The 1,024,671-nt window shown below is 36.1% G+C and overlaps 2 protein-coding genes, 2 non-coding genes and 4 pseudogenes across 5 annotated transcripts; 5 read left to right on the forward strand and 3 right to left on the reverse strand.

The window, feature by feature from the left end:
• Window positions 1-28,716: 28,716 nt before the first annotated feature.
• On the reverse strand, window positions 28,717-931,122 carry DACH2 (dachshund family transcription factor 2). The gene is made up of 13 exons (XM_028101436.2): window positions 930,617-931,122; window positions 683,101-683,139; window positions 517,545-517,657; window positions 279,853-279,984; window positions 181,943-182,101; window positions 160,966-161,138; window positions 139,484-139,619; window positions 136,289-136,372; window positions 41,637-41,785; window positions 41,364-41,511; window positions 35,663-35,809; window positions 33,057-33,122; window positions 28,717-28,835 (listed from the first exon to the last, which is right to left on the reverse strand). The coding sequence occupies exons 1-13, from the start codon at window positions 931,120-931,122 to the stop codon at window positions 28,717-28,719; spliced, it is 1,971 nt and encodes a 656-aa protein (XP_027957237.2).
• On the reverse strand, window positions 217,683-217,763 carry LOC114207591 (small nucleolar RNA SNORD55/SNORD39). Its single transcript, XR_003608888.1, has one exon. It is a non-coding gene; the product is annotated as a small nucleolar RNA SNORD55/SNORD39 (small nucleolar RNA).
• LOC114207588 (U6 spliceosomal RNA) lies at window positions 318,173-318,282 on the forward strand. Its single transcript, XR_003608886.2, has one exon. It is a non-coding gene; the product is annotated as a U6 spliceosomal RNA (small nuclear RNA).
• LOC114207480 (mitogen-activated protein kinase 6-like) lies at window positions 369,411-376,012 on the forward strand (annotated as a pseudogene).
• LOC114207428 (actin-related protein 2/3 complex subunit 2 pseudogene) lies at window positions 382,529-384,171 on the reverse strand (annotated as a pseudogene).
• Window positions 557,047-557,866, forward strand: LOC114207385 (large ribosomal subunit protein uL30 pseudogene; annotated as a pseudogene).
• LOC114207386 (small ribosomal subunit protein eS8 pseudogene) lies at window positions 599,767-600,374 on the forward strand (annotated as a pseudogene).
• Window positions 931,123-973,217: 42,095 nt separating the features above from the next.
• LOC114207393 (cytochrome c oxidase subunit FA4-like) lies at window positions 973,218-976,275 on the forward strand. Of its 2 annotated transcripts, XM_088028975.1 has the most exons (2): window positions 973,218-973,265; window positions 976,060-976,275. In XM_088028975.1, the coding sequence occupies exons 1-2, from the start codon at window positions 973,218-973,220 to the stop codon at window positions 976,273-976,275; spliced, it is 264 nt and encodes an 87-aa protein (XP_087885101.1). The 2 variants fall into 2 exon arrangements, with proteins under 2 accessions (XP_087885101.1, XP_087885102.1); XM_088028976.1 differs by lacking the exon at window positions 973,218-973,265 and having other exon boundaries at window positions 976,027-976,275.
• The last annotated feature ends 48,396 nt before the right edge of the window (window positions 976,276-1,024,671 follow it).

Genomic DNA, 1,024,671 nt, shown 5'->3' on the forward strand with positions numbered 1-1,024,671 from the left:
CCTACTGTATTGTAGTTCTTTTTTTTCTTCTTCTTTTGTTGTGTTGCTTTTGTGATTTGTTGATATTTTTGTAGTGGTATACTTTGGTTCCTTTCTCTTTTATCTTTTGTGTATCTATTAGAAGTTTTTTCTTTTCTTTGTGGTTACCATGAGGCTTACATAAAACATAATTATAACAGTCTATTTTATGGTGATAACAACTTATTTTTAATCCCATACAAAAATTCCACACTTTAACTTCTCCCTCCCCTACTTTTTATGTGATTGACATAAGAATTTCTCTTTTCAATGTGTATCCATTAATAATTTATTGTAGATGTAGTTATTTTTGATACTTTTGGTTTTTTTAAAAGATTTATTTATTTATTTTGAGAGAGAGAGAGAGAGAACACATGAGCAGGGAGGGGGCAGAGGGCAAAGGAGAAAGAGAGAAGCAGACTCCCTGCTGAGTGCAGAGCCCGATGCAGGGCTTGATCCCATGACCCTGAGATCATGACCCTAGCTGAAATCAAGAATTGGAAGGCTAACTGACTGAGCCACCCAGGCACCTTGATGCTTTTGATTTTTAAGTTTTATGCCAGAGTTAAGAGTGATTTACACTCCAGCATCACAGTAGTAGGGTATTCTGAATTTGGCTATGCACTTGGACCTTTACTGGTGATTTTTATGCTTTCATATGTTTTCATGTTGTTACTTAGCATCCGTTTATTTCAATTTGAAAAACTCCCTTTAGCTTCTTTTTAATAAGGCAAAAGTAGTAATTATAAAGTCTCTCAGCATTTTTTTTTCTGGTAATGTCTTGTTTCTCTTTGCTAGGTATAGTATTCTTAATTGGCAGGGTTGTTTTCTTTCTTTCTTTTTTAAAAAATATTTTATTTATTTAAGTGAGAGAATGAGAGAGAGCGCATGAGAAGGAGGAGGGTCAGAGGGAGAAGCAGACTCCCCGCCGTGCAGGGAGCCTGATGCAGGACTCGATCCCGGGACTCCAGGATCATGACCTGAGCTGAAGGCACTCGCTTAAACAACTGAGCCACCCAGGCGCCCTGTTTTCTTTCTTTCAAGACTTTGAATATATCATTCCACTCCATACTGGCTTGCAAGATTTCTGCTTAGAAAATTGCTGATAGCCATATGGGGGGTTCCCTTGTACAGCTCTTCCTTGCTGCTTTCCAACTTATCCCTTTATCTTTGAATTTTGACAATTTCATTATAATGTATCTTGGAGTGATCTTCTTTGAGTTGATCTTCTTTGGAGTTTTTTAAGCTCCATGAATCTGAGTATCCATATCTCTTCCAAGATTTATAAATTTTTCAGTCGTTATTTTTTTAATAAGCTTTCTGTCCCTTTCTATCTTATACTTCTGGGACACTCACATAGAATATATTAATTCATTTGGTTGTGTCCCATAGGCTATATGTTTTCTTCACATTTTCATTCTTTTTTCTTTTTGTTCCTCTAATTTCAAATAACTTCCTTTGAATTCACTGTTTCTTTCTTCTGAATGATTGAGTCTGTTGTTGATTTTTATTGAACTTTTAAGTCTCAGTCATTATATTTTTCAGTTCCAGGATTTCCGTTTGGTTCTTTTTTATGGTTTTCACTTCCTTATTAGGCTTCTTGTTTTGTCCATGCATTGTTTTTTTATTTCATTTAGTTGTCTATCTGTGCTTTTTTCTTTTTTTTCTTTTTTCGTACCTCATGGAGACTCTTTAAGATAATTATTTTGATTTTTTTGTCAAGTAATTTGTAGATCTCCACTTCCTTGGAGTCAATTACTGGAACTTTATTAGTTTTCTTTGGTGGTGATGTATTTGCCTGAATCTTCTTGATCCATGTAGCCTTGTGTTTGTGCATTTGAAACAGCAAATGCCCCTTCCCATATTTACCGACTGGTTTCAGCAGGTAAAGACTTCCTCCTGTCAGGTCCCTGGACTGATGGGCTTCCCTCCAGGTTCACAGTTAAGCAGGGCTTAAGTCAGGTCACTATGTCTGTTGTGGAATCTATAGTTTGTGCAACTGTTACTTGGAACTTAGGTGGTCTTGGATCCAATCCTGCCTCATTGATAGATGAACAGGACTGCCTCCAGGACCTTGGTCCATAGGGTTAGTGCTGTATATAAGTCTGCTTCAGGAAATTTGGGTCCACAGCTGGTGGGCTTGTTACCAAGTGGGTGTGGCTCTCATCAGATCCCTGGGAGTAACCCCACTAAGTCACTGGGCAAGATCTCTGGGTGACAGAACTGGACCCAGACCACAGGTGAGAAAGACTAGAAACAAATCACAGTGCAACATCAGGGTCAACACTTGGGACTGAAGCTTTCAGTCTTCTCTCCAGGGTTACAGAGAGACATGTCTTCTGTCAAGTTCCTGGGCAGGTAAAACTCTTCCTGGATTGTGTCTAAAATGGGCTGGAGCAAGGTCACAGGTCTGCTTCAGGATCAGCAGTAAGACCATGGTCAGCAGGCCTGCCTACTGGAGCATGGATGGGCATGTCTATTGCTGAGTCCCTGGATGGTCAGGACTGCTCCTAGACCACAGCTGAGTGAGGCTGGAGCCAAGACACAGGCCACTTCAGTGTCCATAGCCAGGACCAAATTCAGTTGGTCTGTTACCTGAAGCATGGGCAAGCGTGGCTCCTCCTAGGTCCCACGGCAGATTGTGCTGGTGGCAGGACCAAAACCAAATGGGGCTGTAACTAAGTACACAGGGTTTCTGGGTCTTTATCCAGGGTCACAAAAAAAATGTCCTGTGACCTGGACATGAACCTGCTTTCTAAAATAGCCTTGCTTGGTCTTGGGCTGGATCAGTGTTTCACAATCTCCTACATGGGTCTCAAAGCTCCCACAAAGGCACTTTATTCCATGAATAGATGTCAAATTACTGTTGTGGGGAGGTATGAATAAGGGACTTTCTATTCTGCCATCTTGCTCAAAATGTATTATTTTACACAACCTAAATGTCTAACAGTATGAGATAAGTGGAATTACTGTACCTCTGAATTGTGCAATAGAATGAAGTCATTAAAAAACATGTTGTAAAAAATGATGTCATGTATTGTTACATGAACAAAGCAAGTTCCAAAATAGTATGTACAAAGAGACTTCTGGGTTTTGGCCTGATGTGTTAAGAACTTACAAGTTGTCACTATTGTCCTCAGAACAAGAAGAAGGTGAATTGAAAATCAGCAACTTTTTTTATATTCATTAGAAAATTGAGGTCAGAAGGCAAACAATTGCCAGGAAAATTGGAGAAATTGATACTGAAAATTATAGCTTGGGCGCCTGGGTGGCTCAGTTGGTTGGGTGACTGCCTTCGGCTCAGGTCATGATCCTGGAGTCCCGGGGTCGAGTCCCGTGTCGGGCTCCCTGCTCAGCAGGGAGTCTGCCTCTCCCTCTGACCCTCTTCCCTCTCATGCTCTCTATCTCTCATTCTCTCTCTCAAATAAATAAATAAAATCTTTAAAAAAATAAAATTATAACTTACCAGTAGCAGAAGTCCACCACTAAAGCTAGTACTGGTTGGAACACTTAAACTCTAATTAATGAATTGCTGGAGGTTCAAGGTGGACTAACTTGAGAATTCAAAACTTGGCATGTTCAGGCTTAGTGGAGCTCTCAAAACTTTATAAATTTTATCTCCAGGAGCCTTACCAAGTCCACTGGATGAAGATTGGAGAAAAATCCTCTCATGCTTCTGGCACAGGGAGGGAAAAAATACCCGTTTTGAAAAACATATTCTCCCTAACCATGGCACATCCTCAAAAGAAACTATTCATTAGAGACTAACCCACTTATTTTTATTTTTTTTACCAGGGCCTAACTAACCTAGGGGAAAGGAAATACCCAACTTCAATCCCCTCTGGTAGTTCTGACTCACCTAAGGAATACAAAAATCTAAGAAGCACTTGTGAAAATCACAGTCCAGGGACATATGTTCCTACATGACTGAGGACTAGTCATAGGAGTATAGAATTCTTCTTTTCCCTCACACCATACCACCATATCAGTCTGGTTACTGTATGATAATAGTGGATTACAACTTAAAGAACTACAAGATTCAGACCATATTTAAAAAGGACTCTCTTAGGAAAATCCAAAGACAACAAAGTAAATAAAAACAAGTACACTAGAGAAAAATTTAGCCTCTTCTAACTGCAGCTATAGGAAACAGAAAACACAGACTATCTCTCAGCCCGAAAAACAAAACCTCTAACCAGTACATCAGGTCTGACTTTGAACAAAAAATTACAAGACATGTTAAAAGGCAAAAAGAAACACAGTTGAAAAGACAAACAAGTACCAAAATTAGACTAAGACATGACAGAAATTTTCAAATTATCACCTGGATTTAAAATAATTATGATAAATATACTAATGATTCCAATAGAAAAAGTAGACAACAAGGGAAAGCACACAGGTAATGTGAGCAGAGATAGACATGATAAAAAAGAATCAAAAGGATATGCTAGAAATCAACAATACTTTAAAAAGTAGCAAAGAATTTCAACGGGCTCCTCAGTAGAGTAAACATGGTTATGGAAAGAGCTTGAAAATATGTTCATAGATACTTCTAAAACATAAATGCAAAGATAAAAAGAATGATTTGACAATCTAAGATAGCTATTTATTCAAAATAATCATTGCAACAGTGTGTTCATTGATTATAGTTTATGGATAACTGAAATGAATAATAACAATATGATAAGAGATAGGAGGGAGGAATTTGGAATAATATGTTATGAAGTATTCACACTACCCATGAAGAAGTACAGTGTTATTTGAAAATTGATTTAGAGTAGTTGTAAATGTATACTGCAATCTCTAGGGCATCCACTTAGAATTTTTAAAAATAAATTTATTTGAAATGCTAAGCATGAAGACAAAAATTTAATCATAAAAAATGCTTAATTAAAGCCAAGGAAAGCAGAAAAAGAGTAGAAGACAAAATAACAAGAGAAAAAAATTAACATAACATAATAAAATAAAATTAAAAAAATAAAACAATGAATTGAACATAGATAAATATGTAGTAGATTAAACCAAATATATTAATAATAACATTAAATATGGTCTAAATACACTATTTAAAAGTCATAAATTGCCAGAGTGGATAACAAGAACCAAACATGTGCTGTATTCAAAATACGTACAATGTACAATAACAAAATGTACAACTCCAAATTTAAAACTTTAGATCCATATCCATATCTTTATTTTAATAACAAAAAAAAACAAGATGAAAAAGGTGTAACTCAAAAATTATTATAAAAGTGATTATATATTGGTAGTAAAATTGTAGGGAGAATTTATTTGATTTGTCTCTTTACATATTTTGAAAATCATCTACAATGAAATTATATTATTTTTGTAATGAGAAAAGAACAATAAATTTTATGAAAATAACAATGCAATTGGAAAAGTTTGTGCATTTTATAAATCAGTGTCTAACTTTTATAGAGAAAGTTAGGACCCAACCTGAATAATGAAATATGGCTGACCCTTGTTCTGGATTTTCTTAGTGCAATGCTTATTAATACATATTTTTATTTAAAAAATAAACACATATAATAATATTCCACATTCACTGTAGCACTGTTAAAAATTTTAGAAACAGAAAAAAATCAACTTTATATATAATAACACTTCCAACCTTACAGTGTAGCACTTACAGATTTATAGGTATGTCTGTGTGTTTCTGTGTGATTATGGTACCCATAGTTTTGTAGTTTGACTTTTTTTCCCACTTATTTATGAATTGTAAACTTTTTCTTAGGCCCATTATATATACAAAATATCCATGGATGCAGAGAAGTCCCCTCATAGAGGTACCATGATTTTTTTAACTAATACCTATTTCTGGACATTTAAAGTTTATTTCATTTTCTCTTGATAAAAAAAAGTGATAATGTGAATAGTCTTGTATATCTATTTTTATATAGTTGTGGCAAGGATTTTATAGAATAAATTTATAAAAATTAAATACTAAGTCAAAGATATGTGAATTTATGAAGCTTCTGAAACATATTGATAATTTTTCCTCCAAAAAGTTTAAAAGGAAACACTATCTATTGCAATGTATGAGTGAATTTTTCCACACAGATTCATTAACACTAAAAATAATTATTATGTTTCCTAAACATAATTATTATTTTCTGTTAATATTATATGTAAAAGAGGGTTTCTCATTTCAATTTGCATTTTATTACAAGTGAGGTTGAATATGCTTCAAGTTTGAATTTTTTAATTAATAAAGTGATTGATCTGTCCATTTTTCATTTGACCTTTTCTTATTAATTGGCAATAACTTTTTATATGATAAAAAGTTACTAACCTTTTGTCAGTCTGTATTGTAAATGTATTGCCTGTTTTCTTTTTTACTTTTACCTGTTGTATTCCTTAACTTCCATCTTATAGTATGTTTAATATGCAGATATGGTTGATTGCTAAGATTCAGATTCCTCAATCTTTTCCTTTATATGGTTTCTGTCTTAGGAGTTATGCTTAGAGAGGCCTTTATTTTTCACAACACAATATAGATATTAATCTATATTACCTTAATTACTTATATGGTTTCTTTCAAAAACTAGACTTTCAAATTTAGCAGTCATTACATGCAAATTCCATGTAGACATATTTAAATACATCTTGTAATAAGAGCAAATGATTTTCAATATTAAGAAGAATATTTACTAGTATATATTTTTAATATTCTATAACTACAAGCATAAGGTTTTGCATAGATACAGGTATGCATGTACATTTGTATATATTTGGGCAAATTAACACTTTTTTCTCTCCTTCTGAAGCATCTGTATTGTCTGTACAGGGATATGTGCACATACATGTTAATGATGGGGGTCTTTATCAGATAATTGATGCTTTAGCCATAATTTTTCACTATATTGTTATGGCTATATCTTAAAACATCTTACAGCAGAAATTTTTCAAAGCATTGCTGTATGTACAAATTCAGTATGACATTAATTCACTTGCATACATTTGAGGAATGTTGATGTAAAATCATAACATTTTTATATATAGTTATATTCCATGCAGTCAAACTAGACCATGTAATTTGAGGTACATTCTTACTAGTTGCCATACATCTTTTACACCATTTATCAACCAAAATTTCCTTTAGTAACTATTTTAGATAATGTAGCTCCAATAAGCCTATCCTGATGGTAATAATGCTGATGACTTTTAGCATTTTAGTTAGAGAAAACTAATATTAAGTAGATGCTTATGGCATACCTGGAGCTGTTTTAATTTTCAAAATGGAAACAGTACTGACTAAAGGTAATTTACTTTGCCTTTAGTTTTTCACTAGACATGTTCTGTGAAGATACTCCTTTTTTATAGAAAAATAAATCTAAATGCATTCAGGAACAACCCATTACTGCAATTTGTCATTAGGCATTGTGAGACAGACCATGTTACAAATAAATAGTTTAAATATTAAATTGCATAATAAGAAATTCTGTGCAGATGGCTATTGGAGTTATGCTTTAATAGCATGAATGTTGCTGTAGTGCTTTAGGTCCTCTACAAATGATATCTCTGGACCACAGTCATCCATATAGACTTCATTTTTTACACTTTACTTTATCACTGGGGGCTCCCTCAAGATATAGGGGGATATTCACGCTGAAAGTAAATCCCACTGAGAAACGTTACTATTATGGAGTTCTTTGTCATCCTTGAAATGGAAATATTATTCATCATGTTTTCTTGGCAGCCTGATTCACATGGTAGTTACACAAAGGCAATATATGTGTACTGATTAGTTAATTTGAATGGCATATTTAAGAACTAGCAGTTGCTCACTGATAATTCTAATTTGCTCATTATCAAAGCATAAAAAACTCAGCAAAACAGAGTATTAGTTACAAGCCATTTGATTAGGTAAGGCAGAGATATTTGTACTTCATATCCTGGCCTGTCAATATTTACCAGTAGTAAGAACTTAACAATAGTTTTCTTCTATAAAGCTTATTAATTCCCTAAATGTCATTTGACAGTAGTTTGATGTTTAAAATTCTTGGAAAGGTAAATTAGAAATCAATGACATACTTACCAACCTAATATCAGTGCAGTTTAGAGAAATTTAAGCGATTATTTGAGGAGAAGTAATAAGATTACAGTTATGGGATGTTAAAGAAGATGTAGGTAGTTGGTTCACAAAGTTCTCTATGAAATGTCTGCCATTAAATTTTACTTTTAATCCTTAGATTATGCTAGCATAAATTCACAGGGAGTTTAGTCATAAGAGAAAATGGTACTGCTCCTTTTACCAATCACCACTGTGAGAATTGATAGATTTAATGCCCAGAGGCTTTATGCAAACAGTTTACAGAGTTTAATGAAACAGATGGGCTTGAACTGACATTTTAGGCATGTTGAAAAAATGACTGCACTGTGACTGAACATTAGATATCATTCCATCAACATTTTCTTTTTTACTTGAGCATAACGGAGACACTGTCAACTTGAAATTCAGAAGGCTGATTTATACTTTCTATTCTTTTTTTTTTTTAATGCTGTTGAACTCTAAGCACTAGCCTCAAGAAGTAGAGAAAAACAAAGCCTTCCTTAGGGCATCTTGTGCTATGGTATTTAAAAAAAAATCTTGACCCAAGTCAGATATTCTTTTAAAATTTCACCATCCTCAGGGTCTGAGACAGGAATGATAGCAAACATTGGATAGAGAATCTTCTCAATAATGGGGTATAAAGGAAAATTTTTTACTCTAAAAACCTCCACCTACACCTCTTGCTTCTTAATTTTGGCTGCAACTGGGAACTCTGATTATAGCTAAATCTAAGAGGTAAATGAATAATTATTTTAATGAGTTCTGGAAAAATTGTTTTGAGCAGAAGGAGACTCATTTGGAGTTTACTGTGTATTTGTAGAAGTCAGTATCAGCTTAAACTGGAATGTATGTCAAGGTGGTTAAAACAATCATTCTTTCATAAGTAATACAGTAAACATTAAAAGAATGAGCATTGTGTGTCAGGCGCAGTGCTAAGTGCTCAAAAAAGCATGATTTCAGTGGCACCTGGGTAGCTTAGTCTGTTAAGTGTCTGCCTTCCACTCAGGTCATAATCCCAGGGTCTTGGGACCCTGCTTCTTCCTCTCCCTCTGGCTTTCCCCCCCTGCTCGTGCTCACTCTCACTCTCTCTTTCTCTCTCTCTCTCTTTCTCTCAAATAAATAAAATCTTAAAAACAAAGCATGAGTTCATTCATTCAGTTTTGAGTATGCTGAGAGCTATGGTAGATATTGGGGGAGTTAGAGAGTGTAGATAAACTCTAGTCTAGTGGGAAGATAAATATAACAAAAAAGAATGCTAGTATACTGTCACCTGCTAATAATGATAATAAAATCTACAATTTGTTGGTCACTTCCTCTGTGCTAGGCACTGTTCGATTTATTTAAATACTTTCAAGCCACATACCAATCCTATGAAGTGGGTACTATTATCTATATTTTAGACAAGGAAATTAAGGCTCAGCATGACTCTTTCTCTCTCTCTCTCTCTCTCTCTCTATATATATATATATATATATATATATATATATTCTGATGTCACAGAGATAGATTCATGATTCAAACCTGTTCCAAAATTTGTGTACATTGACAGAGAGAACTGCAAAGGTGTACATTGACAGAGAGAACTGCAAAAGGTTATGAAGCAAAGAAAAAAGTAGGTTTGGGAAGAATTCACAGAGAGGAAAATAATTGTTTTGAATTTCAAAGGATGAAGTAAAAGTCAACCAGGTAGAGAAAAAGGTACTGGCAAGGCTGGCTTTTGCATTTAAAATTAGTAACACACATAATAAAACTGAATAAAAATATATGCTAATAATTTTAATTTTTTCATAGAATAATATTAAACAGCAAATTAAAAAAATGTCAAGATAAGAGAGAGGCTATGGAATAAAGGAAAAGCCTTCATATGTACCTATATTGGCACTTCTTTTCTGCTTTTTGAACAAGAAGTCACACATTTTTATTTTTCACTTGGCCCCACAAATTATGTAGCTAAGCCGTAGGTGCTGATTGTTTTAGACAGAGAGAACATGAGCTATAAGGAAATGGAAGCATTAAATACTGTGTCTTCCTTAAGTTGTTGGGTGTATGTTTGGTATATGAGGGAATGTAGTAGGAATTGCGGAGGAAGAAGTAAGACTTTTGTATGCCATCCCCAATTGAAGAGGAACTGAAGGATTAAGGTTAATATTAGCATGGTCCAGATAAAATCCTGAAAATCTCTCTCTAGGTTTATGATGGAATGGATTGAGAAAGTCTAATACCTGAAAGACCAGTGAGGATCTGAAACACTCCAAATAGGAGACAGTAGGGGTCTGAACTAATATGATGGCAATTTGGTAAGGAAATGACTTTGAAAGGTATTTCTGAGATAGAACTGACTATATTTGGTGGCTGATTAAATGTTGGTAATAAAGAAAAGAAAGATTCAGGAGATCTCTGATGTTTCTAGTTTGAGAGACCCATGATGGTTATTTCTTTTTTTTTTTTAAAGATTTTATTTATTTATTTGACAGAGACAGACACAGCGAGAGAGGGGAGTGGGAGAGGGAGAAGCAGGCTTCCTGCAGAGCAGGGAGCCCGATGTGGGGCTCGATCCCAGGACCCTGGGATCAAGACCTGAGCCGAAGGCAGACGCTTAACGACAGAGCCACCATGATGGTTATTTCTTAACTTAAAAAAAAAACTTTTTTTTACTGAAAGGAGCATGTTTGAAAGTAAAGATCAAAATTTTTGTTTTGAATATATTTTATGCCCTGTATATGTTATAAACAAATGGATATGTCCAGAAGACACTGGGAAATGTAAGTCCAGAAATATTTGTGTTTCAGTAAGACAATATTTTGCTACTTCAGCAATAATTTTGAGTTATCTGGCTCTCTAATTTCTGGCCATTCATGTTCTTCAGAAGTAGCTTCTAATTCTAGAAATAAGTAAGGCAGTCTGAGAAACTAAATGATTATTCACAAAGTCCCTGGACTAAAATCATAGAATGTATTCTTCTAGCCTCTGACCCAAAACATTATTCTTATTAACACTTAACCAACTTCAGTATCCTTGAGACCCATGTCACCCATGAAACATCTATTAGAGAAGAGTTCTGGAAAGCATCAAGGATGTACAATGAAGAAAATACAATAAAGTATATTCCCTTAGAAACACGCTGAGTAATTAACATTAAGTGAAATGATGTATGCAAAGACAATCTGTCAAATGTCTACACAAATATCTACATGTTTTAATTACTCAAGATAAAACTGGTCATCTTTAATGACCAAGAGAATAAAAAACACTTTTTCTCTTCTCGTAGTTGCAAATGTCTTAAGAACTAAGGATGGGTGGCTTAACCTTGGTGAGATATCTGAGCCCATGAGGCACTGGGCGTTTTTAGGGGCTTCAAATACCCTCAAGCCCTATAGACTATGGAGTGAACACCTTGTATGTGGGGCCACTTCTAATTTTTAAGAAATAATGGATCACCAAAAAAGGAAAATCAAAGGAGTAAAAGAGATAAGAAAAAACTTTAGATTTATTTCTTCCTAGAGTACCAAGGTACTAAAGAAAAAGGATTTTAAGCGACAAAGGTAGGTTTTCCTTAAATAAATTGTATCTTTGCTTGAAGGTAGCTTTACCTCTGTTCCCCTAACTATCTATGCTCATCTTTCAAGTTGCAAGTGAGATGCCATTTTCTCCAGGAAGTCTTCCTTGACCCCCAGGTCTTAGTTAAGTTTTGTCCCTCTATGGTCCCACAAAAACTTTGATTTCCTCCATGATATCACACAAAATAATGCGATTATTTGTAAGGACCGTGAAGTCCCTGAAGACAGAATCTTTTTCTGTCATATCCATTACAATATCCCAACATATAGCATAGTGCTCAATAAATATTTGTTGCATGAAAGAATGAATAGATGAATGGAAGAAATGAATGCATAGATGATATATTTTGGAAGAATCTGAGTCTTTGCATGAAGACATTTTAGGCATGAAGGCATTTTCGAGAGATAGAGATCTGCATCAGATAATTCTGAATGCAGTAGGAGATTGCAAATAGCAAAGAAGTAGGTGGGAGAGAATGGACCTTATTAGAAGCAGTCACAAGGATGGAAGAAGTTACAGTTATCTGCTGGATATAAAAGGAGTTAAGAAGGCTGAAAAGCAGACCTCCCAGCATGTCCATAAGAAAACATTAAAATTATCATCCTGAATCATAAAGAAAATATAAATCAGGCTTCAGAAATTGTGAAAGTAGAGCATATATGGTATATATGTGGTTGATTTTTTTAAAGATTTTATTTATTTATTTGACAGAGAGAGACACAGTGAGAGAGGGAACACAAGCAGGGGGGAGTGGGAGAGGGAGAAGCAGGCTTCCCGCAGAGAAGGGAGCCTGATGCGGGGCTCGATCCCAGGATTTTGGGATCATGACCCAAGCCAAAAGCAGACGCTTAATGACTGAGCCACCCAGGTGACCCTATGTGATTGATTTTTACCTCAAATAGCCCCCTTCCAATATTTAAAAGTTTAAAATAATAATTTTAGTAATCAAAACAGTATTGGCATATAAACAGACACATCAATGAATGGAACAGAACAGATAGCCCAGAAATAAACCCATGCATATATGGTCAATTAATTTACAACAAAGAAGTCAGAATATATAATGGGGAAAGGATAGTTTCTTCAATAAATGGTGTGGGGAAAACTGGGCAGCCATACACAAAAGAATGAAATTGGACCATTATCTTACACCATGCACAAAATCCAACTTTAAATCAATTAAAGACTTGAACATAAGACTTGAAACCATAGGATTTTTAGAAGAAAACATACGGTCTTAGAAATTATTATTATTTTTTGTATTTCACACCAAAAGCAAAAATAAGCAAGTGAGACTACATCAAATTAAAAAGCTTTTGTATAGTAAAAGAAACCATCAACAAAATGAAAAGGAAACCTACAGAACAGGAGAGAATACTTGCAAAGCATATATCTGATAAGGGATTCATATCCAAAGTATAGAAAGAACCCACACAACTCAATAGCAGAAAAATAATCCAATTTAAAAATGGACAGAGGAACTGAATAGACATTTTTCCAAAGAAGGTATCTTAATGGCCAGCAGGTACACGAAAAGGTGCCCAACATCACTAATCATCAGGGAAATGCAAATCAAAATCATAATGAGCTATTGTCTCATATCTTGTAGGATAGCTATTATCAAAAAGATAAGAAATTACAAGTGTTGGGGAGGATGTGGAGAAAAGGGAACCCTTGTGCACTGTTGGTGGGAATGTAAATTAGTGCAGCCATTATGGAAACCAGAATGGAGGTTCCTCAAAAAATTAAAAGTATTTATCCAAAAGAAATGAAATCACTATCATGAAAAGATATCTGCATCCCCCTGTTTATGCAGCATTATTTACAATAGCCAAGACATGGAAGCAACCTAAGTGTCCATCAATGGATGAATGGGAAAATATATAAATTCATATATATATATGAATATTATTCAGAAATAAAAAAGAAGGAAATCTTATCATTTACAAAAATTTGGATGGTCCTTGAGAGCATTATGTTAAGTAATAAAAGTCAAACATAGAAAGAAAAATACTGTATAATCTCACTTAGATATGGAATCCTTAAAAACCTAAAATGATAGCTTCAGAGAACATATTGGTCATTGCCAGAGATGGGAGTAGGGGTGGACAAAATGGGTGAAGGAGGTCAAAAGGTAAAAACTTCCAGTTATAAATAAGTTCTAAGATATAATGTACAGTATGGTGATTATTAAATAAAAATATAATTTTAGTCATTAGGAAAATTTATGTACCTCACCTTCTTCCCTGTTACAATCTAATTATGTGCTATTACTGCTAGGCAACTTCTGATTTCCAACTGGAATGTGTTCAAGAGTTTCAATGATGATTCTGTTCTTCAGAATAAAAAATACATTTTAATATGTCTTGTCATTTGTAATGTTTACCTTCTTAAACCAACAAAAAATACAATAAACTACTAGAATAGCCGTTCTGTAAATAGAACCATCAGTGCTTTAAAACTCCCAGCTACTGGGCACCTGGGTGGTTCAGTCGGTTAAGCATCTGCCTTCGGCTCAGGTCATGATTTCAGGGTCCTGGGATCGAGTCCCACATCAGACTCCCTGCTCAGTGGGGAGTCTGCTTCTCTCTCTAACCGTCCCCCTGCTCCTGCTCTTTCTCTATCTCACTCTTTCTCTCTCTCAAGTAAATAAATAAAAAATTAAAAAATCTTAAAAAATAAATAAAACTCCCAACTACTGTGAGTTCTGTAATAAACCCAAAGGATATACCAACCAGGGTATCCTTAGTAGCAAGATGGAATTATTTCATCTCCATTTCAGTGTATTGAGTGATGAGAGCAAGGAGTTTCATGGCGCTGTGAATGTTGTAGAAGTTCTGACTCTGGGGTTAACCTGGACAAGGAAGTATAGGTGGCAGAGGGTGGGTGCCGGTTCAGTGGGAACATACCTTCTCAGATAGCAGAACAGCCTACACCTAAAAGCAGCAAAAGGAGTGAAACTAGAAGGTAAGAAAGAAGGTGAGGCGAAGTTGGAGCCACAGTTCATAAGTAAGGATGATTCTTTTTTATGCCATTTAGCATTCAAGGATTGTCTGTATTAGTAAAGGTGAAAGAATTAAGTAACTGAGGCTTCAGGTGAAATGTTTTATTTCAAATAAAACTTTCTATGGCAAATGATTTTACTGATGTTTGTAGAAGCTTGAATCTAAATATCAAACCTTGCTAAGAAGCTTTTCTTCATTTGATCAACCCCCAGAATAACTCACATTTTCATAATTAACTAAGATTTTAAACATCTATAAAATTGATAACAAGTGTGCCATCCCTAATTACAAGGAAAACTGCTTTTAAATTAGAAATATGTAGAGGAAAAAGTAAAAGTGTTATTTTATGACATGTAACTCTCTCTTCCTGTACAATACCCATTCAATCCATCCCACATTGCTCTCAGATTAATCTCCCAAATGGGTTCCTGTTATGTGTTTATTGCTACATATTGTATACTTTTTAGCATAAAATTAACTAAGAGTATGATGGGTTTAACTTGCTTCAAAAAAAGTCATCCAGGGATGCCTGGGTGGCTCAGTTCGTTAAGCGACTGCCTTCAGCTAGGGTCATGATCCTGGAGTCCCAGGATGGAATCCAGCATCGGGCTCCCTGCTCAGCAGGGAGTCTGCTTCTCCCTCTGACCCTCCCCCCTCTCATGCTCATTCTATCTCATTCTCTCTCTCAAATAAATAAATAAATAAATCTAAAAAAAAAAGTCATCCAAAGATGAAGAAATATTCCCCCTATCATAACATAATGAATTACCATGACACGGTCTGAAAAGTTCATTAGTTGAGTTTAACTGCATTTGTAATTATTGTAGTGCATCCTGGTCACCACAGTTCTCCGATTCAAATAGGTAAGGGAAGAGGCTCTTGGGTGGCTCATTTTATTGAGTGTTTGACTTAGACTCAGGTCATGATCTCAGGGTTCCCCGCTCAGTGGGGAATCTGCTTGTCCATCTCCCTCCCCTTTCCCTCCTTTTCCTCCTCTCCCTTTCCCCCTTATCTACCCACCCTCCTTCATGACTCTCCTGTGCACACTCTCTCTCAGATAAACAAATAAAATCTTTTAAAAAATTAAAAATGAAAAAAAAAACCCAAGTAGGTAAGGGAAATTGTTGATGGGGCATAAATCAATTCCAAAAATTTTAATAAATATGCCTGGATATCCTAGGCAACCTTACTATTACTAAATCAGTACATTTGCTTTCCTGAAATTTCTGTGTCCCATATTTCTAATGTATCAGGACTTAAAACATGGTCTTAGGTCTGTGTTCTCACTTCTATTATCATTTAGTTTAAAACTAGAAATTTTAGAGAAAGATTGCAATGTAACTGAGATAAGGCATAAAAGGGGAAATCTCACATGGTCAGTATGAGGTCAAGGGAAGGGACTTTGTTTAAAACATTAAAGAACTGAGCTTCAGAATTATCATCAACATCTAGGCATTTTATATATGAAATTACTTCCACCCTTTCCAATGATAGCTAACTACCTTTATATCTAACTTTCTTTTTATATCTTATAATTTAGCTGCTCATATTATTCAAGAGACAATTAAATCATGTGACATTTTAAAAATGTTCAGATTTTATTTCAATAACTCATCAAGAAAGAAAAGCAGATGTGTTGTGTTTTTTTTTAAAGATTTTATTTATTTATTTGACAGAGAGAGAGACAGCGAGAGAGGGAACACAAGCAGGGGGAGTAGGAGAGGGAGAAGCAGGCTTCCCGCTGAGCAGGGAGCCCGATGGGGGACTCGATCCCAGGACTCTGGGATCATGATCCGAGCCGAAGGCAGACACTTAACAATTGAGCCACCGAGGTGCCCACAGATGTGTTTTATATGTATATATTGTGTGTGTGCATACATGCATGAACATGAATGCAAACAGGAATGAAACCATTCTGACTCGTTTTGCATTACCTGCAACACCTGATGGATTTCTATAATTTTTAATGAGGAATCACTTATCTATGTGTATGATTGGGGGTAGTTTTTCTCTATCAAGTTCAAGTTGAAGTGGCAAAATTTTGGTTCACTATCAGTTTTCACCTTTTTAATAACTAAAAGCTGCCCAACAAAAGAAGTAGCTTCTTGGCATTATAATTGTTCAAATCCTAATTATGTGCCTACCTTTGAGATACCAGGCTATTGATGGTTTTCAAAGATCTTCCCACCCACCCCTTAATCTAAGATTCTATTATAAGTTATTTTTGGATCATCATCCACAGAGACACTTTTCCCTGAGTGAGAAGGCACAATGTTGGTATTTGTTGGTGGAAGAGGGACTTCATGACTAAATACCTTAGCATTAATTTATACATGTATCAGTTGGGAAGAGTGACAACAATTGGATCTCCAAAAATGTTAGGTCCTTTAAAAGATATGGAAGACCCTTATACTAAAATTATAATTATAGATGAAGGTCCTATGATTATGTCCAGAGATAGGAGCAGTTGTGTTCCCCCACCACTACTGCATAAACAGTGAACCTGAGGTCAGAGTCCCTGAAGTTTGCAAGCAGCTAATCCAGCTCCTCTCACCAGTCTCAGGATAAATGTAAATTATACAATCTCCAAAGAGAGGGGAATGACGTGACACTGATCCTCCCAACCCTAGAAGATAGCTTATACCTAAGAAAGAATTTATATACAATGAAACCACTGTCCTGCAATGAAGGAATTCCTGTCTTGCGCCAGCTCTTTTCTCAAGGCTAAGGTTCTCATGTTTTTGGAGGAGGGAAGTAGTGGTGAGGAGGAGGTTGTGGAAGAGTGGTCAAGGGTTTGCATTGAAATGGCAAGCAGTCTTATCCCAGGAAACATGAAGGTGCAGAGTAGGCTTCAATCCCGGTATTTTCCTCTCCCTTTCTCCCCAGATGGGTCAATGAGGTGAGCTTCAAATAATCAAAAGTTTCCTATAGTTGCTTCTACTTCCTAAGAAGTCCCAGCTATCCACCAGATTCAGAACCAAATTGCCCCAACAATGCTAAGCCAGTGTGGATAACTGCTATCAGATGAGATTAAGCCACAGACAGTATTGGGCACCTGGACCCCTGAGAATTGGGCAGCAAAGGGCCCAGGCTTCCTCTGGTCATTACACTAAGCTTTGAATAATACAACTCTGCATATCATGTGATTGATTATTTGGTACCCTTCTTATTGTGTTATGGTGGAAGAAAGTCATACTACCAGAGCAGGCCTGCTTAGTCAACAAAAACCCATAGGGATCTTTCTCCTCTAGAGCAGGGAAAGAACTTACAGTCTTCTCAGGACTCTTAAAACTTCCATAAATAAAGATGGTGAGGAGGTGATGGAGAGAGGAAACATTTGGAAATGAGCAACATGGTTCCAAATAGAAGACCCACAGACTGTGGTTAGCCAGCTGTGGAATACAAACACCTTTTATAAGACAGGGTGAGGAGTAGAAGTGGAAATGTGTAGGAATAACTTAGAGGTTCCTTGGTGAACCAGATTTTAGATGGACTCAAGGAATTTTAGTGGGAATGAACCAAAGAGAAAGTGGAGACATTTTAAATAAACTAGGGCAGGGCCACAGTTTGGGTTTTGGTTTTTCATTAGGCTTTTAAAAAAATCTGGCCTTGGTTTTTCATTAAGCTACAATGAATATTTGGATGTACAGACATTTCTTTGGGCCAGATAAACGCCCTTTCTATTTTCTTGTTCTCTACTGAAGGTATTTCTCAAGAAGAAACTTTTTAGAAATAACAGATGTTCAGAAATGATTTTCCAGTTTTTGATTCACCACAATCTTTCTGTTTCCCAGCACAACCCTTCTGCCTAAAAGCAAGTTCACTAAGTACACAAAGCCAGGAAAAGGCAATCTGGTGTGATTCAATAGAACAACTGAGGACAAGAATATTGGACTGTTTAAACAAGTGACCTGAAACAAGATGTATGTTCATATTTGTTTGGAAATAACCAAACCAGAGGAAGCTTTACAAATACTGACCTAGTTCCTGAATTTTGATTTGCGCTATGACTTTACTTCAATGACTGCAGTTGGCAATTTGAAAATAAAAACTCAGTGACAATTGACAAAGTCAAAATGTTTTTATTTATACTGAAATTTAGCAAGTACATTTTTAACAAAGAAGGTGCACTTTAACTTAATATATGTCAGAACAGAGAAACCATACATGTGTTTCGAGTCTCTAACACACTACTGCATTTTCTTCCTTAAAAGACAAAAAACCAAGCTGAAGGGAGTGTAGAAAAGCATCACATATGGTCAGGTTACTTTACCCATTAGGATTTAGCTCATATTCTTAAACTGATCAATCAAATGCAAGGACAAAGTTTACATCATTGCATTTAAGCTGTACACATGTTCCTATTTTAACGTAATATAGACTGAATAGATGCTTCAGTAAACAAAGCTTTGCTGATAAACACAATTGAAATTATTCCATGTTGAATAGTTTCAGAGATAAACTGGAATCACAAGCATCTTCATTTATGTAAAGCCAGCGGGGACCTTTCAGGCTGAATAAAACTGTTGTGCCATTGCTAAACAGTAATAGTTACCTCCTTTAAAAAAAAGAAAACAAGTTAGTTCTTCTGAGGAATAATTCTGATATGTGCTTAAAAATACTGAACTTCTACTTTCAGGAAACCAAATGATCTGATGTAATAGGCTTGATTTAGTATTGGTAAAATTTTAAATTTCTTAACATTTCTATAGTTATTGTGTCAGTTTTCAAAGGTCTTTCAAGTTTTTTGTTTTTTGTTTTGCTACAGCATCTGTTCTTCCCACAGCACTGAAGACCCTGAAGACTGATAAGACCCATTTCATAAGATGTGATGTCTATAGTTATCCACACTATTTTGCTTTTTGTACATAATGATATGTTCAAGATCCCTATAATTTACCACAACAAAGAAAAAAGAGTGTCTGGTTATCATCTAAGGTAATGATAGCTTTGTACATTTAGAATTTCCCCTCCCCAGATTAACCCTGACAGTGTATACTGCATGAAGGGAGACTAGTTCTGAGTATCAGTTTAACCATGTGTTTGGTCAAACTTAAATGTCGGCAATCTACTTAAATGTTGGCAATGAAAAGAATCCATACCATCCATATTTGTTTGTGTGGATAAAAATTATACTTGGAAACAATTTTCAAAATAAATTCTACTTCTTTTTGTCTAACCTTGCTTTTTTCCATAGCCAGGCTTATGACTTGAGTCTCTATCCAGCTACTTCATAAAATTTGCCTTTGGTCACAAAAGAAGAACCAGAAAAGAAAGTGTGGATGTACCAATCCATCACCTATGCTTAAGAAACAAAGTCTTTATTTGTAAGTCAAATGTATCAACTTCAAACATGAAGGAGAGTATATTATCATTGTTGAACTGATATGCCTAGTCTAAAATATTAATTCAGTCTGGTCAAAATTTAACATTGTCAAGAGGAAGATATACCCTTTTTAAGCTTTGTGTATAAAATCTTTAAATACTTTTTCTTTCTCTATAGATGTATTGTGGTGAGTTCAGTGGAATTTTCTGGATAATAATTCAGAAACAAAAATGAAGATATGGTAAGGTAATAGAAGAATAAAAGTCTATGTTAGTCAGATGACCTAGAGGGTCAAACTTAGAGGGCAATTTTTGCCAAAGATATTTTGCCAAAGAGCCTGTGTAATTAACTTGAACTTTACCTAAGACCAGAAGAAAACAAAGTTTGAATTTGGGGGAACTGTTTAGTAGTCTGTCACCCCAGTGAATTGCTCAGATTCCTTTGTGGCACCTAAGAATAGTCATTCTGATAAAATTCACCAGATAGTTGCTCAGTTTTCCAGTCTATCTCATCTTCTGTATACACAGCTTAAATGTCAATCGAAAGCTCTTCAGCATCAAATGGAAAACAAGATTGAATTTTATACAATGTAGCTAAAGCTTAAGTCATGCAATATAAATTGTGAACATCACAAACTTGAAAGCAATGGCAAAACAAAATAATATCTTCTAAAAAAGGTCCATAAGCACAGTAACAAATGCTAAAAAGCAATCACCATTTGCCCTTTAGAAAAATGGTTTCTGAAAAATTTCCCTTCTTTATTATGTTTAATTACTGCCTTAAAAAAAAAGGACAAACATATCTGTCCACACCCTTCATTAAATGTGCTGGTTTACAAGACCTATCAGGAGCTATTCCATAGCAGCTCAAAAATCCTAAGAAAAACTAGGCTAACAAGAAGACAGTATTAATATGAATCAATGTTTTCTACCCAGAATACAATAAATTGAAATTTCATAGTAGTAAACCTTTTTGTCCTAATTTAGAGGATAGTAGCAAAATAGACTCTCGTGCAACAAGCTGTATAATGTTGACACAGATTCTGTTACTGTTTTACGTATACCAATACAGAGTGATCATAAGGAAGGAGCCAATATTGACCTGGTAATTGACACTGATCCTTGGAGCAATCTCAATGTTTGCAACATTTCAATTTCAAAATACATTTCAGCTATGAGTGATTTATCATTTAGTAGTAGCTGTCAAGGTAAACTAGATAAAACAAAAACATCTGGAGCCATAAATAGAGGAGAACAGTAGCTGAATTTCAATCCAAACCCAGTGTGCTCACTTCATTAGGAATAAGAAACATCTAATTAGTAATTAAATGTTTCATGGTTTTAAGAGTGTTTGTACTTGAGTTCCAAAAGAGATGATGTAATATGCATTCTAGATATAAATAAGACTAAAGATCAGGAAGAGCCACCAACAAAACCTCTCTAGAAAAATGTTAGGGAGCTTGGGAATTTATAAGGAGCAATACACATTAACATTTGGGAAGAGCTGATGCAGTTTATTGCTTTAAGATTTACCAGATAAGTAAAAGGGTGGGGGGGTGATATACACAGATGTGACCATGTAAAAAATAAAAACGAAGGCCCATATAGTCCTTCTCTTAGCACAGTACTGCCTGATATAGGCATACACCATGGCACAGGAGTCTGGTGTGGCCCCCTTCATACAGGAGATGAGCCTCTGCTGATCAGTTGAGTAATCTTTAAAGAACCACACCTGGTTGTTCCAAACTCAAGAAAGTGTGAGACTTGCCTTCTGTGGCATAATCTGAAGCTTATGAAAGGAAAAAGCTAAAATCAGGTGCCACGAAAAAGGCAGATATGTGGGAAAAGACCATAAGAGAACATATGAGGATTGCTTATAGTTCAATCAAAATCAATTAAACATATCTATCTGTAAAAAGACACTAGTTTGTTTTTAAGTGATTTAGTTAATTTGAATATGCTTTCAATTTCCCCTATAGTTTAATACATGCTGTTTGACTATCAAATGAGACATTTCTGGATGCTATATTTTTAGTCACACCTCTTTGTTATTCAGTTCAGATGATATTAGTACAATTTTTAAAAATTGCATTTCTCTCAATCCATGATTTATTTCTTTTTTTATCCATGATTTATTTCTAATTTGACATTATTCACTGAATTAGGTTAAAGTCAGCACACCTACTCTACACAAGCAGAACTTCTACAGTCTGTCAAGAGCACAAGAAATCAAATTCTTGTGCCTTAGAAGAAATTCCTTCAGAGCATGGAATGACTGGAATGTCACATTGATATGAATTAATGTAACATTTTAAAATGTGTAAAGTAGGTGGCCATTACAGTCGAAATTGCATGTACTGTCAAAGGGAACTGATTATTGGAGAATCGATTAAAAACTTAGTTGGCCTTTTGTGTAAGATGAGTGGTGCTTTTGTCACATCAGCAATTAATTCTAGGGCAGATGTAAAAATAACGTAATAAATTAGATTTTGCTTGGTGTAAGGAGGGCACATTAGAATGAGACATTAAAAATTTTTGATCACTAGAGTGTCACTTAACACATTGGAATACTGCTCTATTAGATTTTCAGGAGGCATGAAAGTAATGATGACAGGTATTTCCCCCCAGCCTTTGGCCAGGCCTCCATTAAGTAAACAGTTAAAGATATCTGAGGCTATTTCCTGGACAATTCAAGCCAAATGACCCATTTGGTTCTAATTACTGGAACATCTTAGGCATCTGGTCATGTTTAGATCAGAGGGTGAACAATGGAAAATAACCATGACGTGACTGATCCATCATATCTGCCTCTCTTTCCTATGTCTATAGATTTTTCAGTCTGTTTAGTTGTTGATAGTTTAATAAAGAAGAAGTAGGATTGGAGATGGGAGGAGAGCAGAAAAGAATAAAAGGGGTATTTTTAGTAGCTTGGGTATGTGTTTTTATCATTGCCTTCTTTATAAATAAGGAATGTGCTAGTAGAAAGGGATTAAATAACTTGCTTTACCATCAACAGATCAAAGGGACAACTAGGTATGGCAAAATCTGCAAACTAGATCTGTCTGTAATTCCCTTAGAGAATACTACAGACATGTTTTTTGTTTGTTTTTGTTTTTTTGTTTTTTGTTTTTTAGAAAAGTGAGCTCCAAAGCAGTGATAATATTGGTCATTTGCACAAATGAGTTACTTCCTCACATATTTCCTGTTAAATCCTAGGTCAGGCAAATATAAAGCTATTTCACAGTAATCACAGCTTAAAGTGGGTGTGCCTACATTTAAGTTTCTGTCACACCATTTAGAAATAGCATTTTCTCTGTCTCAAAAATGCTTGCACCTACTTATCCCACTAGGATGCTGTGTGGATTCATGTGATAACATTTATGAAACACTATGAACTCCATGGAAGAAAGGGGTTATAGAAGTGTAAAGTATCATGTTCAATCATCATTATGATTATCTCCTAAAAATTGGTGAAGCCTATTCTCTAGCACATTTTCCCTGTACGTGCAAGGTTCTATTTATCAGTAATGAACAAATAGTAATCGAAGGTTCCATATTTTAAGAATTTGAGTATTAATTCTAAAGAATTACAGCACTAGATAAGCAGGTAACTGCTACAGCACTCTATTTGTGCCTATGATCAGTTGGAGTTCCGGCATCAGTGTTCAGGCTGCACAGAAAAAACAATAAGACCTGGTCAAAATTTCATTATGACAAAGAAAATCCAAAATCTACTCAATGAACTTCGCTGGAAACCACAAAATGGCTTAATAGTATTTTGCTGTGCTATATATGTTCAAGATTTGAATGAATCTCTGTGTAATAAATGTATTATTTTATTAGACTTATCCCTTTAACATATATTCATTGGTGTGAGTTTCAGTCTATTAAAAATGAAATTATACAAAGGTGAGCAAAACTGTAGATTTACAGTAGTTTAAAGCTTAATCTTATTCTCTCAGGGTGATATTGACAATATAAAAATAGTGTAAATGATATTTCCTAACTCTAAAATATGCTTATGAGCCCCTTGTGCATGTTCTACTGTTTTACAATCTGCAGTGAAATGCATGACTAGCTTAATAAGCAAGGCATTAAGAAAGGTTTCTCCCCCTTCATAATCTAAAACATGAATAAAGATCCACACCATTTTCCCTGAGTCAAAATCTTTGTTAATGATTGCAATTTCCCCTCTGGATGAGATTTCCTTCCCTCACAGAATGGTTATTTAAAAGTAACTTCTCACTGTGTATTTATATTTTTAATTTTTTGAGTAGTTGACACACAGTGTTACATTAGCTCCAGGTGTACAACATAGTAATTCAACATCCCTATATGTTATTTTATGCTCACCACAAGTGTAGCTACCATCTGTCACCAGACAAGGCTATTACAATATCATTGACTGTATTCTCTATGCTGTGCCTTTTATTCCTACAACTTGTTCATTCCATAACGGAAAGACTGTATTTAAAAAAAAAAAAGCTGCAAAGAAATTTGTCTATTATGTTTTTGAAGGTTCAATTTATGTTTAGAAAAAGTTATTTTTCCTACCCAGAGCTCATGTTTTCTTTCAAGTGTTTCCTCACCACTTATTCACTTATATAAACAATGGGATTAGAGAGTGCACTTGATATGATGAGCACTGGGTATTGTATGTAAGTGATGATTCACTGAATTCTACTCCTAAAACCAACATTGTACTGTATTTTAACCAACTATAATTTAAATAAAAATTTGGAAAAAAAAAAAGGAGTGCACTTGTTTTGATAAGCACCGGGTGTTGTATGTAAATGTTGAATCACTAAATTGTACACACGAAATTAATATTACACGGATGTTAACTAACTGGAATTTAAAATAAAAACTTTTAAAAAGACAATGAGATTTCCTTAAGAACTGATAGGCTTCATCATAGGCATATTTGAGGCTATCAAACCTTTCTTTTGCAGTAGCTACCTTATTCATGAACTAATGGCAATATTTTATAAACGATTTCTCCATCTAAGTAGTAAGTTTTATGTTTTCTTTAAGTTGCTTAACTAGTGATGTGTTTCTAATCTTCAAATGGGCACTGTATTATCTGGAACTAAATAAGATCATATCTGAAAGGCCATGTTTTCCTAACCTGAATAAGAGAGAGATAAAACAATGTGCTGGTTAATGCTCCTATTCAGTCTTAGGTTCAATCCAAATTAAATATTCAGTCAATTGTATGAGTTCTACTTCATTGTGGAAACATGTTCTGAATGTGCCATTCTCAAATCAAATAAGTGATAGTACAGTAGTATAAATATGGAGCTACTAATTTGAAAATAGGAAAAGTAGACTAATGCAAGAAAGGGGTAGATAATAAAATAGTATAGCTTTCGATTACTCTTCTAGAGAAAACATTGTTTTAGAGTCATTTTTTGACAGGGTCTGATGTGGCATCTTTTTTAAAAAATGGAAATTTCTTGAAAATAATAACCAGTTGACTTTATTAGACCCCAAATTTCTGATTTATATTTTAATCAAAACAAAGATCAGTACAGATTGCCTTTTCTTTGCAAATGGTATCACAATAGAACATCAATCTCTCTTGTCACTTTTAACTCACTTTGTTTTTGTGAAATAATTCTTTAATTTCCCCTTTTCCCCTTTATTTAATCTCTAGTCTTTGAAAGACTCACCCTAAACAGGTGGCATATACCCTTCTATTCTCATATGAGGATAAATTATAAAAAATATATTTGCCATAACTGTATACTGAAGAGAATATGTTTTTTTTTTCTGAAGAGAATATGTTTTAAAGGAAGTTTTATACATCAATTATATGCCAAATATTTCACTCCTACTAAAATCTACACATGGAAACACAAATGCTAACTTCATATGTATTTTATTGGAAATAGTAATAATGAAATCTTGTATTTGTCATACTTGTCAGAAAGTATGGCTCTAACTTATTGAAGAGGATGATTAGGCAAATATAATAATTACTATTTTACTAAAATTAAGGAAGATATAGGTTGAGTTACTTCTCAAGCTTAGTAACTGAGTTAGCCAGTTAGTGACTGAAAAATTCTGACTACTAGACCAGGGCTCTTCCTACATTGTGTCTCCCATAGACCACATTTATAAATGTCAATAAAAGTGCATGTGTCCCGTACGCAGACCTGCAATTTTTGAGCCACAATAAGGGCTCTAGATGTACTTGAATTCTACTTTCCTACAGAGAAAAGAAAGGAAAAGAAAGAAGAATAAATAAAAACTAGTATTTATGGAACACTGACTTTGTTAGGAGCCATACTAAGCCATTCTAAGCACTTGTGTCACATGTGGAATGTCATATTCTTTCACTACTTCTTATAGGTAATGCCATGGTGAAAAGTAGTAAGTTGCTTATGTCTTTCCTCTAAATATCTAAGGTTGTATTAGCCACCTTCCATAAGCATATATTTTAAAAATATTTTGTAAAGGTCAAATTTATTTGAGTTTTATTTAGGAAGCATATTGTAAATATTTTATGTAATATTTAAAAGTACAATTAAGTTATTTTTTACAACTTTTAGCTACTCTTTTTGTATGTTAAAATAATAGAAAAACACCATAATCCTACATTTCAAAGTAATTAAAATGTGTGATCAAAATATGGAGGAAAATGAAAATGAAAGTAATGGGAAAACATTAAATGTTTACTTGAACATTAAAAATGACCACATCCGATATTTTCCATGGAAGGTTGAAATGCAGTTACCAGGAGATTGTAGAATTTGAGTTGCAGGTTATGCCTCACCCATTGTAAATGGCTACTCACCAATGCTGAGATCAACATGATATTCATCTGTATTTTTTTAAAAGTAAATATAAGCACTTAAAAATTTATGGGGCAACAGGGAAATAGTGAAGAAATGTTTATAAAAATGCTGTTTTCTTTAAAGTTAAAAGAGGAATTGGTGAAATGTTGTCCAAATAACCATTTGCATTACTGAGATAAGTAGATTGCAGTTTAAGTAAGCAGATTATTACTAATGTTAATTTTCAAACATTAAACAAGTAAATTATAAAGTGTAGGGGTCAACAGATTAGGGGACTTCAAGTAGGTCTGTATAAAATCTAAAGAATGTTTTTCTTTAAATTCACTTTAATTTCCAAAATTGATTGTTACATGGTTATTATAAATGCGAAAGAAGTTCCCTATGGCAAACAAATAAGACTTTATGCTAACGAGGGACTTTTCATCAGAGAAAGTTTTCCTTTTGCATTTTCCTCAAGCTTATCTGGGTTTGGGGAGGGATAGAGTGAATTTTAAGCTTAAAAATGTATAAGTACAGAGGATGGAGCATAAAGTAACTGGTTAAGCAGTTATAGAGTTGAGTTAAACAACCCTTCCTAGGTAAGAGTCAGAAAGATCTTTTGATTAATGAATTAGTTCTATAGACTTCCAAAATGCTGAATAACAGAGCAACCTATTTTGGATTATAAGTCTCACTATCTTGCTATCACTACAATTACAATTTCATCTATTTTGTAAGTGAGATGTAACTGGAATTGTATGTCTTAGATCTGCAGATGGGACTTTATGTTATCATCATTAGTGTGACAGCATTTCAGTCATTGCAAATATTCTGTTAACAATATAGTGGTAGGTGGTGCAAACCACCCCTTGACAACCAAGCCCTAAATCATCAAGTAATGTAAGCTCTTTACATCCTCCTTAGAAAGAACTAAAAGCATAATGTGTGCTATAATCTGACAGGTATTTCACAGAAAAAGGTATGATATGGTCTGGGAAGTACCATCAATCAAGATAAAAATCCTGTGAAGGATGAAGAAAATGAGAGAGAAATACTTCCTGGGGGAGAAAATAAAAAGACTCGGACCATCTAATGAATCTTACAGGGAAAAAATACTGCTGCTTTAGAGGAAGATGCTAAAATCTTCTCTGTAGGGTGTGTGCTACAGTCTTTTTTCACTCTGTGATGGCAGTTGCAGTAAAGTTTCTCTGAGTAGTAAAAGGCTCCTACTCTTAAAGGAAGCATTTAAGAGGAAAGAAGACCCACTTCCCACAATCTTTCTAATCTCTGACACACTATACACTTTAGAAAAGAACATTTCCACTTTACAATGGGAATATTAAAGTGCTTATGTATACCTTCCAGCATAGTATGAGACATAAAAGGGGAGGACAATTAATGATTGTTGAGGATAGGGCAGGAAGTAGTCTGTGATACCCCAAGAGAAAGATGTAGAGCACAATGTGGTAGGAATTAGTAGAAAAGCTTACAGAGAAATTCTACCTGCTCTCCTTTTAGTTTTTCTTGTTAAATCACATACCTGGCAAGTAATCATATACGATTAGTTTTTCCAGTCTCCTTATTTGCTCCCACCAGCACTTTCATTGCTATTCTACCAGATTCTGCAATAATAATTTTAGCCCAAGGGTAATTGTTTCCAATAAATATTGGCATGCCATCTGAAGCTCATTGGAGGAATGTTATTCTGGGTAACAAGTGAGCAGCAAAGATGGAATAAAAGGAAGTTTCAAAGGTCAAGGAAGGCTAGATATTGTTCAAATTGATTTTGAGAGAGTAGATGAGAATATACATATTCATATATATTTCATAGTATAAATATAGATTAAAATTTCTATACTATAAACACATATATTAAATTATGTTGTAAAATATAAGTGTGTTTTTTAGCATAGAAGTGTTAAAATTGTGTCTGTTACTTTTAGAGTCAAATGACACTTTAGTCACCTTCTTTTAATTCTTCAGGGGCATCTTCACCAAGTGCTGCATAGATGAGATCATGTTTTTTATATTTTAGAATGGCTAGTCTATATTCTCTGAATAAGCTTTCACATTTTTCTGAACAAAAATGGCTCAGAAGAGAAAAATTTTTAGTAGGTTTATCTTTTGCATCAAATTTTGGTTTACTTTTAACATGTAGGTTAGATTTAATATCTATTTCCAGAGTGTTAGTAGCAAAAGGAAAGAAAATTATTTAAGATTCCACCATATTTATGGAAAAATATATTCTAGTGTTAAATCATTTTGTGTCATGGTCAAACATGTAGACAAAAAAAAAGCAAATGTAAAAATTATTCGCACAGATTGACATTCTTCTTGCAAAAACAGTTTCTAATTTGTTTGTTTTTTAAATTTTGTTTTGTTTCGTTTTCCCCAAACAAATACAGTGGCAAGAACAGGAGCAATGTGTCACTGTGCCCTTGCAATTTATGATGTTATCTCCCTTGAATTTTTTTTTTATTTTATTTCATTCCTAGAAAGTCAGTTCATGAAGGCTGTTGTGTGTTTTCTAAAACTTAAGAGTTTGGGCTTGTTTTATCTGTTATTATTAATATGATGAGGTCAATTTTCAAAAATTTAAGAACATGCACTGTCAACTGTACCAGTAACCCCTAACAATGAAATATAGTCTTACAAGAGTTAACTAAGGTATAAACATGCAAAAGAAGTCTCCCTGTGATCATAAAATGATGTTATTTTCTGTTCAGCAGTTCATGTTACTGCTGTCGTGCTAATTAATTAAAGGAGCTGTTGCTCTAACGTGCAAATAGGGAATCTAAGATACTGAGAGGGTTTTTAGGTCTCCAAGTGAAGTTAAGTCAATCTGGGCGCGGGCAATCAAATGTAATGAAATCACTTGTCAATGCTAAGCTTGCAAAAACTGAAGTTTGACTAGGGAGTAAAAGGATTATAATTAGATTTCCGATAGGATAATAACTAAATGGCAGAACACAGTAAAGAGAAAATATTACTTTGTTAGCTAATGGTACTGCTGTTCAGTTTTAGTTTTTATCAGTGCACTTGTAGCTGTGCTAATTTAATTTGCTTTTATCAGCAGAAATGCACTACACAAATGGTACTTGAACGTCATTTGCAGAAATCATTGATCTGAAGGTGCACTTATGACACCCAGTATGTTTATTTTATGTGAAACAGAGATTGGATGATAAGATGGTTAATGTGCTGTCTTGCAGGTCCTCAACTGAGTTCTGTGAATCTAGGTGGGACAATATTATTGTATATGCTCCACCGAATCCTTCACCTCCATCAATAGTGGACAGAGCCATTAGAATGAATATGTATTCATTGTTTGATCACCTTAAAATATTCAGAGGAAGCTGCTATAATAGACCGCTAAAATAAGGGTTACAAAAGGTGGCTTATGCATACCTTGTCTGTCAAACAACATTCGAAGCATAAAAGACATGAAATAACTAAGGTCAAGAGATTTAGAATACATATAAGAATCTTAGTAGCATGTGATAATTATCATAAATCTGTATATGACTTTATTACTTTTAAAGGGGGCCAAGCAACATTCTTCCAAGTCCTCTTTAAAACTTTTAAGGAGATATCCCATTGGAACTGATTTAATTTCAAAAGCGAGAACACTGGGTGATTCATAGATTTCTATCCAGCAGAGCTATTGACAATAGGAAGAGAAAACGCTTCACTGATGCTGGAATTGTTTGCTGTGATAAAGATGAGTTTTGGAAATGGCACTGGATTGGCATGCTTGAATTGACCCTCATAAACAATGCTAGCAAATACTTTTCCAAGATAAAAAATGGGTAATTGAGGGAAATGGAAAGATGAAGTCAGTATCAAAATAAGTCCCAAAAGATAAAAGCTATAACACACAAGAACAAAAGTATTAGGAAGAATGAAAAAATAATGGCTAAGTTTGCATTTTATGTTTTCCAGGCATTATACATTTTCTGAAGTTCATAAATGCATATAAAAGTAATTTTTCAATACTGAACATCTTAAATAATAAGTAATATTACTGGGATTTTCAGGTAATTATTTGAATTGATTGATTTTGTGAACTATATGCAAAATAGTTCTGATAATATTTTCAGGCACTTATCCTATGGGCTAATAAAATTTTTTTGCTCAAAAAATAAACTTATTTTAGATATTAAATTGTGATTCTACTGTCATATTAACACAAAGGATTAACTCTAGTTTTCCATAAATTGATGATGGGAACTTTATCATTTATAGTGCTTAAATGCTATGCTAAGAGAGATGAGAATGTGTACTTTTCCATTTTCATTACATTTATCAAGATTATTTAACATAACCTAAAAGGCAGATATTCAATAAGTAATTATTAACACACCATACTTTACCATGTATTGAGACTAACAAATATTAGACAATTCGATCTGTAATTTGAAAAAAGTAGTAAAAGTTAATTCCCTTGCTTCAAAATAAATTCTGTCTTGATCCTTTTAAAAGTGTACTAATTCCCTCATGTTTAGCCAGCAAAAAATAGAACTTATTAAAAGTATGCTCAATGAAAATATATATTAAATGTGTCCTACCCTGATCACAAATTAATATGCAAAAGCTATTCTTTGCAGGTTTTGTTAAAATAAGGAAATTTAAACCAAATAGAAGGCTTTTGATTTATATCTAACCTCCCATGAATAAGATATCTGTTTTTTGTTGCATGGAAATTAAATAACTTTAAGACAGTAAAAAAGCTTGTATTTATTTCAGAGTTGGAAAAGATGTTACTGCTGCAACTTAAAGTCACCATATACATTAAACAAAGAGCAATGAATTGAAAGTATAAGATTAAAGGATAATAAAGATACAACCCACTGATGGTGCGTTTGCTTTAACCTCTCCAGTTCCAAAGCTGACCTTATATCCCATCAAAGGAGGGGCACAATCAAACTCAATGTTCCATAAAAGACTGGGTCTATATTTGTGTGCCACAAATTAAGAAGTCATCAAAAGCTTCAGGCTTATTCAACCCTACCTTGGCCCACTATGTGATAGCAAACTCAACTAGTGGTAGCCCACAACTAGTAGGACTTTCCTCATAAATTTAACTGTGGTGAATTGATTGGACAAACACTGAGTCTCGTCCATATTGACTTTGGTCACATTGACAAAGCTTTTAAATTGAGGGAAGAAAGCAGGCAAGCAAAAGAGGGATAAGAAATATCAAAAGCTTCACTGAATGAACTAAACATACATGCTTTCACACTTCGCAAAATTAACGCATTAATTAGGTCTACTCAACTGCAGCAGAAACAGGCATTATCAGAAGATCTATGAGCTCTGCATTCCTTGTTTTGTAAAAATGATGGACAAATCTACATGAATGAGGGTTTCTAAATTTTCTGAAACTGACACATAAATGGTGACACACTAAAGAACCCAAATGGATCTTTCAGTCACATCTACTTTTGTTGCCTTCATGCAGATCCAGTCATCACACAATGGAAAGGCATTGATCAGTTAATCCTCTAGCAAGCAAGATATCCACGATTGTCTTGCTTTCTGAATTTAGGAGATCATTTTCTCATGGAGTTACTTTTTCTTTTTTATTAGAGTGAGACATTTTTTCATATTAAACAAAAAAATAAAGGTAATCTGCATACAAAGGGCTAGAAAACTGCATTAGAATCAGACTAGAAAAACTCCAGTGGTTAAATTCAATTTCTCTTTTCAGGTTGTTTTGCACTCCAGTGAAATTCTATATTGATTTGTTTCATCTATTCTCTTACTACTAAGTATTTTTAAATATTTTAAAGGATCTAAGCATTTATGGGAATCCTGAGAATCATGAATAAGTTGTGGTCTTATTTCCATATTTATATGGTTTCTCAAGTTATCTAAATTTGGCATTGGAATTTAGAAGTTGATAAAAAGTATTGTCTAAAACTCATCAAACATATTGATAAGTTATGATTATTCTACCTGTGCCTTTTACAAACATTAGTGAGATTTTTAAAAGTATATTATTGAAAAACTTTGGAAAGGTAAATTATATTCACATTTATGCATTTTTAGAATATGTCTAACACATAAATAACATCCTTTTAACAGCTAAACATACAAGAAATTTGCCCACATTGTATATGTAAAATTATTAGTCCCTATGTATATAATCTCAAAAAACATTGAAGACTTCTGCCTCTGCCATAAAGTAAGAAGAATTAAACTTATTTCTTTTATTTATATAAAGAATATCAACATAGGAGCTCATGCCCACCCCATATCCGACAGTTATAGAGAGGCGTATGCTGTTTACTGTACCTTGCATAGCAGTACTCTCATGAGGAGTCCCATTGTTGTCTATTTCAATGTCTGGAATTCCAGTATCTGAAAGAAGTGACATTCAAGATTAAGGTACAATTCTGGGCACCTGGGTGGCTCAGTTGGTTAAGCGACTGCCATCAGCTCAGGTCATGATCCCGGAGTCCTGGGATCGGGCTCCCGGCTCAGCGGGGAGCCTGCTTCTCCCTCTGACCCTCTCCCCTCTCATGCTGTCTCTCTCTCTCTCTCTCTCTCTCTCTCTCAAATAAATAAATAAAATCTTTAAAAAAAAAGATTAAGGGGGCGCCTGGGTGGCTCAGTTGGTTAAGCGACTGCCTTCGGCTCAGGTCATGATCCTGGAGTCCCTGGATCGAGTCCCGCATCGGGCTCCCTGCTCGCCAGGGAGTCTGCTTCTCCCTCTGACCCTCCCCCCATCTCATGTGCTTTCTCTCTCATTCTCTCTCTCTCTCAAATAAATAAATAAAAATCTTTAAAAAAAATAAAAAAAGATTAAGGTACAATTCTATTTTTTTTCCTGATTCTACTTAAAATGAAACCAGTAATTTGGTCCTATAGATAACACAAGACCTTGGATGGAATTTTTGTTTTTGTATATCTGTTTTTAATGGTAAGGGGGAGGATTATAAACTATAGCTGAATTCTACAATTTGGCATAGAGTTTCAAGTATATAGTAAATACTTATTTACTTCATTCTCTAGATATAATTCTCAGGAAAATAATCCCCTCAGACTATCAGGTAACATGACCTGACTGTAAAATAAGAAAATGATCGATACAATTGCATAAATGGAAGTTCCCCATTGTTATGCTATAATTTTCATTGTAAATGTAAATGTAAAATGTAAATGTAAAATTTTCATTGTAAATTGTAAAATGTGATAGATGATGAGGTTATCTCTATGCTAAGCACACTGAACACCAAAGCACAAGTTATGGTTTGTGGTCTTTATGCAGTACTGGCTATAAGGACAAAAAGATACACAAATTGTTTTTGAAAAAAATTTGAGAAAAAAGAAGTAGTTAGGTTTTTATTTTCAATTTTAAATATGAGATGTGATTATCTAAAAGCTATCCATATCCATGAAGCACAGCTTTATATGAGCATTTCTGTATATACACGTTCACTTGGACACTCTTGGGTAATGTGATAATAGATGCCAATGTATCACCCAATGCCATCAAAGATTAAGATAAGAAAACGATTTGAATACAAGCTACCCATCATGCTGTAGAAACAGCTGTTTTTCCTTCATGATAGAAAAGCTAGACCTAGATGGGGTTCAATTATGGGCGGATTTTAAATATGTAAAAAAAAAGTCAAACCACTTCAGAATGACAAGTTCAGGGCCTCAAATAACAATAATGAGTGCACAGAACATATGTCCCATTGCTACTCGAGAAATGTTATTTTTAAAACCTTTAATAAGCAAGGATGCTGGCTCCCACTAAGATGTCCCATTGTGTAAAATGTTAATGTATAATTACTTACTCTTTTTTATTCTGTGTCTCAACGAGGCATGGTTAGCATGAGCTAATAATCTAGCATTGTATTTCTATTGATTGTGAGCACAATGATCCAAGACAGTCACAGTAAAAAGGGAACTGAACTTTTGGAAAGAAAGAATATGACTCACATTTATAAAAAATTTTCTACTCATTCTTAGTATAGGACACTGCAGCACCCTCTTAGTTTTATGTGTATGGGGTATGTGTACGTGTGTGTAAAATTCTTAGGCTTATACTTGCTATACACACATATTAATATACATATGTATATTTAACATGTCAGTTAAAAATATAAGCTGTCAATGTGCTATGAAAGAAGAACCTGAATATTCTATGAGGGAAATGATGTTGTGCGGTTTCATAATCGAAAATGTAATAAGAAAAATTTGGAATTAAGATATTTCATGACAGAAGCATCTCTTCTCATAGAATCTCCAGGAATGTACTTAGAACAAATTTTTTTTTCATCCAGGCCCTCCTTAAACCCTCAACACTGATGCAATCTACATTAAAGAAACCAGCATCCTATAACTCATTAAAATAGAGTACACCAATCATCAGCATATTTTAATATGAATGGACATAAATTACTTACATTTTAGGTGCAAGGAGTTATCAGTATTACTGCTGCTACTGCAAAAGTCAGCAGGATTTCCTGTTATTCCTAGGCTTTTTGTATCTCCCAGAAGAGGGATTATTTTGATACATTTAATTAATAACTAAAGCACTTGGCCTCAAATTGATTTTTTATTCTTGAACAGAGCTTGCCCCTCCCTTCCTTCTTTCTATCTTTCTTTCTTTCTTTCTTTCTTTCTTTCTTTCTTTCTTTCTTTCTTTCTTTCTTTCTTTCTTTCTTTCTTTCTTTCTTTCTTTTTTCTTTCTCTTTCTTTCTTTCTTTCTTTCTTTCTTTCTTTCTTTCTTTCTTTCTTTCTCTCTCTCTCTTTCTTTCTTTTTCTTTTCTTTCTTTCTATTTTTCTTTCTTTTTTTCTTTTTTTTCTTTCTTCTCCCTCTCTCTCTTTTTTAAAACGGGTTTTTTTCTTTGTGTACCTTGAGTGTGAAAGTCCAAATCTGACATTACCTTTCAACATCCTCAGGCCACTGTCACTAGTAGTGGCTTGCCTAAGTGCTTGTTCCACTTGTTCCCGGCGCTTTGATTCAAATTCCAAGGCTTCCTGCAATTTTCTCTTGGCTTTTTTCTCCTTCTTCAAACGCTTTTGCATGGTAGCTAAAACATGAAAAGGTAAATGGTTGGCAAAACTTCGGCCAACAGTTGCCAGTTTTGGTAGATTATAAACCATAGATACAGATACAAAGAGACACAAATCATATCATTAGCTTCTTTGGGTTCCAGTTCTCATTAGATTCAGAGTGTTCAATCATACAATTTGCTTCTTTTTGCTTTCACCTTTCCAGTGCATATGCTTTATTATAAACATACATTTGTATGGCAGTGGTAGTAGTGGTAGAAAATTATTTTCTACTTTAACTACATGCTTGTAATGATAGCATTAAATATTTGATAATTTCTTAGATAGACTTATTGGACACCTTCAATATATTGGTTCATAGCAGGGTTTTAAGTACACCAATCTTCATAGTCTTTCTGAATCAGTTTTTAAAAATTGAAATATTTTCATTGTGACAATAGAAAAACATTCAAGAAACAGGTAAAATTAAAAATTTTATGACATTTTAAACATGTTAAAAGTGTTTACATATAATTAAAATATTTTATTGAACTACTTATGATGCTAATTTAAGTTTCATTTGTATTTATTTCACAGTTCAAGGTCTTTCACATAAATGACCTTCAGCAACTTGAAAAGAATAATTTACCCAGGTAAATTTATGTTTATGTGAAACAAAAATTAAGAAGTCTGAGGTAATAACAAAATTGGAAAACTTGAAAAAAAGACACTGAGAAAATATGGTTTCTGTTACTTTTTAAAATATTTATTTATTTTGAGAGGGGAGAGGGGCAGAGTGAGAGAATCTTCAGGAAGACTCCCCACTAAGTGTGGAGACCCAGTGCAGGATCTATCTCACAACCCACAAGATCATGACCTGAGCCAAAACCAGGAATCTGATGCTTAGCTGACTGAGCCATCCAGGTACTCTTGGGTTCTGTCATTTTTTGATGAAAGATTATTAAATGAGGTTCAACATAAAAATATTTTACTATTTTAATTATACCTAATTATCACCATTCATATAAAGCATTTAACAAATTATTTAAATCAGAAATCTATATTATTCAAATTAATGTATAACTTAATGTCCTTAATAATACAAAATTTTGCTTCCTGTAAAATCATTGGCTCAAAAATATTCTATATGTTGATTCCCTTGAAATTTATGATTACATATATTACAAACAATGTCACAGTGAGGAGAGAAGCAAAAAAATGTCTACCTTTAGTTCAAAAAACTGACTTAAGTAGCCTGCATTGTTTCAATAAGGATCACTTATGTGCTAATTGCTACATTCTTTTTTTTTTTAAAGAAGGAAGGAAGGAAATAAAATCTTAAAAAAATGGTAGGTACCTGGTTGGCTCAGTTGGTAGAACATGTGACTCCTGATCTCAAGGTTGTAAGTTCAAGCCATACATTGGCGCCCTAATTGCTACATTCTTAAAGGGCCTTATGACTGCCTGTAAACCTCGCTGATAGTTACCATGAACTGAATGATAAGCACCAGAGAAATATTGTGAAAGCAGTTTTATGAGTAGTTATTTGAAGAAGACATTTATGATGTAATACTCCCTGCACATCCCTCTCCTTTGAGCACTAAGCATATAACCACCAGCTTCATACAGCAAAAAGTACAGCTCTTTCTGCCCATGGGTCCTGTCGCCATGCTACTTAAATAAACTTACTAAGTTGCACTGTAAAACATCTCAAGAATTCTCTTTTGACTGTCGTGCTCAACAATCCCACAGCATCAACATATTACTTTAAATTATATAAATAAATAACTATCATTTATTTAGGACCTACTATGTACTGAGCATTTTTTCTGGGACTATATCTAGTTACTTTTTTAATTGGAAAAAAAATAATAGGAATTCTAAATATACATATATATACAAAACTATGTTTTTTATATAATATTTACATATATATAATTACTATTCTTTCTATATACTTGGAGAGTTGTTACTTTTAACCATAACATCAATTTCCCCCTCTTTCTTTTTCTTTTTTTAAATTTTATTATGTTATATTAATCACCATACATTACATCATTAGTTTTTGATATAGTGCTCCATGATTCATTGTTTGCATATAACACCCAGTGCTCCATGCAGAACGTGCCCTCTTTAATACCCATCACCAGGCTAACCCATCCCTCCAACCGCCTCCCTTCTAGAAACCTCAGTTTATTTCTCAGAGTCCATAGTCTCTCATGGTTGGTGTCCCCCTCCGATTTTCCCCCTTCATTCTTCCCCTCCTGCTATCTTATTCCTTTGTTTTTTTTTTAAACATATAATATATTATTTGTTTCAGAGGTACAGGTCTGTGATTCAACAGTCTTACACAATTCACAGCACTCACCATAGCACATACCCTCCCCAGTGTCTATCACTCAGCCACCCCATCCCTCTCACCCCACACCACTCCAGCAACCCTCAGTTTGTTTCCTGAGATTAAGAATTCCTCATATCAGTGAGATCATATGATACATGTCTTTCTCTGACTGACTTATTTTGCTCAGCATAATACCCTCTTGCAAATGGCAAGATTTCATTCCTTCTGATGGCTGCATAATATTCCATTGTATATATATATACCACATCTTCTTTATCCATTCATCTGTCAATGGACATCTTGGCTATTTCCATAGTTTGGCTATTGTGCACATTGCTGCTATAAACATCGGGGTGCACATACCCCTTCGGGTCCCTACATTTGTATCTTTGTCCCCCCTCTTTCTTTTCAATCATATGACTTCAGATAGAGTTCACCCTTTGTCATAAAAAGTTAGTTATACTGGATATGAGATATTTAGGGAACTAGAAAGAATTTTAAGTGATTATCCAGTTCAACTATTGGAATAGATGAGGATACTGAGGTTTATAGAGATGAAGTACATAATTTTTTTCTAACTCAATGAGGTTAACAGAGTAGGTTCCTATAATTATGCTAGTCATTGTATATAAATGTTAAAAACAGTGCTTAGCACATTAGCCAGTAGTAGTAGTACTAGTAGTAGTGGCAGTAATGATAGTAGTAGTGATGATGGGATATGTTATGGTAGTAGCAGTGGTATTATTATTAGATCATAATATGCTACATTTATTAAATACAAATACTTCAGAATAAGTTTGATAGTAGATAAAATACTGCATCTACCATGTCTAGGCCATTTTTATTTTTATTTTTCTTAAAGATTTTATTTATTTATTTGAGAGCATGAGAGGGGTTGTGGAAAGCATGAGGGGGGGAGAGCATGATCCATAAGCAAGGGAGAGGGTAAAAGCTTGAGATGGGGGGAGGAGCAGCGGGAGAGGGAGAAAGAGGTTGAAGCAGGCTCTCCACTGAGCAGGGAGTCCAACTCTGGGCTCGATCCCAGGACCCCAGGATCACAACCTGAGCCAATGGCAGATGCTCAACCAACTGAGCCACCCAGGCTCCCTACCATGTCTAGTCCTCTTTAAAAGACAATTGATGTCATAATAATTATAAAGATAGACCTGAAGAGTCTATGAGAAGTTAATAAACAGAAACCGGTATGAGCACAAAACTTAGAAGCCATTTTTATTCTATGTAGTAGATATGTAGAAGTCAATCAGAATGTTATTATATTTAACATATGATTATTAGGTTCTTTAGTATAAAAATTATCTTACTAAAAATATGTTTTTATGACTGCTAATCATAATAATCTATTTTGTATAACAAATCCCAGAAATAAATGATTTTTTTCTAAACTTTAAAAGACAAATTAGCTTTTGCTTAATAGTATTTAATGACTTTGGCAAGATAAGGAGAGGTTTAATTCTTTAGTTTTTAAGATTTTATTTATTTGTTTATTTATGTAAACTCTACAACCAATGTATGGCTTGAACTTACAACCTTGAGATCAGGAGTCACATGTTCTACCAACTGAGCCAACCAGGTACCCCCCATTTTTTTAAGATTTTATTTTTGAGTGTTATACGAAAACAATGAATCATGGATCACTACATCAAAAACTAATGATGTATTGTATGGTGACTAACATAACACAATAAAATTAAATTAAATTTAAAAAAGATTTTATTTTTTAAACAGGTTTAATTATTTTTAAATGCAATGACTGAATTTATATTTTGAACCAGACTAACAGTGGTTCCCAGGCCTTAAGGAAAATATACAGTAAGTTTTCAATTACTTGCCAAAATTTTTGGAATATAATATACTACTCTGAAATAATGAAAAGTTAGTGGATTTCACTCAACTGGAATTATTCTTCCTTGTTTAAGGAGACATTATCTACCTTGTGGATTTTCTCTCCCTTTCTTTGCCTCTCCTTCCCACTCTTTTAATTATTTTATTGAATTTTTACTTAGTGACCCTTCCATAGAAAAGTAAGCAGAGAAGAGAAGAGGTTGAAATTCACAATCATCACTTTCCTTGCTGTTTAGTAATTTATGGTAAATGTAATGAAAAGGTGGAAATTATTAGCTGAAGTGAAGTTTTAAATTTTCTCTGGTGTTGATATGAACTAGTCTCTTTATCCATATCTGTACATAATCTCATGTCTCCCCATGGTTGGAAAGTTATTCTATTTGTGAACATTAATTCTCCATTCTCTCTCTTTTGTCTCCATCCTTACTTATGGAATCTTAGTTCAGTCCTCACCCCCACTGCCAAGAGCAAACTCATTTTACATAATTTCCTTGTTTTTAGTCTTACTCCAAGCCCTCTTTAATCTATTCCCAATACCAAAGTGGTCTAATTTAAATCAGACCAGATCATCCCCCTGCTTATCTTTGACTACTTCCCATCACCTATAAGACAAAATCCAAGCTAATCTTCTACATGGTTAAAAATGTCTTTTACAGTTTAGCTTTTACCCTCATCTTTCTCCATCCTCTCTCACAGTTCACTTCATAAAATTCAGAGCCACAGTAATAACAAACTTTATAGTTGTCAATGTATGAGGCTTCTTGCCTTCATATTTATGCTCACTGAAACCTCTATCTAGAATGTCCAAATCACTCAGATACTCTCATGCCCTTTCTTAGCCTACTGATCTTCAGATTCAAGTATTAGCATCAGAAACCTTTTCTCAATCATTCACTCCCCCACCAAGCTGAACTAACTACCCATTCTCTATATAACCATAAATACTGTGCATCATTGTTCTTTCCACTTTGTCTTGAAATTAACTGGTTGATTGTGCTAGCCCTCTAAAATGTAAATCTCTCCAGGACAGGGACTGAGTTTTATTTATCTTAAATCCCCAGAATCTAGCACTGATCTGGGCAAAGATTAAGCATTTCATCTACAAGAAATTATTAGATTGTTTATATCCAGGGTATTTTATAAAATTGTGAGAAAACTAAGAATATTCATATTTTCCAAATCTGCAAGTGGCCTGAAGTCCAGATCTATTTCATTATCTTTTATAAGAGAAATAGTATAAATATCTTACTATGTGGATTACACACAGTATTTGATTCTTAGCTTGTCATTTTTTCAGTAGTTCCAAGCTATCCCTGAGAATATTTCTACTACTATTGAGAATATCTACAACAAAATATTTATTCTGTAATTGAACTTGTTAAACTTACTTCTGCTTTGAAGCTCAACTGCAAGCTGTCTTTCAAGGTTTTCTCTAATTTCTCTCTCTCTATAGAGCTCCATTCGCAGTTCCTTTTTTTCTTGTTGAATCTGCTTCTCCTGGATGTGAGCATTATCCAAAGCCACTTTCAGTAGGCCCTGTCAAAGTACAGCAAATGACATGCAGTTCATCTTATCTGTTTTAGTTTCTCAAATCTGAAATAATTAATGTAGATGCTAATGTCTTGTATTACATTTATTTTGTTTATAGAAATATTGTTGACCTGAATGTTGGTCAACAGAGTCTCCACGGAGGACAGACTATCAGCAAAAATGAACGGTCCAGGGAATCCAGGAGGCAATGCCTGCCCAGGAGTCAGTTGGATCTTGTCCAAGGGTGACTTCATCATTGGAATTTGAAATGATACTTCTTCTGGAAAAAACAAAATTAATATCAGAATGTTCACAATTAACAGGTCAAAATTTTCACTGTGTTTGCTTTACCTCTAATAACATCTATAAATATTTTGTTTGTAAAACTAGATGATGGAACAGTCTTAATTGGAAGTTATAGTTATTCCCCAGCTGCTTCTAGTTTCTTAAAATAAATGTATCAGTAAATAATCAGTGAAAAATGAAACAACATTTATTGCTAAAGAGGCATGAGACTTGGAGAAATACATTTATGATATGTTTATGAATACCTATAAATTAGTCAGATCCCCTCCTTGTAAAGCATACACTGTTTGTTTTCCTTTTCAAATCTGTCATTTATCATCAATTATCTATCTCTCTATCATCTATCTATCATCTATCACCTCCATTCTTTAATAGCTTTATCAAAATATAATTCATACACAATAAAATTCACCTATTTTAAGTGTACATTTCAATGTTTTTTAGTAAATTTACAGAGTTGTGCAACCATCATCGCAAATCTATCTTAGAACATCTTGATCACCCTCAAATTACCCCTCATGCCCATTTACAGTTAGTGTCCTTCTCCCACCCTCCAGTCCGTGGTAATAACTAATCTACTTTCTGCCTCTATAGGACTACCTTTTCTGGATATTTTACACAGATAGATACAATATGTGGTCTTTTATGTCTGGCTTCTTTTACTTAGCATAATGTTTTTGACTTTCATCCATGTGGTAGCATGTATCAGTGGTTTCTTCTTTTTATTGCTGAAAAGTATTCCATTACATGGATACATTGCTTTTTGTTTAATTATTCACTAGCTGACAGGCATTTAGATTATTTCCAATGTTAAATTTTATTTTGAAGAATACTACTTATGAAAAAATATTACCTGTGGTGTAAAAACACAAGTTGTATCATTTCTGCCCTTTTATTTTTATATTATCTTCTCCCACATTCTCATTACTTTAACAAGATTCTCTCTTAGTTTCAGATAAAGAGACACCAATAGAATTTTTGTTTAATAAGATGCTTTAAACAGATATATCTAATTACAAAATAATCATCTCTTACACTGAGAAGCTAACTACTTGACTGTGTACTTGAATTCTGACTGGACATTTTTTATGTTAGATGTATGAACCAGACAGCAAATTATTCCCTGCAATTATAAACTGGGACGTTTTTGACATAGGTAAAAATAAACTGCTACAAAGAAATAATATTGGAAGGTAGCAAAACAAATCCTGGTATTCTTTTTTTTTTTAATTCATCTATTTATTTGAAAAAGAGAGAGAATGGAGGGAAGGGGCAAAGAAAGAGTGACAGAGAGAATCTCAAGCATACTCCCAACTAGCACAGAGCCCAACAGAGGGCTCAATCCCACGACCTTGAGATCATGACCATAGCTGAATCAAGAGTTGGATACTTAACTGAGGTACCCAGGCACCCCCAAAACCTGGTAATTTTTTTAGTTTAACTTTAATTAGCCAACATTTCATTAGTTTCAGATGTAGTGTTCAACAAATCATCAGTTGTGTATAACACCCAGTGCTCATCACATCACATGCCCTCCTTAGTGCCCATCACCGAGTTACCTTATCCTCCCACCCACCTCCCTTTAGCAATTCTCAATTTCTTTCCCATAATTAGGAGTCTCTCATGGTTTGTCTCCCTCTCTGGTTTCTTCCCATTCAGTTTTCCCTCCCTTCCCTTAAGGTCCTCTGCACTGTTTCTTATATTCCACATATGAGTGAAACTATATGATAATTGTCATTCTCTTATTGACTTTTTCACTTAGCATAATAACCTCCAGTTCCATCCATGTCGATGTAAATGGTAAGTATTCATCCTTTCTGATGGTTGAGTAACATTCCATTGTATATATGTACCACTTCTTTATCCATTCATTTGTTGAAGGGCATCTCAGCTCCTTCCACAGTTTGGCTATTGTGGACATTGCTGCTATGAATGTTGGGGTGCAGGTGCCCCTTCATCTTACTATATCTTTATCTTTCAAACCCTGGTATTCTTAAATGGCTTCAACAGCAGTGCGTGATGGGGTGAAGCATAGCACCTCAAACAAAATTACTCTATTCACTAGAGTCTCTTCATTTCGGTAACTGGGCACAAGCAAAGTTTGAAAATATGCATCTCCTTAGTCAAAAAACTTTTCAGTGACCCTATATATTGTGAGAGTCATTCAAGAAAAAAACAAAAAAACCTAGGCTTGAATCTGGACCTAACTAATTTTCACAAAAATTTAGCTATTGGTTCTGGTTCCAGTAGGGATAGGAATATGGATTTATCATATAGTTAGAGCTAATTTTTCAATTACAAGCAGCCTATACATGTAGTATGCAGAGTCTTGAATCACACAGATTTCATAGTCATGGTTTGCTCCATAGCAAATGGTATGCTCCATTTACTGAATGGGAAGCTTTGGCATAGAATTGTGAGAACTTTCTGTGAGATTTTTAATGGGACAGCATAAAATGTTTTTAATAAAGATCACCATTTTCAATTTCTTTTTTTTACAAATTCCAATTCTCCAAAATCTATATGGATAAAAAATGCTGAACAATTATTTTATAGAATGAAGAGTTTCATATTATTTGAATCCAAAATGTTATAAAAAGCATTGTTTGTCTTAAAGAATTCAATAAAATGTATAAATTAATCTGTTAATTTTCTTTTAGCACAAGAAGCTATAATGAACGTATTCTTAGGAATTGTTTTTTTCATAAAACTTTAAAAACAATTTTTGAGGGGCGCCTGGGTGGCTCAGTCATTAAGCGTCTGCCTTTGGCTCAGGTCATGATCCCAAGGTCCTGGGATTGAGCCCCGCATCGGGCTCCCTGTTCGGCGGGAAGCCTGCTTCTCCATCTCCCACTCCCCCTACTTGTGTTCCTGCTCTCACTATCTCTCTCTCTCTCTCTCTCTCTGTCAAATAAATAAATAAATAAAATCTTTAAAAAAATTTAAAAAAAATTTTGAGTATAAATGCATGATGCATGTGTTTTGTACAATTCCCTTGTAAAATTAACCCTAAACTTTTTCCTTCCTTCCCTCCTTCCTTCTTTCCTTCCTTCCTTCCTTCCTTTCTTCTTTGCCAGTGGTATTTTTGGAAGAGGTGAAGTATTCCAGTGGGAATGAACACATTATCAGAAATTCTATGATCTATTTTAATTACGAAGTTGGAACATTTGAAATATGTCATTAAAAAACTAAATTCTAAAAAAACCCCTAAATTCTAAAATATTTTAGGCATCATCTCTAATGCTTATAATGCACATTTCTTAACACCTAACCAAGCAATATTATGTCCTATTTATATTGTTTGAAGTCTGTATTTAGCTAGTATTTTGTTTTCTGCACATGACAAATGTATAGAATACTGATTTATTGATAATAAGTGGGGAGGTTTTACACCTTTGTATTGATGTTTATAAATCTTAAAGTATGAATTTATGTAGCCTGGAAGATCTATTTTTACAAAATGAACTGCTACAAAGTTAGAACATTGACATCCTGCTGATTCAGAGGTAATATAATGTTTCCCCTGAATAAACATTTTGTATCAGGGCAGAGTTCTTAAAATTAATGGATTATTTGTTATATATCACTCTATACACAAGTAATCTCACTGGTAAGAATCTGAGGGGTATTCTACAAACAAGGTACCCAAAACGAAAGCAATATTTTCGGTGTGCATAAAACAAAATTAAAACTACATTAAAATTCCCAGAAGTCTTCTATTTGGAGATGAAGTAAATGCCATTGAATGGGCTGAAAGGAACATTACTATTGACTATGAAGACAGGTTGCATGGTCTATGGTTTGTAATGTTGCTGGACAGTAGATTGAAGTTTCAAAATAGCATTACTCTTCTTTAAAGAGATGGACACAGTTGAATTAGGTGTTGCTTGCCGCAGTGAGGATCAAATGCAAAAAGAATCATATTTCATCGGACCTAGTCAACACCAGGAAAATAAATAGAAATATAAGAGGTATGCAGGCTATGATTCATTTTGATAATCTGGCCCAAGAGAGATACATAGAGACAGCACACAGATCTAAGCTTCTACCAAAAGACAAATAGTACACAGAGGGTGGGAACTGGGATGACAGTGTAGCAGAGGTCACATCGATTTTCAGCAGCAGTTTTCACACAGATGAGATAACCCTGGACTCTATTTGGCCCATTGTTCATATCCTATCTGTCCCACAAGCAATAAATTTCCTAGACCTAGAAAAGGGCAGTAAAGAAGAAGGATTCTACTTATGACTTCTTATGATTAAGTTTCTGTGCTAACCAAACATGCTTTTTCAGACCAAGGTCACATTGTATGTTAAGGTCCATAATAGCCAAAAGCTAGTCGAAGCATATTATATTTTGGTGTACATGAGTGAAAAGTGTCAAACCGTTTGTCATTTTTTTTCTGATTTAAATCACATGCTATGAAAAATGTATAATAAATGCATTAGAAATCTATTTCAATCTTGTAATAGGTCTTCACATCTGAATGACATCGACATTTTGCTCAGAGTTTAAAGACATTCACTGTTATGTAGGAATTTATTCAGGAGGCTTGAGAAATCCTAATTGGCAGTGAAATTAAATATGGACAAGTACTAGAACCATAGACTGTCGGTTAAATTCATCTCTTTGTAAACCAGGAAGAAAGGGTTTTGACTGAGCACTTTGATTTAAAAGGCTGGTGTTCAAAATGTGTATATTAAAATCTTTATCAACACACAAAATGCAATGGTATAAGCTAAAAGATAAAGATAGGACAAATGCTAAATCTAGCTGAGGATATGAGCAACCTCTTCATTTATTGTAGAGAAGTGGAGACTGCTTTTATTGAGCCTGTTTGTTAAACTTGCTATACTTGGTAAGTATAGTTGCTATACTTGGAAATCCATTTGCAGAACAAGCTCTTAATTTTGATTTCTTCTTTAGGGCCCAGATGAATAGATGGAAAGGTTGACAATAACTTTAGTTGTATAAAAAAGATAAACATATGGAAATGCTCAGAATGAAAAAGTCCCCCAAAAATGAAAATCAAGACTGCTAGAGACTTTCTATATGAACGCAGTGCTTATTTTCCCACTTTTTCATGGAGTTCAGTGTTTCCTCTTTCCTCTGGGCTTTGAGGATTGTAATACAGGATTGGAAAATGAACACCACTGACTCATTTAGCAGTAGGAAAGTGCAGCCACTTGCCATCAGTCATCAGTTTTTATTCTTTACAAATAAATCATATTTCACTATTTGATTTGAATGCTTTCCCCTATGTACTGCTGCTCAAGAGACTTTCTTTTGTTGGTGCTGTCAATATTACATTTGGCACAAGCAAGACACCTGCTTCCCTCTTCCAAACTGAGGAATAATAACAACAAAATGACCAACTACTGTGTAATGATGTGACTTTCATGAATATAAGGAAGCGTTCATGGTCTGAGTTAACAACGACTCAAATGTTGCCCTTACCAAATGTGGAAAAGAAAACTTGATCCCCAAATTGTTACATTTCTTTAGGGAGATGTAAAAAGAAATAGTGCTGACAAATGAAAACCAAAAACTAGTAGCAAAAGGGTGAAGGGTCACCAGCCTGAGAAAGTGAGATACAATACTACTAAAACTAGTATGGCCCTGTTTTGCTCTGGATCCTTAGATTAGCAATTTGGCATAACAGGTTCCTTTATAAATTATGAATTAGAAATAAGTCATCTTTCAGAAAAAAATATTATGCTGATAACAAATATTATATCCAGTGAAGGTTTGGAAGAAGCATGATACCCAGTCTTTGCTGTTAAGGAGCTGACACATCTTGAATAAAAGTCAACAAGTTATAGAAGTGGACAATTAAGTGTGAAATCATGTGACATATGTTATTAAGTGCCTCTCAAAGGAGAGATCACTGCAGTCTGGAGTAAGCATTTAAACTAATCCATTCACTCTAGCTGAAAAGTGTTCCCACTATCATTAAAATAAACCCCATGGATTTTCCCAAGATATTAGGTATACCAATAAGGTGCCTTGATCAAAATAGCATTGAAAAAACTGGGTTAAACAACGATAAACAGTTTTAATTAAAGCAAGGGTTAGCAGATAAATTACAGAGTGTTTAGTGAATTTGAATTTCTGATAAACAGCAAATGACTTTTCAATGTAAGTGTGTCCAAAATACTCCATGGGACATCGTTATACTAAATGAATAATTTGTTGGGGCGCCTGGGTGGCTCAGTCATTAAGCGTCTGCCTTCGGTTCAGGTCATGATCCCAGGGTCCTGGGATCGAGCCCCACATCGGGCTCCCTGCTCGGCGAGAAGCCTGCTTCTCCCTCTCCCACTCCCCCTGCTTGTGTTCCTTCTCTCACTGTGTGTCTCTCTGTCAAATAAATAAATAAATAAATAAATCTTTAAAAAAATAAAAAAATAATTTGTTGTTGGGGTGCCTGGGTGGCTCAGTCAATTTCAGCTCAGGTCATGATCTCAGGGTCATGAGACACAGCCCCATGTCAGGTTCCTCACTCAGCGGGGAATCTGCTTTAGACTCTCTTTCTCCCTCTCCCTCTGCCCCTACACCCCTGTGCATGCACATGCTCTCTCTCCCTCAAACAAATAAATAAATCTTTAATGATAATAATAATTTCTTGTTTATTTGATTCAAATATCACTGGGGATTATGTTTTCTTTTTTTTATTTGCTAAATCTATTAAAGCAGAACAACTCAGAGCCTTTAAAAAGCTAGTGCTAAATATAAGCATATGTTACATATTAATTTAGACAGCTGAGAGCATAGTAATGAAGATCAAAAGATGCCAAAGCCTGATTGTGTAGGTTGGAAACTCTGCTCTGTGATTTGCTAGCCCTGGGAAAGTTACTTAATTTTTCTCTGCCTCAATTTCCTTATCTGTAAATTTCAGATAATAATAATACCTATCTCATAAGGTTGTTATAAAGACTAATAAGCTACTATTTGTAAAGTTTGTACAACAATGCCTGACCCAAAGGAAATGCAAAATAATTGTATGTTAAATAAATTAAATGGCAATTGAACATTCCCAGGAGTGGGAGAGGAGCCTATAGTAAAATATTTGGCCACCTAAGCATCCATTAACACCTCATAAAACATGTGGCAAGATTCTTTTTTAGGTAGTAATGGGATAAGCCTGGCTTCACCCTCAATTAAGCCAATATTAGTTTTTCAGTTATCAAAGGTCTGAGGAGACTTCATAAGTCAAGGTCAGTGTTTCTCAACTGGGGGTAACTTTGCAGTCCAAAGGACATTTTGTAATGGCTAGAGACATTTTTGACTGTCAGAATTGAGGGGGTGGGAGTGTGTGCTACTGGCATCTTTCTGCACTGAACTTCTAATAAAGAATTTAATAAGCTTGTGATTTAGAACTAACACAATAATTTACAATGTTTGTTTTATAGTTCTCATGCATTTAATTTTGGGTCCCCAAATTTAGTTCTTTGCTCAAATGGCACCTTATTATTGAAATTTATACTGAACATCCTATTTAACTTTCTTTAGTTTTGTATTTCTTTTTTTTATTATTAATATATAATGTATTATTTGTTTCAGTGGTAGGGGTCTGTGATTCATCAGTCTTAACACAATACACAGTGCTCACCACAACATCCTACTTAATATTGCAACATGTACCCTTATTTTTACTCACTTAACATGTTTTCTTTTTTCCTAGAAAATTTATCACCAATAATACATAATGTAACTTATTTGTTTACTATTTTTGTTATGTATTTTATCTCACTACAATATACTCTTCTTGAAAGTGGGAACTTTGTCTTTTCAAAATTTTTCTTACTAGTGTCCTCTCAGTATCTACAATTGTAACTATCCTGGGTTTACAACACTTATAATGACTTTGGATATGCATACTGGTAACCTTAAAACTTGAGGTAAGATTTCCAGTCATCAGATTGATTCCATTCTTTCTATTCAAAAAGACAAGATTGTACATGAATATGTAATTTAAAAATATTTTTATAAGTATATGGTCAGAGGAAGGAAGAAAGGGGTAGAGGTACAGAGTTTCTGGTCAAATCTTAGCCTTTTCAATAAAATCAATGATTACTATACAGATAATGGGACAAACTAGAATTTTGCAATTTTGAAAAATAGTTGATATAGTTGTCATAACATGCCTATTGTATATTTATTGAACTTGTCTACATATCATAGTCCTTTGAACAAAAAAATAGTAAAATATAACTCTTTCTGACTCACACACATACTTTCCCATCATCTTTGAGATGATGTATTACTGCATCAAAGATAAAGCAAAATTGACTGATTTTTTTTAAAGTAGATCTATATTTAGAGCCTAGAAATTTAGAAAAAAAAATAAAAAGGTAAGGATCCAGAATGGAAAGAAATTTTATACATAGACCAAAATTTGCCCTGAACACTGCAAGACAGACAAAGATTTCTAATATAAAAAACTAAACAGTACCAGAGGCATGTACAAATCCCTTCTCCAGAAAACCACCTTGGCTACTTCTGTGAAAAAGGCTGCAGAGATAACATTAACTGAATGGGGAATAATAATGTAACACTCTGCATCAGAAATTGACAAACAAGAAGCAAAAGTGGGCATAGAAGTAAAGTGGGAGGGAAGCTGATGTTTTTTGTTTTGTTTTGTTTTCTTTTCTTTTAGGAAGCTGATGTTTTAAAGAGATGTGTTTAGGAAAGATTGTGGGGAGGGCACACATTTCCATCAATTAGCTGACTTTTCCAGGTGATAATGTTTAATTATGTTGACTTAACTTTAAAATGGCCTCAGGGTTTCAATATAATCCTACTTTTACCCTTACTAAGGGTTCAGTCATCTGGCTGATTGCAGAGGCTGTAAAGCAGATTTCTCATTTTGTTTCTCTGCCAGGAAATGTGCAAGCCTTTCAATCAACTAGAGAAGAAACCTCTCTTCTTAATCTGGCACAAATAAGGAAGAGAAATTTATTGTTCTGACCTGGAAATTCAGGTGCTAACTTTAAAATCACTGCTGCTGTTGTTTTGTTTTGTTTTGTTTTGACTTAGCATATCTGACTAGAGTGGTTTGGTGGAAGGCCCAAGGGAACAAGATACTAGTATCTAGCACTATAACAGCAATAGTTCTTAAACCTTATCATGTATCAGAATGTCCTGAAGATGTTTTTTAAAAACTTCCCAATTCCTAAAGTTTCTGATTCAGTAGGCCTAGGGTAGGACCTGGCTACTAGAACTTCTAAGTGCCCAATTGATAGTTGATGTTGCTGGTTTGGGGACCACAGCTTGAGAAACCACTGGACTATATAAAGGTCAAATTTTGCTATATTTAAAGATGATTAATATTGCCTCCTATCACAATATCTTTTTAAACTAGCCTGTACAATTTTAATAAATCACTTCAAAATTATAACTAAATTTAAGTATATATCTTCACAGCTTTAAGAACTGTATTAAGGAGGGCACGTATTGCAATGAGCACTGGGTGTTATATGCAAATAATGAATCATAGAACATTACATCAAAAAATAAATAAAAAAAGAATTGCATGAAATTAAAGACACATCAACTAGCCTCTTCTATAGATCTAGGGATTCTAAATATCAATTTACATTTCACTGAAAAGAAGTGTATAATGGGACCTATTTGTAAACATAGAATCAGGAAACTATAGTTAAAAATGTGAGTCTACACAGATAAAAACAAAATTCTTTTCCAAGTACGATTTAACATAAGCAATTGTTTAATAAGGAAAATCACAGTTCTATGCATCAATCCTTAGATATTATTTCCCTGTATTCAAAAAAGGTGGAAAGTGGGTATTCTGGCAGCAATGTCCACAATAGCCAAACTGTGGAAAGAGCCAAGATGTCCATCGACAGATGAATGGATAAAGAAGATGTGGTGTATATATATATACAATAGAATATTTTGCAGCCATCAAAAGGAATGAAATCTTGCCATTTGCAACAACGTGGATGGAACTGGAGGGTATTATGCTGAGAGAAATAAGTCAATCAGAGAAAGACATGTATCATATGATCTCACTGATATGAGGAATTCTTAATCTCAGGAAACAAACTGAGGGTTGCTGGAGTGATAGGGGGTGGGAGGGATGGGGTGGCTGGGTGATAGACATTGGGGTGGGTATGTGCTATGGTGAGTGCTGTGAATTGTGTAAGACTGTTGAATCACAGACCTGTATCTCTGAAACAAATAATACATTATATGTAATGTAATGTAATGAAAAATGAAGGGGGGATATCAGAGGGGGAGACTAACCATGAGAGACTATGGACTCTGAGAAAAAAACTGAGGGTTCTAGAGGGGAGGGGGTTGGGGGGATGGGTTAGCCTGGTGATGGGTATTAAAGAGGGCACGTACTGCATGGAGCACTGGGTGTTATACGCAAACAATGAATCATGGAACACTACATCAAAAACTAATGATGTAATGTATGGTGATTTACATAGCATAATAATAATTTTTTTAAATAAGGAAAAAAAGATTAAAAAATAAAGATGATTCAAAATCAGAATGACACTGTAATGGAAAACCTGACAAGAATAATCTATACAGCAGTATATAATTTGTCACCTCTTATAAACTAATAAGAAATTAATAGATATAGAGATGTGACATATATATAGATATCCTCACTAATAACTGCAATTATACCTATTTATAATCTGTGCATAGTCATATATATATATTTTTTTATTTTACCACCATACCAATGAAGAAAATTCAAAACATTCTTTTATTGGGGCACCTGGGTGGCTCAGTAGGTTAAGCGTCTGCCTTTGGCTCAGGTCATGATCCCAGGGTCCTGAGATCGAGCCCCGCATCGGGCTCCTTGCTCAGTAGGGAGCCTGCTTCTCCCTCTTCCTCTGCTATTCTCCCTGCTTGTGCTCTCTCTCTCTTTCTGTGAAATAACTAAATAAAATCTTTTTATTTTAGAAAAAAGAACATTCTTTTGTCATTAGTTATCTCTCTCTCCTCTGTCTCACAGACACACAAACATGCACATGCATGCATGAATTCCCACACACAAACATTGATGAGACTATATGCTGATTTTTTTGTTTTAGCTAAGAAATACAAAATTGAGACACTAAGGGACCATATTTTTATGATAAAAATTATGAAGTGATTTCCTAATAGATGAGCAACACTGTTGTAAACCTAGTTAGTTCAAATTGATACAAATAATTTAATATTTTACAAAGCTGAATTTTTAAAATAAATTTTAATTATTAGGGCAAAACACTGCAATTTTCACATTTTTCTTTCTCGTGTATTGGAGGCATTAAGACACCAAAACGATTGCTTTTCCTCTGAAAATCTCAAAAGTTTTATCAATGAGGTAGGCATCTATCAGTAATGTTCCATTCAACAACTTTCACCAAATGAACAATCCTACTTTTAGATGTTGTCTATTGCCATGAAAACTTACATTGTCCATTGAACAAGCTTTTTCCTTAAAATGATAATAATTTATAGGATACAGCTGGGGGGCGGGAGGAATAAACATCATTAATAGAACATATTAATGTGCCATTTTATTTCATGTTTTAACATTGCTCTTCCTCATCTTCATTTCTAGTTAGTTTGGAGGGCTTCTTTCAAGTTTACTCTCTTCTATTTCAATATTCATATCTAAATGACTTTTTCTTATTCTTGAAACTATTTTATTTGACAGTATATCATGGAAATACTTTTGTTGTAAACATACATTCATAGTACACAGTATTCTTTTTAGTGATTTCATTGTATTCAATCCTACAATGTAACCCATAAATTCTTAATCCATTTGTCTTAATCTCTGAACATTCAAAGCACATTTTGGGTACTCTTTTATGGCATTTTCTACTTATTATTATGTATTACTATGTATTTGGCTGTGTCTTTATTTCCCTATTCTGCTGTAAGTTGCTATAGGGTAAGAACTGTGTATCACTAATGATTTACTATATGTTGGCTGCTTGAATTTAAATTAAAAAACGGAACTGTGTTTCAATTTCTCATTTGTCTCCATAATTGCTTCTAAAGCCACAGGAGTGCTTTGGTAAAAATAGATATTATTTTTGCTAGCCAGAGCAAAGAATACCAACCAGACTAGTTATAATCCTGCTTCAAATTACTGAGTTTCTAAATGCAATAACTTAGTAACTTCTAAGATTTTATTTATTCATTTGAGAGAGAGAGAGACAGAGAGAGCACACAAGCAGAGGGAGAGGCAGAGGGAGAGGGAGAAGCAGGCTCCCCGTTGAGCCAGCCAAGAGCCTGATGTGGGGCTCAGTCTGAGGACCCAGAGATCATGACCTGAGCCAAAGGTAGATGCCTAACTATCTGAGCCACCTAGGCACCCCTAACTCAATGACTTTTATCAGAAACATTTAGTGAGTACCTGGTGTGCATGGTGTTGTGCTGTAAATTAAAATGAGTTCACAAACTTGTAAATTGAAAAGTGTGGTAGTGATTTCTTCTAATAACTACAGTAGACAATTATAGGTTGCCTGTACGACAAAGAGAAATAATTCCAAAAATCTTAATCAATTAAAAAGTTTTCACAAATGTATCATTCAGTTTAACTTCAATGGTTATTCAAAGGTCAATCACCAAATAACCCCACTATCTTGTTTTAAATCTTCTTTCCCCTAAAATGTATGACTCTGCTATTCTACTCATAATGCAATGACTATGACTGGATCTCTCTTTATCTTGGCATGTTACATCTATAAACTTCAATGTCCCTATTTTAGAATAGGAAGAACCACCTCAGAGTGTTTGTGGGAGGTTTAAATGAGAAAACTAAAGTGGAAGTACCTAGTATTGTACTTAGCATATAGTAGATCCTCAGTAAAAATTCGCTGGATCTGAAGCTATGCTAGCCTTCTAGATATGGAATGTTTAAGGGGAGAAAAACTGCATCGAGTATAAACTGATTCCAAGATTTGCCCATGAAATTTACTTTTCTTTAATTTCTTCTAGTAAATTGATTAAAGAACTTAGTTAATGTAAGAATCATTCATTGAGGTTTTATAGTATTTTGTCTTCCTAATAATCAGACAAAAACAAACATGAAATTTTGTAACTAAAATTCCTCAGATTAGTTCCAAGGTAGTTGGAAGACTTCAGGTTCACATTATTTTTTTAAAAGATTTTATTTATTTATTCATGAGAGACAGAGAGAGAGAGAGAGAAGCAGAGGGAGAAGCAGGCTCCTAAGGAGCAGGGAGCCCGATGCGGGACTCGATCCCAGGATCCTGGGATCATGACCTGAGCCAAAGGCAGACGCTTAACCATCTGAGCCACCCAGGTGCCCAGGTTCACATTATTTAAGTCACATTTTTTCCCTTAAATTTAATTTATGCTACATTTTTATCCACATGGGGAAATGCAAATTTAAGGAGAGTATACCTTCTACTGAAAAAAAAAAAAAAAACAGGAAAAATGTATCTTAAATTTTCCTGGTAAATTCAGCCTTATTTTATTAATGTTGAAATTCCTTTATCCATTATTTGTTACAAGTATTTATGGATCCATATGGAATGGCAGGTGTTGAAGCAAAAACACTGCAGATATTTTTCTCTTTTGCTAATAATACTAGTACTTGAGGATTTTATTTTCATCTTCTATCATAAGGGTCTTAGTTTGAAAGAAGAAAATAAAATGTTTAATGAATATAAAATTTAGATTTATTATAAGATTATGTCTTTACTGAGTGTGGGTCTATGTAAACAAAATAGAGTTTGATGTTTTTATTAGCTTGCAAGCAGATATATATTTATGTATTTCAAAGCTTGAAATATAAAGGGAAAAATTATTTCGGTAATCCAAATTACCCTAAAACTGCACAAACTGATCAGAACTGCATGGGTAATTTCTCCACTCTCACCTTCCAGTGAGAATTCAGGTCACTCTGATTTTCTCCTCTTTTCTTTCCCTATCTGATCCTATCCCATACATACTCATAGTCAATTATATTTCTTTAGAGGAAAAATTATTTTTAAGATTCACTTTGCACAAAGCCCAACAAAAATCAACAATTAATATTAAATGCAGTTATTTAAAATTTTCTAATTGTATGAATGTTTAAATATTGCAAACTCAGCCAGAGGACACTTGTAATGTGAAGGAATGGAAATAAAGAGGAAATTAAGAACTAATATCTAATATCTTATAATACTAATATCTTGTAAACAGACTTGAACAAATCATTCAAACTTGCTTTCCCAGGTTCCAATTTTATGAAATTGTTCTATTTTAATAATTCAGTTATTTGAATAAGTGCTTTAAGGATCAATATTATAACATTTGATTCCAGTGCAGTTATATTCAGTTTATTACCATATGTTATTCATTTCTGTATTTGACCTGTACTTGTCTTCATGTTCACTTTGGATGAGGATATGGAACACGCCTCCACCCCCTGAGCAGCTATATCTATCCAGTTCCCTTAGAGATTGTCATTTTCCTAATCTGAATTGATCACTAGGGAAAATCACTTTGCTTACTGCCTCTGTGTCCACTGTCACCTCCCAACCATTATTTGGTTCCTATTTGGCATTTTTCCAGTGTGAAAATACCATGTTTTTTACACATTGAAATTACCTCCTGTTCTTGGTTACTGACAATGGATTCTGTCTTACTTTCAGTTAAAATACCTGTATAACAGATAGTGAAACGTGCCATAGTTTCTCAAGTACAATCTTATCACAGAATCTTGAGAGAATTTACTAATAACCTAAGAAACCATACAACTTTACCTAACACTGTCTCTGAGACAGTCTGATGTTTTAAGAAAAACAGAGTGTAAAAGCAATGAAATAATGCTATTTAAGTTTGGATAATGGTGTATATTGCTTTATTGCCTCAGCTACAATTTCTCAGAGGATACTTTCTTATCTGGATACCTATAATACATGTTATATTCCCCCATTTGCTTAAAATGTGGGTTCTGGGATTAGCAAAATTCTATTATTAAACACACTTCATAGCTCTTAAACTTTGTCAGCTCTTCCAACATTTAAAATATACAGGAGCTGCTTTTTAGGTGCCAGATAATTATTTTTAATTTACTTTCCAATGGAATAAAACATATTGTAAAGGACAATTATGCTATTATGTCTTCCCCTGCATAAACTTCAGAAATATTATATTCCCTGCCACCCACTGAAGCCAAAAGTATAGACACAACAGTAGTATTTTCACATATGTAAAATAATCTTAATAAAATAGAGATATAAAATAGGAACAAATTACTCAGGTCCACTTTAATAAAAGAGTAGCATTTAAACTGTATTACTCTTATGATATTGACATTCCCATTTGTACTTTGTGCATACCGTTTCAAAGCTATATACCCTGTTCAAATGGCATGGTGTGTTTTGCAATACTGCTTGTGTCCAAGCAGATGCAAGGTTTGTAAAAAATGCATCTAGGGAGCCATAAAACTGGTGGAAAACATATTTCTCCACAGTATTTTAGTACTATGAAAAATTCAATCACAGGGAAAAATGTTTTGCTATAAACACCTTAAAAGCCTTATAAAGGCAATGGCTTCCCACAAAACTTGTTTAAAAATTTTAAGAGCTAGAATAGAGTAGGTCTTATATAACAAAGCTCAAATTCTTTCAATTTCCTTGATTTTTCACAGGCTTTGTTCTTGAAATTTAAAAAGATTTTAGGGGCAATGTAATCTGTATGCAAGTATGATAATTAATAATCTGAACAAAATTTGCAATGTTACAGTGGTTACCAAAATGAAACCAGCAAATGCATTTTCCCTTCAACATAGGTTTTACTCTTATGTACAAGATATTGTTTGATGACTAGCTTAGTAAAGAAAAATGACATTATACATACTTAACATGCTGTATGTGTTTAAGTAAGTTCCAAATAACCCAGAGTAGGGAAAAATGCCCTATGTGTTCCTCATGGTAAAGTAGATTAGAATTTAAATTAGAAGCAAAGACAGTCAAATCCTAAATTCAGGATTACTGGAGTTGAAATTTGGGGATATTTGATTCAGTTTTTATGTTTTTTTATTTATTTTATTTATTTATTAATTGGTACTTCAAAATCCTTTTTTGCATGTCTTCTTTAGAGAAGTGTCTGTTCATGTCTCCTGCCCACAGTGAATATCATTCTCAATGGAGGAAAAACTCAGTTTTTCCCTCAAGGTCAGGAACATGACACGGATGCCCACTCTCACCACTTTTGTTCAACATAGTACTAGAAGTACTAGCCTCAGCAATCAGACAACAAAAAGAAATAAAAGGCTTTCAAATTGGCAAAGAAGTCAAACTCTCTCTCTTCTCAGATGACAAGATATTTTATGGGGAAAACCCAAAAGACTCCAACCCAAATTATTAGAACTCATACAGCACTTCAGCAACGTGGCAGGATACAAAATCAATGCACAGAAATCAGTTGCTTTTCTATACACTAACAATGAGGAAGACACAAAGAGATGTAAAAACATTCCATGCTTATGGATTGGAATAATAAACATAATGAAAATGTCTATGCTGCCCAGAGCAATCTATACTTTCAATGCAATCCCTATCAAAATACCACTGACATTTTCCCACAGAACTGGAATAAACAATCCTAAAGTTTGTATGGAACCAAAAAAGACCCCAAATGGCCAGAAGATTGTGAAAAAGACAACCAGGGCTGGGGGCATCACAATAACTGACTTCAAGCTATATTAAAAAGCTGTGATAATCAAGACAAGATGGTATTGGCACAAAAACAGACACATAGACCAATGGAACAGAATAGAGAACCCAGAAATGGACCCTCAACTCTATGGTCAAATAATCTTCGACAAAGAGGGAAAGAATATCCAATGGAAAAAGGAGTCTCTTCAATAAATGGTGCTGGGAAAATTGGACATCCACATGCAGAAGAATGAAACTGGACCATTCTCTCACACCATACACAAAGATAAACTCAAAATGGATGAAAGACCTCAATGTGAGACAGGAATCCATCACAATTATAGAGGAGAACACAGGCAGTAACCTCTTTGACATTGGCCACAGCAACTTATTTCAAGACACGTCTCCAAAAGCAAGGAAAACAAAAGCGAAAATGAACTTTTGGGACTTCATCCAGATAAAAAGCTTCTGCACAGCAAAGGAAACAGTCAACAAAACAAAGAGGCAACCCACAGAATGGGAGAAGATATTTGCAAATGACATTACATATAAAGGGCTGGTATCCAAGATCTATAAAGAACTTCTCAAACTCAACACCCAAAAATCAAGTCATCTAGTCAAATTTTTTTTATTTTTTAGAAAATCTTAGGAATTACATCATTAGTTTTTGATGTAGTGTTCCATGATTCATTGTTTGTGCATAACAACCAGTGCTCCATGCAGAATGTGCCCTCTTTAATACCCATCACCAGGCTAACCCATCCCCCTACCCTCCTCCCCTCTAGAACCCTCAGTTTGTTTTTCAGAGTCCATCGTCTCTCATGGTTCGTCTCCCCCTCTGACTTACTCCCCTTCATTCTTCCCCTCCTGCTATCTTCTTCTTTTTCTTTTTTCTTAACATATGTTGCATTATTTGTTTCAGAAGTACAGATCTGTGATTCAACAGTCTTGCACAATTCACAGCACTCACCATAGCACATACCCACCCCAATGTCTATCACCCAGCCACCCCATCCCTCCCACCCCCCACCACTCCAGCAACACTCAGTTTGTTTCCTGAGATTAAGAATTCCTCATATCAGTGAGGTCATATGATACATGTCTTTCTCTCATTGACTTATTTCACTCAGCATGACACCCTCCAGTTCCAACCACGTTGTTGCAAATGGCAAGATCTCATTCCTTTTGATGGCTGCATAATATTGCATTGTGTATATATACCACCTCTTCTTTATCCATTCATCTGTCGATGGACATCTTGGCTCTTTCCACAGTTTGGCTATTGTGGACATTGCTGCTATAAGCATTGGGGTGCACATACCCCTTCGGATCCCTACATTTGTATCTTTGGGGTAAATACCCGGTAGTGCAATTGCTGGATCGTATGGTAGCTCTATTTTCAACTGTTTGAGGAACCTCCATACTGTTTTCCAGAGGGGTTGCACCAGCTTGCATTCCCACCAACAGTGTAGGAGGGTTCCCCTTTCTCCACATCCCCGCCAACATCTGTTGTTTCCTGACTTGTTAATTTTAGCCATTCTGACTGGTGTGAGGTGGTATCTCATTGAGGTTTTGATTTGGATTTCCCTGATGCCAAGTGATGTTGAGCACTTTTTCATGTGTCTGTTGGCCATTTGGATGTCTTCTTTGGAAAAATGTCTGTTCATGTCTTCTGCCCATTTCTTGACTGGATTATTTGTTCTTTGGGTGTTGAGTTTGATAAGTTCTTTATAGATTTTGGATACTAGCCCTTTATCTGATATGTCATTTGCAAATATTTTCTCCCATTCTGTCAGTTGTCTTTTGGTTTTCTTGACTGTTTCTTTTCCTGTGCGAAAGCTTTTTATCTTAATGAAATCCCAATAGTTCATTTTTGCCCTTGCTTTCCTTGCCTTTGGTGATGTTTCTAGGAAGAAGTTGCTGCGGCTGAGGTCGAAGAGGTTGCTACCTGTGTTCTCCTTTAGGATTTAATAGACACCTGTTTCACGTTTAGGTCTTTCAACCATGATGTAATATATGGTGATTAACATAACAATAAAAAATTTTAAAAAATCACATGACTCCTAAATTGTACTAGTAATGAAATAATCTATTCTATCCTAAAAAATAGAAATGATAATAAAATATACATGGAAGAAAAAATTTTACTTTTTTCTCCTAAAACACCATTCTGTGATTTATTAAAATTCATGCTATTGTAGGTCAGTGTCTATAAGTGTTGGTGCATTTTTCTGAGAGTAGAAAGGAGTTTTGGGTGCCTGAGTGGCTCAATTGGTTAAGCGACTGCATTTGGCTCAGGTCATGATCTTGGAGTCCCGGAATCGAGTCCCGCATCAGGCTCCCTACTTAGCAGAGAGTCTGCTTCTCCTTCTGACCTTACCCCCTCTTGTGCTCTCTCTCAAATAAATAAATAAAATCTTAAAAAAGAAAATCTTAGGAATTTATTAAAAATGAAGTTCCTCACTATTGTATATTGTGTTCTACTCATTCCTCATAAATTTCATTTCCATATTTGTGAATGGGAACTGTGTGTGTGTGTGTTTGTGTGTGAGTAAAAGGGTACTTTCCACTTCCTTGTTTTATACCAAAGAGTTTATTCTCTTATATACATTTCAATAACCAATTTTATTAACTGACACCTTTCATCAAAATTTACTAGTGGTTCCCAATTTTTCTCCCAAATGAATGCTGATATAATGATGAAATGTAATATCTCCACCAATTACTTTTGTATCCAGCTATCTTTTTTTTCAATTACGTTATGTCTGACAAAATATTGAAGCATCTCAAACATCTTGTAAACAATCATTCCCCCTGCCTCTTAAAGATGTCCCCACTGCTGAAGAAAGAAAAGGTATAGTACCATTTTTTGTTTTTCTTTGAATGGGAAGGAATAACTAGAATCTATTCCAATTTGTGTTTTTAGCAATTACTTTTACTCTTAGCTCCAGTTTTTCACTTTCTTCTTTCCACTGGACACTTTCACCAAGATATTTTATCATGACATATAACTACTTAGAAAGCAAACCCATCACTTTATTAAGATTACTTATCATCCAACAACAAGCCTCAACTAAATATGACTTCACAACATGATTCTTAGTCATTTTCACCATCTCTTGCCATGGTTGGAATCCTCCTAATCACTTAGACTCTTCTCTCTCTTTTGCCTATCTCATCATATCTAATCTGTAAACAGGCCTTCTTAATACTACCTTTAAAATAACTCCTATTCCAACTACCTCACACCTGGATAGTTAGCTGGAGTCCATAGCGTTGGTTTTTCCCTATTCCATGCCATTTTGGACACTAACACTAGATTAAAATGCCCAAGATAAATTTTCTTGTCTTGAACAAACCAATAGTCCCTTAAGGACCTCCATAATTTTACCCTACTTTTTGTACTTCATCCACAAATACTCCCCTACAAAAATTTCAGTTGTAATCAACCTGTTTGACATCTTGTTGCTTACTACTCACAAAGTTTTCTCATTTCTATAATTTTTCTTCAATACACATATCTAGAATATTAGCCCATACCCTCCACATTTCTAAATATTATCTGTCATTTAAGATCTTAAATTAATGTCTTCCATTGAACCTTTTCCTATCTCAACCCATAATAACCTTCCACTTCTCTTAAATCCTATAATTAATTTTCTGAACCACACATATAGAAACATATTATCTACAAAAATATGTCTCTCACAGTGTTATTTACAACTTTTATTAGTAATTAAATATTTATATGTTAATGCCTAAGTTCCCTAATTAGACATTTAGACATTAAATAATTTGAGAGTAGAGAATATTGTCTACTTATTGTTCTCTTTTTCTTCTCCACAGACTACTACTTTGCTATACACACTGTTCATTTAATATGTATTTGTAGTTTGATTTCTAAATTACATAGGATGGGAAAAAACAAGAATGTTTTAAAGAGCTTAGGGATATTTACAGAGCACACATGAAGACTTAGAACACAGAAGCATAAAAGTAAATAGATCCCTAGACTCTGAATCTTTGGAAACTTCCCATTATCCCCAATTTAAGGAAAGAGCACTCAAGAGGATAACATCTATTTTGTGGGTGGAATGAGATTTTTACAGCTTGTGGACATGTCTAGTGGTCAGAAAGTCATTAATGAGGATAAGATTTTGAGGAATCAATTCAATCCTGAACAAATCTCAATTTCCTAAGTCCAAACTGAAAAGGTTTTTGTAGGTGGAAAAGTAAATGTATGATTTTCCTAGCATCACTTAATATTTCTTTAAGCAACATTCTATGCTTGATAGGAACTAGGTTCTTGTTCTCTGACAGTTGACTACATAAGTGTTTTTCACCTTTAATAACAACATGCTATTTACAATTTAGACTACAGTTATTCTTTAACTTCTAACAATTTGAAAAAGTGAAATTTCAGTTTGTGGTTTCTAAGCTTTTGTGTACTTGTTCTTTATTATATACAAAATACAATTTAATCTTGAATACTTTTAAAAGAGACGAACCATAGTAGTATGCAACTTAAGCTGTGTCTACACATACAACTATTTTGATCCTTTTCACTGAACCAATTTATTATAAAACATTTAGTAAATTGAGAGAAAAGGAAACCAATTAATTATCTTACAGAGTTGACTTATTTTCAGATTGATATGTCCAATTCAATTTCAGTGACCCAACTGTGTGGGTGATACAATCAAGTGCATATAAAACTTAAAGCCATCTTCTTGATTTCTACCTAGAAATAAGGTAGATGTGTGAAATATTCTTTCTACACAAATAAAACAATTTCTGTAGCACTTAATATTATTCTAAACTGAACTACCATTGAGAAATTAATTCAATTATTATTTTCCTTCAGTTGATTTCACCCCTCTATTTTTGTCAAATTGTACATCATTTGTGAAATTTGTGACATCTATTTCTAATACCTTAAGAAAAAAGTAGGTTTATAAATCCTTTTGGCATTGTATCTTATATGCAGAAGAAAATATTAATTCTATGCTGCAGTATCTCTGTATACAAACAAAGCATTTACACATAAACGTATAATATTTTACTGCCTTTTGTCTCTCATCTCCATTCAGTGTTGTGCATATAGCAAGCAATATCTTAAACCTGTTCAAATTCTTTTAGAAGAACCAGGAAAAATAGAGCTGTACACTGTTATTTGAGGTTTAATAGGTATTAGACTGTTTTTTTATATTTTTGGAATAAACACAATATTTTTAAAAATTGTAATTGAATACTCAAACAATGAATCATGGAACACTACCTCAAAAACTAATGATGTAATGAATGTATGGTGATTGACATAACATAAATAAAATTTAAAAAAAGAAAAATTGTAATTGAAGATAATTTAAAAACAGGGATATGTTTTCCAAATTGTACATAGCATTTGAAATTGGCTCCATTGTTTTTCAATTAAAAAAATTATTAATACCAGACATAAGCTTTTGGGCTTCTGTACTTTTCAAAATGTTGTTACTACCTAAAAGTTAGGGGAAATGTGCCTGTGTTAACCATGCAAACAAGACAAAATCAAAATTGTCAAATACCCTTTAAAGACCTAACCTACCATGCAGTACTTGAAGATGGAAAGCCTCACAAAAATATCCATCAGAGATAAGGGTCTCCTTTCATGAGGAAGATAAAATTGCCTCACGGGAGCCACTGTTCTTTTCTATTATTCAAACCACAAAGAAAACTCTAAAATTTAACAATTTGTAATAAATAACAATAACAACTTTGTTCTTGTTTTGTGAAACATTAATAATGGTTACACACATTTTTGCATGCATGATAAAAATGAATTTGCAAATGACACTATAGATGAAGGGCTAGTATCCAAGATTTATAAAGAATTTCTCAAACTCAACACCCAAAAAACAAATAATCAAGTCAAAACATGGGCAGAAGACATGAACAGACACTTCTCTAAATAAGACATACAAATGGCTAACAGACACATGAAAAAATGTTCATCATCATTAGCCATCAGGGAAATTCAAATCAAAACCACACTGAGATACCACCTTACACTAGTTAGAATGGCAAAAATTGACAAGGCAAGAAACAACAATTGTTGGAGAGGTTGTGGAGAAAGGGGAACCCTCTTACACTCTTGGTGGGAATACAAGTTGTTAGAGCCACTTTGGAAAACAGTGTGGAGGTTCCTTAAAAATTTAAAAATAGGGGTACCCTATGACCCAGCAATTGCACTCCTGAGTATTTCCCCAAAGGCACAGATGTAGTGAAAAGAAAGGCCATATGCACCCCAATGTTCATAGCAGCGTTTTTCTCAACAGCCAAACTGTGGAAAGAGCCGAGATGCCTTTCAACAGATGAATGGATGAAGAAGATGTGGTCCATATATACAATGGAATATGACTCAGCCCTCAGAAAGGATGAATATCCAAATTTTACATCAACATGGATGGGACTGGAAGAGATTATGCTAAGTGAAACAAGTCAAGCAGAGAAAGTCAATTATCATATGGTTTCACTTATTTGTGGAACATAAGGAATAGCATGGAGAACATTAGGAGAAGGAAGGGAAAGATGAAGGGGGGGAATCAGAGGGATAGATGAACTTTGGAGGACTATGGAATCTGAGAAACAAACAGAGGGTTTTGGAGGGGAAGAGGGTAGGGGGATAGGTTAGCCTGGTGATGGGTGTTAAAGAGGGCATGTACTACATGGAGCACTGGGTGTTATACGAAAACAATGAATCATGGATCACTACATCAAAAACTAATGATGTATTGTATGGTGACTAACATAACATAATAAAATAAAATAAAAAAAAATAAAAATAAAATATCTAGAGTTATATAAATTGAGAATAAAGATTTGGCCTAGAAAAAAAAAAAGTAAATATAAACCCTCAAATGTAGATACATGGAATCTTTTTAAGAAGACATCTTGAAATTCTCACAAGTTGGAAAGCTAGCCCCACATGAAAGGACAAATCAGAGAGGGGAAAGTGTAATTAGATGTACCTTAGAGTAGAGCCAGCCTATGTTAAAAAATGAGTAACTCTTACATATTCTTGAATATTATTCAACTTTAATTAAGTAGGTGCTTTATCAAGAAGAAAAAAAAAAGGAAAAACTTAAAGTGATTCTCCAGTGACTTAAAGGTGCCTTCTGTGTGATACAAATATAAATAAATTTCCTTTTACTCTCTGATTGTTTCTGAGCTATTTTTCTCCCCTTTCCTCTGTAATACAGGCCTTGGTCAAAGAGGGAAATCTCCCTTAAGTAAAAGAGAAATCCCCATTAGCTTGATGTGTGGACATTATTAATTAAAACAAAGAAATCATCATGGAGAAAATGGAAATGGGAAAGTGGTGTAATTTAAAAATTTGCATATCATTGTAGTTCAACAATTGTGCCAAGGCATATGACATGTAAAATTAAATTCAATTCCGTTGAGTGGGGTCTCAAATAATATGTTCCATAACAGCTACATGCTTGAAAAACAACAACAAAACCCCCTAAATACTGTTCATTATGTATCATATCCTAGCCAGTGTATCTCTATTTATTTTATTTTGTAAAATAAACTCTAACTCCTTTTCTAGCCTTAGCAGAACAAAATAAAACTTTTAATTTTCATTCAAAAGTGTCAAAGCACAAAATTATTTTTTTTCCATTTAAATCTCTAAAGAGATGTTTCTATGTTGGCAGGAGATTTTAGTGGTATTGTTTGAAGATTTATTTTTCAATCCCTCATTAAAGGCAATGATGATGAAAGAAAATTATTTCTGCAGGAAAATATTGTTTACTACATTAGTATTAAATTTGTTCCAGTTCCTGTTCATTAAATAAAAAAGGTTTCCAAATCCAATAGCAACAATGTTGTGTCAGAATTGGCACATGAAATACTAATACAAAAATGTTACAGGTATTTATATAAGTAGTTTATAAACAATTAACCAAGACTACTATGAACATCTGAGATGCCATCTTTTTATCACATAATCAGTAAGAATTTTCATCACACTAATTTGGACATGCTGTTTCCATCCGTATCCTCATCCATCACTTAGAGTAATTAGTTTGGCTTCCTCCTTATCACAATGATAACTATGACACCAACACTAACTGTTCCTGGCTTGGTCCCTGAAGGTTGCTGATGTATCAGCTGTGGTATTATCATTACCAAGCACTCAAAACCTAATGGGCAGCAACTTGCTCTTTAGGTCCATATGTGCTTGTGCATCTCCATTCTCCTACTTACCACTCCAGAAACTTCTGGTACTGCTCTCTGCTCTAGTTTGAAGGGAGAGGAAAGAGCCAAGATGCATATTTTGTTTATTTCAAATCTGTCACCCCACTTCCAAGTGATTATTTATCTGCCTCTCTTCCTTTCTGCCTCTTCTCTCCTATGCTTCCCCAAAACCCATGACCTAAGTGTATGTGGCAGTCTGGCAGTACGGAGTAGTTAATGGTCTATTTTGGTTATAGAAAGGAGGGGAGTTCAAACTTCTATCCATGACTCCTCCTATATATTCCTATAAAGGTATGCTTCTTATGACACCACTTATCTTCTTACTTTTATAGAAAAAAAAATTACTGAAAGAGTTGTCTATGTTTGTGGTAGCCAATTCTCTTGTAAACTTACTTCAATTAAGCTTTTGTACCCACTTGTCCCAGACACTACTCTTATAAAAGTGGCCATTTATTTACATTGCTAGATCCAGGGGTCAATTATTAGCCCCAATCTTACTTGACTTAGCAGCTACTGACACAGTTAACCATGCCATTTAAGTATGTACAGTATTTGAATTCTGAGATAGCCTTCTACGAATTTTCTTCCTACTTCATTCACTGTTCCTTCTGAGTTTCCTCCACAAATTCCTCATAACTCCAAGACCTACTTTGAGTGCCTGAAGGCTCAGTCCTTAGGCCTCCTCTCTTTAATCACTCTTTTACATTCCTAGAGCACCTAGAACACTGCTTTGCAGACATTGTAGATTCACAATGATTACTTGTTGATTATGTTTTATTCCATTCTGTTTTGCATAAGGTAATAATATAATAAGGTTGATTTCTCTAAATTTCATATAAAAAACCTGTCTCATGTGTTTATAATCATCATGTGTACATAAATACATCTAATTTGTGGGCATATAAGCATGCACATAAACACTTATAAATAATAGTGTCATGAATATAATTTCTTTTTTCAATGAATTTCCTTAGAATAGATCTCACATAATGACTCCCACTTACCATTTCTGTTGAAATTACAATTTGTAGCTTGTTAGTGGGAAAACACTAAGTAAAGGATTCAAACCACTGTGTTCAGAAATGTCACTGATTGTCTCTATTACTGGAATAACAAGCCCCCCAAAATATAATAGCATGCAGTATGAACATTGCCTTTGGCAGCACCATTAAACTGGTCAGTGAACTACTTCAAATAGCTGTGAGTGTTAAACATTAGTTCAGCCTTAAGTAGGTCGATTTTAATAGCCAAATGTTCACTGCAGTCTATCTGAATACTCAAAGCACCTTTCAAACTTAATTTTATAGAAATGTTAATGACCAGAACAAACTATTGAAGACAAAAGAAGAGTAATTATTTCAACAGATGAAAGGAAACAGTAAATGAAGGCTCATGTTTTAAAAGTGTGGCAGTAACTTATTTCTTTTTAAGGAACTATCCTAAGCTCAAAGCACCATGGAGGTAATTAAAGTGTTATTTATATAGGAATTATTTTCATTTGCAAATACAATTCTCAGGGAAGAATTAATAGCTTTTCTAAGCTTGAGTTATTAATTGAAATAACATAGGAATATTTATTTTCCAAGTAGAACTTAACTAGTTTATAAATGCCAAATTTAGACATTGTCCTCAATGATGAAAAATAGGAATAAATCACAAAAAGATAAATGAACATGATCAGAAAGGAAACAGAAAATTACAAAAGCTGATGTTAAAAGGCTCTCATATGTGGTGGTGGCATGATGGTAAAGATGCTGACAGTGAGATAAGTCTAATGAGTTTCATTGCCTCTTCCCAGTGACACCAATAGGTGACTCTGAGAATGTGTTGAAATAGTAAACAAATAGACAAGAACATAAATATTGAAAAAATACCATAGTCTTGGAATTGTTCTCATTATTGCTATGATGATATTTACAAGGAGATAGTTCAAGCTGTAAATTTCAATCATGAAAGTGTCAAAATAGTGAAATCATGATATTGAAAATTACTTAAAAAAATGATCAATTATTTGTTAATAAAATATACTGATCTAAAATCAGATTTGTGGTAAACCAAGCCTAAAGCATATTCATTATATACAAAACAAAATAATTTTCAGCACTTCATTCTATCAGAGTTTTCCTTCAGGAAAAATGCAATTTTGTTGTACTAAAACGAATATTTAAATCTTACTCAGATAATTCCATAAAGAATGCAAACAATGATAATTAAGTTAATGACCTACATGTTCTTGTATCCCAGATATTCATATTTCTAGTCAAGATTCTTAAACATTATAATAAACTTTTTCAGGTCCTACAGAGTTAGAATAAAAACTGGCACCCTGGGGCGTCTGGGTGGCTCAGTTGGTTAAGTGGCTGTTTTCAGCTCATGATCCCAGGGTCCTGAGATTGAACCCTGCACTGGGTTCCCTGTTCAGTGGGACTTCTGCTTCTCCCTCTCCCTGTGCCGCTCTCCCTGCTTGTGCTCTCTCTCTCTGTCAAACAAAATCTTAAAAAAAAAAGGAACCCTTCTCAGAGCATTAAAATGGTTCTTGAGGCTTAAAAAAATAAACATGAGGTGAGCTGGTTACCCCTATAAATTGGTCTTTTGGATTAGAAAGAATCATTACCATATTTGAAATATTTTAAGATTAGATTTGTGACAGAAATGTTAATATTCTAATATTTTAAGATCTTTCCTGGACAGTAGGAGATACCCTTGTGTAGTTCTTGTATTTCCATAGAAGCACCTGATCAAATGTTCAATGTGTGTGGGCTTATATGATGATTTCCTTAAGACAACAATATGAGAAATATGACTGTTCCACATAGCAGGGAAGAAAATCTGTCCTTAGGAATTCTATAAATGTCTTTTACTGATGGTGATGTGACTCCCTTAAGGTAATTCCGCCCAGAATTTTATCTCACAATGTGTATTGAGTGAAGCCATATCAGAACACTAGTTCTATGCAATAGGAGTAGAAAAACAACCTGGTATATTTCTAGCAATTAAAAAAGGATCTGGAACTCTGGCAATGTCTCTTCCTCTATATCTCCTACCCTTTCCAAATATAATATTCTATCACCAGTATTCCCAGATGAAGAGAAAAACAAAGCACCCAGTCCTCATTTTTATAATAATTTCACAATTCCACTTTAGATTTACAGTCTGCTTGTATAGCATGAATACTTCTATAAGGTTGAAATTAGGATCAACAAAATAAAAACTAGGTTTGTAAACCCAGAAGAGATAACTGAAACTGATTTCCAGTCAGTCTTGTTAGCAGGACAACTAAATACTCTAAGATGAACAGTTGTGCTACTAACTCAATCATCAAGCATTCTTGGTTGTTTAGGTGAGCACAATATCATACTAAGCACTATGATATTCATAATTATTATACAAGTGCCAAGTACTATCCTAAACAATTTATATTCATTATCTCATTTATTCCTCTTAACAACAGCATAAGATTGGTACTATTATTTCCTCATTTTCTAGCTGAAGAAATAGACTTTGAGAGATTGAAAACACTTGCCCAAACTACACAGCAAAGCTCAGAAGTAAATTCAGTTCTGTTTGATCTAGATTCTGAGCTCTTAAAAACTGTCTTTTAACTACACAGCATAATGCCTGGCTTGTTGTACACTGCACTAATATATCAACATTTTACAAACCCATAAAGTCATATTGTGAAAAAGAACAGACACTCTGACAATAAGATTTCTGAATTACCTTACAACAAAGATTCCCAGTCATGATGGCTAATAGGGATATACCTAAACTACATGTTTAAGTAGGTGAATGGGATCCAGGAAGCCAACATACAAAAAACATCACATTTAACAGTATCTAGCAGCATTCACATTAAGAAAAAAAAGTAAAAGGCAGTCTCCACAAAAGAAGAAATGTCGTGAAAAAACTTGGCTTACAAGTTTTGTAAATGTTGCATTTTCAATATTGTAGTGTCAGTCTTCATTCACTCTATGACAAGGTTGTCAATCCAATGGCAGTCTGGTTTTATTGGACTTTAAACAAATATCAAAGCAATGATACTGCTGAGTTAACATTATCCTCCCACTTAAACACTTTCATGCTATGGCATCATTATTAACTTCAAAATTTCTTTCAAAGCAAACGTAATGGCACTAGTTTGTCCACAGAAAGCATAATTTCTAGAGCTGCTTCAGATATTTGTGAAATATTTGCTTGAATTTATATTTTTAAGAAATTGTAATGTAGAAAGGCTTTTAAGTGTTTACCTTTAATTTTTTGTATATTTTGTTTAGCAATAAAAGGTAATGCAGTTAAACATGAAATATTATTTTCATTCTCACTTTAGATCAATCACAAATGAAAGGTATCCAAAAATCAATTTAATAAGCAAATCAATTCAGCAAACAAGAGCAGTGTAAGTACATTAGCAGCCTCAGCATCAAGTTGACTTGTAAACAAAACTGAACTCAAGTGCTAGATAATATGTCACTACAAGCCTCAGTTTTAAGCAAGCCACATAACATTTCTATAATGTTCATATAAAAAGACCATGACAATTTTTGTTTTGTTTTTCAAAAGTGTTACCTAGTAAATGTCACTATAAACACAAAAATAAAATAGCTAATATATGGGATGTAAACCTGCACCAATGCTATATATTAAGGTTTCAATGCTTGAGGGCAATAGCCTTTTCCAAGGAATTATGCACTGAACACTTTACAAAGTTCTCTATATTGGTGAGTACAATCAGGGGATATGACTGTATCAGGCACTAACACTTCAACAGAAAATAAGAACATAATCTTCATGGACTGTTTTGTATTTTATTTGCTTTTAATTATTAGGGCCCAAGAACATCTCAGAACTTAAAAAAAATACTCTATCAATTATTTGGATATAATTAAATTATGCATCAAAATATGCTATTTTCCTCTGAAAAGTAAGGTGTTTGGCCACATTGGATAGTTTGACCTTGTCACCTGACCTAGTGATAGAAACTGTCAGGTGAGATACACTCTCTGGCCAAAAAGGAATTAATGGATTTATAAATGTACTATTCATCTTTATTTACCATTTGAGGGTGAGAGTTGGACAGGGAGAAAAGGAAGAATTTTGTTTTATGTTTGCAATTGACTGGGAAAAATAGGCTAATCTGATTGGGGAAAGCCAGAGGCAATTCAAGTGAATTACTTACAAGTACCTCAAGTCAAAAAAAGCCGAGTTCATGTTTCTTCAAAAGATGTTCTAAAACTAAGGGACGAGCATTGGAGAATTCTTGGACACCTTGAACTTAGGATTCTTCTTTTAGGGTTCCACAGTTTCCATAGAGCCAAGAATGACTCACCATAATTTTGCTGTGAAAATGTAGCCATTCACATGAATATACGGGCATATTAGTGCTTGACTGGAAACAATAAGTGAATTCTAATATATAATTACTGGTGAGTGTATGTTTGTATGTGCTTGTTGTATTTACATGTGCTTTAAGATTCCAGGTGATTTCACTGAGCATTCCCCATATAAAATGAAAGCAGACTAAAGGGCATTTTAACTGCAGTTTTCCACTATTAGAATACCTGGGGAATCTCACAGAGCTTCTGGTATCATTTTAGGTATCAAAATCAATAATAGCATCTTGTCATTAAAATAATAATTATGACCCTTAAAATGAAATGACTATCTCAATCTACTCTGATACTGCCAAGAATATGAGAAAAAAAATAAAGTAATATTATAACACTCCAAGTTATCTCAAATGAGTTAGTAATATACATATCCTCAAATTTTTCTAAAAATTACTTGGAAAATATTACAAATAATCTTATCGTAAGATGTTTGATTTATTATTTAATTCCATTTTATCATAAGTCTATGAAACTTCTGCAAGATTATTTTGAAATAATTGCAAGCAAATTCTAGATTCTACTGAAATTTGCTTCCACACAGGAAGAGACAGTTAGAAAAACATGGACTATAAGCACAACTGACAATTTTCAGTGTTTTACCTAGAATGATTTTGAAAAATCTGTGTCTTTAAATAGGAAAGGTAAATATATAACTTTTTGGAAACTGTCATTACTAATCATGAAATTCTGCCTAACACAATATCTTTCTCTTTGCTGTTTATATTGATAATTTATTGGTGTTACAAAAAAATTCATTAATTATTTTAGAAATATCAAACATGATGAGAGATTTCATGTTTAAGTTTGACTTAAAGTTTTGAATGATCTGTCATGTAGAAATACTATTCCATATACTATCCTACAGGGAAAATATTTGTTACATGTTATAGTAATAACAGAGTCAATTCTTAATTATTCATAAAAGGAGAAGGAAAATCCAATACAGGGAATAATCCAAAGTAGCTCCTTCTTTTGATTGTGAAATATATTATAAGATCTTAAGAAAATTTTCCTTTCTAATTGTTTGCTTAAACTATAGCATGCTCCCAAACCTCAATTTTCTGAGCAAACATGGGTTTAGTTTTTCCCCCTTATAATCCATCCTGCAAATGACCAATAGACTTACCACTCAAAAACAGTGTTTTGATCACATTACCCTAAGACCTGTAAAATAAAATATTAACCCTTTACCCTGAAAATCCTGACACTCAACAACTGGATCCCACTGACTTTTCCTGCCAATTCATCTACAAGTCTCTAAAGGATAAACCCTTTTTCATTGGGAAAAAAGGTAGGGTCATTGCCCTAAAGATATCTTATAGACCAGAAGTACGCTATAGGGCAATCACATCCCTGAGTTCAAATTCTGGTGTAATCCTTATCACCTGTGTCAAAGTGTCCAAATTGCCTAATCTTTCTGTTCACCAATATTCTTAACTAGTTCTTTAAACAAAACCCATCTATTAAATGTTTTGTGTGTATTTGTTGATTATTTAATTCATTCAGTATAGATACATATTATTCACTAACTAACTTGCTTACATCATCCCCTGCTCCCTCCAGCTGGGTCTGACTCAGTCCCAGCATTAAAGGTACTCTCCACCAGAAGACTGGTGCAAAACTAGCCAACAATGTATCTCCCAACTGCCTGCTTTGCTGGGCCTTGGTCCTAGCAGCAGCAGCTGGTCACCTCCGAGCGAGGACTTGTGCACCTTGTTAAAACTACACACCATGCCAACATGTGCTTTCTGGAGTGTCCTGGCCAACCCGGGTGTCTGTAGTGGAGGTGTATCCCCTGTGGAAGAGGACTTGCATGCACAATTTATGGGCACCACACCCCTGCCCACACCTATGTTATGGAGCAACCATAGCGAGCCCTGGTCTGGACAGCTATGTGTCCTATGGAAAAGGACCACCACCATCTTGTTAAAAGTGCATACCCTGACTACGTCTTTCAAGACCAAGAGATATCGGTGACTTTCCTAACACAGAGAAACAGACATACAGAGTTAGGTAAAATGAGGAGACAGAGGAATATGTCATAAATGAAAGAAAAGGACAAAATCATAGCAAGAAACCTAAGCAGAATGGAGATAAGTAATGTGCCTGATAGAGAATTTAAAGTAATCATCATAAAGATACTCACTGGATGTGTGAAAAAAAGTAGAGGACATCAGTGAGACACTTAATACAGAAAAAAAAAAAAAGAACCAGTCAGAGAAGAATATAATAACTGAAATTAGAAATACACTAGATGGAATAAATAGCAGGTTAGACTACACAGGAGAATGAATCAGTGACCTGAGGGAACAGACTGATGAAAAGTAATCAAGCTGAGCAGGTGAGAGAAAAAAATACGCAAAAGGAGAATACACTTAGGGAACTCCTCAGTGACACCATCAAGCGTAACAACATATGCACTGTGGGGATCCAAAAGAAGAAGAGAGAAAAGGGGGAGGCAGAAAATTTATTTGAAGAAATAATAACATAAAACTTCCTAAACTTGGGTGAGGAAACAGATATTCAGACTGAGGAAGCACAGAGATCCCCCAACAAAATCAATCCAAGGAGGCACACAAAAAGATGCATAGCGATTAAAATGGCAAAAAGCAGTAATAAAGAATTCTAAAAGCAGCAAGAGAAAAGAAGACAGTTACATACAAAAGAAACCCCATGAGGTTATGAGCGTAGTTTTCAACAGAAACATTAGAGGCCAGAAGAGAATGGCATGATATATTCCAAGTGCAGAAAGGAAAAAAATCTGCAGCCAAGAATACTCTATCCAGCAAGGGTATCCTTCAGAATAGAAGGACATTTAAAGAGTTTCCCAGACAAAGGCTAAAGGAGTTCATGAATACTAAAGCAGCCTACAAGAAATGTTAAAGGGGAATCCGTGAATGGAAAGGAAAGAACATAAGTAAGATTAAGAAAAGTAGGAGGACAAAGCTTTAAAATAAGTATATCTTTAAAAATCAGTCAAGGGACTCACAAAATAAAAGGAAATAAGTATGACACCACATAACCTAAAATGTGAGGAGGAAAGGAGGAAAGAATGGGTTCAAACTTAAACAACCATCAACTTAAAGTAAACTACCATATGCAGAAGATGTATACAAACCTAATGGCACCCCAAATCAAAAGCCAATAATAGATATGCAAAGAATAAAGAGAAAGAAATTGAAGTATATCACTAAAGAAAGTCAACTTATAGCGAAAGAAAAAAAGTAAGGGAAGAATGGAACAGAAAAGTTTAACAAAAAACAAACACAAAACAAATAACAAAATGTCAATGAATACATACTTATTAACAATTACTTTGAATGTAAATGGACTAAATGCTCACATCAAAAGACATAGGGTGATGGAATGAACAATAATAATAATAATAAAAAGATCCAGCTCTATGCTGCCTACAAGAGTCTCACTTCAGACATAAACACACATGCAGATTGAAAGTGAGGAGATGGGGAAACGTTTATAATGTAAATACATGTGAAAAGAAAGCCAGGGTAGCAATACTTATATCAGACAAAATTTACTTTAAAACAAAGACTATAACAACAGATAAAGAAGAACACTATATGATCATTAACAGGGCAATCCAACAAGAAGACATAACATTGTAAATATTTATGAACCCAACATGGAAGAACCAAAATGTGTAGAACAGTTAATAACAAATATAAAGGAACTAATCCACAGTAACACAATAATAGTAGGGGATTTTAACACTCCTCTTACATCAATGGACAAATAAACCAAACAGAAAATCAACAAAGAGTGTACTTGTGATGAGACTTGAGTTATGTATGGAATTGTTGAATCCCTCTATTGTACAACTGAAACTAATGTAAAACTGTATGTTAACTATATTGGAATTCAAATGAAAAAAAAAAAGAAAAGAAAATCAAGAAGAAAACAGTGGCTTTCATGACACACTGGACCAGATTGATTTCACAGATCTATTCAGAACATTCCATCCTAAATAGCAGAATATACATTCCTTCCAAGTGCACAAGGATCATTCTCCAAAATAGATGACATATTAGGTCACAAAACAATGAATGGGTTAATCAAGAAATCAAAGAAAAAAATACATGAAAACAAATGAAAATGAAAATATAAGGATCTAAAATCTTTGGGATACAGCAAAAGCATTTCTAACAGAAAAGTTTATAGCAGCTTGGAGTTAAGATGGTGGAGTAGTAGGGGGACTCAATGCTTACCTCAAACACAGCTAGATAATATAATAAATATAAATATAATATATATATTTATGATAAATATAAAATATAAAAATAAAATAAAATATTATATATATTTATAATAAATATAAAATCATTCTGAACACCTAAGAAATCAATCTGAAGACTAAAAGAACAAACTGCACATCTAAGGAGAGAAAAACAGCCACGTTGTGGAAGGTAGAAGCTGTGGAGAGTTGATTAAGGGGAGAAAAGAACTTTGGGTGCTGTGAAGTGGAGGGAACAATGATCATGGAGAGAGGAAAGAAGGAATGAGAGATAAAGAGAGAAAGTAGCACACAGGGGATTGCACAAGAAAAACTCTTCCCCAAAACCACTGACTGGGAAAAGGAAAAGAGCTGATTATTGCAAGTTTTTACAAGAGGGGAGCTCAAAGACTGAAGTTATAAAGTCTGTGCCATTGATGTATTGTGCCTGGTGGGATTAGCAGTGCTCCTGTGGAGAAAGAGGACATAAGCCTGGGAGCAGACAGCATGGTCTAAGGATTGCCTAGGTCACACTTGGAGAAACAGTTCCCCTTCTAAGAGTGCATTTGGGAAAGGTGTCACTGCCTCTCAGGGGACAAAAGAGAAGGTGGACACCATTGAGCAGGCCCATTAATTAGCCTAACAGCAGAAGCAACTACTGAAGGCAGCTAACTTGGAAGCCAGATTTTGCTTACTCTTTACTATAAATTCCCAGGTACTGCGCAGTCATGCAACTACTTTTCTGGGACAAACAGGCAACAGCCACGGTAGGGGAAGACCCTCCTGCAGAGGACCAGCACAGGTCTGTGCTGCACTGAGTCCCTAAAATTTGGAGTTTTTGATACCCAGCTGCATGCCTGAAATAAAACACAAGAGTACCGAGCCATTAGGCAGGCACATGGCTTGGACACAGACAGGGTGAAAGCAGGGTTCTGCAGGAAGCCTGAGACAAAAGAAGGGAGATTGTTTGCTCCTCTGTGATGGCTTTCTGAATAGTGGCAGGTGCAAACTCTACTTTCTAGGGACAAGAGAGCATGATGATGCCATTTTTCTCCCCTGCCAATCAGCAGGGACAGACTTCAATGAGAAACACAGCACACCCTAGTGGAGGCCGGAGCCACTTACACCAACCCCCACCCCACTGTGCCCTACAGGTATATATTTACTGGGGGAAGTCAGCCTTAGTACCAGCACAGGAGGCACCTCCCCCAGAAGACAAGCACACACTAAGTCTACTGATCACAGAGTACTGCAAAGCTTCAACTCTAGTGCAAATAGGATTAGGTTTATTTTAACAAGTATACCAAAGGACACCTAGTTAAAATGCCACACACTGGACAAAGTCCAAAGTTTCCCATGGCAGGCAAGGAGAAACTCTGCAGAAGACAGACCAGAGGAAAAGAACAACCAAAATACAACAGCAAAGTACACACTCTGAAACACTTTCTGAAGCATCAGCTCCTGGACATTATATGACCTCTTCTTAATATAGCTATTACTCTCAGGAGCAGAAAATTTAACATGCTCTCCTAAGACACACATCCATACACTTCAGAGTCATAGTCGGGCATACTTCATCTAGAGCACAAATTCCTAGAAACATACAAAATACCAAAACTGAACAGGAAGAAATAGAAAATATGAACAGATTCATAACTAGCAAAAAATTGAATCAATAATCAAAAATCTTCCGACAAACAAAAGTCCAGGGCTAAATGGATTCCCAGTGGAATTCTATCAGACATCTAAAGAGTTAGTACATATTTTCCTCAAACTGTTCTAAGAAATAGAAATGGAAGGAAAACTTTCAAACTCATTCTAATAGGCCAGCATTACCTTGATTCATAAACCAGACAAAGACCTCTCTATAAAGGAGAATTATAGGCCAATACCCCTGATGAGCATGGATGCAAAAATTCTCAACAAGATACTAACATTGAATTCAATAGTACATTAAAAGAATCATTCACCACAATCAAGTGGGATTTATTCCTGGGCTGCCGGGGTGGTTCAATATTCATAAATCAATCAATGTGATAAACCACATTAATAAGTGAAAGGTTAAAAATCATATGAGCCTCTCAATAGATACAGAAAAAAGCATTTAACAAAATACAATATCCCTTCTTGACAAAAACCCTCAACAAAGTAGGGATAGATGAAACAAACCTCAACATCATAAAGGCCATATACAAGAGACCCACAGCTAATATCATCAACAGGCAAAAATGGAGAGCTTTTCCTCCAAGGTCAAGAACAAGACAGATATGTCCACTCTCACTATTGTTATTTAATATAATACTAGAAGTCCTAGCCTCAGCAATAAGACAACAAAAAGAAATGAAAGGCATACAAATCAGCAAGGAAAAAGCCAAACATTCACTATATGCAGACTACATGATACTCTATGTAGAAAGCCCACAAGACTGCACCAAAAAAATTACTGAAAGTGATATACGAATTCAGCAAAGTCACGGGATATAAAATCAATGTACAGAAATATGTTGCATTTCTATACACCAATAATGAAATAGCAGAAAGAGAACTCAAGGAATCAATCCCATTTACAATTGTACCAAAAACATGAGATACCTTGGCATAAACATAATCAAATAGGTAAAATATTTGTACTTTGAAAACTCTAGAAAAGAAAGGACACAAAGAAATGGAAAAATATTCCATGCTCATGAATTGGAAGAACAAATATTGTTAAAATATCCATACTACCTAAAGCAATCTACACATTTAATGCAATCCCTATGAAAATACCAACAGCATTTTTCATAGAGCTACAATAAACAATCCTAAAATTTGTATGGAACCACAAAAGATCCTGAATAGCCAAAGCAATCTTGAAAAAGAAAAGCATAGCTGGAGGCATCACAATTCCTGACTTCAAGTTATATTACAAAATTGTAGTAATCAAATGAGTAGAGTACTGACACAGAAATAGACACATATGTCTGCAGAACAGAATAAAGAGCCCAGAAATAAACCCATAATGTTATGGTTAATATTCAACAAAGGAGCAAGAATATGCAATGTGAAAAAGTCTCTTTAACAAATGGTGTGGGGAATATTGATCAGCTACATGCAAAAGAACGAAACTGAACCACCTTTTTACATCAATCACAAAAATAAACTCAAAATGGATTAAAGATTTAAATGTGATACTTGAAACCATAAAAATCCTAGAAAAGAGCATAGGCAGTAATTTCTCTTACGTCAACCCTTGCAACATCTTTCTAAATATGTCTCCTCGACATGGAAAGCAAAATAAAAATAAACTATTTGGACCACATGAAAATAAGTAAAGGAAACAATCAACAAAATGAAAACAAGATCTAGTGAATGGGAGAAAATATTTGCAAATGACCTATCTGATAAAGTTATTATGCCAAATATATAAAAAACTTATATAACTCAACACCAAAAAAAATTCAATTAAAAATAGCAGAAGACATGAACAGACATCTTTCCAAGAAGACATATAGATGGTCAACAGACACATGAAAGGATGCTCAACATCACTCAGCATCAGGGAAATGCAAATCAAAACCACAAAGAGGTATCACCTCACACCTGTCGAAATGGTTAAAATCAACAACACAAGAAGCAACAGGTGTTGGTGAGGATGTTGAGGAAGGGGAACCCTCTTGGTCTGTTGGTCAGAATGCAAACTGGTGCAACAAGTTGGTACAGCCAATTTGGAAAACAACATGGAACTTCCTCAAAAGGTTAAAAATAAAACTACTCTATGATCCAGCAATTGCACTACTGGGTATTTATCCAAAAAACACAAAAACACTAATTCAAAGGAATACATGCACCCTTATGTTTATTACAGTGTTATTTATAATAGCCAAATTATGGAAGCAACATAAGTATCTATTGGTAGATGAATGGATAAACAATATGTAGTGTGCATATAACTATATATATGTATAGATATACATATGTATATGTAATATATGGATACTATTCAGCCATAAAAAATAACAAAATCTTTCCATTCCATTGACATGGATGGATCTAAAGAGTATAATATTAAGTAAAGTTAGCCAATCAGAGAAAGACAAATACCATATGATCTCACTCATATGTGGAATTTAAGAAAGAAAACAAATGATCAAAAGAAAAAAAGGAGGCAAACCAAAAAATAGACTCTTAAATATAGAGAACAAAGAGAAGGTTATCAGAGGAGAGGTGGGTGGGACCGTGTGTGAAATAGGTGAAGGGGTTTAAAAGTAGAGTTAGCTTTATGAGTAGTCAGTAATATATGGAATTTTTGAATCACTATATTATACACCTGAAATGAATATAACACTGTATGGTAAATACACTGGAATGAAAAAAAAAAAAAAGATACATATGGCCTAGATCACCTGAGTGGTCTCAGATTTAAATTTGCCAAAGAGAATTCACAGAGTGGCAAATAACAGAAAAGGTTAAATTAAGATTTAACATCAGTGTGCTACCCTATATTTCAATTAATAATACCTGAGGGGAAAACTCTCTAAAAGCCTGTACTCTAATTATTTATACAAATAGATTCTCAGAGTATGCACTCACCCACATTTCTGGCAGGTGACTTCCTCCTCTGATGCCTTCTAGGGAAAATACAAATATCATTTGAATACTTAAGGGACATTCCTTTCTTTGTGGTATTTTGCTTAAGCTAGGGAGGGGGAGAGAAATATACGTTTAAACAATGCCACAGGTAAACTACAAATTAGTGTCACTATAGGATAAAAATATTGCTTGTGAGGTTCTAGCCAATTAATTAACTCCTGTTCACATCTTATGTAGCCCAAAATTAGATAAAGCACAGGAGTTCGGTGGTATTAATTTTCCCACAATAATGACGTTCTGTGGTCAATTAAATCCCTAATGTTAAGTTAATATTTAAAGACAATTGTCTACAGCAATGATTCATTGGATATAGGTCAAGTCTTTACAAGATTAAACTGTTTTTTGGGGGAATGGGTGATATATTTCAGGAAGCTTGTTTCTGCTACTTAACAAAGAGAGCTTAAATGTACCACTAGAATACATTAAATCATATTGACCAGTTGTGATTTAGAGATTGATCTGCCCATCACCAATTAATTTATTTCAAGTGTAGGTATTAAGTGCAACCAAGACACTGGGACAAAGAACTACTGGGAGGAAGAACAAATCCCTGGACTCAAGGTATTTAGAATCTTGGTGGTTAAAACAAAGATACGGAGGTTTGCAATTAGTAAACACAACTCACAGAAGAATATAATATAGAGTAAGTTCATGTGAATACCAGCAAAATCTTCAAAGAATTGGGCCTAGAAAAGCTTATTAACATTTCAATAGATAAAGGTGAAGTGTGAGGTTTTTCCAAATTTAGTCAATGGCATGAACAAAATAATAATGTATAAGTCATACAGGTAGAAATGTGTGGTGCACATTCAGCAAATATTTTTTTAATCTAATTTGGTGCAAAAAGACAAGGCTGGAGATAGAATTTGAAGACAGGTGGCAAAGGCAGTCATATACTAGAACTGGCCTCATAACCAGCTTCTGAAGGTGACTATTAACATCTCTTATCATGTCTGTATTCAGTGACATCATGTTGTTAGCTTGAAATTGGCCACAGTAGGAGAATTTACACCATTTTGTCAAATACTGCAAATCAGGGCTATTTGCTGATTGATTCGTTGATAACCACTTTTCAAGATACTACTGTATTTAAGAATTTGAATGCTAGGGTCAGGAAAATATTTATCTTAGAAGACCTGTGTGAGATACTGAAGAATTTTAGTAGAGAAATGATATGTTTTGAGAGTCGTTTCCCTAGAGCTGTAAGTTAAAACCACAGACATGGACAGGATTTCCAAGAGAGTGTTTAGAGAAAGAAGGATTCTGAGGAAAGAATGTTTGGAAATACCTAAATTAAAGGAGGAAAAGGAGCTTACCAATGAAATACATAAAAAATGTAGCCAGAAATTAAACAGGAAGATAAAAATAAAGCCAATTCATAAAAGAAGTGTTTCAAGAATAAAAAGACATTAACTTGTAAAAGATACTAACTTTCAAGCATCCTTAAGATTTAAAAAAGGCATTGGGGAAAAGAAAATAAGCAAAATGACATGCTAAGGGTCACATAGACTATTACTGTACATTTACGACATAACAGATAGTTATACGAGTATATTACATCATATGAAATAAAAGATCACTATGGATCAAGTGTAAAAGGTGTTTTCCTAGAATGTGATTAAGATCTAGAATAATCTTATTTTTTTTGAAGATCTTGTTTATTTATTTGAGAGAAAGAGAGAGAGAGCACGAAGAGGGGGGTAGGGTCAGAGGGAGAAGCAGGCTTCCCACTGAGCAGGGAGCCCAATGTAGGACCTGATCCTGGGACTCCAGGATCATGACCTGAGCCGAAGGCAGTCCCTTAACCAACTGAGCCACCCAGGCGCCCTAGAATAATCTTTTTTTAAAATAGCAATTCATATATAAAAGAAACAGGAGAGAGTAAAAATTTCAAGATTCAGTGCCATCATGTTAAATACTATGCATTAAATATGGTGTTGCTGTGGTTTTACCCTGGAATAGTTCTTACTATCACATGTTCTATTACTGACAATGATCCCTCACCAACCTTTTTAAAGACTTAAAATTGATATCTAACATGTGTATAGTACAAAGCACTTTCATGTACATTATTTCATTTAACCTTCCTAACACAATGAATTAAGTATAACTCCCATTTTACCTATGATGTAACCAAGGCTGAGAAAAACTAAGTGATTTATCCAACATCAAACATCTGACAAGGAAGAGTGTGGAACCATAACCCATGCCTTCTCTTCCTTCCTTCCTTCTTTCCTCCCTTTCTTTTCTTTCTTTCTTTTTTTTCTTTTTTGAGAGAGAACATGAATGGGGGGTTGGGAGAGGTAGACGGAGAGGGAGAGGGAGAATCTTAAGCAGGCTCCAAACCCAGTGTGGACCCTGAGATCATGACCTACGCCAAAATCAAGAGTTGGATGCTGAACCTACTGAGCTACCAGGCACCGCCCAGGCCTTCTCATTCCAACCCCAGAAAAATTTTTCCTGCAATATGTTGTGTTACATCTTCTCTTTGTCTTAGTACTTGTTTAACTGCAAGGCCATGCTCTTTAATGTAATTAAACATAAAATTAATGACTTGGTACACTTTCTTAATATGTGAAGAGTGACTGAGACTGACTAGATAAGAACATCTCTTGTGATCTGGGGATAAAACCTACTCCTTTATTTTATTTTATTTTATTTTTTTATTATGTTCAATTAACCAACATATAATACATCATTAGTTTTTGATGTAGTGTTCAATGATTCATTAGTTGAGTATAAACTCCAGTGCTCATCACATGTTTCTTTCTTTAATTTAAAATTTTTTTTTACTTTAAATTTTTTTATTGTTATGTTAATCACCATACATTACATCATTAGTTTTTGATGTAGTGTTCCATGATTCATTGTTTGTGCATAACACCCAGTGTTCCACGCAGAATTTGCCCTCTTTAATACCCATCACCAGGCTAACCAATCCCCCCACCCGCCTCCCCTCTAGAACCCTCAGTTTGTTTTTCAGAGTCTATCGTCTCTCATGGTTTGTCTCCTCCTCCGATTTACTCCCCTTCATTCTTCCCCTCCTGCTATCTTCTTCTTCTTCTTTATTTTTTTCTTAACATATATTGCATTATTTGTTTCAGAGGTACAGATCTGTGATTCAACAGTCTTGCACAATTCACAGCGCTCACCATAGCACATACCCTCCCCAATGTCTGTCACCCAGCCACCCCATCCCTCCCACCCCCCATCACCGCAGCAAACCTCAGTTTATTTCCTGAGATTAAGAATTCCTCATATCAGTGAGGTCATATGATACATGTCTTTCTTTGATAGACTTATTTCACTCAGCATAACACCTTCCAGTTCCATCCATTTCGTTGCAAATGGCAAGATCTCATTTTTTTTGATGGCTGCATAATATTCCATTGTGTAAATTTTTTTTTAAATTTTATTTTTAATTTTTGTTACATTATCTTCAGGTATACAACATAGTGATTAATATCTCTGAGTTATGCTATGGTCACCACAAATGTAGCTACCATCTGTTATCATACAACACTGATATCATAGCATACCATTGACTATATTCCCTATGCTGTACTTTTTATCCAAATGATTTATTCACTCCATAACTGAGACTTTGTATCTCCAACTCCCCTTCACCCATTTTGCATATTCCCCCATAGCCCTATCCTCTGACAGTCATCAGTTTATTCTTTGTATTTATGGGTCTATTTCTGATTTTTGTTTGTGTTTTAGATTCCACATATAAATGAAATCAAATGGTATTTGTCTTTCTCTGACTTATTTCACATAGCATAATATTCTCTAGGTCCACCCATGTTATCTCAAATGGCAAGATCTCATTCATTTTTATGGCTGGGTAATATTCCCTTGTATGTATATACCCCTTCTTCTTTATCCATTCATCTATTTATGGACACTTGGGTTACTTCCATATCTCAGCTATTGTAAATAATGATTCAATAAACATAGGGGTGCATATATCATTTCAAAGTGGCGTTTTCATTTTCTTTGGGTAAATACCCAAAAGTGGAATTACTGGATCATAATGATACTTTTTAATTTTCTGAAGAACCTCCATACTGTTTACCTTTTTCTACACATCCTAACACTTGTTAATCTTTCTCTTTTTGATTCTAGCCTTTCTGAATGCTGTGAGGTGATATCTCATTGTGGTTTCATTTGCATTTCCCTGATGATTAGTGATGTTGAGCATCTTGTCCTGTGTCTGTTGGCTATCTGTATGTCTTATTTGAAAAGATGTCTCTTCAGGTCTTTGGTCCATCTTTTAACTGGATTATTTTGGGTTTTGTGGTGTTGATTGTGCAAATTCTTTATATGTATTGAATATCAATGCCTTACTAGATATATCATTTGCAAATATCTTCTTCCATTCAGTAGGTTTCCTTTTTGTTTTGTTGATGGTTTCCTTCACTGTGAGAAATCTTTTTATTTTGGTGTAGTTCCAATAATTTATTTTTGCTTTCATTTCCCTTTTCTGAGGAGACATATCCAGAAATGTGTCTCTAAGGCTAATGTCAAAGAGATTACTGCCTATGTTTTCTTCCAAGAATTTTATGGTTTAAGGTCTCACATTTAGGTTTTTAATTTATTTTAAGTTTAGTTTTGTGTATGGTGTAAGTGGTCCAGTTTCATTATTTTGCATATAGCTGTCCAGTTTTCCAGCACCATGTATTAAAGAGACTGTCTTTTCTATATTGTATATTTTAGCTTCCTTTGTCACAGATTAATTTACCATATAACCATGGGTTTATTTCTAGGCTTTCTATTCTGTCTTATTGATCTATGAGTCTATTTTTGTGCCAGTAACATACTACAGCTTAGTAGTATATCTTTTGAAATCTGGAATTGTGATACCTCCTGCTTTGTCTCTCTTTCTCAAGAATGCTTTGGCTATTTAGAGTATTTTGTGGTTCTATACAAATTTTGGCATAATTTTTCTGTTAAATGATCATGGTTCTGTTAAAAATGGTGCTGGTATTTTGACAAGGATTGCATTGATCCGTAGATTGCTTTGGGTATATGAACATTTTAACAATATTAATTCTTCCAAACAATGAGGATGGAATATCTTTCCATTTGTTTGTGTTGTTTCCAATTTCTTTCATCAAAGTTTAGTCATTTACAGAGTACAGTTCTTTCACTTCTTTGGTTAGGTTTATTCCTAGATATTTTATTACTTTTGGTGCAATTTATAAATGTGATAGTCTTCTTAATTTCTCTTTCTCCTACTTTGGTATTAGTGTACACAAATACAACTGATTTCTGTATATTAATTTTGTATCCCAAAGCTTTTACAGTTTATTTATTATTTCTAACACTTTTTTGGTAAAGTTTCAGGATACAAAATTAATATACAGAAATCTATTTAGGGTTTTCTCTATTTAGGGTTTTCTCTATATACTAACATGTTATCTGCAAATAGTGACAGTTTAATGTCTTCTTAACCAATTTGGACGCCTTTTATTTCTTTTTCTTGTCTGATTGCTGTGGCTAGGACTTCCAATACTATGTTGAATAAAAGTGATGAGAGTGGACAATGTTGTCTTTTACCTGATCTTAGAGAAAAAGTTCTCAGGTTTTCACCATTGAAGATGGTGTTGGCTATGGGTTTTTCATACATAGACTTTATTATGTTCAGGCACGTACACTCTAAACCCATTTCGTTGAGAGTTTTTATTATGAATGGATATTGAATATTGTCAGATGACTTTTCTGCATCTATTTAGATGATCCTATGATTTTTATCCTTCATTTTGATAACATGGTGTGTCATGTTGATGGATTTGTGAATATTGCACCATCCTTGTATCCATGGAATAAATCCTACTTGATCATGGTGAATGATCTTTTCAATATATTGTTGAATACAGTTTGCTAATATTTTGTTGAAGAATTTTGCATGTACGTTCATCACTGATATTGGCCTGTAGTTTTCTTTTTTTGTGTGTGGTGTCTTTGTCTCAGTTTTATATCAGGGTCATGCTAGCCTTGTAGAATGTATTTGGGAGCTTTCTTTCCTCTTCTATTTTTTGGAATAGTTTGAGTAGAATAGGTATTAAATTTTCTCTAAATGTTAGGTAGAATTCATCTGTGAAGCTATCTGGTCCTGGATTTTTATTTGTTGAGGGTTTTTTTTTTCTTTTTGATTACCAATTCAATCTCATTACTAGTTATTTTTTATTCAGATTTTTTATTTCTTCCTTACTCAGTTTTGGAAGATTTAAAGTTTCTAGATATTTATCTAGTTCTTCTAGGTTGTCCAAGTTGTTGGCATATAACTTTTTATAGTAGTCTCATAATCCTTTGTATTTCTGTGGTGTTGGTTGTTAATTGTCTTTCATTTATGATTTTGTTTTTGTGGTCCTTTATCTTTTTTATTTGAGTATGGTGAAGAGTTTATCAATTTTGTTGATTTTATCAAAGAGTCAGCTCTTAGTTTCATTGATCTTTGTCTTCCTTTTCCAAATTTTTTATTTATATACTAGTTAGTTAACATATGGTGTAATATTAGTTTCAGGAGTAGAATTTAGTGATTCATCACTTACATGTAACACCCAGTACTCATCATAACAAGTGCCCTCCATAATATTCATCATTCATTTACCCCATCCCCCACCCACCTCCTTCCATCAACCCTCAGTTTATTCTCCATATTTAAGAATCTCTTATGGTTTGCTTCCCTCTCTCTTTTTTTTCTCCTTCCCATATGTTCCTCTGTTTTGTTTCCTAAATTCCACATGAGTGAAATCATATGGTATTTGCCTTTCTCTGACTTACTTATTTCGCTTAGCGTAGTATACTCCATTTATCCATGTTGTTGCAAATGGCAAGATTCCATTCTTTTTGATGGTTGAGTAATATTCCATATATATATAATGCTGCTATAAACATCAGGGTGGATTTGCCCTTTCAAGTCTCTATTTTTCTATCCTTTGGTTAAATACCTAGTACCTAGTAGTGTAGTTGCTGGTTTTTTTCTTCTTTTTTAGTTCCTTCAGGTGTAATTCTAGACTGTTTATTTGAGATATTTTATATTTTTAAGCAGGCCTGTATTGCTATAAATTACCTTTTATAAGTCATTTCACTGCATAACAAAGATTTTTGATTGTTCTCTTTTCAGTTTCATTTGTCTCCATGTATTTTTTATTTCCCTTTTGATTGCTTCTTTGACCAATTGGTTGTTTAGTATCATGTTGTTTAGCCTCCAGGTGTTTGTGTTTCTAGAGTTTTCTGTGTGTGTGTGTGTGTGTGTGTGTGTGTGTGTGTGTGTGTTTGATTTCTAGTTCCCTAGAGTTGTCAGAAATTATGCATGGCATGAATTCAATCTTCTTAAATTTGTTGAGGCTTGTTTTGTGTTCAAACATGTGATCTATCTTGGATAATGTTCTATGTGTACTTGAAAGAATTCATATTCTGCTGTTTTTAGATGGAATTTTCTGTACATATTAAGTCCATCTGATCTAATGTTTTGTTCAAATACTCTTATTTCCTTATTGATTTTTCTGCCTGAATGATATATTCATTGATGTAAGTTGGGTGTTAAAGTCCCCAACTATTAATGTGTTACCATCAATTTCTCTCTTTATGTATGTTAATATTTATTTATTTATTTAAAGATTGTATTTATTTATTTGACAGAGAGAGACATAGAGAGAGAGGGAACACAAGCAGAGGGACTGGTAGAGGGAGAAGCAGGCTTCCCACAGAGCAGGGAGCCCAATGTGGGGCTGGATCCCAGGACCCTGGGATCATGACCTGAGCCTAAAGCAGACGCTTAATAACTGAGCCACCCAGGCACCCCAATATTTATGTATTTAAATGTTCCAAAGTTGGGTGCATAGATATTTATAATTGTTATATTCTCCTATTGGATTGCTCCCTTTTTCATTCTATAATGCCCTTCTTTGTCACTTGTTACAGTCTTTGTTTTAAAGTCTATTTTGTCTGTTGCAAGTATTTTTCCTCTGGCTTCTTTTGTGCTTCTATTTGAATGGAATATCTCTTTCCATCCTTTCACCTTCAGTGTGTATGTCTTTAGGTCTGAAGTGAGTCATATAAATGGGTCTTATTTTTAAAGATTTTATTTATTTATTTGACAGAGAGATAGAGAGAGAGCACAAATAGGCAGAGTGGCAGGCAGAGGGAGAGGGAGAAGCAGGCTGTCCACTGAGCAGGGAGCTAGACGTGGGGCTTAATCCCAGGGCCCCAGGATCATGACCTGATCCAAAGGCAGCTGCTTAACTGACTGAGCCACCCAGGCACCCCGGGTCTTTTTTTACCCATTTCACCACCCTATGTCTTTTGATTGAAGCAGTTATACCATTTACATTTAAGCTACTTATAAGTATGTACTTATTGCCATTTTGTTAACTGTTTTCTGGTTGTTTTTGTAGTTTTTCTGTTCCTTTCATTTTCTATTGCCCTCTTTCTTTGTGATTGGTGACTTTCTTTACTGTTATGCTTGGATTTCTTTCTCTTTATTTTTTTGTGTATCTTTATAGGTCTTGGATTTGTGGTTACCATGAGATTCATATATAATATCTTAAGTATATAGCACTCTATATTAAATTCATGGTCATTTAAGTTCAAACACATTCTAAAAGAACTTCTTTATTCTCCCCTTCCATGATTTTGTATACATTTTCATGTTACATCTCTTTATTCTGAATTTTCTTGCTTCTAAATATGACCTTTATTTTTTCACTTTAAGAAGTCCCTTTAGGAGCACCTTGGTGGCTTAGTAGGTTAAGTGCCTGACTCTTGATTTTGGCTCAGGTAATGATCTAAGGGTCCTGGGAGAGAGCCTCAGGTCAAGCTCCATGCTTGGCATAGGATCCGCTTAAGATTCTCTCTCCCTCTCCTTGTGCCCCTCCCCTTACTCATGCTCTCTCTCTCTCTCTCAAATGAATGAATAAATAAATAAATAAATAATTTTTTTTTTAAAGAAGTCCCTTTAACAGTTCTTATAAGACTGGCTTAGTGGTAATGAACTCCTTTAACTTTTGTTTGTCTGGAACCTCTTTATCTGTCCTTCAAATCTTAGTAATAACTTTGCCAGGTAAAGTATTTTTGGTTGTAAGTTTTTTTTTTTTAATTTCAGTACTTTGAATATATCATGGCACCTTTTTCTGGTATGCAAAGTTTCTGCTAAAAATTCAGCTGATAGCCTAATAGGCTTTCCCTTGTAGTTACCTTTTTGCTTTCCTTTTGTTGCTTTTAAAATTCTCTCTTTATCTTTAACTTCACATTTTAATTATTATGTGCTATTATTATGTTATGTTATAATGACCTCTTTGGGTGCATCTTGTTTAGAACTGTCTGTGGTACTTGAACCCAGATGTCTCTTTCCTTCCCCAGATTAAGGAAGTTTTTAGCTATTATTTCTTCAAGTAACTTTCTGCCCCTTTCTCTCTTTTTTCTCCTTGTGGGACCCTTATAATGCAAATTTTTGGTTGCTTGATTTTGTGCAAGAGATCCCTTAACCTATCCCAATTTTTTAAAAATTATTTTTTTTTCTTTTTGCTCTCCAGCTTGGGTGCTTTTCATTATCCTGTCTTCCAGATTGTTGATCAATTCTTTTGTGTCTGCTAATCTACTGTTGATTTCCTCTAGTGTACTTTTCACTTCACTTTTTGTATTCTTCAGCTGTGGTTCCTTTTTATATTTTCTATCTCTTTGGTGAAGTTCTCACTATGTTCTTTCACTCTTCTGTCCATCCTGCTAAGCATCTTTATGACCATTACTTTAAAGTCTTTATAAGCATATTGTTTACCACCCTTTCACTTAGTTCTTTTTCAAAAGTTTTGTCTTTTTCTTGTGTTTGGAGCATATTCTTCTATCTTCTCAGTTTGCTTGACTTTCTGTGTTTGTTTCTATGAATTAGTTGGAACAGTTACTTCTAAACCTGAAGGAATGATCTTCTGTATGGTAATCCCCTGTGTAGACTGTCTGTTTACCTTACCTGGCTGTCTGGGGCTGTGTCTGGTGTGGGCTGGGTGTCTCCAGGCACTCCATGCTGGGGTTGCTGTGGTTGGATGTGTGGAGATTAAGTGGGCATGGGCTGGGGAGTTCATGGGACTTTCTGTGCCGAGTGCCCTGGCAGAACAACTGAAGGTGAAGTGGGTGCAAACTGGAGAGTGGGGGGGTCCCAGGGCTTTCTGTTCAGATGGCATCTTAGCAAGTTAGCTGATGCTGAAGTGGATGCAAGCTAGAGGGTCTTAGAGCTTCACACAGAGGACACACTAGCAGGAGAGTTACACCTGAAGTGGGCACAGGCTGAGGCATTCCCTAAGCTCATTGCACAGACAGTGCCATAGCAGGATACCTGAAGCTGAAATGGGTGCAAGCTGTGATGTCTTGGGGTGCTCAGCACAAAGGGTGTTCTAGTGGGGCAGCAGGAGCCAAAGCAGGTGTGAGCCAGGTGGTCTTAGAGCTCTCTGTACATGGGGTACCCTAGCAAGTCAGCTGCAGTTGGAGTGGTGTGGACCTGAAATATTCTGCGGTGCTTTGCACCTGTGTCTCCTTGGCAAGATATCTGGAGCTGTAGTGAGCACTGACCAAGGGTGTTGCAGTATGCATTACATTGGGGTCACTTTATTAGGGTGCCCAAATCCTGCTCCTGTCCATGCTATCAAGGTGGAGGGGGTACATAAATTGTGGAGCTTGCCAGCCCCTCCAACATAGAGTTCTAGCAGCACCCCCAGTATTTGGTAGGGTTCTAAAGCTGTTTCCTTTCTATTCTAGCTGCTTTTTTCAACTGCAGCTTTTATTTTTCTGTGCTCCAGGGCAGACAAATCTGCTCATTGTCCCTCAGTTCTATCCTTCCCTACTGCAGTTCACAGCGTTGGGTGTGAAGGTTCCCTTTGTTACTGTATCTCCCTCCCTTTTGCCTTTCTTTATGTGGTCTCTCTATATTTTGTTGTGCAGAAGCTGTTCAGTCAGCTCGCAGCTCTTCTTCAAGAGGAATTGCTCTATAAATAGGTATAGATTTGATGTGTCCATGGAGGAGCTGAGTTCAGGGTCTTCTTACACTGTCATCTTAGACTAGAAGATCCCTAGTTCTTCTTGTGTATGACTTTGAGCAAGAAATTTTACCTCTCTAGGCCTCAGTTTTTTCATATGTAAATGAGAAATTTAATGTGAGGATTTAATGAGATAATCCATGCAAAGCACTTAGAACAATGCATGGGACATAGTAAGTTCTTAATAAATACTACCTACTTTGACTATCACACTGTGGAAAGAAAAGGCCATTTACTGATACTCAACAGTTTTAAGTGTGTTTGTAGTGCAGGGCTGAGATCTTTCTGGATTGATGATACTTTGATAAATAAGTGCTAGAATTTACTAAAACTGTTCCATGTAAGGTGGATCAGTATGTTTTACGAATAAATCAGTGATCTGCACTCATTATACAGAGTTTGACTAACTAAATGTAAATAGCCCCTCCTTACAAAGACTTATCATTTAAAAAGTAGTATTCACAAGTTTTTGAAATAACTATTAAAGTCAAAATTACAATTAGAATTCATAATGACAGGAAATAAAATTTCAAATAAAATTAAGAGGTTTTTTTTTTCTGTGTGTGTGTGTGGATGCCTGTACTTTAGAATGATTTAAAATCTGTTTTACAGGGACACCTGGGTGGCTTACTCGGTTAAGCATCCGCCTTTGGCTCAGGTCATGATCTCAGGGTCCAGGGATTGAGCCCCACATTGGGCTCCCTGCTCAGTGGGGAGCCTGCTTCCCCCTCTCCTGCTCCTCCTGTTGTGCTCTCTCTCTCTCTCTCAAATAAATAAATAAATCTTTCGGGGTGCCTGGGTGGCTCAGTCATTAAGCGTCTGCCTTTGGCTCAGGTCACAATCCCAGAGTCCTGGGATCGAGCACCGCATTGGGCTCCCTGCTCTGCGGGAAGCCTGCTTCTCCCTCTCCCACTCCCCCTGCTTGTGTTCCTGCTCTTGCTGTCTCTCTCTCTGTCAAATAAATAAATAAAATCTTTAAAAAAATAAAATAAACAAATAAATAAACAAATAAATCTTAAAAAAACTATTTTACAAATGCAAGCAGAGTTCTTTTTACATGCACATAATACATTTTCAATAAATTGAATCTAGCCATTGTAAGAAACCAAAAAATGATACTTTTTTAAAATTATTTTTAGTGATGGGCAGAGCAAGATGGCGGAGGAGTAGGAGACCTGGATTTAGTCCGGTCTCAGGAATTCAGCTCAATAGGGATCAAACCATTCTGAACACCTATGAAATCAAGAGGAGATCAAAGAAAAGAATAGCAACAACTCTCTGAACAGAAAAGCAACCACTTATTGGAAGGTAGGACGTGCAGAGAAGTGAATCCGAGGTGATATTCGGAGGATAGATGGCGGGGGAGGGGGCCTCCGTCAGCCGATTCTGGCAAGCGATAGAGCCGCGGAGCACAAACTCAGAACTTTTAGAAGTCGGCTCCGCTGAGGGACATTGCTCCAGTGGCTAAGCGGGGTGTGGAACCCTCGCGGGACAGTGTGGTCAGGACCCTCGGGGTCACAGGAAGACCGGGGGTGCCTGAGTGTGGCAGAGCTCCCAGGTATCAGAGCGGGGAAGCCGGCTGCAGAGACGGAGCCGAGGTGCGGGCTCTCAGCTCGGGGTGGCCATAAACTGTGATCCACGGCCCAGTCGGACCACTGCTCCTGCAGCAGGGACCCAACAAGTGGCAGAGCCGGGGAGACTCCCCTTCCTCCCCTGGAAGGAGCGGCGCGGGAGCGCACCGCAGGGATCTGCTGGGTTTGTTGACTCCACATGGGGTCGGGTGCCAGAGATAGAAACACTCGGTCACAGGCCGGGTGAGCACGGGGTGCGGCCAGAGACTGGGGACACAGGAGTGACTGCTTTTCTCTGGGGGCGCTCTGCGGAGCAGGGCCCCAATTACTCAGCTCCTCTGGGCAGAGAATGGGAAGCCACCATTTTCACTCTCATCCTCCAAAGCTGCGCCGAGAGCTTGCAGGGAACAAAGGCTCCTGAGAGCAAACCCGAGCACATTGCTTAGCCCGGAACGACAAGGGTGGGGTAATTCCACCTCTGGCAAAGACATTTGGGAACCACGGCAACAGGGCCCTCCCCCAAAAGATCAGCATGAACAGCCAGCAAGCCAAGACCAAGTTTACCGATCAAGGAGAATGGGAGAACTCCAGCGCTAGGGGATTACTGCACATAGAATTCATGGCTTTTTTACCATGATTCATTAGTTTTTCAAAGTTAATTATTTTTAACTTTTTTTTGAATTTTTCTTTTTCCCTTTTTCAACCAACATCTTATCAGTCCCTTTTAAAAAAAAAACATTTTTTATTTTTCATTTTTAGAATCATATTTTATACCTTCCTAGTAGTTACCCTTATTTTTGGCATATATATATAAGTGGTTCTCTCTTTAAAATTTTGAGATACAGTTTCTTCTAACAGATCAAAATATACCTTAAATCACTTGTGTAAGGCTTTGTTCTAGTCTCCTGCCTGATCACATTCTCTCCCGTTTTTTTTTTCTTTTTCTTTTTCTTTTTTTTTAAATCTTCTTTCTTTTTTCAAACAACTTCTTATCAATTCCTTTTATAAAATCTTTTATAATTTTCATCTTTACAGTCATCTTCCATCCCTTCATTGTATCAACCCTTATTTTGTACATATATAAGTCTTTCTTCCTTTAAAATTTTATGAGGCATTTTCTTCTAACAGACCAAAATACGCCCAAAATCTAGTGTGTGGCACTGATCTATGCACTAGCTTGATCATATCTGATCATATTCTGTTGTTTTTTTTGTTTTGTTTTCTTTTGTTCTGTTTTTGTTTGTTTTTATCTTTTTCCTTTTTTTTTCTTTCTCTTTCTTTTTCCTTTCTTTCCCTTTCTTTTTCCCTGGTTTCAGGTCTTTTCTGATTTGTATAGAGTATATTTGCTGGGGACGTTGTTAACCTGTTAGCATTTTTTTCTCTCATTCATCTATTGTCCTCTGGACAAAATGAAAAGACGAAAGAAATCACCTCAGCAAAAAGAACAAGAGGTAGTACCGTCTGCCAGGGACTTACTCAATACGGACATTAGTACGATATCGGACCTAGAGTTCAGAATCATGACTTTAAAGTTATTAGCTGGGCTTGAAAAAAGCGTGGAAGTTATTAGAGAAACCCTTTCTGGAGAAATAAAAGAACTAAAATCTAACCAAGTCAAAATCAAAAAGGCTATTAATGAGGTGCAATAAAAAATGGGGGTACTAACTGCTAGGATAAATGAGGCAGAAGAGAGAATCAGCGATAGAGAAGACCAAATGATGGAAAATAAAGAGGCTGAGAAAAAGAGAGATAAACAACTACAGGATCACGAGGGCAGAATTCGAGAGATAAGTGATAAGATAAGACAAAACAACATTAGAATAATTGGGTTCCCAGAAGAAGAAGAAAGAGAGAGTGGGGCAGAAGGTATATTGGAGCCAATTATAGCAGAGAACTTCCCTAATGTGGAGAAGGAAACAAGCATCAAAATCCAGGAGGCACAGAGAACCCCTCTCAAAATCAATAAAAATAGGTCAACACCCCGACATCTAATAGTAAAACTTACAAATCTCAGAGACAAAGAGAAAATCCTGAAAGCATCTCGGGAGAAGAGATATGTAACCTAAAATGGGAGAAACATTAGATTGGCAACAGACCTATCCACAGAGACCTGGCAGGCCAGAAAGGACTGGCATGATATATTCACAGCACTAAATGAGAAGAATATGCAGCCAAGAATACTATACCCAGCTAGGCTGTCATTGAAAATAGAAGGAGAGATAAAAAGCTTCCAGGACAAACAAAAACTAAAGGAATTTGCAAACACGAAACCAGCCCTACAAGAAATATTGAAAGTGGGTCCTCTAAGCAAAGAGAGAGCCTAAAAGCAGTGTAGACCAGAAAGGAACACAGACAATATACAGTAACAGTCACCTTACAGGTGATACAATTGCACTGAATTCATATCTTTCAAAAGTTACCCTGAATGTAAATGGGCTAAATGCCCCAATCAAAAGACACAGGCTATCAGATTGGATTAAAAAAGAAGACCAATCATTACCCTGTGTGCAAGAGACTCATTTTAGACCCAAAGACACCCCCACATTGAAAGTGAGGGGGTGGAAAACCATTTACCATGGTAATGGACACCAAAAGAAAGCTGGGGTGGCAATCCTTATATCAGACAAATTAGATTTTAAAACAAAGACTGTAATAAGAGATGAAGAAGGACACTATATCCTACTTAAAGGGTCTATCCAACAAGAAGATCTAACAATTGTAAATATCTATGCCCCTAACATAGGAGCAGCCAATTATATAAGCCAATTAATAACAAAAGCAAAGAAACACATTGACAACAATACAATAATAGTGGGGGACTTTAACACCTCCCTCACTGAAATGGACAGATCATCTAAGCAAAAGATCAACAAGGAAATAAAGACTTTAAATGACACATTGGACCAAATGGACCTCACAGACATATTCAGAACAGTCCATCCCAAAGCAGCAGAATACACATTCTTCTCTAGTGCCATTGGAACATTCTCCAGAATTGATCACATCCTAGGTCACAAATCAGGTCTCAACCGGTACCAAAAGATTGAGATTATTCCCTGCATATTTTCAGACCACAATGCTTTGAAACGAGAACTCAATCACAAGAGGAAAGTCGGAAAGAACTCAAATACATGGAGGCTAAAGAGCATCCTACTAAAGAATGAACGGGTCAACCAGGAAATTAAAGACGAATTAAAACAATTCATGGAAACCAATGAAAATGAAAACACAACTGTTCAAAATCTTTGGGATACAGCAAAGGAAGTCCTAAGAGGAAAGTATATAGCAATACAAGCCTTTTTCAAGAAACAAGAAAGGTCTCAAATACACAACCTAACCCTACACCTAAAGGAGCTGGAGAAAGAACGGCAAATAAAGTCTAAACCCAGCAGGAGAAGAGAAATGATAAAGACCAGAGCAGAAATCAATGAAATAGAAACCAAAAGAACTGTAGAACAGATCAACGAAACTAGGAGCTGGGTCTTTGAAAGAATTAAGAAGATTGATAAATCCCTGGCCAGACTTATCAAAAAGAAAAGAGAAATGACCCAAATCAACAAAATCATTATTGAAAGAAGAGAGATCACAACCAACACCAAAGAAATACAAACAATTATAAGAACATATTATGAGCAACTTCATGCCAGCAAATTAGATAACCTGGAAGAAATGGGTGCATTCCTAGAGATGTATCAACTACCAAAATTAAACCAGGATGAAATAGAAAACCTGAACAGACCTATAACCACTAAGGAAATTGAAGCAGTCATCAAAAATCTCCCAACAAACAAAAGCCCAGGGCCAGATGGCTTCCCAGGGGAATTCTACCAAACATTTAAAGAATTAATACCTATTTTCCTGAAACTGTTCCAAAAAATAGAAATGGAAGGAAAATTTCCAAACGTATTTTATGAGGCCACCATTACCTTGATCCCCAAACCAGACAAAGAGCCCATCAAAAAGGAGACTTACAGACCAATATCCTTGATGAACATGGATGCAAAAATTCTCACCAAAATACTAGCCAATAGGATCCAACAGTTCATTAAAAGGTTTATTCACCACGACCAAGTGGGATTTATCCCTGGGCTGCAAGGTTGGTTCAACATCCGCAATTCAATCAATGTGATACAATACATTAACAAAAGAAAGAACAAGAATCATATGATCCTCTCAATAGATGCAGAAAAAGCATTTGACAAAGTACAGTATCCTTTCTTGATCAAAACTCTTCAGAGTATATGGATAGAGGGTACATACCTCAATATGATAAATGCCATCTATGAAAAACCTACAGCGAATATCATTCTCAATGGGGAAAAGCTGAGAATTTTTCCGCTAAGTTCAGGAAAGCGACAGGGATGTCCACTATCACCACTGCTATTCAACATAGTATTAGAAGTCCTAGCCACAGCAATCAGACAACAAAAAGAAATCAAAGGCATCCAAATCGGCAAAGAGGAAGTCAAACTCTCACTCTTTGCAGATGATATGATACTGTATGTGGAAAACCCAAAAGACTCCACCCCAAAACTGCTGGAACTCATACAGGAATTCAGTAAAGTAGCAGGATATAAAATCAATGCACAGAAATCAGTGGCATTCCTATACACCAACAACAAGACAGAAGAGAAACAAATCAAGGAGTCAATCCCATTTACAATTGCACCCAAAACCATAAGATACCTAGGAATAAATTTAACCAAAGAGGCAAAGGATCTGTACTGAGAAAACTATAAAATACTCATGAAAGAAATTGAAGAAGACACAAAGAAATGGAAAAACGTTCCATGCTCATGGATTGGAAGAATCAACATTGTGAAGATGTCAATGCTACCTAGAGCAATCTACACATTCAATGCAATCCCCATCAAAATACCATCCACTTTTTTCAAAGAAATGGAACAAATAATCCTAAAATTTGTATGGAACCAGAAGAGACCCCGAATAGCCAGAGGAATATTGAAAAAGAAAAGCAAAGCTAGCGGCATCACAATTCCGGACTTCCAGCTCTATTACAAAGCTGTCATCATCAAGACAGTATGGTACTGGCACAAAAACAGACACATAGATCAATGGAACAGAATCGAGAGCCCAGAAATGGACCCTCAACTCTATGGTCAACTCATCTTTGACAAAGCAGGAAAGATTCTCCAGTGGAAAAAAAGACAGTCTCTTCAACAAATTGTATTGGGAAAATTGGACAGCCACATGCAGAAGAATGAAACTGGACCATTTCCTTACACCACACACAAAAATAGACTCCAAATGGTTGAAAGACCTAAACGTGAGAGAGGAGTCCATCAAAACCCTAAAGGAGAACACAGGTAGTAACCTCTTCGACCTCAGCCGCAGCAACTTCTTCCTAGAAACATCGCCAAAGGCAAGGGAAGTAAGGGCAAAAATGAACTATTGGGATTTCATCAAGATAAAAAGCTTTTGCACAGCAAAAGAAATAGTCCACAAAACCAAAAGACAACCAACAGAATGGGAGAAAATATTTGCAAATGACATATCAGAGAAAGGGCTAGTATCCAAAATCTATAAAGAACTTATCAAACTCAACACCCAAAGAACAAATAATCCAATCAAGAAATGGGCAGAAGACATGAACAGACATTTTTCCAAAGAAGACATCCAAATGGCCAACAGACACATGAAAAAGTGCTCAACATCGCTCGGCCTCAGGGAAATCCAAATCAAAACCTCAATGAGATACCACCTCACACCAGTCAGAATGGCTAAAATTAACAAGTCAGGAAACGACAGATGTTGGCAGGGATGCGGAGAAAGGGGAACCCTCCTACACTGTTGGTGGGAATACAAGCTGTTGCAACCCCTCTGGAAAACAGTATGGAGGTTCCTGAAACAGTTGAAAATTGAGCTACCATACGATCCAGCAATTGCACTACTGGGTATATACCACAAAGATACAAATGTAGGGATCCGAAGGGGTACGTGCACCCCAATGTTTATAGCAGCAACGTCCACAATAGCCAAACTGTGGAAAGAGCCAAGATGTCCATCGACAGATGAAAGGATAAAGATGTGCTACAATGCAATATTATGCAGCCATCAAAATGAATGAGATCTTCCCATTTGCAACGACATGGATGGAACTGGAGGATGTTATGCTGAGTGAAATAAGTCAATCAGGGAAAGACATGTATCATTTGCTGCATCTTCATTTAATATAACCCAATCCAGCTAGGCTATTAATAAGATGTGGGATTTCTTTTCTACCCAGGATTTGGGTTCCATAAACATTTACTGGGCACATTTACATTAGCTAGATGATTTGATAAATGATTTCTTCAGAGTGGCTTCTAACCTTCAGTCAAGAAACAATGAATCATGTATCACTACATCAAAAACTAATGATGTATTGCATCGTGACTGACATAACATAATAAAATAAAATTAAATTAAATTAAAAAAACACATGAGGAGCAATTTTGGATAAACTCTAGTTTCTTGCTTATTAATTTAATCTCACTTTTCCTTTCTTTAGGGAGTTCATATAAAGTATAAGATAACTATATCTGAAGTCTTTAGGATCTAAATCTATGGTTTGTTGTTTCTCTGACTCTATTATGGTGGTTTGATTCTTTGGGAATTTGAAAGCTATTTTTCTTGTGAGCTCATATCTGGTTAAATTTAAACTGTGAGAATTTCAAGGGCCTAAAATGAAGATGCTTTTCTTCAGAGAATAACTATGTTTGTTTATGTTAGAAGTTAGTGGTGCTACTGATATGGGCATCCTGGCTTAATGTAGAAGTCTCCAGCTCAGCATCCTCACCTTACTTTATCTTGATGGCGACCCAGCTATCCTTTAAATCTATTACTGTTTAGAGCAACTTTCTTGAACTCTTGGTTTCAATTCCATGTATATTTTCTTATTTCCTTTCATCATTCTTTTCTCCCTTCTTCTCTTTTCTCTGTCTTTTTCTCTCCCTTTTTTCTGGTTCACTAGGAATTACCCCTTGAGAGTCTAACAATGCATTAAAAATTATGTTCTTTTAATGAAGATTTAATTATATTGTAGCTCTTCAGTGTATCTAACTTGATATTGTTGAAAGCTGAACTCTCAATATATGTTTACAATAAATGAATTAATGTGTGTCACTGTGTGTTTAAGCTCCCTTCATATTATAACACATTTATGCAAATGTTACTTGGGAATACACCTACCAATCTGCTAGAAGAAGTTTTAAATATTCTGAAAAAATAATATTAAATATATCTATTAAAAATATTCATGTAAATGTAGAGACTTTTATGCTAAATAAGCTCACAGAAAACAACCTTTATTTAAAGAATATTTCACTTATTTCTATAGAATTATAAGAATACCTGTGAATTACTACAGGACAAGAATATCCTTCGTCATAACATTTCCAACAGCTGAATTAATGTGAATCACAAAAAACAATTACAAAAATAATTGAAATCATGGTAAGGACCCAAATTAGAACCCTGAGAAACGTATGCATGTGTACTGCTTTTCTTATTCTGTCATTGCCATATCAAATGTTAATGAGATTTCTAAAATATTCAGTATTATAATACTTAACAAGATCAGCTCTGATCTTTTGTCACCATTGAAATCATCAAGATTTTTCTTTTTATGAAAATCTACACAGTAACTAATGTACCTAACTACACTTTCATTCATAAAAATAAAATAAAAAACAAAAACCTTTTAAATACTTAAAAAAATTTACCGGGAGACCTGTAAAATATGATCATGCAAACAAATGCACCCATAATAAGTAAATGAAAACCTTGACTAAATATTTATTATTAGGAGATTAAACCTAAAAATTGACATTTTTAGTTTTAAAAATACACATGATCATTCTATAAAGATAGTATTTAACATATGGTGCTCTTATCTCAACAAATAAATTCTTGTTTAAATGACAAGAATAACTAAATTAGAATAAACAAAAATACGTTACTATGACTACTTGATTTGTCACTGAAATTATAAATAAATTGTTTGGGATCAGAATATACCAGTTTTACAAATATTAAAAGCAGATATTATCCTTGCATAACATATATTGCTAGAACAATAGGTAATTATGGAAGCCTTTTACTTTTAAGATTTTATTTATTTATTTGAGAGAGAGAGAGAGCATGAGTGGTGGGGAGGGGCTGGGGGAGAGGGAGAAGCAGACTTCCTGCTGACCAGGGAGCCCAACGTGGGGCTTGATCCTAGGACCTTGAGATCATGAAGTGAGCCAAAGTCAGACACTTAACCGACTAAGCCACCCAGGTACCCTTAGAATGATAGCTAACTATGGAAGTCTTGAAAAAAGAAAAGAGACTAAAATGTACTTAGAAGCGTTATATTTTATAATAGGGAAGAATCAAGTAAACTGATCTATTTCTTTTTTACTTTTGTACTCAAATGACTACATTTTTAATTAGTTTAAACTTGAATAAAGACATGTAACTTAATAATACAACTCTAATAATACCATAGGAAGTCTCTTAGGCCAGAGCTTTATGAATATGAGTATGAGACTATTAATGTAAAATTAGTAATAACAAGTAAGTTTATATTATTTGAGCTCACATATTTTATTTTATTTTTTTATTATGTTCAGTTAGGTAGTACATTAGTTTTTGATGTAGTGTTCAATGATTCATTAGTTGCATATAACACCCAGTGCTCATCACAACACATGCTCTCCTTAATACCAATCACCCAGCAACCGCATGCCCCCACCCCTTCCCCTCTGACACCCTCAGATTGTTTCCCAGAGTCCATAGTCTCTCATGGTTCATCTCCCACTCTGATTTCTCCCCCTTCAGTTTTCCCACCCTTTCCCTATGGTCCTCTGTGCTATTCCTTATGTTCCACATATGAGTGAAACCATATGATAATTGTCTTTCTCTGATTGACTTATTTCACTTAGCATAATCCCCTCCAGTTCCATCCATGTCCATGAAAATGGTGGGTATTCATCCTTTCTGATGGCTGAGTAACATTCCATTGTATATATGGACCACATCTTTATCTATTCATCTGTTGAAGGGCATCTTGGCTCCTTCCACAGTTTGGCTATTGTGAACACTGCTGCTATGAACATTGGGGTGCATGTGCCCCTTCTTTTCACTACATCTGTATCTTTGGGGTAAATACCTAGTAGTGCAATTGCTGGGTCATAGTGTAGCTCTCTTTTTAACATCTTGAAGAAGCTCTAATATTTTAATGCAATACAATCTCAAATATTGCTTTTAGAATTTAGCTTCCATAAAAAGACATGCATGCATGTGTGTGCACGCACACACATGCTCACACACACACACACACACACACACACACACACACACACACTCCATGGCTTATTCATCATTTAAGAAAGGCTCTAGGTTAAAGAGAACAGAAATACACTGATTATGTCCAGTTTGTTTTGTGTGTTATTACTGGTTTTTAAGCTGATGGTTTAAATAAGTATGCTTTGAGAACTATAACAAATCTGTATATCAGGTATAAATAAATTTTTTTTAAGATTTTATTTATTTATTTGAGAGAGAGAGAGAGAGAGAATGAGAGATAGAGAGCACGAGAGGGAAGAGGGTCAGAGGGAGAAGCAGACTCCCCACTGAGCGGGGAGCCCGATGTGGGACTTGATCCCGGGACTCCAGGATCATGACCTGAGCTGAAGGCAGTCGCTTAACCAATTGAGCCACCCAGGCGCCCAGGTATAAATAAATTTTTAAAAGTTAAATCCTGTCATATTTCTCAAAACAGGTCAGATAGTGTCAAAAGTGTTGCAGCTGACCCTGATAGACCTTGATACAAAGGAAGAAAGACACAAAAGGGGATTTCTAAAAGGTAAAAACTACTAGCTTGATCTGCCTTGTTTGAGATTGTCAAATTATTCCCAGAAGTGGCCTTCATGGTAACCACATCCTTATAAATAGCATTAGACTCTGTTCTAATGTGATTTTCAGATATGGGTAATATGAATTGAGATAAAGTTAGTTTACTTCAAAACTCCTTGTCATTTTAATCTTCAATGTTAAATTATTAACGTTAAAGGCTTTGTTTGCCATGATCTTACAAAATGTGGAAGAGGAGTAGCTGATCTTTAATCTGGAGATTTGATTATAGTAGAAATAGATATAAAGACATATATTCACCCTCAAAAACAACCTTGAGGGCAAATATAAAATCATGTCTTGAACTATTTACCTCAAAAATAGCATGAAAATAGTCTCCAGCTCATGGGTCACAGCTTAAATTTAATGTATACGTTGGTTTCTCAGCTCATTGTTTGTACCTTGTTCACCCTATCTGGATGCTTTCAGTTTAATCCTTAAAAAAAAGCTTCTGGAATATTAATGTTCATATCGCACTTGCCTATTGATATTTCGGGTGTTGTGTACCTGTTTTATCTATCCTACTTTCATCACTGTAAAAAAATTAATTATTTTTTTCAAACAAGTACCTCAAATTGTACAATATATTTTTCCACTAAGAAATCTGTGAGGTTAAAATAAAGGTAGAGAACATTCCCAACTCATTATATAAGACTAGTTTTCCAACTCATTCCATGAGGCAGTAATTCCCTGATACTAAAACCAGACAAAGACATCACAAGAAAAAAAAAGCTGTAGACAAAACCAGTTGTGAATATTAGTGCAAAAAATGCTCAACAAAGTATGAGCAATTGAAATTGAGCAGCATGTAAGGATGATTATACGCCATAGCCAAGAATGTTTTATCTAAAGACAAAAAGTTCAACATACAAAAAATAGTAAAACTATCTCTTTTTGCAGATGACATGATCTGATATGTAGAAAATCCTAAAAACTCCACAAAACCCTGTGAGAACTAATAAACAAATTCATTAAGTTTGTAAGATAAAAAAATCAATGTACAAAAATCCACTGTGTTTCTATATACTAATAAAGAACTATCACACAGAGAAATTAAGAAAAAATCTTAATTACAGTTGCATCGAAAAGAATAACATATCTAGGAATAAATTTAATCAAGATGGTTAAGTAAACATTGTACACTGAAAACTACACAATGTTGTTGAAAGAAATTAAAAAAGACACAAATAAATGGAAAGACAACTCATGTTCGTGAATTGGACATGTGACATTGTTAGAATGTTCATATTTCCCAAAGTAATCTATAAATTCAATGCAGTCTCTATTAAAGCCCCAATGACAGTTTTTTACAGAAATAGAAAAAAAATTCTAAAATTCATATGGAACCACAAAGGATCCCAAATGTCTACAGCAATCTAGATAAAAATAAGTAAATAAAAAGAACAAAGCTTGAAGCATACTTCTTGGCTTAAAATTATATTACAAAGCTACAGTAATCAAAAGAGTATGGTACTGGCATAAAAACAGACACACAAATGAGTGGAACAGAATAGAAGGCCCGAAATAAATCCACTCATGTATGGTCGAATGATCTTTGACAAAGGTGCCAAGAATACATAATGGACAAAGGATAATCTCTTCAACAAATGGTGCTGTGAAAACTGGATATCCACATGAAAAATAATGAAATTAGACCCTTATCTTACATCTTACATAAACTCCAAATGGATTAAACACTTAAACATAAAACCTGAGATTGTAAAACTCTTAGATGAAAACATAGGGGAAAAGCTTCATGACAACAATCTAGGCAATAATTTCTTGGATATACCACCAGAAGCACAAGCAACAAAAGCAAAAAAGACAAGTGTGAACACATCAAACTAAAAAGCTTGCATGCCGTAAAAGGAAAACAACATAGTAAAACAGCAACCCACACAACTGAAGAAAATATTTGCAAACTATACATCTGATAAAGTTGATATTCAAAATATATAAGGAACTCCTACAACTCAATAAAAAAGTAAAACAAATAACTTGTTTGTTTAAGTAAAAGTTATTTAAATAGACATTTCTCCAAAAAAGACATACAATTGGCTAACAGGTATATAATAATACAGTCAACATCACTAATCAAGAAAATTCAAATCAAAACCACAATGAGATTTAACCTTACACCTGTTAGGATTGTTATTTAAAAACATAACAAGTGTTTATCTGATAAAGTGTTAGTATCCAAAATATATAAAGAACCTATAAACCTCAACGCTTCCCCAAAATAATCTAATTAAAAATGGGCAGAAGACATTAATAAACATTTTTCCAAAGAAGACATGGATGACCAACAGAAATATGAAAAGATGCTCAACATCACTCATCATCATGGAAGTGAAAATCAAAACTACAATGAGCTATCACCTCACACCTGTCAGAATTGCTAAAATTAACAACACAGGAACCAAAGATGTTGGCAAGCATGCAGGAAAAGGGGAACCCTCTTGCGCGGTTTATAGGAATGCAAACTGGTGCAACCATGCTGTAAAACAGTATGGAGTTTCCTCAAAATGTTAAAAATAGAACTACCCTATGATCCAGCAACTTCACTACTAGGTATTTACACAAAGAATACAAAAATACTAATTGAAAGGGATACATGCATCCCGATGTTTATAGCAGCATTATCTACAATAGCCAAATTATGGAAACAGCCCAAATGTCCATTGACTGATAAATGGATAAAGAAGTGATACACACACACACACACACACACATACACACAGTGGAATATTCCTCAGCCATAAAAAAGAATGAAATCTTGCCATTTGCAACAAGATGGATGGAGCTAGAGAGTATTATACTAAATGAAATAATTCAGGCAGAAAAAGACAAATACCATATGATTTCACTTATATGTAGAATTTAAGAAAAACAAATGAGCAAAGGGGGAAAAAAGGATAGTGAGGCAAACCAAGAAACAGACTCTTAACTATAGAGAACAAACTGATGGTTACCAGAGGGGAGGTGGATGGGGGATAGATTAAATAAGTGATGGGGATTAAGGAGTGTACTTATTGTGATGAGCACGGGGTGTTGTATGGAAGTGTTGAATCACTATATTGTACACTGGAAAATAACATCACATTGTCTGTTAACTAACTGGAATTTAAATAAAAACTTAAAAAGAAAAGATAACAAGTGTTTGTGTGGATATGGAGAAATTAGAACCTTTCTACACTATTGGTGGGAACATAAAATTGAGCAGTCACTATGGAAAACAGTATGGAGGTTCCTTAAAAAATGTAAAATATAAGTACCATATAATGCAGAAATCCCATGTCTGGGTATATATCCAAAATTGAAATCAGGAATTTGAAGTGATATCTGTACTCCCAAATTCATTGCAGCATTATTCACGATAGCATAGATATGGAAACAACATAAATCTCCATCAGTGGATGAATGGATAAAGAAAATGTAGTATATATCCATGATAGAATATTATTCAGCCTTAAAAACAAGAAAATCCTGACATATGCAACATGGATGAAACTAAAGGACGTTATGCTAAGTGAAATAAACCAGTCAGAAACATAAAGGCTGTATGATTCCACAATGTGAAGTATCCAGAATAGTCAAACTCATAGAAACAAAGAGAAGAATCATGGTTGTGTGGGACTGGAGAGGGGGGAATGGAAAGTTGTTCAATGGATACAAAGTTTCAGTTATGCAAGATAAATAAATTCTGAAGAGATGGTGTACAACATTGTGCGTATAGTGTTATAGTGAAAAATAATGTATTGTGCACTTAGATTTTATTGAGGATAGATGTCATGTTAAATGTTCTTATCATGATAAAATGATAAAATTATTTTTTATTCTTATAAGTAAAATTTTCTTTAAAAATAAAAAACCACAATATAATACATTTATTAATAGAATAAAAGGCAAAAACCACATGATCATCTCAATAAAAGCAGAAAAATAACAACTCTAACAAATTTTCATGCAACAAAACTAGGCCTAGAAGGAAACTTCCTCAACCAGATAAAAGGCATCTATGAAAAACTCACTACTAACATCATATTTACTGATGAAAGACTGAATTCTTTCCCCCTTAATTTCAGGAATAAGACAAGAATTTCCACTCTCACCACTATTGTTCAACATTATACTAAAGGCTGTAACCAGAGGAATTAGATAGGAAAAAGAAACACATACAGATTGGAAAAGAAGTAAAACTACATTTTTAGAAGTCATGATTTTATATGCAGAAAACCTTAAGGAATCTACAGAAAAAAGATATTATAACTAATAACCAAGATCAACAAGGTTGAAGAATACAAAATCAATATAGGAAAATCAATTGCATTTCTATACAAAATTGAAATTAAGAAAACAATCCCATTTACAATTGAATAAAAATATTGAAAAATAAAATACCTGGGAATAAACTTAAAAAATAAGTGTAAAACATATCCTCTGAAAAATACAAAATATTATTGTGAGAAATTAAAGAGAACCTAAATAAATGGAAAGATATTTCATGTTCATGGATCAAAATACTTGGTACTGTTAAATGGCAATATTGCCCAAATTTGATCAATAGATTCAGTATAATTTCTAATGGAATTCCAGTTGCCTTTTTAGCATAAATTGATTCTGAAGTTCTTATGGAAATGTAAAGGACTCAGAATTTCCAAAATAATCTTGAAAAAAAAATAAAAGAACAAGATTAGAGGACTCATATTCTGAAATTTCAAAGGAAAATCTGTGCCTGAAGATGGCCAACCAAGCCAGCGAGAGTCCCAGTCCCTGCCCTGGGGCTTTTCCAGGTTCTTCTCCCTGCCCCACTTTGCACACATGCCAAAAGTGCCAAGTATGTGGAAGTAGAAGTGTATAAATTGCCCCCTTTTTTTGTGCTCGGAGCTCAGACTTTTGACGATCACTCTCCTCTGAGCCCACCTGCATTAAATAAACCTCCTATCCTCCAAGATCTCCAGGTGCCACTTGGTTCTTCTGTCAGGCGATCCAGTCCAGGTTCTGTAACATTTGGTTCCCTGGCTGGGAAACCCAACTGTGCTGGCCCATTGTTGTCACCAGTTTGGGGGCAATGGCAGGGCGGTGACAGAATGAGAGAACGTAACGGAGAAGGCACGTCCTGCTTAATTTTCAGCACTCTCCCATTCCGGTCACCTTGGGCCAGCCCTGCTCCACTGTTCCCGCCAGACTCGAGGAGACTTGGCAGGTGAGGACCTGGTCCCAACGTCAGATTACGGTAAGGCCTGGGGCCCCAGGATGCAGATAAGCCCACCCATTGGGGTGAAAGAGGAGCCTGATCACTTCCCAGAAACCTCTTAGAGGTCTCACAGGTAGGGATTCCCAGGGAGGGAATGTAATAACCTCTGGAGTGTGAATGTGTGAGTGAATGTGCAGTCCGACCTGGCTTGCTCAAGTGGACAGATTCTGTGACTCCACGGGCAGGCACCCTTAAGGTCCCCAGAAGCCTACAGAGTCTGGGTGGGCCCATCTGTGATTCCGTGGTGAACGGCATACAGTCTGTGGTGGCATCGGAATAGTCTCCAATCATAAGTCACAACACTGAGACTGATGCAGCTAAGCCTCACCTAAGCTCCTTTGGGACATGGCCAGACAGGCATCTGATTGGTCTCCTCACCTCAGGAGGCACCCCCCTTTGTCTGTCTCTGTGCCACTGCACACGGGGACATCACCATGGGGTCAGGGTAGAGTAAAACTACGGTTTTAGAGACCATGATCAAAAATTTCAAAAAGGGGTTTTCAGGAGACTCTGGAGTCAGGATGAACCCTGGCAAGTTGATAACCCTATGTGAATTGGAATGGCCCACCTTTGATGTCAGGTGGCCTTCAGAAGGGACATTGGATGTCCCAACAATTCATCGAGTATGGCAAGTCATAACAGGAGAACCAGGACTCCCTGACCAGTTTCTGTACATTGACCCCTGGCTAGGAATTGCTCAGACCCTTCCCCCCTGGGTGCGATTCGCTTGCAATAGGCAGGGACAGGCCAGGGTCTTAATTGCCTCATCCAAGCGACCTAAAGAAAATCAGCAAAAGCCCCAGTCTCCAGAAATCCTAGCCGGAGATCCCAAGGATGAACTGACCCTGCTCTCACCATACGTATCCCCAAGACCGTCTACACCTAGCCCTTCAGCTCCAGACACTCCACCACCATCAGTTTCACTGGTGCCCCCAGGCCCAGAGGATCCACCGGCATCCCCAGGCCCAAAAGATCCACTTTCTCTAGGACCAGCAGCCAGGCTGTGCCCCAGGCCAGGCACAAGCATCCTCCAAATGCCAGTATGAGAAACACGGGAACACAAGAGGCATGATAAAGACAGGACAGTCCAACACAACCATTCCATGATATATTATCAGCCCTTCTCCACTACCAACCTCCTCAACTGGAAACATAATACCCCAGCCTACTCTGAGAAACCACAGGCTTTGGTAGACCTCATAGAATCCCTCTTCCAGACTCATTGGCCAACCTGGGAAGACTGCCAACAGTTACTCCATACCCTGTTTAACACAGGGAAAGGAGAAGAATAATGAAAGATGCACGGCAGTACCTGGAAGAGCATGCACCAGTGGGAGTCATCAACCCTGCTGCCTGGGCTAATACGGCCGCACCCAAAGAGCACTTAGCATGGGACTTCACCACAACCTAGGGACAGGCCCACATACACCAGTACCAGGAAGCCCTCCTCCAGGGAATCCAGGCAGGAGCTAAAAACCCATGAACATGACTAAGGTATCCTCGGTCACTCAACAACCAGGAATGTCCCCTGGGGACTACTATGAAAGACTATGTAAAGCCTACAGGATATACACTCCATTTGACCCGAGGCACAGGAAAGCCAACAGATGGTAAACACCTCCTTTGTGGCTCAGGCTGCCCCAGACATCAGAGAAAAACTTCAGAAACTAGAGGGTTTCACTAGGATGAACATCACCCAACTAATAGAGATTGCCAGTAAGGTCTACATGAAAAAGGAGGTCACAGCGAAACAGGAAGCTGATGAAAAGATGAAAAAGAAAGTCAGCCTCCACACCACGACCCTGAAAGAAAAGGACAACACAAAGAAGGGGAGACCCAAACCACCAAAAAGGGGGAAACCCAGAACCCCCTTGGCAAGTGATCAATGTGCCTACTGTAAAGAGAAAGGGCATTGGGAAAACGAATATCCCAACTGGGGCAAGACTCAAAAGCCCAGCTGCTACAAGGAAAAACCCCAAGAGGAGGACCTCATAGGTCTTGCGGGAATGGACTCAGACTGAGAGGGACTAGGATCTTTCCTCCTTGGCCCTCATGAGCCCATGGTCAAAATGAAGGTAGGGGGCCAACCAGTGACTTTTATGGTTGATACTGGGGCCAAGCACTCTGTTGTCACCTCCCCAGTGGCACTTTTCAGCAAAAGGCCTGCAACCATCCTTGGGGCCACCAGGACACAAATGATACTACAGCCCTTTTGCCAGGCTCACCAGTGCAAACTCGGGTGCCACAAGGTCCGACATGAATTCCTTTATCTGCCTGATTGACCCATCCCTCTCCTGGGCCAAGACATACTCTCCAAGCTTAGGGTTCAGATAACCTTTGAGCCCACTGGACACACTAGCTTCCAAGTATACCCAAGGCAAGAGGAGATGGGGTCTCTAATACTAGCAATTACCATGCCAAGGGAAGAAGAATGGAGGCTATTCTGTGCCCAGGCCCAACGGAGAAACCTGCCGGAGTTCAGACTCACCTTCCCTTCAGTATGGGCTGAAAACAACCCACCTGGACTAGCCCATAATCGGGCCCCTGTCATTGTTGAACTGATCCCAGGAGCCCAACCTCAGAGGCAAAGGCAATACCCCCTTCCACAAGAAGCTAAGATCGGCATCCAAGAACATCTGACCAAACTCTAAGAAGCAGGTATTCTAGTCGAGTGCCAGTCGTCCTGGATACCACACTGCTGCCAGTCAAGAAGCCAGGAAGGGGATACTGACCAGTTCAAGACCTGCGGGCCATCAACAAGGTGACCATCTCTCTGCACACAGTGGTCGCGAATCGATACACCCTCCTTGGCCAAATCCCGGGGTCGGCCAGATGGTTCACTTGCCTAGATTTGAAGGATGCCTTCTTCTTCCTCCGCTTAGCTCCCCAGAGCCAGCCACTATTTGCCTTTGAATGGTCTGAACCTGATATAGGATGCCAGATGCGATTGACTTGGACGCACCTCCCACAGGGGTTTAAAACTCACCAACCCTCTTTGGGGAAGGTCTGGCTGTTGACCTCTCCATCCTCCCAAGAGGGGCCACATGATGCACCCTCCTCCAGTATGTGGATGACCTCCTCCTCACCAGTGACACAGAAAAAGACTGCACAAAAGACACAAAGGCCCTCCTATAGTTCCTGTCAGACTCAGGATACCGAGACTCATGGAAGAAAGCACAAATCTGCCAACAACAGGTCTGATACCTTGGTTTCAGCCAAGGGAAAAGAGAACTAGGGCCAGAGAGGAAAAGGGTCATCATCTTCTTACCACAGCCCCAGACAAAAAGGGGCCTACAAGAATTCCTGGGGGCTGAAGGATTCTGCCACATCTGGATCCCTGGGTTCTTGGCAATAGCAAGACCCCTTTATGATCTCTTAGGGGACCAGATCGAGAGCCCCCTGCCTGGACTGAGGAAGCAGAAGCTGCTTTCACAGAGATAAAGACCACCCTGGGGCGGGCTCCAGCCCTGGGCCTACCAGATGTAGAAAAACCCTTCAATCTCTTTGTGCATGAAAAGGAAAAAATTACGCTCAGGGTACTCACCCAGACTGTTGGACCCTGGCAACAGCCAGTTGCTTACTTGTCAAAGAAGCTGGACCCCATGGCAATGGGATGGCCACCTTGCCTCAGGGCGCTGGCAGCCACAGTCCTACTCATCAAGGAGGCAGAAAAACTTACCCTGGGGCAAGAACTTAACATCAACTTCCCTCATGCAGTTGTGTCCCTCAGGAACGCACAGGGACACAGCTTCCTTTCCAACTCTTGGCTAGCACAATACCAAGGGCTCCTTTGTGAAAACCCACGGGTCACCCACGAAACAGTAAAGACATTAAATCCAGCAACCTTTCTCCCCACGGAAGAGGGGGAATCAGACAATGACTGCTCCGAGGTGACTGATGAAGTCTACGCAAGCCGTCCAGATCTGCGGGATCAAACCATAAAGAATCCAGAGCTCATGCTGTTCAGCGATTGCAGCAGTTACCTACAAGAGGGTGCCCAGAAAGCAGGTTATTCAGTAACCACAACCACTGAAGTCCTAGAAGCTTAGTCATTACCAGCTGGATGGTCAGCTCAACGGGCTGAATTATATGCCTTAGTCTGAACCCTCACCCTCAGTGAAGGCAAACAAGTCAACATCTATACTGACTCTTGGTACACCTTTGCTACTGTATATATACATGGAGCCATCTACAAGGAAAACTGCCTCCTCACTGCCACAGGAAAAGCTATCAAGAACAAGGAGGAGATACTGAGACTCCTCGAAGCCATCTGGTTTCCAAAGGAAGTAGCAATCCTGCACTGTAAGACACCAGAAAGGAGACAACCCCATAGCTTGGGGAAATCGTCTGGCAGATGAGGCAGCCAAGACCTAGCCAGTGAGGACATGGACAGAGCCCCCTCCCTCACCATGGCCCTAACACCCCTGGAAGAAGTCCTTCCATCCAGTTACACTAAAAAGGAAAAGGAATGGGCCATGCTGAGGGAGCCACCCTGACTGAAAAGGGATGGTGGATGATGCCAGATGGGCACATCTTTGTTCCAACAGCAACCAGAGGGCATCTAGTCAAGGAATACCACCAACTCATTCATCAGGAAAAACTGCATTAGAGGCCTTTCTCAAGAAGCATTACTACATCAGTCAGCTGCCAGCACTATGCCGAGCAACAAGTGAACGATACATAACATGTGCTAAAAATAATGCTTGGTCTGCACCACAGCCCCTGCCAGGTGTCCAGAGGATGGGAGCAACCCCCTTCGAAGATCTAGAGGTAGAATTCACAGATATGCAGCCAAGCAGATGGTTCAGATATCTCCTAGTAATAGTATGCACATACTCTGGGTGGGTCAAAGCCTTCCCGACTAGGAGAGAACAAAGCCGAGAAGTAACTAAAGTCCTCTTGCAGGAGATTGTGCTCCGGTTTGGCCTGCCATTAACAATCCATAGTGACAATGGACCTGTATTTGTGGCAGATATTGTACAGGTCTTGACCAAATCTCTCAACATCACCTGGAGACTCTACACCGCTTACCAACTCCAAAGTTCAGGGAAAGTAGAGCAAATGAATCTCACCCTCAAGGGAACCTCAGAAAAATTTTGTCAGGAGACTAACCTCCCATGGCTGGATCTGCTACCCCTAGCTATCCTGCCTGCCAGCTGCACGCCTGGGACATCAGGTTTCTCCCCATTCGAATTAATATATGGACGGCCTCCCCTGTGCTTGCAAAGCCTTCCAGGAACCTTGCATCAAGTTGGAGATAAAGGGATACAGGAGCAGCTTCAGGCCCTGGGGGCCACCCTAAATAAATTACAAAAGTACACCATCAAGAGGGCCCCAATCTCCTTAGGGTCTCAGGTATACTCCTTCCAGACAGTGGACTCAGTTTGGATCAAAGATTGGAAGAAAGTCCCCCTCAAACCACAGTGGACAGGGCCCCACACTGTTGTTCTAACCACCCCTACTGCCCTCAAGGTCTCAGGTGTTACCCCATGGGTCCACCACTCCAGAGTGAAGAAAGCTCATCATTTGAATGAGGAGCCATGCCAATGGAGAGTCCAGCCAGATTTCACGAACCCACTCCAGCTTCACCTTCGACAAGACCCCACTGACTGATGGACACCTGCTCACTGTGGCCCCTGGCTCTCATTGGTGTGATTTCCCTCATCTTGGGAATTGGACTCTACCCTGTTGCCCCTCCTGACTGGACTTTCCCCCAGAGGCTTACTATTGTCATTGCTTATTAGGTGTCCCTAAGGTGTATTACTGCACTTCCTTGTCCACAGCTTTCATCTGCTGACGGGTTAGCCATGATGGCTCCCTCTACCTAAGGTCATAGATCCCACTTTTATTGGCCCTCTGCTGTCTACTCCTTAGTGCATTTCACCATGTTTTCCTGGCCCCAGTCAGTCCCAGTTTTCTGCTATCTGGTGTGCTATTCCTCCTCACTGCCTCTAGCTTGCCCAACTAGGCAAGGGGGACAAACTCTCGTATCACTGTTACTGGCAAATGAACTTTCCAGCTTATCCCCCTCAATCTTGCACCAGTGCCCCCACTGACTTCTTCCACCTGGGATGGACACACACCAAAGGTTAACCTCCATTTTGATGGATGCCAGCCTCTTGATACCTCCTGGGAACCTCATAGACAGTGTTCCTACCATGGCCCTCACTCTGGTTACTGGCTGGTAGATATCTACATCTGTGGGGGCCCTACGCCTCAACAGCCAAACACCTGCTCTCAGTTCTGCTCGTGAGTCTGGGGATGTGAGTCATGGGTGGTGACTTGGCTGGGAATGGAAAGATGGTCCACCAGGTGGCACCTCAAACAGCACAGTGACATCCGGATTTCCTTGTCATGCAATGCCACCCCATCCTCTTGCCCTAATAATCCCTGTATACTGTTCATCCTTTCAGTCTTAGAACCCAATGCCACATCATGGGCTACAGGAATCATTCTCCTATTGGGCCAATATCACCCTATGGGGACTGACCCCATGGCCAAATTTATGATTAAGTCCATGTTCACTCCAAACCTTACAGTCAGCCCCCAAAGCCAGACAGAAAATAACTCGCCCTGGCATATTACTGGGTCCCCCATCCACACACAGCAAGCATCTATAGCACAACTGTTAGGTATGATTAACACCTCCCACCAAGTGCTTAACTACTCAAATCCACCCCTAGCATCTGACTGCTGGATCTGTATGAAGCCCGGTCCAGTCCAATACCTAGGTGTCATCCTCAACCAATCTACCGTGTCACCTCCCACCTTGGCACCGGGGACCTCAGATTATCCCTTTCTGGCTCTGGTACAGCTGTATGGCAACTCTTCCTCTCCCATCATGGGCCACAGTCAGGTCTGTGTGCCTAACAACACTCTTCTGACCTGTGATCAAGGTGTATACATCTGCATCACCCCGCGTGATCAATCATGCCACTTGTCAGTCTCTTACCTGATCTTTCAGCCCTCCCCAGGAGCGATGCCCCACTCATATGGAGATTTCCTAGCTGCCCTCGATGCATCCCCACAGCCATCCCTCTTTTCGTGAGCCTGCTGGCCGCATCAGGTGTTGCCCTCAGTGCCACTGGGGTCAGGATATCTCAGGTTCAGTACCAGGGGTTAACTCAACAACTCAGGGAGGATTTTTCCACCCTCACTCAGTTGGCCCTGGCCCTGCAGTACCAACTTGATTCACTGGCCTCAGTGGTGTTCCAGAACAGGTCCAGGTTTGACTTGTTCACAGCCGTGCAAGGGGGGGCTCTGCCTCTTTTTACAGGAGGAATGTTGTTTCTATGCTAATGAGTCGGGGGTGGTCCAAGAAACTCTGACCCAATTACAGGAATGAGTACATCACTGGTGGGAAACACTCTAGTGGACCACTTGGTGGGATACCCTCTCACAATGGATCCCTTGGTTCACCCCCCTCTTTGGCCCCCTCCTATTGCTTCTCCTCATAGTAGCATTTGGTCCTTGTGTTCTTTTTTTTAATTTTTTTTATTATGTTATGTTAATCATCAAACATTACATCATTAGTTTTTGATGTAGTGTTCCATGATTCATTGTTTGTGTATAACACCCAGTGCTCCATTCAATACGTGCCCTCTTTAATACCCATCACCAGGCTAATCCATCCCCCCACCCCCTCCCCTCTAGAACCCTCAGTTTATTTCTCAGAGTCCATAGTCTCTCATGGTTCATCTCCCCCTCCGATTCCCCCCCGTTCATTTTTCCCTTTTTACTATCTTCTGGTCCTTGTATTCTTAATGCCCTTACTAGGTTTATCACTACTCAAATTGCTAAAAGCAGACTCCAGTTGCTCTTTACTCACTATCACCCCTTAGAAGATGAAAATGATGCCCTCTAAACTAGGTGTTCAAAGGGGGGAATGATAAGGAAAATATGTCCCCTAAGATGGCCGACCAAGCCAGCGAGAGAGTCCCAGTCCTTGTCCCAGAGCTCTTCTGGGTTCTTCTCCCTGCTCTGCTTCCTGCATGCACCAATCTGGGTTCTTCTCCCTGCCCCGCTTCGCCCACATGCCAAAAGTGCCAAGTATATGGAAGTAGAAGTGTATAAATTGCCCCCTTTGTTTGTGCTTGGGGCTCAGACCTTTGGAGATCACTGTCCTCTGAGCCCGCTGGCATTAAATAAACCTCCTATCCTCCAAGATCTCTGAGTGAAGCTTGGTTCTTCCATTGGGCGATCTAGTCCAGGTTCCATAACATTACTATAAGCTTATAGTAATCCAGCCATTGCATTACTGGCATAAGGATAGACATATAGATAATAGAATATAATTGAGAGTCCAGAAATAAACCCTTACTTTTATAGTTATGTGATTTTTGACAAGGGCACCAACATAATCCATTGAGGAAATGAGTGTTTTCAATAAATTGTGCTGGTACAATTGGATATCCACATGCAAAAGAATGAAATTGGTTCCCTATATAATACCAAACACACTCAAAAGTGTTCATAGATTTAAGTATAAGAGTTAAAATTATAACACTCTTAGATCAAAGACTAAGAGTATATCTTCAGGCAGTGTGTTTTTTTCTTCAAGAATCAAAGAACAGGACTGTATCTTCAAGGAGTACCCTTTGGTTTTTGCAAAGGATTCATAGATATGACAACAAAAACATATGTGGTAAAAGAAAAAAATAAACTGAACATCAAAACCTTTTGTTCCTTGACAAATACTGTGAAGAAAGTGAAAAGACAATCCATAGAATGGGACAAAATATTTGCAAATCATGTGTCTGAAAAGTGCCTTATATATCTCCAGAATATATAAAGAATTTTTAAAAGTTGGAAACAAAAAAGGCAAACATTTCAATTTAAAAATAGAAAAAGGACTTAAATAGATATTTCTCCAGAAAAGATATGCAAATGGATAATAAATTCCTCAAAGGATGCCCCAAGTCATTATTCATCAGGGAATGAAAATGAAAACCACAAGTTAACAGTTCATATCCACTAGAATGGCTATAACCAAAAAGGAAAATAATAAATATTGGAAAGGATGGGGAGAAACTGGAACCCCTACATTGCTGGTAGGAATATAAAATTCTGTATCCACTTCAGAAAACAGTGTGGCAGCTCCTGAAGTGGTTAAATGTAAGATTACCATATGACCCACGAATTCTACTCTTAGATATATACACAAGAGAAATAAAAATATAAATATATACAAAAATATACAAACATTTATAGTAGTATTATATATAATAGCCAAAATGTGGAAACATTCCAAATGTCCATCTACTGATGAATGGATAAACAAAATGTAGTATATCCACAGAATACAATAATATTAAGACAAAAAGTAATGATTCATTCTACATCATGGATGAAGCTTGAAATCATATAAGTGAAAGAAACAAGACACAAAAGGATATATTTTGTATCATTCCATTTTAAATATCCAGATTAGGCTAATCCATAGAGATAAAATCAGATTAGTGGTTTCCAGAGACTGAGGGAAGGGGAATGGGTAGTAACAATTAACAGGTACAGGATTGGTTTGTTCGTTTGTTTGTTTTGGTTTATGAATATGTTCTTGAGTTAGATAGTAGGGATGTTTGCACAACCTTGATAATATAATTAAAAACACTAAATTTCACACTTTAAGTGGGTGAGTTTTGTTATATATGGAATGCATCTCAATTTTGTTTTTAAAAAAATGAAGGCAATGAAGAGAGATTTCTGCCTGCAAAAGATTGAGTAGATATATACATTTTTCCTATTCCTCCCTTTAAGTACCACTAAAACCTCTGGGCATTTTCTATATAAAACATAAGGATACTCTGAAAATGTCCAGAGAAAGGAAGATCAGTTAGTGACTTCACAACCTAGAGAATAACATGGAAGTGATGTCCCTGGCCTTTCCTTTTGTCTCATATATCCCTGAATAATAGAAAATATAGCAATTCAGAAACACTGATTGGCATTCACGTGTGCATGTACACACACACACACACACACACACACACACACACACAATCCCCAAGAAAAGCAAGCTCTCTCTAGCCAAAATATCAGGAACAGGTAGTTTAGCAATACTAAAAATTTTAGACAACTACTCTACTTCAAACAAATATCCCAGAAAAATCTACAGTCCCACTCCCACCGTACCAGCAAAGGCCAAGTGGAAAACCTAATCTTCACCCTTGCCAGGCTGTAATGAGATGTGCCAATGCCTATCAAACTCTCTCCCCCCTTCACCCAGCAAGGATGGTGTTAGAGAAGAAGGCTCAGTGGAGATTCAGGCATGATTAGCAGTAATGAGACCACCCAGCCCCCACAAACACACAGTGTCAGTGGAGACGACATGGAAAGCTTAGACTTCCATCTTCTAACTAGTAACTTTCACCTTCCTACCTGGGGTGGTATCAGACAAAAGACACTGGAAAGTCAAGACTGTCACCCACTGCTAAGTGGGAATGAGGCTATCTGCTCCAGCAGTCTGAGGCAAGGCCATATGTGAGAGTGGTAACCCCTTCCAGACAGAGTGGTATCAGCAGAATTAAGAGCCTGAACTCCTACTCCCACCCAACACTAGCTTAGTACCACTTCACCCCAGAATATCAATGGAAACAGAGTGGAGAATCTAGACTCCCATCCACACTTGGTAAAAATTAAGTGGTCTTGCCTCCATTACTTCACTGGATCTATGTCACCAGAGGTCAAAGAAAATGCAAGATTTAAATAAGATCCATAGTCTCATAATACTTACATTTTCCAGGTGACAATTAAAAAAAATAACTTAAACCACGAAACCCAGAATATCTCAACTTTAATGACAAAAGACAATGAACAACCATTAACACTAAGATTTCACAGATATTATATCTTTCTGAAAAGGATTTAATATTTATTTATTTATTAAAGATTTTATTTATTTATTTGAGAGAGAGAATGAGAGAGAGAGAGCATGAGAGGGGGTAGGGTCAGAGGGAGAAGCAGACTCTCCGCTGAGCAGGGAGCCCAATGCGGGACTCGATCCCGGGACTCCAGGATCATGACCTGAGCCGAAGGCAGTCGCTTAACCAACTGAGCCACCCAGGCGCCCTGAAAAGGATTTTAAAACAGTCACTATAAAAATGCTTCAATAAACAATTACAAAGATACATGCAACAAATGGAAGAATAGAAAATATCAGTAAAGAAATGGAAAATTACAGGGAAAAAATTAAATAAAATTTTCAAGAGGCAGCAAATGACTATTTCACTACTAAAATCACAATAACCAGAATTTCAAAACTCAATGGGTAGGCTCAATGGAAAGAAAGGAGAGGTTAGAGGAAAGAATCAGTGAATTTCAAGACAGAAAAATACAAATTACCTAATCTGGAAAAGAGAAAAAAATGCACTTAAAAAAAAAAAAACAAAACAGCGAGAGAACAAGCTACAGAAGTATGTGGACTATATCAAGGATCCAACATTTGTGTCACTGGGGTCTCAGGAAAGAAGAAAGAAGGCAAGGCCAAAAAGCTACTCAAAGAAATAAGGTCTGAAAACTTCCCAAATTTCTCAAAAGATAAACCAACAGATTCAAGACTCTGAGTAAATTCCAAAAAGGATATATCCAAAGAAATCTTCACCAGACACATCATAGTCAAATTTTAAAATTAACGACAAAGAAAATCTTGAGAGTAGCCAGAGGATAACAACCCATTACTTATTGGAGGGAAAGCAATTTATTTATTTATTTAAATGTTTCAAGTTTTTATTTAAATTTTAGTTAACGTGTAGTGTAATATTAGTTTCAGGAGAATTTAGTGGTTCATCACTTACATATAACAACTAGTGATCATCACATGTACCCTCCTTAATACCCATCATCAATTTAGCCCATCCTCCACTTACTTTCCTCTAGCAACTGGTTTGCCTCTCTCTCTCTCTCTTTTAATTTCCTTATATTCATCTGTTTTGTTTCTTAAATTCCACATATGAGTGAAATAAAATGGTATTTGTCTTTCCCTGACTGACTTATTTCACTTAGCATGATACATCCTAATCTCCATCAATGTCATTGCACATGGCAAGATCCCATTCCTTTTTATGGCTGAGTAATAAACCATTATATGTGTGTGTGTGTGTGTGTGTGTGTAATATATATATATTTACACACACACATATTGTGTATATGTATACAATACACCAAGGTGCATATGTATTTTTGTGTGTGTAATATATATATATATATATCCATACACACACATATTGTGTATATGTATACAATACACCAGGGTGCATATGTATTTTTGTATCCTTTGGGTAAATACATAGTAGAGCAATTGTTGGGTCTTAGGGTAGTTCTATTTTTAACTTTTTAAGGAACCTCCATATTGTTTCCCAGAGTGGATGCACTAGCTTCCATTCCCAACAACAGTGTAAGAGGGTTCCCCTTTCTCTGCATCCTCACCAACGTCTGTTGTTTCCTGTGTGGTTAGTTTTAGTCATTCTGACAGATGTGAAGTGGTATCTCATTGTGTTTTTCTTTTAAGATTTTATTTATTTATTTGAGAGAGTGAGAGTGAGAGAGAGAGAGAGAGCGCAGGCATAGAGGGAGAGGGAGAGGGAGAAGCAGACTCCCTGCTGAACAGGAAGCCTGATGCAGGGCTCTGTCCCAAGACCCTGAGATCATGACCTGAGCCGAAGCCAGGCATTTAACCAAGTGAGTCACCCAAGCGCCCTTCATCATGGTTTTGATTTCATTTCCTTGATGATGAGTGATATTGAGCATCTTTATATGTGTCTGTTTGCTGTTTGTATGTCTTCTTTAGAAAAATATCTATTCATGTCCTCTGCCATTTCTTAACTGGATTATTTGTTTTTTGGGTGTTGAGTTTGATAAGTTCTTTATGGATTTTGAATACTAACCCTTTACCAGATATGCCATTTGCAAATATTGTCTCCAATTCTGTAGGCTGCCTTTTAGTTTTGTTGATTGTTTCCTTCACTTCTGCAGAAGCTTTTTATCTTGAAAAAGTCCCAATAGTTCATTTTTGCTTTTGTTTCCCTTGCCACAGGGGACTTATCTAGAAAAAAAAATGCTTCAGTAGATGTCAGAGAAGTTATTGCCTGTAGTCTTTTCTAGAATTTTATAATTTAGGCCTCACATCTAGGTCTTTCATCCTTATTGAATTTATTTTTGTGTGTGGTGTAACAAAGTGGTCTGGTTTCATTCTTCTGCATGTTGCTGTCCAGTTTTCCCAACACCATTTGTTGAAGAGACTTTTTTCCATTGGATACTCTTCCCTGATTTGTCAAAGATTAGTTGACCATATAGCTGTGAGTGCATTACTGGGTTTTCTATTCTGTTCCATTGATCTATGTATCTGTTTTTGTGTCAGTACCATACTGCAGCTGATGACTTACAGCTTTGTAATATAGTTTGAAGTCCAGAATTCTGATGCCTCCAGCTTTGCTTTTCTTTTTCAAGACTGCTTTGGCTATCCAAGAAATTTTATGGTCCCATAAAAAATTTAGGATTATTTGTTCTAGCTCTGTGAAAAATGTTGGTGGTACTTTGACAGGGATTGCATTAAATGGATTGCTTTGGGTAGTATAGACATTTTAACAATACTTGTTCTTCCAATCCATAAGCATGGAATATTTTTTTTTCCATTTCTTTGTGTCATGTCCAATTTCTTTCATAAGTTTGTATAGTTTTCAGAATACAGATCTTTTACCTCTTTGGTTCAGTTTATTCCTAGGTATCGTATAGTCTTGGTGCAATTGTAAATGGGATTGATTCATCAATTTCTCTTTCTGGTGCTTCATTATTGGTGTATAAAATGCAACAGTTTTCTGTACATTGATTTTGTATCCTGTGACTTTTCTGAATCTGTATATCATTTGCAGCAACTTTTTGGTGGAGTCTTTTGTGTTTTCTATGTAGAGTATCAAGCCATCTATGAATAGTGAATGTTTGACTTCTTCCTTGCTGATTTGGATACTTTTTATTTCTTTTTGTTGTCTGATTACTGAGGCTAGGACTTCCAGTACTATGTTTAATAACTGTGATGAGAGTGGACATCCATAGAGGAAAAGCTCTCAGTTTTTCCCTGTTGAGGATGATATTACATGTGTGTTTTTTGTATATGCCCTTTATGAGGTTGAATTATGTTCCCTGTATCCTTACTTTCTTGAAGGTTTTATTTCTTTTTCTTTTTCTTTTAATTTTTTATTGTTATGTTAATCACCATATATTACATCATTAGTTTTTGGTGCAGTGTTCCATGATTCATTGTTTGTTCATAACACCCAGTGCTACTTTCTTGAAGGTTTTAATCAAGCATGGATGCTGTACTTTGTCAAATGCTTTTTCTGCATCCAACAAGAGGATCATATGGTTCTTATCTTTTTTTATTTATGTGTTTCACATTGATTGATTTGTGAATATTGAACCACCCTCACTGCCCAAGAATAAATCCCACTTGGTTGCTGTGAATAATTCTTTTAATGTATGGTTGGATTTAATGCCCTAGTATCTTGTTGAGAATTTTTGCTTCCACGTTCATTCAGGGATACTGGCCTGTAATTCCCCTTTTTAGTGAGGTCTTTGTCTGGTTTTGGAATCAATCTAATGCTGGCCTCATAGAATGACTTTGGAGGTTTTCCTTCCCTTTCTATTTTTTTTGGAATTGTTTGAGAAGAATATGTATTAATCTTTTTAAATGTTTGGAAGAATTCTATTGGGAAGCCATCTGGCCCTGGACTTTTGTTTGCTGGCAGATTTTTGATTACTGTTTCAATTTCTTTGCTGGTTATGGGTCTGTTCAGGTTTTGTATTTCTTCCTGTTTAAGCTTTTGTAGTTTATATGTTTCTAGGAACTTATCCATTTCTTCCCAGTTGTTCAATTTGTTAGCATCTAATTTTTCACAATATTCCTTTATAATTGTTTGTATTTCTGTGCTGTTGGTTGTGATCTCTCCTCTCTCATTTGTGATTTTATTTATTTGGATCCTTTCTCTTTTCCTTTTGGTAAGTCTGGCCAGGGGCTTATCAATTTTGTTATTTTTTTCAGAAAACCAGCTCCTAGTTTCACTGATCTGTTTTGCTGGAGTTTTTTCATAATGTTTATTTCTGCTCTAATATTTATTATTTACCTTCTTCTGCTGGCTTTAGGCTTCATTTGCTTTCCTTTTCTAGCTTCTTTAGGTGAAAGGTTGTGTGTTTGAAATATTTTTTGCTTCCCGAGGTAAACATGTATTGCTATATACTTCCATCTTTGGACCACTTTTGCTGCATCCCCAATGTTTCGGACCATCATATTTTTATTTTCATTTGTTTCCATGTACTTTTTTATTTTTTCTTTAACATCCTGGTAAACCAATTTATTCTTTAGTAGAACGTTCCTTACCCTGCATATATTTATGGTCTTTCCAATTTTTTTCTTGTGGTTGACTTCAAGTTTCATAGCACTGTGGCCCCAAAATAAGCATAGTATGACTTCAATCTTTTTGTATTTGTTAAGGCCTGATTTGTGACTCTGTGTGTGATCTATTCTGGAGAATACCCATGTGCACTCAAAAATAATGTGTATTCTGCTGTTTTAAGATGAAATATTCTGAATATATCTGTTAAGGTGATCTGTTCCAGTGGGTCATTCAAAGTCATTTTTCCTTGTTGATTTTCTGCTTAATCTGTCCATTGCTGTAAGTGGGGTGTTAAAATCCCCTACTATTATTGTATTATTATCAATGAGTTCCTTTATATTTGTTATTAATTGATTTATGTATTTGGGTGCTCCCAAGTTGGGGGCATAATTATTTACAATTTTTAGATCTTCTCATTGGATAGACCCCTTTATTATGACATAGTGCCCTTCTTCAACTCTTGTTACAGTCTTCGGTTTAAAATCTAGTTTCCCTGATATAAATGTTGATAATCTGAGTTTCTTTTGATGTCCATTAGCATGATAAATGGTTCTCCATCCCCTCACTTTCATTCTGGAGGTGTCTTTAGGTCTAAAATGAATCTTTTGTAAGCAGTATATAGATGGGTCTTTTTTAAAAATTCATTCTGATACCCTATGTCTTTTGATTGGTTCATTTAGTCCATTTACATTCAGAGTGATTGTTGATAGATATGAATTTAGTGTTACTGTATTACCTGTAAAGTCAGTGTTTCTGGAGATTTTCTCTGATTCTTTCTAGTCTTTGTTGTTTTTGTCTTTCTTTACCACTCAAAGATTTACCTTTAACGGTTCTTACAGGGCTGGTTTAGTGATCATGAACTCTTTTATTTTATCTTGTTTTTTGTTTGTCTGGGAAACTATCTCTGCTTGTATTCTGAGGGACAGCCTTGCTGGATAGTATTCTTGGCTGCAGATTTTTCCCATTCAGCACATTGAATATACAATGCAACTGTGTTCTGGCCTATAAGTTTCTGTGGAGATATCTGCTGCTAATCTTATTTGTCTTCCCTTATAATTTAGGGATTTCTTTTCCCTTTCTGCTTTCATTAGTTTTTCCTTATCTCTGTATTTTGCATATTTTACTACAATATATTTTGGTGTTGGCCTGTTTTCTTGATTTTGATGGGAGTTATCTTTGCCTACTGGACTTGTATCTAGAATATGTTAGAACTCTCAAATTTCAAGATGTCCATAGACAGATGAATGGATAAAGAAGATGTGATATATATATATATATATATATATATATATATATATATATATATAATAGAATATTATGCAGCTATCCAAAGGAATGAAATCTTGCCATTTGCAATGACGTAGATGTAACTGGAGGGTATTATGCTGAGCAAAATAAGTAAATCAGAGACAAACATGTATCATATGATCTCACTGATATGAGGAATTCTTAATCTCAGGAAACAAATTGAGGGTTGCTGGAGTGGGGGGGTGGGAGGGATCAGGTGGCTGGGTGATAGACATTGGGGAGGGTATGTGCTATGGTGAGTGCTGTGAATTGTGTAAGACTGTTGAATCACAGACCTGTACTTCTGAAACAAATAATACATTATATGTTAAAAAAAAAAAGATAGCAGGAAGGGAAAAATAAACGGGGGGAAATTGGAGGGGGAGACAAACCATGAGAGACTATGGACTCTGAGAAACAAACTGAAGGTTCTAGAGGGGAGGGGGGTGAGGGGGATGGGGGGATGGGTTAGCCTTAAAGAAGGCACGTACTGAATGGAGCATTGGGTGTTATACACAAACAATGAATCATGGAACAGTACATCAAAAACTTGTGATGTGATACAGGGTGATTAACATAACATAAAAAAAATATGTAAGAAAAAAAAGAACTCTCAAATTTCAGCAATATGAAAACAAGAAACCCAGTTAGAAAATGGGGATAAGACATGACGAGATGTTTCAACAAAAAGGATATACAGACAAAGGGGCTCAATATCACTAGTCATTAGAGAAATGCAAATTAAAATCACAATGATATCAATACACACACCTATGAGAACAGCTAACTTTAAAAAACAAAAAAAGGACAACACAAAATGCTGGCAAGGATGTGGAAAACTTGGAACACTCATATATTGCTGTTGGGAGTATAAATATGGCCCAGCTACTCTGAATGACAATTTGGCAGTTTGTTGTAATCTATATACACTTACTATGTGACCCAGCAATTGCACTTTTGGGCATTTGTCCCAGAGAAATGAAAGTTATATTACAAAAACACTTATACATAAATGTTCATAGGAGCCTTATTAATAACATGGAAAAATTGGAAACAAGATATCCTACAATGGATGAATGGTTACACAACTACTCAGCAACAAAATGGAAAAATTATTGACACGTGCAACACATTGGATGAATATTAAGAGAATTATGCTGAGTGAAATACAAGCTAATCTCAAAAAGTCATATAATGTATGATTCCATTTTTAGAACATTTTAGAATGATGGAATTATAGAGACAGAAAACAGATTAGTGGTTCTCAGAAGTTAAGGATCATGGGGTAGGGATAGACAATAAGGGAATAGCAGGAGAGAACTCTGTGGTGATGGAACATGTATAGATTTGTGGTGGTGGTTACACAAATCTATACATGTGGTATAATTCCATAGAAAGATACACACACAGACATACACACCAATGATTGTAGGTAAAACTGGTGAAATATGAATAAAGTATGTGGTTATAGCAATGTAAATTTTCTGACTTTCATGTTATAATTATGTAAGATATTGCTATTGGGAGAAATATTTGAAGGAAACACAAGATCTTTCTGTATTCTTTTTGAAACTTATTGTCAATCTACAATTGTTTCTAAATAAAAAAAATTAAATGAAGTTAATTCAAAGAAAATTTCCAAACTTTGTGTAGTGCAAGTATCATAGCCAATGAGGTTTAACCAAGGCAAAATTCTTGCTAAGAAAATTTCCAGTGAGATAAGTCCTTTTATCCTCTCATTTCTATTTAGAATCACTGAAAAAAATCACATAAAATGCGTGAAACTATATATTCCACCTTCCTTTATGTATTTTAGCTTCATCACAAAGTTTATTTGTAATGATGTTTGTATTTTAGTTGGCTCAATACATTTGTCTCTCTTATTCAAGATAATATGATATTCAGAAAATATATTTTCTATTTTAGAAAGAGTCAATATTCATTTCTCAACACCTAAATAGTGCCACTTGGTCTGAAAGTTTTAGTGTAGTATCTAACATTGTCTCAGTAATGAAAAGAGAAAAACATTTGATTGAATAGAGAACATTTAAAATATTATAGTGTCAATATTTAGCCCAAATCCTGCTCTAAACTGAAATTAGTCCATTTGCATAAAAACAAACATGCTAATACTTTTATCCTAGATGAAATATACTTTAGATTCTTATGATCAAAGGAAGTTAAAATTATTAGCTTCTAATCTATAGCCTGTGGACTGATTTTAAAATGTAATGATCCAGTGGACTCAGATCTTGAGCTAGATGATAAATTTATTTTTCCACTGTTTCTATAGAATTCTAGACTTGATCATCAGTACTTCTTGCACATGTGAAGTTATCAATAAATAAATTCAATACAAAATGCAAAATATCAAAAACCTCCATTCCTGCTAGTGGCTTGGGCTGCCATGGGAACATGATCTTGCTTTGTGCTTTTGCTTCCACATGGTTTAAACTACAGTGAATAGTCACAACTGCTCTAAAGAATTCCAGAACTGACTGTTAAAAGCCGTGTAACAGAATGTTATAACATACACTTGATTTGCTCAATTTGTTTGACAAAGTCTGTGAAAAAAATAAAATTAAAGGTTTTTCTTAACTGATCAGTCAGTTTAGTCAAAATACTTGAGTCAAAACTAAAATACCAATTTTGGTAAGTCATTTTGGACACACTCTAAATGGACATCATTTCCAGGAAAGCCCAGACTATACAGAGATGGAAATGTCTACATATGAAAATTCAAGGGGAAATGTAAATTATAGAGACATGTATTGCACTGTCACCCAGTTTTACAAGGTACAGCAAGAGGTGGGTTACATGAAGCTTTCTCTAATGGTATTTCTTCATTTTTCTGAAATTTCCACATAATAGCAAAGTGGTATTTTAGAATTTCCAGAATTATAAATCATTTTTTAAATCATGATGATATTACTCAAAGCAGATGTGAAAACATATGTTTGCCACAGTTGTATAAACTGCTTTCTTGTCAAATTTAATAATGTTGAGACTTCTACTTTAACTTCATTTTCTTTTAATAACTCAAATCTTTTGAAGAAAATATATTTTATCTTAGTATCACATATATAACCGGTAGAGTTTGACACCAAAAATCTCATTTATTTATTTATTTATTTTTAAAGATTTTATTTATTTATTTGAGAGAGAGAGAATGAGAGATAGAGAGCACGAGAGGGAAGAGGGTCAGAGGGAAGAGGATCAGAAGGAGAAACAGACCCCTGCTGAGCAGGGAGCCCGATGTGGGACTCGATCCCGGGACTCCAGGATCATGACCTGAGCTGAAGGCAGTCGCTTAATCAACTGAGCCACCCAGGCGCCCCAAAAATCTCATTTAAAAGAAAGCTTTCCACTATAACCTGGATGCAGTTTAATATGCCACTCCTAACTATTAATGTCCTTATCAGAATGTCTGACCAACGTATTTGATTGTAATGAGTAAAACTGCCATTCCACAGCAAATGATTCAGAAATTCCTGTACATACTACTGTGTATTTTATGAAAATAAGTTACTGTACATCTGTACTAGCGCTCGAGTTTATTTTTCATAAGACACAGTAGTGTGCACTTGAGCACTGTAGCACACAGGCCAGCCCTAAATGCCATTTTAACTAATGGGTTTTGCATTTCTGATAGAATCACATGTACCATGTACAGCTTGAGATTTTCCTAGAAAAGTTATTTTACTACCACACTGTCCTCCAAATAATCATGACTTGGTGGTAAAGAGGTCTCAGGAACAAATTGTTGCTGGGTTAAGAATGAAATTGCATCTTTAACTAGAATTCCATTACCTGTATAAGAGCTTGGGTATTCTAATATACTAAAACTGGATTCTTCCATTCTGGCAAGTATTCTGAAATCAATCATTTACATCTTGAAGCCCCAGAGGGCATAGCCTTTCAGCATTTGGATAAGAAATGACTAAACATATGGCAAGGAAACCAACCATGGATCAATGAAATTAAAATCATACATTATTCCACATTCTAACTAAAATGCTCATCTATGTAATTAAGAAGCAAGTTCAGTCTAGAGAAGAAAAATAAATTTCTCCATTAACTCTTCAGTTCCTGGAGTCTTTTTTCTATATATTATGTGTAACTTTAATAGAGATAGAAAAATACACCTTATACTGAAGTGCAAACAAACCATTTGGTGAACTGATAAATTATGTGTTAGCTTATGCTCTTTAGCTTAAAGTTACTGTTTAATTCACAATGACAGACATAATATATAGCTTATAGTATATGCCAATATGTTTTCTTTTTCTCTTACTTTTAGCTTTTTAAACAAAATTGTACTCAGTTTTCATATCAAGATAGCATGACTTTGAAGAAGAAAAGATGGCAGATGAGTAGGGGACCCTATTCCAACCAGTCCCTGGAACTGAGCTGGATATCCACCAGACCACTCTGAACACCCATGAAATCAGCCTGATATGTAAGAAGATAGATCTGGATCTCTACAAACAGAATATCGCAGGCAGTTGGTTTCGAAGTATGAAGTGAGGAGATGTAATTCCAAGGGCACATAACTTAAGATAAAAGGAAGAGTGAGGGAGCCCAGCCATTGGAATCCTGCACTGCTGGTGAGCGATGGCCTCCCGAGATGGGGACAGGGCACAGACTTGCGGACCAGTACCAGTGGGGAAAGACCTTTAGGGCAACCCCCCTGGACTGAAACCTGGAGCAGGGGGGCCGCCCATGTGAACAGGGGGTGGCTGGTGGTTTTAGGAGAACAAAGGGCAAAGACATCCCCTCACCTGGAAGTGAAGATTGGGAGTACTGCTGAGGGGTGCACAACCCAGGACACTGCAGTTTTTAGCAGCATAGACAGAAATAGAGATAGTGTGGCTTGGAGAGTTCACTGAAGAACAGACTGTGATCTCTCTGTTCTGAGGCAGAGGGTTGGAAATGATCTCCTCTACTCTGACACTAGGAAGAGACGTGGAAAGCCACCAGAGAAAAAAAGCCCCCATAACCAGTTTTCACTGATCCCATCCTGCCCCCACAGGGGGCAGGGCAACTCTGCCCAAACAGGGTTGCCTGAGTAACAGTGCAGCAGGCCACTTTCCCAGAAGACAGGCTGGGAGAACAAGAGGCCAGCAACCCTAAGGTCCCTATAAAACAGGTGCACCTTGCTTGGGTTATGGTCAATAATTTGGACTCTGTACATTCCCTCAAACACCCCTTAACAGAATGACTGGGAGGAGGAACCCCCAAAATAGGAAAGAATCAGAGACTGTGACATCTGCCAGATTTACAAATGGATACAGATATAACCAAGAGGTCGGAAATGGAATTCAGGGTAGCAGTTGTGAAGACAATAGCTAGAAAGGAGAAATTGATTAATGGCACTATAGAGTTTCTAAGGACAGAAATGAAAGTTGAACTGGCAGAATTTAAAAATTCTATCAATGAAATCCAATCTAATCTAGATAATCTAACAGCTGGGGTAAACGAGGCAGAATGAACTAGTGATCTAGAAGACCAACTGATAGAAAAGAAGGATAAAGAGGAGGCCAGAAGAAACAACTTAAAATCCATGAAAAGAAAATCAGAGAAATAAGTGACACCATGAAACATTCCAACGTCAAAATATTGGGATCCCTGAGTGGGTGAAGAGAGAGAGAGGACTAGAAGATATATTTGAGCAAATCATAGCTGAGAACTTCCCTAATCTGGGGAAAGAAAGAAACATTCGTGTCTTAGAGGCAGAGGACCCCCTCCCAAGATCAAGGAAAACACGCCAATGCCCCAGCATGTAATGATAAAACTCACAAATCTTAGAAGCAAGGAAACCATCTTAAGGGAAGTTAGGGGGAAGAGATTCCTTATGTAAAGAGGGAAGAACATCACAATAACGTCAGACCTATCTGTAGAGACCTGGCAAGCCAGAAAGGCCTGGGAAGACATATTCAGGGTACTAAACGAGAAGAATATGCAGCCAAGAATACTTTATCTAGCAAGGCTGTCATGTAGAATGGATGGAGAGATACAGAGCTTCCAAGACCAGCACAAAATGAAAAAATATGTGACCACTAAGCCGGCCCTGAAACAAATGTTAAGGGGGATTCTATAAAAGGAGAAAGACCCCAAGAGTGATATAGAACAGAAATTTAGAGAGACAATCTATAAAAACAAGGACTTCACAGGCAACAAGATGACAATAAGTTCATATCTCTCAATAATCACTCTCAACATGAATGGCCTAAATGCTCCCATAAAATGGCACAGGGTGGCAGATTGGATAAAAAGATAAGACCCAACCATATGCTGTCTAAAAGAGAATCATTTTGAACCTAAAGATACATGCAGACTGAAAGTGAAGTGATGGAGGTCCATCTTCCATGCCAAGGGACATCAAAAGAAAGCTGAGGTAACAATTCTTATATCATACAAATTAGATTTTAAGCTAAATACTGTAGTTAGAAACACAGAAGGACACTATATCATTCTTAGGGGTCTATCCAAAAAGAAGATCTAACAATTGTAAATATCTATGCCCCCAACATGGGAGCAGCCATCTACATAAGCCAACTGTTAACCAAAATAAAGAGTCATATTGATAAAAATAAGTTAAGTGTAGGAGACCTCAATATTCCACTCTCAGCAATAGACAGATCATCTAAGCAGAAAATCAACAAAGAAACAAGAACTTTGAATGACACACTGGTCCAAATGGACCTCATAGATATATACAGAACATTACACCTTAAAACAACAGAATACTCATTCTTCTCGAGTGCACATGGAACTTTCTCCAGAATAGACCACATACTGGGTCACAAATCAGGTCTCAACTGATACCAAAAGATTGAGATTATTACCTGCATACTCTCAGACCACAATGCTTTAAAACTGGAACTCAATCATAAGAAAAACTTTGGCAGAAATTCAAACACTTGGAAGCTAAAGACCACTCTGCTCAAGAATGTTTGGGTCAACCAGGAAATCAAAGAAGAACTTAAACAATTCACGGACACCAATGAGAATGAAAACACATCAGTCCAAAATCTATGGGATACCGCAAAGGCAGTCCTAAGGGGGAAACACATAGCTATCCAAGCCTCACCAAAAAAAAAAAAGAAAAGAAAAGAAAAGAAAAATCCTGAATTCACCAACTAACTTTACACCTTAAAGAACTAGAGAAAAAGCAACAAATGATGCCTAAGCCATGCTTTAGAAGAGAAATAATTAAGATTAGAGTAGAGACCAATGAATTAGAAACCAGAAACACAGTAGATCAGATCAACAAACTAGAATTTGGTTCTTTGGAAGCATTAATAAGATCAATAAACCACTGGCCAGACTTATCCAAAAAAAAAAAAGAAAGGACCCAAATCGATAAAATTATGAATGAATGGGGAGAGATCACAACTAACACCAAGGAAATAGAAACAATTATTAGAAATTATTATTAACAACTCTATGCCAATAAATTAAGCAACATGGAAGAAATGGATGCTTTCTGGGAAACCTATAAACTGCCAAGACTGAAACAGGAAGAAACCAACAACTTGAATAGGCCAATAACCAGTAACGACATTGAAGCAGTGATCCAAAACCTCCCAAAAAACAAGAGTCCACGGCCTGATGGATTCCCTGGGGAACTCTACCAAACATTCAAAGAAGAAATGATATTTATTTTCCTGAAGCTGTTTCAAAATATAGAGATGGAAGGAAAGCTTCCAGACTCATTCTATGAGGCCAGCATGACCTTGATCCCTAAACCAGGCAAAGAGCCAATCAAAAAGGATAATTTCAGACTGATATCCCTGATGAATATGGATTCCAAAATGCTCAACAAAATCCTAGCTAATAGGATCCAACAATACATTAAAAGAATCATCCACAACAACCAAGTGGGATTTATCCCTGGGATGCAAGGGTGGTTCAACATTCACAAATCAATCAATGTGAGAGAACACATTAATAAGAGGAGAGAGAAGAACCATATGGTCCTCTCAATTGATGCAGAAATAGCATTTGACAACATACAACATCCTTTCCTGATTAAAACTCTTCAGAGTATAGAGTTAGAGGGAACATTCCTCAAGTTCATAAAACCCATCTGTGAAAAACCCACAGTGAATAGCGTCCTCAATGGGGAAAAGATGAGAGCTTTTCCCTTAAGATCAGGAAAATGTCAAGGATGCCCACTCTCACCACTATTGTTCAACATAGTACTAGAAGTCTTAGCCACAGCAGTCAGACAACAGAAAGAAATAAAGTATTCAAATTGGTAAGGAGGAAGTCACTCTCTCTCTTCGCAGAAGACAGGATACTTTATGTAGAAAACCCAAAGACTCCACCCCCAAATTACTAGAACTCATACAGCAATTCAGTAATGTGACAGGATACAAAAATCAATGCACAGAAATCAGTTGCTTTCTTATACACTAACAACGCAACTGTAGAAAGAGAAATTAGAGAATTGATTCCATTTACAATAGCACCCAAAAACATAAGATACCTCACAATAAACCTAACCAAAGAGGTAAAGGATCTATACTCTAGGAACTACAGAGCACTCATGAAAGAAATTGTAGAAGACACAAAAAGATGGAAAAACATTCCATGCTCATGGATTAGAAGAATAAACATTGTTAGAATGTCTATGCTACCCAGAGAAATCTATACCTTCAAGGCTATCCTGATCAAAATTCCAGTGACATTTTTCAAAGTGCTGGAACAAGCAATCCAAAAACTTGTATGGAATCAGAAAAGACCCCAAATCGCCAAGGAAATGTTGAAAAGGAAAAACAAAGCTGGGGGCATCATGTTGCCTGATTTCAAGCAATAATCCAAAGCAATGATCACCAAGACAGCATGGTACTGGCACAAAAAGAGACATATAGACCAATGGAACAGAATAGAGAGCCCAGATATGGACCCTCAACTCTATGGTCACATAATCTTCAACAAAGCAGGAAAAAATATGCAATGGAAAAAAGACAGTCTCTTCAATAAATGCTGCTGGAAACATTGGACAGCTATATACAAAAGAATGAAACTCGAACATTCTCTAACACCATACACAAAGATAAACTCAAAGTGGATGAAAGACCTCAATGTGAGACAGGAATCCATCAAAATCCTAGAGGAGAACATAGGCAGTAACCTCTTCGACATCAGCTATGGTAAATTCTTCAAGATATAACTCCAAAGGCTAGTGAAGCAAAAGCAAAATTGAACTTTTGGGACTTCATCAAGATTAAAAGCTTCTGCACAGCAAAGGAAACAGTCAACAAAACAAACAGGCAACCCACAGAATGGGAGAAGATATTTGCAAATGACACTACAGACAAAGTGCTGATTTCCAAGATTTATGAAAAACTTCTCAAACTCAACACCCAAAAACTAAATAATCAGATCAAAAAAATGCTCAGAAGACATGAACAGACACTTCTCCAAAGAAGACATACAAATTACTAACAAACATGAAAAAATGCTCATCATCATTAGCCATCTGGGAAATTCAAATCAAAACCACAATGAGATACCACCTCATACCAGTTAGAATGGTAAAAATGGACAAGACAAGAAACAACAAATGTTGGAGAGTTTGCAGAGAAAGGGGAACCCTCTTCCACTGTTGGTGGGAATGCAAGTTGGTACAGCCACTTTTGAAAACAGTGTGGAAGTTCCTCAAAAAATTAAAAATAGAGCTACCCTATGACCCAGCAATTGCACTCCTGGGTATTTACCTCAAAGACACAGATGTAGTGAAAAGAAGGGCCATATGCACCCCAATGTTCATAGCAGCAATGTCTGCAATAGCCACACTGTGGAAAGAGCTGGGATGCCCTTCAATAGACGAATGGATAAAGAAGATGTGGTTCATATGTACAATGGAATACTACTCAGCCATCAGAAAGAATGAATACCCAACTTTTACATCAACATGGGTGGGATTGGAGGAGATTATGCTAAGTGAAATAAGTAAGCAGAGAAAGTCAATTATTATATGGTTTCACTTGTTTGTGGAACATAAGGAATAGCATGGTGGACATTAGGAGGAGGAAGGGAAAAATGAAGGGGGGAGGGAATCGGAGGGAGAGATGAACCATGAGAGACTATGGACTCCATGAAACAAACTATGAGTTTTATAGGGAGGGGGGTGGGGTGATGGGTTAGCCCGGTGATGGGTATTAAGAAGGGCACATACTGCATGGAGCCCTGGGTGTTATACGAAAACAGTGAATCATGGATCACTACATCAAAAACTAATGATGTATTGTATGGTGACTAACATAACATAATAAAATTAAATTAAATTAAAAAAAGATAGCATGACTTTGAAATTCTTACTCTCCTTACCTTTAAACTGATATCCTAAGAAACAAAACTATATACTGGGCAGAGATGATACATGTACCTCAGTGGATCAAAATCTAGATTTACATCATAGCTATCAATATTCTAGGTAAATACTTGGTTGGAGTAACTTCCTAAGCTTTCATTTGAAATGCCCAAATAAGCATATATTTTAAAAATCTCTTTTGATTGTTGGGGTAATATCTTTTCTCCATTACAGCAACTCAGTTTTTCAAATGTAACTATCAAATGGTGAGTCATTTAAACATAGTTAACAAAGTGCATATATATGTCAGATGTTTCTGATCAGGCATAATGAAAGAGCATAAAGTGAAGTTTCCAACCACAAGCACAGAAAAACTTCAGGCTGATATGTAATTTATTAACATTAAATAAACAAGCTTCAGGTAAGTGTATTTTTTTTTTACTACTAAAATAATTTATCTGAAGCCAGTATAAATCTATTCTGTTTAGGAAATGTGGTTGCAAGATACAGCACTGGCATGTTAATTCAGTTACTATCTAATATTTATATGTGCAACAAATAAGCAAAAATCATTTTACCTTTATTATCCCTTTGGAATTTTTTGATGTTTGGTCCATTATCCTGATCAACAGTAAGTTCCTCTCTATTGTTGGGCATCATAGCTATAAATAAAAGAAAAAAATGAGTAATTTTCTTGCAAAACACCCAAAAGAAAGGTAGAAAAGTATTATATAAATAACTATTTTACTCCAATAACAACTAACAAGAATTGCATATATCTCTATCTGAAACAGTGGAATCATTTGTGTTGGTTTGATGATTATGTAATTTAAAAATCAATAAACTGCTCAGTCATGTGAATTTTTAAAGTGGAATTAATATATAGTGCATATAAAATTGCCCACATATTTTTAAATCATTTTAAATGTTTGCTCTTTTAAATTCATATGCAAATTCACTATTTACCTGCATAATTAATAATATAGTTCCCAAAATGTTTCTAGAAAGAATTTATCACTTAATTTCATGAGTTTAAAATCATTACCGATAACTCACTTTATTGAGTTTTTTTTTACAAATACATATATCAAAATTAATAGGTAAAGTATAACTTTCTGGTAATTATTATAGATGCTTCTTCACAAACCATTTATATTGAAAAAGGAAAAGCATGCCAATTTTCATAGTTTATCATTTAATTCTCATTTGTTATATTTTTTTAAATCATTATATTGCTAGGGGCTCCTGGGTGGCTCAGTCAGTTAAGTGTCTGCCTTTGGCTCAGGTCATGATCCCAGGGTCCTGGGGCCGAGCCCCACATCGAGCTCCCTACTCAGTGGGGAGCCTGCTTTCCCTCTCCTCCCTGCTCATGCTCTCTCTTGCTATCTCTGTCTCTCTCTCTCAAATAAATTAATAAAATCTTTTTAAAAACATTATATTCACAGACCTGTATCTCTGAAACAAATAATACATTATATGTTTTTTAAAAAAAAAGAAGATAGTAGGAGGGGAAGAATGAAGGGGGGAAATCGGAGGGGGAGATGAACCATGAGAGACTATGGACTCTGAGAAACAAACTGAGGGTTCTCTAGGGGAGGGGGGTGGGTGGATGGGTTAGTCTGATGGGTGTTAAAGAGGGCACGTTCTGTATGGAGCACTGGGTGTTATATGCAAACAATGAATCATGGAACACTATATCAAAAACTAATGATGTAATGTATGGTGATTAACATAACATAATAATAAAAAAATAAAATAAAATAACAAAAACATTTTATTGCTCTATAAATAAAATATGGTCACTTTAAACCAAAAATCCTCAAACTTTTTTTTCTTTTTTTGTTTATAGACAATCTCACAATCATGCTTGGACACCTGGGAATGTGCATAGACAGCCTAATTACTGCCAGTGGAATTAGAAATGTTTTATGTGGTTAATATATTTTTTAGAATATTATATTGTTTTAGAAATATTTGATTTTATTTCTAAGTGTAAGATACTATTCCCTTACAATATATCTATCACATAGTATATTTCCCTATGTGTTTTGCTCTTAGCCAGCCCTCAAATAATTCTCTCTCTCCCTTTTCCCTCTCCCCCACCCCTCATTAATACAAAGATTATCCTGACAGAATAATGTGTGTTTTGGTTTCTTGATTCGTTAATGGTATCTGGCTCTATCTGCTTTTCTTGCTCAGACTCCCTTAAATCAGTTGCACACAGTTGTAACAACCAGGTAGTCTGTGTCCCAAAAGCTGTGATAAAGTAAAGCTAGAAGACCCATCACCTTTTCCAGGAATTTAACTTACTCCCTTAGGGCCACTAACCTCACGTTCTAGCTCAGTGGTTCTTAACTCTGGTTGCACATTAGAATATCATGAGGAGACACTGAAAATCAAAACAAAGCAGTGCTGCCAGGCTCTATTCCAGACGAGGTAAATCAGACTCTGATGATGTAACCTGGGCATTCAGATCTGTAAATGTTCCATGATTGATTATAATGGGGTACCAGATTTGAGACTCATTGCGCTTACTATGAGCCACAAACAATATATAATATTGACAGGCTAAATGAGACTTGGATGAATTTCCAGAAGGGAGAAATAATCTTCATCCTTCCTCAGCACAAATTCAGAAATTAACACCTCTGCTAATCCCTCAAATTCCTCTCCTACCCACAAAAAAAAAAAAAAACAAAAAACATTATTTTGGAGAGGCTTAAAGCAATCACTATTATGGTGTATAAAAACTTAGAGTTCATATAAAGAACATCTTTATAGAGTAAGACTAAAAGAGGAACAGAAATCATTTTTCCTAAAGGAACTGTATATTTAAGAAATTGGATTGTATAGATACAAAAGATTAATAAAGATTTTACCTATTTCATTTAGTTCATAATTATTATATACTAAATGAGAATTTGTTACGACTGAATGCACTTGGTAACATCTGTGTACCTAAGTAAAATCAGACAGCAAGGGATGATAAACAATCAAGGTAAAGCCACACAGAAAATAAGAGTGCTTATCCCTCACATTTCCTTAGCACTTTAAACTTCTGAAGTGTTTTTCCACATATTATTTCATTTGACCTCACAAAAATCCAGTGCATTAGGCATGGCAGTAATTATTTCCATATATTAGGTAAAGAAACTCATGATGTTTAAGTGACATACCCAAGGTCTCATAGCTATTCAGTGCCAGAACTATGGCTAGATTCAAGTCTCCAATATGCCACATCACTGACAATACCATTATAGTATTTCTGGAATAGTGTCTATGATGTAAGGCTTCTGAGATAATAAAAAATAAACAAAGGGAAAAATATGTTAAATATTTTTGATCCAAATTATTGAGATTGTAGCAAATTATATCTTGATTCACTTTTTAATCACTCTTAAAAGATCAACTGTTTAAAAGATATTTTATCTTTCATTATTCAAAGATGCTGTGAATGTAACAAGTGTATTGTATCATGTGATCTGTTAAATATCAATATGTTGAACCAACATAATAGTCTACAAAAATCCCATCATATTGTTCCCATGGAATCCAGTGACACAGTAAATGAAGGCCCTTTCAGAGAGGAAATTTCTAACACTTTAAGTTTCATTTTGTTGTTCATATTGCTTCAACACTAAAGAAATGACCACTTCAAAAAGTTATTTTTATTAAGGAGGCATCAACCCCCCCAGCTCTCCCCTTTCTATTGACTAATGAAGAAATTCCCAAAAGGATATCTTTTAATTTTTTGTTTTAGATGAGATACTTACCCATCCTCTCTGAATGGTGATCCATCTGAGAGGGAGAGCTGGACACACTGCTGCTGGGGTGGGAGGAAGTCTGACTCCCAGGATGATGATTCTCTTCCAGAGAGGGAACAGGAGAAGGACTCTCTGGGATCCTTTCCTGACACAAGGAAACACAACAGGAAATGCCATCTGTTCACCAAGTTTTTCATGTTGGTTGAGTCCATAATATTTGAAATGTTGACCTCTCAGTTATCCCAAAAGCATGCATGTTCATGATACTTTATCTTAAACGTGTATCTTTAGACAAATACATATTTTTTGTTCTTGTAAAATTAATGGGATATTATGAGGGCTAAATAAGAGAACGTGAAAGGGCTCAGTGCCATGCTGGATATATGTTAGAGGTTCAAGAAAGGTTAGTTTCCATTTACTTTCCTAGAAAATTCATGAAGAATTATGAACATAGGTATGCAGTGAAGATTACTATTATTGTAAACTCTTAAATTTATATAAAGTATATGCCAAAGCCTGGAGGGTGATCCTACTCTCTAAGAAGATCTTCCAAAAGTAAAAACTTAAGAACCTAGGAATAAAACTCACAAATAGTGGCATCTGGTACATATTGAGTCTTTTGGCACAAATAAAAATTATGGAAACTACGGAAACAATATACATGCACTCTATCAGAACTTAAGAATTTATGTTGAATTCTGCCAGCAAAATGGTTTGGTAGTCACAGGACACAATGATAGGTTTTCCAAACTAACACTAAAACCTGTCAATATCAATTGCTTAGTATTATTTAGATTTTTATAGTTTTAAATAATGAATTTGAATAAAAATAAAACATTTATTTTACATACCTCTACAGTAACTGTTATAGTTCTCAAGACTTTTGTGATTATGAATATTGCTATAAAACTCTGAAATTATTCACTATGTTTATACATCACAACTTGATGAATAAATCTGACAATCATTCAATTAATTCAATCACTAGAAGAACCAAATTGCTATGTTTATGCATATATGCAATAAATGTGACAAGGTAATAGACATGCTGGGACAGAGAATGTTTGTTCTATAAAGTATTTAGTTCATCCATAATAAATTTCTTAAATGTTATAATTATCTGTAATTACATCAGTATTCTAATCATCATAACATTAAGAATTTGTTTTTCAAATAAGTACTTGTACACTTTCACATTGATTTTGCATGAGAGACCTAAAATTTATAAATTCCCTAAAGAAAACTGTTGTTTGTTTAAATACAAAAGTAATAGCACGAGAGTTAAAGCTTATTATTTCATTAGCAGAATTTAACATTTTGCAATGTCTATCATTGTAGCAGGCAGAATAGTAGCAGGCAGAATAGTGGCCCCCAAAATGGCCACTCCACATCCTAATGACTGAGACCTATAAATATGTTGCATCACATGTGAATATGTTACATCACATGGTAAATGGATTTTTCAGATGTGATTGAGAATATTGAGATAGATAAATTACACTTAGAGGCAGAAAGGGAAGGTCAGAGGAAGATATTATGGAAGAATAATGAGAGAAATGTAACCTTTCTGGCTTTGAAGATGGATGAAGGGAACCAGGAGGCAAGAAATGTGGGTGGCTTCTAGAAGGTGGAAAAGCAAGGAAATGGATTCATTGCTGGAAGCTACAGAAAGAAATGCAGCCCTGCCAACACCTTGATTTTAGCTCAGTGGCGTCTATGTTAGACATCCGACTTACAGAACCATAAGAAAATAAATGTGCATTGTTACAAGCCACTAAATTTGTCATATTTTGTTATAGCAGAAATAAAACACTAATACAATCATCAATGTAGTTTTGTTTTTAAATGGTGTTTTATATTATTGTTTAGCATATAATTAACATCTGATATTTTTAATAAAATGAATAGTAGACTTTGAGTATATTAGCTGCAATATTATATCCTAATTAAATACTGATAATTATAATAAATTTATGTTACACTTTAAAGGCTCTATAACTGTTGTCATACCTCAAAAACAAATGTTTTAAGACATAGAAATATACATTTCATTTATATTTACTATACAGATAAATATCTAGTTGTAACACTACACGTACAGCACAAAATAAAAAGAAACATATAAGCAAAGCAGAAGAAAAGAATCAAGATTTTATTTTCTAAATAATTACACTTGTATTCCAGAGTGATGGAATGGGGATAGACAGCAAGATATATATATATCCTTTGTACTACGTTCTTTTACTTTCTGAGAAGACTAGTAGTTCATTGATTGTGAAATTCAACTTAAACTGTCATGGTCAAAAATATGTTCTTTAAATAGTATATGAACACAAACACACACCAATGCAAGGATTTTTATATATAAGGTCAAAATTGTTTTGTTTTTGTTTTTTGTTTTTTTGGCTTTCACTGTCCTCAACGATTCTATGCCAAAATACATATATAAAGTGTAGAACATTCAGTATTTGTCTTTGAGTTGTAACATTGAAAATTTGTTGAAAAAATATGTAATTCAATGAACTACATTTAAGTTTCATGGGCATCTGAATAAATGGACAGGGACAAAGTACAGCAGTTACTAGACAAAAATAGAACTGAGCAAACAAAATCACTGTATGGTGACAAACAGGAGTCATACACACAGCAATATATGCCACCATAATAAAAATGGAAAATTTTTAAGTTGTTTCATAAAATTGATTGTTTGGAAAAACAAGAGAATCCAACTGACAATGATACTTGCTCTTGGCCACTCTGCCTAATAAAAAATGAAAGCTCATTTTGAATTTTTTTAAAAGTTGAAAGGACATCTACACAAATAGAAAAATGCTATGAAAATGAGAAAAAATACAATACTATAAAGGAAGATCCCCCCAAATGCTTAAAATTAGTAAAAGATCAAATAATATTAACTCAAATAACTTACTCTTCAACTCTGTCTTTGACATTTTCAACACCATATTAGGTGAAACAATAAACTAACTTTGAAAAAATGATTTATAATGAAGTACTGTATGGTGACTAACAACATAATTTAAAAAAACATGATTTAGAGTGACAGTAACATTTTGCATAAAGTAATATATCTGCTTTAAGATTTCATTGCCTGCACTTTCCAAATTCAATCAAGGTTCAGTACATTGTTATTGTTTTCCTATGGCATCACAGAGGTCAGACTTTTTTCACCATGTAAACTGTATTATATAAGCTCAGTGCCTTATATTGATTAAGACTTAGGTGGGTTTAAAAATATATATATATATCTGTGTAGAGCTGGAAATGTTTAATTTCTCTTAAATAATTAATAGTTCTATGAACAATTTCTTCTTTGCAAGTAAACAGATCCATTTTTCATCCCTATAATCAGTATGCATCTATTTAGCTACTTAACTGAAATGTGCTTTGGTTCATTAGGTGGCTACTGTTGTGTCTCAGCCTAGTTAAAATTTCACAGCAAGTTAATCTGTTTTATTACAAATGAGAACACAAGTGATAATGTACTCATCATTTGCCAAATACAGGGTTAACAGTATTTGCAACAAATCAATAGGGGTATTTAAAAACGAAAATTGCAACTCTAAAACCCCAATCATTTTTAGTCATTGATGACTTAATTTTATTTGGCATTTATGATTTTACAACCTTGTTACACTTCATGTATTTCATTTGGGCCCATTGACAACAGCTGTAGCTCTTCTGAAACACTACAGGTCTTCTCCAGATTCAAAGTAGCAAAGGGGAAACATTTCCAAAATTGATACATCCTTACCCAATCAAATCCCCATTTCCCCTGCAATTAGTAAAATTATCTGTAATAACAACTCAGATTTTAGCATATATGTATAGTTCAAGGCTTACGCCTAAAATGAAAGAAACATTACAGAAAATGTTATTAATTAGTACATGCTATCCCCTCTTTTATCATACTTTTCCCCTTTTGGGAGGTATATATCACAAATGGTCAAAGGAGACATTCATCATATTAAATCATTTGAAAGTACACTTGAACCTTAATAAAAAATAGGGTCAACGCTTAGAAAATTCAGTTTTATACAAGGTTTAACACAGTCAGTTTGGTTTAGGATTTAGTTTATTGGCAGTAAAGTATCAAATCTGCCCATTTTCATGCAGATCCTTTATTTCATCTCAATATATTCCTTTATGTCCTTGGAAATATGGTGGTATACATGGAATGTATGAAGTACTAATAAATGCATATTAAACATGTATTTATATGTATGTGTACATGTGTGTAGTTGCCCTTTACTAACAACTGTATCAATCAATGTTAAATTGTTACCTCTGACATTTTATTATATTATTATCAAGTATTCAGTGTGATTATGTATTATATAATTTGTCTTTTTATTTTTAATTGGAATTCAACTCTCACTGTAATTATACTTCCAAATGTTAATCTATTAATGAGTTCCTAAAGGATTTAATGGCAGTTCACTACTGAGGAGTGGCTTTTGGAAGTTTGTCTGAGTGCTAAATATTTTATCCAGGCATTTGTCTTGATATTTTATATTAAATTGATGTGCTTCTTCTGTACTGTCGCCAGAGTTCCTGCAGAAACAGAACAGATTGTAACTTGACAGATTTTAATAATAAAATCAGGGACAGGGAAATGAAAAGTTTATTCATTGTTGCTGCTAATTTGGGTTACTACTATTCCTGAGGAAGAATACGAGGCCCAAATTTGGTTTCTGAATAATATTGGAAACATGACAACTTATGGATCATTACAAATCAGTTTAAGAATTAGTCTGTGGGGGTGCCTGGGTGGCTCAGACAGTTAAGTGGCCAACTCTTGGTTTTGGCTCAGATCATGATCTTGGGGTCCTGGGATCAAGCCCGACATTAGGCTCCGTGCTTAGCAGGGAAACTGTGGATTCTCTCTCCCTCTCCTTCTGGCCCTACCCCTGCTCATGCTCTCTCTCTCTAAACTGAATAAACAAATAAATCCTTATTATAAAAAAAAGAATTAGTCTGTGTTCCACAATCACCAATTTACAATTTTATTAAAGTTAACATAAGTGAATATGGCAGGTTTTCCTTGAATTAAAAAAAAATAGGCAGATTGGGGATGCATCTGGAACATGTAACCATGAAACAGTCCAAAATCATAGGCATACCCTACATGTGATCTATGTTATATAAGGGCAAAGGACCCTTTCACATCTTCAATGAGATCAACTTGTTCTGGAAGAGGCTGACAGCTTAAGAGAATCAGTCATAATATCTGTTCATAGCTTGCAAATGCCCTCGATTGGGAAAATGGGTAGTTCAGTGGGAAAATACAAGGCTTCCAAATTATGTTTTGGGCTTGGACCTCTGCCACCCACCCAAACACACACACACACACACACACACACACACACACACACACACACACACACACACCTCAGTTCTCACTCAATGCATCTTCACCTTATGTTCTAAAAGACAGTAATTGCTTTGTCTTTCCATAGAGCATTGTTTTTCTTTTTCAAGTTTTATTTAAATTCTAGTTAGTTAAAATAAAGTGGAATATTAGTTTCAAGTATAGAATTTAAAATAAAGACACAAATAGTGATTTTTTTCAGTGAATTTAAATTATCATAAAAACCCTCTCTGTGTTGATTAACTTTAATACCAGATGTTCACATGTTAATGCCACTGCCTTGTGACCATTTCCTATCAATTCATTAATTGCCAGCTGCTCGGCCAAACAAAAAGCAGAGCTAATCAGATGGTACTGGTAAACAGCCAAATAACAGCTTCCTACTTAAATTTCTCAAATTTGTTATCAGAAAAAACTATGGCACACTCATATTACAAAGTATCCTATGATGTATGGAATTGTTGAATCACTATACTGAACACCTGAAATTAATATAACACTGTATGTTAATTAACTGGAATTAAAATAAAAACTTAAAAAAAAGCTTCCCACAAAAAAATAAGGTACTTAACTGTCAAATAGGAAATAGATTTTCATACCAGTCAGGTATTTTACCTCTTTTGGTCTCAGGATTTTGCCACACTCAGTAATATAACTGAAGGATGAATAGCCTTGCAAGCGTAATGATCATAATGCAATTTCCAGTTCCTGCTATACCTATATTAGTTATTAGATACAAATGCTACTAGCTGAGGGCACCTGGGTGGCTCAGTTGGTTAGTCGACTGCCTTCGGCTCAGGTCATGATCCTGGAGTCCCGGGATCGAGTCCTGCATCGGCTCCCTGCTCAGCAGGGAGTCTGCTTCTCCCTATGACCCTCCCCCCTCTCACGTGCTCTCTCTCTCTCATTCTTTCTCTCAAATAAATAAATAAAATCTTTTAAAAAAATGCTTCTAGCTGAGCCAATAGTAAAGGAATCTGGGATGGAACTAAAGAATACGTGCTTGGAGTAACAATATTCCCAAACTAATTTTTGACTAAACAAAAACAAAAACAAAACAAAACAAAACAAAACAAAAGCCCCCCAAAAACAAAACAAAACAACAACAAAACATTTGTTTGCAACCTGTAATGTCTTTTCCAGTTTTGGAATCAAACTCTGTATCACTAATGATCATTTATGTTAGAAATACTCCCCAAAGTTTAATATCCAATGAATCATTATTTTTTTAACTCAATGCAACAAACATTTTTTAGTGTCTAATGTACCTATTGGGGATGGAAAGGTCTATCAGTATTTTCACATGGGATGTAAATATTCATAGTTCAAACTAAAGACTAAATAATCCACACATAAACATTCAAAGATGATTTAAAATAAAATACAAATCAGATCAATTTTGGTATTAGAATAGACACCCCTCTCCAGTCCCCACCAGATTCCTGACTCTTTTTTTTTTCTGCATGGAGATCAAATCAGCCATGACAGGTGAACAAATGCTCTGTAGAGGGAGGGCTCAATACCTGTATATGCATCTAATGGTGGGGGAACCCTTGGTTCTGGTACTGATAAGAGTTATACAGAAGAATGTATATAAGGGAAGTTACTTCTTTCTCAGGCTAACTCTTGGCCGTAATATTGGTTTCTACTTATTAGTATCTCTATATGGATCCTTGAGTATAAAACATAATAAAATAGAATAATATTTGCTAATATATACTGACTACTAAATGCTAAACAGTGCTCTAAGTGTGTTGACAAGCTTTGTCTCATTTAGTCTCATGTTAACACTATGAGGTAGATATAAGTACTCTCACCAATTCACTGGAAGATGAGGCTAACTGAGATACAGGTAGATTAATTTGCCTAAAGTCACATAACAAGGAATAGTGGAACCAGAACTTAAATACAGGAAGGCAGTCTGACTTCAGAGCCCATGCTCCTACCCATTAGGCCATACTGCCTCCAACGAATCTGCTTCTTTTTTTTTCTTTTTTTGACATGCTTCGTCTTTTATTAATACTGTGTAATTGAATATAAAATATATACAAAAAAGTACACAAAACACTAATGTACAAACTTTCACAAAGTGAACTCACCCATATAACACTATCCAGATTAAGAAACTTAAATACTACCAGCACTCCAGAAGGCTCCCACATGCTAACTTCCAGTCGCTAGCCCCTTTCCTCTCCAACCATAATCACTTATTCTGACTTCTAACATCATAGACTAGTTTTCTATTTGAACTTTTATATGTGTTATGCACTCTTATGTGCCAGGACTTGCTATTTTATACATTATGTTGCATATAACAGTAGTTCCTTCATTTTCTTTAATGTGAAGTATTCCACTGCATGAATAGATCATGATTGATTTATTCATTCCAATAGACATTGGGTTGTTAGTAGTTTTTGTCCACTATGCATAATGCTGCTGTGAACATTTTTGTACATATTTTCTGGTATACAAATGCATGCGTTTTTGTAATGTCATACCTAGAAATGAAGTTGTTGAGTTATAGGGTACGCCTTTTGTTCAGTTTTAGTAGATAGCACGTGTGGTAGGCAGTTTCCAAGATGATGCTCAGTGGTCACTGCCTGCTAGTACTCCTGCCTTTGTGTAATCCTTTCCCCTTGAGTGTGGGCTTGGCTTACTGAATTGTTTCTAAGAAAATGAATATGGCAGAAACAATGGCATATTCTTTTTGAGATTAAGTTATAAAATAGTGATTTCTGTCTTGTGTGTTCTCCCTTACTATCTCTTGGATTGTTCATTCTGGGAGAAGCTGGCTACCATCTAGAGAGGATGCCCTATCAAGAGATCTTTAAAAGTCAATCTTTGAGGCCAGCAACAGCCATGTGAGTGAAGTGGATTCTTCCCAATTTGAGCCTTGAGATGACTGTAGCTTCAGATAACACATAACATCTTTTTTTAAAATTATGTTATGTTAATAACCATACAGTACTTCATTATTTTTTGATGTAGTGTTCCATGATTCATTGCTTGCATATAATACCCAGTGCTCATTGCAATATGTGCCCTCCTTAATACCCATCATCAAGTTAACCCGTCCTCCACCCCCTTCCCCTCTGAAATCCTCAGTTTGTTTCTTGAAGTCCATAGTCTCTAATGGTTCGTCTCCCCCTCCAATTCCCCCCTTCATTTTCCCACCCTTCTCCTAATGTCCTCCATGCTATTCCTTATGTTCCACATATAAGTGAAACCATAGGGATGCCTGGGTAGCTCAGATGGTTGAGCATCTGCCTTTGGCTCATTTCATGATCCCAGGGTCTTGGGATCGAGCCCCACATTGGGCTCCTGGCTCAGCGGGGAGCCTGCTTCTCCCTCTCCCCTTGCTCATGTTCTCTCTCTGTATCTCTGTGTCTCAAGTGAATAAATAAAATCTTTAGAAAAAAAAAGAAACCATATGATAATCGAAGACATACAAATGGCTAACAGACACATAAAAAAATGTTCATCATCATTAGCCATCAGGAAAATTCAAATCAAAACCACATTGAGATACCACCTTACACCAGTTAGAATGGCAAAAATTAACAAGGCAGGAAACAACAAATGTTGGAGAGGATATGGAGAAAGGGGAACCATCTTACACTATTGGTGGGAAAGCAAGTTGGTACAGCCACTTTGGAAAACAGTATGGAGGTTCCTCAAAAAGTTAAAAATAGAGCTACTCTATGCCCCAGCAATTGCCCTACTGGGTATTTACTCCAAAGATACAGATGTAGTGAAAAAAAGAGGCACATGAACGCCAATGTTCATAGCAGCAATGGCCACAATAGCCAAATTGTGAAAGGACCTGAAATGCCCTTCAATGGATGGATTGGATAAAGAAGATGTGGTGCATATATACAATGGAATATTACTCAGCCATCAGAAAGGATGAATACTCACCATTTGCATCAACACGGATAGAACTGGAGGGGATTTTGCTAAATGAGTCAAGCAGTGAAATCTGCTTCTTAATTCATTTAACTTCACTAACAAACTATGATGGTTCTAGCCAGAAACAGTATATAATTCTATAACATTTTTGGTGGTGGATCTTATGTCTGTTTCACTTTTGTGTTTTTGACAAAGCAATGTGACACAGTCCTTTGCACATACCAAATCTTGTGAAATCAGTGAATTCTGTGTTCTTGCCCTTTTTCCAACAAAAAATGATGACAATAATAACTTAATAAGCCAATATTCGGCAATAACTATCTTTTTTGGCTAATTGCAAGGCTAATTGCAATATACTTACTGATTTTTTAGTCTGTATTACCTTTTTTTCCCAAAGATTACCAGTGATTCATGACTTTTTGTCCACCCTACTTAATGCTCTAAAACAGTGTTATCCAAAAAATTTTCTGCAATAATGCAATGTTCTATACTTGTAGTAGCCACAAGTGATATGTGACTATTGAGCACTTGAAATGTGGTTAGTTGCAACAGAACAACTGAAGTTTTCATTTCTTCAATTCATTTAAATTGAAATAGCCACATGTGGCTGGTGGTTACTGTAGTGAACAGTGTTGTTATAGTAAATATATTCTATGCATCTAAAACTCATGGTTCGGGTGCCTGGGTGGCTCAGTCTACTAAATGTCTGCCCCCAGCTCAGGTCATGATCCTGGGGGTCCTGGGATCAAGCCATGCTTGGGCTCCCTGCTCAGCAGTGAGTCTGTTTCTCCCTCTCCTTCTTCCCCTCCCCCCACTCATGCTTGCTCTCTCACACTCTCTCAAATAAGTAAATAAAATCTTAAAAAATAAAACTCATTGTTAATTACAATGGTTACATAGTTTACATCCATGGAGATAGGGAAATTTACTAAACTATAAGCTATATATATATATATATATATATATATAAATATACATACATACATATATATATATATATATATATAGCTTATAGTTTAGTATAATATATATATATACTATCACTTCTCAGATCCCTAAAAAGCTATGGTTTTCTCTCCTACCTGTGAAAAGAAAATTTAAAAAAGATGACAGCTGTGGTGAATAGACAGCCATGTCTATTCTTCTTTGTGTTAGTTTTCACTATTTGAGGGCATTTGCAGGAATCCACACCTCGATTACCAAACATTTCTCACACTGAGGTAGAAATATTTATACATTGGTAGAAGAAAAAGGCCCAAATGAAATCATGTTCCTTTCAATTTGACATCAGTCTATGTTAAGGTGGTATAATTTCCATTGAGAAACAAACTACTTATTCATTAATTTTTATAGAGTTTTCTCAAACTTTTTGTTAACATATTATGTTATTCTGAAGGGGCACCTGGTTCTGGGTGGCCCAGTTGGTTAAGTGTCTGCTTTCTGCTTAGGTCGTGGTCCCAGGGCCATGGGATTGAGCCCAGCATCAGGCTCCCTGCTCAGCTGGGAGTCTGCTTCTCCCTCTCCCTTTGCTGCTCCCCCTGCTTGTGCTCTCTTGCACTCTCTCTCAAATAAATAAATAAATAAAACTTAAAAAGAAGAAATAGAAATTAGTGGTAAACTAGTTTGAAAATTTCTGTTTTGTTTAATGGTTATGAAGGGAGATTGGCATGAAGTGTTTGATTTGATAAACATTTCATATTTCATATAATGCTTTAAAAGGAAAGTGTTATTTTGGGGCCTGTTCAAACTAGGGCCAATTGCTAAATATTCAGTAATTTTGTGAGCCAGGTGTTAAAATGATGGTAACTTGAAATCAGCCATGATGGAAATATTTACAACACAGAAATTGGAAAATGGTATAAGTCAGAGTTTTTCTTTTATTTTGCCTTGTTTTGGATTTTTTTTTTTTTTTTTTTTTTGGAGATCTGGTTTACAAGCACACCATTGGATTCTGGCCCAAATAAAAAACATTGAATGTTTAAGTCTATTATAGGAATTTGAGGTTTTTATTTCTTTCTAATGTTCAACATTATCTGACAAGGCAAATATTAAGTATATGAATAAGTACACTAAATGCTATATTTATTTGAGTTTATGAGCATTCAAAGAAACACAAGTAGAGTGCTGTATGATAAAAATACATATTAGGTAAAATACACTCAATTACTGTTGTCTGCATCCCACATAGTTCTTCTAAAGAACCTAAAATTAGAAACAAACATATTGCAGTAACAAAACATCTACTATTAAAATATTAAACAGAGAATGTAGGAAAATTCAAATCATTATATATAGTTTCCATTCTTCCTATGACTCAGGAGCCCGGGTCATACAGAGTATAAAACAAAATCTGCAAAACCATGTTTTCAAAATAGTACATGAGTTCATTTTATCTATTTAAGTGCTTAATAAAAATTATAAAACTATTAATTCTGTTTATTGTTTGTCTCTTCCCATTAGATTATAAACCTTAAAAACCACCTGATGCATAATAGGGACTCAATCATTGGAAAACAAAAAATACGGATGGACCCACAAACTTTTTAAACTAAGTATCAGTGGCTTATTCTGATTCAATTAGTTAACAAATGGGCTTGTTAACAAATGACAATTGAGTCTACCTGAATTAAAATGAGGAGCTAACATGACTTATACATTAACATAAACTGTTTTCTGATATAGACTCAATCAGAAGAAATGTAAACACCGAAACAAGTGTAAAGAGAGATCTATAGTACAGGGAGGAAAATTGAAGTGCAGAAATATTAAAATAGTTGCTTCCCGACCTTTAACCAGAAATGTTAAGTGCTAGAAATTAAATGCAATTTGTAGGCCAGTCAATTCACTAACTTGATAACCTCTATCGTATAGTCCTAATATTTAAATCACATGCTGTAAGACCAGCTTCCAAAGGAAATTTGGATCACAGTCTCATGATCATCAGTGGCAAAGCATAGGCATCAGCTTAACACAGACTATGCTGAAGAAGAGGAGGAGGTGTTTAGAAGGATATGAAAACTTCTTTTAATATCACAGCATGTTGTTGTTTTTTTTTCCAGGGACATTTTTAAATGATATGGAAAAAAGGTAAAGTTTTACTTGAAAGTAAAAAAAAAAAAAAAGATATGTAATTAAGAATAATTTAAACATATGAATAAATTTGGTAGCTCTTTTTGTGAACTTTCATAAATTTTAATATAACTAAACATGTATTTTGGACTTTTGGTGTAATGTGTCCTAATCTTTTTCTGTACATGTTTCTGATACAAATTATTTTTGTGCAGTCAAGGTTTAAAATGCTGAACATAGGAGTACCTGGGTGGCTCAGATGGTTAAAAATCTGCCTTCAGCTCCGCTCATGCTCTCTGGGTCCTGGGATCGAGCCCCACCTTTTTGGGCTCCCGGCTCAGCAGAGTCTGCTTCTCCTGCACCCTCTGCCTCTCCCCACTGCTCCTGCTCTCTCTCTCTCTCTCTCCAATCAATGAATAAAATATTTTTAAAAATGCTGAAAATAAAGATATAATGGAAATACCAGCAGATCATTAATTGTAGAGAAGCTAGCAAAGGTGACACTATAATCACATTAGATTGTATATTCTGTGGACTGAATATCTCCCCTAAATTCATATGTTGAAACTCTATCCTTAATGTGAAAGTATTTGGAAATGGGACTTTTTTGGAGGGAATGAAGTTGGGGGAGCTCTCATGATGGGATTAATGCCCTTTTAAGAAGAGATATGAGAAAGTTTGCTTCCTGTCTATCTTTGCCATGTGAGAACACAGTGAGAAGGTGATCATCTGCAAACCAGAAAGAAAGCTCTCACCAGGAATCAGAAGGCACTTTGATCTTGGAGTTTCCAGTCTCTAGAACTATGATAAATAAATTTACTACGTTTAAGCTACCTGGTCTATACTATTTTGTTACAGCAAACCACTGAGTTAAGACAATATAATACACAGCAAAGATGGTGAACCAGGTTATTGTGGCTTTCCTAATTCACAGTGGATTTGCCAGAAAGAAATCAAATTTCATAATTATGACATTTCTTTCAAAATGTTCAGTGTTATATTTTCTGATAATACTTTGGAAGGTCAACTGACTCTAAATGGTCAATATCATATAAAAGGTATGGTGACCTCAATTCAAATATTTTGCAAAACAATGAGCAATACTAATTAAAATTTCAGTTTTTTGTGCCAAAAAGCTGGGATTAAAAACAAATCTGTAAGGGCGCCTGGGTGGCTCAGTTGGTTAAGCGACTGCCTTCGGCTCAGGTCATGATCCTGGAGTCCCGGGATCAAGTCCCACATTGGACTCCCTGCTCAGCGGGGAGTCTGCTTCTCCCTCTGACCCTCCCCCCTCTCATGCTCTCTCTCTCTCTCTCTCTCTCTCATTCTCTCTCTCAAATAAATAAATAAAATCTTTAAAAAAAAACAATTCTGTAAATGGGAGAGGGAGGAAGATGGTGGTGGAATAAGTGAACCCTAGGCGCCTTTCATTCCATGAACACAACTAGATAATTATCAAATCATACTAAATACCTCAGAAATTGACATTAAGACTAACAGAACAAATTCCACAACTAAAGGTAGAGAAGTGGACACGTCAAAAAAGTAAGGTGCAGAGATGTGGTTTAGGGGAGAAATGGATCCTGGGTGTTACAGAGGGGAGGGAGCTGTGATCACAAGAAAGGACCATGAAAGAAGACCAACAGGGGAATGCACAACAAGAACATTTCCCCATAGCCACTGGTTTGGAAAATGAGGTGGGCTGAATTCAGTGAGTTCTTGAAACTAGCAGGGCTTAAAGCCAGGAGTTTTAAAGGTCAGTGGGCTTAGCTGGGGTAGAGTCCTGAGGGCACTGCCCTTTTCCTGGAGAGAAGGCAGGCAAAGAATCCAGGGGCAGATGTCATGGAAAGAGTGATCTGAAGAATGCCTGGGAGCACAGTGGGAGATTATTTGCTCTTATTGGAGCATGTCCAGAGAGTCAACATTCACAGACAAGCCTCTTTTGGAACAATGGAGATGGCTGGTGCCATCTCCCTCCCCTGCACCTCAGCATAAACACAAAGCTACCAGCAGGAAGTAGCCCAGAACCAACCCTGGGTTCCTAATTTGCTTAGACCAAGCCCTACTCCCCTGCTTTGGCAAGGTCTTCCCTTCTCAGTCAAGCTTGCCTCAGTTTCAGCACAGAGTGCCCCTCCCAAAAAAGATGAGTGTGAACACCCACCCACATCAAGTCTCTTGACCTGAGAATTCTGCGGGGCCTCAGCTCTGGTGGAAGTGGTGTCAGGTCTCATTTAACAAGCAGACCAGGGCTCACCTTGTTAAAACTTGACACATTCAGGCCAGGGACGAAACACTGTCAACAGCAGGCAAGTAAAGACTGTACAGACAACTGGTCTGAAGGAAAGAGCAGCCAAAACACAATAGCAGAGCACACATAGCACACACAGGAGACACTCCCTGAAGCACTAGGCTGGGCACTACATGACCTCTTCTTCATAAGGCCATTACTTTCAGGAGCAGAAGACATAACTGCCTTTTCTAACACAGAATAACACAGAAACTTAGATAAAATGTGAAGATGGGGGAACTTATCCAGAATGAAAGAACAAGATAAGGCCATGGTGAGAGATATAAGCAAAAAAGTAAGAGTGACAAGTCTGATTGAGAATTTATTTTTTTCAAAGTTTTTATTTATTTATTTATTTATTTATTTATTTATTTATTTATTTAACAGAGAGAGAGAGAGAGAATGAGCAGGGGGAGGAGCAAGGGAAGAGGGAGAAGCAGGCTCCCCATTGGGCAGGGAACCCCATATGGGACTTGATCCCAGGGGTCATGACCTGAGCCAAAGGCAGATGCTTAGCCAAATGAGCCACCCAGGTGCCCCTGATTGAGAATTTAAAGTAACAATCATAAGGATACTCACTGGTCTTGAGAAAAAAGTAGAAGGCATCACTGATACCCTTACCACAGAGATAAAAGAGTTAAAAATGAATCAATCAGAGATGAAGAATGCAGTAAACGTTAGAAACAAGCTTGATACAATGAACAGGAACCTGGAAGAAGCAGAATGAATTAGTGATCTAGAAGAGAAAATAATGGAGCACAATGATGCTGAACAAGAGAGAGAAAGAATTATGAAACATGAGAATAGACTTAGAGAATTCAGTGACTCCATCAAACGTAAAAACATTTGTATTATAGGAGTTCCGTAAGAAGAACAGAAAGTAAAGGGGACATAAAAATTTTTAAAGAAATACTAACTGAACACTTCCCTAATCTGGGGAATAAAAGAGATACCCAGATCCAGGAGGCACAGAGAGCTCCCATCAAAATCAACAAAAGTAGACCCACACCAACACATATTTTAGTTAAATTTGCAAATTGATAAACAGTGATAAATAACCTTAATGATAAATAATCTTAAAACCAGCAGGGCAAAAGAAGTCTTTTACATGCAAAGGAAGACCCAGAAGCCTAGCTGGAGATTTCTCAACAGAAGCTTGGCAAGCCAGAAGGGAGTGGCATAATATATTCAAAGTGCTAAATGGGAAAAATCTGCAGCCAAGAATGCTGTATTTAAGAAAACTATCATTCAGAATAGAAGGAGAGATAAAGTTACCCAGACAAGCAATAACTAAAGATCTAACAATTGTAAATATTTATGCCCTCAACTTGAAAGGATGCAATTATATAAAACAATAACAAACAAAAAGGAATGCATTGATAATAATACAATAATAGTAGGGGACTTTAACACCCCACTTACATCAATGCACAGATCATCTAAACAGAAAATTAACAAGGAAACAATGGCTTTGCATGACATTGGAACAGATGGACTGAACAGATATTTTCAGAACATCCACTCCTAAAACACAAAGTACATATTCTTTTCAAGTGCACATGGGATATTCTCCAGAATAGATCATTGAATCTGACAATACATTAAAAAAATCTTTCATCATGATCAAGTGGAATTTATTCCTGGGTTGCAAGTGTGGTTCAATATTCACAAATCAATCAATGTAATATATCACATCAATAGTAGAAAGGATAAGAACCATATTATCATTTCAATAGATGAAAAAAATTGACAAAGCACAACATCTATTCATGATAAAAAATTAAACTAAAAAAATATAGGTTTAAAAGGAATAAACCTTGAGGCACCTGGATGGCTTAGTTGACTGTGTCTGACTCTTGCTTTTGGCTCAGGTCATGATCTCACTGGTCCTGAGATCAAGCCCTGAGTCGGGCTCTGCACTCAACGGGAAGTCTGCTTGAGGATTCTGATTCTTCCCCCATTCTCATGCTCTCTCTCTCCCTCTCTCTTAAAGAAATGAATATTTAAAAGAAAAAAAAGAACATACCTTAACATAATAAAGGCCATATATGAAAACCCACAGATATTATCATCCTCAATGGGGTGAAACTGATAGATTTTCCTCTATGGTCAGTAGAAAGACTGGGATGTCACTATTACCACTGTTATTTAACACAGTACTGGAAGTCCTAGCCACAGCAATTGGAAAACAAAAAGAAATAAAAGGTATCTAACTTGGCAAAGGAGAGGTAAAACTTACACTATTTGCAGATGACATGATACTATGTGTAGAAAACTGAAAAGGCTCCACAAAAAAGAAAAGAAAAGAAAAGAAAAATCCTGCTAGAAGTGATAAACAAATTCAGTACAGTCACAGGATACAAAATCAATGTACAGAAATCTCTTGCATTTCTATACAACAAAAAAGAAGTAGCAGAAAGAGAAATTAAGGAATCAATCCCAATTATAATTGCACCAAAATCCATAAGGTACTTACGAACAAACCTACCCAAAATATGTAAGACTTGTACTGTGAAAACAATAAAACATTGATGAAGATGACACGTAGAAATGGAAAGATATTCCATGCTCATAGATTAGAAGAATAAATATTGTTAAAATGTCTATACTACCCAAAGCAAGCTACACATTTAATGCAATCCCTATCAACATACCAACAGCGATTTTCACAGAGCTAGAACAAACAATACTAAAATTTGTATGGAACCCCAAAAGACCCTGAATAGCCAAAGCAATCTTGAAAAAGAAAAGCAAAGGTGGAGGCATCGCAATTCCAGACTTCAAGTGATATTACAAAGCTGTAGTGATCAAAGCAGGATGGTACTGGCACAAAAACAAGTACATAGATCAAAGGAACAGAAGACAAATCACAAAAATGAAGCTACAATAATATGGTCAATTAATCTCTGATAAAGAGGGAAAAATACATAATGGGAAAAAGGCAGTCTCTTCAACAAATGGTGTTGGGAAAACTGGACAACAACTTGGGAAAGAATGAAACTGGACCACTTTCTTAGACCAAACATAAAATAAATTCTGAATGAATTAAAGACCTAAATGTGAGACATAAAACCTTTAAAATCTTAGAGGCAAACACTGGCAGTAACCTCTTTGACATTGGTTTTCTAGGTTTGCTCCTGAGGCAGGGGAAACAAAAGTAAAAATAAACTATTGGGACTAAATCAAAATAAAAAATACTTCTACACAGTGAAGGAAACAATGAATAGAACTAAAAGGAAACCTAAGGAATTGGAGAAGATATATGCAATTGACATATCTGATAAAAGATTAGTATCCAAAATATATAAAGAGCTTATAAAACTCAACACCACCAAAAGGAATAATCCAATTAAATATAGAAAGAAGACATGAATAGATATTTTTCCAAAGAAGACATACAAATTGCTAACAGAAAAATGAAAAACTGCTCAACATCAATCACCAGGGAAATGCAAATCAAAAGTACAATGAGATACCTCCTCAAACCTGTCAGCAAGGCTAAAATCAACAACACAAGAAACAACAGGTGTTGGTGAGCATGTGGAGGAAGAAGAACACTCTTGTGCTGTTGGTAGGAATGCAAACTGGTACAGTCACTCTGGAAAACAGTATGGAGTTTCCTCAAAAAGTTAAAAATAGAACCATCCTACAATCCAGCAATTGCACTACCAAGTATTTACCCAAGGAATACAAAAATACTAATTCAAAGGGATACCTGTACCCAGGTGTTTATAGAAGCATTATCTACAATAGCCAAATTATGGAAAGAGCCCAAGTGTCCATCAACTGATGAATGGATAATTAAGTGGCATATATGTATAGAGTGGTATATTATTCCGCTATAAAAAAGATGATATCTTGTCATTTGCAATGACACGGATGAGCAGAGAGTATTATGCTTAGTGAAATGTCATTTGGAGAAAGACAAAAAACATATGATTTCACTCATATATGGAATTTATGAAACAATACAAATAAGCATATTGGAAAAAGAGAGCAAGGCAAACCAAGAAACAGACTCTTAACTATAGAAAACACTTATGGTTACCAGATGGGAGAGTGGTGGAGGGATGAATTAAATAGGTGGTAGGGATTAAGGAGTGCACTTGCTGTGATAAGCACTGGGTGTCGTATGGAAGTGTTGAATCTCAATGTTATAGATTTGGAAACTAATATTATATTGTCTATTAACTAACTGAAAGTCAAATAAAAACTTAAAAATCTGTAAATGTAAATAGAGAAAACGTTTTGTTTAAATAGTCCCCATAGCCTCCAAATAGTAGTATATGAAAAGGTCTCAATTACATAGGTTTGCCCACTGCCAGTAGGATTATAATAGATTGAACTTGAAAGTGTTCTTCACCAAGAAGCATATTGAAAACATATTTCTATTAAAATATACATCAACTGAAGTGTGAAATTTCTGTCCTTATAGCTTAGTATCATATTGATAACTATTCTTGAAAGGAGTGCTAAAAATTTCAATATATTAACACCCATTTGACAATTAATTAGAAAGTTTTTATTATGCTATTTCCTGTGAATTATTTTTAAAACTAATAGTTACAATTATATAATAATATCTTTGCAAAAAATAAACACAACGTGGAAACAATGTCAAAAGCTTCTCACTATTCACGGAAATCAACTCTTTAAAAACAAAACAAAATAAAACTTTATTTTCTTCATTTCCCTACCATCCTCTGATGGAAATCTACTTCTATAGATCTGTAGAAAAATTTTATCAAAGAGCATTCAAAATAAATGTATTGTTTTCAACTGACTTTGGTCAAAACAATTATATGAAAGTAGATCTAATTTTCATATTTGTTAAGACTTAAATAAGCATGTTATCTAATATCAACTTTTAAAAAGCAATATCCAATTTTATGTCTGTAAAAGTTCTGACTTTTTCTAAAGTTGCATATGAAATAAATCAGCAGTAGAAAATATAGTTTTATTGCTTTACTATGTTAACAATATTTGGATTATTTAAGGAGAAGATAATTATTCTTTCCATTTCCATCATCATCACCACCAATAACCAAATGCTAGTCATGAACTCCTCCCCAAATGCCTCTTCACTCCAAATAATGGTGAAGCTACCAAATGTCCCAAGCATTCAACCAAAATGTAGCTGATTCAGTTTGAATAATCATCAATAAGAAAACTAAATAAATGTATTTTTGAAAAGCCATAAACATACCTCTACTGAAAGTGGTTTTCCATCATTTCAAAGCAAGTACTTTAAAACATGCTTTCTTTCTTAATAGTTTTCTAATTTTGTGTGAGGTCATTTACTTAGTAGGTCACCCAATTTCAAAATCATGGGAAACTTATTCCATCTTTTAAATATGTTCATGGATGAGTTTTTTCTCAAAGATAATTCTGTTTCCTAGTTTAACCTCTGATCAAATATTCAAACAACAAAGTTTTGATTAGTTACGATAGACTGATCTATTGTGGGCTACAATCTTTGTGGGAAGCATACTTCTACCTGGCTATATAAATATATATGGAGCTTAATAAAAATTATCAATTTTTCTTGTCCTTTCTTACAAAGTTTAGGTCACAGATTTTCCTCATTATTTTAAAAATCCCCAAAGCTGGAAGCTAATTTAAAATGAAAAAATATCCAGAATTTCACATTTCCTCTTTCTTTTACATTCCCCCATGTACATCTATTACAATCATATCAATATTGCCAAGGTCCAGGTCAAATCCAACAACTGCAATGCTTTTTGTGATCTTTTCCCCCTCTTTTTGCCAAGCTAGGTATAATAAGTCCCTCCTCTAATTCCCGTAACACGTGATGATATTCTATGCCATTCATCACAGTCTGTCTTGTTATTGCAAGCTAAATGGGTACTTGTTGTTTCTATCACATTTAGTTTGTGAGTACTAGAAGTCAGGGATTATGTATTCTTTACCTATATCCCATATTGCCCAATACAATATGTAAACATCAAGAGTATAATATTTGTGGAAGAAATAAAAGAACAAAGGGACAAGTTAATGGGTTGCTCTTATTAACTATACTCTTTTGATCCTATGTACCCTTATATCACCTCCTTGCCAAAAGAAAAAAATATTAAAAACCAAGTTTACATCATACTTGGAGAGAAGGCAGAGAGGCACCATGCCAAACTAAAAGAAGACATCAGGACAGATTATAAAATATTATTTGTGTTTCATTACCCAATGGTCATGAAGTTTTGAAAAAAATAGCATTCTAATTATGATAATGCTATTAATGTTTCACAGTTTTTAACCTATGTTTTACTCACATTATCTCTGGACAGCCAATGAAGTAAGTGGGATAGATCATTACTATAACATTTAGTTAACAGTTGAGGAAACAAGTTCATGCAGGTTAAATGTCATATCCAAGGTTATTGAGCTAAAGTGGCAGGATCAGAATCAAAACGTAGTTCTTTCTGACTACAAGTCCTGCATGGTATATACTACCCCAGAACTGCCTCCCAAACACCAAAAAGAACACAGTGCTTACTTTATTTCACCCTAGCAGTGGTAATGATTTCTGTACACTATTCTGTGTCATTAGTCTTGCTATGCCTCCCACACACTGTGTTCTGTTCATGATTACAAGACATGAAGCTAGAATTAAAGGTGAGATCTGTGGTAATGGAATAAAAACAAACAAACAACAGCAAAACACTTTAGCAGGCCTAGTCAGGAATAAAATCAATACTATATGCTAATCAACTGAGTCAATGAGCTGTGTGTTTATACTGAAGATTCAGTGGTATTGCTAATATTTTCTCAAAATTTACATGTAATTAAAACCTGTGTCCTCTTCCAAATCATGGTTCTTACCTTTATAACAGAGGCCCCAGCTCTGGAGAGTGGACTGTGAATCTGGGCTGCAGCAGCCATGTTGGCAATAGTATTAAGATGGTTCATCTGATTCATTGCCATGGCAACTGATGCAGGAGGTAAGCTGACTGGAAGTAGGGGATGAGGCATCATCATAAATGGCAGATCCAGTCCTAAAAGAGACAGTGCATGTTAAATTGCTACATCTGGAAAAGGAAAATCACATCAAAATTGATGCTATGAAATAGTAAAAAAAAAATTATCTGAATTCTTTCTTGTTGGCTTTTTTTTTAAATCAAGTTTTATTATATCCTAGTATCTCTTTGGGCAATTAATGGTACCTAGGATTTAGTATTGCTTTATACTTTTTAAAATATTCCTATATCCATAAACTTTATCTATTCCTTGTTCTTGCTCTCACTCTCAAAATATTTATAAGATGCAATTTGTTTTACCCATAAAAATAAATAAAAATCTTTATGCAAAACATCATTTTGTTTAATAAGTAACTTTCTTTTTAATCATTATAATATACTGATGTGTTAGTAGCATCTAACTTAACAGTGGTCCTGTTAAGACGGGATGTACATTCACTAAGCTTCAGAATTATTAAAGAAAATAAGACTTGGAAAAAAAAGAAAAAGAAAATAAGACTTGGAATATGTTCTTTAAAAAAAATATTTAATTTATTTATTTATTTTAGAGAGAGAGTGTGCGAGTGAGGGCAGAAGCAGAGGGAGAGAGAATCTGAAGCAGACTCTGCACTGAATGCGGAGCCCAATGCAGGGCTCAATCTCATATTCTCGAGATCACTACCTGAACCAAAACCAAGAGTCTGATGCTTAACCAACTAAGCCACCCAGGTGCCCCTTGGAATATATTCTACCCTTTTAGTTATAATCTCTAAGATGAATGCTGTGGCTCTAATTTGAATTCTTTATCAATAAGGAGTAACTCCCCTATCAAAATATTCAAACTATTTTCAGTTTAATAACAAATATCAACATCATTGAGTAGTATCTAGAATTCTGTTTGTTTTCTTATGTAAGGTGAAATAGTTTTCACACATTTTAAATTTCTTAATTAATATCTTTCAAGTATTATCCACATTACACTTGTGGTAGCCGCAGATATGTCATCATGAAAAATGTAACAAATTAAAATTGTTGTCTACTTACCCCTTATGAGGTTGGGATTTGTTAGTGAACATCTTTGAGCAGAGGCTGGGAGGGGTTAGCCTAATATTACAGATATTAACATCACTACGATAAGTAAACCATAGTACTTTACAATGTATTTTAAACTATTGCCTCAACAGTAATCTTGCCTTCATTTGGACAGAAGCCCAGAAACCAGTAATATTTAACAGATGTTCTGAAACACCCTTGCCTATAATTTTCCTAAATTATTACATATTATAGAAATCTACAATGGATAGTGTTTATGTTGATCCCACATACAATTATCCACTATTAATAATATCCTTTTATCTTCTTTGCCATCCCCTCATTTTTTCTTGCTTCAAAGATCACAACAGCTAGTGGACAACAATGAATCAATTGGAAATATATTCAGAGTCCCCCTAAATCTTATTCCTTAAAACAACAGTAACAGTAATACAAACTTTCAAAACACATACTTTTAGTGCAAAAAGCAGGCTAGAAAAAAATGCTATTAGTTGACTTAAGATCTGTCACCTGGGCTCAACAATGATAGTTGAATTAAAGCCATTAACAACAACAACAACAACAACAAAAAAAAAAACACACCAAAATTGTGTGATATAATAAAACACACTTAACAGGTCTCATGCAACACTAAAGTGGTCATCTCAATTGAAGGAGCTCCTATATAAATAACACAACAGTCACCAATATTCATGATAAAAGCAACCATAAAATGTACTGTTAATAGAATTACACAAGGGTTTATTTTTTTTAAGATTTTATTTATTTATTTGAGATAGAGAGCACGAGAGGGAAGAGGGTCAGAAGGAGAAGCAGACTCCATGCTGAGCAGGGAGCCCGATGTGGGACTCGATCCCGGGACTCCAGGATCATGACCGGAGCCGAAGGCAGTCGCTCAACCAACTGAGCCAGCCAGGCGCCCTACACAAGGGTTTAAAAAATGTTAGAAACTTAAATTCTGCATGGAAACCAAGAAGGAGAATATAGTCTACTTCCTATGACTGCAGATCCCCATAGAATATTAAAAAAATATTTTAAACTTTCCCCCTATCAATTTACTTATGGCTCACTACCTCTAAATCCTTTCAAGGAGCAATTTGTCAAACCCAACTTTTCAGTTATGAAATTTCCTTCTGTGATTATTAATTTATTAGAGAAGCCTCAATACAGAGTAAACACTGAATTAAAAAATGGCCTCTGGGGCGCCTGGGTGGCTCAGTTGGTTAAGCGACTGCCTTCGGCTCAGGTCATGATCCCAGGGTCCTGGGATCAAGTCCCATATCAGGCTCCCTGCTCAGCAGGGAGTCTGCTTCTCCCTCTGACCCTCTTCCCTCTCATGCTCTCTATCTCTCATTCTCTCTCTCTCAAATAAACAAAATCATAAAAAAAAATGGCCTCTGCATCCCCTTTTAAACTACAAGTTTTTCAGTTAGCCTTCCAAAATTACTTTGATGTATATGCATTTTTATACTATACTCATCATATGACTTTGCTATAATGATATTACATAACACATATTAAATTAATTGCTGTTTATCTTTTCCCTAAACCTTCACTTTATGCTCAACATAATAGTAACCATCAATGATGTAAATAGGTTTCTATATAAGGCTCTCATTTACCCAAGATAATTATAGATCTCAATTCATCTTTGCATACTCAGAGTTTTAGTAGAAAAATTGGTCAAACTGCAGATGAAAAGTAGCCATCAGTGTCTCCCTTTACCACACAAATGCTTAAATACGCCTTTGTTCAATTTACATTTCCCTTAATAGTGTAATAATCTGTCCTCATTCTCCAAAGATTTTCAGCATCATTCAGACACCAACTGGCCATATCAAGTCATATGCCTACTTAAAGTCCAATTGATGTGCAAATTAAACACAGATTACAAACAGAATTTAACAGCCTATTGACAGTTTTTAAAATACAATTCATCAAACATTTCAAAAGACCCTGAAGGACTTAAAAATTACACTTTCAGATCATGACATGCAATAACTGTCAATTGACTATAATACCCTAGACTCTAAGCTAATATTTACATCACTGGCTAGTTTAACAGTGACCCCATATGAGCTGCACATGCAAAGCATATGCAGATATTGAATTATGTAAGTCAACCTTTTACCAGAGTTGAAAACCTTAAATTAAGAGCCATCAAAACTATACCACGCTCTAACAATCTGGCTCATTTAGTAATATGCCTGAAATGTATAGACTTTTAATAGTATGGTAATTAAATTATTTTTTAAAATCACTAAAATGAGTCTCTCCTTCCTGTTAACCCCAAGGTCATCATGCTAGCTACTGTAAGCATTATTTCTAAAGCATCTTGGTATGCCAGCAACTCTTATAACTTTTATGTAAGTGAATGGCACAACCTCTTCCTAACTATTAAGGCTACAAACTTCAGTAATACTCTAACTCTCCTAAAATCCCATACTCATTTGATTACCAAGTCATGTTGACCTCTGTAACATCTTGCCATTTCTAGTCAGGTACCAATCCTATTATACTTGTTTGGTACCCTGTCTTCTGATTGGTTCTCCTATGCCATTTCATTTGCTTTTCCACTCCAATTTTAGGACTTTAGTGGCTACTTAATGTCTCCAAAATAAAATATAAGCTCTTTGGTTCCATGTGAAGTTACTTTTCTAGCTTTGTTATCTCAGAATATTCCTCTATGTATGCTCTACTCTAGTTCTCTAGTTGCAGCATTCTACAATTTGAATTCACCTTAGCTTACTCTTATTCATGCCTCTATCTGGAATCTACCTCTTTAACCCTATTTATTTGGGTATGGTAAAAGTCCTTCCTTTTTAAATCAATAGACTTCACTTTTAGAAAAGTTTTAGGTTTACTGAAAAAAATGAGCAGAAATTACTCAGAATTTCCATATATCTCCTCTCCACCAGCAGGTTCTCTGCTTATTAGTATCGTTGTATTAGTGTGGTATGTTTGCTATGACTAATGAATCAATATTGATACATGCTTACTAACTACAGTACATAGTTTGTATTAGTGTTCATTCTTTGTGTTGCACATTGTATGGATTTTCACAAATGCAAAATATCATGTATCAATCTTTTAGGTATCATACAGATCAGTTCCACTGCCCTGAAAATCCCTTGCATTCTACAGATTTATCCTTTCATTATTACCCTTGGATTTTACTGTCTCTATAGATATGTCTTTCCCTCAATGCCATAGGTGGAATCATACACTATTTTTTTTTCAGACTGGCTTTGTTTCACTTAGAAATATGCACTTACAGTTCTTCCAAGACTTATTTTTGAAATTTTTTTTCTATTCAAGTGTAGTTGACAATCAATGAATATTAGTTTCAGGTGTGCAAGACAGTGATTTCATGAGTATATACATTATGTTATGCTCACCACAAGTATAGCTACCATCTGTCACCATACAACACTATTACAATATCATTGACTACATTCCTTATGCTGTACCTTTTATTCCTGTGATGTATTCATTCCATAACTGGAGGGCTATATCTCCCAGCACCCTCACCCATTTTGCCCATCCCCCCACCGGCAACCACCGACTTGTTCTCTAACAAGAATGATTCTGTTTTTCATTTGTTTATTTCATTTTTTTTAAGATTCCACAAATGAGTAAAATCATATGGTATTTATCTTTGTCTGATTTTTTCACTTAGCATAATACATTTTAGGTCCCTCCCTGCTTTGCAAATGGTAAGATCTCATCCATTTTTATGACTGAATAAGATGACTAAGATGACTGAATATATATATATTCATAATATATGTATATATATTATCAATAGACTCAGATTGCTTCCATATCTTGGCTACTGTAAATAACACAACATTAAAAACTAATGATGTACTGTATGGTGACTAACATAACTAAAAAATTATAAAAAATAATTGCAATAAATGTAGGGATGAATATATCTTTTGACTTAATGTTTTCATTTTTGGGGATAAATACTGAGTAGTGGAATTATTGGATATAATATTATATTTTTAATTTTTTGAAGAACGTCTATACTGTTTTCCAAATTGGTGCACAAATTTACATTCCCACCAACAGTGCACAGGGGTTCCTTTTTCTCCATATCATCACCCAACTTATTTCTTGTCTTTTGATACTGGCCATTCTGACTGGTGTAAGGTTATAGTTTTGATCTGCATTTCTCTGATGATTAGTGATGTTGAGTATCTTTTCATGTTTATATTGACCACTGTATGTGTCTTTGGAAAAATACCTAATCAGTATCTCTGCCCATTTTTTTTAATTTGTTTTTTAGATTTTATTTATTTATTTGAGAGAGAGAGACAGGGATAGTGAGAGAGAGCACAAGTTGGGAAGAGAGGGAGAAGCAGGCTCCCCACAGAACAAGGAGCCTGATGCGGGACTCGATCCCAGGACCCCGGGATCATGACCTGAGCCAAAGGCAGACGCTCAACCAACTGAGCCACACAGGCACCCTCTGCCCATTTTTTAATAAGATTGTTTGCTTGTTTGTGTTTTGGTGTTGAGTAGTATAACTTTTTTTTAGTTTTTATTTAAATTCCAGTTAATTAACATACAGGGTAATATTAGTTTCAGATGTACAATAAAGTGCTTCAGCACTTCCATACATCACCTGGTATTCATCACAATTACTGTACTCCTTAATCCCCATCACCCACTGAACCCATCCCACCACCAAACTCCCTTCTGGCAATAATCAATTTGTTCTGTATAGTTAAGAATCTGTTTCTTGGTTTGCCTCTCTCTTTTTTCCCCTTTGTTTTGTTTCTTAAATTCCACATATGAGTGAAATCACATGGTATTTGTCATTCTCTGACTGATTTCACTTAGCATAATACTGTCTACCTCCACCCATGTTGTTGCAAAATGGAAAGATTTCATTCTTTTTACGATTAATATTCCATTATATATATATATATATATATGTATATATATATATATAATCACATCTTCTTTATCCATTCTTCTGTCATGGATACCGGGCTGTTTCCATAATTTGGCTATTGTAGATAATGCTGCTTTACATAACAGGGTGCATGTATCCCTTTGAAGTAGTAATTTTGTATTCTTTGGGTAAATACCTAGTAGTGCAATTGCTGGATCCTACAGAAATTCTATTTTTAATCTTTTGAGGAACTTCCATACTGTTATCCAGAGTGGCTGCACGAGTTTACAATTCCCACCAACAGTACAAGAGGGTTCCCCTTTCTTGACATCTTTGCCAACAACTGTTGTTTCTTGTGTTGTTGATTTTAGCTATTCTGACCAGTGTGAGGTGATATCTCATGGTAGTTTCTATTTGCATTTCCCTGTTGATAAATGATGATGAGCATCTTTTCATATATCTGTTAGCCTTCAAAATGTCTTCTTTGAAAAAATGTCTATTCATGTCTTCTGCTCATTTTTTCATTTTATTATTAGTTTTTTCAGTTTTGAGTTTTATAATTTCTTTACATATTTTGGATACTAACACATTATCAGATATGTTATTTGCAAATATCCTTTCCCATTCCATATGTTGTCTTTTAGTGATTGTTTCCTTTGCTGTGCAGAAGCTTTTTATTATGATGAAGTCCCAATACTTTATTTTTTCCCTTGCCTCAGGAGACATACTTAGAAATAAGTTGCTAAGGTCAATGTCAAAGAAGTTACTGCCTGTGTTCTGTTCTAGGATTTTTGTGGTTTCAGGTTTCACATTTAGACCTTTAATATATTTTGAATTTACTTTTGGGTATGGTATAAGAAAGTATTCACATTTCTTTCTTTTGCATGTGGCTGTCCAGTTTTCCTAAAACCATTTGTTAAAAAGAGTTTTCCCAGTGGATATTCTTTCTTGCTTTGTCAAAGATTAATTGACTATATATTTGTGGGTTCATTTCATCGTTTTCTTTTCTGATCTATTGATCTCTATGTCTATTTTTGTGGCAATACCATACCATTTTGATTACTACACCTTTGTAGTAGTAATATAACTTGTAATATAATTTGATGTCCAGAACTGTAATGCCTCAAGCTATGCTTTTCTTCTTCAAGATTGCTTTGGCTATCTGGAGTCTTTTGTAGTTCCATATAAATTTTAGGATTATTTGTCTGAGCTCTGTGAGAAGTGCTGGTGATATTTTGATAGAGATTGTTTTAAATGTGTAGATTGCTTTGGGTAATATAGACATTTTAACAATACTTGTCTTTCCAATCCATGAGCATGGAATATATTTCCATTTCTTTGTGTCCTCTTCAATTTTTTTCATAAATGTTTTATACTTTTCAGAATACAGGTTTTTCACCACCTTACGTTGGTAAGGTATATATCTAGGTCTCTTACTATTTTTGGTGCTATTATAAATGGAATAATTACTTAATTTATCTTTCTGCTGCATCATTATTGGTGTATAGAAATGCAGCAGATTTCTGTATGTTGATTTTTTTATCCTGAGACCTTACTAAATTTGATTATCACTTCTAGCAGATTTTTAGTGGAGCTTTTTAGGTTTTCTATATATAGTTCATGTCCTCTGAAAATAGTGGAAATTTTACTTCTTCTTTGTCAAATTGGATGTCTTTTATTTGTTGTTGTTGTTGTTGTTTTCTGATTGCTGTGACTAGACATTCCAGTACTATGTTAAATAACAGTGATGAGAATGGACCTTCTTTCTTTCTTCCTGACCATAGAGGAAAAGCCCTCAGTTTCTCCTCATTAAGGATGATGCTAGGGTGTCTCTATCTGGTTTTGTATTAGGGTAATGCTGGCCTCAAAGAATGAATTTGGAATTTTTCCTGCCTTTTCTATTTTTTGGAATAGTGTGAGAAGAATAGGTATTCAATTCTTCTTTATTTTTTATTATGTTATGTTAATAAACATATATTACATCATTAGTTTTTGATGTAGTGTTCCATGATTCATTATTTAAGAATAACACCCAGTGCTCCATTCAATACATGCCCTCTTTAATACCCATCATCAGGCTAACCCATCCCCCCAACCCCCTCCCCTCTAGAACCCTCAGTTTGTTTCTCAGAGTCCATAGTCTCTCATAGTTCATCTCCCCCTTAGATTTCTCCCCCTTCATTTTTCCCTTACTACTATCTTCTTCTTCTTTTTTTTAACATATAATGTATTATTTTTTTCAGAGGTACAGGTCTGTGATTCAACAGTCTTACAAAATTCACAGCACTCAATATAGCACATACTCTCCCCAATGTCTATCACGCAGCCACCCCATCCCTCCCACCCCCACCACTCCAGCAAACCTCAGTTTGTTTCCTGAGATTAAGAATTCCTCATATCACTGAAGTCATATGATACAGGTCTTTCTCTGATTGACTTATGTCGCTCAGCATAATACCCTCCAGTTCCATCCATGTCATTGCAAATGGCAAGATTTCATTCCTTTTGATGGCTGCATAATATTCCATTATATATATATACCACTTCTTCTTTATCCATTCATCTGTCGATGGACAGCTTGACTCTTTCCATAGTTTGGCTATTGTGGACATTGCTGCTATAAACATCGTGGTGCACATACCCCTTCAGATCACTACATTTGTATCATTGGGGTAAATACCCAGTAGTTCAATTGCTGGGTTGTATGGTAGCTCTATTTTCAACTTTTTCAGGAACCTCCATACTGTTTTCCAGAGTGGCTGCCCCACCTTGCATTCCAACCAAAAGTGTCAGAGGGTTCCCCTTTCTCTGCATCCCTGCCAACATCTGTCATTTCCTGACTTGTTAACTTTAACCATTCTGACTGTTGTGAGGTGGTACCTCATTGAGGTTTTGATTTGGAGTTCCCTGATGCCAAGTGATTTTGAGCAATTTTTCATGTGTCTGTTAGCCATTTGGATGTCTTCTTTCATGACTTCTGCCCATTTCTTGATTGGATTATTTGTTCTTTGGGTGTTGAATTGGATAAGTTCTTTATAGATTTTGGATACTAGCCATTTATCTGATATGTCATTTGCAAATATCTTCTCCCATTCTGTCAGTTGTCTTTTGGTTTTGTTGAATGTTTCTTTTGCTGTGCAAAAGGTTTTTATCTTGATAAAGTCTCAGTAGTCCATTTTTGCCCTTGTTTCCCTTGCCTTTGGTGATGTTTCTAGGACGAGGTTGCTGCGGCTAAGGTCGAAGAGGTTGCTGCCTGTGTTCTCCTTCAGGATGTGGATGGACTCTTGTCTCACATTTAGGTCTTTCAACCATTTTGAGTCTATTTTTGTGTGTGGTGTAAGGAAATGGTCCAGTTTCATTCTTCTGCATGTAGCTGTCCAATTTTCCCAGCACCATTTGTTGAAGAGATTCTCTTTTTTCCAGTGGACATTCTTTCTTGCTTTGTCGAAAATTAGGTGACCATAGAGTTGAGGGTCCATTTCTGGGCTCTCGATTCTGTTTCATTGATCTATGTCTGTTTTTGTGCCAGTACCAGACTGTTTTGATGATGACAGCTTTGTAATAGAGCTTGAAGTCCAGAATTGTGGTGCCACAAGCCTTGCTTTTCTTTTTCAACATTCCCTTGGCTATTCTGGGTCTTTTCTGGTTCCATACAAATTTTAGGATTATTTGTTCCATTTCTCTGAAAAAAGTGGATGGTATTTTGATAAGGATTGCATTAAATGTGTAGATTGCTCTAGGTAACATTGAAATCTTCACAATATTTGTTCTTCCAATCCATGAGCATGGAACGCTTTTCCATTTCTTTGTGTCTACTACAATTTCTTTCATGAGCATTTTATACTTTTCTGAGTATAGATTCCTTGCCTCTTTGGTTAGATTTATTCCTAGGTATCTTATGGTTTTGGGTGCAATTATAAATGGGATCCACTCCTTAATTTCCCTTTCTTCTGTCTTGCTGTTGGTGTATACGAATGCCACTGATTTCTGTGCATTGATTTTATATCCTGCCACTTTACTGAATTCCTGTATGCGTTCTAGCAGTTTTGGGGTGGAGTCTTTTGGGTTTTCCACATAAAGTCTCATATCATCTGCAAAGAGTGAGACTTTGACTTCTTCTCTGGCGATTCGGATGCATTTTATTTCTTTTTGTTGTCTGATTGCTGTGGTTAGGACTTCTAGTAATATGTTGAATAGCAGTGGTGATAGTGGACATCCCTGCCGCATTCTTGACCTTAGGGGGAAAGCTCCCAGTTTTTCCCCATTAAGAATGATATTTGCTGTGGGTTTTTCACAAATAGTTTTTATTATATTTAGGTATGTACACTCTATCCCCATACTCTGAAGAGTTTTGTTCAAGAAAGGATGCTGTATGGGGCGCCTGGGTGGCTCAGTCATTAAGCATCTGCCTTCGGCTCGGGTCATGATCCCAGGGTCCTGGGATCGAGCCCCACATCGGGCTCCCTGCTCAGCGGGAAGCCTGCTTCTCCCTCTGCCCCTCCCCCTGCTTGTGTTCCTTCTCTCACTGTGTCTCTCTCTGTCAAATAAATAAATAAAATCTTTAAAAAAAAAGGATGCTGTAATTTGTCAAATGATTTTTGTGCATCTATTGAGAGGATCATATAGTTCTTGTTCTTTCTTTTATTAATGTATTGTATAACATTGATTGATTTGTGAATGTTGAACCAACCTTGCAGCCCAGGGATAAATCCCACCTGGTCGTGGTGAATAATATTTTTAATGTACTGTTGGATCCTACTGGCTAGTATTTTGGTGAGAAGTTTTGCATCCATATTCATCAAGGATATTGGTCTGTAATTCTCCTTTTGTTGGGGTCTTTGTCTGGTTTGGGGATCAAGGTAATGCTGGCCTCATAAAACAAGTTTGGAAATTTTCCTTCCATTTCTATTTTTTGGAACAGTTTCAGAAGAATAGGTATTAATTTTTCTTTAAATGTTTGGTAGAATTCCCCTGGGAAGCCATCTGGCCCTGGGCTTTTGTTTGTTGGGAGATTTTTGAAGACTGCTTCAATTTCCTTAGTGGTTGTAGGTCTGTTCAGGTTTTCTATTTCTTCCTGGTTCAGTTTTGGTAGTTGATACATCTTTAGGAATGCATCCATTTCTTCCAGATTCTCTAATTTGCTGGCATACAGTTGCTCATAATGTTCTTATAATTGTTTGTATTTCTTTGGTGTTGGCCTATATTGCTATATACTTTCCTCTTAGGACTGCCTTTGCTGCATCCCAAAGATTTTCAACAGTTGTGCTTTCATTTTCATTTGTTTCCATGAATTTTTAAAATTCTTCTTTAATTTCCTGGTTGACCCATTCATTCTTTAGTAGGATGCTATTTAGCCTCCATGTATTTGAGTTCTTTCCAATTTTCCTCTTGTGATTGAGTTCCAGTTTCAAAGCATTCTGGTCTGAAAATATGCAGGGAATGGTCCCAATCTTTTGGTACCAGTTGAGACCTGATTTGTGACCTAGGATGTGATGTATTCTGGAGAATGTTCCATGGGCACTAGAGAAGAATGTCTATTCTGTTGCTTTGGGATGGAATGTTTTGAATATATCTGTGAAGTCCATTTGGTCCAGTGTGTCATTTAAAGTCTTTATTTCCTTGTTGATTTTTTGCTCAGATGATCTGTCCATATTAGTGAGGAGGGTATTAAAGTCCACTACTATTATTTTATTGTTGTCAATGTGTTTCTTTGCTTTTGTTATTAATTGGCTCCCATAATTGGCTGTTCCCATGTTAGGGGCATAGATATTTACAATTGTTAGACCTTCTTGTTGGATAGACCCTTTAAGTATGATATAGTGTCCTTCCTCATCTCTTATTATAGTCTTTGGTTTAAAATCTAATTTGTCTGATATAAGGATCGCCACCCCAACTTTCTTTTGGTGTCCATTAGCATGGTAAATTGTTTGCCACCCCTCACTTTCAATCTGGAGGTGTCTTTTGGGTCTAAAATGGGTCTCTTGCAGACAGCATATTGATGGGCCTTGTTTTTTTGTCCAATCTGATACCCTGTGTCTTTTGATTGGGCATTTAGCCCATTTACATTCAGGGTAACTATGGAAATATATGAATTTAGTGCCATTGTATTGCCTGTAAGATGATTGTTACTGTATATTTGCTCTTTTCCTTTCTGATTTCTGTTACTTTTAAGCTCTCTCACTTAAAGGACCCCATTCAATATTTCTTGTAGGGCTGGTTTCATGTTTGCAAATTCCTTTAGTTTTTGTTTGTCCTGGAAGATTTTTATCTCTCCTTCTGTTTTCAGTGACTGCCTAGCGGGATATAGTATTCTTGGCTGAATATTTTTCTCATTTAGTGCTCTGAATATATCATGCCAATCCTTTCTGGCCTGCCAGGTCTCTGTGGATAGGTCTGTTTCCAATCGAATGTTTCTTTTTTTTTTAAGATTTTATTTGTTTGACAGAGAAAGACACAGTGAGAGAAGGAACACAAGCGGGGGCAGTAGGAGAGGGAGAAGCAGGCTTCCCGCCGAGCTAAGAGCCCAATGTGGGGCTCGATCCCAGGACCCTGGGACTGTGACTTGAGCCGAAGACAGACTCTTAACGACTGAGCCAGCCAGGTTCCCCGTCCAATCTAATGTTTCTACCATTGTTGGTTACTGATCTCTTGTCCCGAGCTGCTTTCAGGATTTTCTCTTTGTCTCTGAGACACATAGGTTTTACTATTAGGTGTCAGGTGTTGACCTATTTTTAATGATTTTGAGGGGGCTTCTCTGTGCTCGTAGATTTTGATGTCTGTTTCCTTCCCCAAATTAGGGAAGTTCTCTGCTATAATTTGCTCCAATATGCCTTCTGCCCCTTTCTCTCTTTCTTCTTCTTCTGGGATCCCAATTATTCTAATATTGTTTTGTCTTATGGTATCACTTGTATCTCAAATTCTGCCCTCGTGGTCCAGTAGTTGTTTATCTCTTCTTCTCAACTTCTTTATTTTACATCATTTGGTCTTCTATGTCACTAATTCTCTCTTCTGCTTCATTTATTCTAGCAGTTAGAGCCTCCACTTTGATTGCACCTCATTAATAGCCTTTTCGATTTCAACTTTGTTAGATTTTAGTTCTTTTATTTCTCCGGAAAGGGTTCCTCTAATGTTTCCATCCTTTTTTTAAGCCTAGCTAGTATCTTTAGAATCGTCATTATGAAGTCTAGTTCCGACATCTTACTAAGGTCTGTATTGATTTGGTCCCTGGCAGTCGGTACTCACTCTTGTTCTTTTTTTTAGGTGATATTTTCCATCTTGACATTTTGTTCAGAGGAGAATAGATGAATGAAAGAACAAAATGTGAGCAGGGTAACAATGACTCCAGATAAATATACACTTAACAAATCAGAAGAGACCTGCAGGTTTTCAATTTCTTCTTGTGTTCCCTCTTCATGTGTAAAATAGCAGCTTGGTGTTCTTTTGGAAGGTCAATCTAGCAATAGGTATCATTGTGATTGAGAGAGCAGACTCTAGATCTAGAAAGCCTGGGCTGAATTCTTGCTCTGCCACTCAGAAGCAGTGGGACCTGGGTCAAATTTTTTCACCTTCTGTGTCTTTGTTTCCTGATCTGGCAGCCAAGGAATTCAGAAAGTCTCTCTCTCTCTTTATATATATATATATATATATATATATATATATATATATATATATATATTTTTTTTTTTTTTTTTTTTTTTTTTTTTTTTTACTTAGATCTTTGGCTGTGGCTTTATCTTGTTCTTTCATTCCTCTGTCTTGGCATTTCATTTAAATCTCTGCCTTCTTCTGTGTTAGAAAATGAAGTTACGTTTCCCTCTCCTGAACTTAATGGCCTTATGAAGAAGAGGTCATGTAGTATGATGGGCCTGGTATAATAAGGAGTGACTCTGGTCTGTGCTGCATGTGCTCTGCTGTTGTGTTTTGGCTGCTCTTTCTTTCAGGCCATTCATCTGCAGAGGCTTTCCTTGCCTGCTATGGGCAGTGTTTTGTTCCTGACTTGAATATGGTCAGTTTTAACTAGGTGTGTTCTGGTTAGCTTTGAAATGAGACCTAACAGTACCCCCACCAGAACTGAGCCCCTGTAAACTCTCTTGTAGGGTACAGGTGGTATGGGCTGTGGTTTGTTCTGGTCTTTGGGGGAAGGAGCCCTCTGGGCTTGAATGAGTTAAGTGTGACTTGGTAGGGCAGATCCACCAGAGCACAGGGGATGGGACTTTGTGTAAGCAAGTTAGGTAGCCAGTGTTATCACTATACTGCTTCCTACAGGTGGCTCTGTGTTTATGCTGAGAGACTTGGGGGGGGGAAATGGTGCCAGCCAGTTCCTTTGTTCCCAGACACATATCTTAATGAATGATGCCAATCAGGGAACTGCTCAGAGAACAGTGAATAATCTCTCTAGGGTGTGCCCCAGGTGCTCTTCAGGTCACTGTTTCCATGCTGTCTGGCCCTGGGTCATTTGCCAGTCTTCTCTCTAGGAGCAGAGGAGTGCCCTCCAGGCTCTATCCCAGGCACAGCCCCTGACCTTTCAAACTCCAGGCTTTAAGCTCGGCTGGTTGCAAGAACTCACAAAATTCAGTCCCTCTTTCTTTCCCATGCCAATAGCATGCTTCCCTTGTGTTGTTTCCCTGTATGCTCCACTGTCTTGTGCCTTTCTACAGGACCATGGCTCCCTCACCTCTGCAGCAGCTGTGAGCTCTTTCTCTCCTAACCCTCAGCTCTGCACTTCTTACCTTCTTTGATGTGCCCTCTTCCTTTTTGTTATGTAGTTTGTTTTGTCAGTTTTCAGGTGATTTCTGGGGTATTTAAGATGATTTGATAGTTATACAGTTGTGTTTGTGGGATGAGGTGAAACTAAGGTTTTGTCATCATCTTCTAAGCTCTATGTAAGTTCTTTATATTTTTGGATATTTACGCCTTATTGGGCATATCATTTCCAAATATATTCTTCCATTCAGTAGGTTGCCTTTTGTCTTGTTGATGTTTTTGTTGTGCAAAAGCTTTTTATTTTGATATAGTCCCAGTCATTTATTTATTTTTTCCCTTGCCTTAGGAGACACACATAGAAAAATGTTACAACTTATGGCAGAGAAATTGCTACTTGTGTTCTCTTCAAAGATTTGTATAGTTTCAGGTCTCACATTTAGTTCTTTAATCCATTTTGAGTTTACTTTTATGCATGGTGTTAGAAAGTGGTCCAGTTTCATTCTTTACATGTAGCTGTCCAGTTTTCCCAACACCATTTATTGAAGAGGTTGTCTTCCCCATTGCACATTCTTGCCTTCTTTGTCATAGATTAATTGACCAGATAATCAGGGATTTATTTCTAGTTTTTCTATTCTGGTCCTTTGATCTACATATCTATTTTTGTTCCAGTGCCATTCTATTTTGATTACTACAGCTTTGTAGTGTATCTTGAAACCTGGAATTGTGGTACCTCCAGCTTTGTTTTCTTTGTCTCATGATTGCTTTGAGTATTTGGTGTCTTCTGTGGTGCCACAAAGATTTTTGTATTATTTGTCCTAGATTTGTGAAAAGTGCTGTTGGTATTTTGATAGAGATTTCATTGAATCTCTAGATTGCTTTGTGTAGCATGGACATTTTAACAGCATTGGTTCTTCTAATCCATGAGCATGGAAGGTCTTTCCAGTTGTTTATGTCATCTTCAATTTCTTTCCTCAGTGTTTTGTGGTTTTCAAAGTACAGGCCCTTTACCTCTTTGGTTAAGTTTATTCCTAGGTATTTTATTCTACTTGGTGCAATTGTAAATGGAATTTTCATAAAATTTCTTTCTGCTTCTTTGTTATTTGTATAAGGAAATGCTATCAATTTCTGGGCTTTATTTTTGTAACCTGCAAATTTACTGAATTAATTTATTACTTCTAGTAGTTTTTTGGTGGAGTCTTTAGGGTTTCCTATGCATAGTATCATGTCATCTGCAAATAATGAAAGTTTTACTTCTTCCTTACATATTTGGATATTTATTTTTCTTGTCTGATTATTGTGGCTAGGATTTCCAGTACTAAGTTGATAAAAGTGATAAGATTAGACATTCTTTTTTTGTTCCTAATCTTAGAGGAAAAGCTCTCAGCTTTTCTTCATTAAGAAGTTACCTGTGGGTTTTTCATATATGGCTTTTAGTATTTTGAGCTATGTTCCCTCTACAATACCACTTTTACTGAGAATTTTTATAATGAACAGATGTTAAATTTTTTCAAAATTTTTCTGGTGTATTGAAATGATCATATGATTTTTATCCTTAGTTTTGTTGATGTGGTGTATGACGTGGATTGATTTGTGAATATTGAACCATCCTTGCATCGCCAGAATAAATCCTACTTGATTGTGCTGAATAATCCTTTTAATGTATTGTTGAATGTAGTTTGCTAGTATTTTGTTGATGATTTTTGCATGTATGCTCACCAAGAATATCTACCTGTAGTTTTCTTTTTTTAATGGTGTCTGCCTGGTTTTGGTATCAGGGTAATGCTGACCTTGTATAATGTATTTGAAAATTTTCCTTCCTTTTCTATTTTTTGGACTAATTTGAGGAGAATAAGTATTAACTCTTCTTTAAATATTTGGTAGAGTTCACCTCTGAAGCAATCTGGTCCAGGACTTTTTTTTTTTTTTATTTTGGGGAGTGTTTTCGTTACTGATTTAATTTCATTACTTGTTATCAGTCTGTTCAGATTTCTGTTTCTTCATGGTTCAGTTTTGAAAGATTGTATGTCCTTCTGTTGTTGGATAAAATGTAAAAGTCCATTAGATCCAGTTGATTGATGGTGCTTTTCAGTTCAATTATGATCTTCCTGAATTTCTGTCAATTTAATATATCCATTTCTGAGAGAAGAGTATTGAGGTCTCCAATTATAATAGTGGATTCATCTATTTTCTCTGGCAGTTCTACCAGTTTTTACCTCACATATTTTGACACTCTGTTAATAGGAGCAAACACATTAAGGTTTATTAATGTCTCCTTGGAGAATTGGCCTCTTTATCATTATGTAATACCCCTCTTATTCTTGACAATTTTTCTTGCTCTGAAATCTGCTTTGTCTGAAATTAATATAGCTATTCCTACTTTTGATTAGTGTTAGCATAGTAAATATTTCTCCATTCCTTTACTTTGAATTATGTCTTTAAATTTAAAGTGAGTTTCTTATAGACACCAAATAGTTTGATATTCTTTTGTTATCTGCTCTGACAGTCTTCATTCTTTTATTGCTGTTGTTTCATTTTGGTTATTTTGCTTGATACATGATTACATAAGAGGTATATTGCAAGTAATGGCCAAGACATCAACATTCTTAGTCACTAGAGTACATGGGGCAATCTATGTCTGTAATTGGTGTATTTAGACCAATCATATTTAAAGTGATTATTAATAATTGGATAATTACTTATAATATTTATAAGTGTTATCTATTCATTGACCTTTTTTAAAAAATCTCTTCCACTCTTGTATTCTCTGGTATTAACTGACTATTTTATATGATTCTCTTTCCCCTCTTCTCTTAGTATATTAATTTTATTTATTTAAAAAATTTACGTGGTTGTCCTGGAGTTTGCAATATGCATTTACAACTTATAAATTCACTTGCAAATAAGTCTATACCATTTCATGTGTAGTGCAAGTATCTTTCAGCAGAATATTTTCAATTCCTCCCTCTTATCCCTTATAACATTATTGCCATTTATATTATTTACCAATACATTGTTATTATTATTTTGAATAGAGTATTATTTGTAAGACTGATTAAGAATAAGAAAAAAATACATTTACCTTAATGTATTCCTTCCCTAACGTATATCCAAGTTTCTGACCTAAATTATTTTCCTTCTCTCTATAGACCTTCTTTTAACATTTTGTATAATGCAGATCTCTGGTATGATAACAAATTCCCTCAACTTTTGTTTGAGAAAGTCTTTATTTCCCTCTTCACTACTAAAAGGAAATTTCACTGGATTCAGAATTCTAAGTTGGTGTTTTTTGTTTTTGTTTTTCTTTCAACACTGTAACTATTTCACACCACTTTATTCTTGCTTGCGTGGTTTCTGAAGAGAAGTTCAGTGTAATTCTTATCTTTGTTCCTGTATGGGTGAGGAGGATTTATTTCTCTCTGATTTTTTATTTTTTTAAAGATTTATTTATTTGAGAGAGAGACAGCGAGAGAGCATGAGACGGGGGAGGGTCAGAGGGAGAAGCAAAATCCCCGCTGAGCAGGGAACCTGATGTGGGACTTCATCCCAGGACTCCAAGGTCATGATCTGAGCCGAAGGCAGTCGCTTAACAAACTGAGCCACCCAGGTGCCCCACTCTCTGATTTTTTAAAAAGATTTTCTCTTTGTTTTTGATTTTGCAGCTTTAGTATAATATGCATAAGTGTAGTATTTTTTAAATACTTATTCTTCTTAGTAATCTCTGAACTTCCTGAATCTTTTGTTTGATGTCTCTCAATTTGGGAAAATTTTCAGTCATTGTTACTTTAAATATTTCTTCTGTTCCTTTTCCTTGTTCTTGTTATTTTGGTATTCCCATTACATTTATTCTACATCTTTTGTAATTGTTACACAATTCTTCAATATTCTGTTCTTGTTTTTTTTTTTAATCTTTTTTTTTTCACTTTTCTTCCATTCTGGGAAGTTTCTATTGATATGCTTCAATATGTGACTCATGAAAGTGCAAAAGTGATAGGAAAGAGCAGCCTGGAGCCCTGGTGATGCCCCCTCTTCAAGAGTGAGTGTGGGAGGGGGCGGGGGCTGGAGTGTTGAGGGGGCAGCTTTAGGACACCTCCGCTTAGTCAGCATGGTTAAAGATGAAGAGGGTCTCGTTGGCTGCAGCCCTGGCCTGACTACATGGGGTGTACTTTGATTGGCAGACGAAGCTGTTGACCAGGGCTCACTTGATGTGCTCCTCCTGGGCAGCCTTCAGGTTCTCTTTCCTTCCATCATAGGCCTTCAGGGCAGAAGCTTGCAGGGCTCAGCCACAGGAGAAGGTCAGGGCCCACGGCTTCAGCAGGGGGCACTTGTTGATGGTATTGAGGTTGATGGATGCTTCCTCCTCCTGGGAAGGTGATCCAGTGACTTAGTTGACTTTGTCTGGACTACTGGTGAGCCCATCAAAGCTATTCATTTTGTTGAAGTGTTTTTGATTTTTAGCATTTACTTTTGCTTCTTAAAATTTTCATCTCTCTGCTTATATTTCCCATGTATTTTTTATTCAAGTATAATTAACATACAGTGTTAATATTCCCATGTATTCTTGTACGTTTTCCATTTTCTTAGTATACAAATTATAGTTATTTTAAATTCCCGTCTGATAATTCTAAAATATATGTTATATCTAATTCTGGTTGTGATGCTTGCTTTATATCTTTGGACTGAGTTTTTTGCCTTTTTCATGCCTTGTAATTTTTGTTTTGAAGCCAGACATTATGCATTGGCTAAAAGGAACTCAGGTAAACAGGCTTTTAGTAAGAAGCTTTACTTTTATCTTACCGGGAGTTAGGTTATATTTACTGTTTGCTGTAGCTGTTGTATTAGTGCTGGTAATTTCTTGTCCCCCTATTATCTGTGTATCCTAAAGAATCCAAATTCAATTGGGTCTGAGGACTTCAGTTTTCTCAGTTGTAGTCCACTATTCTGATACAGAGTCTTATTGTGGTGGTGGTAAAATATGTAAGGAGGAGAAATATATTATTGGATTTCAGTGTCTTAGTGAGCCTGTGTCCTTGGGCTGTGACTTTCACAAGTGATTTTTAGCTTTTTTCCCTCTTACATGAGAGAGGAAGGCTAGAGGGAGCTAGAGTTGAGTATTTCTCTTTCCCCACAGGAAATGTTAAAGAGGCTGGGGAAGTGTGTTTCCCTTACTTCACAGCAATGATTACAGGGTGCTGGATTTTAATATATACTTTCCCACACATCAGTTAGGCTCTGGTAAAACAAAGTAGTTTAACTCTGGTAAAGTAGTTTCCTTCGAGGGTAGGCTTTTGTTAAGGAAAACAGAACACTCTGGGCATATATTGAAATGGGTAATTTTCTTGTCCCAGAAACATGAAGGGAATTTTCTCAGGTCTTCATCCTGAGAACCTAAAAGTGCTCCTGGAGTTGACTCATGAATGTGCAGAGACGTACTAAGAATTGGCCTCTAGGGGTTTTTTTTCCATGAATAATTAAGAATTTATTTAAATTATTATAAAATATTCATTATTATTTTTTGCATTTTTATTATGTTATGTTAATCAGCACACATTACATCATTAGTTTTTGATGTAGTGTTCCATGATTCATTGTTTGTGTATAACACCCAGTGCTCCATTCAATACGTGCCCTCTTTAATACCCATCACCAGGCTAAACCATCCCCCCACTCCCTTCCCTTCTAGAACCCTCAGTTTGTTTCTCAGAGTCATAGTCTTTCATGGTTCATCTCCCCCATCAATTTCCCCCCTTCATTTTTCCCTTCCTACTCTCTTCTTTTTTTTTAACATATAATGTATTATTTGTTTCAGAGGTACAAAGGTACAGATTCAACAGTCTTACACTATGGTGAGCACTGTGAATTGTGTAAGGCCTCTAGGGGTTTTTATCTCTCAAGCTGGGTCCACACTGAGTCTCCAGTAATTTAAATGTTTCTACCAGACTCTAGCTGTGGCTTCTGCTCCCTATAAGCTCTGACTCTCTATCTGCCTATCACTCTTCTCAATCTATCTTTACTCTCTAAAACCTACACTCTTAAATGAATCCCTCTCAATCTACCCTTATGACTTCAAATTGTTAAACCTTATGGAAGAAAAATACACTAGCCCTGCTCGCCCACGGCATCCAGTGGGTCTTGTGTAGTATTTTTCTCAACACACCAAGATTTGAAAGGGCAGTATACATACTATTGGTCAGTAAATGGTTCTGCTGCAGTGGATTGAGGGTAGGAGCACCCCCAAGACTTGGCTGGCTAGCAAGGGTTGCATGAGCAAGTCCATGTTGGGGTCCAGGAGCAGCAAGAGAAGATTGCATCTTATCCTTATCCCAGGAGGATTCACTTCCACCTGAAAAACATTCGTATGAACAGATTGCAATTTGGCAAGTTTCCATGAGAAAGCTTTTTGAAAATTCTCTTTCAGGGGTGAAATTATTAAGCTTACATCTTAGAAAATTATTATTAAACATAAGTAACTCATTTTACAATGGTTTCAAAAACTTTCAATAGCCTTGGATTTAAGTTGCTTCTGAGAAAACTAAACAACTCTAATGATATAGTTACAAGTAGTCTAAACAAATCAGGAATCATAACGAATAGTTTTTGAAAGCACTAACTTGTTGAGAACATTAAATGACTACTACTGCCTCCCATTCTGGCAGCACCAATGTGCTGCCCTGTTCGCTAGCAAAAGAACAAAGACACTGGCTGAGGGCAGCAAACCTTGGTGCTGGCTTTTTGCTGTGATTTACCATAAACTCCGAACGACTGCATGGTCATGCAGCTGCTTTCCTGGGACAAACCAGCAAATGGCAAAAGGGCAATGACCCTCCCCTAGAGGATCACTGCAGGTCTGCACCATGTGTGTCCCTAAACTTTGGAGTTTTGAAACCCAGTTGCATGCGTGAGATAAAACACAAGAGTACTATGCCACCTGGCAGGCAGACAACTCAGACATAGATAAGCTGAAGACAAGGATCTGATGGAAGCTAGGGACACAAGAGGGGTGATTATTCACTCTCCTGTGAGGGCTTCCTGAAGAGTGATGGGTTCAAACTCCCCGCTTCAGGGAGGAGAGAGGGGAACAAAGCCATTCCCCTCCCCTGCACCGCAGCACAGACCAACTTTGGTGAACAACACAGTGCCCTGTAGTGGAGACTGGAGCTGCTTACTTTAAGCCCTGCCCCCCATGCCCTACAAGTATATGTCTACCAGGACAGATTGGCATGAAAATCAACCCAACAGGCCCCTTCCCCAGAAGACCAGCACAAACTTCTCACACACATCAAGTCTACTGATCATAGAGTGATGCAAGCTTCAGTTTTGGGGAAATAGAATCCAGCTTCTTCTTTTGACAAGTGGACCAAACACATCTAGTTAAAACTTGCCACACAGTGGACAAGGTAACACCTCCCATTACAGGCAAGGGGAAACTCTATAGAGGACTTACCTGAGGATAGGAGCAACCAAAACACAACTGCAGAGTTCATATAAGACCTCCACCCTATTTTTTGGACCTCTTCTTAATATAGCCATTACTCTCAGGAGCAGGAAAACAACAGGCTTTTCTAACAATCACACACACACACACACACACACACACACACACACACACACAAAACCGTGACCTAGACAAAATAAGAAGATGTAGGAATTCACCCTTAAAGAAAGTACAGGAAGAAGTAATGGCCAAGAATTTAATCAATACAGATATTAAATATATGAAACAAATGTTAAAACAATTATAAGGATAGTAGCTGGGCATGAAAAAAAAGCATAGAGAACACTAAAGAATCCTTTACTGCAGAGATTAAAAAGAAAACCCTAAAAACTAGTCAGGCCAAAGTTAAAAATTCTATAACTGAGATGCAAACCCAACTGGATGCCAGGACAATAAGGATGGAGGAAGCAGAGAAATGAATCACTGATTTAGAAGATAAAATTATGGAAAATAATGAAGCTTAAAAGAAGAGGGAAGGAAAGGTATTGGATCACAAATGTAGATTTAGGAAACTCAGCAACTTCTTAATGCATAATAACATTCATATCATAGGAGTTCCAGAAGAAGAGAAAGAAAAAGGGGAAGAAGTTTTATTTGAGCAAATTATAGATGAAATTTTGCCTAATATGGGGAAGGAATCACAGCAAAATCCAAGAAGCACAGAGAACTCCCATTAAATTCAACAGAAGCCAACCATCACCAAGACATGTCATAGTCAAATACACAAAATACACAGAAAAGGAAAGAATCCTGAAAGCAACAAGGGAAGAAAAGTCCTTAACATACAAGGAAGACAGATCAGTTTTGCAACAGATCTGTCCACAGAAACCTGGCAGTCTGTAAGAGAAATGCATAATATATTTAATGTACTGAATGGGAAGATATGCAGCCAAGAATACTTTATCCAGCAATCCTGTCATTCAGAATAGAAGGAGTGATAAAGGGTTTCCCAGACAAACAAAAAGTAAAGGAGTTTATGAGCACTAAACGAGCCCTTCAAGAAACATTGAAGGGGTCTCATTGAGTGGGGAAAAAAGACCAAAAGCAACAAAGAATAGAAAGAACAGAAAACATCACCAAAATCACCAGCTATACAGGTAACACAATGGCACTAAATTCATATCAACAATCACTCTGAATGTAGATGGACTCAATGCTACAATCAAAAGACACAGGGCATCAAAATGGATTAAAAAAAAACAGAACCATCTATATGCTGTTTATAAAAGACTCATTTTAGACCTAAAGACACCTGCAGAGTGAAGGTTAGGGAATGGAGAGTTCAGATAGGAGAGGGAAGTAAGATGGCAGAGGAGTAGGGAGACCCTGGGCTTGCCTCTTCCCACAAATACAGGTAGATCAACATCAAATTATTTTGAACAACTAGGATATCAATCTGAGGATTCAGAAAACATTTTGCACAAATGGAGGGAGAGAGAGAATGTGGCAGATGCACGGTTCAGAGACATGAATTGGGGGAGGGGAAAAACCATGGTGCTGTGGAGGGGACAGAGCCCTTTTTGGGGGAGAGAAGTCAGGAAGAGAGGGAGAGAGTGGGAGAAAGAGCAGGGCATAGGGCTCATGAAAGACACTGTGGTGTGGGGATCCCCTCGGTCACAGTGAAAGAGAATATTCCCTTTCCTGAATTACATTTGGAAGAGGGTATATTGCTTCTCCAAGGACAAAAGACCCATCCAGTGCCATCGAGCAAGTGTTCAACAGCAGGGGACAAAGGCATACTCAAAGGGCAGATAACCTAGTTGCAGCATTTCACTATGGTTCACAATAGACTCCAGGGACCTGCACAGCCATGCAATTGCTTTTCTGGGACCGAATGGTGTCAAGTGCATGTTGTGAGCCTCTCACAGGGGAGGGGAGTGGGTCTGCACCTTGCCAAGTCTTTATGATTTGGAATTTTGAATCCCAGCCACCAAACAGAGATAAAACACAAAACTGTGACACTGGGCAAGCTGATGACCCAGGCACAGACAGGTTGAGGGCAGGGATCTGACAAAAGCCTGGGGCATAGGAGGGAAGATTGCTTGCTGTCTTTAAGGGCCTCCTGAACAGTGGTGGCCCCAAGTTCCCCTCCCTGGAGGTGAGTGCAGGTTGACAAGATTTTTCACCCCCACCCCCTCAATCAGGCCAAAAGTGTGGTCAGACTTCAGATAAAAAAAAAAACAGCACCCCCAGTGGAAACTGTAGTCACATACACCAAACCACGCCCCCCGTGCCTGGCAGGGGTATCTTTACTAGGGCAGGTCTAACTGTAAGCCAGGGCAGCAAGCCTCTCCCCCAGAAGACAAATCCAGGGCACCCACATATACCAAGTCTACTGATCAGAGAGTGCTCCAAAGCATCAGTTTCAGTTATGGTAGACATAGGACCAGACTTTTTATTTTTAATTCTTTTTAATTCATTTTTTAATTTTTAAATTTTTTTAATTTATTTTTTTCTTTTTTCTTTTTTCTTTTTAGAATCAGGCTTATAGGTTGTTTGTTCATTTCTTGGTTTGTTTGTTTAAACCTCTCTTTTTGGAATAAGATTCTTTTTCTTCCCTCTTCTTCTGTCTTTGTTTTTCTTTGGAATCAGGCTTATAGTTTTTTGTTTGCTTGTTTTTTTCCCCCTCCCTTTTCACTTTTCTTGGATCAGGCTTTTTTTTAAGGCTTATATTAACAAACAAACAAATCAAAGCACCCCTAGTTAAAAGTCCAAACACTTCCCACTGCAAGCAAGGAGGAATTCTGCAGAGGACTGAACCTGTAGGAAAGACCAGCCAAAACACAAAAGCAGAGTACACACAGCATGCACCAGAAACACTTCCTGAAGTGCCAGGACTGGACAGTGTATGACCCCTTATTAATATAGTATTACTCTCAGGAGCACGAAACATAACAAGCTTTCATAATACACAAAAGACAGAAACCTAGACATGATGACAAAATGGAGGAATTCTCCCCAGAAGAAAGATCAACAAGAAATCACAACCAGGGACTTGCTCAAAACAGTTATAAGCAATATACCTGAACAAGAATTTAGAACAACAGTCAAAACAATAATAGCTGGGCTTGAAAACAGCATAGAGGTACAAGAGAACCCCAGGATTCAGGGATTAAAAAACCTGAAATCTAGTCAGAGCTGAAATAAAATGCTATAAGTGAGATGGAAAACCATCTAGATGTAATCACAATTAAGATGGAATAAAGAGGAATGAATAGGTGATATGGAAGATAAAATTACGGAAAATAATGAATCTGAAAAGAAGATGGAAAGAAAACAATTAGATCACAAATATACTTAGGGAACTCAGCGATCCCACAAAGCACAAGAATATCCATATCATAGGAGTCCTAGAAGCAGAAGAGCAGGGAAAAGGTGCAGAAGGTTTATTTGAACAAATTATAGCATATAGCATAGAATTTCCCTAATCTGGTGAAGGAAACAGGCATTTAAGTCCAAAAGGCACAGAGAACTCCCCTCAAAATAAACAAAAATAGATGAACACCAAGAGATAACATAGTGAAATTAGCAAAATAAATAGATAAAAAAAGAATTCGGAAAGCAGCTAGGGACAAAAGGTCCTTAACCTACAAAGGTAGATACAAAAGGTTAGCAGCAGACCTGTCCATAGAAAATTGGCAGGCCAGAAAAAAAGTAGCATGAGATATTCTACATGCTAAATGGGAAAAATATGTGGCCAAGAATACTATATCCAGCAAGACTGTCATTCAGAATATAAGAAGAGATAAAAAGTTTCCCAGAGAAGCAAAACCTAAATGAGTTCATGAAGACTAAACCAGCTCTGCATATATTAAAGGGGACCCTCTGAGCAGGAAAGAGACACCAAAAACAACAAAGACTAGAAAGGAACACAGACAATCTACAGGAACAGTGACTTTATATGTAATACAATGGTACTAAATTCATATCCATCAGTAATTACTCTGAATGTAAGTGGACTAAATGCTCCAAACAAAAGACATAGGATAACAGAAAGGATATAAAAGAAAAAAAAAAAAAAAAAAAAAAACAAGCCCCATCGATATGTTGCTTACAAGACTCTCATTTTAAACCCAAGGTCACTTCCAGATTGAGAGTGAGAGGGTGGAGAACCATACATTATGATAATGGACATCAAAAGAAAGCTGAAGTAGCCATACTTATAGCAGACAAAATAGATTTTAAACCAAAGACTGTAACAAGACATGAAGAAGGGCCATCATAATAAAGCATCCAACAGGAAGATCTAAAACATGTAAATATTTATGCCCCCAACTTGGGAGCAATTAATAACAAATAAAGGAACTCACTGATAATAATACAATAGTAGTAGAGGAAATTAACACCCCCCTCACAAGAATGGAAAGATCATCTAAGCAGAAGATCAACAAGGAAAAAGTGGCTTTGAATGACACACTGGACAATATGGACTTAACAGATTCAGAAAATTTGATTCTAAAGCAGCAGAATACACATTCTTTTACAGTGCACATGGAACATTCTCCAGATCACATACTGGGTCACAAATCAGGCCTCAACAAGTACAAAAAGATTGAGATCACACCATGCATATTTTCAGACCACAGTGCTACAAAACTGGAAGTCAACCACAAGAAAAAATTTGGAAAGACCATAAACACCTGGACACTAAAGTACATCTTACTAAAGAATGAGTGGGTTAACCAGAAAATTAAAGAAGAAATTTTAAAAATACATGGCAACAAAAGAAAATGAAAATACAAGAGTCCAAAACATTTGGGACTCAGCAAAGGCAGTCATAAGATGGAAGTACATAGCACTACAGGCCATCTTCAAGAAGCAAGAAAAAATCTCAAATATGCAAATTAACCTCACATTGAAAGAAGCTGGGAAAAGACAACAAATAAAGCCTAAACCCAGCAGAAGAAGGGAAATACTTAAGATTAGAACAGAAATTAATGATACAGAAATAATAATTAAAAAAATACAGTAGAACAGATCAATGAAACTAGGGGCTGTTTGTTTAAAAGAATTAACAAAATTGATTTAACCCTAGGCAGACTTACCAAAAATAAAGGAGAAATGACCCAAATAAATAAAATCAGGAATTAAAGAGAGGAGATCACTAGCAACACAACAGAAATACAAACAATAATAAGAAAATATGAAAACGATATGCCAACAATCTGGGCAATCTGGAAGAAATGGATACATTCCTATAAACATATAAACTACCAAAACTGAAACAGGAAGAGAAAATTTGAACAGACCCATAAAAAGCAAAGAAATCAATAATCAAAGATCTCTGAACAAACAGGAGTCCAGGGACATATGGCTTCCCAGGGGAATTTTACCAGACATTTAAAGAAGAGTTAATACCTTTTCTTCTCAAACTGTTTCAAAAAATAGAAATGGAAGGAAAACTTCCATATTCATTCTATGAGGTCAGCACTACCTTGATTCCAAAACCAAATGAAGACCCCACTAAAAAGAAGTACAGGCCAATATCCCTCATGAACATAGATTCAAAAATTCTCAACAGGTTACTAGATAATCGAATCCAACAGTACATCAAAAGGATTATGCACCATGATCAGGTAGGATTTATTCCTGGGCTACAGGAGTGGTTCAATACTAGCAAATCAATCAACGTGATATACCACATTAATAAGAGAAATGATAAGAACCATATGAACCTCTCAAAAGATGAAGAAAATGATTTGATAAAATACAGCAACTTTTTTTGATAAAAACCATAGAAGAAATATACCTCAACATAATAAAGACCATATACAAAAACATCCACAGCTAATATCATCCTCAATGGGGAAAAACTGAAAGCTTTTCCTCTACGATCAGGGACATGACAAGGATATCTACTCTCACCACTGTTGTTCAGCACAATACTGGAAGCCCTAGCCTTAGCAATCAGACAACAAAAAGAAATAAAATGCTTCCAAGTTGGCAAGGAAGAAGTCATATGTTCACTATATACAGATGACATGATACCCTTGGTAGAAAACCCTAAAGACCCCACAAAACTGTAACAAGAGCTGAAGGAAAACATTGTATCATTATTAAAGGATCTATCTATCAAGAAGATCTAACATTTGTAAATGTTTATGCCCCCAAATTGGGATTACCCAAAATATAAATCAATTAATAACAAACATAAAGGAACTCATTGATAATAATACAATTGGAATAAAGAAATTTAACACCCCACTTACAGCAATGGAAAGATCATCTAAGCAGAAAATCATCAAGGAAACAATGGCTTTGAATGTCACACTGGATCAGATGGTCTTAACAGGTATATTCAGAGCATTTCATCCTAATGCAGCAGAATACACATTCTTTTTGAGTGCACATGGGACATTCTCCAAAATAGATCACATACTGGATCACAAGTCAGGCCTCAACCAGTGCAAAATGATTGAGATAATACCATGTGTATTTTCAGCCCACAGTACTATGGACATTAAGTCAACCACAAGAAAAAATTTGGAAGGACCACAAATACATGGAGGTTAAAGAACATCCTTCTAAAGAATGAATAGGTTAACTAGGAAATTAAATAAGAAATAAAAAATACATGAAAACAAATGAAAGTGAAAACATGACAGTCCAAAACATTTGGGAGCAGGAAAGTAGGTCCAAACAGGGAAATATATAACAAAAAGGCCCACTTCAATAAATAAGAAAAGTCTCAGATAAAGAACAAAACCTTATACCTAGAGGAACTAGAAAAGGAACAGCATATAAAGCCTAAAGTGAGCAAGAATGGAAATATTAAAGATTAGAGCAGAAAGAAACAATATAGAAACAAAACAGTATAACAGATCAACAAAACTAAGAGCTGGGTCTTCAAAAAAATTAATAAAATTGATAATCTCCTAGCCAGACATCAAAAAAGAAAAGAGAAAGGAAACAAATAAATCATTAAGGAAAGAGATCACAACCAACACCAAAAAATACAAATAATTATAAAAGAATATTAAAATATATATATATATATGCCAAAAAAACTAGGCAGTCAGGAAGAAATGAACAAATTCCTAGAAACATACAACGTACCAAAACTGAAATAGGAAGAAATAGAAAATTTAAACAGATCCTTAACAAGCAAAGAAATTGAATCAATAATCAAAAATCTCCCACCAAACAAAAGTCCAGGGCCAGATGGCTTCCCAGGGGAATTCTACTAAACTTTTAAAGAAGAGTTAATACCTTTTCTTCTCAAACAGTTCCAAAAAAAATAAAAATGGAAGGAAAACTTCCAAACTCATTCAAGGAGGCCAGAAATACCTTGATTCTAAAACCAGACAAAGATCCCACTAAAAAGAAAAAATTACTGGCCAATATCCCTGATGAACATGGTTGCAAAAATTCTCAACAACACCCTAGCAAATCAAATCCAACAGTACATTAAAAGAATTATTCAAAAGGATTAAGGGGGATTTATTCCTGGGCTGCAGGGTGGTTCAATATTCATGAACCAATCAATGTGATACACCACATTAATAAAGGAAAGGATAAGAATCATATGATATTCTCGGCGCCTGAGTGGCTCAGCTGGTTAAGCATCTGCCTTCAGCTCAGTTCATGACCCCGGGGTCCTGGGATCGAACCCCACATCAAGCTCCCTGCTCAGGGGGGAGTCTCCTCCTCCCTCTCCCTCTGCCCCTCCACCCCACTCATATTTTCTCTCTCTCTCTCAAATTAATTAATTAATTAATTAATTAAAAAATTTAAAAAAGAGTTAAAAAATAATCATATGATCCTCTTAATAGATGCAGAAAAAATTTAACAAATACAATATTCATTCTTGATAAAAACCCTCAAAAATGTAGGTTTAGATAGAAAAATACTTCAACATCATAAAAGCCATGTACAAGGAACACACAGAAAATATAATCTGCAATGGTGAAAACTGAGAGCTTTTCCTCTTTGGTCAGGAACAAAAGAGGATGTCCACTCTCATCATTGCTATTTAACATAATACTTGAAATCTTAGCCTCAGCAATCAGACAACAAGAGAAATAAAAGGCATCCAAATCTGCAAGGAAGAAGTTAAACTTTTACTATTTGCAGACGACATGATACTCTCTGTAGAAAACCCAAAAGACTCCACCAATAAATTTCTAGAATCGATACATGAATTCAGCAAAGTTGTAGTATATAAAATCAATTCATAGAAATCTGTTGCATATCTACACACCAATAATGAAGTACCAGAAAAAGAAACCAAGGAATCAATCCCATTTAAAACTGCACCAAAAGAATAAACCTATCTAAATAGTTAAAGTATCTGTACCCTGAAGACAATAGAACACCAATGAAATAAGTTGAAGAAGACACAAGGAATTGGGAAAATTTCCATGCTCATGGATTAAAGGAACAAATATTGTTGAAATCTCTATACTACCCAAAGCAATCAACACATTGAACGCAATCCCTATGAAAATAACACCAACATTTTTCAGAGCTAGAAAAAACAATCCTAAAATTTGTATGGAACCACAAAAATCCCCGAATAGCCAAAGCAATCCTGAAAAAGAACAGCAAACCTGGAGGCATCTTATTCTGGATTTCAAGCTATATTACAAAGCTGTAGTTATGAAGACACTATGGTACTGGCACAAAAGCAGACACATAGATCAATGGAACAGAATGGAGAACCCAGAAATTGGCCCACACCTATATGGTCAACTCATTTTGACAAAGCAGGAACGAATATACAAAGGGAAAATGACAGTCTCTTCAACAAATGGTCTTGGGAAGACTGGAGACCCTCATGCAAAAGAATGAAATTGGACCACTTTCTTACACCATACACAAAAAAAACCCAATATGGATGAAAGACTTAAATGTGAGACAGGAATCTATCAAAATTCTAGAGAACATAGGCAGCAACCTGTTTGACATGGGCTATAGCAACCTCTTACTAGACACATCACAGAACACAAGGGAAACAAAAGTAAAAATGAACTATTGGGACTTATCAAAATAAATACCTTTGGACAGCAAAGGAAACAATCAACAAAACTAAAAGGCAATCTACAAAATGGGAGAAGATATTTGTAAATGACACATCTGATAAAGGGCTAGAATCCAAAATCTATAAATAATTTATCAATGTCAATACCCCCAAAATAAATAATCCAGTTAAGAAATGGGCAGAAAGCATGAATAGATATTTCTCCGTAGAAGACATACGGAAGGCTAATAGACACATGAAAAAATGCTCAACCTCACTCATCATCAGGGAAATAGAAATCAAAACCATGATGAGTTACCACCTCACAGTGTCAGAATGGCTAAAATCAACAACACAAGAAACAACAGGTGCTGGCAAGGATGTGGAGAAAGGGGAACTCTCTTGTACTGTTGGTGGGAATCCAAACTGGTGCAGCCACTCTGGAAAACAGTAGGGAGGTTCCTCAAAATGTTAAAAATAGAACCACCCTATGACCCAGCAATTGCACTACTAGGTATTTATCCAAGGGATACAAAAATAATAATTCAAAGGGGCGCCTGCACCCCAATGTTTATAGTAGCACGATCAACAATAGCAAAATTATGGGAAGAGCCCAAATGTCCATTGTCTGATGAATGGATAAAGTAGATGTGGGATATATATACTATGGAATATTACTCAGCCATCAAAAAGAATGAAGTCTTGCCATTTGCAATGACATGAATGAACTAGAGTATATTATCCTAAGCAAATAAGTCAGTCAGAGAAGGACAAATACCATAAGATTCCATTCATATGTGGAATTTAAGAAAGAAATTATATGAACATATGGGAAGAGGGGAAAAAAGAGAGGGAAACAAACCATTTAGAATCAGAGACTCTTAATGATAGAGAACGAACTGAGGGTTGATGGAATATGGTGGGTGGGTGTTGGGTTAAATAGGTGATGGGAATAAAGGAGGGCACATGTGATAAGCTGGGTGTTATATGTAATTGATGAATCAGTAAATTTTACTCCTGAAACCAATATTATACTATATTTTAACAGATTAGAATTTAAATAAAATTTGAAAAAAAAAAAGAAAAGAAAATGGCTGTGTGGTCTGCCCCATCTATTTGCTTGATGTGGTCCATTCATTCATTCAGCGGTCAGTGATCTTGCTCCCATTCCCTTTCTGGAAATGTGATATTACCATCTCCACCTGGATTACTCTATCTCATATGTTGCCTAAAACACTGACTCTATTTTGTGAAGGGGTATGGGTCTGGGAATCTTGGACACTCTGTAAAATATGTGCATTTACTCATTTATAAAAAAGATAGAAATCACATGCTCATATTCTTAACATTCAACATCATAAACATTTTCACATCTTTGAGATTTTTCTGGTGCTTTGCTTATATGGATACCAATTTTTACTTCTGAAACACTCTGCCATGTTGCTTCAGGTATCACATTTTCAAAGTAAATATGTAATGGCTAAATGTAAAGGCTATATAGCAGTCTACTGAGTTATTGCTCTATAATTTATTAAAGATCGGATTTTGAATTTGCTGTAAATTTGTCACTATTCTGAATTACACAGTAACAACAGCATTCATTTGAACTTTTTCCTTAGAAACAATTAATTCCCTGGAGTGGAATTTCTGGGCCAAAGGGGTTGAATATTTTCTTTATACTTTTGCTTTCATGCACCACATTTGCAAAAGCTATTTGTAGAGTTGTAGACATTTTACAGAAATGTTTTCAGGGTCAATTGGCATTCTCTCTGAAGATTTAAAAATTTATTTAAGCAAACTGTCTGCTAGAATCTCTGAGAGGTTTCTTTTTTTAAAAGACTATTTATTTATTTGACAGAGAGAGAGTACAAGCAGGGGGAGTAGCAGAGAGAGAGGGAGAAGTAGGCTCTCTGCTGAGCAGGGAGCCTGGTGTGGGGCTTGATCCCAGGATCCCGGGATCATGACCTGAGCTGAAGGCAAATGTTTAACTGACTGAACCACACAGGCACCCCATCTTTTTTAACCTTTCTATGCATTCATCTACTCTTACCCCAACTCTGGGAATCTATCTCCTCCTCAGGACTCAAACCCCCTTGTGGCTGAAGTCAATCTTTAATCCTAAGGTGAGAGGCTTGGCCAATTTCCAACTAGAGGAGTTCTAGACCAAAATAATGCAAAACAAAACAAACAACAGCAACACACACACACACACACACACACACACACACACACACACACACACACACACACCAAAACAAAACAAAACAAAACAAAACAACAACCAACTAACCAACAAAAAAACAAAAAACGCCAGATTCTTTAGCAGTGTATATAAAGCCTGAGGGGTACCCGGCCTTGCCTATATGAACAAAGCTTTTCCAATCAAATGGGGAAGAAATATGTAGCTAAATTTTTCTGTTTTTTATATAAACCATTCAGTTTACATGCATGGAAGCTTAGAAGGTAGGAAATTAGGTTGAATATCATAGACTGGCTTAATGGACCAGAAAATATTCTCTTGACCACATTGAAGCTTGGTATATTCATTGAAAACCACACTATTCTGATTGCACCAATCTTTCTCTCTTTTCGTCCAAATACTGGCTGTTGTATAGTTCCTGCCTAGGAGCAGGGAGGTAATTTATGTTGATGCATTGACATAATTTTGCATTAAGAAATTTGAAATTACAATTAAAATCAATAAGAAATTATAATGCTGTAATGAACAGGAATGATGAGGTGAAGGGAGAAATTTTAATAACTGAAGAAACCACATTGCAACACTGTCAATTCTTTATAATAACATTGGGCCAATAAACATGATTAATACTAGAAAGTGGAAAAATCTGAAAGACCAATTGCTGAGCAAAGACAGAACTTCTCTATATTTTTAACACTATGGCCAAGATATGAATTACCTTACCATTCCAGAACTGTACATTATAAAATGATGAGCAAAACATTGACCAAGAAAGGTACATATAGAAGGCACTATATTATATCATTGATATTAATATGGTATTGTACAATCACAGCAGCAACAGCACACAGCAATGTTAGAGCTAACATTATGTCAATATTTTATAAACTAAAAATCTTTAATCCACATTTAATATTAAATAGTATGTTACAACTCAATACCTAAAAATCAAATTATGCAAATAATGCAATTAAAAAATAGGCAAAAGACATGAATAGACATTCCTCCAAAGAAGACATTCATCTGGCCAATAAACACATGAAAAGTTGCTCACCATCACTCATCATCAGGGAAATGTAAATCAAAACCACAATGAGATTTCACTATGTACCTGTCAGAATGGCTGAAATAAAAATCACAGGAAACTATAAGTGTTGGTGAGGATGTGGATAAAAATGAATTCTCTTGCACTGTTTGTAGGACTGCAAATTGGGGCAGTCACTGTGGAAAACAATATGAAGTGTCCTCAAAAAATTAAAAATAGAACTACCCTATAATCTAGAAAAGACACTATGGGGTATTTACCCCAAAGAATACAAACACTATTTCAAAGTGATACATGTACCTGATGTTTATAGCAGCATTATCTACAATAGCCAAATTATAAAAACAGCTCAACTGTCATTGATGAATGGATAAAGAAGATGAGGTACACACACACACACACACACACACACACACACACACACACACAGAATGAAATATTATTCAGCCATCAAAAGGAATGAAATCTTGCCATTTGTCATGATGGGAATGGAGCTAGAGAGTATAATGTTAAGCAAAATGAGTCAGAGAAAGACAGATACCATATGATTTCACTCATATATGGAATTTAAGAAACAAAACAAGTGAGCAATGGGGAAAAAAAAAGAGAGAGAGAGAGACAGACAGACAGACCAAGAAAGAGACTCTTATTTATAGACAACAAATTGGTGGTTACCAGAAGGGAGAGGGGTGGAAGCATAGGTAAAATAAGTGATGGGGATTAAGGAGTGCTCTTGTGATGAGCACATATTTCAAATAAACTTGAATAGGAATATTTTTTAAAATCTTACTAAAGGATTCCAAGGTGTTTTATGTATGCTTTGTTGAGAGTTTTAGATGAATATTTTCCAACAGCTCTCTTCTTTTTAACTGCTGTGTTAAAAATGATAAAAGGAGGGTAGTTACCAGCTATTCCCATCTTCACTGAATATAGGCATAAGAAATTACCCAGCACCCTGAAGGCAACTGTAGATGAAGGGAGTGACCAAGGAGTGTAGGGCACCTTGATAATTTGAAATATGTAATGTATAAAACTTTAGGATAATACCTAATATACCATTTAATTATTTTATTTTATTTTCATTTTATTTCATTTTCATCATGGTAAGTGTATTCTGTAATCCCTATCCCCTATTTCCCCCTTTCTCCTACCCATCTCCCTTCTGGTAATGATCAGTTTGGTCTCTATAACTGAGAGTCTGTTTCTTGCTTTTTCTCTCCTCTCCCTCCCTACCTCTCTCTCTTCCCCTTTGCTTATTTAGTACATCTGATTTTAACATCCACTGCCCTTAAAGCAAAAAAATTATTTTTATCAATCTAATCTAGGGCCAAACTTTTTTTTTTTTTTACCATTGTGTGGAGGGCTTGGATATCCACTTGCCTTTTTCTATCTATCTATCTATCTATCTATCTATCTATCTATCATCTATCTATCTATCTCTAAATATATTAGTGTACTAGGGGTATCATAAAAAATATGATATATTATAGACAGAATGCTGTGTTCCCCAGAATTCATTAGTTAGATCTTTTCTTTCTTTTTTTTTAAGAGAGAGAGAGAGCATGCATGAGCATTGGAGAGGGGCAGAGGGAGATAGAAAGAGAGAATCTTAAGCAGACTTCATGTCCAACATGGAGCCCAATGTGGGGCTCCATCTCATGACCCTGAGATCATGACCTGAGCCAAAACTAAGAGTCAGACACTTAACCAACTGAGCCACCCAGGTGCTCCTCATATGTTAAATCTTAATCTCCAATGTAATAGTATTTGTAAGTCAGGCCTTTAAGAGGTCATGAACGGGATAAATGCCTTCATAAAATAGACCCCAAAGAACTCCTGAGATCCCTTATGTCATGGGAGGACACAGGGAGAATTTAGCTATCTATGAACCAGAAAGTGGGTCCTCAACATACACTGAATCTACCAGTCTATGATATTTTTATTATGTTGTTTTTGCTATGGCAGCCTAAAAGACAATACAGAATGATCAGTTAAATAACACAAATTTATAGTCACACAGTTTTGAAGGCAGAAGTCCAAAATCAAAATGTCAGCAGGTGTGGATTCTCCTGAGGCCTCTCTTCTTGGCTTGCAAGTAGCCACCCTTCTCCTTGTGTCATTATATGGTCTTTCAACTGTGTGCACATATCTCTGGTACCTCTTTGTATGTTAAAATTTCTTCTAAAAAGAACACCAGTCAGATTGGATTAGGGCCCACTCTAATGGCCTCATTTTGACTTAAACACATTTTTAAAGATGATATCTCCCAACACAGTCACATTCTGAGGTACTGAGAGTTAGTACTTCAACATATGAATGTTGGAGAAACACAATTCAACCCATAATACTAGAGTATGCACCCTTTACTGAACCAGATCATACTAGCTTTGTGAGGTAATTGCTCTGGTAAAGAGGAGAAAAATTGGATAGCATTTCAACAAAGCATGTCTAAGAAACCAAGTAGGCCATGGCGTAGGAAAGGGAAGTCTCATCAAAGCCTTCACCCTTACTTCAAGAAGGTTTGTGTTAATTATAAACCCAAACCAACACAGTCTTAAGTAGAGAAAGATAACGCAGGAAATGCAGCAAATCTGATGTGATAGTGGGAAGATGGCAAAGGAGGAAAATCCTGAGCTAACCCAGTCTCATGTTTACAACTAGGTATCATCCATATCCAAGTCAATAACCAGAGAGTGATTCAAAGACTGATAGAACAAACTGCACAACTAAATACAGAGAAGAAGCTGCATCTGAAAGTTTAGGACAGTCAGAAAGGTAGAGGAAGGTTGCCGGCAAAAGGGAGGGAGCTGCTTACAGGGAGAAGGCAGGGAAATGGGCCTTCATACCAGGTAACTCACATGGGGAAGATTAACCCCCATAAAGTTTGGCTTTGAAAACCAGAAGGGCTGAATTCCATGAGTTTGTATAACCACTGGGACTTGGACCCTGGAGCTTTAAAAGTCAGCTGACTGAGCATTGGGCTACCTGGGAGGGTGAGTGATAGCAGGGTTACCAACCTTAAAGACACAGCAGCTTGCACAAAAAGGCAACATAAAAAGAGAAGTTACACATCATTGGGGGCAAATGGGAGACAGACTTGTTCATACTGGTTTTGGAGTGTGTTGGGGGACTTCTTTGAAAATGAGGGAGCTGGCAGGCACCATTCACTTCACCTGTCCCCTAGTATAAACAAAGGGCCACCTGTGGGTGGCTGAGCAACATAGACACTTTCTACCTAACACACTAGCAGTGCACCATGCCCACAAATTCTCTTGAGGACTCACCCAGTCCAAGCCTGCTAACTTCAGCTCTAGGCTCACAGAAATTTTTGTTAAGCTGCACATGCATCACATGCAGCTGCTAGGTACACAGCTGCCACAATGTGATATGCCAAACAACTTGCAGCACCAACCCACATCACTGCACCATGTCCAGGTGCATCCAACCATTGCCAAGTTCATTGCCCAGCCTCATACCCACAGCCACACTGGTGTGCAGACCCCAGCAGTCACAGTGCTTGGGATATCAGCATAGGACTAATAGCTCAGCACAATTTTTTTTCTAATAATGCTGCCTCAATCCCAAGTCCCCCAGTAGGCATGCCCTCTCAAAGTTGGGCTCCCTGGGTCCCACTAACATACAGACAGAAAGCACAGCCCTACAATAGGCAAAGAGTCAGTGCAGATGATTGCACTGGAAAGAAAACTGATTCAGACACAAGAGCAGTACATAAGCCATATGCATATGATACTCTTCTGAAGTGTCACATTCTGGTGAACAGGGGACACTGCACTGCAGGGCATCCCAAGACCTCTTCTTCATAAAGTCTCTAATTTCAAGAGCAGCAGACATAATTGCCTTTCTTCAAAAAAAAAGATTTTATTTATTTATTTGATAGAGAGACACAGTGAGAGAGAGAACACAAGCAGGGGGAGTGGGAGAAGGATAAGCAGGCCTTCCATGGAGCAGGGAGCCCAACATGGGGCCCAATACCTGGACCCCGGGATCATGACTTCAGCCAAAGGCAGATGCTTAATGACTGAGCCAACCAAGCACCTCCATAATTGCCTTTCTTAACACAGAGAAACAGAGAAACAAACTAAATGAGGAGACAGAGAAATTTATCCCAAATGAAAGAACAAGATAGGGCGCCTGGGTGGCTCAGTTGGTTAAGCGACTGCCTTCGGCTCAGGTCATGATCCTGGAGTCCCTGGATTGAGTCCCGCATCGGGCTCCCTGCTCAGCAGGGAGTCTGCTTTTCCCTCTGGCCCTCTTCCCTCTCGTGCTCTCTGTCTCTCATTCCTCTCTTTCTCAAATAAATAAAATCTTTTAAAAAAAGAAGAAAAAAAGAAAGAACAAGATAAGGCATGGCCAGATATCTAAGTGAAACAGATTTAAATAACATGTCTGAGAATTTAAAGCAATGATAATAAGAATACTCACTGAACTTGAGAAAAGTGTGGAAAACATGAGTGAGACCTTAGCACAGAGATCAGGAATAACATAGCAGAGATAAAGGTCTCAATAAACAAAATGAAAAACATATTTCTTGGAGTGAATGGCAGGCTGGACAAAGGAGAGGAATGGATTAATGACATACAGACAGAGCAATGGAAAGTAACCAACTGAACAAAAGAAACAAAAAAAGCATTATACAAAATGAGAACAGATTTAAGGAACTCAGTGACTCCATCAAATATAATAACATTCATATAATAGGAATACCAGAAGAAGAGAGAGTAAAGGGGGCAGAAAATTTATTTGAAGAAACAATAGCTGAAAATTCCCTAATCTGGGGAAGGAAACAGACATCCAGATCCAGGAAGCAGAGACCTCCCAACAAAATAAACAAAAGCAGACCCCACACCAAGACATTGTAATTAAATTCTAAAAATATAGTGATAAAGAAAAAAAATTTAAAAACAGCAAGACAAATGAAGACAGTAACTTACTAGGGAAAGCCCATAAGGCTAGCAGGAGATTTTTCAGTAGAAACTTGGCAAGACAGAAGGGAGTGGCATGATATAGTCAGCGTGCTGAATGGGAAAAATCTGCAGCCAAGAATACTCGATCCAGCAAGGTTATCATTCAGAATAGAAAATGATAGTTTCCCAAACAAAAACTCAAGGAATTCATGAGCACTAAACCAGACCTGCAAGAAATATTAAAGCTGACTGAGTGGAAAGGAAAGACCAAAAGTGACAGTGTAAAGCTAGGAAACACAAAAGTAGTAAAAATGAATATTTATGTAAAAAATCAGTTAAGGAACTCACAAAATATAAAATATATAAAATATAACAACATACACCTAAAACATGGGGAGGAGAGGGTAAAGAATGGATTTTAACTTGAATGACCATCAACTTAAAATAGACTCCTATATGTAGAAGAGGTTAAATACAAACCTAATGGTAACCATATATCAAAAACCACTAATAATATGCAAAGAATAAAGAGAAAGAAATGTAAATATATTACTAAGGAAAATCAGCTAACCACATAACAGAGAAAGAAGAAAGGATCAGAGAAAATCTTCAGAAAAATGACAAAACAAATATTAAAATGACATAAACATGTATCTATCAATAATTACTTTGAATAGAAATGGGATAAATGCTCCAATAAAAAGGCATAAGATGTCATAATGGATTAAAAAAGCAAGAGGATATATGTGCTGCCCTCAAGAGACTCATTTCAGATGTAAAAACAAAACCTATAACATGAGATAAAGGAAGACACTATATAGTAAAAAAGGAACAATCCAACAAGAAAATCTAACAATTGTAAATATTTATGCACCCACATAGTAGCAACCCATGCATAAAAGAGTTAATAACAAACATAAGGAACTAATCAATAATAATACAATAATAATATGGGACTTTAACAGCCCACTCATATCAAGGGATAGATCATCCCAACAGAAAATTAACAAAGAAAAAATGTCACTGGACAGATGGATTGAACAGATATATTCAGAGCATTCCATCCTAAAACGGCAGAATACACATTTTTTCAAGTGCCTATGAACATTCTCCAGAATAGAACACATATTAGGCCACAAAACAATCCTCAACACATTCAAGATGATTGAAATCATACCATATGTCTTTTCTGACCACAACGCTATAAAACTATAAGTCAACCACAAGAAAAAATCTGGAGGGGAGGAGCAAGATGGCAGAGGAGCAGGAGACCTAAATTTCCTCTGGTCCCAGGAATTCAGCTAGATAGGGATCAAACCATTCTGAACACCTAAAAACTCAACAGGAGATCAAAGAAAAGAATAGCAGCAACTCCCTGAATGGAAAAGCAACCACTTTCTGGAAGGTAGGACATATGGAGAAGTGAATCTGGGGTGATATTTGGGAAGATAGACGGCGGGGGAGGGGGCCTCCGTCAGCCGCTACCGGCAAGTGATAGAGCAGCGGAGCACAAATCGGAAATTTTAGAAGTTGGTCCTGCTGAGGGACAAAGCTCCAGTGGCTAAGTGGGGGGATGGAATCCTTACTGGGACAGTGTGGTCTCAGGACCCTCAGGGTCACAGAAAGACCAGGGGTACCTGAGTGCAGCAGAGCTCCCAGGTATCAGAGCAGGGAAGCCGGCTGCAAAGACAGAGCTGAGGAGTGGGCTCTCAGCTCAGGTTTGCCATAAACTGTGATCCGTGGCACAGTCAGGCCACTTTTCTTCCAGCAGGAACCCAACAAGCGACAGATCTGGGGAGATTCCCCTTCCTCCCCGGGGAGGAGCGGCGCAGGAGCACACCACAAGAATCTGCTGGGTTTGGAGACTCTAAACAGGGTCAGGTGCCAGAGGTAAAAACACTCGGTCACAGGCCGGGTGAACACGGAGTGCGGCCAGAGACTGGGGAGCAAAGAGTGATTGATTACTTTTCTCTGGGGGCTCACAGAGGAGTGGGGCCCCAAGTTCTCAGTTCCTCTGGGGTGGAGATTGGGAGGCCACCATTTTATTTTTTTATTTTTATTTTTTAGAAAGATTTTATTTATTATTTGACAGAGAGAGAGAGAGACAGTGAGAGAAGGAACAGAAGCAGAGGGAGTGGAAGAGGAAGAAGCAAGCTTCCCATGGAGCAGGGAGCCTGATGCGGGGCTCGATCCCAGGACCCTGGGATGATGACCTGAGCTGAAGGCAGAGAGTTAACTGACTGAGCCACCCAAGCGCCCCGGGATGCCACCATTTTAACTCTTGTCCTCCAAAGCTGTACAGAAAGCTTACAGGGAACAAAAGCTCCCAAGAGCAAACCCGAGCAGATTACTTAGCCCGGCCGCGGACAAAGGCAGGGCAATTCCACCTCCAGCAAAGACATTTGAGAAGCACTGCAACAGGCTTCTCCCTCAGAAGATCAGTAAGAACAGCCAGCCAAGACCAAGTTTAACGATCAATGAGAATGGCAAAACTCCAGAACTTGGGGAATACCGCACATAGAATTCATGGTTTTTCCCCCATAATTCTTCAGTACTTCAAAGTTAATTTTTTTATATTTTTTATTGTTTCTTTTCTTTTAATTTTTCTTTTTCCCTTTTTCAACCAACATCTTATCAATCCCTTTAAATTTTTTTTTTATTTTTCATTTTTAGAGTCATATTCTATCCCTTTGTAGTAGTTAACCTTATATATATATATGGTTCTCTCTTTAAAATTTTGGGATACAGTTTCTTCTAACAGACCAAAATATATCCTAAATCTCTAGTGTATGGCTTTGTTCTAGTCTCCTGACTTTCACATTTTTCCCTTTTTTTAATCCTTTTCTTTCTTTTTTCAACTAACTTATTATCTTATCAATTCCTTTTATAAAATCTTTTATAATTTTCAGCTTTACAATCATATTCCATCCCTTCATTGTATTTACCCTTACTTTTGTACATATATAAGCTTTTTTTTCTTTAAAATTTTGGGAGGCACTTTCTTCTAACAGACCAAAATACGCCCAAAATCTAGTGTGTGGCACTGATCTATGCACCAGCCTGATCATATATGATCATATTCTGTATTTGTTTTTTTGTTTTTATTTTATCTTTTTCTTTTTTTTCCTTCTTCTTTCTCTCCCTTCCTTTTCCCCCGGTTTCAGGTTTCTTCTGATTTGTTTAGTATATATTTTTCTGGGGTTGTTGTTACCCTGTTAGGATTTTGTTCTCTCATTCATCTATTCTCCTCTGGACAAAATGACAAGACAGAAAAAATCACCTCAAAAAAAAGAACAAGAGGCAGTACCGACTACCAGGGACCTAATCAATATGGACATTAGTAAGATGTCGGAACTAGAGATGAATGATGATTTTAAAAATACTAGCTGGACTTGAAAAAAGCATGGAAGATAGTAGAGAAATCCTTTCTGGAGAAATAAAAGAACTAAAATCTGAACAACTCAAAATCAAAAAGGCTATTAATGAGATGCAATAAAAAATGGAGACTCTAACTGCTAGGATAAATGAGGCAGAAGAGAGAATTAGTGATATAGAAGACCAAATGATGGAAAATAAAGGAGGTGAGAAAAAGAGAGATAAACAACTACTGGCTCACGAAGGCATAGTTCAAGAGATAAGTGATGCCATAAGACGAAACTGTATTAGAAAAATTGGGATCCCAGAAGAAGAAGAAAGAGAGAGAGGGGCAGAAGGTATATTGAAGCAATTATAGCAGAGAACTTCCCTAATTTAGGGAAGGAAACAGGCATCAAAATCCAGGAGGCACAGAGAGCCCCCATCAAAATCAATAAAAAGAGGTCAACATGCCGACATCTATTAGTAAAACTTATGAGTCTCAGAGACAAAGCAAAATCCTGAAAGCAGCCCAGGAGAAGAGATCTGTAACCTACAATGGTAGAAACATTAGACTGGCAACAGACCTATCCACAGAGACCTGGCAGGCCAGAAAGGACTGGCATGATATATTCAGAGCACTAAATGAGAAAAATATGCAGCCAAGAATACTATATCCAGCTAGGCTGTCCTTGAAAATAGAAGGAGAGAGAAGAAGCTTCCAGGACAAACAAAAACTAAAGGAATTTGCAAACATGAAACAAGCCCTTCAAGAAAGGTTGAAAGGGATCCTCTAAGCAAAGAGAGAGCCTAAAAGTAACAGAGACCAGAAAGGAACACAGATAATATACTGTAACATTAACCTTATAGGCAATACAATGGCATTAAATTAATAACTTTCAATAGTTACCCTGAATGTAAATGGGCTAAATGCCCCAATCAAAAGACACAGGGTATCAGACTGGATAAAAAAAAACAAGATCCATCGATATGCAGTCTGCAAGAGACTCATTTTAGACCCAAAGACAGATTGAAAGTGAAGGGGTGGAAAACCACTTCCCATGTTAATGGACACCAAAAGAAAGATGGGGTAGCAATCCTTATATCAGACAAATTAGATTTTAAACCAAAGACTATAATAAGAAATGAGGAAGGACACCAAAATCTACTTAAAGTGTCTATCCAACAAGAAGATCTAACAAATGTAAATTTCTATGCTTTAACATGGGAGCAGCCAATTATATGAGCCAATTAATAACAAAAGCAAAGAAACAGAGCGACAATAATACAATAGTAGTGGGGGACTTTAACACACCCCTCACTGAAATGGACAGATCATCTAAGAAAAAGATCAACAAGGAATTAAAGACTTTAAATGACACACTGGACCAAATGGACTTCACAGATACATTCAGAAAATTCCATCCCAAAGCAACAGAATACACATTCTTCTCTAGTGTCCATGGAACATTCTCCAGAATACATCACATCCTAGGTCATAAATCAGGTCTCAACCGGTACCAAAAGATTGGGATCATTCCCTACATATTTTCAGACCACAGTGCTTTGAAACTAGAACTCAATTACAAGAGGAAAGTTGGAAAGAACTCAAATAAATGGAGGCTAAAGAGCATCCTACTAAAGAATGAATGTGTCAACCAGGAAATTAAAGAAGAATTTAAAAAATTCAAGGAAACAAATGAAAATGAAAACACAACTGTTGAAAATCTTTGGTATAAAACAAAGGCAGTCCCAAGAGGAAAATATATACCAATACAAGCCTTTCTCAAGAAACAAGAAAGGTCTCAAATACACAACCTAAAACTACGTCTAAAGGAGTTGAAGAAAGAACAGCAAATAAAGCCTAAACCCAGCAGGAGAAGAGAAATAATAAAGATCAGAGCAGAAATCAATGAAATAGAAACCAAAGAACAGTAGAACACATCAACAAAACTCGAAGCTGGATCTTTGAAAGAATTAACAAGATTGATAAACCCCTGGCCAGACTTATCAAAAAGAAAACAGAAATGACCCAAATAAATAAAATCATGAATGGAAGAGGAGAGATCACAATCAACACCAAAGAAATACAAACAATTATAAGAACATATTATGAGCAGTTATATGCCAGCAAATTAGATAATCTGGAAGAAATGGATGCATTCCTAGAGATGTATCAACTACCAAAACTGAACCAGGAAGAAATAGAAAACCTGAACAGACCTATAACCACTAAGGAAATTGAAACAGTAATCAAAAATCTCCCAAAAAACAAGAGCCCAGGGCCAGATGGCTTCCCAGGGGAATTCTACCAAACATTTAAAGAAGAATTAATACCTATTCTATTGAAATTGTTCCAAAAAATACAAATGCAAGGAAAACTTCCAAATTCATTTTATGAGGCCAGCATTACCTTGATCCCAAAACCAGACAAAGACCCCAGCGAAAGGAGAATTACAGACCAATATCCTTGACGAACATGGATGCAAAACTTCTCACCAAAATACTAGTCATTTGGATCTAACAGTACATTAAAAGGATTATTCACCACGACCATGTGGGATTTATCCCTGGGCTGCAAGGTTGGTTCAACATCCACAAATCAATCAATGTGATACAATACATTAATAAAAGAAAGAACAAGTACCATATGATCCTCTCAATAGATGCAGAAAAAGCATTTGACAAAGTACAGTATCCTTTCTTGATCAAAACTCTTCAGAGTATAGGGATAGAGAGTACATACCTCAATATCATGAAAGCCATCTATAAAACACCCACAGCAAATATCATTCTCAATGGGGAAAAACTGAGAGCCTTCCCCCTAAGGTCAGGAACATGACAGGGATTTCCACTATCATCACTGCTATTCAACATAGTAGTAGAAGTCCTAGCCACAGCAATCAGAAAACAAAAAGAAATAAAAGGCATCCGAATTGTCAAATAAGAAGTCCAATTCTCACTCTTTGCAGATGATATGATACTGTATCTGGAAAACCCAAAAGACTCCACCCCAAAACTGCTAGAACTCATACAGGAATTCAGTAAAGTGGCAGGATATAAAATCAATGCACAGAAATCAGTGGCATTCCTATACACCAACAACAAGACAGAAGAAAGAGAAATTAAGGAGTGGATCCCATTTACAATTGCACACAAAACCGTAAGATACCCAGGAATAAATCTAACCAAAGAGGCAAAGAATCTGTACTCAGAAAACTATACAATACTCATGAAAGAAATTGAGGAAGACACAAAGAAATGGAAAACCTTTCCATGCTCATGGACTGGAAGGACAAATACTGTGAAGATGTCAGTGCCACCTAGAGCAATCTATACAGTTAATGCAATCCCTATCAAAATACCATCCACTTTTTTCAAAGTAATGGAACAAATAATCCTAAAATTTGTATGGAACAAGAAAAGACCCTGGATAGCCAGAGGAATGTTGAAAAAGAAAAGCAAGGCTGGTGGCATCACAGTTCCGGACTTCAAGCTCTACTACAAAGCTGTAATCATCAAGACAGTATGGTACTGGCACAAATACAGACACATAGATCATGGAACAGAATAGAGAGCCCAGAAATGGACCCTCAACTCTATGGTCAGCTAGTCTTCGACAAAGCAGGACAGACTGTCCAATGGAAAAAAGAGAATCTCTTCAACAAATGGTGCTGGGAAAATTGGACAGCCACATGCAGAAGAATGAAACTGGATCATTTCCTTACACCACACACAAAAATAGACTCAAAATGGTTGAAAGACCTAAATGTGAGACAGGATTCCATCAAAATCCTAAATGAGAACACAGGCAGCAACCTCTTTGACCTCAGCCGCAGCAACTTCTTCCTAGAAACATTGCCGAAGGCAAGGGAAGCAAGGGCAAAAATGAACTATTGGGACCTCATCAAGATAAAAAGTTTTTGCACAGCAAAAGAAACAGTCAACAAAACCAAAAGACAACCAACAGAATGGGAGAAGATATTTTCAAATGATATATCAGATAAAGGGCTAGTGTCAAAAATCTTTAAAGAACTTATCAAACTCAACACCCAAAGAACAAATGATCCAATTAAGATATGTGCAGAAGACATGAACAGACATTTATCCAAAGAAAACATCTACATGGCCAATAGACACATGAAAAAAAGCTCAACATCACTCAGCATCAGGGAAATCCAAATCCAATGAGATACCACCTCACACCAGTCAGATTGGCTAAAATTAACAAGTCAGGAAATGACAGATGTTGGCCAGGATGCAGAGAATGCAGAACCCTCCTACACTGTTGGTGGGAATGCAAGCTGGTGCAGCCACTCTAGAAAACAGTATGGAGGTTCCTCAAAATTTGAAAATAGAGCTACCATACAACCCAGCATTTGCACTACTGGTTGTCTACCCAAAAGATACAAATGTAGTGATCTGAAGGGTATGTGCACCCTGATGTTTATAGCAGCAATGTCCACAACAGCCAAACTATGGAAAGAGCCAAGATGTCCATCGACAGATGAATGGATAAAGAAGAAGTAGTATATATATTCAATGGAATATTATGCAGCCATCAAAAGGAATGAAATCTTGCCATTTGCAACAACGTGGATGGAATTGGAAGGTATTATGCTGAGCGAAATAAGTCAATCAGAGAAAGACATGTATCATATGATCTTACTGATATGACAAATTCTTAATCTCAGGAACCAAACTGAATGTTGTTGCTGTGGTGGGGGGTGGGAGGGATGGGGGGGCTGGGTGATAGACATTGGGGAGGGTATGTGCTATGGTGAGCACTGTAAATAGTGTAAGACTGTTGAATCACAGACCTGTACCTCTGAAACAAATAATACATTATATATTTAAAAAAAAAGGAAGATGATATTAGGAAGGGAAAAATGAAGGGGGGGAATTGGAGGGGGAGACGAACCGTGAGAGACTACGGACTCTCAGAAACAAACTGAGAGTTTTAGACGTAGGGGGTTGGGGGGATGGGTTAGCCCGGTGATGGGTATTAAAGAGGGCACGTACTGAATGGAGCACTGGGTGTTATATGCAAACAATGAATCATAGAACACTACATCAAAAACTAATGAAGTAATGTATGATGATTAATATAACATAATAAAAAAATAGCATAGAATATTGCTTGTTGTGGGAAGTTTCATTCAGATCTAATATATCTTTGATATTTGTAATTTAAGTCCTATTTATGAGCATTTAGATTAATCAAACTGGAAAAGCTTATGCTCTACCTTTTGCTTAGTCTTAATTGTTTACTTATAAGTTTAGTAAGGGAAAAAAATCTCTATGGTTTACCTAACAACAGAAACACAATTATTTTTAAGACAAGTTTATTATGAATAATCTTAAATAGTATTTATAAGAACAAGAATTTTGAATGGAAAAAAGAACTTGGGTAGTTATTTTATAATGTTTCAGGCTTGTTACATCTACCTGAATCCCTTTACAAATTAGAATGTGATATAATAACCTATCACTTGAAATTTTATGTAAGTGTCCTTAGGGAATGATGATCCTAGTTCTCACTCTTTTGAGTAGAACAACCTTAACTTTTCCCTATAACAATTACATTTATTATAAATTCACTGAAAATATTTCCACAAAGATTTTTTACTCCGCAGATTCTCAATACAAGAAATATATACAAAAAAAACCCAGAATTAAAATAGAATAACCCATAGAAGGCCTAATGCCACAGTTGAAAAGAATCATTCAGTTGGATAAGGCAGCATTACTGCATCCAATATAGCTGTTAAAACACTTGTTTCATCTTCAGAAAAAGATGTTAAAATCCATGAGCTTAAAGTTATGAAAATATTTCTAATTCAAAATACAATAAAAATACTTTAAGTAAAGAGAACTATATAGATAGTGCTATAGATTTTTAAAAAAATCCTTTTCATAGCTGCATTTTTTTGATATTATACATTTACCATATCATAAAGAAACAAATTCATGAAAATCATATAAAGCATGAATGGAATGGAGTCAGACATACATACAGATTTGAGTGTGAAACATATGATCTCAACTGTCTATGAACTGAGTCCTAGATAAAGAAATATCCTGTTTTAAAACCAAGAGAAATGAATCACTATGAATTAAATAATTAATATAAATTTACTTGGGAAAACCACTAAGGTTTTTAAAAGAAAATGAGGAATATAGCTAAGATATCCACTAATTTTTTAAGTGATCAAGGAGAAAGACTTTTTATTTGCTCTCCAAATGGCCATTCGATGAACCATAAGCAGGATAGTAAAAAAAAAAAAAAAAGTGTCTGATAGTTGGACTCCAAATTATTCTTTTGAATGCATTTCTCAAAGAAAAATAAAATATTGTGTAAAAAATACTTAATGTTAATCATTTAGCCACAATTTTTTACTATATATACATATATATAGTAATATATATATCAGGCAAATGTTTCTTTTTTTTGAGACAATGTACTATTTTTTTAAAGATTTTATTTATTTATTTGAGATAGAGAGCATGAGAGGGAAGAGGGTCAGAGGGAGAAGCAGACTCCCTGCTGAGCAGGGAGCCCGATGTGGGACTCGATCCCAGGACTCCAGGATCATGACCTGAGCCGAAGGCAGTCGCTTAACCAACTGAGCCACCCAGGCGCCCGACAATGTACCATTTTATTCCTTATAAAATATATTTCATATTGTTGCTGTAAAAATATTACATTTCACATTTTTAAAAGTTTTCTTAACAGTAAAAATAATACTTGGAAGACAGCTTGGGGAAAAGGCACCAATAAGACAAATTCACAGATGGGATTTATCTCCCTCTTCTCTTTTTTTTTTTTTTTTTTTTTTTGGCCCCTGGTAAGGTCAGAACCTGGGAGGACCAGAAAGTAACAGGACAGATTTCTTTTCCACATCCAAATTAATAATATCCTCCAAGGAGTCAAGCTATAGTCTTACTACCACAACATGGATATCATGCAAGACACTCTCTGAAACTACAAAATTGCTTTCACAACCATCGTAAAAGCCACATAATTCAATCCAAGCTATTTTCCTTGCTAGTCAGTCCATGAACTTTGCCCCTGTGATCTCACTTGACCAAGATTATATATTCTGCAATAAGAGCTAGATGATCCTTAGCTATCTTTAATAAGTTTTATTTTATCAGGAGCAGTGCCATAGTTAAAAAAAGTTTTAGAAACTTTTAGTTATGTTTCAATATTCATTTTCAAAATTCAGCAATATATGGAAGTACAAAATTGATCTTAAAAATAATACAGTTTAATGTATGGAATTTTTAATTAAAATTGATTTTTTACCTTATTTAATTATTCGAATTGGTCTCTTCATAGCATGTATGGTATGCTCAGAAAAGAGGAATAGAATTTAAACAAATGAGTCCATTTTGCCTGTTCAGTTGCATAATTCAATTTATATTTACAGTGGGATTCTCTACTTATTTTTCTCAGCCTACTAAATCCCAACACATAACCACCATTAAGCTCAGACTCATTCCTGTAAGGATGAAAGGTTAAATATGCACTGACACAACACACAGCTCAGTTTTTTAGGGCTGGCAGTGCAGCCTTTAAAGGCAGCAAAAGATGTCTGGTACTTTTGGCCAATTTACAAACTTTTGTTTCCAAGTTGACAATCTGGCATAATGAATACATATAGAAAAAAATATCACTTATGCCTCACACTGAAAGCAAAGTATTTATGTTACATTTTAATAGTAACTTTTCAAAGTTTTATAAAATAATAGTAGCTCCAGAGTTATTGACATTGTAATACTATAGACATCTTAAATGTTTGGATTTGTCTATAATATTTTTTTTGCTTTAAGCTGTCAACAGTAATAATATGTTTTTTTCCCAGCTTGTAGAACAGAAAACAGTACAAATCCGAACTCTAAAAGTGGGAAGAACTGTTGATACATCAGTGTGGGGACAATTTATGCTATGCTTTCACACACATTTCCTAAACTGGCCCAACATAATGGTGCACAATACAAAGTAGACTCAGAATATGGGGTTCAAATTAAGGAGCCTCAAGAGTATGTTTGGGAAGAAAAAGCTAGATATTATTTTCCAAGCTCAATTGATTAATTCAATTCATAAATGTTTACTTCATGCAGTCTAGATACATTTTAAAAAGTAAATATGCAAAATTTAACCTATTGAAGAAACTGAGATGAGAAGGAATATTTCTGGGATGTGATTTGGTTAGGACAGTGTAGGAGATAGATTATGATATAAGATACAGTTACCCAGGAGTAGCCTAAGAAGAGAAAGATAAAAGGACATAGAGATCTGGAACCTTGGATTGCCATGGAAGCAGGCAGCTTCATAGTTTTGTCCACTTTTTGCCTTCTCTGTCACTGACTAAAGGGATCAAATTTGTGGTCATTCCATTGAATTCAGCATCTAATGTGTATATGGCAGAGATACCCACCCCCTAAGCAGGGCTGTGTCATAGAAAAAGTCAAAGATAAATCCACTAGCTCTTGTTAAAATATCTTTGGCTTGATAATAAGATACACTAAAGTGGCCTATTTTATTATTTTGTATTTCACTTAAAGGTGGTTATTTATGTTTTGTTTATTTCACCCATTGCATCTTTGTAATAATATCTATAGATCATATGGTTCTGAAGTTTAAATTCATAAAAATATACCTGTTATGTAATTATTTTGGCAAATCAAATTTGTTGATCAAATGAAAATAATTTTTTTAGATTTCTATTACTGATATTTTGTAAATAATGCAAAAATGGCTTTTATTCAGTCTTATTTTTCCAAATAAAGAATTTAAATGTTTTAAAACACTGTTTCCTCATTGACTTTTTTTTTTTACGTTCACTTTGTTTTCCAATTTTAAAGCATATTTTCAATTTGGATATAGACACAATAAATATTGCACAGTCTGTTATTTGACAGGAAAGAAAAATAAATGATATTATATCTTTGAATACAGAATGTGTGTCCCTTGCTTCAAATGAAAATAGGACATTTATTATCATAAAATATCATGGCATGAAAGGATTTCCTGGCTACAGTGCTCAGTGGGAATATACTATCTAAAAATGTATTAATCTTTTGAGATGTGAACACCTGCACTTTTGTATTTTTTCTTTAAAATATGCATTACACTTTTACTATGTACCACCTTGATTATCTTTAAAAAAATATTAACAGCTTGCATCCACATACCAATGCCCAGTTACAAATTCCAAATGTTTTGTCACATTTCTTGTGAACAGTGCCATCTGCCAGAGGTGGCATTTCATGGCTATTTACTCTGACTCCCTCCAAGAATTCATCTGCCACTATCTAATGCTGCCTGAATAAAGGGGATTAAGACTCTGATACAACAGAGACTATTGATAATTTGGTATAATTGGGAAGAAATGAAGATAAATGAGGTTGAGGATGGAGAGGCAATTAGTTGAGCCATCTGTACAGCTGTGTTCTCAGCCTATCTCCCCTGGCCTTTTCTTCAGTGAGGTATGTGCAAATTAACCATAATGACAAATACACACTTCCCAAAGCTCTTGTACTTTCTAAAACTTGAGAATTCAGTTTTCACTTCTGATAACTGAGTTAGTTGTTTGGTAAAGTTGTTTTAACATGGTCTTTTAATGTCCACATCACACAGGACTACTGAACATGCTATACTTTAGGAATAATCCACCCTACACCCTCCCTATTTCCTTGTTTTCAGTTGATATCAGGCTACTGTTTACAATGTCAGTTACACTGAGGATTTAAAGCCTATTTTTCCTTAATTGTGGTCCAGTGTTTAGGACAGAATGGCAATGTTTTCTTTTTTACATGATTAGAAGCCAAGAATCAAAGAAAAGAAACTTCTCTTTTAATTTTAGGAATATAGTCTGCAAATAGCATTTGTTTTGAGAGTTTTCAATGAAAAGGTAGGGTCTGCTTTACAAACCAGCTCTAATGGATCTTTAGAGACTGGCAAAACCTATATTTTCACGGATGAAATTTACATATTCATATTAAGGTCATTATTATTATGCTTCCTAAAAGAAAATGACAACTCTGTAAAAAATTAACCACAAAAATGTTTAGGCACTGATTAACTTAATTCTAAGATCCCTTTTCCTAAGCACAGAAATGGCTATACCAGGTATTTAGTTAAGACGCTATCATAGGAAATAAATATTTTTATGTCTGGTATTTTGATTGATAGTTTTTCCTCTATTTTGTCATTGAAATTATTCTTATTATTTCTTGTGTTTAATAAAAATTCATATCACTGTGTGCCTCTCTATTGTTAGTCCTTGTGAGAAAACAATAAATCTGTACTAATAGATTAAAAAAAAAGATTTAGAATATGTAACTGTACTAATAGAGTGTAGAGTGATGGATTTCTCCCCATATTACAAAAAAGGATGTATCAAGAAAATAAACACTTCCTCAATTTTGATTTGTTTCACTCACATAAGAAACTAGCCTAAAATTATTTATGTCAAAACAGTATACAAATTATAAATGCTTATCAACTCAGGCACACGTGTTTAGTAGGATAACTCTTTACAGTTATGTCCTTATTTCTTGAATATTACCAAATTAACCTTTTGATGGTTTCTAGCCATTAGCCAAATGTTGTTATTTAAATAAATAAAATTAATAATTAAATTCCTCAATCACACTAGCCACATTTCAAGTGTTATATTATTCACATGTGAATAGTGGTTATCATATTGGACAGCATGGAAAATCATTTTCATCATTACAGAAAGTTCTGTTGGTCACTGCTGGTCTATATTTCAGACTTACTATCTCCCCATTAACACAAGTTAGTGAGATTGAACTGTGGGCAAAACTATGAATTCAAGAATAAATAAATCAAATACTGAATCTTCAATTTACAAAAGAGTTAAGAGGCTCAGTTGGTTTAGCATCTGATTCTTGGTTTTGGCTCAGGTCATGACCTCATGGTCATGGGATTGGGCCCTGTGATGGGCTCCACACTAGGCATAAAGTCTGCTTGTTCCTCTCCCTCTTCTCCTCCCCCCCTCAAATAAATAAATAAAATCTTTAAAAAAAGAGTTCAGAATTCCTTTAATTTCCCCAGTAGGAGAGTAAGATGCTCCATTTTAAATAGCCTCAGTTGATAAACAATTAGAAACACATTATGGTGTGTTTACAAAGCACAAATGTCTTTTTAAGACTTTAGAAAATTTTAGCAAAGGTTATTGTTTTTTTCCTTATGCTGTGCCTTTTATTACCATGATTTATTTATTCCATTACTAGAAGCCTTTCTCTTTCTCCTTCACACATTTTGCCCATCCTTCCCACAATCATTAGTTTGTTATTTTTATAGGTCTGATTCTGCTTTTTGTTTATTTGTTTATTCATTTGTTTTTTTGGTTTTTTAGATTCTACATATGAGTGAAATCATATGGTATTTGTTTTTCTCAGTATGACTTATTTCACTTAACATAATACCCTCTAGGTTCATCCATGTTGCCACAAATGGCAAGATCTCATTCTTTTTATGATTGTGTTATATTCCATTGTAATATTCCTTAGCTAAATCACTGCCATTTTATCCACAATTCCCCTCAAATGAATCCATTAACCAACATATGCAGTGTGACAATGACAAGCCATCAGAAAGAAGTCTTAGGTTATAAATTCTGTAAGGCGATGACTGTGATATCAAAAGAATAATATGCTACAATTTCTAAGGACTGTTTTAGAAATTAATAATCTGCCTAGCAGCTCTGAAAATATTAAATGTATTAGTACACGAGTTCATCATACTATTTAATGTATGCAGTAATATAATTCTAAAGAAAATCAGAGCAGATTACTATTTTCATCAGAATTTTTTTAATTGAGATGTATCTTTTAAAAGAATTTACTGCACATTTTAAGTTTTTAATGGGCTTGATGTTCTGGGTTTATAATAGAATTCAGAGACTAAGATACAATATATATAATGTTGATTTATAGGCAGTTTTTCTATAAATATGTTATTACATAATTTTTATATAAGTTGTTTCTAAAAATAAATATTTCTTTTCAAATAAGCAGTGTGAAAAGGCAAGAAGTTAAACGCAAAATCTGGGGGAGTATTTACCTTTGGTGGGGAAGCAGAAGTATAGGGAAATGGACAGGCACATAAATAGATGCAAGTTTTTGATAATGTTTTAGTTCTTGAGTTGCATGGTGGGTTCACTGACAATTATATTATTATAATTTATAATTTACATATATATTACATATTTTTTATAGTTGAAATAATTTAAAAATAAAATAAGGGGAAAAATGCACACAATAACCTTTGGATACCCCATTTGTTTCTAAGAAGCAAATTATTTAACAGTAGGTTGTGTTACATGGGTGGGTAGGGCGAGACTTCATTTAAGCCAATACTGATGATATAGGAGTAAATGATGTGTCCAGATTCCCAGAGTGTACAAAAGTAGTTTGGAACTGTTATTTCTTTATGAGATAGAAATCTTGTATTTTCAAATAAAACAAACCAAAATCCAGAAAAGTAGCTGATTTGTAATTTGTGCAATGTCGTTCCTAAGCCAGAAAAGATAAACACTGGATACCCAAAATATTTCTATCCACAATGATGTTATTTATCCTTAATAAGCTCAAATCAAGACTGAGCAGTCTTGATTTATATTGACCATCACTATAGTCTTGATTTATACTGAACATCATTCTAGTCTGCTCTTTTGGCCATTCAGCTATAAAAGATGTAAACAACCATACAGGGGCACCTGGGTGGCTCACTCTGTTAAGTACTGGGCTTTGGCTCAGGTCATGATCTATGGATTGTGGGACTGAGGCCCACAACTGGCTCCATGCTCAGGGAGGAGTCTGCTTGAAAATACTCTCCATCTGCCCCTTTCTCCACTCACACACACTCTCACTCAAATAAATAATTAAATCTTAAAAAAAAAAAAAACAACAACCATATATATACACCAGTAAAAATCAGTTCAAGATGGAATAAGCTCAATGGTGAAGCCTTTACAACCTTCTTTTCTGGTAGAACACTTGGACATTTACAGTGAACTGTGACTTTCAAAGTAGTCAGATGAGAGATTGTGGCTAGGTAGGGACAAGTGATTTCTTTTTTGAGAGTCTGTAAAGTTGACTTTCAAACAACAGTAATAAATGATGCCCTCTGAATGCACATGTAAAGATGAACGTATGATGAATTTTGGCTGTCCCTGAGAGTGCAAAGAAAAGAGAAGGTTGCAAGATGCCTTTACACTTCTGGGAAATTATGCAAGGAAAAAATTATCCAAAGATTCTTCCTCTATAACACTTTTGGTGTCAATGTTAAATAAGCTAAAACTAGTTAAATTGATATTACTAAGTTAATGCATTTTTATCTAGTACAATGCATGGATTTTAACAAACATGCTAATGTGGAATATAGCTGATCTTAATTGAATTAGAAGCTATCACATATATACAATTAAGATCACTGAGAATTGTAGTGCTAGAAAAGAATTACATTTATTTCTAGCTTTATCCAGTCCATTATATACTCATATAGCATATATGAGATAGTTTTTTGTCACTGTACTAAATAAAATTTAATTATGTGACTAAAAATTAAACATTCAATGCAAGTGAATATCTATTAAGCATTTGGATTGTGAGGCTGTTACTATTGACATCTTTAATATATATATTTTTGAAAACACCTTATTCCTATTTATTTCTGTTACCAGTAATTCTGTCTGCACCAAATGGCTGGCTAGATAGCACTCACTCCACAGAAAAGAGAACTTAGCCACAATAAGAGGTGCATGAAAATATGCTGGTTAGTTTGGTCATCATAACAATGTCCATACCCTACTCCTTCATGTCATAGATAAGAAGAGAAGCAAATTCTAATTTGTACTTATAGTAGCAGTATATTTTAGCTGAAAATTCTTAAATTATCTTTTTTCCCCTACATGCTCAGCTCTCCAAGGTTGGCTTCCCCCATTGCACACTCAGGAGTTTACAGCATTACCGAGGTGTTATCATCAACTAAATGATCATTTTTAATTATTTTTTGTTTTTTTGTCTTTTTTTCTTGTTTTCTTTTTTATTTAAATTCAATTAGTCAACATATAGTACATCATTAGTTTCAGATGTAGTGTTCAATAATTCATCAGTTGCGTATAACAACCTGTGCTCATCACAGCATGTTAAATGATCATTTTTTAGATGGACAAAACTGATATTCACACAGATGAGAATGAATGTCATGCTCTCACTTAGTGGCTGAACTGCTAAAACCTGTTTCTATTCTTCAGTCAAAAAAATAGGTAGAGATTTGTGTCCACACTAGGGCACAGGGCCAGGATAGGGATCAAACTCCAATTGGAAACTAGGGTAGATTTTACAGGGTATATGAAGGAGACACCTCTCCTCTGAGAGAAAAACAATCTCCATTCTTAAAATAAGTAAATAATCACCCTTCACATTTGATTTTCACAGCATGAAATCATGAGATAAGGATATAAAACTGCTTTGAAACAAAAATTTCCATATAATCTGTATAAATATATTATTGCAATTATACAGAAAATCTTGCTAACCCCTTTTCCTCCCACACATATTTTGCTGAATTAACTTAAAAATTAAGAAAAAGATGGTCACAAGGCCTAATTCACTCAAATGAATTATCTGTATACATTATTCAAGCTTATTAAATAATCATCACACATACTGGGAGCTTACAATAAAAATGCCTAAATGCCTAACATTTGTAAAGCACTTTTAACTTTTGAAAGCACTTTTGAACCATTATTTCATTTTATCTTCACAACAGTTCTATGAGTATCTCCAGGGAAAAGACTGTATCTTATTGTCCTTAATATCAGTACCACAGAGTAGGCAATCAATAAATGTTTATTGAATGAATATATGAATTAAAGGAAAGAAGAATAGATGGATTGGGTGGATCTATACATGAGTAAAAATAACAATTCTGTTATTATCTTTAGGGTATTTTTGGCAATATATCTATAATGTCTTTCAAAATCTATATTTGTACTGCTGTCTTAGGTGACTAAAAATATAATCTCACACTTATGCTTCCTCGGTATTAGAGTTTTAAGGTTTTTTTCTTTCTGACTTACATTGCATTCTTATCTTTAGGAATTTCCTAATTCAGTATAGTTTGTATAACTAATTCAACTAAGCATGATGAGATTCCCTGAGTATTTCCACAATTAGGTGGAAAAAATGTAGATATGTTTAAGCTTATTCTTGTATATTTTTTAATTGCTTATTTTACTGACCATTCTAATCTGGCATTTCTGGATTTTATTTTATTTGAGCCTCTTTTCTATTTGCTATCATGACTTTTTACAGATTTCCAATGACTCCATTCCAACCATTACTTGACTTTTGCTTTTGGGATATCTAGGCCCCCACTGATTTAGTTTATGTTTTCCAATTTCTTTTAGCTTTATATCTACTAACCAACACCCACCACTGCCCTCTTTCATTTATCCTGACACATGTTATCAAAATGATTAGCAAAATATCAAAATATCTTATACTCAAAAGGGAGAGTTAAGATGGCAGAGTAGGAGGAGGACCCTATCCTTTGCCTCATCCCTTGAACACAGCTAGGTAAATATTAAGTCACTCTGAACATCCAATAAATCGATCTGAGGACTGACAGAATGAACTGCACAACTAGAGGGAGAGAAGAGATCACATCGTGGAAGATAGTAGGTGTGGAGACATGATTTGGGGGAGAAAAGGATCTCAGGTGCTGCAGAGGGGAGGAAGTCCTGGTCACAGAAAGAGACAAGAGATAAAAAGAGACAGAGAAAGGGAGAGAGACAGTAGTACACAGGGGATCGCACAGGGAAAACATTTCACCAAAACCATTGACTGGGAAAACGGGAGGGGCTGATTATCGTGAGTTTTTAAAACCAGTGGACCACAAAAACTGCAGTTTTAGAAGTCTGCACCATGGCTGGTAGTGAGCCTGATGGGCACTGCAATGATGCTCCTGTGGAGGATAGCAGAGTCCCAGGAGCAGATGGTGCCATTAGAGACTCCCCTGGGATGCACTGGGAAAGATAGTCCCCTCTTCTTGGAGTGCATCTGGGAAAGGTGGTATTGCTTCTCAGAGGACAAAAGAGCTGGTGGGTGCCTTTGTGCTACCACACCCCTTTAGTTTAAGGGTAGAGACACCTGCCGAGGGCAGATAACCTGGACTCAGGCCTTTTGCTGTGCTTTACTCTAAACTCACCTCCTGCACATTGGTGCAACTGCCCTTCTGGGACAAACTGGCTCCAGCCCCAGTGTGGCAAGTCCCTCCCCTAGAAGGCTAGCATGGATCCTCACTGCACCAGGTCCTTAAAGTTTGGCATTTTGGAACTCAGCCTGTGTTTATGAGATACAGCATAGGTGCACAGTGATGCCAGGTGTACAGATGGCCTGGACATAGAAAGGGTGAAGGCAGGGATCTGAGGGACACCTGGGACACATGAAGAAAGATTATTTGATCTTCTGTGAGGGCTTTCTGGACAGTGGACAGAAGCAAAAGACAAAGGAGAGGGCTGGTGCCATTTTTCTCCCCCACCCATCAGCATGGACTGACTTCAGTGAGCAGAACAGAGCCAACAGTGGAGGTCTGAGCCATTTACACCAAGCTATGCCCCACCTGTGCACTGCAGGTGCTTCTTTACTAGGGTAAGTGTGCCTGAGAACCAGAGCAGCAGGCCCCTCCCCCAGAAGAACAGCACAAACACCCTGTGCACACAAAGTAAACTGACCATAGAGCACTGCAAAGCTTCAGTTCTAATGGAAATAGGATCAGGCCTCTTTTAACAAGCAGACCAGAACACACCTATTTAAAACTTACCACACTCTGGACAAGGTCCAAACACTCTCCATGGTAGGTAAGGAGGAACCATATAGAGAAATGACCTGAAAGAAAGGGAAGTCAAAACACAGCAGCAGAGGGCACACAGCATACATCAGAGAAACTTCTTGAAGCACTGGACAGTATATGATCTCTTCTTAATAAAGCCATTACTCTCAGGAGCACAAAACATGACAGGCTTTCCTAACACACAAAAGAAGATGGAGACCTAGACAAAATGCCAAGATGGAGGAATCATACTAAAAGAAGGACCAAGAAAAGTTCATGACCAGGGATCTAATCAAAACAGATATAAGAAATATTCCTGACCCAGAATTTAAAGCAGCAATCTTAAGGTTACTAGCTGGGCTTGAGAAAAGCATAGAAGACACCAGGGAGCCCCATACTATATAAATAAAAGACCTAAAAATTAGTCAGGATGAAATAAAAAGTGCTATAACTGAAATGTGAAACTGACTGGATGTAATGACCACAAGGATGGAAGAAGCAGAGAAATGAATAACTGATATAGAAGATAAAATTATAGAAAATAATGAAACTGAAAAAAAGAGGGAAAGCAAAGTATTGGATTATGAATGTAGACTTGGGGAACTCAGGGATTCCAGAAAGCTTAAAAAAATTTAGACCATAGGAATCCCAGAAGTAGAAGAGAGGGAAAAAGAAGTAGAAGGCTTAGTTGAGCAAATTATAGCAAAAGATTTTCCTAATCTGGGGAAGGAAACAGACATCCAAATCCTGGAGGCAGAGAGAACTCCCATCAAAACTCCCATCAGAATTCACATCAAAGTCTAGAAAAGCAGGACAACACCAAGAATATCATAGTAAAATTTGCAAAATACAGAGATAAGGAAAAACTCTTAAAAGCAGCAAAAGAAAAGAAATCCCTAAATTATAAGGGAATGCAATTAAGTTACCAGTAGATCTCTCCACAGAAACTTGGCAGGCAAGAAGAAAGTGGCATGATATATTCAACACGCTGAATGGGAAAATATGCAGACAAGAATATTATATCCAAAAAGACTGCCATTCATAATAAAAGAAGAGATAAATGTTGGGGTTAATGTAGAGCATGAAATCAGCCATAATACCTGGCTTGCTAAAATGTAGCATGGAGGCTGCTGAGGGCAAGGTTTTGGAGAAAGGCATAGGCCTTTGGAATGCTGAGGCCGAGGCTTGTGCAACCACTCTATCCTTGGAATGCTGCGGGGAGTTGCCTTCCCGGAAGCTTTCTTAGCTCAAATAGCCGCCCTATGATCTAAGAGATATATGCATTGTCCCTTAGGCTATGTTTAGCAGAACTCATAGAACATGCACATTAGCATATCATATCTTTCCTGTAAACAGATCCTCCCAGTTCCAGTAAAACCCATTGTCATACATCAGGTGTTTGAGAAACAGTGATAAGGATTTGTGATTATCCTGAAGGACCAATAAAAGCGGGAACAAAGTAAAGCAAAGGGTCTTGTCTCTGAGCATTGACCCTCTTGCCTTCTCTCTTTCACAGTAAAGTTTGGAGTAATCTTTCATCCATTGGTACAGGGATTGCTGTCCATTCCTGGCAGATAAAGAGTTTCATAGACAAACAAAATCTAAATGAGTTTGTGACTACTAAACTAGCCCTGCAAGAAATATTAAAGGTAGCTCTTTGAGTGGTAAAGAAAGACCAAAAGCAACAAAAACAAGAAAGGAACAGAGAAAATCTTCAGAAACACTGACTTTACAGGTAATACAGTGGCAATAAATTCATATCTATCAATAATCACTCCAAGAGTAAATGGACTAAATGCTCCAATCAAAAGACATAGGGAATTGAACATAATAATAAAAAAGAGTATAAAAAATACTAGCAACCATATTTTCCCTTATTAATTTTTGACTGACATATCAGTCAGTTAAATTGCAATAAAAGAAGCAACTTTAGCTATTTTAAACAAGAAAAAAAAGACATAGGGTATCAGAATGGAAAACAAAACAAAACAAAACAAAACAAGAATAATCTATATGCTACAAGAGATTCATATTAAACCCAAAGATACCTACAGAATGAAAGTGAGGGAATGGAGAACAATTTATCATGTAAATGGACCTCAAAAGAAACATAAAGTACCAATACTTATATCAGACGAACTAGATTTTAAACCAAAGACTAACAAGAGATGGAGAAGGGCACTATATCAAAATAAAGGGGTCTATCCAACAAGATCTAACAATTGTAAGTGTTTATGTCCCCAACTTGGAGCACCCAAATATATAAAATAATTAATAACAAACATAAAGAAACTAATTGATAATAATACAATAATAGTAGGGGACTTTAACACCCCACTTACTTCAATGGACAGATCATCTAAAGAGAAAATCAATAAGGAAACAAAGGTTTGGAATCACATGCTTGACCAGATGGACTTAACAGCTCTATTAAGAATCCTATCCTAAAACAGCAGAATACACATTATTTTAGAGTACACATGAAACATTATCCAGAATAAATCACATACTGTGTCACAAATCAGGCCTCAACATATACAAAAGGATTAAGATCATGCCATACATATTTCCAACCACAATGCTATGAATATGAAGTCAGCCACAAGAAAAAAATTGGAAATAACCAAATACATGGAAGGTAGGGAACATCCTCCTAAAGAATGAATGGGTTGACTAGGAATTAAAGAAGAAATTTAAGAAAGACATAGAAACAAATTAAAATGAAAATACGATGGTACAAAGCCTTTGGGATGCAGCAAAAGTGGCCCTAAGAGGAAGGATATAGCAATACAGGCCTACCTCAAGAAGCAAGAAAAGTCCCAAAAATACAGCCTTACACTTAAAGGAGTTAGAAAAAGAACAACAAATGAAGCCTAAAGCCAGCAGAAGGAGGGAAACAATAAAGATTAGAGCAGAAATAAATGATATAGAAAACAAAAAACAACAGTAGAACAGATCAATGAAACTAGGAGCTGGCATTTTGAAAGAATTAATAAAATTTATTAACCCATAACCAGACTTGTCAAAAAGAACAGAGAAAGGACACAAATAAAATCACACATGAGAGAGGAGACATCACAACCAACACCACAGAAATACAAACAACTATAAGAAAATATTATGAAAAAGTATATGCCATCAAATGGGGCAATCTGGAAGAAATGGACAAATTCCTATAAATATACAAGCTACCAAATCTGAAGCAGGAACAAATAGAAAAATTGAACAGACCCATAACCAGCAAAGAAATTGAATCAGTAATCACAAATCTCCCAACAAAGTCCAGGAACAGATGGCTTCCCAGGGGAATTCTACCAAACATTTCAAGAAAAGTTAATACATATTATTCTCAAACAATTCCAAAAATAGAAATGGAAGGAAAACTTCCAAACTCATTCTACATGGCCAGCATTACTGTTATTCCAAAATCAGAAAAGACCCCACTAAAAAGGAGAAGTAGAGACCAATATCTTGGATGAACTTGAATGCAAATTTCTCAACAAAATACTAGCAAATCGAATCCAACAGTACATTAAAAGAATCATTCACCATGACCAAGTGGGATTTATTCTTGGGCTGCAAGGGTGGTTCAATATTTGCAAATCAATCAATATGATATACCACATTAATAAAAGATAGGATAAAAACCATATGATCTTCTCAATAGATGCAGAAGAAGCATTTGAAAACATACAACATCCATTCTTAATGAAAGCCCCCAAACAAGTAGGGATAGAGGGAACATATGCAACACCATAAAGACCATATACAAAAGACCCACAGCTAATATCCTTAATGGGGAAACACTGAGAGCTTCTCCTCTATGGTCAGGAACAAGACAGTCATGTCCACTCTCACCACTGTTATTTAACAAAGTACAGGAAGTCCTAGCCTCAGCAATCAGATAACAAAAAGAAGTAAAAGGCATCCAAATCAGCAAGGAAGAAGTCAAAGTTTTTCTTTCTTTCTTTCTTTCTTTCTTTCTTTCTTTCTTTCTTTCTTTCTTTCTTTCTTTCTATATAATTTCCTTCTTCCTTTCTTTCTTTCTTTTCCTTCTTTCCTCCCTTCCTTCCTTCCTTCCTTATTTATTTATTTTAGAGAGAGAGAGCACACGCAGGAGAGGATGAGGGAGAGGGAGAGAGAAACCCAAGTAGTGCTTGAGTTCCCTACTGAGTGCAGAGCCTGATGCAAGGCTCAATCTCACTACCCTGAGATCATGGCCTAAGCTGAAATCAAGAGTTGGTCACTTAACTGACTTAGCCATCCATGAGCCCTTCAAACTTAATTAATTTCAGACAACATGGTACTGTACCAAGAAATTGCTATAACTGATACATGAATTCAGCAAAGTCACAGGATACAAAATCAGTGTACAAGAATCTATTGCACTTTATACACCTATAATGAAGCAGCAGAAAGAGAGTTCAAGGAATCCATCCCATGTACAATTGCACCAAAATACATAAGATACTTGGGAATAAGCCTAACCAAAGAGGTAAAAGATCTGTACTCTAAAAACTATAGAACACTTATGAAAGAAACTGGAAAAGACCCAAAGAAAGGGAAAAACATCCCATGCTCATGGAGTGGAGGAATATTGTTAAAAAGTCTATAATACCCAGAATATTGAGAGGAAAGATGGCAGAGGAGTAGGGGATACTATTTCAACTGGTCCCTGGAATTGAGTGGGATATCTACCAGACCACTCTGAGCACCCACAAAACCAGCCTGAAATGTAAGAAGATCTGGATCTCTACAAACAGAATATCGCAGGTGGTGGGTTTTGAGGTACGAAGTGGGGAGCCCTGATTCTGCAAGCAGATATCAGAGGATAAACGGCACCAGGAGCGAGCCTGTCTGTGGGGATCCTACACCGCCGCTGAGTGACAACTTCGCACGCTGGGGACGGGGCACAGACTCGCAGAACAGTGGCGGCAGAGAAAGGACTTTAGGGCAGCCCCCAGGGCAGAAACCGGGAGCTGCAGGGTAGCACACATGACCTGGGAGCGCCTGGCGGTTTTAGAAGCACAAAAGGCAAAGATGTGCTCCGACCTGGAGGCAGGAGTGGGGGCACTGTGGAGGGGCGCACAACACAGGACGCTGCAGTTTATAACCGCACGGACAGAAACGGAGATGGTGTGGCCTGGAGAGCTCACTGAAGAACAGACTGCGGTCTCTCTGCTCTGAGGCAAAAGGTTGGAAATGGTCACTTCTGCTTGGATTTGCAGAGGAGATGTGGAAAGCCACCAGGGAAAGCCACCAGAGAACAAAAGCCCCCAAAACTGAATCCCACTGAGGGCATCCCCCACCACAGGGGGGCAGGGCAACTCCAACAAACAGGGTTGCCTGAGTAACAGTGCGGCAAGCCACTCCCACAGAAGACAGGCTGGGAAAACGAGAGGCCAGCAACTCTAAGGTCCCAAGAAAACAGGTGCATCTTGCTTAGGTTCTGGTCAATAATTTGGACTCTATACATTCCCTCAAACACCCTTCAACAGAATGACTAAGAGAAGGAACCCCCAAAAGAGAAAAGACTCAGAGATCATGACTTATGCTGCAGATTGCCAAATGGATGCAGATATAACCACGATGTCGGAGATGGAATTCAGGATAGCAATTGTGAAGACAATGGCTAGAATGGAGAAATCAATTAATGGCAACATAGAGTCTCTAAGTGCAGAAATGAAAGCTGAATTGGCAGAACTTCAAAAAGATATCAATGAGATTCAATCCAATCTAGTAATCTAACAGCTAGGGTAACTGAGGCAGAAGAACGAATAAGTGACCTGGAACACAATATAATAGATAAAAAGGGAAAAGAGGAGGCCAGGGAAAAACAACTCAGAATCCGTGAAAATAGAATCAGAGAAATAAGTGACACCATGAAGAGTTCCAATATCAGAGTAATTGGAATCCCGGAGGGAATGGAGAGAGAGAGAGAGAGAGAGAGAGGACTAGAAGATGTATTTGAGGAAATCGTAGCTGAGAAATTCCCTAACCTGGGGAATGAAACAAAACATTCACATCCTAGAGGCAGAGAGGACCCCTCCCAAGATCAAGGAAAACAGGCCAACACCCCGGCATGTATTAGTAAAACTTGCAAATCTTAGAACCAAGGAAACAATCTTAAGGGCAGTTAGGGGGAAGAGATTCCTTATATACAAAGGGAAGAACATCAGAATAACGTCAGACCTATCCACAGAGATCTGGCAAGCCAGAAAGGCCTGGCAAGGCATATTCAGGGTACTAAATGAGAAGAACATGCAGCCAAGAATACTTTATCTGGCAAGGCTTCATTTCGAATGGATGGAGAGATGCAGAGCTTCCATGACTGACAGAAATTGAAAGAATATGTGACCACTAAGCTGGCCCTGCAAGAAATATAAAGGGAGGTTCTATAAAAGGAGAAAGACCCCAAGAGTGAAATACAACAGAAATTTACAGGGACAATCTATAAAACAACGTCTTCACAGGCAACATGATGACAATTAATTCATATCATTCAATAATCACTCTCAACGTGAATGGCCTAAATGCTCCCATAAAACTACACAGGGTTGCAGATTGGATAAAAAGAGAGGCCAATCCACATGCTCCCTACAAGAGACTCATTTTGAACCTAAAGATAAATCCAGACTGAAAGTGAAGGGATGGAGATCCATCTTCCATGCCAGCGGCCCTCAAAAGAAAGCTGGGGTAGCAATTGTTATATCAGACAAATTAGATTTTAAACTAAAGTCTGTAATTAGAGACACAGAAGGTCACTATATCATTCTTAAAGGGTCTATCCAACAAGAAGATCTAACAATTGTAAATATCTATGCCCCCAACATGGGAGCAGCTATCTACATAAACCAACTGTTCACCAAAATAGTCATATTCATAACAATATGTTAATTGTAGGAGACCTCAATACTCCACTCTCAGCAATGGACAGATCATCTAAGCAGAAAATCAACAAGGAAACAAGAGTTTTGAATGATACACTGGACCAGATGGACCTGTAAGATATTTACAAAACATTCCACCCTAAAACAACAGAATACTCATTCTGCTCAAGTGCACATGGAACTTTCTCAAGAATAGACCAAATACTGGGTCACAAATCAGGTCTCAACCGATTTCAAAAGATTGAGATTATTCCCTGCATATTCTCAGACCACAATGCTTTAAAACTGGAACTCAATCACAAGAAAAAAATTGGCAGAATTTCAAAAACTTGGAAGCTAAAGACCACTCTGCTCAAGAATGTTTGGGTCAACCAGGAAATCAAAGAAGAACTTAAACAATTCATGGAAATCAATGAGAACGAAAACACATCAGTCCAAAACCTATGGGATACTGCAAAGGCGGTCCTAAAGGGGAAGTACATAGCCATTCAAGGCTCACTCAAAAAAAAAAGAAAAATTCTGAATTCACCAACTAACTCTACACTTTAAAAAACTATAGAAAAAGCAACAAACGATGCATAAGCCTTGCATTAGAAGAGAAATAATTAAAATTAGAGCAGAAATCAATGAATTAGAAAACAGAAACACAGTAGATCAGATCAACAAAACTAGAAGTTGGTTCTTTGAAAGACCTAATAAGATCGATAAACCACTGGACAGACTTATCCAAAAGCAAAGAGAAATGACCCAAATTAATAAAATTATGAATGAAAGGGGGAGATCACGACTAACACCAAGGAAATGGAAACAATTATTAGAAATTATTATCAACAACTATATGCCAATAAACTGAGCAATCTGGATGAAACAGAGGCCTTCCTGGAAACCTATAAGCTGTCAAGACTGAAACAGGAAGAAATTGACAACCTGAATAGGCCAATAACCAGTAACAAGATTGAAGCAGTGATCAAAAACCTCCCAAAAAACAAGAGTCCAGGACCTGATGGATTCCCTGGGGAATTCTACCAAACATTCAAAGAAGAAATAATACCTATTCTCCTGAAGCTGTTTCAAAAAATAGAAACAGAAGGAAAACCTCCAATCTCATTCTATGAGGCCAGCATTACCTTAATCCCGAAACCAGGAAAAGACCCCATCACAAAGGAGAATTTCAGACCGATATCCCTGACGAATATGGATCCCAGAAGCCTCAACAAAATCCTAGCTAATTGGATCCAACAATACATTAAAAGATCATCCACCGTGACCAAATGGGATTTATCCCCGGGATGCAAGGGTGGTTCAACATTCACAAATCAATCAATGCCATAGAACACATTAATAAGAGGAGGGAGAAGAACCATATGGTCCTCTCAGTTGATGCAGAAAAAGCATTTGACAAAATACAACATCCTTTTCTGATTAAAACTCTTCATAGTATAGGGATAGAGAGAATCCTCAAGTTCATAAAATCCATCTATGAAAAACCCACAGCAAATATCATCCTCAATGGGGAATAGCTGAGAGCCTTTCCCTTAAATCAGGAACATGTCAAAGATGTGCACTCTCACCACTATTGTTCAACATAGTACTAGATGGCGCCTGGGTGGCTCAGTCTTTGGGTGTCTGCCTTCAGCTCAGGTAATGATCCCGGGGTCCTGGGAATGAGTCCTGCATCAGGCTGCCTGCACGGCGGGAAGCCTGCTTCTCACTCTGACCCTCTCCCCTGCTTGTGTTCCTGCTCTTGCTGTCTCTCTCTCTGTCAAATAAATAAATAAATAAATAAATCTTTAAAAAAAATAAAAAACATAGTACTAGAAGTCCTAGCAACAGCAATCAGACAACAACAAAAAATAAAAGTTATTCAAATTTGCAAAGAAGTCAAACTCTCTTTTTGCAGACGACATGATACTTCATGTGGAAAACTCAAAAGACTCCACCCCAAATTACTAGAACTCATACAACAATTGAGTAATGTGGCAGGATACAAAATCAATGCACAGAAATCAGTTGCTTTCTTATACACTAAAAACGCAACTGAAGAAAGAGAAATTAGAGAATTGATTCCATTTACAATAGCATAAGATACCATAAGATACCTTGGAATAAACCTAACGAAAGAGGTAATGGATCTATACTCTAGGAATTACAGAACCCTCATGAAAGAAATTGAAGAAGACACAAAAAGATGGAAAAACTTTCGATGCTCATGGGTCAGAAGAATAAACATTGTTAAAATGTCTATGGTATCCAGAACAATCTATACCTTCAACACCATCCCAATCAAAATTACAATGACATTTTTCAAAGTGCTGGAACAAACAATCCTAAAATTTGTATGGAATCAGAAAAGACCCCGAATTGCCATGGAAATTTTGAAAAAGAAAAACAAAGCTGGGAGCATCACGTTGCCCGATTTCAATCTATATTACAAAGCTTTGATCCCCAAGAAAGCATGGTGCTGTTTTGTGCTACTGGCACAAAAACAGACATATAGACCATACAAACCAATGAAACAGAATAGAGAGCCCAGATATAGACCTTCAACTCTATGGTCAAATAATCTTTGACAAAGCAGGAAAAAACATGCAATGGACAAAAGACAGTCTCTTCAATAAATAGTGTTGGGAAAATTGGACAGCCACATGCAGAAGAATGAAACTCAACCATTCTCTAACACCATTCACAAAGATAAACTCAAAATGGATGAAAGACCCCAATGTGAGACAGGAATCCATCCAAATCCTAGAGGAGAACATAAGCAGTAACCTCTTTGACATCACCCATAGCAACTTCTTTCAAGATACATCTCCAAAACCTAGTGAAACAAAAGCAAATTGAACTTTTTGGACTTCATCAAGATAAAAAGTTTCTGCACAGCAAAGTAAACAGTCAACAAAACAAAGAGGCAACCCACAGAATGGGAGAAGGTATTTGCAAATGACACTACAGATAAAGGGCTGGTATTCAAGATCTATAAAGAACTTCTCAAACTTAACACCCAAAAAACAAATAACCAAGTCAAAAAATGGGCAGAAGACATGAACAGACACTTCTCTGAAGAAGACATACAAATGGCTAACAGACACATGGAAAAATGTTCATCATTATTAGACATCAGGGAAATTCAACTCAAAACCACATTCAGATACCACCTTACACCAGTTAGAATGGCAAAAATGGACAGGGAAAGAAACAACAAATGTTGGAGAGGGTGTGGAGAAAGGGGAACCCTCTTACACTGTTGGGAATGCAAGTTGGTACAGCCACTTTCGACAACAGTGTGGAAGTTCCTCAAAAATTTAAAAATAGAGCTACCCTATGACCCAGCAATTGCACTCCTAGGTATTTACCCCAAAGACACAGATGTAGTGAAAAGAAGGGCCATATGCACCCCAATGTTCATAGCAGCAATGTCCACAATAGCCGAACTGTGGAATGAGCCGAGATGCCCTTCAACAGATGAATGGAAAAAGAAGATGTGGTCCATATATACAATGGAATATTACTCAGCCATCAGAAAGGATGAATACCCAACTTTTACATCAACATGGATGGGACTGGAGGAGATTATGCTAAGTGAAATAAGTCAAGCAGAGAAAGTCAATTACCATATGGTTTCACTTATTTGTGGAACATAAAGAATAGCATGGAGGACATTGGGAGAGGGAAGGGAAAAATTAGGTGGGAGAAATTGGAGGAAGAGATGAATCATGAGAGACTATGGACTCTGAGAAACAAACAGAGTTTTAGAAGGGAGGGGAGAAGGGGCATTGGTTAGTCCAGTGATGGGTATTATGGAGGGCACCTACTTTATGGAGCACTGGGTGTTATATGAAAACAATGGATCATGGATCACCACATCAAAAACTAATGATGTATTGTATGGTGACTAGCATAATGTAATAAAATTTAAAAAAAATTAAATGGAATTTAAATAAACAATTTTAAAGAAAAAAATATAAAAAATGTGTGTAATACCCAAAGCAATGTACACATTTAATGTAATCCCTATCAGAATACTACCAGCATTTTTCACAGAGCTATAACAAATAATCCTAAAATTTGTATAGAACCACAAAAGACCCCAAACAGCCAAAGCAATCTTGAAAAAAAGAAACAATCTGGAGGCAGCACAAGTTATATTACAAAGCTGTAGTCATCAAGACACTATAGTACTGGCACAAAAAACAAACAAACAAACAAAAAACAAAAACACAGATCAATGGAAAGAATAGAAAATCCAGAAATTGACCACGAGCTGTATGGTAAACGAATCTTTGACAAACCAGGAAATAATATCCAATGGAAAAAGTCTCTTTAACAAATGGTGTTTGGAAAACTGGGCAGCCACATGCAGAAGAATGAAACTGAACCACTTTCTTTCACAATACACAAAAATAAATTCAATATGGATGAAAGCTAAACATGAGAAGGAATCTATCAAAATCCTTGAGGCAGCAACCAGTTTGACATGGACTGTGGCAATGTGTTACTAGACACATCACAGAAGGTAAGGAAAACAAAAGCAAAAATGAACTATTGGAAGTTCATCAAAATAAATAGCTTTTGCACAGCAAAGGAAACAATAAAGAAAACTAAAAGTAACCTAATGAATTAGAGAAAATAATTGCAAATGACATATTTTATAAAGAGTTAGTATCCAAAATATATGAAGTACTTATAAAATTCAACACCCATACAACAAATAATCCAATAAAAAATGGGCAGAAGCCATGAATACATATTTTCAAAGAAGACATCCAGATGGCCAACTGACACATGAAAAGTTTATCAACATCACTCATTATCAGTGAATCAGAAGTCAAAACTATAATGATATTTCACCTCACACCCGTTAGAATAGCTAAAATCAACAACACAAGAAACAGGAGGTGCTGGTGAGGATGTGGAGAAAAGGAAACCCTCTTGTATTGTTGGTGGGAATGCAAACTGGTGCAGCCACTCTGGAAAACAGTATGGAGATTCCTCAAAATTTAAAAATAGAACTACCCCATGACCCAGCAATTGTACTGGTAGGTATTTACCCAAAGGATACAAAAATACTGATTTGAAGGGGCACATGCACCCTGATGTTAATATGTTAATAGCATTATTAACAATAGTCAGATTATGAAAAGAGCCCAAGTGCCCATTTATTGATAAATGAATGGATAAAGAAGAAGTGGTATATATATATACAATGGATTACTGCTCAGCCATCAAAAAGAATGAAGTCTTGCCATTTGCAGTGACATGGATGGAGCTAGAGTGTATTATGCTAAGTGAAATAAGTCAGTCAGAGAAAGACAAATATCATCTGATTTCACTTATATGTGGAATTTAAGAAACAAACAGATGAACATAAGGGAAAGGGAAAAAAAGAGAGGGAGGCAAACCATAAAAGAGTCTCTTGAGTGTAGAAAACAAACTGAGGGTTGCTGGTGGGGAGGTGGGCGGGAGGGGGGTGGGCTAAATGTGTGATCAGTATTAAGGAGGGTAGTTGTGATGAGCACTGGATGTTTTATGTAAGTAAAGAATCACTAAATTCTACTCCTTAAACTGATATCACACTGTTAACTATGAATTTAAATATAAACATGAAAAAAAGTTTAGATCTTATAATCTAGTACTTTCAGTTCTTTAAATTTTCTCCAAATTCTCTATGATCACTCTTTTATATTACTTGCCATGCCTAATACCTAAATTTCCCTGTACTAATGCTCCCATCCTAAGACAAAGCCTATCTTTCAAATTGGAAGTTATCCAAAATAACCCATTGTTAAGAAACTACTGTAATAGACAGATTGACTTTTCTTGCAGTAGTAAATCACAGCAACAAATTCAATCTTTTACTTTGAAGTTTCTAAATCAAAACTTATTACAGAATTGTTCATTTTAGCTGTTTTATCTTTAAGCATACTTTCCTGTAGGCTGTTTAGAAGACAAAACAATGTTGTTATAAAATTTCCATTTATGTATTTATTTTGTACGTTGCAGGGGAATGTGGTTCTTTGTTTCTAATTGGCAAAAGAATTTTTGTCAATAATGAAGACAGAGCTAGAATTACAGTATGTCCTACAGTATATTAATCCATAGGACTTTTAATATTATATATATCATGAAATGGCATACTACATAATCAGCACCCAGTAAGTATTTATTTGGCTACCAAGCGTGTTCCAGAAACATCTACCAAAGTTGATACAATTGATCTATCCTTTACATATTTATCATACCAAATTTATGTATGAGACTGCTCTAGGCTAATGAATATAAACAGGAAAACTGAACGATTATCACATTGCTGCATAAGTATAAGGAACTTTCTAGTATTTCATAATTAAGCAGCTAGAATCCCTAGAGTTAATTTGTACATTTGAACTCAGGTTATTTCATTAGCACTTATAGCTAACATATGCATGCCAATAACAAAGACATTATTTTTAAGAAGTAAAAAAAGAAAATCTAATGATAACCTCCAATATATACATGTTGGTGTTTGCAATATATTGCGAGAAGGGAAGTAAACTGCACATCCCTTGTTTTTAATCTTAAGAAACAAGGATTTTATAATTTTTGCTTTTTCACTGATGTGACCTTTGATTTCTTTTACATGGAAAGAGCAGGGAACCCAGTGATGGTCTAAAATTTCATGAAAAAATGCTAGTCATCATAGCAAATAAAGATTATGTTCACCATCATCAAACTGAAATCTACTCCATTGTTTTGCAATGCGGGCAGAGTCATGAACCCACTGTTTGGGGAAATTTCCTTTCTAATTACATTGTATTCCTACCCATTATGAAGTCACCAGAATCTATTAACCTGTATATTGATGAAACCATATGTGTTCTCGCTTTAATTTCTTCACCATGAGTTATTTTGCCATGGAAGAATGGTGGCTTTGGAATTTAAAGTAATGTATTTGACTATATACTATCTATTTGAACTTAGCCAAATTGCTGAGCCTCTTCGAGCTTTGGTTTCTTCAACTACCAAAAAGATAATAATACCTGTTCTACTTACTTTACAGAATTTTCGTGATAATCAAAGGAAATGAATAAGTGTGAAACTGCTTTGTGAGCTAAATTGCTGACCAAATTTGAGCTTCCAAGGAAGTGCCTCACAATATTTTTTTCTCTTTTGCCAAGTCTTGGATCTACTAAGAAGAGTCTAACACATGAATTAGAAAGCAAAGGAATGCAGTAATAACTAAACTGATCATCATATACTATTAAGTATGCACTAATCAAAATTTCCAAGAAAGTGTCCAAGCATTCTTATTACTATAAATATCTGAAGGGAAGATGAAACTTATCTATAATATGTTTCTTTCTAAGGCTTTTTGTGGCTCCTGGAGTCCATTAGCATTAAATGGAAAAAGATCTAAGACCTACAAACATTGCTAAATCTTTAGTGACCAGAATTATTTGTGACGGTAGCATTTACTGACAATGAAGAACATGATGTACAGAATAGCTGTTGCACTCAGTCTGTCCAGTCTTTACATTCTTTATTTGAAGATAAAATTGTTCTTTAAAAGAAGGTATTATTGTGTGATCATACTAACATAAAACACATGCTTCAGTAGTATGGTCTCTGGCACTTAATTAAACTTCTCTATTTAGTCTTTGCAATAACATTCAAAGATTATTATCAGGAACAAAGCAACAAATCTAAAACCCTTGTTTCCTAAAATTAAACACAAGGTGCATGCCTTTTCCTGCTCCCACTACAGTCAGTATATTAAAAGTAACACTAAAATATTTGGATTAGAAGTTTTTATTAGAACTTATTTTCTTCCTTTTTAAAATCAATTTCTTTGTTCTAGCACACATCTCCTGTCAATAAAATGAAAAATGATATAGATTTAGGAAAATAGCGGTCTCAGTGTAGCATCTCTCATATTATTATTCCAGTATCATCTGTTACAAAGTAAGACCAATTCCCACATCTAATTACAAACAGGATTTCAGAGTCATTAAACAAAATACATTTCCATTAGTGCTGCTGTAAGATGATAGAGAAAAAATGAAGATTAGTTTATGTTCCACCTCTGTTTTTCAAGCTTTGAATATTTAGACCTCTGTACTCTAAATTTGTGGAAGATCAACAAGGTGATAGACATGTAAAAATGCTTCATTCTAAACAATTTAACTGTGCTACTTGCATTTTGTCATTAGATTTTGTTCCACTGCATTTAATTCTTATAGTAAAAATAACAAGAAACTGAAAGGTTCCTTCCCTATGACTTGGCAGGTGCCTGGAGGTATGTCCTTGTACTCTACAAAGACATGTTCTACATACTTCAAAGTAAATTTGGTACAACAAAGCTTACATATGAAAATGGATTACTTGCAAGTAGGTAATTTTGATTCAATGAGACAAAGATTTTTTTCTGCTATTAGAATGCAAGAAAGGTTATAGACTAGATAAATCAAGTAAAGTAGATCATACAATATGCCTAAATGGCTGAAATACACACTAAGAGGTATATATTTCCTTTCAATGAATGTATGCCATGCCCATTAACATTAATGCTTCCAGGGAGGATTATACCCTGAAGTATTGCTGAATGACTGAAGTACACAATCGATAGCATTTTATTTAGTTACAGCTTTTTTTATGGAAAGTCTGTTTAGATAGTCCAATGAGACCTTTAATGTTTTCTTATTCATTGTATGTTAAGCCATATAGTTCATGGAGATCAGAGCTTTTCTAAACTGAAGGAAGATAAATATAATTGATCTGGTTCTATAAGTAAAGGAGAGAGAAAGCTTCTCATTTCAGTTTTAACTCTTTCAAGAACAATGATAAGCCCAATTCTTCTTCCATCATATATTAATGATTTTACCCTTTTATTGTAGGGATAGGAGGCTTCGGACCAGGGCTTTTTTTTTTTTTTTTTTTTTTGCCATGTGTTATTGAGATACATTACATAGCAATTCAGCATTATTTAATGTGTATTAAGAAGATGTATTCTAGTTATACTAGAATTCTAGAAAAGAAACAGAAGGCTGACAGCAAACCATATCTGGATTATTAGTTTTCTAAGATTTATTTATAGGCAGTCTCTAAACTAAATGGCCACCCTTACATACGTATAGAACAATTCCCTTGCTCCCTTCTGAAATTAGAGTGCCAGAATAACCAGTTATCCTATACCCAAAGGTAGAATTACCATAGCTGTTATTGACCTTAAATGTTATCTATTTCCACTTCTTATTTTTATATATCAAACACACACACACACACACACACATACACACACACACACGCACAAAGCAAAAAACAAAAAACAGAGGGTCAGCTACAAGAAGAGAATTGTTTCTTGGCAGACATGGTTCTAGAACCCAGATCTCCCAACAGCCAATAATCATTTGGCTTCCTCTGCAAACTTGCAACTTAGTTTCAGATGCGTCCTCTTATTTTTCCTCATTTCCAAACCATCTTGACAGTTATTGTTTCTTGCTTGAAGGCAGGAATTCAGCCTGATCAAATGTAATCTACAATTTATGTAGATTGTAAATGTATCTACAATCCACACAAATACTCTATAAAGTGAAGTATGTACCAAATGCATTTTTATAAATAACTATAACAGGTATTGATAAATCCAAAATGGGAAATAATCAGAAATATTCAGGAAGGACGCCTGGGTGGCTCAGTTGGTTAAGCAACTGCCTTCAGCTCAGGTCATGATCCTGGAGTCCTGGGATCGAGTCCCACATCGGACTCCCTGCTCAGCAGGGAGTCTGCTTCTCCCTCTGACCCTCTTCCCTCTTGTGCTCTCTATCTCTCATTCTCTCTCTCACAAATAAATAAATAAAATCTTTATAAAAAAAAGAAATCGTCAGGAAGATTTTGCCTAGGAGGGACATGTCTCTCTTCTTTTTCTCTTTCCTTTCTCTTCTCTGTCCCACATACTTCCAGAAACATTATTGCAGTATATGAAATGTTATTAATATATCCAGCAGTTAATTCCAAAAGTAGACACAGCTCAGAAATGTAGTAAAAAGAGGATGGTGAAGAGAAAAAGGAGAGGATAGACTTGGAAACAACATTAAGAAACACAAGAGCTAGGTACAAGTGATGATTTAGGCTTCAGACCATTCCACAGGTAGACTGAAAATATCAGCTGAGCACCCTGAGTGTTTCATTTGCTGTGATTTTGTCAGTAGAACTTGCAGATAATGGTGACAATTATGAGTTTTCTGAAAATAAAAAAAGTGTAAATCGATACTCCTACCAAAGAAGTCCTTTATGGAACACAAAACCCATAAGAGCTTACAAATAAAAGTTTAACCATCAATATTCTAAAGTATGCACATGTCTCTCCATAGAAAGGCTAAAGACCCAGAAATCAGGGGATAACATGTGTTCTATAAATTACTCCTAGAGGCACCTGGGTGGCTCGGTCAGTTAAACACCCAACTCTTGGTTTCAGCTCAGGTCATAGTCTCAGGGTCATGAGATCAAACCCCATGTTCCACATTCAGTGCAGAGTCTGCTTGAGATTCTCTCTCTCTCCCTCTCTCTTTGCCCCCCAAAATAAATAAATAGATAAAATCTTTTAAAAAATTACTGTTATGCATTATTTCCAATAGTAATATAAAAAAGTTTATAATTTTCTACCAAAGTAAGGTGCAATTTTAAACTAGACCACCATCATTAGGAATTCAACTTTTACAACCTGTCTTGAGATAGTTCCAAAATATAGTGACACCAAAAATCTTATTTTCCAATTTTATGCCATTATTCCTGGTTAGCTAGTTATGTTTTTTTTCTTTCATTGACTATAAATTAGCAGCTAACATGAAATAGAAACTATTTTTATTAAAATAGAAGATTTTATTAAGCTAATATGGAATAGAAGATTTTTATTACATGTTCTGATGTAGAGACAATAAAACTTATAAATGCACAGTGACTTACAGTGAAAAGTCAGGGTATAACCATAGCATAGAAAACACTGGAATCACTAGACTGAAAGCATAAAAGTCATGTTTCTATTACCAGTAATTTTCTCCTATTATTTAACTGTGTAACTTTAAGGGAGGCACTGGATTTGTTTGTGCTTTTCTTTTCTATGATAACAGGAAGAGTACTGACTTTTTACTTGCCTCACAGGAGTAACATAAGGTCATGAGGAGGTCAATAATTATATTTTGGCAATATGTATTTAAAAATAATTAAAATGCTGATGTGTATATATCATATTTATATTAGTAGAGAATAAAACCTTTCATGTTTATAAATGATGTGCTAGTGTGGTTAAAGCACTAAAACAAAGTGTTTTCTCCTGTTTCTTGTAAAGAAAATAATTAAGAAAATACTTTGTTCATGCGATAAATATGTAAAAATAATACATACTTTAACAACCCCAAAACACTCCTGGGAAATCTGCACAGCACTCACAAAGATGAAAAACAGTCTTTCTTTGGTCTTGTCATCTTTAACATTAAAATAACAGCCTAGACATTTTGCTTTTCTAGAATAAAAGACCTACCTCTTTTGCCTTTTGAAGACCTTGAAAATTTAACAGAAAAAAACTAAAAAATGCTGACCACATAATAGCTGACTATTCATGGTGGGTGTAGAACATGAAAGGTTACAATATGGATCTGTACCTATGCATTTCTTTTCAACTTGAGCAGCATCCTCCTGCTTCTGCTAACTTGGCAATCATACAGCTGACAGATTTCTGAGTTTTCTAAATAATGCATGGGCTTTTCTTCTAACATGTCAGTGCAAAAGTATCAATTCTGCCCCAGTGTCATTCATGATGCTGATTTGACTTGACAGCATTCCATTAAACCAATGAGTTTCTTTCCCCTTCTTCATGGTTCCTTAAATATCCCACTGGGTGATGTATTTGTGATTTTTTAAACAGATTATGAAGGAATTGCATTTATAAGAAAAACTCCATGGCAAATACAGTTGGAAAAAAAAAGTTACAAAACAATAAAACTTTATAACAGGATATTTTTCCCGATTCTCTTGATTCCTCAAATGTCACCCTTCTTACATCCCCTTCCAAGATAAAAGGTCTACACTCAAAACTTGAACTTCTAAGAAAATACCACTGAAATATGTAATACTACTTGGTATCTCTTTTGGGAAAGCAAAAACACATTCATTAAATCATGCATGTTAACTGCAGAGCCTACACAAGGAAAATAAATGCTTTGTTCCTTACTCAGTCCTTTATGAAAGCAGGACTTTATGAAAGTTCTTTATGAAACCAGGACAATGCACCGATGCTCCTCCGTTGATTATGTCCCAGCAGTATAAAATAGTCTAAAGTCAGAAAGTCTGAAGAGAAGAGCAATTTGTGCTCTATTTTTAGAATAAGGTATATATTTTTCAGAGAAACTGTTGCCCCATAGAATGTAAACCTTGAGCATCTGGAGAAAAGAACTTTTGTCTCATGGTTAAAAATGATTTAGATGTAAATACATCCTAGGGGGTTCTAAAGGTTTCTTTGCAAATTTCTGCAAGCCATTTAAGATACATATTTGGATCTTATAATGATCTCCTAGAGGAGGAAATTGTAACTATTCATGACCCAACTAGAGAGGCTTGACAATCTGATTCAAATCAAAAAAGAAACCTGGTCTGGGAATGCGTCAGGTAAAGCAGACATGGATTCAATTTGCACATGGAGAATAATCCTTGTGAAGTGACTTTCATTTTGCTGGCAAGAAAGAGAGGTCAAGCATCTTCAATAAAATTTAAAAATACCTTTCCTTAGAAAATGTTCTGGGTTCAAAAAAGAGGTAAAATGTGAAACAGGCAGTTAATTATTTGGGCCCCCAAACCTCCTCTTTTCTCCTAGTTATACACAGTCTCTGTCCATTAGGCTTTCCCCAGGGAACTCCCTCCTTTCATCAGCACCAACTCTCATACTTTCATTCACACTAATATGTAAACAACTGATAAATGTGAAAATTATAATACCTAGGGAAATTTAAAATGAACTTTGTACTTTGCATTAGACAAGTACTAAGAGAGTTGGAAATGCCAGAAACATTGTGATTTCCCAGAGACCATGAAATCATCTTACTTACAGAAAAAAACAGCTCTGCTGAAGTCTTATATTACTTGATTAATTAAATCTGATTTTGCTAAAGGAAAAAATATTCTTTGAGAATCTATGCCCAATCAACTTCCCTCAGTAAGTCAGAAACCAAAACTCTCACACATTAGTGAAATAAATATTTCCTACAGTGAGTACCTACATTAAGTTTCTATATTGAGTTTCTACACTAAGAGTCAGTGGCCTTAATTGAGATTTCTAGAAAGTTTCTCCAACTTTATTTTTTTATTCCTGGAGAGTGACTGATTTTCATTCGGTGTACTCAGGTGTTTTTTGTTTTTGTTTTTGTTTTTATTTTTTCATTTTTCTTCCATATGTATTTACTGCTTATTTATTAATAAAATTTAAGCAGAAATATAGTCAGAGTATTTTGACGAGATCGGGTATGTTCAGGGTGGTATGGCCACAGACTAGTCAGAGTATTTTGATAAATAATTACCTATGGTTAAGTATTATCCTTTTATCATTAACATAATATATATGTTTATATGTATATGTGTATAACACATATTTATAAATGTGTGTGTGTGCCCTCTAGCTGCCATCTTGTGTCCCTGTGTGTGTGCACCTCATCTCAACTGGTCCTCCTGAGACCCCCTGAGTACCAATCCTAGTGCCCACATGGTCCCATTTTCACTCCAACAAGATGAAAGGAACTATCATGAACCAGGAGAAACTTGCCAAACTGCAAGCACAAATGTGCATTGGTGGGAATGGAACTGCTCGCCAAAAGAAGGTGGTTCATAGAATGACTACAGCAGATGATTAGAAAAAAAAAAAAAAAAAAAAAACTTCAGTCCTTCTTAAGCAAGTTAGGGGTAAACAATATCTCTGGTGTTGAAGTGAATATGTTCACAAACCAAGGAACAGTGATCCACTTTAACAACCCTACAGTTCAGGCATCCCTGGCAGTGAACACTTCCACTGTTACAGGCCATGCTGAGACAAAGCAGCTGACAGAAATGCTACCCAGTATCTTAAGCCAATGTGGTACAGACAGTCCGACTAGTTTAAGAAGACTGGCTGAAGCTCTGCCCAAATAATTTGCAGATGGAAAAGCACCACCTGCTACCAGAGAGGAGGATGATGATGAAGTTCTAGATCTTGTGGAGAATTTTGATGAAGCTTCCAAGAATGAAGTAAACTGAATTGAGTCAACTTTGGAACAAAAAAAACTTGAAAAAGTTACTGGGAGCTGCTATTTTATGACTGCTTTTTAAAATCTTGTTCATGGATCTGATAAAATCTAGATCTCTAATATTTTTTAAGCCCAAGCCCCTTGGACACTGCTGGTCTCTTCAGTTTTTTACTTGTGCACAATTCATTCTTTGCAGCTAATCAAGCTGAAGAAGCCTGGGAATAAAGTTTGAAACAAGATTAATAAAGTCTTTTTCCTAGTAAAAAAAAAAAAAATGTGTGTGTGTAATTTTGGGTGTGATAATTTCCTTGAAAGGGTTCTTATTTAACTATTTTAAGGTTTAAGATTGAGGCTTTTGTCGTTCCATATTGTAAGCCAGGAGAGAATGGAAAAGTCCTAAGAGGATAATAATTCCCTTAAGGACATGCCTGAATCCATAAACAATGTATCTTAAGATAGTTCAGCCACTGACAAACTTCCCAATATGTAACTTCTTCTCATCTTGTGCCCATGTTCATGTTATTTCAGCAGGAAAATCTTGTGAAACCCTCCCCCAACTCCTGGAGTCAAATAGCCATGTGTTTATCCTTGGTAGTAATACTCTTTGCACTCTTCTTGGGCTAATCTTTTGTTCCTTAAACAATCTTACCTCCACCTGTGACCAGTAGGCAAGGGTTGGAATGCTAGGCTAATTCTAGAAAGATTGTACAAAAGCATTGGTTTTGATGAAATGCTGCTAGAATGATCCCTTTGTGGTATGATTTATTTCTCTGTTGCATATTGATATACTATAAACTTTAAAAAAAGTCAGAGGTCAGTTCCTCTCTCCATATCAACTAAACTATCATATATCACTTCTTAAAAACTCTTTAAGTCACAATCTTTGCTATTCTCCACATTCTTGGGGACACTGGAGTTTCTGCTATCCAGCAGGATCAGCTTTCCATAAAAAGGGGAATTATAATGTTGGAATATCATGAAATCTGGACAACAAAGTACAAAGTACAGAGTATCCAGTAAATGTATGATAAATTACAATCTAATTTTTGAAACCAATCTGTGGATATATAATCCACAAATTTCACTTTGGGAATATAAAATGTTGCAGCCACTTCAAAAAATTGTTTGGCATTTCTTCAAAATAGTAAACATAGAGTTACTATTTGACCCAGTAATTCCACTTCTAGTTATATACCCAAGAGACATGAAAATTTATGTCCACCTAAAACCTTGCGCATGAACTTTGATAGCAGCATTATTTATAATAGGCAAAAAGTAGAAACAATTTAAATGTCCAGCAACAGATGAATGATGAAACAAAATATACTTCTTTTATATGATGGAATATTATTCAGGCATTAGAAGCAGAGAAGTACTGATAAATGCTACAATATGGGTGAAGCTTGAAAACATGTCAAGTTACAGGCCAATATCCCTGATAAACATAGATGCAAAAATCCTCAACAAAATACTAGCATATGAAATCTAGTATACAGAATTCAACAATACATTTAAAAAAAATCATTCACCACAACCAAGTGGGGTTTATTCCTGGGTTACAAGTGTGGTTCAATATTCACAAATCCATCAATGTGATACATCACATCAATAAGAGAAGTGATAAGAACTATATGATCATTTCAATAGATACAGAAAAGGCATTTGACAAAGTAAAATATTTATTCATGATAAAAAAATAAACAACAAAGTAGGTTTAGAGGAAAATATCTCAACATCATAAAGGCCATATATGAAAAACCCACAGCTAACATTATCCTGTATGGGGAAAACCTGAGAGCTTTTCCCCTAAAGTCAGGAACAAGACAAGGATGTCCATTCTCACAATTTTTATTCAACATAGTACTGGAAGCCCCTGTCACAGCAATTAGACTACAAAAAGAAATAAAAGACATCTAAATTGGTAAAGAAGAAATAAAACCTTCACTATTTGCAGATGCCATGATACTATATATAGAAAACTTGAAGGACTCCACCAAAAACCTGCTAGAACTGATGAATGAATTCAGTAAAGTCCCAGGACACAAAATCAATGTATAGAAATCTATTGCATTTCCATATACCAATAATGAAGCAGCAGAAGGACAAATTAAGAAAACCCATTTACAATGGCACCAAAAATAATAGGATACTAGGAATAATCTTAATCAAAGAGGTAAAAGATCTGTACTCTGAAAACTAATAAACACTGATGAAAGAAATTGAAGACAACACAAAGAAATGGAAAACCATTTGAAGAATAAATATTGTTAAAATATCTATATTACCCAAAGCAGTCTACACATTTAATCCAATTCCTATGAAAACACCAACAGCATTTTTCACAGAACTAGAACAAACAATTCAAAATTCTAAAATTTTTATGGAACTTTAAAAGACCCCAGTGAGCCAGAGAAATTTTGAAAAAGAAATCCAAAGCTGGAGACATCACAATTCTAGACTTCAAGTTATATTACAAAACTGTACTAATCAAAACACGATGTTAGTGGCACAAAAATAGATACACAGATTAGTGGAACAGAATAGAAAACCCAGAAATGAACCCACAACTATATGGTCATTAATCTTTGACAAAGCAGGAAAAATATCCAATGGGAAAAAAGAATGCCTTTTCAACAAATGGAGTTGGGAAAAATGGACAGCGACATGCAAAAGAAAGTAACAACCACTTTCTTACACCATACACAAAAACAAATTAAAAATGGATGAAAAAGCTAAATGTAAGACCTGAAACCGTAGAAATCCTAGAACACAGACAGGTATTAAATTCTTTGACATTGGCCATAGCAACTTCTATCTAGATATGTCTTCTGGGGCAAGGGAAACAAAAGTAAAAAACTATTGGGAGTAAAACAAAAACAACAACAACAACAACAACAACAACAACAAAAACTTCTGCATCGTGAAGGAAACAATCAACAAAACTAAAAGGCAACCTAGGAAAGGGAGAAGATAGTTGCAAATGACTTATATAATAAAAAGTTAGTATTCAAAATATACAAAGAACTTATAAAATTCAACACCCAAAATCAAATAATCTAATTAAGAAATGGACAGAAGGCATAGGGGTGCCTGGGTGGCTCAGATGGTTAAGCGTCTGCCTTTGGCTCAGGTCATGATCCCAGGGTCCTGGGATCGAGCCCCATATCGGGCTCCCTGTTCGGTGGGGACCCTGCTTCTCCCTCTCCTCCTGCTCCCCCTGCTTGTGCTCTCTCATTCTCTCTGTCAAATAAATAAATAAAATCTAAAAAAAAAAAAAAAGAAATGGGCAGAAGGCATAGACACCTTTTCCAAAGAAGATATCCAGATGGTCAACAAACACAGGAAAAGATATTCATCTTCACTTACCATCTGGTATTTGTCTTTCTCTGATTGAGTTATTTCCCTTAGCATAATAGCGTATGATTTCACTCATATATGGGATTTAAGAAACAAAATGGATCAACATTCAGGAGGGGGAAAAAGAAAGAGAAGGAAACAAATCATGAAAGACCCTTAACTATAAAGAACAAACTGCAAGTTGATGGAGGGACAAGGGTGGGGGATGGGATAGATGGGTGATGGGTATTAAGGAGGACACTTGTTATGATGAGCACTGGGTTTTATATGTAAATGATGAACCACTGAACTCTACTCCTGAACCAATATTGAAATGTATGTCAACTAACTAGAATTTAAATTTACATATATATATATGTATATGTAAATTTACATCACTTACCATCAAGGAAATGCAAATCAAAACTACAATGAAATATCACCTCACCCCTGTCACAATGATTAAAATCAACAACCAGTAACACAATAAACAAGGTGTTGACAAGGATGTGGAGTAAGGGGAATCCTCTTGCACTGTTGGTGGTAATATAAACTGGTGCAGCCACTCTGGATAACAGTATGGAGGTTCCTCAAAATGTTAAAAATAGAACCAACCACCTATGATCCAGCAATCGCATTACTGGATATTAACCCAAAGAATTCAAAAACACTAATTCAAAGGGATACATGAACCCCTATGTTTATAGCAGGATTATTTACACTAGCCAAGATATGGAAGCAGCCTAAGTGTCCATTGATTGATGAATGGATAAGGAAGATGTGATATATATATCATGTATATTTACAATGCAATATTATTCAGCTACAAAAAAGCATGAAATCTTGCCATTTGCAACAACATGGTTGGAGCTGTACAGTATAATGTTAAGAGAAAGAAGTCAGTCAGAAAAAGACAAATACCATATGATTTCACTCATATGTGAATTTAAGAAACAAGATAAACAAGCAAAGGGGGGAAAAAAGAGAGAGAGGCAAACGAAGAAACAGATTCCTAATTATAAAGAACTGATGGTTACCAGAGGGGACAGCAATGTGGGATGGGTTAAATAGGTGATGGGATTTAAAGAGTGCTCTTGTGATGAGCACCAGGTGATGTATGGAATTGTTGAATCACTATATTGCACACCTGAAACTAATATACCACTGTGTGTTAACTGACTGGAATTAAAATATAAATTTACAAAACCAAAAGGAAAGAAAAGAAAAGAAAACATTATGTCAAGTTAAAGAAGCCAGACCTAAGAGGTCACATACTATATATGGTGGGGGAGTTGGAGGAGAATTAGGGAGTGACTCCTAATGGTTACAGGGTTTCTTTTGAAGGTAATGAAAAATGTCTGGAATTAGATAATGGTGATAATTACACAAGTCTATGAATATAGTAAAACCACCGAGCTGTACACTTTAAAAGGGTAAATTTTGTTACATGTGAATTATACTTCATTAAAACCCTAATACAAAATTCACTTTGTGGGGCACCTGGGTGGCTCAGTCATTAAGTGGCTGCCTTCAGCTCAGGTCATGATCCCAGCGTTCTGGGATCGAGCCCCACATTGGGCTCCCTGCTCAGCCGGGAGCCTGCTTCTCCCTCTCCCACTCCCCCTGCTTGTGTTCCCTTTCTTGCTGTGTCTCTCTCTGTCAAATAAATAAACAAAATCTTAAAAAAATTCACTTTGTGACAACATGGATGGACTTTGATGGCATTATGCTAAGTGAAATAAATCAGATAGAGAAAGACAAATACTGTGTGATTTCACTTCATGTGGAATCTGAAAAACAAAACAATTAAGCTCATAGATAGAAAAAACAGATTGGTGTTTGCCAGAGGCAGGGTTTGTGTGATGTGAAAAATGGGTGAAGGGGTACAAAAGGTACAAATTTCCAGTTATAAAATAAGTCATGGTGATGTAATGTACAACGTGTTGCCTATAGCTGATAATAATATATTGCATATTTGAAAGTTGCTAGGTGAGTAAATCTTAAATGTTCTCATCTCAAGAAAAAAAATTGTAACTATGTATGATAACAGGTGTTAACTAGATTTATTGTGGTGATCTCACAACATATACAAATGTCAAATCATTACGCTCTGTAGTTAAAACTAATATAATGTTATATGTCAATTATATTTCAACAAAGAAATGTTATATAATTGTTTTCTAGTTCCAATATACGGAAGAATATTTGCAGTTGATAGACTAACATTAATCTGAAACACAAAATAATAAACATTCTGAACAATTACTTTCCAAGCTTTTTGTATAATAAAAGCTGATTTTTCAAGACAAAAAAACCCTCACTTTGGATGGTTAAAAACTTTTTAACTTTCCATTAAAGACACAAGTATTTATTGAACTTGAGTTAAATGCATGCAATAGGTCATCACATACACTGGTCATATTCATACTGCAGTAATAACGATATCTAAGTATCATAGAACAATAGATAATTACAATGTAGAAAAAAATAGTGATTATTTCCATGTCCCTTACACTAATATGTACACTAAACGTGAACATTCATTAAATGTGGAATCCTATTTAATGTTCTCAACTCTAAAACTTTATGCATATTAAACTGTCCTTTAAAAAGGAAATAGAAATAAAAAATGACATTGTATGATGACTATTATTTTAATTTTTTACACACACATATACTCTTAAGCGGTAGATATCTGCTGTAAATCAGCTTCTGAAATCTGGCACGGTAATAAACTAAGCAAATTAACTATTGAAATATTTTTCAAGTTTTAATTCATTTACAAAGTTTTACTTTTTATTTTTTTAAAGATTTGTTTATTTATTCATTTGACAGAGAGAGATACAGCGAGAGAGGGAACACAAGCTGGGGGAGTGGGAGAGGGAGAAGCAGGCTTCCCGTTGAGCAGGGAGCCCAACGTGGGGCTCAATCCCAGGACCCTGGGATCATGACCTGAGCCAAAGGCAAGTGGCTCAGTCAGTTAAGCATCTGCCTTCGGCTCAGGTCATGATCCCAGGGTCCTGAGATCAAGATCTGCATCAGGCTTCTTGCTTGGCAAAGAGCCTACTTCTCCCTCTGCCTCTGCCTGTTGCTCCCCCTGCTTGTGCTCTTTCTCTCTCTCTCTCTGACAAATAAATAAATAAAATCTTTTTTAAAAAAGAAATAAAATAAAATATACCATTAGTCAGCTATTTTAAACCCCATTTATGAACACAATCTCCCAAGTAATATATACATGACAACTCATTTACAGCAATTTCTCCAAAGATTTTAAAGAAAGGAATTAAAATTCTATTTTTCTTGGTCTAGTTTAAGAGCTATTGCTTATATTTTCATTTTCTGTTGTTTGTCACCTGTTTGTGTTTAGTCTGTAAGGAAAATATGTGTTTTCTAGACGAAAGTGCAAATCGATTTGCAAGTACCTTGAAGAGAACAGTGTGGTGGGTAACACCCAGCATAACTTCCTAAAGATCAAGACTTGTCAGATGAATCTAATTTCCTTCTGTGACAGAATGACAGCCTGAGGATAGGGGGGGAAGCAATAGATGTAATTTATTTTGACTTTATCAAGCTTTTGAGACCAGTCTAAACAATTGGCTCAACAATAAAGTGTGAAAATCCAGGCAAGTCACATGGCTAAAGAGAGTTCCCAGAAGGCAGGAAAGGAGCACTCAAAGAGTGGTCACTCCGGAATTAATATCAATCTGGTGTGATGATACAAAATATCTCCTAGATCCCAAGGGTAGTCAAACATTTGTATCAGTGTCTTAAACACAAACATAGAACATTCTGATCAGGTGACACTAGACTAAACTTTTTGACAATGGGTTCAGAATGTGAAGTGACATTGCTAAATGGAAGACACAATAAGAAATAAATGGTATGGAGTTTCAGAGCACTAGATTCAGGAGAGTACCCATTAAATAAAAACAACACAAACAGATAATGGGGACAGAAAGATGTTCATGTATCATAGAAATAAGGATTAGAATTCAAAAACAATAATGATTATCACAAAATCCTTCACTTTAATTAACGCACAAAAATAGAAGGGGATTTGTTCAAATCACAAACAGAGCAAAACTGTAGTAGAAATACATATTTAGAATTAATGTACAAAAACACAAAAATGCTTAAAAAGCATAACATGTAGGAATCAAGACAGTAGATCCAACACTGGCTAGATTCTTCCTCAGAAGTGGAGTTCTGCCCTTTGCTCTAATTAATGGTCTAGCTGGGGGAAGGAGGAAAGAGAAGTATTAAGAATAAGGACAAAGAATGATTATAGTCTGACAAATAAGATCAATAAGGAAAGATCACATTGTTTCCAATTATTCATTGTAAAAAACAGATAATGCTTAGGCTTAACTTGGAGGTGTTTTTATACAAAGTGCCTTAATAACACCGACAGAACAAGTTCTTAATCCACTACATGAGTAATTAAGAGTAGACATAATAAATAATTCTCCATTAGTCAGAGCTGTTTATGCCTAGAATGAGTTTTAGAAGGGTCTTTAAAAACATGATGGGTTCTGGGGGTGCCTGGCTGCCTCATTCGGTAAAGCAAGCAACGCTTAATCTTAGGGATTGTGAGTCTGGGCCTCACATTGGGTGTAGAGATTCTTAACTATAGGAAATAAACTGAGGGTTGCTGGAGAGGAGATGGATGGGGGGATGGGGTAATTGGGTAATGGGCATTAAGGAGGGCACATGATGTGATTAACACTGGATGTTATACACAACTGATGAATTATTGAGCACTACATCTGAAACTAATGATGTACTATATGTTGGCTAATTGAATTTAAATAAAAAATGGAAAACAAGTAAACAAACAAACAAAACAAAACAATGGGTTCTTCTGGTTACATTCATTCTTAAGGGGTCATGGCATGAAAGTAAGATGGATAAAGTCCCCTAAGTTCACAATTCTATGAGAAAAGGCATCTAGTGCATGGAGCATTGGGTGTTATATGCAAACAATGAATCATGGAACACTACATCAAAAACTAATGATGTACTGTATAGTGATTAACATAACATAATAAAAAATACATAATTTAAAAATAAATAAATAAAATAAAATAAAACCGGTTCTTGATATCAGGATCCAGTAAAAACAAGCATGCTTCACTTGATTCTCTAGAACCATCTTGCTCCATATCTAATAAGGTGTTTGGATAACATAAAGAATGAAGGTAAATTTGGGATTTTTTATTTCAACTTTGCAAGTTAATCAAGCATATATAATTTGATTCTTTCCACTATAAACTATATTGTCTAAAAGGTAAAATATTCAACATCTGCTCAGAAGTTAAACCAACACAAAATTCAGAACAAGCAGGGACTCAGAGGATAAAGAATTACATGATTATCATATTGGATTCTCTATAGGAAGACACAGTGCACAGTTCTTACTGAAGAAAGCAATGTAGTTGAAAAATACTCTGCGAGTAGTTTCTGGAGGGAAGGAAAGATGGATGAGGAGTAGGGGAACCTATTTCAACTGGACCACAGGATTGAGCTGGATATCTACCAGACCACTCTGAGCACCCACGAAATCAGCCTGAGATATAAGATCTGGATCTCTACAAATAGAATATCGCAGGTGGTTGGTTTTCAGGTACGGAGCAGGGAGCCCTGATTCCGCAGGCAGATATCAGAGGATACAAGGCAGCAGGCGGGAGCCTGTCCGTGGGAATCCTACACCGCTTGTGAGCAACAGCCTCAAACGCTGGGGACGGGCACAGACTCGCAGACCAGTGGCTGCAGGGAAAGGACTTTAGGGCAGCCCCTGGGGCAGAAACCCAGAGCGGTGGGGTCGCGCGTGTGAACTGGGAGCAGCTGGCGGTTTTAGAAGCACAAAGGGCAGAGACTTGCTCTGACCTGGAGGCAGGACTGGGGGTGCTGCGGAGGGGCGCACAAACCAGGACGCTGCAGTTTATAGTGGCACAGACAGAAACGGAGATGCTGTAGCCTGGAGAGCTCACTGAAGAACAGACTGTGGTCTCTCCACTCTGAGGTAGAGGGTTGGAAACGGTCTCTTCTTCTCTGACTCGGGGAAGAGACATGGAAAGCCACCAGGGAAAGCCACCAGAGAACAAAAGCCCCAAAACTGATTCCAGCTGAGCCCATCGCCCGCCACAGGGAGGCAGGGCAACTCCGACAAACAGGGTTGCCTGAGTAACAGCGCAGCAGGCCCCTCCCACAGAAGACAGGCTGGGAAAACAAGAGTCCAGCAACCCTAAGGTCCCAAGAAAACAGGTGCATTTTGCTTGGGTTCTGGTCAATAATTTGGACTCTATACATTCCCTCAAACACCCATCAACAGAATGACTAGGAGGAAGAACCCTAAAAGAGAAAAGACTCAGGGATCAAGACTTATGCTGCAGATTTCCACATGGATGCAGATATAACAAAGATGTCAGAGATGGAATTCAGGTTAGCAAATGTAAAGACAATGGCTAGAACGGGGAAATCAATTAATGGCAACATAGAGTCTCTAAGGGCAGAAATGAAAATTGAATTGGCAGAACTTAAAAACGCTATGAGTGAGATCCAATCCAATCTAGATAATTTAACAGCTATGGTAACTGAGGCAGAAGAATGAATAAGCGACCTGGAAGACAATATAATAGATAAAAAGGGAAAAGAGGAGGCCAGGGAAAAATAACTCAGAATCCAAGAAAATAGAATCAGAGAAATAAGTGACACCATGAAGCATTCCAATGTCAGAATAATTGGTATCCCAGAGGGAGTGGAGAGAGAGGAATAGAAGATGTATTTGAGCAAATCGTAGCTGAGAACTTCCCTAATATGGGGAATGAAACAAACATTCGCATCCTAGAGGCAGAGAGGACCCCTCCCAAGATCAAGGAAAACAGGCCAACACCCCGACATGTAATAGTAAAACTTGCAAATCTTGGGACCAAAGAAACCATCTTAAGGGCAGTTAGGGGGAAGAGATTCGTTACATACAAAGGGAGGAACATCAGAGTAACATCAGATTTATCCACAGAGACCTGGCAAGCCAGAAAGGCCTGGCAAGACATATTGAGGGTATTAAATGTGAAGAACGTGCAGCCAAGAATACTTTATCTGGCAAGGCTGTCATTTAGAATGGATGGAGAGATGCAGAGCTTCCAAGACCAGCAGAAACTGAAAGAATATGTGACCACTAAGCCAGCCCTGCAAGAAATATGAAGGGGGGTTCTATAAAAGGAGAAAGACCCCAAGAGTGATATACAACAGAAATTTACAGGGAATATCTATTAAAAAATAGTCTTCACAAGCAACACGATGACAATTAATTCATATCTTTAAATAATCACTCTCAATTTGAATGGCCTAAATGCTTCCATAAAACCACACAGAGTTGCAGATTGGATAAAAAGACAGGACCCATCCACATGCTGCCTACCAGAGACTCATCTTGAACCTAAAGATAAATCCAGACTGAAAGTGAAAAGATGGAGATCCATCTTCCATGCCAGCAGACCTCAAAAAAAAACCTGGGATAGCAATTCTTATATCAGACAAATTAGATTTTAAACTAAACTCTGTAATTAGAGACACAAAAGGACACTATATCATTCTTAAAGGGTCTATCCAACAAGAAGATCTAACAATTGAAAATATCTATGCCCCCAACATGGGAGCTGTGATCTACATAAGCCAACTGTTAAACAAAATAGTCATATTGATAACAATACATTAATTGTAGGAGGCCTCAATACTCCACTCTCATCAATGGACAGGTCATCTAAGCAGAAAATCAACAAGGAAACCAGAGCTTTGAATGATACACTGGACAAGATGGACCTCATAGATATTTACAGAACATTCCACCATAAACAAAAGAATACTCATTCTTTCTGAGCGCACATGGAACTTTCTCCAGAATAGACGACATACTGGGTCACAAATCAGGTCTCAACCGATATCAAAAGATTGAGATTATTCCCTGCATATTCTCAGACCACAATGCTTTAAAACTGGAAATCAATCACAAGAAAAAAATTGGCAGAAATTCAAACACTTGGAAGCTAAAGACCACTCTGCTCAAGAATGTTTGGGTCAAACAGGAAATCAAAGAAGAACTTAAACGATTCATGGAACTCAATGAGAATGAAAACACATTGGCCAAAAACTATGGGATACTGCAAAGGCGGTCCTAAGGGGGAAATACATAGCCATCCAAGCCTCACTCAAAAAAATAGAAAAATCCCGAATTCACCAACTAACTCTACACCTTAAAGAACTAGAGAAAAAGCAACAAAAGATGCCTAAGCCACGCATTAGAAGAGAAATAATTAAAATTAGAGCAGAGATCAATGAATTAGAAACCAGAAACACAGTAGATCAGATCAACAAAACTAGAAGTTGGTTCTTTGAAAGAATTCATGAGATCGGTAAACCAGTGGTCAGACTTATCCAAAAGAAAGGAGAAAGGACCTAAATTAATAAAATTATAAATGAAAGGGGAGAGATCAAAATTAACACCAAGGAAATGGAAACAATTATTAGAAAATATTATCAACAATTATATGCCAATAAACTGAGCAATATGGATGAAATGGAGGCCTTCCTGGAAACCTATAAGCTGCCAAGACTGAAACAGGAAGAAATTGACAACCTGAATAGGCCAATAACCAGTAACGAGATTGAAGCAGTGATCGAAAACCTCCCAAAAAACAAGAGTCCAGGACCTGGTGGATTCCTTGGGGAATTCTACCAGATATTCAAAGAAGAAATAATACCTATTCTACTGAAACTGTTTCAAAAAATAGAAACAGAAGGAAAACTTCCAAACTCATTCTGAGGCCAGCATTACCTTAATCCCCAAGCCAGGAAAAGACCCCATCAAAAAGGAGAATTTCAGACCGATATCCCTGATGAATATAGATCCCAGAATCCTAGCTAATAGGATCCAACACTACATTAAAAGATCATCCACCACGAACGAGTGGGATTTATCCCCGGGATGCAAGGGTGGTTCAACATTCGCAAATCAATCAACGTGACAAAACACATTAATAAGAGGAGGGAGAAGAACCATATGGTCCTCCCTTTGATGCAGAAAAAGCATTTGACAAAATACAACATCTTTTCCTGATTAAAACTCTTCAGAGTATAGGGATAGAGGGAACATTCCTCAAGTTCATAAAATCCATCTATGAAAAACCCACAGCAAATATCATCCTCAATGGGGAAAAGCTGAGAGCCTTTCCCTTAAATCAGGAACACGTCAAGGATGCCCACTCTCGCCACTATTGTTCAACATAGTACTAGAAGTCCTAACAACAGCAATCAGACAGCAAAAAGAAATAAAAGGTATTCAAATTGGCAAAGAAGAAGTCAAACTCTCTCTTTTCTCAGACGACATGATACTTTATGTGGAAAACCCAAAAGACTCAACACCCAATTACTAGAACTCATACAGCAATTCAGTAATGTGGCAGGATACAAAATCAATGCGCAGAAATCAGTTGCTTTCTTATACACTAACAACGCAACTGTAGAAACAGAAATTATAGAAACAATTCCATTTACAATAGCACCAAAAACCGTAAGATGCCTTGGAATAAACCTAACCAAAGAGGTAAAGGATCTATACTCTAGGAACTACAGAACACTCTTGAAAGAAATTGAAGAAGACACAAAAAGATGGAAAAATATTCCATGCTCATGGATCCGAAGAATAAACATTGTTAAAATATCTATGCTACCCAGAGCATTCTATACCTTCAATGCTATCCCGATCAAAATACCAATGACACTTTTCAAAGTGCTGGAACAAACAATCCTAAATTTTGTATGGAATCAAAAAAGACCCTGAATTGCCAAGGAAATGTTGAGGAAGAAAAACAAAGCTGGTAGCATCATGTTGCCCGATTTCAAGCTATATTACAAAGTTATGATCCCCAAGACAGCATGGTACTGGCACAAAAAGAGACATATAGACCAATGGAACAGAATAGAGAGCCCAGATATAGACCCTCAACTCTAAGGTCAAATAATCTTTGACAAAGCGGGAAAAAACATGCAACGGACAGAAGACTGTCTCTTCAATAATTGGTGCTGGGAAAATTGGACAGCCACATGCAGAAGAATGAAACTCGACCATTCTCTAACACCATTCACAAAGATAAACTCAAAGTGGAAGAAAGACCTCAAGGTGAGACAGGAATCCATCCAAATCCTAGAGGACAACATAGGCAGTAACCTCTTTGACATCAACCACAGCAACTTCTTTCGAGATACATCTCCAAAAGCTAGTGAAACAAAAGCAAAAATGAACTTTTGGGACTTCATCACCATAAAAAGCTTCTGCACAGCAAAGTAAACAGTCAACAAAACAAAGACGCAACCCATAGAATGGGAGAAGATATTTCCAAATGACACTACAGATAAAGTGCTGGTATCCAAGATCTATAAAGAGCTTCTCAAACTCAACACCCAAAAAAACAAATAATCAAGTCAAAAAGTGGGCAGAAGATATGAAAAGACACTTCTCCGAAGAAGACATACAAATGGCTAACAGACACATGAAAAAATGTTCATCATCATTAGCCATCAGGGAGATTCAAATCAAAACCACATTGGGATACCACCTTACACCAGTTAGAATGGCAAAAAGGGACAGGGAAAGAAACAACAAATGTTGGAGAGGGTGTGGAGAAAGGGGAACCCTCTTACACTGTTGGTGGGAATGCAAGTTGGTACAGCCACTTTGGACAACAGTGTGGAGGTTCCTCAAAATTTTAAAAATAGAGCTACCCTATGACCCAGGAATTGCACTTCTGTTTATTTACTCCAAAGACACAGATGTAGTGAAAAGAAGGGTCACAAGCACCCCAATGTTCATAGCAGCAATGTTCGCAATAGCCAAACTGTGGAAAGAGCCGAGATGCCCTTCAACAGATGAATGGATAAAGAAGATGTGGTCCATATATATAATGGAATATGACTCAGCCATCAGAAAGGATGAATACCCAACTTTTATATCAACATGGATGGGACTGGAGGAGATTATGCTAAGTGAAATAAGTCAAGCAGAGAAAGTCAATTATCATATGGTTTCACTTTTTTGTAGAACATAAGAATAGCATGGAGGACATTAGGAGAAGGAAGGGAAAAATGAGGTGGGGGAGATATGGAGGGAGTGGTGAACCATGAGAGACTATGGACTCTGAGAGACAAACAGGGTTTTAGAGGGGAGGGGGGAGGGGGAATTGGTTAGCCTGGTGTTGGGTACTAAGGAGGGCACGAAGTGCACGGAGCACTGGGTGTTATATGAAAACAATGGATCATGGATCACCACATCAAAAACTAATGATGTATTGTATGGTGACTAATGTAATATAATAAAATTTTAAAAAATTAAAAATAAAATTAAAAAAGGAAAAATACCCTGCTTATTTATACTTGCATTTATTTCTAAATGGGCAACCCTTGAAGTCTTTGTTATAGTAAAAAAAAAAAAAAAAAAAAGGACCTGCTGCTGTATAACTATATTTCTGATTTGACAGCTACAATCATAATCATTCAGGCATCTATTTCCCACAAACTCTCCACAGCCATAACCTTTAGTGATTAATTATAAAGCTCCAGGAGCAATAATATACAAACTAATTTCCTAAAGCAATAAAAGACAGAATTTCTCATTTGGAGCTAAATGAAACACAAATAGGTTGTTATTCATGCTGAAATCTTGATGCAGAGTCATGGTGCATCCATTATAGAAGCTATTAAACAAAATCTCAAATCAAAGAAACCATAGGTCTGTCTTCAAAAGAGAAAATACTATATTTTGCCTAAGAACTTTCTAACATCTATGCTTGCTTTTCCTTTTTAAGTCTCATGTTATTAATTCTTTCCTGTTTCTCTTCTTACTAAATCATCTAAAAATATCAATTTTAACCAAACAGGAGGAGATATAAGAATTAACAGAAGGAAAATTCCTATTCACTCACATTCAAACACCTCAACTAAATACAGGCTTCCTGTCCTGCTTATTTCAAGATATGTAGATTTGGAAATTACCTTGGGTCATGGAATATGTGCTCTATGACTACTTTAGTTTTGTTTTGAAGAGCATAATGTGCAGTGGCTGATCTCATATCCACTAGGAAAATGTTACATTTCTGCACATTTTACTGTTGAGTATAAGTATGAATAGGATAATATTTTGCTCAAAATATAACATTTTGATAAAACCTACTACAAATAAATGAAAGCCAAGAATTCCTCAATTAAACAGCACAAGTCAAGCAGGCAATGGGAGGATTAGAGTAACAAGTTATGAGAAATGTGCAAAGAAAATAAATTGTGATTTTTTTAAAATGACAAGATAGATAAACATATTAGCATCAACAAAAAATTTTAACTGAATATTTGATATACTTTTACAGCTGCCATACTTTGCCCTCTGGGGATTTAGCAACTAAGAACAATGATAAAATTGAATAGCATGCTTGCCACAATATGGCATTTAAAAAAGAGCATGCTCCTTCTGAAATTAAAAAAAAAAAACTCCTCTTTTTGAGTATTCTGGTAATGTAGATCACTGTGAAAATGGTTCCTAAGTGCCAAAATCCTTTTTCTAAGATAAAATGTTCACATGACCACAGATAAATGGGAAGAAGAGAGATTATTAATTTCTGTTTAAAATTTTACCTTATAATAACAAATGCTGCCCATTAGAGAAAAATAAACATTCAGTCAGATTGATTTGAGAGCTGAGATCTAAGTCATTGAGCTTATACTTAAAAAATGATAGAAAGTTCTAAATCATTTTCCATCATTTGCAATATTTGAAGGTCTAGCATATTTTAAGGTTTGGTTAATTGGACCCAGTTTCAGAACTACAAACATTTCTTTTCTATAATACACTTAATGTAGGAGAAAGAAGATACTGTCAAGAAAGAAAATCCATCAGAGATATAGTCAAAATAGTAATGACCACAGTAGATCCTGAGGTCAGGTCAAGTTTGACCTGAGATCTAGTATTTTAAATAGAACTTTGGGCAGGCCAAATTAAGGACAGAATCCCTTTATTAGCTGCATCTCTATCTCTGGGATTATTGATTGACACGCAACATTAATGAAAGAAATTCTATTATATATCTTAGACTATACTGTAAAATCAATTCAAACATTAGAGCATAATGTTATAACAGAAAGATGAGTGTCAACTCTTTTGTTATCTAGCTATGTGACCAAAAATAAGCCAATTTCTCCTCCAAGCATCATCTGTAGTATGAAGGCCTGACACTTAATTATTTCAAACCACTTAGTACTCTAAAATTTAATTTAAAAAAATACTTGTCAGTAAGATTGTAAATAACATGTGCTTTATAGTTAATTTAAGAATGCAATTAATCAAAACTTTCCAGTTATTAAACATAATGTTTCCTCAAGCCAAATCCTCAACTCTTACCCAAATCCTAGAGACAGGCTGAGAGTTCTGAGAACCGCTATTTGAAAATGACTGCCCTGGGGAATTCATTTTACAATCTCCTTACATCATTCAAGCCATCCATTTTCTCATTTTCACTTTCCAACCCTTCAAAGACCACTTATAATGTCACACCCTACACTTGAATTTCTTTCTGATTCTCTTATTCATAGAAATTTCCTCTTTCTCTATGTTCACACAGTACTTTGTTCCTCTCATTGCTTTTAATTCAGTCCATTTCAGAATATAGTCATTCATATATTAATTTCTTTTTATATTTCTTCTCCTAGATCATAAGCATTTGAAAGCCAGTTATTTTTGTCTTTTCTCCCAACTGTATCAGCCTATTATCTTTTTTATTATTGAAATATCATACATTGTGGATGAAAACTGAATTTAGTAAAGAATCATATTCAAGAATTAGTCTAAACTCTTCTAGACTGTCTTATTAATGGTCATTATCCACACTGTTCATTTCACTCACATACTGGACCTTTATGAAATGTCTATCACTTGTTAGTCACTTCAATTACATCACTGGAATTATGTGCAACCAAAGCTGAAAATAACCAACATAGATCATAATCTAATGCTCAGCATCTAGGTTACCACACAAGTCAATTAAAACATTCAATATGTTTTCCTCATATAATACTTCACAACCCACTTGACTGAATATTATTACGGCATTGACTGATTTTCCTTGACCTAAGTGGATCTAGTACTTATCTTGTAAGTAGAGCTTTAGTGATTCTCCAATACCTAGTTTACCTTTGGTTTGACTGTCTTGACTTCCCATTTCTACTTGAACCACAAACGTTCAGGAGACCATGCCCATTAATTGTAATCAGACCCTAAATGCTGTTAATTGATATCTCCCTTGTCAATATCTACCTGCTTCTTTCCCTTATTGGAAAGCACTAAAGTAAATCAATAGTTTATAACCATGCTTTCCATGTGTATGTTGACTATCTGGGTGCCTCCTTTGGAAAAATATCTGTTCATGTCTTCTTCCCATTATTTTATTTTTTAAAATATTTTTATTATTCATTTTAGAGAGAGAGACAGAAAGGGCACACATGAGTGGGGGAAAGGGCAGAAGGAGAGAATCTTCAAGCAGACTCCCCTCTAAGTATAGAACTCCTCATGGGGCTCGATCCCATGATCCATGAGATAATGACCTGAGCCAAAACCAACAGTCAGATGCCCAGCCAACTGATCCACCCAGGCGCCCCCTGCCCATTTTTAAATTGGATTTTTTGTTTTCCTTTTGTTGAGTTATACACGTTCTTTATATAATTTTGATACTAATCCTTATCAGATATGTTATTTGCAAATAACTTCTCCCATTCTGTAGGTTGACTTTTAGTTTTGTTGATTGTTTATTTCACTGTACAGAAGCTTTTTCTTTTGATACAGTCCCAATAATTTATTATTTTTTTTCGGTTTCCCTTGCCTCAGGAGAATTCTCTAGAAAGATGTTGTTACACCTGATGTCAGAGAAATTATTGCCTGTGTTCTGTTAAAGGATTTTTATGGTTTCAGGTCTCACATTTAGGTCTTTAATCCATTTTGAGTTTACTTTCATGTATGGTGTAAAAAAGTGGTCTAGTTTCATTCTTTTGCATTTTGCTGTCCAGTTTTCCCAAGACCATTTGTTGAAGAGACAGTCTTTTTCCCATTGGATATTCTTGACTCTTTTGTCAAAGATTAATTGACCATATAATCATGGGTTTGTTTCTAGGTTTTCTATTATGTTCCTTTGATGTAGGTGTCTATTTTTGTGCCTCTACCTTACTGTTTTGATTACTACAGCTTTGTAATATAACTTAAAGTCTGGAATTGTGGTACCTCCAGCTTTGCTTTTCTTTTTCAAATTTGTTTTGGCTCTTCAGAGTCTTTTGTGGTTCCATACAAATTTTAGAATTGTTTGTTCTACTTTTGTGAAAAATGCTGTTGGAATCATGGTAAAGATTGTATTAAATCTATAAATTGCTTTGGGTAATATAAACACTTTAAAATATTTGTTCTTCCAATACATGATCATAGAATGTCTCACCATTTCTTTGTGTCATCTTCAATTACTTTCATCAATGTTTTATATATTTCAGAGTACAGGTATTTCTCCTCTTTGTTTATGTTTATTCCTAGACATTTTGTTATTTTTGGTGCAATTGTACATGAGATTTTCTTAATTTCTCTTTTTCCTGCTTCATTATTGATGTATAGGAATGCAACAGATTTCTGTACATTGATTCTGTATCCTGTGACTTGACCGAATTCATTTATCAGTTCTAGCAGTTTTTCAGTAGAGTCTTTCAGGTTTTCTATATAAAGTATCATGTCATCTACAAATAGCAAAAGTTCTACTTCTTTCTTACCAATTCGGATGTCCTTTATTTTTTTGTTGTCTAATTGCAGTGGTTAGGACTTCTGATAGTATGTTGAACAAAATTAGTGAAAGGGAACATCCTTGCCCTTTTCCTGACTATGAGGAAAACCTCTTAGTTTTTCACCATTGTGTGTGTTAGCTGTGGGTTTGTTGTTCTTTTTTTTTTTTATGTTCAGTTAGCCACTCTATAGTACATCATTAGTTTTTTGATGTAGTGTTCAATGATTCATTAGTTTTGTGTAACAGCCAGTGCACATCACAACACATGCCCTCCTTAATAACCATCACCTTGTTACTCCCCACTGAAATCCTCAGTTTCTGTCCCAGGGTCCATAGTCTCTTGTGGTTCAACTCCCTCTCTGATTTCTCCCCCTTCAGATTTCCCTCCCTTCTGCTATGGTTCTCCATGCTATTGCTTATGTTCCACATGTGAAACCATATAATTGTCTTTCTCTGCCTGAATTACTTCACTTAGAATTATCTCCTCCAGTTCCATCCATGTTGATGCAAATGGTGGATATTCATCCTTTCTGATGGCTGAATAATATTCCATTGTACATATGTATGACATCTTCTTTATCCATTCATCTGTTGAAGGGTATCTCAGGTTCTTCTACTAAATGTCTATCCTGCCCAGAGCAATTAACACTTTCAATGCCATCCCTATTAAAATACCATTGGCATTTTTCAAAGAGCTGGAACAAACAATCCTAAAATTTGTATGGAACCAGAAAAGACCCCGAATCACCAAGGGAATGATGAAAAAGAAAAACAAAGCTGGAGGCATCATGTTGCTTGACTTAAAACTATATTACAAAGCTATGGTCAATAAGACAGCATGGTATTGGCCTAAAAACAGACACATACACCAATGGAACAGAGTAGAGACTCCAGAAATGGACCCTTAACTCTATGGTCAACTAATCTTTGACAAAGCAGGAAAAAATATTCAATGGAAAAAAGACAGTCTCTTCAATAAATGGTGCTGGGAAAATTGGACAGCCACATGCAGAAGAATGAAACTCGACCATTCTCTAACACCATTCAAAAAGATAAACTCAAAGTGGATGAAAGCCCTCAATGTGAGACAGGAATCCATCAAAATCCTGGAGGACAACATAGGCAGTAACCTCTTTGACATAGCCCACAGCAACTTCTTTCAAGATACATCTCCAAAAGCTAGTGAAACAAAAGCAGAAATGAACTTTTGGGACTTCATCAAGATAAAAAGCTTCTGCACAGCAAAGGAAACAGTCAACAAAACAAAGAGGCAGCCCACAGAATGGGAGAATATTTTTGCAAATGACATTACAGATAAAAGGCTGATATCCAAGATCTATAAAGAACTTCTCAAACTCAACACTCAAAAACAAACAAACAAACAAACAAACAAATAAATAACCCAGTAAAAAAATGGGCAGAAGACATGAACAGACACTTTTCCAAAGAAGACGTACAAATGTCTAACAGACACATGAAAAAATGCTGTGGGTTTTTCATATAAGACCTTTATTACTCTGAGATATGCTCTTTCTAGACCTACTTTGTTGATGGTTATCATGAATGGATGTTGTACTTTGTCAAATGTTTTTCTGCATCTATTGAAATAACCATATGGTTTTTATCCTTTCTCTTATTGGTGGAATGTATCATGTCAATTGATTTGTGAATACTGAACCACCCTTGCAGCCCAGGAATAAATCTCACTTGGTCATGACAAACGATTTTTTTAATGTTTTGTTGGATTCAGTGTGCTAGTATTTTGGTGAGGATATTTGCATCTATGTTCATTAGAGGTATTGGCCTGAGTGCTCTTTTTATTGTGATATCTTTACCTGATTTTGGTATGAGGGTAATACTGGCTTCATAGAATGAATGTGGCAGTTTTCTTTCCTCTTTTATTTTTTGGAAAAAAATTTGAGAAAAATAAATATTAACTCTTCTTTAAATGTTTAGTAGAATTGACCTGTGAAGTCATCTGGTCCTGAGTTTTTGTTTGTTGGAATTTTTGGATTATTGATCCAATTTCATTGTTGGTTATTGGTCTGTTAACTTTTCTATTTCTTCCTGCTTTAGTTTTGGTAGTTTATATATTTCTAGGAATTTATCCATTTGTTCTAGGTTATCCAGTTTACAGGCATATAATTTTTCATAATATTCTCTTACCATCCTGTTTTTCTGTGACGCCAGTTTATTTCTACTCTTTTGTTGCTGATTTTGTTTATTTGAGTCTTTATTTTTATGAGTCTGCTAGAGGTTTATCAATTTTCTGGATCTTTTCAAAGAACTAGGTGCTTGTTTCATTGATAGGTTTTATTGTTATTTTAGTTCCTATATCATTTATTTCTGCCCTAATTATTGTTTTCTTCCTTCTGCTGGTTTTGGGTATGTTTGTTTTTCTTTTACTTGTTCCCTTAGGTGTAAGTTTATTTGTTTCTTTGAGAGTTTTCTGGTTCCTTGTGGTAGGCCTGTATTGCTATAAACTTCCCTCTTCTTGTTGTATCCCAAAGATTTTGGACCTTTGTGTTTTCATTTTCATTTATCTCCATTTTTCAAAATTTATTCTTGATTACATGATTGACCCATTCATTGCTTAGTACCATGTTATTTAACCTTCATGTATTTATGCTCTTTCTAGATTTTTTTCTGGTGGTGATTATTACCTTCATAAAGTTAAGGTTAGGAAAGATGCATGGTATAACTTTGATGTTTTTAATTTTCGAGACTTCTTTTGTGGCCTAATATGTGATCTATTCTGGAGAATGTTCTGTGTGCACTTGAAAAGAATGTGCATTCTGCTGTTTTAATATGGAATGTTCTGACCTTCTGGTCTAGTGTGTTATTCAAAGCCACTGTTTCTTGGTTTTCTGTTTGGATGATCTATCCATTGATGTAGGTAGGGTGGTAAAGTCCCCTACTATGATAAAGTTACTACTGAATTAGTTAATTACTTTATATTTGTTATTAACTGTTTTATGTATTTGGGTGCTCCCATGTTGGGTGCATAAGTACTTACAATTGTTATATCTTCTTGTTGGATTGTTCCTTTTATTATTATACTGTGCCCTCTGTCTGCAAGTGTCTTTAGATCTGAAATGAGGCTCTTCTAAGCCATATAGATGGGTCCTATTTTTTTTATCCATTCCATCTCTCTTTGTGTTTTTTTTTAAAGATTTTATTATTCGACAGAGAGAGCACAAGCAGAGGGAGAGAGAAGGAGAAGCAGGCTCCCTGCTGAGCAAGGAGCCGGATGTGGGACTCGATCCCAGGACCCTGGGATCATGACCCAGGCCGAAGGCAGCTGCTTAACTAACTGAGCCACCCAGGCGTCCCTCTCTTTGTGTTTTGATAGGAGCATTTAATCAGTTACATTCAAAGAAATTATAAGTATGTATTTATTTCAATTTTTAAATTTGTTTTGTGGTTGTCATAGAACTTCCCTGTTCCTTTCTTCCCTTGTTCTTTCCTCTCACTATAAGTTGGCTTTCTTTAGTGATATACTTGGATTCCTTTCTCTTTATTTTTACAATATCTATTACTGGTTTTTAATTTGGGGTTACCATTAGGTTTGTATATAGCATGTGCATATAGCTGTCTATATTATGCTGATGGTCACTTAAATTTGAAACTTTTTTTTTTTTAGCTTTCTTCTCCCTACCTTTTAGGTATATGGTGTCATACCTTATCATTTTATTATATGAGTCCATTGACTGATTTTAAGAGATATATTTATTTTTACTGTTTTTGTGCTTCTTGCTTTCTTTACTCTTATTTATGGTCTTTCCACTGAAAGTCTTCTTTAATATTTCTTGCAGGGTTGGTTTAGTGATCATGTACTCCTTTTTGTTTGTTTGTTTGTCTGGAACATTCTTTATCTCTCTTTTTATTCTGAATGATGGCCTTGCTGGAGCATTCTTTTGACTGCAGATTTTTTTTTTTAATTTGGCACCTTGAATATATCACGCCACTGCCTTCTGATCTGCAAAGTATATGTTGAAAAATCCCCTGAAAGCCTTATGGTGTTTCCCTTTTCTGTAACTCTTCTGCTGCTGCTTTTAAAATCCTCTCTTTATCACTACATTTTCCATTTTAATTACTATGTGTCATGGTGTGGAACTCCTTGGGTTGATTTCTTGGGAGATCTCTGTGCCTCCTGGAACCTGATTTCTTTTTCTTTCACCAGATTAGGGAAGTTTTCAGCTTCTATCTTTTTGAATAAATTTTCTGCCCCATGTTTTATATTCTTCTTTTGGAAACCTATAATGTGAATATTATTACACTTAATAAAGTTGATGAGTTCCCAAAATCTATTCTCATATTGCATAATTGTTTTCCTCTCACCTACTCAACTTGATTACATTCCATTACTCTGTTCTTCAGGTTGCTAATTCATTCCTCTGTTTCCTCTACCCTGTTATTTATTCCAAATAGTATATTTTTATTTTTATTTATTGTGTTCTCCATTTCTGGTTTGTTCTACTATACGTTTTCTATCCCTTTGTTAAGGGATTCATTTATGTCCTCCACTTTTATCTTAAGTCCAGTGGGTATTCTTATAATCATTACATTTATTTTTTTATTATGTTATGTTAATCACCATACATTCCATCATTAGTTTTTGAATCATTACTTTCTTTTTTTTATTTATTAAGATTCCAGTTAGTTAACATACAGTGTAATATTAGTTTCATACATAAAATTTAACAATTGAATTATAGAACACCTGGTGATCATCATAACAAGGCCTCCTTAATTCCCAACACATATTTAACACATCTCCCATGGGTGACCCCATTTGGGAACCATCAATTTGTTCTCAATAGTGAAGAGCTTTTTTCTTGGTTTGCATCTCTCTCTTCTTTTCCATATGCTCGTTTTTTTCTGTGTCTTACATTCCACATATGAGTGATATCATACTGTATTTGTCTTTCTCTTACTGACTTACTTTGTTTAGCATAATACTCTCTAGCTCCATCTATGTCATTGCAAATGACAAAATATCATCTTTTGTGGCTGAGTAATATTCCATTGTCTATATATACCATTTCCTCTTTATTCATTCATTAGTCGATGGACACTTGAGCTGTTTCCAGATTTTGGCTACTGTAAACAATGCTGCTATAAACATCATGGTTCATCTCTTCCTTCAATTTTGTATTTTTGTATTCTTTGGATAAATACCTAGCAGTGCAATTGCTGGATCATAGGGTAGTTCTATATTTAACTTTTTGAGCAAGATCCATACTGCTTTCCAGAATGGCTGCACCAGTTTCATTTCCCACCAACAGTGCAATGGGTTCCCCTTTCTCCACATCTCCACTAGTACATATTGTTTCTTGTGTTCCTGAATGTTGATTTTAGCCATTGTGACAGGGGTGAAGTAATATCTCATTGTAGTTTTGATGTGCATTTCCCTTATGATGAATGATGTTGAACATGTTTTCATGTATCTGGTGGCCATCTGTATGCCTTCTTTTGAAAAATATCTACTGATGTCTTCTGCCTATTTTTATTTTATTTTATTTATTTATTTTTAATTTGGAAATATATTTTTTAATGTTCAATGATTCATTAGTTGTGTATAACACCCAGTGCACATGTCCTCTTTAATGCCCATTACCCAGTTGCCCCATCCACCAACCCACCCACGTCCCTTTCTGCAACCCTCTGTTTCTCAGAGTCAAGAATCTCTCATTGTCTCCTTCCCTTTCCCTATGATCCTCTGTGCTATTCCTTATATTCCACATATAAGTGAAACCATATGATAATTGTCTTTCTCTGATTGACTTACTTCACTTAGCATAAACCCCCCCAGTTCCATCCATTTTGATGTAAATGGAAGGTATTCATCCTTTCTGATGGCTGAGTAATATTCCATTGTATATATGAACCATATCTTCTTTGTCCATTCATCTGTTGAAGGACATCTCAGCTCCTTCCACAGTTTGGCTATTGTAGACATTGCTGCTATGAATATTGGGGTGCATATGTCCCTTCTTTTCACTATATCTGTATCTTTGTGGTAAATACACAATAAGTGCAAATTCTGGGTCATAAGGCAGATCTATTTTTAATTTTTTAAGGAATCTCCACACTGTTTTCCATAATGGCTGTACCAGCTTGCTTTCCCATGAACAGTGTAAGAGGGTTCCCATTTATCCACATCCTTGCCAACATTTTTTGTTTCCTGTCTTCTTCATTTTAGCCCTTCTAACTGGTGTAAGGTGGTATCTCATTGTCTTCTGCCTATTTTTAATTGGATTATTTGTATTTTAGGTGTTGAGATTTATAATTTCTTTATATGATTAAGATAAGAGCCCTTTACCAGGTATGTCATTTGCAAATATCTTCTCCCATTCCATAAGTTGCCTTTTAGTTTTGTTGACTGTTTCCTTTGCTGTGCAGAAGCTCTTTATTTCAATGAAGCCCAATAGTTCATTTTGCTTTTGTTTCCCTTGCCTCAGGAGACATATCAAGAAATAAGTTGCTACAATCAATGTCAAAGACGTTATTGCCTGTGTTCTCTTCTAAGATCTTAATGGTTTCCTATTTCAAGTTTAGGTCTTTCATCCATTTTCAATTTATTTTTATGTATGGTGTAAGAAGGTGGTCCAGTTTCATTCTTTTGCATATAACTGTCCAGTTTTCCCAACACCATTTGTTGAAGAGACTTTTTCCCACTGGATCTTCTTTCCTGCCCTCTTGAATATTAATTGAACATATAGTTGTGTGTTCATTTATGGGTTTTCTATTCTCTTCCATTAACCTACATGTCTATTTTTCTGTCAGTACCATACTGTCTTGGTCACTACAGCTTTGTAATATCACTTGAAGTCTGGAATTGTGATGCCTCCACATTTGCTTTTCTTTTTCAAGGTTGCTTTGGCTATTCAGGGTCTTTTGTGGATCCATACAAATTTTAGGATTGTTTGTTCTAGCTCTGTGAAAAATTCTGTTGGTCTTTTGATAGGGATTGCATTAAATGTGTAGATTTATTTGGATAATATAGACATTTTAACAACATTCTTTCTTCCAATCCATAAGCAAGGAATATTTTTCCATTTCTTTGTGTCATCTTCAATTTTTTTCATCAGTGTTTTAAAATTTCAGAGTACAAGTCTTTTACCTCTTTGGTAAGGTTTATACCTAAGTATCTTTTTGTTTTGATGCAATTGCAAATGGGATCGATTCCTTGATTTCATACTAATAATGAGGTATCTTAGTACATAGAAATGCAACATATTTCTGTAAATCATTTTTTATCCTACAACATGACTGAATTCATGTATCAGTTCTAGCAATTTTTTGGTGGAGTCTTTTGGGGTTTCTATATAGAGTATCAGGTCACCTCCAAATAGTAAAAATTTTCCTTCTTCCTTGTCAATTTGAATGCCTTTTATTTCTTTTTGTTGTGGGATTGCTGTGGCTAGGACTTCCACTACTATGTAAATAACAGTGGTGAGAGTAGACATCCCTTTCTTGTTCCTGACCATAGAGGAAAAACTCTCAGTTTTTCCCCATTGAGGATGATATGAGCTGTGTTTTTGTTGTTGTTGTTGTTGTTTATGGCCTTTATAATTTTAAGATATGTTCACTCTAACCCTACTTTGTTGAGGGTCTTTATCATGAATGATGTTGTACTTTGTCAAATGCTTTTTCTGCATTTATTGAAAGGATCATATGGTTCTTATCCTTTCTTTTCTTAATATGATGTATCACACTGATTGATTTGTAAATATTGAACCACAATTGCAGCCCAGGAATAAATCCCACTTGATTGTGGTGTGTGATTATTTCAATTTAATATGGGACTCAGTTTGCTTGTATGTTATTGAGAATTTTTGCATCTATGTTCATCAGGGATATTGGCCTGTAGTTCTCTTTTTAGTGGAGTCTTTATTGGATTTTGTATTACAGTAATGCTAGTTTCATGGAAGGAATTTGGAAGTTTCCTTCCTTTCCTGATTTTTTTTTGAACAGTTTGAGAAATAGGTATTAAGTCTGCCTTAAATGTTTGGTAGAATTAACCCTTGAAGCCATCTGGCCCTGGACTTAATTTTTTGGGAGTTTTTGATTACTGATTCAATTTCGTTGCTGGTTATAGGTCTGTTCAAGTTTTCTATTTCTTCCTATTTCAGGTTTGGTAGTTTGTATGTTTCTAGGAGTTTATCTGTTTCTTCCAGGTTGTCCAATTTGTTGGCATATAGTTTTTCATAATATTCTCTTATAATTGTATTTTTGTGGTATTGGTTGTTATTTCTACTCTCCCATTAGTGATTTTATTTTTTGGGTCCTTTCTCTACTCTTTTTCACAAGTCTGGCAAGGGATTTTTTTTTTAAGATTTTATTTATTTATTTGAGAGAGAGAGAGAGAGAGTGAGAGAGAGAGAGCACATGAGAGGGGAGAGGGTCAGAGGGAGAAGCAGACTCCCCACTGAGCAGGGAGCCCGACGCGGGACTCGATCCAGGGACTCCAGGATCATGACCTGAGCCGAAGGCAGTCGCTTAAGCAACTGAGCCACCCAGGCACCCTGGCAAGGGATTTATCATCTCTTTTTTTACTTTTTACAAGGAACTAGCTCCTCTTTTCATTGATCTTTTTTATTTTTTGTTTCTAGAGGATTTATTTATGCTCTAAATTTTATTATTTCTTCCCTCTGATGGCTTTAAGCTTCATTTGTTTTTCTTTTTCTAGCTCCTTTAGGTGAAAGGTAAAATATTTGAGATTTTTCTTGCTTTATACATATGCCTGTATTGCTATATATGTCTTTCTTATGACCACTTTTGCTGCATCCCAAAGGTGTCTGCATTTTCGTTTGTTTCTATGTTTTCTTTTGTTTTATTTTTGTCTCTCATTTCCTGGTTGACACATTCATTGTTTAATAGCATGCTATTTAACCTCCATATATTTGTGGTCTTTCCAGTTTTTTTTGTAGTTAACCTCAAGTACATAGCTTTGTGAACAAAAAATATACCTGGTATGATTTCAATCTTTTTGTACTTTTTGTGGCTTGATTTGTGACCTAGTATGTGATCTATTCTGGAGAATGTCCTATATGCACTGAAAAAGAATCTGTATTCTGCTACTTTAGGATGGAATGCTCTGAATATATCTGTTAAGTCCATCTGGTCCAGTGTGTTATTCAAAACCATTGTTTCCTTGTTGATTTTCTCTTTAGGCGATCTGTCTATCAAAGTAAGTGTGGTGTTAATGTCCCCTACTATTTTTGTATTATTATCAATGAATTCCTTTATGTTTGTTATTACTTAATTTATATATTTGGATGCTCCCAAGTTTGGTGCATAAATATTTATAATTGTTAAATTTTCTTGTTGGATAGTCCCCTTTATTATAATATAGTACTCTTCTTCATCTCTTTTTATGTCTTTGGTTAAAAGTCTAGTTTCTCTAATATAATTATGGCTACTGTAACTTTCTTTTGATGTCCATTTTCATGATAAATGTTTCTCCATTACTTCACTTTCTATCTTCAAGTGTCTTTAGATCTAAAATGAGTCTTTTGTAGGCAGCATATAGATGGTTCTTTTTTTCATTAATCCATTCTGATACCTTATATCTTTTGATTGGAACACTAATTCCATTAATATTCAAAGTAGTTTTTTTTAAGAAAGAGAATGTGATTTGGGGAGGGGCAGAGGGAGATGGAGAGAGCATCTTAAGCAGCTCCACACTCAGCACAGAGCCCAACATGGGGCTCAGTCCCATGACCCTGAGATCATAACTTGAGCAGAAATCAAGAGTTGGACACTTAAAAAACTGAACAACCCAGGGGTCCCAACATTCAAAGTAAGTATTTATAGATATGTATTTAGTGTCCTTTTACTTGTTTTGTCATTGTTTTTGGAGATTTTCTCTGTTCCTTTCTTGTCTTTGTCACTTTTGGTCTTTCTTTTCCACTCAAAGTGTCCTTTTAATATTTCCTGCAGGGCTGGTTTAGTGGGCATGGACTCCTTTAGTTTTCGTGTTTAGTTTTCTGGGAAACTCTTGATCTCTCCTTTTATTATAAATTATAACCTTGCTGAATAGAGCATTCTTGCCTGCAGATTTTCCCATTCAGTGCTTTGAATATATTATGCCCCTCCCATTTGGCTTTCCAAGTTTCTGTTGAGAAATCTCCAGCTAACCTTATGTGTCTTCCCTTGTAAGTTAAGGACTTCTTTGCCTTGTAGCTTTTAAGATTTTTTTCTTTATCAATATATTTTGCAAATTTAATTACCATATGTCTTGTTTTGGGTCTGCTTTTGTGGATTTTGATGGGAGTTTTCTGTGCCACCTGGATTTGGATGTGTGTTTCTTTCCCCAGATTAAGAAGTTTTCAGGTATTTTTTCCTCAAATAAATTTCGTGTCCCATTGTCTCTCTCTTCTTCCACTGGGACTCCTATAATATGAATGTTACTACGTTTGATGAAGTCACTGAGTTCCCTAAGGCTATTCTTGTATTCCATATTTCTTCTTTCTCTCTATTGTTCAGCTTTATTATCCTCTATTATTTTATCTTCTATATCACTTTTTATTCCTCTGCTTCTACCAGCCTTGTGTCCTTTGCATCAAGACTGTTTCCAAACTCATTTATCACATTTATCATTTCTGAATATTTATTTTTTAACACTTTTTATCTCTGTGGTAAAGACCTCCCTGAAGTCTCCATTCTTTTATCAATCCCGGTGAGTATCCTTATGATTGTTGCTTTAAATTCTCCATCAGGCATGTTACTTATATCTCTTTCACTTAGATCTCTTGTGTCATTTGGGATGAATTCCTCCATCTTGGCATTTGGTCTAAGTTTCTGTCTTCTTCTGTGTGTTAGAAAAACCCATTAAGTGTCTTTTTTGTGAGAGTAATATCTTTATGAAAAAGAGGTCATATAGTTTCCAGGGCCTGGTGTTTCAGGAATTGTCTTTGTTATGTGTTGCATGTACACTGTTGTTGTGTTTTGGCTGTTCTATCCTTCAAGACAGTTGTTTGCAGAGTTTCTCATTTACTGAAGTAGGCAGTGTTTGATCCTTGGCTATAATGTGGAGACTTTTAATTAAGTATGCTCTTGTCTGCTTGTGGAATGAGAACTGATACTACTTTCACTAGAACTGAAGTCCTGCAGGACTCTCCGGTCAGGAGACATGGTGTAGGCAGGGGTTTCTGCTGGACTTTTGGTAACAGGACCTACTGCACTGGGAATGAAGCAGTCTTGACTGAGAAAGGCAGTCCAGCCAGAGCACAGGGGTGTGGTACTTACGCAAGTTAGGCAACCATTGAGGGTGCTACATTGGTTCTGTAGGTGGCTCCTGCTTTATGCTGAGGGGCAGGGGAGGGAAATGATACTGGCCAGCTCCTTTGTCCCTAGAGAGACTTCTAGAATACTTCCTCTCAGGGATGCACTCAAACAGAGAGAATAGTCTCCCCAGTATGTGCCCCAGGCATACTTCTGATAACTGTTTCCATGGCTTCTACAACCAGGTTATTTGTCTGCTTTCTTTCCAGGAGTAGGGCAATACCCTCAGGGCTCTATCCCAGATATGCCCTCTGACGTTTAAAACTCCAGTATTTAAGCCCTGCGGGTTGCAAGAACTCAAAAAATCAACCGCTCTTGTTTTCCCAGCCAATGGCTTTGGGAAAATGTTCTCCTTGTGTGTTCTCCTGTGTGCTCCTCTATCTCTCACCCTTCTCTGTGACCATGGCTCCCACCCCTCCTCAGCACCTGCTATCTGTTTCCTCCCTAAACTATGTCTCTGCACCTCCTACTTTCTTCAGTGTGTCTTCTTCTCTCCCTTTAGATTTTGAGTTTATTCTGTCAGTCTTCAGGTTAATTTCTGGGGTATTTAGAATGATTTTATAGTTATCTTATTGTGTTCATGGGAAAAGATGAGCTTAGGTTCCCCTTACACCTGCACTATCTTCTCTCTTCCCTCCTCTTATGATCATTACTTTAAATTCTCTGTCAGACATATTACTTATCTCAATTTCACTTAGGGATCTTGCTGTGGTTTTGTCCTGTTCTTTCATTTGGGAAATATTCCTCTGTCTCCTCATTTTATCTATTTCTCTGTGTGTCTGTTTCTCTGAGTTAGGAAAATTCAGCTATATCTTCTGCTCTTGAAAGTAGTGGATAGGATTTACACTTTTAATAAGGTGGTGCTGGTCCTTTGTCAGAAAAGGTATATCTTTGGTGTGGATACCAGGGCCAGCCCGGTCTGCTCTGCAAAGTGTACACAGATGGAACTCACTGTGTCAGCTAGTTTTGTGCACTGGTCCTCTTCCACAGGGTACTCACAGCTGCTGTGTATGTACACTGGGGCCAGCTGGGGCCACTCAGGCAGGGCACATAGTGTCCACACATTTTGTGCACCTGTAATCTTCCATAAAGAATGCACAACTGCTGCAGAGCCTGGGGCAGCTGAAGGATGCTCTGTAAATTGAGTGTGGATGGGCTGCACAATGCCTGTAAGTTTTGCACACCAGTCTTGTTCCACAGTGATCATGCCACCACTGTTAAGCCCTGGGTTAACTGGGGTCTGATTCACAAAATTCATGAGTGGGGCTCACAATTTTAACAAGTTGTGGCATCATCAGCAGACGGTGACTGGCCACTGCTGGGGGCCTGAGGCCCCACAAAGCATGCAGTTTGGAGATGTGGTGTTGGAAATGTTTGCACAGGTCTTCTGGGGGAGGGGCCCATAGCACTGGTACTGAGGCCCTAGTAGGGGGTGTGGTGAAGTGTAACTAAATTACAATGTGAATGCTTATGCAGTGCTAGTTCTCACAGGTAGAAGTGTGTATATGTTGGGGGTAGGGGAGGGAAATGGAGCCTGCCAACTCCTTTGTTCCTGCAAGAGTCTCCCAATGCAAACTGGCAATTTAGGACCATGCTCTGATATTAGTAAATATCTGTCCTATATATTCTAGGTGTTTTTCAAACTACTACTTCTATGCTGTATCTCACACGCAGTTTTTTGTGCTGTCTCTTTAGAGGCAGGAACTCAATTTCCTCTGGCTCTCCCAGAGCCGAGCCTGTTAATTTTTAATATTCCAGGCTTTAATTCCTGCTGCCATAGGAACTCATGAAATTCAGCCCCCCTGGTTTTTAGAGCCAATGCTATGGGGATTTTCCTCCCTGTGTGAGCTCCCTAGTGTGAGGGTCTGTTTCTCTCCCTTCTCTGAATCCATGGCTCCTTCCCAGAAATGGCCCACAAGTTCATTTAGCTCCAACTGTGTCTCCACTCTTTCTACCCTCTTTGATGTGATCTCTTCTCTCCATTTGGTTGTAGAGTTTGTTCTGTCAGTCTTCATGTTGTTCTCTGGGTTATTTACACTGATCTGGGTGTTGTCTAGTTGTATTCATGGGACAAGGTGAACTTAGGGTCCTCCTTCTCCACCATTTTCCCCAGAAGTCTATATGTTCTACTTCTGTCAAAAATGTTGTTGGCATTTAGATAGGGTTTGCAGTAAATGTGTAGATTGCCTTGGGTAGTATGGACATTTTAACAGTATTGGTTCTTGCTATCCATGAACATGAAATATCTTTCCATTTGCTTGTGTTATCTTCAATATCTTTCATTAATGTTTTCTAGTTTTTGGAGTACAGATCTTTCACCTAAGAAGGTTGTTTATCCCCAGATACTTTATTATTTTTGGTGCAACTTTATATGAGATTATTTCTTAATTTATCTCTTTACTATTTCATTATTAATGTATGGAAATGCAACAGAATTCTATTATTGTGTATTACAACTTTACTAAATTCATTTTTATGTTCTAGTAGATTTTTTTGTTGTTGTTAAGTGGTATCTTTAGGGTTTTCTATATATGGTGTCATGTTATCTGCAAAAAATCATGTTATCTGTCATGTGAAAGTTTTATTTATTCCTTACCAATTTGGATGCCTTTTATTTCTTTTTCTTGTTGCTGTGGCTAAGACTTACAGTACTATAATGAATAAAAATGGAGAGTGGACATCCTTGTCTTGTTCCTGATCTTAAAGGAAAAGCTCTGTTTTTCACCATTGAGTAAAGTGTTAGCTGTGGGTTTTCATATATGGCCTTTATTATGTAGAGATGTGTTCCTTCTAAACCTATTTTGTTGAGGATCTATACAATGAATGGATATTGTACTCTGCCAAATGCTTTTTGTGCATCTATTGAAATGGTCATATGGTTTTTATCTTTTCTTTTGTTAATGTGATGTATCACACTGGTTGATTTGTTTATATTGAACCACCCTTGCATCCCTAGAATAAATTCCCATGTGACGGGATTTTTTTTTAATCCTTTAAGCCACTTGGTGCATTTTAATTGGTTAGTTTAATCCATTTACATTTAAGTAATTAATAACTAATGACATATTCTTGCCATTTTGTTAATACTTTTTTGGTTTAAACTTGCTTTGTCATTCTTTGCTATTGATGCCTTCCTTTGTTATTTGTCGAGTTGTTTTGATAGTGATTGCTTTGATTCTTTTCTCTTTATCTTTTTTATATCTATTATAGCTTTCTACTTTCTGCTTAACTTGGACTTGTATACAATATGGACTTAAAATTTTTATTTTATTTTTATTTCATTTATTTTATTTTTAGAGAGAAGCAGACTCCCTGATGAGCAGGGAGCCTGATGCAAGACCCTCTGATCATGACCTGAGCTGAAGGCAGGTCCTTAACTGACTGAGCCACCCAGAAGGCCCCTGCAATGATGCTGTTTCTAAACAAGTTCACATTCTGAGGTGCTGGGGGTTAGGATTTCAACATATCTTTTTAAGGGACACAATTCAATTCATAAGAAAAAGTGAGTTAAAAACAAATCATAGATGCTGAATGCTGGACCCAGACTCAGTTGGTCCCTTCCTTCCTGAGTTGTTCTCTCACTACCTGGGTTGATTGTCTCACATTACTTACAGAGCTCTCTAGTGTTTAGCAACTACTCAATCGCCTTGCACTTCAATAAAATTTTTATTTTAACTAGATAACAATTTAACTTCTTTTTTCATGTTCAGTTAGCCAGCATATAGTACATTTTTGATGTAGCATTCAACTAATGAATTGTTGAACAATTTAACTTCTATTGCATACAGAAACTCTGCATTTTTACTTGCCCACACACCCTTTTTGTTTTTGTAGTCAGAAATTGATTCCTTTTATATTGTGTATTCATTTAACAAATTTTTATCTTTTAATTTTTATATTAGAGTTAAAAATTATTTATGCACCATCACAGTGTTACATTAATCTGTATTTATCTGTACATTTACCTTTACCAGTGATATTTATGCATCCCTATGATTTAACACTGCTGTTTTTATTGTGTTTTCATTTTATTTAAAGAACCCCCTTAAGCATGTCTTGTAAGGGAATTCTAATGGTGATGAACTCCTTCAGCTTTTGTTTATCTGGGGAAAACTTTATTTCTTCTTTTATATTTTTGAAATACATATTTTCCAGTTATTGTATTTTTGGTGTGAAGTTTGTTTCTTTTAGTACTTTAAATATATCATCCCATTCTCTTCTGGCCTGAAAAATTTCTGCTAAGAAATCTGCTTATAGTCTTATGGTAATTTCTTCATATGTAACAGATTGATTTTTCCCTTGATACTTTCAAATTATCTCTCTGTCCTTGATCTCTGACAATTTGATTATAATATGTCTCAGTGTAGTCTTCTTTGGATTGATCATATTTGAAGATTATTGAGTTTCATTAACCTGGATGTGAATTTCCCTCCCTAGATTTGGAAAATTTTCAGTAATTATTTCTTTAAATAAGCTCATTTTTCCCCTTTCTCTCTTTTTTCTCCCCATGGAACTCCCATAATGCATGTATCAGTGCAAGAGAAACAATACATCCTGATATTCTGTAAATCCTGTAGGCTTACTTTCCTTTATTTCATTTTTTTCGTTTCTCCTCTGACTGGAAATTTTCAAATGACCTATCTTCAAGTTCGCAGTTTCTTCTCCTGATTGATTGTGTCTGATACTGAAGTTTCTACTGTATTTTCTGTTTCTTTTATTGTATTCTTCAACTCCAGAATTTGTGCCACATTCTCTTATTGACTTCTCTTTGTTGAATTCATATTGTTTTCCTGATTTCCTTGAGTTACTTAATTGTGTTCTCTTATAATTCATTCAGCTTTCTTAAAACAATTGTTATAGAATTATATAATTATTATTTGAATTCTCCATTTCTTTGGGGTCAGTTTATTAAAAAAATATTTTGTTCCTTTTGGGTGGTGTTTTATTGATTGTTCATGTTCTATATGACTTTTCATTGTTGTCTGCACATTTGAAGCAGTAGGTACCTCTTTCAGACTTTATGGACTCAATTCAGTAGGGAAAGACCACGTGCAGGTGGGTTCAAAAATATTGGCTGTGTAGGGTGTGGCAGCTCTGGTTCTAGGAGAGTGCAATGGCAGCTCCAGATCTAGGAATGGGGAGGGCACAGGAGTGTTGACTTTGTACAATTCCATCAGCTGAGATCACCATTGGCAAAGACTGTGAGGTTCTTTGACAGACAAATCTGTGGTTGTCTGTGGTGACAGTGGAAGCTGCTGGACTCCTCAGTGGAAAAGACTGCTGAAGTCTACCTGTTCTCCAATACCCCATGAGAGGAAGTTATGGCTGAGGGGATCACTCCCAATAACACAATCTAGTTTGCATATACACACATGGCAGCAGTGCTCATTTATAGACTTTGAAAATCTCAGAGACTTCATATAAATATGTATTATTATCATCATCTTTATAATTATTTTTTATAACTGCTTACCTTAATTACATCAAGATAAGGATAGATTGCAATCTGCAAGGTCAAACACTGTGACTACTCTAATTTCATTTCTATAGCACCAAGTATAACATTATACACAAATGTAACCTAATACTTTATTTTATCACAATGATGGATAGATGGAGTTATGACAGATTATATTTAGCCAGGAAAATTAACTACTACTAAGTTAGAAATTACATCATCAGTGCATCTCTCAAAATGTCTTTATTGTCTTGTTATAAAGTAACAATTTAGAAATTTTGTACAGTTTTTTCATAAACTGGTATATCTAAGAAAAACATGACAGAAATTGCTGCTTGAACTCCTATTAATTGTTATTGGTACAAAATATTTTGGTATACAAGAAGCTTCCTGTCAAATGATGGTCACTTCTAAGACACTCTAAGATTTGAAAGCCAGTATGAGGTAAGAGTTGTTAGGACTAGGAAACTGATCATCAGTTTATCAGTGTATTCTCATCATAAAAACAACTTTTATTTGAAGGGTTTGATAAAATAAAATTTCTACTACAAAAGAGCATTAAAGAGGAGAAAGAATGTGAATAAAACAGACTTTGGACTTAACCAGACATGGGATTGAAACATACCTCTGCCATTTACTAGCTTTGGGACTATGAGCAAAGCTGAACCACACTATGCCGCTGTTTCCTTATCTGCAAAATGAAGTATTGAAAATGCCTTTTTTTCTGGAAATTTGGTAAGAATTAAATGGGTTAACAAAGGAGATAGATGAATAAATGCTGCACAACATTGAGATTATAGTTAACAATATTGTATTATACACTTGAAAGTTGTTAAGAGACTAGATCTTACAGGTTCTCACCACAAAAAATAATAATGTGATGTGATGGTCGTGTTATTTAACACTATGGTGGTATCATATTGCAATAGATAAGTGTAACAAATCAACACATTATACACTTTAAACTTACACAATGTTATATGTCAATTATATCTAAATAAACAAATGTTTGAAACTAAAGAACAAACATGGGAACTTAGTACATAATAACTGGTAATTGCTTATTGTTGTTATTTTTGCTTAGTATTAATTTTAGTATTATCTATGTGTTGCTTACAGTTGCTACAAATTCAATAAACGAATGCATTTTTCCATTGATTTGCTGCTGTGAGCACTGGTTGAAGCCCAAATCTTACTCTATAATTCACTGTGAACATTTCAGCTTTAGATGAGGAGAGCTATACTGTATTAAAGTCAGAGTATTTTATAATGCTGATCTGAGTCAGTTATTTCCCTCTTTAATTACCCCCCATTTTTTTCCTCTAAAATAAGGTCCCACCATGTTTGAACTTCTAGGAGCCTAAAAGAAGAGAGATAAGACTGCTACCAATCTGCCTATCTCATTATATTAAATTCAGCTGCAGAATTAGATCAGAAACTTACAGCTCCTAAGACTGTCTTTGGTTACCCTTTCTTATTTCCCAATAAAATTAAACCATATTTATTTATTTATTTATACATCCATTAATGTATGTTGATATGTATAATCCAAGTTACTTCCAAAAGAGATCTGAGGAGTGGTCTTATGATCAAAACTAAAGTAAAATTATCAGAGGTAAAGGAGAAAAAACAAGTAGCAAGAAGGTAGGGGATATTCCACTCCACAGGCATCTTTCTCTTCTCTTCCTTTATTCTGTCTTTTTTTTTCCTTTGCTTTCTCCTTGTTCTACCTCTTTTTGTTTGCCCCTGCCAATGACCTGAGTATGCTAGCACCTTATTTAGCTAAAGAGATGGTAGTCCACCTAAAGTGACTGCAGAGGAGCCAAGGTGGATTTTCAGAACTGCCTCTCAGTTGAAGAAAGAGGGGGTGAAACTGAAGGGGACAACATTTTACAGACAGAAGGTAAAATAGCTAACACTATAAAAATTAGTAATTAATTCCATTACAAAAAATAATGGAGATAAACTGATTGTTTCCTGAAATGTAATTCTGACTTGTAATGGTTTTCTAGTTTCACCATACTAGTTAGAAGTAAGGTTAAGCATCCTTCTGCAATACCTGCTCAAAATCAAAGTATACAAATTATTCTCTCCCCTCCCCCTCATCCCTCCTCTCTCCAATCTCAGAGTACATTAGTAAGAGTCACTGCCTTATAGTCCTGAAGACACTCACCAGTATTAGAATTAAGATCATCAGGCTCCGATTCGGTCCCATTTTGGTTTCCTTTTCCCGAAAGAGTGTTCATTGCCATAAGTTTCATCTTCTGCAGTTTCATTGCCTCAGCCATTGCTGCAGCTGTTATACCTAAAACCAGAACCATCCCTTTTAAAAGGGGGGCGATTTCTTAATGTAATTGAAAGCTGGATATATTTCTTTAACAGATCTATGCTGCATAGAACAAGCCAAAAGAAACCTATGTCTAATTTATGTATAATATTCTTTAACAAAGTAATTTTCAACTCCTGTTTTTTACTTCATCTTACAATGGACAGTTTAAAAATCTGAAAACTCATTAAATGGTTGTCAAATTCCATCGAAAATAACATTTTCAGAGAAAACACTGTGAAATACTTGAAGCAATTACATTCTAGTGAATGTATTGTTGGGATTTTGCTAAAGGATGAGCTGTCTTCCCTGTCAGAATTACCTTGGAAAGAAGGGGAAGAGAGGAGGGAAAAAATTATTTCAAATTGTCTTTCTATATTTTACCTTTCTCATGCTTATACATTGAGGGACCAAATAAATGAAAACAGGGCATGTAACCCCTGAAAATATGCCAACTCCTATAGTATAATTACTTTTTTTGTATTAATATAAAATAATGCACCCCAGTGTTTATAGCAGCAATGTCCACAATAGCCAAAATATGGAAACAGTCCATATTTCCATCAACAGATGAATGGATAAAGAAGATGTGGTATATATATACAATAGAATATTACTCAGCCATCAGAAAGAATGAGATCTTGTCATTTACAACAATGTGGATAGAAATAGAGGATATTATGCTAAGTGAAATAAATCAGAGAAAGACAAATACCATATAATTTCACCCATATGTGGAATTTAAGAAAAAAAAAGTGATGAACGTAGGGGAAGGGAAAGAAAAATAAATTAAGATAAAAAGAGAGAGAGAGGCAAACCATAAGAGATTCTTAACTATAGGAAACAAACTGAGGGTTGTTGGAGCGGAGGTGGGTGGGGGGATGAGGTATTGGGTGATAGGTATTAAGGAGGGCATTTGATGTAATGAGCATTGGATGTTATATGCAACTGATGAATCACTAACTTCTACCCCTGAAACCAACAATACACTATATGTTAACTAAATTGAGTTTAAATAAAATATTTAAAGAATATATAAGGCAATTACTTTTTAAAAGTCTGTATAATGGTACAAAGAGGTAGAACTAAAAAACTCAAAGAAAAAATGTGAGTGCTTAAGTTTAAAATTATTTCTCTTAAGAAGTCTATATCAGGCAGTACCATAAAGATATATAAGGAAATGGATACTAAAAATAGAACACAAACCATATTCCAACAATTCTTTCCAAAATGTCTAGTGAATTCACCTTGATTATTTTTATATAATGTCTAAATTCATAGTCATATATTGGTGCAGTGATGCCATGGACAAAAAGGGGGGGAAAACTGGCAGATTTAAAACACAGCGTTTTAAAATTCAGTGAAATCTATCCTTCCATGCAAATGCAAATCAAGGAAAACAAGGCATATATTGGTTGTGGCAAACAGAAAATTTAAGTGCCATTATTAGAAGAATCTGATTCTAAGAGGTAAGGTGAATTCTTTATTAAAGGTGTAAGGGGAAGTGCAGCCTAGAACATGTAATTGTGTACGTTTGAGAGAATAACTAAGGTTCTATTTTGCCACTCTATACTCTTTACAAAGCATGTAAAACTCCAAGTGAAGTAAATTTTCACCACATTAGCTTGTCTATTAATCATGGCAAAAAAATAATCTGAAAGAAATTGCTTTAGTCTCAGAATTGATGATATACATTTTTACATTATATAATATAGATGATCCCAGAAATTTTCTTGCTACATTTAGCTTTACAGAATTCCAGTCCCCCAGTGACCTGTCCAACATCAAACAGTAACTCTGGGCAGAAAATATGATGGCAGTGATTTAAACCAATCAAAGGACCCTAATTAGGACTGCCAGGTCTGAGTGCCTCATAACAAAAAATGTATCAGGAAAAGTTTCAAGAATTTACATAAGCTATTCTGATCAGCAATCCAGAACTGGATCCTGACTATGATAATTACTGAACTGGTAGTTGTTTAATTACTGGAAGTGTAGTAGTGGATTTTGTAATAATATATGGATTTGTCCTCTGTGAAAAACAAAAGTCAACAAAATATCTTATAGACAGGGAATTCCAGAAAAAAAGTGTCTCATACAATGACACTAAGGCAATTAGTGAGCAAGAGTACCCTCATATTTTTAATTCATAGAAAAAATAGAAAGTTCCAATATTTATGCATTTTTTTCAACCAGATGCTATCTGTACAATATCATTGAAGAAAAAAAATCAGTGAGCAAATTCAGAAAGCAATATTAAGGTAGTAAAGAATCAAAATATGAAGCACTACAAAGATATTTAGGAGCTACCTAGTTCAATCTCTTCTTTTTGAAAATGAAGAAATAGTCTCAGAGCAAACTGTCATAGGTCAGATATTTAGAGGAAGATATGAAAAAAATCCGAGTTTTGTGATGGGATCTGGATGTATTTGTTAAAGTACTGAACTAGTTTAAGTAAGAGTTAATGAGGAGAGAGCAGTGTGGAAAGATGGCAGAGTAAGAGGACATTGAGCTCACCCCATCCCACATTTACAACTAGATATCATCCATTTCCATGTCAATAAATTGGAGAGCAATCCAGAGATTAGCAGGAAACAAACAAACAAAAACCCTCCACAACCAAATATATAAAAGATGCTGCATCTTAAAGGTTAAGAAGGTCAGAAAGATGGAGGGAGACTGCCCACAAAAGAAAGTGAGCTACACGCAGAAAAGTTAGAGAAATAGGCCCTTGCACCAGAGAGCTGATATGGGGAAGACTAATCCTCATAACATTTAGCAGTAAAAACCAGAGACTGAATTCTGTGAGTTTGTAAAACCAGTGGGACTTGGAGCCTGGAGCTTTAAAAAGTCAGTGCCTCAGCACTAGATGACAGCTGGGCTGCTGCCCATAAAGGGACAGTAGCCTTTGTGGAAAGGCAACATGAAAATGCAGTTTACAAAATGCTGGGGGAAAACAGGAGACAGATCTGTTCATACTGATTTTGTAGCATATTGGGTGACTTTTTTGAAAATGAGAGAGCTGGGGAGGACGCAAGATGGTGGAAGAGTAGGGGACCTCATTTCATCTGGTCCCTTGAATTTAGCTAGATAACTATCAAACCATTCTGCACACCCATGAATTCAGCCTGAGATGTAAGAAAAAAATATTTGGAACTCTACAAGTAGAAAAGTGACTGCATTTTGCAAGGTAGGAGGGCTGGAAAAGTGAAACTGAGGGGAGATATCAGAAAATAAATGGAGAGGGGAGGAAGCCTCCATAAGCCGGCTACCAGAAAACAATAGAGCCCCAGAGGACAAAATCAGAACTCTTAGAAATCTGCTCCAGTGAGAGACATCCCTGTTTGAAAGGGGCTTATGGAATGAAAGGGGCAGAATTCTAGGTGGATCAATGTGGTGTCAGCATCCCAGGGGTCACAGAACTAATGGGGGTGCCTGAGCCAGTAAAGTGTCCAGGAAGTGGAGTGGGGAAACTGGTTACTGTCAGTGAAGCAGGGGGGCGGGTATAAGGGCTCTCAGCTCAGTCACCATAAACTGTGAGCCGGGCCCGATTGGGTGAACACTCTCTGCATGGGCACCAAGCAGCAGAATGGAACACAGGGACCATCCCCTGGGAGTGGCAGAGCAGGTATGTGCACCATCCCCTGGGAGTGGCAGAGCAGGTATGTGCACCATCCCACGAAAGGTCTCAGCACCAGGGCCCTACAAAGGGCAGTGATGCGAGACTTTCAGACTCCCTATGGGAAGGTTGCTGTGGGCACGCACTGCAGGAGTGTGCAGAGTTTGGCATAAACAAAAGTGAAGACTGTCCCAGAGTGTTTACTAAAGAGGGGGGACTGCGATCTTTTGGGTCTGGGGTTGGATATCACGGCATGGCCATTTTAATTTTGATCCTCTAAAGAGGCATAGAAAGCCTAAAAGGAAAAAAAGCCACACAGAGGACCAGCATACACTGAGCTCAACCCCCTGGCAAGGGGTGGTGCAACTCTGCCCAGACAAGACACCTGAGAAACAGCACAGCAGTCCCCTCCCCCAGAACAGGTGCACAAGTTTACAGATCCGACAATACTGTAAAACTCTGGCGCTGGGGGAAAGTAGTATATAGAACTTGAGGATTTTTCGCATGATTCATTTATTTTTCAGTCTAAAATTTTCCATTTCTTTTTTCTTTTTATTTCCCCCTTTCAACTAGTTTCTTATTTTATCAACACTGTTTTTAAGTCACTATTTAACTTTTATTTTTACATCTACATTTCATAGACATATTCTTCATTTATTGATCTTTTCATTCTATTCAATTTTAGTTTTGTATATATACAAGGTTTGCTTTCTTTGCAATTTTGGGATTTAGTGTCTTCTAACACAGAGATCAAAAGTCACTCAGGAACAAGTGGATCAGGATTCGTCCACCCTATGAAATTATATTCTCTCTCCTCTGCCTTTTCTTTTTTTTTTGCTTGCTTTTCTGTTTTGGTTTCTGATCTCTTTGGATTTGTCTAGTGTGTATTTTGTTTGGGTTGTGGTTGATAATTTTGATTCTGCTCAATGGCTCACCCATTCTTCTCTGGGCAAAATGACTAGAAGGAAGAATTCACAACAAAAAGAAGAACCAGAGGTAATATTCTCTGCACAGATCTAATTGATAAGGATATAAGTTAGATGTCAGAGATGGAAACCAGGATAACAATTATAAAGTTAATAGCTGGGTTTGAAAAAAAAAACAACAAAAAAACTAGAGAATCTCTTAGTGCATAAATGACATCTAGTCAGGCCAAATTTAAGAATGTTATAATGGAGATACAGTCTAATTTGGATGCTCTAACAATGAGGGTGAATGAGGCAGAAGAGAGAGTAAGTGATCTAGAAGATAGGCTGGTGGAAGGAAGTTGAGGCAAAAAGAGAAAAACAACTAATAGCCCATGAACAAAGGCTTTGAGAAATTACTGATGTCATGAAACGTACCAATGTCAGAATTATTTGGGGACCTGAGGGTGAAGGGGGGGTCAGAAGTTATACTTGAGTAAATCATAGCTAAGAACTTCCTTAATCTGGGGAAGAAAACAAGCATTCATGTCCACGAGGCAGAGGGAACCACTCCCAAAAAGAATAAAAATACATCAACACCCCGACATATAATACTGAAGCTTACAAATTTTAGAGAAAGAGAATCCTGAAAGAAGCTCAAAACAAGAGGCTCCTTACTTACAGAGGGAAGAGCACCAGAACGACAACAGACCTATAAACAGAAACCTGGCAGACAAGAAAGGGCTGGAATAATATATTCAGGGTACTTAATGAGAAGAATATGAGGCCAAGAATATTTTATCAAGCAAGGCTGTCATTCAGAATGGAAGGAGAGATAAAGGACTTCCAGGACAGACAGAAAATGAAAGAATATGTGACCATTAAGTGAGTCCTGCAAAAAATATTAAGGGGGAATCCTATAAATGAGGAGAGAGCCAAAAGTAACATAGACCAGAAAGAAAGAGAAAATCTACAGAAACAGGAACTTTAAGGCAATACAATGGCATTAATTCATATCTTTTGGGATAGTTACTCTGAATGTAAATGGGCTAAATGCTTCAATCAAAAGACACAGGGTAGCAGATTGGATAGAAAAAGCAAGACCCATCCATATGCTGTCTATAAGAGACTTATCATAGACCTAAAGACACCTCCAAACTGAAAGTGAGGGGATGGAGAATTATTTACCATGATAATACACCTCAAAGACAGCTGGGGTTGCAATACTCATATCATAGAAATTAGATATTAAACCAAAGACTGTAGTAAGAAATGAAGAGGGACACTATACTTAAAGGGTCTATCCAACAAGATCTAACAATTGTAAATATGTATGTCCCCAACATTGGAGAAGCCAATTATATAAACCAATTAATAAACAAAGTAAAGAAACACATTGATAATAATACATTAATGGTAGGGGACTTCAACATCCCACTCACATCAATGGACAGATCATCTAACTAGAAAATCAACGAAGAAACAAGGGCTTTGAATAACACAATGGACCAGATGGACTTCACAGATATATACAGAACATTCCATCCTAAAAGAACAGAATGCTCATTCTTCCCAAGAACACATGGAACTTTCTCCAAAATAGATCACATACTGGGTCCAAATCAGGTCTCAACTGATACCAAAAGATTGTGATTATTCCCTGCATATTTTCAGACCATAATGCATTAAAACTTGAACTCAGACACAAGAGGAAATTTGGAAGATTCTCAAACACTTGGGGTTAAATAGCATCCTATGGAAGAATAAAAGGGTCAACCAGGAAATTAAAGAAGAATTTTAAAAATTCATGGAAACTAATGAGAATGAAAATACATTTGTTCAAAACTTTTGGGATACAGCAAAGGTGGTCCTGAGAAAGAAGTACACTGTAATAAGAGCATATCCCAAAAAATTAGAAAGATTTCAAATACACAAGCTAAACTTACACCTAAAGGAGCTGGAGAAAGAACAACAAATAAAGCTTAAATGAAGCAGAAGAGAAATAATAAAGATTAGAGCAGAAATCAATAAAATTGAAAAAAGAAAAACAGTAGAATGGATCAATAAAACTAGAAGTTTGTTCTTTGAAAGAATTAGTAACATTGATAAACTTCTAGCCAGACTTATTCAAAAGAAAAGAGAAAGGACCAAAATTAATAAATCATGAATGAAAGAGGAGAGATCGTGACCAACACCAAGGACACACAGACAATTTTAAGAACATATTATGAGCAACTATATAGCCACAAATTAGGCAATCTGGAGAAAAGGATGAACTCCTGGAAACTTATAAGCTACCAAAACTGAAATAAGAAGAAATAGAAAATCTGAATAAGCCAATAAACAGCAAAGAAATTGAAGCAATAATATAAAACCTCCCAAAAATCTAGAGTCCAGGACCAGATGGTTTCCCAGGAGAATTCTACCAAACATTTAAAGAAGAAATAATACCTATTCTACTGAAGCTGTTTCAAAAAATAGAAATGGAAGGAAAACTTCCAAATTCATTCTATGAGGCCAGCATTACCCTGATCCCCAAACCAGACAAAAACCCCATCAAAAAGGAGAATTACAGACTAATATCCCTGATGAAGATGGATGCCAAAGTACTCACCAAGATACAAACTAATAGGATCCAATTGTACATTAAAAGGATTATTCACCACGACTAAGTGGGATTTATTCCTGAGATGCAAGGGTGGTTCAACATTCACAAATTGATCAATGGGATAGATCACATTAATAAAAGAAAAGACAAGAATCACCTGATCCTCTCAATTGATGCAGAAAAAAACATTTGAAAAAATACAGCATCCTTTCTTGATTAAAACTCAGTAAAGTATAGGGATAGGGGGAACATACCTCAAAACCATAAAAGCCATCTACGAAGATCCCACAGCAAATATCATTCTCAATAGTGAAAAACTGAGAGCATTTCCCCTAAGGTCACAAACATGACAGGGATGCCCACTCTCACCAGTGTTGTTCAACATATCATTAGACGTCCTAGCTTCAGCAATCAGACAACAAAAAGAAATAAAAGGCATTCAAATTGACAAGGAAGAAATCAAAGTCTCTCTCTTCACTGATGACATGATTCTTTATGTGGCAAATCCAGAAGACTCCACCCCAAAATTGCTAGAACTCATACAACAATTCAGCAATGTGGCAGGGTATAAAATCAATGATATAAATCATTGCATTTCTATACACAATGTGACTGAAGAAAGATAAATTAAGGAATCAATCCCATTTATAATAGCACCAAAAACCATAAGATACCTAGGAATAAACCTAACCAAAGAGGTAAAGGATCAGTACTCTAAAAACTACAGAACACTTATGAAAGAAATTGAGGAAGACACAAGGAGTTGGAAAAGCATTCCATGTTCTTGGACTGGAAGAATAAATATTGTTAAAATGTCTAAGCTACCCAAAGCAATCTGCACATTCAATCAATCCCTATCAAAATACCGTTGACATTTTTCACAGAGCTGGAACAAACAATCCTAAAATGTGCATGGAACCAGAAAAGACTCCGAATAGCCAGAGGAATGTTGAAAATGAAAACCAAAGCTGGGGGCATCATAATGCCTGACTCAAGCTATATTACAAAGCTGTGATCATCAAGACATCATGGTATTGGCACAAAAACAGAAACAAAGATCAATGAAACAGAATGGAAAACCCAGAAATGGACCTTAAACTCTATGGTCAACTAATCTTTGACAAAGCAGGGAAGACTATGCAATGGAAATAAGACAGTCTTCAAAAAATTTTGCTGGGAAACTTGGACAGCCACATGCAGAAGAATGAAACTGGATCATTATCTTACACCATACACAAAGATAAACTCAAAATGGATGAAAGACCTAAATGTGAGACAGGACTCCATCAAAATCCTAGAGGAGAAAACAGGTAGCAACCCTTTCAACCTTGGCTGCAACAACTTCTTTCAAGACACGTCTCTAAAGGCAAAGGAAACAAAAGCAAAAATGAACTATAGGGACTTCTTCAAGATTAAAAGGTTTTGCACAGCAAAGGAAAGAATCAACAAAACTAAAAGGCAACCTATGGAATGGGAGAAGATATTTTCAAACGACATATCAGATAAAAAAAAGGAGAAGATATTTTCAAACGACATATCAGATAAGTAAGGAACTTATCAAATTCAACACCCAAAAACACACAATCCAGTAAAGAAATGGGCAGAAGATATGAACAGATATTTCTCCAAAGAAGACATCCAAATGACCAACAGACATCTGAAAGAAATGCTCAATATCACTCGGCATCAGTGAAATACAAATTAAAACCACAATGAGATATCACCTCACACCAGTCAGAATTGCTAAGATTAACAAGACACGGAACAACAAATGTTGGAGAGGATGTGGAGAAAGGGGAACACTCCTACACTGTTCGTGGGAATGCAAGCTGGTTTAGCCACTCTGGAAAATAGTATGGAGGTTCTTCAAGAAGTTAACAATAGATTTGCCCTAAGACCCAGCAATTGCACTCCTAGGTATTTACCCCAATGATACAGATGTAGTGAAAAGAAGGGATACATGCAACCCAATTTTCTCAGCAGCAATGTCCAAATAGTCAAACTGGAAGGAGCCAAGATATCTTTCAACAGATGAATGGATAAAGAAGAGGTGGTTCATATATACAATGGAATATTACTCAGCCATCAGAAAGGATGAATACCTACCATTTACATCGACGCAAATAGAACTGGAGGGTATATGCTAAATAAAATAAGTCAATCAGAGAAAGACAATTATATGGTTTCACTCATATGTGGAATATAAGAAATAGCACAGAGGATCATAGGGGATGCAACAGAAAATTGCATGGGAAGAAATCAGAGAGGGAGACAAACCATGAAAGATTCTTGACACTGGGAAACAAACTGAGGGTTGCTGGACGGGAGATGAGTGGGTGGATGGAGAAACTGGGTGATGGGCATTAAAGAGGGCATGTGATGTGATGAGCACTCAGTGTTATACACAACTGATGAATTATTGAACATTATATCTGAAACTAATGATGTACTATATGTGGGTATTTGAATCTAAATTTAGAAAAAGAGAAAATGAGAGAGGTGGCAGGTGACTTTTCTCACCACCACCCACATGATAAACACAGACTCACCTGTGAATGGAAGGGCTTTAGAGAAAGATTTACACTCAATTCAGGGCTCAGGGAAAACTTTTGTTATGGCTGTACATCTGGCCTGTGCACCCTAGGTGCAATGCCCAGCCTCACACCTCTGGCCACCATTGTGTCTCCACCTTAGCTGTGCCAAGACAATGCCCTGCCCCTCCTTCTACTCCCAGCTGCCCCAGGACTCAGCCTTCAGCCATCAGAGCACTTATGGGGATCTGGCATAAGACCTTGCCCAACACAAATTTTGCTAACACCCATTCTGCTCCCAAGTTCCCCAGTGGGCACACTCACTAAGAGCTAGCAAGCTTAGTTCCCACTGACACCACAGAGAGCAAGCTTATCCTACAAAAAGCAGAGAATTAGTGTGGATGATTGTACTAGTAAAAGTAAAAGTGACTCAGATTCAACAGGGCATAAGCAACACCCATACTATACTCTCCCAAAGTGCCAGGTTCTGGTGAACAGGGGGCACTGTATTGAAAGAGAATCCAGGATCTCCTCTTCATGTAGTCACTACCTTAAAGAGAAGAAGACATAGCTGACTTTCTTGACACACAGGGATCAATACAGAGAGGGAGACAAACTCAGGAGACAGAGAAAATTATCCCAAATAAAAGAACAGGACAAGGCCATGGCCAGAGATCTAGGGAAAACAGATATAAGTAACATGCCTGATGGAGAATTTAAAGCAATGATCATAAGTATACTCACTAGACTTGACAAAAGAGTGGAATACATAAGTGAGAGCATTAACACAGAGATAAGGAATAACATAGCAGAGATAAACAGCTCAGTAAACAAAAAGAGAAACACATTTGATGAATAGCAGGAGTGAATAGTAGGATGGAAGAAGCAGAGGAATGAACTAATGATCTAGAAGTCAGAGTAATGGAAAGTAAATTACGCTGAACAAGAGAGAGAAAAGAAAAATTACACAGTGTGAGAATAAAAATATGGAACTCAGTGACTCCATCAAATGTAATAACATTAGCTTTATAGGAGTCCCAAAAGAAGAGAGAGAGGGGGGGCAGAAAATTTTTTCAAATAATTAATAGCTGAAAACTTCCCTAAACTGGAAAAGGAAACAGACATCCAGATCCAGAAGGCACAGATAACTCCCACCAAAATCAACAAAATCAGGCCAACACCAAGATATATTGTAGTTAAATTTGCAAAATAGAGAGATAAAGAAAAAAAAATCTTAAAAGCACCATGACAAAAGTAGTCCTTAACCTACAAGAGAAAAGCCATAAGGGTAGCTGGTGACTTCTCAACATAAACTTGGCAAGCCAGAGGAGAGTGGCATGACACATTCAAAGTGCTCAATGGGAAAAATTTGCAGCCAAGAATGTTCTATCCAGAAAGACTATCATTCATAGTAGGAGAGGTAAAGAATTTCCCAGACAAACAAAAACTAAAGTGGTTTGTAGCCACTAAGCCAGCCCTGCAAGAAATATTAAAGGGGACTCTGAGTGGAAAGGAGAGAAAAAAATGAGAGCATAAAAAGGTAAGAAAGGAGCAAAACTTAAAATTTCTGTAAAAAATTCCATCAAGGTATTCACATAAAAAAATAGACAGAAAATATAATATATACCTACAAAATGGGGAGAAGAGAAAACCATGCATTCATATATAAACAACCATGAACTTAATATGGACTGCTATTTGAAAAAGAGATATACAAACATGATGGTAACCATATATCAAAACCCACTTATAAATATGCACTGAATAAAGAGAAAGAAATCTAAATATATCACTAAAGAAAATCAGCAAAATGAGAGAAAAACAATAAAAGATCAGAGAAAATCTTCAGAAACAATAAATGCTCTAATAAAAAGACAGAGTGTGACAGAATGGATAAAATAAAACAACAAGATCAATCCATATACAAAGACTCATTTTACCTAAAGACATCAGCAGATTGAAAGTGAGTAGAAGGAGAAATATCTATCATCCAAATGGATGACAAAAGAAAGTCAGAGTAGCAATACTTAACATCAGACAAAATAGACGTTAAAACGAAGACAGTAACAAGAACCAAAGAAGGACACTATATGATAATAAAAGGGAAAATCCAATAAGAGGATATAACAACTGTAAATATTTATCCACCCAGCATAGGAGAACTCATATATATAAAAGAGTAAATAGCAAACAAAAGAAATCATTTGATAATAACACAATAATAATAGGGGATTTTAAGACCTCAATTAGATCAATGGACATATCACCTATGCAGAAAATCAACAAGGAAACAATGGCTTTGAATGGCAAACTGGATGAGAAGGATTAACAGATACATTCAGAACATTCCGTCCTAAAAAAAAACAGAATACACCTTCTTTTCAAGTGCACATGAAACATTCTTTCCAGAAGACAGCTGATATTTGGCCACAAAACCAGCCTCAACAAATTCAAGAAGATCATAGTTTATACCATCCATCTTTTCTGACTACACCACTATGAAACTACAAGTCATCCATAAGAAAAAATCTGGAAAGACCGCAAACATATGGAGGTTATGTAACATGCTACTAAACAATGAATGGGTCAATGAGGAAATCAAAGGAGAAAAAAAAAGTGCATAGAAACAAATGAAAATGAAACCATGATGGTCTTAAACCTCTGGGATGTAGCAAAAGTGTTTATAAGAGGGGAGTTTATAGGGACATCTGGGTGGCTCAGTTAGTTAAGCGTCTGCCTTCGGCTTAGGTCATCATCCCAGAGTCCCAGGATTGAGCCCCACATTGGGCTGCCTGCTCAGCAGGGAGTCTTCTTCTCTCTCTGCCCCTCATCCGCTCGTGTTCTCTCTCTCACTCTCTGTCTCATTCTCAAATAAATAAATAAAATCTTTAAAAAAAGGAAGGGAGTTTATATTAATACAAACCTACCTCAGGAAGCAAGAAAAATCTCAAATGAACAAACTAATCTTGCATCTAAAGGAGTTAGAAAAAGAAAAAAAAACAATTAAAACATAAAACCTGCAGAAGGAAGGAAATAATAAAATTACAGCAGAAATAACTGATACAGAAACAAACAAACAAACAAAAAACAGAAGAGATCAATGAAATAAGGAGCTCGTTTTATGAATAAGCCATTAAAATTGATAAATATCCAGCCAGATTTTTCGAGAGAGAGAGCTCAAATACTTAAAATCACAACCGAGAAAGGAGAAATAACAAACAATACCACAGAAATACAAACAATCATAAGAGAATATTATGAAAAAATATATACCCACAAATTGGACAACCTGGAAGAAATGGATGAATTCCTAGAAACATATAAACTACCAAACTGAAACAGAAAGAATGAGGAAATTTGAAAAGATGAATAACCAGCAAGGAAATTGTACCAATAATCAAAAACCTCCCAACAAACAAAAGTTCAGGACCAGATGGATTCAAAGGCAAATTCTACCAAACATTTAAAGAAGACATATTACCTATACTTTTCAAACTATTCCAAAAAATAAAAAAGGAAGGAAAAATTCCAAATTCATTCTATGAGACCAGCATTACCCTGATACCAAAACAAGATAAAGACTCCACTAAAAAAGAGGACAGGCTAATATCCCTGACGAACATAGATGCAAAAAATTCTCAGTAAAACAATAGCAAACCAAAGTCAACAATACATTAAAAGAATCAATCACCACAAGTGGGATTTATTACTGGCTTGCAAGTGTGGTTCAATATTTGTAAATAAATCCATGTGATACATCACATAAATAACAGAAAGAGTAAGAACTATATGATCATTTCAATAGACCCAGAAAAATCATTTGACAAAGTAGATCAATTCGTGATAAAAACTCTTAACAAATTATATTTAAAGGGAATGTACCTCAACATAAAAAAGACCATATATGAATAACCCACAGCTAGTATCATCCTAAATGGAGAAAAACTGTTTTTCTTCTAATGTCAGGGACAAGAAAAGAATGTCCACAATCATGACTTTTATTCAACATAATACTAGTAGTCCTAAGCACAGCAATAAGACAACAAGAAGAAATAAAAGGCTCCAACTCAGCAAAGAAAAGTAAAACTTTTGCTATTTGCAGATGACATGATACTATATATAGAAAACCCGAAAGATTCCACCAAAAACCTACTAGAACTAATAAATGAATTTAGGAAGGTTGCAGGATACAAAGTCAATGTAGACAAATCCATTGCATTTCTATACGCTAATAATGAAGCAACAGAAATAAATTTAAGAAAGTAATTCCATCTGCAATGCCACCAAAAAGAATTAAATAGCTAGGAATAAACACAACCAGAGACAAAAATGTATTCCAAAAAATGTAAAACTGATGAAAGAAACTAAAGATGACAAACAAATGAAAAACATTCCATGTTCATGGATTGGGAGAACCCAGACTGTTAAAATGTCCATATTACCCAAATGATCCAAAGAATTAAGGCAATCCTTTTCAAAATACCAACAGCACTTCTGATACAACAAAAACAAACAATACTAAAATGTGTATGAAACCACAAAAAATTCTGAATACCCAAAGCAAGCTTAAGAAAAATAAACAAACAAACAAAAAAAGAAAAACAAAGCTGGAGGTATCACAATTCCAGACTTCAAATTATATTATAAAGCTGTGATAATCAAAACAGTATTGTACTGGCACAAATACAAACATATAGATCAATAGAAAAAAACAGAAATCCCAAAAAGAAGCCCATGTTTCTATGGTCAATTAATCTTCAACAGAAACAATAATATGAAATGGAAAAAAGACAGCCTGTTCTACAAATGGTATTGGGAAAACTGGACAGCTACATACAAAAGAAAGAAACTGGATCACTTTCTTACACCATACACAGAAATAAATTCATAAAGGATTAAAGACCTAAATGTGAGACCTGAAATGATAAATATCCTAGAAGAGAACACTAGCAGTAATTTCTCTGACATTGGCCATAGCGACATTTTTTGATATGTCTCTTTTGGTAAATGAAAGAAAAGCAAAAATAAAATATTAAGAATATATCAAAATAAAAAGCTTCTGCACAACAAAGGAAACAGTCAACATAACTAAAAGACAAACTGCAGAATGGGATAAGATATTTGCATATGACATAGCTGATAAAAGGCTACCATGCAAAATATATTAAAAACTTATAGAATTCAACACCAAAAAATAATTGAATTAAAAATTGGGCAGAAGAGATGAGCAGACATTTTTCCAAAGAGGACATCCAGATGACCAAAACCACATGAAAAAAATGTTCAAATCATTCATTGTCAAGGAAATACAAATCAAAATTACAATGAGATATCACCTCACACATGTCAAAATGGCAAAATCAAAAGCACAAGAATCAACAACTGATGGTGAGAATGTGGAGAAAAAGCAACCCTCATGCACTGTTTTTGGGAATGCAAACTGGTACAGCCACTCTGGAAAAGAGTATGGAAGATCCTCAAAAAGATAAAAAATGAAATAACATTGTATTGTTGATTTTAGCTATTCTCATGTGTGTTTGGTGATGACTGTAGTTTTGATTTGTATTTCCTGGATTATAAGTGATGTTGAACATCTCTTCATGGGCCTGTTGCCATCTGTGTGTCTTCTTTGGGAAAATGTCTATTCATGTCTTCTCCCCATTTTTTAACTGGATTATTCATTTTTTCATTGTAGAGCTTTATAAGTTCTTTATATTTTTTGGATACAAACATTTTATCAGATATGTCATTTGCAAATATACTCTCCCATTCCATAGGTTGCCTTTTAGTTTGGTGATTGTTTCCTTTGCTGTGCAGAAGTGTTTATTTTGATGTAGTCCAAATATTTATTTTTGCTTTTCTATCACTTGCCTCAGAGACAGTCACTACAGCTGTGTCAAAGAGGTTACTGCCTGAGTTCTCCTCTAGGATTTTATGGTTTATTTTCTCACATTTAGGTCTTTAATCCATTTTGAATTTATTTTTGTGTATAGTGTAAGAAAGTGGTCCAGTTTCATTCTTTTGCATGTTGCTGTTCAGTTTTCCCTACACCATTTTTTGAAAAGACTATCTCTTTCACCTTGGATATTCTTTCCTGCTTTGTCAAAGATTGACCATATAGCTGTGGGTTCATTACTGGGTTTTCTATTCTGTACCATTGATCTATGTATCTATTTTTAGACCAGTACCATACTGTTTTGATCAATACAGCTTTGTAATGTAACTTGAAGTCTAGAACTGTGATGCTTCCATCTTTGCTTTACTTTTCCAGGGTTGCTTTGACTATTTAGGGTTTTTTTTGTGATTCCTTACATATTTTAGGATTGTTTGCTCTAGCACTATGAAAAATACTGGTGGTAGTTTGATAGGGTTTGGATTAAATGTGTTGACTCCTTTGAGTAGTATAGACAATTTAACAATATTTGTTCTTTCAATCCATGAGCATGGAGTGACTTTCCATTGGTTTGTATCATCTTCAATTTCTTTAATTGGTGTTTTATACTTTTCAGAATACAGATTTTTCACCTCTTTGGTTAAGTTTATTCCTAGGTATCTTATGGTTTTTGGTGTAATTGTAAATGGGATTGATTTCTTCATTTCTCTTTCTGCTATTTCATTATTGGTGTATAGAAATGCAACATATATCTGTACATTGATTTTGTATCCTGCAAATTACTAAATATATCAGTTCTAGCAGTTTCTTGTCAGAATGACTAAAACCAGCAACAGAAGAAACAACAGGTGTTGGCAAGGATGTTGAGGACGGGAAGACCTCTTTCACTTTTAGTGGCAGTGCAAACTGGTGCAGCTACTCTGGAAAACAGTCTGGAAGTTCTTCAAAAAGTTAAAAATAGAACTACCCAGTGATCCAGCAATTGCACTACTAGGTATTTACACAAATACAAAAATACTAATTTAAAGGGTGCATGCACACTAATGTTTATAGCAGCATAATCAACCATAGCCCAATTATGGGGGACAAAAACATGTGTGCATTGACTGCTAAATGGATAAAGGCGATGTGGTATATATATGCAATGGAATAGTACTCAGCCACAAAAAGATTATATCTTGTCATTTGCAACGACATGGATGGAGATAAAGAGTAGGCTAAGTGAAATAAGTCATTTGGAGAAAGACAAGCACCATATGTTTTCACTTGTATGTGGAATTTAAGAAACAAAACAAATGATCATAGGGAGAAAAGAAGAGAGGCAAACCAAGAAACAGACTTAATTATAGAGAACAAACTGATGGCTACCAGAGAGGAGTTGAGTGGGTGAATGGGTTAAATAGGTGATGGGGATTAAGGAGTTCACTTGTGATGAGCACCAGGTGTTGTGTGGAATTGTTGAATCACCATATTGTACGCCTGAAACTATTATAGTATATGTTAACTGACTGAATTATACCCTCTATTTTAAAAAATCAAACTAACCTGCAATTCAGTAATTGTGCTTCTGTATTTACCCAAAGAATATGAAAATGCTAATTCAAAAGTATATATTTGCCCCTATGTTTATAGCAGCATTATTCCAATAGCCAAGTCATGGAAGTTCCATAAGTGTCCATCAACAGATGAATGGATAAAGAAGTATATATATATACAATGGAATATCATTCAGCCACAAACAAGAATGAAATCTTGCTATTTGCAACAACATGGGTAAAGTTAGAGAGTATGATGTTAAGCAAAATCAGTAAGTCAGAGAATGACAAATATGATTTCACTCATACATGGAATTTAAGAAATAAAACAAATGTACAAAGAAAAGCAAAAGAGAGAGGCAAACCAAGAAACAGACACTTAAATATAGAGAACAGATTGATGGTTACCAGAAAGGAGGCAGGTGTGGGAATGGGCTAAATAAGGGATAGGTATTGAAGAGTAGACTTATCATGAAGAGGACTGAGCAATGTATAGAATTGTTGAATCACTATACTGTATACCTGAAACTAATAGAACACTGTATGTCAACTATATTGGAATTAAAATTTAAAAAAATCTTTAAAAAATCATTTAAATGATTCATAAAATAAAAGGATATAAATAAGATATATACATAAAACATGGAAGGGGAGTAAAAAACTTTGTGCTTTTAGAATAAGTTCAAATTTATATCCCCATCAAACTGATACAGACTGCTGTGTGCAGAGAATCTTATAAAAGAATATAAATTCTTTTTTCCCAAGTTTTTATTTAAATTCCAACTAGTTAACATACAGTGTAATATTAGTTTCAGGTGTAGAATTTAGTGAATCAACACTTTCATATTTATCACAAGTGCCCTTCTTAAAAAAGATTTAAAAATTAAAAAAATAAATGATAACCACAAATCAAAAGCTTTTAATAGATATGTCAAAATAAAGAGAAAGGAAGCCAAATATATCACTAAATAAAGCCATCAATTCACAAGGGAAGAAAGGAGAAGAAAAAAGGAAGAGAGAAGAATAACAAAAGTACAGTAAAACAAATAACAAAATGGCAATAAGTACATAACAATCAAAAATTACTTTGAATGTAAATGGACTAAGTACTGCAATAAAAAGTTATAGGGCACTGAATGGATGAAAAAGCAAGACCCATCTGCATACAAAAGATTCATTTCAGACCTAAAGTCGCATACAGATTAAAAGTAAAAACATGGAAAAATATTTATTAAAATGGAAGCAAAAAGAAAGCTGAAGTAGCAATACTTATATTGGAGAAAATAGACTTTAAAACAGAGACTGTAGCAAGATACAAAGGACACTAATGACAAAGGGAACAATCCAAGAAGAAGAAATAATGGTTCTAAATATTTATGGACCCAATATAGGAGCACTCAAATTCATAATACAACTATTAGCAGACATGAAAGAGGAAAACAATAGTCATACAATTATAGTAGAGGACTTGAACACGCAACTTATATTAATGGATAAATGATCCAGACAGAAAATCAACAAGGAAAGAGTGGCTTTGTATGACACACTGGACCAGATGGAACTAACACATATATTTAGAACATTCCACCCAAAAATAGCAGAATAAACATTCTCTTCAAGTTCACATGGAACATTCTTCTTAGGAGATTACATGTTTGCCTACAAAAAAGACTCAACAAATTCAAAAAGATTAAAATCATATCATGCGTCTTCTCTTCATACAAAGGTATGAAACTAGAAATCAATCACAAGAAAAAATCTGGAAAGAACAAAAATGCATGGAGGTTGAATAAGATGTTACTAAGCAATGAGGAGGTAAACCAAAAAAATCAAAGAAGAAATAAAAAATTATATGGAGGCAAAAGTTAAAACACAATGGTCAGAATTTTGGCATGCAACAAAAGCTGTTCTAAGAAAGAAGATTATAGCAACAAAAGTCTATCTCAAGAAGCAAGAGAAATCTCAAATAAACAACCTAATTTTACACCTAAAGTAGCTAGAAAAAAAGAACAAAGAAAGCCCAAAACCCATAAAAGGAAAGGAATAATAAATATCAGAGAAAAATAAATGAAATAGAAACTAAAGAACAACGCATCAGTAAAACTAGGAGATGTTTTTTGAAAATATCAAAAAATTTATAAACCTTTAGCCAGACTCATCATAAAATAAAAGAAGAGTGGACTCAAATAAATAAAATAAAAAATGAAAGAGGACAAATAACAACCAACACCACAGAAATACAAAGGATTTTAAGAGAATATCATGAAAAATGATCTTAGAAATATATAACCTTCCAAAACTGAATCAAAAAGAAATGGAAAATTTGAACAAACCAATTACCAGCAATGAAATTGAATTAGTAATCAAAAAACTCACAAGAAACAAAATTCCAGGATCAGAACATATCAGCAGGATATTCTACCAACATTTAAAGAAGAGGTAATAGCTATTCTTCCCAAACTATTCTAAGAAACAGAAGAGGAAGGAAAGCTTTAAAATTCATTATCAGAGTCCAATATTACATTGATAACAAAACCAGTTAATGACACACACACACACACAAAAAGGAAAGAAAACTGCAAGCCAATATCTCCGAGGAACATAGATGCAAAAGTCATCAACTAACTATTAACAAACTGAATTCAACAATGCATTACAAAATCATTAACCACAGTCAAATGGGATTTATTCCTGGTATGCAAGGTGGTTCAATACTCACAAATCAAACAATATGATACAACATATCAACAAGAGAACAGATTTTAAAAATATATATGGTCATTTTATTTTATTTTTTTATTTTTTAAATTTTTCTTTAAATCCCAGGAAGTTATCCTACAGTGTAATATTAGTTTTAGGTGTACTATTTAGTGATTCATCACTTACATACAACACAAGTTGCTCATCACAAAAAGCACACTGCTTAATCTCCATCACATATTTACCCATCCCCACCCACCTCCCCTCTAGTAACCATCAGTTTGTTCTCTATAGTTAAGAATCTGTTTCTTGGTTTCCCTCTCTTTTTTTCTCCCTATGATCATTTGTTTTGTTTCTTAAATTCCACATACGAGTGAAAACATATGGTATTTGTCTTTCTCCAAATGACTTATTTCACTTAGCATAATACTCTAGCTCCATCTATGTCATTGCAAATGACAAGATATAATCTTTTTTTGTGGCTGAGTACTTTTCCATTGCATATATATACCAAATCTTCTTTATCCACTTATCTGACAATCCACACGTGGGTTTTTTTTTCCATAATTTGACTATGGTTGATAATGCTGCTATAAACATTAGGGTGCATGCACTCTTTGAATTAGTATTTTTGTATTCTTTCAGTAAATACTTAGCGCAACTGCCTGATCATAAGGTAGTTCTATTTTTAACTTTTTGAGACACCTCCATACAGTTCTCTTGAGTGGCTGCACCAGTTTGCATCCCCACCAACAGTGTAAGAGGGTTCCCCATCTCTGCATCATCACCAACACCTGCTGTTTCTGGTGTTGTTGAGTTTAGCATTCTGATAAGAGTGAGGTGATGTATCATTGTTTTGATTTATATTTCCCTGATGATAAGTGATGTTAAACATCTTTTCATGTCTCTGTTGACCATGTGTATGTCTTCATGGAAAAATATCTATTCATGTCCTCTGCCCAATTTTAATTGGATTGTTGGTTTTTTGTGTGTTGAGTTTTATAAGTTCTTTATAAATATAAATTTTGCATGTGAATCTTTTAACAGATATTTTTTTGCAAGTATCTTCATCCATTCCATAGGTTGCTTTTTAGTTTGGTTGATTATTACCTTTGCTATGCAGAAGGTTTTTATTGAGATAAAGTCCCAATAATTTATTTTTGCCTTTTTTCCTTGCCTCAGGAGACATATGTAGTAAGAAATTGCTATGCCCAATGGCAAATGGGTTACTGTCTGTGTTCTCTAGGATTTTAATGGTTTCCTGTCTCATATTTAGGTCCTTGACCCATTTTGAATTTATGTTTGTGTATGGTGAAAGAAAGTTGTCCACTTTAATTCCTTTTCATGTTGCTGTCTAATTTTCTCAACACCATTTGCTGAAAAGATTCTTTTTCCCCTTGGATATTCTTTCCTGCTTTGTCAATGATTAATTGACCATATAGTTGTGGGTTCACTTCTGGGTTTTCTATTCTGTTCCATTGATCTATTTATCAATTTTTGGACCAGTACCATAATGTCTTGGTTACTACAGCTTTATAATATAACTTGAAGTCCAGAATTGTGATGCCTCCACATTTGCTTTCCTTTTTCAAAGTTGCTTTAGCTATTCAAGGTCTTTTATGGTTCCATATGTATTTTAGGATTGCTTGTTGTATGTCTGTGAAAAATGCTGGTCATATTTTCATAAGGATTGCATTAAATGTATAGATTGCTTTGGGCAGTAGAAACATTTTAACAATATTTGTTCTTCCAAAATGGGAGCATGGAGTGTTTTTCCATTTCTTTGTGTCATCTTCAATTTCTTTTAACAGTGTTTTATACTTTCAGGGTATAAGTCTTTCACCTCTTTGGTTAGATTTGTTCTTTGGTATCTTATGGTTTGGGGTGTAATTTTGAATGGGATAGATTCCTTGGTTTCTCTTTCTGCTGCTTCATTATAATGCAACAGATTTCTCTATGTTGACTTTGTATCCTGCGACATTACTGAATTAATGAATCTAGTCCTAGCAATTTCTTGTTGGACTATTTTGGGGTTTCTATATAGATTATCATGTCTTCTACAAATAGTGAACATTTTACTTCCTCTTGCTGTTTTGGATGCTGTTTATTTTTGTTGTTTTTGTTGTCTAATTGCTGTGGCTAGGACTTCCAGCACTGTTAAATAGCAATGGTGAGAGTGGAGAACTCTGTCTTGATCCGGGCCATAGAGGAAAAACTCTCAAGTTTTTTTTTTTTTTTTCCATTGAGGAAGATATTAGTTGTGGGTTTTTTGTATATGGCATTTATTGTGATGAGATATGTTACCCCTAACCCTACTTTGTTGAGGGTTTTTTTTTTTATCATGAATGGATGTTGTACTTTATCAAATGCTTCCTCTGCATCTAGTAAAAGGATTGTATGGTTCTTAACCTTTCTTTGTTAATGTAGTGTATCAAGTTGATTTGTGAATATTAAACCACCTTTGCAGCCCAGGAATAAATCCCATTTAATCGTAATGAATGATTCTTTTCATGCACTGTTGGATTAAATTTGCTAGTATTTTATTGAGAACTTTTCCATCCACATACATCAGGGATATTGACCTCTCGTTCCCTTTTTCAGTAGAATATCTATCTGATTTTGGTATCAGGGTAATTCTGGCCTCAAGAATGAACTTGGAAATTTCCTTCCCTTCCTAATTTTGGAACAGTTTAAGAAGAATAGGTATTAAATTTTTTTAAATGTTTGGTAGAAATCACCTTTGAATCCATTTGGCCATGGAGTTTTATTTATTGGGAATTTTTTGATTACTGACTTAATCTCTTTATTGGTTATCAGTCTGTTCAAATTTTCTATTTCTTCCTGTTTCAGCTTTGGTAGTTTTTATGTTTCTAGGAACTTATTTGTTTCTTTCAGGCTGTCCAATTTGTTGACATACAGTTTTTCATAACACTCTCTTAAAATTGTATTTCTGTGGTGTTGCTTGTTATTTCACCTTTCTCACTTGTGATTTTATTTATTTCAGTCCTTTTTCTTTTCTTTCTGATATGTCTAAATAAAGGTTTTCACTTATATTATTTTTTTCAAAGAACCAGTTCCTGGTTTCACTTATCTGTTCTATTATTTTTTTGTTTTTGTTTTTATTAGTACTTTTATTATTATGTTATGAGCATCCTACTAAAGAATGAATGGGTCAACCAGGAAATTAAAGAAGAATTTAAATTAAATTAAAGAAGAATTTAAAAAATTAAGAAATTTTAAATTTAATTTTTTTAATTTAATTTAAGAATTAAAAAAATCAGTGAAAACACAACTGTTCAACATCTTTGGGATGCAGCAAAGGCAGTCCTAAGAGGAAAGTATATGCCAATACAAGCTTTCTCAAGAAACAATAAATGTCTCAAATACACAACCTAAACCTACACCTAAGGGAGCTGGAGAAAGAACAGCAAATAAAGCCTAAACCCAGCAGGAGAAGAGAAATAATAAAGATCAGAGCAGACATCAATGAAATAGAAACCAAAAGAACAGTAGAACAGATCAACAAAACTAGGAGTTGATTCTTTGAAAGAATTAACAAGATTGATAAACTCCTGGGCAGACATATCAAAAAGAAAAGAGAAAGGACCCAAATAAATAAAATCATGAATGAAAGAGGAGAGATCACAACCAACACTGAAGAAATACAAACAATTATAAGGACATATTATGAGCAACTATATGCCAACAAATTAGAGGATCTGGAAGAAATGGATGCATTCCTAGAGATGTATAAACTCCCAAAACTGAATCAGGAAGGAATAGAAAACCTGAACAGGTCCATAAACAGCAAGGAAATTGAAGCAGTAATCAAACATCTCCCAAGAAACAAGAGCCCAGGGCCAGATGGCTTCCGAGGGGAATTCTACCAAGCATTTAAAGAAGAATTAATACCTATTCTTCTGAAACTGTTCCAAAAAATAGAAATGGAAGGAAAACTTCCAACTCGTTTTATGAGGCCACCATTACCTTGATCCCCAAACCAGAGAAATACCACATCAAAAAGGAGAATTACAGACCAATATCCTTGATGAACATGGATGCAAAAATTCTCACCAAAATACTAGCCAATAGGATCCAACACTACATTAAAAGGATTATTCACCACAGCCAGGTGGGATTTATCCCTGGGCTGCAAGGTTGGTTCAACAACCGCAAATCAATCAATGTGATACAATACATTAATAAAAGAAAGAACAAGAAGCATATGATCCTCTAAATAGATAGAGAAAAAGCATTTGACAAAGTACAGCACCCTTCCTTGATCAAAACTCTTCAGTGTATAGCGATAGAGGGTACATACCTCAATATCATAAAAGCCATCTATGAAAAACCCACAGTGAATATCATTCTCAATGGGGAAAACCTGAGAGCTTTCCCCCTAAGGTTAGGAACACGGCAGGGATGTCCACTATCACCACTGCTATTCAACATAGCACTAGAAGTCCTAGCCACAGTAAGACAACAAAAAGAAATAAAAAGCAACCAAATCTACTTTTTTTAGCTTCTCTTTTATTTCTACTGTAATCTTTATTATTTTCTTCCTTCTGCTGGTTTTGTTTTGATTGTTTTTCTTTTTCTAGCTCATTTAGGTGCAAGGTTAGTTGTTTTTTTTTTCTGAGATTTTTTTCTTCTTTTTCAGGTAGGTTTGTATTACTGTATACTTTCTTCGTAGGACTGTTTTTGTTGATCCCAAAAGGTTGGACCATTGTATTTGCATTTTCATTTGTTTCCAAGTATTTTTTTTAATCTGTTCTTTGACTTCCTGGTTCACCCATTCATTGTTTAGTAACATGTTGTTTAACCACCATGTATTTGTGCTCTCTCCATTTTTTTTTTCTTCTTATTGGCTTCAAGTTTCATGGTGTCAGAAAATATGCATGGTATGATCTCAATCTTTTTGTATTTGTTGAGGCCTGATTTGTGATCCATTATGTGATATATTCTGGAAAATGTCCCATTTGCACTCAAAAGAATGTGTATTCTGCTGTTTTGGGATGGAATGTTCTGAATATATCTGTTAGGTCGATATGGTCCACTGTGTCATTCCAAGCCCTTGTTTCCTTATTGATTTTCTCTTTAGATGATATGTCTATCAATGTAAGTGGGGTGTAAAAGTCCTCTATTATTATATTATTATCAATGAGTCCTTTTATGTTTGATATTAATTGTTTTATGTATTTGGATGTTCCATGTTTGGTGCATAAATATTTACAATGGTTAGATCTTCTTTTTGGATATTACCCTTTGTTATGATATAGTGCCTTTCTTCAATTCTTGTTATAGGCTTTCATTTAAAGTAGAGTTTGTCGGATGTAAGTATTGCCACTCTGGCTTTCTTTTGACATCCATTTGAATGATAAATGTTTCTCCATCCTCTCAATTTCAATCTGCAGGTGTTTTTAGGTCTAAAATAAATCCCTTACTCTTAATCATAGGATACTGAGGGTTGCTGGAAGGTGAGTGGGGGGATAGGGTAAATGGGTGATGGCCATTAAGGAGGGCATGTGCTATAATGAGCACTGGGTGTTATATAAGACCAATGAATCACTGAAACTTACCTCTAAAACTAATAATATGCTAAATGTTAATTGAATTTAAATAAATTAAAAAAAACTACAAGATGTGATAGGTTTTCATAAGTTTTCTTTTTTTATTATGTTATGTTAATCACCATACATTACATCATTTGTTTTTGATGTAGTGTTCTATGATTCATTGTTTGCGTATAACACCCAGTGCTCCACGCAGTATGTGCCCTCTTTAATACCCACCACGAGGCTAAACCATCCCCTACTCCCTTCTCCTCTAGAACCCTCAGTTTGTTTCTCAGAGTCCATAGTCTCTCATGGTTCATCTCCCCCTCCGATTTCCCCCCTTCATTCTTCCCTTCCTGCTATCTTCTTCTTCTTCTTCTTCTTTTTAACATGTAATATATTATTTTTTCAAAGGCACAGATCTGTGATTCAACAATCTTACGCAATTCAGAGCACTCACCATAGCACATAACCTCCCCAATGTCTATCACTCAGCCAACTCATCCCTCCCAATCCCCCTCCATTCCAGCAACCTTCAGTTTGTTTCCTGAGATTAAGAATTCCTCATATCAGTGAGGTCATATAATACATGTCTTTCTCTGATTGACTTATTTTGCTCAGCATAATACCCTCCAGTTCCATCCATGTCATTGCAAATGGCAAGATCTCATTCCTTTTGATGGCTGCATAATATTCCATTGTGTATATATAACACATCTTCTTTATCCATTCATCTGTCGATGGACATCTTGGCTCTTTCCACAGTTTGGCTATTGTGGATATTGCTGCTATAAATATCAGAGTAAACGTACCCCTTTGGGTCCCTAGAGTTCTATCTTTGCAGTAAATACCCAGTAGTACAATTGCTATATCTTATGGTATCTCTATTTTCAATTTTTTGATGAACCTCCATACAGTTTTCCAGAGTAGCTGCACCAGCTTGCATTCCCACCAAGAGTGTAGGAGGGTTCCCCTTTCTCCACATCCCTGCCAAAATCTGTCGTTTCCTGGCTTTTTAATTTTAGCCACTCTGACAGGTGTGAGGTGGTATCTCATTGAGGTTTTGATTTGGATTTCCCTGATGCCAAGCGATGTTGAACATTTTTTCTTGTGTCTATTGGCCATGTACATGTCCTCTTTGGAAAAATGTATGTTCATGTCTTCTGCCCATTTCTTGATTGGATTATTTTTCTTTGGGTCTTGAGTTTAATAAGTTTTTATAGATTTTGCATACTAGCCCTTTATCTGATATGTCATTTGCAAATATCTTCTCCCATTCTGTCGGTTGTCTTTTGGTTTTGTTGACTGTTTCTTCTGCTGTGCAAAAGCTTTTTATCTTGATGAAGTCCCAATGGTTCATTGTGCCCTTGCTTCTCTTGCCTTTGGCGATGTTCTAGGAAGAAGTTAGTGGAGCTGAGGTCAAAGAGGTTGCTGCCTGTGTTCTCCTTTAGGATGTGGATGGACTCCTCTCCCACATTTAGGTCGTTCAACCATTTTGAGTCTATTTTTGTGTGTGGTATAAGGAAATGGTCCAGTTTCATTCTTCTGCATGTGGCTGTCCAAATTTCCCAACAAAATTTGTTGAAGAGACTGTCTTTTTGCCATTGGACTTTCTTTCCTGCTTTGTCGAAGATTAGTTGACCATAGATTTGAGGGTCCATTTCTGGGCTCTCTATTCTGTTCCATTGATCTATGTGTCTGTTTTTGGGCCAGAATCATACTGTCTTGATGATTAAAGCATTGTAGCAGAGCTTGAAGTCCGGAATTGTGATGCCACCAGCTTTGCTTTGCTTTCTCAACATTCCTCTGGCTAGTTCCAGTCAAGTTTTCGGATTATTTGTTCCATTACTTTGAAAAAAAGTAGATGGTATTTTGATAGGGATTGCATTGAATGTGTAGATTGCTCTAGGTAGCATTGACATCTTCACAATATTTTTCTTCCAATCCATGAGCATGGAACGTTTTTCCATTTCTTTTGTGTCTTCCTCATTTTTTTTTCATGAGTATTTTATAGTTTTCTGAGTACAGATTATTTGCCTCTTTGGTTAGATTTGTTTCTAGGTATCTTAGGGTTTTGGGTGCAATTGTAAATGGTATCGACTCCTTAATTTCTCTTTCTTCTGACTTCCTGTTGGTGTATAGGAATGCCACTGATTTCTATGCATTGATTTTATATGCTGCCACTTTACTGAATTCCTGTATGAGTTCTAGCAGATTTGGGGTGGAGTCTTATTGGTTTTCCTCATAAAGTATCCTATCATCTGCAAAGAGTGAGAGTTTGACTTCCTCTTTGCCGATTTGGATGCTTTTTATTTCTTTTTGTTGTCTGATTGCTGAGGCTAGGACTTCTAGTACTATGTTGAATAGCAGTGGTGATAGTGGACATCCCTGTCGCCTTCCTGACCTTAGGGGGAAAGCTCTCAGTTTTTCCCCATTGAGAATGATATTCGCCGTGGGTTTTTCATAGATGGTTTTTATGATATTGAGGTATGTACCCTCTATCACTATACACTGAAGAGTTTTGATCAAGAAAGGGTGCTGTACTTTGTCAAATGCTTTTTCTGCATCTATTTAGAGGATCATATGCTTCTTGTTTCTTTTATTAATGTATTGTATCACATTAATTGATTTGCGGATGTTGAACCAAACTTGCAGCCCAGAGATAAATCCCACCTGGCCGTGGTGAATAATCTTTTTAATGTAGTGTTGGATCCTATTGGCTAGTATTTTGGTGAGAATTTTTGCATCCATGTTCATCAAGGATATTGGTCTGTAATTCTCCTTTTTGATGTGGTATTTCTCTGGTTTGGGGATCAAGGTAATGGTGGCCTCATAAAACGAGTTGGAAGTTTTCCTTCCATTTCTATTTTTTGGAACAGTTTCAGAAGAATAGGTATTAATTCTTCTTTAAATGCTTGGTAGAATTCCCCTAGGAAGCCATCTGGCCCTGGGCTATTGTTTATTGGGAGATTTTTGATTACTGATTCAATTACCATAGTGGTTATAGGTCTGTTCAGGTTTTCTATTCCTTCCTGGTTCAGTTTTGGTAGTTGATACTCTCTAGAAATGCATCCATTTCTTCCAGATTATCTAATTTCCTGGCATGTAGCTGCTCATAATATGTCCTTATAATTGTTTGTATGTCTTTGGTGTTGGTTTGGATCTCTCCTCTTTCATTCATGATTTTATTTATTTGGGTCCTTTCTCTTTTCTTTTTGAAAAGTCTGGCCAGGGGTTTATCAATCTTACTATTTCTTTCAAAGAACTAGCTCCTACTTTCGTTGATCTGTTCTACTGTTCTTTGGTTTCTATTTCATTGATTTCTGTTCTGATCTTTATTATTTCTCTTCTCCTGCTGGGTTTAGGCTTTATTTGCTGTTCTTTCTCCAGCTCCTTTAGGTGTAGAGTTAGGTTGTGTATTTGAGACCTTTCTTGTTTCTTGAGAAAGGCTTGTGTTGCTATATACTTTGCTCTTAGGACTGCCTTTGCTGCATCCCAAAGACATTGAACAGTTGTGTTTTCATTTTCATTTTTTTCCATGAATATTTTTAAATCTTTTTTAAATTTCCTGGTTAATCCATTCATTCTTCAATAGGATGCTCTTTAGCCTCCAGGTATTTGAGTTCTTTCCGACTTTCCTCTTGTGATTGATTTCTAGTTTCAAAGCACTGTGGTCTTAAAATATGCAGGGAATGATCTCAAACTTTTGGTACTGCTTGAGACCTGATTTGTGACCTAGGATGTGATCTATCCTGGAGAATGTTCCAATGGCACTAGAGAAGAATATGTATTCTGTTCCTTTGGGATGGAATGTTCTGAATATATCTGTGAAGTCCATTTGTTCCAGTGTGTCACTGAAAGTCTTTATTTCCTCATTAATCTTTTGCTAAGATGATCTGTCCATTTCAGTGAAGGGGGTGTTAAAGTCCCTCACTATTATTGTATGGTTGTTGCTGTGTTTCCTTGCTTTTGTTATTAATTGGCTTATATAACTGGCTACTCCCATTTTAGGGGCATAGATATTTACAATTGTTAGAACTTCTTGCTGGATAGACCCTTTAAGTAAGATATAGTGTTCTTCCTCATTTCTTGTTATAGACTTTGGTTTAAAATGTAAGTTGTCTGATATAAGGATTTCCACACCAGCTTTTTTTTTTTTTTTTGGTGTCCATTAGCATAGTAAATGGTTTTTCACCCTCTCACTTTCAATCTGGGGGTGTCTTTGGGTCTAAATTGAGTCTCTTGCAGACAGCATATCAATGGGTCTCGTTTTTTTTTATCCAATCTGATACCGTTTGTCTTTTGATTGGGCATTTAGCCCATTTACATTCAAGGTAACTATGGAAAGATATGAATTTAGTGCCATTATATTGCCTGTAAGGTGACTTTTACTGTATATTGTCTGTGTTCCTTTCTGGTCTCTGTTACTTTTAGGCTCTTTCTTTGCTTAGAGGACCCCATTCAATATTTCTTGTAGGGCTGGTTTTGTGTTTGCAAATTCTTTAGTTTTTGTTTGTCCTGGAACCTTTTTATCTCTCCTTCTATTTTCAATGACAGCTTAGCTGGATATGGTATTCTTGGCTGCATATTTTTCTCCTTTAGTGCTCTGAATATATCATGCCAGTCCTTTTATTTCTCCAGAAAGGGTTCCTCTAATATCTTCCATGCTTTTTTCAAGCCCAGTTAGTATCTTTAGAATCGTCATTCTTAACTCTAGTCCTGACATCTTACTTATGTCTATATTGATTAGGTTCCTGGCAGTCTGTACTGCCTCTTGTTCTTTTTTTGAATTGATTTTTTCCATCTTGTCATTTTGTCCAGAGAATAGATGAATGAGAGAACAAAATGCTAACAGGGTAACAACATCCCCAGAAAAATATACACTAAACAAATCAGAAGAGTCCTGAAACCAGGGGAAAAGAAAGGGAAAGAAAGAGAAAAGAAAGAAAAAAGACAAAAGAAAAAGATAAAAACAAACAAAAAATAAAACAAACAAAAAACAGAATATGATCAAATATTATCAAGCTGGTGCATAGATCAGTGCCACACACTAAATTTTTGGTGCATTTTGGTCTGTTAGAAGAAAGGCATCCCAAAATATTAAGGAAAGAAAAACTTATATATGTACAAAAACAAGGGTTAATACAATGAAGGGATGGAATATGACTGTAAAGATGAATATTATGAAGATTTTATGAAAGGAATTTATAAGAAGTTGGTTGAAAAAGAAAGAAGAGTTTTTTAAAAAAAAGAAAAGGAGAGAATGTGATCAGGCATGAGACTAGAACAAAGCCACACACTAGATATTTAGGGTATATTTTGGGCTGTTAGAAGAAACTGTATCCCAAAATTTTAAAGAGAGAACTTACATATATATATATAAAGTTAACTACTATGAAGGGATAGAATATGACTCTCATAATGAAAAATAAAAAGTTTTTTTTTAAAAAGGGATTGATAAGATGTTGTTTGAAAAAGGAAAAAAGAAAAATTCAAAAAAAAAGAAAGAATAAGTTAAAAAAATTAACCTTGAAAGGGTGAAGAATCATGGGGAAAAAGCCATGAATTCTATGTGCAGTATTTCCCTAGTGCTGGAGTTCTGCCTTTCTCATTGATCGGTAAACTTGGTCTTGGCTGGGTGTTATTGCTGATCTTCTGGGGGAGAGGCCTGTTGCTGTGGTTCTCAAATGTCTTTGTCAGAGGCAGAATTGCCCCGCCCTTGCCGGTCTGGGCTAAGTAATCTGCTGGGGTTTGCTCCCGGGAGCTTTTGTTCCCTGCAAGCTTTCTGTACAGCTTTGGAGGATGAGAGTGAAAATGGTCGCCTCCCAGTCTCCACCCCAGAGGAGCTGAGAATTTGGGACTCCACTCCTCAGTGAGCCCCCAGAGAAAAGCAGTCTCTGTCTCCGGGCACACTCCGTGCTCATGTGGCCTGTGATCAAATGTTTCTATCTCTAGCACACAACCCCATGCGGAGTCTCCAAACCCAACAGATTCTTGTGGTGCACACCCACCCTGCTCCTCCTGGGAAGAAAGGGGAGTCTCCCTGGATCTGCCTCTTGTTAGGTCCCTGCTGGAAGAGCAGTGGCCTGACTGTGCCGCAAATCATGGTTTATGGCAAACCTGAGCTGAGAGCCCACTTCTTGGCTCCCTCTCTGCAATGGGCTTCCCCGCTCTGACACCGGGAAGCTCTGCCACACTCAGGCACCCCAGGTCTTTCTGTGAACCCAAGGTTCCTGAGACCACACTGTCCCAGCGACGGTTCCACCCCCACTTAGGCACTGGAGCAACATCCCTCAGCAAAGCCAACTTCTAAAAGTTCTGATTTTGTGCTCCTGTGCTTTATCACTTGCCAGTAGTGGCTGACGGAGGCCCCCTCCCCCGCTGTTTATCTTCCCGAATATCACCTCTGATTCACTTCTCCACATGTCCTACCTTCCAGAAAGTGGTCGCTTTTCTGTTCAGAGAGTTGCTGCTATTCTTTTCTTCGATCTCTTGTTGAGTTCGTAGGTGTTCAGTATGGTTTGATCCCTATCTACCTGAATTCCTGGGACCAGACAAAATTTAGGTCTCCTACTCCTCCGCCATCTTGCCCTTGGGTCTCAATAAATGTTTTCTTATCAGAAAAAAAGTTAGTAAATATAAAAAGTAAAATGTGTCTTTTCTCAGTAGCATATAGATGTATGTTGTTGTTGTTGTTTTTATCCATTCTGACACACTATGTCTTTGGTTTGGAGCATTTACTTCGTTCACATTCAGAGTTTTTATCAATAGATATGTATTTATTCCCATTTTATTACTTGTTTTGTCATTGTTTCTGGAGATTTTTCTCTGTTCTTTTCCTTTCTTTCTCACTTTTGTTCTCTCCTTTCCATTCAGAGTTCCCTTTAATATTTCCTGCAGGGCTGGTTTAGTGGTCATGAACTCCTTTAGTTTTTATGTGTCTGGGGCCCTCTTTGTCTCTCCTTCTCTTCTGAATTACTACCTTCCAGGATAAAGTATTCTTGGCTGCTTATTTTTTCCATTCAGCACTTTGAATATATCATGCCACTCTCTCCTGCCTTGCCAAATTTCTGTTGAGAAATCTGCAGCCAGCCTTATGGGTCTTCCCTTGTAAGTTAAGGACTTCTTTTTTCTTCTTGTTTTTAAGAATTTTTCCTTTATAACTATATTTTGCAAATTTAATTACAGTATGTCTTGGTGTTGGCCAGTTTTTGTTTATTTTGATGGGAGTTTTTTTTGTGTGCCTCCTGGATTGGATATTTTTTTCCTTCCCCTATTAGGGACGTTTTCAGGTATTATTCCTCAAATAAGTTTTCTGCCCCTTTTTTCTCACTTTCTCCTCTGGTACTCCTATATTACAAATGTTATTAGATTTGATGGAGTAACTGATTTCCTTAAATTTATTTTCATATTCCATAATTCTTTCTCTCCTTTGTTCAGCTTCATTATTTTCTATTATTTTATCTTCTACATCACATATTCATTCTTCTGCTTCTTCCAACCTTGTGTTCATTGCATGGAGCTTGTTGACTATCTCTGTTATTGCATTTGTCATTTCTGACTTATTATTTTTAACACTTTTATCTCTGTAGTAAGGGCCTCTCTGAAGTCTACCATTCTTTTCTCAATCCCAGTGAGTTTCCTTATGATTGTTGCTTTAATTTCTCCATCAAGCATGTTACTTATATCTGTTTAACTTAGATCTTGGGTTTAAAGATCGTTTCCTGTTCTTTCATTTGGAATGACTGCTTGGCATTTTGTCTAAGTGTCTGCCTTCTTTGTGTTAGAAAAACCCATTATGTTTCCCATTCCTGAGAGTAATGGCTTTATGAAGAAGAGATTTCATAATGTCCAGGGCCTCCAGCTTCAGTGTGTCTCTGTTGTGTGTTGTGTGTGCTCTGCTGTTGTTTTTTGGCTGTTCTATTCTTCAGGCCAGTTATCTGCAGAGGCTCTCCTTGCCTGCAGTGTGCAGTGTTTGGTCCTTGGCCAGAATGTGGTTAGTTTCAACTAGGTGAGCTCTAGTCAAGTTGTGAAATAAGAACTAAAACTACTTTCACTAGAACTGAATCCCTACAGAAATATCTGGTCAGGAGATGTGGTGTGGACAGCAGTTTCTGTGTAGAGGTCCACTGCACTGGTACTGAGGCAAGTTTGACTGAGAAAAGCAGTCCAGCCAGAGCACAGGAGTGTGGGACTTGGTGTAAGCAAGTAAGGCAACCAGTGTGGGTGCTGTGTTGGTTCTGGAAGATGGTTCTTTGTTTATGCTGATGGTTGGGGAAGGGAAGTGGCACCAGCCAGCTCCCCCAGAGAAGCATCTCCCTGCATGCTGCCTCTCAAGTTGCACTCTGAGAAGAGTGAATAATCTCCTCCCTGTGTGTCCCAGTTATCTTTCAGATCTCTGTTTCTACACTATATGTCTCTGTGTTGTTTGACTGCCCCCTTGCCAGGAGTAGCACAGTGCCCTCTGTCTTCTATTCCAGACAAGACTGCTGACTTTTAAAACTCCAGGCTTTACAGACATAGTGTGGGTGGAGGCTTGTTCTGGTCTTCTGGAGGAGGGGACTACTGTGCTGGGGTTGATGCAAGCTTGACCAAGAAGGGTAATTACACCAGAGCACAGAAGGGTGGGACTTGCTGTAAGCAGGTTAGGCAGCCAGTGTCAGTGCTGAGCTGCTTCCAGCAGGTGGCTCTTGTTTACGCTGAGGATGGGGGAGGGAAATGGCAGGAGTCATCTCCTTTGTCCCCAGAGAAGCTCCTCTCAGGGAATCACCAGGGAAGCACTCAAAGAAGAGCAAATAATGTGTGCCCCAGGCATTCTTCAGATCTCTGTTTCCATGCTGTCTGCCCCTGGGTTGTGTGTCTGCTTTGTCTCCAGGAGTAAGGCAGTGCCCTCAGGGCTCTATCTCAGCCAAGCCAACTATTTTGTTGTGGTTGCAAGAACTCAAAATATCAGTCCCTCTCATTTCCCCAGCCAATGGCTTCGAGGAAATATTCTCCTTGTGTGTTCCCCTGTGTGCTCCTTTATCGCTCACCCTTCTCTGCAACCATGGCTTCTGCCACACTGTAGCACCTGTGATCTGTTTATCCCTTAAACCACATTACCACACTTCTTAACTTATTTGATGTGGCTTCTTCTCTCCTTTTTGTTGTGGAGTTTGTTCTGTCAGTCTTCAGGTTGATTTCTGTGATATTTAGAATGATTTGATAGTTATTTAGTTGTGCTCCAAGGATGAAATGAACCTAGGGTCCTCCTAATCTGTCTTCATCTTAATTCCCCCATGATCATTTTAACTGATGAAGAAAAAGCATAAGTACAACATCCATTCATGATAAAAACCTTCACCAAAGTAGGCTTAGAGGGAACATTCCTCAACATAATAAAGGCCATATATGAAAAACTCGTAGCTAACATCATACTCGATAGTGAAAAACTGAGAGCTTTTCCCCCAAGATCAGGAAAGATGTCCACTCTCACCACTATTGTTCAACAGTTACTGGAAGTACTAGCCACAGGAATTAGACAAGAAAAATAAATAAAAGGCATTCAACTTAGTAAGAAAAAAACTATATTGTCACTATTTGTAGATAACATGATACTTATTGTATGTTGTAAACCCAAAAGCCTCCATCAAAATACCATAGAAGTGATAAATGAATTCAATTAACTCACTAGATATAAAATCAATGTACAGAAATCTGTTTCATTTCTTACAATAATAATGAAGCAGCAGAAAGAGAAAGTAAGAAAACAATTCTATTTACAATTGCACCAAAAAGATTATAATACCTAGGAAAAACTTACCAAGGGAAGTGAAAGAGCTATATCTGAAAAATATAAAACTTTGTTGGAAGAAATTGAAGATGACACAAAGAAATGAAAGAAATTCCACGTTCATCAATTGGGAGAACCAAGACTTAAAATATCCTTACTATCTAAAGTGATCCAAAGGGGAAAAAAAAAAGTGATCCAAAGATTTAATGCATTCTTTATCAAAATCCAACAACATTTCTGAGAGAACAAGAGCAAACAATCCTAAAATTTGTATGAAACCACAAAAGGCCCCAAATAGCCAAAGCAATCTTGAAAAAGAAAATGAAACTTGAGGTATCACAATTCCAGATCTTAAGATACGCTACAAAGCTGTTGTCATCAAATATTATGGTCCTAGCACAAAAATACACATATAGATCAATGGAACAGAACAGAGACCTCAGAAATAAATTCATGCTTATACTGTCAATCTATGAAAAAAGAAATAAGAATATGCAAAAGAAAAATGACAGTCTCTTCAACAAACTGTGTTGGGAAAACAGGACAGCCACATGCAAAAGAATGAAACTGGACCATTTTCTTATACCGTATACAAAAATCAACTCAAAATTGATTAAAGATATAAATGTGAGACACGAAACCATGAAATTCTTAGTAGAAAACCTCACCAGTAATCTCTTTGACATCAGCCATAGACACATTTTCCCTAGAATATATCTACTTTGGCAAATGAAAGAAAAGCAAAAAGAAGTTACTGGGATATACCAAAAAGAAAAAAAAAATGTACAGCAAAGGAAACAATCAATAAAACAAAAAGACAACCCTCCAATTGGGAGAAGACACTTGCAAATGACATATCCAATAAGAGGTTAAGATCCAAAATATATAATGAACTTATAACACTGAACACCAACAAACCACAAACAATCCAATTAAAAATTGGGCATTATACATGAGTAGACATTTTTCATAGAGGACATACAGATGGCCAACAGACACATGAAAAGATGCTTGACATCACTCATCACCAGGGAAATACAGATCAAAACCACAATGAGGTATCACATCATATCTGTCAGAATGGCTAAAATCAAAAATACAAGAAATAACACCAGGTGTTATATGGAAGTGTTGAATCACTATATTGTACACCTGAAACTAATATTACACTGTATGCTAACTAACTAGAATTTAAATAAAAACTTAAATAAATAAATAAAAAGAAATAACAAGTGTTTTCAAGCCTGTAGAGAAAAAGACACCCTCATGCACTGTTTGTGGGAATGCAGGATGATGCAGCCACACTGGAAAACAGTGTAGACATTCCTCAAAACACTAAAAAGAGAATTAACATGTGATCCAGTGATTCCACTACTGGGTATTTACCTAAATAATATGTAAACACTAATTTGAAAAGATATATGCACCCTTATGTTTATTGTAGCATCATTTACAATAGCCAAGATATGGAAGAACCCAAGTGTCCATCCATATATGAATGAATAAAAAAAATGGTGTATATATATATAACAGAATACTAATAAGCCATAAAAAATGAAATCTTGCCATTTGCAACAACATGGATGGATCTAGAGGATACAATGTTAAGCCAAATAAGTCAGTCAGAGAAAGAAAAATACCATATGATTTAATTTATATGTACAATTTAAGAAACAAAATAACTGAACAAAGAAACAAACAAAAACCCCAGACTGTTAAAAATAGAAAAGAAACTGGTAGTTGCTAGAGGGGAGGTGGGGGGGATGGGTGGGTGAAATACGTGAAGTGATTAAGAGTACACTTATGATGAGGACTGACTAATGCATAGAACGGTTGAATCATTATACTGTGCACCTGAAATTAATATAACACAGTATATAATTATACTGGAATTAGAATTTTTAAAAAAGTAACAAATACAGAAGACATGAACAGACATTTTTCCAAAGAAGACATCCAAATGGCCAACAGACACATGAAAAAGTGCTCCACATCGCTCGGCATCAGGGAAATCCAAATGAAAACCTCAATGAGATATCACCTCACACCCATCAGAATGGCTAAAATTAACAAGTCAGGAAACAACAGATGTTGGCAGGGATGCGGAAAAAAGAGAACCCTCCTACACTGTTGGTGGGAATGCAAGCTGGTGTGGTCAATCTGGAAAACAGTATGGAGGTTCTTCAAAAAGTTGAAAATAGAGCTACCATAAGATCCAGCAATTGTACTACAGGGTATTTACACCAAAGATACAAATGTAGGGATCTGGAGGGGTACGTGCACCCCAATGTTTATAGTAGCAATGTCCACAATAGCCAAATTGTGGAAAGAGCCAAGATGTCCATCAACAGATGAATGAATAAAGAAGTTGTGGTATATATATATATATATATATATATATATATATATATATATATACACAATGGAATATTAGGCAGCCATCAAAAGGAATGAAATCTTGCCATTTGCAACAACGTGGATGGAACTGGAGAGTGTTATGCTGAGCGAAATAAGTCAATCAGAGAAAGACATGTAACATATGACTTCACGTGAGGAATTCTTAATCTCAGGAAACAAACTGAAAGTTGCTGGAGTGGGAGGGATGGGGTGCCTGGGTGATAGACATTGGGGAGGGTATGTGCTATGGTGAGCGCTGTGAATTGTGCAAGACTGTTGGATCACAGATCTGTACCTCTGAAACAAATAATACATGATAATGTTAAGAAAAGAAGAAGAAGAAGATAGCAGGAGGGCAAGAATGAAGGGGGGGAAATTGGAGGGGGAGATGAACCATGAGAGACTATGGACTCTGAAAAACAAACTGAGGGTTCTAGACGGGAGGGGTGTGGGAGGCTGGGTTAGCCTGGTGATGGGTATTAAAGAGGGCACGTTCTGCATGGAGCACTGGGTATTATATGCAAATAATGAATCATGGAACACTACATTAAAAACGAATGATGTAATGTATGGTAATTAACATAACATAATCATAATAAAAAAAGAGACAATTTAGCCAAAAAAAGTAACAAATACATGTATATACATATATGGATTTTTGCTTCATTAACACATACGCTAAAATTAAAACAATACAGAGAAAATTACCATGACCCCTGGATAAGGATAAAAATGCAAATTTGTAAAGCATTCCATATTTTAGGTGATGATTGCATGATGATGTGAATGTACCTAATACTACTGAACTGTATACTAAAATGGTCTAAAATGGTAAATTTTATGCTATGTATATTTTGTTACCACAAAAAAGAACATATTTGTTCAAGTCACTAATCTCCTACGATCAAAAACTGATAACAAAGTTATAAAAAAGAAGAGACTATTAGTTTCTAGTATACTACCAAATTTGTGCCTATTTTTCTTCCATAGTTGCTTAAATAAAGTATTTAAGTTTCAGTTCAAACATGTTAAGCAAAGTTAATTTACATATTTTTAACCACACAAATGAAGTATATAATTTAAAATGATACAACAGTGATGGAAGGGAAGAAACAGGATGCTCCCTGAGAACATGATGGGAAACACACATTGAATTAGGGGGACCTCTGAGACAGAGAGAGGGAGAGTCAAGAAAAGTGACCCAGGGGGGCCTGACTTATGAAGGCTCTCAGGCAGGAAGCGCTCACTGGAGGGGCGTGTGCAGCCTGTAGGCCAGGCTGAGGACCAGGTCAGTTTGGCTCTGAGCTCGGAGGGAAAGCTTGGATGGGCTTCAAGCATGGGAGGGGCGGAATCAGATGTGTGCTGGTGGGGAGAATGGAGGGGAAGCTGGTGGAGACACAGCATTTGGGCCTCTACAATTTTTCAGTGTGGTGAGGCCTCCTCTCTCAGATTTCCCTGCAGTTCATCTCTCTGACTTGGCCCCTCACATTTTGAAATGTGTTTGACTATAACAACAGAGTCAACAAGGACATATGCAATAAGATACATAACATCTTCACTGTAAGTTTAATTTATAAAAACAGTCACAGAAGAGAGTTACATTCACAAAAGAAAGTTGAAAAGAATACTCATACGTTGTCAATTCACTTTTGATTTGCAAATCAACAATAACAGTAATTGACAGAAGTGCAGCCTAATTTTGGACAATTTGGTTTGGCTCTGCAGCAGTTAATACCAAAACATAGAAAAGAGAGGAATAGAGTAAATTAACATTAACAGCATTGATAGAAAAACCTGGCCAAGTTCAAATATATAACAAAAACCAAGTTTACCTTAAGATAGTTTCCAGATTGATAAGGAAATTCAAATCACTAAATGTATTTTGAAATATGCATTTGAGAAAATCAGAAGATGTTTAGGAAGATATACTTTAAGCATTTTCACTTAGGATATTAATTTTATTTTTTATTTTTTAAGATTTTATTTATTTAACAGAGAGAGACACAGCGAGAGAGGGAACACAAGCAGGGGGCGTGGGAGAGAGAGAAGCAGGCTTCCCGCTGAGCAGAGAGCCTTATGTGGGACTTGATCCCAGGACCTTGGGATCATGACCTGAGCCGAAGGCAGACATTTAACGACTGAGCCACCCAGGTGCCCCTAGGATATTAATTTTAAAAAGTGGTTATTTCTATGGAGGTTCATTCTCTCTACATGGTTTGTTTGGCCACTGTAGCTATAAGACTTGTATCCTTGCTGCTGTTTGGAAAGTTGTTTCTCCCTGTGTGGAAAACCAGCAACACACTTCAAAATTAGAGCAAATGAATACATTTTTTTTTTTAGATGGAAAATTCAGGAGGGGAACTTCCTATTCATTTTTCTTTAGAAATAGAATAAATGGGAAATTAGCCTCAAATTAAAATCTATTTTGGCCTAAATTTAATCTCTAGTGCTAACTTCTTTGTAGCAGCTAATGAAAATTCAAATGTATTCTGTGTTTGTTCAAAATGTATCAAACTGCCATTCGAAGAATATTAAACTTCAATAACAAATCACGTTCCTAAAACATAATTGACTTCCTGAAGATCACTGCCATTTGTGACTTTTAAGTACCTGGTCTTCCCTCAGATATGCCATATAAATGCCAGAGAATGACGTGTACAATCAATTCTCCACTCTTCTGAATAGTAGTTATACAATACTGCTATGCTACATTGCCACAGAAAGCTACTACAATGATCCTGTGATTTTTTTTCAACATTATGACATTTTGCATTCTAAACACTTAGATATGACTTAAAGACTGAAAAATCCAGCAAAACATATAGAAATGTTGGTTGTTAAAAAAATCTGCATTTTTAAGATGATTAGTATATTTATGATAATCAAAAGTGTAAATTATAACATCAAGAAAGACCTGAGAAAACTGCAAGGATAGTGCTTGTCTAGCCCAAATAATGATGTAAAGAATACTGTATGAGATCAGAAAGGCTAGATATTAAAACTGGGTTTACCTATAGCTGGTTATAAGCCTATCTGAGTCACTTGACCTCTCGGAATCAATTTTCTTGTCTTTAAAATGAGTTTTAAGGAAGCAAACAAGATGTCCTTTGTAGGTGAATAGATAAGTAAAATATGGTATATGTAAACAATAGAATATTATTCAGTGCTAAAAATAAATGAGCCAGCATGTCATGAAAAGACATGAAGAAACCTTAAATGCATATTACAAAGTGAAAGAAGCCAATCTGAGAAAGCTATATACAGTATGATTCCAATTAAATGGCATTTTGGAAATCATAAAGCAATGGAAAAAATAAAATGATCAATGGTTGCCAGGGATGGGTGTGTGTGGGGAGATAAATAGAGCACAGCATTTTGGAGGCAATGAAAACACTCTGTATGTATTATAATGATGGATATATGTCATTATGTATTTGCCAAACTCATAAAATATACAAAACCAAGAGTGAACCCAAAAGTAAACTATGGACTTTGGGTGATAATGATGTATCAATGTAGTTCATCATTGGTAATAAATATACCATTCTGTTAAATGATATTGATAATAAGAAAGGCTATGCATATGGATAAGTATGAGATATAAAGGAAATCTATTCACTTTCATCTTAATTTTATTGTAAAGCTAAATCTACACTAAAAATATTGTCTTTAAAAAATGACGTTCAGGGAACTCTACCAAACATTTAAAGAAGAAATAATACCCATTCTTCTAAAGCTGTTTCAAAAAATATAAATGGAAAGAAAACTTTCAAACTCATTATACGAGGCTAACACTACCTTGATACCAAAGCCAGACAAAGATGCCACAAAAAGGAGAATTGCAGACCAATATCTATGATGAACATGGATGTCAAAATTGTCACCAAGACACTAGCAAATAGGCTCCAACTGTACAAAAAAAGGATTATTCACCATGACCACGTGGGATTTATTCCTGGGCTACAAGGGTGGTTCAACATCCACAAATCAATCAATGTGATATATCATATTAATAAAAGAAAGGACAAGAACCATATGATCTTCTCAATAGATGCAGAAAAAGCATTTGACAAAATACAGCATCCTTTCTTGATTAAAACTCTTCAAAGAGTAGGGAGAGGGGGAACATAAATCAAAATCATAAAAGCTATCTATAAAGAGTCCACAGTGAATATCATTCTCAATAGGGAAAAACTGAGAGCTTTTCCCCTAAGGTCAGGAACACAAGGATGTCTACTCACACCACTGTTGGTCAGCATAGTATTGGAAGTCCTAGCCTCAGCAATCGGACAATAAAAAGAAATAAAAGGCATCCAAATTGGCAAAGAAGAAGTCAAACTCTTACTCTTAGCAGATGGCATGATACTCTATGTGGAAAACCCAAAAATTGCTAGATCTCATAAAGGAATTCAGCAAAGTTGCAGGATATAAAACCAATGCATATAAATCTGTTGCATTTCTATACACTAACAATGAGAAGGAAGAAAAAAATTAAGGAATCAATCCCATTTACAATTGCACCAAAACCATAAGTTACCTAGAATAAATCTAAGTAAAGAGGTAAAGTATCTGTAGTATGAAAACTATAGAACACTTACAAAAGAAATTGAGGAAGACATAAAGAAATGAAAACACATTCCATGTTCACGGATTGAAAGAACAAATATTGCTAAAATGTCTATGCTACCCAGAGCAATCTACACTTTCAATGTAATCCCTGTCAAAATACCATCAACATTTTTCACAGAGAGAATAAATAATCCTAAAATTTATATGGAACCAGACAAGACCTCAAATAGCCAGAGGAATGTTGAAAAAGAAAACCAAAGCTGGTGGCATCATAATTCTGTACTTCAAGCTATATTACAAAGCTGTAATCATCAAGACAGTATAGTACTGGCACAGAAACAGACACATAGATCACTGGAACCGAATAGAAAACCCAGAAATGGACCCTCAACTCTACGGTCAACTAATCTTCGACAAAGCAAGGAAGAATATCCAATGGAAAGAAGACAGTCTCTTCAACAAACGGTGTTGGGAAAATTGGACCGCCATATGCAGAAGAATGAAACTGGACCATTCACTTACACCATACACAAAGATAAACTCAAAATGGGTGAAAGACCTAAATGTGAGACAGGACTCCATCCAAATCCACAGGCAGGAACTTATTTAACCTTAGCCACAGCAACTTCTTCCTAGACACTTCTTCATAGGCAACAAAAACAAAAGCAAAAATGAACTATTGGGACTTAATCAAGATAAAAAGGTTTTGCACAGCAAAGGAAACAGTCAACCAAACCAAAAGACAAACTACAGAACGGGAGAAGATATTTGCCAATGTCTTATCAGATAAAGGGCTAGTATCCAAAATCTATAAAGAACTTATCAAACTCAACACCCAAAAAACAAAAAATCCAAACAAGAAATGGGCAGAAAACATGAATGGACATTTCTCCAAGGAAGACATATAAATAGCCAACAGACACATGAAAAAAACACTCTGCATCACTTAGCATCAGGGAAATACAACTCACAACCACAATGAGATACCACCACACACCACTCAGAATGGCTAAAATTAACAAGTCAGAAAACAACAAATGTTAGCAAAGAGATGGGGAAAGGGGAACCCTCTTACACTGTTTGTGGGAATGCAAGCTGGTACAGCCACTCTGGAAAACAGTATGGACGTTCCTCAAAAAATTAAAATAGAGCTACCCTATGACCCAGGAATTGCACTACTGGGTACCCAGAGGACACAAATGTAGTGATCCAAAGTGACACCTGCACCCCAATGTTTATAGCAGCAATGTCCACAATAGCCAAACTGTGGAAAGAGCCCAGATGTCCAACAGATGAATGGATAAAGAAGATGTGGTATATATGTATATACCATATGGCTAAGAATTCTTCTACATCATATGCAATTTTTCTTTTTCTTTCTTTCTTTCCTTCTTTCTTTCTTTCTTTCTTTCTTTCTTTTTCTTTCTTTCTTCTTTCTTTTCTTTCTTTCTTTTGTAGAAAAAATTTTATTACAGTCATATACAATCAACAAAAATGGGAAATAACTCAAATATTTAATACAAAGTTATGCTACATTCATATGATGAAATATTGTGTAGCTATTAAAATAATCTTCTTAAAGAACCTTAATGGATGGTACATTTTGACAAGGTTATTATTTAATTTAATTTAATTTTATTTTATTTTTCTTTCAAGTTTTTATTTAAATTCCAGTTAGTTAACATATAGTGTAATATTAGTTTCAGGAATAGAATTTAGTCATTCACCATTTACATTATATACATATAATGGAATATTACGCAGCCATCCAAAAAAGAAATCTTACCATTTGCAATGACATGGATAGAAATAGAGGGTATTATGCTAAATGAAATTAGTCAGCCAGAAAAAGACAATTATCATATTATTTCACTCATAAGTGGAATATAAGAAACAATGCAGAGGATCATAGGGGAAGTGAGGGAAAAATAAAGTAAGACAAAATCATAAAGGGAGAAAAACCATAAGAGACTCTTTTTTTTTTTTTTTAGATTTTTTAATTTATTTATTTATTTGACAGAGAGAGAGAGAGAGAGAGCACAAGTAGGCAGGCAGGCAGGCAGGCAGAGGCAGAGGGAGAAGCAGGCTCCCCGCCGAGCAGGGAGCCTGATGTGGGGCTCGATCCCAGGACCCTGGGATCATGACCTGAGCCGAAGGCAGACGCTTAACCGACTGAGCCACCCAGGCGCCCCAAGAGACTCTTAACTATAGGAAACAAACTGAGGGTTGCTGGAGGGAAGATGGGTGGGGCGATGGGGTAAGTGGGTGATGGGCATTAAGGAGGACAAGTAATGTAATGGGCACTGGGTGTTACATGCAACTAACAAAACTGAACCCTACCACTGAAACTAATGATACATTATATGTTAACTAATAGCATTTAAGTAAAATAAAAAATTTAAAAATGAGGTTCAATCCAATGTTAATTTTCAATGAGTCTATGTGGAATACATTACTTCCAAGATAACAATTTATTGACTTGTCATTTATCAATTTTATATGTAAATCCTGTCTCCTTTACCTAGTCTGCAAGCTCCATACTAGGAGAAAATGAATTATTCTTACCTTCGCATTTCTTGATGCCAGACACTGTATTGGGTTCATGGTGGTGTCCAGTGAATGACTGGAGAATAACCAAATGGGTGTTGTGAAGGGACATGACCAGGAGGAAGAAAAAGGGCTACTTGCCCAACAGTAACAATTGTGTGTGATTCTCTAGTAATAGGTATATTCTTCAGTCTCTCCAAAATCACGTTCTGCCTGACCTTCCTCCAAGATGTAATAACAAATGTGAGTAGTGAGCAAAGACAGAGATGGTTGTCAAACACTGAAAGTGGCAATAACTCTGCCTTTATTTTACTCATTCACTGTCTGATGATGCCATTCTTTATGATCAGCTTATGCTTGTGCCTACTGAAGCACTATATGTCAAATATCTGTTCTAGAAAACAAAGCAATGTGTTACATTGAACATAATTTTAGAACAATTTTGTGACAGAACTTGTCTTATTCTAAATTTAAAGAACACATGAGAGCAGGGGGAAAAGATGGTGGGGGAGTAGGGGACCCTATTCCAACCAGTCCCCGGAATTGAGGTAGATATCTACCAGACCACTCTGAACACCCACAAAATCAGCCTGAGATGTAAGAAGATAGATCTGGATCTCTACAAACAGAAGAGCGCAGGTGGTTGGCTTTGAGGTATGAAACGGGGAGCCCTGATTCCAAGAGCAGATATTGGAGGATAAATGGCAGCAGGAGGGAGCCTGGCCATGGGGATCCTACACCACCAGTGAGCGATAGCCTCCCACGCTGGAGACGGTAGCACGGGGGAAAGGACTTTAGATGGAAACTGGAGTGGCGGGGCCACGCATGCAAACTGTAGGTGGCTGGCGGTTTTACAAGCACAAAGGGCAGAGACATGCCCCTGACATGAAGGCAAGGACTGTGAGCACTGCTGAGGGGTGCACAACCCAGGACGCTGCAGTTTATAGCAGCACAGACAGAAACGGAGATAGTGTGGCCTGGAGAGTTCACTGAAGAAAAGACTGCGATCTCTCTGCTCTGAGGCAGAGGATTGGAAAGGGTCTCTTCTGCTCTGACTCTCAGAAGAGATGAGAAAGTCCACCAGGGAAAGCCACCAGACAACAAAAGCCCCCAAAAACTGATTTTTTAAAATTTTTTATTGTTATGTTAATCACCATATATTACATCATTAGTTTTTTGGTGCAGTGTTCCATGATTCATTGTTTGTTCATAACACCCAGTGCTCCATGCAGAACGTGCCCTCCTCAATACCCATCACCAGGCTAACCCATCCCCCTACCCCCCTCGCCTCTAGAACCCTCAGTTTGTTTTTCAGAGTCCATCATCTCTCATGGTTCGTCTCCCCCTCTGACATACTCCCCTTTACTTCCTCTCCTGTTATCTTCTTCTTTTTTTTTTCTTAAAATATGTTCCGTTATTTGCTTCAGAAGTACAGATCTGTGATTCAACAGTCTTGCACAATTCACAGCGCTCACCGTAGCACATACCCTCCCCAATGTCTATCACCCAGCCACCCCATCCCTCCCACCCCCAACCACTCCAGTAACACTCAGTTTGTTTCCTGAGATTAAGAATTCCTCATATCAGTGAGGTCATGTGATACATGTCTTTCTCTGATTGACTTATTTCACTCAGCATAACACCCTCCAGTTCCATCCACGTCGTTGCAAATGGCAAGATCTCATTCCTTTTGATGGCTGCATAATATTCCATTGTGTATATATACCACTTCTTCTTTATCCATTCATCTGTCGATGGGCATCTTGGCTCTTTCCACACTTTGGCTATTGTGGACATTGCTGCTATAAACATTGGGGTACACGTATCCCTTCGGGTCCCTACATTTGTATCTTTGTGGTAAATACCCAGTAGTGCAATTGCTGGATCGAACGGTAGCTCTAATTTCAACTGTTTGAGGAACCTCCATACTGTTTTCCAGAGTGGTTGCACCAGCTTGCATTCCCACCAACAGTGTAGGAGGGTTCCCCTTTCTCCACATCCCCGCCAACATCTGTCGTTCCCTGACTTGTTAATTTTAGCCATTCTGACGGGTGTGAGGTGGTATCTCATTGAGGTTTTGATTTGGATTTCCCTGATGCCAAGCGATGTTGAGCACTTTTTCATGTGCCTGTTGGCCATTTGGATGTCTTCTTTGGAGAAATGTCTGTTCATGTCTTCTGCCCATTTCTTGATTGGATTATTTGTTCTTTGGGTGTTGAGTTTGATAAGTTCTTTATAGATTTTGGATACTAGCCCTTTATCTGATATGTCGTTTGCAAATATTTTCTCCCATTCTGTCAGTTGTCTTTTGGTTTTGTGGACTGTTTCTTTTGCTGTGCAAAAGCTTTTTATCTTGATGAAATCCCAATAGTTCATTTTTGCCCTGGCTTCCCGTGCCTTTGGCGATGTTTCTAGGAAGAAGTTGCTGCGGCTAAGGTTGAAAAGGTTGCTACCTGTGTTCTCCTTTAGGATTTGGATGGACTCCTGTCTCACGTTTAGGTCTTTCAACCATTTGGAGTCTATTTTTGTGTGTGGTGTAAGGAAATGGTCCAGTTTCATTCTTCTGCATGTGGCTGTCCAATTTTCCCAACACCATTTGTTGAAGAGACTTTTTGCCATTGGACATTCTTTCCTGCTTTGTCAAAAATAAGTTGACCATAGAGTTGAGGGTCCATTTCTGGGCTCTCGATTCTGTTCCATTGATCTATGTGTCTGTTTTTGTGCCAGTACCATACTGTCTTGATGATGACAGCTTTGTAATAGAGCTGGAAGTCCGGAATTGTGATGCCGCCAGCTTTGCTTTTCTTTTTCAGTATTCCTCTGGCTATTCTGGGTCTCTTCTGGTTCCATACAAATTTTAGGATTATTTGTTCCATTTCTTTGAAAAAAGTGGATGGTATTTTGATGGGGATTGCATTGAATGTGTAGATTGCTCTAGGTAGCATTGACATCTTCACAATGTTGATTCTCCCAATCCATGAGCATGGAACGTTTTTCCATTTCTTTGTGTCTTCTTCAATTTCTTTCATGAGTATTTTATAGTTTTCTGAGTACAGATCCTTTGCCTCTTTGGTTAGATTTATTCCTAGGTATCTAATGGTTTTGGGTGCAATTGTAAATGGGATAGACTCCTTGATTTGTCTCTCTTCTGTCTTGTTGTTGGTGTATAGGAATGCCACTGATTTCTGTGCATTGATTTTATTTCCTGCTGCTTTACTGAATTCCTGTATGAGTTCTAGCAGTTTTGGGGTGGAGTCTTTTGGGTTTTCCAGATACAGTATCATATCATCTGCAAAGAGTGAGAGTTTGACTTCCTCTTTGCTGATTTGGATGCCTTTGATTTCTTTTTGTTGTCTGATTGCTGTGGCTAGGACTTCTAATACTATGTTGAATAGCAGTGGTGAGAGTGGACATCCCTGCCGCGTTCCTGACCTTAGGGGAAAAGCTCTCAGCCTTTCCCCATTGAGAATGATATTCGCTGTAGGTTTTTCATAGATGGCTTTTATGATATTGAGGTATGTACCCTCTATCCGTATACTCTGAAGAGTTTTGATCAAGAAAGGATGTTGTACTTTGTCAAATGCTTTTTCTGCATCTATTGAGAGGATCATATGATTCTTGCTCTTTCTTTTGTTAATGTATTGTATCACGTTGATTGATTTGCAGATGTTGAACCAGCCTTGCAGCCCAGGAATAAATCCCACTTGGTCATGGTGAATAATCCTTTTAATGTACTGTTGGATCCTATTGGCTAGTATTTTGGTGAGAATTTTTGCATCCATGTTCATCAAGGATATTGGTCTGTAATTCTCCTTTTTGATGGGGTCTTTGTCTGGTTTTGGGATCAAGGTAATGCTGGCCTCATAAAATGAGTTTGGAAGTTTCCCTTCCATTTCTATTTTTTGGAACAGTTTCAGAAGAATAGGTATTAATTCTTCTTGGAATGTCTGATAGAATTCCCCTGGGAAGCCATCTGGCCCTGGGTTTTTGTTTCTTGGGAGATTTTTGATGACTGTTTCAATTTCCTTAGTGGTTATAGGTCTGTTCAGGTTTTCTATTTCTTCCTGGTTCAATTTTGGTAGTTGATACATCTCTAGGAATGCACCCATTTCTTCCAGGTTATCTAATTTGCTGGCATATAGTTGCTCATAATATGTTCTTATAATTGTTTGGATTTCTTTGGTGTTGGTTGTGATCTCTCTTCTTTCAATAATGATTTTGTTGATTTGGGTCATTTCTCTTTTCTTTTTGATCAGTCTGGCCAGGGGTTTATCAATCTTGTTAATTCTTTCAAAGAACCAGCTCCTAGTTTTGTTGATCTGTTCTACTGTTCTCCCAAAAAACTGATTTTCACTGAGACCATCCCCCACCACAGGGGGCAGGGCAACTCTGCCCAAACAGGGTTGCTTGAGTAACAGGATGGCAGAACCCTCCCCCAGAAGGCAGGCTGGGAAAAAAAGAAGCCAGCAACCCGAAGGTCCCTATAATACAGGTGTATCTTGCTAGGGTCGTTGTCAATAATCTGGACTCTATACATTCCCTCAAACCCCATGAACAGAATGACTAGGAAGAGGAACCGCCAAAATAGGAAAGACTCAGAGATTATGACTTATGCCACAGATTCAGATATAACCGAAGATGTCAGAGATGGAATTCAGGCTAGCAATTGTGAAGACAATGGCTAGAATGGAGAAATCAATTAATGGCAACATAGTCTCTAAGGGCAGAAATGAAAACTGAATTGGCAGAATTTAAAAATGTTATCAATGAGATGCAACCTAATCTAGATAATCTAACAGCTAGGGTAAGTGAGGCAGAATGAATTAGAAACCAGAAACATAGTAGATCAGATTAACGAAACTGGAAGCTGGTTCTTTGAAAGAATTAATAAGATAGACAAACCACTCCTCAGACTTATCCAAAAGAAAAGAGAAAGACCCAAATTAACAAAATTATGAATGAAAGGGGAGAGATAACGACTAACACCAAGGAAATAGAAACGATTATTAGAAATGATTATCAAAAACTATATGCCAATAAACTGAGCAATCTGGATGAAATGGAGGCCTTCCTGGAAACCTATAAACTGCCAAGACTGAAACAGGAAGAAATTGACAACCGGAATAGGCCAATAACCAGTAACGAGATTGAAGCAGTGATCAAAAACCTCCCAAAATACAAGAGTCCGGGGCCTGATGGATTCCCTGGGGAATTCTACCAAACATTCAAAGAAGAAATAATACCTATTCTCCTGAAACTGTTTCAAAAATTAGAAGCAAAGAAAACTTCCAGACTCATTCTATGAGGCCAGCATTACCTTAATCCCCAAACCAGGCCAAGAAACAAAAAGCATTTGACAAAATACAACATCCTTTCCTGATTAAAACTGTTCGAGTATAGGGATAAAGGAACCTTCCTCAAGTTCATTAAATCCATCTATGAAAAGCCCACAGTGAATATCATCCTCAATGGGGAAAAGCTGAGAGCGTTTCCCTTAAGATCAGGAACATGTCAAAGATGCCCACTCTCACCGCTATTGTTCAACATAGTACTAGAATTCCTAGCAACCACAATCAAACAACAAAAAGAAATAAAAGGTATTCAGATTGGCAAAGAAGAAGTCAAAATCTGTCTTTTCGCAGATGACATGGTACTTTATGTGGAAAACCCAAAACATTCTAACCCAAATTACTAGAACTCATACAGCAATTCAGTAATGTGGCAGGATACAAAATCAGTGCACAGAAATCAGTTGCTTTTTTATACACTAACAACACAACTGTAGAAAGAGAAATCGGAGAAAGGATTCCATTTACAATAGCACCCAAAACAATAAGATACCTCGGAATAAACCTAACCAAAGAGGTAAAGGATCTATACTCTAGGAACTACAGAACACTCATGAAAGAAATTGAAGAAGAAACAAAAAGATGGAAAAATATTCTATGCTCATGGATCAGAGGAATAAACACTGTTAAAATGTCTATTCCACCCAGAGCAATCTATACCTTCAATGCCATCCCGATCAAAATTCCAATGATATTTTTCAAATTGGTGGAACAAACAATCCTAAAATTTGTATGGAACCAGAAAAGGTTGCGAATCACCAAGGAAATGTTGAAGAAGAAAAACAAAGCTGGGGCATCACGTTGCCCAATTTCAAGCTATATTTCAAAGCAGTGATCACAAAGTCAGCATGGTACTGGCACAAAAACAGACATATAGACCAATGGACCCTCAACTCTATGGTCAACTAATCCTTGACAAAGCAGGAAAAAACATGCAATGGAAAAAAGACAGTCTCTTCACTAAATGGTGCGGGGAAAATTGGACAGCCACATGCAGAAGAATGAAATTCGAGCATTCTCTAACACCTTTCACAAAGATAAACTCAAAATGGATGAAAGACCTCAATGTGAGACAGATATCCATCAAAGTCTTAGAGGAGAACATAGGCAGTAACCTCTTTGACATCGCCCACAACAACTTCTTTCAAAATACATCTCCAAAGGTTAGTGAAACAAAAGCAAAAATGAACTTTTGGGACTTCATCAAGATAAAAAAGCTTCTGCACAGCAAAGGAAACAGTCAATAAAACAAAGAGGCAACCCACAGAATGGGAGAAGATATTTGCAAATGACACTACAGATAAAGGGCTGGTATCCAAGATCTATAAAGAACTTCTCAAACTCAACACCCCCTAAAAAGTAATTGAGTCAAAAAGTGGGCAGAAGATATAAAAAGACACTTCTCTGAAGAAGACATACAAATGGCTAACAGACACATGAAAAAATGTTCATCATCATTAGCCATCTGGGGAATTCAAATTAAAACTACATTGAGATACCACCTTACACCAGTTAGAATGGCAAAAATGGACAGGGAAAAAACAACAAATGTTGGTGAGGATGTGGAGAAAGAGGGACATTCCTACACTGTTGGTGGGAATGCAAGTTGTTACAGCCAGTTTTGAAAACAGTGTGGAGGTTCCTCAAAAATTTAAAAATAGAGCTACCCTATTACCCAGCAATTGCACTCTTGGGTATTTACCCCAAAAACACAGATGTAGTGAAAAGAAGGGCCATATGCACCCTAATGTTCATAGCAGCAATATCCACAAAAGCCAAACTGTGGAAAGAGCTGAGATGCCCTTCAACAGATGAATGGATAAAGAAGATGTGGTCTATATATACAATGGAATATGACTCAGCCATCAGAAAGGATGAATACCCAACTTTTGCATCAACATGGATGGGACTGGAGGAGATGATGCTAAGTGAAATAAGTCAAGCAGAGAAAGTCAATTATCATATGGTTTCACTTATTTGTGGAACATAATAGCATGGAGGACATTAAGAGAAGGAAGGGAAAAATGGGGGAGGATTGGAGCGAGAGGTGAAACATGAGAGACTATGGACTCTGATAAACAAACAGGGTTTCAGAGGGGAGGGGGCAGGGGGATTGGTTAGCTCGGGAATGGGTATTAAGGAGGGCATGTACTGCATGGAGCACTGGGTGTTTCATGAAAACAATGGATCGTGGATCACCACATCAAAAACTAATGATGTATATATAGTATGGTGACTAACATAACATAATTAAATTAAAAAAAGTGACAAAAGTGTTGAGTTACTGCACTGCCTTTTATGAGGCACAGTAACATAAGCTTTAAAGAATAATCTTGCCAGATACCTTGTGTCCATTGAAGATCCAAGAATAAGAGCCAGTTTCTCATGATACCTATTTACTTTCCCTTGTAACTCATATAACAAATGTTCATGTTGTTGGTTTTGTCAGGTAGCTTCAAATAACTGTAAATTCAGATAACTAATAGAGATATAGTTATCAATATTTATGTCTAAGTACACAGCAACACATACAAATAATTACATATGATGATTATTATAGTGTGCATAATTTAGACTTTTTTTATATCTTTATCTTTGGAGAGTTAGAACTAATTACTTAGATTTAAAAGAATTAGCTTCACATTTCCTTAAATATTATACAAATGAAAGCCCCCGAGACGTGCCCACAAATTTATTCATGCATTTATATCCACACACATATGGTTAATTTCATGTGTTCTTTATTTTTTATTTATTTTTAATTTTATTATGTTAGTCATCATACAATACATAATTAGCATATGACCATATAGTTGAGGGTCCATATCTGGGTTCTCTATTCTGTTCCATTGGTCTATATGTCTGTTTTTGTGCCAGTACCATGCTGTCTTGGGGATCACAGCTTTTTAATATAGCTTGAAAGTGGGCAACGTGATGCCCCCAGGTTTGTTTTTCTTTTTCAACATTTCCGTGGTGATTCGGGGTCTTTTCTGATTCCATACAAATTTTAGGATTGTCCGTTCGAGCACTTTGAAAAATGTCATTGGAATTTTGATCGGGATGGCATTGAAGGTATAGATTGCTCTGGGTAGCATAGACATTTTAACAATATTTATTCTTCCGATCCAAGAGCATGGAATATTTTTCCATCTTTTTGTGTGTTCTTCAATTTCTTTCATGAGTGTTCTGAAGTTCCTAGAGTATAGATCCTTTACCTCTTTGGTTAGGTTTGCTCTGAGGTATCTTATGGTTTTTGGTGCTATTGTAAATGGAATCGTTTCTCTAATTTCTCTTTCTACAGTTGCGTTGTTAGTGTATAAGAAAGCAACTGATTTGGGGCATTGATTTTGTATCCTGCCACATTACTGAATTCCTGCATGAGTTCTAGTAATTTGGCAGTGGAGTCTTTGGGGTTTCCCACATAAAGTATCATGTCATTTGTGAAAAGAGAGAGTTTGACTTCTTTGCCAATTTGAATAACTTTTATTTCTTTTTGTTGTCTGATTGCTGTTGCTAGGACTTCTAGTACTATGTTGAACAATAGTAGCGAGAGTGGACATCCTTGACGTGTTCCTGATTTAAGGGAAAGGCTCTCAGCTTTTCCCCATTGAGGATGATATTCGCTGTGGGTTTTTCATAGATGGATTTTATGAACTTGAGGAATGTTCCCTCTAACCCAATACTCTGAAGAGTTTTAATCAGGAAAGGATGTTCTATTTTGTCAAATGCTTTTTTTTCATCAATTGAGAGGACCATATGTTTCTTCTCCCTCCTCTTATGAATGTTTTCTATCACATTGATTGATTTATGAATGTTGAACCATCCTTGCATCCTGGGGATAAATCCCACTTGGTCATAGTGGATGATCCTTTTAATGTATAGTTGGATCCTATTAGCTAGGATTTTGTTGAGGATTTTGGAATCCATATTCATCAGGGATATTGGTCTGAAATTCTCCTTTTTCATGGGGTCTTTGCCTGGTTTGGGGATCAAGGCAATGCTGGCCTCATAGAATGAGTTTGGAAGTTTTCATTCTGTTTCTATTGTTTTGAAACAGCTTCAGGAGAATAGGTATTATTTCTTCTTTGAATGTTTGGTAGAATTCCCCAGGGAATCCATCAGGCCCCGGACTCTTGTTTTTTGGGAGGTTTTGGATCACTGCTTCAATCTCGTTACTGGTTATTGGTCTATTCAGGTTGTCAATTTCTTCCTGTTTCAGTCTTGGAAGCTTATAGGTTTCCAGGAAGGCCTCCATTTCATCCAGATTGCTCAGTTTATTGGCATATAGTTTTTGATAATCATTTCTAATAATTGTTTCTATTTCCTTGGTGTCAGTCGTGATCTCTCCCCTTTCATTCATAATTTTATTAATTTGGGTCATTTCTCTTTTCTTTTGGATAAGTCTGTCCAGTGGTTTATCGATCTTATTAATTCTTTCAAAGAACCAACTTCTACTTTTGTTGATCTGATCTACTGTGTTTCTGGTTTCTAATTCATTGATTTTTGCACTAATTTTAATTATTTCTCTTCTAATGTGTTGCTTAGGCATTGTTTGTTGATTTTTCTCTAGTTCTTTGAGGTGTAGAGTTAGTTGGTGAATTCGGGATTTTTCTATTTTTTTTGAGTGAGGCTTGGATGGCTATGTATTTCCCCCTTAGGACCGCCTTTGCAGTATCCAATAGGTTTTGGACCGATGTGTTTTCGTTCTCATTGGCTTCCATGAATTGTTTAAGTTCTTCTTTGATTTCCTGGTTGACCCAAGCATTCCTGAGCAGAGGGGTTTTTAGCTTCCAAGTGTTTGAAATTCTGCCAAATTTTTTCTTGTGATTGAGTTCCAGTTTTAAAGCACTGTGGTCTGAGAATATGCAGGGAATAATCTCAATCTTTTGATATCGGTTGAGACCTGATTTGTGACCCAGTATGTCGTCTATTCTGGAGAAAGTTCCATGTGTGCTCGAGAAGAATGAGTATTAAAAAAAAAGAGAGAGAGAGAGAGAGAAGAATGAGTATTTTGTTGTTTTAGGGTGAAATGTTCTTTAAATATCTATGAGGTCCATCTGGTCCAGTGTATCATTCAAAGCTCTTGTTTCCTTGTTGATTTTCTGCTGAGATGATTTGTCCATTGCTGAGAGTGGAGTATTGAAGTCTCCTACAATTAACATATTGTTATCAATATGATTCTTTATTTTGGTTAACAGTTGGCTTATATAGATGGCTGCTCCTATGTTGGGGGCATAGATATTTACATTTGTTATACCTTCTTGTTGCATAGACCCTTTAAGAATGATAAAGCGTCCTTCTGTGTCTCTAATTACAGACTTTAGTTTAAAATCTAATTTGTCTCATATAAGAATTGCTACCCCAGCTTTCTTTTGAGGTCCCCTGACATGGAAGATGGATCTCTATCCCTTCACTTTCAGTCTGGATGTATCTTTAGGTTCAAAATGAGTCTCTTGTAGGCAGCATGTGGATGGGTTCTTTTTATCCAATCTGCAACCCTGTGCCATTCTATGGGAGCATTTCGGCCATTCACGTGGAGAGTGGGGTTATTGAGACATATGAATTATTTGTCATCACGTTGCCTGTGAAGGCGTTGTTTTTATAGATTGTCCCTGTAAATTTCTGCTGTATATCACTCTTGGGGTCTTTCTCCTTTTATAGAACCCCCTTATTATTTCTTGCAGGGCTAGGTTAGTGGTCACATATTCTTTCAGTTTCTACCAGTCGTGGAAGCTCTCCATCTCTCCACCCATTCTAAATGACAGCCTTGCCGGAGAAAGTATTCTTGGCTGCATGTTCTTCTCATTTAGTACCCTGAATATGTCTTGCCAGGCCTTTCTGGCTTGCCAGGTCTCTGTGGATAGGTCTGATGTTATTCTGATGTTCCTTTCTCTGTACGTAAGGAATCTCTTCCCCCTAACTGCCCTTAGGATGGTTTCCTTGGTTCTAAGATTTGCAAGTTTTACTGATACATGCTGGGGGGTTGGCCTGTTTTCCTTGATCTTGCGAGGGTTCCTCTCTACCTCTAGGATGTGAATGTTTGTTTCATTCCCCAGATTAGGGAAGTTCTCAGCTACAATTTGCTCAAATACATCTTCTAATCCTCTCTCTCCACTCCCTCTGGGATGCTAATTATTCTGACATTAGAATGCTTCATGGTGTCACTTATTTCTCTGATTCTATTTTCATGGATTCTGAATTGTTTTTCCCTGGCCTCCTCTTTTCCCTTTTTATCTATTATATTGTTTTCCAGGTCGCTTATTCGCTCTTCTGCCTCAGTTACCCTAGCTGTTAGATTATTTAGATTGGATTGGATCTCATTGATAGCTTTTCTAATTCTGCCAATTCAGCTTTCATTTCTGCCCTTAGAGACTCTATGTTGCCATTAATTGATTTCTCCATTCTAGCCATTGTTTTCACAATTGCTAGCCTGAATTCCATCTCCGACATCTTGGTTATATCTGCATCCATTTGGAAATCTGCAGCATAAGTCATAATCTCAGTCTTTCCTATTTGGGGGGTTCCTCCTCCTAGTCATTCTGTTGATGGGTGTTTGAGGGAATTTATAAAGTCCAAATTATTGACCAGAACCCAAGCAAAATGCACCTGTTTTTTTGGGACCTTAGGGTTGCTGGACTCTTGTTTTCCCAGTCTGTCTTCTGGGGAAGGGGCCTGCCGTGCTATTACTCAGGCAACCTTGTTTGGGCGGAGTTGCCCTGCCCCCCTGTGGCGGGGGATGGGCTGAGAGGGAATCAGTTTTTGGAGCTTTGGTCCTCTGGCGGCTTTCCCTGGTGGCTTTCCATGTCTCTTCTGTGAGTCAGAGCAGAAGATACTGTTTCCAACCCTCTGCTTCAGAGCAGAGAGACCACAGTCTGTTCTTCAGTGAGCTCTCCAGGCCACACTCTCTCCGTTTCTGTCCGTGCTGCTATAAACTGCAGTGTCCTGGGTTGTGTGCCCCTCCACAGTGCTCCCAGTCCTGACTCCAGGTTGGGGCACGTCTCTGCCCTTTGTGCTTCTAAAACCACCAGCCACTCTTAGTTCACCCACGCGACCCTGCTGCTCTGGTTTTCCACCCCGGGGGCTACCCAAAGTCCCCTCCCCTCCCTGCTATCGGTCTGCATGTCTGTGCCCGTCCCCAGTGAGCGAGGCTGTCACTCACCGGCGGTGTAGGATCCCCATGGCCAGGCACCCTCCTGTTGCTGTTTATCCTCTGATATCTGCCTACAGAATCAGGGCTCCCCTCTTCATACCTCAAAACCAACCGCCTGCGATATTCTGTTTGTAGAGATCCAAATCTTCTTACATCTCAGGCTGGTTTTGTGAGTGCTCAGAGTGGTCTGGTAGATATCCAGCTCAATTCCGGGGACCAGTTGAAATAGGGTCACCTGGGCGCCTGGGTGGCTCAGTTGGTTAAGCGACTGCCTTCGGCTCAGGTCATGATCCTGGAGTCCTGGGATCGAGTCCCACATCGGGCTCCCTGCTCAGCGGGGAGTCTGCTTCTCCCTCTGACCCTCTTCCCTCTCGTGCTTTCTATCTCTCATTCTCTCTCTCAAATAAATAAATAAAATCTTTAAAAAAAAAAAAAGAAAGAAATAGGGTCACCTACTCTTCTGCCATCTTTCCTTCTCCACCTTTGTCACTTTTGAAACTCACCAGTCTATTGCATTTTAAATAATGGAATATAGTGCAAATTTTTTGGTGTTGTTATTTCCATATTAAAAGTAAACTACCTAAATTTCTAAGACAAGAAAAACCTGGCTGCCATAGTGGTATGGCTAAAAATTCTTCTACATCAAATATGCAGTTTTACTTATTTATGTATTTATTTGTTTAGTAGAAAATATTTTATTACAGTCATATAGAATCAACAAAAATTGGAAATAACTCAAATATTTAATTCAAAATTATGGCATATTCATAGGATGAAATATTGTGTAGCAATTAAAATAATCTTCTTAAAGAACCTTAATGGGGAGTGCAATTTTCGCAAAGTTATTTTATTTATTTTATTTTTTTTGTTTCAAGTTTTTATTCAAATTCCAGTTAGTTAACATATACTGTAATATTAGTTTCAGGAATAGAATTTAGTGATTCACCAATTACATAAACCCAGCACTCATCACACAAAGTGCTCTCCTTAATAACCATCGCCCATTTAACCCAGAAGGGAACCTTCAGTTTTTTTCTCTATAGTTAAGCATCTATTTTATGGTTTGCTTCTCTTTCCCCCCATGTTCATCTGTTTCTTTCTTTCTTTTTTTAATCTGTTTCTTTCTTAATTCCACATATGAGTGAAATCATATAGTATTTGTCTTTCTCTGACTGACTTATTTAGCTTAGCATGGTATACTCTAGCTCCACCCACGTGGATGCAAATGGCAGGATTCCATTCTTTTTTATGGCTGAGTAATAGTCTATTATATATACCATTATTGGTTGATGAACATTTGGGCTTTTTCCATAATCTGGTTATTGTTGACAATGCTACTATAAACACTGGGGAACCTGTGTCCCTTCAAATCAGTATTTTTGTATCCTTTGGATAAATACCTAGTAGTGCAATTGCTGGCTAGTAGGTAGTTCTATTTTTACCTTTTTAAGAAACCTACATATTGTTTTTCAGAGTGGCTGCACCAGTTTACAAAGTCCACCAACAGTGCAAGAGCGTTCCCCTTTTTCTTCATCCTTGCCAACACTTGTTGTTTCATGTGTTGTCAATTATAGCCATTCTGACAGGTGTGAGTTGATATCTCATTGTAGTGTTGATATGTATTTCCCTGATGATGAGTGATGTTGAGCATCTTTTCATAGCAGTTTTACTTTAAATAGAGCCGCCATTCTTCTGACAGTAATATCATTTCCAGGATGGGCAAGGTTTAGGAAATTATGTACTCATGCCTTCTAACACTGAAAAGTATCTAATGAACATTATTTTCTTCTAAACTTGCTGTAGAGAATGTTATCCTGTTAAGACACTAAGATGTTTGAACTACAGACATCCACTATTTCATTATGGCCCAGTAGAATAGATGGTGCAAAGGAGTGTTATGACTCCTGTTCATCCCTGCTGAAAAATGCTTTTATCTTGAGGGGCACCTGGGTGGCTCAGTCAGATAAGCAGGTGCCTTCCTCTCAGGTCATGATCCCAGGGTCATGGGATCAAGCCCCACATCAGGCTCCCTGCTTGGTGGGGAGCCTGCTTCTCCCCCTCCTCTGCTTGTGATCTCTCTCTCTGTGTCTCTCTCTCAGATAAATAATAAATAAATAAATAAATAAATAAATAAATAAAAATAAAATCTTTAAAAGAATGCTACTACCTCATATATATGAGTTAGTGTTTGTGTAACAGAAAAATAATTCTAAATTAAATAATTAGGCCAGATCATTAATAGAGAAGAGATACATACACACATACACACATGCCTACATGCATACACATTAAAAAAGATTCTACATGGAGCTGAGGGCTTATGGATGATTTATAAGATAGCACATTCTTTCCGGTTTCCTCTATTGTGTCAGTCCCATTAACAATAAATTTAGAAAGAGGCAAAAACCATTTTTTTCTACTTGCAACCAATAGCTTCAGCTTGCTAAAGTGGCATACTACCTCAAATGGATCAAATGAAACAGATGCCATAAAGAAATTTATCTCTCTTCTAACCTTTTATTTCAGTCAAAATTCCAAACATCTTAGTAATAATATGTCTGACTTCAAAACTGCTTATAGCTAGAGATAAACTAACATACACAGCTGGGCAGTAGATGAGGATGGAATGGCCCAGCACAATGTTAGGAATGCTACACCATCTTGATGATAAGACAAGGAATTTCACCTTTTGTGGTTTTGTCAATTTCCATGGCTGTGGTTCCTGGAAATAAGATAGTATGTCCGGAAACAATAAAACAAGGACAAACATCATTCCAGTTTCCAGTTCACTAAACTATGTTCTGTTTATATTCCCTTTCATTTCAATTGATTTGTTATTTTTACTTTGTTATCCTCCTAGGTCTCTGATATTTTTGGAAGGCTGTATTTCCATAAAGACTGTAGTAATTTGTACAAATCGATTGGCATAAATCATGGGCTTTCCTGAGTCAAAAAGTGCAATTTCAAGGTGATCTATATCACCATTCCTCCTGTTGGTGATCTTAGTAATGAAGCACTTAAACTCTATCAAATGAAACTCTGTCAGCCTACTAACAAAGGATCTTAGTTTATTTTTTTAAGATTTTATTTATTTGACAGAGAGAGACACAGTGAGAGAGGGAACACAAACAGGGGGAGTGGGAGAGGGAGAAGCAGGCTTCCCACGGAGCAGGGAGCCCAATGCGGGATCAATCCCAGGGCTCTGGGATCATGACCCGAGCGGAAGGCACACACTTAACGTCTGAGCCACACAAACGCCCCTCACAGGATCTTAGATTAGTTATATGTGCTATTTTTTTTAATAATTGCCATGAATGTCAAGTATGATTGACACATTTAAAAAAAAAAGATATTTGCTCTGGCTTGTTGCAATTGATTTGGGAGCCTGGGAACTTTAGAAAGTTCCACATGAAATAATCAGATTGTATAGATAAAGTGCATCTTCCTTTTTTAGTTTGAATTCCTGCTGCTAGTAATTTCAAACACAACATTAATTTTGCAAAACAAATTTTAAATAGTATTACTTCAAACTCATACATTATGAAAGTAAAATTGAAATCTTGACTCTAAAATGAACTAAAAATTCCATAATCCATTTTAATAGGTTGACATTCCTTCTCAGCTAGACTAACTGAAGAACTTTCTAAGTGATCTCCCTGCCTCTCATTCTTCCCTCCTCCAGTCTATCTCATACTCTTAGTGATAATTTAATAAGCAACAGTACTTTCATATTCCTCACCTTCACAAAAATATTTAGTTGTTCACCACTGCCTATAGAATCAAATCCAGAATTCTTAATTTGGTATTTATAACCTCCCACATCTGGCCCCACCCATCTTTATAGACAAAGCTTCAACTCTTTTTTTTTAGCATACAACAACTACTCTAACCAGACTAAACACTCTGTCACCCAGACAAATCCACTACTATCTCATCTTCACATCTTTACAGATTGTCTCTTCTGCCGGAATGTTTTTGTCACTGTCTTGCTAACCACAGCCTAACCAATCTTTAAAACAAAATTTAAATACCATTAATCCAAAAAGCCTTCTTTAATTCTCACAACTGGAAATAATTCTTTTCTTAGAACTTTCCTATATTACTTTACATACACATATTTATGTTAACATATTTATCACTTTCTGCTTTTTATGATGATTATGCCTACAAGTAGGCCTCCCTTCCCCACCTAAAATGAAGGCTGTGAAGGCTGCTATAGGACACTGACATGTCTTACTCGGTTTTGCACTCATAGCAGGATTTAGAATTATGTCTTGCAATTAGGCAGTACGTGATGAATGTGTGTCTAATGAACTTACTGTTCTAGAGAATAAAGGTTTAAAAAAGGTTATAAAGACCTTGAATACTTAAAATATAATCATACATATGGGTAAACAATAGCCACATGCACATACATACACTGACATCAAACATACCGTGTTTGTTATTTCTCTTGGGTCTTTAATATATCATGAAAATTCCTCTATAGTTTACTTAATAGATGAAAAGAAGAATGAAAAATATATAATTCTTCCTAGTGGTTTTAAGATATTTTTCAAACAAAGATTTATCGATTTATCTTTTTAAGTATCTATGGAGGAAAAAGTGATTTCCCTGATTAATCATGGAGTAGCTATGATGGGTGAAAATAAAATTACATTACAAATGAGCAGCTACCTGTTACCAAATTGCAAGGCATTTTCATCAAAGTACTCCAAAAAAGCAGCAGACTTACCGGTTAGAGTATTTCCACTGACCTGGAGGGATTTTTTTTTTTCCAATTAATAGCTTCAGAAAAATGTTTTCTTTTGATTCTTTTCTCGACACAAAAATGATTGTCCCATTTAACCCGTCTTCTTTCACATATATCAGAGAATCCTACTTACTCACACACTATTGGAATATTAACACACAATAGAATGATTGTCTTTAGAAGAAAAATTTAAAAATTAAATTTTTTTTACCCCAAAAGGGGGTTGAGATCAAAAGCTAACTTTAATAGATGTTTGACTAATGTCATACTCTTAGGAAATGTAACGTTAAAGATAAAAGAAAAGAAATGGTTTTTGGCTTTTGACCTCAGCCAAATCCATTTGGCATTGTTTAGCTATTATACAATACTTCAGTTTTAGGTGATATCATAACTAAAATGAATTGGTTTTCTTCTTGAGGCTTTAATAGCTCTTTATTACTTTAGCATTCAGCAAACTTTAGTAAAACAGATTCCTACTTTGCTAGCTAATGTTGAAATACTAGGTGTAAACAGGTTTTCTTCATTTATAACTACCACTTTCATATGATATCGATGATATATTTTCAAATAATATAAAAAGACTCCACACCCAAACTACTAGAACTCATACAGCAATTCAGTAATGTGGCAGGATACAAAATCAATGCACAGAAATCAAGAACTCATACAGCAATTCAGTAATGTGGCAGGATACAAAATCAATGCACAGAAATCAGTTGCTTTCCTATACACTAACAACATAACTGTAGAAAGATAAATTAAGGAATTGATCCCATTTACAACAGCACCAAAAACCATAAAATACCTTGGAATAAACCTAACCAAAGAGGTAAAGAATCTATACTCTAGAAACAACAGAACACTTATGAAGGAAATTGAAGAAGACACAAAAAGATGGAAAAACATTCCATGCTCATGGATCAGAAGAATCAACATTGTTAAAATGTTTATGCTGCCCAGAGAAATCTATGCTTTCAATGCCATCCTGATCAAAATACCAATGGCATTTTTCAAAGTGCTGGAACAAACAATCCTAAAATTTGTATGGAACCAGAAAAGACTCTGAATCACCAAGGAAATACTGGAAGAAAAAAAAAAGCTGGGGGCATCTCATTGCCTGATTTCAATCTATTTACAAAACCCGTGATCACCAAGACAGCATGGTACTGGCACAAAAACAGACACATAGAACAATGGAACAGAAGAGAAAGCCCAGATACAGACCTTCAACTCTGTGGTCAACTAATCTTCGACAAACAGGAAAAAATATGTAATGGAAAAAACTCTCTTCAATAAATGGTGCTGGGAAAATTGGACAGCTATATACAGATGAGTGAAACTTAACCATTCTCTTACACCATACACAAAGATAAACTCTAAATGGATGAAAGACCTCAATGTGAGACAGGAATCCATCAAAATCCTAGAGGAGAAGATAGACAGTAACCTCTTTGACACTGGCCACAGCAACTTCTTTCAAAACATTCTCCAAAGCCAAGGGAAACAAAAGCAAAAATGAACTTTTGAGAATTCCTCCCGATAAAAATTCCTGCACAACAAAGGAAATAGTCAACAAAACAAAGAGGCAACCCACAAAATGGGAGAAGATATTTGCAAATGACACTACAGATAAAGGGCTGGTATCCAAGATCTATAAAGAACTTCTCAAACTCAACACCCAAAAAACAAATAATCGAGTCAAAAAATGGGCAGAAGGCATGAACAGACATTTCTCCAAAGAAGACATACATGTGACTCACAAACACATGAAAAAATGTTCATCATCATTAGCCATCAGGGAAATTCAAATCAAAACCACACTGAGATACCACCTTACACCAGTTAGAATGGCAAAAATTGACAAGGCAAGAAACAACAAATGTTGGAGAGGTTGTGGAGATAGGGGAACCCTCTTACACTGTTGGTGGGAATGCAAGTTGGTACAGCCGCTGTGGAAAACAGTGTGGAGGTGCCTGCCTCAAAAAATTAAAAATAGAGTTACCTTATGACCCAGCAATTGCACTACTGGGTGAGTATTTACCCTAAAGATACAGATGTAGTGAAAAGAAGGGTCACATGCACCCCAATGTTCATAGCAGCAATTTCCACAATAGCCAAACTGTGGAAAGAGCCGAGATGCCCTTCAACAGATGAACGGTAAGGAAGATGTGGTCCATATAAACAATGGAATATTACTCAGCAATCAGAAAGGATGAATACCCACCATTTGCATCAACATGGATGGAACTGGAGGAGAATATGCTAAGTGAAATAAGTCAAGCAGAGAAAGATAATTATCATATGGTTTCACTTATATGTGAAACATAAGGAATAGCATGAAGGACAGTAAGAGAAGGAAAGGAAAAATGAAGGGGGGGGATCAGAGGCGAAGAAGAACCATGAAAGACTAGAGGGGAGGGGTTTGGGGGGATGAGTTAGTCCAGTGATGGGTATTAAGGAGGGCATGTATTTCATGGAGCACTGGGTGTTATAGGCAAACGATCAATCATAGAACACTACATCAAAAACTAATGATGTAGTGTATGGTGAATAACATAACATAGTAAAAAAGAGAGAGAGAGAGACTATGGACTACAGGAAACAAACTGAGGGTTTCAGAGGGGAGGGAAGTAAGGGAATGAGTTAGCCAGGTGATGGGTATTAAGGAGGGCAAGTATTGCTTGGAGCACTGGGTGTTACATGCAAACAATGAATCATGGAACACTACATAAAAACTAACGATATACTGTATGGTGAATAGCATAACATAATAAATGAATAAATAACACATAAAAATTTTTAAAAAATAAAGAGCTCAAAAATAAAATTTTCCTATGAAATGCTCTTCAAAGAAAATCATCATTGAAGTGACTACAAATTTATAAGTACAAAGGGCCTTCTTAATTTTAAATTATATTATTTTCAATTTACATTTTCCATGTACTAGAACAGTTTGCTTCCTTGTAGCTCAGCATTGGATAGACCAAATATAAGAGCAAAAAAAAAATAAAAAGACTATTATTGAATACCCACAACTATAGGTCAAGCACCATTTAGGACTGTTATATACACTATCTCATTTAATCTTCAAAACAACTCTAAAAAATGCAAGGACTATTATGCCAGTGATACAGATGAGGAAAGAGAGAGTGGAAGAGACTGATTAGCTTGGGCAAGATCACACGGTGAATAAATAATAAGGCAGAGCTTTGAACAAAGTTTCATCTAATTCCAAAGTTCTATTCTTTTCATGCTGCCTTTTGATTATTAGAATAGTACAAAAAAGTTCCATTTTTTTTAGTTTCATGAATTAAGTGACTCTCAAAACTTTAGCAATTGTATGATATATACATATATATATATATGATCTGGGGGAAAAGTTATACTATTTAATTTATCAAGCACTTGTCTAGATAATTCATGCCTCCCCAAATTAACTTTTATCAAATGTTTACAGATTATCACTGTGAAAGTTTAGTGTATTGTGTTTTATTTCTTGAATTATCTTAAAAATTATTTGAATGTGCCACTTCTCTTAGGAGGTACAGGCTGTCTATAAGTATCTACATCTTGTAATGCTTTAAAAAAAATAGAACAAGAGCTTTCTAGTTTGCTTAAAAAATATAAAGCTTTCTAGGTTACAGTTTCCCATCATCTATCAAAAGACTTTACCCAATGGAATTTTTAAGAAAATGAGCACCACAAAGATTAGTGACTGTAATGAGAAAGTTAAGTTTCCAAATTAATAGATTAGCAAATAATTTTAGAAGAGAAGAAAAGGGTCAAAGGAAACATAAAATGTAACAGCCTCTTAACAGACCTTAAACATTTCAACTGTATTAAAAGACAAACCCATAGTAATTATGCCACACTAGCTTCTAAAAAGAGTGAATATCAATCAAAAAGATTAACGACTCTCTGTACTAAAAACTGACAGCTGCCCAGAATTGGAGATCCCCTCAAATCTACTTGTCTTTGAAAAACATGGAGTAGATTAAGATATCCTCTTTCTCTCTTTTCTTTTATTTTCTTTGCTTGTGAAAAGATTATCCAGGGTCATTTTTTTCCCTCTTTCACTGCTCACACTCCTCGGTCCTCCACCCTAGACCTTTCACAGCCTGTCTCAATTGTAAACAGAAGGCACAGTGGAGAAGATAGTAAAAAATACTTTGTAAATGTTCTCTGGAACAAATCAAAATTTAAACATCCTGAGGATAGAAGGTTCAGATTAAAACATTTTTGAGACAGAGGATTTACAATATGTTTGGCAGTCCAGTTTCAAAGGAAAACAGGCCAATATGTCAGGGGAACATTGAGGATTTTTTTTCTCCATACAAGTTGAGACTTGCATTTTTTTATTATCTTATGTTAATTACCATACATTACATCATTAGATTTGATGTAGTGTTCCATGATTCATTGTTTGTGTAACATTGAGGATTTTTTTCCCCATCCCTTAAGGTAAAAAAGCTCTAGTAAGGCAAATATGTAAAATACAGAAAGCATACCTTTAATATGTAGTAGTTTTGTTCTCTGATGTTTTTTTTTTTTTTCCCATAAGAATGACAGTGAGAAAGCTAGGCAAGGCTGTTGTCCATGTTGTCCATGGAGAAATAAGAATTCTCCAAATTACAAAGCAACCAGCCAACTGCAATCCTAAAAATGGCAAGAACCAAGCACAACTGACAGTCTCAGTGGTTATCTGATTAAAGATGCCATCTTACTTCATGTCCTTGGACTATGTACAAACTTAAAGGTAACCAGCTTTTCCTTTTTAGAAGTTATGACCATAAAGGATTACTTAACTTTTGACAGAAATCATTTTACCTTTATTACCAAAGGGTGAAAGTGGGGGAAGGGGCAAAAGAACATTTCAATCACTGAAGGCCAAAATAAAGTGAAATTGAACCAATTTAATTAATTCTATGGATATTTGCAATAGAATAAATTTGAAAAATTATCCTTCAGTCATGTGTGTTTCACCTACCTATTAGAGTTAAAGTTCACACACTATGTAAAGAAGTCAGTGAACAAAAAGAAACATGTTAAAATTTTGTCATAATTTTTTCTAATAAAAACTAGTCTTTAGAAAACTCAGTAGCTACATATATCAAAGACTGAAATAAGTTCATTTTAGTTTAAAACTTTTCTTAATATTAAAATTGTGATTAAAAATTTTGCATTTAAATGTTTTTAAAAAATTATATTTTTAATCTTTGTCAATTGGAATATTAAATATATTAATACCTATTAAATATGTATTACATATTTAAAATATTAAAATGATATTTAATAAATTTACTTAATAAACTTAAATATTTAAAATATTTCTTAATATTAAAATTGTGATTAAAAAGTATTTTTTCAATCTTTTTGACTGACACTTGGGATATTTTATATTTCAGCTGTTAGAGCTTTAACAAATAGGACACTATTTCTCTTCATATCTACCTTTCAACTGCATTGTAACTTCTTTGTTTATAGTGAGTTGGTATTATAAGTATTTAATACATGTCTACATTAGCAGAACTCTAATAATTTTCATTTTTAAAATATGATTAAACTTTTAGAGTAATTGTAATGCAACTTTTCATGGTACAATGACTAAGGCAAAGTATTGTATTACCAGCCCAAGCACAACTGATACTGTATCTTCCTGCTAATGCAGCCATTCACTTGCACAGTTTATGTGGGTAAAAGATAATAGTTGGGTATTATACAGCATCTCAAATCCTAAGGACTATGGTTTATTTGGACTATGTTTTGTTTTGTTTTTTGTTTTAATAGCAGTATCAGTCAGGATCTATGGCTTGAAGAAAATTCAGAAGTTTATTATTAATGCCACAGGGAGCATAGGATGATTTTCAAAATAGTTTCTTCTTTATAGGTAAATAATCTTGTAGCAAATAGGATGATGTATTTTACAGGTATTAAGGACACCATGCTAAAACTATTTTTCCCTGACCTTGCCATTTATGACATGAATGGACTTAGAGGGTATTATTATGCTAAGTGAAACAAGTCAGACAGGGAAAAACAAATACCATATGATTTCACTTATATGTGAAATCTAAAAAGCAAAACAAACAAAACAGAAATGGGCCAATAAACACAGGGAACAAATTGATGGTTGCCAGAAGGGAGGGAGATGGGCAAAATGGGTGAAGAGGATGGGAGATACAGCCTTCCAGTTATGGGATGAATAAGTCAAGGGTATGGAAATTATGGCATAGTAAATATAGTCAATGATACTGTAATAGCATGGTATGGTGACAGATGATAGCTACATTTATGGTGAGTATAGCATAATGTATAGAGTTGTTGAGTTACTAGGTTGTACATCTGAAACTAATGTAACATTGTGTGCCAACTATACATCAATTAAAAAAATTCTTTCATATCTTCTCATCCCTTCTGACTCCAGTAAAAATAAATTCATACAGAATATTTACCTGAGAATGTTGTCCTGGTTTTCAGGAATATTTGGTTAAATGTATAGAAGACAGAATATTACATAGGTCAGTTACCAAAGTCTAAACAATAGATATTCAAATACAATGGATGTGGCATCTTCAAAAGACATTTTTACATCAAATTACTCCATGCCTTCATGTGATAGGGTTCCTAAAAGATCTATTCAACAGGTAAATATTTCATCTTCTCTTCCTTATTTTACAAAAATATTTTTAAGATCTTGGTTATATTTGATGACCAAGTTTCTTTCTTAGCATTGACAAAACATTTCCAATTGAAAGAAATTCATCTTAGACTATCATGCATATTTTCACAGAAAATCACAAATCAATATGAATAGTTGAACTATATGGGAGAAAATACATGATAGAAAGTGTGAGATTTTAAAAGCTGAAACTGTGCAGCCACTATGGAAAAGGGTATGGAGGTTCCTCAAAAAGTGAGCACTGGATATTGTATGTAAGTGATGAATCACTAAATTCTTCACCTGAAATAATATGACAGTGTATTCTAACTAGAATTCCAATAAAAACTTGAAAAAAGAAAAAAATATATAACTGCACTTCAGTAGTGATGAATCTTCATCTATTCATCTAAGTCATATAGTTATTTGGTCAAGAGCTTTGAAAAAAAAGCAATTACCCATTTTTTTCTTCAACAGATTCTCATTTGAAAAAATTAGGAGATTTTTTTAAAATGTTACTATACGGTAGTTTGTCTTTGAGTAAAATGCTGATTTGTTAATACAGTTAGCTCATTTTTAATATTTGTATATGTACACAATAATAAGTTTATCAGAACACTCAACATTAACGTATACCAAAAAGTATATTCTGCACTTTTCCTCTATGAAGTATATGAGAATTATGTAGAAATAGGCTGAATAATGTTTTATGAAATAAGTCTTAAGTATGAAAATTAGAAGGACCTGCCCCATCTGCTGGAATAGACCATGTGACTAATTTATGTCATGAGACCTGAAATATTGATGCATATGCTTATTTATTATATAGTATAAGAGTTATCAAGGGATCACACCATCTGGTAAGAAAACATCAATGATAATATCTTATTCTTGGTAAAAACTAGAATCCAGATAACTCAATAATTAAACCATTTTTTTTAATATGAGATTCTGCCAAGGTAGGCAAAACTAAAAAGGAGATGGGCGCCTGGGTGGCTCAGTTGGTTAAGCGACTGCCTTCGGCTCAGGTCATGATCCTGGAGTCCCGGGATCGAGTCCCACATCGGGCTCCCTGCTCAGCAGGGAGTCTGCTTCTCCCTCTGACCCTCTTCCCTCTCGTGCTCTCTATCTCTCAGTCTCTCTCAAATAAATAAATAAAATCTTTAAAAAAAAAACTAAAAAGGAGATAATTTGTATCACCTTTCCAAAGAAGTTACCCACTGAGCAATTTATAGCATACCCCCCCGGGAAGTCACTGGCCATGGATTATAACAAACAAGACAACATTTTATTCTTTTTTTAAAAGATTTTATTATTTATTTATTTATGAGAGACGGGGGGGGGGGGCAGAGGGAGAAGCAGGCTGAGATCACACCCCAAGCCAAAGTCAGACGTTCAACTGACTAAGCCACCCAGGTGCCTGACAACATTTTATTCTTAAGTGAAAAAAATAATAATGGATTTTATAGTTAATGGTAACAGGATAGTGGTTTAGAGGAATATTGTATAAAGATGAAGGTTTTGGGAAGGGAACTAAGATGGCAGAGTAGTAAGAGGACTCTAGGCTTGCCTCGTCCCTTGAACACAGCTAGATAAATATCAAATCATTCTGAATATCCAATGAGGATCCCCTGGGACACACTGATAGAGACAGTTCCCCCTTCTTGGAGCACATCTGGGAAAGCTGACATTGCCTCTCAGGGGCAAAAGAGCTGGTGGGTGCCATTTCTCTCCCCTGCCCCTCAGCATAGTGCAGAGACACCTGCCAAGGGTGGCTAACCTGGACACTGGCTCTTTCTTGTGCTTTACCCCAAACCCTGTGTCTTTGTGCTTTTGTGCAATTGCCCTTCTGGGAAAACCTGCATCAGTCCCAGCATGATGAGACTCTCATCCAGAGGACCAGAATTACTCCCCACCATGCCAGATCCCTAAAATTTGGAGTTTGAAAACTCAGCTTGCCTTCCTGGGATACACCCCAAGGAATACTGTGCTGCTGGGTGGGCAGATGATCTGAACACAGACAGGAATGAGGCAGCATCTGAAGGATGTTGGGGACACATGAGGGGAAATTGTTTGCTCTTCTGGGAGGGCTTCCCAGACAACAGTAGGTGTGAACTTTCTTCCCAAGTGACTAGGGAACTGGCTGGTGCCATTTTCCTCTGCCATTTCCTCTGTCTAGAAAAAATTAACTTCAATAAGCAGCACAGTGCTATCAGTAGTGACCTAAACCTCTTAAACGAGGCCCTGTAGCCTTACACTCTGCAGGTGTTGCTTTTCTCAGGCAAGTGTGCCTGACAACCACAGCAGCAGACCCCTACCCCAAAAGACCAGCACAAATCCCTGCATGCACCAAATCTACTGACCATAATATTCTGCAAAGCTTCAGCTTGAGTGCAAATAGTATCAGATCTCTTTCAACAAGCAGACCAGAGGGCACCTAGTCGAAACTTGCCACACTCTGGACAAGGTCCAAATATCCTCACTGCAGGCAAGGAGAAATTCTGCAGAGGACTGACCTGAGGGAAAGAGCAGCCAGAACACAGCAGCAGAGTGCACACAGCATACACCAGAGACACTTCATGAAGTGTCAGGCCCTAAACAGTAGATGACCTCTTCATAAAGCCATTACTCTCAGAAGCAGAAAATATAACAGGCTTTCCTAAGACACAGGAGAATACCGAGACCTAGAAAACTGACAAGACAGAGGAATTCATGGGTACCTGGATGGCTCAGTCTTTGGGCGTCTGCCTTCAGCTTAGGTCATGATCTGAGGGTCCTGGGATCAAGCCCCGCATTGGGCTCCCTGCTCGGCAGGGAGCTTGCTTCTCCTTCTCCCACTCCCCCTGCTGGTGTTCCCTCTCTCACTGTGTCTCTCTCTGTCAAATACATAAAATCTTAAAAAAAAAAAAGACAGGAATTCATTATAAAAGAAAGAACAAGAAAAGGTCACAGCCAGGGATCTAAGAAAACAGATAGAAGTAATATGTCTGATCCATAATTTAAAGCAAAAATCATAAGGATACTAACTGAGCTTGAGAAAAGCATATAAAGCACTATGGTGTCACTTACCACAGACATAAGAGAGCTAAAAACTAGTCAAAATAAAAATTATATAACCAAGGTGCAAAACCTACTAGATATAATGCAAAAGGATGGAAGAAGCAGAGGAATGAATAAGTGATATAGAAGATGAAATTATGGAAAATAAAGAAACTGAAAAAAACAGGGAAAGGAAAATATTGGATCATGAATGTAGACTTAGGGAACTCAGTGACTCCATAAAGCATAGTAATATTCATATCATAGGAGTCTCAGAAGAAGAGAGGGGAAATGGGCCAGAAGACTTACTTGAGGAAATTACAGCTGGCAATATCCTTACTCTGGGAAAAAAAGAGATATCCAAATCCAGGAGACACAGAAAACTCCCATCAAAATCAACAAAAGCAGGCCAACACCAAAACATATCTTATTTAAATTCGCAAAATAGGTTAAAAAAATCCTAAAAGCAGGGAGAACAGATGAAGTCCCTAACTTACGAGAAAAAACAAATAAGGTTAGCAGCACATCTATCCACAGAAACTTGGCAGGCCAGAAGACAGTGGCATGATAATTTCAACGTGTTGAATGGGAAAAATTTGCAGCCAAGAATCCTCTATCCAGCAAGGCGGTCATTCAGAAAAGAAGGAGAAATAAAGAGCTTCCCAGACAAACACAAGCTAAAGGAGTTTGTGACCACTACACCAGCCCTGCAAGAAATATTAGAGGGAACTCTTTGAGTGGGAAAGAAGGACCAAATGCAAGATTAGAAACAGAGAAAATCTCCAGAAACAATGACAAAACAAGTAATAAAATGGTATTAAATTAGTATCTATCAATAATTATTCTGAATATAAATGGACTAAATGTTCTAATCAAAAGACACAGGGTGTCAGAATGAACAAAAAACCAAGACCCATCTATATGCTGCCTACAAGAGACTCCGTTTAGACCTAAAATCACCTGTAGATTGAAAGTGAAGGGCTGGAGAACAATTTATCATACAAAAGAACATCAAATGAGAGCCCCAGTAGCAATACTTATATCAGACAAACTAGATTTTAAACCAAAAACTGTAATAAGAGATGAAAACGCTGCTATATCATAATAATGGGGTCTATCCAACAAAAAGATTTAACAAATATAAAAACTTATACATCCAACTTGGGAGCACCCAAATATATAAAACAATATCAAATGTAAAGAAACTCACTGTTACTAATACAATAATCCTAGGGGACTTTAAGACCTGACTTACAGCAATAGACAGATCACCTAAGCAGAAAATCAACAAGGAAACAATAGCTTGGAATGACATATTAGACTAGATGGACTTAACAAGCATATTCAGAACATTTCATCATGAAGCAGCAGAATATACATTCTTTTTGAGTAAACATGGAATATTCTCCAGAATAGATCACATACTGTGTCACAAATCAGGCCTCACCAAATACGAAAAGATTAATATCATACCAGGCATATTTTCTGACCACAATTCTATGAAACTTGAAGTTAACAACAAAAGAAAATTTGGAAAGACCATAAATAACTGGAGGTAAAAGAACATCCTACTAAAGAATGAATAGGTCAAGGAGGTAATTAAAGAAAATATTTAAAAATACATGGAAACAAATGAAAGTAAAAACAAGATGGTCCAAAATCTTTGGGATGCAGAAAGTGGTCCTAAGAGGGAAGTAGATAGCAATACAGGGCTACCTCAAGAAGCAAGAAAATTTTGAATTCTCAACCTAACCTTACACCTAAGGGAGGTAGAAAAAGAACAGCAAATGAAGCCTAAAGCCAGCAGAAAGAAAGAAATAGTGAAGACTAGAACAAAAATAAATGATATAGAAACAACAACAATAAAAAGAGAGTAGAACGGATCAATGAAACCAGGACCTGGTTCCTTGAAGAATTGATAAAATGATAAACTTCTAGTCATATTTTTCAAAAAGAAAAGAGATAGGACCCAAATAAATAAAATCACGAATGAAAGAGGAGAGATAACAACCAACACCACAGAAGTACAAACAATTATAAGAGAACATTATGAAAAATTATATGCCAAAAAACTGGGTAATCAGGAAGAAATGGATAAACTACTAAAAAACATATCAAATATCAAAAATGGAACAGGAATGGGGTGCTTGGGTGGCTCAGTTGGTTAAGCATCTGATTTTTGGCTCAGATTATGATCCCAGAGTCCTGGGATCAAGCCAAATATCGGGCTCCCTGCTTTGTGGGGAGCCTGCTTCTCCTTCTCCCTCTCCTGCTCTCCCTGCTTGTGCTTTATCTCTCTTTCTCTATCAAATAAATAAATAAATAATTTTTAAAAAATGGAACAAGAAGAAATAGAAAACTTGAACCTACTGATAACCAGCAAAGATTCATTCAGTAATCAAAACTCTCCCAAAAAAAGGGTCGAGGGCCAGATCGATTCCCAGGGGAATTCTACCAAACATTTAAAGATTGTATTTATTTGTTTATTTGTTTATTTATTTATTTATTTATTACAATTTTATTTATTTATTTATTTGAGAGAGAGAATCAGAGAGAAAGAGAGAGAGAAGGCATAAGAGAGGGGAGGGTCAGAGGGAGAAGCAGACACCCCACTGAGCAGGGAGCCCTACTTGGGACTTAATCCTGGGACTCCAGGATCATGACCTGAGCCAAAGGCAGTTGTCCAACCAACTGAGCTACCCAGGTGCCCCTCATTTATTCACTCATGCATTCATTCATTCATTCATTTGAAAGAGAAAGCAGGGGCAAGGGCAGAGGAGGAAGGAGAAGGAGAATCTCAAGCCAACTCCCTGCTGAGCACAAAGCCCAACACTGAGATCTGACCGGAGCTGAAAGCAAGAGTCAGACACTAAACCAACTGAGCCATCCAGGTGCCCAAGTTCTGCTGAACATTTAAAGGAGAGTTAATACTTATTCTTCTCAAACTGTTAGAAAAATAGAAATGGAAGGAGAACTTTCAAACTCATTCTACAGGGTCAGCATTACCTTGATGTCAGAACAAGACAGACCCCACTAAAAAAAAGAATAACAGGCCAATATCCTTCATCAACATGGATGCAAAAATTCTCTACAAAATACTAACAAACTGAATCCACAGTACATTAAAAGAATCATTCACCACAATCAAGTGGGATTTTTCATGGGCTGCAAAGGTGGTTTAATATTCACAAATCAACATGATACACCACATTAATAAAAGAAAGGATAAGAATCATATGATCCTCTCAGTAGATGCAGAAAAAGCATTTGACAAAGTACAGCATCCATTCTTGATAAAAACCTTCAATGATGAGATAGAGGGAACATACTTCATCATAAAGGCCATATATGAAAAACCCACAGATAATATCATCCTCAATGAAAAATCAGCTTTTCCTCTATAGTCAGGAGCAATACAGGGATGTCCATTCTCACCACTGTTATTTAACATAGTATTGTAAGTCCTAGCCTCAGCAATCAGACAACTAATATAAATAAAGGGCAGACAAAGCAGCTAGAAGAAGTCAAACTTTCACTATTTGCAGAAAACATGATACTCTATGTAGAAAACCTGAAAGACACCACCAAAAATGATTCCTAGAAGTGATACATAAATTCAGTAAGATTTCAGGAAACAAAATCAGAAAGAAATGTGTTGCATTTCTATACAGCAATAATGAAGCAGGAGAAAGAGAAATCAAGGAGTTGATCCCATTTGCAATTGTATCAAAAACCGTAAGACACCTAGGAATAAACTTAATCAAATTGTTAAATATCTGTACTCTGAAAACTATAGAACACTTATAAAAGAAATTGAAGATGACACAATAAAATGGAAAAACATTCCATGCTCATGGATTGGAAGAACAATATTGTTAAAATGCCTCTACTGACCAAAGCAATCTACATATTTAATCAATCTTTATCAAAATATGACCACTTATGAAAGAAATTGAAGATAACACAATAAAAAAGAAAAACTTTCTATGCTCATGGATTAGAAGAACAAATATTGTTAAAATGCTTCTACTGACCAAAGCAATCTACACATTTAATCAATCCTTATCAAAATATGACCAGTTTTATTTCCACAGACCTACAACAAACAATCCTAAAATTTGTATGTAACCAGAAAAGATCCTGAATAGCCAGAGGAATGTTGAAAAAGAAAACCAAAGCTGGTGGCATCATAATGCCAGACTTCAAGCTATATTACAATGCTGTAGTCATCAAGAAAGTATGGTACTGGCAAAATATAGACACATAGATCAATGGAACAGAATAGAGAACTCAGAAATGGACCCTCAAGTCTATGGTCAACTCAGCTTTGAAAAAGCAAGAAAGAATATCCAATGGAAAAAACACAGTCTCTTCAAAAAATGCTGTTTGGGAAATTGCACTACCACACGCAGAAGAATGAAACTGGACCATTTTCTTACACCATACCCAAAAATAAGCTCAAAATGGATGAAAGACCTAAATGTGAGGCAAGAATCCTTAAAAATCCTAGAAGTGAACACAGGCAGCAACCTCTGTGACCTCGGCCACAGCAAATTTTTCTAGACACATCTCCGAAGGCAAGAGAAACAAAGGCAAAAATGAACTATTGGGACTTCATCAAGATAAAAATCCTTTGCACAGCAAAGGAAAGAGTTGACAAAACCAAAAGACAACCAACAGAATGCGAGAAGATATTTGCAAATGTCTTGTCAAATAAAGGGCTAGTGGGGCACCTGGCTGGCTCAGTTGGTTAAGCGACAGCCTTCGGCTCAGGTCATGATCCTGGAGTCCCAGGATCAAGTCCCGCATCGGGCTCCCTGCTCAGTGGGGAGTCTGTTTCTCCCTCTGACCCTCTTCCCTCTCGTGCTCTCTCTCTCTCATTCTCTCTCTCTCTCAAATAAATAAATAAAATCTTTGAAAAAAAAGGGCTAGTACCCAAAATCTATAAAGACCTTGTCAAACTCAAGACCAGCTCCCCCGCAAAAAAAAAAAAATCCAGTAAAGAAATGGGCAAAAGACATGAACAGACATTTCTCCAAGGAAGACCTACAAATGGCCAATAGACACACAAAAAAATGTTCCACACCACTTGGCATCAGGGAAATACAAATCAAAACCACAATGAGATACCACCTCACACTTCAGCATTGGCCATAGCAACTTCTTATTAGTGTGTCTCATGAGGCAAGGAAAACAAAAGCAAAAATGAACTATGGGACTTCATCAAGATAAGAAGCTTCTGCACAGCAAAGGAAACAATCAACAAAAGGGTAGCCTATGGAACAGGAGAAGATATTTGCCAATGACAAATCTAATGAAGGGTTAGTATTCAAAATCTATAACTTGTCAAACTCAATGCCCAAAAAACAAATAATCCACTTAAGAAATGGGTAGAAGACATGAAAAGGCATTTTTCAAAGAAGGCATACAGATGGCTAACAGACACATGAAAAAATGCTAAACATTACTCATCATCAGGAAATGCAAATCAAAACTACAATGAGGTATCACCTCACACCTGTCAGAATGGCTAAAATTAACAACACAGGGAACAACAGATGTTGGCAAAGATGTGGAGAAAGGGGAATCCTCTTACACTGTTGGTGGGAATGCAAACTGGTGCAGCCACTCTGGGAAAGAGTATGGAGGTTCCTCAAAAAGTTAGAAATAGAACTAACATAGGATCTAGCAATTGTACTACTAGGTATTTACCCAAAGAATAAAAAAATACTGATTCAAAGGGATGTATGCACCCCAATGTTTATTGTAGTATTATCAACAATGGCCTAATTATGGAAAGAGCTCAGATTTCTATCAACTGATGAATGATAAAGAAGATGTGGTATATATATTTGATGGAATATTACACAACCATAAAAAGGAAATCTTGACATTTGCTACAACATGGATCAAGCAAGAGAGTATTATGCTAAGCGAAAAAGTCAGTCAGAAAAAGACAGATACCATATGATTTCACTCATATGTGGAATTTAAGAAAGAAACAGATGAACATTGTGGGAAAAAAAGAGAGAGGCAAGCCATAAAATAGATTCTTAACTATAGAAAAGAAACTGAGGGTTGCTGGAGGGGAGGTGGGTAGAGGGATGGGCTAAATGGATGATGGGTATTAAGGAGGGCACTTGTTGAAATAAGCACTGTGTGTTACGTGTAAATTATGAATCTCTGAATTGTACTCCTGAAACTAATATTACACTTATGCTAACTTACTGGAATTTAAATAAAAACTTGAAGCTGCAAAGTAAAAAAAGTTGAAACTTTTATACACACACACACACACACACACACACACACACACACACACACACCACATTCAAAAACTGAAATATAAAAGTGACAGAAGTAATAGTCAGTCATTGCCAAATAGAAATAAGAGATAAGCAGATCAAACAGAAATAGAAAGGTCAGAGTTAAATAATGCCACACCTGACAAGGAAGTAGTAGAAAAGACCCTGAAGGCCTTCCATCTAAGGGATACAGACTTTTTTTTTTACTAGAAATAAATTAAGATTATTCTAAGGAAACTTACTGAAGGACAATGTTTATAATTTAGCTGATAAATGAGCACAAAATATCTATATTAAGAGTTAAAAGGCTTTTGTAATATTTCATTATATATACATAGTACATCTTCCTTACCCATTCATCTATCAGTGGACATGGGTTGCTTCTACATCCTGACTATTATAAATAATGCTGCAATAAACATAGAGGTGCATATACCTTCTTGAATTAGTGTTTTCATTTTCTTTGGGTAAATGTTAGATCATATGTATTTCTATTTTTATTTTTTGAGAAACATCCATATTGATTTCCACAGTGACTATACCAACTTACATTCCTACCAATATTGCATGAGGATTCCTTTTTCACCACATTCTCTCCCACACTTGTTACTTCTTGTGCTTTTTTATTTTAGCCATTCTGACAAGTGTAAGGTGATATCTCATTGTGGTTTTGATTTGTATTTCCTTGATGATCAGGCATGTTGAACATCTTTTCATGCCAACACCTTGATTTTTTTATTTCTAGCCTCCAGAACTGTGAGATAATAAATTTTTGTTGTTTAAGCTTCTTAATCTGTAGTACTTTGTTATGGCAGCTATAACAAACTAACATAGACTTTGGTACCAGGTCATGGGGCTCTGCTGTAACAAATATACAAAAATGTGGAAGTGGCTTTGGAATTAGGTAATTAGTAGAGGCTGAAAGAATTTTAAAGCACATACTAGAAAAAGCCTGGGTTGTGATGAAGGGACTGTTGGTTGAAATTTGGTTGTTAAAGGCGATTCAGGTAAGAGCTCAAAAAGAAAAGAGGATAGCTATAAAGAAATATCCTACCATATTTGAGAGTACAGTTTGTCATACAGAATATTGTTAGGAATATGGGTGTTAAAGGTGCTTCTGGTAAGGTCACAGATGAATATGAGGAAAATGTTATTGGAAATGGGAGGAATTGTGATCCTTGTTATAGAGTGACAGAGAAATTGTGTGAATTGAGGTCTATTGGATGGAAAGTAGAACTTTGTTAAGCAATGAACTTGGGTATTTAGTTGAGATTTCTAAACAGAAGTGCTACGATGGCAGCCTGGTTTCTCCTTGCTGCTTATAGAAAAATGAGAGATGGCAGAGGTAACTAAAGGTGGAATTATTGAGTAAATAGGAACCAAAACTTGAAGATCTGGAAAATTCTCAGCCTATCCAGATAGTATGCTCTGGAAACAAGGCCAATGGTACTAATGGACAACTGTTTGCTAAAGAGAAAAGCTATGAGTCATGGATACAATACACCATCTTAGCATAGGAAGGAATAGAGATTTGGTTATACAGAAAAGATGTGGAGGACCATTTTGCTTGATGGCTTGAAGTCATGAATTGTAAGAGTAGCTAACAAAGTTTTTGAGAATGTTATACCATAATAAACAAAGCCAGCCTGAATTGAAGAAAACAGAGATGGAACAAAATGAAGGAAGAATGACTCTGAGGACAGAGTCATAGATGCAGAGTCTGGTGAGGCTGCCAATGCCACCTGATTCCAGGGGGGTACAGGCTGAGGGGGTGAAGCCACTATCCAGGAACAAGGGGCGGGCTTGCCACCAAGTGGGCCCAGAAGACAGAGCTTGGAGCAAAAAAAGGATTATTTTTAAGCCTTAAAATCTAATTAAATTTCTCCCATTAAGTTTCTGACTTGCTTAAAACCCCATTGACCCTTTTCTTCCTTCTGATATCTCCCTTTTAGAATGGGGATATTTACCCTGTTCCACCATTATATTACAGCAACAGATAACGTCTGGTTTCACAGGGTCATAGATGAATAGGAATTTTGCCTTAGGATGAATCATTCCCAGATCTCACCCTTAAGCCAGTTTAGATGGGGTTTAGATAAGTATTAGAGTTACAGTTGATGCTGAAATGTGTTAAGGCTCTGGGGGCGGTTGGGATGGGGTAAATGCACTTTCCATGTGAGAAGGATATGAATTTAGGAGGGCAGAAGGTGGAGCGCTATGGGTTGAATTGTGCCCACCCTCAAATTCATATGTTGAAGTCCTAATCTTCAGTACTTTAAAATATGACCTCATTTGGAGATGTGGTCTTTATAGATGTAATCAAGTTTAAATGAGGTCAATTAGGGTGTGTTCTAACACAATATGACTGGTATCCTTACAAAAGGGGAAAATTTGGCCACAGGGGAATGCATAAAGGTAAGAAAATGTGAAGAGACATATAGAGAAGATTGTCTATAAGCCAAGAAGACAGGCATGGAAAAAAATCATTTCCTCATAGCCTTCAAAAGGAAAGAACTGTGCTGACACCTGGATTTTAGACTTCCAGCCACCAGAACTGTGAACAAATTAATTTCTGTTGTTAAACCCAAGTAGTTTGTGGTACTTTGTTGTAACCACCCTAGCCAATTAATACGGTTAGTTGATCCTTGAACAACATGGGTTTGGACTGTGTGGGTTCACTTACACATGGATTTCTTTAGATAAATACAGTACAGTACCATACTTCCTTCCTTAATAATATTTTCTTTTCTCTAGCTTTCTTTATTGTAAAAATATAGTATACAACACTTATACAAAATGTGTTAATCAACTGTTTATTGGTAGGCTTCTCATCAATAGTACACTATTAATAGTTAAGTTTTGGGGGAGTCAAATCTTGTGACTTTGGATAAAGTGAAGATTTCTTAGATAAAGTGAAAAAAACATAATTAAAAATTTATAGGTTGGGTTTCACCAAAATTTAAAACTTTGGTTCTTATAAAGCACCATTAAAATATGAAAAGATAATTCAAAAACTGAAAGAAAACATTTGAAAATGACATATCTGATAAAGGAATTATATAAAGAACACATAAACTGAATAATGAGAAAAAAATAACCCAATAAGAAATGACAAAAGCTCTAGAAGAGAGTTCACCAAAGACATAAAGATGGCAAATAAGCACATAAAAAAGATGCTCAGCATTCTTAGTCATTCAGAAAATGCAAATTAACAACTAGAAAACAAATCACACTCATTGGAATGCCCAAAATAATTATTTTTTAAAAAACTAACAGTATCAAATTCTGTCAAGGATATGAATCAAGTGGAGCTCTCACTCATTGTTAATGGGGATTTAAAATGATACAACTACTAATGAAAACAGTTTGGCATTGTCTAATAAAATTAAATATCCATTCACCATTTAATTCAGAATCTTACTGATGGGTGTTTTTCTAAATTGTACAAGGATAATCACACAAAAACTTGTACAAAGATGTTTATAGAAAATTTATTCATAGTTTGCAAAAACTAGAAACAACAGATATCCTTCAGTTTGTGAGTAGATATAAGTGCCATGTCCATAAAATGGAATACTACACAGCAATAAAAAAGAAACAACTACTGATAAAGACAACATTGATGAATGTAAAGAAGCCACAAATTAGCTACATATAACATATATTTCTGTTTATATAACATTCCTGAATGGGTAAAACCATAGGTACAGAAGAACAGATCAGTAATTGCTAAGAGTGAGTGGAGCGATTGTTCACAAAGGGGCAAGAATGAACTTTATGAGTGATGGAAATTTTCTACATGTTCATTTTGGTGATGATGGCTACATAACTGCATACATGTTAAAATTTGTAGAACTGTATACTCTAAATGGTGAATTTACTATATGTAAACTATACTTCAATAATCCTGACTTAAAAAAATATATATAGTGCAGGCTCCAAAATAGGCTCTCAAATAATACATACCTGGGTATGAAGCCAACTTTTGGCATTCAACAAGTGTGTGACTTTGGAAAACTTACTTTAGTTTAACCATGGTTTCTTCCACCATAAACAATATAATAAGGAGGTTGGAATGAATATGAGTAATGAGATAAATATAAAATTTTAATACAATGCAATATACAATAAACACTAACTTATTGACAGTTACATTTGTGTTTGCAACAATGTCTACAACTGTACTGTATGATGTAGTTTCTAATTAGTTTCTCAGTTGTTTTGCCACATTTCAAGTGCTCAATAGCCACACACGACTAGTGGTTATTGGCCAGCACATATATAGAACATCTCCATCAACAACAACAACAAAAAAAAGCTCCAGTGTAAAATGCTGGGCTGGAATAATATTTGACAATAATAAGTATGCTTGTTGAACAGTGTAAAAGTTGAAATCAAAGCAACATTTTTCTTTCTTGTAACCAACTGTACACTTTTTTAACAACATACCACAGAATTCTGGATAAATTTTAGTATATGTTTTGTTAGGTGTTTTCAGATTTCTTAAGCCAATATTTGTCTCAATAGAAAGCCAGGAAACATTTCTCTAATATCTAAAAATTTCCTCAAATTTTAGGAATAAAAAGTATGTTTTGGGTGTATTATATTCTTTGATAAGACTTTCAAAACTATATAGAGAATACCATCTTTGCATTTTCTCATAATGGTATACTTTTATTTTTCCATCTATCTATAAATCACCTTTTTACAAATATGATTCAAAGCAGATACTTATATTCATATTTTTTCCAGATGCAGACAGCTTTAATTCCATGTTTAGGAAAACAGCAAGCTTAAGATTGCAGAAAATAAATTTATTTTAAAATAAAGATATAAATAAATAAATAAATAATCAAGAAAAATTAACTTTTAAAATACACAAATATATATGCTATATATACAATTTTATATATAGAGAGACACATATATGGACATATATATGTATACATATATTTTATATATACACACAAATATATAGTTATATATAATACAATATACATATATTATATATGTATTGTATATATACAATTTTATTAACTGTGTATATACTTTAACTGTGTATATAAATAATACATGTACACATATATAAATATTCTAAGTTCCTTTTAATGTCATTATCAAAAGTGTTACTGAACAAAAGAAACACATGGAAGAAGAGGTTATAGAATAAATAAAGAGGAGGAAAAAATGGAAAAAATAGCAAGACAAAGGGTGACCAGGGATGTTCATAACAGTAAGACAGCAGGGTCCTATAATTTTATTGATACAAAAGAACCATCACCGAACTCAAAGGAAGCAAGGGTAAAAATGAACTATTGGGACTTCATCAATATAAAATGCTTCTGCACAGCAAAGTAACAGTCAACAAAACCAAAAGACAACCGACAGAATGGGAGAAGATATTTGCAAATGACATATCAGATAAAGGGCTAGTATCCAAAATCTATAAAGAACTTACCAAACTCAACACCCAAAGAACAAATGATCCAATCAAGAAATGTGTGCAGAAGACATGAACAGACATTTCTGCAAAGAAGACATCCAAATGGCCAACAGACACGTGAAAAAGTGTTCAACATCACTCAGCATCAGGGAAATCCAAATCTAAACTTCAGTAAGATATCACCTCACACTGGTCAGAATGGCTAAAATTAACAAGTCAGGAAACGACAGATGCTGGTAAGGATGTGGAGAAAGGGGAACCCTCCTATACTGTTGGTGGAATGCAAGATGGTGCAGCCACTCTGGAAAACAGTAGGGAGGTTCCTCAAAAAGTTGAAAATAGAGCTACCCTACAACCCAGCAATTGCACTACTGGGTATTTACCTCAAAGATACAAAGGTAGTGATCCCAAGGGGCACATGCACCCCAATGTTTATAGCAACAATGTCCACAATAGCCAAACTATGGCAAGAGCCTAGATGTCCATCAACAGATGAATGGATAAAGAAGATGTGGCATATATATACAATGGAATATTATGCAGCAATCAAAAAATTGAAATCTTACCATTTGCAATGATGTGGATGGAACTAGAGGGTATTATGCTAAGCGTAATAAGTCAATCAGCAAAAGACAAATATATGATCTCACTGATATGAGGAATTTGAGAAACAAGACAGAAGATTATAGGGGAAGGGAGGGAAAAATGAAACAAGATGAAACCAGAGAGGGAGACAAACCATGAGGGACTCTTAATCTCAGGAAACAAACTGAGGGTTGCTGGAGTGGAGGGGTGTGTGGAAGGGATAGGGTGGCTAGGGGATAGACAATGGGGAGGGTATGTGCTATGGTGAGAACTGTGAATTGTGTAAGACTGATGAATCACAGATCTGTACCCCTGAAACAAATAATACATTATATGTTAATAAAAAAATTAAAAAAGAATACTTAGAAAATAGTAATGATGAGAACATCATGTTTTACAATCTTAAGTATGAAATCAATGTAATCAGAAGCATATTTGTAACATTAAATGCATTTTTAAAGAAAAAAAAAGAACCAGGGCACATTTTATTCCACCCATTCATTTTGAAATAAGCATTGGGTCTCTAGATGTTAATATTTCTCTTGCTTCAATTTGTCCTCTATATTAAGTGCTTGTTCAAAAGACAAAAAAAAAAAAATTCTATCCTTGAGCTTGAAAAACAGGAACATCAGTAACAAAAACAGTACACTGTCTTAAGGAAATAAGCTATCTTTCGCATTTGAAAGAACTTAATATGATGATCTTCAATAATAAAAGGAAACTGTATTGTATTTTGCAGTAAAAATAACAAAACTAGAGGTGCCTGGGTGGTGCAGTCAGTTAAACGTTTGACTCTTGGTTTGGCTCAGGTCATGATCTCAGGGTCATGAGATTGAACCCTGTGTCAGGCTCTGCACTGAGCATGGAGTCAGTTTGAGATTCTCTCTCCCTCTCTGCCCCTCCCAATCATGTCCTCTCTCTCTCTCTTTCTCTCTCTCTCTCTCTCAAATAAATCAATAAGTCTTTTTAAAAAATAACTAATCTATTATGAAGAGCTCCGGCCAGAAATCATGGAACCTAGACAATTACTATCTGCTCTTGTTTTTTGTTTGTTTGTTTGTTTGTTTTGTCAGGATTTTTTTAATTGAGGAGAGAAGTCTGTATCATAACTTCCAATGGTATTCATTCACAGATGACTACATTTTGCCCTGCATTCCTGTATTTTCTATTTTGTCAATATAAATAGAAGGCAAAAATGTCTGCTATCACTTGACACACTACTATTCATTACACTGAAAAGTAAATGAGAAATATTTCATCTTCAGAGCATTATTATATGACATTAAGATTTAATAACAATATTAAAGTCACATTACAGGTCTTTAATGTAGAAAAGCCCTGTAATGGAAGTAATGTAGAAATAATATATTGTGTGCTTTACTTTAATGCAGTAATAATGGTGTCTAGTTAAATAAAAATATGCTTTAAAATAAACATTTGAGCTATAAAATTTTAAGAGTTTGCAAACATTATTAGAAGCAAATTAAATAAATTTTAAAACCTTAAACTGTAAAGCATATGGTTGTGAATTTACTTGTGCTTCATAGTAATATCTTAGTATGTATTTCCTTTCTCCCTTAGGACTACTATAAGAAATCAGTAGGTTGATGGGTAATCCTAATCAAAGTTCATCAAAACTCAGGGCCTTTGTTACAAGGATAGAAAGAACTATTTACATCTTATAGTATGATTTACCTGTGTGATTAGTGGTATAGAAGTGGTGTACCTAAGAATACAGGGAAAGGCCAAGATACTTACTGTAACAAAATTGATTGTGGTTCCACATAAAACATTGTAAATACATGCCACACTTTCTCTCTCACACAGCACAATGATACCTGGACAGAATGTATGATGTAAATATTTGAGAATTTTAAAAAGTATGTCAGCAGGAAGATAGAGAAAGAAGATTACAATGCAAACTCACTACTGATCCAGTAGTAATTTCGAATAATTTTCCCTCCAGCATTTCCCCAGTGGAACTCAACATAACCTGAAACATATAAATGGGCATTGGTGCATCAGAGAGCAAAATAGAAGCCCTCTACTTCTGGATCAAGGAGCAAGAAAGGGAACTCTTACTGTTCAAAGATTATAGAAACACTTGAATTTTTGCTTTTGTGTTTTGTTTATTTTCCTTTCTCCATCCCTCACATCCTAGCTATCACACAATTTGCAGTTTGAAAACAACAGCAAAAAATTTCCCTCCACTTGAACTTAAACACAGGCATGGGAATGGAAATACCCAATATAGTGGAATGACTGTTTCAAGTATCTGTACAAATTACTGAAGAGATGCAAAAACTGGAAATCACAGGAGAGATTAGGAAGAGAGATGAAATCAAGACATTGAGCCTATAAGTTCCTTATGAAACCCCAGTATTAATTCTGAACTATGCATGCATGGAGATCTGGTCTTCATCTGCACACCAAAGACTTTGAGATCTAAACTAAACCACTGCTAAGCAACAGAAAATCCCACCAACACAACTTCATCCTACCAACACAACTAGATAACTATCAAGTCATCCTATATGCCCCAGAAATTGACCTAAAGACTGACATAACAAACTCCACAACCAAAGGGAGAGAAGAGGCCACATAAAAGAAGGCAAGAAGTATGGAGACATGATTTAGGGGAGAGATGGACTGCAGCTGATCTGTAAGGGAGGGAGCTGTGGTCACAAAAATGGCATGAGAGAGAGGAACACACACGAGATTGCAGGAAGAGACTGTTTCCCCAAAGCCATTGATGTGGAAAATGAGAGGGACTGAATTTTGTGAGTTCTTGCAACAATTGGGGATTAAAGCCTAGAATTTTAAAGGTCAGTGGTCTTGGCTGGGATAGAGCCCAGAAGGCACTGTACTGCTCCTTGAGAGAAGTCTGGCAAAAAACCTAGGGACAGCATGGAAACAGTGATCTAAAGAGTGTGGGGAACGCAAAGGGGGAAGATTATTTGCTCCTCAGAGCACATCTCTGAGAGGTAGCATTCACAGAGACACCTCTCCAGGAACAAAGGAGTAGGTGGGGCTCATATCCATCCCCCACCCCTCAGCAGAAACAGAACCACCTATGGGAAGTGGCACAGCATGGACACTGGCTGCTTAACTTAATCACACGAAGCCCCACCCCCTTGTGCTCCTGTGGGACAGCCCTTTTCAAGCATGCTTGCCTCAGCCCCAGTATGGGGGGGTTCCTCTCCCAGAAGATCAGCACAAACCCCTGCTCACTCCATATTTCCAAACCAGAGAGTTTTACAGGGCCTCAGTTCCATTGGAGGTGGTGTCAAGTCTCATTTCACAAGCAGGCCAGAGAACACCTAGTTAAAACTTGCCACATTCAGGCCAGGAACTAAACACTGCACACAGCAGGAAAGGAGAGCTTCTGCAGATGACTGGCCTGAAGGAAAGAGCAGCCAGAACACAACAGGAGAGCATATGCAGCGCACACCAGAGATACTTCCTGAAGTGCCAGGTCCTGAGCAAGATATTACCTCTTTTTCATAAGGCCATTATTTCAGGAGCAGGAGATATAACTGGCTTTTCTAACACAGAGAAGAAGGCAGAGACATAGACAAATGGGAAGACAAAGGATTTGATCCCAAATGAAAGAAAAAGATAAAGCCATAACCAGAGATCTCAGTGAAGCAGATATATGTAACAGGCCTGAAGGAGAATTTAAAAGAGTTGTCATAAGGATACTCACTGGAATTGAGAAAAGAATAGACTTTAAAACAAATATTTAACCAGAGACAAAGAAGGCCACTGTATACTAATAAAGGAGACAATCCAACAAGAAGTTATAACAGTTGTAAATATTTATGTAACCAACCTGGAACACCCAAATATATAAAACAATAACAAACATAAAGGAATTAATGGATGATAACACAATAGTAGTAGGGGACTTTAACACCCCACTTACATCAATCACAGATCATCTAAACAGAAAATAAACAACAAAACAATGGCTTTGAATGACTCACTGGACCAGATGGTCTTAACAGATACATTCAGAACATTCTACCCTAAAACAGCAAAATACACATTCTTTTTGAGTACACATGGAACAATCTCCTGAAGAGATCACATAAGAGGTCACAAAACAGGCCTCAACAAATATAAAAAGATTGAATTCATACCATGTACCTCTTCTGACCACCATGTTATGAAACTTGAAGTCAACCACGAGAAAAAATCCGGAAAGACCACAAATACATGGAGACTAAACAACATGTTACTAAACAATGAATGGCTCAACCAGGAAATCAAAGAAGAAATTAAAAAAAAAATACATGGAAACAAATGTAAATGAAAACACAATGGTCCAAAAGCTTGGGGTGCAGTAAAATGGTCCTAAGAGGGACATATAGCAATACAGATCTACCTCAAGAGGCAAAAAAAATTTCAAAACACAAACTAAACTTATACATAAAGGAACTAGAAAATGAACAACAAATGAAGTCTAAAGCCAGCAGAAGGAAGGAAACAATAAAGATTTGAGCAGAAATAAATTATATAGAAACTAAAAAAAACAATAGAACAGATTAATGAAACCAAGAGCTGGTTCTTTGAAAAAAAAATCAATAAAATTGATAAACCTCTAGCCAGACTTATCAAAAAGAAAAGGTGAAGAACCCAAACAAATAAAATAAAAAATAAGAGGAAAATAACAACCAAAACCTCAAAAATACAAATAATTTTAAGAGGATATTATGGGCCCTCTCTCTTAGGTTGGGGTTACATGGTGGTGATTGCAAAATGAGCTTCAGAGAGGCTGCTACAGGCAGAACAGCCAGAGACCTGTGGGCTGTCTGCAAGCCTTGCACTCCCTCAATGAGCTGGAGAAACCCTGTTGTATCAGAATAAGATGGACGGTAGCTTTGATTGTGATTGTTGTGATTGTGTTGAGCTGGAGCCACCTGATCACTAACAGAAGACATCTTGTGTTAACCATCAGCCACCAGAGCTTTTTGTTGAAATATATAACAACAAAGAAAGAAAAGTTGCAAAACAGAAATAGTGCTTACAGAACCTTATAATGATGCTGCTCAGGACAAGTCCAACATTAAATGTATCAGCACTGTGAGGAGAATGTTCATTGAAGACTGTTATGTGCATATTTATTCACATTTTTGTGGAATGTTAAATCATTTAGCACAGCAAATCTGAATGCATAACATGCCATTTCATTCTGTTTGAATTTCTTGAGTGTTTTCTTTAAATGTCTGCAGAGTTGCTGTCCCTTTCTTGATCTATGAGTACAGCAATCTTTTTAACTCTCAATATGAGGAGAGCTTTGTGAGCTTTAAATCTAAGGGGAACCCAATGGGCCTGGTGGCATATGCAATGAACATCAAGAAATCATCATGCTGTGGAAGCAAAATTATTTTTCTTTTACTTTTTTGAAAGATCTTTCCTTTTCATGTCAGTTTTATTCCTTGTTTACACAAGCTCAATTAAAAAAGAAAAGGCAATAGTAAAGTTTCCAAAATGGCAGATAAATTTGAAAGTCTCATAAATATTCATGGTTTTGATCTGGGCTCTAGGTATATGGACTTAAAACCACTGGGTTGTGGAGGCAATGGATTTTGTGTGTGTGTGTGCTATCGACAATTACATTGACAAAAAAGTAGCCATCAAGCCTTCCAGGACAGACAGAAACTAAAAGAATGTGATCACCAAACCAAACCTACAAGAAATATTGAAAGGGGTCCTCTAAGCAAAGAGAGAGCCTAAAAGTAACATAGACCAGAAAGGAATAGAGACAACATAGAGTAACAGTCACCTTACAGGCAATACAATGGCACTACATTCTTATCTTTCAATAGTTATCATACTTAAAGCGTCTATCCAACAAGAAGATCTAACAATTGTAAATATTTATTCCCCTAACATGGGAGCAACCAATTACCAAAACCAATTAATAACAAAGTTAAAGAAACTCACTGGTAATGATAATAATAGTAGGGAACTTTAGGAGACTTTTTTTTTTAAAGATTTTATTTACTTGAGAGAGAGAGAGAGAATGAGAGATAGAGAGCACGAGAGGGAAGATAGTCAGAGGGAGAAGCAGACTCCCTGCTGAGCAGGGAGCCCGATATGGGACTCGATCCTGGGACTCCAGGACCATGACCTGAGCCGAAGGCAGTCGCTTAACCAACTGAGCCACCCAGGCGCCCCCAATAGTAGGGAACTTTAACACCCACTCTCACTGAAATGGACAGATCACCTAAGCAAAAAATCAACAAGGAAATAGAGACTTTAAATGACACACTGAACAAAATGGACTTCACAGATATATTCAGAACATTCCATCCCATAGCAACAGAATACACATTCTTCTCTAGTGCCCATGGAGCATTCTCCAGAATAGATCACACCATAGGTCACAAATCAGGTCTCAACCAGTACCAAAAGATTGGGATCATTCCCTGCATATTTTTGGACCACAATGCTTTGAAACTGGAATTCAATCACAAGAGGAAATTTGGAAAGAACTCAAGTACATGGAGGCTAAAAAACATCCTACTAAAGAATGAATGGGTCAACCAGGAAATTAAAGAAGAATTTAAAAAAATCATGGAAAAAAATGAAAATGAGAATGCCACTGTTGAAAATCCTTGGGATGCAGCAAAGTCAGTCTTAAGAAGAAAGTATATAACAATACAAGCCTTTCTCAAGAAACAAGAAAGTTCTCAAATACACAACCTAACCCTACTCCTAAAGGAGCTGGAGAAAGAACAACAAAAAAAAAGCCTAAACGCAGCAGGAAAAGAGAAAAAATAAAAAACACAACAGAAATCAATGAAATAGAAACCAAAAGAACTGTAGAACAGATCAATGAAACTAGGAGCTAGTTCTTGGAAAGAATTAGTAAAATTGATAAACCCTTGTCCATACTTATCAAAAAAGAGAGAGAGAGAGAGAGAGAGAGAGAGAGAAAGGACCCAAATAAATAAAATCATGAATGAAAGAGGAGAGATCACAACCAACACTGAAGAAATACAAACAATTATAAGGACATATTATAAGCAACTATATGCCAACAAATTAGATGATCTGGAAGAAATGGATGCATTCCTAGAGATGTATAAACTCCCAAAACTGAATCAGGAAGAAATAGAAAACCTGAACAGGTCCATAAACTGCAAGGAAATTGAAGCAGTAATCAAACATCTCCCAAGAAACAAGAGCCCGGGGCCAGATGGCTTCCCAGGGGAATTTTACCAAACATTTAAAGAAGAATTAATACCTATTCTTCTGAAACTGTTCCAAAAAAAAAAAAGAAAAAGAAAAAGAAATGGAAGGAAAACTTCCAAACTCATTTTATGAAGCCAGCATTAGCTTGTTCCCCAAACCAGGCAAAGACCCCAACAAAAAGAATTACAGACCAATATCCATGATGAAAATGGATGCAAAAATTCTCACCAAAATACTAGCCAATAAGATCCAACAGTACATTAAAAGGATTATTCACCACGACCACGTGAGAGTCATTCCTGTCCTGCAAGGGTGGTTCAACATTTGCAAGTGAATCAACACATTACATCACATTAATAAAAGAAAGGACAAGAACCATATGATCCTATCAATAGATGCAGAAAAAGCATTTGACAAAGTACAGCATCCTTTCTTGATTAAAATTCTTCACAGGGTAGGGATAGAGGGTACATACCTCAATATCATGAAAGTCATCTATGAAAAACCCATAGCGAATATCATTCTCAATGGGGAAAAACTGAGAGCTTTCCCCCTAAGTCAGGAACATGGCAGGGATGTCTACTATCATCACTGCTGTTTAACATAGTACTAGAACTCCTAGCCTCAGCAATCAGACAACAAAAAGAAATAAAAGGCATCCAAATTGGCAAAGAAGAAGTCAAACTCTCACTCTTTGCAGATGATATGATACTTTATGTGGAAAACCCAAAACACTCCACCCCAAAACTGTTACAACTCATACAGGAACTCAGTAAAGTGCAGGATATAAAATCAGTGCTCAGAAGTCAATTGCATTTCTATACACCAACAACGACACAGAAGAAAGAGAAATTAAGGAGTTGATCCCATTTACAGTTTCACCCAAAACTATAAGATACCTGGGAATAAATCTAACCAAAGAGGCAAAGAACCTGTACTCAGAAAACTATAGAACTATCATGAACGAAATTAAGGAAGACACAAAGAAATGGAAAAAACATTCCATGCTCATGGATTGGAAGTACAAATATTGTTAAAATATCTATGCTACCTAGAGCAATCTACACATTTAATGCAATCCTTATCGAAATACCATTAACTTTTTTCACAGAAATGGAACAAATAATCCTAAAATTTGTATGGAAGCAGAAAAGACCCAGAATAGACACAGCAATGTTGAAAAAGAAAAGCAAAGCTGGTGGCATCACAATTCCAGACTTTAAGCTCTATTACAAAGCTGTAATCATCAAGACAGTATGGTAGTGGCACAAAAACAGACAGGTAGAACAACGGAACAGAATAGAGAAACCAGAAATGGACCCTCAACTCTATGGTCAACTAATCTTTGACAGAGCACAAAAGATTATCCAGTGGAAAAAAGGACAGTCTTTTCAACAAATGGCGTTGGAAAAATTGGACAGCCACATGCAGAAGAATGAAACTGGACCATTTCCATACACCACACACAAAAATAGGTTCAAAATGGATGAAAGATCTAAATGTGAGACAGGAATCCATCAAAGTCCTTGAGGAAAACACAGGCAGCAACCTCTTTGACCTCAGCCGCAGCAACTTCTCCCTAGACACTTTGCCAAAGTCAAGGGAAGCAAGGGTAAAAATGAACTATTGGGATTTCATCAAGATAAAAATCTTTTGCACAGCAAAGGAAACAGTCAACAAAACCAAAAGACAGGGCGCCTGGGTGGTTCAGATGGTTAAGCTTCTGCCTTTGGCTCAGGTCATGATCCCAGGGTCCTGGGATCGAGTCCCACATCAGGCTCCCTGCAGGAAGCCTACTTCTCCCTCTGCCTCTTTGTCTCTGTCTCTGTCTCTCATGAATAAATAAAATCTTAAAAAAAAAGACAACTGATAGAATGGGAGAAGATATTTGCAAAGGACATATCAGATAAAGGGTTAGTATCCAAAATCTATAAAGAACTTATCAATCTCAACACCCAAGGAACAAATAATCCAATCAAGAAATGCGCAGAAGACATGAACAGACATTTCTTCAAAGAAAATACCCAAATGGCCAAGAGACACATGAAAATGTGCGCAACATCTTTAGGCATCAGAGAAATACAAATCAAAACCACAATGAGATACCACCTCACACTAGTCAGAATGGCTAAAATTAACATTTCAGGAAACAACAGATGTTGATGAGGATGTGAAGAAAGGGGAACACTCCTACACTTATGGTGGAAATGCGAACTGGTGCAGCCACTCTGGAAAACATTATGGAGGTTCCTCAGAAAGTTGAAAATAGAGCTACCCTATAACCCAGCAATTGCACTACTGGGTATTTACCCCAAAGATACAAATGTAGGGATCCGAAGGGGCACATGTACCCCAATGTTTATAGCAGCAATGTCCACAATAGCCACAATATGGAAAGAGCCCAGATGTCCATCGACAGACTAATGGATAAAGAAGAGGTGGTATATATACATAATGGAATATTATGCAGCCATCAAAAATTGAAATCTTGCCATTTGCAACGGTGTGGATGGAACTAGTGGGTATTATGCTAAGTAAAAGAAGTCAATCAGAGAAAGACAATTATCATCTGATCTCACTGATATGTGGAATTTGAGAAACAAGGCAGAAGATTATAGGGGAAGAGAGGAAAAAATGAAACAAGATGAAATCACAGAGGGAAACAAACCATGAGAGACTCTTAATCTCAGGAAACAAACTGAGGGTTGCTGGAGTGGATTGGGGAAAAGGGATGGATTGGCTGGGTAATGGACACTGAGGAGGGTATGTGCTATGGTAAGCACTGTGAATTGCGTAAGACTGATGAATCACACATCTGTACCCCTGAAACAAAGAATACATTATATGTTAATGAAAAAGAAAAAAGAAAAAAGAAGAAAATCGTCCTACTGATCCCCAGATTGCCTAACATGCTCTATGTGAAATCAAAATTATTAGAAGACTTAACCATAATAACATTATGTGTTTGAAATTCTTGGGCCCAGTGGAAGCCAGTTAACAGATGATGCAGGTTTTCCTACCGAACTGAATAGTGTTTATGTTGTTCAGGAGTATATTGAAACAGATTTGTCTAATGTGCTGGAGCAGGGCCCTTTACTGGAAGAGCATGCCAGACTTTTCATGTATCAGCTGTTATGTGGTCTCAGTTATATTCATTCTGCAAATGTACAGCACAGAGATCTCAAACCAGCTAAACTTATTGTTAATAGTGAAGACTTGGTACTGAAGATAGGTGACTTTGGTCTTGAATGGACCATGGATCTCTATTATTCCTATAAGGGTCATCTTTCTGAAGGGCTGATTACCCAAAAGCATAGGTCTCCAAATCTATTACTTTCTCCTAATAATTGTATTAAAGCTATCAATATGTGGGCTGCAGGCTCCATCTTTGCTGAAATGCTGACTGTTAAAACCCTCTTTGCAGGTGAACATGAACAGATGCAGCTGATTTTAGAATCTATTCCTGTTGTATGTGAGGTAGATAGATAATCAGGAGATTCTCAGTGTAATTCTAGTTCACATTAGAAATGATGTGACTAAGCCACACAAACCTTTAACTCAAGGTCAAGAAGCACTGGATTTCCTGGAACAAATTTGTCAAGAAATTAGTCAAGAAGCACTGGATTTCCTGGAACAAATTTTGACATTTAGCCCCATAGATCAGTTGACAGGGGAAGCACTTTCTCATCCTTACATGAGCCTATTTTCTTTTCCAATGGATGAGCCAATTTCAAGTCATCCTTTTCATATTAAAGATGAAGTCAATGATATTTTGCTTATGGATGAAACTCATGGTCATATTTATAACTGGGAAATGTACCATGATTGTCAATTTTCAGAATACGATTGGCCTATACATAACAGCTTAGATATTGATGAAGTTCAGCTTGACCCAAGAGCTCTGTCTGATGTCACTGATAAAGAAGTACAAGTCAATCCTCAAAAATATTTGGAGGGAGATCATGAAAAGTATTTGACAGATCCTGCTTTTGATACCAATTACTCTACTGAGCCTTGTTGGCAGTACCCAGATCGTCATGAAAACAAATATTGTGATCTGGAGTGTAGCCATATTTGTAACCACAAAACAAGGTCATTATCATATTTAGATAACAGTTTTCAGAGATACTGAAATTAACGATTATTATGAACCCAAACTTAGGTATCTTTCCAATCGGAAATAACAAAGCAAAGAAAAATCTGATAAGTAAAGCAAGACAAAATGTGAAAGGAATGGATTGGTTAGAGTCAAGATAGCTGCAAAGGAAGCATCACAGCAAATGGCTGAAAAAGAAAGGGAGAAAGAATCAGGGATTTGACTTTGATTCTTTTATTGCAGGAACTATTCAACTTAATTCACAACATGACCCCACTGATGCTGTTGATAAATTAAAAGACTTGAATAACTCAGTGTCCCAATTAGAATTGAAAGTTTGATATCAAAGTCAGAAAGCTGAGAAAAACAGGAATGCCAAATTTATCTAATTAGAAGCCTTCTACCAATGTTCTTGAGATTTATGGGTGGAGGGGAGGACTGCTTTCTCATAAATCAGTTTTGTTGTGAGGTAAGGAAGAATGCACAGATTGAGAAGGAAAATACTTACACCAATTACATGGAAAAGTTATTTAGTGGGAGAAAAGATGCTGAAATTCTGGAAACTAAGTCAGTAGAGAAGGAGAAGCTTCAAGGGAGAGGAAATGAGGAAGGATGTCTGAACAGTGGGGAGTTCCTTTTTAAAAAGCAGCTTGAATCCATAGGCATCCCACAGTTTCACAGTCCAGTTGGGTCCCCACTTAAGTCAATACAGACCACCTTAACACCTTCTGCTATGAAAACTTCCCTTCAGATTCCTCATGAGACATACATCAGCATTCTGAAACATGTTAACTAAAACACTCAGCAGATAGTACTCTTTGTACTCTTCATGAAATGTGTTTTGTCTTTTTTATTACTACTGGTTAAGTCATTTTTTTACTTGAATCAGATGATGTCATTTAGAAAGGATTTTATTAGTTTTTGGGTTTTAAAATCCAGACTTCTTTTCTACATGTGAGATGGTTTTCATTTTAACTGGCATGTCATTTACAAACAAAAATAAAGAATAGAGCAAAATAATGCAATGCAAGAGGAGACAAAACAAATTTACTAGGATAACATTCTCTTATAGAACAATGATCTGTTTTACAGGAAACAAAAATTTTGCCTTCAAATGTACATAGTGAAACAATATAATTGCATGAAAACATTTATTTTTTTCCTAAAACATTTTTCATTCATGAGTATTTTTAAGTTTTGAATACTGTACATATTTTTCAAAACACACGATAACAGCAGCAACCGAAAATGAATGCTCAATTTGGTAGACATGTGTTAAGCACCTCAAGATAACAAAAGTAAGTGGCAAAACGTATACCACATATAAAGCTTCACATACACACTTTTATTTAACCAGGGTTATTGTAGTACACTATCCTTAATAAGATTCATATGCTGTTTATAAATGCTCTGGTATGCATTTTGTAGACTGAAGTGTTACTACATCGCATTTTATTTATCATAGCAAATCAGTGTATTTTCTATATTTAATTATAAAAGTTAGGTTAGTTTTTGAAAATTATTTGCAAGGACACTTTTCCCATTTGACATTATGCCTTGTTGCCCACTTAGCTGAATATATAATATCAGCTCATCCAAAGGCTGTCCACGTACTTAATTTACTTAAGTATTCATTTTAAGTAAAACTATCACTGTGTATAGGAATTTGTATTTTGGAGGTGACTGATCAATCTATAAAGAAACATTAGGAATTATTTTATTATAAAATGCACCTAGAAGACTTACCTGTGTTTATATTTTTAAAAATATGGTAATATTAGACTTGTGTGCATGAAGGTAAATAAGGTAAAAATTTGTAGTTTAAAAGTTGTACATGATAAGATACATTTTTAATTTACTGTATGTTTTTTAATTTTATTTAAAAACAATTAATTAACATGCAGTGTATTATTAGTTTCAGAGGTAGAGTTTGGTGACTCATCAGTTACATATAACAACCAGGGCTCATTCATCAAGTGTCTTCCTTAATACCTATCACCCAGTTACCCCATCCCCCACCCACTTCCATTCTAGCAATCCTCAGTTTGTTTCCTATACTTAAGAGTCTCTTATGGTTTGTCTCCCTCTTTGATTTCATATTATTTTGTTTTTCCCTCCTTTCCCATATGTTCATCTGTTTTGTTTCTCAAATTCCACATATGAGTGAAATCACAAGATAATTGTCCTTCTCTGACTGTCTTATTTCACTTAGCATAACACCCTCTAGTTGTGCCCACATCATTGCGAATAGTAAGAATTATTTTTTTGATGGGTGAGTAATATCCCATTGTATATATAAACCACATCTTCTTTATCCATTCATCTGTCGATGGATATCTGGGCTCTTTCCATATTGTGGCTATTGTGGACATTGCTGCTATAAACATTGGGGTGCAGGTGTCCCTTTGATTCACTATGTTTTTATCCTTTGGATAAATACCTAGTAGTGCAATTGCTGGATCATAGGGTAGCTCTATTTTTAACTTTTTGAGAAATTTCCATACTGTTTTCCAGAGCATCTGTCCCAGTTTGCATTCCCACCAAGAGTGAAAAAGGATTCCCCTTTCTCCACATCGTTGCTGACATCTGTTATTTCCTGACTTGTTAATTTTAGCCATTCTGATCGGTGTGAGGTGGTATCTCATCGTGTTTTTTTATTTTTATTTCCCTGATTCTGAGTGATGTTGACCATTTATTCATGCATCTGTTGGCCATTTTGTGTCTTCTTTGGAGAAATGTCTGTTCATGTTTTCTGCCCATTTATTCACTGGATTATTTGGTTTTGGGGTGTTGAGTTTGATAAGTTTTTATTTATTGTGGTATTTTTATTTTTATCATTGCTTTATTTTTTTAATTTTTTTATTATTATGTTCAGTTAGCCACTGTATAGTACATCATTAGTTTTTGATGTAGTGTTCAATGATTCATACAGTTTGATAAGTTCTTTATAGATCTTGGATACAAGCCATTTATCTGATAAGATATTGGCAAATATCTTCTCCCATTCTGTAGGTTATGTTTTGGTTTGGTTGACTGTTTCCTTTGCTGTGCAAAAGCCTTATATCTTGATGAAGTCCCAATAGTTTCACTTTTGTTTCCATTGTCTTTGGAGACATGTGTAACAAGAAGTGGTTGCAGCTGAGGTCACAGAGGTTGCTGCCTGTATTCTCTAGGAATTTGATGAATTTCTTTTTCACATTTAGGTCCTTTAACCATTTTGAGTTTACTTTTGTGTATGGTATAAGAAAATGGCCCAGTTTCATTCTTCTACATGTGGCTGTCCAATTTTCCCAACACCATTTGTTGAAGAGACTGTCATTTTTCCCTTGGATATTCTTTGTGCTCTGTAGAAAATTAGTTGAACATAGAATTGAGGGTCCTTTCCTGGATTCTCTATTCTGTTCCAATAATCTATGTCTGTTTTTGTGCCAGTACCATGCTGTCTTGATGATCACAGCTTTGTAATAGAGCTTGAAGTACAGAATTATGATGCCACTACTTTTGGTTTCCTTTTTCAATATTCCTTTGGCTATTCAGGGTCTTTTCTGGTTCCATAGAAATTTTAGGATCATTTATTTCAGTTCTGTGAAAAATGCTGATGGTATTTTGAATAAGGATTGCATTGAATGTGCAGATTCTTTTGGGCAGCATAGACATTTTAACAATATTTATTCTTCCAATCCATGAGCAGGGAATGTTTTTGCCATTTTCTTGTGTCTTCCTCAATTTCTTTCATAAGTGTTCTATTTTCAGACTACAAGTCCTTTACTTCTTTGGTTAGGTTTATCCCTAGGTATTTTCTGGGTTTTGGTGCAATTGTAAATGGGATGGATTCCTTAATTTCTCTTTCTTCTGTTGCACCGTTAGTGTATAGAAATGCAACTGACTTCTGTGCATTAATTTCATATCCTGTAACTTTCCTGAATTCCTGTATGAGTTCTAGCAATCTATGGGTGGGTTTCTTTGGGATTTCCACATAGAGTATCATGTCATCTGCGCAGAATGAAAGTTTGACTTCTTCGCTGATTTGGATGCCTTTTATTTCTTTTTGTTGTCTGATTGCTGAGGCTAGGACTTCCAATACTATGCTGACCAACAGTGGTGAGAGTCGACATCCCTGTTGTGTTCCTGACCTTAGGGGAAAAGCTCTTAGTTTTTCTTGATTGTGGATGATATTTGCTGTGGGGTTTTCATATATGTCTTTTATTACATTGAGGTTTGTTCCCTCCGTCCCTACACTGCAGAGAGTATTAATCAAGAAAGGATCCTATATTTTGTCAAATGTTTGTTCTGCATCAATTAAGAGAATCATACAATTCTTGTCCTATCTTTTATTATATGGTGTATCACATTCATTGATTTGTAGATGTTGAACCACACTTGCATCCCAGGAATAAATCCCACTTGGTCCTGGTGAATAATCCTTTTAATGTACTGTTGAATCCTATTGGCTAGTGTCTTCATGAGAATTTTTGCATCCATAGACATCAGGGATATTAGTCTGTAATTCTCCTTTTTGGTGGATTCAAAGTAATGCCAGCTTCATAGAATGAATTTGGAAGTTTCTCTTCCATTTTTATTTTTTGAAAAAAAAAAAAACCCACAAAAATAGGTATTAATTCTTCTTTAAATATTTGGTAGGATTCTGCTGGGAATCTTACCCAATTTCCTACCAAAAATCCTGGTAGGATTTCTGCTGGGAAACCATCTAGTCCTGGACTCTTGTCTGTTGTGAGATTTTTGATTACTGATTCGATTTCTTTGCTGGTTATGGGTCTATTCAGGTTTTCTACTTCTTGCTGTTTCAGTTTTTGGTAGTTTCTTTGTTTCTAGGAATTCATCTATTTCTTCCAGATTGCTTAATTTGGTGGCATATAGTTGCTAATATGCTCTTACAATTGCTTATATTTCTACAGTTTTAGTTGTGATCTTGTCCCTTTCATTTATGATTTTATTTATTTGGGTCCTTTCTCTTTTCTTTTTGATAAATCTGGGTGGGGGTTATTGATCTTATTAATTTTTTCAAAGAACAATCTCCTAGTTTTGTTGATCTGTTCTATTGTTCTTTTTATTTCTATTTCATCGATTTCTGCTCTCATCTTTATCATTTCTCTTCTCCTGCTGGATTTAGGCTTTATTTACTATTCTTTTTCCAACTCCTTTAGGTTCAAGGTTAGGTTGTGTATTTGAGACTTTTCGTGTTTCTTGAGAAGGGCCTGTATTGCTTTGTACTTCCCTCTTAGGACCATTTTGCTGCATTCCAAAGATTCTGAGCTGTTGTGTTTTCATTTTGATTTTTTGAAAAAAATATGAATCAATGAATTTTTATAATTCATCTTTAATTGACCCATTTATTGTTCAGTAGGTTGCTCTTAACCATCATGTATTTGTGTTCCTTCCAAATTTTTTGTGATTGAGTTCACGTTTTAGAGCATCGTGGTCAGAAAATGTGCAAGGAATAATCCCACTCTTTTCCTGTTTGAGATCTGATTTGTGACCCAGTATGTGATCTATTCTGGAGAATGTTCCATGTGCACTCGAGAAGAATGTGTATTCTTTTGCTTTAGGATAAAATGCTCTGAATATATCTGTGAAGTCCATCATGTCCAGTGTATCATTCAAAGCTTTTGTTTCCTTGTTGATCTTCTGCTTAGATGATCTGTCCATTGCTGTGAGTAGGGTTTTAAAGTCCCCTACTATTAATGTATTTTTAGCAATGTGTTTCTTTAATTTGGTTATTAGTTGATTTATATATTTAGCTGATCCCAAGTTAGGAGCACAAATATTACAATTGTTAGATCTTCTTATTAGATAGACCATTTTATTATGATAGAGTGCCCTTCCTCATCTCTTATTACAGTGATTGGTTTAAAATCTAATTTGTCTAATGATTGCTACTCCATTTTTCTTTTGATGTCCTTTAGCATGATAAATGGTACTCCACCTCCTCATGTTCAACCTGGAGGTGACTTTGGGTCTAAAATGAGTCTCTTGGAGACAGAGTATGGATGGGTCTTATTTTTTTGTCCAATCTGATACACTATGTAGTTTGATTAGAGCATTGAATCCATTTACATTCAGTGTAGTTATTGAAAGATCTGCATGTAGTGCCATTATAGTACCTGTAGAGTTTGTTTTTGTAGATTGTCTCCATTCCATTCCCATCCTTGTTACTTTTATGCTCTATTCTTGCTCAAAGGATCCCCTTAATATTTCTTGCAGGGCTGGCTTAGTGATCACAATTCTTTTAGTTTCTATTTTTCCTGGAAACTCTATCTCTCCTATTCTGAATGACAGCCTTGCTGGATAACGTATTATTGGCTACATATTTTTCTCATTTAGCACCCTGAATATATCATGTCACTCCTTTATGGCCTACCAGGTCTCTGTGGACAGGTCTGCTGCCAGTCTTTGTGTCTACCTTTGTCAGTTAAGGACCTCTTGTCCTAAGCTCTTTCAGGATTTTCTCTTTATCTCTGAAATTTGCAAGCTTCACTATCATGTGTCAAGATGTTCACCTATTTTTACTGATTTTGAGGGCGGATTTTTGTGCCCCCTGGACTTGAATGCCTGTTTCCTTCCCCAGATTAAGGAAGTTCTCAGCTATTTATTTGTTCAAATAAAGTTTGAAGTTCTCAGCTTCAGTTTATTTATTCAAATAAACCTGCCCATCTCTCTATCCTTTTCCTCTAGGACCACTATTATTCTAATATTATTTCAGTTTATGGTATTGCTGATCTCTCGAATCCTCCCTTTGTGGTCCAGTAGTTGTTTTTCTCTTTTTCTCAGCTTGCTTATTCTCCATCATTTTTTTTTCTTCTATATCATTCACTCTCCCTTCTGCCCCATTTATCTTAACAGTCAAAGCCTCCATTTTTTAAGATAGAAAGATTTTTCTTTATTAATGATCCCAAGGATATTTCTTTGATACAGGAATTTGAACTCAAATATTTAGAAGAAAACAAGTTAAGATTGCATTATCCTGCAAGTCATTACCAGTAACATACTGCAAAGTGTAACAGCTCGGAAAAGGGGGAGGAAGGCAAGGGGAGTTAGGGAGTGAAGGTAAAGAAAAGGAATTAAGTTGATCAAGTGGAATTCTTTTTTTTTCTTTTTCTAATTCTTGAGAATTATGAAGTCCTTGTAAGCAAAGCTTCTTTCTGCAGATTATTTTTCAAACGTGTACAAAATGGAACCAAAATGGAGAATCCCTTAAGTACCTGAAGAGGTGCAACATTAAAAGCTACAATTATCCAGTAGCAAATGTTCCAGCCTTCAGCTGCCACCCACTTCCTCTTCCTGTTCCTAAGAGTTAGTGGGATGGAAATGTCTTCCTTGTGATTATTTTCATTTCTTTCTTCTTAGCATCTGGACATACACGATACAGAACCTTGAGGAAGTCAGATGATTTTGCCCACAGTAGGGTGTGAATATAGGCCTTAGAACATTTGATGTGGTAGTGCAGATAGTCCCAGAACATGTGGATCGGGTTGATGGTGTCTGGAGCACTGGCATTGGTGTGGCAAGGAAACAGCATGAAGGTAATGTAGCCCATGTTGTCACCCATGGCAGCATTGGTGTCTTCCAGTTCCAGAGGAGGTTCCTTGTGGCTAAAGAGGACCTGTAGGGTTGTGTGACTGGTTCTACAGCCTTCTTTGAACTCCTGCATTAATACTTTTCCAATGACCACATCATCATGATTCTTAAACACTGTGCTGAAGACTATTGTGACTCTGTCTTTTTTAGATTCAACATATATGGTCTCATCATCCCTATAATGGATAACTGCCCTGTTCTCTCCTTCCTTGCCTTCTTCTTGGAACTCAAAATATTTCTCAAAGACCGAAGTAAAGCAATTTCGTTTCAACATGGCAGCCTGATGCACAAAAGAATCTTTGGATGCCGGCAGATTTTTAAGGTCATATAGCAAAAAGCCATTGCAACCTGATTCAAGATTTACCAAGAAACTCCCGTACACCTTCTTTAATAACTCATCAGCACCATGTACTTGAAGTTACTTGTAGAATTTCAAAGAAATACTGACCATAATTCTGTTTTGTCTCCATTAAGATTTGACAAGGCAAGAAACAACAAATGTTGGAGAGGTTGTGGAGAAAAGGGAACCCTTTTACACTGTTGGTGGGAATGCAAGTTGGTACAGCCACTTTGGAAAACAGTGTGGAGGTTCCTCAAAAAATTAAAAATAGAGCTACCCTATGACCCAGGAATTGCACTACTGGGTATTTACCCCAGAGACACAGATGTAGTGAAAAGAAGGGCCATATGCACCCCAATATTCATAGCAGCAATAACCACAATAGCCAAACTGTGGAAAGAGCCGAGATGCCCTTCAACAGATGAATGGATAAAGAAGATGTGGTCCATATATACAATGGAATGTGGCTCAGCCATCAGAAAGGATGAATACCCAACTTTTACATCAACATGGATGGGACTGGAGATTATGCTAAGTGAAATAAATCAAGCAGAGAAAGTTAATTATCATACGGTTTTACTTATTTGTGGAACATAAGGAATAGCATGGAGGCCATTAGGAGAAGGAAGGGAAAAATGAAGGTGGGGGAATCGGAGGGAGAGATGAACCATGAGAAACTATGGACTCTGAGAAACAAACTGAGGATTTTAGAGGGGAGGGGGTTGGGGGATGGGTTAGCTTGGTGATGGGTATTAAAGAGGGCACTTACTGCATGGAGCACTAGGTGTTATACAAAAACAATGAAGTGTGGATCACTACATCAAAAAATAATGATGTATGGTGACTAAAATTACATAATAAAATAAAATTTAAAAATGATTTGAAATATGATAAAGGATTCCTTCAAAATCTGCAAATGTGACTTCTACTTCTTCTGATTTGTTATTGGCAGCCACGTTCTTGAATTTGAAAGTGAACCTCTCCTCAATGACGCAGTTGTTCACCTTTAGCAGGATCATGGTGGTGGCTGCCCCAGGAAGGGGAAAGAGAAACAAGTAGAGCCTTCATTTTTTACTGCATCTCAGCAATAGCCTTTTTTATTTTTTTTTATTTTGACCTGATTAAATTTTAGTTCTTTCATTTCTCCAGTAAGGGATTCTCTAGTGTCTTCTATGCTTTTTTTCAAGCCCAGCTAGTATCTTTATAATCATCTTTATAATCATCATTTTGAATTCTAGTTCTGATATCTTCTTATTTCTATATTGATTAAATCCCTGGCAGTGAGTACTGCCTCTTGTTCTTTCTTTTGAGGTGAGCATCTCCACCTTGTCATTATGTCTAAAAAAGAATATCTTACTTCAAACAAGAAGTAAAGCAGAACACAACAATAAACTATATCCTGGGTGTATTTTGGTTGTTTGTTAAAAGCAACTAGATTCCAAAATAAGAAAGAAAGAAAAACACACACACACACACACACACATATATATATATAATTGAATACAATGAAAGGAAACCACAAATGAAATATAAATATACATAATATAAAAATAACTATAAAAGACTTTAAAAAGAATTGATAAAATAGGTGAAAAGGAAAAGAAATAAATAAAAATTAAAAATAAAACTGAAAGACTAAAGAATAATAATAATTTAAAAACCCCACTAATGCTATATAATGTTTTCCCCAAGAACTGACGTTTTGCAGTTCTCTATGATCAGTAAACTTGGTATTAGCTGGATGTTCCTCCTGGTCTTCTGGGGGAGGGGCCTGTTGCTCTGATTCTCAGGTGTCTTTTTTTTTTTAAAGATTTTATTTATTTATTTGAGAGAGAGTGAGAGAGAGCACGAGAGGGAAGAGGATCAGAGGGAGAAGCAGACCGATGTGGGACTCGAACCCGGGACTCCAGGATCATGACCTGAGCCGAAGGCAGTCGCTTAACCAACTGAGCCACCCAGGCGCCCCTGATTCTCAGGTGTCTTTGACTGGGTGGAATTGCATCCCCCTTGACGGGGTTGGGCTCAGTGTAAGTAGTTACAGATTGCACTAAGTGGCCCTGTTTTGCTCCCTAAAGGCTTTCAGCACTGATGGGGGGGATGAAAATGGTGATGCCCCGATCTGTAGCCCCAGAGCTAAAAGTTCATGCCCCCATTCTTCAGTGAGCCTTCACAGAAAAGCAGTCTATCACTCTTATCTCCTTGGTTTTCATCTGAACTCTCTATTCACCCAGCCTGTGACCAAGGATTTTTAAGGCATGTGACCCCCCTTTCAAGTCTCCAAACTTTACAGACTCCTGCAGTGTGGATCCGCACCCTTCCTCCTGGGGGAGGGAGGGGATCTCACTATTCTGTCTTTTGCTGTGCCCCTGCTCAAAGAGTGGCCGCCCAACCATGCAGTATTTCCTGGTTCATGGCAACACCAAGCAGAAAGCTGGTGCCTAGATTCGCTGTTTATAGCCTGTTTCCCTGCTCCAATGCTTGAGAACTCTGCCCCACTCAGGCATCCCCATTCTTTTTGTGACCCTGGGGATCCTGAGACTATGCTCTTCCACCTGTGATTCTGCCCCACCTTGCCACCTGAGCACCTTTCATGCAGGAGCTTCCCCCACTGGAGCAGACTTCTAAAAATTCCAATTTTGTACTCCACTGCTTTGAGCTCCCTACCCCCGTGGTTTATCTTACCATATATCAACTTGGATTCCCATCTCTGCACTGCCTACCTTGCAAAGAGTGGTCAATTTTTCTATTTGTAAAATTGCAGCCGTTCTTTTTCTCAGAACTCTGGTTGATTTCATAGGTGTTCAGAATGATTTGATAACAACCTAGCTGAATTCCATGGACCATATAAAATTAGGGTCCCCTAGTCTTCCATTATCTTAACTCCTTTCTTCCTACTGTATGTTTTTACTGAATGACCTATTTCCTACCCCAAAGCAAGCAGGAATAAAATTAGTTTAAAAGTAAAACAAAAAAAGATAGAATATTATGAAAAACTATATGCCAACAAATCCTGAAGGAAAATGATAAATTCCTAGAAATATAAATTACCAAGACTGAAACAAGAATAGAAAGCTTGAACAGATTAATAACCAGCAAAGAAATTGAATTAGTAATAAAAAATCTCCCAATAAACAAAAGTCCAGGACCAGACGGCTTAACAGGACAATTCTACAAAATATTTAAAAATGAGTTATCACCTGTTTTTCTCAAACAATTCCAAAAAAATAGAAAAAGAAGGAAAGCTTCCAAATTAATTTTATGAAGCCAGCATTACCCTCATCCCAAAACCAGATAAAGACACCACTAAAAAAGAGAACTACAGGCTAATATTCCTGATGAACACAGATGCAAAAATTCTTAGTAAGATTGTATAAAACCAAATCCAACCACACATTTAAAAAAAATCATCGGGACATTGTGAGCAAGATGGCGGAGGAGTAGGAGACCTCGATTTTGTCTGGTCTCAGGAATTCAGCTGAATAGGGATCAAACCGTTCTGAACACCTACAAACTCAACAGGAGATCGAAGAGGAGAGTAGCAACAACTCTCTGAACAGAGAAGCGACCACTTACTGGAAGGTAGGACGTGCGGAGAAGTGAATCCGAGGCGATACTTGGGAGGATAGATGGCGGGGGAGGGGGCCTCCGTCAGCTGCTTCTGGCAAGTGATAGAGCCACGGAACACAAAATCAGAACTTCTAGAAGTCGGCTCTGCGGAGGGACGTCGCTCCAGTGGCTAAGCGGGAGGTGGAACCCTCGCGGGACAGTGTGGTCTCAGGACCCTCGGGGTCACAGAAAGACCGGGGGTGCCTGAGTGCAGCAGAGCTCCCAGGTATTGGAGCGGAGAAGCCGGCTGCAGAGACGGAGCAGAGGCGTGGGCTCTCAGCTCGGGGTTGCCATAAACTGTGATCTGCGGCCCAGGTGGGCCACTGCTCCTCCAGCAGGGACCCAAAAAGCAGCAGATCCGGGGAAACACCCCTTCCTCCCCCGGGAGGAGTGGCACGGGAGCGCACCGAGGGGATCTGCTGGGTTTGGAGACTCCACACGGGGTCAGGTGCCAGACAGAAATGCTGGGTCACAGGCCGGGTGAGCACGGAGTGCAGCCGGAGACCAGGGACACGGGAGTGACTGGCTGCTTTTCTCTGGGGGCCCACTGAGGAGCAGAACCCCGAGTTCTTGCCTCCTCTGGGGCGGAGATTGGGAGGCCGCCATTTTCACTGTCGTCCTCCAAAGCCATACGGAAAGCTTGCAGGGAACAAAAGCTCTGAGAGCAAACCCGAACAGCTTGCTTAGCTGGGACCGACAAGAGTGGGGCAATTCCGCCTCCGGCAAAGATATTTGGGAACCATGGCAACAGGCCCCTCCCCCAGAAGATCAGCATGAACAGCCAGCAAGCCAAGACCAAGTTTACCGATCAAGGAGAACAGGAGAACTCCAGCGCTAGGGGAATACTGCACATAGAATTCATGGCTTTTTTTTACCAGGACTCATTAGTTTTTCAAAGTTAATTTTTTTAACTGTTTTTTTAATTTCTCTTTTTCCCTTTTTCAACCAACATCTTATCAATCCCTTTTTTTAAAAAAAAACATTTTTTATTTTTCATTCTTAGAGTCATATTTTATCCCTTCATAGTAGTTACCCTTATTTGTGGCATATATATATAAGTTGTCCTCTTTTTAAAATTTGGAGATACAGTTTCTTCTGACAGATCACAATATACCCTAAATCACTAGTGTATGGCTTTGTTCTAGTCTCCTGCCTGATCACATTCTCTCCCTTTTTTTTTTTAAATCTTCTTCTTTCTTTTTTCAAACAACTTCTTATCGTATCAATTCCTTTTATAAAATCTTTTATAATTTTCATCTTTACAGTCATCTTCCATCCCTTCATTGTATCAACCCTTATTTTGTACGTATATAAGTCTTTCTTCCTTTAAAATTTTAGGAGGCACTTTTTCCTAACAGACCAAAATACGCCCAAAATCTAGTGTGTGGCACTGATCTATGCATCAGCCTGATCATATTTGATCATATTCGTTTTTTTTGTATTGTTCTGTTTTTGTTTTTAATCTTTTTCTTTTTTTTTCCTTTCTTTGTTTTCTCTTTCTTTTTTCTTTCTTTCCCTTTCTTTCCCCCTGGTTTCAGGTCTTTTCTGAATTGTATAGAGTATATTTGCTGGGGACGTTGTTAACCTGTTAGCATTTTGTTCTCTCATTCATCTATTCTCCTCTGGACAAAATGACAAGACGAAAAAAATCACCTCAGCAAAAAGAACAAGAGAAAGTACCGTCAGCCATGGACCTACTCAATACGGATATTAGTACGATGTCGGACCTAGAGTTCAGAATCATTACTTTAAAGATACTAGCCGGGCTTGAAAAAAGCGTGGAAGTTATTAGAGAAAACCTTTCTGGAGAAATAAAAGAACTAAAATCTAACCAAGTTGAAATCAAAAAGGCTATTAATGAGGTGCAATAAAAAATGGGAGCACTAACTGCTAGGATAAATGAGGCAGAAGAGAGAATCAGCGATAGAGAAGACCAAATGATGGAAAATAAAGAGGCTGAGAAAAAGAGAGAGAAACAACTACAGGATCACGAGGGCAGAATTCGAGAGATAAGCGATATGATAAGACAAAACAACATTAGAATAATTGGGATCCCAGAAGAAGAAGAAAGAGAGAGTGGGGCAGAAGGTATACTGGAGCAAATAATAGCAGAGAACTTCCCTAATGTGAGGAAGGAAAAAGGCATCAAAATCCAAGAGGCACAGAGAACCCTCACAAAATCAATAAAAATAGGTCAACACACCAAAATGTAATAGTAAAACTTACGAGTCTCAGACACAAAGAGAAAATCCTGAAAGCAACTCGGGAGAAGAGATATGTAACCTACAATGGTAAAAATATTAGATTGGCAACAGACCTATCCACAGAGACCTGGCAGGCCAGAAAGGACTGGCATGATATCTTCAGAGCACAAAACGAGAAAAATAAGCAGCCAAGAATATTATATCCAGCTAGGCTCTCATTGAAAATTGAAGGAGAGATAAAAAGCTTCCAGGACAAAGAAAAACTAAAGGAATTTGCAAACGCGAAACCAGGCCTCCAAGAAATATTGAAAGGGGTCCTCTAAGCAAAGAGAGAGACAAAAAGCAGCACAGTTCAGAAAGGAACAGAGACAATATACAGTAACAGTCACTTTACAGGCAATATAATGGCACTAAATTCATACCTTTCAATAGTTACCCTGAATGTAAATGGGCTAAATGCCCCAATCAAAAGACAGAGGCTATCAGATAGGATTAAAAAACAAGACCCATCAATATGCTGTCTGCAAGAGACTCATTTTAGACCCAAAAACACCCCCAGATTGAAAGTGAGGGGGTGGAAAACTATTTACCATGCTAATGGACACGAAAAGAAAGCTGGGGTGGCAATCCTTATATCAGACAAATTAGATTTTAAACCAAAGACTGTAATAAGAGATGAGGAAGGACACTATATCCTACTTAAAGGGTCTATCCAACAAGAAGATCTAACAATTGTAAATATCTATGCCCTGAACATGGGAGCAGCCAATTATATAAGGCAATTAATAACAAAAGCGAAGAAACACATTGACAGCAATACAATAATAGTGGGGGACTTTAACACCCCCCTGACTGAAATGGACAGATCATCTAAACAAAAGATCAACAAGGAAATAAAGACTTTAAATGACACACTGGACCAAATGGACTTCACAGACATATTCAGAACATTCCATCACAAAGCAACAGAATACACATTCTTCTCTAGTGCCCATGGAACATTCTCCAGAATTGATCACATCCTAGGTCACAAATCAGGTCTCAACTGGTACCAAAAGATTGGGATTATTCCCTGCATATTTTCAGACCACAATGCTTTGAAACTAGAACTCAATCACAGGAGGAAAGTTGGAAAGAACTCAAATACATGGAGGCTAAAGAGCATCCTACTAAGGAATGAAGGGGTCAACCAGGAAATTAAAGAAGAATTAAAAAAAAAATTCATGGAAACCAATGAAAATGAAAACACAACTGTTCAAAATCTTTGGGATTCAGCAAGAGCAGTCCTGAGAGGAAAGTATATAGCAATACAAGCCTTTCTCAAGAAACAAGAAAGATCTCAAGTACACAACCTAACCCTACACCTAAAGGAGCTGGAGAAAGAACAGCAAATAAAGCCTAAACCCAGCAGGAGAATAGAAATAATAAAGATCAGAGAAGAAATCAATGAAATAGAAACCAAAAGAACAGTAGAACAGATCAACGAAACTAGGAGCTGGTTCTTTGAAAGAATTAACATGACTGATAAACCCCTGGCCAGACTTATCAAAAAGAAAAGAGAAATGACCTAAATCAACAAAATCATGAATGAAAGAGGAGAGATCACAACCAACACCAAAGAAATACAAACAATTATAAGAACATTATGAGCAACTCTATGCCAGCAAATTAGAAAACCTGGAAGAAATGGGTGCATTCCTAGAGATGTATCAACTACAAAATTGAACCAGGAAGAAATAGAAAACCTGAACAAGACCTATAACCACTAAGGAAATTGAAACAGTCATCAAAAATCTCCCAAGAAACAAAAGCCCAGGGCCAGATAGCTTCCCAGGGGAATTCTATCACACATTAAAAGAAGAATTAATACTTATTCACCCGAAACTGTTCCAAAAAATAGAAATGGAAGGAAAACTTCCAAACTCGTTTTATGAGGCCACCATTACCTTGATCCCAAAACCAGACAAAGACCCCATCAAAAAGGAGAACTACAGACCAATATCCTTGATGAACATGGATGCAAAAATTCTCACCAACATACTAGCCAATAGGGTCCAACAGTACAGTAAAAGGATTATTCACCATGACCAAGTGGGATTTATCCCTGGGCTGCAAGGTTGGTTCAACATCCGCAAATCTATCAACGTGATAAAATACATTAACAAAAGAAAGAACAAGAATCATATGATCCTCTCAATAGATGCAGAAAAAGCATTTGACAAAGTACAGCATCCTTTCTTGATCAAAACTCTTCAGAGTATAGGGATAGAGGGTACACACCTCAATATCATAAATGCCATCTATGAAAAACCTACAGCCAATATCATTCTCAATGGGGAAAACCTGAGAGCTTTTCCCCTAAGGTCAGGAACATGGCAGGGATGTCCACTATCACCACTGCTATTCAACATAGTATTAAAAGTCCTAGCCACAGCAATCAGAAAACAAAAAATCAAAGGCATCCAAATCGGCAAAGAGGAAGTCAAACTCTCACTCTTTGCAGATGATATGATACTGTATGTGGAAAACCCAAAAGACTCCACCCCAAAACTGCTAGAACTCATACAGGAATTCAGTCAAGTTGCAGGATATAAAATCAATGCACAGAAATCAGTGGCATTCCTATACACCAACAACAAGACAGAAGAGAGAGAAATTAAGGAGTCGATCTCATTTACAATTGCACCCAAAACCGTAAGATACCTAGGAATAAATTTAACCAAAGAGGCAAAGATCTGTACTCAGAAAACTAAAAAATACTCATGAAGGAAATTGAAGAAGACACAAAGAAATGGAAAAACATTCCATGCTCATGGATTGGAAGAAAAATCTTTGTGAAGATGTCAATGCTACCTAGAGCAATCTACACATTCAATGCAATCCCCATCAAAATACCATCCACTTTTTTTCAAAGAAATGGAACAAATAATCCTAAAATTTGTATGGAACCAGAAGAGACCCCAAATAGCCAGAGGAATATTGAAAAAGAAAAGCAAAGCTGGGGGCATCACAATTCTGGACTTCCAGCTCTATTACAAAGCTGTCATCATCAAGAGAGTATGGTACTGGCACAAAAACAGACACATAGATCAATGGAACAGAATCGAGAGCCCAGAAATGGACCCTCAACTCTATGGTCAACTAATCTTTGACAAAGCATGAAAGAATGTCCAATGGAAAAAAAAGTCTCTTCAACAAATTGTGTTGGGAAAATTGGGCAGCCACATGCAGAAGAATGAAACTGGACAATTTCCTTACACCACACACAAAAATAAACTTCAAATGGTTGAAAGACCTAAACGTGAGACAGGAGTCCATCAAAATCCTAAAGGAGAACACAGGTAGCAACCTCTTCGATCTCAGCCGCAGCAACTTCTTCCTAGAAACATCGCCAAAGGCAAGGGAAGCAAGGGCAAAAATGAACTTTTGGGATTTCATTAAGATAAAAAGCTTTTGCACAGCAAAAGAGACAGTCCACAAAACCAAAAGACAACCGACAGAATGGGAGAAAATATTTGCAAATGACACATCAGATAAAGGGCTAGTATCCAAAATCTATAAAGAACTTATCAAACTCAACACCCAAAGAACAAATAATCCAATCAAAAAATGGGCAGAACACATGAACAGACATTTTTCCAAAGAAGACATCCAAATGGCCAAAAGACACATGAAAAAGTGCTCAACATCGCTCGGCATCAGGGAAATCCAAATCAAAACCTCAATGAGATACCACCTCACACCAGTCAGAATGACTAAAATTAACAAGTCAGGAAACGACAGATGTTGGCGGGGATGTGGAGAAAGGGGAACCCTCCTACACTCTTGGTGGGAATGCAAGCTGGTGCAGCCACTCCAGAAAACAGTATGGAGGTTCCTCAAACAGTTGAAAATAGAGCTACCATACAATCCAGCAATTGCACTACTGGGTATTTACCCCAAAGATACAAATGTAGGGATCCGAAGGGGTACGTGCACCCCAATGTTTATCACAGCACTGTCCAGAATAGCCAAAGTGTGGAAAGAGCCAAGATGTCCATCGACAGATGAATGGATAAAGAAGGGGTGGTATATATACACAATGGAATATTATGCAGCCTTCAAAAGAATGAGATCTTGCCATTTGCAATGACGTGGATACAACTGGAGGGTGTTATGCTGAGTGAAATAAGTCAATCAGAGAAAGACATGTATCATATGACCTCACTGATATGAGGAATTCTTAATCTCAGGAATCAAACTGAGGGTTGCTGGAGTGGTGGGGGTTGGGAGGGATGGGGTGGCTGGGTGATAGACATTGGGTAGGGTATGTGCTATGGTGAGCGCTGTGAATTGTGCAAGACTGTTGAATCACAGATCTGTACTTCTGAAACAAATAATGCAAGATATGTTAAGAAAAAAGAAAAAGAAGAAGATAGCAGGAGGGGAAGAATGAAGGGGAGTAAGTCGGAGGGGGAGAGAAACCATGAGAGACGATGGACTCTGAAACACAAACTGAGGGTTCTAGAGGGGAGGGGGGTGGGGGGATGGGTTAGCCTGGTGATGAGTATTAAGGAGGGTATGTTCTGCATGGAGCACTGGGTGTTATGCACAAACAATGAATCATGGAACACTATATCAAGAACAAATGATATAATGTATGGTGATTAACATAACAATAAAAAATTAAAAATAAATATACAAAATAAAAAAATCATCCATCACAAATAAGTGGGATTTATTACTGGGTTGCAAGTGTGGTTTTATAATCACAAATCAATCAATGTGATACATCACTTTAATAAAAGAATGGATCAGAACCATATGATCATTTCAATAGATGCAGAAAAAACAATTGACATAGTACAACATCCATTCATGATAAAACTCTCAACAAAGTAAGGTTATAGGGAAAATATCTCATCATAATAAAGGCCATATTAAGAAAAACACAGCTAATATCATCCTCAATGGGGAAAAATTGAGAGCTTTTTCTCTACATTCAGAAACAAGACAGAAGTGTCCACTCTCACTACTGTTATTTAACATAGTATTGGAAGTCCTAGCCACAGAAATCAGAAAACAAAAGAAATAAAATTCATCAACTCGTCAAAAAAGAAGTCAAACTTTCACTATATGCAGATGACATGATTCTTTATATAGAAAACCCAAAAAACACCACCAAAAAACTGCTAGAACAGATACATAAACCCAGTAAAGTCACAGGATACAAAATCAATGTACATAAATCTGTTTCATTTATATACACCAATAATGAGGCAGTAGAAATAGAAATCAAGGAAACAATCCCATCTACAATTGCACCAAAACCAATAAGATATATAAGAATAAACCTAACCAAAGAGGTGAAAGTCATGTATTCTGAAAACTATAAAACCCTGATGAAAGAACTGAAGAACTGAAGATGACACAAAGGAATGGAAAGACATTCCATGCTCATGAATTTGAAGAACAAATATTGTTAAAATGTCTATACTTCCCAAGCAATCTACACATTCTCCACAATAAACCATGTGCTGGGCAATAAAACAAATGTCAATAATTTTTTTATAAACTGAAATTATGCAAAGTGCATTTTCTGACCACAATATAATTAAGTTAGCAATTAATAAAATAGAAAAAAATTGAGAAATTCATAAATATGATTAAACTAAAAAAAATTTTAAAACATGCTCCTAAATTACCAATGGTGAAAGACAAGATCATAATGGAAATTAGAAAGTCATTTGGTATGACTGAAAATGAAGACACAACATGCCAAATATTTTTAATACATCTAAAGAAGTGATTAAATGGAAACTTATAGTTGTAAATAACTATATTAAATATGAAGATGGAACCACATCCTGTGTTCATGAATTCAAGACTTAATATTGTTAAGACAGCAATACCCTCGAAAGCAATCTACAGATTCAATACAACTCCTACCAATATGACACAGCCTTTTCTGTGGAAATGAAGAATACAATTCTAAAATTTATATGGATTTGCAAGAGGCCCCAAATAGGCAAAACAATCTTGGAAAAGAATAAAAAATATGAAAGTCTCAAACTTACTACAGTGCTGTAGTAATCATAACATCTTGGTACTTCAAAGAGGATAGATATTTACATCAATGGAATAGAAATGAAGCCCAGATATAACCCATACAACTGTGGTGAGTTGATTTTCGATAAGGGTGTCAAGACTATTCAGTGGGGAAACAAAGATTTTGTCCAATTAATAAAGCTGGGAAAATAGAAGCTATCTATAAAACTTTTAGAAGAAATTATAAGGGTAAATAAACCTTGATGGTCTTAGATTTAGCAATGGTTTCATGGACATAACATTGAAAGCACAGCAATGAAAGTAAAAAATAGATAAATTTGAAATAATTATATTGAACAATTTTGTGCATCAAACAACACTATCAAGAGAATGAAAAGACTACATGGAACAGGAGAAAATATTTACAAATCACAAAATTGATGTGAGTCTAGTATCCAGAATATGTAAACTTTTACAATGGAAAAACAAGCAAATAATGGACAAAGGAGTTGGGTAGATATTTCTCAAAAAACGATATGCAAATAGCCATTAAGCACATAAAATATGCTCAATGTCATTAGGCATTAGTGAAAATTTAACCAAATCCCCAATGAAATATCACTTCACACCCACAAGGATGGCCACATGAAGAGAAAAATGTGTTAGCAAGGATGTCAAGAAGTTAGAACTTGTATACATTGCTAGTAGGACTGTAAAATGATGCAATTAATATATTTAAATGTCCACGCCACTCAAAGCAATCCACAGATTCAATGCAATCTCTACCAAAATACCAATAGGATTTTTCACAGAAGTAGAACAAATAATCATAAAATATTTATGGAAGCACAAAAGACCCAAAGTAGTCAAAATAATCTTGAAAAAGAAGAACAAAATTGGAGATACAACAATCTCAGATTTTAAGATATACTACAAAGCTGTAATAATCAAAACAGTATGGAACTCACACAACAATAGACCCATAGATCAATGGAAGAGAACAGAAAACCCGTAAATAAACCCATGCTTATATGGTCAATTAATCTGTGATAAAGGAGACAAAAATGTACAATGAGGAAAAGATAGTCTCTTCAATAAATGGCGCTAGGAAAACTGGACAGCTAAATGCAAAAGAATGAAACTGGACCATTTTCTTACACCATACATAAAAAATGAATTCAAAATGGATTAAAGACCTAAATGTGAGACATGAAACCATAAAATTCTTAGAAGAAAATATAGGCAGTAATTTCCTCAACATCGGCTTTAGGAACATTTTTCTAGATCTGTCTCCTAAGGCAAGAGAAACAAAAGCAAAAATAAACTATTGGGACTACATCAAAATAAAAACTTTAGCACAGAGAAGGGAACTATCAAGAAAACAAAAAAGCAACTTACTGAATGGGAGAAGATATTTGTAAATGATATATCTGATATGGGTTAATATTCAAAATACATGAAAGAACTTACACAGTGCAACACCCAAAAAACAAATAATCCAATTGAAAAATGAGGCAGAGGGCCTGAATATACATTTTTCCAAGGAAGACATACAGATGGCCATTTGACACCTGAAAAGATGCTCAACATCACTAAACATCACAGAAATGCAAATCAAAACCACAATGAGGTATTACCTTACACCTGTCAGAATTGCTGGTATTAAAAAAGACTAGAAACAACAAATGTTGGCAAAGATGTGGAGAAAAAGAAAACCACGCACACTGTTGGTGGAAGTGTAAATTGGTGCAGTTGTTATGGAAATCAGTGTGGAGATTCCTCAAAAAATTAAAAATAGAAATATCATAGGATCCCCAAATTCCACTAAGGGGTATTTATCCCCCCAAAAAATGAAAACACTAATTCAAAAAGACATGCATCCTATGTTTATTGAAACATTATTTACAATAGCTAAGATATGGAAGCAACCCAAGTGCCCATCAATAGATGAATGGATAAAGAAGATGTGGTACAAACACACACACACACACACACACACACACACACACACACACACACAGAATGGAACATTACACAACCATTAAAAGGATGAGATCTTGTCACTTGAGACAGCATGGATAGACCTAGAGGGTATTATGCTAAGTGCAATAAGACAAAGAAATATAAATACCATATGACTTCAGTTATGTGTGAAATCTAAAAAAAAGAACAAATGAATAAACAAACAGAAAGCAGAGTCAGACCTATAAATACAGAATACAAACTGATGGTTGCCAGAAAGGAGGGGTTGGGGGGCTGGGCAAAATGGGTGAAGGTGAGTGTGAGATACAGGTTTCCAGTTATGGAATGAATAAATCACAGGAATAAAAGATACAACAGAGAAAATGTTGTCAAAGGTATTGTAATAACATTGCATGACAATAGGTAGTAGCTACCTACACCTGTGGGTGAGGTTAGCATAACATGAAATAAACATCCTACAAAGAAAAGTGCAGAACAAGATAGCTTCCCTGAAGAATTCTGCCAAGATTTAAAAGATGAACTAACACCAATTCTACACAAACTCATTCCGAAATTAGAAGAGGGAACATATTCCTGCTCATTCTAAGAAGGTATTATTCTGATACTAAAATCAAACAAATACATCATAAGAAAATTACAAAAAATATATCTTCTAAATCTAGATGCAAAAATCCTCAACAAAATACTAGCAAACCAAATCCAGAAACATAAAAAATATTATACACCATGACCAATTAAAATTTATCTCAGGAATGCAAGAATGGCTTACCATAGAAAATGACTTAATATAACATAACATATTAATAGATTAATAGACCAAAACCACATTATCATATCAATAGAAAAAAAAGGATTTGACAAATTACAACACCATTTCTTACCAAAAAAAACTCCACAGCTAGAAATACAGGGAACTTAACATGAAAAAGGGCATATTTGAAATCTTACAGAACAACATAATTAATGGTGAAAAAGTAAATGCTTTCCCTGGGAGATCAGGAAAAAGAAAAGGATGTTTGCTATTGCCACCTCTGTTCAAAAATGTACTGGAAAGTCTAGCTATAGGAATTAGTCAAGTAAATGAAATAAAATGCAATGAGGTTGGAAATAAATACATAAAACTATCTCTATCTGGATAGCTGTGGATGACATACTCTTGTATTTAGAAAATCCTAAAGAATTCAATTAAAAACATCTATTGAATAAAGTAGATTGACAAGGTTGTAGAATAAAAAATCAATACATAAAATAATTGCATTTCTGGTGTGCCTGAGTGTGCATCTGACTCTTAATTTCAGCTCAGGTCATGATCTCAGGGTTGTGAGATCAATCTCTGCACTGGACTCATGCGCTGGGCATGGGGCCTTCTTAAGATTCTCTCACTACCTCTCCTTCTGCCTCTCTAAATAAATAAGTAAATAAGTAAATAAATAAATAAATAAAATAATTGTATTTCTATAAACACTTAAATAGAACAACTCATGAAATTGAAAGAATATTTCATTTACAATAGTAACAAAAGAAATACAATACTTAGGAATAAATTTAATAAAAGAAATGAAAATTGTGTACTCTAAAAATTACAGCTGTTGCAGCTCAATAAATTAAAATACAAATAGCTCAATTAAAACATTAACAAAGAGGGGTTGCCTGGGTGGCTCTGTCAGTTAAGCATCTGGTTCTTGGTTTCGGCTTGGGTCATGATTTAAGTGTCCTGGGACTGAGCCCCGTGTCAGGCTCTGTGTTTTATATGGAATCTGCTTGTCCCTGTCCCTGTGTTCCCCCCTTCTCTCTCTCTTTTAAATAAATTAAATAAATAAAATATTTTAAAAATTAAACAAAGGATTTGAATAGACCATTCTCCAATGACATATAAATATGGCCAGTAAACACATGAAAACATGTTTAACATCATTATTCATCAGGGAAATGCAATTCAATCCCACAATTACAGTTTTCTGGAAGTCGTCACTCCTATCTTCACAATAGGAAAAACCAAACTCAACAAAGTGAAAATCAAGATTTTTCTTAAGTCCATCAGAGAATTGAGGTCCCAGGGTGAAACTTTGCCCTCAAAATTGTAAAGAAAAATGAATACACAGAATGACATCTTATGAGACCAGAAATCTAGGAAAATAATCTACCATTAGAGACAATAACCATGGTAGAAAGCTTAAACTGCAATTGACAAATTGCCAAAGGCTCAGTAAGACAACCTTGGGAATTAAACATCAATGACAGCCAATCTTAGAGGGGGCTTACACTTTCCTGGGTTTTACCTCCAGGAGACCTACAAGGTTCCCATAGTGAAAATCAGAGAAAAATACCCTAGCACTTTAGGCAGGCAGAGGAGAAAAGTACCCATTCTGAAATATGTCCAGGGTATTTCATTCTTTTAATAAAAAATGCCTTCAGGGAAACTATATTACCAAAGCCTAACTGACTGAGCTTTTACAAGAAACTAACTGACCTGGGGAAGGGAAATACCCACCTCTAGTTACCCTTGAAAAAAAATTCCATGTCTAGATATATTTAAGAAGTAGTGTCTAGGGGCACCTGGCTGGCTCAGTCCTTTAAGCATCTGTCTTTGACTCAGGTCATGATCCTGGGTCCTGGGATGGAGCCCTTCATCAGGCTCCCTGGGGAGCCTGATTCTCCTGCTCCCTCTGCCTGATGCTCCCCCTGCTTGTACTCTCTCTCTCTCTCAAATAAATTAATAAAAACTTTTTAAAAAAGTAGTATCCAAAAATACCCAAGTTCCACAAGGGAGAAAAAAGAAAATAGAGACAATTTTAGATTCTGACACCTACAGCAATAGCAAACATTATGCACAGTCTACCACCAGCCAGATAAAAATAAAGCCTCATGCTAAAAGGTCTATTTACCTAAGTTCCTTTATCAAGTACATCTTGTTCAACTTAAACAAAAAGCTACAAAGCACACTAGAAGACAAAAACAAAAGATAAACAAAACAAAACAAAAAAGCCCACCGTTTTAAGACAGTGCAAAAGCTTTTTATTTTGGTGTAGTTCTAATAGTTTGTTTTTGCTTTTGTTTCCTTTGCCTTTGGAAACAGGTATAGAAAAATGTTCCTACAGAAATTACTGGTATATTCTCTTGTAAGAATTTTATGGTTTTAGGTCTCAGATTAGGTCTTTAATTTATTTTGAGTTTATTTTTATGTATGGTACTAGAAAATCATCAAGTTTCATTCTTTTAGATGTAGCTGTCCAGTTTTCCCAGCACCATTTATTAAAGACTGTATTTTCCCCACTGAACATTCTTGTCTCCTTTATCATAAATTAATTGACCATATAAGCATGGATTTATTTCTAGGGACTCTTCTGTTTCAGACGATCTACTTTTGTGCGAATACCATACTGTTTTTGATTACTACAGCTTTGTAGTGTATCTTGAAATCTGGACTTGTGAAACCAATTTTGTTCTTCTTTTTCAAGATTGTTTGGCTATTTCAGGTCTTTTGTGATTCCATAAAACTTTTACAATTATTCTAGTTCTCTCAAAATTGTTAATTGGTATTTTTATAGGCATTGCACTGAATCTGTAGATTGCTTTTGGAAATATGGACATTTTAACAGTATTTATTCTTACAATCCATGAACATGGAATATCTTTCCATTTGTTTGTGTCATCTTCAATTTCTTTCATTAATATTTTATAGTTTTTGGACTACATGTCTTTCACCACTTTGGCTAAGTTTATTCTTATTTATTTTTGGTGAAATTCTAAATGTTTTTTTTTAATTTCTCTTCCTCCTACTTCATTATTAGTGTATAGAAATGTACCTGATTTCTGGGCATTAATTTTGTGTCCTGCATTTTACTGATTTTTTTCTTATTTCTAGTAGGTTTTTGGGGGAATCTTTAGGGCTTTCTATGTATAGTATCTTGTCTCCAAGGAGTGACAGTTCTACTTCATCTTTACCAATTTAGATGACTTTCATTTATTTTTCTTGTCTGATTGCTGTGGCTAAGACTCCCAGTACTATGTTGAATAAAAGTGGCAAGACTGTACATTCTTCTCTTTTTCCTATTATTAGAGGAAAGGCTCTCAGTTTTTCAGCATTGAGTATTATGTTAGCTGTAGGTTTTTAATATATAACCTTTAGTATGGTGAGGTATGTTCTTTCTAACCACACTTTGTTGATTTTTTTAATCATGAATGGATGTTGAATCTTGTCAAATGCTTATGCAACTTTTGAGATAATCGTATGATTTATATTCTTAGTTTTGTTGATGTAGTGTGTAATGTTGATTGATTTGCAAATATTGAGCCATTTTTGCATCCCAGGGATAAATCCAATGTGATTTTGGTGAATGATCTTTTAAACATATTGTTGAATGCAATTCTGTGCCATTTGAGACAACATGGATGGACCTAGAGGGTGTCATGCTAAGTGAAGTAAGTCAGACTGAGAAAGACAAATACCATATGATTCCACTCATAAGTGAAATCTAAAAAAAAAAATGAATAAACAAACAAAAATCAGAATCAGATCTATAAATACTGAAAACAAACTGATGGTTGCCAGAGGGGAAGGGTGTAAGGTTGAGCAAAATGGCTGAAAGGGTGAGGGAGATACAGGTTTCTAGTTATATAATGAATAAGTCACAGGAATAAAAGTCACAACATAAGGAATAGAGTCAATGGTATTGTAAGAGTGATATAATGGGACAGATGGTAGCTATGCTTGTGGTGAACATAGCAAAATGTATAAACTTGTCAAATCACTAAATTGTACATCTGAAACTAATGTAACATTGTGTGTCAACTATACTCAAATAAAAATTTTATTTTTTTTAAATAAAGACACAGAGCAAGCATCAAAACCAGACTCAGATAAGACAGAGATTTTGGAATTATCAGACTGAGAATCAAAAATAGCTATGATTAATATGTTAAGGGTACTAACAAAAAGTAGATAAAATGCAAGGAAAGGTAAATAATATAAGCAGAGAAACAGAAATCTTAAGAAATTTGCAAATTAAATGCTACAAATATTGTTTAAAAGCTGTAGAAAAATAATGAAAGCCTTTGATATGATCATCTATAGACTGGACAAGAACAAAGAATGAGTAAGTATGAAGAGAGGTCATTATGAACTTTGCAAACTTAAAATAAAGAGAAAAAAATAATGAAAATATATTTAAGACCTGTGGGAAAACTGAAAGAAGCAACATATGTGTAATGGGGATATTAAAAGAAGAAAGAAAGGAAGAGAAGAAATATTTGAGGTACTAATGAAATTATTGCAGACACCAAATTACAGATTCAGGAAATTCAGAAAACAATAAGTATGATATATTTATATCTGTTGACTATATATAGTCAACCAGGCACAGCAGAGTCAAAATCCAGAAAATCAAAAACAAAGAGAAAAGCATAAAAGAAGCAAGGAAACAAGAGGGGTGGGGGTAAAATACCTATAGTGTAGCCAGGTCAAGATTTACATAAGTCTTTCTTCAAAAACCATGCAAGATAGAAGAGAGTGAAGTACAATATTTTTGTGTGGAAAGAAGAAAAAAAACACCAATCTATAATTCTTTGTACAGTGACATTATTCTTCAAAAGTAAATGAAAACTAAAGATTTTGTCATACAAACACAAATTGAGGGATTTTTTTTTTTAACAGAAGCCTAGTCATGCAAAAAAAAAAAAAAAATGTTAGCTCCAAAATCTGGATCTACATAAAGAAATAAAGAGTATTAGACAAGGAATAAATGAAAGTGAAATGGAATCTTGTATTTTCCTTATTCTTAATTGATTTAGCCCTTAACAGTATTTTCAAAGTAATAATAGCAACAATGAATTTGGCGACTTATGAGGATAAGCATATTGAATGGCAGGAATATTATGAGGCGAGAGAGGAATTGGGAATACTCTGTTATAAGGTAACTGCACTAACTGTAAATGATTGAATATAGTATTAGAAAATGGACTTAGATTAGTCATAATATTGCAAACCCTAAAGTAACCACAAAAATAGCAAAATAAGAGTTATAACTGGAGTGTAAAAGAGAAGATAAAATGGAATCATATACAATGCTCAGTTAAAACCAGAGAGGCAGAAAATGAATGGGAGTCAAAAGTTTGGAGTCAAAAAATAAGGGCAATGGATAGAAAACAGTTACAAATATGATAGATATTAACCCAACTATATCAATAATAACTTTTCAATATTGATGATCTAAATAAACCAATTAAAAGAGACTATCAAAATGAATTTAAAAAGTACATCCAATTATATCTTAATTACTAGAAAACACTTTAAATGTAAAAACACAGAGAGATTAAAAAGGGATAGAAGAAGACATACCATGCTAAAACCAGTCAAAAGAAAGCTGGAGTCATTTCATTAATTTCAGACAAACCAGACTTCAGAACAAGGAAAATTATCAGTTATAAAGAAGGGCATTACATAATGGTAAAGGGGACAATTCCCCAAGAATACATAATAATACTTAAGGAGAATGTGCCTAACAACAAAGCATCAACATATGTAAGGCAAAAACTGGAAGAACTTCACATGGAAAAAAACAAATCCAAATCTTGAAGTCTTGAGACTTCACGATCCATGTATCAGTAATTGACAGATCAATCCAGCAGACAGAAAATCAGCAAGGGTAGAGTTGAACTGAATATCAGCATCAATCAACTGGATCTAATTAACATTTACAAATTCTTCACCCAACAACAATGTAATACACACCTTTCTTTTTTAAGATTTATTTATTTATTTTAGAGGGAGAGAGAGAGAAGAGCACATGCCAGCAGAGGTAGAGGCAGTGGGAGAGGGAGAATCTTAAGCAAGCTCCAAGCCCAGCATGGACCCCAACACAGGGCTTGACCTCAAGACCCTGAGATCATGACCTGGGCCAAAATCAAGAATTGAACACTTAACTGACTGAGGCACCTAGTCACCCCATATCTTCTTAAACTATTTTGAGCATTTTCCAAAACAGACCACATTCTGAGCCATAAAACATGCCTTAACAAATCTAAAAGAATAGCCATCATATAAAGTATGTTCTCTGGTCCCAATGAAATTGAACAGGAAATCAGTAACAGAAAGATACCTGTAACACCCCAATACATATAATTTAAATAGCAAACTTCTCAATCACACATGGATCAAAGTAGTTCAAGATAAATTTAAAATTTTTATTTTAAACAAAAAAATGAAAATACAATTTATCAAAATTTGTAGAATATGATGAATACAGTAAGGAAGGCTTAGAGGGAAATCCGTAGAATTATATGAATATATTACAGAGAAGAAAGAGATAAAATGAATTATCCAAACTTCTACCGTTGGAAAGTAAAGAAGATGAAATGAAATCCAAAGAAAGCAGAAGAAAAGTAATAACAAAATTAGAACAGGAATCAATAAAATTGAAAACAGAAAATCAATGAAACCAAATTTGATTACTTGATAAGTAAATAAAATTTGTAAACTTCTAACCAGGCTAAGAAAAAAAAAGACAAGACACGAATTACTAACATCAGAAATGAAAGAGAGGCCATCACTACTAAGCTTATAAACATTAAAAAAATAAATGAATATTAAAAATAACTATACTCACAACTTTGATAACATAGGTGAAATAGAAAAACTCCTAGAAAGACAGAAATTGTTACAAGTCACACAAGAAAAAATAATCTAAATAGGCCCATATCTATTAAAAACATCGAATCAATAATTAATAACCTCCTAAAACAGAAAGCAGCAGGACCAGATGGGTCCACTTGTGAATTCAACCAAACATTTAAGGAAGAAATTGTACCATTCTCTATAATCTCTTACAGAAAATAAAAGCAGAAGGAATATTTTTCTAATTCATTCTATGAGGCCAGCATTGCACTAATACCAAAACCAGACAAAAACATTAAAAGAAATAAAAACTGTAGATGAATACCTCTCATAAACATGGATGCAAAAGTCATGAACAAAATATTAGCAAGTTGAGTGCAACAATGTATAAAAAATTATACACCAACATCAAGTGAGAGTTATTTCAGATATGCAAGTTTGACTTAACATAGGAAAATCAGTTAATGTAATCCATCACATCTTAAGGATAAAGAAGAAAAATTGTATGATCATATAAATAAATGCAGAAAAAGTATTTGATGAAATTCAATACATTGATAATAGAAACTCTCAATAAGGTACGAATAGATGGGGGACTTTCTCAAATTGATAAAGAACATCCACAAAAATCCTACAGCTAACATTATAATTAATGGTAACAAACTAAATGTTTTTCTGTTGAAATCAAGAATAAGGAAGTAACGTCCCCTATCACCACTCTTCTTCAACATCATCCTGAAGTCTTAGAAAAAGCAGTAAGAAAAGAAAATGCAAGGTACACAGATTAGGAAGAAGAAATAAAACTCTTTGTTTGTAAATGACATGCTTGTCTATGCAGAAAATCTCAAATAATAAAAGCAGTCAGTGAACTAATAAGTGATTATAGCAAGGTTGAAAAACACAAAGTTAATATACAAAAGTCAATTGCTTCCCTACATACTAGCAAAGAACAATTGAAATTTGAAATTAAAAACAAAACTTCATTTATATTAGCACCAAAAAAATAAAATACTTAGGTATAAATCTAACAGCATAAGTGTAAGAAATATAGGAGGGAAACTAGAAAACTTTGATGGTAGAAATCAAAGTAGGTTTAAATAAATGAAGAAATATTGCACATTGATGGATCTAAAACTCAATAATATTAAAACGTTGGTTCTTCCCAGCTTGATCTATAAAATCAACACAATCCCTGTGAAACTCCCAGGAAATTATTTATGGAATCAACAAACACATTCTAAGGATTATATGGAAATGAAAAAACCCTAGAATATGCAATACAATATCAAAAATTATAACAAAGTCAAAGGACTGACACTACCCAACTCTACAACTTACTGTAAATCTACAGTAATTAAGATAGTCTTGTATTGGTGAAAGAATAGACAAGCAGATCAATGGAACAGAGTAGAGTGCCCAAAAATAAACTCACACATATATAGTCAACTGATCTGGTTTTCAACCATGGTACTGGAACAGCTGGACATGCACATGCAAAAAAAAAATTAATTGAGACCCAAATCTTGCACTGTTCACAAAAATTTCACTAAAAGTAGATCATAATCCTAAATGGAAGACATAAAATTATAAAACTCCTAGAAGATCACATAGGAGAAAATCTAAATTACATTAGGTTTGGTGATGACATTTTAGACACAGTATTAAAAACACAACCTGTGAAAGAAAAAATTGATAATTTGGACTTCATTTAAAATTAAAAACTTCTTGTTTGCAACAAAGGCTTTTAAAAAGGCAAATTTGGGGATTTTTTCCAGATTTGGGGAGGAAATATTGCAAAGGGCTTGTTCCAAAATATACAAAGTATTTCTAGAACTCAACGATAAGAAAATAAACAACCCAAATAAAAATTTGGTAAAGGACCTGGACAACTAATCAAAGATATACAGACGGTAAATAAGCATAGGAAAACATGTTTGATATCATACATTATTCAGGACCTGCAAATTAAAACAATAATGACATACACTTCACATCTATTAGAGTGACCAACATCCAAAATATTGACAACACCAAACAGTGGCAAGGATGTGAGGTAAGAGGAACTCACCTTCACTACTGGTAGGAATGCAAAATGGTACAGGGACTCTGGAAGACAGATTGGTACTTTCTTACAAAATTAAACATACTCTTACCATATGATCCAAAAATTGTGCTCTTTGGTGTTTACCCAAATGAGTTAAAAATTAATGCCCACACATAAACTTGCATGAGAATATTTATAGCAGCTTAATTATTAATTGCTGAAACGTGAAAGCTACCAAGATGTCCTTCAATAGGTATGGATAAACAATCCACAGTACATCCATATAATGGAATATTATTCACCAATAAAAAGAAATGAACTATCAAACTATGAAGAGCCACAAAGTCATTTTAAGTGCATACAGCTAGGTAAAATAATTCGGGTTTAAATCACTGGGTATAATTCCAGCTATATAACATTCTGAAAAATGCAAAACTATGGAGATGATGTGAAGATCAGTGGTTGTCAGAATTTGGAGAAAGTAAACTAGGGATGAATAGGTGGACCATAGAGGACTTTTAGGATAGTGAACTGTTCTGCACGATAGTGTAATGATGGATACATGATATTATACATTTGCAGAAAATCATAGAATTCTACAACACAAGGAGTGAATCTTATTGTAAACTATGAACTGTACTTAATAATAAATAAATAATAATAAATAAATATTGTTTTGTCAATTATAACAAGTGCACCATACTAATGTAAGAAGTTAATAATAGGGGAAACTATGGGTGAGGATAGAGGGGTATAAAGGAACTCTCTATATTCAACTCTCTTTATTCAACATTTCTGTAAACCTAAAACTGGCCTAAAACAAAATAGCTTATTGATTTAAAAAAAAAAAAGCAAAACAGTGAGATATAACCACTAGGATGGATATAATCAAAGCAATGTTTAACAAATTTGTACATGAAAGTCCATGGAATCTTTATTCATAATAGCAAAAAAGTGGACTAAAACCCTAATTTCTGTCAACTAATGTATGGAAAACAAAATAAGTTATATCCACGCAGTGGAATATTATTTGGCAATAAAAAAGAATTAAAGTAATTATATATGCTATAACATGAAAAAGTTTTGTGAAAATATTATGCTAAGTGAAAGGAACAATTCACAAAAACCACATATTACATTATTCCATTTATATGGAATATACAGAACTGGCTAATCTATAGTGACAGAAAGTATATTAATATTTGCTTAGCACAATGGGGGAAGTGAAGGAATGGGGAATGACTCTTAATGGACACAGGATTCTTTTTGGAATAATAAAATTTCCTAAAGTGAGATTGTATTGAGGGATGTACAACTCTGTGAATATACTAAAAGTCATTGAATTGTATAGTTTGCAAGGCTGAGTTGTATGGTAGTTGTATTATATTTCAATAAAGCTCTTAAAACTACAATAATCAACAGACACAAATGCTGAGATCACAGAGTTCTTGGGATTCTTTAAGATGTTAAAGCAGCTATTATAAAATCCCTCCAACAAAATTATCATAAATACTCTTGAAACAACTCAAAAATAAAAACATTAGGAAAGAGATAAAAGATGTATATAAAAACAAAATGGACATTTTTAGAATTTAAAAATATAATCACAAAAGTTTTAAACTCATTGGCTAGCCTTAATAAGAGAATGGAGATTACAGAGAAATGAGTTGGAGAATTCCAAGCTAGATAATAGAAATTATCCAATCTGAACTACTGAGAAAGAAGTTGAAAAAAATTGAGTAGAACCCAAGAGACCCACAGAATAATAACAAAAAGGTGCAATATTCAAATTATTTGAGTCCCAGAGAAAAGAATGTGAGCAGTGCTGAAGAAATAATGCTGAAAACTTCCTGAGTTTGTCAAAATACATAAACCTCCTGATTAAAGAAGCTTAGTAAACCTCAAACAGGATAAACCCAAAGAAATTCATGCCAGATACATAATCAAACTACTGAAAAGGAAAGACCATGAGAAATCTTAAAAGCAGGTAAACAAAAACTATGCATTACCTAAATGAGAATAACTATTTGAATGACCATGGATTTCTTATCAGAAACTGTTGAAAACTTAATGCAATGGTACATTTATAAGCACTGAAAGAAGGAAAAAAAAAAAGCTTCTCAACCCGTAGTTCTATATCCACTGAAAATATTCTTCACTAAAGGTGAAATAAATATGTTTTCAGATGAAGAAAAATTAAGTAAAATATTGCCAGTAGACCTGTTCCAAAAAATTGCTGAAGGAAATTTTTCAGAGTAATTTTAACAGAAGGAAACTTAGAATATCAAAAATGAAGAAAAATAACAAATGCTAAATATCTGGGTAAATATAATAGACAATTATTCTTGTGTTGAGTCTTTTTAAGTAGGTTTGACAAATGAACAAAAACTGTAGCATTGTCTCATGGGCTTTTCTGTGTATGTAGATGCAGTGTGCGTGTGTGTGTGTGTGTGTGTGTGAAGGGGAAAGATAAAGGAAACCATGTGGTGAAAAAGTTTCTCTATTTCAAGACTTCAATAATCCTCTCTCAATAATTAATAGAACAAGAAGAAAGAAATTGTCAAGGATACAGAAAAACTAAACAATGCCATCAACCTATTGGATCTGATTGATATTCATAGAACTCCCACTCTGCAACAGCAGAAAATACATACTTTTAAGGTGCAATGGAGTGTTTGCCATTATAGAACATATTCTGGGTCATATAACAAACAACAAATTTAAAAAGATTAAATCATACAAATATGGGCCACAATTATGGAATCAAACTAGGAATAAATAAGAGAGAATTCATAGGAAAATCTCCAATCACTTGTAAATTAAACAGCACATTTTAAACAATCTATAAATCAAAGATGAAATATCAAGAAAAAATGTAAAATATTTTGAACTAAACAAAAATGAAAATACAAGACACCAAAATTTGTGGGACTCTGTTAAAACAATGCTGAGAGGGAAATCATTGCAATAATGCTTATATTAGAAAAGAAAAAAGTTTCCAAATTAATAATTAAGCTTTCACCTTAAGAATCTAGGAAAAGAAGAGGAAAAGGAAGCAAAAGGAAGGATCTTTCTTTTTTTTAAGATTTTATTTATTTATTTGACAGAGATACAGCAAGAGAGAGAGCACAAGCAGGGGGAGCAGGAGAGGGAGAAGCAGACTCCCCACTGAGCAGGGAGCCCGATGCAGAGCTCGATCCCAGGACCCTGGGATCATGACCTGAGCCGAAGGCAGATGCTTAACCACTGGGCCACCCAGGCGCCCAGAAGGAAGGATCAAATAAAAATAAAAGTAGAAACAGAAAAGTAGAAAAAAAATCAATGAAAACAAAAGCTTTTTTTAAAGGATGAATAAAATGGAAAAATATCAAACAATGAAAAAAACTGAGAGAAGACACAAATATTAGGATTGAAAAGAATATTGTACACACTTGAAGACTTCAAAAAATAATAATGGAATAATGTGACTAACTCTATGCACATAAATTCAACAATTCATAATAAACTGACCAATATTTTGAAAACCACAAACCTCCCAAATTTACCCAAATTGATACAGATAGCTTGTAGATAGTATACCCCTCTAAACTTTGAAGATAATTTCCCCAAAACGAAATTTCCAGGCCCATATGAGTTCAATGGAGAATTTTATCAAGCGTTTATAGAAGAAATAACAGAAATTTTACATAGTTATTATAGAAGAGAAGGGAACATTTCGGTTTCATTCTGAAAGGCAAACATTAACCTAATACCAAAACAAAGATTTTACCAAAAAAATATCCTAATGAATATCTCTCATCAATACAGACATATTAACCCTTGACAAAATATTGGCAAATAAAAAAAATGGCAAGTAGAATTCAGCCACATAAAAAAAAAAAATTATACACCCAAGTGGAGTTTATTCCAGGGATACAAAGTTGGTTCAAAATTTGAAAATCTATCAATGTACTCCATTATATCAGCAGTCTAAAGAAGAAAAACCACATGATCTCACTAATTGCTGCAAGAATTTGACAAAACCAATATTCAAACATGGTAAAATTCTCAGCCAAATAGGAATAGAAGGTAATTTCCTCTGTCTAATAAGGAGCACTACAAAAATCTTACAATTAACATCACACCTGGCAGCAAAAGAATGAATACTTCCCCTAACAAGAACAATGCAGAGGCCCACACTCACTACTCCCATTCAACATAGTATTGGAGATGCTAGCCAGTTAAATAAGTCAAGAAAGATAAATAAAGGCCATCAATACCCTGATAACAAAGGCAGAAAAGACACTACAAGAAAAAAAGAAAAAAAAACCTACAGGCTAAAATTGTTGATGAATATAGATGCAAAAATTCTCAAGAAAATACTAGCAAACCAAATTGAGCAACACATTAAAAGTGTCATTCACCATGATCAAGTCGGATTTATCCCTGGATAGGATAGTTCAACACATGCAAACCAATAAATAAGATATACCATAAAATAGAATAAAAAAATTCATATGATCATCTCATTAGACACAGAAAAAACATTTGACAAAATTCAGCATCTGTTCATGATAAAAACTCAACAAGTAACAGATGAAAAGATAATCAGTATCATTAGCAATTAGAGAAATGCAAATTAGACATAATAAATCTATGATGAGACTCCAGTATATATATTGAAAAACTAAAATGTTTAATAATATATATTTTGACAATACCAACTGCTGGCAAAGCTGAAGAGCAGCTGGAAGTCCCTAACGTTGGTGCAAATGCAGAATGATACATCTACTTTGAAGACAGTATGGCAATTTCTTATAAGGCTAAACATACCATACAACCTAGTAATCATGTTCCTTGGTACTTACCCAAGTGAAGTGAAAACTTATTTACCAAAAAACAAAAACAAAAACAAAAAAAAACCCGAAAAACTGCACATTAGTGTTTATAGAAACTTTATTCATAATTACCAAAAATTGAAAGCAACCAAGATGTCCTTCAATAGGTGACTTGATAAACTGTGGTACATCCATACAATGGAATACTATTTGGAAATTAAAAGGAATAAGCTGCCAATCCACACAACAAAATAGATAAATCTTAAATGCATATAGTTAACTAAAAGAAGCTGGTTTGAACAGACTAGACACTATGATTCCAATTATATGACATTCTGAAATGGTAAGACAAAGTAAATCTGAATTAAAACAGAATTAAAATATGAATAAAGGATGGATTTTAGTTATAATATGTATCAATATTCATTCAAAAATTTTTGATAAGTATACTATAGTGATATAAATTGTTAATAATAGGAAAAACTGGGTATGAGTATAAAGAACACTTACCATCTTTGCAGCATTTCTGTAAATCTAAAGATATATTTTTTAATCCTATATTTTGGGGTGCCTGGGTGGCTCAGTCAGTTAAGCATCTGCCTTTGGCTCAGGTCATGATCCCAGGGTCCTGGGATTGAGCCCTGCATCAGGCTTCATGTTCAGTGGGGAGTCTACTTCTCCCTCTGCTCTTCCCCCACTGCTTGTGTGCTCTCTCTCTCTCAAATAAATAAGTAAATAAATCTTTTAAAAAATCCCATATTTAAAATATCCCTAAAATTACTATACCAAAAAAGTTAATTTTGCCATATTATTTATAAATAAGATTTTAATTAAAAATGATTAAGGAACATTGAGATTCTAAATAATAGAGATTTTGCTATAAAAAAGCTATAAAATTCAATTAACTACAGTAGCCTATTAAAAAATCTGACAGACATCTATTCCATTCCTACTTCTTTTCACCTTGACTAACCACTTTCCTGCTCTAAAACATATAAATGAACACTCAGAAATAAACACATGCAAACCTCAAAAATCTTTAGAAAACAAAGACTCACAACTGCCACTCATTTGGTGCATTATATCACCTAAATTTGATGTTGCATCCATTACTGTACATGACATATAGTATATAACTAGCATAATAATAACTAAAGTAAATGTCTAGCATTTGATAGAAGTTTCAAATTTACTTTTGAAAAATAATTTTAAAATGTTGTTTTGAGATCACAGACCTATTATGCAGATAAGGGAAAATAATATCTAGATTAGAAATAATCAATTGAAGTAAAAATTTCTTAACCCAAAACCATTCTATATATTTTACTTTGTATTCTATATTACACATGAAGTTAGGAAAAACTTTATTTTAACAAATACCAATAAAAAATGTATGTTTAAAAAAGATCCCTTTGTAAAGTTAGGGTAAAATCTTAATGCATATTAAGCAAAATCAGATACCATTTTCTTAAATCTAGTTTTATCAAATCTCCTTTATAATGCATGTCCTGATCTCACAAAAATATATCACTTTTCTTTGCCTCATTCTTATAGTGTTAATGTTCAATATTGATTATTTGTGAATGACCTTAGACCTCTAAAAATTTTAGCTTCTTTAAGGACAAACACTCTCTTCTTTATCATTTAATGCTCTGTGTTTAATATTTTGCTTGGTCCATAAAAGGCATGAAATATTTCTTGAATAACTAAAAGGATAAATGAATAAATAAATAATTACAAATTAATGTTATCATATTTATTTTGAACATTAGACTTCAAAAAATAACACCATTCAGGTTCATTGTGTTTCTATAAGGGCTTCTGTACAAGTAGTAGGTCATTTTCAACACTACTGGAGAGATTTTAATTGTTTCATCTATAGTTTATATAGCCCATTTTTCTGTGATCAGTACCACATAGTTGCAAAATAGCTAGTTGAGGGGGGCTGCAGTCTATGGAACTAACTGCCACAGAGGTTGTCCAACCTGTGCCTTATTTGTATGTATAATACCTAGCTGAACTGAACAGCCATTCCTTAATATCAAAAGTGCACTGGAGCTTCTTTTTAATATTTCAGTTCAATCAAGAATTACTTATTGTGAAATTGCTTATGTGAGCAGCCTTGTATTTCTAATATGTTCTAATGTTTTTTCTTTTATTATTTCAATAATTACCCACCCCCTCCTAAGCATAAAAGAAACTCAGTATTTAGTGAATTCTGCTCTGATGAAAAATTATGTTATAGTGGAGTTCCAGGGAATTTAAGAAAAGGCTTAAGAGAACCACATAAAAGTCACTTGCAAATTAGGTAGAATATTCTTCGGGGTTAAATCTCCTCCTTAGGCCTCTTCTGTTAAATGGCAAATACAATTCAACTAAAATGCTGTACTAATCACTTCCAATTTTTATGGAAATCATAGTCATTTTTTGTGTTTTTTTAAACACCCTCCAAATTGCAGCTGAACATAATTCACAATTTGTTCTAATTCACTGTAACACAAGAGCAAGCCAGATAAATTTTTTGGTCATTAAAATTTGTGAAGAAAAAAATTATTCTCAAGTGCCAAATCTATTATAGAAAGAGTTTAAAGTTGACATTACTCTTCATCGATTATTTTTTTAACTCACTAAAATGATGTTTATAATGGAAACACCATTCCCTACTAACAAGTAGCCAACATGGCACATCAGTAAAACAATGATCCATATTCAGATAAAGACGATTAATTCCCCTCTATTAAACAAATGTATTTTTCACTTATTTCTCATATTGACATAAGAATAACTATAAAACAATCACAAAATAATTACTAGGGAAAAAATATTTATGTGCTGTTTTTGTTAAAAATCGTGAGAGTTTAACTTATTTATTCTTCCATCAGCTACTAAAAAAAGATATTTTAAAAAAGAAAGAATAAAAAACTGAGTTTATCAGAAGGCTTCTGCTCAGCCTCCCCTGCCTCCTTGATTATCTCTCTTAATTGTCACCTTCCATTCCTTCATATTTTGAAGTACAGGACAGTTTTGGAAATTGTGATATTTAATTTAGGTTATCAAACCCTTGTTTGATAGTTTCATTAAGAAAAGAAGAAATATTTATTAGGTCCTGAGAAACTATGTAAAATGACAAAGGAAAAGCAAAATGTTCAAATATCTGATCATAATTTTACCCTTCAAACTTTTATACCTTCAGGGTCTTCCACAATTAAGTGAGCAAATTTTAAAATTAAATAACATTTCCCCTGCCTGTATCACCCACAAATCATTTACTTACATAAGGTAACTGTGGCATAGGAAACTAAGCTATGATTTTCATCCACTTTTGCAGATGACCAACAGTTTGCACTAGATCATTGTATAACAGATCTTTATTGTGTGCTCTGTCCTAGGAAGCTTCATTGTGCACACTTCCTCATCAATATTTGATTTCTTCCTGATAAGAAAAAGTTTAGGTTTGAGGGATTGAACCTAAAATCTTCTGACATTCTGTATTGGAACATTGTTGTGGCATAAGAGCATGGTAAAATAGATTTTCTAAAATGATTGGATATACATATTAAATAAATAATGCATATGTAACTTCTATATGTAATATCACATTCTTTTACTTTAATATTTAAATACCTATTTCTTTTTTTTTTAAGATTTTATTTATTTATTTGAGAGAGAGAATGAGAGAGAGAGAGCATGAGAGGGGAGAGGGTCAGAGAGAGAAGCAGACTCCCCGCCGAGCAGGGAGCCCGCGCGGGACCCGATCCCGGGACTCCAGGATCATGACCTGAGCCAAAGGCAGTTGCTTAACCAACTGAGCCACCCAGGCGCCCTAAATACCTATTTCAAGTTTAGACGGTACAGTATGTATGTGTATAGCTTAGCTCTCAATGCCTGCCCATGCATATATAGAGGGGCATGAAAAAAGAACGCATATATAGAAAAATCTCAAAAATGACAATAAGTGTATCTGGATACTTGGGCACATGCCATTATTTTTTAAGATTTTATTTATTTATTTGAGAGAGAGAGAGCACATGAGAGGGGGGAGGGTAAGAGGGAGAAGCAGACTCCCTGCTGAGCAGGGAGCCTAATGTGGGACTCGATCCTGGAACTCCAGGATCATGACCTGAGCTGAAGGCAGTCGCTTAACCAACTGAGCCACCCAGGCGCCTGGGCACATGCCATTATTAATATGAGGGATAATCTTTTCTTATTTTATTAAGGTTTTTATTTTAATTCCAGTATAGTTAACATACAGTGTTATGTTAGTGTCAGGTATACAAAATAGTGATTCAACAATTTTACACATTGCTCAGTGCTCATTAGGATAAGTGTGTTCTTTAACCCTTATCACCTATTTCACCCATCCACACACCCATCTCTCCTGTGGTAACCATCAGTTTGTTCTCTATAGTTAAGAGTCTGTTGTGGTTTCTGTGTGTGTGTGTCTCTTTTTTCCTTTGTTCGTTTGTTTTATTTCTTAAATTCGACTTATGAATGAAATCATATGGCATCATCTTTCTCTGACTGACTTTTTGCTTAGCATTATACAGTCTAGCTCCACCCATGTTGTAGCAAATGGCAAGATTTCATTCTTTTTATGGCTGTGTAATATTCCATGGTATATACATTCCACATCTTCTTTACCCATTCATCTATTATGAAAGATATTTTTAGGTGTATCTCTTCAGATGGAAACTATAAAGATCAATGGGTTATGGTAATAATGGTAATGGCATAGGCAGGCCTCACCAATTAAATGTCATGACACTCAGCAATAGCAATGCATATACTTAAATTGGCTGCTAAAAATTAAGGTAACTGGGAGAGATTGTGTAGCTACTAAAAATCTGTTTTGGACACAGCTGCTTGAAAGCTGCTTTTATAGGTTTAGATTACTAGAGGCTATTAGGGGTAATGTAAATTATGTGTATATCCCAATTTGACTATTGGATCATTCTACTGTAATCTTTGGAATGAACTCAATCACATCGTGGCAGAATACAGGATTGTGTCCTAATTAAAAACATGGCATTAGAATAGGCACCAAGTCACACTTCCTAGACATATGGGTTATATGAACATATACAGCATAAGAGCAAACAGAAAATAAGGCTTTTCAATAATACTTTTTCTGCTTTGCTTAGAATACAATGAATTTTGTTCTTTGATGAGGAGAAGAAGAAGAGATATTACTAACATTTCCTTTAAGGAGGAGAGTGGGGGAAGATGGTGGCAGGTTAGGAGGACCCTGGCCTCACCTCATCCCATGACTACAACTAGATAACTATCAAATCATCCTAAATACCTCAGAAATTGACCTGAAGATTGGCAGAACAATCTCCACAACTAAAGGTACAAAAGAGACCAAAATGAAGAAGATTGGAAGTATGGAGACATGGTTTGGGAGAGAAACAGATCTTGGCCCTGTCGAAGGGAGGGAGTTGTGATCAAGGAGAAGGTTGAGAGACAGACTAGTACATGGGAAAACACATAGGGAAGATGATTCCTCATTTCAATTGGCTTGGAAAATGAGAAGGGCTGAATTTTGTGAGTTCCTGCAGCCAGTGGGGTTTAAAGTCTGGAGTTCTAAGTGTCAGCAGGCTTGGCTCAGATAGAGCTCAGAGGTATTGGGACTGCTCTTGGAGAGAAAGCAGAGAAAATAGCCCACAGACATATATCATGAAAGCACCCATCTGAAGAGCACCTGAGGCACATAATGGCAACGTTACTTACCATCTTAGAGGATGTCCCAGGGAGGCAGAATTCACAGAGAGACCCCTCCAGGAACAAAGGAATTGGCAAGCACTACTTCCATCCCCCACCACTTGCATGAAGCAGCACACTGCCTACACTGGCTACCTAACTTGTTCACAACAAATCCTGCATCCTTGTGCTCCAGTGGAACCGCCTTTCCCACTCATGTTTTCCTCAGTCCCAGTACAGTGGGTGCCCTCCTACAAAACCAGTCCAAACCACTGCCCACACAGTGTCTCCTGACCCCAAAATTCTGCAGGGCCTTGGTTCTGGGGGCATTGGTGGCCGGTACCATTTCATGAACAGACCAGAAAACACATAGTAAAAATTTGCCACATTCAGGCCAGGGACAAAACACTGCCCACAGCAAGCAAACCTCTGAAGATGACTGGTCCAAAGGATAAAGTGGCCAGGACACATTAGAACACACACTGGAGAGACTCCCTGAAGCACCAGGCCCTGGGGAACAGAGAACACTACACTGTATGGCACTACAAGATCACTTCTTCAAAGGCCATCATGCTCAAGAACAGGAAAGTAGCCAATTTTCCTAACAAAAGTAGGCACAGAGACTTGACAAAATGAGAATACAGAGGAATTAGACCCAAAAGAAAGAACAGGACAAGTCCATGGCCAGATATAAGTGAAGCAGATATAAGTAACATGCCTGATAGAGAATTTAAAGTAATGATCATAAAGATACTCACTGGACTTGAGAAAATGGTGTAAGACATCAGTGAGACCTTTAACACAAAGATAAGGAATAACATACCAGAGTTAAAAGACTCAATAAAAAAAAATGAGAAACATGCTTGATGGAATGAACAAGCTAGAAGAAGCAGAGGAATGAATTAAGGACCTAGAAGACAAAGTAATTGAAAGCAATGAATCCAAACATAGGAGAGAAAGAATAATTATGGAACACAAGAAGAGACTCAGGGAACTCAATGACTCCATCAAAAACATAACACTCATATTATAGGAGTCACAGGAGAAGAGAGAGAAGAGGGGGCAGACAATTTATTTGAGGAAATAATAGCTGAAAACTTCTCTAATCTGGGGAAGGAAACAGACATCTAGATCCAGGAGGCACAAAGAACTCCCATCAAAATCAACAAAAGCAGACCCACACCAAGGCATGTTGTAATTAAATTTGCAAATAGAGTGATAAAGAAATAATCTTAAAATCAGCAAGACAAAAGAAGTCCCTAAATTACAAGGGAAGGCCCATAAGGCTAGCTGGAGACTCTCAAAAGAAACTTGGTAAGCCAGAAAGGAGTGGCATGGTATATTCAAAGTGCTGAATGGGAAAATCTTCAGCAAGAATATTCTTTTATTTATTTATTTATTATTTTTTTATTATGTTATGTTAATCACCATACATTACATCATTAATTTTTGATGTTTCAGCAAGAATATTCTATCCAGCAAAGCTATCATAAAGAATAAAAGGAGAGATCAAGAGTTTCCCAATCAAAAACTAAAGGAATTCATGGCCACTAAACCAACTCTGCAAGAAATATTAAAGTTCACTCTTTGACTAGAAAGGAGAGAACAAAAGTGACAAAGAAAGGATCAGAGCAAATCTCCAGAAACCAAGCCTCACCAAATACAAAAAAATTGAAGTCACACCATGCTCATTTTTTGACCACAATTCTATGAAACTAGAAGTCAACCACAAGAAAAAATCTGGAGAGACCACAAATACATGGAGGTTAAACAACATGGTACTAAACAATGAATATGTCAACCAGGAAATCAAAGAAGAAATTAAAAATACATGGAAACAAGTGAAAATGAAAACACAATTGTCCAAAACGTTTGAGATGCAGCAAAATTGGTCCAAAGAAGGAAATATAGAGCAATACAGGCTTACCTTGAGAAACAAAAACAATATCAAAGCAAACTAACCATACATCTAAAGGAGCTAGGAAAGGAACAACAAAGAAAGTCTAAAGCCAGCAGAATGAAGGAAATTATAGATTAGAGCAGAAATAAATGATATACAAAAATAAAAAAAATAAAACAGATCAATGAAAAGAGGAACTAGTTCTTTCAAAAAATTAATAAAATGGATAAATCCACAGCCAGACCTATCAAAAAGAAAAGAGAAGGACCCAAATAAAATGACAAGTGAGAGAGGAGAAATCATGACCAACACCACAGAAATACAAGCAAATATAAGAGAATATTATGAAAAATTATATGCCAACAAATTAGACAACCAGAAGAAATGGATAAATACCTAGAAACACATAAGCTACCAAACTGAAATAGGAAGAAATAGAAAACTTCAATAGACTGATAACCAGCAAATAAATTGAATCAGTAAATAAAAACTTGCAAAAATCAAAAGTCCAGGACCAGGTGGCTTCACAGATCAATTCTATAAAATATTTAAAGAAGAGTTAATACCTATTCTCAAACTATTCAAAAAAAAATGGAAAGGAAGGTAAATTTCCATATTCATTCTATGAGGCTGGTATTACCATGATACCAAAAACAGATAAAGACATTAAGAAAAAGAGGCCAACATCCCGGATGAATAAGAAAAAATTCTCAAAAAAAAAAAAAATACTAGCAAACTGAATCCAATAGTACATTGAACAAAAATGATTGACCATGATCAAGTGAGAATTCTTCCTATGTTAAAAGGGTGGTTCAGTATTTGCAAATCAGTCAACGTGATATATGACATTAATAAAAGAAAGATAAAAACCAAATGATCATTTCAATGGATGCAGAAAAGCATTTGACAAGGTGCCTGGGTGGCTCAGTTGGTTAAGCATCTGACTTGGTTTCAGCTCAGATCACGATCTCAGGGTTGTCAGATTGAACCCTGGGTTGGACTCATTGCTCAGCATAAAGTCTGCTTGGGATTCTCTCCCTTTCTCTCCCTCCCCCTCTGCCCCTCTCTTCATATGCACTCTCTCTTAAATAAATAAATAAATATTTTTTAAAAAGGAAAAGAAAAAGCATTTGACAATGTACAATATTCATTCATGATAAAAACCCTTAACAAAGTAGGTTTAGAGGGAACAAACCTCAACATAATAAAGGCCGTATATGAAAAGCTCTCCACACTATTCCTTATGTTCTACATTTGAGTGAAACCATATGATAATTGTCTTGAGGACCACAGTGGAAAGGAGGGAAAACTGAATGGAAAGAAATCAGAGAGGGAGACAAACCATGAGAGACTCTGGGCTCTGGGAACAAAAATGAGGGTTACAGAAGGGAGGGGGGTAGGGGGATAGGATAACTGGGTGATGGGTATTAAGGAGGGCAAGTGTGGTGATGAGTGCTGGGTGTTATACACAGCTAATGAATCATTGAACACTACTTAAAAAACTAACGATGTACTATATGCTGGCTAATTGAACATAATAATAAAAAATAATAATTAAAAAAAAAGAAAAGTAAAGCCCACAGATAATATCTTCCTCAATGGGGAAAACCTGAAAGCTCTTCCTCTACAATCAGGAACAAGACAGGGATGTCCACTCCCACCACTGATATTTTACATAGTACTGGAAGTCCTAGCTATAGCAATCAGACAAAAAAAGAAATAAAGCACATCTACATCAACAAGGAAGAATTAAAACTGTCACTATTTGCAGACAACATGATACTATATATAGAATACCCAAAAGACACCACCAAAAAAAAACTGCTAGAACTGATAAATTCAATAAATTTGCAAGATACAAAAATCAATGTACAGAATTCTATTGCTTTTCTCTACACCAATAATGAAGCAGCAGGAAGAGAAATTAAAGAATCAATCCCATTCATAATTGCACCAAAAACAATAAGATACCTAGGAATAAGCCTAACTAAAGAAGTAAAAGATATGTACTCTAAAAAGTATAAAATACTGATGAAAGAAATTGAAGATAACACAAAGAAATGGAAAGACATTCCATGCTTATAGATAAGAAAAACAATTATGGTTAAAATGTCTATATTATCCAATGCAATCTACACATTTAATGCAATCCCTATCAAAATACCACCAGCATTTTCACAGAACTACATCAAACAATCCTAAAACTTATACATAACCACAAAAGACCCTGAATAGCCAAAACAATCATGAAAAAGAAAGGCAAAGCTGGAGACATCACAATTCCAGACTTTTAAGTTATATTACAAACTGTAGCAATAAAAACAGAATGGTACTGGAACAAAAACAGACAAATAAATCAATGGAACAGAGTAGAAAACACAAATATAAACCCACAATTATATGGACAATTAATCTTTGACAAAACAGAAAATAATATCCAATGGGAAAAAAAAGACAGTCTCTAACAAATGGTGTTGGGTAAACTGGACAGCTACACGCAAAAGAATGAAACTGGACCAATTTCTTATACCACACAAAAATAAATTCAAAATGGATGAGAGACCCAAATGTGAGACCTGAAACCATAAAAATCTTAGAAAAGGACACACGCAGTAAGTTCTTTGACATTGACCATAGCAAATTCTTACTAAATATGTCTCCTGAGACAAGGGAAACAATATAAAAAATAAACTATTAGGACTACATCAAAATAAAAAGCTTTTACACAGCAAAGGAAACAGTCAACAAAACTAAAAGGCAATCTATGGAATGGAAGAAGATATTTGCAAATGACATCTGATAAAAGGTTAGTATCCAGGGGCGCCTGGGTGGCTCAGTCAGTTAAGCATCTGCCTTCAAATCAGGTCATGATCTCAGTATCCTGGGATCGAGCCCCGCATTGGGCTCCCTGCTCAGCAGGAAGCCTGTTTCTCCCTCTCCCACTCCCCCTGCTTGTGTTCCCTCTCTTGCTGTCTCTCTCTCTCTGTCAAATAAATAAATAAAATCTTAAAAAAAAAGGTTAGTATCCAAAATATATGAAGAACTTATAAAACTCAATACCCCATAAACAAATTATCCAATTAAAAAATGAGCAGAAGACATGAACATACATTTCTCTAAAGAACACAAACAGATGACCAACAGACAAATGAAAAGATGTTCATCATCAATTACTATCAGGAAAATGCAAATCAAAACTACAATGAGATATTCCATCACACCTGTTAGAATGGCTAAAATCAACAACACAAGAAACAACAGGTGTTGGCAAGGATGTGGAAAAAAAAGAAACCCTCATTCGCTATTGGCCAGAATACAAACTGTTACAGCCACTCTGGAAAACAGTATGGAAGTTCCTCAAAAAGTTAAAAATACTCTTTCTGCCATTTTTCTATGCTGCCATAATGGTGTGCATGTCATTTTAGATGCTCTCAAGAGCATTAACAACACTGAAGAGAGGCAAATACAAAATTCTTATTAGACCATGCTGCAAAGTCATCATTTGGTTTCTAACTGTGATGATGAAATATGGTTACACTGGTGAATTCAAAATCATTGATGATCACTAAGCTGGGGAAATTGTGAACCTCACGGACTGGTTAAACAAATGTGTAGTGATCAGTCCCTGATCTGGTGTACAACTCAAAGATCTGGAGAGATGGCAGAATAATCTGTCCCTGTTCCACCAGTTTAGATTCATGTAGTGACAACCTCAGCTGGCATCATGGACCATGAAGAAGGAAGATGAAAACACACAGGAGGGAAAATCCTGGAAGTTTTTTTCTAGGAATGAATATATACATGCAAATAAAATGCCTCAATGGGAAAAAAAAGTGAAAAATAGAACTACCCCATGATCCAGCAATTGCACTACTGGGTGCTTACCCAAAGAATACAAAAACACTAATTCGAAGGGATACATGCAACCCAGTGTTTATAGCAGCATTATTTACAGTAGCCAAGATATAGGAGTAGCTCAGGTGCCCAACCATTGATGAATGGATAAAGAAGATGTGGTATATATATACAATGGAATATTATTTAGCCATAAAAAAGAATGAAATCTTGCAATTTACAACAACATTGTTGGAGCTAGACAGTATAAGGCTAAGCAAAATAAGTCAGTCACAGAAAGACAAATACAATATATTTTCACTTATATGTGGAATTTAAGAAACAAAACAAATGAGCCAAGGGGGGGGAATGAGAGAGGGAGTCGAGCCAAGAAACAGACTCTTAACTAGAGAATAAACTGATAGTTATCAGAGGAAAGGGGGTGGGAGGATGCTTTAAATAGATGATAGGGATTAAGGAGTGCACTTGTCATGATGAGTACAGGGTGATGTATGGAAGTGTTGAATTACTTTAGTGTACACCTGAAACTAATATTACACTCTATGTTAACTAACTGGAATTAAAATAAAAACTAAACTAAGTAAAAAAATATAAAACAAATATAAAATAAAATAAAAATCTCCTTTAAGGATAACGTGATATTTAAAGCATGTACTTATTGTATAACTGTACTGAGAAGTGATAAAATTTTTGCAACCCGAGTAAGGGTAATAGGGTATAAAGTAGAGCAAAATGAGAGAAATTACTAAAAATCCTTTAAGGAGAGCATGATGTTTAAAGCATGAATTGCATTACTGTACTGTGAAGTGATAAAAGTATTTGCAATCTGAGTAGTAGTAATATTGTATAAAAAAGAAAGAGTGATGGCATAAAATAAAGCTGAACAGGAGCACATTGAATAGTGGCATGGAGCTTGGTATATAGTAGGCATATATTTCCTGTATATCTACAGATAATGTTTATATTTTTCTTCTGGCAGTATGGTTATTCTTGAGAACAATGAAACCTGTGAGGGAAAGACCTTCAGGGCCCTTACTATAACCACACAGGTAGATACTGGCCATTTTATAGAGTCTATCATTATAGGAATTGGCAATACACACCTAGACTGAATGTCATAACCTGGTTCTAGGCCAAGCAATTAACTTTATAGCTTCTAGAGGTTGTAACACTCCTATCCAACAAGCTGTGCTCCTGGATTCCTTCACACGAATTCTATTTCTAAATATTCATAATGCATAAGAGTGTCCTGGAGGATTAATGATGATGGCAGATGTTTTCAAAGACTTAGTTTTCTGATTTCTGATATGAGTGTTGGAAGTGAATCAGATCCAGGCCAATTTTAGGAACAAATGCTTTCCTGCTCTCTTGTCTCCAGTTAAAATTAACAATGGTGATCTCTTCTGAAAATATCTTTATCTCTCTCCTTCCCTTCTTTTCTCTTTCTCCCCCTCCCTTGTTTCCTTCCTTCCTTCCTTCCTCATGTCTTCCTTTCTTTCTGATTGTTGAACATATTCTTTGTGCTTCACACAAAAAATACAGAGATAAAACTCAAGGTCCCTGACCTCAGTCATAAGAAAATTGTAGTAAGAGAAGAAGGAAAAGACAGTGACCATACATAAGAAAGGCTACACTTGTGGTATACACATGGTAATCAGGAAGTTCAAAGGAAGAACAATTATGACAGCTCACAGTGGGAATGGAGAGGTACGTGGGAAAAGAAAACACCAAGTGAAATCACTGAAGCTTTCCCTGGAAAAGGGAGCTTCCTGAGATGAGCACCAAAAAAATTATAATTAGTTATATGAAGCTCAGGACATAACATTACAAACAAACAGATCAAAGAATTTGTGTAAAGGTGGTTTAAAGCAGTATGGCATGTTCAGGAGAACTACAAACTTATATATATAACAACTAAAGCATAGAACTGTGAGGAAGGAGTAGTGTGATGAATGAGATGAAGAGTCATGCAGAAGTCAGATCAAGAAGCATCTTATAATTACCAAAACTAATCTAAGAAGAAGGAGAAAACATGAATAGCTCTATAGTAAATAAATTAAATCTTAATTTAAAACTTTACCAATATCATAATGCCAAGCATAAATAGCTTCACTGGTGAATTTAATTAAACATTTAAAAAAAGAAATAATCCAGTAGAGCAAATGGAACTCCTATGTTGTTGGTGGAAATGCAAATTAGTTGAGCCACTTAATCAATTTGGCACTTTTCTTCTAAAGTTACATATGCTTACCGTATAACCCAGCAATCTTATTCCTAGTTTTTACTAAAGAGAAATGAAAATATATATCCAAAGGCTTGTAAGTATAACACCATAAACTCAGCACCATTCTTCATATTAGCAAACAAGGCAATCATCATCAACTAGTGAATGCATAATCAAATTTTGGTATACTCGTGCAACAAAACTTAATGAATTATTGATGCAGGTGATGTCATGGATAAATCTCAAAAAGACTATGCTGAGTGAAAGAAGCTATAAACAAAAGACTACAAAATGTATAATTCTAAAATAAGACTTTAGTAATGGAGAGCAAATCAGTGGATGACCAAGGCTGAGATTAGGGGAAGGAACTGTGTACAAGAAGTAAGAAATCTATATCTTGATTGTGGTTTTATTGCCACATACAATTGCCAAAACTCATCACATGGTACATAAAAAAATTGGCAAGATTTACTGTTTGTAAATTATAACCCAATAGAGATGGAGGTATCTTATATAAAGGGCAATTAAAATCCACCAAAGAGGCTTCAGTTGTTGACAGTGAAAATAATGAAGAGCATTTTTAGGGTATTGGCAGTGAGAACAGAAATAGATATAACAGGGTTAAAAGATAAAATCTGTAGGATAAGTTGATTGTTTATGTGACAAGTTAATGATGATGTCCAGATTGCTAGTTTGATCAGTCAGGGTTGTAACATTTTCTCTGAGAAAGAGAACACAGGGAGAAGGATAAAATATTGAGGATGAAGACAGTGGACTTGATTTTATATGCGTTGAGTTTAAGTAGCTTTTTGGACATCTAGGTACCCAGTAAGGGTGTGAATATATAGTCTGAAGCTCAGGTGAGAGACTTGGGCTGGTATTCAGTCACTTCTTCCTACTTGTTTAGGGATGATTAATTTTTACTTTATTTTGGTTTCATTAGTTTGTTTTGGGTAGTACAATTGATTGAGAACTTGAAGGGTAAGCATGGTGAAAGTACTCCAATTACACTTTTGTCACAAACCATAGGTGATCATATGATTTCAAAGCCTATTAGATCTGTACAACATAAAAGTGAGTTGCTAAGAATTTCCATAGAACAATTGTGGAGCTCATCAAGGATGAGGCTTACCTGCCTTAGCAAACTGTCATCATAAACCAAAACTAATCTACTGTCAAAAAGTGTGCCTGGTGGAATGAATATCAACAAAAGTATAGTCTGCCTGATCAAAGTTTTTTTTAATATTTTTATTTTTTTAAAGATTTTTTATTTATTTACTTGAGAGAGAGAGAGAATGAGAGATAGAGAGCACGAGAGGGAAGAGAGTCAGAGGGAGAAGCAGACTCCCTGCTGCGCAGGGAGCCCAATGTGGGACTCGATCCCAGGACTCCAGGACCATGACCTGAGCCGAAGGCAGTCGCTTAACCAACTGAGCCACCCAGGCGCCCCTGATCAAAGTTTTTAAAGACCAACTCATAGTACCATTTGGTAGTAATGCATCCAAAGACTGAGCTAAATCCTCTCTGTCACATTGGACTTAAAAACATATGCATTTATTTAAAATCTTATAAGCTTTAAATCTGTTCAGATATATGAGAGCTTCTTTACTGAAGATAGAAACAAAGGTAGTAACTCATTGGAAGAAAAGATCCACAAGGTGAAATTAGGAGTGATCATGACTGACATAATTAAATACTTCTCAAATCCATGTCTCAATACCTTTGGATTTTTTATATTTTATTTATCTAGTTGTTTTCCTGCCCACATATCAACTTTTGTTAAAGACAGAATTATTATATTTGTTAAGTAGTAATCAAACAGTATCTAGAGTATAGATACACAGAGTAGCATTCCGTCATCAGGAATTTAGTGCAAAGGCATCAAATATGTATGAAACATGAGCCCCATGCAAAATGTGACATTTTATACATCACATATTTATCTATGTAAATTATGAAAAAACTAGAAAGGCTTAATATTATTTTTCTAGAAACAAATTACACACTCAGTGTAACATTCTACTCTAACTTTCTTGTCACTTGATTCATATATTAACTAAAACTAACCACTGAAATTTTCAATAATAAACGAAATTAAAAAAAAACTCAACCACAAAGTCCAAACCTAAAGTTATACAAACAAATGTCATTGGAACCTCATCTATTTTAACACCATGAACATTTCATATGGCTGATCAGTTAATATTTTTCCAGCACCCACAATAAGCAAAGCACTTTATTGACCAAGTTCTGTAGGAGATCTATAGAAATCTTTTAAACTGCACATGAGGAAAGGGAAGATGGCGGTGGAGTAGGAGGGACCCTAGGCTCCTCTCCTCCCATGAGCACAACTAGATAGCTACAAAATCATCTTAGATACCCCAGAAATAGGCCTGAAAGCTGACAGAACACACCTAAAGGGAGAGAAAAGGCGACGTCAAAAAAGGTAGGAAGTGATGACACATGATTTTGGAGAGAAATGGATCACGGGTGCTGTAGAAGTGTGGGAGCCATGGTGATAAAGAAGGGCATGAGAGATAGGAGCACACAGGAGAATGCACAAGGAGCAAGGTTCCCCAAAGCCACTGGCTTGGAAAACGAGTGTAGCTGAATTTCATGAATTCTTGCAACCACAGTAGCGCTTAAACCCTAGAGTTTTTTTTAAGATTTTATTTACTTACTTGGGAGAGAGTGAGAGAGAAAGAACAAGGGGAGGGGCAGAGGGAGAGGGAGAAGCAGACTCCCCGCTGAGCAGGAAGCCCCATGTGTGGCTCGATCCCAGGACTCTGAGATCATGACCTGAGCTGAAGGCAGACGCTTAACCAACTGAGCCACCCAGGTGCCCTAAAGTTACCCAGGTGCCCCAAAGCCCAGGCACCCTAGAGGTCAGTGGGCTAGACTGGGATAGAGCCTAAAGGGCACTGCCCTGCTTCTGAAGAGAAGGCAAGCAAACAACCCAGGTGCAGACAGCATGGAAACAGCCCTCTGAAGAATGCTTGTGGCACAAAGTGGGGAGATTATTCACTCTTCTTGGAGCTTGTCCCTGAGGGGCAACATTCACAGAGATGCTTCTCTTGGAACAAATTGCTGGCTGGCACCATTTCCTTCCCCAGCATAAACACAGAGCCACCAGCAGGAAGTAGCACAGTGTGGACACTGGCTGCCTAACTTCCTTACACCAAGGAGATCTGCAGGAATGCTATTCTTAGTCAAGTTTGCCTCAGTCCCATGGAGGTGGGCACCTCCACCAGAAGACCAGCACAAACCTCTGCCCACACCGCTTTTCCCAACCAGAGTTCTGCAGATTGTCAGTGCTGGTAGAAATGGCATCATGTCTCATTTCACAAGCAGACCAGAGCACACATAGTTAAAACTCACCACATTCAGATCAGGCACTACCAGAGAAGGCAAGGAGAACCTCTACAGATGACAGGCATGAAGGATAAAGCAGGCAAAACTCAAAAGCAATGCATATACAGCACACAATGGAGACACTCCCTGAAGCAGCAGGCACTGGGCAATGCATGACCTCTTCTTCATAAGGCCATTACATTCAGGAGCAGGAGACATAATTGGCTTTTCTAACACAGAGAAGAAGGCAGAGACTCAGACAAAATGTGTTGACAGATGAATATGTCCCAAATGATAGAATAAGATAAGGCTATGGCCAGAGATCTAAATGAAACAGATATTAGTAACATGAGCAATAATCATAAGTATACTCACCAAACTTGAGAAAAGGGTAAGATATGGGTGAAACTTTTAACAGACAGATAAGGAGTAACATACCATAGTTAAAAAAAAAAAATGAAAAACACATTTGATGGAAGGAACAGCAAGGAAGAAGCAGAGGAATGAACTAATGTCCTAGAAGACAAAGTAATAGAAAGCAATGAAGCTGAACAAAAGAAAGAAATACACAACATGAGAATAGACTTAGGGAACTCAGGGACTCCATCAAAAGTAATGAAATTCATATTATAGGAGTCTCAGAAAAAAAAGAGAGAGAGATGAGGGGGCAGACAATTTATGTGAAGAAATAACAGCTGAAAACTTCCCTAATCTGGAGATGGAAACAGACATCCAGATCCAGGAGGCACAGAGAACTCCGATCAAAATTAACAAATGCAGGCCAAAACCAAGACATATTGTAATTAAATTTGCAAAATACAGTAATAAAGAATCTTAAAACCAGCAAGACAAAATAAGTTTTAATGTATAAGGGAAGACCCAGAAGGCTAGCCAGAGACTTCTCAACAGAATCATGGCAAACCAGAAAGGAGTAGCATGATGTATTCAAAGGGCTGAATGGGAAAATCTTCAGTCAAGAATATTCTATTCAACAAGGCTATGACTCAGAATAGAAGGAGGGATAAATAATTTCCCAGACGAACAAAAACTAAAGGAGTTCATGACCACTAAACCAGCCCTGTAAGAAATATTCAAGGAGACTTGTTGAGTGGAAAGGAGAAACCAAGAAAGGATCAGAGAAAATCTCCAAGAAACAATGACAAATCAAGTAATACAATGGCACTAAATACATATCTAGAATAATTACTTTGAATGTAAATGGACTAGACACCACCAACCAAAGACCTAGGGTGAGAGAATGAATAAAAAAAAAAAAAAGACTCATCTATATGCTACCTACAAGAGACAAATTTCAGACCTAAAAACATCTGCACATTGAAAGTGAGGGATGGAGTAAAACTTATCATGCAAATGGAAATCAAAAGTTATCCAGAATAGTGATACTTATATTAGGCAAAAACTGTGGAACAAGAGAGAAAGAAGCACTATATCATAATAAAGGGAACTATCTAACCAGGAGATATAACAATTGTAAATGTTGGGGCACCTGGATGCTCAGTTGGTTAAGCAGCTGACTCTTGATCTCAGCTCAGGTCTTGATCTCAGGGTTGCGAGTTCAAGCCCATGTTGAGAACCATGCTGGGTGTGGAGCCAATGAAAAACAAAAACAGGGGCACCTGGGTAGCTCAGTTGGTTAAGCAGCTGCCTTCAGCTCAGGTCATCATCTTGAGGTCCTGGGATTGAGTCCCACATCAGGTTCCCTGCTCAGCAGGGAGTCTGCTTCTCCCTCTCCCTCTGCACCTCCCCCTACACTCGTGTGCACTCTCTCTCACATAAATAAATAAAATATTTTAATAAAATAAAATAAAACAAGAAAAACAATTATCAATGTTTATGCACACAAAATGGAAGCACCCAAATACATAAAACAATTAAAAACAAACATAAAGGAACTCATTGATAATAATACAAATAGTAGGGGACTTTAACACCCTGCCTACATCAATGGACACATCATCTAAACAGAAAATCAACAAGGAAACAAGGGCTTTAAATGACACACTGGAACAAATAGACTTAACAGATATATTCAGAACATTCCATCCCAAAACAGCAGAATGTATATTCTTTTCAAGTGCACATGGGACATTCTCCAGAGTAGATCACATACTAGGTCACAAATCAGCTCTCAACAAATACAAAAAGATTGAAAACATACCTTGCATATTTTCTGACCAAAATACTATGAAACTAGAAATCAGCCACAAGAAAAAAAATGGAAAGACCTCAGATACATGGAGATTAAACAACATGTTACTAAACAACAAATGGGTCAACCAAAAAATTAAAACAAAGTACATGGAAACAAAGGAAAATGTAAACACAATGGTCTATAACCTTTGGGATGCAGCAAAAGCAGTCCTAAGAGGGAAATATATTGCAATACAGGGCTACCTCAAGAAGCAAGAAAAATCTCAAATAAATAATCTAACCTTATACCTAAAGCAGCTAGAAAAAGAACAACAAATGAAGTGTAAAGCCAACAAAAGGAAGGCAGTAATAAAGATTACAGCAGAAATGAATGATATAGAAACTAAATAAACAATAGAAAGATCAATGAAACCAGGAGCTGGTTCTTTGAAAAAATTAATAAAATTGATAAACCTCAAGCTAGAAGTAGCAAAAAGAAAAGAGAAAGGACTCAAATAAATAAAATCACAAATGAGAGGAAAAATAACAACCAAAATCACAGAAATACAATTATAAAAGATTATGGAAAACTATATTCCAGCAAATTTGACAACCTGGAATAAACGGATTAATTCCTAGCAACGTATAAACTTCCAAAACTAAAACAAGAATAAATAGAAAATTTGAATAGACTTATAGCCAGTAAAGAAATTGAATTAGCAATAGAGAATCTCCCGACAAACAAATATCCAGGGCTAAATGGATTCCCAAGGGAATTCTACCAAAGATTTAAAGAAGGATTCATGCCTATTCTTCTAAAAACTGTTCCAAAAAATAAAAAAAAGGAAAACTTCCTAATTCATCCTATAAGGCCAGCATTACCTGATACCAAAACCAGATAAAGACTCCACTAAAAAAGAGAACTACAGGCCAAAATCTCTGGTGAAGATAGAGGCAAAAATTCTCAATAAAATACTAGGAAACTGAATTAAACAGTACATTAAAAGAGTCATTCACCACCATTAAGTTGGATTTATTCCTGAACCGCGAGTGGTTCAGTATTCACCAATCAATCAATGTGACACACCACATTAATAAAAATAAAATAAAAATAAAATATCACCCTTCCAATAGATGCAGGAAAAGCATTTGGCAAAGTAAAACATCCATTTATGATACAAACCCTCAACAACTAGGGTTAGAGTAAACATACCTTAACAACATAAAGGCCATATATGAAAAACTCACAGCTAATATAATCTTCAATGGAGAAACACTGAGAGGTTTTCCTCTATGATCAAGAACAAGACAAGGATAGTCACTCTCACCACTGTTATTTACCATAGTACTGGAATCTTAGCCACTGCAGTCCCACAACAAAAGGAAATAAAAGGCATCCAAATCATCAAGGAAGAACTTTTATTATATGCAGATGACATGCTACTATATAGAGAGAACCCTAAGACCTCCATAAAAAAAAAATTGCTAGAACAGATAAATGAATTCAGAAAAGTCGCAGGATACAAAATTAACATACAAAATCTGTTGCATTTCCATACACCAATAATGAAGCATCAGAAAGAGAAATCAAGGAAGCAATTCAATTTACAGTTGCACCAAAAAAACTGTAAGATACCTAGGAATAAATTCAACCGAAGAGGACAAAGAGTTATACTCTGAAAACTATAAAATTCTAATGAAAGAAATTGAAGATGACACAGTCAAATGGAAAGACTTTCTATGCAGGGCACCTGGGTGGCTCAGTCGGTTAAGCATCTGCATTTGGCTCAGGTCATGATGGCAGGGTCCTGGAATCAAGCCCTGCATCGGGATCCATGCTCAGCGGGGAGCCTGCTTCTCCCTCTCCCTCTGCCTGCCTGTCTGCCTACTTGTGATCTCTCTCTCTCTCTCTTTCTTTAAAATCAAAAAAAAAAAGACATTCCATGCTCATGTATTAGAAGAAACAATATTATTAAAATGTCTATATTACCCAAAGCAATCTACACATTGAATGCAATCCCCATCAAAACACCACCATCATTTTTTCATAGAGGTGGAACAAACCAATCCTCAAATTTGTATGGAAACACCAAAGACTTCGAATAGCCAAAACAACCTTGAAAAAGCAAAGCAAAGCTGGAGGCATTGCAATTCCAGACTTCAAGTTACATTACAAAGCTCTATTGATCAAAACAGTATGTTGTTGGCACAAAAATAGACACATAGTTCAATGGAGTAGAACAGAAAACCCAGAAAGGAACCCACAATTATATGGTCAATTAATCTTTGACAGAGCAAGAAAGAATATCCAATGGGAAAAAGTCTCTTCAACAAAAGTTGGGAAAACTGGACAGCAACATGCAAAAGAATCAAACTGGACCCCTTTCTTAAACCATACCCCAAAATAAATTCAAAATGGATTAAAGACCTAAATGTGGGACTTGAAAGCATAAAAATCCTATAAGAGAACACAGGCAGTACCCTCTTTGACATTGATTATAGCAACTTCTTTCTAGCTATATCTCCTGATGTAAGGGAAACAAAAACAAAAATAAACTATTAGGACTTCATCAAAATAAAAAAAAAACACACAGCAAATGAAAAAATCAACCATATTAAAAAGGCAACCTACAAAATTGGATAAAATAATTGCAAGTGACAAATTTGATAATGGGTTAGTATCCAAAATATATAAAGAACTTATAAAACTCAACACCCCAAAAAGGAATAATCCAATTTAAAAAATGGACAGAGGACATGAATTGACATTTTTCCAAAGACATCCAGATGGCCAACAGACACATGAAAAGATACTCAGCATTGCTCAATGTCAGGGAAATACAAAACAAAACTACTCAGATATTATCTCACACCTTCAGAATGGCTAAAATAAATAACACAGGAAACAATAGGTGTTGGTGAGCATGTGGAGAAAGGGAGCTCTCTTGCACTGTTGGTGGGAATACAAACTGGTGCAGCCACTCTGGAGAGTAATATGGAGATCCCTCAAAAAGTTAAAAATAGAACTACCCTCTGATTCAGCAATTGTACTACTAGGTATTTAATGAAAGAATTCAAAAATACTAATTCAAAGGAATATATGTACCCTGATGTTTATAGCAGCCTTATCTATAGTGGCCACATTATGGAAACAGCCCAAGTGTCCAACTACTGATTAATAGATAAAGAAGTGATACATACATATGTATATATATATATATACACACACACAATGGAATATTACTCAGCCAAGGAAAGAATGAACTCTTGCTATTTGCAATGGCATAGATCAAGCTAGAGAGTATTATGCAAAGTGAAATACGTCATTCAGAGAAAGACAAATACCACGTGATTTCACTCATGTGGAATTTAAGAAACAAAATAAATGAGCAAAGGGGAGGAAAAAGAGAGAGGCAAATCAAAAAAAGACTTTAACTGCAGAGAACAAACTGATGGTTACCAGAGGGGAAGTAGGTGGGGGGATGGGTTAAATAGGTGATGGGGATTAAGGAGGGCACTTGTCATGAGCACCATGTGTTGGATGGACGTGCTGAATCACTATATTTTATACCTGAATCTAATATTGCACTGCATGTTCACTAACTGGGGTTTAAAAAAAATTAAAAATACCTGCACAAAGTGATTAGCAAGGATTTTATAAATAAGGGAGAGAGTCAGCACATTCCAATTATGTACAGATGAGGAACTCATATATCACTCTTTTCTATTGTCAATGTCAATAGAAAAGCTAGAATGTCAGCTTAGCCCTTACATCCTCAAACTGAGCTTATTACAACCTCTAACTAGAATCAAAATTCTAGACACTTTTTACACTTCCTTCTCTCCTCCAGTATAACTGCCTATAGCTGCCAAATAAATCTGTTTAAAATTATTTCAGCATCCTCCATTCAAAAGAGATTCACTGGCTTCCTACAGAGTAAAGTTCAAACTCCACTTTGGAATAGGATACTTATTACAACCAATTCCAATCTATATTTCCAGTCTCATCTCCCACTCTTCTCCAAAGTGAATTATTCATTAATTATTCATTCTTCAATATGCCTTGGCTTAAACCACATCTGTTTTTATTATGTTATCACTCCAACCTAGATTTTTTTGCCTTTTATTTACCAACTATCCAAATGCTACCCATCCTTTAGGACACTGGAATGCGTTATTTCCAAATATACCCAAGCATAGTGTCTGAAGGACAGAAGTCAGTACATGTTTGGTAAATGTGATTGAATCTGTACAAGTGTGGGAGAAGTATAATAAAGTGGAAGCATATGGCTTCCAGGCAACCTGTGTTCTAAATCTATTTTGAAATCATTTCAGTTACCTAGGTCTTGGTTTCTTCATCTGTAAAATAAGAATAATATCTGTCAACTGTATTAATTATATTGAAAGTTTAACTATATTAACTTTTTGAGAATATCAGTAACATACAAAAAATACTTCTGTGGGAAGTGCACAGAAGAATGAACATATTGACAATTTATGATCTTTGACTTTTTCATTATTTCATTATTTAATTTTTGTTATTTAAAATAAAGAATCTACTCGCTTTGGGAAACATGGATTTTGAATTTTAGTTAGATAAAGGGGAAACATGGAAGTTACTTGCATTTCCATAGCTTCTCAAAGTTTTGCCATTTTTGCATACCATTTATTTCATCTTCCTGTAACTCATTCTTGGAAAATGTACTTTTTAGTACTATGTGCTATAATACGTCATGTGAAGATTTAAAAATTTAATAAGCTTTTACCTAGATGCTCACAATCTAAATAATTCTAAGTTTGCCATCCATCAGAATCATGTTAGAGGCTCGTTAAAACAGAGTGCCAGGCCCCACCCATGGAGTTTCTGATTCAGTAGTTCTGGGATGATGCCTGAAAATTTGCATTTCTAATAAGTTCCCTGGTGATGTGGAAACTGCTAGTCCAGGGACCCCACTTTGAAAACTGCTGGTCTAATAGATAGAGATAATCATATTAACAGAAATAAAAGGCAATTCAATTGATAGAATGATAGAGGAATCTGAAGTGTTGTAACAGAATAGAAAAAAAGGAGTGACTAAATTTTCATGGGAAGTGTCAAAGAAAACTTCACAGAAGAGGTAGTAGATAAGCAAGGAAAGTTGGATAAACCAGGAAAAGTTACTACAGGCAGCAAAATTTGTCTTCTTTTATTTTCCAGGTTGATAAACAAGGTTTCAATGATAGATTAGGACCAGAACATGAAAGGAATTTTACATCATGCTAGAGAGTTCCAACTTTATTCTCTGAGTAATAGGTAGTAAATGAAGGTTTATATCCAAGAAAGTTACAGGATGTATGCAGGTGGCTATGCAGAGGATGGATTGGAGTGGGGAATGGGGACAGCAATACTACATAGATTTGTGCTATAGTCCAAATAGAAAGATGACAGCTATGCTAAGTCAGTGGTAGAAGGGATGGAAAGAATTAGATGAATTCATTACCTATTTCCTTGTGCTTCCCTATATATGAAGCCAATAAACTGCTTACTTTTTACATGGCACACTAGTTTCCTAGAACTGGGTGGAGCAACTAAATGTAGTTGAAATCTAAATGACAACCCCTGCTTATGTGGCAATATACATGGTTGCTGCTGTTGGAAGATTTCATATTACATCTTTAATTGTGGGCATTTAGCAGAGAGCTTCTTATTATTAAGATATTGCTGACTTTTATTGTCATTGTGGCCACAGGACAAAACTAATAGTTACCAGCACCAGAAGCAGCTTGTGGTTTTATATTACATTGAGGTAAATTACACTGGAATTAGAGTGGATTACTTTTATCAAATGGGGAATAAGCTGTTAATTAACTCCCTGCTGTAGCAATCTTTTTTTTTTTTTTTTGAGTTTGCAACTGTTATTAGGTCTGGATTAAACTGTTGAATTAATTTCCCACTTACTTACTATTTCAAGAGTTTTTAATTTACCTGGCAGCAGTTTTAATGAGAAATTGTATTAGTGAGCATAAATTGTTTTTGGAAAGGGTAAACAGTTTGTGATAATGTTTATTAAGTCATTTTGTTTGAGCAAAAATATAATTGCAGTTTTAATTAGTACATGGTTGTTGAAGTATTAGGTTTGAGATTACACTATGGCTTTCTGAGAAAACAATCACTCAGGTAATCCCAGCATTTATAACTGATAACAAATAGGAAAGCTATGTCAATGTGACAATGACTTGGATTTTGTACCATATTTCAGGAAAGAAAAATGGGAAATTATCTAAGTGTTCTTCCTTCAATTATCTTAAGGTTTATTGGCTGCTCCTGAATATCACTGTCTGCTGTGACAGTTATAGATGACATAATAATACACATGAAGGGCTAACTGAGAAAATTTAAAACTTAAGGGGTGCATATTCCTTTAAGGTAAAACAAATGGAAATAAGAAAATGTATTTATATAATCAATATAATTTTTGATATTGGTTATGATGCTGGCAACACTATTTGTCTTATAACACCAATAATAATCATGTGTTATGTTTGTATTGTGTGTTACAGAAGTGGACCAATAGATAATGAACTTAGGCAGGAATTGGGACATAACAGGGCATGCTGAAAACTGAGATCTAAAGAGAATAAAAGACTTGCCTGAGAACACAGAGCTAGTGACTGAAATAAGACAAAACATAGGGCTGTATACACAACTACATATGGACTCTTGGTTCAACATTTATATTCTATTTCTTTCTCAAATGAATGTTGGCTCTCTTTGCAATTAACAAACATTTTATTGTATGTGAAATTTTATATACCAAGGAAGTCTGAAATATTTTCCTCTGATACTTTTAACTTTCAAATTAATATGACACCTGTTTGCAATCACAAACTTGACTGATTCATACACAACTGTTATTTTGTATCTAAACTTTATAATAATTAGAACTTTAAAGATGACAATATACACACTTAAGTGGTCAAGACTATAAAATTAATAAAATATTTTTCCTTTAATATTTATTTTTTTTAAATTTTTATGAGTATATGTGACACAGTGTTACATTTGTTTCAGGTGTACAACATAGTGATTTTTTGTAAAGACTTTATTTATTTGAGAGAGAGAGAGAGCACACGAGAGGGGGGAGGGTCAGAGGGAGAAGCAGACTCCCCGCTGAGCAGGGAGCCCGACGCGGGACTCGATCCAGGGACTCCAGGATCACGGCCTGAGCCTAAGGCAGTTGCTCAACCAACTGAGCCACCCAGGCGCCCCAACATAGTGATTTGACAACACTATAACTTATGGTATGCTCTCCACAAGGTAGCTACCATCTGTCACATACAGTCATATTACAATATTATTGACTGTATTCCCTATGTTGTAACTTTTATTCCTATGACATTCATTCCATAACTGGAAGTAGGTATCTCCCATTCCACTTCACCCATTTTACCTGTCCCCCTCCTTCCCCTCTGGCAATCAGTTTGTTTTCTGTATTTATAGATCCGATTCTGCTTTTTATTTGTCTGTTCTGTTATTTTAGATTCCGCATATGTGTGAAATCATATGGTATTTATTTTTAATCCAGAAATAATTGTGGTGATATTTCTAAATTGGTGCAGTAAGCAGACATGAAACAATCAAATTTGCCTAAAATTAGGTCAGCAGCTTTGGCTGCATAAAAGCCACCTACTATTTTGCAAAAATCTACTGAATAGTCTTTCCTAAGTACCCATATAATACATTATAAAATTCTATCTACTCCAGAAAGATAATCCTCCTACATAAGACTAACATGGAACAAATCTAGATTTTCCTTACTCCTCTCTTTCAGAAACCCAGATGAATCTAAAACCTTATGCAACAAAATATAGTCATAATGTCCAAATCATCTGTATAAGCCTTTCAAGTTATTATTTAGCCATTTATAATTTCTATCTTTAACATTAAGAGAAATAGGAATGCAATCCATGCTCACCCAGCCTGTGACTGAGCGTTTCTATCTCTGGCACATGATCCCACTTGAAGTCACTAAACCCAGCAGATTCCTGGGGGGTGGGAGGGATGGGGTGGCTGGGTGATAGACACTGGAGAGGGTATGTGCTATGGTGAGCACTGTGAATTGTGTAGGACTGTTGAATCACAGACCTGTACCTCTGAAACAAATAATACATTATATGTTAAAAAAAAAAGAAGAAGATAGTAGGAAGGGAAAAATGAAGGGGGGGAATCGAAGGGGGAGACGAACCATGAGAGACTATGAACTCTGATAAACAAACTGAGGGTTCTAGAGGGGAAGTGGGTAAGGGATGGGTTAGCCTGGTGATGGGTATTAAAGAGGGCATGTACTGAATGGAGCACTGGGTGTTATACGCAAACAATGAATCATGGAACACTACATCAAAAACTAATGATGTAATGTATGGTGATTAACATAACATAATAAAAAAATAAATAAAATAAAATGGGCAAGTTTGTATGCAAATAAAAGAAGAGAAATAGGAATGCAAACATACTTTTTCTTATTGAATTCTTTTCATCTACTTACTTTCCAATAAATGTTAAATTTTGATAAGGAAATTTAAAATGAGAAAAATGCACTAATATTGAAATACAGTTATGATGTCCCCAATAAATCCTGTAGTCATTGAAAATAACTTTCAAAAGAAATGTTCCAGGGCACCTGGGTGGCTCAGTTGGTTAAGTGACTGCCTTCGGCTCAGGTCATGATCCCGTTTAGACCCTGGAGTCCTAGGATCGAGTCCTGCATTGGGCTCCCTGCTCAGCAGGGAGTCTGCTTCTCCCTCTGACCCTCCCCCCTCTCATATGCTCTCTCTCTCTCTCTCACTCTCTCTCTCAAATAAATACATAAAATCTTTATAAAAAAAGAAATATTTTGGGGGAGGAGTTAAGATGATTTGAGGAGTAGGTGTACCCTAAAGTGTGTCTCTCCCTCAAACACAGCTATATAGTTAAACCATTCTGAACACCCATGAAATCAATCAGAGGTCTGAGAGAACAAAAACTTCAAGTCTAAAAGTAGAAAAGGGACCACCTTTTGGAATATAGGAGGTGTGGAGAGTTGACTTGGGAAAGATATAGCTATGGGTTCAGCGGCAGGGAGGGAGCCTGCTTATGGAGGCTACTGCAAAGTATTATAAACAATGGGTGCAAAATCTGAAATTGTAAGAAGTCTACTACCCTGGTGGATGTGCCTGGCTTAAAGGTGCTCAGGTGGCAAAGCAGGGCAGAATCCCAGGAGTGATGATGTGGCCTGAGGATCCCCTTGGTCACAAGAGGAATGGGTGGTACCAAAGTGCTTCACTGTTCCCTGGTATAGGAGCAGGAAGCCAACTGAGAACAGCAGGTCTTGGTGCTGGCTTTCTGCTCTGTTTTGCCATAAACTGTGAACCACTGCATGGTTGTGCAACTGCTCTCTTGAAACTGGCTGGAAAAGGCAAAAGCATGGTAAGACACTCCCCCAAAGGAACAGCACAGATCCGTGCTGTGTGAATCCCTAAAATTTGCAGTTTTGAAACTCAGGTATGCACCTGAGATAAAAAAGATTGGACATAGGCAGGGCTAATGCAGGGCTCAGATGGAAACCAGGGACATAAAAGGGTGACTGATTGCTCTTAGGGCTCACTGAAAAATGGAGGTTGCAAACTTTTAGCTCTAGGGCTAGAGAGCAGGGCACTACCATATTCAGCCCACCCATCAGTGATGAATGCCTTTAGGGAGCAAAAGAGTGCCACCAAGTTAAGGCCAGTGCCACATAAACTATACCTCACCCCCCTGCACCCTAGAGGTGTATTTCCACAGAAATAAGTCACCTGACAATTAGCACAGAAGGCCTCTCCTCTGGAAGACCAGCACAAACAATTCATTTGCACCAAGTATACTGATCACAGAGTGCTGAAAACCTTCAGCTCTAAAGGAAATAGGATCTAGCTTCCTTTTTACTTTCATTCTTTATTTTTATTACTTTTTCATTTATTTTCTTATTTTTTAATTCCTTTTTTATTTATTTATATCTTTTAGAGATTTATTTATTTATTAGAGAGAGAGAGAGAGACTGTGCGAGCGGGGGAAGATGAAGAAGGGGGGAGGAAGAAAGAAAGAATCTCCTAAGGACTCCCCATGGAATGCAAAACCCAACACAGGGTTCTATCTCCCAACCCTGAGATCATGACCTAAGCAGAAACCAAGAGTTAGACGCCCAACCAACTGAGCCACCCAGGCGCTGCCTTTAAAAAAAAATTTATTATTAATTTTAAAAAATTTTAATAATCATATATGTATTTTTTTAATTTTTTTGGTTACTTTCATTTATTTTCATTTTGGGATCTAGATTCTTTTAACAAACAGACCAAAGCACACCAGGATCTAGTTTTTTATCTGGTTTTAAATTCACTCTAAGAGAAAGAATAAGAAGTAGAACTCACAGCCAGGGATTTAATCAATACAGATATACATAAGATGTCTGAAATAGAATTTAAAACACTGATTATAAGGTTATTAGCTAAGCTTGAAAAAAGGATAGAAGACACTAAAGAGTCCCTTACTGCAGAGATAAAAGAACTAAAATCTAGTCAGATCAAAATTAAAAATGTCACAAAAGAAATGAAAACTGAAATGGAGGCCATAAAAATGAAGATGGACAAAGCAGAGGAGGAATTAGTGATATAGAAAACAAAATTATGGAAAATAATGAAGGTGAAAAGAACAGGGAAAGTAAGGTAATGGACCAAAAAGGTAGATTTAGGGAACTCGGTGACTTATTAAAATGTAATATTTGTATGATAGGAGTCCCAGAAAATGAGAGAGGAAAAGGGGCAAAGGTTAATTCAAACAAATTAGAGCTGAAAATTTCCCAAATCTGGGGAAGGGCATAGACATCAAAATCTAAGAAGCACAGAGAACTCCCATTAAATTCAACAAAAGTTGACCATTGCCAAAGGCATATCACAGCCAAATTCACAAAATAAACAGAAAAGGAAAGAATCTTGAAAGCAGCAAGTGAAAAATAGTCCTTAACCTACACGGGAAGACAGATCAGATTCACAGCAGATCTACCCACAGAAATCTGGCAGGCAAGAAGTGAGTGGCATGATATAGTCAACACGCTGCATGGGAAAAATACGCAGCAAAGAATTCTTTATCCAGCAAGGCTGCCATTCAGAACAAAAGGAGAGAAAAGGGCTTCCAAGACAAACAAAAACTAAAGGAGTTTGTGACCATTAAACCAGCCCTGAAAGAAATTGTAATGGGGGACTCTTTGAGTGGAACAAAAAAAGACCACAAGCAACAAAGAATAGAAAGGAACAGACAAAATCTCCAGAAACAACTACTTAACAAGTATTACAATGGCACTAAATTCATATCTATCAACAATCACTCTGAATATAAATGGACCAAATGCTCCAATCAAAAGACATAGGATATCAGAATGGATAAAATGACAAGACCAATCTATATGTTGCCTACAATATATTCACTTTAGACCTAAAGACACCTGCTGATTGAAAGTGAGGAAATGGAGAACAATCTATCATTTTAATGGACATCAAAAGAAAGTCAGAATAGCCATACTTATATCAGACAAAGTAGATTTTTAACCAAAGACTGTAAAAAGAGATGAAGAAGGGCAATATATCATAATTAAGGAATCTATCCATGAAGAAGATCTAACAATTGTAAATATTTATGCCCCCAACTTGGGAGCACCCATATCAAACAATCAATTAGAAATAAACATAAAGAAATTCATTGATAATAATACAATAGTAGTAGGGGACTTTAACACTCCACTTACAGCAGTGAACAGATCACCTGAGCAAAAAATTAATAAAGAAATGATGGCTTTGAATAACATACTGTACCAGAAGGACTTAACAGATATATTCAGAACACTTCATCCAAAAGCAGCACAATACACATTCTTTTTGAGTGTATATGGAACATTCTCCAGAATAGATCACATACTGTGTCAGAAAACAGCCCTCAACAAATACAAAAAGATCGAGATAATACCATACATAATTTCAGACCACAATGCTATGAAATTTGAAAAAAACAAGAAAAATTTCAGAAAGACCACAAATACATGGAGGTTAAAGAAGATCCTACTAAAGAATGAAAGGGTTAACCAGGGAATTAAAGAATAAATTTTAAAAAAATACATGGAAGGAAATGAAAATGAAAACACCCAGTCCAGAACCTTTGGGATGAAGCAAAGGCAGCCCTAAGAGGGAAGAATTTTGTAATACAGGCCTACCTCAAGAAGCAAAAAAGTCTCAAATAAACAACTTAATTTTACACCTGAAGGAGCTAGAGAAGGAACAACAAATAAGTCCGAAAGCCAGCAAAAGAAAGGAAATAATAAGATAAGAGCTGAAATAAATGATATAGAAACAAAACAAACAAACATAAAACAACAATAGAATGGATTAAAAAAACTAAGAGGTGGTTCTTTGAAAGTATTAATAAATTTGATAAACTCCTAGCCAGACTTATCAAAAAGAAAGAGAAATGATCCAAAGAGATAAAATCACAAATGAAATGAGAGATAAAAACCAACACCACATAAATATAAATAATCATAAGAGAATAGTATGAAAAATTATATGCCAATAAATTGGGCAGGCAACCTGGAAGAAATGGACAAATTTTTAGAAACTAACAAACTACCAAAACTGAAACAGGAAGAAATAGAAAAGATGAACACACCCATAATGAGCAAAGAAATTGAATCATTAATCAAAAATCTCCCAGCAAACAAAATTCAGGGCCAGATGGCTTCCCAGGGGAATTCTACCAGATATTTAAAGAAGAGTTAAAATCTACTCTTCTCAACCTGTTCCACAAAACAGAAATGGAAGGAAAACTTCCAAACTTATTCTAAGAAGCCAGCATTACTTTGATTCCAAAAGCACACAAAGACCCCAGTAAAAAGGAAAATTACCATCCAATATCCCTGAAGAACATGGATGCAAAAATTCTCAATAAAATACTAGCAAATCAAATTCAACAGTACATTGAAAGAATTATTCACCAGGATCGAGTGGGGTTTATTCCTGAGCTGCAGGGGTGGTTCATTATTCACAAATAGATCAACATTATATACCACATTAATAAAAGAAAGGATAAGAACCATATGATCATCTCAGTAGATACAGAAAAAGCATTGGACAAAATACAGCATCTGGAACATACTTCAACATCATAGGCCATATATGAAAAACCTACAATTAATATCATCCTCAATGGGGAAAAATAGAGTCTTTCCCTTATGGTGAATAAGACAAGGATGTTCACTCTTACCAATACTATTTAACATAGTACTGGAAGTCTTAGCCTCAGCAGTCAGACCATGAAATGAAATAAAATGTATCTAGATTGGCAAGGAGGAAGTCAAATTTCAAAATTTGCAAATACCATATAAAAACCTGAAAGAATCCATGAAAAAACTGCTAGAACTAATACATGAATTCAACAAAGTTGCAGGACATAAAATCAATGTGCACAAATCTGTTGCATGTCTATACACCAATAATGAAGCAGCAGAAAAAGAAATGAAGGAATCAACCCCATTTGCAATTGCACCAAAACCAATAAGATACCTAGGAAAAACCAAACTAAAGAGGTAAAATATCTGTACACTGAAAACTATAGAATGCTTATGAAAGAAAATGAAGAGGACAAAAAAATGGAAAAATATTCCATGCTCATGGACTGGAAGAAAAAAATATTGTTAATGTGTCTATACCACCCAAAGCAATCTACACAGTTAATGCAATCCCTATCAAAATACCACCAGCATTTTTCACAGAGCTAGAGCAAACTATCCTAAAATTTGTATAGAACCACAAAAGGCCCCGAATAGCCAAAGGAATTCTGAAAAAGAAAAAGAAAACTGGAGGCATCATGATTCCAGATTTCATGCTGTATTACAAAGCTTTAGTCATCAAGACGTATGGTACTGGCACAAAAACAGACACATAGATTAATGGAACAGAGTAGAAAACCTAAAAATGGACCCACAACTATTTGGTAAACTAATCTTCGACAAAGCAGGAAAGAATATCCAATAGGAAAAAGACAGTCTCTTCAACAAATGGTGTTGGGAAAACTGGACACCAACATGCAGAAGAATAAAACTGGACCCCTTTCTTACACCATACCCATAAATAAATTCAAAATGGATGAAAGACCTAAATATGATACAGGAAGCCATCAAAGTCCTAGAGGAGAACACAGGTAGAAACCTCTTTTGACCTCGGCCCCAGCAACTTCTCACTAGACATGTCTCTGGAGTCAAGGGAAACAAAAGCAAAAATGAACCATTAGGGCTTCATCAAAATAAAAAGCTCCTGCAAAGTGAAGGAAATAATCAACAAAATTAAAAGGCAACCTTCAGCATGGGAAAAGATATCTGCAAAGGACATATTTGATAAAGGTTATTATCCAAAATCTATAAAGAACATATCAAACTAAACAACAAAAAAAAAACAAATAATTTAGTTAAGAAATGGGCAAAGGAAATGAACAGACACTTTTCCAAAGATATCCAGATGGCCTAACAGACATGAAAAGATGCTCAACATCACTGACCATCAGGGAAATACAAATCAAAACCACAATGAAATACCACCTCACACCTGTCAGAGTGGCTAAAATTAACAACACAAAAATAACAGGTGTTGGTGAGAGTGTGGGGAAAGGGGAACCCTTTTGCATTGTTGGTTGGAACGGAAACTGGTACACGCACTCTGGAAAACATTGTGGAGTTTCCTCAAAAAGTTAAAAGTAGAACTACCCTATGACCTAGCAGTTGAAGTACTAGGTTATACACAACTAATGAATCATTGAACATTACATCAAAAACTAATGATGTACTGTACAGTGGTTAACTGAACATAATAAAAATAAATAAATAAATAAAACGTTACCTTAAAAAATGAAATACTAGGTATTTACCCAAAAGATTTAAAAATATAGATTCGAAGGCGTACATGCATGCTGATGTTAGTAGCAGCATTATCAATAATAGCCAAACTATGGAGAGAGCCCAAATGTCTATTGACTGATGAATGGATAAATAAAATGTGATCTTTCTCTCTATATATATATGTATATATGTCTCTCTCTATATATATACATAAAGAGAGACATATATATATAGAGACATAGAAAACTATTTTATTGATTTGACTTTTTAATTTATTAATAATTTATTTTCTGATTTTTAATCTAAAAGAGTTTAAGTATATCTATATATACATATAAGCCTATTTTATTAATTTGGTGTGGATGTGTGTGTATTATATATGTATATAATTTTACATAAATTTAATAGGTAACTTAAATATGAGATATAGGCCATTTATGTTAAGAGGACTCAAAACTATTAATATAATTAGATATAGCACCTGGTTATAAGGAAAAAAGGTAGAACTCTTTGCTGCTACAATCTTCTTAACACTTTCTTTTAAAGATTTTATTTATTTATTTGAAAGAGAGAGAGAGAGCACAAGCAGAGGGAATGGCAGGCAAAGGGAGATGGAGAAGCAGGCTCCTGCTGAGCAGGGAGCCTGATGCGGGGCTCGATCCCAGGACCCTGGGATCATGACCTGAGTGGAAGGCAGGTGCTTAACTGACTGAGCCACCCAGGTGCCCCCTTCTTAACCCTTTTTTTAAAGCCATGCACCATTCATAAGAACCACATCATATGGAAAGCACCCTAAATTGTTTCAAACAAAGTGAGATTGTATCATCTCTTCATAGTGAAACAGACAATCCAACAGACACTGTTACAGATAAATTGAGAGTGAACAAAAAGACAATAACCAAAACAAATCTTACAGGCAAAGAAATGTTTTCTTGAAAACTGAAACTTCCAGTCAGGCAGTAATATAATCATTACTACTACTACCTGGCCACTCCCATGAACAGAAAATATGGAAAGTATGTGTTAGTGGAAATATTTGCCTTCTGAATATAAATTCATTTATATAACATCTTCAAAATATTTTTTGGAAGCCCATTAATATCTCTCACAATTTCATTCTCCCAATGACCTATATACAGACAATCATCCCCACTTGATAAATGAGGAAATGAGGCACAATGAAGTTAAACAATTTGTCCCAGTTTCAAAATTTGGCTATAGGCACAGCAGGGACTAGAAAGAGTCCATGCTCTTTCTGCTATTTCAATATTCCACAGTGACTAGTAGATACCACGTCTTGGACTTAGAACTTGAGAAAAGTAATCTGGTCCAGTAGTTAAGAGCATGGTCTTGGAAATGCCAAATAGACTTGGCATTGATTCACCAGAAGTGTGACTTCTCTAAATCTTTATTTCCTCATCTATAAAACAAAGATAATCAATGCCTACCTCATAAAATTCTTGTGGAGGTTAAATAAGATAATGAATGTAAGGCACCCAGCACAGTCCAGCACATAGTAAGCACTTGAAAAACAGTTTCTATTATTGTTACATGACTGCTATGGACTGAATGTGTCCACCTCAAATTCCCTGAAACCCTAAAGTGATGGTATTTGGAGATGCAGGTTTCTTTTGGTAATTAGGTCATGAGGGTGGAGCCCATGAAGGGATTAATGCCCTTGTAAGAAGAGGAAAAGATCCCTCTCTCTGTCTCTCTCTCTCTCTGTCTCTTTTTCTCTCTCACTCTCCTCTCCTTTGTCCATTTGAGGATACAATGAGAAGGTAGCTGTGTACAAGTCAGGAACAGAGCCCTCACAAAGAACCTGATCTGCTGAAACCTTGGTCTTGGACTTCCCATAATCCAGAAATGTAAGAAGTTAGCTGTTTGTTGTTTAAGCCACCCAATCTATATAGTATTTTTTACAGCAGCCTAAAATAACTAAGAGAATGACTATGCTAATATATTTTTGAAAATTAAAAAGAACTGCTTATTTCTGACTCCAGAGCAGGCAACAATTTTCTTTCAGGCTATTAATGACGGCCTTCTCCCCCACCATTACCTGCCCATGTTGAGTGGCTTACTTGTGTAAAAAATTTAGGAGTCTTCCCTGTTGTGGGCTTCCATCACCCCATATTCCATTACTGGAATTTTGCATTGTGTACCACATGAGTGATTGCAAATTCTTGATTTCTAGGATTCTGTAAAAGTTCTATTGTCAAAATGAATAAAGACACCCTAAGCACATAGAAACGATGCCTTTAAATTGGCAAATGCCTCACTCATTCATTAACACTTAAGGTATTTTGAGAGCCTGTGGGATGAAAGAACTACTGCAAAAATCATAGTTTCTGTATTGGTTGGGAAATCATGCTAGTCAGATAAGATTTAGATATCATAGATGCTGGAATTAAAATTGCATTAACTTAGTAAACATGTTGGCTTTAAAAACTGAAAATAAGTCGTGCTTCACCCTACATCAGCATTATTTTCCCTTGCACTGCATTAAATTTTGAGAAGGGAGGTGGACACATTAGCCACTGTCACTAGCTCTGAAGAGTTTACAATGCACGTTTAAAAATGCATACAGACAATGAATCATGGAATACTACATCGAAAACCAATGATGTAATGTATGGTGATTAACATAACAAAAAAAATGCGTACAGAAAGATAAAAACATTCAATTGGAGTTTATTCAATTAATTTTGTTTTCTAATTTATAATTTTCTTACTATTTAAGCAAAGGAAAAGGAGAATTAGAATTTGTTTGAAGACACAATGTGCTGACACCCAGCACAATTTTATAGCCTTTTTAATACTAAAGTAATTTTAAAAATAATAGGTTTAAAATAGTAAAAAAAAAAAAAAAGAAAGAAAAGGATAAAACCTAAAACTAATAGTTTTGCTAAATCGCACTTTTATTGCATGGTTTCAGTGATCGTTTTCTCCTCTAAAAGATACAAATTATGCTTTAATTTTTACTGGAGTAAATTATAGGATGATAGAAATCAGAAGACTTTTTCCAAATGGTAGCTGAGTGCCCAACTGAGAGTACACATACCACTTATGGTTTCCAGAATGATTTGATCTTGTAAATATTGAAAATATTAACTCCTGAGAGCATATGTGAGCTTCAAAACATATTTCTCACATATGGAAAAGCATATCTTTCTATAAAACTCATTTATTTTATACTTAATATAGACAAACCCCAAAATTACAAATACTAAAATGTTTTCAGCAAGAATGGTATTTTTGGATAGCTTTGAAGTTATTAGAAACACGTTTTGAGGGGCACCTGGGTGGCTCAGTTGGTTAAGTGACTGCCTTTGGCTCAGGTCATGATCCTGGAGTCCCGGGATTGAGTCCCGCATCCGGCTCCCTGCTCAGCAGGGAGTCTGCTTCTCCCTCTGACCCTCTTCCCTCTCGTGCTCTCTGTCTCTCATTCTCAATCTCTCTCTCTCTCAAATAAATAAATAAAATATTAAAAAAAGAAACACGTTTTGGTATTAAGATATTATGCTATTGCATGAGGAACCTGTTACATGGCAGGTGTGTAGAAGATTTATTCCATGTGTTATTAGCCATCTGGGTTAAAAACACTAGATGAACAAGACATTTTTGGTGGTAATGTAATAAATATATATATATATTTTAAAGATTTTATTTTATTTGAGAGAGAGAGAATGAGATAGAGAGAGAGCATGAGAGGAGGAGGGTCAGCGGGAGAAGCAGACTTCCTGCTGAGCAGGGAGCCCAATGCAGGACTCGATCCCCAGACTCCAGGACCATGACCTGAGCTGAAGGCAGCCGCTGAACCAACTGAGCCTCCCAGGCGCCCCGGTAATGTAATATATTTAATAGGTCAGAAAAAAAAACATTCAGCTCATGAGTTTCTAATATCCACAAAGTCAAAATATTTTCCCTCACATTACAAGGAATCTATGCCTTAGTTCTATAACATAACATAAATTAATATCAAAACATTGACCAAAATGTAAAGAAAACCAAAGTACAATAAGAATAGTACTTCATACAGTATTTTGCATCATTCAAAGCACTTTCACATACAATTCATGCATTAATTTGCACCTCATAGTAACCTAACAGATGAACAGGGCAAGCATGACATCTTTCAGATGAGAAAAATATTCCTTGGAGAAAATAAATATGATTTACCAGAAGTGACACTTAATTGGTCATTATCTAGGACCCAATCCAGGCTCATTCTATAGCATCATGCCGCCATAACCATGTCAAGAGAAAAGAAATATCACGATACTAAGTTATAAGTATACTATATAAGTTATATAGTTATATATTTATAACTACTTCCTCTTGCCCAGCTGTACCCCTGTCTATAATTCATAAGTAAAATAATATATGCCATCATTTCTATCATAAAAGAGATATTACTATATGCTAACAATGCCCTTCTAAAAATCTGTTCAGAAGTAGAACTTTCAATGTGATATAGTGTTTGAATATGTACATGGCAAAAATTTTAATAATAAAATGAATTGACTGTTTAAAATCCTGAATAAAGCGGAAAATACAATTCTAATAAGAAGATGGATATACTTTGTATAATATATTATTATTATTAATTATTATATACAGAATGCCTCTGGGTGATACTGTCACACCATTCCACTTACACTTATGAAAACAATAACAAATGCAACTAAAGCATCAAAACAATTATATTAACTTCTTGTTTATAAAACCTCTATGTAATATAAAATATATCAATCATTAAATGTTTCTAAATTAGATGCATTACAGAAATCAAATATATCACACACACACTCACACATACACACACACACACACACAATCAGGAAACCTGTTTCAATCTCAAATCACATTGTCAAATGAAAAAATTGTCCTGAGTAGTCACTGAATGTGGTACTCTGACCTCAGTACTCAGACATGTGTGGTTTCTCTTTATTGTTATTCATGAATAATTTATGCTTGGCAATTATGGTTAAAGAGTATTTTTTAACTGATGGTCAGGAAAGGCTGTTGTCACCAGAGAAATCTAAGCAACCTGAAAATAAAAATCAGTTGTTCATTCATCACATTGGCCTTTACAGTTGACTGTGTGAAACAAACCATATTCACTTGACTTCCAAACTTACCTACATACCTACTAAACTTTCCTACCTACTAACTTTTCCTACCTATCTACTAAATGTCTACTTATCTACCATTTCTATGTAAATTAATTTTTTTCTCTCTTTAAGATAAATTCTGTTCCATAAATGTGTCTGTTGCTCCCTGATTATATACCATATAGTGTAAGATTTTATGTATATTTAGTTATTAAGATGTATTACATAAATAACAATAAACATCATTCTGTTGGGAACATTTTCATTTTCCTATGGGATTTTCAATGCTGTCAAACTGCTACTATGTATTGAATATAGAAGCCAGAAAATTTTATTATAAAACAACAACAACAACAACATTGGATTACATTAGATACACATTAGCTTTACACACTAGCTTTAGATTCTGTGTGTAACAAATCCTGCCTTAAATTTAATGAAGGCATTTCTCAATCAATAATAGCACATTTTACTTCATTTGAAGGCATAGTCGAGCACACCATGCATTTTCATACCATGGATTACATTGTTACTTGTAAATTCTTAAAATGTTCAAAATTTCTGATTAAAGCAATTCAAAGTTAGTTTGCATTTTAATCTTTCCTAAGAAAAGACCCATCCTAGCTCCCTCATTAGTTGTGCTGCCTGGTGTGTTTTGCAATAAAGCTAGTGCCTAATACAATGAATAGAAACATATCATTAAATATGTCTTAACACTTCACATTATGATAATATAGAGAAAAATTTGGGTACTTAAAGTGCTAGTTTACAGCTAGGTTGGGTCTGAAAAGGGTGAAGATCAATGGTGGGTACAACAATTTTAAAATTTTTAGACCCAATTTGGCATTCCAATTGTCTCCATATAAAAGTACCTGAAATGAGGTGGCCTGCTATGTATAATATGCCTCTTTATTCTCTTACAGTCAAAAAAAATGTTAATTTTTCCAAGTTTCAGAAACTTGAAGCTTTTGACTTTTGCAGGCCTGGTTCCAAGTGCTTCCTGATTCCTTTTCAGTTTGCCCAATGATCTAAAATATAACTCTGTAAGTAGCTCAGGAAACTGATTATAAATCATGGTTATAAAGGGAAGAGAACCAATAATGTTAGAATTCATTTCTATGCATGTTGAGCTCCTAAAGACACTAAGATAAATTTATTCACATAAAGATTAGATGGTTTAATAACCAAGGTAACTATAATTTATCTTTCAAACAAGAGCACTTTGGAAAGTGATGAAACACTAAATGGGGCAGGCATAGACCAAGAATACCCCAGGAAAACGACTCACCCTAGTTTTAACACATAGTTAAACTGAAAAGGAATCAGGAAGCACTTGGAACCAGGCCTGCAAAAGTCAAAAGCTTCAAGTTTCTGAAACCTGGAAAAAGCATGCTCAGATCCCATTTTCTACTAAGCATTCATCTAAGCCATTTTCACAAGATAAAAAATAATATACAGATTGGATTTAGGTCATCAGGAAAAAAAAAACCCAAAGCTCATATATCCAGGCAAGGAGGAAATATCAACACAAAACACAAGTTAACCGATTTGCTGAAACCAGCCCCCACCAAAAAAAAAAAAAAAAAGTGCTAGAGAAAGCATGTATTTAGAATTGCCTGTAGAAGAGACTTGGCATCTAATAGCATGCCTTTCTAACGTAACTCATAAGAGAAAAAGGAAGTCTTAACATAGTTAGATAGACAGTATTGACAAAAATTCTCCCTGGTGACATTTAGCAATGCTAGAAATCCTCAAGGCACAGAGCCATCATTCTTATGCCTGGTGGTAAAATTGTTTATCAACTCAATTGATGATTTATAATCAGTTTCCTAAGCTACTTACAGAGTTATGTTTTAGATCATTGGGCAAAAAACTGTGAACATAACTCAGAATCAAAAATAATCTGTATGAGTCAGGTATGCCATAACATTTCAATGATGCTTTTAAGTTTTTATGGTTTCAAGCTGCTCCAAATTCCTGTAGCAATCAAAAATATTCTGTCATGGGACCAAGGGCTATGAACATCATGTTATAGTCATTCTGCTATTAGATTTATTGGAGGGTAGAGCATGTCATTTATGCGTCAAGTCCCAGGAGAAAAAAGCAATCCCTATGAAGTTAATCTAATAATAGACTGGAAAGCAATGATTACCATTTAATGTACACTAGCTATTTGTAGCAGTGGTTGGTCTATTTCTGCAGGCCTTGTTTGTCAGAGCTTTGGGATTAACAAGTGTTCAGCACAAAATCTACTGGGAAACACCAAGAAATGGTTTAATGAGGAAAAAATCTTTCATTTGTTACCCCTCAGGATACTGAAACCATACTTCCACTTCCCAATTCACCCCTTCACTTTTTAAAAACTTGGTGCAAAAGAAATAATTCCCATGTAAAACCTCTAAGAATTAATTTTAGCAGATACACAATAACTGGATCATTTTTCCCACATAATTTTCCAATAGTTTTCGTGAAAATGGTCTAAGTTTTAGCCAGTCTTTTAGTGGCAAACACTTAATGAGGGAATTCACCACTGACCTTTTCATGAAGTATTTTCCTCTTGGAATTCTGATAAACTGAAAACAGACAGCATTAATCATAGCAAACTTTTTATCCATAAAAATCTTTGGATCCAGGAATTCGTTTTCCCTCCAGGAAGGAAAACATCATCAGGTTGTTGATACCTGAGAATGGCACAAGGATATCAAAATATGGCCCTGGTTGAAGAAGAAAAATACAGGACTTTTTTTTTTTTTTGCATTTGCACTTAATCAGGGTTTTCACTGATAAGTTACACTGTGAAAAAATTATCAATTATTCTACAGAATATTTCATTTCATCTATCTAATAGTTTACTCCTAGAAGCGTTGACTTCTACATTTAGGTTATACAAACATTTCTACCACCTGTTATGAAGGAAAAAAAACAGATTCATTTTCCATAGATTAAAATCAATTTTCTTTCATCAGATATTGAAAAATTCCAAAATTTTAAAATCAAATCAATGAAAATTACCCTCTCTGTATTGCCTTGAATGCTTTTCAGTAGTCCTCAAATGTTTTATTTAAAAAGATCCAAATAGATATTTCAATATGACTTTTTCAGTATCCCTAAGAAATGTGCAACATTCAAGTTCTAATATCACCAAGGTATACAATTTTGCATTCAAAGGTGACCTCCATTAGATTCCAAAGACTCCAATATTCAATACAAATATTATGGTAATTATTTTCATTGAGCCATGAAAATAAAGCTTAGCTTTTGTTGAAAAATAATAGTTTTCAAAGAAACTAATGATAGAAGACTATTTACAATATCAGTATAAATCTAGTCACTTATTAAAAGTAAGTGCTGATAGATTAATAACTATTTTTAATTAATGTATTTCTTTACTCCAAAAATTACACATGGAAATTAAGTTACAAAGTGAAAATTTAAATTAAAAATCTTTTTTAAAAAGATTTTATTTATCTGACAGAGAGAGAGCACAAGCAGGGGGAGCAGCAGAGGGAGAGGTAGAAGAAGCAAGCTCTGCTGAGCAGAGAGCCCAATGCGGGGCTCAATCCCAGGACCCTGGAATCATGACCTGAGCTGAAGGCAGATGCTTAACCAACTGAGCCACCCAGGCACCCCTAAACATCCTAATATGCAAGTACATTTTACTCTAATTAACTCTTCTTAAGAATATACCAGTAATGTCAAATGTAGACTTAATAAAACATAGGTGTTAGTTCTGATTACACATAGTTAAAAAAAAGCCTTCATAACTCAAAAAATATGAAGAAAAGCTGTGTTTTTAACTTACACCTGAAAGAATATAAAAGAGAAAAAAGCTTTTACTCCTGACTCATCTTTTTTACATATATTTTTAAATTTTATTTTATTATGTTATGTTAGTCACCTATACATCATTAGCTTTTTTAAATTATGTTATGTTAATCACCATACATTAAATCATTAGTTTTTGATGTGGTGATCCATGATTCATTGTTTTCGTATAACACTCAGTGCTCCATGCAGTACTGCCCTCCTTAATACCCATCACCAGGCTGACCCATCCCCCCATCCCCCTCCCATCTAAAACCCTCAGTTTGTTTCTCAGAGTCCATAGTCTCTCATGGTTCATCTCTCCCTCCAACTTCCCCGCCATCATTTTTCCCTTCCTTCTCCTAATGTCCTCCATGCTATTCCTTATGTTTCACAAATAAGTGAAATCATATGATAATTGACTTTCTCTTCCTGACTTATTTCACTTAGCATAATCTCCTCCAGTCCCATCCATGTTGATGGAAAAGTTGGGTATTCAACATTTCTGATGGCTGAGTCATATTCCATTGTATATATGGACCACATCTTCTTTATCCATTTATCTGTTGAAGGGCAACTCGGCTCTTTCCACAGTTTGGCTATTGCAGACATTGTGCTATGAACATTAGGGTGCATATGGCCCTTCTTTTCACTACATCTGTGTCTTTGGGGTAAATACCCAGGAGTGCAATTGCTGGGGTAATACCCAGCAGTACAATTGCTCTATTTCTAATTTTCTGAGGCACCTCCACACTGTTTTCCAAAGTGGCTGTACCAATTTGCATTCCCACCAACAGTGTAAGAGGGTTCCCTTTTCTCCACAACCTCTCCAACAATTGCTGTTTCTTGCCTTGTCAATTTTTGCCATTCTAACTGATGTAAGATAGAATTTTAATGTGGTTTTGATTTGGATTTTCCTGATGGCTAATGATGATGAACATTTTTTCATGTGTCTGTTAGCCATTTGTATGTCTTCTTCAGAGAAGTGTCTGTTCAAGTCTTCCACCCATTTTTTGACTTGATTATTTGTTTTTTGGTTGTTGAGTTTGAGAAGTTCTTTATAGATCTTGGATACCAGCCCTTTATCTGTAGTGTCATTTGCAAATATCTTCTCCCATTCTGTGGGTTGCCTCTTTGTTTTGTGGACTGTTTCTTTTGCTGTGCAGAAGCTTTTTATCTTGATGAAGTCCCAAAAGTTCATTTTTGCTTTTGTTTCACTAGTCTTTGGAGATGTACTTTGAAAGAAGTTGCTGTGGTTGATGTCAAAGAGGTTACTGCCTATGTTCTCCTCTAGGATTTTGATGGAATCCTGTCTCACACTGAAATCGTTCATCCATTTTGAGTTTATCTTTGTGTATGGTGTTAGAGGATGGCCAAGTTTCATTCTTCTGCCTGTGGCTGTCCAATTTCCCAGCACCATTTATTGAAGAGACTGAGTCATGAAAGAAATTGAAGAAAACACAAAAAGATGGAAAAATATTCTGTGCTCATGGATCAGAAGAATAAACATTGTTAAAATGTCTATGCTACCCAGAGCAATCTATACCTTCAGTGCCATCCCAATCAAAATTCCAGTGACATTTTTCAAAGTGCTGGCACAAACAATCCTGAAATTTTTATGGAATCAGAAAAGACCCCGATTCACCAAGGAAATGTTGGAAAAGGAAAACAAACCTGGGGGCATCACGTTGCCCAATTTCAAGCTATATTACAAAGCAGTGATCACCAAGACATCATGGTACTGGCACAAAACCAGACATATAGACCAATGGAACAGAATAGAGACCCCAGAAATGGACCCTCAACTCTATGGTCAAATAATCTTTGACAAAGCAGGAAAAAACATGCAATGGAAAAATACATATATTTTTTAACTCATTCACTGTATACTTAGCAGAATTCAATAAAAATTTTAAATGGTTATTAAATCACACCCTGCTACACCCTGTAGGCAGCCTCAGCCAGGATCCATACCACCCTCAAAGTGACTCCCACCATGGGGTGTGGGGAGGAACAGCCCTACCCACCAGTGTGCCTGTGACAGTCACAACTAGGTCTCAAAATCAGACACACTGGGGGCTAGCAGTGCCTACCAGCACACCCACAGCAATCAACCCAGCCAAAAGAGGAGGTTGCAAGCAGTCCACAAAAAGGACATCCCTGAATGCCTGGTCCTGGTAACTAAGCAGTGATGCACTTCTGGGCTCTACAGGACACCTCCTACTCAAGGCTACTCCTTTAGCACTCAGAGATGTAGTTGATAATATATAGAAACACAGAGAATGAGGCAAAATGAGGAAAGGAATATGCTTGCTCCAAATGAAAGAACAAGACACTACCTCAGAAAAAAACAAATAAACAAACAATAACAACAACAAAACTAAATGAAATGGAGATAACAATCTCCCTGAAAAAGAGTTCAAAATAATGGTCATAACAAAGCTCACTAAACTGCTGATCAGAATGGATGAACACATGGAACTTTAACAAAGAGATAGAAAATAACCAATCAAAGTTTTTTAAAGATTTTATTTATTATTTGACACAGAGTGAGAGACAGCGAGAGCAGGAACACAAGCAGGGGTATTGGGAGAGGGAGAAGCAGGCCTCTCACTGAGCAGGGAGCCTGATGCAGGGCTTGATCCTAGGACCCTGGGATCGTGACCTGAGCTGAAGACAGACGTTTAATGACTGAGCCACCAGGGTGCCCCAATAACCAATCGAAGTTGAAGAATAGAAAAATTGAAATGAAAAATGCACTAGAGGGAATTAGCAACAGATTAGCTGATGCAGAACAAACCATCAGTCTGGAAGACAAGGTAAGGGAAATCCCCCAAGCAGTCAGCAAAAAGGAAAAAAAAAATTTAAAAATGAGAATAGTTTCAAAGAATATGGGACAATATCAAGTGTACTAACATTTGCATTATAGGGGTCCCAGAAGGAGAAGAGAGAGAAGGGGGCAGAAAACTTATTTGAAGAAGTAATAGCTGAAAGATTTTCCTCTAAGATCAGGAACAAGACAAGAATACCCACTGTTTTTTAAAGATTTTATTTATTTACTTGAGAGAGAAAGAGAGTGGTATAGACAGGGAGAGAGAATCTGAAGCCGACTCTGCTCTGAGCACAGAGCCCAATACAGGGCTCAGTTCCATGACCATGAGATCATGACCTGAGCCAAAATTAAGAGTTGGGCACTCAATCAACTGATCCACCCAGGTGCTCCAAGGATGCCCACTTTTGCTACTTCTATTCCACATAGTACTGGAAGTCTTACCCACAACAATCAGACAAGAAAAAGAAATAAAATCATCCAAATGGGTAAAGAAGAAGCAAAACCGTCACTTTTTGAAGATGATATGACTCTATATATAGAAATCCCTAAATATTCCACATAAAAATTATTACAACTAATAAATGAATTAAGTAAAATTACATGATACAAAATTAATATACAGAAATTTGTTGCATTTCTATAAACTAATAAACTATCAAAAAGAAATATTTTTTAAACATCTCATTTATAATTACATCAAAACAATAAAATTACTAAAATTAAACTTAAGGAAATGAGAGGCCTATACTCTGGAAACAATAAAAAATGGATGAAAGAAATTGAAGACGACATAAAGAAATGGAAATATTTACCTTGTTCATGGACTAGGAGAATTAATATTATTAAAATGTCCATACTACCCAAAGCAATCTACAGATTCAGTACAATTCCTATCAAAATACCAATCACATTATTCATAAAACTAGAACAAATAATATTAAAATTTGTGAGGAACCATAAAAGACCCCAAATAACCAAAGCAGTCTTAATAAAGAATAACAATAAGCCATCAGGGAAATTCAAATTAAAACCACATTGAGATACCACCTTACACCAGTTAGAATGGCAAAAATTGACAGGGTAAGAAACAACAAATGTTGGAGAAGTTGTGGAAAAAGGGGAACCCTCTTACACTCTTGGTGGAAATGCAAGTTAGTACAGCCACTTTGGAAAACAGTGTGGAGGTGCCTCAAAAAATTAAAAATAGAGCTACCCTATGACCCAGCAATTGCACTCCTGGGTATTTACCCCAAAGACACAGATGTAGTGAAAAGAAGAGCCACATGCACCCCAATGTTCATAGCAGCAATGTCCGCAATAGCCAAACTGTGGAAAGAGCCGAGTTGCCCTTCAACAGATGAATGGATAGAGAAGATGTGGTCCCTTTATACAATGGAATATGACTCAGCCATCAGAAAGGATGAATACCCAACTTTTACATCAACATGGATGGGACTGGAGGAGATTATGCTAAGTGAAATAAGTCAAGAAGAGAAAGTCAGTTATCATATGGTTTCACTTATTTGTGAAACATAAGGAATAGCATGGAGGACATTAGGAGAAGGAAGGGAAAAATGATGGGGGGGAAATCGGAGGGAGAGATGAACTATGAGAGACTATGGACTCTGAGAAACAAACTGAGGGTTTTAGATGGGAGGGGGTTGGGGGGATGGGTTAGCCTGGTGATGGGTATTAAGGAAGGCACGTACTGCATGGAGCACTGGGTGTTATATGAAAACAATGAATCGTGGATCACCACATGAAAAACTAATGATGTATTGTATGGTGACTAACAACATAATAAAATAAAATTTAAAAAAAGAAAAAATAAAGAAATGAAAATAAATGTAAACAGGAAGCTAAAAGACAAAGAAAAAGAATAACAAAGCTGGAGGTATCACACGCCCAAATTTCAAAGTACACTACAAACTATACTACATTATACTACAAAGCTATAGTAATCAAAACTGTATAGTACTGGCACATCGATCAGTGAAACAGAATAGAGAGCCCAGAAATAAACTACACTTCTCTGATCAATTAATTTACCAAAAAAAGAAGCAAGAATATATGACAGGAAAAAGGTAATCTCTTCAATAAGTTGTGTTGGGAATACTGAACAGCTATATGAGAAAGAGAGACACTGGAGCATACACCATATACAAGAAAACACTCAAAATGGAATAGACTTAAATGTAAGACCTGAAACCATAAAACCCATAAAAGAAAATATAGTAAGTAAACTATGGGCATTCTTCTTAGCAATATTTTTTTTCGATCTGTCTCCTCAAGCAAGGGCAACAAAAACAAAAATAAATAATTGGGACCACCACAAATTAGAAAGTTTTACACAGAGAAGGACATCATCAACAATGAAATGGCAGCTTACTGGATGAGAAGATGTTTGCAAATGATAGATCTAACAAAGGGTTAATATCCAAAATAGATAAAGAACTCATACAACTCAACACCAAACAATCCAATTAAAACATGGGCAGCAGACCTGAATAAACATTTTTCCAAAGAAGACATACAGATAGACAACAGACACATGGAAAGATGTTTAACATCACTAATCATCAGGAAAATGCAAATCAAAACTGCAATGAAATATCATCTCACACCTGTTGGAATGGCTAGTATCAAGAAGACAAGAAATAAGTTCTGACAAGAATATGGCAAAAGGAAAACACTTGTGCACTGTTGGTAAGAATGTAAATTGGTGTAGACACTGTGGAGAACTGTATAAAGGTTCCTCAAACAATTAAAAATATAAATACCATAAGTCCAGCAATTCCACTTATGGGTATATATTGTGATGCCTTCCTTCTTCAAGATTGCTTTGGCTATTTGGAGTCTTTTATGATTCCATATAAGCTTTAGGATAGTTTTTCCTGGTTCTGTGAAAAATGCTGTTGGTATTTTGATAAAGACTGCATTAAACCTGTAGATTACTTTGGGTAGTATAGACATTTTAACAATATTTGTCCTAATCCATGAGCACGGAATGTCTTTCCACTTTTTTGTGTCATCTTCAATTTCTTTCATCAGTGTTTTGTACTGATCTTTCACTTCTTTGATTAGGCTTATACCTACGAATCTTATTGTTTTTGATGCAATTGTAAATGGCATTGATTCCTTAATTTCTCTTTCTGCTGCTTCATTATTGGTGTATAGAAATGTAACAGATTTCTGTATGTTGATTTTCTATCCTGAGAGTTTTCTGAATTTATCAGTTGTAGCAGTTTTTTGGTGGAGTCTTTCAGGTTGTCTACATAGATTATCATGCCACCTGCAAATAGTGAAAGTTTGACTTCTTCCTTGCTGATTTAGATGTCCTTTATTTCTTTTTGTTGTGGGATTGTCGTGGCTAAGTTTTCTAGTACTACGTTAACTAACAATGATGAGAGTGGACAACTTTGTCCTATTCCTAACTGGAGAGGAAAACCTCTCAGTGTTTCCCCATTGAGAATATTAGCTGTGGGTTTTTGTATATGGCTTTTATGATGGTGAAGCATGTTCCTTCTAAACCTACTTTGTTGAGTGTTTTTATCATGAATAGATGTTGTACTTTGTCAAATAATTTCTCTGCATCTATTGAAAAGATCTTACGGTTTTTATCCTTTCTTTTATTAAGGTGATGTATCATGTTGACTGATTTGCAAATATAGAAACACACTTGCAAACCAGGAATAAATCCCATTTGATCATGGTGAATGATTTTTTTAATGTATTGTTGGATTCAGTTTCCTAGTATTTTATTGATAATTTTTGCATCCATTTTCATCAGAGATATCAACCTGTGGTTCTTTTTTCTCACGGAGTCTTTTTCTGGTTTTGATATCAAGTAATGCTGGCCTCATAAAATAAATTTGGGTTTTCTTTCTTTTTCTATTTTTTTGGAATAGTTCAAGAAGAATAGGTATTAATTCTTCTTTAAATGCTTGGTAGAATTGACCTGTAAAGCCATCTGGCCCTGGACTTTTGTTTTTTGGGAGGTTTTTTGTTTTTTTGTTTGTTTGTTTTTTTGTGGGGTTTTTTTTGGTTACTAATTCATTTTCTTTGCTGGTTGTCAGTCTGTTCAAGTTTTTTATTTCTTCCTATTTCACTTTTGATAGTTTATATGTGTCTAAGAATTTGTCCATTTCTTCCTGGTTGTCCATTTATTTGCTGTATAGTTTTTCATAATATTCTCTTATAACTGTTTATATTTCTGTATTTTTGGTTATTTCTCTTCTCTAGTTTGTGATTTTATTTATTTGGGTGCTTTCTCTTTTCTTTGTGTTAAGTCTGGCTAGAGGTATACCAATTTTATGAATTTTTTTCAAAGAACCAGCTCCTGGTTTTATTTATCTGTTCTATTGTTTTGTTTTGTTTTAGTTTCTATACCATTTATTTCTCCTCTAATCTTTATTGTTTCCTTTTTTTTCTGGCTTTTGCCTTCATTTTCTGTTCTTTTCCAAGCTGCTTTAGGTGTAAGATTAGGTTGTGTATTTGAGATTTTTCTTGCTTCTTGAGATAGACCTATATTGTATATAATTCCTTCTTAAACAGCTTCTGCTGCATCCAAAAGGTTTTGAACTGTTGTGTTTTCATTTTCATGTTTCCATGTATTTTTTATTTCATCTTTGATTTCCTGGTTGACCCATTCAGTGTTTAGTAGCATGTTGTTTAGCCTCATTTGTGGTCTTTCCAAACTTTTTCATGTGGTTGACTTCCAGTTTTATAGTGTTGTCATCAGAAAAGTTCATAGGGTGATTTCAATCTTTTTATATTTGTTGAGGCCTGATTTGTGACCTACTATGTGATCTACTCTGGAGAGTTTTTATGCATCTAGGAAAGAATGTGTATTCTTTTGTTTTAGGATGGAATATTCTGAGTATATGTTAAGCCCATCTGGTCCAGTGTGTCATTCAAAGCTATTGTTTTCTTGTTTATGTTCCATTTAGATGATCTGTCCATTGATGTAAGTGGGTTATTGAAGTTCCCTATTATTATTGTGTTATTATCCATTTGTTCCTTTATGTTTATTATTAATTGTTTTATATATTTGGGTGCTCCCATGTGGGGTGCGTAAATATTTACAGTTGTTAGATCTTCTTGTTGGTTGTCTACTTTAATATGATATACTACCCTTCTTCATCTCTTATTACAGACTTTATTTTAAAGATTAGTTTTGTTGATGTAAGTATTGCTACTCCGGCTTTCTTTTGACATCCATTGGCATGATAAACATTTCTCCACACTGTCACTTTCAAAGTGCAGGTGTCTTTAGGTCTAAAATGAGTCTTTTGTGGGCAGTATATAAATGGGTTTTGTTTTTTCATCCATTTTGACACCCTATGTCTTTTGATTGGAACATTTAGTACATTCACATTCAAAGTAATTTTTGATAAATATGATTTAGTCTCATTTTATTATTTGTGTTATCATAGTTTCTGGAGATTTTCTCTGATCCTTTCTTATCTTTGTCACTTTTGATTTCTCCTTTGCATTCAGAAAGTCCCCTTTAATATTCCTTACAGGGCTGGTTTAGTGGTCATGAACTCCTTTAGTTTTTGTGTGTCTGGGAAACTCTTTATCTCTCCTTCTATTCTGAAATACAGTTTTCCTGGATAGAGTAATCACAGCTGCAGATTTTTTTCCATTCAGCACTTTGAATATATCATTCTGCTCCCTTCTGGCTTGCCAAGTTTCTGTTGAAAAATCTCCAGCTAGCCTATGGATTTTCCCTTGTAAGTTAAGGACTTCTTTTTCTTGCTGCTTTTTATAATTTTCCCTTTATCACTATATTTTGTAAATTCAATTACAATATGTTTTGGTGTTGGCCTGCTTTTGTTGATTTTGATGGGAGTTCTCTATGCCTCCTGGATCTGGATGTCTGTTTCCTTCCCTATATTAGGGAAATTTTCTGTTATTTCTTGAAATAAATTTTCTGCCCCTTTTTCTCTCTCTTCTTTTGGGACTCTTATAATACAAATGTTCTTACATTTGATAGAGTCACTGAGTTCCCTAAGTCTATTCTAGTGTTCCAATATTCTTCTATCTTTCGTTCAGCTTCATTATTTTCCATTATTTTGTGTTATGTCACTAATTCAGTTATCTACTCCTTCCAGCCTGCTCTTCATTGCATCAAACCTGTTTCAAATCTCATTTATTGTATTCTTTATTTCTGATTGATTCTTCTTTAACTCTTTTATATCTGTGTAAGTGTCTCTCTGATGTCTTCTATTCTTTTCCCAAGCTGAGTGAATATCCTTACGATTGCTGCTTTCAATTCTACATCAGGCATACTAATTATATCTGTTTCAATTAGACCTCTGACTGTGGCCTTATCTTGTCATTTCATTTTGGATAAATTCCTCTGTCTTTGCATTTTGTCTAAGACTCTGCCTTCTTCTCTGTGTTGGAAAAGAAAGTTATGTCTCCTGCTTCTCAAAGTAATGGCTTTATGAAAATGAAGTCATGTAATGCCCAGGGCCTGGTGTTTTACAGAGTGCCTCCAGTGTGTGTTGCATGCACTCTGTTATTGCTATTGTTTTGTGGCTATTCTATCCTTCATGCCAGTCATCTGCAGAGGGTCTCCTTAGCTGCTGTGGGTAGTGTTTAGTTCCTGGCCTGAAAGTAGAAAGTTTTAACTAGGTGACCTCTGGTGTGCTTGTGAAATGAGACCTGACACCATCCCCACTGGAACTGAGGCCCTACAAAACTCTGGTTCAGAGACATGGACTGGGCAAGGATTTGTGCTTGTCTTCTGGGGGAATGCCTTGTCACTGGGAATGAGGCAAGCTTAACTGAGAAGGGCAGTCCCCCACACACACAGCACAGTGTGGGTGCAGCTTACTGTAAGCAAGTTAGGCAGACAGTGTAGGTGCTATGCTGCTTCCCTCAGGTGGCTCTGGGTGTATGCTGAGGGGCAGGGGAGGAAAATGATGCCCGCCAACTCCTTTGTTCCTTGAGAGACATTTCTGTGAATACTGCCTCTCCAGGAAGTGCTCTTAGAAAAGTGAATAATCTTCGATCCTGTGTGTTCCAGGCATTTTTCAGACTGCTGTTTATATGCTGTCTCTGGGTTTATTTCTGTTTTCTTTCCAGGAGCAACATAGTGGCTTCTGGGCTCTATCCTACCCAAACTTGCAGATCTTTAAAACTCCAGTCTTTAGAGATGGTGTGGACAGAGGCTTGTGCTGGTTTTTTTGGGGAAGGACCAAACATGTTGGGAGTGAGGCAAACTTGACTGAAAAGGGAAGTCCCGCCAGAGCACAAGGGCACAGGATTTAGTATAAACTAGTTAGGCAGCCAGTGTCAGTGCTGAGTTGCTTCCTGCCTGTGGCTATGTTTATGCTGAGGGGTAGGGGAGGAAAATGGAACTGGCTCCTTTGTTACCTTTGAGGCAACTCCCTGAACACTCCTTTTCAGGGAAGTGCTCCAAGAATAGTGAATAACCTCCAGTGTGTGCCCCAACTGTTTTTCAGATTGTTCTTTCTATGCTTTCAGTCCCCAGGATTGTTTGCCTGCCTTCTTTCTAGGAGAAGTGCAGTGGCCTCCATGCTCTATCCCAGTCAAGCCAGCTGACCTTTAAAACTCTAGGCTTTAAGCCCTGCTATTTGCACAAGTCATGAAATTCAGCCCTTCTCATTTTCCAGGCCAATGGCTTTGAGGAAATATTCTCCTTGTGCACTCCCCTGAGTGCTCTACTTTCTCTTGCCCTTCTCCATGACTAGGGCTCCTTCCCCTCAACAGCACCCACCATCTGTTTCTCCCCTAAACCATGTCCCCACACTTCCTACCCTCTTTGATGTGGACTCTTCTATATCTTTAATTTTGCAGTTTGTTCTGTTGGCTTTAGGCTGACTTATTGGGTATTTAGGATGATTTGATAGTTACCTAGTTGTTTTTATGGAATTAGATGAGCTTAGGGCCCTCATATTCTGTTGCCATCTTTCTCTCCTCTATTCATACATTTTAAGTAAGGTTTCAAATATTTCTTTTACATGTTATCAAAATTCCATAAAACTACACTTCAAAATTGTGGAAAACATGAAACATGTCTAAGACTATTTCCTAGTAACTGCCTTACAGAAATTAAAAACATTTCTACCAGGAACATTACATATATTATGGATTTAAACTTTGCTATCTTGAGGGAAAAGATTAATGTGATTATTACAAATATATCACATATAATTTGGATATATTGTTCCAAGAGAAAAAGACTCATACCTGCATATCACAAAGTACTCAAATGCCTCTTGAGATGTCTAACAGAATATGTAGAACATGAGATTTTGATTTCCAACTATCAACATAAAGAAATGGAAGTGTGTGACATCTGATATCTGACATCTAACATCTTACACCATAGCTCATCCACTTCTGTAGGTACAATCTAATCTCATTAAATGAATGTGTGTAGGCAAACAATTCTCAACAATTCAACTGCCATTTCCTAACAAAATTTAAGGGACATTCTGTAATAGGAGAACAACTCTTGAAGGAGCCTACCAATTCACTAAAAAGATGCCCCCAATCACAGTAATATATGCAAATATTAGTTATTTTTTTAAATGTCAGTCTTAATTTCAGGTTTTGATTGCTGCACAAATACATAAATTCTTTGTTAAATATTTTAAGATGGTAAAATATTTTGTCCCATTCAAATGACAAATAGAAGTCAATGTGCATATAAAGATTCTATTGTGCACATTCACTGTCCATATATATGCACAATGATAACAATGATTCTGTTAATTCTAGTTAAATCTGATTCAGAAATTCAAAAGTATGTAAGGAACTGCATGGAGATTTGTTTCAGAGATGGACAGAGGAACAATTTGTTTAAACAAAAGTGAATTATCTCTCATTTAAGAATCTTCATTTAACCAAAAATATGTCCCACTTATAAAGCTTTAGTGTTTGTACTTCTATTAGGAAAGATTTAATAGGAGTAAAATTTCATTAAAGCTGATCTTATTTAATCTTTCTTCATTTGTGTCTCATTTTTTAAATCATAATCATTGTTTTGTACCTGCTAAGTACATGGATCATAATGTATTTTGTATGTTTCCTAAATGGATTGCAACTTTAAAGTATTTGAGAACTCCAGAACCACTAGATCTAGAGGTTGCAAATCTAAACCCACCCAAGCACACTTGCTGATTCACATTCACTAAATGTATTAGCTGAAATAAGCATAATAAATGAAAGAGAATAAAATAAAAAACAATTTCACACTAAGTGATGGCTTGACTTATAGGAAGTGGCAGCTCTGATGGCCCACGGCATAGAATTAGTTTTGCCACTTGATAATTTGACTGATTCACTTGCATGGCCAGAAGAGGACATTTTCTGCCTGATTTCAGTGTAATCAAGTCACCTGCTCAGCCATTGCTAGGGCCAAGTCAATTTCATTCCACTAAGCACTGAGAGTGTGCAGGGAGTAAAAAGAAGAACAGCTTTCTACATATATGTGCAGAACTATTGAGCGTTAATGATAGCAGCAATTAACTCTTCCTAATGCATTATTGTGCTTTCTTTTCTGTATAATATGTAAAGTGAAAAGGAGTTAGCCATCTTACTTCCTCAAGAAACCACCCATTCCAATCAGTGCTAATGGTAGGTTTGCTTCCTTCACTAATAGATTTTAAATTTACATTTAAAAAATAAAATAATAAAAATAAAATCAACCAGAAAAAGCTCAAAGGAAAACACTGTAACACCATATATCTTTCAAAATTAACTCATGTCAATAATGTACTTACCTCTAAGCAGCTATGGTGTGTGTGTGTGCACACTGTGGCACTTTAGGTTTCATTTATTCTAAAAGTTGACTAAACTGGTACCATCCCAATATAATGCAAGACAATACATCAAATCACAAGATTGAAATGATCTTAGAAACAATAAAACAATAATGACTTAAAAATACAAACTTTAACTCATAAATGATGACCTTTGCAAAATGTATTTCCATTTGTTACCAATGAATAATAAACATTCCCATTGATCAATAAAATTACAAGTACCATTTAAGGAAACTCTCTTGGTTTATTTTAATTTTCATGCACTTAGTAAGCTGCATTTAAATAAAGTTTCATTGAATGCATATATATTTGTTTCCACGAGTTGACATTTTTTGTTTGTTTGTTTGTTTGTTTGTCTTTACATACTGGAGATTCTCTCTGGAATGTCAAATGAGCATCAAACAAAACTACTAGATTGGAGTATTGGAGAAATCTACATTGCTTTCATTCTATTAAAAACAGGTACATCTAATCTACAGGCACATGGCCCAGATTTTTCAATCTTGAGGGAAAAGATAGCTTTATAGGTCCAGTGTCCAGGTAAAGTGGCTTGAGGAGTGAGGTTCACACAAAAAGGACAAGGGAGAAGAGGGTCGAGTCCTACATTGCTAATATTAACACAAAGTAAAAGCGGAGACAGTTCAACTGGTTTATAACCTACCAAAAAGTAGATAAATAGAGGTAACAGAGAGAGGTAACATGGCAGACGAGTAGGAGCATTCTAGACTTGCCTCATCCCTTAAACACAACTAGATAAATATCAAATCATTTTGAATATTTAATAAATAATAAAAAGACTGACAGAAAAAAATGCACAACTAGACAGAGAGAAGAGACCACCTCGTGCAGAAATGTGATTTGGAGGAGAAAAGAATCCTGGGTGCTGTAGAGAGGAAGGATCCCTGGTCACAGAGAGAGATGAGAGAGAGAGGAGCACACGGGATCAGACAAGGAAAACATTTCCCCAAAGACATTGACTGGGAAAAACAGAGGGGTTGATTTGCATGAGTCTTTGCAGCCGGTGGGGTTCAAAGACTGGAGTTTGAGAGGTCCACAGCATGAATGGTGTGGAGTCTGACAGCACTGCAGTGTTCCTGTGGACAAGGAGGGCAGATAGTGCAGTAGCACACAATATGATCTGAAGATCCCCTGAAATGCAAAGGGAGAGACAGTTCCCCCTAGCTACAGCACATGTGGGAGAGGCGGCATTGCCTCTTAGGGGACAAAAGCGCAGTCAGGAGCCATTGCATTCCCTGCCCCTTAAGCACAGGGGCAGAAATACTTGTTGAGGTCGACTAACCTGGAGTCAGGCTTTTTGCTGCACGTTACACTGAACTCCAAGCTCCTGCATGTTGATGCAACTGCCCTTCTGGGAAGGCAGCACCAGCCCAGGCAGAGTGAGACAATCCCCCAGAAAACCAGCATGGGTTTGCAATGTGCCAGGTCCCTAAAGTTTGGAGTTTTGAAACTCAGCCAGCATGCCTGAGGTAAAACACAGGGGCCTGAGATAAAACACAACACTACACTGCAGAGCAGACAGATGGCCCAGACACAAACAGGGTGAAGGCAAGGATCTGATAGACATCTGGGACACATGAGGGGAGATTGTTGGTTGTTCTGTTGTTCTGTGAGGGCTTCCTGTACAGTGGCAGGTGCAAACACCCTTCTCCAGAGATGAGCAAGAGGGTTGGTGCTATTTCCCTCCACTACCCCTCAGCATAATCTAACTTTAGTTAACAGCACAGCACCAACAATAGCAGCCCAAACCACTTACACCAGGACCCGCCCACTGGCACTCTAGGTGCTGATTTACTGGGGCAAATGTGTGTGAGAACCAGAGCATCAGGCCCTTCCCCCAGAAAAAAAGCACAGACCACCTGCACATACCATGTCTACTGACCATAGAGTGCTGCAAAGCTTCAGCTCTAGTGGAAATAATATCAAGTCTTTTTTAACAAGAAGACAAGAGCACACCTAGTTAAAATTTGCCACACTCACCAAGGGCCAAACACTCCCTACTACAGGCAAAAAGAAACTTTGCAGAGGACTGACCTGAGGGAAAGAGCAGTCAAAACACAGCAAAAGAGTGCACATAGCATACATCAGAAACAATTCCTGAAGCACCAGACCCTGGACAGTATATGAACCCTTCCTCATAAAGCCAATACAGTCAGGAACAGGAAACATAACAGGCTTTCCTAACACACAGAGGAACACAGACACATAGATAAATGCCAAGACCGAGGAATTCATCCAAGAAGAAAGAACAAGAAAAGGTGGTGGCCAGGGATATAACTGAAACATATATAAGTAATAAGCCTGATCCAGAATTTAAAACAATAATCATAAGGATACTAGCTGGGCTTGAGCAAAGCATAGAAGACACCAGGAACTCCCTCACTTCAGAGACAAAAGACTTAAAAACAAGTAAGATCAAAATAAAAAATGCTATCACCAAGATGTGAAACTGACTGGATATAATGACTACAAAAATGGAAGAAGCAGAGGAATGAATAACTGATATAGAAGATAAAATTATGGAAAAGAATGAAGCTTAAAAGAAGACAGAAAGAAAAATATTGGATCACAAATATAGACTTAGGGAACTGAGTGATTCCATAACGTGTGATAACATTTGTATCATAGGAGTCCCAGAGGAAGAGAGAGAAAAAGGGGCAGGAGGTTTATTGAGGAAATTATACCTGAAAACTTCACTTCCCCAATATGGGTAAGGAAATAGACATCCAAATTCAGGAGGCACAACAGGCCAACACAAGACATATCATAGTGAAATTTACAAAATATATAGATAAGGAAAAAAAATCCTAAAAGAAGAGAAAAGAAACCCTTACTTACAAGGAAAGACATCAGCTTAGCAGCAGATCTTGCCACAGAAACATAACAGGCCAAAAGAAAGTGGCATGATATATTCAACGTGCTGAATGGGAAAAATATGCAGCCAAGAATACTTATCTAACAAGGCTGCTATTCAAAAGAGAAGACAAGATAAAAAGTTGCCAAAACAAACAAAAACTAAAGGAGTTCATGACCACTAAACCAGCTCTCCTAGAAAAAGTAAAGGTGACGCTTTGAGTGAGAGAGAAAGACCAAAAGAAATGAAGAATAGAAAGGAACAGAAAAAACTACTTAACAAGTAATACAATGGCACTAAATTCATATCTATCAATATGAATGTAAATGGACTAAATGCTCCAATCAAAAGACATAAGGTATTAGAATGGATAAAAAATATATAAGACCCATCTATATGCTGCCTACAAGAGACTCATTTTAAACCTAAAGACACCTGCAGATTGAAAGTGAGAAGATGGAGAGAAATTTTTCATGCTAATGGACATCACAAGAAACCAAGACTAGGCATATTTATATCAGACAAACTAGGTTTAAAACACAGATTGTAACAAGAGATGAAGAAGGTAAGTATATGACAACAAAGGAATATATCCAACAAGAAGAAGTAACAATTGTAAATACTTATGTCCCCAACTTGGGAGCACATATATATATAAAACAACTAACAAAAAATATAAATAAAATCATTGATAATAATATAATAATATTAGCTGACATTAAAACCCCACTTATGACAATAGACAGATGGCCAAACACAAAATCAACAAAGAAACAATGGCTTTTTTAAAAAGATTTATTTATTTACTTGAGAGAACAAGAATGAGAGAGAGAGAGAGACAGAGAGTACATGAGAAGGGGGAGGGTCAGAGGGAGAAGCAGACTCCCCACTGAGCGGGGACCCTGATGCGGGATTTGATCCCGGGACTCCAGGATCATGACCTGAGCCGAAGGCAGTAGCTTAACCAACTGAGCCACCCAGGCGCCCCAGAAACAATAGCTTTTAATGACACACTGAAATGTGAACTTAAAAGATATATTCAGGACATTTCATTCCGAAGTGGCAAAATACACATTCTTTTCAAGTGTACATGGGGCATTCTCCAGAATAGATTGCATAGTGGGTCACAAGTCATGCCTCAACAAGTACAAAAAGATTGAGATCATACCATGTATATATTCAGATCACAACACTGTGAAACTTGAAGTCAACAAAAAGAAAAATTTAGAAAGGCCACAAATACATCAGGTTAAAGAATATCCTAGTGAAGAATGAATGGGTCAACAAGGAAATTAAAGAAGAAATAAAAAACTACAGGGAAACAAATGAAAATGAAAACAGGATGGTCCAAAACATTTGGGTTGCAGCAAAAGTGATCATAAGAGGGAAGTATATAGCAATACAGGCCTACCACAAGAAGCAAGAAGGGTCTCAAATACACAAACTATCCTTATACCTAAAGCAGCTAGAAAAAGAAGTACAAATGAAACCTAAAACAGCAGAAGAAAGGAAATAATAAAGATAAGAGCAGAAATAAATGATACAGAAACAAACAAAAAAAACAACAACAGTAGAACAGATTAATGAAATCAGGAGCTGGTTCATTGAAATAATTAATATAATTGATAAATAGCTAGCCAGACTTATGAAAAAGAGAAAGGACCCAAATAATTAAAATCATGAATAAGAGAGGAGAGATCACAACAAACACCACAGAAATAGAAACAATTAAAAGAGAAAATTATGAAAAATTATATGACAACAAATTGGGCAGTCTGGAAGAAATGGTTAAATTACTAAAAACATAAACTACCAAAACTGAAACAGGAATAAATAGGAAATTTGAACAGACCATAAACAACAAAGAAAGTGAATTGTTAATCAAAAATCTCCCAACAAAAAAAAATGTCCAGGGCCAGATGTTTTCCCAGGGGAATTCTACAAGACATTTAAAGAAGAGTTCATGCCTATTCTTTTCAAACTGTTCCCCCCAAAAAATGGAAATGAAAGGAAAAGTTCCAAATTCATTATATGGGACCAGCATTACCTTCATGCCAGAACCAGACACCAACTCCACTAAAAAAGAGAATTAAAGGCCAATATCCCTCATGAACATGGATGCAAACATTTTCAATACAATACTAAGAAATTGAATCCAACAGTACATTAAAAGAATCATTCCCTTAAATCAAGTGGGATTTATCCTTGGTTTGCAAGTGTGGTTCAATATTCAGAAATGAACCAATGTAATACACCACATTAATAAAAAAAGGATAGGAACCATATGATCCTCTCAATACATGTACAAAAAGCATTTGACAAAATACAGCATCCATTCTTGATTAAAACCCTCAAAAAAGTATGTTTAGAGGGAACATACCTCAACATCATAAAGGCTGTATATGAAAGACTCACAGCTAATATAATCCACAATGGGGAAAAACTGAGAGCTTTTCCTCTAAAGTCAGGAAAAAGGGATGGCTACTCTCACCATTGTTATGTAACATAGTACTGGAAGTCCTAATCTCAGCAATCAGACAACAAAAAGAAATAAAAGGCAGTGAAACTGGCTAGAAGTCAACCTTTCAGTATTCACAGATGACATGATACTCTGTGTAGAAAACCCGAAAGACTCCACCAAAAAATTTCTAGAACTAATACACAAATTCAGTAATGTTGCAGGAGAAAAAAAAAAATCAATGTACAGATTTGTTGCATTTCTATACAGCAATAATGAGACAGCAGAAAGAGAAATCAAGGAATTGATCACATTTACAATTGTACCAAATATCATAAGATACTGAGGAATAAACCTAACCAAAGGAGTAATAATCTGTACTCTGAAAACTATAGAACACTGATGAAAGAAATTGAAAATGATACAAAGAAATGGAAAACATTCCATGCTCATGAATCGAAAGAACAAATATTGTTAAAATGTCTATATTACATCGGGGCACTTGGGTGACTCATTTGGTTAAGTGTCTGACTCTTGGTTTTGCCTCACGTCATGATCTCTGGATCAGGAGATTGAGCCGCACATGGGGCTCTATGCTTAGCATGGAGTCTGCTTCAGATTCTCTCTAACTCTCCCTCCTGCTCGCTCTCAGTCTCTCTCTCTCTTTCTCAAATAAATAAATAAATATTTTTTAAAAAAATGTCTATATCACCCAAAGTTATCTACACATTTAATGAAATCCCTATCAAAATGCTATCAGCATTTTTTATAGAACTAGAACAAACAATCCTAAAATTTGTACAGAGCCACGAAAGACACTGAATAGCCAAAACAATTATGAAAAAGAAAAACAAACCTGGAGACATCAGAATTCTGAACTTCAAAATATTACAAAGCTGTTGTGATGAAGAAAATATGGTATTGGCACATAAACAAACACATAAATCCATGAAACAGAATAAAAATCCCAGATTAAGATCCACAATTATATGGTCAACTAATCTTCGACAAAGTAGGAAAGAATATCCAATGGAAAAAGACCATCTCTTCAACAAATGTTGTTAGGAATTTTGGACTGCGACATGCAAAAGGAAGAAACTGGACTTATACCATACACACCAAAAAAGTTCAAAATGGATGAAAGATGTAAATGTGAGACAGGAAACCATAAAAATCCTAGAGAACACAGGCAGCAACCAGTTTGACATCTGCCATAGTAACTTTTCACTATATACATCTCTGGAGGCAAGATAAACAGAAGCAAAAATTAGCTATTGGGACTTTAAAAATATAAAATTTTCTGCACGGCAAAGGAAACAATTAACAAAACTAAAAGGCAACCTTCGGAATGGGAGAAGATATTTGCAAATGACATATCTGATAAAGGGTTAGTATCAAAAATACATAAAAACTTAACACCCAAAAAACAAATAATCCAGTTAAGAAATGGGCAGAAGACAGGGGGCCTGGGTTGTTCAGTCAGTTGAGTGTCTGACTCTTGATTTCACCGCAGGTCATGATCTCAGGGTTGTGGGATTTAGCCCCACATCAAGCTCCATGCTCAGTGGGAAGTCTACTTGGCATTTTCTCTCTCCCTCTCCCTCTGTCCCTCCCCACCTGCCTATAATAATAAATAAACCTTAAAAAAAAAGAAATGGACAGAAGACATGAATAGACATTTCTCCAAAGAAGACATCCATATGGCCAACAGACACATTAGAGATGCTCAACATCATTCATCATCAGGGAAATACAAATCAGAACAAGGAGATATTGACTCAAACATGTCAGAATGGCTAAAATTAACAATGAAGGAAAAAAATAATTGCTGGCGAGGATGGGGAGAAAGGGAAGCCCTCTTGCACTGTTGGTGGGAATGCAAACTGGTGTAGCCACCCTGGAAAACGGTATGGATGTTCCTCAAAAAGTTAAAAATAGAAATACCCTACAATCCAGCAATTGCACTACTAGGTGTTTACATAAAAGATACAAAAATACTGATTTGAAGGGATGCATGTTTATAGCAGCATTATCAACAATGGTCAAATTATGGAAAAAGCCCAGGTATCCATTGATTGGTGAATGGATAAGGAAGCTATATATATATATATATATATATATATATATATATATATATATATATATATATATATATATATATACTGAATATTGAATATGAAAATTCCTGAATATTATGAATAGTACTCAGTCATAAAAAAGAATGTAATCTTGCCAAATGCAAAAACTTGGATGGAACTAGAGTTTATTATACTAAGTGGAATATTTTAGTCAGAGAAAAACAAAGACAATGTGATTTCACGCATATGTGGAATTTAAGAAATGAAACAGATGCACATGGGGGGAAGAGAAGAAAATCATAAAACAGACTCTTAACTATAGAGAACAAACTGAGGGCTGCTATAGGGGAGGTAGGCAAGTAGATGGGTTAAATGTATGATGGGTATTAAAGAGGGTATTGGTGATGAGCACTGCTTGTTGTATGTAAGTAATAAATTACTAAATTCCACTCCTGAAATTAATATTATATGTCAACTAACTAGAATTAAAATAAAAACTTGTAAAAAAAAAAGAGAGAGAGAAAGAGAAAAAGAAAATAAAGGGTAAATAAGTAGATATTGGCAAAGAATAGCTCAGAGGCATATTCTCCCATCATCTACAGTTTGAATGGGAGATGGTAAAGAGGTTTCAGATGCAAGAGGATCAGTTCACCAAGCTAGACACTGAATATTGACTGTCTTAGGTGAATACACCTACTGGAGGAATTCTGGAAAAAGTGCATTTGAAAGGCATAGCAAATCAATCTGCATATGATTTATTCCCACATTAATTGAGCCATTCAAGGGGGAAAAAAACAAAAATAATTGAAAGATATCACATACTATTAAATTCCACCTAGATTACTACTATTTTAGCCCATGTTTTATTTCATATTCCGTGATATGATTTATCCTTTTTTTCCCTAGGAATTAAGTACATAATCTTACAAACCATCTCTTTAGTAAAATGAAATGGTGATCTTACCTAATGTAATTAGACAGTGTAGAAATACTCTTTCAATATGATAAGACTTATAAAAGATTATATCTTTCATTTATTGAGGTTACTCTTTCCTTTTAGGGTTCGCTTTTCAATCTGCTCACACTTCTCAGTTACAAAAAAAAAGTTATGCAATATGATCTGCTTTTAATAAAATTTATTTTTCCTAATAAGTGTCTCATTTCTAATTTAAATCATAGATGTACAAAATAACAAACATTATGAATCTAACTTACTAGAACAGACTGAGATTTGAAAGAGAATATTGATATTTACCAAAAAAAAGAAAAATTGGCTCTAAATCATGTGAAATCTTTGTCCTTAGTTATGTTTTTAAGATTGGAGGGATTATATTAAATTCTAAATTATCTGTGTTGAGTGGAAGGGTTATTGAAATGCCAAGATAAATCTGATACCTTATTCTTGCTCCAGGGAATTTGGCTTTCTTTTTCTTTTTACATGTCTGATATAGAAGCAAACAAGCAGAGAAAGAGACAAAAAACAGACAAATAAGAGTAAAGGTAGAGTGACAGAGTGTCCTACATCTTTATATCACTGTCTCTGCAAACAAATTTTTCAAAGTGAAATAATGAAGCAAGTATTGGCTGGAGATGAGGATTTTATTCTAACATATAAATACTTCCAGAATAGGAGTTAAGATAACAGAGTAATAAGAGGTCCTTATTTTTGCCTTGTCCCTCCAACACAGACAGATAAATATCAAATCATTCTGAACACCAAGGAAATTGATCTGAAGACTGAGAGAACAAACAGCACAATTAAAGGTAGAAAAAAGGCCAAATCCTGGAAGCACAAATGGAATTTAGCAAGCAGGACAGCATCCTCACTAGAGGCTTGAACAGCTTAAACTAAGCAACCCCCCCACCCCCGTGATCTGCATGGGCTTTTATTAGAAGTGCAAGTGTGCTAGACAGCCAGAGCAGCAGTAGGATCCTTTGCCAAGAAGACCAGAACAAACACCCCACATGCACCAGTTCTATTGATCAGAGAGTGGTACAAAACTCTCGGGGAAATAGGACCAGGCCCAGGCTTTTCTAACACAAAAAGACAGGGACCTAGGCAAAATGCCAATATGGAAGAATTCACCCCAAAAGAAAGAACAAGAGGTCACAGCCAGGGAGCTAATAAAAAACAGATATAAGTAATATGCCTGAACCAGATGTTAAAAGAACAACCATTAAGGATACTAGCTGGACTTAAGAAAAGCACAGAAGAAACCAGGAGTCTCTTACCACTGAAATAAAACACCTAAAATATATTCAGGCTGAACTAAAACAATTAGCAAAGATGCAAAACCGACTGATTGTAATGAACACAAGGATGGAAGAAGCACAGGAATGAATAAGTGATACTGAAGATAAACTTATGGAAATAATGAAGCCGAAAAGAATAGGGAAAGAAAAATTCTGGATCATGACTGTAGACTTAGGGAACTGAGCAATTCCATAAAGTGTAATAACGTTCACATCATAGGAGTCCCAGAAGAAGAAAAGAGGGGGAAAAGGGAAGAAAGTTTATTTGAACAAATTATAGCTGAAAATTTCCCTAATTTGGGGAAGGAAACAGACATCCAAATCCAGGAGGCACAGAGAACTCTCACCAAAATCAATAAAAGCCGGCCAACACCAAAATATATTGTAGTAAAATTTGCAAAATACAGAGAATGGAAAAGAATTATAAAAGCAGCAAGGGAAAAGAAATCCTAACCTAAAAGGGAAGACAAATCAGGTTGCCAGCAGAGCTATCGCCAGAAACAAGGCAGGCCAGAAGGGACTGGCATGATATATACAACATACTGAATGCAAAAAGAATATGCAGGCAAGGATATTTTAATCAGCAAAGCTGTTATTCAGAGTAGGAGATATAAACAGTTTCCCAGACAAAGATTAAAGGAATTAGTGATCACTAAACAAACCCTGCCAGAAATATAAAAGGGGACTCTGAGTGGGAAGGAAAGACCAAAAGCATCAAAGATTAAGAAGGAATGGACAAAATCTCCAGAAACACTGACTTTACAGGTAATACAATGGCAGTAAATTCATATCTATCAAAAATCATTCTGAATGTAAATGGACTCAATGCTCCAATCAAAAGACATAGGGTAACAGAATGGAAAAAAAATATCTATATGATGCCTACAAGAGACTCGTTTTATACCTAGAGACACCTCCATATTGAAAGGGAGAGGATGGAGAACCATCTATCAAGCAAATGGATGTCAACAGAAAGCCAGAGTAGCCATACTTATATCAGACAAACTAAATTTTAAAACAAAGAATGTAGCAAGTGATGAAGAATGACATTATATCATAATAAAGGGGTCTACCCAATAAGAAGATCATCTAACAATTGAAAGTATTTATTCCCCTAAATTGGGAGCAGCCAAATATATAAATCAATTAATAACAGACATAAAGGAACTCATTGATAACAATACAATAATAGTAGGGGACTTTAACACCCTACTTAGACCAATGGGCAGATAATCTAAGCAGAAAATCAACAAGGAGACAAAGTCTTTGAATGACACACTGGACCAGAAGAGCTTAACAGAGACATTCAGAACAATTCATCCTAAAGCAGGAGAATACACATTCTTTTTCAGTGCACATGGAATATTCTCCAGAATAGATCACATACTGAATCACAAAACAGGACCCTTAACAAGTACAAAAAGAATTGAGATCATACCAAGCATATTTTCAGACCACAATGCTATGAAACTTGAAGAAAGAAACCCAGGATGCTGCAGTTTATAGCAGCACGGACAGAAACCAAGACACCTGTGGCCTGGAGACCTCACTGAACAGACTGCAAACTCTCTGCTCTGAGGCAGAGGGTTGGAAACAGCCTCTTCTGCTCTGAATCACGGAAGAGACACGAAAAGCCACCAAGGAAAGATGCCAGACAACAAAAGCCCCCAAAACTGATTTCCACTGAGTCCATCCCCTGCCAAAGAGGGGCAGGGTAACTCCGTCCAAACAAGGTAGCCTGAGTAACAGCACGGAAGGGCCCTCCCCTAGAAGACAGGCTGGGAAAAAAGAGTCCAGCAACCCTAAGGTCCCTAGAAAACAGGTGCATTTTGATTGGGTTCTGGTCAATAATTTGGAATCTATACATTCCCTCACCACCGCTCAACAGAATGACTAGGAGGAGGAACCCCCAAAATAGAAAAGACTCAGAGATCATGACCTACGCTGCAGATTTCCAAATGGATGCAGCTATAACCAAGATGTCAGAGATGTATTCAGGTTAACAATTGTGAAGACAATAGCTAGAAGGGAGAAATCAACTAATGGCAACATAGAGTCTCTAAGGGCAGAAATGAAATCTGAATTGGCAGAACTCAAAAATGCTATCAATGAGATCCAATCCAATCTAGATAATCTAATAGCTAGGGTAAATGAGGCAGAAGAACGAAAAAGTGACCTGAAAGACAATATAATAGATAAAAAGGGAAAAGAGGAAGACAGGGAAAAACAACTCAGAATCCACGAAAATAGAAACAGAGAAATAAGTGACACCATGAAGGATTCCAGTGTCAGAATAATTGGAATCCCGGAGGGAGGAGAGAGAGAGAGAGAGAGAGAGAGAGAGAGAGAGAGGACTAGAAGATGTATTTGAGCAAATCATAGCTGAGAACTTCCTTAATCTGGGGAATGAAAAAAACATTCGTGTCCTAGAGGTAGAGAGGACCCCTCCCAAGATCAAGGAAAACAGGCCAACACCGCAGCAGGTAATAGTTAACTTCCAAATCTTAGAACCAAGGAAACCATCCTAAGGGCAGTTAGGGGGGAGAGATTCCTTACGTACAGAGGGAGGAATATCAGAATAACGTCACACCTATCCACAGAGATCTGGCAAGCCAGAAACGCCTGGCAGACATATTCAGGGTACTAAATGAGAAGAACATGCAGCCAAGAATATTTTATCTGGCAAGGATATCATTTAGAATGGATGGAGAGATAGAGACCTTCCACGACAAGCAGAAAATGAAAGAATATGTGACCACTACGCTGGTCCTGCAAGAAATATTGAGGGGTGTTCTATAAAAGGAGAAAGACCAAAAGAGTGATATAAAACAGAAATTTACAGGGACAATCTATAAAAACAATGTCTACACAGGCAACATGATGACAATTAATTCATATTTTTCAATAATCACTCTCAATGTGAATGGCTTAAAGCTCCCATAAAATGGCACAAGGCTGCAGATTGGATAAAAAGACAGGACCCATCCATATGTTGCCTACAAGAGACTCATTTTGAATCTAAACATACATCCAGACTGAAAGTGAAGGGATGGAGATCCATCTTCCATGCCAGTGGACCTCAAAAGATAGCTGGGGTAGCAATTCTTATATCAGACAAATTAGATTTTAAACCAAACTCTGTAATTAGAGACAGAGAAGGACACTATATCATTCTTAAAGGTCTATCCAACAAGAAGATCTAACAGTTGTAAATATCTATGCCCCCAACATGGGAGAAGCCATCTACATAAGCCAACTGTTAACAAAAATAGTCATAATGATAACAATATGTTAATTGTAGAAGACCTCAATTCTCCACTCTCAGCAATAGACAGATCATCTAAGCAGAAAATCAACAAGGAAACAAGAGCTTTGAATGACACACTGGACCAGATGGACCTCATAGTTATATACAGAACATTCCACCTTAAAACAATAGAATACACATTCTTCTCGAGCGCACATGGAACTTTCTCCAGAATAGATCACATACTGGTTCACAAATCAGGTCTCAACCAATACCAAAAGATTGAGATTATTCCCTGTATATTCTCAGACCACAATGCTTTAAAACGGGAACTCAATCATAAGAAAAAAAGAGGCAGAAATTCAAACACTTGGAAGCTAAAGACCACTCTGCTCAAGAATGTTTGGGTCAACCAGGAAATCAAAGAAGAACTTAAACAATTCATGGAAGCCAATGAGAACGAAAACACATCGGTCCAAAACCTATGGGATACTGCAAAGGCAGTCTTAAGGGGGAAATACTTAGCCAACCAAGCATCACTGAAAAAAAAAATTGAAAAATTCTGAATTCACCAACTAACTCTACACCTTAAAGAACTAGAAAAAAAGCAACAAACGATGCCTAAGCCACGCATTAGGAGAGAAATAATTAAGATTAGAGCAGAGATCAATGATATTAGAAACCAGAAACACAGTAGATCAGATCAACAAAAGTAGAAGTTGGTTCTTTGAAAGAATTAATAAGATCGATAAACATGGGCCAGACTTATCCAAAAGAAATGAGAAAGGACCCAAATTAATAAAATTATGAATGAAAGGGGAGAGGTCACGACTAACACCAAGGAAATAGAAACAATTTTTAGATATTATTGTCAACAAATATATGCCAATAAACAGAGCAATCTGGAGGAAATGGAGTCCTTCCTGGAAACCTATAAGCTGCCAAGACTGCAACAGGAAGAAATGGACAACCTGAAGAGTCCAATAACCAGTAACGGGATTGAAGCAGTGATCAAAAACCTCCCCCCCAAAAAAGAGCTCAGGGCCTGATGGATTCCCAGGGGAATTCTACCAATCATTCAAAGAAAAAATAATACCTATTCTCCTGAAGCTGTTTCAAAAAATAGAAACAGAAGGAAAACTTCCAAGCTCATTCTATGAGGCCAGCATTACCTTAATCCCCAAATCAGGCAAAGACCCCATCAAAAAGGAGAATTTCAGATGAATATCCCTGATGAATATGGATTCCAAAATCCTTGACAAAATCCTACCTAATAGGATCCAACAATACATTAAAAGGATCATCCACCACGATGAAGTGGGATTTATCCCCAGGATGCAAGGATGGTTCAACATTCGCAAATCAATCAGTGTGATAGAACACATTAATAGGAGGAGGGAGAAGAACCATTTGGTCCCCTCAATTGATGCAGAAAATGCATTTGACACAACATCTTTTCCTGATTAAAACTCTTCAGAGTATAGGGATAGAGGGAACATTCCTCAAGTTCATAAAATCCATCTATGAAAAACCCACAGTGAATATCATCCTCAATGGGGAAAAGCTGAAAGCCTTTCCCTTAAGATCAGGAACACATCAAGGATGCCCACTCTCGCCACTATTGTTCAACACAGTACTAGAAGTCCTAGGAACAGCAATCAGAAAACAAAAAGAAATAAAAGGTATTCAAATTGGCAAAGAAGAAGTCAAACTCTCTCTTTTCACAGATGATATGATACTTTATGTCTGACATGATACTTTTGGGAAAACCCAAAAGACTCCACCCCCAAATTACTAGAACTCATGCAGGAATTCAGTAATGTGGCAGGATACAAAATCAATGCACAGAAATCAGTTGCTTTCTTATACACTAATAATGCAACTGTAGAAAGAGAAATTAGAGAAACGATTCCATTTACAATAGCACCAAAAACCATAAGATACCTCAGAATAAACCTAACCAAAGAGGTAAAGTATCTATACTCCAGGAACTACAGAACACTCATGAAAGAAATTGAAGAAGACACAAAAGATGGAAAAAGATTCCATGCTCATGGATCAGAAGAATAAACATTGTTAAAATGTCTATGGTGCCCAGAGCAATCTATATCTTCAATGCCATCCCGATCAAAATACCAATGACATTTTTCAAGGTGCTGGAACAAACAATCTTAAAATTTGTATGGAATCAGAAAAGACCACGAAATGCCAAGGAAATGTTGAAAAAGAAAAACAAAGCTGGGGGCATCGCGTTTCCCAATTTCAAGCTATTTTACAAAGCTGTGATCACCAAGACAGCATGGTCCTGGGACAAAAATAGACATATAGACCAATGGAACAGAATAGAGAACCGAGATATGGACCCTCAACTCTATGGTCAAATAATCTTTGACAAAGCAGGAAAAAACATGCAATGGATAAAAGAAAATCTCTTCAATAAATGGTGCTGGGAAAATTGGACAGTCACATGTAGAAGAATGAAGCTCGACCATTCTCTAACACCATACACAACAATAAACTCAAAATGGATGAAAGATCTCAATGTGAGACAGGAATCCATCCAAATCCTAGAGGAGAACATAGGCAGTAACCACTTTGACATCGGCCACAGCAACTTCTTTCAAGATACATCTCCAAAAGCTAGTGAAACAAAAGCAAAAATGAACTTTTGGGACTTCATCAAGATAAAAAGCTTCTGTACAGCAAAGGAAATAGTCAACGAAACAAAGAGGCAACCCACAGATTGGGAGAAGATATTTGCAAATGACACTACAAATAAAGGGCTGGTATCCAAGATCTATAAAGAACTTCCCAAAATCAACACCCCAAAAACAAATAATCAAGTCAAAAAATGGTCAGAAGACTTGAACAGACACTTCTCCCAAGAAGACAACCAAATGGCTGACAGACACATGAACAAATGTTCATCATCATTAGCCATCAGGGAAATTCAAATCAAAACCACACTGAGATACCACCTTACACCAGTTAGAATGGCAAAAATGAACAGGGAAAGAAACAATTGTTGGAGAGGTTGTGGAGAAAGGGAACCCTTTTACAATGTTGGTGGGAAAGCAAGTTGGTACAGCCACTTTGGAAAACAGTGTGGAGGTTCCTCAAAAAATTCAAAATAGAGCTACCATATGACCCAGCAATTGCACTTCTGGGTATTTACCCCAAAGACACAGATGTAGTGAAAAAAAGGGCCATATACACCCCAATGTTCATAGCCGCAATGTCCACAATAGCGAAACTGTAGAATGTGCTGAGATGCCCTTCTAGAGACGAACGCATAAAGAAGATGTGGTTCATATATACAATGGAATATGACTCAGCCATCAGAAAGGATGAATACCCAACTTTTACATCAACATGGATGGGACTGGAGGAGATTATGCTAAGTGAAATAAGTCAAGCAGAGAAAGTCAATTATCATATGGTTTCACTTATTTGTGGAACAGACGGAATAGCATGGAGGACATTAGGAGAAGGAAGGGAAAAATGAAGGGAGGGGAATCGGAGGGAGAGATGAACCATGAGAGACTATGGACTCTGAGAAACAAATAGGGTTTTAGAGGGGAGGGGTTTTGGGGGATGGGTTAACCCTGTGATGGTTATTAAGGAGGGCACATATTGTATGGAGCACTGGGTTTCATACGAAAGCAATGGATCGCGGATCACTACATCATAAACTAATGATGTATTGTATGGTTACTAACATAACATAATAAAAAATAAAAGAATTGGGCAGAAGACATGGATAGACATTTTTTCCAAAGAAGACATCCAGAATGCCAATAGACACATGAGGAGATGCTCAACATCACTCAGCATCAGGGAAATCCAAATCAAAAGTACAATGAGATAGCACCACACACCTGTTAGAACAACAAAATTAACCACCCAGCAAACAATAGATGTTGGCAAGGATGCCAAGAAAGGAGAATCCTCTCACACTATTGTTGGGAATGCCAACTGTTGCAGGCAGTCTGGAAAACATTTTGGAGGTTCCTTAAAAAGTTAAAAATAGAACTACCTTATGACCCAGCAATTGCACTACTAGGTATTTACCCAAAGGCTGGAAAAATACAGATTCGAAAGGACACATGCACCCAGATTATTATAGTAGCATTATCAACAATAGCCAAGATATGGCAAGAGCCCAAACGTCCATTGACTGATGAATGAATGAAGAAGACATTATGTATTATGTATATATAGAATATGATACACACACACACAATGGCATATTACCCAGCCACCAAAAAGAATGAAATCTTGCAGTTTGTGGTGACATAGATAGAGCTAGAGTATATTATGCTAAGTGAAATAAGTCAGTCAGAGGAAGACAAATACCATATGATTGCACTCATATGTGGAATTTAAGAAACAAAACAGATGAACATAGGGGAAGGGAAAAATGGAGAAGAAGAAAACAATAGAGACTCTTAACTATAGAGAACAAACTGAAGTTTGATGGAGTGGAGGTGGGCAGGGGATGGGCTATATGGGTGATGGCATTTGTTATGTTGAGCACTGGGTGTTATATGATGTTAAGTGATGAATCATTCAATTCCACTCCTGAAATCAATATTACACTATATGTAATCTAATTTGAATTTAAATAAACATTTGAAAATAAAATAAAAATTAAAAACACTTCCAAATTCTTCAGATATTGATTAATCATCCCCTAACCCTGAAAAAAAATAAGCTCTTTTTTTTTTTTCAACCTCTCTGGGGTTAAGAGTACAAGCTCTGGATTCAGAACTCCTGAGCTGAAATCTGATGGCCAACATTTATGGTAGATTGATTCTTGAAAATGTCACATTACCTTCTAAGTCCTGTGGCACAATTCATTTATTTTTAACATTAGAATATTAAGAGTACCTATCTCCATAAATGGTGTCCATTAAATTTCAGCTCGGGAGTCCTGATTCCAGAGCTTGTACTCTTAACCTGTGTGTGGTTTAAAAAAAAGAGTAAATGAAATAATGTATGTACAGCACATTATCAGGCATACAGAATATTCAGTAAATTTAGTCTATTAATTTTTTCTTCTAAATATAATTGCAAATAAATTTAGTATTATTGGTATCATCTTTGATTTATTTTTAAAAATAATTTTAGACCACAATGACTTTTCTCTTTTGCCATTTTCCAAACTAAGGTGAACAAATTTTAACCCAGCAAGACCTGGACTCTTTCTATCAATGACAAGGAATTAATAAGTGACCAAGTTTACCTCTTTTGTTTTGAGTCTAGCCTATTTAATAACATATTTTATATGCATATTTCAATTTAACAAACACATACTCAGAATCTATTAAAGGCAATACACTGTTAGAGGCTGTGAAGAGGAGCAGGAGGGACTCTGACTATAATGAGAGTATAAACTGTGGTGGTAGGAAAGCAACTATTATTCAGAATAGATGTTAAGAAGCACTATCACAGAAGACAAAACTGCATGGTATGGAGCACAAAATCTAATACCATCAAGTAACAATTACATATTCTCATGCATTTTGCAAATTCAGTACAATAGGAATGAGAACATGATATGTCTTTAGTCAAAATTTTATTTTAAAGCAAGAAAAGTGCAATTGTAAATGAAATTGATTCCTTAATTTCTCTTTCTGCTGTTTCATTATCATCATGTATAGAAATGAGTTAGTATAAAAAATCTATAAAAACTTACCAAACTCAACACCCAAAAACTGAATAATCCAATTAAAAAATGGGCAAAAGCCATGAATAGACATTTTTCCAAAGATCTAGATGGCCAGCAGTAATATGTAATGATGATGCTCAACATTACTCATTATTAGGGAAATACATATCAAAACTATAATGAGATACTACCTCACACCTGTCACACAATGGCTGAAATCAACAATACAAGAAACAACAGGTGTTGGTGAGGTTGTGGAACAAAAGAAACTCTCTTGAACTGTTGGTGGGAATGCAAGCTGGTACAGACACTCTGGAAAACAGTATGGAGGTTCCTCAAATATTTATTTTTTCACTTGAAAGTGGAATTCTTTAAACCTCCATCATGCTTATTTAATTTTGAAAATTTTGAATACATTTTATTTTTTTTAATTTTTTTTATTTTATTATGTTATGTTAATCACCATACATTACATCATTAGTTTTTGATGTAGTGTTCCATGATTCATTGTTTGCATATAACACCCAGTGCTCCATTCAGTACATGCCCTCTTTAATACCCATTACCAGGCTAACCCATCCTCCCACCCCCCTCCCCTCTAGAACCCTCAGTTTGTTTCTCAGAGTCCATAGTCTCTCATGGCTTTTCTCCCCCTCCGATTTCTCCCCCTTCATTTTTCCCTTCCAGCTATCATCTTTTTTTTTTTTACCTATAATGTATTATTTGTTTCAGAGATACAGGTCTGCAGTTCAACAGTCTCACACAATTCACAAATAGAAGTACCATACCATCCATCAATCACACTACTGGGTAATTACCAAAGGAATAAAAAAATACTAATTCAAAGGGATACATGCACCTCGATGTTTATAGCAGCATTATGTACAATAGCCAAATTATAGAAACAGCCTAAATGACCATCAACTGATGAATGGATAAAGAAGATATAGATAGATAGATAGATAGATGATAGATAGATAGATAGATAGATAGATAGATAAAGGTATAGATATAGACAGATATAGATATATATCTATATCTATCTATCTATATATGATGGAATATTACTCAGCCATCAAAAAGAATGAAATCTTGCCATTTGCAACAACATTGATGGAGCTAGACAGTATTATGATAAGCAAAATAAGTCATTCAGAGAAAGACAAATACCATATGATTCCACACATATGTGGAATTTAAGAAACAAAACAAATGAGCAAAGGGGGAAAAAAGAGAGAGGGAAGCAAACCAAGAAACAGACTCTTAACTATAGATAACAAACTGATTGTTACCAGAAGGGAAGTGGGTGGGGAAATGGGTTAAATATGTGATGGGGATTAAGAAGTGAATTTATAATGAGCACTGGGTGTTGAATCACTATATTATACACCTGAAACAAATATTACACTATATGCTACCTAACTGGAATTTAAATAACAACTTAAAAAAAATAAAGCAAGAAAAGAAGCTCGCTTTGCCCATCATTAGGTTTAACCAAACACTGTAAACATTTTTGCAATACATGTCTTGTTCATAGGTAAGCATTTGGTCATGAATATTTCAGTGCCTTGGCTCAAAGAAAAAAAGTGAGAGATGATATTCATTGTTGGATGGAATCTTTGTTTAGTCTTAACATTCCTGGATGTCAACCAGGCATCCCATTAGCATTCATAAATATATGGACTATTACTTCTCTATCAGAGTAGTTACCATTAATTTGTTGTATTTTTATGTATTGAAGACTCACATCTTTTCCACAACCTGTCAGAATAACAACAAATTATAGCAATCATAACACTAAAAATTACAACATAAAGCAAATATTTATCTAGTTTGGAGTTTGTAAATTTGAGACCAAGTGAATCAGCTTTATGCTACATTAAATAAACTAACAAACTCTTGCCATGTTCCACTAAGGAGCAGCTATCCATCCAGCAACTTAATTTCCAGATCAGCAGGAATAATTTGGATATTCACCAAAAGATGTGACTCTACTAAATGTGACAGCAGAAGAGATAAAGGCACATGTCGTTGTTCTTCATATTTGACAATGATTCTGCCGATTGGGCTGTTTTTTATACATACAAATGTGGTTACAAAAATGGGTCTGAAGCCAATACTGGCTCTCACACAGGTTAGGTGATGCATATTTTTTTTTACATCAATGTTACAGCATTTGTTATCAGAATCTTTCACATTTAACATCCTGTTTCTCAGTTTGTGATCTTCCTGGCATTTTATCTGTTAGTAGGTCCAGTGTAGACTGCTAAATGATTTACATGTACTGCCTGCTCCTAATTTTCTTCAAATTAAAAAGAGGTCAATTGAGAGGCATTTAGAATTATCTGAAAACTGGCAGGTAGCAACTACCCAGTCACAGAAAAATGATTAATCAAACACATTCTCTAAAACACCAGACAAAAAAATCAAATAATATTATGTTCAAATATAGATTTTTAAAGATGTATTGGGTTTATAACAGCTAACTATAACATTTTTCATAACTTTTTTTAGGTTGAGAAAAATTGGGCTGCTTTATGACCATAATTTTGCAATCATTCACTTTTTTAATAAGTTATTTTTGCTGATTTTTAAACTTCCCAAATCAAGTTGTGCTCTGAAAGACCTTTTTTCAGATGGTTCAACTCTAATATAGTATATGTATGTCATGGCTTCATGATTTTAAATTAGGTTTCCAAAATAAAAATATAGTAATAGCTGACCATTATTGAATGCTTATTATGCCAGACACAATGCTAAGTTATTTACATGCATAATGTCACTTAACTCTTACAACACACTTATAAGGTCAACACAATTATCTGCATTTTACAAATGAAGAAAGTCAGGCACAGAATAGAAAGTGTAATATGCTCAGAGTTGTAGAACTAAAATTATATGACATATTTGTATGCCTCATATTTAAATGTATTAACTCAGTTCTCAATCTAGCAGTTTTGATATCTTTTTGCCATTATGAGAGCACTAAATATGGAGCAGAAAAAAATCACATTCTCATTTCTATTTTGACTCTACTGCTATTAATTGTGTATTCTTGAGCAAATCATTTAACTTTTGATGCCCAATCTCCTCATCAGGAAAATGTTAAGATAAACACTCCACTCTGTCCACCTTGAGACTTTAATGTGGTAATAGTCACCAAAGTTCTGAAAATCTCTAAAGTACTATGAACACTTAAATAATCATCATCAATAACAAAATGAACAGTTTCAAGGTATTATAAAATGAAAGTGGAAGGTGAGACCCTCAAGACATTCATTCTGGAACTCTCCTCAAAAGGACACTTCCCTATGATGAATATTGATTTTATTTTAGAACTTAGTTTTTTTTTATTTTATTATGTTATGTTAGTCACTATACAATACATCATTAGTTTTTGATGTGGTGATCGACGATCCATTATTTTTGTATAACACCCACTGCTCCATGAGGTACGTGCCCTCCTTAATACCCATCACTGGGCTATCCAATCCCCCATCCCCCTCACTCAAAACCCTGTTTGTTTCTCAGACTCCATAGTCTCTCATGGTTCAACTCTCCCTCCGATTCACCCCTGCTTCATTTTTCCCTTCCTTCTCCTAATGGCCTTCATGCTATTCCTTATGTTCCACAAATAAGTGAAACCATACGATAATTGACTTTCTCTGCTTGACTTATTTCACTTAGCATAATCTCCTCCAGTCCCATCCATGTTGGTGTAAAAGTTGGGTATTTATCTTTCTGATGACTGAGTCATATTCCATGGTATATATGGACTACATTTTCTTTATCCATTCATCTGTAGAAGGGCATCTCGGCTCTTTCCACAGTTTGGCTATCGTGGACATTGCTGCTATGATCATTGGGGTGCATATGGCCCTTCTTTTCACTACATCTGTGTCTTTGGGGTAAATATTGAGGAATGCAATTGCTGCGTCATAGGGTAGCTCTATTTTTAATTTTCTGAGGAACCTCCACAATGTTTTCCAAAGTGGTGTACCAACTTGCATTCCCACCAACATTGTAAGAGGGTTCCCTTTCTCCACAACCTCTCCGACAATTGTTGTTTCTTTCCCTGTCCATTTTTGCCATTCTAACTGGTGTAAGGTGGTATCTCAGTGTGGTTTTGATTTGAATTTCCCTGATGGCTAATGATGATAAACATTTGTTCATGTGTCTGTCAGCCATTTGGATGTCTTCTTGGGAGAAGTGTCTGTTCAAGACTTCTGACTATTTATTGACTTGATTATTTGTTTTTTGGGTGTTGAGTTTGAGAAGTTCTTTATAGATCTTGGATACCAGCCCTTTATCTGTAGTGTCATTTGCAAATATCTTCTCCCATTTTGTGGGTTGACTCTTTGTTTTGATGACCGTTTCCTTTGCTGTGCTGAGGCTTTTTATCTTGATAATGTCCCAAAAGTTCATTTTTGCTTTTGGAGACGTATCTTAAAAGAAATTGCTGTGGCCTATGTCAAAGAGGTTACTGCCTATGTTCTCCTCTAGGATTTGAATGGATTCCTGTCTCACATTGAGGTCTTTCATCCATTTTGAGTTTATCGTTGTGTATGGTGTTAGAGAATGCTCGAGTTTCATTCTTCCACATGTGGCTGTCCAATTTTCCCAGCACCATTATTTGAAGAGATTGTCTTTTATCCATTACATGTTTTCTCCTGCTTTGTCGAAGATTATTTGAACATAGAGTTGAGGGTCCATATCTGGGTTTTCTATTCTGTTCCACTGGTCTATATGTCCGTTTTTGTGCCAGTACTATGCTGTCTTGGTGATCACAGGTTTTTAATATTGAAATCAGGAAATGTAATGCCCCCAGCTTTGTTTTTCTTTTTCACACATTTCCTTGGTCTTTCAGGGTCTTTTCTGATTCGTTATAAATTTTAGGATTGTTTGTTTCAGCACTTTGAAAAATGTCATTGGAATTTTGATCGGGATGGCTTTGAAGATATAGATTGCTCTGGACACCATAGACATTTTAACAACGTTTATTCTTCTGATCCATGAGCATGGAATATTTTTCCATCTTTTTCTGTCTTCTTCAATTTCTTTCATCAGTGTTTTGTGGTTCCTAGAGTTAGATACTTTACCTCTTTGGTTAGGTTTATTCCGAGGTATCTTATGGTTATTGGTGCTATTGTAAATGGAATCATTTCTCTAACTTCTCTTTCTACAGTTGCATTGTTAGTGTATAAGAAAGCAACTGATTTCTGTGCATTGATTTTGTATCCTACCTCATTACTGAATTGCTGCATGAGTTCTAGTAATTTGGGGCTAGGGTCTTTTGGGTTTTCTGCATAAAGTATCATGTTATCTGCGAAAAGAGAGAGTTTGACTTCTTCTTTGCCAATTTGAATACCTTTTATTTCTTTTTGTTGTCTGATTGTTGTTGCTAGGACTTCTAGTACTATGTTGAACAATAGTGGGGAGAGTGGACATCCTTGACGTGTTCCTGATCTTAAGGGAAAGGCTTTCAGGTTTTCCCCATTGACGATGATATTCGCTGTGGGTTTTTCATAGATGGATTTTATGAACTTGAAGAATGTTCCCTCCATCCCTATACTCTGAAGAGTTTTCATCAGGAAAGGATGTTGTATTTTGTCAAATGCATTTTCTGCATCAATTGAGAGGACCATATGGTTTCTCCCTCCTCTTATTAAAGATTTCTATTACTTTCATTGATTTGCAAATGTTGAACCACACTTGCATCCCAGGGATAAAACCTACTTGGTCGTGGTGGATGATCTTTTTAATGTATTGTTGGATCCTATTACCTAGGATTTTGTTGAAGATTTTGGAATCCATATTCATCAGGAATATTTGTCTGTAATTCTCCTTTTTCATGGGGTCTTTGCCTGATTTGGGGATTAAGGTAATTCTGGCCTCATAGAATGAGTTTGGAAGTTTTCATTCTGTTTCTATTTTTTGAAACAGCTTCAGGAGAATAGGTATTATTTTTTCTTTGAATGTTTGGTAGAATTCCCCAGGGAATCCATCAGGCCCTGGACTCTTGTTTTTTGGAAGTTTTTGATCACTGCTTCAATCTTGTTACTGGTTATTGGCCTATTCAGGCTGTCAATTTCTTCCTGTTGCAGTCTTGGCAGCTTATAGGTTTCCAGGAAGGCCTCCATTTCATCCAGATTGCTCAGTTTATTGGCATATAGCTGTTGATAATAATTTCTAATAATTCTTTCTATTCCCTTGGTGTTAGTCGTGATCTCTCCCCTTTCATTCATAATTTTATTAATTTGTGTCCTTTCTCTTTTCTTTTGGATAAGTCTGGCCAGTGGTTTATCATTCTTATTAATTCTTTCAGAGAACCAACTTCTACTTTTGTTGATCTGATCTACTGTGTTTCTGGTTTCTAATATCATTGATCTCTGCTCTAATCTTAATTATTTCTCTCCTAATGCATGGCTTAGGCATCGTTTTTGCTTTTTCTCTAGTTCTTTAAGGTGTAGAGTTAGTTGGTGAATTCGGAATTTTTCTATTTTTTTGAGTGAGTCTTGGATGGCTATGTGTTTCCCCCTTAGGACCACCTTTGCAGTATTCCATAGGTTTTGGACTGATGTGTTTTCGCTCTCATTGGTTTCCATGAATTGTTTAAGTTCTTCTTTGATTTCCTGGTTGACCCAAACATTCTTGAGCAGAGTGGTCTTTAGCCTCCAAGTGTTTGAATTTCTGCCAAATTTTTTCTTGTGATTTAGTTCCAGTTTTAAAGCATTGTGGTCTAAGAATATGCAGGGAATAGTCTCAGTCATTTGGTATCAGTTGAGAACTGATTTGTGACCCAGTATGTGGTCTATTCTGGAGAAAGTTCCATGTGTGCTTGAGAAGAATGAGTATTCTGTTGTTTTAGGGTGGAATGTTCTGTATATATCTCTGAAGTCTATCTGGTCCAATATATCACTCAAAGCTCTTGTTTCTTTATTGATTTTCTGCTTAGATGATCTGTCTATTGCTGAGAGTGGAGAATTGAGTTCTCCTACAATTATCATATTGTTATCAATATGACCCCTTATTTTGGTTAACAGCTGGCTTATGTAGATGGCTGCTCCCATGTTGGAGGCATAGATATTTACAATTGTTAGATCTTCTTGTTGGATAGACCCTTTAAGAATGATATAGTGTCCTTCTGTGCCTCTAACTATGGACTTTAGTTTAAAATCTAATTTGTCCGATATAAGAATCGCTACCCAAGCTATCTTTTGAGGTCCACTGGCATGGAAGATGGATCTTCATCCCTTCGCTTTCAGTCTGGATCTATCTTTAGGTTGAAAATGAGTCTCTTGTAGGCAGCATATGGATGGGTCCTGTCTTTTTATCCAGTCTGCAACCTTGTGCCATTTTATGGGAGCATTTAGGCCGTTCACATGGAGAGTGATTATTGAAAGATATGAATTAATTGTCATCATGTTGCCTGTGAAGACCTTGTTTTTATAGATTGTCCCTGTAAATATCTTTTCTATATCACTCTTGTGGTCTTTCTCCTTTTATATAACCCCCCTTAATATTTCTTTCAGGGCCAGCTTAGTGGTCACATGTTCTTTCAGTTTCTGCCAGTCTTGGAAGCTCTGCATCTCTCCCCCCATTCTAAATGACAGCCTTGCCGGATAAATTTTTCTTGGCTGCATGTTCTTCTCATTTAGTACCCTGAATATGTCTTGCCGGGCCTTTCTGGCTTACCAGGTCTCTGTGGATAGGTCTGACGTTATTCTGATGTTCCTCCCTCTGTACATAAGGAATCTCTTCCCCCTAACTGCCCTTAAGTTGGTTTCCTTGGTTCTAAGATTTGCGTGTTTTACTATTACATGCCGGGGTGTTGGCCTGTTTTCCTTGATTTGGGGGGGGGTCCTCTCTGCCTCTAGGACATGAATGTTTGTTTCATTCCCCAGATTAAGGAAGTTCTCAGCTACGATTTGCTCAAATATATCTTCTAGTCCCCTCTCTCTCTCCAATCCCTCTGGGATGCCAATAATTCTGACATTGGAACACTTCATGCTGTTACTTATTTCTCTGATTCTATTTTCATGGATTCTGAGTTGTTTTCCCTGGCCTCCTCTTTTCCCTTTTATCTATTAAGTTGTCTTCCACGTTACTTATTTGTTCTTCTGCCTCACTTACCCTAGCTGTTAAATTATCTAGATTAGATTGGATCTCACTGATAGCATTTTTAAGTTCTGCCAATTCAGCTTTCATTTCTGCCCTTAGAGACTCTATGTTGCCATTAATTGATTTTTCCATTCTAGCTATTGTCTTCACAATTACTAGCCTGAATTCCATCTCTGACATCTTGGTTATATCTGCATCCATTTGTAAATCTGCTGCATGAATCATAATCTCTGAGTCTTTTCTATTTTGGGGGTTCCTCCTCCTAGTCATTCCGTTGAGGAGTGGTTGAGGGAATGTATAGAGTCCTAATTATTGACCAGAACCCAAGCAAGATGCACCTTTTTTCTAGGGAAGTTAGGATTGCTGGCCTCTTATTTTCCCAGCCTGTCTTCTGGGAGAGGGGTCTGCCGTGTTGTTACTCAGGCAACCATTTTTGGGCAGAGTTCCCCTGCCCTGTGTGGTGGGAGATGGGCTCAATGGAAACCAGTTTTGGGGGGCTTTTGTTCCCTGGCAGCTTTCTGTGTCTCTTCTGTGAGTCAGAGCAGAAGAGACCGTTTCCAACCCTCTGCCTCAGAGCGGAGAGATCGCAGTCTGTTCTTCAGTTAGCTCTCCAGCCATAGCCTCTTCGTTTCTCTCTTTGCTGCTATAAACTGCAGGGTCCTAGGTTGTGCACCCCTCCATAGTGCTCCCAGTCCTGCCTCCAGGTCAGAGCACGTCTCTGCCCTTTGGGCTTCTAAAACCGCCAGCCACTCCCTGTTCACAGGCACGACCCTGCCGCTCTGGGTTTCTGTCCCTGGGGCTGCCCTAAAGTCCTTTCCCCATCACTACCAGTCTGCGAGCCTGTGCCCGGTCCCCAGCGGGCAAAGCTGTCGCTCACCGGTGGTGTAGGATCCCCACGGCGAGGTTCCCTCCCGCTGCCGTTTATCCTCTGAAACCTGCCCATGTAATCACAGCTCCCTGCTTCGTACCTCGAAACCAACCACCTGTGATATTCTGTTTGTAGAGATCTGGATCTATTTTCTTACATCTCAGGCTGATTTCGTGGGTGCTCAGAATGGTCTGGTAGATATCCAGCTCAAGACCAGGGACCAGTTGGTATAGGGTCCCCACTCCTCTGCCATATTTTCTCTCCTCCTCTTTTAGAAGATATGTTATCACTCTTTCCATTTTGCACTCATTATACTCAAAGAAATATGCTCCACTTTATTGTTAATGGTACGCTCCTTTGTCTCTCTACACATTCAAAAATAATTACCACATAATTATTTCTTTTGTCTGAAACATTCTCAGCCTCTCTCTTTCTTGGAGTCCTGTTTTACATATGCACAGTGATAAATAAAGTTATAACTGCTTACCTATTGGGACAATCTCCCAATCTGAAGGATGAGTTCTTTGGAGGATAGGGTCATATCATATCAAATTTTGAATCCTCATTTCTAGGCACATAACAGATGCTCACTGAATACTTAATAAATGAGTTGAATGAACAAGACATTACACAAATAAATGTACTACTTCATCCTTAAAAAAACATAAAAATTAAAACAACATTTTCAAAAGAGAACTATGAATAACTTTTAATTATGCATTGTTTGGGATATCATAATTAATTGAGAAATATCTACATATTGGCTGTCCTTTCCATCTCTTTGTGTATACTAAGGAAATTTGAATGTGGTGGGAAGACTATAAACATGCTCAATGTAATCACATAATTGGATTTCTTTGTTTTATTTTAGTTGAGGATCAATGTAAATTTGATAAGACAAATTAAAAATGTAAGACTAAGTGTTTTGAAAAAAGACAAATTCCATTTAAACTAACAAGTAATTATCAAGTTGCTTGAAATAACATTTAAAAGGTACAAAATGAAGTAAAAAGAAAATGGGACATATTAGGAGAAAAATTAGGAAAAGTATACAATCATAAAGCCAAAAGCACACAAGGTTTTCAAGAAGAAAGGCATGACTACTGAAGATCCATAAAGGAAAATAAATACTTAATTTAAAAAGAGAAAGAATTTTGATAAAGTTATGGGGCTATATGAAATACAGTTTTAGGTCATTCTTGGATGGATCAACCATAGAAAGGAAAGGGAGTACTTCTGAGTCTGGAAAGAAGGATAAGTGTAATCTAATGTATGATTTAGCTCAGGTAAGATATGGTCTGAGCATTATGGCAAGATGGCAAACCGTTGACCAGTACAGTCCTCAATGCATATAGGCTTTTAATTTTTTTTGTTTCATTGTTATAGAAGAATATTAATGAAAGAGAAGATACACTGTCCCTTTCAAAATATTGTTAATTCCTTACCTATTCATTTATTGTCTTTCTATACCCAATACAGGTGATAAAATTCAGAAATAATTTTTCAATTTTCTATCCTGTGAACAGAAACACTGCATACAATACACTTTTCCTAACTATACAAATATGAATGGCCAATTAACTTTTTTCCTCCCTCCCAAAACTCCATACACTGTAGCCTTACTGTGATGAAACTTAACCTTGGGGTACTTTTCTTTCCACCATCTTTGATTTCTACTTGTTTTCCAATAACTCCCCTACTCCTTCATGAGAAACTGCAAACAAGTGACTGAGACTTCAAATTAATAAATTAAAAATTAAAAATAATCAGGCTATAGTGAATCTACTAACAGATGGAACACTATACTAGAGTAATTTTAACAGGCTCAAGTTGACAGTCCATTTTTCTGGGTAGCAAGAATTCATGTAATAATTCCTAGGAGTCCACAAAGGATGGCAGTGGCTTTTTCAAGCAATCAAATTGATAGAGATGTCATCATAGAAGTTCTTGTTTTTGTGTACATTTGACATGCCAGAGATATCATTTGCTTTATCTGACATCCTTGACCCTGCCATTCTGAAATCAAAAACCCTAAAATGGCATAGAATTAGTAACACCAAGGAGTTTGTAAGATTCAAAGTGTAATTGGTGCTCAATAATTATTCATTAAATAATTGTTGAAAGAACTTGATACTCATAGCAAATTGACAGACATACTCATACTATTCAAGTATTTTATTTTTATTTTAAAGAGAATATAATAATTATATATAATTAATATTCTGCTATACTAATTCAGAAGTTCCCATGTCAAAAGAGATTCTGTATTTATAATAAGTTTTTGCTCATCTTCATAAGTAGAGCAAACCAGAGGGAAGAGCATACACAAAGTCATGGATGTATGAAGGAGCATGGGGTATCTGATGAATAGAGAGAAGTTTAATGAAGTTATACAGTGCATGGTATTTGAGGAAGGACTTGTGGGAGGTGATGAGAGAAAGTTATGCTGAAGCAGGTCAGAAAGTCTTTCCATTTTAAGGAATTTGAACTTTATTTTGCTGTCAGTGAAAAGGCATAGAAGAGTTTCAGGCAAGGGATAATAACAGATCTGTATTTTTGGAAGATCAGAACAGTGTTAGAAGAAGTCTGGTCTGTTGACTACAAGCAGGAATAATGCTGAAGTAATGTCCTTTTTGGATTTTAAACAAGGATGCAATTATGGAAATTGTGTTTTCTCTTCAGCTAATTTTTATGTTTAATTTTTGGAAAACCACAATATATCAGTAAAAGTTATATAAAATTTCAGTTAATGTTGATTGCAAATTACTAATATAAAATTAAAGTAAATTCGAATAATGCAAGTTATTAAAGGACTGTTCATTGCTGGTCAAATGAACAAAACTAATATATAGGGAAACACATGGTTTTAGTTGGAATTCCTCAAAAAACATACAAAAAAAGAGAATTTTATTTTACATACCCCTTTAGAAATGAACAATGTAAGCAATGTCATGTGAAGATAGACCTTTTTGTTGTTGTTGTTCTATCTCTAAAAGAACACCCAAGAATGACTTGTGGGAGACTGTGATCACTAACTCCAATAGATGTCACCTTCAAAAAAAAATGGGCCTATCATGAACACCCCTATGGTTTCTTAATCACTCCTTATGAATTTATCTCAATAAGTTCTAACAAGAGTTGAACTAGACTATAATTGGGACAAATAAATATTTAAACCAAAAAGCAATTTCTCTCTCTTCCTTTCAGCCCAAATTTTCAAGGATTACTCCTATTTTATCCCTTAATCTTCAAGATATTTATTTCATAGTCTATAAACAAATGGACAGGTCTTCAATTAGTGCATGTCTTGAATGGTTTAATATACTTAGATTATATTCCCTTTTAAATTTTATCTATCTTGCTTGAAGAGTGCTATTCATTTTTAACTTGCTTCATATGCAAGACTCTCCAGGCCCTTGGTCATTTTAATTATCTTTCTCAAAACACCCAACAGATATTCTGGTCCTAAAATATAATAAAATGTACATATAACAAACATCAGGCTGTGACACATTTTTTTTAAAAGGGAATAAGCATAGAAGTTATGAAAATGAAAAGTCCACTTCCACAAATCATACATTCTTCACTAAAATGCACACCAGAACTGTTTAAATTGAAACTTCAGTTTTTACTTTGATAGTGTGATGGAATACCATGCATTTCTCAGAGTTTAAGGACAATATTCTTTGTCATTTATTAATCTATTTATCTAATTATTTTAATTAAGCTTTTAATCCAACTCACACTTTCACAATAAGGTGTAATATCTTATGAAATTTTCCTGGAAAAGTAGATTAGGTCTTTTATCCATTGTGACCAATGTATCTAAGCCCAAGGGGGTATGTTCTTTTCATAAAGCCCTTCCCATAAATGAATTCAAAGAAAACCATTGAAGTTGCTTTCTTTCCCCAGAAAAAAATCTACTTCAGCTTTCAAGTGTGATCTTTTTTTAAAGATTTTACTTATTCATTTAAGACAGAGAGATACAGAGAGAGAGCATGAGCAGGGGGAGAAGCAGAGGGAGAGGGAGAAGAAGGCTCCCCACTGAGCCAGGAGCCTGATGCAGGGCTCACTCTCAGGGCCCTGGGATCATGACCTGAGCCAAAGGCAGACGCTCAGCCATCTGAGCCACCCCTCAAGTGTGATCCTTGATCAAAAAGCCAACTGTGTAAAACAACAAAATCATAAAAAGTACAGTTCCAACTTTCAGCTTGCAAATATTTATCTATTTCTACCTTAGGCTGACCGTAGAAAAAATTGTGAACTAGGAATTCATTTGGATCACTTTTCTACCTTCTTTATTATTGGTTGTCTCCTCTGCCCCTTTCGTTCCTCTTTACAATGTCAAGGTCCACAATGCTGCACAGAAACAAACCTTTAATCACCCCCAAAGGATGTGTCCTTCACCCTGGTGCTCAGTCTCCATTCCTCATTGACTATAAACATACACTTATGTAGAAATGGATACCCATTTATATTAAGGTCACATGATTAAGCAAAGTATGACTTATTTTAATTCAAAGATTAACCTTTAAAGAGGGAACAGTATTTGGTGCAAATGCTTGAATTCAGGATTCAGGGATAGATTGTTAAATAATGCATTTCTTTACATTCTAAGACCAACCACATCAAGTGATAGCAATGATATGGAACACCTGGAAATCTTATATACTATTGATGGGAATGTAAAAGGATAAAACAACTTTGTATAACAGTTTCAAAGTTTCTTATAAACTTAAACATACAGTTACAATACAACCAAGTAATCCCACTCCTATAGTTATTCTAGAAAAATGAAAATATATCTGCAGGAAAAAATATGTATAAATGAAGGCTTAAAGCAGTGTTATTCATTATAGCCAAAAACTTGGAAACATATCAAATGTTTACAAGAGAGAAATATATGAATAAATTATGGTATATTTATACCATGGAATACTACTCAGCAATAAAAATGAAAGAAGTATTAATGCACACAATTCGGATTCTCAAAATAATTACACCAAGTAAAATAAATCAGACAAAAAATAATGCATATCCTAAGATTCTCTTCATATAAAACTTTAGAAAATACAAACTATAGTGACAGAAAGCAGATCAGTGGTTGCCTGGGAAGCAGACAGGGAAGGAAAGATCAGGTTCTAGGAAAGTTTAAGGAAATTAATATGCTCACTATCTTGATTGTGGTGACGGTTTTGTGGCTATGCACATGTGTCAAAACATCAAATTGTACATTTAAATATATAAGTTTATTCTATGCCAGTTATGCCACAAGAGATTTTTTTTAATGTACCTTTAGCAAGAGACTTTCTCAGTCTTTTTCAAATATGATACACAGACAGCAATCCATAGTTGCATATGATGACCCTCTATCCATCACCTGATTATTACCAATTGCCCTTTTTCATCCAACGTTAGTCCTATATGATAAACTCCCCCTTCTTTCTTACTCTAACTTCAATTTATTAATATTCACTGCTATCCTGTATGGCCCATTTAATTTAATTTAATTTAATTTAAATTTTTTAAAGATTTTATTTATTTATTTGACAGAGAGAGACACAGAGAGAGAGGGAACACAAGCAGGGGGAGTAGAAGAGGAAGAAGCAGGCTTCCGGCAGAGCAGGGAGCCCGATGCGGGGCTCGATCCCAGGAACCTGGGATCTTGACCTAAGCCAAAGGCAGATGCCCAAAGACTGAGCCACCCAGGTGCCCCTATATTTAATTTTATTACAGTGATTTAAGCAATTTCATTTATCTTCACATAAGGTGCAAGGGAGAAAGGGTCTTTTATATAATTAAAAAGAGTTTTTCTCTATTGGTCTTTGGGTTATACAAGTAACACTATTAAAAAAGAAAACATCATTACTTTTAATGATTCAGAGAAAAGAGAAAATTGAGTTAATGTAACTTACTGACCCCTTTTATGTTGTCATTTGAATTCAGAATGCTAATTTTTATTTCTAGTGATTATGTAAGAAGTACATTATATTATTTTCTAACCCACATTTATTTTACAGAAAGATTTTTTAAAAATTCTTACCTGGCACTTTCATGTGTACATTAAAAATGACTCAGTGAGAGAACCCAAAAGAGGAAAAGCATACACTAATAACATTTTTAAGCTCAATATTTTGGCACTGTCTACATTGACTCAGACATGTGTACAAATGTAGAGTAAAATTTTTGACATTTTGAGAATTCTCAAGATTTTGCCTATATTGAATATAAACAAAATGATTTGAAACCACGATCCAAAGTTTATACATTGCAAGAAGGGAAAGAAAGAGGTCACACAAAACATTTTCACCACCACCAGCACTACAGTAACCAATCCCTACCTCCAGCTTTTGGTTGTTATTAAAGGCAGGATATCTTATGAACTATAGATTTTTTTTAACATTGAGGACTAGTTATCAAGGCTATGTTTTGTTACTCAGTTCTAGTCACAGATGAAGGTGATGCCTGTAGATTCTAAATCTTATTACCCTTTATTGCTTTAATAGAAAATGATAGGAAATTTATTTTTGTTTTGTAAGATTCCTTGAATGATTGATACTTAGTGTGTTTTCCTAACTATATGCTTTAGTTTAATGGGTTATTTCAATGCAGCCATCCACTGCCTCCAATAAAATAAAGTAGTGAGAAGGCAGCTTATCATCTGTCAGGTATGTTGTACATTGGAAAAATTTATTGTGCTATTAAAATGTACATTTTCTCCCCTGGGAAAAGCAAGTCAGCATAAAGGGCAGACACTTGAAGGAGTAACAAATGAAGTAGGTGAAGAGTTGTGTATTTCATTTCATGTAAGTTCTGTGTGATGGGAAAAATGAGGTTGGGGGATGAGCTCTGGAGATGCAAATGTGTCTTTCTACAATCCACTAGATTTGGCTTGTGACTATATGAATCTTATAAGATTTCTTATTTGGGGATAGTTTAAGGATTGGCCAGTTGGAAAGCAGGGCACTGTGGAATATATCACTTATCACAATAACAGTGTGTAGTCATCAGTGATCCTCTCAACACAGAGGGAAGTTAGAACTGTAAATGTGAAGCAACACTGCAGCCAGACTAGTGGTCTTTGGCAATATTTCTATTTCTCATTAACTTAATCATATTAATTCAATCCATATATATCAAAATAATTTACTAAAGAATCGTCACAAGGAACATTTTTTTTTTACCTTTCTCTATAGGAAAAGTAGGTTGCAACCATTCAGAAGATTGCTTTTATGCTCCATGGAAAGAAAAATTATAGCCACATCTAATTATACTAGCTACTCTACACTGTAAAGTACTGTAAGAACAAAAAAAAAAAGGAAAGGAACACTTTAAAGTTTTATTTTATTGAAGTTATGTAGTCACCAACAGTTAATTACATGGATTGTTCTAGGATTTCCTACTTCTGAAACAACAAACATCTTATCTCTCATACTTTTTTTAAATAATTTTTATTGTTATGTTAATCACCATACATTACATCATTAGTTTTTGATGTAGTGTTCCATGATTCATTGTTTGTGCATAACACCCAGTGCTCCACGCAGAATGTGCCCTCTTTAATACCCATCACCAGGCTAACCCATCCCCCCACCCATTATCTCTCATACTTAAGTAGTTCTGATATAACCCTGAAGATTTCTAGCTTAAAATTTCAATACCAAGCTTTTTCATGAAAGATATAGTTCAGGGTGTTTGTAAAATTATGGTATTAATGGTCCAGAGACCTGGGTTTTGAAATTAATGGTTAAGACTCTTAACTATAGAGAACAGACTGATGGTTACCAGAGGGGAGGTGGGTGGGTTACCAGAGGGGAGGTGGATATAAATAAGTGATGGGTTGGGTTGGGTTAAATAGGTGATGAGGAGTGAGGAGTGCCCTTGTGATGAGCATGGGATATCATATGAAAGTGTTGTATACTATACACTATATTGTACACCTGAAACTAATATTACACTGTATATTAACTAACTAGAATTTAAATTAAAACTTAAAAAATAAAATAAATATTGAAAAGGGAAAAAAAGAAATTAATGGTCAAGAAACCTGGCTCCACACTTCACTGTCTCTGAGATTTGGGCCAAGTCTGTTAACTTACTGAAAACTCATTTTCTTCATCCATTAGTCAGAAATATTAATGCTAAGCTTACAGGATTGTTGAAAGGATCAAATAAAAAAATTGGAAAATCGTTCTTTTTAAACTTAAAGTCTAGCAACATGCATACACATAGAGACACCTTAAAGATGTAGAAGTACTTTATAAAAGCACTATATAGATTATCATCACCATCATCATCATTCTCATCACCATCACCATCATACCACCACTATCATCCTGTAAAGTTTGCTTAAATTCCAAGTTTTCTCCTTTACCTACATTGGAAATTTCAATGGGTTCTGCTCTATGAGAGACTCATGCAGTACAAAAGTAATTGACAGGAGTCTAAAAACGTTGGGTACAATTTATGTTAAAATATTTATAACACATACAGAAAAAAAAACAACCTTAACACAGAAATTGAGAGTTGGGAAAACAGATTCAGCTAAGAGAATGAATGGGGTTCTTATTAACAAACTGATGTAGTTAAGTTTTTCATTTAGTAGAGAAACTAAAATTGCATATTAAGTCTAAATTCCACACTATGTTAGAAAATAGCAGTAATTCAACTTCTGGCTCTTATTAGGACAATGGTCTTCCTGACCGCACAAGAAATAATGAAAATGTAATGACATAAAAGCAGTTACCATTTGTGTGATATGAAGTATGCTTTACAATATTGCTCATTCAAAAACCCAAAGACAGTCATAGAAACAGACATGTTTTAAGTCAACCATCAAAAAGGCTTGTTTTTTTCCTAGGTTAATCTTTCCTGTTTATACTTACAAAAGAACAACCTAAGACCTCTCTGTCCTCCTTAAGACCACTTCTTAGCATCTAAACTGAGTGAGAATATGAAATGCATCATGAAAAAGAAGGGACGCTGATTCCAGCAATGTGATCAGACTAATTGGCGTTATTATCATATCATGAAGTTGACATCACACTGCCAAGACTTGGCATGATTCTACTTATGGTTCTGCCAATTTTGAGTTTAGTATTGTAGCCACAGTTATGGCATTGTATCTTCACTGGTTCATGGACTGGTATCTTCACCAGGGATTTGGAGGATGGATGAAATTCCTAAATATTCCTAAAAATATTTTGCCACAATAGAGCTAGAATAATAATAATAAAAAAACAGCTGAAGAATCTGCTACCTTTTAAGAAATGAACACCACATGAATTTCATCTGAAGCATTATATCGCTTCCTTGTAAGCTGTCAGTTTAAATCTCTCTCAAGCCAAATTCTACATCTGTCTATTTGAAATGCTTCATAAGCTAAAGAAAGGGGAGCCATCATCTTTTGGGAAATCCAAAGGCACATAAAGCTAATCCATCCCTTCAGTGTGATCAGGAATTGTAGCACTTCCACAGAGCTGCAGAGAAAGATGGGGATAATATTTCCTCTTTTTTTTTTCTCCTTACAGGCCAAAAGATTTTACAAAACAATACCAGAAAATGGGATTATTATGTATAAATATGCTATCAGTAATTAAGATATGAATTGAACAATAGGAACAGAGACAGACACGAAATGTTCAAAATATCAAGTAGTTCAATATATGAAGGCAAAATGCAGCCAAACTTCGTCATTTTGTAAGAACTAAGGAGAAGGCTGGATGAAATTTGGGAAAAATCTGACTCACAAAATGAATTTTATGTATTTTAAGGTGTAATGTTCTCTCATATTGTTTGGTGCAGAATAAATTCTTAATAAATATATGTTAAATGAAAAGAAAGAATATATATATTCTTTCTATATATATATCATATGATATATATATATATACACACTATATCAGTAGAGATAGAGATATCAGTAGAGATAAAGATAGATACTATATCTATCTATAGTTACATAGGTGTAATATCTAAATGGATATCAGGCAATATTTTGAAGAATAGATCCTATGGGTCTTATTTTAGTGAATAAAGACCTATCATCAATAATTAGTATCTTGATTATTTGTATAGAATCAGATCTTGCTAAAGTACTTTTTAGGTACCTAAGTAAATTTAAACCTCTCCAGTATTTTAACCCTACACCAATACACACAGTCATACCCATGTACATTTCTTTCTTGTTTATAGTTTTGCTTTGCTAAGGAAGATATTTTTATTAATATTAGAGACTTTAGCATAGCCACTGTCTGAATTATTTCAAATTCTGAATTAGTGGAGTTTGAATGAATCAGGTTCTGTTATATAAAGATATACATGTCAAGCAATATGAATAATTTAAGAACTCTTCTTAAATAAATTAAAGGATAATGATGTAACCATTTCTAATCCTTTTCACTTGCATTTTTTGCTTGGAACTGCTGGGGGAAAATCAACTTAAATACAAAAATATTGTGCCAAAACATCACAATATCTGAAAAGAGACACCCTGGTCATTTTATTGTTTACCTTTAGACCCCATTTTTAAGTTATAAATGGAAAGAAATAATACAAACAAATGTAGAGAAGAGGCAAGATGGCAGAAGAGTAGGGGACCTCGTTTTATCTGGTCCCTTGAATTTACCTAGAAAATTATTAAATCATTCTGAATACCCAGGAATTCAACCTGAGATGTAAGAAAAGAATATCTGGAACTCTACACATAGAAAAGTGACCACTTTCTGCAAGGTAGGAGGTGTGGAGAAGTGAATCTGAGAGGATATATCAGAAGATAAATTATTGGGGGAGGGAACCTCAGTATGCCGGCTACTGGAAAGTGATATAGCCCCAGAGGGCAAAATCTGAACCCTTAGAAATCTGCTCCAGTGAGAGACATCCCTGCCTGAAAGGAGCTCAAGGAGTGAAAAGGGGCAATAATCTAGATGGGACACTGTGGTCTCATGATCCCTGGAGTCACAGAAATAACAGGGGTGCCTGAGCCGGTAGAGTTCCCAAGCATTGGAGCGCTTCTACTGGTTACCTTCAGTGAGCCTGGGAGGGGGCGCTAAGCTTAGTTTGCCATAAACCAGGAGCCACGGCTCTATTGGGTGAGTGCTTTCCCATGGAGACCAGGCAAAGACAGGAACTCGGGGTCCCTTCACTTTCCCTGGGAGGGGTGGAGCAGGTGCATGCATGACCTGGCAACAGCTCGCAGGACAGGAATCCTGTAAAGGATGGTAGGGGGTGAACCTCCACCTCCCCCTGGGAGGGACAGAGTGGGTGCATGCATGATTCAGTGACTTCTTTCCATGCCAAAACCCTACAAATTGCAGTAACATGGGACCCTCTGCCTTCCCTCAGAAGGATCGATATGGATGCAGAGTTTGGCACACACAAAAGTGATAATAAGATAATAGAGCCTTAAAATCCTGTGGAGCAATAACAAAAGATTCAATATTGTATCACTGAAGTCCTATAATAAGTGGAGACAGAGAATAGGGCTTAAAGAATATTCAAAGAAATAATGGCAAAAGCATCCCAAGTTTGGGGAAAAATTTAACATAAACCTACAGATTCAAGAAACTGAGTGAATTACAAGCAAGACTGATGCAAAGAAATCCACACCTAGGCATATCAAAATTAAACTTCTGAAGACTAAAGACAATGCAAAAAATCTTGAATGCTGCCAGAGAGAAATGATGCATTACGTATGGGAGAATACCAATTCAAATGACAGTGGATTTCTTATCTGAAACCTTGGAGACCAGAAGGCCAATATTTTTCACATATTGAAGAAGATAACTTTCAACCAATAATTCTATGTTTGGCAAAACTATCCTTCAGGGAATGAAGGAACAAACAGACATTTTCAGAAGAAAAAGAATTAAAATAATTTGTTGGTAGCTTGCCTACTCTAAAACAATGACTAAAGGAAGTTCTTCACACAAAAGGAAAATGATAGAAGAGGAAATTTGAGGGCAGTAGGGAGGAAGAAATAACAACAGAAAATGCAGAAATATGCCTGTCTTGCTCCTCATGAATTTTCTATATTATATTTGATGATTGAAACAAAAGTAATAGTACCATCTGTCTGATACTTAAGACAATGGTACTTAAAACCGGGGAAGGTAAAGGCACATAAGCAGAAGGTTTCCGCACTTCATTAAAGGGGTAAGTTACTGATACCAGTACACTATGACAAGTCACATTATGTGTATTTGATAGCCAGAACGATCACTTCAAAAACTATATAAAAAATAATACACTAAAAAACACCTAAAATAAATCAAAATAGAAACCTAGAAATGTTCAGGTCACACAGGAAGAAAAGAAAAAAAAAAGAAACACAAGAATGCAAAACAGAAGAAATTGAAAATAATAAAATGACAGACATAAGCCCTAATATAGCAATAATTATCTTAGGTATAAGTATACCAAGTAAAATTTAGATATATTGGCAGGATGGGTAAAAGAAACACAGCCCAATTTTATGCTGTTTATAACATCTCACTTCAAATTCAGTAGCATAGGTAGACTGAAATGCAAAAGATAGGGAAAAATATACCATGCAAACGTTAATCATAAAATCCAAGAGTGAACAGCTGTGTTAACATCAGATAAAATACTGGGCGCCTGGGTGGCTCAGTCGTTAAGCGTCTGCCTTCAGCTCAGGTCATGATCCCAGGGTCCTGGGATCAAGCCCCGCATCAGGCTCCCTGCTCAGCTGGAAGCCTGCTTCACCCTCTCCCATTCCTCCTGCTTATGTTCCCTCTCTCGCTGTCTCTCTCGCTGTCTCTCTCTCTGTCAAATAAATAAATAAAATCTTTAAAAAAATCAGATAAAATAGACTATTTTTTCTGTCCAAATGTTTATTTACACTACTGAAACAAAATCAGACTGTTAAACTACTAGTTACTCATTACTTCTAAATACTGAAATGCTAGATCTTCTTGTTGGATAGACCTTTTAAGTGTGATATAGTGTCCCTCTACATCTCTTACTACAGTCTTTGGTTTAAAATCTAATTTGTCTGATAGGAGGAATGCTACCCCAGCTATTTTTGAGGTCAATAAGCATGGTAAATTTTTCTCCATCTCCTCACTTTCAATCTGGAAGTGTCTTTAGGTTCAGAATGAGTCTCTTGTAGACTCTTGTGGACCCTGCTTTTTTATACAATCTGATACCGTGTCTTTTTATTGGAACATTCAGCCCATTTACATATCCTGAAACTAACACTACACTATATGTTAACTAACTAGAATTTAAATAAAATCTTGATAGAAACTTAAAACACACACACACAGGGCGCCTGGGTGGCTCAGTTGGTTAAGCGACTGCCTTCAGCTCAGGTCATGATCCTGGAGCCCCAGGATCGAGTCCCACATCGGGCTCCCTGCTCAGCAGAGAGTCTGCTTCTCCCTCTGACCCTCTTCCCTCTCGTGCTATCTCTCATTCTCTCTCTCTCAAATAAATAAATAAAATCTTTAAAACACACACACACACACACACACACACACACACACACAAACACACACACCCCAACACTTAGGTCTTGGTATATAATACAAACTTAATATATATTACAGATTTTCCTCAATAGATAAAGTACTAAAGTTTACTCAAGAGTACATTAACTTCAAAGCAGTCTTTAAATCCTTTTCTTCTTTCATCTACACATTCCCTCAAAATCAGAACTAATTATTTACATGGTACTATTTCTAGGCCCTACCAATGTATTTTGTAAGTTAAGAAATGGATTATCAGGGGGAGGAGCAAGACGGCAGAGGAGTAGGAGACCTAAATTTCTTCTGGTCCCAGGAATTCAGCTAGATAAGGATCAAACCATTCTGAACAACACGAACTGAACAGGAGATCAAAGAAATGAATAGCAGCAACTCTCTGAACAGAAAAGCGACCACTTTCTGGAAGGTAGGACGTGCGGAGAAGTGAATCATGAGGCGATATTCGACAAGATAGGTGGTGGGGGAGGGGGCCACCGTCAGCCCCTACTTGCAAGTGATAGAGCAGCAGAGCACAAAATCAAAACTTTTAAAAAAAGTTGGTTCTGCTGAGGAACGTCATTCCAGTGGCTAAGTGGGGGGTGGAAACCTCGCTGGGGCAGTGTGGTCTCAGGACCCTCAGGGTCACAGAAAGACCAGGGGTGCCTGACTGTGGCAGAGCTCCCAAGTATCAGAGCAGGGAAGCCGGCAGCAGAGACGGAGCCGAGCAGTGGGCTCTCACCTCGGGGTTGCCATAAACCGTGATCCATAGCACAGTCGGGCCACTGCTCTACCAGCAGGGACTCAACAAGCAGCAGATCCGGGGAGTCTCCCCTTCCTCCCCTGGAGGAGTGGTGGGGGAGTGCACTGCAGAAATCTGCTGAGTTTGAAGACTCCACACAGGGTCATGTGCAGAGATAGAAACACTCGGTCACAGGCCGGGTGAGCATGGAGTGCGGCCAGAGACTGGGGACATGGGAGTGATTGACTGCTTTTCTCCGGGGGCTCACTGAGCAGTGGGGCCCCAAGTTCTTGGCTCCGCTGGGGTGGAGATTGAGAAGCTGCCATTTTCACTCCCATCCTCCAAAGCTGTACAGAAAGCTTGCAGGGAACAAAAGCTCCCAAGAGCAAACCAGAGCAGATTACTTAGCTCAGCCCTGGCAAGGGTGGGGCAATTCCGCGTCTGGCAAAGACATTTGAGAACCATGGCAACAGGCCCCTCCCTGAGAATATTAGCAAGAACAAGCAGCCAAGACCAAGTTGACCGATCAATGAGAACGGCAGAACACCAGCACTAGGGGAACACAGCACATAGAATTCATGGCTTTTTTTCCCCAATAGTCTTTAGTCTTTCAAGGTTAATTTTTTTAATTTTCTTTTTTCTTTTTTTTTTAATTTTTCTTTTTCCCATTTTCAACTAACATCTTATCAATCCCTTTTTTAAAAAATCTTTTTTATTATTCATTTTTAGAGTCATATTATATCTCTTCATAGTAGTTAACTTTATTTTTGGTATATTTATATATAAGTTGTTCTTTCTTTAAAATTTTGGGTCACAGTTTCTTCTAACAGACCAAAATATACCCTAAATCTCTCGTGTATGGCTTTGCTCTAGTCTTCTGCCTGATCACATTCTCACCTTTAAAAAAAAAAAAATCCCCTTCTTTCTTTTTTTACCAACTTCTTATCTTATCAATTCCTTTTATAAAACCCTTTACAATTTTCATCTTTACACTCATATTCCATCCCTTCATCGTATTTACCGTTATTTTTGTACATATATAAGCTTTTCTTTCTTTAAAAATTTGGGAGGCACTTTTTTTTAAAGAACAAAATACGCCCAAAACCTAGTGTGTGGTACTGATCTATGCAGCAGCCTGATCATATTTGATCATATTCTGTCTTTTGTTTGTTTTTTATCTTTTTCGTTTTCTTTTTCTTTCTTTCCCTTTCTTTTCCCCTGGCTTCAGGTCTCTTCTGATTGGTTTAGTGTGTATTTTTCTGTGGTCGTTGATACCCTGTTACCATTTTGTTCACTCATTCATCTATTCTCCTCTAGACAAAATGACAAGATGGAAAAAATCAATTCCAAAAAAAGGAACAAGAGGCAATACCGACTGCCAGAGACCTAATCAAATACGGACATTAGTAAGATGTCAGAACTAGAGTTCAGAATGACGATTTTAAAGATACTAGCTGGGATGGAAAAAAGCATGGAAGATATTAGAGAAAATCTGGAGAAATAAAAGAACTAAAATCTAACTCTGTCAAAATCAAAAAGACTATTAATGAGTTGCAATCAAAAATGGAGGCTCAAACTGCTAGGATAAATGAGGCAGAAGAGAGAATTAGTGATATAGAAGACCAAATGATGGAAAATAAAGAAGCTGAGAAAAAGAGAGGTAAACAACTACTGGATCATGAGGGCAGAATTCAAGAGATAAGAGATACCATAAGATGAAACAACATTAGAATAATTGGGATCCCAGAAGAAGAAAGAGAGAGAGGGGCAGGAGGCATACCGGAGCAAATTATAGCAGAGAACTTCCTTAATTTCAGGAAGGAAACAGGCATCAAAATCCAGGAGGTGCAGAGACCAACCTCAAGATCAATAAGAAACAGGTCAACACCCCAACATCTAGTAGTAAAACTTACGAGTCTCAGAGACAAAGAGAAAATCCTGAAAACAGCTCCAGATAAGAGATCTGTAACCCAAAATGGTAGAAACATCCAAAGAGACCTGGCAGGCCAGAAAGGACTGTCATGATATATTCAGAGAACTAAATGAGAAAAATATACAGCCAAGAATACTATATCAAGTTAGACTGTCATTGAAAATAGAGGGAGAGAGAAAAAGCTTCCAGGACAAATAAAAAATAAAAGGAATTTGCAAACACGAAACCAGTCCTACAAGAAATATTGAAAGGGGTCCTCTGGGCAAAGAGAGAGCCTAAAAGTAACATAGACCAGAAAGGAACACAGACAATACACAGTAACATTAAACTTACAGGCAATACAATGGCACTAAATTCATAACTTTCCATAGTTACCCTGAATGTAAGGGGCAAAATGCCCCAATCAAAAGACACAGGCTATCAGATTGGATAAAAAAACAAGACCCATCGGGCACCTGGGTGGCTCAGTTGGTTAAGCGACTGCCTTCGGCTCAGGTCATGATCCTGGAGTCCCGGGATCGAGTACCACATTGGGCTCCCTGCTCAGCAGGGAGTCTACTTCTCCCTCTGACCCTCCCCCCTCTCATGCTCTCTATCTCTCATTCTCTCTCTCTCGAATAAATAAATAAAATCTTAAAAAAAAACAAGACCCATCGATATGTTGTCTGCAAGAGACACATTTTAGACCCAAAGACACCCCCAGATTGAAAGTGAAGGGGCGGAAAACAATTTACCATGCTAATGGACACCAAAATAAAGCTAGAGTGGCAATCCTTATAACAGACAAATTAGATTTTAAAACAAAGGCTATAGTAAGAGTTGAGGAAGGACATCAAATCACACTAAAAGGGTCTATCCAAAAAGAAGATCTAACAATTGTAAATATCTATGCCCCTAATATGGGAGCAGCCAATTATATAAGCCAATTAATAACAAAAGCAAAGAAACACATCAACAATAATACAATAATAGTGGGGGACATTAACGCCCTCCTCACTGAAACGGACAGATCATCTAAGCAAAAAATCAACAAGGAAATAAAGACTTTAAATGACACAATGGACCAAATGGACTTCACGGATATATTCGGAATATTCCTTTCAAAAGCAACAGAATACACATTCTTCTCTAGTGCACATGGAACATTCTCCAGAATAGATGACATCCTAGATCACAAATCAGGTCTCAACTGGTACCAAAAGACTGGGATCATTCCCTGCATATTTTCAGACCACAATGTTTGAAACTGGAACTCAATCACAAGACGAAAGTCGAAAAGAACTCAAAGACATGGAGGCTAAAGAACATCCTACTAAAGAATGAATGGGTCAACAAGGAAATTAAAGAAGAATTAAAAAAATTCATGGAAAAAAATGAAAATTAAAACACAACTCTTCACATTCTTTGGGATGGAGCAAAGGCAGTCCTAAGAGGAAAGATTATAGTAATACAAGCCTTTCTCAAGAAACAAGAAAGGTCTCAAATACACAACCTAACCCTACACCTAAAGGAGCTGGAGAAAGAAGAGCAAATAAAGCCTAAACCCAGCAGCGGAATAGAAATAATAAAGAACAGAGCAGAAATCAATGAAATAGAAGCCAAAAGAACAGTAGAACAGATCAACGAAAGTAGGAGCTGGTTCTTTGAAAGAATTAACAAGATTGATAAACCCCTGGCCAGACTTACCAAAAAGAAAAGAGAGAGGACCCAAATAAAGAAAATCATGAATGAAAGAGGAGAGATCACAACCAACACCAAAGAATTATGAGCAAATATATGCCAGCAAATTAGATAATCTGGAAGAAATGGATGCATTCCTAGAGATGTATAAACTACCAAAACTGAAGCAGGAAGAAATAGAAAACCTGAGCAGACCTATAACCACTAAGGAAATTGAAGCAGTCATCAAAAATCTCCCAACAAAAAAGAGCCCAGGGCCAGATGGTTTCTGAGGGGAATTCTACCAAACATCTAAGAAGAATTAATACCCATTCTTCTGAAACTGTTCCAAAAAATAGAAATGGAAGGATAACTTCCAAACTCATTTTATGAGGCCAGCATTACCTTGATCCCAAAACCAGAGAAAGACCCCATCAAAAAGGAGAATTACAGTCCAATATATTTTTTTTTAGGATTTTATTTATTTATTTGACAGAGACACAGCGAAAGAGGGAACACATGCAGGGGGAGTGGGAGAGGGAGAAGCAGCCTCCCCGCAGAGCAGGGAGCCCAATGCGTGGCTCGATCCCAGGACCCTGGGATCATGACCTGAACCAAATGCAGATGCTTAACGACTGAGCCACTCAGGCGACCCTACAGATCAATATCCTTGATGAACATGGATGCAAAAATTATCACCAAAATACTAGCCAATAGGATCCAACAGTACATTAAAAGATTATTCACCACGACCATGTGGGATTTATCCCTGGGCTGCAAGTTGGTTCAACATCCACAAATCAATCAATGTGATACAATACGTTAATAAAAGAAAGAACAAGAACCATATGATCCTCTCAATAGATGCAGAAAAAGCATTTGACAAAGTACAGCATCCTTTCTTGATCAAAATTCTTCAGAGTACAGAGATAGAGGGTACATACCTCAATATCATAAAAACCATCTATGAAATACCCACAGCGAATATCATTCTCAATTGGGAAAAACTGAGAGCTTTCCCCCTAACATCAGGAACACGGCAGGGATGTCCACTATCACCATGCTATTCAACATAGTATTAGAAGACCTAGCCACCACAATCAGACAACAGAAAGAAATAAAAGTCATACAAATCAGCAAAGAAGTCAAATTCTCACTCTTTGCAGATGATATGATACTTTATGTGGAAAACCCAAAAGACTCCACCCCCAAACTGCTCGAACTCATACAGGAATTCAGTAAGTGTCAGGATATAAAATCAATGCACAGAAATCAGTGGCATTCATATACACCAACAACAAGACAGAAGGAAGAGAAATTAAGAATCAATCCCATTTACAATTGCACCCAAAACCATAAGATACCTAGGAATAAATCTAACCAAAAAGGCAAAGAATCTCTACTCAGAAAACTATAAAATTCTCATGAAAGTAATTGAGGAAGACACAAAGAAATGGAAAAATGTTTCATGCTCATGGATTGGAAGAACAAATATTGTGAAGATGTCAATGCTACCTAGAGCAATCTACACATTCAAAGCAATCCTTATCAAAATACCCTCCACTTTTTTCAAAGAAATGGAACAAATAATTTTAAAATTTGTATGGAACCAGAAAAGACCCCGAATAGCCAGAGGAATGTTGAAAAAGAAAAGCAAAGCTGGGGGCATCACAATTCCAGACTTTAAGCTCTATTACAAAGCTGTCATCATCAAGACAGTATGGTACTGGCACAAAAACAGACACATAGATCAATGGAACAGAATAGAGAGCCCAGAAATGGACCCTCAACTCTATGGTCAACTAATCTTTGACAAAGCAGGAAAGAATGTCCAATGGAAAAAAGACAGTCTCTTCAACAAATGGTATTGGGAAAATTGGGCAGCCACATGCAGAAGAATGAAACTGGACCATTTCCTTACACCACACACAAAAATAGACTCAAAATGGTTGAAAGACTTAATGTGAGACAAGATTCCATTAAAATCCTCAAGGAGAACACAGGCAGCAACCTCTTCGACCTCAGTCGCAGCAAATTTTCCTAGAAACATCGCCAAAGGCAAGGGAAGCTAGGCCAAAAATGAACTATTGGGACTTCATCAAGATAAAAAGCTTTTGCACAGCAAAAGAAACAGTCAACAAAACCAAGACAAACAACAGAATGGGAGAAGATATTTACAAGTGACATATCAGATAAAGGGCTAGTGTCCAAAATCTATAAAGAACTTATCAAACTCAACACCCAAAGAAAAAATGATCCAGTCAAGAAATGGGCAGAAGGCATGAACAGACATTTTTCCAGTGAAGACCTCCAAATGCCCAACAAACACATGAAAAAGTCTCAACAACGCTCGGCATCAGGGAAATCCAAAGAAAACCTCAATGAGATACCACCTCACACCAGTCAGAATGGCTAAAATTAGCAAGTCAGGAAATGACAGATGTTGGCAGGGATGCGGAGAAAGAGGAACCCTCCTATATTATTGGTGGGAATGCAAGCTGGTGCAGCCACTCTGGAAAACAATATGGAGGGTCCTCAAAAAGTTAAAAATAGAACTACCGTATGACCCAGCAATTGCACTACTGGGTATTTACCCCAAAGATACAAATGTAGGGATCCAAAGGCATATGTGCACTCCAATGTTTATAGCAGCAATGTCCACAATAGCCAAACTATGGAAAGAGCCAAGATGTCCATCGACAGATGAATGGATAAAGAAGTTGTGGTATATATATATACAATGAAATATTATGCATCCATTAAAAGGAATGATATCTTGCCTTTTGCAATGATGTGGATGGAACTGGAGGGTATTATGCTGAGCAAAATAAGTCAATCAGAGAAAGACATGTATCATATGATCTCACTGATATGAGGAATTCTTAATCTCAGGAAAGAATCTGAGGGTTGCTGGAGTGGTGGGGGGTGAGAAGGATGGGGTGGTTTGGATGATATACATTGGGGAGGGTGGGTGCTATGGTGAACGCTGTGAATTGTGTAAGACTGTTGAATCACAGACCTGTATCTCTGAAACAATTAGTACCTCATATGTTAAAAAAAAAACAAAAAGAAGAACATAGCAGGAAGGGAAAAATGAAGGGGGGAATCAGAGGAGGAGGCGAACCATGAAAAACTACGGACTCTGAGAAACAAACTGAGCATTCTAGAGGGGAGAGTGATGAGGGGATGGGTTAGTCTGGTGATGAGTATTAAAGAGGGCACACACTGAATGGAGCACTGGGTGTTATATGCAAATAATGAATCATGGAACCCTACATCAAAAAAAAAAAGAAATAGATTATCATCTATTGAGTACGAAGATATTTTTCCAGCACTATTATCCCCTCAATATTCTTTTATATGTACAGGACTAATTTATTCTTGTATCAGAATTTGCTTATAGATACTTAGTCTAAAAAATCATTTTTCCAACCCCCAGAGCCTTAACAGTGGTTCTTTTTACCTACAGCAGGGTTTTTTATTTTTATTTTTTAAAGATTCTTGTATTTATTTGTTTGAAATAGTGAAAAAGAGAAAGAGAGAGAGAGCATAAACAGGTGGAGGGCCAGAGGGAGAGGGAGAAGCACACTCCCTGATGTGGGGCTTAATCCCAGGACCCCAAGATCATGACATGAGCGGAAGGCAGATCCTTAACTGACTGAGCCACCCAGGCACCCGATACAGCATTTTTTTAAAAATTTAAACATGTGAACTAGGATATATAAAATTCTGAAGCAAAATGAGGAATCTGGAAATACTTCCCCAATTCCATGTCAGGAGGTAAGGAAAGTCCTTGAAAGACACTTTGTAAACCACTGTTCTATAGGGGAAATCCCAAGTTTTGAAACTTGATAAAAAACTAGCTTCACAGGTTGGTTTTCCCCACCCTTTCTATACTAAACCTATTGCCTATGAGTCTCCCACCTCAAACATCTGCTCTAGGTCTTCAACTTAATTGGTATTCCCCCTAACACACTAGGCTCTTTCTCATTAGTGTTTATCTTTCTGTAGTCCTCTCTGCCTAGAATGTTTTTCACTGATTCTCCTCCTGTCTGACATTCAGTCTACAAAACATAGCTCCAAAGTTTCCATCTTTCTGTGTATTACCCAACTTACCAAATTGACTTAGTTGCTCCCATCTCTGTGATCTTATAGCACCTGGTATGTACTTTTATTATAGTCTGTATCACACTTTTGTGCAATTATTAGTTTGCATGTCCTTCTCTCTAGTTCTACTGTTGACAAGGACTGCTACTCATATAATTTTTCATTACCTTAGACAAAATACCCCAATACAGCAGGTGCTTTATAAAATTTTATATGACTAAAGCTATAAAAATCTCACTGTCATTAAATTCATTTTCATTTTCTACCATATAATAACTTTAATAATTTTTAAAGTTTCAGTTAGAGAAATATTAAGCTTATTTTTAAGTGTTTCATGCACTTTTAAGTTCTTTTATAGTGAATAAAAAGTTCAATGCTAAAGTATGAAACTGGTATTTTTAAGGGAGCACTGCTTATCATGGTGTTGATAAACACTGAATTATTTAAGACAATGACCATTTGGATGTTCTTCTTTTGTAATCATAAGGCTTCTCTACCGAGGATACATCTTCTTTCTACTTTTTAACCTAGATTAAAACTGGACAAGATACACAGATGCTCAAAACCCTTAAAAACAAAGAAAACTATATATTATTGAGACATATAAGTGAGCAGATGTGCTGCATTCTACAGAAGGCTTTGAGACAAGGCTGGTTTGGCTAGTGCCCCTCATCACTGCCCCCAGCACACAAAAAAATACATACAATAAGGCCTTGAAAGGAATTTCCTACGAGGAAATGACAATTTTTTTTAAAGAGTCAGGTCCATTTTATTTGAGTCACTAGAATAACAAAACTGTTTTCTTGAATACTTTAAAAATTCAATAATGTAACCTCTAGTACAGCTTGAAAAGCTCTGAAGGACAAGACAGTTAGATCAATATTAGTTTATTTCTAATTCTGGGCAGCATGAACAGACAAGGCTGATCATCAGATGGATTTTATTACCTGTTGGAGTGATAAGTCCTGGTGATAAAAGGCCGGGGACTGAATGGGGCAGAAGGTGAGCATTGTCCTGCAACACTCCCAAAGAACGCTTAGGAGGCCTGCCAGGCCTGGAACTGTTAAAAAACAGACAAAAACAAAGATCAGGTTAAAAAATATGTACTCTTTTTGGAAATACCATCACTTGCTATATTTGTCTCCTCAATCTTTTTTAATTACCAAGAGTGATAGAATTTTATTTTAAAGACTATTTTCATTGATTACCAAAAGACCAATACTTTTCTTTCTACTCAATTTCCCAACATAGTTATGGCAAAAATTAAAACTATAAAAGACTAATTTTTAGTTTAGATTACATTTTCAAGCCAGCATTTTGAAATACAGCTTACTTGTTGTGAGAAACCCAAAGTTACCTCCTGTTTAAAGCTACATTTGATCCGAAGTATTATTAGTACATGCTACTGAGATAGTGACTCACAGAATTCAGATTGTATAGAATGTGAAGTGATTAAGTCTCTGCACAGAGAGATAAAGGGGTAAAGAGCTAAGAGATGGGGAATATGATGTGATTTTCTTTTTAGCATTTCCACAGATGCCAGGAGACCACCAGGAACAAAGGACCCTCACTCTCAGTAGATTTTTTAAATCTACCTATTATTTAAACCAGGCTATATAACCAGTAGTGCACTCTCTTGGAGTGGCTGTACTAACAAAACCTGCCACTTTTGCTATCTAGGCTGTCTTTTCTCACAGATATATTAGTGTTTTTAAGTGATGAGTTGAGGCTAAATTCATAGCATTAACCTGATCTATTCCATTTGCACATTCTTCACCTTAGTGTGAGCAGTTCAGGAATTGCAGTTGCAAATGTTAATCCATAAAGTAATAAAATAGAAAGTCAGTATCTGGCTTCCATAACTCTAATACAGTCAGTGTACTGATTACATCATTTGGAAGCTGTCACAAAATGAAGAGATTTTTAGGGCGCCTGGGTGGCTCAGTCAGTTGAGCGGCTGTCTTCGGCTCAGGTCATGATCCCAGGGTCCTGGGATTGAGCCCCGCATAGGGGTCCCTGCTCAGCGGAGAGCCTGCTTCTCCCTCTCCCTCTGTCTGCCGCTCTGCCTACTTGTGCTCTCTCTCTCACTGTTAAATAAATAAATAAATAAAAATCTTTAATAATAAAATGAAGAGATTTTTAAGCCATTGAACATTAGGATCAAGTTATTCTCAAGTCATCCAATATATCCCAAATATTAGTTTCTAATGTTGCCTAAGATATTTCTATTGGTTTTCAGTAAAAATGCAGTTTAAAAGCTGAATAATAGGGCTTTTGACAAAATACTGAAACTATATTAAATAGCCCAAGCCACAAAAATGTATGAGGTTCAGATAGAAAACATTTCCAAAAATGACTTTTCGTTCACAAAAAAAAGTTTAAGTTAAACCTTATTCTATCAATTTTGCAGTAGCAAAGTGCTCCATCAATGTAAGACAAACTCAGCTTTTTAAATGAAGACAACTCCTAGCAACCTCACACAGGGGTACCATTGCCCATTTTATTTTTCATACACTGTGCTGGTGTTATTTACTTTCATTGTACATCAATATTGTATATCAATTTAGCATGAGAGATTCTGCTTTTCTCATTAAATGTTTCAATTTTATAAACTGACTCTCCCCTCCTTTCTACTCGATTCTGAGCCATAACTTATTTTATTTAATTCAGTATTGTTATCCTGTTTGCCTTTACCTTGTTTTATGGCTTCCTCTTTTAAGGAAGTGATAAGAGAAGAGCTATATACTTCAAATGTCAAGGGTCCCAAGATCACTGAACAATGTTCATCACTGTGTATCCAGTCATTAGAAGTTGAATAAGCTTCACCAAATCTGTACATTCTAAGTGCTTCTTTGTCTTTTCATTAGTCAGAATACAAGGCTACTAACTTTATTCAAGTCTACCCTATTACTTTGTACTTTTCCAATGTAAACATTTCAGTGTTGTCTTCATGCTCACCATCACTTTCAGACTGCCCCCAGAATTAAGCAGTCTGATGTTCCTTCTATTTCCATATAATGAGCCAGTGCACTTTGAAACCTTTAAGGTTTAACTAGATTTGTTCCAAATTTCTTGATCAATCTCACAATTTGAAGTAGCTCTTTTCCAATGAGCTGACTCACATTTGAGAGTCATTAGAGGTTTCTCAGGTGGTTCTACCTTAAATTCCAAGATTTGAAAAAAAATTGGTAAAATTTCCCACCATCATATCTATATTGGGGAATTCATGGCTTATGTTATAAATGGCTTGGTAGTATTTACTACATATGTTATAAACCAAGAGGACCATATTCTCAATCCTAACATTTTTTTCAGTTGGTTGGTTGAAATCATACATTGGTATGTTTGAGTCTCCCCAATAAGAATGTACACTCTATGAAGGCTGTATATATCTCTGATATTGTCACTGCATCCTGAGCAATTCTCATGGTATCTACACACAGTAGGGTCCAGTAAACTGTTAATTAACTCAGTTAATTGTAAATATTTCAGTGTTGCTAGAGTTTCCAAATATTCCTTAAATCACTCTATTCTCCTTGACTACATGAATAGCAAGTTGGTTGCAACATTTAATCATCAGATAATCATTCTTAAATCTTGAAATCCACAATAATTATAGGAGCTTCAAGATATGATCCACTTGAATATGAATATGTACAAAGCTAAAGAAGGTTAGATGCAACTGTGCACAAGGTTAAAGATGGGTGGATGCCACTTATCTTATGCCACTTCAAGAACCACTCAAGGACTAAAGGTTCCTGGAGTTACGCATCTGCAGTGACAATATCACTTATTCAATCATTCAGTAAACACTTCATCATCCAGTAAACAAACATGATCTAAGTGCCCAACCAGTATGTGTCTGGCATGGTACTATTTATAAGAATTATAGAGGTTAAAATTGAAGCTTAACAAAGGAAATGGTTTTGGTCTCTTTGTTTATTGATATAATATGAATACCTAGAACAGCTTCTATCTTTGAAGAGCTTATGGTCTAGTGATAGAGATGTGTGTCTGACCTATTGTTTAAAGTTTTGATTAACTCTTTAGTTGGTATAATTGTATGATATCCAAACTTGTTTAAATTTTTCAGTGAGCAAAAATCATATTCAGATGCCTTTGTTTCTATTTTTGGAAAGAATACTTGGACCCCTAGAATAAATTAATTAGAATCAAATTTCTAAAAGTGCATTATACTCAATAAAGTTCCATACTAATAGAAGATAGCTTTATTTTTACCTTTAGACTAAATGACCCTCTCTAGTAAGGCACTCCTAGCACTAAAGTTCCTGCATTTTTTTTAAATTCAATTAGCTAACATATAGTACATCACTAGTTTCAGATGTAGTGCTCAGTAATTCATCAGTTGCATATGACACCCAGTACTCATCACATCTCATGCTCTCCTTAATGCCTGCATTTCTTTTCAAAGAACACAAACCTAACAACATGATGCAAGACTATGGAGGACACTGTAGAAATTTGGAAAAGATCATTAACAGATGATGCAGCTTCTTATCTTTAAGAGCTTTATTAACATCAGGCAGATATTTACATATTAATCAAGACAAAAAAACATGTGGTGATTTAACTAGAAAACTGTTATTTGGATGACAATTTAATCAGCATAGGTTGAAAGGTCCATCATTGCATCATCCTATCTCTGCTGAAATATTGATTGTGTTACTTATTTCAGTAATGCTTTATTTTACAGGGAACAAATAACCATGTAATTACTCTTTAATTGAATGATAATTGCTTGTTGGCAATTATTTGTTTTCTGCTTAATTACAAAGTTATTTGAACTCTGTAAAATAAAACAGCTTTAAAAAAAAATTCCCACCCAAATGACTCAGTGGATGTATCATCCATGAACACCATACAAAAGTTGTTAAGGTACAAGACAAACAACCTAAGTAATAGAAAAACTTTTATTAAATAACTCAGCTAAATCTTTAAGAGCTTCAGCTTATAGAATCAACATTAGTTGGTTACACCTAATTAATGGGTGGTTTGTAGGGAAATTATACCAAAAAATCAAGATTTTCTCTGGGTCCAGGTCATTCTTTAACATAATTTATCCTAATATATATTTCCTCCTTCATTCTGTAAACTTCTTTAGAAGAAATAAAATAATTCAGCTTCCTGAGGTAAAAGAATAAACCATATTTATAGTATATATATATATTATATATATACTATAGATATAGTATTACATATTACATATACATATTACATTACATTACATATTACATATACTATATATATATGTGTAGTATATACTACACATATATATATAGTATATGATATTTCTGCAGTTGAAGTGGATTACCATCAGAGCATTACCTCAGTTTATAAACTTTATAGAGTTTGTGGTTCCCTCTTAGGGAATTCAGTAGGTCTTCTGGTATCAATAAGATATGACACATTCTATGATATAGCTATTCCATGTTGTAATAGATAAAGTAGCTAATACTTTGTTCATTAAGATTATGAAATTTCACTGTTAGAGTTATTTTTACCTCATGTTAGCATCCGTTTGTACATGAATCAAGGAATAATCAACTGAGTAAGATGAGTGATTTTGTTTTTCAAAGAATAAAAGTCTTGTTAATAAATTAGTTAGTGATGACATGAGCCTTCAGGATATTTAATATGAATCATATAGTCAGTACATGATTTAGTGAGGAATCACAAGTCATGTTATCCTCTTCAATGAAAGCTTGGTTTACTACTTTTAAAGAAATACTTGTAACAATCTGGGACAAACTGAGTAAATTGCTGAAGATATAGTGGCAGTTAGGGTGGCATTAGCAGCCACTTGTAAGACCACTGCAATTGGATTCCCGAAGTGGGACCTGTTAGCAATGACCTGGGATTCACTTTTCAGAGCTATCATTGTTATTTAAAATCCCTTGGGATAATCTCTGAATGCATCATGATCTCACTCATATTAGAAGCCAAGAATGACATTAATATTGAAGGTGTTGTTTACCTGACTATGGGAGTACTGCTCTGACTTTCAATGTGCTTTTTAAATTAGATAAGAATCTTCTTGTCAGAACAGTAAAACTTTTAATTGCATCATGGATTAATAATAATCTCTTAGGCCTGACATTTATTACATTTCAGGGATGCCAGTGGTAGTTAAACTCTACCTGACCTATCAGTATTTATGAAGAGAAACAAAATCTGACCTCACAGCAACCTGAATCCATCTTCTCTCAGTGTTGACAAACTGATAATTTGTCTAACTATTGCACTGGATTATATTCCCAACCAGATCAAAGGCAGCAGCAACCAATTCAGCAACTGGGAGAAAGTCATCCATGAAAAATGGGCAATTAACTTTAATCATATATGAAATTTTTCAAGCTGATAACTAGAACCTGGTAACTATGGTAACTCTTATAAAAAGGTGCTTATGTTAAGCTGGGCATCAATCGGTCCTTGGTTCGTTCACGGGAACTTAAAGTGTCGCTCATCATGTCTCTAGGAGCTATCAATATAAAGAACAACAACTCAAAAAACAACAACAACAACAACAAAAAAAAAACCACCAGAAGCAAGACCATTTATATTCCATTACCATTTACTCTTTTGTCAGGTTTTTTTGTTTTGTTTTTTAGTATAGTTGATACATAGTAGTTTCAGGTATACCTTTTCCAGTTCTTATAGGCAATCCAAAACTCAAATTTGGATATGTTAAAATCATCAACACCAGCATTCCATTCGAGTTAGGGAAGTTAAGGAAATTATCTTTAACATAAGGATGCTCAAGGGATGAAGAAAACCTCCACTTGTTAATGGATCACACATTACAATATCAAGGATCATGTAGAGCAATTTGTTTATGCATTAATCTTATAATTGTGATAAATTGAATTATTTATATCTATTATCTTAAATTATAATGTTAATTCCCTTGTTAATGCTGAGTTTCTGTTTTTCCTTCAATTAAAAAAAAAAGAAATCTGATGTAATAGACAATTTAAGGGTTGACTACCCACTTGATAGAAAGTATAACTGTGAAGCTATTTTATACTTCATTTACTTGACTCTGCTCCTTTTTTAAATTAAATGTGCTCCAGGCCTGGTTGTTAGCACCTATAAACAAGTTTACTTTTTGTCATAAATTGACTGAATTCTAATAAAGGTTTTAATATAATTAACAAAGATCATATAACAAAAATGCTGGCATATGACTTGAATTCTTAGTGGCCTCTTTTTATTCTGCTTGTGTAATTAGTATTAACTTCAGTGGAATCAATGCACCTTGGTAAATCTTAGAGTAAATCAAATTAAATAAACATTTCCCCTTCTAAAGTGTATCATATCACTGTCAGATACAATGTCTTTTTTTTTTAAGGCATTATTGAATTCAGAGTATATCACTATGCAAAACTTCTGATATTAAGAGAATGGATAAGAAGTTAACATTCACTTTTGGATACATTCTATTAGCATTTCAAATTCAACATATGCCTCCAAATCCCAATCTCCAATCCTCCCTTCTCTTGTTTTGTCATCAGTACAGGCATGCTCTCCTCTTGATTTCCAAAACTATAAACTTGAGGGCAATTTTGATTCTCCCTCTTCCTCTCCTTTCGTTTTCAGTCTCCAATATTTTTGCTCCATTGTAATATGGGTTGCAGATTTCCATCTCCATCTATTGCTAACACCCTAATTCAGGCCCTTATCACTTCAAGCCCAGGCTATTTTTAACAATTTGCTTCATTGTTCCAATTCATTCTATGTAAACTGTTCTGTGAATTTTGGTGAAACTTCCCTTTCATTATGTTATCTTTTGCTCTAGAACCTTCAATACTTCCTGACTGCATACAAAACAAAGTCTAAATGTCTTAGTCTGGCAATCTCCCCCAATAATATATTTCTTCCCTTTCTCCAATTACTTCTTAAATGAGTCTTCTATTCCAGCTGGAAAAATTGATTCACTGTCTGCTAAGCATAGTATTTGACCCTAGAACACTTTCATTGTGAAACATTTTCAAGGTATCAGAGTCCTTAGAGACATGCTTTCTTAAGCTCCACTGCCTTGGGAAGGTTTCAGTATAACCTGCTGTAACTGCTGCTGCTTCTCTGAAAGGCCACTGACTTTTATTTGCACCATCATTTATAGGTTTTCTTAAATGTTTATCAAAAAGGGCACTTTAGGGCCTGAGGAGCAAGATGGAGGAGGAGTAGGAGACCTAAATTTCATCAGGCCACAGGAATTCAGCTACATAGAGATCAAAATATTCTGAACACCTACGAACTCAACAAGAGATCGAAGAAAAGAATAGCAGCAAATCTCTGAACAGAAAAGAGACCACTTTCTGGAAGGTCTCTTCTGATTTGTTTAGTGTATATTTTTCTGTGGTCGTTGTTCCCTTGTTAGCATTTTGTTCTCTCATTCATTCATTCTCCTCTAGACAAAATGACAAGATGGAAAATATCACCTCAAAAAAAAGAACAAGAGGCAATACCGACTGCCAGGGACTTAATCAATACGGACATTAGTAAGATATCAGAATTAGAGTTCAGAATGACGATTCTAAAGATACTAGCTGGGATTGAAAAAAGCATGGAAGATAGTAGAGAAACTCTTTCTGGAGAAATAAAAGAACTAAAATCTAACCAAGTTGAAAACAAAAAGCTATTAATGAGGTGCAATCAAAAATGAGGCTCTAACTGCTAGAATAAATGAGGCAGAAGAAAGAATTAGTGATACAGAAGACCAAATGATGGAAAATAAGGAAGCTGAGAAAAAGAGAGATGAAAACTACTGGATCACAAGGGCAGAATTCGAGAGATAAGTGATACAATAAAACAAAACAATATTAGAATAATTGGGATCCCAGAAGAAGAAAGAGAGAGAGGAGCAGGAGGTATATTGGAGCAAATTATAGCAGAGAACTTCCTTAATTTCAGGAAGGAAACAGTCATCAAAATCGAGGAGGCACAGAGAATGCCCCTCAAAATCAATAAAAATAGGTCAACACCGTGATATCTAATAGTAAAACCTACGAGTCTCAGAGACAAAGAGAAAATCCTGAAAGCAGCTTGGGATAAGATATCTGTAACCTACAATTGGAGAAACATTAGATTGGCAACAGACCGAACCACAGAGACCTGGCAAGACAGAAAGGACTGGCATGATATATTCAGAGCACTAAATGAGAAAAATATGCAGCCAAGAATACTATATCCAGCTAGGCTGTCATTGAAAATAAAAGGAGACAGAAAAAGCTTCCAGGACAAACAAAAATTAAGGAATTTACAAACACGAAAGCAGCCATACAAGAAATATTGAAAGGGGTTGTCTAAGCAAAGAGAGAGCCTAAAAGTAGCATAGACCAGAAAGGAACGCAGACAATACACAGTAACAGTAAACTTACAGGCAATACAATGGCACTAAATTCATAACTTTCCATAGATACCTTGAATGTAAATGGGCTAAATGTCCCAATCAAAAGACACAGGCTATCAGATTGGATAAAAAAACAATACCCGTTGATATGCTGTCGGCAAGAGACTCATTTTAGACCCAAAGACAGCCCCAGATTGAAAGTGAGGGGGTGGAAAACAATTTACCATGTTAATGGACACCAAAAGAAAGCTGGGGTGGCAATCCTTATATCAGACAAATTAGATTTTAAACCAGAGACAATAATAAGAAATGAAGAAGGACACCAAATCATACTTCAAATCATACTTAAAGGGTCTATCCAACAAGAAGATCTAACAATTGTAAATATCTATTCCCCTAATATGGGAGCAGCCAATTATATAAGCCAATTAATAACAAAAGCAAAGAAACACATTGACAACAAAACAACAATAGTGGGAGACTTTAACACCCCCCTCACTGAAATGGACAAATCAACTAAATAAAAAATCAACAAGGAAATAAAGACTTTAAAAGACACACTGGGCCAAATGGACTTCACAGATATATTCAGAGGATTCTATCCCAAAGCAACAGAATACACATTCTTCTCTAGTGCCCATGGAACATTCTCTAGAATAGATCACATCCTAGGTCAAAAACCAGTTCTCAACTGGTACCAAAAGACTGGGACCATTCCCTGCATATTTTCAGACCACAATGCTTTGAAACTAGAACTCAATCACAAGAGGAAAGTTGGAAAGAACTCAAATACATGGAGGCTAAAGAGCATCCTACTAAAGAATGAATGGGTCAACAAGGAAATTGAAGAAGAATTTAAAAAATTCATGGAAACAAATGAAAATAAAAACACAACTGTTCAAAATCTTTGGGATGCAGCAAAGGCAGTCCTAAGAGGAAAACATATAGCAATACAAGCCTTTCTCAAGAAACAAGAAAGGTCTCAAATACACAACCAAACCCTACACTTAAAGGAGCTGGAGAAAGAAGAGCAAATAAAGCCTAAACCGAGCAGGAGAAGAGAAATAATAAAGAACAGAACAGAAATCAATGAAATAGAAACCAAACAGATCAACAAAAGTAGGAGCTGGTTCTTTGAAAGAATTAAGAAGATTGATAAACCCCTGGCCAGACTTATCAAAAAGAAAAGAGAAAGGACAAATAAATAAAATCATGAATGAAAGAGGAGAGATCACAACCAACACCAAAGAATTATGAGCAAATATATGCCAGCAAATTAGATAATCTGGAAGAAATGGATGCATTCCTAGAGATGTATAAACTACCAAAACTGAAGCAGGAAGAAATAGAAAACCTGAGCAGACCTATAACCACTAAGGAAATTGAAGCAGTCATCAAAAATCTCCCAACAAACAAAAGCCCAGGGCCAGATGGCTTCCCAGGGGAATTCTACCAAACATTTAAAGAAGAATTAAACCTATTCTTCTGAAACTGTTCCAAAAAATAGAAATGGAAGGAAAACTTACAAAGTCGTATTATGAGGCCACCATTTCCTTGATCCCAAAACCAGACAAAGACCCCACCAAAAGGAGAATTACAGGCTAATATCCTCGATGAACATGGATGCAAAAATTCTCATCAAAATACTAGCCAATAGGATCCAACAATACATTAAAAGGATTATTCACCACGACCAGGTGGGATTTATCCCTGGGCTGCAAGTTTGGTTCAACATCTGCAAATCAATGTGATACAATACATTAATAAAAGAAAGAACAAGAACCATATGAACCTCTCAATAGATGCAGAAAAAGCATTTGACAAAGTACAGCATCCTTTCTTGATCAAAACTCTTCAGAGTATAGGGATAGAGGGTAAATACCTCAATATCAAGAGTATAGAGATAGAGGGTACATACCTCAAGATCATAAAAGCCATCTATGAAAAACCCACAGCAAATATCATTCTCAGTGGGGAAAAACTGAGACCTTTCCCCCTAAGGTCAGGAACATGACAGGGATGTCCACTATCACCACTGCTATTCAACATAGTATTAGAAGTCCTAGCCAAGGCAATCAGACAACAAAAAGAAATGAAAGGCATCCAAATCGGCAAAGAAGAAGTGAAACTCTCACTCTTTGCAGATGATAGGATACTTTATGTGGAAAACCCAAAAGACTCCACTCCAGAACTGCTAGAACTCATACAGGAATTCAGTAAAGTGGCCGGATATAAAATCAATGCACAGAAATCAGTGGCCAACAACACCAACAACAAGACTGAAGAAAGAGAAATTAAGGAATCGATCCCATTTACAACTGCATCCAAAACCATAAGATACCTAGGAATAAATCTAACCAAAGAGGCAAAGAACCTCTACTCAGAAAACTATAAAATACTCATGAAAGTAATTGAGGAAGACACAAAGAAATGGAAAAATGTTCCATGTTCATGGATTGGAAGAACAAATATTGTGAAGATGTCAATATTACCTAGAGCAATGTACACATTCAATGCAATCCCTATCAAAATACCATCCACTTTTTTCAAAGAAATGGAGCAAATAATTTTAAAATTTGTATGGAACCAGAAAAGACCCCGAATAGCCAGGGGAATGTTGAAAATGAAAAGCAAGACTGGTGGCATCACAATTTCAGACTTCAAGCTCTATTACAAAGTTGTAATCAAGACAGTATGGTACTGGCACAAAAACAGACACATAGATCAATGGAACAGAATAGAGAGCCCAGAAATGGACCCTCAACTCTATGGTCAACTAATCTTCGACAAAGCAGGAAAGAATGTCCAATGGAAAAAAGACAGTCTCTTCAACAAATGGTGTTGGGAAAATTGGACAGCCACATGCAGAAGAATGAAACTGGACCACTTCCTTACACCACACACAAAATAGACTCAAAATGGTTGAAAGACCTAATATGAGACAGGATTCCATCAAAATCCTAAAGGAGAACACAGGCAGCAACCTCTTTGACCTCAGCCGCAGCAACTTCTTCCTAGAAACATCACCAAAGGCAAGGGAAGCTAGGGCAAAAATGAAGTATTGGGACTTCATCAAGATAAAAAGCTTTTGCACAGCAAAAGAAACAGTCAACAAAACCAAAAGACAACCAACAGAATGGGAGAAGATATTTGCAAGTGACATATCAGATAAAGGGCTAGTGTCCAAAATATATAAAGAACTTATCAAACTCAGCACCCAAAGAATAGGGGCGCCTGGGTGGCTCAGTCATTAAGCATCTGCCTTTGGCTTGGGTCATGATCCCAGGGTCCTGGGATCGAGCCCTGCATCAGGCTCCCTGCTCCGCGGGAAGCCTGCTTCTCCCTCTCCAATTCCCCTTGCTTGTGTTCCCTCTCTCGCTGTCTCTCTATCTGTCAGAAAAATAAAATATTAAAAAAAAAAACACCCAAAGAACAAATGATCCAATCAAGAAATGGGCAGAAGACATGAACAGACATTTTTCCAAAGAAGACATCCAAAGGGTCAACAGACACATGAAAAAGTGTTCAACATTGCTGAGCATCAGGGAAATGCAAATCAAAACCTCAATGAAATATCACCTCACACCAGTCAGAATGGCTAAAATTAACAAGTCAGGAAACCACAGATTTTGGCGGGGATGTGGAGAAAGGGGAACCCTTTTACAGTGTTGGTGGGAATGCAAGCTGTTGCAGCCACTCTAGAAAACAGTATGGAAGTTCCTCAAAAAGTTAAAAATAGAGCTATCATACGACCCAGCAATTGCACTACTGGGTATTTACACCAAAGATACAAATGTAGGGATCCAAAGGGGTATGTGCACCACGATGTTTTTAGCAGCAATGTGCACAATAGCCAGACTATGGAAAGCGCCATGATGTCCAGTGACAGATGAATGGATAAAGAAGATGTGGTATATATATACAATGGAATATTATGCATCCATCAAAAGGAATGAAATCTTGCCATTTGCAATGACGTGGATGGAACTGGAGGGTATTATGCTGAGTGAAATAAGTCAATCAGAGAAAGACATGTATCATGTGATCTCACTGATATGAGGAATTCTTAATCTCAGGAAAGTAACTGAGGATTGCTGGAGTGGTGGGGGTGGGATGGATGGGGTGGCTGGGTGATAGACATTGGGGAGGGTATGTGCTAAGGTGAGTACTCTGAATTGTGTAAGACTGTTGAATCACAGACCTGCACCTCTGAAACAAATAATACAGTGATATGTTAAAAAAAAAAAAGAGGAAGATAGCAGGAAGGGAAAAAAGAATGGAGGGGTAATCAGAGGGGTAGATGAACCATGAGAGACTATGGACTCTGAGAAACAAACTGAGTGTTCTAGAGGGGTGGGGGGTGGGGTACGGGTTAGCCTGGTGATGGGTATTAAAGAGGGCATGTATTGAATAGAACACTGGGTGTTATACCCAACAATGAATCATGGAACACTACATTAAAAACTAATGATGTAATGTATGGTGAATAACATAACATAATATATATATATTTTTTTAAAGTGCACTTCAATACCATCATTAGGGAACCTGTTCCAAATAGCCAAAATATTGTTTTTCATGTCTGGCAAATGAGGTCCCATTGGTTATTGTCACAGTGTGTGTATAATCCTATGATGATCTCAATAGTTAACATTTCATATTTGAATGTCAATCAGAAAATACAGGAGCATGACCTTAATATCACAATTCAGAAGAGCTTAGGAAGTTGAGCAAGACCTTTAGGAATGCAATCACTATTAACCTGACTGCATTAGTCTCTGTGGTTAGGGATATAGCCTGAAAGCACACATTCAACTGATAAACACAAGTGGGTGTTTCCTTGCTGATTCAATTTTTTCTTAATTTTGCATGGATAAATATTAGCAACTCATACTAAAATAAAAATAATTTAAACAATCTTAGATATTCAGTGTGGTGCAGTGGAAAGCTCTAGAAGTTAAATCTTGAGTTCTAACTCCAGTTGTGGTAGGCAGAATTCTAAAATTCTCCTCCATCCCAAGATTTCTAGCTGTAATCACTAGAACTGTGAATAATTACACCTGAGGTCATTACAATTACATGGCAAAAGGGATTTTGCTCATGTGATTAAGTGAACTAACCAGCTTACTTTGAGTTAATCAAAGAGGAGATTATTTTGATGGATCCAATCCAATCACATAAACCCTTTATTTTTTTTCTTCTTTTAAATTTTATTATGTTATGTTAATCACCATACAATACATCATTAGTTTTTGATGTAGTGATCCACGATTCATTGTTTTCATATAACACCCAGTGCTCCATGCAGTATGTGCCCTCCTTAATACCCATCACTGGGCTAAACCATCCCCCCAACCCCTCCCCTCTAAAACCCTCAGTTTGTTTCTCAGATTCCATAGTCTCTCATGGTTCATCTCTCCCTCCAATGTCCCTCCTTTCATTTTTCCCTTCCTTCTCCTAATGTCACATAATGGACATTGGGGAGGGTATGTGCTATGGTGAGCGCTGTGAATTGTGCAAGACTGTTAAATCACAGATCTGTACCTCTGAAACAAATAATACATTATATCTTAAAAAAAAAAAAGAAGATAGCAGAAGGGGAAGAATGAAGGGGGAAATCAGAGGGGGAGACGAACCATGAGAGACAATGGACTCTGAAAAACAAACTGAGGGTTCTAGAGGGGAGGGGGGTGGGAGGATGGGTTAGCCTTGTGATTGGTGTTAAAGAGGGCACGCTCTGCATGGAGCACTGGCTGTTATACACAAACAATGAATCGTGGAACACTACATCAAAAACTAATGATGTAATGTATGGTGATTAACATAACAATAAAAAATTTAAAAAAATAAAAACAGAAAGGAAATCAGAGAACTTACCACTGCTGGTTTGAAGATAGAAAAAGCCATGTATAAAGGAATGTGTATGTAGCCTCTAGAAACCAAGTGCAATCCTGGGCTGACAACCAGCAAGGAAATAGGTATCCAAATCCTACAACTGAACTAGATTCTGCCAAAAACTTCAATGAGCTTGTCAGTAGATTCTTCCCAAAATCTTCCAGATTAAGAGCCCAGCCTGTCAGCACCTTGATTTCAGCCTTCCAAAACTCTGAGAACCCACTCAAGCCTCTCCCGACTTCTGATACATAGAACTGTGAGAAAATAAATGGGTGTTTTTCTGAGTTGCTAAATCTGAGGCAATTGGTTACACAACAGGAAACTAGTACACCAGTTCTGCCATTATTGAGACATGTGACCTCAGGTAAATTACATGACTATTCTAGATGTACTTTGTCATTTTAAAATTAGAGATGTAAGCTAAATAATCTATGAATCTGATCATTAGAACCATGTTACATTTCTGGTCTAGTTCAGATAATTCATTAACTCCAAAGTATGCATAATTTTGCACTTTCTCATCTATCTATTTTAGCTTATATTTTAAGTTACATTAAGTTTCTGGATTGATTCTATGGAAAATGACCCAAAAAAGAACAAAATGTGTGCATAATGCCATAGTATTATCCTCACCTGATGGTTGTGTGTAATTAGTCAATATATATGAACACTGGTTTGAAAAGTTATAAGTGCTCTACAACTTAAAAGGAAGAAAATTCTGACAGACATGCAACATGAATGAACCTTGAGGACATATGCTATGAGAAATAAGGCAGTCACAAAAAATATTGTATAATTCTACTTATATGAGGTATATATAGTAGTAAACTTATAGAAATAGAAAGTAGAAATGTGTTTTCCTGGGGCCAGGATAAGGGTGGGAGCGGGGCATGGGGAGTTCAATAGGTATAGAGTTTCAGTTTTGCAAGATGAAAAAGTTCTATAAATCTTTTGACAACAATGTGAATATAGTTAACACTATTGCACTGTACACTTAAAAATGGTTAAGATGGTACTAAAATGTATTTTACCAAAATTTTTTAAAGTGCTATGCAAATATAAGGGAGTATTGTTACTATGCTTGCAGTTATTTATAGTTAAAATTTCCATGGAAATCATTTTGAATGCCAAAAATTTCTATACAAAGAATACACCCTGCAGTTCACATATTAGAAAAGTAGTATTCTCATCTGAATGCTAGTACTAAAAGAATTACCAACTCTCCCAATCATCTCCTACCACATATTTAAGTTACATCCCAAGAAGTCCTTAGTTCTAAGGCAGAATTCAAGAGTTCAAGCTTTACATTTTAATTTCACAATTCTAATTTTTCTTAAAGCAACTGTAATACATGTTTACACATAGATGTTTTTCTCATTATTTTTCCTTCAAATGCAACAAGTAAGTCTTGAGACACAGCTGCCTGTTTACAGATTAACACACTTTTCCAAAAAGTCATTTTTCTCCCTAAATCATGGTTTCCACAAGGCAACACAATTTGATAAGCCAACAATGTCTGTGAATTCAGTTTGTGACTCTAAGAAGCTCAACCTCTCTATGCTTCAGTTTCATCATCTGCTAAATGGGTACCAAAATGATTTGATTGAAGGAATTATGAGAAATTATAAATTCTTTTCTCTAAAATCCTCCATAATTAAGTAATGTGCAAGAAGGGAAAAGAAGCAGCCAATGCGTGAGCTTCTTTGAGTAGAATTTTCCAAAATAAATAGATTCTCATTTTATATAGTAGTGGTGTGTTGCATCATACAATTACTTTGATAATGTTTTTATACGGGTATCCCTGAAGCTGTTGCATCCTTTTTTTAGTTGTTCTAAGTCAAAAACATTATCATTTTCATTATTTAATTCCTCAAAAATATCCTTTTACCTCACTGTCTTCAAGTAAACAAAATTGCCAAATCCCACCACTGGCAAAGATTATTTTCCTGTTTCCCTCTAGCTTCCCCTCTTCCCTGTAAGAAAGAACCTTTTCCTAAAAACATGGTATTTTCCCCTATACCTAAAACTTATGTGCTAGAAAAAATTAAAATCGATGTAATTTGCATAATTGGCAGTATGCTTTTTAATATTCTCTCATGAGTACATTTGATTCCCACTATAATGTTTTACCACTTTCTGAGGAAAATGAAATTAATAGCACCTACAACTAATGTCAGTCTCAATTTCAGGTGAGAATCTCTTTGATACTACTGATGACGAGTTGATCCTATAGTTCCTACTAGCAACAAGTCAAGGTTGGAAAAAGGGTAATCCTTTTTTTTCTTGATGTAGATCATTTTTATTATAATATAATTCAACTGTCAATACCCTAACGGTCATTTTCTTCTTTTCTCTCCCTAATAGGACTTCACAACAACCTAAACCCTAATCACAGTCCTAGACTGAGTATTGAAACTTAGTCGTGAACTGAACATCCTGCCAATCCTGATCATAGACTGAGCCCCCTATTCTGGCCATAGATGGCCACTCTCCCAACTTTAGTCATGAACAGAACCCTAAGTCAGGCCACAGACAGCCCTGTGTGTGGCCAGAGAGTGACCTCTATTAAGGACAACTAGTTATCTCATAATGACCCCAGCAGGTTGCAGAGGAAAGGAGAGGTGGGAGGTCAACCCAGGCCTGTTCCACACGGGGCCTCAACTCATTGTGCATGTCTTTTCAAGGATGGGTAGGAGGCATTTTTATTATGAAATATGATACATTCATTTCAGTTTCCTAGCAACAGGGTGCCAATCAGCAGACTGTGATTCAAGGATTCATCTTCTTTGTTATAAAGGAGTTGGGAGCAGTGGGAGGCAGGAGGACTTCCCAGCAAGAGGTAGAATTGACAGTGTGGTTTGTGGATGAGGAAACCAAGCCTGCAGAAGGATGAACCTCAGAAAGTCGGCCTTTCTTCTTACATTTTCTTTGAAGCAGGGATTTGTCCTACTGCTACAGCTGCTGGTTTTTTTCTTCTTCATTAATTCCTAGTGTCAGTGGGAAAAAATTCAAAGCATATGGTATGTTCTTGAATCACAAACAAAGCTTGTTCCATGAGCAAAACATTGACAGTAGAAAATTAATCAGGACAGAAACAAGCTTACCCATATGTTATCTTTAGATTCAAATACTGTACAAGCCTTTAAGAATAGGATATGCTGTTATGGACACACTTCTGATGGCTAAACCCACAGCACAGCTCAACGTTAGAAAATGTCCTGATACAGCTCAATGTGGAAAACCATAGTTTTACTGTGAGAAAGAAAACATATACTCACTCTAATATTCACTGTTTAATACTTGATATCACAAAATGTATCCCAAAATATAGGGATGGAAAGGGAGTAAGAAACTTTAGAAACCTTTTCAAAGTTTAGATGTGGGAATTGTATTTATAAATGAGAAATAAGTGTATGCATTTATTCTGTGTTTTTGCTTTTTCTTTGTATCATGCCTTTATCTAGTCCATTACTCTTCTACTTATATTATTATAATTATTTGACTAGAAAATACTTTGTGTGAAAGAATTTAACAGTGTATGTATTCATTGTCTTTGGACTTTCTGGGTGTTATTTATTCTATGCTTTGAGGAAATGCTATTTTCTGGCTTAGCAGGGTAAACAATAACAAATATGCTGTTGAATAACACCCTCTCAAGGCAGGAGAACATAGAAATAGACCTTTGTACCCTAAAATTAAAAGTTTTTCATCACTGATAACTTTTTCTAAGATAAATTCAACTAACATGATCCCATTATATAATTGCTAAATACAATTTAAAGACTGTCTTAAGCAGTAAAAGCCTGCTGATTATTTCTCCTTTTTGAGAAAAAAAAATTATCAAGGTCAAAACCATGTAAGATTAAAGTTCTTAAACACTTTTGGAAATTTAATGAGGCATACTGAGAGCGCTGTAACATCCACCTCCTGAAAGAGCTAGTGATGACCCTCACTCTAACACCCCTTCCATGATCAGAGTAGCAAGACACTTCCTGCATGTGTACAGCAATTTCATCCTTTTAGGTACTGCAGGAATGTAAATTGAATTCATCGTGGCACCATAGTTAAGTGAGCAGTTTGTCCCACTCTGCCTGTTGTAAAAACTTAGAAGTAAATAGACTGTAGCTACTTATCTAGATTCTAAATTTCTTATTGATGGAGACTGTATCTTATTGTATAGGTATCGCATGTTTGTGCCTAACATAGTTCTTGGTACAAAGTAAACATCAACTAGGAGGGAAGGAAGGAAGAAAGGAAGGAAGGATGAAGGGAGGGATGGAAGAAGGGATAAGAGAATTGTTTTTAATAATTTACCAGAATACTTTGTACGGTGCCATGTAAGCACTTTGTGAGTTTCCTTTGAAACTTTGGAAGTAGAAATAAGATCCAAATACATTGATTTTCTCCTGAACTCTCCCAGAACTGGTTTAAAATATCAAAATTAACAGGTGGCAGGGTCACTAATTAGTGCAACAAGAGAGCTGCACACTGAATATTTTTGCAATTGAAATTTAGAAAGGAAATTTTTTTCAAAATTGGCAGAACAAAAACTGAAAAATGTTTTTCCTTAGTTTCCTATTTTGATGAAAAGATTGATTCTGCTTCAAATGTACTTGGTTATAAAAGCCATCCACAAGTTTAGCTTAAAAACTGGGGAAGCAAGTTCAGCAAGGTAACACGGTCTCTATTTAATTCTCAATTTACATTAGCCACAGGAAAATTAATCATTCCAAATAAGCATCAAAGTAATAGTAAAAAAGGCAGAGGTTTTGAATTTCCCTAAACCCCTGCTGAGAGGCTATTGTATTCTTTATCTTCCTGCCTTCCAGAAAGTTAGTGGTTGTGTTTAAACTATTCATTAACCCTTCAGATATAAAATATTATGAGATGATTTTCAGTGAATATTAGCCACTAAAGAGTACAAAATCTCTGGCAGCTTCTTTTAAATTCCTGCAGGTACATGAGCATTTCACAAACCTATCTTTACAACTGCACACGTTATAATTTACACATTAAATACAACAGGGTTTCACCTTAAGCCTGTTGCCAAGAATAATCATTATAAATCTTTTTATCCTTTTGTAAAAGGATAATTATAAATGTGAAAGTGACAGCAAAAGAAAGGTGTTAAGAAAGCACTTAAAATACTCTCCATTTGAATACAAGAAGGCCAATGAAGAAGAGAATTTGGTGAAGGTGGTGAATCAATTTTTGGGTTGAAAGGTAACACATCAAGTGCAAAGCATGGCATATTAAACTGAAGGTGTAATAATCTTACCGTCCCAAGCACAACCAGCCTGCCTTTGTGCTGAAAGAACAGGAAAATGCACAAACATTCCTCATTGGAATTTATTGGTAAAAAGCCAGCAATGAAATACACATGCAAAAGGTTACTTACTGCTTGTACTTCCCATGAGTTGGAGCTATCTAACAACTCAGCAACTATATTTTCCCTGAAGATAAATTAGTATGCTCTTTTAATTTGTCCTTTGTTACAACCTGAATGTGTATAGTCTAATCTTGGAGTGGCTTCCTCCACACTACAGGTGTTTCCCTTTTGCTAATTACACATTAACCGCAATTGTTGGTGCTCTAAAACTGGTAGTTAATCACCTCTAAGAGTACTACAGAAAATCTAAGTAAATTGTGTTCCAGATAAATTGCAATGAATCCAAGATGTTTCCATTCTCTGTTGAAACATTACACTGGAATTATGGTTTATTTTTCAAGATTTCTATTTTAAACAGATTTATTTTTACAATTTCATTCCTTGAAGGAGTGAGCTGGAGTGTGGGATATGAATAAAGGATGTTCCTAAAGGAAGTATGTCATATTATTTAGGACCTCAAGTCAAAATCAAAGTCATTGGGATTTTGCCCAAGTCTTGCTGCTTGTATTGTTGGGAAATTCCTTTTCTTTTGTTGTTGTTTTTCTCCTCCTGAAAGGCACTGATAAATGTTAAGGTTTACATCCTCCTATAAATAAGTATCTGTAACTCAAAACAATACTTTGAATATATGGAGAGATAGTATCTATTACCAAAGCAATGAATATTGGGTTTAAAGGGAATACAGATAAAAACATGAAATCCAGGAGTCTTGACTGTATGTATGCCTATATATGTACATAAACTGAAAATAAGGACCTAAATGAGATAAAAAGATCCTGAATTAGGTCCCCAGTCTGTCATGTGCTCTGAAAGCAGAAATGTGCTTAAGCAAACATGTACTAGCTTGCAAGCATCAAATGTGTGTGTTACTTCCTAATTTCTCATTGAGGATCTCATGTTGGTAGCTTGAAATAGGCCACCAATAGGTGGAAATCAGCAAAAACTACAAATCAGGGCTCTACTCCCATGCTAACCTCCAGCCAGGTGTTAAACATTTACCAGCACACAACTATCCGAAAGGAAAGCATTGTGGTCATGTTTTCTAAATCAAACAATTTATTTGAACTTTCTGTTTTCGTTTTTTATATAATTGAAGATAAAACCACTATATCTGCAATGAAAAATCATGAAGACATTTTAAAGTACCTTAAGTATGGGAAACATATATAATGTACCAAAACATATGGAAAGCTGTTTTCCTCAACATTTGGTAGCCATGAAAATGAGCATAGAGGCAGGAAAGCATTACATCAGACTTGGAACTGCCATTATTATCTCTCCAATCTTGGGCAAATCACCTAAAGCCCTGGGCTCTATATTTGTAAGCTGAAGATGACAGTTGAAATGAATCCCATTCCTTATGTTTAATATTATAGGATCTTTGTGATAATAACATAGAACTTTCACTTGCCTCCATACAGATATAGTTCTCCTGTATTTTATGGGAGAAGATACCACTCAGGATGGCTTATGGTGAATTCAATAGCAACTCCCACCCATTTGGAGTCTTGATTTTTTTCTTTTGATCATCTTACATTATCAAGAATTCTTTTCTGTACATTAACTACCCATAAGAGTAAATGGAGTAAATGTTCAGCATACAGAACAAATTGCATTCTGAGCAACAATGTCCTTAATTTCAGTTAAGATTAGCTATTTCAAATTAAAATTATTTTTTTATAATCTGGGTAGGATATCTCAAAAGAAATAAGCTGTGGGGCACCTGGGTGGTTCAGTCAGTTAAGTGTCTGACTCTTGATTTCAGCTCAGGTCATGATCTCGGGGTCCTGGGATTAAACCCCGTGTTGGGCTCTGTGCTCAGCAGGGAGTCTGCTTGGGTTTCTCTCCCCGCCTTCCTCTGCCCCTCCCCCTACTCATGTGCCCTCTCTTTCGCCCCTCTATAAAAAATAAATCTATTTAAAAAAACAAAAAAAAAAAAAGAAAGAAGCTGCCTATGCATATCCTGATCGTTAATACAGTGTTACTAAATAAGATTTTTTATATGATGCAAACATTTAAAATGCTATTCAATTTTTCTTTTTTTATATTTATTTTTTATTATGTTCAATTAGCCAGTGTATAGTACATCATTAATTTTTAGGTAGCGTTCAATGATTCATTAGTTGCATATAACACCCAGTGCTCATCACCACACGTGTCCTCCTTAATACCCATAATCAGATTACCCCATTCCCCCACCTCCCTCCCTTCTGTAACCCTCAGTTTGGTTCCTGGAGTTCAGTGCCTCTCGTGGTTTTCTCCCTCTGATTTCTTCCCACTAAGATTTCCTTCCCTTCCCCTGTGGTCCTCCACACTATCCCTTATGTTCCATATATCAGTGAAACCATATGACAATTGTCTTTCTCTGCTTGACTTATTTCACATAGTATAACCCCCTCTACTTCCATCCATGTCAATGCAAATGGTGAGTATTCACCTTTCTGATGGCTGAATAATATTCCATTGTATATATGGACCACATCTTCTTTATCCATTCATCTGTTGAAGGGCATCTCAGCTCCTTCTACAGTTTGGCTATCATGGACATTGCTGCTGTGAACATTGGGGTGCATGTGCCCCTTCTTTTCCCTATATCTGTATCTTTGGGGTAAATACCTAGTAGTGCAATTTCTAGGTTGTATAGTAGCTCTTTTTTTAACATTCTCAGGAACCTCCATACTGTTTTCCAGAGTGGCTGTACCAGCTTGTATTCCCACCAACAGTGTAAGGGGATTCCCCTTTCTCCACATCCTCTCCAACATTTGTTGTTTCCTGTTGTATTAATTTTTGCAATTCTAACTGGTATAAGGTGGTATCTCATTGTGGTTTTGATTTGGATTTCCCTGATGGCTAGTGATGTTGAACATTTTTTCATGTGTCTGTTAGCCATTTGTATGTCTTCTTTGCAGAAATGTCTGTTCATGTCTTCTGCCCTTTTTTGACTTGATTATTTGTTTTTTGGGTGTTGAGTTTGAGAAGTTCTTTATAGATCTTGGATATCAGCTTTTTATCTATAGTGTCATTTGCAAATATCTTCTTCCGTTCTGAGGGTTGCCTCTTTGTTTTGTTGACTGTTTCCTTTGCTGAGCAGAAGCTTTTTATCTTGATGAAGTCCCAGATGTTCATTTGTGCTTTTATTTCCCTTGCCTTAGAGACATGTCTTGAAAGAGGTCATTGTGGCGAGTGTTGAAGAGATAACTGCCTATGTTCTCTTCTAGGATTTTGATGGATTCATGTCTCACTTTGAGGTCTTTCATCCATTTTGAGTCTATTTTTGTGTATGGTGTAAGAAAATGGTCCAGTTTCACTCTTCATGTCACTGTCCAATTTTTCCAGCACCATTTATTGAAGAGACTGTCTTTTTCTCCATTGGATATTCTTTCTTATTTTGTCGAAGATTAGTTGAACATACAGTTGAGGATCCATTCCTGGACTCTCTATTCGGCTCCACTGATCTATGTGTCTGTTTCTGTGCCAATACCATGCTGTCCTGATGATTACAGCTTTGTAATAGAGATTGAAGTCAGGCATTGTGATACCCCCAGCTTTGGTTTTCTTTTTCAACAATCCCGTGGTGATTCAGGGTCTTTTCTGGTTCCATACAAATTTTAGGATTGTTTGTTCCAGCTCTGTGAAAATGTTGATGGTATTTTGATAGGGATTTCATTGAAAGTGTAGATTGCTCTGGGCAGCATAGACATTTTCACAGTGTTTACTCTTCCAAACCATGAGCGTGGAATGTTTTTCTGTCTCTTTGTGTCTTCCTCAATTTCTTTCATAAGTGTTCTGTAGTTTCTAAAGTATAGCTCCTTTACCTCTTTGGTTAGGTTTATTCCTAGGTATCTTATGGTTTTTGGTGCTATTGTAAGTGGAATTGATTCCTTAATTTCTCTTTCTTCAGTCACATCCAAAAGAAAAAGGGAAAGGACCCAAATCAATAAAATCATAAATGAAAGGGAAGAGATCATGACTAACACCAAGGAAATAGAAACAATTTTTAAAAATTATTACCAGCAGCTATATGCCAACAAATTAAGCAAACTGAAAGAAATGGAAGCCTTCCTAGAAACTTATAAACTACCAAGACTGAAACAGGAAGAAATAGATAATCTGAACAGACCAATAACCAAAAAGGAAATTGAAGCAGTAATCCAAAAACAAGAGTCCAGGGTCAGATGGCTTCCCAGAGGAATTCTACCAAACATTTAAAGAAGAAATTATACTTATTCTACTGAAGCTGTTCCAAAAAATACAAACAGAAGGAAAACATTCAAACTCATTTTATGAGGCCAGCGTTACACTGATCCCAAAAACAAAGACTCCATCAAAAAGAAGACTTACAGATCAATATCCCTGATGAACAAGGATGCCAAAATACTCAACAAGATCCTAGCCAATAGGATTCAACAGTACATTAAAAGGACTATTCACCATGACCAGGCGGGATTTATTCCTGGGATGCAAGGGTGGTTCAACATTCGCAAATCAATCAACGTCATACATCACATTAACAAAAGAAGAGACAAGAACCATATGATCCTCTCAATTGATGCAGAAAAAGCATTTGACAAAACACAGCGTCATTTCTGACTAAAACTCTTCAAAATATAGGGATAGAAGGAACATACTTCAATATCGTAAAAGCCATCTATGAAAAGCCCACAGCGAATATCATTCTCAATGGGGAAAACCAGAGCTTTTCCCCTAAGGTCAGGAACATGACAACGATGCCCACTCTCACTACTTTTATTCAACATAGTACTAAAAGTTTTAGCCTCAGCAATCACACAACAACAACAACAACAAAAATACAAAGCATTCAAATTGGCAAAGAAGTCAAACTCTCTCTCTTTGCAGATGATACGATACTATGTGGAAAACCCAAAACACCACACCCCCAAATTACTAGAACTCATACACCAATTCAGCAATGTGGCAGGATACAAAATCAATGCATGGAAATCAGTTGCATTTCTATATGCTATTCAATTTTTAAAGCTGATTATGTATCACCAAAGAAATACAAGGAAAGTTATCAGCCTCTAGAACCAGAAACAAATATTTATAAGCAATATATAAATCAGAACTGTCTGCATTTGGAGTGACAAAAGCAAGAATTAAAATTTTTAAAGATTTTATTTACTTGACAGAGAGAGAGAAAGCACAAGTATGCAGAGCAGCAGGCAGAGGGACAGGGAGAAGCAGACTCCCCGCTTAACAGGGAGCCTGATTAGGAGCTCAATCCCAGGACTCTGGGATCATGACCTGAGGAGAAGGCAGATGCTCAATTGACTGAACCACCCAGGTGCCCCCAAAATTAGTTGATCTAAATATTTCAGAATCTGAGATCATACACTTGAGAGAAATGTTATTTGACACAGGCAAAAATTAAACATTCAAATAATAAAGAGAAAATATTCATACATGAATAAAATGGTTTAGGCCATCTTTATAATTTGCTATAACTCATGAAAATTTATGACAATTCATAACTATAAAATAGGTGTGATTCTTAAATTAAAAAAAAAAAAAACAAAGGAAGGAGGAAGGAGCAAGATGGGGGAGGAATAGACCTAAATTTCATCTGGTCCCAGAAATTCGGTTAGATAGGTATTAAACCATTCTGAACACCTACAAATGCAACAGGAGATCGAAGAAAAGAATATCAGCCTCTCTATGAACTAAAAAGCGACCACCTGCGGAGAAGTGAATTGGAGGGGAAAATACGGGAAGATAGACCACCGGGGGAGGGAGCCTCTGTCAGCTGGCTACTGGCAAGTGATAGAGCAGCGGAGTACAAAATCGGAACTTTTAAGAAGTCAGCTCCACTGAGGGACGTCACTCCAATGGCGAAGGGGGGGGTGTAACTGTCGCTGGGAGAGTGTGGTCTCAGGACCCTCAGGGTCACAGAAAGACTGGGGGTGTCTGAGTGTGGCAGAGCTCCCAGGAATCGGAGCAGAGAAGCTGGCTGCAAAGATGGAGCCGAGGAGTGGACCCTCAGCTTGGGGTTGCCATAAACCATGATCCAGGGCAGAGTGGGGAAACTCCCCTTCCTCCCCTGGGAAGAGCTGCACAGGAGGCTGCCACAGGAATCTGCTGGGTTTGGAGACTCCAAACAGGGTCATGAGACAGAGATAGAAACGTTCAGTCACAGGACGGGTGAGCATGGAGTGCGGCCGGAGTGCAGCCGGAGACCAGGGAGACAGGAGTGATTGATTGCTTTTCTCGGGGGGCTCACTGAGGAGTGGGGCCCCAAGTTCTCAGATACTCGAGGGCACAGATTGGGAGGCTGCTATTTTCATTCTCATCCTCCAAAGCTGTACAGAAAGCTTTTAGGGAACAAAAGCTACAGAGAGCAAGCCCAAGCAGATTACTTAACTGGCCCCTGACAAGGACCATGCAATTCTGCCTCAGGCAAGGACATTTGAGAATCCCTGCAACAGGCCCCACCCCAAGAAGATCAGCAAGAAGAGCCAGCCAAGACCAAGTTTACCAATCAAGGAGAAGGGCAAAACTCCAGCACTAGGGGAATACAGCACATAGAATTCATGGATTTTTTTCCCCATGACTCTTTAGTCTTTCAAAGTTATTTTTTTTTAATTTGTTTTTTCTTTTTCTATTTTTTTTTGAATTTTTCTTTTTCCCTTTTTCAACCACCATCTTATCAATTCCTTTTTTAAAATCATTTTTAATTTTCATTGTTAGAGTCATATTCTATCCCTTCATTGTAGTTAACCTTATTTTTTTGTATATATAGGTTTTTCTCTCTTTAAAATTTTGGGATATAAATTCTTCTAACAGACCAAAATATACCCTAAATTTCTGGTGTATGGCTTTGTTCTAGTCTCCTGCCTGATCATATTCTCTACCCCACCGCTTTTTAAAAAATTTTTCTTCTTTCCTTTTGCAAGAAACTTCTTACCTTATCAATTCCTTTTATAAAATCTTTTATATTTCCATATTTACAGTCATATTCGATCCTTTCATAGTATTTACCCATATTTTTGTACATATATAAGTTTTCCTTTCTTTAAAATTTTGGGAGGCAGTTTCTTCTAAAAGACCAAAATATTCACAAGTTCTAGGATGTGGTACTGATCTATTCACCAACCTGATCATATTCTTTTTTTTCTTTCCATTTCTTCCCCACGACCCCCCGCCCACGGTATCAGGTCTCTACTGATTTGTTTAGTGTACATTTTTCTGGAGATGTTGTTATCCTGTTAGCATTTGGTTCTCTCATTCATCTATTCACCCCAGCATATAATAGTAAAACTCGCAAATCTTAGAACCAAAGAAACCATCTTTTTTTTTAAAGATTTCATTAATTTATTTGAGAGAGAGAATGAGAGACAGAGAGCATGAGAGGGAGGAGGGCAAGAAGGAGAAGCAGACTCTCTGCCGAGCGGGGAGCCCAATGTGGGACTTGATCCCGGGACTCCAGGATCATGACCTGAGCCGAAGGCAGTTGCTTAACCAACTGAGCCACCCAGGCGCCCCCCCAAAGAAAACATCTTAAAGGAAGTTAGGGGGAAGAGATTACTTACATACAGAAGGAGGAACATCAGAATAATATCAGACCTATCCACAGAGACCTGGCAAGCCAGAAAAGGCTGGCAAGACATATTCAGGGTACTAGACAAGAAGAATATGCAGCCAAGAATACTTTATCTGGCAAGGCTGTCATTTAGAATGGATGCAGAGATGCAGAGCTTCCACAACTGGCAGAAAATGAAAGAATATGTGACCCCTAAGCCAGCCCTGCAAGAAATATTAAGGGAGGTTCTATAAAAGGAGAAAGACCCCAAGAGTGATATAAAACAGAAATTTATAGGAACAATCTATAAAATCAAGGTCTTCACAGGCAACATGAACAATAAATTCATATATTTCAATAATCACTCTCAACGTGAACTGCCTAAATGCGCCCATAAAATGGCACAGGATGGCAACCTGGATAAAAAGACAGGACCCATCCATATGCTGTCTACAAGAGACTCGTTTTGAAACTAAAGATACATCCAGACTGAAAGTGAAGGGATGGAGATCCATCTTCCATGACAGTGGACCTCAAAAGAAAGCTGGGATACCAATTCTTATATCACACAAATTAGATTTTAAACTAAAGACTGTAGTTAGAGACACAGACCACACTATATCATTCTTAAAGTGTCTATCCAAAAAGAAGATCTAACAATTGTAAATATCTATGCCCCCAACATGGGAGCAGCCATCTACATTAGCCAACTGTTACCAAAATAAAGACTCACATTGATAACAATACGTTGATTGTAGGAGACCTCATTACTCCACTCTCAGCAATGCACAGATTATCTAAGCAGAAAATCAACAAAGAAACAAGAGCTTTGAATTATACAATGGACCAGATGGACCTCAAAAATATATATAGAACATTCCACCCTAAAACAACAGAACACTCATTCTTCTCAAGGACACACAGAAATTTCACCAGAATAGACCACACACTGGGTCACAAATCAAGTCTCCACTGATACCAAAAGATTGAGATTATTCACTGCATATTCTCAGACCATAATGCTTTAAAACTGGAACTCAATCACAGGAAAAAATTTGGAGGATATTCAAACACTTGGAAGCTAAAGACCACACTGCTCAAGAATGTTTGGGTCAACCAGGAAATCAAAGAAGAACTGAAACAATTCATGGAAATCAATGAGAATAAAAACACTTGGTCGAAAACCTATGGGATACTGCAAAGGCAGGCCTAAGAGGGAAATACATAGCCATCAAACCTCACTGAAAAAATAGAAAAAGCACAGAATCACCAACTAACTATACACCTCAAAGAACCAGAGAAAAAGCAACAAGTGATGCTTAAGCCATGAATTAGAAGAGAAATAATTAAGATTAGAGCAAAGATCAATGAATTAGAAACCAGAAACACAGTAAATCAGATCAACGAAACTAGAAGCTGGTTCTTTGAAAGAATTAATAAGATCAAAAAGCCACTGGCCAGACTTATCCAAAGAAAAGAGAAAGAACCAAAATTAATAAAATTATGAATGAAAGGGAAGAGATCATGATTAACACCAAGGAAATAGAAACAACTATTAGAAATTATTATTAACAACTATACACTAATAAACTGAGCAATCTGGATGAAATGGATGCCTTCCAGGAAACCTATAGGCTGCCAAGACTGAAACAGGAAGGAATTGACAACTTGAATAGGGCAATACCCAGTAATGAGATTGAAGCAGTGATCAAAACCCTCCCAAAAAACAAGAGTCCAGGGTCTGATGGATTCCCTGGGGAATTCTACCAAACATTCAAAGAAGAAATAATACCTATTCTCCTGAAGCTGTTCCAAAATATAGAAAGAGAAGGAAAGCATCCAGACTCATTCTATGGTGCCAGAATTACCTTAATCCTCAAAGCAGGCAAAGACCCCATTAAAAAGGAGAGTTTCAGACCAATATCCCTGATGAATATGGATTCCAAAATCTTCAACAAAATCCTAGCTAATAGGATCCAACAATACATTAAAAGTATCGTCCACTATGACCAAGTGAGATTAATCCCTGGAATGCAAGGGTGGTTCACATTTGCAAATCAATCAATGTGATAGAACACACTAATAAGAGGAGAGAGAAGAACCATATGGTACTCTCAATTGATGCAGAAAAAGGATTTGACAAAATACAGCATCCTTACCTGATTAAAACTCTTCAGAGTATAGGGATAGAGGGAACATTCCTCAAGTTCATAAAATCCATCTATGAAAAACCCACAGCGAATATCATCTTCAATGGGGGAAACGTTGAGAGCCTTCCCCTTAAGATCAGGAACACGTCAAGGATGCTCACTCTTGCCACTATTGTTCCATATATTAATAGAAGTCCTAGCAACAGCAATCGGACAACAAAAACAAATAAAATGTATTCAGATTGGCAAAGAAGAAATCAAATTCTCTCTTTTCACAGATGACATGATACTTTATGTGGAAAACCCAAAAAACTCCACTGCCAAATTACTAGAACTCATACAGCAATTCAGTAATGTGGCAGGATACAAAATCAATGCACAGAAAACAGTTGCTTTCTTATAAACTAACAATGCAACTGTAGAAAGAGAAATTAGAGAAATGATTTCATTTACAATGGCACCAAATACCATAAGATATCTCGAAATAAACCTAACCAAAGAGGTAAAGGATCTATACTCTAGGAACTACAGAACACTCATGAAGGAAATTGAAGAACACACAAAAAGATGGAAAAACATTCTATGCTCATAGATCAGAAGAATAAACATAAAATGTCTATGCTACCCAGAGCAATCTATAGTTTCATTGCTATCCGGATTAAAATTGCAATGATATTTTTCAAAGTGGTGGAACAAACAATCCTAAAATTTGTATGGAATCAGAAAAGATCCCAAATTGCCAAGGAAATGTTGAAAAACAAAAACAAAGTTGGGGGCATCACGTTGCCTGATTTCAAGCTATATTACAAAGTAATGATCACCAAGACAGCATGGTAATGGCACAAAAACTGATATATAGAACAATGGAACAGAATAAAGAGCTCAGATATGGACCCTCAACTCTATGGTCATATAATCTTCGACAAAGCAGGAAAAATATGTAATGGTAAAAAGACAGTCTCTTCAATAAATAGTACTGGGAAAATTGGACAGCCAAAGGCAGAAGAATGAAACTCGACTATTCTCTAACACCATACACAAAGATAAACTCAAATTGGATGAAAGACCTCAATGTGAGACACAATTCCATCAAAATCCTAGAGAAAAACATAGGCAATAACCTCTTTGACATCGGCCACAGCAACTTCATTCAAGTATATCTCCAAAAGCTAGTGAAACAAAAGGAAAAATGAACTTTTGGGACTTCATCAAGTTAAAAAGCTTCTGCACAGAAAAGGAAACAGTCAACAAAACAAAGAGGCAACCCTCAGAATGGGAGAAGATATTTGGAAATGACATTAGAGATAAAAGGCTGATTTCCAAGATTTATAAAGAACTTCTCAAACTCAACACCCAAAAAACAAATAATCAAGTGAAAAAATGGGCAGAAGATATGAATAGACAATTCTCTGAAGAAGACATACAAATGGCTACCAGACTCATGAAAAAATGTTCATCATCATTAGCCATCAGGGAAATTCAAATCAAAACCACATTGAGATACCACCTTATACCAGTTAGAATGGAAAAATTGACAGGGTAAAAAATAACAAATGTTGGAACGATTGTGGAGCAAGGGGAACCCTCTTACAATGTTGGTGGGAATGCAAGTTGGTACAACCACTTTGGAAAACAGTCTGGAGGTGCCCCCCCAAAAATATATATATACATACATATATATATATATATATATATATATAGAGAGAGAGAGAGAGAGAGAGAGCTACCCTATGACTCAACAATTGCACTACTGGGATTTACCCCAAAGACACAGATGTAGTGAAAAGAAGGGCCATATGCACCCCAATATTCATAGCAGCAATATCTGCCATAGCCTAAGTGTGGAAAGAGACGAGATGCCCTTCAACAGATGAATGGATAAAGATGTGGTCGATATATACAATGGAATATTAACCATCAGAATGGATGAATACCCAAATTTACAGCAACATGGATGGGACTGGAGGAGATTATGCTAAGAGATATAAGTCAAGAGGAGAAAGTCAATTACCATATGGTTTCACTTATTTGTGGAACATAAGGAATAGCATGGAGGACATTGGGAGAAGGAAGGACAAAGGAATGGGGGGAAATCAGGAGAGTTGAAACATGAGAGACTATGCTCTTTCAGAAACAATCGGAGGGTTTTAGAGCAGAGGGGGTAGGGGGATTGTTTAGCACAGTGATGGGTATTAAGGAGGGCAAGTACTACACGGAGCACTGGGTGTGATACGAAAACAATGAATCAAGGATCACCACATCAAAAACTAATTATGTATTGTATCGTGTCTAACATAACATAATAATCTAAAATTTAAAAAAATGAGGGGCAATCGATAGTTTAGGCTCTAACTGCTTGGATAAATAAGGCAGAAGAGAGAATTGGTGATATAGAAGACCAAATGATGAGGAATAAAGAAGCTGAGAAAAAGAGAGATAAACTACTGGATCTCGAGGGCAGAATTCGAGAGATAAGTGATGGCATAAGGCAAAACAATATTAGAATAATTGGGATCCCAGAAGAAGAATAAAGAGGGGGAGACAGGAGGCATATTGGAGGAAATTATAGCAGAGTACTTCCCTAATTTGGGGAAGGAAACAGGCATCAAAATCCAGGAGGCACAGAGAACTCCCTTCAAAATCAATAAAAGAGGTCAACACCCCAATATCTAATAGTAAAACTTACAAGTCTCATAAACATGAGAAAATCCTGAAAGCAACTCGGGACAAAAGGTCTGTAACCTAAAACAATAGAAACATTAGGTTGACAGCAGACCTATCCACAGAGACCTGGCAGGCCAGAAAGGACTGGCATGATATCTTCAAAGCACTAAATGAGAAAAATAGGGAGAAAAGAATACTATACCCCACTAGGATCTCATTGAAAATAGAAAGAGAGATAAAAAGCTTCTGGGACAAAAAATAATTAAAAGAATTTGCAAAACCAAACCAGCCATACAAGAAATATTGCAAGGCCTCCTCTAAGCAGTGAGAGAGCCTAAAAATTACAGACCAGAAAGGAATAGAGACAATACACAGTAATAGTCACCTTACAAGTGACTATTACCTTACAAGCAATACAATGGCATCAAATTCATATCTTTCAATAGTTACCCTGAATGTAAATGGGCTAAATGCCCCAAACAATAGACACAGGTTATCAGATTGGATAAAAAAAAAAAGCCCCATTGATATGCTGCCTCCAAGAGACTCATTTTACACCCAAAGATACTTCCAGATTGAAAGTGAGGGGTAGAAAAACATTTACCATGCTATTGGACACCAGAAGAAAGCTGGGGTGGCAATCCTTACACCAGAGAAATTAGATTTTAAACCAAAGACTATGGTAAGAGATGAGGAAGGACACAATATCCTACTTAAAGATTCTATCCATCAAGAAGGTCTAAAATTTCAAATATCTATTCCCCTAATATGGGAGCAGCCAATTATATAAGCTAATTAATAACAAAAGCAAAGAAACACATCGACAACAATACAATAATAGTGGGAGACTTTAACACCCCCCTCACCGAAATGGACAGATCATCTCAGCAAAAGATCAACAAGGAAAGAAAGGCTTAAATGACACACTGGACCAAATGGACTTCACAGATATATTCAGAAAGTCCATCAGAAAGCAACAGAATACACATTCTTCTCTAGTGTCCATGGAACATTCTCTAGAATGGATCACATCCTAGGTCACATGTCAGGTCTCAACCAGTACCAAAAGACTGGGATCATTCCCTTCATATTTTCAGACCACAATGCTTTGAAACTAGAACTCAATCACAAGAGGAAAGTTGGAAAGAACTCAAATACATGGAAGCTAAAGAGCATCCTACTAAAGAATGAATGGGTCAATAAGGAAATTAAAGAAGAATTTAAAAAAATCATGGAAACAAATGAAAATGAAAACACAACTGTTCAAAATCGTTGGGATGCAGCAAAGGCAGTCTTAAGAGGAAAGTATATAGCAATACAAGCCTTTCTCAAGAAACAAGAAATGTCTCACATGCACAACCTATCCCTACACCTAAAGGAGCTGGAGAAAGAACAGCAAATAAAGCCTAAACCCAGCAGAAGAGAAACAGTAAAGATCAGAGCAGAAATCAATGAAATAGAAACCAAAAGACGGTAGAAGAGATCAAAAAAACTAGGAGCTGATTCTGTGAAAGAATTAATAAGATTGATAAAACCCTGGCCAGACTTATCAAAAAGAAAAAAGAAACCAAATAAATAAAATCATGAATGAAAGAGGAGGGATCACAACCAACACCAAAACAAAACAAACAATTATAAGAACATACTATGAACAACTGTATGCCAGCAAATCTGGAATAAATGGATGCATTCCTAGAGAAGTATAAATACCAAAACTGAACCAGGAAGAAACAGAAAACCTGAACAGACCCATAACTACCAAGGAAATGGAAGCAGTAATCAAAAATCTCCCAAAAAACAAAAGCCCAAGGCCAGATAGCTTCCCAGGGGAATTCTACCAAACATTTAAAGAAGAATTAATACCTGTTCTTCTGAAACTGTTCCAAAAAAATAGAAAGGGAAGTAAAACTTCAAAACTCATTTTATGAGGCCAGCATTACCTTGATCCCAAAACCAGACAAAGATCCCATCATAAGGAAGAATTACAGACCAATATCCCAATAAACATGGATGAAAAGTTCTCACCAAAATACTAGCCAATAGGATCCAACAGTACATTAAAAGGATTATTCACCACGACCAAGTGGGATTAATTCCTGGGTTTCAAGGTTTGTTCACCATCTGCAAATCAATCAATGTGATAACAGTACATTAATTAAAGAAAGAACAAGAACCATCCGATCCTCTCAATAGATGCAGAAAAAGCATTTGACAAAGTGTAACATCCTTTCGATTGAAACTCTTCAAAATATAGGGATATAGGGAACATACTTCAATATAATAAAAGCCATCTATGAAAAACCCACAGCGAATATCATATGCAATGGGGAAAAACTGAGAGCTTTTCCTCTAAGTTCAGGAACACGGCAGGGATGTCCACTATCATCACTGATATTCAACATAGTACTAGAAGTCCTAGCCTCAGCAATCAGACAACAAAAAGCTATAAAAAGCATCCGAATTGGCAAAGAAGTGAAACTCTCACTCTTTGCAGATGATATGATACTTTATGTGGAAAACCCAAAAGACTCCACCCCACAACTGCTAGAACTCATACAGGAATTTAGTAAAGTGGCAGGATATAAAATCAATGCACAGAAATCAGTTGCATTTATATACATCAACAACAAGACAGAAAAAAAAGAGAAATTAAGGAGTCAATCCCATTTATAATTGCACCCAAAACCATTAGATAACTAGGAATAAATTTAACCAAAGAGGCAAAGAATCTGTACTCAGAAAACTATAAAATACTCATGAAAGAAATTGAGGAAGACACAAAGAAATGGAAAAACATTCCATGCTCATGGATTGGAAGAACAAATATTGTGAAAATATTTATGCTACCTAGAGCAATCTACACATTTAATGCAATCCCTATCAAAATACCATCCACTTTTTTCAAAGAAATGGAACAAATAAACCTAAAATTTGTATGGAACCAGAAAAGACCCCGAATAACCTGAGGAAGGTTGAAAAAGAAAAGCAAGCTGGTGGCATCACAATTTCGGACTTCAAGCTCTATTACAAAGCTGTAATCATTAAGACAGTATGGTACTGGCACAAAAACAGACACATAGATCAATGGAACAGAACAGAGAGCCCAGAAATAGACCCGCAACTCTGTGGTCAGCTAATCTTCGACAAAGCAGGAAAGAATGTCCAATGGAAAAAAGACAGTCTCTTCAATGAATGGTGTTGGGAAAATTGGGCAGCCACATGCAGAAGAATGAAACTGGACCATTTCCTTACACCACACACAAAAATAGACTCAAAATGGATGAAAGACCTAAATGTGAGACAGGAGTCCCTTAATATCCTTGAGGAGAACACAGGCAGCAAACTCTTTGACCTCAGGCACAGCAACATCTTCCTGGAAACATCATCAAAAGCAAGGGAAGCAAGGGCAAAAATGAACTATCGGGACTTCATCACGATAAAATCTTTTGCACAAGAAAGGAAACAGTCAACAAAACCAAAAGACAACTGACAGAATGGGAAATATTTGCAAATGACATATCAGATATAGGGCTAGTATCCAAAATCTATAAAGAACTTATCAAACTCAACACCCAAAAGACAAATGATCCAATCAAGAAATGGACAAAAGACATGAACAGACATTTCTGCAAAGACAACCAAATGCCCAACAGACACATGAAAAAGTGCTCAACATTGATCGGCATCAGGGAAATCCAAAGCAAAACCTCAGTGAGATACCACCTCACACCAGCCAGAATGGCTAAAATTTACAAGTCAGGAAACCACAGATGTTGGCGAGGATGAGGAGAAAGGGGAACCCTCCCACACTGTTGGTGGGAATGCAAACTGGTGTAGCCACTCTGGAAAACAATATGGAAGTTCCTCAAAAAGTTGGAAATAGAGCTACCTTATGACCCAGCAATTGCTCTACTGGGTATTTACCCCAAAGATACAAATGTAGTGATCCAAAGCAGCAGGTGCACCTCAATATTTTTAGCAGCAATGTCCACAATAGCTAAACTATGGAAAGAGCCAAGATATCCATCAACAGATGAATGCATAAAGAAGATGTGGTATATATACATACAATGGAATATTATGCGGCCATCAAAAAAGAAACCCAAAATCTTGCCATTTGCAATGACGTGTATGGAATTAGAGCATATTATGTTAAGCAAAATAAGTCACTCAGAGAAAGACAAGTATCATATTATCTCACTGATATGAAGACAGAGGATCATAGGGGAAGGGAGTAAAAAATGAAACAAGATGAAACCGAAGAGGGAGATAAACCCTAAGAGACTCTTAATCTCAGGAAACCAACTGAAGGTTGCTGGAGTGCAGGGGGGTGGGAAGGATGGGGGACTGTGTGATGGACATTGGTGAAGGTATGTGATATGGTGAGCGTTGTGAATTGTGTAAGACTGATTAATCACAGACCTGTACCTCTGAAACAAATAATGCATTATATGTCTAAAAACAAAAAAAGATAGTAGAAAGGGAAAAATGAAGGGGGGAATTGGAGAGGGAGACAAACCATGAGAGACTATGGACTCTGAGAAACAAACTGAGGATTTTATAGGGGAGGGTGGTGGGGGGATGGGTTAGCCTGGTGATGGGTATTAAGGAGGGCACATATTGCATGGAGCACTGGGTGTTATATGCAAACAATGAGTCATGAAACACTACATCAAAAACTAATGATGTAATGTATGGTGACTAACATAACATAATAAAATAAAATTTCAAAAAGAAAACAAAGTAAAAACATAGGGTTAAGATGACTGCTAAGTAACTGCCAGTTTCCCAGGCGGGATTAATTCTGAGGAATGTTTACAGCATGTTATATTCCCATGTTATAAAGTACAGATGATGTGGTGTGCAGAAATAAAAAGCATTTTGAAAACATGAACATGATAATACTATGTCTATACCATGTACTTAGGCATCTATGTTATTGTAAATCATCTACCTGTGATGCAAATATATTTTCAATGTCATTGTTCAGTCATATGTTAGAACTGTGGTCACTGGCTTTTGCTTGTTTAATAAAGATGGATGTAGGTATTAAAGAAATAGTTTATCATAGTTCTAACATTTTTAAGAATTCCATTCCTTTTATTTAAATTGTACTTTTATTATAATAGTTATAACTAAAATATAGAAGTCTATACATCAAAATATGCCTTATTTTATAATATTATGTAGTATACAACAGTGACAATAATCAAAAATCATTTCTAACACTGAAAACATATTTGCCAAGCACTGTTTGAATCTTTATACAAATTCACTTCATTTATCCCCAATTTTATGAGGTAGGTACTATTATTGCCCCATTTTCCAAAAAAGAAACATGAAGCAAAGATGGGTTAAATATCTTACATGAGGTCACACAGCTTGAATTCTATTTGCCTATGTAAGTCTAGAGCTGTGCAGCGAAGTAAGGTAACCCCCAGCCTCACGTGGCTGTTGAGCACTTGAAATGTGGTGAGTCCAAACTGAGATATTGGGTAAATAAAATACACACTGGATTTTGAAAATTTGATACAAAAATAATACTGCCAATATATCATTAATATTTTATGTTATATATTGCAATATTACTTTGGATATATTGGGGTCAATAAAACATATTACTAAAATTATTTCACCTACTTCTTTTTCTTTTTAAAAGTTGCCACTGGAAAACTTAAAATTAGGTACACTTGGGTGGCTCAGTGAGCTTCAGACCTTGGATTTGGTTGGGGTCATGATCTCGGTGGTCATGGGATCCGGCCCTGCATCAGGCTCCATGCTCAGTGTGGAGTCCCTCTCTTTCTCCCCACTTGTGCATGCACACACTCTCTCTCTCGCTCGCTTGCTCACTCTCACTCTAAAATAAAATATTTAAAAAAAAAGAAAACCGAAAATTACACATGGGGGTCACATTTGTGGCTCACATATTTCCATTGGACTATACTGGTCTAGAATATATATTCTTACATCTGTAAATATTGGTGTATCAAATGATGCTCTTGTTTTCTAAATCTCATTTCACTGACATAAAATGAAAGAAGAGTTACCAAAAAAGATGAGATAAAATGAATAGAGATAAAGGTATCACTGATGAGTCAGATGTAGAAAAGAAATATGCATAATGGTTTATACCAGAAAAAAAGATACAATTAAACATACTGATTAGAAGATATCAAGTTAGGTGCCAGTCACAGCACTATTACAACACTTTCTACATTCCACTCATCTTCATTGTGACATTTCTTATATCCTAGTCTGATGTTCTCAAGTAGCTCTCCAATTTAAAATTTATTTAATGTTTTATTTTCTTAACTGCCTGCATCTTTATACTTACTTACATATATCACTAATGCTTTAAAAAAGTGTTGGGCTTTTAGTAGGCATTCATTAACTATTTGCGAGTTGATCCAGAGAGGAAAACATCTACTTTAAGAGCAATCACAAACAAACAAATAAAAAAAATTCTACTCCCTGATACCTTTCCTTATTTGCTAAAGCCTTTTTTCATGTATTCAAAATGTCACAGCAATGTCTTCCTGTAATGTTGTTATACTATGTGCTCACTTGCACCCATATGGGTTTCACTGCCATTCAGAACTGTGCATGGTCAGGCTAGAGCAGGGCCAGCACTCTCTCTGTTTAAGTCACACTAATGGACTTAAAGTATCTTATATCTTTCTAAGTCAAATGACACAAAATAGACCTCCAAGAATTATAACCAGAGTTTGACTTTGGGGCCTTGCTTTAGACAGATCATTTGTCAAGGCAAGATGGCTTCTATCTTACTCTCACTCTAAAGTCCAAGTGAAAAGGTCTCTAGGAACTGATGAAATTGTCCAGCTTATACTCTTCACCTATCTTTTGTATTAATATTATAAAGGCTGTTATTCGCTGTAATTGTGTGATAAAGAAACACAGAAGTTTTAAATTCTTTTAATATCAGATAGACCAGGTTTGAGCCTGTTACCAGCTATACCTAGGCAAGTCACTTGATAATAGGCAAGTCATGTAACTTCTATACATCTCAGATTCTTAATCAACAAATTGGAAGTAACACCTTACTTACCTTTTAACACCTACCTCTAGAGTTGTCGTAAAGATACACATATCCTAGCACACACAAGAGGAACAAAATATGCCTGCAGAGTAATGCTTAGCATGTAGTCTTTAATGATAGTGCTTAATAATTTGGCAGATATTATTAGCAGTAGTGGTATAATGAAGAATCTTAGAATTGTTTAATTGGTATAGCTTATTTAATTGGTACAATATTTTTCTTTCAATGTAATATAATATGGAATGAATATCATATTTTGCTTCTTTTGAATTTCTTATCCATAATGTTTAAGTAAAACTCCTCAGAACTCCATAAGCAGTCTAAAGTTTTAAACCACAAATGACAGTAAGGGGTAAAAAACACTACTCATGGACTTCCTCTTTTCCGGCTGGAACCATGGAGGGTGCAGAAGAGAAGAAAAAGAAGGTTCCTGCTGTTCCAGAAACCCTTAAGAAGAAGCGAAGGAATTTCGCAGAGTTGAAGATCAAGCGTCTGAGGAAGAAGTTTGCTCAGAAGATGCTTCGAAAGGCAAGAAAGAAGCTTATCTATGAAAAAGCTAAGCATTACCACAAGGAATATAGGCAGATGTACAGAACTGAGATTCGAATGGCAAGGATGGCAAGAAAAGCTGGCAACTTATACGTACCTGCGGAACCCAAATTGGCATTTGTCATCAGGATCAGAGGTATCAATGGTGTGAGCCCAAAGGTTCGAAAGGTGTTGCAGCTTCTTCGCCTTCGCCAGATCTTCAATGGCACCTTTGTTAAGCTCAACAAGGCTTCAGTTAACATGCTAAGGATTGTGGAACCTTATATAGCATGGGGGTACCCAAATCTGAAGTCGGTGAATGAATTGATCTACAAGCGTGGTTATGGCAAAATCAACAAGAAGTGAATTGCCCTGACAGATAACACATTGATTGCCCGATCTCTTGGTAAATATGGCATCATCTGCATGGAGGATCTGATTCACGAGATCTATACTGTTGGAAAACGTTTCAAAGAAGCAAACAACTTTTTATGGCCCTTCAAATTATCTGCTCCACGAGGGGGAATGAAGAAAAAGACCACCTATTTTGTAGAAGGTGGAGATGCTGGTAACAGGGAAGACCAGATCAATAGGCTTATTAGAAGGATGAACTAAGGTATCTGCCATGATTATTTTTGTAATCTGGCCAGTTAATAAATGACTACTCTCATGGAAAAAAAAACAAAAAACAAAACAAAACAAAAAAACACTACTCATGGTTCACTTAATGTTTATATTCACTTTTTCCCTCATTATCAAACTTAACTCAAGATAAATACAAATATTTTTATTTGCAGAGTCTGTGAAACTGAGGCAAAGAAGAAAATTATTTAAACTGGTTTTATAGATGATTGTGTTGTAGCAGAAGAAATTTGAATACATCCATAGCTGCTAGGGGATACAATGCACATACTTGGCAATATTTAATTCAGGTTAAAATACTGATTGTTTTAATTGTTTCTTTTATTTATTTACATAAAACACAAAGGTAGGAGAATTTGCCATTAGAAAAATAATATGATATGGGTCATCATTTTGATGTTTGAAGACACATATATTCAATATATATTTTACTGAAATGCAAAATGTAGATTATATGGCATTTAGTAAAACTTTCTCATCTTGTTGATTAATAAACTGAAAGCCAAGAGATGAGATGATCAGTTAAAGGTCACTCAACAAGTAAGCTATAGAGTCAAAGCTAAAATCTATTTCTATTATTTCTAGTGTTCTTTCAGTTGCATCATACTGTCATTTTTGATTAATCCTTTTTAAACTTTGAGGGCATCGTTTTAACATTTATAAAGACAATATTTTCAAAGTGTTTTCACTGTTTTCAAGGTCAAAACACATTCTCAAAATATTTCCATAGGGTGATCAGTGAGAAGGAGAGACACTCAGTGAAAATAAAGGGTGGAAATATTTTGAAAGTGCTGTGAAAACATTTGACTGCCTTAACAGCCTTAAAGAAAACATTTATTTTGGCCATAGTGACTGAAACATTTGCTTCCTTTGGAAATGCTTGCTGCCAAAATAAAAGTTTCTTTTTTCATATAGAAGCAAATATTTTGTTGAATAAAATGTTTTGTATTTTTGTATAAATTACTTGAATATTGATTATGACCACTCTTAGTGACATCACTGTATACAGAGATTGTTTTGTAAATAAATTAGGGATCCTTGTACTCTAAAACTTCCCTTCCTATACAGATTTAATGTTCTGAAGTAGCAACTATATTGGAAAAAAAATACATGAGTAATGAGAAACTCAGTCACCCTGTTAAGGAGCTTGTCCTGTAAAATGGTTATGTCCACACAAGCGAAACATCTGGAGTAAAAGGCATTGTACACACCAAATAGCCAGAAGATAGACTGGCTGACTGACCTTTTCACATTTTAGGTTACAATTTTCTTTTCTTTTCTTTTTTCTTAATTTTATTATGTTATGTTAGTCACCACACAGCACATCATTAGTTTTTGATGTGGTGATCCATGATCCACTGTTTTCATATAACACTCAGTGCTCCATGCAGTACTTGCCCTCCTTAATATCCATCACTTGGCTAACCAAACCCCCTCCCCCCCTAAAACCCTGCTTGTTTCTCAGAGTCCATAGTCTCTCACAGTTCATCTCTACCTCCTATTTCCCCCCCTTCATTTTTCCCTTCCTTCTCCTAATGTCTTCCATGATATTCCTTATGTTCCACAAATAAGTGAAACCATATGATAGTTGACTTTCTCTGCTTGACTTATTTCACTTAGCATCATCTCCTCCAGTCCCTTCCATGTTGATGTAAAAGTTGGGTATTTTCTTGTGGAATTATTCTAAAGATTTCTATCAAATGAGTGCCTAAGACATATTAAGAAACTCAGTTTGCTTCTACATGGAGTTTATTTCTGATATCTAGGCTGATTTTAATGTATTTTTTTTAAGATTTTATTTATTTGAGAGAGAGAGAAAGTGAGAGAGAGCATGAGAGGGGAGAGGGTCAGAGGGAGAAGCACCCTCCCCACTGAGCAGGGAGCCCGACGTGGGACTCGATCCCGGGACTCCAGGATCATGACCTGAGCCGAAGGCAGTCGCTTAACCAACTGAGCCACCCAGGCGCCCTGATTTTAATGTATTTTATGTAACCATTTTGGCTGACAGACTTAATTCTAATCCTCCAAATCCAGTCACATGTAATTATGTTAATGAATCCACACATGCATTGATTGAAAAAACCTGCCTATGTCTACAAAAGATGGGCTACAACTTTCTATTTCAAAAGTCCACTGAGGAGTTAAGATGGTAGAGTAGTAGGAAGACCCTAGGCTTGCCTTGTCTCTAGACACAGCTAGATAATTATCAAATCATTGTGAATACCCAAGAAATCGATCTAAGGACTGACAGAACAAACTGCACAACTAGAGGGAGAAAGGAAGCCACATCGTGGAAGGTAGGAATGCAGAGATGTGCTTTGGGGAAGAAAGGGATCATAGGTGCTGTTGTGGGAAGGGGTCCCTGATCACAGAGAGAAGCAAAAGAAAGAAAGAAATGCACAGGGGATCACACAAGGAAAACACATCCTCAAAGCCATTGACTGGGAAAAAGAGGAGGGCTGATTTTTATCTTTGCAACAATCAGGGCTCAAAAACTAGAGTTTTAGATGTCCATAGCATGGCTGGTATAAAGCCCTACGGGCATTGCAGTGTTCCTGTAGAGAAGGCAAACAGGTAATCTGGGGGCAGAGGGTGCAATCTGTGGATAACCAGAGATGCACTGGGAGAGATGATTTTCCCTTCATGGAGTGCATCTGAGAGAGGTGGCATTGCCTCCCCAGGGACAAAGTAGCTGGAGGATGCCATTTCCCTCCCTCACCCCTTACCCTTCAGCATAGGTGGAGAGACATCTGCTGAGGGTGGCTAACCTGGACACTGGCTCTTTAGTGTGCTTTGCTCCAAACCCCACATTCCTGCCTTCCAGTGCAACCACCCTATTGGGTCAAACCTGCATCAACTGCAGTGCAGCGAGACCCTGTCCCAGAAGACCAATACAGATCCCCACCACACCAGGTCCCTAAAGTTTTGAGTTTTAAAACTCAGTAGGCCTGGCTGGGATTGAACATAAATTGCACTGTGCTGGTTCAAGCAAGCAAGCAACCTAGACACATACAGTGTAAAAACAGTGATCAGAAAAACACATAAAACACAGAAGGGAAATTATTTGCTCTTCTGGGAGGGCCTTCCTGACAGCAGGGAACACAAACTCGCCTCTCTAGGGACAAAAGAACTGTCTGGTGCCATTTCTCTCCCCTCATATTTAGCATAAACTAACTTCAGTAAGCAGCACAGAGCCAACACTAGCTGCTTAAATTGCTTTCATCAAGACCCACCCCCCTGCACCATGCTGGTACTGCTTTTATTGGGCAAATGTGCCTGAGAGCCAGTGCAGTGGGCCCCACCCCCTGAAGACCAGCAAAAATGACAACAAGCACCAGGTCTGCTGACTATAGAGTTCTGCAAAACTTCACTTCTACTGGAAAAAGCATCAGGTCACTTTATTTTTATTTTAAGATTTTATTTATTTATTTGAGAGAGAGTGAGAGAGAGCACGAGAGGGAAGAGGGTCAGAGGGAGAAGCAGACTCCCCGCCGAGCAGGGAGTCCGATGTGGGACTCGATCCCGGGACTCCAGGATCATGACCTGAGCCGAAGGCAGTCGCTCAACCAACTGAGCCACCCAGGCGCCCACATCAGGTCACTTTAAACAAGCAGCTCAGAGAACACAATTAAAACATGCCACACTCTCTCCAAGGTCCAAACACTCCCCACTCCACGTAAGGAGAAACCCTGCAGAGGATTGACCTCAGGAATAGAGCAGCCATAACACAGCAGTAGAGTGCCTGCAGCATACACCAGAGAAACTTCCTAAAACACCAGGCCTGGACATTATACGACTGATTCTTCATAAAACCATTACTCTCAGGAGCAGGAAACGTAACTGGCTTTCTTAAAACACAGAAGAAGACATAGACCAAGAAAAAAAAAAAAAGACAAGAAAGAAGAATTCATCTCAAAAGAAAGAACAAGAAAAGATCACATACAGAGATCTAATCAAAACAGATATAAGCAATATGCCTGACTCAGAATTTAAAGCAACAATCATAAGGATACTAGCTGGGTGTGAGAAAAGCATAGAAGACACCAGGGAGTCCCTGACCACAGAGATCAAAGAGCTAAAAACCGATCAGCTTGAAATGAAAAATGCAATAACTGAGATTCAAAACCAACTGGATGTACTACCACAAGGATGGAAGAAGCAGAGAAACAAATAAGTGATATAGAAGATAAAATTATGAAAAATATGAAGCTGAATAAAATAGAGAAAGAAGAATGGTAGATCACAAAAGTAGACTTAGGGAATACAATGATTCCATGAAACATAATAACATTTGTATCATAGGAGTCCCAGAAGAAGAAGATAGAGGAAAGGGGACAGAAGGATTATTTCAGGAAATTATAGCTGAAAAATTCCCTACTGTGAGGGAGAAAACAGATTTCCAAATCTAGGAAGCACAGAGAACTCCCATCCAAATCAACAAAAGCCAGTCAACATCAAGACATATCATAGTTAAATTTGCAAAATATACAGGTAAAGAAAACATCCTAAAGGCAGCAAGACAAAAAGTCCCTCACTTATAAGACAAAGTTAGCAGCATATCTCTCCAAAGAACCTTGGCCAGAAGAAAGTGACAACAGATATTCAACATGCTGAATGGGAAAAATATGCAGCCAAGAATATTTTACCCAGCAAGGCTATCATTCAGAACAGAAGAAGAGATAAAGAATTTTGCAGACAAACAGAAACTAAACAAACCCTGCAAGAAATATTAAAAAGGACTCTTTGAGTGGAAAAAAGCCTGGAAATGAACAGAAAATCTCAGTAACAATGACAAAACAAGCAATAAAGTGGCACTAAATTAATCTTTATCAATAATTACTCTGAATGTGAATGCTCCAATCAAAAGACATAGGGTGTCAGAATGGATAAAAAGAACTAAATCCACCTATATGCTAAGAACAAAAAACTCATTTTAGATCTAAAAACACCTGCAGATTGAAAGTGAGGGGGTGGGGAACAATTTATCATGCAAATGGACATTAAAAGAAAGCCTGAGTATCCATATTTATTTCAGACACACTAGATTTTAAACCAAAGACTGTAACAAGAGATGAAGAAGGGTACTATATCATAATAACGGTGTTAACTTGAGAGCACCCAAATATATAAAACAATTAATAATAAACATAAAGGGTTTCATTGATAATAATACAATAACAGTGGGGGACTTCAACACCCCACTTGCAGCAAATGGACAGATCATCTAAGCAGAAAACCAACAAGGAAACAATGTCTTCGAATGACATACTGGACCAGATGGACTTAACAGATATAATCAGAGCATTTCATCCTAAAGAAGGAGAATACACATTCTTTTAGGGTGCACATGGAATGTTGTCCATAACAGATCACACACTGGGTCACAAATCAGGACTCAATAAATACAAAAAGATTGAGATCATACCATGCATATTTTCTGACCCCAATGCTATAAAACTTGAAGTATACCACAAAAAAATTTGGAAAGACCACAAATACATGGAAGTTAAAGAACATCCTAGCAAAGATGAATGGGTTAACCAGGAAATTAAAGAAGAAAAAAATACATGGAAAAATGATAATGAAAATATGACATTGCAAAACCTTTGGGATGCAGCAAAAGCAGCCATAAGAGGAAAATATATGGCAATACAGGCTTACCTCAAAAAGCAAGAAAAGTCTCAAATAGACAACCTAACCCTATACCTAAAGGAGCTAGAAAAAGAACAACAAATGAGAATAAAGTGAAGAAAGGAAATAATAAAGATTAGAGCAGAAATAAAAGACAAACAAAAAACAAGTAGAACATAACAAAGAGCTGGTTCTTTGAAAGAATTAATAAAGTTAATAAACCCATGGCCAGGTTTATCAAAATAAAAAAAGACAAAGGACCCAAATAAATAAACTCATCACTGAGAGAGGAGACATCATGACCAACACCAGAAAAATATAAACAATTATAAGAGAATATTATGAAAATTATATGCCAACAAATTGGGCAATCTGGAAAAAATGGATAAATTTATGGAAACATACAAACTACCAAAACTGGAACAGGGAGAAATAGAAAACCCGAACAGACTGATAACAAGTAAAGAAACTGAATTAGTAATCAAAAATCTCCCAACAAACAAAAGTCCAGGGGCAGATGACTACCCAGGGGAATTCTACCAAACAGTTAAAGAATTAATAAAGATTCTCCCCAAACTGTTCCAAAAAATAGAAATGGAAGGAAAACTTCCAAATGCATTTTACAAGACCAGCATTACCTTGGTGCCAAAACCAGACAAAGACCCCACTAGAAAAGATAATTGCAAGCCAAACAGGGATGCAAATATTTCTCAACAAAATACTAACCAGTTGAATCTAACAGTACATTAAAAGAATCATTCATTTCAATCAAGTGGGATTTATCATGTGCTACAAGAGTGATTCAATATTTGGAAATCAATCAACTTTATACACCACATTAATAAAAGAAAGGATAAAAACCATATTATCTTCTCAATAGAGGCAGAAAAAGCATTTGACAAACTACAGCATCCATTCTTGATAAAGACCCTCAACAAAATAGGGATAGAGGGAACATAACTCAACATCATAAAGACCATATACCAAAGACCCACAGCTAATATAATCCTCAATGGGGAAAAACTTAGAGCTTTCCCTCCATAGTCAGGAACAAGACAGGGACGTCCACTCTCATCGCGATTATTTAACATACTGTTGGAAATCGTAGCCTTAACAATCAGACAACAAAAAGAAATAAAAGACAACCAAATCTGTAAAGAAGAATTAAATCTTTCAGTATTTGCAGATAACATGAAACTCTATATAGAAAACCCAAAAGACCACCCCAAAACTGCTAGAACAGATACATGAACTCAGTAAAGTTGCAGTATACAAAATCAACATACAGAAATCTGTTGCATTTCTATACACCAATAATGAAGCAGCAGAAAGAAAAGTTATAACAATTCCATTTACAATTGCACCAAAAACAATAAAATACCTAGGTATGAACCCAACCAAATAGGTCAAAGACCTATACTCTGAAAAGTATAAAAACACCGATGAAAGAAATTGAAGGGGCACAAAGAAATGGAAAGACATTCCATGCTCATAGATTGATAGAACAAATATTGTAAAAATGTCAATACTACGCAAGAAAAAGCTACACAGTTAATGCAATCCCTATGAAAACACCACCAGCATCTTTCACAGAAGTAGAACAATCTTAAAATTTATATGGAGCCACTAAAGACCCTGAAGAGCCAAAGCAACCTTGAAGAAGAAAAGCAAAGCAGGAGGCCTTGGAATTCCAGATATCAAGTTATATTACAAAGCTGTAGTGATCCAAACATTATGGTACTGGCACAAAAATAGACACATAGATCAATAGTACAAAGTAGAAAAAACAGAAATGAACTCACAACTATATGGCCAATTAATATTCAACAAAGCAGGAAAGAATATGCAATGGGAAAAAGAGCCTCATGAACAATAGTGTTGGGAAAACTGCAAAGCAATATGTGAAAGAATAAAATCAGACCACTTTTTGACACCAAACACAAAAATAAATTAAAAATGGATTAAAGACCTAACTATGATTCCTGAAACCATTAAAATCCTAGAGGAGAACACAGGCAGTAACCTCTTTGACATTGGCCATAGCAACTTCCTTCTTGATATGTCTCCTGACACAAGGGAAACAAAAGCTAAAATAAACTGTTGGAACTTCACCAAAATAAAAAGGATTTGCACAGTAAAGGAAATAATCAACAAAAGTAAAAGACAACCTATGGAATGGGAGAAGATATTTACAAATAACATATCTGATAGAGGGTTAATGTCCAAAATATATAAAGAACTTATAAAACTCAACACCAAGAAAACAAATAATGAAATTAAAAATGGGCAGAAAGCATGAATAGACATTTTTCCAAAGAAGAAATACAGACAGCCAACAGACCTTGAAAAGATGCTCAACATCACTCATCATCAGGGAAATACAAATGAAAACTACAATGAGATATCACCTCACTTCTGTCAGAATGGCCAAATTCAATAACACGAGAAACAACAGGTGCCAATGAGAATGTGGAAAAAGGGGAACCCTCTAGCACTGTCGGTGGGAATGCAAACTGGTACAGTCACTCGGGCAAATAGTTATGGAAGTTCCTCAGAAAGTTAAAAATAGAACTACCTTATGATCCAACAATTGCAATTATAGGTATTTACCCAGAGAATACAGAAGTACTAATTCAAAGGGATACCTGCACTTTGATGCTTATACCAGCATTATCTACAATAGATAAATTATGGAAAGAGCCCAAACGTCCACCAACTGAAGAATGGATAAAGAAGTAGTGGTGTGTGTATATATATATATATATATATATATATATATATATATATATATATATATAATGGAATATTACTCAGCCATAAAAAAGAATGAAATCTTGCCATTTGTAATGACATAGATGGAGCTAGAGAGTATTATGCTAAGTGAAATAAGTCAGAGAAACAAGTACAATGTGATTTCACTCATATGTGGAATTTAAGAAACGAAGCAAACAAGCAAAGGAAGAAAAATAAGAGAGAGAAAACAACAAACAGACTCTTAATTATAGCAAACAATCTGATGTTTACTAGATGAGAGGTGGGTGGGAGAATGGCTTAAATAAGTGATGGGGATTAAAAAATACACTTGTGATGAGGACCAGGTGTTGTATTGAAGGGTTTTATCACTATATTATATACCTGAAACCAATATTACACTATATGTTAATAAACAGGAAGTTAAATAAAAACTAACCCAAAAAAGGAACATGGAAGCCACCCAAATGTCCATCAATAGATGATGGAGGAAGAAGAATTATATATATATATATATATATAATGGAATATTGCTCAGCCATGAAAAAGAATGAAATCTTACCATTTATCACAACATGGATGGACCTAGAGGATATAAAACTAAGTAAAATAAGTAAACCAGAGACAAATACCATATGGTTTCACTCATATGTATCAAGAATCAAAACAAATGTTATAAACAAGGAAAAAGAGAGACAAACAAACAAACAAAATACCAGACTTTTAAATATAGAGAACAAGCTGGTGGTTGCTAGAGGGGAGGTAGGGGAGGATGGCTTAAGTAGATAAAGGGGATTAAGATTATACTTATCTTGATGAGCACTGGGAAATATATATAATTGTTGAATCATTATATTGTATACCTGAAACTAATGTAACATTGTATGTTAATTATACTTCAATTTTTAAAAGTAAACATTAAAATTTGGTATCCATACATTCTGGTCCCTACAGAAAAGAAATTAGAAAATTTAGTCCCACACTTCTCCAGGACAAACTCTTCACTATTCCTTTCATTTCAGATCTCAGTTAAGGAAGAGCTTTATTCCATTGTATGGAATTGTATGAGTTTTGTTACTGTTGTTGGATGATTAAAAGGAAGAAATAATACGGACAAATTAACACCTACTATGTGTCAAGCATTATGCTAGGGTTTACATCAACTGCATTTAATTCTCTAAATAATTCCATAACTATTATCTTATTTTAAGATGAGAAATTAAGCCTTAGAAAGGATTGTTTGCTGAAGGCCAGCCAGCAGATCCATACAGTAGCCCTCATCTGTCTGACTCTAAATCCACTTTATAGTAGGCATATATTTCTCAACCTAGTTTAAGACAAATGACTTTTCCTTCCTTAATTTCTTTTTTTTAAAGATTTTATTTATTTATTTATTTGACAGAGAGAAACACAGCGAGAGAGGGAACACCAGAGGGAGTAGGAGAGGGAGAAGCAGGCTCCTCACTGAGAAGGGAGCCCGATGCGGGGCTCAATCCCAGGACCCTGGGATCATGACCTGAGGCGAAGGCAGATGCTTAACGACTGAGCCACCCAGGCACCCCCTTCCTTAATTTCTATAAATAGAAGAACACCACCTCAGAGTTGAATAAATAAACTCAACCATAACAGAACAAAATAAGCAAGGGACTAAAGGGGGAATTGTTCATGGTCATCTCATTTGGGGCTTGAACATTTTGTATCTCCATGATTTACCAAACTTCGATAAAGGCAAATCAGACAAAGGGATCTAGGACTTCACACTAGGAGTAATTTTTAAGTTACATGAAAGATACCAAATAAGTGGACTATAATTTCACAACTATAAGCTTAGCACAAATGAAAGGAAAGAGGAAATGATTAAACAGCAAAGGCTATAATAGAAGAAAACTAAGGAAAAGTGGAACTGGTTTAGAGGGAGTCATTGAAGGCTTTATGGAGGAAAGGAGCCCTTAGCCAGGTCTCAGACTGGGTGGGACCCAGGCAAGAAAGTACATGATAGACACATTTCAGATTAAATCGTGGAGATGGAAATGAAGCTGTCTTGGGATCAGAGAAGAGATAAATCTGTCTGTTAAAAATGAGGTTATAATGGGAACAGTGGAAATAAATAATAACAATAAGTTGCATAGGGCTTACAAGTGCCAGGCACACTTCTAAGTGCTTTATATTAAGTCATCTCATTCTGGCAAAAATCCTGAAGCTAAGGCAGAGTTAAATAATCGACCCAAAGTCACACAACAGGTAGTGACAGAGCTGGGATTTAGAACCTATGAAGTATGATTCCAGAGTTTATGCAATTAAACACTACAATGATACATTAGAAGATACATAAAAGATACATTAGGGGAAATATATATTCAAGTGAAGAGATATAGGTAGTTGTTTTTTATGTAGTCAAAAATTGAGCTTTTCAATATAAATTATGAGGAAGCAAATATATAGGAAATACAAGTAATACTAGGCAAAGCCCATAAATGGTCAAAATTTTTATATATTTATAACTTATGGGCAATGTGATCTACTGTAAATTATAAATAATGTGAAATATATTTTAAAAGAATTAACAGTATTTACATCACACTTTAAGTAGATCTATTAAATTTTTGTTTTTAATTTATAATCTGATCACATAGAAAGATCAAGTAGAAAAAGTGCTCATAAATTTCAAAGACTTTTAATTAGCCTCTTTTTATCCTAATTGGCATATTACATAAGGTTCAAAATACTATTATCAAACAGAGGTTATAACTATATACATACACAGCTACATCTATACACACTACATATTTAAGAGCAAAGGGGGGTTGCTCTATCTCCATCAACTCTTTATTTTAGCTATTTTGAAGGTAATAATATGTAGAATGTCATATACAATATTAATGTCTCAACAACACGCACTAAGAAATGTGATCCACAGTTACCATTGTTCAACCTGGCATACTAAAATATATGGTAGTATCTGAAATATGTTTAAGAATTATGCTTGAAGTTTAAGACATTAATTTTCAAACCACATATATTTTTCTCTATCATATATGACAAACTGCAGACATTGTAATATAACAGCAGTATTTTTATAATTAAAGATAAATGCCTTTCTTCTTTAAATATGTTGATTTTTCTATTAAACAATGAACACTTCTTAGAAAAATGTGAATAATCTGCATAAAATTATGATTTAAACCTTCCCCCACTTCTTTCTAAAGATAGCAGCCAAAAACTGGAAAAAGTCAGGGTGCCTTTGAGGATATTTAATTAAAATCTAATCCCACATTCTTAAAAGCTCACATAAATTAAGCTGTCATTCAGGAGATTTATGCATTCACATTTGCATATTACATACAATTCATCAATTACTCATGTTTGAAAGCAATGCCTTTCCCAGGGTGCTGAACTGCCAACAGTGCCAACAGGCACATGCACCCACAAAACCATACCAACTGGTACCTTGGAGAAAGCCATTTCCATATGGCCTTTCATTTGCACATCCACAGAGTTCCAAGCATGCTTAAAAAACTATGACTACAATTTGATGGATTCTACTGAGCTAAATTTGTTTGAAAGAGACAATCATTTTACTTAATCTTGGTGCAACTGCATGGTGATAGCAATTCAACAGCCTTCTTGCATTCATGGCAAGTTTTGCTTTCTTTTGTTTTTTGTTTGTTTTCTTTTTTAATTTTTTTATTATGTTATGTTAATCACCATACATTACATCATTAGTTTTTGATGTAGTGTTCCATGATTCATTGTTTGCATATAACATCCAGTGCTCCATTCAATATGTACCCTCTTTTAAAATCAGTATTTTTAATGGAAACAACTTGACCAAAAATCTGTTACAGGATTTTGAGATGCATTAAAACAAAAGTTTAATGAGAAAAAAATGCTTTTGGAGCACAAAAGAGAACTATTCAACCTTAAGAGATCAAAGGAAGTGGCATTTGATCTGGTCTTTAAAGATGAGTAGGATAAATATGAAGACTGTTTTATAAATGTACATCCTTGTAGAGGGGCCATGCAAATCTTTCTCTGCAATTTCAGTATGTTTCACTCCAATTTCAGTATGTGTGTTGCTGGAAAAACACAAAATCAAAACTAGCTTGAGAATCTCCTAATGTTCAAAGCAGAAAAAAGACCAATAAGAATATGTGAGATAAACATTGTATTTCTACTTATCTATTATATTCTATGGTATACAGATCAGATAGTTTAGTATAAACTGCACATATATATATATAATATTGACTATTAGCCAATCTTAAAGTCTATTGAGTATTAGTTTGTTGCTGAACATTAGCTAGAATATTAAGATAGCAATAAGTGGATTTATTCTATAAGAAAATAGTATTTGCCTTTTATTGCAACTTGCAAAATCCTGCTTTCCTCCTAACAGATAATACTAATAGATGTATATTACATTTGTCATATAAATTTAATGCAAAACCTTATAAGAGGCAGAATTTTTACTATCTGGAATGGGAGAAAATAGTATTATAGGACAAAATATTAAGTGTGCATGTATAATGTTATTCTCTTGACTATAATTTAACCCTGAGAAAAAATATTAGAGCTTGGTTCTGAACAAAAGATTCTCTCACAGGTTATCAGTTTCAATTAACAATGTGTCCAATATTCCAGCATTCAGTGTTAAGTTCTTCAAGTCTTCCTCAAATCTTCCACTTCTATACCCTATTAAACCTATGTGTTTTAATTATGATTGAGAAGCTAACTGTAGTTGTATTATAGTCAGAAAAAAAGTATACAGACACATTTTCAGAATAATTATTCATTATAACAATTAAACTGATCAAATAATATCTAAAATATTTTATTCTAAATAATGCAGTGTAATAGGGACACATACGATTTAAGGTTACTATACCTGAACAGCTAGTGACCATTTACCACTATAATGCTTTTGCCTTACACAATACAGGTCTTAAATCATAATTGCTATTTACAACTAAAAATTGTCTTATGATATCTTTCCCTAAGTGAAGAGTAATGTATTATACCTGCCAAATGTCTCTCTTCAAAAAAAACATATTTCTCCCTTCTTTCAGGAAAAAAAAAGTTAAATGCTATACCCCCCGATAACTTTGTTGTTGTTTTTTATGTTTCAGAGGCACACAGTCCTAATATTGAATAATGTTTTATTGAATGATTATTGAATGATTATAAAAGAGTTTTTAATTTCTTATGCTTACTGTTGTAAATTCTTAATTTCTTAAAGAAAGGAAAATGTTTCCTTGGTGAAAAACCACAGCAGAATTCAAACCAAAGGGAATTCAAATTCTGTTAATAAATAAAACCGTCATAATCCAAATAACAAGACTGACATTTTACCAGATGTAGATCAATCTATTCTAAGTTATTCATTATTCTAAACATTAATTAAAAACATCAAAATCCTAGAGGGGAACACAGGCAGTAACTTCTTTGACATCAGCTGTAGCAACTTCTTACTAGATATGTCTTCTGAGGCAAAGGAAGCAAAAGCAAAAATAAACTATTAGATTTCAGCAAGATGAAAAGCTGCACAACAAAGAAAACAATCAACAAAACTAAAAGAGAACCTTTGGAATAGGATAAGATATTTGCAAATGATGTATCTGATAAAGGGTTATTATCCAAAATATATAAAGAATTTATAAAACTCAACATCCAAAAACAAATATTCCAGTCAAATGGACAGAAGACATAAATAGACACTTTTCCCAAAAAGACGTACAGATAGCCAATGACATGTGAAAAGAAGCTCAATATCACTCATCATCAGGGAAATACAAATGAAAACTACAATGAGCTATCACTTCACACTTGTCAGAATGGCTAAAATTAACAACACAGGAAACAACAGATGTTGGTGAGGATATGGAGAAAGGAGAAACCTCTTGCACTCTTTGTGAGAATGCAAACTGGAGTAGAAATTCTAGAAAAACAGTATGGAGGTTACTCAAAAAGTTAAAAATAGAACAACACTATGACCCAGCAATTGCACTTCTAGGTATTTACCCAAAGGATACAAAATACTGAATTGAAGGGACACATGCACCCCAATGTTTATAGCAGCATTATCAACAATAGCCAAATTATGGAAAGAGCCCAAATGTCACCAACTGATGAATGGATAAAGAATCTGAATCTGTGATTCAGTCATATTTATTCAGCCATAAAAAAGAATGAAATCTTGCCATTTGCAACAATGTGGATGGAGCTAGATAGTATTATACTAAGTGAAATAAGTCATTCACAGAAAGACAAATACTGTATGATTTCACTTGTGTGTGGAATTTAAGAAACAAAACAGATGACCATAGTGGGAAAAAGAGAGGCAAACCATAAAACAGACTCAGATATAGAGAACAAACTGTTGTTCCTGCTGAGCAGGAAGCCTGACTTGGGCATGATTCCGGGACCCTGGGATCATGACCCGAGCTGAAGGCACGTCTGAGCCACCCAGGTGCCCCTATTTTTAAACATATCTTAAGGATGGAGATAGTGCAAAATATTTTATGCTGAGAATGTATGAACTGAATGAGATATCTGCTCAGTTTAGAGAATATTTTATATATTAGTTTTGTTCCAGTTCAATAGATATAGAAAAAATCTATACATTCAATTCCAGTTCTAACCACATCATTGGATTAAAAAAAAAACTAGCTCAGCTTGTGGTTTAGTAAAAATAATAATGATAATAATATGGGGGATTGGATTCTACAAATTAGTAAGGCTTACTAAGTTTTTACATAATTATTTGGCTTAGTTCAAATCCTTATTTTAGATAATAACAAAAGGTTAGACTAATGACAAAATTATAGCACTGTGCAAAAATATCTTGTCTTTTGATATATAACATGCACTTTAAGCAGAACATCCTTCCACACTGTATTTTCATTTTATTTCCTCTCTATATTTTATATCTAGCAAAAGTGCCCTAAAATTAACTTATGCAATAAATATGCTGTATAATATTTATCTTCCAGAATATGATGACATTATATGATATATCACTAGCTGTAAAACTTCTGTGTTGGAAAAGACATCACCTAACAAGAAAGATAAATGCTCTATCCATGGTGCAACTCTATCATATGTTGTTTGGGCAAGAAGATAATTGAAAATGACAAAAAAGTATGTCAATCAAAATATAGAGATATTAAAATTGCTCAAATACATCTACTGATAATCCACACTGTGCTAAAAGAAGCACAATAATCAAAGTATTTTTCTAAATTATAACTTTAAGGAAGGCCATAATTCTTGCTCCAGGCACAACTAAATATGAAGCTTTTTTACCACTTTTATGGCAACAGTCTCACCATAAGCACCTATCAATTTTGCTGTCCACAACCCTGTTTCAATCAAAATAAGAGCAAGAGTTACATCAGAATATCTATTAATCTCTAACTTACTGAGAGCATCTGTCAGGATAGAAAGAGACAAAAATTAGGTAGGAAACAGATATTGTTAAATTCCCATTGTCAAAAGTGGAAGATAAGACAGTAAAAATCTCAATTTATTTATTTGATATGGCAAATATTTACTGAATTATTAATATTTGCTGTTGATTAGCACTCAGTATAGATATAGTAGAATTTGAAAACTGTATGCACACACAAATAATATGTATATATACACATTTCCACATCATCAGAGCCTAGTAGAATGCATGGCACATGGTAAACAAATGAACATAGAAGAAGGGAAGGAAAAATAAAATAAGATAAAAGCAGAAAGGGAGACAAACCATAAAAGACTCTTAACTATAGAGAAAACTGAGGGTTGCTGGAGGGGAGGTGGGTAGGGTAATTGCATGATGGGCAATAAGGAAGGCACTTGATGTAATGAGCACTGGGTGGTATATGCAACTGATGAATCACTAAATTCTACCCTGAAATTAATAATACACCATATGTTAACTAACTTGAATTTAAATAAAACCAAAAAAATGGAAAAAAGACAAATGGTATATGGTATGCCAAGAAATAATAACAAGAAAATAACAAGATAAATAAAATGAGGAATATTTTACAAAGTCTCAAATATAGCCAAATTAAAAGGAGAGTGCCCTACATATTTAAGTATATAGAACATTACTGTAGTCAGCAATACTCCACACCAAAATTTAAATTAGTGACTTTATGTATTCCCTAGTATTTTGCCTATACTCTATTGTATATCTTTATCCAAGCACTGATAAACTTGACCCATAACCTTTCAACAGGTACTGTACATTTTTAGGTTAAAGCTACTGTCCAAACAAGAATGCAGTAACCAAGCATTGCTCTGTTAATTCTTTCACATTTTTCTTTTTTTTTCCTTTGAGTATAATTTACATACAATGTTACATTCATTTCAGGGGTACAACTTAGCGGTTTGACAAGTTTATACGTTATACTATGTTTAACACAAGGGTAGCTACCATCTGTCCTGTTACATCACTATTAAATATCATTGACTGTATTCCTTATGCTGTGTTTCTTATTCCTGTGACTTATTCATTCCATAACTGAAAGCCTGTACCTCCCTCACCCCTTCATCCATTCTGTCCAACACTTACCCCCAACCATCAGTTTGTTCTCTGTACTTATAGGTCTGATTCTGCTTTTCCTTTCTTCATTATTTTTTTTTTAGATTTCACATATGAGTGCAATCATATGGTGTTTGTACTTCTCAGTCTGATATATTTCACTTGGCATAACACCCCAGGTCCATTCATGTTGTCCCAATGGCACAATCTCATCTTCTCTATGGCTACATAATATTCCATTGTATATATATTACACATTTTCTTTATCCACTTACCTACTGATGGACAGAGGTTGCATCCATATATTGGCTATTGTAAATAATGTTGCAATAAGCATAGGAGTGCATATATATTTTTGAATTAGGGTTTTCATTTTCTATGGGTAAATACCCAGTAGTGGAATTATTGGATCATATGGTGTTTCTATTTTTAATTTTCTGAGGAACCTCCATACTGTTTTCCACAGTGGCTATACCAATTTACATTCCTATTAACAGTGCACAAGTGTTCCTTTTTCTCCACATCATTACCAAAACTTGTTATTTCTTGTCATTTCGATTTTAGTCATTCTAACTGGTGTAAGGCTATATCCCTTTGTGGTTTTCATTTGCATTTTCCTGATTAGTGATGTTGAGCAGTTTTTCATGTGTTTGTTGGTCATCTCTCAATCTTTGGGAAACTGTCTATTCAGGTCCTCTGCTCATTTTTTAATTGGATTGTTTCTTGGTGTTAAGTTGTATAAGTTCTTTATATAATTTGGATATGAACCCCTTATCAGTTACATAATTTGCAAATATCTTCTCCCATTCAGTATGTTGCCTTATAGTTTTGTTGGTGGTTTGCTTCACTGTGTGAAAGCTTTTTTTAAAATTTAAATTCAATTAATCAAGATAGCATCATTAGTTTTTGATATTGAATACTCCTAATAGTTTATTTTTTTAATTTTATTTTCTTGCTGTAGGAGACAGATCTAGAAAAATATTGCCATGGCCAAAGTCAGAGAAATTACTACCTGTGCTGCCTTACAGGATTTTGGGTTCATGTCTCATGTGTAGGTCTTTAATCCATGTTGACTTTATTTTTGCGTATAGTGTTAGAAAGTGGCCCAGTTTCATTCTTGAACATATAGCTGTCCAGTTTTCTCAGCACCATTTATTGAAGAGACTGCTTTTTTCCCATTGCATATTCTTTCCTCCTTTGTCATAGATCAATTGACCGTATAATCATAGGTTTATTTATGGGCTCTCCTGTTCCATTGAATGTGTACATTTTTGTGCCAATACCATGCTGTTTTGATTACTACAGATTTGTAGCATATCTTGAAATCTGGTATTGTGATACCTCCAGCTTTGTTCTTCTGTCTCAGAATTGCTTTGGCTATTTGGGGTCTTCTGTGGTTATATACAAATTTTACTATTATTCTAGTTTTGTGAAAAATGCTGTGGCATTTTGATAGGGATTACATTGAATCTTTGGAAATCAATCAACATCTTACACCACATCAACAAAATGAAGGGTACAAATCATATGATTATTTCAATAGATGCAGAGAAAACATTTGACAAGAATCAACAACCATTTATGATAAAAAAATTTTAACAAAGTGGGGTTAGAAGGAACAAACCTCAACATAATAAAAACTATATATGAAAAACCCACAGCTAACATAATACCCAATGCTGAAAAACTAAGCATTCCCTCTAAGGTCAGGAACAAAAGAGGAATGTCCATTCTCACCACTTTCATTCAACATTGTACTAGAAGTCCTAGCCACAGCACTAAGACAAGAAAAAGAAATGAGAGGCATCCATATTGGTAAAGAAGAAGTTAAACTGTCACTACTTTCAGATGACATGATACTATACACAGAAAATCCTAAAGAGTCCATCAGAAAACTACTAGAAATAATAAACAAGTTCAGTAAAGTGGCAGAATACAAAATTAATAACCAGAAATTACTGACATTTATATACACTAATAACAAAGTAGCAGAAAGAGAAATTTAAAAAACATCATTTACAATTGAACCAAAAGGAATAAAATACCTAAGAATAAACTTAATCAAAGAGGTGAAAGACCACTATCTGTAGTCCAAAAATCATAAAATACTGATGAAAGAAATTGAAGATGACACAAACAAGTAAAGATATTTTATGCTCATGGATTGGAAGAATTAATATTATTAAAATGTCATATTACCCAAAACAATCCACATTTTTCATTCTTAAGCAGATTTGGAATTTTATAATCACTTCTGGTTGCTGATAACAAGAAACAATATTAGGTATCTGATGCCAGTTTCCCCAACATGTAAAAAGTAACATGACAACAGCTGTATGACCTTGAAGAAGGTTCATTAACTATAATCTATCATTGTAAAGTACCTACCCCACTTCTACCATCCAACAATTCACTCATGTACTTTTGTCTGCAATGTTAGCTTTGCATTTAGGTTGCACAGCTATGTGGAACCACACAGCACAGTCTTCAACCTCTCCAAACCTCTTCCCCTAAATTAGCAAAATGAAATGTATTTCTCAAGGTCTTCATGGTTACCTTCAAGGATCACTATATAGGAAATCAATGACATATAGGCAAAACAAATATATTATCCCATATTTGTATTCAACTATACAGACAGCCCCAATTGCAAGCTCTTTAGGTCGTCTGTCCTGAAAAAACACTGAAAAGGAATATATTAAAGCAAACCTTCTATTCAAATTAAAAATGGAAATCTCTTTCTGAAGTAATAAATATTCTAAACCATCTCTTAAAAGACAAAAGGATTTTGGAGCGCCTGTGTGGCTCAGTTGTTAAGCAGCTGCCTTCAGCTAAGGTCATGATCCCAGGGTCCTGGGATCGAGCCCCACATCGGGCTATCTGCTCTGCAGGGAAGCCTGCTTCTCCCTCTCCCACGCCCCCTGCTTGTGTTCCTTCTCTCGCTGTCTCAGTCTCTGTCAGATAAATAAATAAAATCTTAAAAAAAAAAGACAAAAGGATTTTATTTATTTGGGTCCTTTCTCTTTTCCTTTTGGTACGTCTGGCCAGGGGATTATCAATCTTATTAATCTTATTCAAAGAACCAACTCCTAGTTCCGTTGACCTGTTCTACTGTTCTTTTGGTTTCTAGTTCATTGATTTCTGCTCTGATCTTTATTATTTCTCTCCTCCTGCTGGACTTAGGTTTTATTTGCTGTTCCTTTTCCAACTCCTTTAGTTGTAGGGTTTGCTTGTGTATTTGAGACCTTTCTTGTTTCTTGAGAAAGACTTGTACTGCTATATACTTTCCTCTTAGGACCCTCTTTGCTGCATCCCAAAGATTTTGAACAGTTGTGTTTTCATTTTCATTTGCTTCATTGATTTTTTTTTTAATTCTTTAATTTCCTGGTTGACCCATTCATTCTTTAGTAGCATGCTCTTTAGCCTCCATGTATCTGAAGTTCTTTCCAACTTTCCTCTTGTGATTGAGTTCTGGTTTCAAAGCACTGTGGTCCAAAAATATGCAGGGAATGATCCCAAACTTTTGGTACTGGTTGAGACTTGATTTGTGACCCAGGACTTGATCTGTTCTAGAGAATGTTCCATGTGCACTAGAGAAGAATGTGTATTCTGCTGTTTTGGGATGGAATGTTCTGATTATATCTATGAAATCCATCTGGTCCAGTGTGTCATTTAAAGCCCTTATTTCCTTGTTGAACTTTTACTTAGATGATCTGTCCATTTCAGGACCCAAATAAATAAAATCATGAATAAAAGAAGAGAGATCACAATTAACACCAAAGAAATACAAACAATTATAAAAACATATTATGAGCAACTATATGCCAGCAAATTAGATAATCTGGAAGAAATGGATGCATTCCTAGGGACATATAAACTACCAAAACTGAACCAGGAAGAAATAGAAAACCCGAACAGACACATAACTAGTAAGGAAATTGAAGCAGTCATCAAAAATCTCCCAACAAACAAGAGCCCAGGGCTAGATGGCTTCCCAGAGGAATTTTACCAAACATTTAAAGAATTAATACCAATTCTTCTGAAACTGTGCCAAAAAATAGAAATGGAAGGAAAACTTCCAAACTCATTTTATGAGGCCAGCATTACCTTGATCCCAAAACCAGACAAAGACCCCACCAAAAAAGAGAACTACAGACCAATATCCCCGATGAACATGAATGCAAAAATTCTCACCAAAATAGTAGCCAGTAGGATACAACAGTACATTAAAAGGACTATTCACCACAACCAAGTGGGATTTATTCCTGGGCTGCAAGGTTGGTTCAACATCTGCAAATCAATCAATGTGAAACAATACATTAATAAAAGAAAGAACAAGAACCATATGATCCTCTCAATACATGCAGAAAAAGCATTTGACAAAGTAGAGCATTTTTCTTGATTAAAACTCTTCACAGTGTAGGGATAGAGGGTACATATCTCAATATCATAAAAAGCCATCTATGAAAAGCCCATAGAGAATATTCTCCATGAGGAAAAATTGAGAGCTTTTCCCCTAAGGTCAGGAACAGGGCAGGGATGTCCACTAACACCAATGCTATTCAACATAATACTAGAAGTCTTAGCTTCAGCAATCAGACAACAAAAAGAAATAAAAGGCATCCGAATTGGCAAAGAAGAAGTCAAACTCTCACTCTTTGCAGATGGTATGATACTTTATGTGGAAAACCCAAAAGACTCCACCCCACAACTGCTACAACTCATACAGGAACTCAGTAAAGTGCAGGATATAAAATCAATGCACAGAAATCAGTTGCATTTCTATACGTCAACAACAAAACAGAAGAAAGAGAAATTAAGGAGTCGATCCCATTTACAATTGCACCCAAAACCATAAGATACCTAGGAATAAATCTAACCAAAGAAGCAAACAATCTGTACTCAGAAAACTATAGAATACTCACGAAAGAAATTGAGGAAGACACAAAGAAATGGAAAAACATTCCATGCTCATGGATTGGAAGAACAAATATTGTGAAAATGTTTATGCTACCTACAGCACTCTACACATTTAATGCAATCTTTATCAAAATACCACCAACTTTTCTCACAGAAATGGAACAAACAATCCTAAAATTTGTATGGAACCAGAAAAGACCCCGAATTGCCAAGGAAATGTTGAAAAAGAAAAACAAAGCTGGGGGCATCACGTTGCCTGATTTCAAGCTATATTACAAAGCTGTAATCATCAAGACAGTATGGTACTAGCACAAAAACCAACACATAGATCAATGGAACAGAATAGAGAGCCCAGAATGGACCCTCAACTCTATGGTCAACTCATCTTTGACAAAGCAAGAAAGAATGTCCATTGGAAAAAAGACAGTCTCTTCAACAAATGGTGTTGGGAATATTGGACAGCCACATGCAGAAGAATGAAACTGGACAATTTCCTTACACCACACACAAAAATAAACTCAAAATGGATGAAAGACCTAAAGGTGAGACAGGAGTCCCTTAAAATCCTTGAGGAGAACACAGGCAGCAACCTCTTTGACCTCAGCCACAGCAACATCTTCCTAGAAACATCATCAAAGGCAAGGGAAGCCAGGGCAGAAATGAACTATTGGGACTCCATCAAGATAAAAAGCTTTTACACAGCACAAGAAACAGTCATCAAAACCAAGAGACAACCAACAGAATGGGAGAAGATATTTTCAAATGACATATCAGATAAAGGGCTAGTATCCAAAATCTATAAAGAACTTATCAAACTCAACATCCAAAGAACAAATAATACAATCAAGAAATGGGCAGAAGACATGAGCAGACATTTTTCCAAAGAAGACATCCAAATGGCCATCAGACACATGAAAAAGTGCTCAACATCACTCAGCATCAGGGAAATCCAAACCAAAACCTCAATGAAATACCACCTCACACCTGTCAGAATGACTAAAATTAACAAGTCAGGAAATGACAGATGTTGGTGAGGACGTGGAGAAAGGGGAACCCCCCTACACTTTTGGTGGGAATGCAAGCTGGTGCAGCCTCTCTGGAAAACAGTACGGGGGTTCCTCAAAACGTTGAAAATAGAGCTACCCTATGACCCAGCAATTGCACTGGGTATTTACTCCAATGATACAAATGTCATGATCCAAAGGGGTATGTGCACTCCAGTGTTTATAGCAGCAATGTCCACAATAGCCCAACTGTGGAAAGAGCCAAGATGTCCATCAACAGATGAATGGATAAAGAAGATGTGGTATATATCTATATCTATATATCTATATCATCTATCTATCTATATACACACACACATACACACACACACACAATGGAATATTATGCAGCCATCAAAAAATGAAATCTTGCCATTTACAATGACGTGGATGGAACTGGAGGGTATTATGCTAAGTGCAATAAGTCAATCAGAGAAAGACAAGTATCATATGATCTCACTGATATGAGGAAGTTGAGAAACAAGACAGAGGATCATAGGGGAAGGGAGGGAAAAATGAAACAAGATGAAACCAGAGAGCAAGCAAACCATAAGAGACTCTTAATCTCAGGAAACAAACCGAGGGTTGCTGGAGTGGAAGGGCGTGGGAGGGATGGGGTGGCTGGTGATAGACATTGGGGAGGGTATGTGCTACTGTGAGCACTGTGAATTGTGTAAGACTGATGAATCTCTAACCCTGAAACAAATAATACATTATATGTTAATTAAAAAAAAAAACAGAAGGAATCAAGTCAGGGCAGGGAAGGCTTAAGACATCAACTTGATATCCTACAATATTATATATATAGCTCTTCTATGTTGTCAAAATTATGGCCAATTTCATTGGATCTGGTGCCTCTTACTTCAAGGAGCCTATAGGTATCTGTCATAATCTATGGTATCTGAATGTGGACTACTTAGGAATGCCACAAGTTCAAAGCCATTGTGTTGGGTGCTCCAAACATCTAAAAATGACAAGATGGACACCCCAGCCTCCCTTCAAAGCTGAGCTGCTAGGAACACGAAAGTATCCCTGTGAGTATCAGGACAGAGGGTTCACAAAGGAGGCAGATGTAGCTACTCTCTGTTTTGGACATGGATATGCATGCAAATCTCTGTCCCTACTTCTTTCCTTGAAAGGATAGAAGAATTCCAAGTATACTCACACTCCCCATTTGTGGTTTCTAATTTAGTGGAATTTTATGACATTATCAAATATTTTGCTATTTGTCTGTCTATGTGAACTTAAAACTGTGCTATATTTCAAGTTTTATATTTTCACTAGAGTAAAAATCAAGTACTGTCATAAAAATCCCTGAAAAAAAACTATCCATATTATTTCTTACACAGAAAAACAACAATATAAATTTATAAAAACTATTTAGTTTTGAATTATGATTGGTAGATACTTAGGAAAATATCAGCTCTGTTTTTAATAGTATATATTTCTGGGGCACCTGGGTAGCTCAGTTGGTTAAGTGGCTGCCTTTGGCCTCAAGTCATGATCCCAGGGTTCTGGGAGGGAGCCTCGCATTGGGCTCCTTGCTCTGTGAGGAATCTGCTTCTCCCTCTCCTTCTGCCCCTCCCCCCACTTGTGTGCTCTCTCTCTCTCAAATAAATAAAACCTTTTAAAAATAGCATATATTTCTTTTTGTAAAAGAGACTTGGACTTTCAGTCATTTTAATTCATTGTAGGTCTTCCTATTCTTAACAGCCAAAAGCTATTCGTCCCTCTATGACCTCTCTGCTGCTATCCCCAATCTTTATCTATACCTCTCTTAAGGCATTTGCACTTCTTCCTTTTTATTTAAGTAATAAATAAATAAAATCATGTGTTATTTCTCCCACTAGATTCATCAAGAGGCAAGGAGGAACTGATTCTGTGCCTACATATATTCCTACAATGCCCAGTATAGTTCTTTGAATATTATATACATGAAAATATAATTATAGATATATAATGGGGTGAAAGATAGTTAGCATGTTTCTCAAAGTACAATAATTAACAGGATGGTTCAAGGAATAGGACATTATTGTTAGTGTCTGTAATTGAGCTTTACCATCAGAATCTGCTCAAAAGTGACAATTTAAATAGTTCTTAAAGTCCTGTATTTTAATATCCTTCCAAAATATGTTTGAACAATTTCTTAGTTTTGTAAATACAAGCTTATAACAAAATAGGATTTTTCTCAGATGAGCAGAAGTCTTGCTATAGCTTACAGTCATTACTCTGGACATAATTAACCATTGTGCCATACTAGAGATGCAGAGAGCAAATAAAATTGAAATGAAATGAGTACTGATTTCAAGGTATTTCTTAAATTATATTATCATGCCATGTCCTCCTTAAAGATAAATAGAATTTCACAGAGAAATATGTTTAATTGAGGATTTAAAGTAGTTATTTTTCAGTTAATAATGGCTTTGTTGCACCATTACCAAACATTTCCTGCCAGCTCCATAAATGAACAAGGCATCCAAATACCATTTAAAAATATATACTATGTAAATATACATATGTGTGTATATATACATAAACATATATGTGTGTGTATATATAACCATTGTGATAATAAACAGTTTGCAATGATACATAGGCATTCTACAATTCTTCATGGAAATTGCAGACTTCTGTATTTATTTGCAAAAAAGAATAAAGAATGTATTAATTAGGTGAACAATATGTGTGCAAATCCCCTCTTGCAAAAATATGCTCATTGCAATGAAAATCATATGATGCCAACTGACTTTCTAATTTCAGTTTTGTATTCTGTGTCCATCATCTGCACTGATTTCACCATATGCATTCTTCTTTTGTGTCAATGTAATGCAAAAATATGACAACCAAAACATTACTCTCAAGGAAAGAATGTGCTCTGTTCTAAGGAAAATATTTGTTTTATACAAAAATACATCAAACAGAAATGTAAAAAACTATTCAAATTCTCAGAGCGGTGCCAGGAAGATGGCAGAGTAAGAGGACCCTAAGTTCATCCCATCCTATATTTACAACTAGATATCACTCATATCCAAGTCAATAAACCAGACAGCAATCCAAAGACTAGCAAAACAAACTCCACAACTAAATGTAGACAAGAAGCTACAACAGAGAGATTAGGAAGGACAGAAATGGTGGTCGGTAGCTGCCTGCAGGAAGGAGGGAACTACTGTCCCAGAGAGGGAGAAGCACCAGGGAGCCCACCCAGGAAACACAAATCCCCTTAACATCTAGCCTTGAAAACCAGAGGAGCTGAATTCTGTGAGTTTTTATAAACAGTGGAACTTAGAGGCTGGAGCTTTAAAAGTCAGTGGAATCAACACCGGAGGAGCCATGAGGACAAGTGTTAGCCAGGTCTCCGTCATTAAAAAGACAACAGCTCAAGAAGAGACAACATAGAAGGGACAGCTTGCACAATGGGAGGGAGATCTGTTTATACAGATTTCAATGCATGTTGGGGGAACTTCTCTGGGAACAAAGGAGCTGGCAGTCAGTCACCATTTTTATCCCCCAACCCACAGCAAAATCACAAAGCCACCTGCAGATGCAGCACTGCAGAGACACTTGCTACCCAAACTGCTGGCAGAGTGCCATGCCCACAAGTTCTATTGAGGGCTCCTCCTGGACTCGGTCCTAGGCTCAGCATAATTTTTGTTAATACTGCACATCTCACCCAGCTGCTGCACACAGATGTGGATTTCCTCAACCACTGCACTCTATGCCCAACCACCACGCACACAGACGCCACATGGCACAACCTGCCACCAGGTGCAGACACTGGGCCCAGCCACTGTGCACAAAAGGCTATGGGCCCCTGGCCTACTGTGAACCATGCCCCCAGCTGCTGTGCTCAGGGAATCACCTAGGACTAGCAGCTCATTGCAAATTTTCCTAACACTGTCACCCCAACCCCAAGCCCTTCTGCTGTCATGCCCCAACAAAGCCAGCGTGCCTGGATCTCACTAACATCACAGAGAGCAAACACAACTCATAACAGGCAAAGTCAGTGCAGACATCTGGACTGAAAGGAAAAGTGACTCAGACACAATAGCACAACACAAGCAACATACATGGCAAACTCATGAAGTGGCAGGTTCTAGTGAACAGGAATACTGCACTGCAGGGCACTACAGGAACTCTTCATAAAGCCAATACTTTCAAGAGCAGAAGACAAAGCTAACTTCTTTAACACAAGGAAACACACAGAGAGAAGTAAACAGAATGAGGAGACAGAGGAATATTTTCCAAATGAAAGAACACAAAAAATCACAGCAGAAGATATAGCCAAAGAGAAATAAGTAATATGCTTCATGCAGAATTTAAAGTAATCATCATAAAGGTACTCACTGGGACATTGGAGGAAGAAGGCAGCAAAATAGGAGAACTCTAGCATCCTCTGGGCCCATGAACACTAGATAACTATCAAACCATCCTAAATACCCCAGAAATCAACCTGAAGACTCACAGAACAAACTCCACAATAAAAGGGAGAGAAGAGGCACATTGAAGAGGTTAGGAAGTGCAGAGACATGGTTTAGGGGAGAAAGGAATCTTGGGTGCTGCAGAGGGGAGGAAGCCATAGTCACCGAGAAGGGTGGGGGGATGTAGCACAGAGGAAAACACACAAAGGGAACATGCCTTCAAAGCCATTGGCTTGGAAAGTGAGTAGGAATGAATTTTGTGAGTTCCTACAACCAGTAGGGCTTAAAGTCTAGAATTATAAAGGTCAGCAGGCTTGACTGAGATACACCTGGAGCGTACTGTCCTGCTTCTAGAGAGAAAGCAGGAAAACAGCTCAGAAGCAGACAGTGTGGAAACAACAATTTGAAGAACAACAGGGGCACACAAGGGGGAGATAATTCTCTCTTCCTGGACATGTCCCTGAGAGGTAGCATTTATGGAGATGCCTCTCCAGCCAAAGCTGCTGGCTGGCACAATTTAACTCCCTTCCTCCTCAACATAAACACAGAGCCACCTGCAAGAAGCAACCCAGCACAAACACTGGCTGCCTACTTGTTTAGACCAAGCCCTACCTTCCTGAGCTCAAGCTGAACTACCCTTCTCAGTCAAGCTTGCCTCAGTCCCAGCCCAGAGGAACCCTCCCCCAGAAGACAAGCAAAAACTCTTGTCCACACCACCACAGCCAACCAGAGAGGTCTGAAGGCTTTAGTTCTTGTAGAAGAGGTGATAATGAGACTAAACAAGTAGACCAAAGCTCACCTATTTAAAACACACCACATTCATGCAAGGGATCAGAAATCATTGACAGCTAGCAATAAGGACCTCTGCAGACAACTGGCCTAAAGGATAGAGCAGCCAAATCACAACATCACAGTGCATGCAACACACACTAGAGGCACTCCCTGAAGTGCCAGATCCCGGGCACTACAGGAACTCATCTTCCTAAGGTCATTACTTTCCAGAGCAGCAGACATAACTGGCTTTTTTAACACAGAGAAGAAGGCAGAGACTTAGATAAATGCAAAGACAGAAGAATTTATCCCAAATGAAAACAAAGTAAAGTCATGGCCAGAGTTCTAGGTGAAACAGATATAAATTACAAGAAAGATGGAGAATTTAAAGCAATAATCAGAAGGATACTAACTGGACTTGAAAAAAGAGTACAATACATGAAATAGACCCTTACCACAGAGAAAAAAGAGTTTAAAAAGAATCAATCAGAAATGAAGAATGCAATAAGTGAGATTAGAAACAAGTTTGATGCAATTAACAGGAGGCTGGAAGAAGCAGGGGGAAAATTGTGACATAAAAGACAAAATAATGGGAAATAATGAAACTAAACAAAAGAGAAAATTATGCAACATGAGAATACACTTAGGGAAATCAGTAACTACATCAAATGTAATAACATTTGTATTGTAGGAGTCCAAAATGAAGAAGACAGAGAAAGGGGATAGAAAATATATTTGATGAAAAAATAGCTGAAAACATCCCTAATCTGGGGAACAAAAAGTTATGCAGAGTCAAGAGGAACAACGAACTCCCATCAAAATCAACGAAAGCAGGCCAACATCAAGACGTATTGTAATTAAACTTACAAAATACAATGATAAACAAACAAAAAAAAAATAAAAGAAGCAAAAAAAAAAAAAAAAAGAGGTCGTTAACTTACAAGGAAAAGCCCATAAGGCTGCCTGGAAATATCTCAACAGAAACTTGGAAAAAGAGAAGAAAAAGGCACGATATAGTCAAAGTACTGAAAGGGAAAAATATGCAGCCAACAATACCCTATCCAGCAACACTATCATTCAGGAAAGAAGGTGAGATAAAAAGTTTCCCAGACAAATAAGAACTAAAGGAATTCATGACCACTACAACAGCCCTGCAAAAAATATTAAAGGGGACTCTGAGTGAAAAGGAGAGACCAAAGTAGACAAAGACAAGAGAGGATCAGAGAAAATTTCCAGAAACAATGACAAAACAAGTAATAAAATGGCACTAAATACATATTTATCAATAATTACTTTGAATACAAGTGAACTAAATGTTCCAATCAAGACATAGGGTGTCAGAATGGATTAAAAAACAAAAAAAAACAAGACCTATCTATATTCTGCTGATAAGAGATTCATTTCAGACCTACATACACCTGCAGATAGAAAGTGAAGAGATGAAGAAATTTTTATCACACAATTGAATGTCGAAAGAAAGCCAGAGTAAAAAACAAAAAAAAAAAAAAAAAAAAAGAAAAGAAAAAGAAAGCCAGAGTAACAATACTTATGTGGGACAAACTAGACTTTAAAACAAAGACTGTAAGAAGAGATAAAGGAGGGCACTATATCATAATAAAGGGAACAATCAAGCAAGGAGATTTAACAATTGTAAATATTTATGCCTCCAATATTGGAGCACCCAAATATATAAAACAATAATGAACATTAGGGAACTAATTGAGAATAACACAATAATAGTAGGAGAGTTTAACACCCAGTTACATCAATGGACACATCATCTAAACAGAAAATCAGAAAGGAAACCATGGCTTTGACTGACACACTGGATCAGATGGACTTAACAGATATATTCAGAACGCTCCAGCCTAAAACAGCAGAATACACATTCTTTTCAAGTGTGCATGGGACGTTCTCCAGAATAGATCAAATGTGAGGTCACAAATCAGGACTCAACAAACACAAAAAGACGAAATACATACCGTGCAACTTTTCTAACCACAACATGACGAAACTATAAGTCAACCACAAGAAAAAAATTAGAAAGATCACAAATACATAGAGGTTAAACAACATGCTATTCAACAATGAATAGCTCAAACAGGAAATCAAAGATGAAATTTAAAAATACATGGACAGAAATGAAAATAAAAACACAATGATACAAAACCTTTGGGATACAGCAAAAGCAGTCCTCTGAGGGAAGTATAGAGCAATAAAGGCCTACCTCAAGAAACAAGAAATATCTCAAATAAACATTCTCACATTGTATCTAAAGGAACTACAAAAAGAAACACAAAACCAGAGGAAGGAAGGAAATAATAAAGTTCAGAGCAAAAATAAATGATATAGAAACTAATAAATAAATAAATAAATAAAACAGATCAATAAAACCAGGAGCTGGTTCTTTGAAAAAAATTAATAAAATTGATACATAAAAGCACAAATGAGAGGGGAGAAATAAAAACCAACACTAGAGAAATATGATTATAAGGAAACATTATGAAAAACCATATGCCAACAAATTGGACAACAAGGAACAAATGGATAAATTCCTAGAAACATAAAAACTACCAAAGCTGAAAGAGGAAGAAATAGAAAATTTGAACAGACTGATAACCAACAAAGAAATTGAGTCAATAATCAAAAAACTCCCAAAAAACAAAAGTCAAAGTCCAGATGGCTTCAAAGGAGAATTCTACAAATCATTAAAAGAAAATTAATACCTGTTCTTCTCAAAATGATCCAAAAGATAGAAATGGAAGTAAAATTTCCAAACTCATCTTATGATGTAAGCATTACCCTGATACCAAAGCCAGATAAAGAGCCCATCAAGAGGAGGAGCAAGATGGTGGAGGAGTAGGAGACCTAAATTTCCTCTGGTCCCAGGAATTCACCTAGATAGGGATCAAACCATTCTGAACACCTACAAACTCAACAGGAGATCGAAGAAAAGAATAGAAGCAACTCTCTGAACAGAAGGTAGGACGGGCGGAGAAGTGAATCCTAGGCGATATTCGGGAAGGTAGGCGGCGGGGGAGGGGTCCTCCATCAACCAGCTCCCGGCAAGTAATAGAGCTGAGGAACACAAAATTGGAAATTTTAGAAGTCGGCTCTGCTGAGGGACGTTGCTCCAGTGGCTAAATGGGGGGTGGAACCCTCACTGGGACAGTGTGGTCTCAAACCCTCAGGGTCACAGAAAGTCTGGAGGTGACTGAGTGTGGCAGAGCACCCAGGTATCAGAGCAGGGAAGCTGGCTGCAGAGACGGGGCTGAGGAGTGGGGTCTCAGCTCAGGGTTGCCATAAACTGTGATCTGCTGCACAGTCAGGCCACTGCTCTTCCAGCAGGGACACAACAAGTGGCAGAACGGGGGACACTCCCCTTCCTCCCCCTAGGAGGAGCAGTGCAGGAGCACACCACAGGAATCAGCTGGGTTAGGAGACTCCACCAGTGCCAGAGATAGAAACGATCTGTCACAGGCTGGGTGAGCACGGAGTGCGGCCGGAGACCAGGGACACGAGAGTGATTGATTGCTTTTCTCTGGGGGCTCACTGAGCAGTGGGGCCCAAAGTTCTCGCTCCTCTGGGGTGGATATTGGGAGGCTGCCATTTTCACTCTCATCCTCCAAAGCTGTACAGAAAGCTTGCAGGGAACAAAAGCTCCCAAGAGCAAACCAGAGCAGATTACTTAGCCCGGCCCTGGCAAGGGCAGGGCAATTTGGCGACCAGCAGACATTTGAGAACCATGGCAACAGTCCCCTCCCTGAGAATATCAGCAAGAACAGCCAGCCAAGACCAAATTTACCAATCAATGAGAACAGCAGAAAACCAGCACTAGGGGAATACAGCACATAGAATTCATGACTTTTTTCACCTGATTCTTTAGTCTTTCACAGTTAATTTTTTTAATTTCTTTTTTTTTATTTTTCTTTTCCCCTTTTTCAACCAACAACTTACAATCCCTTTTTTAAGAAATCTTTTCCATTTTTCATTTTTAGAATCATATTCTATCCCTTCATAGTAGTTAACCTTAGTTTTAGTATATATAAGTTGTTTTCTCTTTAAAATTTGGAATACAGTTTTTTCTAACAGACTAAAATATACCCTAAATCTCTAGTGTATGGCTTTGTTCTACTCTCCTGCCTGATCACATTCTCTCCCTTTTTTTAAAATCCTCTTTTTCTTTTTTCAACCAACTTCTTATTGATTCCTTTTATAAAATATTTTATTATTTTCATCTTCAGAGTCATATTCCATCCCATCATCGTATTTACCCTTATTTTTGTACATATATAAGCTTTTTTTTCTTTAAAATTTTGGGAGGCACTTTCTTCTAACAGACCAAAATACACCCAAAATCTAGTGTGTGGCACTGATCTATGCACCAGCCTGATCATATTTGATCATATTCTGTTTTTGTTTGTTTGTTTGTTTTTTATCATTTTATTATTTTTTTCTTTCTTCTTTCTTTCCCTTTCTTTTGCCCCGGTTTCAGGTCTCTTCTGATTTGTTTAGTGTATATTTTTCTGGGGTCATTGTTACCCTGTTAGCATTATGTTCTCTCATTCATTTATTCTCCTCTGGACAAAATGACAAGACAGAAAAAATCATCTCAAAAAAAAAAGAACAAGAAGCAGTACCGACTGCCAGGGACCTAATCAACAGGGACATAAGATGTTGGAACTAGAGTTCAGAATGATGATTCTAAAGATACTAGCTGGGCTTGAAAAAAGCATGGAAGATATTAGAGAAACAATTTCTGGAGAAATAAAAGAACTAAAATCTAACCAAGTCGAAATCAAAAAGGCTATTAATGAGGTGCGATTAAAAATGGAGGCTCTAACTACTAGGATAAATGAGGCAGAAGAGAGAATTAGTGATATAGAAGACAAAATGACAGAAAATAAAGAAGCGGAGAAAAAGAGAGATAAACAACTACTGATCACGAGGGCAGAATTGGAGAGATAAGTGATACCATGAGATGAAACAACATTAGAATAATTGGGATTCCAGAAGAAGAAAGAGAGAGGGGGGCAGAAGGTATATTGGAGCAAATTATAGCAGAGAACTTCCCTAATTTGGGCAAGGAAACAAGCATCAAAATCCAGGAGAGACAGAGTACCCCCCTCAAAATCATTAAAAATAGGTCAACACCCTGACATCTAACAGTAAAACTTACGAGTCTCAGAGACAAAGAGAAAATCCTGAAAGCACCTAGGGAGAAGAGATCTGTAATCTACAATGGTAGAAACATTAGATTGGCAGCACACCTATCCATGGAGACCTGGCAGGCTAGAAAGGACTGGCATGATATATTCAGAGCACTAAATGAGAAAAATATGCAGGCAAGAATAGTATATCCAGCTAGGCTGTCACTGAAAATAGAAGGAGAGATAAAAAGCTTCCAAAACAAAAAATAATTAAAAGAATTTGCAAAACCAAACGAGCCATAAAAGAAATAGTGAAAGGGGTCCTCTAAGCAAAGAGAGAGCCTAAAAGTAACATAAACCAGAAAGGAACACAGAAAATATACAGTAACAGTCACCTTACAGGCAATAAAATGGCACTAAATTCATACCTTTCCATAGTGAACCTGGATGTAAATGGGCTAAATGCCCCAATCAAAAGACACAGCCTATCAGAATGGATAAAAAAACAAGACCCATTGCAAAAGACTCAATTTAGACCCAAAGACACCACCAGATTGAAAGTGAGGGGGTGGAAAAATACTTACCATGCTAATGGACACCAAAAGAAAGCTGGGGTGGCAATCCTTATATCAGACAAATTAGATTTTAAACCAAAGACTATAATAAGAGATGAAGAAGGACACTATATCCTACTTGGGGTCTATCCAACAAGAAGATTTAACACTTGTAAATATCTCTGCCCCTAACATGGGAGCAGCCAGTTATATAAGCCAATTAATAACAAAAGCAAAGAAACACAATGACAACAATACAATAATAGTGGGGGACATTAACACCCCCCTTACTGAAATGGACAGATCATCTAAGCAAAAGATCAACAAGTAAATAAAGATTATAAATGACATAGTGGATCAAATGGACTTTACAGCAATATTCAGAACATTCCATCCCAAAGCAACAGAATACATATTCTTCTCTAGGGCACATGGAACATTCTCTAGAATAGATCACATCCTAGGTCACAAATCAGGTCTCAACCAGTACCAAAAGACTGGGATCATTCCCTGCATATTTTTAGACCACAATGCTTTGAAACTAGAACTCGATCACAAGAGGAAAGTCGGAAAGAACTCAAATACATGGAGGCTAAATAGCATCCTAACAAAGAATGAATTGGTCAACAAGGAAATTGAAGAAGAATTTTAAAAATTCATGGAAACAAATGAAAATGAAAACACAACTGTTCAACATCTTTGGCATGCAGCAAAGGCAGTCCTAAGAGGAAAGATTATAGCAATACAAGGCTTTCTCAAGAAACAAGAAAGGTCTCAAATACACAAACAAACCCTACACCTAAAAGAGCTGGAGAAAGAACAGCAAATAAAGCTTAAACCGAGCAGGAGAAGAGAAATAATAAAGATCAGATGAGAAATCAATGAAATAGAACCAAAACAACAGTAGAACAGATCAACAAAACTAGGAGCTGGTTCTTTGAAAGAATTAACAACACTGATAAAGCCCTGGCCAGACTTATCAAAAAGAAAAGAGAAAGGACCCAAATAAATAAAATCATGAATGAAAGAGAAGAGATCACAAAGAACACCAAAGAAATACAAACAATTATAAGAACATATTCTGAGGAGCTATATGCCAGCAAATTGGATAATCTGGAAGAAATAAATGCATTCTTAGAGATGTATCAACTACCCAAACTGAACCAGGAAGAAATAGAAAACCTGAGCAAACCTATAACCACTAAGGAAATTGAAGCAGTCATCAAAAATCTCCCAAGAATCAAGAGCTCAGGGCCAGATGGCTTCAGGGGAATTCTACCAAACATTTAAAGAAAAATTAATACCTATTCTTCTGAAATTGTTCCAAAAAATAGAAATGGAAGGGAAACTTCCAAACTCGTTTTATGAGGCCAGCATTACCTTGATCCCAAAACCAGACAAAGACACCATCAAAAAATAGAATTACAGGTCAATATCCTCGATGAACATGGATGCAAAAATTCTCACCAAAATACCAGCCAATAGGATCCAACAGTACATTAAAAAGATTTTTCACCAAGACCAAGTGAGATTTATCCCTGGGCTGCAAGGTTGGTTCAACATCTGCAAATCAATCAATGTGATACAATACATTAACAAAAGAAAGAACAAGAACCATATGATCCTCTCAATAGATGCAGAAAAAGCATTTGACAAAGTATAGCATCCTTTCTTGATCAAAACTCTTCAAAGTATAGGGATAGAGGATAAATACTTCAATACCAAGAGTATATGGATAAAGGCTACATACCTCAATATCATAAAAGCCATCTATGAAAAACCCACAGCAAATATCATTCTCAATGGGGAAAAACAGAGAGCTTTCCCCCTAAGGTCAGGAACACGGCAGGGACGTCCACTATCACCACTGCTATTCAACATAGTATTAGAAGTCCTAGCCACAGCAATCAGACAACAAAAATAAATAAAAGACATCTGAATCAGCAAAGAAGTGAAACTCTCACTCTTTGCAGATGATATGATACTTTATGTGGAAAACCCAAAGTATTCCACCCCAAAACTTCTAGAACCCGTACAGGAATTCAGTAAACTGACAAGATATAAAATCAATGCCCAGAAATCAGTGCATTCCTATACACCAACAAGACAGAAGAAAGAGAAATTAAGGAGTCAATCCCATTTACAGTTGCACCCAAAACATAAGATGCCTAGGAATAAATCTAACCAAAGAGGCAAAGAATCTGTACTCAGAAAACTATAGAATACTCATGAAAGAAATTGAGGAAGACACAAAGAAATGGAAAAACGTTCCATGTTCATGGATTGGAAGAACAAATATTGTGAAGATGTCAATGCTACCTAGAGCAATCTACACATTTAATGCAATCCCTACCAAAATACCATCCACTTTTTTCAAAGAAATGGAACAAATAATCCTAAAATTGGTATGGAACCAGAAAAGACCCCGAATAGCCAGAGAAATGTGGAAAAAGAAAAACAAAGCTGGTGACATCACAATTCCAGACTTCGAGCTCTATTACAAAGCTGTCATCATCAATACAGTATGGTACTGGCACCTAAACAGACACATAGATCAATGAAACAGAATAGAGAGCCCAGAAATGGACCCTCAACTCTATGGTCAACTAATCTTCGACAAAGCAGGAAAGAATGTCCAATGAAAAAAAGACAGTCTCTTCAACAAATGGTGTTGGGAAAATTGGACAGCCACATGCTGAAGAATGAAACTGGACCATTTCCTTACACCACACACAAAAATAGACTCAAAATGGTGAAAAACCTAAATGTGAGAGAGGAGTCCATCAAAATCCTAAGGAACACAGGCAGCAACCTCTTCGACCTCAGCTGCAGCAAAATCTTCATAGAAACATCACCAAAGGCAAGGGAAGCAAGGGCAAAAATGAACTATTGGGACCTCATCAAGATAAAAAGCTTTTGCACAGTAAAAGAAACAGTCAAGGAAACCAAAAGACAACCAACAGAATGGGAGAAGATATTTGCAAATGACATAACAAATAAAGGGCTAGTATCCAAAATCTATAAAGAACTTATTAAACTCAACACCAAAAGAACAAATGATCCAAACAAGAAATGGGCAGAAGACATGAATAGACATTTTTCCAAAGAAGACATCCAAATGGCCAAAAGACACATGAAAAAGCGTTCAACGTCGCTTGGTATCAGGGAAATCCAAATCAAAACCTCAATGAGATACCACCTCACACCAGTCAGAATGGCTAAAATTAACAAGTCAGGGAACGACAGATGTTGGCGGGGATGTGGAGAAAGGGGAACCCTCCTACATTTTTGGTGGGAATGCAAGCTGGTGCAGCCACTCTCGAAAACAGTATGGAGGTTCCTCAAAAAGTTGAAAATAGAGTGTCCGTACAACCCAGCAATTGCACTACTGGGTATTTACCCCAAGGATAGAAATGTGGGGATCCAAAGGAGTACATGCACCCCGATGTTTATAGCAGCAATGTCCACAATAGCCAAACTATGTAAAGAGCCAAGATGTCCATCAACAGATGAATGGATAAAGATGAAGTGGTATATATATACACAATGGAATTTTATGCATCCATCAAAAGAAATGAAATCTTTCCATTTGTAGGGACGTGGATGGAACTGGAGGGTATTATGCTGAGCAAAATAAGTCAATCAGAGAAAGACATATATCATATGATCTCACTGATATGAGGAATTTTTAACCTCAGGAAACAAATTGAGGGTTGCTGGAGTGGTGGGGGTGGAAGGGATGGGGTGGTTGGGTGATTGACATTGGGGTGGGTATGTCCTGTGGTGAGTGCTGTGAATTGTGTAAGAATGTTGAATCACAGACATGTACCTCTGAAACAAATAATACATTGTATGTTAAAATAAAAAAAAAATAAAGAAGAATATAGCAGGAAGGGAAAAAGCAAGGAGGAGAAATTAGAGGGGGAGACGATCCATGAGAGACTATGGACTCTGAGAAACAAACTGAGGGTTCTAGAAGGGAGGGCCGTGGGTGGATGGGTTAGCCTGGTGATGGGTATTAAAGAGGGCATGTAGTGAATGGAGCACTGGGTGTTATATGCAAACAATGAATCATGGAACACTTCATCAAAAACTAATGATGTAATATATGGTGATTAACATAACAATAAAAATAAAAATAAAAAAACTAATGATGAAATGTATGGTGATTAACATAACATAATTAAAAAAAAAGAATCTATCAAAAAAGAGAACTACCAGCCAATATTCCTGATGAGTATGGATGCAAAAATTCTCAATAAAATACTAGCAAACTGAAGCCTACAGTAAATTAAAAAACGTTCACTGTGATCAAGTGCGATGCATTCCTGGGCTCCAAGTGTAGTTCAGTATTTGCAAGTCAATCAATTTATGTTAATAAAAGAAAGGTAAGGGGCGCCCGGGTGGCTCAGTCGTTAAGCGTCTGCCTTCGGCTCAGGTCATGATCCCAGGGTCCTAGGATTGAGCCCCGCATTGGGCTCCTTGTTCAGTGGGAAGCCTGCTTCTCCCTCTCCCACTGTCCCTGCTTGTGATCCCTCTCTTGCTATGTCTCTCTGTCAAATAAATAAATAAAATCTTTAAAAAAATAAATAAGTAAAAGAAAGGTAAGAAACTTATGATTCTTTTGATAGAAGCAGAAAAAACATTTGACAATGTACAACATCCATTCATGATAAAAACCCTCATACAAAATAGGGTTAGAGGGAACATATCTCAATATCATAAAAGCCATTTGTGAAAAACCCACGGCTAATATCATCTTCAGTGGGGAAAATCTGAGAGTTTTACTTCCAAGGTCAGGAACAAGACAAGGATGTTCACTGTCACCACTATTGTTCAACATAATACTGGAAGTCCTAGCCACAGCAATCAGACGACAAAAAGAAATAAAAGCCTTCGAAATCTACAGCAAAAGTAAAGCCTTCACTATTTGCAGATCACATGATATTCTATATAGAAAACACAAAAGACACCATGAGAAACTGCTAGAAATGATGAATGAATTCAGTAAACTCACAGGATATATATAAGTGAATCAGAGAAAGATAAGTATCATATGATCTCACTGATATAATTTGAGAAACAAGACAGAGGATCGTAGGGGCAGGGAAGGAAAAATGAAACAAGATGAATCCAAAGAGGGAGACAAACCATAAGAGACTCTTAATCTCAGGAAACAAACTGACAGTTGCTGGAATGGAGGGTAGTGGGAGGGATGGAGTGGCTGGGTGATGGACTTTGGGGAGGGTATATACTGTGGTGAGTGTTGTGAATTGTGTAAGACTGATGAATCACAGATTTGTACCTCTGAAACAAATAGTTCATTATATGTTAATAAAGAAAAAGATTAAGTAAAAAAAAAATCAATGTACAGAAATCTGTTGCATTTCTATATACCAATAATGAAACAGCAGAAGGAAAATTAAGGAATCAATCCCATTTACAATTGCACCAAAAACAATAAGATACCTAGGAATAGGAATAAACCTAACTAAAGAGGTGAAAGAACTGTACTCTGACAACTATAAAACGCTAATGAAAGAAATTGAAAATGAAACAAAGAAATGGGAAAATATTCCATTCTCATGGATTGGAAAAAGCAATATTGGTAAAATATCTGTACTACTCAAAGCAATATACACATTTAATGCAATCCTTATCAAAATACCACCAACATTTTTCACAAAGCTAGAACAAACAGTCTTAAAATTTACATGGAACTACAAAATACCCCAAATCAGCCAAAGCAGGCTTGAAAAAGAAAAGTGAAGTTGGAGGCATTGCAATCCGAACTTCAAGTTATATTAAAAAGCTGTAATGATCAAAACAGTATGGCACTGGCATAAAAATAGACACATTTCAGTGGAAGAGAATAGAAAACCCAGAAATAAACCTATAACTATATAGTAAATTAATCTTTAACAAAACAAGAAAGAATATCCAATGAGAAAAAGAGTCTTTTCAACAAATGCTGTTGGGAAAACTGGACAGCAATATGCAAAGAATGAAACTGGGCCACTTTGTTACATGATTCATAAAAATAAATTCTAAATGGATGAATGACCTAAATGTGAGACCTAAAACCTTAAAAACCCAAGAGAAGAACACTGGCTGTAACCGTTTTTCATACGCCAAAATAACTTCTTTCTAGATATGTCTCTGGAGGAAGGGAAAAAAAGGCAAAAATAAATTATTGGGATTTCATCAAAATAACAAGATTCTGCACAATGAAGGGAAAAATATCAACCAAACTCTAAGGCACCCTGTAAATGGGAGAAGATATTTGCAAACGGCAGATCTTATAAAGGGTTATTATCCAAAATATAAAAAGAACTTATAAAACTCAACACCCTAAAAATGAATAATTCAATGAAAAATGGACATAAGACATGAATAGACATTTTTTCCAAACAAGATACCCAGATGGCCAACTGACACATGAAAAAATGCTCAACCTCACTCATCATCAAGGAAATAGAAGTCAAAACTATAATGAGACATTACCTGTCAGAATGTCTAAAATCAACAACACAAGAAACAACAGGTGCCAGAGAGGATGGGGAGAAAGGGAAACCCTCTTGCCTTGTTAATGAGAATGTAAACTGTTGCAGGCACTCTGGAAAATAGTATGCAACTTCCTCAAAAAGTTAAAAATACAACTACCCTATGGTCCAGTGATTGCACTACCAGGTATCTACCCAAAGATTTAAAAACACTGATTCAAAGGGACTCATGCACCCTAATGTTTATAGCATCATTATCAACAATAACCAAATTATAGAAAGAGCCCAAATGTGCACCCATGATGAATGGATAAAGAGGAAGTGGTATATATAATGGAATATTAGCCATAAAAAGAATGAAATCTTGCCACTTGCAATGACATGGGTAGAGACAGAATAATATGCTAAGTGATAAAAATCAATCAGAGAAAGACAAATACCATATGTTAATACCATATGATTTCATTCATATGTGGAATTTCAGGAACAAGACAAATAAGCATAAGGGGAAAATAAAGAGAAGGAGGCAAGACAACAAACAGATTCTTAAGTATAGAGAGCAAAGTGATGGTTGCCAAAGGGGAGGGGGGCAGAGAGACAGGTTAAATAGGTGATGGGGATTAAGAAGCGCACTTGTTGTGATGAGCACTGGGTGTTTTATGGAAGGGTTAATCACTATATTGTAAGCCTAAAACTAATATTTCACTGTATGTTAACTAACTGGAATTTAAATTATAAGAAAACATGGAAAAATAGATACTCACTGGACTTCAGTAAAGGGTGGAGGACATCAGTGAGACCCTTGACAAAGAGATAAAAAATAACATATCAGAGATGAGGAACTCAATAAGTGAAATTAAAAATATAATAGATGGAATAAATAATATGCAACAGGAAACCGAGGAACATAACAATGATCTGGAAGACAGAGTAATTGAAAATAATGAAGCTGAGCATGTGAGAGATAAACAAATACTTCATAATGAGAATAAACTTTAAGAAATGGTTCCTCCATCAAGCATAGCAATATTCACATTATAAGGATCCCAGGAGGAGAGAGGAAGGTGGGCAGAAAACATATTTGAAGAAACAATACCTGAAAATTTCCCAAATCTGGGGAGGGAAACAGATCCAGATTCAGGAGGCACAGAGATCATTTTAAAGATTGTAAGAGAAAACACATTTACATACAGAAGAAACCCCATAATTATTTCAGGTGTTTCAGCAGATTTGCAGGCCAGAAGTGAGTGGCATGATGTATTTGAAGTACTGAAAAGAAAAATCTGCAGCCAAAAATACTCTATTCAACAAGGATGTCATTCAGAATAGAAGGAGAGATAAAGAGTTTCCCAGGTAAACAGACTTAAAAGAATTCATGACCACTAAAACAGCCCTGCAAGAAATGTTAGGTGGGATTCTGTGAGTGGAAAACAAAAAACAATAAGTAAGAGTAAGAAAAATTGGAAGCACAAAGTAAAAGGATGTAAAATATGATACCAAATATCTAAACCATGGAGGGGAAAAGAGTAAAGAGTGAGTTCAAAAATAAGCAACTGTCTAGTTAATATAGACTGCTATATGCAGGAGATGTTATATGTAAGGTGAATGGTAACCACAAATCAAAAAACAGTAATACTTCTTTTACAACTAGTGCCAAGTGATGGGAATCTCTCAGGACAACTGGCACAAGCACCACAATATTGGGGGCAAGAGAAAGTCCTACCATAAAAAGCAGAAGTATGAGCAAGGATGCCCCACTCTCAACACTAAGATTGGCCCCTGCCACATTCATACAGTCCACATGTGGGGAGCCAACAAGAAGAACCATGCTTTGAGGCTGGATGTGGGGAACTTTGTCTGGGGCTCTGATTGTTGTATGTGTAAAACAAGGATTAAAGTGTTGTCTACAATGCATCCAACAAGGAACTAGTCCACACAAAGATCCTGGTGAAGAACTGTATCATGCTCATTGACAACCCACAGTGGTATGAGTCCTGCTATGCACTGCCCCTTGGCCACAAGAAGGGGGGCAAGCTGACACCAAGGGAGAAAGAAATTAAAAAAAAACCCAGAAAATTCAAAATAAATATAATGAAAGAAAAAAATGCCAAAATCAGCAGTTTTCCAGAGGAGCAGTGCCAGCAGGGCAAGCTTCTTGCATGCCTCATTTCAAAAACAGGCCAATGTGGCCAAGAAGATGGCTATATGCTAGAGGACAAGGAGGTAAACTTCCATCCGAGGAAAAGAAAATCTCAGAAAGGCAAATAAATCTTCTTACTTTCTATCTTTGAACATGTAATAAAGGTGTTTATTGTTCTAAACAAAAGCACTAATAGGTATGAAAAAATAAAGAGTAAGATACCAAAATATATCACTAAAAATCCCCAGCAAACCATGAGAGACAGAAAAACTACAAAAACAACAACAAATCAGGTAGCAAAATGGCAATAAATACACACCCATCAATAATTATTTGGGGGGCACCTGAGTGGCTCAGTCAGTTAAGTGAACACCTTGTGATTTCAGCTCAGGTCATGATCTCAGGGTTATGAAATCGAGCCACATTTTGGGCTCTGTGCTCAGTAGAGAGTCTGCTTATCTTTCTTCATCTGCTCCTTCCCCTGCACTCTTGCTCTCTCTCACTCTCTCTCAAATAAATAAATATAATATTTTAAAAAATTACTTTGAATGTAAATGGGATAAAAGTTTCAATCAAAAGAAATAGGGTGACAGAACAGATTAAAAAAAAACAAGACTCATCTATATTATTCCTACACATCTTAGACCTAAAGATACCTGCAGATTGAAAGTGAGGGGATGGAGAAATATTTATCATATGAATGGAAAGAAAGCTATAGTATCAATACTTATATCACACAAAATAGACTTTAAAACAAAGTCTGTAACAAGAGACAAAGAAAGACACTATATATTAATACAGGAGACAATCCAACAAGAAGATATGACAATTTTAATATTTATGCAGTGCTCAAATACATAAAACAGTTAATAACAAACATAAAGGAACTAATCAATACTAATACAACAATACTAGGGCCTCTAACACCCCACTTGCTTTGGTGAACAGAACATCTGAACAGAAAATAAACAAGGAAACAGTGGCTTTGAATGATACATTGGAACAGATGAATTTAACAGATATATGCAGATCATTCTATCCTAAAACAGCAGAATACACATTCTTTACAAGTGCACATGGAACATTTTCCAGAATATATCACATATTAGGTGACAAATTAGGCCTCAACAAGTACAAAAAGACTGAGATCATACCATGCATATTTTTGACCACAACACTATGAAACTTGAAGTCAACCACAAGAAAAAATTGGGGAATACCACAAATAACATGGAGGTAAAGCAACATACTATTAACAATGAATGGGTCAAACATGAAATCAAAGAAGAAATTTAAAAAATACATAGGAACAAATGAAAATGAAACCAATACCTTTGGGATACAACAAACACGGTCCTAAGAGGGAAATATAAAGCAGCAGAGGCCTATCTTAAGAAGCAAGAAAGATCTCAAATAAAACAACCTGACCTTACACCTAAAGGAACTAGGAAAGGAAAAACAAATGAAGCCTAAAGCCAGTAGAGGAAGGAAATAATAAAGATTAGAACAGAAATAAATGACATAGAAATTAAAAACAAACAAAAACAACAACAGAGAACAGATCAATGAAACCAGGATCTGGTTCTCTGAAAGGACCTACAAAATGGATAATCCTCTAGCCAAACTCATCAAAAAGAAAAAAAAAGAAAAGAAAAAAGAAAGGAACCATCTAAACAAAATCACACATGAGAGAGGAGAAATAACAACCAACACCACAGAAATATGAACAAATGTAAGAGAATATTAAAAACTATATGCCAACAAATTGGACAAACAAGAAGAAATGGATAAATTCCTGGGAACATATAAATTACCAAAATTGAGGGGCACCTGGGTGGCTCAGTCGTTAAGCGTCTGCCTTCGGCTCAGGTCATGATCCCAGGGTCCTGGGATCGAGCCCCGCATCAGGCTCCCTGCTCGGCGGGAAGCCTGCTTCTCCCTCTCCCACTCCCCCTGCTTGTGTTCCCTCTCTCGCTGTGTCTCTCTCTCTCAAATAAATAAAATCTTCAAAAAAATTACCAAAATTGAAACAAAAAAAAATAGAAAACTTAAACAGACCAATAATCAGGAAAGAAATTGAGTCAGTAATCAAAAAATTCCCCACAAACAAAATTCCAGGACCAGATTGTTTCACAGGCGAATTATACCAAATATTTAAAGAAGAGTTAATACCTCTTCTTCTCAAACTATTCCAAAAAATAGAAAAGGAAAGAAAACTTCCAAAATCATTCTATGAAGCAAGTATCACACTGATACCAAAACTAGGTAAAGACACCACAAAAAAAAGGAGAACTACAGACCAATATCCCTGATGAATATAGATGCAAAAATCCTCAACAAAATACTAGCAAACAGAAACCAACAATATATTTAAAAAAAATCATTCACCTTCCCAGTTGAATCATCCCATTCAAGCAGGATTTAGTCCAAGGATGCAAGAATGATATCCACAAATCATTCACTGTGATAACATCACATCAATAAGAGAAAGGATACAAACCATATGATCATCTAAATAGATGTAGAAAAATGATTTGACAAAATACAACATCCATTTAGAATAAAAACCCTAAACAAAGTAGGGTTTATGTTTACCTCAACATAATAAAGGCCATATATGAAAACCCACAGTAAGTATCATACTAAACGCTGATAAACTGAGAACTTTCCCCCCAAGGTCAGGAAGTAGTCAAGGGTGTCCACTCTCACCACTTTTATTCAACATAATTCTGGAAATACTAGCCACAACAATCAAACAACAAAAAGAAATAAAAAGCATCTAAATTGGTAAGGAAGAAGTAAAATTTTCACTATTTGCAGATGCCAAGATACTATATACAGAAAACCCTAAAGAGTCCAACAAAAAGCTACTAGAACTGATAAATGAATTCAGAAAAGTTGCAAGATACAAATTAATGTGAAGAATTCTGTTACAGGGGCGCCTGGGTGGCTCAGTTGTTAAGCACCGGCCTTCGGCTCAGGTCATGATCCCAGGGTCCTGGGATTGAGCCCCGCATCTGGCTCCCTGCTCAGCGGGAAGCCTGCTTCTCCCTCTCCCACTCCCCCTGCTTGTGTTCCCTCTCTCACTGTCTTTCTCTTTAGCAAATAAATAAATAAAATCTTAAAAAAAAAGAATTCTGTTACAATTCTGTATACCAATAATGAGGTACTGGAAACAGAAAATAAGAAAACAATCCCATTTAAAATTGCACCAAAAACAATAAGATACTTAAGAGTGAACCTAACCAAAGAGATCAAAGACCTGTACTCTGAAATCTATAAACAAGAATGAAAGAAATTGAAGATGACATAAAGAAATGGATAGATACCCCATGCTCATGGATTGGTGGAACAAATATTATTAAAATATCTATACTACCTAAAGCAATCTACACATTTAATGCAAACCCTATCAAAATACCACCAACATTTTTCACAGAACTAGAACAATCTTAAAATTTATATGGAACCACAAAAGACCCTGAAGAGACAAATCAACTTTGGTAAAGAAAGCAAAGCTGGAGTCATCACAATTCCATACTTCAAATTGTATTACAAAGCTGTAATAATCAAAACAGTATGGTACAGGCATAAAAATAGACACATAGATCAATGGACAGAACAGAAAACCCAGAAATAAACCCACAATTATATGGCTAATTAGTCTTTGACAAAACAGGAAAAATATCCAATAGGAAAAAGATAGTCTCTTCAAAAATGATGTTGGGAAAACTGGACAGCTACATACAAAAGAGTGAAACTGGACTACTTTCTTTCTCCATAGACAAAAACAAAATTAAAATGGATTAAAGACCTAAATGTGAGACCTGAAACCATAGAAATCACCTGGGTGGCTCAGTTGGTTAAGCAATTGCCTTTGGCTCAGGTCATGATTCCAGGGTCCTGGGATCAAGCCCCACATCAGGCTCCCCCTGCTCTGTGGGCAGCCCAATTCTCTCTCTCCCTCTGCCTGCCACTCCCCCTGCTTGTCCTCTCTCTCTTTCTCTCTCTCTCTGTCAAATAAATAAATAAAATATTTTTTTAAAAAAAAGAGCAGAGGCAGTAAGTTTTCTGACATTGGCCATAGCAACATTTTTCTAGATATGTCTCCTGAGGCAAAAAAATAAATAAAAGCAAAAATAAACTATTGGGATTACATCAAAGCAAAAAGCTTCTGCACAACTAAAAGAAAACCTATGGAATTGGAGAAGATATTTGCAAATGACACATCCAGTGATGGGTTAGTATCCAAAATACATAAAGAGCTTATAAAACTCAACACCCAAAAAATGAATAATTCAATTAAAAAATGGGCAGAAGACATGAACAGACATATCTCCAAAGAAGACACCTAAATGGCCAATAGGCACATAAAAAGATGCTCAATATCACTCATCGTCAGAAAAGTGCAAATCAAAACTACAATGTCATATCACCTCAAACCTGTCAGAATTGCTAACATCAACAAAACAAGAAAAACAAGTGTTGTTGAGGATGTAGAGAAAAAGGAACCCTTGTGCACTGTTGGTTAGAATGCAAACTGGTGTATCGACTGTGGAAACCTGTATAGAGGTTCCTCAAAAAGTTAAAAATAGAACTACCCTATGATCTAGTAATCATACTACTGTGTATTTACCCAAAAAATACAAAAATTCTAATTATAGGTATACATGCAACCTTATGTTTATTGCAGCATTATTTGCAATAAAATTATAGAAGTAGTCCATGTGTCCATCGACTGATGAATGGATAAAGAAGATGTGGTATAGATACACATTTTTTAAATATTTATATTTTTTAGAGAGAAAGTGATTGGGGAGAGGAGCAGAGTGAGATAGAGAGAGAGAATCTCATGCAGACTCCCCATTGAGCATGGAGCCCAACATGGGGCTCGAACTCATGAAACTGAGATCATGACCTGAGCAGAAATCAAGAGTCGGGTGCTTAGCCAATCCAGCCACCCAGGCACCCCTACACAATTTAATATTATTCAGACATAAAAATGAATCAAATCTTGCCATTTGCAAAGACATGTATGGAGATAGACAGTATAATATTAAGTGAAGTAAGTCAGTCAGAGAAAGACAAATATCATATGATTTCACTTATATGTAGAAGTTAAGAAACAAACAAACAAACAAACAAAAAAACCGCGGTGGGGAAGAGAGTCAAACCAAGAAACAGACTCTTAAGTGTAGAAAAGAAGCTAATGGTTAACAGAGGGGAGGTGGGTGGGGGGATGGGTAAAATAGGTGAAGGGGATTAAGGAGTGTACTTGTCATGTTGAGTACTGGTTGTGTATGAATTTGTTGAAACACTGTATTGTATACCTGAAACTAAAATAACACTGTATTTTAACTATAGTGGAATTTAAAAGAAAAAAAGAAACTATTTCATTTAGAGTGAGCTACTGGTGTACTCTCCTTATATATTTATAGCTTAATCTGTTATTTTTTCCTTCTTTTTTATTCTCTATCTTATTATATTTGTTTTTATATCAGTATTTTATTCAGTTAAATGGGAAACCAACAATGTTTTTTTCTTTATGTGAGTAAACAAGAACTCTTTGGTGACAATGCAAGTTGATAGCCTCCTATAATTTCTACAGAAAGTTTTTGGTCAAGGTTCTGCCCATACTTTCCAAACTTATTATCATTTTGCTAAGAAATTTTGACTCTATTATTTTTCCATAGATGATAGAGGAAACGTATCCAGTGAATAAGAGACCAAGGCTTTGAAAGGGTGAATGTCAAAAGTAAATTAGACCTTTGATGACATGAACTCCAAGGAAAATCAAATGGAAATTTCTTCTATGAATTTGTAATTGCATACCAGAAAGCAAAGAATAAGATAAACATTTTTCTGTTTGTTTTTCACTTTCATGGAAACTCCATCCTTATATGCTTATAGATGGTCACATTTTGCTGACATTTACAAACATTTCATGTTGATCTTACATGAGTCACATCAATCACCTATACAGTTTCAATGACACTTTGTTAAATTGTCATGAAATATTTATAGAGAATTTGAGAAAAGTAAAGAAGTTGTAGTTAAGCTTTTAAAGATGCATTGCTCCTTTTCTGAGGTGCAATATCACTTCTAAAACACCATTAAGCTTTTTCTAGCAATAAAAAAAATTTTCTTTCACAATTTTATTTGCATAATCTTCTTCTTCCAAACACTGGAGGTGGGAGTAGGAAGGATAACCTTACCCTCAATTTAATACTCCTTAGATGTAATGGTTGTCCATTGATCCCATGTTAAGAAACACTATGTGTAAGTTAACAGTATTTGGAATTTATTCACTAAAGAACAATTGAATAAATGAATCTTTAATCCATTCATGCAAACAATGTTTCCCTCAAACACTTGAGTCATTGTTTTCTGAATTGGGATATATATGGATGACAAAGATGACACAAGTCATTCCTCACACATTATCAAGGTATTCAAGTGGAAGAGTGTTACTAAGAAGTTATGCTGGAATTCATAGATTTTTTTTAATAAGTATAATTACAATTCAAGACCATTTAATTCAATTTTAAGCTAGCAGCTGCATTAAACATTTGGGCAGTTTTTTTGTTTGTTTTTTTCATTAAATTAAAAATCAGTATTCATTTGAACTAGATTTATAAGGAGTCACTAAAACTAGCAATTTGTGCAAGGAAAGAAATAATAATGTTATACTGCAATTATGTTTGCAATTATATATCTCATTGTGATGGGAGAATAGGTAATAAAAATTTTGTAACATCATGGATCTCTTTTTTTTTCATTTTACATGTGAATTTGGTGAAAAGTGTTAATTTAGAATATAATTCCATATTGAAGCACTGTTCTAGTCCCCCTTGTAAGTTTCCTTGCTTAATGCTCTACTTACTGACAGATAAGCATTATTTCCCTTGTTATCAGTTCTCAGGAAAAATTTAAAACTTTTTAGATCATTGAGTTTTGTTGTCTGTAAAAGAAGGGTACATTCTAGTAATGAATAATTAATAATTTTAAAATTTTAGATCCTCATGTTTAAAAGAGCAACTTATATATGCTAAAACCCCAAAATGTAAGTGCTTAGTAGAGTATCTTGCATGTGTTAAGTGCATACTACTTATTCAGCATTAAGGTATGCATTGGTTATGTTTCTAAAGGTGAGATTTGATCTGTAGTATAATCAAATATGTGCTTTAAAAAATAAGCTCTATATAACAGAATTCAACTTTACAAATGGTTAGAGTACACAAACCATTCTTCAATGAAAGAAAGCCCAGAGCAAACTTACACTTTAAACATAACATTCATAATTTATTGACACATAAGAGTTTGAAATTTAGTAATTTTATAGCAATAAAAATAATATTCCTATATAGAGTTAACATGTACAGTCCTTTCCTATTTCAAAAGCAAAATTTCTCCCTTGATAATATTTATTAAATTGCTGTTACACTTATTAATATGAAAAATTTTTTTAGTTTCTTTCTTTAAGAAAACACAGTGATCCCTATAATGCTTTATTCCAGTGATAGCAGGTTGAGGTTTTTAGCTTTTCATTCTTTTATTTTTAAGTAACAAATTCTTCACTTATTATGAAATCAAAAAAGAAGTTTCTGAGTTATTAAGATTTAAGGGGAGCAAACCTGATTTTCAAATTAAGGTTAAACTAGCAATTCAATTGTAGAAACACATTTTGAGAATCACTGGACAATTTTATACTAGTTAAACAGTAAATAATGAAGAAATCAATAATATAATACAAAGACAACTTCTTATTATAGGCTTATTAAAAAATTTCAAGATCCTGTTAATGGTATTTTCATTTTATCAAAGAGAATTTGAGTAAAGAAATTTAACTTTAGGAATAGAAATTCTAAGCACTCTACTTAATAGCACCAGGTCTGCACATTTACTATCACATCAGAGCTGTTTTCATTACAAAACAATTGCCATTCTAATCATTAGATTTGGTAAACTGAAATTTAAAGGCCTCTCATTCACTAAGTGAAACTAAACATTATCTCAAAAAGGTGAGACGACAAAGAACGAACTAGGACCTTTAAATTATCTTTAATATTTACAAGTTAAGTTTGCTAAGTTAAAGGTCAGAAAAATATATTTGCATTCTACATTACTTTGTCACACAAACTTAGAGGTTATTAAAATACAATTGAATCCTCATGAATTCAAATGAGCAAACATATAAAGCTTACAGCATGGTGCCAGGTACATAGTGGGGGTTCAAAGAATTTTTTTAAATAACTGAAAGAACTTTCTCAGAAAGCATTCTAAAGTCAGGGTTAAAGTTCTTGCAAAACTATAATTAACCCTTAAAATTTTTTTTGAGTGGCATCTAGATGTCTTCTAATAGTTAATAGTTCAATACAGCTTCTATAAATATTTTATTCTGATCTACACATAAACTTCATATGAAAATCAGTTTTACATGGGTAAACTTGTTATAAAAGAAGAACAAAAGAACATGTTATTTTTATGTTTGAAGTGAAAAAATTATTTTTGGAATGCTTTCATGATTTGAAACCAATTACTTATGATTAAAAATACCCCTAAAAGAAGGCACTTATGATGAGCACTGGGTGTGGTATATAAGTGGTAAGTCACTAAATTCTAGACCTGAAATTAATATTATACTGTATGTTAACGAACTGGAATGTAAATAAAAACTTGAAAAAATAAAAATAAAAAATAAAAACATATTTCTTATTGCTTTTATTTAAAAATATTTTCTATTGTTAAAATGTCAATACTATCCAAAACAATCTACAGATTTAATGCAATCTCTATCAAAATACCAAAAGCATGTTTCACAGAACTAGAAAAAATAATCCTAAAATTTTTATGGAACCATAAAAGACCCCAAAGAGCCAAAATAATCTTGAAAAAGAAAAATAAAGCTGAAAGTATCACAATCTGACATTTCAAGATATACTAAAAAGCGAGTATAGGAGGCAAGATGGCAGAGGAGTAGGGCATCCTATTTCAACCAGTCCCCTGAATTTAGCTGGATATCTAGCAAACCATTCTGAACACCCACGAAATCAGCCTGAGATGTAAAAATATATATCTGGAATTCTACAAGCAGAATATCTCCCATGGTTAGGAGGTACGAAGGGCGGAGCCATGATTCTGCAGGCAGATATAGGAAAATAAACAGAAGGGGGAGGGAGCCACCATATGCTGACACCAGGAAGGTGATATAACACCAGAGCGCAAAAGCGCCCTGTGCTGGGGACCAGGCACAGACTCGCACACCAGTGGCGGTGGAGAAAAGGACTTTATTCCAGCCCCAAGACAGGATCCAGGAGCCGGGGGTGTGTGCTCGCGAACCAGGGGCTGCTCGTGGTTTTACAAGCACAAAGGTGGAGATGTGCCTGGCCCTGGGATGGATCTCTGAGAAAGTTGCTGGCGCACAACAGGGAAGGTTGCAGTTTTTAGCAACACAGACACAAATGGAGACTGTGTGTTCTGGAGACCTCAGTGAAGAGCAGACTGTGATTTCTCTGTTCTGGGACAGAGGTTTCAGGGCGGTCACTTCTGCTCTGACATTTGGAAGAGATGCAGAAACCTGCCAGGGAAAGCCAACAGAGAACAAAAGCTCAAAAAAAAAAAAAAAACAGTTTTCACTGAGCCCACCCCCCCCTCCGACAGGGGGCAGAGCAACTCTGCCCAAACAGGGTTGCCTGAATAACAGCACAGCAGGCCGCTTCCCCAGAAGAGCGCCTGGAAGAACAAGAAGACAACAAACCTAAGGTCCCTATAAGACAGATGCATCTTGCTTCAATGGTGGTTAATACTTTGGACTCTGTACATTCCCTCAACCACCCCTCAACAGAATGACTAAGAGGAGGACCCCCCAACAAAGAAAAGAATGAGAGACTAAGGCCTCTCCCACAGACCTAATGGATATGGATATAAGCAAGATGTCAGAGATAGACTTCAGGGTAGCAATTATGAAGTCAATATCTAGGCTTGAGAAAAATATTAGCAACAATATAGAATCTCTAAGGGCAGATTTAAGATCTAATGAGGCCAAAATTAAAAATGCTATGAATGAGATGCAGCCTACACTGGATACTCTGACAGCCAGGGTAAATGAGGCTGAAGAATGAATTAGTGAGGTAGAAGATAAGATGATAGAAAAGAAGGAAGCTGAGGAGGCCTGGGATAAACTATTTAAAGCCCAGGAGATCAGACTGAAAGAGATTAATGACACCATGAAACGTTCCAATATCAGAATTATTGGGATCCTTGAGGGGGTGGAGAGAGAGAGGACTAGAAGATGTATTTGAGCAAATCGTAGCTGAGAACTTCCCTAATCTAAGGAAGGAAACAAGCATTCATGTCCAAGAGGCAGAGAGGACCCCTCCCAAGATCAATGAGAATAGATCAACACCTCGACCTATAACAGCAAACCTTGCAAATCTTAGAAACAAGGAAACAATCCTGAAAGCAGCTAGGGGAAAGAGATTTCTTACGTACTGAGGGAAGAATGTCAGAATAATATCAGACCTGTCCACAGAGACCTGGCAAGCCAGAAAGGGCTGGCAAGATATATGCAGGGTACTAAAAGAAAAGAACATGCAGCCAAGGATACTTGATCCAGCAAGGCCGTCAATCAGAATGGATGGAGAGACAAGGAGTTTCCAGGACCTGCAGAAAATGAAAGAATATGTGACCACCAAGCTGGCCCTGCAAGAAACATTAAGGGGGGTCTATAAAAGGAGAAAGACCCTAAGAGTAGTATAGACCAGAAATTTACAAAGACAATCTGTAGAAACAGGGACTTCGCAGGCAACAGGATGGCACTGAAATCATATCTTTCAATGTCACTCTCAATGTGAACAGCCTAAATGCTCCCATGAAATGGCACAGGGTTGCAGATTGGATAAAAAGACATGACCCATCCATAGGCTGTCTACAAGAGACTCATTTTGAAACTAAAGATACATCCAGACTGAAAGTGAGGGGATGGAGAATAATTTTTCATGCCAACAGAACTCAAAGGAAAGCTGGGGTAGCAATTCTGATATCAGAAATATTAGATTTTAAGCTAAAGATAGTAGTAAGAGGTACAGAAGGACACTATATCATTTTTTTAAAAGATTTTATTTATTTATTTGACAGAGAGAGCGACAGAGCACAAGCAGGGGTAGCAGTAGAAGGAGAGGGAGAAGCAAGCTTCCCGCCGAGCAAGGAGCCTGATGCGGGGCTCAATCCCAGGACCCTAGGATCATGACCTGAGCCGAAGGCAGACACTTAACCATCTGAGCCACCCAGGCGCCCAGGACACTATATCATTCTTAAAGTGTCTATCCAACAAGAGGATCTAATAATTGTAAATATCTGTGCCCCCAACATGGGAGCAGCCAACTACATAAGCCAACTGTCAACCAATATAAAGAATCATATTGAAAATAACACCTTAATAGTAGGAGACCTCAACACTCCACTCTGAGCAATAGACAGATGATCTAAGCAGAAGATCAACAAAGAAACAAGAGCTTTGAATGTCACATTGGACCAGATGGACTTCAGAGATATACAGAACATTCCACCCTAAAAACAACAGAATACTCATTCTTCTCGAATGCACACAGAACTTTTTCCAGAATAGACCACATACTGGGTTACAAATCAGGTCTCAACCAATACCAAAAGATTGAAGTTATCCCCTGCATATTTTCAGACGACAATTCTTTGAAACTGGAACTCAATCACAAGAAAAAATTTAGAAGGAATTCAAACACTTGGAAGCTAAAGACCACTCTGCTCAAGAATGTTTAGGTCAACCAGGAAATTAAAGAACTTAAACAATTCATGGAAACCAATGAGAATGAAAACACATTGGTCCAAAACCTATGAAATACTGCAAAGGTGGTCCTAAGGGGGAAAAACATAGCCATCCAAGCCTCACTCAAAAAAGTAGAAAAATCCCAAATGCACAACCTAACCTTATGCCTAAAGGAACTGGAGAAAAAACAGCAAATAAAACCTAACGAAGCAGGAGAAGAGAAATAATAAAGATTAGAGCAGAGATCAATGAAATAGAAACCAGAAAAACAGTAAAGCAGATCAACAAAACTAGAACCTGGTTCTTTGAAAGAATTAATAAGATAGATAAACCTCTGGCCGGACTTATCCAAAAGACAAGAGAAAGAACCCACATTAATAAAATTATGAATGAAAGGGGAGAGATCACGACTAACACCAAGTAAATAGAAACAGTTATTAGAAATTATTATCAACGACTATACGCCAATAAACTGAACAACCTGGAAGAAATGGATGCTTTCCTGGAAACTTATAAACTACCAAGACTGAAACAGGAAGAAATTGACAATCTGAATAGACCGATAACCAGTAACGAAGTTGAAGCAGTAATCAAAAAACTCCCAAAAAACAAGAGTCCAGGGGCAGATGGATTTCCAGGGGAATTCTACCAAACATTTAAAGAAGAAATAATACTTATTCTTCTGAAGCTGTTTCAAAAAATAGAAATGGAAGGAAAACTTCCAAACTAGTTCTATGAGGCCAGGATTACCTTGATCCCAAAACCAGGCAAAGACCCCGTCGTAAAGGAGAATTACAGACCAATATCCCTGATGAATATGGATGCCAAGATATTCAACAGGATCATAGCCAATAGGATCCAACAGTACATTAAAAAGATTATCTATCACGACCAGGTGGGTTTTATTCCTGGGATGCCAGGGTGGTTCAATATTCGCAAATCAATCAATGTGATAAAACACATTAATGAAAGAAAAGACAAGAACCATGTGAACCTCTCAATTGATGCAGAAAAAACATTTGATGAAATACAGCATCCTTTCCTGATTAAAACTCCTCAGAGTGTAGGGATAGAAGGAACATTCCTCAATATCATAAAACCATCTATGAAAAGCCCACAGCAAATATCATTCTTAATGGGGAAAAGGTGAGAGCTTTTCTCTTAAGATCAGGAACATGACAGGGATGCCCACTCTCTCCACTATTGTTCAACATAGTACTAGAAGTCTTAGCCTCAGCAATCAGACAACAAAAAGAAATAAACAGTATTCAAATTGGCAAAGTCAAACTCTCTCTCTTCACAGATGACATGATACTTTATGTGGAAAACCCAAAAGACTCTACCCCCGAATTCCTAGAACTCATACAGCAATTCAGTAGTGTGGTAGGATACAAAATCAATGCACAGAAATCAGTTGCCTTTCTATACACTAACAATGTTACTGAGAAAGAGAAATTAAGGAATCGATTCCAATTACAATAGCACCAAAAACCATAAGACACCTAGGAATAAACCTAACCAAAGAGGTAAAGGATCTATACTCTAGAGACTACAGAACTCTTATGCAAGAAATTGAGGAAGACACAAAGAGATAGAAAAACATTCCATGTTCATGGATTAGGAGAATAAACATTGTTAAAATGTCTATGCTGCCCGGAGCAATCTACACTTTCCATGCCATCCCTATTAAAATACCATTGGCATTTCTCAAAGAGCTGAAACAAATAATCCTAAAATTTGTATGGAACCATAAAATACCCTGAATCACCAGAGGAATGTTGAAAAAGAAAACCAAAGCTGAGGGCATCACGTTGCCTGATTTCATGCTACATTAAAAAGCTGTGATCACCAAGACAGCATGGTATTGCTACAAAAACAGACACATAGATAAATGGAACAGAATAGAGACCCCAGAAATGGACCCTCAACTCTATGGTCAACTAATCTTTGACAAAGCAGGAAAGAGTGTCTAATGGAAAAAAGACAGTCTCTTCAATAAATGGTACTGGGAAAATTGGACAGCCACATGCAGAATAATGAAACTCGACCATTCTCTAACACCATTCACAAAGATAAACTCAAAATGGATGAAAGACCTCAAAGTGAGACAGGAATCCATCAAAATCCTAGAGGAAAACATAGGAAGTTACCTCTTCGACATTGGCCACTGCAACTTCTCTCATGACATGTCTCCAAAGGTAAGGGAAACAAAAGCAAAAATGAACTATTGGGACTTCATCAAGATAAAAAGCTTCTGCACAGCAAAGGAAAGAGTCAACAAAACTAAGAGGCAACCCACGGAATGGGAAAAGATATTTGCAAATGACACTATAGACAAAGTGCTGACTTCCAAGATCTATAAAGAACTTCTCAAACTCAACACACAAAAAACAAATAATCAAGTCAAAAAATGGGCAGAAGACATGAACAGACACTTCTCCAAAGATGATATACAAATGGCTAACAAACACATGAAAAAATATTCAACATCCTTAGCCATTAGGGAAATTCAAATCAAAACCACATTGAGATACCACCTTACACCAGTTAGAATGGTAAAAATTAACAAAGCAGTAAAAAACAAATGTTGGCGAGGATGTGGAGAAAGAGGAACTCTCTTACACTTTTGGTGGGAATGCAAGTTGGTACAGCCAGTCTTGAAAACAGTATGGAGGTTCCTCAAGATGTGAACGATAGAGCTACCCTATGACCCAGCAATTGCACTACTAGTTGTTTACCCCAAAGATCCAAATGTAGTGGAAAAAAGGGTTATATGCACCCCAATGTTCGTAGCAACAATGTCTTCAATAGCCAAACTGTGGAAGGAGATGAGATGTCCTTCAGCAGATGAATGGATAAAGAAGATGTGGTCCATATATACAATGGAATATTACTCAGCCATCAGAAAGGATGAATGCCCACCATTTGCATCAACATGGATGGAACTGGAGGGGATTATGCTAAGTGAAACACGTCAAGCAAAGAGAGACAATTATCATACGGTTTCACTCATTTGTGAAACATAAAGAATAGCACAGAGGACATTAGGGGAAGGAAGGGAAAACTGAAGGGAGGGAAATCAGAAGGGGAGATGAGCCATGAGACTATGGTCTCCGGGAAACAATCTGAGGGTTTCAGATGGGAGCGGGTGGGGAGATGGGGTAGCCCAGTGTCGGGTATTAAGGAGGGCATGTTTTGCAATGAGCACCAGGTGTTATACACAAATAATTAATCATTTAATACTACATCAAAAACTAATGATGTATTGTATGATGACTAACATAATAAAAATAAAATAAATAAATAAAACAGGGATAATCATAATACCTTCCTAATAGGGTCGTTTGGGTGATTACGTGTATTACTACATGGTAAGCATTTGGACTACATGGCACACAGTAAGCATTATTATTCAAAATTATATTTTCTACACCTGTACCTGAATTGATGTGAATAAAATATGTCATCCTATGCAAATCCTACGTCCCAGGTTTGATTATGTCATCTCAATAAAGAACCTCATCAGTTGAAAAAAGAAAGGATATATACTAAAATGTTGTACTAATCAAAACTGTATGGTTCTAGCATAAAAATAGACACACATATCAATGGAACAGAATAGAGAGCCCAGAAATACACCCATGATTATATGGTCAATTAATCTTAGACAAAGGAGACAAGAATATGCAATGGGAAAATCCCTCTTCAACAAATGATGCTGGGAGAACAGGTTGGCTACATGCAAAAGAATGAAACTGGACCACTTTCTTTCACCATACACAAAAATAATCTCAGAATGGATTAAGGACCTAAATGGGAGACCTGAAACTATAAAAATCCTAGAAGAGAGCTCAGGCAGTAATTTCTTTGACATCAGCTGTAGCAACATCTTTATAGATATGTCTCCTTAGGCAAGGAAACAAAAGCAAAAATCAACTATTGGGACTACATCAAAATAAAAACATTCCACATAGCAAAGGAAACTAAAAGAACTAAAGACCACTTACTAAATAAGAGAAAATATTTGCAAACTGCATATCTGATAAAGGTTTAGTATCCAAAATATATAAAGAACTTACACAATTCAACTCCAAAAAAACAAATAACCCAATTCAAAAAATGGGCAGAAGACATGAATTGACATTTTTCCAAAGAAGACATCCAGATAGCTAACAGGTACATAAAAAGATGCTCAACATCATGCATTATCAGGGAAATGCAAATCAAATCCACAGTGAGATATCACCCCTACCTGTCAGAATGGTTAAAATCAAAAACACAAGAAACAAGTGTTGACAAGGATGTGGAGAAAAAGGAACCTTTTTGCAATGTTGGTGGGAGTGCAAACCAGTGCAGCTACTGTGGAAAACAGTTTAGAAGTTCATCAAAAAAATAAAAATAGAATTACCATATGATCCAGTAATTCCACTACTGGGCATTTATCCAAAGAATATGAGAACACTAATTTGAAATGATATATGCATCCTTATGTCTATTGCAGTATTATTTATTTGCAATAGCCAACTTATGGAAGCATCTCAAGGGTCCATTGATAGATGAAAGGATAAAGAAGATCTATTATACATAGACAATGAAATATTACTCAGCCATAAAAAAGAATGAAATCTTGCCATTTGTGACAACATGAATGGATGTAGAAGGTAAAATGCTAAAAGAAATAAACCACTCAGAGAAAGAAAAATACTATATAATTTCAATCATATGTGGGATTTAAGAAACAAACAAACAAGAAAAAAAGAGACAAACCAAAAAACCAGACTCTTAACTATAGAGAACATATTGATGGTTACCAGAGGAGATGTAGGTGGGGGATGCGTGAAATAAGTGAAGGGGATTAAGAGTACACTCATCTTGATGAGCACTGAGTAATATATAGAATTGTTCAATTACTACAGTAATTGATTGTAACTGATTATTGTACACTTGAAACTGATATAACACTGTATATTAACTATACTAGAATTAAAATTACATGTATTTATATATAAAGTAAATATGTAAATATATTTTTAAAATATATACAAATGCATAAGTGATAAATAAATAATAATATATAATTATTATCATTAATGTCAAATTGAAGAATTCTTTTTGACTTGGAGCTCTTCCCAATGTTTAGCTTTTTTATGAAAATTTAATTATGTAAAATATAATACAAAAATAGCATAAACTATAAAAGATCTTTAAAAGTAAGAGGAGGAGATTGGATGTTTCATTTAAAAACTTAGACTCTGAGATGGTAAAAAGAGCAATGTGTAAGAGGATTTAAAGAGCAAAATTTGCCTTTCATGTAATTTGCCAATCAAATTTCCCAGAACAATTGACTAAATATAGTTACTAAATGAAGGGAGGTGTTTTATTCAAACTCAACCACTGTGTTATGTCATATTTCATGGATGTATTGGTAAGTATTGCCAGGGACAATCCACTTTTGAATCTGCCATCCTCCAAACAAATACCAATGGATAAAAAAGTTTCACCCTTCTCTCACCAGACTAGGCCTTAAAATGTTAGCTTCAGAGCCTTTGAACCTTCTGCTCTCTCTGCCCAAAAATTTCCTGCCCAATATGTAGGTTGCATGGTCACTCATTTTATTCAGGCTCAAATGCCTCCTTATTAGAAAAACCTTTCCTGACAATCCTAATTGAAAGAACACCCCAAATCATTCTCATTTTGTTTTCTCTGCTTTATTTTTCCTCGTAACACTTACTTCCTATGACTTGCAATTTATTCTTTACTTGTCGATCATCTATCTGCCTCAACTGTAACAGAGGTGTCATTATGTTTTGTTCATTATTACATTTTTGTGCCTAGAACAAAACCCAGCAAATGTGTTCAATAAATATTTTTAATCAATCAATCAATAAATTTCAATTTAATAAATTAATAAACTTGTATTTAGGTACACAATACATATATATTTACACAACAGTGTAAGTTAAATTGATTGATGAGATTCTTTCATGTGGGTGACTTTGCCCCTGAATGCCTAGCTGCTCTCAACCAGTCATAAACACAGTTAATACATATAAAAGGCCATGCCTCATGATCCTTTTTCTCTGTCTGGCTGATATAAAAAGCATGTAGTACTCTGGCCCCTACAATTGTTGTTACTCACAGAACTGCTATCTGTCTTCACGAATGAGAATTCCTTGAGTACCACAAGACATCAGTATTACAACTATATTTAAGTATGTCTAGCCATATCATATTCAAACTGCAGAAAATTAAAGATAAAGAAAAAATCCTGATAGAAGTCAGATTCAAAAACACCTTCCCTATAGAAGAGCAAAGATTAGAGCTAAATTTGACTTCTCAGAAACCATGCAAGCAAGAAGAGAGTGTGTTGAGAGAAAAAAACAAAACAAAACACCAATCTAGAATTCTGTATTCTGTGAAATTATCCTTCAAAAGTTAAGAGGAAATAGACTTTCTCAGACAAGAAGAAAGAAAGAAAGAAAAAAAGAAAGAAAGAAAGAAAGAAAGAAAGAATCTGTTGCCAGTAGATCTTCCTTGCAAAAAAATGTCAAAATAAGTTATTCAGAGAGAAAGAAAAAGAAATATGTCAGAAATTCAGTCCACATAAAGCATGAGAATTAGAGAAAGAATAAGTGAAGGTAAAATAAATACTTTAACTTTTGTTTTTCTTAATTTACCTAACAAATGACAGTTTGTTCAAAATAATTACAATGTATTCAATGATTATAGCTTATATATAAGTGAAATTGAATGATAGCAATGGTACAAAGTACAAGAGGGAAGAATTAGAAATATTTTGCTATTATAAGGTAGTTGCCCTAATTGGGAAGTAGTATAATGTTATTTGAAATTACATTTGGGTTCGTTTTAAATGCATATTGTATACATTAGGGCAATCACTAAAAAAAGTAGAAAAAAAAAGAACAAGTATAATTAATATACTAAGAAATAAGAGAAAATGGAATGATATAAAATGCTCATTTAAAATGAGAGAGGGCAGAAGAAGGGTAGAAGACAAAAATAGAAACAAATAACAAGGACAACAAATAGGAAAAAGTAATAAATATGATAGATATTAATCCAACTATGTAAGTTATCATTTTTAATGTGAATGGTCTAAAATGTACCAATAAAAAGATGGAGATTATCAGAATGGATCAAAAAACAAGATCTGAATATATGTGTCTACAGGCAAGCCACTTTAAATATAAAGACACATGTAGATTAAAAGTAAACGAATGGAGAAAGATATACCATGCTAACACTAATAAAAAAAAAAACTTGATTAGCTATATTAACTTCAGACAGAGCAGACATCAGAACAAGGAAAATTATTAGGGTTAAAGAGGGCCATTACATAAAGATAAAAGGGTCAATTATCCAAGAAGACACAACACTTGTTAATGAGTATGATCCAAACAACAGAGCATCAAAATATGTAAGGCTAAAACTGATAGAACTGCAAGGAGAAATAAATGAATCTACAATTATAGTCTTAGACTTCAACGGATCCAACAGGCAGAAAATCAGTAAGGACATAGTTGAACTCAACAGTATCATCAACCAACTGGATATAATTGGCATATACAGACTGCTCTAAAAAAACAGCAAAATATGTATTTTTTTCTCAAGCCAACATGTAGCATTCACCAAGATAGACCACATTCAGGACGATAAAATACACCTCAACAAATTTAAAATAAGAGAAATTGTACAATGTCAGCTCTCAGACCATAATGGATTTAAAGTAGAAATCGATAACAAAGCCAGAAAATCCCAAATACCTGAAGACTAAAGAGCACACTTCCAAAAAACACATGTAGCAACAAAACAAACTCTCTAAAAATTTTTTAAAATATTTTAAAAATATTTCAAACTAAATGAAAATGAAAATATAACTTTTCAAAAGTTGTGGGATGCATTGAATGCAGTATTCAGAGGGAAATGTAGAGCACTGAATGCGTATATTTTAAAACAGTAAATATCTGAAATCAGTAATCTAAGCTTCCATTTTATGACCAGAAAAAGGAGCAAATTAAATCCAAAGTAAGCAGAACATAAGAGATAGTAAGTGAAATCGAAATTAATGAAAATGAAAACAGGAGGGCGCCTGGGTGGCTCAGTTGGTTAAGCAACTGCCTTCGGCTCAGGTCATGATCCTGGAGTCTCGGGATCGAGTCCCACATCGGGCTTCCTGCTCAGCAGGGAGTCTGCTTCTCCCTCTGACCCTCTTCCCTCTCGTGCTTTCTATCTCTCATTCTCTCTCTCTCTCAAATAAATAAATAAAAAATAAAATCTTTAAAAAAAAAAAGAAAATGAAAACAGGAAATCAATAGAAAAAAAATCAACAAAAGCAAAAGTTGATTCTTTGAAAAGTTCAATAAAATCAGTAATACTCTAACCATGCAAACTATGAAAAAATAGAGAAGACACAAATGTTGCTAACATCAGAAATGAAAGAGGAACATCACTACAGATCTCATGGATATTAAAGGATAGTAATAAAATATTATGAACAACTCTATGCCCACAATTTTATAACTTTTATGAAATGGACCAATTCTTTAAAAACACAACCAGCCAAAGGAGGTTAAAATGGTGGAGGACACTATGCTTGCCTCATCCCTTGAACACAGCAAGATAAATATCAAATCATTCTGAACAGCCAGGAAATCAATCTGAGGACTGAGAATAAACTGCACAACCAGAGGGATAGAAGAGGTCACATTGTAGAAGGTAGGAGGGGCAGAGACATGATTTGGAGGAGAAAAGAATGGTGGATGTTTCAGAGGGGAGGGAGCACTGATCACAGAGAAGAGGGGGGGAAACACTGCACAGAGGATCACATGAAAAACACTTGCCCAAAACCATTGACTGGAAAAACAAGAGGGGCTGATTATCATGAGTTTTTACAATCATCAGAGCTCCAAAACTGGAGTTTTAGAAGTCTGTACCATGGTCAATGTGGACCCTGGTGAGTACGGCATTGCTCCTGTGGAAAAGAACAGAGGCCCAGAAGTGTATTGCACTATCTATCTATCTCAAGATCCCCTGGGATGCACTGGGAGAGATATTTCCCTCTTCTTGGAGTGAATCTGGGGGAGGCGGCATTACTTATCAGGGGTCAAAAAAACCAGCAGGCAACATTGAGCTTCTCATTTCTTAGCATAGGTGCAGAGACACCTGTTAAGGGCAGGTAACCTGGACAACTGGCTTTTTGCTGTGCTTTACTGTACGTTCCAATCTCCTGTGCATTAGTGTGATTGCCCTTCTGTGACAAACATGCATCAGTCCCAGCACTGTGACACATTCCCAGAGGACCAGTGTGGGTACGTGCCATGCCAAGTATCTACAGTTTGGAGTTTTGAAGCTCAGATAGCCTGTCTGAGATAAAACACATGTGTACTGCATTGCCAGGTGAGCAGATGGCCTGGACCCAGACAGGGTGAAGGCAGAGATCTGAGGAATGGCTGGGACACATGAGGGGAGGTTGTTCATTCATTCTCAGGTCTTCCTGGAGAGTGGTGGGCATACCCTCCCCCCTCCAGGGATGAGGAAGAGGGCATGTGCTATTTTCCTCCCACCTATCAGCACAGATCTACTTCAGTGAGGAGAACAACACCAACAGTGGAGCGAGCCCTCAGACACTTAAACCAAACCCCACCCACCTGCTCTCTGCAGGTGCTTCTTTACTAGGGTAAGTGTGGCTGAGAACCAGAGCAGGAGGTCCTTCCCCAAGACCAGAAAAATACCCAGCACACACCAAGTTTACTGACCATAGAGTGCTGCAAAGCTTCAACTCTAGTGGAAATTGGATCTGGCCTCTTTTAACAAACATTCCCAAGCACATCTAGTTAAAATTCAACACACACTGTGGGAGGGATGGGGTGGCTGGGTGATAGACATTGGGTAGGGTATGTGCTATGGTGAGCGCTGTGAATTGTGCAAGACTGTTGAGTCACAGATCTGTACTTCTGAAACAAATAATGCAACATATGTTAGGAAAAAAGAAAAAGAGGAAGATAGCAGGAGGGGAAGAATGAAGGGGAGTAAGTCGGAGGGGGAGACGAACCATGAGAGACGATGGACTCTGAAAAGCAAACTGAGGGTTCTAGAGGGGATGAGGTTGGGGCAATGGGTTAGCCTGGTGATGGGTATTAAAGAGGGCACATTCTGCGTGGAGCACTGGGTGTTATGCACAAACAATGAATCATGGAACACTACATCAAAAACTAATGATGTAATGTATGGTGATTAACATAACAATAAAAAATTTAAAAAAAGAAATACTGACAAAGGAAAAAGAAATTCAACACACACTGACCAAGGTCTGAACACTCCCCACTGCAGGCAAGGAGAAACTCTGCAGAGGACTGTCCTGAGGGAAAGAGCAGCCAAAATGCAGCAGCAGAGTGCACACAGCATACACCAGAAACACTTCCTGAAGCCCCAGGCCATTTTTAATATAGCCATTACTCTCAGGAGCAGGAAACATAACAGGCTTTCCTATCACAGAGAATAAAACAGAGAACTAAACAAAATGCCACAGTGCAGGAATTCATCCCAAGAGAAAGAAAAAGAATAGGTCATGGCTGGGTATCTAATCAAAACAGATGTAAGTAATATGCTTGATCCAGAATTTAAAGCAACATTCATAAGGATACTAGCTGGGTGTGAGAAAAGCATAGAAGACAACGGGGAGTCCCTGACCACAGAGATAAAAGACCTAAAAACTAGTCAGCCTGAAACAAAAAATGCTATAGCCAAGATACAAAACTGACTGGATGTACTTGCCACAAGAATGTAAAAAGAAGAAGAACTAATAAGTGATATAAAATACAAAATTATGGAAAACAACGAGGCTGAAAAGAAGAGGGAAAGAAAAATATTGGATATGAATGTGGACCTACAGAATGCAATGACCTCATAAAGTGTAATAACATTCGTACCATAGGAATACCAGAAGAAGAGAGGGGAAAAGGGCCAGAAGGTTTATTTGAGCAAATTATAGCTGAAAACTTCCCTAATCTGCAGAAGGAAACAGATATCCACATCCAGGAGGCATACAGAACTTCTATCAAAATCAACAAAAGCAGGCCAACACCAAAACCTAACATAGTAAAATTTGCAAAATATAGAGATAAGGGGAAAAAAAAAACCCTAAAAGCAGCAAGGGAAAAGAAACCCATAACATTCAAGAGAATACAAATAAGGTTAGTAACAGACCTATCCACAGAAACATGACAGGCCAGAAAAAAAAGTGGCATGATATACACAATGTGCTCAATGGGAAAAATATGTGGCCAAGAACACTTAATCCAGCAAGACTGTCATTCAGAATAGAAAGAGAGATAGTTTCCCAGACCAAAAAAACTAAAGGCGTTCATGACCACTAAATCAGCCCTGCAAGAAATATTAAAAGGGACTCTTTGAGTGGGAAAGAAAGACCAAAAGTGACAAAGACTAGAAAGGAACAGAGAAAATCTCCAAAAACGACTTTACACGTAACACTATGGCACTAAATTCATATCTATCAATAATTACTCTGAATATAAATGGACTAAAAGCTCCAATCAGAAGACATAGGGTGTCAGAATGGATGAAAAAAAACAAGACCCATCTATATGCTGCCTGCAAGAGGCTCATTTCAGACCTAAAGACATCTGCAGATGGAAAATGAGGGATGGAGAACTATCTATCATGCAAATGGACACCAAAAGAAAGCTGGAGTAGCCATACTTACATCAGATAAACTAGAGTTTAAACCAAAGACATGAAGAAGGGCACTATATCATAATAAAGGGATCTATCCAACAAGAAGATCTGATCATTGTAAATATTTATGCCGCCAAATTGAAAGCACTGAAATATATAAAACAATAACAAAAATAAATAAACTCGCTGATAATAATACAATAATATTAAGGGACTTTAATACCCACTTACAACAATGGACAGATTCTCTAAGCAGAAAATCAACAAGGGAACAATGGCTTTGAATGCATATTGGACCAGATGGACTAATAGATATATTCAGAACATTTATTCTAAAGCAGCAGGATACATATCTTTTTGAGTGCACATGGAACCTTCTCCAGAATAGATCACATACTGAGTCACAAATCCATCCTCAACAAATACAAAAGTATTGAAGCCATACCATACATACTTTCTGACCACAGCACTATGAAATTTGAAGTACACCAGAAGAAAAAAATTGGAAAGAGCATGATACATGGAAATAAAGTAACATCCTACTAAGGAGTTAATGGGTTAACAAGGAAATTAAAGAAGAAATAAAAAATACATGGAAACAAATAAAAATGAAAACATGACAGTCCAAAACCTTTGGGATGCAGCAAAAGTTGTCATAAGAGGGAAGTATATAGCAATACAAGCCTACCTCAGAAAGAAAAATCTCAAATTCACGACCTAACCTATACCTCAAGGAAGTAGAAAACAACAGCAAATGAAGCCTAAATCGAACAAAAAAGGAAAATAATAAAGATTAGATCAGAAATAAATGATATACAAACAAACAAAAACAATAGAACAGATCAATGAAACTAGGAGCTGGTTCTTTAAAAGAATTAATAAGATTGATGAATCCCTAGCCAGATTTATCAAAAAGAAAAGAGAAAGGACCCAAATAAATAAAGTCATGAATGAGAGAGGATAGATCACAACCAACACCACAGAAATACAATCAATTATGAGAGAATATTATGAAAAATTAAATGCCAACAAATTAAGCAATCTGGAAGAAATGGATAAATTCCTAGAAACATGAAAACTACAAAAGTGAAAGAGGAAGAAATAGAAAATATGAACAGACCCATATACAGCAAAAAAAAAAAAAAAAAAAAAAAATAGATCAGTAATCAAAAATCTCCCAGCAACAAAAGTCCAGAGTCAGATGGCTTCCCAGGGAATTCTACCAGATATTTAAAGAAGAGTTAATGCTTATTCTTCTCAAACTGTTCCAAAAAAAAAAAAAAAATAGAAATGGAAGGAAAATTTCAAAACTCATTCTACAAGGCCAGCATTACCTTGGTTCAAAGAAGTACAGGCTAATATCCCTGATGAAAATGGATGCAAAGATTCTCAACAAGATACTAGCAAATCAAATCCAACAATACATGGAAAGAATAATTCACCACAACTAAGTGGAATTTATTCCTGGGCTGGAATAACCCCCAGCAAATATAACCTGATTGTGGAAAAAGTGAGAGCTTTTACTCTCCAGTCAGGAACAAAACAGGGATGTTCACTCTCACCACTGTTATTTAACATAGTATTGGAAATCCTAGCCTCAACAATCAGACAACAAAAAAAATTAAAGGCATCCAAATTAGCAAGAAGTCAAACTTTTACTATTTGCAGATGACAAGATAATAGAAAACTTGACTCTACCAAAAAATTGCTAAAACTGATATATGAATTCAGTAAAGTCACACGATACAAAATCAATATATAGAAATCTGCCACATTTCTGTACACCAATAATGAAGCAGCAGAAAGAAATTAAGGAATTCATCCCACCGACAATTGTACCAAAACCCATAAAATACCTAGGAATAAACCTAACCAAAGTGGTGAAACATCTGTATTCTGAAAACTATAGAACAGTTATGAAAGAAATTAAAGAGGACAGAAAGAAATGGGAAGACATTCACTCCATGCTCATGAGTTGGAATAACAAAACTCATTAAACTGTCTATACTACCCAAAGCAATCTACTCAATGAATGCAATCCTTATCAAAATACACCAGCATTTTTCACAGAGGCATAACAAATACTCCAAAATTTCTATGGGGCCATAAATGACCCCAAATAGCCAAAGCAAACTTGAAAAAAAAAAAAAAAGCAAAGCTGGAGGCATCACAATTCTGGACTGCAAGATGTATTACAAAGCTGTAGTCATCAAGACAGCATGGCACTGGCACAAAAACAGACACATAGATCAATGGAACAGAACAGAAAACACAGAAATTGACCCACAACTGTATGGTCAACTAATCTTCAGCAAAGTAGGAAAGAATATCTAATGGAAAAAAGAGTCTCTTCAAAAAATGGTTTTGGGAAATCTGCACAGCAACATGCAGAAGTGTGAAACTGGACCACTTTCTTACACCATACACAAAAATAAATTCAAAATGGATGAAAGACCTATATGTGAGACAGCAAACCATCAAAATCCTAGAGGAGAACACAGGCAGCAACCTCTTTGATCTTGGCCATAGTAACTTCTTACTAGATATGTCTCTGGAGGCAAGGGAAACAAAAACAAAACTGAACTATTGGGACTTCATCAAGAAAAAAACTTCTGCCCAGTGAAGGAAACAATCAACAAAACTAAAAGGCAGCCTATAGAATGAGAGAAGATATTTGCAAATGACATGCCTGATAAAAGGTTAGTATCTAAAGTGTATAAAGAATTTATCAATCTCAAGGTCACCTGGGTGGCTCAGTTGGTTAAGAATCTGACTTTGGCTCAGGTCATGATTTCATGGTCCTAGGATCAAGTCCTGGGTCAGGCTCCCCAGTCAGTGGGGGGCTAGGGGAGTCTGCTTGTCCCGCTCCCTCTGCCCCTCCCCCTGCTCATGCTCGCTCTCTCTCCCTCTTAAATTAATAATTAAAACCTTAAAAAAAAATAACTGATCAAACTCAACACCAAAAAATAAATAATGCGGTTAAGAAATGTACCCCAGAAGATGGGGTGCCTGGGTGGTGCAGTCGGTTAAGTGTCCAACTCTTGGTTTTGGCTCAGGTCGTAATCTCGGGGTTATGAGATCAAGCCACGTGTTGGGCTCTGCACTCAGAGTGGAGTCTGCTTAAAACTCTCCAGTTAGAATGGCAAAGATTGACAAGGCAAGAAACAATAAATATTGGAGAGGTTGTGGAGAAAGGGGAACCTTCTTACACTGTTGGTGGGAATGCAAGTTGATACAGCTACTTTGGAAAACAGTGTGGAGGCTCCTCAAGACATTAAAAATAGAGCTACCCTATGACCCAGCAATTGCATTCCTGGGTATTTACTCCAAAGACACAGATGTAGTGAAAAGAAGGGCCATATGCACCCCAATGTTCATAGCAGCAATGTCCGCAATAGCCAAACTGTGGGAAAAGTGGAGATACCCTTCAACAGACGAATGGATAAAGATGTGGTCCATATATACAATGGAATATGACTCAGCCATCAGAAAGGATGAATACCCACCATTTGCACTGACATGGATGGGACTGGAGGAGACTATGCTAAGTGAAATAAGTCAAGCAGAGAAAGTAAATTATCATTTGGTTTCCCTTATTTATGGAACATAAGGAATAGCATGGAGGACATTAGAAGGAAGGGAAATATGAAGGGGGTAAATCGAAGCAGGAGACAAACCATGAGAGATTATGGACTCCAAGAAACAAACTGAGGGTTTTAGAGGGGAGGAGGGTGGGGAGATGGGTTAGCCCAGTGATGGGTACTAAGGAGGGTACATACTGCATGGAGCACTGGGTGTTATATGCAAATAATGAATCATGGAACGCTACATCAAAAACTAATGATGTACTGTATGGTAACTGTATAACATAATAAAAAAAGACTCTCTCTCCCTATCCCTCTGTCCCTCTCCCCTGCTCTCTCTCAAATAAACAAATATTTTTTAAAAATATGCAGAAGACATGAATAGACATTTTTCCAAAGAAGACATACAGATGGGCAACAGACACATGAAAAGATGCTTAGCATCACTCATCATAAAGGAAATACAAATCAAAACCATGATGAGATACCACCTGACATCTGTCAGAGTGGCTAAAGTTAACAACATAGAAAACAATTGATACTGTCCAGGATGCAGAGAAAGGGTAACCCTCTTACATTCTTGGTGGGAATGCAAACTGGTGCAGTCACTCTGGAAAACAGTATGGAGGTTCCTCAAAAAGTTGAAAATAGAATACCCTACAATGCAAAAATTGCACTACTATGTATTTATCCAAAGGGTATAAATGTGACTCAAAGGGGCACATGAACCCCAATTTTTATAGCAGCAATATCTACAATATCCAAAATATGGAAAGAGCCCAGATGTCCATTGACAAATGAATGGATAAAGAACAGGTAGTGTACACACACACACACACACACACACACACACACACACACACACACACACACACGAATATTACTCAGCCATCAAAAAGAATGAAATTTTGCCACTTGCAATGATGTGGATGGAACTAGAGGGTATTATGCTAAGCAAAATAAGTCAGTTAGAGAAAGACAAGTATCATGATTTCACTTGTATGTGGAATTTAAGAAACAAAACAGATGAACATAGAGGAAGAAAAAAAATAGAGGAAAACCATAAAAGAGACTCTTAACAAAAGAGAACAAACTAAGGGTTGATGGAGGGGAGTTGGGCTGGTGGATGGGCTAAATAGATGATGGGTTTTAAGGAGGGCATTGTTGTAATGAGTGCTGGGTGTTATATGTAAGTGGTGAATCACTAAATTCTACTCCTGAAAGGAATATTACACTATATGTTAACTAACTAGAATTTAGATTAAAATTCAAAACATTAAAAAATAAAATGATATAAAAATAAAAATAATAAATAATAAATAAAAATATAAGAAAAGCATAATCAGCCAATGCTCTTATAAGAAGAAATAGCCAATCTGAAAATATATATCTATTAAAGAAATTGATCAATAATTATTAAACTTTGAAAATAGCACCAGGCCTGAGGTGGGTTTACTGGTGGATCCAACAAAACCATTAAGAAGTTATATCATTTCTCTAGTATATCTTTCAGAGGGTAGAAGCAAAGGAAATACTTCCTAACTTATTCTCAGAGACCAAAATTACCCTAACATCAAAACACAAAAACTTGGGGCACCTGGGTGGCTCAGTTGTTAAGCGTCTGCCTTCGGCTCTGGTGATGATCCCAGGGTCCTGGGATCGAGCCCTGCATTGGGCTCCCTGCTCAGTGGGGAGCCTGCTTCTCCCTCTCCCACTCCCCCTGCTTGTGTTCCCTCTCTCGCTGTGTCTCTCTCTGTCAAATAAATAAAATCTAAAAAAAAAAAAAACTAGACAAAAATTTTACGAGAGAACTACAGACTAAATCTCTCATGATACCTCAGCAAAATATTAGCAAATCAAATTCAACAATGTACAATAAGAATTTTACACCAAGACCAACTGTGTTTTATTCCAGGTATGGTTCAACTTTTGAAAATTAATGTACTCCATCATATCAACAAGCTAAAAAAGAAAACTACATGTGTTGTATTTGTGCTTATGTTTTCTCTATTTAAAAAGTTAGGCAGAGGAAAATGCAACTGGTCTCAGGTCCATTTTGCCACAGGAATTTATTCTTGAGCAAGATGAAAACAAGAGTTAGCTGTTTTTTAGAAAAAGTTGAACACTACTGAAGGGTTGCATTTATATCCTTAATTTAAATTAGTAGTTGATAAAAGTTTTCTTATGAATATAACTTCTGAACTTTTAATATTACATTAACAGAAATTTTAGAATTATGGTATAGTCCTATGGAAAATCTATAATTCAAAGGACTGCTCAAATTTCATAATACATCATAAACTAATTAAGTGTTGATTAGTGAACCAGAGATCTCCCTTGGGGCAATTACAGAAGATATCATATCAAGGTATTCTGAAATATATTTACTAGTATACAAAATTCATTTAAAAATCAGTCAATACTCATAAATTATGGAATAAAAAATTCATAAATGCAAAATGCTACAAATTTAGTGGAGACAGATTTCACTTCTTTGGGTCACTAATCCCTTGTTAAAACACAGGCATAACCCACTTCATGCTATTTTGTACATTCATAGTTTCATTTATTTGCAAAAAAGGTAGCTAAGCCACTTTCAGAATGACCACACAATTTTGTTCTGACATTTTTGGCCAGTTTTCTGTAAGAAGAGTATAGAAACTGACATTCTACTAAATGCAAACACATTTATGTATACTGAGACAGGGTCATAGGCCTTTAGAAATAACGTAAATTCAACCTTCTATCTAAATCTGCGATTGCATATTCCTTTCATAATTAATCCAAAATAGTCCCTACTGGGGTATGCCAAACCAAAAAGAAAAAAAAAGCTATTGGGAAATTTCTTTGAAATCACACTTCACAGGTTTTTGAGAACTTAATATTGAATATTAGTCACGTTTGCTCTGATTCAAGTCAAATTTAAGTTTTAATATTTTATTATTTAAGTTTCTGCTAATAGACAAACCGAATTTAAAAGTTCAAATTAAGCTTGGAAATACACAAGTTTTCAATATAAGCTGCTGATAATTTCTGAAAGACTCATATTTAATCACAATTTGAAAACTTTTAATTAGGGTAAAGCTCTCATCTAGTCATGTAAGTGTAAAATTTTGTAAATCTAAAAATAAAATTCCAGAGGAAAGTAATTTCATAGATAAGTTTCTTTAGATGTTTACAATAATAAACCCATAGGCTGGAGAAAAACAAGTCTGCCTAATACAAAATCTCATTCTGTAAATGAGATGCAACATTTTGAGTCTCCAATATTCACTGTTACATGTAAGTCATACACAACTAAAATGTCTGTAATCAAGATATTTCCCTGAGAAAAAAGATATTTGCCTGTATTGTGCTAAGTGAAATAAGTCAGACAGAGAAAGACAAATACTGTATGGTCTCAGTTATATGTGGAATCTAAAAATAAATTCATTGAAATAAAGGATAGAGTGGTGGTTACCAGAGGCTGAGGGATTGGAGATATGGAGAAATGGTCAAAAGGTGCAAACTTTCAGTTATAAGATGAATAAGTTCTAGGGATGCAACATATAGCAACATATAGTGACTATAGTTAACAATACTGTATTATGTAGTTGGAAAATGGTGAGAATAAAGCTTTAATGTTCTCACCATAACAAATAACAAGATAGTAATTATGTGAGTTGAAGGATGTGTTAATTAATCTTACTGTGGTAAACATTTCCCAATACCTATGTGTATTAAATCATCATATTTCACACCTTAAATTTACACAGTGTTATATGTCAGTTATATCGCAATAAAGATGGAAAGAATAGACATTTACCTGGGACATCTGGAACACCTAAGTGTTCTTCCAAGTTTCACATGAATGACATTTCTTTTCAGTCTGATATTCTGATCCTTCTTATTTTTCTCAATATACATTACAGCTATAGAGGGAACTACATATCAGCTTTTAATAATGGCAGAAACCCTCTTTTTTGAGAGAGGATTACTGTCACTCAGTACCAGGGGAAACAGAACCCTGAGCTCATTTGGTGGTTTTTTTATTTAATATTCTACTCTAATTTGTTCAAAACTGTAGCAGTAAAAAAGGTCATGGTAAGATGTAAATACTCACTGAATTCTTTTTTGTACCTACAAACAAAATAGAAAACAAAACCCTTTCATTTCTTGTCACTCAAACTTTTCCAAGTTATTCTGTTATTCAACATTTCAGCTGACTTTAGGGACTTTGTGGACCTCCCTGATAGAGCATGTTTCAGTGGCAGCCAACAGGGTACCCTCAGCATGCTTGTCAATCCAAATAAAACTGGAAGATAGATTTCTTTTTTGTTAAAATGAGTTTTCTCTGGACCTTAAAACTTTTTACTACAGACTTGACAATCCAGAAAGAACAAACTTTTTTTCACCAAGACCATAAAAACTCAAACTAAATATGGAAAATTCTTTGTTATAATTCAAAACCTTTTTTAAAAAGTTTTTACTTTAATTCCAGTTAGTTAATATACAGCATTATATTAGTTTCAGGTGTACAATATAGTGATTCAACACTTCCATACATCACTCTGTGCTCATCACAAGTGCACTCCTTAATTCCTATCAAATATTTTACCCACCCCCCCACCCACCTCCCATCTGCTAACCATCAGTTTGTTCTCTATACTTAGGAGTCTTTCTTGGTTTGACTCTCTCTCTTTTTTTTTCCCTTTGCTAATTTTTTTATTTCTTAAATTCCACATATGAGTGAAATCGTGTTATTTGTTTTTCTCTGACTGACTTATTTCCCTTAGCATACTACACTCTAGCCCCATCCACATCGTTGCAAATGGCAAGAGTTCATTTTTATGGCTGAGTAATATTCCATTGTGTATATATATACCACTTCTTATCTATTCATCATTCGGTGGACACCTACGCTGTTTCCATCATTTAGCTATTGTAGATAATGCTTCTATAAACATTGGGGTACATATATCCATTTGAATTAGTATTATTGTATCCTTTGGGTAAAACCCATTAGTGCAATTGATCTATTTTTAGATTTTTGAGGAATCTCCATACTATTTTCCAGAATGGCTGCACCAGTTTGCATTCCCACCAACAGTGCATGAGTGTTCCCTTTGTTTCACAGCCTTGCAACACCTGTTGTTTCTTGTATTGTTGATTTTAGCCATTGTGAAAGATGTGAGGCTATATCTCATCGTCGTTTTTGATTTATATTTCCCTGATGATGAGTAATGTTGAATATCATTTCTGTGTCTGTTGGCCATTTGGATGTCTTCTTTGGAAAAAAATGTTTATTCATGTCTTCTGTCCATTTTAAATTGGATTATTCCTTTTTTGGGTTGTTGAATTTTATATGTTCTTTATGTATTTTGAATACTAACCCCTTATAAAATATGTCATTTGTAAATACGTTCTCCCATTCTGTAGGTTGCTTTTTAGTTTTGTTAATTGTTTCCTTTGCTGTGTAGAAGCTTTTTATTTTGATGAAGCTCTGATAACTTTTTTACTTTTGTTTTCCCTGCCTCAGGAGACATATCTAGAAAGACGTTGCTATGGCCAATGTCAAAAATATTACTTGCTTGTGTTCTCCTCTCAGATTTTTGTCATTTCATGTCTCACATTTAGGTCTTTAACCATTTTTAATTTATTTTTGTATATGATGTAAGAAAGTGATCCAGTTATATCGCAATAAAGATGGAAAGAATAGACATTTACCTGGGACATCTGGAACACCTAAGTGTTCTTCCAAGTTTTACATGAATGACATTTCATCCAAATGTCACGTCATTCAATGACATCCAAAACATTCTTTTGCATGTTTTCCCAATGTCATCTTAGGTTTATCACAAAGAGAATAATAAATGGTATCTTTACAAGTTCAACTTTATGAGTTGTTTAAAAAAGTATAAGTCAAATGTATGACTTCTGCAAAATTCAAAACAGCCCCTGTTCAGGCACCTGTGCAGCTCTGTCAGTTAAATGTCAGACTCTTGATTTCAGCTCAGGTCATGATCACAGGGTCCTGGAATCAAGCCCCTCTTTGGGCTCTGCACTCAGCAGGGAATCTGCTTGTCTTCCTCTCCTTCTGCACCTACTCCTGCTCACTCTTTCTCTCTTGATTTCTCTCTCTCAAATATTTTTTTAAATGTTCAAAACAGCCACTGTCTACTTATGGTACTAATTATACAACTAGTCTTAAGCAAATAATCTAATCAAGAATCTTAAATTTTAAGAGACTGTAGAAATGACTGCTGGTATTATTCTCATTATACTGCTCTTATGTTGTTTTTAATATATTTGTTATGATTTTATGGTGATATAATGATTTTATAACAGAGTTTCTGAGTCACTCTGTGTAGGGCATTCAGACTCATGCATTTAAATAATTCTATCATTTCATTCACTACACTACCTATGACAATCATCACATTCACATTTTCTGTCTGATCTTTCATCTTCTCAGTTGGATACAAGTCTTCAAAACCTCACATTATTCTTCCTTGTAACTGATGACTATATATTATGAAAAATTTTGTGGTATTTAAATCCATTTGAACACAACATTCTAAATGAGACACTATTTGCCTCATTTTTCTTTTTTGCCTCTTTTCCTCAATTTGTTTTAAAAATTATTCTGGTTATGTATACTATATAACCCATTATTTCATCCTTAAATAATTCAATAATACAAATTTGGCTAAATAATAATGACCCCAATTTTCTCAGGTGCACAAATTTATGTAAGTCTGGCTATACACTTTTTAAAAAAACCATCATGGGAGGAATGTAATTTTGCCTTCTGCAGCTTCTGGTCTTCCCTTGGAGAAGCTAACAACCCATTAAAAAGTTACTATATATGATTGCTATGCCTAAATTATTCACTCCCAAGCCTAAAGAACAGAGGAAATTTACTCAATGAAATCAATAGTTAAAATCTAGACAACTTCAAGACATCAAGCTGTAGAGTTTAGTTCCTCACAACAGAATGAATGTTTATACAGAAGGGGGCATGCACAGCGGCTGCAACTTTGAATAGGATAATAAGCTAAGTTTTCTAGGTAACAAAAAGTAGACCATATTTTCAACAATTTTATAAGATTTCAACATCACCTAAATTGACTTTTAGTATGTCTCTTATTATTGGTTGGAATAGATGAATAGCTTTTAAGTTACATGGGTACATTTTCTATTCTCTGTGGGAATGGGGTTGAAAGATCAGAAACAGCAAGAGAATGTTTTTCTGGTCCTTGGCCTTCCATGCTTCATTTTTAGAGAAGGTGAATCAGGACAAGACAATCTTTCAATCAAATATGACCAGTAAAATAATAAGCATTTTCATTTCTCAGGCTCCAGGAAATGCACTAAAGACTTAGACACTTTATGTTCAGTTCTCTTCTAGGTAGCAAGTCCCTAACTACCACACACAGAATAATTGCCAGATTTAGATATAATTGAATTAAAACAGTTTGGACAAGCACTGTTAGATAAAAAGAAATACAATGTGAGTTACATATGTAATCTTAAATTTTCTAATAGCCACATTTTTAAAAAGAAAGAAATCAGTGAAATTAATTTTAATATTTTAGTTAACCCAGTATAAAGTCCACCATATAATCAATACTAAAAATTATTAATGACATATTTATATTCTTTTTTTTCACATTAAGTCTTCAAAACCTAGTGTGTACTTCACACTTACAGCACATCTCAATTTGGACTAGCCACACTTTAAGTGCTGAAGAGCCACATGAAGTTAGTTACTACCTAGCATATAGGACAGAGCAGGTTTAGAGCCACACAATATAAAACTATCACACAAACTATAAAATGCATTACACAAAATATAATGTAAACTATAAACAAAGTTTAGTAATACCAGATAAGTTAGCCTACACTTCCTCAAACCTTGCCACAATATTGCATAAATTGAAAGGAATCTGTCACAAGAGTTCATTGAAATCAGATGAATTCTATAGAAACCTGTTTGAAAATATTCTGCATTTTGTTGCAGTACTGACAAAAAGAAAATTCTCATTTTCATCTCCAAAGGTTATTTTATTGCTTTGTCTCATTTATCTTTATGAAATTCTAAAAGTTATATGTTTCAGAAAAGAAACAGCATCAATTTAGAAATCCACTTCAAAAGTCATTTTATTAACAATGAAGGCATTAAGAAGCCTTGTCTTTTTTTCTTTGAATTATATTTTTAAAGATTAGAACTTCATCCTCCAAAACATCTGTAGATTACATTTGAAGTCCTTTATTTCATGGGATGCCTGGGCTAAGCATCTGCCCTCTGCCCAGGGTCCTGGGATGGAGTCCCACATCGGGCTCCTTGCTCAGCAGGGAGAATGCTTCTCCCTCTGCCTGCTCTGCCTGCCGCTCCCCCTGCTTGTGCTCTCTCTCTCTCTCTGACAAAGAAATAAATAAAAATCTTTTTAAAAAAATTAAAAGAAATCATTGTTTATTTCAATACCCCAAATGTTTTTCTTTTCCCAAATCCAAATAAGATTTTGCTTACCTGGAATCTTAGTGGACACAATTTATAGGAAGTATGGGGGAAATACAATGGGTAAAAGAAAAAAAATAATAGGGCCAAGTGAAAGTCAATTCACAGAGATTCTTCACACTATTTATATAGTTTTGTTAATATCCCAATTTTAGTGTTCATCAGAAAAAAGTATAAAAGTTTCATCTGCATTTTTCCAAGTTCATAAAATCTAAAATTTTATAGAGGACAAATTGAGAGACAATCTAACCTGGCCTTTATTTATATATTCAACAAGCTGTATATGCAATGCACCATGCCAGGTGGTAAGGATACAATGAAAAGCAAGTAGATCAGGCCTCCAACCTACCCTTCATTTATATAAAAGGGGAGAATTACCAATTAATATTACCTTCAAATTATAAAATACATTAATAAAAATAACAAGTTTAGGGACTAGCTCCAATAATATTGATACATGAATTTCTAGACAAGTCCAGATTTTTCCAAAAAAGTAAATAATGAACTTAAGAATATAAATTTAAAGAATATACTATATATTCTTCTCTGACACAAAAATTCTATATCAATATTTTTTAATGTTAAAAAACATTTGTTAAATAACTAAAGAAGAAACTGATAAGATATCTTTTCACTCTAGGCCACTCATTTGACTGTTTCCCAGTTCTAATAATAGACACTCTCAGTTGGCTGCAGGAATTGTATTTGCAGAATTAGAACAGCCCATAAACTCATAACATCATCAATAATAATTAGTCACCCATTGCAAGCAGGCCAGCAATCAAAAAGGCATTAGCAGTGGTGGCTTTTGTAAAAATAAAAACAAAACAAAACAGCACTTTAACACATGAATTCAGTTGCATATTGTGAAAATATGCAACTATAAATTATCATAAACTTAATAATCTGTATTATGTCCATTGTTTATTTGAATTTTTGTAATGACATTTCTTGAAGAGAATAAGCATGATATCCACTTCAGTGGCTATTATTTAATCTTAAATTTTCTAGTTTAATTTGGGATTTTATTCAGTATGTTTACATTATATTTAAGCTATTGTCTTTTTAATTTTTAAATTGTATAATATGGGAACTAAGAGTTTTATTTCATCTCTCTTGCTAAATTGTTTATATCTTCTGAATTTAACAGTTTCACTGTAGTTTTGAAATAAACAAGTAGTCTTCTAACTTCTAAATAATGTACAAACTTCTGTTTAGGTGAATTGGGATTTGAAGAACCCTCTAAATTTTTTCATCGCTTAACCTGAAAAGATTTCAACATCCATTTCTGAAATTAAAGAAATACTGACACAACCTTAATCTTTTGTCTTCTAAAATAAACTTCCAACTATTATCTTTCCTGAAATAGAACAAGGAAACTTAAGTCCAAACATGTACATAAAAGTTTCCCTTATATTGTCAATTAGGCCATTTGATTCAGATTTTTCTAGCCTTGGTTGTTTTTAATTTCCATTTCTTGAACCAAGTTAGTAAATATTTAATGGTATTTCTTTTTACAGATTATATATTTAAGACTTTTAATTTATATTTGAAAGATTTATCATTATTTCATGACAAACATGGTTAGAATAACACTTCTTTTTATAAACAAATTGTTCTTAGGGATCTAAAGTCAACTTTAGTTTCAGCAAAGAAAAGTCTAAAATTTAGAGCATTTCCAAGTAACAAGCCAGCCATGGTCTCTGAACTTGTGGAAATATTTCCAAGACACTATGAACAACTGCTGTTCCTAACAGTTATAGTCCCAGAATGGACTTTTTTCCACAGACAATCCATCACATACTGAAACCAAATTTATTTCACAGAAATAAATCACTGATAAAAAGAAGTAGCAAAACTCTCCCTAGAGTCGAAGAACTAATCCTCAACAATTTTCTATTGATCCTGAATTTATAAAAGATTTTACCCAATTCCCAGCCTTATTTCTAGAAAAAAATCTAAAACCTACATCTCTCCCTCAAACATAAAACAGTACTTTGTAAACCAACTAAGAGGTATGATCCATGTCCAATATACAACCAACCCTAGACTTCAATCTACAGCATAACCTGTCTTTAAAGATAAAGATAAAGGACAGACTCATTAAGGTAAGAGTAAATTGCTCTTGCAAGTTATTAAATGTAACAAAGAGTTCCTATCATCTGGATTGAATTCTTTTGAATGATATAAGTGGAATCATCAGGCAAAAGAAATAACAAAAGAAACCTCACAAAAAGGGATGTAGTCTAAATATTTTACTACTGCTTCTGCATTTTGCTGATAGGCACTCTCTAAATGAAATCTATAGAAAAAGCAAATACAGTATCAGCTCTTCTAGAGGGTCTAAACTGGATTTAATTTATTCTTATTAAATGTTTTTCTAGTTTCTTATTTACATATTTCTGCTTTGTTTTCATTTATTTTTATCCTGTTTTGTAAATAAAAGCAAATGAAAATATTCAGAATGCATAAATACCTTGGGGAGATCCTGTACCTTGTCTTTTTGGGGTTAGACTGAGGAATGACAGTTAGACTGATAATACTAGTTCTACAAGCCAGCATTCTGATAAGCATAATGAATTAAAATATTTTAACCATGATGACAAGAAATTATCTTCTCTCTGAAAGAGAAAGCTGGAGGCAGACAGAGAAATATAGGCAAAATCTTTAAAATTCTACAATTAAGCATCTAGAAATGGGGGAGGGATTATATAACTGTATAAATTTAGCAAAGTTGTTCAGGGTTAGGAATACATTACATTACAAAGTTATCTCATAAATCTTCTACAAAAGGCTTTTCTGTAGTAATTATAGCTTCTAAAAAAATTCCTTCTGATGATTAAAAAAAGTTTGTAGAGAAACACCCTAGACAATATAGCCAAATCAACCCTCAGAACTGGTGTGACTTGTTCTTAAGTAGAGAGAGAAAGCAAATTAGAGTTTAAGGAAATAACTATAGTTATCAAACAAGGGAGAAAAAGAGCACACATGGAGTGGGAAAAAAACTGCTAGGTGCATGTGCATACACACACACCACATACATACACATGTAAGTAATGTCACCCCATCAACAGATGGAATTGCAGCAGTACCATCAAATTTAGTACTGTGATAAATATGATTTTGCCTAGCTAAATTTATGCACATACCAAGCCATATAGGGAAGATGAAATATTAGCTCAACACTCATCATTCAATTTCATGACTAAAGTATTTGCTATTTTAAAATCACGGCACTATTACATGATTGTTCCAATATACAAGTCTCCTAAGCATGCAGTTTCAAAAATATTATCATTCCTTTGTATGAATTTATTTTTTTATCTTAAACCAGTCCACCACCTGCTCATCCCAGTTCTTATAATCTCCAACTTGTTCTTTCACCTTTTAGCACGCTAAGCATAGTTATTTGCCACTGTCAGGAAAGCTGTCATCCTAGCCCATTATCTGGGTCACACTGTACCTTAAACCTTAACTAACCTTAATTTATCACTTCATTTAATAATGTGTGCTTCATAGTTCTTCATCAGAACTCTTTAGACTAAAGCTGATCTTTTAACCCTGCACCCTTAAATATAACTTGGGTTGAGTATGGCAAATTCCTTTCCTCTCCTTCAAGGGCTTCACTCAAATTGCACAAGAAAAGCTATTGCTAGGATTCCAAAAATTGCCAAATCATTTCATCACTATTCCTACTAATAATTCCCAAATATCTTTCCCTTCTTGAAACTTTCTAGAAAGATCAAAGGAGAGATCATTTTCTTATATCCAGATGTAATCAACATAAATTCTCAAAATTAATTGTACCTTTTTCTACTCCCAAAAAGAATTTATCTACTATCTTCATACCTAAAATACATTTATCCCTCCCAAGTATGTAACGTAAACATTTTACCTATCTGTGTACTTCTTCAATGTTTTATCCTTTCACATATCCTTTAGGTGTTGACATACATCAGACTTGTCTTCAATTTCAAAATCCTTCAGGAAGACATCACTGTATTCAGATCATCTACACAAATTCTAGCTAGCATGGAAATATGGCAAATACATGCCTACTGGATGGCATTTGATATGATAAAGATGATGAACCTAATCATTATAATTATTTTCTATTATATATCATTCTTAACAGTATGACATTATTTTTGAGGGTTGCATGAACTCTTTGAGGCCAGTAGGGCAGTATAATAAGTAACTACTCAAGTCTAATAATGGTTGGATGATGATTTGAAAAAAAGTTATTTGCAATTTAGCATTTGACTTATCATGAATATAGACTGTTTTTTTAGAATACTGGGTTAGGCCAAAGCAAAGGATTTTTGTTTTGTTTTGTTTAAGATTTTATTTATTTATTTATTTAACAGAGAGAGAGAGAGAGAGAGAGAGAGAGAGAGAGCACAAGCAGGCTCCCTGCTGAGCAAGGACCCTGGAATCATGACCTGAGCCAAAAGCAGACATTTAACCAACTGAGCCAGCCAGGTGCCCGAAAGCAAAGGTTTTGATCACTGTATAGGCCAGCAATTGCAGATTGTTTCCTAACACCAGTCAGGTTTCTGCAAAGGCACACCATTGGGGGAAAAAATGAAGGGGAGAAGATGAGATAATATAGCCTGAGTTAAGCAAAACAAAATAATTTTTAAAAAACATTAAAAGCATGACTCAAAAGGGTGATTTTAATGTATGAGGGACAATCAATTACAGGGTAGCCATTCCCTGTAAGTATCACAAAAGTTTCCAAATATGGCAATGCTATTCTATCAACCTCCTCAAGAAGAGGAAGGAAAACTATAGGCAAAGAAGGTAAATAATGGAATCAAAATATAAAACAAACCAAGGGGAAATAGTCTTTTAAAACTATCCTGTCAGTTGATTCAGGGAAAAGACAAAGAAAATGATTAAATAGAAATTGTGTAAGACTGTTGAATCACAGACCTGTACCTCTACAACAAATAATACATTATATGTTAAAAAGAAAATAAAAGAAGATAGTAGGAATGGAAAAATGAAGGGGAGGAAATTGGAGGGGGAGACAAACCATGAGAGACTATGGACTCTGAGAAACAAACTGAGGGTTCTAGAGGGGAGGGGGGTGGGGGAATGGGTTAGCCTGGTTATGGGTATTAAAGAGGGCACGTACTGAATGGAGCACTGGGTGTTATATGCAAACAATGAATCATGGAACACTACATCAAAAACTAATGATGTAATGTATGGTGATTAACATAATAAAATTTTTTAAAAATGTAAAATAAAAAAAAGAAACTTGGATCTGTAACTTTTTTCCCCATAGACTATTTACTTGACTCATTCTACCATTTATGCTATCTGTGTCAGTTCCCTTCTGTTCTGCACTAACTTAACATAAAGTCTCTTAATTTTAAGGATGTCATATTATTAAATACTAACAAATAATGAACTATATTTACACAGTGAGAGTTTTTTCCTCTAATTTTCAATGTAGTTCCTACATGCACATTATTGTCATAAATTTAAGTTTTTCAGCTTTATTCTGGCCCATTGCCTCAACCCTCCTCCCCAGGAGGTTTACCTCATTTTGTGTTTTCCATTAAACCATGAAGCCATTTACATAGCTATAATGTCAATGGGGTAAGAATTTAAGTATTATAAATGTTATCCTATATGACTAAGCAGGTCTTGTTTTCAGTACCTCCAGATGGAATAAACAAAGTATAAGCAATTCTTTCACATGTCTAAGAATTTTCCCCTTCCAGCTAAAAGCTAAATAGCTTTCAAAAATAGAATTATTTTATAATATAAATTGATTTGACAAAAGAAGGTGATACCAATACATTTACACTACAAATGATTTTTTAAAACTAATTTAGAAATTAGCTATATAAATTAATACTTTATGAAAAAACTTCCACTAACTAACCCTCATTTCCAAATAATAAATTTTTGTGTTGGGAATTTGGGTTTATCCTTAAAGAGGTTAGCAAGGCAAAGAAAATTCTTTTACCAGGTCCTCACTCAAAAACTTTTAACCTGTTTCTCTTTCTAGACAAACAGAATTGGTCTTCATTCTTTTTTTTAAAGATTTTATTTATTTATTTGACAGAGAGAGACACAGTGAGAGCAGGAACACAAGCAGGGGGAGTGGGAGAGGGACAAGCAGGTTTCCCGCTGAGCAGGGAGCCCGATGTGGGACTTGATAACAAGATCCTGGGATCATGACCTGAGCTGAAGGCAGAGGCTTCTCTGAGCCTCTGAGCCACCAGGTGCCCCAGAATTGGTCTTCATTTCTCAGACACATCCTATGCTTCCTCATCACTTCACTCTTGTGCAATTCCCTCCATCTGGAATATCCTTAATTTTAATCTCCACCCAATTCAAATCAATCACCCTTCAAGGTAATGCTCAAATACTATGTTTTAAATCTTCCCTCAGCCATTAATAACCCTGGCATCCTTGATCTGTCACTCTAAAAGGACTCTACTGAGCACCACCTAATTCCTGGGCCTGCTTTAAAGATCTATGAGATAACACGTGTTAAACCACTTACTAAATTATGAAGCACTATACAATTGTAAACTATAGTTGCAAGCATTCTAAAAATACTTGCTGGATACATGAATGAAAGCATCTGCTTATAACCATGAAATATTTTCTTAATCTTCAAGCTCTATGAGGAGATGCCATAAAGTTTATATTCATAATTTACAGTTTACTTGCATTGGAAGTCTGGGTCCAAGTGTACATTATGAAGTACTGTGTGCTTTGGCACATGATAAATTATGAGAAAGGGAAACTCTAGAAAAGAAACATACATTTTATGCTTGTATAATTGGATGAAAATTAGTTTCCACCATCGGTTCCTAAAAACTCCTACATAATATATAATTATTTATATTTTTCCTTGGGTTTGATTCATTATATAAAAAGTCATTTGAAAAAATTTAAGGGCAGCATACAATATACTAAACTTCTTTAAAACTGTTCAAGATATTTTATTATTAAAAACAATAAAATATGATCAAGATTATTTAAATCTAAGAATTCATAGGCTCAAAACTTTCATTAATGTATGTTTTAATGAAGCAAATGACTAAACATTTACAATTTCCTATGTTCTTTCAATTTTACATAAATGTAAAAGGAATATTATTACTAACTTCGATATGAAAGAATATACTTTAGGTGCATGTGAATATGATTGCGGGTTAGACAGAGGGTAAATTTTCTGTAATGCAGTTGTAGCATAAAATAAGTGGCTGGGAAAATGGCAAGTTCTGTTTTTTGTTTATGTAAAGGTGTCCTATTACAAAAAGAAAATGCTTGGGCACAAATACATGTACAGTACTTGTGATTTTATTGGGCAAGTCAAAAACCGTACAAAATATTTTAAGGAAGCCTTCTCTAAAAATGCTAATTTATATTTCCATAAGGAAAAGAAAGTGTGCATGTCTATGTCTATTACAAAAATCGGGGCACCTGGGTCGCTCAGTCGGTTAAGCAGCTGACTCTTGATTACAGCTCAGGTCATGATCTCAGGGTCATGGGATAGAGCCCCACATTGGGCTCCATGCTCAGGGTGGAGTCTGCTTGTATCTCTCCCACTGCTCTTCCCTCTGCTCATGCACATACTCTCTCTCTCAAATAAATAAAATAAATAAAATCTTTAAAAAACATTTATTAACAGGGTCTCCTGGGTGGCTCAGTCGGTTAAGCATCTGCCTTCAGCTCAGGTTATGATCTCAGGGTCCTGGGATGGAGCCCCCCCACATTGGACTTCCTCCTCAGTGGGGAGCCTGCTTCTCCCTCTCCCTCTGTTGCTCCCCCTGCTTGTGCTCTCTATCTCTCTCTCTCAAATAAATAAATAAAATCTAAAAAAAAATTTATTAACAGTCTTCCTCCTCATTTATGCATCACAAGACAATAAAGTCATCAGTGATGTTTATTTCTGGTCAAAAGAAAAGTATCTTATTCAGACACCTAGAGCGTAATAAAATATAGACACAAAAATTGTTGTTGCTTATTTAACTGGTATATGGTACTGGTACCATGCATTTACTGGCATGCCTTCCTCTAACTGAGATAAATATGAATGACTAGCCACTTTGCTTTATTCCTTAAATGTTTTTGTCCTCTATCAGGAACTGGAGCCAGTAGGAAAACTGTATAACTAAGATGTTCATTGCAGGTGAAACTGCATTTATTGAGCACTGATGTATGTCAGGTCCCACTTAATCTCCACACAAGTACAGTTCAAGATACATACTATTTTAATTTTGCAGCTGAGGACACTGAGCTCAGAGAGTTTAGGAAACTTGCCCCAAGTCACAATAGCTAGAAGATATAGTGCAAGGATTTTTTTTAAGATTTTTATTTATTTATTTGTCAGAGAAAGAGAGCACAAGCAGGGAGAGCAGTAGAGGAAGAGGGAGAAGCAGGCTCCTCACTGAGCTAGGAGCCTGATGAGGGACTCGATCCCAGGATCCTGGGATCACAACCCGAGACGAAGGCAGATGCTTAACGACTGAGCCACCCAGGCGTCCCTAGTGCAAGGATTTAAACCAAGATTTCTCTGATGCCAAAGTCTGTGCCCTTTGTACAGACCATGTACAGACCATATTATCTCCTGAAGCTGAGTATTGCCTGCATGCTTTTATGGTTGCCTCCCTTCAATCTAAGAATCAGGAGATTACCTACAAAAACAACTATGTATTTAGTGATGTTACCATCTCACATGATTTTCTGAAACCCCCAACAACTACACTTTCATGAAATTCCCATTCCACATTGCACAAGGGCATTGCTGCCTTTTTAAACAATTAAGTAAATCTAGAGCTCTTTATTCCCACATTCCTGATGAACAGATATTTGTGCATCTTTTTGCCACTATCATAACTAGAAATGCAACTTGAAGGGACGCAAGTTTCGGTCAAGTAACAGAAAGCTCATTTATAATAAATGGACACACACACCCCTCAGACAGTCTCTTTTTTTAAAAAAATATCATATATAAACTGCAGCAAGAAACACATAGTACATATATATTTGATATATAATAAGCATATAAATGAATAAACAAATATAAATAAATATGTTTATAATAAATTCAATTAAGGCATTGAAGATGCCTTAAATGAAGATGCCTTAAAATCAGAGGATAAATGACTTGAATCCATTCACTGTTAAAGTCAATTGTCTGAGCTGTACTCCTCTCACCCTACCTAGTCAATCTACCCAGTCAATCTCAAGAACTTAAACTGACCACTCATTTCTTTAAATAAGTTCAAAGACACATTTATCTTCATCCCTCTGCGGAATTTCATTTCTGAGACAAAAAGAGTTTTCTGTACATACAATCTTGTTAAATTCCTAAATCTTTGTCTTTCACTCTCCCACGTTTTGATTGATTTTTCTCTGTTTCCCGGTTATGACTCCCATTTTGGTCCATCAGCTTCTCAATAAGGGCCAGCAAACATGTTTGACTACAAACAAAGGATATAAGCAAAAACAGACTGAGAAACTTTAAAAGAGGAATGAAACTAATGAGTTTATCTTCTTCCTTCTCCTGGTAGTTTCTAGAGGCAGTAATACCCTCTTATATATATCAAACATTTTGGTAAAGTTTCTCAGTGCATCAGGTGGATAACTCTCCCAAACAACCTCTAATAATTTCCTCCTGGTAGAGAATATATTATAAATTCCCCTTGCTGGAAAATATAACTAGAACCAATGCACAATGGCAGCCACACATTTTCTCCAGATAAAATTTTGTGCTGAGTACAAATCACTCTGGTGACATTTTATTTTTTATAAATTTGAGGGAAATCTTCTTATAAGTATTTTCATATAACACATAAAATTGAATGTCAGTACCAAGAATGAAGGGGAAGGGAGACAGTGAATGAGGAAGGAATTTAAGAACAAACTACATCAAGCCAAACTCAAAAGCAAAATGATCCCCTGAACTAAAATTAAAAATTCATGATGTCCTGTTATCTAAAGTTACGATGTTATTAAAATAGAATATAAATATAATGGGAAAACATAGTTCACTTTTTCTTATCACAGGAAAAATCAAAGAAAAGATAATTTAGAATTACACCAAATGAAAACAAATATGAACTGATTGTTTCCAAAAGGGTTCTGTTCTCCAGTGACAGATGCACATCATAGAGAGCAATGAGGAAACTATATAAACTTGACTAAATATTTCTAACCAGGTTCTCCATAAATGAGCTCTGAGTTGAAAAAAAAAGAAGATAAAAATCCCAGCTATGATAATCTCAATCTGCTTTGCCTCATCTTTTCCACCAATGCTAATCTATTTAATAAGACACATGTGTTTAATACATATTGGCAATTAATCTAAACAAGGAGAACATTGTTTTCTTATAAACTAACACTTAATAAACTTACCAAGGCTATATAGCTCATGAAACCATTCTCGTGTCCTAAGCACAACTTTAACAATAAACTGTATGATTAATATAAATGGACAGACCCAGCAAGTGTGGCGGAAAGATGGGTTGAACCATCAGTTAAAGGTTCTCAGAGACAGGACAAAACAAGGACACTGTGGAGGTCAGAATAGCAAAGATGATGTAAGGGAAAATAGGGTAAATTAGAACATTCTTTGGGAAAGGAAAAGGTGAAAAAAATAAGCATAATCATGATCTGCATCCCAGTTCCAAACTCATTTGGTTTGGGGTTTGAGGCAATAAATTTCAAATTGATATCAGGAATTAATCTAATATCAATAGGAAGAAATCCATCAAGCTAAAAATCCTAACTTTTGGAAAACTGTACTAGAAGATTATTTTTCTAATTCCCAGACACAGTAGGATGAAATCGATTTAGTTTCCCATGTTTTTCTAGAGGTTTGTGTAATTCCCACTATATCCACACAGTAGAAAACTATTAGAAAAGCAAGTAGTCAGTTCCAACTAGGAACAGCTGTTATTATTCAATTAAAATTCACAAGACCAAAATATTAATTTATTAGGCAACAATGTTTAATTTAGGCAACCAAAACAACATTTTCTAACAAAGCATTATTTTTAAAAGGAGGCTCTCGTGATTATTTGGCATAAATAATTTAATGTAACAGAACAGTTTACTGTTGATATGCAAACAACTTCATCCCATATTGAGAAATAGCTATTTAATATGAATCCAAGTATAAAGGATTGTTCCTTAGTAAAAACTGAACTTCATTGACAGCTTCCCAAATATTTCATTTAGTAAAGTACTGCTGTACTAGACAGTGGGAAGATTATCTTTGGCTATCAAAGAAGCAAGTTAATAAAGTGACAATAACAAAGTGATGTATCTGTCAAAGTTTATAGATAAGAATGTCAAGCTGTAGGTTATCAGCCTACAGCACTGACACTGTTCATATATCATAGCTCCCCAACACACTCTGTCAGCCTTGTTCATTTTCAGTCAGGGGTTAAATAATGACCATGTACCAAGAATGCCTTGGGGAACTACCTGTTTACTTCAGAGAAAGTTTTCAGTTTCTTTTGTTTAGTTTTTTGTTTGGACAGAGGGTATTCATCAAATTGAAACAAGCTTTAGATCAACTATATGAAAAATATTAGTTTTACTCCCTTTCCTATATTTTCTATATTACTCTTAGTATATCCATATGAAGTGCCACTCTGTCCAGTTACTACTCCAAATGCTTCAGTCATCAGTGGTCACTTAATCATGAATAATCTTTTAATCAGCTGCATCACACATTATACCTATGTAATCTGAGATGGGTGATAAAATATGTAATGGTCTGTAAAAATAATTAAAATTATTCAGCCTTGTATGAGTAACTTGATGAATCCTCAGCAAGGAAAAGTGATGTTCAGTTCTCTCTATTCAACAGATAATTAGCCAAACATTCCTCTCCCTTACTAATGTCAAAAATTAAACTACTCCCCTGGAGCATCCTGGAAGGATAAAAGAAGGTAGGCTCTTGAAGGACCTGTAAAGACTCAATATACTTCTATTTAATTTAATATCACCTTCTGCCTTAGTTCAACCATTTCTTTTGTTCAATTCTTATTTATTTAATCATTCATTTATTTTAGTTATTTATTAGGCATCTACTAATATGCACAATATTGGATCTAGAGTATCAAAACAAATTTCTTGACACTTGTCCTCCAGCAGTTTACAATATAGTGAGGAAAACAAAACATATATGGTGTTTATGACTAATCGCAGTTCAAAGGCTGTCTTGTGTCCAGGTCCTATTAGGAATAGCTAGAAAGTCCACATCCCAGGAGAGCTCCTTCCAGATATATTCTTTCTATTCCACTTCAATTAGACTCCTATTTCTCAAGTCCCAAGATCCTCACACAAATGCAGCTGGTTTACTTGTGAGGTTATCATAACTAATTTTTAATTGAAGCACCTATCACAATCCCAGTGAAATGATTTAATATGCTACTTTTAGTAAAAAAAACATTTATATAAGAATAATACTTTTAGAGAATTTGTTTCCTCATCTGAAAAAAAAAGAGAAAAATAATATCTATTATTGCCCTTTTCACATGGATGGCCTGAGAAATAAATGGATTGGGAATATCAGAAAGCTGTATAAAATTAAAAAAAAATGCAAGTCAAAGAAGAAGCATCATTGTCAATTGCTCAACCAGTGCTCAAGAACTGTTTAAATCTGGATGTGCAAAACCCACATCCATCCTTGAGATGGAATATTCTGCCTATCCTTTTCATATGTAATACCCCTGTTCTTAAACCTTTGGAATTCAAGGCCCTAGAAAAAACTGCCTCAATTGACTTATCACACTTGTCTCCCTTCCTTTCTCTGCATCTTTGGGTATGGTATACCCTCATCTAGAAGCTCTTCCCCATTCATTAGCAATTGAATACAGTTCAACATTCAACAAAAGCTCAATGCCATTTTCTTATCCATGGTTTTACAGAGGGTTATAGGTCACAACGATCTCTCTTGCCTCAAAACTTTTGTCTGTACTAATTATGTCAAATTTGTAATCCCAGACAATAAATTGAAATTTATAGATTTTGTGTTATAATAATAAGAAAAACCACCCCTCAGGGGCTTGGGTGGCTCAGTCAGTTAAGCTTCCTACTCTTGGTTTCAGCTTAGGTCATGATCTCACGGGTGTTGGAATGAAGACCTGCATGGGGCTCCATGCTCAGTGGAGAGTCTGTTTGAGATTCTCTCTCTCTCCCTCTGCCCATCCCCCCACTCCCCATTCACTTTCTCCCTCTCTCCCTTTCTCTCTAAAATAAATAAATCTTTTTTGAAAAAAGAAGAAAAAAAGAAAAATCACCCTTGGTTGATTGAGTACTGAGGGATAGGCACTTTGCATGCATTATATCTTCTCACAACAAGGCAATAATTTAGAGAATAATTATTATCCTTTTCTATAAATAAGAAAATTGAGGCTCATCAAGATTATGTAAGTGGCAAAAGATCACAAAGCAAGTGATCCAGACCTATCATGCTCATTCAAGTTTGCTATGTTGTTTTCCCAGCTAGATTTCCAAACTTCCAAACTTTATTCCCTGCACCTAGCACAGCATTATCAGTTCTCAATACTGTTGATGAATGAATGGATAAATGCACTTATTTGATTATCACATTAGTATATTAACTAAAACTTTTCAAGCTAAATCATGTTAGTTCAAGTTTCTGTGCTCAAGTAGTTTTACTTTAGGTGGCGAGAAAAGAAGAAAAAAGTTAATTCAGTCTGACACTAATTCTAAAGTTTATGTCTCATGAGTTGATTCACATGCATTTTTTTCCCTCTATAGTTTCTTTCTGGGTCTTTGAAATTCTTTGGAAGAATTTCAAGTTGGGAAGTTTTCATTAAAAAAAGAAAATCTAGAGTAAATGATTTTAATAAGATTTTTAAAATTAGGATCTAACACTCTTCTTTTGCCCATGGTCCAGATATACATGCTATTCTCTGCAGAAATGGAAAATAGGGATATAGATCTGTTTCTGGTGTTAGAACATGAGTAAAAATCTGGAACATATTTTCCCCAGCACTTGACCAAAGTTTATAATAAGGAGTGGTCATTCTCTCATATATTCTGGACATATCTTAATATTTCTGAACTAACATAAATTATGTCTATGTCTTAAGTCATGTTGATGTAAACTAAAACCATGCCAGTTTCATGAGCAGTACATCTAACGAACTTCTTAATTAAATTTACAGTCTTGTCAGTACCATATTTTACTGTTATTTTTAGTAATGAAAGTTCTAGGAACATCTTTTATTCCTATAATTCTATTATTTTCCTTTGCTATAAAAACCCAAAGTGTTCTTTGGATAAAGCATTTTCCTATTTAAGAAGAAATGATAAACCCTACATTTAACATATGTCTTACTACTTAAACTTGTTAAAAACTCATATTGCCTTCAGTAACATAAGATATTTTTACATTTATTTTTAATTGTTTGAATAACTCACAGCAAAACTATTCCTTTTATTACCAACCTCAACTTGTCCTATACTCATAGGTTGTCAAAATAGAGTTAAGTGTAATACTTTTGAGTATTTTCATTATGTCATTTAGTGCACTGGGTGAAAGAACTGCTTTTTCAGGGTTTTAGGGTTCATTCTGTTATAATAGAATTGTTTTCTTTTTTTTTTGCAACCTATACTACTAAAACTTTTTAAAAGCAACCTTGCTTCTCTGAAGAATAAACCAGGGATGATATGAATCATCATTTTTTTAAAGATTTATTTATTTATTTGAGATAGAGAGAGAGAGAGAGAATGTGGGGGAGGGGCAGAGGAAGAGGATGAGAGAAACTTAAGCAGACTCCATGCTGAGAAGAACCTGATGCAGGGTTTGATCTCATGACCCTGAGATCACGACCTGAACCAAAACCAAGAGTCCACCACTTAACCAAGTATGCCACCCAGGCACCCCTGATTCGTCATTTTAAAAGGTGACTATTTGTGAAGTTTTTCTTCCTATACAAAGAACTTCTGCACATTGACCTTACCCTTGCCCCAGGAACTTACAAATACAATGAGGCAAGTACATACAAAACCTGAAGAGCTATGCAACCCCACACTCTCATTCAATCTTATTTATAGGACTTGCTACTTGAATGAATAAAACCACAGTTAAAGGCATTATTACATGGTTAAAATATATCAGCCTACTCAAGTGTTATCTGTTTACTCCCCCACACCCCTCATACTACTAGACTAGAGGCTAAGTAGATGTTTTCCTTGCTCCTCATTATTCATTCCAGATCATTTTCACTTTCTCCATAAAATAGTCAGCTTTGAATCCCACATTATCAAAATATATCCTCAAACAGTCCTCCTTTTTAGAAGTCATCTACTGATTTACAGGTGATTCCTTCTAATTCTTTGAAATTTTGCCACCTGGATCATTCTCTGATTTTAGAACTATTCCTATTTTAATCCTTGATTTATTTTTTAAAGATTTATTTATTTGAGAGGGGAGGGCAGATGGAGAGGGAGAGAGAGATGGAGAGATGAAGAGAATCTGCCTGACTCCCCACTGAGTATGAAACCTAGTGCTGGGCTCAACACAGGGCTCCATCTCATGGGGCTTGATCTCACAACCCTGAGATCATGACCTGAGCCAAAATCAAGTCAGACCCTTAACCACCTGGGCCACCCAGGATCCCCTATAATCCTTGTTTAAATATCCTACTAGATGAGGTCCTTCTACAATATAATTCTGTTAAAACGAAGTAACATCATATCACTCTTTTCAAAACCTTTCAATGGCTTCTCATTTCTTTAAAAGTAAAAGCAAGAGTCTATATGTTCTGGCCCCTTGTCACCTCTTTTGTGTAATCTTCTACCACTGGATCCCTTATTCACTTTGCTCCAGTCACACTGCCCTTCTAGCTGTTCTTTGAAGAAGTCTGTCAAAACTCCTACCTGAGGATATTTGTGCTTATTATTCCCTGTGCCTGGAGGGTTTTCTCCTAGATGTCCTCATGGCTGGTTCCCTCCCAACTTTCAGATCTTTCCTTAAAAGTCACCTCAGTAAAGTCTTCCCTAATCACCTTATCCAAAGCTTCAATTCATTCCCTTTCTCAAATTTCAAATCTGCCTTTCCACCTTTATTTTTCTCTTTAGCACTTATTACTATATAATATAATGTATATTTTACTAGTTTATCTTGTCTGTTGTCTGTCTCCACCCACTAGAACATAAGTTCCTTGTGTACAGGGATTTTCTTCTGTCTGCTTTATTCATACTGTTTGTTGGTTACCTACACCAGCACTTGGCATGTATAGGTACTCAGATTTTTTTAAATAAATTTAAAGAAAGAATAAATATGAGTGATGCACGACAAAGAGTGTAAGAAGAATTCAAAAAAGAGAGAATATTTTCTGGTGTTCCCTTCCTTTCAAGGAAGGGTCCATGGAGGAAGTGACTCTAGGCCTCAAAACATGGGGGAAGCATAGAATATAGATAATTATAATAAAAGGCATTTTCCCCTTTATATTTCAAGAAATTGAATTTAACTGTGTTTAAATACCAAGTTGTTTAAATAAATGGTTCAATAATAAGATGTTTTCTTTTCTATGATGTTTTTATATGTTTATGAAATTACATCTATTTTTAGCCTTTGTCCCTTACGTGTTCTGAGAAAGTCAACCAAATATTGATATTTATGGAATACTACTGCCTTACTAGTTTATCTTTTTTGGTTGCTTTTAGCAAGCCAAATGTCACTGCTTGTTGATGCATGTTCATGAATAAATATTGATATTTTCTCATATTATTTTTCCCTCTTTATGCAACAGCCAGGTAACTCTGCCCCTTCTCTTCTTTAAAGCAACTATCGGGGTGCCTGAGTGGCTCAGTCAGTTAAGTGTCTGCCTTCAGCTCAGATCATGATGCCAGAATCCTGGGATTGAGCCCTGCATTGGGCACCCTGCTCAGTGGGGAGTCTGCTTCTCCCTCCACCTCTGACCGTCCCCCCTGCTCATGCTCTAGCTCTCTCTCTCTCTCATATGAATAAATAAAAAATCTTTCCAAAAATTAAGCAATTCTCAACTTCATGTGAAAAATGTTCACATGCTTAATAACTAATCACATTAAAAAATTATCTCAAATGTCAAAAAATAACTTGATTAATTATGTATACCTTAACTAAGGCTGCTGAACACTTGGAAAAGCTATGCATTTAGAAGATTAAAGTGAGGGGTGCCTGGGTGGCTCAGACAGTCCTGCTGCTCCCCCTACTTGTACTCTCTCTCTCTCTCTGTGTCAAAATAAGTAAAATCTCTTATTTTTTTAAATATTTTATTTATTTGACAGAGAGAGACAGCAAGAGAGGGAACACAAGCAGGGGGAGTGGGAGAGGGAGAAGCAGGCCTCCCACCGAGCAGGGAGCCCGATGTGAGGCTCGATCCCAGGACCCTGGGATCATGACCTGAGCCAAAGGCAGACACTTAAGGACTGAGCCACCCAGGCACCCATAAGTAAAATCTTAAAAAAAAAAAAAAGATTAGAGTGAAATTGCTTAGAAAGAAATACTGTAATATATTCAAGTTATTTCTTCCAAATGGAGATTCGCCTAGTCCTTTGATGCTATATGTTAGAGGTAGTCATTATAAATCATACTGCTGGGGAAAAAGATGGTGGAGGATTAGGGGACCTTATTTCAACTGGTCCCCGGAATTGAGCTGGATATCTACCAGACCACTTTGAGCACTCATGAAATCAGCCTGAGATGTAAGAAAATAGATCTGGATTTCTACAAACAGAATATCGTGGGCAGTTGGTTTCAAGGTTCAAAATGGGGAGCCATGATTCCGCAGGCAGATATCAGAGGATAAATGGCAACAGGAGGGAGCCTGGCTGTAGGTGTAGGAGGGCAGCCCTCGGGACGGAAACCCAGAGCGGGGGGTTCATGCGGGCGAACTAGGAGCTGCTGGCAGTTTTAGAAGCACAAAGGGCAGAGATGTGCCCCAACCTGGAGGCAGGACTGGGAGTGCTGCAGAGGGGCGCACAACCCAGGACACTGCAGTTTGTAGCAGCACAGACAGAAATGGAGACAGTGTGACCTGGAGAGATCACTGAAGAACAGACTGCGATCTCTCTACTCTGAGGCAGAGGTTGGAAATTGTGTCTTCTGCTCTGACTCTTGGAAGAAATGCGGAAAGCCACCAGGGAAAGCCAGCAGAGAATGAAAGCCCCAATAAACTGACTCTCACTGAGCCCATCCCCCACCACAGGGGGCAGGGCAACTCTACCCAAACACGGTTCCCTGAGTAACAGCACATGAGGGCCCTCCCCCAGAAGACAGGCTGGGAGAACAAGAGGCCAGCAACCCTAAGGTCCCTAGAAAAGAGGTGCATCTTGATTGGGTTCTGGTCAATAATTTGGAATCTATACAATCCCTCAACCACCCCTCAACAGAATGACTAGGAGGAAGAACACACAAATTAGAAAAGACTCAGAGATTATGACTTATGCTGCAGATTTACAAGTGGATACAGATATAACCAAGATGAATTCAGGCTAGCAGTTGTGAAGACAATAGCTAGAATGGAGAAATCAATTAATGACAACATAGAGTCTCTAAGGGCAGAAATGAAAGCTGAATTGGCAGAACTTAAAAATGCTATCAATGAGATCCAATCTAATCTAGATAATTTAACAGCTAGGGTAAGTGAAGCAGAAGAATGAATAAGTGACCTGGAAGACAATTTAATAGATAAAAAGGGAAAAAAGGAGGCCAGGGAAAAACAACTCAGAATCAATGAAAACAGAATCAGAGAAATAAGTGACACCATGAAGCTTCCAATGTCAAAATAATTGGAATCCTAGAGGGAGTGGAGAGAGAGAGAGGACTAGAGGATGTATTTGAGCAAATCATATCTGGGAACTTCCTTAATCTGGGGAAGGAAACAAACATTTGTGTCCTAGAGACAGAGAGGACCCCTTCCAATCAAGGAAAACAGGCCAACACCCCAGCATGTAATAGTAAAACTCGCAAATCTTAGAACCAAAGAAACCATCAGTTAGGCAGTTAGGGGGAAGAGATTCCTTAAGTACAGAGGGAGGAACATCAGAATAATGTCAGAACTATCCACAGAGACCTGGCGAGCCAGAAAAGCCTGGCAAGACATATTCAGTGTACTAAACGAGAACATGCAGCCAAAAATACTTTATCCAGCAAGACTGTCATTTAGAATGGATGGAGATGCAGAGCTTCCCAGACTGGCAGAAATTGAAAGAATATGTGACCACTAAGCAGGCCCTGCAAGAAATATGAAGGGAGGTTCTATAAAAGGAGAAAACCGCAAGAGTGATATATAACAGAAATTTACAGGGACAATCTATAAAAACAAGGAAACATGATGACAATTAATTCATATCTTTCAATAATCACTCTCAACGTGAATGGCCTGAATGCTCCCACAACCGCACAGGGTTGCAGATTGGATAAAAAGACAGGACCCATCCATATGCTGCCTACAAGAGACTCATTTTGAACCTAAAGATGCATCCAGACTGAAAGTAAAGGGATGGAGATCCATCTTCCATGCCAGCGGACCTAAAAAGAAAACTGGGGTAGCAATACTTATATCAGACAAATTAGATTTTAAACCGAAGTCTGCAGTTAGAGACATAAAAGGACACTATATCATTCTTAAAGGGTCTATCCAACAAGAAGATCTAACAATTGTAAATATCTATGCCCCCAACATGGGAGCAGCCATCTATATAAGCCAACTGTTAACCAAAATAAAGGATCATATTAATAACAATATGTTATTTGTAGGAGACCTCAATACTCCACTCTCAGCAATGGACAGATCATCTAAGCAGAAAATCAACAAGGAAGCAAGAGTTTTGAATGACATTCCAGACCAGATTGACCTCATAGATATTTACAGAACATTCCACCCTAAAACAAAAGAATACTCCTTCTTCTCGAGCACACATGGAACTTTCTCCAGAATAGACCACATACTGGGTCACAAATCAGGTCTCAACTGATACTAAAAGAGTGAGATTATTCCCTGCATATTCTCAGACTACAATGCTTTAAAACTGGAACTCAATCACAAGAAAAACTTTGGTAGAAATTCAAACACTTGGAAGCTAAAGATCACTCTGCTCAAGAATGTTTGGGTCAACCAGGAAATCAAAGAACTGAAGCAATTCATGGAAATCAATGAGAACGAAAACACATCAGTCCAAAACCTATGGGATACTGCAAAGAGAGTCCTAAGGGGGAAATACATAGCCATCCAAGCCTCACTCCAAAAAATAGAAAAATTCCGAATTCACCAACTAACTCTACACCTTAAAGAACTAGAGGAAAAGCAACAAACGATGCCTAAGCCATGCATTAGAAGAGAAATAATTAAGATTAGAGCAGAGATCAATGAATTAGAAACCAGAAACCTAGTAGATCAAATCAACGAAACTAGAAGTTGGTTCCTTGAAAGAATTAATAAGACCGAAAACCACTGGCCAGACCTATCCGAAAGAAAAGAGAAAGGACCCAAAATAATAAAATTATGAATGAAAGGGGAGAGATCACGACTAACACCAAGGAAATAGAAACAATTAGTAGAAATTATTATCAACAACTATATGCCAATAAACTGAGCAATCTGGATGAAATGGAGGCCTTCCTGGAAACATATAAGGTGCCAAGACAGAAACAGGAAGGAATTGACAAACTGAATAAGCCAAAAACCAGGAACGAGACTGAAGCAGTGATCAAAAACCTGCCAAAAAACAAGAGTCCAGGGCCTGATGGATTCCCTGGGGAAATCTACCAAACATTCAAAGAAGAAATAATACCTATTCTCCAGGAGCTGTTTCAAAAAATAGAAACAGAAGGAAAACTTCCAAACTCATTCTATGAGGCCAGCATTATCTTGTTCCCCAAACCAGGCAAAGACCCCATCAAAGAGGAGAATTTCAGACCAATATCCCTGATGAATATGGATTCCAAAATCCTCAACAAAATCCTAGCTAATAGGATCCAACAATACATTAAAAGGATCATCCTCCACAACGAACTGGGATTTATCCCTGGGATGCAAGGGTGGTTCAACATTTGAAAATCAATCAATGTGAGAGAACACATTAATAAGAGGGAGAAGAACCATATGGTCCTCTCAATTGATGGAGAAAAAGCATTTGACAAAATACAACATCCTTTCCTGTTTAAAACTCTACAGAGTATAGGGATAGAGGGAACATTCTTCAAGTTCATAAAATCCATCTATGAAAAACCCACAGCAAATATCATCCTCAAAGGGGAAAAGCTGAAAGCCTTTCCCTTAAGATCAGGAACACGTCAAGAATGCCCACTCTTGCCACTATTGTTCAACATAGTACTAGAAGTCCTAGCAACAGCAATCAGAAAACAAAAAGAAATAAAAGGTATTCAAATTGGCAAAGAAGAAGTCAAACTCTCTCTTTTTGCAGATGACAGGATACTCTATGTGGAAAACCCAAAAGACTCCACACCAAAATTCCTAGAACTCATACAGCAATTCAGTAATGTGGTAGGATACAAAATCAATGCGCAGACATCTGTTGCTTTCTTATACACTAACAATGCAACTGTAGAAAGAGAAGTTAGAGAAACGATTCCATTTACAATAGCACCAAAAACCGTAAGATACCTCTGAATAAACCTATCCAAAGAGGTAAAGGATCTATACTCTAGGAACTACAGAACACTCATGAACAAAATTGAAGAAGACACAAAAAGATGGGAAAATATTCCATGCTCATGGATTGGAAGAATAAACATTGTTAAAATGTCTATGCTACCCAGAGCAATCTACACCTTCAATGTCATCTCGATCAAAATTCCAATGACATTTTTCAAAGTGCTGGGACAAACAATCCTAAAATTTGTATGGAATCAGAAAAGACCCCGAATCACCAAGGAAATGTTGAAAAAGAAAAACAAGGCTGGGGGCATCACGTTGCCTGATTTCAAGCTATATTACAAAGCTCTATCTCCAAGACAGCATGGTACTGGCACAAAAACAGACATATAGACCAATGGAAGAGAATAGAGAACCCAGATATGGACCCTCACTTCTATAGTCAAATAATCTTCAACCAAGCAGGAAAAAACATGCAATGAAAAAAAGACAGTCTCTTCAATAAATGGTGCTGGAAAAATTGGACAGCCGCATGCAGAAGAATGAAACTCGATCATTCTCTAACACCATACACAAAGATAAACTCAAAACGGATGAAAGACCTCAATGTGAGACAGGAATCCATCAAAATCCTAGAGGAGAACATAGGCAGTAACATCTTTGACATCACCCACAGCAACTTGGTTCAAAACACATCTCCAAAAGCTAGTGAAACAAAAGCAAAAATGAACTTTTGGGACTTCATCAAGATAAAAGGCTTCTGCACATCTAAGGAAACAATCAACCAAACAAAGAAGCAAGGGACAGAATGGGAGAAGATATTTGCAAATGACACTGCAAATAGTGCTGATTTCCAAGATCAATAAAGAACTTCTCAAACTCAACATCCAAAAGACAAATAATCAAGTCAAAAAATGGGCAGAAGATATGAAAGACACTACTCTGAAGAAGACATACAGATGGCTAACAGACACATGAACAAATATTCATCATCATTAGCCATCAGGGAAATTCAAATCAAAACCACATTGAGATACCACCTTACACCAGTTAGAATGGCAAATTGGACAGGGAAAGAAACAACAAACGTTGGAGAGGTTGTGGAGAATGGGGAACCTTCTTACACTGTTGGTGGGAATGCAAGTTGGTACAGCCACTTTGGAAAACAGTGTGGAGGTTCCTCAAAAAATTAAAAATAAAGCTACCCCATGACCCAGCAATTATACTCCTGGGTATTTACCCCAAAGACACAGATGTAGTGAAAAGTAGGGCAATATGCACCCCAATGTTCATAGCAACAATGTCTGCAATAGCCAAACTGTGGAAAGAGCCGAGATATCCTTCAACAGATGAATGGATAAAGAAGATGTGGTCCGTGGGCGCCTGGGTGGCTCAGTTGGTTAAGCGACTGCCTTCGGCTCAGGTCATGATCCTGGAGTCCCGGGATCGAGTCCGGCATCGGGCTCCCTGCTCAGCAGGGAGTCTGCTTCTCCCTCTGACCCTCTTCCCTCTCATGCTCTGTATCTCTCATTCTCTCTCTCTCAAATAAATAAATAATATCTTAAAAAAAAAGATGTGGTCCATATATACAATGGAATATTATTCAGCCATCAGAAAGGATGAATACCCAACTTTTACATCAACATGGATGGGACTGGAGGAGGTTATGCTAAGTGAAATAAGTCAAGCAGAGAAAGGCAATTATCATATGGTTTCACTAATTTGTGGAACATAAGGAATAGCATGGAGGACATTAGGAGAAGGAAAGGGAAAAATGAAGGGGGGAAATGGGAGGGAGCGATGGACCATGATAGACTATGGACTCTGAGAAACAAACAAGGTCTTAGAGGGGAGAGGGGAGCGGGGATGGGTTAGCCTGGTGATGGGTATTAAGGAGGGCACATACTGCATGGAACACTGGGTGTTATACGAAAACAATGGATCGTGGATCACCCCATCAAAAACTAATGATGTATTGTATGGTGACTAACATAACATAATAATATTTAAATAAATAAATAGATAGATAGATAAATAAATAAATCATACTGCCTTCCTTACACATGTAGACCAAAGCCAAATTATGTCTTTAAGATGTGCATTTGAAGTCCCAATTGAATTCAATAGTAGCTGCACTCACATCTATAGTAAAATAAGGCTAGTCCAAGCAGAGATCATGCCCACATATAATAAATAAATGACAAATATAAAACACTTTCCTAAAACAAAGCAGTTTATTGAATCACTGAATCAAAGTAGAAGTTCATGCTGTTGTTCTTAAGTCATATAATGCAACTACAAACCTTTCCAAACATTCTTGGGCTATATTTTCTGAACTTAATTGTGAACACTTAACTACATGATATTTTATATCTTACATCTCAAGGGAAGCCACAAGGAATATGCATTCTTGAAATTCATGGATGTTGGTTATTTTATTTTTTAAAAACATCTTTTATGAGATGTTTTACTGCATATGTTTCTTTAAAGGTTTGGAATTAAAAGAAAATATTCTTTCATATATTATAAAGAACAGACTTTTCACTGTTACTTAATAGCTTGAAAATACCTAATTATTCAAAACACATCCTTTAATCAAGTATACTTTTCTATAATAATGAAATCTGACTAGCATCAATTAAATACATTTTTCACTTAAATTCAACCTTTATTTTGAGATACCTATAAATTCTCATGCAATTATTGGAAATAATACAGGGACACCCAGTCTAACTTTTACACAGTTTCCCCCAATGGCTTGCAAAACTAGAGAAAAATATCACAAGCAGGATACAGATACTAATACGGTCAAGATACAGAACAATTCCATCACCACAAGGATACATTCTTGGTACCCAATTATAGCCAGATTTACCTCCCTTCAATCTCTATCCTTAATCTCTAGGAACCTCTAATCTGTTCTCTATTTCTATAATTTTGGCATTTCAATCACAGTATGTAACCTTGTGGAATTGGCTTTTTTTCTTTCTTCAAGTTTTTATTTAAATTCTAGTTATTTAATATACATGGTAAAATTGGAATAGCTATAGAATTTAGTGATTCATCACTTACATATAAAACACAGTGCTCATCAAAACAAGTGCCCTCCTTAATTCTCAACACCCATTTACGCATACCTCACCCAACTCCCTCCATCACCCCTCAGTTTGCTCTCTATAGTTAAGAGTCTCTTATGGTTTGCTTCCCTCTCTTTCTTCCTTCCCATATATTCATCTGTTTTGTTTCTTAAATTCTACATATGTCTGAAAGCATATGGTCTGTGTCTTTCTCTGATTGGCTTATTTCACAGCCTACTACATTCTAGCTCTGACATCATTGCAAATGGCAAGATTTCATTCTTTTTGATGGCTGAGTAATATTGTATATATATAACACATCTTCTTTATCCTTTCATCAGTTGATAGATATTTGGACTCTTTCCATAAATTGGCTATTATTGATAATGCTGCTATAAATATTGGGTGCATGTACCCCTTCGAAACAGTATTTTTGTATCCTTGGGAAAATATCTAATGATGCAATTGCTGGATCTAGGGTAGCTCTATTTTTAATGTTTTGAGGAACCTCCATACATATTCCTGCAGCATAGGAATAAATCCAACTTGACCATGGTGAGTAATTATTTTAATGTACAGTTGGATTCAATTTGCTAGTATCTAGGTGGGAATTTTTGCATCCATATTCATTAGGGATATTGGCCTATAATTGTCCTTTATTGTGGGGTCTTTGTCTGATTTGGGAATCATGGTAATGCTGACCTCATAGAATGAGTTTGGAAGTTTTCCTTCCATCTCTATTTTTTGGAACAGTTTGAGAAGAATAAGTATTAACTATTCTTTAAATATCTGGTAGAATTCCTGTGGAAACCATTTGGCCCTGGACTTTTTTTTGTTGGGAAATTTTTTATTACAGATTCAATTTCTTTGCTGGTTATGGGTCTGTTCAAATTTTCTATTTCTTCCTATTTCAGTTTTGGTAGTTGGTATGTTTCCAGGAATTTGTCCACTTCTTCCAGATTGCCCTGTTTTTGGCATATAATTTTTCATAATATTCTCTTATAATTGTTTGCATTTCTGTGATGTTGGTTGTGATCTCTCCTTTTTCATTCATGATTTTATTTGGGTCCTTCCTCCTTTCTTTTTGATGAGTCTGGCTAGGAGTTTATCAATTTTATTAATTCTTTCAAAGAACCAGCTCTGGGTTTCATTGATCTATTCTACTGGGTTGTTGTTGGTTTTTTTTAATATATCATTTATTTCTGCTCTCATCTTTATTATTCCTCTTCTGCTGGATTTAGGCTTTATTTGCCATTCTTTTTCCAGCTCCTTTAGGTGTAAGGTAGGTTGTGTATTTGAGACTTTTCTTGCTTTTTGCTGTAGGCCTGTACTGCTATATACTTCCCTCTTATGACTGCCTTTACACAACCTAGAGGTTTTGGATGGTCATTTTTCCATTTTCATTTATTTCCATGTATTTTTTTTATTTCTTCTTTAATTTCCTGGTTAACCCATTCATTCTTTAGTAGGATGTTCTTTACCTTCCATGTAGTTGTGGTCTTTCCAATTTTTTCTTGTGGTTGACTTCAAGTTTCATGGCATTGGGGTCAGAAAATATGCATGGTATGATCTCAACCTTTTTGTATTTGTTGAGGCCTGATTTGTAACCCAGTATGCAATCTATTCTGGAGAAGGTTCTATGTGACTTCTAAAATAATGTATATTCTGTTGCTTTAGGATGAAATGTTCTGAATATATCTGTTAAGTCCATCTGGCCCAGTGTGTCATTCAAAGCCATTATTTCCTTGTGTGATTTTCTGCTTAGATGATCTGTCCATTGCTTTAAGTGGGGTGTTAACGTCCCCTACTATTATTGTATTATTATCAACAAGTTTATGTTTGTTATTAATTGATTTATATATTTGGTGCTTCTAATTTGGGAGCATAACTATTTATAATTGTTAGATCTTCTTGTTGGATGAACCCCTTTATGATGATATAATGCCCTTCTTCATCTCTTGTTACAATCTTTGGTTTAAAATCTAGTTTGTCTGATAAAAGTATGGCTATTCCAACTTTCATCTTACATCCATTAGTATGATAGATGGTTCTCCTTCCCTCACTTTCATTCTGGATATGTCTTTAGGTCTAAAATGAGTCTCTTGTAAGCTGCATATAGATGGGTCTTGTTTTTATCCATTCTGATATCCTATATCTTTAACTAAAGCATTTAGTTCATTTACATTAGAGTAATTATTGATAAATAAGAATCTAGTGCCATTGTATTACCTCTAAATTCGGTGTTTCTGGAAATATTCTCTGTTCCTTTCTAGTCTTTGTTACTTTTTGTCTTTCTTTACCACTTATAGGATCCCCTTTAATATTTCTTGCAGGGCTAGGATAGTGGTCATGAACTCCTTTAATTTTTGTTTGTTTTGGAAGCTCTTTATCTCTCCTTCTATACTGAATGACAGCCTTGCTGGATAAAGTATTCTTGGCTGCATATTTTTCCCCTTGAGTATGTTGAATAAATCATGCCACTTTCTTCTGGCCTGCCACATTTTTGTAGAGAGATCTAATGCTAACTTTATTTATCTTCCTTTGTTAGTTAGGGATTTCTTTTCCCTTGCTGCTTTCAGTATTCTTTCATTTTCTCTGTATTTTGCAAATTGTACTACAGTATGTCTTGGTGTTGGCCAACTTTTTTTGAATTTGATAGGAGTTCTCTGTGCTTCCTGGATTTGGATAATGCTTTCCCAGATTAGGTAAGTTTTCAGCTATAATTTCCTCAAGTAAACCTTCTTCCCCCTTTTCCCCCTCTCTTCTTCTGGAACTCCTATGATATGAATGTTATTAAGCTTTATGGAGTCACTGAGTTCCCTAAGTCTACATTCATGATCCAATACTTTTCTTTCCCTCTTCTTTTAAGCCTCATTTTTTTCCACAATGCTATCTTCTATCACTGATTCGTTCCTCTAATTCAGCCATCCTCATTGTCATTTCATCCACTCAGTTTTGCATCTCGGTTATAGCATTTTTTTTTTACTTCAGCCTGACTACTTTTTAATTCTTTCATCTCTGCAGAAAGGAATTCTCTAGTGTCTTCTATGCTTTTCTCAAGCCCTGCTAGTATCCTTATAATTGTTGCTTTCAATTCTGTTCATACATATTACTTATATCTGTTCTGATTAGATCCCTGGCTGTGACTTCTTCCAGTTCTTTTTTTTTGGGGGGGGGGATTCATTGTCTCCAGATCTTGGCATTTTGCCTAGACCTCTGTCTGCTGTGTGTTAGGAAAACCTGTTCCATTTCCTGCCCTGAGAGTAATGGCTATACTAATAAGAGGTCATATACTGTCCTAGGCCTAGCACTTCAGGAAGTTTTTGTGTTGTATGTTGTGTGCACTCTGCTCTTGTGTTTTGGCTGCTCTTTCCCTCATATCAGTCCTCTGCAGAATTTCTCCTTGCCTGCAGTGTGGAGTGTTTGGACCTGGGCCAGTGTGTGGCAAGTTTTAACTAAGTGTGTTTTTGTCTGCTTGTTAAAAAAAGCTAGATCCTATTTCTCCTAGAGCAGAAGATTTGCAGCACTCTATGATCAATAGCCTTGGTGCATGTAGGGCATCTGTGCTAGTCTTCTGGAGGAGCAGCCTGCGGTGCTGTTTCCTGGGCCAACTTGCTCTTGTAAAGATACACCTGCAGGGCTCATTGGGGTGGAGCTTGGTTTAAGCTGCTCCATCTTCCACTGGAGGCATTATGTTTCTCACTGAAAGCTGTCCGTGCTGATGGTAGGGGGAAAATGGCATTACCCCACTATCTCATCCCCAGAGAGGAGAGTTCATGCCCACCACTGTTCAGGAAGCCCTCACAGAAGAGTGAACAATCTTCCCTTTTGTATCCCAGGCTTTCATCTATGTCCAAGCCATCCATCTACCTGGCAGCACAGTATCCCTTTGTTTTATCTCAGGAATGTGGCTGGGATTCAAAGCTCCAAATTTTAGGAAACCAGCATGGTGCAGACCCATGCTTATCCTCTGGTGGAAGGTCTCACTGCACTGTGGCTAGTGCTAGTTTGTCCCAGAAAAGTAGTTGCATGACTGCACAGGCCTAAGAGTTTATGGTAAAGCACAGCCAAAAGCTGGTTTCCAGGTTAGCTGCCTTCAGTTGGTGCTTCTGCTGCTATGCTATTTAATGGGGCTGTTCAATGGTGCCCACCTTCTATTTTGTCCCCTGAGAGGCAGTGTCACTTCTGCCAAATGCACTCCAAGAAGGGGAACTATTTCTCCCCATGGGATCCAGGGGATCCTCAGACCATGTTGTCCACTCCTGGGCCTCTGCTTTCTTTTCTCACAGAACACCGCTAAGCCCTCCAGGCATGACCCTGGTGATGGTATGGACTTCTAAAACTTCAGACTTTGAGCTCTGCTGCTTATAAAATCTTGTGATAGTCAACCCCATTCCCTTTCCCAGTCAGTGATTTGGGGGAAGTGTTTTTCTTGTTCAATCCCCTGCACACTGCTCTCTCTCTCTCTCTCTCTCCTCTCTGTCCATAATCAGGGCTCCCTCCCCTCTGCAGCACCTGTAATTCTGTTCTCCCCCACATCAACTCTCTGCAGCTCCTACCTTCCACATGTGGCCATTTTTCTCCCTCTAGATGTGCCATTTGTTCTCTCAGTCCTCAGATTGATTTCTTGGGTGTTCAGAATGATTCAATATTTATACGGCTGTGCTGGAGGGACAAGGATAGCATATTGTCCCCCTACTACTCCACTATCTTAACTCCTCCTTCAAACATATTTTAAATTATTCAAACTATTTAGCACTTACTCAGTTTAAAATGATGCTCTGTTCCATTTCATAAAACATAACTGATATTCTTTGAAAACATTAAAAGCATTAATACTGAATATAGGTGGGAGAACACATTAATTCTGAGTCAATTACCACACCTCTATTGATGTCATAGACCTACCCTCAAGGAACTTACAACGTAAATACATATGCAGTTATGGTAGTATGTGAGAAATGCCAAAAAGTGGATAAACTAAAATGCTATAAGGTTTAGAGGAGGAAGGTGATCATTTTTCCCTGGAATCATCATAAAAGTCTTCATGGAAAAGGTGGTAGATGTATCACAGGTTTCATTTCAAAAGCCAAGGAATGAAAGGACACTCATAGCAGTGGAAATTAATAATAATAATAATAGCTGAATTTATTAAGTGTTAACTATATGTCAAACATTGAGATAAGTGCTTAACATGTATAAACTCATTTATCCTTACAACCACCCACTCAGGCAGATACTCCTATTTTTCCCATTTTACAGATAAATTGAGGTTAAATGATCACAGAATTAATACATTCATCCAGACTGAAGTCTATTTCCAGCTGCTTATAGGCATTACTAAGTCAATGAATATAGGTTCTCATGCTCTGACTCAAGATTAAGCTTCCTTCCTAACTCCATCATTTCTGTCCCCATTCCCTCAGTCTACCTGGCTTGCAGAAATTATCTTCTATCACAATCCACATCAAATAATTTACCTATCCATCAGAATTTTCCCTTTGCAGTCACCTTCAAATATACTTCTTCCTCTTCATTCCCATAGCTATTATAATCACCCAGATCCTTACCATCTTTGCTTAGCTAAGTATCCAAACCCTCCTCTAGTCTATGTATTTCTTTAACAAGCATTTATTGCATCTCAAGTAACATACTGAGCAATAAGGATACAAAGATGAATAAAACATACTTCTTAAACTCAAAGAGTCTAAGTGATAGGCATATATAGAAGAGTAAGCAGGTGTAGCAGAATTAAGGTCAAAAGTATGGTGAAAAGGGGAACAGAGTGTGTTCCAGGTAGAGAGAACAGTGTTTATGAAAATCTGAAAGTGAGAAAGAAAATGAAATCTTCAGTGGCACCAAAGTAATTGAATTGATATTAAGGGAACAAGTAACAGAGATGAGATTAAAAAGTAGGCAGTGGTTAGATCCATAAAGTGTAGCATTTCTCATTTCTCCACCTCAACACTATTGATGTTCCAGGCTGGGTAATTCTTTGTTTTTGGGGAACTTCCCTGGACATTACAGGATTTAGCAGCATTCCTGGCTTCTACCCACTAGATGGCAGTAGCACCTCCACCCACCCACCCCCAGTATGACAAACAAAAATGTGTCCAAACATTGTCAAATGTTTTGTAGAAGCAAAATCATCTCCAGATGATAACCACTGATATAAGGTCTTTAAAATCATATTTAAGATATTTGGACTTTATTCCAAGATCAAGAGGCGTAGTGGTGTGCCACAGTGTAGAGGAGGGACTAATTCTCACCATCAGTTAAGAATGGAGATAAAGATGCAAATAAGGAGACTATTCAATATCTAAATGTTATTCTTATTATTCCCCAGTGTTATCACTTCAATGTAAGTGAAGCAGAGTTCTACAGTGTTCCCATCATAGGCTGTAATTATTTGTATCTGTGTGCCTTTTTTCATGTGGGCTCTCGAAACCTAGAATAATGCACTTTTTTGACAATTCAAATTTCCTAAATTAATTTAAGGTCTGAGTTGGAATATTCTTACCTCCTGACTTATTGTCCTCTATGCAACCATTTCAAAAAATTTACCTTATCATAAATAGCTTTGATTCTTATGCCTGAAGTCTATATATAATGCCATATCATACTTTATTTCTTCCAAGTTTTTATTTAAATTTAAGTTAGTTAACATATAGTGTAGTATTGGTTTTGGGAGTTAATGATTCATCACTTGCACACTTTCTTAATTTAATATTTTGGGTTTATTCTCAGTTGACTCATGTTTATAGTTAGTCAACTGGATTATAAACTCCTAGAAAATAGAGACAATGTGTTCTCCATCTTATATCTATTCCAGATCATTGAGCAGAATCTTGAGCCAAAAGCAAGTGTCATTTTAATTGAATTAAGAATCATGTTCTCTTGTGTGATTTCTCCACCACCTAGAAGAAGATTCAGAATCAAAATTAGCTAATTTTTTATATTAATTGAGGTAAATCATTATGACATTGAATAGTAGACTTTATTTTCTTAGCTATTAATTGAGATCAAAATTATAAACTCTGAGCATAGTCAGAGTTAATTAAGGATTTTGTATCCCTTCAGAAAATGTATAAATAAAAAGTATTAATGCATAAATACCAGAGATCCTACTTTATACAATTGGATTATCCTGGAAATGAGTATTATGGATTTTTATCCTCACAAAGACTAAAATTTGATAAGAAATAAGTGCTTGGAAAATTCCTTACATCCATATTTTTTAAAACCTCATGTATAAAAGCTAGGTTAATTTTGATGTTCATGTTTATGTTATATTCGTGTCATTTAAGTTGGATAGTTTCAGTATTCTACATTCAATACCTCCAATTGTTAATGTTTCTACAAGTCCTTATAAATCATGGACCAATTCCACCAGAAAGGACCTCAGAATGATCATCTGATCTAACCCTTTGTTTCAATCAAGTAGGTGGTTGAATAATCCAGGATACTTTGTAGACGTCCAAATATCAAAAATTTTCATTTTTGATAAATTGACAATAAAACCAAGGAAGGAAGTTCATTGTATTTCCAATATTTTAAATAATTTACAGATTGTTTAACAGAAAAACTGATAGAGGATCTCCTGTAAGTAATACTAACATGTTACTCCTCAGCCTACCAAACACATGAAAGTCATTTTATAACATCCAATTACATATTTATTCCACTTTTATAAAGACCTCAACATTAAAATCAAATTTTAAAAATCATCTTTCTTCTGAGCTTAAAGCTAGTCAATGTATAGTGCCTCCCTTTCTCCTTCTCTCACCTTCCTATATAAGGGTATTATAAGACACAGTAACTTTAAACAACCTAACAGCTTGCACTCAAACTTAAGAGCATTACAGATTTTCTTTGAAGGCTTAAGTGACAGAAACAAATCTGTCCATTTTCAGCTACTGAACATGCTTACTAGTTTAACAGAGTTTTTTTTACCAAAGACTTTGCTAGCTTTCACTTTGTCAGATGATTTTAAAATCTCTACACTTCTACCCTGCATCAAATAAGATCTAATTGATTAAGATATGAGTAGACTTTCTTGTATGTCATGTTGGAAACTTTTCATAGGAACCCACAAGCCCCTGATATGAAAGTAACCAAGGGGTGCCAATGATGAAAGACTTTGTTGCCTTGGTGTCATCTCATAAATCATCAATTATTGTCTGTTATTATGAGTGTGACAACCACATACTGTCATAAAAGGATTTGCATTTTCATCTAGTTTGAATTTTTTCCAGACATCATTTGCTTTGTAAAAGAAATGTCATGACAACCATAGAACACTTAAGCTTGTTATGAAGTGTTCAAGCATTCTTTTGGACTCAGTCAGTTTGGCATATTGGCATCCCAACCTCTTTTGCATTATTGAGTTGTTTATCTTTATAGTTCATAAATATATTTCTAAACATGGGTATATAGCATAATAGGCTAAATCCAACAGAAGCAGTGCAACTCTTTGGTTGCTATGACAACATAAACTGATCAATTTCCTGTCACTGTTTTAAAAGAGGCACTCTTCTGTGGCCATAAATACTAATTACAAATGCAAGCCATTTGCTATCATGTTCAGTTTGCAGATTAAAGCAGTCCATGCCCAATTTATCATTTAAAATGTCCTCCCACATTTGTAGTGTGGTACAGAATAAATAATAACTTCCCTTGTTTACAAAATTTTCAACTTAATTTCACTAATTATTTTTGCAGTTGCTGGAACTTAGCTGTGCTGCTGCTACAAATTCAGTAAACTCAGTGGATTTTCAAAGTGCAAGTAAAGATTTCTAAAATTAAAGTTGAAATGTTTGCTTAAAACTCCTTCCTGTAAATGCCTATTTTAAAGAAGGTGGTTATACTGGATTTATGAAAGTTACAAAATTTTGAAGAGCACATGAGTGTCTTGTCCCACAATCTATTCATTTCAGTTAAATGAAGAGCTAATATATTTGGCTAAAACCTACAATGAATAGTTTTATGAAGGTACTAGTTGATACTCTGAATGGGAAATCTCACTTTTAAAAAGAAAGTAGTAGGTTCAGGGGAAAAAGGAAAAATCCATCAGGCAAATGCATAGTACCATATAATCTTTTTTTTTTTCTTTGAGAGAGAGAGCACATGTACAAGCATGAGTGGTAGGGGAGCGGCAGAGAGAGAGAGAGAAAGAATCACAAGCAGGCTCCATGCTCAGCACAGAGCCCCACATGGGGCTTGACCTCACAACCTTGATCATGACCTAAGCTAAAATCAAGAGTTGGATGCTTAACAAACTGAGCCACCGAGGTGCCCCCATAGCACTATATAATCTAATATGAAGTCCCCCCTTCTCCACCTACACACTTATTTTATACAAGCCTTAAATTAAAATTTATACTTCATCTTTTGAAAGGGAAGGAGACTTGGTGGGGGGGAGAGAATTTCTAACCATCTCAGTATGTGAATAAGAGCAGTGCTACAAATTGTTAAAGTATCTTTGGAGAATTTCTACCTCTGACCAACACCTGTAAAAATTTAGGATACCATTATCCTATATAGCATTTTGAAAGTAAAGCACTTCTATTTTTCAGTATCCATGAATTTCATGACAGACAAATCTTTGCTATATGTATCATGATTTATATATTAAGAGAAGAAAGACTTCTAAACTAATCTTTTCTATTTTCTCACTAACTCACAAGCCTAGAATTTGATTTAAATATTTTTACAATTTCCAAAGCTGAATGGGTTCTTTCTGGACTTCAAATAATCACCTAGCATTTCTAGGAAGGCTGGCAATTTCTCAAAATCAGCATGCTCCAATTGATTCTCTGAAAAGAGAAGCTGATACCTAAAAAGTTTACCTCTGGAAACACCTACAGAATGCATTGTTTTGTGGGGGATTAGGCAAAATGAATGATATGAGATCCCTGTTCCTGTTACTATCTGTACACTACTATCCTCACCAAAATATATTTCTTAACAGGGCCTGCCCTACCAACCTCACTGCAGCTCTACCCAATAACTACTGTTAATCAACACAAATTATACATCCAAAGAAAGTAAAAATTCTTTAGTTGGTCTCCTGTGGTTGCAAAGGAATGACAAAGCACTTCCAATTGCTTCTAAACCAAGCAGCTGTAGCCTCAAACTCTAGGGCTCTGAGGGCCTTCTGACAGCCTGTGCTCACAGGCACTTCTCTTCTTCTAGCACCAGCTCAGTGACTCTGCAGCAGGAATTTCACATCACCACAGTGTTGAGGTGAAAGCTCCAGTGTTCTTATTAAAAAAAAAAAAAAATCTGGTCAGCTTGAAGCAATGAAAACTAATCTGAATGCAGCCAGTCATTGGCTGTGAGCACATGCTCAGCAAAACAAAGGCTGGCATCACAAGGATTTTTTGCATATACATAGCCACTTCAACTGTACGTTTCTACCTGCATTTTGTTACATGGACTCCTAATTTCAAAAAAGAAAAACACTTTATAAAATATCATAAGCTGCTATGCAGCACTTGGAAACAGAAAATAATGTAAGAAATAGTAATACCATTTAATTGCTCAATAAATATTTATTTAATATTGAAGACTAAATGTCAGGAAAATATGCTAGATACTGGATATAAAAGTGGTCAGCAAAACAAAGGCATGGTTCCTACCTTCATGGTGCTTATTACATTTCCACAGCATTTCAGCATTTCCAAAACATTCTGACATATGTTTGCTCATTTTTTGCTCTTCACAATAATCTTGTGAGGGACATTCATAGATCCATTTTATAGACAAGAAAACAGAGACTTATAGATGTTAAATGATTTGCCTGTGATAATAGAGCTAGTTGTTGGTATAGAAAGGATTAAACACAAGATGTATGACTACAAATTCAGGTGTCTTACCATTATAGTGCATTTCTGAAAGTGTGTTTCATAGAATGCTGGTTCTCTGGATAAAAAGTTTCCTTTAATCAAAAAAGACTGAGAAGTCTTGCATATTATATCTTCTCTTATAGGTTCATTGAGCAAATTAACGAACTGTAGGCTCTGAGAAGACCTGTGATAAATTTTTATTTGTATTTAACCCCATATTTTCCAAACTTGTTTGACTACAAAACCTCTCTGAGGGAAAAAAAAATGAATCCATGGTGACTCGGGAACTGATGATAAACTACTATATTGGATGCAGAGTAGGCGCAGGTTGCAGAAAGGACATGTATGTTGGAGAGTTTCTAAATCTATACTTGACCATGAATGTTTGTGACTACTGAAGACTACAAGGTTTTTTATTCTCTCCTTATTAAATATTATGAAAGAAAGGGCAGATGTGTGTGGTGAAACAATGAAGCTTATATGCATTATCAAAATGATAGAAAATATAGGGTACCAGCAAGAAAATGGAACTGAGAGAGTTCCCCTAACCTTCTTTCTTAGCCACCTCCAGTAATTGCTCAGAATTGGAAAGATCAAATTGTCCCTTAACCAAAACTTCCTGTAATGGCTGAATCTAGGACTAGGGCAAAAAATATACAAGATGAGCCTGAAGCATTACGTAGTGGTAGAAAGTAAGAAAGTGCTTAAAAAAAAATACACAATGATTGGAGCATGTAAAAAGTACATATGGGCAACTAGAAGAGCTCTTACTGGCCAAACCTGGAAAAATTTAAGCAATAAAATAAATATCATAGTATTGGATTATATCCAAAGTATAAAATAAATACCTAAGTCCATACTGAAATAAATGATTAAATAAATAATTAAATAAATAGATAATAAATTACAAATAAATAATGGAGAAGGAACAACTCTCCCATGCAGAATTCCAAATAAATTATATTGATACTCTGTGCTTAAGAAAGTGAAGCAGGGGCGCCTGAGTAGCTCAGTCAGTTGAGCCTCTGACTTCTGGTTTCGGCTCAGGTCATGATCTCACAGTGGTGGGACTGAGCCCCAGGTTGGGCTCCTCACTCAGCATGGAGTCGGCTTGAGATTCTCTCTCACCCTCTGCCCCTCCCACACTCGTGCTCTTTCTCTCTCTCTCAAATAAATAAATAAATCTTTAAAAGAACAAAAGTGAAGTAAAACTCCCCATCCCTTAACTGTGGGCTGCACATAGTGATTTCCTTCCAAAAACTTCCAGAGCAATAGAAAGAGGGAGAGGGAGAAAAGTAACTTCACAGTAGAGAAACCTGACAAACACTACATGAGCCGGGTGATCAAGGTCAACTGCCACAGTAATAAGTTATAATGATAGTGTGTACCCTTGATATGATGTGATGAAAATGCCACTTTACCTCTGTGGTCTTCTTCCCTCAAACACAATTTTACAATGAGAAAAACACCAGACACACCCCAATTGAAGGGCATTCTACAAATACCCGACCTGTACTCCTCAAAACTGTCAAAGGCATCCAAAACTAGGAAAGTCTGAGAAACTGTCATAACCAAGAGGCATCTAAGGAGACATGATGACTAAATGTAAGGTGGTACCCTACTTCCTGGAACAGAAAAGCGACATTAAGAAAACACTGAGGAAGTCTGAACAAAGTCTGAACTTTAGTTAATAATGGTGTATCAGTAGTGCTTCATTAATTGTGACAAATTGATTCATTAATTATAAGATGTTAACAATAGGATAACTGAGTTCAGAGTGAATGGAAAGTTTCTGTACTATTTTTGCAATTTTTGTATAAATTTAAAGCTGTTCTAAAATAAAAATTTCATTAAAAGAAAAAAAAACACTGCCTCTAACCACCTTGTTTGTGCCAAGCCCAACTTTATTAAAAATTCCTTTATCTCTATACAAATCGTAGTTTAACTTAACTCCAAAAACACAAGCAGTGATTTTTGAAGCAGGAAAACTGGACAAATACAAATTAAGGAAAGCATAATTTGTTTTTAATGCAACCAAAAGTAAAATATGTATATACTATTTTTTAATGGGCTGCCTCAAATAGATGTCCCAAATCTTTTCATATAATGTTCAGTAGGTGCTTTACTGCCAAATGTAAATCATGATCAAAAAATAAAAACCACTTTATACTTAATATGTTAGATATATCAATATGTGATTTAATGGGTATTTGTAAAACTCTTACAGCATAAAGAATATAAAATCACTATTTTTGTTATTTAGGCTAATTTCACCTTAAAGCAACATAACTGTACAGATCTGCTAACCAATTGTATTACAGTAATATATTATTTGGCTAGAACTAGCCATTTAAAATGAAAATGTCTGGGGCGCCTGGGTGGCTCAGTCGCTTAAGGGTTCAACTCTTGGTTTTGCCTCAGGTCATGATCTCAGCGTCCTGAGATGGAGCCCCACTTCAGGCTCTGCATTCAGTGTGGAGTTTGCTTGTCCCTCTCCCTCTGATCCTCCCCCAGCTCTCTCTCTCTTTCTAGTATAAGTAAATAAAATCTTATTAATTAATTAACTGAAAATGCCCAAATCATTTGATTTTCATCAATAAAAATCAAATAATTTTATTTTAATACTTAAATAAAAATATTGTCTGTGGGGAGAATATTTTATAATGATGTATCAGTTCAAAATGCTTTAAATTCTCCTACTTGTAACAAATCAAAACATGGCTGCTGTTATTAACAGCCTTCAGTATTTTATATGTTTTAAACAGCTTTCATGTATTTTTTTAAAAATCTAGAACACTGTATATATCAGATGATCTAGCACTTTGTATTGTGGATTATGAATAATATATCATTTACATAAATCAGTTGATTGAGTTACATATTTTTTACATCTCAGTTTTCTAATGGATTTATTTAAAAACAATGTTTTATGTTTTATGGCTAAATCATTTTATACTTGCCCCCTCTTAACATTAGGATTAGTTAAAAAACAAAAATTCCAGATGATCATCTAAAGTAACAGCAGATCTTTGGAGTCCAAATATGCTGTAAGGAGAACTCTTGCAGCAAATGTATTTTTTGTATTGAAAACATAGTGTTATCAAAAACACTAAGCACGACTAGTCTTCAGGGTACTTCACATTATCTATCTGCAGGACTGTAGAGCACATTGCCATGGAACATAATTCCTTCAAGGACTACAAACCAAAGAACGGCCATTTTGGCATAGTAGTCCCATTTCTTAACATTATTTTGTAGCATTCATCAAGATGTATTACAAACCCTACCAATTTAGGAACAATGCATTGCCTTTTTAAATACATTCATACTGGGTCTTAGAATCAACTCTGTTTCAGCAACTAGTTGGTTACACTGACAAATTTAAGATTAGGGCTATACAATTTTAGAAAATGTCACCACTATCTTTGTAAAATAATGATATGCTCCTCATTGCATAATAATAGGTGGTTATCAGCCTTTCCTTTTTATCCTGTCTCAGTCATTTAGTTAAATCTACCCTGCCCCTCCAGAGAAATTCATGGTCTGTCACCTACCCACTGGTGTCTAGACTTAGGGATATTTTAGCAGTCCCTTCATTTTCACATCACTAGGCAACTCTTCTAAGTTAAAAAAAAAAAAAAGACAGACTTCACCTGAACATTCAGACAAGCATCCTACTACAAAGTACATTTTCCTTCTATAATTCCACTTTCCTTTCATTTATATTAAAGCAACACACAGTCTGAGACCTAATATATTGTACCTTCACATTATTAAATGTAACATGCAGAACATTACACATTATTATTCTACACATGACCAAGAAATTTTAGTATTCACAGGATTATGGTAATTAAGTCTTCCTTCACTTTGGGTGATGTGACACTTGCTTGACTATAATGTCAATCCACTTAAAGTCTGTGTAAACAACATTATCTTAGTCACTCTGCATTATATTTCCAACTGTGAGCAAACTTACAAGGTCAGAGTGGACAAGAATGTAGGTAATCCCAAGGAAACTTCATGTAAATGACTTGCTCAAGGTTCAAACTGGGTTTTCAATAATAGCAAAAAGGAGTATTTACCATACTATATTATAGTATTATTATTTAGATACCATCCATGGCAAAACACATGGGAATTCTTGGAGACAGAGGTAAAAATAAAAATGTCCATTGTTTTAATGTTTTGTAGACAAAAAATAAATGTTGTTTGCCAAGGCTTTGTTTAGGCTAACAAATATGTAGTACTCCATTAAAAAAGGAATATTACATATTCCTTATTATTTTGTAAAGATCCATTAACATCTCAAATATAAAGAGCACTTTTTAGAAACACAGATGATAAAGGCAATACAACAATACTTGTATTTCCACCTTTCCTGTTTTTTTTTTTTAAGATTTTATTTATTTATTTGGGAGAGATAAAGGTGAACTCAAGAGCATGAGCAAGGGGAGGGGCAGAGAAAGAAACTGAGCAGGGAGCATGATGAGGGTTTCAATCCCAGAACCATGGGATCATGACCTGAGCTAAAGGCAGACGCTTAACTGACTGAGCCACCCAGGCGCCTCGCCCCCGCTTTTTTATTTTAACAGTAGCCATAATATTTATTTTCTTAAAGTAATGATTTTTCAATAGTTTTGTCAGCCACTTAGTGTATTATGTCCAAGAAGTGCTGTTGTGAAAATGCTCTGACTTATAAAACTAGCTTAAAGGTTTTGCAATATCTTGTGTTTTAAGTGATTTATGTAGTGCTTATTGAAAAAGTTAGATAACCTAATTAAATCTCCTTGTAGGATAGGTAGGATCTAGGCAAAATTAATCTAGATTAATTTGGCACAAGTTCCTCTGAACTTGTGGAAGTAACAGAGAAAGGCAAATAGTGGTTATCAGAATCTGCTTAAACTATAAAATGGGGTGCCAATTAGCAAAAATAGCAATGGAATTTCTTAAATAGGAGTCCCACAGTCAGTTCACAAATAGGCGAGTAGGTACAAACCCTCAAAAACAAGTTACATGGGATTCTCCAGGCTTATTGTCACATTTGAACAATGAGGTATACATATTTGAATTGTATGAACCTGGAGATCATCTGAACAAAGTGTATGAACCACATTTTTCTTGTAATATCTGATTTGAAACACTGTAGGAACTCAGTTCACTCCCCAGGAATGCCATTATCAAAAATTTTTCCCAGGACTACTTATAGAGAAGTCCCTAAAAATGTCATCATCACAGGAGAGTAACTGATTTAGATTTTGTTTGCCAGAATTGCCATCTTCCATAAGTAGAAATTTCACTAAAAACATAACTCTATTCATGTTTTCAAAGATTTTTTTAAAGTAATTGAAAATAATAGGTATTCTATGATAGAGATAGGATATATTTGTGTGTGTAAATGTGTGATGATATGTGAGTGTGTGGTAGGCTGATAATTCTTGGAGTTTAAGTAAAATCAGTTTCAACTAACTACCTTTTATTTTATTTAAAGATTGTATTTATTTGTCATAGGAAGAGAGAGAGAGCACAAGCAGGGGGAGCCGCAGGCAGAGGGAGAAGCAGGCTCCCCACTGAGCAGAGAGCCCGATGCTGGGCTCGATCCCAGGACCCTGGGATCATGACCTGAGCCAAAGGCAGACGCTTAACCTACTGAACCACCCAGGAGTGCCCCAACTGAATACCTTTTATAATTTAATCTCTTACAATATTAGACAGTTTTCTAACTGGACATTCTTACCAGTACACATGGAATCTAAGAAACCCCAAAAGCTCTTTGTTAAACTCTAGGGTACAGATCCAGCTCATTCCAATCAAAAATCTCCCCAAACACAAAATTCAATTAGTTACCCCCCCATCCAAAAAGAAAATATGACAGAATAGTCAATCTGAGTCCTCCCTCTACTTTAAGTAGCTATGTGCAGCACAATAAAAGCATTATTGGAATCAAATCTTAAATGAGTTGAAAATATTAAAGACCTCTTCTCTGAATCTGAAACATATTTAAAAAGAACTTGAGGAGAAACGCAAAACCATAATAAATTGTAGTTGGACTTTCATTATATTTCAGCATTTGTAATGTGATGATTCAGAATGGGAAACATTGAATATTAATTCAAGATGGTGTGTGGCTACTGTCTAGTCATAATGCTGAGATTCTGCTCCAATCTTCTATCCCACTCCCACCCCAACTGTCCTTAAATTAAGAGAAACACAAAGATAAATAGGATAAATAAGATAAACATGATCTTAACTATGCCAGAGAGTGTTATAACACTTTTCACAAATTGATAAAATTCAATTTTGTCTTTATGTTTTATGCACAATAAGTAAATTATAGCTTCAGGGAAAAGGGAACATATGCATTATAGATCAAAGGTTATATAATATGTCTCTAAGAGACTGTTTAGTCCAACATCCTAATTTTACAGATATGGCAACTGAGGTCCCAAGCCACAGAGTTATTTTCAGTGTTGTTTTAAGTCCATGGACTTCTGACTCTTTCCAAAGCTCTTCCTGCTATACCACACTCTCATCAAATGAGGCTTTATGGGAAAGTGCTTTGTAACCTGGAAAATACTTTACAAATTTTAAATAGTATTTTTATTCATATCCGAACTACATATGTTTTAAAATGAAGAATAATGACACAAATAGTTTCAGTAAGCATTGTTATGTGCCCTAAGTGATCAGAATCAGTGTTTAATCTCTGGGTATAATCATGAAAGAGAATCAATAAAAATAATTATTTTTTTCTTCAAAGGAATTGTTTGTTAAAAATATCTACCACAGGGGCACCTGGGTGGCTCAGTCAGTTAAGCATCTGCCTTTGGCTCAATCATAATTTTTGGGGTCTTGTGATCGAGCCCTGAATCAGGCTCCCTGCTCAGTGGGGAGTCTGCTTCTCTCTCTCTCTCTCTCTCTCTCTCTCTCCCCCCCTGCCCTCCCCCACACTCATTCTCTCCCTCTCTCTCACTCTCTCTCTCTTTCTCAAATAAATAAAATCTCTAAAAACACTCTACTACATTGGTAAAATTTGGGAAAATAGGAATTATTGTATAACACTAGTGGGAATGTAAGTCAGAACGATTTTGGAGAGCAATTCAACAATAACTATTAAACTTGAAGATGTGCATAGTCCACAACTCAATGATTTCACTTCTAGGTTTATACCCCAGAAAAATTCTCCCACAAAGGCACAAGAAAACATGATGTCCATTTACAGCACTCTATGTAATAACAAAAAATTGAAAACAATCTAAATGTCCATCAATATAGTAAAGAATAATCAAACTGTGGTGTACTCATGCAATTAGATAGTAGAATGGACAATTAAAAAATAAATGAATGAACTAGATCAGCATGTATCAACTTAGATAAATCTCAAAAACATAATGTAAAAACAATGATTACAAAAGAATAGTATAGTACCAAACCATTTAGGTACATTTTAAAAACACAAAAACTAATACTGCATATTGTTTGTGCATAAATACACATATGATAAAAAAAAACACCAAGCAATAATTCACACAAATTTTAAAACGGTGGTTAACTCTAATGAAGGGTGGAGGAGAAAGGAGATTAGCATTAGTTATATCAATAATGCTTTACAGATACCTTTTTTTAAAAAATGAGCTTTGAATCAAATGTAACAAAATGTAGACTTGGTTATTGGTCCACAACTGTCTCTCATTATCTCTTGATTTATTTGAGCTATTTTATAATCAATCTTGCTAATTTATTACACAATCGAAATGATGCTACCAAAATTGATTTCAGAAATATATATATATGTATATATATATATATATATATATATATATATATAATGAAATGAGGTGTTTTGGTAATTAGTCTGATTCCAGTTGTCAGGTTATAAAATATATTGATCCAAAGTATATGAACTTTGTAATCAGACTGCCTTGATTTAAATGCTGGCTCTGATATTTGTAGGCTGTGTGGTCTCAGATAAGTCATTTAACCTTCTCTGTGCCTCAGTACCATCATCTGTAAAACAAGGATCACAATAATATCACCTACCTTGTAGGGTTGTTATGAAGATTAAATGAACTAAAATAACCTGGGATATCATGTCTGAAAAATGTTAGATATTATGTTCTGGCAAAAATAAGAGTAGCAGTTGTTCATCAAATTTTTTCCTGAATTACCTTATTTATATGTCTACACTGGTTAAATGTATCAAATACTCACTCATTTCTTATATTCTCTACCTCTGAGGACTAACCAATTAACTAAGAATTTCCAGTTGTTAGAGTTTTTAGAGAACAATTATAATTAATTAGTATATTTAAGCATTGTTCAACCTATCACACAACAGATTACTTGTGGTCAAAACTATTTGATGAGCTACAAAGGGAAGCACTGTCTACAAAAATTCTATTTAGTTAAACATCACCTATTTTGCACATCATATATATTGACAAGTTGTCCAACAATTTCTCATCTTTCATATATGTCTGTGTTAAATCTGCAACTAGAATAATTTGTTGACAAATGGGAGGCTTTTTTAAGTTAATTTAGAATTTGAGACTGTGCATTCCTTTCTTTCTCTAATTTCACTTTTCTCTTTTTTTAGTCCTCTGATAAGTTTCTCATCAGAAATGATAATGTTAACTGATCACCCTTTTTAAAAATATTTTATTTATTTATTTGACTGAGAGAGCACAAGCAGGGGGGAGCAGCAGGCAGAGGGAGAGGAAGAAGCAGGTTCCCTGTTGAGCAGGGAGTCCGACGTGGGGCTTGATCTCAGAAGCCGGGATCATGACCTGAGCCGAAGACAGATGCTTAACTGACTGAATCACCCAGGTGCCCCTTAACTGACCACCCTGACTAAGGATTTATAGTGCACATCATAGGAGCCATTAAAACAATGAAGTTTGTTTTTTTTTTCCTTTCTTTTTTTCTAGAAAGATTGGAATTAACTGTTTCCTTTTTAGACAAATACACTTTTGGATTGCCAGTGATAAAAGGGGCATACAAATGTTAAAAGCATTGTGGCACAGTGGGATTATGTGCTAAGGTCCATGGCAAGACAGACAAACAAGTGGAGTTTCAGATCAATCAGTTACCTCAAACAAAAATTTCAGATGACCAACTTTTGTTTTATCTTTGCCAATGCCAATGAAAAGTTCAGATGAAGTTTTATTGTGTTAACTACTTACATTTCTTTTATTTCTTTAACCATTTGTAAAAATAAAGGAATTTTGCTAGAAGAAATTGGAAATTTGTTGAAAGGCAAGTCAATTTAAAATTAAAAGAACACATACTATATATAGTTTTCTTCCTATTAAAGCACCATGAATTAGGTTTTAAATAGAAGCCATAATTATGTTATGTGACAGAACCTATATTTAAATGTTCTCTTTGGAGGTGGCACTAATGATCTTTCATACTGCATTTCATTGATAAATATGAAAGCAAAAAAAATCATAATTTTATCTTAATTTTCAAACCAAATTAAGGGAAAACTATCTTGGTTATTTCCATATAGTAAGGAAAAAATCACGACGTGCATAACCACCACTTTGAGTCCCAGGAGAATTATTTACAAGCACTCCACTTATTTTTAATTCACTTTACATGAATTTTCCATGATCAAGATCTTCGGGTGTATTTATAACATACTGTGATTTTTTTTTTTAAACTGCAGTACCTAGAGGATTTACAATTTAAAATAGGTCGCAAGCTGACAGCCCATGGGCTAGATACAGACCATAGATGATTTTCTTCAGCCTACATAGTTATTCTTTCTTTTCCTTTCTTTATTTTTTTGGTTTTGTTTTTGCTTTTATTGAGTTGGTTACCAACATTTAAGAATTAGGGAATTTCATATAAAAATCTGCATTCCTGGCTTCTCTTAAAAACTCAGAGTTTAATAATATTTGGCCTACATTCCCACATGGTGGCAATCAGCTACACTGAGTAATAGCTGACACCTTTGGAAAGAATATATACTCTCTAGGTCACCCTAGTCCCCACCACTTCCTATTGCTTATGGCCTTTCATTTACATTACCAGCCTTGCATCAGTAAGCATTAGAGTTTGCGACTCTCCTATTTCTCTGTAGTTTATGTAAGTGAATCAGTGCATATACTTTTAAGAACATTTCATGGTTTTTCTCAGATTACAGCAAATGTAAAAACTCATTACATACATATGTATATATGTAATGTGTGCTCTGATTAATCTAAAATAAATCTATACAGTTATAAACTACTGATATAATTAATTTAATGAAGAGAACATTATATTAATTTGCATGTCATTTTACCAGGAAAATTAAAATAAAATGAAAGTCAATTTCAGTGTCTGAATTCAATTGCATTCATTTAAAATACAAAAACATTTACTTTCAATATCCCAAACCTAAACTCAAAACTCAAACTATGTAAAGTTTTTCAGTTAAAATCATTCATTAATGAAATCTAGTGGGTTCTAGTCTCCCCCAACACGAAAGTTACAGTCTAATAGAAAGTTTGGCACTTAAGGAGGCACATCCACTGCTTCAGGTCACTTGGGTATTATTTAGTGTGCATGATATTTAAAAGTAATATTTAGAAAGGAAATGTCCCAGATATTACAAACATCACCATAGTGGTTTTCATTTTCTACATTGAAAACCCACACGGCATGGTCCCCATCTCCCCCATAACCCTATGGCATTTTTGTTGTAGAAAAAAATATGGATAAAACATATTATCAAGGGCAGCCCTGAAGAAATTGGGGAAAAGTCACCAAAGGGTGATTTAACCTGAGAAAGGTATATGGAAGAGAAGAGGGGGCACAATTGTCAGGCAATATCAAAATGTACTTTTGTACTTTATTACCATGGGTTGCCCTCTTTTTCCCTTGCTTCTTTGAGTTACTGTCCATTATTCTCCACATTACAACCTAAAAGGTATAAAGTCTAGAGCAATATGGTATCTCTCATTGCAATTCAACTGAAATTGCCATAGATAATTTTAAGAAGTTTCAAACATAAATCTTCTTAGACTTCCAATTTTTTTTAAAAAAATGTATTTTTAGAAAAAAATAATTTCAAATATTTTAGAACTACTAGCATGCTTACAGAATATATCCATGCCTAATGCTTAGAACAGCTCCACAAGATTAGATGGCTTATTTTTTTTCCTTTATTGCTTTACCAGCACACTTAATAACCTGTGCTGCCCTGCAAAAGTGAATGTACCTTCCTAAGCATTCCAGAGTCATGGGATGAGTGAATTACCTTCTCGTTATTTTACACAGGTGTCATGGTTTTTGTGTCAATGACCCTCACTCAACCCACATCAACTTTGCAGCCTTTTCCTAGCTTCTGCTTTAGTTCCCAGGAAAGGAGTTGTTCCCTGTGACTGGAAGTCATCTCCCCACTGCATGGTCCTAGGATCCATTCCCAGTTAATACATATGAATGATTACTGCCAATAATGAAAGTGTGAAGACCCAATTAACTAGTACCCTCAAATGGATAGACAGGGTCTAATTAGCTATTTGGATTTCATATTTCTTATTATTAACTAAGGATTAAGAAAGATTCAGCATTTGCTCTGAAAATTTTAAATGGCTCTACTTTCCTACCTTAATAATTACAGTACAGGGAACAAAATTATTGAAGTTGGGCTGAATCTATACCGGCTCCAGGACATTCCCAGGAAGTTGATTTTTAAAAAATAAATACATAAATACCTGTTAACAGCTTGTTTTCTTGTCATTTGCCTCTTCCTTCTAAAAGGAGAGTATAGCAAAAAATAAATAAATAAAACTGGTTAATTGAGAGTTCTGGTTAGTTTGCTTCCAATTAGTCAAGGCTTTATTATATTTCACAAAAAAAAAAATCTTGTTCAATTCTTCAGGAACTTTAGATAGATTACACACAATGAAACACCAGAAGGGAAGAGCACAAAGAAGGTAAGAAAGCCTGAATTGTTATTGTTAAGATAATGTTTTAAATATATGGACAATGCTATTGTAGTTCTGGTCTAATCCCCACTGAGTAAAGAATAATGTGAAATGTCATCTTGTTTAGGGCTTTTCCATATATGAAGGCAAGGAAAAAAGGTTATAGATTTCTGTTGAAAAAAAAAATGGCCTCGGGTCGTAACAATTCCTAAGAAAGTTTCTGCAATATTGTGTCTTCTTCCTTTCTCTCAAGAGTCTTCTTCCCATCCCAATGGGTATTCCAATATATTTAGGAGGAAAAAAATCTCTTTCTAGGGTTTTGCCCCCCATTTTCATTTGGCCAACAGGATGATGAAAGTGAACCAATATCAATGTTATGCCTTAATTTTCTAAACATGGAGCTATTAATCACACAGCTCACTATACACTTATTTCTGGAGCAATAATAAACTATCTTACATCCTTCCGAAAAGGGTTACACACACATACACACACACACACACACAAAGTCATACACACACCCATACAAAATAAACACATACAAAAGAGATTAATAAAAAACCCACAAAATTAGCTTAATTAACAAAACAAACATTCTTTCTAATAGTATAGTATTTCCTAGTGTTTCCAAACTCTTTAGTGAGGAACTATAAAATCTAAAACAACATGCTGCTTCTGGGGAAGATGGCAGAGTAGGAGGATCCCTGTACCCTACTTGTCACCTCATCTTGTGGTTACACCTAAATAATATCCACATCAGAGTAAATAAACCAGAAAATAACCAAAGACTGGCAGAACAGACTCTCCATAGCTAAATGTAGAGAAGCCACATCAAAAAGTGTAGAGAGGGCAGAGATATGGTCAGGAGCCAAACTCACCCATAGGACTGTCCATGGGAGGGAGGGACATCTTGGGCTAGGAAAAGAGAGGAGCAGACCCTATACCAGACACCAAAGGCATTAGGGACCCATACTGGGAAGATGAATTCCCATAATATTTGGCTTTGAAAACCAAGAGAACCTGTTTTGTGAGTTCTTACAATCAGTGAGTCTTAACACCTGGAACTTTAAAATTCAGCAGCTCCACTCTGGGAAAGCCAGAGAGTGATTGGAACCTGAGTCCCTGCCCTTAAACAGCACAATAAACAGCCCCACTGAAACGCAGCATAGAAGCAACGGTTTGAACAATGCCTAGGGTATACAGGAAGGAGATTTATTTACTAATCTCAGAATATGTGCTGGGGGAGGGATCTTTGGAAGACTCCTAGAATGAAAGAGCTTGTTGGTGCAATTTCCCTCCACTTCCCTACAGCCTACCTACCCAGACAACTGTGGGAACCAGTGCAGGATGAGCACTCTCCACAAAGCTTGCCTGACCCCTGTGCTCTTTTACAGACCATCCCCTCCATCCCAGACTGGGCAGTTTTCCCAGGGTGGCTGGGGGTCTCCTTCTGCAGTGGAATAGCCTAGATCTTCCTGGCACTGTGTGCCCCACCCCACATTCTCCTGTGGACATGCCCCTTCCAACATGCCCTTGGCAGGAGATCATCCAAAGGAGTGCCACAAGCCTGATAGAGTGAAGCAAACCTGATAGAGGTCAGAAGTACTCCAAAGTGACTCCTGCCCCAGGAAAAGAAGAAGATAACCACAAACACCATTCCGACTGCAAACCCAGCAGTGGGCTGGGAGCACACATCTGGTCTGACTGAAGGACCCACCCACCAATGACAGCTTCTCAGGGGACAAAACAAGGAGAGCACCCTGCATTTTGGTGCTGCCACAGCTCTGGCAAATGCATGGTCTGATTCAAATCAATCTTAAAGTGGCCGCAGATTTGCCTCCTAACAACACAGGGATCAAACCCCGACCACGAGGCAAAGAGAGCCACTGCAGACAACTATACTGAATGCAAAAGCAGGGTACATGCAACAAACATAGAAGACACCCCAGAAGTGCCAGGTTATGGTGAACCAGGGACATTGCATTGCAGAGCACCACAGGGCATCTTCATACGGCCACTACTTTCAAGAGAAGGAGACATAACTGACTTTCCTAACACAAAGAAACAGACACAGAGAGTTAGACAAAATGAGGAGACAAAGGAATGTGACATGAAAAAAGGGACAAAATCACAGCAAGAGAGCTAAATGAAACAAAGATAAGTAACATGACCAATAGAGAATTTAAAGTAATGACCATAAAGATATTCACTGGACTTGGAAAAACAGTGGAAAGCCTCAGAGTGACCCTTAACAAAAAGATAGAAAACATAAAAAAGAACCAATCAGAAATGAAGAACTCTGCTGCTCCCCATGCTTGTGTTCGCTCTCTGTTAATAAATAAATAAATTAATTAATTAATAATAAATAAAATCTTTAAAAAAAGAAATGAAGAACTCAATAACTGAAATTTAAAATGCACTAGAGGAAATAAAAACTAGACTAGAGGAAGCAGAACAGACGAGTGACATGGTGGACAGAGGAAAGGAAAGCAATCAAGCAGAATGTGAAAGAGCAAAAATAAAAATAATAAATGAAAATAGACTTAGGGAACTCAATGACACCATAAGGCATAAAAATGTTATCATTATAGGGATCCCAGAAAGATAAGAGAGAGAAAAGGGGGCAGAAAATGTATTTGAAGAAATAACAGCTGAAAATTTCCAGAATATGGGAAGGAAACAGAAATCCAAATCCAGGAGACACAGAGAGCCCCCAATAAAATCAACCCAAGGAGGTCAACACCAGGACACACACTTATTAAAATGGCAAAATGTGGTGATAAGAGGGAATTTTAAAAGCAGAAGGAGAAAAGAAAACATTACATACAAGGGAAACTCTGTAAGGCTATCAGCTGTTTTTTCAGCCGAAAGTGTGCAGGCTTAAAAAGAGTGGCATGATATATTCAAGTGCTGAAAGAAAACAAAACCTGCAACCAAGAATATTCTATCCAGCAAGGCTATCATTCAGAATAGAGGAAGAGACAAAGAGTTTCTCAGACAAACAAAAGTTAAAGGTATTCAACACCACTAAACCAGCCTTCAGGAAATGTTAAAGACGACACTGAGTGGAAAGGAAACCTCTGTGTAGGCCGGAGTGGAAAGCAGGAGTAATAAAAGTAGGAAGCACAAAAGCACTAAAATTAATTATAGCTATAAAAATCAGTCAAAGGATTCACAAAATAAAAGGATATAGAGTACAATACCATATATCTAAAATGCTTGGGGAAGAGGAGTAAAAATGTTGTGCTTTTAGAATGGGTTCAAACTTAAGCAACCATCAACTCAATACAGACTGCTATATGCATGAGATGTTATATATACAAGCCTAATGGTAATAATCACAAATCAAAAACTGGTGATAGGCAAAAAAAAGAGAAAGGAATCCATGTATATCACCAAAAAACAAAAACAAAAACAAAAAAAAAAACAGCAAATCATGAGAGAAGAGAGCAAGAGAAGGAAGAGAGAAAAACCACAAAAACAAGTAACAAAATCGCAATAAATATATACCTATCCATAATGACTTTGAAGGTTAATTGACTATATGCACCATTCAAAAGATATACGGTAAAAAAAAAAAATGGATAAAAGAGCAACACCCATATATATGCTGCCAACAAGAGATTCATTTCAGACTTAAAGACACATGCAGTCTGCAAGTGAAGGGATGGAAAAACATTTACCATGCAAATGAAAGTGAAAATAAAGTGAGAGTAGTAATGCTTATATCAGACAAAATAGACTTTATAAAAAGACTTTAACAAGATAAAGAAGGACACTACATCATCATAAAGAGAAGAATTCAACAGGAAGATATAACAGTTGTAAATATTTATGATCCAACATGGGAGCACCCAAATACATAAAGCAGCTGATAATAAACATAAAGGGAGTAATTGATAGTAATACAATAAAAAGGTATTTTAATGCCCCAATTACATCAATGGACAGATTATCCAAGAAAATCAACAAGGGAACAGTGGCTTTGAATGATCCATTAAATCAAATGGATCTAACAGATATATTCAGAACATTCCATCCCAAAACAGCAGAATACATATCCTTTTCAAGTGCACATGGGACATTTTCCAAAACAGATCACAAAACAAGTCTCAACAAATTAAAAACGATCAAAGTCATACTATGCATCTTTTCCAATGACAATGCTATGAAACTAGAAATCAACCATGAGAAAAAACCTGGAAAGAACACAAATACATGGAGGTTAAATAACATGCTACCGCACAATGAATGGGTCAACAAGAAATCAAAGAAAAATAAAAAAATACATGGAAAGAAATGAAAATGAAAACACGATGGTCAGAACAATTCTAGATGCGGCAAAAATGGTTCTAAGAGGGAAGTTTATACCAATAGAAGCCTACGTCAAGAAGCAAGAAAAATCTCAAAGAATCTAACCTTACACCTAAAGAAGCTAGAAAAAGAACAAACAACACCGCAAAAGAGTAGAAAGAAAGAAAAATTAAAGAGTAGAACAGAAATGAAAGAAATAGAAACCAAAAAAAAAAAACAAATAGAACAGATCATTGAAACCAGGAGCTGGGTTTTTGAGAAGATCAACAAAGTGGATAAACCTTTAGCCAGATTCATCAGAAACAAAAAAAAAAAAAAAAGGAAGGGACTCAAATAAAACCAGAAATGAAAGAGGAAAAATAAATAACAACCAACACCACAGAGACACAAAGGATCATAAGATTTTGAAAAATTATATGCTGACAAATTGGACAACCTAAAGGAAACAAATAAATTCCTAAAAACATATGACCTCCTAAAACTGAACCAGGAAAAAATAGAAAATTTGAACACACAGTTATTAGTAATGAAATTGAGTCAGTAATCAAAAAACTCTCAACAAGTAAAAGTCCAGAACCAGATGGCTTCACAGATGAATTCTACCAAACATATAAAGAAGAGTTAATACCTAGTCTTCTCTCATTATTCCAAAACATAGAAAAGGAAATACACTTCCAAATTCATTCTATGAAGTCACCTTTACTCTGATACCAAAACCAGATAAGGAAAACTATAGGCCAGTATCTCCAATGAACATAGATAAAAAAAATCCTAAGAAAAATATTACCAAACCAAGTCCAATAATACATTTAAAAAATCATTTAACTCGATCAAGTAGGATTTGTTCCTGGGATGCAAAGGTGGTTCAATATTCACAAATCAATCAATATGATGTGTCACATCAATAAAAGTAAAGATAAAAACCACTCTGATATTTCCATAAATGCAGAAAAAGCATTTCACATCCATTCATGATAAAAATATTCAACAAAATATGTTTGGAGAGAACATACCTCAATGTAATAAAGGCCTTATATGAAAAAACCACAGCCAACGTCATACACAATGGTGAAAAACTGAGACCTTTTCCTCTAAGGTCAGGAACAAGACAAGGATGTCCACACTCATCATATTTATTCAACATAGTACTGGAAGTCCTAGCCACATCAATCAGACAACAAAAAGAAATAAAAGGTATTGAAATCAGCAAGGAAGAAGTAAAACTTTCACTATTGCAGATGTCATGATACTATATATAGAAAACCCTAAAGACTCCACCCAAGAAACTACTAGAACTGATAAAAATTCAGTAAGGTCGCAAGATACAAAATGAATATACAGAAATACGTTGCATTTCTGTACACTAATAATGAAGTAACAGAAAGAGAAATTAAGAAAACAATCCTATTTACATTTGCACCAAAAAGAATAAAAAAGCAAGAATTAAACTTAACCAAGGAGGTGAAAAACCTGTATCTGAAAACTATAAAACGCTGATGATAGAAATTGAAGATAACAAAAATGGAAAGATATTCCATGAGCATGAATTGGGAGAACAAATATTATTAAAATGCCTATAATATCCAATCAAGCTACAGATTTAATGCAACCCCTATCAAAATACCAACAACATTTTCCACAGAACTAGAACAATCCTAAAATTGTATGGGACCAAAAAAGACCCTGAATAGCCAAAGCAATTTGAAAAAGAAGAACAAGACTGGAAATATCACAATCCCAGATTTCAAGATATACTACAAATCTGTAGTAATCGAAATAGTATGGTACTGGCACAAAAATAGACATATATCAATAGAACAGAATAGAGAGCTCAGAAATAAACCCACGATTATGTGGTTGATTAATCATTGAGAAAGGAGGCAAGAATATGCAATGGAAAAAGGCAAATGGTGTTGGGAAAACTGGACTGCAACATGCAAAAGAATGTAACTGAATCACTTTCCTACACCATACACAAAAATAAACTCAAAATGGATGAAAGACCTCAGTGGGAGACCTGAAACCATAAAACTCCTAGAAGAGAGCACAGGTTATAAATTCCCTGACACTGGTCATAAAAACATTTTTCTAGATATGTCTCCTGAGGCGAGGGAACCAAAAGCAAAAATAAACTATTGAGACTACATCAAAATAAAAAGCTTCTGCACAGCAAAAGAAACATTCAACAAAACTGAAAGGCAACCTACAAAATGGAAGAAAATATATGCCAATGACATATCCAATAAAGGGTTGTATCCAAAATATATAAAGAACTTATAAAACTCAACACCCCAAAACAAACAATCCAAATAAAAAATGGACAGAAGACATGAAAGACATTTTTCCAAAGAAGGCATCCAGATGGCCAACAGACACATAAAAAGATGCTCAAAATCACTCATCATCAGGGAAATGCAAATCAAAACCACCATGACATATCATCTCATACCTGTCAGAATGACTAAAATCAAAAACACACACAAAAAAACAGGTGTTGGTAAAGAGAAATAGGAACACTCATGTTGTTGGGAATGCAAACTGGTGCAGCCACTGTGGAAAACAGTATGGAGGTTCCTCAAAAAATTAAAAATAGAGGGACATCTGGGTGGCTCAGTCCGTTAAGCATCTGCCTTCAGCTCAGGTCATGATCCCAGGACCCTGGGATCGAGTCCTGAATTGGGCTCCTTGCTCAAGGGGAGCCAGCTTCTCCCTCTGCCTGCTGTTACCCCTGCTTGTGGGCCCTCTTTCTCTCTCTCTCTCTCCCTCTCTCTGATAAATAAATAAATAAAATATTTTTTAAAAATAGAATTGCCATATGATCCAGTAATTCCACTGCTTGGCATTTACCCAAGAATACAAAAACACTAATTCAAAAACATATATGCACCCCTATGTATACTGCAGCATTATTTACAACAGCCAAATTATGGAAGCAACCCAGTGTCCATTCACAGATAAATGGATAAAGAAGATAAGGTATATATATAGATATTGGAATAGTACTCAGTCATAAAAGATAATAAATTCTTGGATTTGCAACAACATGGATGGATCTAGAGGATAGAAGGCTAAGTGAAATATGTCAGTCAGAGAAAGACAGATACCATATGATTTCATTCATATGTGGAATTTTAGAAACAAACGAACAAAGAAAAAAAGAGAAACAAAAAAACTAAACTCTTAACTATAGAGAACAAACTGATGGCTACCAGAGGGGAGTTGGGTGGGGAATGGGTGGAATAGGTGAAGAGGTTTAAGAATATATTTATCCTGATGAGCCCTGAATAATGTATAGAATGGATGGATCCTATATTGCACCCCTGAATCTAATATAACACTGTATGTTAAGTGTACGGGAATTAAAATCAAAAATGAAAAAATAAGTACATAAAAATAAAACAACATGCTAACATCTATAAGGACTTTAATTTGGCTCTTTTGAGCTTTAGTGCACTTTTTAGTGGTACAGAAACAGGAACCTCCCTATAATGCCCACAACAAATACATATGGTTTGTTCATTACCCCTCTGTAATCTCTTGCAATAGCATTTTTGTTAAGTCTCCTTTTAGTAAGTCAGTCAGGGAAAGACCAATACCATATGATTTCACTCACATGTGGAATTTAAGAAACAGAACAAATGAACAAACAAAAAAAGAGACAAAGAGACAGACTCTTAACTAAGAGAACAAACAGATGGTTACCAGAGGGCAGGTGGGTTGGAGAATGGTTGAAATAGGTGAAGGGGATTAAGAGTACACTTATCTTAATGAGCACTGAGCATAGAATTGTTGAATCACTATATTGTACACCTGAAATTAATATAACCCTGTATGTTAATTTTATTGGAGTTAAAAAAATTAAATTGGAAAACATCTCTCTTTTTGTTGTTTGCTTGTTTGTTTTGAAAGACAACTGCTTTTCTGCTTAAAGGTCTCTAGAAAGATTTCTAAATAAACCATAAATGCAAACATGTACCTGGGGTTGCTAGGGAAAGGGAGGCAGGAGTGGAGGAAGGTGAAATTTTTTTTTAAGATTTTATTTATTTATTTGACAGAGAGAGACACAGCGAGAGAGGGAACACAAGCAGGGGGAGTGGGAGAAGGAGAAGCAGGCTTCCCGCTGAGCAGGGAGCCTGATGCGGGGCTCGATCACAGGACCCTGGGATCATGACCTGAGCCGAAGGCAGACGCTTAACGACTGAGCCACCCAGGCGAAACTTTTTTTCACCTATTCTTGTGTTCTGCAGCTTGACTGTCAGAACTACTTGATTTTGCTTTCTAGTTCACTCACCCAAACTGTTTTGAAATGACACTTTCTCTTTTTTTATTTTTGAGAGAGAGAGAAAGGCAGGGGGGGAGGGAGGGGTAGAGGGAGAGGGAGAGAGAGAAAATCCCAAGCAGATGGAGGCTGTCATGGGGCTCCACCTCATGACCCTGAGATCATGACCTGAGCTGAAATCAAGAGTTGGATGCTTAACCAACTGAGCCACCTAGGCACTCCAAAATGACACTTTCTTAAGGTAAAATATACTTACTCATGCATACCAAATCAATGATAATGTGTACTTTCTTAATTCAATGAGCTGTATATTATTGGATTGGAGGACTTATTTTTCCTTTTACCAGAGATTCCCCCTCTCTTCTATATGTAGAAAACTTCCTGAACTCAAAAGAACTTTTTCAGCTATTACTATATATATATATGTATATATATATATAATTATACTAAGTCCCCCAAAAAATCATTTAAATCTTCTGTGACCTGAGATTCATAGATTATTTAAGTTTAGACTTTAAATTGCCAAATACTAAAACTTTCTTGTTAGAATTATCCAATAAATATATAAATGTCCATGAATTAACTGTTCTTTTATTAAGGATTTAAAACCTTCTTAGAAATTAGGAGTTTACTTGACTTTAAAAATTGTTTCGTTTGCCTTGTCAAGTGTGAGAATGTATTTTACAATACTGCCTAACACTAGCTATGGCTCTAGGACTTTAGGGAGTACAAGTTAAATTCGTATACTTTATTTTTGACATTCAAAATAAAATGTGACTTCTATACTTCTGAATTTGTTCATTCTGTGTGTCACTTAATTTATTTTAGATTTCCTTATACTTTGCCAAGTAATCAGCATTTTGGAAAATTTTACTGAACAAGCAGATGATGCTAAAAATATTATCAGATCAGTATAAAACAGCTCTCATCTGCATTTCCTGGAGTTGACCTAGAATGTTTCATATCCCCCTCTAATATCTCTTATTCTCCTGAAATTACCTTTCTGCAGCCTCTCCCCACTTCTAATCTGGCTGTAAAATGTAAACCACGAATAAAGGGCCTGAAATTCACTAGAACTTATCTTTGTGGCTGAAATATACATATGACCACATTCTTACGAAAATACTGACAAAATGGTGTTACACATGTTCAAGAACACTGGACCAGATACTATAATCAATATATCACTACCACCAACAGAATTATTACCAACCAAGGTCCTACAACATATGGTGATAAGTAGTAAGGGTCTCTACACAGCTTACCAGCTCCAATCATCATCATTGCTGCACAGCATCAGAACACCAATTTTCCCAACTCTAGATAGACTGTCCCCCACATACAAGTTATGACTAGAAGTTGAGTCTGCACTGGCTTAGACCCAAGAATTAAATAAATGAGAGAAGGCTGTGTTTTGAATTTGTCAGGATCATTTTTACCCTGAACTGCTGATAAATACATGTTCATACTTTGATTCTTCTAACTTGCAGTGTGTGGATACAAGGCAACAAAGTTAATGACAATGATTGCTACCCAGTACCCTTCTCTGATTGGAGTCAGTTTAGTAGAAGAATCAGAGATATGGAATCCTTACTTTTGAAACCTAAACTTAGACCACAGAATCACATTTAACAATTGAAAAACAGCATACAAAACACATGACAAGAGGCAACAAAATATCATAAAGTGAGAAGACCAGTTAAGAACTCAGAGAATCATTGGATTTAGGTTTTTTAGTCCTTTTGAAGATAAATTGAAAATTCACTATCAAATATCACATAGTAAGTCCTACCTCTGATGTGAGGGTAACTAAATAAAGTGCTACATTCACTAATTATTCTAATAGGGAAAGTTACTTAAAACAGAGCATTTTATAGATATGGACATCCTTTGAGATGATCTTCTCCAGTGAATTTGAAACTGGACTCTAAAGAAAATTTAAAGTGCTGGTGGTTAGTAGAAGGAAAGATAAGAGGGAGTCATTCCTTTTCATCTCTTCAATTAGTAGTGAAGCCCTTCTTTCCTCTACATGATATATTGTGAGTCTGAACTGCTCTACTTTACTACCCACCACCACCACCACCACCATTTGACAGATGAAAAAATTAGCCCCTGAGATGTTCAATGTTTTGGCCAATGTTACATAGAAAATTAGTGTCAGAAGTCGTCTGACTCCTAATTCAAGATACTGCCCCTGACCTGAATTCATCACCCTGCTTCCTCTACTATATATTAAGGAAGCACTTTTTGAACTCTCCCCCAAAGATTATCATATCTGTTTTATTCTCATGGGAACATAATAAAGTCGACAGATGTGCTATACATTTAGACAAGATCTGTGTCTCCCTTGATCTCTAAGCAAGTGCTTTTTCTACACCACACTACTTTTAAAGCAAAGGTTGCAAACTGGAAAACCAAGGCTGCCAAACATATTTTGTTTGGTCTGCCCAGAGCTATGAAAATCTGAGAATTTTATATAAGATCTGAATTTCCAATAGATTCTCTAAAAAAAAAAAAAAATCTTCCAAAAGCTCTGGTCCCACATATTTACTGGCTCAGCACAACTAGATGAAGTAGAGAAGCAATGGCTATCCATAGACGGAGCATGCACTCTTCTGTCCCCTACAGAATTGTGGATCCACAATGTCCTATGACCTTATATGTGGCCCTCTAAATTAATATATGTCATCTCCCTGGTTCCAGTAGGGATTTGAGTTTTATGGCCACTATTTTAAAGTTTGTGGATATAATTTACCTCAAACATTAGTCAATTTCTTCATAGAAAATATGAGATAACTGGAAACTTCCATATATGTGTACACTATTGATTGAGGGTACACTAAAAGTGCTAGATTGTTATCTAACTAAAGGGTCATATGCACTTTCTTTAATAAGGAAACGCAAGCCTTCAACCCTTGAAGTAGAACCATTTTACTATTTTTTCACATACAAAAAAAAAAAAACAACAAACCTAAAGCAAGTTGTGTTAAATGAAAATAGATTCAATAAGAAACTCTGATTATACTGAGTCACCTTATCTTTCAGAGTAGTAGCTATATTTAAAATTCTAACAAATCAATAACACGTTTCCTATGTTTCAATATATGTATACATTGTGAAATGGTTGTATACCTTAAATATAATTTTTGTCAATTATACCTCAATAAAGCTAGAAAAAATGTTTCTTATGTTTTGAAATAGGAGTCACCTGTTAACCTGGCATGTATTGCCATATTTTAGGGACTACCAAATTAGGCTTTACCAGTTCCTTACACATACAAGAACTTTTAGTCATGTTACTTCTTTTTCTGGCCCAATATGATAAACAAAATATTGATTGGGAAAAAATGTAACAAATAAATAGGACATAAGTCAAGCAATGCTCTGTCCCTCCCCCAATTTCATCTGTAGAGTACAAATGGCCAGTAAATATGCATTGATAAAACATTTTTAGGTTCTCTTTGAAGATGTGATTAAATCATATTAGCTGTTGCATTTCCACTGTTGGAGCTTTTAGGGAGTTTTTCTCACTCTCTTAGCTAATAACTTTATTCATTTTATATGTCAACTCTTGCTCCCTAGTGGCAGTTATAAAGCTATTTAATCTCTTTGGGAATCCCAGAATTTGTTTTATAAGTATGTAGGTTAAAAAAAGGGACTGAAAATATCTTTTAATACAAAAGTATAAAAATAAAGGCCTGGATATGTTAAGCTTACTTAAGTTTCCAGAAGATATCCAAACAAACTTTGCATCACTTAATTCTACAAAGACACATTCTTCTGACTCAACCAACCATTTTCGTAAGTTCAGGAATTTATTTTTCCTACAACTATTTGGGAATAACAAAACCCTTGGTCATATTAAATATCTGCTTCTTCTGAAAGACTTTGGTGCATAAATTTCACTCTTTTAAAAGTCAGTGAGATTTAAAATCAGAGTCCAGAGAAAAAAGAGAAAAGAAAAATTTAATATGGGATGGGGTAATAGTAAAATAAATAAGCCTATGGCATTTTTAAAATTTGTACAAAAGGAAGCTTCAGGATATATATTGTATTAACAAAGGCTAACAATATAATTTAAAGACTGCAAGGCTCTATGCCAATTGTGTTTCACAGATGATCTTTTACACAAACAGAATTTTGTCAATCCAGTCTGTAGAGTCTCAGTAGGTTCAGTGATATTTCTCATATGTCCTACAATAATAAAGAATCTCAGAAATAGAATTATAGTTCAGAACATCAAATGTGTTTTTCATAGCAATGATCATAAAAAATAACATGTTCTTTTCCCAATACAGTAATAATTATATTCAGTATGCACAATATGAGTATATGTCCCATCAAGGAGAACAGTTAAATATCTTTAGTGGTACTATTAATGCATCTCAAATAGGTTTTTCAATAATATATTTCACATATTCAAACTCAAAAATATCAGTCACACAAATGAACTGATTATTAAATAGCTTACCTGAAATCATTTATATTGTATAAAACTATAAACATCCCTCAGAATCTTCATACATTTTAAATCTCTTATTGCTGTGACATCTTTGTCCTCAATAATTCTGTTGTAAATTTTTTTCCTTATAGTCTTGCTATCCATGTTTGTAGGTTTGGCTAAAGACACAAAGAGTGACACTTTGAATCTTGTCCTTTGATCTATGGGGGTTCTAGCCAGCCTTTTATAAAAGCATTTTAAAACACTGAATACTAGTTATATTTCATGTCTTCTAGTTGAGGATCATGTCTTGTTATTTTATGTTCAGAATGACTCACAGAAAGCACTAAGGAAATGTTCTGGAAGCCAAAAAAAAAAATTTATGGTAGATATATATTAAAACCCTTGAGGGATGCCTGGGTGGCTCAGTCAGTTAAGCGTCTGCCTTCGGCTCAGGTCATGATCCCAGGGTCCTGGGATCGAATCCCACATCGGGCTCCTTGCTCAGCAAGGAGCCTGCTTCTCCCTCTGCCTGCCTCTGTCTCTCTCTCTCTCTGATAAATAAATAAAATCTTTAAAATAAATAAATAAATAAATAAAACCCTTGAGGCATTGAACACAATTACTTCTTTACTAGCCTCTAGTTAGCTTTAGGTTTGATGGTTTGATATCGCACTGAGATAATAGTAAGTTGACCCACTTTCTAAATAATATGCTGCCTATGTAGAGAAATTAGTAGCAGCCTCCAATACTGAATTGCTAAAATGGTGTTTCCTTCATAGCATTTATAACAATGTGTAAATATTTTATCTATTTAGTTGTTTTAGATCTATCTTCCCTATGAACATGCAATCTCCATGTAAGAATGAGTTTAGGTTTCTTGTCCACTGTTTCACTCCAAAACCTAACAAAGATGTTGGCACAGAATGGGCATCCAGTAAATATTTGCCGAATAAACTGAGGATGGCTATGTGAAGGGATACTTTACTCATTCAAATTTATCACTGTAGAGTCTTCAAACTCATTTTCACAAAACATCTTTTAAGAACCTATTTCTACTATGCAGCATAGTTTAATCATTGATGATGATGCTTAATTTATATAAGGATAGCCATGGTGCTTTAGAATCTGAGTAAACTTTCACTGAGCACCTAAAGTTGATCAGAAACATCATGAGCCCAAACTTAGTTGATGACAACAAATATGCTGAATTATTGAAGAATAAAAAATATAGATTCATTATAAAGTTATTCAGAGAGAAAAAAATTCTAAAATTTTATTTTAATTATACCTTAACTTTTTTTTTAACATTTGTCTTGTTTAGTGAAGCTTAAATTGGATGTAAAATGCTGACAGTTCTGTAAGTATAACTCAGCTAAGCTGTTTCTAAGAAAATGAGTTTATTTGCCAATTGATCATTCTTGGTAATCCTATCTGGTTAGTCTAGCGCAGATGAAGACAATCAAGCAGGGTTAAAGCAAAGGAATCTTGGCCTAGACATACTCTCAATGTATTACTAAAAGGCAGGAGTGGGAATGAAGAGGATTACTTACTTTAAAGTCTATTAAATCCCTTAATATTCATCCCCCTTAATGTAATCCCTGACAAGGGCGACTCTACTATCTAAAATTAAATAATTAGGGGCACCTGGGTGGCTCAGATAGTTGTGTCTGCCTTCGGCTCAGGTCATGATCCCAGGGTCATGGAATCGAGCCCCACATCGACCTCCTGGCTCAGCAAGGAGCCTGCATCTCCCTCTGCCTCTCTCCCTGCTCATGCTTTCTCTCTCTGTATCTCTGTGTCTCAAATGAATAAATAAAATATTTTTAAAAAATTAAATTAAATTAAATTAAATTAAATAGCATGTTCTTCACAAATTATGATACCAGAAGCAGTTACTTAAAATTAAAAATGATTATCTTTTGAAAAACTAGATCTAGCTCTTTTTTGTGTCTAAAATCATATGTTAAACAATAACATCTTACTGTTACATAGTTTTAAAGTTAATGGAGCATTTATTCTTTATTAACTAATGGAGTAAACTCTTCTGTTGTAAAGTGGATTTGAAACATTTTCTCACTTTTAAATATCTAGAAGCTGAAACGGAAGTGTTTTATGTATGATTCCATGCCTTCTACTTTTTCTTGTTGACAATATTTATCTATCAGAATATGACTGAAATACTGTTTTGATACTATTATTTTTGATCATCTTGTCACTTTCATGATATGTAAAGAACCAACTTCTTTAAGAGTTAAAGGAAGTTCATCAAACATGCTTATAATTGATATCTAACAATTTTTTTTACTGATCCCATGGAGGCCACATTTATCTCTTCATACTATGAATATCAGCCTCTTAGTTCAGTATTTATTCTACAAATACTTACTAATCATCAACCATGTACAGAAGGCTCTTTGCTATGGGCTATGTAGAATACAAGGATTTTCAAGCATGGTTCCTAATATCAAGAATATTACAATATAAAAAAGTGATAAATCATAGTCCCAAATTGTTACATTGAAAGTCTGTGAATGATAAACCACACAATTTCCTGGCATAGAGTAGGCACTCAAGAAAATCTGATGAACAAATGTTGAATGCGTGGGTGATATAAACTAAGCATTATAAGAATTTAAATGAAGGCATCTCTTTTACCTGAAGTGGTAATCATTATAGAAGAGATGAAATTTGATTTGAGTCTTGAAGATAGGTTTTGAAAACCAAAGACAAAAAGAGGACAAAAACACTTTAGGAGATTGCAACTGAAAGGATGGGCAGAATGAATTGTTACAAAAGAGTTTGGAGGTGAGACCAAATAGGAGGTTACTGCAGGGTTCTCAACATAAAATGACCAAGTTTTGACAGATATGAGAATCAAAAAGAAGGGACATGTGCAACAAAAAGTCTAAAGCTAGCATTAATATGATTGGAAGCCTAAATTTACATGGAAACAGTGTATAGAATAGAGCAAAGGAGAACTCTAAGTTTATGACTTTGTTTCCATGAAAAGTTATTTTCCAACTTGCATGAAACCAAGTTATAAATGAATTTTCAAATAACCACCTTCTGGAAGAATAGTGTTAACAGAAAGAACACTGAACAAGGCATAAAGAGAGTTGGGTATTAGTCTCAACTATGCAACTAACAGCTGTGTAACAATGAACAAATGACTTCCCTTCTTTACATCCCAGTATCCTAATTTGTAAAGCCAGGGTTAGACAAATTGACCACAGTGGCCCATCATAGCTCAAATACCCTATGGTTCTCTGATTCTTAAATTGCTGACTATCTTGCTAAAATACAGGTAGATTAAAATGAATTTCCTCTAAGAAGTTAGTGGCAATTGCAGCTTAGTTCCCACTCCTAAGATATACTATTTTTCCTTTGATTTATAAACAGTTATCAGAATGACTGTTAGTGGTATTCAGTTAAGGGCATCTTCTTTCTATGTTGCAGAGAAACATTGACTGAAAATTCTTCAGACATTTTACTTCATAGAAGAAATCAGTAGAACATTATTCTACTAACATGCTACAGAAAGATGGACTTAAAAACCTGAGGAGTACGGATGTTTGTTTTAGAAATTTTCACTTCTACTAAAATTTATACATCTCTTTTACAATAATCTGTGTTGTAATAACAAACAGAGTTGACATTATCTATCTATATGTATATTGAAGTGAGTTTATTTTCAATTAAATCTTCTTCAACCTTTGCTCTTTAAAGGTTGCAGAAACTCAGGATTCTGTCTTGTCTTCACAGCTCGTGCCTTGCAGCCCTAAGGTCAATCTAATTCCCCTTTTCAAATGCTACATCTTTTTTTTTTTTAAATATGGTAACCAGAACTAAACATAGTATTTTAAGTGTGGTTGTAAGAATGCTGTAATCTCATCCTATATCCTTTAAATTTTTAGATCTTTCTTATAACCATGTATGCAGGTAAAAATAAGCTGTCATTCATCAAGAAAGCCAAAGTTATTTTCAGTTCTCCTTTGGGTAGTTAGTTTTATCTTGGACTTTCTGACTGGAAATTCTTATAAAGAGAATAAATTACCTAGTTTGGCTAACAGTTGCAATATTAAAACACAGCACTCTTACTGACTTTGTCTACCATCCTTTTCATCCTCCTCAGATAAAAGTAAAAGGACATATGTACATTTTCATTTATTTATTGATATGTTCACATCACCCAACCCCATGGGTGTCTGTTGATTTTATCACTTAAAATTCAAACAACTAAAAGCAAGAACCATAATTAATGGATATCTCCCTGTAATGTCTAGCAAAAGATCATGCAGACAAAAGCACCTAATTACAAAGTGATTATAATGAACATTTAAAAGGACTGTGAAACTTTCTGACCCTTACATCTACTGTGAATAAGTTACTATATTCCTTTCTATTAGTAAAATCAGGTCAAATACTATATGCTAATATTAACATTATCCCTGGTGGACTCATTTTTGTCATTTTTAAAGTACATAAACTGAACTATGGCTCCTTCCTCTCTGCTCACATAGCACTTTGTGCATGCTTTTGTTAATAGCATTCAGTCATTATGCGTCTCCCTCAGTAGGTTGTGAGAGCAACAAAAACTAACTACTAAACACCCCCTTAATCAGCTCCAACATTATAAAACATTATTAAAGTCTTTAGAAGACACATGTTTAATAAAAAGTATTTGAGATGATGGTATTTATTTCAAATGTGAATGTCAAGATAAAGTTTATTTTTTTCAGGCCTTATATCAAATCTTTGATGCAATGAAATATTGCTATTTTTACCCACATTCATTTTTAATTGACAAGCAAAATAAGACAGGTATGCGGAAACTTATTTTATGTTCACTTCAGTTGCTGCCAGGTAACTGGAGGGTTTAAGCGGGGGCAAGCGGGGTGCCTGGATGGCTCAGTCGTTAAGTATCTGCCTTTGGCTCAGGTCATGATCTTAGAGTCCTGGGATCAGCCCAACATCAGGCTCTCTGCTCAGCGGGAAGCCTGCTTCTCCCTCTCCCACTCCCCCTGCTTGGGTTCCCTCTCTCGCTGTGTCCCTCTCTGTCAAATCAATCAATCAATCAATCAATCAATCAATCTTTAAAAAAAGGGGGGGAGGAGAAGAAACATGGGATAAATACTAGGAAGTGTGCGTAAGTACCACTGTGGTTTTCTTGGTCCTTTTTCTACACTTTTCTTTTCTTTTTTAGGGTGTTAACATTTATATAAAAAATCTTGATGATGGTATTAATAATAAACATCTGCAGAGAGTTTTCTCCAGTTGGTACAATCACTAGTGCAAAGGTAAAGCATATGATATATATATATTTTTTTATTTATTTTAAGATTTGGAGAAATCCATGCACATAGATATACATATATAAATTTCATTGGAGTGTTTTTCTTTTTTTAAAAAAAAGATTTTTATTTATTTATTTGACAGAGATAAACACAGCAAGAGAGGAAATACAAGCAGGGGGAGTGGGAGAGGGAGAAGCAGGCTTCCCACGGAGCAAGGAGCCCAATGCGGGGCTGGATCCCAGGACCCTGGGATCATGACCTGAGCCGAAGGCAGACGCTTAATGACTGAGCCACCCAGGCACCCCATTGGAGTGTTTTCCTTGTTTTGTAAATAAATAATCAAGTGGGTTTCTTTCTTCCAAAAAAATCAATTTCATTTTTCTGGAAATCAAATTTTTGCTTCATTGCTTCAAAAACATATTCAAATTTGAAGTGGATATTGTAGCTTAATGGTTTATTATATTGCCTTTTAATGGAAATTTAAAATTAATCTTTATTTCTTTATGTTTATTAGTCCTCAGATTTTAATGAATACTATTAAAATCTTTATAAACAGAGAGTTTGAATTTTTGTCATTCTCTGATTTTCATACTTGTTACGATGCCATAAATTTTGAATTACACAAAGTTTTCTACAACTGAAATTTCCTTCCCCGAGGATTATTGTATTCCTTCCACACCTTTTATAGTTTTCTCTTGCCTCATAAGTGTTCAATATCATCTCACTCCATTTTTATGCATATTTTTTGCCTTTATCTCTTGATCCCAAACAAAGAAAAGAATAATTTGCCCTTGGTGAAAATCAATATACTGACACTATCTTCTATTTTAGGCACCAATTTTAACATTTTGGCAAAATCAAACGGGTCCACCAAGTCTCTAAATAAAATTTCCAATATATGGGTATCTAGTCAGCTTATTCAAATATGACTCTTGTACCTAAGTTCACATCAAGGGATGTGATTAGCACTAAATGAGTGCCTATGAAAGCTATTAGCTATTCCACTCCCTAATATTTTCTTTTGGTCATTATGTTTGTTTAAGTGACCAGTGTTTTTTTTTTCTCTTTCTCAGATTATTTCTTTTGTATATTTTCAGATTATTCCTTTTGTAAATTGACTTTATCAATTACTAGAGGTTACTCATATAAACTATCTCCTCAAATAATGCATAATCATTTTCTTTATTCAAACATAGCTCTCTCTCTCATATATATATATATTCCACCTATTAGAAGATATTCCCCCTTAAGTCTAAAACTTCACCAGGCATGCATTTTTCCTAGTTTCATCAGCAAACTTGCCACAGGGTTTTGGAGAAAACTCTTCCAATCATTTTGTCTCTTGATTCAAACAAATTTTAAAAGAATAAAAAAATGAAAGACAGTGAAAGAATAAAAGAAAGAAAAGAACTCCACTCTCCTCTTAGTTATGTGAATATGAACCACTGCTAATGGAAATGATTCAATACTACCCTGCATGCATTTGGGGTTCTTCCCACCATCACATCATGCTTCTCCTTATGTCTCTAAGTTACCTCTCATTTAGGACTCCTTAGCATTACATTCTTTCTATTCCACAATGTAGAAAGTATAGCAGTCCTCACATTGAAAATCAAGGATTTCAGACTGTATCTTCATCTCTCCAGGGCAACTAGGTTTCTTTTTTTCCCTTGTATTCATTGTAGCAATCCCATATGAGATCTTTAAGCTTTTACTCTACTTACTTGTAAGGTTCTTGGTCTTATACTTATCAAATCTTGAAGAATGTCTTTATATCTGTGAATGCTTCCCCCTAAATGTCACATCAAGTGGCAAAGACCACCCAGTTATTTCTGAAGGTGCATTCATAGTAGGAAACAATACATGCTCATGAAAAACATGTCCTTATTCCCTGATACTGACCATTTATCCATTACAAACTGCAACAAATGGAAATAAAAAAAAATAATAGCAATGTCACACAAAATAGGCAAAGAGGTCTTAAATTATTCACACACAAATTATAGAGCATTAGTGGATGGGGAAAAACTCAAAGGTGCTGAAAGTCTTGACTTTCTATTAAAAGCATTATTTCTGGGGTGGAGAAAAATGGCAGAGGAATAGGGGACCCTATTCCAACTGGTCCCCGGAATTGAGCTGGATATCTACCAGACCATTCTGAGCACCCACAAAATCAGCCTGAGATGTAAGAAGATCTGGATCTCTACAAACAGAATATCGCAGACGGTTGGTTTTGAGGTATGAAGCGGGGAGCCGTGATTCCACAGGCAGATATCAGAGGATAAATGGCAGTGGGAGGGAGCCTGGCCATGGGGATCCTACACTGATGGTGAGTGATAGCCTCCTGCACTGGGGACCGGCTACAGACTCACAGACTGGTACCGGCAGGGGAAGGACTTTATGGCACCCCCGGGAAGGAAACCTGGAGTAGTGGGGTCATCCGTGCAAACTAGGAGTGGCTGGTGGTTTTAGAAACACAAAGGGCAAGACGTGCCCAAACCTGGAGGCAGGACTGGGGGTGCTGCAGAGGGGCGCACAACCCAGGACGCTGCAGTTTATAGCAGCACAGACAGAAACGGAGACAGTGTGGCCTCCAGAGCTCACTGAAGAACTGGCTGCGAACTCTCTGCTCTGAGGCAGAGGGTTGGAAAAGGTCTCTTCTGCTCTGACTCTTGGAAGGGACGGGGAATTCCACCAGGGACAACCGCAAGAGAAAAAAAGCCTCCAAAACTGGTTCCCACTGAGTCTTTCCCACTCCACAGGGGGCAGGGCAACTCTGCCCAAACAGGGTTGCCTGAATAACAGCAGAGAAAGCCAGCCCCCCAAAACACAGGCTGGAGGAACAAGAAGCCAGCAACCCTAAGGTCCCTAGAAAATAGGTGCAACTTGCTTGGGGTCTGGTCAATAATTTGGACTCTATACATTCCCTCAACCACCCCTCAACAGAATGACTAGGAGGAGGAACCCCTAAAATAAGAAAGACTCAGAGATTATGACTGCAGATTTACAAATGGATGCAGATATAATCAAGATGTCAGAGATGGAATTCAGGCTAACAATTGTGAAGACAAAGCTAGAATGGAGAAATCAATTAATGGCAACATAGAGTCTCTAAGGAAAGAAATGAAAGCTGAATTGGCAGAACTTAAAAATGCTATCAATGAGATCCCATTTAATCTAGATAATCTAACAGCTAGGGTAAGGGAGGCAGAAGAACGAATTAGTGACCTGGAAGACAATATAATAGATAAAAAGGGAAAAGAAGAGGCCTGGGAAAAACAAATCAGAATCCATGAAAATAGAATCAGAGAAATAAGTGACATCATGAAGCGTTCCAATGTCAGAATTATTGGAAACCCGGAGGGATTGGAGAGAGAGAGAGGACTAAAAGATATATTTGAGCAAATCATAGCTGAGAACTTCCGTAACTGGGGGATGAAACAATCATTTCTGTCCTAGAGGCAGAGAGGAACCTTCCCAAGATCAAGGAAAATAGCCCAACACCCCGGCATGTAGTATTAAAACTCAAAATCTTAGAACCAAGGAAACCACCTTAAAGGCAGTTAGAGGGAAAGAGATTCCTTATGTAGAGAGGAAGGAACATCAGAAAACATCAGACCTATCCACTGAGACCTGGCAAGCCAGAAAGGCCTGGCAAGACATATTGAGGGTACTAAACGAGAAGAACATGTAGCCAAGAATACCTTATCTGGCAAGGCTGTGATTCACAATGGATAGAGAGATGCAGAGCTTCCAAGACCAGCAGAAAATGAAAGAATACGTGACCACTAAGCCGGCCCTGCAAGAAATATTAAGGGGGGTTCTATAAAAGAAGAAAGACCCCAAGAGTGATATACAACAGAAATTTACAGGGACAATCTATAAAAACAACATCTTCACAGGAAAAATGATGACAATTAATTCATATCTTTCGATAATCACTTTCAATGTGAAAGGCCTAAATGCTCCCATAAAAACACACAGGGTTGCAGATTGGATAAAAAGACAGGACCCATCCATATGCTGTCTACAAGAGACTCATTTTGAACCTAAAGATACATCCAGACTGAAAGTGAAGGGATGGAGATCCATCTTCCATGCCAGTGGACCTCAAAACAAAGTTGGGGTAGCAATTCTTATATCAGACAAATTAGACTTTAAACTAAAGACTGTAGTTAGAGACACAGAAGGACACTATATAGTCCTTAAAGGGTCTATCCAATGAGCAGATCTAACAATTGTAAATACATATGCCCTGAACATGGGAGCAACAATCTACATAAGCCAACAGTTAACCAAAATAAAGAGTCATATTGATAACAATACGTTAATTATAGGAGACCGCAATACTCCACTCTCAGCAATGGACAGATGATTTAAGCAGAAAATCAACAAGGAAACAAGAGTTTTGAATGATAAACTGGACCAGATGGACCTCATAGATATTTAGAGAACATTCCAATCTAAAACAACAGAATACACATTCTTCTCGAGTACACATGGAACTTTCTCCAGAATAGACCACATACTGGGTCACAAATCAGGTCTCAACCGATAACAAAAGATTGAGATTATTCCCTGCATATTCTCAGACCACAATGCTTTAAAACTGGAACTCAATCACAGGGAAAAATTTGGCAGAAATTCAAACACTTGGGAGCTAAAAACCATTCTGATCAAGAATGTTTGGGTCAACCAGGAAATCAAAGAAGAACTTAAACAACTGATGGAAAACAATGAGAATGGAAACACATCGGTCCAAAACCTATGGGATACTGCAAAGGTGGTCCTAAGGGGGAAAAACATAGCCATTCAAGCCTCACTCCAAAAAATAGAAAAATCCCGAATTCACCAACTAAATCTACACCTTAAAGAACTAGAGAAAAGCAAACGATGCCTAAGCCACGCATTAGAAGAGAAATAATTAACATTAGAGCAGAGATCAATGAATTAGAAACCAGAAACACAGTAAATCAGATCAACGAAACTAGAAGTTGGTTCTTTGAAAGAATTAATAAGATCGATAAACCACTGGCCAGACTTACCCAAAAGAAAAGAGAAAGGACACAAATTAATAATATTATGAATGAAAGGGGAGAGATCACGACTAACACCAAGGAAATAGAAACAATTATTAGAAATGATTATCAACAACTATATGCCAATAAACTGAGCAATCTGGATGAAATGGAGGCCTTCCTGGAAACCTAGGAGCTGCCAAGACTGAAGCAGGAAGAAATTGACAAACTGAATAGGCCAAAAACCAGGAACGAGATTGAAACAGTGATCAAAAACCTCCCAAAAAACAAGAGTCCAGGACCTGATGGATTCCCTGGGGAATTCTACCAAACATTCAAAGAAGAAATAATACCTATTCTACTGAAGCTGTTTCAAAAAATAGAAACAGAAGGAAAACTTCAAAACACATTCTATGAGGCCAGCATTACCTTGATCCCCAAACCAGGCAAAGACCCCATCAAAAAGGAGAATTTCAGACCAATATCCCTGATGAATATGGACTCCAAAAACCTCAACAAAATCCTAAGTAATAGGATCTAACAGTACATTAAAAGGATCATCCTCCACGATGAAGTGGGATTTATCCAACCAGGATGCAAGGTGGTTCAACATTCGCAAATCAATCAATGTGATAGAACACATTAATACGAGGAGGGAAAAAAACCATATGGTCCTCTCAATTGATGCACAAAAGCATTTGACAAAATACAGCATCCTTTCCTGATTAAAACTATTCAGAGTATAGGGATAGAGGGAACAATCTTCCACTTCATAAAATCCATTGATGAAAAACCCACAGTGAATATCATACTCAAGGGGGAAAAGCTGAAAGCCTTTCCCTTAAGATCAGGAACACGTCAAGGATGAACATTCTCGCCATTTTTGCTCAACATAGTAATAGAAGTCTTAGCAACAGCAATCAGACAACAAAAAGAAATAAAAGGTACTCAAATTGGCAAAGAAGAAGTCAAACTCTCTCTATTTGCAGATGACATGATACTTTATGTGGAAAACCCAAAAGACTCCACCCCCAAATGACTAGAACTCATACAGCAACTCAGTAATGTGGCAGGATACAAAATCAATGCAGAGAAATCAGTTGCTTTCTTATACACTAACAACACAAATATAGAAAGAGAAATTAGAGAAACGATTCCCTTTACAATATAACCAAAAACCATAAGATACCTCAGAATAAACCTAACCAAAGAGGTAAAGGATCTATACCCTGGGAACTGCAGAACACTCATGAAAGAAATTGAAGAAGACACAAAATGATGGAAAAATATTCCATGCTCATGGATCAGAAGAATAAATATTTTTAAAATGTCTATGCTACCCAGAGCAATCTATATCTTCAATGCCATCCCGATCAAAATTCCAATGACATTTTTCAAAGTGCTGGAAAAAATAATCCTAAAATTTGTATGGAATTCGAAAAGACCCTGAATCGCCAAGGAAATGTTGAAAAAGAAAAACAAAGCTGGGGGCATCACGTTGCCCGATTTCAAGCTACATTACATAGCTGTGATCACCAAGACAGCATGGTACTGGCACAAAAACAGACATATCGACCAAGGGAACAGAATAGAGAACCCAGATATGGACGCTCAACTCTATGGTCAAATAATCTTCAACAAAGCAGGAAAAAAAACATGCAATGGAAAAGAGACAGTCTCTTCAAAAATGGTGCTGGGAAAATTGGACAGCCACATGAGGAAGAATGAAATTCGACCATTCTCTAACACCATACACAAAGATAAACTCAAAATGGATGAAAGACCTCAATGTGAGACAGGAATCCATCAAAATCCTAGAGGAGAACATAGGCAGTAACATCTTTGACATCACCCACAGCAACTTTTTCTTTTATTTTTTTAAAGATTTTATTTATTTATTTGAGAGAGAGAGAGAATGAGAGATAGCACAAGAGGGAAGAGGGTCAGAGGGAGAAGCAGACTCCCTGCTGAGCAGGGAGCCCGATGTGGGACTCGATCCCAGGACTCCAGGATCATGACCTGGGCCGAAGGCAGTCGGTTAACCAACTGAGCCACCCAGGCGCCCCGACCCACAGCAACTTTTTCAAGATACATCTCCAAAACTAGTGAAACAAAAGCAAAAATGAACTTTTGGGACTTCATCAAAATAAAGAGCTTCTGCACAGCAAAGGAAAGAGTCAACAAAACAAAGAGGCAACCCACAGAGTGCGAAAAGATATTTGCAAATGACACTACAGATAAAGTGCTGGTATCCAAGATCTATAAAGAACATCTCAAATTCAACACCCAAAAAATAAATAATCAAGTCAAAAAATGGGGAGAATATATGAGAAGACACTTCTCTGAAGAAGACATACAAATGGCTAACAGACACGTAAACAAATGTTCATCATCATTAGCCATTAGGGAAATTCAAATCAAAACCACATTGAGATATCACCTTACACCAGTTAGAGTGGCAAAAATGGACAGGGAAAGAAACAACAAATGTTGGAGAGGTTGTGGAGAAAGGGGAACCCTCTTACACTGCTGTTGGGAAAGCAAGTTGGTACAGCCACTTTGGAGAACAGTGTGGAGGTTCCTCCAAAATTTTAAAATAGAGATACCCTATGACCCAGCAATTGCACTCCTGGGTGTTTACCCCAAAGACACAGATGTAGTGAAAAGAAGGGCCATATGCACCCCAATGTTCATAGCAGCAATGTCTGCAATTGCCAAATTTTGGAAAGACCCGAGATGCCCTTCAACAGATGAATGGATAAAGAAGATGTGGTCCATATATACAATGGAATATGACTCAGCCATCAGAAAGGATGAATACCCAAATTTACATCAACATGGATGGGCCTGGAGGAGGTTATGCTAAGTGAGATAAGTTACGGAGAGAAAGGCAATTATCATATGGTTTCACTTATTTGTGGAACATAAGGAATAGCATGGAGGACATTAGGAGAAGGAAGGGAAAAATGAGGGGGAGGAAATTGGAGGGAGAGATGTACCATGAGAGACTATGGACTCTGGGAAACACACAGAGTTTTAGAGGGGAGGGGGGTGGGGGGATGGGCTAGCCTGGTGGTGGGTATTAAGGAGGGCACGTACTGCATGGAGCACTGGGTGTTATATGAAAACAATGGATCATGGATCACCACTTCAAAAACTGATGATATATTGTATGGTGACTAACATAACATGATAAAATTTAAAAAATTAAAAAAAGGTCTATTTCTTTAAAGGCCCTAGTAGGAAGGAAACTAATGTCCTATTTTAATAATCTTGGGTATTAAAATAAAATAGAAACAATGTGCAATGCAAGAATAAATGTTTTTTAATTGTAGGAAAAAAATTCATTTGTAAGTTACAAAAAGCCTGCAAATCAAATAGCTTTTTCATATCATTCAAATAGTACTGTGGTCCAAACATTTTATCTGCTAAACATATGTGTGTATAATTCAAACTTACATATATATATATATATGTATATACACACATATATGTGTGTGTGTGTGTGTGTGTGTTCCATCCAGAGAAACAAAATCTTAATACCAGACCACATGAATTTTCCAAACTATTTTTCATGGAAAAAATATAATTTTATAATTAACTGTCATTATTACAATTTAAATTTTGATGTCTTCTTAAAAAGGAAAAAAAAGACTAGTGAAAGCAATCATATGTATATGCAATTAAATAAAAGCAAGCTGTCTTCATAGAAAACTTTTGAAAATCAGTTATAAGAATATTAAACGGTGGTTATGCAAGCCACATTGTCACCACATATGGAAATTTACTTCACCACCTTGTCATATGACATTATCAACAAGATCATTTATATGATCAAAATATTTTAAAGCTAACCATATCACATTCTAGTGAAAAATTTTAAACGATATGGAGCTGTCAGAAGGATCTTGAGACAGAAAATTTTCTTTGGAATATATTCAAAGCACCAAGAACTCCTTCAAAAAGAAAAAAATGAGGCTTGATGTCAATTTCTTCTTTTCTAATTACTACCTTTCCAAAAAACATGTCATTAAGAAAATCTGATTCTGAATAAAGCACTTAAATTTGATGTTGAAGCCCTAGATTATATGATAGACTTCAAATATAATCTAAACACACTTGTCTAGTTGGAAAATTTTTATGAAGGAAATATGCAATGAAATAGGAATAAATTCTAAAAAACTAAATTTCTTGACAAATAATTTTTCTCTGGAACCCATTTTCTTTTGGGTTGAAAATTGATCAATATTATATTTATATACTAGATTCTGGGCTTATTTTCCTATATTTGAAGTAGCCAAAGAGCCAGAAAAAAATTGAAGCACCAACTGTCAAGCCTATGCCATCTCACCAAAGGATTTTTGCTAAATACTGATGGACTGCTCTCAACTAAACTATTATTATGATTTTTAGAATACAAATATTATCACAATTAAAAATAAGTCCAACTGTAAAATATAGAATATACTATGGAAAAATCACCAAAGGATTTTTGCTAAATACTGATGGACTGCCCTCAACTAAGCTATTGTTGTGATTTTTAGAATACAAATATTATCACAATTTAAAATAAACCCAACTGTAAAATATAGAATATACTGCTGAAAATCATCTATTTAGTAACTGGCAAATATACAGTATTTTAGAGTCATTGTCCTTTCAGAGTTCAGCAACTTCATGACATGTTAGAGTGATAAGCAATTCTGTTTGTACCGGCTCTAGAAAAGGGAGAGATTACATGTCTTAGAAAACATGGAAGTATACGTTTTCCTTTCACTTAAGAAAATTATTAGAATGAAGTGGGGAAATGTCAGGGAATTAAGACTTTTCTGTCCTTTGCAAACAAATTCCCTCAAATTATCCATATGTTTTAACTGTGCATCTCTTATGAATGTTTTTTCAAAACAATCCTCTTATTTGAACTTCTTTATTTTATTTAATATGTCATCTTAAATTTATTTTAATTTCTTTTAAAGGTTTTAGTTAAAATTCATCACTTTTACACTTTATTTTTTTTCCAGTATGGTTGATTGAAATTTCTTTTTGCTAACATTTTTTTTTAATTTTAAGTTCAGTATTGTTTTTTTTAAAAGATTTTATTTATTTATTTGAGAGAGAGAGAATGAGAGATAGAGAGCACGAGAGGGAAGAAGGTCAGAGGGAGAAGCAGACTCCCCGCCGAGCAGGGAGCCCGATGCGGAACTCGATCCCGGGACTCCATGATCATGACCCAAGCTGAAGGCAGCCGCTCAAACAACTGAGCCACCCAGGCGCCCCTAAGTTCAGTATTGTTAACATACAGTGTTATATTAGTTTCTGTTGTACAATATAGTGATTGAACAATTCTATACATTACTCAGTGTCCATCAGGGTAAGTGTAGTCTTAAATCCCTTCACTATTTCACTCATTACCCCACCCACTTCCCCTCTGGTAACCATCAATTTGTTCTCTATAGTTAAGAATTTGTTTCTTGGTTTGTCTCTCTTGCCTTTTTTTCCCTTTGTTCATTTGTTTTTCTTAGAATTCCACGTATGGGTGAAATTATATAGTATTTGTCTTTCTCTGACTGTCTTACTTTGCTTAACATTATACTCACTAGCTCTACCCATTTCATTGCAAATGACAAGATTTAATTCTTTAATTATGGTTTAATTTAATTCTTTAATTCTTTTTGAATAATATTCCATGGTATACATATATATATATACCACATCTTCCCTATCCATTCATCTATCAATGGACACTTGAGTTGCTTCCATAATTTGTAAATACTTGTAAAAATGCTACAGTAAACATAGAAGTGCATGTATCCCTTTGAGGTAGTGTTTTGTAGTTTTTAGGTAAATACCCAGTAGTGAGATTACTGAATCTTAGGGTAGTTCCATTTTTAACTTTTTGAGGAACTTCCATAATGTTTTCCACAGTGGCTACACCAATTTGCACTCCTACCAAAAGTGTACAAGCGTTCCTATTTTTCCACATCCTCACCCACATTGTTGTTTCTTGTGTTGTTGATTTTAGCCATTCTTACAGGTGTGAGGTGATATCTCATTGTAGTTTTGGTTTGTATTTCCCTGCTGATGAATAATGTTGAGCATCTTTTCAAGTGTCTGTTGGCCATGTAGATGTCTTCTTTGAAGAAATGTCTGTTCATGTCTTATCTTTATTTTTTAAATGGATAATTTATTTTTCGGGTGTTGAGTTTTATAAGTTCTTTATATATTTTAAATAGTAACCCTTTATCAGAAATGCCCTTTGCAAATATCTTCTCCCATTCCAGAGGTTGTCTTTTCCTTTTGTTGATTGTTTCCTTTCCTGTGCAGAAGCTATTTATTTTGATGTAGTACCAATAGTTTATTTTTGCTTTTGTTTCCCTTGCCTCAGGAGACATATCTAGAAAAAGGTTGCTATGTCCAATGTCAGAAAAATTACTGCCTCTGCTCTCTTCTAGGATTTTTGTAGTTTCAGGTCTCACATTGAGGTACTTAACCTATTTTGAGTTTATTTTTGTGTATGGTGTAAGAAAGTGGTCCAGTTTCATTCTTTTGCGTGTAGCCATCCAGTTTTCCCAGCATCATTTGTTGAAAAGGCTGTGTTTTTCCCATTGCATATCCTTTCCTACTTGTCAAAAATTAATTGACCATATAAACGTGGGTATATTTCAGGATGCCTGGGTGGCTTAGTTGGTTAAGCATCTGCTTTTGGCTCAGGTCATGATTCCAGGGTCCTGGGATCAAGCCCCAAGTCAGGCTCTCTGCTCAGCTCAGTCATTTATTTATTTATAAATAAGTAAAATCTTTTGTTTTAAAGTGGGTTTATTTCTGGCTTTCTATTCTGTTCCATTGAACTATGTGCTTATTATTGTGCCAGTACGACACTGCTTTGATGACTACAGCTTTGTAGTATAACTTAAAATCTGGAATTGTGATACCTTCAGCTTTATTTTGCTTTTGCTTTTTTTAAAGATTTTACTTATTTGACAGGGAGAGAGAAAGAGATCACAAGCAGGGGGGAGCAGCAGAGGGAAAGGGAGAAACAGGCTCTACACTGAGCAGGGAGCTCAAATCGGGGTTTGATCCAAGGACCCTGGGATCACGATCTGAGCTGAAGGCAGATGCTTAACTGAATTGAGCTACCTAGTTGCCCCAGTTTTTCTTTTTCAAGATTGTATGGCCGTTCAGGATCTTCTGTGGTTTCATACAAATTTTCAGATTCTTTGTTCTAGTTCTGTGGAAAATGTTGGTATTTTGATATGGATTGCATTAATTGTGTAGATTGTTTTTGGTAGTATAGACATTTTAACAATATTTGTTCTTCCAATTCATGAGCATGGCATATCCTTCTCCTTTTTAAAAATATTTGTTTATTTAGGGCGCCTGGGTGGCTCAGTTGGTTAAGCAACTGCCTTTGGCTCAGGTCATGATCCTGAAGTCCCGGGATCAAGTCCCACATCAGGCTCCCTGCTCAGCAGGGAGTCTGCTTCTCCCTCTGACCCTCTTCCCTCTCGTGCTCTCTATCTCTCATTCTCTCTCTCTCAAATAAATAAATAAAATCTTTAAAAAAATAAAAATAAAATAAAAATAAAAATATTTTTTATTTATTTATTTGAGAGAGAGATAGAGAGAGTGGGAAGGGGCAGAGGGAATCTTCAAGTGGACTCCTCACTGAGTGCAGAGCCCGACTTGGGGCTAGATCCCATGACCCATGAGATCATGACCTGAGCCAAAACCAAGAGTTGGACACTTCACTGACTGAGCCACCCAGGCACCCCTCCGTCTACTTGTTTGTGTCATCTTCAATATCTTTCATCAGTGTTTTCAGAGTACAGGTCTTTCATCTTCTTAGTTAAGTTTATTCCTAGGTATTTTATTATCTTTGGTGTAATTGTAAACGGAATTGCTTTCTCAATTTCTCTTTTTGTAGCTTCATTATTTGTATATAAAAATGCTACAAATTTATGTACATTGATTTTGTATCCTACAACCTTACTGAATTCATTCATCAGTTTTAGTAGTTTCTTTGGAGAAGTCTTTAGGGTTTTCTATATATAGTATCATGTCATCTGCAAATAGTTAAAGTTTTACCTCGTCCTTGCCAAGTTAGGTGCCTTTTATTTCTTTTTCCAATTGCTGTGGCTAGGACTTCCAGTACTGTGTTAAATAACAGTGGTGAGAGTGGACATCTCAGTCTTGTTCCTGACCTTAGGGGAAATGCTCTGTTTTTCACCATTGAGTATGATCACTTTTACACTTTACACTTTAGCCAGTTTTTTAGTTTATTTCTTGCCTGTCTACATTTTTATGTCAATTCTGTACATATATTTATAATTTAATAATTTCAGTTATTAAAATTAATGCCATAAAGATGTTCTCTTTCTATCTCTGAATTTATACCTCACAGTATAGCTAAAATCCTGAACTCTAAATTCTACATTAATCTTTTTGGGGCCATAATGACTTCTTTGTAAGATTCCCAACAGGACTCTTATTTGAATATTTAGGTTTAAAGAGTAACTAGCATTGTTCTAAAAAGTAGCACATCTTAAACACAATAGATATTTGCTGAGTGAAAAGCAAGAGTAACCCAAGGATTTTTATGACATAATCTCAGTATGTTTTGCTATAAGTACAATCATTTGTAGGGAAGGAGATTTACTAATATGGACAAGATGTTTATTTACTCTTTCATAATTATTACAATTGTAACCATCACAATAATATCTCATAAGTTAATTTGTTTATTTTTGAATTTAAAATGAGGTCTTTTTCTAAATTCTGCAAAATAAATTCTTTTGTGTCTGCCATATTTAACTTAATACCTAAAGGAGAAAAATGGATATAATTTATTCCGTATTCTTCTGTTCAACTGAATTTTCATTTTAAACTATTAATCATTCTGTCAAATGATATGTTAAGCACTGTGTTTAGAACATTTTACAAAAAGGAACAGTTTATTAAATTTATGTATTTTCATAATACATAATATGCTTGTATCTGATGAATAAAAAATTTATAAGGCCTTAGTACACCAGTTAAGTTCACTGCATTTCAACATCTTACAAATAAAGCCCTTAAACACTGTACTTAATTATGAAATTATCTTCTTTTATAGAAAGGAAGTGTTAACAACATGAATAATAATTTTGCTATGGTTATACATACTGAAACACCATTAAATCTCTTGAAGGGTGATCCTGTCATAAAATATCAAGAAAACTATTGGAGTTCTCCTTTTGAAACATTGAAAACAAATAATGAAATTAAAATTTCAAAAACAAAAGTTCATATGTAAACTAAAAAATGTGTCATTATTCCAGTATGCACCACCCTTAGATATTAATCACATTTTTAAAAATGAATATTAAGTAATATTCACAATTTGTCTGTGGGAACCTTAAATACTCCAATTAAGACAGTAACAAAAAAAAGATAAGCAGTGGGACTACACAGAAAATAATAAAATTATGTACCATTTTATAAAATATATATTGTTACTCAAAAATGTTTAAAAAGCAGGTACATTTTATAAAAAAGACTTATTTATTTATTTATTTATTTATTTGAGGGGTGTAGGGACAGAAGGAGAGGGAGAGAGTCTTAAGTAGACTCGCTGGCACCTGTTGTTTCTTGAGTTGTTGCTTTTAGCCACTCTGACAGGTGTCAGGTGGTATCTCATTGTGGTTTTGATTTGTGTTTCCTTTATGAGGACTGATGTTAAACATATTTTCATGTGTCTGTTGACCATCTGGATGTCTTACTTGGGAAAATATCTATTCATGTCTTCTGCCTATTTTTTTAAAGATTTATTTATTTATTTGAGAGAAAGTGAGAGAGCAGGGGGAGGGGCAGACCTATTAACAAGAGCATGGGAGTTAGCATTTTGTTAATACTATACAATGTAAAGATGTGCTTTTACCTTATAGGTTTTTTCAAGTTTTTATTTATTTATTTTAGAGAGAGGGGGAAATTAAAGTGGGGAGGGGTAGAGGAAGAGAGAGAAACTCTTAAGCAGACTCCACACTGAGCAGAGAGCCCAATTTGGCCTTGATCTCACAAACCTGAGGTCATGACCTGAGTCGAAACCGAGAGTTGGACACTTAACCGACTAAGTCACCCAGGTGTCCCTCCTTATAGGTTTTGAAACACTGAAAATTTTGTTGATCTTATATTCTTGGGGAAAAGAAGAAAACCATGTTGGTAAGAAGTGTCCATTTTAATCCATGTGCGTGTGTGTGTGTGTGTGTGTGTGTGTGTGTGTATTTCCCCCTTATATTCCATCTATCATTCCTTCATTGTTTTATAGAAAGATGTCAACAGAATGGAAGTGTGCAGCACAGGGGGACCATCCTTGGGAAAGAGATCATTCTGAAGGGTGACAGTGATCATGATACTGAAACATCTGATTGAACATTATTATCCTATAAATGTTTATAGTGTCTAAAGGAACAGAAGACATAAAGATATATAACACATTAGATGCCATTATATGGATGTTATATAAACAATGAATATTTAATTAGAGGAAAAAATCTTAAAGAAACCACAAATCAAAAATGAACAGAAGAATCGAATGTATTCACTAGGCTGGCAGAAGTAATCATTCTGGTCAGCTAAAACCGGAATTTAACACTTTCTTACCTTCTTCTTAGTTTCAATGTGACCATACAAGTTTATGCTTTCTTTCCCTGATCTGAGGATATCAGAAAACTTTGTGTTCTAGGATAATACAAAATGTCACAGATTACAGAAGGTGGATGTTTTTAATGTATAGTATTGGAATGTAGCTCAGCTCACAGGTGACATTTCCATATGAAACTAGTAATTGCAATAGATTCCATCTTCACTTTTATTTCAGCTTTGCCAATTCTTTAAGTACCACTTAAACCCCCATGTGGGGCTTGAACTCAAGACCACAAGATCAAGAGTCACAAGTTCTACTGACTAACCCAACAGGGAGCCCTGCATTTATATTTTTAAGTTGATAATAACATTTAGTTTTTCTAGAGAGAAGACAGCAGAATAGGGAACCCGTGTTTCAACTGGCCCCTTGAATTTAGCTAGTTATCTGTCAGATCATTCTGAACACCTGTGAATTCAACCTGAAATCTAAGAAAAGAATTCTTGCAATTCTACAAATAGAAAAGTGACCACTTTTTGCAAGGTAGGAGGTGTGGAGACATGAATCTAAGGGGATATATTGGAAGATAAACTGTGAGGAGAGGGAGCCTCCATAAGCTTGCTACTGGAAAGTGATATAGTGGCAGAGCAGAACTTTTAGAAGTCTGCTCCTGTGAGGGACATTCTTGCCTGAAAGGTGCTCAGGTGGCAAAGCAGGGCAGAATCCTAGGTGGGACAGTGTGGTCTCAGGATCCTCAGGGTCACAGAAAGAGTGGGGGTGCCTGAGTGTGGCAGAGTTCCCAAGTATTGGCGTGGAGTTATCTGGCTACAATTAGTGAGCCCTGAGGTGGCTTCTCGACTAGGTATTGCCATAAACTCTGAACTCCCACAGGCAGGCAATCAATCTCTAAGCAGAGGCCCATCAAGCCACAAACACTGGGAGACCCTGTTTCTTTCCCTGCGAGGAGCAGCAGAGGTGCACACACAATCAGGCAACTGCTCCCCAAGCAGGGGCCCAGTGAGCCATGGGGTGCAGTGAAACCCCCCTCCCCTCTGGGAGGATTGGTGCAGGTGTGCACTGCAGGAGTCTACAGAGTTTGGCACACAGAAAAGGGACTGATTGCCTTTCCCAGCACTAAAGAGTGGGATCAGTGATTGCACTAAAGAGTGGAGGCAGCGATCATTCAGCTCCTGGGCTGGAGATTGGGGCGCTGTCTTTTTTACCTTTTGTTCATCCTCTAAAGTGACATGAAAAGACTTCAGGGAAAAAAAAAACACATAGAGGAACCCAAAGCAGTGTATACTAAACCTGGCCCTCTGGCAAAGGGTGGTGCAACTCCACCCAGGCAAAGACACCTGAGAATCAGTGCAGCAGGCCCCTATCCCAGAATACAAGCAGGAACATCAGTTGACTACCAAGTTTATGGATTACTCAGAACTGAAAAACTCTTGTGCTAGGGAAAAATAGCATATTGATTTCGAGGATTTTTCTCATGAGGCTTTAGTCTTTCATATTAAAATTTTCTTTTTCTTTTTCCCTTTTTTCCTTTTCAACTAGTTTCATATTTTATCAACTCTTTGATTTTAAGTCCGTTTTTTAAAAGATTTTATTTATTTATTTGGCAGGGAGATAGAGAGAGCCATAGAGCACAAGCAGAGGGAATAGCAGAGAGAGAGGAAGAAGCAGGCTCTCCACTGAGCAGGAAACCCAATGCAGGGCTTGATCCCAGGCCCCTGGGATCATGATCTGAGCCAAAGGCCAACACTTAACCACCTGAGCCACCCAGTTGCTCTTTTAAGTCTGTTTTCAATTTTCATTTTTACATTTACATTTTATAGGTATATTCTTCATTTTGGGCTTCCTTTCACTGTATTTAATTCCACATACATATATATAATATATAAAGTTTTTCTATCCCTACAAATTTGGGATTTAGTGTCTTCTAACACACATACCAAAATATAACCAGGACCAAGTGGATCACCCTATTTTGTCCACTTGTGAGATTATACTGGTTTTTTTCCCATTTTTTCTTTTATTTTTTGATTTCTGACTCTTCAGATTTCTCTAGTGTGCATTTCACTGCAGTTGTGGTTGATATTTCTGTTTTTGTTTTCTGGTTCATCTATTCTTCTCTGGACAAAATGACTAGGAGGAGAAATTCACAGCAAAGGAAAGAACCAGAGATAATATAGCCATCTGCCATAGATCTAATCAATAAGGATGTGTCAAAAATGGAATTCAGAATAATGATTATAAAATTATTAGCTGGATTTTTAAAAAGTATAAAAGACACTATAGAATCTCTTAGTGCAGAAATATAATCTAATCAGGCCAAATTTAAAAATCCTTTAACTGAGATGCAGTCTAAAATGTATGCTCTAACAGCTAGGGTAAATGAAGCAGATGAGAGAGTCAGTGACATAGAAGACAAGATGATGGAAAGGAAGGAAGCTGAGAAAAAGGGAGAAAAGCAGCTAATGGACCATGACGGGAGGCTTTGAGAAATCAGTGATACCATAAAGCAAAACAATATTAGAATTTTGGCGGTCCCAGAGGGAGAAGAAAGAGAGAGGGAGAGAGGGTATATTTGAGCAAATCATACCTGAGAACTTCCCTAATCTGGGGAAGGAAACAGGCATTCAAGTCCAGGAGCTACAGAGAACCCCCCTCAAAATCAATAAAAACAGATCAACACTCTGACATATAATAGTGAACCTTCCCAATTTCAGAGATAAAGAGAAAATACTGAAAGCAGCTCAAGAGAAGAGTGCCTTAACCTAACAATGTAGAAATATTAGACAGGCATCAGACTTATCCAGAGAGACTTGGCAGGCCAGAAAGGGCTGGCATGATGTATTCAGGATACTAAATGAGAAAAACATGCAGCAGAGAATACTTTATCCAGCAAGGTTGTCATACAAAATAGGAGAGATAAAAAGCTTCTGGGACAATCAGAAACTAAAAGAATTTGTGATGACTAAATGAGCCCTCCAAGAAATATTAAAGGGATCCTATAAACGAAGAGAGAGCCCCAAAATAACATAAACCAGAAAGAGAGACAATCTACAGAAATAGGGACTTTACAAGGAATAAAGGGCACTAAATTAACTTTCAATGGTTACTCTGAATGTAAATAGGCTAAATGCTCCGATCAAAAGACACAGGGTATCAGATTGGATAACAAAGTAAGACCCATCCATATGTTGTCTACAAGAGACTCATTTTAGACCCAAGACACCTCCAGATTGAAAGTGAGGAGGTGGAGAACAATCTATCATGTTAATGGACATTAAAAGAAAGCTGGGGAGACAATTCTTATATAAAACAGATTTAAAACCAAAGACTGCAGTAAAGGATGAAGAGGGACACTATATCATAATTAAAGGGTCTATTCAACAAGAAGATCTAACGATTATAAATATTTATGCTCCTAAAATGGGATCAGCCAATTATATAAACCAATTAATAACAAACTTAAAGAAACATATTGATAATACAATAATAGTAGGGGACTTCAACACCCCACAAACAGCAACAGACAGATCATCTAAGCAGAAGATCAACAAGGAAACAATTGCTTTGAATTACATGTTGGACCAGATGGACTTCACAGATATACACAGAGCATTTCATTCTAATGCAACAGAATACACATTTTTCTTGAGTGCACATGGAACATTCACTTACTGGGTATAAATCACTTACTGGGTAACAATCACTTACTGGGTAACAAATCAGGTCTCATAGATACCAAAGATTGGGATTATTCCCTGCATATTTTCAGGCCACAATGATATGAAACTTGAACTCTATCACAAGAGGAAATTTAGAAGGGACTCAAACATATGGAGGTTAAAGAGCGTCCTGTTAAGAATAAATGGGCCAACAAGGAAATTAAGGAAGAATTTAAATAATTCATGGAAACAAATGAAAAAGAAAACACAACTGTTCAAAACCTTTTGGATGCAGCAAAGGCGGCCCTAAGAGGAAAGTACATAGTAGTACAAGATTTTCTCAAAAAATTAGAAAGATTTCAAATACACACGCTAAACTTACAACTAACAGAACCAGAGAAAGAATATCAAATAAATCCTAAACCAAGCAAGAGAAGAGAAATAATAAAGATTGGAGTAGAAAGCAATTAAATAGAAACCAGAAAAACAGTAGAACAAATCACTGAGACTAGAAGCTGGTCCTTTGAAAGAATTAATAAGATTGATAAACCCCTAGCCAGACTTATCAAAAAGAAAAGAGAAAGGATCCGAATTAATAAACTCATGAAAGAAAGAGGAGAGATCATGACCAACACCAAGGAAATACAATTTTAAGAACATATTATGAGCAACTATATGCCAACAAGTCAGGCATTCTGGAAGAAATGGATGCATTCTTGAAACTTATAAACTACCAAAACTGAAACAGGAAGAAATGGAAAACCTGAACAGACACATAACCAGTAAGGAAATTGAAGCAGTAATCAAAAATCTCCCAACAAACAAGACTCCAGGACCGGATGGCTTCCCAGGGGAATTCAACCAAACATTTAAAGAACAAATACCTTTTCTTCTGAAGCTGTTTCAAAAACATAAAAATGGAAGGAAAACTTCCAAACTCATTCTATGAGACCAGCATTACCTTGATCCCAAAACCAGGCAAAGACCCCACCAAAAAAGAGAATTATAGACCAATATCCCTGATGAACATGGATGCCAAAATTTGCACCAAGATCCTAGCCAATAAGATCCAACAGTACATTAAAAATATTATTCACCACAACCAACTGGGATTTATTCCTGGGCTACAAGGGTGGTTCAACATTCACAGCTCGATCAATGTGATATTTCACATTAACAAAAGAAAAGACAAAACCATATGATCCTCTCAATTGATGTAGAAAACGCATTTGACAAAATACAACACCCTTTTGGATTAAAACGCTTCAAAGTGTAGGGATAGAGGGAACATATCTCAATATCATAAAAGCCATCTATGAAAAGCCCAAAGCGAATGTCATTCTCAATGGGAAAAAACAGAGATCTTTTCCCCTAAGGTCAGGAACATGACAGGGATGCGCATTCTCACCATTGTCATTCAATACTAGAAGTCCTAACTTCAACAATCAGAGAACAAAAAGAAATAAAAAGCATTCAAAATGACAAAGAAGAAATCAAATTCTTACTTTTCACAAATGACATGATACTTTATGGGAAAATCCAAAAGCCTCCATCCAAAAATGCAAAAACACATACAAGAATTCAGCAACATGGCAGGATATAAAATCAATGCACAGAAATCAATGGCATTTCTACACACTAACAATGAGACAGGAGAAAGAAAAATTAAGGAATCTATCCCAATTATAATTGCACCAAAAATCATAAGATACTTAGGAATAAACCTAACCAATAGAGTTAAAGGATCTCTACTCTAAAAATTAGAGAACACTTATGAAAGAAATTGAGGAAGACACAAAGATATGGAGAAGGACAAATATTGTGAAAATGTCTATGCTACCCAGAGCAATCTACAGATTCAATGTAATCTCTATGAAAATACCATCGACATTTTCACAGAGCTGGACCAAATAATCATAAAATTTGGATGGAACCAGAAAAGACCCTGAATAGCCAGAGGAATGCTGAAAAAGAAGAAGCAAATCTGGTGGCATCACAATTCTGAACTTCAAGCTATATTACAAAGCTGTAATCATCATGACAGAATGGTACTGGCACAAAAACAGACAAACAGATCAATGGAACAGAATAGAGAACCCAGAAATGGACCCGCAACTCTATGGTCAACTAATCTTTGACAAAGCAGGGAAAAATATCCAATGGAAAAAGGACAGTCTCTTCAACAAATGGTGTTGGGAAAATTGGACAGCCACCTGAAGAAGAATGGAACTGGACCATTTTCTTACACCATACCCAATAATAAACTCAAAATGGATGAAAGACATAAATGTGAGACAGGAGTCCCTTAAAATCCTTGAGGAGAACACAGGCAGCAACTTCTTTGACCTTGGCCACATCAACTTATGGTAGACACATGTCCAAAGGTAAGGGAAACAAAACAACAAATGAACTATTAGGACTCCATCAAGATAAAAAGCTTCTGCACAGCAAAGGAAACAGTCAACAATACTAAAAGGCAACCTAAAGAAGGGGAAAAATATTTGCAAATGACATATTAGATAAAGGGCTAGTATCCAAGATCTATAAATAACTTATCACACTCAACACCCAGAAAACAAATAATCCAGTCAAAAAAAATGGGCAGAAGGCATGAACAGATATTCCTCCAATGAAGACATCCAAATGGTCAACAGACACATGAAAAAATGCTCTTCATCACTTGGCATCAGGGAAATAGAAATCAAAACCACATTGAGATACCAACTCACTCCAGTCAGAATGGCTAAAATTAAGATGTGAGGAAACAATAAATTGTGGTGAGGATGCAGAGAAAGGGGATCCCTCTTACACTGTTGGTGGGAATGCAAGCTGGTACAGCCACTCTGGAAAACAGCATGGAGGTTCTTCAAGAAGTTAAAAATAGAGCTACCCTATGACCCAGCAATCGCACTACTAGGTATTTACCCCAAAGATACAGGTGTAGTGAAAAGAAGAGGCACCTGCACCCCAGTGTTCATGGCAGCAATGTCCACAATAACCAAACTGTGGAAAGAGCTGAGATGTCCATCAACAAATGAATGAATAAAGAAGATGTGGTACATATATACAATGGAATATTATTCAGCCATCAGAAAGGATGAATACCCACCATTTGCACTGATGTGGATGGAACTGGAGGGTATTATGCTGAGTGAAATAAGTCAATCAGAGAATGACAGTCATATGGTTTCATTCATATGTGGAATATAAGAAACAGTACAGAGGATCACAGGGGAAGGGAGGGAAAACTGAATGGGAAGTCATCAGAGAGGGAGAAAAAACATTAGAGACTCAACTATGGAAACAGAATGAGAGTTGCTTATGGTTGGGGGATGGGGTAATTGGGTGATGGGCATTAAGGAGGGCACAGGATATGATGAGCACTGGGTATTATATGCAACTGATGAATTATAGAACTCTACAGCTGAAACTAATGATGTACTATATGTTGGCTAATTGAATTTAAATTTAAAAAGTTATAGCATTTATTTTCAGCATCAGAATCAACATAGATTAATCTTACTTATAATTAAATTACCTGTAAGAAACTAAAAGTATGCTTTTTAGTTAAACATACATAAGACAAAATATAATGGTCCTACTTTTCTCCCTTTTTCTGATGGCACGTTCTTGAGCAATAGATAACATACATTAACATGTCTCACTTCCCACTGGCTATGAAACCTGGTTCTGTGACACTAGCTCATCATTTTTAAATCTGATCTGAATGTTTTAAAAATGAAAACTTCAATGATATTCTGCAGACCTAGACTCTTATCAAAGGAACTCAAGTTTCCATCCAACCTCCATTTATCAGATTGTTACTAGCATATGCCAGCAAAAACTGGACTTACACAAATTGCATTAAATTTCAATTTTAACAGAATGTTTGTAGAATCCCATCACCAGTCATTTGCAAAACTGAGACTATATATGTTTTCTTTTTATGATCAAGAATAATCAAAGATGAGCCGAGAGGAAGAAAGAGCTCCTAAGAGGGGTTTTTCCCTATTCACTTTTGCTACCATGCTGCTGGGTACTCTTTCTGACTGAGATTCTCATGATGAGTCTGTTCAGCAGCATTTGCAGGTAGCCAAATGATAATAGGGCATAAAGAAGGGGATTATCAGTTAACAGCAGGGTAGGAGGCACCTTGTCACAACTCCATAATTGCTACTCAGATTTGGTGTGTGTGTGTGTGTGTGTGTGTGTGTGTAGGCTCAGAGGGTTAATTTGGAAAACACATTTCTGTCTCAACTAAATCTATTCTGACTAGTACTGTAAATAAGCCCATTTAACAAATGGAGAAAGTGATTAGAAGAAACACACATACTCAGAGAACGTTAGCTAGTAATAAAGATCTTCTAAAGTGAATGTTTTCTATCTCTTACAATTTGACTAAAAGATAGAATTATTTCTAATGATATGTTTTATATAGAGAAATATTGGTGTTAAGCCAATTTTAAATAATAGACTATACTCGAACTCAACAAAATCCTGCAGGGGAAAGACGGGGGAGTAGGGTGGAAGGAAAAGAGATAGGGAAGATGAAGAAATATAAAATAGGGTGTGTGAAGGGGAAAGCAATCCATAAATCTAGTCTCCTCACTACCTGTAATTCCCATCACCCCACCCACAAACACCTTCTGTCCAGAAAACTCTTAATCATCCTTAAAAACTCAGGTCAAGTGTTACCTCCTCTGTCCCTACAGGACTGACCTAAGCCCTTGTTTTGGACTGAAGGAGAGAAGATTGCTGTCAATACTTTTGCATGATGGGTATGCAGAAAAAAAATGGAAATTCATAAACAAGATCTCTATTGCTATCATTCAATCAGTTCATTCCATTTAATCAAGAATACATAGCTCTAGAAATTCAATTTCATCCACTGGTTTACAGGCAAAAATAAGAATGAGCTTAAAAACAAAGATGTAATACTAAAGCATTACCTCAGTAAGGCTATGTGTTTGGAAAAGCCATGAAAAAGTTTGGTAAAAATGGTATTGCTTCATTGTAATTTATCTAAATATATGAAGAATGTCACATAATAAAATTTTACTCAAAAAACAGGAACATTACTTTTTGGACCTGATCCTGTAAGTTATACTGGCTATTATAAGAGGAACACTTACCTATATGCTTCCTTATAGAGACTTCAGGTTGCTTCCCATGTGTAAAATATTGAGTGCCCAGACAATTTAAATCTCTAAAAGGAAGGAAGAACTTTTCTTTTTACTCTATCCTAAAACTAAAGCACAGAACCAAGTGCCAAATGATTTGTAATACTGTTTGTACATAAAAAAATAGTAAATGCAGAGGTTTCATAAATACAGATTTATTTATTAAACATAATAAAGACAAGTTAATATAGCTAAGAAAAGGCACTGAGAAAATCAACTCAGAGGGCTACCATTCAGCTTAGCTTCCATGGTTCATTAGTTCTTGGTTACATTTATAAAAATGATTGTGGGGTATGAGATGCAAAAGAACCATAATGAGAAGATTCACAGAAAAACAAAGATTACTGTAAAAAAAGTAGCTTCCCATTCAAACTTTAACACCTTAATCTGAATGAGATCAATTTGATGTGTACGAATATTTAACCAAATTCTTGGAATTTTGTTCTTTTCCATTTTGAAAATTAATAGGGACCAGAATTCAAAGCTGAGTAGAATAGAGCTATGTTTATAATAATAAAAATGTTAAAGATGGGAATGCTTTTTTGAAATAGTCCAAATTCTCAGGTTCACAGGAGCTAATATAAGTTATGTTCACCTTAGTAAGCAAATCCTTTATTCCATTTTTAAAAACCTGTTTTGTTAGATTTTACAAAAAGAAAATGTTACATCCACCTAAAAAAATCTAAAATATACTACAATTTCCCTCATAACCCATTTAGCAAACATGGATTTTGCAGCCATGATGCACAAATGATTTTGTAAAAAACAGAATTAAATTCACTTATAAGAGTATATAAGTGGCATAAAAAATGAAATACCCCTTTTTACCCTTGTAAGACTGTAATTTTACTGGCAGTTCCAAGGTACACTGAAAACAAAGGGTAAACACTTTTATAAACAATGGTTTTCAAAGGAACATTTTAAGCAATGAAAAATCATTGGAATGTTTAGGTCTAATGAGAGCCTTAAAGAAGAGTTCAAACTGGGGTTGCAGCCATCTTACATCTGAATTAAACTCTGGTGATACCATTCACAATAATGGTTTGATGTCTCATGCCTATTACCCAACAAATGCACTTCTAATACTCAAGGTTAAAAACCTAAACATCCTGAGTCAATATCACAAAGTGTAGATCTATCATGCTAAGTAAAGAAAAATAAGAAATACATTACTCATAAGCCTAATGGCAAAGCATGTCAATTTTATCAACATTCCAAGATGAAAAGGTCTGAGTAGTTTTACTCCCAGATTCTGTCTATAAATGAGATAACCTTCAACTAAGATAAAGACAAATAATGGCACACTGACACGAAAACTGTGCTTCCACATTAGATGCCATGAGCATAATTCTCTCTGGAAATATATCTGCATTCATTATAATGAATGGTCTTATGAGTGTATCTGCCTGGAGTGCCTTCCTGAATATGTGCTCAGAAACTGTGTATTTATAAAAATTAGACTTCAAAAGGCTTAAGAATCAATGCTTTATACTTGGAAGCAAAAGGTGAGGAGGAAAATAAGATCTCGAACAGAAAGCTTAAATTGTAAATATTAAGGAACTTTTCTCTATAGCATAAACTGGTGGGGGAGAAGGGGAAACAGGCAGTATTCAAAGTGTTTGCTTCATAGAATGAAACCTGTCTGGGTGTTTAAATAAATAATGTTGATGTCTCAGCTGCAATAGGAATATTTATGTTTCTTTGAAAGATGATGGTGAGTCTTTAGTTATTGTACCAATCATATTTAGCAGATGGTCAAAGAAAAGTACCTTCAAAAAGTTGCCCAGAGGGTTATATAAACCAACAAGCCAAAACAGCTGGCAGCTGGTGCATGAAATCAATAATGAGAAAATGAATTCTACTGTATCTTTGTATTCATTGTCTAGTTGAAGACAGTGAAGACAAGAGAAAGCGAGAGGGAACTTATGAACTTCACAAATGGGCTGAATGCACTGTGTGTATCTAATTAGAAAGAAACAAACCTCCTGGAGTGAGTCCGTAAAACTAAAGAAATTGTGTGTGTGTGCAAATGTACTCATGTGCTGAGTGGAAAGAAGTATGGAGATATAACTGTCCTTTATAGCTACTTCAGCTATAGTGCTGTGGGTGATTCAATGCTTATTTTATGGTCTCAGGAAATCCAAATTACACTTAATCAGAGGAAAATATTCAAAAGATGGAATAAGCAATACTAATGGGATGATGATGATTTGGATATTGATGGTTTTCCCTCACTTGTTAGTCTTCTAATTTCAAAAGCATTTCTTAAATTAAAAAATTCCCACTGTACATCACAGAATCCTTCTGAAACTAGTTAGTAACTACTTCTACCAGAAGTATCACTATCAAAAAGTTTCTCTTATTCTTTTCACACTGATAATCCTTAAATATTTAAGGGAAATGGCAAATGGAGCTGTGTGTTTTAAATTACAAACAAGTTCTCCCTGAAAACCTTATGTCTGAAGAGCACTAAACAATTAGGACATGACATTAAGATAGGAAAATAAATAAAAGTATATTCATGTTTATAACTCTGCATTATACTGAAAAACTAGTATAATTATTTGTGAAGTCACAGAGAATATCCTGAACTCTAACATGAAATAGTCTATGTTCCCACTGATTGTGTGCAGTCAAATTTCTCCCACAAGGTCTCAGGGCATAAAACTACCACCAAAAAAAAAAAAAAAAAAAAAAAACCTCAATAGGGAATCTAAATTTTAATTTATATTTACCAAAGAAAAATGTTATTTGAATGGGGAAAAGGGAAAAACAATGTAAAACTTTTCAAACTGATGTTTCAGATATATAGACAGAAAATAAGAAAGACCTTTGTAGTATAAAGATAGCACAGCCTGTTCCAGTCAGCATTTTATCTCATTGGGTTTTACCTTAAGATGAAAGTAGTACATACCACTTCAACCTACACTAAATATTTTATTTTATAGGAGTTTGTCTTCAGAAACTAATGATGCTCACTGTTCTACCTTACTTCATTTTTATGACAAATAATGGATAGTTCTCTTGTGCACACAGAGACTCTGAGTTTGTCCTGAGATATGGAAGTGACACTTCCTGTGGGAATCAAGGATAGGACAATGGAATTCATGTTAAATTATTTGGTTTTGGCCAAGGAATGTTTTCTATAGTAAATAAAACTTTGGCATTCAGCCCACACAAAAAAAGAGATGGAAACAAGATGAATTTATACCTAACTAGGGGTTGGGTACATTATTGTGCACTGTATATTACTACTCAGGCAAACATGTTTTACCATAATAGCAATTCTGACATAGATTAGATTAAAAGAGGGATATCTTTTTTGATGTTACTTGTACTTGAGTTTCAAAATCATCACTGTCTGGTTTACATTTAAAAATATACGTAAACAAGGTTTTTACAGCACCCCAGTTTAAATTCTGTTATTCACAGAGATTCTACATAAATAAAGCACAACTATCATTATTTCTAGGTTTTTATTTAAATTCCAGTTAGTTATGATACAGTGTAATATAAGTTTCAAGTATACAATATAGTGATTACACTTCCGAACTACACCCAGTGCTCATCACAACAAGTACACTCCATCATCCAAATAACATATTTAACCCATACCGATTCCACAGTGGCTGCACAATTTTGCATTCCCACCAACAGTGCAAGAGAGTTTCCCTTCCTCCACAATCTCGCCAACACCTGATGTTTCTTGTGTTGTTCATTTTAGCCATTCTGACAGGTGTGAGGTGATATCTCATTGTAGTTTTTTTGTTAATGTTTTTAATTTTATTATGTTATGTTAGTCACCATACAATACATCATTAGTTTTTAATATGGAGATCCAGGATCCATTGTTTTCGTATAATACTCAGTGCTCCATGCAGTACTTGCCCTCCTTAATATCCATCACTTGGCTAAACAATCCCCCCTCCCCGTTCCCCTCTAAAACCCTGTTTGTTTCTCAGAGTCCATAGTCTCTCCTGGTTCATCTCTACCTCGTATTTCCCCCTTAATTTTTCCCTTCCTTCTCCTAATGTCCTCCATGCTATTCCTTATGTTCCACAAATAAGTGAAACCATATGATAATTGACATTCTCTGCTTGACTTTTTTCACTTAGCATAATCTCCTCCAGTCCCATCCATGTTGATGTAAAAGTTGGGTATTCATCCTTTCTGATGGCTGAGTAATATTCCATTGTATATATGGACCACATCTTCTTTATCCATTCATCTGTTGAAGGGCATCTTGGCTCTTTCCACAGTTTGGTTATTGCGGACATTGCGGCTATGAACATTGGGGTGCATATGGCCTTTGTTTTCACTACATTTGTATCTTTAGGGTAAATACTCTCCAAGTAGTGCAATGGCTGGGTCAAAAGGTAGCTCTATTTTTAAATTTTTGAGGAACCTCCACACTGTTTTCCAAAGTGGCTGTACCAACTTGCATTCCCACCAACAGTGTAAGAGGGTTCCCCTTTCTCGACATCCTCTCCAACATTTGTTGTTTTTTCCCTGTCCATTTTTGCCATTCTAACTGGTGTAAGGTGGTGTCTCAATGCGGTTTTTGATTTGAATTTCCCTGATGGCTAATGATGATGAACATTTGTTCATGAGTCTGTTAGCCATTTGTATGTCTTCTTCAGAGAAGTGTCTTTTCATGTCTTCTGCCCATTTTTTGACTTATTTGTTTTTTGGGTGCTGAGTTTGAGAAGTTCTTTATAGATCTTGGGTACCAGCCCTTTATCTGTAGTGTCATTTGCAAATATCTTCTCCCATTTTGTGGGTTGACTCTGTTTTGTTGACTGTTTCCTTTGCTGTGCAGAAGCTTTTTATACTAATGAAGGCCCAGAAGTTCATTTTGCTTTAGTTTCACTAGCTTTTGGAGAAGTATCTTGAAAGAAGTTGCTGTGGCTGATGTCAAAGGCGTTACTGCCTATGTTCTCCTCTAGCATTTTGATGGATTCCTGTCTCACATTGAGGTCTTTCAAACATTTTGAGTTTATCTTTGTGTATGCTGTTAGAGAATGGTCAAGTTTCATTCTTCTCCATGTGGTTGTCCAATTTTCCCTGCACCATTTATGAAGAGACTATCTTTTTTTCCATTGCATGTTTGATTTATATTTCCCCAATGATCAGTCATGTTGAGCATCTTTTCATGTGTCTGTAGGCCAAGTGTATGTCTTCTTGGAAAAATGTCTATTCATATATTCTGCCCATTTTTAATTCAGTTATTCCTTTTTTGGGTGTTGAGTTCTTTAAACATTTTGGATACATACCCTTTATCAAATATGTCATTTGCAGACACTTTCTCCCATTCCACACATTGTGTTTTGGTTTGTTGATTGTTTACTTCACTGTGCAGAAGTTTTTTTTTATGTTATGTTAATCACCATACATTACATCATTAGTTTTTGATGTAGTGTTCCATGATTCATTCTTTGAGTATAACACCCAGTGCTCCTTGCAAACCATGCCCTCTTTAATACCCATCACCAGGGTAACACATACCCCCACCCCCTCCCCTCTAAAACCCTCAGTTTGTTTCTCAGAGTCCATAGTCTCTCATGGTTTGTCTCCCCCTCCGATTTCCCCCCCTTAATTCTTCCCCTCCTGCTATCTTCTTTATTTTTTAAAGATATAATGTATTATTTGTTTCAGAGGTACAGGTCTGTGATTCAACAGTCTCTACACAATTCACAGGGCTCACCATAGCACATACACTCCCCAATGTCTATCACTCAGCCACCCCATCCCTCCCACCCCCCACGACTCCAGCAACCCTCAGTTTGTTTCCTGAGATTAAGAATTCCTCATATCACTGAGGTCATATGATACATGTCTTCTCTGATTGACTTATTTTGCTCAACATAACACACTCCAGTGCCATCCACGTCATTGCCAATGGCACGATTTCATTCCTTTTGATGGCTGCATAATATTCCATTGTATATATACACCATGTCATCTTTATCCATTCATCTCTTGATGGACATCTTGGCTCTATCCACAGTTTGGTTCTTGTGGACATAGCTGCTATAAACATCAGGGTGCACATACCCCTTCCAATCCCTACATTTGTATCTTTGGGGTAAATACCCAGTAGTGGAATTGCTGGATCGTATGGTAGCTCTAATTTCAACTTTTTGAGGAACCTCCATACTGTTTTCCAGAGTGGCTGCACCAGCTTGCATTCCCACCAACAGTGTAAGAGTGTTCCCCTTTCTCTACATCCCCGTCAACATCTGATGTTTCCTGACTTGTTAATTTTAGCCATTCTGACTGGTGTGAGGTGGTATCTCATTGAAGTTTTGCTTTGGATTTCCCTGATGCTGAGCGATTTTGAGCACTTTTTCATGTGTCTGTTGGCCATTTGGATGTCTTCGTTGGAAAAAAAGTCTGTTCATGTCTTCTGCCCATTTCTTGATTGGATCATTTGTTCTTTGGGTGTTGAGTTTAAGAAGTTCTTTATAGATTTTTGGACACTAGCCCTTTATCTGATATGTCATTTGCAAATATCTTCTCCATTCTGCAGGTTGTCCTTTGGTTTTGTTGACCTTTTCCTTTGCTGTGCAAAAGCTTTTTATCTTGATGAAGTCCCCATAGTTCATTTTTGCCCTTGCTTCCCTTGCTTTTCGTGATGTTTCTAGGAAGAAGTTGCTGCGGCTGAGGTTGAAGAGGTTGCTGCCTGTGTTCTCCTTTAGGATTTTGATGGACGCCTGTCTCACATTTAGGTCATTCAACCATTTTGAGTCTATTTTTATGTGTGCAGTAAAGAAATGGTCCAGTTTCATTCTTCAGCATCTGGCTGTCCAATTTTCCCAGCACCACTGTTGAAGAGACTGTCTTTTTCCACTGGACATTCTTTCCTGCTTTGTCAAAGATTAGTTGACTGTAGAGTTGAGGGTCCATTTCTGAGCTCTCTATTCTGTTCCATTGACCTATGCGTCTGTTTTTCTGCCAGTACCATACTGTATTGATGATGACAGTTTGTAATAGAGATTGAAATCCAGAATTGTGATGTTGCCAGCTTTGCTTTGCTTTTACAACATTCCTCTGGCTATTCAGGGTCTTTTCTGGTTCCATACGAATTTTAGGAATATTTGTTCCATTTCTTTGAAAAAAGTGGATGGTATTTTGATAGGGATTGTATTGAAGGTGTAGATTTTTCTAGATAGAGTTGACATCTTCCCAATATTTGTTCCTCCAATCTATGAGCATGGAAAGTTTTTCCATTTCTTTGTGTCTTCCTCAAATTCTTTCATGAGTATTTTATACTTTTCTGAGTACAGATACTTTGCCTCCTTGGTTAGATTTATTCCTAGGTATCTTATGGTTTTGGGTGCAATTGTAAATGGGATTGACTCCTTAATTTCTCTTTCTCCTGTCTTGTTGTTGGTGTATAGGAATGCCACTGATTTCTGTGCATTGATATTATATCCGGCCACATTAAGGAATTCCTGTATGAGTTCGAGCAGGTTTGGGGTGGAGTCTTTTGGGTTTTCCACATAAAGTATCATATCATCTGCAAAGAGTGAGAGTTTGACTTCTTCTTTGCTGATTTGGATGCCTTTTATTTCTATTTGTTGTCTGATTGCTGTGGCTAGGACTTCTAATTCTATGTTGAATAGCAGTGGTGATAGTGGACATCCCTGCCATGTTCCTGACCTTAGGGGGAAAGCTCTCTGTATTTCCCCATTGAAAATGATATTCGCTGTGGGGTTTTCATAGATGGCTTTTATGATATTGAGGTATGTACCCTCTATCCCTATACTCTGAAGAGTTTTGATCAAGAAAGGATGCTGTACTTTGTCAAATGCTTTTTCTGTATCTATTGAGAGGATCATACGGTTCTTGTTCTTTCTTTTATTAATGAATTGTATCACACTGATTGACTTGTGGATGTTGAACCAACCTTGCAGTTCAGGGATAAATCCCCCTTGGTCGTGGTGAATAAAACTTTTAATATACTGTTGGATCCTATTGGCTAGCATTTTGGTGAGAATTTTTGCATCCATGTTCATCAAGGATATTGGACTGTAATTCTCCTTTTTGATGGGGCCTTTGTGTGGTTTGGGGATCAAAGTAATGGTGGCCTCATAAAACGAGTTTGGAAGTTTTCCTTCCATTTCTATTTTTTGGAACAGTTTCAGAAGAATAGGTATTAGTTCTTCTTTAAATGTTTGGTAGAATTCCCCTGGGAAGTCATCTGACCCTGGACTTTTGTTTTTTGGGAGATTTTTGATGACTGCTTCAATTTCCTTAGCAGTTATGGGTCTGTTCAGGTTTTTTCTTTCCTCCTGGTTCAGTTTTAGTAGTTGATACATCCGTAGGAATGCATCCATTTCTTCCAGATTATCTAATTTGCTGGCATATAGTTGCTCGTAATATGTTCTTATAATTGTTTGTATTTCTTTGGTGTTGGTTGTAATCTCTCCTATTTCATTCATGATTTTATTTATTTGGGTCATTTCTCTTTTCTTTTTGATAATTCTGGCCAGGGGTTTATCAATCTTGTTAATTCTTTCAAAGAACCAGCTCCTTGTTTCGTTGATGTGTTCTACTGTTCTTTTGGTTTCTATTTCATTGATTTCTGCTCTGATCTTTATTATTTCTCTTCTTCTCCTGGGTTTAGGCTTTATTTGCTGTTCTTTCACCAGTTCCTTTAGGTGTAGCGTTAGGCTGTGTATTTGAGACCTTTCTTGTTCCTTGAGAAAGGCTTGTATTGGTATATACTTTCTCATAGGACTGCCTTTGCTGTATCCCAAAGATTTTGAACAGTTGTGTTTATATTTTCATTTGTTTTCATGAATTATTTTAATTCTTCTTTAATTTCCTGGTTGACCCATTCATTCTTTAGTAGGATGCTCTTTAGCCTCCATGTATTTGAGTACTTTCTGACATTCCTCTTGTGACTGAGTTCTAGTTTCAAAGTATTGTGGTCTGAATATGCAGGGAATGATCCCAATATTTTGGTACCAGTTGAGACTTGATTTGTGACCTAGGATGTGATCTATTGTGGAGAATATTCCATGGGCACTAGAGAAGAATGTGTATTCAGTTGCTTTGAGTTGGAATGTTCTGAATATATCTGTGAAGTCCATTTGGTTCAGTGTTTCATTTAAAGTCTTTATTTCCTTGTTGATCTTTTGCTTAGATGACCTGTCCATTTCAGTGAGGTGGGTGTTAAAGTCCCCCACTATTATTATATTCTTGTCAATGTGTTTCTTTGCTTTTGATATTAATTGGCTTATATAATTGGCTGCTCCCATGTTAGGGACATAGATATTTACAATTGTTAGACCTTCTTGTTGGATAGACCCTTTAAGTAAGATATAGTGTCCTTCCTCATCTGTTATTTCACTCTTTTATTTAAAATCTAATTTGTCTGATATAAGGATTGCCACCCCAGCTTTCTTTTGATGTCCCTTAGCATGGTAAATGGTTTTCCACCCTCTCACCTTCAATCTGGGGTTGTCTTTAAATGAATCTCTTGCAGACAGCATATCAATGGGTCTTGTTTTTTATCCAATCTGATAGCCTGAGTCTTTTCATTGGGGCATTTACCCCATTTACATTCAGGGTAACTATGGAAAGATATGAATTTAGTGCCATTGTATTGCCTGCAAGGTGACTGTTATTGTGTATTGTCTGTGTTCCTTTATGGTCTATGTTACTTTTATGCTCTCTCTTTGCTTAGAGGACCCCTTTCAATATTTCTTGTAGGGCTGTTTTGTGTTTGCAAATTCCTTTAGTTTTTGTTTGTCCTGGAAGCTTTTTATCTCTCCTTCTATTTTCAAGGACAGCCTAGCTGGATATAGTATTCTTGGCTGCATATTTTTCTCATTTAGTGCTCTGAATATATTATGCGAGTCTTTCCTGGCCTGCCAGGTCTCCGTGGATAGGTCTGCTGCCAATCTAATGTTTCTACCATTTTAGGTTACTGATCTCTTCTCCCGAGCTGCTTTCAGGATTTACTCTTTGTCTCTGAGACTCATAAGTTTTACTATTAGAAGTCTGGGTGTTGACCTATTTTTAATGATTTTGAGAGAGGTTCTCTGTGCTTCCTGGATTTTGATGTCTGTTTCCTTCCCCACATTAGGGACGTTCTCTGCTATAATTTGCTCCAATATACCTTCTGCCCCCCTCTCTCTTTCTTCTTCTTCTGGGATCCCAGTTATTCTAATGTTGTTTCATCTTATGGTATCACTTATCTCTGGAATTCTGCCCTCGTGATCCTGTAGTTGTTTATCTCTCTGTTTCTCAGCTTCTTTATTTTCCATCTTTTGGTCTTCTATATCACTAATTCTCCCTTCTGCCTCATTTATCTTAGCAGTTAGAGCCTCCATTTTTTATTGCACCTGATTAATAGCCTTTTTGATTTCGACTCGGTTAGATTTTAGTTCTTTTATTTCTCCAGAAAGGGTTTCTCTAATAACTACCATGCTTTTTTCAAGCCCAGCTAGTATCTTTAAAATCATCATTCTGAACTCTAGTTCCGACATCTTACTAATGTCCATATTGATTAGGTCCCTGGCAGTTGGTACTGCTTCTTGTTCTTTTTTTTGAGGTGATTTTTTCCATCTTGTCATTTTGTCCAGAGGAGAATAGATGAACGAAAGAATAAAATGCTAACAGGGTAAAAACGTCCCCAGAAAATATACACTAAACAAGTCAGAAGAGACCTGAAACCGGGGGAAAAGAAAGGGTAAGAAAGAAAAAAGAAAAAAGAAAAGAAAAAGAAAAAGAAGAAGATAAAAACAAACAAAAACAAAACAACAGAATATAATCAAATATGGTCAGGCTGGTGCATAGATCAGTGCCACACACTAGATTTTGGGCATAGTTTGGTCTGTTAGAAGAAAGTGCCTCTCAAAACTTTAAAGAAAGAAAAACTTATATGTGTACAAAAATAAGGGTTAATATGATGAAGGGATGGAATATGACTGTAAAGATGAAAATTATAAAAGATTTTATAAAAGGAATTGATAAGAAGTTGCTTGAAAAAGGAAGAAGCTGATTTAAAAAAAATGGGAGAGAATGTGATAGGGCAGGAGACTAGAAAAAAGCCATACATTAGAGATTTAGGGTATATTTTGATCTGTTAGAAGAAACTGTATCCCAAAATTTTAAAGCGAGAACAACATATATATACCAAATAAAGTTAACTACTATGAAGGTATAGAATATGACTCTAAAAATGAAAAGTAAAAAAGATTTTTTAAAAAAGGGATTGATAAGATGGTCTTTGAAAAAAGGAAAAAGAAAATTTCAAAAAAAAAGAAAGGTAAATAAAATTAACTTTGAAAGACTAAAGAATCATGGGAAAAAAGCCATGAATTCTATGTGCAGTATTCCCCTAGTGCTGCAGTTCTGCCGTTGTCATTGATCAGTAAACTTGGTCTTGGCTGGCTGTTCTTACTGATCTTCTGGGGGAGGGGCCTGTTGCCATGGTTCATAAATGTCTTTGCTGGAGGTGGAATTGCCCCGCCCTTGCCGGGTCTGGGCTAAGTAATCCGCTCGGGTTTGCTCTCGGGAGATTTTGTTCCCTGCAAAATTTCCGTCAGCTTTGGAGGAGAGTGAAAATGGCGGTCTCCCAATCTCCACCCTGGAGGAGCTGAGAACCCGGGGCCCCACTCTTCAGTGCGTCCCCAGAGAAAAGCAGTCAGTCACTCCCGTCTCCCCAGTCTCTGGCTGCACTCCGTCCTCACCCGGCCTGTGACCGAGTGTTTCTATCTCTGGCACCCGACCCCATGTGGAGTCTCCAAACCCAGCAGATCCCTGCAGTGCACTCCTGAACCACTCCCCCCAGGGAAGGAAGGGGAGTCTCCCCAGATCTGCCGCTTTTTGGGTCCCTGCTGGAAGAACAGTGGCCCGACTGTGCTGCAGATCACGGTTTATGGCAACCCCGAGCTGAGAGCCCATGCCTCGGCTCCGTTTCTGCAGCCAGATTCCCCGCTCTGATACCTTGGAACTCTGCTGCACTCAGGTACCCCCGGTCTTTCTGTGACCCCAAGGGTCCTGAGACCACACTGTCCCAGCGAGGTTTCCATCCCCCCACCCCAATCCCCACCCCCCGCTTAGCTACTGGAGAGACGTCCCTTAGCGGAACCAACTTCTAAAAGTTCCGATTTTGTGCTCAGCTGGTCTATCACTTGCCAGAAGCGGGCGATGGAGGCCCTGTTCCCCCCCGTCTATCTTCCTGAATATTGCCTTAGATTCACTTCTCCGCATGTCCTGCCTTCCAGAAAGTGGTCGTTTTTCTGTTCAGAGAGTAGTTGCTGTTCTTTTCTTCGATCTCCTGTTGAGTTTGTAGGTGTTTAGATTGGTTTTATCCCTACCCAGCTGAATTCCTGGGACTAGATGAAATCCAGATCTCCTACTCCTCTGCTATCTTGCCCCTCCCTCCTGTGCAGAAGTTTTTTATTTTGATGTAGTCGTAATAGTTTATTTTGGTTTTTTGTGTCCCTTCCCTCAGGAGACATATCAAGAAAGTAGGTACTACGGCTGATGTCAAAGAAGTGACTTCCTCTGTTCTCTTCTAGGATTTGTGTGGTTTCAGTTCTCCCATTGAGGTATTTAACCCATTTTGAGTTTATTTTTGTGTGTGCTTAAAAGAAAGTGTTTCAGTTTCATTCTTTTGCATGTTGCTTCCCAGTTTTCCCAACACCATTTGTTGAGATCTTTTTCGCATTGGATATTCTTTCCTCCTTTGTGGAAAATTAATTGGACTATAGTTGTGGGTTCATTTCTATGCTTTCTATTCTCCTCCATTCAACTAGGTGTCTATTTTTGTGCCAGGACGATACTGTTTTTGATTACAACAGCTTTGTAATATAACTTGAAGTGTGGAATTGTGATGCCCCTAGGATTTCTTTTCTTTTTCAAGGTTGCTATGGCCATTCAGGATCCTCTGTGATTCCATACAAATTTTCAGATTATTTGTTCTATTTCTGTGAAAAATGATGGTGATATTTTGATAAGGATTGCTTTAAATGTGTAGATTGCTTTGGGTAGTATAGGCATTGTAACAGTATTTGTTCTTACAATCCATGAGAATGGAATATCTTCCCATTTCTGTGTTGTTTTGAATGTCTTTCATCAATGTTTTATGGTTTTCAGAAGACAGGACTTTCACTTCCTTGATAAGATTTATTCTTAGGTATCTTATTGTTTTTGGTGCAAGTGTAAATGGGATTGATTCCTTAAATTCTCATTCTGCTGTTTCATTATCAGTGTGTAAAATTGCAACACATTTCTTTTTGTTGACTTTCTACGCTATGAATTTCCTGAATTTGTGTATCAGTTCTAGCAATTTTTGGTGGTGTCTTTCAGGTTTTCTACATAGAGTATTATGTCATCTGTGAAGAGTGAACATTTTCCTTCTTCTTTGCTTATTTGGATACCTTTTATTTCTTTTTGTTGTCTGACTGCTGTAGGTAGGACTTCCAGTACTATGTTGAATAAAAGTGGTGAGAGTGGACATCCATGACTTATTCCCGACCATAGAAGAAAAACTGAGTTTTTCCTTATTTAGGATGATATTTACTGTGGGTTTTTCCACATATGGCCTTTATTATGTTAACATACGTTTTCTCTAAACCCACTTTGTTTTTTGGGTGTTGAGTTTGAGAAGTTCTTTATAAATCTTGGATACCAGTCCTTTGTCTGTAATGTCATTTGCAAATATCTTCTCCATTCCGTGGGTTGCCTCTTTGTTTTGTTGACTGTATTCTTTGCTGTACAGAGGTTTTTATCTTGGTGAAGTCCCAAAAGTTCGTTTTTGCTTTTGTTTCCCTCGCCTTTGGAGATGTGTCTTGAAAGAAGTCACTGTGGCCAATGTTGAAGAGGTTACTGCCTATGTTCTCCTCTAAGATTTTGATGGATTCCTGTCTCACATTGAGGTCTTTCATCCATTTTATCTTTGTGTATTGTGTAAGAGAATGATCCAGTTTCATTCTTCTGCATGTGGCTGTCCAAATTTCCCAGCACCATTTACTGAAGAATCTGTCTTATTTTTCCATTGGATATTTTTTCCTGCTTCGTCGAAGACTAGTTGACCATAGAGTTGAGGGTCCATTTCTGGAGTCTTTATTCTGTCCCATTGATCTGTGTGTCTGTTTTTGTGCCAATGCCATGGTGTCTTGATGATCACAGCTTTGTAATATAGCTTGAAATCAGGCATTGTGATGCCCCCAGGTTTGATTTTCTTTTTCAACATTTCCCTGGTGATTCAGGGTCTTTCTGGTTCCATACAAGTTTTAGGATTATTTGTTCCAGCTCTGTGAATAATGTCAATGGTATTTTGATAGGGATAACATTGAAAGTGTAGATTGCTCTGGGCACCATAGACATTTTCACAATGTTTATTGTTCCAATCCATGAGCATGGAATATTTTTCCATCTCTTTGTGTCTTCCTCAATTTCTTTCATAAGTGTTCTGTAGTTTCTAGAATATAGATCCTTTATCTCTTTGGTTAGGTTTATTCCTAGGTATGTTATGGGTTTTGGTGCTATTGTAAATCCAGTCCAAAAAAAAGGGCAGAAGACATGAACAGACACTTCTCCAAAGAAGACATCCAGATGGCCAACAGACACATGAAAAAATGTTCAACATCACTAATCATCAGGGAAATACAAATCAAAACCACAATGAGATACCACCTTACACCAGTTAGAATGGCAAAAATTAACAAGGCAGGAAACAACAAATGTTGGTAAGGATGTGGAGAAGGGGGAACTCTCTTACACTGTTGGTGGGAACAAGCTGGTACAGCCACTCTGGAAAACAGTATGAAGGTTCCTCAAGATGTTAAAAATAGAGCTACCCTATGACCCAGCAATTGCATTACTAGGTATTTACCCTAAAGATACAGGTGCAGTGAAACGAAGGGGCACATGCATCCCAACACTCATAGCAGCAATATCCACAATAGCCAAACTGTGGGAGGAGCCAAGATGCCCTTCAACAGATGAATGGGTAAAGAGGATGTGGTTCATATATACAATGGAATTTTACTCAGCTATCAGAAAGGATGAATACCCACCATTTGCATCGAAATGGATGGAACTGGGGGGGATTATGCTAAGTGAAATAAGTCAAGCAGAGAAAGACAACTATCATATGGTTTCACTCATATGAGGAACATATGGAATAGCATGGAAGACCATAGGAGAGGGAAGGAAAAACTAAATGGTAAGAAATCAGAGATGGAGACAAATCATGAGAGACTCTGGATTTTGGGAAATAAATTGAGGGTTACAGAAGGGAGGGGTTGGGGGGATGGGGTAGACTGGTGATGGGTATTAAGGAGGGCATGTGTTGTGATGAGCACTGGGTGTTATACACAACTGATGAATTGTTGAACTAATTATGATGGCTAACTGAACATAATTAAAAATTGCAAAAATTAAAGAATTAAAAAATAAACCTACTTTGTTGAGGGTTTTTATCATGAATGCATGATGTACTCTGTCAAATGTTTTTTCTGCATCTATTGAAATGATCATATGTTTCTTATCCTTTCTCTTATTGATGTGATGTATCACTAGACTAATGTAAGAATATTGAACCACTCTTGCAACTCAGGAATAAATCCCACTTGGAGGGGCGCCTGGGTGGCTCAGTTGTTAAGCATCTGCCTTCGGCTCTGGTCATGATCCCAGAGTCCTGGGATCGAGCCCTGCATCGGAATCTCTGCTCTGTGGGAAGTCTGCTTCTCCCTCTCCCACTCCCCCTTCTTGTGTTCCCTCTCTCGCTGTGTGTCTCTGTCAAATAAATAAAATCTTTAAAAGAAAAAAATAAATCCCACTTGGTTATGGTGAATTTTTTAGTGTATTATTGGATTTGGTTTACTAGTATTTTGTTGAGGATTTTTGCATTTATGTTCATAATGGATATTGTCCTGTAGTCCTCTTTTGTAGGAGTCTTTATCTGGTTTTGGTATCAGGGTGATGCCGATCTCATAGAATGAATTTGGAAATTTTCCTTCCTTTTCTATTTTTGAATAGTTTGTGAAGAATAGGTATCAACTCTTTAAATGTTTGGTAAAGGGGCACCTCCTTGGCTCAATCATTTAAGTTTCTGCCTTCAGCTCAGGTCATGATCCTGGGGTCCTGGGATGGAGCACTGCATCAGGCTCCCTGCTCAGCAGGGAGCCTGCTTGTCCCTCTCCCTTCCTTCCAACTCATGCTCTCTCTCTCATTCTCACTTTCAAATAAATAAATAAAATCTTTTAAAAAATAAGCTAAAAAATAAATGTTTGGTAAAATTTGCCTGTGAAGCCATTTGTCCTGGACATTTTTGGGGGAGTTTTTTACTACTGATACAATTTCTTTTCTGGTTATTGGTCTCTTCAAGTTTTCTATTTCTTCCTGTTTCAGTTCTGGTAATGTACATGTTTCTAGGAATTCATTTCTTCCAAGTTGTCCAATTTGCTGGCATATACTTTTTCATAATATTCTTTTATACTTGTTTGTATTTTTGTGGTACTGGTTGTTATTTCTCCTTTCTCCTATTTATTATATATCTCCTTTTTCCTGTTATTTCTCCATAAAATCATTTATGATTTTATTTATTTTGGTTCTTCCTTTTTTTTCTTGATAAGTCTGGCTATAGGTTTATTAAATTTCTTTATTTCTTCAAAGAACTGTTTTCATTACACTGTTCTATTGTTTTTTAGTTTTTGTATCATTTATTTCTGTCTTATTGTTATTATCTCCTTCCCTCTGCTGGCTTTAGGCATTGTTGTTCTTTTTCTAGCTCCTTTAGGTGAAAGCTAGGTTGAGCATTTGAGATTTTTCTTGGTTCTTGTATTGCTATATACTTCCCTCTTAGGACTGCTTTTGCTGCATCCAAAAGATTTTGAACCATTGTGTTTTCATTTTCTTTTGTTTCAATTTATCTTTTATTTCTTATTTGATTTCCTGGTTGAGCCATTCATTGTTTATTAGCATGTTTTTTAGCCTCCATATATTTGTAGTCTTTCCAATTTTTTTTATTGTGGTTGACTTCAAGTTTCATAGCATTGTGGTCAGAAAGGTGCATAGTATGATTTCAATCTTTTTGTATTTGTTGAGGCCTGATTTGTGACCTACTATGTGATTTATTCTGGAGATTGTTCCATGTGCACTCAAAAAGAATGTGTATTCTGCTGTTTTAGGATGGAATATTCTGAATATGTCTGTTAAGTCTATCTGGTCCAGTGTGATGATATTTCAATTTCTGTAAGTGGGGTGTTGAAGTTCCCTACAACTATTGTATTATTATCAATTTGTTCCTTTATGTTTGTTATTAATTGTTTTATATATTTGGGTGCTCCCATGTTGGGTTCATAAATATTTACAATTGTTACATCTTTTTGTTGGACTGTTCCCTTTACTAATATATAGTATCCTTCTTTGTCTCTTGTTAGAGTCTTTGTTTTAAAGTCAGTTTGTCTGAAGTAAGTATGGCTACTCCACCTTTCTTTTGACATCTATTTGCATAATAGATATTTCTCCATCCCTTCACTTGCAATCTACAGGTGACTTTAGGTCTAAATTGAGTCTGTTGTAAGCAGCATATAATGGGTCTTGTTTTTTTATACATTGTATCACCCTATATCTTTTGATGGAGGATTTAATCCATTTACACTCAAAGTAATTATTGAAAGATATGTTTAATGCCATTTTTCTAATTGTTTTGTCATTGTTTCTATAGATTTTTTTCTGATCTTGTTTTTCTCACTTTTGGTCACTCCTTTCCACTCAAAGAGTCCCCTTTAATATTTCCTGCCAGGCTGGTTTAGTGACCATGAACTCTTTTAGTTTTTGTTTCTCAACAAAACTCTACAGTTCCTTCTGTTCTGAATGATAGCGTTCCTGGGTAAAGTCTTCTTGGATGCAGATTTTTTCCCCATTCAGCACTTTGAATTTATCATGCCATTCCGTACTGGCTTCCCAAGGTTCTGTTAAGAAATATCCAGCTAGACTTATGGGTTTTCCCTTATAATTTAAGGATTTCTTTTGTCTTTCTGTTTTTAAAATTTCTTTATCACTATATGTTGCAAATTTATTTACAATATGTCTTGCTGTTGATCAGCTTTTGTTTATTTTGAATGGAGTTTTCTTTTGTGCTTCCTGGATTGGATATTTGTTTCCTTCCCCATATCAGGGAAGTTTTCAGCTGTTATTTCTTCAAATAAACTGTTCCTTTTTTCTATCTCTTCTTCTGTGACTCTTATAATATGAATGTTATTATGTTTGATGGAGTCACTAAGTTCCCTAAGTCTCTTCTCATGTTCGTACTCTCTTTTGTTCACGTTCCTTACTTTCCATTACTTTATCTTCTAGGTCATTAATTTATTCCTCTGCTTCTCCATCCTGCTTCTCATTGTATCGAGCGTATTTATAATCTCATTTATTGCATTCTTCATCTGTGATTGATTCGTTTTTAACTCTTTCATCTCTGTGGTAAGGGTCTCCCTGATGTCTTCTATTCCTTTCTCAAGCCCAGTGAGTATTTTTATGATTACTGCTTTAAATTCTTCATCAGGCATGTTACTTATATATGCTTCCCTTAGATCTCTAGCCATGGCCTTATCTTGTTCTTTCATTATGGATGAATTCCTCTGTCTTGGCATTCTGTTGAATTCTCTGCCTTCTTCTGTGTGCTAAAAAGGCCAATTATGTCACCTGCTCCTGAAACTAATGACCTTATGAAGAAAAGGTTAATGTAGTGACTAGGGCCTGGTGCTTCAAAAGTGTCTCTGGTGTATGTTGCATGCCTTCTGCTGTTGTGTTTTGACTGCTTTATCCATCAGTCCAATTGTCTGCACAGGCTTTCCTTCCCTGCAGTGGGTAGTGTTTGGTCCCTAACTTGAATGTGCCCAAGTTTAACTAGGTGTGGTCTTGTCTACATGTAAATTGAGACCCATCACCACTTCCACCAGAAGTGAGGCCCTGCAGAAATCTCTGGTCAGAAGATGTCATGTGGGCAGGGGTTTCTGCTGGTCTTCTGGGGGAGGGACCCACCACACTGGGTTTGAGGCAAGCTTGACAGAGAAGGGAAGTCCCATCAGAGTGCAGGAGGGTGGGTCTTGGTGTATGTAAGTTAGGCAGCCAATGCTGGCACTTCACTTTTTTCAGCAGGTGGTTCTGTGTTTATGACGAGGGGTGGGGAAGGGAAATGGCACTGCCGTCTTCTTTGTTACTGGAGAGGTGTCTCCAAAACACTGCCTTTCAGGTATGTGCTCTGAGAAGAGTGAATAATTTCCTCACTGTGTGTCCCAGGTATTCTTCAGATAACTGTTTCCACACTGTCTGCCCCTGGATTGTTTGTCTGTCTTCTCTCCAGGAGCAGTGCAGTGTCGTCCAGGCTCTAGCCCAGCCAAGCCCATTCACCTTTAAAATTCTAGGCTTTAAGCCCCACTGGTGGCAAGAACTCACGTAATTTAGCCCCTCTCGTTTTCTATGTCAATGGCTCAGGGTAAATGTCCTTGTGAATTACCCTGTGTGCTCCAGTCTCTCTCATCCTTCTCTGTGTCCATGGCCCCCTCCCTTCTGCAGCACCCATGATCCATTTCTCCCCTAAACCATGTCTCCACACTTCCTACCTTCTTTGATGTGTCCTCTTCTTTTCCTTCAGTTGTGGAGTTTGTTCTGTCAGTCTTCAGATTTATTTCTGTGGTATTTAGGATGATTTGATAGTTATCTAGTTGTGTTAATGGTAGTAGGCAAGCCTAGGGTCTTCCTACTCTGCCACCATCTTCCTCACAACTATCAATATTTTTTTCCTGTTCAGCAATACTTTCAATCATGCAATACATGAAATGTAGATTACCAGCACTGAGCATTATTCTTTCCAGTTCATGTATTTAGAAATCTTGAAATATGCTTCTGAAACAGTTTACAAGAAACTCATAAACTAAAATGCACCAGACTAATAAAGACAAAGATGCCTCATTTCATAAGGGAAATGTCTGCATTCCTGGGTAAACAGGAGACTTGCATAAATCCAGCTTTGTCTTGTCAGGCAGTTAGTGTGAGTTGAGGCTGCATAGTCCATTATGCTTCCTAATAAACAAGGCTAATTCCTTGAATCATACTGAAGAATTATTTTTACCTCTAGAAAGTTGCAATTTTGATTAAATAATGTATTCCTTTTTTCTGTTACTAAGTGACTGTTTTATTTATTTTCTTCCTTATTTCCTTCACTCCTTGCTCCCTCCTTTCCTCTATCTTTTCTTTTTCTTCTTTCCTTTCTTTCCCTTCCCTTCCTTCCATTTTTCTTTCTGCAGTAAGTTGAAAAACACAACCTAATCCTTGTCAGGAAATCTATTTGTCATGTGTGAAATAGTGAACTCACAGAGCTATTAAAATATTATTGGCAATGGAATAAGTGTGACACAACCACAACACTTCTAGTTTCCTGAGCCCAAAAGAGTAAAGAAACCACAGCTGATGGATCAACTTCATCAGGATACAGACATCAATACCCACTAATTCTGGTTGGACACTTGAAGTACAATTCAGCCTCTGAATTACCTCCTTTTGACAGAAAGAGGAGCGAAACTTTAGAGCAAAAGAAACAGCTTGAAAAGCGTAATGATGTCAGATGAAAGGAATAGTAATATCATTGTAATACTGCTCACTCATGTGGGTCTCTAGGATTCCTAATCATAACTACACTAAGTCTCCAAAAGACAGCATCAGTAACATAAAATACTTTTTAATTAAGTCAATATCAATAAAAGCTTGATTTTTGCTGCTTCTTTCCACTGTGTTCTTCCAATTCTAGAATTTTAAAAAAATAGTGATCTGAGTTTTCACTATCTGCCCTCTGTATAATATATTGAAGAATTTTTTTAAATTATAGCTTCCAAGAACATCAATATAATGAATTTATTTCACAAATTTCACTTGCTAATCCCTGTGATGAACTTTTAATCTACAGCTAAATCTTTAAAGACTTACCAGTTTTCTTGAAGTCTCTAAGTCCAAACTCTAATGCCTAGGGCATTATTAATGCTCAGGGTAATATTCAATTTAGTTGTTATTCTTGACCTTTACTATTTGGACTACATTCTCTCTTTTCCTCTAGACAATCAGCAACTGCAGCAGAATGCTGTCTTTTAAAAAAAGGATACTTCTTTCACTGAATATGATTACAAGCCTCTATGATTGTAGTTTACTAGGATTTGAATCATTCTACAGTCCTGAACACAGATGATACAAATTGGAATTGAGACTAAAAACATACTCAGACCAGTTGATAGGACCAAGTCTCCAATTTCCTAAACAAGAACTGTTGTTGGAAGCTTGGTATATAAATTACATGAAGGGATGTCACACAACTCCCTTCACAATCACTCCCCCACACACAACCACTTTTAGTTACTTGTAAACTAAATAACTCTCCAACAGAAGTAGATTCTTTTTCCATTCAGCAATGGATACTTGAGGAGTTAAAATGGTGGAATAGTAGGAGGATCCTATGCTTGCTTCATCCCTCAAACACTGTTAGATAAATACCAGATCATTCTGAACACCCAAGAAATTGATCTGAGGACTGAGAGAACAAACTGCACAACTACAGGGAGAAAAGTGGCCACATGGTGGAAGGTAGGAGATGCAGAGATATGATGTGAGAGACAAGATATGCCAGTGCTGCAGAGGAGAGGGAGCCCTGATCAGGAAGAGAGGAGAGAAAGAGTGAATGGAACACAGGGCATTGCACAAGAAAAACACATCCCCAAACCATTGATAGGGAAAAAGAGGGGCTGATTATTTAAGATTTTACAAGCAGCAGAGCTCAAAGACTAAAGTTTTAGAAGTCCACACCATTGCTGTGTGGAGCCTGGAGGGTGTAGAGTTGTTCCTATGGAGAAGGAGGGCAGAGGCCCCAATGCCCTGGGTCACACTGGGAGAAAATTCCCTTTCCTGGAGTGCATTTAGGAGAGGTTGCGCTTCCTCTCCAGGGACAAAAGAGCAGGCAGGCACCATTGAGCTGTCTCATTCATTAGCATATGAGCAGAGATGACTGCTGAGTAAAGCTAACCTAGACTCCAGCACCTTGCTGTACTTTACCATAAAGTCCAAGCCCATGTGCCTTCATGTGATTGCCTTTCTTGAACAAAATGGCACCAGCCCCAGGACAGCAAGACCCTCCCCCAGAGTATTGGCAAGGGCCTGTGCCACACCATGTCCCTAAAACGTGGAGTTTTGAAACTCAGCCAGCATGCCAGAGATAAAATGCAGGAGTACTGCCCTGTCCTGTGGGCAGATACCTCAGACACAGACAGGGTGAAGGCAGGGATCTGAGGGATGTCTGGGACAAATGAGGGGAAATTGTTCACTCTTCTATGAAAGACTCCTGAATAAAAACAGGTGCAAACTCCCCTCTCTGGAGACAGTAGAGTTGGCTGACACCATTTCCCCCCAACAAATCAGCACAGAGAGACTTCAGTGAGCAGCACATCACCCCACAATGGAGGCTTGAGCTGCTTTCACCAAGCCCCATCCCCATGTGCTGGTGGTTCTGAACTAGGGCAAGTGTGCTTGAGAGTCAAAGAAGCAGGAGGCCCATCCCCTAGAAGACCAGCACAACCCCTACCCCCCACACACACACACAACCGGTCTACTGATCATAGAGTGCTGCAAAACTTCAGTTCTCGGGGAAATAGTACCTAGCCTCTTATAACAAGCAGACCGAAGCACACCTAGTTAAAACTTGCTACACACTGGACAAGGTCCAAATACTTCCCACTGCAGGCAAGGAGAAACTGTGCAGAGGACTGATCTGAGGGAAAAAGGAACAAAAACACAACAGCACAGTGCACACAGCATACATTAAAAACAGTTCCTGAGGTTCCAAGCACTGGACAGTAAAAGACTTCTTCTTAATATAGCCATCACTCTCAAGGATCAGGAAACATACAGGCTTTAGTAACAAACAGAAGACAGACCGCCTAAACAAAATGAAAAGATGGGATAATTCACCCCAAAAGAACAAGTAGAGATCATAGCCGGGAGCTAATCAAAACGGATATAAGTAATATGCCTGAACCAGAAACTGAAACAAACAATCATAAGAATACTATCTGGGTTTCAGAAAAGCATAAAAGACTCCAAGGATTCCCTTAGGGCAAAGATGAAAGACCTAAAAACTAGTCAGCCTGAAATTTAAAAAAATGCTATAACCGAGATGCCAAACCAATTGGATGTAATGACCACAACGATGGAAGAAGCAGTGGAATGAATAGGCAATATTGGAAACTATGGAAAAGAATGAAGCTGAAAAGAAGAGGGAAAAATATTAGATCACCAGGGTAGACTTAGGGAATGCAGCTATTCTATAAAGTATAATAACATTTATATCATAGGAGTCACAGAAGATGAAAAGAGGGAAAGGGGGGCAGAAGGTTTACTTGAGCTAAGTTTAGCTGAAAATTTCCCTAATTCAGGGAAGGACACAGACACCAAAATCCAGGATACAGAGAACTCCCATCAAAATAAACAAAAGCAGGGCAACACCAAGATATATCATAGTAAAACTGCACAATAGAGAGATAAGAAAAGAATCCTGAAAACAGAAAGGGAAAAGAAAATCCTAATAAGGGAAGACCAATCAGTTTAGTAGCAGATCTATCCATAGAAATTTTGGAGGACAGTGGTATGATATATTCAAGGTGCTGAATGGGAAAAGTATGCAGCCAAGAATACTTTATCCAGCAAGGCTCTCATTCAGAATAGGAGAGATAAAGAGCTTCCCAGACAAACAAAAACTAAAGGAGTTATTGAGCACTAAACCAGTTCTGCAAGAAACAATAAAAGGGACTCTTTGAGTGGAAAAGAAAGAACAAAAGCAACAAAGAGTAGAAAGGAAGAGAGAAAATTTCCAGAAATACTGACTTTATGGGTAATAAAATGGCACTAACTTCATATCTATTAATAAGCATTCTGAATGTAAATGGACTAAATGCTCCAAAGAAAAGACAGAGGGATAAAAGCAAAATGGATAAAAAAAAAAGACCCATCTATATGTTGCCTACAAGAGACTCATTTTAGACCTAAAGACACCTGCAGATTGAAAGTGAGGGAATGGAAAAACACTATCATGCAAATGGACATCAACAGCCAAAGTAGCAATTGTTACATCAGACAAACAAGATTTCAAGCAAAACACTGTAAGAAGAAATGAAGAAGGGCATTATATCATAATAAATGGGTCTATCCAACAGAAAGGTCTAACAATTGTAAATAGTTATTCACACAACTTGGGAGTGCCCAAATATGTAAATCAATTAATAACAAATAAAGAAACTCATTAATAATAATACAATAATAGTAGGGGACTTTAACACCCCACTTACAGCAATGGACAAATCATCTAAGCAGAAAATCAACAAGGAAACAATGGCTTTGAATGACACATTGGACCAGTTTTTGTACTTAACAGATGTATTCAGAACCTTCCATCCTAAAGCAACAAATTACAAATTTTTTTCAAGAGCACATGGACCAATCTACAGAATAGATAACATACTGGTTCACATATTAAGCCTCAACGAGTACAAAAGATTGAGATCACACCATGCATATTTTCAGACCATAATGCTATGAAACTCAAAGTCAACCACAAGAAAAAAAATTTGTAAAGACCACAAATACATGGAGGTTAAAGAGCGTCCTACTAAAGAATGAATTGGTCAACCAAAAAGTTAAAGAAGAAATAAAAGAATACATGGAAGCAAATGAAAATGAAAACATGACAGTCTAAAATCTCTGGGATGCAGCAAAAGCCATCCTAATATGGAACTACATAGCAATACAGGTGTACCTCAAGAAGCAAGAAAAGTCTCAAATGCACAACTTAACCTTACACCTAAAGGAGTTAGAAAAGGAACAACAAATAAAGCCTAAGGACAGCAGAAGGAAAATAATAAATATTAGAGCAGAAATAAATGATATAGAAACAAACAAAAAAAACCCAAAAAACAGTAGAACAAATCAATGAAACTAGGAGCTTGTTTTTTGAAAGAATTAATAAAATTGATAACCCCCTAGCCAGACGTATCAAAAAGAAAAGGATCCAAATAAATAAAATAATCAATGAAAGAGGAGATATCACAAACAACACCAAAGAAATGCAAACAATTAAAAGGGAGTATTATGAAAAATTATATGCCAACAAACAGGGCAATCTGAAAAAAAATGGATAAATTCCTAGAAACATGTAAACTACCAAAACTGAAACAGAAAGAAATAAAAAATTGGAACTGACCCATAATCAGCAAGAAAATTGAATCAATAATCAGAAATCAACAAACAAAAGTACAGGGTCCGATGACTTCCCAGGGGAATTCTAGCAAACATTTAAAGAGTTAATACTTATTCTTCTCAAAATGTTCCAAAAAATAGAAATGAAAGGAAAATTTCCAAACTCATTTTACAAAACCAGCATCACCTTGATGCCAAAACCAGATAAAGACCTCACTAAAAAAAGAGAATTACAGGCCAATATCCCTCATAAACAGGGATGTAAAAATTCTCAACAAGATGCTAACAAATAGAACCCATAGTATATTAAAAGAATTACTCACCATGATCAAATGGGATTTATTCCTGGGCTGCAAGGGTGGTTGAATACTCACAAATCAATCAATGTGATACAACACATTAATAAAAGAAAGGATAAGGACCATATGATCCTCTCAATACATGCAGAAAAAATCATTTGGCAAAGTAAAGCATCCATTCTTGATAAAAACCTTAAACAAAGTAAGGATAGAGGGAACATACCTCAATATCATAAAGACCATATAGGAAATACCCACAGCCAGTATCATCCTCAATGGGGAAAAACTGAGAGCTTTTCTTCTAAGGTCAGGAATAAGACAGGGATGTCCACTCTCACCATTTTTATTTAACATAGTACTGGAATCAAAATAACACCAACATTTTCCACAGAGCTAGAATAAACAATCTTAAAATTTGCATGGAACCAAAAAGAACCCCAAATGGCCATAACGATCTTGAAAAAGAAAAAGCAAAGCTGGTGACATCACAATTCCAAACTTCAAGCTCTATTACAAAGCTGTAATCATCAAGACAGTATGGTACTGGCAAAAAAACAGACACATAGTTCAATGGAACAGAATAGAAAACTAAGAAATGGACTGACAAATATATAGCCAAGTAATCTTTTACAAACCAGGAAAGAATATCCAATGGAAAAAAAGACAGTCTCTTCAATTAATGGTGTTGGGAAAAGTGGACAGCAACATGCAGAAGAATGACACTGGACCACGTTCTTACACCATACACAAAAACAAATTCAAAATGGATGAAAGACCTAAATTTGAGTCAGGAAAGCATTAAAATCCTAGAGGCAGTCACAGGTAGCAACCTCTTTGACCTTGGCCCTAGCAATGTCTTACTAGACCCATCTCTGGACGCAAGGGAAACAAAAGTAAAAATGAACTACTGGGACCTCAAGATAAAAAGCCCACGGAATTGGAGAAGACATTGCAAATGACATATCTGATAAATGGTTAGTATCCAAATTCTATAAAGAACTTATCAAACTCACCACCCAAAAAAACAAATAATCCAGTTAAGAAATGGGCAGAAGATATGAATAGACATTAGACATTTTTCCTAAGAAGACATCAAGATGGTCAACAGACACATGAAAAGATATTCAGCATCACTCATCAGCAGGGAAATACAAATAAAAACCATGATGAGATACCACCTCATATCTGTCAGGATAGCTAAAATTAACAGCAGAGGAAACAACATATGCTGGTGAGGATGTGGAGAGGGGTACTGTTGGTGGGAAAGCAAAGTGGTGCAGTCACTCTGGAAAACAGTATGGAGGTTCCTCAAAAAGTTAAAAATAAGACTTCCTTATGATCCAGCAACTGCACTACTAAATATTTACCCAAAAGATACAAAAATACAGATTCAAAGGGGCACATGATATTTACAGCAGCATTATCTACAATAGTCAAATTATAGAAAGAGCCCAAATGTCTATTGACTAATGAATGGATAAAGATGTGGTATGTGTGTATATGTATATACACATATATATAAACACACATATATATACACACATATACAATGGAATATTACACAGTCATAATAAAGAATGAAATCTTGCCATTTGCAATGACACGGATGGAGCTAGAGAGTATTTTGCTAAGCTAAATGTGTCAGTCAGAGAAAGACAAATACCATATGATTTCACTCATATGCGCAATTTAAGAAACAAACAGATGAACACAGAGTAAGGAAAAAAAACAGAAAAAGAGGCAAACCATAAAAGACTTAACTATAGAGATCAAACTGAGGGTGGCTAGGAAGGGAGGGGGTAGGGGTAGGGACTAAATGGGTAATGGATAATTAAGGAGGGCACTTGTTGTGGTGAACACTGCATGTTATATGTAAGTGGTGAACCACTCAATTCTACTCCTGAAACCAATATTACACTATATGTTAACTAACTAGAATTTAAATAGAAACTTTTTTTTAAGATTTTATTTATTTATTTGACAGAGAGAGAGATAGCAAGAGCAGGAACACAAGCAGAGGGAGTGCAGGAGAGGGAGAAACAGGCTCTCCAATGAGCAGGGAGCCCGATGTGGGGCTCGATCCCAGGACTCTGGGATCATGACCTGAGCCAAGGCAGACGCTTAATGACTGAGCCACCCAGGTGCCCCTAAATAGAAACTTTAAAAATAATAATGGATACCTGACATTTACCTTCCTGGATAAAGAATGAACCAGTACCCAAATCCAGCAGTTTAAAGCATCCTAAAAAAAAAAAATCACCTAAGCCAAAAACATTTGCTGGATAGAAGTTAAACAATGTTTTTACTGATTTTTATTAACTGTTCAGGTGACAAGATGATAAAAACATTTCAAGAACATTTTTAAAGGATTTCTATGAAGACTAGGGATTATGTAAAGATAATATACAATGTTTATTAAAACACTTTATGCTGCCAACAAGTTCTTGATATAACATGAAGAAATCCCTGTGGGGGAAAGAATTTAATGTTGTGGTATCAGGGTATTTCATTTACTATTTTCTAGAGTTTCATTTAACCTCATGAAGGAAAGAAAAACAGGTACACATAGTGAATCTGCATCATATTGGCATTTTTTTATAAAAAATTTCAGAGAGAATTTTTTTTAAATTATTGCAGATCTTCAAACTCTTTCCTTCTTTTTTCTGATTTCCTGGCAAACCTGCACCAAACCTATGAGGCAGTGTGGTGCAGGTATAAAGGGCATGGACTATGAAGCCAGAATTGGAAACTTCATTCAGGAAATTCCATTACTTATTAACCATGTAACTTTGAGTACATAATTGTACCTTCTTATGCCTCAGATTTCTCATCTGTAAAATATGAATAATAATAGCATTTATTTCATAGGCCTGTTGCCTATATTCCATGAGTTCAAAATTTATTAAAGTGCTCAGGTTAATGTCTGGCAAATAGTAAGGAATATAAGCATCTGCTAAAATGATTATTCTCATAAACCAAGTACCATTACAATAACATTAAAGGGAATTTGTTTCATTTGCTTTTGGGGGATAAAAAGTCTGTAAAATCGACTTTACTTACTAAATGAAACTTCAAAATTTAAAAGTTTGAACCGGTTAGTTCCCTTGCTCTGATTTCTTTCGAAACAATGTAATAAGGAATAAGTTCTTGCTCCATCAGGTTCTTAATTGCTCTGAAAGATAGTACCAGATTTAAAGATACTTCCAGTTTCATATTGTGCCAGCTAATGAAATTCATATTTATGCTTGTTTCAAATTAATTTCAAAATACTTCTCAAAGGGCTAACATTTGATCAAGATTAAGTTTACAGAATTTTTTTCTCATTTTCTCCCAAATACCTATTGTTCTTTGATATGTATTGGTAAAAGAGTGGTACATAAAGGAGTGTCAGGCTTTTGATTTAAGTCATCCAGGGTACTGTTGCCTATGTTTAAACTTGTCTGCTTGTTATGGATTCTCATTGTTAGCTTTCAGGCTCTCTTCATGGCCCCCTTGCTTCCAATTCAGACTAAATGATCACACTTGCTACTGTTAAGAGTGTGAGAAGGTCAGCAAGGTCATTCCTTCCCATAGACTCACTAGAGATTTCACACAAAGAAATAAAGCCTCTATTGCATTTTCCCTTCAATAAAATGCACTCTTTCGATGACACAGCCTTTTGAAATTATCCAGCAAGCTTACCTTCTTTTTTAAGTGTGCATAACTTTTACAAATGTAACTACTTCATCTTTTAAGTTTTACTTCATTTGAGATTCAGGGAATGAGATTAAATTATTATTTGCTAAATATAAAACTTCAAAAATTAGAGATCAACAGAATGAAAGAAGAGAAAGTGAAAATATAAGGAGTCTACATCTGGAGATATTAAATCATACAGTGGTTTATTTCTGGATCTTGAATATTTTAAATTACAAAGTACTTTCTGTATGATGTTTTCTTTTTATTGTAAGAGTTACTATAATATCAATTTATAAACTTATTAGTCAGCAACAGATCAATGAAAAACTAATAAGCATAAATTACTAAAAGGTTGTTTAAAATTGTAGCATTAAGCAAAATATAACACATGCACAAACACAAACATGTTTTTCTTATTCTCTATGTATTTTTTCCTGTGATATAATCATATAAATTTGATAGGATGAAACGAATAGGTTATGGTATGTTGTATTGATAGAATTCTCAGATAGAAATTTTCATTATGCAATCTTCTCTTAGCCAAACACAAAAGACAAAGAAATATTCAGAATTTAAATCTGTCTTTTAAAAAAAATGTTCAGTTCATCATAATCACTACTATCATAGTTAATCCTCTAATGATAACAGTACCGTAGTTTCTCAGGTCCCTGCATTTTAGAGATGTTAGTGTTATGTGTCTATTCATAACATTTCTTTAGAGAACTAACAATGACTTTCAATATATTATCTTAGTAGACATATATATACAAAAATAATAGCAAACACAGATGCTATAATCATTAATTTGCAGATCAACTAACTCTCACTCAGAAGTTGTGTTCAGTAGTTAAGGTGGAACAACAATCAAAATTGTCTCATTTTACTCTTTAGGTATTAAAATACTTATTGAAATACACTGCTAAGTATTAGACTGATCATACACAAATAGAACGAATAGCTGGTAGTATGAGACCACACCAACAATTATGATCCTTAGATAAAATTTAGTATCCTGGAAAGTAGTATTATTAAGTGGACACTACTGATCTTGAAGAATCAAGGCATTTTCAAAATAAAATCGTATTATTTATTATAAAAATAATGGTGAGAAATGAATCGTCCAGAGCACTAAGGCACATATACCAATAGGTCATAAAAATTTTACCTATTATTTGCATAGTTTTTTTTAGATATCACACTCAGTGACTATGGAGACATAAATTTAAAACAATTCATCAACATTTTACAAGGAAATCTTAGCTACCATATTCTTTAAACAAATGTGAGCTTTTACTTAAGGTTAATTTTCAGGTAAACTGGGCATTGAACAGAAAGTCTATGTTAATGAAAATCTTCTTAAATGGACTCTTAAAAGCTCGGAATAGGAATGTATTTCCTCTTTTTCCCTGATGGTTCAGACCACCAAGGGCCTCAGAGTGCTCACTCTGCACATATATCATTACTAAGATAAGAACCTGCAGGTTTGAGAAGGGTTAGATCCTGGAATTGGATCAAACTTCTACTCCTCCACCTCCTCTAAACCACACCAACTACATGCACAGGAAATTATAAGTTTGACACCTGTAATAGTATATTTTTCATATTATTCTATGATTTTTCAGTTGTGAGGGAAAGTAGACATTTGATAGGAAAAAGTCACATACAATCAATAGAAGTGTTGATGATTTCCATAATAAATCCCTAATATGAACATTTTCCTGCCATTTACCCCTTATGTAAAAGTAGAGTGCAGATAAAATTCCCTATATGATAGCAAAGTCAACCTGGAGGAGAGGCACTAGTCACAACAATTAGGCTGCACATAATAATTAATAAATAAATAAATAGTAAATAAATAAAATGTGAATAACTAAAAAAAACTGTCTGCAGACTTTTGTTTTTTTCTTCAGACGTCTATTGTAATTTAGAGTATTTAATATTCTAAAGATAGAGGTAATATCAATGTTCTATCTAGAAAAGGGCTCTTGTCAGGAATGTTATACAAGTGACCTTATTGTTATTTTAAGCAGCTGTCAGGGAGCTGTATAATTGACCATATTTGGTTAGTTTTTGTTGTTGGAACCTACATTGACCAATACCACCAGCCTCTCCGTTGTAACTGTCCCAAGAGTAGTAATTTGCTAAACCTTTCATCCAATGATGTATGACAGAAAAACATGTTTGCTTTGACATGTGCAAACCCATGGTGAACAGAAAGGCTTTTAAAGTAGCTTTACAAGTTCAAATACAAGGCTAGTGTTTTATTTCTTATAGTACAATCAGTTTGTTTCATAATTCTGTAGTGAAAAATGCACTCTCCCTTTCCCATTCTCAGAGTGACAGTGAGATTCTGGTTTTCAAGTAAAAATATATGTGTAAATAGTATATTAAGTTCAGATGGTCTCTGTACATTTGAAATTATGTTTCCATAAATGTTGAAATCATGAACTAGGGACTAAATCCACATGGTCATGGTTTAACTATTCTAAATGATACACTTCCAGTCACTAAATTAAACTTCCACTTCAAGGGAAGGGTGCATTCCACTTGGGTATTTCTTAATACTCTTCCATACACTGTCGTCCAAAGACCCAAATTAAATACCTTGATTATCTAAAACTCAATTTGCTAAACAACACCATTTTTAAAATTTATACTATTAAGAGAAAAAAAATTTTAAACATGAAGTGTTATTTAAAAATTATGATTGGTAAGACAGGAAACCATCAAAGTCCTAGAGGAGAAAACAGACAACAACATCTTTGACCTTGGCTGCAGTAACTTCTTACTAGACACATCTCCAGAGGCAAGGGAAACAAAAGCAAAAATGAACTATTGGGACCTCATTAAGATAAAAAAAACTTCTGCAGAGCAAAGGAAACAATCAACAAAACTAAAAGGCAACTGACAGAATGGAAGAAGATATTTGCAAATGACATATATGATAAAGGGCTAGTATCCAGAATCTATAAAAAACTCATCAAAATCAACACCCAAAAAATAAATAATCCAGATAAGAAATGGGCAGAAGACATGAACAGACAGCTTTCCAAAGAAGACATACAAATGGCTAACGGACACATGAAAAAATGCTCAACATCACTCATCATCAAGGAAATACAAATAAAAGCCACAAAGAAATACCACCTTACACTTGTCAAAATGGCTAAAATTAACAACTCAGGAAACAACAGATGTTGGCAAGGATGTGGAGAAAGAGAAGCCCTTTTGCATTGTTAGTGGGAATGCAAACTGCTGCAGCCACTCTGGAAAACAGCATGAAATTTCCTCAAAAAGTTAAAATAGAACTACCCTATGACCCAGCAATTGCACCACTGGATATATACCCAAAGGATACAAAAATATTGATTTGAAGGGACACATACCCCTGATGTTTATGGCAGCATTATCAACAATAGCCAAATTATGTAAAGAACCCAAACATCCAACGACTGATGGGTGGATGGGGGGATGTGGTACATTTACACAATGGGATATTACTCAGCCATCAAAAAGAATTAAATCTTGCCATTTGTAACAATGTGGATGGAACTACAGTGTATTATGTCAAGCAAAATAAGGCAGTCAGAGAAAGACAAATATCATATAATTTCACTCATATGTGGCATTTAAGAAACAAAACAAATGAACATAGAGGAAGGGAAGGAAAAATAAAATAAGATAAAAACAGAGAGATAAGAGACCCTTAACTATAGAGAACAAACTGAGAGTTGTTGGAGGGGAGGTGGGTGGGGGGATGGGCTAAATGAGTGATGGGTATTAAGGAGGGCATTTGTTGGGATGAGCACTGGGTATTATATGTAAGTGATGAATCACTAAATTCTACTCCTGAAACCAATACTACACTATATGTTAACTAACTTGAATTTAAATTAAAAAAATAATAATAAAAATAAAAATTATGATTGTCTTGTGAAGCATCACTAAATACCAATTATATTCCAAGACACAGTAAGACCAAACTTCTATATGGATAGCTCTATAGCTTCTATAGCTATATCACTATACAATCAAAATTGGTGAGTAGAATGATGTTTCTGAGGCCCCAAGAATTCAATGACCCAAATAAAGTTGCATTTATGTTAACTCTACTATGCTAGCTAAGGAAGGCAATAAAATGGACCAATATTATTAAAAATATTTTCAACAAGGATTGACAACACAAACATATAATTAACTTCAATTAGCTGGAACCCCCTTAACTGATCTTTCTAGTCCATCAAGATTTTTAATGTAAGCAAGTCCACATTCCACAAAATAAATACTATTTGGAACAAATAAGAGTTTGATGATCTAAAACCAGTTGTATACTCTATCTTCCAGGAGCTTGGGCAGATGGCGGAGTAGGAGGACCCTGAGTTCACCTCACGGAATGTTTAAAGCTACATATCAACTATATCCAAGTCAATAAACAAGAGTGATCTGAAGACTAGCAGAAAAAATTCCACAACTAAATATAGAGAAGAAGCTGCATCTGAAAGGTAAGGAAAGTCAAAAAAGTGGAGAGAGGCTGCCAACAGAAGGGAGGGAGCTGCATGTATGGAGAGGGCAGAGAAAAGAACCATCACACCAGGTAGCCCACACAGGGAAGTCTAATCCCCATAATGTTTGGTTTTAAAAACCAAAAGGACTAAGTTCCATGAGTTTATAAAACCACTGGGCCCTGGAGCCCAGAGTTTTAATAGTCAGCTGACTAAGAACTGGATGAGCCAGGAGGGCCAGTGGGGAGAGAGAGTGGTAACTGGAAGGCTCTCTTAAAGAGATGGCAGCTTGTGTGGAGAGGCAACATAAAAACAGCAGTTTACAAAATGCTAAGGGCAAAGAGGAGACAAACCTATTCATAATAATTTTGGAGCACTTTGAGGTACTTTTCCGGAAATGAGGAAGCTGGCAGACACCATTTCCCTCCAACATGAACACAGAGCCACCTAAAGGAGTCAGGGCTGCACAGACACTTGTACTCTTGTCCAGGGCTCAGGGCAAATTTGTTAAAGCTGTGTGACTGTCCTGCCTAGCAACCCAATGCACAGCTGCCACCATGCACCACACTCAGCTGCACACCCCCAGCCACTATCACACATGGGGCCCAGTCACACCCAGCCATTGTCACATGCCACACCCAACCTCATTCCCCCGGCCACCCTGCCATAACGTCACTACTTTCAAAAGCAGAAGATACAACTGAGTTTTTTAACACAGAAACAGACACAGAAAGGCAGGAAAAAATGATGAGACAAAGAAATGTATCACAAATAAAGAACAAGACAAGGCCACAGCCAGATATTAAAGCAAAAAAATATATATAAGTAACATGCCTGATAGATAATTTAAATTAATGATCAAAAGAATACTCACTGGACTTGAGAAAAGACTGGAACACAAGAGAGAGACCCCTAACAAATAAATAAGGAATAACATATAAATAAAAGTCTCAATAAATGAAATGAGAAAAACACTTGGAATGAATAACAAAATGGAAGACGCAGAGGAATGAATTAGTGACCTAGAATACAGAGTAATGGAAGGTGATCAAACTGAAAAAAGGAGGGAAAAAAATTACACAAAATGAGAATAGTTTAGGGAACTCACTGACTCCATGAAACATAATAACATTCATATTACAGGAGTCCCAGAATAAGAGAGAGAGAAAAGGGGGCAGCAAATTTATCTGAAGAAATAATACTGAAAACTTCCCTAAGCTGGGGAAGGAAACAAATATCCAGATTCAAGAGGCACAGATAACTCAAAACAAAAATTTTAAAAAGCAGACCTAGGGCGCCTGGGTGGCTCAGTTGGTTAAGCGACTGCCTTCGGCTCAGGTCATGATCCTGGAGTCCCGGGATCGAGTCCCACATCGGGCTCCCTGCTCAGCAGGGAGTCTGCTTCTCCCTCTGACCCTCTTCCCTCTCGTGGTCTCTATCTCTCATTGTCTCTCTCTCGAATAAATAAATAAAATCTTTAAAAAAAAAAAAGCAGACCTAAACCAAGACATATATTAATTAAATTGGCAAAATATAGGAAAAAAGAAAAAATCTGAAAGCAACAAGGCAAAAGAAGTCAGTAAATTACAAGGAAAAATCTGTAAGTCTAGCTAGAGATTTTTCAACAGAAACTTTGCAAGCCACAAGGGAGTGACATGATACATCCAAAGTGCTGAATGGGAAGAATCTGCACCCAAAAACATTCTATCCAACAAGGCTGTTATTTAGAATCCGAGAGATTAAAAAAAATAATAATAAGTTTCCCAGACAAGCAAAAATTAAAGGACTTTGTGACCACTAAACCAACCTTGTAAGAAATATTAAATAGGTCACTTTGAGTACAAAACAAAATAAACTAAACTAACAGGGCAACAGCTCTCAGGGTGCTGTGGCCACAAAAGGACACTGGGGCAGCACCCAGCGTGACCTGAGACCTGTGGAAGAGAATGCACATTGGAGCCCAAGGCTGCTAGCAATTGCAGTCACAAAACGCAGAGACACTCACCAGTCCCCATAACTCCCCCTAGAGAGGTGCACAGGCATGACCAGCTCATATTAAGCCCATCCCTCTGACAAAGGAGGGGGCAACTCCACCCAGTCAAAGACACCTGAGAAGCTGAGGAGCAGGCCCCTCCCCCAAAAGACAGAATGGAAGAACAGGTGACTGATAAGCTTATTTCCCACAGGACTAAAATTCCAGCACCAGGGGAAAATAATATAGGGAGCTCCAGGTATTTCTTCACGACTCTTTTATACCTCAGGCTAAAATTTTACATTTCTTTTTTGTATATTTCCTTATTCTTTCTTTTTTTTTTACCCTGTTCCCATTTCAAATACATTCTTATTTCCCAATTTATCTTTTTAAGACACTTTTTAACTTTTTTTTCACATTTACGTTTTATAGATTTATGCCCCCTACTAGCCTGTTTTTCACTTTATTCAATTTTATCGTGAAATATATATATAAGTTCTGATTTCTTTGCAATTTTGAGATATAGTGTCTTCTAACACACAGACCAAAAATCAATCAGGAACAGGCAGATCACCCTGCTTTGTCCACACTGAGAGATTATAATCTCTCTCCCCACCCCCCTTTTTTAATTGTTTTGGATCATCTTGGCTTGGGTAGCATATCTGTGGTACCTTTTGACCACTTCAGAATTTTTCTAGGGTGCTTTTGTTTGATATTTTGGACTCTGTTCATTCACTCAACCATCCCTCAGCAGAATAACTAGGAAGAGGAACTCTCAACAAAGAAAAGAACCAGAGACAATGTCCTCTGCCACAGATCTAAAGGATATGGATATAAGCAAGATCAGAGATAGCAATCATGAAACCAATAGCTAGGCTTGAAAAAAGCATTCGTGACACTATAGAATATCTAAAGACAGAAATGAGATCTAATCATGCTGAACTTAAAAATGCTATGAAGGAGATGCAGTCTAAACAGAGTACCCTAATAGCCAGGGTAAATGAGGCAGAAAAGCGAAATCACTGATCAAGAAGATAAGCTGATAGAATAGAAGGAAGGTGAGGAAGATAGGGATAGACAGCTAGTAGCCCATGAAAATAGAGTTAAAGGGATCAATGATGTCATGCAACATTCCAATATCAGAATTATTGGGATCCCCCAGGGGGTGGAGAGAGAGAACTAGAAGGTATATTTGAGCAAATTATAGCTGAGAACTTCCCTAATCTGGGGAAAGAAAAAAAATTCATGTCCAAGAGACAGAGAGGACCACTCCCAAAATCAATAAAAATAGATCAACACCCTAATGTATAATAGTGAAGCTTGCAAAATCTTAGAGCCAAGGAAGCTACCTTGAGAGCAGCTAGGGGGAAGAGATTTTGTACGTATGGAGGAAGGAACATCAGAATAACATCAGACCTATCCACAGAGACCTGGCAAGTCAAAAAGTGCTGGTAAAACATTCAGGGTAATAAATGAGAAGAACATGCAGCCAAGAATACTTTGTCCTTCAGGGTTGTCATTCAGAATGGATGGAGAGATAAAGAGCTTCCATGACAGGCAGAAACTGAAAGAATATGTGACCACCAAGCCAGCCCTGCAAGAAATATTAAGGGGAATTCTATAAACGAAGTAAGACCCAAAGAGTAATATAGACAAGAAATTAACAGAGACAATCTATAGAAACAGGGACTTTACAGGAAATACAATGGCACTAAATTCACATCTTTTAATAGTTACTCTCAATGTGAATGGGCTGAATGCTCCCATCAAAAGACACAGGATTTCATATTGGATAACAAAGCAAGAACCATCCATTTGCTGTCTACAAGAGACTCATTCTGAACCTAAAGACACCTCCAGATTGAAAGTGAGGGGATGGAGAACAATTTACCACACCAGTGGACCTCAAAAGAAAGTGGGGGTAGCAATCCTCATATCAGACAAATTAGATTTTAAGCCAAAGACTCTAGTAAGAGATATAGGACACTATATAATACTTAAAGTGTCCATCCAACAAGAAAATGTAACAGTTGAAAATATCTATGCCCCCAACATGGGAGGATCCAATTACATAAACCAACTAATAACCAAAATAGAAACATATTGATAATACTACATTAATAGTAGTAGACATCAACACTCCACTCACAGCAATAGATCATCTAAGCAGAAGATCAAGAAAGAAACAAGAGCTTTGAAGGACACATTGGACCAGATGGACTTCAAAGATATATACAGAACATTCCATCCTAAAACAACAGAAAACTCATTATTTTCGAGTTCACATGGAATAGACGACATTCTGGATCACAAATCAGGTCTCAACTGATACCAAAAGATTAAGATTATTCCCTGCATATTTTCAGACCACAGTGCTTTAAAACTGGAAGGAAAAATTTGGAACGAATGCAAACACTTGCAGGTTGAAGAGCATCCTGCTAAAGAAGGAATGGGTCAACCAGGAAATTAAAGAAGAAATTAAACAATTCATGCAAACCAATGAGAATGAAAACACATTGGTTCAAAACCTATGGGATACTGCAAACGCAGTCCTTACAAGGAAGTACATAGCCATCCAAGCTTCTCTCAAAAAATTAGAAAAATCCCAAATGCACACTTAAAGGAGCAGGAGAAAGAACAGCAAATAAAGCCTGAACCAAGAAGGAGAAGAGAAATAAAGATTAGAGCAGAAATCAATGAAATGGAAACCAAAAGAAGAGTAGAATAGATCAATGAAACTAGAAGCTGGTTCTTTGAAAGAATTAGTAAGATCAATAAACCTCTGGCCAGACTTACCCAGAAGAAAATAGAAAAGAACCAAATTAATAAAATCATGAATGAAAGGGGAGAAATTATGACCAATACCAAGGAAATAGAGACGATTATTAGAATTTATTACCAGCAGCTATATGCCAACAAACTAGGCAATCTGGAAGAAATGGATGCATTCCAGATACTTATAAACTACCCAGACTGAAACAGGAAGAAACAGACAATCTGAACAGACCAATAACCAGCAAAGGAATTGAAAGAGTAATCAAAAACCTCCCAGTAAACAAAAGTCTAGGGCCAGATGGCTTCCCAGGGGAATTTTACCAAACATTTAAAGCCTAATAATACCTATAATAACTATTCTACTGAAGGTGTTCCAAAAGATAGAAATGGAAGGAAAACTATTGGGGCCAACATTACCCTGATCCCAAAAGCAGATAAAGACCCCATCAAAAAGGAGAATTACAGACAATATCCCTTATGAACATGGATGCCAAAATACTCAACAAGATCCTAGCCAATAAGATCCAACAGTACATTAAGAGGATTATTCACCATGACCAGGTGGTATTTATCCCTGGGGTGCAAGGGTGGTTTAACATTTGAAAATCAATCAATGTGATACATCACATTAACAAAAAAGAAACAAGAACCATATGATCTTCTGAATTGATGCAGAAAAAGCATTTGACAAAATACAACATCCTTTCCTGATTAAAACTCTTCACAATATAGGGATAGAGGGAACATACCTCAATATCATAAAAGCCATCTATGAAAAGCCCACAGCGAATATCATTCTCAATGAAGAAAAACTGAGAGCTTTTCCCTTAAGGTCAGGAACACGACAAGGATGACCACTCTCACCACTTTTGTTCAACATAGTACTAGAAGTCTTAGCCTCAGCAATCAGGCAACAAAAAGAAATAAAAGGCATTCAAATTGGCAAAAAAGAAGTCAAACTCTCTCTTTTCGCAGATTTTATGATACATTATGTGGAAAACCCAAATAACTCCACCCCCAAATTACTAGAACTCACAGAGCAATTCAGTAATGTGGGAGGATACAAAATCAATGCACAGAAATCAGTTGCATTTCTATACACTAACAGTGTGACTGAAGAAAGAGCAATTATGGAATTGATTCCATTTACAATAGCACCAAAAACCATAAGACACCTAGGAATAAACCTAACCAAAGAAGTAAAGGACCTATAGTCTAGAAATTACAGAACACTTATGAAAGAAATTGAGGAAGACACAAAGAGTTGGAAAAACTTTCCATTCTCACAGATTGGAACAATAAACATTGTGAAAATGTCTATGCTGCCAAGAGCAATCTACACTTTCAATGTCATTCCTATCAAAATAGCATCAACATTTTTCACAAAGCTGGAACAAACAATCCTGAAATTTGTATGGAACCAGAAAAGACTCCAAATCACCAGGGGAATGTTGAAAAAGAAAACCAATGCTGGGGCCATCACGTTGCCTGACTTCAAGCTATATTACAAAGCTGTGATCATCACAACAGCAGGACAGCATTGTATTGGCACAAAAACAGACACATAGATAAATGGAACAGAATAGAGACCCCAGAAATGGTCCCTCAACTCTGTGGTCAACTAATCTTCAACAAAGCAGGAAAGAATATTGAATGGAAACAGTCTCTTCAAAAAATGGTGCTGGGGAAATTGGACAGCCACATGCAGAAGAATGAAGCTGGACCATTCTCTTATTACACCGTACAAAAAGATAAACTTAAAGTGGAGGAAAGACCTCAATGTGAGACAGGAATCCATCAAAATCCTAGAGAACATAGGAAGTAACCCCTTCGACATTGGCCACAGTGACTTCTTTCAAGACACGTCTCTAAAGGCAAGGGAAACAAAAAGCAAAAATGAACATTTGGGACTTCATCAAGATAAAAAGCTTTTGCACAGCAAAGTTTTGTTGACAAAACTAAGAGGCAACCCACGGAATGGGAGAAGATATTTGCAAATGACATTTCAGATAAAGGTCTAGTATCCAAGATCTATAAAGAACTTCTTAAACTCAACACCCAAAAAACAAATAATCCAGTCAAGAAATGGGCAGAAGACATGAACAGACACTTCTCAAAAGAAGACATACAAATGGCTAACAGACTCATGAACAAATGTTCATCATCATTAGCCATCAGGGAAATTCAAATCAAAACTACAATGAAGTACCACCTTACACCAGTTAGAATGACAAAAATTTGTACTGCATGGAACACTGTGTGTTATACAAACACAATGAATTGTGGATCTCCACGTGAAAAACTAATGATATATTGTATGGTGACTAACATAACATAATAAAATTAAATTAAAAAAAAAAGAATGCCAAAAATTAACAAGACAGGAAACAACAAATGTTGGTGAGGATGTGGAGAAAGGGGAACTCTCTTACACTGTTGGTGGGAATGCAAGCTGGTACAGCCACTCTGGAAAACAGTATGGAGGTTCCTCAAGATGTTAAAAATAGAGCTACCCTATGACCCAGCAATTGCACTACTGGCTATTTACCCCAAAGATACAGGTGTAGTGAAAAGAAGGAGCGCGTGCACCCCAATGTTCATAACAGCAATGTCCTCAATAGCCAAACTGTGGAAGGAGCTGAGATGTCCTTCAAAAGATGAACAGATAAAGAAGATGTGGTTCATATATACAATAGAATATTACTCAACCATCAGAAAGGATGAATACCCACCATTTGCATCGACATGGATTGAACTGGAGGGGATTATGCTGAGTGAAATAAGTGAAGCAGAGAAAGACAATTATCATATGGTTTCACTCATATGTGGAACATAAGGAACAGTGTGGAGGACCACAGGGGAAGGGAACAAAAACTGGGAAGAAATCAGAGAGGGATACAAACAATGAGAGACTCTGGACCCCGGTAAACAGACTGAGGGTTACAGAAGGGAGGGAGATGGGGGAATAGGGTAACCATGTGATGGGTATTGAGGAGCAGGTGTTGTGACGAGCACTCAGTGTTATATGCAACTAATGAATCGATGAACACTACATCAAAAACTAATTATTATATGTTGGTTAATTAAACATAATAATACAACATTTTTAAAAGGTTAAAAAGTAGGAAACACAAAAGCAGTGAAAATAAACATTTGTGTAAAAAAAGTCAAGGAACTCATAAGAAAAGATATAAAATATAATAATATATACTAAAAAGTGGGGAATAGAGGAGAAAAGAATGGGTTCAAACTTAAGTGGCCATCAACTTAATATAGACTGCTATATGCACAGAAGTTTATATACACACCTAACCATAACCATATAAGAAAAAACACTAATGAGCATGTAAGAAATGAAGAGAAAGAAATCCAAATATATTACTTAAAACACGAAAGAGAGAAAGGCAAGAAAGGATCACAGAAAATCTTACAAAACAACCACAAAACAATAAAATGGCAATAAATACACATCTATCGATAATTTCTTTGAATGTAAATGGACTATTCCACTGTTGGTGAGAATGCAAACTGGTTCAGCCACTCTGGAAAACAGTATGGAGGTTCCTCAAAATTTAAAAATATAGGGGGCCCCTGGGTGGCTCAATTGGTTCAGCACTGGACTCTTGGTTTCAGCTCAGGACATGATCTCAGGGTTGTGAGATTGAGCCCTGTGTCAGGCTCCACAATCTGCATGGAGTCTGCTTAAGATTCTCTTTCCCTCTCTCTACCCCTACCACTTGTGCTCTCTCTCTCTAAAATAAACTAATAAATCTTTAAAAAGAAACAAAGTTAAAAATAGAACTACCTTATGATCCAATAATTCCACTACTAGCTATTTGCCCAAAGAATACAAAAACACTAATTCAAAGAGATACATGCACCCCAATGTCTATATCAGCATTATTTACAATAACCAAGATATGGAAGTAGCCCCAGTGTCCACTGGTTGACAAATGGATAAAGAAGATGTGGTATATATATACTGTGGAATATTATTCAGCCATAAAAAGCAATGGAATCTTGCCATTTACAACAACAAGGATGCTAAGGGAAATAAGTCAGTGAGAGAGAAATACCATATGATTTCACTCATATGTGGAATTTAAGAAAAAAAACAAATAAGCAAAGTGAAAAAAGAGAGAGAGAGTGACAAACCAAGAAACAGACTCTTAATTGTAGAGAAGAAACTGATGGTTACCAGAGGGGAGGTCAGTGGGGGGATTGGTTAAATAGGTGATGGGGATTAAGGAGTGCACTTGTGATGAGCACAGGGTGATATATGAAAGTGTTGAATTACTTTATTGTACACCTGAAACTAATATAACACTGTATGTTAATTAACTGGAATTAAAATAAAATAAAATAAAAATATAAATTGTACACTCTGCTAAATCAATTCCTGTGAGGGAAGAACTACTTCATTGTATCATATTTGTTCTCTTTCTTAAAATAAGGATTAATAACAAGAAGTTTCTCACCCGAACCAAATAATCTGCTTAATACAATGGCAGGTGCCTGCTCAGGGATGTTCTATTTTTCTTGCTCTTATCTGAGTCACCAGTGATCACTATTCTAGTTGTTCTCTCACAAAACATACAATTTTCTTGATTTTCCAAGAAAATCACTTCCAATCAGCTTTCAAACACTAGACCAAAATAAAGCCATCCCAAGAATGTTCCTGAACATAGGAATCCCACACCAACTACAATGCTATAAATATCTTCTAAACACGCAGATCAATGTTAATGGTAGTTTGCAATAAATGAGTCCTAGTGAATTCTAATGTAGCTCCAAATCCCACTGGCTGTTGACAGGTTATCATCAAATAAAAATCCCTTAACGTGATCCAAAATAAGGTTATAGTTCTCTATTGTCCTTGAAGACAGCCTTCTCTTTGGTTATTTTTCTGTAAACAGAATGCTCACACAGACTTGCACAGTCCTCTATTCCACCACAATCAAATCCAAAGTTCACTAATACTCATAAAGAGCAAGGTCAGAATTTTTTTTAAGAAAAAAATTATTTGATTAATGCTGAGAGCTGCACTACATTTAGACAGGGTCATGGCCCCAGGCAACCATTTAATCAAATTTCTTTGCTGCCTGTCCCAGTGGAGCCATCACAACAAGAAACTCTCTCAATGAAAAAGGGTGGGGATAAGGGGGAAAAGCATACTTTACATCTCACATTGTTTACACAATGTTAAGTAATTATTTCACTCGTCCACCACCACTGGCCATGGACAGACAAGTTACCTCCTTGGAGACTGAAACGTCTATTCAGCTGTATATAGCTCATTTTGTTTTTTTTTTCCCTTCATAGTGAAGCTAACTGCCTAGTTTAGAGACTTCTTTGTGAATACTAAAGTACACTTTGTCCATGCTAATGATTTCACTAATTATATTTATCATATAGACATACTCAGTTTCTCGTTATTAATACCACTGTTTCTCAACTATACTAGAGCAATACTTTCTGTATAATTTCTCCAGCCCTATCACACCACTTCAATACTTAAAGATGAATAACCTTCCCCATCCACACATACACTCTGTTTTTCCAAGGAATTGTGTCATTGTTTGAGTGGCCAAATTATTATTTTTCAGGAGTTTTCAATAACACTATGATCTTTAATGAAGCTCTTCTCCTGCAGAACTGTGGCAGACAGATAATAAAAAATAACAGTTTGCTTTTATTTAATAGCTCTATCAGTCAGAGTAGTAGAGATGGATAAAATAGTAACCAATCATCCAATCCGTCCTAATTGCTGCCCTAAAAAGCAAGAAGAGAAATAAGGGTGAGAAAAAAAGTTTACATCTAATTGCAGTTCAAAAATTAAAGGCAGGGACCCCTGGGTGGCTCAGTCAGTTAAGCGGCTGGCTTCAGCTCAGGTCATGATCAAGCCCCACATCGGGGTCCTTGCTCAACAGGGAGCCTACTTCTCCCTCTGCCTGCCTCTCCCCTTGCTTGTACTCTCACGTGCTCTCTCGCTCTCTCTCTGGCAAATAAATAAGTAAATAAAATCTTTAAAAAAATTAAAGGCAAATGATTTGAAATTTAAGTATAAGCATAATCTTCTAAAATCCAAATGGAAACAAACCAAAAAACATGCTGTTTAGTGACTGAAGAGAAAGCTGAGAAGTGTTTTCCCCCATTTTACAGAAGTAAACATACTCATACCACTTTGTTCATGCTTGGAGATAGAGAGAAAAAGTTAAAAGATTTTTCCAATTAAAAACAAAGCTACAAGGGAATTAATTTAATAAATTTCCTAGAATTTTTGCTTCAGAATTCAATTTTAAGTGAGCACTTTTCTCCTTATTTTATCTCCAATTTTCATTTGTTGGTTAATGGTCACCTACAAAAATAAAGATTCAAGTGAATATTTCTCCCAACGAGATTCTCATATATCATATTAGATAATTATAGTCTCACAAGTAAAATACATCCTTCTCTTAGTCTAAAACTAGACCAGGATATCTACGCTTTCAGTCTGGTACAACATCCATTACCAAAAGGAAAAGAGTACCCTACTTTATGCACAGAGGCAGATTAAAACTACAAAGTTAACATAGCTAGGTGTGAATGCAATTATTTTTGTGTTTTTGTATGTGGCTACAGTAAATATTTCCAATGAGGAAGGAAAAAAATAAGGAAGAAAGCCCGATAAAGTCATGAAGGAGGAAGAAAAAAACAAGTATTGTAAGAACGGTGAGCGCTGTGAATTGTGCAAGACTGTTGAATCACAGATCTGTACCTCTGTAACAAATAATACAATATATGTTTAAAAAAAAGAAAAGAAGAAGATAGCAGGAGGGGAAGAATGAAGGGGGGGGAAATCGGAGGGGGAGACGAACCATGAGAGTTAATGGACTCTGAAAAACAAACTGAGGGTTCTAGAGGGGAGGGGGGTGGGAGGATGGGTTAGCCTGGTGATGGGTATTAAAGCGGGCACGCTCTGCATGGAGCACTGGGTGTTATACACAAACAATGAATCATGGAACACTACATCAAAAACTAATAATGTAATGTATGGTGATTAACATAACAATAATTTTTTTTAAAAAGAAAGAATAGGAAAAGGCAGAATTTATAAGGAAAACTGGAAACTATACAAATGTAGAAAGTAAAAATCCTGAAATCTTGATTTAATGTGATTTTGAAAAGAAATATTTGTTCCAGTTACCCTTACAGTCATGAAGATAAATGAAATAATAAAGGAAAACTGAGAATAACCTTGATACACCAGAAAGTACAGTAGGACAAACCTCAGAAACTAGGTTCCAATGGCTATTGCCAAATATCTGAGCTACCAAAGGCAAGTCACTTCATTTTTCTAGAATTTGTTTCCTCATCTACAAAATGAAAAGTTAAACTAAATGATCTCTGATGTCCCTTCTGTCCCTTAAACAGTGAAAATTCTGAGATAACTGAAGCCACTGAAAAGCTTTAATATTTTCATTACTGATTTTTTACTCTTTCCTTCTTACACTCATGATAGCTTCATTCTGTAACAGGAGCAGAGGAAAAATAATCCATTCTTAACAACTTCACTATTTGATATTGTCACTTAGCAAAGAACATTGATTCATCAAGAATTACTAATCAGTGGGAAATTAATAGGAATCTCAATGTAACATTTCCTTTTCTCTCAAAGTGTAGGGTAAAAGAGTGGCTTGAGAATAATATACATGTTGGAGGAAGGGAAGGCCAGAGGTAGGGAAATCACAAAAATATGTAAGTGATTAGAAAGAGGGTATTTATATTTAACATTTCCTTTAAGTTTCACCATCCGTTTTTAAAATACCCAATATTTCATAGTGACAAGTGGAGGAATATTGGGCAGATGTCTAGAGCTAAGGGGAAGTACAAAGAATACCAGGTCTCTTATCTAGTTTGTATCTAATAATAGAGAGTCCTTATTTTAAAAAGGCAATTGTGTTATTTTATCCCTCAGGGTGTTTGCTTATTCAAGTTCCAACACATATTTCATTTTCACCCCCTTACACAAATTTGAGTGGCTATGATGGCGCCTGGCACAGAGCCCACTCTTGAAAAATATCTGTTAAATGAATGAATGGATGAATGGACTGGTAAATGGATATATGGATGGACTGATCATTATTTCCATTACTTCGTTCCTTGACTACTCACAAAAGATTAGAATTTTTCTGAACACTTCCAACCTGAAATTTATCCCTTTGTTATACAGAAAAAAAAAGTCCTTTAAGAAATAAATTTTTTAAATGTAAACAAGGGCCAAAGATTGTACAACTTAGAGGGAGTGTCATTCACACTGTCTTTTGTGTAAACAATGATCTTAAAGAAGTTCAAGGGAGCAGCCTGACAAGGTGGGGAAATTAAATTCCTCAGAAATAGTCATTCATGTACTTACACTCAATAGATATTTTATGTGAATTATTTAATGCAGTCCTCCAACTCTAAGTATTAGATTCACATCTATCTACTCCAAAGTTTCCATTTTTCTACTGTACTGTAATAGTCTCTATATTAAGGTAAACAAACAAACAAAAAACTCTGCTCACCTTGTTTTAATTAAAGAATTTAACTAACACAACAACATTCTTTTTCTTTAAGCCTAGGACTTCCATGACCAGTTCAAATTAATGGTACTTCTTCTCAAGTTGGAAATGCCATGTGAAAGATTTTACTTCTCATGCCCAGTTGCAAATGACAAAATATTGAAAAGTAGTAATTGGCCATATTAAAATGGCACCAAGTTGATTATATAACATCCTTACTATAGCAAATGGCAATAAAGAAAGTTTAATGAAAATAATAAAAATCAACATTTATAAAAAGATGATTTCATTAAAAATACATTCAAAATTATTGTTCATGTGACTAAAACTTAGTTCAATCTTCAATAAAAGCTAAGCCTCCAATATTAAATCACAATTCAGTAAAAGCATTTCCAAGGACAATCAGATAATACATTATGGGACACTTTTGAGTCATCTAACTTGATATAAAAATGGTATTGAAAGAATCTAGTTATTACATCTTTTCTCTCTCACTCTCACTGTTGCTCTCTCTTCATTTCACTCATTTTTATTGAGATTTTGGTGGAAGCTGTAGAGTACACAATTGAGCATGAGGTCTCTGGCCAATGTTTAAAGTGCAGACAGCTAGTGTATATTGACATGATAACCATATCCTTTAGATACCAGATATTCACACAGCAATACTGACATTATATGAGCTTTAAAGACACCATCAATCTTCGACCATATTTTTTAAGTCAACATTGAATCATATTAGGCAGACAAACTCTCCTTTGTTGTTTTGCCCACTTTTCAGTTGCTGTGTATTCAATAAACTTCTCTCTTTTGTTCTTCCTTGTGTGAATTCTTTCACCGCCCCTGCACTGGCCTCCACCCAATTAGGTTATCCCCATATTCTGTTGCCGGTATGGGGCCCTCTTGGCTCAGAACTCTCCCCAGATTCTCCATAAATTTCTTGGGACTTTCCCTCAGTGTACTGACTCTAGTACTCCTTATGGAACTGACAATGTCCACCGAGGTTACTCCTTGACGAAGATCCAAAGCCCCAGGGGAAGTCCTCTGGGCAGCCCTTGCCTAAAAGGGTGAGGGATTTCCACTCTTGCCCTTCAGATGGATCCTTCCCTCCCTCTCCTTTATCTTTTCAGCCCTTCAGTGGTCTATCCCTAGTACTCTTCAGACAACAGAAGATCGCTGTCCAGTGTGGCTCCCTGGTGTGGTCTGAAGGAAAACAATTCAGACTGCCTGTCCCTGTGAAGGTAAAGGACCCCTTTCTTCTCCTCTCTCACTTTGTCTCCTCTGAGGTTTCTATTCCCTATATGCTTCTTTTGGTACTGCCCCAACTTTCCTTACTCCCAGCATCCAGCTGCCATCTTGATCTACAGGCAAAACATGTTCCTATGATCTGAGTGGTGAGTTCTCCCCCTCCTTTTTCTGACCCAGTTTGGCTAACCAGTGTCCAGCTTTCCTTGTCGCAAGGGATGTCCCAGAAGGGATTGCTATTGTCATTTGCCATGACTCTCTCCTTGGTGGGATGCCCCGGTAGAGTCAGTCGCCCTGTATAAGGTCCATTCTTTTCAGCTCAGTGGGACACCTGGATTGAAATTGTGACCACAAGTCAGAGCACCATTCCCTTTGGTGGGACACCCCTTTGGGAACTGGCAGCAGACCTTTCCCGCTACAGGACAAATCCCTTCTATTCCTTTGGACTCATGCTTGGGCTGTATTTTTTTTTTTTTTATTTATTTGAGAGAGAGAGAATGAGAGAGAGAGCACATGAGAGGGGGGAGGGTCAGAGAGAGAAGCAGACTCCCTGCCGAGCAGGGAGCCCGATGCGGGACTCCATCCAGGGACTCCAGGATCATGACCTGAGCTGAAGGCAGTCGCTTAACCAACTGAGCCACCCAGGCGCCCTGGGCTGTATTTTTAAAAACTGGAACTAATTTGACCCCCCAAAGCCTAAGGAAATACATGTCATATTTTAATACAATATTTCCTGGCCTCAGTACAAACTCTAAGATCGGGAGTTATGGCCCCTCCATGGAACCCTTTTTTATAATACACTTTTCCAGCTTGACTTCTTTTGCTGGAACTCCTCCAAATGGTCAGAAGTCCCATATATGCAAGCCTTCATGACATTGTTCCAAAAATCCCAACCTCCAAAAAACTGTAGAATGTGTCTTGCTTGGTTCCATGGCCCATCTGACCCTGTGAATAGCTATCAAACCTGAAACTTGGAAATTTTGCTAAGTTAAATGAAAAATTGTGTCTAATTCATTGAGTACCTAAGTCTACTCCAAATAAGATAAAATACTGAAGCATTGATTACTAAACAGAAAGTTTATCTGCTTTTGACTTCTTACTGCAGAGAAATTAAAGATACTTGGGTCTGTTGGAAAACATGCTTTCTGCCTTATTAAAAAATTGTACTATGAAAAAATGTATGTTCCTAGAAATTATGAATTATATTCATAAATTTACCAATCTAAAGAATCCTAATGTAATAGACAGCTCACAATTGGTTACTACTTAATTTTTACTGGAGACTAAGGTTTCTAAGAGTTAACGTTCTGCTAAATGTAATTAAGACTGATGGAAATGATAAGGAAAGCAAATCTGTATGTAGGAAAGTAGGAGATGTGTAAGAAAGGTATAAGAATACAAATGTAGGGATCTGAAGGGATATGTGCACCCCGATGTTTATAGTAGCAATGTCCACAACAGCCAAACTATGGAAAGAGCCAAGATGTTCATTAACAGATGAATGGATAAAGAAGATGTGGTATATATATACAATGGAATATCATGCAGCCATCAAAAGGAATGAAATCTTGCCATTTGGAATGACGTGGATGGAACTGGAGGGTATTATGCTGAGCGAAATAAGTCAGGGAAAGACAAGTATCATCTGATCTCAATGATAAGAGGAATTCTAAATCTCAGGAAACAAACTGAGGGTTGCTGGAGTGGTGGTGGGTAGGAGGGATGGGGTGGCTGGGTGATAGACATTGAGGAGGTTATGTGCTATGGTGAGCACTGTGAATTGTGTAAGACTGTTGAATCATAGACCTGTACCTCTGAAACAAATAATACATTATGTGTTAAAAAAAGAAGAAGAAGAAGATAACAGGAAGGGAAAAATGAAGGGAGGGAATCGGAGGGGGAGACAAACCACGAGAGACTATGGACTTTGAGAAACAAACTGGGGGTTCTAGAGAGGAGGGGTGTGGGGGAATGGGTTAGCCTGGTGATGGGTATTAAAAAGGGCATGTACTGAATGGAGCATTGGGTGTTATACGCAATGAATCATGGAACACTACATCAAAAACTAATGATGATTAACATAACATAATAAAATAAAATAAAATAAAAACCTAGAAAAAATTTCTCTCTCTCTGAAATAAACAAATAAATCTTAAAAAAAAAGAAAGGTATAAGAAATGAGAATATATTTGTTGAGGGAAAAGGAAAGTAATTTTGTCCTAAAATATTTAGACTGGTTATTTGGAGAAAAAAGGCTTGGGACAAAATCTGAATGTAAAAGAAAGTTGTTTGAAGGTTTGTGAAGGGATGGTCTTAGAAAATAATTTTATGTGGTCAGAATGGACTAAGATTGAAATGAATGGATTTTAAAAGTACACTGGTATGAAATTAAAATTCTGCTTTACTCTCTGTTAGAAACACAAAGTTTTCTTGGATTGTTGGTCTGCTATTAATAAGAAAATGTACCAAAAGTTTTTTTTCTTTATCTGTCCAGAAAACCAAAGTTTCTATGTTTTGTCTTTATCAGATCTTTGATTTCTTAAGTTAAAACCTCTCAATATTAAAGAAGCTAAGTTTTGTTAACAACTATATAACTTCCTGTATAATCTCTTATTGCCACCTTGGTTAACTATTATAGAAATTATATGAAATTCCTGAAGTTTTAATATGTTCTGGTATAAGATCACTACTTAAATTATTGAAATATTACATGTCACAGAAATAACTGGATTTCCTTGTCAGCTATATTATAATGAACGCTCATATCAGATCTTTAACTTTGTCCATTTCTGAGGGTTTCTTTTTTTGTCATTTAGAGTTATTGTTCTGATGCTCTTGCAAAGTGAGATTTGTCTTCAAGGAGATTCATGAAAAGGATTTTTTTTTTTTTTTTTTTTTTTACAAATACAGGTATTTGATATCTTTAAGAACATAAAACTGAACGGGGTAAGAATATCCAGAACTAATGAAAGAGCTGCATCCAAACAACTACAATTGGTAATACGGGACTAAATTAACTGAGAAAGATGATTATACATTTTGTGAACTCTTGTTTGAAACATTGCTGGTTCTCTAATGTTTTGCTCCTCCAGATTAAGGAAACTTTCTTTTTTTTTAAAGATTTTTATTTATTTAACAGAGATGAGAGAGAGAACAAGTAGGCAGAGTGGCAGACAGAGGGAGAGGGAGAAGCAGGCTCTCTGCCGAGCAGGGACCTCAATGCAGGGCTTGATCCCAGGAACCTGGGATCATGACCTGAGCCGAAGGCAGCCTCTTAACCCACTGAGCCACCCAGATGCCCAAGGAAACTTTCTCTTAAGATATCTAGGATATACAGAAATGTGATAAAGTATTCCTTCGTGAACAAATTGGAACATTTAACGTTTCTCCCTACCTGAACCCTCCAAAATTCAGAAACTCTCAATGAGTATTCTTTCTTCCATGGCAATTGGAATTGTTTATATAAGTTCAATAAGAAACTGTTTTCCTTGTAACAAGACACCATTGGAAACTGGTTATATTACCAACGCTATGACTGGAATGTCATATTTGAGAAGCACACATAGACTCAGATATGATTACACAGCTCTAAGGAATTAAGGATGACTTTATAGAGCCAATAAAGCCCCTTGGAAACATTGGCCTGATACCTTGATTACAGGGTTGCCAGCAGCTTTATCAGGGGTGTAAAGAATGTCACTTCCTGGGGTGCTTGGTTGGCTCAGTCAGTTAAGCATCAGACTTTGGCTCACATCATAATCTCAGGGTCATGGGATCAAGCCCTGTGTGGGGCTCCCCACTCAGTGGGGTGTCTGCTTATCCCTCTACCCCTGCTCATGTTCTCTTTCTCTCCCTCTCAAATAATAATTCTTTTTTTTTTTAGTTTTTGATGTGGTGATCCACGATCCATTGCTTTTGTATAACACCCAGTGTTCCATGCAGTACATGCCCTCCTTATACCCATCACCGGGCTAATACATTCCCCCACACCCATCCCCTCTAAAACTCTGTTTGTTTCTCAGAGTTCCACAGCCTCTCATGGTTCATCTCTCCCTCTGATTTTTACCTTTCTACTCCTAATGTCCTCCATGCTATTCCTTATGTTCCACAGATAAGTTAAACCATATGGTAATTGACTTTCTCTGCTTGATTTGTTTCACTTAGCATAATCTCCTCCAGTCCCATCAATGTTGATGAAAAAGTTGGGTATTCATCCTTTCTGATGGCTGAATAATACTCCATTGTATATATGGACCACATCTTCTTTATCCATTCGTCTGTTGAAGGACATCTCACTCTTTCCATAGTTTGGCTATTATGGACATTACTGCTATGAACATTGGGGTGCATATGGCCCTTCTTTTCACTACATCTGTGTCTTTGGTGTAAATACCCAGAAGTGCAATTGCTGGGTCATAGGGTAACTCCATATTTAATTTTTTGAGGAACCTCCACACTGTTTTCAAAGTATCTGTACCAACTTGCATTCCCACCAAAAGTGTAAGAGGGTTCCCCTTTCTTCACAACCTCTCCAACATTTGTTGTTTCTTTCCCTGATCATTTTTGCCATTCTAACTGGTGTAAGGTAGTATCTCAATGTGGTTTTGATTTGAATTTCCCTGATGGCTAATGATGAAAATTTGTTCATGTGTCTGTTAGCCCCTTGTAAGTCTTCTTCAGAGAAGTGTCTTCTGATATCTTCTGCCCATTTTTTGACTTGATTATTTGTTTTATGGGTGTTGAGGTTGAGAAGTTCTTTGTAGATCTTGGATACCAGCCCTTGATCTGTAGTGTCATTTGCAAATATCTTCTCCCATTTTGTGGGTTGACTGTTTGTTTTGTTGACTGTTTCCTTTGCTGTGCAGAAGCCTTTTATCTTGATGAAGTCCCAAAAGTTCATTTTTGCTTTTGTTTCACTAGCTTTTGGAGATGTATCTTGAAAGAAGTTGCTGTGGTTGATGTCAAAGAGGTTACTGCCTATGTTCCCCACTAGGATTTTGATGGATTCCTGTCTCACATTGAGGTCTTTCATCCATTTTGAGTTTATTGTTGTGTATGGTGTTAGAGAATGGTCGAGTTTCATTCTTCTGCATGTGGCTGTCCAATTTTCCCAGCACCATTAATTGAAGAGACTGTCTTTTTCCACTGGATATTTTTTCCTGCTTTGTTAAAGATTATTTGACCATAGAGTTGAGTGTCCATATCTGGCCTCTCTATTGTGTTCCATTGGTCTATATGTCTGTTTTTGTGCCAGTACCATTCTGTCTTGGTGATGACTGCTTTTTAATAGAGCTTGAAATCGGGCAATGAGATGCTCCCAGCTTTGGTTTTCTTTTTCAAAATTTCCTTGGCGATTCTGGGTCTTTTCTGATTCCATACAAATTTTAGGATTGTTTCTTCCAGCACTTTGAAAAATGTCATTGGAATTTGGTCGGGATGGCATTGAAGGTATAGATTGCTCTGGGTAGCATAGACATTTCAACAATGTTTATTCTTCTGATCCATGAGCATGGAAAGTTTTTCCATCTTTTTCTGTCTTCTTCAATTACTTTCATGAGTGTTCTGTAGTTCCTAGAGTATAGATCCTTTACCTCTTTGGTTAGGTTTATTACGAGGTATCTTATAGTTTTTGGTGCTATTGTAAATGGAATCATTTCTCTATTTTCTCTTTCTACAGTTGCATTGTTAGTGTATAAGAAAGCAACTGATTTCTGTGCATTGATTTTGTATCCTGCCACATTACTGAATTGCTGTATGAGCTCTAGTCATTTGGGGGTGGAGTCTTTTGGGTTTTCCACATAAAGTATCCTGTCATCTGCAAAAAGAGAGAGTTTGAATTCTTCTTTGCCAATCTGAATATGTTTTATTTCTTTTTGTTGTCTGATTGCAGTTGCTAGGACTTCTAGTACTATAGTGAAGAAAAGTGGTGAGAGTGGGCATCCTTGACGTGTTCCTGATCTTAAGAGAAAGGCTCTCAGCTTTTCCCCATTGAGGATGATATTCACTGTGGGTTTTTCATAGATGGATTTTATGAACTTGAGGAATGTTCCCTCTATCCCTATACTCTGAAGAGTTTTCATCAGGAAAGGATGTTGTATTTTTTCAAATGCTTTTTCTCCATCAATTGAGAGGACCATATGGTTCTTCTCTCTCCTCTTATTTATGTGTGCTACCACACTGATTGATTTGCGAATGTTGAACCACCCTTGCATCCTGGGCATAAATCCCACTTGGTCGTGAAGGATGATCCTTTTAATGTATTGTTGGATCCTATTAGTTAGGATTTTGTTGAGGATTTTGGAATCCATATTCATCAGGGATATCGGTCTGAAATTCTCCTTTTTGATGGGGTCTTTGCCTGGTTTGGGGATCAAGGTAGCACTGGCCTCATAGAATGAGTCTGGAAGTTTTCCTTCTGTTTCTATTTTTTTGAAACAGCTTCAGTGGAATAGGTATTATTTCTTCTTTGAATGTTTGGTAGAATTCCCCAGGGAATCCATCAGGCCCTGGACTCTTGTTTTTTGGGAGGTTTTTTGATCACTGCTTCAATCTTCTTACTGGTTTTTGGCCTATTCAGGTTGTCAATTCCTTTCTGTTTCAGTCTTGGCAGCTTATAGGTTTCTCGGAAGATATCCATTTCATCCAGATTGCTCAGTTTATTGGCATATAGTTGTTGATAATAATTTATAATAATTGTTTCTATTTCCTTGGTGTTAGTCATGATCTCTCCCCTGTCATTCATAATTTTCTTAATTTGGGTCCTTTCTCTTTTCATTTGGGTAAGTCTGGCCAGTGGTTTATCGATCTTATTAATTCTTACAAAGAACCAGCTTCTAGTTTCGTTGATCTGATTTACTGTGTTTCTGATTTCTAATTCATTGATCTCTGCTCTAATCTTATTTCTCTTCTACTGCATGACTTATGCATTGTTTCTTGCTTTTTCTCTAGTTCTTTAAGCTGTAGAGTTAGTTGGTGAATTCGGAATTTTTCTATTTTTTGGAGTGAGGCTTGGATGGCTATGTATTTCCCCCTTAGGACTGTCTTTGCAGTATCCCACAGGTTTTGGACTGATGTGTTTTCGTTCTCATTGATTTCCATGAATTGCTTCAATTCTTTGGTTTCCTGGTTGACCCAAACATTCTTGAGCAGAGTGGTCTTTAGCTTCCAAGTGTTTGTATTTCTGCCAATTTTTTTCTTGTGATTGAGTTCCAGTTTTAAAGCATTGTGGTCTGAGAATATGCAGGGAATAATCTCAGTCTTTTGGTATCAGATGAGTCCTCATTTGTGACCCAATATGTGGTCTATTCTGGAGAAAGTTCCATGTGCGCTCAAGAAGAATGAGTATTCTGTTGTTTTAGGATGGAATGTTCTGTGTATATATATATGAAGTCTATCTGGTCCAGAGTGTCATTCAAAGCTCTTGTTTCTTTGTTGATTTTCTGCTTAGATGATCTGTCCATTGCTGAGAGTGGAGTATTGAGGTCTCCTACAATTAACGTATTGTTATCAATATTACTCTTTATTTTGGTTAACACTTGGCTTATGTAGATGGCTGCTCCCATGTTGGGGGCATAGATATTTACAATTGTTAGATCTTCTTGTTGGATAGACACTTTAAGAATGATATAGTGTCTTTCTGTGTCTCTAACTACAGTCTTTAGTTTAAAATCTAATTTGTCTGATATAAGAATTGCTACCCCTGCTTTCTTTTGAGGTCCACTGGCATGGAAGATGGATCTCCATCCCTTCACTTTCAGTCTGGATGTATCTTTAGGTTCAAAAGGAGTCTCTTGTAGACAGCATATGGATGGGTCCTGTCTTTTTTCCAGTCTGCAACCTTGTTCTGTTTTATGGGAGCATTTAGGCTATTCACCTTGAGAGTAATTATTGAAATATATGAATTAATTGTCATCATGTTGCCTTTGAAGACGTTGTTTTTATAGATTGTCCCTGTAAATTTCTGTTGTATATCACTCTTGGGGCCTTTCTCCTTTTATAGAACCCCCCTTAATATTTCTTGGAGGGTCGGCTTAGTGGTCACATATTCTTTCAGTTTCTGCTAGTCTTGGAAACTCTGCATCTCTCCATCCATTCTAAATGATAATCTTGCTGGATAAAGTATTCTTGGCTGCATGTTCTTCTCGTTTAGTATCCTGAATATGTCTTACCAGGCCTTTCTGGCTTGACAGATCTCTGTGGATAGGTCTGATGTTATTCCGATGTTCCTCCCTCTGTACGTAAGGAATATCTTCCCCCTAAATGCCTTTAAGATGGTTTCCTTGATTCTGAGATTTGCGAGTTTTACTATTACATGCCGGAGTGTTGGCCTGTTTTCCTTGATCTTGGGAGGGGTCCTCTCTGCCTCCTGGAAATGAATGTTTGTTTCATTCCCCAGATTAAGGAAGTTCTCAGCTAAGATTTTCTTAAATATATCTTCTAGTACTCTCTCTCTCTCTACACCCCCCCCCCCGATTCCAATAATTCGGACATTGGAACGCTTCATGGTGTCACTTATTCTCTGATTCTATTTTCATGGATTCTGAGTTGTTTTTCCCTGGCCTCCTCTTTTCCCTTTTTATCTATTAAATTGTCTTCCAGGTTACTAATTCGTTCTTCTGTTTCACTTACCCTAGCTGTTAGATTATCCAGATTAGATTGGATCTCATTGGTAGCATTTTTAATTTCTGCCAATTCAGCTTTCATTTCTGCCCTTTGAGACTCTATGTTGCCATTAATTGATTTCTCCATTCTAGCTTTGTCTTCACATATGCTAACCTGAATTCCATCTCCAACATCTTGGTTATATCTGCATATACTTGTAAATCTGAGGCACAAGTCATAATCTCTGAGTCTTTCCTGTTTTCGGGGATCCTCCTCCTAGTCAGTCTGTTGATGGGTGTTTGAGGGGATGTATAGAATTCAAAATATTGACCACAACCCAAGCAAGATGCACTTGTTTTCTAGGGACCTTAGGGTTGCTTGCCTCTTGTTCTCCCAGCCTGTCTTCTGGGGGAGGAGCCCGCCTCACTCTTACTCAGGCAACCCTGTTTGGGTAGAGTTGCCCTGCCCCACTGTGGCAGGGAATGGGCTTAATGGGAACCATTTTGGGGGGCTTTTGTTCTCTGGCATCTTTCAGTGTCCCTCAGAGAGTCAGAGCAGAAGAGATCATTTCCAACCCTCTGCCTCAGAGCAGAGAGATTGCAGTCTGTTCTTCAGTGAGCTCTCCAGGCCACACTATCTCCATTTCTGTCTGTGCTGCTATAAACTGCAGCATCCTGGGTGTGCGCCCCTCCACAGTGCTCCCAGTCCTGTCTCCAGGTTGGGGCACGTCTCTGCCCTTTGTGCCTCTAAAACCGCCAGCCACCCACAGTTCACAGGCGCAACCCCACAGCTCCGATTTCTGTCCAAAATCCTTTCCCCGTCCCTACGGGTCTGCAAGTCTGTGCCTGGTCCCCAGCGCAGGAGGTTATCGCTCACGGGCAGTGTAGGATCCCCATGGCCATGCTCCATCCCGCTGCCATTTATCCTCCAATATCTGCCCGCAGAATCACGGCTCTCTGCTTCATATCTCAAAACCAACCACCTGCGATATTCTGTTTATAGAGACCCAGATGTTCTTACATCTCAGGCTGATTTCGTGGGTGCTCAGAGTGGTCTGGTAGATATCCAGCTCAATTCCAGCGACCAGTTGGAATAGCGTCCCTTACTCCTCTGCCATCTTTTTTAAACACCAATAAAATCTTTTTTTTTTTTTAAGTCACTTCCTGGCAGGTGCAGCAATCTCGGGATATTTTATTTTGGGGACCTTGAGAAGAGGAATTCAGCCAAATCTAGAGGTATTGCAGGCATATCTGATGACAACTATTTGGTTTGGCTTCAAGAGTCTATCAAAAGTTCAACCTAGATATTCCTTATAAAAAGTTCCAAGAAAGCAGATTTTAAAGGATCTTTATGATCAATCACTATTTTTGATGAGCTTATGTAAATAACTGGGCCAAGTTTGTTAAAACAGGAGCTGTTTTACAAATGAATTAGTCTTGATTTAGCCAGCTCTGGAAATAAGGGTGAATTTAGAGAAAAAAATTATGTTTCAATAACATACCTTTGTGGGTGTTAAATTCTAGTTTTGATTAATTGTCTTCAAATGTTTGTTGTTTGCCTAAGCTAGACAACTTTAGGTGTACTTCAGACAAGTTGCTATAATAGGTCATGTATAGACATCTTCATGCTTGTTACTCTGTGGCCATAATAATAGGACCCATGGTCATATGATTACTTGAACAGCTGGAATGGACTCCCCAACAATTTTATAACTATCACCTTGACCAATTCTGTGTGGCTGGGATGACAAAATCGCTCCATAAAAGCTGGAGCATACTCCACTCTATGGGAATAACTATGGACTTATGGAATAATGGATGGCCCCACTTTGTTTGTGATTGGATTGGATGATGCACTTGGGGATACCCTTACCTCTTGTGACAAGTCTTCTTCCACTTGCCAGTGATACCTCATAATTAAGGTATTGTTAAGGCTAGATATCAAACAAAGAGGACTTCTTGATGGTTTTATCCCTTAGCCATATTTGTCCCAGGAGTTGCCTCTATTGATATAAAATTGCAAATAGAGGCTTTAGCCAAGCATATAGCAGCCACCTTTAATCAAGCCCAAAATGCAGTCACCCGCAAATTCAAAAGATGGACCTCCAAAACTGAATGGCCCCTGATATCCTGACTACAGCTCAAGGAGGAACATACACTTTATTGAAACAGAATGTTATGTATATAGATTACCACGGAAATGTGACAGGGTTACTAGAAGACATAGATACTCAAACTGGCACTTTAAATGATTTCTCTCCCTCTTTTAATTGGTTAAACTCCTGGACTGGAGGAAGATTTTGGTCAACTATCAAAGGTCTTATTCAGGCTTCTCTTTCTCATAATAATCTTATCTTGTTGTGTTTATACTTCAATAAACCTTAAAAATAAAACAGGATGAAAGACCTAAATGTGAGACCTGAAACTATAAAAATTCTGGAAGAAAGCACAGACAGTAATTTTCTCTGACACTAGACATAGCCACATTGCTCTAGACATGTCTCCTGAGGCAAGGAAAATAAGAGCTAAAATAAACTATTGGGACTAAATCAAAATAAAAGCTTCTGCATACAAAGAAAATAGTCAACAAAACTAAAAGACAGCCTACTGAATGGGAGAAGATATTTGCAAATAATATGCAACATAAAGGATTAGTATCCAAAATATATAAAGAACCGATACAACTCAACACACAAAAAACAATCCAATTAAAAAAAATGGCCAGAAGATTGGGGTTCTTGGGTGGCTCAGTCATTTAAGCATCTGACTTTTGATTTCAGTTCAGGTCGTGATCTCAGGGTCATGAGATCAAGTCCCATATCAGGCTCTGCACTGAGCATGGAGGCTGCTTAAGATTCTCTCTCTCCTTCTCCCTCATCCTCTCTCTCTCTCTCTCTCTCTCTCTCAAAAGAAAAAAAACAGGCAGAAGACATGAACAGAAATTTCTCTAAAGAAGACATATGGATGGCCAACAAACACATGAAAACATGCTCATCATTGGTCATCAGGGAAATGCAAATCAAAACTACGAGATACCAGCTCACACTTGTCAGAATGGCTAACACAAGAAATACAAGATACAACAAGTGTTGGTGAGGATGTTGAGAAAAAGGAACCCTCCTGCACTGTTGGTGGGAGTGCAAACTTGTGCAGCCACTGTGGAAAACAGTATGGAGGTTCTTCAAAAAGTTAAAAATATAACTACCCTGTGATGAAGAAAAGCACTACTGGATATTTACACAAGAAATACAAAAACACTAATTCAAAGGGCTATATGCACCTGTATGTTTATTGCAGCATTATTTACAATAACCAAATTATGGAAAGAGCCCAAAATGCTCATCAACTGATGAATGGGTAAGGAAGATGTGGTATATATATACAATAGAATATTATTTAACCATAAAAAAGAATGAAGTCTTGTCATTCGCAACAACACGAATGGAGCTAGAGAGTATAATGCTAAGTGAAATAGGTCAGTCAGAGAAAGACCAATATCATATGATTTCATTCATATGTGGAATTTAAGAACTTAAAAAAGTAAAGGAAAGAGCGAGGGAGGGAGAGTGAGAGAGAAAAAGACAAACCAAGAAACAGACTCTTAACTATAGAGAACAAACACTAGTGTGTTGTAAAGGTGAGATTCAAATCCAGCCAGTCTTTAGAGTCCATGCTGTTAAATCAGTAAGGGATATCATTGGACAATATACTTTAAAGAGCACTGGAACGGGAATCAGGAGACTTGGATCGCTAATATCATTTTATTGATACTAAATAATCCTATGATCTTTTACAAGATTATTCATTTGTCCCAAGTTTCCTCACCTGAAAAATGGACAAGTTCAGGGGTTTCTTTTTTTTTTAAATTTTTTATTGCTATGTTAATCACCATATATTACATAATTTGTTTTGGTGTAGTGTCCCATGATTCATTGTTTGTTCATAACACCCAGTGCTCCATGCAGAATGTGCCCTCTTTAATACCCATCACCAGACTAACCCATCCCCCTACTCTCCTCCCCTCTAGAAACCTCAGTTTGTTTTTCAGAGTCAAGTTCAGGGGTTTCTAATCTGGGATTATGAGAGCTTCAAAAGCAGACTAATTCATTTTTTATCAATTCATTAATGTTATAGACTGGACAGTAACTTGGGTAAACTTTTTGACTCTGGGAACCAAAGAGAAAGATTTTTCTCCCCAGCACACTCAGGAGTTTTTCAGCACACTCAAAAGAAGATATAAAGAAAGAGATGCAAGGGGCGCCTGGGTGGCTCTGTTGGTTAAGTGACTGCCTTCGGCTCAGGTCATGATCCTGGAGTCCCGGGATTGAGTCCCTCATTGGGCTCCCTGCTTGGCAGGGAGTCTGTTTCTCCCTCTGACCCTCTTCTCTCTCGTGCTCTCTATCTGTCATTCTCTCTATCTCAAATAAATAAATAAAATCTTTAAAAAAAAGAAAGAAAGAGATGCAAGAAAATATAAAAAGAAAAAAACAAATCACCATTATAAAAGTTTTGCTCAGATCCCAGGAGAAGTTTGCAAAAGCACACAATTGTCTGAAATTCACGTCAATGGAAGCAGTAGGCATCTAAACATTTTTTCACAGGCTTTCTATATAAATAAATATCAACTACCAAATGCAAACTCATGGCTAGATCACTCCACACATAAATCTATTAATAATCTACTTGTAGAGAAGTTTGTCCTTTCTTAAATTACATTAACTGGGAAGTTTCACAGCAGAAAGAAGTCGGATACTAAGAAGGTCTACTTTCTAATTTATGCAAAATTAGGAAATCAAAGATTTTATCTACAGCTATTTAGATTAACCTAAATACTAAAATTGTATTTACAGGGGCGCCTGGGTGGCTCAGTTGGTTAAGCGACTGCCTTCGGCTCAGGTCATGATCCTGGAGTCCTGGGATCGAGTCCCGGATTGGGCTCCTTGCTCAGCGAGGAGCCTGCTTCTCCCTCTAACCCTCCCCCCTCTCATGTACTCTCTCTCTCTCTCATTCTCGCTCTCTCAAATAAATAAATAAATCTTTAAAAACAATAAAAAATAATAAAAAATAAAATTGTATTTACAGCTGTTTGGAAGTAGTTACTGGTGTTATCATTCATCTTAACATAAAAAGTGCCTCTACTCTATAGTACATCTGTGCAAAATGTTTGATTAAATACAGTGTGCTCTCCCAGAGTATGAAGAGGTTTATGGAATAAAAGAAATGAGAACAAAAATGTAAAACCAGGTCCTTTTCCCTTCATGTATCTGAATGAATTAAATAGAAGACATTTCAGCCAAAAAAAGAAAAAAAAAAGAAAAAAGAAAACAAAGCTTGGTGAAGTAATAAGGTTGTTAACTCTATATTAACACTGGGTCAGGTGGTAGTTACTGATTCTTATTTATTTTAAAGCTTTGTAAAATAGCAGGGAAGAAAGAGGAGGGTAGACAATAGGTGGGATCAAAAAAATATGGATACATTGATCTCCCATAAGCATAGACATAGCTTTTGAAAAATTTCAGAAATCCTTCTTTGTCTATGCCATATCGGGAACAATTAACATAGTGCAGGTATACTGATAAGATAAAAATTCCAACCATGTAACAAAAATGTAGTTGACAACTTGTATATCATGCAATTATGACTGTCACTTTATTACTGTTATTAATTTATTAGTATAATTGCAATTTTTTTCAATGTCATAATGTGATAATAAAGGACTTGTGATTACTAACTTAACCTCCAACAATCTCTGACCTCAGGAGAGGTAGTTACACACTTTCAGTCCAAAATGAGCTGTCAGTTACCACAATGACATTTTGATGACTACATTATCTTGTAATTAAATGTCTCAACAAACTTCTGCTTTTGACTGACAGGTAGTTAAGACTATCATTGTCCACAGGGCAGTTTCTTTATATTTCAAGAATAATTTTCTTTATATTTCAAGAATAATTTTTAGCACTAAAGCAGGAAGACAAGATTTTAAAAATTAAAATACCTTCAATAATGTATTTATTAATGTATATCCAGCATTGGTAAAAGCAAAGAAAATTATGGTGTTATGTATATCTGTTGCCCAATCCATTGTGTTGCAGTGAAAACTTTGATTAAGAAATTTCTATGGTGTTCTTTGTTAACATTATTGAACATATAGAATAATTTCATTACTTTTCTCTCCCATGTCCAATTTTTCCATGACTGAAATAATTGAAAGCCACAAGCAATGGATGCTTCTAAATGCTTTATGATCATTATTCCTCTTACCATTCTCAAGCCCAGTGTGTTAGTTCAATATGCTAAGGGCAAGACAGATCACATATAACACATACATTGAATTCCTTTTCCTTTTTTCTGTTACCTTCCTTAATTTATGGACCACTAAAGGAATCCATTTCATACTACATTGCTCACAATACTAACATTAACATTTTCATTGTTTCAGATTGAAAGAAAACTTTTCCTAGATGAGGCTAAATATTTGCTCAATTTTAATAATTCTAAAATCATAAGAAAATAAATGAGCAGAAAAGCTATCAAAATAGAATTTTTGTGTACCACACCCTCAAGTAATTATAAATTGTATAGTTAAGAATCCAAGTACAAGGCCACTGGGAAGTTAAATTAAGACCAGCCACTTGGATTTTGGTTATTTTCATTATACTAAAACTTTTTTTATTTAAAAACTGGTATATTCATAAAAAAACTTTTTAAAAATAAGGGTTTCTCATAATGAAATAAAAGTAACATTACATGGGAAATTCTACCAGGAAAGTGAAATCTCATTAAAACTCAACATTATCAGTACTGAATTAGAGATATCTTTTTTCAATTACCAAGATGCAATTTTATTTCACAAAGAAGAAAACTTTAGTTCCTTCAAGTTTCTTCATTAAGTGTTCTATTTAGGATTACTGTATTTTAAGAAAATATAGAATGAGAATATTTAAAGATTTTATTTATTTATTTGAGAGAGAGAATGAGAGAGAGAGAGCAAGAGACAGGGGAGGGTCAGAGGGAGAAGCAGACTCTCCACTGAGCAGGGAGCCCGATGGCAGGACTCAATCCCAACGCGGGACTCAATCCCGGGATTCCAGGATCATGACTTGAGCTGAAAGCAGTCACTCAACCAACTGAGCCACCTAGGTGCCCCTAAAATGAGAATCTTTAAAATAGGTTTTAAGTTGTTGCTCTCAGCAAACTGAAAATTTCAATAGAAAAGACTACTTGCATGCAAACACATACACCCTTCTCAAAATGCTAACAGATGGAGGAGGTCAAAGGGGGATAAATGCTACAAATGGCCCTGATTTTAATCTGAGCTCTATGTGGATGCACATTATTTGGAAACATTTGCTTCTTCCTTTGAATGAGCAATGACATCTTTTTCAAGTTATGGGATAACCTGACTTTTCAGAATGTGAAACAAATTTTTGGGCGACAATCACCCTTTTCCCCCACTACATGTAAAACCTAGCCTAAAGCAACCATCACAACTCCCAGTTATCCTGAATATTCCTTTGGTAATCATAGCACAAAAATCTTTGTGAGCTACAAGAGTTACATTTATGCCAATATTATATTCAGCAAAAAAGTACTAAGCATCTACTTTGTGCTGAACACATTCATAGTCCCTGCAGAGTTTAATATATGCACATTAATCATTATATGTACATATCACTGAACCTGAAAAAGCAGAAGTAGAATGAAAATCCCCATGTGGGGAGGTGAAAAAAGGTAGAGAGAGGCAAACTCAATTGCAATGTAACATAAGAATCATAATAAAGCAATTGTAATTGGGATTCATTCACTGACTTCTTTCTGCTGCTTCATTGTTGGTGAATGGAAATGCAAGAGATTTCTGTACATTGATTTTATATCCTGCTACTTTGATGAATTCATATATTATTTCTACCAATTTTTTATGCAGTCTTTCAGGTTTCCTACATGGAGTATTATGTTGTCTGTGAAGAGTGAAATTTTGACTTCTTCCTTGCTGATTGGATGTCTTTATTTCATTTTATTGTCTGATTAGTGGGACAATGACTTCCAGTACTATGTTGAACAACAGTGGTGAGAGTGGGTATCTCTGTCATGTTCCTGACCTTAGGGGCAAAACTCTTATTTTTTCCCCATTAAGGATGATGTTATCTGTGGGTCTTTCATATATGGCCTTTATAAAATTGAGGTATTGATCACATTTACAATTGCATCAAAAACCATAAGATACCTAGGAATAAACCTAACCAAAGAAATAAAATATCTGTACTCTGAAAACTATAGAATACTGATGAAAGATGAAGATGACACAAAGAAATGGAAAAACATTCCATACTCATGGGTTAGAAGAACAATGTCTATACTACCCAAAGCAATCTATACATTTGATGTATTCCCTATCAACATAACACCAGCATTTTCCACAAAGTTAGATCAAACAATTCTAAAATTTGTATGGAACCAGAAAAGACCTTGAATAGACAAGGGAATGTTGAAAAAGAAAACCAAAGCTGGACGCATCACAATTCCAGACTTCAAGCTCTATTACAAAGCTGTAATCATCAAGATAGTATGGTGCTGGCACAAAAACAAACACATAAATCAAGGGAACAGAATAGACAACCCAGAAATGAACCCTCAACTCTATGGTCAACTAATCTTTGACAAAGCAGGAAAGATTATCCAATGGAAAAAATTCTCTTCAACAAATAGTGTTGGAAAAACTGGACAGCTACTCGCAAAAGAATGAAACTAGACCACTTTCTTACATCTATACAAAAATAAATTCAAAATGGATGAAAGACCTAAATGTGAGACAATAATCCATCAAAATCCTAGAGGCAAACACAGGTAGCAACCTCTTTGACCCCGACCATAGCAACATCTTACTAGACACATCTCCAGAGGCAAGGGAAACAAAAGCAAAAGTGAACTACTGGGACATCATCAAGACAAAAATCTTCTGCACAGCAAAGGAAACATTTAACAAAAGTAAAAGAAAATCTACAAAATGGGAGGATATTTGCAAATGACATATTGGATAAAGGGCTAGTATCCAAAATCTTTAAAGAACTTATCAAACTCAACACCCAAAAAATAAATAATTCACTTAAGAAATGGGCAGAAGTCATGAACAGACATTTCTCCAAAGAAGACATATAAATGGCTAATAGACACCAAAAAAGGTTCATCATCATTAGCCATCAGGGAAATTGAAATCAAAACCGCATTGACTCAGGAAACAAACTGAGGGGGGGGTGGGAGGGATGGGGTGGCTGGGTGATAGACATTGGGGAGGGTATGTGTTATGGTGAGCGCTGTGAATTGTGCAAGACTGTTGAATCACAGATCTGTACTTCTGAAACAAATAATGCAATATATGTTAAGAAAAAAAAGAAGAAGATAGCAGGAGGGGAAGAATGAAGGGGGGTAAGACAGAGGGGGAGATGAACTATGAGAGACGATGGACTCTGAAAAACAAACTGAGGGTTCTAGAGGGGAGGGAGTGGGGGGATGGGTTAGCTGGTGATGGGTATTAAAGAGGGCACATTCTGCGTGGAGCACTGGGTGTTACGCACAATGAATCATGGAACACTACATCAAAAACTAATGATGTAATATATGATGATTAACATAACAATAAAAAATTAAAAAAACTAATGATGTAATGTGTGGTGATTAACATAACAATAAAAATTTAAAAAACGCATTGAGATACCACCTTACACCAGTTAGAATGGCAAAAATGGACAAGGCAAGAAACAACAAATATTGGAGAGGTTGTGGAGAAAGGGGAACCCTCTTACACTGTTGGTGGGAATGCAAACTGGTGCAGCCACTCTGGACAACAGTATGGAGCTTCCTCAAAAAGTTAAAAATAGAACTACCTTGCAACCCAGCAATTACACTACTAAGTATTTACCCAAAGGATACAAAATACGACTCAAAGGGGCATATGCACCCCAATGTTTATAGCAGCACTATCAACAATAGGCAAATTATAGAAAGGTCCCAAATCTCCATTGACTGATGAATGGATAAAGAAGATGTAGGATATATATATAACATAGGAGAAGGGGATAAAAAAAGAGAGTGAGGCAAACCATAAGAAACTCCTTAACTCTAGAAAACAAACTGAGTGTTGCTGAGAGAAGTGGGTGAAGAGGTGGGTTAAATGGGTAATGGACATTAAGGAGAGCATTTGTTGTGATGAGCCCTGGGTGTTATATGTAAGTGATAATCACTAAATTCTACTCCTGAAACCAATATTACAATATATGTTAACTAACTTGAATTTAAATAAAATCTTGGAAGAAAAAAATAACATAATTATCAGTTCCAATTTGCTTTTAAAATAAACATCATTAAATTTTTAAAAAATCATAATAAAGCTGCCTCTTATTTATGGTTGGAAAGGTGATCCAGAGTAAGTTAATTATAAAATGTAAGTGACATTGCCCATTCTCCTTTAATAAAAGGTACTGTGTATTCATGAAAAACAGCTGTCTAGTTTACAAAAGTAAAGCTTGAAATCACTAAAATATGTGAGTATAAAGTGGACAATTATTTAAAAATAAAGAAAGACGTTGACAGAGCCAAAAGGAACTTTCCAAACTCAACAGATCTCAGTACCTATAGATACAAATTAAGAAATAATGCACTTGGTTATCTGAGTTTTCTGATTAGCTTATATTTCAGATAAAGAGGCATTTGCCATATATTTAATTGTCAAAAAATTACAACAATCTTGGAATTCTATAATTGGAAGCAGAGTGTTGAAAAGTCAGATTGTTTGGAACTATTTGGAGATATTTTGGGTTGTCATAAAGATGAGGAGTTGCTACTAGTTTGAGGCCAGATGTTTTAAGCATCCTGCAATGTGCAAGGCAGTCTCACACATGGAAGAATTGTCCTGCCTCAGGGCCATTTGCTCCTCCATTGAAAATCTTTCGTCTTACCACTTATTTTAAAAATTAGGAAGTTGCTCCCCAGGAAATTGAGTGCCTTGCTCTTGATCCCATAGCTAGTGGAGTTAGTAGTAAAACCCAGTTCCCCAGACATGGCATAGAAGGTCAACTGGCACCTGGGGGTTAAATATATTTGTGCCATTGTTCTGTAAACTGTACTAAATTATTATGATAAATAAATAAATACATAGCAAAAGAAAAAAAAGAAATCATGCAACTTTACAATGGACTGAAATAACAATACATTGATCATTTCATTTCCTCTTGACCAATGAAGAGGGTGGATTGTCCTTATCTTTCATTTAAGCTTAACTGTTTTTTCCTCAAAATATAATGAAAATTAAGTAAATCTCATTATACATCAGAGGTGCAGAAAGACACAAAAAATATGAATTAGCCAAGCAGTTCACAGCTAAAATTATTTTTGCCATCATTTTACAAGTTGCACCTCCACTTTGAAACCTTTCCTATGAAAATAACTCACAGACACTGGAACATTTGATATAATTAGGTATATTCAAATTGAAAAAACCTTTACAACATCATTTTGTACAGGGAATTAAGGACTTTTGGATGAATGCTTCATCTGCAAAGGGCTCAGTTTGTGGTTCTATTGAGATAATACTACTCCATGTAGCTATATTGTCTTTATTTAAAAACCTAAGTAAGCTGTATAAAATGCACTCACACATTTTATTTTATTATAAAACTTCATAAAGACATAAAAAACACTTGCACAACAAGAGAATCAAAGTGTCTCTCTGAAGCCTCTCTTTTAACTACAATATATAAGGTGTTCAGAAAAAATAGGGTTTAAAGGGGAAGCAAATAAAATATACCATGTTTCATTGGACTGTAAATAAGCCTCAAATGAAAATTCTAAAGAGAAACAGAAACTAGAAGTAGGCCAAAAAGTCAAAACACTAGTGGAAATTATGGAATTATATCATTTTTGATGACAGCCATTGTATCAAGCACTTCCATCTAATGATGCTGCAATGCCCTACCATATTCAAACTTTTGTAGGGCTCAGAAGAAAATCCATACACATAACATATTCAGGAGCCATAGTATATCCTGTTATAAAATGGATATTTATTATATGGACATTTCGTTTAAACAAATATCACTTTGGTACTAGGCTAATGACAATGAGTTTCAGTATGGACTAGTCCTGGGTTACCTGTGGAACTATCTTGTAAAATTTTATATCTCATTCTTAGGGCACTTATACATCCTAGTTTATCTGAAACAGTCCTTCCTGATTTATGCCAGTTGTACTGATGTACTTACTAATGGTAACCCCTTTCACCCTCAAAAGTATTCTGGTAGGAAGATAAATTATATGACCTCCCTATTAATATCCCACTGACCAAAAATAAATATCTAGAATTATCTACTACAAGAAATATCCTCACTTCCTCCTTTATCCAGAGATTGCTCTTCAGACAGCAGTATGAGTATGAAACATTTTCTAGGCCATAATATGGTATGACCGCTGAGAATTATCACTCACATTTCAGCTACCACCACTTCACACACTTAGCCTGATTCACTTGCAGCAGAGTAATTTAACAGCCTCCTACATTCTGACTGAATTCCAATAAATTCTCTTTTTGTCATTAATCTTGTCAGAAGAAGATTTCATTTAGAAGGCTTCTGAAATTTTCCACATAAAATGAAATCATATAATCACAGGGCCACCTATTCCTGGTACAACTAACCTCCTATGATAAGGTTGCTATATACTTTAGTGCTCAGGCAGCTGCTCATATACCAATACAACTGACAAATTAATTTTTTACACCAGAAAGCAGAAAGGCACTTGCTATCACTGGATAGTAATACAGGTTATATCAAATCATATTGGAGCCAAATGTGACTCATAGACTGTGAATGGCCTTTAGAAGTATTTATCTAAGAAGGTCAAAGCTCTTTTTAAAAAAATTCTATAATATTCTGAAAATTAGTCTACTTACCACCCTATTATAAGGTTACCAGATTGACACATTGTGTGGGTAGAATCGAAGGGTTTTCATTGGCTTAACTACTCAAATTATATGTTTCCATATATGACTGTATATGCTTCTGTATAAGACTCTGAAGCCAGTAAGTTTGTGAATGTGTGTGTATTATGCAATGTATGCATATATATGGGCTATATCCCTTTTCCCTAGTTTACTCTCTTCCAACATGATACTGCCAGTAACAACTATTTTATCTTCTTTGTGCAGTCTCTACATATTCCTCACAACCCAACCTGAACTCTCAAGAATAAACTCAAGTAAAATAAAATTACTAATCCCAGTAAAATGTTGTGATAATTCCAATATATATGTAATCAATTTTACTAGATTCTTCTAAAAGCTTTTTTATATATATTAAAAAGTTTTTATTTAAATTCTAGTTACCATACAGTATAATATAAGTTTCAGTTGTACAATATAGTGATTCAACACTTCCATACAACACCCAGTGCTCATCACAAATGATATACTTAATCCCCATCTACTATTTCAAACGACCCCCCCCTCTGGTAACCATCAGTTTGTTCTCTATAGTTAAGTGTCTGTTTCTTGGTTTACCTCCCTATCTCCTTTTTCCCCCATTTACTTGTTTTGTTTCTCAAGTTCCACATATGAGTGAAATCATGTGGTATTTATCTTTCTCAGACTGCCTTATTTTGCTTAGCATAACACTCTCTACCACCATCATTTCATTACAAATGGCAAGATTTCATTCTTTTATAGCTGAGTAATATTCCATTACCTATATATATATTTTTTTCTTTCTTTTTCTTTTTTTTCACATTTTTATCCATTCGTCAGTCAGTGGACATTTAGGTTGTTTCCATAATTTAGCTATTGTAGAAAATGCTGCTCTAAACATCAGGTACATGTATCCCATTGAATTAGTATTTTTGTATTTTGGGGGTAAACACATAGAAGTGCTATTGTTGGATCATAGGGTAGGTCTGATTTTTAACATACCGAGGAACCTCCATACTGTTTTCCAGAATGACTGCACCATTTTGTATTTCCATCAAAAGTGAAAGAGGGTTCCCCCTTCTCCACATCCTCACCATGAAGTGTTGATTCTTGTATTGTTGATTTTAGCCATTCTGACCAGTGTGAGGTGATACCTCATTGTAGTTTTCACATGCATTTCCCTGATGATCAATGAGCACCTTTTAATCTTTCTATGGCAATTCATGTCATCTGCCCATTTTTTAAAGGGATTATTTGTTTTTGTACTGTTGAGTCTTATAAGCCAAACTGTGGAAAGAGCCAAGCTGCCCTTCAACAGACAAATGGATAAAGAAGTTGTGGTCCATATATACAATGGAATATTACTCAGCCATCTGAAAGGATGAATATCCAACTTTTGCATCAACATGGATGGAACCAAAGGAGATTATGCTAAGTGAAATAAGTCAGGTAGAGAAAGTCAATTATTATATGGTTTCACTTATTTGTGGAACATAAGGCAGAGCATGGAGGACATTAGGAGAAGGAAGTTCTTTATATACTTTGAATACTAACCCTTTATCAAATATGTCATTTGCAATTACCTTCTCCCATTCTGTAAGTTGTCATACTTCTTTTGATTGTTTCCTTCACTCTGCAGAAGCTTTCTATTTTGATGAAGTGCCAATAGATTATTTTTGTTCTTGTTTCCCTTGCATCAGGAGTTATATCAACAAAGAAGTTGCTATGGCTGATGTCAAAGAGGTTACTGCCAGTGTTCTCCTCTAGGATTTTGTTGGTTTCCTGTCTCAAATTTAGGTCTTTAATACATTTTGAACTTATTTTTGTGTATGATGTAAGAAAGTGTTCCAGTTTCAGTCTTTTGAATGTTGCTGTGCACATTGGCTAAAACAATTTGTTGAAGAGATTGTCTTTTTCCCATTGGATATTCTTTTCTGCTTTGCCAAAGAATAATTGAGCATATACTTCTGGGTTAATTTCTGGGGTTTCTATTCTGTTCTATTGACCTATGTTTCTATTTTTGTATGATTACCATAATATCTTGATGACTACAGCTTTGTAATATAACTTGAAGTTTGGAATTCTGAAGACTCCAACTTTGCTTTGTTTTTTCAACGTTGTTGTGGCTATTCAGGGTCTTTTGTGGTTCCATACAAATCTCAGGATTTTTCATTCTAACTCTGTAAGCAATGCTGTTGGTATTTTGATAAGGATCGCATTAACTGTGTAGATTGCTTTGGGTAGTATAGGCATTTTAACAATATTTGTTCTTCCAATCCATGAGCATGAAATATCTTCCCATTTCTTTGTGTAATCTTCAATTTCCTTTATCACTGTTTTATAGTTTTCAGGGTAGGTCTTTCACTTCTCTGGTAAGGTTTATTCCTAGGCATCTTAATGTTTAGGGTACAATTATAAATGGGATAGATTCCTTACTTTCTCTTTCTGCTGCTTCATTACTGGTAGATAGAAATGCAACAGATTTTTGTACATTGATTTTGTATCCTGCAACTTTTACTGAATTCATGTATCATTCTAGCAGTTTTTTGGTGGAGTCTTTAAGATTTTCTATATAGAATATGATGTCATCTGCAAATCATGAAAGTTTGACTTCTTCCTTGTCAATTTGGATGCAACATATTTCTTTTTGTTGTCTGATTCCTGTGGCTAGCACTTCCAGTACTATACTGAATACAAGTGGTGAGAGTGGACATCCCTGTCTTCTTCCTGACCATGGAGGAAAAGCTCTCACTTTTTCCTCAATGAGGATGATATTAGCTGTGGGTTCTTCATAAACAGGCTTTATTATGTTAGGGCATATTCCCTCCAAACCTACTTTGTTGAGGGTTTTTCTCAAGAATGGATGCTGTACTTTGTCAAATGCTTTTCTGCATTGATTGAAATGATAATATGGTTCTTATTCTTTCTTATATTAATGTGGTGTAACATGTTGATTGATGTGCAAATATTAAGCCATCTTGCATAATACAAATGAACCCACTTGATTGTGAATGATTTTTTAAATGTATTATTGGATTCAGTTTGCTAGTATTTTATTGAAAATTTTTATAACCATGTTTATCAGGGATATTGGTATATTGTTCTTTTTTCAGTGTAATCTTTATCTAGTTTTGGTATCATGGTAAGGCTGGCTTCATAGAATGTATTTAGAAGCTTCCCTTCCTTTTCTATTTTGTGGAATACCTTGAGAAGAATAGGTATTAACTCTTCTTTAAATGTTTGATAGAATTCTTGTACAAAACCATCAGACCCTGAACTTTTGCTTGTTGGGAGTTTTATGATAACTGATTCAATATTTTGTTGTTCATCATTCTGTTCAAATTTTCCATTTTTTTCCTTTTTCTGTTTTCATAGGTCTTTTCTTCTTTTCTAATTTTTTTATTGAAATTCCAGTTAGTTAACTTACAGTGTAATATTAGCTTCAGGTGTAGGATTTAGTGATTCATCACTTACATACAACACCCAGTGCTCATAAGTGGCCTCCTTAATACCTATCACCCATTTAACCTGTCTCCTTCACCCACCTACCCTCCAGCAACCCTCAGTTGGTTCTCTATAGTTAGGAATCTGTTTTATGGAGGGAGGCAAGAAGGCAGAATAGGGGACCTCATTTCATCTAGTCCCTTGAATTTAGCTAGATTTTTATCAAATCAGTCTGAACACCTATGAACTCAACCTGAGATATAAGAAAAGAATTGCTGGAATTCTACAAATAGAAAAGTGACTGCATTTTGCAAGGTAGAAGGTGCAGAGACATGAATCTAAGGGGCTATATCAGAAGATAAACGGTGGTGGGAGGAAGCCTCCATAAGCCAGCTACTGGAAAGTGATATAGCCCCAGGGTGCCAAATTGGAACTTTTAGAAGCCTGCTACAGTGAGAGACATCCCTGACTGAAATATTCGCAGGTGGCAAAGTGGGGCAGACTCCTAGGTGGGACAATGTGGTCTCAGGTCCCCAGGGTCACAGAAAGAACAGGGGTGCCTGAACTGGCAGAGTTCCCAAGCATTGTAGCAGGGAATGGTCAGTGGTCAGTGAGCCAGGGAGTGAGCTCTCAGCTCAGTTTGCCATAAACCACAAACCGGGGCACAATCGAGTGACCACTCTCCTTGCAGGGGCCTTGCAAGTGGCAAGCCTGTGGTGACCTTCCTCCCTCCTCAAGGAGGATTGGTGCCAATGTGCGCTGCAGGAGTCCACATAGTTGGTGCACACAAAAGTGAAGACTGCTTCTCCCTGAGGCTTTACTGAAGAGAGGGGGACATGAGTTTTCAGCTCCAGGGCTGGAGATCAGGGCTCTGCCATTTTTATTTTCATCCTCAAAAGTGGCACAGAAAGCCTTCAGGGAACAAAAGCCACATAGAGCAACCCAAAGCAGCTGACACTGAGCCCGGCCCCCTGGCAAGGGGTGGTGCAACTCCACCCAAGTAAAGACACCTGAGATTCTGCACAGCAGGCCCCTCCCCTAGAAGACCAGCTGGAAAATCAGGTGAATACAAAGTTTACAAAGAACACTGCAAACTGCAAAACTCCAGCACTAGGGGAATATAGTATACAGAATTCGAAGTTTTTTCTCATGATTCTTTTAACATTCAGTTTAAATTTTTCCTTTTCTTTTATTCTTTTTTTCCTTTTCAATGAGTTTCTTATATTTTCAACTCTTAGTTTTTAAGTCTTTTTTTAACTTTCATTTTTACATTTATATTTTATAGATATATTCTTCATTTTGGGTTTTGGTTCATTGTATTCAATTTTATTTTTGTATCTATATGTTTTGCTTTCTTTACAATTTTGGAATTTAGTGTCTTCTAACAAACAAACCAAAGTACAAATAGGACAAAGTGGATCACCCTGTTTTGTCCATCTGAGAGATTATATTCTTTTTTCCCTTTTCCTTTCCTTTTCTTTTTTTTCATTTCTGATATCTTTGGATTTATCTACTGTGTATTTTGCTTAGGTCATGGTTGATATTTTTTATTTTGTTCTCTTGTTCATCCATTCTTCTCAGGGCAAAATGACTAGAGGGAGGAATTCACAACAAAAGAAAGAACCAGAGCTAATACTCTCTGCCACAGATCTAATCAATAAAGATATAAGTAAAATGTCAGAGTTGGAATTCAGGATAATGATTATAAAGATACAAGCTGGGCTTGAATAAAGCATAAAAGACACTAGAGAATCTCTTAGTGCATAAATAAAGTCTAGTCAGGCCAAATTTAACAATCCTTTAAATGAGATGCAGTCTAAAATGTATGCTCTAACAGCTAGGGTAAATGAGGCAGAAGAGAGAGTCAGACATAAAAAACAAGATGATGTAAAGGAAGGAAGTTGAGGAAAAGAGAGAAAAACAACTCTTGGATCACAAGGGGAGGCTTTGAGAAATCACCAATACCATAAAGTGAAACAGAATTATTGGGATTGCAGAGGAAAAAGAAAGAGAAAGGGGCAGAGGGACAGAGCAAATCATAGCTGAGAACTTCCCTAATCTGGGGAAGGAAACAGACATTCAAGTCCAGGAGGTAAAGAGAACCCTTCTCAAAATCAATAAAAATAGATTAACACCACAAAATATAATAGTGAAGCTTGCAAATTTCAAAGATAGAAAATCTGAAAGCAGCTTGAGGGAAGAGCTCCTTAACATACAGGTGTAGGAAGACTAGACAGGCAGCAGACCTATGCACAGAGATCTGGCAGACCAGAAAGTGCTGGCATGATATATTCAGGGTACTAAATGAGAAAAACATGCACCCAAGAATATTTTATCCAGCAAGACTTTCATTCAGAATGGAAAAATAATTAAGAGTTTCCAGGACAAACAAAAACTTAAAGAATTTGTGATCACCAAATGAGCCCTGCAAGAAATATTAAAGGGGATCCTGTAAGCAAAGCGAGAGCCCAAAAGCAACACAAACCACAAAAAGACAAAACAAAAACAAAAACAAAAAACAGAGACAATCTACAAAACCAGGGACTTTACACATAATACAAGGGTGTTAAATTAATATGTTTCAATAGATACTCTGAATGTAAATGGGATAAATGCTCCAATCAAAAGACACAGGGTATCAGATTGGATAACAAAGCAAGACCCATCCACATGCTGTCTACAAGAGACTCATTTTAGACCCCAAAACACCTCCTGATTGAAAGTGAGGGGATGGAAAACCATTTATCATGCCAATGGACATTAAACAAGCTCTCAAGATTCAATGGACATTAAAAGAAAGCTGGGTTAGCAATCCTCATGTCAGACAAATTAGATTTTAAACCAAAGACTGTGGAAAGGGATGAAGAGGGACACTATATCATAATTAAAGGGTCTATTCAACAAGAAGATCTAACAATGATAAATATTTATGCTCTTACATTGAGAGCAGCAAAGTATATAAACCAATTAATAACAAACTTAAAGAAACACATTGATAATAATATAATTACAGTAGGGGACTTCAACACCCCATTCACAAAAATGGACACATCATCTAAGCAGAATATCAACAAGGAAACAAGGGCTTTGAGGGACACACTGGACCAGATAGACTTCACAGTTACATACAGAGCATTTCATTCTAAAGCAACAGAATACACATTCTTCTCAAGTGCACATGGAATATTCTCCAGAATAGATCACATACTGGGTCACAAATCAGATCTCTTAGATACCAAAAGATTGGGATTATTGCCTGCATATTTTCAGACCACAGTGCTTTGAAACTTGAACTCAATCACAAAAGGAAATTTAGAAGGAACTCAAATACTTAGAGGTTAAAGAACATCCTACTAAAGAATGAATGGGGGGCTCCCGGGGAGCTCAGAAGGTTATGTGTCTGCCTTTGGCTCAGGTCATGATATCCAGGTCCTGGGATCAAGCCCCACATTTGGCTCCCAGTTTGGGTGAGGGGTATGCTTCTCCCTCTCTCTCTCTCTCTGCCTTTCACCCACTTGGGCTCTCTCTCTCTCTCTCAAATAAATACATAAAATATTTTTATAAAGAATGAATAGGTCAACCAGGAAATTAAAGAATTAAAATAATTCATGGGAAAAAATGAAAATGAAAACACACAAAACCTTTGGGAATACAGCAATGGTGGTATGAAGAGGGAAGTACATAGCAATACAAGCCTTTCTCAAAAAATTAGAAAAGTCCCAAATACACAAGCTAACCTTACACCTAAAGGAGGTGGAGAAAGAACAGCAAGTAAAACCTAAACCAAGCAGGAGAAAAGAAATAATAAAGATTAGAGTAGAAATCAATGAAATAGAAACCAAAAGAACAGAACATATCAACAAAACTAGAAGCTGGATCATTGAAGGAATGAATAAGATCAATAAACCCCTAACCGAACGTATCAAAAGAGAGAGAGAGAGAGAGAGAGAGAGAGAGAAAGGACCCAAATTAATAAAATCTTGAATGAAAAAGGAGAGATCACCACCAAGACTAAGGAAATACAAACAATTTTAAGAATATATTATGAGCAACTGTGCACCAAAATTAATCTAGAAAAAATGGATGCATTCTTAGGAACTTAGAAACTACCAAAACTGAAACAGGAAGAAATAGAAAACCTGAATAGATTGATAACCAACAAGGAAATTGAAGCAATCATCAAAAATTTGGATGGAAACAGAAGTGACCCTGAATATCCAGAGGAATGTTGAAATAGAAAACCAAAGCTGGTGACATCACAATGCTGAACTTCAAGCTATATTACAAAGCTGTGATCATCAAGACAGTATGGTACTGGAGCAAAAACACATATACACTAATGGAACAGAACAGAGAACTCAGAAATGGACCCTGAACTCTATGGTCAATTAATCTTTGACAAAGCAGGAAAGAATATCCAATGGAAAAAGGACAGTCTCTTCAATAAATGGTGCTGGAGAAATTGGACAGCCACATGCAGAAGAATGAAACTGGACCATTTTCTTACATCATACACAACGATAAACTCAAAATGGATGAAAGACCTCCATGTGAGACAGGAATCTATTAAAATCCTATAGAAGAACACAGGCAGTACCCTCTTTGACACTGGACACAGCAACTTCTTTCAAGACATGTCTCTAAAGGCAAGGGAAACAAAAGCAAAATGCACTTTGGAGACTTCATCAGGATAAAAAGCTTCTGCACAGCAAAAGAAACAGTCAACAAAACTAAAAGGCAAACTATGGAATGGGAGAAGATATTTGCAAATGATATATCAGATAAAGGTCTAGTATCCAAGATCTAAAAATAACTTATCAAACTCAATACCCAAAAACCAAATAATCCAGTCAAGAATGGGCAGAAGACATGAACAGACATTTCTCCAAAGAAGACATACAAATGGCTAACAGACACATGAAAAAATTCTCCTCATCACTTGGTATCAGGGAAATACAAATCAAAGCCACAATGAGTTACCACATCACACCAGTCAGAATGGCTAAAATTAATAAGACAGGGAACAACAAATGTTGGCGAGGGTGCGGAGAAAGGGGAACCCTCTTACACTGTTGGTGGGAATGCAAGCTGGTACAGCCACTCTGAAAAACAGTATGGAGGTTCCTCAAGACATTAAAAATAGAGCTCCTTACAACCCAGCAATTGTACTACTAGGTATTTACCCCAAATTTACAAATGTAGTGATCTGAATGGCACCTGCACCCCAATGTTTATAGTACCAATGTCCACAATAGCCAAACTGTAGAAAGTGCCCAGATGTCCATTGACAGAGGAATGGATAAAGGTGTGGTATATATATACAATGGAATATTACTCAGCCATCAGAAAAGTTGAATCCTTACCATTTACATCGACATGGATGGAACTGGATGGTATTATGCTGAATGAAATAAGTCAATCAGTGAAAGACAATTATCATATGGTTTCACTTATATGTGGAATATAAGAAACAGCACAGAGGATCATTGGGAAGGGAGGGAAAACTCAATGGGAAGTCATCAGAGAGGGAGAAAAACCATGAGAGACTCTTAACTATAAGAAACAGAGGGTTGCTGGATGCGAGGTGTGTGGGGGGATGGGATAAATGGGTGATGGGCATAAAGAAGGGCATGTGATGTGGTGAGAAATGGGTGTATATACAACTGATGAATTATTGAACACTACCTCTGAATCTAATGATGACTTGGTGACATCCTTGATGCAGCCTTGTCTGGTTACTGGCCTGCCTACAGTTGGGCTGTCCTTAATCAGAGTCCAAATGCACATTGTCAGGGAGTACAGTGCCACTTGGAACCTCTGTGGCTTCCTGGATCTGTCCCAGCTGAAAGTTCTGGAGGCTGGGCAGTCCAAAATGAAGGCACTGGCAGATTCAGTGTTTCCTGAGGACCTGACTCCTCGCTGGCCATCTTCTTGCTCTGTTCCCATACAGAGAAAGGGGCAAGGAAGCATTCCGACGTCTCCTTTATAAGGGCACTAATCGCATTCACAAGGGGGGATCCCTCCCAAAGGCCCCACCTCCACATACCATTGCAGTGGGGATTAAGTTTCAACATATGAATGGGGGGATACAAACATTGAGTCTATAGCACCTTGGAGGTGACCACTCCCCCTCACCACTGGGAGGCTGCAGTGTCCTAAAATGACCCCTGACAAGAAGAAAAAAATATATGTTGAATAATTGAATCTAAATTAAAAAAAAAAGAAAAAGAATCTTATGGTTTGCCTCTTTTCCCCCCTATGTTCATCTGTTCTGTTTCTTAAATTCCACATATGAGTGAAATCATATAGAATTTGTCTTTCTCTGACTGACTTATTTCATTTATTATATTACATTCTAGCTCCATTCAAAGATTTCATTCTTTTATATGGTTGAGTAATATTCTATTTTGTATATATACCACAACTCCCATATCCATTTATCAGTCAATGGACATTTGGGCTTTTTCCATAATTTCACTATTGTTGATAATGCTGCAATAAATATTGAGGTGCATGTGTCTCCTCGAAACAGTATTTTTGTATCCTTTGTGTAAATACCTAGTAGTGCAATTGCTGGGTCATAGGGTACTTCTATTTTTTAAAGATTTTATTTATTTATTTGAAAGAGAGAGAGCACAAGTAGAAGGGAGGGGCAGAGGGAGACGGAGAAGAAGACTCTGTGCTGAGCAAGGAGCCCAATGCAGGACTCAATCCCAGGACGCTGAGATCATGACCTGAGCCAAAGGCAGATGCTTAAACAACTGAGCCACCCAGGCGCCCAGGGTATCTCAATTTTAACTTTTTGAGGAATCTCCATAATGTTTTCCAGAATGGCTGCACCAGTTTGCATTCCCACCAACAGTGTTAAGAGTGTTTCCCTTCCTCTGAATCTTCCCTAACATCTGTTGTTTCCTGTGTTAATTTTAGCCATTTTGACAGATGTGGGTGATATCTTATTGTAGTTTTGATTTGCCTTTCCCTGATGATGAGTGATGTTGAGCATCTTCTCACATGTCTGTTAGCCATCTGTATGTCTTTGGGAAAATGTCTGTTCATGTCTTCTGCCCATATCTTCACTGGAGGTTTTTATTTTGGGGATGTTAAGTTTGGTAAGTTCTTTACATATTTTAGAGACTAACCCTTTATTGAGTATGTCATTTGTAAGTATCTTCTCCCATTCTGAAGGTTGCCTTTTAGTTTTGTTGATTGTTTCCTTCGTTGCACAGAAGGTTTCTATCTTGATGATTTTCCAGTAATTAATTTTGCTTTTTAATACTGCCTCTGGAGATGTATCTAGTAAGAAGTTGCCTGAGCCGTTGTCAAACTGTTACTGCCTTTGTTCTCCTCTATGATTTTCATGGTTTCCTGTCTCACATTTTAGTCTTTCATCCATTTTTATTTTATTTTCACGCATGGTATAACAAAGTGGTTCAGTTTCATTCTTCTTCATGTGGCTGTCCAGTTTTCTCAAAACCATTTGTTGAAGACACTGTCTTTTTTCATTTGATATGCTTTCTTGCTTTGTGTTAAGATTAGTTGACCATATACTTGTGGGTCCATTTCTGGGTTTATTCTGTTCCATTGATCTGTGTTGGTTTTTGTGCCAGTACCATAATGTCTTGATGACTACAGCTTTGTGATATACCTTGAAGTCCAGAATAGTGATGCCTCCATCTTTGCTTTTCTTGTTCAAGATTGCTTTGGCTATTCAGAGTCTTTTCTGATTTCATAGAAAGTTTTGGATGGATGTTTTTTTCCTAACTCTGAAAATTACTGGTGGTATTTTGATAGGGATTATATTAAATGTGTAGATTGCTTTGAGTAATATAGACATTTTAACATTACTTATTCTTCCAATTCATGAACATGTAATATTGTTCCATTTTTTTGTGTCATCTCCAATTTCTTTCATTTGTGTTCTATGGTTTTCAGAGTATAGAACTCTTAACTTTTTGGTTAGGTTCATCCCTAGGTATCTCATGGACTTTGGTGCAATTATAAATGGAATCAATTTCTTGATTTCTCTTTCTGCTGCTTCATTATTGGTGTATAGAAATGCAACGGATTTCTGTACATTGATTTTGTATCCTGTGACTTGACTGAATTCATGTATCAGTTCTTGCAGTTTTTTGATGCAGTCTTTTGGCTTTTCTAAATAGACTATCACGTCATCTGCAAATAGTGAAAGTTTGACTTCTTCCTTGTCAATTTGGATGCCTTTTATTTCTTTTTGTTGTCTGATTGCTGTGCCTAGGACATCCAGTATGCTAAATGACAGTAGTAAGAATCGACATCCCTGTCTTATTCCTGACCATAGAAGCAAAAGCTCTCAGCTTTTCCCCATTGAGGATGGTATTAGCTGTGAATTTTTCCTATATGGCCTCTATGATGTTGAGGTATGTTCCCTCTATTCCTATTTTGTTGAGAGCTTTATCAAGAATGGATTTACTTTGTCAAATACATTTTCTGCAACTATTCTGTGGTTCATCTGGCTCTTATCCTTTCTTTTATTAATGTAGCATGGCATGTTGATTGGTTTGTGAATATTGAACCACCCTTGCAACCCAGGAATAAATCCCACTTGATCATGGTGAATGATTCTTTTAATGTACTGTTGGATTTGATTTGTTACTCTATCGGTGAGAATTTTTCTCCATGTTCATCAGGGATATTGGCCTGTAGTTCTATTTTTTAGTGGAGTCTTTGTCTCATAAATCTGGCTTTATATAGAATGAGTTTGGAAGTATTCCTTCCATTTTTATTTTTTGGGATAGTTTGAGAAGAATAAATGCTTGGTAGAATTCCTCTGGGAAGCCCCCTGGTCCTGGGCTTTTGTTTGTTGGGAGAATTTTGACTACTGATTCAATGTCTTTGCTGGTTATGAGCCTGTTTGAGTTTTTATTTCTTCCTGTTTCAGTTTTGGTAGTTTATATGTTTCTCAGAATTTATCCATTTCTTCCAGATTGCATTTTATTGGCAAATAATTTTTCAAAATATTGTAATTCTTTGTATTTCTGTGGTGTTGGTTTTGATTTCCCCCTCTCTCATTTATAATTTTATTTATTTAGGTCCTTTCTCTTTTCTTTTTGATAATCTGGTTAGAGATTTATCAACTTTATTAATTTTTAATAGATCCAGCTCCTGGTTTCATTGATCTCTTTGAGTTTTTTGTTGTTGTTTTGGGTTTTTTTTTATTTGTTTCTTTTTCTTTTAGCTTCTATATCATTTATTTCTGCTCTAATCTTTATTATTTCCCTTCTTATGCTGGTGTTACCCTTCATTTGTTGTTCTTTTTCTAGCTCCTTTAGGTGTGAGGTTAGGTTATGTATTTGAGGTTTTTCTTGTTTCTTGAGGTAGACCTGTATTGCTATATAGTTTCCTCTTTGGACCACTTTTTCTGCATCTCACTGTTTTTGGATCGTTGTTTTCATTTTCCTTTCTTTCTATGTATTTTTAAATTTCTTACTTAATTTCCTGCTTGAGCCATTCATTGTTTAGTAGCATGTTGTTTAGACTCCATGTATTTGTGGTTTTTACAAATATGTTCCTGTAATTGACTTCTACTTTCATAGTGTTGTGGTCAGAAAAGTTGAATGGTATGATTTCAATCTTTTTGTAATTGTTTAGGCCTATTTTGTGGCCTACTGTGTGAACTATTCTGGAGAATGTTCCATGTGCACTTGAAAAGAATGTGTATTCTGTTGTTTTAGGATGGAATGTTCTGAATATATTTCTTAAGACCATCTGGTCCAGTGTGCCATTCAAAGCCATTATGTCCTTTTTGATTTTCTGCTTAGATGATCTGTCTGTTGATGTAAGTGTAGGTGATAATGACCCCTACTACTATGTGTTATCATCAAAGAGTTCCTTTATGTTTGTTATTTGTTTTATATATTTGGGTGCTCCCATGTTGGATGCATAAGTATTTACAATTGGTATATTTTGTTTTGTTGGACTTTGCCCTTTATGACTAAATATAATGTCCTTCTTTTTCTCATTTTACAGTCTTTGTTTTAAAGTCTAGTCTGTCCAATGTATGTATTGCTACTCCGGCTTTCTTCTGACATCTATTTGTGTGATAAATTGTTCTCCATCCCCTCACTTTCAATCTGCAGGCGTCTTTAGGTCTAAAATATGTCTCTGGTGGGGCACCTTGCTGGCTCAGCCAGTGGACTGTGCAACACTTAATCTCAGGGTTGTGAGTTTGTGGGCCACATTGGGTGTGGAGATTACTTAAAAAGTAAAGCTTAAATAAATAAATAGATAGATGGATAGATAGATAAATAAAACAGTCTCCTGGTGGCAGCAAATAGATGGATCTTGTTTTCTTTTCCTTTCTGACACCCTATGTCTTTTGGAGTGTTTAGTCCATTTACTTTCAGAATAATTATTGATAGATCTGTATTTAGTGCCATTTTATTACTTGTTTTGTCTTTTTTTCTGGAAATTTTCTCTAATCTTTTCTTGTCTTTGTCACTTTTAGTATCTCCCTTCCATTCAAAGAGTCCCCTTTAATATTCCCGGCAGGGCTAGTTTAGCGGCCATGAACTCCTTTAGATTTGTTTTCCTGGGAAACTCTTTATCCCTCTTTCTATTCTGAATGATAGCCTTCTGTGATAGAATATTCTTGGCTGAAGATTTTCCCATTCAGCCCTTTGAGTATATCATGCCACAGCCTTCTGGCCAAGTTGCTGTTGAGAAATCTCCAGCTGGACTTGTGGGTTTTCCCTTTTAAGTTAAGGACTTCTTTTAAGTCCATTTTTTAAAAGGGATGTGGCTTTAAAATGTGGCCTTAAAAATCTTTTAAGATTTTTTTGTTTATCATTATATTTTGCAAATTTAATTACAATGTGTCTTGGTGTTGTCCTGCTTTTGTTGATTTTGATGGGAATTCTCTGTGCCTCCTGGATCTGGCTGTTTGTTTCCTTCCACAGATTAGGGAAGTTTTCTGCTATTATTTTTTGAAACAAATTTTCTGCCCACTCTTCTCTCTTTCTTCTGGGACTCTTATAATATGAATGTTATAATATTTGATGGGGTCACTGTTTTCTCTAAGTCTATTCTCGTTTTCCATAATTCTTCTTTCTCTCTGTTGTTCAGCTTCATTATTTCCCATTATTTTTTCTCCTAGGTCACTAATTCATTCCTCTGATTCTTCCAACCTGCTGTTTATTTATTCAAGCTTGTTTCCAATGTCATTTACTACATTCTTCATTTCTGATTGATTCTTTTTAACTCTTTATATCTGTGGGAAGGATCGCCCTGATGTCTTCTTTCCTCAAGCCCATTGAGTATCCTTTGCTTTAAATTCTCCTTCAGGAGGTGCCTGGGTGGCTCAGTTGGTTAAGCATGTGCCTTCAGCTCAGGTCATGATCCCAGGGTCCTGGGATTGAGCCCCAAATTCGGGTCCCTGTTCAGCAGAGTCTGCTTCTACCTCTGCCTCTGCTACTCTCTCTGCTTGTGCTCTCTCGCAAATAAATAAAATCATAAATAAATAAATAAATAAATAAATAAATAAATAATAACTTCTCCTTCAGGCATGTTACTTATATCTGTTTTGCTTGGATCTCTGGCTGTGGATTTATCTTAGTCTTTCATTTGGGATAAATTCCTCCATCTCAGCATTTTTCTAAGTCTCTGCCTTCTTCTGTGTTACAAAAGCCATTTCTGTCTCCTGCTTCTGAAAGTAATGGCCTTATGAAAAAATCATGTAGTGCCCAAGGGCATAGCACTTCAGGGAATGTCTCTGGTATGTCCTGCATGTGCTGTGCTGTTGTGTTTGGCTTCTCCATCCATCAGGCCAATCATCTGCAGAGGCTCTCATTGCCCATAGTGTGCAGCATTTAGTCCCTGGCCTGAATGGGGCACATTTTAACTAGGTGTGTTCTGGTCTGCTTGTGAAATGAGCCCTGATACCAACTCCACCAGAACTGAAGCCCTGCAGAACTCTCTGTTCAGGAGACATGGTCTGGACAGGGGTTTGTGCTGGTCTTCTGGGGGAGGGGCTTGTTACAATGAGACTGAGGTCATCTTGACTAATAAGAGCAGTCCTGCCAGAGCACTAAAGGGTGTGGCTTAGTGAAAGCAAGTTAGGGAGCCTGTGTTGGTGCTGTGCTAATGCTGAGAGGTGGGAGTGGGGAGAAATGGCACAGTTCCTGGATAGGAACACTGCATCTCAGGGACATGCTCTGAGAAGAGCAAATAATCTCTCCCTAGTGTGCCTCACGTGTTTTTCAGATCACTGTTTCCAAGCTATCTGCCCCCAGGCTGTTTGCCTGCCTTATCTTAATGAGCAGTGCAGTGCCCTCCAGGCTGTACCCCCAGAGAATCCTGCTGATCTTTAAAACTCCAGGCTTTAAACCCTGCTGTTTGTAAGAACTCACAAATTCAGCCCCTCTCATTTTCCAAGCCAAATGGCCTGGGGAAATATTCTTCTTGTGTGTTCCCCTGTGTGTTCCTAAGAACTGTGTTTAATCACTGTGATATATAATTGTAAATCTCAACATCCCCATTTGAAATAAAAAAGATTCCAACTTTATTCAGCTTATAGACAAACCAAAAGAAATCAAAATATAGTGAGGATCTAATAATAAATTGTTTAATAATAAAAAGTGAGATTATTCTAATATAAATTTATGGAAGACACTGCCATTGATTCTTACATTTTATAGGCAAACTTGGACATATGATGTACTATTAAATTTGACTCATATAATTGAGGTGTTACATTTGTAACAAATTCTATCAAATACATCATATATTAAGATATTTCACATATAACTTTCACAAATAATTTTTGTTTAAAAAAGTTATTTTAAATTATTATTCCACCTAAGAATTTGGGGGCATCTTTTATTTTATTTACTTTTTTTTAATTCAAGTATAATTAACATACAGTGTTATATTAGTTTCAGGTGTACAATGTAGTAATTCAAGAATTCCATACATTACTCAGCGCTCATCACGATAAGTGTATTGTTAATTCCCTTCACCTGTTTCACCCATCCCCCCAAACCATCTCCCCTCTGGCAACCACTAGTTTTGTTTTGTTTTTTTAATAGTCTGTTTTTTGTGTTTGTCTCTTTTCCTTTGTTCATTTGTTTTGTTTCTTAAACCCTACATATGAGTGAAATCATATGGTATCTGTCTTTGACTTATTTCACTTAGCATTATACCCTCTAGATTTATCCATGTTGTTGCAAATGGCATGATTTCATTCTTTTTTACAGCTGAGTAATTAAATGATTCTAAATGAGTGTCAAACTGTAATTAAAATTTATGTCATTAAACATGAAAGCATTTTTAAAGGACAATATCAAAACATTGTTATGATATTAACTTTTTGTAATGGAAAGTTTACTGAACTACAGAGAAGTTTTAAGTTACACAGTAATGTTTGTTGTATAAACCCTTTATGGTATTTTACTTTATTATGTGTAAATCAGGAGGAAAAAATTCAGCAACTGCAATGCATTCTTCTTTATTCTGCCTGTTTAGTTCTCTCAACCCTGACCCACAAGGAACACATTGTCTAAAATATGCCAGTAGAAACGTGCAAAGTTAAGTGTCTCATTTAGTTTTAGTATGTTCTGCTGTGCTGCTTTCAATACTCTGTTACATGATTACATCAAGCCTCAAATAATTTTGTATTCACTGAAAATGATTTTTCTATTTATCTTATTTTATGATGTCCTTTATTATTTTTATTAATCCTTCCCCCAACACCCTAGCCTTTTCAATACTATATGCCTTCAGTACCTGCATAATTTAAAATGTTAACATGATTGAGAATTTAAAGTGCCAGCTCATTTTATTTTTTTAATTTTTATTTAAATTTTAGTTATTTAACATAAAGTGAGTGCTGCCAGCTCATTTTAAATTCATCCTAAGACAATGTTACAACTCAGGTTTGCAAAAGAAAGGTTGCCCCTAAATCTTTTTTTTTTTTTTTTCCAGTACACTCAGCCTGAGTGGTCAGTTTTACAATTGTTTCCATAAAGTTTTGGAACTGGGGCTGGATTGAAATGGCTTTGCATCTTGTTCAAAATTACATCAAGGCAAAAGACACAATACATCGGGTTTCTTCCCAGTACAATGTAGGTTTCCTCTGTTTAGAAAAGTGCAGTAATTCACCAGTAATTTAACCTATAGACATTTGAAGGTTGGAGAGTATCTCTAAGGGGCTGTTGACCTTCAGCAACTGAAAGAACTGGAACTTCAGCTGCAGTCAATATATATTCATCTTTCTGTGGGGACTATTACAACTGGCAAGTAATGCTGACCTTGAAACTTCTAGTACAGGATGCACACGAATAATGTTCCCTAAAGGAAAAATATAAAAATACCAAAATAGGATACTTAGATCTAAAATGCACATTCTGTAAAGATCAAAAGAAAGTATTTTGAACATTAAAATCAATGCTGAAAGCAATAAGCATATTTTTCCTATGACCTGGTGGGTTTCTCCTAAATATGAGTCTGGTTGGGACCCCATTAGACCAGAATCATTAAATTGGGAAATGCCAACTATTTCTGATTTTCCCAAAGGTTACTGATATCAAGAGCTTGGCTTGTTTTCATGTGAACTGATCTTTTATTTCCCACAGTACAAATCATTGTATCCCTTATTGACTAAATTTATATCAAAAGCATGCTTTACTTTTTAATCTGGAGAAAACTTAAATGGTGATATATTAAAACTATTTTTAGTAATTTTCCATTTTATCTGATGGAATATTTGTTTTGGAGACTTTTTTCCCTTATTAGCCATAGTGTGCATTCTCATTAAGGACCATTGGGAATACGTAGATTCTTTCAGGACACTGGCTGAGGAAATACTTAATATATAACAATTTAAGTGTGCTAAATAGAGTCCACAAAGAGTAAATTAAAATGTAACTAACATCTAGTAAGTAATGGAAATTCTAGGAGAATTGGCTGGCCATATTATTCAAATAAAGTAGGGGACTTCAGAAAAAAAAGGGAAATGCTCATTCTTTTATAAACAAATAGGAAATTAATGTATAGGGCTAATTGAAAGTAAACATGAAGTTAGATCTCAAAAACAAACAAATCTACATACTATTGGTAAAAAATACATAACTTTTTATTTCTACAATTTCATTTTCCTAAAATACACATACAGATAACTGGGGCACTATGAAAAGGTCTATGAATGGTAACAGAGACATGAATGCATAGTTTAAAAAAAATAAAATAAAAACATCGCTATTATCAAAATATTGGTTTATCTGTTGAGTGGCATGGAGTCATTTGCATGTCTCCCATTGGGACATCATCTTTGCTACAGAGGGAGACAACCACTTGTGGGGTCTCTTTTGTGGTCTTGTCAGCATTAAAAATCTTTAGTCCCCCACCCCATAAAATGATTGTAACACAGTCAACACATACACCAAACCAAGAGAGCCACAGATTTGATATACTGATAAAAGCCACATTGTTCCATTGAGAGTCTGGCAGTATGTACAATGTTAGGGAAAGATTTTGTTTATTCAGAAAAGATTTTCAACTAATGTTATGATATGGAATCATTAAATCTTTACAGGGACTTTTCTCTGATGTGGACCGGCTCACTTGAGTTGACTTCTGAATTGATCCACACAAGTCAACTCAACAGCAATCTAAACCTAGTTGCTCTTCTGTGGTACCGGTTCATTTTCACACTGCCTCAGAAAAATCTAGAGATCTCTCCAACCCTTTAATTAGATGTCCAATCCATGCCAGTCCAAATTATCTTGGTAATGCTCACATAATGCTGTTTTCTTCTTCTTTTTTTTTTTTTTTGGTTATTACTTAATTTCTATCTACTTTCAGAGTGACCTCTACAATAAATCTAATAACCTTCTTAGTGTTTAATCTTCAGTTCTCTCTGAATCCAAGTTAAATTTTTTCACCTTTTACTTTTTTCATATCTTCCTCAAAATTTTCTCTTCTTTTAAAACAATATATTTAACATGGTAGGCATTATTTTAAGAATAATTGGAAATATACCAAGCCTTTTTATAAAACTATTTTAACAAAAGCATGATAAAATTTAAGGTAGCATATATTAGTTCTTGCATTAAAATCCATTGGTTCTTGGGAATAGAATGTAAAGTTTAAAAATGTCTTTTTTATACTCAAATCATGCACTTTTTGTACTCCTTCTAAACTGACAAATTCATTTGTACTCCCAGAGCTGTGTTCCTTACTTTTCTCTGCCTAACCAATTCCTACTCATCTCTCATGGCTCAGCTTCTATACAGTTCCCATCTTTAATAACAATTCCATTGTCAAATAAATTGAATAAACATATATCGAGGTTCCTATTATGAGCAAAGAACTATGATAGACACTAGAGGTAAATAAAATAATAGAAATATTGCGTTACAATACAATATTCTGTGCACAGAAAAGGGAAAAATCAAATCCAACCGTGAGGACTCATGGAAAGGGTAGCATTTGATTTACCCCTTAGCAGGGGGTGGGGCAGTGAACATTGACAAGGTGAACTATAAAGCTGAAAGAACAACATTAACAAGTCAGAGAATCAAACAAGCTTCAAGTGTCTTAATGGAAGTATTTCAAATTAATCTCTTCTCTGACCTCCTACAGCACTTATTTGCTGTAGGGCTGTCATGTACTCTTACTTTTTGGATGTCTTGATGCAAGACACCGTAAGCTCTGCAAATGCCTAAACATCTTACATTTCTTATAAATTTCCATTATAGAATGGGCACATAGTAGACAACCAAGAAATAGTTATTGACTGATTCAAATGGAAGGTTTTATAGATATCTAAATATTAATTTGATTTAATTTGATTCTTTTTTTAAAGAGATTATTTCTCCCTCTTTAGGGAACCCATAAGCACCCAAAAAGGATATATGTATTCATTTTCATGTTAAAAGTGAAGCACAGATGAAATCTGCACACTTTCAAATAAAATGGAAAACTGTATTTCAAGTACTATTGAGTCTACACCCTCTGTTCCTACTACTCAAATATAATAATGCATTTGGCAAAAGTGATAATCAGTGAGTTAGAAGAAAAACTGCTAAAACATGTGCAAGTATAAAGAGTGAAAGGATTTGATTACTTGCTTATGCTTCTGAAGTATCAAAATCAGTGGCTACTGAGGAATTAACCTTATAAATTTATAGAAAAATACAACATGAAACTAGTCCCACTTCTTTTTTTTAAAAAGATTTTATTTATTTATTTGACACAGAGGGAGAGAGAGCACAAGCAGTGGGGTAGCGGCAGGCAAGCAGAGGGAGAGGGAGAAGCACGCTCTCTGTTGACCAAGGAGCCCAATGTGTGGCTCGATCCCAGGACCCTGGGATCATGACCTAAGCCAAAGGCCGCTGCTTAACTGACTGAGGGACCCAGGCGCCCCAAAACTAATCTCACTTCTAACTAACCATTTATTACAATCCAAATGATTTCTAGAGGTGCTGGCAAATTACACTCAACTCATAACTCTTTTATACAGAGTGAGTTATTCACAAGCATATATATGGAGAAATTTACTTAATGATCATTGTCTCAATTTCCCTTCTAACTTGCTCCACTATCAAAGGCCCTTCTACAGTCTCAGAAAGAAATGTATCTGTTGTTTCTTTTCTATTTTTAATGTCTGTGTAGATAAAATGGCTTTAATATTTAAAATCATATTTTGTATTAAAGTCTAAGAAACAGAGTATTAGATTAGGAATCAGGAGACTTAGGTTCCAATATCAGCCTTCAAAACTCAACAAGTCCTTTGTTCATTTGTTTTGTTTCTTAAATTCCACATATGAGTGAAATCATATGGTATTTGTCTTTCTCTGACTTATTTCCCTTAGTATTGTATTCTATACCTCTATCCATGTCATTGCAAATGGCAAGATTTCATTATTTTTTATGACTGAATAATATTTCATTGTGTATATATACCACATCTTTTTCCATTTATCTATTGATGGACACTTGGTCTGCTTTCATAATTTGTCTATTGCAAATAATGTTGCAATAAATATAGGGGTGCATGTATCCTTTTGAATTACTGTTTTTGTATTTTTTGGATCAATACCCACTAGTGTGATTACTGGATTGTAGGGTAGATCTATTTTTAACCATATGAATTCACTCATATGTGGAATTAAAGAAACAAATGAGCGAAGGAAAAAGAGAGAGAGAAACAAACTAAGAAACACTCTTAACTCTAGAGAACAAACTGATGGTTACCAGAGAGGATGTGGGAGGGAAAATGGGTGAAACAGTTGATGGGGATTAAGAAGTGCACTTGTTGCGATGAGCACTGGGTAATGTATGGAATTGTTGAACCATTATATTGCACACCTGAAACTAATATAACCCTGTATGTTAACTCTACTGGAATTAAAATTAGAAAAAACTCAACAATCATTCAACTTTGTACTGACCAAAATACACCCATTTGGAAACATAAATTTCTGCAATCTGCATGCATCCCCACTCTCAACCCAACTTTACCCCAATTGAAGAATTTTCTGATCATAAATTAGAAAATTGATGTGAAAGTTGGTTAATCTTGAGGGAAAAAAATCTAACAGATGGATTTTATTTTGGTTTGTTTCCCACTTTGAGGAGTAGGAGAATTGTTTCCTATTCACTTTTCTGAAAAGCCTTACATTTAGAATCAGCCATCCCATTTAATTGAGATTCAAACCTAATAGAAAGTAATAGTGAATATATAAAACCAAGCAGCAAAACGCTAAAGTCTCAGAGTAATTTTTAACACAAAATGACAAATGTCAATGAACCCCATTAGAGAGTAACAGTAAATTCTGTAGTTTCAGCTCATTCTATTCTATTAAGCAGGTTGGTGCCTAACATGTAATTTTGTCCCACTGTAATATACTTCTAAGTTTTAGTCCTGTCTTTGGTAAAAGAAAATGCCAGGACCTGTGGATGGGGGTTTAAAACATAATGCACCTAGTGAACTGTTGAGGGCAGAAAATTTTCTCCCTGCCCTTGCAGGAGGAGACCAGTATATCCTCTGAATTATGAGATTTGATTATCTGTATTGTCAAGAGCTTGCACTTTTTAAAAAAATTGGCAGACTACTGTCTGAGTCACTAAAATACATGGCAGTAGAATTTAGCTGCTGAAAGTTCAAGCCAATGTGGTAATGTAACAAAAAGAGCTCTCACCAACGCTTACAACTCTCCAAAGACAGCAGCAGTAGAGTGCACAAGACAAACCTATAAGACAGCCTAACCATACCTTCAACTATCCTCCTGGATAAAGCCTACATATTAATTTTAAGCAATCATCATTGGTTTGTAAACTTAGTCTTTAGAAAATGATCTCTACAATTACTCTATATTTGGCTCAGGTAAGTAAAGTTGCATCTAGTAATAACAGTCACTAAGGAGTACTGCTTACCACTAGCATTGTATTAAGACCTCAATCAAGCTTCACATTTTACTTACCATGTGACATTGGTCAAGTTGTTTAGCTTCTTTGTGTCTCAGCTGAAAAACAGGGAAATGATAGTACCTTCCTCAAAGGTTGTTGTGAAGATTAAATGAGTCAATACATATAAAGCCCTTAGAAGAATCCTTGGCACATATTCACTAAGTATTCACTGTTAGCTACTATTTATTATGATTACTTTTAATTTGCACACTGGCTTTTCTCAAGGAACTAAGAAACTTGAGATTATTATATTTCCATTACATGAATAAAGCAATGAAGTAAGTCTATTACACTATAGTAATAAAATTAACTTAACCAGGCTCTTTTCATCCACAGAGCTGGAATCATTACTTTCTTTGAAGAAAAAATTTCCTTACGTTTTCTAGTGATTTTTCTCCCCTGACAATTTTTCTCATCCACCAGTGTTCTCCCAACTATAAACACATACAAATGAAAAGTTAGCACATAGTGGCTGACCTCAAAATTTGGGGTGTCAGATTTAACCTGGCAGAGTGAAGTCTATGACATTCATGAAATGAGTACTTGTGTTTTACCTATATTAACCATGAAGCCAATGTATGGTGAGATTTCAGTCTACAATGAATTGAACTATAACATTTAGTGCCAGAAAATGGGGGAAGGTACTTAACATACTAAGCCAGGAATGCTTTTTAAACATCGAGATAATGAATATGAATAATCATTTTGGCACACTACTATGATGGCTTTCTTATAGTACTAATAGTTAGAATTGTAGAACATTATGGCTGAAAGGGATCTTAAAACCACTGATTCTGACCACATTTACAATTGAGGTAACTAAGGCCTAAAATGATTAAATGAATAGACCAGTGACACATAAATAGTGGGGACATGAAAAAACATATTAATTAATCTTTGAGAAGGCATTCAATCATTAGTCTTCATTCAGGTACTGATTTTTAAGAAACTAAAAAAAATTTTTCAAAAAATCCATAGCTTTTGAAATGTTCAGATTTATAATTTTCAGATGTCAGTCAAGACAGTCTTCAGATGCTTATTTATATTTAAATAGATTGTTATCTTTGCAGATCTCTATATGGACACATGTCTCAGCAGCAGATGTTCTACTGAATAAGGTTGGTTCACTTATCTCAATTTTCTAGCACTTATTGTAATACTCTCTAACATTTAGATACTGAATACTCTGTATATGTATACAGAAGGTTTCATCCACAGTAATAAGTGATATATTCCTTTCAAAAATTACAAATCAACATGAGGCTAATCATTAGTATAAACTCATGATCATTTATCAATATAAACATAATTAAACAATTGAACTGACTTAAACTTGGCTTCAAAGATTTAGAAAATGTAATTTAGAAAGTAGTCAGAGATGCATCATTATAATTATTTAAGACTACTATTTTTTCATCCATAGAAGATATGAATATCAAAGACAAAAAAAGAAAAGTTAGTTCAATATTCTGTAAAACATTTTATAGAGATAAATTTATATAATTGGCAAATAATATTAGTAACTGTTATAAATTTATATATATAAAGAATAAATTCTTTATAATCCCATGAGGCAGAACCATGTAACATGTTGAGAAAACTGAAGCACAGAGAAGTTAAGTAACATATCCAAGCCCACACTCCAACTTAGTGGCGAAGCCAGGATTCAAATCCAGGCAGTCTGTTCCAGCACCTACAGTATTAACTACTATGATATGCTGCCTCCAAATCATGCTAAAAATTTACATGCAATACACTGCATGAAACACTGCATGAAGTCATGTAATAGAGTAAAATTATGTACTTTGTTATTATCAATTGTCATTATCTTATTTTTTTTTAGAATTTCAGTGTTGTAGTGGACTTCAAAATTATTCAAGTGTAATCTCTTCATTTTATGGATGAAGAAACTAAGGTTCAAGTAGGTTCTGAAATTTGATTGTTTAAAATCATTACATTAACTAAGAATGAGCTGACACTAGCACTCATCCTTGTTTCCTACCCAGTTAAGACATACTGCATATGAAAGTGAAATCTAGGAGACTGACTCTAGAACAATGCTTCTCAGTGTGGTTCCCAGACCAGAGGCCTCAGCATCACCTGGGAACTTCTTAGAAATGCAAATTCTCAAACCCATGGAATATCTACCAAATCAGAAACTTAGGGGTGGGTTCCAGCAATCTGTGTTTTAACAAGACTTCCAGGGGTCTCTGATGCATGACAAAATTTGAAAACCATTAGTCCAGAACCTGCTTTTCCTCTAAACTGTAGTTATAGCTTTGGACAACTTCATTCTCTTAGTTGAAATCCCTTCAGTTTTACAGACAGATTGAAAAACTATCCCTTTCATCTACTCCCCCACACACAGATTTTATTTTTATGTATATAGATATGTGTAAAATACTGTTTACAATATACACATAGATAACCTGATCATGCTTACAAATATAATTATAATAACTAACATAATTAATACTATCTACATAATACACATAAATTTGTATAATCATGTTATTTATATATATTAAGTAGATAGTTCTGCCATACCCCAGATATATTTTCATTCCAATGTCCATGCTCACCTACCTTTAAAAAGAAAACATTCCCCTCTATCAAAGTTCCTCTTTAAGACAGTGAAATGCATCCTCTTTTCTCTCTGATCTCAGCATCTGTGGACTACACTGTAATAGGGACCATTTCTTTCATAAGATGCAAAGTTGCTAAAATAGCAATGACTCTTAGAAATATGCTAACTAGGGGTGCCTGGGTGGTTCAGTCAGTTAAGCGTCTGACTCTTGATTTCAGCTCAGGTCTTGATTTCAGGGTCATGGGATCAAACCCTGTGTCAGGCTCAGCAAAGAGTTTGCTCCTCTCTCTCTCCCCTTCTCCTTCTACCCCTCCCTCCCCCTGCTTGCATTATCTTTCTCTCTAAAATAAATAAATCTTAAAAAAAGAAATGTGCTAATTAAAGAAATAGGGATGCATGATTAATGCTTTAACTGTTTATTCTTTCATTTATACTAGGTACAAAAGTACTGACTCAACATTCAAAATGTTGATTCAAAGACAGAGTGTGCCCATCAGATTACCTTTATTCAGATAGTACTTCTTAAACAGACAAAACAGTAATGTTACTGGAATTCTGTTTCAAGGGTGTAAAGTCTCTAATTACCAAAAACAAAACTTAATGTTTTCTGTTTTCAATAAACTTTACCTTTTGCCTTTGCTCTCTGAAAATCGGTCAGCAACTAACAAAGGGAAAAAGTGGTAAGTCTTTTAAAACGCAAAGGGTGAACCTAGTCATTTAGAAAGTTAAAACAATATGCATTATTGGAGGTAAATATAAATGTTTTCTTAACAGAAGGAGATTTCTACACTCAAGGAAGACTGAGAGAATTTGTTTTACCACTCATCTGTCCCACAGTAGTGTTGCCTATGTACATTCATTTATAAAAGGAACTGCTTCTATTGAAACAGGAATATGAGGAACTGCTACACTCTCTCTCCAAAATGCACTGATTTTCTGTATATTTCAATGCTGAGCTTACGTATTAAAAAGTTTTTTAACCTAAATGTTTATTTATTTTTCCCATTTAAAACTATTTAAGTTTTTATTTAAATTCCAGTTTATAGTGTAATATTAGTTTCAGGTGTACAATATAGTGATTCAACACCTCTATACAACACCAAATGCTCACCTCAGCAAGTGCATTCCTTAATCCCCATCACCTATTTAACCCATCCCCCGCCCCATCCCCTCTGGTAACCATCGGTTTGTTCTCTAGTTAAGAGTCTGTTTCTTGGTTTGCCTCATTCTCTTCTCCCCTTTGTTCATTTGTTCTGTTTCTTAAATTCCACATATGAGTGAAGTCATATGGTATCTGTCTTTCTCAGAACTGAATTATTTCACTTAGCATAATACTCTCTATCTCCATCCATGTCATTGCAAATGGCAAGACTTCATTCATTTTTTATGGCTGAGTAATATTCCATTGTACATATTAAAACTTTTAAGATGGCTTTGAACCTAATGGCCATGGAGATTACCCACCCCTTCTCAAATCCCCATGTACCTTTATGATTAGAGATATTATTTACAGCCCTCTTGTTACCCTATCCCCTGGTTTGTATTTCAGCAAAAATCATGATAAATATCACAGGGATATTTCCCACAGAGAACCAAGAACTTGGAAATTCTTTTTCTCCAGTCCAAAAGAAACTAATTAATTGGCCTTCACAGTGCAGGATAAGTCTATATAGCATAGTGTCATGAACTGTAAAACAGGACACCAATGTTCTAGTCCCAGTTTCAGGCAAGTCACAGATTGTTAAGAGTTAAAGGAAATAATCAAGCCTCTCTCATATTACAAATAAGACAACTGAAGTAAGCAGGTTAGCTTACTGTAGCCAAATCACAAGAGTAGCAGCAGAACTCATCTCCTGATGGCTAGCCTATCAATCCTTTTTATAACACCATAATATCTTTCTTTCAATAATACTATGTACAATATTCCCAACTCCTATAAAAATAGAAATCTTGAAAAAGATTTTGCATTGTTACACAAACGGGTACACATAGTAATTCACTGTTTCAAATGTAAGAGAACATTTTTTTTTAGAATCTTCAGGTTTTTAAAAGTTCATGAGTTTGACTATTTAACCTAGATTAGAAAGAACTAGTAGAGATACTAGACCTTTAATATCAAGGATTTAATCTTGCAGTTTCACAGATAAAATGCTGAATATCTTTGTACTATCTAGTAAAAATGGAGTTTGTAAAACTAAAGGAAGGTGAATATAAAGAGGTAGGTGGGCTGACAACCCACCTGAGAAACCAAGCTACTTAAGAACATTCCCACAACAAATGTGTGTAAATATCTATTCATTAGAATAGTTGATGATAGCTGCCAGAAAAGAGCAATTCAAGTTACTGAGTGTGCATGAAGAATTGCAGTTTTTTGCTTAACTATTCTATAATAGGTTTTATTTTTGGCTTTTTATTATTAAAAAAAATGTTGCTATAAATTAACAATGTTCAGTGTCCATGCATATTTTCACTTCAGATTTAATTTTTTAAACACATTTGACATTATCACCAATATTTTTGGAGTGCAGCTTATAGTCAGACTTACTAATTCCAACCAGGTAACGTCAAAATTTTAAAGTAATTTTTTTCTCAACAGAAATAGAACTAATTTTTGATATTGTGCTTATAAGAAAAATCATATCCAAAATTTCTTTGGAAAGATCAAAATTTTTGTTAACATCACAAATAAATATGGTGAATTGAATAGCATAATTTATATTTATATCCTTATGTTGCAATAGATTTACATATGAATGTTTGCTTCTGTTTGAAATACATAATTTATTTTCCCCCAGATGTGAGGTGTAATTGGCATACAAAAACTGCACATAACTAATGTATACAGTTTGATATGATTGGACATATATATACCATGTTACTATCACCATAATCAAACTTATCCATCACCTCCAAGTTTCTTTGTGTCCCTTTCTTGTTGTTTTTTAATAATTTCAATGTTTAGAAATATCCTGTAACTTATTAATTCAGAATATCCTCTCCCAGGGGCAAATTGGTAATCTGACTTTTTAAAGTTTTATTTTAGTCCCAGTTAGTTAACATACAGTGTTATATTAGTTTCAGGTGTACAATATAGTGATTCAACATTTCCATACATCACCCAGTGCTCATCACAAGTGCACTCCTTAATCCCCATCACCTATTTCAACCATCCCCCATCCACCTCCCCTCTGGTAACTATCAGTTTGGTCTGTAGTTGAGAGTGTGGTTCTTGTTTTGTCCCTCTCTCTTTTTTTTTCCCTTTGCTTGTTTAGTACTTCTGAGTTTATCTTTTCATTTTTCTACAGATTTTTGCTAGGTTTACTCAAATCTATGCGCATCTATCTTGGATGAATCTAGGTTTTCAAGTTGCTTCCAACATCTAAATCACAGAAATATTTTAAGCATATGTTACATATAAATCATATTCAGAAAATTGTTTTGTTTTCATGTGACAGAAACAGAAAAGCATATTCTTTTGCTTTTTAAAAGATTATTCAACCATTTATGACTTTATAAAATTATGCTACACTTGCTGTGTTACAGTCAACTGTCTCTTTAATTCTGTATCCAATAGATCTGAAAGAGATGGAAGTTCTGCAGCAATGAAGTAAGAGAATAAAGCTCCTTTTATCCAAACCAAAACAGTTGTACCTAATTGTTTTTCACATGCCTTAAAAAGGTCCCAGCCTTGGTTTCTACCTGATGCAAGCACATATGATTTGTACTTAGTGAGGAGTCATGGGTTGTAAGATCTTAGATTCACACAGAGAATGAACAGCAAAGACAATGGTATCCTGCTGGCAACCTGGAAGGAAGCTAAACATTTTTATTCAATGACATCCCCCAAAGTAAGGACACCATTTTTAGTAGCTTGAAATATCCCCAAAAAGGGGGTTTCTCTTTTACTCAACTTAATTCTTAAAAAAGAAAAACCTTAGTATTTACTTTAATAAAATGTGAAAAAAAAATCAAGCTCCTATAAATGATTTTCATATTGTTAATCTCTTTCATGGCTGCAATCTGAATTAGCAGACATGCTGCATTTAATCCAAATCATCCTAAAATTAAAATAATTAAGACAAAATACTCTTGCAATGCATATTCTTCTAACATCATTCTTTAAAACTATTTTAGATAAGTGAGATAAAGCCCATTTTAAAAGCATTGGCTACATAGATGTTAAACATAAGCAGTAAATCCACTTTTCTAAATCACCCCATATATTATATTTAATCCTTCTTTCTGTAATTAGGAGCACTGAAGTGCACATGCATATTTGCTTCCCTTTGACACCATTCTTTTATTACTGTCTTTTTCTTACATAGTACCCCACAGAAGCTGGCCTATTGTGATTTTTTTTCTCCTTTTTCTTTATCGGTTTCACTAGCACAAATAATTAAAATGTACTTACCTTCCACTGTTTTGGCTGCAACTAAGAGTGCTTTGGGTGCATATAACTGGGACTGGGGTGGGGAGGGGAATGTTAATGTGGAGGGGAGCAGGGGTTGTTTGTTTCTTTCTATTTTATTTCTGAACAGTGACATATTGATGTTTCAGATAATAAATCATTCCAATTTGTTCATCCCTGCAAGCAATGGTTTTAATCTTCATTTACAACTTGCAAAGTCCGTTTTGTTAGAAGCACTTGATAAAATACTCAATTAACATTTTTTTTAAACATTGTAGTTCAACTGCTGTGCAGATAAAAGGCTCCAGCTCAGAAGATAAACTGCAGATAATTCCTGAAGAACAAATGTCAGAGGTGGTACACGATGAATGGGGCTTTTTTTTTTTTGGAGCAGATTATTCCCTCACCAAAGTGACAGGGTGGTTCAATATTTATTTTGTTGAGAATGTCATTTAGATATTGTTCGACACCTGCTCCCTATAGTAAGCTACTGATCACATTATAATTTCAAGGGACCTAAAAGTGAGATTTAACTCTACATCTAGTAAGAAAAAAGAAACTCATCTAGAAACCGAAACTATGCTGCTTGATAGTATGCAAATTATTTAAATAAATGGAAATGCAATCGACTTAGTTTTGTGGGTTTATGTTGGAGAATATTTAAGCCTTGGCACACTTTCCTGCCCTTAGCTTTCAAGTGTTTATTTTTGAGATCATATTTGAAATATTGCCAAGAATACCTACTTGTCCATTCATTAAATTGCCTTTTTCTAGTGATCTACTATTGAAAATGACCACTTTCCTCACCCCACTTCTTCAACTTTCCTTCATACTTTAGGTGGCATTGCTCATTGGCTAAGAAGAAAACCCACAGTGCAGAAGGCTATAATAAACTAACTTTCTTTAATGGGAATAGGCTTATTTTATTTATCTCCATTTGCTCAAGCTGAAAAGTTCCTATTAAGTACTCAGCAAATGGGAATAGTTATCATTTCAAGTTTGGACCCCAGAATGCAACATACTCCACTAAGCATCATCCTCCCAGAAATTCCTCTCCATCTTCCACTCCTAGTCAATCACTTTTGACAATTTCAAATCCAGCACTTTTTTTTGCTGTGAAGTTTAAGTAGTTAGAAAATGTCTTCAGATGAAATCAAGTCTTGGGTGCCTGGGTGGCTCAGTTGGTTAAGCGACTGCCTTCGGCTCAGGTCATGATCCTGGAGTCCCAGGATCGAGTCCTGCATCGGGCTCCCTGCTCGGCAGGGAGTCTGCTTCTCCCTCTGACCTTCCCCCCCTCTCATGTACTCTCTCTCTCTCTCTCTCTCTCATTCTCTCTCTCAAATAAATAAATAAAATTTTAAAAAAAGAGATCAAGTCTTAATCCCTGTCTCACTCTATGGAAAGTGGCATGGCAGTAGAAAATTGAGTGAAGAAGAAAGGGGATAAAAACCATTAGGGGAGGGGCGCCTGGGTGGCTTAGTTGGTTAAGTGGCTGCCTTTGGTTCAGGTCATGATCCCAGGGTCCTGGGATCGAGCCCCGCATTGGGCTTCTTGCTCGGTGGGGAGCCTGCTTCTCTCTCTCTCTGCCTACTTGTGCTCTCTCTCTATCTCTCTGTCAAATAAATAAATAAAATCTTAAAAAAAAAACCATTAGGGAAAGAACCAAAGAATTAGTTTGTGAAATTTTCTTTTTTGCTTTAACACCAATTGTTTTGATGCAATTGATTTATTTTCCACTAAATTGCCCTGTATTAAATCATTAGATTACCCCAGTAACTGAACACATCACAGATTTGTATATTACCTCTACTGGAAACTACTGCATTCAAGAAAAACACTGAGACACTACAGAGTGAAGAAGTGTGAACATTTACTTAGTAATCATGTAACACTTTGGCTCTTAGAACTTTTCTGAAGAATACAGGAGCTCTGAACAGGAGAAATAGTTGAAATTGAACCAACAAAAGGCAATACAGACAATAGAAGCAATCAATTTTGTCTACTAAGTAAATCTGCTAAAATTACTGGAATCATCATAGACACTGTTAGGCGACTTTAAGTATGAGTGGAACCAATATTGCCAAGAATGAAGATTGAGCACTCTGAATTAGATCCTCCATTTTTACTTCCTGGAATATTTTAGGTACATTTGCAAACTCATTAACTCCTTCCCTTAATAGGAGACAGCATAATGTGAAAGAAGAAATGACTTTGGAGCCCTGTTATGGGTTCAAATCTTCATAAACTGGCCATGGAACAAACCATTTATTCTCTCAGAGGCTTGAATTTTTCATCTGCAAAACTGAATTAATAATACCTCATTCAGGGGTATACAAGGATTAAATGAGATTTTATGAATATGTAAAAGGACCCAGCATAAAATAAAAACTAAATAAATTCATATTGAATAGAGTTATTTTATTAAATTAAATAAATGGTACATGTTTATTTAGATTTTCATTTCAAAAATTGCCAGTCTTATACTAAATATTAACCTTAGTGGCTTGAAAATATGCTTAATGCAAAGATGCCCAAAGGAGTTTACTTATTGGAAGAATCTAGCTCAGTGACCTGTGTAAGCATTCCACAGTCCTTGCTGAGCATTAATGGGTTTTACATCTGTATCTTCATATAAGAGAAGGTCTTGAGAATATGAGGTTGGTAGGGCATGATATCCTTCTCAAGAACAAAACACGGTCAATCTTTTATCACTAAGTTAAGGATTCTCCACACTAATGTGATTCCCATTTAAAAGGAGAAAAATGAGGTCAGTTTGAAGTCCATAAGCTGTTCCAGAAATGTTACCATAACTATTAAGTTTTGTCCAGTTTAAACTGCTTAATCATAAGGTTTGATACCGCAAAAAGAGCAGTGTATACAAGATTTACTTATCTTAAGTAGATCTTTTTTTTGTAATATGTTGAAAAATTTAAGTAGATCAATTTAAAGCTGACCTATATCTACTACAGACTTGAGAGGTTTTTTTTATAAGGTGACATAATCTATTTCAATACTTCAGACATATCAGTATTTCAAATAAAAATAAGCAGGGGGTGCCTGGGTGGTTTAGTCAGTTAAGCGTCTGCCTCTTGATTTTGGCTCAGGTCATGATCTCAGGGTCGTGGGAGTGAGCCCCACATCTGGCTTCATGCTCAGCTGGGAGTCTGCTTCTCTCCCTCTCCTTCTGTGCCTCCCCTGGCCGACTCCCTCTCTCTCTCAGATAAATAAATATAACTTAAAAAAAAATAAAAATAAAAATGAACAGAAAGAAAATATCTTATTTACTGTAATCTATATTTAACATTGCATCAATATGGTCAAGAATATCAAATAAAACTACATGAATGGATAAGAAGAGGATTATTTAAATATCAGGGTGTTTGTCATGAGGAAACAAGGTTCTGAAGTCAGTTAAAAGAAATTGCTTTAAACTTCTTAAGGTTTAACTTGGGTTTTATCCAGACTTAGAAATATATTATGATCCCCAACTTCAAGTCATTTGAACTTAACAAATGTTGCAGTGCTTACTATGAGCAAGACACTGTGTTAGCTGGTTAACTTCCCTCCTCCTCTACTCTTAGTATTGTCAGATGTGGTCCTTTTAAAAATCCATTATTGCTTTTCACTTGCCTCTCAGAGAGTATTAAAGATAATGAATCATTGTGTTTTCAAACATTTCTTATTTTCCTTTAAACTTCCTGTAGTTCACTACAGACATCATTACTTCTCTGCCAGTATAGTGATTCTGTTCATCATGCCTGAAACAACTACAGCACAGAGATTAAATACAACCTATACCCACATAAATTGTTGAATAAATGAATCATGAAATTAATATGTAAATTGTGTGTTTAACCTCTATTTATACAACACTGTCTGTCACCATGTTGTAAATCTAAAACTAATTGCAAATTCACAACTCTGCAAAAAGAACACCATGGTAAAAGCTTGACATATTTATTAACTAAATGTTGAACTACACTGAGTAAGTAATTAACAGTATTACCAGAACAGGGATGGAAAATTATATTTAAGCACAGATGTCACCTGTATGAAATGGCTAAAACTATTTTAGATTAGATTTTGATAACAGTCAAAGAATACTGCTATTTAATTTTTGACAGACAAATTTATTTCCATTTACTCATAATTCCATTAAACTTCTCATTTTTAAATGTGCTTGTCACAATCACCCATAGAAATAAAAATTCCTTTTAATATGTTTCCTTAAAGAAATGAAAGATTCCCAAAAGATTAGATGACAATAAGCGCATTCAAAGATTAGCCAAAATCTCTTCAACTCAGCACATTAATAACATTTTGTATTTGATACACAGATAAACAACCTAAAATAAACAATTTCTACATGCATTTTAATGATATATTGAATAACATTATTTAAATGTTTAATGGGTTTTGTCACAACCAACATGGTTACTTTCTGAAAAAGTATTTTGTTCTATAAATAACAAGTTACTCAAAGAATACAACTTTGAAGTTAAAACATGGCACATAAATATGTACACAAGAAAATGTATTAGACTAAGTATTCTTGTCCCTTCATGCATTTTGATCATTGATTTTTTTTTTTTAGAGCCCACAAGCAGGAGGAGCAGTAGAAGGAAAGGGAGAAGCAGGCTCCACGAGAGCAGGGAGCCTGATGCAGGGCTCAATTCCAGCACCCTGAGATCATGACCTAAGCCGAAGGCAGATGCTTAACCATCTGAGCCATCCAGGCGTCCCTTGATCATTGATTTTAAGAAGATATTTTCATTGCTAGCTGCTACACTTCTAACATGAGTTTCTATTAAGGTGCTATATTTATTTTTTTTTAAGATTTTATTTAGTTGTCAGAGAGAAAGAGAGAGAGAGAGCACAAGCATGGGGAGAAGAAGGCTGAGGGAGAAGCAGGCTCCCTGCTGAGCAAGGAGCCTGATGGGGGACTTGATCTTAGGGCGCTGGGACCATGACCTGACCTGAAGGCAGCTGCTTAACCAACTGAGCCACACAGGGGTCCCAAGGTGCTATATTTAAAAAGGATACATGCATAAACTATAGGATATGGCATTTAAAGTACTCATAATAGATAATCTTGATTGTAATGAAAAATAATCACTTATTTCAATTGGTATGCACATGCAGATAAGAGACAAAATCTGTTTAGCCTCTGATTTTCTTATCTAATTAAATCAGACTCACTGGTAACATTTATAAAGGGCAAAATAGAAAAAAATTCAGTTAAAGAAAACTGTTTTCTAGAGTTTTACACTTCAATAAATGTGTCTTTTGTTTCCTCATGTCTGAGATGTTTGGAATGCCACAATACTTTTAAAACTCTAATGTGCAAAGTCAAGCTAAAAAATATGAACAAATTTCTGATAAAATAATTTAAACAGAACTGTATGGAAATGAGGCAATTAATAATCAGAATTCCTATGTTGGCATCTTGTCTTGTCAAGTATTTTTTGTTCAATATACAAGAAATGTCATTAGTACTTCACCATCCTTGTAGATAGCTTGTACTGAGCTATCCACTCTGTCTTGCCTGACTCTCCTTGTCACCACTCGCATGCATTCTTAACAGTTAACAGGAATTAGCAGTACACTGCATATCTGTGAGATAGAATTTCTCTGGGTTTAAGGCTACCTATGCCCTATCAGATCTGGGCCCAAATCTGCACCATTTCTAACCAAACAAAGTAAAGCAAATTCCCTCATCCCAGGAATCCTGAATAGAAAAGACAGAGAGAGAGAAAGAGAGAGGAGGAGAACATCATAGCTAATCATATCAAACAAGCAGAAAAAAAAATAACCACAGCATTTCTAATATAGATAGTGTTCATAAGAATGAGTTAGACTGCAATAATTAGTTGTTGTTTTCCTTGGTTCTTATATATTAAAAGCAAGAGATGGTCCAATACATCCTATTCCCTTTCAAGTATGATCTATCAACTAGATGCCATAAGAGAAAGAATTGAAGGAACAAAAGAAAGACTATTTCTTAGAGACAATAGACAACACAAAAGTGGATTAAATGTGCTAAGGCATGTTAAGTTTAGCACAGTGGCTAGAACATAACTAGAACCTAATAAATGTTAGATATAATGACAAAAGTGATGATGATAAGATAATAACAATATCTAAAAATACAATATAATCTATATGCTTATTAATCAAATGCTTAAAGACTATAAGGATTCATTACATCATGATTAAATAGCATGTTTCTGAAGATTATTAAAAACTCTGCAAAAATATTCATAATACAAAGTTAAAAAAGAAAACGAATGGAGAAATATGCATATTTTGAAATCCAAATTTTGTTTAAATAAATATGTAGATGTATGCACAAAAGAAAGAAAAATCATGCAGTAACTCTGGGTGTTGGGAAGATAAGGGGTTTATATTTACATTTATATATAGATTCCCAAATGTTCTCTAAAGCGTATTTTACTTTTCTAATCAGACTCTCTCTCTCTCTCTCTCTATATATATATATATATATATATATATATATATAATATATATATATATATCCTACTCTTGATCTCAGGGTCACAAGTTCAAGCCCTGCATTGGACTCCATGCTGGGCATGGAGCCTACTTAAAGTACATACATACATATACATTTTGTGAAAAAGTAACTATTTTCCAAAGCAAAAAATAACAAAAAGCATTTAGTGAGAAGAATGGCATTGTTTTACATTTTTGTAAATTTAGCAGACATCTGGATTTTCTATCTACATCAATCTGTGGCACAATGTCATTTTTGTTTAAGTACAGGGAGAAGATCTGGTCTTACACACATGTGTAATGGGAAAAGGAAGGGACACTGTGACCACTTGGAAGTATCTTCAGGTCCCCCGAGATACTTTAGACCATACTTTGAGAACTGCTGCCTTAATTCAACATGTTATTTTGTGAGATTTTTTCTATACTTTTACTATAATTCTCATTTTGGAGATCGGTGATATCTCTTCAGGAGGAAGGTATGATCTATGATTTTAGTCAAAATAGAGTAGGTCAAGGAGCAACATGCTCCTCTTCAAGGAGTTAGAATTTGGCATTTTACAGCTAACAAGTATGATGATTAATTCGTATATAGATCAATTAGTATCCACATTGATGCTCTTCCTGTTCCCCTTAAAGGGGTACATAAGTCTGCATTATATGCCTTTTTCCTACTAGTTTTGTTTTCTCTTTTACTTTTTTTTTTTTAAGAAAATCGCTATGTGGGAGAGGGGCTTAAGATGGTGGAAGAGTAGGGTGACCCTAAGGTTGCCTTCTTCCTCGAACACAACTAGATAAATATCGATAATTCTGAATGCCCAAGAAATCGATCAGAAGTCTTCAAGAACAAAGCTGTACATCTACAGAGAAAATGACGCACAGAAGACAGAAGAATTCACCCCAAAAGAAACAGGAAGAAATGAAGGCCAGGGATTTAATCACTGCAGATATAAGTAAGATGTCTGAACTAGAATTTAAAACAATTATGAGGATACTAAATGGGGTTGAAAAAAGCATAGACGACACTAGAGAATCCATTACTACAGAGATAAAAGAGCAAAAACCTAGTCAGGTCAAAATTAAAAATGCTACAACCAAGATGCAATCCCAAATGGATGCCATAACAACAAAGATGGATGAAGCAGAGGAACAATCTGTGATATAGATGATAAAATTATGGAAAATAATAAAGCTGAAAAGAAGAGGGAAACAAAGGTAATGGATCATGAAGGTGGACTTAGGGAACTCAGCAACTTATTAAAACAGAGTAACATTCTTATCATAGGAATCCCAGAAGTTGAAGAGAGAGAAAAAGGGACAGAAGGTTTATTTGAGCAAATTATAGCTGAAAACTTCCCTAATCTGGGGGAAGGACATAAATATCAAAATCCAAGAAGCACAGAGCACTCCCATTAAATTCAACAAAAACCAGCCATTGCCAAAGCATATCATACTCAAATTCACCAAAGAGGGGGGAACCCACAGACAAGGAAAGAATCCTGAAAGCACAAAGGGGAAAAAAAAGTCCTTAACCTACAAGGGAAGACAGATCAGGTTCATAACAGATTTGTCTACAGAAATGTGGCAGGCCAGAAGCAAGTGGCAGGATATATTCAACATGCTGAATGAGGTAAAAATGCACCAAGAATACATTATCCAACAAAGCTGTCGTTTAGAATAGAAGGAGAGAGATAGTATCCCAGACAAACAAAAACTAAAGGAGTTCATGACCACTAAACCAGATCTGAAAGAAATATTAAAGGGAACTCTTTGAGTGGGAACAAAAAAAGACCAAAAGCAACAAAGACTAGAAAAGAACAGAGAACATCAACAGAAACACCAACTTCACAGGTAACACAATGGCACTAAATTCATATCTTTCAATAATCACTCTGAATATAAACTGACTAAATGCTCCAATCAAAAGACATAGGGTATCAGAATGGATAAAAAACAAGATCCATCTATATCCTGCCTACAAGAGACTCATTTTAGACCAGATGGAAAGTGAGGGGATGGAGAAACATCTTTCATGCTAATGGACATCAAAAGAAGCTGGAGTACCCATGCTTATATCAGACAAACTAAATGTTAAAACAAAGACTGTAACAAGAGATCAAGATTGGCATTATATCATAATTAAGGGGTCCATCCATCAAGAAGATCTGACAATTGTAAATATTTATGTCCCCAACATGGGAGCACCCAAATATAAAAATCAATTAAAACAAACATAAAGAAACACATTGATAAAAATACAATAATAGTAAGGGACTTAGTAACACCCCACTTACATGGACAGATCATCTAAGCAGAAAATCACCAAGGAAACAATGGCTTTGAATGACACACTGGACTGGATAGATTTAACAGATATATTCAAAACATTTAATGCTAAAGCAGCAGAATACACATTCTTTTTGAGTGCACATGGGACATTCCTCAGAAGAGATCACATACTGGGCCAAAAAACAGCCCTTAACAAGTACAAAAAGACTGAAATCACACCATGCATATTTTCTGACCTCAATGCTATGAAACGTGAAGTCAACCACAAGAAAAAATTTGAAAAGATCACAAATACATGGAGGTTAAAGAACATCCTACTAAAAAGTGAATGGATTAACCAGGAAATTAAAGACAAAATAAAAAGCTACATGGAAGCAAATGAAAATGAAAACACATCAAAGACCTTTGAGATGCAGTAAAGATGGCCCTATGAGGCCTACCTCAAGAAGGAAGAATATCTCAAATACACAAACTAACCTTATACTTAAGAGGCTAGAAAAGGAACAGCAAATAAAGCCTAAAGCCAACAGAATGGAAATAATAAAGATTAGAGCAGAAATAAATGATACAGAAACAAACAAAAACAACAACAACAAAACCCTCAGTAGAACAGATCAATGAAACCAGGAGCCGGTTCTTTGAAAGAACTGATAAAATTGATAAATTCCTAGCCAGACTTTTCAAAGGGAAAAGAGAAAGGACCCAAGTAAATAAAATCAAGAATGAAAGGGGAGAGATCACAACCAAGACCACAGAAACACAAACAATTATAAGAGAATATTATGAAAAATTATATGCCACCAAATTGGGCAATCTGAAAGAAATGGACAAATTCCTAGAAACATACAAACTACCAAAACTGAAACAGGAAGAAATAGAAAATTTGAACAGATCCATAACCAGCAAAGAAATGGAAATAGTAATCAAAATTCTTCCAACTAACAAAAGTCCAGGGCCTGATGACTCCCCAGGGGAACTCTACCAGATATTTAAAGAAGAGTTTAAAAAAAAAATTAAACATTAAAAAATAAAAACAAATAAATAAATAGAGAAGAGTTAATACCTATTCTTTTCAAACTGTTCCAGAAAATGGAAATGGAAGGAAAACTTCCAAACTCAGCCATAAGGCCAGCATTACCTTGATTACAAAACAAGACAAAGACACCACTAAAAAGGAGAATTACAGGCCAATAACTCTGATGAACATGGATGCAAAAATTCTCAACAAAATACTAGCAAATTAAATTCAACAGTACATTAAATGAATTATGCACCATGATCAAGTGGGATTTATTCCTGGGGTGCAGGGGTGGTTCAATATTTGTAAATCAATCGATGTGATACACCATATTACTAAAAGAAAGGATAATGAACCATATGATCCTCTCAATAGGTGCAGGAAAAGCACTGGACAAAATACAGCATCCATTCTTGATAGTAACTCTCAACAAAGTAGGGATAGATGGAACATACCTCAACATCATAAAGGTCATATATGAAAGACCAAGAGCTAATATCCTCAATGGGGAGAAACTGAGAGCCTTTCTTCTATGTTCAGGAATAAGACAAGGATGTTCACCCTCATCATCACTATTTAACATAGTACTGGAAGTCAGCCTCAGCAATCAGACAAGAAAAAATAAATAAAATCATCCAAATCAGCAAGGAAGAAGTCAAACTTTCATTATTTGCAAAGGACATGATACTCTATGTAGAAAACCTGAAAGACTCCACCAAAAAACTGGTAGAACTAATACATGAATTCAGCAAAGTCACAGGATATAAAATCAATGTACAGAGATCTGTTGCATTTCTATACTCCAGTAATGAAGTAGCAGAAAAAGAAATCAAGGAACTTACCCATGCAATTGCACCAAAAACCATAAGATACATAGGAATAAACCTAACCGAAGAGATAAAAGATCTATACTCTAAAAACTATAGAACACTTATGGACAAAACTGAAGAGGACACACAGACACACAAATGGAAAACCATTCCATGCTCAAGAACAAACATTGTTAAAATGTCTATACTACCCAAGGCAATCTACACATTTAATGCAATCCCTATCAAAATACCACCAGCATTCTTCACAGAGCTAGAACAAACTATCCTCAAATTTGTATGAATCCACAAAAGACCCCAAACAGCCAAGTCAATCCTGAAAAAGAAAAACAAAACTGGAGGCATCACGACTGTGGATTTCAAACTATATTGAAAAACTGTAGTCATCAAGACTGTATGCTAGTATCACAAAAACAGACACAGATCAACAGAACAGAACAAAAAGCCCGGAAATGGACCCACAGCTATGTGGTCAAGTGATCTTTGACAAAGCACTAAAGAGTATCCAATGGAAAAAGACATTCTCTTCAACAAATGGTGTTGGGAAAACTGGACAGGGACATGCAGAAGAATGAAACTGGACCACTTTCTTACACCATACACAAAAATAAATTCAAAATGGATGAAAAATCTTAATGTGAGACAAGAAAACATCAAAATCCTAGAGAACACAGGTAACAACCTCTTTGACCTCAGCTGTAGCAACTTCTTACTAGACACATCTCTGGAGGCAAAGGAAAAAAAGCAAAAATGAACTATTGGGACTTCATCGAGACAAAAAAGAACTTCTGCACAGCAAAGGAAACAATCAGCAAAACTAAAAGACAGCCTACAGAATGGGAGAAGATATTTGCAAATGACATTTCTGATAAAGGGTTAGTATCCAAAAGCTATATAGAACTTATGAAACTCAAACTCCTCCCAAAAAAATACTCCACTTAAAAAATGGGCAGAAGACATGAATACACGCTTTTCCAAAGAAGACATCCAGATGGTCAACAGACATATGAAAAGATGCTCAACAATACTCATCATCAGGAAAATACAAATTAAAGTGATGATAACACCTTGCATCTAACAGAATGGCTAAAATTAACAACACAGAACAATAGATGTTGAGGAATATGTGGAGAAAGGGGAACCCTCTTATACTGTTGCTGGGAATGCAAACTCTTGCAGCCACTCTGGAAAACTGTACGGAGGTTCCTCAAAAAGTTAAAATAGAACTACCTTATGATCAGCAATTGTACTACTAGGTATTTACTGAAAGGATACAAAACTACAGATTCAGAGGAATACTGGCACCCTGATGTTTATAGCAGCATTATCTACAATAGTGAATCTATGGAGAGAGCCCAAATATCCATTGACTTATTTGACTGATGAATGGATAAAGAAGTGATATAGATAGATAGATGATAGATATAGACAGTTGATAGATAGGTAGATAGATGATAGATAGATGATAGATTGATAGATCATAGGTAGATGATAGACAGATAATAGTTATACACAATGGAATATTACTCAGCTATCTAAAAGAATGAAATATTGCCATTTGCAATGATGTGGATGGAGCTAGAATGTACAATGCTAACTGAAATAAGTCAGATAAAGACAAATACCATGTGATTTCACTCATATGTGGAATCTAAAAAACAAAACAGGTGAATATAAGGGAGGGGGGAAAGAGAGAGAGAAACAAACCATAAGAGACTCTTAAAGGTAGAAAACAAACAGGGTTAATGAAGGGAGGTGGGTGGGGGATGGGTTAGATGGGTAATGGATATTAAGGAGGGCACTTGTTATGATGAGCACTTGGTGTTGTATGTAAGTGATGAATCACTAAATTCTATTCCTGAAACCAATATTGCACTCTATGTTAACTAAGTTGAATTTAAATAAAAATTAAAAAGAAGGAAAGAAAATACCTATGTGAATCCAGGTTGCCCAGTGTCAAATTATAAGAACCAAAAGCTATAATGCTAGATGGAAAGAAAGAAGACTTGCTGCTCATTTCTAGCTCTGCTAGTAATCCTCTATGGGATTTTAGGCAACTGGCTTAACTAACCTGTGGCTAAAATGTTGATGATAAAGTTGTCACCCTCCCCACATTACAAATTTACCCTAGATACTTGGTTGAAAATTCTTCTTCCATAAATTAGGTGTGTTTCCTTTTATATTGTTTATTAAAAGTTCAGTCAATTTTGGTAACTTGGTGATATATATACAGAACTTTGTTGATAACATCTTGATGACTGTAATGATGATTTCTTTAATAATCAGAAAAAAGGGATTTTTTTGGTTCCCATTTAATAATTTCTAGAAAAAGGCAAATAAATGCTGGCTATACAAGTTAATAGATGGTAGAAAGGGAAAGAGACTAATGCTTTTCAATAATTTATTATGCATAAGGCACTGTGCTAGGTTTTTTTTTTACATATCATCCCATGTATATTTGCAGTAACTTATGAGATCAATATTATTATTCTAAATTTACTGATGAGATAAGCACCTTGCTTAGAATTGCAAGTTTACTTACATAGAATTGTGGTTAGCCAGAAATCAAGACCTGGGCTCTACATAGTTTACTCCCTACTGTACCTTCTTTTAACTGAATTATCATCCCAGATCAACATGTCTTTCAGGCAAATCCAAAAGTGTGACTCTATTAAAAAATTTCTTTTCCAATTTTTTAAATTAAGAACCAAGTTACACCAAGCAAAGAAGAAGACTGTTACCATAACTTACCTATTCTGCATCCTGGGATGAGAAGGAATTGCTAAAAGGGAGTATTTTTTTACCTCATGTTTAAGCTGGAGATTGGCACTACACTGTCTTTCTGTCCCTTCTGGAGATTTACGTTAAAGAGATAAAATTTTCTCTTACTTTTTTGTTTTCATCGTTCTTTGTCTCTATCCAACATTTCATTTGGAAAAGGAGAAAGAACTGCTCATCTCAGTGGCAGGAAAGAACAATCTTTGATTTATAACGTGCTAGGAACCTATCACTGTGATAGAGCAATTTTTCCCCCAGACATTTCTCCATTACTGAGGCTGATGCCTCCCTGCCCTGATGCCACTTCAGTACTGATCCGTCAGTCCCAACAGCAGGGCTAATAGCAACACCTGCTCCTAAATGCATTTTTCATCTTTATCGCAGAAAATCTTCTTGTGTGGATTCTTCTTTAAACAAAGTGTGAAAATATATTTTCTACAATTTTTGTTTTACAAACCTCTTCCCTCACATATATATTTGAATGACATACCACATACTTGGCAGTATAACTTAAGTTGTACTTGCTTTTCTTCCTTCCCTTTTTTATGAGTTCCCTTTTAGTTCTTGTGAAATATCACAAAAAGTAAGTAGAGAAGTTCATTTGCAGAATATGACAGAAATAGTGAATCAAGAAATGATTTAATTACTATTAGGAAATCACTGGAATAGATGCAAGGATCTTCCTTTAAAAGCCTCCTTGCTAGAGCTGAATTTTATTCTAAGCTATTATTTTTTAATTTGGCACATAATGTAAGTTACTGAGACAAGCCTTTTAATGACTTTGCAAAAAATATTTAAAAGCAAACATAAAAGAGGGAGAGAGTGTCATATGAGAATCTTTAGTTTCTGGAAAGGTAATGAATAACAGAAAGAAAAGATTAATAAATACAATCCATGTTTAGGTAGCCAGAAATAATTCTGAAGATTTTATTTGCCTTACTCTGAAATAAATGGAAGAATATTAAAATGATGCTGTTACACATATCTGTTTATATGATGATCATCTATAATATATGCTCAAAAATCATTTAAACATGTAAGAAAGAACAAATCAATTGTCAGAAACTTCCGATTTCCCCATACTCTGAGATGTAGATACTATATTCAAAGTAGAATATATTTTGATAAAACCTGATCAACTAAACAGTAGGTTTGATGTTCCCTTTATACTCAGGGATTGTTCTTGGAGCTAATTCCTTTTAACTTAGTATTCTCTTATTTATAATATTCATAGGGAACATTTAAAAATCCAATAAACCACACAAAATATTTATTAGGATTTAATGGATTTCTCTGTAAATATTGGAAGCATACTGAGTGGAGTGTCAAAAATACAGATAACATAATTTGCAATTATCTATGTCACCCTCCCTTCTAGTATCATCTCCCTAATACAGTAAACATGAAGAATCCAACCAGGCCTCTGGATGGCTTACATGGCACTTAAGGATTTATCTTTTCTTTATTTTTCTGTCCATCTCAGAGCTTTCTGAATTTCAAAACCCATCTGGTTCTTAAACTAAAGATGAATGCAAATAGAGAGTAAAGCAAAACATTTTTCTGTAGACAAGTAGCACATTTCTCTAAGAATCACATGTTTATAAAAAGTTCCCTTAGAATTCTTTTTTAAAAAGATTTATTTATTTATTTTAGAGAGAGAGAGAGAGAGAATGAGCAGAGGGAGAGGGGGAGGGAGAGAATCTCAAGCAGACTCCCCACTGAGCGTGGAGCCCAATGCAGGGCTTGATCTCAGGACCCTGAGATCACAACCTGAGCAGAAATCAAGAGTCAGACAATTAACCAACTGAGCCACCCAGGCGCCCATTCCCTAGAATTCTTAAAATGACACCATAAAAATCTATTATTTGTGTCAAATTGTGTCAAAATTGACTTTGTGTCAAAATTGGTTAAGAACATTATTTTCTAGAGATATTTACATGTTAAACTTGAATTCACTAATCTTGTTTGAAGGGTTTTTCTAAATTCTTTGATTTGCACAACAACATGCAAAAAGGCAATACATGTCGATCCTTTGGGCAATAACAAGATAATAGAAGAGAATTTAGGAAGTAGTCATTTAAGAGGAGATATAACAATCAAGAAATTTCAAACAAGCTAAAGTAGTTCTTCATTTAATGAGACTTAGATAACATCTGCTTTTACATCTTTGATATTTCCATGAGACTGTGAAGGCAGACCATCTCCAAGACTCATTTAATGTATATGTCTATTTTTAATGAACAACTATGCTTTACATAAATTGTTTTAATAACATTTTTTAATACACAGCAGATGTAGATACATGGTATTACTGTGAAAACAATGCAAGCTAGTATCTGATGCCTGCAGCATCTACAGTTAGGAGTCAGAACTCCTACAGGAAATGTGCTTTGTTGAAACTAACTGGAAACCTCACATTGCAGCCAGTAAGTTAATCACCTGATTTTGAAGGTAGGCTGTCCTTTATCTTAGAAGTAAACCGACAGCAGTGAGGCTTTCACAGTGACGCTATTATGATTTATCCTGCAGTCTCAGATGTTAATGCCTCATTTACCTTTAAAAGCAGATGTAATAACCCAGAAAGATCAATATTATAATCTCTTTATTTGGTATTAAATTACCGTGGATTCATTGAATTATTATATTGCAGAGGTTTTTCAGTGACATTAACTTAAAAACCAAATATGTCTTATTTGGCATGGTGTATCCTAATTTTCCTGATCTTGGAACTTAGTGGTTACCTGTAAAGGCAGCTTATAGTAAGAATGTATATTGACCACTTAGATAACATTTTCAAAGCTTGTAATGACTTAAAATGAAGAAAATAAGAAAAAGATGTAAAAAGAACTTTGATACAGTACAACATGTACTGTATGCAATAATATGCAATATTATTGTTTTTATAACTTCAAATAATCTTATGTATATCCATTAAAGAATATGGAGCTATTACCCAAGAACAAAGCAATACTCTCACTGGGCTAGAAATAGCCAAGTGATAGCCAAGTATTTAATATTCCTCCTGAACTAGTACCAAAGTAACAGACTTTCAGTTGTCAAATATACCTAGCCAGTACATATACATGATCTCACTGCTGACATTTTAATCAGCTTTTCTTTGATAATCTTTAATAGTCACATTTACTTTTTTTAATTACTTTGCTATAGAAGAGAAGAATGAAAGGTGGAGAGTTCATAGTGAGGTTTTTTTTCAATGATTCCTCAAAGTAAGACAATTATACTAATATCTTTGCTTTACTGGTTTTATCACATTATATCTTATATTATTTCTATAACTATATTAATTTTGTTCTTATAGTTTGCCTTAAATCCTTTATCAGACTATATCTTACAGATACTGCAAAACTTTATTAAATAAGATTGCATAATATATATAACACAAGATATGAATGTATTTCTCTGTTTTATGATCAGTTATTCACTGGTTATCATATATAATGTGTACCCAACAGAAACCAAGTTTTCCTTTTTTCCTGTAATAATTTTTAGTGGTAATCTCTCTATCCTACATGTGTAAAATCTTAATAATAGTGTACTATGTTTACAGAGCACTTTAAATTTACAAATGATTTTAATGCTTATATGAATATGTAAAGTGGTAACAGTGAATATTTCTCCTCATTTTACAAATAAAGAAGCTAAAATCAAGAAAAGTTAAGTGATTTGCATAATACTACACAGATAGTAACTGACTCTGCCAACCAAGAACTAGAAATTTTCTGCCACCTATTCCATTTTTTTGCTAAAACACACTGCCCCAGCAACAGTCTAATCCAATATATTTCCTTATTCCATCTACAATCTAGTTATAACTCTCTTTTCAAAATATTTATTCAGTATTATAAGTAGTAGTAGTAGTATTACAATAATCAATTCACTCAGGGGTTGATTACACAATATAAAGTCTTCTGTCCTTTTTTAAATTCCTTGTGGACATGCAATAAACCCAGACTGATGTAACCAGTGGTCTTGAGTGGCTTTGCAATGTGGCCTCTCTTCCAACCTAATGACAGATTAAGTCCTTTTAGGAATAAACCCCACCTCTTAATATAAGATAATCAATTCTTAAAATGCATTACAGTATAGACCTGACCTACAAATATTGCTTTGTGGATATAGAATACTCATTGAATTTCCCATATAGTCAGATATTGACATATGGTAAAATAAAAAATGAGTAATTCTACACCATCAATGCAACAATTCTAATAAATATTAAAATATTAAGTATAATCTACAAAAATACTGTCAATTGCTTAAAATTGGGGTAATGGGGTAGAAATGCAAAGAATCTCATGGTTTCAGACAGAAAAATATAAATTGATTCCATGACAATGCCACCCTACAGTTAATTTATGACCTAATTGAGTATTCTATTATCAATTAGCCTTCATAAACAATGACCAGATAAATTCAAAACATCTCTTTCTATGTTATAAATACAGATTTATTATGATGAACTGAAAAAGATATAACCAGACACTGTGGAAAGCATACCTTTCTTGGAAGGATCCTTGAGTGATGACAACACCAAAGAAAATAGTCTCTGCCTCCATAAATCCACTTTCTTTGAGTAGTGGGCAACTTATCATATTGAGACAATCTGTTTAAAGCAGATGAAAACTTATCTGTCCTAGAGAGGCACTGATCAGACAATGATGGTTGACAGAGTAACTATCTCTTCACTGCCACCTTGTTTAAAAACCATTTGGGAAACAGGGTGCCTCAGTGATGCAGTTGGTTGGGCATCTGACTCGGTTTCAGCTCGGGTCCTGCTCTCAGGGTTTTGAGATCAAGTCCCGCTTTCCACTCCACTCAGCGTGCAGTCTGCTTGAGATTCTCTGCCCCTCCTGCTCATGCTCTCTCCCTCTCTCTCTCAAATAAATTAATTAATTTAAAAAAAACATTTGGGAAAGGATAAAGAACAAGAAATACAATAACAATACTCTGACACAGCAGCCACAGTGATGAATGTATTCTCTCAGTACATTCAGTTACAAAATGTCTGTAGCCCAAACAAAAGAATATCCAACTTTAACATTTCCTAAAAGTTTCATAGACTTTCCAAATTCATAGCCTACTTGATGAGCACTTACAAACAACAAAACTTTCCGGTGTGCGGGTGCCTGGGTGGCTCAGTTGGTTAAGCAACTGCCTTCAGCTCAGGTCATGATCCTGGAGTCCCAGGATCGAGTCCCGCATCGGGCTCCCTGCTCAGCAGTGAGTCTGCTTCTCCCTCGGACCCTCCCCCCTCTCATGCTCTCTCTATCTCATTCTCTCTCTCAAATAAATAAATAAAATCTTTAAAAAAAAAAACTTTCCGGTGTGGTGCGTATATGCTTAAAATTCAGAATTGAGCTTAATCAGGTTAATCTTTCAAGACTATTAAGAATTCATTTCCAAGACACACACTAGTTTACAGGGCTGGTTTAAAATGACAGTTTAAATAGAAACAGTTTTGGAAGTTGCTTGCTTTGTTTGTAATTAATCAGATGAAAAGACTGAAATGAAGTGAATGCATTGAGTTACCTCATGGGGAAATGATGACACCAAGCACTGGCTCTTTCCAGCCAGGGGACTCTACAATTAATATCAGGTTATCACTTACAGATGTTCACTGAATATAATTTTCTATATTTAAAAACCCCTATCCAGACACATATTTTTCCCTTCTGATAACTTCAACAGACTTCATTACACACTCATAAGAATGTCTAAAATGAAAAGATGGATAATACCAAATGTTAACAATAAAGTGAAGAAACCAAAACTCTCACACTCTGCTTGCTGGTGAGAGCACAAAGCTATCTGGCAGTATCTATAAGGCTTAAAATCAGAATATTCTAATATATATATACATATATATATAAGGATATTACATATATATTATATATATAGGATATATATATATATATATATCTCCTATGATAGTAATGTGTGCTTATGTTCACCAAAGACAGGAAGACAAACACATGAATGCTCAGATAAACACTATTCATTATAGCCCCCAAATGGAAACAACCCGAGTCTATCAATAGTAGAATGAATAAATTTTGATAGATCATATAATAGACTATTATGCACCAATAAAAAAGAGAACAAACTACTGCTACACATAAAAATATGGATGGATCTTACAGACATAATAGTGAATAAAAGTAGTCAGATACCAAAGACTATACACATTGTGATTCTACTTAGATGAAGCTCAATAATAGGCAAACAAATACATGATGATAAATGTCAGAATACAAGTTATTCCTTGGCAGGATGGTGTTTTCCAAAATGGAGCAAAAAAGGGTGCTAACGATGCTCTAATTCTTGATCTGGGTGCTGGCCTCACAAACACAGGTATGTTCCTGTAGTGTATACCAATGATCTGTGCACTCCTCTGTATATATATCACATTAAAAGAAGGAGGAAGAAAAAGAAAATTAACAACCTGAATTAGTTACTTCACAGTTCACACCAGCAGCCATGACTGTTTTATCCCATTTCTCTGATGTATAATAATACCGCATTAACTATGATATAAACTATGATGGATAAGATTTGGAATTGCGACCTTACTCTTTTCTCTATTGTAGAAAAGAGAAATGACTCACTGGTAACAAAAATGCAAATTCTAGGGTGCCTGTGTGGCTCAGTTGATTAAGCGACTGCCTTCAGCTCAGGTCATGATCCCAGGGTCCTGGGATTGAGCCACACATCAGGCTCCCAGCTCAGAGGGAAGCCTGCTTCTCCCTCTGCCTCTGCCTGCCGCTACTCCTGCTTGTGTGCTTTCTCTCTCTGTCAAATAAATAAATAAAATCTTAAAAAAAAATGCAAATCCCAGAGTCCTCTTTACTTTCCTTTGATTTTTAGTACTTCTCATTTTTTAGCAGTCACCATATTAATCCTCATAAATATACACACACTAAAATCATCCTGTCATAGCTGATTATCTTATCATGATTTACATTTGCTTATTTTGTTTAAAGAACAATGTTAATATTTTTCAAATGAAAACCGTCTTTATTGAATTTTAATATAAAATTCAGTTATCCCACTAATCAACTAAACACAAGATGAAAGAAAACACCCAATATTGGAAACTTTACAAAAATGTATATTTTGATTAATTTCATGTTGTTGCATTATGTACTGGTAGGGACACACATTCATTATGCCATGCAAACTATTATTATACCTGAATTACTCTTTTATCCAAAGACAGATAAAATCAGAAACAGTGAGCAATTTTATTAAAGTAAACAGTATCCAAATGTCGAGTTTTCATTATGTAAATACAGTACTGTCATAGTAGTTTAATAAATAGGCAATGACTTTTGCTGGAACATTATATTTTTAATAGTATACATATAGTACACATATTTTACATAGTAAAATATGTATATATTTTACTAGTAGTATACTAATAGTATACATATAGTATACATATTTTCAAAGTTTAAGAATAGGTTTCATAACCATAAAAAGCTGCTAGTTTGGAATTTGTTTCTTTGCTATGAAGGACTTGATTACTTCCTTGCAAGAATGTATCACAGGCATCTAGTGCTACCAGAGAGCCATGAAATATTTGAAGGCTTTCAAAGGAGGCAATAGAGATATATTTAAAAGTTGATAGGAAATTTTTGGAGGAGCATGGGAAAATGGTGAAGTAGGAGGACCCTGAGCTCACCCTGTCCTAGATATCATCCAGATCCAAGTCAACAAACCAGAGAACAATCCAAAGACTGGAAGAACAAACTCCACAAATATAAAGAGGCTGCAGCTGAAAAGTTAAGGTCAGAAAAGCAGAGGGAGGCTACTTACAGGAGGGAGGGAGCTCTGCAAACAGAGATTGCAGAGAAATAGGCCCATGCACCAGGGAGCTCACAAGGGGAAAACTAATCCCTATAACATCTGGCTTTGAAAAGCAGAGGGGCTGAATTCTGTGATTTTATAAAGCCAGTGGTATTTGGAGGCTAGGAGTTTTAAAAGTCTGCTGACTCAGAACTGGGCGAGCCAGGAGGGTGAATGATCACTGGGTCATCGCCATTAAAAAGACAGCAGTCTGCATGGAGATGCAACAAAAAGCCAATAGTTTGCACAATGCCAGGGGCAAACAGGAGACAGATCTGCTCGTACTAATTTTGATTTCAGAGTTTGTTGGGGGACTTCTCCAAAAACGGGGGAGCTGGCATGTACCATTTCCCTACCCTGCCCTGCACCATAAACACAGCAACCTGCCAGAGGCAGGGTTGCACAGACACTTGCTGTCTAACCCGCTGGCTGTGTGCCACAACCACAAGATCTCCTGAGGACTAGCCTACTCCAAGCCTGCTGGCCTGGGCTCTGGGTTTAGGGTGAATTTTGTTAAAGTCATGCATTCACTCCTACCAGCCCATGGGTACACATCCATTGCACTGTGCCTGATAGGGCACCTCGAGCCACTGTAACATTTTCTGTCCAGCTGCTGCATCAGGGCCCAATCAACCCACCAGTCACAGCTGCAAGCATCCAGCCATGATCACACAGCAGGAGCAGGAGCATCCAGCCATCTTCCTGCACCTCACCCAGCCTCCAACCCCAGCAGCCCTGGCACAGAGCCCCCAACTGCTGCAGTGCTTCAGCATATCCAACATAAAACTAGTGGCTCAGTGCAAATATTGCTATATGGCCACCACACTCCCAAATTCCTCAGAAGGCACATCCCCTCAGTCCTGGCCTGCCTGACTCCAACGAACACCACAGAGAGCAAGAATAGCCCCACAACAGGCAGGCAACTGCACTGAAAGGAAAAGTGACTCAGACACAACAGCACGACCTATGAAACACACATAGGATATTCTCTTGAAGCAACAGTTTCTGGGAAATGGGGCACTGCACTGCAGGGAACCCCAGGAACATTTCTTCATAAATTCACTACATTCAAGAGCAAAAGACACTGTTGAGACAGACAAAATGAAAAGACAGATAATTTATCCTAAATGAAAGAAAAGGACAAGGCCACAGTCAGAGATCTATGTGAAACAGATATAAGTAACATGCCTGATAGAGAATTTAAAGCAATGATCATAAAGATACTCACTGGACTTGAGAAAAGAGTGGAAAACATGAGTGAGTCCCTTAACACCAAGATAAGAAATAACATTACAGAGATAAGGGGCTTAATAAATGAAATGAGAAACATGCTTGATGTAATGAACGGTAGGATGGAAGAAGCAGAGGAACGAATTAGTGACCTAGAAGACAGATTAATGGAAAGTAATCAAACTGAACAAAAGAGAAAAAATTATACAAAACAAGATTAGACTTAGGGAATTCAGGAACTCCATGAAATGTAATAGCATTCATATCATAGGAGTCCCAGAAGAAGAGAGAGAAAAGGGGGCAGGAAATTTATTTGAAGAAATAATAGCATAAAAACTTCCTTAATCCGGGGAAGGAAACAGATATCCAGATCTAGGAGGTACAGAGAACGCCCATCAAAATCAACAAAAGCAGACCCACTCCAAGATATATTGTAATTAAGCTTGCAAAATATAATGAAAAAGACAAAAACCTTCAAAGTCGCAAGGCAAAATAAGATATTAACTTACAAGGGAAAACCCACAAGGGTTGCAAGAAATTTTTCAACAGAAACTATGCAGGTCAGAAGGGAGTGGCATGATATATTCAAAGTGCTGTCTACGGCCATACCACCCTGAACGCGCCCGATCTCATATGATATATTCAAAGTGCTGAATGGGAAAAATCTGCTGCCAAGAATACTCTATCCAGCAAGGCTACCACTCAGAATAAAATGAGAGATAGAGTTTCCAAGACAAACAAAAACTAAAGAAGTTCGTGACCATTAACCAGACCAACAAGAAATGGAAGTGGAAAGGAATCACCAAAACTGTATAAAGGTAGGAAACACAAAAGCAGTGAAAATGAATATTTCTCTAAAATATCAGTCAAGGAACTCCAAAAAAGGATATAAAATTAATAACATATAACAAAATTGTGGGGAGGAGAGAAGAAAACAGTGGGTTCAAATTTAAAAGACCATCAACTTAATATAGACTATGATATACACAGGTTATAAAAAAAAAAACCACTAAGAAACATGCAAAGTAAAGACAAAGAAATCCAAATATATTGCTATAAAAAATAAGGAAAACATCAAAGACAGAAAACAAGAAAGGATTGAGAAAATCTTCAGAAACAAATATAAAACTAGTAGAAAATAGCAATAAATATACATCAATCAATTTCTTTGAATATAAATGGACTAATTGCTCCAATCAAAAGACACAAGGTGATACAATGGATAAAAAAAGACAAGACCCATCTATATGTTGCCTATAAGAGATACATTATAGACCTAAAGACACCTGCAGATTGAAAGTGAGGGAATAGAAAAAATTCTATCATGCAAATCGATGTCAAAAGAAAGCTAGAGGAGCAATATTTATTTCAAACAAATAGACTTCAACACAAAAACTGTAACAAAAGACAGACACTATATAATAATAAAGGGTACAAAATTCATAAAAGAAAGGATAAGAACCATGTGATTCTCCCCATAGATGCAGAAAAAGCATTTGACAAAATACAGCATCCATTCGTGATAAAAAAAAAAAAAACCTCAACAAAGTAGGGATAGAGGGAACATACCTCAACATCATAAAGGACATATATGAAGGACCCACAGGTAATTTCATCCTCAATGGGGAAAAACTGAGAGCTTTTCTTCTACGGTCAGGAAGAAGACAGGGATGTCCACCTTCACCATTATTATTTAACATATTACTGGAAGTCCTAGCCTCAGCAATAAGACCAAAAAATAAATAAATAAATAAATAAATAAATAAATAAATAAATAAATAAAAGGCATCCAAACAGGCAAGGAAGACTTCAAACTTTCACTGTTTGCTGATGACATGATGCTCTATGTAGATAATCTGAAAGACTCCACCAAAAATTTGCTAGAAATATTACACAAATTCAGCAAAGTCACAGGATATAAAATCCATGTACAGAAATTTGTTGCATTTCTACACACCAATGATGAAGCAGCAGAAAGAGAAATCAAGGAATACATCACATTTACAATTGCACCAAAACCCAAAAGATACTTAGGACTAAACCCAACCAAAGAACAAAAGGATCTGTACTCTGAAAACTATAAAACACTTATGAAACAATTTGAGGATAACGCAAAGAAATGGAAAAAAATTCCATGCTCATGGATTGGAAGAACAAATATTGTTAAAATATCTATATATTGCACAAAGCAATCTATATATTTAATGCAATCCTGATCAAAACACCACCAACATTTTTCACAGAATTAACACATTCCTAAAATTTGTATGGAACCAAAAAAGACCCAAAATAACCAAAGCAATCTTGAAAAAGAAAAACAAAGATGGGGGCATCACAATTCCAGACTTCAAGCTATATTACAAAGCTGTAGTCATCAAGACAATGTGGTACTGGCACAAAAACAGACACATAGATCAATGGAATGGAATAGAAAACCCAGAAATAAACCTACAATTATATGGTCATCTAATCCTTGAAAAAAAAAGAAAGAATATCCAGTGGAGGGTGCGTGGGTGGCTCAGTTAAGCATCTGCCTTCAGTTCAGGTCATGATCTCAGGGTCCTGGGATCAAGTCCCACATCAGGCTCCCTGCTCATGGTGGAGTCTGCTTCTTCCTCTACCCTCCTACCCCGCTTGTGCTCTCTCTCCCATGCTCTCTCTAATAAAGAAATAAAATCTTTAAAAATAAATAAATAAATAAATAGAGAATATCCGATGGAAAAAGACAGTCTCTTCAAGAAATAGTGTTGGGAAAACTGGATAGCAACATGCAGAAGAATCAAGCTGGACCACTTAATTACACCAGCCACAAAAATAAAATCAAAAAGGATGAAAAACCTAAAAGTGAGACTAGAAAACATCAAAATCCTAGAGAACACAGGTAACAACCTCTTTGACATTGGCTGTGGCAACTTCTTACTAGACACATCTCTGGAGGCAAGAAAAACAAAAGCAAAAATGAACTAACAGGACTTCATCAAGATAAAAATCTTCTGTTAGCAAAAGAAACAATCAACAAACCAAAAGGCAACCTATGGAATGGGAGAAGATATTTGCAAATGACATTTTTGATAAAGGGTTAGTATCAAAAATCTATAAAGAACTTATCAAACTCAAGACCTAAAAAACAAATAATCCAGTTAAGAAAACACAAATAGACAATTTGCCAAAGAAGACATACAGATGGCTAACAGACACATGAAAAGAAGGTCAACGTTACTCATCATCAGGGAAATACAAATCAAAATGATGATGAGATACCACCTCATCCCTGTCAGAATGGTTAAAATCAACAACACAAGAAAAAACAGATGTTGGTGAAGATGTGGAGAAAGGGGAACCTCTTACGCTGTTGATGGGAATGCAAAGGGTGCAGCCACTCTGGAAAACAGTATGGAGGTTCCTCAAAAAATGTGAAAAATAAAAAAATAAATAAAACTACCCTACAACCCAGCAATTACACTACTAGGTACTTACCCAAAGGATACAAAAACACAGATTTGAAGGGGTACATGCACCACGATGTTTATAGCAGCATTATCAGTAAGAGCCAAACTATGGAAAGACCTAAAGGAGCTAGAAAAAAACAACAAACAAAACATAAATCCAGCAGAGGGAAGGAAATAAAGATTAGAACAGAAATAAATGATACAGAAACTAAGAAAACACGATAGAACAGATGAAACAAAGAGCTGGTTCTTCAAAAAAAAATCAATAAAATTGATAAACCTCTAGCCAGACATATCAGGAAAAAAAGAGAAAGGATTCAAATACATAAAATCACAAACGAGAGAGGAAAAATAACAACCAATACCACAGAAATACAATCATAAGAGAATATTATAAAAAACTATTATGAAAAATATTATGAAAAGTTAAAAAACTAAGCAACATAGAAGAGATGAATAAATTCCTAGAAACATATAATTGACCAAAAATGAGATAGGGAGAAATAGAAAATTTGAACAGACCCATCTGCAGCAAAGAAACTGAATTAGTAATCAGTATGATACACCACATCAATAAGAGAAAGGATAAGAATCATATGATCATTTCAATAGATGCAGAAAAAGCATTTGACAAAGTACAACATCCATTCATGATAAAAACCCTCAACAAGGTAGGTTTACATGGGATATACCACAACAAAATAAAGGCCACATATGAAAAACCCACAGTTAACATCATTCTCAATGGAGAAACACTGAGAGCTTTTCCCTTAAGGTCAGAAACAAGACAAGGATGTCCATTCTCACCACTTGTATTCAACATAGTACTGGAAGTCTTAGCCATGACAATAGTACAAAAAAAGAAATAGAAGGAATTCAAATCTGTAAGGAAGAAGTAAAATTTTCCTGATTTGCAGATAATATGATACTATATGTAGAAAACCCAAAAGACTCCACCAAAAAACTACTAGAAAAGATCAGTGAATTCAGTAAATTTGTAGGATACAAAAATCAGTGTACAGATATCTGTTGCATTTCCATACACCAATGATGAAGCAGCAGAAATAGAAAATAAGAAAACGAGCCCTTTACACTTACACCAAAAAACATGATACCTAGGAATAAACTTTACCAAAGTGGTAAAAAAAAACAAAAAACCTGTACTCTAAAAACAATGCAACACTGATGAAGGAAATCAGAGCCAACGCAAAGAAATGGAAAGACATTGATGGATTGGAAGAACAAATATTGCTAAAATGTCTATACTACTCCAAGCAAGCTACACAGTTAATGCAATCCCTATCAAAATACCAACAGCATTTTTACAGAACTAGAACATTCCTAAAATTTGTATGGGACCATAAAAGACCCCAATAGCCAAAACAATCTTCAAAAAGCAAAGCAAAGCTGGAGGCATCACAATTCCAGACTTCAAGTTATATTACTAAGCTGTAGTAATCAAAACAGTATGGTACAGGCACAAAAATAGACATGTAGATCAACAGGACAGAATAGAAAATCTAGAAATAAACCCATAAGTATATGGTCAATTAATAGCATCAAAGCAGAAAGAATATCCAATAGGAAATAGACAGTATCTTCAATAAATGGTGGTGAGGAAACTGGACAGTAACATGCAAAACAATGAAACTGTACCACATTCTTATATCATACAGAAAAATAAATTCAAAATGGATTAAAGACTTAAATGTGAGACCTCAAACCATAAAAATCCTACAAGAGAACACAGGCAGTAACTTCTTTGACAATGGCCATAGCAACTTCCTTCTAGATGGTTCTCCTGAGGCAAGAGAAACAAAAGTAAAAATAAACTATTGGGACTACATCAAAATAAAAAGCTTCTGCACAGTGAAGGAAACAATCAACAAAACTAAAAGGGAACCTATAGAATGGGAGAAGATATTTGCAAATGACATATCTGATAAAGGGTTAGTATCCCAAGTATACATAGAACTTATAAAACTCAACACACCCTAAAAAATAATCCAGTTGAAAAATGGGCAGAAGATATGAACAGAAATTTCTCCAAAGAAGACACAGAAATGGCCAACAGACACATGAAAAGATGCTCATCATCTCTCATCATGAGAGAAACACAAATCAAAACTACAGTAGGAAATCCCCTCATACCTGTCAGAATGATTAAAATCAACAACATAAGAAACAACAGGTATTGGCGAGGATGCGGAAATAAAGAAACTCTCATACATGTACTGTTGGTGGGGAGAAAAACTGGTGCAGCCACTCTAGGAAACAGTGTGGAGGTTCCTCAAAACATTAGAAATAGAACTACCTTATGATCCAGCAATTGCACTACTGGGTATTTACTCAAAGAACACAAGAACATTAATTCAAAGAGATACATGCACCCATATGTTTATAGCAGCATTATTTACAATAGCCAAGATATGGAAGCAGCCCAAGTGTTCACTGACTGATGAATGGATAAATATGTGGTGTATATATATATACTGTGGAATGTTATATATATACTGTGGAATGAAATCTTACCATTTGCAATGACATGGATGGAGCTACCGAGTATAATGCTAAGCAAAATAAATCAGTCAGAGAAAGACAAATACCATACGATTTCATTTGTATGTGGAATTTAAGAAACAAAACAAATAAGCAAGGGGAAGAAAAATAAGAGACAAGGCATGAAACAAATTCTTAATTATAGAGAAAAATCTGATGATTACCAGATGAGAGGTAGTGGGGGGATGGCTTTACTAGGTGATGGGGTTTAAAGAGTGCATTTGTCCTGATGAGTACCAGGGCATGTATGGAAGTGAAATACTATATTGTACACCTGAAGCTAATATAACACTGCATGTTAACTGGAATTGAAATAAATACTTGAAATAAAAAATAGTGTAATTTGCAATAACAAATTATATTGACACTGTAATACATATTCCACTAATTGAAATAAAAATAAGTAAATTGTTTTTCATATAGCATTTATGATGAGTACAGACATCTTACAAACACATAGTATGCATACACATAATTTCTTTATTTGGAATACTAGGCTTTTTCTCCTTGTATATCCATTTGTAAGAATAACAAAAAAGAAAAAAAAAGAGTATCCCAAACAGACTTATGAGTTTTGTAAAGAAATTTTGACCTCTTTTTGCCCTCATTTTTCTCTTGCAAAAATTGCCTTACATGAAAAATGTATAAAAGTAATGCAACTCCAGACTGAGGCTTTAATCTCTAGTCACTTCCATAAAAGAAGGACAGATCAGAGAGTATAACTTTCCCTTATCATACAGCTCATCTCCTGTGTTGACAAAAGAAATCCTGTTAGTTTTTCTTAGACAAATGTGACCCCAACCTGATATGACACTTTATTTTTTCAGCTGTGCTACGCCGTAAAACCTAGTGATTTTTAAGCTGCACTATACCAACTCATGAAACTTTTGCATTGAAAGCTGCAAGCTGGGGCGCCTGGGTGGCTCAGTAATTAAGCATCTGCCTTTGGCTCAGGTCATGATCCCAGGGTCCTGGGATTGAGTCCCACATCAGGCTTCCTGCTCGGCAGGAAGCCTGCCTCTCCCACTCCCACTCCCCCTGCTTGTGTTCCTGCTCTCGCTATCTCTCTCTCTGTCAAATAAATAAATAAAATCTTTAAAAAAAAAAAGAAAGCTGTAAGCTTCCAGACATTTAAAAGTACGATTTTTCTTCATTGCAAGATCCAACTCACCTGATTATTTTTTAATTGAATTATAAGTCACTTGACTGTCTTATACATTCAAAACTGCCTTCATCTTTATAGAGTTCTCAGGAAAACTTCTGAACCCTTCTGAAACAAATAACAATTCCGACTTTGATGGTGCTTGGCCTTCTTATGTCCATATACATTACATGTATTTTTTAAATCAGGCATTAGTTCTTTCACTTCTAATAATGGTGTTTCAGAGAGGGGGAAAATTGTACTTGCTCTTTTCTTCAACTATGAATATTCATCAGTTAAAAGAATTTAAGGACTGGAGTTTTCGGTATCCTGTTTTAGTACCTGCTAGCCATAGAATTTTGCACGTTAGCCTGGATTTATAGCTCTAATTCAGCCATCATGGTATTCAAAACCCTGGGTTTAAATATCTGCCACATAGATAATGAGTAACAAAAAGAGAGTATAACTATTGTGCCTTCAAAGAAAAGCAATAAACCATTCTGCTTGCTCTCCTTCATGTTCTTTAATTCATTTCATTTCAACTACCCAGAACAATTTCACCAGCCATTAGCCTGGAATGAAATTTCCAAAGGCTTATTGTTGTTATCAAGATGGGTCCCGCCTGAAACAAATACAACACTGTATGTTAACCAATCAGAATTTAAATAAAAACTTAAGAAAAAAGATGGGTCCCAACACTCCCTCCCCCTCCTTTTCATAAGTTTTGGCACAAAATATGTTACTTTATAGCTCCAGACTTGTTTTTTCAAAGGAGAAAACTTGTGAAGCAAAGGATAGACAAAAGTCAGATCCAGATTCAAAAACCTCAGAATAATATCCACTAAGAAGAATTTTGATTTTGTGTCACATTTTATAAATTAAGACACACACACACACACTTTATGGGAAAAAAAAAAGAAAAAAAAGAATGGGGGAATCTCTTTGGTAAATTCTAAAACTAGGTGACTCCCAGTCTAAAATCTAAAATAAAAACATCCCAAGCCACTAATTACCAGAGTCATGAAAATCAGCTAGTTCAAGAATTTTCTTTAAAGAACACAAGCTTCCTAAAACGGCAAGAGAGGTGAGTGAATATTTTGCAATATTGAATGGGAACAAAATCACAATAAAATTCTTTATTGGATCTTAAATCCAGAATTATATATCTATACTTCGGGAAGCAGGTGATCGACATATTTGGAAATACAAACTGGCTCTCATTTTGGAGTGTTGATGGAGTGCATGCAATATTCATAATTTTACTGGAGAAATATTAAGGCTAGGAAGTGAAGAGCAAGTTACCGCTGATTTTGTTTACAAAGAATACTTCCATTCCCTGTCAGGACGGCCAGCTCTCACCAATCATTTAGAACCTCACTGAAGGCTATTGCCACATGCACAAACTGATTCCAAATATAGGGGTGAAAATGGAGCTCGGGATTGCTTTGTTGATTAAAGCACATGCATTATTTGCAATGCCAGTAACAAGAGAACTCTTTAGACTTTCTTGAATACCATGCATTTTCCTGTTCTTGAAATGTATAAAATGATTGCATATTAAATCATTATTTCAGAGACATGATTAACAGAATGCTGAATGTGTTGAGAAAAATTCAGTTGTTTTCAGCATTTGAGGAAATTTTTTACTCTTAAATGCTTTATTAACTATATTTGCAAATTTTGCCACTCAAACGCAAAAAGAAAAATCCTAACTAATACAACTTTTCATGAGCCACCTCATTTTGTTAAGTTATTAACAACCATTTCAAATAGAAAAATAAGGATGATTATTAACTTTATTCTGAAATTTCTAGGTAATTTGTATCATCTACTGGTATTTGTACAATTCAATGTGGAAGGTGCTGGTTTGTGATTAATAAGTTACAGAATACACATATATCAGTGTTAACCACCAGATATGTATGGAGTATGTTTTTCAGACTAGATATAGTGAGCACACCAACAAATACAGGCACAAGAATCAAATTAATTCTCACGATAATTCTCAAGATTGTTTTTTTAATGACCAAAACTTCACCAAAAAAGTGCACATGTTCTTAAATAACTCATCCTTAGATAAATGTGCGTACCTCAGCCCATTTACAGTTCCTAAAGGGAAAAAAAAAGAATAAACATAGAAATTCACATTATTTCTAAATGACAGCTTTCTTTCCTATGGGAAAGGGGAAAAACCAGATCAATAGTGCTAAAACAAAAGAAACAATACTCCAAACATGCAGATGAGACTGACAGAGAAATCTATGAAACTAGAATTTCAAAGAGAACCCTCTTTGATAAATGAAGACACAGCTTACCATGTCATTAAAACATACAAGCTACACAGTAATACACCAAGGCCCTACTTCTCAAGAGATGGTCAGCATCTGAAAATGGGAACATCAGTCCAGCATTCAATGCTTTAGAAAGTGTGCACAATGAAAGATAAATAACTACAACCCTAATGGTCAAATGAACAGCAAAAGGCTATTTCTCCTTAAAGCTCAGGTCTATCCTTCCCTTTGACAGAGAGACAAACTGTGATATCCCTTTCTGTCGGACCTTCCCTTGAAAACAGAAGTTGTCAGAATGATCTATGAGCTGATAGTAAGCTTGTCATTATAAAGACCTCTCAGTTCTATTTTCTGGTATAAGAAAAAGGTTTTTGTTTTATCTAGCATTAAATAAATGATGGAAAGAAAAAAGATGCCCTTTACTATATATACATACAAAAATAATATACACTTACTTACACAATATACATAATTATGTAAGGTTAATTATAGGCATCAAAATACAGAGTGTACTTGAGCTCTGGGAGGGGAATTCATTGCTGGAACATCATGTTAATGTTGGAGATTTAACAAAAAGGATATCAGGTTAAAATTTTAAAAGGCACCAACAGAAACCACTCTAGAAGTAAAAAAACAAACACTTTTTTGAGGTTTGATGTAAAAAGAAACAAAGTTTTCTAATAAGGACAGTACATTAGACATGAAAAAGTATGAAGTTCAGCAAGGTGGTTATACTTCAATCCCTTATTATGTACAGGATAAATGGCTATAGTGCAAAGACCTGTGATTATCAGGTAGGTATTATTGATTCTTACTGTTTACAAATCAATAAATAACTAATTTATCCATGAGTTACATTATGACATTTAATAAGGTGCTTTCTTTTGGAATAGGCTCCACTTAGTAAGCAGGAGCTTGTGGGAGTGCTGACAATACTGACTCCATCTTTAACCCTCCATCTTGTTCATGTCCTCTCTTGAGGCTATGTATTCTGGGCCCCAGGAGATTAATATTCATACCTTAGAAATGCCTGCCAAGGCCAGGATGGGGGAAGCCTTACTTTGGCTCTTCATAAATTTGTTAAAGGTGACATAGACTCTCTCTCCTTCCTGATACACAGATGACTCCATGAGATTTAATTAAAGGTTAGCTGTCAATTAGGGGCAAGCAAGCCCTTTGAGGTTCATGCGAACCCTTTGATCTCATTACAGTGCCCTTCTGCACATTCTCGCAATCTATAAAATCTGTGGAGTAAGGTCTGAACTTCGCAGAGAGTAGCTGAACACCTCTGGATCATTGCCTGCCCAATCCTCCATCAGTAAGTTACCCTGAATAAAGCTGTATAAACTCTATGGAGTTGCCTGCTTGGTTTTCTGGACTCCACTGCCTTTTCAATGGGGAGGACGGTCTCTCCCGCCCCCACCTTCAAATAGAGCTGTAGGTATTTGGTGGTGTGGTTTTTGAGACAAGTTCACATTGTATCATAACATAAATTTTGTACCCTCTTTCCTAGACATTAAATTTTTATCCCTGGTCCCACACATACCACTTTTTCATTGTACATTCTGAAGCATTTTCTTTTTCTGTTTGTCATTTTCAACTTTGGCTCTTATAAAGTGGCCTCCCTTCATACAGAACTGATGTAATTTCCCTTCCTTCTTTCATGACATGTTCTCAGACTTTTCTTTCCAATGCTCTCCTGGTTGGTGGCCATTTTCCTTGATCCAACACTCTTGGTTAAGTAGCTTGCTTTGTGTCCCCATTCACTAGTGCTGCATTCATTCTCCTTTTAGCATCCTTGGGTGAAATCATGAAATTAAGTCTGCCTTTTGAGACTCTTCAACTACCATTTTATTTCCAGCTTCTCACTCCTAGTATCAGTTCCAGTGTCTTTGTGTTATCCCTGATGGCCTAAACCCTCTCACCCAATGACTGAGCCCATGCGCCAGAACTCTTCCACATCTAGGCCCAACATGTTTGCTTTGTATCCAATTGCCAAAGGAATCTACTCACTACTTACTGATACTTACCTTGATCCCCTTCTTGTATTGTTGGCTATTAGGTCATTTGTTTATGTGCTGCTGTTAAGCTAGATCTTGCCCATCTTTTATTTCCAGAATAGTATTCTGAATATATGTGCAGATCCTTGCTTTTAGGAATCACAGTTCATCTTCTAGAACTGACCTATTACTCTAGCCTCTCACAATTTGAAGCAATAATTTCTAGAGACCCAACCCATCCTGTTAATATTTGAGAGGATTGAGAGATTCCTCTTCTTATATTTTAATACAATTTAATGCATTATTTTCATGTACAACAAATTATTTCTTATATAGCAGAGTTTACCTGATATTATGGATGGAATTGTGCCCCTTAAAGGTCATATGTTGAAGCCTTAAACCCCACTGTAACTGTTTTTGGTGATAGGGCCTTTAAAGAGGTAATGAAGGTTAAATGAGGTCATAAAAGTGGGATTCTAATCCAATACAACTGGTGTCCATATAAAAGGAGGAAGAGACACTAGAGATCTCACTCTTTAGCTGTGCAAATACACAAAGGAAAGGCCATTAGACAACAAAGGGAGAAACTGGACATCTGAAAGCCAAGGAGAGAGGCCTCAAGAGAATCCAGACTTGCTGACACCTTGATCTTGGACATTCAGCCTCCAGAACTGTGAGAAAATAAATTATTGTTGTTTATGACACCCAGTCTGTGGTACTTTGTTATGGCAGCCTAGGTAGACAAATACATCTGACTTTATGGATCAAAGTATGGCTCTAGTTTGCTATTTATGCTAATAAATATTTATTTTAAAAATATTAATATAAATACACCAACTATTAAATGGCAAGGATCATAAATTGTTTCCCTCAAGAAACAAGAACTAGAACTCACTACAGTGCTATATTCTCATTTAATTTTTATTTTAATGTAATGACATTCTACGTCTGAACTTTGTCCACAAATTCCATTACATAAAATTTAATGTGTTACAGATAATCACTTCCACTATTCATGTTTCAACTTACCAAATATTTTTATTTAAAGGTAGTTTGGTTACAAGCCCTTTTGCATTAAACAACATAATATAAAAAAAAAAATGATTCTGTGGAAAATTCCATAGGGATCATAAATCCTCTTTCAGCAATTGCTACCAGGGGAATCTATTTCATATGAAGTGCTCCCCATTGAAAATGATGCATAAGCCCAGACCTTACATTCTAAATGCATTAACTCACATTCTGAGTTTGTACAGATGTTTCATTAGAAAACTAGAATTAAGTAGTTTGTCATAGTGCCAGTTATTACTAAAATCATGTACTAAAGGAAAAAATATAGAAGTGGAACAGACATCTTATTTCTATTAATGTGTATTTGATGGACATTCTACTATTTTCCCAAGTTCTATCAGGATAACAAAGAAGATATGAGAGCAAATCAACCCCGTATGTATTTCTTTAAATATCCTACTATCACGTTTCTAGTAATTACAACCCAGGGATGAAGACTGAAGTTTTGTGGGACTGGAGAAGTGTTTCCCTTTAAGCACATTTTTTAATAAAATGGAGTTCTAAGCCATATTATATGGATTACAAATAATATAAAAATACTTGTCCTTATTCAAATCTCAGAATTTATATAATATGTAGATCCTAATGGGAAATCACAAAAAGAATAAAAAGGGAGAGATAGTGGAAGCCCTTACAAATGTTAAATTTCACAAGTAAACTGCAGCTTATGATCCACAGAATTGTGCTTTATTCTTCTTTAAAATTCATGCAATTATACATTTCAATTGTACCATCAACCATCACACTTTAATACCAAGAATAACCAGAAAGCATTAACCATGCAATAAATGTGATGGTGCTGATAAACAGTTCTTTTAAGGAAACCATTTATATAATCACTAAATATAATTCAAAATGTTAGTATAACAAGACAATACTTTTAAAAAGTTTTTTTCTATACAATTATCAAAAAAACTAAAACCAAAAATCTTAACATTTGAATGTGTTTGAGGTGCAATAAATTCATATATTCTTCTTGGATGTTTTATTTACACACTATCTTATGTGTAACACACAGCATAATATTCATGCCTTCTCCTCATACTAGTTGTGAGACTTTGGGCAAAAACCAGAGCAAGTGTAGAGCATAGAGAGAGAGATATATACAGAGAGAGAGGGAGAGAGACAGAAAGACATTGAAGAGATACACCACTATATACTTTAAATAATCCTACCTGGAAGCCCAACATGTAATAGGATTTATCTAATCGATATGCTTTATAACTGTCAGACCCTGGTTGATGGTCCCTGATGTACATAATCTTGGAATTCCAAGAACCACAGTTGGAAAAACATTAGATCTGTCCACCTATGGTCTATGTAACCTGAGAGATTTCATGACATCATATTTGTTACCTGTATTCACTCTGTTTATAATTCCTAAATATTTTGTTTCTATTGCTTTCTACATGATTTTCCCTTCTTCTTCATAAGGTTAGTAAATGTTTTCTTTCTTTTTCTAAAGGACTAATATTTATTTTATATTAGTTTTATATGTACTAAGATCTCAACATTTCTAATAATTTATAGTTTTGATATTATCTATTATTCTCAAATCCAGGCCCATATTTCACTTCCAGGTTTGATTACTGACTTAACTACTATTTTATGCATTTTACATGTGTGTTGATACATTCTCTGAACTACTAGTATACTAGTCTAATAAATTGATTCTCTAAATAATTATCACTGTCTCAAGTTACCATTGTAAATATTTAGATATGATGAATGACATATTTTCTGTAGTTTTGTTACTAATAATGAATTTAGAGCTTACACATTAATTTACTAAAAGAGTTATAAGGTAGTTCTACTTTTAACTTTTTGAGGAACCTCCATACTGTTTTCCAGAGGGGCTGCATTGGTCTGCATTCCCACCAACAGTGCACAAGTGTTCCTTTTTCTCCACATCCCCACTAACAGCTGTTGCTTCTTGTGTTGTTGATTTTAGCCATTCTGACAGGTGTGAGGTGATATCTCATTGTAACTTAGATTTGTATTTCCCTGAACATGAGTGATGTTGAAAATTTTTCTTCTGTCTGTTGGCCACCTGGATGTCTTTTTTGAAAACGTCTCTTCATGTTTTCCGTCCATTTGTTATTGGATTATTCATTTTGGGGGTGTTGAGTTTTATACATTCTTTATATAATTTGGATGCTAACCCTTTATCACTTATGCACTACTACATATTTACCCAAAGAATACAAAAACACTAATTCAAAGGGATACATGCATCCTAATATTTATAGCAACATTCTCTACAATAGTCAAATTATGGAAACAGCCCAAGTATCCATCACCTGTTGAATAGATACAGAGGATGTGGTACATAAATAAAATGGAATATCACTCAGCCATCAAAAAGAATGAAGTCTTCGGAGAGAAAAGATGGTGGAGGAGTAGGGGACCCTATTCCAACTGGTCCCCGGAATTGAGCTGGATATCTACCAGACTACTTTGAGTACCCACGAAATTAGCCTGAGATATAAGAAAATAGATCTGGATCTCTACAAACAGAATATTACAGACAGTTGGTTTTGAGGTACAAAGCAGGGAGCCACGAGTCAGTGGGCAGATATAGAAGGATAAAGGGAAGCGGGAGGGAGCCTGGCCGTGGGGATCCTACACTGAAGGTGAGCGACAGGCTCACGCACTGGGGACAGGGCACAGATTCACAGACTGGTAGTGGCAGGGAAAGGACTTTAGGGCAGCACCCGGGGTGGAAACCCAGAGCAGCAGGGTCGTGGGTGAGAATGGGGAACGGCTGACGGTTTTAGAAGCACAAAGGGCAGAGACATGCCCCGACCTGGAGGCAGGACTGGGAGTGCTGTAAAAGGGTGCACAACCCAAAACACAGCAGTTTATAGCAGCACAGACAGAAACGGAGAGAATGTGGCCTGGAAAGCTCACTGAAGAACAGACTGCAACCTCTCTACTCTGAGGCAGAGGGTTGGAAATGGTCTCCTCTGATCTGACTCTTCGAAGAGACATGGAAAACCTCCAGAGAAAGCCACCAAAGAACAAAAGCCCCCCAAAACTGGATCACACTGAGTCCATCCCCAGCCACAAGGTCACTCTGCCCAAACAGGGTTGCCTGAGTAACAGTGCGGCAGGCCCCTTGCCCAGAAGACAGGCTGGGAAAACAAGAGGTCAGCAACCCTAAGGTCCTAGAAAACAGGTGCATCTTGCTTGGGTTCTGGTCAATGATTTGGACTCTATACATTCCCTCAACCACACATTAAGAGAATGACTAGCAGGAGGAACCCGCAAAATAGAAAAGACTCAGAGATTATGAATTATGCAGCAGATCTACAAATGGATGCAGGTATAACCAAGATGTCGGAGATGGGATTCAGGCTAGAAATTCTGAAGACAATAGCTAGAATGGAGAAATCAATTAATGGCAACATAGAGTCTCTAAGGGTAGAAAAAAAAAGCTGAATTGGCAGAGCTTAAAAATGCTATCAATGAGATCCAATCTAATCTAGATAATCTAATAGCTAGGGTAAGTGAGGCAGAAGAACGAATAAGTGACCTGGAACATAATTTAATAGATAAAAAGGGGAAAGAGGAGGCCAGGGAAAAACAACTCAGAAAACATGAAAATAGAATCAGAGAAATAAATGACACCAGGAAGAATTCCAATGTCAGAATTATTTAAATCCTGGAGGGAGAGGAGAGAGAGAGAGGCCTAGAAGATATATTTGAGCAAATCGTAGCTGAGAACGTCCCTAATCTGGGGAATGAAACAAATATTCGTGTCCTAGAGGAAGAGAGGACCCCTCCCGAGATCAAGGAAAACAGGCCAACACCCCAGCATGTAATAGTAAAATTCACAAATTTTAGAACCAAGGAAACCATCTTAAGGACAGTTAGGGGGAAGAGATTCCTTACATACAGAGGGAGGAACACCAGAATAACGTCAGACCTATCCAGAGAGACCTGACAAGCCAGAAAGGCCTGGCAAGACATATTCAGGGTACTAAACGAGAAGAACATGCAGCCAAGAATACATTATCCGGCAAGGCTGTCATTTAGAATGGATGGAGAGATGCAGAGCTTCCAACACTGGCAGAAACTGAAAGAATATGTGACCATTAAGCCAGCCCTGCAAGAAATATTAAGGGGGGTTCTATAAAAGGAGAAATACCCCAAGACTGATATACAACAGAAATTTACAGGGACAAACTATAAAAACAATATCTTCACAGGCAACATGATGACAATTAATTCATATCTTTCAATAATCACTCTCAACATGAACGGCCTAAATGCTCCCATAAAATGACACAGGGTTGCAGACTGGATAATAAGACAGGACTCATCCATATGCTGTCTACAAGAGACTCATTTTGAACCTAAAGATACATGCAGACTGAAAGTGAAGGGATGGAAATCCATCTTCCATACCAGCAGACCTCAAAAGAAAGTGGGGGTAGGAATTCTTAAATAAGACAAATTAGATTCTAAACTAAAGTCTGCAGTTAGAGACACAGAAGGACACTATATCATTCTTTTTTTTTTTTTAGATTTTTTTTATTTATTTATTTGAGAGAGAGAGAATGAGAGACAGAGAGCACAAGAGGGAAGAGGGTCAGAGGGAGAAGCAGACTCCCTGCCGAGCAGGGAGCCTGATGTGGGACTCGATCCAGGGACTCCAGGATCATGACCTGAGCCGAAGGCAGTCGTTTAACCAACTGAGCCACCCAGGCGCCCAGGACACTATATCATTCTTAAGGGGTTGATCCAACAAGAAGATCTAACAATTGTAAATATCTATGCCCCCAACATGAGAGCAGCCTTCTACATAAGCCAACTGTTAACAAAAATAAAGAGTCATATTGATAACAATACGTTAATTGTAGGAGACCTCAATAACCCACTCTCAGCAATGGACAGATCATCTAAGCAGAAAATCAACAAGGAAACAAGAGCATTGGATGACACCAGGGACCAGATGGACCTCATAAATATATACAGATCATTCCACCCTAAAACAACAGAATACACATTCTTCTCAAGTGCACACGGAACATTCTCCAAAAGAGACCACATGCTGGGTCACAAATCAGGTTTCAACCAATACTGAAAGACTGAGATTATTCCCTGCATATTCTCAAACCACAATGCTTTAAAACTGGAACTCAATGACAAGAAAAAATTTGGCAGAAATTCAAACACTTGGAAGCTAAAGACCACTCTGCTCAAGAAAGTTTGGGCCAACCAGGAAATCAAAGAAGAACTTAAACAATTCATGGAAACCAATGAGAATGAAAACACATTGGTCCAAAACCTCTGGGATGCTGCAAAGGCAGTCATAAGGGGGAAATACATAGCCATCCAAGCCTCACTCCAAAAAATAGAAAAATCCCGAATTCACCAACTAACTCTACAGCTTAAAGAACTAGAGAAAAAGCAACAAACAATGCATAAGCCATGCATTAGAAGAGAAATAATTATTTTAGAGCAGAGAACAATGAATTAGAAACCAGATACACAGTAGATCAGATCAATGAAACTAGAAGTTGGTTCTTTGAAAGAATTAATAAGATCGATAAACCACTGGCCAGACTTATCCAAAAGAAAAGAGAAAGGACAAATGTCATGTCACCACAGATGACATGATACCAAATTAATAAAATTATGAATGAAAGGGGAGAGATCACGACTAACCAAGGATATAGAAACAATTATTAGAAATTATTATCAACAACTATATGCCAATAAACTGAGCAATCTGGATGAAATGGAGGCCTTCCAAGAAACCTATAAGCTGCCAAGACTGAAACAGGAAGAAATTGACAACATGAATAGGCCAATAACCAGGAACGAGATTGAAGCAGTGAACAAAAACCTGCCAAAAAACAAGAGTCCAGGGCCTGATGGACTCCCTAGGGAATTCTACCAAACATTCAAAGAAGAAATAATACCTATTCCACTGAAGCTGTTTCAAAAAATAGAAAGTTTTCCAGAAGGAAAACTTCCAAACTCATTTTATGAAGCCAGCATTACCTTGATCCCCAAACAAGGCAAAGACCTCATCAAAAAGGAGAATTTCAGAACAATATCCCTGATGAATATGGATTCCAAAATCCTCAACAAAATCCTAGCTAATAGGATCCAACAATACATTAAAAGGATCATCCTCCATGACCAAGTGGGATTTATCCCCGGGATGGGGTTCAACATTCGAAAATCAATCAATGTGAAGAACACATTAATAAGAGGAGGGAGAAGAACGATATGGTCCTCTGGAGAAAAAGCATTTGACAAAATACAATATCCTTTCCTGATGAAAACTCTTCAGAGTGTAGGGATAGAGGGAACATTCCTCAAGTTCGTAAAATCCATATATGAAAAACCCACAGCGAATATCATCCTCAATGGGGAAAAGCTGAGAGCCATTCCCTTAAGATCAGGAACACGTCAAGGATGCCCAATCTTGACACTATTGTTCAACATAATACTAGAAGTCCTGGCAACAGCAATCAGACAACAAAAAGAAATAAAAGGTATTCAAATTGGCAAAGAAGAAGTCAAACTCTGTCTTCTCACAGATGACATGATACTTTATGTGGAAAACTCAAAAGACTCCACCCCCAAATTACTAGAACTCATACAGCAATTCAGTAATGTGGCAGGATACAGAATCAATGCACAGAAATCAGTTGCTTTCTTTTACACTAACAACGCAACTGTAGAAAGAGATATTAGACAAATGATTCCATTTACAATAGCACCAAAAACCATAAGATACCTCGGAATAAACTTAACCAAAGAGGTAGAGGATCCATACTCTAGGAACTACAGAACACTCATGAAAGAAACTGAAGAAAACACAAAAAGATGGAAAAATATTCATGGATTGGAAGAATAAACATTGTTAAAATGTCTATGCTACCCAGAGAAATCTATACCTTCAATGCCATCCTGATCCAAATTCCAATGAGATTTTTCAAAGTGCTGGAACAAACAATCCAAAAATTTGTATGGAATCAGAAAAGACCCCGAATCGCCAAGGAATTGTTGAAAAAGAAAAACAAAGCTGGGGGCATCACATTGTGCAATTTCAAGCTATATTACAAAGCTATGATCACCAAGACAGCATGGTACTGGCACAAAAACAGACATATCGACCAATGGAACAGAATAGAGAATCCAGATATGGACCCTCAACTCTATGGTCAAATAATCTTCAAAAAAGCAGGAAAAAATATGTAATGGAAAAAAGACAATCTCTTCAATAAATGGTGCTGGGAAAATTGGACAGCCACATGCAGAAGAATGAAACTCGATCTTTCTCTAACACCATACACAAAGATAAACTCAAAATGGATGAAAGACCTCAATGTAAGACAGGAATCCATCAAAATCCTAGAGCTGAACATAGGCAGTAACCTCTTTGACATCGGCCACAGCAACTTCTTTCAAGATACATCTCCAAAAGCTAGTGAAACAAAAGCAAAAATGAACTTTTGGGACTTCAAGATAAAAAGCTTCCGCACAGCAAAGTAAACAGTCAACAAAACAAAGAGGCAAGCCACAGAATGGAAGAAGATATTTGGAAATGACACTACAAACAAAGCGCTGACTTCCAAGATCTATAAAGAACTTCTCAAACTCAACACCCAAAAAACAAATAATCAAGTGAAAAAATGGGCAGAAGATATGAAAGACATTTCTCTGAAGAAGACCTACAAATGGTTAACAGACACATGAACAAATGTTCATCATCATTAGCCATCAGGGAAATTCAAGTCAAAACCACATTGAGATACCACCTTACACCAGTTAGAATGGCAAAAATGGACAGGGAAAGAAACAAATGTTGGAGAGGTTGTGGAGAAAGAGGAACCTCTTACACTATTGATGGGAATGCAAGTTGGTACAGCCACTTTGGAAAACAGTGTGGAGGTTCCTCAAAAAATTAAAAATAGAGCTACTGTATGACCCAGCAATTGCACTCCTGGGTATTTACCCCAAAGACACAGACGTAGTGAAAAGAAGGGCCATATGCACCCCAATGTTCATAGCAGCAATGTCCGCAATAGCCAAACTGTGGAAAGAGCCCAGATGCTCTTCAACAGATGAATGGATAAAGAAGATGTGGTCCGTATATACAATGGACTATTACTCAGCCATCAGAAAGGATGAATACCCAACTTTTCATCAACATGGATGGGATTGGAGAAGGTTTTGCTAAGTGAAATACGTCAAGCAGAGAAAGGCAATTATATGGTTTCACTTATTTGTGGAACATAAGGAATAGCATGGAGGACATTAGGAGAAGGAAGGGAAAAATGAAGTGGGGAATCAGAGGGAGAGATGAACCGTGAGAGACTATGGACTCTGAGAAACAAACAGGGTTTTAGAGGGCGGGGAGGGGGGATGGGTTAGCCCGGTGACGGGTATTAAGGAGGGCATGTACTGCATGGAGCACTGGGTGTTATACGACAATAATGGATTGTGGATCACCACATCAAAAACTAATGATGTATTGTATGGTAACATAACATAATAAAATTAAAAAAACAAAAAACAAACAAACAAAAACCCAAAAAACAAAAAAAGAATGAAGTCTTGTCATTTGCAATGACATGACTGAAACTAAAAAGTATTATGCTAAGTGAAATAAGTCTGTCAGAGAAAGTTAAATACCATATGATTTCACTCATGTGTGGAATTTAAGAAACAAATCAAATGAGCAGAGGAGAAAAATGAGAGAGAGAGAGGCAAACCAAGAAACAGGCTCTTAACTATAGAGAACAAACTGATGGTTACCAGAGGGGAAGTGGGTGGGGGGATGGGTTAAATAGGGATGGGGATTAGGAAGTGCCCTTGTTGTGATGAGCACCAGGTGTTGTATGGAAGTGTTGAATCACTATATTGTACACCTGAAACTAATATTACACTGTATTTTTAACAGGAATTTAAATTAAAACTTTTTAAAAATTTATTAAAAGGGCTTTTAAAATTTTTTAAACTTCTTTTTCTTTTTTACTGAAGTAAACATATGTAATGATTCAACAATTCTCTACATTTCTCAGTGCTCATTAAGATAAGTGTACTCTTAATCTCCTTTATTTCGCCCATTCCCCCACCCCCCTCCACTCTGTCAACTACCAGTTTGTTCTCTGTATTTAAGAATAACCTTTTTCTCTGGTGTTTTGGTCTCTTTTTGTTTGTTCATTTGTTTTGTTTCTTAAATTCCACATATGAGTGAAATCATAAGGTATTTATCTTTCTCTGACTTATTTCACTTAGCATTATACCCTCTAGGTCCATCCATGTTGTGGCAAATGGCAAGATTTCATTTTTTTTTTTATGGCTGAGTGATATTCCTATATATATATGTATATATATATATGAATGGACATGGCTTGCTTCCATATCTTGGCTATTATAAATAATGTTGCAATAAAGATAGGGGTACATATATCTTTTCAAATTAGTGTTTTCATTTTCTGTATATAAATACCCAATAGTGAAATTACTGGATCATATGGCAATTCTATTTTTATTTTCTTGAGGAAACTCCATACATACTCTTTTCCACAGTGACTGCACCAATTTGCATTCCCACAAACACTGAGCAAGGGTTAAAAGGGCATTTTTAAATTTCATGAATAGGAGTTCTGATGCATAATTGTTTTGTTATTTGAGTCTATCTAACACATGTCAACATGAATTCTTTTTTGTAGGAATATGAATCATGATCTATCCTTACTTTTCTCTAGTAACTTCAAATAGCAGAACTTCCCTCACCTGCTGTCAAGGACACAAGCACCTGGGACTTGTGTTTACATACTTACCAACTGCTCCTCAAACTACTCAGTTAATTAGCAAGGGGAAGGTGTTCAGAAACAAACTGTCACAACCTCAAATAAATGCAAACTCAATAAAAAGGAACTAGATGACTAGCAGACAGGAGTCTATGGAAGGAAGATTCCCTTTTATGTCATACCCTTTTGTAATTTTTCTTAGTGCATGCATTCATTACCTATTCAAAAAGAACCTCAATTTTATGTCTATGTATATTCTGCAACATATGATAGTAATCCATTGCTTACATGTGATTAAATATGACTAAAACATCTAAAAATTATCTTGCATAGTTTTAAAAATAATAAATATTGAATCTTACCGTTACTGTTTTGCTTAGCAAACTCTTCCCACAGAGGACACCAAAAAAACCTCAGTTCATTCTGGGTAATATGCTGTCAAGAAATTTTTTTGTCCATTTTTTAAATTTTATTACATTATGTTAATCACCATACATCATTAGTTTTTGATGTAGGGTTCCATGGTTCATTGTTTGTGTGTAACACCCAGTGCTCCATTCAATTCGTACCCATCACCAGGCTAACCCATCCCCCCACCCCCCTCCCCTCTAGAACCCTCAGTTTGTTTCTCAGAATCCATAGCCTCTCATGGTTTGTCTCCCCATCAAGAATTCTTAAATGGTAGAATTTAAGGTAAAGGTTGAGGTTTACCTCTACTTTTTCCTTAGAACCACGTATTCTAGAGATGTGCATCCAATTTGTCAACTATGTGTTTTCCAAAGGGTCACTTATTTCCCAAAAAGTGTAGAGGGAAAAAAAAAAGAGAAAGAAATATCTCCAATAAGAAGAAAATAATGTTATTATTTAAAAAGTTAATGTAATTATGGGCATACTAGGAAGGACTGTAACCAAAAATGAGACAGAGAGGGGAGAAAAAGAAAGGAAACTATCTCATGCTCTACACGTTGTTCCATATCCTGACATCACAAATGCTTTCTTCATGAGTTAATGTCGACTTTGTTTTTTAGAATGTTAATAACTTGAATTAAGTAAATTTTATGTTTGATACAATAGTTTTAGGTATCTATTTTTTACATGATAAAAGTGCTAAATAACTGTGTATTCCCCTCTACTTAGCTAAGTAGATGTAAGAGCATTCAGTTCAACCACATGGTCCTTCAGTGTGAACCCAAATGATTCTATAAAAACCATGAAAACTGCTAATTTGCATCATTTTGAATGTCACGTAGGCAAGAAATAAAATCCCAAATAAATTTCTGAATTCAATAAATCTTTCTATGCCACTGTAAGAGGAATATTGTCTCCAAAAGAAAATCAGAATAAATAAAGATCTCTTTCCAAATACACGCCATGTAACAACAAGTTAAAAAAGAGCGCTGTGAATTGTGCAAGACTGTTGAATCACAGATCTGTACTTCTGAAACAAATAACGCAACATATTTTAAGAAAAAAGAAAAAGAAGAAGATAACAGGAGAGGAAGAAAAGGGGAGTATGTCAGAGGAGGAGACGAATCATGAGAGATGATGGACTCTGAAAAACAAACTGAGGGTTCTAGAGGGGAGGGGGTAGGGGGATGGGTTAGCCTGGTGATGGGTATTGAGGAGGGCACGTTCTGCATGGAGCACTGGGTGTTATGAACAAACAATGAATCATGGAATACTGCACCAAAAACTAATGATGTAATATATGGTGATTAACATAACAATAAAAAAATTTAAAAAAAAATCTTTAAAAAGAGATCAAGCAGGTAGGGAGAAAATTGAGATTATTTCAGAGAAACCAAAATAAGAATGCCCAGGAGCCATCAAATGCCCAAGTCTGCTGAGAGGTTAAGGAAAAAAGGAATAGTGTGGAGTTAACTTTTTTCCTATTTGGTAAAGAAACAAAAGCAAAACAAAACAAAACAAAAACAACAACCAAAAAAAAGAAAAAACAAAACAAAAAAAAACTTTGTATATAAGGATGAGGAAGAGCAGTACATTGTGTAGCTTACATAAAGAAGATAATTTTATAATAAATTGAATACAAACAAAGAGGGGGTGTCTAGAACAAATGCAGAAAACTCTCTGGATTTCATTTTATTTGTGATATAGATGTTCATCCATGGAAATAAAGATAACTACTCTTAAATGGTCATATTTAGAGAAAACACTTTAAGATAGTATTTTAATTCTATCAACATTTATTAAGTGTCTTCTGCATGTACTGTAGAGATTACTGACTTATCCATACTTACTTGGCTAGAGGAAAAATTAAGTGACTTGATTTACCAGTTTCATCTTTCTTTTACAACGTCAAACTTAAGATATCAATTTGTAAGCCACATGCTCATGAGTAATTGCTGAAGCTGTTAGAATGAAAACTCAAGACCAGATAGGTTTTATAGGTAGGAGGTAATCAATTAAGGGAAAAGACTGAATTTTTAGCTCAGGAGTTCAAATTTAATACTAAAGGTAATTTTGAAAATCACTAAAAGAGTCACTAAAGACTTTAAAGGAAAATAAGAGCATGCCATACAGTTTTTTGAAATGATTATCCTAGAAGCAATACGAAGGGTACACCAGAATAATAAGGGACTCAAAAAGCCAAGAGGCCATTTTACCATTATAGTTACTGTGTGTTAGAGTTGGCTGGAATTAGAATGTAGGGAAGGGGGAAAATGAGGGTAAAGGGGGTCAAAAGACAGTAAAGTGTGAATGAGAATCATAAGCTTATAAAATGGAATCATAGAGCTGCTATACACAAAGATATATATTATTATATATACAACTAATATTAATATAGACAATTATGAAAGCTGATTTAGAGATGAAAATTCTAAGCCCAGTTTGGGGGTATAAGAACATGACTAAAGGCAGCCAGGATTTTAAGACAGGAAAGAAGAAAAGCTTTTATTTCTGGAGTTTGAGGATCATTTTTAAAGAGGTAATAGTTTAAGTCATGATCTCTTCAAGGCAGTGAATATAGAGGTAGAAAAACAGAGAGCCAACAACAAAATTTTTTTTTATTAATTAGGTACAGAGGTACAGTGGGACCAGCAAGTGATGAAGATTAATCAAAGAGGCAAAAGAAAACTAGAAAATTATATTGTCACAGAAGGCAAAGAAGAAAGATTTTTAAGCTTTTCAAAAGCTGCAGGAAGGAAAAAGGAAAATGAGACTAGAAAAAGATTATTTGGGTTTTCAGTTTTCCACTAATATGTAAATTTTATGATGTTATAATGAAAAATAATTCATTGTAAAGGATAATGACTGTCATTACTGATTATATTTAGAAAAATGAAATATATAAGAATATAATTCCAAAAAGGGTGATTTGAAAATGTTATGCACAGAAGCAATGTTATTTGGAAAGACTTATAACTAGTTTAGATACATAAATTCTGATGTGTTGATTAAATATCACATTGTAGACAAACTTCATAGGCAAGTACCTACTCTACCTTTTTCCTTTGTTGAGCAGTAGCCTCTTAATTAGGCTCATTCCTTTTCTGAATCAACTTTTTTAAAGTATTTAATTTTGGTTCCTCAGTCTCACCACAGCAAATGGAATTTATGCCATTTACTTCTATTTTCTTTAGAAATTGGCCTTGGAGACTAATAAAATGCTGTCAGGAGATTGCAGTGAAGAATATAAAGAGAGTGTGTAAAGGAATATAAATAAATTTTGTTCTATGGAAGTAAGTCGCATACTTTGCAGTAGGTACAACTCTATTGCCTCCTGGTAAAATTCTGTGGTAAGAAAACTGTAATTTTAGACATTTGACCCTTGAATGTGCTCAAGATTCCCAAAACACAGATCTTCCTACCCTGAGAGCATTTACCCATTACTGAAAACATACACTTGACATTTCTTAACCTACCTAAAATTATTAAGATGAGACGTGAATCTTCTAGTTGATGGGAAAATATAGAAGTCTATATATAGTTTTTAATGGTAAATCCACAAGAGAAAAAAGCAAAGGAAAAACAATGTTTCCCCCTAAAAAGACAAAACCACAAAACAAAACACAAAAAAAGTTAAATCCTGCTTTAATTATTATTTAATCTCAACTAACTTCCAATTTTAAAAATTCAAGTCATGATATTGAGGTATATTCCCTCTATCACAACACTTAGAAGAGTTTTAATCAAGAAAGGATGCCGTACTTTGTCAAATGTTTTTCCTGCATCTATTGAGAGGATCATATGGTTCTTGCCTTTTCTTTTATTAATGCAGTGTATGACACTGATTTCCAGATATTGAACCACCTTGCAGCCAGGAAAAAATCCCACTTGGTCCTGGTGAAAAATCCTTTTAATGTACTGTTGGATGCTATTGGCTAGTGTCTTGGTGAGAATTTTGGCATCCAAGTTCATCAGGGATACTGGTCTGTAATTCTCCTTTTTTGGTGGGGTCTTTGTCTAGTTTTGGGATCAAGGTAATGCTGGCCTCAAAGAAAGAGTCTGGAAGTTTTCCTTCCATTTCTATTTTTTGAAACAGCTTCAGAAGGATGGTTATTAATTCTTTAAATGTTTGGTAGAATTCCCCTGGGAAGCTATCCGGCCCTGGACTCTTGTTTGTTGGGAGATCTTTGATTACTGCTTCAATGTCCTTGCTGGTTATGCGTCTGTTCTGGTTTTCTATTTCTTCTTGTTTCAGTTTTGGTAGTTTATAAGTTCCTTGAAATACATCCAGTTCTTCCAGATTGCCTAATTTGTTGGCATATAGTTGCTTATAATATGTTCTTATAATTATATTTCTTTGGTGTTGGTTGTGATCTCTCCTCTTTCATTCATGATTTTATGTATTTGGGTCCTTTCTCTTTTCTTTTTGATAAGTCTGGCAAGGGGTTTATCAATCCTCTTAATTCTTTCAAAGAACCAGCTCCTAGTTTTGTTGATCTGTTCTACTGTTCTTTTGGTTTCTAGTTCATTGATTTCTGCTCTGATCTTTATAATTTCTCTTCTCCTGCTGGGTTTAGGCTTTATTTGCTGTTCTTTCTCCAGCTCATTTAGGTGTAAACTTAGCTTGTGTATTTGAGGCCATTCTTGTTTCTGGAGAAAGGCTTGTATTGCTATATACTTTCCTCTTAGGACTGCCTTGGATGCATCCCAAAGATTTTGAACAGTTGTGCTTTCATTTCATTTTGTTTCCATGAATTTTTTCAATTCTGCTTTAATTTCCTGGTTGACCCATTCATTCTTCAGTAGGATGTTCTTTAACCTCCATGTCTTTGAGTTCTTTCCAAATTTCCTCGGGTGATTGAGTTCCAGTTTTAAAGCATTGTGGTCAGAAAATATGCAGGGAATGATCCAAATCTTTTGTTACCAGTTGAGATCTGATTTGTGACCCAGTATGTGATCTATTCTAGAGAGTATTCCATGTGTACTAGAGAAGAATGTGTATTCTGTTGCTTTAGGATGGAATGTTCTGAATATATCTGTGAAGTCCATCTGGTCCAGTGTGTCCTTCAAAGCCCTTATTGCCTTGTGGATCTTCTGCTTAGATGATTTGTCCATTGCAATGAATGGGGTGTTAAAGTCCCCTACTATTACTGCATTATTTTCAATGTGTTTCTTTGATTTTGTTATTAATTAGCTTATATAATTGGCTACTCCCGGGTTAGGGACATAAATATTTATAAATTTTAGATCTTGTTGTTGGATAGACCCTTTAACTATGATATAGTGTCCCTCTTCATCCCTTACCACAGTCTTTGGTTTAAAATCTAATTTGTCTCATATAAGGATTTTGAGCCCAACTTTCTTTTGATGTCCACTAACATGATAAATGGTTTTCTACCCCCTCACTTTCAATCTGGAGGTGTCTTTGGGTCTAAAATAAATCTCTTGGGGCAGCTGGGTGGCTCAGTCAGTTAAGCATCTGCTTTCAGTTCAGGTCATGATCCCAGGGTCCTGGGATCAAGTCTCATATCAGGCTCTCTGCTTGGCGGGCAGCCTGCTTCTCCCTCTCCCTCTGCCTGCTGCTCCCCCTGCTTGTGCTGTCTCTCTCTCTCTCTCTGACAAATAAATAAATTATTTTAACAAAATAAAATAAGATAAGATGAGTATCTTGCAGACAGCATATCAAAGGGTCTTGCTTTTTTAATCCAATCTAGTACCCTATGTCTTTTGATTGGGGCATTTACCCCATTTACATTCTGAGTAACTACTGAAAGATATGAATTTAGTGCCATTGTATTACCTGTAAAGTGACTATTACTGTATATTGTCTGTTCCTTTCTTGTCTATGTTATTCTGGGCTCTGTCTTTGCTTAGAGGATCCCTTTTAATATTTCTTGTAGGGCTGGTTTGGTGATCACAAATTCTTTTAGTTTCTGTTTGTCCTGGAAGTTTTTATCTCTCCTTCCATTTTGCATGACATCCTAGCTCGATAAAGTATTCTTGGTTGCTTATTTTTCTCATTTAGCACTGTGACTATATCATGCCAGTTCTTTCTGGCCTGCCAGGTCTCTGTAGATAGCTCTGCTGTCCCTACAATCAGGAACACGGCAGGGATGTTCACTATCACCACTGCTGTTCAAATATAGTACTAGAAGTCCTAGCCTCAGCAATCAGACAACAAAAAGAAATAAAAGGCATCCGAATTGGCAAAGAAGAAGTCAAACTTTCATTCTTTGCAGATCACATGATACTCTATGTGGAAAACCTAAAAGACTCCACCCCAAAATTGCTAGAGCTCATACAGGAATTCAGCAACATGGCAGGGCATAAAATCAATGTACAAAAGTCAGCTGCATTTCCAAACACTAACAATGCAACAGAAGAAAATCAAGGAATCCATCCCATTTACAATTGCACCAAAAACCATAAGATACCTAGGAATAAACCTAACCAAAGAGGCAAAGGATCTGTACTCAGAAAACTATAAAACACTCATGAAAGAAATTGAGGAAGACACAAAAAAATGGAAAAATGTTCCATGCTCATGGATTGGAAGAACAAATATTTTTTAAAATGTCTATGCTACCGGGGCGCCTGGGTGGCTCAGTTGGTTGAGTGACTGCCTTCGGCTCAGGTCATGATCCTGGAGTCCCGGGATCGAGTCCCACATCCGGCTCCCTGCTCAGCAGGGAGTCTGCTTCCCCCTCTGACCCTCTTCCCTCTCATGTTCTCTATCTCTCATTCTCTCTCTCTCAAATAAATAAATAAAATCTTTAAAAAAATAAAAATAAAAAAAATAATAAAATGTCTATGCTACCTAGAGCAATCTATACATTCAATGCAATCCATATCAAAATATCATCATCTTTCTTTACAGAACTGGGACAAATAATCCTAAAATTTTTATGGAACCAGAAAAGACCCCGAAGAGGGTGTCTTGGGGTGCAGGTACCCCTTCAGATCACTACCTTTGTATCTTTGGGGTAAATACCTAGTAGTGCAATTGCTGAGTCATAAGGTAGCTCTATTTTTAACACCTTGAAGGAACCTCCATACACTCTCCCAGAGTGGCTGTACCAGCTTGCATTCCCACCAAAAGTGTAAGAGGGTTCCCCTTTCTCCACATCCTCACCAACATTTGTTGTTTCCTGTCTTGTTAATTTTAGCCATTCTGACTGGTGTGAGGTGGTATCTCATTGTGGTTTTGATTTGCTAAATAAAATAGTTTAATTAATTATTGAGTTATACATGCATACAAATGCATATATAAAAGCCTTGGCTTATTTATTTATGCAAAGATTTTCAACACTGTAGACTGTTTAATACTTTTTACAGAAAACATTACAATCCTCACAAAAAAATTGCATTGCCACTGCCTGTTAGCTCTTCAGAAGTAAAAGTAAAATAAGAGGGGCACCTGGGTGCCTCAGTCAGTTAAGCATCTGACTCTTGATTTCAGCTCAGGCCATGATCTTGGGGTCATGGGATGGAACCCCAGTATCAGGTGGGAAGCCACTTGAGATTCTCTCTCTTCCTCCCCCTTGCCCCTCCCCCCCACTCATGCTCTCTCTCTCTCAATTAATAAATAAATAAATCTTTTTTTATAAAGTAAAATAAGAACAATAAGATACAAAATTTGCAAAAGAAAATTAGTTGACTACCTCGCAAACTGACTTGATCCTTGACTTTCTCCCAAACTAGTAAGAGGTTTATACACATAAATAGCATTAGGTCTCTTCTAAGAACTTTTGAGATCCAGATGTTTTCCTGTTTTAGTGATTTTTTAAATAGCTTGTAAACAATTAACCCTATCTATAAACTGGAGAGGGTCAATGTTTTTTGCAAACAAGTCTAGCAACAGAAATTACTGTTTGCCACACAATCACTACAAAATCACTTCTATAAACTGCTGGTTGAAATAAAATAAAACAGGTAAGTGATGCTTTGGAACTCACAGTTTTGACTATATACTTTAGATGAAAATCTAAAAGTCCTACATTTAAATTCCTAAAAAAAAAAAAAAAAACAGGGCGCCTGGGTGGCTCAGTTGGTTGAGCGACTGCCTTCGGCTCAGGTCATGATCCTGGAGTCCCGGGATCGAGTCCCACATCGGGCTCCCTGCTCAGCGGGGAGTCTGCTTCTCCCTCTGACCCTCTTCCCTCTCATGCTATCTCTCATTCTCTCTCTCTCTCGAATAAATAAATAAAATCTTTAAAAAATAAAATAAAATTATCAAAAAAAAAAAAAACAGAATTTCCATACTCAACCCTACTTTGCCAAGATAAAAGGCATACAAATGGCACTACAAATATTCAAAATTTGTCATTTAGTTAACTTGAGGCAAATTCTGTAACTTTAAAGAGGGGAGTTAATACAATGAATACAAATGATCACTGTTCTTTTGAACTTCTTCTTTTAAATGTTAATTTTCTGTATCATTCATAAAAACAAGAAACTGCTGGTCACCACCAGAACTATGTCAGAAGCATAAACTCCCCTCATATTATACAAAGTAGCTATCATTTAATGAAGCAGCTATGCTAGGCATCCCAGGGTTCCAAAGAAATCTGCCTCAATAGTATATACTAATGACAGAAGCATGCTAATAAATGCCAACATCTAGTCTCAGAGTCAAGACTTACTTAAAAGGAAAAATATAAAAATATACTTGAGTAAAAATCAGCAGTAATTTATAAACAGCAAATAACCAGAACAGCAAACTCTTTGTGTGTAGAAAGAATGTAACTTCCACCCCAACAATGTATCTCAAATGACTTCATTGTGTTCTAAGTACAGATAAAATACTTTCTGTTTGATTATTTCTTTTAAAAGCTCCTTTTTGGGGATTCATCGGAAGAGAAAAGCCCCAAGGTCACCTGTCAATAACAGAACAAACCCTCAGTAAATCACAGCGCTTCACAAATAAATTCCTCATCAGTAATTAAAAGCAGGCCTCTCTGGCCCTGTGTTATCAGCTCATCAAATTCATTGCTCATCTAGAATAACAGATCCACATCTGCAGTCATTACAGCATGCCAGATAAATCAATCCTCTCAATGATGCTTTGAGCCATCTCTGCTCCCTTTTAACCAGCCCGATATTTATTTCCCCCTGACACTTCTGACATTCTATTTACTGTAGGCAAATGGAACTCATATGGCACCTTGTAATGGCTTTACCAAATCCCATTGTGGGGCGTATCTTGGAAGACTGATGGTTGCAATAAACAAGGTTTTATGGTGTAAGTATGTGCTTCCAACTTTTTTCCCCTAGAATTTGACTTCTGCTCTGAAGGTTTATTACACTTGATTGCAGGTGGAAAGCTAGTAGCCATTTAGAGCTTTGTTAACTAAAAGTCAGCAAAAAACTTTTGAGCTGATGTCAGTGTTTCTTGTCTTTCTTTTATTTTCTTTTAAATTAAGTCTCTATCAAAGGAATCTTAAACAGAAGTTTGCAGAATCCAAGTCCATAGACTAACAACAATAAAGCTACTATTAATTTATTCCTTTGCTTTTTGAGATTTTTTTTAAATTAAACTATCACAAGGTTAAAAGAAGGAGGTTTTTAAATTATTATTCTTAAAAGGATATGATCACACAGAAAAATTATACACATCCTAAATACAAAAGTTCATGCATTTAATACCAAATAGCTTTTATGAACATAAAATAACAAGCAATTCAAGGAAAATCTAGATAGTAATCATGCTTTTGAACAAAATGGGAATTTTTATAGAGCCCCCCTTTTTTTATCTTCACTAATGAACCAATACTGTGAAGAAAAATAAAACTAGGAAGTTTAACAGTAGTGTTACTCTAGTCAGCTACACAAATTTTGGGTGGCTCCACACAAACTGTTCTTCATTGAGCTGCACTACTTTTCTTGACAGCAATTTTGAGACTTGCATCAAATTAGTGAGACTCGCATTAGACACAATGTTAGTGGAGCTCACTGTTGGCATATGTTAAACTTATTTCTTTATGCCACAATAATATTTGAAAGAACTGTCAACTTTTCTGTTCCTTCCTTTTCTTCATGAGCACAAAGCTAAAGCACAGAGTAGGTAGTAAATATTGAGATTACCTTCTGAACATTTAAAAAGACAAAACATAGTCTTTTCCTTAATGAAAATTCTATATTTATCACTCTACCAACTGTGTGTACTGATTCTACTGCTCTCAGATGCCAAAGTTTGAATATATTGGATTTTTAAATAATACCTAAAGTATCAAGTTGCTGGGCCATGATACACAAGTGATAGTAGCCCTTAAGCCTCCTGCCACTTAAGTCAAGCAGGGAAAAGAAACTCCACAAATTCTAGGTTGAAACTTTTAGGAAGCTTGTGTTATCTGCACTAAAATGGAAATTATGCATGAGTTTTGTTAGGACTCCAAGGAGTACAAACAATAAGGATATTCTGAGCAAGATAAAACTGCCTACTACAAAGATAGAGTAAATCACATAAAGCCCTCTGAAAAATAAAATGTTTAATTTCTGCCTTCACTTAACATGCAAATAGCATTAACCTCAAAGTACAATCCAATTTTGACCGATCCTCTCCATTAGGGAAATGTTATCCAAGAAAACAACAAACTTGGCTTGAGAGTTTGTTTGTATTTATGGTGGGCTAGATTAGGTCACCAAACTCATCATTTCCTTTTACACACACCATGAAAGGTTATTCATTTGAAGGCTGGTAGGGGACCATTCTTTTCTAATCTTGACTGGCTAATGAAGCTAATCAAAAGAAACAAACTCCCTTGTCTTTATAAACTGTTGTCTTACCTACAGCTAGAAGACAGAAACCACAGAAACTCTGGACTAAATTAGGTCTTAAAAATTATAGATGAGAAAACTGATATGCCAAGGGTGGAACTGATGTGCCCAAGGTCACACAGCTAGGTAATGGATGAATGATGGATACAAAGAGCCAGCACGTGGAGCCTCACTCCTATGAAATATTCGATGTGATCATTAATAGCTTCAACTGTCACGCTTAGTTGGGCCCTATCAGCGTCCTGCTTTCTTGCACTGTACCTGAAGCAACGGCAGGACTCAGCTAAAGAAACTTGTGATCTATACTTCTAAGTCTTCTAACAGAAGGGACAGGGAAGTACCACTTTTGAATTCTTAGCACTAAACCCAATTCCTGGCACACAGTTGGTGTTCAATAAATATTTGTTTAAGGAAGAGGGAATATAGGAGAAAGATATACGTAAAATTCTTTAACTACATACTAGAGAGAAGACTTTACCTAATTTATTTATACATGCTATTCTAAGACTGTCCGCGAGGATGCCAATCAGAATAAAGTAGTACTAATAATCATTATGGTTCTTTATATTTGAGAATCTCAAAAAAGGAAAGTAAAGTTCAATAACATCCTGTATGATATAGTTAAATATTATTATCTACATTTTACAGAAGGTAAATCCAGGAAGAAAAGTGTGAAGTTGGATATTCACAGTCAAATAGGAAGTTTATGACAAAATTGACAATGTAATCCATGAACCCTGATCTTAAATGCTGAACACAATCAATTGTACCAGTTATAATGGCTGTGTGATGATGATAATAAAAGGTACATTTTATAATGCTTTTCCCGGTAGAAGTTCAAAGTCCTCCACAAAGACACGTCTGCCCAGTAGTTTTGTAAATACCAATCTACAGATGGACAAAGAGAAGTAATCCTGTCTTTTTGTAAGTGAGGAAAGAGATTTAGCAAGGCTAAATGACTTTGCCATGGCTACATGTTTGTAAATTCTGGAGTCATAACTTTAACAGGGTCTTCTCTTGTCTAGCTTCTGGTGTCTTTCATGATGCCTTCCCTGGTTAGTAGAATGCATATATTTGTATTTTAATCATTCAGAAGACAAGGGTGCAAATCATCTTATATTTTACAAATGCAGTGTGTACTTTACCAACAGTGTTCATGTAAACAGGGAGTACAAGGACCAGACAGACCCAGACAAAACCATCATTTGGTGCCAAAGATTCTCAGTGAAGTGCATTCTTCAGCATGTGCCAACACAACACTAACTAGGAGAGGATTTAAAAAACAAGTAAGTCTAGTTTCTTCCTTTTGGAACATGCCCCAGTGAAAATAACTTAAGACAAGTTGAATGTATATACCAAGGAGTGCAAATTCATATGTAAGGTTGACTTAACAGAATGATAAAATGGGTGTGGTTCATTAGGAACCTAGCAAGGGATTGATTAGGGTTTGGCTTTCTACACATATAAGACAGATAACACTAGTCTTTCTGTCATTTATCAGCAGTAGAACCCCAGGCAGGTAATTTTCCCTCCCTATAAAATGAAGTAAAAGTCTGTTTTACATAAGAGTTTTATGAAGATTCAATGAGAGAATAGATGTAAAAATACTTTGTAAAGCATGAAAGCTATTGATCTGGAGTAGGCAGCAGGTAAGAGCTCATAACTCCATTACAAACTTTTGAGGATAAAGAAACACATCTTAGTTATCTTCAAAATTTCAAAATTCCTTGTTCAGAAGGAACATTATACACAGTTGGCATTTATTAATTCATGCACTTTTTCATTCACTCAACAAACCTATTTATTGAGTTGTTAAATTGAATGAAATAAAATACAATAAGAAAACTTATTCTCTATTCCCTAAGGCTATGAAACTCGACCATTCTCTAACACCATACACAAAGATAAACTCAAAATGGATGAAAGACCTCAATGTGAGACAGGAATCCATCAAAATCCTAGAGCAGAACATAGGCAGTAACCTCTTTGACATCAGCCACAGCAACTTCTTTCAAGATACATCTCCGAAAGCTAGTGAAACAAAAGCAAAAATGAACTTTTGGGACTTCATCAAGATAAAAAGCTTCTGCACAGCAAAGGAAACAGTCAACAAAACAAAGAGGCAAGCCACAGAATGGGAGAAGATATTTGCAAAAGACACTACAGACAAAGTGCTGACTTCCAAGATCTATAAAGAACTTCTCAAACTCAACACCCAAAAAACAAATAATCCAAGTCAAAAAATGGGCAGAAGACATGAACAGACACTTCTCCAAAGAAGACATACAAATGGCTAACAGACACACGAACAAATGTTCATCATCATTAACCATCAGGGAAATTCAGTTCAAAACCACATTGAGATACCACCTCACACCAGTTAGAATGGCAAAAATTGACAAGGCAAGAAACAAATGGAGAGGATGTGGAGAAAGGGGAACCCTCTTACACTGTTGGTGAGAATGCAAGTTGGTTCCTCAAAAAATTAAAAATAGAGCTACCCTATGACCCAGCAATTGCACTCCTGGGTATTTACCCCAAAGACACAGATGTAGTGAAAAGAAGGGCCATATGCACCCCAATGTTCATAGCAGCAATGGCCACAATAGCCAAACTGTGGAAAGAGCCAAGATGCCCTTCAACAGATGAATGGATAAAGAAGATGTGGTCCACATATACAATGGACTATTACTCAGCCATCAGAAAGGATGAATACCCAACTTTTAGATCAACATGGATGGGACTGGAGGAGATTATGCTAAGTAAACAAGTCAAGCAGAGAAAGTCAATTATCATACGGTTTCACTTATTTGTGGAACATAAGGAAGAGCATGGAGGACATTAGGAGAAGGAAGGGAAAAATGAAGGGGGGGAAGTTGGAGGGGGAGATGAACGATGAGAGACTATGGACTCCAAGAAACAAACTGACGGTTTTAGAGGGGAGAGAGGTGGGGGATGGGTTAGCCTGGTGATGGATATTAAGGAGGGCACGTACTGCATGGAGCACTGGATGTTATATGAAAACAATGAATCATGGAACACTACATCAAAAACTAATGATGTACTGTATGGTGACTAACAATAAATAATAAAATTAAATTAAATTTAAAAAATGTAGTACCTTTCAAATCATTTTCAAATGATTGTTTTAAAGTATCCAAGGGCTAGATAGTTCTGCTTTTATTATAAGTAAAAGCATAAATCATTTATGAATTGCTTTCCTTGTTAATAAGGAAGGGAAAATGCTATAATATGTGTCATATTCTCATGCAAAAGCCTCATTTCTTTATCAAGGTCAGCTACATAGGGCTTCCTTTCAAGTATATGGAATAGGTAGTTGTTTATATAATATAATTTGAGGGGCACTTAGGATATAACTCCTGCCCAGATGCCTCCCCCAGCTTCTTGGTTTTGTTTAAAAACAATCCTTGCATTAAGGACGTTTTTTTGGACCTTGAAAACTTCTATCTTTAAGATTCCTATAGTAAAAGTCAAATAACTCTAGAAGTTACACCTTGAACTACTATGACAATGCTTTTTGACTTTGACAGCTGAAAGCAAAGCCCTGAAACAGCATTTCCCAAAGGAAACTGAGAAACACCAATCTTAGGAAAGGCTCTATGAAAAGAAAAACGTTCTATAATCAGAAAAAATTAGAAAACTCTGACTATTGTATTTTCCATTTAGATACATGAAAACATGATACAAATTAACACTTTATAGGCTAACGATTATAAGTACTACCATTAAGAAACCTATTTAGGTTTCCTAGACATTTGAAAATGAAACTTCCTCTCATTTGCAGGTGGTGGGAGGGAATAGTTCTTTAAACCCTCAAAACTGGGGCGCCTGGGTGGCTCAGTCGTTATGCATCTGCCTTCTGCCCAGGTCATGATCCCAGGGTCCTGGGACAGAGCCCCGCACTGGGCTCCCTGCTGGGCGGGAAGCCTGCTTCTCCCTCTCCCACTCCCCCTGCTTGTGTTCCCTCTCTCGCTGTGTCTCTCTCTGTCAAATAAATGAGTAAAAAAAATCTTAAAAAAAAAGATCATTTAAAAAAATTTTTTTAAAAACCCTCAAAACTCATTTTTTTGTGGACACACTTGGAGAAATACACTTTATAGACGTGGAACACAACTCTTGCCAGATAGGTACCCCTGGATAAGTCACTTATTTTCTGTGAGCCTTGATTTCCTTGCCTATAAAATAGGCATTATTTCAGGAATCCAGTGAAATAAGGCATGTAAAAGTGCCTTAGAAATTATAAATCATTCCTAATTTTTAGTTACTTCTCATTCTTGTTACCTTTTATTATATTGTTGGAATCGTGCTAGGCAGCAAATTGTTCTAACTGTATTCTTATGTATTGCTTTAAATTCAATCTGAAAAGTTTTTCTAAACTTATTTTTGCTGGTTTGAAATTTTAGTGTAAATTAACCATTGCCAAGATGTGAACACTTTTTTAGATTATGTCACAATAATACCCTGGACTTCAATTTACCACTCTCTTAAATTTTAAGTTATTCTTAACTCACTCAAAAAATATGTCCCTAGGCCAGCCCACAAAGGCCTATTTAATGTATAATGCACCTGAAGTTATAGTTATTTTTCTAATAGACCCAACTAATACTGAGATCAAGTCTTTAGAACCTGCATGGCCCAGTCCTGGGGAGTACTTGTGGCAGTCCTACAAAGAACAACACGACCGAACACTATTACTTTTATGTCACAGATCTTTACCCCTTGAGACTTCAATTACAGAAAGAGTATCATTGCTTAACAACAACAGAGGTTTGAATTTACAACATGTCTTTCTACAGGAAAATTGATTCAACAAAGGTTTTTGGAATATCTACTCTGTGGCAGACACAGTTCTAGGTTCTGGGGAGAGAACAATGAACAAAGCAAACAAAAGTCCTACCTTCTTGGAACTTATATTTTAATGCAAGAAATGCATTCTTTCAGCCAAAGGAGCCATGAACACATCTTCACCGTTAGGTCTTGGTAAGACAAGGCAGACACTTTCAAGAAGTAGCTTGAATTTGCTTCACGTCTGCTTAACTCCACATCTGCTTAAATAAGACGCTAATAATAATAATAACATTAAATACTAGCAGAAACAGCAGCAACAACAACCATCACCACAAGAACCACTCTCATTTCTGAAGCCAGGATAGATTAAGGGCTTAGAAATGTGACTGTTTCCTTACCTTTCCTGGACTCTACCCCATGCTCCTTCATAATCCCATTATAACCCCTTAGACACCTACTTCTCTTTTAGATAACCCCTCTTCCCCAGTCCGTTTTCATTTCCCAACTCCAGTTTGGTTTACAAATGTATGATTCTTAAGTACTATCTGCTGAAGAATAACCTGAGGAACTTGATAAAAATACATATTCCTGGGTCTTGCTGAGAAATTGAAATCAGAAATGAAGGGAATTCCTGACACTAAGATTTACTAGCTGTCATCCTTAGAGAAGTTATTTTTCTTCTTCAAGTATCAGTGTCCTCAGCTACAATATGAGTGTGATAATATATTTTCTGTCAAATTCAGAGGGCTTTTTTGAGAACTACCTAGGGTAATTAAAAGTTTTTGCAAATGTAATATTTTAATTAAGAATACTATAAATCTGTCTAGCAAATCCTTTTATCAGGCATATTGAAAAGATAAACATCAATCCAGTTCTGTTCACATGATATTAAATAGCAAAATTCTGAATATCTCCACCTATTTCCTGTTCTCAATAACAAGGAAGCCAATCTATAAATTCTTTATGGTTTTACTTGAAAAACAGAATGGAAATAAGAAACTAAATCCTTATCTTTATGACGATATTAATATCTTCTAGTCAGGAGCTTTAATCAATCCAATTAGACATCAATTTAATGACCCCCTTCTATGTACTAGGCACTATGCATACTTCTGAGTCACAAGACCTAAAAAGGCTTATTTTCTTTACCTAAAAAGGCTCTCCAGTTTTTCACTCAGTCACCAAATCCTGTCAATGTTACTCCTGGGATGGCTCTCAAATAAATCCTTACTCCATTCCCATTGCCACAGCCAAGTCTTCAAAATCTCTTTCTCAGAGCACTATGGCAAGCTCCTAGATACATTTCCAACCTCTAGTCTCCTCTTCACTCCAATCTTTCTTCTTAGAATACATTTTTCCAACTTCTTTAGGATCTGTAGCCAGTTTCCCCATGCATTTACACTACACCTCAACCATACCAACTTACTCAGTCTCTCTGAAACACATAAGTTACTTCCATACATCTGTACTTTCTCTGGCTTCTTCTTTCTCCTTAGAATGTTCTCTCTTTCCAAATCTGCCTTAAAAAAAATCCTACCCATGCTTTAGGAATCAGTTCTAAAGCCTTTTTTGGGAAATTGTTTTGGGAAATTGTATTGGGATCAGTAACTTCCCCATCTCCATTGCCATGGCACTTCCTGTATCATTAATATGCCTCTATTGCATAACTCTATGGCATCATAGTTAAATACTTGTTTACTGCTTCCACTTAACCTCCTCCTCTCTCCCTCCATAAAATAAAGTATATGCTCCTTCTGCATAGGGATTATATTTTATTAACCTTTTTATTCCAAGTAGCTATAACAGAACATGTAGTTGGTACCTAGTAAATGAAAACTAGGATAAGATAATAAGATGCAGTTTCTGTCTTCAAGTAGCTTATAATTTAGTGAAGAGAAGGATAAAACAAATATAAAAATGTACATTGATGTTTTGAAAACCTACAGTCACATTTTTAATTCAATTTTTCCAATCACTCAGAGAAGTGAGTAAAATGGTTATTATCCCTCTTTTACAAATAAACAGGGCTGACAAAGGATAGGTTGCTTGCCGCACACTACACAGCAAATTAGAGAGGGACAGGGTTCCCTTTTCTCCACATCCCCACCAACATTTGTTATTTCTTGTCCTTTTGATTACAGCCATTCTGACAAGTGTGAGGTGATATCCCACTGTGACTTTGATTTGCATTTCCCTGATGGTTAGTGATGTTGAACATTTTTCATGTATCTGTTGGCTATTTGTATGTCTTCTTTGGAAAAAATGTCTATTCAGATTCTTATACACTGTTGCTGGAAATGTAAATTGGTACAGGCATTATAGAAAGAAGTACAGAGTTTCCTCAAAAAATTAAAAATAGAACTACCATGTGACCCATCAATCCCACTTCTTAGTGTGGATCTTAAGGAAACGAAATCAGCAACCTACAGAGATAGCTGCAGTCCCATTTTCATTGCAGCATCAAGTCACAATTGCCGAGATATGGAATCAATTGAAGCACCCACCAACAGATGAATGGATAACGAAATTGTGATTATACACCCACACAGACACATACACACACTGAAATATTATTGAGCCTTTAAAACAAAGGAAATCCTGCCATACACAGTAAAATGGGGATGAAGCTGGAGAACATTATGTGAAGTGAAATAAACCAGACAGAGAAAGACAAATGCTGTATAGTACCACTTTATGTGGAATCAAAAAAGAAAAAGCCAACCATATGAGGTGATGGATGCTAATTAACTTGATTGTGGAAATAATTTCACAACATGCACAATATATACCATCATCATGTTTGTACACTTTACACAAGTTTGTCAATTATTCCTCTTAAAACTGAAAAAATGAAAAAAAATGGGAAAGGGACAAACTAGAACCTCAGTCAGTTGGCTCAGAGTAAGTACATATCTAGTCTGAAGAAGGTAAAATCATAGTAAGCACTTGCCCAAGTTGTATGAATTTAGACTGGTTTTAGTAGGCATCATGCTAGAACTACTCTCTCAGCCTGCCTAAATAAAAAATACTTCAATCTATTAAAACTAAATATTATTAAATAAGTTATATATCTTATTTATTAGTCAATAATTTCTCATTGTCATTCTATAAAATTGCTCGTTACATATTTAATAGTTGCTCCCTTGAAGAGTAGCTTAAGAAACTACAATAGCAGAGTCTTTTAGAATGAACAACTGAAATAAATAACTTTACCTAAGTGCATAAAATAATATTTGTCCAATTTTTCTACTTAGTTATATCTTAAAGGGAGACTACATTTTAGTGAATTTATATACTTCTTCATGAAGAATATACAGGGTTTTTCCCAAGAAGCACTAAATTCCCCAACATAAGATGGGTATTCACTCTAACCAAGTTTAACCATGGCTTTGATACCTTTATAACACACAACTCAATGCTAATTAGTGTCCCTCAGTCAAATTTGCTGAATTGGGGCAGTCTGGTTTCTTTCTATGTCACACAGAATTCTAAACAATTCCACTGATCTGTCAGTTTCAGGTGATATCCATGGAGGTTACTAGTGGGGCAAGAAGATCACTTCACAGTGATGTGAACAACAAAGTTGGTTATGAATAATTAGCAGAATTCACAGTATATTCCCTTTGACCTATATTCACTTAAAAAACTAAAGCAAAATTAATATCTTTATAATACGAATGTCATATGCAGGTATCTAAAGAAAACAACAGTGCACCTGGGTGGCTCAGTCAGTTAAGCAGCTGCCTTTGGCTCAGGTCATGATCCCAGGGTCCTGGGATCAAGCCCCACATCGGGCTCCTTGCTCAGTGGGGAGCCTGCTTCTCCCTCTCCCTCTGCCTGCTTCTCCCCCTGCTTGTGTTCGTGCGCTCTCTCTCTCAAATAAATAAATAAAATCTTTTTTAAAAAATAAAGAAAACAATAGAGTCATTCACAAATGGTAGATGGAATCTGCAGTTAGTTGTGACTAGCTTCACATACCTCTTAGCATATAAACTGTCTAAAGGAGTTCTTAGTACCTAGAAAAAATAATTCATAAGGACATTACTGTTCTTTTAATATATTCACCTTCTTTGTTCTGGTGAAGTTTGGTTTACTCCCTGCGAATAGTCAAGAATTGGGCTGAGGTTATAAATTGAGGTCTATATTGAAAATTCTTCAAATATATCTATCTAAAACAGCTATCCACCCTAACTTACTATATTTTTACAAACCACTTTAAACACCAGATAGCTTCCAGTTACATCCAGAAAAAAATAGTATCTACCTCCTAAGCAAGAATGTTGTAAAGAAAGCGTTAAGAATATTCATTGTTTAAATAAGGAGAAAAAATAATGCAACCTAGTTTTGACCTATGATATTTGAGCCTACAGATCAAATGCTTTCCCTTGTAGAATAATACCACCATTTATTTTGTTGTATTTTATTGAAGTATCAAATTTAGTACAACCTCTTTGTCTTTAAGAAATGCAAAAGTAGCAACTGGCAACACTATCAATAAATTCAGGGATTTTAATCTATTTTTCACATAGGAGGGTAATGGAAAAAAGAAGGCAGGCAAATTTTTAGTGTAACTGAGTAAAAGAAATCTATGTGGGCTTAAGTTACAATCATTTTAAGTGTTTAATTATAAATCAGAATATTGTCTTTCTCTTATTCAACATATCATTATTTTCTGCAAACTAATGAGCAAATAGAATTTATTTTCCAGTAATGTTTCATAGAATAACTAATTTTACAAAAAAGTCAGTGGAATAGATTATTCTGAAATGAACATTCACCAGAGGGCACTATACTGCATAAAAAAAGATAAGCCAATTCTTGCAGTGTATAGTTTAAACGTGTAAAAATAAGGAGATTGTGATTCTCCACACCATCCCAAAATAAATGAAAAGCAGACTTTTCATACAGAACTTAAAACATCAAGATCCTTTCCTTTTCTAAACTTTCACATAATCTAAAGTGTCTATATTCATGGTTTGCCTCCCCCTCTGGTTTCCCACACCCCCCTTCATTCTTCCCTTCCTGCTATCTTCTTCTTCTTCTTTTTTTTTTTTTTAATATAATGTATTATTTGTTTCAGAGCCATGAGAGACTATGGACTCTGAGAAACAAACTGAGGGTTCTAGAGGGGTGGGAGGTGGGGGGATGGGTTAGCCTGGTGATGGGTAGGAATTGAATGGAGCACTGGGTGTTACACACAAACAATGAATCATGAAACACTACATCAAAAAAAAAAGCAGAACACAGAGTATGTTTAAACCAAATCTATGATGTTTTCTTAATTTAAATAAATCTGATTCAAACATGGAAAAAAATAGTCTATATTACATGTTTTGAAAATTAATTATATTCTTTTGTTTCATGTGTGCACATATTGCTGTTACCAAATAGGATTCCTTGAAGGCAGGACACAGGAACAGGTCATTTACTAAATATATTATATTTATTAAATATATTATATATTATATCCTTTTGTTTCATGTGTGCACATATTGCTGTTACCAAATAGGATTCCTTGAAGGCAGGACACAGAAACAGGTCATTTACTAAATATATTAGTGAACACTACTTGGTAAATGTATTTTAGAAGGTCATGGTGGAGTTAACTAGGACAACAACTTTCAGCAGCAATCCACAAAATCTCTACTCCCTGTCCCATAAAGGAAGACTGGATCTTTTTCAAATATTACTCTTGGTAAGTACCATTAACTGAACATTCACTATGTGATAGGTCTTGTGCTACGCCATACACAATACACACATATACACATACACTTTATACAAAATACTGAATTTTTCACTATATCACATGATTTGGGCAATATTTCTCACTGTTAAACTAAAGCTGGTTGCAAACAGTTTGAATAGTGAACACCAAAAGCAGCTAGCTAGTTGTATCATCTAATTTTTAATAAATTATTCACTATAGTGTTTAAATTAAACTTAATACTAAGCACCCCCTATATGTAAGGCATTGTTTTGTGGAAAAATCAAAACACACAAGGCTTATACTGATTTCCAGAAGATAACCTAGAAAGCAGCAATCAGATGCACAAAGCACTCTTTTCTTTGGCTATGGTTTTTTTTGGGGGGGGGATTTTTCTTCAAATATGATTGTTTATTTCAACACTATTCATAATAGTGAGGATATGGAGTAATATTTTTGACCATTGTTCTATGAAACTTGCCTATGTATAAATTTGAAACTGCAATGAACAGATACTACATGCATACTGAATACTGATAGAGGCAAGGCAAAATGAGCACCTGGCAATAAGGGTGCCATTTTGAGTATAGGCCAACATTGCCTCACATACAAAACACAAGTCAGGAAGTCAGCAAGTGTTGAAAACCACAGTAAGAATAAAGAGGAATCAGAGTTAAGTAAAACTAATGAAGACAGATTATTTTAAAACGTAAGTTTTGAAGTAGTTTTGAAAGGGTAGGAGACATGTATTAGTGCAAAAGAACAGGGAGGACTTTCCAGAAATGAACACACCTTGAGTCAGGGAAATTGAAGCAGATTAAAATGTCTGCAGAATAGATTCCATGATTCAGAATAATGAGTAATAACATTGGTCAAATATGTAGAGGATGAAAAAAAGGAGGAGTTCTTTTAGGGATTTATGTTATGAACATAAAAGAACAAAATGTAGAGATCTACATAAGAGTCCAGAGAGGAGATGGTTATCTCAGATAATGAGAAGAATCAGCAGGATTTGGTAGTTTGGATATGAAAGACAAAGAAGTGAAGGGTTTGTTTTTTTTAATTACTATAAGATCAAAAGTCTACGGGATTAGGTGACCCTATTAATAAGATGGAAAAAGTAGAAAGAGTGACCACCTGGTAATGGGAAAATGATAAATTTCATTTGTGAGATGTTTCAATGCCAGAAGAACATTAAAATATGAATATGAAAATATATGAATGTTTTATTTTAATATTTTGTAGATTCTTAATCCAACTATAACCTATATAATATTTTTACTGAGAATTCTGGCACTATAGCCTAAGAAAATTCTTATCTACATTCTTTTGGTTTTGTCACTTACTTAATGATCAATGCACCATACTTAAGGGCCTTCAGACTAAACTAACATACACAGTACTTTATATAACTCATTCTAAAGCTGTTATAGAGCCATACAGGCTACTGCTATTTTACTTTATTATTATATTAGTCACCATACAGTACATCATTAGTTTTTGATGTAGTGTTCCATGATTCATTTTTTGCGTATAACACCCAGTGCTCCATGCAGTACGTGCCCTCCTTAATACCCATCACCGGGCTAACCCATCCCCGCCCCTCCCCTCTAAAACCCTCAGTTTGTTTCTCTGAGTCCATAGTCTCTCATGGTTCATCTCCCCCTCCTATTCCCCCTCTTCATTTTTCCCTTCCTTCTCCTAATATCCTCCATGCTGTTCCTTCTGTCCCACAAATAAGTGAAACCATATGATAATTGACTTTCTCTGCTTGACTTATTTCACTTAGCATAAGTCCAAGATCTATAAAGAACTTCTCAAACTCAGCACCCAAAAAACAAATAATCAAGTCAAAATTGGGCAGAAGACATAAACAGACACTTCTACAAAGAAGATATACATGGCTAACAGACACATGAAAAAATGTTCATCATTAGCTATCAGGGAAATTCAAATCAAAACCACATTGAGATACCACCTTACACCAGTTAGAATGGCAAAAATGGACAAGGCAAGAAACAACAAATGTTGGAGAGGGTGTGGAGAAAGGGGAACCCTCTTACACTGTTGGTGGGAATGCAAGTTGGTACAGCCACCTTGGAAAACATTGTGGAGGTGCCTCAAAAAATTAAAAATAGAGCTACCCTATGACCCAGCAATTGCACTATTGGGTATTTACCCCAAAGACACAGATGTAGTGAAAAGAAGGGCCATATGCACCCCAATGTTCATAGCAGCAATGGCCACAATAGCCAAACTGTGGAAAGAGCTGAGATGCCCTTCAACGGACTAATGGATAAAGAAGATGTGGTCCATATATACAATGGAATATTACTCAGCCATCAGAAAGGATGAATAACCAACTTTTGCATCAACATAGATGGGACTGGAGGAGATTATGCTAAGTGAAATAGGTCAAGCTACTGTTATTTTAAACATGCTTAGCTACAACGTGCCCTTGTCCATTATTTGAACCTACCTCTAGGTTGTCCATTATTTGAACCTATCTCTATATGATAGTCTTTTTTAAAAAAGATTTATTTATTTATTATAGTGACAGAGAGTGCACCCGAGTGGGGGGAGGAGCAGAGGGAGAGAGAGAGAGAATCTCAAGTGGAGCCCAAAGCCAGGGCTTGATCTTACAACCTCGAAGTCATGACCCTAGCTGAAACCAAGGGTCAGATGCCCAATCTATTGAGCCACCCATGTGCCCCAATATGATAGACTATTAATAAGCAATTAAATAAATGACATTTGTTCATTGACATGGTTTATGAAGGTGAATGCAACCAAAGCCCCCTAAAACGTCAAGTTATCTTTCTTCCTACTTAATGTGATTGGATTTTAATTTCAATGACAAAAATAGCAATGTGGATGGTTTATTGCACTTAGACATTTCTGCTAGAGCTAAATGACAAAAAAATCAAAATGTCTTAACTACTAACTTCGTGTAATTTCTAAATATTTGTGTATGAATATGTAGACCTATAGTATTTTGCATAGAATTCAGTTACATTAATCCTTAATCTACTCACAGCAAATTTAGCATTTTATAGAAATGTTGAAGATTTTCCAAGTCCGTTATAACAACTGTCCACTGATCATATAGAGTCTCAGAATCACTTCTAGTTAATCATGTCCTAGGTTTTCTGGTAAGATAGCCAAGCAAAAAATGTTTACCGTCTGCCAAGTACTCAGTCATATGACGGATATTGTGGGAGAAACAACAGAGCTTAGGGTGTATATTAGGCTCCTATTGTGCCTATAATAAACTACCACAAATTCAGTGGCTTAAAACAACACAAATATATTCTCTTACAGTTCTGGAGGACAAACTCAAGGTATCTCCCCTGGTTCCTTCAGGGGAGAATCCATTTCCTTGACTTTTTCAGTTTCTAGAGGCTACCTGCTTTCCTTGGCTCATGGCTCCTTCCTCACATTACTCCAAGCTCTTGTTTCCATTGTTGCATCTCCTACTATTGATTCTGATCCTCCAACTTCAGTTTTATAAGGAGCCTTGTGATTATATCAGGTCCCCTCAGATAATCCAAGATAATCTCTTCATTTTAATTTTAAAGTCCTGAACCCTAATCACGTCAGGAAGATTCTTTTTGTCATGTAAGGTAACATACACAGGTTCCAGGGATTAGATGTGGACATCTTTGGGAAGCCATTATTCAGCCAATCACAAGGCACATCATATTAAATAGAAACTGATGCCAACTACCTTATCTGGTAAGCTCAGTGGTGTAGACACAGATAAATACTTTATCATAGGCACCATCAAAGAACAGTTCCTTACTTGTAATTAAGACCAAAGTTTGAGAGTAGAGGGCAACACAATTCTTTCCACCTACTGATTCACCCTGAGTTTCAATCACTATCTTCTCAGCAATTATACAGTGGACCAGAGAAAAGAGAATGGATTTAACAACTCATGCCAGTTATACTCTCAGGAACAACTGGCTGGTCTGAACTTACTATTGAGTCCCTTTCATTTTACCAGTCGTACAGATAAGAAAGCCTAAAATGTATCAGACCACATAAAATTTTATAAGCTCCCTTTCTTTGGGGTTAAATAAGCTATCTAACCAGGGATGCCTGGGTGGTGCAGTCCATTAAGCAACTCACCCTGGTTTCAGCTCAGTTCGTGATCTCAGGGTTGTGAGATCGAGCAGGCATCAGGCTCTGCACTCCTCATCAAGCTCCTCGCCCCACATGGGGCTCCGCACTCAGCATGGAGTCTGATTAAGACTTTCTCTCCCTCTCCCTCTGCCCCTCCCCGCCCCTCTCTCTCCGTCAAACAAATAAGTAAATCTTGAAAAAAATAGGCTATCTAACCAATAAAATAAGCTCCTTCACTACTGGCATAGCATATCCTTACTCATAGTTGCTGGAAGATAGGTCAGTAGCTATCTGGAAACCTTTGTAGAAGTATATGACAATAAATTAAACATGGGAGCTCATTATTTATTTTATCTGATCTCTTTGGTATATCTTGTCTCTAACCCTACTACTACCCTTTTGATATTCTATGTCCTAGAGTTTCCTTCTTTCTCATAGTGGAATTTCATATACATTTTGGTAGACTTTTAGTCTAAGTTGGAAAAGTTTTCTAAAAGTGTTCCCAAAAACCATCTAAGTCAGTAAGTTACCTTATTAGTTACTACTGAATAGGAATTACACATCAACTAAAATATCTTGCAGCTTCCTATATTGTAAGATTTGAAAGTAGAGACCATATCTAAACCTTTTTCTATACACTCCTATACTGGTTTATGCTATGTCAAAAATTTAGGAGAAATTTTCCTCTCATGGCATCAATTATAATCTCAAGGTAGTTGACACCTCTGACCATGCTTTCCCAATAGTCAGTCAAACATCTCACTCTGCTCATGAAATACTTCTCAATAAATTTTATTGTTATCCTATATAACCATGATACTTCATTAAGTATTGTTAATAAGCTATTCCAAGATCCCTAAGTAAATTGAGTTACACAGCAATGAAAATGATATAGGAAACATTGTCCAGTGATTAGAAGACTCAAAGTAAATACATTGCCATTTCTTTTCTACCAGTGCCAGTTTGGTTTTGATAAAACACTTAATTTTTCCAAGACTTGGTTCCTCCATAAGATAGTACTAACTTGACAAAGGTGTCATGAAAATATATGTGTGAAGAAGAGAGTCCATATATGCCCTACAACTTAGATCCACCACTATTATTAAGAAAATGTTAATTGACTTACCTATTCTATACCCCAGCGTGGGGTCTAGACCCCAATTTGTATGGATTCTCATTACTCCTCTCCCCAATATGCTTCCTTTGCAATACAGTATGAAACAATTCTTTCATTCTCCTTGAAGTCACAGCAAATTGCATAATTAAATCCTGTGCAGTAGAGACATAAGACTTTTTCCGGTTTATAGCTCCCTATAAATATCCTACTTTACATTCAACAGCCTAAATTATTTTTTAGAGAATTGTTACCACCTGTCTTCAAAAACAGCATTTTATAATTTAAAGGCAGTGAACAAGAGAAACAGAACAATGGTAGGTTCAATGACTCTATTTCCCCCTGAAATATATTCTATATTATTTAGAATGTCCACTGAGAAGTTCAGTGAATAAGGGACTTGTCAAAATAAATAGATATTCATTTTACAGATGACAGCCTCTATCCCATCTGTAACCAGAGCTTGAATATTTCTGAAGAAAACATGTTTCCCAATACTAGCACCCCTTTAAAATGTACTAGTAGATACCAATGATCAAGATGTGTTCCATATTCTAAGCAACCAAGAGTAGATATTTTAATTTTATATCCTTATCTCAAATATCCTTTCCTCAAGCCTGATCCAGTTGGTGTCATAATTTGAAGATGTTTAATTAATGTATTATTTTAGTTAGTACAGGATTATACAATCAAAAGAGTCTGGGTTTGGTGTCAATGAATTCCTGGCTCTGCATTGACTAGTTCTTTTACCTAATTTCCCTTAGCTTCAGTTTTCTTAACTGTAAAAGAGACTAGCAATAGCAAACTCCTAAGATAGCCATAAGGATTAAATTGGGTAATGAACAAAAAGATCCAAGGACAGTGTCTGGCTCACAGATGACGCTCAATAAATAGAAATTATTATTATAACATCAAACCCTTTATAAAGATGGCAGGCTTCCTTTTTTCCAAAAAATTTAATCCACACATTTTCATTTAATATTAGTATAGCAGCCATGTCTATGTTTGAGTATAGATACATGGTAATGGATGCCATTTATTAAATCAGGTTTTTAAATAATGTTATTGGAAGTTAGAAAGTTATTCAAAATTTATTTAGTAACTGCTATATACCGAATATGTATGGAAGAAAGCTATATAATGCTCTATATTTAACAAATGTCACCCTGGATAGTTTATTAGAACTGTTTAAATGAGCAAACTTCAAAAGCCCCCATAAAAAAAGAAATTAATCACTACTACCAAACTTGTATCAACTAAGAGCAAGATTGTAGAGAACTGAGCATGCCAGAAAGTGAAGCATGTATTGGGTAAGGAATCAGGCCCTTTAGAAAACTAAAAGACATATTCGTCTTTGTCCCAGCCTCTTAAACTAATTACCTAGAAATTACAGGCTGGGGTTAGACTCTGTTCCATCTCATTAAGATTCCCTATCTCTACACAGAATAAAGGACTGGAGAAAAAGGAAAAGTCAGATCAATGAGAAAAGCATTGAGAAAAACTATTGACTGTACTTCCCTATACTCTTAGAAAGCTGAGAGGTTTGCCTCTTACAGGTAGGGTTTACCAGAGACATATATTCTTTCTTGCCAGATCATTTTTTTAAAGATTTTATTGATTTGGCAGAGAGAAAGAGCAGGAGAGCACAAGCAGTGGGAGCAGCAGAGGGAGAGGGAGAGGGAGAAGCAGGCCCCCTGTCAAGCAAGAAGCCCGATGCCAGGCTGGATCCCAAGACCCCAGGATCATGATCCGAGCCGAAGGCAGCCGCTTAACCAACTGAGCCACCCAGACGCCCCATACTGCCAGATCATTTATTAAGGTTTGACATATACCAAGTTGCCATGTACATGTGGCAATCTTAGGTTTTTCAAAAGATCACTCAACATTCCCAATTATTGAAGAGGAGGAGAAATAAAACAGTAGCAGATTAATCTTCCATACTTCCTATTCCTCTGAGTCCTTCTGAGACATATTACCAGCTTAGCTCTACAGTTCAGAATTTTAAGAAAGTGATGTCATAATTCTGACTATAATAAAACAGTTGATGATAAACTTCTCTGAGTTTTTTTTTTTTAATTCTTAGAGAATATAAGCCTCCTGCATAGGGGGTACTTAATCTCCCATTTGGTGAATAATCAGCTTTTTATGCCTTCTTATTCTAGTCCTTGAATGAAAAATAATAGTGGAGATTTAATTCAAATTATTTTCCAACTTTCTTGAAAATATTTAAAAACCAGTTAATTGCTCAATACTATGTTTTAAAATCTATTTCTCATAACCTTCAGATTCTGTAGAAGTGCTTTCAAAACTCAGGAGATGTTGGGCACCTGGGTGGCTCAGTCGTTAACCGTCTGCCTTCGGCTCAGGTCATGATCCCAGGGTCCTGTGATCGAGTCCCACATCAGGCTCCCTGCTCTGCGGGAAGCCTGCTTCTCCCTCTCCCGCTCCCCCTGCTTGTGTTCCTGCTCTCACTATGTCTCTCTCTGTCAAATAAATAAATAAAATCTTAAAGAAAAAAAAAAAAACAGAAGATGTGGGTAGCACTTAATGATGTGACTGAGTCAGTGGAGATGTGGAGACTCAATCAATAACAGCAGATCTCTTGTTAAACTTTCATGTAAATGATAAAATGATAAACCATAAAGGTATTTATTTTATTGTAATAAAATAATAAAAATGACCGTGAATACAACTATTCTATCATTGTTATACAAATGACGTGTTGTGGAAAACTTAAGAAGTAAGGGATTATTGGGGCGCCTGGGTGCCTCAGTTGGTTAAGCGACTGCCTTCGGCTCAGGTCATGATCCTGGAGTCCCGGGATCGAGTCCCGCATCGGGCTCCCTGGCTCAGTGGGGAGTCTGCTTCTCCCTCTGACCCTCTTCCCTCTTGTGCTCTCTATCTCTCATTCTCTCTCTCTCAAATAAATAAATAAAATCTTTAAAAAAAAAGAAGTAAGGGATTATAAAATCAATTACTACTATTCCCAAATATTCAAACCATTCTTCTTGGTCTCCTTTAAAACGAAAGCAATGTGTGTTCAACTTACTTAGATTTTTTGGAAAACCACAGCAATGACTTTGAGGATTAACTCAATCTCAGAAAAAAAAATGTATTAACAGGGACATATTCAGTTCGTTGTTTTTTATATCATACAATATAGTAATGCATCACTTTTTCTGGGTGGGTGGGATGTTATAATCATGTTAGTTTCCAAAGGGAAAAGAGAGATAAAGCTTCCTGGAATAGCAATGGAATAAGTTCTAAAGGACTCACTCTTCACTTCCGCAGGATAACCTGGCCCTTCTGAATTTGGTGCAGTCCTGAAGGCAGTAGTCCCTTCACTGTAGAAATCTATAAATACCTGTCTTCTACAGGAATACATGTCAAATCTCCAGAACAAAGTTAAAAAAAATCAACCTTAGAATGTCTGATAAGTCAGACTCATTGGCTTCAATTACCTAAATAAAGAGCTTAGGGGCGCCTGGGTGGCTCAGTTGGTTGGGCGACTGCCTTCGGCTCAGATCATGATCCTGGAGTCCCAGGATCAAGTCCCACATCGGGCTCCCTGCTCAGCAGGGAGTCTGTTTCTCCCTCTGACCTTCCCCCCTCTCATGTACTCTCGCTCTCTCATTCGCTCTCTCAAATAAATAAATAAAATCTTAAAAAAAAATAAAGAGCTTAAACATTTTTTTTCGCAATAAGTGAACAAGCAATGATGTTAGAGGCGCCTGGGTGGCTCAGTCAGTTAAGCGTCCAACTCTTGATTTCGGCTCAGGTCACAATCTCAGGGTTGTGAGATCCAGCACCACATCACGCTCCACACCCAGCATGGAGCTTGCTTAAGATTCTCTCTTGGCAAACCTTAAGAGACTCTTGACTATAGGGAACGAACTGAGGGTTGCTGGAGGGGAGGCAGGTGGGGTGATGGGGTAATTTGGTGATGGGCACTGGATGTAATGACCACTGGGTGCTATATTGCAACTGATAAATCACTAAATTCTACCCCTGAAACTAATACTACACTACATGTTAACTAACTTGAATTTAAATTTAAAAAATTTTCTCTCTCCCTCTGCCCCTCACCCACTCTCTCCCTCTCTAAAAAAAAAAAAAGCAATGATGTTAAATAAATGCCTATATACAGTTGTCGTCAATATAGTAAGGACCTGCACTCCAACAGACAATAGCAGCTGCTGGTGATCAGTGGGTCTTCTCAGTGAACTAACCTAGCACATGCAGAAGAATAAGCTCCACAAGAAATAGTAAAAGAATGACAGCACTGGCCTCAGGAACTTGAGAAAAATTATCAGGTGCAATCCACAAATGTTTATGTTCTATTTAGAATGCATTTCTTGAGATTTTGTTCTCAAACACATTGGAAAATGGTTTACATTATATAAGGAAAATATCCTAGAGTTCACCATAATGACCAGTTAAAGCACAGAATTCAAATCAATAAAAGACCATAGTAAAAGGACATAAATGTTATGATTCCTGACTCCCACAAATGGACCTATAGGAAATAATTTTAGAGGGCACTAAAATATACACAGTAAACTTATTTTCTTTCATTTCTACAACATGATTTATTATGTTTTTACATTATTATAAGAACTATATCAATGTATAAAGTTTGACACGGTTGCTAAGGTACATTAATAATATGATTTGTTATCATAGTTATTGTTAACATAATAAGTGTTTGTTATCAAAAAAGAGACAATATCTATATTGTATAAAATAACTATGGCCACAACTAAATAGGACTATTGTGCTAAAAACTGTATACAATCAATGTCTGGAAGCAGAAGCACAAAGCCATGGTCAGATCTTGCAAATACATATCTAGAGTGCACCTTGGAATTTAAAACCTGAATTCCCCAGTAGGAAGACTATATTCCCTCTGGGTTTGTGTATCTTGACTTTGTTTAATTTTTCATGGAAAAGGGAACTGCTTCTGCTAAAGTAGTCTGAAAAACCTAATGTATGCTCCTGGTCCAGGTGCAGTCCCATTCCTTTGCCGCAGATTATCCTCCATGGATGAAAAGAGCAAGCCAACTCCTTCACTGGGTGAAATAATAAAACCCTAGATCCCTTGAGTGTTCAAGAATAAAGGAAACTTAACATTTGCCTCACTAAGAATTTGAGGTTAATCTCAAAAAAGATGTCATCAGAGATAAGGAATTATATCTCCTGTCAAAAGATGGCACATGTCAGGTCTATGGACAGTATATATGAGCCTTCTCATCTCTTTTCATACCAAATACATAGATTCATGTAGTACACACTACTGTACCTTCAGTGGTTTCATTGTCAGCTCCCATTTTCTGCTTCCTGCCTTCGTCCGTCTCCTGATTTAAAACCATCCCTTTAACACATCATTCCTAATTAGATGATTAGTGCTTGGAAGGGCAGGAGATAAGTCATTTGCATAATTTAATCATAAAAGAAGTTAAAGATACAGATTTTGCTGTTCGTTTGTACAATTATCTTCTTCAGCCTGGGGGGCTGAGATATTAATGTGATTAAACAGTATTTCTGCAAACAGGCAACTGTGTGTCCTCTATTAAAGGAAGGCTGGAGGCAAATGAAAAATTAATTTTAGAAGACAATCAATTTCATTCTACATGATTGTAATAAATAACAGCCCATCTGTAGACAACTCATTAAGCCTAGGGAGGGTACATGTGTCACAAACTCTAAATGACACACAAGGCTGAATTTTCCACCAAAATAGAACTAGTAATAAATGGCCTACCAGCTGCCATATCAGCCCAGAAAGTCAACATATAAGAATTTCCTAGAAAATGAAGTGCATAGAGTGTCACTCAGAGTCAACCAGTTAATTTAGAACTGGTTGCAAAAATTTTTGAAAACTGGTTCATTTTATGCTGAGATTTGCCCTTTTTCTTGTTCTCAATGTAGGTATATATGTGGGTTCACACATATTGGTGTGATACCACTTTCAGTAATAAAAGCTAACATTTACTGAATTCTCATTATGTGCTAAGCACTTCATGAACATAATCTCATTTATTCTTAACAACCCCATAAGTGATGTAACTAATATTACCCCCATTTTTAGATGAAAAAACTGAGGCTTGGATGGTCATACATTTAGAAAGTTTTGGAATCAGAACAAATGTGGGTATCTGAGACAGAATAGTAATTCCGTAGGTTTCTGTTGTTCAAGAGGATCTGTCAGTCAGAATCAGAATAATACACCCTTCAAGTATAGCAATAACTTTCCTTAAAATATGAATATTTCCCAAAGCAAATAATTTAATTATAATAAATCATAGTTACACTGTCTAACAAACTGAAAACATTTTGCACATTTACATCTGTGTACTATATTAGGCACTATGAGAGATAAAATGAAACACATCAGACTGTTCCTGAACTTGAGGAATTTAGAAATTAGTTGGGAGAAAGAGAAAACATATATGGCTTAAAAATTAACAATTCGGAGAAAGAAGAAGAACAGGAGCAGGAGGAAAGCTATCTGCAGATAAAATTTCAGAGAAGCAAGAGATCACTGCAGGGGATAAGGGAAGTCCTCATAGAGGAGGCAAGACTTCAGCTAGATCTTTAAAGATCGTTTTCAATTCTTGAGTAGAGGCAATTCCTCTTGGAATCTCAACCTTAACATTTTCTGCTATCATTTTCCTTAGGCAGTTTAAATGACATCAGTTCACTTCCATTCAGTTTTAACAAACCTGTCAATGATTCATGCTTGGATAAAATGTTCCTTTGAAGTTTAATCTATTCAAATTTGAAATATCAGACAGGATGAGTTATAACTTGTTCCTCTGCTTTGCTTTTGTATAATAGATCCTAGGGTCATAGTACCTAAAACAGTCCTTCTACAACACTTTGGACAGCATATCCTGATTGAGATAATCCAGTATCTAGTGTATGTACATGTCTCTTCTCAGTGCTACATAAAGAAGGGAAACAAGATATTTTAAATCAACCCAACAGAGCCAAAATCAAGTTTTAACAATGGAACTGTTTTTTTCCCTAAACAAGAGTCTTAATAGCAGAAGTTACTACATCTGGTTTCCCTTGCTTTTCTCCAGCTGTAGAAACTAAAACTCACTCAGAATCAGTGACAGAATCTAATGAGAGTTTGCAAATGCTGACCAAACCCTTCTTCCCAACCACTTTATTAAAATGCCAAGTGAATGTTTGGGCAAACTTTACCAGAGAAAATTCATTTCCCAGGTAATTAACAAGGAATTGCTATTGAGAACACCAACTTCTTAGCTTTACTCTGCAACGATTTCACATGAGCACCTGATTTAAAGCTTAACTATGTCTTCATCAGCAAACCTGCAATGTCACAGAAATCTAACCAGTAGTCAAAGAATAGTTAGGAGAAGTGGTGACTACAGTAGGAGCTGTTTAAGTAGCTTTCATGTGAGGTAAATAATGCATGAATCAGAGAATAGCAGGTGTCAAAAATATTTATTGATTGGGTTTCTGCAACTTTGAATGCATTATGAACCATCTATACGTAAAGAACTATGACTACTAGTTTTATGATGTACCTACCAGATTTTTAGTATTCTGTTTATAAAATACCAATGTACTGAAATGAAAGTAGGAAATTTACTCTTCATGAATATATGATATAATAATATTAACAAACACACATCCCGAGACTGATAATGTTCCTGATATGAAACTCAGTTCAGATGGGATTGGGAAAAGATGGTGGAGGAGTAGGGAACCCTATTACAACTGCTCCACAATATTGAACTGGATATCTACCAGACCACTCTGAGCACCCACGAAATCAGCCTGAGATGTAAGAAGATCTGGATCTCTACAAACAGAAGATCAAAAGTGGTTGGTTTCGAGGTACAGAGCAGGGAGCCGTGATTCCACAGGCAAATATTGGAGGAAAAACAGCAGCAGGAGGGAGCCCGGCCATGGGGATCCTACACCACCAGTGAGTGAAGGCCTCCCATGATGGGGACAGGGCACAGACATGCAGACTGGTAGCAGCTGGGAAAGGACTTTAGGGCAGCCCTCCAGAAGGAAACCAGAGTGGCAGGGCCATGCCTGCAAATTGGGGACAGCTGGAGATTTTAGAAGCACAAAGGGCAGAGACGTGCCCAGACCTGGAGGCGAGGACTGGAAGCACTGCGGAGGGGCACACAACCGAGGACACTGCAGTTTATAGCAGCACAGACAGAAATGGAGACAGTGTGGCCTGGAGAGCTCACTGAAGAACAGACTGCAATCTCTCTGCTCTGAAGCAGAGGGTTGGAAAGGGCCTCTTCTGTTCTGACTCTCAGAAGAGACACAGAAAGCCACCAGGGAAAGCCGCCAGAGAACAAAAGCTCCAAAACACCAGTTCCCACTGAGCCCATTCTCCCCACAGGGGCAGGGCAAATCTGCCCAAACAGGGTTGCCTGGGTAACAGCACAGCAGGCCCCGACCCCAGAAGACAGGGTGGGAAAATAAAAGGTCAGCAACACTACGGTCCCTAGAAAACAGGTGCATCTTGCATGGGTTCTGGTCAATAATTTGGACTCTATACATTCCCTCAAACACCCCTCAACAGAATGACTAGGAGGAGGAACCCCCAAAATAGGAAAGCCTCAGAGATTATGACTTATGCTGCAGATTTACAAATGGATGCAGATATAACCAATATGTTGGAGAGAGAATTCAGGCTAGCAATTGTGAAGAAAATAGCTAGAATGGAGAAATCAATTAATGACAACATAGAGTCTCTAAGGGCAGAAATGAAAGCTGAATTGGCAGAATTTAAAAATGCTATCAATGAGATCCCATCTAATCTAGATAATCTAACAGCTAGGGTAAGTGAGGCACAATGAATTAGTGACCTGGAAGACAATTTAATGGATAAAAAGGGAAAAGAGGAAGCCAGGGAAAAACAACTCAGAAAACATGAAAATAGAATCAGAGAAATAAGTGACACCATGAAGCATTCCAATGTCAGAATTATTGGAATCCTGGAGGGGGTGGAGAGAGAGAGAGGACTAGAAGATATATTTGAGCAAATCATAGCTGAGAACTTCCCCAATTGGGGGAATGAAACAAACATTCGCATCCTAGAGGCAGAGAGGACCCCTCCCAAGATCAAGGGAAACATGCCAACACCACGGCATGTAATAGTAAAACTCGCAAATCTTAGAACCAAGGAAACCATCTAAAAGGCAGTTAGGGGGAAGAGATTCCTTATGTACAGAGGGAGGAACATCAGAATAATGTCAGACCTATCCACAGAGACCTGGCAAGCCAGAAAGGCCTGGCAAGACATATTCAGGGTACTAAATGAGAAGAACATGCAGCCAAGAGTACTTTATCCAGCAAGGCTGTCATTTAGAATGGATGAAGAGATGCAGAGTTTCCAAGACCGGCAGAAACTGAAAGAATATGTGACCACTAAGCCAACCCTGCAAGAAATATTCAGGGGGGTTCTATAAAGGGAGAAAGATCCCAAGAGTGATATACAACAGAAATTTACAGTGACAATCTATAAAAACAGGTCTTCACAGGCAACGTAATGACAATTAATTCATATCTTTCAATAATCACTCTCAACATGAACAGCCTAAATGCTCTCATGAAACGGCACAGGGTTGCAGATTGGATAAAAAGACAGGACCCGGGGCGCCTGGGTGGCTCAGTTGGTTAGGCGACTGCCTTCGGCTCAGGTCATGATCCTGGAGTCCCAGGATCGAGTCCCGCGTCGGGCTCCCTGCTCGGCGGGGAGTCTGCTTCTCCCTCTGACCCTACCCCCTCTCGTGCACTCTCTCTCTCAAATAAATAAATGGAATCTTTAAAAAAAAAAAAAGACAGGACCCATCCACATGCTATCTACAAGAGACTCATTTTGAACCTAAAGATACATCCAGACTGAAAGTGAAGGGACGGAGATCCATCTTCCATGCCAGTGGACCTCAAAAGAAAGCTGGGGTAGCAATTCTTAATTAAGACAAATCAGATTCTGAACTAAAGACTGTAGTTAGAGACACAGAAGGATGCTATATCATTCTTAAAAGGTCAATCCAACAAGAAGATCTAACAATTGTAAATATCTATGCCCCCAACATGGGAAGAGCCATCTACATAAGCCAACTGTTAACCAAAATAAAGAGTCATATTGATAACAATACGTTAATTGTAGGAGACCTCAATAACCCACTCTCAGCAATGGACAGATAATCTAAGCCAGAAAATCAACAAAGAAACAAGACCTTTGAATGATACACTGGACCAGATGGACCTTATAGATATATACAGAACATTCCACCCTAAAACAACATAATACTCATTCTTCTTCTGGAGCGCACATGGAACTTTCTCCAGAACAGACCACATACTGGGTCACAAATCAGGACTCCTCCAATACCAAAAGACTGAGATTATTCCGTGCATATTCTCAGACCACAATGCTTTAAAACTGGAACTCAATCACAAGAAAAAATCTGGAAGAAATTCACACACTTAGAAGCTAAATACCACTCTGCTCAAGAATGTTTGGGTCAACAAGGAAATCACAGAACTTAAACAATACATGGAAACCAATAAGAACGAAAACACTTCGGTCCAAAACCTATGGGATACTGCAAAGGCAGTCCTAAGGGGGAAATACATAGCCATCCAAGCCTAACTCAAAAAAATAGAAAAATCCTGGGGCGCCTGGGTTGTTCAGTCATTAAGCGTCTGCCTTTGGCTCAGGTCATGATCCCAAGGTCCCGGGATTGAGCCCCGCATCAGGGTCCCTGCTCAGTGGGAAGCCTGCTTCTCCCTCTCCCACTCCACCTGCTTGTGTTCCCTCTCTCACTATGTCTGTCTCTATCAAATAAATACATAAAATATTTTTTTAAAAAACTGAAAAATCCCAAACTCACCAACTAAATCTACACCTTAAAGAACTAGAGAAAAAGCAACAAAAGATGCCTAAGCCAAGCTTTAGAAGAGAAATAATTCAGATTAGAGCAGAGATCAGTGAATTAGAAACCAGAAACACAGTAGAGCAGATCAACGAAACTAGAAGCTGGTTCGTTGAAAGAATTAATAAGATCAATAAATCACTGGCCAGACGTATCCAAAAGAAAAGAGAAAGGACCCAAATTAATAAAATTATGAATGAAAGGGGAGAGATCACGACTAACCAAGGATATAGAAACAATTATTAGAAATTATTATCAACAACTATATGCCAATAAACTGAGCAATCTGGATAAAATGGAGGCCTTCCTGGAAACCTATAAGCTCCCAAGACTGAAACAGGAAGAAATTGACAACCTGAATAGGCCAATAACCAGTAACGAGATTGAAGCAGTGATCAAAAACCTCCCAAAAACGAGTCCAGGGCCTGATGGATTCCCTGAGGAATTCTACCAAATATTCAAAGAAGAAATAATACCTATTCTACTAAAGCTGCTTTAAAAAATGGAAACAGAAGGAAAGCATCCAGACCCATTCTATGAGGTCAGCATTACCTTGATCCCCAAACCAAGCAAAAACCCCATCAAAAAGGAGAATTTCAGACTGATGCCCCTGATGAATATGAATCCCAAAATCCTCAACAAAATCCTAGCTAATAGGATCCAGCAATACATCAAAAGGATCATACACCACAACCAAGTGGGATTTATCCCTGGGATACAAGAGTAGTTCAACATTTGCAAATCAATCAATGTGATAGGACACATTAATAAGAGGAGGGAGAAGAACCATATGGTCCTCTCAATTGATGAAGAAAAAGCATTTGACAAAATACAGCATCCTTTCCTGGTTAAAACTCTTCAGAGTATAGGGACAAAGGGAACATTCCTCAAGTTCATAAAATCCATCTATGAAAAACCCACAGTGAATATCATTCTCAATGGAGAAAAGCTGAGAGCATTTCCCTTAAGATCAGGAACAGGTCAAGGATGCCCACCCTCGCCACTATTGTTCAACATAATAGTAGAAGTCCTAGCCACTGCAATCAAACAAAAAGAAATAAAATGTATTCAAATTGGCAAAGAAGAAGTAAAACTCTCTGGGGTGCCTGGGTGGCGCAGTTGGTTAAGCGACTGCCTTCGGGTCAGGTCATGATCCTGGAGGCCCAGGATCGAGTCCAACATCTGGCTGCCTGCTCAGTGGGGAGTCTGCTTCTCCCTCTGAGCCTCCCCTACCCCCCTCGTGCTCTCTCACTCTCTTTCTGTCTCTTAAATAAATAAAATCTTTAAAAAAAAAAGAAGTAAAACTCACTCTTTTCGCAGATGACATGATACTTTATGTGGAAAACCCAAAAGACTCCACCCCCAAAATGCTAGAACTCATACAGCAATTCAGTAATGTGGCAGGATATAAAATCAATGCACAGAAATCAGTTGCTTTCTTATACACTAACAATGCAACTGTAGAAAGAGAAATTAGAGAAACGACTCCATTTACAGTAGCACCAAAAACCATAAGATAGCTCGGAATAAACCACACCAAAGAGGTAAAGGATCTATACTCTAGGAACTACAGAACAGTCATGAAAGAAATTGAAGAAGACACAAAAAGATGGAAAAATATTCCAGGCTCATGGATTGGAAGAATAAACATTGTTAAAATGTCTATGCAACCCACAGCAATCTATACCTTCAATGCCATCCTGATCCAAATTCCAACATCATTTTTCAAAGTACTGGAACAAAGAATCCTAAAATTTGTATGGAATCAGAAAAGACCCCAAATCTCCAAGGAATTGTTGAAAAAGAAAAACAAAGCTGGGGGCATCACATTGCCCGATTTCAAGCTATATTACAAAGCTATGATCACCAAGACAGCATGGTACTGGCACACACACACACACAAAAAGACATATAGACCAATGGAACAGAATAGAGAGCCCAGATATGGACCCTCAACTCTATGGTCAAATAATCTTTGACAAAGCAAGAAAAAATATGCAATGGAAAAATACATATATTTTTCTCTCTTCCACAAATGGTGCTGGGAAAATTGGACAGCCACATGCAGAAGAATGAAACTCGACCATTCTCTAGTACCATTCACAAAGATAAACTCAAAATGGATGAAAGACCTCAATGTGAGACAGGAATCCATCAAAATCCTAGAGCAGAACAGAGGCAGTAACCTCTTTGACATCAGCCACAGCAATTTCTTTCAAGATACATCTCCAAAAGCTAGTGAAACAAAAGCAAAAATGAACTTTTGGGACTTCATCAAGAAAAAAGGCTTCTGCACAGCAAAGGATACAGTCAACAAAACAAAGAAGCAACCCACAGAATGGGCTGGTATCCAAGATCTATAAAGAACTTCTCAAACTCAACACCCAGAAGCCAAATAATCAAGTCAAAAAATGGGCAGAAGATATGAAAGACACTTCTCTGAAGAAGACATACAAATGGCTAACAGACACATGAACAAATGTTCATCATCATTAGCCATCAGGGAAATTCAAGTCAAAGCCAAATTGAGATACCACCTTACACCATTTAGAATGGCAAAAATGGACAGGGAAAGAAACAACAAATGTTGGAGAGGTTGTGGAGAAAGGGGAACCCTCTTAGACTCTTGGTGGGAATGAAAGTTGGTACAGCCACTTTGGAAAACAGTGTGGAGCTTCCTCAAAAAATTAAAAATAGAGTTACCCTATGACCCAGCAATTGCACTCCTGTGTATTTATCCCATAGACACAGATATAGTGAATGGAAGGGCCATATGCACCCCAATATTCATAGCAGCAATGTCCGCAATATCCAAACTGTAGAAAGAGCCGAGATGCCCTTCAACAGATGAATGGATAAAGAAGATGTGGTCCATATATACAATGGACTATTACTCAGCCATCAGAAAGGATGAATACCCAACTTTTCATCAACATGGATGGGACTGGAGGAGATTATGCTAAGTGAAATAAGTCAAGCAGATAAAGTCGATTATATGGTTTCACTTTTTTGTGGAACATAAGGAATAGCATGGAGTACATTAGGAGAAGGAAGGGAAAAATGAAGGGGGGGAAATCGGAGGGAGAGATGAACCATGAGAGACTATGGACTCTGAGAAAGAAACAGGGTTTTAGAGGGGAGGGGTGTGGGGGAATGGGTTAGCCCAGTGATGAGTATTAAGGAGGGCACGTACTGCATGGAGCACTGGGTGTTATATGAAAACAGTGGATCGTGGATCATCACATCAAAAACTAATGATGTATGGTGACTAACATAATAATAAAAAAAAAAAACCTCAGTTCATTGGTAAAATTAACAACATAGGAAACGACAGGTGTTGGCAAAAATGCAGAGAAAGGGGAACCCTCCTTCACTGTTGGTGGGAATGCAAACTGGTAGAGCCACTCTGGAATACTGTATGGAGGTTCCTCATAAAGTTAAAAATAGAACTACACTAAGTTCCAGCACTTACACTACTAGGTATTTACCCCAAGGATACAAAAATACCGATTCAAGGGGATACATGCACCCTGGTGTTTATAGTAGCATTATCAACAATAGCCAAATTATGGAAAGATCCCAAGTGTCCATCAACTGATAAATGGATAAAGAGTGTATACACACACACACACACACACACACACACACACACACACACACACCATGGAATACTACTCAGCCATCAAAAAGAATGAAATCTTGCCATTTGCAATGAGATGGATGGAACTAGAAGGTATTATGGTAAGCAAAATAAGTCAGTCCAAGGAAGACAAATACCATATGATTTCACTCATATGTGGAATTTAGGAAACAAAAGAGATGAACATAGGGGAAAAAAGAGGCAAACCAAGAAACAGACTCTTTACTAGAGAGAACAAACTGGTTACCAGAGGGGAGGTGCATGGGAGGATGGATTAAATAGGTGATAGGTAGGGGCGCCTGGGTGGCTCAGTTGGTTAAGTGACTGCCTTCGGCTCAGGTCATGGTCCCGAAGTCCTGGGATTGAGCCCCACATCGGGCTCCTTGCTTGGCGGGGAGCCTGCTTCTCCCTCTCCCTCTGCCTGCCACTCCCCATGCTTGTGCTCTCTCTCTCTCTCTCTCAAATAAATAAAATCTTTAAAAAAATATGTGATGGGTATTAAGGAGGGCATTTGTTGTGATGAGCCCTGCGTGATGTATATAAGTGATCAGTCATTAAATTCTACACCTGAAAGTAATATTGCTCTGTTTGTTAACGAGCTGGGATTCAAATAAAAACTTGGGGAGAAAACTCTGTTCATATTAAAATGAAGTGCATTATCTATTGTAAAAAATGTTAAAAATAGATAAAATAAGCCAAACATTATTTAAATTATTTAGAAAATGTTATTTTTCCCCATATTCTTCAAGACAGTTTAAAGCACAGCATTCTCATGGCAAAATGGGGATTGTTAGAGTAAATATTCAAACTTTCATAATATAGTGAATGAGGAATACTTTTAAAATAATTTGATCAGGTTGAGTTCCCTGAGTTCTTAATTCTAACAACTGTAATTTTAAGATTTTAGAAATTAAGTTAAAAATAGTTTTTTTAACAAAGCAAACTCTGATAGCATTACTGTATGTACTACAAAATTTGAAATGCAATACATTGACTCCTCTCTTAATCCTTAGCAATTTCAATGAATAGTATATACATAGATGATATGACCAACATGCTGGCCTTTTAATTTCTTGACCTCCTCTCCTCTAACTGCAACAGTTCCATATTTTTAATTTTTTGCATCCTACTCTCTGACCCTCACTACTTCTCTCTGGTTCACACCTTGTAGTACTCCCACTGCAACAATCCTTTGACCTTTTCTTGGAACCTCCAATTCATGGACACTACTATCTTTTCATTGTCTCTCACATCCTTGATGTCCTCTTTTTTCCTTAGCAGTTCAAAATGCATTGTCATCCATTATAATCGCTTTTTGCATAAACCTTCAACTCCCTTGCCCCCTCTGGTTTTGTTATACTCATACCACTTAGCAAAGCCATAAATCCCATTAAATCCAATTTTTGCCTACTTTGCACCGGTACCGATGCAGCTCTGCATAAGTGGAATTAAAACACACAACCACACTAACCATTTTTGAATTTATGATCATAAACATCAAAAGGTGTTTGATGTTGCCTAGGAATCATATTAACCTCTTTAAATAGTTCACTCTCCTCAACTAGATGGCTATTTTACACTTTCTTTTTCTCTTCAAACCTCCAACACTTCCTTTCCAGTCCTCCCAAACTAATAGAAGAGGACTTCCATAGAGTCCAAATACCAGATCAACCAGAATCTCCATTTACATACTCAGGCTTCCCATCTGGAGATACACTAACTTTGCTCTTATCCAAAACTGATGACTTCACTTGTGCACTGGAACCTATATACTCTCTCCAATTCAAGAATATCACTTCAGCAATACTCCTCTTTCCGACAGAAATTTTTAACCAGTCAGAATGGCTAAAATTAACAAGTCAGGAAACGACAGATGTTGGCAAGGATGCGGAGAAAGGGGAACCCTCCTACACTGTTGGTGGGAATGCAAGCTGGTGCAGCCACTCTGGGAAACAGTATGAAGGTTCCTCAAAAAGTTGAAAATAGAGCTACCATACGACCCAGCAACTGCACTACTGGGTATTGACCCCAAAGATACAAATATAGGGATCTGAAGGGGTACATGCACCCCAATGTTTATAGCAGCAATATCCACAATAGCCAAACTGTGGAAAGAGCCAAGATGTCCATCGACAGATGAATGGATAAAGAAGATGTGTTATAGATATACAATGGAATATTATGCAGCCATCAAAAAGAATGAAATCTTGCCATTTGCAATGCCATGGATGGAACTGGAGAGTATCATGCTGAACGAAATAAGTCCATCAGAGAAACACATGTATCATCTGATTTCACTGATATGAGGAACTCTTAACCTCAGGAAACAAACTGAGGGTTGCTGGAGTGGGAAGGGTGGGAGGGATGGGGTGGCTGGGTGATAGACATTGGGGAGGGTATGTACTATGGTGCGTGCTGTGAATTGTGTAAGACTGATGAATCACAGACCCGTACCTCTGAAACAAATAATACATTATGTGTTAAAAAAAAAAAAAGAAGAAGATAGTAGGAAGGGAAAAATGAAGGGGGGGATGTCGGAGGGAGAGAGGAACCATGAGAGACTATGGACTCTGAGAAAAAAACTGAGGGTTCTGGAGGGGAGGGGGGAGGGGGGATGGGTTAGCCTGGTGATGGATATTAAAGAGGGCACATATTGAATGGAGCACTGGGTGTTATATGCAAACAATGAATCATGGAACACTATATCAAAAATTAATGATGTAATGTATGGTGATTAACATAACATAATAAAATATAAAAATGTGAAAAAAGAAACCGAATACAGAAACAAAAAAAAAATAAACATTTCTAGTGGAAAATTGCTGACTGCACAATGCTATTATGTCTTTCATCTTAATAAAATATAATAACCTCTTGATCCCTGCTTTCAAGCTACTCCCTCCCACCTTGAGTTCTATGCTATCTTTGCCACAAATCCCTGGAAAGAGTTGTCTATACTCTATCTCCAATTCCTCTCCTTCTATTCTCTCTTAAACAACATGTCAGCCAGACTTTTCATCATATTTTACCAACCATACTGCTCTCAAGATCACCAGTGACTTCCATTGTCACATCTAATGGCCAATTTTTTGTCCTCATGGTTTTTTGCTGATTGGCAGTATTTGATATGGTTAATCACTCCTTTTTTGATATATTTTCTTTGCTTAGCTTCAGGACATCATTCTCTCTCTTTTTTTTTTTCTTTCTCTCTCTCTCTCTCTTTTTTTTTTTTTTTTTTTGGTCCTATTTCACTGGATTTTCTTTCTCAGGCTTTTGCTGATTCCTCCTCTTCATCATCTTTGAGTTGATGTGACTCAGGACTCAGTCTCTGAAACTCTCCTCTTTTCTATTTACAATCACTCCTGTCCTAAATTTATATCTCCTGTCCAGATGTCTCTTCCAAATACCAAACTTCTTTATCCAATGGCCACTCTACATCTCTGCTGAAAAGGCAAAAATATATCTAAAAACTAACAAATATAAAACTGAACTCCTGAACTTTCTGCCCAAATCTGCTCCACCTACAGCCTTCCCCTTCTGAAATGATGGAAACTTAATCTTCTCAGTTGCTCATACCAAAATCTTGGAGTTATTCATGACTTTTTTCTTTCTCTCAGACTCAGTGTCTAATCCATCAGGAAGTCCTATTGGTTTTACCTTCAAAATCTACTCAGAATCTAATTCTTATTACCCCTACTCTACCACTACGGTCTAAACCACCACCATCTCTCTCCCAGTTCACTGCAATAGCAACCTGACTGCTTCTACCTTTGCCCCACTTTAATTAAGCCTTTCTCAACCTGCAGCAAGAATGATCCTTTAAAAACCTAAGTCAAATCCTGTTACAGCCTCGCTCAAAACTCTGCAGTGACTCCTCATTTCATTCAAAAAAATTTTTTAAACGGCTTAAAAAGCCCTATATGACCCCCACCAACATTACCATTATAATCTTATTCCTACTATTCTTCCCCTCAACTCATTCCACTCCAGCCTCACTAGCCTCCTTACTGTTCCTCAAAACTGCTAGGCAAGCTCCTGTTTTAGGGCTTTTGATCAAACTGTTTTCTCAGCCTAGGACACTCTTTCCCCAGATGTGGCTTAACTAACTTCCCTCTCTTTCAAGTCTGGGAATAAAGTTCACAGTTTCAATGAGGGCTATAATACCCATTCTGTTTAAAACTGCAACCAACTCCAATTCCCCCCATACCTTTGCCTTACTCTATTTTTTTCCATAGCACTCACCACCTTTGTACAATATAAATGACTTCTTTATTATGCATATTGTTTGTTGTCTTCCTCCATACACACTACCATACCCTAGAATATGACCCCCTTCCCAAGAGCAGGGAACTTTATTTTTTTAAAGATTTTATTTATTAATTTGACAGAGAGAGAGAGCACAAGTAAACAGAGTGGCCAATAGCTATTTGATGAATGAATGAATAAATGAATGACATAATCTTTTCTTTGTGTGTATGCCTTGTCTCTACAACAAAATTTAAAGCTCTCTAAAGGTATCCGTAGATCCTAGCATAGTATTCTGGACACAAGAGACAATTCATATTTTTTAGTAACTGGGTCCCAATTTCTTTAAAGATTTTATTTATTTATTTGACACAGAGAGAGCACAAACAGGGGGAGCGGCAGAGGGAGAGGGAGAAGCAGGCTCCCCACCGAGCAGAGAGCCTGATGTGGGACTTGATCCCAGGACCCTGGGATCATGACCTGAGCCAAAGGCAGATGCCACCCAGGTGCCCCTAGGTCCCAATTTCATAAATTCCTTCAATATTATGCTTTGATGAACTACTGTCATCTCTATACACTTTCCTGACTTATTATTATTCCTTTTACTTTTCCACTCAAAATGTTAAGTTTTTGTTGGTTCCCAAAACCTTCCTGTACATACATATGGAATTGAGTCATCACCCAGAGAGTTTAGTTACTGTATTTCTGAAAACATCATCATTAAAAGGCAGCATCTCTCAGGGCATGTAACCTGAAGACATTCTAGGGAAGCTCCTGTGTAGTGCTTGTCTCTCTTACTAGTTTGCTTATCTCTAATTTCCATTCCTCGTTTTTCCATAATTCTGCAGATACCTGGAACAATCCACCACCTAACTAAACTTGTTTGCTCATATCCATCTATCAAGACTTAACCATTTCAGAGACAGCAGCCAGAGCAAAGCGTACCAGAGGGGGTACAACAGAAGACTTAGATTCAAGAACTGGTTCTGCCTGTACTAGATTATATGGCCTTCAGCAATTCACTTTACTTGTCCACATTTCAATTTTCTCACCTAAATTCACGATCAGGTGACCTGCCTCATTGAGTTGCTGTGAGGATAAATGCAGATAGTGTATGAACAAGCTTTGTAGCCTGTGAACTTCTGCACAAACATAAGGTACTATTGTTCCCCGGAAGCATTGTAAGTTTCATTATAACTATAGATGTTGCTGATTTAGCATTGAGTGAAAAAAATCTAAATGAGATTAAGTGATCCCCAGAAATACCATGTTGTAACATGATCAGCCATCTGTTTATAAAAATTTAGAAATTTCAAAACAAAATTGTAAAAGCAGACTATTCTAATGATCAGATTAAATGACCTAACATATATGAAAGCACTATATAAATTATGTACCAGTATATACATGTAAAGTTTTTACTATTATACTTAGCTAGTAATTTTAAACTTCCAGATATATTTTCAGGCAGAAGGCATGAAGGAAGTATTTAAACTTTACTGTACTTATTAAATACAAAAATAACAAAAATGCCACTTTGATGTTCTTTAATTCAAATTTTAATGTTCATTAAATAATCTTGAATGCAGTGGTTCAAACTACTTCCTAAAATGCACACTTAGTTACTATTGAATACAATAAAAACGTCACACACATACCCAAAGGCAAAATGTAACCCTTTTAAAAAAGTTCACTGTCAACATGTGTTTTAAAAATGTGCTATGGCAAGCTAAAATCAGGCTAACAGACCAGTAATAGTAACGGAACTTACAGAAGAAATATAAATGGAGGCTATATAAAATATTTCAGAAATTAAATTAATATTTACTAGCATAGTAAACAAATATTTTAGTGAAAAGATGTATTCAAATATTCTGTTATGGTTTCAAATGCCACCAGCTCACCTCAAATGGAATATTTCCACATTTGCCTTTAGTGTTTATATTTTTATTTACAGCTAATATTTTTTATGTTTTCTGTGCCTGTTCATGAATCTGCTTAAAATAACCACTAAAATAAAATGAATGCAATTAAAAGGGATAATTCATTTAAAAACTGTGTCGTGAAAGGCCTTATCAGTCCACACTATACTGCCTACCTCTCATCTATCAGCTAGTTCCTGATCCATTCAATATTTCCATGAGAAATATTTTCTCAAGTTTTCTCCACCCTTATTTAGCTTCATTCCTTTGTCCATGCCCAAATGGAACTGTATCAATGTTAACATTACCAAATTAAGGTCCTTCTATCCTTAAATCAAAAGCCTTCCTAATTGGGGCACCTGGCTGGCTCAGTCAGTGGAACATGAGACTCTTGATCTCAAGGTTGTGGGTTCAAGCCCCACATTGGGTGTAGTGATTACTTAAAAATAATAAAATCTTTAGAAAAAATATCTAAAAGGGGAATTCCTTGAATTTTATTTACATTTAAAAACTGAAAGTACTCTTGAAAAAAAAACAATACACAGAAGAGCAATCATTCAGTTCAATGGGAATAAATTATAAAGAATAAGAAAAGCTTTAGACTCTGGCAACATGGAGATTATGTAAACATCACACAACCTTATGAAAAAGAACATGTCCCTAAAATAACAAAAACCTGTCAGTCTTTTAGTATGACAAGGACAAATCTAAAACAACTGCAAACATAAGAAAGTGGATATACCAAATGTACTCATATCAACTAAGCTCTGGAGCAGTTACTACCGTCTTCAGAGGTCAAGGTGTTCAACATGTACACATCATCAAAATGACCATTCTTGCAGGACATGATTGGCATTAAGATTATAATGTTCCATTTTTTTAAAACTGCAAGCTGAAAATCGATTAAATATTCTCATCGTAGAATAGAAACACTTCACAAAAATGACTTAGAGCTATACTCATCAATGTTTTAACCCAAAAGCCATGTTTTCTCTGTCGATGAATGCTTGTTTAGCTTGTGGAAGATGGTTATTTAGGGGACCTAAATATAGGAAAGCATGCTAAAATCAACAACTGGCTTCATGCAGTTTTCCAGGTTTTGATCTGCTAATAGCTGTAATGACTACTATATCCATCAAGTATATAGATATTTCCATAGACAACATAAAAAATTCAAGCAAAATATACTACTTCAGTTACTCACTAACATGACCCAGTGCACTGCTGTTAGCTATAACATATGTTCTTTTTTTTTTTGAAAGATTTATTTATTTATTTGAGAGAGAGAGAATGAGAGAGAGAGAGTACATGAGAGGGGGGAGGGTCAGAGGGAGAAGCAGGCTCCCTTACTGAGCAGGGAGCCCGATGTGGGACTCGATCCCGGGACTCCGGGATCATGACCTGAGCCGAAGGCAGTCGCTTAATCAACTGAGCCACCCAGGCGCCCTATAACATATAAGTTCTATGTCTGCTTATACTTTATGCACTTTAGATAACCTCAGCATGTTTCTGAGCTCTTTCTCCTTCCCACCAGTGAATACTCATAAAATATAAATACAATTTAATAGTAGAATAAGCAAAATATATTTAGACAGGTAAATATGCCATAAACATTTTTAAATGCACTGCAAAGTCTAATTAATGTTACTTTAATTTTCCATAATTTTGAATTGCGTACATCATTTGCTGTTCCTTGCATTAATGTAGGTTAGCTGAGAGTTAACCACATAACAATAAAACTCTACCTATGTAATCTGGAAATAAGAAAAATAAGAATTTGGATAGTTCTTAAGATCACTACTTTCCCCTTGATAAGTACGCTTGTACCGATGAGTAGTATGTACTTATTTAATATTTGTTGAAACGAAGTGACAAATGAAATGACTTGGAAAATATTTTATACATATATGTATACATGTTTATATTATATATGAATATGTATAATATTCATATATTATCAGTTAACATTATATATATACATACATAGTGTGTGTGTATGTTCAAACTGAATATTCTAATTGGTTTATAAAATGAAACCTAAAACTTGTGTACTATGCATAAAATGTACTATGCAGTAAATTTTTTTCTATTAAAAAATTCCCCTTTTGTTTTCCTCAAATAAAAACCTAGGGGCCACTCATAAATTTTTTTACAAAATAAATTTAGAAGTTTAGCAGATCACAGGCTATTTTCAAAGCAGCAGGCTTAATGTTAATATTAAACATTTAATTATACATGTTTGCAAATAATCTTGCAAAGCAAATCAAACTCTAAGCTTGAGGATCTATTTAAAACTCTAACACAAATGGAAGAAAGCTTTTTTACATGGGGAAAAACATGTTTTTTAATCCACAGTTGTACATTTTACTACAAAAACATGTCTCACAGAATGACTAATTTTATGAATTTTTAAGGGCTCATATCATAAGGACTCAGCAAATATATATATCAGAGAAAAGATACTAAAGTCAATTAACTACAGCCATTAAGTAGAAATACATGTTTTATTCCAATCTCCTCTTGATATGCATTTTATTTATAACATGAGTAATTCTCTACATTCATAAAACTAAAATAATTTGTTTTATATCTCAATAACTATTTTTAGTTGTAACTTCCTGGTATAATTCTAAAAACTAAAAAAAAAGCTGTCATTTCCTGATATAACACAAGACAGATATGAGAAAGGAAATTGAAGTATTCAACAATGGATATCTGGCAAAAAATTTGTAATCACAAAGATTTCACAATTTAGCAAATATAACAAAGGGGATATATGGTTTAAGTACCCTAAGCTAAAGACAGCATGGTTCTAGAATGTAAGCTCCATGACAGAAGACACTGTTGTGTTCATTCTGTTTGTAGCAACTAAAACATTGGCACCACATAGTATACTCCACACACACACACACACACACACACACACACACACACACACAGGTATGACAAATCTAATCATAAGATCAAAATGATTGTAAGGAGGTTTTTATTTTATTTTAATTCCAATAATTAAATTGATAGATTGAGTTTTCCAAATGTCTACAGATTAAAGACAACACTGGAAAAAAGATATTCATGAGGGTCTAACATGTCCTGTGGAGAACTGTTTCAGTTGAAGTACTCAAGTTTTTGTAAATAAATTTCCTTGGATTGAATTCAAGAGGGAAACCATATCATACAGTATCCTACCCTATTATTCATAGTATTAAATAAAGTAAGTCTTCAGTGTCTATTTGGTTATGATCCTTCTAGAAGGATCAAGATCTAACATACATATATAATAATATTTTATGGATGGTCACATTAAAGTTTTTATATAGTTTCTGTGAATTTGGTATGCTTTAATATGGCACTGAACTCAACATTCTTAAAATAAGTGCTATGTAAATTGCACCTATGTAGCCTACTACCTAAAGCCATTAAGAGATAGAATAGTCTTAAATGATAATTATGTATGTATTTTTTAAATGTTTTTACTTCAATACAGAAGAGTATCTCACAATTGATACATAATGTAGATAATGCATTTAACAAATATAATAAAAAATAAATTTATCACAATATTGTTTGTGATGCTATTACTATGCTTTTTTAGACAAATAAGTGAGAGACAGACTTCTTCCAAAATAACTAAAAGCTCAGAATCTAACATATTGCTGTAAGCTATAATGGTTATAACTGTTAATCCAATACACCTTTTATACATACCCATAAACACATGAGTGGAAAAATAGCACAGATGTTCATCTCTAATGCAATTTCCATTCAATTTCCTAAGTGCGGTCCCTGTGTGCAAACTAGCTTAACGTTATGTTTAGCTTGCAAATTCTTTTAATAAATAATGAATGCAATAAAACTAGGAGATCAATGGCAAGCTGAGAAATCATAAAAAAGCCTTTTGTGTTCAGGCTGTTGCCCATTTCAAACTTTAATCCAGAGGCAGATCAATATTACTTTTTTTCTTTTTAACTCATCACATAAATAGCAGTTATACTAAATGTAGCCTAAATGCTGTTACCAGCTAACAGTTGCCAGCAACCTGATAAGATCATTGGACACAATTGCGATTGAATGTTTTATACCTTAACATACACACTACATTATATGCTATTAAGCAGTCAACTTGTTTAAGAATAAAATGGTGATACAGCAATGAAAATACCGTGTTTCATTATTTTTTTAAATTTCCTGTACTATATATATTATTCCAGTAGCATAATTACAAAGTTTTCACCACGATTTGCCCTAATAAAACAAATAATTTTAATGGATCAAAATAGTACATATATATGAGTAATTTAAACCTCAGGGATCCTAGATGAAAGGAAATTTTACTCTTCAAAATTAATTACACCTGAAAGAACTAAGTTATTCCTTTAAATGGATGGAGGGGAGTACTTCATGTAAATTCATGTTGCACTGAATGTGTCTTGAGATTATCCAGGAAAAAAGTAAATCATAATACTTAGGTATTTGTGTTTCTATTCACAGGCTCTAGATAGAAGGGAGGAAAACCCTCCTCTTACCAACTCATTTTGGATAAACATGCATTTTCTGTTTGAATGATCGAAAGTAAACTGTCACTAGGGATGGTGCTGATATCAAATAGTATAAGTCTAAATAGCTGAGAATGATTTTATGGAGGTAGGCTTGTCTTATTTATTAATTCTTGCCTATTCATATTAGAGTATCTTCTGTGGGTTTTCACTAAAAGGAAATATCAAGAAGTCACCCTTTCTTTAAAGATATATTTCAGTTCAAAATTCTAATTTCCTATATTAGATTTTGGTAGCTTTATATGTATATTTGTGAAAAGTTTATGGCATGATTACAAATGGTTTTATAATGGAATTAAAATTTCAAGATTAGTGTCTTTAATAACTGCATACCTTATATAACTATTTCCTAGCTTTTCAAAGGAATGGCAATTTGTGCAAAGAATTCTGATGAGGAATAAATGTGTGTGTGTGTGCATGATTGTATTCATTAAACAAATGTGAATTAAGTGCCTAAAATATACACAATATTAGGCTGAATGAAGTTTTGCAATGAATATTACTAAAGTTAAAATTTACTCCTTAGAAATTATTATTACGAATTCAAGGGCTTTTTTTTTTGTAACAAATTCAGTTCTCTTTTAAGGATATCATTATAGGTAGTGATAAATATGTCAATTTGCTCTTTAGCTATATTATATTCAATTTAGCTATATTATATTCACATTCTCAATATAATAATTTCACCAATTCTAATATATAAATTTAGCTCTAAAGAAAGATGTGGCAAAAAATTATCATGAAAACATTTCCATGTTTAAAGCAAAATTTGAAAAATAACTCCTGTACATAACTTTGTTAAACTTCATTATAAATTTCTCTCTAAACTATAGATCATAGCATATATCCTAAGCTTCCAAAATTAGCCTAACTTTGGAGATAAAAATTCTCCTGAAGAATTTGAGACCTCAACAGTATCAATTAACAGTGTTTCCTGTTTTCCTATTCAATAAAGTTAACAAAATTATGATGAAAGAATACTGTAAAGGCTGCAAAAAGGAACTACCTCTAAAAGCTGATTTTAATATATATTCTTCAGAAAGTTAATATATATTTAATATATATTCTTCAGAGAAATTGAATCTCCTTTTTAAAATTTGTATTTTCAAATATCAGAGATTAACTAAAAAGTTATAACACCCACAACATTCAATTCAAAATATTTCACAATTGACAGAATTGACAGAACTGTTTCTCTCCTAAAACCAAGATAATGAAGCCTTGGGTTAAATGATACAAAGAATGGTCGCCATGATATTCAATGCAGGCAGGTAATAAATTTCACCGGAGTTATAATAAAGTTCCTTTTGGTGTGCCTATGCTTTTCTACAGTTTGAGAAATTAAATTATAAAAGTAGCATTTATTGTTACTGAATGATTTACAAATAATTACCCAGAATATAAATAACTGAAATATACTAAAATGAAATAAACTTTTCTAAGATTTTCAGCTTTACAAAGTGAGGAAATGATGAATATACAGTGGACAGGCTATCTTCTTCCTACTAAAAAGAAATATTAAATCCTGAAGGAGTTCTAAATCCCTTGGTAAGAGTATATTACAGCTGCATTAAGCCAACAAGAAGCTTATTAGTAAGGATTTAAAAACTAACACCCTTCTGTAATCAATTTGGATACAGCATTATTCTATTTATAGTGACATTTTCAGGGTGTCCCAATCATATATTACTTATTCTCATTTTTCCTACCATGATTAAATATTAATGCGGGGGCACTTTTAAGTAGCTACACTGTATTTAGGTTTTAATATATTGATTTCCACCATTTTGGAATAGTTAATATAGCATGAAAATGAAGAATCTTTTTCATAAAGAAACTCATGATTGATTTGATATTTTTCTCTGATCCTTATATAAAATAAAATGAATTTAGTTGTTCTAGCAGAAAATGGAAAAAGGGATGCTGCCACTTTAAAAGCTTCGATCTCTTTGACATTGCTGGCAGTGTATGGGAACATTAATGCATCTGTCATGATAACAAGCTAAGAATAACATCTAGACATCAAACCGAGCAGAGAATCCATCTGAAGTGATTCATTCAGATCTGTCTCATTGATTTATTAAACACAGGGCAACATCTGCAGCCTCACAGAGCCGCTTGGTGAAATTAATGCAAGATCAATTCAAATGGAAAAAAGTGTAAAAGAGATAAATCAAAACACAATTTGCATGCAGTTCCACAATCAGGCTTATTGGGTGCAAATGCTCAATTTCCCTTCCAAAGCAAATGTATTTAAATGTTGTTTTATTTTTTTAGAATTGTGTGATCTGAAGTGACAGTGAAGAGTTTTGCAGGTTGAGATGGCAAAAGGGAAGAAAAGGAGGAAAAAAATGCTACCAAAGACCTTTTGAATATGCAACAAGAATATCATTAATACCTAATTGTTTTGCTTTTGGGGAAAGGTTTGATGTCCTTTCTCCGAAAACAATATTTTCAGTTTCGGTCAATTAGGGTGATTTTAATACATATTTGAAATGTGTAGACCTAAATCATTTGTATCTCTTAGTGCACCAGCACCACATAAAGTGACCCTGAAGATCTAGATTGCCAAATGAAACCTAATATATTGTGATTAAGGTTTCTCACAATTATATTTGCCTGCTAGAAGCACTTTTAAAGCACATAGGGATTTCATTCAGACAAAATAAGATTACTTAAGAAAGCATCAAATAATTCAGACAATATTTTCTACAGGCATTAAGGGTTTCTTAAAGAACATTAAAACATTAATGTCTGAAGACCATCACTTCCTAATTATTGGCATACTTACACATTGGGGGTAATATTACACATAAATATCCAAAGAAATTCTCCATCATATCATGCATCATTTCTTTAATGTAATATCCATCACCTAATAAATGAGTGTTTGGACAAATATTAAATCCAGCTCAGGTATTTAGATAAATACAAAAATTGTTGGTTATGCAGAAGTGTCCATTTTAAATGAATGTGTATGTGGACATTCTGTGCACTGGCACATGACTAAATCGCTTTAATTATAATCTTGACATCATTCTTCTAATAAAAGAGCAATGACGACTAAGTGACTGCTTTTAATAGATAATCCAACTATCCCCTCATTATCCTATGAAATAAAATGTCTGCCTTTACTGCCCAGAATAATTCCTAGAATCTTTTTATTGTTTCTGCAAATGTTAAGTCATACAAAATATTAGCCCAGGAAAGTGATGCAAGTTCTTCAAAAATTTGGTTTTGTATAACTTTCCTATGGAAAAAAACATCAATTTTCAAAGTAAATTGCTATTCTGTGTGGTTATGAACCATAGTCATCGAGTGTGAATACAAAGCCAAAATCATTGAGTACTTACAAAAATTGTATTTCTTGTATTTGAAAGTGGTTTTAAATTGTTTTAAAGTCATAATTCACATAAAGTTATTCTAACATGGATGCCCATTTATGTTCTGTTCATATGGTCAAAATAACAATTAACCACAATTAGATCATTTAAATTTTTAATTTAAAAAACTGAATTTTACTCATTTGAATATATGTTGAATTATGTCTCCAAATACATTTAAATGTTTTCTTAATCATACATTCTTATTTCTCTAAGCATTCATTTAACTATACATAAATGACTGAATAACATTTAATCAGTTGATCCTCAAATGAAATGCCGATCATGAAATCTAACAATGTTATTTTTATATAGTTAGGTAGATAAAAAAAAATTAACACTAAAATGTGCTGGCTGATTTTTCACATTTACTGAATACCAATTTTTTAATTAAATATTTTACTGCTGCATTAAACTTTGAAGAATTTAGTAAGGAAAATCCATTGTATGAGAGTGAGATTTTTTAGACATTTGCTTTCTGAATCTGCCTGCTCAGATGTTAAAAATTCCAAGTTTTGCTGCACAAGAAATTAAAAAAAAAAATCACAGTGCTTTAGCTAGAAAAAAAAAACGATCTACAACAAGATAACTTTTCCCATTTGGTTTGGGTCTTTATATCATCATTTTCTTAATAATCCTCAGAAAAATCTCCCTACAATTAGTTTCTGAAGTAAAAAAGCATCAAGGAAAAATATTGCACAGCCCTTTGGAATTGCGGTGATGTAAAGCTTGATTTCTTTAATAGAACAATGTATAGTCGAGATTTTTTTTAGTCTTACTATTCTTTAGTAGCTAAGGCAGGTATTATTTTCCAACTTCTTTTATGGGAAGACAAGTTTGAATATTTTGAAAATTAGCTAATAACAAAATAGTTAATATAAAGCACTGCTAGAGTTCTGGTGACTCTCAGTACTTTCAAAGAAACAATCACATATGTATTTTATTCATTCAGCTTTCTTCAGTGCACATTAATAAAAATATGTCCTGAGCCGAATGAATCCAAATGCCACTTGGTGGCAATACGTTAAGGTCTTCGAAAATGACCAATTTGAAAATGGTCCATTTTGCGTCTTCTGGAATAGTGTAGGAAATATTTCAAATTAGAATACCCTAAGTCAGGACTTGTACTCTCCCTTAGTTAACTGACAGAGAGAGGAAGAAATGCTTATTATGTAGGAAAATAAAATTGCCAATGACACCATTAGAAATAGGCCTTCCATTGAACAATACATTATGGAAATTTATTCATCAGGAGATGAAGATGAATCTCTTATCTCAAATCAGAATAGCATATAAGAGTTTCCACTCACTGAACATACATATACTTTTTCCTTGCATCCCCCTTTAGCCAGAAGAGCTAAGAAGTCATGAGTCCTCAGTGACAATCCTCCTTAGCCAAGTCTCCATTGATTCACCTCTCATTTCTTTGAGCATCTCTCCAGGCTCTTCTGATCCACCTTTCACCTCCTTTCATAGCATCATTCTGCTCATACCCTACATCTCTTTTCTCTTACTGGCTTCACGTCTCATCTACCTTATTTTGTCTCTCTTGAGTCTCATTCCTATTTACATCCCTCACCTTTCTTCTCACTGACTAGAAAAGTCATAGAGAGATAATGTTGATCTAAATAATAATTTCACAATTTTGTAAAATCACTCAGATGTTGGGGATTTAAGGCACACATTTCTGTAAATAATGTTACCTAAAGTCATAAAGTCTCTATTATATGCATTATCATATTTTGTAGGTTTTAACAACATGGTTATGAGGGCATTTTGCAGTGACGAAATTCAGTAATGTTATTTTATCATTAACAAGCTTTCCCCCAGATATTGTGGGCTGTTTGTTGTTGTTGTTGTTTTTACTCTCTAGAAATTGCAATACAGGTGTGTTTCTAGTAGTTTTCCTCATCTCCATTGATGGACTGCATTCATAGAATATACTTCATAAATTTTTACAATCATATACTGTAACACTTGTAACACACTTATAGAAAATGCATGTTAATCAATAACATACCCATCAAGAAATAAATGCAAAAGGAAGAATAGGCATCATATCTCATACATATTTCTTCTTATATTCTTAAGATTTCCCTATCATCTTTATACATGCATATACACAAAAGCAATTTAAGACCCCAAAAAGTTAGCATTGAAAATGCTGTGATAGGAGTAAATAAAACTTAACTGAATTAAAATAATAACCTAAAACATATCATAAAATAGGGTCCAAAAATAGTATAAGAACACCTGCCTCTTGATATAGAGTAATTTATCATTTTTCCCTTTAGTAAGTAGCTCTCATAAAAATTAATTAAAGAAAACTTTCTACCTAGAGGAAAGCATCAAAGTCACATTAAAATACTAATCTATTTATTTTTAAATGAAAGTCATAGATTTTGCTCAAGGATGTGTAAATTAATTATTAAGGTAGGACAAATTTCCTCTGTGTAATAATTGTTCCACTTTAATAATGGCTGTTTGTAAGAGAGAAGGGGGAAGGGAGAGAGGAGGAGAGAGAGAAGGAGAGGGAGAGAGTGAGGGGGAAAGAAAGGTTTTCAGGTCTGCAATTGTTTAAATGTATCTTTTTGAACTGGCAACACATGAACTAGATGGCCCTCATCTGAAGTCCCTGGTAACTTTCTGAGTTTGTGCATTAGTGAAGTGCTTTGTGGTAAAAATAAGATTTCCTTCCTACTCTTACAACTTTTAATTGCTTATTTTATCAAGGGAGCAGTTATCCTTTGTGTTTTAAGACCACCTATCTACCTTAAGAATATTTGACCTAATAAACCAGGTCTGTAAGCCCCAGATACGAATCACCTAGAGGTTCTCATATAAACAGGTTTCTGTTTAATTTCTAGAACACAGGACACTGCTCAAAGTGGGGGAAGAAAGGTTCCTTTGTAAGTTCTGTAGCATTATCTTATTGTAGCAGTCAGCTACAGTTTGTCTACAAGGTGTCATATACTTCAACTATACATGGTAATTTAGATTTTACAAGGGATGTTGACAACTGAGTTCCTTTTAGTTGGTAAATCCAGGGTTCTTATGATTTAAAGTTGCATTGTGAGAAAGTCAACCTCTGCAGAAGTTTTCTGCAAAATGATCAACAGTAATGCTGTTTTACAACAAAACCCTTTGCTCCCTTTAAACTGATGATGATTTCTTGGTTTGTATGCCAAATGTGTACATGCCTAACAGATGCTACCTGACAGGAGATGGAATAAACACTATGGGGACTAATTAACAGGTCTTTAAAAACTCAAATAATATTGAATATAGTTTATTTTACTTTCTTTTTAAAACTTAGAAACATTGAATACAATTTGCTTATGGACATAGCCAATGGACATTTATTCTACTGTCATATGAAGGAAGAACACTTACAACAGAAGCTGGTCATCATCATTTAAGAAGTCCCCTCTTTGGGGGAAAAGGATCCTTCCAACTGTTTGCCTGGGGAGAAGAGCTGGAAGCATCATCTCCAACTTCTACTTCAACCCTCAACCAGTTCCCAGTCCCAGCGTTTCATGCCCGCATTGCCCTCTGCAGATGACCTAAAATGGACTATCCCAGGAAAGTGACATCTGTCGTCGATCCATCGACTTTACTGTATTGTGAACCGGGGGAGCTTTGCACAGCAGGCATATGCACATGTCCTCACAGGCTCGCGCTCCCTCACACGCTCGTTCTTGCTCTCTCTCTGTCTCTATGTCTCTGCCTCTGCTCTCTCTCTCTCTCTCTAAACACACGCACACTCATACACACAACACCACAACCACCACCGTCACACACCCCACGTAGTCTAACAACAAACACACAGGATGGGGAACGAATCACCCTCTGGGATGGATTCTAAACTTCCGACCCTCTGCAACCCCCAAATGTTGTGTTGTGGATTTAGCTAGCTTAGGAGCCCAGTTTACAGCTCTGCCAGCCTTCTGCCCTAGAAAGTCCCTGGTGTCTGTGTTCAGGAGAAAACCTATTCGACCCGTACGGCCACAAAAGAGTAATGAAAACCACATAGAGAAATTAACAAATAACCAGAAGCAGCCAATAAGCCATGCAATATATGGGCGAAAGGCCGTAAAGTTTCAGTAGAGGACAGCAAACTGAAGTTTGTGCGGGGCTTATCTTAGACCCAAGCCCTGCCACTGAGCGGGGACTAGAAGGGATGGGCAATTAGTCCTTCTAGTCCTCTTTTCCCACAGACTTAGAACGTGAAGAGTAGAGGCAAGCTAGTTAAGACACTCTGCAAAGTTGGATGAGAATGATGAAACATACAGAAGAGGGCAAAGGGCGGGGGGAGAACAAGCTAAAAAATAAGTATCTCACCTGGCATTGGTGCAATCGGTGAACAAAGTTTCGAAGTCTTTTCTGGTGATAAGTTTGCAGCGGTTCACCCCAGGCTGGATGGCCCCCAGACCGCGGAGGATCCGGACCTGCTCCACAGTACACACCACGGGGGATATGTCCAGTCTCTTCAGCTTGGTGTACACCGTGTGCAACCCTCCCACCAGGTGCTTGAGGAAGAGATCAAAGACTTGAGGCAGGCAAATCAGTTCCTGACCGTCCATCAGGAACGAAGCCACCTTCACACCATGCATGTCGACCATCCTGCACTCGGTGTTAGTGTTGCCGCTGCCTCCGCTGGGTCCACCGATCCCGCCACCCCCGGCGCTGCCGCTGTGGTTATTGGCCATGAAACTGTTGATCATATTAGGGGTGAGACGGGGAGGCTCCCCGGGAGTCGAGTACAAGGTCTCTGCCCGAAATAAGCCCCCTGGGACGCCGGCACCGCTGGAAGTTGCAGAGATCACCGGAGGTGCGGAGACAGCCATGGTCATTCAGTCTCAAGCCGTAGGTCTTTGGGCCCTGTTTTCTCGCCCTGTCTCCTCTAGATCTGCTCGCACTCGCTCCCTCACTCTCTCGCGCTCTCTGTGGCGCGCCCTGCTCTCTCCAAACTGTTCTCAAGTCTACAGTAACCCGGCTCACACACTCACGCTCACCCAACACCCAACGAACAGCGAGTAGCCGGGACGCGCGGCGGTCCAAGAACCCACCCCCAACACACCCCCTTCCGAGACTGGCAGCATGCCCCAGCCAATGGACCCCACCCTCTTCGGCTCCCAAGCGCACCGAATGGCTGCTCCCCGCAAGGAGGTGGAGACTCCCTGGCCGGCCTCCCAACTACCTGAGGCCTTTCTGGGTTCGCTGGCGAAGGAGGATGGAGCCCGAGAAGAGGGCGATATGGTTCCTCCGCTTCTTCCTAGCAGACGAGAGAACGGCCAATTATCACGCAGAGCTCTCAAAGTGGCCTAGGCTACAAGCGCCTCCCCCTCCATGCCCCACCAGTGTTGAGGTGGGAACACAAAGCAGGACTCCAAAACATGCCTCTCCGCAACCCTGCGCCACCCTGCACCTGAGTTCAATTCAAGAAAGGGTGGTGGCAGCTCCAATTCCATTTGCACGTTGCTCCCATACTCTGCGGGGCTAAGATAGCTTCGCCCCGCTTCCAGGAGAAAGATTCTAGTGAGTTCCGAAGTAAACAGTTCAGGCCACCTAGAGCGCTTAGTGTGAGTTCTCCAATACCCAGCGCACACGGGAACCAGCATCCAAAACCGCATTCAAATCAGAGTTGCAGGTTGCTAACCCGCTCCTGCACGCGCAGGGAGCCTGTGATCACTCTGGAAAAACAGGCTGAGGGACTTTGGTTTGCGAGTGGTGGACGGATGCCTCATTTTACAGTACTTCCACCACTGTCCTGGAATAGACTCAGTTTTTTCTGTCTCCATTCCTTAGTTTCAAGATTGTCCTGCCCCATCCCTGGCTAAAATTGATAGGAAAAGTTCCCGTGTGACTCAAAACAGTCATTACAAATATGAGAGAAGAGCAAGGGTTTGCATTCTTTAATACTGCGTTTTCTTCCCTTGTCTATGGGCTTTGATGGTCCGGTAATTAGAGCTCCATGTCCTGCACTGAAGCTCAAGATTCCTCTTCCCCCACATGTCAAGTGCCCCTAAACGTTTGCGCTACTAGAGCTCGTGATAAGCAAAATGTCTAGGCAAGGTACATTCCAGGGAAAAGGCATGGTCTTTCCCACACAGCATTTGGCAGTTAGATCACTGTAGCAAAATTGTTTTAAGACTTCTTTTCCAGCTTTTGATTCTCTGAAATCAAGGTATTTCCTTTCCTCTGTTTCTTTCCTTTACAGGCTGTTATTCAGAAAGTGAAATCCATGCTTGGTTTTAACCAATGATATAGCTAAGGCAACTTCTCCAATATCTTTCCAAAATGTAAATAATTTTAGATCCTTGCTTAATTCTATTTAGATCTCCTTGTACTTAGCAGTATCAAAAAGTAGGAGTGGGTGGGCTTCCCCCTCCCCTTAATAAGACATAAATGTCCTAAATTGGATTTTTCTGCCTCTCTCTTCAACATATTTCTCCTTTTGTCATTTCATCAACCAAGTAGTAAAGAACTACTCTTTGAATCGCTTCATAGTGTTACAATTTTTAAAAGATTTATTTTATTATATATTATTATTATTTTATTATGTTCAATTAGCCAACATATAGTAGTACATCATTAGTTTTTGATGTAGTGTTCAACGATTCATTAGTTGCATATAACACCCAGTGCTTTGTTTATTTTAGAGTGGGAAAGAGAAAGAGAGAGAGAGAGAAAGAGAGCACCAGCAGGAGGGGCAGAGGGAGAGGAGAGAGAGAATCTCAAGCAGACTCCCTGCTGAGGGTGGAGCCCCAGGAGGGGCTCCATGCGAGCTTGATCTCATGATGCTGAGATTACCACCTGAGCTGAAACGAAGAGTCAGACATTTAACTGACTGTGCCACCCAGGCGCCCCTACTGCTACAATTTTAACTGTATGGAGTTAAAATGCTAAGAAGTTATGATAGTTGCTTTTAGAATACAGTAATAAGTGACTCTAACATAATAGGCTAGAATGCATGCAACCACAAAACACTTTTAAAAGGTATTAAATCATTTTGGTAGTTTGGTATTGTGGGAAGAAAATATAGAGCAAAAAAGGACAATTGAGAAAGGATATCAGAGGCAGAAAAAGCTTCCACAAAAAGCTAGGGGTTTTCAAAAAGTAATAGAAAAGCACTGACAGAAATGTTTTTATTTACCAGTTTTTAAAAAGATAAATCCTAAATTGTGTTCAACAGTTGTTTTGACAGAAATGGCTATTAAGCTGTTTGTTAATATAACTTACCTCTGATAACTTGTAATTGAAATTTTAGGTAAGTTTGACTTTAAAGAAAGTTGCCTTCTCTTATTTTTTGAGGGGGAATTCCTCTAAATTCATTAATAATCCTAAGGCCAAGCTACTTCCTGTACATGGCTGCACTCACATTATCAAATCCTTTTTATTTGCAAAGTGATGTGGAGTTTTCAGCAATAGGACATTTACACGTATATTACACTGTTTCAAATTTAAGAAATGCTGAAATATAAAAAGGAAAAGTAGAACATTCAGGCTGCAATCACTATTTGCAATACTGAAAAACAAATGCACTTTGACAACTTTAGAAAAGACTCAAACTAGATATGTCTTATATGTTTAATGTGATCTATCATATACATAGTAATATTTTATTTTATTTTATTTTATTTTTTAGACAGAGCACAAGTGGGGGGAGGGGCAGAGGGAGCGAGAGAGAGAGAGAGAGAGAGAGAGAGAGAGAGAGAGAATCTTAAGCAGGCTCCATGCCCAGCATGGAGCCCAATGTGGGGCTCAATCTCACAACCCTGAGATCACGACCTGAGCTGAAATCAAAAGTCGGATGCTTAACCGACTGAGCTACCCAGGTGCCCCTGTAGTAATATTTTAATTATTACCAGAGATTAAGGTTCAAATTTTAGTAAAAATACTAACGACTAAAATTGGCCATTGATCATTTAAGGGTTAAAGTCCCTTGGAAGCCTGTCCATACACAAAAGACCCTTGGCCTCATTATTTGAATTCCTTCCCATTAGCAGTCCTCTAGAAAATAAACTTGGTAATTGTCTTAAGGGATACCTGTTATTTAAAGATTTAGTCATTTAGATCTAAGAAGCCAGATGTTGTCTCCTTGGATTTTCTTGATATTTTGATTACTCTCTTTCTATTACTGCTACTACAACTCCTGTTATCTATGCTTTGAGATTGAGATAAATTCCACATGGAGAGTTTGTTTTTATCCCTTTCTGACTTTCATGTCTTCCATAAGTCTAACACATTTCTAAATAAGGCTTGATTTCTACAAGGCCAGAGGAATCCTTGTGCATCAACACCCTGGAAGTTGGAATTTCATGAAGCACTATAAAATCACAAAAGCTGCAGTAAACAGAGTATCCTTGGGAGATGACTCTCCATGGAGAGAGGCACTGCACCAAAACTAAGAAAATACTCAAGGTGTATGAATTATTTCCAAACAAGAGCAGATCACCCCAGCAAAAAAGAGAACAAAATTAGTACAGATATCATATTTCATCAGAAAAATTCTAGATGGCACCATTCCAGTGGAATGATTTGGGGCCTAAGTGTAGCTTCCCACACTCTGAAATGCTGCAGTCTTCCAAGATTTAATTAGCAATTTACGTGTTCTCTTAATTCATACTCAATTTGGAGGGGAAGGATGCTCCCTCATGACTTTAGGTCAAATATTCTACTTTGACATTGTCAGTGAGATGCAGATACTATTTTAATTAAAAATAAATAAATATATTGGCAATCTTATGCAGGATTACAAAATGCCCAGAACCATTTAAAGGAGCTGGTTTTCACAATGAGCATTCAAGCAAAACCCAAGGTAATAAATGGAATTATTTGAAACCCTCAGCCAACTGACATTGCAGGCTTTAATATGGGCTCCAATCAGAACCTCTCAGGAGCCCTCTGAGGTTCATCTTTAGGCAAACAATAGAATGAAATTGATTACAATTGTCAAATCACTATGTTGTACACCTGAAACTAATATAATCTTGTATGTCAACTATACTTCAATTAAAAAATTTCATTAGGCAAGGCAAAAATGTGAAATGAGAGCATTCCTATAACTGAGAACTTAACTGGCTAAGGCTAAGATATACCCCCATTCAATGGAATATATGTTCCCTTAGGAAACTGGCTATAAAATGACCTTCTATAACATAAATTCTTTTTTCTCATTCCGTTCAGTGTTAAATTGAAGATGAGTTCCAAGGAAGCAAAGATAGAAAAAGGGGAATCACTGGAGTAAGAAGGAAACTGGTCAAAACCCAAGGAGTAACAGTTAAAATCAGATGCTTAGAGGAAAAAATGGACATTTACTAACTGAAATATAAAAAGGATACTCTCAAAGGGTCTTATAAAGTATAAGGACTTGCCAACTTTTAACATATCATACCCGGAACTGCACTGCTCTTGGGGAGAAGGAGATGTGTCTCCTTTAAATTCCACCTATGTCTCTCACTGTATTGTTCCCCTTTAAATTTTAGGCTTTCAAACTGTTCAAATTCAAGCCATTCTAATTTCAGCTGGATTCCCACTGCTACTTAGTATCCTTTTATTCATTTTGTTGACTCCCTGTTGAATTCCCTGCAACAGCTACTCCAACCCTTTCCTACTATTTGCAAATGCCCCTCCCCCTCACTCATCAGCTATCCCTCCCTACTTCTCGATGATTTTATCACAAAATTATTCAGTGGGAGATCCCTCAACCTCCCTTCTCTCCCCCTACAAAGTTTTTTTTCCCATATTCTCTCTATATTCTCCTACTTCCTTCATCCTTCAGAGAATAAAATCTCTACTCCCTTCGCTGATGCTCTTGACCCCTCTTACCTCCTCCAAGTCACTAATATGGCAATTTTATTCCTACCTCTCTCTTTGGCATCTCCAATATCTCTCCCTCTCTACTTCTTTCCCCATTTATTATTGAAAATGGGCAAGGCCAGGAACCTTAAGACAAACAAAAAATTTCCTCAACCCTAGGGTTCTCAGAGTGGTCTCTGGACCACCAGCATCAGCATTAGTGAGTACTAGATAGAAATACAAATTGTTGGACTCTACCCAAGAGCTCCAGAATGGGATACTTGTTGGGCCCGACATTCTGCATTTTACAAGCCTCGGTGATTCTGATGTAGGTAAAAGTTTGAGACCGACTTGCCCTGGAGTTACCAAACATTCAAGCACTTTTTGAAAATCTACGATTGTTTCTCTTCTTCCTTAACAACAAACTTGCATGCTTTAACCTTTTACTATTTGATTTCTGCTCACCACTTGGCTGAAACTATTTTAACAGAGGTAATTATTGGTCTAAATGCCAAATCCAAAATTATTTTCTAAATCCTCATCCTTTGATATTCTATAGCTTTTTACACCACCAGCATCATTCTTGAACACCTATCCCTTGGCTTTCATGACTCTCCAACAATCTGTTTCTTCTCTTTCCTACACCCCTTTTCTTTTTCATGTCCTTGCTCTTGACCCAGAAATGTTAAAATTCCCAATGTCTACACTTTTACTTGTGGCAATTGCATCAACTTTCTATAGTTGCAACAACCACCGCTTTACAGATTACCCCAAATCTTATTCCTAGCATTCTTTTTTTTAAGATTTTATTTATTTGAGAGAGAGAGAGCGAGCACACAAGCAGGCAGAGGGGCAGAGGGAGAGGAATAAACAGACTCACCGCTGAGCAGGGAGCCCGATGTGGGGTTCGATCCCAGGACTCTGGGATCATGACCTGAGCCCAAGGCAGACACTTAACAGACTGAGCCACCCAGGAGCCCCTATTTCTAGCTTTCTTAAAACTCTCCTGGAGAATTGGGCATTTCCGTTTGGATGTCGCATGGTCACCTCAATCTCAGCATGCCCAAAACTGATAATCTTACTTCCTTTAAATCTTTTCTTTGTTTTTCGTTTCCCATATTTCTTAATGCTGTCTGCATGATGCTAGTCCCCTACTCTGGAGACACCTTTGATTTCTCTGTATCCATTATATCCCCATCCAATTAGTCACTACGTTTTGTGAGTTCCCTCTCAGCAATATCTATCTCTTCTATTCTTTTCCATTCTCAATGTTGCCACCTTAATTTTGTCCATTATTTGTTGTTTGTACCATTACAACAGTTACTTCCTAATCTCTCTACTTTCAGGTCCTTCTCCTCCAACCTAGTTAGCATACCAGGTTATTTTGTCTAAAGTTTTACTTTACAGTTTAAAAATCTTCATTACTACCCTCGGGCCACCAGATAAATTCCAAACTCTTTAAAGTGACATTTAACTCCTTTTGTGATTTAGCTTTCATCCTTTCTTCCAATACTCTGACATGTTGCATTGCACCAGTAAATGGGTATTACTTTCCTCCACTCTTGAACATTTTATACCTTCCCACCTTGGTGCTAATGCTTATGTCAGTCTTTCCACGTAGAATATGTTGCTGCACATCTCCTCATCTCCATTCATCCAAATCTGAACCCTCCTTTAAGACTACTCAAATTCACCTCCACAAAGACTTCCCTCATTCTTTTTTCCCAGCCAGAAATGGTCTCTCCTTTTCTGAACTCTTAACAACATTTTGTGTCTTCCTTAACACAATTAAAACATTGTGCCTTGTTTCATGGTTTGTTGTATCTTACAGTCTTGGGTCTTCTCCTAGAATAAGGTTCAGTCAAGTTAGGAATCACATGTGTCTTAATCAAAATTTCAAGTGCCAACCACAGTGCCTGGCACATCAGAGGTGCCCATACATGTTTATTAAATGAAAGGGTATGTGATACTCATCTATAAACTGTTAAGTAATATAAATGTTTATTACCAATTCTGAAGTAGTCTAAGAGGTTAGTGTGCATTAAAGAGTTGTGTTTTTTGTTAAAATACTGATTATTTTGCTTATTAGTAGTTTCTGGATCTTTTTAGTGATGGCTGGTTTCTCGTATTAAAAATTTTTTCAATTTTTATCTATCTAAGCATTAATTTCCTCACAAAAGCTTCATCTAAGTGTGATAAATTTATATGTTATGTTTGCTTCTATGAACTCTAAAAAATTTATTTGTTATACATTTGTAATGAACACGTAACAAAATTTCAATAAAACATATTTAAATCTCTGTGTGAAACCTTATTTATTTTTTTATTCTATATGTTTTGTTCTATGTAAGGATATCTTAACAGAGGAGGTATATCATTGAGATAACTATTTCAAATCATTGCTGGGAGATGTTAAGCCTACACAGGGCTAATATGTGAATTTGCTACTATATGCAAATAACCAGCTCTAACTTGAGAAAAAAATCTTCCTCTTGAGTAGAAGAGAAATCAGTACCTTTCTCTTATGTGGGAAAAATATTCACAGGAGGGTATTTATACTCCCAGCAGCATCAGAACACCAGGCAATTGTTGCCTTTTGTTGTTGTTATTTTTCTTCTGGAAAAGATGAGTAAAGAAAGCAAGAACTCTTAAGTGCTGTTACTGAGAACATAGCAAAGGCCTTCCCTGGGTTTTACTGGAACAAGCCAGACATATGACTGGACCATTTTTGGCTGAATTCATATAGCTAAGCAGCTCTAGGCACTTCATCACCAAGCCAGTGTAAAGTTGACCATCAACTCCCAATAATATATATACATACCAGCTAAGGGTTGAGTTAGTTGTGTAAAAATTTAAAGTATTCATAATAAAGTTACTATATTGCTATTTATATAATTAACATTTATTGAATGCTTACTTTGTACAGGCCTTGTATTAAAAACTTTTTGTGCATCCTTTCATTTAATCTTCATGACCGCTCTGCAAAGGAGATTCTGACATTATCCCCATTTCTCAGATGAGGAAACCGAGGCTTAAAATGATTAACTTGTCCAAGGTCACACTGATATGAAGTGGTTGAGCTGAAAATAGAATTCAGATGTGATCTAGAAACCCAATTCGTAACCACTGCACTATTTCTTTAAAAATATTACTCTACACTAAATTTAAAGTTCAGATATTATAAATATAAAATTGCATCTTTAATAAGATAGCAAAAGTATTTTAAGAAGTGGGGGGGTGTAGCATTGGAAAAATTACCTATCTGAATCTCAGACAAAGCTTTTATCTCGGAGTTTAAGCCATTCTCCATATGGTGGCACAAACCATAAATTGCAGCTTTAAGCTTTTTTAGAAATGTTAATAGAACAACTTTCAAAGTTGACATTTGAAACCCCTAAGTTCTGAGGTGATAGAAAATGGCACAAAAATGTATACACACATTCCAAACTATTGAGAAACTTTCAACATGTCCCAAACTTGCCTTACATTCAAGCAATGAAGAGGAATACTTTGTGAAAATGGACATAAATCCAAGACATCCCATTGCAGTAGGAGGAGTACTTGTACTTGTTGTTACTTTACAGTTCAGTGCTTTATTCACTGAGTGCTGCCTAATTAGGACTCTACAGTACAGTAATCCCTCCACAACTGCAAGATCCCTTTGGGTCAAAACTTGGTTATTCCTCTGTGAGAAAGCAGTCTAGGAAAGTGGGTAAGAAAGTGGAATCTGCACACAGACTGCCTCGGTCCAAATTCCGGCTCCACAATTAAGTAAACTGGGCAATTTGGGGCAAATTACTTCACCTGGTTGTACCTTGGTTCCCTGATCGGTAAAGTCGGAACAATAATAATTGTACTTCTTCACAGGGTTTTGTGAGATAACAAGGGTTAATGTATACAATGTATATAAAGTGCTTAAAATAGTGCCTGTCACAGAATAAGTGCTATTCCTGTTAACTATTACCATTTATCTTTTAACTTCTTTTTTTCAAAATTTCAGTTTCAGTATATACAAGCTGTGGTTCCCTCAACTTGGAATAATTAGTAAAGGCAAGAAAGGGGTAGGAGGACAAGTGGTAATAGAAAAGGAAAAGGAGTAGGAAGCAAAGTCGAAGTATACATTTCTGCAGTGCAGGCTGGGGGAGATACAAGAAGCAGAGGGAAAGTAACCCAAGCCATAGAATTGTATTCAGGTATCTGAGGAAGGAGAGAATTGAGATATAGGCAAGATCTGACAGCATATTTTGTGGGAAGAACAGATGAAACACAACTAACTCAGCTAAATGGGGTCATTTTTAAAAGACTCCCATAAAGATTCTTTTCATCTCAAACTTCCAGGGGTATATACTTCTCTGGTATCTGCAGCTTGAAAAAACAACAGGGAGCCACGACACCTGAAAGGCCTTGAACACTTGAATGGGGACTAGACACAAAGGAGCACTATTACCATCTACTAATGTGAATACAACCATCATTAAAGTGAAACAAAGTGGTAAGCTGCTCCTTGAAACCACAAGAGTGGAGGGGAGAAATGAGGAAATCCTGAGCGGTTTCTTATGAGCAAAGTATGACAAGTGAACACTAATTGTCCAGTCCTCGTATTGGTCATTTATAATATGGAAAAATAGCCCTTGTAAGTCTGTCTCTTAATGGGCCAGGGTCATCGCCTCAGTTTAGTGCATTTAAAATTAATTTGTAAGGGCTTTTAGGTGCACTCATGGGGTCAATTCTTTTAAACCTAGATGCCTAAAGTTTTAAGTTCCTCAAACATGACTTCTACCAAAGAGATTTTGAGGGACCTTGCCCTCATGATTGTAGAGGACCCAACTGTTATACTTCTTGCCTACTTTAACTCCTTACTTGTGATTTCCAGTGCTGTCAGAAGACATGAGGGTAGCACTGCATATGCACTCACAATAAAGTACACATGCTGCTTGATTTTAAATTATGATAAAAAATGTAAATAATATATTCTCCAGGATCACATTATATGAAAAGGGGAACCTACTTATATTCTTCATTCATTTGTTGACTGGACCTCATCTTGTCCACTTATCCTTCAACTACTTAGTTTTAATGGGTCCTATGCATGAAAATATACAGGAAGCCTTAACTGGTGCTGTACTCCTCCATGTTGTCTGGATTCCAGAATTGTGCTGATTTCATAGTTGCAATTGAATGATCAATTTAATCTGTGAAGCTCCACTCATACATTAGTTTTCATCAGTTCCTATCTCCACCATTTCTTCTCATAGTCATGCTTAACCCTCACAGCTCCCAAGATACAGGCAAAGGAGATAGGAGACATATTTGCCAGAGACAGCTTTTGCCTATAATTCTGCTTCTCCTCAACCCAGTTCCAATTTTGCCATCATATCCATCAAGCCTATAAATTTATTGGTAGATACAAACAAGCCACACCTTTGCCTTGTCCATAAAAGACTCAATTCTCAGCTAAATTCCAAGTTAAATGTAGACATGGAATATTGTTTTAATGTCTTAACTTGCCTGGGTGCTGAAGTCGAATTGATAATACTGACAGTGGATTGAAGTCAAGGAGAACCTGAAGTATATACATGATATTCTTCATTAGAGTTTTCTCTAAATGCATACATATTCTATGTTTTTGTGGACAGTAATTTATATAGGTTGCAAGAGATATGGAAAAACTAATGGGTAACAGGCCTCTAGAAAGCAGGTTGTTCAAATAATGAAAACCAAAACAGTATGCCTTTACAATTAAGTGAGAGTTATACCCCCAAAAACAAGTGAACAAAAGCATAAGAAAATGAAGCTGTCATCCTCCCCCACTTTTGCCAACTAGAATGATGATTTCTTCTTTGCTTATACTTAATGCAATCTGTTTTCTGATTCTAAAAATAATTACGAAAATAATTTCCTCTCAGAACTAAAAAGAAAATTCTTGCTTGTGGTGTGGAACTCAGGTGATGGTGGTGGGAACAGTCTCACCACGGTTTTGGTTTTACTAATATTATCAAAATCAAATTCAGTTTAATGGAAACCTTAAAGGTAGAAGAAATAGTGTCTTACATTGTAAGAAAAATAAGCCCCCTACCATCTCCAACGACCTACACCAAATAGAATGATTCACTTTTTAGAATTCATTTATATATACAATTCGAGGTTGAGCCAGATACCAAGCCAATGGACTACTTGGGGCCTCTGGGAAAGTAGGAAGAATAATTACTTAGGGTGGCCATAAGTAATAGAACTTGTTTCCACTCTGAACTTCCCTCTTCTAGATACCCTGCTCACTCCATCCTGCTCCCCAGCCTGGCCCCAATGAACCATTACATGCTGTTCTCACGACTCTCCTACAAGTCAAACTGTTGGAGTCAATATCCTCTAAGCCCACATTTCTCATCCATGCCTCCAATCCTTTGCAGATGCTGTTTCTCGGCCTAAAATTTTATTTCTCAGCTTATGAAAATGCACATTTCAAAACATTTAGTTTGTCTTAAAGTCTTCCCTGACTGCCACAGGGAAAGGTGACACTATCTTCTCCAGAAACCCTAGAACACATTTCAATCATACAATATTTTTTACATTTTCTTCAAGATCAACATTTAGGCAGCAAATATTTGTTTCATTCCTACTAAGCACAAAGCCTTCTGTCAGGGATTATTCAGAGTATGTGTTTAAGGGCTGAAAGCTGTGCAATTCTAGGAAGCGAAGAATCATTGGCTGCCTCAGAGATATATAATTGAGCAGCATATTAGAATTAAAGCAATCTTGCTCAAAAGCTCATATTTCTTAGGCATTCTTTTAAAGAAGACTGAAAATCAGTTTGATATTAATATTCTGAGTGCATTCTTATTTCAGTCTGGATCAACTCTTATTACTCAAACTTAATTTTGTTTTTAAATAAAACTGATGAATTCAAATGTCTGCATATCAACAGAAAAATGATCCCATCTTCTGTGTAATTAAGTGCATTGTATTTATGTGTGCATAATGTAAAATCAATAAATAATGAATTACCACTGATTGTAATTGAATGTTTCCATAATTTTATTGTCAGCCATGATAAATAATCAGTACACTTATAGTGCATTAAATTAATTAGTGTGTCATTTCTATTACATACATCAGCAGTGAAGTAATGCAGCGACATCTGTTTTTAATATTTTAAAGATAGGATATCTTAAGCAGAAGAAGTAGTTACTAGAGATATTTTCAGTAATTGGCATTTATGGTAGTATCTTCAAGGAGATCAAATAAAGGCATTTATACCTCTTACAATAACTACGTTTTAATCCACTATCAATTATGAGTAACAATACTCAGGCATAAACCCTTTGTTTCTGTGGAAGTAAATTGAGGAATTCTTTTGTTACATTGCCCTATAAATTTGAAAGCTTATCAATTAGTAACGGTAGGCTATTCCTCTGCCACACTTAGAAGTTGCAGAGCAAAGATATAGGTACAGTGTAATCAAGCCAAAAAAGAACAGTGGAGTATTTTATGTTGAAAGCCAATTTGTAACATTTTGTAATCAGTCCTTTCACAAAAGCCATACTCATTTATATTGTTAGTATACAAAGCAAACAATGAGAAAGGAATGTTCGTCTGGGATTATTTGATAAGGTCAATTAAGCATTACATTTTGGAAGTGAATTTAAAAAGCTCTTAACTAAGGTAGGGTTGCTGGATTTAGCAAGTAAAACACACTGTGATATTTGGAATATGCTTATAGAAAAACTTGTTCATTGCTGATCTGAAATTCAAATTTAACTATGTTTCCTGTATCTTTGTTTCCTAAATCTACTAACCCTTACATAGGGTGAATCAGGAAAGGCTTCTCAGGTGTGGTGATATTTGAGCCATCCTGAAGGATCATTTGAGGTTGGCTAGGTAAAAGTGGGAGGAAGGATGGGGCAAGGCGTTAAGTCAGAGGCATGAAAATACTAGTAAATATGGCTGAGAATAGGAGTGTGAGAGAGTGATGAAAAGTAGAGGTGAGCCCTTCGGTTTATTTAAAAAATTAACTTCAAACTCCACAATGATAACCGATAAAAGGGACATTATTTATTTGAATCTCCAACCCTTTTCTCCAAGTTCACAGAGAAGTCTGGCAGGTGTAAACACAGCAGCAGTTGTGCAAAAAAAAAAAAAAAAAAAAAAAAAACATTGCTTACAAGAATACAAAGCTTCTCTTGTCCAAAATTCTTTCTCTTCTTTCAGAACCTTTGAGAGGTTTCACCTTGCTCTGTGGGAGCTAATCAGCCTTTGATTCTCTCCAGTAAGGAATCCTATTGCTTCTCTTGTCTTTCAACATGTCACATTCCACATTCTATGCAACTGTTTCCACCTGTCAGGATGTCAGGTCTCAGTGTAATTTTATGGCTGGAGTAGGAAATTTGAGTGCTCCAGAAGGAAAATTTTCACCAATAACTGATGGTTGATGAAAGAACAAAATGTCCTTTAATGTAAACCGATGTTTGTATCCTGCTTGCATACCGCCTTCTGAAAAGTTTTGCTCTGAGCATGAACTGTTGTTCATCATGTTACTCACTAAAATCTCTCAATATGAGGCCTTTATTATGGCAGATCACACTTGTCTCCATTGTCCTGGGAAGACTCTTCATACAAAGTATACATTCCAATTGATATCATTCATCATGAGGAGTCTCAAAAATTCATTCCGAACTCAATAATACATGCATTTACAAATAGCTTATCTAAACTCCTTACTTAAAATATAGAGACACATGGATACATGCATTTTGAGCCCAAAATGTCTGAAAAGAAAGAAAACATCAAGTGGAAGATGGGACCTGCTTTTAAATAAAAATCAACATGTGCTACTATCATCATTAATGATGACTTGTAAATCATTCTGTTTGGAATACAAAATCTAAATATCTGTATACAAGGGTGATGTATGAAAGTAAAAATGCTCTCTGTTCTATCATATAATATTTTTATATTTTTCTATTTGTTATTTAGTTTTAATTTCATACATATGCAAAAAAAGGGGATCTAAAACAGTTTCAATTCTCTTGTAAACCATGGACTATATCTTTGATACAAATAAAAACATACACACACACACACACACACACACACACACACACTCCTCCATCCTCCCTTTCCCAACAAACACACTCTTTTTACCGCTACCATTAAAAACTTGATCATGGGTTACTATGTATCTTTATCTTTGGTGAAAGCGAACAAAAATTTCCATTTTACTGCTTACTGAAAAGAAACCCATCCTGGAGTTACCGCCATCTAGTGACAAGTAGGGGTATTTAATCCTTTTATTTTTCAAAACTAAATTGCCAAACATTTAAAAAAGTAAAATAAAGTGGAAATAAAGAAGAACATGAATATATATACTCCGAAAGAACTCTTTAGTCTATAATATAACTGCCACAGTATTCTTTGACTGTAAATGAAGGTAATTACTTTTGTTTTCAAATAAATTGGATTTCTTCCAGGTTTCTAACGTTACTATTTTACTTTGTGACGAAATGTAAACTATACAGATTATGTATTCCTTTGCATCTTAAGCTTATTGAAATTGTATGCTGAAATAATATTTCTTTTTATTGACTAATTGTTTTCAGTAATAATATTTTTTTATTTCTAAAGAATGGTGCTTTCATCTGCAGCTCTTATCTTGAGAAGTTTGTATGTGCAGGTTCCTGAGATGTTGTCACAAATGATTTCCTTGCATTCATGACTACATAAATATTGCCTTGAAGGAAAAAAGTGTTAACATTTGGTCAAAATACTTTAGAATTCTTTCAGAAATAGGGTATTAAATAACTTAAGCTAAAAATATCTGTAAAATCTAGCTGCGTAGGAGTTACAAAGCTTTTTTAAAACAGTGCCCTACTATCAGTTTTCAGAGCCACATGCATAATAACCTCAATCTGGAAAGTGACCTCTTGTTTAAACTAGGAAACACAGAGATACTGCAGAATTTCAGTTCAGTCTTTTTAAGAATCAAATGCAGTCCTATTGACTACAAATGGTAACTTCCATTAAATGTCCGAATTTTATAAAGAACTAGTTTATAATGTCAAATAGTGCTTATTTAAAAATCATCTGTCCTGACAATTAAAAATATAAAGAATTATATATAATATATTCAGTTAGTTCACTTTTCCCTGACGAACAGGATAAAAATATCTACCGTGGATACTGACCACTCCAAAAGGGAATTTAATCACTTCATCCAGTTGAAGAACTGCTTGGGGTGCTTAGGCCAGTTCTTTTGTCTCTGCCTGTATGGAAAACCCTTAAATATGAATGGGTAGGTTCTGGGTCTCTAGGTTAGCAGCCACTTTTTATTTCCCAGAGTCACTGGAACCAAGGCTCATTAATCTATGTCTTATAAAAAGTTATAGAGGTCACATTAAAATGTGTGTAATGTAATAGTTTCTCCATCTGGGCTAGAAAAGGAAACAAAAGTAAACAGTAGATTTCGGAGGTTTAGCTCTTTCATAATTTAATATCAGAATTGAATTTAAGAAGTATCATAATGAAATTACTGAGTCATAATATTAGAAATGTAAAATTAGCTGATGCCTTAGAAATAGACATCTACTAATTGGAGTATTTAGTCTATGGTTAGATTGTTTTAAATGATTTCAAATTAAATACATACAATATGGTTCAATTACGTTGCTATTTGAGAATTATAAAAATTTATTTTCCATATTTAAGAGGCAATCTATTTGTATCATATAAAATATTCAAAGCAATATAAAATAGTCTTTGTTCCTGGGCATCTTTCTCTGTTCTCATATTTGTGATTTTACCTCCTAAGTGGAATCTAAATTGAAAAATAGTGAGTGCCCATGGTGTACCCTGGATATTATATAACACTGCTTTAATGTATGCAAATAAAGAATGTGATAGGAATTATGTAATGGTTTCAACATTAGGAAAATCCAAAATCTTTTATGTTTAATGTGAAAATAAATAGGGCACTAAAATGATTAAATTGAATAAGCACAGATATCTCAAACATCAAAAGTACCTTTTCTCACCTTGATTTTTTAAGAGACCATTGCCTCATCTGTATTATGAGAACCTTAGTTTTTTTAAAAAAGTGAAATTTCCTAAATAAGATATTAATATAACAAGAGGAATCATTAGAAGAAACATTTTACTTTACATATATAGATACAAATCATTTCTTTTCAGGTGTCCAAAAATCATCACTGATAATGTTAGAGTAGCAATTTAAAGGAAAATGAAATACTCATTTGTCCAAATATTTATGTTCGTTTCTTCAGTTCCGAACTAGATATTTTGCTTTCAATTTAAAATGCATGTTTCAAATCTATTTAGCATTTCTTATTTAAAAGCAGCCATGTAGGTCAGGGGTTAGGCTACAGTAATATATCAGAAGGAAACTCCCATGTGTTAACTCTGGAGTAGGAGATTTTGTTGTAGTGTTCTTAAAACCTAGTGAAGAAAAGGGGAGTATGTCAGAGGGGGAGACGAACCATGAGAGATGATGGACTCTGAAAAACAAACTGAGCGTTCTAGAGGGGAGGGGGGTGGGGGGATGGGTTAGCCTGGTGATGGGTATTGAGGAGGGCACGTTCTGCATGGAGCACTGGGTGTTATGAACAAACAATGAATCATGGAACACTGCACCAAAAACTAATGATGTAATATATGGTGATTAACATAACAATAAAAAATTAAAAAAAAAAAAAAAAACCTAGTGAAACCCTGTATCATTGTATCTTAGGGCACCATAAGGCAAGAATTAGACTGAGAGTTAATTCTTAAATTTAAAACAAAGACAATAAATTTTAAATCAGGCAACTCTGATTGTCTAAGTAATCTGAGGCAATTAAGCTCAGAGAAAATGTTATTCAGAATCCACTTGACTGAGATCCTAAGAGAGAAACTGTATTAAGAGGATAGGAAGTCTCAAAAATGAATTTCATTATATAACTAAAAACAATCCTCACGTAAAAGAAGAGTGAATCTAAAATGATGTGACCTTATAGGGAGCTTTCAGATGAGCTCCAATTATAAAAGGAGGCACACAAAAAATGGAAAAATAAATATACTCGACAAATATTTTTAGATGGCACATATATGCCTATTTATACATTATCTGGAAGGCTGAAGCCAAGGAAGGGATGAGAATTATAAATTAGAAGAAAAACTTAAAACCACCAGAAGTGTCTTTTAAAAAGTTATATTTGGAGTAAGAACAAAAAACAAAAAAGGGCTACACCAATATGTTTCTCAGAGTTGGGATGCTTATTTAAAATGCAGATTCCAAATTTCCAGGAATGGACCCAGGACCCAAATTTCCCATTTTTAATTAATTTAATTTAATCCCCAGGTAAATTTGTTTAATTTTTTCAAAGCAGAAAGTGAATATTGTTTTTAAAGTCAAGTAATGTGGTGTGCCTGGGCCAGTTGTTAAGTGTCTGCCCTCGGCTCAGGTCATGATCCCAGGGTCCTGGGATCGAGCCCCACATCAGGCTTTCTGCTCAGCAGGAAGCCTGCTTCTCCCTCTTGTGTTCCCTCTCTCGCTGTCTCTCTCGCTGTCAAATAAATAAATAAAATCTTAAAAAAAAAATAAAGTCAAGTAATGCTAAAAGACATGCAGTAAATAATAGTTTCCTTAGCCAATCCTTTCTCAAACCCTCAAATTCCTCCTCAAAGGTAACAACTTTCAAATGTTTTGGTTATCTCTACTGGCATTTACCTCCACATTTTTTTTTAAGATTTTATTTATTTATTTGACAGAGAGAGACAGCGAGAGAGGGAACACAAGCAGGGGGAGTGGGAGAGGGAGAAGCAGGCTTCCTGTGGAGCAGGGAGCCCAACGGGCTCCCTGGGATCATGACCTGAGTGGAAGGCAGACGCTTAATGACTGAGCCACCCAGGCGCCCCTACCTCCACATTTCTAAGTAATATGCTATATTGCGATTTCTTGATTAATCACTTTTAAATATTATCTTTGACTTCTTATAGTAGATAAAGATTTAAGTCCCTTACACTTCCACCTATATACTTCCTCCTCCCCCACACTCTGTATAGTTACATCACAATTTGGGGAAAAACAATATTCAGTGTTTACATTGGCATGATCATATGTATCTTATTTGTAGTTGAGCCAGTTAGTATACTGTGATTACACTCCTTTCTCTAACAGTTTCTTGTTTTCCAAATATTAGTAATTGTCTCATATATGCTTGGATTTTATGTAATGATTGCTAATTCTACCCAAACATTCCAAAATTGCCTCAGTACTATTTTCCACATAAGCAAACACATCAGGTAATTTCTCAATTCCTATTTTCCCAGAAGTCTTCCCTCTTGGAGCTCTTTACCTTTATGCTCTGCTTCAGGTAGTTTCTCTACAGGGTTGCATGTCTATCATTCTAGGAATTTCCTTTGCCATTATCCTGTGTTGGATCCCCTGTTCCTTTAATCTTCACCGATTTACTCCTTTCTTTTGGTAGGCCATATCCTCTAGTTGCTTTTTGAGTGCTACATAGAAGGTACTTTTTGAGTCCTGTCATGTCTGAAAATATCCTTATAGCTAACAATCAGCTTTGCCGTGTCTCATTTTTAACATGAATGATAAGCCAAGTATTACTAAAATGGTAAGCCAAGTATTACTAGATATTTAAGGAATACCCTTATTGTAAAAAACAGAGGCCAAAATAAACAATGAAAACTTGGAGAAAGAAAAAAAATGAGAGTGGGGCATCTGGGTGGCTCAGTTGGTTAAGCATCTGCCTTCAGCTCAGGTCATGGTCCCAGGGTCCTGGGATTGAGTCCCTCGTTGGGCTCCCTGCTCCATGGAAAGCCTACTTCTCCCTCTCCCACTCCCCCTGCTTGTGTTCCCTCTCTCGCTGTCTCTCTCTCTGTCAAATAAATAAAATATTTAAAAAGAAAAAAATGAGAGCCAAGGCTAGGAACAAAATAAAACTTAAAATATGTAAGTAATATGCTCAGACAGGTGAGAGATGTTGCAGCTATGAAACAAGAACAAAATAACTATAAAAATAGTTATCAGCACACAAGACTTAGATCCTGGAAATTTAAAATATGACAAAAAGAGAATCAGTCCTCTCTGGTTGGTTAATATTACATTGTTGGATATAGCCTAGTGTTCTCAAGGTATACCTGAAAATCACCTGGAGACTGTAGGTTGAACATGGTGGAAGGCACAAAGACAGTTTATTCATTCTTCCCTCCCCAAATTCCGTTAAAATAATAGTGAGAAAAAAAAATTAAACCTTAATTGTGACAGGGACAAAAACACAGAAGGGAAATAGAAGAAAAATAAAGACAAGGCTAGGAACAGAAGAAAACTACAAAAATTATAATTACTATCCTCAGAGAGATAAAGGAAGATGTAAAGTAGATAGAGGTGTGGTAAACTACTTAGCCTATGGCAGAAAATGACGTACACAGGCTCACTTTTCAGTGGACTATTTCTGAGCAGTCATTTCAGCATCCTCGAAAAGCTTGTTAACACCTCTTCTCTGTTCTTTATGTCCATGGGTAGAGTTTGTAGATGCATAAGCTTCAAGGTTACCTGATTGAGCAGTAAGACAAGCAGATCCCTAAAATGTCAGTATTTAGAGTTCTTGAAAAATAGACATCTTAATTTTGATGGAGTCTAATTTATTAATATTTTCCTTTATGGTTTGTGCCTTTTGTGTTCTGTTTAAAAAATCTTTGCCTACTTCAGGAGGTCATGAAGATATTTTCCTATGTTGTATTCTACAAGTTTTATTGTTTTACCTTTCACACATATTTTTATTTTCAATCCTCTGAGAAGTGATTTTTTTTTATGGTGTGAAAAAAGGGTCTTTTTATGTGGCTATCAAAATGATCTATTTATTTAACATTCTTTACCCATTGCACTTCAACATTGTCATAAATCATGTGAGCGGGTATGTATGAGTCTGTTTCTAGATTCTCTATTCCATTCCTTACTCTATTTGTCTATACATGCACCAATACCATACTACCCTAATCAATATATATACTAATGGTAGGTCTTAATATTTGGCAGTTTTGTTGTATTAATCCTCTTTGAGGTTGCTTTTCTTGTCTATCCTTGGCTATTGTTTAGCTTTTGCACTTCCAATATAATTTTGAGAATCAATTTGTCTGTTTCTACAAAAACTTGCTGGGGTTTTCATGAAGGTCACATATATCAATTTGCAATGAATTGGCATCTTTACAATTTTGAGTCTTTCAATTAATGAACATGCATATCCCACCATTAATTTTGGTTTTCCTTAATTTTTTTCAATAATATTTTATAGCTTTCTGTGTAACAATCCTTTGTTAGATTTCTTCTTAGGCATTCGATGCTATTATAAAAGATATCATTTCCCCCATATTCTAACATTGAGTCTTGTATATTGACCTTGTTTCCAGAGAACTTATTAAATTCACTTACTACTTTTAACATATGTGTGCAGGTATTCTGGGATTTTCTCCATACAGAAGAGTGTCATGTACAAATAATAATGCCTTTATTTTTTTTTTCATTTCTAACTCTTTTACCTTTTACTTATTTTTCTTGCTTTATTGCACAGATTAGGATGTCCAGTACAATGTTGAATGTTAAGAGATGAGAGCAGGTATTCTTATCTTATTGCCACTCTCAGGAGGAAATCTTTCAATATTTTACCACGAAGCATGACATTTCTGTAAGGTTTTATACTATTTATCAGATTAAGGAAGTGCTATTCTATTCCTGGTTTGCTAAAAGTTTGTGGGTTCTTTACTACAAATAGATATAGAATTTTAACTCTAATCCATCTATTGAGATTATCACAGGTTTCTTCTAATTTCTCTTTCTTTTCTCATTTCTCCTTAATTAATTTTTATCAATTCAATTAATTTATAGTAATAAATTGAATGGTTTTTCTTTTTTTAAGATTTTATTTATTTGTCAAAGAGAGAGGGAGAGAGTACAAGCAGGGGGAGTGGCAGGCAGAGGGAGAAGCAGGCTCCCCACTGAGCAAGGAGCCCGATGTGGGACCCAATCCCAGGACCCTGGGATCATGACCTTAGCTGAAGGCAGTCGACTGAGCCACCCAGGCATCCCTTGAATGACTTTTCTTTACAAAAAGTTAATTTTTATCATTAACGTGGATTCAATATTCAATAAGCTCATGTTAAAGTACTTTGAAAAAAATATTAAATGGGGGCGCCTGGGTGGCTCAGTTGGTTAAGCGACTGCCTCCGGCTCAGGTCATGATCCTGGAGTCCCTGGATCGAGTCCCGCATTGGGCTCCATGCTCAGCAGGGAGTCTGCTTCTCCCTCTAACCCTCCCCCCCTCATGTGCTCTCTCTCTCTCTCAAATAAATAAAATCTTTTAAAAAATACTAAATGCACCATAGGAAAAGATAGTACTCTTAAAACTAGAGCCATCAAAACTTTGATATACTGAGTAATTTTTTGAATATCATTTCACCTCTGAATTCTTGAAATAAATCCAAATTGGCCATGATGATTATCAATTTTATATATCACTGGATTCAATTTTATAATACTTTAAAAGAATTTTTAATTTAGCCAACATACAGTACATCATTAGTTTTTGATGTAGTGTATGTTGGCTAACTGAACATAATAAACAAATAAATAAATAAATAAATAAATTTTCATTTATGTGTATCAGAGAAATTGGCCTATAATTTTTCTTTCTTATAATGTCCTTGTCAGATTTTGTTATGTTATTCTGATCTCATAGAGTGAATTAAGAAACCTTCCCTCATTTTCTATTCTCTGGAAGAGTTTGTGTGACATTAGTGCTATTTCTTCCTTACATGTATTGAAAATTTACTGTCATTTGGGGCTGGAGTTTTCTTTGTGGAAAGGTTTTTAACTGCAAATTCAATTTTCTTTTTTTTAAGATTTTATTTGTTTATTTGACAGAGAGAGAGGGAACACAAACAGGGGGAGTGAGAGAGGGAGAAGCAGGCTTCTCGCTGAGCAGAGAGCCTGATGCAGGGCTCAATCTCAGGACCCTGGGACCATGACCTGAGCTGAAGGCAGACGCTTAACAGCTGAGCAACCCAGGAACCCCACAAATTCAATTTCTTTAATAGATATAATACTATTCAAATGTGTTATTTCTTGTGTCGATTTTGGTAAATTGTGTTTTTCAAGGAAGTTTTTATTTTATCTAAAATTGAAATTTATTGTCATAAGGTTAAAATAACCTCTTATCTTTTTAATATCTGTAAATTCCTTAGCGGAATTCCTTTTCTCACCTTTGATACTGGTGATTTGTGTCTTACCTACTTTTTTTTGGTCCTGAGCAGTTTTTTTTTTTTTAAGTAAACTATACCCCCAATGTGGGTCTTGAATTCACAACCCCAAGATCAAGAGTCATATGTTCTACCAAATGAACAAGCAGATGCCCCTTTGTCTTGGGCACTTTTGCGAAAAGTTTATTGATTTTACTAGTCTTTGCAAAGAAGTAACTGACTTTTTGAATTTAGTATATGTCTTTCTACTTAATTGAATTCTGCTTTTATTATTTTTCACATACTTCCATTGAGTTTAATTTGCTGTTCTTTCTCTAATTTCTTGAAATGGATACCAAGATTACAAGATCCTTCCTCCTTCCAAACTCCTGTCTCATAATGGTGAACAGTCAGAAGTCAGACAACATATGAGTCTGGGGAAAACAATTTCAAAGGTAGCCCCTTGTGATTCAGAGCAGAACAAAAGTAGGGCAAAGGATGAATATGACAGCCCCACAGGCAAATGTGTAATGCGGAGTGTGAAATCTGGAGAAAAAAGACTTGGGCAGAACATGATAATGTTCTTTAACTTTTTAAAGGATAGTTATATGGGAGAGAGACTGCATATGTTATGTATGAATCCAGAAGTCAGTACTAGCACTGATGGAGGAAATTATAGAAAAATAGATTGCAGCTCAATATAAGAAAAAACTTTTAACAATTAGAGACACACAAAAATAGAAGAGCTAAAATACATGGAATCAAGCACTCCCATAAAATTTTGGTTGGAAAGCATTTTGACAAAATCTATTAGAATTTAAAGTACTCCTTTTTTTAAAAAAAGATGTATTTATTTGAGAGAGAGAGAGAGAGCATGAGGGAGAAGATGGACAGAGGGAGATAATTTTCAAGCAGACTCCCAGCTGAGTGAGGAACCAGATGTGCGGCTTGATCTTATAATCCATGAGATCATGACCTGAGCCGAAACCAAGAGTCAGCCACTTAACCGACTGAGCCACCCAGGCACCCATAACCTACTCTTTCACTTAACAATTCTACTTTTAGGATCTTTTTTCAATAGGTATTATTGTAATGTAGTATGTAGTGTGTACCAAGAACTATGTTCAAGGATAATTACTGAAGATTATTTGCAATAGCAAAAGATTGGTGACAACCTAAATGTCTATCAAAGGGAACTGACTACAGTTACAATACAGTGTAGCCATTTATTGGAAAAATGTCCAAGATATATTATGTGCAAAAAGCAACATGCAAAACAGTTTCATAGTATGCTATCATTTATGCAGTATGCTATTATTTGTGTAAAAAGAAGGAATACAAACTTACATATACATATACACTTTATTTGCACAGTATAACTCTAGATGGACACACAAGAAACCACCAAGCAGTGGGGAAAGGAGTCCTAAAGGCATAGTTTCTCTGAACTTTCATAAACCAAATGAATTAGAAAATTTTCACATTTTTATATTTAGTTACATTTTTATAGTAAAATAAATAAATATTAGCTGGAAAATTGGGTGAACACTAATTAGTGGATCAGTATCAACCACAAGTAATTGCTCTATATTGAATCACAGAGCACTAGTTTGGGTAGGAATGGGTCAGAATGACTTGGATGAGAACATAGATTACAAACTCAACAATTTCTATTTTATCAGAATACTCATAAAAATAGAAATTGCTGAGTTTGTAATCTAACATAATAAAAAAATACATTGGATTGTTGGTCAGTATTCAGTGCCCTTGTCAACCAAAATCATCTACATTCCTTAAAAAACCATTTGGATAAAAATACAGAAGATAAGGGGAACTGATAATTGTCATCAATTTTACATTTCCAATTAGAAATTTGACTACATTTCTATTACTATTACTATTTTCTCTACACTTGCTAAGAAGAATGAATTTGTTGAATTCCACGTCAAATGTGGATTGGTAATTTTCTTTAAACCTTAATAAGAAAGCTTACTAATGTTTATTTTTGATATCTGCCTTTAAGCATTTCAGGATTTTTAAATTTTAGTTCTTTTCATTACAGAAAGTTGATAAATGAAAACATGTTTTAGACTACTTAATGGATTTATCAGACTTTATCAAATAACAAGAAATACTAAAAATAAATATGTCAAGGACAATGATGCAGAAATTCAGTTCACTACAAAAACAAGGATTTGCAGCTTTAAATGTCCCTGTTTTCAACCTAAGAAAAATCAGGTTGGGGTGAAAGAAAGCAGGCACAACACCTTTATTTCAAGATTGATGATTCTTTGAATTGCCTCATGTGTATTCATCACATGGTCAAAGTAGGACCTCACTAGTTGGAAGACCTTTAAGTTTAACTCATCAGTTGTAACTGTTCCTCAGTGCACTCTCAGTACAACAGAAGCAAGTGTATAGCATGCTTAAGAGAAAGGACCATCTATTGTTTCTTTGTGGGAACATGAAAAGCCATTCAGGCAGACAATACATGGAAAAACAGATCTCTATACAAAGCTTTTAAACATGTTTTCTCAAAGGAGCATCTATTAGAATATTACAGGATTATTTTATTTACATGTGGTTTTACATGTCACTTCCACCCCCATCAGAACCTTTAAGTATACTCTCATAGTGTAACCCTTCTTGAGTTTTAGTCTTATGTTCTATAGCCAGGAGTGTGATGTTTCCAATAATGATGTGGAAAAGCACCAACAGGTGTAATGTTCAAATCGTGCTTTATACCTGCTATATAAATTTGGTCTGGCTTATTGTTCAAGAAAAATAATTAAGACTGTGAAATAGGTATTATATAAAAAATGGTATCAATTTAAAACAGAAAATTTAATGATGTTTTCTCTTTAATAATGCCCCTCCCCTTTCTTTGTTGCTTGGGAAACATGAAGATTTACCTATAGATATCCTATAATACTGTTAGGAACATAAGACCTAATGAAACATTTTCAATCTATGAGAAGTGCCAACAGTGTCAAGCCTAAAGCTGTAAAGAAATCCTGTCAGTCCTTCGGCCCTACTTATGGGTCACTGAGATGAATCTTGGCCTTATTTGGAGCACCTAACTGGCATGTTACATACTGATACAAGTTATACTAAATTGCATTGATTGGAGAGAGATATTGGATCTGCAAATTAAAATTCCAGGTGAAAAAGTGCTGTGTTGCCTTCTCATAAGGAATATATACTAAGGGCCATTTTGCTCTCCACAAGTGACTTCAAGTTTTTAACATTATTGGCAAAAATTTTAATTGTATACATTTAAAAATATATTTTTATGATAATGCTAACATGTAAAGGTCAGTTTTCCAAAAACTTCTGTGAAGGAATTTGTAATTTTATAAATAGTTCAGCTATGTAATACCCTATTAAGTTTAGTTATCTCCCTGTAATTAAAAGTGATCCTTTACATTCTACTGGAGATATAATATTACTAACACTGATAACTGTACCCTTGTTACCTGGTTCTCAAGTGAAGGGAGGGCTCCTAATTGCTTGATATGTTTACCTCAGCTCCCACTAATGTGAATAGGCATTCCCCAAGGATAAGAAAAAAATTTATAGGTTGGGCATATGAAACTCTAACTCAATAAGTTTAATCTGCAAAGAGATGTGAAATTCTTCCTGACATTACAAGAACAGCAATCATAAGAGGCTTTGGTAAACTAAATATAGAGGGAAAGAATTGAAGATTGGAGGAAACAATCTCTCTATCACATCCTAGCAATAAAAATCACCACTATTTTGGTAATCTGGCTTGAAAAGTTTTGATACCATTAATGTACTGCAATGTTGTCATAATATTAAAGCATAATAAAACATGTTGTTAATTAAATTTAAAACTGTGATAAATACAAAGGTGTTAATTGAATTATGTGGAGGAGCACTTGTAGAATGAGAAACAATTTTGAACTTCCTTCTTCCCCTACTGATCTCAGATTTTTAAAATAAAGCTTGTAGAGTATACTTGGGATTCCTTTTTTAAAACTCTAGAGTAATTTTTGGGCACCTGGGTGGCTCAGTTGGGTAAGCATCTGCCTTTGGCTCAGGTCATGATCCCAGGGTCCTGGGATGGAGCCCCACGTCAGGCACCTTGCTCAGTGGGGAGTCTGCTTGTCCCTCTCCTTCTTCCTCTGCTCCTCCCCCTGCTCATGCTCAGTTTCTCTCTCTCTCTCTCAAACAAATAAATAATAATAAAATCTTTAAAACTCTAGAGTAATTGGATTTCCAAAATCACCTTTAAAAGATTAGGGATCTAGCTAGATGGATAAAATCTCTGTACAATTCTCTCTACTCACATGGTGAAGGACTGAATAAGTCAACTTTGCATGGCCCTGAATGCAGGATAATGTCGTCTGCCCATGAAAGGCTGAGGTTAAACATATTCACCTACAGGGCCTTGCTTAGCCTTGGAGCAGCCACAGTTGTAGCTATTCCCAACACCTCTAAAAGACATCATGAGATAGATTTTTTGTCATTCATGCATCAACTCCTTTCTTTTTCTCCTATCTCTGTATAAACCCCTTTTTCCCACGAGAAAGATAAATAGGAGCTAATTATGCTTCTAAATGCTATAATATAGGCATTTATATAACCTAGGTCAAAAAAGGTAAATTACATGAACTCACAAGTTTACTCCTCTTTACACTACAGTCTCCTTTTCCTCCCAAATACCTAAGTTCCCTTAATTTTCAGCTCAGTCCAAAATTTCCTCAGTCCTCATACTAAACTAATGCTTAAAGATTTAAGAAAGTTACTCCACCACCTCTTGCAATATATTTAAAATGGAAAAACAATGGCATCATTAAAGTTTTTTTTTTTTAGAAAATCATAGTAAAGACTAAATTTACAGCTAGATTTAGTTGGGGTCTCCATTGAGAATTTAGGTTATGTGTTTTCTAGAAATTAGGCATGTATGGAGATATGATGGAAGTGAGTTGGCTATGGATCTATTACATGTAAGTCTTGGGGAAAAATTCAAACCAAAAGAAGAAAGAATCAAAGCACACAAAGACAGTACAAAGGAATGGATGGGGAGGTACAATTCTAAATATAGCCCTAAGATTGTCTCAGCATGGTCCCCTGGCTCAATTCCTTGTGGACCCATGGCCAAGTTTTCATATATGGAGAGTGCAATAAAAGAATAAAAGAGCTACTTCTGTAAATCCTTAAACGTGCTGAACAGCATTTCTCTGTACCCTACTTAGTAGGATCTCACACCAATGGAAGTAGAGGGTACTTTATCCAGTGGAGTTAACTGCCAAACCACAGGATGGGCAAAATATTGGTGCTTCTGCTGAGCTTCAGTGGGTATGGGTGCCTGTGGTAGGCATTGAAATAACTTTATGTGTCACAGATGTGCATATAAAGCACTTAGCACAGTTTCTGACCCAAAATACATGCTCAGAAAATGGTTGTTTAATAACACGATTATTACTAGTAACAGCACAATCAGTGAGTGTTAGGGCCAAATTCACATCAGAATCTGATTGTATTTGGAGAAAGGGTCTTTAAAGAATTAACTTAAAATGAGGTCATTAGGGTGGATCCTAATTTAATATGACTGGTATCCTTATGAGAAGAAGAAATTTGGGGTGCCTGGGTGGCTCAGTTCGTTGGGCGACTGCCTTCGTTCGGCTCAGGGCATGATCCTGGAGTCCCGGGATCGAGTCCCGCATCAGGCTCCCTGCTCAGCAGGGAGTCTGCTTCTCCCTCTGACCTTCCTCCTTCTCATGCTCTCTCTCTACCATTCTCTCTCTCTCAATAAATAATAAAAATCTTTAAAAAAAAAAGAAGAAATTTGGACACAGACAAATGCAAAGGGTAGATATGTAAAGACACAGGGAGAAGATCTATAAGCCAAGGAGAAAAGCCAGGAATAAATCTTTCCTTCACAGCCCTCAGAAGGAGCCAACCCCACTGATGCCTTGATGTCAGACTTCAAAGCCCCCAGAATTATGAGAAAATAATCTTCTGTTGTTTAAGTCACCTAGTCTGTGGTATTTTGTTATAGACATTACTAATTCACCGGGCATGGGCAGCAACAGGATACGTCATGCTAGCAAGATAGAGGAAAAGAAATAAATGGTGATAGCTGATATGACCAGTTCCTAGGCATTCATCCATTCATATTATATTCATTCAATAAATATTGGTTGGTCATTACTATATATCAGACATTATTCTAAGTGCTAGAAATTCAAAGCCCAACAAAACATAGTCTCTACTGGTGAGGAACTAATAGTCTTGTGTATGTGTGGTCATTTGGAAGTGGGAAAATAGGAGAAGAGGAAGGAGATGATGCAAAGAGCATAGGGCAGTAAATATGCAAATCAATGATTATAATTCCATAATCAGCACTATGAAAATTTGGACAATGTTAGGCATAAGGTTTTATGGATGTATAGAGGCAGGCCATCTAATCAGAATGGGTCAGGAAAAGCTTTCCAAAGGATGTGTCTCTTGAATTAGGCACTGATGCATGAATAGGAGTTAGCTAGATAAAAACAGAGAGGAAGAACATTCCTATTTAAGATATACCACCCCTACTCATTCTTCTCAAACTCCTTGAACTACATAGGGAAGTCCTGTAATAGTTATAAGGGAAATATCAGAAAAATTTAGTTTTATTGCTCTTCTGATGTTATGAATTTTATCCTCAGGCTGGAATGGCCTAGAAAATTCAGGGATTTTACACATGTGCAGCAAAGTTCAGTATTTTTATTCAAACTAAAAATTGAAAGCTCCACACACATATGTAGATGCTGAGAAGGCCCAGTTTGTGAAGTGTAATCCTTGCTTTATAATTACTATATTGAACCCTGAGAAAAAGAGACTAAAAATAAATTTCAACTAATATTCCAGTGATATAAAATTATTTTTTATGGTTCTTTTGCCAATCTCTATGTAAGAGTTCATTTATCCTCCTCTTGATTTCAGCATCTGATTTGTATCTAATTCGGCCACTATTCAAAATAGTCTTAGTGATGAGATCTGAATTCATAGTGAATAATATATGCATTAACATTTAATAATATATGCATTAACATTATTTTGTGTACAAGTAGCACTCCTATGTACTAAAGAATCAACTAGTATCTCTATATGTCAGTTTTCTGTCTATAAGAAGGTTGGTATTTTTTCTCCAACAAAAATGGCAAAATATATTTCAGCACAAAATAGTTGTTCTAGTTTTATATTATATCCAAAGAATGAATAATGTAGGCCTAGGAGCTGAAAAGAATAACAGCATCTTTGAATAGTTCAGAGGTGAAAGAACACAACTTTCATTTCATTTATTTTTTAAATTCCATTACAGCCAACATACAGCATTACATTAGTTTCAGGTGTACAATATAGTGATTCAACAATATTATGCATTACTCAGTGCTCATCAAGATAAATGTACTCTTTAATCCCCCTCACCCATTTCACCCCCCCACCCCTGTAACCATCTGTTTGTTCTGTATAGTTAAGTCTGTTGTGTTTTTTTTTCTTAAATTCCACAAAGAGTGAAATAATTTTGTATTTGTATTTCTCTGTCTCACTGATTTCACTTAGCATAATGCCCTCGAGGCCCATCTATGTTGTCACAAATGGCACTATCTCATCCTTTTTATGGCTGAGTACTATTCTATTTTATCTATCTATCTACCTATCTATATCACATCTTCTTTATCCATCTATCTATTGATAGGCATTTGGGTTACTTCCATATCTTGGCTATTGTAAATAATTCTGCTATAAACGTTGGAGTGCATGTATCCCTTTGAATTAGTGTTTTTGTATTCTTTAGGTAACTACCCAGCAGAGCAATTGCTGGATCATACGGTAATTCTACTTTTAATGTTTTGAGGAACCTCCATATGGTAATTCTACTTTTAATGTTTTGAGGAACTTCCATACTGTTTTTCACAATGACTGCACCAGTTTGCATTCCCACCAACAGTGCAAGAGGGTTCCTTTTTCTCCACATCCTTGCCAACATTTGTTGTTTCTTGTCATTGATTTTAGCAATTCAGACAGGTGTGAGGTGATATTTCTTTGTGGTTTTGGTTTGCATTTCCCTGATGATGAGTGATATTGAGCATATTTTCATGTGTCTGTTGGCCATCTCTGTCTTCTTTGGAGAAATGTCTGTTCATGTCTCTGACCATTTTTAATTGGATTATTTGGGGGGGGTTTTGTGTTGAGATGTATAAGTTCTTTATATATTTCGTATAGTAACTCTTTATTGGATATGTCCTTTGCAAATATCTTCTCCCATTCTGTAGGTTGTCTTTTAGTTTTTTTGTTGTTTGCTGTGCAGAAGCATTTTATTTTTATTATTTTATTTTATTATTATTTTTTAATATTTTATTTATTTATTTATTTGAGAGAGAGAGAGAGAGAGGGATCGGGAGGAGCAGAGGGAGAGGGACAAGCAGACTCCATGCTGAGTGTGGAGCCCAACACAGTGCTCAATCTCACCACCCTGAGATCATGACCTGAGCTGAAATCAAGAGTTGGACACTCAACTGACTGAACCACCCAGGCATCCCAGAGGTGTTTTATTTTGTTGTAGTCCCAATAGTTTATTTTTGCTTTTGTTTTCCTTGCCTCAGGAGACATATCTAGAAAAATGTTGCTACAGCCAATGTCAGAGAAATTACAGCCTGTGCTTTCTTCTAGGATTTTTATGGTTTCGCATCTTACATTTAGGTCTTAAAGAAGACAAATTTTTAAAAGGAAAGCATGACAGTAAAGAATTAAGTTGACAGGAGCTTCTTGCTGGCTCAGTCAGTAGAGCATGTAACTCTTTTTATTAAAGATTTTATTTATTTATTTGAGAGAGCATGAGCAGGAGGAGGGGCAGAGGAAGAGGGAGAAGAACAAGCAGACTTCCTGCTGAGCAGGGAGCCTGATGCCGGGCTCCATCCCAGGACCCGGAGATCATGACCTGAGCCAAAATTAGATGTTTAACCAGCTAAGCCACCCAGGCACCCCAGCATGTGACTCTTGAACTTGGGGTTGTGAGTTCAAGCCCCACGTTGGGTGTAGAGATTACTTAAAAATAAAATCTTAAGGAAAAAAAAAAGGAATTAAGGTGACATGTGAAATATACTAACATTCTATTCCAAATCATTCATTTAGGTTCATAAAAGTAATGATGATGATTATGATGGCAAAATTATATTCAATTTTAATTCATCCAATTTATTTTACAAATAGAAAAAATAATTTTAAAAATAGGTCTTCTTGTCAGTCTCCTTCTAATAACCTGCTTCAGAATGAAAAACTGAATAGTCATCCTTTCAGTATCAAAGTTTGCATTGGGGGCGCCTGGGTGGCTCAGTCGTTGGGTGCCTGGGTGGCTCAGTCATTAAGCGTCTGCCTTCGGCTCATGTCATGATCCCAGGGTCCTGGGATCGAGTCCCACATCAGGCTCCCTGCTTAGCGGGAGACCTGCTTCTCCCTCTCCCACTCCCCCTGCTTGTGTTCCTGCTCTCGCTGTGTCTCTCTCTGTCAAATAAATTAATAAATAAAATCTTTTAAAAAAAAGTTTGCATTGGATGCTTTGACTTCTCTGAAAGACTGAGAATGCTGGATGCATAGCATGGTTATCCTTGGAACTGCAGGAGTTAGGCTTATGGTGTATTTCAATTTTGGTTTTAGATATATCCTGGCAAGATTTTTTCCCTACTTTACCAGGTCCTAACCTACCATAATAATTTGCCCTTTTATTTGGATAGACACCATTCATTATGAAAGGATAGAGTATGAAAACAGCTGAACTCTTGGAAATGAGTCCATTTCAGACAAAACTCTGGCAGCTAGAGACTCTTCCAAGACTCCGTCAAAGACCTAGAAACAAAACAAATGCTGACTTCAATTTGATTAGACTTAGTATCAGAAACAGAAAATAATGCAAATGAGAGCTATAATAAAGTGCTAAATTATGTGAGGGGGGAAAAAAGGATAACTTATGAAAATGTCTCCAACTCAGGTGATATAAGGATAGACTTTGGGACATCTGAAGAAATGCAAACAAAATTCAAATCATAGGACATAAGATGATTATTGAGGGAAAAAGTTATGTTCTCTTAAAGAGTTAACTTTTAAAGGGCACTCCGCCAAACCATGAAATAAAAAATCTTGTTTTCATAGCTAAATTGGAAATATTGGGAGAGAGTCCAGAATGGTAAGCTTTGTCTTGCTGTTTGTTATGGAAAGCAGACACATAAATGCCTGGCATGAAAGAAAAACTTGTTTCTGTCAAATACATTCTGTTCAGGAAGAGTGCATCTGTGTGAAAATATGACCCTTATAATGCTGCCAAGTTTAGCAAAATCTAAGGTAAGCTGTCGAGGAAGTGCTAAAAGCAGTTTTAACTTACACACCCAGTTTTTAAAGGCATTCAGATACAATCTCAAGGAGAACACTTATAATACACTATTTTGGTAATTCCCTGCTCTGACTTCCTGTGTCCCAATTTAGACACTAGATAAATGTTTTTCCTGAAAGAACTGGAAACATGATGTCCAACTTGAAACTTATGTTTTCAACATTCTGGTTTGCATGTCCTGGGGTTCTAAAGTTTCATATTTGTTTATATCCCTTGTGAGTTTAAAATAATTGTCTTCTTCAACAAATCCGAGTTTGCAAGAACTCATTTCATATGATGTCTTTATGGCCTTTTGTTTATAGTTTGTCTTTAAAAAGTCCAAGTGAAGATATTTCATACGGAAGACATCAGTGCTTTAGCTTTATGAACCACCTTAAATTCTTTTAATTTTGTGATGAAATGCATGGAAAAATTTTTCAAGAATTTAACCAGTTTCAAAACTTTAAGGATAATGAAGATTATTTTTGGTCCTGGATAATTTTATTTTTCAGGATTATAGGAAGGTTAAATATATTTTTAAAATTTCCCTAATTTTCTCATTTCTTAAAAAGCAGACAATGTAAACTTCAAATTGGAGCTCAGCTGTGAGTGATACAGTGCTTTCAGTACACCAAAACTAACTGTATATGGTTTAGGCAAATGTTAGTTCACTACTAAGTGTGGATTTAATACTTGTGATCAGAGTTTTGCTGTACTTGCTATGATGGGTTGGAGAATATATATAGCAGTAGTCACAAACTTGTGTTTACAGGGGTCTGGCAGGTAATAACAATGAATGGAGATGTCTAGTATAAAAATAAACTATACTGAAACAGGAAGCAATTGTGTTCTTCCATTTTACTACTTTTGATTAAGATACAACTATAGCTTTTATGTTTGTTTTCCTTTGTATTACTTTAGGAAAAATAACAATGCAAACAAAACAAGAAGTAGCAACTAATAATTGTATTCAAATGTGTTAATGTGCAAGATTTGGTTATGCATTACTAGTTTGTGATTTCTGGTTTAGAGTGAAATACGAAAATTGTTAGGCTATCCAGACACTGTGATATCAGGCACACAGCACCATCTGCAAAGTACTCTTGCCAAGAAGTTGACCTTGAACCTAATTAAATCTCTAGAGTTAACTTCCATTTATAGAAATATAAAGCATAGAGGAACAAGTAAAATGACACCTCAAGGAAAAAGACAAATCTACAGTGTGGAATATTGCATACAAATAACTAAGGTGGTTACTCCAACAAGCCAATGGCAGGGAAAATGAAGATGATGAGAATATACTCCTCTAGATTCAAAGAGACCACACAAGTATCAATCCAATGCAATTGTGGATCTTATTTTTATTCTAATGCAAACATGCATTTTTAAATCATCAGGAACATTTATTTATGGACTAAATATTAGATAATACCAAAAATATTGTTAATTTTTTAGACATAATAATGGCATTATGGTTATATAAGAGTATCCATGGTATTTAGAGATGCATACAGAAGAATGTAGAGGTGAAATAATGAGATGTCTGGGATTTGCTTTAAATATTTAGGAAAAATGAGAAAAGCAAAAAAAGAGGTAGATGAAACAAGTGAGGCAAAAATAATAGAGTCTGGTGATGGGCATATGAGGATCCATTGTACTATTTTCTATTTTTTTATTTGAAATTTGACATTTAAAATTTAAAACTACAGAAAGTTCCACTTTTAGGTATGATAAATTAAGATCCTACCTAACAACTCTCCACCTCCACCCCACTGCATAAAATAATTATAAAACCTGGGTATACAACAAAGAACATGAATGTACTGGAGAGTGAAGATAAGTGTCTGCTGGGTTTGCAGTACAAGTTCACTTGGAGGAGGGGTGACAACTAAATACCTAAGCTGAGGTTTTTAGCCTGAGGGTAATTGCAGTCTACAACTGGCTGGAATTCATGCAGAAAAAAACCAAACCAAACCAAACCAAACCAAAACAACAATCTCTCTTTGGCCTATAAAACATGAAAACTGAACCCAGGAAAATGTGAGTGCTGAAGAGAATGGAGGAATCCTACAAGGAAAAGAACCATATAGCAGATCCCCAAACTGTCCACCCACATTTCTGACTGAACTCAGATTTAGGCATGTATGGGAGAGCCTAAAACCATCTCAGCTAAAGACCATCTTTACTCTAGATGAGAGATTGCAAACTGACAACTCATGGGTAATCCCTACACACAGACACATTTAAATCCAATCTGAACTGACTTTGAAGTTTGAAGTTCAAGCCTAAACCTCACTTAAAAAAAAAATCACCTGCGGGCGCCTGGGTGGCTCAGTCGTTAAGCATCTGCCTTCGGCTCAGGTCATGATCCCAGGGTCCTGGGATCGGAGTGCCACATTGGGCTCCCTGCTCGGCAGGAAGCCTGCTTCTCCCTCTCCCACTCCCCCTGCTTGTGTTCCTGCTCTTGCTATCTCTCTCTGTCAAATAAATAAAATCTTTAAAAAAAAAAATCACCTGCTAAAACAAAGGAAACAACATTCATTATGGAAAAATAACAGAATACAAAATCTCCACAATTCAACATTCAAAATATCCAGGATAGAGTAGAAAGTGATGAAGAACAAATTAAGCCTAGGGGCAGCACAAGAAGAGAAATAATAAAGATTAGAGCAGAAATAAATGACATAGAAAAAACAAACAAAAGAACCCAGTAGAACAGATCAATGAAACCAGGAGTTGGTTCTTCGAAAGATTAATAAAATTGATAACCCCCTAGCCAAACTTAAGAAAAAGAAAAGAGAAAGGACCCAAATAAATAAAATCACCAATGAGAGAGGAGAAATCACAACCAACACCACAGAAATAGAAACAATTATAAAAGAATGTTATGAAAAAATATATGCCAACAAATTCGGCAATCTGGAAGAAATACATAAATTTCTAGAAACATTCAAACTATCAAAACTGAAATAGGAATAAATAGAAAACTGAAACAGACTGATAACTAGCAAAGAAATTGAATCAGTAATCAAAAATTTCCCAACAAACAAAAGCCCAGGGCCAGATGGCTGCCTTCAGGACGTCTACCAAGCATTTAAAGAAGAGTTAATACCTATTCTCAAACTGTTTCAAAAACTAGAAATTGAAGAAAACTTCCAAATTCTTTCTATGAGGCCAGCATTATCTTGATTCCAAAATCAGACAAAGACTCCACTAAAGAAAAGAATTACAGGCAAATATCCCTGATGAATATGGGTGCAAAAATTCTCAACAAGATACTAGCAAATCGAATCCAACAGTACATTAAAAGAATCATTCACCACGATCAAGTGGAATTTATTCCTGGGCTGTAAGTATGGTTTAATATTCATAAATCAATCAATGTGATACATGACATTAATAAAAGAAAGGATAAGAACCATATGATCCTCTTAATAGATGCAGAAAAAGTATTTGCCAAAGTACAAAGCATCCATTCTTGATTAAAAACCTCAACAAAGTAGGGATAGAAGGAACATATCTCAACATCATAAAGGTCATATACAAAGGACCCACAGCTAATATCATCCTCAATGGGGAAAAACTGAGAGCTTTTCCTCTAAGGTCAGGAATAAGACAGGGATGTCCACTCTCACCACTGTTATTTAACATAGTACTGGAAGTCCTAGCCTCAACAATCAGGCAACAATAAGAAATAAACAACATCCAAATAGGCAAGGAAGAAATCAAACTTTCACTATTTGCAGATGACATGATACTCCATGTAGAAAACCTGAAAGACTCCACCAAAAAATTGCTAGAACTGATTCACAAAATCAGTCAAGTTGTAGGATACAGAATTAAATATACAGAAATTTGTTGCATTTCTATATACTAGTAATGAAACAGAAGAAACAGAAATCAAGGAATTGATCCCATTTACAACTGCACCAAAAAACAGAAGATACCTAGGAATTAACCTAACTAAAGAGGCAAAAGATATATACTCTGAAAAGTAGAACACTTATGGAAGAAATTGAAGGTGACACAAAGAAATGGAAACACATTGCATGCTCATGGATTGGAAGAACAAATATTGTTAAAATGTCTATGCTACCCAAAGCAATCTACACATTTAATGCAATCCCTATCAAAATACCACCTGCATTTCTCAGAGTGAGAACAAATAATTCTCAAATTTATTTATTTTTTTGGATGACAAAAATCTTTTTTTTTATTATGTTATGTTAATCACCATACATTACATCATTAGTTTTTGATGTAGTGTTCCATGATTCATTGTTTGCATATAACACCCAGTGCTCCATTCATTCAGATAATCCTCAAATTTATATGAAACCACAAAGGACCCTGAGTAGCCAAAGCAATCTTCAAAAAGAAAAGCAAAGCTGGAGGTATCATAATTTCAGACTTCAAACTAAATTACAAAGCTATAATGATCAAGATAATATGGTACTGGCACAAAAACTGACACATAGATCAATGGAACAGAATAGAGAACCCAGAAATGGACCCACAACCACATGGTCAACTAATCTTCAACAAAGCAGTCTCTTCAATAAATGGTGCTGGGATAACTGGACTGCCACATGCAGAAGAAAGAAACTGGACCACTTTCTTACACCATACACAAAAACAAATTCAAAATGGATGAAAGACCTAAATGTGAAATAGGGAAACCATGAAAATCCTAGAGCAGAACACAGACAACAACTTCCTTGACACTGGTCATAGCAACTTCTTTTTAGACATGTCTCTGGAAGCAAGGGAAACAAAAGCAAAAATGAACTCCTGGGACTTCATCAAGATAAAAAATCTTCCACACAGTGAAGCAAACAAACAAAACTAAAAGGCAACCTTCACAATGTGAGAAGATATTTGCAAATAACCTATCTGATAAAGTGTTAGTATCCAAAATACATAAGGAACTTATCAAACTCAACACCCAAAAAACAAATACTCCAGTTAAGAAATGGGCAGAACACAAGAATAGACATTTTTCCAAAGAAGACATACAGATGGTTAACAGACACATGAAAAGATTCTCAACATCACTCATCATCAGAGAAATACAAATCAAAATTACAATGAGATATCATCTCACACCTGTGAGGATGGCTAAAATGAACACAGGAAATAAAAGATGTTGGTGAAATTGCAGTGAAAGGGGAACCCTCTTACACTGTTGATGGGAATGCAAACTGGTGCAGCCACTCTGGAAAATAGTATGGAGTTTCTTCAAAAAGTTAAAATTGGAATTACCCTATGATCCAGCAATTGCACTACTAGGTATTTATCCAAGGGATACAAAAATACCGATTCAAAGGAATACATGCGCCCTGATGTTTATAGCACCATTATCACTAGTAGCCAAATTATGAAAAGTGTCCACATGTTCATCAAGTAATGAATGGATAAAGAAGATGTGTTATATATATATATATATATATATACAATGGAATATTACACACCCATAGAAAGAATGAAATCTTGCCATTTGCAACAATGTGGGTGGAGCTAGAGTGTATTATGCTAAGTGAAATAAGTCAGTCAGAGAAAGAAAAATACCATATAATTTCACTCATACGTGGAATTTAAAAAACAAAACAGATGAACATAGGGGAGAAAAAGAGAGAGGCAAACCAAAAAAGAGACTCTTAACTATAGAGAAAAAAACTGAGGGTTGTTGGAGGGAAGGTGGGCAGAGGGATGGGTTAAATGGGTGAGGAGTATTGAGGAGGGTACTTGTGATGAGCACTGGAGGTTATATGTAAGTGATGAATCACTAAATTCTACTCCTGAAACTAATATTACACTATATATCAACTTACTTGAATTTATTTATTTATTTTAAGATTTTATTTATTTGACAGAGAGAGACACAGCCAGAGAGGGAACACAAGCAGGGGGAGTGGGAGAGGGAGAAGCAGGCTTCTCCATGGAGCAGGGAGCCCGATGTGGGGCTCAATCCCAGGACCCTGGGATCATGACCTGAGCCGAAGGCAGATGCTTAATGACTGAGCCACCCAGGCACCCCAACTTACTTGAATTTAAATAAAAACTGAAACAAAAAGAATATGATGAGAAGCCCTTAAAAGATATAATGTTAATTATGCAATTGAAAAATTAGTACTGAGTCCCTGAGTTGGGAGTAAAGGCTATATTTTTTTATGTCTTCATTCACCCACCAACCAAAAAGTGTAGGCTCTTGCCCATTCCACACCCCTTTTGGAACCTGTCAAGTTCTAGCTGGCGATGGAGTGGAGAGAGGTGCTGTGGGTATAACCCAGAGGCAACATTGATGTTCTTGGGAGGGCTTCCTTAAAATCCCACTTCTGTCCTCTTCTCCATTACCTACCTCATAAATTGCCCTACTATAATGAACCCACCTTGAATAATTACCTTTTAAAAATTTGTCACTAAATAAAAGAAACTAGAAGAACTGACAAAACTAATAAGCCATGTTAAAAACATTCTTCTTGAAATTAATGTGTTTACTCTTTGTCAAAAATGTAAATATTTTTAATACCCTTAAGTCTCCTTCCTTCAACTCTGTTTTCTACCATATGGCACAAGTTTTCTGTTCTAAAAATATATAGAGAATGAAGCCAATGCACTCTGCAACTGGAAATGAGGGAACATTTACCTAAGAAGCAGAAAGTACCCACACTGTTTCTAAATTTGAATACATTTAGTATTAGAGAGATCCAAGTAGACAGTAAGTATATCTAAACTAAATACTTTCAGTAAATATATTAAACATGTAATAAATGTCAATAGATAAATATAATTTTCAAAATCACAATATTCCACTGTTAAAAAGAAAACCATTGGCCCAAGATGGAGTCACTTATGTTAGGCCAAGTTACCAAACAAGTGCTTAATACTTAACTTAATTGCAGTTTCAACTTCTCCCAGAAATGTAGTGTCAACAGGTCAGTACCTAAGAGCTAATCTGCCACCTTGGGCCTTCTCTATCCCCTACCTCCCCTAGAGAAGATGAGGTAATCTGCATGATAAGATCCCTGCTCTTCCCCCTAAGGGAAGCTGACCTTGCCAGAAAGAAAGATCCTTTCTTTTCTTTTGCTAATAACTTCTTACCCCAGCCTCCTATTCATAAAAATCTTCCATTTTGTACAACTCCTCAGAGCATCTTTCCATAGGCTAAATGGGATGCTGCCCTATTCATGAATCACTTAATAAAGCCAATTAGATCATCAAACTTAATTGGCTGAATTTGTTTTTTAAACACGACTGTGTTTGTAAAGATAATTATTAGGAATTTTCTTCATTATTTTGAGTTTTAAAGAGTTTATGCTCTTTGCTGCTAATGTACTTGCAATCGTTTTTGAACAAAGAATTAAGTTAAACCACTCACATTACAGTTATATCTTTTCTTTAAAATTGTGTAAGCTCTGGGGCACCTGGGTGGCTCAGTTGTTTGGTGTCTGCCTTTGGCTCAGGTCATGATCCCAAGGTCCTGGGATCGAGCCCTGCCTCAGACTCCCTGCTCGGTGGGAAGCCTGCTTCTCCCTCTCCCACTCCCCCTGCTTGTGTTCCCTCTCTCGCTGTGTCTCTCTCTGTCAAATTAAATAAAATCTTTTAAAAAATTGTGTAAGCTCCAAGAAGGTAAGAACCGTGGTTTTCCTGGTTCATTGTTGTATCTCCAGCATCTGTTACAGTTCTTGACACATGGCAAGGGTTCAATAAGTGCTTGTTAAATGAATAATACCACATAATTTTAATGGGATGGCTATAATTGTTTGTATTTAGATTGTAACTTTTTAAAAGCAGGGTCTGTGGTTTTTAGGGTCTCTAGTGTATCTAACCTTATGCACATATGAGCACCCACTATCACTTTTAGGCAGTAGAATGCTGGTAAATATGTGTGGTGTAAATCTCCCACCAAGGTTGGTTTCAAGCTACCAACCTGATATTTCTGAACATGGAGCTGGGAATAGATGTGCTTGTTGTCTCTCAGGAGCCAGTAAGTACTGGCTCCAGCATATCACTGCCCAGGAGATGTTAATCCCCACTTACTCTGCCCTATCAAGCTTTGGATATTGAAACCTCCAAATCGTAGATTTAATATTATCCCCTCCCAAAGCAATCCTGAGCAAGCCTGGCATTTTACCAGGAGCTCTATTTCCACTAGAAGATGGGAGTCTGTAATTAGTATTGTTGCTATATTCTAGTAGTTTTCAAAGTAAAGTCCCAAGACCAGCAGCATCAGTATTACATGGGAACTTTCAACAAAATTCCAAGGCAAATTATTAGTCCCCACCCTAGGCCTATATATCTAATCAGGAACTCTGGGGATTAGTGAAATCCATCTTTTAAACCCTCCAGGTGATTCTGATATTCAAATTTGAGAACAACTGCCCTAATCTAATAGGCTGGAAACAAGCTCCTCATGCACCTGCATTTTCAACCAGGTGCAATCTTTCCTACCAATACCAACATGTAATTTTGGTCACTTTGACTTAATTTCTGCCCCTTTCAATGAACTTTAGTCCTCTTATCTGAAAGGATTAGTGTTTTTGCCTGAACCACAAATAAAACACTTGAGAATTACATACAGATGCCAGCAGAAATGGAAACAGTTACCTATACCAAGGACAACAATGTTAGTCTTCTTAGCCCAGTTGCAACTCCTTCTCCTGTATCCTTCCAGTAAACTTCTATTCTACACTCCACAGATTTTGGCTCTAGGTTGAAATGTCTGGAAAACTTAGACAAACATGATAGTATTTTTTTCTGTTGCCTACTTTTTCTCACAAATCCTCTAAACAGGTAAATTAGGTATGATTTTATTTTTGAGAGCTTCTAAAACAAAATGTAGGCTTAAAAAGGATTCCCTAAAGCAGCTGTAGAAAGATTAAAATATAATGAAGCTGTGTCTCCAATGATGATTTTATTAGTTGTCATACTATTCAAGCACTAAATCCTGGGACATCTTCCTAGAGAAGGCACTTCTCAGGAGCTTCTTCTTTATCCTGCCCAGGTCTACCATAGATGTACAGGATATATGCTAACAGGATGTATAAATACAAAGCACTAAAAAAAGAGAAAATAAGATATTTAAAATAAGATAAAGATGTATCTTAAATCACCAGAATCCACAAACAATAATATAAATTAGTAAAAGCCTTCAGTTCTGAGATGTGAAAGAAATTAAGGGTATATTAAAATAAACTGAATTTTAATGTAAGTTTAAAAATGGCAGTAAAGGATCTAAGATGGTGGAATAGTAGGAGGATTCTAGGCTCATCTCGTCCCTCAAACACAACTAGATAACTATCAAATCATTCTAAATACCCCAGAAATCAACCTAAAGACTGACAGAGCAAACTCCACATCTAAAGGGAGAGAAGAAGACACATAGAAGAAAGTAAGAAGTGTGGAGACATGGATTAAAGGAGAGATTGCAGGTGCTTAGGAGGACAGGAGCCATAGTCACAGAGAAGGGTGAGAAAGACAGGAGCACAGAGGGGAGTGCACAAGGAGAACATTTCCCCAAAGCCAATGGCTGGGAAAACAAGAGGGGCTGATTTTTATGAGTTCTTGCAACCAGCAGGGCTTAAAGTCTGGAGTTTTAAAGATCAGCAGGCTTGGCTGGGATAGAGCTCTGTGGGTGCTGCCCTATTCCTGGAGAGAAGACAGGCAAACAACCCAAGGGCAGAAGGCCTGGAAACAACAACTTGAAGAACGCCTGGGGCACAAAGGGGAGATTTTTTTTTGCTCTTCTTGGAGAAGAAGAAGAGCTTGTCCCTGAGAGGCAGAGTTCAGAGAGACACTGCTGTGGGGACATTTCTTTAACCACCCCTCAGCATAAACACAGCTCATCTCCAACAATGACTGCCTGACTTGCTTACACCAAGTCCCACACCCCTGTGCTCTGGCATGACAGCCCATTTTGGTCAAGCTTGTCTCAGTCCCAGCATGGTGGGACCCTCCCCAGAAGACCAGCACAGGCCCCTGCCCACACCATGTCCCTAAAGCCTGGAGTTTCAGAAGGCTACAGGCTTGGTTGGGTTGGAGCCCGGGGGGCACTATGCTGCTCCTGGAGAGAACGCAAGCAAACAACTGGAGGCAGACAGTATTGAAACAGCAATCTGAAAAATGCCTGTGACACACAGTGCAGAAAATTACTCCCTCTTCTCAGAGTGCTTCCCTGAGAGGCAGTGTGCACAGAGATGTCTCTCCAGATGCTTCTCCTCTCCTACAAAGGAGCTTGCTGGCACCATTTCCCTCCCTCACCCCTTAGCATAAACCTGGAGTAAGCAACATGGCTTCTACATTGGTTGCCTAACCTGCTTACATCAAGTCCCACAACTCTGTGCTCTGGTAGTACCTCCTTCTCAGCCAAGCCAGCCTCAGTTCCAGTGTGGTGGGTCCCTTTCCCAGAAGACCAGCAGTAATCCCTGCTGACACCACATGTCCTGACCAGATTATTCTACAGGGCTTCAGTTCTAGTGGAAATAGTATCATTTAACAAGCAGACCAGAGCACACCTAGTTAAAATCACCACATTCTGGCAAAGGACCAAACACTGCCCACTGCAGGTAAACAGAGCCTTTGTAGATGAGTGGTGTGAAAAATAGAGCAGCCAAAACACAGCAGCAGAGTGCACACAATACACACCAGAGACACTCCCAGAAGCACCAAGTTCTGGACATTATATGACCTCTTCTTCATAAAGAAGTCTAACACACAGAAAAAGGCTGCTCTAACACACAGAAAAAGGCAGAAACTTAGACAAAACGCCAAGATCAAGGAATTCATCCCAAATGAAAGAACAAGAAAAGGCCATGGCCAGAAATCTAAGTGAAACAGATATAAGTAACATGCCTGATGGAAAATTTAAAGCAACAATCATAAGGATGCTGACTGGGCTTGAGAAAAGAATGGAAGACTTCAGGGAGGCCCTTACCCCAGAGATAAAAGAATTAAAAAACAATGAGTCTGAAATGAAAACTGCAATAACTGAAATTGGAAACATACTTGATGCAATGAACACAAGGCTGCAAGACACAGAGGAATAAGTAAGTGATACAGAAGACAAAACAATGGAAAACAATGAAACTAAACAAAAGAGAGAAAGAAGTATGGAACACAAGAATAGACTTAGGGAACTCAGTGACTCGATCAAATATGATAATATTCGTATTATAGGAGTACCAGAATAAGAAGAGAAAATAGGGCAGCAAATCTATTTGATGAAATAATAGCTGGAAACTTCCCTAATCTGGGGAAGGAAACAGGCATCCAGATCCTGAGGCTCAGAGAACTCCCATCAAAATCAGTAAAAGCTGAGAGAGAAGAGCTAAGATGGCAGTACTGTAGGAGGACCCTAGGTTTGCCTGGTCCCTTGAACACTCTAGATAGCTATCAGACCATTTTGAATACCCAAGAAATCGACCTGAGAATTGATAGAACAAACTGCACAATTAGGGGGAGAGAAGAGGCCATATTGAGGAAGGTAGGAGGTGCAGAGATGTGGTTTGGGGGAAAAACTGACCATCGCTGCTGTGTAGGGGAGGGAGCCCTGGACATGGAGAAAAGTGAGAGAGAGTGGAGTGAACATGGACACACACAAGAACACTTCCCCAAAGCTATTGGCTGAGAAAATGAGAAGGGCTGATTTTTGAGAGTTTTTACAACCAGCAGGGCACAAAGACTGGAGTTTTAGAGGTCCCTGGGTTTGCCTGGGATAGAAATCAGAGGACACCACCCTATTCCTGGAGGAAGCAGGCAAGCACCACAGGGCAGACTGCACAATCTGAAGATTGCCTAAGATGCACAGGGAGAGACTATTCATACTTTTTGGAGTGCATATGTGAGAGGTGACATTGCCTCTCTAGGAACAAAAGAACAGTTGGGTGTCATTTCCCTCCCCCGCCCCTCAGCATAGGTGCAGAGACACCTGCTGAAGGCATCTAAATGGGACACAGGCTGTTTAGCCAGCTATGCTCCAAATCCCCTGCTCCTGTGCTCTGGGGTGACTGCATCAAACCTGCATCAGTTCCAGGGCAGCAAAACCCTTCCAGAGGACCAGTGCAGGTCCCTGCCACAACAGGTCCCTGATGTTTGGAATTTTAAAAATCAGAATGCGTGGCTAAGATAGAGCCCAAGGTGCACTGTGCTGCTCCAGGCAGGCAAGAACCCAGAGACAATGTGAAAACCATGATCCTAAAAATGCCTGGGATGCACAAGGGGAAGTTATTTGCTCCTCTAAAAGTGGTTCCCTGAGAGCTTTAAGAACAGACTCCCCAGCCCGGGAGTTCCACGTTTGTTTATTTCTTCTCCTGGACAAGAGGCCTCTGCCACAAACATGTCACACCAGATCATCGGTCAGGCCAAGAAGCATCCGAGCTTGATCCCCCTCTTCGTATTTATTGGTACAGGAGGTACTGGAGCAGCACTGTATGTCTTGAGCCTAGCATTGTTCACTCCAGATGTCAGTTGGGATAGGAAGAATAACCCAGAACCCTGGAACAAACTGGGTCCCAATGATCAATACAAGTTCTACTCAGTAAATGCAGATTACAGCAAACTGAAGAAAGAAGGTCCAGACTTCTAAATGAAATGTTTCACTATAAAGGTGCTTAGAATGAAGGTCTTTCAGAAGCCATCTGTGCAATTTTCCACTTACCAGGAAATATTTCCCCTCTAAATGCACGAAATCATGTTGGTGTATTGTGTTGGGGTTTACACTGAATAATAAATATCTGAAACCTGAAAAAAAAAAAAAACAGATTCCCCTCCCTGGGAACAAAGGAGCTGGCTGGCACCATCTCCCTCACCCACACCTCAGCATAAACCAACTTAGTAAACAGCACACAATCAACACTGCTGCCTAACTTGCTTACACCAAGTCCCACCATCCTGTGTTCTGCTGGTATTGCTTTTCTTGGGCAAGTGTGATTAAAAACCCATGCAGTGGGCCCTTTTCCCAGAGACCAGAAAAAAACCCTGCATGTTCCATGTCTACTGACCACAGAATTCTGCAAAGCTTCAGTTCTAGTGGAAATAACATAAAGTCTCCTTTAACGAGCAGACCAGAACACATCTAAAAAATCACTACACTCTGGCCAAGGTCCAAACACTTCCCAATGCAGGCAATGAGAACCTCTACAGATGACTGACCTGAGGGATACAGCAGTCAAAACAGAGTAGGAGAGTGCACATGGGACCCACCAGAGACACTCCATGAAGAGCCAGGCCCTGGACACTATATGATCTCTTTTTAATAAAGCCATAACTCTCTTACAGAAAAAGACACAGACCTAGACAAAATGCCAAGACTGAGGAATTCATCCCAAAAGAAAGAAGAAAAGGTCATGACCAGGGATATAATCAAAACAGATATTAGTAATATGCCTGATCCATAATTTAAAGCAATAATCATAAGGATACTATTGGGCTTGAGAAAAGCATGGAAGACATCAGGGAGACCCTTACCGCACATATAAAAGAACTAAAAAAGAAAATCAGGCTGAAATGAAAAATGCAATAACTAAGATTCAAAACCAACTGGATGCAAAGACCACAGGGAAGGAAGAAGTAGAACAGATAAGTGATATACAATAAAAAATTATGGAAAATAATGAAGCTGAACAAAAGAGAAAAGAAAATATTGGATCATGAGAGTATACTTAGGAAACTCAGTGATTCCATCAAATGCAACATCATTTGTATCATAGGAGTCCCAGGACAAGAAGAGAGAGAAAAGGGGAAGAAGGTTTATTTGAGGAAACTATGGCTGATAACTTCCCTAATCTGGAGAATGAAACATACATCCAAATCCAGGGGGCACAGAGAAATCCCATCAAAATTAACAAAATCAGGTCAACACCAAGACATATTGTAGTTAACTTTGCAAACTATAGTGACAAAGAAAACTCCTAAAATCACCAAGACAAAAGAAGTCCCTAACTTACAAGGGAAGACACATAAGGCTAGCAGCAAATCTCTCTACAGAAACATGGCAAGCCAGAAAGAAGTGGCATGATATATTCAACATGCTGAGCAGGAAAAATATGCAGCCAAGAATACTCTATCCAGCACGCTCTCATTCAGAATAGAAGGAGAGATAAAGAGTTTCCCAGACAAATGAAAATTAAGGGAGTTCTTTACCACTAAATCAGTCCTGCAAGAAATATTAAAGGGGACTCCTTGAGTGGGAAAGAAAGACTAAAAGCAAAAAAGACTAAAAAGGAACATAGAAAATCTCCAGAAACAATGACAAAACAATTAATAAAATGGCACAAAATACATATCTATTAATAATTATTCTGAATTTAAACAGATTAAATGCTCCAATCAAAAGACACTGGGTGTCAGAATGGATAAGAAAACAAGACCTATCTATATGCTGCCTACAGGGGATTCATTTTAGACCCAAAGACACGTGCAGATTGAAAGTGAGGTGATATAGAAATATTTATCATGCAAATGGATGTCAAAAGAAAGCCAGAGCAGCAATACTTATATCAGACAAACTAAATTTTAAACCAAAGACTGTAACAAGAGATGAATGGCACTATATCATAATAAAGGGGAGTATCCAACAAGAAAATCCAATAACAATTGTAAACATTGATGGCCCCAACTTAGAGAATACAAATATGTAAAACAATTAATAACAAACATAAAGGAACTCCTTGATAATAATACAATAATCGTAGGGGACTTTAACACCCAGTTACATAAATGGACAAACCATCTAAGCAGAAACTCAACAAGGAAGCAATGGTTTTGAATGACACTGGACCAGACGGACTTAACAGATATATTCAGAACACTTCATCCTAAAACAGCAGAATACACATTTTTTCAAGTGCACATGGGACTGCTCCTGAACAGATCACATACTGGGTCACAAATCAGACCTCAATAAGTAGAAAAAGATTGATCATAAGATGCATATTTTCTTTTTTTTAAGATTTTACTTATTCATGAGAAAGAGAGAGAGAGAGAAGGCATAGGCAGGGAGAGGAGAAGAGGAGCCCGACTCAGACTCCTCTCAATCCCAGGACCCTAGGATCATGACCTGAGCTGAAGGCAGATGCTCAACCAACTGAGCAACCCAGGCAACCCTGATGCATATTTTCTGACCACAACACTAGGAAACTTGAGGTCAATTATAACAAAAAAATTTGGAAAGACCACAAATATATGGAGGTTAAAGAACATGCTACTAAAGAATGAATAGGTCAACCAGGAAATTAAAGAAGAAATTTAAAAATACATGGAAGAATTGAAAATGAAAACATGATACTCCAAAACCTTTGGGATGCAGCGGAAGTGGCCCTAAGAGGGAAGTATATAGCAATACAGGCCTACCTCAAGGAGCAAGAAAAATCTCAAATAAACTACATAACCTTACACCTAAAGAAGCTAGATAAAGAATAACAAGCAAAGCCTAAAACCAGCAGAAGAATGGAAATAATAAACACTGGAGCAGAAATAAATTATATAGAAACTAAAACAAAACAAAATAAGAAACAACAACAATAGAACAGATCAATGAAACCAGGAGATGTTTCTTTGAAATACTTAATATAATTGATAAAACCCTAGCCAGACTTATGAAAAGGAAAAGAGAAAGGACCTAAATAAATAAAATCACAAATGAGAGGAGAAATAACAAGACCACAGAAATACAAACAAGGATAAGACAATATTATGAAAAACTCTATGCAAACAAATTGGCCAACATGGAAGAAATGGATAAATGCCGAGAAACATATCAACTACCAAAACTGGAACAGGAACAAATAGAAACTTGAACAGAATAATAACCAGCAAAGAAATTGAATCATTAATCAAAAATCTCCTAACAAACAAAAGTCCAGGGCCAGATGGCTTCGAAGGCAAATTCTACCAAATATTTATATTTTATTTTATTTTGTAGTTTTTTCTTTAAATCCAATTTAGTTAACATAGAGTGTATTATTAGTTTATGGGTATAATTTAGTGATTCATCAGTTCCATATAACACCCAGTGCTCATCATATCAAGTGCCCTCCTTAATGCCCATTGGCCATTTATCCCATGCTACCACCCACCATCCCTCTTGCAACCCTCAGTTTGTTGCATATTTTTAAGAGTCTCTTATGATTTGCCTCCCTCTCTGTCTTTATCTTATTTTACTTTCCCTTCCCTTCTCTATGTTCATCTGTTTTGTTCTTAAATTTCACATATGAGTGAAATCATATGGTATTTGTCCTTCTCTGACTTATTTCACTTAGCATAATACACTGTAGTTCCATCCACATCATTGCAAATAGCAAGACTTCATTCTTTTAGATGTCTGAGTAATATACCATTATACATACATACCACCTGTTCTTTATCCATTCTTCTGTTGATGGACATCTGGGCTCTTTCCATGTTTTGCCTACTGTGGACATTGTTGCTTATAACATTGGGGTGCACGTGCCCCATCAAATCACTATTTTTGTATCCTCTGGATAAATACCTGTAGTTAAATTCCTGGGTTGTAGGGGAGTTCTATTTTTAACTTGTTGAGGAACCTCCATACTGGTTTCCAGAGTGGCTGCACCAGTTTACATTCCACTAACAGCATAAGGGGGTTTCCCTTTCTCCACATCCTCACCAACATCTGTTGTTTCCTGAATTTTTAATTTTAGCCATTCTGACTGGTGTGAGGTGGTATCTCATTGTGGTTTTGATTTGTATTAGCCTGATGATGAGTGATGTTGAGCATTTTTTCATATGTTTGTTAGCCATTGGTATGTCTTCTTGGAGAAATGTCTTCAGCCTATTTCTTAACTGGATTTTTTATTTTGGGGGTGTTGAGATTGATGAGTTCTTTATAGATTTTGGATACTAGCCCTTTGTCCAATATGTTGTTTGCAAATATCTTCTCCCATCCCACTGGTTGCCTTTTAGTTTTATTCATTGTTTCCTTTTCTGTGCAGAAGCTTTTTGTCTTGATGAAGTCCCAATAGTTCATTTATGCCTTTGTTTCCCTTGCCTCTGGACAAGTGTCTAGCAAGAAGTTGCTGTGGCCAAGGTCAAAGAGGTGTTATCTGTGTTCTCCTCAAGGATTTTTATGTTTTCCTGTCTCACATCTAGGTCTTTCATCTATTTTGAATTTATTTTTTTGTATGGTATAAGAAAGTGGTCCAGTTTCTTTCTTCTGCATGTGGCTGTCCAATTTTCCCAGCACATTTGTGGAAGAGACTGTCTTTTTTCCATTGGATATTCTTTCCTGCTTTGTTGAAGACTGTTGACCATAGAATTGAAGGTCCATCTCTGGAGTCTCTATTCTGTTCCATTGATCTATGTGTCTATTTTTGTGCCAGTACCATACTGTCATATAGCTTTGTAATACAGTTTGAAGTCCAGAATTGTGATGCTGCCAGTTTTGCTTTTCCAAGATTGTGTTGGCTATTCTGGGTCTTTTCTGTTTCCATACAAATTTTAGAGTTGTTCTAACTCTATGAGAAAAGCTGGTGTTATTTGGATAAGGATTGCATTGAATGTGTAGATTGTTTTGGGTAGTATAGACATTTTTACAATATTTGTTCTTCCAATCCATAAACATGGAATGTTTTTCCATCTTTTTCTGTCTTCCTCAATTTCTTTCATAAGTGTTCTATAGTTTTTAAACTATAGATCTTTTACCTCTTTGGTTAGGTTTATTCCTAGGCATCTTATGTTTTTTGGCACAATTGTAAATGGGACTGATTCCTTCATTTCTCTTTCTGCTGCTTCACTATTGGTGTATAGACATGCAATAGACTTCTGTGCATTGATTTTATATCCTGCAACTTTGCTGAATTCATGAATCAGTTCTAGCAATTATTTGTGGAGTCTTTTGGGTTTTCTTTTTAAAAAGATTTTATTTATTTTTAGAGAGAGTTAGAGTGGAGGGGAAGGGACAGAGGGAGAGAGAAATTCTCAAGTAGACTACACTGAACATGGAACCAGACGTGGGCCTCGATCTCATGACCCTGAGGTCATGACCTGAGCCAAAACCAAGAATTAGATGCTTAATCAACTGAGCCACACAGGTGCCCCCTCGGGTTTTCTACATAAATAGTGGAAGTTTTACTTCTTCCCCCTTGCCTATTTGAATGTCTTTTATTTCTTTTTCTTTTTCTTTTTTTTTTTTTTTGTCTGATTGCTGAGCCTAGGACTTCCAGTGCTATGTGAAATAATAGTGGTGAGAGTGGACAGCCCTGTCGGGTTCCCGACCTTAGGAGGAAAGCCCTCAGTTTTTTCCTATTGAGAATGATATTAGCTGTGGGTCTTTCACATACGGCCTTTATGATGTTGAGGTATGCTTCTTCTATCCCTACTTTCGTGAGGGTTTTTGTCAATAAAGGATACTCAATTTTGTCAAATGCCTTTTCTGCATCTATTAACAGGATCATATGGTTCTTATCCTTTTTTTTATCAATGTGGTGTATCATGTTGATTGATTTGTGGATATTATACCACCCTGCAGCCCAGGAATAAATCCCACTTGATCGTGGTGAATAATCCTTCTAATGTACTGTTGGATTCAATTAGCTAGTAGTGTCTTGAGAATTTTTGCATCCATAGTCATCAGGGATATTAGTCTGTAATTCTCTTTTTTAGTGGTGTCTTTGTCTGGTTTTGGAATCAAGGTAATATTGGCTTCATAGGAGGAGTTTGGAAGTTTTCCTTTCATTTCTATTTTTTGAAACAGCTTCAGAAGAATAAGTATTAATTCTTTAAATGTTTGGTAGACTTCCACTGGGAAGACATCCGTCCCTGAACTGTTGTTTGTTGGGAGATTTTTGATGACTGATCCCATTTCATTGCTGGTTATGGGTCTGTTCAGATTTTCTATTTCTTCCTGATTCAATTTTGGTAGTTTGTATGTTTCTAGGAATTTATCCATTTCTTCCATAATGCCTAATTTGTTGGTATATAATTGCTCATAATATTCTCTTATAATTGTTTGTATATCTGTAGTGTTGGTTGTGATCTCTTCTCTTTCATTCATGGTTTTATGTATTTGCGTCCTTTCTCTTTTCTATTTGGTACACCTGGCTAGGGGTTCATCAAGTTTGTTAATTCTTTCAAAGATCCAGCTCCTAATTTTATTGATCTGTTCTACTGATTTTTTTTTATTTCTATATCATTGATTTCTGCTCTAATCTTTATTATTTCCCTTCTCCTGCTGGATAAGGCTTTATTTGCTGTTCTTTTCCCAGCTCCTTTAGGTGTAGGTTTCATTGTGTATTTGAGATTTTTCTTGCTTCTGGAGGAAGACTTGCATTACTATACACTTCCCTCTTAGGACTGCTTTTGTTGCATCCCAAAGGCTCTGGACTATTGTGTTTTCATTTTCATTTGCTTCCATGTATTTTTTTTTTTTTATCTCTTCTTTAACTTCCTGGTTAACCCATTCATTCCTTAGTAGGATGTTCTTTAACCTCCATGTATTTGTGGTCTTTCCAGATTTTTTTGTTCTCATTTACTTCAAGTTTCATAGCACTGTGGTGTAAAAATATGCATGGTATGATCTCAATCTTTTTGTAGCAGTTGATGCCTATTTGTGACCCAGTATATGATCTATTCTGGAGAATGCTTCATGGGAACTCAAAAAGAGTGTGTATTCTGCTCTTTTTAGGATGAAATACTCTGAATATATTGGTGAAGTCCATCTGTTCCAGTGTGTCATTCATAGCCCTTGGTTCCTTGTTGATCTTCTAAGCATGCTTCAGTGATTTGTCCACTGCTGGGAGTGGGATGTTAAAGTCTCCTACCTTATTGTATTATTATCAATGAGTTTGTTTGTTTTTAATTGATTTATGTATTTGGGTGCTCCCAATTTAGGGGCATAAATATTTGCAATTGTTAGATCTTCTTATTGGATGGGCCCCTTTATTATAATATAGTGCCCTTCTTCATCTTATTACAGTCTATGGTTTAAAATTTAGTTTGTCTGATATAAGTATGTCTACTCCAACTTTTTTCAATGTCTCTTACCATGATAAATGGTTCTCCACCCCCTCACTTTCAATCTGGATGTGTCTTTAGGTCTAAAATGAGTTTCTTGTAAGCAGCATATTGATGGATCTTGTTTTTTAATCCATTCTGATAACCTATGCTTTTTGATTGGAGCATTTGTCCATTTACATTCAGAGTAATAATTGATAGAGATGAATTTAGTGCCATTGTACTACTTGTAAAATTACTGTTCCTATAGATTGTCTCTGTTCCTTTCTATTCTTTGTTGCTTTTGGTTACACTTTCCCTTTAATGTCTTGCAGAGATGGTTTAGTGTTCATGAACTCCTTTAGTTTTTGCTTGTCTTGGAAACTCTAGATCTCCTTCTATTCTAAATGAGAGCCTAGCTGAATAAATTATTATTGGCTGCATATTTTTCCCATTTAGCCCTTTGAATATTTCTTTCCACGTCTTCTGGATTGCAAAGTTTCAGTGGTCTGCCTCTGATCTTATGTGTCTACCTTTGTAGGTTAAGGACCTTTTGTTCCTAGCCACTTTCAAAATTCTTTTTCTTTGTATTTTGCAAGTTTCACTAATATATGTCATGGTGTTGATGTGTTTTTGTTGATTTCAAGAGGAGTCTCTGTGCCTCTTAGATCTGAACGCCTCTTTCCTTCCCCAGATTCGGGAAGTTCTCAGCTATAATTTGTTTAAATAAATCTTCTGCCCCCTTTTCTGGCTCTTCTTCTGAGACTTCTATAAAACAGATATTTTTTTTCATTTTATGGACTCGCTGATTTCCCTAAGTCTACCTTCATGATCTAATAGTTTCCTTTCCTTCTTCTTTTCAGCTTCATTATTCTCTATAATTTTTTCCTGTATCACCTATTCTCTCCTCTGTTTCTTCAGTCCTTGTGATTATATCCAGTCAGTTTTGCACCTCAGTTATAGTATTTTTTATTTCAGCCTGACTAGTTTTTAGGTCTTTTATCTCTACAGCAAGGATTTCTCAGGTGTCTTCTTTTTTATAGTTTTTTAAAAAATATTTTATTTATTTGATAGAGAGAAAATGAGTGAGAGAGAGCATGAGCAGAGGGAGCAGACTCCATGTTGAGCAGGGAACCTGATGCGGGGCTCTATCCCAGAACCCTGGGATCATGACCTGAGCTGAAGGCAGATGCTTAACCTACTGAGCCATGCAGGCGCCCCTCTCTGGTGCCTTGTATGCTTTTTTTTTCAAGCCCAGCTAATAATCTTAGGACTGTTGTTCTAAATTCTTGTTCAGATATATTGCTTATGTCTGTTTTGAGCAAGTCACTGGCTGTGATTTCTTCTTGACCTTTCTTTTGGGGAGAATTCCTCTGTGTTGTCATTTTGGCTAAGTTTTTGTCATTTGTGTGCTTTAAAAGCTTGTTATGTTTCCTGAGAGCACCTGAGAGTAATGCTACATTAAAAAGGAGGCATACACTGTCCAGGACTTGGCACTCAAGGAAGTGTTTCTGGTGTATGTTGTGTGCACGCTGCTGTTGCATTTTGGGTGCTCTTTCCCACTGCTCAGTCATCTGCACAGCTCCTCCCCACTTGCAGTGGGGAGTGTTTAGAACTTTAACTAGATATGCTTTGATTTGTTTGTTAAAATAAGCCTGGAAAAAAAGAAAAAAATAGAAATGGAAAGTGAATGAAAAAAACCAAACAGACAATCAAAACACTACAAGCCTGATTCCAAAGAAGACAGGAAAAGCAAAAAAAAAAAAAAAAAAAAAAGAAGAAGAAGAAAAATAAAAGAAAGACACCTTATCCAAAAGAGAAAGAGAAAAGGAAATGAAAAAACAAACTAGAAATAAAGAAAGAAACTATAAGCCTGATTCCAAAGGAAAAAAAAAAAAGAAGTAAAGCCTGGTCCTATTTCTACCACAACTGCAGGTGACACTTTGAAGCACTCTATGATCATTAGACTTGGTGTATGCATGGTGCTGCCTACTCTTCTGGGGGAAAGGCCTGCTGCCCTGGCTCAGAGTCAGATCTGTCCCAGTAAATATGCATTTCCCTGGCACAGGGGGGCAGAGTTTGGTGTGAGTGGCACCAGTCTCCACTGGGGGCTGCTGTGTTGCTCACTGAAGTCCCACAATGTTGTCAGTGAGGGGGGAAATGGCGCCACCCCCCTCTTTCATCCCTGGACAGGAGATCTCACACTGCCTTCTGTTTAGGAAGCCCTCATAGAAAAGTGAAGGACATCAGCACACCTGGCTCCACAGCTCTCCTGTGTTTTATCTTTGGCACATGGCTGGGATTCAAAACTCCAAATCTTAAAGGAACCTGGATGGAATGGACCTGCTCCTCTCCTACAGAGAAGAGGCTTGCTACATTGTTTTTGGTGTCTTTTGTCCCAGAACAATAGTCCCACATCTGCTCAGTGGATGAAATCTATGGTGTGGGACTGTGAAAAGCAGCAACGCAGTTATCCACCCTCTGCATGTACTTCTGTCCTCTTCCCATAAAAGGCTGTTTGCTGGCACCTGCAGGGTCTTTTGTCCTTGGAGAGGCACTCTACCCTCCTCCAAATGTACTTCAGGAAGGGGAACATTCCCAGTGCGACCCAGGAGATCCCTACACCACTTTGTGTGCTCCCTAGCAAGCACCCTCCTTCTCTCCAGGAGTGCAGGCAACAGCTCTGGTGAAAGTCCCACATTTCCAAAACCTAAGTTTGAGCTACATGCTGTTTGCAAAAAAACCTGTGATACTCTGTACCCTTTGCTCCCCAGTCCATGGTCCAGAGGGGTTTTCATTCTGTGTGAACCCAACACTGCACTCTCTCAACCCCTCTCTCTTTCTCTCCGTTTTCTTTCTCTGTGGAAAGGGTTCCCTCCCCTCTGCGGAATCACTGTTTTTCTCTACTCCAATTCACTTCCATATACCTCACACCTGCCAAGATGTCTCCCTCCAACCATGGAGAGCCTTCTCCCAGTCCTCAGATCAATTTCTTGGGTGTTCCAAGTGATCTGAGCTCAATACAGCCGTGTTCAAGGGACAGGAATGCCCAGTCCCCCTACTTCTCTGCCATCTAACTCCTCCCTATAATTGCCATTATTTCTTATAAAGTTGCTGTGCCAGACACTATCTTAGGTATTTTTTTTCATTTTAGGCATTTAAAATACATTATCTCTAATCCTTTGAGTAATTTTAAAAGGTAGATATCTTCATCTTCATTTTGCAGAGTAGATAGCTGAGGTGTAGAGAAGTACAAAGACATTTGAGACATAATACCTATATTGAACTCTCTCACAAATAACTAACTTTTTAAAGCTCACCCGTTGGCTACATACCCCATTTGCATAGTGTGACCATAATTTGGCTTCCCACAAACCTTGACAGAAAACGTGACCTTTTCACTGGCTTTCACAAGAATTCTAATTTTATTGAACACATTATTGTTCTTTGTTTTTGTTTGCTTTTTTGTATTGAGATTTACTGAACATTTGTGGGAACACAGAAAGGATCACATTGCACATTGATTGCACATTGCATAGAATTTAATGGTAAAAATTGTCAGTAGACATATGTCTCCTTCCAAGTTTCCCTAGTTGCATTAATATTTGTGCGTATGTGTGTGTGTGTTGGGTAGGGGATAGTGATTCTTCCATCCCCTCCTTGCTTTTCACTTTCAGTCTTTCTCCTTACTATCTAGTTTTGCTGACTTGGATGTTTTTGGATCCAAGATCTTTCCGCCTGGACCTTTAAATCTTGCTCCTTTCTTAAGTGGTACTGTTGAAGCTTGCCTCAGCTCTTCCAAACTCATGTAGCAGATATAAATAACACTGTTTCAAAAGTCAGATATGAAGCCTCAGAACTTGTATTTTACTGTAATTCAAATCAGTTCATGAATCTCATTTTCACAACTGGCAGAAAAACCTAAACCTGCCAATTTAATGTATTTCAGTCAAGTCTAGTTTTAACTTTGGTCAGCGCAGAATTTGAATTTTTCATGTCCTGCTTTTTATTGTATGTGTCTTCACAGCTGGTTCTATCAGCACTGTCTTGATCTCTTCTTGTGGACTCTGGAGCACATGGTTGCTTTCCATGCACCATTTTGAGGTATACATGATATACACAGGCTGCCTTGAAGTCTATCTTCCTGAACATCTCTTACTGCCATTGTTAGTCTGTTGCCAAGGTACATCCTTATGAGACTTGTACCTTTTAGAATACTATATTTTGGGAAGCTAGACAATGGTCTCTGGTAGTATGGGTCCCACCCACCAAAAAACAAAAACAAAACAAAAAATCTCACTTAGTGGTTGATGACATAAATTCCATGTTCTCAGTTTTGATTCCATAAATAAATTTTAGAATTCCAGGAATATTTTTATTTATTAATCATACTTGGCTCTTATAAATCAAAATGCATTGGCTTTTATATTATCATGTGTGCTGCAAGTTTCAAAATCCAATCAGCAGCTTGATTAACATATTTATTCTAACTCAGGTCCATCCTTCAAGCAAGGGCAAGACATATAGAAAGCTATCTCTGTTGCCAGATTAGTGGGAAAGAATAATGTATACAAGGAATAGAGGCAGTGGAAATTAAACATCTCAGAATATTAGATCAGGATATTATTATACATACACACATGCAGAAGCTCAACAAATAAATGTCCCTTAATTTATCAGTATCTACACTCCCTAGAAAACAATGGAAAATTAAAAAATATATAATTATTGTTATATTAACAATAATATTATACACAACTTGAATTAATAATTATTTACTGAAGAAGAGGAAGAAAAAAAATGATACATGGAAATGCATGTATATTTCCTTATGTGTTCCACAGAAACTCTTCTGTTTTTGTCAACTTTTATGAACAAGGAACATGAGAAGCATTGCTATAAATTGTGTTGCTCACTCTGCTCCTAGTATAAGTCCCATGTCGGAAGATATGTTGTCCATTTTCTTCACTGTTTTTATCCTTGGTGATTAGTATACGTCAATTAATATTAGAATCTCAGTAAATATTCCCTGCATGAATGAATGCTAGAATTTAAATTGATGGCTAATAACCTGGATTTTATTTTGTTTGGCATGCACAGTATTGAAAACAATAAGAGAATATTTGCCAATATTTAAAAATTGGAGTATTTATGTAAAAATATAGGTTTTGAGACTTTCTTGAAAACACAGGGGATATGGCAATAGTAGATCCATAGTCCCACAGGGAAACTGAATTGAGTAGCATATTTACTTTCCAGTTCACCACAGTTCCTACTGATCCTTTGTCTTAAATAGCTCACTTTATTTATATTACCTGCCTGATTTCCATAGATATGTTTGTAATCCCTTAAAGTTATTAATTCATTTCACACACATACATGTGCATGCACATACAAACACAGTCTGTTCCATTGATCTATATGTCACTTTATTTTGAGATACCTATCTACTGTTTGACAGAATGAAATGAATAGTCCATCAGGAAATATATATTTTATTCATTTTCTGACCTATAATTTTTGAAAATTTTAGGTATAAAACTGATTTCAGAAAAGTAAAAATAAGATTCCCATCTAAGGTTTATAAAAATCCACAAAAACATTCTTCATTATTTACCAATAGAACTTTTTAATCATTTGATTCCTTCCCAAGTGGCTTAGTTTTCTGAAGTCTTCAAGAAAAACAGGATGTCTACTCATACCCCCAATTTTCCTCAGAAGAGTCATTTTTCACCTGCCCCCAGTTTCTTCCAGCTCCTAAATCCATCAGTTTATTTGTTCAACTTGTTCTGTGGAGGCATCTTGTTTTGATACTTTATACTTTGATACCATATACTTTACTAAGTTTTCTTGAAGTTTTCTGGATTCTACCTTCAGAACATTATGGTGGCTGGGGTAGATGTAAGCTCACAAATTACTACTCCTCACAGACTTTTTGATGATACATTTCTTCTTTTTTTAATGTTTTTATTTAAATTCCAGCTAGTTGACATACAGTATAATATTAGTTTCAGGTGTAGAATTTACTGATTCAGTACTTACATACAATACCTGGTGCTCATCACAAGTGCCCTCCTTAATACCCATCACCTATTTAACCCTACCCCCCACCCCACCAGCCGGCCCTCTGGTAAACATCACTTTGTCTTCTATAGTTAAGAGTCTGTTTCTTGATTTTCCTCTCTTCCCCACCCCCTGTTCATGCTCATTTCTTTTGTTTCTAAAATTCCACATATGAGTGAAATCACCTGGCATTTGTCTTTCTCTGGCTGATTTATTTCTCTTAGCATAATACTCTAGATGCATCCACATTGTTACAAATGGCAAGATTCCATTCTTTTTTATGGATGAATAATATTCCACTGTGTGTGTGTGTGTGTGTGTGTGTGTGTGTGTGTGTGTGTGCCACATATTCTTTATCCATTCATCGTCAATGGACATTTGAGTTCTTTCCATAATTTGGCTATTGTTGATAATGCTGCTATAAATATCAGGGTGCATGTATTGCTTCAAATTAGTATTTTTGTATTCTATGGGAAAATACCCATTAGTGCAAATGCTGGATTGTAGGGTAGTTCTATTTATAACTTTTTAGGGAGTCTCCATGCAGTTTTCTAGGGTGGCTGCACCAGTTTGCATTCCCACCCACAGTGCAAGAGAGTTCCCCTTTCTCTGCATCCTCACCAATAACTCTTGTTTCTTGTATTGTTAATTTTAGCCATTCTAATAGGTATGAATTGCTATCTCATTGTAGTTTTGACATGCATTTCCCTGATGGTAAGTGATGCTGAGAAACTCCTTTTGTTGGAATCTGTGTATCTTCTTTGGAAAAAATGTCTATTCATTTCTTCTGCCCATTTTTTAACTGGATTCTTTGTTTTTTGGGTGTTGAGTTTTATAAGTTCTTCATATATTTTGGATACTAACCCTTCATCAGATATGTCATTTGCAAATATCATCTCCCATTTCATAGATTGCTTTTATTTTATCGTTTCATTTGCTATGCACCAGCCTTTTATTTTGATGAAGCTACAAAATTTATTTTGCTTTTGTTTCTCTTGCCTCAGGAGACATACCTAGTAAGAAGTTGTCATGGCGAATGTCAAAGATGTGTTCCCCTCTCAGATTTTAACGGTTTCTTGTCTCACATTAGGTCTTTCTTTTAAAAAAAATTTTTTTATTATGTTCAGTTAGCCAACATATAGTACATAATTAGTTTTTTTTTATTATGTTATATTAGTCACCATAGAGTACATCATTAATTTTTGATATAGTGTTCAATGATTCATTAGTTGTGTATAACATCCAGTGCTTATTGAATTTATTTTTGTGTATGGTAAGAAAGTGGTCCATGTTTTACATGTTACTATCCAGTTTTTCTAACACCATTTGTTGAAGGACTATCTTTTTCCCATTAGACATTCTTTTCTACTTTGTTAATTGATTAATTGACCATATAGTTGTGAGTTCATTTCTGGAGTTTCTATTCTGTTCCATTGATCAATATGTCTGGTTTTATTTATTTATTTATTTTTTTGCCAGTACCGTACTGTCTTGATCACTACAGCTTTGTAATATAACTTGAAGTCCAGAATTGTGATGCCTCCAGCTTTTCTCTTCTTTTTCAAGGTTGCCTTTGCTATCGGGGGTCTTTTGTGGTTCCTTATAAATTTGAGGTTGGATTGTTCTAACTATGTGAAAAATTCTGTTGGTGTTTTGATAGGGATTACATTAAATATGTATATTGCTTTTGGTAATATAGACATTTTAACAATATTTGTTCTTCCAATCCATGAGTATGGAATGCTTTTCCATTTCTTTGTGTCATCTTCAATTTCTTTTATCGGTTTGGGTTTTTGTTTTGTTTTTGTTTGTTTGTTTATTTTTCAGAGTGCAGATTTTTTACATCTCTGGTTAGGTATATTCCTAGATATCTTATTGTTTTTGGTGAAATTTTAAATGGAATTGATTCTTTAGTTTCTCTTTCTGCTGCTTCATTATTGATGTATAGAAATGAAACAGATTTCTTTCTGTACATTGCTTTTCTAACCTGTGACTTTACCGAATTCATGTATCGGTTCTAGCAATTTTTTGGTGGAGTCCTTCAGGTTTTCTACATAGATTATCCTGTGATTTGCAAATAGTGAAAGTTTGACTTCTTCCTTGCTGATTTGGATGTCTTTTATTTCTTTTTGTTATCTGATTGCCGTGGCTTGCACTTCCAGTACTACATTAAATAACTGGTGAGAGTGGATATCTCTGTCTTGTTCCTGACAATAGAAGTGAAACTCTCAGGTTTTCCCCATGAGGGATGATATTAGCTGTGGGATTTTTGTATATGGTCTTATAATGTTGAAGTATGTTCCCTCTAACCCTACTTGTTGAGTGTTTTTAACATGAATGGGTGTTATAATTTGTCAAATACTTATTCTGCATCTATTAAGAGGATCATATGGTTCTTGTCCTTTATTTTTATTTTTAAAGATTTTATTTATTTACTTGAGAGAGAGAATGAGATAGAGAGAGGGAGCATGAGGGGGGTGGTCAGAGGGAGAAGCAGACTCCCCCCTGAGCAGGGAGCCCAATGCAGGACTCGATCCTGGGACTCCAGGATCATGACCTGAGTCGAAGGCAGTTGCTTAACCAACTGAGCCACCAGGCGCCCCTGTCCTTTCTTCTATTAATGTAGTGTATCATGTTGATGGATTTGCAAATATTGAACCACCCTTACAAACCAGGAATATCTCGTACTTGATCATGGTGAATGATTCTTTTAATGTACTGTTGGATTCAGTTTGCTAGTATTTTGTTGGGAATTTTTTAATCCATGATCATCAAGGATATTGGCCTGTAGTTCTCTTTTTTAGTGGGATCTTTGTCTGGTTTTGGAATCAGGGTAATACTGGCCTCATAGAATGACTTTCAAAGCTTTCCTTCAATTTCTACTTTTTGTAATAGTTTGAGAAGAATCGACATTAATCCTTCTCTAAATATTAGCTGGAGGCATGACAATTCCAGTATTCAAGCCGTGTTACAAAACTGTAATCATCAAGAGAGAATGGTACTAGCACAAAAACAGACACATAGATGAATGGAACAGAATAGAGACTCCAGAAATGGACCTTCAATTCTATGGTCAAATAATCTTTGACAAAGCAGTAAAGAATATCCAATGGAAAAAAGTCTCTTCAACAAATGGTGCTGGGAAAATTGGACAGCCACATGCAGAAGAAAGAAACTAGACCACTTTCTTATAGCATACCAAAAAGATAAATTCAAAATAGATGAAAGACCTAAATGTGAGACAGGAAAACATAAAAATCCCTGAGGAGAACACAGGTAACAACCTCTTTGACCTTGGCCACAGCAACTTCTTGCTAGACACTTGCCCAGAGGCAAGGGAAACAAAGGCATAAATGAACTATTGGGACTTCATCAAGACAAAATGCTTCTGCACAGAAAAGGAAACAATGAATAAAACTAAAAGGAAACCAATGGGATGGGAGAAGATATTTGCAAATAACATATTGGATAAAGGGCTAGTATCCAAAATCTATAAAGAACTCATCAATCTCAACACCCCCAAAATAAAAAATCCAGTTAAGAAATAGGCTGAAGACATTTCTCCAAGAAGACATACCAATGGCTAGCAAACATATGAAAAAATGCTCAACATCACTCATCATCAGGCTAATACAAATCAAAACCACAATGAGATACCACCTCACACCAGTCAGAATGGCTAAAATTAAAAATTCAGGAAACAACAGATGTTGGTGAGGATGTGGAGAAAGGGAAACCCCCTTATGCTGTTAGTGGAATGCAAACTGGTGCAGCCACTCTGGAAACCAGTATGGAGGTTCCTCAACAAGTTAAAAATAGAACTCCCCTAAAACAGAGAGGGAGGCAAATCATAAGAGACTCTTAACAATATGCAACAAACTGAGGTTGCAAGAGGGATGGTGGATGGTAGCATGGGATAAATGGCCAATGGGCATTAAGGAGGGCACTTGATATGATGAGCACTCGGTGTTATATAGAACTGATGAATCACTAAATTGTACCCATAAACTAATACTACACTGTATGGTAACTAACTAGAATTTAAATAAAATATTGAAAGCAAAAAAAAATGGCAATTATTATTATTAAACCCCACTGCATTTAATTGTTAAAATCCTTATACATTATTCAAAATAAGACTTTATTCTGCCATTTAAAAACTAGTTTTGGAGAAGGGGGAACAGATGGAGGAGGAGTAGGGACCCTATTCCAATTGGTCCCCAGAATTAAGCTGGATATCTACCATACCACAGTGAACACCCACGAAATCACCCTGAGATGTAAGAAGATCTGGATCTCTACAGAATATCACAGGCGGTTGCTTTCGAGTACAAAGTGGGGAGCCGTGAATCCGCGGACAGATATGGGAGGATAAACAGCAGTGGGAGGGAGCCCGGCCATGGGGATCCTACACTGCCGGTGAGCAACAGCCTCCCCCACTGGGGACAGGGCACAGACTTGCAGACCGGTAGCAGTGGGGAAAGGACTTTAGGGCAGCCCCCAGGACGGAAACCTGGAGCAGCAGGGCCGCACATGCAAACTGGGAGTGGCTGGCGGTTTTAGAAGCACAAAGGGCAGAGACGTACCCCGACCCGGAGACAGGACTGGGAGCACTGTGGAGGGACACACAACCCAGGACACTGCAGTTTATAGCAGCACAGACAGAAACGGAGATAGTGTGGCCTGGAGAGCTCACTGAAGAACAGACTGAGATCTCTCTGCTCTGAGGCAGAGGGTTGGAAACGGTCTCTTCTGCTCTGACTCTCGGAAGAGACATGGAAAGCCAACAGGGAAAGACGCCAGAAAAAAGCCCCAAAAAACTGGTTCCCACTGAGCCCATCCCCCACCACAGGGGGGCAGGGAAACTCTGCCCATAAACGGTTGCCTGACTAACAGCGTGGCAGACCCCTCCCCCAGAAGACAGGTTGGGAGAAAAAGAGGCCAGCATCCCTAAGGTTCCTAGAAAACAGGTGCATCTTGCTTCAGTTGTGGTCAATAATCTGGACTCCATACATTCCCTCAACCATCCATCAACAGAATGACTAGAAGGAGGAACCCCCAAAATAGGAAAGACTCAGAGTATGACTTATGCCTCAGATTTACAAATGGATGCAGATATAACCAAGATGTCAGACTACAATTGGGAAGACAATAGCTAGAATGGAAAAATCAATTAATGGCAACATAGAGTCTCTAAGGGCAGAAATGAAAGCTGAATTGGCAGAACTTAAAAATGCTATAAATGAGATCTCACCTAATCTACATAATCTAAAATTTAGGGTAAGTGAAGCAGAAGAATGAATTAGCGACCTGGAAGACAATTTAATAGATAAAAAGGGAAAAGAGGAGGCCAGGGAAAAACAACTCAGAATCCATGAAAATAGAATCAGAGAAATAAGTGACACCATGAAGCGTTGCAGTGTCAGAATTATTTGAATCCCGGAGGGAGTGGAGAGAGAGAGAGGACTAGAAGATGTATTTGAGCAAATCATAGCTGAGAACTTCCCTCATTTGGGGAATGGAACAAACATTCGTGTCCTAGAGGCAGAGAGGACCACTCCCAAGATCAAGGAAAACAGGCCAACAGCCCAGCATATAATATTAAAACTCGCAAATCTTAGAACCAAGGAAAACATCTTAAGGGCAGTTAGGGGGAAGAGATTCCTTACATACAGAGGGAGGAACATCAGAATAACGTCAAACCTATCCACAGAGACCAGACAAGCCAGAAAGGCCTGGCAAGACATACTAAGGGTACTAAAAGAGAAGAACATTCAGCCAAGAATACTTTATTGTATTCTTGTACTGTCATTTAGAATGGATGGAGAGATGCAGAACTTCCAAGACCGGCAGAAACTGAAAGAATATGTGAACACTAAGCTGGCACTGCCACAAATATTAAGGGGGGTTTCTATAAAAGGAAAAAGCCCCCAAGAGTGATATACAACAGAAATTTACAAGGACAATCTATAAAAACAAGGTCATCACTGGCAACATGATGACAATTAATTCATATCTTTCAATAATCACTCTCAATGTGAACGGCTTAAACGCTCCCATAAAATGGCACAGGGTTGCAGATTGGATAAAAAGACAAGACCCATCCATATGCTGCCTACAAGAGACTCATTTTGAACCTAAAGATACATCCAGACTGAAAGTGAAGGGATGGAGATCTATCTTCCATGCCAGCGGACCTCAAAAGAAAGCTGGGGTAGCAATTCTTATATCAGACAAATTAGATTTTAAACAAAAGTCTGTAGTTAGAGGCACAGAAGGACACTATATCATTCTTAAAGAGTCTATCCAACAAGAAGATCTAACAATTGTAAATATCTATGCCCCAACATGGGAGCAGCCATCTACATAAGCCAACTGCTCACCAAAATAAAGAGTCATATTGATAACAATACGTTAATTGTAGGAGACCTCAATACTCCACTCTCAGCAAAGGACAGATCATCTAAGCAGAAAATCAACAAGGAAACAAGAGCTTTGAATGGCACACTGGACCAGATGGACCTCATATATAGAGAGAGAACATTTCACCCTAAAAAACAGAATACTCATTCTTCTCGAGTGCACATGGAACTTTCTCCAGAATATACCACATACTGGGTCACAAATCAGGTCTCAACTGATACCAAAAGACGGAGATTATTCCCTGCATGTTCTCAGACCCCAGTGCTTTAAAACTAGAACTCAATCACAAGAAAAAATTGGCAGAAATTCAAACACTTGGAACCTAAAGACCACTCAGGTCAAGAATGTTTGGGTTAACCAGGAAATCAAAGAAGAACTTAAACAATTCATGGAAATCAATGAAAACGAAAACACATCGGTCCAAAACCTATGGGATACTGCAAAGATGGTCCTAAGGGAGAAATACATGGCCATCCAAGCCTCACTCCAAAAAAGGAAAAATCCCGAATTCACCAACTAACTCTACACCTTAAAGAACTAGAGACAAAGCAATAAACAATGCGTAAGCCATCCATTAGAAGAGACATAATTAAGATTAGAGCAGAAATCAGTGAATTAGAAACTAGAAACTCAGTAGAGCAGATCAACGAAACTAGAAGTTCGTTCTTTGAAAGAATTAATAAGATCGAAAAACCATTGGTCAGACTTACCCAAAAGAAAAGAGAAAGGACCCAAATTAATAAAATTGTGAATGAAAGGGGAGAGATCACGACTAACACCAAGGAAATAGAAACAATTATTAGAAATGATTATCAACAGCTATATGCCAATAAACTGAGCAATCTGGATGAAATGGAAGCCTTCCTGGAAACCTATAAGCTGCCAAGACTGAAACAGGAAGGAATTGACAACCTGAATAGGCCAATAACCAGTAACGAGATTGAAGCAGTGATCTAAAACCTCCCAAAAAACAAAGAGTCCAGAGCCTGATGGACTACCGGGGGAATTCTACCAAACTTTCAAAGAAGAAATAATACCTATTCTACTGAAGCTGTTTAAAAAAATAGAAACAGAAGGAAAACTTCCAAACTCATTCTATGAGGCCAGCATTACCTTGATCCCCAAACCAGGCAAAGACCCCATCAAAAAGGAGAATTTCAGACCAATATCCCTGATGAATATGGATTCCAAAATCCTCAACAAAATCCTAGCTAATAGGATCCAACAATACTTTAAAAGGATCATCCACCACGACGAAGTGGGATTTATCCCTGGGATGCAAGCGTGGTTCAACATTTGCAAATCAATCAATGTGATAAAACACATTAAAAAGAGGAGGGAGAAGAACCATATGGGCCTCTCAATTGATGTAGAAAAAGCATTTGACAAAATACAGCATCCTTTCCTGATTAATACTATTCAGAGTAAAGGGATAGAGGGAACATTCCTCAAGTTCATAAAATCCATTTATGAAAAACCCACAGTGAATGTCATCCTCAATGGGGAAAAGCTGAGAGTCCTTCCCTTAAGATCAGGAACACGTCAAGGATGCCCACTCTCGCCACTATGTTCAACATAGTACTAGAAGTCCTGGCAACAGCAATCAGACAACAAAAAGAAATAAAAGGTATTCAAATTGGCAAAAAGAGGGATGCCTGGGTGGCTCTGTCGGTTGAGTGTCTGCCTTCGGCTTGGATCATGATCCCAGGGTCCTGGGATCGAGTCCCGCATCAGGCTCCTTGCTTGGTGGAGAGCCTGCTTCTCCCTCTACCTGCTCTGCCTGCTGCTCTCCCTGCTTGTGCTCTCTCTCTCTGGCAAAAAAATAAATAAAATCTTAAAAAAAAGAAAACAAATTGGCAAACAAGAAGTCAAACTCTCTCTTTTTGCAGATGACATGATACTTTAAGTGGAAAACCCAAAAGACTCCACCCCCAAATTACTAGAACTCATACAGCTATTCAGTAATGTGGCAGGATACAAAATCAATGCACAGAAATCAGTTGCTTTCTTATACACTAACAATCCAACTGTAGAATGAGACATTAGAGAAACGATTCCATTTACAATAGCACCAAAAACCATAAGATACCTCGGAATAAACCTAACCAAAGAGGTAAAGTTCTATACTCTAGGAAGTACAGAACACTGATGAAATAAATTGAAGAAGACACAAAAAGATGGAAAAACATTCCATGCTCATGGATCGGAAGAATAAACATTGTTAAAATGTCTACGCTACCCTCAGTGATCTATACTTTCAATGCCATCCCGATCCAAATTCCAATGACATTTTTCAACGTGCTGGAACAAACAATCCTAAAATTTGTATGGAATCAGAAAAGACCCCGAATCACCAAGGAAATGTTGAAAAAGAAAAACAAAGCTGGGGGCATCACATTGTGTGATTTCAAGCTATATTACAAAGCTATGATCACCAAGACAGCATGGTACTGGCAAAAAAACAGATATATAGACCAATGGAACAGAATAGAGAGCCTAGATATGGACCCTCAACTCTATGGTCAAATAATCTTCGACAAAGCAGGAGAAAATATGCAATGGAAAAAAGACAGTCTCTTCAATAAATGGTGCTGCGAAAATTGGACAGCCACATGCAAAAGAATGAAACTCGACCATTCTCTAACACCATACATAAAGATTAACTCAAAATGGATGAAAGACCTCAATTTGAGACAGGAATCCATCAAAATCCTAGTGGAGAACATAGGCAGTAACCACTTTGACATCGGCCACAGCAACTTCTTTCAAGATACACCTCCAAAAGCTAGTGAAACAAAAGCAAGAATGAACGTTTGGGACTTCATCAAGATAAAAGGCTTCAGCACAGCAAAGGAAACAGTCAACAAAACAAAGAGGCAACCGACAAAATGGGAGAAGATATTTGCAAATGACACTACAGACAAAGCGCTGACTTCCAAGATCTATAAAGAACCTCTCAAACTCAACACCCCAAAACCAAATAATCAAGTCAAAAAATGGGCAGAAGACATGAACAGACACTTCTCTGAAAACAACATATAAATAGCTAACAAACACATGAACAAATGTTCATCATCATTAGCCATCAGGGAAATTCAAATCAAAACCACATTGAGATACTACCTTACACCAGTTAGAATGGCAAAAATTGAGAAGGCAAGAAACAACAAATGATGGAGAGGGTGGGGAGAAAGGGGAACCCTCTTACACTCTTGGTGGGAATGCAAGTTGGTACAGCCACTTTGGAAAACAATGTGGACGTTCCTCAAAATTTAAAAATAGAGCTACCCTATGACCCAGCAATTGCACTCCTGGGTATTTACTCCAAAGACACAGATGTAGTGAAAAGAAGGGTCATTTGCACCCCAATGTTCATAAGAGCAATGTCCGCAATAGCCAAACTTTGGAAAGAGCCAAGATGCCCTTCAACAGATGAATGGATAAAGATGTTGTCCATGTATACAATGGAATATGACTCAGCCATTAGAAAGGATGAATACCCAACTTTTACATCAACATGGATGGGTCTGTAGGAGATTATGCTAAGTGAAATAAGTCAAGCAGAGAAAGTCAATTATCATATGGTTTCACTTATTTGTGGAACATAAGGAATAGCATGGAGGACATTAGAAGGAAGGGAAAAATGAAGTGGGGGAAATCAGAGGGGGAGACTATGGACCCTGAGAAACAAACAGGGTTTTTGAGGGGAGGGGGTGGGGGGGTTGGGTTAGCCTGGTGATGGCTATTAAGGAGGGCCCGTACTGCATGGAGCACTGTGTGTTATACGAAAACAATGGATCATGGATCACCACTTCCATAACTAATGATGTATTGTATGGTGACTAACAGAACCTAATGAAAGTAAAAAAATTTTTTAAAAATTAAAAAATAAAAACAATAAAAACTAGTTTTATCTCCTTTGACGTGAAAGAACTTGTTTCAATCTACCTTTGTCAATGTCTTTAATCAGCAGAGATTTTTGATGAATCACATAAAAATTCATATGTTGATGAAATCAAGGGGAAAAACCATCAGCTCACACCTGTCAGAATGACTAGTATCAAAAATACAAGAAATAACGAGTGTTGGTAAGGACATGGAGCAAAGAGAACTCTGGTGCATTACTGATGACAATGTAAATTGAAGCAGCCACAGTGGAAAACAGTACGAAGATTCCTCAAAAGATTAAAAATAGAAATGCCATACAATCTACAAATTCCATTTCTGGATATTTGAACAAAATGAAAACACTAATTGAAAAAGGTATAAGCACCCCTATGTTTACTGCAGCATTATGTATGGTAGCCAAGATATGGAAACAACCTGTGTTCACTGATGAATGGATAAAAAAATATGTTGTATATATATGTGTGTGTGTATGAAAAAAATATGGTGTATATACATACATATATGTGTGTGTGTAGGTGTGTGTATACACACAATGGAATGTTACTCAGCCATAAAAAAGAATGAAATCTTGCCATTTGTGACAATATGGATAGACCCAGTGGGTATTATGCTAAGTGAAATAAGTCAGAGAAATACAAATACTGTTTGATTTAACTTATTTGTGGAATGTAAAAAACAAAATGAATATACAAAACAAAACAGAAACAGACTCATAAATACAAAGAACAAACTGGTGGTTGCCAGAGGGGATATGGGTGGGGGGATGGACAAAACAGGTAAAGGGGATTAGACGGTGCAAACTTCCAATTATAAAATAAATATCACAGGGATGTAATACACAGCTTAGGGAATATAGTCAATACTATTGTAATAAGTATGTTTGGTGATAGATGGTAACTAAACTTACTATGGTGATCATTCCATAATGTATATAAATGTTGAATCACTATGTTTTTCACCTGAAACTGATACAATATTGTATGAACTAGGCGCCTGGGTGGCTCAGTTGGTTAAGTGACTGCCTTCGGCTCAGGTCATGATCCTGGAGTCCCGGGATCAAGTCCCGCATCGGGCTCCCTGCTCAGCAGGGAGTCTACTTCTCCCTCTGACCGTCCCCTCCTCATGTGCTCTCTCTCTCTCTCATTCTTGCTCTCTCAAATAAATAAATAAAATCTTTAAAAAATATTGTATGAACTATACTTCAATAAAAAAATAAAAAAATAAACGACTGTGGAAGGTATTTTGTAATCAGGTCACATCCAACGCCCCTCCCCCATTTCTCTACCCCAGCTAAAACCAAAAGAAAGCTCAACTATGTGCAGCAATAAACATGACACGCTTATCAATTAAAGTATCATTGAAATTTTTAAAAGTACATAGAAAATTTTAAAAATTAAAACAATTTAAAAAGGGAAAAACTTGGCTTTATCACCTAACAATTATAAAGATATACAGAATGTTCTATTACTTTAAAAATCTTTACATGATGAAGTAAGTATAGACAGTTTTATTTAGCTATAGACACACAGACCTCTTCCCTATTCTTCAACCATATCCTGACTTCTATGCTTTAATCTCGTTGAATATTTCTACCAGCCCTCTGAGCAGAAGGAAGAGTTCTTTCCTTTGCATGTCTATGACATTTTGTTTATTCCTTTATTATGGCATTTATCATCTAATTGTTGGTATTATAAGTCATTTATGTGTCTCTTTATACACTCTGCTAGTTTCTTGAACCTAGTAGGTCTACTCTATATATCTTTAAACTTTAACAATTTTTGATTCATTCTAATATATATACTCAAAGAAATGATGTAAACATATCTTAAATAAACTGGTCTCAAGATTTTTAAATAACCTTTGCTTTATGTAAAATGTGAGGATATTAGTTTGAAGTTCTGCTATTAGACCCAAACACTTAGAGAAATGTAAATAAAAATCATCATAAGATGCTATTTCACATCTACTAGGATGGCTAGCATAAAAGTCAGATAAAAACAAGTGTTAGTAAAATGTGGAGAAGTCAGAATCCTGATACAATGCTGGTGGGGATGTAAAATGATTCAGTCACTTTGGAAAACTGTCTGGTAGTTCCTAAAGTCATGAATCATGGAGTTACCACATGACCCATCAATTCCATTCCTAGATATATACCTAAAAGAAATGAAAACATATGTCCATTCAATATGAATATTTATATGAATATTTATGTTAGCATTATTCATAATAGCCAATGGACAAAAACAAGCCAAATGTCCTTCAACTGATGAGTGGATAAAAAAACTGTTGTATATCCATACACTGGAAAATTATTCAGCCACAAAGGAATAAAGTACTGATACATGATATGACATGGGTGAACCTTGAAAAACGTTATATTGAGTGAAATAAATCAGTCACAAAATATCACATACTGTATGATTCCATTCATATGAAATTCCCAGCACAGGGAACTCTATAGAGATAAAAAGTAGATTAGTAGTGGGGTACCTGGGTGGCTCAGTCAGTTAAGCATCTGCCTTTGGCTCAGGTCATGATTCCAGGGTCCTGGGATTGAGACCCGCATCAGGTTCTCTGCTCAACAGGGAGCCTGCTTCTCCCTCTTCCTCTGCCTGCCACTCTGCCTACTTGTGATCCCTCTCTCTCTCTCTGTGTCATGTAAATAAATAAGTAAAAACATTTTTTTAAAAAGTAGATTAGTGGTTTATAGAGGCTGGGAAGTAGGCTGGGGGTGGTGCCAAAAAGGGTAAGGGGGTAAAGCTAAAGGGTAGTTGGTTTCTTTAGGGGGTGATGAAATTGACTGTGTTGATGGCTGCCCAACTTTGTGAATAAACTAAAAACCCACCAAATTGTACACTTTAAATGGATGACTTCTATAGTATATGAATTATTTCTCAATAAAGTTGTTAAACTCTGTTTTATCCTAAACCCTGGAAACACTAGTTTGAAAACCTATTTCTCCCAAACAACTGCTTCTTGTAACAATGCAAATGAAACAACATAGTAAACTAATACATAAATAATATTTATTTTTTTAAGATTTTATTTATTCAGGGCACCTGGGTGGCTCAGTTTGTTAAACGACTGCCTTTGGCTCAGGTCATGATCCTGGAGTCCCTGGATCAAGTCCCACATTGGGATCCCTGCTCGACAGGGAGTCTGCTTCTCCCTCTGACCCTCCCCCCTCTCATGTGCTCTCTCTCTCTCATTCTCTCTCTCCCATAAATAAATAAAATCTTAAAAAAAGATTTTATTTATTCACTTAACAGAGAGAAAGAGAGAGCGAGCATAAGCAGGGGGAGTGGCAGGCAGAGGAAGAACCAGGCACCCTGCTGAGGAAGGAGTTGGATGCGGGACTCAATTCCAGGACCTTGGGATCATGACCTGAGCCAAAGGCAGACCCTTAACTGACTGAGCCACCCAGGCATCCCCATAAATAATATTTAAACACACAGCCCTAATCACTTCACTGGATTCAACTTCACTTGTTATTCAACTTTACTTGTTTACTTGCTGTTCCTAAATTTAATTCTCTCACATTTTCCCCCTTTACTATGTAAGTTACTTGTCATCTCAGCAATCAGTGCCATTAAAATTTCCATTGGTCAATAATAGAAAATGGTACTTTCTTAATACAAGAAGGAAACAGAAGCCAGGATCCCTGTTTATATCTGGGCAGACTGCAGTCTATGTGCAACACTACTCCAGAGGATGCCATTTACATAGATCACAATGTGAATGGTGCCTCCTAAAACGGAGCAATATGGTAGAATTGATAAAATCTTCTTTGGTTTCATTGCCATTCTCTAATTATCTAGGGTTAAGTTTGACTTCACTTATCATCACATCCACTCCATAATATATTGACTGGTTTGTCATTTCTACTGGTAAGTCTCCCAAATTCATTTTTATGCCCTTCTCACTGTCACTGCTCTAGTTTCACCACACATTTTCCTTTCCTAAAATATTACAATAGCCTCGTAATTGGTCTTTCTACCTCCTGTTCTTTCTATTATAGCCTTCATACCAGGGGCAGAATTTTCTTCTGAAGATATAATTATGCCTTTCCCCATACAAAAGGCTCAGTGTTTCCAGTTACATATAAAGTCCACAATTAGCCTTTCATTCAAAGTCCCTCATGATCTCATCATAACCCACTTTGCAAATCTCATTTTTAAGCAATTCCCCATGATCCATACTATAACCACAAAGGTCTAGTCTCTGTTTCTCTCAAAGTTGCTGTGAATTGGCTACAATCATCTACTTAATTCACAACACTTGCCAGGTGGCCTTCTCCATACAGCTACCCTCTCTGAGCACAGCTAACTCTTCTTGCCTCTTACCTCTTCTGGTCCACAGATAACAGCTCTCCTCTGTTGTAACTGCTGCAAGATTCTTCGTAGGTTTCCCCAAATTCTGACAACAAACTACCTAGGTTGAGTGTGCCCTCGATTTCTGTTGGGGCCCTGATGACAGGATCAGGGACTGTTCTTATATATGGACCTGGGGAGAGATGGAGAGACTCTCTACTTTGGAATAACAAACTATAAGAATTTTTTTTTATTTTACATTTTTTAAAATTTTATTATGTTATGTTAATCACCATACATTACATCATTAGTTTTTGATGTAGGGATTTAAGATGTATCTTTCTAACAGCTATTTTCCCCAATAAGGAGACTGTCTATGGAATTAAGGAAATCTTCACAGGTAATTAGGGAAGCAGGACCAAGAAATGGAGAGACAGAGACAGAGAATTAATGACATTGTTTGAGTCTCAGTATCCATAGTTAAGCCAACTTCATACCTTGTTATGTGAATCAGTAAATGCATTTTTTTATTTTAATTCCAGTTAGCTAGCAATGTATGGCTTTAGTTTCATGTTTAAAATATAGTGATTCAACACTTCCATACATCACCCAGTGCTCATCACAAAAAGTGCACTCCTTAAGTCCATCACCTGTTTAAACCATACCCCAACCACCTCTCCCCTGGTAAACATCCCTTTGGGGATGATTCATTGTTTGTGCATAACACCCAGTGCTCCACGCAGAATGTGCCCTCTTTAATACCCATTACCAGGCTATCCCATCCCCCCACCCCCCTCCCCTGAGAGTCTATTTCTTTTTTTAAAGATTTTATTTATTTATTTGAGAGAGAGAGAGAGAAAGAGAGAGGGGGAGAGAGAGAGTGTGAGCAGGAGGAGAGGGAGAGAATCCCAAGCAGACTCTATGCTGAGCACTGAGCCCTATGCAGGGCTTGATCTCAGGACTCAGATCATGAACTAAGCCAAAATCAAGAGTCAGACACTTAAGCCAACTGAGCCACCCCGGCGCCCCAAGAGTCTATTTCTTTCTCTCTCTCTCTGTTTTCCCTTTGCTCAATTGTTTCCTTTCTTAAATTCCACATGAGTGAAATCATATGGTATTTTTCTTTCTCCGAATTATTTCACTTAGCATTATACACTCTAGTTCCACCCATGACATAGCAAATGTCAAGATTTCATTCCTTTTTATGGCTGAATAATATTCCGTTGCAATATATACCATAACTTCTTTAGCCATTCATCAATTGATGGGCATTTGGGCTGCGTCTATGTCTTGGCTGGTATAACAATAGTAATGCTGCTATAAACATCAGAGCACATGTATCCCTTTGAATTATTTTTCTGTATTTTTGGGTAACTACCCAGTAGAGCGATTGCTGGATCATAGGGTAGTTCTGTTTTTAACTTTTTAAGGAACCTCCATATTGTTTTCTACATTGGCTGCACCAGTGTGCATTCCCACCAGCAGTGCAAGAGGATTTGTTTTTCTCCACATTTTCACCAACACCTGTTGTTTCTTGTGTTGATTTTAGCCATTATGTCAGGTGTGAGATGATATCTTACTGTAGTTCTCATTTGCATTTCCCTGATGATAAGTGATGAATATCTTCTCATGCGTCTGTTGGCCATATGGATGATTTCTTTGGAAAAACGTCTGTTCATGTCTTCTGCTCATTTTTTAATTTGATTATTTGTTTTTGGGATGTTGAGTGTTATAAGTTCTTCATATATTTTGGATACTAACCCTTTATCAAATATTCATTTGCTAATATCTTCTCCCATTCTGTAAGCTGCCTTTTAATTTTGTTGATTCTTTCCTTTGCTGTGAAGAAGCTTTTTGTTTTCATGTAATCCCAAGGGTTTATTTTTGCTTTTGCTTCCCTTGACTGAGGAGACAAACTTGTTATGGTTAGAAAAAAACTTGTTACAGCTGATGTCAGAGAAGTTACTGCCTATGTTCTCTTCTAGGATTTTTATGGTTTCAGATCTCACATTTAGGTCTTCAATCCATTTTGGATTTACTTTTGTGTATGGTGTAATAAAGTGCTCCAGTTTCATTCTTTTGCATGTTGCTGTCCAGTTTTCTCAACACCATTTTCTTTCTTTTATTTTAGAGGTGGGGGAGGGACAGGGGGAGAGGGATAGGGAGAATCTTAAGCAGGCTCTGTGCTCAGTGTGGAACCTGATGTGGGGCTTGACCTCAAAACGCTGAGATCATGACCTGAGTTGAAATCAAGAATTGGACACTTAACCAACTGAGCCACCCAGGCACCCCAAAACCATTTTCTAAAGAGAATTTTTCCCATTAGATATTCTTTCCTGTTTTGTCAAAGATAAGTCAACCATATAATTATGGGTTTATTTCTGGGTTTTCTTTTCTGTTCCATTGATCTATGTGTCTATTTTTGGGCCAGTACCATACTGTCTTGTTCACTACAGCTTTGTAATATAACTTGAAGTCCAGAATTGTGATGTCTCCAGCTTTTCTTTTTTTAAGGTTGCTCTGGCCATTCAGGGTATTTTGTGGTTCCATACAAATTTTAGAATTGTTTGTTCTAATTCTGTGAAAAATGCTGTTGGGATTTTGATAGGGTTGCATTAAATGTGTAGACTGCTTTGGGTATATAGACATTTAAACAATATTTGTTCTTCCAATCCAGGAGCATGGAATGTCTTTCCATTTATGTCATTTTCAAGTTCTTTCATCAGTGTTGTATAGTTTTCAGAGTACAGGTCTTTCACCTCTTTGGTTAGGTTTACTCCTAGATATCTTATTATTTGGGGTGCAATTGTAATTGGGATTATTTTCTTAATTTCTCTTTCTGCTGCTTCATTATTGGCGAATAGAAATGCAACATATTTCTGTACATTGATTTTATATCTGGCAACATTACTGAATTCATTTATCAGTTCTAGCAGTTTTTTGGTGGAGTCTTTTGGGTTTTCTATATATAGTATCATGTTATCTGCAAATAGTAAAAGTTTTACTTCTTCCTTATGAATTTGGATGCCTTTTATTTAATTTTGTTTTCTGATTGCTGTGGCTAGTACTGCCAGTACTGTGTTGAATAAAGGTGGTAAGAGGGGACATCCTTGTCTCATTCCTGACCTTAGGAGAAGATCTCAGTGAGTTTTTCTCCATTAAGGTTGATGTTGGGCTGTGGGTTTTTCATATATGGCCTTTATTATATTGAAGTATGTTCCCTCTAAACATAATTTGTTGAGGATTTTTACCATGAATTAATGTTGTACTTTGTCAAATGCTTTTTCTGCATCCATTGACAGGATCATATGGTTCTTATCCTTTCCCTTATTGGTGTGATGCATCACGTTGATTGATTTGCAGATATTGAATCACCCTTGCTACCCAAGAGTCAATCCCACTGGATTGTGGTGAATGATTTTTAATGTACTGTTGGATTTGGTTTGCTAGTATTTTGTTGAGGATGTTTGCATCTATGTTTATCAGAGATATTGGCCTGTGGCTCTCTCTCTCTCTCTTTTTTTTTTGTGGTATCTTTATCTGGTTTTGGAATCAGGGTAATGCTGGCCTCATAGAATGAAGTAGGAAGTTTTCCTTCCTTTTCTATTTTTTGGAATAGTTTGAGAAGGATAAGTATTAACTCTTCTTTAAATGTTTGGTAGAATTCACCTGTGAGGCCATCTGGTCCTGGACTTCCGTTTGTTAGTTTTTTTTGGGGGGGGTTACTGATTCAATTTCTTTGCTAGTATAGGTCTGTTCATATTTTCTATTTTTTCCTGTTTCAGTTTTGGTAGTTTATATGTTTCTAGGAATTCACCCATTTCTTTTAGGTTTTCCAACTTGTTGGCATAGGGTTTTTCATAAAATTCTCTTATAATTGTTTGTATTTCTGTGGACTTGGTTGCTATTTTTCCTCTCTCATTTGTGATTTTATGTATTTGAGTCCTTCCCCTTTTTTTTCTTGATAAGTCTGGCTAGATGTTTCTCAATTTTGTTGCCTTTTTCAAAGAACCAGTTCCTGGTTTCATTGATCTGTTCTAATGTATTTTAGTGTTTACATCATTTATTTTGCTCTAATCTTTATGATTTCCTTTATTCTGCTGGTTTTAGGTTTTGTTGTTATTTTTCTAGCCTCTTTACACATAAGGTTAGGTTGTTTATTTGAGATTTTTCTTGCTTCTTGAAGTATGTCTATATTACTAAAAACATCCCTCTTAGAACACTTTTGTTGCATCCTAAAGGTTTTAGACCATTATGTTTTCATTTTCATTTGTTTCCATGGATTTTTTTCTTTTATTTCCTCACTGATCCATTCATTGTTCAGTAGTGTGTTATTTAACCATCATGTGTTTGTGGTCTTTCCAGATTTTTTCTTGTGGTTGATTTCTTGTTTTATAGGATTGTGGTCAGAAAAGGTGCATGGTATGACTTTGGTCTTCTTGAATTTGTTTAGGCTTTTTAAATTTTATTTTTAAGTAATCACTTCACCCCATGTGGGGCTTGAACTTAGAACCCTGAGATCAGGAGTTGCATGCTCCACCAATTGAGCTATCCAGGCACTCCCATTGAGGCTTGTTTTATGGGCTAATATGTGATCTATTGTAGATAATGTTCTGTGTGTACTTGAAATGAATATATATTTTGCTTTAGGATGGAAAGTTCTGAATATATTTGTTAAATCCATCTGGTCTAGTGTGTCATTCAAAGCCACTATTCTTGTTGATTTTCAGTTTAGGTGATTTGTCCATTGATATAAGTGGGGTGTTGAAGTCCCCTACTATTACTGCATTATTAGTTGTTATATCCAATACATTTGTTATTAACTTTTTATATATTTGAGTGCTTACATGTTGGGTGCATAAATATTTACAATTATTATATCTTCTTGTTGGATTGTCTCCTTTATTATTATATAATGTCCTTGTTTGCTTCTTGTTGTAGTCTCTGTTTTGAAGTCTATTTTGTCCAATATAAGTGTTCCCACTCCAGATTTGTTTTGACATTCATTGTGTGATATATGTTTCTCCATCTCCTCCGTTTCAAAATGCAGGTGTCTTTAGGTCTAAAATGAGTCTTTTGTAGGCAGCACATAGATGGGTTTTATTTTTTTATCCATTCTGTCACCCTATGTCTTTTGATTTGAGTGTTCAGTCCATTTATGTTCAAAGTAATTATTGATGTGTATTTATTGCCATTTTATCACTTCTTTTGTGGGTGTTTCTGAAGATTTTCTTTGATCCTTTCTTCTCTTTCTCTCTTTCATGGTTTGCTGGTCTTCTTTAGTGATATATTTGGATTTCTTTCTCTTTATTCTTTGCATATTTATTAGTTATTTTTGATTTGTGGTGACCATTAGGTTTGTATATGACATCTTCTGCATATAGCAGTCTATATTCATTTGATGGTCATTTAAATTTGAACCCATTCTTTACTCCTCACTTCCCCACATTTTAGGTATATGGTGTCATATTTTACAACCTTTTGCTTTGTGAGTTCCTTGACTGACTTTTTATAGAAATATTCATTTTTATGGCTTTTATGTTTTCTACCTTTGTACTGTCACTTTCGGTCTTTCCTTTCCATTCAGAGTGTCCCCCTAATATTTCTGCAGGGCTGGTTTACTGTCATGAACTCATTTTTTTGTTTGTCTGGGAAACTCTTTATTTCTCATTATATTCTGAATGATAGCCTTGCTGGATAGTGTACTGAGTGCAGATTTTTCCCATTTGGTACTTTGAATATATCATTCCACTCCCTACTGACTTGGAAAGTTTCTGCTGAAAAATCCACTGATAGCCTTATGAGGTTTCCCTTGTATGTTATTGTCTTCCTCTGTCTTACTCCTTTTAAAATTTTTTCTTTAAAAAAAATAAAAATAAAAATAAAATTTTTTCTTTGGTGCACCTGGATGGCTCAGTTGGTTAAACGTCTGCCTTTGGCTCAGGTCATGATCCCAGGATCCTGGGATTGAGCCCCATGTCGGGCTCCCTGCTCAGCTGGGAGCCTGCTTCTCCCTCTCCCTCTGCCTCTGCCCCTCCCCATGCTCATGCTTGCTCTCTCTCTCTCGCTCACTCTCTCAAATAAATAAAATCTTTAATTTTTTTTCTACATGAGTATATTTTGTCAATTTAATTACAATATGTCTTGGTGTGGATCTGCTTCTGTTGAATTTGTTGTGGGTTCTCTGTGCCTCCTGGATCTGGAATATCTGTTTCATTCACCAGATTAAGGAAGTTTTTACCTATTATTGCTTCAAATAAATTTAATGTCCCCTTTTCTCTCTCTTTTTCTTTCGGGACTCCTATAAGATGAATATTATTATGTTTGATGGCGTCACTCATTTCCCTAAGTCTATTCTCATTTTACATAATTCTTTTTTCTCTTTTGTTCAGCTTGATTACTTTCCATTACTCTGTCTTCTAGGTCATTAATACATTCCTCTTCTTCTTCCAGACTGCTGTTCTTTCCATCAAGCATATTTCTTATTTCATTTATTGAGCCCTTTATCTCTGCTATGTTATTCTTTATCACTGTGTTAAAGGCCTCACTGATGCCTTCCACTTTTTTCTCATATTCAGTTAGTATATGATCATTATTTTACATTGTCTCTCTGACATGTTACTTATATCTGTTTCACTTAGGTCTCTGGTTGTGGACTTGTCCTGTTCTTTCATTTGGGACAAATTCCTCAGTCTTCTCATTTTGTCTGAGTCTCTGTGCCTGCTTCTCTGTGTTAGGAAAGTCAGCTATGTCTCCTGTTCTTGAGGGTAATGGCCTTATGGAGAAGAGGTCCTATAGTGCCCTGCTGTGTAGTGTCCCCTCTTCCCCAGGTCCTGCTGCACCAGGAATATCTCCATTGTGTGCTGCATGCACACTTCTGGCTGCTTTATCCTTCAGGCTAGTCATTTACAGAGGCTCTCTTTGATTATTATGGGCAGTGTTGGATCTCTGGCCTAAATATGGTAAATTTTAACTAGGTGTGCTATGGTCTGCTTATGAAATGAGACCAGTTGTCACTGCTGCTGGAGCCAAGGCCCTGCAAATCTCCTGAGTCAGGAGATGACGTGTGGGTAGGTGTTTGGGTTTGTTTTCTGGGGAAGGAGGCTTGCCATGCTGGGACTGAGGCAAGTGTGACTGAGAAGGGGAATTCCACTAGAGTGTGGGAGGTAGGGCTTGGTGTAAGCAAGTTAGGTGGTAAGGGTCTGCTCTGTGATGGTTCCCACAGGTGGTCCTCTGCTTATGCCAAGAAGCAGGGAAGGCAAATGGCACTTGCCAGTTCCTTTGTTCCCAGAGGGGTCTCTCCATGAATGCTGCCTCTCTGGGACATGATCTGAGATGAGCAACTAACCTCTCTCCTGTGTGACCCAGGTACCCTTTTGATTGCTGTATCCATACTGTACATCCATGGGCAGTTGGCCCTGCCTTCTCTCCAAGAGTAGCCCCAATGCCCTCCAAGCTCTATCTGAGCCAAACCTGCTGACTTTTGGAACTTCAGGTTTTAAGCTTCACTGGTTGCAAGAACTCATAAAATTCAGTCCCTCTTGCTTTCCAAGAAAATTGCTATGGGAATTCATTTTCTCCATGCACTCCCCTGTGTGCTAGTCTTTCTCCAGCCCTTCTCAACTCTGGCTCCCTCTCCACTATGGTGGCCATGATCAATTTCTCTCTCAAACCACATCTGTGCACTTCCTACCTTCTTTGATGTGGCCTTTCTCTACCTTTAGTTATGGAGTTTTTTCTGTTAGTCTTCAGGCCAATTTCTGAGGTATTTAGGATGATTTGATAGTTGTCTAGTTGTATTTATGGGATGACATGAGCCTAGTGTTCTTCTATTCCACTGTTATCTTCCCCTCCAACAAATGCCCTTTTTGCTTGAGCTAGTCTGAGTTGCAATTCTGTCACTTGCAATTAAAATAGTCTCCAATAACACAGGGCTTAAAACGAAGAAGATATGTCTTCCAATTTCAGAGATCTGTAAAGTTTGCAAGAAGCAGATGGCAGCTTAGAGGGATTCTGAAGGAAATGTGTGATTTTACAGCAAAGATAGGTAAACAAATGCTTTTCAGTGAGAGGAAACAATTTTAAGAAGGACATGGAGATATAAAATGCTCAGGGAAGAGTGAATTGACCAGTTTTGCTGAACCAGAATATAGGTAGTGTAGAATTAGTGGTAGATAATGCTAGGAAGTTTAGATTAGGGCTTGATTTGACTAAAACATTTGGGATGGGGTGGGCATAGGTTTCTTGGACGTAGTAGTATCAGTTCTCTCCATGAGACAGCATGATGGAAATACCAACTTTTATTATCTCACAGTTTCTAAGATTCGGGAATTCATAAGCAGCTTGGCTGAGAGGTTCTGTTTTGGGGTCTCTCATAAGGTTGCAGTCAGGATAGCAGCTGAGGCTATAGTCATCTGAAGGCTTAACTGGAGATGGAAGATCCACTTCCAAGATGGCTCAGTCACTCACATGGCTGCTGGCAAGAGGTCTTGGTTCCTTGCCGCATGTGTGCAAAAGCTATTACCACAAACACCTCTCCAAAGAGTTGTTGGAATTCCTCATGAACTGACAACTGGCTTTTCCCAAAGTGAGTGATCCTAGATAGATTAAGGCGGAAATTGCAACGTCTTAAATGACCTCTCTTCTAAAGTCACACTCCATCATTTCCACAAAATCTTAATTTATAATTAGGTCAGCTGATTTTACAGAAGGGATTGCACAAGGGCATGACTGCCAGGATGTGAGGCCTACTGATACCTTTTTAGAGGCTGGCTGGCTGCCACAGTTATGATTTTCCTATCTTGATGAAAACTTGTAATTTGTATATTACTGTAGGGTAATTAGGACTGAAACTGAGGTTTCACCATTAATGCTGTTAACTTCATGTGTTTTGATAGTTACATAAAATTTCTCAGACTCCATATGATACTATGCTTATATTGGGACCACTATATGGAGGTTTTGAATGCTGGGCTGAATTGTTTTATTTTCAACCACTTCATGATGTCATATTAATATGTTAGTACATTTTCAACCATTTCATGATATCATATTAATATGTTAATACATTTTCAACCATTTCATGATGTCATATTAATATGCTAATACATCACATAGAAGTCTAAATTTAATATTAAAAAATATAGAAACCAATATTGCAGTCATAGAGATTCCTAACCATGAATAAATGGGCAAAAAAGAATTGAAATATGCTTCCCTAGAGGTATTGAAAATAGAATAGCTTTTTCCAGTTGCCTGGAACATTTTGGCTATGAACTGGGCTGAAGGCAAAGGATAGACAGATCATTTCTTAAAATCTGTTTTCATCCTATGATTGCTCAATCACTATTTGGATTTGAATTAGTATTTCTAGTATTTGAATAGTGCTAATAAAAACCTCTTTCAGCTGTAATTTTCAGGTGGAGAAATAGTTTACAAAAAACTGTCTGTAATTGCTTCTTATTTTGTAGGGCCTGTGTGCTAATATGCTCTTGGCTACATGGACATTTTAAAATCTTTAAATATTTAAAATCAAACTTTCTTTAACATATAATGTATTATTTGTTTCAGAGGTACAGGTCTGTGATTCAACAGTGTTACACAATTCACAGCGCTCACCATAGCACATACCCTCCCCAATGTCTATCACCCAGCCACCCCATCCCTTCCACCCCCCACCACTCCAGCAACCCTCAGTTTGTTTCCTGAGATTAATAATTCCTCATACCAGTGAGGTCATATGATACATTACATGTTTAAAAAAAAGAAGATAGGAGGGGAAAAATGAAGGGGGGGGAAATCAGGAGGGGGAGACGAACCATGAGAGACTGTGGACTCTGAAAAACAAACTGAGGGTTCTAAAGGGGATGGGTGTGGGGGGATGGGTTAGCCTGGTGATGGGTATTAAAAAGGGCACGTTCTGCATGGAACACTGGGTGTTATACACAAACAATGAATCATGGAACACTACAGCAAAAACTAATGATGTAATGTATGGTGATTAACGTAACATAATAATAAAAAAAAATAAAATCAAACTTTTTGGTCTCAATTTTAATCCAGGCTACCTAAAGAAAACAGGGTATTACTGTAAGGATACACTGGAGTTTACAGGAGTTGAAGGATAAAAAACAAAACACAATTGATCTTCATGGGACAGAGATCACAACTCTTCTCTCACAAGAGCAGGAACTTGCTCTTGCTCTCATGGTGCCTGTACTCCTCTCTCTAGATCTCCTCTACTCTCCTTTCTCTCTACCAGTTGACTTCCTCTGGTACTTATCTTGACTATATACAAAAGATGGGTGCCTCACATAATGGCTGCTTCAACCCACTTTACTTCAAGACAAATCAGTATTTTGTTTCAGATTTTGTTATACTGCATCTTCCATGTCATTTATTTAGAATTTCCTGAAAAGGGAATCTGATTGGCTCAGGTTACCTTTTTAACACCGGCCTAAATATTTTAGGCATAAATATTTGCAAGCCATGGTTTCCCTTGGGTCAGCTTTATTCTTTGTCCTCCAATCAACTATGGCTGGAGGCTTGAAGTCATGTGGCATTTAAGACATGACTGCTGCCTTTTGGCAGGTGTGTAGGAGGGGGAGCCTCCATGAGAAAGTACAGTTGCAGTGGTAGACATTAGTACTACAAAAATGCGAGACAATTCCTGCTTTTTAATAGGCATTCTTCGCCACACTTCCATTTTGTACCTTTATAGAATACAAAATATAGTTCAAATGACCTCATTATAGTCAATCTTGTCATAAACTTAGTCCAAACATGAAATGACTTTCAATTCCTAATGTTTTAAGTCATACATTGCCTTAATAAAACATTATTCTTGAGGATTAGGATAAATAAAAGCTCTGAACCTTAGGTTATTCAACCATTTCCTGATAAAAACTAATTAATTGAAAATGCTTTTGCATTGAAATACAACACGAATGCATTATAGTAGGAACTGTACTAATTAAATACAAATAATAGGAGAGGCTATAAGTATAAATTATAGGATATTTGAAAATTTTACTATGAATAGCCATGTTAAAAATTTTGATGTGAGGGTGCCTGGGTGGCTCAGTCAGTTAAGCATTTGCCTTTGGCTCAGGTCATGATCCCAGGGTCCTGAGAGCAAGTCCTGCATCAGGCTCCCTGCTCCGTGAAAAGCCTGCTTCTCCCTCTGCCTCTGCCTCTCTCTCTCTCTCTGTCTCTCTTGAATAAACAAATAAAATCTTAAAAATTTTTTTTGATGTGAGGTTTTGTCAGCAAATTTGGGGGGAATAGTGCACCTTCTGAGATTAAATATATCTTTATTTTATTTTTTTTAAGTAGCCTCCATACCCAGTGTGGAGCCCAATATGGGGCTTGAACTCATGACCCTGAGATGACGACCTGAGCTGAGATCAAGAGTCAGATACTTAACCGACTAAACCACCCAGGTGCCCCTAAATATATCTTTACATTAAGAACTTTTTTCTTATCAAAAATGAAAAAATCAAGTATAATTAAAATGTGAAATCATCCCATATTGCAGATTTCCATGTGGTTGTCTGAATTTTTTACTTTGTGCAACCATACAGAAAATTTACTATGCTCAAACTTAGGGGATAATAAAATAAATTAATTTATTGGATGATGAAATGCAAATGAATAGTGTTTACACTTAATCTTTTCAATATGTGTACTTGAATATGTTTAGACAATTCTAATTAACTGGATTTTGGTATAATAAAATATAGGGAAACTTTGCAATCAGGCCATTAAATATTCAGTTAAATTATATTGGTATGTACTTCTATTTGCTTCTAATGCCAAGGATCCATTGGTCAGATAAATGCCCATTTTGTGGTCTGTTATGCAGAAAATGTTTAATACACTATTTGATTTACTCTGTTTAATCTTCCTTATTGAATGTGCTTATCCATCCATGCAAAATTTGGTATGCTGCTTTCTATTACTATGACATTACAATTAAACAGCTAAAAGAACAGCAAGACTATCTATAAACATTCATGAAATTCCCACAAAATTATTCATAGATTTTTGCTTTGTTTTGCAAGGACTTTGAAAAAATACAAATGTATTCTGAATATTTCTGTATTGACTAAGCTGACAGACACAGCAGTTAGTACAAATCATTATGTTGTTACTAAAACTAGTACTTAAAACATATTTCTAATATAGTGGAAATAATTGGTGTCATGATATTGATTATATTTTAAAGGTAAAAATGAACATGAATTCAACCTGAATTTTATATAACAGAAAATGGTATGATGGGATAATATTTGTATATATTTGAAATGGAAAAGTCCAAGTTGACTTCAAGTGGGTATACTGTAAAACTTCTTGAAGAGTATGCATGCTCACAAAAGGGCTACTTTGGGTAGTTTCAGGTTATTCTCCAGTAGACTCAATTTTCTCCATTCCAGCTATGTTTTACTGTCCAGAACACTTGTGCTCATGACTTTTGATTACCACTACCACCACAGCTTTAGAGACAGAAAAATTTTAATTCAAAGTAAGCTCTACCCCCAAATTACTAGAACTAATCCAGCAATTTAGTAATGTGGCAGGATACAAAATCAATGCATAGAAATCAGTTGCTTTCTTATACACTAACAATGCAACTGTAGAAAGATAAATTAGAGAAACGATTCCATTTACAATAGCACCAAAAACCATAAGATACCTTGGAATAAACCTAACTAAAGAGGTAAAGGATCTATACTCTAGGAACTACAGAACACTCATGAAAGAAATTGAAGAAGACACAAAAAGATGGAAAAATATTCCATGCTCATGGATTGGAAGAATAAACATTGTTAAATGTCTATGCTACCCAGAGCAATATATACCTTCAATGCCATCCTGATCAAAATTCCAATGACAGTTTTCAAAGTGCTGGAACAAACAATCCTAAAATTTGTATGGAATCAGAAAAGACCCCGAATTTCCAAGGAAATATTGAAAAAGAAAAACAAAGCTGGAGGCATCACGTTGCCCGATTTCAAGCTATATTACAAAGCTGTGATCTCCAAGACATCATGGTACTGGCACAAAAATAGACATATCGACCAATGGAACAGAATAGAGAACCCAGATATGGACCCTCAACTCTACGGTCAAAAAATCTTTGACAAAGCAGGAAAGAATGTCCAATGGAAAAAAGACAGTCTCTTCAATAAATGGTGCTGGGAAAATTGGACAGCCACATGCAAAAGAATGAAACTCGACCATTCTCTAACACCATACACAAAGATAAATTCAAAATGGATGAAAGACCTCAATGTGAGACAGGAGTCCATCAAAATCCTAGAGCAGAACATAGGCAGTAACCTCTTTGACATTGGCCACAGCAACTTCTTTCAAGATACATCTCCAAAAGCTAGTGAAACAAAAGCAAAAATGAACTTTTGGGACTTCATCAAGATAAAAAGCTTCTGCACAGCAAAGGAAACAGTCAACAAAACAAAGAGGCAAGCCACAGAATGGGAGAAGATATTTGCAAAAGACACTACAGACAAAGCGCTGACTTCCAAGATCTATGAAGAATTTCTCAAACTCAATACCCACAAGACAAATAATCTAGTCAAAAAAATAGGCAGAAGATATGAAAAGGCACTTCTCTGAAGAAGACATACAAATGGCTAACAGACACATGAAAAAATGTTCATATTCATTAGCCATCAGGGAAATTCAAATCAAAACCACATTGAGATACCACCTTACACCAGTTAGAATGGCAAAAATGGACAGGGAAAGAAACAACAAATGTTGGAAAGGTGGTGGAGAAAGGGGAACCCTCTTACACTGTTGGTGGGAATGCAAGTTGGTACAGCCACTTTGGAAAACAATGTGGACGTTCCTCAAAAAATTAAAAATAGAGCTACCATATGACCCAGCAATTGCACTCCTGGGTATTTAACCCAAAGACACAGATGTAGTGAAAAGAAGGGCCATATGTACCCCAATGTTCATAGCAGCAATGTCTGCAATATCCAAACTGTGGAAAGAGCCAAGATGCCCTTCAACAGATGAATGGATAAAGAAGATGTGGTCCATATATACAATGGAATATGACCTAGGCATCAGAAAGGATGAATATGCAACTTTTACATCAACATGGATGGGACTGGAGGAGATTATGCTAAGTGAAATAATCAATCAGAGAAAGTCAATTATCATATGGTTTCACTTATTTGTGGAACATAAGGAATAGCATGGAGGACATTAGGAGACAGAAGGGAAAAATGAAGGGGGGCGGAATTCAGAGGGAGAGATGAACCATGAGAGGCTATGGACTCTGAGAAACAAACAGGGTTTTAGAGGGGAGGGGGGATGGGGGATTGGTTAGCCTGGTGATGGGTATTAAGGAGGGCACATACTGCATGGAGCACTGGGTGTTATATGAAAACAATGGATTGTGGATCACCACATCAAAAACTAATGATGTATTGTATGGTGACTAATATGACATAATAAAATTAAAAAAAGAAAGAAAGAACATTTAGAAATTGTGAAACTATTAAAAAAAACAAAGTAAGCTCAAACATTAATTCTGCATTTAAAAATTTTTTCTTTTGTAAGTCTGGAACTTGTATTAAGGAGTTAGTAATCTACTTTTTAACTGCTATTGCTTGTTTTTCATGGTGTTAAGAGATATACATTCACACAGACATAACTATTTTCTAAGAAGCTCTTTTAAACCTAAAGAACTCAGGGTATTGATGGCTTATCTGGCACTCTTACTTTATACTAGAAGATAGGTGTCTGGTAAGTTTGGTTGTTTACAATATGGTAAGAATGAGATTCCATGGTAGTGAATTCAATTTGTGTGTGTGTGCATGCATGCAAATGTGTATAAAGTTATGTGGCTGCTGGATCATAAACTATACTAGTAACACTGACATCTGGAAAGTGTTTGTAATAGTTCTGCTCCATCTGACCCCATTACCACTCCTAGAAAATTTTTTGCTGTGCCCTAATGATGATGGAGCAAAAACATCATCTATGAAAACACAAGAAATGTCAATCTGAGTCAGGCCAATAGCCCAGGCTAGTGTTTCCCAAAGTATGTCCTGTGCTTTAAAAGTTATTGTGTTGGGGCATCTGGGTGGCTCAGTCGGTTAAACTTCTAAATCTTGATTTCAGCTCAGGTCATGATCTCATGGTCATGAGATAGAGCCCCGAGTCTGGCTCCATGCTCAGTGCGGAGTTTACTTGAGATTCTTTCTCCCTCTGCCCCTTCCTGCTCGTGTGCGTGCTCTCTCTCCCTCTCAAATAAATAAATAAATATGCCACTTAAAAGAGTTATTGTGTCAACTATACTCAAATAAAAAACATTTTAAAAAGTTTATTATTAAATCTTGATAGTTCACATATTTATTATAAAAGATCTGAAGAGTCCTCCAGTAAAGAAACCATTTGACTTTAACTGCTCGCTAAATGTATTTGATCATGAAACCCCTATTAACATCCTACAGAATTACTTTTCCCCAGAACCCACTTTAGGAAAAAGGTTGACCATGGCACTGAAAAGGATTTCATAGGGGATAGTGACAGATCTCCATTCCTTCAGCATTCAAGAAATATTTATTAAGCTCTTACTCAATTATAGGCATTCTTCTAGAAGCTTAGGAGTCAGTGAACAAAGACCCCTACCCTTATGCTACTAAATTTTACAATCCTTGAATTTAGATAAGCCTTTCTTAAATATGTTTGTATGTTCAATTCCTAAGCCATTATGGAGGGAGATAATTTATATTTTATTTAAGAACAAATTATATATTCTATAATACTGCATGACAAAATAACTATTAATATGAAAAATTATTTTTCGGTCACATGAATTTAAAACCCAAAAGTCAGAAAAAAATATTGAAATGATCAATATGGTATCAATCATTTCAAAGAAGAATAAAAAAATTCACTAGTCTACAGAATAAATTTCAAATGAAAAAATGCTAAATAACCAAATATAAGCATTTAAAATGTTGACAGATACTGCCAAATTGCCATTCAAAGAAATTATATCAGGAGGTGCCTGGCTGGCTCAGTCAGTAGAGCATGTGACTCTTGATCTTGGGGGTTGTGATTTGAGCCCTGTGTTGGGTGTAGAGATTACTTAAAAATAAAGTCTTTTTTTTTTAAAGAAAGAAATTATATCCATTTCCACTTCCATTAGCAGTGTATGAGTGAGACTGCTCCCCCAGAACTTTACCAATACTGTATGTTATCAAATGATTTCATTTTGCCAGTCTGATGGGTGAAAGTTGGTTATCTCCCATATGCTCACAATGACTACTGCTGCTGCTACTCCTACTTAATACTACTAATATTTGAGTGCTTACTACCAGTCAAATATAGTGTTCAGTACTTTATTTATCCCTCATAACCATCATGGAGGGTTAAGTAATATTGTTGTCACTTTACCTATGAGGAAACGGATTCAGAGAGGTTAAGTAACTTATCTGAGGCCATTCAATCGGTAAGTGATGAAAGTGGGACTCCAATCTAGGAAGTCTGGCCAAGAATCTGAACTCATAACCATTATCCTATAGTGCCTAAGTAAAGGATGTTCATTGCAGTACCATTTGTAGTAGCAAAAGTCTAGAAAAGAACTAAATACCCATCAATAGAAGAATATTAAATAAATCATGGTCTATTCATATAATGGAATTATAGATAAGTATTAAAAATGAGGTGTCTCAACACGTTCTGAGAACCCAAGATCTCCTAAATATAATAAGTAAAATATACAGGTGTAAGGTGAGGAATAATGTTTATAGCATGCTACCATTTGTGTCAAAAAAGAAATAAAGGGATTACTGCTTCCCTTACACACACACACACACACACACACACACACACACACACACACATGCATACACATACACAATCTCTAGCAGGATTCACAAGAAATGGATAATATCTCTGGGGAGGACAACCTGGGGGCGGGGCTAGGAGGGTATGGAGACTTCTCAGTCTTACGAGTTTTTGTATGATCTTTTGCTAGTTGGATTGTTTATTAACCACATGTGTATTGTTCAATTATAAACACAAAACCAGCTGATGAAATAAGTTTACTGGGCAATCAACTCATTTTATTCTCATTTAAAATAGTACTCATGTGTGGTTTCCTGAAGACTTCCTGTACCTTATTATTTACCAATTCATTCAATAGATTTAAAAAATCACTTATTTTTGACAAATAAAAATTGTATATATTTAAGGTGTATGATGTAATGTTTTGATATATATGATGTGAAATGATTAGCACAATCAAACTGATTAACATATCCATCACCTCCCATAGTTACCTTTTTTTGTGGTAAGAACACTTGAAATCTATAATCTTAGTAAATTTCAAGTATACATTTTTGACTATAGTCACCATACTGCACATTAGGTCTCCAGAATTTATTCATGTTACAACAGAAATTTCGTACCCTTTGATCAATATGTTCCCCTTTCCTCTACCCCCAGCCTCTCTCTGGTAACCATCATTCTACTCTCTGTTACTGTGAGTTTGACTTAAAAATACATATTTTTTAGATTCCACATATAAATGAGATCATGCGATATTTGTCTGTGTCTGGCTTATTTCACTTTAGCATAATGTTCTCTAGATTCATCCATGTCATTACAAGTGGCAGAATTTCTTTCTTTTTAAGGGCTGAATAGTATTCCTTTATATAAGTTATATATATATATATGGATATATATATATCATTCATCTGTTGATGAACACTTAAGTTGTTCCCATATCTTGGCTACTGTGAATAATGTTGCAATGAACATGGGAGTGCAGATATCTTTCTGAGATAGTATTTTATTTGCTTTGGATATATACACAGAAGTGGGATTTCAGCAGATATTTTTGAGTGCCTATTATGTGCTAGGCACTGAGTGATGTATTGGAAATATAATGGTGAACAATATAGGCACAGTCCTTGCCTTTGTGTAACTTACATCCTAGGAGGATAACAAATATGAAATAAGAAATTGCATAAGCAATTTGATATTTCCAATCATGAAAAGTTCAACAAAGGAGTATAGGAGACTTAAGGCAGACTGAGGACTAGATGAAGACTTGCCAGAGAAAATGATGTTTTGAATGAACTGCAAAATGAGTAGGATTAAAGTAGAAGAAAGGGAGAAGGACAAAAGTGCACCTCAGGCACATGGAAGAATATGAATGAAGGCCCTGAAGCAGGAAGGAGCATGGGGTATCAGACAAAATGGAGAGACAATATGGCTGGAGCTTAGAAAGACAAGGGTGAGAGGTATATGAGCCTAGAAAGTTCAGCAGGGACTTTTAGACCATGTTTAAAATTTTGGAGTGTATTTTTAGAGCAAGGGAAATCATGCAAGTTTTAGGGAGGGGAGGACATAATTAGATTTGAAATTTTTAAAAAAGATTTTATTTTTAAGTAATCTCTACATTCAATGCGGGGCTTGAACTCACAACCCTGAGACCAAGAGTCACATGCTCCACCAACTGAGCCAGCCAGGCACCCCTATATTTGAATTTTTAAAAGTTTACCTGCAGTGTAGACAGTGGACTGAAGGGAAGCAAGAATAAATGAGGGGTCCAGCTGGGACCTATTGTAGTAGTCCAGGTAAGAGATTATATGGGCAGTCCAGATTGTGAGGTGGGTATGTTTCCAATATAACTTTGAGACAGATCTGGCAAGATTTGCTGATGAAATTGGCTTAAGAGTGAAAGAGAATGATATATCAAGGACGATTCTTAAGGTTTTTGACTTCAGTAACTGATTAGAAGGTGGTACCATTTCTAAGGTAGGGAACACTGGATGAAGAGGTTTGGGAGTGGGGCCGAAATGTTCAGGAGTTTGGTACTGGACATGTTCAGAAGAGATGTTGAGTAAGGGCTTGGATATCTGGATCTGGAGCTCAAAGGAAAGCCCAGGGATAGAGACCGTTAAATAACTGGTTTGTAAAAAGATGACACATCAGATCCCACAGTTACGTAAGCTTCTGAATACAAGGTAAATGTTCAGGGAATCATGGTTTTTCAACTCAGGAAACCATTAAGTACAAAATTAGGATCTCAGTGATTTAACAGGGTAAGTCAATTTGTATCCGTCATCTCATTGTACCGTGACTTATCCAAATAAAATATTTCAGTTCTCAAAAACAGATGTCCTTAGAATAATAGAATGGACAGCAATTAAGCTGCTTTGCTTCATGCTATTTTAATGACATTATCAACCCCTATATTCATCTTTACTTTGCAGAAGATCTATAAAAATACATTTGACAGAAAAGGTATTTTGAGCATTTTCTCCATGCAGAGGCTTTAATTTTTTCTAACATAATCATATTTTTCATACTCAGAGAGGGTGTGATAGAGGACAGCTAAAACACAGGGTGGCAATTTTATCTTTCTGAGGGTCCTGCTTTCTAGCTTCAGAATAAAAGGAATTTCCTATTTGGGGCAAAACATATTGGAAAATTAGCACAGCAGAGTAATATTACTTGTTTATTTTGTTTTATACCCCACTAGATGTAAACTTCATGAAGTCAGGGGTTTTTGTCTGTTTTACTCGTTGCTGTAATTCCAGCATTTAAATCAGTGCCTTGCACATGGTAGGTATTCAATAAATATTTAAGGAAAATTGAATGAAATAATAAGTTGTGTCTTCATATTGTGTCTATTTGTTAGAAAATTTCTGAGTCCATAGAAAGTTAGATATACTCATATTGAAAAAGATATGTATATACACACATATACACATATCGCCAAAGTAAGATAGAGATACCTTAATTTATCATGTTTTTAACCACCCATCCATAGCTTCTGTTAGAGATTTTGAAGTTCCCTGTGTTTACTTTGGGAAACCTATTAATTTTCATTTCCACTGGTGGTATTAAGAGTCTCATGGATAAGATCTATTTCACTTCTGATAGTACTCAAAACTTTCTTTCCATATCAAGGCAAATGGCAGAGTGATTTACTGAACAATACATTACATTTCTTAGAGGAGTATCTTACACAAAATATTCATCAAAGGACTATATCACAAGAGAATTGTTCAATACATCCAGATAGTCCATAAAAGAAATTAATGAAACATGTAAAATATTGCTAAAGATTATGGCAAAAGGCAGCAAAACAAAACAAAACCCAAACCCGGTAAAATACAATTTTAAAGAATTTTCATGGAAGCTTAACAAAGTAACAAACATGTATTGAGCATCTTCAATATATAAGAAACATGATAGTTGTGGGCAGATATAAAGATGAAGACTTAGTCCCTGTATTCATAGTACTTACCATCTATTAGGGGAGTCAGAAC

Source organism: Eumetopias jubatus, unplaced genomic scaffold, assembly GCF_037043125.1.
Source record: "Eumetopias jubatus isolate StellerSeaLion01/CBP00866 unplaced genomic scaffold, mEumJub1_p1.0 scaffold_11, whole genome shotgun sequence".
NCBI lineage: Eukaryota > Metazoa > Chordata > Mammalia > Carnivora > Otariidae > Eumetopias > Eumetopias jubatus.

Bases quoted from the DNA above. Each gene is read 5' to 3' on its own strand.
- DACH2 (XM_028101436.2), bottom strand. From the start codon at position 931,122: ATGGCTGTCTCCGCACCTCCGGTGATCTCTGCAACTTCCAGCGGTGCC. The intron at 161,139-181,942 runs GTATGTATACTG...TGTCTCTTTTAG, and splicing joins GAACCATTTACTGACCAATA to GACTGGATCTGCCATTTATG. The intron at 28,836-33,056 runs GTACAGTAAACA...ATTTTTGTTCAG, and splicing joins TGAGAGTACTGCTATGCAAG to AAAAATGTGAAAGCTTATTC.
- LOC114207393 (XM_088028975.1), top strand. From the start codon at position 973,218: ATGGCTGGGAAAACAAGAGGGGCTGATTTTTATGAGTTCTTGCAACCA. The intron at 973,266-976,059 runs GCAGGGCTTAAA...CAGGCCAAGAAG, and splicing joins TTTATGAGTTCTTGCAACCA to CATCCGAGCTTGATCCCCCT.